This window comes from Phyllobates terribilis, unplaced genomic scaffold (assembly GCF_046119375.1).
Source record: "Phyllobates terribilis strain yellow unplaced genomic scaffold, ASM4611937v1 Scaffold_5__5_contigs__length_657084704, whole genome shotgun sequence".
NCBI classification, from domain to species: domain Eukaryota; kingdom Metazoa; phylum Chordata; class Amphibia; order Anura; family Dendrobatidae; genus Phyllobates; species Phyllobates terribilis.
The window spans coordinates 218,600,080-219,753,512 of NW_027362765.1; the positions used below are offsets into that span (position 1 = coordinate 218,600,080).

Consider the following 1,153,433-nt stretch of genomic DNA (forward strand, 5'->3'; position numbering starts at 1 on the left):
TATAAGTGGGTCTTTGGCACTCCAGTCTGACACTGTCTACAGACATATATAAACTAGCTATTGAACCCGTTCTATGCCCGGGTGATGAGTATTTTTATTGGTACATTTTTAACCCCTTACCAACGTGGTATGTATTAGTACGCACCAATTCTGTACCCCGGTTCAGCGCGGGCTCCGCCACTGAGCCCGCACTGAACTGGGCACATATCAGCTGATTTATACAGCTGACATGTGCCCGCAAGAGCCGTGGGTGGAATCACGATCCACCCGCGGCTGTTAACCAGTTAAATGCCGCTGTCAATCTCTGATAGCGGCATTTAACTCGCGCTTCCAGGAAGCGCGTCACTGACTCTGCCCATCGGTGACCAGTCACGTGATCGCGGGTCAACATTGGGTTGGCATGACAACCCGAGGTCTACAGCAGACCCCTGTGGTTGTCATGTCTAGATTGCTATGATCACCGCCCAGTGGTCGGCGCTGATAGCCAGTGAGCATTTCTGCTACACACAGGTGATCTGATCATTGCCTGTGTGGAACAGAAACGATCTGACAAGTGCTGCTTCTAGTCTCACATGGAGACTATTGAAGCAAGCAGAAAAGTATAAAAAAATGTTTTTAAAAATATTAAAAAGATATAAAAGTTTAAATCAACCCCCTTTCGCCCCATTCAAACTAAAACAATAAAGACAATATCCCACATACATATATTTGGTATCCACATTCAGAATCGCCCGATCTATCAATATAAAAATAGAATTCATCTAAATCGGTAAACTTCGTAATGAGAAAAAAAAATTCTAAACGCAAGAATTAATTTTTTTTTTCAATAGCACTAATGCAACAACAGGCGAACAAAACATGGGATCTACCCAAAAATGGTATCAATAAAAGCATCAGCTCGGCACGAAAAAATAAGCCCTCACCTGGCCCTAGATCCTGAAAATTGGAGGCACTACAGGTCTCAGAAAATGGTGACTTTTTAAAATTTTTTTAAGCAAATTTTGGATTTTTTTTTCACCGCTTAAATAAAAAAGAACCTGTACATGTTTGGTGTCTACAAACTTGTAATGACCTGGAAAATAATAATGGCAGGCAGTTTTAGCATTCAGTGAACTTGGTAAAAAAAAAAAAAACAACAACTGTGGTATTGCACTTTTTTGCAATTTCACCGCACTTGAATTTTTTTTCCCGTTTTCCAGTACATATGGTATATATATATATGGTAAAACCAGTGATGTCGTTCAAAAGTACAACTTGTCCCGCAAAAAAATAGGCTCTCACACGGCTATATTGACAGAAAAATAAAAAAGTTATGGCCCTGGGAACAAGGGGAGCAAAAAACAAAAACGCAAAAACGGAAAATGCTCTGGTCATTAAGGGGTTAAAGAGGTTGTCCACTACAATGGGTAGTGGGCAGATCAATTTAAACCTTGGAAATAAGGCTTTCTTCAAATACCTTGTGTTTCCAAATGTGCCTGTCGTTGCTATCGCTGTCTGCCCAATCCCACCACGTGACCGCCTACTGCAGCTGCCTCTGATGTCCGGTGATGTCACGTCAACTTCCGGAATTGGAAGCTGACCCGGCATTACCGAGGCGTGACCCAGTCTCCCTGAGTGACTGGGCTGCGGACAGAGTTTCACCGCACGTCACAGCCCAGCATCTCGCGGTATTACATTGCTCTGTTAATGAAAGCAGTGCAGGAGAGACCATGCTGCAGCCAAGGGTCGCGTGATGTGGATAAGCGGACAGTGATAGCGCCGCTCACAGGCACATTTTGAAACGCAAGATATTTCAAGAGAGCCTTATTGCCAAGGTTTAAATTGATCTGCTCACTACCCATTGTAGTGGACAACCTCTTCAATTTTTTTCAATAAAATGGCGCTGAAGTCAGCGCGTGCGCATACTGCGCTATCCGGCGGCATTTTTTTTTAGACCATGTCTGCGAATTTGCGCATACAGTGGCTTCAATAAAATGGTGCCGGAGATCGCCGTATGCACACATGCTGGCTCCAGCTCCATTTTATTGAAGTAATGTACTACAATGTCAACATAACAGGGCACACACACCAGCCATGGGGATAACGGTGACGTCCAGCCCTTGCGCACTGCTATGTTGTAGTAGAATTGTTCAATAAAATTGTGCTGGAGTCAACGCGTGCGCATCCCGCGATATCCGGCGCCACTTTGCTGAATCCACTGTGTCTGCAAATTCGCATACAGTGTCTTCAATAAAATGGCACCACAATGCAGTATGCGCAAGCGATGACTCCGACGCCACACTGTGCAGGCGCCACCCATCCTGGCTTTGGGCTGAATGACGCATCGAGTGTTATAGAAGATTTATATAGTAAATACTTTAAACATTGGATCCCACCTGTTCTTTAAATGTGTAAGCTAAAAGAAATGGTTAGGGTCCCATCAGATAAAGGTCACCTTGTCGTGGCTAATGGGCTCTCATAAATTGACCAATTTGTGTGCTAAATACCTTCATTCTAAAAGCAAATTCTATATAGCAGCAATGTAGGTTAAATTTCACATATTCTATCTTTGCATACTTGGCACATAAAGTGTGCTGCTGTACTTTTTCGGATTTATCTACAAAAAAAACCCAAAACTTACAATCTCTGAAGAGAATAAGTAAGTGTGAACTGCTGCAAGCTGCTGTGCCTTTATTCTACATAAACAAAAGAATACATATAGTAGTAATTATAATCAAACGTTGATCCCTAGCTTGGTGCCATAGGCTTATTTCATATCTAGAAAGTGTAGTACCCTACCTGAAGCACCTATTAGAACTTGTATAAAAAGAACAAGTTCAACGCCATTATAAAATGTGAGCATATAAAAGGAGAAACAGACGTACAAAGAACTGAATGAAAAAAAAGTTGTCTCCCCCAAAAGAAGGCACACCCACCAAAACACCCGTAGGGGAAGTAGTACCATCGCTTGGCTCAGGTACAGTGTCTCATTTAGTCTAGTCTTATTCCTATATTTGCATGGGTTCCAGCTGAATTTTGTTGTTTATTGATCATCTATACTCTGGTCCTTATATCTTTTGCTCAAAGCACTTTATTATTAAGGCCAGTATTAGCTATAAACTGAGATTTCATCATGGTTCAATGCTAATGAACCAAGGCGCATATTTACATATTGTTTGAATTACCTGTACACTGCCAACCCATGGTGCCCCACTCATTGGCTTTTAGCCACTATTAATCTAATGCCACCCCTCTGTAATGTTTTAAACTTGTATGTAAAATAAAAGATTTCTAATTTGTTCATTCAGTTCTTTATATAGCAGTACTGCAGTGCAAATTTCTTATATTCACTGGTTGCATACATCCTAGCGCTAATAGAGTGCTGCTGTATTCTTTTGTTTGCATCCATCTATCCATATGGACAACAAGAAGTGTATCAATACGGGTAAATATAGTGTTCTTGCTTCACAAGAATCTCTGGAGCACTCACTCCTTTCCCTGGATCATATAGACATAGATTTCAGCACTTGTATCCAGGGGATAGCAACCTTTATTTGGGGTTGATGCTTCACTTTCTTCTTGTTCTAGCTATCTATACACATATATAAAATTATTTTGCTCCTCAGGACATTGAGGTAGTGTGAGGATGGTTTAATTTGGATTTCTAATGCTGCTGACCCTTTAAATGGGAGATTGGAGTCAACACTATGGTAAAACAAATGGTTAACTATCCAAGAGGACCTTCCATGGCTTTCCAGCACCTTTCCAAAACTACTGCTCCTGCCACTTGTTGCCAGGATCTCTGCCACCCCCTGCTAACTTGCCCCCTGATTCCAATCATTCCTCCCCTCCAGCTCCCCTATATCCTATTATTCCATACAGCTGCTCCTGTTGCTACATTTGGCTTCCCCTCTATGTAATTGTAACATCACATTTTTCCTGTTGGATATTTTGGCTGAGGGTTTAACCCTTACAGGCAGTGTGTGGCAGCGCAGCTGACGACTGCTGGCAGGGAGGGAGGGATGAGAGGAGGCAGGCTTTAGGGCTCCGGGGAAATCTTTAAACTGTTCTCTCGTTCGCTCTCTCTCAATCCTTCCTCGATCAGTTAAAGCCACTTCTGTACCGAGCGGAGCAACAGCCGCATAAAGCCTAGTAAACTGCTGCCTATGCCAAGGGGGCTCTTCTGCCAACCTACTGCACCTCTCACCTATGCCGACATGCTTATAGGATGTTAACCTCCTTGCCAGCCTGGCACTTGGATACTCTCCGCAGGTTACCATGTTTGGGACTGCCTGTCTACTCATCATTCTACAGTTATTTTGTGCAGCAAGGGGAGAGGTATCTGCAGGTAATGTAACTTTACTCCTCCACCTCAGTCTTTTTAATAGCCTGGCACCATTTGGTGGGCACTATGGCATGTCAGTTTTGTTTTTAATACAAAGTGCCACTTTAGAAAACAATGAGATAAATGCAGAGTTGAGGATGAAGAGGTCCATTGATGAATGCAGGAGATCAGGACCATTGATTGACCACTATAGGTCCATATGGATCACACAGTTCTGGCTTTGCACCTGATGTTGAGTGATCCCATAACTGCAGATCATCAGGACTTTTCATCTGTAGTTGAATATGATGGGATGGTTGTTCTGGGTCTGTGTGATAATGTCCAGCGATCTCCTGTCTGCAGGGTATCAGGACAGGTATTGATTTCCTACAGAATACACAGGTGCCATTGAAAATGTCATTTTTCTCTTTTACCGTTCTCTAATTAAATGATCGCTGCCTGTTATGTGTTATTGCACCGTTTGTTCTAATGAATAGAATTACAGCCTAGCATGTATTTATCACATTGGCTTCTGTTGCTGGATCCTTGTCAGGAACCAAAAGAGGTTTATGTCTGTAAACAGTTCAAGGCTGTCTATTCTGGCATTTTCTAGTATTTGTAGGACAGAACCCATTCCTGGACTGCAGCAAGGTGCTTTAAGTCTTGGAAGTTAAGACACTAGCCTTTTTACTGTGTAGATGAATGTAATCTGCTGTCACCTGCTTATTATTAGTGGATATAGGGCTTTAATGGGACAAAGTCAGGAGGTTTGGGAAAATCACTACTACACCCATAAATCATTTCTCCAGTTCTCAGAACCTCTGCACATAGTTACATTCATATAGGAGGATGGTATTAGCACTAATTCACTTTTATAAGGTTAGTACTTCAGGTTTAGTGTTCCTTTAATTTACCAGGGGAGATGTGCCTTCTACTGTAGATAAGTAGAGGAGGACATGGACTGTAAAATGCAGAATACTAGAAGAATGCAGGGAAGAAGATGTGTAAGAAAAGTGGAGACAGGGGGAATATAAGAAAAGGAAAAGAGGTGAAATGATAGAAGAGTATGAGCAACCTCAGATCTAGGATGACCCACAGCTGATGAGGGATAAGGGATGAGGCTGCCCCCCTCCATGTCCCGGATTGCTGACCAATTTAGCTTCAAAGCTTGTTAACACTTCGCTGATGCTCTGAGCTGTATTGTGATCACAGCTGGCACTGTGTGTGTGTCTGGCACTGCTATTTTTGGGGGGTGGGAGTGTGAGACACACTTGTGCTAGCTGCATACTCTGCAATCCTAAGGAGTGTGCTAGGAGAGTGACACGTGTGTGAGCGTGTGGACCCAGGGGATAAGAATGCCCAGGAACTCTAGAGAAGGCACCTGCTGAGGAGCTGGGCATTTCTATGCTTATTATAGGCTGGCGGTGCCTACCAAGAGGTCCCCTATACTTGCACTGTGTTCATCAATTATGATCATGGGTATATCATCTGTCTATCAATATTATCTATCTACTGTATCTCTTTATCGATAAGCGGAATCTATCATCCAAAAATGGCAACACTCCAACAGTTCAATAAAAAAGTGAAGATGTCTTTTTTAATCCATATATTATAGCAGCAAAATTTCAGTTCCTTCTGGAAACTTTCTCAACCTTTGTACAAATCTATCAACCTCTTTTCTATCTACCTATGTATCTAGCTATCTATCCATTCATGTGTCTGTCTGTCTATTGATCTATCTGTCTGTCTGTCTATTCATCCATCCATCTGTCTGTCTGTCTATACATCCATGTGTCTGTCTCTCTATCTATTTATCTATGTGTCTGTCTGTCTATCTTTCCATCCATTAATGTGTCTGTCTGTCTGTCTATCAATCTGTCTGTCTATCTATCCATCCATGTGTCTGTCTATCTATCTATGTACCAATCTGTCTGTCTAACTATCTATCTGTGTTTTATCTATTTATCTATTCATCTTACAACTACTTAAGACTTCTGTGGTTTAGCTGCCCCCAATTTCCACAACCCTTTCCTGATTAGTTCACAATAAGTCACCCCCACCCCCCACTGAAAGACCACAAGAGCATCTATTATTGGAGAAAAACACTGTTCAATTGCTCTTTTAATAGGGCATTACATGATACCCATTAAAACCTATGGTGGTCATTCTTGTTTGCAGTTGTAGGTGGTCCTCTAGGGCCAACAGCTAATACAAAATCGACCGGAGCTAATATATAGAATCCAGACTTGAGGACCCCTTTATATTCCTCCCAATATATTATTCTAGGTTATGCACAGCAGACAACCTCTCTCTTGTAGTATGGCAGCTGCCCCATTCTGACATATAAGGTGTTACTATCCAGCTAGCTACAGTATTTACTGAAGTATTAAATATTTAGCATCAGGGGATAATATCGAATATTTATATGTGGCTGTGTTTGATGGAAGATTTATCTTGAGAAAAATTATCTACTGCATCCAAAGTAGCAAGATTTATCAAAAGCAGCAGCAGTAGCCATAAGGCTGAATACTAATTCTGAAGTGTGTAAGAAGTGCAGAATTATCTCCTGTAACAGGACAGGTCAGATATTAGTGGAATGACTACGAGGTCAGGGTCTTACACAATATTGTAGCTCAGATCCGGGGCTGTCAAGGAGTTGTTGTCAAACTGTCAATCATGCTAGCCTTCTTGTGCCATCCTTAATTTTGTGTTCACATGGTGCGTTCTTTTTGCCTTGATTTTTCCAAAAACATGGTAAAATCGCTGTTTTTTTACTGCGTTTTTTTTAAATGACGTCAAGAAACACATTGCAAATACATCGTGTGAACATGGCCTAATGCCGAAAGAAGTAACGCTCATTGTAGTTTTCGACATAAGGGTAGATTGATGGGAATGATCTGTTTGCTGGAAGGAACACTACAATTTCCCTAACTTAAAGCAGCAATGCCATTGTTTCCAGTGGTAGCTCTCCTCCCTCTGTCTGAGGAAATGTCACTTTTTAACTTGTAGCAAAGAAGGTTAATTTACAGCTTTATTACTGACAATTAGCTGAAATTGGTATATAGGAGCCTGAGTAATTGAGTAATTTAAGCAATAAATATCACCAAATAGCTGTTTACTGCATTTTCTGGAGATGCAGTGACTCCAAAATAAGAAAAGTGTGGAAAACAGTGTAATAATGTGAATGTAATTGATGTCTAATGTCATATATCACAGGCAATGCCCTATGGCACCCAACGTGGCAATGTCATGGTCAATGAAGTCTATTTATCATTATGCCTCATCTTTAATCATCTCATCTAAGGCAAACTGCGTCCAATGTATTTATAAAGAGAGCAATTTACTGACCTGGGCAACTGCCAGGCAGGCTACATGCCTTCTATTTGGTGCCAATGTTATCTGGCTGTGGGATTGAAATACTGCATGGTAGACATCATCCAAATCAGCTGGAACAATGGAAGTACTGCCCGAGTCTTGGTGCCCAAAGGGTTTTAAGCATCAAAGTCACCAACATGGGTGCAACATGAGCAATCAACTGAGCTTGATTGTATCAGATACAAGGGCACATGTACATTCAGCATACTGCATCTTCTCCTACGTTTGCACATGAATGACCAGAAACAATGGAAGCCACAACACATCTTACTGCCACATTGGTGGCCTATGAGTAATGGGTAGCACAGAGATCCAGGACATCTATGCTATTCAGTTACTGGATGGAGATTCTGCATGATACATCTGGGGCAACCGAGAAGATTTACCCCATAACTCAAGTCACCAGTGGTGTCTGTAAGGCAACATCATCCATGTACAAAGCAAATACTGATTTGGTCTCTGGATTCTACTTTGGGTAGAAACAAGGATCTCAATGTGGTTGTATAAGATTAGAAAACATGAGTGTGTTCTTACAGAAACAGCGCCACCTTTATCTCTGGGCAGTGATTGGTATTGTAGCATTCACTTAAAGGGTTATTCCCATCTTTAGAAGTTATCACCCATCCATAGAATGCTGATTCCTGGCAGTCCAACCTCTAGTACCCCTACCAATCCAGAGAACAGTGCCATACGGAGCCTACCTGAATGGAGTGATGGCCAGACATGTGCTCCTCCACTCCATTCATTCTTTACAGGACTGCTGGAGAGAGCCAAGTACTGCGCTCAGCTTTTTCTGGCAGTTCCATAGAGAATGGCAGCAGCTTTGTGGTATTGTACATGCTAACAAACAATGACCACAGGTCAAAAGGCCTGTAACATTTGTAAATCAGGAAAGCAAGACTTCTTTCTTCAAGAAATAGCGCCATCCATGTCTCCAGAGGCTTTGTCTGGGATTAAAGCTCAACTTTATTTAAAGGCCTATTTCAATCTTTGGAAGATCACACTTATTCGTAGGATCCCTACCATTCTAACGAATGGAGCACTGCAATGCCCCATCTGAATGGACCAGTCTCGCATATGTCCCACCACCGCTCCATTCATTGGAACGGTAGGGATCCAACATACAGGTGATCATTTCCAAATCTTGCAATGGACGTTTAAATAAAGTTGAGCTGTAATACCAGACAAAGCCTCTGGAGACATGGGTGACATTGTTTCTTGAAGAAAGAAGTCTTGTTTTCCTAATCTACAAACCTTCAAGCCCTTTTGACCTGTGGCCATTGCTTGTTAGTATGTACAATACCACAAAGCTACTGCCTTTCTCAGGTCTCTGTGACTTTTGCAAATGTGATAGATTTGAAGAATGCTTTAACCTCTACATAAACCCCTATTAAATAGTTAACCGAACTTCTTAAAAATCCTGTTTCAAGTCGTCTTGACTGACGTAATGTAAATATTCACTGACAGGCCCTGCAATATTTGATCAATTTCTACAAACACTTTGATATAGAGGAAAGCAAGAGATATCAGTGGGCTGGGGAAGCCAAGCACAGCCCGCAGGGTTCTCATCATTCTGGCAGACAGGGTAACCATTTCCATGCTAGGTGATGGCACAGTAAGGGTTCATTATAATGGGGGTAAGTCACATGAGGCTGGCAAAGCACCAAGCTGGTTTGTAAAGTGCATTGAATAGCAAAGCCATATTAAATATATATATATGTATTTGTTTGCTGCCTGAAGATGCATGAAATGAAGGAATGTTATTAAATTCTCAAGGAAATGGGTTGGTAGTAAAACTGCAATGATAATGTGCGGAATATTGCACCCCACGCTATGGGATATGAACTACTTCTTATGAGAAATGTAATGAGTTATTCATTCCACATGTCTAATGTATTCTATGTAGGCTTCATTCTGGATCTAGGATGACTGGCAGCTCATACTTTGGTCTCCAACACTACGACATAGGATATAACTTTGCTGTGGCCATAAATGCCAGACACGCATAAGAAATTCCAATAATCACAAATACATGGACGTAGCAGAGCTTACACAGAGTGATATTAAAATCTGTAAACCTACTCAATTACTATGCACAAACAATGTAGCCATGAAATGCTCTGCTGCATCCATACATATGTATGTACAACTATGCTCAACCAGAGATATTCTGGATACTGATAGGACTGAAGAAATCTGGTGATCCGTTTAGGCTCAGGCTGTGGGAAATATAATAATTTACATAAAATCGCAAGGTTCAAGGGGCGTAATGATAATGTTCGCAGAGGTCTCGACCAGGCCCGTGCAGGTGAGAGATCCAACAACGCCAGCGCAAATCTCAACTGGATGTGCATCCTAGAGCACACATTTAGCTGAAGTGTATTATGGTGCAGGGGTCCGTGCACTTCAATACGTGCTGCCGGCCAATCAGAGGCCAGCAACTGATGTCAACGTGCACGTCACTGGGGGCTTATGGCAGTGAAGTCATGTGGTCCCATTGCTTGTACACTTAAGTCAGCTGCCGGTTCCAGAAGAGGACGCTGTGCAGCGGAGGAGCGGAGGGAAGGTGAGTAGAATCATTTTTTTTGTTCTATGCATTAAAGAACATCAGCAGAATGGGGGATATGTACTAGGATGGGGCATTTATATACCAGGAAGGGACCCAGGATAAGTGACATATGTACCAGGATGGGGCATATATATACCAGGATGTGCCCAGGATGAGGGACATATATACCAGGATGGGGACGAGGATGAGGGACATATATACCGGGAAGGGGCACAAGATAAATACATATATACCAGGATGGGGCCCAGGATAAGGGACATATATACCTGGATGGGTGATATATATACCAGGATAGGGCCCAGGATAAGAGACATACAGTGGTGGCCAAAAGTATTGGCACCCCTGCAATTCTGTCAGATAATACTCAGTTTCTTCCTGAAAATGATTGCAATCACAAATTCTTTGGTATTATTATCTTCATTTAATTTGTCTTCAATGAAAAAACACAAAAAGAATTGTCCTAAAGCCAAATTGGATATAATTCCACACCAAACCTAAAAAAGGGGGTGGACAAAAGTATTGGCACTGTTTGAAAAATGATGTGATGCTTCTCTAATTCGTGTAATTAACAGCACCTGTAACTTACCTGTGGCACCTAACAGGTGTTGGCAATAACTAAATCACACTTGCAGCCAGTTAGTATGGATTAAAGTTGACTCAACCTCTGTCCTGTGTCCTTGTGTGTACCACATTGAGCATGGAGAAAAGAAAGAAGACCAAAGAACTGTCTGAGGACTTGAGAAACCAAATTGTGAGGAAGCATGAGCAATCTCAAGGCTACAAGTCCATCTCCAAAAACCTGAATGTTCCTGTGTCTTCCGTGCGCAGTGTCATCAAGAAGTTTAAAGCCCATGGCACTGTGGCTAACCTCCCTAGATGTGGACGGAAAAGAAAAATTGCCGAGAGATTTCAACGCAAGATTGTGCGGATGGTGGATAAAGAACCTCGACTAACATCCAAACAAGTTCAAGCTGCCCTGCAGTCCGAGGGTACAACAGTGTCAACCCGTACTATCCGCCGGCGTCTGAATGAAAAGGGACTGTATGGTAGGATACCCAGGAAGACCCCACTTCTTACCCCGAGACATAAAAAAGCCAGGCTGGAGTATGCCAAAACTTACCTGAGAAAGCCTAAAACGTTTTGGAAGAATGTTCTCTGGTCAGATGAGACAAAAGTAGAGCTTTTTGGGAAAAAGCATCAACATAGAGTGTACAGGAAAAATAAAGAGGCATTCAAAGAAAAGAACACGGTCCCTACAGTCAAACATGGCGGAGGTTCCCTGATGTTTTGGGGTTGCTTTGCTGCCTCTGGAACTGGACTGCTTGACCGTGTGCATGGCATTATGAAGTCTGAAGACTACCAACAAATTTTGCAGCATAATGTATGGCCCAGTGTGAGAAAGCTGGGTCTCCCTCAGAGGTCATGGGTCTTCCAGCAGGACAATGACCGAAAACACACTTCCAAAAGCACTATAAAATGGTTTGAGAGTAAGCACTGGAGACTTCTAAGGTGGCCAGCAATGAGTCCAGACCTGAATCCCATAGAACACCTGTGGAGAGATCTTAAAATGGCAGTTTGGAGAAGGCACCCTTCAAATATCAGGGACCTGGAGCAGTTTGCCAAAGAAGAATGGTCTACAATTCCAGCAGAGCATTGTAAGAAACTCATTGATGGTTACCGGAAGCGGTTGTTCGCTGTTATTTTGGCTAAAGGTTGTGCAACCAAGTATTAGGCTGAGGGTGCCAACACTTTTGTCTGGCCCATTTTTGGAGTTTTGTGTGAAATGATCAATGATTTGATTTTTGCTTCATTCTCTTTTGTGTTTTTTCCTTGCAAGCAAATGAAATGAAGATAATAAGACCAAAGAATTTGTGATTGCAATCATTTTCAGGAAGAAACTGAGTATTATCTGACAGAATTGCAGGGGTGCCAATACTTTTGGCCACCACTGTATATACCAGAATGAGGAACATATATACCTGGATGGGAGACATATACATACCAGAATGGGGAACATACAGTATATGCCAGGATGGAGGATATATATATACCAGGATGGGGGAGATATATACTGGGAAGGGGCACAAGATAAATACATATATACCAGGATGGGGCCCAGGATAAGGGACATATATACCTGGATGGGTGATATATATACCAGGATAGGGCCCAGGATAAGAGACATATATACCAGCATGGGGAACATATATACCTGGACGGGAGACATACAGTATATGCCAGGATGGGGAACGTATATACCAGGATGGGCAAGATATATACCAAGATGGGTGCTGGATGGAGAACATATATAACATGATGGGCCCAGGATGGGGAACACATATACTGGGATGGGGAACACATACATATACATATATATATATATATATATATATATATATATATACATACATACATACATACATATACATACCAGGATGGAGGACATATAATTATACAGTACAGACCAAAAGTTTGGACACACCTTCTCATTTAAAGATTTTTATGTATTTTCATGACTATGAAAATTGTACATTCACACTGAAGGCATCAAAACTATGAATTAACACATGTGAAATTATATACTTAACAAAAAAGTTAGAAACAACTGAAAATATGTCTTACATTCTAGGTTCTTCAAAGTAGCCACCTTTTGCTTTGATGACTGCTTTGCACACTCTTGGCATTCTCTTGATGAGCTTCAAGAGATAGTCACCGGAAATGGTCTTATAACTATCTTGAAGGAGTTCCCAGAGATGCTTCGCACTTGTTGGCCCTTTTGCCTTCACTCTGCGGTCCAGCTCACCCCAAACCATCTTGACTGGGTTCAGGTCTGGTGACTGTGGAGGCCAGGTCATCTGGCGTAGCACCCCATCACTCTCCTTCTTGGTCAAATAGCCCTTACACAGCTTGGAGGTGTGTTTGGGGTCATTGTCCTGTTGAAAAATAAATGATGGTCCAACTAAACGCAAACCGAATGGAATAGCATGCCGCTGCAAGATGCTGTGGTAGCCATGCTGGTTCAGTATGCCTTCAATTTTGAATAAATCCCCAACAGTGTCACTAGCAAAGCACCCCCACACCATCACACCTCCTCCTCCATGTTTCACGGTGGGAACCAGGCATGTAGAGTCCATCCGTTCACCTTTTCTGCGTCGCACAAAGACACGGTGGTTGCAACCAAAGATCTCAAATTTGGACTCATCAGACCAAAGCACAGATTTCCACTGGTCTAATGTCCATTCCTTGTGTTCTTTAGCCCAAACAAGTCTCTTCTACTTGTTGCCTGTCCTTAGCAGTGGTTTCCTAGCAGCTATTTTGCCATGAAGGCCTGCTGCACAAAGTCTCTTAACAGTTGTTGAAGAGATGTGTCTGCTGCTAGAACTCTATGTGGCATTGACCTGGTCTCTAATCTGAGCTGCTGTTAACCTGCGATTTCTGAGGCTGGTGACTCGGATAAACTTATCCTCAGAAGCAGAGGTGACTCTTGGTCTTCGTTTCCTGGGGCGGTCCTCATGTGAGCCAGTTTCTTTGTAGCGCTTGATGGTTTTTGCAACTGCACTTGGGGACACTTTCAAAGTTTGCCTAATTTTTCGGACTGACTGACCTTCATTTCTTAAAGTGATGATGGCCACTCGTTTTTCTTTACTTAGCTGCTTTTTTCTTGCCATAATATAGATTCTAACAGTCTATTCAGTAGGACTATCAGCTGTGTATCCACCAGACTTCTGCACAACACAACTGATGGTCCCAACCCCATTTATAAGGCAAGAAATCCCACTTATTAAACCTGACAGGGCACACCTGTGAAGTGAAAACCATTTCCAGTGACTACCTCTTGAAGCTCATCAAGAGAATGCCAAGAGTGTGCAAAGCAGTCATCAAAGCAAAAGGTGGCTACTCTGAAGAACCTAGAATATAAGACATATTTGCAGTTGTTTCACACTTTTTTGTTAAGTATATAATTCCACATGTGTTAATTCGTAGTTTTGATGCCTTCAGTGTGAATGTACAATTTTCATAGTCAGGAAAATACAGAAAAATCTTTAAATGAGAAGGTGTGTCCAAACTTTTGGTCTGTACTGTATATATATATATACACACACATACACACACCAAGATGGTGTCAGGGTGAGGGACATATATACCAGGATGGGCCCAGGATGGGGGGAACATATATAACAGTAAGGAGCACATGATGGGGGACATTGCTACATAAAGGAGGAGCGGGGGCAACTCATATGTCATAGGATTTAGAATGCTTCAAGGGCACATACTTCTAACCAACATGCGTGGGTGGATGGGGTGGGGGTGTTGTGTGTGTGGGGTGGGATTAGGTCCAAATTTTGCAACCGGGCCCATCAGACTCTAGTTACGCCACTGCAAGGTTGAATATAATATCGTTAGAAATTACAGCAGCCATGCAGCACTTCATGGATGGGTTTACCTGTGGTAACAGTGTGCCATATAGGCAAGAATTGCATGGCAAAGCCACACATGGAAGACCAGACAGCATGAAACAGCTGTTTTCTGGCAAAATCATGCATTAAGTTTCAACTTAATTTGCTTTTTGACTGCATCAGTGCCGCTCCATCTGGCTTTACCCTTATGCCTTATTCACAAATGCATGTACGTTTCATTCTGGACTACGTGAAAAATCTAACTTGTATAGCCTCATAAACTATAAAAAGTACAAGTGTTATCTGTTGAAACCAGTAACAGCGCCGACATCTGAAGAAGACCCCATGTCTGTTTTTCATGTATGTCCTCTATTCATGATTTTCATGGATGGCGTGGTTCACATTTCCATTTTTCAACCAATTTATGTATAAAACTCGCCCATTCTAGTGAATGGGGGCATGGAAAAAAAATGACAGATACAGATACTGCTTAGATGCCATCTGTGTATCAACAGAATGCTGTCCTTTTTGTCACTGTTTTATAGATAAGAGAAGATTATCCACTGATGGTAAAAACACAAACGGCCTAAAAATGGATGAAAAGTCTATCCAGCGCACTCCATTTCTTTCTGCATAATAAAAGAGAGTCTGAATGAGGCCTAAGCAATTATGCAATACCTAGGCCTTTGGGGGGCTTTTGGGGGTAAGGCCAGATTTATCGGTTGTGTAATGACTGTTGTGCTGCAGATCCATTTGTCCACCTAACAAACGTAAGAAATGATTAGGCCACGTGCGCACGTTGAGTATTTGGTCAGTATTTTACCTCAGTATTTGTAAGCCAAAACCATGAGAGGAACAGTCAGGGGAAAAGTATAACAGAAACACGTCACCACTTCTGTATTTGTCACCCACTGCTGGTTTACAAATACTGAGGTAAAATACTGAGCAAATACTGAATGTGTGCACGTGGCCTAATAGAAACACGTTGCCACTTCTGTATTTATCACCCACTCCTGGTTTACAAATACTGAGGTAAAATACTGACCAAATACTGAACATGTGAACGTGGCCTTACAGCATGTCATGGCCTCAGCATGGTGGCTTCTTCTTGGATTGCCATTTGTAGTGCTGCTCCCTGATTTTTTACCATTTTATAACAGCTACAGTCTGTAATAGTTAAAATCAATTAGTGGGGTTTCAAAAAGTGCCCGTATGAGGATTATATATGGGATCATAAGTCGTCATTATCTCCATGTAAAGAGCATTCAGGTGCTCAGTCCCATTACCATCGTGAGCATTTCCAAGCAGAGCAGGTAGACAGAAGCGCATCAAATATTACAAGCCGTGACCGCTGACTGTTATACCATCCATATCATAAGAGTGGCAGTGCCAGGCTTGCTTAACGTCTCCATCAAAGCATAGACAATGGAGTGCCTGGATAAAGACTTTCTTTTGCCAAGGTGTAATGCTGGCACCTGTTCTAGAGCTAGATTTCTTCATGTGCAGTACAAGTACTGGCCAGAAGGGGGCACTCAGCACACAGCCTTTCAGAGATGTATGCGCCGTTCTTTATAAGTTGATAAAATCTTTCAATTAAGGATCTGGTAGAACTCGCCCCGCTCTCGCTTTGTAAATCTAACAAACGTTTAGTGCGTCACACTGGGGCGCAGCCTGTGAACACTGTCTGTGGACGAAGAGGGAGAGCTGCTCCAATGAATAAGTCCCTAAAACCTGCCATAACACTACCCTTGTCCTAGCAAGTAAAGACATATCAGGACATTGCATTGGGCGGGTTTCCAGTGTGGGCACCTATGTATTTTCAGTGATGCCATGTGGCACTTATCGCCCTGCCATGTGTGTGCCATAGGTAGAGACTGGCCATTTGTCATTTATTACCAATGCAACTTAAGTTTTCACCGCCTAAATTCCATCTCAATTGTCCCATTATTGAAATTGGGGCAAGTAATTGCTAATTTTAAATAGACATTGACAAGTCGATGACATGAAGCTGAATCGGGGCACGTTTTGTATACTCACCATTTATGTGCTGGTTTGGTGATATTATTTAGCTCAAAATAGTCAGAAAGGTGCACATCAGTCTGCAAGTTTCCCAACTAGCTGCCCCCAGTATTTTCTAGAAAATACCTTTTCATAGTCATTTAAACACAGACATGAACACAGCCCATCAGCAAATAATTGTACCTGGTCCTTAGCACAGAGCACCGTCATCTTAGCCAGCTGTCTTATTGTGCCACCTCCGGCATTGCTGTTTATAAGCAGGTACAACATGGTAAAGAATGGAGAATAGGAATGAGATGGGAAAGTGGCGAATAGGCTCAGGTGAGGGCCATCAATATGTTCAGCAGCATTAATTAGCATTTGTAGACATTCATAATTAAATTTAGAAAGTGACAGATTATAGCGAGCATTAAAGAAGACAGGCATGAGCCCCATGGGCAACCAATCTGTATCACACCATATTCTATAAAAAAAAATCTATAGCATAGAGACAAGCCACAGGCCCATAGAGTTGTAGCTAGACGTTTCTTCACCTGAGTGCAGGCTTTGTTCCCTTCTCCTTGTAATGTATTTAAATACTCAGACCAAGGCCCCCTTTCCCACTAGCCCCCTAAACTCAGAGTACATGTGCCGCCATGATCGGAGGCTCGTTTATGATGATTGTGAGCAAGCCTTCTTATGAATGAGCACTTGCTAATTATCGATCTGTGTAAATGGGATTTAAGTTCCTTCAACCAATGTGAATTTATTTATTTTACTCACTTATATAGCGCCATTAATTCCACAGCACTTTACAGAAATTATCAGCACTGTCCCCATTGGGGATCACAATCTAGATTCCCTATCAGTATGTCTTTGGGGTGTGGGAGGAAACCGGAGAACCCGGAGGAAACGCAACATTGCAATCCGACAAAATATCAGATCGCACATGGGACCATGTTAGTATACGGGACTGTGCACATGTCTGATTTTTGTTCCTCATTTCCTTGGACCGAGTCTGTCTGAGAAAAAAAAAAATCACAGCATGCACAATTTGCATCCGATATTCGGATCACACTCGGCTAAGCAAGTCAATGAGTTCATGTAAAAATTGGACTGCACTCGGATGACATCTGAGTACAGTCAGATTTTCATGGGCTGACAGAATGGAGAAATTTTTTTTTCCATCTTCTCATCCAGGAAAATCTGTTCATACTCTGATCAAACTCTGCTAAGTCTGATCAAAGTGTGATTAGCATAATCTGACCGATCTTCTCAGATGAGAGAAAATACGGTTGTGTGAACCAAGCCTTATGTACAGTTTATATATACAGGAGTAAGTTTCATATACACACTCACATTTGCCCTTGGTCAGATTGGAATTATGGACCCAGTGTAGTACGACAGCAGAGCTAACCTCCGAGCCACCAAGTTTGAGAGCCTGATTCATCAAAGTATTTACTCCAAAATTTTGGCATTAAACGCCTTTAAATGTCGCAAAATTTTTGCACAACTTAAATTTGCTGAATAATTTGCAATTCTTCGCTGTTTTATGCCAGTATCAGCTAGCTTCCCCAAAGTGAACAGGGTGTGACAAGGTCCTGCTGGCAAATTCATCAAACATTAAGCCACTTTAGTGTCATAATTTATGCCAGAAATGTACTTCAGGCTCATTTCTTGCAGAGGTACACACCTGTTGTAAGATGCACCTGTTTTAATAAGTGGCCCGCGCCTCTTAATAAAATAGACTCATCTCACTCCAGCACTGCCTTCATTAAACCTGACGCGCACAACACCAGTCTATTAATGAATCAGGCCCTGAGCTTCCAGAGTCAATTGTGATAAAAGGAAATCTTCTTCTCTGGAATGAACTCACCAGAAACAGATGCAACAACACAAGTGTATTAAAAAAAACAGTACTTACAATTACTATCTCTCTTCATAATAGCTGTTGTGCTTCTGAACCCTTGGCTCATTGTATTGTAATAGCAGCTCTCCAGCTCATCTTATCGTAGTCATTAGATATTAACTAGATATAGATTTTAGTGTGAAGGTGCTCCTTATTAGTCAAGGGCATAAAAAGAACCTTGAAGCCTAATTATGAGCATTAAATGAGGTCTACCTTATGATTCTGACTCACTACACCATCCAACTCACGTCAAGAGGGCTTAAACTCGTCCAAACTTCCTCCGTCCTATGTAATTTAGAAGAATGGAACAACATAAACCTTGAGACATTTCTTTTCTTATCAATCTGGAGGCAGGAAAAGAGATCCATGAGGGTGCGCAGCACTCATGGGGAATGGATCTCTCCTCATGGGGACTCCATAAAAGCCTTAAAGGTTTTCACAGATGTTTATGTGAGAAGTGGTTTCTTTGGCTTCAGCTTTTAGTTTCCTGTCTAAAAGCCAGAAAATACCAAACCGCTCACATTTATCTCTAAGTGAGAAGCTTTATCCCCTTCACGCCGCAGCCCTTTTCTGTTTTTGCGATTTCGTTTTTTGCTTCCCTTCTTCCCAGAGCCATAACTTTTTTATATTTCCATCAATATGGCCATGTGAGGGCTTATTTTGTGTGGGACAAGTTGTACTTTTGAACGACATCATTGGTTTTACCATATCGTGTACTGGAAAGCGTGAACAAAATTCCAAGTGCGGTAAAATTGCAAAAAAAGTGCAACTCCACAATACTTTTTTTTTTACCATGTTCACTAAATGCTAAAGCTGACCTGCCATTATGATTCCCCAGGTCATTACGAGTTCGTAGATACCAAACATGTATAGGTTCTTCTTTATTTGAGTGGTGGAAAAAAAATCCATAATTTGTTAAAAAAGGCGCCATTTTCCGAGACCTGTAGTGTCTCCATTTTTCGGGATCTGGGGCTGGATGAGGGCTTATTTTTTGCGTGCCGAGCTGAAGTTTTTATTGATATCATTTTGGTGTAGAGACGATCTTTGTAGTGCCTAATATTGCAATGCTGCAGCTACCAAAATATCGTAATTTTGGCATTTAGATTTTTTTTCTCTGTTACGCCGTTTACCGATCTGATTAATTCTTTATTTATATTGATAGATCGGCGCTATTCTGAATGCGACGATACCAAATATGTGTATATTTGATTTTTTTATTGTTTTATTTTGAATGGGGAGAAAGGGGGATGTTTTCAACTTTGATATTTTTTACATTTTTTTTAAATATTTTTAAAAACATTTTTTTCTACTTTTTACTTGCTTCACTAGTCTCCACGGGAGACTAGAAGCTGCAATCATCTGATCACCTAAGTGTTACACATAGCAGGGCTTCAGCCCTGCTATGTGTAACTAAAGTACACATTTGCTATTAATGCTGACCGTGTTAATCTACAGATAAATAAGGTTAAAATGATGCCTGGCTGGCTTCCTGAACCAGCAGTTACAGGGAGAAAATGAATTTATATCTTCCCTGCAGCCATTCACTTTAAGTCATTGGGGAGGTGGAGGGAGAGATTATAGTCACAGCTCACTATACAGCAAACATGGTTTAATCACTTCCCTACACTTTGATTGACAGCCTGATCTGCACACATATGTTGCAGAGCAGGCTATCAATGAGGGAGCTGTGACTAGTAATGTTTCTTTCACTACCCCTATGAGTGGAAGCGAGCAGGCGTGTGGATGATATACCTTCATTTGCTCCAGTAAGGTAGACATGAATGTTATTTACTTGCAGTTTATCCTATATCTGAAGGTAAAAAGCATTTCTGGATGTGATAAGATCCCTTTAAACAGGACCTTTAACCAGTTTGAGCATGTTAAACTGGCCACGTCATGGAATATTGGCTGCAGAACTAAATTAAATATTTTTATTTCTTCATTTCTCATCTCTGCTGCAGCAATATTAGCTTGTAAAGTTTAGGTTATAGTTTATGATGTCAAACTGGGCGTTACCATTGATTCTTTTCTGGGGGAGGGTACTTTTTCCCCTGCATGAAGTTAAACAATCATAAGCAGAAAGTTTCATGCAAGGGAAAAAAGAACACGCCCCAAGAAGGTCAGAAGAGCATGTTTTTTCCTGTGAGATGTAATGACAAACATCCCTGTTCTCTGCACCTTTTGTGTTAGGTACAGTAGAGCTGAGTGTGATTACAAACATCTCCAGCTTTCATCTCACAGCAGGAGGGGCTGAGCTGACAGTCCTGGAGAGGAGAACTGCAAGGAGGTTTTTAATAACACTCAGCTCTGCTGTACCCTTTTCCCCTATACTAAATGTTGTGCTTAATAGCAGCACAGTGTATATCATATCCTTGGAGGTACTTTGAAAATTGGGAGACACTGTACTGCAGATCTGGCACCATATCTAAAATATGATGCTGTCATGAGACAGATTTGAAAGAGAATTTAAAGAATGGAACAATATACGGGGTGTACGCATCTCAAACATTTTGCTTTTAAATGATTTTGTTTGAAACTTAAAGAGGTATTCCAGCCTAAACAAGTTATCACCACTCCACGGGATAGGTGATCATTTTCAGTGCAGTGTAGGGGGTCTATTGCTGGGACCCTCACCGATTTCCAGAATATTGGAACAAATGACCACTGTTTTCTCCTAGTTATCGCTTGGCCTCCAGACTGCAGGCCAGAGGAGTTGAACGGTCATGCACCCTGCCACTCTATTCAAGTGGATGACACTGAAGATACACATGACGTGCGCTCCACTGAACTCCTGATGGGCACAGTCTTGCTGCCTGGGCTGCCCTCTGTTCTGGTTTCTGGCTGTAGTAAGAAGTTATTATCAATTCTAAAACTTGTTTTGGAAGAATACCCCTTCAATAGCATCTCCTGATGTTCATAAACTACAGGTGCATCTCACTAAATTAGAATATCATCAAAAAGTTAATTTATTTCAGCTCTATAATGCAAAAAGTGAAACTCATGTATTATATAGAGTCATTACAAAAGAGTGATCTATTTCAAGTGTTTATTTCTGTTAATGTTGATGATTATGGCTTACAGCCAATGAAAACACGAGTCATTATCTCAGTAAATTTGAATAATTAACAAAAAACACCTGCAAAGGCTTCCTAAGTGTTTAAAAAGGTCCCTTAGTCTGTTTCAGTAGACTCCACAATCATGGGGAAGACTGCTGACTTGACAGATGTCCAGAAGGCAGTCATTGACACACTACGTAAATGCAAAGTAAATTTTGAATTTCATTTGGAAATCTGGTCCCTGAGTCTGGAGGAAGAGTGGAGAGGCACACAATCCAAGCTGCTTGAGGTCTAGTGTGAAGTTTCCACAATCAGTGATGGTTTGGGGAGCCATGTCATCTGCTGGTGTAGGTCCACTATGTTTTATCAAGACCAAAGTCAGCGCAGCCGTCTACCAGGAAATTTTAGAGCACTTCATGCTTCCCTCTGCCGACAAGCTTTTTGGAGATGGAAATTTCATTCTCCAGCAGGACTTGGCACCTGTCCACACTGCCAAAAGTACCAATACCTTGTTTAAAGACAACAGTATCACTGTGCTTGATTGGCCAGCAAACTCTCCTGACCTTAACCACATCGTGGGGTATTGTTAAGATGATGATGATGAAGATGAGAGACACCAGACCCAACAATGCAGACGAGCTGAAGGCTGCTATCAAAGCAACCTGGGCTTCCATAACACCTCAGCAGTGCCACAGGCTGATCGCCTCCATGCCACGCCACATTGATGCAGTAAGTATTATAAGTTACTGAGATAATGACTTTTGTGTTTTCATTGGCTGTAAGCCATAATCATCAACATTAACAGAAATAAACACGTGAAATAGATCACTCTGTTTGTAATGACTATATATAATATATGAGTTTCACTTTTTGTATTGAAGAACTGAAATAAATTAACTTTTTGATGATCTAATTTAATGAGATGCCCCTGTATGTATCTCATTGATTGAAGCTGGAGATCTAAGGAAGTGTTTAGCAGAACTTGTTCAGTTTCACCATAGCACCGCCACAGGAGAAATTACAAATTACACATATCCCAATTAAATCAGTGATTAATCTGTGTAATGCACCCCGGTCCTGCAAAGTTATAGGCCATCTTTGTATTCACTTTCTGCTTTGGCTAAAAGATGAGGATTTGTTAACTCAGAATTCCCTAATTTTTGACTGGTGGAAAGCACCATGAAAGCAGTAAATACAGTGTATAAAAACCCCATTCTATTTTATTCCGCTGTAGTTAAATAGAGATTAGGCAATGTGCAAAAATACCTTTCCTTGTCATCTGCATTCTCATTAAACCTAGTTTTTATTGGGCTTCATCCTCCAAACCATTTAAAATTACCAGAGCAGTAGTGCATGGAGATATTCATTGGCTTTAAGAACTGAATGCAGACGGAGTGTGGAATAATAAAGGAATTCCGGATATGTTTTAGTTTCTTGCTGGTAATGTTTGTTTTGTCTCCTTAATGCACTGTGACATACATATCACAGCAGAGCGTGACAGCGCCAGAAAGGAAATGCAAGGAAAGGTGAACTTGATGAACAGGACTTTTAACAACCTCGGTAACTATGTAACTAGATGTGTAACTCATTGACTTTGGAAGCGAATTCATGAAAGTTATTTTCATTCAAAAGCATGAGAAGATGAAAGTAAAGGCTCAAACAGCACAAAATAAAAGCAAACCAAAAAGCAATGGAAAAAAAAAAAAATCAACAGAAGCTCTCAGAGAACACTACCTCCAAACTGTGTCTGTGGAAGATCATAGACATTTCTGCCAGCAGCAAACAAGCAGGGTGAGAGCGAAAGACTGGATCACCATGAACATATTGATATAGAGGAGGCAGAAAGGCTGTAGGAAGCTTGTACAAACATAAAAGCTGCATGTCATAACTAAAGACATTCTACTGATTGTACTTCTGCGCTAATTATAATTATCCATCCGTCTAACAGTCTGTCTGTAAGAGAGGTAAACATAGTTCATGCGAGCCCTTGGTTTATGTGGGCCCGTGGGCGACAGAGTCCCAGTGGAGTCTTCTTCACTTTCAATTTTTTTCTCCTCGCCATAAAAGAGCTATAACTTTTTTATTTTTTAGTTGATAGAGTTTTATGAGAGCTTCATTTTTGCAGTACAAGCTGTAGTTTTTATCATTACCATCTTGCGGTCCATACGACTATCTGATCTCTTAGGCTACGTTCCCACGATGAGCTTTTTGGTGCAGAAAAGGTGCAGAAAATCTGCAACATCAAAAACTCACCAAAAAGCTCATCATGAGAACTTAGACTTATTACATTTTTGGCAGGCGAAATGACCAAAAAACAGCCATTCTGCCATTATGATTTATTTTCTTCAGGATAGCCTTTTGGGAATAATTGTCAGTCTATCAGAACTAGAGATGAGCAGATCAATTCGCGGAGGATCAAGTTTGAGTCGAATTTCCTGAGATTCACAGTCTCATGCAAATTCAAACATCTTGGGATTCCATTCACAGTTCGCAAAAAAAAAAATTGCCATTTCCAACAATTCTGAAGCATCATAGAGCAGGCAAACGTCATTTTGTGTTGCCACGCTGGCTTCCCCATAATGCCCTGCTGCTATGACATCCTACTGATTATCATACCTTGTACAATGGTTGTCGGTACTTGGGCCATCAGAGATCCGCGGTTCCCAACAGAGCACAGTTTGTATGTCAAAGTCCAGGGGCACAACTATAAACGATGCAGGGTTTGCAATTCCACCCAGGCCCTGGAGGCTAGGGGACCCAAAAGATCCCTTTGCCCCATATGAACAGGCTATAACTATTAAAACCTATGATAATTGGGGCCCTGTGATTTTTCATTGGGGACCACAAGCTTCAAGTTATACCACTGGCAGAGACATTTTCCATCTCCAAAGTCACTAGGTAAGTCTCTCTCTGTTTACTGTAGCGTGTAAGCTCTTATGGTCAGCGGGGTCCTCTCTCTTTCTCACCTATAGAGTGTAAGCTCTTATGGTCAGCGGGGTCCTCTCTCTTTCTCACCTATAGAGTGTAAGCTCTTATGGTCAGCGGGGTCCTCTCTCTTTCTGGCCTATAAACTGTAAGCCCTTATAGTCAGTGGGGTGCTCTCTCTCCCCTCCTTCTTCCCCATGTGAAGTTTGTGAACAATTACAGACTTTCCAGTGTTGAGATTCGCACAAATTTATTGACTGTGAATCAAATTTTTGGGGAAAATTCAGCAAAGTTGACAAATACGAATTTGAAAACATCCATTCGCCTCTAACCAGGACCAGTACTATTGCAGTGTATTGTAAAATTTCTGATCTCCTATGAAGCCCAGTTAAAGATAGGGCTTCTTAGGTGTACAAACATGGTAGACACTGGCTTTAATAGCACCACACACCGCCATGTTTACAAGCCCTTAAATCCCACTGTCACAATTAAAACAGTGTCTATGAGGTTAGACGGCGTCTAGTACCCGCTCTCTATGGACGCCATAAATGAATGGAAATTTGGGATGAGTACCCCCTGTCTCCAGTGCAGTGAGTACAAGCAATTGCTGGGGTTCATCAATAGCTAACACTAGCCCTGATTCAGTCCTTTATGTAAAAATACCATGTTATGTTTTTTGAGAAAACAGTTGATTGACATTTTGCTATGATTGTTTATTTGTGTCACATGTACAGTATATTCTGTAAAATTCCGTGTATATGATTTATTATGTGCCCCCCCTCCACTGCATGACAACCTTGTGTTGCTGGTTAAAGAGGACGTCCGGGTCTCATTATGTAGCAGCAGCAGCGTCTTGCTGGGCAGCAGAAATGATTTCTTCATGGCTGACACAGATGCCTTGTGATGCTGAAATTCTTCCCCACTACAATGGTAGCAGGGGTCAATAGGGAGGTTATTAAAGGGTTATTGGTTTTAAATAAAGGGTAGGTGACAACCTATATAAGTCAAGGAAGTGATCAGTGAATAAATGGTCACCTATGTTGCAGTTTTCAGCTTTCACAGACATTGTGGGAGAATTGATTTATTTGCGACATATAGTAGCCAACATGTGGAATTGCACGAGAGAACAGACACCCAAAATCCAAAGAGGGTACCCTGTACAGCATTAATAACTTTGTAAATTAACTCAGAGCCACTTGCTGTCTGCTCTACTAATTCCCCCTACAGCACAAGCCTGCAGCTGTTGTATTCTCTAATAGTTTGAAGTTCTGACAGGAACCCAGAGACTCAGATGTGCCAGATTGTTATGGCATAGCAGGGCCTGAAAAACATAATGGAAAACTAGTCCGTTACTGTAGCTCGTTGACAAAAATGTCCTGGGTAGTGCTATTTTGTAAGACTTCAGCCCTGAGGGAAACTTGCTTCAAGAGACTGTGTGGCCTGTGTGATAACTACACTCCTGGGATGAGTTGAGTTAGTAGGACTCCGTGGGCTATGTGATACCATTTAAGAAAAGCCTAAAAATAACACACTGACACGTAGAAATAAAGTGAGAAATTAGAATGCAAAATATATTAGAAAGTGTTTAGAACTTCATTATTAAATTAATAAGCCTTATAAAAAAATAACAGGTCTTTTGACATCAGACTGTAGCAAATTATTTTATCAGTCTACATATACACATATTGCCTTCTCTAAATTATTATTCGAGTCCCTTCTTGTTTTTTACAAGAATTTACACATGGCAGGGGTCAACGATTAACAACCTGTATCAGTATTGCCATCTTTAATTTTTCTGTTTTTTTTCTGTACAAGTTTTTTAAAAATTACAGTCAGCCAACTTTTTCTTTGTGCACACACTTGAAAACCATATTGAATGATAACGTTTATAACGTAGCTCATAGCTATAGGTGAGAGTTGTAAAATGATGATAATCATAATCGCAACGACCTGCTCAAGTACCACCAGACTCCATAAAATCACAGTAAAATGTATGTATTTCCTACAGATAAGAACATAAATTGAATTAGACATCATGTAGAGACCGAACTGTACCGCTGTATGCTTCCAACTTCATAAGGATATCTTGTGTTGTCTGTACAGCAGTACTTCTTCTATACTACTGTATGTTGCTGTACAGGCTAAAGGAGATATTCTCTCTTGATGAAGCACTTTTGGCATACAGCATTTAAAGGAGCATACCACCATGTTTCTTCCATTGTTTTTTTTTTTGGAAGCCACAATAGAACCCTCTGTATGATGCTTTATAAATGTTCTAAAAGTTTGAAAAACTTTGAAGCAGATGGAACAGATGTTACATCCGATGAAGCAGATTTCCATCCATCCCCATTCTATTATAGACATATTATTGGCTATAGTTGTTATTAGAAGAATCATTAAGGATAATCATCTATAGATAGTCCCACTCTGGCATCATGAAGAACAAATCACAGGTGTCAATCAATTGTCTCCGGTAGAAGAACACCCCCACAGTTTACAGTGATTGCATGCACATTTACATACATTATAAGCCCCTGAATTACATAACAGGCAAACATCATGTACACTGCGATTAGAAAATGATAATCCTATTACTGCTGAGCATGAGTCACCTGAATTATGATTAGGTACTGTGCCCAGCGAGAGCATGTAATATTGCAGTCTGATTGTAGAGGACACCACAGCAAAACCCACCTGATGGACCAACTGGACATGTAGCTATGTCGATGCAGGAACCACAACCAACGTAATAAACTCAACCTCCAGCAGCCAATATCTGAGTCAGCTCTGTTGAATAGACGGTTTAATAAAGGAATCTGAAATCCCATGCTCTGAGTACAACACATTGTATTAAAGCTTTGTCATTCACATAAGACTATCTGAGTGCAAGAAAGCTTCAAAGTGGGGCCAGTAGATATGATGGGTCTCTCCTCGGCTTCAATGTCCCCTCTGTTTTACATTCCTGGGAGAGATGGCTGTTGCCAAATTCAGGTGATTGGTATCTATCTATGATATGTATGGGCAGTCATAGGATTAAGAGTAGATAAATGCCCTCAAATTTTTAATATTTTATGTTAGCGAGGCTTGAAGTTGTTAGAGGAATTCTTCCCCACTATCATTACTTCAATGCTTGGTGCACCCACAGGTAACCTAAAAGTTTTCTTTTAGCCAATATAGTCCTTCCAAACCCCATCTTCTTCTCACAGATGAGATGCTGTGTTCAATAAGTAGATCCAGTCAGGGGCGGACAAATCATTGGAGCAACCAGAGGTAAGGGGGCCCACTATCACCTTCAAATCAGCAAACAGCTTCTGTCACAGATACAAAGAGGGACCCTTATAATGTTCTTGCACAAGGGTCCTCTTCTGTGTGTGTCTCTGTGTCCACCACTGGATCCAGTACACATGACCCTGTGCTGACCCTCCCTCACACTGTATATATCTGTATTGGGAAGAAATTGGGGAATTACTGGGACAAAGTCATTCTTACAAATTATCCATTTCTAGTAGACCCCAAGAGGCAAACATTACTATATCTCAATTGCATAGAACTGAGTAGTTACACAATTGGTGTGTGATCTCTACTGAGGTTTTAGTGGAGCAGTGGACTCCATAACTGGTGGAAGTAGACAACTTTCAAAACTAGATGGAATGAAATGCTTTCCCTTTACAACACATTTATTCAAGTTTCACCACTACCTGATATATTCAGTCATTGCTACCACTCTTAAAGTCGGTTACATTATTTCAATATGGCCATGAAGTTAGTTATTCCTAGCCAATGGAATTCTCCAACCCTAGCTAATATTTCTCAGTGGGTTAATTACCTCCGCACATCATGAAGTCTGAAAATTTTATTTCCCATCAACATTATTATATGAAGGCTTGTTTTTTTGTGGGAAATAGCCAAGTAATAGATTTGAATAACTACATTGATTTAACATACAATGTACTGAAAAACTGAAAAAGAAAAATTCCAAGTGGAATGGCGGAAAACCCCCTTAAGGTTTAGATTGTTTTGGACCTCAAAGATAGATTAATTTAACTTTTTGTTTTCTGTTTATCATCATTTTCTGAAAGTTGTAACTTTTTTTTTATTTCGAGATACATACGACTTTTTGTTTAAACACTTTTTATTAATTTTTTTGGAAAGATTAGATTAACAAAAATAGCAATACTGGAATAGTTTTTATTTTATCTTTTTACAGTTTTCACCGTGCGGTATAATTTACAAAACAACTTTATTCTGCATGTTGATACAATTACAGATACAATTACACCTATCATTTTATATGTTTTTTAACATTTTACTACTTTCACACAATAAAATTACTTAATATAAATCTTTGCCGTGTATCACTACCTTTTGATAACTATAATCTTTTACTTTTCATCAACCATTGCTGTGTGAAGCTTTGCTTTTTATGGGAGAAGATGTTGTTTTTTTTAGTGCTAACTTGTTTAAAATCATTTCAACACTTTTCACTCTGGTTTTTGAGGGGCAACATGAAAAAAACAACCATTTTTGAATTGTTTTTTAGTTAACATGTTACATTTATTCTTCAGGTCAATATAAATACAGAAATATCAGACTTATATGATTTTTATACTTTATTACTTATGTACAATAAAAGCACATTTAAATATACAGTATATATGAACAATGGATTCAGATGATCCCAAAAGACCCTGCCCTATTCTTTCAATCAGACAGGGAAAAAAACATACAGACATGTGAACAGAGCCTTAGTACATGCATATTTGCTACAGATTGTGATATGACCATGCTTGTATCCATGCTTGTAGGAATGGGAAAGTTTTAGTAGTTGTCCGGAACACATATAAATAAAGAAATGTTTTTTATGCAATTCCCTATATCATTATTAATTGCTAATTCCTAAAAATAAAGTGGAAGTCTATACTTTACTATCATGGCTTCAATTCATCAAGACTGTGCAGGCAGGGAGAAACCTATCAATCCCATGCAGTGACGTTGGGAATAGCTGGTTGGGGGCAGAGCCAGACTTGTGTCATTGCTCCCTATGTTCCTGGATCTTCAAAGTATATTTTCTCTGAAGCGCTGGAATGTTCTAGAGAGTAATATACATAGCTGCAGTCGTACGTCAGGCTGTGATTTATGCTGCCAGTTTGGGCAGCAGGAATAGCCTTACAGATTCCCTTTAAGGCCACATTCACACGTTCAGTATTTGGTCAGTATTTTACATCAGTATTTGTTAGTCAAAATCAGGAGTGGAATAATCAGAGGAAAAGTATAATAAAAACACATAACCACTTCTGTATTTTTCACCCATTTTTGGATTTGGCACTAGAGATGAGCGAGTTTGTTCAAGGTGAATTGAATTCGCTTTGAATTTTACAAAAAAAATTGGATTCTCCTGAATGCAAAATTCAACTGGCTAGCTGTCCAGCATTTAGCTGAATTACAGAGTATCAGGAAAAGGGTTAAAAAATAGTATTACATTCCCTTCCTCCTGTCCAGCTACCGTAGACCAATGACCAGTCCTAAGTGCTGTCCGGCCTCTTCTTTCTAACATCCTCCGGCGAGCAACGTTCTCCTTGGTCTTCTTCATTCTGCTCTATGGCTTCCGGTGGCAGGTATGCCTCTGAGATTCACAGTGCACATTGTATCGTTGTGACATCATGATGTGGGCCGCCGCTGAATAGACATCTGACATCACGGTGCACACCATGATGTCAGAGGCCAACTAAGTGCTGGAAGCCCCAGTCCAAGGTGAAGAAGACCAAGGAGGATGTGGCACACTGGGAGACATCAAAAAGAAGAAGTCAAATGGTGGGCTGCAGAGGGTCATGTGAGTGTAAAGGGAAGGATTCATTTTTTTATACACTCAATGTTCTAGAGACACTACAGAGCATATTTAGGAGCATTCAACTTGATGCAAATCAACCTTCTCTGTCAAATTTGAGCAATCTGCCAAATTTAGATCTCAGGACATTCCTTCATTTTTACTTTAGACTAAAAATTGTTATCGAAGAGTGGACGACGTTCATTTTAAAAATAAAAATTAGCAATCACGATAATGAAAAAGTATCACATACACTACAAAACCTGCACAGCGGCAATACAATCTGCATTCAGTCAGGACAGGAATGTGTTTTGATTACCATCTTACCAGGATGTGCAGTATGCACACATTTTCACTAGAAGAGATTTGCTGAATGGATGACTTGGTTTCTAGACTCAACAGGTATAGGCTTTGCTTCATGCTCTCTGCTCCCATCATCAAAAACACATGCTCCCAAGCGATAAAAGAAGATCTGGAGAACTTGTTCTGATAATAAAATATAGTGTTGGTCAGGGCTGGAAAATTCTATATTATTGACATTATTACCAGCTCCTTCCATTTACAGCTTTTTGGTGATGTAATATATATATTTTAGACACTGGATATAAAGTGCACCTTTTGTACAGGAATGGCTAGTAAATCATGCTATATTTTTCCTTTGGTTCTTCCCACTAGAATGCTTTTTCTGTAACTTTTATATAAGAGGAATGAATTGTCTGAGATTAATAAAGGGATCTGCTTTATTTTTACAAGAACAGTGTCTGTGGTCTGTGTATAATATCGTAGCTTAGCCTGAATAACCAAGCACATAGAGACATAAGCCAATTTATCCAAACTCTCAATTCTCAGCTTAATTTTAGTTTTATAGAAACTAAAGAATACAGCAGTTCATTGTGGGCGCTAAAATATATGCAAAGATAGGCAATGTGAAATGTAAACTACATTACTGCTATATCGAATACACTTATAAAATGAAGATAATTAGTGCACAAATTGGTGAAGTTATATGTGCCCACTTGCCACGACAAGGTGACCTCGCTCGGGTAGGACCCTAAACCTAATATTTATCAAACATGCCTCTCCCGGGCTGAAAGCCTACAAATTTAAAGGGCAAGTTGCATTAGTTAAAAACAGACTTAGGCTATTGGGGGAAGTGCGCTGTCAAATATGGAGGCAGTAAAAATAGTATACTACAATAAAAACTGACCAGACCCTCCTAACAGAATAAGGCAAGTGTAAACAGGTGCAAGCTGCCATGACGGAATAATATATAAACCTTCATTTTATAAGTGTATTCTGTAGCGTCGGCGTCCCTGCCTCCTGCCAGACAGGGACGCCGTTCCCCTCACCTCTTCCCTCCGTGCCCGGCGGCTTCCTCCCGCTCTGCTGGCAGCGCGCGCTGCTTCCCGGCCTCTGTGCTTAGGGCGCGCGCGCTCCCCCTCTCTTAAAGGGGCCGCGTGCGCCGTCCTAAGGAGTCCCCGGCCAATGGCCGGAGGACCTCACCATATATTAGGCACCTCCTCCAAAATGGAGGTGCCCGAGCAATGTTGTTGCAAAGCCTTTCAACTCTGCTTCAGCCCTCAGGTCCCGTTACCAGTTACCTGCCAGTCACCTGCCAGATTCCTGCTTGATACCTGCCTGATACCTGCCTGATATCTGCTTACCTGCTTGCTATCCTGTGGTCCGACAGTCTGCCTACCAGCACCTGCCAGTCTGTCTATGGATCAGTCCGCCTGCGGACCAGGAAGTACCTGCCAGATACCTGCCTGATACCTGCCTATCTGTCCAGAGACTCTTACTCGCTCACCTGCTACCTGCCTGCTAGCCTACCTGGAGGCTTAGCCGTCACTCGCTGTGACCACCTGCCTGTCCAGAGACTCTTGCCCGCTCACCTGGGAGCGCTCACCTGCTACCTGCCAGCTAGCCTACCTGGAGGCTCTGCCGTCACTTGCCGTGACCACCAGCCTGTCCAGAGACCCTTGCCCGCTCACCTGGGAGCGCTCACCTGCTACCTGCCTGCTAGCCTACCTGGAGGCTCTGCCGTCACTTGCCGTGACCACCTGCCTGTCCAGAGACTCTTGCCCGCTCACCTGGGAGCGCTCACCTGCTACCTGCCAGCTAGCCTACCTGGAGGCTCTGCCGTCACTTGCCGTGACCACCAGCCTGTCCAGAGACCCTTGCCCGCTCACCTGGGAGCGCTCACCTGCTACCTGCCTGCTAGCCTACCTGGAGGCCCTGCCGTCACTTGCCGAGACCACCTGCCTGTCTAGAGACTCTTCCCTGCTGTCACTTGCCGTGACCACCTGCCCGTCTAGAGACTCTTTCCCTGCTGTCACTTGCCGTGACCACCTGCCCGTCTAGAGTCTCTTACCCTGCTGTCACTTGCCGTGACCATCCGCCTGCCTAGAGACTGTCCCCGTCACTTGCCGTGACTTCCTGCCCCTTCTACCCAGAGATTGTCCCTGTCACTTGCCGTGACTACCTGCCCGCCTTCCCTGGGAGCCACCCGCTTCCTTACAAGGACTGCCCCTTTGTATAGTTGCCCAGAGGTTCCACCTCCCAGACCCGTTACATATTCTATATAGCAGTAATGCAATTTAAATTTCATATATTCAATGTTTGCATAATATCTTAGATGTATAAAATGTGCTGCTGTATTTTTTGGTTTGTATATTATGCAGTCACAGCAGCTTGCACCTGTTCACACTTATGTTAGGCGGTGCTGGTCAGTCTTTGTTTTTTGCTGTTTTATGTTAAAAATACCATTCTGGTTACTATGATTATTGTCAGTCACCATTAAGGGGAAGTTAAGAGCATTCATATGCTGTCTACTTGTGAAATTCAACTGTATGCAGTAGGCTCATACTCACCCCCTAGTGGCGAATGCAGGCTGAGAGAATTTTATCTTTTAACCCCTTGGCTATGCAGGAGATTTGTATCAGAATACGTAGTTTTGTATGTTCTTTTTTAAAATATAACACCATCCAAAGGCCTGAAAAAGAAAATGTTTTTGATGTTGTTACTTTCCTTCATCCACACAGCACTGGTTTATTTCTTAAAGTTTGCAGCATTCTGGTGCTGCATTTTAGGGGAATTTAGAGTACATTAAAATAAGAAAAATAAAACAGACATAGCTGGTCTTAAAATACTTGTTGTTTCATACATGGCTTTTCAGCGTAAGCTGTTGTGTGTGGATGAGGAATAACACTATTGGTATATGACTGTCATTTCTCCTATTTTTCCCTCTGCATACTCTCTCTCTAATTTTCAGTTGTCTCTGAGCTAGTGGGTGGGGACAAGCTGCTATGATAGTTCCCATACACGTTGCATACCTCAAAACTTTTTAGGCAGGAAAGAGGGAAATGCAATTCTTTTTACCCTAACGTGTAGAAAAGATGTCCCCCACATAGTATGATGCCACCAAAGGTGCACCCCATTCAATATGATGCTCCCACATTGTATTTTGCCACACAATTTTCCCCGACAGTGTCCTGGTAAAGTCATCAAGCATGGATTTGGGACAGTTGTGAGGTATGCACAAAGACATAAGGCTCCAGGTGCCTTGTTTTTATTTGGCATGTGTTAAGAAGCAGCAACAGTATAGAAGACATTATACATCAGTACTAAGCAGTAAATCCAGTTCTGGGTGAGATAAACCCTTACTAGAAATCAGGATCTGTCTCTGTGATTCTCCCTCTCTCACTTGTCTCATCCCTCCTCCTCTCCCTCTCGTCTCCATAGACTTGAGCAGGTGGCTTTAACCTGATCCATCAGTGAGCTGGCAGTCTTTATTTGAGCAATATGGATTTTAGCCATTTATCTTAGTGTTTTATGAGTTCCTGAGGCCAGGGGAGGAGAAAAGGTGTCTTATAAGTGGTTGAAACACGCATAAGAGTCAGTGTTCTCTCTGGAAGTAATGTGCTCGGGGTAACTGCATAGATTGTTCACCCCATAGTTCAAATTTATACATAAATTCTGACTCTACCTATGTTTAAATTTTATTTAGAAATGCAGTTTTATGCAAAAGATAGTGTGACCTTTATTTTTAAATGCACAAATATTGATATTTGCTAAATATGATCTTTCTTTTCAACAAAGTAACCATTTATTTTTGTAATGAATGTAATGAATATTATTCTGTTTTACTACTGCTCTTCATCTTTACACTACTGCTGATGAAGAATGAAAAAGGGCAAATCTGGTACAGTAAAGTGAAAAGCCAGGCCATCAAATAAGTTAATCTCATTTATTTTTATTGTTCTCCTAAAATAACTTTTTAATGGAGATTAGGGGCATGGCTAAAAAGAATGCATTCATGCAAGTACACCTTTATCCTAGGAAAGCAAGCCATGTATAGACTACTCTTACCAAGTAGAACCCACATATGCTTATACATATATTAGTAATAACAGAGGGTAGAAATTGCCTTTAATCTTTCAAAAAGATCTTTAAAAAAAATTGAAAGAATCAATCTGTGGGTTCAGATCAGGAGACAAACTTGGCCACTGAATCACTTTCTCCCTGTTCTTCAAAAATACAAGTTTCTTGATCTGAACCCAATCTATACACCTATGGGGAATTCTGAACATACAAGTTGAGCATCACTCTCCATCCAGCATCCAGGCTCTAAAAGAGGTCGTTTTTGAAGAATGGAATGGAATAAGAAAGATGTTACAAAATGTCGCCAACTTGTTAATTCCATGTCTAGAAGACTTGGTGCAGTCCTTGAAAATCATGGAGGTCATTCAGAATATTTGATGTAATAGTTATTTTATGTAGAGTTTATTAATTTTCGCAACAACTAAGTTGAGCAAAATAGAAGATTTTGTAATGAAACTTTTATTATTAACCTACTTTCATGTTATGGGTTAAAAAATGTTCTAAGAAACTCAGTCATGTCATAATTTTGTTCTTGAATTCAGTGAGATACTAATTAAAATGTTACTTTTTCAAAGGGGGTGTACTCATTTATGATTAGGATTATGTAAAATGAAAATCAGGTGTTCATTAAAAAGTGTAGAATAGGTCAAAAATGATTAACTAGAATGTAGGTATGGAACTGTCATTCAAGAACCTCAAGGGACTGGAATTATGCACATAAAGGGCAATCAGACAATATGATAAAGTCATTATGTCAAAAAAAGCACATATAAGCCTTCAGATCAACTTTTGCCATTTAGAGTCAGAATAACAAGTTGTACAGCCTAAGCTAAAACCTCAAGCCTATGGCTGTATTTCAGCTCTGCACAACCTTTATGTCATATGCAGCTGTAATAGATCACCCATAGATATCTATATCTACTCTAGCTTTGTATGCCTCCAGTTTCATGCAGAAGTATCTAAGGAATATGCATGATTAGGAAAAAAAATTATGCTGGCTTCCATTAGACGTCATACTATGAGGCATGCTCCTTCAAAATGATTCAAATTTCTTGTCCCACATGATGAGTTAGCTAAGAAATGGACTATGAATGGTAGTGAGCTATCACTGATGTGACAAGGTCCAATCAATTGAAGATTTCCAAGCAGGCAAACCTTCCAAAAGCGAAACATTGTTTTCTGCTTCAGAATTGCAGAGATGTATGAACATTGACTAGTTCTTGGGCACACTCATTACCTGATCGAGTATTGCGGGTGCTCGAGCACCATGCTTGAGTCCCGCCCGGCATGTTTGATGCCAGTTAAGACAGCCAATAAACATGTGGAGATTGCCTGACATACACGATAATGCTGTAGTCATATTGGATACTGGCATTACTGTGATTGGCCAGCCACATTGCGTCATCGGGTCTTAGTGATGCTATGCTCAGAACACTCTCCTCTGAAAGCAGTTCAGTGAGAGTTGATCTAGGATGGAGAGCTTAGATTAGAGAAAACATATAGGCAGTGTTTAATTGCTATTGCAGTACTTGTATACCACTACTGCACCATTAAAACAAAAGTCCTTTTCAGGGCAACATACTGTACTTTCTCTAGTAAAACCTCTGTTACCTGCATTCAGTGTAGGGATAGCTGGTGGAGGAGGGATAGTTTTGGATTAGGGGCATATAGGCGGGGTTTATTACCTTACAGTCCTTCTATAGGTATACTGCTGCTGTAACCTAAAAATAAAAGTCCTTTTCATGGCTACATATTTTCTTTTCCCTATTAATACTGGAAAGTTTGCAGGCATATATTATATACCTAATTTAAAATGCACAAGGGATGGGGAAGTGGACATGCTGCTGATGGTGCATGCAGAGGCCAAGGCCGTGGGCTACGTAAAACTGTGCCTGCTGCGGGAGCACAACACACACACTCATCCACGAGACCTAGCTTCCTGTCCCACTTTGCAGGGGGTCCGTAGGACACCACTTTTGAAGCCAGAAGAGTGCGAACAGGTGATCAGTTGGGTGGCAGATAATGCTTACAGTATGTTTCCCAGCACTACCCTGTCTTCCACATGGTTCAATCTCACTAGCCAAGATTCTGGACACATAATCATCACCCTGATCTTCCTTTCTCCCACCATTGTGAGTCCTAGAAAACACTCCGACACTCTGAGGAGCTCTGTATATTTCCACTTATTTATTCTGGCCTCTCACCCTGCATGTTTTAACATTGACATGAGGAGATTGTGTGTAGTGTGATGCCCAAATATTTGAGCATCCACGGCCAGAAGAAGATGACGATGGGGAATGGCAATTAGTGTCTCAAGAGATAGATGATCATGAGACACAGTGTATGAAGCCCTCCTTTATGTCTAATACAGAGTGTATCAGAGTCCCTTTTCTTTCTAATTTTTGGCAATTCTTGCATTGTCCACATAGGCTTTGTGAGTTTTAGAGTCACTCCTTCATAAATTAAACAGGATATGTCTGACGACATAGGGGACATAGGCGACACAAAAATACGCTAAGAGAAGGCCCAGCTATTAAGGGGTGGAAGAGACAGTTTTTTTCCCCGCTTTTTAAATTTGCTTTATATGGAGGAACGAATGTTTCCTCACATTTTTTCCTGTAAAATCCATTTTAGCTTCGGATTTGTATGTTTTATTGTCAGTCCATAAAAATTGAGTAATACACTGACAACATTGATCCCAGCAGTAACCTGGGAGCTAGAGATGCGTCCAGGCGTCTTCTACATTTCATTAGAGCACTATTTTCCACCATTTTTCAGCAATTTTCTTGCCTCCCCAGCCCACCTATTAGGGTCTTCAGGAAAAATGCTTGATTTTCCCTTTGACTTCCATTATACTCGGTACTCGAGTCGAGACCGTCCGAGCATCTGACCTGCTCGATTTGATTACTAAGCACTCAAGCATTTTAGTGCTCAATCATCACTAATATGGACATAATTATGTACATCGCCATGGAATCAATGGCGCTATATAAATTAATAATAATAATAATAATTATAATAATAACTTGAAGTTGTCCAATGCAACATTGTGACAGATCTCTCCTCACCTACCATGTGCCATTTGTAATACTTGTCGCTTCTTTGATAGGAGAGGTAGGTGTCACGCAAGGTGTGGGAACGACTTAGTGCAACACAGAGGGAAGAGGGAAAGGGAGTCCAGACACTAGGGAAAGGGGGGAGTGGAGACCTCCTAGTCTACTCTAGTGTCACCCTGTCTCAACTACCGTCCCTATATTGGCTCTTCACCAGTTGCTGCATGTGTGCCTCACCCTGTCTTTCCCTGGCGTATAGCTAAGGCTAGGGAATTGAGGAGATGAGCACTAGTTGAGCTCCACTAAATTCTATAGACAACAAGGGTAGACAAACAGGGGGAAATTGCTTAGCTTTAGACGACTCCAAACAAATGCACACACGGCCTCAAGCTCCAGAGAGGACAAAGTAATGCTCTTGCTAAAGCCTCACAAGTAGTAATGAATATAGCTGGCACCTCCCTCTCAGACACACCAGGTATTTATACAGCCAGGCCAGGGAGCTAATTAGCCAGAGGGAGGTAGCCGCTGGGTCCTAGAGACAGCCAGCCTCTAAGAAGATGTTTGTAATGCCAAACGTAGAGATCTCCTGCAACCAACTGCAGGGCGACTGTATGTCACCTCTAATACACCCGTGACAGTAGGATAGCCCAGGAGCAACTGCAACCTCTGTCCCCAATAAACATATAATCCTGCTTATGAATTGTAACTGATGTGCCAGTTGCAGATTTTATTGAGATGTCTTACCATGTATGAACAGTGTTCCAGATCAAGAAACTAGGTCAATTCCATGGTGGACAGATTACTCAATGTTCATTTGTGACTATGATGACCACTATGAGTACCACTGCAAACAGTCACTCAGTTTCTTTCTAGTGTATCAAAAATAGCAAGCTCAATGACAGACGTAAAATGAATGATGGCAAGAGATGAGCTGATCACTTTTCATAGCCCCGGTGCACGGGCCAAGTCAGTGCTCTCTGGCTGTGAACAACGCTTCCGAATTCCCCTATTCGGCATTTGATTTGCCGGCATGGTGTGATGTCATCTGTGCAACATGTGGATCATAGGTGAAGTCAAGGCATCCTGGCTAATCATAAGTCAAGCTTAGGATCCCAGAGGATAATGACATTCGAGCAGCTCCTGCCCACAGGCATAGAGTACAGACATGGACTGTGGACTGGGGTGGCGCAAAGTGATCTGTTCATCTCTAATACTTAAAAAAGGAGTGAATAAATTGCTTAGTGAATGACCAAATTTGTCCTTTGTATGCAATGGGTGCCCTTTCAATATTGCTGACCATCAGGGAATTAGTCCAAAAAAGTAAAGTTGATCAGCACATCCAAACAATATAGATAAAATCTTCAAATTTAATTCCAAGTATCAAACAATTAAAATCCACATGCTGTTGATAGAAAAAACACCCTGACGTGTTTCTGGTGCTGTGTGTGACTAAGAGAGCACACAGCCCCAGAAATGCGTCAGAGTGGTTTTTTTCTATCACCAGCATGTGGATTTTAATTGTTTGATACTGATGGAATAAAATTTGAAGATTTTATCTATTTTTTGGATGTGCCAATCAACTTTACTTTTTTGGATGTTCATCTCTAATGCTGACATATCTGGAAATCCTTTAGTCTTCTCTTGAATCCTAGAAATGTAGCAATAGGGAGATAAACCTGTTACTAATAAGTTATGTCCAGGCAGGCCGCTCATCTCTCGTCTTGACGCGATGCCCAAATGATGGATTTTTTGTCTGTATTGACCATTAAATCAAAAGGCACAACATCCTTTCTAAACGTATAATTCCCCAAAGACAAAAAATCCTTAAATCGTTTTTTTTTTCTTCAGAAAAAATAAAAGTTCATCCAAGGTTGACATCTATCAAAACCCAGACTGTGATTTTTGTGTATTTTCAAAATTGGATTCCTTGAAGAAAAATATATTGTATAGATTTGAATGCGGCTTGATTATGAACGGTTGGCGCAATCAGAACAACATCTTTTATTGCCGAGGACCTGGCGCCTCATCAAGCGCACACATTAGTGATGGGGTTTCTTCTCTTCCTTCGCTTTCTAACTTGCTTTATTCAAAGCCCTGTGCCAGGTTCTGCATGATTGCATCCCCTGGCAAAAACTGTAATCTGTTTTCCGCAATGTATTCATTGTGCTTTTCATTTTTTACCTGAAATGTCTGTATAACACAATTATTTTTTGACTGTATCACACAGCTAAATGTGAAAAAAAAGAAATCCTCACTCCTTACAGAACAGGCGGAACAGGCATTGCCATTCTTTATCCCACCCAAGCTGTGATACCACCTGGGAGTGAAAGAGTTACATTCTGCTTAACAGTGGCATTTAAATGGCTTCTGATCCCGGGAGGAGAATAAAGACTCAGATAAATCGGCCGTGTCAGAACCTCACTGGAGACTGTAAATTATATGAGGCAAAGTAGAAATTGTAGCTCTGAATGGGAGGAAGTTAATTTGAAAAGACCCAGGGGGAGAATTTGAGGGAATGGGGGGTGTAGAATGATTGAGCCACTCTGTGCTTATCAATATCCAACACTAATCCCCCTACCTAGCACCACACCTCACATTTATTGCACAGTGCTAGGAGAGGGGGGCACTATTATATTGGCTTTGTCATGTATGTCAGTAATGGTTGGGTTTGAGTGAATACTTTAATTTATCGTACCTCATCCTCATCTATCCTGAACTAATCAAAGTGGACACCTAGCTCTGTTACTTGGCTCTGCCTGTAATAATATTTGCACATTGATAGATATATAATGTACTTTAATTTAATTATGGGGGTTTGCAGCATCTTTATAATGTTCCCTGTGGAGTAAATTTCCCACTTCCCATTTCAGGCTCCTTTGTGCATTGCTGGTAGATATTTTATATAGATATCACGAATGCAAAGTACATTACTATATCGTATTGCTGCACTGTATCTGACCAGGTAATGTCACTTTTACGTCTTTTTTCTCCCTCACATCTACAGGGGCGTGTAAAAGTTTGGGCACCTCTGGTCAAAATTACTGTTATTGTGAACAATTAAGCAAGTTGAAGATGAAATGATGAAGTCCTTTGTATTTTAGGCAAAAAATGTATATATTTTCATCTTTTACATTTTAAAAATTACAAAAATGAAAATGGGCCAATGCACAAGTTTGGGCACCCTGCATGGTTAGTACCTAGTAGCACCCCTTTTGCAAGTATCACAGCTTGTAAACGCTTTTAGTAGCCAGTCAAGCGTCTTTCAATTCTTATTTGAGGGATTTTTATCCATTTTTCCTTGGAAAATTCTTCCAATTCTGTGAGATTCCTGGATCATCTTGCATGCAGGAGTAAGAGGAGAACCCAAATTTTACATGCCACTGTATCTTGTTAGTTATATGTGCCCTGAAAGACGTTCCTTAAAATTTAAATTTCAACTCCAAGAAGGAAAAGTCGTAGAATTATGGAAATCACATGATCAGTAGACATGTTAGTGATATGCAAATTCTGAAAAAAATGTTAACGTCTTGAGTATGAGCGCCAGATGCAGAAATACATGCACTTACACGCCGTGGCTGCTATTAATGAGGTTATTAATGGTTGTCTGAAGAAAATACTGCCATGCTGAATTCACTTGGACACGCAAATCATCAAGATCTGCTGCAGGCCATGGTAAATGGTTTTGGCCACGTAGACTGCTCACAGTTGCACAAGCAACATTTTGTCTGGCATTACCATGTTAAAAAATGGCTCCTGGGACACGCTAAAGAAATGGCCACGCCACTGTTTCCATGACAGAATCAATGTAATGCCAAGTTGTTAATGTAACTGGAATGAAGACTAGAGTAGTCTGGATACTGTACATTATGCCACTCCACACTATAATCCTGGGAGTAAGACCAGTGTGACGTTCCCTTTTGAACGCCTCTTCATGGCATTCATAGGCCACATGGTCCCCATTTGCTCTGGCTATCACTCTGTTCACTGCTGAAGATACATTCCAGCCTCCGGTGGATAAGGGTGCTGAGCCTTGGAGGGGGCCATCCCCTCCCCTCCATATTCTCGTATAGTACAAAAAAGAAAAAATAGAGCCCACACACCTTTAGTATTAAATTAATGTACAGGTGCACAAATACACTATGTGGCCAATATACTAACATGTTTACATACATGATGCATTAGCACACTGTGACTAATGAATACATGAACTTCAATATTGCTATAAAGGTTAGAAACGTAAGGTACGGTACTTAGCGTTTTTTGATGAAAGAGCACAAAAGCCATCCAACCATGTCAGGGGTGTACCTTTTAATATGAAAATGAAACCAGGGATAGCTCACAATTAAAACATTTTAATCGCGAGCTACCCCTAGTTTCCTTTCCACTCCCCATTCAGATGATACATGGCCCATCGACTGGTAGGACATATAGTGGTTAGAATCTATCCATATTTGGGTTCACCTTGACAAGGTTGGATGGCTTTTGCTCTATTTGATCAAAAAACTCCAACTAAGAATCTTACGTTTTTAACATTTATAGCAATATTGGAGTTCATGTATTCATTAGTCGCAGTGTGCTGACATATCGTGTATGTGTATGTTTGTGCATTGGCCACATAGCATATTTGGGCACCTGTACATAAATGTAATACTAAAGCTATGCAGGCCATATTTTTTCTTTTTTTGTATTACTCCCAGGATTATGATGTGGGGTGGCATTATGTACGGTAGCTGGACCCCTCTAGTATTCATTCTAGGTATGTAATCAGTGGCATGCCCATTTTTTCAAAGTGTCCCAAGAGTCGTTTTTCAACACGACAGCACTAGGCATGTAATCAGTGTTACTATGAGCAGCCTGTGTGGCCTATAGGTGCTACCATGGCCGGCAATGTCTCTGGACATGTCTCCCATTGAGCACATCTAGGACATCATTGGTCAACAATTACAAAGGAAGCTGCCAGCAGTGGATCTTGATTATTTACATGCCCATGTGCATTCAGCGTGGCAGAACATTCCTTAGACAGCCATCATTACCATCATTGATAGCATGCCAGGGCGTTTATGTCTGTGTATTTCTCATACAAGATACTGAATAAATTGAAAAATTTGGAAAATTTTATTTATAGATTTATAGATTGTAAGCTTGCGAGCAGGGCCCTCACTCCTTTTGATATGAGTTATGCTTATTCTGTAATGTCTTTATTGTCTGTATAAGCCCCCCTAAAATTTTAAAGTGCTACGGAATATGTTGGTGCTATAAAAATAAAAATTATTATTATTATTTCCATTTTTTCATGATTTGCATATCATTAACTTGTTTGCCGATCCGGTGATTTGCAAAACTTTTCTTCATGTCGTAATTTCAATGTTAAGCAGGGTAGATGTACTAACTTTGAAATACTAACTTTCTGAATGGATCTCCCTGTAGTATGTACACTTGAAATGTATTCCCTTGTATTGTGTGAGCAGACTAAAATAGAAATATGTGGAGAAAAGGATTTTATATTATTAGTTTAAACTTTTAGTGGCTGTTGTTGACTTTTTGCACTATTAATGGTTATAGCTTTCGAGACAGTATATAAATTGTTTGTGCACCATTGAACATAAGATCGGCTGCTGTACGTTGTTGCGTTTTGTTTATAGTGTTTTCTTTTCCGTTGTTGCAGCCACATTTACTGAAGCTTCTTGATAGTTTTAAAATGGCCAATAAATAAAACCGCTGTTAGCGCAGTGCTTCACCACATGACATCCCTTCAGTTGATATTATGAGAAGGGATGGGAGGAGTTTTATGTTGGGTACATTGGGATAAGTTATGGCGCAGGGTGGTGTGAAGTACAGTAGTGGAGGCAGTTAGCAGAGAGGAATTATAGAGCGCAATCGGAGGAATTATAGTCAGGGGTTATGGATGTAGCTGGAGCCAAAGTTATAGACCGAGATTTAATGGAGCAATAGTAGGAGTTAGGGGAGCCGTTATGTGGGACTATATAGGAATTCTAGTGACGGTAATGAATTTCAAATCAATATCTCAGAAATTGGATTTGAGAGGATTGTTTTATGATTACAATAAATAATGGCAGGCAAAGATGATTTTAATCAGAGATAAAATATGTATTTTTATCTGCTCTGTGCTCCAGGCCACTATTAACCCCTGCGCAGTCACGGATGGGGCCAACAATAACATCTTGCCTATGGCTGGTAGCGAAAGAGTAATTTCCTTCCCGACTCGTGTGAACATACATGTTATCTGTGTCAACCTGCTATCTCTGGATACAGGATAGATAAGCTGTAAATGTTTAGTAGGTTTTTATTTCCGATCGGTATATAAATTATCCACAAACAGCAGAGAGGAGCGGAGAGGAGAAGGAGGGGGGGACAATTCCCAGGGACGCAGAGCAAGCATCAAAATTAACGATGCAAAAATCTTATCTGCTAACTGGAAATGTAATAACCTTAAAGCAATGTATTGTCTGCTAATGTATTAGGGAAGTTAACCCCCTCACCGCACATCCGAATACATACTGTGAATATAAATAATTCTGCACTAGCTTCTGCTGCTCCGTTGCGTATACGTATATATCGCTGTTTTTCACTTTGCAGTAATTGCATTTGAATCTTGTAACATTATGCCACATAGATTGCCTGGGCGAAGCTGGCAGGAAAGTGAGCTTCGAGAGCGAGATTGGGGAAGAACACTAAGCACCGCTACGGGTTTATGTATTTATCCTGCAAGGAGACAGAGGCTTAGCCACCAAATGGATTGGAGCTGAAAATGATCTGTTAGGACTCATTCACGTGGAGATTTCTGTGCAGCTGAATACCCGAATGAACAAAACTTCCTGTGGGTTCATTCACTCCGACAATTGCAGGAGCCATCAAAATAGCTTTCAATTAATTCAATTTTAGATGCTAAATCTTTTGTTGCTACTAAGCCCATTGTGTGATCCAGCCCAGGAAATATATTCTCTTGTGAAATATACAAAATGGCTACAAAGGATTATCAATTTTTTTTTTACTATATTAAAACGGTTCTGTAGGAGTAGAGAATTATGGCTTTTTTATTCTATCCGTCTACAGGTTGCGATTGGTATTGCATCTCAGATCCATTGAAATAAACAATGTGGAGCTGCAGTACCACACATGACCTCTAGGCAGATGTTGCGCTGTTTTTGGAATAAGGCATGATTTCATCCCCATCATGTCTTGGGTAGGACGCGCATTCTCTGGTTGCCCCCTGTTGACTATACCATTCTGTAGGAGTTGCCAACAATGGAGTGAGTGCGGCTCTAGTTGTCATTTTTCAAGCCCCTTAAGTCATTGAGTTAACACACAAAGTTAAATATCTTTATGCACACTACATAATTTCCACATCTGACATAAATTGCTCTTTTAGATGGAGGGAGTTTTATAAATTTAATAATCATTCGTTTCCATGGTCACTTTCCACATTTTCAATATCTGACATAGGTATTAGCCGGAGAATACATTTATTATTCGATATGCTTCAGAAAAACTAAAATGTACAGGAAGCAAATAAACGCTGCCAGCTAGGCATCAACTATTTAAAGAAAACGTGTATGAATTGGTTTCAAAGAAAACCTTTCACTAATCATTTTAATGTAAACTGAGTATCTCCTACAACTACCGCTGCTCCACTGATTCTGGAACTATTTTACTTTTTTCCCTTTGTCCCTGCATTTCAAATATATATTAAAATGATGCACATTCTCCCATCAACCAAATGGGCGTATACCACAGAACTTCCCTGTGGGCAGTTGCTTTTTCTCCTTTGACACTGGCCAATCAAAACACAGCCACTCCCACAGAGAAGTTTTGAGGTACACACCCAGTTGTTTGAATGGAGAATTTGCACCAATATTACTGGGGGGCATAACTTTGGAATGGAGGAACAAAGAAGAAAAAGAAAAACTGTTCCAGAATCAGTGAAGCAGTACCAATTGGAGGAGGCACACAGTTTAAATGAAATAATTTAATGAAAGATCCTCTATAAAAATAATTGGATTGTACATCAAATAGGTAAATGTTGTGATTCTCAAAAGACTCATCCTGTGGCGTAGACATTATCACCCAAGAGTACATTGCATACATTTGACGCGCCCCCTGGGACGTGGGGTACTCGGTGCCGGGCCTCTAGATGCTGGGGGATGTCACAGTGGCGTTGACCCGGTCCGTGACCCAGGGCGGTCAATAATATTGATAGGGGTTTTATAGTGATTGTATAAAGTTCGTGACGCCACCTGTGGTATGCGGCTAAGGGAGCCGCCGCTGTGGAACAGGTCCTCTGGAGCTGATGTTACTGCAGCAGGGATGGTGTGGCTCTCCACAGGTAGAGCTTAGCTCCAGGGCAGTGTAGATGTTATGGGTTATGCTGGGCATTGTAGTGCAGGGAGTGATGGTGCAGGCAATAATCACAGAGACAGTGGGGTGCAGTCTTCCAAGTTTACTCACAGTTCTTAAGTCCTTCAGGTTGCACTGTACAGGTACAGCCTCCCACGTCACACTGCGTTCACCAAGCAGTGGCTCAGCAATCCCCCAGATAATTCAGGAGCACTTAACGGGACCCCTTTCTGTGTGCCTTTCTCAGTCGTCTTTCTGCGCTGGCTCTCACCCTCCTGCCCTGCGCCTCGCAATCAGTGTCCCAATCCGGTAGCCTCGGGTCTTGTCGGTCGACCTGCAGTCCCCTGGACCCTCTGTGGCCACCTTCTCGGCGATATAATTGCGGATGTGGCCACTGCACCTTTCAAGTACAGCAGCCTCCGGTTTCTAGCTGAGCCTTGTAGTTCTCCACTAGTTAAGGGGCCGGTCCCCTCTGCGGCTTGATCCCTCCACCGCCTGGCAGATTCGGGCGTACGGGTGGCCTCCAGCACTTCCCGTACCCCTAGGATTCCTTCTTCTGTTCCTGGAGCCTTTCTCCTGCTCCCTCTCCTCTTCCCTCTAACTCCTTCTTCTCTCCCAGTCCTGGGGCTCTCCCCAGGCCCGCTCTGGAGCAGAGCTCATACAGAGCCTCTGCTCCCCTCACTTTCCTCCTCTGAATGAACACACTCTCTCAAGATGGTTCTTCTATTTATACAGCTACTGAAGTGCTCCCCTAATCTACGTCCTCCACCCACATCCACTACATGGTTCCCCCTCACTCCAGCCAGGGACCAGGGAATGTGCTCTCCCGTAGGAGCAATCTCGCCCTGCCCTCTGAAGTGTGGTGTAATGAATGCAGGTGTTAGGGTCCCGTGCAGTACTCCATCCTTACCTGAGAGTGAGATACCACACCTCTGGGTGAGATGCAGTACCTCTGTGGCGACTGAACCCGCACGGGCGCCACACATTGTCTACTAACAAGTATCTGGTGGCCAGTGGCATATATAGTGCCCAATTGTTTAAAACTCATGGGTACGTTAATGGGAATCTGTCACCAGGTTTTCCCAATATAAGGTACTGCCAACACCCTTACCGCCTGTTTTACAGTATTCTAGGAAGATGTATATGAGTGTCTATCCCACTCTGCATAACCCCAAAAATATCTTTTATTATGCCCCCATACAGTGTGTTCAGGTCCGATAGGTGTCTCAGGTCTTGATCTGGCGTCACCCCTATAGTGACAAACGCTATCCTCCTTCCCTGCTTCATGTGGATGATGCATCCTATGTCATCCACACAATGTCCCCCAAGTGTGCTTCTGCAGAGGTGTATTTGGCTCTGCCCTCAGCAGGGTGAAGCAAAGTACTGCAATTCGCATGTCCCGGGAGAGGCCAAAGAGCACTGATGACCCGAAAATAAAGCCAGCGCATGCAAAATTAGAGCACTTTGTTCTGCCTTCAGCAGGGCAGAGAGAAGTGCGCCTGTGCAGGAATGCAATTGAGGGGGACTGTGGATGATGTAAGACGAGTCATCCACATGAGGAAGGAGAAGAGCGTTTGCAACCGGAGAGGAGGCACCAGATCAGAGATGTGACTCGCCCCTGGGCCGTGGGGTACTCAGGGCCGGGACTCTGGATGCGGATGGGGAGTAGTAGTGGCGACCCGGTCCCGTGCTCAGGGTGTCAGGCTTAAAAGGGAACCGTCTTCTGATATAGGTATGGGAAGTTCGAACTACGCCACCCGTGGATTGTGGTCAGGGATAACCGCTGCTGCAGTGCAGACCGCTGGGGCAGATGTAAGTGTGCAGCACTGAATAGTATAACTCCCCACGGGAGGAGTGTAGTCCCAGGGCAGTGTAAGTGGATGATGGAGGGGATGATTCCGATCGCAATAGCCAGGAAACGGAGGCCTCTTGAACAGTTCAGGGTCTTTATTGGAACAGGTGAGACGACCCAAAAACAGTCCCGGCTAGGAGGGGGCCTGGATGTCTGAGAACAAGTGGGAAGCCCTCCTGGTCAGGGTGAGGGTCCAGGCCTACCGTGCGCTCTGCGCTCTTTCTGGCTATTTCCCTCCTCGTGGTGTAACAGCCCACGTTCCAGAGCTCGCCGTGTCTTCTCGCCCGTATGGCTTGCAACTTGGGTCCCTTTCTACTCTTGGCCTGGTGCAGCTTTGCTGGTCCCTTCTGCTGTGGCGGAACCTCCGGGCTTCTTAGGCCAAGGGACATACAATCCCCTGCGGGCTGGTTATTTGCTGTAGGACTTGGAATCCTAACAGCCTCGGACACCAAAGTCCGGTAGATCAGTTTCTCTCTCAGCCAGGACAGGCTCACCTCGCCTTCCGTCCCTGACTCGTGGCTCCTTTACTGCCACACGACCTCCTCGGCTACAGCTGAACTGACTCTCCCTTCTCTGGGACACCTCTCACTTCAGAGACAGGTCGTCCAGTTCTCTCTAACTCTGCCCCCAGTTCCAGCTTTTATAGGGGCAGCCTGCTCCCCCTACTGGCCTGGGACAGGAGGTGCTGCATGCTAATGGTCCCTAACCAGGGAACCTCCCCCTTGCTCTCAGACACAGCTTTATTAAACATTTGTGGCATCCAGGCCAGGGTGACACAGATGCCCATTGGACCAGAGCTGTGAAGGAGTAAGGTAAATTGGCTAAACTAAAGCTATCCATCAAAATTAAAGCAAAGTAGCTAAATCCATTGATTTCTATTTATGGTGTTACATGTGTATGAGGGTCATCATGTTGAATTTCAACTTCTGATCTTTTTGTTCTTAGGCGAGATAAGCCGATGGCTGCGGTTTCCGAGAATGGTTTATATCTGACCATTAAAAGTACTAGCACACTCGTCCGAATCTACCACGCATGTATATGAGGTTGGGTATTTGTAATAATAAAGCTATTCGGCTGATAGCTATTGAAGGTGTACGGACATCTGGAGAAGTGTAAAGTGTTCAAGGTCTTTTTGTAATAAGGGTGAGAATAAGGAATTGATGTAAGAATAAGGGTTGGAAAGTTTGCCTTGTGCTAGAGAATCGCTCTGAATGAAGTAATACATTATATTCGTAATTATATGCTGGACATAACTCAGATTATTATAATTCAAAAATGGTCTCCTATTGGGTACTTTGGATATTAAATATAAAGTCAAAGGCTGAAGGTTATACAAAGCTATGGGGCCAAGCAAAGTCTCACTTATTCTCCTTTTCTTTTAGTCTGAACCAATGAATTTATTTATGAAAATATTAATATTCTATAATGTTTTTAAGCTTTTTTTAAATTAGAGTGAAACGTACCCAATTTATTAACAGTGAGTGAGCGGCAGCAGCTGAATCGGTAATGTGATCCAGCACCATAGACGTCCTCATTCAGCCAGGGCAGGATGATCTCTCCTTCATAATCGCTGCGCTTAATTGATTGCAAGCTCTTAAGTTAATTTGGAATGGCCATTTAAGGGCCTCGTTAACAGAGGTTAATGAGTGATGTGATAATGAGACTTTAATGAACAACCCTATGGGGATGTAGCATTGCAGAGGGAAGGCATAAGTACTTTATAGCTACAAATATAGCATTGGCAGGATGAGGAAAGTAGTCAGTCATTCAGTGCTTATGTGTTAACTCCTGGTGTACAGTAGCAAGGCATTACAACTCTACATCTGTCATATGGCTTGATTAGAGAAGGGCCACAGCAGTAACAGGGTTAATCTACTCTGTGAATGTGGCTGATTGCCTTTTGTGTGATGCCCGCACCGGGGGTGAGCTGGCAGGGCAGGGGGCACAGTAATTGCTGCAGATGTCAGCAATGCAGCGATGTAGAGATAATCTCCATCCAGCTTCAAAATAGGATACAAGAGAGGACGTAACCTCTTGAGTGCTACAGACTAGCGCCTGGTGCAAAGACGACAGATGCACAGAGCTCAGATTCAATTTCTGTACCATGTAATTGTGGTTTGTAAGGTATACAGATGAAATAAAAGAAGTACAGAGAGAGAAAGTGGTGAGGAGGAGGAAAGGGGCGGGAAAGAAAGAATACAAACAGTTACAATAATTGGGAGTGAATATGACGCGCCCCCTGGGCCATGTTCAAGGGACACCCGGAGCCGGATCTGGATAGGGGTAGTAGTCCGTGTGGCGGTGACCCGGTCCGTGCCCAGGGTGGTCAAACTAAGTGTGTGGCAGTCTTTTGTAGATGTTGTTTAAGTGTCGACTACGCCACCCGTTGATTGCGGCTAGGAGGCCGCCGCTGCAGAGCAGACCGCTGAGGCCGGTGGTAGGATTGTGCAGCAAGGATGGTATAACCCCCAACGGGAGGGGTATGGCCTCAGGGCAGCAGATGTGGAAGATGGTGGTTGTGATGGTGCAGCAAGGAAGCTCAGAGACATGCGATGCAGTTTCAGGGTTTTTACTCACTGGTGTTGTTCCGGTCACTCCGGCCTTGAGTGACCACCCGAGCCGTGCTGCGTCCACCAGGTGTGGGACTCGGCCAACTCCCAGGCAGTCCAGAGCGTGGTCCTGAGCTCCCCTCTCTTCCTTCCTACTGGCCGTTCCCACCAGGGATCCACCTTTGTCCGGCTCCCTCGGGCCTCTTGGTGGTAAAACCTTCTCTGGCTTTCCTGACCCTACTCGTGGTGTGCCTTCCTGGTGGATGTGGTGAGGGTCGCGCCAAAACTTGACCACGACCTCCAGTTCCTGGCTGAGGATCATTAGCCTCCACCAGTTTGGGTTCCGGTGCCCTTTTCTGCCAACCCTTCACCCTTTTGGTTTACTTCTGGGATCTCAGGGTTCCCTCTTGTCTTGCGTCTCTGGGCCTCTCTTCCTCCTCCTCTCCACTGCAGGCCTGGCCCTGGAGCTGGGCCCAGCCGGAGCCACAGCTCCCTGTCAGCCCTCCTGGCTGAACTCTCCCTCTGACTCTCTCAGCTCTGCTCTCTCTGTCTCTAGATGGTGCCCACCATATATACTCCCTCTATGTGTGAGCCCAGGTGACTAGCACCCAATGGGCTCCTACCTCTATGCCCAGAGTCCCTCCCCTATCTGCCCCTACACTACTGGGATGTTCCTCCCCCCCTCCCACTCCAGCCAGGGACAGACGCTGTCGTACCTGCACATCTATCTGGTGGGAGTACCGTTGTTCTGTCCCCCGGAAATGGGATGAGTGTAGTGCATGCAGCTAGCTGAGCTCAGTCCCACACTCCATCCTTACCCGGGAGTGGAATACCACACCTCTGGATCGAGGTGCAATACCCCTGTAGCAGCCGAGTCCTCGGGGTGCTACATTCCCCCCTGGTAAATCACAGCACGTCCTCGGGCTGTAAAAGAATAAAACATACCAAAACATACAAACTTTTTTTAAAACATACTAACATATAAAACATTATAAAACATTATCAGAATATAATATGACAGGTAACTTATATATTATTCTAGCAATATAAACTTTTTCATATAAAACGTTCTTGTTCCTCCGGTCACGGTGCAACTTATGACCGGGTAAAGTGCAACAGTCACTAGAAGAAAATCAGTTCTTCCTATAAAACCGGTAGGGGGCGCTTTAGGAAGCGCAACTATTTACAGGATATGGCCGCTCTCAGTCCTCGGCCAGTGGGGAAAAGGGATGGCTGCTCACAGTCCTCAGCCTGTGGGAAAAGGGATACACAGCAAACAGTTCACACTAGTCCCAACGGGGACCACACTCTGATTTGCATCATATCAAGTACCCCTACGGGTAACTATCTACAGTTTCAGTCTATGCTACTTCCCTTCAGCAGCGGTGTCCTCTCCTTATCTCCTCCTGAGGGTAATCTTCAAACCCGTCCGGGTCCTTTTGTTCCTCCTCATACCGCAGTTCTTCCTCCGTCAGCCGGCGCACATGAAGGGCGTACGGTCCTTTGGCACACTGATGCCGGGTGAAGGTGACCTCGTCACACAGGTAAAGGTCACGTCCGCGGTGTCCCTCCGGCAGGTGAGATTCGACATCCCTGCGGGTGACAAAGACGTCGCCGGGGGTTTTGTGATCCCTGATAAAGCCCCAACCGTGCTCCAGTTGGAACTTGATTACAGTCCCGGTGGCGCGGGGACCGTGGGCTGCACGGGGGTTTCTCCGGGTCCGGCTTTTCTGCTCCGCGCTCTGGACCTGCAGCCGCTCCTCGCGGATCCGCCTCTCTCGTCGTTCTTTGTTGAAGACCTCCAGTTGTTGTCGGCAGCACTCCGCACGCTGGGCTGCGGCCGCCCGGGTCTCTTGGGTGAACCCCATGAGGTTTTCACCGGTGGGGTCCCATGCGAACTGCGCCTCCTCCAACGGGAGTGGGGTGATCTTGGCGGGTGCCGGAGCCGGGATCAGGGGCTCACACAGGGGCCATTCCTTCCAGAATCGGGGATTGAGGTATGCCGGTGGCCACTCAAAGGGCTGCCCATCCGGGCAAGTATGTTGCGCAAATAGGTCTTCGCCTAGGGGCAGCACTGTGGAGGTCGAGGGCGCGGTGGTGGTAGCGGCACCCGGATTCACCAGGCCTTGCAACCAGGCCGGTGGCACTTTAAAGGTGAAGGGTACTGTGGAGACGGCGGCGCCCGGGGGCACTCGGCCTTGCGACCAGGCCGGTGGCGTTTCCTGCTTGGCCGCGCTCAGAGTTAAGGCGCGTGACGTCACAGGGGGCGTGGCCGCGGCTCCTGCCGCTTGAGGCCTAGTTCGGAGCGGTGGCGGTGCAGCAACGGGCACGGTCGGTGGGATTTCGGGCTCTGCAACGGGGAGCTGGGGCAGGCTTACGGCTTCTAGGCTTGGGGTAGTAACGTCCCCTTTACCTGCTTCCATCTCTTCAGCTCCTTCCACGGCGTCGTCTCCGGCCTTCGTCCCTCCTGCACCATCCTCAGAGGCAGACAGACTCCTCGTCCCGGGTGACGTCTTTTGCTGGCGGGTTCCAGCCTGCAGGGCCATTTCTCTGCTCCACTCTGTCAGCACTTCTTGCTGCACTCGGGCCATCTTCCGAGCCAAGCCCTCCAGCGCGGTCTGTGCATGCTCCCGATCTTTGGGGAGCTGTGCCAGGATCTCCACCAGGCCTTCTGGGGTGGCGGCCTGCAACAGGCTCCTGACCAGAGGGTCGGTGCTGCCTGACTCTCCCTCCATCTCCGGGTGCGATCTTTCCAGACTCCTCCAGGCTGCACCCATCCTCTCACCTTTGTTCTTGATCCGCCCATACTGAGGGCGGTCCTGGGGCAACTTGGTGATTGTCAGTTTCAGGGGCAGACCCCTCGCTCTGATGGACATCCCTATCATTGCAGTCTCTGCTGGTGGGGGCGGTCTCCGCTTTTGGCGCTCTTCTGGGACCAGGCCCACGATGGGAGGTGGTCTCTTGCCACCCTCTGGCACGCCCATAATGGCGTCCGCTCTGCCAGGGCGGGAAATCGTCTCAGATGGCGGGAATCGTCTCCCAATGGCGGGAAACTCCGTGGATGCGGGAAAAGGCTGCAGATGGCGGGCAAACGGCGGGAAACGATCCGAGAAGGCGTCCGATGGCGGGGACCCTCCGGAATTGGCGGGAGACTCCTTTTTACGGTAAATATGAACTTTTCTTCAGGCACGCAGTACCCGGTGGTTGCGGGCACGTAATCCTGCCGACTACGCCAAAGTTGACGCGCCCCCTGGGCCATGTTCAAGGGACACCCGGAGCCGGATCTGGATAGGGGTAGTAGTCCGTGTGGCGGTGACCCGGTCCGTGCCCAGGGTGGTCAAACTAAGTGTGTGGCAGTCTTTTGTAGATGTTGTTTAAGTGTCGACTACGCCACCCGTTGATTGCGGCTAGGAGGCCGCCGCTGCAGAGCAGACCGCTGAGGCCGGTGGTAGGATTGTGCAGCAAGGATGGTATAACCCCCAACGGGAGGGGTATGGCCTCAGGGCAGCAGATGTGGAAGATGGTGGTTGTGATGGTGCAGCAAGGAAGCTCAGAGACATGCGATGCAGTTTCAGGGTTTTTACTCACTGGTGTTGTTCCGGTTACTCCGGCCTTGAGTGACCACCCGAGCCGTGCTGCGTCCACCAGGTGTGGGACTCGGCCAACTCCCAGGCAGTCCAGAGCGTGGTCCTGAGCTCCCCTCTCTTCCTTCCTACTGGCCGTTCCCACCAGGGATCCACCTTTGTCCGGCTCCCTCGGGCCTCTTGGTGGTAAAACCTTCTCTGGCTTTCCTGACCCTACTCGTGGTGTGCCTTCCTGGTGGATGTGGTGAGGGTCGCGACAAAACTTGACCACGACCTCCGGTTCCTGGCTGAGGATCATTAGCCTCCACCAGTTTGGGTTCCGGTACCCTTTTCTGCCAACCCTTCACCCTTTTGGTTTACTTCTGGGATCTCAGGGTTCCCTCTTGTCTTGCGTCTCTGGGCCTCTCTTCCTCCTCCTCTCCACTGCAGGCCTGGCCCTGGAGCTGGGCCCAGCCGGAGCCACAGCTCCCTGTCAGCCCTCCTGGCTGAACTCTCCCTCTGACTCTCTCAGCTCTGCTCTCTCTGTCTCTAGATGGTGCCCACCATATATACTCCCTCTATGTGTGAGCCCAGGTGACTAGCACCCAATGGGCTCCTACCTCTATGCCCAGAGTCCCTCCCCTATCTGCCCCTACACTACTGGGATGTTCCTCCCCCCCTCCCACTCCAGCCAGGGACAGACGCTGTCGTACCTGCACATCTATCTGGTGGGAGTACCGTTGTTCTGTCCCCCGGAAATGGGATGAGTGTAGTGCATGCAGCTAGCTGAGCTCAGTCCCACACTCCATCCTTACCCGGGAGTGGAATACCACACCTCTGGATCGAGGTGCAATACCCCTGTAGCAGCCGAGTCCTCGGGGTGCTACAAATACAACACAAAGTGAAGGCAATGAAAGTAATTTTATGGAAGATTATGGCAAAGAATGGGTAGTGATGAAGGCAAAATACAGATTTCATGTTCCCTCTAAAAACATCATACTATTCTGTAAAGGGTTATTGCCATCTTGTACATTGATGGCATTTTGATAGGCTATGCCATCACTTTATGGCTAGTGGGACAGTGGCTAATGAGTGAGTGTTTGCCAGGTGAGCTGAATCCGTAGCTGCTTTGCCATTTGGGTCACAGCCGCCAGTTCCTATGCAGAGTGCAGTAGTCAAGATGAGGTTGTCATCAGGTGCTGCTCTCCATCTAGACAGTGACCAAAATGACAAACCTCAATGTAACATAGAAACACAGACATAGAATGTTAGAGTTGGAAGGGACCTCCAGGGTCATCGTGTCCAACCCCCTGCTTCATGCAGGATTCACTAAATCATCTCAGACAGATGTCTGTCCAGCCTCTGTTTGAAGACGTCCATTGAAGGAGAACTCACCACTTCTCATTGCAGCCTGTTCCACTCATTGATCACCCACACTGTCAAAAAGTTTTTTCTAATATCTAATCTGTATCTTCTCCCACTCAGTTTCATTCCATTGCTTCTAGTCTTTCTTTTTGCAAATGAGAATAAAGCTGATGCAAGTGTAATGGAAAGCTGAGCTGATGTAATTGTGCATTCTCGATCACTGCCTATGCACAACATAACAAACTAATTTCAATTACTGCACTCTACATACTTTTTATAACTTTCCAGTTAGGCTTAGGGCTCGGATCAGGGTTAGTGTTAGGGTTAGTAGAATAATTATTTAAAAAATGGACTTGAAAAAAAAAAAAAAAGAAATGTATAACTTTTTATTTTTAAAACTTCATGTCGTATTTTGGAAAAAAACTGAAAAAGCTAAAGGGCCAATAATTTCATTGATATAATACTGTACAGGTGGAAGAATTATTATGGCCCACAAGTGAGGTGGTGCAAAATACTTGAATTCCCTTGCCTTGGGCTCTGGCAACCCATGCTTCATCCCTGTGCTGAAATTTCTTATATTGTGGGTACCTGGGATGCTGCTGTTCTGTAAAACCAGTGAAGGGGATGCAGTGTTAATTTGGCTCTATGGCCCCTTATAATATACTTTTTTTTATAGTGCTGTAATTGTCATAGGGGTCAATGTGTAGCACTGTGACTCCAGGCACCATTGAAATGGGTTCCTCTTGGAGTGTGTGTAATTAGTATATTCAGATTTTCTGTATTCAGGCCATTTACCCTCATGTAGTGCAGGAATCCCCAGCATATTACAATCATAAGGAAGAAGGCAGTTCATTTTATAAAAAAAGAGAACATTACTTTCTGATGAAACTAGTATAATGTAGGCCTCTCCCCTCTGCTTAACACCTGAATGCAGTTGTTAACATATATATATTGAAGTCTTAAGGCCCCGTCACACTTAGCGACGCTGCAACGATTCCGACAACGATATGACCTGTCAGGGATCGTTGCTGCGTCGCTATGTGGTCGCTGGTGAGCTGTCAAACAGGCAGGCTCACCAACGATCAGGGGAGCAGCGACATCGTGGAAAGAATCTTTCCACGATGTCCTGCTCCTGGTTACCAGCCTGCTGCTGAAGCAGGAGCAAGCTGGTAACCATGGTAAACATCGGGTTACTAGGGGCACACGCGCACCTAGTAACCCGTTATTTATCATGGTTACCACTCTGCTACAGTGAGTGGGAGGTTACCGCTCGAGGTTACCGCTCACTTTAGCAGGCTGGTAACCATGATAAACATCGGGTTACTAGGGGCACAAGCGCACCGAGTAACCCGATGTTTACCATGGTTACCACTCTGCTACAGTGAGCGGGAGGTTACCGCTCACTTTAGCAGGCTCGTAACCATGATAAACAACGGGTTACTAGGTGCGCGTGTGCCCCTAGTAACCCAATGTTTATCATGGTTACCAGCCTGATCGCTGCTCCTGCTGGTCACACACAACGATGTGTGCTGACCAGCGGGCGGGCAACGACCAAAAAATGGTCCAGGACACTTTGCAGCGATCAGCGACCTCACAGCAGGGGCCTGATCGCTGCAAAGTGTCACACATAGCGACATCGCTGGTGAGGTCACTGTTGCGTCACCAAAACCGTGACACAGCAGCGATCTCGCTAGCGATCTCGCTATGTGAGACGGGGGCTTAAGTCTGGTGACATAGTTTGGCAGTGTGTATCACCAAGTGTGGATCAGACAAGTGTGGCATTGAATTAATCCTGAATTGAACCTGAAGGGAACAGAAGGAAACAGGATACCCAGGCAAAGTAAACAATGTTTCTGTTTGTTTTCACTCTCTTCCCTATAGTCCTTCACTTTCTACTAACCCCCTAATCCCTACACATAGTAAGGAACTCTTCATCTCTCCCTTCATCCTCCCCATACATATCACCTCCTCCTCAGAAATATTCCTCAATATTCAATCCTGTGTCTCCAAACACAGACAGCCACCTCATGGCCTCTCCTGCTTCCACCTGCTAACACTTTCCCTGCTCCTTCTGACTGCCAGTGATATATCTCCAAATCCTGGCCCTCCTCACCACATCTCCACAGTCACTTCCGCCTCCTAACCGCGATCTGTCACAAATTCTCGCAACCTTTCTAACCTTATACCCATCCGCCCAGACCCCGCTTCCGTAGTCCCACTAACAGGAGCTCTATGGAACGCTCGCTCCGTCGGCAATAAACTTTCCTACATCCATGATCTTTTCATTACTAACAAACTCTCCTTCCTCGCCATCACCGAAACCTGGATCACCCCCTCTGATACGGCCTCCTCAGCTCCACTTTCGTACGGTGGATTCCATCTTTCTCATATCCCCCGCCCCAATGGCAAACATGGTGGAGGAGAAGGTTTTCTCCTGTCAGACAACTGCTCCTTCACCCATATCCCGCTGCCACCCTCCATTACTCTCCCCTCTTTTCAGGTGCACTGTGTGCGCATATACTCCCTCTCCAACTGGCCGTCATTTACCACCCCTCACGACCAGCCACCACCTTCTTTGACCACTTCACGACCTGGTTACTTAATTTCCTTTCCGCTGTCATCCCCACTATCATCATGGGTGAATTCAATATCCCCATCGACACTTCCCTCTCAGCTGCCTCTAAGCTTCTATCCCTCATTTCCTCCTTCAGCCTTGCTCAATGGTCTTCTGCCTCCACTCACAAAGATGGCCACACACTGGATCTCATCTTCACCCGCCTCTGTTCCCTATCTAACTTCTCTAACTCTCCTCTCCCCCTGTCTGAACACAACCTACTTATATTCTCTTCCCTCTCCTCTCCAGGTGCACAAGCCCCACTCCACAAATTTGCATACCCTTGCAGAAATCTCAAACACCTTGACCTACATTCACTCTCTGAATCCCTTCTCCCTCTCACAGGCATAAGTTCATTACACGATGCAGATGCTGCTGGCTCTTTGTATAACACCACAACAGCTGCTGCTCTTAATTTGGTCACCCCCCTCACACATACCACAGCTCGTCCACTCAACAGGCAACCCTGGCACACCAACCTAACTACTGTGAAGGGCCTCCAGGGTTGTTGAGTGGAAATGGAAAAGGTCCAACTCCAACGAGCATTTCATCACATTCAAACAGTCCCTCACTTCTTTCAAGTCCACACTTACTGCAGCAAAACAAACCTACTTCTCATCTCTCATATCCTCCCTGTCTCCCAAGCCTAAACAGCTATTTAATACTTTAAATTTTCTCCTCCATCTCCCAGCGCCTCCTCCCTCTCCTCTCATCTCAGCTGAAGACTTTGCCTCATTCTTCAAGCAGAAGATTGACACCATCAGACAAAGCTTTTGCCTAAAGTCTCCAAAACAAGCTTCTCCACCATTACGGACGATCAAGTTTCCTCATTACTCTCCAAATCACACCTCACCACCTGCAAACTTGACCTAATCCCGTCCCACCTCATCCCTAACCTCACCAGTCTTCATCCCAACTCTAACCCACCTCTTCAACCTGTCACTAACAACTGGTGTCTTCTTTCCACTGTCTCACTCAACCCCCCCATCTGACCTATCAATCATAGCTAATGGCTGCTCACTCTCCCCAGTCCTGCAAGCTCGCTGCCATGGGGTAACCCTGGATTCTAATCTCTCCTTCAAAACTCATATTCAAGCCCTTTCTACTTCCTGCTAACTCCAACTCAAAAACATCTCCCGGATCTGCACATTCTTCAACCACGAATCTACAAAAACACTAGTGGATGCCCTCATCATCTCCCTCCTCGACTACTGCAACCTCCTGCTCTGTGGCCTCCCTTCTAACACTCTTGTACCCCGCCAATCTATCCTAAACTCTGCTGCCTGACTAATCCACCTGTCCCCCCTCTATTCCCTGACCTCTCCTCTCTGTCAATCCCTTCGCTGGCTCCCTATTGCCCAGAGACTCCAGTTAAAAACCCTAACCATGGCATAGAAAACCATCCACAACCTGTCTCCTCCATATATCTGTGACCTAGTCTCCCGATACTTACCTACACGCAACCTCCGATCCTCACAAGATCTCCTTCTCTACTCCCCTCTTATCTCCTCTTTCCAAAATCGTATACAACATTTCTCACGTGCATCCCCCCCACTCTGGAACTCTCTACTCCAACACATCAGACTCTCGTCTACCATGGAAACCTTCAAAAGGAACCTGAAGACCCATCTCTTCCAACAAACCTACAACCTGCAGTAACCCTCGCTTCACCATACCACTGCACGACCAGCTCTACCCTCACCTACTGTAATCTCACCCATCCCTTGTAAACCTATGTGGGCAGGGTCCTCTCTCCTCCTGTACCAGTAGCCGACTGGTATTGTTCAAAATTTATTGTAATTGTTTGTGCTATGTATGTGACGCGTCCCCTGGGCCGTGGGGTACTCGGTGCCGGGACAGTCGTTGCTAGGGGAGATGTCACAATGGCAGTGACCCGGTCCGTGACCCAGGGCGGTCAATCAGACGGGGATATTTACAGGGGATTTTTATAGTTTTATATATATATATATATATATATATATATATATAGTTTGTGACGCCACCTGTAGAATGCGGCTATATGGATCCACCGCTGGGGTGCAGATCATCTGGAGCTGATGATGACGCAGCAGAGTTGGTTCAGCTCTCCACAGGCAGAGCTTAGCTCCAGGGCAGCGTAGAGATGTAGTAGATGTTATAGGTGATGCTGGACGTTGTAGTGCAGGGGTGATGGCGCAGATAATAATCACAGAGACAGTGGGGTGCAGTCTTCAGGGTCTTTACTCACGGTTGTTGCAGTCCAAGTTACAGGTACCGGTGTAACTTCCCTTGTCATGCTGCGCTTACTCAGGGAGGGGTTCAGCCAACCCTCAGATATCTCCGGAGTACTTAGCGGGACCCTCTTCTGTGTGTTCTCCCTCTCTGGCCGTCTCCCTGCACCTCATACCTAGTGTCCCAATCCGGTACCCGCGGGCCTAGTCGGGCGACGTCTGTTCCGTCCCCTGGGTCCTCTATGGCTACCTTCTTGGTGAGACTGATATGGACTGTTGGCTGCAGGACTTGAAATACTGCAGCCTCCGGTTTCTAGTTGAGACATAAAGTCCTCCGCTAGTTGAGGGACCAGTCCCCTTTGTGTGGCCTGACCCCTCCACCTCCTGGTAGATTCGGGCGTATGGGTGGCCTCCAGCACTGCCCGTACCCCTGGGGTCCCTTCCTCGTTCCTGGAGCCTTTCCTGCTCCTCTCCTTCTCTCTTCAGTCCTGGGCCTCTCACAAGGCCCTCCTCCTGAGCAGAGCTCCTACAGAGCTCCTGCTCCCTCCACTTCTCCTCTCAGACTGAACACCCTTCAAAGATGGTTCCCCCTTTTTATACCTTTCCTTCACAAGTGCTCCCCTAAGCTACTTCCTCCACCCACACCCACTACATAGTTCCACCCTTCAGCTAGGGACCAGGGACTGTGCTCTCCCTTAGGAGCAATCTAGCCCTGCCCCCACTGAAGTGGAGTGTGTTGGCTGCAGGTGTTAGGGTCCCGGGCTGTACTCCTTCCTTACCTGGGTGAGATGCAGCACCTCTGTGGCGACTGAACCCTCAGGGGCGCCACATATACCTCTTCACATGTAAAGCGCCATGGAATAAATGGCGCTATAATAATAAATAATAATAGTGTATATACGAGAGATAGCGAGTACAAAACTTAGTGTTCACTTCTTCATCTATTTTACACAGGGGCACAGACATTTCGGTTACACATGGTGGTACTACACTTGTAAGCAACAATATTTCAGCAATATGGCTTGCCTGACTTGAACCTTCACTGACCACAGCCCTCTCTAGTGATAACCTTGCCCCAGCCTGCTATGTCAAGTATTCATTCACTAAGACAGGTTTGGCCTACAAGTAGATTCGTCAGCCCATACCGCTCCTAGCTGCCTTGGGGCTACAACTCACATCTCTACTTACTCTAGGCCTCTGGCCTTATCTACTGCAGTTGAGCTCCCCTACCATTTCTACTCCATCTCATCACAAAGGATCTAGGATGTTCCATCAATATTACGTGGCAAATGGATCCAGTTACAGATACTTGCTATCTCTGTTCTGCTTCTTCCTTTCACACACTCATCACTATGTCTGTCACGCTCCCTGTAACAGGCTTCACTTTCTTCACTACGAGGAAATAGGGTCATACAAAAGGTCCAGCAATATTTTATAATTAGCAAGAGTATTCATGTAAAGTTGCATGAACCGGTCACAGACCACTATCTGTGTATGTACAGATACAAAGTACTACTGAGTACATGGAGTGCGCGCCTTCATTCTCAGTAACATTGAGGTTATAGAGGTTGAACCCCACTGATTATAAAGTAATGACATAGGGAAAAGAGTGGCACTGTTTTTAGAAAAACCTCTGATTCCTTAGGAACTTATAGAATCTAATTTTTAGAGGTAATAAGACCATCTCAAGAAGAGGGCCCCTGTGCAAGAACAATATATGGGCCATTTGCAGTCCAATAGTTCATTATAATGCACAATTCCACCTTCTTTGGAGGTGGTAGTGGCCCCCTTACCTCTTGAGCCCCTGTGTGGCTGCACAGGTTGCACCAGTGGTATGTCCGTTTCTGTTCTGATTGACACTTTGAATGGTATTTAAAATTGCACCCTCTAGCTTAGCTAGCATAGGACTTTGAACATGATCGACAGATATCCTTAGCATTCCTCTACCAATTGGCAATATCCTTTATATGTAAATTTATCTGAATTAGTTGCTAAGTAAAGAAGCATCATGTTTTTTTAATAAGAGCCTAAGCTCAAAATGCCTGACCCAGCGCCATGAACTGTAAAATACAGAATGTGGGTAGAATGAAGAGGTAATGTTAACAGCAAAAGGATGTGAGTGAGAATGACAAAAACAATATATCATAACTAGAGAAAGGTGCATGACATCTTCTCCCATAGGCCTGTTGCTGAAAATGCAGAAAAACAAAGTATGGAGCAGTTCTTTGTCTTATAAGATTGGCACCGATCAAAACCCGTAGGAGCAGGAGTTTGTGGAGAAGATGAGACCCACGACCGACCTGCATTTACATTTGTATTTTATGTTTGTGTGTATCTAATTTGCGATCTATATTAAGCTCAGCATGCGTTATCTGTACTTCTTCCATTGAGTGTGTAATCTGTGCATATTATGTGGGGAGGAATTGCAAATTCAGTCTCTGAAATTTTCCTTCCTCCCTTCAAAACAGATGACTTCGCCACAGAAAAATAGTAACAAGCTCTTAATTAACTCTGCCGAGCACAAAGCCCCTTCTAATTCGCAATCCAATTAAGACTAATCTGCTGACGAGTGTAATGAGGATGCTTTGTAGCTACTCCGGAAAGGTGGAATCTGTGTATTAGGAAAAGTGATAGGTTTGCATCTTGATGTATGTGCAGTATGCAGGAGGAAAATGAGTACCTACCTGTGCATGACAAGGAGAAAGTCACCAATCTAGATATAGATACATCGAAATATCTCTGTATAAGCACAAAGTGCAAGGGTGGACTTATGATCTAGGATCCCAATCAATATGATCTCCAGTCCCACCTAACTTTGGGGGAATTCAGCTGACATGTACAGTGCCTACAAGTAGTATTCAACCCCCTGCAGATTTAGCTGGTTGACACATGTGGAATTAACTTGGCATTGTGACATTTGTACTGTAGATCAGCCTGGAATTGGGAAATGCACTGCAGCAAATTTTTTTTTTTTTTTAAAACGTTAAAAGTTAATTCAGAGTGTCATTTATTATTCAACCCCTCAAACCACAAGAATTCAGTTTGGTCCCACAAAAGTATTAAGAAGTAGTTCAGGCACCAAGAATAATGAGCTTCACATGTGTGGATTAAAGATCTCTTTTGCCAGCCTTTTATGACTATTTAAGACCCTCCCCAAACTTGTGAACAGCACTCAGACATGGTCAACATGGGAAAGACAAAGGAGCATTCCAAGGCCATCAGAGACAAGATCGTGGAGGGTCACAAGGCTGGCAAGGGGTACAAAACCCTTTCCAAGGAGTTGGGCCTACCTGTCTCCACTGTTGGGAGCATCATCCGTAAGTGGAAGGCTTATGGAACTACTGTTAGCCTTCCACGGCCAGGACAGCCTTTGAAAGTGTCCTCCCGTGCCGAGGCCAGGCTTGTCCGAAGAGTCAAGGCTAACCCAAGGACAACAAGGAAGGAGCTCCGGGAAGATCTCATGGCAGTGGGGACATTGGTTTCAGTCAATACCATAAGTAACGTACTCCACCGCAATGGTCTCCGTTCCAGACGAGCCCGTAAGGTACCTTTAATTTCAAAGCGTCATGTCAAGGCTCGTCTACAGTTTGCTCATGATCACTTGGAGGACTCTGAGACAGACTGGTTCAAGGTTCTATGGTCTGATGAGACCAAGATCGAGATCTTTGGTGCCAACCACACACGTGACGTTTGGAGACTGGATGGCACTGCATACGACCCCAAGAATGCCATCCCTACAGTCAAGCATGGTGGTGGCAGCATTATGCTGTGGGGCTGTTTCTCTGCCAAGGGGCCTGGCCATCTGGTCCGCATCCATGAGAAGATGGATAGCACGACCTACCTGGGGATTTTGGCCAAGAACCTCCACTCCTCCATCAAGGATCTTAAGATGGGTCGTAATTTCATCTTCCAACAAGACAACGACCCAAAGCACACAGCCAAGAAAACCAAGGCCTGGTTCAAGAGGGAAAAAGTCAAGGTGTTGGAGTGGCCTAGTCAGTCTCCTGACCTTAACCCAATTGAAAACTTGTGGAAGGAGCTCAAGAATAAAGTCCACATGAGACACCCAAAGAACCTAGCTAACTTGGAGAAGATCTGCATGGAGGAGTGGGCCAAGATAACTCCACAGACCTGTGCCGGCCTGATCAGGTCTTATAAAAGACGATTATTAGCTGTAATTGCAAACAAGGGTTATTCCACAAAATATTAAACATAGGGGTTGTATAATAATTGACCCACACTTTTAGGTTTAAAATTTAATAAAATTCAACTGAGCAACATAACTTTTTGGTTTGTAAGATTTATGCTTCTGTTCATAAAACCTACTCTCGTTTGCAGTTTGAAGGCTCTAACTTATTTGCATCTTATCAAACCAGCTAAATCTGCAAGGGGTTGAATACTACTTGTAGGCACTGTATCTGATGACCACCACTGGGCAGTGAATTTTTGCAGAGTCCCTAGGAAAACCCCTTTAAACAGTAAATACAATTTACATTTATATACTTTACTCTTTTACTTTTTCTCACTTTTTTTGCAAGCAATAATGTTTTTAATATATCTTATTAGATGGGCAGCACAGTGGTTAGCACTGCAGCCTTGCAGCACTGAGGTATATATATCCCACTAAGGAGAACTTTTGCAAAAAGTTTGGATGTTCTCGTGTTTGCGTGAGTTTCCCCTGCGTACCCTGTTTCCCCCCCATACTCCAAAGACATACCGATAGGAAATTAAAAGCAGTGATGATGCTGTCTGTAAAGAACTGTGGAATTAATAGTGGTATAAAAAATAAATGAATTAGAGAAAAATGCCGTCTTCCCAACTTATCAGTCATTTTTTATCTCCTGCACTTATCGCTCAAATCGGTCTACAAATCTGTCTTCAATGAGAAATCAAATCACACCTGCTCACTATAAAATTCTATGGAGAAGGGGTTGAGTTCTGAGATGACGACAGACACAGAGAGAGAGACGCAGAGAGAGACAAAGAAACTGCTGAGGCTTCTAGTGAATGGAGTCTGCAGAAGAGTTGTTAATCATATAATGGCCTGGAATAGTGTTATTCCTCATGTACACACACTTATTCTGAAAGTCACCTGAAAGTGCAGTTGCACTTTAATACCTTAGTATATAATGAGTAGTAAAAACATTACCTATATTGCTTCCTGCATATAAAGTGAAAGACAGGGGTACCCATCCTGATGTGTATATGCGAAGATTCAGTATAGCAAAGTGTCTTTCTCATGTCTGTGCATACTGAAGAGACAAATACTATATGCGAGGGCGAAGTCAGATGGCTGTATAACACAGACGACGATCGCATCGCAATGCTCGGACTGGCAATCGCTCTCCTGACCCGAGTGTGACAGCCTGTATTTTATGCAACTGTTACTCTCAGGTCAGGAGCTGGCCAGTCCGACCATTGGGATGCGATCGTTATCTGTATTATACAGCCATCTGACTGCACCCTGATGAGGATAAGAGGAGAGCTATCTATCCTAATTTGTATATAAAAGAAGAAAAAGATAGGTCTAGGTTTAGCTACCCATGCCGAATGTTGGAGGAGATAATGCATGATTTAGAAAAAAAAATACACATCAGTCCTTATGAACAGTGGCTGGAGTAAAATGTGCCTCTTAATGAACTTGGCACAACTTTTAAGCGCCATACTTCAGGGATTGGAGTACATTTCTATTGTTATTTAGACCAGCTTTGTGGCATAAATCATGATAAATTCATGAGACACACTTGACCATGCCCCGTCCTTGACTACCTCTGCCCACTTTGGAAAAGGGGGCAAAGCTGGTCAAGAATGTCATAGAATTGTCTGAAGTTCCAAAATGTTTGTGCAGCTACAAATTGTGCAACATTTCAAGCAGTTTCACATAAGAAATAAAATGCTTGATGAGTCAACTCTCTGTCCTATTCTGATGTAAGCTGATCTAGTCTCCCAGCCATGATCATGACACGTTATAGTCAAAATTCAAAGTAGATTACAAATAGTATAACTATAAAGAAAATTTATGGCATCGTATAAAGAAGATTTGGAGTGTCAGTAACAGCCCAAATCCTAATCTATCTGATATCTGATTGGACCAAATTACTAAATATAAAGAGGTGTTTTAGAATCACTCCTAAGCTCCATCTGGTGGTGGTTGCAGGCAGCAAAAATTTAACTTTTTTTGTGGAGGTTTTATAAAACTAGAAAAACACGTAGGCTTTCTTCCTGATAAAGCACCATACCTGTCCACAGGTTGTGTCTGGTGTTGTACTTCAGCTTCATTGAAGTAAATGGGCATGAGCTGCAATAATATATACAGTCTGTGGACAGGTGTGGCACTTTTTGAGTTCAACCTCTATGCAAGGCGTTTGGGTCTATGCAGCATAAAAGCAAGGTGCCACTGAATCACCACCAAATTTTGGGCCTTCAAAATGATACAGTGCTATTAGATGGAGATTCCCTTTAAGGGCCACTGATTGCTCACAACTGTGTGTGATGCTCTGTTAATATGCGGCCATATGTTTCCTGCTGCCTTGCCATTATTTGGCATCTCTTTGGATAAGTAATGTCATTATTAGACAATCTCATGGGCAGACGGAGCCAATATTTGAATAGAGTGGGAGTTTAATATGAAGTCTTCATACACATTGTACCTGATTATCTGCAGAATCTGTTCTGCTGGGTTGGATACAGATCTCCCAGACATCTAAAGTCTGACATTTGGAGCTAACAATTATTATCAAACCATAACTTACTGTTTTGCCTTTATTAGGTTTAACCCTTTCATAGATTACATGGGTACAAAATTAAAATGAACATGACACTTGGGAATGGGGGGGTAATCCCATAGTTTCAAATGTTCTGCAAAGCAGGCCCTTAGATCTGTCTGGAACGTCAGGGTGACCTCGCTGTGAAATAAATTGCCAGGGGCTGACGGCTGCTGGTTTAGCTGTCAGGACAAGCGCTTTCTGAAAGGGCCTCGCAGGCAGATGAAGAACAGAGGCTGTGAACTCCATTAGCCAGCAAATTGCTGGTGTCTGTCATTTCCTGAGGGCTTTAACATATAATTTGGTTCTGCCTGGCCTGTAGAGCTTGCAATCTAATACCTATAAACCACTAGCCATTTGAAATCTGCCTTCAGCGATGCCGCATTCTGTACGTAGTTGGTCGCCTTGTGGTGCTAGTTCCCAAATCCCTGATACAACCCCAGAAAAGAACATTTCACACCAGAATATAGATACCCTCTATTCTGCAGCAATGAGGTTAAATCACTGTTGACTTGTATTAACACAAATTACCTCTTCTAATCTCTTTTTGGTAAATACCCGCTTCTCTCTCCACCCCTCCATTGCCCTCCCTCATCAGGTAGTTAAATATTCCACTTCATTATTATGGTAATTGCTTCCAATTTCATGCTAATTAATTCAGCGGCACAATTCGCCAAGTTCCCGTGTTAGCCAAGACTTCTGGGATTCTGTGCCCTTTCTAAAGGGTGTCACACAGCGTGACTTGTAGGGACAACAGTATATATTTGTATAATATGCAGAACAGTGTGTGCTCCTGTATCCTACAAAACACAGTGCATGGTATTATTGTATTATTCACCCAGAGCAGCACGCTCCTGAAAGTACATGTGACTATCATAAAAAGAGCCTCGAAGATGAGAAAACGGAGTCCATATGGTCCATATCATCTATCTATCTATCTATCTATCTATCTATCTATCTATCTATCTATATATCCATCTAGCTAAAAGTCCATTCACTTCGCTGGGTCTCTTAAATGACCATCCAATGCAGCACTAGCAGCGAGGAAGGTTGCTAGAGTCTTAAAGGGAATCTGTCAGCAGGTTTTTGCTACCTCATGTGAGAGCAGCATAATGTAGGAAAAGAGACCCTGATTCCAGCAATGTGTCACTTAGTTTACTGGGTGCAGCAGTTGTGACACAATCAGAGTTTTTAGGTGTAGCATGTAGCAGAGCTCAGAAAGCTTTCTGGGTACATTGTCTATTGAAAGTGAGCTGCTTATCAAAGGAGGGGGCGTGGTCGGACCAGCGCTCACTTGAGCTCTAGTCCAAGCAGTGATAATCTCTTTGTGATAAAACATTCATTGTATTGACAACAGAACACAGCCTAATAAGTGACATATCCCTGAAACCTGTGTTTCAGCCCCTATCTCATGCTGTTCCCTGATTACATATCAAATATCTGATAACAGATTCTCTTTAAGAGACCAGAGACAAAAATCCCAAATCCCCCACTCCACCCACAACTAAAAAAAGTTTATACATAAATCAGAGTGAACCGGCAACTGTTAGAATGTGGCAGGATGTATGCATTATGTATGATAGTATACCTTTAAATAACAATGAGACGTTCTACACAGTGACAAGGGAAAACAATTGTTAATCCTGGAACTCACAGGTGATGTCTTATCTTATAGTAGCTGCCCTTTTTCACTTTTTTTTCACTCAGACCACCATGATGACTTCTTAAAGCCATAAGTCATCGCTGCACCCAAACTGCACAGTCTGCTGCGACCCTCAGAGTTTCCTACACAATAGTGCCCCCTTTTATGCCCCGAACAACCATAGTTCCTACTTTTGTTTTTCCTCAAAGTAACAGATACCCCACACAGTGATTATTCCTGTATTGTGCCACCACAAAGTGATAGCTGCCCTCATTTTTGTCATGCATTGTTAAAATCCCCCATTTTGTGCCAACAGTAATAATGCTGTTTCTCGTGTCTCCACATAGTAAAAATACCCACTTTGTACCTCCCACAGTAATAATCCCACATTGTGCAGTCCAAGCTCTGTACCCCCACAAAGTAATAGTGTCCCCTTTGTGCCCCCATCCACGTGTCTTTACTGGTAATTACTGTGGATTATTATGAGTGTAGAAATTGTGCTGCATGTGAATTCCCGCTGCTTTAGTCAATCGGTGTGGCAGCTGATTGGCTGCAGTGGTCACTTGCTGTTTCTGACAGAAGAGTAAGTTACGAAATAGGCAGGGGACCCTGACAGAGTATGAAAGTTTGGAAGGAAATTGATAAGTGAGTACGTGATTTTTTGTTTTAAAAAGGGATTGACAATCCGTGTAACTGTACATGAACAATCTTTAAAAGTTCTTTGAGTTTATGAAGTGGCACTGCCCCATGATTTATCCTTATATTTCACGGTGGAAGTTCTGTGGTCCTTCCTTTTAGTAAGATGTCAGCATTATTTGTTTACTGCACTTCACTTCTAGAAAGGTTTTATTGAAACTTATAGCCCTGAGAGGTCCAGACACTCTGTGCTGTTTATACCTGTGTGTGTGTCTTATAGCCGGAAGACTTATCTGGCACAGGGTCAGGGTTTTGGAAAGCCTCCAGATGCTAGCTGAGTCACAGCTCAGTCACACTGTCCCTGGCTAACATCTCTGGCAGTGATCCAACCAGAGACTTAATCCAACTGATTTTGGCTTTCATATGATGTAAACTCAGCACAGCTGACTTCAGTATCAAAAATATAAATGTGTGCAGTGTTTCAAGCTACTGTGAATACTGAAAAAAGCAGAATTCTATGTATAAATACATGTTTTGATCTTCAGCGATTTTCCAAAAAATTGCATCATAACAAGTCAATGCTAGAAAAACTGATATGTGTAAATGGATCTTACTATGAAGAACTAACATCATCCATATGTCCTTTAAAGGGAACCTGTCACATCCAGAAACATTATTACCCCTATATATAGGGGTAAATATATAGGGGTAATCTGCTGGTAAATTTCATTTAAATCCTGTGTAGCTGCTTACTGGAGAAAATAAAGTTTTATTCTCCCTGCAGCCACTCACTTTCTCCCATAGGGGTGGTGCAGGGGGCTGTTACAGTCACCCCTTACTATACAATGAGCATAATTTAACCACTTCCTGGCACTTAGACACACAGTCTGCTCTGCACTCACACACTCCATAGCTGACTGTCAATCAAATTGCCTGAGAGAGACCGAAACAGCTCGCTGCACTGCCCCAATGACTGAAAGCGAGTGGCTGCAAGCTAATTTTATCCCTGTATCTTCGGCTCCATTAAGCCATTACACAGGATTTAAATGCTATTTACCTGCAGATTACCTCTATATGTGCAGGCAAATAGCGTTTCAGAACGTAACAGTTTCCCTTTAAAAAGATTGTTAACAATGTTTCAATATTCAGTTTGGAATATAAAAATTATCTTGATGCTACAAGTGGCAAACCAAAGAGACTTCCTGTGCCAAACACCCCCACTCAGGCCCTGTACAAGGCATAACAGAATGTGTCTTTTTTGTCTAGGGTATTCCTTTAAAACCCTTTCTCTCATTGACTCTACCGAAATCCAGTAAAAGGTTGATTAGTAGCAATGGAGCGAATAGCTGTTTTATTATATAGAAGGTCAAATATGACAAAATTTGAGATCCTCAATATTGGTCCTACAAATTAGTGGTTTGGAGCAGCTGACCACTGTTATGGCTCACCTGGTGAGGTGGATTCGCTAAGGCCTTGTTCACACTGTGTTTTTACAGTGCGTTCTGTGTTTGCCTGGATTCACCTAAAAGCAGGATTCAGATGAACAATGGAGCTGGATAAGCTGGATGGCAGCTGTGCTGCAGTGGAACTGGAAATGCAGAATGGCACCTTAGTACAGTTGAACTGAGTATGCACACATTAGTAACTTGGGACAGCAGACATGGATATGCAGATGCAGCAAAGCTTGATGCTGCAAAGTTGTGTTGGAAAAGCAGATTTGGGTTTGCAGACAGGCATATTGATATAACAGAGCTGATTGTGCACCCAATACCTTGGAACAGCAGAGTCTAGTTTGAAGATGGGCACCTTGATATAGCAGAGCAGAGTGTGTAGCACTTCATAATAGCAGAGTTCAGTTTTCAGACAAGCATCTTGATACAACAGAGCAGAATGCGTGGACAGCACTTTGGAACAGCAGAGTCAGGTTTATAGATACGCGCCGTGACATAGCAGAGCAGAGTGTGAGGACAGCACCTTCATATAGCAGATCAGTGTTTGGTAGAGTAGGAGGAGGGAAAGAGCTTACCACGCCAGTTACGAAACATCGGGAGGTGAAGTCCGACAGGTGCCTTGTCTCTTGCTGCTGTGGCACAGCAGGAATAATGAAGAGGACAAAGGAGCAGCAGCACTTCCGTATGGTGAGTATATAAAAAATGTAACTTTAATTTCAATCCATTAAAACAAAGAGATGGAAGTTTAAAAACAATCTGTCATGTTTCTGGAGTATCAGACGCCCATAGTCATTTTCTTTAGTCGTGCTATGACTAAGGGTGTCTGACACCAGAAATGCATCAGTTTTTTTTTTAACTTCCACCTCTTTGTTTTAATGGATTGAAATTAAAGTTACATTTTTTATATACTCACCATACGGAAGTGCTGCTCCTTCCTCTTCTTCACAGAACAATGTTTGTCAAGTGTCACAAAGAGGGTCAGCAATGTGGCAGCAGCGTGGAAAATTATAGTGGTATGGATAACCAACTACCCGAATACTCAGGTGGCATGCAGACTTGAAAGGCCTAGGAAAGTGACATCAAAGGTGTAGGCATGTTGCTATCATTACTATAGCATGCACAAGAGGAGAGCAAGCCCAGCTATAAACAAGAGAATATGTACGGACCAGTGCTGGAGCCAGGACAGGTGACTAACAGTTTGACAGAAGTCTGTTAAATGAGAAAGAAGATATTTGGAGGGAGTTTTTGGATAATTTTTTGTTCACTTCTTTGAAATGACCTAATGAACCTTGGAACCAGATTATTACAGGAAATCTTTATCTGAATATTTTTTTGTTCAAAGCTAAGCAGTATCATTTGGAAAGATGTTGGGTGTAGGTCATCAGTGTTAATCAGCACGTTCTTTGCTGTAGCAGAGGCAGCAGCCAAATTGAATTGATCCTTGGTGAAAATGTCAAGGATGTCCTGGGAAACTCTGCTCAGAGCAGGAAGTTGATTTTTCATTTTTAGAAACAATAGGCAAAAAAGCCGAGGCTCTCAACCAAAGACTGGGGTAAAGGGCTATTTTCTGGATGACACAGAAACTGAGTTGACACAAAGGAAGATATGCGGATTGGCACTGGAGCCAGGACATGCCATTCAGGAATGTCGGGCCTATCTAAAGGTGCCCTTTCACCTTCAGTACTGTCACTCAAATGTTCATTTGGTCAACACTTATTCATCCAGGTCCATTGAAATAATCGAGTTCTGTAGACTTTGGAGCTTTGACAGAATATAAAAATGTCAAAACCACTTCTGAAATCTTTTCTTTCCACCTGCCACCAATATTTCAGCCTTATTTAGTCATATCCGTGGTACCGAATGTGGATTTTTGAGAAGAATAAAAAAAAATGTGTAGAAAACTCATCTCGTGCTTTTTGGAGATCCATCTTCAGTAATACCCACAAACACAGGTTCTGCACGGAGATCACTGTTTGCTCTCTGATTATACATTACCTTGTAAAAGAGAACAGGCATACATGGTCATGTTCCTGTGTATAAGCCTTAAAAGCATATGCACAGAGTGACTGGATGGTAATGTCTCCTTATAATCCGCAACGATTACCCAACTATAGCTTAACTTTTGGCTTTGCAAACTAGAGTTGCCATGGTTCCTGGGTTGCTATGGTTTCCGAACCATATCATTAGAACTATTTCTGATTAAAGACTATTAAAGAACAGTTTTCTTTTAATTAATATTGCAATCAAGCTATGTGTTTGTCTCTCTACTGGAGTCTTTTTCAGTTCTTGAATCTTATAGTTTCTAAAATTTGCATCTGTGGAAAAAATGAGAAATAAGTCAACGGCGCCAATAGGCATAGGGTACAGAATAATAAGCACCGATTGTGAAATGGTCTGCTATGGGCTTCTTCCATTTTTACCTTGTGACCAATAACTGCCTTTCTACAATCAGCCGAGAATCTCACCTGTTGCCACCTCTCTTCTGCTACAAGGCTTCTCTCTTCATCTGCACACCAGCCGCGCTTGTCATGTATCAGGCACTAGGTCTCCAGAAAATCAAAGCCTGTGATCTTCTTCCTGTGTGTTTCTCTTTTGTTTTCAGAGAAGCTAAGATTCTTGGTTATTAATATTCCCACAGTCAGCTTGTTAAACTTCTTTTTAGTTTCCTTCTTCTGTAAACATCCCCATATTACCAAAAGCAGTTCCTTTGAAGATCATATTCCTAATAAGCTTCATTTTTTTCCTGTTCTTGTTAACACATTAAACATATTTGTCATTTTATGTAATAACTTTGTGCTTTTAACCAATGCTATATACATATTACACACCAAACCCATTACTTTTTTATGCTTCCTCTACGGTGCCCAATTCAGTTGCAAGAATAATTATATCTAGGAAAACCATTGCAACTTCAGACTATAACTCTCTTAGACAACAAGAAAAAAAAAGAGTAATGTTAGAGTGTTAGAAGCTAGTGAATCATTGTCTATATAAAGGGTATGATCTGCCACGGTGTAAACATAGTAGAATTACTGCGGACCTGGAGTCGAAGGGACAGCTTGTCCTGACAGGTATAGAGGATTACTGTATTTGTAGTACAGGTAGATAGTATTACATAACATGTAGAAATATAGGGAGTAATGCATTACTTTTAATACAATAAAAGAATAGTACAGCAATATAATACATGCAATACATGCAATACAGGTAACACTTGCTAAATTGCTAGAGTGTGGTAAAGAACATGTAGTACAGGAATCAATGCATTGTATGTAGAGCAAGTAGAGAGCAGTACAGCACATGTAGTACAAGTAGAGAACAGTGTACAGTACAAGTAGTACAGGTATAGAGCAGTATATTACACATTATAAGGTACACACCAGTAATACAAGTGGAGAATAATACTATACTATGTAGTATAAGTAGAAAACAGTACAGTGTATGTAGTACATGTATAGAGTAGTATATTACACATTGTAAGGTAGAGAGCAGTACAGCACATGTAGTACAAGTAGAGAACAGTGTACAGTAGTAGTACAAGTATTGAGCAGTATATTACGCATTGTAAGTTAGAGAGCAGTACGCACCAGTAATACAAGTGGAGAATAATACTATACTATGTGGTATAAGTAGAAAACAGTACAGTGTATGTAGTGCATGTATAGAGTGGTATATTACACATTGTACATGTATAGAGTAGTACTGTACATACTGGTAAGTCTAGTCATCCACATACGACTATTAGAGCCATCCCATTTGGTCACTTCTTCAGAATGAGGTGTATACACTCATCAGATTCAAAATTTGAGTCACAATCGGCAGATCTCAAAACGAGATTCTAAGACAATAACAGATGTATAAAATATGGATATAGTAGGACAAAAAATAACCCACAAGAGACACTGTTGTGGGCTTCAGCTAAGAGAAAGAGGACAAAGGACAAAATATGATTCATTTCAACATATATTGCAGAATTGTGCACTATGAGGGCCTGTTTTCAACGACATTGGGATGTTCTAAAAACAATCTTTGCTGAAACATCTTTCAGATTATCCCTTAATGATTTCTAGAAGGACAGAAATCGAAAGGATATGTTAGTTCAAAGCCAATATAATCCTCTAAACAAAAATCCATTAGCCTCACAGGGTCCTCCTCATGGCTGTTACCCATGTGGCAATTGTGTAGCCTGCAGTAACATCTGTCGGGCCAACTCTTTTAAATCAGTCAATGGCCAAAAAACTTGTTCTATAAATCATCATATTACGTGTAATATGACCCAAGAAATTTATTATGTTACATGCAGTGGCCCAAAAGTTGAACTGACTTCACAACAGCTGAAAGTATGCCCACGAAAGCATGTATGTGATATTCTAGCCACAAAAACAGTGACAGATATCACACAATTGAAAACAATATCGCATCATTTTGAAATGTTTCATGATTGTAACCCAAACTCCTTCGTGGTGAAGGGAATCACATTCATGGTGGCATTAGGGGAGATGACATCAAGCGTACCCTAACATAAAGGGAATGTAAATGGAAAACCACTTTAGGCACCATGGTCTGTTGGTATTGTCATTTGTTGATTCATTGTTTTGTAATGTATGTAGTTACATTTTAATTTATTATGTTCATTGCACTATTCTTAGTTAATTCATATGGTATTATACGGGAATATATAGGATCATACACAATATTATTTGTCATATACAATTCAGTATCACATTGGCATATATTTTTTACCATAGCACTGTGACTTGTAATATGAATGTTCCTCTCTCCATGTTCTTTTGCAACTGTAACAAAAGATGGTATATTACAAGTGATCAATGCGTGTGCGCACCTAGCTCCTTGTTCTCCTACCCTTCAGTCGTCAATCATCGATCGAATGTGCCCGGTATGCGGTAAGGCGCCTGAGAGCAGTACATATCAGTAATACAAGTAGAGAATAATACTATACACGTAGTATAAGTAGAGAATAGTACACTACATATAGTACAGGTATACTCTGTACAGGTTAAGAGCAGTACAGTACCTGTAGCACAAGTAGAGAACAATATAGCGTATGTAGAACAAGTAGAGAACAGTACAGTGTATACTGGTAATACAAGTAGAGAATAATGCTATGCATGTAGTATAAGTAGAGAACAGTACAGTACATATAGTACAGGTATACACTGTACAGGTTGAGAGCAGTACAGTACCTATAGCACAAGTAGAGAACAATAGAGCGTATGTAGAACAAGTAGAGAACAGTACACTATATGTAGTCAATGTTCATCAATGTCCTTGAGTGCAAGGATTCTCCTTTGGGTAGTGAAGTATGTTTGAAAAGTTGATTCAGCGCTTCATAAAATTCAAATGTTGGACAACTGGCTGGTAAATCACGTGTATGATTCTATGCAAGTCTGGAAATAAAGAATATTTGAATTTTATGGAAATGCTGGATCAATCTTTGTTTGATAATGCATAGAGTACAGATTGAACAGTAAAGTATAAGTGCAGAGAAAAAATAGTACAGTACATGTAGTATGAGTAGAGGGCATATGTAGTATTCATGGTAAGCAGTACAGTACTTTTAGTATGGATGGATCTCAGTACAGTAAATATAGCACAAGCACAGAACAGTACAGTAGATGAAGTAATAGTAGAGAATAGTACAGAAAATGTGAAAGAGATAAGATTTGAAGTGTATAAATCTAATTAACCCTATCCATTGAATAAATATTTAAAACTGGCAGGGCCAATATTTATATGTAATACAAGAATAAACTGCATACTTATGAATTAACCACTGCATAGCTTTAATAGGCACTATTCTTTCAACAAAGCTTGCCTAAATCGATAGTACAACTAATCTTATCGGAGAAATCTAATTCTTTCCCAACTTGTGTGCCACTTCTAGTCCCCTCCTTCACCAGCCCTCCTTCTTTCCACCACTGTCTCCTGAACTCACCATTCACTCTGAAAAAATAGCTTAAATCTATCTTGTTCAAAATTAACTCCCAGTTCAGTGAGGTGCCAGGTTACACAGTGTATTGTAGTCTATGGAGGGTGGTTGGGTGAGGAGAAGAGAGTGAGAGAGAAGCAGAGCAAGACAAAAGCACAGAAACACATTGTTTTGCCACTGTTTAGCAAGTATATGAGCTTATGCCAGGAGCTGGATTCACAGCTGTAATGCTTAGTATTGCTGTGTAGTTTCCTCAATGTCTCTGCTGCTTCTGTCTGGGTGTGCTATCCCTCTCTGTGTGCTGTGTATAGGAAAGGTCATCACATCAGCTAGTCTCCTACCACTAACAAGAAGTCAATTTGCCAATTAGAAAGAGAGAGAGAGAGGCTTCAGAAGGGAAAAAACTAATGAATACTGCAGGATAAAAGTCACAATATAGTAATGGCCAGAAGTAAGGTCATTCTTCATGTACACAGACATTGCAACCTATTCTGAAAAATGACTTTAACGGTTAGTTACCCTTTAAATACAGAATCTTTTAACAGTCTAACATGCATTTTTTGGACTAAAGTATTGGGATGCTTACACAGTACACTTACAGGAGCTTTTATGACATTTCATCATCAATTCATAAAAAAATAATATGGAATTTATTCCCCTCTTCCCCTTTGACAGCGAAAACAGATTCCACTCTTCTGAGAAGATTTTGGAGGGTGTCTGCAGGAAGTTTTGTCCATTCATCTAGAAGAGCATTTATGAGGTCAGACACTGCTGTTGGACGAGAGGGCCTGACTTGCAATCTTTCTTTAGGCGTTGTTTTTGGGGATGACATCGGTATTCTGTGTGGACCAGTAAAGGTTTTTAACACCTAACTCACCCATTATGGACCGTGCTTTGTGTAAAGGGTACAGTCATGCTAGAACAGAAAAAGGCCTTCCCCAAACTGTCCACACAATGTTGATAGCTATAATTGTCGAAAATGTGTTGGGAAATTGAGGCATTAAGACATCCGTCACTGGAACTAACGGACCTAGGCCATGAAAATCCCTGTAGTATTATCCTACACCAAACTTTAAAGTAGACACAATGCAGGCATGCAGAAACCATTTTTCTGGCATTTGGCAAACCCAGACTCATCCATCAGACTGCCAGATAGAGAAGTGTGATTCATCACTCCACAGAACACGTTACCACTGCTCCAATGATCAGTGGTGACAAGCTTTATATCACTCCATATGAAGCATGCCATTATGGTTGGTGATGTAGGGCTTGCATACAGATACTCGGCCACGGAGTCTGATGTCATGAAGTTCCCGGCGCATTTTTTATACTGATGTTAATGCCAGAGGTGGTTTGGACTTGGCAGTTATTGAATCAGCAGAGAGTTGGTTACTTTTATGTACTGTGCGCCTAAATATACAACAACCCAACTCTCTAATATTACATGATCTCTACTTTGTGGCTGAATTGCTTTAGTTCTTAATTCATATCCGTCCCCCTGTGAAGCTTAGCCAGAACTGAGCTTCATAAGAGAACTGCAATTTCACTATTTACTGCAATACAGTAGTATAAGTTATCAAACAATAGTAAGTTCCAGCCCCCCAGGAAAATAAAAAAAAAGTAAAAATCTAAAAAAATTGTTTTACTAATTATACAAAAGTTTAAGTCACCCACTTTTCCTAATTCAAAAACAAAGAAATTAATAGTCAGTGACATGTAAACTCAGCGGCTGCTGGAGCTTCTACATCACTGACTTGATTTATGATGAGCTCAGAGGGCTGGAGATGTGGCAGAAACACTCACTCCTGTGATAAAACAGGAAGGCAGGGAAATGTGTTACCTGAGAAAGCAGCAGATGCGAGCCCCTGCTATTTCTTCTGTATATTAACTTATCATAAGTGACGTATGCTTCCTCCCCTGGCTAGAAGCTGTGATATTTGCCGACCATGACCAGCTCTGCATGGTCAGACACATCAAAAAATAGTATATAGCATGGGCACATTTATAAGATTTCTCAGCACAGGAACATTTTATTAACACAACCAATTGTGGAACTTATTAATATTCCAAGATCTACTCATTAAAATGTACTTTGTTCTTGGGACAACACATTTAATGATACAGCCAATTTTCTTTTTTTTACTTTTCTTTTTTTCTACCCTTCTTTCAAAAATCATATATTTTTATTTTACCATCAAAATATCTAAATGAGGGCTTATTTTTTATGGGACGAGATGTAATTTTGAATGGCACCATCTATTTTCCCATACCACTTACTGAAAAATAGAAAAAAAAATCCAAATGATAAAAATGTTGAAAAAAAATGCAATTCCACCATTGCTTATGTAGTTTTGCATTTATGTAATTCACTGTATGGTAATGATAACCTAGAAATATGATTCTCCTGTTAAGGCCACATTCACACATTCAGTATTTGTCCAGTATTTTACATCAGTACTAGGAGTAGGTGATAAATACAGAAGTGGTGACATGTTTATATTATACTTTTACTCTCATTGTCCCACTCCTGGTTTTGCTTACAAATACTGCTGTAAAATACTGACCAAATACTGAACATGTGAACGTTGCCTAAGAATGATTATGGTGCTGCCAAATTTACATTTTTTTATTGATACTAGTTTGGAGTACATACAACTTTTTGATCACTTTTTATTCCATTTTTTAAGGAAGTGTGGTGACCAAAAAATTGCAATTCTGGCATTTTGAATTTTTATATTCTCTTCCCTGAATATACAGGTATATTATGGGTTAATTATTATTAATTTTATATTTTAATAGACCAGACTTTTATGGATGCAGAGATACCAAATGTATTTATATTTTTATGTCTATTTTTAGAGGGTGAAAAGAAAAGTCATTAGAATTTTCATATATATTTTTATTTGTATTGTTCAAACTTTTTTTTTTTAATTTTTCACTTAATTTTTCAGCTTTATTTGGTTACTTGAACCTTTGAATGTTTGATCTCTATGATATATTGCAATACGAATCAAATGCAGTATATAGTGAAAATTGTGGTCTCTCATGAAGCTCATGTGGCTGAGCTTAACAGCCGTACGAAGATGGCAGTAACAGGGTCTTCAGAAGGCCCCTGGCTGCCATAGTAACCCATCGCTGCCCCACAATCATGTTGAAAAGGGCTGATAGGAATTGTTGCGCGAGAGCATTGGCAACAGCACTGTTTAAGCGCCATTGTCAGTGATTGACAGCAGCATTCAGATGGTTAACAGCAGCAATCTGAGCTCAACTCTGGCCGCAGCTCTTAGAGTCAGATGCCAGCTTTGTTAAATAGCCAGCATCTGCCATGTGAGGAGATCACAGCTCCTCAGCCTCTCCACATGTGAGCACCCCCACATGTATCTAAATTGTATCAAGGAGTTAAAGGGCTAAAGCGTTTTCCACAGTCAGCAAAGTACACCCCAAAGTCTAGCAGCCATGTAAAATAACAAAGTCATCTGGTACTAATCATCTCTGTTCGCCTTTGCTCTGGTCTCTGTGTTTTGGCCTCAAGATGATAATTATTTCAAAAGCATGCATAGCTGCTGCAGCCAATCACCGAACTCAGTGACTCTGCTGATGTAGATGGCATTAGCTGCTGAACTCAGTGATTGCCTGCAGCGATTATGAGCGCTGTTGACATGACATCACCACTGCAAGCCAATGCACAAAGACCAGAGTAGTAGTGGACTAAAGTGAGGGAGGGCGAGTACCAACAGGCTTTATTATTTTACATGCCTTCCAGAGTTTGGGGTCCACTTTGCTGAAAGTGGAAAACCCCTCTAAGTTGTAATGCAAAATCTATAACAAGGCCACAACCCAAGGCGTGATATTTATGATACTGCTGTCTTTTTCTGTGGCAGAAAGACTCTTGGGCACTCGTCTCTGTAAGTAATGAACCCTGTTTGAAGATAGAAGGCTAGTGTTTAAATGTCTGTTGAAAGGGAACCTGTTACATTGTAAATACAGACCAATCTGCAGGCAGCATGATATAGAGAAGGAAGAGCTGAACAGACTTAAATGTGGTTATTCTCGGCATTTTAGTCTGTCAGAGTTTGAGCTGAGTGTCATCTTATTGTGAGCAGATGCTCATGCATGAGAGAGTCACAGCACAGGTGTAGAGAAAACAGAGAACTTAATTTTTCCATCTTCTCCATTTTCTGTGTCCGCGGAAATCGTACTGCATGCGGATGACATCCAACTGTAGTCTGATGTTTCACACACACCCATAGACTTGTATGAGTGCGCTTGATCCGATCATCGAATGCCCCCCAGCATACTGCGATTGTAGTATAACATTGGGCCGAGTTCTATCCGATAAAGCATCAGATAGCACTCGGCCGTGTTATTAGCTAGTGTGAGCGAGCCATAATACTGAATCTTTTCACAGCAAAAATTTGTATTGCATCGATAAATAAATGATTCATATTATAAACATATAACAACAATAGTGTTTATGTAATCCAAAAACACGATTAGATGCATACCTAAAATTTGATCCTTACATGATTTTTTATCCCAAATTGAATAATAACTAAAATTTTGCAAAGGGAGAGGTATATAAATAAATACATATTTACGCGCTATATATATATATATATATATATATATATATATATATATATAATGTATATATTTATTTATTTATATATATGTGTGTGTGTGTGAAGAATATTGAAGATATAATCCCATGTCAATCATTGTGCCCTGCTTGGCGGGGGATTATACAGATCTACAATGTACAGCTGTAACCGGACACTTTTGCAGCAAGCAGAAGGGAGGGGCCTGAGGGACAGTGAGTGACAAAACCCCCCACCAGCAGCTGTGGCACTTCTACAGGAAGGCCCCCTGTGGACCCCAGCCATGCGGCATATCCTTTGTGTCAGACAAGTATAAGTCAATACCAAGTTATGAGAATATGATACATCCCAGTGATACATCAAATAGATTTTTGGAACCACCCGAACATGAAGAATGTCACCCTAGCTTCCAGCACAGTCTAGCATGTAGGGATAGGGAGATAAATGGCACAGCCTTTCGGATACCCCTAGAGCCATTGTGTTTGGTCTCCATGTGTAGCAGGGGCCCGGCTGGATCCGATGACACCATAACAGTCTCCCTAGGACCGCCCATTAAGGAAGTATAGCCAATTTTAGTTTTTGGAGTTTATAGCTGTGGGAGCCCAGGGGTGGAGATTGAGGTCCAGCCAGGGGGCAGTAGGGGGAGTGACCCATAGAGGTTAAAAGCTCCTACAGCTATAGCTCAGGTCTTTATCCTGGGAGGTCACGATGATACATCATGTGGGAGAAGTCCTGCAACCAAGGGGACCACAAGCATCCCATGTGGCAGCCCCTCCCCCACAAGCCAGGCCTTCTATCTGACTGGTAACTGACTCTTAATAACTGCTTATATGCTTTGTACCACTACTATTGAGTTTGCATCTCTGACCATTATGTATGTATAACTCTTATGTATATAGTGTATTGTCTAGTGTGCCCTTACGGCGATTAAATATATAATTTATCCTTGGGCTGCTCTTTTATCTCGATCCACGAACTATCGCATCCATTGTTTGGGCCAACGAACACCCTACTGGATTGGTTTTTGGCCCGATATAATCCCCCGGTCCTAGCAGGAATTTTAGCTAATAGAAACTGGTGGCAGCTCTACTAAGCCGACAAGGTTCTGCTTCACTGGGGCTAGTGAAGGGGCATCGTAGCCTGTCAGGGGTGTGAGCGAGTGTGGTGACACGTCAGTTACTGAGTGGGCCAACTCTTCTCCTTCTCGGTGCCTTCCTGTACCCATGTGGACAGGGGTGTCTGTGTAGACGTGGACCAACCTGACCTTATGCGTCCCCAAGGGGGTGTGAAAAATCATGTTAGTGTAAAGGGCAGATCCGAATCATGTGATCCGTCTGACGTAATTGTGACGTCAGACGGGTGGCGAGGTGTGGATCCTTAACATGTGGTGGTAGCAGTGGGATTCTGCGGGATATCTCTGGTGCCATTTAGTGATGAGTGAACGTGCTCGCCACTGCTCGGTACTCGCTCGAGCATCTCACTGCTCGAGATGCTTTATGCTCTTTCCTGGTTGCTTGGGCGGTAGCTCGGGTCCCCTCCCTGCATGTTTGGCACTCTTTAGAGAGCCAATGAACATGCAGGGAATGTCTGCCACACACTGTAACGCCGTAGCCATGTTTGTTGTGGCGTTACAGTGATTGGCTGGCCGCACAGCATCATCAGGTGTATATAACACCGGGCGCCGCCATGCTCGCCACAGTCTACCCTGGAATCAGGCAGCGTAGGGAGAGGTGCTGCTGCGTCAGGGAGAGATTTGCTTGTTTAGAGTTAGTATAGGTATTCCACAACATATATCTATAATATCCATCTGAACTAATAGTCCTTCTGAGGACTAATCCAGCTGCATATAATCAGTGGTGATAGCAGGAACTAGGCAGGCAGGCAGTGTATGTGGCAGACTGCAGTGCATATAGCAAGAGGCTCCATTGAACATCCTCTTAGTCTAGGTATTACACAACATATATATATATATATATATACAGTATATATATATAGCCATCTTAACTAACAGTCCATCTGAGGACTAATCCAGCTGCATATAATCAGTGCTTGGCAGGCAGTGTATGTGGCAGACTGCAGTGCATATAGCAAGTGGGTCCATTAAACGTCCTGTTAGTCTAGGTATTACACAACATATATATGTATATATATATATATATATATATATATATATATATATATATATACATAATATATATACGTATATATCAAAGCTAGGCAGGCAAGCTGTGTATGTGGCAGACTGCAGTGTATAATACAGCACAAGAGGCTCCATTCCAGTTCTGTCTGCTGCTGCTGTTACAGATATTTCTACACATAGCCCCAGGTATCAGCTGCCAGGGATAATTATTTTTTTATCTTAATCTTGATTATTTGGTTAAAAAACAATCCAGAGAACACCGTTTTTTCTGCTCCATTTGTTTCTTGCCACAGCAGAATACAGCCAGATTCTTTCCATATTACAGCGATAAAAATCCAGAAATTTGTAGTGAAGGTGGAAAATATTGGCCTTCATTTAAATTTTGTTGCAGTGTGTCAGTGAAGTTATTGACACCAGATTGCTGTGAAAAATAGTAACCTATAAGCCAGCTATTTAAAACTGTAGTTTTCTGTCACACGTATCACATATAAGTTTGCTACAAATTCAGCCATTTCTGGCCTCCATGTAAATTTTGTTGCAGTGTGTTAGTGAAGTTATTGACACCAGGTCGCTGTGAAAAATAGTAACCTACAGGCCAGCTATTTAAAACTGTGGTTTTCCGTCACACGTATCACATATCACTGCGGTTTAAATCTAGCCATTTGTAGTGAACGTGGAAAATATTGTCCTCCATTTAAAATGGGCAAGGCGCGTGGCAAGGAACGGGGAAGTGGACGTGATGGTGATGATGGTGCATGCAGAGGACGAGGCCGAGGCCGTGGGCAAGCTGAAATTGTGCCACATGAGTCCATGAGTCTGGACTGCATATTCCTCACCCTTATGCTCCTTCCTCCCACCATGCCTAGTGCCCGGAGACAACTGATCCCACACTTTGACATTCCGAAGAGCTGTTTACTTTTCCATTTATAGATTCAGGCCTCTCCCCCGGTCCACTTGAAGCATGGCAAGAGGAGATCGCATGTAGCGATGCCCAAATATTTAAGCAGCCACGGTCACACGAAGGTGACGGTGGGAAAGTGTCACAAGAGGTGGATGATGATGAGACACAATTGCCAGAAAGCCAGGAGAAGGACCAGGGTGCGGAAGTGGAAGACGAGGTGGTGGATGATATATTAACTGACCCAACCTGGCAGGGGGACATGCAGAGCGAGGACAGCAGCACACAGGGGGAGGGAGGCATAGCACCACCACAGGCAGGAAGAAGCAGTGTGGTGGCAACAGACACAAGGCGGGAAAGCGTTCCTCGTAACGCCATGACGACGGAAGTTGCCAGTACAACTGTTAGGTCTTCCCGAGTCTGGTTGTTTTTTAAAAACTCTGCTGATAACCCCAAATAGGCCATTTGCACCACCTGTCAGGCCAGCATTAGCAGGGGTAGCAAAACTACCAGCCTGACCACCACCAGCATGATCAAGCACATGGCAGCAAGGCACCTGACTAAGTGGGCCGAATGCCAGGGTCCAGCAACAGTGTCTGCGGGTGACACCACTGCTTGTTCCGCTGTTGTGCATGCAATCTAATCCCCTGTCCATGGCGCATGCCAAGATGCCTCTCGCCCTGCACCTGTCCTTGAACACTCTCAACTAGCACCATCAGCAAGCACGTCCACGTCCTTGTCCCTGCACAGCGTTCAGTTGTCCCTACCCCAGTCCTTGCAGCGCAAGCGCAAATACGCAGCTCACAGGCCACACTACTAAATTCACACATTTCGTGAATATTTGCACTCGAAATATTGCATTTTAGGCTCGTGGAGACGGAAGCTTTCCGCAACCTGATGGCAGCGACCGTCCATTGGTAGTTGGTCCTCAGCCGCCACTATTTCTCCCGGAGTGCCGTCCCCGCATTAAACAAGCACGTATCCCACAACATTAGCTGTGCCCTTAACAATGCAGTTACTGGGAAAGTCCACCTAACCAGAGACACGTGGACAAGTGCTTGTGAACAAGGATGTTACATCTCACTAACGGCACACTGGGTTAACATAGTGAAGGCCAGGACCCAGTCGGACCTTGGGATGGAACACGTCCTCCCGACGCCGAGGATTGCGGATTCTGGGTCAGTCAGGGTTACCTCCACATTCTACAGCTCCTGCATCTCCTCCTCTTCAGCATCTCCGAAATGACCACATCAGTCACAAGCGGCAACAGGCTGTGCTGAAGCTAATATGCTTAGAGGACAAACCACACAACGCTGAAGAGTTGTGGACAGCTCTGAAAGATCAGGCAGATCTGTAGCTGACACCGCTGAACCTACAGCCAGGCATGGTTGTGTGTGACAATGGCCGGAACCTGGTGGCGGCTCTAAGTTGAGGCAAACTCACATACGTACCATGCCTGGCCCATGTGCTTAACCTCGTGGTTCAGCGGTTTCTCAGAACCTACCCGGATCTGTCGGATCTGCTTGTCAAAGTATGCCGCCTGTGTGCCCATTTTAGAAAGTCAGCTACAGCTTCCACCGCTTTTGCCGTGCTTCAGCAGCGTTTGCAGCTTCCTGCTCACCCACTGGTGTGTGATGTCCCCACACATTGGAACTCTATATTGCAGATGTTGGGAAGGCTTTGTGAGCAGAAGAGGGCAGTTGTTGACTACCTGCAGCAACAAGGTCATTGTTATTCAGGTCAGACTCCACACATAAAACCTCAGGAGTGAACATGGATGTCAGACATCTGTAACATCCTCCAAAACTTTGAGGACTCCACCAAGATGGTGAGCGGCGATGACGCTATAATTAGCATCACCATCCCATTTCTCTGTCTTCTGAAACGCTCTCTGCTCTCAGTTAAAGAGGATGCATTGCAGGCGGAGCATGATGAGATGGAGCAAAGAACCATACAGGGTAATTACACACAGCCCAGCCTCATCTCATCCCAATGTGGATTGGGTGACAATGAGGAAGAGGAGGAGGAGGAAGAACAGGAGTTAGTTTCCTGCGCTATAGACGGTACTACCTGCACAACTGCCATACCGTCTGTTCAGCGTGGATGGCCTGAGGACAGGGAGGAGGAGGAAGAGGAGGAGGAAGAGGAGGAGGAGGAGGAGAAGAGCATGGTCAGTCGTCCTCTTGGTGAGGACACGGAAGTCTTGCCTCTTTGCAATCTGGCACACATGGCTGAGTATATGCTGCGCTGCCTTTCCTGTGACCCTCGCGTTGTCCAAATTTTGGGTGACAGTCATTACTGGTTGGTGACGCTTCTAGACCCATGCTACAAGGAGAACTTTATATCTCTTATTCCTGAGGCAGACAGGCCTAATAAAATGGAGCAGTACCAGAAGGCCCTTGTTGCGGAATTAGTGAAAAAATTCCCTTCTGAAAACGCTGGCGGAAGAGGTCACAGTTCGTTGGACAATCAAGGAGTACAGGCGATAGAGCCACAAATGCAATGTAGCAGAGGCAGGGGAACACTGTCAAAGTTCTGGGACAGCTTTCTCAGACCCTCCCATTGCACTGGCCCTGAGGCGGGGGGTACTCTCACAAGGAGTGCAAAGTTTTGGAAGATGGTGAGGGAGTAGCTTGCCGACCGTACCAACATCCTCCGTGATTCCTCTGTGCCGTATAATTATTGGGTATCCAAGCTGGACACGTGGCATGAACTGGCTCTCTACGCCTTGGAGGTCCTGGCCTGCCCTGCCGCTAGCGTTTTGTCAGAGCGGGTTTTTAGTGCCGCCGATGGAATTATAACCGATAGGCGCATTAACCTGTCAACTGAAAATGCTGACAGGCTGACTCTTATAAAAATGAACAAGGGCTGGATTGGGCCAGACTTCTCAACATCACTTAATGATAGCAGCGTAACATAAACTCAAATCCAGTGTCTTTTTTGGGGAGGTGTATTCACATGCACCTCTTCACACCCACACATGGGTATACGCTTCCTGATTTTGTCTATTTGCTCTTGTCCTTCTCCTTCTCTTCATCCTCATCCTCCACCACCATATCACTACCACCATATTTACTATACCACCATATCTACGTCTCTTGCAAGGAACACTATGGGAGACCCACTTCCTAATAATGGGAACATTGTTTTTAGGAGGCTCTCTGACCTCTACGTCTCTTGCAAAGGGTATTGGAGTTCCTCCAAATTTTTGGCAGCCGTTGCTTCACTGCATAGGCAATAACAGTATAGGAGACACTCTCGTTAGTAATGGGAACAACAAAGATTAGCCGGCTGATGGGTCTCTAACAATAGCAAGGGCCGACTGCTGGCCCTTTAAGAATAGTAAGGGCCGCCTGATGGCCCTATAAAAATAGGCTTTGTGACTTTCAGAGTCCCTCCATCATAAATGAAACAGGATGTGTCTGATGATGTGTCACACACCACATGGCCAGATAAGTTGTAAAATGTTAATATGACATTTCCCGGTGAATGCATTTGTCTTAAAAAATAACGTAAAAAAAAAAAAAATAGGATCTTTCTTTAGTATAAAAACCAGAGTCGCCAATGTAACCTCAATGTAATCACATTGTTCAGCTCCTGCACCTCCTCCTCCAGTTCAGCCTCCATCTCCGAAAGACAACATCAGTCACAACTAGTGATGAGCGAGCACTAAGATGCTCGAGTGCTCGATGCCCGGGTCGAACACATTGGAACACGCGCCCAATGTAAGTCTATGGGAAACACGCGAGGATCATGGGAAAGGCAGCGTAACATAAACTCAGCCATGCATGCCAGACTGCTAACAGGCAAGACTTCCGTGTCCTCACCAAGAGGGTGACTGACCATGCTCTCCTCCTCCTCTCTGTCCTCTGGCCATCCACGCTGAACAGACGGTATGACAGCTGTGCAGGTAGTACCGTCTATAGCGCATGAAACTAGCTCCTGTTCTTCCTCCTCCTCCTCCTCCTCTTCCTTATTGTCACCCAATCCACGTTGGGATGAGATGAGGCTGGGCTGTGTGTAATCACCCTGTGTGGTTCCTTGCTCCATCTCATCGTGCTTCGCCTGCAATGCATCCTCTTTGATTGTGAGCAGAGAGCATTTCAGAAGACAGAGAAGCGGGATGGTGATGCTAATTATGGCGTCATCGCCGCTCACCATCTTGGTGGAGTCCTCAAAGTTTTGGAGGATGGTACATATGTCTGACATCCATGTCCACTCTTGAGGTCTTATGTGTGGAGTCTGAACTGAATACCGATGGCCTTGTTGATGCTGGTACTCAACAACTGCCCTCTTCTGCTCAAAAATCCTTCTCAACATCTGCAGTGTAGAGTTCCAACACGTGGGGACATCACACACCAGTCTGTGAGCCGGAAGCTGGAAACGCTGCTGAAACACGGCAAGGGCGGCGGAAGCTGTAGGTGACTTTCTAAAATGGGCACACAGGCGATGTACTTTAACGAGCAGATCCGGCAGCTCCGGGTAGGATTTGAGAAACCGCTGAACCATGAGGTTAAGCACATGGGCCAGGCATGGTACGTGTGTGAGCTCACCTCGCCTCAGAGCCGCCACCAGGTTTGGGCCATTGTCACACACGACCATGCCTGGCTGTAGGTTCAGCGGTATGAGTCGCAGATCTGCCTGCTCTTTTAGAGCTGTGCACAACTCTTCTGCATTGTGCGGTTTATCATCTAAGCATATTAGCTTCAGCACAGCCTGTTGCTGCTTGGCCGAAGCAGTGCTGCAATGCTTCCAGCTTGTGACTGATGTGGTCATTTCGGAGATGGAGGCTGAAGACGAGGAAGAGGCTGAGGAGGATGAGGTGCAGGAGCTGTAGAGTGTGGGGAAACCTTGATTGACCTAGGGCCCGCAATCCTTGGCGTCGGGAGGACGTGTTCCGTCCCAAGGTCCAACTGGGTCCCGGCTTCCACTATGTTAAGCCAGTGTGCCAACAGCGAGATGTACCGTTCCTGCCCACAAGCACTCTTCCACGTGTCCGTGGTTAGGTGGACTTTCCCAATAACTGCATTGTTAAGGGCACGGCTAATGTTTTGGGACATGTGCTTGTGTAATGCGGGGACGGCACACCAGGAGAAATAGTGGCGGCTGGGGACCGAGTACCGAGGGACAGCCGCCACCATCAGGTAGCGGAAAGCTTCCGTCTCCAAGAGCCTAAAAGGCAACATTTCGAGCGCAGGCAGTCGTGAAATGTTGGAATTTAGTAGTGTGGCCTGTGGGGCGTTGGCTACGTATTTGCGCTTGTGTTCCAAGGACTGGGGTATGGACAACCGAACGCTGCGCTGGGACAAGGATGTTCACGTGCTGCCTGATGCTGCTACTTGAAAGTGTGCAACCACAGGTGCAGGGCAGGAGGCATCTTCGCATGCACCATGGACCGGGCATTGGCTTGCATGCACAACAGCGGAAGAAGCAATGGTGCCACCCGCAGACACTGTTCCTGGACCTTGGGGTTCGGCCCACAAAGTTGGGTGCTTTGCTGCCATATTCCTAATCATGCTGGTGGTGGTCAGGCTGCTAGTTTTGACACCCCTGCTAATGCTGGCCTGACAGGTGGTGCAAATGGCCTTTTTGGGGTTATCGGCAGAGTCTTTAAAAAACAACCAGACTTGGGAAGACCTAACATTTGTACTGGTAACTTCCTTTGTGTTGGTGTTACGGGAAACGGTTGCCTGGCTTCTGTCGGCGTGTTTTTTTCCTGCCTGTTGGGGTGCTCTGCCTCCCTCCCCCTGTGTGCTGCTGTCCTCGCTCTGCATGTCCTCCTGCCAGTTTGGGTCAGTTACTAGATCATCCACTACCTCGTCTTCCACTCCCGCACCCTGGTCCTCCTCCTGACTTTCTGGTAATTGTGTCTCATTATAATCCACCTCTTGTGACAGTTTCCCACCGTCACCTTCGTGTGACCGTGGCTGCTCAAATATTTGGGCATCGCTACATGCGATCTCCTCTTGCCCCGCTTCAAGTGGACCGGGCGAGAGGCCCAAATCTATAAATGGAAAAGTGAACAGCTCTTCATAGTGTCCAAGTGTGGGATCAGTTGTCTCCGGGCACTCGGCATTGTGGGAAGAATAGGATCAGGGTGAGGAATATGCGGTCCAGACTCACGGCTACTGAGACTTGACCGTGTGGAAGACAAGGTGGTGGTGGTGGTGGCTAAGTGACTGGAAGCATTATCCGCTATCCAACCAACAACCTTTTGACACTGCTCTAGGTTCAATAGTGGTGTGCTGCGGTCCCCTAGGAGTTGGGACAGGAAGGTCGGGCGAGAAGATGTGGGTGTTTGTTGTGGCACAATTTCAGCTTGCCCACGGCCTCTGCCTCGGCCTCTGCATGCACCATCACGTCCAGTTCCCTGTCCCTTGCCACGTACCTTGCCCATTTTAAATGGAGGTCAATATCTTCCACGCTCACTACAAATTGCTGAATTTGGAGTGAAGTTATATGTAATCCGTGTGATGGAGAAGCCACAGTTTTAAATAACTGGCCTGTAGGTAACTATTTTGAACAGCAAACCGGTGCCAAAAAATTTGCTGACACACTGAAAAAAAATTTGAATGGTGGCCAAAAATGGCAGTATTTTCAGTGCAATTATATGTGAATGTGATCCGTGTGATGGAGAAATCGCAGTTTTAAATACGTGGCCTGTAGGTAACTATTTTGAACAGCAAACCGGTGTCAAAAACTTTGCTGACACACTGAAAAAAAATTTGAATGGAGGCTAAAAATTATCTGTGTGAGGGACAAACCACAGTTTTAAATAGCTGGATTTTAATGCTGTAATATGGAAAGGACCTGGCTGTATTCTGCAGTGCCAACAAGCAAATGGCACAGAAAAACTGTGTTGTCTGGATTGCTTTTTAAGCAAATAATGAGGATTAAGATCCCAAAAAAATGATTCCTGGCCCCTGTAACCTGGGCCTTTGTCTAGAAATATCTAACAGCTGCAGAAGGCAGAACTGGAATGGAGACTCTTGTGCTATATGCACTGCAGTCTGCTATATACACTGCCTGCCTGCCTATATACACTGCCTGCCTGATATCTCTGCAGATGGATTAGTCCTCAGAAGGACTGTTTGTTGAGATGGATATGTGTAATGTACTTGTTTTCTCCCTACACTACCTAATACACACCCTAATCTCTCCCTATCTCAGCAGCACCTCTCCCTACACTGCCTGATTGTGGAGTAGACTGACGAGCACAGCGGCGCCAGGTCTGATATAGACCTGATGACGCTGTGCGGCCAGCCAATCACTGTAATGCCACAACTAACATGGCTGCGGCATTACAGTGAGTGGCAGGCAATCCCTGCATGTTGATTGGCGCTCTAAATAGTGCCAAACATGCAGGGAGTGGACTCGAGCATCCGCCCGATAACATGCTTAATGCTTAGGTGACAAACCGCCCACCGCTGCAGAGTTGTTGAAAGCTGTAACACAGCAGCCTGATCTGTGGCTCTCACCGCTGAACATACAGCCAAGCATGGTCGTGTGTGACAATGGGCGGAACCTGGTGACGGAGAAATGACAGCCGGAGTAGATACGGTTTCCCTCTATGCCAGTCCTTTCACCAAGCTAAAAAATATGGCTGTGGTGAAATACAACTCTCAGAAAAAAAGCTACGGACTGGCTCCGTACCGTCCGTGGCCACATTCACTTGTCCACGTGTTTGTGGTAAGGCGGTCCTTCCAAGTAAATGCACTGGGGAAGGCATGGGTAATTTTGTGGGACCCGTGCTTGTGGAAGGCGGAGACGACACCGGGAGAAATACTGGCGACTGAGGACCGAGAATGGACACCAGGCCGCCACCGCCATGAGGTTGTGGACAGCTTCCGCCTCCACGAGCCTAAAAGGTGACATTTCAAGTGCAAGCAGCTTTAGAAGACTTCCTGGGAGAAATGACAGCTGGAGTAGATGCGGTTTCCCAAGTCCTTTCACCGAGCTAAAGAATATGGCTGTGGTGAAATACAACTCTCAGAAAAAAAGCTGTGGACTGGCTCCGTACCGTCCCTGGCCACATTCACTTGACCACGTGTTTGTGGTTAGGCAGTCCTTCCCAGTGCGTGCACTGGGGAGGGCACGGGTAATGTTGTGGGACCAATGCTTGTGAAAGGCGGAGACAACATCGGGAGAAACAGTGGCGGATGGGGACCGGGTATGGACACTCGGCCACCGCCGCCATGAGGTCGTGGACAGCTTCTGCCTCCACGAGCCTAAAAGGCCAAATTTTAAGTGCAAGCAGCTGCCATAAATTTGGCAGTATAGTATTGCAGCCTGTGGGTGGGTGGCTGGCTGCAAACTTGCGCTTGCATTCCAAAGAATGGGGTAGGGACAAGTGAACGTTGTGCTGGGGCAGGTCTGCAATGACAGGTGCATGGTGGGAGGCATCAACGCATGTGGTAAGGATCACTTATGATAGGCACACTTTTAGACAGTGACCTGGGAGTCAGACATGCTTCCAGGGGTCTTCTGCATGCTGTTCCCATGTTCCCAGCACTGTATGCATGTCTCTGATGAAGTGTCACACACCACATGGCCAGATAAGGTTGTAAAATATTAAAATGACATTTCCCAGTGAATGCATTTGTCTTGGTTGAAAGCAATGCAAAAGTGCAAAAACACATCAAAAACGCTACGTGTGAACATAGACCAAGGTGTGGAGGAGCATTTTTGTTTTTGGTTATTTATTTTACCTTATATAAAAGTCATTACCCTGGAAAGGATGTTCTTTAACACATTTCCCAGGAAAATCCATTTTGGTTTAGTTTTTGCATGTTTTAGTGTGAGTCCGTAAAAGTGGTGTAATACTCTGACAACGTTGTTGACAGCAGTGATCTGGGAATCAGAAATGCTTCCAGGGGTCTTCCCCATGCTGTTCCCATTTGAGCACTGTTCCTGTCGATTTGGGTAATTTTTTGACCCTCTGCAGACCGCCGGGGGGAGCCACCGGAAAAATGCTCTAGTTTCCCATAGACTTACATTGGGCTTGTTGCTCGGACTGAGCACTCGAGCATTCCAATTTGCTCGACCTGAGCAATGAGTACCTAAGCATTTAAGTGCTCATAACTAGTGCCATTCATCACAAGTGGTGGCTGCGGTGGGATTCTGCAGGATCTCTCTGGTGCCATTCATCATAATATATACACTGCTCAAAAAAATAAAGGGAACACTTAAACAACAGAATATAACTCCAAGTAAATCAAACTTCTGTGAAATCAAACTGTCCACTTAGGAAGCAACACTGATTGACAATCAATTTCACAGTTCCTTCCATGGTTCAAGAAGAAGAACCGTGCATTCCGCAGCACGATAATTTTCATGCATGATAATGCCCCGTCTCATGCTGCACATAACACATCTGCATCTCTGGCTGCTGTGGGCATAAAAGGGGACAAACTTATGGTGTGGCCCCCATGCTCCCCTGACCTCAACCCCATTGAGAACCTCTGGAGCATCATCAAAAGGAGTGTCTATGATGGCGGGAGGCAGTTCACATCTAAGCAACAGCTCTGGGAGGGTATTCTGTCCTCATGCAAAACAAGTGAAGCAGAAACCATCCAAAACCTGACAAATTCAATGGACGAGAGAGTTCAGAAGCTCCTTTCGGACAAGGGGTCCTATGTGCAAATGTAACATCACCTAGAATAAAGTTTTGAGTTGAAAACTGATTTCAGTTTGTAATAACCTGCTAATGCTTATAATTTCAAAAATGACCATTTTTTTGTTCCTTATTAAAATGAAAAGGTTGAAAACTCTGCTGTGCATAATAATTTGGAACATGCATTTTGAGTGCAGTTTGAGTTTTTTATTTTTTTAAAAATATACTGTTATCCTAGGCAGTTTGTACAAAAACCTTTCAATTGTACTCTAATAGTTATTTGACTGGAAAATTACAATGACTGCAATTCATATAGGTAATTTGGGAAAATCTGAGAAAATATTATTTGCATAATAATTTGGAACACAGTGTATATATATGTCTAGTATAAAGTACAATTTATCCCTTTGAGGCTATTAAGTCAGTTATAGTTATTATATGACTATATAAGTAAAGTCCAAGTGCTATGCTCTTGAATAATAGTAACATATAATGAACAGTAAATGGGAATAATATGGATGAGTATAAGGTGCAGTGCTTACCCATATTGTCAGTGAATGCTGTGACTTCCTCCTTCTCCCTAACATGCCGCCTGTAGATTGGACTGTGTTTTCAGTATGACAGGTGCAATTTAAAAGTCTTTATTTAATTTCCTTTTATACAGCATTTAACTATGAAACTATTTAGCTAAATAGATGTACAGTAAATAGTTTGATTCCCTATCTCTAAATATTGTATTTAAAGTTTCAAATTACGTCCCATGCGTGCTTGAGCTGTGACAGGAGGATCCTCACGCAGTGTGTAATTACTTATCTCCGCTCTCATTTAGTTCCCTGCATAGAGCCAGGACTGATGAGACTAGAAGTGGAAAATGTGTAATAAGCATGATATTCTGTTCATTATCATTACTCAACCTGAATGCATTGTAAATATAGCCATATTAATTAATAATGAGGCAATAAGCGTCAGTACCTTGAAAAAACATGAATTGTAATAATTATGACTTCCTCCTGTTTGCTAGTTTTGGGTTGACCAGTTGCTTAAAGAGGACCAATCACCAGTTGTAGCATGAAAAACTGGCAACATAATGTAATAGCGGCTACAGAGCTGAATAAAACATTGCATTTATCCTTACATTTCTCATCATTGTTACTGAGATATTAGCTAATAAAATTTGTATGCTAATTTTCACTAAGACCAAGAGATTTTCTGAGGTAGAAAAGAACACATCCCGAAAGAATATCACACCTGGCTTTCTGTGTTTGAGACATACAATGACATACAGCCCTGCTCTCCTCAGTGATCTACTGTGTTGAGTACTGCACAGCTATGTGTCATTACAAACCCTTCTTGAAGCTTTCATTTAATGGCAATCGGTGTGGAGAGAGGAGAGTATAACAGAGGTAACAGTGCTGTGAAAGGAGAGCTGGAGATGCAGAGGTGTATGTAATGACACATAGTACTACTCTCCTCCTGAAGTCACAATGATTTTACTACTAGCACCTACAGTGATTACAATTGGGGGAGGGTAGTAGAGCAGAGCTGTGTGTTTTGCAAACACCTCTACCTCTGAGACTGCAGCTATCATGCCATGGCAAGGTCAGCACTGCTCTGCTCTCCTCCATCAACACTGACAGTCCTGAGAGCTGCAGATATAGAGGTGTTTGTAATGACAAACAGATCTGCTCTACTGCCCTCATACACTTATAAGCAAAGTAGGTGTTGGCAGTTAGATCAGTGCGCTGAAAGCAGGGTCTAGAGGCATCTTTTTATCACTGTATGTTCCTCCTGCTTATGACTGGCCAACGCCATGCGAGTGTGATTACATACACCTTGCAGCAGTTATCTCATGACAGTCAGTGTGGAGGAAGGGGGAAGGGGGCAGTTCAGCCGGGCTGAGCTTTGTCTCATCACAAACACCTCTGCAGCTTTTCTCTCATAGTGCCGTCAGCTTTGCTGTACTTACCCTCCCTCCACACTGGCTGCTATGAGATGAAAGCTGAAGAAATGTTAGCAATCTCACTCAGCTCTGCTCTACATTTTGTGATCACACACAGTTCTGCAGAGAGACTAGTGAGGAGAGCAAGCTATCTGTAATTATGTGTTTCACACTGGGAAACCTGCTCTAAGCTATTTTGGAGATGTTTTTTTTCTCTTAGTATGTTGCTGTCTGCTTATTATTGAGCAACCTCATGCAGGGGGAAGAAGTACAAAAAGAGAAAAATCTTTGGCAACACCCTCTTGGACTTAACATAAATTCTAACCTAAACTTTATATGGTACTGTAGTATCAATGCAATGGACAGGAGAAATTAGGGGAAAAAAATGATGTTTATTGTACCTGCAATGAAGACTATAAGAGTCCAGCAACCATATATTATGCCACCCCACACCATAAACACAAGATTAGTCCCGGTGTGACAACCCCCATGAAGACTTCTTCATGGCATTGGCCACGTGGTCTCTGGAGTCTGAACCAATCCCCAGCTATCATTGGATCCAAGAAAGTGTGACTCATCACTGAAGAGGATAGACCTCCATACAGCCTAGATTACCGTCTCTGTATGTGGACACCTGTCTGATAGTCCAATGTCGTGCAATCCTCTTCAGATGATTTGTATAGACACTATTTGATGTCTTAGGCTCATTATGTAACTTGAAATTTCACTTGGAGTACAGAATGGATCAGTTGTGGAAATGTCCCAGGAGCTGACAATGTGACAACTCCAGGCCGCATGTTGTCCAAGCTACTGTAAGCAGCCTGTATGGCTTAAACATGCTACCATATCCTACAGTGACCTCTTTCCTATCAAGCACATCTGGGACGTCATTGGTTTGCAATTGCAAAGCTAGCTGCCAGCAGCGGATCTTGTTGATTTGTGTACCCAAGCACATTCAGAGTGGCAGAACATTTCTCAGACAACCATTAATAACCTTATTGATACAGCTACAGAAAAAAACAAAAAGCAGTGGCAGCCAGCAATACTTCCTAGCATATGTATCACAAAAGGTACAACGTCATTTCACTTACTTTGCAGGGGAAAAGAGAATCACCAGGAGCAGTTGTTGGAGATAGACACACTCTCCTGTTTGATGGCTCACGAGTGTTAACAGGATTAAGGGGGGCAAAGGTGGATCCTCTTCCCCCCTGCGAAGCAAGTGAAATGACATTGTACCTTTTGTGATAAATATGCTCAGGAGTAGTGTCAGCTGGCTCTCTTTTTTGTCTTTTCTGTTGCTGGGATTCTTATTATGACATTCGTACATAGGGACACCATTGTGGAAGCTGCAGGCCGACTCAACATAAGAGGGTCTATCTGTTATGTGAGTGGTGTTGTGCCACTCACAAAGTGTAAGTTCCCTTGCTCCTGTCTGGGTATTTTTTGTTTAAATGATCTTTTTCACGTCTGATTGAAAGCACTGAAATTAAGCCCTTTTTTTCTGTTGATTCTTCTTATTGATAGAATGCCAAGGCGTGCAAGTGCATGTATTTCAGTGTGTACCTCTAATAATTAATATTGAATGAATCAAGATGTTTTTAAAATTTAGTTTCCACTTTTTCATAACTTACATATCACTAACATGTCTATTGATCCTGTTATTTATATATATTGTGACCAAATCACTAGCAAAGTACTGCAGGGGAGAAATGTAGCACTGAGATTGTTAGCTCCAGTAATTAAAGATAGGGAAAAGATTCCAGCACACGAAGGAATAAGGGGTTAATCAGCCATCTTTAGTGCTAGGATGATTGAACACCTGTAGAGAGGGAGGAGGTCAGAAGACAAAATTCACAGCCTTTAGAGCATTTGGTGTGGTGTGGGCCAGGATGTAACAGCTTTGGAGCTGTTTGTTTCACACATGCTGGATGTATGGAGATTACAGGTCTACTGGATTGAATGTCTTTGCTAAAGGACATGGAAGCTGGACTCTAAGCCAGGTGGGATAACCAGCACCATTTTATTAGCTTGTTATTTTATGTTTTACCTTCTGCCGGACAAAGGCAGTATTTACGTTTTCTGGTGACGTGGTTTATGAGGATTGCAATAAACCAGTCACACTTTAAATAGAAACGGTTCTGGTGTCTGCCTCTTTAAGAAGTCAAGTGAGTCGATCTACTAAAATATATGTATATATTCATCACAATATATACACTGCTCAAAAAAATAAAGGGAACACTTAAACAATAGAATATAACTCCAAGTAAATCAAACTTCTGTGAAATCAAACTGTCCACTTAGGAAGCAACACTGATTGACAATCAATTTCACATGCTGTTGTGCAATTAGAATAGACAATAGTTGGAAATTATTGGCAATTATCAAGACACCCTCAATAAAGGAGTGGTTCTGCAGGTGGGGACCACAGACCACATCTCAGTACCAATGCTTTCTGGCTGATGTTTTGGTCACTTTAGAATGTTGGTTGTGCTGTCACACTCGTGGTAGCATGAGACGGACTCTACAACCCACAGAAGTTGCTCAGGTAGTGCAGCTCATCCAGGATGGCACACCAATGCGAGCTGTGGCAAGAAGGTTTGCTGTGTCTGTCAGCGTAGTGTCCAGGGGCTCGAGGCACTACCAGGAGACAGGCCAGTACACCAGGAGACGTGGAGGGGGCCGTAGAAGGACAACAACCCAGCAACAGGACCACGACCTCCGCCTTTATGCACGGAGGAACAGGAGGAGCACTGCCAGAGCCCTGCAAAATGACCTCCAGCTGGCCACAAATGTGCATTTGTCTGCATAAACGGTTAGAAACCGACTCTATGAGGGTGGTATTAGGGCCTGACGTCCACAGATGGGGGTTGTGCTCACAGCCCAACACCTTGCAGGACGCTTGGCATTTGCCGCAGAACACCAGGATTGGCAAAGTCTCCACTGGCGCCCTGTGCTCTTCACAGATGAAAGCAGGTTCAGACTGAGCACATGTGACAGACGTGACAGAGTCTGGAGACATCGTGGAGAGCGATCTGCTGCCTTCAACATCCTTCAGCATGAACGGTTTGGCAGTGGGTCATGGTGTGGGGTGGCATCTCTTTGGAGGGCCCTCCATTTGCTCGCCAGAGGTAGCCTGACTGCCATTAGGTACCGAGATGAGGTCCTCAGACCCCTTGTGAGACCATATGCTAATGCAGGACAATGCCAGACCTCATGTGGCTGGAGTGTGTCAGCAGTTCCTGCAAGATGAAGGCATTGAAGCTATGGACTGGCCCTCCCGTTCCCCAGACCTGAATCCGATTGAGCACATCTGGGACATCATGTCTTGCTCCATCCACCAACGTCACTTTGCACCACAGACTGTCCAGGAGTTGGCAGATGCTTTAGTCCAGGTCTGGTAGGAGATCCCACAGGAGACCATCCGTAACTTCATCAGGAGCATGCCCAGGCGTTGTAGGGAGGTCATACTGGCACGTGGAGGCCACACACAATACTGAGCCTCATTTTGACTTGTTTTAAGGACATTACATCAAAGTTAGATCAGCCTGTAGTGTGTTTTTCCACTTTAATTTTGGGGATGATTCCAAATCCAGGCCTCCATTGGTTAATAAATTTGATTTCCATTGATGATTTTTATGTGATTTTGTTGTCAGCACATTCAACTTTGTACTGAACAAATTATTTAATGAGAATATTTCATTCATTCAGTGTGCAAAGCAGTCATCAAAGCAAAAGGTGGCTACTTTGAAGAACCTAGAATATAAGACATATTTTCAGTTGTTTGACACTTTTTTGTTAAGTATATAATTCCACATGTGTTAATTCATAGTTTTGATGCCTTCAGTGTGAATGTACAATTTTCAAAGTCATGAAAATACAGAAAAATCTTTAAATGAGAAGGTGTGTTCAAACTTTTGGTCTGTACTGTATAAGTATTTGATACACTGCCAATTTTGCAAGTTTTACCACCTACAAGGAATGAAAGAGTGGAGAGGTCTGTAATTTACTTACACTTCAACTGTGAGAGACAAAATCTAAAAAAAAAAAAAAAAAGCAGAAAATCACATTGTATGAATTTTACATAATTCATTTGCATTATATCTCATGAAATAAGTATTTGATACAATAGAAAAACAGAACTTAATATTTAGTACAGAAACCTTTGTTTGCAATTACAGAGGTCAAATGTTTGCTGTAATTCTTAACCAAGTTTGCACACACTGCAGCAGGGATTTTGGCCCACTCCTCCATACAGACATTCTTCATATCTTTCAGGTTTTGTGCTGTCGCTGGGCAACATTGAATTTCAACTCCTTCCAAAGATTTTCTATTTTGTTCAGGTCTTGAGACTGGCTAGGCCACTCCAGGACCTTGAAATGCTTCTTACGGAGCCACTCCTTAGTTGCCCTGGCTGTGTGTTTCGGGTGAGTGCCATGCTGGAAGACCCAGCCACGACCCATCTTCAATGCTCTTACTGAGGGAAGGAGGTTGTTGGCCAAAATTTTGCGATACATGACCCCATCCATATTCCCTTCAATACGGTGCAGTCGTCCTTTCCCTTTTGCAGAAAAGCACCCCCAAAGTATGATGTTTCCCTCACCATGCTTCATGGTTGGGAAGGTGTTCTTGGGGTTGTACTCATCCTACTTCCTCCAAACATGGCAAGTTAAATAGATGCCAAAAGTTATATTTTGGTCTCATCTGACCACATGATCTTTTTCCCATGCCTCCTCTGGATCATCCAGATGGTCATTGGCGAACTTCAAATGGGCCTGGACATGTGCTGATGTGAGCAGGGTGACCTTGTGTGCTCTGCAGTATTTTAATCCACGACTGCGTAGTGTTTTAGTAACAGTAATGTTTGAGACTGCGGTCCCAGCTTTCTTCAGGTCATTGACCAGGTCCTCCCGTGTAGTTCTGGGCTGATTCCTGATCGTTCTCAGAATTATCCTTACACCACAAGGCGAGATCTTGCATGGGGACCCAGACCGAGGAAGATTGACAGTCATCTTGTGTTTCTTCCATTTTCTAACAATTGTGCTAACAGTTGTTGCCTTCTTACCAACCTGCTTGCCTATTGTCCTGTAGCCCATCCCAGAATTGTGCAGGTCTACAATTTTGTCCCTGGTGTCCTTAGACAGCTCTTTTTTTCTTGGCCATGGTAGAAAGGTTGGAGCGTGATTGATTGCGTGTGTGGACAGGTGTCTTTTATACAGGGAACGAGTTCAAAAAGGTACAATTAATATAGGTAAAGAGTGCAGAGTAGGAGGGCTTCTTAAAGAAAAACTAACATGTCTGTGAGAGCCAGAATTCTTGCTAGTTGGTAGGCGACCAAATACTTATTGCATGCAATAAAATTAAATTTAATTATTTAAAAATCATACAATGTGATTTTGTTTTTTTTTAGATTCTGTCTTTCACAGTTGAAGTGTACGTACAATAAAAATTACAGACCCCTCCATTCTTTGTAGGTTGGAAAACTTGCAAAATCGGCAGTGTATCAAATACTTATTTTCCCCACTATATATATATTTTTGTATATACCTTATTTTTGCAGATTATAAGACGCACCGGACTATAAGACACACGCCAAATTTTGCGATGGAAAATAGGAAACATTTTTTTTTTAAAAATGGGGGTACGTCTTATAATCTGTTTTAACAGTAGCTTACCACGGGGGCAGCGGAGGAGCAGGGTCACAGGAGGCAAGATCGCTGCTTCAGGAGACCGGTGGCGGCAGGAGCGAGGTGATGCTGCAGTGCCTGGTAGATGTTGGCGCTGGTGAGCAGAGTCCCCTTTCCCATTCAGTTCCCTGCGGTGGGTGCTTCGGGAAATGGTCACCAGTGGCGGCGCATGTGTAGATTAAGCTCTCGAGATACGAGATCTCGGGAGACAAAATCTTGCCTCCCGAGATCTCAATCTGCGCATGCACTGCCGCTGGTGGCCATTTTCCCGAAGCACCCACCGCAGGGAACTGAATGGGAAAGGGGACTCTGCTCACCAGCGCCAACATCTAATGAGCTCGCAGGCACCGCAGCATCGCCCGCTCCTGCCGCCGCCAACTTCCTGAAGCAGCCTCCTGTGACCCCACTCTGCCGCCGCTGACCGGTAACCTCACTTTGGATTATAAAATGCAGCCTAAAATGCAGGTATATATACATGTAGTAAACAGGTATATAAACATTAAAGAAACTGAAGCATCCTATTTCTAGGGTACGAAGATAGATCAGTAAGAATACCTTATGCTAAACCTTACACATCTGTAAGGCCACCCATAAAGGCTCTGGAACCATACTGCATCTTTGTATGCTTCTGACACAGATACAGTGGGTTCTCCTCTCACTTGTGGCATGTAATATTTAGGAGCTCTTCTCCCTTGAAGTTTTACTATAGGACCATAGTAAGATGCCTTGCACAGATTTGCTTGTATTACATTTGTGTGGAATATCCTATTTATTTATGGAAATCACAAATAAAATGGTGAGATCACACATGGAGGATTTTTCACATATATGAGGCAGACGGTAGTCAGGTGTAGACATCACAAGAAGAATTCCTAGTTGCACGGAAAAGTTAAAAAAAGACAGAAAGGTTCAAGTGGAACCTATTATTTTCAAACTGGATTGATCCAGAAGACAGTAAAAACTAAACCCATCAGATTTAGTTGACAACTAGCACTTGCAATCATTTTCAGAGTAATATTGCAATCAGAATAAATCCATGAATCAATTACCCATATTAAGTAATTTACATAATTATATGCTTAGTAAAAAATGAAAAAAAATGAAAAAGATGATAATTTTTCAAGAAATTATTTTAATTTTTAATTTACAGAATAAACTATTACCACTTTGTACAATTTGGTGTTTCTAATGTCTTACTACCCTACCATTAAAGACTTATCCGAGGTATGATCTGACAACAGATACATAGGTACATTGGTTAAGTATTATTAATGGGGTTGGTAAAGTTTAGGAAAATATGACTTCCTTCTTTTTAAAAACAGTGCCGAGCTTGTCTGCAGGTTGTATGTGGTATTGCAGTTTAGCCCTTTTCACTTATATAGAGCTGAGCTGCAGACACAGTCAACGGCAAGTGTAAAAGTTTTTATAATCATGTAGAACCCCTTTAAATTGCAAGTTTTATTGGATCAGGGAAGATATTGTGTTCATAAAGGCAAGACTCACAATGTACATTACCTACTTGATAATGTTAACCAGAGACCTTGGCTTCGACACAATAATAACCACATAATACAACAGGGACCTAAGGTTTCAGAAGACCGCCCTGTTTAGAGTGGACTTTTGAGCCACTCACTTGCCATTTACTATTTTCAATGGGTTGAATAGCAACTAATTATACAGTACCTTATTAATGGACCCTATTGTATGTGCACTAAAGTTATAATGCTATAAAGGTGAACTGGTTTTCATTGAAGAGACCCAACTTGTGTATAGAGCCTTACCTACAGGCAGTACTCTATAGAAAAATGTATAAGTGGCCAAACATATGAGATAGAATCATAGAATGTTAGAGTTGGAAGGGACCTCCAGGGTCATCATGTCCAACCCCCTGCTCAATGCAGGGTTCACTAAACCATCTCGGACAGATGTCTGTCCAGCCTCTGTTTGAAGACTTCTATTGATGGAAAACTCACCACTAGAGATGAGCGAACCTTTCAAGGTTCGATTCGGTTCCAATTTACAAATTTTTCAATATTCACCAAACAGTTTACCAAACATATCCGAACCCCATTGAATTCAATGGGAGGCAAAACCAAAGGCTGCCAAAACATCTCAATTTAGGGGCAGACACCAGGAAAAGTGGCATCAATTGACCCACAGTACAAATAGTATAATTATTATTTTTATTTTTTATTATAGCACCATTTATTCCATGGTGCTTTATATGTGAAAAGTAGAATACATAGCAAACAACAAGTACAATAATCTAAACAAAAAAGAGTCACGGACAGGTACAGGAGGAGAGAGGACCCTGCCCACAAGGGCTTACAAACAATCTGCAAGGGATGGGTGAGGATACAGTAGGTGAGGGTAGAGCTGGTCATGCAGCAGTATGGTGGAGAAAGGGTTACTGCAGCTTGTAAGCTTGTCAGAAGCTTTTGAAGGTTTCCACGGTAGACAAGAGTCTGATATGTTGGGGTAGAGAGTTCCAGAGTAGGGGAGATGCACGGGACAAATCTTGTATGCAATTGTGGAAAGAGGAGATAAAAAGGGAGTAGAGAAGGAGATCTTGTGAAGATCGGAGGTTGCGTGCAGGTTAGTACAGGGAGACTATGTCACAGATGTATGGAGGAGACAGGCTTTGGATGGTTTTGCATGCCGATGTTAGGGTTCAAATGTGTCATGGTTTCTGTAGCACTGTAGTAACAGAACAAATTTAGATTTTATTAAAATGTCAACCCCTGGATGGAGCAAAATATCTGCACCAAAGAATTAAAAGCTGAAATGTGGCCCAGTTTCTGTAGCACCGTTGTAACAGAAAATATTGAGATTTAGTCATGTGAACTTCTGGATGGAGCAGAATATCAGCACCAAAGAATTAAAGGATCAAATGCGGCATGGTTTCTGTAGCACGGTAGTAACAGAACAAATTTAGATTTTAAAATGTCAACACCTGGATGGAGCAAAATATCAGCACTAAAGATTTAAAAGCTCAAATGTGGCCTAGTTTCTGTAGGACAGTAGTAACAGAATTTTTTTTATTTTTTTACTGTGGAGCCCTGGATACAGCTGAATTTCAGTGCAAAAGAATTACAAGCTGAGATGTGGCCTGCTTTATGTGGCATGGTAGTAACAGTAAAAATTTGATTTTTTACTGTGGAGCCCTGGATACAGCTGAATCTGAACGTTTTCCGAACGTGTTTGCTCATCTCTACTCAACACCTCTCGTGGCAGCCTGTTTCACTCATTCATCAACCTCACTGTCAAAAAGTTTTTTTCTAATATCTAATCTGTATCCTCTCCCATTCAGTTTCATCCCATTGCTTCTAGTCTTTCTTTGTGCAAATGAGAATAAGGATGATCCCTCTACAGTGTAACATTTCTTCAGATAATTGTAGACAGCTATTAAGTCTCCTCTTAGCCTTCTTTTTTTGCAAGCTAAACATTCCCAAATCCTCTAATCGCTCCTCATAGGACATTGTTTCCAGACTGCTCACCATCCTGGTAGCTTTTCTCTGACCTTGCTCCAGTTTCTTAATGTCTTTTTTAAAATGTGGAGCCCAGAATTGGATACAGTATTCCAGATGAGGTCTGACCAAAGAGGAGTAGAGGAGGATAATTACTTCACGTAATTTAAACTCTATGCTTCTGTTAATGCAACCCAGAATTGTGTTTGCCTTTTTTTGCTGCTGCATCACACTGTTGACTCATGTTCAGTCTGTGATCTATTAGTATACCCAAGTATTTTTCACATGTGCCGTTACTTAGCCCTATTACTCCCATTCTGTATATGCTTTTTTCATTTTTTTTTCTGAGATGTAGGACTTTGCATTTCTCCCTGTTAAAAAACAAACGTTAGTAGTTGCTTACAGTTCCAGTTTATTTAGATCTTTTTGAATCCTCTCTCTCTCTTCTCTAGTATTAGCTATCCCTCCTAGTTTTGTGTCATCAGCAAGTTTAATCAGTTTACCTTCAATTCCTTCATCTAAATCATTGATAAAGATGTTGAACAACACAGGGTCCAGGACACAGCCTTGTGGTACCCCATTTGAGAGATTCTTCCAACTGGATGTGCAACCATTTATGACCACTCTTTCGGTCCGATCACTAAGCCAGTTATGAATCCACCTAACAGTTGCCTTGTCCATTCCATAGTGGGTCATTTTTTCAATAAGGATGGTATAAGATACTTTGTTAAATGCTTTGCTGAAGTCAAGATGTACTATATCTACTTTCCCTCATCCACTCAGTCATTGACTCTGTTATAGAAGGAAATGAAGTTAATCTGATATGACTTAGTTACAAACCCATGCTGGCTCTGGTTAATGTCATTCTCATAAAGGTACTTGCATACATGTTGTTTAATAATTTTTTCAAAGATCTTTCCTGATATAGAAGTAAGGCTCACAGGTCTAAAGTTCCCTGGGTCCATCTTCTTCCCCTTTTGAAGATAGCGATAACATTTTCTCTTCTCCAGTCTTCTGGGATTTCTCCTGTTCTCCAATAAACTTCAAAGATTATGGAGAGTGGTTCAATAATTTCCTCTGCTATCTCCTTCAGTACACTAGAATGTCCCCTCCCTCATTCTATTTGATCAACATTTCTTTCTTCCCTTTTAGCATGTGTTTAAGTTCTGTGTTCATCCATCCTGGTTTCCTTAAATGCTTCCTATTCTTCCGTCTTTTAGAGATTGTTAATGATTGAGGTTTAAGAATCAAATTTTTCAAAATTTCCCATCCTTCCTGGACATTTCTGTCCTTAAGGACATCCAGCCATTGGATCCCTCCTATCCTCTTTCTGAGTCCCTTAAAATCTGCTTTTCTGAAATTGAACCTTGAAGTCTGACTCTTCACAGGTCTTCCTCCTCTAGTTATCCAATATTCTATGATAGCATGATCGCTGCCTCCTAGGGTCCCAGCCACCCTTACCTCCTCAACCATTTCCTTCCCGTTGGTAAGAATTAGATCCAATGTAGCAGATCCCCTTGTTCTCTCTTCTACTTTTGGAAGATAAAGTTGTCAACAAGAGAGGATAAGAATTAGCTTGACCTGTTACTTTTGCCTGAGAGAAATTTCCAACAAATGTCTGGATGGTTGAAATGTCCCATGATCACTACATCATATTTTTTTGATAACTTGGCCATCTGATGCATAAAGAGTTCATCCATATCTTCAGCTTGCCCAGGTGGCCTGTAGTAAATGCCTACAATAGCGTCCTTTCCATTGTTCTCTCCTTGTATTCTTACCCAAACAGTTTCCACCGAACTCCCAGTCTCTGACGCTTCAATCTCTGTGGAGCTATACGCTTTTCTAACATACAATGCGACACCTCCTCGCCGTTTATTAAGTCTGTTTCTTGCAAAAAAAGTTGTATCCTTCTAACCTTGTATTCCAATCATGTGCATCGTCCCACCAAGTTTCAGTGATGCCAATGACTCCATATTTCTTTTCAAGCGTTAGTAGCTCTCCTTGTAATTCTCCAAGTAATTCTCCTGTTTGTTGCCCATGCTCTGTGCATTTGTATAGAAACATCTTAGCTTGTGATCAGTTTCTCTTTTTATATTTGTATTATTCTGATTATTTTGTTTTTGTTCTTCATTTCCACTTCTGATAGCAGAGCTCTCACTAGTATTTGTTTGCTGTATTGCTTTCCCTGGCTTTTTGCTTCTCTTCCCACAATGTTCTACTTTAAAGCTCTCCTGATGAGTGTAGCAAGGCGACTTCCAAATATGTGTTTTCCAGCCTTGGTAAGGTGCAGCCTATCTCTAGCAAGTAGTATATCGTATAGGTAATTCACTGACCCAGAAATCCAAATCCTTGATGACGTCTCCATTGACGTAGCCAGTTGTTTATCTATAGAATCTTGTTCCACCTCCTTGTTCCATGGCCATCCTCTAGGAGGATAAATGAGAAGACCACCTGCGCTCCCAGTTCTTTCACTTTTTTGCCTTCAAAGTCACTACAGATGGTTTACAGGTCCTTTCTTGTGGTGTCATTTATCCCCACATGTATTAGCAGTAATGGGTAATCATCTGTAGGTCTGAAGAGTCCTTATATCCTGTCAGACACATCTTTGATTTTTGCACCTGGAAGACTGCAAATTCCTCTTGAGGTTACTGTATATCTGGTCTGCAGATAGCGGCCTCTGTTCCTCTCGACAGGGAATCCCCCATGACCACCACTCTCTTTTTCTTCTTCACAACATTTTTCTTTCTCCATCCAAGAGGACTCTGAGTGCTTATAAGGTTGTTCTATTTAGGCAAAGTCTTTATCTTGATGTATTTGATCATGGTTTGATCATGCGTGAGAGCCTGGTCCTGAGTAGTATGGGTACTAACTGCCTCCCAATCCTCCTGCTTTTCTGGGTCACATGCTTCCATTCCTCTGTTTCTTGTCTACAAATTTCTTCTCGTTCTCTATTCTGAAGAGATACTTCTGCTCTGTCTAAGAATTCCTCACCTTCCTTAATAATTTTCAATGTAGCTATACTTTCTTCTAGACTTTGCAACTTTTCCTCCAACAGGAACACAAGCTTGCATTTCTGGCAAGTGAAGTTTGGCTTTTCCACTGGTAAGTCTGTGAACATGTAGCATGCAATGCAGCTCACCAGATGGCTACTGGCCTCTTCCATTATCTAAATGTTTATATGATGTCAAAGCTGTGAAGATTGTGCCAAAATTCATGCAGTTTACCGATTTACTCCTTTCCGCTGCAACGGCCCAAATCCGGTGTTCCTTGAGTTCACGGGGACCCTTCACTTATCCCAGAGTGCACTGGCAATATACAAATGATCTTCTCAGGACTTCTCCCCTGTTGAACAAAATAAATTTCTGTGGAATAACCATAAAGATTCGGTTTGACGATTTCCTTCAAGCAACTCGATCCAGCTACAACCAAATATCTTCAGACTCGCGGCGACTTTTCACTCTTCCCAGAATGCACCAGAAATAAGCAAATTATCTCCCTCGAGCTTCAATTCCTGGTTAACTATCTTCTGACTCTTCCTACACATTAGCTTTTGGCTTGGTAATGTTTTCATATGTTTTAAATAGGGAGAAAGGAGAGATTCGCCCTGCCCGATCTTCCTCTGCCCTGACATCATCCATTAGTGGAGCATTGGGAGGTTTTCATTCACGATAGATGGTTGGCTGGTCCCTCTAAAATCGGCGGGTTCGGCAAACCCTTACATACGGGGGGGCCTTTGCGACAGAAAGCTATCTCATATAGATCACAGACTCCTATAAAAGAAAGAAACACGTATTTGTAGACAGCTGTTTTTTCCCTTTGTCAATGCAGGACAGGGTTCTCATTGACCAGATGAAATACCATTGAGTAAGCTCTGCAAGGTTACTCTTTACTCAAAGAGACTGCTCATGTCTGGAGGCTAACTTAGCTTACTTACAGTTAATACTCAACAAAAGAAATATGCAAATGAGCTCTCCTTCAGAAGGAAACAAACTCACATGAGACTCTTAAAAAAAAGACACCCATCTGTAGATGACATAAACAGCTCTTTGGAGTTCTTGCCTCTCACCAGTATTTGCAAAATTTACTATTAAATAAATTAGAAAGTGCACATTTTCAAAATTGTAAAGGGTTATCCCTTTAAATGATTTCTTATAACAGGATCAAGGTATCTCAGTCTTATGCTTCACAGATCTCAACCCTCGCTATTGTGTTCAATGCACAACATACGCCAATGAAGACATAGAAAAGAATTGCAAAAGTTAATGTGACATGTTTATAAGTGAAAGAAATAAGCACATACTGGAAACATCAGCCAGGCTTGTCAGTATCATGATATGGCATGTTTCGTATAATTTACTGGAGTGGGTAATTTTCTGTTTGTAATGGGAAATAATGATTACTACATTGTGTGTATCTCTGAGTTATAAAAGGCGTGATTCTTCAATAAGAAGACACATAAGCACTATGTTAGCAAATAACCAGCTCCACAATATGAGTCTGAAAGAGAATAATTCTCTAAAAACACAAAGAAAACAGTAAAGAGAAGACTTTCTGTTGTATCCTCCTGTCATCTTTCTGTTTTCTTTGACATCTCCTTTTCTCTACATGTCAAAAATTTTGGACACTAAGGTATTAGGCTGTGTTCATACTTGGATGGTAGGCTTTTTCTCATGTCTATGGTACTTTTGATACAAGGATAGTGTAGTCTGCAATACTAGAAAATAATTTTGGTGAGTCCCAAAAATAATTAAAATCCTCAATTTATTACAAAATAATTTAAAAGATCATACAGGTTGGGAATACATCTCAACGCGTTTCTGGCTAAAAGCCCTTATTCACTGAGAAGGGCTTTTTGCCAGAAACGCGTTGAGGTGTATTCAGAACCTGTATGATCTTTTAAACTATTTTGAAATAAATTGAGGATTTTAATTATTTTTGGGACTCAACAAAATTATTTTCTTATGTGAAGCCGTAAGTCACGGCTACTGGTTGGAGACCCACAACATTGTAAGACGGACTGAGTCATATAAATAGGACACGGTGAGGCTGCTTTTTTTTTATTTAGTCTGCAATACTGTTTTTGCTGTCAAAAATTCTTGAAAGCAAACAGACTTCATTATAAGACAATATTGTCCCTCGGGATTTGGAAGGATTCATTTGTTTCAGTATTAATGGTAGCTAAGTTATTACATGAGTGTGAACAGAGCTTTAGGTGTATGTTTTTGAAAATAATGTGTGACACTGGATTGGGTTGACATTAAAGGGAATGGATAGCCTCAGAAAATGCTACTCACTTGCAGATATAGGGCTAATCTGCAGGCAAAAAGCATAAGGCCACTGCCCCACTATCAGTATTCGGTCAGTATTTTTTCTCAGGTGTGGAAGCCAAAACCAGGAGTGGGTGATAAATGCAGAATTGGTGCACTGTTGTTCCTCACCTGGTTTTGGCTCCCACTCCTGAGAAAAAATACTGACCGAATACTGACCGAATACTGATAGTGGGGCTGTGGCCTTATAATGAAAGAACGCCTACCAGGAAAAGATGAACTTATTTCTACTCAGGATCCGTCACCTTGCAGACATAGAGGCGTGCACAGAGCAGCTACACTCATCACTCTATAGAAAGCTGTTTGGTACTCCACGCGAAAAGCCAGTACCAACCATACCACTTTTTGGAGGCGCATCACTGACAAGGGGTAAGCAGTACCGAGGCTTACAATGTTTGTGTGTTCATGCTCTGATTGTTTTTGGGGGCACTAACCCTGACTATATCGCTACTGCCTGCGCAGCTTATCACACTGCAGTATACATATATTGGCCGTTTATCCTCTCAGCTGTTTCAGGCATTGTAGCTCTATAGAGGCTTGTGCACACGGACACCTTTTAATTCAATTTTCCCAGGTGCTGTTACTTTTTCCCTTGTCATTGTTTGCGCCTCTTGCTGCTATTTTCCATTTCCCTCCTGCTCACATCTTGTCTATTTTTACAATTTTTGTACTAAATTAATTATATGTATTAATAAAGTTGAATTTATCTTCATAGAAAAATTGAAAAAGGCTCCGTGTTGTTCGCTTTTTGTAACTCATCACTCTCAGCACTATGATCAGTGGCTGTAATGCATGACCTGCCTCTTTGACAGCCCGGCACTGCACAGATGCGCTGCAGAGCCAGCTCTACGCCTAATGTTAAATAGCAAATTTCTGTAGTTAGGCAGTGTCCTGTCTAGATAATACTAGATCTACATAATATACATTAGTGTATAACAGGTATGTGATTGACGACAGTCAGATGTGGCACACTCTGTAAGTGCTGCAATGTCAGCCCAATTGACTTTCACACAGGTTGATTGTTGCACAATAACAGAAAGTCTATGTGCTTGATGGTTATGATGCGCCCCCTGGGCCGTGGGGTACCCGGAGCCGGGCCTGTAGATGCTGGAGGTTGTAGTCACCGTGGCGGTGACCCGGTCTGTGACCCAGGTGGTCAATCTAAGGGTAGTTTATATATATATGGGTGTATAATGCCCGACTACGCCACCTGTGGAATGCGGTCAATAGGAACTGCCGCTGCGGAACAGTCCTCTGAAGCTGGTGGTATAGCAGCTAAGGTAGTGTAACTCCCCACAGGAAGAGTGGAGCTCCAGGGCAGCATGTATAGATGATGGTGGTTATGGTGCAGGTAGTCAGTAATGACACGGAGTCAGATAGTGCAGTCCCAGGGTCTTTACTCACAGTTATTGCAGTTCAAGTTACAGACATCCAAGCAACTTCCCACGTCGTGCTGCGCGTACTCAGTGAGGGGCTCAGTCCACCCTCAGGTATCTCCGGAGTACTTAGCAGGACCCCCTTCTGTGTGTCCTCTCTCTGGCCTGCTCCCTGCACCTCACACCCAGTGGCACTTCTATCCGGTACCCTCGGGCCTTGGCGGGCGACGTGTGTTCCGTCCCCTGGGTCCTATGTGGCTACCTTCTTAGTGGGAATGGTGTGGACTTCGGCTTACAGCACATGAAATACTGCAGCCTCCGGTTTCTAGTTGAGCCTTAGTAGGTTTCTCCACTAGTTGAGGGACCGGTTCCCGTTATCTGACCTGACCCCTCTACCTCCTGGTAGCAGCGGGCGTACGGATGGCTTGCTGCACGGCCCGTACCCCTAGGGTCCCTTCACTCCTCATTCCTGGAGCCGTCCTGCTCCCTTCTCCTCTCAGACTTGGGCCTCACTGTCCAGGCCCGCCTCTGGAGCAGAACTCGTGCAGAGCCTCTGCTCCTGTCACTTCTCCTCCTCTGACTGACTGGCTTAACTAAGATGGTGTCTCTATTTTATATCTCCTTGTCATGTGCTCCCAGGATCTACTCCTCCACCCCATCCACTACATGGTTCCCCCTCTCTAGGTGGTTCCCCCCACTCCAGCCAGGGACCAGGGACTGTGCTCTCCCGTAGGAGCAATCTCGCCCTGTCCCCCGGAAATGTGGTGTAGTGAATGCAGGTTTTAGGGTCCCGAGCTGTACTCCTTCCTTACCTGAGAGTGAGATACCACACCTCTGGGTGAGATGCAGTACCTCTGTGGCGACTGAAGCCTCAGGGGAGCCACAGTTACATTACTTGAAGTCCCAGATCTTAGCAGTTGGACTAAGAGGCATAGACTTTGCATTTGATGTAACTCAATGAACAGTCTCGTAACTCTCACAGGTTGTGGTGCTCAGCAATAACACACTTAATATTATTGGGTTTCAGGCCATTTCCTCATCACACCCTTCACTGTCCATCTGAAGCTGGACTCAATTTGCTCTAAAGACACACTTACTTTTCTCAGGTCTCTCAACGTGATCACAGTTCCTCCGAGATGTAGCAAGCAGGCTTGGACTGTCCCACAGGAGAATCCTCCGGTGGGCCCCTGTGAAGGAGTGGACCACCACCCTCTTATATGAGCAGTACTTGGCACAATATACTTGAATCACTATGTACAGACAAAGGCAGCATCTTATTCATTTAGCAATCTACCCAGTTTATTGTTATACATTTGTGATTGAGGATAATGTCACTGTAACATACCCGGTGGCGGGCTTGCATAGTGCACCATCTCTCACTATGCAAGATCGCAAACTTGATCATCAGTCCAGTCTGCTAGCCTGGCTTCTTTCCATGCTGTCTGTTTGTCTTTGTTCTGACTGCTTAGGGCGGCGGCCCGGTTACTTCCTGATTCTTGTAGCTGCTGTGGGCACACCCCTAATGCGTCCTCAGCCTATTGCTGTCTGTCACTGGATATTTAAACCAGCTTCACTTGGAAGCTGAGGCCTGAGCAACTTTAACATTCAGTGTGCTTTTAGACTCTGAATGTGCCAGGTCCTGTTCTGTTTTTCCCTGCTTGTCTGCCTTCCTGGATGCTGTATTTCCAGGCCTGTCTGAACACGCTCCTAGCCTGTTCGTTGCTGCCTCTGGGGGCCATATACCCACGCTCGTTCCTGTATTTCGCTGCAGTAACAGTTCCTGTCTGAACTGTCTCCTAACCTGTTACTTGTTTTGTCTCTATGTCCGTTAACTCCCTTTTTCTGCAGTGTCTGAACCAGCGCTTGGCTATACCTAGGCTCGTTCCTGTGTTCTGTTGCAGTAACAGTTCCTGTTTGAACTGTCTCCTAACCTGTTACTTGTTTTGTCTCTATGTCCGTTTCTTCCCTTTTGCTGCAGTGTCTGAACCAGCACTTGGCTTTACCTAGGCTCGTTCCTGTATTTCGTTGCAGTAAGAGTTCCTGTCTGAACTGTCTCCTAACCTGTTACTTGTTTTGTCTCTATGTCAGTTTCCTCCTTTTTGCTGCAGTGTCTGAACCAGCACTTGGCTTTACCTAGGCTCGTTCCTGTATTTCGTTGCAGTACAGTTCTTGTCTGAACTGTCTCCTGGCCTCTTACCTGTTTTGTCTCTGTGTCCGTTTCTTCTCTTTTTCTGCAGAGTCTGAACCTGCACCTAACTCCTACTCGTTGTCGCTGCACTTCTGTTTGTGAGTTTAGAGTCCACTCGCTACTTCTTTGCAAGTACCTTGTGTGTATCTGGTTCTGCTTTTCCCTTCCAGTCTGTTCCGTGTGAACAGAGCCCTGTCCCCTCTGCTCTGTCTTTGCTCACCGCTTTGGCGGTTTATCTCTGTTCTGCCTTACTTACTGCTCTTGCGGTTTCTGCCCGCTCTGCTCAGCCTTGTCCACCGCACCTGCGGTTTCACTTTCCTCTGCTTGATTACCGCATCTGCGGCTCTGAACCCGTCTCCTAGTCTGTACTGGACCCTACCCAGCCTGTGCTCTAACCTGCCTGTTCCTGTATTCCCCGGTGTGGGTCAACAGCCGTGTCCAGGGTCTGACCTGGAGTCTCACCTGGTCCCTCTGCTCGGTTCCTCCCTGGTGCACAGGCGTCGTATGCCGTCGTGCGACCTTGGTCGGATCGGGTAGATACTTAGTTACGCCCCTCCAGGCACTCTCCGGTTCATGGTCCAGTGGGATCACTAAACACGCACACGCCAGTCAGTCCGGGCGTGTGCATAACATTCACATTTGCATATAGTTGAAAAGTGGGGCCCTGGGGTTGGTTGCTGGTGGGCCCTTGGCACCCCAGTTTGATGCTGGTCACAAGCAACAGGAAGTCTTTAGACACAGGCCAAAGTTAAGATCACATGTCTTAAGCCACATTTTTCTCCTCACAGATGGTCTCTGGGCAAGCAGACTGGCATAGTGAACTGCTCCAGGTCACTTTATAGCCCCTGTATAGATATCACACACTCAAATGCTCTGCACTAGGTAGAAACATTTAATTAATGTTACTACTCCAGTTGAATGACCCCAAAATATACTGATCTGACATCAGTGGAACAGCTACAAGAGGGGCAGAAACTCAAGTTCTTCACAGGCTGGTATCTGAGGGGCCCAAGAATACAGCAGTGCTATAAACAAGAGACAGTTAATAGTATGGGGTTGATGCTTGTGCAGATTGTACAGGTTTTAGTTTGGAGCCTAGTTCACACTATGCAGGAGTGGTGCCTAAAGAAAAGTGAAAAATGAACACTTTTTACTTTTTTTGAAGACATTCCTATTTCTTTCTCTGCAAATTTATGCAAATTCTGTATTTATATCCAAGTCTAAAGTTGACCTTAAGAAGGCTGTCCAGGCTCTTCAGACTGCCGAATAGTGACAGCTTGCGGTGTGCATGCTGTTACGATTCCCCGGTATTCCCCGTACAAGTGGGCGGTCACATGACTGCATGTATTCGATTTGTATACCCGCAGTCTCGGGTTGATGAGTCTCATCCGGCATCTCTTAATTTTCTTCTATTGAGAGAAGCTGAATGTGTCTAATCAGCCCGTTACCATGAGTACCTAAATCGCATCCATGTGGTAATCTGACCACCCACTTGTTCTGGGTAAACCAGGGAAGTGTGGCAGCAAGCACATTGTACACTGTCATGATTTGGCAGTCTACAGTCACCAATAATGACTGCAGACTTTTGTCCCAAGCCTGGGCAACCCCTTTAAAGAAGTTTCCTACCAGAGACATTTATGTCAAAATAGGAGAACAGCGATTCTTATGAATATCAATATACCAGATGAGGCAGGCAATGCATCCAGGAGAAAATTGAATGAGGAGACGACTGACCAGATCCATGACTCTCTCCATTTAAAGAAGCACTCCCCACAAAACTTGTATCACCTAAACCTTTCTAAATACATGTTTACTGTAGTGTTCCTTAATTGCATTAAAATCGGCTTCCTCGCCAGTTTCTAGCAGTTTCAGATGCTTCTTCGTAAAACTGACTTCCGGTCCACACATAAACCCCAGTGTGGTCCAGTGAGCCAGAATTTAAGTCACGTGAGTCAGAAGAGGGTGGAGTGGCGCTGGAAACCGGAGAAGACAATGATCAGTAAGTATTATAATACAACTACACTACACACATATTTAGGAAAGTTTAGGGAATAGAAGTTTTGCTGGGAGTGCAATGAGAGTTCTGGAGAAATCCATGTGTGCTGGCACATGCCTAAATGCTTAAACAGAGCTCTTATAACTCAACTTTACTTCTAAAAAGGCTAAAAAACTCTTTAAATGTGTAACAGTCTGGGATCTTGGAACTGGATTCATGAAATGAGGTTGAATCTCATGCCAGTAGTTTATAGAAAAGAAATCTACATTTCCTTGCCTAAAACGCGTACAGAAGAAATGTCACGTTATTGAGGTCAGCGAGTTGGTCTCAATCATTTGTTACACCAGAATGTCATGTTAATATGTGCTATTCATTGCTAGGACCCACCACTGTTATTAAACTAAACAGTAGCTTTTGTTTTATGACTGATTTTGTGCCTGTAGAAAATTACAACCTTTAGATAACATGGACTTACAATAGCTGGATACAGCCTGGATACAGTTACCAATGCTTTAATAAAACTAGCTGAAAAGATGGAATAAAAGTGGAATATCCTTTAAAAGGAACCTGACAGCTTATGCAAGCTGCCTAATCCACGGGCAGCATGTGTCGTGCACTGATTGTATGATTTCAGGCAAGTAAATCTGAAATGCTGTGGTGTTTAAAAGCTGTGAGCACCAAGCCGCATCGGAGACTAGTTGGACAGGGGGTCCATGGCTGCTTCTCCCCAGCTGTTGCCTGTGACTGACAGGTCTTTCTAGGAGAGTGGGTCTAGGCTGCCATGTGACTCGATCTTTGGCGGCTTTTAAAGTGCATCGTTCTGTGAAACACCGCAGTGTTTCAGAGTCAAATATACATGGATGAAATCATGCAATAAAATTTAGCACTAAATAAAAAGGCCTATATCGCTGGAATCATAGGGTGGATTTAAAAAAAAAAAAAATAATACTCAGGGGGTGCTAGAAATAAAAAAAGAGCAAAAAGAGCACACTTTTCACCTGGTGTAGTGATGACCAAGCATACTCGGAAGTACTTGGTACTTGCCCAAGCATCTCAGTACTCGAGATACTTGGAGCTCGTCGAGTACTTGTGAGATGCTTGGGCAGAATGCTCGGGTCATTGCTCTTTAGAGCGCCAATCAACATGCAGGGATTTCCAGCCACTCATTGTAATGCCGCAGCCATGGTGGTTGTAGCATTACAGTGATTGGCTGGCCGCACAGAGTCATCAGGTCTATATCAGACCTGGCGCCTCTGTGCTCATCAGTCTACTCCGCAATCAAGCAGTTTAGGGAGAGGTGCTGCTGAGCTAGGGAGAGATTTGGTTGTGTATTAGGTAGTGTAGGGAGAAAACAAGTAAATTACACATATCCATCTCAACAAACAGTCCTTCTGAGTACTAATCCATCTGCAGAGATATTAGGCAGGTGTGGCGCCCCTGAGGGTTCAGTCGCCACAGAGGTACTGCACCTCACCCAGAGGTGTGGTATCCCACTCTCAGGTAAGGATGGAGTACTGCCCGGGACCCACACACTTGCATCCATAACACTCCACTTCAGAGGAAAGGGCGATATTGCTCCTAAGGGAGAGCACAGTCCCTGATCCCTGGCTGGAGGGTGGATCCATGTACTGGGTGTGGGTGGAGGAAGTAGTTTAGGGGAGCACTTCAGTAGGAGTATAAGAAAGCAAGGAACCATCTAGAAGGGGGGAGTTGAGACGAGGCAGTCAGAGAAGACAGCCTGAGGAGGAGGAGTGGGAGCAGGACCTCTGTAGGACCTCTGCTCAGAGGACCGAGCCCAGACTGAGAGGCCCAGGAGGACTGGCAGGACGAGGAAGGGAGCAGAGAAAGGCTCCAGAAGTGACGGGATCCCAGGGGCACGGGAAGTGCAGGAAGCCACCCGTGCGCCCGAATATGCAGGAACGTGGAGGGATCAGGCCGCAAAGGGGACCGGCCCCTAACTAGTGGAGAACTACAAGGCTCAGCTAGAAACCGGAGGCTTCTGTACTTTCAGGGTGCAGCTGCCCACAACCGCAACTACATCTCTAAAAAGGTAGCCACATAGGATTCAGGGGACTGCAGGTTGCCCGTCCAAATCCGAGGTTACTGGCTTGGGACACTGGTTGCGAGGCGCAGGGCAGGAGGGTGAGAGCCAGCGCAGGAAGACGACCGAGGAAGGCACACAGAATGGGGTCCCGTTATGTACTCCTGAAACACCTGGGAGTTTACTGAACCCCTGCCTTGGTAAACACAGGACGGCGTGTGAGGTTACCCTGGGCCTATTAGCCTGGAGTTCAACAACTGTGAGTAAACCTTGAAGACTGCACCCCACTGTGTCCTAGAATTATTATCTGCGCCATCCCCTGCACTACACTGCACACCAACATCTACCTTATTAATCATCACTGCACTGCCCTGGAGCTTAGCTTTACCTGTGGAAAGCTGAACCAACTCTGCTGCGTCACCATCAGCTCCAGGGGATCTGCACCGCAGCGACGGCTCCATATAGCCACATTCCACAGGTGGCGTCACGAACATTAAACTACAAAAACTATAATCCCCTTTTATTGATCGCCCTGGGTCACGGACCGTGTCACTGCCACTGTGACATCCCCTGCTCCGACCGGCCCGGCAACGAGTACTCCACGGCCCAGGCCCAGGCCCGGTCACAGGCAGGCAGTGTATATAGCAGACTGCAGTGCATATAGCACAAGAGTCTCCATTCCAGTTCTGCCTTCTGCTGCTGTTAGATATTTCTAGACAAAGGCCCAGGTCTCAGGGGCCAGGAATAATTTTTTTGGGATCTTAATCCTCATTATTTGTTTAAAAAGCAATCCAGAGAACACTGTTTTTCTGCGCCATTTGCTTGTTGACACTGCAGAATACAGCCAGGTCCTTTCCATAATACAGCACTAAAAATCCAGCTATTTAAAACTGTCGTTTGTTTGTCACACGGATCACATATAATTGCGCTGAAAATACTGCCATTTTTGGCCTCCATTCAAATTTTTTTTTTCAGTGTGTCAGCAAAGTTTTTGGCACCGGTTCGCTGTTCAAAATAGTTACATACAGGCCAGGTATTTAAAACTGTGGTTTCTCCATCACACGGATTACATATAACTTCGCTCCAAATTCAGCCATTTGCAGAGAGCGTGGAAGATATTGTCCTCCATTTAAAATGGGCAAGGCGCGTGGAAAGGGACGGGGAACTGGACGAGATGGTGATGGTGCATGCAGAGGCTGAGGCCATGGCCATGGGCAAGCTGAAATTGTGTCACAACAAACAACCACATCTTCTCGCCCGACCTTCCTGTCCCAATTCCTAGGGGACAGCAGCACACTACTATTGAACGCAGAGCAGTGTCAAAAGGTTGTTGGTTGGATAGCGGATAATGCTTCCAGTCACTTAGCCACAACCACCACCCTGTCTTTTACATGGTCAAATCTCAGTGGCCGTGAGTCTGGACCGCATATTCCTCACCCTGATCCTCCTTCCTCCCACCATACCGAGTGCTCGGAGACAACTGATCCCACACTTGGACACTCTGAAGAGCTGTTCACGTTTCCATTTATAGATTTGGGCCTCTCGCCCGGTCCACTTGAAGCGGGGCAAGAGGAGATCGCATGCCCAAATATTTGAGCAGCCACGGTCACACAAGGTGACGGTGGGAAACTGTCACAAGAGGTGGACGATGATGAGACACAATTGCCAGAAAGTCAGGAAGAGGACCAGGGTGCGGAAGTGGAAGACAAGGTGGTGGATGATATAGTAACTGACCCAACCTGGCAGGAGGACATGCAGAGCGAAGACAGCAGCACACAGAGTGAGGGAGGCAGAGCACCCCAACAGGCTGGAAGAAGCAGTGTGGTGGCCGCAGACAAAAGGCAGGCAACCATTCCCCTGTAACACCAACACGAAGGAAGTTTCCAGTACAACTGTTAGGTCTTCCCGAGTTTGGTTGTTTTTTAAAGACTCTGCTGGTAGCCTCAAAAAGGCCATTTGTACCACCTGCCAGGCCAGCATCAGCAGGGGTGGCAAAACTAGCAGCCTGACCAACCACCAGCATGATCAGGCACATGGCAGCAAAGCACCCGACTTTGTGGGCCGAACCCCAGGGTCCAGGAACAGTGTCTGCGGGTGGCACTATTGCTTCTTCTGCTATTGTGCATGCAAGCCAATCCTCTGTCCTGGTGCATGCTAAGATGCCTCCTGCCCTGCACCTGTCGTTGCACACTCTCAGGAACCAATCGGACCTTGGGAAGGAACACGTCCTCCCGACGCCTAGGATTGCGGGCCCTAGGTCAATCATTGTTTCCCCTACAGTCTACAGCTCCTGCACCTCATCCTCCTCAGCCTCCTCCTCCTCTTCAGCCTCCATCTCCGAAATGACCACATCAGTCACCAGCTGGAAGCACTGCAGCACTGCCTCGACCAAGCGGCAACAGGCTGTGCTGAAGCTAATATGCTTAGGTGACAAACCGCACAATGCTGAAGAGTTGTGGACAGCTCTGAAAGAGCAGGCAGATCTGTGGCTCACACCGCTGAACCTAGAGCCAGGCATTGTCGTGTGTGACAATGGCCGGAACCTGGTGACGGCTCTGAGGCGAGGCGAGCTCACACACGCACCATGCCTGGTCCATGTGCTTAACCTCGTGGTTCAGTGGTTTCAGAAATCCTACCCGGAGCTGCCAGATCTGCTTGTTAAAGTACGCCGCCTGTGTGCCCATTTTAGAAAGTCACCTATAGCTTCCGCTGCCCTTGCCGTGTTTCAGCAGCGTTTGCAGCTTCCGGCTCACAGACTGGTGTGTGATGTCCCCACGTGTTGGAACTCTACACTGCAGATGTTGGGAAGGATTTGTGAGCAGAAGAGGGCAGTTGTTGAGTACCAGCATCAACAAGGCTGTCAGTATTCAGTTCAGACTCCACACATAAGACCTCAGGAATGGACATGGATGTCAGACATATGTACCATCCTCCAAAACTTTGAGGACTCCACCAAGATGGTGGGCGGCGATGACTCTATAATTAGCATCACCATCCCGCTTCTCTGTCTTCTGAAATGCTCTCTGCTCACAATCAAAGAGGATACATTGCAGGTGGAGCACGATGAGATGCATCAAGGAACCATACAGGGTGATTACACACAGCCCAGCCTCATCTCATCCCAATGTGGATTGGGTGACAATGAGGAAGAGGAAGAACAGGAGCTAGTTTCATGCACTATAGACGGTACTACCTACACAGATGTCATACCGTCTGTTCAGTGTGGATGGCCAAAGGACAGAGAGGAGGAGGAGAGAATGGTCAGTTATCCTCTTGGTGAGGACACGGAAGTCTTGCCTGTTAGTAGTCTGGCACGCATGGCTGAGTTTATGTTACGCTGCCTTTCCCATGACCCTCGCTTTCTCAAAATTTTGGGTGACAGTCATTACTGGTTGGTGACACTTCTAGACCCACGCTACAAGGAGAACTTTATATCTCTTATTCCTGAGGCGGACAGGTCTACAAAAATGGGGCTGTACCAGAAGACCCTTGTTGCGGAACTCTTAAAACAATTCCCATCTGAAAACGCTGGCTACAGAGGTCACACTTCGTTGGACAACTAATGAGTACAGGTGAGAGAGACGCAACTTCAATCCAGCAGAGGCAGCGGAACACTGTCAAAGTACTAGGGAGAATTTTCTCAGCCCCTTCTATCGCACAAGCCCTGAGGCGCGGGGTACTCTCACAAGGAGTGCAAATTTTGGGAAGATGCTGAGGGAGTACCTTGCCGACCATACCAACATCCTCCGTGATTCCTCTGTGCCTTATAATTATTGGGTATCAAAGCTGGATACGTGGAATGAACTGGCTCTCTATGCCTTGGAGGTCCTAGCTTGCCCTGCCACCACCGTTTTATCAGAGCGGGTTTTTAGTGCTGCTGGTGGAATTATAACTGATAAGCTCATCCGCTTGTCAACTGAAAATGCTGACAGGCTGACTCTTATAAAAATGAACACGGGCTGGATTGGGCCAGACTTCTCAACACCACCGAATGATAGCAGCGTAACATAAGACACTGGATTTGAGTTTTTTTTGGGAGGTGTATTCCCATGCACTTCTTCACACCCACACATGGGCATATGCTTCCTGATTTTGTCTATTTGCTCTTGTCCTCCTCCTTCTCCGCCACCACCATATCACCAGCGTGACTGTGGTCCGTGATGCAACACCCACATAATTTTTTTAAAGGGTGTTTATGATGCCCGTAAAAAAATTTTTTTATACAGTATGTTCATGTATACCCCACAGGGGTAAATGTTTGTCAGCCCATACACTTAGTGAATGGGCATTACAAGTATAGGAGACCTGCTTCTTTTTAATGGGAACATTTTTTATGAGGCCCTCCTCCACATCTCTTCCAAGGGGCATTGGACTGCCTCCCAATTTTTGGCAGCCCTTGCATTCAATGCATAGGCAAACACAATGGGAGACCCACTTCCTAATAATGGGAACATTGTTTTAAGGAGACCTTCTGACCTCCATGTCTCTTCCAAGGGGCATTAGAGTGCCTCCAAATTTTTGGCAACCCTTGCATTCACTGCATAGGAAAACATAGTGGGAGACCCACTTCCTAGTAATGGGAACATTGTTTTCAGAAGGCCCTCTAACCTCCACGTCTCTTCCAAGGGGCATTGGAGTGCCTCCAAATTTTTGGCAACCCTTGCATTCACTGCATAGGCAAACACAATGGGAGACCTACTTCCTAATAATGGGAACATTGCTTTCAGGATACCCTCCTCTAAGTCTCTTCAAAGGGGTATTGGGGTGCATCCAAATTTTCAAAGTGGTATTGGGGTGCGTCCAAATTTTGGGCAGCCCTGCCACTCACTGCATGCGCAATAACAGTATAGGAGACCCACTCTTTAGTGATGGGAACAATAAAACATAGCCGGCTGATGGCTCTCTAAGAATAGTGAGGGCCGACTGCTGGCCCTTTAAGAATAGTAAAGGTCGCCTGATGGCCCTATAAAAATAGGCTTTGTGACTTTCAGAGTCCCTCCTTCATAAATGAAACACAATGTGTCTGATGATATCTCACACACCACATGGCCAGATAAGGTTGTAAAATGTTAAAATTACATTTCCTGGTGAATGCTTTTGTCACGGTTGAAAGCAATGCCAAAGTGAAAAAACGCATCAGAAACGCTACGTGTGAACATAGCCCTGGGTGTTGAGGAGCATTTTTGTTTTTGGTTATTTATTTTGCTTTATATACAAGTCATTACCCTGGAAAGGATGTTCCTTAACATATTTCCCAGGAAAATCCATTTTGGTTTCGTTTTTATATGTTTTATTGTGAGTCCGTAAAAGTGGCGTAATACATCTGACAATGTTGTTGACAGAAGTGACCTGGGAGTCAGAAATGCTTCCAAGGGTCTTCCCCATGCTGTCCCCATGTCATTTGAGCACTGTTCCCATCGATTTGGGCAATTTTTAGGCCCTCTGCAGACCGCCAGGGGGAGCTGCCTGAAAAATGCTTGAGTTTCCCATAGACTTACATTGGGTTCGTTGCTCGGGTCGAGCACCCGAGTATTCCAATTGGCTCGACCCGAGCAATGAGTACCCAAGCATTTTAGTGCTCGCTCATCACTAGTAGTGATCAAGGCAGTTTCTAGACTTCTTGTCATCAATCCCTTTGAATAACATTAGGGTCAATCAATTTCTTTATTGGAAAAGAGATCCTGTTGTTAGTCCTTGAAAAGAGGGTTACCCTCATTATTTCATCCCATCTCATCTGCTGCTGGGTGGCAACTATGTCAGATTTTTTTTCCCAGAGAAATAACATTGTTAAAGAGAGTGGAATTGAAAAATCAATTATTAATCCAATCAATTTTGGGTACAAAATGCATACAAAATAATGAATACACCTACATATGATACATATAAAAAAAGATGCAGTGATTTGTGATACTAAAAATATATAATCTCATTAATTAAACATTATATATATAAATATATATATATATAAAATTATTTTAAACATACAATGAGAGGAAAAAGAGAAGTTGGGCACTTGCTTGATGTAGCAGATTTAGTAGTAATACAGGCACCAAGGCCCATACCGGTGACCATCAAACCTATACTAAGGTATAAAGTGCTAAGCACCTAAGTCATGTACCATGTATGATAAAGTGCTTCATTTTATGAATGCAACAAGCAAAATAGCCAGCACATGGCTGGAAATTGTATTATTTCTCAAAGAAAGAAGGGAAGAATGTTGCTAGAATATTACATAACTGACTGCTACAGTAAAAAAATAACACTATTGAAATGATTTATGTGAATTCAGCCCTCATCTTACTTCAGAGCCCAACAAATGACCATATAGATATAAGGGTTAACTTCTTCAATAATCCTCTTTTGTTTATAGTGCTTCTGAAAGCAGCTACGCATTGGGCATTCCCCTGTTAGGACACCTAATTGTAACCATGGGAAACCTTTTTTAAGACCCTTAAAGCGTCACCACTTAAAAGGGTTGTTTGGGAATAACATATTGATGACCTATCCACTGGATTGGTCATCAGTATGAGATTAATGGAGGTCCGCCACCCGATGCCTCTACTGATCACCTGATATCTGATCCGGCTGTGGTGATCCACAGCTCCATACATTGCTTAGTGGCCACTGCCATGTATTGCAGTTTATATCCCAATCAAGTATGTAGGTATCAATATGTTGGTATCAGACAACCCCTTCAAAATATGAAGCAGGTGTGCACCATCCCCCAGAAAGCAGGAAGCCTGGAGAGCGGTGTTCTCCAGCAGAAGATGTTATGTCCCCTCTATGTTCAGGCTCAAATCTTGGACCATCTAATGTGCTCGTAGATTTCAATAGTCATATTGTTTTACATCAACTAAAAAGCATAGTCTACCAAATTTTTCTTCTATTGAATTCATGGACATGATGGATCCTCCAGAAAGAGAAAGTCTCTTTGTAGGTGCTCTCTTCTCTAAGTCATTCATGGAGGATCGATTTAAATGAATAAGCCCCCTATAGCAACTCAAAATGACCTACTCTGGTATTTGTAAATGGATTTTTCTAACCATCTTCTTTAACACAGAAAGTCAATGTTATTTTTTCTTCTGCTACCATAATCCATTTTACTTGGTGTTTAGTTTAGCTAATGATTTTAAAATGATACTTTTGCCAGGATTATACTTTTGGGATAATAGTGGTTTCGTCCGTACAGATAAAATTCATTAAAACCGTTAAGGCTAATTAATTGGATTAGTCAATTAATTTCAGGGGAAAAGAGTATAGAAAGCGAACAAGGCCAGTGTTGCAGTGTTTTCCACTAGTCTCATTTAGTATTCCTGATCAGAAGCCTGCTGAAGTGAGTCAGGCTCATGGATTTATTCAACTGGCACTTCCATTAATACAGTAATTTGTAGCATTCTGTTGTCACAAACGTCACAGATCTGGGCATTATATTAAGATGAATGGTTTATAACATTCCACCGAACCAATACATGTGCATATATCTGACATTGACTTCCGTTGAATGGAAAAAAAATGTGATAGACTATGCTTTGCAGTTGATGCAAATGTATATGATTGATGGCAGTCTACGGGCAGAATAGATGGTCCAGATGTTGAGCCTGAACATGGAAGGAATATAGCATCCTATGCAGGAACACACTGCTCCCAAGGCTTCTTACTTTCTGGGGGGGCAGTGCACTCCTGCTTGATTGACAGCTCAGGCCAGCAGCATCATCATTCTGCTGCCCTGAACTGTAGGCTTTCCAATGCTGCCAGAAAAGAGCTTGTAAGCACTATGGGTGTTTGGCCACCGCTAGACTGCATCAGTGGCTGGTAGCCTATGCAATAAGCCTAGGTATACATAGCAATAAAACTAAAAATCAAATAAATATTTAACAATATAAAAAAATCCCTCCATTCTTGATAACAGCAAGGATTTTTTTCAATAATGAATGCACAGCTACTTGTTTTTACAAGAATTTTTCTATTTCACCTGTTAAAGAACATAATTAAACTACTTTAATTGTATCTACATATATCAAGGTTAACAAAATAAAACATGGACGTCAATAATTTACATCTAGAAGTCTATAGTTTGGTTGTTTCCATTTTCCATATACTTGTATGGAGTGGTGCATGCTCAATCTCGCCATCACACCATGCATTGCTCCCCTCTGCCAATGTTGGATAACTTTCCCCCATTTCTCTTATCAAAGAGAATTCCATTGATCAGTCAATTTGTATTTAGTTGATAATAGTAGAAAAATATCTGTAAGGAAATATGTACATTCACTGACTGTAAGGGTGTCTTTAAATTGTGCTTTCCGCCGTGTACTAGAGGTATTCGTTAGAAGTTTTTCTGCCTTTATATGGAATAGATCAGCAGTCTACAGAAGATAAAACTGTATTATCCAAAGGAGTGTTAGAGGGTGAGCAGTGCTTAAGAAGACGTCATGGCAAGTGGGTTACATTTGATGAAAGTGTTCCTTGGTTTGCATATGTTATTTATATTAAAACAAAGTTTATTTTATCCTTTTGGCTGGTTTGTGTTCAGTTTCCAACCTCAAGGCCATTCATGGGGAGTTGGAGGGCAGTCGAATAGGGGAACCAGTAAGGCTATTGGGATATAGTTAGTACACTCTGGGTAAGAAACAGTTAAATGGTTTGGGAATAGCCCACATACCGGGAGGACTTATAACAAACTCAAAGGGGAAAAACTTCCTGATAGTCTCAGGCAGTGTTAGTGCAAGGTTCAAGCTGCAATGGGCCCTAACAGTACCAAGCTTCCAAACAGCAGGAGGGCGCACAGTGAGTCTAGCATAGATCCTTGGACGGTCTTGGGCCAATGACCCGGAAGAGGTATTGGAGTCCATGTCTCAGTCTATCCTTAGAGGAAGAGGCCAATCAGGGAAGAACAAGAGGAAACGGTGGGGGCCTCAAGAAAGCTGGGTTGCCGGATGGGGAAACCCTAGTGCCAACAGAAGCTGTTGAGGTGGGGACAGTTTGGGCAGACCAGAGGCATGACCTTGAGGTGTACTGTTTTATTTATGGGAACATCAACCAGAGGGTGCTCTGCCCCATACTGTATGCTGTTGCAGAATGTATCTGAACTGTACAATAAAACAGAACCTGTTGAACCGAACCCAAGGAGTGTGTGTGTTACTAATCCCGGTCCCGAGGACAGAGTTGTAGCAGAGGCTTCCAACCTACAAGTAAGAACAGAACAAATTCCACAACACCACAGCACACATGGGGAAAATATCCATTTACAAGAGGGGTTTCAGGGTGAAAAGAAGTCAGAACCAGCCCACAGCACCGGCCCTGAGCCTCCCTTCATGAGGCCAAAAGGACAATATTTTCCACTGTGAATGCAGTGGTGCATATAACAGGAGCCTTCCTGGCACATACAGAAAATGGACACTGTAAAACCCGTTTTGAAAAAAGTCAGAAAACAGAAATGAGCTAGACATCAGCAATACTTTTTTTTGGTGCGTTGGTTGTCTGGCTTCCTTCGTTTTTTCCTGTCTTGTCTTATTAGCTCATAAAACTAATCTATCTAATAATGTAGTTTAATTGCATCACTTTAGTAATTATGAACTTAACGAACAGTTAGGATTGGAGAATACAGAAAGCAGTTACTAAAAGTCCATAGTAAAAAAAACACACTAGCTTCCCTTACATTCTTAAAAAACTGTCACCTCTTGTCCTGTGATCATAGACTCAGACTTTTATTCGAGAGGACTTATACTAGTGTTGAGCCACCCCCGTAGTGTTCGAGTTCGGTTCGGTTCGTCGAACACCCGTGTGTTCGCCGAACTGTTCGTCGAACTGTTCGTCGAACACCTTCGAACACCGTTAAAACCAATGGCAGGCAAACAAAAACACATAGAAACACATAGAAAACACCTTCAAAGGTGTCCAAAAGCTGACAAACTGCTCAGAAGACATAACTAACACATGGAAAAGTGACAAGTACATATAGTCATGCGAAAATAAAAGAGGTGGAGGAGTAAAAGGAGGGGGAGACACAGATATAGGCATGTCATGCCCTTCTAAAATCCAAAAAGTGAGAAGCCGACACGGCCAGTCCGCTCCTGCCCGTGCCACCTCCGTGTCGCCGGGTTTGTGCCAGAGCCGCGGTGAACCCTGACGGCCAGCCCCCCTCTCCCAATACTGGTGCCTGTCCGCTGGTGGGTCGAGCGAGCCCCCCTGTGGTGGAGGCAGCTCTAAGCTTTTTAATTTAAATTGTCTCTCTAATTTGAATGAATACACTTTAAATCCATTTACAAGGATCTATTGGAGGGCAAGTCTCATGCCAGCAGCCGCGGTAATTCCAGCTCCAGTAGCGTCCACTAAAGCTGCTGCAGTTAAAAAGCTTTTATAAGGATCGAGCTCGGCTGTCCACCGCAAGGCATCCTACTGCCAGTCCCAGCCCCTATGCCTTGGGGTGCCTCCTGATGCTCTTCACTAAGTATCCCATGGTCCCGAAGCATTTCCTTTGAAAAAATTAAGTGTCTAAACTACAGGTGGTGCAGCTTGCTTAACAGCCGGGATAATCCGCTTACTAGCAGACACTGCTACTAGGCACAAAGTATTTCCTGGGCTAGATGCAGTTAAAAATTTGTAATTAGATACTCTCGTTGGATGCTGAGAAAGCATTCCATAGAGTCTCCTGGCACGCCATATATGATTCTCTTAAAAAGCTTGGGGTAGGGGTCTAGGGGACCCTTTTATAGCCAAAATCACGGCCCTGTATCGCAATACGTCACCTAGGCTGAAGATAAATGGAACTGTAGCACCCTGAGGGCTCGGTTGCTAAAGACGTATTGCACCTCACCCAGAGGTGTGATATCTCACTCTCAGGTAAGGATGGAGTGTGGATCAGGACCCGACACCTGCATGCATTACACCACATTGCCGTGGGGCAGGGCGACCAATATGCCCCTGAGATGGGCACGACAGTCCCTGTCCCTGGCTGGAGTGGGGGGAGGGAACACTGAGGAAGGGGAACCCTGTAGTGCAGGAGCAGGGAGGAAGCAGTTCCTGGGTGCATTGAGAAGGGAGTATAAAAGGTGGGCACCATCTTAGTTCAGTGCAGAGAAGTCTGAGCAGAAGTGGCAGGGAGCAGGGGCTCTGCATGAGCTCTGCTCCGGAGGCGGGCCTAGTAACAGAGGCCCAGGCCTGGAAGAGGGAGAAGGAAGGAAGAGGAGTGGAGAAGGCTCCAGGAACGAGGAATGAAGGGATCCCAGGGGTGCGGACGGGCGAGTCGCCACCGCACGCCCGAATCCACCTGCGTGGAGGGGTCAGGCCAAAGGGGGAGACCGGTCCCCGAACTAGTGGAGGCAGGAAACGACCCTCAGCTAGAAACCGGAGGCTCTGACATTTTATGTGGCGCAGCCCCTCGCTACACCCGCTAGGAAGGCACCACATAGGGTCAGGGAAACTGGCGCCAAGTTTACCAAGAGGAGGCCCGAGGCAGCCGGACAGAAGTGTTGGTAAGAAAGGCCAGACAAAGGACACACAAAGGGGGTCCTGTGAAGTGCTCCAAAGTTATCTGGGAGTTGTCTGAGCCCCTCACCTGGTGAGCACAGTACGACGTGGGCAGCCGTTACCTGCAGACGTGGTCTGGATAATAAGAACTGTGAGTAAAGGCCCTGAACTGCATCACTGACTCCGTGTCGTTACTGCTGCTGCCCTGCACCATCACCCCCATCCTCCGCATACACTGCCCTGAGGCTATACTCCTCCCGTGGGGAGTTATGCTACGCTCTGCTGCACCCACAACACCAGCCTCAGTGGTCTGCCCTGTAGCGGCGGTTCACTCTGACCGCAATCCACGGGTGGCGTAGTCGGACATTTAAACATGAAAACCACATAAATAGTTCCGCCACTGGTTTGACCGCCCTGAGCCACGGAACTGGGTCGCCGCCACGAAGACTACAACCACCAGCATCCACCAAAAAGGGTCCGGCTCCGGGTGTCCCAAGGCCCAGGGGGTGCGTCAGAACATTTTCATCACCTTTCACAATCACCAATGGGACAAGGCAGTGATGTCCTCTGTCCCCTCTCTTATATATCCTAGTGACGGAGCACCTGCTCTCATCAATTCGCCATAACCCCAATATTAGGTGGATTGAGGTGGGAGGCACCGAGTACAAGTGCTCTCTATTTGCTGATGATGTCCTAGTATATATCACTCAATCACATATATCCATCCATGCTGTTATGGCTGAAATAGATCACTTTGTTACATGGTCAAATTTTAAAATCAATGCAGCGAAGTCTGAGGCCCTCGATGTCTCCCTCCCCAAATCCATATAGGATTCCATCCAGTCCAACTTTCCCTTTGCCTGGCCCTCACAGGGTATCAAATACTTAGGAATTCCTATTCATAGAGACATCTCCCATCTATGTTATCTTAATTTTGGGCCCTTTATTGAACAACTCCATACAGACCACGGTTGGCAAGTTAGAACTGTAAGATTCACTACGTGAACCACTGGTGTTTTGTGGAAAAGCACATGTACACTGCGTTCCAAATTATTATACAAAAAGTGTTTAGGAGTGATAAGGGAAGAATTTGTTTGTTTGTCAGTTAAACTCATTGATGGTGATGTGTGTCAGGGCTCTTTATATCACTGTAAGCAATTGCAGACACCTGTGCTAATTAGTTTGGCAGGTGTGTCCAATGAAAGGCAAGACTACTTAAGAAGGCTCTCTCACATTATTAAGCAGCCTACATTTTCTGCCAAAATGGGAAAGAAAAAGGATGTGTCGGCTGCTGAGAAGCAACAAATTGTGGAGTGTTTAGGTCAAGGCATGACTACAATCAACATTGTGCGATGATCAGGATGAAGTGTCCTGGCAATCAAGAAGTATGTAGCTGATTCACAGTACACACGTGTGCGTGCTGATAAGGGCAAATTGAGGACTCTTTCCTACAGGCAATTACGTCAGGTTGAAAGAGCAGCGGCAAAAAAGCCTTGTCATAGCAGCAGACAAGTTTTTGAAGCTGCTTGTGCCTCCAACGTCCCCCGAACAACAAGATGCAGGGTCCTTCAGAGGTTTGCAGCTGTGCATGCGCCATCCTGTCGACCTCCTCTATCCACTTCACACAAGCAGAAACGGCTCCAGTGGGCCAAACATTACATGAAGACTGATTTCAAAACTGTTTTGTTCACGGATGAGTGCCGTGCAGCGCTCGATGGTCCAGATGGATGGAGTGGAGGATGGCTGGTTGATGGACACCCCACGCAAACACGGCTACAGCGCCAACAAGGAGGAGGTGGAGTAATGTTTTGGGCTGGAATCATGGGGAGAGAGATTGTCGGCCCCTTTAGGATCCCTGAAGGCGCTAAAGATGAACTCCATAATGTATGTGGATTTTCTCAAACAGCACTTCCTGCCATGGTTCAAGAAGAAGAACCGTGTATTTCACAGCAAGATCATTTTTCTGCATGATAATGCACCATCTCATGCTGCACATAAAACATCTGCATCTCTGGCTGATATGGGCATAAAAGGGGACAAACTTATGGTGTGACCCCCATGCTCCCCTGACCTCTACCCCATTCAGAACCTTTGGAGCATCATTAAAAGGAGTGTCTATGATGGCGGGAGGCAGTTCACATCTAAGCAACAGCTCTGGGAGGGTATTCTGTCCTCATGCAAAACAATTGAAGCAGAAACCATCCAAAACCTGACAAATTCAATGGACGAGAGAGTTCAGAAGCTCCTTTCGAACAAGGGGTCCTATGTGAAAATGTAACATCACCTAGAATAAAGTTTTGAGTTGAAAACTGTTTGATTTCAGTTTCTAACAACCTGCTAATGCTTATAATTTCAAAAATGACCATTTTTTTGGTCTTTATTAAAATGAAAAGGTTGATCGAAAAGTTTGGGGGATCTAAGAGTGTGGCAACCCAGTAGTCATGATTACTTCGAATTCTGACAATATGAGGGTCATGCTGCAGGTAGTGCAGCAAGAAGGCACTTATGTGCCTTGCGCATCTCGGAGCCCCAAAATTATTTTCCGGGCTAGATGCAGCTAAAAATTATTTTTAATTTTAAATCTGGTGAAGCTTTAGTATAGATGGCCTAATAGGATCAGTGCTGCACACTGCTACAAAGCCCAAATTATTTTCCAGTCAAGATACAGATAAACATGATTAGTAATTTGAAAGCTTAAAACGGTTGGTAGGGTGATTTTAACCAATCATCAAGCTTTTACTCTCCCCAGGATGACACAGGGGTAGAAAAGTCGTTTCGGATCCATGATTTGTTCATCTTTATGAACGTGAGTCTGTCTACATTATCAGTGGAGAGCCGCGTGCGCTTATCTGTCAGCACACCACCAGCAGCGCTGAACACACGTTCAGACAGAACGCTGGCTGCGGGGCATGACAAGATCTCCAAGGCGTAAGTGGCTAGCTCCGGCCATTTATCCAGATTGGAAGCCCAAAAAGAGCAAGGGTCCAGTGACACAGTCGTGGCTTCAATATTTACTTGGAGATACTCCTGTACCATCGTCTCTAGGCGTTGACTATGTGTCAGACTTCTTGTCTCCTGTGGCCTTGCAAAGGATGGGCTAAAAAAGTGGTGAAATGATTCCGCAAAATTGATGTTACCAGCAGATACTGTGGTTCTGTTACGGTTTGAGTGCTGAACACTTGACGGTCCCACGGTTGGCAAGTTGGAACTGTGAGATTCACTACGTGCCCCACTGGTATTTTGTGGAAAAGCACATGTAAGATTCTGCAACAGTCTCTGCTGATACTCCTGCATGCGTGCATCCCTTTCTATGGCAGGAATAATTTCTGCAAATTTACTTTTGTACCGGGGATCTAACAGTGTGGCAACCCAGTAGTCAGGATTATTTCTAATTCTCACAATTCGAGGGTCATGTTGCAGGTAGTGCAGCAAGAAGGCACTCATGTGTGTTGCGCATCCAGGAGCACCAAGTCCCTGTTGTGTTGGTGGCGAGGTAACAATCATGCTTCCTTCCTCTGTCCTCTCCCCCCAACCTCGCACAACAGAAATGTGATCAAGGTCTCCCTCATCTGATGAGTCTTCCATCAGTTCGTCCTCCACTTCTTCCTGGGCTCCTGCACCTTCCTCACTAGTTTGGCTGCTACCATGCGCCCTGGTAAAACCATCTCCCCCACCCTCACATGCCTGCCGCCTTGGTGCTGCCGACCGTCTGGACCTTGCAGATGTTAGCCCTTCCGCATACAACTCCTCCTCCTCTACTTCCTCCACCTCCTCTTGTGCCACCACCTGACTCCGAATTCTGTTTAACATGTGCTCCAGCATGTAAATCACCGGAATAGTCATGCTGATAATGGCATCGTCAGCACTAAACATCTTCGTCGCCATTTCAAAACTGTGCAGAAGGGTGCATAGGTCCCTGATCTGAGACCACTCCTCCAGCGTGATTTGCCCCACCTCTGAATCTCGTTGGCCCAGGCTATACGTCAGAACGTATTGCACCAGGGCTTGTCGGTGCTGCCACAGTCGCTGCAACATGTGCAGAGTTGAATTCCACCGGGTAGGCACATCGCATTTTAGCCGGTGAAGTGGCAGGCCCAACGACTTCTGTAGAGATGTAAGTCGCTGAGCTGCGGGATGCGAACGGCGGAAGTGAGCACACAGCGACCGTGCCCTCTGCAGAAGGCCATCTAGTCTGGGATAGTGGGCTAAAAATTGCTGGACAACCAGGTTCAACACGTGAGCCATACAAGGCACGTGTGTGACATTGCCCCGGCGAAGGGCCGCACCCAGGTTTGCAGCATTGTCGCACACGGCCTTCCCTGGTTTCAGGTCCAGTGGAGACAACCATTCATGAAATTGGTTCTCCAGAGCTGACCACAACTCCTCAGCTGTGTGACTCACATTTCCCAGACATTTCAATGTAAAAACCGCCTGATGACGTTGAGCCCTACTGCCAGCATAGTAAGGAGGTGTGCAGGATCCCTTCTGCGCAGTTAGAAAGCTTGTGGCATGACCAGACAGGCTTTGGGTGCAGGTGGAAGACCGAGAGGAGGTTGAGGAGGCAGAAGCAGTGGAGGAACTTTGACATAAAGAGGATTGACGCACAACTCGTGGGGACGGCAAGACTTGGACAGCAGCCCCTTGTCCTGCTGTCACCATAGTTACCCAGTGCCCAGTCAGCGACATGTAACGCCCCTGTCCATGCCTACTCGTCCAAGTGTCTGTGGTGAAATGCACCCTGTCACACACAGAGTTTCTCAAAGAAGCGGTGATGTTGTGTGCGACATGCTGGTGGAGCGCAGGCACACCTTTCTTTGAGAAGTAGTGCCGACTGGGCATCTGGTACTGGGGCACTGCGACGGACATAAGGTCTCGAAAATCCTCTGTGTCCACCAGGCGGAAAGGCAGCATTTCTGTAGCCAAGAGCTTGCAGATGGTGAAATTCAACCTCTTAGCTTTCTCATGGCTAGGAGGAAATGGTCTTTTACTTGTCCACATCTGAGGGACCGAGGGCTGGCTATTGTGCTTAGACGGGGTTGATAAGGGTGTCCCCGGCAAACTGCCGGTCTGTGAGGAAGATGCAGGCGGACATGTTAGGTTGCCTTGATCCAAAGGTGGTGCTATCGATGTCGGACAGCGCTCAACACCAGCTGGTGTTACCACCTCCAAAGAAAATGATGACCTGCCAATCACGCTGGCTGTTGCGGGTAAAGAGGTGGCAGGTCTGCGCCCCAAAACAGGTGTGACTGCTGTCCCCCCAGTCACAGAGGATGAAGAGGCCGCGGATGCACAAGATATGGCAGACGGTGATTGGCCCGGCCGGCTAGGCCGCATTGTAGCACACTGAGCTTCCCACTGCAACTTATGCTTCATGTCCATGTGCCGGTTCATGCATGAAGTACTCAAACTATGTATTTTTTGGCCTCTACTTAGCTTTTGCTGACAAATGTTACAGATAACACGAGTTGGGTCATCTTTATCGATCTGAAAAAATGCCCAGGCTATGCAAGGCTTAGCACCCATGCGACCTGAAGAGCCACCACGACTTGTGGTGAGAGGCAGAGTTGTGTTTGAGGATGCAGTTGTTGACGTGCTTCCAGTACTACGTCTGTGTCCAGGAAGGCGCAACCTGACCTCGTCGTCACTAGCATCTTCCTCCACCTCCTCTGCTGACCTCATCTCTTGGCTGACTGTGGGTTGACAGTAAGTGGGATCTCCGACCTCATCATCATCACCCTGTGCGTTATCACACCCGTCGTCCTCAGAGCCAACCTGTTCCTGCCCTGACAAAAAACTAAAGTTGTCGCTCCAATCAGGTATTTGAGTCTTATCATCGTCTTCCTCATTGTCTCCACCAACAGGAGTTACAGTTTGGGAATGAGGGTCTACATTATGGTCAGAACCTTCTGCGTCTGGTCCTGGATCCGACTCATAAAGATTCTGGGCATCAGTGCAGATCATTTCCTCGTCTGGATTCACAGAAGCGCTGGAGTCGACCTCTGATTCCCAGGCTATAGTATGAGTAAACAGCTCTGCAGACTCAACCATCTGTTCTACCTCACACTCAGACGGCAGCTGGAGATTTGGGAGCTGTGAGGAAGCAAGTGCGATTTGGGTGACACCTTTGAGGACTGGAGTATTTGTGATGTTGAAGTTGATGTGGAGGAGAGCCCACTTAAAGGAGCACTTGATATCCGTTGAAGCACCTGCTGTTTTTGTGCCTCATCTGGAATTTGTAGCGATTGGCGTGGCCGTAAGAAAGGGATCTTATCACATTGTCCGCTAAAAGAAGTAGACATTTTAGTTTGGCTGGAAGATGGTCTTTCTTCTGCACCTACCCCACGGACACAACCTTTTTTCCCCTTCCCAACACGCCTATTCCCCTTTCCACCAGCAGCAGGCCTTTTTCCACTCATTTTGGTGGTTAACTAATTCACAACTCTGGAGTTGTTTGCACAAAAAAACAATGGATGGTAACCGAGCAGAGCTGAGTGGCCAAACTGTGGTATTAGGCCAAAACTATTGGCTGGGTTAGATGCAGAAAAAAATTATTTTTAATTTGCAACCTGATGGAGGTCAGTATAGATGGACTAATAGACCAAGTCCCACACACCGCTAGAAGCCCAAATATTTTTTCAGAGCTAGATGCAGAAAATTTTTTTATTCAATTTGCAACCTGATGGAGGTCAGTATAGATGGACTAATAGACCAAGTCCCACACACTGCTAGAAGCCCAAATATTTTTTCAGAGCTAGATGCAGAAAAAAATTATTTTTAATTTGCAACCTGATGGAGGTCAGTATAGATGGACTAATAGACCAAGTCCCACACACTGCTAGAAGCCCAAATATTTTTTCAGAGCTAGATGCAGAAAAAAATTATTTTTAATTTGCAACCTGATGGAGGTCAGTATAGATGGACTAATAGACCAAGTCCCACACACCGCTAGAAGCCCAAATATTTTTTCAGAGCTAGATGCAGAAAAAAATTATTTTTAATTTGCAACCTGATGGAGGTCAGTATAGATGGACTAATAGAATGATGCTATGCCCAAAAGATTTTACTTCACTAGGTGCAGTAAAAAAATTGGTATTCTATACACAGGTGTTATATCTTGCAACACAGATAGGCTACTCCACTGACTAACACACTCTGCAATAGGCCAAAAAGGATTAGCTTTGCTAGATTCAGCCAAATGCTGTGAAAAAAACTTGCACAGCACTGGCACAGACCTGCCTGGCAAAAACTGATAGGAACTCATGTAACCTAGTCCTGAAAAGGACTCCAATTACAATTAGTCTTTACTCCCACAACCTATCTATTTAAGAGCACAGACCTCCCTGATAAAAGTCGTAGGAAATGCTGTAACCTAGTCCTTAAAAGGACTGCAATCACAACTATTCTCTACTCCCAAGCTATCTGTATATTTGTGCGAAAATTGGCTTGAAATTAACAAGGTATAGCACACACAGCAACAGCGGTGCCGTCTAACACGCAGCTGCAGCAGTGAGAAAATGGTGGCGACGGGGAAAATGGCTTGGTCTTATAGGGCAAGGACATGTGACATACACTGCCAATCACACATGCCCTTGCTTGTGTGAAAAAAAGCACTTCGCTCCGTGTGTGCGCTGCTGATAGGCTGACAGATTGCACCTCCCCACTGCAAATGCGGGAAAGAGAAAAAAAAATGGAGATCTTCATTGTTCCTGCAGAGATCCATCCCCTGCCCCTCCCCCCGCCCCGCTGTACACTCAAACTGCGTATTAACATTAATTTTCATCATTACTGAGAAAAAATCCAGTTATGATTTTGGTGCACGAACAGTTATCGAACATAACCTCGAACAGCCGAATTTTTCTCAAATTGTTCGTGTTCGCCGACCGGCTCGAACACCGCCCAAAACAGCTCGAATTTGAGATTGGCGAACAGTTCGAGTAGAACAACGCTCATCTCTAACTTATACCTGAATAAAATGGCTGAAGTATGGTTCTGACATGTAAACTGGACTTGATAGTTGTGGTTCATATTTATTGATCATCTTGAAGTTTTTTTTTACCTTTCTATATGAATAGTTGTCACCTCCAGTAGCTTGTGTCCATTGTGTCCATTATTGAGTACATTAAAGTAAAAGAATAATTTCACAGTTATGTTTTAAATAACTGTCGCCTCAGGCTAAATCCTAAACACCCTAAGTGTGATCATTAAAGTGACCCTCCACCCCAATATTAAAAGTAACTATAGATGTATAGTGACTATGGCGAATTTGCTGCCGCTGCCTCCATTTCTGTAGTCCGTGCCCCATCTTCACCTCCAAAGTGGCCACTGCAAAAGCATTGGGAGCGCTCTGTGTAGTCTAATCCATTCCTCCCCTTCCCCCTGTTCTCTGCTGCGGGATGGACAGAGCAGCATTGTCAGGAGCACTGGTCAATGTCACACCTATGAAAAGTCTATGAGGGTCTGATTCAGACTTAGCACAGTGCCCCACATGCCTCTGCAGTGACCATTTGGGAGATGAAGAGAGGGCACCAACGCAGAGATGGATGTGTAGCACCCTGAGGATTCGGCTGCTACAGGGGTATTGCACCTCAAGCCAGAGGTGTGGTATTCCACTCCCGGGTAAGGATGGAGTGTGGAACTGAGCTCAGTAGGCTGCATGCACTACACACATCCCATTTCCGAGGAACAGACCGATGGTACTCCCACTAGAGAAATGTGCAGGTACGACAGTGTCTGTTCCTGGCTGGAGTGGGAGGGGGGTGGAACATCCCAGTAGTGTAGGGGCAGATAGGGGGAGCAGTCTGGGTAAAGCTAGGAGCTCATTGGGTGCTGGTCACCTGAGCTCACACATAGAGGGAGTATATAAGGTGGGCACCATCTTAGGACAGGGTCTTTTGCAGAGTGAGGTCAGTCTGTCAGAGTTGAGTCAGAGAAGCAGAGCAGAGGAGAAGAGCAGCTCCAAGGCCCAGAGAGAGAGAGGAGAAAGAAGGACCCAGAGGGGGAGAAAGAAGGAACTCCAAGAGCCCAAATTAGACCAGAGGGTGAAGAGTTGGCAACAGGGCACCGGATCCCAAGCTGGCAGAGGCTACAGCACACCTTAGCCAGGAACCGGAGGTCGTGGGCAGGACCGATCTGCCACGATCACCCACCAAATCCACCTGGAAGGCAGACCAGGAATAGGGTCAGGGAACCCAGAGTAAAGGGTTTACCACCAAGAGGCCCGAGGGAGCCGGACATAGGTGGATCCCTGGTGGGGAAGGCCAGAGAAGAGGACAGGACAGAAAGGGAGCTCAGGACCACGCTCCAGAATCACCTGGGGGTTGGCTGAGTCCAGGACCTGGTGGACGCAGCACGGCTCGGGTGGTCACTTAAGGCCAGAGTGACCACAAGAACAACTGCAGTAAGTAAACAAACCCTGAACTGCACAGCCCGACTCTGAGTCTCATTTCAATCCTCGCTGCACCATCACAACCCCCATCCTCTGCAACTGACCCCCTGAGGCTATACCCCTCCCGTTGGGGGTTATACTACCTAAGCTGCACTCACATCATCAGCCTCAGTGGACCCTGCTGCAGCGGCGGCCTTTTGACCGCAAATCAACGGGTGGCGTAGTCGACACAAAAGAACATCTAGTAACATCATAAGGACTGCCACACACTGAGCTTGACACCCTGGGCACGGACCGGGTCACAGCCACTCGGAGACTACAACCCCCATCTGATCCGGCTCCGGGTATCCCCAACAACACTGGCCCAGGGGGCGCGTCAACTTTGGCGTAGTCGGCAGGATCACGTGCCCGCAACAACCGGGTACTGCGTGCCTGAAGAAAAGTACACCGTTACCTCAAAAAGAAGTCTCCTGCCGGTTCCGGAGGGTCCCCGCCATCGGGCCCCATCACAGGTCGTTTCCCGCCGGTTGTCCGCCATTTGCAGCTTTTTCCCGCCATCCATGGAGTTTCCCGCCACTGGGAGACGATTCCCGCCATTTCCAAAGATTTCCCGCCTTGGAAGAGCGGACGCCATTATGGGCGTGCCAGAGGGTGGCAAGAGGCCACCTCCCATCGTGGGCCAGGTCGAAGAATGGCGCCAAAAGCGGAAACCGCGCCCACCAACAGAGACTGTGATGCTGGAAGTGTCCATCAGCGTAAGAGAACTGCCCCTGGAACTGAAGTTGCCCCGGGACCACCTTCAATGTGGGCGGAGACAGAAGAAGAGAACAAAGATGGGTGTCGCCTGGAGCAGTCTGGAGAGAGCGCACCCGGAGACAAGACGTCTGGAAGAGAGTCCAGAGAGAGCCTACCCGGAGATGGAGGGAGAGCCAGGCAGCACCGACCCAGCGGTCAGGAGCCTGATGCGGGCCGCCACTCCAGGCAGCACTGACCCAGTGGTCAGGAGCCTGTTGCAGGTCGCCACTCCAGAAGGCCTGCTGGAGATCCTAGCACAGCTCCCCCGAGACCGGGAGTGTGCACAGACCGCGTTGGAGGGCCTCGCACAGAGGTTGGCCCGGGTGCAGCGAGAGACGTTGGCGGAGTGGAGCCGAGAGATGGCCCAGCAGACTGAGACTCGTCAGCGGAGCACGCCACCCGAGACGAGGAGACAGACCGCCTCTGAGGATGGCGCAGGAGGAATGAAGGCAGGAGACGGCGCCGAGAAGGGAGCTGAACGGACGGAGGCAGGTAAAGGGGACGTCTCTACCCCGAGCCGGGAAACCGCGTGCCTGCCCCAGCTCCCCGTCGCAGAGCCCGAAGTTCCCCCTGCCGTGCCCGTCGCTGCAACGTCACCGCCGCAGACTAGGCCTCAAACGGAAACCACGGCCGCGACCCCTGTGACGTCACACGCCTCGACCTCGAGCGTGGCCAAGCAGGAAATACCACCGGCCTGGTCGCAAGGTCTAGTACCCCCGGACGCCGCAATTCCAACAGCGCCCCCTACCTCCGCGGAGCCACCAGCCTGGTCGCAGGGCCGAGTAACCACGGGCGCCGCCGTTCTTACGGTGCCCTTTTCCTTTAGCGTGCCCCAAGCCTGGTCGCAAGGCCTGGTCAACCCGGGCGCCGCTACCACCACGGCGCCCATAACACCTAGAGTGCCGCACCTGGGTGAAAATCTATTCGCCCAGCATACGTGCCCGGATGGGCAGCCCTTCGTATGGCCCCAGGAATACATCCAGCTGGAGCTGCAAAAAGCAAGGGCCATGTGCGAACCCCTGATCCCGGCTCCAAAGCCCATGAAGAGGATCTCGCCCCCGCTAGAAGAGACCCAGTTTGAGTGGGATCCCACCGGAGAAGACCTCATGGGGTTCACTCAGGAGACTCGGGCGGCCGCAGCAGAGCGTGCAGAGTGCTGCCGGCAGCAGCTCGAGGTCTTCGAGAGGGAGCGGAGAGAGAGGCGGGTCCGGGAACAGCAAGCCCAAATAAGGAGCGCGGAGCAGAAGAGCCGGACCAGGAGAAACCCCCGTGCAGCGCATGGTCCCCGTACCATCGGGACTGTGATAAAGTTCAATCTGCAGCATGGGTGGGGTTTCATCAGGGATCACCGCACCCCAGGCGACGTCTTCGTGACCAGGAGAGACGTTGAGTCCCACCTACCGGAGGGACACAGAGGTCGTGACCTGTATTTAGGGGACGAGGTCACCTTCACCCGGCACAAGTGTGCCAAAGGACCCTACGCCCTCCATGTGCATCGCCTGACGGAGGAGGAGCTGCGGTGTGAGGAGGAGCAAGAGGACCCGGACGGGTCTGAAACAGAAACAGAATCTAAAGAAAGAGCAGGAGGACGCCGTCGTTGAAGTACGGTAGAGAGAGACTGTATAAAGTTACCCGTCGGGGTACCAAGAACTGTTACTTATTTAAAATATGTTCCCCGTTGGGACCAGCCAAGAGTGAACTGTTAATCCCGTGTGTCCCTATTCCCACTGACCGAGGACTGAGAGCGGTCAATCCTCCCTAATACCTGGCCGAGGACTGAGAGCGGCCATATCCCCTTGTATATAGTTGCGCTTCCTAAAGCGCCCCCTACCGGTTTTATAGGAAACCGTGTTTCTTCAAGAGACTGTCGCACTTTACCCGGTCACAAGTTGCACCGTGGCCGGAGGAACAAGAGTGTTATTTATGATAAGTTTTATATGAAAAGTTTATGCTGATAATATATGATGTTTTATATGTTTATGTTATGAAAAAAAAAAAAAAATTGTATGTTTGTGGATGTTTATATCTTACAGCCCGAGGACGTGCTGTGATTTACCAGGGGGGAATGTAGCACCCTGAGGATTCGGCTGCTACAGGGGTATTGCACCTCAAGCCAGAGGTGTGGTATTCCACTCCCGGGTAAGGATGGAGTGTGGAACTGAGCTCAGTAGGCTGCATGCACTACACACATCCCATTTCCGAGGAACAGACCGATGGTACTCCCACTAGAGAAATGTGCAGGTACGACAGTGTCTGTTCCTGGCTGGAGTGGGAGGGGGGTGGAACATCCCAGTAGTGTAGGGGCAGATAGGGGGAGCAGTCTGGGTAAAGCTAGGAGCTCATTGGGTGCTGGTCACCTGAGCTCACACATAGAGGGAGTATATAAGGTGGGCACCATCTTAGGACAGGGTCTTTTGCAGAGTGAGGTCAGTCTGTCAGAGTTGAGTCAGAGAAGCAGAGCAGAGGAGAAGAGCAGCTCCAAGGCCCAGAGAGAGAGAGGAGAAAGAAGGACCCAGAGGGGGAGAAAGAAGGAACTCCAAGAGCCCAAATTAGACCAGAGGGTGAAGAGTTGGCAACAGGGCACCGGATCCCAAGCTGGCAGAGGCTACAGCACACCTTAGCCAGGAACCGGAGGTCGTGGGCAGGACCGATCTGCCACGATCACCCACCAAATCCACCCGGAAGGCAGACCAGGAATAGGGTCAGGGAACCCAGAGTAAAGGGTTTACCACCAAGAGGCCCAAGGGAGCCGGACATAGGTGGATCCCTGGTGGGGAAGGCCAGAGAAGAGGACAGGACAGAAAGGGAGCTCAGGACCACGCTCCAGAATCACCTGGGGGTTGGCTGAGTCCAGGACCTGGTGGACGCAGCACGGCTCGGGTGGTCACTTAAGGCCAGAGTGACCACAAGAACAACTGCAGTAAGTAAACAAACCCTGAACTGCACAGCCCGACTCTGAGTCTCATTTCAATCCTCGCTGCACCATCACAACCCCCATCCTCTGCAACTGACCCCCTGTGGCTATACCCCTCCCGTTGGGGGTTATACTACCTAAGCTGCACTCACATCATCAGCCTCAGTGGACCCTGCTGCAGCGGCGGCCTTTTGACCGCAAATCAACGGGTGGCGTAGTCGACACAAAAGAACATCTAGTAACATCATAAGGACTGCCACACACTGAGCTTGACACCCTGGGCACGGACCGGGTCACAGCCACTCGGAGACTACAACCCCCATCTGATCCGGCTCCGGGTATCCCCAACAACACTGGCCCAGGGGGCGCGTCAGATGCAGCAGCCAAAGAAAGAACATTAGGAATAGTGGCTGTTAGAAATGTATATTATTATTTAATATTTAAGATGGAGGGTCGCTTTAACTTACTATTTATATTTGTAGGTTATGGGGAACGGTGTCCTGATCATTACTAAGGGCTTTTGTGGTATACAGCTGTTTATTACATCTATATTTACTTGTATTTATTCACACCCATCTGGAATGCTCATAAGATCTTACTACAGGGCATGAAAAAGTTACTGTATAAAATAATTTTTTCTGAAAATATTAAAAGAGCAATAAAGAGCACTCCGCCAATGATTCAGTTTATTATTGATAGATGGCTACCAATGGATGTCAATAAAACTCATGTAGACCTTTTGGAATTATAATAATAATAATGTTTTTATTATATAGCGCCAACATATTCCGCAGCTCTTTACAATTTAGACAATTTACACACATTATCGGCACTGTCCCCATTGGGGATCACAATCTACATTCCCTATCAGTATGTCTTTGGAGTGTGGAAGGAAACCGGAAAAGCCGGGGGAAACCCATACAAACACGGGGAAGAACATACAAACTCCTTGCAGATGTTGTCCTTGGTGGGATTGGTAATCTGCCAATGTTAGACAGCTATGCTTAATTCACTTATTTTCTCCTATATGACTAGGTAATAATTCAACATTTAGGAGTCATGGTGGTCTTATTGGTAATTATCCATGTTTATCAGAAATACATATTAGTCAATACACATTATAAAAGAAGACAAATTAGCACTAATATTTTCTGCAGTTTTTTTAATTGTTGGAAAAATAGCCTTAAAAGTTCCAAGTTTGAATAAGGGACTAAATAAAGAAGCACTTCCATCAACATTCTTATCCTCTTAATATATTGCAATCATCATATTATATAGCACTGTGTACTTACAATTGCTGATTATGCCCTTCTACCCAGTTAATTCTTCTCTTTTCCATTAGGTCTATAACATCACGTGATTAAAAACTGACTAGCTGATTATTTCTAAGCTCTATGTAGAAACAGGAGGTCAATTTTCCCTGCATGAATCATTGCCTCTTTTCAACTCCTGAGCCAGCTCCTCTTCCTGTACTGCCAGAACTAAGCCTACCCAACATACCCATAACCAAGTGAAAGTCAATAGTATGTGCTACTCAATGAATAATATAATTTTACAAATATCCACCAGATATGTCATAACACAAAAAAAGGAATGGAGATGCAGGACAACATGGTCTTTTTAAATGATTGCGAGTAAAGAAGGTGACCCATATACATGTAGAACAGGCCTTAGGGGCACCAGTTGGAATCCAAGACAGCACCAAAGACTATTGAACCAGCCTCAACCATGTAAAGGGATATGTCTGCAATACTTATGTCCTCATCCTGACAACAAAAGCGACTGCTGTAAATGTGCAGAATGCCGGGGCCATTATCCCCTAAGTTGTCAATGACAATCAACAGTAAAATGAGCACTCAGCAAGCAAAGATCAACGGGAACAACAATGACTGTATTTGCTGGAGCCTAATATTAAACCAGATCTAATATTCAGGTCAATTTATTGCAGGCATATGGAAAACAGTAACAATTGTGTCCAAATTCAATGACTATGAAGAGCTCTGTAGTGGCGGAACCTTTTTTTCGAAGAGGAACTGCAAAATGCTGCACCATGAAATGAGACAAGAGTAACAGAAAAAAAATACTGGTCGCTAAATATTGTCTCTTTTAAATAGTTAGACTTAGATGAGTCAGTACTTCCTGTGCCCGATTGTTGGCATAACCCTGAACCTTGAAACCCAAAAGGTTGACAAAAATATTATCAAGGAAAAGTCTTTATTATTGGCTCTCCCCAAACCCTCATGAGCCCTGTGTGTCAAAGAATTCTCTGAAGCTATATACCGTGATAGTCAACGAGGGCAAAATATTTAAAAATTCTGAAGCTGTTGAAATGTCACGTTGGACAGGTGGCTTATTAATAGCAACCCACAAGGGAAGGAATAATGTAAAACCTACGAAGAAGGACATAACTATCCAATATACAGGTGCATCTCACTAAATTAGAATATCATCAAAAAGTTAATTTATTTCAGTTCTTCGATACAAAAAGAGAAACTCATATATTATATAGAGTTATTACAAACAGAGTGATCTATTTCAAGTGTTTATTTCTGTTAATGTTGATGATTATGGCTTACAGCCAGTGAAAACACAAAAGTCATTATCTTAGTAAATTAAAATAATTAACAAAAAAACACCTGCAAAGGCTTCCTAAGCATTTAAAAAAGTCCCTTAGTCTGTTTCAGTAGGCTTCACAATCATGGGGAAGACTGCTGACTCGACAGATGTCCAGAAGGCAGTCATTGACACACTCCACAAGGTCCCAGAGTCTGGAAGAAGAGTGGAGAGCCACACAATCCAAGCTGCTTGGGGTCTAGTGTGGAGTTTCCACAATCAGTGATGGTTTGGGGAGCCATGTCATCTGCTCGCGTAGGTCCACTGTGTTTTATCAAGACCAAAGTCAGAGCAGCTGTCTACCAGGAAATTTTAGAGCACTTCATCCTTCCCTCTGCCGACAAGCTTTTTGGAGATGGAAATTTCATTCTATAGCAGAACTTGGCACCTGTGAACACTGCCAAAAGTACCAATACCTGGTTTAAAAACAACAGTATCACTGTGCTTGATTGGCCATCAAACTCGCCTGACCTTAACCCCATAGGGTATTGTCAAGAGGAAGATGAGAGACACCAGACCCAACAATGCAGACAAGCTGAAGGCTGATATCAAAGCAACCTGGGCTTCCATAACACCTCAGCAGTGCCACAGGCTGATCGCCTCCATGCCACGCCGCATTGATGCAGCAATTGATGCAAAAGGAGCCCCGACCAAGTATTGAGTGCATTTACTGAACATATATTTCAGTAGGCCAACATTTCGGATTTTAAAAACATTTTTCAAGCTTGTGTTATAAAGTATTCTAATTTACTGAGATAATGACTTTTCGTGTTTTCATAGGCTGTAAGCCATAATCATCAACATTAACAGAAATAAACACTTGAAATAGATCACTTTGTTTGTAATGACTCTATATAATATATGAGTTTCACTTTTTGTATTGAAGAACTGAAATAACTGAACTTTTTGATGATATTCTAATTTAGTGAGATGCACCTGTATGTCCTCCCATTATAGGACACAACCCATTACACCTTGTTCCTGCAGTCAGAAAGAGCCACAGTTATGAAGTGCGAGTCCCTAACAGAATTGTTGCTTTCTCCACGTCACCTGTGTACTGTCACTACATAGGTGGCTGCTTGAGGATTCAGCATTCTTCTTCTCCTGACTGGATAATATCCCTCTTCTCCCTATCAGACTTGTTGCGTCTTATCTTCTCCTGTGATTCTTGGGGAGTAGAGGCAGCACATGTCTCTGTAATGAGTTGCCGGAATTGCCTCACTCACATCTGAGGCCTGTGTGATCCCAGACGGAGGAGATGAGAGAGGTGGGAAGAAAAGGAGATAGATGAAACATCCCAACGGTGTGTCACTCGGGCCTCACACTGCTGAGCTGTGCTGCCATTATCTGCTCCTGTCAGGAGACAGAGAAGGATAGGAGCCACTCGGCATTTTCATTTCGTTGAGGCTTGCAGTTTATTTTACCAAATATATAATTATAGGGGCTGTACAGAAAGCAGTTGCATTTGGACTGTCAGAGGGGCCCCAAAGGAATTTCTGTCACCAGTGTTTTAATTGGCACATATTTAGCATTTGGGCATAGAAGTTGAAAGTTATATATTTACATTTCAACGCATTTTGTTTTGCTGCACTAGTTAGTTTTCTTCGTACATCATGTTCTCAACAATACGGCCCAGCAATTTGGCAGGACCTGGAGACAGCACCATAGAATAAGGCTCATGCTGTGCCCTGCCCTATATGCCATTACAAGGAATCTGTCAGCAGGTCAAAAGTGTCTGATTCTTACTCTTAATTTAGTCCCACTGCTTTTTTTTATATATTTAATCAGCCATATGGTTCCAGAGATACGGGCCTTTTTACTTAGTGCTAACCTTTATGGCCTTTACCAAGGCGCGTTGCTCACAGAATAATAATACAAAGGAGGCTAAAGATACCCCCCTCTTCCCCAGAAAAACCTATGTACCACAACACCCTTGGTAAAGACCATTAAAATTAGTATTGAATAAGAAAGTCCATATGGGTATTTTCACTCGTCTTTGTGTTTATGTGTCTATTTCTGCGAATGACTCCTTAAAATGATGGTGCTAAGAAAAAGTACTAAAAAAATAAATAAATAACGGTCCTATTCATTTGTATGAGAACACAACTTGTGGTTCATATGTTCAGGCTTTTGAATGTCTTAAAAATGCTTCAGACATTCAAAAACGTTCATAAACTCTAAGCATTTAAGAAAAGTAACGTACATTCTTCTGACATTTTCCACTAAGATTCTTTGTAATAGAAGTCAATGGAAAAAGTAAAATGATGCCAAAAAAATGCTGAAAAAATGCTGAAAAATAGATGCTTAAGGTTTACAAAACTCTACAGAAAAAGGAGAAATTCATGAAGTGTCTTATACTTGAAAAACTGATGTTTTTCACAACCCGGAAACAGACGCATTGTGAACCATACTCAGGGGAGTAGCTGGAATAAAATAAGAGTAAGATCTAGGCACTATTGATATTATGACACGTAGAAATGAGTAGATCGATCCGAGGAAATTTGTGGCTTCACGCAAACTCGAATACTTTAAGATTTGATTCGTGGTTCACAAAAATAAAGACTTGCCCAGTACCATTTACCACCATTTCCCACACTACTGAAGGCTAACGTCTTCTTGCATTGCCGCCTGAGCCTCCTCAAAATGCCCTGCAGGGATCACATTATACTTTGTACAGTGGTGGTCAGTGTGTAAAGCAGTCTTTTCCATCTCTAGAGCCACTGGGTAAGTCTCTCTCTTCTGTAGAGTGTAAGTTCTTATGGTCAGTGGGGTTCTCTCTCCTGTAGAGTGTAAGTTCTTATGGTCAGTGGGGTTCTCTCTCCTGTAGAGTGTAAGCACTTATGGTCAGCGGGGTCTTCTTTCTCTCACCTGTAGAGTATAAGCTCTTATGGTCAGTGGAGTCCTCTCTCTGTCTCCTGTAGAGTGTAAGCTATTATAGTTAGTGGGGTCCTCGCTCTCTCCCGCAGGGTTCTCCTGCTCTTCTGTAGAGTGTAAGCTTTTATGGCTGGCAGGGTTCTCTTTCTCTCTCCTGTAGAGTGTAAGGTCTTTTGGTCAGCAGGGTTCTCTTGCTCTTCTATAGAATGTAAGCTCTAATGGCTGGCAGGGTTCTCTTTCTCTGTCCTGTAAAGTGTAAGCTCTTAAGGTTAGTGGAGTCCTCTCTCTCCCCCAGGGTTCTCTTGCTCTTCTGTAGAGTGTAAGCTCTTATGGTCAACAAGGTTTTTCCTCTTTCTCCCCTCCCATACGTGTATTAATAGTGTAGTATCCGAGAAAATACACGTTTTCCAGCATTAATATTAGAACAAATTTATTCACCTCAAATCAAATTCTGTGGGAAAATTCAGTGAAGTCAGCGAATTCGAATTTCAAAAGATCCGCTTATCTCTAATGACTCCTCTTTAGCAATTTCTAGGAAATTGAAATGCATCTGGCATAGTTATAGTTTGGAATTTTATTTGACTTGTACTATATTTTGGTCATGCAAAGCAAAATGTGTGCAAAAAAATAATATCTTTCACAGTAGCTAGGATTTTGCTAGAGCAGAACTGGAAGCATATAAATGCTGCACAGATTTCTTTGGGTGCAATGTTATGTCGCTGCACAACAACAGTTTGCATAGAGCGGAAATATGGCCGTGTGTATGAGCCCTATGTAGTTCTGCATATAATAGGAAACAGAATGATCCTACATTAATCCCCCACCTCCTCGCTTACTGCATTCCTTCTCTTACGCACCCCCCCCCATAGCACAGGCCACAGGTGCAGCTTGGCAATGTATGATACAAACTGATGTCTGGAGCTAGAATAGGTCCCCATAGATTCCCAAGATCCCTAAGGGAAGGTGGGGAGCTAGACGAACGGGACAGGATGCTGCAGATGCCACTTTTCATTCTAATCAGAGGTTCAGTAATTAGAGCTTAAGGATGGGAAGCCACGGAGATCCTGGGAAGCCGTTGTAACAGATGTTCATTGTGAGGAGGGAATGTGTGGGGGACACATGGGTGCTAACCTCTATGCTGTGACAAGGTAAGGACAGAACAGCATGTACAGGCCAGGTTTTATCAATTTGCTTACTTAACCCTTAATATGCCAGCTAATTATTCTTTCCGACAGAGTTCAGAAAATGAGCATCTTGTGTATTCCTATTCTGGATTCTTTAATGTCCAGAAGAATTGAAAAGATTTGAAACATGTACTTCCACTTACATGGGCAGATTGTCCAGGGCAAAGGCCACATGGTGCATATGACCGGATAAAAAAAGACCCCCTTAATACTTAATAAGTGCTGTCTGTGAGCATTGATGCATTCACTGCCGCCCCATCGGCCCCTCTGATAAGGCTCTGAAAGGCTTATCTCTAGTGAGCAGAAAAAACTGCATACATTAGCCATAAAAGCACTTTTGTAGGTAGGAATAGGAAGTATGGTGTACAATAGGAGCTTTATAGACCAAGCATTTCTGCATAGAAAGAAGTGGGATATAAAGGACGCTTAAAGGATTTGTCCCACAAAAACAACAAAACGTATTCACAGGATAGATGATAAGTAACCAAGCGATAGGGGTTCCACCGCTGATTAGGGCTTGGCTATGTCAATCAGTCCATTAGATCTTGAATAGAGGGTGCACACTTGTAGCTACATTCATTGAAATGGGGAATTTGGGACCCCCATGTATATGACCGATAGAGGTTACACTGGTAGGACTCCCACAAATTAGCAGCTCACCCATCCTGTGGATAGGTGATAAAAATGGCATAAGAAAGGAAATGATGCAACCACAGTGGGGGTCCAGGAACTGGAAATTATTGTAGTTGAAATAAAAGTAGATAAAATAAAGAAGGTAGATCGGCAATCCTGTATGTTTGGCAGAACAATTGGCCAGCAAAGGGTTAGATGAGCTGCTTGAGAAAATCATAACCATTTCAGGCTAGAAGAGCAAACAGTAAAAATAAATTAAAAGGAAATCTCAGCATTTCCGCTCTGATTCATTTCACATACATGCATTGAGACACATTGGTGCACCAAAGCACTCAGCGGGAAAAATAGCATTTCTGCGAATACAGTTCACTTGCGGTAAAATGTCACCCTGCGTTTCTTCGTCTTGTCTTATTGTTTATGCATATTTATAAAACGGAAGAAGTTAAGCTGTGCTGAGTTCCTTTCTCCGCACACAGCGGCCCAAGGCATCATTATTATACACAGTGGAAATGCTATTTATTTCCTATATTATAAGGACACGGAAAATCAGTAAGTAGAGGGTAGTCTGCTTTATCAGAAATATTGCTGAGAAAATGAGTATTCAAATATAGCAACAGAAAAATTTATACAGAGATGTTCTTAAAAACCTCAACAAAACGTTATGTCCACTGATTACCTACCATTGTAAATTACAGGGGTTGTACAGGACTGTGATATCTATCTCTAAGATATGTCATCAATATCAGATCTGTGGGGGTTTGTCGCCCCAGACCCCCCCCCCACAATCAGCTGTTTGCAGCTTCTATAGGTGTTTTATGCACACACTGTACAGAGCTGGAACAACTCCCGGGTACCCGGGTACCTCCATTACACTGTTTACATCCGTTCGCCGCTGATAAATGGGGCTGAACCTCCACAGATCTGATTTAGATGACCTATTCAAGGATTGGTCAGCAATATCATAGTCCTAGTGCAACAAGTTACCCAGTCATATGGATTAACACGGTTCTGAAACCCAATTGATAGTTCAGAGACAAGGAAGAGAAAAGGAGTGTGCATAAAAATCAAATCTTTATTAAAGAAATTAAAAACACATAATAGACAGTAAATAAAAGGGAACCTTTTAACATGTCCACATAAAGACTCAAGGAATATAATTGAAAGAGCTTTGGCTCCAGTAATCAACAGTGGCACAAAAAATTATAATAGACCTCAGCCGTGCACCAAGCAAATATATGTCCTGTCTGAACTTAACCTTTTACAAGAGAAATATGTTTAAAGCCTAAAAAGAAGGCTATGGGGGAGAAACACATAATAATGAGCACAGCCTATCAAACAATTGCCTGGGAAAGCCAAAGTAAAGTGCACAGTTCAAAAATGAAATGGCTAAAAAAACCACAGGTGAAGGCTTACTGCCTATCAGTAAAAGTTCTCACTGATGTAAGTTGGATTAGCAGCCTCTCAGAAGAAGCAATGGCGAAACTGCGTCGTCGGGGGTCCGCACACCTATAGACTCATCAATATATAGTAAGTGTCATCAATCCTTGGCAATGTGCTTTTTCAACCTTACCTCTGGACTCTTTAGCTCCAGTATAACCATACCATGCACCTTATCTAGACCACCTTCTGCTAATCCAAATAACAACTAAGTGCGCACGACATCTTTTTCAGGTGGACGAACCTGCCAATTTTTTCAAGAAGAATTTCAGAAAACTCCAGAATTGTTTTTCCTTAAAGGTCATTTTTATGCACTACTTCCGAGTCTCAGAGTTTTCCCGAAGTAGTGTCAAACATTACCTTTGACTCTCGGATGAGACATTTAGTTCTATGGTTGCTTAAAAAATAAATTGTATCCCAAACAGAGCATCCGAATGGCATCTGATTTTTACAGATCAATTTTAAACCTAGGAAACTGTATTTGATCATGTACTTTTTTTAGTGCAGAAGTATGAAAGCGGATTGCACATGGATGGATCACACAGACATAAAAAACAGAGACACGGATGAAAGTTGAATAAAAATTAGATGAAAACCGTAAAAGTTGTCTGGATGAAACTCGGCCATTTTTCATGCGCTTGTCTGCAGCCAGCCTAAAATTCAGTTCAATGCCTCTAAATGAGGGTTATTTCAATTGGAAGAATGTGGATTTCGGTATGCTCAATTCACATGTAAAGGACAGTCTTAGAAATATCTTTGGCCTCCCCCAAACAGTTTTGTAATATATTTTGCTCTAAGTGTAGACATTTACATGTTTCACAGTGTGGTATTAAGCTGAAGTACACACAGTATGTAACATTTTATTATCAGGTATGTTACTACATTAGCATGTCGTAGTAATCCAATACCGAAACGCTAATGTAGCTGCATGGTCCATCTGACTGTTTTAGGTTCAGCATTACTGTTGAGCGAACAAGCTCAGATAACGTGACTGCATGTTTGCCAGCGGTAGACAGACGCAACACATGGATTGGCTAACAAACAGGCAATTGTCGCATGTGTTGCGTCTGTCTCCTGCCGGAAAACATGCAGCCGCAGGGAGCAAATATATCAGCTGAGCACGCCAAAAATACTCGGATAAGACCGAGCATACTCCGATAACACCTTATCCGAGCACATTCGCTCAACACTACTCAGCATTAGTGATGAGTGAGTATGTTCTGTTAACACTTTCGGCGAGCATGCTCAGGTGCTCGCCGAGTATCTCCAGCGTGCTCGGGTGTTATGTTTCAGTGACTCCGTGCTCATGATTTGCGACTGTTTGACAGCTTTAATACATGTGAAGAATGCCTAAGAAACGGGCATTCCTCACATGTATTAAAGCTGTCAAACAAGTCGCAAATCATGCACACGCTGCTGCTGAAGATACTCGGAAAACACCCGAGCATGCTCGTAAATCTCGAGTAACGAGCATGCTCGCTCATCACTATTCAGCATCCATAAATATATTTAATGCAACATTTTATTCTCCTTAATCTGCAAGCTTCAAGCTTTTAGATTTATTGAACCATTATTTCCAAGTCTCTAGAGATACGAAGCCTAAAACCAGACAAATGAGTAGTAGAAAGTCATAAAAACCTATATGTAACGTTACATAAAAGGGGTTACGGGTCTGTAAAGTAATGTTGCCACCCCCAAGTCACTGTCTGTGCATAAATTCATGGGAGGAATTTAAAGGGTTAATATATTTAGTCTCTTCTATTAGAGGCATCCCATGTGCCCGCACATCTGCTAAATTAAATTAGACAATTAGAGAGAGCTTTTAATTTATGCCAGTCTGGCTGCTACCACATCCGCTGGGCAACATCAGAAGCAGTTTATCGAGTTTATAATTTACTCTGCCACAGAAAGGGAGAGGGATGGCGGAGGGAGGGGGGTTGACGCTGCCACTTCTGCTGCCTGCGCTGTGGGTACATATAGTATTTTAGCAGTGTGTGCTGGAGATTGAAGGCCTGTAATAAACACTGCTTGTGTTTTGCATACATCCAATATTATAGGAAAGTGTATGTGTGCGAGATTGAAGCGCTGAGATAAACACTGGCTCTGCTTGGTCTATACATATAATATTATAGTAGTCCGTGTATGTGTGAGCACAATTGAAAGACTGGGATAATCAATGCCTCTGTTGTGTGCAAGTGCTATAATAGCTCTACATGCATGAGCTGCATAGGAATGATGCTGAAGTAACCGCATAGGAAGACAAGAAGAAACCTTAGCCTGTGCTTCTAGACTGGCATTAGGCTATGTGCACACAACATTTTTTCCAGACAGGCAAACCTGCTGAGTTTTTGAAGAGGAAGGAATGTGTGGCGTTTTTTTTTTTTGTTTTCCTTTTTAATATTTTTGGTTCTTACCTTTCTTAGTGTTTTTTTTATTTTTTTACATTTTTGGCTGCTGTTGTTTTTTTTTTTTTTACTTGTTTCATCGTTTTTTGAGCGTCTTTTTTACTGACATATTTCAGATGTTTTTTTTTAAAAACTACAACCAACAATGAAGAAACCTTAAGCGATATTTCAAGCTAAAAAACTCAAAAAGAAGTTTCAGGCGTCTTCTGTGCATCATCTTAGCCACCCCCCTTGACCTGTATTGAAAGTATAGAGCGTCTTCAGAGCAGAATACAGCGGAAGAATGGTCTGCTTTCTTCTTTTAACCGCTTGGTGTCTTTGGAAACATGAGGTGGTTAAAAGAAGCCTCAAAACTGGACATAGGAACAGCAAGTAATTTTTACATAAAAATGTATGTGTTCAGACTAGTGATGAGCAATCGTGCTGGGATAAAGGGTTAACCGAGCATGCTCGGGTATTATCCGAGTATTTTCGGTGTGCTCATGTATTATGTTCGAGTCTCTGCCTCTGCATGATTTGCAGCTGTTAGGCAGCCTCAACACAAGCAGGGATTGCTTGTTTATTAGGGAATCCTCACATGTGTTAAGGGTGTCTAACAACCGTAAATCAAACAGAGGCAGGGACTCGAACATAATATACGAGCACACCGAAGATACTCGGATAACACCCAAGCATGCTCGGTTAACCTCTTATCCGAGCACGTTCGCTCATCACTAGTTCAAACCTTGGTGCATTTTCTTGGCCCTCTATAAAACAGGTTTCAGAGTGGACCTGTCTGAGAAAAAAATTAGTCATGTGAACATGCCTTAAATTTCTGATCTCTTGAAATAACTGAAAACAATGGAAAGGTAAGAACATACAAAGGACTTGTCACCTGCAAACACCTGCAAACAGCCAAGTTTGACAAGTTAAAACTAATCCGGAGGGCCCATGCTGTGTGCACGGACCCATAGGCCCCTGATATGCCACTATATAGTGCCTCTGCAAAACAGGAATAATACCTCCTTTGTATGCATTGTGATAGAGCTCAAAGACACAAAGAGGTACTGCAAGCATCCAACATAGGATGAGGATTTGGTTTTTTAAGTCCAACCAAGTGCTTGAAACCATAGTCTATATGTACACCCAATGGTAAAAGTGTATATTTATGTACATATTTGCAGTGGTGTAACTTTCTGCTCCATTGTTACCCCTGCATGTCAATGAGCTCTAACAATATACAGTCACATGCTGACATTTGCCATACAGTGGGAGTTTACAAAATAGTTTACAAAGCTTACAAAGTTACAAGTTTACGAAGCTCATTATTGATTGCCTGAGATGGGCACTAGTTGATATGCCTTGGAGTAACAGCAAAAGTAACAAAGTAGCAATGATTTACCTTTAGGACTATCAATCAGTGTGGTGGGCACGGTTGTTGACTCCACTCACTGTGTCAAGGCTGCCGGGAGGAATAAAGTTAATTTCCTTCTGGCAGCGGGGCTCTCAGTGCGGGCGCCGGGCAACTTCAGAACGCTATTAACCTGCAGATTAACCCCAAATCTGCAGGTTAACAGCGTTTTTTACACGACAGGTTCCCTTTAAACAAGTCATATTGATATTATGGAAGCTCCAGCCTTCCCACTCATTCATATAGAGTCAAACACCTTAGACTTATTTACATCAAAGTAATATGTAATGTGTTCCCATAAAAGTAAGGAACTGGCTTTGGTTAAGTTCCCTCAATGAGTTTTTGGTGAGTTTTTGACCTAGCATATTTTTGCTGCACAAAAAAATGTCTTAGGCTGCGTGCCCAAGATGCGTTTTTCAAGTGTTTTTGCTGGGGAATTTCTGCTGAAAGCGCTTGGTAATCCGTGCCCCATGGTCCCCAATGGCAATCCGCATGTTTTGTGCCCATGCTGCGGAATTTTCCGCAGCGGAATTTATGTGCGGAAAAATCCGCAGCATGTCCATTATTTGTGCGTTTACACATGCGGAATTGCCTACTCAATGCATTAGAAAAACGCATGGCAAATCCGCATGTAAAAACGCTTCAAAAACGCGTGTTAAATTCCGCACGTGTTTTTTCTGGCAAGGAGATGCAGAAATGAAGCGGAAATTTTCCGCTTCATTTCTGCATTGTGGGCACATAGCCTTATAGTTCCAGTAAAGTGGACGGGATTTCTAGAAGTCTCATGCCCGCTGCACTTGGTTTTGTTTTACACTGCATAATCTGACCTTAAGGGCATTTTTGAAATCCGCAACATGTAAATTTCACTTGTAGTTACAGAGTTTTATGGGCCGATTTTCTCCATAGAATTGTATAAACTGTGGTAAATATGCAGGTAAAAAAATGCACATGTGTTTTTAGTGCCTTTCCACTGAGGAAACGCAACTGTGCCAATAAAGTTTTGTCAAAGCCAAATACCAGGAAGCCTAAAAAACAAGACATCCTAATTTAAAACAAGAAATCCCAAAAAGAACCAAAAACAGCAGCATAAAGAACGCGATAAAAACGCATGTAAAAAAAAACGCAAGGAAACTATTTTATCGAATTATCAAATACCAGGAAGTATAAAAAACAGTTTAAGAAATGACATCCCAAAACCAAAAACCACACCATCAAAAACATGATAAAAATGCATGTAAAAAACACAGGGAAAAAAACGCAAGGCAACTAATTTACCGAATAGGTGCAGAAATCCTGCCACATCAATAATTCGCCAAATACTCATTGTGTGAACGTAGGCTAAAGAAAATAACTAGCAACATTTTGTTATGCAGCTGGTTGTCCCAGTTAGATCCAGTGAGCCAAATCAAGGGACTCATTACAGCATTGTTTTATGAGCCATTTATTGGATCAATATGAAGAAGCTTTAGGGTATGTTCCAACGTTCAGGACCCGCCACGGCCCTGACGCTGCAGAACTGACGCACCACTTCCACACTAATTATACAAATTAGCGACCGGACACGCATTTTTTTTTACACATGTGGACTTTCCTCATTGATGTTAAGTCTATGGGGAAAATCTGCATGTGTAACCGCAAGAGAAATTGACATGCTGCGGATCTGAAAGGCGCACCACATGTCAGTTTCCGCGGGTGATCTGCAAGTGCCCAGATACGCTAGAAATCCATCCACTATGCTGTAACATCTGGAAGCTGCGGTTTTGATGCTGCATAAATACACAGCTTCAAAATCGCATCAAATCCTGAACGTGGAAACGCACCCTTATACTTCATTCTAATATAAAAAATCGAAAAGATATCAATATATAGAATTATCAAAATTCCAAAATAGGATTTCATATTTGGACATATTTTGAATATTTTATATTCATTTTCAAAGTATGTAAATGAATATATACCGTAACTACTACATGAACTTACTGGTTGGGATAGCAATAAATCCTTGGAATAAAAGGTCAAGGTTAATGGCTGTCAGCATACAATACTCTATAAACCCAATATTCTATATTTTTTTTATATCATCTTAATTTTTTAAACATTTTGAAGGTACAGAACTGTAGAACAATGTATTCCAAACATTGTATTTTATTATAAATGGAACTAAAAATATTCCTAATCCAGTATCGCAGTTCATGTAAGTCCTATTACGTATACTATTATGACATTAATAAATCACTAGTTTTTTGTTTCTGCAATTTTCATTTTTAAAGGACATTTTACTTCCGTGCCTGAGGCCATTAACAAGAAATTAATTATTGTGATCTACACAACCTACTCAACTAGCTTGCAGGGAAATTAATTAGTTTAGTAAATCATTAACGATCAACACTGAGGTATCATAATTGAACAACTGTTCAAGCCCTTTGCTCTAGTAAACCTAAATGAGTTCAGGTGCACCAAATTATCATGACAAGTCACACAATTAGGTAAATGTCTCCTGTTTCAAGTGAAAACCATCAGACATGGCAGGAAAAAAATCATGTTGGCATTATGACTCTGAAATAGAGAAGCCATGAATTTACCTGAAAACATTACTACATATGATGTTGAGGCTCTGTTCACATCACATTTTTGCATCAGTCTATTTACAGCTAGTCTCTGTGGATACCTAGGAGCCTAGTCCTCCACAAAGAGATAGAATCTATATTTAAAAAGTAACAGTTGTTTTATTTTTATTTTTTATAAATCAATAGTACTTATGAAAAAAAGAAACTTTGTAATATATCTTATTTGAGAATTGTGTATTTTTGTTTGCACATCCCAGCACTCTGAAATCAAGGGTAAAATCTGTACTCAGTGAATACAGATTGTCACATTACTGAGATAAGACATGACAGTGGGCAGCATGGTGGCTCAGTGGTTAGCACTGTAGCCTTGTAGCGCTGGGGTCCTGGGTTCAAATCCCATCAAGGACAACATCTGCAAGGAGTTTGTATAATCTCCCCGTGTTTGCGTGAGTTTCCTCTGGGTTCTCCGGTGTCCTCCCACACTCTAAAGACATACTGATAGGAAATGTAGATAGTGAGCCCCGATGGGGACAGTGCCAATAATATCTGTAAATTGTCTGAATTGTAAAGTGCTGCGGAATATGTTGGCGCTATATAAGTAAAAAGATTATTATTATGACAGTTGCTGCTGATAAAATTCAAGGAGGAATTTGAGGCAGAAACAGACATTCTGCTGCAAAATCTCTTGAAATCACAGTTACCCTTAATTAAATTGAAATGCCCTATAATGTTATTGTCATGGTACTGTTACAGGATTTTTCGGGGAAAGGGGCTCCTTCCCTATTCCTCACGCTAGGGGATGCCCTAGTCTATCTCTGTCCCCCGATTACTCCAGAAGGTGGAGACGCCAAGTTCATGTGCCTTGCAATGCTCCTGACTTGCACTTATCTGTTTCCTTCACCACCCAGGAAAGTGTGAAGCCGAAGTGTATAGGATTACACTAACCAGACAGACATGGATAAATGAAAACTGCAATTAAAAAAAATACACTCACCAAACAAAAAAAGTAAAAAAAAAAAGGGAGGGTTAGGTAGGGGAAACCAAATAGGAGAGGATGAGGATGAATGCGCAAACAAACTCCAAGCAAAAATCTCCAGAACAACTCTCCAAACACCAACTCCAAACACCGAACAACTCCTCCAAATCCAAACCAGGCAGAATGAACTAACACTGGCAATTTCAAAATGCCAGTGGGGAGCATATATAGCAATGATGGAGAGCTCCAGGAGATCAACTGAACTGATTTAACCCTAGCAATGCCAGAGCAAAGAAAATCTGCACTGTTTAGTATGATGATGAAGCAGTTCTAACCAGTGCAGGAGTTTGGGTAACCAGACTCCACGATCTTCTGGCCCCTCTTCTTGACAGTTATTTAAAAATTTGTTTTAAACTTTTTAAATGGTGGATTGTGACAACAATTCATGGTGAATTGATCATGTTGTCATGCTGAAATAAAACCTGGCAAATAAACCACAAGTGAAATCAATGTTGAGGGTTTGTGGAAAACCCTAAGCTGGAAAATGTAGACTTTTTGTTTGAAGAGTAACCATCATTTGAATTTGTTTTTGTCATAAATCAATTGTACAAGTGACCTTCAAAAAGTTTATTATACGTATCATCAGAAAAATCGGCTTCTTTCTGCTCCTGGACTCATCGTTCTCGTTCAGTTTAGTAAACTCTGTCTTTAGTGATCACATTACTAAAGGATGACATGAGAATTGCTTCTCATAAAATTCTATGGAGAGAAGAGAAGGAGGGAGGAGCTAGAGGCAGAGATCAACAGACATTCTGCTGTAAGTTCTCCAGAAATGACAGTTACACATTAAGCAATTTTAAGTACGGTAACTATTGTAACCAATGGAAGCATCAAACTCTTACTAAGTTACATATTCCACTTTTTATCAAATGAGATAATATTTCCTAGAAATTTCTTAAATGCTTTTCAAAATATATTCCAAAAGTTGACAAGCAGAAGATTATACCAACTGCATGTTTTCTTCACGTTTAAAGGATCTTCCAACAAGTCCAATGAGTATCAAGCATGACCTGTGCACATGAAAAAAGCAGGCTCTGCTTAAATGCCAACACGAAAATAATACAAAAAAAATAAAACACAACGCATATCTGAATCTTTTAACTTTCAATAAGCCCTGACACAATAATGGACCCCTAAAATAACAGGGATCCAAAGGTCTCTTAGAAGACAACCCCATTTGCAGCTTACTTTGGTGGAAATCACTTCCCAATAATGTCTTTCCTCGTGAGTGATTCACAAATAACTAATCTGACATTAAGTGTACAGTTTTCCTTAGGTTGGCCCAGTTAACCTCCATCCAGTACAGTTCCTATACTGATACTATTTCTAACTCTTTGACCATCAGATTTATTTGCTATTTGTATGTATGCTGAATTTGTGTCTAGACAAGACACCCACCAGGAATATTTGTTTTCCACTGGTGGGTGTCTTGTACCATCAAGAGGAGACATCCAGCTTATTAAAATTGTTTACTGGCACATAGAACAAGAAAATGCCTGATGTAAAGCAGGGAAATAGTTAACAAGTGCATGAATAAGACTTTGAAAATATGTTTTAATTACTTGTCTCACATGCTCATGATTCTGCAATTACATCAATACAAAAATCTATGCTCTTTCTTATTAACTCATTTGTGATACTTTGTACTTTAAACTGAAATTTTCCATCATGCACCATTTTCAATACATTGACAACAGATCTTGTAGCCTTGACTCGGTTTTCCAAGAACTCTTGTAATAAGAATTTTATAAATACTAATTATTACTAATAGGATATATGACGCTGTTATTTCTTTCCTTTTATATTCTGACCAAATACATCAATGTTCTTTCTTGCTGGAGCATTAATATCAAAGCTTCTCCAAGAGAAGGTGGTGTATAAATTGTAATCAGCTAGCGCAAATATCCAAACCTGAGTGAGTGGTATGTAAATAGATTGCATTCACTTCTAATGACTAATTTATAATACAAAAAATTCTCTGACACCTAAAACTTGTCTGAAACCTGTAGCAAGGGATCTATTATAGGTTGCCAAATACCAGACGCAGTGCTTAAAGGAGTTGTCCAGGCTTGGGGTTCAAGTCTGTAGTCACTCTATGCAACTGCAGAGTTCAGAATCCTCACAGCATGCACACTGAGCACTATGAGGATTCCCGGAAGTAGCCGGAAGTATACAAATTTCATACTTACGGTCACATGACCGCTCCCTCCTGCACCCCGGCACTGGAGAATCCTGACAGCATGCATTGTGCATGCTCTAAGGATTCACAAGTTTTCCGTCACATAGACTGACTGTAGACTTGAACCTACCTGAACAACCCCTTTAAAGTAATTATTTACCTTTGAAAACAAAATTTTCCACATACAGTAGACATAGATTTAAATGACAAAATTCTGTCTCCAAGAAGCCACCACTATGGGGTGCTTAGGAGCTTACTACATAAATTTATACAAAACAGTATTCAGTAACCTACAGTTGTGCTCAAAAGTTTTCATACCCCTGCAGAATTTTTCCTTTCTTGGCCTTGGTTCAGAGAATATGAATGATAACAAAAAAGCTTTTTCTCCACTCATGGTTATTGGTTGGGTGAAGCCATTTATTGTCAAACTACTGTGTTTTCTCTTTTTAAATCTTAATGACAACCAAAAACATCCAAATGATCCTGATCAAAAGTTCACATACCCCAGTTCTTAATACCGTGTATTGCCCCCTTTAACATCAATGACAGTTTGAAGTCTTTTGTGGTAGTTGTGGATGAGGTTCTTTATTTTCTCAGATGGTAAAGCTGCCCATCCTTCTTGGCAAAAAGCCCGCAGTTCCTGTAAATTCCTGGGCTGTCTAGCATGAACTGTGCACTTGAGATCTCCCCAGAATGGCTCAATGATATTGAGGTCAGGAGACTGAGATGGCCACTCCAGAACCTTAACTTTGTTCTGCTGTAGCCAATGAAAGGTCGACTTGGCCTTGTGTTTTGGATCGTGTCATGTTGGTACGTCCAATTACGTCTCATGCGCAGCTTCCGGGCTGATGAGTGCAAATTTTTATTATTATTATTTTATTATTATTATTTTTTACCAAGATGTACAACTAGATTTTATTTATCAGAGTAGGCATAACTAATACTTATATTATTCATAATGATTGCTCTCCTGTATACTTTGCAGACATTGAAAAAGAATATTAAGGGGGTCCTACACCCAGCTGTTCACAGATACTGCAGCACTGCTTCAATTGAAGTGAATTGGAATTGAGTTGCAGTAATGGGAATAGCTACTAAACAGTGAATGGAGCTACAATCAGCCATTGCTGGAGCTAGAAACAGCTGATCTAGTGGGTGCCGAGTGTCAGACCCCCACTGATCTGACGTTAATGACTTATATTTAGAGACAGTCCTTTAGTCATATATTACAAACAGTCCAGTCATAATTGGTGCAGTCTTCATTTTGATCACCGCGTGTTTCTTAATGAAAGGCAACCCATTGATGTAGAATATAGCTTTAATTTCCATGTTACTTTGTTAAAGGGTTATTACCAGAATCAAATGTTGTGCTCTATTCGTAGGTTATAGTATAAATTACTGATCATTGGGTATCCAACTGGTGGGACCCTCAGTGATCATGAAAATAAGACCTTGGATTCTGCGAGCCCCATCTGGAATGGAGCAGGGGTGCGGTTGCTCAACCTCCATTCCTTTTATTGTGTGTAGGACTGACTATAATGAAGATTAAAGCCCCTAGCTTCATCTTTCCATGACCCAATAAAAAGCCTTGTTATCCTGAGACCTTTGGTAGCTTTCCTTTGAAGAACCCCATTCACAGATATATTTCAGTCCACTTGAAGGAATCCACATGACACACCACTTATCACATACTTTCAATGCCAAAATCAACACCAAGTGTTTAGACCACGGCGAAGTGCCAGACATGAGAATATTGTGAATGGCGCCTCTGCAGCTTTATTCTATATCTATGCTTCTATTAAATTCCTTTTATTAAAGAATCTCAGTTTAAAATAAAAATAAGAGCTTAAAATATTCCCCGGGAAGTAATACCTTCTCAACAGCAACAAGCGTATAAGCCAGTATTTACGTGACAATATTTCTAGAAATGTTGGTAAATGTTCAAATAGTGTACACAGTCTCTGGTCCTGATCAAACAATGTTTGGAGCCAGCTCCCTAATTATCGCAGCACTTCTACCAACTATTCGGTTTTAGAATTAATTATACCGCCACATATGCTTCAGGAGCTCACATTACTGCAGTGGGATTGGAATGATTTATTTGGCAGATTGCACATTTATCGGAGCTAAAGTATTTATGATTAAACGTTAGAGGACAGAGGCGTACCCCGCAGAATGGATCTGCTATCCTTGGGTCATCCGCCTGCATCACTTCCCCAATGCTCTTCATTCTTTCAGTGGTTTTATAAGCTTCTTTTTGATTTAAGATCTCACGTTTTTATGGTTTTTCTAAGTTGTATGAAGTGATTTTGTCTAATTTTCTTCATTATGTAGCTTGTCAGCTGTGACCTTCATTGATTTCCTCACAACGTCCTTGCGATTTTCATCTTCTATGTGGTTTTCTTGTGGTGCAGCAGTTGGACCATTTTATAGATACTTGTGCAGATTGCATACCAGTGTTTCTTCCATCGTTCCACTCATCCAGGTTTGTCCGGCTCATTGCTCTTCTGTGTGATTTAGTTTTGCCTTAGGGCAATCATTTAAAGTGTGTCCAGCTCTGCAGTACAAGATAGAAGCAATGTACTTATCAAACTTAGAGGCACCATGACATCCACACTCAATTTTCCTCATCAGACTCCTGGTAAATAGAAGCATATTGCAGGCGCAGATAATCCCAGAAAGCACATTTAAAAGAAAGCTAATCTGAAATGATACCACATAGCAATAATTACAATATGGCAATGGTGAGGAAACAGGTTGTGTTCATCACATTCAATAGATGTTTAGACATCACAGGTTTAGTACTTGGCATAACCTTCCACTTCATGGAGTGGCAACATCAACAATGTATTTACAATAGACCCTCAAAGGCGTCTTTGTAGAAAATAGAAGACAGGTGCAGTTCTCATGCTCTATGATGTAGTGTCAACACACAGCACATAATGCAAACAGCGCCTTGTTTCTTCAGAAGATTCCTCAATGATACAGTATTTGCCATCCCTGACATACATACATTACATATTAAGCTTTGGTGACATTAGTGGGTGAGGTCTTTCTTGAGTGGAAATGCCAGATGAATTACATAGGATCAAAAGTTAAAAAAAAATCTTTAAAAGCCAATAGTAGAGGAGCAGCTTATAACAGATGCATCCTATCCGATATAGATGTACAAGGAGAAGCCTCTAGTAGGCAAATAGACTAAAACCTGCAGCATACAAAACCCAAAACGACATCACTCCATGTCCTATAGGTTTGCAGAGGGACAATGTGGACTATAAACCTGGTTGAGACATGGGGCCAGACTCATTATTGCATTTACTCTTGTTTTTTTGTGTAGGTTTTGGTGTCAAGTTTTTTTTTTGTTTGCCCCAAATCCATCTTTCCATTTGCGCCTTTTTCAAAGTCTATTTTATGTCTTCGCCTGTTCTTTTTTATTTCGCCATTGCGGTCAATGTTTGGGGTATCCAAAATTCTTTGCCTGATTCATTTGCAACTTTTCAAAAAGATGTAAAATTTGTCGCAACTATACATGTGACTTTTTAGCACTTCTCCCAGCAGCAACCGGGTTTCAGTCATGGGAGTGGTGCTGGCACGGGTTCAGTCACTGTTCTGTGAATAGAGAGTGGCGGGTGTAACGGCTCCCCTGGCACTGACTGATAGCAGCTCAGTATTAGGGCCTGTTGTCAGTCATTGTCAGGGACGCGATTGCAGCCACTGCTCTCTATACACAGAGCGGCAACTGAAATCGTGCCGGCGCCACCCCTACAGTATGACCAGAAGCAGGACGCTGCCAGGAGCAATAAAGTTAATTTTCTTCCAGCAGCGGGGCACTAAGTGTGGGCGCCAGGCAGCTTCAGAACGCTATTAAACTGCAGATTAATCTAATAGCTGAAGGTTGTAATGTCTTCTTATACTTTCTCACAGTGTTCAATCTGACATACAGCATAAACCTCTTCTTTCTTCCAAAATAAGCAGACCATTCTCTGAAGTCTAACTTGTTTATTGGTCAACAGATGGATGTATAGAATTGAAATGTATGAATGTGTGGTAAAACTACAAGAATACAAATAACAGGTATAAGTATTGAGCTTGCAATATCACATAACTATGACATTTACAATTACAGGGAAAGCACACAGCAAGATGGAGATTGTACATGTGAACACATGCCCTAGTAATAATCACCGTCTGATTTAACCACAGTCCTGAATACACAATACTGAACAGAGATAGTTCCCTTACCAGATATACTTTATCCAGAATAATGGAGTTTTAGTAACATAATGCACGAGAAAGTTTTACACAACTGTTCTGCTAGACTGCTTCTTACAAAATGACTGCTTCACCAGGACCTTGTTACTCAAAATGCATTGGTTTCTCCCACAATGCAATTGACAGCTTTACAGCAAAACAACATGCAATACAATTAAACATCACCAGATGGTGCAATTACCACATTAGACGTCGCTAATAATGATGAGCGAGCATACTCGCAAGTACTCGGTACTAGCCAGAGCATCTCAGTACTTGCGAGATGCTCGGGCGGATGCTCAGGTCCCCTCCCTGCATGTTTGGCGCTCTTTAGAGTGCCAATCAACATGCAGGTCTATATCAGACCTGGTGCCGCTGTGCTTGTCACAGTCACTCCGGAATCAGTCAGAGTAGGGAGAGGTGCTGCTGCGTCAGGGAGAGATTTGCTTGTGTATTAGGTAGTGTAGGGAGAAAAAACGTACATTACACATATCCATCTTAACAAACAGTCCTTCTGAGGACTAATCCATCTGCAGAGATATCAGGCAGGCAGGGTATATAGGCAGGCAGTGTATATAGCAGACTGCAGTGCATATAGCACAAGAGGCTCCATTCCAATTCTGCCTTCTGCTGCTGTTAGATATTTCTATACAATGGCCCAGGTCTCAGGGGCCAGGAATACTTTTATTTGGATCTTAATCCACATTTTTAAAAAGCAATCCAGAGAACACGTTTTTTCTGCGCCATTTGCTTGTTAGCACTGCAGAATACAGACAGGTCCTTTCTGTATCACAGCGCTAGAAATCCAGCTATGTAAAACTGTGTTTTCTCCGTCACACGGATCACATACACATTGTCCGAAAATACTGCCATTTCTGGCCTCCATTAAAAATTTCTTTCAGTGTGTCAGTGAAGCAATTCACACCAGTTTGCTATTCAAACAAGCTACCTACAGGCCAGGTATTTAAAACTCTGTTTTCTCCGTCACATGGATCACATATAAGTTCGCTCCAAACTCAGTCAATTGTAGTGAGCGTGGAAGATACTGTCCTCCATTTAAAATGGGCAAGGCACGTGGCAAGGGACGGGGAACTGGACGTGATGGTGATGGTGCGTGCAGAGGCCGAGGACAAGGCCGTGGGCAAGCTGAAATTGTGCCACTACAAGCACCCACATCTTCTTGCCCGTCCTTCCTGTCCCAATTCCTAGGGCACCGCAGCACACCACTATCGAACCCAGGGCAGTGTCAAAAGGTTGTTAGTTGGATAGCAGATAATGCTTCCAGTCACTTAGCCACCACCACCACCCTGTCTTCCACACGATCAAGTCTCAGTAGCCATGAGTCTGGACCACATATTCCTCACCCTCCTTCCTCCCACCATGCCGAGTGCCCGGAGACAACTGATCCCACACTTGGACACTCTGAAGAGCTGTTCACTTTTCCATTTATAGATTCGGCCTTTCGCACGGTCCACTTGAAGCGGGACAAGAGGACATCGCATGTAGCAATGCCAAAATATTTGATCAGCCTCGGTCACACGAAGGCGACGGTGGGAAAGTGTCACAAGAGGTGGACAATGATGAGACACAATTGCCAGAAAGTCAGGATGAGGACCAGGGTGCGGAAGTGGAAGACGAGGTGGTGGATGATATAGTAACTGACCCAACCTGGCAGGAGGACATGCAGAGCGAGAACAGCAGCACACAGGGGGAGTGAGGCAGAGCACCCCAACAGGCTGGAAGAAGCAGTGTGGTGGCCACAGACAGAAGGCTGGCAACCGTTTCCCGTAACACCAACACGAAAGAAGTTGCTAGTACAACTGTAAGATCTTCCCGAGTGTGGTTGTTTTTTAAAGACTCTGACGATAATCCCAAAAAGGCCATTTGCACCACCTGCCAGGCCAGCATCAGCAGGGGTGGCAAAACGACCAGTCTGACCACCACCAGCATGATCAGGCACATGGCAGCAAAGCACCCGACTTTGTGGGCTGAACCCCAGGGTCCAGGAACAGTCTCTGCGGGTGGCACCATTGCTTCTTCCGCTGTTGTGCATGCAAGCCAATCCCCTGTCCATGGTGCATGCGAAGATGCCTCCTGCCCTGCACCTGTTGTTGCACACTCTCAAGTAGCAGCATCAGGAAGCACGTCAATGTCCTTTTCCCAGCACAGCGTTCAGTTGTCCATACCCCAGTCCTTGGAACGCAAGCGCAAATATGCAGCCAAAGCCCCGCAGGCCGCACTACTAAATTCTCACATTTCACGACTGCTTGCACGCGAAATGTTGCCTTTTAGGCTAGTGGATACGGAAACATTCCGCAACCTGATGGTGGCGGCCGTCCATTAGTACTCGGTCCCCAGCCACCACTATTTCTCCGGGTGTGCCGTCCCCACATTACACAAGCAGGTGTACCAAAACATTAGCCGTGCCCTCAACAACGAAGTTACCGGGAAAGTCTACCTAACCACGGACACGTGGACAAGTGCTTCTGGGCAGGGACGGTACATCTCGCTGACGGCACACTGGGTTAACAGTGGAAGCCGGGACTCAGTCGGACCTTGGGATGGAACACATCCTCCCGACGCCAAGGATTGTGGGCCCTAGGACAAACAGGGTTGCCCCCCACAGTCTATAGCTCCTGCACCTCATCCTCCTCAACTCCTCCTCCTCTTCAGCCTCCATCTCCGAAATTACCACATCAGTCACAAGCTGGAAGCACTGCAGCACTGCCTCGGCCAAGCGGCAACAGGCTGTGCTGAAGCTAATATGCTTAGGTGACAAACCGCACAATGCTAAAGAGTTGTGGACAGCTCTGAAAGAGCAGGCAGGACTGTGGCTCACACCGCTAAACCTACAGCCAGGCATGGTCGTGTGTGACAATGGCCGGAACCTGGTGGCGGCTCTGAGGCGAGCTCACACACGTACCATGCCTGGTCCATGTGCTTAACCTCGTGGTTCAGCGGTTTCTCAAATCCTACCCGGAGCTGCCGGAGCTGCTTGTTAAAGTATGCCGCCTGTGTGGCCATTTTAGAAAGTCACCTACAGCGTCCGCCGCCCTTGCCGTGTTTCAGCAGCGTTTGCAGCTTCTGGCTCACAGACTGGTGTGTGATGTCCCCACGCATTGGAACTCTACACTGCAGATGTTGGCAAGAATTTGTGAGCAGAAGAGGGCAGTTGTTGAGTACCAGCATCAACAAGGCCGTCGGTATTTAGTTCAGACTCCACACATAAGACCTCAGGAGTGGACATGGATGTCAGACATATGTACCATCCTCCAAAACTTTGAGGACTCCACCAAGATGGTGAGCGGCGATGACGCCATAATTAGCATCACCATCCCGCTTCTCTGTCTTCTGAAATGCTCTCTGCTCACAATCAAAGAGGATACATTGCAGGCAGAGCACGATGAGATGGAGCAAGGAACCATACAGGGTGATTACACACAGCCCAGCCTCATCTCATCCCAACGTTGATTGGGTGACAATGAGGAAGAGGAGGACGAAGGACAGGAGCTAGTTTCATGCGCTATAGATGGTACTACCTGCACAGCTGTCATACCGTCTGTTCAGCGTGGATGGCCAGAGGACAGAGAGGAGGAGGAGGATAGCATGGTCAGTCATCCTCTTGGTGAGGACACGGAAGTCTTGCCTGTTAGTAGTCTGGCACGTATGGCTGAGTTTATGTTACGCTGCCTTTCCCATGACCCTCGCATTCTCAAAACTTTGGGTGACAGTCATTACTGGTTGGTGACACTTCTAGACCCACGCTGCAAGGAGAACTTTATATCTCTTATTCCTGAGGCGGACAGGTCTACAAAAATGGGGCTGTACCAGAATGCCCTTGTTGCGGTACTTTTAAGATAAATTCCCATCTGAAAACGCTGGCGACAGAGGGCACACTTCGTTGGGCAACCAAGGAGTACAGGCGAGAGAGACACAACTTCAATCCAGCAGAGGCAGGGGAACAGTGTCAAAGTTCTGGAAGAGTTTTCTCAGCCCCTCTCATCGCACAGGCCCTGAGGCGCAGGGTACTATCACAAGGAGTGCAAAGTTTGGGAAGATGCTGAGGGAGTACCTTGCCGACCGTACTAACGTCCTCCGTGATTCCTCTGTGCCTTATAATTATTGGGTATCCAAGCTGGATATGTGGAATGAACTGGCTCTCTATGCTTTGGAGGTCCTGGCCTGCCCTGCCGCCAGCGTTTTATCAGAGTGGGTTTTTAGTGCCGCTGGTGTAATTTTACCTGATAAACGCTGACGTTGGCGGTCGTGTGACCTGTCACATGACTCAATGACGTTATCGCACACCTTTCACACCACCGCAACCCATACAACAGACCGGATGGAGCGGAGAAAACACCGGGGGACATCGGAAGGTAAGCATAATCTTTTTTTTTTATTTTTTACGATTCTTATTCTTTTTTTTTTAACTATTACTTGGTCACACTATATAAATCCATGCCGGCTGCATGGATTTATATAGTGTAACCAAGTGGTCAAGTGATGCTAAAATCGCTTGGAAAAGCGCTTAATAACCCGCATGCAGAAATGCATGCAAAAACGCTTGATAAACGCTTCTACCTGGCAGGAAAAACGCATGTAAAAAACGCATGCGTTTTTCCTGCCAGGGAGAAGCTGAAAAAATATGCAGCATTTCTGCATCGTGGGCACTTAGCCTCAGAGTCCCTCCTTCATAAATGAAACACGATGTGTCTGATGATATCTCACACACCACATGGCCGGATAAGGTTGTAAAATGTTAAAATGACATTTCCTGGTGAATGCATTTGTCACAGTTGAAAGCAATGCAAAAGTGAAAAAATGCATCAAAAATGTGGATGAGCATTTTTGTTTTTGGTTATTTATTTTGCTTTATATACAAGTCATTACCCTGTAAAGGATGTTCCTTAACATATTTCCCAGGAAAATCCATTTTGGTTTCGTTTTGGTATGTTTTATTGTGAGTCTGTAAAAGTGGCATAATACCTCTGACAACGTTGTTGATAGCAGTGACCTGGGAGTCAGAAATGCTTCCATGGGTCTTCCCCATGCTGTCCCCATGCCATTTGAGCACTGTTCCCATCGATTTGGGCAATTTTTAGGCCCTCTGCAGACCGCTGGGGGGAGCCGCCTGAAAAATGCTCGAGTTTCCCATAGAGTTACATTGGGCTTGTTGCTCGGGTCGAGCACCCGAGTATTTCAATTTGCTCGACCCGAGCATCGAGCACCCGAACATTTTAGTGCTCGCTCATCACTAGTCACTAACATAGTATTAAAGCTTATTAAAGTGACAACAGTAATTTTAACCTTGTCCTTTGCCCTAATGGGCAGAGCCAAGGTTAAAAGAGTATTTTCACGTGACAGGTTCCCTTTAAATCTTTTGCAATACATACATTGATTATTAGTTTAATGAACCTTAAAGCCGATCAACCACCACATTATTTATTTCAAAAAAACATTCAACATATTACATTCTTTAAAGCTAAATAAGTAAATGCTGAGTAGATGCTGCTCTTCTGCTGTGCACCAGTTTTATTTAACACCTTGATAATCCCCATCCGCCTAGTAAGAAAACTCACCGTTTTAGCGCTAAACCACGTCATCCCACAGTTTAAAGTAGCAGTGGATTGATTTATTTTTCATTTATTCTGCAGCTAGTCCCCCAATATATATAATTCAGCTAGTATTACCTTATTTAGTTGTTCCTTTCTATCTGAAAATTCATGGATTCCTTCTCTTCAGTTCAACTTACAGATCTATGGAGCAATTACTTCTTTGTGGGGTTAGCCCTCCATACAGACAAACAGGTACTATCATAGCAATTAGCTTAGGTATGGGGTATTTGGATAGGAAAAAAATCTCTTGAATAGCATAATATATCACCAAAGAACACCTGAAATACATCTTTAAGCTGTCTATTGACACTGAGTGAAATTGCTTGGGTATCAATGTTTGAAAACCAGAGTTCATCATTATTCTTGATATTTGCAGGAAACCTCACAATGGAGGGATCTCTCCTCTGCTAGTCTCAGATTAGGAATGAAATAGAAAAGATGTTTGAGTCATTCTTCCTCTTTAATTGTATGACTGTTTACAAACCATACTCATTCTTCACTGTCAAGAATAGATGATGCACAATTAACTTCAGCTTTATGAGTAACAGACGCATATAGCATTGTAATTTTGTTATTTCTTCGCCGCACTGTCTGTTCACTATTTGTTTTTCCTTCATAATCCTGTGTTTACAATTCTGTACTCGCTCTCATTAGCATATTACTTTAATATTTACTAATTATCATCTTCTCAGAGCATGCATGTCATCATTGACTCCTCAATCAGTGCTGGGCTAAGTTTTCTTATTAAGTTACTTTTTTTTCTTAGGTACAAAGAAGCAGGTTATTTCAGTTCTTTGTACGTACAGTATGCAAGGTGACCAACTTTTGTATCAGAAGAAATACTATTCTGTTTATCCTAGTGTTTTTTTTTCTGTTATTATAGAAAAATATTTTATATTGCTGTTGAAACCTTTAGAAAAAATGATTCCGTGAAGAATGGCAGCAGAGAGATCCCACAGAATCCTACCGCTACCACCACTTGTGATGAATGGCACCAGAGAGATCCCGCAGAATACCACTGTTGCCATCCACACCTCGCCACATGCCTGATGTCACAATTATGTCAGACGGATCATGTGATATGGATCTGCCCTTTGCACCAACGTGACATTCCGCACCCCCTCGAGGATGCGTAAGGTCAGATTGGTACAGTTCTACAGAGGCACCCCCTGTCCACACGGGCACAGGAAGGCACCGGGAGTGAGAAGAGGTGGCGCACTCAGTCGCTGATGTGGCACCACACTCGCTCACACCCTTGACAAGCTGAGAGGTCCCTTCACTAGCCCCAGTGAAGCAGAAACTTGTCAGCCTGGTAGAGCTGCCACCAGTTCCTATTAAATATAATTCCTGCTAGCGGACGAGGGGATTATATCGGGCCTGGAATCAGCCCTGGAAGCGTGTTTGTTGGATCAAACAACAGACTTGAGGATTCGTGGATTGAGATAAAAGAGCAGCCCAAGGTTAAATTATATATTTAATCGCCTTAAGGTCACACTAGACAATACACTATATACGTAAGGGTTATACTGTACATGCATAATGGTCAGAGACGCAAACACAATAGTAGTGGTACAAAAGGTATAAGCAGTTATTAAGAGTCAGTTACCAGTCAGATGGAAGGCCTGGCTTACGGGGGAGGGGCTTCCACATGGGAGGCTTGTGGTCCCCTTTGTTGCAGGACTTCTCCCACACTATGCGTCGTCGCGACCTCCCAGGGAAAAATACACTGTGCTATAGCAGCTGAAGCTCTTAACCTTTCTGGGTCACTCATCCTCCTGCCCCTTGGTTGGACCTAAACCTCCACCCCTGCTCTCTCTCAGCTACAAACTCCAAAAGCTAAAATGGGCTATACTTCCTTAATGGACGGTCCTAAGGAGCTGGTTCTGGTATCATTGGATCCTGCCGGGACCCTGCTATGCGGGTAGACCAAATGCAGTGGCCCTAGGGGTTTCCAAAAGGTTGTGCCATGTATCTCCCCATTCCTACGTGCTAGACTGTCCTGGAAGCTAGGGTGACATTCCTCCTGTTCGTGTGATTCCAAAAATCTATTTGGTGTATCGCTGGGATGTATCATGTATTGAATTATACTTGTCAGACACAAAGGACATGCCGCATGGCTGGGGTTCACAGTGGGTCTTCCTGTGGCAGTTCCCCAACAGAAGGTGGGGGTTTTGTCACTCACTGTCCCTCAGCCCCCTCCCTTCTTGTTTAGCTGCAAAAGTGTCCGGTTACAGCAGTATATTGTAGACCTCTATAATCCCACACCAAACAGGGCACAATGATTGACATGTGATTGTATCTTCAATATTCTTCACAAATTCCATTAAGGGTTTCATGAATCTCCTTTGGATTTTTCTGATTGACATTGCCATCAGCAAGTTCTAGCTACTAGCCTTATTTCTGCCATAGAACATGGTGGCCACGTCACTTTGTTAGAATCTGGATCCCGCATAAAAATGGAAAACTGTGCAATAAAAAGATGAAAAATAATGTATAAAATACATGTATAGGTTGATATTTTGGCCAAAATATGCACGCTCGCAACCCACGTCAAAGGTCTTCATACTTGTCCCTACACTAAAATTAAAAAAGTCTCACAGAGAAACGATAAAAATTCAAAAAACAATACAGAAAAAGTAGCAGGCTTACCAACACCAACTCAGATTACAAATGCACTTGCAGGATGCATTTCATGAAAGAGCCTGGGGCAGCACAGATGCAAAATACTGATGAAAACAGCCACCCACTACCTGCCAATTCATGGAGGGAGTTTCTGTGTAGTATTATACATGCACACAGATGGGGCTTGCATAGGACGCCAATCACACAGATACGTGTGATGCACAATGTCTGGCTTATAGCCTATTAGTGACGCCCATACTATTAGATCAGGCGGGCTGCCCAGCACTATATAAGTACACTAAAGGGCCCGACTGCATCCCACATAAAAATGGAAAAATGTGCAATAAAGAGAGGAAAAGTAATGTATTTTTTTACCCATCTTTATCATGGAGGTCTACTGCATCCTGCTAGTGCATTTGTAATCTGAGTTGGTATTGGTAAGGCTGTTTCTTTTTCTGTGATGGTTTTTTAAGAATCTGGCCCTTATATAATCATAGCTTACTTTTGGTTTCAGACAGTTGGAAAAAGCCACATTTTTCCTTATGACATTTATAATACTCAAGCTTTCCACGGGACCACAGAAATGAACTTAGGGCACCAAAGGATACTATGTGAATCTAAGTTTGGTGGCTCTAGTTATTTTGAAGGTATTTGGATGCCATAGTACCACCATCTGAAAATGAACACGTATTATTTTTTTCCTACTATCAATAACTACTAAAAGTCCAATTTTTTTATTAATCACTTTAAGCCTCATTCAGACGTCCGTGTTTTCAGTATGTTTGATATCCATTTTATCACGGATACCACATGTACCCATTATAACTCATGGTGCTATGCACATGTCTGTGTTTTTACATGGATCGTGTGTTTGAACAGAACACAAGGAGACCTGTCTGTTTTTTTCCGGCAGCACAGATGACAAGGGCCAATACATCTCTATGGGTCTGTGGAAAACACGTACAGCACACGGATTGCATCCGTGTGCCGTCTGTGGTTAACATTGCAAAGTATAGGAGAAGCTTTGTAATTTATTTCTTTTTTATCCATCCATGAAAAATACTGATGATACACTGATGATAAAAATGGACACACATATGACACTGGTACCATTTTTTCCCGTACGTGTTTAAGTATAGACGTGTGAATGAGGCCTTACTTTATATGTAGTTAATTGTATATTAAAAGCCCTCCCTCAACCCATCCTCTCTGACTAGCTATCGCCCCATATCACTTCTCCCCTATGCCTCAAAACTACTATAACAGTACGTCCACCTTGAACTGTCCTCCCACCTCTCGTCATGCTCCCTCTTCGACCGCTTACAATCTGGCTTCCGACCGCATCACTCCACTGAAACTGCCCTGACTAAAGTCACCAACGACCTACTAACCAAATCCAAGCGACACTACTCCATCCTCCTACTCCTGGACTTGTCATCTGCCTTCGACACAGTGGACCATTCCCTCTTACTACTGACTCTCTCATCTCTTGGCATCACGGACTTGGCCCTATCTTCGATCTCTTCATACCAAACAGACCGGACATTCAGCGTCTCCCTCTCACACACCACCTACTCAGCTCGCCCCCTATCTGTCGGTGTCCCCCAAGGCTCTGTTCTAGGGCCCCTGCTCTTTTCCATATACACCTTTGGCCTGGGACAGCTCATAAGAGTCTTACGGCTTTCAGTATCACCTCTATGCTGATGACACACAGATCTACCTCTCTGGAACCGATATCAACTCTTTGCTAACCAAAATCCCACAATGTCTGTCCGCTATTTCATCCTTTTTCTCTGCTAGATTTCTAAAACTTAACATGGATAAAACTGAATTCATCATCTTTCCCCCACCTCACTCAACCCCCTCATCTGACCTATTCATCAAAGTTAATGGCTGCCCACTCTCCCCAGTCCCACAAGCTCTCTGCCTCGGGGTAACCCTTGACTCTGATCTCTCCTTCAAACCTCATATAAAAACCCTTTCCACTTCCTGCCAACTTCAACTCAAAAATATCTCCCAGATCCGCTCATTCCTCAGCAAAACTCTGCAAAAACACGAGTGCATGCCCTCATCATCTCCCACCTCGACTATTGCAACCTACTGCTTTGTGGCCTCCCTTCTAACACTCTCGCGCCCCTCCAATCTATCCTAAACTCTGCTGCCAGACTAATCCACCTGTCCCCCCACTATTTCCTGGCCTCTCCTCTCTGTCAATTCCTTCATTGGCTCTCCATTGCCCTGAGACTCCAGTTTAAAATCCTAACCATGGCATACAAAGCCATTCACAACCTGTCTCCTCCATACATCTGAATTTTTCCTCAATGATGTAAATTGGCCTATACCGCATGGTTTTTTTTGCCTTCCCCTGGATCAACGCTGCGGAGTAGCTGCAGTGCACAAGAAATAGGCTGAACTGGATGGACGCTTGTCTTTTTTCGGCCTTATAAACTATGTAACTATGTAACATATCAGACTCTCGCCTACCGTGGAAACCTTCAAAAGTAACCTGAAGACCTACCTCTTCCTACAAGCCTACAACCTGCAGTAACCAAGTAACCACTGCTCCACCATACTGCTGCATGACCAGCTCTACCTTCACCTACTGAATCCTCACCCATTCCTTGTAGATTGTGAGCCCTCGCAGGCAGGGTCCTCTATCCTCTATCCAGCAATATGAGGGTGCCCAAAAATGTTGTGACTATTGGCGTTTTTGCAATGTTTTAGCCCAGCTCTAACAAAGTGGAAAGAGCTAGGGCAGGACGTGGGCATGACGGGGTGTGGTGACCCCACTAGTCAAATTCATGATGACTTCTGGCGTACCTCGTGCTAGAACGAGTAGGATGTGTGGCGAACAAACTGAGGTGCACATCACTTGTATGATGATCCTGATTCATTAAGATGCATGTGGCTCTTGATGAATCAGGGGCATCTTACTCAAACTCAGCCCTCATAACGACTGGCATGAAAAATGGCAGTCTTGCTGAATCAGGGCCAAATTGTTCACTTAGTTCACATCGGAAGGTAAAGTATGTAACACATGGATTATCTCTATGTTGTTCTTTGAATTTCTATGCTAAGCGCAACCGCTACGGCCATGAATAAGTATAACTCAGAATTTAAGTTTTGTTTGGGTTTTTTTTCAAATAACTGACATTTAGGTCATGGATATAGCAAACTCCAAAGAAGATCTATAAGTTAGTCCATATAGCTTTACTATGCTGTACTATATTGACTCTCCCCTGAGGAAAATGTATTACAAAAACCGAGAAGGAAAATATGTGGCAGGGCAAAATGAATAATACAAATAACTAAAACATAATAGACTTTATTAGGTATAGGTCATAAAAACAGTAGGCACAAATAACAACAGCAATAAAAACAACGACTAAAGTTGGTAGGTGAGGAACTGTGGGAACCTCAATAATAAATAGTATAGATCACATGTTATATTTTATGTTTAAAAACTAAAAAGGTGTGGATGAATAAGTATGCAATGATATACAGACATATCTATATGTAATAATGTCAATACAACAATGCCCATGAATACTGTATGTAACCCACATCAGAAACCACTGCTAGTCAATGTAAATATATGTAAGATAAGCTCAACAACCAAACACCTGACCTGCGTTTCACAAATGCTTCATCAGGGGGATTTATATTGTCTTGGATTACAGTCCTTGGTTGCGGGAATATACATTAGAAGCAGAATAACATGTGGGGCTCTTCCTGGGTCTTCTAGTCTTCTTAAATCATGTATTTATTTTTATTTATTTTATCCCTTATTTTCTTTTTTTATATACAGTGGGGAAAAAAAGTATGTAGTCAGCCACCAATTGTACAACTTCTCCCACTTAAAAAAATGAGAGAGGCCTGTAACTGACATCATAGGTATACCTCAACTATGAGAGACAAAATGAGAAAACAAATCCTGAAAATCACATTGTCTGATTTGGAAAGAATTTTTTTTCATATTTTGGTGGAAAATAAGTATTTGGTCAATTACAAAAGTTCATCTCAATACTTTGTTATATATCCTTTGTTGGCAATGACAAAGGTCAAACATTTTCTGTAAGTCTTCACAAGGTTGGCACACACTGTTGCTGGTATGTTGGCCCATTCCTCCATGCAGATCTCCTCTAGAGCAGTGATATTTTGGGGCTGTCGCTGGGCAACACGGACTTTCAACTCCCTCCAAAGGTTTTCTATAGGGTTTAGATCTGGAGACTGGCTAGGCCACTCCAGGACATTGAAATGCTTCTTATGAAGCCACTCCTTCGTTGCCCTGGTGGTGTGCTTGGGATCATTGTCATGCTGAAAGACCCAGGCACGTATCATCTTCAATGCCCTTGCTGATGGAAGGAGGTTTGCACTCAAAATTTCACGATACATGGCCCCATTCATTCTTTCATATACACGGATCAGTCGTCCTGGTCTCTTGGCAGAGAAACAGACCCAAAGTATGATGTTGCCACCCCGATGCTTCACAGTAGGTATGGTGTTCTTTGGATGCAACTCAGCATTCCTTCTCCTCCAAACAGGCAGAGTTGTGTTTCTACCTAACAGTTCTACTTTGGTTTCATCTGACCATATGACATTCTCCCAATACTCTTCTGGATCATCCAAATGCTCTCTAGCAAACTTCAGACGTGCCCGGACATGTAATGGCTTAAGCAAGCGGGCTCGTCTGGCACTGCAGGATCTGAGTCCCTGGCGGCGTAGTGTGTTACTGATGGTAGCCTGTGTAACGTTGGTCCCAGCTCTCTGCAGGTCATTCACTAGGTCCCCCCGTGTGGTTCTGGGATTTTTGCTCACTGTTCTTGAGATCATTTTGACCCCACGGGGTGAGATCTTATGTGGAGCCCCAGATCGATGGAGATTATCAGCGGTCTTATATGGCTTCCATTTTCTAATTATTGCTCCCACAGTTGATTTCTTCACACCAAGCTACTTGCCTATTGCAGATTCAGTCTTCCCAGCCTGGTGCATGGCTACAATTTTGTTTCTGGTGTCCTTCGACAGCATTTTGGTCTTCACCATAGTGGAGTTTGGAGTGTGACTGTTTGAGGTTGCGGACAGGTGTCTTTTATACTGATAAGTTCAAACAGGTGCCAGTACTACGTGGATGAGTGGAGGATTTTCTTTCCAAATCAGACAATGTGATTTTCAGGATTTGTTTTCTCATTTTGTCTCTCATAGTTGAGGTCTACCTATGATGTCAATTACAGGCCTCTCTCATCTTTTTAAGTGGGAGAACTTGCACAATTGGTGGCTGACTAAATACTTTTTTTCCCCACTGTAACAAAAATATATATAAAGTCAAACCTAGTTAGTCATTTAATAGTAGAACAATTTATATCAACAGCACAATATTCAGCTCATACAAACCCAACTCTCTACTCCAATAGGACAAAATGGTAACATAGTAACATAGTTTTTAAAGCCGAATAAAGACTTGCGTCCATCAAGTTCGACCTATTAGTTCTGTAATTGCTAAAGTTGATCCAGAGGAGGGCAAAAACCTCAAATGATTTAGCCAATCTTCACCTGAGGAAAAATTCCCTCCCGACTCTGAAACCAGCAGTCAGAATAAATCCCTGTATCAACCTACTATTTTATTTTATTTTTAAGTATACGCTGAAATCTGCCTGGTATCTAGAAATGCATCCAGTCCCCGCTTGAACTGGTGTAGTGAATCCGACATTACCGTCTCCTCACTCAGTGAATTCCATATTCTCACTGCTCTTACCGTAAAGAACCCCTTCCTATGCTGGTGCTGGAACCTTTTCTCTTCCAGTCTTAGTGAATGCCCTCTTGTTACCGTAATATCCCTCCTTTTGAACAAATCCCGGGCAAGATCTCTATACTGTCCCCTAACATATTTGTACACATTTATTATGTCCTCCCTCAACCTTCTCTTTTCCAGGCTGAATAGTCCTAGTTTTGCCAACCTCTCTGGGTATTGCAGTCCCTCCATTCCCTTTATTAATTTTGTTGCCCTCCTTTGTACCTTTTCAAGCTCATTTATATCCTTTCTATATATTGGGGCCCATAACTGAGCACAGTATTCCAAGTGTGGTCTGACCAGTGCTTTGTACAGTGGAAGAACAATGTTCTCATCCTTTGCAGCTATATCTCTTCTGATACATCCCATTACCCTGTTTGCCCTTACAGCAGCGGCCTGACTTTGGGCACTCCAATTTAGTTTGCTATCAATCAAGATGCCCAAGTCCTTCTCCATCTCTGAATTCCCCAATGATTTCCCATTCAGTGAGTACTGGTGACTTCCATTTTTCCTTCCCATATGTATGACCTTACATTTCTCCTCATTAAACCTCATTTGCCATTTAATGCTCCACCTACCCAGCTTATCCAAATCCCTCTGTAGGTCTGCACTGTCCTCTTTTGTATTAATTGTTTTACATAACTTTGTGTCATCTGCAAATATTGATATTTTACTATTTATCCCGTTGACTATGTCGTTAATAAAGATATTAAATAACATTGGGCCTAGTACAGACCCCTGTGGTACCCCACTAGTGAAGCTTACCCAATCTGAGAATATTCCATTTATAACCACCCTCTGCCTTCTATCCCTTAGCCAGTTAGCTACCCACTTGCAAACATTTTCCCCCAGCCCCATCATTCTCATTTTGTATACCAACCTTTTATGTGGCACGCTATCGAACGCTTTTGAGAAGTCGAGATACACGACATCCACTGGTTCCCCCTGATCTAATCGAGAGCTAACCTCCTCGTAGAAGTCAATCAGGTTTGTTTGGCAGGAGCGATTCCTCATGAATCCATGTTGGTTCGGGGTTAAAAGATTATTAGCATCAAGATGCTCCGTAATTGCCTCTTTAATGAAGCTTTCAAAAATTTTGCCCACAACGGACGTCAGACTCACCGGCCGATAGTTTCCGGCGTCACTTTTTGCTCCCTTTTTGAATATTGGCACTACATTCACCTGTCGCCAATCAAGTGGTACAGACCCAGTCTCAACAGAGTCCTTAAATATAAGATATAACGGTCTGTCTATCACATTACTTAGTTCCCTTAGTACCCGTGGGTGTATGCCATCAGGTCCTGGTGATTTGTTTATTTTAATGTTACTGAGGCGTTTCTGTACCCCAACTTGGGTTAGATTTGTCATACTTAGTGGAGGATTTAGCTTGTCACTTCTCATTTCGCCTGTTAGTTCTATTTCCTTTGTGAAAGTTGTCGAAAAAAAATTATTTAATAGATTAGCTTTATCCTCATCTTTCTCTATGATTTTGCCTTCATCACTTTTTATCGGTCCAATATTATCCGATTTAATGCTTTTACTATTTATATACGTAAAGAACAGTTTGGGATTTGATCTACTTTCCCTAGCAATACGTCTCTCTGTTTCCTCCTTCGCTATTTTTATTTGTTTTTTGCAGGTTCTCGTTTTTTCCTTGTAACACTTTAGTGCCTCCTTACTGTTTTCCTGTTTTAACCTCTTGAATGCCTCTTTTTTGCTATTTAACGCCCCTTTTATGTTCTTGTTCAACCATATTGGTTTCCTCTTATTTCTGGCCCTTTTATTCCCATACGGTATATACCTCTCGCACTGAGTATTCAGAATTCTTTTGAAGGTTTCCCATTTACTATTCGTATTCCTTTGATTAAGAACTTTGTCCCAGTCAATAAGTTGGAGGTTTTCTATCAGCTGATCAAACTTCGCCCTCCTAAAGTTTAATGTTTTTGTTGTTCCCTTATTGATAACCCTACTGAAGGGCATTTTGAAATCGATAATATTATGATCGCTATTACCTAGGTGCCCCCCTATCTGTACCTCAGTTATTCTATCAGGCCTATTAGTCAATATTAAGTCCAACACGGCCTTCCCTCTCGTTGGTTCCTGCACTAGTTGGGAGAGATAATTATCCTTAATATTTGTCAAGAACCTTTTTCCTTTCTGAGATCTACAGGTTTCTGTTTCCCAGTCAATATCCGGGTAGTTGAAATCCCCCATTACAATCACTTCATTATGTTTTGCTACTTTGTCTATTTGTCCTAATAGCAGATTCTCATTCTCCTCTGTTATATTGGGTGGCTTATAGCAGACCCCCAGTAATATTTTATTATTATTTTTTGCCCCCTCTATCTCTACCCACATGGACTCGACCCCCTCTTCTCCCTCTCCTATATCTTCCCTTAGTCTGGGCTTTAGACATGACTTTACATATAAGCAGACTCCTCCGCCTTTCCCCTGTTTCCGGTCCCTTCTAAATAAAGTATAATCTAATAAATTTACCGCCCAGTCGTAGCTATCGTCTAACCAAGTCTCTGTTATACCTACGATGTCATACCTCTCCTCCGATATAAGCGCCCGCAGCTCATCCGCCTTATTGGTCAGGCTTCTTGCGTTGGTCAGCATGCAAGATAAAACTTTGGTGTTATTTAGCATCCTATTCTTCTCTAACGATCTAACTGTACTATCCCCACCCCTCTCCACCCTCATTATATTCACTTCTCCCCTTCCCCCTTGCTTGCCTCACATCCCACCTATTTCCTTGGTTTCCTTTCAATTCTTACATAAGTATTTTCTCATATTATTCCTTTTGAATTGTGTTTAGATGCTCATTTATAATGAGTTTTTCCTTTGTTATACTGGATTACATTACATTTTATCAGCTGATTGGCTTTTATTCTGTATGTATATTTATTTGCACTTGCACTTTGATTTGTATGTTAGCGGTGACTATTTTTTTACTAGCGCTTTATTTCAGTGTTTCAGTGTTTGCATAACTTATCTTATAACTTGCAAGATTCTGAACAAGAGAGGAGCCATACATTTTTTGACCCTCGTCTTTTATTTTTGGGGAGGGTGGATACAGGAAACCATCACTTATTTGCATTAATGGTATGGAATATTTTTTTAAGTGTTTTAAATGTTTGTATTTATCCTTGCATTTGAATTTTTTTTAAAATAAAGATGATACATTATTTTTACACATGGCTGTGTGCCTGGCTGTTTTTTGATGTATCGCTTCAGTTTTTGCTACATATACACTAAGACTGTCAACTTAAATAAAGAAAACTGGAATATGGGGTCAGACTCCATTTCCATTGTCATTACAGCTTACTTGCGATGAGATAAACAGAAGCTGCACTGGTAATAGGTACAGATCATAATATTATCCAGCCGTTAAGCCCTGAGTATTGTATTTTTTTACTTGCAATGTTCAAGGATGCATAGAAATCGCTATCACATCTCTGGGAGAGCATAAGTCATTTTTTATCTTTACCAGTATTTAATTGTCTTCTCCTGCTAACACAAGCTGTTATGCTGCAAACAAACATTGCAATTCACCTCCACATACAGTTTAAGGACTTGAGGAAACAACAAGATTTTTAGCAAAAAGAAAATATGCCAATTACGGAATAGACATAAAACATATGCTCTGTCTCTGTAAAGAAATATGGACAAAATATTATACTTATTTTCCCTTACTATTTCATTCCTCATTGAATTATTCCTACAAAATGACCCTTAAATATATTCACACAGATTATATTTTGTCCATAAACTCAAAAGACATACTTGAAGGTAGGAATTTGTCCTATAATAACAAAGTACATCCCATTACGCACAGGTTGTTCCATCAAATGCCATATAAGCTGAAATGGTCTCCATGCTCACTATCTGCCAAATTCACTACCAGCTGCTTTCAAAGACCCGTTGAAGATGACAAAAAGATGATGATAACCAAAATGTTGGAGCCAGTGACAGTAGAGGGAGTCCGAGCTCATTTATCCATCAAGCTATTTAGATGTTGGCAAAGTCAGATTGTCCTGAGGCTAATGTTTGTGTTTTTAACATTTGGCTGAAAAATAGCTGCCATATGGCCACTCTTTGTTGGTGTTGAGCTTAACTTGAACTGTTTGAATTGACCAGTTTAGCTAACATGTATATACACAAATTAGTGACTGATTCCATTCTCATTTTTGGCATTAAATATACACGTGCCCAATAAACATTATGACTAATGCATGAACCAACATTTATGGTACTGTCATTGGTTCGTAACTTGAGGCAAATTAAAAATAAGCTTTTAGCCTAGAGTTGGGTCAAATTTTAACACCTAGAAGACGTGTGTACTTAGCATTATATTATATCTAGTCCAGTGTTCTATGATGCCATAAAATCTCTGGCCCATGACTTTCTCTGTGATCTGCAATGACTTAAGAGTAATGGTTCCAGTTACTGATACCGGTCCAGGTCCTTGTGAAAGTATGTCTATAACTTTAAAGGGAGTCTGTCACCCCCTGGGATCACTTTAGCGCCCCGCAGCCTAACGAATTCTCACCTCCTCTCTTTATTATCATAGTACTCCCCTCCCCTGCACATCAGTGTCCTGTTGCGATGCTGTAATCTTGCGCCTGCGTGCTGAAATCCCTTCACGATCCTCCCTCTCTCCACGAGTCTCCATGACTCACCGGCGCCAGCACAGAAGATCACAGACTAGTGTATTCCTTGATCTTCTGCGCAGGTGGCGGCAGTGACACACCTGTGCAGAACATCATAGAATACACTGCTCTGTGATCTTCTGCGCAGGTGCTGGTGAGTCATGGAGGGTCCTTGGAGGGAGGATCATGGAGGGATTTCAATGCGAGATTACAGCGTCGCAACAGGACACTGTGACATGCAGGGGAGGGGAGCACTATGATAATAAGGAGAGGAGGTGGGGATTTGTTACGGGCCCGGGGCGCTCAAGGGATCATTACCATAAATTATGATCTAAGATTTCAAAACATCAAAACCATTAATATGAGGCATACATGTATGAATAGTTTTACAATTCTATCACCTGTATGCCCATATTAATAGGTTAGTTACATCCTAGGGGGTTACAGATAGTGCTAGATATACAGTAAGACAGCCTATATGAAGAGGTGCAAAGGGCAAAACGGCACCAAAAAATATACAATTAGTTGATGCAAAGACTTATCTAGGGAGATGGTCTCCTATGCTCTTTAAAAAGGTTGTCTGGGACTTTAACATTGACAGGCTATTCTTAGGCTGGGTGTTGCACCCCTGCCGATCAGCTGTTCCCTGTGTCAGTCGGACCGCTCAGTTGCGGAGCTGCACAACACAGCACTGTTGGCGGAACAGTTGCCATGGCCAGTTACTGCACATCCTGCCTCTATTGATTTGAATGGGAGTACCCGTCCGCAGCCACTCTACAGTCGATGGAGCTGTGCAGTTCAGCGGGGGGGGGGGGAGTGCCAGGTATTGCACCCCCGCCGATCAGACATTGAAGATATATCCTATGGATAGATCATAAATGTTAAAGTCCTGGACAACCATTTTAACGTGGTTGGGTGTCCACTACGCATACAAACCATTTTCAAATGCTATAATCCCCTATATACAATAAAAGCAGCCTATATTCCCCTACATTGCCGACTCTGTTCCTGCGATGTCGGTGCCTGGTCTCCCAGGGCTCATGTGACTTGGTAATGGCTTGTGAGTCCTGTAGACAATCAGTCGCAGATTCACTCTCACTTCCTTTGGATGTAACATATCTGGAGGAAGTCAGAGATCAGAAGCAGATCTCACTTCTTCTGGGTGTCTGTTTCATCCGAAGTGCTGATGTCACAGGAAGGGTGCCAGCTCCAGAGGTGAGTATTGGCTGTTTTGTATTTTACATGGGAGAACATAGCAATTGAGAAGGGATTTTCCGAGTAGTGGACAACACCTTTAACACTGTAGTCTTCAAAGTAAAGTGGCAAACTAGAACTTTGTCTGCTGGAAACATGGTTGACACCTCTCCAAAAATGGTGGCCACAAGAAAACATAAAGATGTTAATATCAATGTAAGTGAAACAAACATAAGGACTAAACTTTGGTTCCAGGTTTAACTTCTGATTTAAATACATGGCCAAATTTTCATGATGGATAGAAATCCCCTGAGTGTTCATCATACACAATACTACATTTTGAGGCACTAAACTCTAAGCTGGTACATGGATTTTACCTGACAGCAGCTGTAGGTTTTTCCTAGTTACACATAAATGCAAATTACTTTTTGATTAGACGTGTTGTGTTACCACACCGACAGCTCTTAATAAACGTATACCACTTAGTCATTAACTATAGTCTCATCATTGCTATCCGTGACAGATGGAGAAGCAATTTTAAAAAGCTTTAGTATTTTTGGACAGATCTTGGAGATCTACATAACTGAACTCAGAATGAAAGTCGTCCCAGCATGGTGTGAAGGATGCAATGACTGATCTATGTTGTTCCATGCTGTGCATCATGATTTCACAAATAATTTATTTAATAAGATTACCTGCTGATGCCGTGTCTTACATCTGAGGCTCTGTCTCAGAATCATTAACTTTACTTAGTGAAATGTAAGTGCTGTTCATTTGGGAATATTATGCCTCATTATTAATGTCTGTTATGCAGGTCATTCATTACAATTCTGCATTAAATGGCAGTTTTGTATGTTGTATGTCTCCAGAGGCAAGGACATTGTATAGTTGCCAAATTATCTAACAGCATTTTATAGGTGGCATTCAGCTCATGTATTTGCTTTCTGGCCTAGCAGTATGTGAGCTTTGTATAATTTTATTATATCCTCATGTTCATGTGGACTTTAAATTGGACCACTTCTCAATTCCAAGGGCATGTGTAAAATATGGGACCATTGGAGAGAAGGAGCCCTGTGCAGATTAGCTGAATCCTGTAAGTTATTAAGAGGTGGTAACATGTTCAAGGATTCTCTCTCCAATGGCCCACAACATTACCAAAAAAGGGTCTGGGGCATTAAAAACAATGGTAAGCGGTTTGGACACAATTTCCTCCAGTAAGAGCTCTGGTAGATTTAACCAATCAATAGAAAAGGGACTTTATTTTATTCTTTGATATGGGACAACCTCACCTTTGAGTACACCCCTGGCTCTGTCTTTGAAGAATGCAGCGCCTTCAATGGAAGGTCCTTGATACATACTCGCTTAACACTACTCCTCTCCACTTATTAACGATCCGCCCAAAGCTCAGACAGGAAATAGTTGTTCTCAGGGTTTGAACGGATCATGAGTAGAAGCCAATTAGTGATATGCTGCATTTCAGGAATACATTTAAATGAAATTATAAAACTCTGTACCTGGAAACCCCTTTAAGGATAAAGTTTTTATATGGATATCTAAAGCTTGGAACTTTCATTTTACCATATTGGTCTTTCAGTGAAATGTCACAATCCTTACTTATGGTCTCTCTTCTGAATACCTTTGTCATATAGAGTGTAAGAATGCTACTCGGAGCAATATGAAGTATCACATGAACCGTTTCTATTTAAAGTCCTGCTGGTTTATTTCAGTCCTCATAAACCGCATCACAAGAAAACTTAAATGCAGCCCTTGTCCAGCATAAAGTGAAACAAAGTAAACAGTCCATACAATAGTGCGGGTTCGCCCACTTGGCTTAGAGTCCAGCTTCTAGTCCTTTTGCAAAGCCACATAATCCAGGATGTCTTCACACCTCCATACACAGAACTATGTGTCAGATAAACAGATCCCATTTTACCATGTGAACGACACCCAGAAGTGGAGATATGGTGAGCAGCCTATTAACCCCCCTTAGTACTATTTGTACCTGAGCATTACTCCAGATTTATATCACAGAGGACATCCACCTTTGTGATACATATCTCCCATCCACTATGTGTCTGGTAGTCACCTTGCAAAGAGTGAGATACAGCTTAACTGAATGCTCAGATTGAGTTAAAAATTAGAGTAAAATAGCCAATTTCTGTATTTTATACTGAATTTTCCTACATGTGGAAAGTCAATATTCAATAAGGATAAAGCCTGGCTGCTAATGGGTCTGGAGCAGGCAATATCATCTTAAGAATGTGCACATCATGTTCAGTACCAAAATTCATCTAGCAACATCTCATGTTGCGTGTGTAAGACTCCATTTCATACCCTCAGGTAAATTGTCTGACAAACCTCTAGGGATGGTGAGAACCACAGAAATTTGATGAGCCTGCATTTCATTTGGATGAAAGACGGTGTACCAGAGAGAACTTCTATAAAGACGTGCTTAAAGTCTCACATAAGATATCAACTTGTGAGGTGAACGATTTCTCAATATGCCCCAGAAACTATGATAAATCTTTCATAGCACCTGAATGGCTGCAGAAACTCTAGTTCTAATTTGAGTCAAGAAGCAACAATGTTCCATTGTTACAGATACGGTAGATATTGCTTTCTGTTGTTTTCTACTGAATTGTACTAGTTGCAATGAAAGTAATAGGAAATGACATAAGAAACATTTATCTTGTTGTCTCAATGCCTTGACCTTGCTTAATACATAGCACATAATTAGATCCATCAAAGGCTTTTATTGGTGGTGCGCTACCAAGGGGCGATGAAACTGCGGCGCTGAGTATTTGGTTTAATGCTACCATAACTGATAAAACTAATGTAACTCTGGAAAGGAAGGTTCACCTCTCTATAGAAGGCCAATCAGCTCTCTCACATGACACCCCTGTACACATGCACTCTCAGCTTGGTTGGGCATGCTTGTGTTCTGAATGTGGAGAGGTGAATAAGCCAGGCATGCCTATGGATAATTTACATTGACATAAGTTATTACCATAGCGTTAGGAAAACATGGCTGCTTTTTTTTAGAAGTAGCACCACACACTAATCAATGGGTTCTTTCTATTGTTATAGCCTATGACACTAAGGATAATTATAACTAGTGACAGACTGAAAGCAGAGTCGATAACCTAGTCCATATATACCTTGGCCATGATTCATCTTTTGTGAGTTTTTTAAAGAAGCACTTCTCCCATCAAAGTTGTTAGCCTCTTAATATATTGCAGTCATCATGTTATATAGCACTGTGTACTTACAATTGCTCATTTTGCCTTTCTACCCAGTTATTTATTCTCTTTTCTCTGCTCTATGTAGAAATAGGAAGTCTATTGTCCCTGTATAAATGATTCCTCTCTTCAACTCCTGACCCAGCTGCTCTGCGCCTCCCCCTGTCAGGGACTTTTGCAGTGACCTATGACTCACACAGGGAAAATTGACCTCCTGTTTCTACATAGAGCTTAGAAGATTCAGCTAGTCAGTTTTTAATCATGTGATGTCATAGATCTAATGGAAAAGAGAAGAATTAGCTGGGGAGAAGGCAAAATGAGCAATTGTAAGTACACAGTGCTATATAATATCATGATTACAATACATTAGGAGGATAAAAACTGTGATGGGAGTGCTTCTTTAACCCCTTCACTGCCTTTGATGCATAGATATGTCATAGGTCGTGTCCAGGCATTTGATGCAGGCTCCGGCACTGAGCCCGCATCTTTTCAGGCACATAACAGCTGATTTGATCATTTGATCATAAAATCATTTTGGGGTTGGGGGATGAACTAGAACACATTTGCACAAAATTTTGCAATTTTTCAAACCGGAAAATTATGAATCAGGCAGAAACATCTAGAAACCTCAATACGAACCGGCGATGACAAACTTAAGAAAAAAATATTAACATACATAAAAAAGTTTCTAAGAAGGGCATAAATCAAAGGAAGAATTAGGTGCAAATGTTAAACAGGTAAAAAACACCAAAAACGAAACAGAAAAAGGTTCAAATGCAATTATGAATCAGGCCTTCATGTTAATTTCTGCTCCGTGCCTAAACAATCCATTACTTGGAACATGTTCTCAAATTGTTTTTTTTTTTTCTTGTATTCGAATTCCGAGATTTCTCCTTTCCTTCCCTTCCTTTTCTAGGTAATATATCCCTTCTATTTATTGCTATTCATCCCATATATTTTTCTCATAATTCTGTGCAGTTTATGGACTCTTTGCCTTTTCTCCAGGTCACATTCTTTCACTGCTGAGCTTGCAGAAATGTCCTCCTGGCCTAATTTTTCTGCTTTATCTCTATTTAACTCGACTTTTTAGCTGTAATCTTTCATACTAAATATTGTTCTCCCCATCCTCATTACATATATCTTAGAAATTGCTACTGCCAGAGCCATTACCTTGTATGTACAGGCAGGGAAAGGGCCTTTTCAATCTTAATGTAGATTACATGCCATTTGGTTGTGCTATCACAAAACATAGATGGTACATAAAGGATTAAATTGGTTATCACACGTTATGAGACCTTGACGTCATAGTGCTGGAATATGGCATCCATATACAATTAGTGAGGTTTTAAGAGCTGTAACTCCTTTCTGTTCTGCATTTTGTGGTTTTTTGGAGGTCATGTAGCCCATTGTAGTCAATGACCAACTAACAACAGAAAGCCAAAATAAAACAAACAGAGCCAACAGGACTACTGCCTGAGGGGGTAAAAAAATAAACTAATATAAATGGTACATGGTTGGTTGGGGACAGATTACTGCTTTCGCAAAGGAGCCCAACTTGAGTTACTCTGTTGGGCAGGGTTCTTTTCCAATGCTGCTGAAAGCTTGTTCTAATAAGGGAGTAGTGACATAACACCATTAATTTAGATATAACGTCTTTGGCACAGGGGAGGTAACTCTGTTATAGACAGACTCGTTCGAAAGTCTAATGTGACTGACTTTCACCTGACAGATGATGTCGGGGGAGAAGATCTAGGATATCTGACTTCGGAGGGAGTGCCAATCCTTTTGCTCTCAGCCAGATAAGCAATTGCTCTCTCATAGAGAACATGGGAGGGCCGAACTCTCCTATGTATAGAGGAGATGATAAGGATAACTGCTGCCAAACGATTGGCCGAACCATTATTTGTCCGACAGCTATATATTGTGTATGAGGAACATTAAGGCCCTCATATAATTTAGACCAACGTCGGACAAACCCGACGATATCGTTGGATTTCACAGACAGTCTAATCTGTACGGGCAGAGCGAGCGCTCCGGTGTATGGTACAGTCGGCCTACAGCTATCTGAAATGTATGGGGGGTTTAAGTGTAAGGTCTCATCTTAAGAGCTTGTTTTTGTCACTGGCAGATGGGCTCACAAAATTTGATCAAAATGTGTACAACTCTGTGCTCTATCGAGCAGTAATGCAATTAAAAAAATCGTGTATTTAATATTTTAATTTACAAAGTTAAGAGTGCGGGTGAATAATTTTGTTTATAAATGAGTGAATATTAGACTTGTTAAGATTTTGTTAACCCTATATAACATTATTGATTATATATTATAGACTAAAATGAGTATGCCCATCTCAAATATCCTATCCCAATATGTAGTAAGTGAAATAATAATAATATTAGCAAATACCTCCAATTAGAAATGTAGGATAGTTCTCCTGATAACCTATGCCGCTTACTCCATGTACATGGCATTGCAGTAGCTTAGGTATCCATGGCTACGACCCCTAGCAACTAACTTACAAACTGTCACTTTATGAGTGGTCATAACCATGGATACCTAAGCTACTCTAATGCCCTGCACATGGAAAAAGCAGCATAGCAAATCAGAAGAATTGTACTAGATTTCTAATTGGAGGTATTTGCTAATAACATTATTACTACACCTACTACATATTGGAATAGGATCTTGGAGATGGGAATACCCCTTTAACTCCTGACCTGTTTCGAAATGTGCAAAAGGTATCAACTCACAAAATATGGTCAAAATTAGTCAGATCCTTGATACTCTATCTACATTAATTAGCCATATTAGCATGTTTTTTGTCTAGGTTTTGGTGTTTTTTGACTACTTTTCATTTTCACCTAATTCTTCTTTTCATTTGTGCCTGTTTTAAAACCTATTTTATATGTGATGTTTTTTACATTCGCATTGTGAGCAGGGTTTTTATTTTCCAGATCATTTCAGCTTATTCATCAACTGCAATTTTTCAAAAAGTCACACTACTTGTTGCTAATGTGCTCTAGTGTCCCGTTGGAGTGATTGATGTGCTCTAGTGCCCCGTTGGAGTGATTGATGTACTGTAGTGCCCAGTTGGAGTAATTGATGTGCTCTAGTGCCCCATTGGAGTGATTGATGTGCTCTAGTGCCCTGTTGGAGTGATTGTTGTGCTCTAGTGCCCCGTTGGAGTGATTGATGTACTGTAGTGCCCCGTTGGAGTGATTGATGTGCTCTAGTGCCCCGTTGGAGTGATTGATGTACTCTAGTGCCCAGTTGGAGTGATTGATGTGCTCTAGTGCCCCGTTGGAGTGATTGATGTACTCTAGTGCCCCGTTGGAGTGATTGATGTGCTCTAGTGCCCCGTTGGAGCGATTTATGTACTCTAGTGCCCCGTTGGAGTGATTGATGTACTCTAGTGCCCAGCTGGAGCGATTTATGTACTCTAGTGCCCCGTTGGAGTGATTGATGTACTCTAGTGCCCCGTTGGAGTGATTGATGTGCTCTAGTGCCCCGTTGGAGCGATTTATGTACTCTAGTGCCCCGTTGGAGTGATTGATGTACTCTAGTGCCCTGTTGGAGTGATTGATGTGCTCTAGTGCCCAGTTGGATTGATTGATGTGCTCTAGTGCCCCGTTGGAGTGATTGATGTGCTCTAGTGCCCCGTTGGAGTGATTGATGTGCTCTAGTGCCCCGTTGGAGCGATTTATGTACTCTAGTGCCCCGTTGGAGTGATTGATGTACTCCAGTGCCCCGTTGAAGTGATTGATGTGCTCTAGTGCCCAGTTGGATTGATTGATGTGCTCTAGTGCCCAGTTGGAGTGATTGATGTGCTCTAGAGCCCCGTTGGAGTGATTTATGTACTCTAGTGCCCAGTTGGAGTGTTTTTTTTATAATATGCTAGATATTTGGTGCAATTTTTGCACCATTTTGCAAGACGTGATTTTTTTTACACTAAAGAGGACAAAAATAAAGCCCATTTTTTACTTTGCACAAAATTAATGAACCACATGGGCTAGTTTCAAGAATTTGGCACTAAAAACAGCAACGACTACCACAAGACAAAAAAACAAAAGTGGCTTATAAAAACAAAAATAATGATTTTTTTTTAGCCAATTCCTAGTCTTTCCCAGTGATAAGCCAATGCTTTCATGCGTCCTTCTCTACATAAGTAAATAGAAGAAAGAGAAGGTTTATTTAAGAGTAGTGTTGAGCATTCCGATACTGAAATATCGGGTATCGGCCGATATTCGCGGTATCGGAATTCCGATACTTAATTCCGATACTTTTAGAATATCGGATACCAGAATCGGAAGTTCCCATAATGCCTGCACTCTGCAGTGTCTCTGAAGGATGACAAGCTGGATGGCAGCGCTCAGCTGCGATCCAGCCTGTCATCAGAATGCCATCCCAGCGTGAGAGAATTCTCCTGATTGTTTAAAAGCCAGCGGGCGGTAAAAAGCCACCGGCTTTTAAACAATCACACAGCCCCATACTGCTTCCCTGCAGCCTCCCACCCCGATCCTCCGTTCCCCCCATCCTGATCGTAAGTTAGGACCGGTCGGGGAGCGCAGGACCAGGGAGCGGGGAGAGAAGGACCCAGGCGGGGAAGCTGGCAGTGAAAAGACTTCACCGCCGACTTTCCCGTTCTGTGCTGCGCTTTCCCGCCGGTTGTTTCAATTGAACAGCTGAGGTATCAGGTGATGCCAATCAGCTGTTCATTTGAAGTAGCCGCGGTGCCCTCAGAGGGTTCATGTGAGTTTATGCTTGACTGCATGAACTCACATGAACATTACCACGGCCGCACAGGTAAGCCTCACCTCCCAGACCATCAGCCCGTCATGATTGGTGTCTGTGCGATGTCTGCGGTGTCTGTGCGATGTCTGCGGGTATATACGTGCAGGCAGACATAGGCCGATGTGACACTACTACTCCCATCGGCCTATGTCTGTCCCCCGTCCACTCGTGCCAGCAGGATCAGCTTGATGGGAGCAGTAGTTCCCATCAGCCTGATCCTGCTATTTAAACTGCCCCATATGTTATTTTTGCCCCTATACGTGTTTTATTTTTTAGGCCCCCATATATATTTGTTTTTGGTCCCCAATAAATTTTAAATACATGTCATTGGTGGCCAGTGGTTACCTAAAATAAATTAGTTTATACATTACCTGTCCCCGCCGATCGCCACCTAAAATAAAGTAAAAAATAAAAAACTACATCTATACTCACCTAGACACCTAATTCCCCGAAGCCATCGATCTCCTGCAATAAAATATAAAATAATAAATCACAACCTTATCCTTACCCCTACGTAGTAGTCCACAAGTGTCCCACGATGATCTCCAGTTTAGAGCGGCCACATAGAATGTGACCGCTCTGAACCACTGCCGCCGCTAGAATGACAGTGCCGTAAAGCAGCCCCGTCATTGCATAAGCGGGTTCACAGGAGTTCAGGCAGCGCTGCTCCAGTTAGCTCCTTTACGGCCCCGCTGTACCGTGAGAAATTCCCACGGTACAGCAGTGCCGTAAAGGAGGTCTCCGGAGCTGCGCTGCCTGAATGCACTCCAGTGACCTCAGTCAGGGGCTCACGCTGCCGGGAGCGGACGTGTTCCCGGCAGTGTGAGCTTACAGCAGCCATGCACAGCTGTCACCATCTCCAGATGTGACAGCTGTGCATGGGAGATCAGCGCAGGAACGTGGACAGGTAACTATTTTTTTTTTGTAAACTAAGAATTAAATAAAATGGTGTGTTTTATTTCAAATAAATTATTTTTTTCTGGGTGTAGTGTGTGTTTTTTCTTTTTAACACTTTGTAGGTTAGTAATGGGGGTGTCTTATAGAAGCCCATCATTACTAACCTGGGCTTCATGGCAGCTGGCGCTGACATGAACCCCACCACTATTACCCCCTGCCACCACACCAGGGCAGCGTGGAAGAGCGAGGCTAAGTGCCAGAATTGGCGCATCCTATGGATGCGCCATTTCTGGGGCGTCTGACGGCTGGTGTTTCTAGCTTGGGAGGGGGCCAATATTCATGGCACCCTTCCTGGGCTATTAATATCAGCCCCCAGCTGTCTGCCTAGCCTTTGCTAGCTATTGAAATAGAGGGGACCCCATGTAATTTTTTTTGGGGGGTCCTGTATTTTAATAGCTAGTAAAGGCTAGGTATTCAGCTGGGGGCTGATATTAGCAGCCTGGGAAGCTCCGTGAGTATTACCCCCTTCCCAGGCTTCAAACATCTGCCCCTGCCGTCTGCTTAACCTCCGCTAGAGACTAAAATTATGGGGGATCCCACGTCAATTTTTTTTTAATAAATCCTTTATTTTAACACAAAATGACACTTGAGGGGTTAATGAAGGTGCAGTCCCTAAATTATTATTTATTTTTTAATTAATTTTTCCCAAAAATTTTGACGTGGGCTTTGCCATATTTTTGTATGCCAGCCAGGTACAGCATCCAGGAACGGGCTGCCCCCAACTCCCAGCTGCCTATTTGTACCTGGCCGGACACAACAATATAGGGAAGCCCTTTTTTTATTATTATTTCATGAATTTCATGAAATAAGTAAAAAAAAAAAAAAATACGTGGGGCTTCGCCCTATTTTTGTGTCCAGCCAGGTACAACTAAGCAGCTGGGGGCTGGAATCCACAGCGCAGGGTGGCCCAAGCTTTGTGGGCCCCCCCTGCTGTGAACTGCAGTCCGCAGCCACCCCAGAAATGGCGCGTTCATAGAAGCGCCATCTTCTGGCGCTGTATCCAGCTCATCCAGGGCCCTGGTGCGGTGGCTCACTGGGTAATAAAGCGGTTAGGGCCAGTTTTGTATTATCCGCTGGCCCTAGGCCCGAAATTCATGGGGTCACGCCAATATTAGACATGACCACCATGAATTTCTAGTAAAGTATTTAAAAAAAAGAAACACCCAGAATAAAGTCCTTTAATTGAAATAAACACACAATTCTTTAATGTTCTAAATTAAACCATACTTACCGTCACGCCCATTCCAGCTGAAGCCAACGATCTCCTGCAATAAAAGTAAAATAATAAAGCAACATCATCCTTACCTTTCCATGGTTCCCAGGACAGCATCAGCTCTGCTACATCGAGATGACAGGCTGGATCGCAGCAGAAAGCTGCCATCCAGCCTGTCATCCCGCAGACATTGAGAAGCGCAGGCATGCTTGCACTGCTCAGTGTCTGGCTGTGATGGCATCCAGATGAGCCAACAATGAACTCAGCTCACCTCATGCACGTCACTGACAGCGTGGGAGAATTCTCCTGCGCATGCGGTGAGCGTGAGAGACTCGGCTCATCTGGATGCCGTCACAGCCTGACACTGAGGAGCGTAAGCATGCCTGCGCTTCTCAGTGTCCGCGGGATGACAGGCTGGATGGCAGCTTTCTGCTGTGATCCAGCCTGTCATCTCAATGTAGCAGAGCTGGAGCTGTCCAGGGAACCATCGAAAGCTAAGGATGATGTTGGTTTTTTATTATTTTTCTTTTATTGCAGGAGATCATTGGCTTCAGCTGGAATGGGCGTGATGGTAAGTATTGTTTAATTTAGAACAATAAAGAATTGTGTGTTTATTTCAATTAAAGGACTTTATTCTGAGTGTTTGTGTTTTTTTTACATACTTTACTAGAAATTCATGGTGGTCATGTCTAATATTGGCGTGACCCCTTGAATTTCAGGCTTAGGGCCAGCTGATAATACCAAGCTCACCCTAGCCCCTTTATTACCCAGTGAGCCACCGCACCAGGGTCCTGGATGAGTTGGGTACAGCGCCAGAAGATGGCGCTTCTATGAACGCGCCATTTTCCGGGGTGGCTGCAGACTGCAATTTGCAGCGGGGGGGGGGGGGGGGGGGCAGAAAGCTTGGGCCTCCCTGCGCTGCAGATTCCAGCCCCCAGCTGCCTAGTTGTACCTGGCTGGACACAAAAATAGGGAGAAGCCCCACGTATTTTTTTTTTTAAATTATTTCATGAAATTCAAGAAATAATAAAGAAAAAAAGGGCTTCCCTATATTGTTGCGTCCAACCAGGTACAAATAGGCAGCTGGTGGTTGGGGGCAGCCCGTTCCTGCCTGCTGTACCTGGCTGGACATAAATATAGTGCGAAGCCCCACGTCAATTTTTTTTTAATTATTTCAGGAAATTCATGAAATAATTAAAAAAAAATTGACGTGGGGCTTCGCACTATATATGTGTCCAGCCAGGTACAGCAGGCAGGAACGGGCTGCCCCCAACCACCAGCTGCCTATTTGTACCTGGCCGGACACAACAATATAGGGAAGCCCTTTTTTTTTAATTATTTCAAGAAATAATTAAAAAAAAATTGACGTGGGGCTTTGCACTATATTTGTGTCCAGCCAGGTACAGCAGGCAGGAACAGGCTGCCCCCAACCACCAGCTGCCTATTTGTACCTGGTTGGACACAACAATATAGGGAAGCCCTTTTTTTCTTAATTATTTGATGAATTTCATGAAATAATTAAAAAAAAAAATATGTGGGGCTTCGCCCTATTTTTGTGTCCAGCCAGGTACAACTAGGCAGCTGGGGGCTGGAATCTGCAGCGCAGGGAGGCCCAAGCTTTCTGGGCCCCACCCGCTGCAAATTGCAGTCCGCAGCCACCCCGGAAAATGGCGCGTTCATAGAAGCGCCATCTTCTGGCGCTGTACCCAACACATCCAGGGCCCTAGCGCGGTGGTTCTCTGGGTAATAAAGGGATTAGTACCAGCTAGGCATTATTAGCTGGCCCTAAGCCCGAAATTCATGGGGTCACGCCAATATTAGACATGACCGCCATGAATTTCTAGTAAAGTATTTAAAAAAAAACACAACACCCAGAATAAAGCACGCCCATTCCAGCTGAAGCCAACGATCTCCTGCAATAAAAGAAAAATAATAAAGCAACATCATCCTTACCTTTCCATGGTTCCCAGGACAGCTTCACCTCTGCTACATCGAGATGACAGGCTGGACCGCAGCAGAACGCTGCCATCCAGCCTGTCATCCCGCAGACACTGAGAAGCGCAGGCATGCTTGCGCTCCTCAGTGTCAGGCTGTGACGGCATCCAGATGAGCCGAGTCTCTCACGCTCACCGCATGCGCAGGAGAATTCTCCCACGCTGTCAGTGACGTGCATGAGGTGAGCTGAGTTCATTGTCGGCTCATCTGGATGCCGTCACAGCCAGACACTGAGGAGCGCAAGCATGCCTGCGCTTCTTAGTGTCTGCGGGATGACAGGCTGGATGGCAGCGTTCTGCTGCGGTCCAGCCTGTCATCTCGATGTAGCAGAGCTGAAGCCGTCCTGGGAACCATGGAAAGGTAAGGATGATGTTGCTTTATTATTTTTCTTTTATTGCAGGAGATCGTTGGCTTTAGCTGGAATGGGCGTGATGGTAAGTATTGTTTAATTTAGAACAATAAAGAATTGTGTCTTTATTTCAATTAAAGGACTTTATTCTCGGTGTTGTGTTTTTTTAACTTTGACTATGGGGTTAGTAATGGGGGTGTCTTATAGACGCCTCTCCATTACTAACCTGGGCTTGATGTCAGCTGGCATTATAAGCTGACATCAACCCCAGCCCTATTACCCCACTGCCACCGCTAGAGGGCAGCGGGAAGAGCGAGGCTAAGTGCCAGAATTGGCACATCCTATGGATGCGCCATTTCTGGGGCGGCTGACGGCTGGTGTTTCTAGCCTGGGAGGGGGCCAATATTCATGGCACCCTTCCTGGGCTATTAATATCAGCCCCCAGCTGTCTGCCTAGCCTTTGCTAGCTATTAAAATAGGGGGGACCCCACATCATTTTTTTGGGGGGGTCCCCCATTTTAATAGCTAGTAAAGGCTAGGTATTCAGCTGGGGGCTGATATTAGTAGCCTCGGAAGCTCCGTGGGTATTACCTTCTTCCCAGGCTTCAAACATCTGCCTCAGCCGTCTGCTTAACCTCCGCTAGAGACTAAAATTACGGGGAACCCCGCGCCAATTTTTTTTTTAATAAATCCTTTATTTTAACACTAAATGACAAGTACAGTAATCAACACTATCACTGAACTTATTATATATGTGACTGACATGTTTCTATCTATCTAATCTATGTGTGATGCTCTATTCTTTCTGTTATAAATTGTCGGGTACAGATGCTGAATTGCCGGCCGGCTTTTTTAAAGAGACAGTGCATGAAAACGCTAATATTTTTTAAATAAATCCTTTACACTAAATGACAAGTACAGTAAGCAACACTGTCACTGTACTTCATATATATGTGACTGACATGTTTCTATCTATGTAATCTATGTGTGAAGCTCTATTCTTTCTGTTCTAAATTGTCAGGTACCGGTATATGCCGCCGCTGAATTGCCGGCTTTTCATGTTTCACTGTGAGCACTGTTCCCATCGATTTGGGCAACCACCTCCCCAAATACATTCTACATTACTGTTAGTTGTTTTCCTTCATGTAGAATTAACCTACAAGGAAAGAAAGGGTTTATTTTCATTCCGATATTTGTGTCCCATTGACTTGCATTGGTTTCCGGTATCGGAATCGGCGATATCCGATACTTTTTGGGTATCGGCCCGATCCAATCCGATCCGATATTTCCTGATATCGGAAGGTATCGCTCAACACTATTTAAGAGCAATCAAAATATTTTCTTTCCATAATTGATGAAATTGCCTTTCCAGTGCTTATACTTCTTTTATGCTCACCTTTGCCTCTGACTCTGTTCTAGGTGGGTGCACGTTTGAAGAACATTACAACAGTTGTGGTTACAGTGTGGCCCTTGGTACTAATGGATTTACATGGGAGCAGGTCAATACATGGGAGAAGCCCCCACTGGACAGTAGTGTCCCTACAGGTGACAATGCCAAGCAAATCTCATGTTTTATTCCTTCCCTCTGTTTCCTTATTTCTATAGCCTGCCCTCATTATCTAGTTTCCATCTGTCACATTCATTCTACACCAAAAGTAACATTTTGTGTTTCCGTACTACTTATTCTTTCATTCTTTCTGTCTAGGATCATTCATGCTGGTTAACAGCACAGGATTTGCCACCGGACAGAAGGCTCACCTTCTTCTACCTGTACTTAAAGAAAATGACACTCACTGCATTGACTTCCATTACCATATGTCTGGCCGCTCTAGCCCTGGTTCTTTGAATGTCTATGTAAAAGTGAATGGTGGACCACAGGGGAACCCAGTATGGAATGTATCCAGTATGGTGACAGAAGGCTGGGTACGAGCAGAACTGGCAATCAGCACGTTCTGGCCCAACTCTTACCAGGTAAGTCATATACTCAAAAACTTGTGTCTAATGCAATCTGGCAGGGTTAATCAATAAATATTAGCTATTAGGACGTTTTTTTCACACTTATTAGAATTGCTGGATTTTCTGATGAAAAATTAACAGTGAAATGCAGTATTATAGATGAGGTTTGAACAAATCTCTTCCAAATGCTGCAAATATTTTTCATGTGGAAACTGCCCGGTGGTGCTGTTTTTCAAATCCACAGCGTGACATGGATTTGTTACCAAATGAGTTCAATGAGGAAAATTAAAAATCTAATTGTTGCTAATTTTGCTGCAGATTACTCCCAAATCTGCAGCACAATACAAAAGTCCAGGTAGTTTAAAGGGGTTGTCCGGTCAAAGCCGATAAGTGTGCAGCCACTCTGTGTGACAGCAGACTTATGAATCCCCCCAGCGCTTTGTGCTGCGGGGATTTGCTGATTTCAGATCCGGGCACAGAAGGTATGTATGAGTTATACATCCCCCGGCCAGTGGGCACAGCCTCGCTCCATTAGTTCATGCCCACTAGATGGCCTCGTCACTAGATGGTGCGCGGCCTCAACTTCATGCAAGTGTACGGAGTGAGGCTGCGCCCACTGGCTGGGGGTATGTATAACTCATACCCATACCCCCTGTTCCCGGGTCTAAAACTAGCGAATCCCTGAAGCGCACAGTGCGTGCACTGGGGAGATTCATAAGTCGGCCTTCACACAGAGTGACTACAGACTTATCAATTTGGACTGGACAACCCCTTTAAAATTAAAATAAAATATTTTCAAAGGTGAGTTTAGAGGGTTTTTTTATTCCCTTTTCTATTTTATCAACTGTGCTTCACATGTAAATCTGCATCAAAATCTGCACAATATGTTATGAATTTGCCCCTGAGCATCACCTTGCAGGTTCTTGTGAAAATTTCCATTTCTCACTTGTCATCCGTGTGCAGTCCATATGCAATCCACTTTTTATACAGCAGCAGCTATTAACCATTTACTGGACCATTTGCAGTTTCCTATGTTACAGAATAGCAATGTATCTGTAAAAATCGGATGCTATACTGTGGCATCTGAATTTTTTTATGGCATCCATAGATTTGAATGGAATAGTCTTATCCGATTTCTGGAGTCAAAACCTTCTTGGTGCAATTTTTTTCACATGCCGAATCAGACAGCATTCAAACCGAAAATATGGTGACGTGCCCGAGACGTGAACTTACCTTCATATTATGCAGGCAACACACATACTAAACTTATTTATTTCATATATCTGCTTATGTAGGCCAACTTATTCCTCACCACTAGTGTTGAGCATTCCGATACTGAAATATCGGGTATCGACCGATATTCGCTGTATCGGAGTTCCGATACTGAGTTCCGATACTTTTACAATATCGAATACCGGAATCGGAAGTTCACATAATGCCGGCGCTCTGCAGTGTCTCTGAAGGATGACAAGCTGGATGGCAGCGCTCAGCTGCGATCCAGCCTGTCATCAGAATGCCATCCCAGCGTGGGAGAATTCTCCTGCTCAAGCGCTGACATTACATTATCTCCCTTGCATTACAATTAAATGGAATAGCAGGAATTAATATTTTTTTAAGACGCTAATGCCACAGCCATGGTGGTTGTGGCATTACAGTGGTTGCCCAAATCGATGGGAACAGTGCTCACAGTGAAACATGAAAAGCCGGCAATTCATCAGCGGCATATACCGGTACCCGACAATTTAGAACAGAAGGAATAGAGCTTCACACATAGATTAGATAGATAGAAACATGTCAGTCACATATATAAGAAGTACAGTGACAGTGTTGGTTACTGTACTTGTCATTTAGTGTTAAAGGATTTATTTTAAAGAATAATAGTGCTTTCATGCACCGTCTCTTTAAAAAAGCCGGCCGGCAATTCAGCATTGGTACCCGACAATTTAGAACAGAATGATAGAGCATCACACATAGATTAGATAGATAGAAACATGTCAGTCACATATATAATAAGTACAGTGATAGTGTTGATTACTGTACTTGTCATTTAGTGTAAAGGATTTATTAAAAAAAAAATTGGCGTGGGGTTCCCTGTAATTTTAGTCTCTAGCGGAGGTTAAGCAGACGGCCGGGGCAGATGTTTGAAGCCTGGGAAGGGGGTAATACCCACAGAGCTTCCCAGGCTACTAATATCAGCCCCCAGCTGAATACCTAGCCTTTACTAGCTATTAAAATGGGGGACCCCAAAAAAAATGACATGGGGTCCACCCTATTTTAATAGCTAGCAAAGACTAGTCAGAGAGCTGGGGTCTGAAATTAATAGCCCAGGAAGGGTGCCATGAATATTGGCCCCCTCCCAGGCTAGAAACACCAGCCGTCAGCCGCCCCAGATATGGCGCATCCATAGGATGCGCCAATTCTGGCACTTAGCCTCGCTCTTCCCACTGCCCTGTAGCTGTGGCAGTGGGGTAATAGGGTTGGGGTTGATGTCAGCTTATAATGTCAGCTGACATCAAGCCCAGGTTAGTAATGGAGAGGCGTCTATAAGACACCCCCATTACTAACCCCATAGTCAAAGTTAAAAAACACAAACACCCAGAATAAAGTCCTTTAATTGAAATAAACACACAATTCTTTATTGTTCTAAATTAAACCATACTTACCATCACGCCCATTCCAGCTGAAGCCAACGATCTCCTGTAATAAAAATAAAATAATAAAGCAACCTCATCCTTACCTTTCCATGGTTCCCACGACAGCTTCAGCTCTGCTACATCGAGATGACAGGCTGGACCGCAGCAGAACGCTGCCATCCAGCCTGTCATCCCGCAGACACTGAGAAGAGCAGGCATGCTTGCGCTCCACATTGTCTCTCTGTGACGGCATCCAGATGAGCCGACAATGAACTCAGCTCACCTCATGCACGTCACTGACAGCGTGGGAGAATTCTCCTGCGCATGCGGTGAGCGTGAGAGACTCGGCTCATCTGGATGCCATCACAGCCTGACACTGAGGAGCGCAAGCATGCCTGAGCTTCTCAGTGTCCGCGAGATGACAGGCTGGATGGCAGCGTTCTGCTGCGGTCCAGCCTGTCATCTCGATGTAGCAGAGCTGGAGCTGTCCTGGGAACCATCGAAAGGTAAGGATGATGTTGGTTTATTATTTTTCTTTTATTGCAGAAGATCGTTGGCTTCAGCTGGAATGGGCGTGATGGTAAGTATAGTTTAATTTAGAACAATAAAGAATTGTGTGTTTATTTCAATTAAAGGACTTTATTCTGGGTGTTGTGGTTTTTTTTAACTACTTTACTAGAAATTCATGGCGGTCATGTCTAATATTGGCGTGACCCCATGTATTTCGGGCTTAGGGCCAGCTGATAATACCAAACTGGCCCTAACCCCTTTATTACCCAATGAGCCACTGCACCAGGGCCCTGGATGAGTTGGGTACAGCGCCAGAAGATGGCGCTTCTATGAACGCACCATTTTCCGGGGTGGCTGCAGACTGCAATTTGCAGCGGGGGGGGGGGGCCAGAAAGCTTGGGTCTCCCTGCGCTGCAGATTCCAGCGCCCAGCTGCCTAGTTGTACCTGGCTGGACACAAAAATAGGGCGAAGCCCTACGTATTTTTTTTTTAAAATTATTTCATGAAATTCATGAAATAATTAGGAAAAAAGGGCTTCCCTATATTGTTGTGTCCAACCAGGTACACATAGACAGCTGGTGGTTGGGGGCAGCCCGTTCCTGTCTGCTGTACCTGGCTGGACACAAATATAGTGCGAAGCCCCACGTCAATTTTTTTTTAATTATTTCAGGAAATTCATGAAATAATTAAAAAAAAATTGATGTGGGGCTTTGCCCTATATTTGTGTCCAGCCAGGTACAGCAGGCAGGAACGAGGTGCCCCCAACCACCAGCTTCGTATTTGTACCTGGCCGGACACAACAATATAGGGAAGCCCTTTTTTTTTAATTATTTCATGAAATAATTTAAAAAAAATTGACGTGGGGCTTCGCACTATATTTATGTCCAGCCAGTTATAGCAGGCAGGAACGGGGTGCCCCCAACCACCAGCTGCCTATTTGTACCTGGCCGGACACAACAATATAGGGAAGCCCTTTTTTTAAAAATTATTTCATGAAATAGTTAAAAAAAAATTGACGTGAGCTTCGCACTATATTTCTGTCCAGGCAGGTACAGCAGGCAGGAACGGGCTGCCCCCAACCACCAGCTGCCTATTTGTGCCTGGCCGGACACAACAATATAGGGAAGCCCTTTTTTTTTTTAATTATTTCATGAAATAATTAAAAAGAAATTGACGTGGGGCTTCGCACTATATTTGTTTCCAGCCAGATACAGCAGCCAGGAAGAGGCTGCCCCCAACCACCAGCTGCCTATTTGTACCTGGCCGGACACAACAATATAGGGAAGCCCTTTTTTTTTTTACTTATTTCATGAAATAATTTAAAAAAAATTGACGTGGGGCTTCGCACTTTATTTGTGTCCAGCCAGGTACAGCAGGCAGGAACGGGCTGCCCCCAACCACCAGCTGCCTATTTGTACCTGGTTGGACACAACAATATAGGGAAGCCCGTTTTTTCTTAATTATTTCATGAATTTCATGAAATAATTTAAAAAAAAAAAATACGTGGGGCTTCGCCCTATTTTTGTGTCCAGCCAGGTACAACTAGGCAGCTGGGGGCTGGAATCTGCAGCGCAGGGAGGCCCAAGCTTTCTGGGCCCCCCCCCCCGCTGCAAATTGCAGTCTGCAGCCACCCCGGAAAATGGCGCGTTCATAGAAGCGCCATCTTCTGGCGCTGTACCCAACTCATCCAGGGCCCTGGTGCGGTGGCTCACTGGGTAATAAAGGGGTTAGGGCCCGCTTGGTATTATCAGCTGGCCCTAAGCCCGAAATTCATGGGGTCACGCCAATATTAGACATGACCGCCATGAATTTCTAGTAAAGTATTTAAAAAAAACCACAACACCCAGAATAAAGTCCTTTAATTGAAATAAACACACAATTCTTTATTGTTCTAAATTAAACCATACTTATCATCACGCCCATTCCAGCTGAAGCCAAAGATCTCCTGCAATAAAAGAAAAATAATAAACCAACATCATCCTTACTTTTCGATGGTTCCCAGGACAGCTCCAGCTCTGCTACATCGAGATGACAGGCTGGACCGCAGCAGAAAGCTGCCATCCAGCCTGTCATCCCACAGACACTGAGAAGCGCAGGCATGCTTGCGCTCCTCAGTGTCAGGCTGTGACGGCATCCAGATGAGCCGAGTCTCTCACGCTCACCGCATGCGCAGGAGAATTCTCCCACGCTGTCAGTGACGTGCATGAGGTGAGCTGAGTTCATTGTCGGCTCATCTGGATGCCGTCACAGCCAGACACTGAGGAGCGCAAGCATGCCTGCGCTTCTCAGTGTCTGCGGGATGACAGGCTGGATGGCAGCTTTCTGCTGCGATCCAGCCTGTCATCTCGATGTAGCAGAGCTGGAGCTGTCCTGGGAACCATGGAAAGGTAAGGATGATGTTGGTTTATTATTTTTCTTTTATTGCAGGAGATCGTTGACTTCAGCTGGAATGGGCGTGATGGTAGGTATGGTTTAATTTAGAACAATAAAGAATTGTGTGTTTATTTCAATTAAAGGACTTTATTCTGGGTGTTTGTGTCTTTTTTAACTTTGACTATGGGGTTAGTAATGGGGGTGTCTTATTGACGCCTCTCCATTACTAACCTGGGCTTGATGTCAGCTGGCATTATAAGCTGACATCAACCCCAGCCCTATTACCCCACTGCCACCGCTAGAGGGCAGCGGGAAGAGCGAGGCTAAGTGCCAGAATAGGCACATCCTATGGATGCGCCATTTCTGCGGCAGCTGACGGCTGGTGTTTCTAGCCTGGGAGGGGGCCAATATTCATGCCACCCTTCCTGGGCTATTAATATCAGCCCCCAGCTGTCTGCCTAGCCTTTGCTAGCTATTAAAATAGGGGGGACCCCACGTCATTTTTTTTTGGGGGTCCCCCATTTTAATAGCTAGTAAAGGCTAGGTATTCAGCTGGGGGATGATATTAGTAGCCTGGGAAGCTCCGTGGGTATTACCCCCTTCCCAGGCTTCAAACATCTGCCCCAGCCGTCGGCTTAACCTCTGCTAGAGACTAAAATTACGGGGTACCCCACGCCAATTTTTTTTTTAATAAATCCTTTATTTTAACACTAAATGACAAGTACAGTAATCAACACTGTCACTGTACTTATTATATATGTGACTGACATGTTTCTATCTATCTAATCTATGTGTGATGCTCTATCTTTCTGTTCTAAATTGTCGGGTACCGCTGCTGAATTGCCGGCCGGCTTTTTTAAAGAGACTGTGCATGAAAACACTATTATTTTTTAAAATAAATCCTTTAACACTAAATGACAAGTACAGTAACCAACACTGTCACTGTACTTATTATATATGTGACTGACATGTTTCTATCTATCTAATCTATGTGGGAAGCTCTATTCTTTCTGTTCTAAATTGTCGGGTACCGGTATATGCCACTGCTGAATTGCTGGCTTTTCATGTTTCACTGTGAGCACTGTTCCCATCAATTTGGGCAACCACCTCCCCCAATACATTCTACATTATTGTTAGTTGTTTTCCTTCATGTAGAATTAACCTACAAGGAAAGAAAGGGTTTATTTTCGTTCCGATATTTGTGTCCCATTGACTTGCATTGGTTTCCAGTATCGGAATCGGAGATATCCGATACTTTTTGGGTATCGGCCCGATCCAATCCGATCCGATGTTTCCTGATATCGGAAGGTATCGCTCAACACTACTCACCACCTTTCCAGACATTGTACATGCAGAACACAAGTCAAAGCATGTGATAATGATACAAAGATGCAATGCTGCTTGGGTGCTGCAATCAAAGAGCTAGTAATTATGTTCCAACCAAGACATACTGTTACTATCACACAAAAGAGTGGGCTGAGATACTGCATCATCTGCGGGTTGGTGATGTCAGCCTGCACCATATGCTCAGATAAATGTGATCCATCTGTACCCGTCTTTCAAGACAAATATAAAACATAAGATGGGTTAGCAGGTTCCAAAACAATAAGTAATGGCTCAAAACAGAGAAAAAGTCCAAATGAGCATTAACAGCGAATCTTAAAGAGGTTTTTCCATGAACAAAACTTTATTTTAATCAATAGATCTTGGAATAATAATAACTTCTACAATTTGATGTGTTTAACCCCTTTACAACCCAAGGTGGTTTGCACGTTAATGACCAGGCCAATTTTTACAATTCTGACCACTGTCATTTTAAGAGGTGATTACTCTGGAACGCTTCAACGGATCCCCCTGATTCTGAGATTGTTTTTTCGTGACATATAGTACTTCATGATAGTCGTAAAATTTCTTCGATATCACTTGCGTTTATTTGTGAAAAAATGGAAATTTGGCGAAAATTTTGAAAATTTTGCAATTTTCAAAATTTGAATTTTTATGCCCTTAAATCAGAGAGATATGTCACACAAAATAGTTAATAAATAACATTTCCCACATGTTTACTTTACATCAGCACAATTTTGGAACAAAATTTTTTTTTGTTATGGAGCTATAAGGGTTAAAAGTTGACCAGCGATTTCTCATTTTTCCAACAAAATTTACAAAACCATTTTTCTAGGGACCACATCAAATTTGAAGTGACTTTGAGGGGCCTTCATGGCAGAAAATACCCAAAAGTGACACCATTCTAAAAACTGCACCCCTCAAGGTGCTCAAAACCACATTCAAGAACTTTATTAACCCTTCAGGTGCTTCACAGGAATTTTTGGAATGTGGAAGAAAAAAATAAACATTTAACTTTTTTCACAAAAATGTTACTTTAGACCCAATTTTTTTTATTTTTCGCAGGGGTAACAGAAAAAATGGACCCCAAAATTTGTTGTGCAATTTCCCCTGGGCACGCAGATACCCAATATGTTGGGAAAAAACACTGTTTGGGCGCACGGCAGGGCTCGGAAGGGAAGGAGCGCCATTTGAATTTTTGATTGTAAAATTTGTTTGAATAATTAGCGGATGCCATGTTGCGTTTGGAGAGCCCCTGATGTGCCTAAACAGTGGAAACCCCCCACAAGTGACCCCATTTTGGAAACTAGACTTCCCTGGGAACTTATCTAGATGGGTGTGAGCATTTTGAACCCCCAGGTGCTTCACAAATTAATCCGTAAAATTGAAAAAGTATTTTTTTTTCCAGTTTTTCATTTTTACGAATCAATTTGTGAAGCACCTGGGGGTTCCAAGTGCTCACTATGCATCTAGATAGGTGCCTTTGGGGGTTTAGTTTCCAAAATGGGGTCACTTGTGGGGGAGCTCCAATGTTTAGGCACACAGGGGCTCTCCAAACGCGATCTGGTGTCCGCTAGCAAATTGAATGGAAAATTGGCTCAAATTGTTAGCGGACACCATGTTGCGTTTGGAGAGCCTCTGTGTGCCTAAACATTGGAGCTCCCCACAAGTGACCCCATTTTTGAAACTAGACCCCCCAAGGCACCTATCTAGATGCATAGTGAGCACTTGTAACCCCAAGTGCTTCACAAATTGATTCGTAAAAATGAAAAAGTGGAAAAAATTTTTTTTTTTTATTTTTACGGATTAATTTGTGAAGCACCTGGGGGTTCCAAGTGCTCACTATGCATCTAGATAGGTGCCTTGGGGGGTCTAGTTTCCAAAATGGGGTCACTTGTGGGGGAGCTCCAATGTTTAGGCACACAGGGGCTCTCCAAACGTGACATGGTGTCCCCTAACAAATTACTTAATGCATGCTTAATGCATACTTAATGCATACCAGAGCACCCGATGCAAACTCAAGTAGTGAGCACTTGCACTCAACACTAGTCACCATATCGTCATATTTTTTTCGGCTTTTGAAAAATATCCAAACCCCAACCCTAACCCCAACCCTAGCCCTAACCCTAGCACAACCCTAACCCTAGCACAACCCTAACCCGAGAGTTTATTTTTTACGCCGTTCCTCGTGTGGTATAAGTGATTAGATGACTTTATTCTTCGGGTCGGTGCGATTACAGCGATACCAGAATCATATGGGGTTTTTATGATTGACAGCTGTCACACACTAAAAGAAGCATTTTTTGTAAAATCTAGTTTTTGCATCGCCATATTTTGAGAGCTATAATTTTTCCATATTTTGGCAGACATGTGATGGCTTGTTTTTTGCGGGATGAGTTGACGTTTTTATTGGTGTCATTTTCAGGCACGTGACATTTTTTGATTGCTTTCTATTCCGATTTTTGGGAGGCAAAATAAACAAAAACCAACAATTCAGGAATTGTTTTTTTTTTATTCTGTTCCGCGTGTGGTAAAATTGATAAGGTAGCTTTATTCTTCGGGTCAGTATGTTTACAGCGATACCACATTTATATAGTTTTTCTATGTTTTGGCGCTTTTACACAATAAAAGCTATTTTATAGAAAAAAAATTTTTTTTGCATCGCTTTATTCTGAGAGCTATAACTTTTTGATTTTTTGGATGATGGAGCTGTATCGTGGCTTGTTTTTTGCGGGACAAGATGACGTTTTCAGCAGTACCATTTTTATTTATATTTGTCTTTTTGATCGCGTGTTATTCCATTTTTTGTTTGGCGGTATGATGATAAAGCATTGTTTTTTAGCTTTGTTTTTAATTTATTTTTGTTGCCGTGTTCACTGAAGGGGTTTACTAGTGGGACACTTTTATAGGTCAGGTCGTTCCGGACGCGGCGATACCAAATATGTGTACTTTTATTGTTTGTTTGCTTTTTTTTCATAATAATATTTATTGATGGGTACATTATATTTTTATTTTTGGTGGATTATTTTTTTTATTTTTTTAAAAATATTTTTACAATTTTGTTTTATTTTTTTTCACTTTCTGAGAGTTTTTACACTTTTTTACTTTGTCCCACTCTGGGACTTTAACTTTTTTTATTCTGATCGCCTGCACAGCATAGGGATGGAGCACCATCCCTGTGCTATGCAGGCAGTCAGCGCTGCACAGTGAGAACATAGTTTGGTCGTGCACTGCGCATGACCAAACAATGTTCCTGCTGCCTGGTGACCCGGATGTTGTCATGACGACATCGGGTCATCATGGGAACACCCGGGAAGCTGCGGCAGACAGCGCTGGAGGCCGGAAGAGGAGGCGAGTATACCGATCACCTCCCCTTGCCACCGCAATGCTGCGATCTATTTCGATCGCAGCATTGCGGGGGATAATGTGCCGGGAGCGGTGCGGGACCGTTCCCTGCACATAGTACCGGGTGTCAGCTGTGACAATCAGCTGACACCCGGCGGCGATCGCGCCCGCACAGCCTGTGTGCGCTCGCGATCGCGATGACGTACTAATACAGGTCAGGCTCTTAAAGCCCAGGGCACTGACGCGTATTAATACGTCATGGGCTGTAAAGGGGTTAAATAAAATGTTCCTGTGCTGAGATAATCTTATAAATGTGTCCCTGCTGTGTGCTGTGTAATGGCTGTGTCTGACTGTACAGGGACATGGTCTGATCATACCACATCTCCTGGTCAGGGGAAGAAGCAAAATAGTGTACAGACATTACAGCATGGGATCACAGCTGATTCTTTCTGTGAGGTAAAACATTTCACTGCCTGTTTTTAAACAATGTTTTACTTCAAAGGAAGAATCAGCTGTGATCCCATCCTGTAATGTCTGTATACTCTTCTGCTTCCTCCCTGCCCAGGAGATGTGGTATGATCAAACCATGTTCCTGCACGGTCAGACACAGCCATTACACAGAAGGGGCACATTAATAAGATTATCTCCGCACGGGAACATTTTATTTAAACACATCCAATTGTGAAAGTTATTATTATTCCAAGATCTATTGATTAAAATGAACTTTTGTTTGTGGGAAAACCCCTTTAATAGAACTGAAATGAATACTTGCAACCTTCTGCTTTATCATGGAACAGTAATCCCTTCCGCGCACCCCCGGCTTTACACAGACGCCATGTTGACATTTGCTGATAGTTTGTGTAATTTGCTCTCTGCTCTTTTACACATACTCCGAACATTGGCATTTGCACAGTGCTGTTTCTTATAGGACCTGCTTCTGACAAGTGCGCCAACGTAATTACTGTTACACATGAAGTGCTTCACTTTGTTTCAATTGACCTTTAACATCTAGATATTTTCTTTTATATGATACATACCTAGGAAAATCAACATCCATAAGTAGATAAAGCAAAAGAACTGGTGGAGCAAAAATCATCAATGTATCTAAGATATACAGTGGTGGCCAAAAGTATTGGCACCCCTGCAATTCTGTCAGATAATACTCAGTTTCTTCCTGAAAATAATTGCAATCACAAATTCTTTGGTATTATTATCTTCATTTAATTTGTCTTCAATGAAAAAACACAAAAAGAATTGTCCTAAAGCCAAATTGGATACAATTCCACACTAAACCTAAAAAAGGGGGTGGACAAAAGTATTGGCACTGTTTGAAAAATCATGTGATGCTTCTCTAATTCGTGTAATTAACAGCACCTGTAACTTACCTGTGGCACCTAACAGGTGTTGGCAATAACTAAATCACACTTGCAGCCAGTTAACATGGATTAAAGTTGACTCAACCTCTGTCCTTTGTCCTTGTGTGTACCACATTGAGCATGGAGAAAAGAAAGAAGACCAAAGAACTGTCTGAGGACTTGAGAAACCAAATTGTGAGGAAGCATGAGCAATCTCAAGGCTACAAGTCCATCTCCAAAGACCTGAATGTTCCTGTGTCTTCCGTGCGCAGTGTCATCAAGAAGTTTAAAGCCCATGGCACTGTGGCTAACCTCCCTAGATGTGGACGGAAAAGAAAAATTGACGAGAGATTTCAACGCAAGATTGTGCGGATGGTGGATAAAGAACCTCGACTAACATCCAAACAAGTTCAAGCAGCCCTGCAGTCCGAGGGTACAACAGTGTCAACCCGTACTATCCGTCGGCGTCTGAATGAAAAGGGACTGTATGGTAGGATACCCAGGAAGACCCCACTTCTTACCCCGAGACATAAAAAAGCCAGGCTGGAGTTTGCCAAAACTTACCTGAGAAAGCCTAAAACGTTTTGGAAGAATGTTCTCTGGTCAGATGAGACAAAAGTAGAGCTTTTTGGGAAAAAGCATCAACATAGAGTGTACAGGAAAAAAAAGAGGCATTCAAAGAAAAGAACATGGTCCCTACAGTCAAACATGGCGGAGGTTCCCTGATGTTTTGGGGTTGCTTTGCTGCCTCTGGCACTGGACTGCTTGACCGTGTGCATGGCGTTATGAAGTCTGAAGACTACCAACAAATTTTGCAGCATAATGTAGGGTCCAGTGTGAGAAAGCTGGGTCTCCCTCAGAGGTCATGGGTCTTCCAGCAGGACAATGACCCAAAACACACTTCCAAAAGCACTATAAAATGGTTTGAGAGAGAGCACTGGAGACTTCTATGGTGGCCAGCAATGAGTCCAGACCTGAATCCCATAGAACACCTGTGGAGAGATCTCAAAATGGCAGTTTGGAGAAGGCACCCTTCAAATATCAGGGACCTGGAGCAGTTTGCCAAATAAGAATGGTCTACAATTCCAGCAGAGCATTGTAAGAAACTCATTGATGGAAACTCATTGATGGTTACCGGAAGCGGTTGTTCGCAGTTATTTTGGCTAAAGGTTGTGCAACCAAGTATTAGCCTGAGGGTGCCAATACTTTTGTCTGGCCCATTTTTGGAGTTTTGTGTGAAATGTTCAATGATTTGATTTTAGCTTCATTCTCTTTTGTGTTTTTTTCCTTGCAAGCAAATTAAATGAAGATAATAAGACCAAAGAATTTGTGATTGCAATCATTTTCAGGAAGAAACTGAGTATTATCTGACAGAATTGCAGGGGTGCCAATACTTTTGGCCACCACTGTACATGCTTTATGTATCATTTTCTCCAGTAAATCATAGAGTTGTTAACATTCCCTAATGTTGTGTCTTGCTGTGTACATTGTGACCTTATCTATCATTGCACTCGTATGTGATGGATGATTAATGGCACATTTTAAAATGAGATTAATTTCTTAGCCCTTAATGAACCTCAGATCGTTGGGGCCATTGCCTGTAAAAAAAATGTCATTTGTTGCTAATGAGTGGGTAATTCACTTCACAATAGCCAATGAATTGTCTCCGTCGTTATTAAAAACAGGCCAAAAATTAGCTTCAATCTAATCAGTTTTGGAAATTTAATTACACTTCCATATTAAAACTTTAATTATAAGACATTTTATGGGAATGTCTCATCAGAAATTTTTTTGGGTGTTATTTTTATTTTGTTATTTTTTTAAGTGAAGAATTTATATGTAAAGAAATGCTGACATTTTCCATCTTGCACATTAGCCTCAGGAGCACACACAATAGCATGTCACTTCCTGTTTCCTGCAGCTCACTTTTCGGCTTTATTATGTAGACTAGGACAAGGCCAGCAGAGTCATCTCATTATAATCATTTAAGGGGTCATACAAAATATAAAGGACACGCTACACCTTTTTATCTCCTGCCTCTCCCCCCCTCAACCACCCCACTCTGTAGACATTCATGAGCAGCAACTATCCTACTTGCAATTTCCAGACTGGCCACTGGGGCATTTTTAGACTCATACTTCCTTTTTCAGGAAAAAATACATGTACATAGCTACAATAGTCAGATCCTGACCTTATTTTTTGTATTGAAGTATTGAAGTGTCTAATGGGCGTGTGCAAATGTGATTGAGAAGGGAGGAGGAGCAGAGTCATCTGTAACATCACATATTGTGATTAGTGGATCTTTCATTATCAGCTGTATATAGAGGGATTATCTGTTATTGTAATCCCGCCTCTACTGATAAAAAAATCTCCTGTGAATTTTATGAGTCTAAAAAAGCCCCAGTGGCCAGTGTGAAAATTGCAAGATTGCTCATTTTATTTTTCTTTATGAAGATTGTGCTATGCTAACGAAAACTACACTGTGTTCCAAATTATTATGCAAATAATATTTTCTCAGATTTTCACAAATTACCAATATGAATTGCAGTCATTGTAATTTTCCAGTCAAATAACTATTATAGTACAATTGAAAGGTTTTTTGTACAAACTGCCTATGATAACAGTATATTTTTAAAAAAATAAAAAACTCAAACTGCACTCAAAATGCATGTTCCAAATTATTATGCACAGCAGAGTTTTCAACCTTTTTATTTTAATAAAGAACAAAAAAATGGTCATTTTTGAAATTATAAGCATTAGCAGGTTATTACAAACTGAAATCAAACAGTTTTCAACTCAAAACTTTATTCTAGGTGATGTTACATTTGCACATAGGACCCCTTGTTCGAAAGGAGCTTCTGAACTCTCTCGTCCATTGAATTTGTCAGGTTTTGGATGGTTTCTGCTTCAATTGTTTTGCATGAGGACAGAATACCCTCCCAGAGCTGTTGCTTAGATGTGAACTGCCTCTCGCCATCATAGACACTCCTTTTGATGATGCTCCAGAGGTTCTCAATGGGGTTGAGGTCAGGGGAGCATGGGTGCCACACCATAAGTTTGTCCCCTTTTATGCCCATAGCAGCCAGAGATGCAGATGTGCTATGTGCAGCATGAGACGGGGCATTATCATGCATGAAAATGATCTTGCTGCGGAATGCACGGTTCTTCTTCTTGAACCATGGAAGGAAGTGCTGTTTGAGAAACTCAACATACATTATGGAGTTCATCTTTACCCCTTCAGGGATCCTAAAAGGGCCGACAATCTCTCTCCCCATGATGCCAGCACAAAACATTACTCCACCTCCTCCTTGTTAGCGCCGTAGCCGTGTTTGCATGGGGCGTCCATCAACCAGCCATCCTCCACTCCATCCATCTGGACCATCGAGATCATTTCATGATAATTATTTGACTGGAAAATTACAATGACTGCAATTCATATTGGTAATTTGGGAAAATGTGAGAAAATATTATTTGCATAATAATTTGGAACACAGTGTACATTGATAATCTTTTTTAACAATACATGTAACACAAAAAAACATTATTTAAACTATAGGTCAGTTCCTGGTGATAGCTTTCCTTTAAGCACTTGTCACTCCAATCTAAAATCAAACTTTAATATACTCAAAATAGGAGAAATTGAGAAACCATAACATAATAATAATGGGTCCACAGCATCATGAATAGACACTGTGACCCGTGAAAAAAACACTCCAATGACTATATAAACCAAGAAGGAGCAGAGGGAGTATGTGGTATCAAATATCAAGACATTTTTATTAAGTACAAAAAAGACATACAGTACAGACCAAAAGTTTGGACACACCTTCTCATTTAAAGATTTTTTCTGTATTTTCATGACTATGAAAATTGTACATTCACACTGAAGGCATCCAAACTATGAATTAACACCTGTGGTAGTCACCGAAAATGGTCTTCCAACAATCTTGAAGGAGTTCCCAGAGACGCTTAGCACTTGTTGGCCCTTTTGCCTTCACTCTGCGGTCCAGCTCACCCCAAACCATCTCGATTGGGTTCAGGTCTGGTGACTGTGGAGACCAGGTCATCTGGCGTAGCACCCCATCACTCTCCTTCTTGGTCAAATAGCCCTTACACAGCCTGGAGGTGTGTTTGGGGTCATTGTCCTGTTGAAAAATAAATGATGGTCCAACTAAACGCAAACCGGATGGAATAGCATGCCACTGCAAGATGCTGTGGTAGCCATGTTGGTTCAGTATGCCTTCAATTTTGAATAAATCCCCAACAGTGCCACCAGCAAAGCACCCCCACACCATCACACCTCCTCCTTCATGCTTCACGGTGGGAACCAGGTATGTAGAGTCCATCCGTTCACCTTTTCTGCGTCGCACAAAGACACGGTGGTTGGAACCAAAGATCTCAAATTTGGACTCATCAGACCAAAGCACAGATTTCCTCTCGTCTAATGTCTATTCCTTGTGTTCTTTAGCCCAAACAAGTCTCTTCTGCTTGTTGCCTGTCCTTAGCAGTGGTTTCCTAGCAGCTAATTTACCATGAAGGCCTGCTGCACAAAGTCTCCTCTTAACAGTTGTTGTAGAGATGTGTCTGCTGCTAGAACTCTGTGTGGTATTGACCTGGTCTCTAATCTGAGCTGCTGTTAACCTGCGATTTCTGAGGCTGGTGACTCGGATAAACTTGTCCTCAGAAGCAGAGGGGACTCTTGTTCTTCCTTTCCTGGGGCGGTCGTCATGTGAGCCAGTTTCTTTGTAGCGCTTGATGGTTTTTCCAACTGCACTTGGGGACACTTTCAAAGTTTTCCCAATTTTTCAGACTGACTGACCTTCATTTCTTAAAGTAATGATGGCCACTCGTTTTTCTTTACTTAGCTGCTTTTTTCTTGCCATAATACAAATTCTAACAGTCTATTCAGTAGGACTATCAGCTGCGTATCCACCAGACTTCTGCACAACACAACTGATGGTCCCAACCCCATTTATAAGACAAGAAATCCCACTTATTAAATCTGACAGGGTACACCTGTGAAGTGAAAACCATTTCCGGTGACTACCTCTTGAAGCTCATCAAGAGAATGCCAAGAGTGTGCAAAGCAGTCATCAAAGCAAAAGGTGGCTACTTTGAAGAACCTAGAATATAAGACATATTTTCAGTTGTTTCACACTTTTTTGTTAAGTATATAATTCCACATGTGTTAATTCATAGTTTTGATGCCTTCAGTGTGAATGTACAATTTTCAAAGTCATGAAAATACAGAAAAATCTTTAAATGAGAAGGTGTGTCCAAACTTTTGGTCTGTATATATATATATATATATATATATATATATATATATATATATCCATAAAGATTCGGTTCTGCTGGTTCCAGCGCAGTTATACTTGCAGTCAAGTGACAACTTGAGTGTCAGCTATGTCAATGAATAGAACATTGCAAGACGCGGCTGACTCTCTAGTTGACACATGACAGCAAGTGTGCAAAGCACATACTTGTGGTTATGCGATAACTGCTGTAACCAGCAGAACCCAACCATTTACTGTATATATTATATTGCATTATATGTCTGGTATCTGTATCATCTTGTATCTACTTTATTCTTTGTCTATGGAGCTGATGGAAATAGCCGAGCGAAGCGCTCAGCAGCCCTATAGATAATGAATAGAGCAGAGGCCAAGCAGGCGCAACTCCATTCAGGATGAGACTGCAGAGCCCTGTTCCTTGAATCTCTGGGGGACCCAGTGGTCGAATCCCCAGTGATCAGCAAGCTATCCACGATCCAATGGATAGGGGATAACTTGATTATTTGGTGAATAACCCTTTAAAGAGCCATGTTTATTCTCTTATTCTTTACAATTACAGTATCATACATGAAAAAAAAAAAAGTTCACACACAAACATCTATATAAACACACACACACACACACACACACATATACCGTACATACAAACACACATATAAATACATACACATATACCGTACATCCATACACATACACATATACAGTACATACATACATATACCGTGTTAGAACCTTGCTCTTAGGTTTTTTTTCCTTTGCTGGTCACATGACCTTGTTGGCCTATTTAAGCCTGCTCCGCCCTTCTGGCTTTGCTGGACTTCATTGTATATCTACTTTCTAGCTAGCCTGTGCTCTGTGTCTTGCTCTGTTAGTTTGCTTGGTCTACTGACCTCTATGTTCTATATATTTTGTTTGTTCGTCTGTCTGCTACTATTTCTGTTAGGAGGTGTCCCATATTCCTCCCAGTCCTTAGTACTTGTAGGGATTCCTTCCCCACATCTATAGGTCTCCGTACAGACTAGCTTAGGACTTTAGCAGGTCTGATCGCAGGATCAGGTCCCCTGTTACATCGTAGGGATTAAGCTGAGTTCTATCGTAGGGACAGATCTCCTCTCTTTCCTTAGCTCTCGTAGCAGAACATAACAGTAAGTCCAGCCAGCAAATTCTCTAAGGAAAGATTTTTCTGTTCCATCATGGTGTCGGTTCAGGATTTGGTTCATCGCCTGCAGGGACTCTCTCTGGAGGTGGCCGAGCTCCGTCAGCACGTGAGTAACTGTCCTGGAGCACATTTCTTGGAGCCTAAGGTATGTTTGCCGGATTTATTTTTTGGTGAACACCGAGAATTTTTTTCATTTAAAAATGCTTGCTTATTGTATTTTCGTTTGAGACCTAAGTCCTCTGGGGATGAATCCCAGCGCGTAGGGTTCATAATGTCACTTTTGCGCAAAGAGCCTCAGGAGTGGGCCTTTTCTTTGCAACCTAGTGATACATGCTTCAGATCAGTGGATAGTTTTTTTTCTGCTTTGGGACTATTATATGATGATCCTGACCGTGTCGCATCAGCTGAGACTGAGTTGAGACGTTTAAAACAGGGATCAGGTAATGTGGAAAAATATTGTACTCATTTCCGTCGTTGGTCTACTCAAACAGGGTGGAACGATTCTGCTCTGAAAAGTCTATTTCTTGCTGGGCTCAGTGAAAGGGTTAAAGACCTGCTAATTGCTTATCCTACACCTGAAGATTTGCAACAGGCTATGCAATTAGCTATACGGGTGGATAGAAGACTGCGTGCAAGGGTTAATGAGAGCAAATCCTCTGCTTTGTCAGTTTCTGGTTATGAGAATGTGTGTACTAACAGTGGTGAACCGATGGAGATTGGATCGGTGGCACCTCGCTCTCAAGAAAAAGACCGTCGATTTTCTGAAGGCTTGTGTTTCTATTGCGGAAAATCTGGTCATTTGATTAAAGGTTGTGAGCTTCGTATGAAGAAAGAAAAAAAAATGGTCAGTCACGCCCGTATTGCCTGTTTAAATTCCAAGGGTGTATTTTTAGCTGTTTCCACGATTGCTCAGAAAAAATTAATGGAATTTCGGGTGTTTGTTGATTGCGGGTCTACTCTGAATGTAATTGATGGGGGATTCGTGGAAAGACTCAATTTAAAACCTGAACCTTTATCATCCCCCATTGCTGTGGTTTCTGTGGATGGTTCCCCTTTGAAGAATATTACTCTCAAGGTCTGTGAATTTCCTCTCACTATTAATGGTGTTCACCATGAGAAATTGGATTTGGTAGTGTTGAATAACTTGCCTTCTCCAGTAATATTGGGATTGCCCTGGTTAAAATTTCACAATCCTGTACTGGATTGGTCTACCAGTGAAATTAAATCCTGGAGCCATAAATGTTATGACAAGTGTTGTAACGGGCGTATTGCAGCTTTGGATAGGGGAGAATTGCCTGTTCCTATTCAGGATTTTTGGAGAGTTTTTTCTGAGAAGGAATCGCAGATTTTGCCTCCCCATAGAGACTATGATTGTTCTATTGAATTTGTCCCTGGAGCGACTCTTCCTAAAAGTCGTTTATTTAACCTTACTATTCCTGAGAGGAAGGCTTTGGAGGAATACATACAGACAAGTTTGACCGCCGGTCACATTAGGCCCTCTAAGTCTCCTGTGGCGGTTGGATTTTTTTTTGTAAAAAAAAAGGACGGCGGTTTACGTCCTTGTCTGGATTTTCGTGAGATTAACAAAATTACTGTACGCAATCCTTACCCACTGCCATTGATTCCTGATCTGTTTAACCAGTTAATGGGGGCCAAGTGGTTCTCTAAAATTGACCTTAAGGGGGCATACAATCTGTTGCGCATGAAGGAGGGTGACGAATGGAAGACTGCTTTTAACACTCCTGTGGGTCATTTTGAGAATCTGGTTATGCCTTTTGGTCTTACTAATGCTCCTGCATTTTTTCAGAATCTTATTAATGACATCCTTAGACCTTTGATCGGCAAAAATGTGGTTGTGTATTTGGATGACATTTTGATTTATTCGCCGGATCTGGAGTCTCATTGGCGGAGCGTGCGTGAGGTATTACAGTTATTAATGGACAATTCACTTTTTGCTAAGCTGGAGAAATGTGAGTTCGCTGTACAGAGAATTAGTTTTTTGGGCTACATTATCTCCAGCAAAGGTTTTGAGATGGATCCGGTTAAGGTTCAGGCTGTGCAGGAATGGCCTAGGCCTATTGGTTTGAAATCGATACAGAGGTTTTTGGGTTTCGCCAATTACTACAGAAAATTCATAAAAAAAATTTCTAGTATTGTCAAACCTCTGACTGATCTCACCAGGAAAGGTGCTGATGCGGTTCAGTGGTCTTCTGAGGCCATTGAAGCTTTTGTGTATCTCAAGGAGAGGTTCACCTCTGCTCCCATCCTTATGCAGCCTGATGTTACTAGGCCGTTTTTGGTTGAGGTTGATGCTTCCTCTGTGGGGGTTGGCGCAGTATTGTCTCAGGATAACGGGGATGGATTACATCCCTGTGCCTTTTTTTCAAAAAATTTTTCGGAGACTGAACTGAATTACGATATTGGTAATCGGGAATTATTGGCTATTAAACTCGCATTTGAACACTGGCGCCACTTCTTGGAAGGTGCGGAATTTCCCGTTCAGGTTCTTACGGATCATAAAAATCTGATATATCTTGATGCTGCCAAGCGCCTGAATGCCCGTCAGGCTAGGTGGGCACTGTTTTTCTCGCGGTTTAATTTCTCCGTTACTTACATCCCTGGTACTAAGAATGTTAAGGCGGATGCCTTGTCTCGCAGTTTTTCTCCCATAGTCGGTGCTGAGAAAGAGGAGAACATTTTACAAGAAGGTGTTGTGATAGCTGCTTTGGACTCCGTTTTGGAAAATGAGATTCTTAAAGCACAGGAGAATGCCCCTTCTAACACTCCTCATGGGAGGTTGTTTGTGCCTGGGACCTTTAGGAGAGATTTGTTTGTTGAGTGTCACGAATCTCGGTTGGCAGGTCATCCCGGAATCTCTGAGACCAAGAGACTGGTGGGTCGCAGTTTTTGGTGGCCTGGATGGCAGAAGGAAGTCATTAAGTGGGTGCGTCAGTGTACTATATGTGCTAGATCTAAGTCCTCACATACTCCTGCTGCGGGGTTGCTTTGTCCTTTGGAGGTTCCCAGTGCTCCTTGGACACATTTGGCTATGGACTTTATAACTGACCTTCCCCCCTCTGAGGGTTTTACTGTCATCTGGGTGGTCGTGGACCGTTTTAGCAAGATGTGTCACTTGGTTCCCTTTGTCAAACTGCCCTGCGCTAAAACTCTCGCTAAGGCCTTTGTCAAGGAAATTGTCAGACTTCATGGCGTTCCTACTGACATTGTTTCTGATAGGGGTCCTCAGTTCGTGGCTCGTTTTTGGCGTGCCTTTTGTGACAGGTTGGGAGTTCATTTATCGTTCTCGTCCAGATATCATCCTGAATCTAATGGCCAGACAGAAAGGAAAAACCAGGATGTTGAGCAGTTCTTGCGTTGTTTTGTGGCAGACAATCAAGAGGGGTGGTCTGAGTTTCTGCCACTTGCTGAATTTGCTCTGAACAATCATACATCTTCTTCTGCTGGTTGTTCGCCTTTTTTTTGTTGTTCTGGGAGACATCCGTCGTTTGGGTCGTTCTCCAAGTTGGGATCTGCCGTGCCTGAGGAGGAGAATTTTTCCGGTGATTTGGAGAGAGTTTGGACGGATGTGCGTGGTAATCTTCAGGAGGCCAACAGAAAATCTAAAGACTACTTTGATAGGAAACGACAGGAGGTTTTGTTCGCTGTTGGTGACATGGTTTGGTTGTTCTCTAGGAATCTGCGGTTGAGGATTCCTTCTAAGAAATTGGGTCCCAAGTTTGTAGGGCCCTTTAAGGTGCTTCAGGTTGTCAACCAATCTGCTGTTAGGTTGGAGGTTCCTACCTCCTGGAGAATTAATCCGGTATTTCATGTCTCTCTGTTGAAAAAAGCTGTTGTATCGGATTGTGACGCCTCTGCCTCTGTTCCTCCGGTGGTGGAGGACGGGGAATATGAAATTTCTCGCATCCTTAACTCTAGACTGTATAGAGGTAGTTTGCAGTATCTTGTGGCCTGGAAAGGTTTTGGACCCGAGGATAACTCTTGGGTGAGGTCGGATGATGTTTCCGCGTCCAGACTTATCAGAGCGTTTCACAGGAGATTTCCTGATAAGCCTGGTCCTAGGGGATCCGGAGGATCCTCTTAGAAGGGGGGGGTACTGTTAGAACCTTGCTCTTAGGTTTTTTTTCCTTTGCTGGTCACATGACCTTGTTGGCCTATTTAAGCCTGCTCCGCCCTTCTGGCTTTGCTGGACTTCATTGTATATCTACTTTCTAGCTAGCCTGTGCTCTGTGTCTTGCTCTGTTAGTTTGCTTGGTCTACTGACCTCTATGTTCTATATATTTTGTTTGTTCGTCTGTCTGCTACTATTTCTGTTAGGAGGTGTCCCATATTCCTCCCAGTCCTTAGTACTTGTAGGGATTCCTTCCCCACATCTATAGGTCTCCGTACAGACTAGCTTAGGACTTTAGCAGGTCTGATCGCAGGATCAGGTCCCCTGTTACATCGTAGGGATTAAGCTGAGTTCTATCGTAGGGACAGATCTCCTCTCTTTCCTTAGCTCTGGTAGCAGAACATAACATACCGTACATACATACACACATATACCTTACATATACACACATATACTGTACATACACATATATCATACATAGACACAACATACATATACATATACTGTACATACATACACATATACCACACATTGTACATACATATTGTAATGCAGCGACTTGCTGGCATTACGGTAATGGTCCAGGATGTGTTTTACCTGACCATGTACCTTCCCCCTCAGGTGGCTGGTCACATGACTGTGACATAGCACAGGTCCTGCACGCACAGAATGTCTGTCTGATCACATGACTGTGACATCAGCAAGGTCCTGTCAGTATGTGTGTGTGTGCACGGGATGCATATATAAACTCTGCTTCATGGGAGACAGGTGTGCTCTGTGAGAGAGGCGTAAGGCCTGTTCCCGTGTGTGTGGGACACCGACCGTGTGAGGCCTAGTGAGGCTGAGTGAAGCCTGGTGCCTGAAAGGTCGAGACTGGATCCTGTGTGGATGCTAGTAGTCACCGGAGAAATATATGCTCAGAATATAATATAATGCTCAGAATCTAATAATATTCAGTATACAACGTTGTGCCTAGTGGCAGATTGAAAATGAGAATCGAGCATTCTTATCCGAGAGCAGGCAGGGCTAGAGTGAAAAGACCAAGTAGGGGAGAGCCCCCACAAGACCCCCGACGCACGCTTCGCGTGATTAGATCATTTCTTTCTCAAGGGGAGAAACCTGTTTATATACTGGCTGACTTTGTAGGGCTAGGACTCATCTCATTTGTCTGCCTCTTAATGATTTTACTATATGTATGTCTTTTTCGCACTTAATAAAATGTTCTTGTTATTTGATACGACATACTCACTCCCCTCGTTTTTGGTTAATATACCCAAAGTAGTCTACCTTGCAGAACAGTCCATCAGGAAAACAGAATGTTTGCTGCCATGTTCCTAATGGTCATTAATGACTAATCACTTAGTTTTCCGAATCCAGCTTTACCAAAATGACCTATGTAATGTACAATAGACTCCCTCTTGTTCTAGATAACAGTGGAATTGGTGGATTAATAGGGTCAAATAGGGGAGTATCTGCTTGCTCTTATGGTAATGCTTACATTGTATCATAGCTTTCAGAAACTTGCAAAAGTTCAAACTAACAAGAGGCTACATCCAATTATATAAGCAGCTGGTGCTTTGCGATGATGTTACATTTCCATTTGCAACCTTACCTACGTTAATTTGGTAAATCAACAAGGGAAATAAACATGTTAACTGGAAAAAGCAAGGAGCTATACTATATAATATACTGCGTGTAGCTCGATGTTACATTGCAAATATGCGAGGATATTGCCCCAAGAGGATGAATTGTTTAAAATTTTGTCCCGGAAAATCAATTGTTTGTTCTTTTGCCGAAATAAATATATAAATCCTTAAGTACATTGCGTTCTCTTATTATTACAAGTTAACCATCATAGCTACTGGCTTAAGGATAGAAGCATGTATGTATTTATATATCTAGAATTCTCATTATGTCTGCTTCATTGCTTGACTCGTACCAAAGTGCAAAAGTGCAGTAGCCTATAGCAATCAATCAGCAATTAGTTTTGATGTAAGTAATGCAAATAGACAGCGGAGGTGAACGTTTGATTGGATTCTATTATGTCAGTGTTACAAGATATGTCTCATTAACTGGGATTCAATCACTTACATTTTTGATTTAGGTAATGGGAATCTGTCATCAGGTATTTGTTTTCCCATCTAACTGCAGCATAATGTAGGAGCAGAGACCCTGATTCCAGTGATGTGTCACTTACTTGTCAGCTTGCTGTCATTTTGATAAAAATCACTGTTTTCTCTTCTGCAAATCTATCATTTATCTAAATAATGAGTAAATCAAAAAAAGTCCAATACTGCCATTAACACATTCAACGGTGTCACCCTTAAATAAGTATCTATCTGTGTATACCCTATACCTTGAGTTTGGATATACCAAGTGTCTACATTATAATTAAAAACATTATTTTATTAAAAATGAAATTAAAATACAATTAATCAAGGTACCACAATGTGCAAAAAAGAGGCACCGGAAATATTATGGACCCATTGCCAGGACACAATTCCTATACTTATATTGCAATACACTTTCTAATCAAATATAATTATCATGATTGCCAGGACATATTTCCTATATACATACTGCTATACACCCTCCATTCAACCCTGACGCGCGTTTCAAAGCCTCTTCCTCAGGGAGCTAATAATAATGGGCTCTGTATAACCCCACCCACACCACTGATTGAAAGCTTTCTGCCTATGCCCAGTGTACACAGAAGGCTGTCAATCAATGGTGGGGGAGGTGTTATACAGAGCTTATGAATATGGAGGACTACATGACAGCAGGTTTAATAGTCCTCTAATGATAATCTCTTGCTGATAAAACAGTGATTTTATCAAAACTACACTAAGAAACCCAGTAAGTGATACATTACTGGAATCAGGGTATCTGTCCCTACATTATGCTGCTCTCAAATTGGGTGGCAAACAGATTCTCTTTAATAGTAAAGAACAGACACAATAAAAGCTTTTCTGCCTGTCACGTCACAGTGCTTCATATGCTGAAGTTACATTTCTGTACCCTATAAAGAAGACCATGCAGAGTACAAAATAATACCCCATAATAAATAACTGCAACACTTGAGTTAGTAGAGAAGGACTGATGTTATACATCGTTATGCACCATTTGTATTTGTGGACACAAGCAGTCCACTGTGATGATAGCTGCCAGTCACCATTGCAGGAGAAGGTGATGTAGAATAGAGCTAGGGGGAGTAAAGCCCCCGTCTCACATAGCGAGATTGCTAGCGAGATCGCTGCTGTGTCACGGTTTTGGTGACGCAACAGCGACCTCACCAGCGATGTCGCTATGTGTGACACTTTGCAATTAGAATATTTACTTAAAGGGTTTTCCTTACCTTTAATATGTATGGCTTATAGCTAGGACATATTGTCAATGTCCAATCAATGGCAGTCTGCCTGCAGTAACTCCTCCTGATCACTAGTGGCACTACGAAATTACTGTGCCTCTTTGGCTCTGACATTTTTTGAGACTTCTATATCCATTTTAGGATTTTAAGGGGGTAATCTGTAGTCCTACGGCTAGGTTCACATATATGCAGTGTGTTCCCCTGGACATACGCAGCTGTATTGCAAAAAACTGTATTCATTTCTGTGTGGAAGCATAAAAAAAGGTTTACACTCCTCTAGACTTTTCCAATAAATGTAGCCCCCAAAGTGAGCAATAATTTCCAAAGGGGTGGGTATGTCTAAACCATTAAAAATTGATTGGTAAAAGAGGATAATTTTATTTAAAAAAAAGATATACAGACATAAATATATGTATTACAAATGTTGAACATATACTGTATATCAAAATATAGGCAAACGTAGGTCAACTGATGCATATTTAAAGTATACAAGTGATATATGCAGGCTTCGACTTGCCCACAGGAGAACAGGAGAATCCTCTCCGGTGGGCCCCTGTGCAGGAGTGGGCTACCACCCTCTTGTATGAGCAATATTTGGCACAATATACTTTATTCATGGTGTACAGACAAAGGCTGCATCTTATTTAACAATCTACCCAGTTTATCGCTATAGACGTTTGGGAATGAGGATAAAGTTATACTTGCATGTAGCTGAAAAGTGGGGCCCTGGAGTTGATGTTACTGGTGGGCCCTTGGCACCCCACTCCGACACTGTATATACGTCTGCAGACGTACAAAATGTGAACCTATCATTGGGATGGAAGAATGAAAAAGGGAAAGGAATTGAGGACCATACTATTTTGATAATGTCATGCTTTACAACATTGATTTATTTTTTTTATTTATTTATTTTATTCACTTATATCGCCATTAATTCCACAGCGCTTTACAGACATTATTGATCATCTTAACTATCTAGTAACACTGGAAATAGCAAGCTTTCAGTACTCTGCAGTGAAACTGTATTTATTAGAGCAAAGTTTAGAAATGTAGTTATAAGTATGATGAACGAGCGTGCTCGCGACTGCTCAGTGCTCCCCCGAGCATCCCTCTGCTCAAGATGATCGGCGCTCTGCGAGTATTTCCTGGTTGCGCGGGCCGGAGCTCGGGTCTCTTCCCTGCATGTTTGGCGCTCTTTAGAGAGCTAATGAACATTCAGGGATTGCCTGCCACATACTGTAATGCCGTAGCCATGTTGGTTGTGGCATTACAGTGATTGGCTGGCCGCACAGTGTCATCAGGTCTATATAAGACCTGGCGCCGCCATGCTCGTCACAGTCTACCCCGGAAACAGGCAGTGTAGGGAGAGATGCTGCTGAGCTAGGGAGAGATTTGGTTGTTTATTAGTTAGTGTAGGTATAATAGAACATCTATATATATCCATCTGAACTAACAGTCCTTCTGAGGACTAATCCAGCTGCATATAATCAGTGGTGATAGCAGGAATTAGGCAGTCTGGCATTGTATGTGGCAGACTGCAGTGCATATAGCAAGAGGGTCCATTGAAAGTCCTGTTAGTCTAGGTATTCCACAACATATATATATATATATATATATATACACAGTGGTGGCCAAAAGTATTGGCACCCCTGCAATTCTGTCAGATAATACTCAGTTTCTTCCTGAAAATGATTGCAATCACAAATTCTTTGGTCTTATTATCTTCATTTAATTTGCTTGCAAGGAAAAAACACAAAAGAGAATGAAGCAAAAATCAAATCATTGATCATTTCACACAAAACTCCAAAAATGGGCCAGACAAAAGTATTGGCACCCTCAGCCTAATACTTGGTTGCACAACCTTTAGCCAAAATAACTGCGAACAACCGCTTCCGGTAACCATCAATGAGTTTCTTACAATGCTCTGCTGGAATTGTAGACCATTCTTCTTTGGCAAACTGCTCCAGGTCCCTGATATTTGAAGGGTGCCTTCTCCAAACTGCCATTTTGAGATCTCTCCACAGGTGTTCTATGGGATTCAGGTCTGGACTCATTGCTGGCCACCTTAGAAGTCTCCAGTGCTTTCTCTCAAACCATTTTATAGTGCTTTTGGAAGTGTGTTTTGGGTCATTGTCCTGCTGGAAGACCCATGACCTCTGAGGGAGACCCAGCTTTCTCACACTGGGCCCTACATTATGCTGCAAAATTTGTTGTTAGTCTTCAGACTTCATAATGCCATGCACACGGTCAAACAGTCCAGTGCCAGAGGCAGCAAAGCAACCCCAAAACATCAGGGAACCTCCGCCATGTTTGACTGTAGGGACCGTGTCCTTTTCTTTGAATGCCTCTTTTTTTTTCCTGTACACTCTATGTTGATGCTTTTTCCCAAAAAGCTCTACTTTTGTCTCATCTGACCAGAGAACATTCTTCTAAAACGTTTTAGGCTTTCTCAGGTAAGTTTTGGCAAACTCCAGCCTGGCTTTTTTATGTCTCGGGGTAAGAAGTGGGGTCTTCCTGGGTATCCTACCATACAGTCCCTTTTCATTCAGACGCCAACGGATAGTACAGGTTGACACTGTTGTACCCTCGGATTGCAGGGCAGCTTGAACTTGTTTGGATGTTAGTCGAGGTTCTTTATCCACCATCCGCACAATCTTGCATTGAAATCTCTTGTCAATTTTTCTTTTCCGTCCACATCTAGGGAGGTTAGCCACAGTGCCATGGGCTTTAAACTTCTTGATGACACTGCGCACGGAAGACACAGGAACATTCAGGTTTTTGGAGATGGACTTGTAGCCTTGAGATTGCTCATGCTTCCTCACAATTTGGTTTCTCAAGTCCTCAGACAGTTCTTTGGTCTTCTTTCTTTTCTCCATGCTCAATGTGGTACACACAAGGACACAGGACAGAGGTTGAGTCAACTTTAATCCATGTTAACTGGCTGCAAGTGTGATTTAGTTATTGCCAACACCTGTTAGGTGCCACAGGTAAGTTACAGGTGCTGTTAATTACACGAATTAGAGAAGCATCACATGATTTTTCAAACAGTGCCAATACTTTTGTCCACCCCCCTTTTTAGGTTTGGTGTGGAATTATATCCAATTTGGCTTTAGGACAATTCTTTTTGTGTTTTTTCATTGAAGACAAATTAAATGAAGATAATAATACCAAAGAATTTGTGATTGCAATCATTTTCAGGAAGAAACTGAGTATTATCTGACAGAATTGCAGGGGTGCCAATACTTTTGGCCACCACTGTATATATATATATATACATATGTATAGATATATATATCAGAGCCAGGCAGGCAGGCAGTGTATTTGGCAGACTGCAGTGTATAATACATCACAAGAGGCTCCATTCCAGTTCTGTCTGCTGCTGCTCTTACAGATATTTGTAAAAATAGCCCCAGGTATCAGGGGGCAGGGATAATTATTTTTTTTTACCTTAATCCTGATTATTTGCTTAAAAAGTAATCCACAGAACACAGTTTTCTGCTCCATTTGTGTGTTGCCACAGCAGAATAGAGCCAGATTCTTTCCATATTACAGCGATAAAAATCCAGAAATTTTTAGTGAATGTGGAAAATATTGGCCTCCATTTAAATTTTGTTGCAGTGTGTTAGAGAAGTTATTGACACCAGGTTGCTGTGAAAAATAGTAACCTACAGTTACAGGCCAGCTATTTAAAACTGTGTTTTTCCGTCACACATATCACATATCACTGCGGTTCAAATCCAGCCATTTGTAGTGAATGTGGAAAATATTGTCCTCCATTTAAAATGGGCAAGGCGCGTGGCAAGGGATGGGGAAGTGGACGTGATGGTGATGGTGGATGCAGAGGACGAGGATGAGGCTGTGGGCAAGCTGAAATTGTGCCACAACAAACACCCACATCTTGTCGCTCGACCTTCCTGTCCCAATATATAGGGGACCGCAGAACACCACTATTGAGCACAGAGCAGTGTGAAAAGGTTATTGCTTGGATAGCAGATAATGCTTCCAGTCACTTAGCCACCACCACCCTGTCTTCCACACGGTCAAGTCTCAGTAGCCGTGAGTCTGGACTGCATATTCTTCACCCTCATCCTCCTTCCTCATACCATGCCGAGTGCCCGGAGACAACAGATCTCACACTTGAAGAGCTGTTCACTTTTCCATTTATAGATTCGGGCCTCTCGCCCGGTCAACTTGAAGCGGGGCAAGAGGAGATCGCATGTAGCGATGCCCAAATATTTGAGCTGCCACAGTCACACGAAGGCGACGATGGGAAACTGTCACATGAGGTGGATGGTGATGAGACACAATTGACAGAAAGTCAGGAAGAGGACTAGGGTGCGGAAGTGGAAGAAGAGGTGGTGGATAATATAGTAACTGACTCAACCTGGCAGGGGGACATACAGAGCGAGGACAGCAGCACACAGGGGGAGGGAAGCGTAGCACCACAACAGGCAGGAAGAAGCAGTGTGGTGGCCACAGACACAAGGCGGGAAAGTGTTCCTCATAACGCCAACACAACGAAAGTTGCCAGTACAACTGCTAGGTCTTCCTGAGGCTGGTTGTTTTTAAAGACTCTGTTGATAACCCCAAAAAGACCTTTTGCACCACCTGCCAGGCCAGCATCAGCAGGGGTAGCAAAACTACCAGCCTGACCACCACCAGCATGATCAGGCACATGGCAGCAAAGCACCCGACTAAGTGGGCCAAACCCCAGGGTTCAGCAACAGTGTCTGCGGGTGACATCACTGCTTGTTGCACTGTTGTGCGTGCACACCAATCCCCTTTCCATGGTGCGTGCCAAGATGCCTCCCGCTCTGCACCTGTCATTGAACACTCTCAACTAGCACCATCAGCAAGCACGTCCACATCCTTGTCCCTGCGCAGTGTTCAGTTGTCCCTACACCAGTCCTTGGAACGCAAGGTGTGCCGTCCCCGCATTACACAAGCACGTGTCCCACAACATTAGCCGTGCCCTTAACAATGCAGTTGCTGGGAAAGTTCACCTAACCACGGACACATGAACAAGTACTTGAAGGCAGGGACGGTACATCTCGCTGACGGCACACTGGGTTAACATAGTGGAAGCCGGAACCCTGTCGGACCTTGGGACGGAACACGTCCTCCCTACGCCGAGGATTGCGGGCCCTGAGTCAATCCGGGTTGCCCAAACATTCTACAGCTCCTGCACCTCATCCTTCTCCTCCTCCTCCACTTCAGCCTCCATCTCTGAAGTGACCACATCAGTCACAAGCTGGAAGCACTGCAACACTGTCTCAGCCAAGCGGCAACAGGCTGTACTGAAGCTAATATGCTTAGGTGACAAACCGCACAATGCTGAAGAGTTGTGGACAGCTTTCAAGAGCAGGCAGATCTGTGGCTGACTTCGCTGAACCTACAGCCAGGCATGGTCATGTGTGACAATGGCCAGAACCTGCTGGCGGCTCTGAGGCGAGCTCACACACGTACCATGCCTGGCCCATGTGCTTAACCTCGTGGTTCAGCGATTTCTCAAAACCTACCCGGATCTGTCGGATCTGCTTGTCAAAGTATGCCGCCTGTGTGCCATTTTAGAAAGTCAGCTACAGCTTCCACCGCTCTAGCCCTGCTTCAGCAGCGTTTGCAGCTTCTAGCTCACCGATTGATCTGCGATGTTCCCACGCATTGGAACTTCACATTTCAGACGTTGGGAAGGATTTGTGAGAAGAGGGCAGTTGTTGAGTACCAGCATCAACAAGGCCGTCGAAATTCAGGTCAGACTCCACACATAAAACCTCAGGAGTGGACATGGATGTCAGACATATATACCATCTTCCAAAACTTTGAGGACTCCACCAAGATGGTGAGCGGTGATGACACCATAATTAGCATCACCATCCCGCTTCTCTGTCTTCTGAAGCGCTCTCAATTAAAGAGGATGCATTGAAGGCGGAGCACGATGAGAAGGAGCAAGGAACCATACAGGGTGATTACACACAGCCCAACCTCTTCTCATCCCAACATGGATTGGGTGACAATGAGGAAGAGGAGGAGGAAGAACAGGAGCTAGTTTTCTGCGCTATAGACGGTACTACCTGCACAACTGTCATACTATCTGTTCAGCGTGGATGGCCTGAGGACAGGAAGGAGGAGGAAGAGGAGGAGGATGTGGAGGAGAGCATGGTCAGTCGTCCTCTTGGTGAGGACACGGAAGTCTTGCCTCTTTGCAGTCTGGTACACATGGCCGAGTTTATGTTATGCTGCCTTTACTGTGACCCTCGCGTTGTCCACATTTTGGGTGACAGTCATTACTGGTCGGTGACACTTCTAGACCCATGCTACAGGGAGAACTTTATGTCTCTTATTCCTTTGCAGGACAGGCCTAATAAAATGGGACAGTACCAGAAGGCCCTTGATGCGGAATTAGTGAAAAAATTCCCATCTGAAAACGCTGGTGGCAGAGGTCACAGTTCGTTGGACAACCACGGAATACAGGCGAGAGAGTCACAAATGCAATCTAGCTGAGGCAGAGGAACACTGTCAAAGTTCTGGGACAGTTTTCTCAGACCCTCCCATCACACAGGTCCTGAGGTGGAGGGGAACTCTCAGAAGGAGTGCAAAGTTTTGGAAGATGGTGAGGGAGTACCTTGCCGACCGTACCAACGTCCTCCATGATTCCTCTGTGCCTTATAATTATTGGGTATCTAAGCAGGACACGTGGCATGAACTGGCTCTCTATGCCTTGGAGGTCCTGGCCTGCCCTGCCTCTAGCATTTTGTCAGAGTGGGTTTTTAGTGCCGCCGGTGGAATTATAACCGATAGGTGCATCCGCCTGTCAACTGAAAATGCTGATAGGTTGACTCTTATAAAAATTAACAAGGGCTGGATTGGGCCTGACTTCTCAACACCACCGAATGATAGCAGTGTAACATAAACTCAAATACAGTGTCTTTTTTTGGGGAGATCTAACTCTATTCCCATGCACCTCTGTCTTCACACCCAGACATGGGTATGCGCTTCATGATTTTGTCTATTTGCTCTTGTCCTTCTCCTTCTCCGCATCCTCATCCTCCACCACCATATCACCATATCAATATATCTATATCTCTTGCAAGGGGCATTGGAGTTCCTCCAAATTTTTGGCAGCTGTTGCTTCACTGCATAGGCAAATACTATGGGAGACCCACTTCCTAATAATGGGAACATTGTTTTTAGGAGGCTCTCTGACCTTTATGTCTCTTGCAAGGGGCATTGGAGTTCCTCCAAATTTTTGACAGCCATTGCAGTCACTGCATAGGCTGCCATTACTGTGGCCCTGCTTTATGTGTCCTTAAATTGTTAGTGGGGTTTTTCCCAAATTTTGGCAGCCCTTGCAGTCACAGCATGGGCATTACCACTATAGGAGACCCGCTCCTTTATAATGGGAACATTTTTTTTATTTACTGAGACCCTCCTCTAGGTCTCTTGCGTCCACATTTTTGGCAACCCTTGCAGTCACTGCATACGCAATAACAGTATAGGAGACCCACTTGTTCATAATGGGAACAACGAAGCATAGCCGGCTGATGGCTCTCTAACAATAGCGAGGGCTGACTGCTGGTCCTTTAAGAATAGTAAGGGCCACCTGATGTCCCTATAAAAATAGGCTTTTCAGAATCTCTCCATCATAAATGAAACAGGATGTGTCTGATGATATCTCGCACACCACATGGCCAGATAAGGTTGTAAAATGTTAAAATTACATTTCCCAGTGAATGCATTTGTCTCGGTTGAAAGCAATGCAAAAGTGCAAAAACACATCAAAAACGCTACGTGTGAACATAGCCCAAGGTTTGGACTGTGGAAGAGTATTTTTGGTTTTGGTTATTTATTTTGCCTTATATAAAAGTCATTACCCTGGAAAGGATGTTCCTTAACATATTTCCCAGGAAAATCCATTTTGGTTTCGTTTTTGTATGTTTTATTGTGAGTCCATAAAAGAGGCGTAATACTCTGACAACGTTGTTGACAGTAGTGACCTGGGAGTCAGAAATGCTTCCAGGGGTCTTCCCCATGCTGTTCCCATGTCATTTGAGCACTATTCCCATCAATTTGGGCAATTTTAAGGCCCTCTGCAGACCGCCAATGCTCAATGCTCGAGTTTCCCATAGATTTACATTGGGTTGGTTACTCGGTCCGAGCACTCGAGCATTACAATTTGCTCAATCTGAACAATGAGTACCTGAGCATTTTAGTGCTCGCTCATCACTAGTTATAACCAATGATACTGTATTATGAGTCAATTACATTTAAAATTGCAAAATATTCGTATGAACAAGCAACTTTGCAGCTTAGCTGTTGTTATAAATCCTCTCCTTTCTCAAAAACAGTAGGATTTTTAATATTATAGGTATAAGTGGAATGCATAGGTGTGCATTCACACTGTGACCATTTAACAAGCAGAACCTAAGATAAAAACAAAATGAGCAAATACCCTGTAGTAAGTTTTTTAGGTTTTGGTTTAGTTTTTGGTACTTGTACTTGGTTCATTCTGCTTACATAGCTTTCCATGGCCAGGTGTCCTAACAGTCTGGACCCAGGTCCTGTTCTGCCCTTATCTACTTTTACGTCTGCTGACACATAGTGAGGTGAAGAGTTAGGTACTGTCCCGATTGGGTACACCTTGTTGTGGTGGGATGGCTTTTACGTTTTTCTGATCTAAACAGTGTTAACTAAATACCCTATGTTATTTACATGCAGTATTACTATTTATCTATGTATTACATGGCATTTGCTCATTTTGCTTTTATCTTAGATTCTTTTTAATATGATAGTTTACAGCCAAATGTCAAGGTTACCAGCCACCTTGCAGTCTCTGAGTGTCTGGCAAGGAGTGTGCACTGTTTGCAGGCTCTATGTTTCAAAGCCTGTTCACACACCTCTGTAGTTGGCCAAATTGCTACTAGCAGCCTGGGAAAGCGATCAGTTCAGACCAGAGCGCAGCCATGCCATTAGTCCGAAATATTACTCGTCAGTAGCGCACCCTCCCGGCAATCAAGAGACCAGGAAGCAGAAGAGCGGTTCGCTTCTGAGGACAGAAGATTAGAACACTCCTTTAACATCTTTTATTTGTTAATGTATCTGTATTTCAGTATACAGCTTTTATGTGTCTCCATGGTTACAGATGGCAAACAAACTCATGTGTAGCCTGATCCCGCAGTCATGTCTTACTCTTCTACACCTGCTCCACTTTCATTGTCTAAAGCACGAGTCAGATAAAAGGAAATGCCATAATGGAAAAAAAACACTAGAAAGTACTGAAATGGTTCATTTGGCTCAATGCCTAAAATTATACTATCACCGAGCAAGTACAGAGACAAAAGGGAAAGATTCCTACTTATTTTTAGTGGTCTGATCATTTGATGTATTAGATGATGTATTGCATGAAAATTGGCTTTGTGTGTCTGGCCTAGAAATGAGCGAAAGCAATGAATCATATGGGGAAAACTTTCTCAAAGTCAAGATGATGTCATCAGTATCAACTTAGGACTCAACTAGACTTTCATAGACATTGGTGTGGCATGTAGATTACGAATTGTGCAGGTCTGTTTAGATTATAAATTATTTCCAATTCTCCTTTGCAGATTATTTTTGAGGCTGTCTCTGTTAAAGACCATCCTGGATATATTGCTGTTGATGAAGTCCGCGTTCTGGCCCACCCATGCCGTAAGTATATTCAACAAACCTGATGACCATCTATGACTTGACAATGCACTATCCTATTGTTAGAACATGAAAATCCTAATCCTTCCTCAGGCGGCCATAGCTGTACATTAGTGTCATGCAACTATAAAAGCTTTGTCTAACCAACATATTTTTTTATCATTTCACTTCCTCTACATCCGTTTCTGTAAAGAGTTTTTCCACCATTTTAACATTGATGACCTATGCTTAGGATAGGTCATCAAAACCAGATTGATTGGGTCCAACACCCGGCACACCAAACAATTCATTGTTACCAAGGCTGGATGTAAACAGTGTGCGGAGCTAAACACTTTAGTGGCTGCTGCAGAGTACGGCACATCAGATTTAATAAATTAAAAGGGAGCTGAGCAATGGCTACTAAACAGTATGACAATGTGGTGGTGTTCAGTTCCTTACATCATTTACATTGGATCAAAAAAGCGGAAACACAAATGGTAATATGACCACAAAAAGAAACCAAAGTATAAAAATTAGAATCTTTATTACATTTTTATGGACAAGGTTAAAAAACTGTAGATCACACAGTACAAAATGGCATCACTGGTAGCAGGGGAGGACAAAACAAATCTAACAAAAGACAGTGTTAGTACATATAATCCACGGGCAGCATGTATCAGACACTGGCTGTATGATTTCAGCCATGCATGTTTGTTTCAGAAAAAAACTTACTTTAAAAGCAGCCGGGTAACAAGCCACAGTCGTGACTAGTTGGACAGGCAGGTATCCGATGGCTTTTTCCTGCCCACTTCCCTAGAGTGACAGGTCTCTCCCTATACATGCATGCAGAAGGAGACCCATCACTCCAGGGAAGTGGGCAGGAAAAAGCCACCAGAGATGCGCCTGTCCGACTAGTCACTAATGTGGCTTGATCCTCGGCTGCTTTTAAAGTATATTTTTTAGTCACTAATGCAGCTTGGTCCCCGGTGACTTTTAAAGTAGTGTTTCAGAGTCAACATATCTGGCTGAGATCATACGGTCAGTGTCTGATACATGCTGCCCTTGGACATACAGTCAGTGTCTGATACATGCTGCCCTTGGATTTGGCAGCATGTACCAGCTGTCAGGTTCCCTTTAAATCTCCTGATCCTTAGCAAGTGAGTGGGCTTTTTTTAATGTAATGTAAGGGTTGAGTGCTCGGACCAATCATATGATTTCCACTAATGTAGCCCCCTTCTGCCTCTCACAGCACACACTAATGTAGAAATACTGCAGCTGCACCCACTCCTCCTAGCCTATGGTTGTGTTAAATTAATTATCGGGGAGAAAGTTACTGAAATGTATCAATCACCTGCAGGGAGTTAATAGCCAGATAGACGCTACTTTGCCATATTAAAAGAAAAATAACAGTTTCATATATTCATATATTCCACTGATTTATGCAAATTAAAAAGTAAAAAAAAACAACAAACTTCTCAGTATTTCAACCTTTTTCAGTGTAGCATAAACTTTTGTTGCCCCATAGACACTATGTAGTAAAACATCTCCAAGACATCATTATCCTCCATCTAATTGTCCTTTATGCTTGTGCTCAACTGTCTATAAATACTACACACTTCTCTGTTTTTCGTTTCCTGCTGAATATCACGCTGTGTTCTGTCTCCTGCTAATTTAAGTCCTGCTTTATGTTTTCTAACATCTTATACCCATAATATCTGCACAAATACAGAATTGAGGTATGACTCTAAGGAATATCAAATATTGTAGGGAACAGAGACTTCCCCAGTGATTGTAAATGAGCAGTCAAGGTAAATCATTTTTCCCCCAAAAAAATTGATTCGCGCTGAAACACAGATATTCCAATTGCTCTGATAATACATGTATAATGCTCTGAGGTCTCCTAGGACTGTATCCAACCCCTTTCAAGCTCTGTAACACAAACACCGCCTTAGTAATGTCAAAATGACCTCCGCCCAAATGGCAGTGGGTGACTTATGGTAAACGATTTTCACTGCAGTTTAGTCACACACTATCTGTACATTATATTAAGAGTTTTTGGAGCCTTTTCTTGCTATTTCTATTGCTAACTGCTGTGACATTCATTCACTTAAAAGATCCATCCCAAAATGGTTGTTGCACTGCATTTCCTGCCTTGACTTTTATACAGGCTAGAATATGCTGTGTTATGCAATGTAATGGTTCAACTTTACTATGTGATGTGATAGTTGCAAGGTATTATTGGAAAGCCCGGCTAGTTATGCCAAAGATCATTTGAGCCATTTTTGGCTAATACACTCTTCTATATTGTGTGAAATTGCATTGCTCAAATTCGAGAGGTCCAGTGAATTTTCTAAAATTTGACACAAATATGGTTCACATCAAACTGATTCGCTCATGTCTACTAGTTTTTTTGCATTTCACAACAGTTTTAGGAGAACAAGTGAGGTAGGAAAATGAAATTCTTTTGAGCAAGACAGGAATTCTGGAGGAAGAGTCACTCCGAGTGGGCAGGACATGAACAAGCAAGGGTGTACTTATAGGAGATGCAGAGGTAGATGCAGAGGTAGCAGCTGCATTTGGATTCTGGGGCAGCCAGTGCATAGAGGATCAAAGACCCATTTATGATATAAGAAGACACCAAATACAATATATTGCACATGATAGACTGTGTGTATATCTAAATGAAAAGCAGCAGCACTGGAAAACTGAAATAGGGGGTGCACACCTCAATGTACTTGATCCTGTAATTACCAACAAAAAATAAGGAGAGAGCGGCAGCACACCCAGTGAAATTATTCATTTATTAACCTTGCAATGTTTCAGCTCCAATGCATTCTTCCTAAGCACTGCCCAAAATATTTTCTTATATGTAAATGAGCTGCTCAGGACTATGGGCCGGATACTGATCTGCAAGAGAATCTGTCTCCAGAGATTATTATAAATAAAAGTGGGCATTACAAGTGTGAGACATGTAACTAACACAGAACAGGAGAACTGAACTTTGTCTTCTTGCAAACACATTTGCTGCAGCTCTCACAGCTCTGCTGTATTGTAATGATATTGCTACACTGTCTGCCTGTGAGATGGAAGCTGAAGCTGAGAGGAACCTGCAGATGTGTCAGGTATAATCACACACAGCTCTGCAGAGAACAGGAGAGCAGAGAGCGGCCATCACACATCACAGTGGTAACCATTACATATTAAACTGGTAATGAGCCCTTTCATATATAATAAGCTCTGGAGACAGATTCTCATACAGATCAGTGTCCGGCCCATAGTCCTGAGCAGCTCATTTACATATAAGAAAAACATTCTATGGATTTCTCTGGAATAATATGATCCCAGATATTAAGATATTATTTTATTCATTTACCTATGACTTACATGCCTATATAGTGTAGGAGGCAGAGACGCCGATCCCTTCACCGCCGATGTCCCGGTCTGGCGTCCTCCTGCTCCTCTCCTGCGTCTGCCCGGGGTGCGCACACCGCGCACAGTTCCCCAGGCACTGTGCTTAGGGCACGCGTGCGTGCGCTCCCTCCCTCTTAAAGGGGCCGTGATCGCCGTCCTAAAGAGTCCCCGGCCAATGGCCGGAGGACTTCCCCCTATATAAGGCATCTCCTCCAAAATGGAGGTGCCTGTGCAAGATTGTTGTTTGTGTGCTAACACTCTCCTCAGTCCTCAAGTTCCAGTACTATCAGCCGTGCCCGCCTGTCTGTCTATTAGCCGTACCCACCAGCCTATCTATCAGCCGTGCCTGCCTGTCTGTCTATCAGCCGTGCCCTCCAGCCTGTCTATCAGCTGTGCCCACCAGCCTGTCTACCAGCCGGGCCCGCCAGCCTGTCTATCAGCCGTGCCTGCCAGCCTGTCTATCTGCCGTGCCCACCAGCCTGCCTATCAGCTGTGCCTGTCTACCCGCATCACCTGCCTGTCTACCAGCCGTGCTCATCCGCTGTGCCTGTCGGCCTCGGCCATCAGTCCCGTGGGAGTCACCTGCTCTCACACAAGGTCGGTCCCAGAGTGGCACCTGGTTCACCTTCCCGGTCCCTCCTTGGTTCACGGAGTCGACAAAGCCGCCGTGTGCCCAGGGTCAGTCCGGGTAGGCACTTAGTTACGCCCCTCTGGTCCCTCCTTGTATCACAGCACAGAGGTTCCACCACCCGGATCCGTAACATATAGACAGTTTAGGAGGGTTTAACCAACTGACAGATTCCATTAAGTTAGGCCTCTAGGAATTTGTGGCTGATGTACTCAATCCTGCTACACAGTCATGTGCCCGCCGCTGGTCCGGACAGTGCTCACAATTCATAGTGCATGCAATATGAGGATTCACAAGTCTGCAGTGACATAGAGTGACTGCAGATTTGTAGCGTTAGGCTGGACAACCCCTTTAACTCTAACTGCTACTATGTTAAAATGGAAAGCATCACAAAGCAGCTTAAGGGAGCTCAAATAGGTTGCTATATCAAGGTACTGAGTGAGTTAACTCCAGAAAAAATAATATCTCATGAAATCTTCTATGAAAACAGTGTCTCTCATTATTTTCATGTTTCAGTCTCATGGCATAAGATTCAGTGTCTTAATAAGACTGCAGTGATGCAGCGGCGTCTATTAGGGCCTTGGGAGAGGGGATTTCTCGGCATTTGGAATACCCTTCATTCTGAAGGATATGTGTGATACACAAGCTTATCTCAACCATAGTTGAGGCTCGGAGACTTATAATAATAGTTTGCTCCAACAGCGGAGACAGATTTACAGACCTAATCTAGGCATGTTTGTGCGTTAGCTGTTCAAAGCAAAAGTCCCTTGTGCCTGTTTATTACTAAAAGTTGAAAGATACAAATCTTGTTGTCTGTGTTCTAGCAAACAAAAGGGCCATGTAATATTTTCCAGGGCTTGAAACAAGGGAGCGTAACATTTTCTATTTATATTAGGAAATAGGCATTTTAAAAATAAATGAGAATTGTTTTAGGAAGATATGTTTACAAGCCTGTGTAGCCTCAAGCCTCAAGACACACAGTGTATCTAATGGACTAATGCCAATGTATTAGCAATAGGCCATGGTCAAGGACACGGACACAGCATGTATGTGGCCTTATTGGGAAAGTGTCATGCCCAAATGGACATATCATATAGGATTATGCAGTCGAAGGTGTGGTATAATACCAGATACCATTTAACACACCAGATTACAACCATCCAAATTATTTGTTTGAATTAATTGAAATCTGTCACCAGGTTTTTGCTACTCCATCTGAGAGCAGCATAATGTAGGGGCAGAGACCCTGATTACAGCGATGTGTCACTTACTAGGCTGCATGTTGTATTTTTTATAAAATCACTGTTTTCTCTGCTGTTGAGCTCTGTATAACTCCAACTACACCACTTATTGGCAGCTTTATGAGTGCACTGTGCATAGGCAGAAAACTGCCAATTATCGGTGTGGGCAGGACTATACTAAGTTCATGAATATGGAGGACTACATGGCAGCTGATTTAATAGTCCTCTATTGATAATCTCCTGCTGATAAAATTGTGATTTTCTCAAAACCACAACAAACATTCCAGTAAGTGACACATTGCTGGAATGAGGGTCTCTGCCAGTACATTATGCTGCTCTCAGATTAGGTGGCAAAGCCTGGTTCCGTTTAAATATTCTAGGTAATCAAATTTCACACTCCCACTTATGAGCAAGGTTATAGCTCCACTCAGAATGGTGATATAAGGACTAATAATCCACCTGATAGACACATTGATATAAAAGTAACAAATACTCTTGTAAAATCATTTTTGATTGAGGTTACAATGGAGGTTTATATTAAAGCAATCTGCTGCATGCCAAACACTATGGCCCCAATTAGTTAAGAATGGAGTTTTGTTCTCAAGTCCTAATGAAAGGAGCACTGGAGTAAGATATGCCACATTTATCAATGGTGTGTGCCCCTAATGAATTTGATGGATCATACAACTGCCATGCACCTCGGCCATAAATGTTATTCCAGGCAGGTGCTGGCATGCATTTCTAGCATAGTTTATGGCAACTTTTGTGGTGTAAATTATTATAAATTTGTTAGTCTGGTTTCGCTATACACCTTTTCAGATCAGCTCCTCCTACTTTTCTAAAAGTTGGTGGAACTAACCAAGATTGGTGTAAAAATGCCAAAAGTTTGCAAATTTTTGTGCAACTTCGAGTTGCGCAAAAATTGAGTTACATTTCAAGAAATTTTATTCCAGAATTCTAGTGAAAACTGTTTGATGGATCGGGGTCTATGTTAGGGGAGTTGATGGGATGGCCTGGCAAAATACAGTATTTACCTTAAGGGCTCGCTCACACTTGCAATTAAATCGCACGAGTGCAATCCGATAAAAAAATCCCAATGTTAAACTATGGGGCAGCTCACATCTGCGATTATTTTCTCATGCTGATACGGCATGCAGAAACAATCTCAGCATGCTGCGAATGGCAGCGAGAATCAGATCACATGCACCCATGTAAGTCTATGGGTGCGTTTGAAACATCGCACTGGACTCGGATGTCACCCGACTGCAGTGCAATCCTAGCGGACGCCGGCAGCAGAGATGGAGAAATTACTTTTTCTGTCTCCTCCGCACCTGTGCTGTGATTCTCTCATGCGAGAGGATCGGAGCACAGAGCACTGATACTTGGCTCATGGTCGCAGCTGAGCAGGAGCCGAGTGTCATTAGCATATCACATCGGATGCTATACTCTAGTGTGACTCCGGCCTCAGGCTTATTCACACTATCAGTATTTCATCAGTATTTTACCTCAGTATTCGTAAACCAGGAGTGGCTGATAAATACAGAATTGGTGACGTGTTTCTATTATACTTTTCCTCTGATTATTCCTCTCCTGATTTTGGCTTACAAATACTGAGGTAAAAAACTGATCACATATTGAACATGTGAACGAGCCCTAAGGCTTATTCACGCATTCACTATTTGGTCAGTATTTTGTATCAGTATTTAATCAGTATGTGTAAGCCAAAACCAGGAGTGGAACAATCAGTGGAAAACTATTATTGAAAAATTGGCACCTGTTCTGTGGTTTTGACACTCTCCTAGTTTTGGCTTACAAATACTGATGAAATACTTATCAAAACTTCTGATGTGTGAATAAAGCCTAAATCATTTTTGCCAGGAGGTAGTAATGCAACAAACCACTCTGCACTATCCAAGGTACTAAGATACAGGGATGGGGCATTGAAATGAATGTGCAGAAGGTCTGCCAGAGTGATCAGTTGAATTCATTGGGCTGAAAGCGTAGACTTGTGCACCCAACCTATGCCATCGCTTTTACATCAATGTCACAAGAGTTCAACTGGGAAACACAAAAACAATTTTCTTTTGAATTACCAAATAATAGTAGTAATAACTTTCTCTACCCACCACTACTTGGCTCTGGTAATGATTTTCAGGAACGTTCCAGCCTCTGTTTGTCATGTAACAGTACATTACGGAAATGACCAGGTCATAAGTTCTCACATATGGCTTTATTGCATTGTACGGTAGGAAGATGTGAAAAATAAAAGCTACGGTATATATCCAGATGTCTGTATTTACGGTGCGTGTCCTCGTATGTGTAGAAGAAACAGATAAGAGGCATGTCCCTGACATTTCTATGAAAGCCTTTGCTTTTCTCTGATCTTTTTATAGTTGCCTTGAAATTGTGCCAGGCACTCACAGAGTGAGCAGTAATTCTCTGCCTGTAGCTCATTTAGGAGGCTGTGCAGACAGCAGCTATATGTTTAGTCTGCTAATAACTAAACTCAGGAAACTGTTTGCTTGTTACTTTAAAAGTCCCCACACTAATGTTGTGATATTTTTTTCTTTGTGTTCAGGGAACGCTCCCCATTTTCTGCGATTGCAAAATGTGGAGGTGAATGTTGGACAGAATGCCACATTTCAGTGCATCGCTGGAGGGAAATGGTCTCAACATGATAAGCTGTGGCTGCAGGTATGAAAGATAATTAGTAAGATCAGGACATGAAGATCTAGTGTGGCTTCAATATATACAACTTATAGTAGATGCAAGAAAATCTATGTGACCTAGGGGTCATTTGCGTGGGCCGACCTGGGGCACCAAGTGATCACCGATTAGTTCCTTCAATACACATTGAATTATCTGTAATAGATCGTTGAGTGCTCAAAAGCTGCCATTGTTCTCGACAGCAATAAGACAAGATTCCTGTAGCATATAATCATTATTTAGGTTAGGGAGTAGGGTCTAGCATCCTCCCATAGAGAAATAATACCACAAAATTAAGCGGTATTGAAAAAGCAACAAGCAAAACGCGCGTCGGGGCAGTACTGATGGGTTCAACTATATCCTCCCTCGCCATGGGTAAGCAACACCACTTTTAAGCTAATCCTTTTGTCTTACTTTATGTCTATGACCATTTGGCCCTCTACTATATATGGTTTTCTGAGACTGGCTGTATAGGTGTAGTACATCCTGAGTGCTGCCTTGAGTTTATTTTGATGATCTCCATCTTTTTTCCTCCTTATTTGACACATTTGCTTTTAATGGTAATTATTTTTAAAGTGAATTTTTTTCAATAAATGATTCTTTTAACTTCATTGGTGGTTTATGGTTACTCCATTTTTTCCTTTGTTTTATCCATTGTTCTCAACAGCATGATTCCTGTTTACACAGGACAATGTGCTAACAAAAATGATAATCTTTAGTGCAGCACAAAAGATAACTTTACCCAAGGAACAAGCGTTTTGCTTGTTTACCAGAAAATTGGAGTTTAGACTGCAATATTATTGTGAAATGAGCGTTCCAAGGAACGTGCGTTTACGACGAACTTGCAGTGTAAATGCCTTCATTCTTTTTAACTAGATGAACCTGTGCTAGGGTCCCCTTACCCCAATACCACTGAAATATTAGCAAGTGGGTCTAATGGTTACACAAGATGAAAGGGATGTTGAAGAAAGCCTCCATACTTTTAATTGTTTGGCACACTGACGAGCAAAGATGCCCCAAATTTAGTAAGATGTACAGTCTTCTGTTTTTTAAGACTAGTGTGTAAAACATCAGTCTTATTAGATTAACCCCATAATTTTAAGATCATAAAATAATTTATCACTGGTGGAAACGCCTCTATGGATATTGCCATTGATAATGCATATCCCAAGTCACGCATTCGCAGTAGAGAAGTGGCTGAATATCTGCTGCCACCTCTCTCCTGAAGTCCAGGAACATAGAACATTGAATGTGAATAGTTGCCACATTTCAAGTCTCTGTGTAAAAGTTTGATCCTCAATAAGGTATGTGATGGTTTACACTATATATCTAAATTTAAGAGTCAGCAAGAATCTGGTCTATATCACAGAACATGGCTGAATTGGCTTTTTACCATTTCTCCTTTAGTAGGTAGCAATTTTGATTTCAAGTTTACAGAAATAAAAAGTGGATTAGACAAGCTGCCCTTACCTTCCTGCTGTCAGCTGCGGTGTGACTGATTGTGAGCCTTTATCTCTGTTCTGCAGCAATGGAACGGACGCGACACTGGTCTCATGGTAACTCGCGTGGTAAATCACAGACGCTTCTCTGCCACAGTCAACGTCGGAGACACTTCTCAGCGAAGTATAAGCAAGTATCGTTGTGTATTAAGATCAGCTGGAGGTTCTGGGGTGTCCAACTATGCAGAGCTCATTGTTAAAGGTGGGTATCGAAGAACTCAACATTATTCTCATTATAAGGATACATTTTCTTTATGTGAAGATATTAAATGCCATATTATTAGTATATTATACTTCTCAATTGTTTTGCTTTTTTACAAACTAATTACATTTAGTGTCTTAAATTTAATTCTCATTAAACTAAAATGTGTAAGGAGAGAAAACAGAAGTGACCACCTCACATCAAACAGGAAAGGAAAGCAAACATGATTATTTTATATCCCTTACAGGAAAAATATATCTTGTTCCATGTTAGCTGGTAGAGAGAGTCCTCAGTGGTTGATACCTTTTAATGGCTAATTGAAAAGATGGTAACGAATTGCAAGCTTTCGAGACTACTCAGGCCTCTTCATCAGGCATAGAGTAACACAAAATCTGAAGAGTCACATATTTATACACAACAGGACATAAAATAGTGCAGTAATAAGATGAGCGATGTGAAGCAGAACTTTAAAATTGTGAAGGGGGGGATTTTTGGCAGTAAATATTGGTAAGAGAAGAAATAGTTCAACTTCGCGAGTAGATTATTCTTTATTTAAATGAAATCCATACACAGGACATGGACAGTCAAGATGACAGGTGAATTTGCGTTAGTATAACGCTCGCATCAACGCGTTTCAGGTGAACACTCACACTAAAATCCGCTCATGTTCCCACTGAGAACCAAAATCTAACTTTTTTTTCTCCAGAAACACCAGAAATACTTCAAGGAAATTCAAATAAGCAATAAATAGACTGCCTTGGTTGGGTTTGAACCCATAGTTAGACTCACAGTTATAGGGGGTACGGAACTTGAGGGAACCCAAAGGCCTCTCTACTACTAGTATTACAAATTGTACATGATAGATAGAGGTCATATGACAGATTTTGTATTGGGGCCCAGATTCCAAGTGCTTACTATCCCACCCATCAATATAGTGTCAGACTAAAGATACAATAGGATACAGAACCTATAGGTGATGTTGTCTTTGTTGAGTTGTCTGCTGCTTTCAGAAAACCTCCTCATCCCTAATTAGTCATGGAATAGCCCTTTTATTTCTTATTTGCAGTTAACATTAAAATTCCAATTTACTTGTAGAAACGAACAATGGTAAATGTGAATTCTAGATCCAGTTCATAAAGTTGTAATCTAACTATTACTCTCCTTTACAAGTGATGTCCCACTGGTGCTCTTGACATACTTACAATATTGTTTTTTTTCTACATTTCCCCTCTACAGAATAATTCTCAATGTATCTCACTGTACATTGATTCTTCTCTTTAAGAGGAATTTGTCTTTACTTGGTGTTAAGCATTTACTTCTATCTATAGAATTCCCTTTCTTACACTGGCTCCTACTGAGCATCACCTAGATCTACATTTCTCCTGGTTGTCTCCTACTGCTCTGTCTCTCTGGGACCCTGTTGTCTTTATTTTAGACAGTGTTTGTGTCCCAGCAGGTATCTAGAAACCTTCATCCCTCCTGCTGCTTTCTCACTTCCATCTTGAATATCCAACTGTGTGTTATTATTATTGTCTTCATTTTTTCACAGCCCTCCTATGGTCTTTTAGATTTAATCTAACACTTCAGTCCTGGCAATGTTGATCACAGGTAGAGAGGATTGGTAATAGATTTACCTAGAGATTAGTAAAAATTGTATTATGTTAGTTACAGACAGCAGAGCATTAAACAGGTCTTCAAGACTAAAACATTAATCAAGCCTTAAGATAGGCTACAATTGTTTCATTAATGTCAAACCACTGGGACCTGACCTACCCTAGCCGCAAAATGACAGTAAGTAGCAAGCAGAGCCACAAGAGGTAGCCTAGAGGTGTACTCTGTTATCGCTGGCACTCTCATGGAGAATGAATGAAGTGCAAGTGCCCATGTTCGATATCCGCTCCATGTAGATGGGGCTCTGTAGAGTCCCATTCTCTGGATGAGTAGGAGTCCCAGATGTGGGACACCCATTAATCACGTAGTTGTCCCCCCACCCTATAGAGATAGTAAACTTCCAAACTTGGTGCAAACCGTTTACATTTTGTAATAGGATATTGGACCCATTTTCAACCCTCATACAGATTAGTTATTCAAATCGATTTATTTTCCGTTCATGGCTCATCCACTGGACAAGTAGGACTTGTAGCACCTATTCTCTCATTGCCCACATCCTTTTTAAACTGTAAGCTTGCCAACACAGTCCAACACATTTAGTATTATTTTACATTATTAAAGAACCTGTCAGTTTTATTTTACTACTGAAACTATTAGCATGGCTGTATAAGTCCTTGTGCAAAAAATAAAAATAATACCTGTTTCTAAAGTGCCACGGTTGAGAAATCGAGCTTTAACACGTAACTGACATTTTTTTTTTAATCTAACCATCCTCAGGGCATTGCAAAGATCTGATTTTATTGTAAGAAATTGCATTATATTATTTTGCCTTCTTGTCTCCCAAACACTGCGTTGTTTCAGTTCACGTTTCTTTAGAAGCTCCTTTCAACTGCTGCTCAGCAAAATTCATTCATATTCAAACGATCAGAGTAAGGAACTTTACATCTCTGAGCCTCTCTGCATCACTTCCCGCACCCCACTCAGGCAGGGAAATTTTTGTTCTCTGATTTTGTGAATATATTATTTGGATCTGCCGATTAGCCGTTGAAAAAAGCTTCTACAAATGCAAAAAAACTGGACATTAACACAGCACCCTGGAGCTTAGCATTTGAGAGGTAAGGTACCGGTAGTAAAATAAGATAATGAATTATTTGACAAAAATTCATAACGGTGCAATGTCTGAGGGTAATTAAACAAAAATAAAGTTTAATTACTCTTTTAAGTTATATGCAAATTAGCCTGGAAGTGCATTGGGTGTGTGTCACTACACCCAGAAGGCATTAACAAGCCCCCAATGAATTATTTCACATTTGAATTCAAAACTTGACTTCTCATCACAAGCTTGCGGAATTTCTAGAAAGCTGGTATCATTTTTATTGTTGTAATAGGACCTTTACAGCTATTCCACTAGTTTCAGTACTGATATTGTCCCTATAGGTTCTCTTTACTATTTATATTTGTTCATTATTTGCAAGCTTTGTGAAATGTGTTGGCATTATATGATACTTCCCCAAGCTCATATAAAAAAAAATATGACTAAAGATTGCCCAATAGGTTTTTCCATAGGATTTTTCTCCACATTATCTGGCATTTTCAGCATAATATTGTGTACAACCTTTGAAAAAAATAATACAGACCAATATAATTAGCTTGTATAATGCGGTCCAGAGTCTTTTCTCTGCCTGAAATGCATCTCCTTTACTGTTCTTTGCACACATTATTACACTTTCCTTCTATAACAAGTCAAATACACTCTCCCAGAGGAATACCATATTGCTCTATTATACGACGGATATAAATAAATCATTAGCTATGTCCAAATAAGACGCAGCCCTTTAAAGCATGGCAATTTGGGAGTCATATAATAGGTTCCCAGATGCCCAGTATAGGGTATAATTAGTCTCCTGGTTTCAAGATTTACAGATAAGGGGATTGTCCATTTTATCTTTATTTTAACAAATGTGTTGGGGATTTGATTTTATATGTAGGTATATATAGGTATTAAAGGTTCTTCTTCTTCTCCTTTGTAAAACATCTCCTGTTTGCTAGTGCCGCCCTCTTCACAGGTTGTATATTTCTTGTATAGAAAATATCGGTTGACGGAGTAGCATGTGATCAAACCTGCCAATCAACCTGAACACAACAGTCTTCAACACTGTGCATAGCAAAGATGTTTTTCCTTTGAAGGAGGATGGCCTGATCTGATCACATTCACCCCCAATAATTGCCATTTTGAGAACAGGAGAACTGTGCAATCTGTGAAGAGAGCTGCACTAAAAGGATAAGTTGTAAGACTTATATATTACTTATATAATAAGTCCCACAACATCATGACCACTAAACATCTGTCAAAATAAAGGGGGCAATCCCCTTTAGTTTGGTTGACTCACATGCTCGAAAATTATTTTATTGAGACCTTATGTTCTTATGTTGATTTCTTATTCGAATGAATGGCCAGCCACGTAATACATAGAACGATGAGTCCTTTTGTATAATATCAGAGGACTGCATTCATTATGACCACATACCTTCAAGTAGGTTATTCTCAATATTTGTATTAAGCACCACACAGCTCTCCGGTCTCTTCACTTCCTTGTTTCTAGGGCTGTGGGGTACTTTTTCTTGAGTGACTGTTCTGGTTCAGTAGCTGTCCTTCTATTGAGCTTAAAATGCTAATGTGACACATTCAAGTCAGTCAATGACTTATTCTGAAGTCTACACTGTTGTGACCATATTTGCTTATACAGATAGCAGGGCATTTGAACAAATGAATGGATCAAGTGAGAAGTGGTTAGGAGAACTGGTGTTGCTTGAGATTTTACAGGTCTGAGAGGGAGGTGAGCAGCTAATTACTGTATAGAAATCAGTGGGCTTCAGAGAGCTGACTAGGATCTCAAGAGTTAACTCAGCCTAGAATGTAACTACCACACACATTGAACCAGGCTCTGGTGATCAATCTCCTTTGCAATGAACCGTAAACAATGTATGACAAATGCTCTCATAGCAGGAGAACTTCAGCACATAGAAAAAACAAGTCTTTTGCAAACTTGCTTACTGTCATGCTGGCTAACTAACTAAAGCTATTTAATAACATTAGAATATCCCTTTAATAGTACATTTTGAAAAGAGATATTTTCATGATGAGCATTGGATTTTTTCTTAAAGATTTGCCTGTGTTTACTTGGTACCATAAATGAAAAGCATAATCATCCGTCAGATTTATCATGCTAGTTGTGAATTCATTCATATTCAGCTTGCAGAACTGTGTCACCGTCCACCTCTATGAGTTATGCAGCCATTTTATCTGGGTATGAATAATTATGAGTTAAACAGTTAGATGCTAAGTAGATAGAAAATAGGAGCGTGCTTTATCATACGCAGTACAGTCAACCAGGAGAAGACTTGTAGAGCAGCTTCCTGATTTATTAATAGAAAAATAGACATGTGAGGCTGAGTTATGTGATGAGATGTTTCATGGATATATTAACATATAAGCTTTAATATATACTAGAAGTTGTGAAAGAGTCAATTTGTCTCATCTGTGATACAGTGACAGTCTTTGAAGGATCGTTAGCCGCTAGGAAGGTTCTTCCACTTTACAGAGCTTGGCCATGTGGAAATCCCCTGGGATAAAGTTAGGATCTGTGAACTTGCTCTTAATTTTGAGACCCCGAGGTGGGGCCACAGCTGGGACAAAGAGACAGACGTCACTCAGCCCCAACAAGATATTATCACATGACAAACAGTTTCTTTCTCTCATTAAGTTCTAAAAAAAAAAAAACGTCAAAATTATGGGCGGTATCACAATATTGTGCCATATGGAACTCTAGCTACGAGAATACAAGAAGTGAAATAGAAGAGACGCAGGCAATACAACTCTTTTCTGCTAGGTACTAACTCTGTAATACTAGGTCAGGGTGGAAATAACCAGGAAAATCCAAGCAAGCAATAGGATTCTAGATTTCTTCCCGATATCAACTTATCGTATCTGGTACTGCAGTATGAGGGCCACATACACTTGTTTCTCTCCAAGACAGCTACCCTGTGGGAGAAAAATTGGAGGTAGTCCTTTGATAAGGAAGGACAGTAAAAATGTAAGATTTGGAGTTCATGTAGCTGATGCATAATAAAGAGTTGTTTTGTCATTTGTTTCTTTACGTCATTCATTTAAAGGTATATTTTATGAAGAGAACAAATTAAAACAATAAATTAAGGCTGGTCAGGCAGGTCAAGCGAAACTTTAGAACGCCTAAAATTAAATACTATAGCCAGGGAAGCAGCAGTTGGCCATACATTTCTCCTGCAACAGTCATAATACAAAACAAATGGACAACCATCTAATAAACTACAGATTGAGTTAAGCTGTTTTTTACTGGCTTGTGGTCTCTAATAGGACAAATAGAAAAAAGTGGTCTTCATAATTATAGAGGCTTGGCCATATAGTAGTTGTCATATAGAATAACAGTTTACTTGACACAAGTGGCAAGTGTCAAATCTTCTATGAGGAATATTACCCCTTTTCAACTATATGACATACATTTATGTCACATGGGCACAGGAGGTGTATGAAGCAAACTTGGTAACTGAGCTCCCACCATGCCCAGCAGAAGCCAGCTGTGTCAAACAGATGGCATCTGCCTTTAACAGCAGCAACTGAAGTGAGCTCCGATTACTGCTGCTTAACCACATAAATGCTGCTGTCAATCACTGACATCAGCAGTTAAATGGCAGTGTTGCAGTGTGTGCTTGCAACAGCTTATGTCAGTATCCCCACAATGTAATAATAGGGTGTCAATGAGCTACCAGGGCATTCACGGGAGGGGAGGTCCTTGACAGTCATTTTAATCCTTCCACAAAGCCTAGTCTGTGGCTGGGCATCATAGGAGAACTTCAGTTTAGTATAGGAATATAATATAAGTGTTTTCTGCAGTGTGCTTAGAGGTTCCACCTGAATCACCCTAAAAACATGATTCAGATGGATGCTTGATGGGACCATAGATTGCAATGACATGAGCGGTGTTTAATGTCTGAACTTGTCTGTTAATTCAGAAACGTAAAGTGGTTTAGACAGAACCCCCAAACGCACTATAGACAACTTAGTGTGAACAAATGATCACAGGTTCCCTAAGGCGACCAGAAAATAAGGTAAAAATTGAAATAGAAACTGTTTAAAAAATAAAAAAAATATATAGCTTAAAGCGCACCTGTCAGCAGGATTGTGCTCAGTAAACCGCATACACTGTCAGGTGGGCTACATTACACTGATTAAAATGATACCTTGGTTGATGAAATCCGTCCAGTGTAATCCTTGCTTTCAGTTTCAGTGAACGATCAGTGACCTGTCATAAGAGCATACAGATGGATATGTAAGCAGAGCACCAGATAGAGCCCACCCCACAGGTCGCCTCAAAGCATGAGCATATCATTATCTCCAAACTGAAAGTAAAGATTACACAACAACCACAATAATGGCACCCACCTGACAGTGTATGTAGTTTACTGAGCACAATCCTGCTAACAGGTGTGCTTTAAAATCACTTCCCTTTTCCCAGTCAAAAAAAAACAAAGAAATAAAAAAAGTAAAATATAAGCATATTTGGTATTGTCATGTCCATAAAAGTCAGACCTTAAGAATCATATTGACAAGTAATTTTTACTGCATGTTAAAAGCCATAAAAACAAACTTGTATTTTTTTCCTGTTTTTTGGTACATTACATTATAAAGTAAATAGTGTTATTCAAAACTAAAACTCAACCTGTAAAAAAACAAGCCTTTATGCAGTATAGGGATCGGAAAAAAAAGCTATGACTTTTGGAAGAAGGGGAGGAAGAAAGTGCAAAAATTAGAAAAATCGCTTTTCGTGAAGGGGTTAATAGATTAAATTAATCTATCACACTTGTCCTATGAAGTCATTCAACCAATAAAGATGAGATCTGCAGGCCCTTTTGTTAAAGTTTAATTTATTGCTGGCGTTATAAATGTTAGGCATGAATTCCTCTATCTGTACTCAATCACGGATGAAGACAATGCTCCAGTAAAAAGGAAGGTGTACAAGTCTGATTAAACCATTCTTCATTTGTAGAAGATGAGAATCATACATAATATAATGCCAGATTATTAAGATTTGTATTGCTATTATGTAAAAAATCACCACATCATGCCCACTACCTACAATATATTACTAAGCCCATCTAAATCTAAATTCATTACTTGGTGACACAAAACATAATTGTTCCATTTACTCTTAAAGGGGAACCTGATGTGTGCAGAAACACTATGTATCTGCAGATATAGGGGTAACCTACAGATGAACAGCATTTTAAACCTGTTTAGGCAGCTATAGGGAGAAAAGTTATATTCTGCCAGTTACCGCTCACTCCAGGCACATGGACATTGTAGGGAGAGGTTACAGTCACTGCTCACTATACAGTGACCACACTATAATCACTCTCTGGCACATTGATTGACAGCTAGTTGTGTACACACATTGCACTCACACTGAAGAGCAGGCTGTCAATCAAAGTGCCGAGGGGGGTGATTACAGTGCGCTTTCTGTGTAGTGAGCAGTGACGGAAATCACTCCCCTGCACTGCCCCGATGATTGGACAGAGCAGTTACAAGGAGAATAAAACTTCATTTTCTCCCTTTAGCCAGACAAACTGGATTTAAACACAATTTATCTTCAGATTACCTCTATATCAGCAGCTAAATTGCATCTCTGGACATGTCAGAGTCCATTTAGGAAATACAGAGGATATTCCCCTTCCCCTTACTAGTCCTTTAAGTACATAGAATGAATATTAGACTGCCTTAGGAATTGGGACCTATACCAAAAAAAGGGTTTTCTCACAGTTACTTTTTTCTAGCTGGATTCCTTTTTATCGATTGACTATATGAAGCAGTGCGCCTGTTTTTTTTTATTCACACCTGCTAAATTACTGCACCTAGTTGCCAAAAGTTTTCAGGTTCTCACCACTTTTATTATTTTTTCATATTCACAATAAATTAGGTTAAAATTTTTATCCTCTTAGGATATTAAAATCATCATATTATATAACACTGTGTACTACTTACAATTGCTAATTTTGCCTTTCGGCCCAGCTAATTCTTCTCTTTTCTCTGCTCTATGTAGAAACAGGAAGTATCTTGTCCCTGCATGACTCATTCCCTTCTTCAACTCCTGACCTAGCTGTTCCATTCCATTCCATTCATAGACTTTTACAGTGATGACTCATGAGTCATGACTTGTGCAGAGAAAATTGACTTCCTGTTTCTACATAGAGCTTAGAAGGATTCAGCTATTCAGTTTTTAATCATGTGATGTCATAGACCTAATGGAAAACAGAACAATTAACTGGGTAGAAGGGCAAAATGAGCAATTATAAGTACACATTGCTATATGATGCCTGCAACAAATTAAAATGATAAAAACTTTAATCCCTTTACCCCCCAAGGTGGTTTGCACGTTAATGACCAGGATATTTTTTACAATTCTGACCACTGTCATATTATGAGGTAAGAACTCTGGAACGCTTCAACGGATCCCCCTGATTCTGAGATTGTTTTTTCGTGACATATTGTTCTACATGATAGTGGTAAAATTTCTTCAATATTACTTGCGTTTAGCAGTGAAAAAACAGACATTTGGCAAAAATTTTGAAAATTTAGCAATTTTCAAACTTTGAATTTTCATGCCCTTTAATCAGAGAGATTTGTCACACAAAATAGTTAAGAAATAACATTTCCCACATGTCTACTTTACATTTTTTTTGTTAGGAAGTTATAAGGGTTAAAAGTTGACCAGCGATTTCTCATTTTTCCAACAAAATTTACTAAACCATTTTTTAGGGACCACATCACATTTGAAGTGACTTTGAGGGGCCTTTATGACGGAAAATACCGAAAAGTGACACCATTCTAAAAACTGCACCCTCAAGGTGCTCAAAACCACATTCAAGAAGTTTATTCACCCTTCAGGTGCTTTACAGGAATTTTTGTGGGAAAAAAAAGGAACATTTAACTTTTTTTACAAAAATTATTATTTTGTTATTTAGACCCCAATTTTTCTATTTTTGCAAGGGTAACAGGAAAAAATTGACCTCAAAATTTGTTGTGCAATTTTTCCTGAGCACGCCAATACCCCATATGTGGAGAAAAAACACTGTTGGGGCGCACGGCAGGGCTCGTGAGGGAAGGAGCACCATTTGACTTTTTGAATGTAAAATTTGCTTGAATCCTTAGTGGTCGTTATTTTGCGTTTGGAGAGCCCCTGATGTGCCTAAACAGTGGAAACCCCCCACAAATTACACCATTTTGGAAACTAGACCCCTCAGAGAACTATCTAGATGTGTGGTGAACACCTTGAACTCCCAGGTCTACGCAGAAGTTAATAACTTTGAGCCGTAAAAATAAAATTTTCACATTTTTCCCACAAAAATGTTTTTCAGCCCCCAATTTTGCATTTTCATAAGGGCAACAGGAGAAATTGCACCATACCATTTGTTGTGCAATTTCTCCTGAGTAAGCCGATACTTTGACTTTTTGAATGTAAAATTTGCTTGAATAATTAGCAGACGCCATGTTGCGTTTGGAGAGCCCTGATGTGCCTAAACAGTGAAAAAAAAACAGAAGTGACCCCATTTTGGAAACCAGACCCCTCAAGGATTTTATCAAGGGGTATAGTGAACATTTTGAACCCAAAGGTACGACACAGAATTTGATAACATTAGGTCGTCATATTGAATTAGTCTTGAGCGCAAGTGCTCGCTACTTGAGTTTGCATCGGTTACTTGGGTATGCACCATGTATCGCGGGTGCTCAAGTGACATGCTCGAGGCCCCGCATGTTTCACGGTTATTAGACACACAAAAAAAAAAACCTTGCGGGGATCGCTCGTGCATTACAGGCAATCGCCGCGAGGTTTTTTTGGCTGTATAACAGCTGCAAAACATATTGGGCGGAGACTCAAGCTTGTCAAGTCTCCATATTGTCGTCATTTTTTTTTCTTTCCTTTTGAAAAAATCCCAACCCCAACACAACCCTAACCCCAACCCTAATATAACCCCAACCCAAATACAACCCAAACCCTATCACAACCCCAACCCTAACCGTAGCCCAACCCCAACCCTAGCCCTAGAATAATCCTAGCCCTAGCACAACCCTAACCCTAGCACAACCCTAACCCTAGCACAACCCCAACCCTAGCCCAACCCTAACCCTAGCCCTAGCACAAGCCTAGCCCTAGCAAAACCCTAAACCTAGCACAACCCTAACCCTAGCACAACCCCAACCCTAACCCTAGCCCAACCCCAACCCTAGCCCAACCCTAACCCTAGCCCTAGCACAACCCTAACCCTAGCACAACCCTAACCCTAGCACAACCCCAACCCTAGACCAACCAGAACCCTATCCCTAGCACAAGCCTAGCCCTAGCACAACCCTAAACCTAGCACAACCCTAACCCTAGCACAACCCCAACCCTAACCCTAGCCCAACCCCAACCCTAGCCCAACCCTAACCCTAGCCCTAGCACAACCCTAACCCTAGCACAACCCTGACAAGGTCGGAAAGGGGTTAATGGGAGTGCTTCTTTAATGTGCCTATAGAAAATCAGTAGGGAAGCTATTCTTAAAATATTTGTTCATCTAAGATGGCAGAAGTTATTTGACAAGACCAGGGACATTGCTAAGGTCCTAAAAGATTCAGGGCCCAAGCCCCAAAGTACATGTATCCCCATACAACCTCCCCGTCACTTAAAAGAGCATCTATACATATACACACATGGTCAAAATTGTTGGTATCCCTCGTTTAATGAAATAAAAACCCACAATGGTCACAGAAATAACTTGAATCTGACAAAAGTAATAATAAATTAAAAATCTATGAAAATGAACAAATGAAAGTCAGACATTGCTTTTCAACCCTGCTTCCACAGCATTTAAAAAAAAAATTAAGCTCATGAAATAGGCCTGGACAGAAATGATGGTACTCTTAACTTAATATTTTGTTGAACAACCTTTTCAGGTAATCACTGCAATCAAACGATTCCTGTAACTGCCAATGAGACTTCTGCCCCTCTCGACAGGTATTTTGGCCCACTCCTCATGAGCAAACTGCTCCAGTTGTCTCGTGTTTGAAGGTTGCCTTTTCCAGACGGCATGTTTCAGCTCTTTCCAAAGATGCTCAATACGATTTACGTCAGGGCTCATAGAAGGCCACTTCAGAATAGTCCAATGTTTTCCTCTTAGCCATTCTTGGGTGTTTTTAGCTGTGTGTTTTGGGTCATTATCCTGTTGCAAGACCAATGACCTGCTACTGAGAACAAGCTTTCTGACACTGGGCAGCACATTTCTCTCTAGAATTCCTTGAAAGTCTTGTGATTTCATTGTACCCTGCACAGATTCAAGACACCCTGTGCCAGGTGCAGCAAAGCAGCCCCAGAACATAATAGAGCCTCCTCCATGTTTTACAGTAGGGACAGTGTTCTTTTCTTGATATGCTTCATTTTTCCGTCTGTGAACATAGAGCTGATGTGCCTTGCCAAAAACTTCCATTTTTGTCCATCTGTCCATGGGATATTCTCCCAGAAGCTTTGTGGCTTGTCAATATGTAGTTTGGCAAATTCCAGTCTGGCTTTTTTATGATTTTTTTTCAACAATGGTGTTCTCCTTGGTCGTCTCCCATGAAGTCCACTTTGGATCAAACAACGACGGATGGTGCAATCTGACACTGATGTTCCTTGAGCTTGAAGTTCACCTTTAATCTACAGTATTTAGAAGTTATCCTAGGCTCTTTTGTTACCATTCGTATTATCCGTCTCTTTGATTTGTCATCAATATTCCTTCTGCGGCCACGCCCAGGAAGGTTGGCTACAGTCCCATGGATCTTAAATTTCTGAATAATATGTGCAACTGTAGTCACAGGAACATCAAGCTGCTTGGACATGGTCTTATAACCTTTACCTTTAACATGCTTGTCTATAATTTTCTTTCTAATCTCCTGAGACAACTCTTTCCTTTGCTTCCTCTGGTCCATGTTGAGTGTGGTACACACAATGTCACCAAACAGCACAGTGAGTATCTGTAGCTCTATATACAGGCCCTCTGACTGATTACAAGATTGTAGACACCTCTAATTAGTGGACACAACTTGATTTAACATGTCCCTTTTGTCACATTATTTTCAGGGGTACCATCATTTCTGTCCAGGTCTATTTCTTGAGTTTAATTTTTTTTTTAATTCTGTGGAAGCAGGGTTGAAAAGCAATGTCTGACTTTCATTTGTTCATTTTCATAGATTTTTAATTTATTACTACTTTTGTCAGATTCAAGTTACTTCTGTGACCATTGTGGGTTTTTCTTTCATTAAACGAGGGGTACCAACAATTTTGACCAAGTGTGTATACAATAATTACAATATTCCACTGTTGCTAACCCTAAAACACACTATACAAAGACCAATATTATCAAAATTACTACTATACAAGGCCAAAATAATACGGCTACACAACATCCTTTAAAATTACCATTACACAGTGACTACATAGTATTATAATATGACCATTACCTCTGCATTACAAAACATACTATACAAACACCAATAATACTGCCATACACCTATCACTACATAATGACTAAAATGCATTAAACTGTTACTAAATTTTAAAAAAATGCTTAAAAAGACTGATATTACCACCATACGTTGACAATATAGTGGTATATAGCAGTCCTGCCAACCATATTAGAGATTACAGTACAGATACTGTATATGCAGTATAGGGACTTACAGATGACGTTCTTTCTGATGGAGTCATGTACTTTTCTTGTCTTTTGCATCTGGCCCCGACCGTTATAACGACTTCTCCTGCCAGGACTCGTCTGCAGAGATTACAACAAAGACACATTTGACTTCTCATATTTCAGCCACTGTCTCCATCTATTCCCAACCTGCACAAACCTGACTGCTCTTCAAGCCTGGAACAGTGACTCCAATACTTCAAAATTTATGTTATTACTATGATTACAACTCCATCAATTAATGCTACAAAGACACAGTGCCTCTAAAAATAATAGTATTCCATAGAAAGTAGTATAGTATGATAGCCTCCACAGCTCTCTATATGCTGTATTATGGCCCCCAGCCCCTAATCTACTGTATTTTGGTCCTCACAGCCATTTATACACTGTATTATGGCCCCCACAACCATATATACTGTATATATAATAGATGGCACAAGACATGGAAAAATGGGATGGATAATAAATTTAACCCAAATTGGCAACACCCCAAGATAGGACTTATGAATCCACATAGTAGGGACAACCAAAGCAAGATAAAAATGAAAACAAAAGAGAACAAGAATCTTCGGAGAGACGTTCCAAATCATGAAAATGCAAAATCTTTATTGAAAAACATTAATTAAATATGAACAATGAGGATCACTCAGAAACACACAATATAAAAACAATGGAAGAGCAAGACAACGAGGAGCAATATCTATTCATCATTTAGAGAAGATGTGCACTGCCCAATATGAGTGAATTACCTATGAGCACAATAATGTACCACAATGCAAATCATGAAAGGGTAACTCATAAGGAGGTTAATGGAGAAACCACATAGTTTTGAAAACTCTGTCCAGTGTGGAATCTAGTATAAAGGCATTTGCCCAAAGCAACAAGTTAATATAAACATGACACCTCGACTATGAGCAGAGACACTCACTGTAGATAATGAGGTCTCCAAATGACAGCTCATACAATAAGTAATGTATCCGGATCATGTACTTACACCCACAGTGGTCAGATAACAGCTCCTCACTCGTACTTGACCCGACGTGCGTTTCGGCACGGCTGCCTTCGCTCCGGATGCTCATGTCGTCGCTTCTTGCACCGCCGGTCACCGAGACTGCTCTGCTGGTCACTGTACAGCCGCACTCTTGCTGCACAGCTTCTCACACTTGTGTTGTATTCACAGAGCTGCAGCAGCTGGGATGGATCGATGGATGGGATCACACAGCCCTCTGCAGGGGGAGGCGACAATCCTTCCCCCTCAATATGATACAAAGGGGAAGGCTGGCACCTTTCAGCTTGAGTGACAGACAACTCTGGTACAGTCTATGCAAGTGGGAGGGGCCTATTTTGGCACCGTTTCTGAGGCTCCGCCCATGATGGGACACCCCACATATCATTAACTCCGCATGTGCTACAGTAATGGCTGAGATTTATACAGTTATATACAGTCTTTGTGGCACACAGGACCCGGTTAATGGGGTCTGTAAATCCTGTTTGTGACACCAGTTGCAGCTGCCGTAAGGGCCTAGGGTACTCGGTAGCTGGGCCGGCAGTCTTCCAGGGAGGTCACGGTGGCAGTGGCCCAGCTCCGTGGCCCTGGCCGAGCAGATGAAGGGAGTATTTACAGGGGATTCATAATCTTTATGTAACGCCACCTGTGGTGACTGGTCAGGGATAACCATCGCTGCTGTGTAGACCCTAGGGGGATAGATGGTATAACAGCTGGGATGAAACACTTCCCACAGGCGAATCAGACCCCCAGAGACTGAGAAAGCTGATATGAAGGATGACAGCAGGGGAAACAGGGTGCAGAGAGCAGGACGGCAGCAGTGATGATAGTTGCAGTGGTAGCACAGCTGCAGGGAGGCGCAGAAGAAGACAGACACGAGGAATGCAGTCCGGTTACCTTTACTGCAGAAAAAGCTGTTTAGTCCGGGACACTGGTCACTAGGTCCAGGAGGGTCCGGTCAGCCTGGAAGCAATCGGAGTCCGTCCCATCAGGTGGGTTTGGAGGCCTGTCTGCTGCGTTTCTGACGCGCCCCCTGAGCCGTGGGGTACTCGGTGCTGGGCCGGTCGTTGCTTGGGGAGATGTCACAGTGGCGGTGACCCGGTCCATGACCCAGGGCGGTCATTCAAAAGGGGAATATTTACAGGGGAATTTAATGGAGTTTTTATGTACAGTTCGTGACGCCACCTGTGGTATGCGGCTATGTGGAGCCGCCGCTGCGGAGCAGGACCTCTGGAGCTGATGTTAGTGCAGCCAAGCTGGTGTGGCTCTCCACAGGTAGAGCCTAGCTCCAGGGCAGTGCAGATGTAGTAGTGAAGTAGATGATGCTGGGCGTTGTAGTGCAGGGGTGATCTCGCAGCTAATAATCACAGAGACAGTTGGGTTCAGTCCTCAAGGTCTTTACTCACGGTTGTTGCAGTCCAAGTTACAGGTACCAGGGTAACTTCCCTCGTCGTGCTGCGCTTACTCAGAGAGGGGTTCAGTCCACCCTCAGATATCTCCAGAGTACTTAGCGGGACCCCCTTCTGTGTGTTCTCTCTCTGGCCGTTTCGCTGCACCTCATACCAAGTGTCCCAATCTGGTACCTGCGGGCCTTGTCGGACGACGTCTGTTCCGTCCCCTGGGTCCTCTATAGTTACCTTCTTGGTGAGACTGATATGGACTGTTGACTACAGGACTTGAAATACTGCAGCCTCCGGTTTCTAGTTGAGACATAAAGTGCTATGCTAGTTGAGGGACCGGTCCCCTTTGTGTGGCCTGACCCCTCCACCTCCTGGTAGATTCGGGTGTACGGGTGGCCTCCAGCACTGCCCGTACCCCTGGGGTCCCTTCCATGTTCCTGGAGCCCTTCTCCTGCTCCCTTTCCTCTTCCTTCAGTCCTGGGCCTCTCCTCAGGCCCGCTCTGGAGCGGAGCTCTTGCAGAGCCCCTGCTCCTTCCACTTCTCCTCCTCTGACTGAACTCTCTGATTGTCCTCTCTAAACAAGATGGCTTCTCTATATATATCTTCCTCTCATGTTCTCCCCTAAGCTGCTTTCTCCACCCACACCCACTACATAGCCCCTCCCAACAGCTAGGGACCCGGGACTGTGCTCTCCCTTAGGAGCAATCTCGCCCTACCCCCACTGCGGGTATGTGTTGGATGCAGGTGTTAGGGTCCTGAGCTGTACTCCTTCCTTACCTGAAAGTGAGATACCACACCTCTGGGTGAGATGCAGTACCTTTGTGGCGACCGAAACCCTCAGGGGCGCCACACTTCTCCTTTGCGGGCCTCGCTGCCTGTAAGTTATCCTGCGGTCCCTTTTGTTCACTCCTGACCTAAGCTCCATACTAGCAGGCGGTGCGAACCTATAATGAGTACTGCTCCTTATATGCTGTATTATGGCCCCCACAGCCCCTTATATAATAATAATAATAATAATCTTGTAGATTGTGAGCCCTCGCGGGCAGGGTCCTCGCTCCTCCTGTACCAGTCGTTGTCACATTGTGTTCAAGATTATTGTAATTGTTCTTGTATTATACCCCTTTTTCACATGTAAAGCGCCATGGAATAAATGGCGCTATAATAATAAATAATAATAATAATCTTTATTTATATAGCGCCAACATATTCCACAGCGCTTTACAATTCAGAGGTTCATATACAACAGTCATAAGTAACATAGTTAAAGATAATATAATAATTAAAGCAAAAATAATAAGGACCCTGCTCGTAACAGCTTACAATCTATAATGATGTGGGGATGACACAAAGTGCAGGGGCTTATTTACAATGATGGTCCAGCCATCTTGAAGGGATGAGGGATAGATAAAGACTGCATAAGGTCATCACCAGCCAGTATTTGTAGTGCTCTTGAGTTCGGTAGAGTTTGGCGGAGACTTATGTTTGGAGAAATAATGAATGGGCTATAAAAATATAAATGAACTTTTATTAGGGAACGTCATAGGATGCCCTAAACAGGTGTGCTTTTAGGGAGCGCCTAAAACTGTGGAAGTTGTGGTTCGTCCTAATTTGTTGGGGTAGAGCATTCAAAAGAATAAGTGCAGCTCGGCTCGGGAGAAGTCTTGGAGCCGGGAGTGGGAGGTACGCATTAGTGCGGATGTTAGTCAAAAGTCGCTTGCGGACTATACTCACCTAATCCTGATTCCTGGTACCCCAGCCTCTGTCTCCTTGTCTTCTGTAACGGACCTGCAGAGGTGGAGCGATGCAATTACATCATCGCACCGCCTGCGTGGGTACGCTGAAGTCTCGTAAGCTGCAGGCTTATAGCGGTCTGCGGTTTAGGAGAACTGTGTCGGCATCAGGGGCTGGCTGGCAAATTTTAGCCTGGGGGGCAATTAGAAAGCCATAGCCCACGACTTGTGGTGGCCTATCTTTAGCCTGCTTATCCCTGGCTGCTGCAATAAAGCAGTAGAGATAGCAGGTTTTAAAAATAACGGTGACTGGTACATAGATACGGGAGCAGAACCGAGCTTACTACCTAGATGCGGAAGCAGAACCGAACTTACTACCTAGATACGGGAGTAGAACCAAGCTTACTGCCTAGATATGGGAGCAGAACCGAGCTTACTACCTAGATATGGGAGCAGAACCGAGCTTACTACCTAGATACGGGAGCAGAACAGAGCTTATTCTCTAGATATGAGAGCAGAACCAAGCTTACTACCTAGATATGGGAGCAGAACCGAGCTCACTACCTAAATGCAAGAGCAGAACTGAACTTACTGCCTAGATACGGGAGCAGAACTGAGCTTAGTACCTAGATATGGGAGCAGAAACGAGCTTACTACCTAGATACGGGAGCAGAACCGAGCTTACTGCCTAGATGCGGGAGCAGAACCGAGCTTACTGGCTAGATACGGGAGCAGAATTGAGATTACTACCTAGATATGGGAGCACAACCGAGCTTACTGCCTAAATACGGGAGTAGAACCGAGCTTACTACCTAAATAGAAATGAGAAAATTTTAAAAAAATACACATTTGATATTGCTGCGTTTTACATACATATTTACAACTGATGGTTCTAGTGACATATTCATGTAGTGATAGTGATGGTTGTTCTGATGCTGTATTCATGTAGTGATGATGATTCTGGTGATATATTCATCACTAGAATCATCATCAATACATGAATACGTCGCCAGAACCATCATCAGTACATGAATATGTCACCAGAACCACAATCAGTACATTAATATGTCACCAGAACCACAATTAGTACATAAATGCATCACTAGATCCACCATCAGTACATGAATACATCAACAGACCAACCATCAGTTCTTAACTACGTCACCAGAGCCATCATCAGTAAATTAATATATCACCAGAACCACCATAAGTACATGAGTACATGACCAGAACCAAGAGTACTTGAATACAAGAACTAGGCTTAGTACAACGATCAGTTGTAATATCAAGTTAGCCCCATAAAAAATGTATGTCATGAACCTGCAACTCCCAGAATGTTCTTAACAATGGTAAGGTGATACTGGGAATTGTTATTAACCGTTATAATCAGAATGCAGACCATACAAGAACCACAGCACAGATGAGACGCAGGCAGTATCACAAATAAACATTTACATCCAGGTACCTTATCACCATAGATGAACACATATTTAAAATGACTGTGATACAGCCAAAACTCCGCCCACCCATGACAAAACTCTGCCCACTCACGATTAGACAATTAAATTGAACAGTGTGCAGAGTTTGGATTGGGTGGGCGGAGTTACAACCACCGAACACCGCGATTTTATGCCCAGTTAGAGACATTTAGAGAAGTTAGTGGCTCTCACTGGGGTGCCGGCTCCCATCAGTCACAGCAGGGAGCCGTCTCTTTGTGTCAAATCGTTCACGACCAACACATCACTAGTGAGTGCAGGGAGGGAATGACGACCGGAGAGCAGGACAGAGAGAGGGGTGAGCGGTGTCAGTTCAGAGATTTTTTTTTTCCCGCAGGAGATCCGGGGTTCCGGCCAAGAAGTTTGGGGCTGGAGCCCCGGATCTTTGATGCTAGCGACACCCCTGGCCAAGTTCAACATTCAGGGTAATTTGGCTATCTGAATACAAGTTGTACAGCACAAGTACTTTTATAATACTGACACTTAAGAATCCCATGACTGCAGCTTGCTCTTTACCTGTCTCTCAATGCTGGTTAGCATAGTATTTTTAACAGTTTGTGTATTACAAAGAGTGAGCGCTTTCAATTAATCAAGAATCCTGTAATTATCAAAGTCTTACATTTACGTTCACCATTGTAAATTAAAATGTATTGTATATATTACGCATGCTTTACTGAGCATGCGTTGGTTGTCAATTCTGACGGATGCTCAGTAGATTCTTGTCAATGTGCAATATGCACACTGACAGTGTACTCTCTTGCCGGCTCTGATCAGAAATAATAAGCCAGCAGGAGGGCGCACTGTCAGTGTGCATTGTAAGAATACCCAACGTGCAGAGACCAGTACCGCCCTACAAATAATTTGTATTCTTACAACGCACACTGACAGTCCGCTCTCCTGCCGTTACTTCTGATCAGAGTCAGCGAGAGAGCGCATTGTCACTGTGCATACTGCACAGTATCAAGAATCAATTGAGCATCTGTTGGAATTGACAACCAGTGCATGCTCAGTAGAGCAGACACTAGTCCAGTCCCTGCTCTATTGTCCATGTAGTGACACCCATTTCAGGGAGTACCCAAGTCCCTGAAACGAGTGTCACTGATGACACTTCGTTTCAGGGAGGTGGCAGAGGCTGTAGCAGTGACCACAATGTCTGTCCTCTGATGACCCTTTGTCTGAGTATCCCAGCATGTACTGGGATTCTCATGTGGCACCCCAGGGGTCTGGCTTCCACAGTAACAGCAATGTTATGTCTGAGAGCAGGTGGGAGGTCTCTTGGTCAGGAATCCTATGCATGCCACACCTCCTGCCCAGTCCTGGGAGGGGAAGGACTTCCCCTATATAAACCTAGGGCTGAGACAGGGTTAGTGAGTAGAGAAGAAGTAGAGACAGAGAAGAGAAGCAGATCTAGGAAAAGAACATCAGGAGCTCTGTGGGAGCAGTGCTATAAGGAGTCAGGGGCTGGCAGCTGCAGAGCTCGCCCTGACTGAGAAGCTATCACCGGACCCGGAGTCCGAGGCTGTGGGGACTAATCTTTACCCAGCAGCAGAAACCGCCCGGCAGGGGATTTCAGGTCCTCTGGCCAAGAAACCCGAAGGCACGGTCACACGCGTGGGACCAGCACCGCCGTCGTGGAGCGGACGCCACTAGAAGGCCCCGAGTCACCGGCCATACGGGTGAGCACCACACGGTACACTCAGGGACGTGGGCTACTTATACCCGCCTCTAGCAAGGTAGCCAGAAGAGTACAGTCAGTTTGGGAGGCCTACAACTCCGCCTGGCCAGGGGAGATCCCATCTGCTCAAGGACTGACCAGGCCCCGATCGCTAGCCAGTACTCCGGGAGGGTCTATCTTTATCACCAGTAAAGACCCTGAATTACACCGCATCGTCTCTGAGTGATTCCTGCTACCGCCATCATCCATGTCGGCTGCCCTGAGGCCATACCCCTCCCGTTGGGGGTGATACTATCACGCTGCACAATCCTACCACCGGCCTCAGCGGTCTGCCCTGCAGCGGCAGCTCCTTCGCTGCATTCAACGGGTGGCGTAGTCGTCCAACATCTACCGCTAATACATCGCCGCTCAGTTTGACTCCCTGGGCACGGACCGGGTCACCGCCACGAGACTACAACCCTCAACAGATCCGGCTCTGGGTAAGCTCCCATGCGCGCGATGCCGCGCGACGAAGGCCCAGGGGTGCGTCAACTTTTGGCGTAGTCGGCAGGATCACGTGCCCGCAACCACCGGGTACTGCGTGCCTGAAAAAGACTGTTCAAACTGACCTGTGGTGAAGATTCCCGCCATCCGGCGCCATCTTCCGCTTCCTTCCCGCCATCGGTGGAGTTTTCCCGCCATTCGGTGCCATCTTCGGCCTTCTTACCGCCAGCCGTGGAGTTTTCCCGCCATTGGACGCCATCTTGAGGACGCCGCGCGGGAAGAAGAGGGGCGTGGACTCCGAAAGCGCGCGAGAAACTGAAGCCCTGCCTCACGTCCGGACGTTGCGTAAGGTCCTGGAAGGAGCCCAGCAGACGCCGACGTCACAGGAGCGCGACGGAAGGTCCTCAACCCTGACGATCCACTGCGGAGCCGCGGCCTACGGAAGAGGATCATCGCAAGGTAGGCCACGGTCCACTAGGGGGGAGAAGGATGTCGGATACGGAGGAGAGCTTCACCGCTTCAACCCCCGCCAGCGCCACCGCTGTTGCGGTCATGCCTTTCACCATGCCCTATATCCCGGGGGCAGCCTGGCTACCCCAGTACTCAGGGGAGTCACATACCCTGCATGACTTTAGAGAAAAGCTGGATAGCCTCTTCCAGGTGTATCCCCTCACAGAGGAGCAAAAAGTGAGCATCCTGGTGGCCCAATTAACCGGGGCAGCCCAAAGGGAGGTAAAGTCCTGGCCACCTGGGAGGAGGACTGTCGCAGAGATACTAACCCGGCTGAGGGACACCTTTGATACCCGCACCTCAGCCGAGATCAAGCTTAGATTCTACGGGTGCAAACAGCGGGCACATGAGAGTATAAGGGACTATGCCCTGAACCTACAAGAGGCCCTGAGAGCCATTAAGCAGACCGACCCTGACGGCGTGGGAGACGAGGACAGGCTGTTGACTGAACAATTTATAGAGGGTTTATATTGCAATGCCCACCGAACCCAGTTGCGGGCAATGGCCTTACAGGACCCTCATCTGGGATTTGCACAGTTCAAGGACAGAGCCATCCGGGTGCTCCGAGAACCGGCACCAGGTGGCGTTGTGACCCACAGACGCCCCACTACCACTTACCACCAGGAGGCGGCACCCTTGTCGGCAGGGCCTGTGGGAGCTGATGCGCAGGCTTTGAACAATGACCCGGCTCCAGACCTGCACCATCAGGTCCAAGAGCTAGCTAAAAGCGTTGCCGCGCTAACCCTAACTGTGCAGTCTTTACAGGTTTCCACTCCAGGGAAGATCCAGCTGGCATCCGGACCGGAGGACATCCCGTGGCGTCGACCAAGGAGGACCCCACCGGCCAGAGGAAGACCCAGCGACCGATACAACGAGGACGGACAACCCATCTGCCGCTGCAATCAACCCGGACATATGGCAAGGTACTGTCCTTTAAACTGGCACAACCTGGGGTAGAGGGCCAAACCCCAGGAAAAAGATCATCAGGCCCATCGAACTGGCGCGACAAATATGTGGGAGGACGTCCAGTCTTGCCCGTGGTACTGGATGGCATCCCCATGAGTGCCCTACTGGACACCGGGTCACAGGTTACCACTATCCCGTACGTGCTCTTCAAGCAGTACTGGAATGACTTGGATATCACCCGCTACCCTGACGACGACTTGAGTATCATCGCCAGCAATGGTCAGCCCGTGCCACAGATTGGATTTAAAGAGGTGACCATTAAAATCGGTAGAGTCGAATTGGCGGCACAGGGACTGATCATTGTAGACATTGACAAGCGCGAGAGTCACCCAAAGATAACTCTAGGAACTAATGTAATTGAAAATTGTCTTGCAGAGGTGATTTTCCTTTTACAGCAGGTTGCCAAGAACGCCAGCTCCGGCCAGCAGCGAGTGCTCCAGAAAGAGATCCGGGCACTGATGCGACGGCAACAGATAGAACTCTCCGGTGGTGAGATTGGTAGCGTAAGAATGTGTGACCCTTTTCCTATTGCCATGCCCCCAAAAAGTGAAATGATGATTTGGTACCGGGCAGCTATTGGTCTGAGAGGTAGAGATTACCAGGCAATGGTAGAACCAGTTTACTCAGACAGTAGGCCCACCATTTTGACAGCACGGGGGGTGGTCAATGTACGCCATGGGAGGGTGCCCGTTCGCATAATAAATATCGGGAAGAGGGAAGTGTACCTGCCCCGGTATGCCACGCTAGCCAAATTGTATACCATCAATCAAAATTCCATACAGTCCGTAGAACCCTTGCCTCCATCTTCCCCGGAGGAAAGTAACGGCTCTAAGGAAACAATGGAGGACTGGTGTCAGCAACTACATTTGGGTACTGACTCCACTCCCTCACACCAGAGACAGGGAGTCTATCGGGTGGTTCAAGAGTACGAGAGAGTGTTTAGTAAACACCCGTTAGACTTCGGGCGAGTCAAGGGGGTAGAACACCACATCCCCACGGGAGACCATCTTCCCATAAAAGAGAGGTATCGACCCGTACCCCCTGCACACTACCAACACGCCAAGGGGATGCTTAGGGACATGAAGGAGGCTGGGGTGATCAGGGATAGCTGTAGCCCCTGGGCAGCTCCACTAGTCTTAGTCAAAAAGAAAGACAACACCATGAGGATGTGTGTAGATTACCGAAAAATCAACCGTATCACACACAAGGATGCGTACCCCTTACCAAGGATAGAGGAGTCTTTGGCTGCTTTAAGATCTGCTAACTTCTTCTCTACCTTGGATCTCACTAGCGGGTACTGGCAGGTTCCTGTAGCAGAGGCGGACCGGGAGAAGACCGCATTCACCACCCCGATGGGACTTAGCGAGTTTACCTGCATGCCGTTCGGACTCTGTAACGCACCAGGAACCTTTCAACGATTAATGGAGTGCTGTCTGGGCCACAGAAACTTCGAGACGGTCCTGTTGTACCTGGACGATGTCATCGTATATTCCAAGACTTATGAGGACCACCTGAAACACCTGGCGGAAGTGTTCGAAGCTCTGGCAAACTACGGCCTAAAGGTAAAACCCTCCAAGTGTCACCTCCTAAAACCAAAGGTGCAGTACCTGGGACACGTGGTGAGCGCTGACGGAGTGGCTCCCGACCCTGATAAGATCACCGCAATTAAGGAATGGCCAAGTCCCTCCAGTGTAAAGGAAGTGCGGCAGTTCCTCGGGTTGGTAGGCTATTACCGCAGATTCATCCCCGGTTTCACCAAAAAGGCAGCTCCTATGCAGGACCTCCTGATAGGCCAGTCCCGGAAGGCCAAGAACCAGAAGCCGCCCTTCAAATGGGAGAAGTTAGAAGAAGAGTCCTTCCGCCAGCTGAAGATGGCCCTCACGGGGGATGAAATCCTGGCGTACCCTGATTACAGCCAGCCCTTTATCCTCTACACCGACGCAAGTAACATCGGGCTAGGAGCCGTACTGTCCCAGATCCAGCAGGGGAAAGAACGAGTAATCGCTTACGCCAGTCGAAAACTGCGACCCACCGAAAGAAACCCTGAGAATTACAGCTCATTTAAGCTAGAGTTCCTGGCAGTGGTGTGGGCAGTCACTGAACGCTTTAAGCACTACCTCGCTTCTTCCCGGTTCACCGTGTACACGGATAACAACCCGTTGACACACCTGGACACGGGAAGACTCGGTGCCCTAGAGCAGAGATGGATGGCCCGTCTGTCCAACTACGAGTTCACAATCAAATACCGGGCAGGACGCTCCAATACCAACGCGGACGCCCTGTCCAGGATGCCAAACCTACCGGACGTAGGAGAAGATCCAGAGGGATTGGAAGAAGTCGAACTCCCCGCGTTCCACCGTCATGGGACTATCCAGTATTCCCATCGGGTAAGGAGTAAGCAAGCCGCTACGTTTAACCCCTTGCCTCACTACAACTGGGAGGAAACGCAAGACAGTGACCCTGCCGTCCGACTGGTGAAGGAGATGCTCACTCAGCCAGATGCCCGCCTTGACCCAGACGCTCCGGAGGAAGCCAAACAACTGTGGGCTGAGAAGAGTCGACTGTTCCTTTACAAGGGGAAGTTGTGCCGCAGAATGGTTAACTCCCGGACGCATGAACTAATCTGGCAAGTAGTGGTGCCACGAAGAGACGCAGCCATGGTGATGGAGGCATACCACGACGGGGCTGGACACTTCGGATGGAAGAAGCTGGAGTTCCTGCTGCGCGGGCGGTTCTACTGGGTAGGCATGAGGGGAACCATCGAGAGGTGGTGCAGAGACTGTGGCCCGTGCAACCTAAGAAGGAAGGACCGTGCCAGCCAGAGGACCCCCCTTCAGTCCATTGTCACCAACCAGCCGTTGGAACTGGTAGCCTTGGATCATGTAAAACTGACCCCAAGCAGAAGTGGCTACGTCTACGCGTTAACCATTGTGGATCATTACTCCCGGTTCTTGGTTGTCGTCCCCGTTAAGGACTTAACAGCTCAAACAGCAGCTAGAGCCTTCCAGCAGCACTTCTGCCGTCCACACGGGTACCCGGACCAAGTGCTGACGGACCAGGGACCTGCCTTTGAAGCGGAGGTCTTCCAGGAATTCTGCAATCTGTATGGCTGCCGGAAGATAAGGACGACACCCTATCATCCGCAAACTAATGGACTTTGTGAGAAAATGAACCAGGTGGTAATGGATCTTCTGAAAACGTTGCCCCTGGAAGAACGCAGTCTGTGGCCTGAGAAGCTGCCCGACCTGGTGGACCTATATAACTACATCCCTGTAGGTTCCACCAACTGTACCCCGGCTTACCTAATGAGGGCAAGGCCTGGTAAGCTACCTGTTGACCTGGAGATGGGAGTCCTGACACCCGAGGACACTTCACCGGAAGCAGACTGGGACACAGAGAGGCAGCAGCAGTACCGGAAAGTACAGGAGAGCGTGGAGCGAAGTCTCTGTCTCGCTAGGGAAAGACAAGAGAAAAATTACAACCAGTATGCTCCCGCTGTTCCCCTGGTACCCGGAGAGCAGGTCTTGAAGAGGAAGAGACGGCTCCACAAGTTGGACGACCAGTGGGAGAAGGACCCGTACACCGTACTGCCCTCAAGCCACGACAACCCAAAGGTTTGTACCATCAGTAAAGACGGAGGGGAAAACACAGCCATTGTATCCCGGGATCACCTGAAGAAGTGTCCCGAACAGCTACGGAACCCAGAAGGAGAGCAAGAAGACCCTCGACCCGTAGAGGAAAGGGAAGATATGGTTAGTACTGTGCTCGGGGACTTCCCTCGATCCTGGACTCAAGTCAATGGTGCAGTTGTGGTACCCGTCCTCACGTTCCTCCAACCAGCATCCCAAGTGCCTACGGAGCAACAGGTAGAGCTGGAAGAGCAGCCGGTCCAGGAGGCAGAAGACTCCACACAAGCAGAACAGGAGGATCAACCCTCTGCTTATAGTGAGCCTGCCGTACCCCTAGTGAGCCAAAGAGCCGGTAGACAGCTGCCCAGTTTACCCTTGACAGCTCCTACACCCTGTAGTTCAGGGCTAGACAGTCAGCTCCGTAGGTCCACTAGGGCCACTAGAGGCCAGTTACCCGCACGTTGGAGGATTTGAAGTGTATAAATTGTTTTATTTGTGGTTACCTGTTTTTCTTGTTGCTTGTGTATAATTATGTGTTTCTAGTTATTTATAGGAGTCCTTGGTGGATTTACCGGGAATCCTTGTACATGGTTGGAGCGTAACCTAGGAATGGACTAAAGACTGTTAAGGACTCGGGGCAGGACAGACCCCTACCTGGTTACGTCTCCCTGTTTTGGTGAAATGGACACCTTGCTTTTCTTCAAAAACTGCACCCGGTTGCGGACACGCCGTGACCATCTTTATATGTTTTTCTTATTGTACTATTATTGTTTATACCTTGTTATGTTTAAAAATATGTTTAGTCCCGGAGTACTAAATTTCACTAGGGGGGAATGTGGCACCCCAGGGGTCTGGTTTCCACAGTAACAGCAATGTTATGTCTGAGAGCAGGTGGGAGGTCTCTTGGTCAGGAATCCTATGCATGCCACACCTCCTGCCCAGTCCTGGGAGGGGAAGGACTTCCCCTATATAAACCTAGGGCTGAGGCAGGGTTAGTGAGTAGAGAAGAAGTAGAGACAGAGAAGAGAAGCAGATCTAGGAAAAGAACATCAGGAGCTCTGTGGGAGCAGTGCTATAAGGAGTCAGGGGCTGGCAGCTGCAGAGCTCGCCCTGACTGAGAAGCTATCACCGGACCCGGAGTCCGAGGCTGTGGGGACTAATCTTTACCCAGCAGCAGAAACCGCCCGGCAGGGGATTTCAGGTCCTCTGGCCAAGAAACCCGAAGGCACGGTCACACGCGTGGGACCAGTACCGCCGTCGTGGAGCGGACGCCACTAGAAGGCCCCGAGTCACCGGCCATACGGGTGAGCACCACACGGTACACTCAGGGACGTGGGCTACTTATACCCGCCTCTAGCAAGGTAGCCAGAAGAGTACAGTCAGTTTGGGAGGCCTACAACTCCGCCTGGCCAGGGGAGATCCCATCTGCTCAAGGACTGACCAGGCCCCGATCGCTAGCCAGTACTCCGGGAGGGTCTATCTTTATCACCAGTAAAGACCCTGAATTACACCGCATCGTCTCTGAGTGATTCCTGCTACCCCCATCATCCATGTCGGCTGCCCTGAGGCCATACCCCTCCCGTTGGGGGTGATACTATCACGCTGCACAATCCTACCACCGGCCTCAGCGGTCTGCCCTGCAGCGGCAGCTCCTTCGCTGCATTCAACGGGTGGCGTAGTCGTCCAACATCTACCGCTAATACATCGCCGCTCAGTTTGACTCCCTGGGCACGGACCGGGTCACCGCCACGAGACTACAACCCTCAACAGATCCGGCTCCGGGTAAGCTCCCGTGCGCGCGATGCCGCGCGACGAAGGCCCAGGGGTGCGTCACTCACACAAAGCATCATCAAAGAAGGAAGTAGTAAAAATATAGAATAAACCAGTTAGCATAGTGAGAGAACGATAGGGATTTTTTAATTAAAGTAAATACATTAGATTATAACATTAAATAGGATGAAAATTCATTTGTGTTTCAGACCACCATCCCTTTAAGTGCTTACTCTGAAAAAAAATCTCAAATATGTAATGGAAGAAAAATAACACATATTAGCACAATAAATATTACCATTCCTGTACAGGGAATCTGTCAACAGGTTTTTATTATGTAATGTGACAACAAAACGAGGTAGGGACAGAAACCCTGATTCCAGCTATGTATAATTTAGTTTACTGTGTACAGTACGATAATTGTTAACGATAACAGTTACGATATAGTTACAGTTTTCTTTGCTGCAGTTCTAGCAGAGATTAGTTGTTTGGCTGTGATAACCCTGCCCACACTACAACTTTATGTGTACATTGTATAGTGACAAAAAGCTGATGATCAGTGAAGGGGCATAGTTTAACTAGGATAGGTAAGACCAGTTGTCATGTAGTGAGAATCTCTTGCTGATAAAACACTGATTGTATTGAAACAGCAAAACACAGCTCAGCAGTTGACACATCACTGTAATCAGGGTCTCTGCTCTTACATTATAGTGCTCTCAGTTTACATAGCAAAACCCCCTGACAGATTCCCTTTAAAGTGCACCTGTCAGCAGGATTGTACTCAGTAAGCTACATACACTGTCAGGTGGGCGGCATTACACTGATTAAAATGATACCTTTGTTGATAAAATCCATCCTGTGGTTCTTGTGTAATCTTTACTTTTAAGATAATGATATGCTCGTGCTTCGGGGCGGCCTGTGGGGGGGCACTATATCTGTGCTCTGCTTACATATTCATCTGTATGCTCTTATGACAGGTCGCTGATCATTCACTGACCTGCCTCCTATTTTACCTAGCCCCGCACTACTAGATGCATTATATAATATAGGAGGCAGGTCAGTGAATGATCAGTGATCTGTCATAAGAGCATACAGATGAATATGTAAGCAGAGCAGCAGATGGAGCCCATCCCACAGCACGAGCATATCATTATCTCCAAAATGAAAGTAAAGATTACACAAGAACCACAGGACGGATTTCATAAACAAAGGTATCATTTTAATCAGTGTAATGTCGCCCACCTGACAGTGTATGTGGTTTACTGAGCACAATCCTGCTGACAGGTGTGCTTTAATTCTAGCTTATTCACTGCACATATAAAGTTTTGCAGCTTTCAAGTATACTTTTCATATTCATTTCTCATGGTTTTTAGGATCTCTGCTTGCATTCATCGAATTGAACACTTCAATCTTTTCCCCCAAACAATAAAAGTTATTCAGGTAAATGGATGTGTATACAAAAGTGCACAAGACTTGCCATGGACAGACTTTTTACCGTCTGTAGGGTTTCCATTTAATGACCTGCAGGCAAATGTGTTAAAAGCCATAAGGAACTGAGGCATAAAGTATATTAGAAATTCCTTATTTGATAAGATCTGAATATTCCTTTAATATTGAATGTTGTATTAGTTTATTCATTTCTACATTTGTACAAGCCACGAGCATACAGCTCAGTCGTGAGGTTTTAACCAGCAGTGAGAATCGTCTGAAATAAACTTTTCTTCTCCTTTTCTCCATGGTCAATAATATTTATAGAAGCATATTTTTAGAGAGCATCTGTCATATTCTACATTGAACAGTCTGTCCTGGTCCCTTCAGCAGCTATTGGGCCTCGGTATATCCGCTGTCTCTCCCCGATGTTTTATGTCCATTTACCTAAATATTCACACGATTAATTGCAGTTCCGCTGCCTCCACCTCACTTTCAGCTCAGGTGCAGCTCAATACAATCAATTATTGATCATTTTATTTCTCAGTGGAGATAATTATTCAGGTATTATTCTGGAGACGCTCAATGTGGACCTGGGAGACAACCATGAAGAAAACTCATAAAAATCACATCTTTTATTTATTAGTGGCATTGAGAGCATAATACAGAGCAGATTGTTCATTATTAGTGTATAGACATTCTGCATCATTATATATTACATGCTTACATCACTAATGTAACATAGTGTGGATGTATTATCAATGTAATATGTACTTTATGTAAAATGTCAGCCTGTAGACATGCAGGGCTAGCATTCTGTATTCAAGCACCACTGCTGTGTATCTAGTAGTGCTACAAATCATACAGCACAATATTGTTATAGACTATCACTTTTTGTTAGGAGCTTTCCCTGATAATATTTTTTAACAAAAATGGTGTTCCACTGCTTAGACACTCAAGAATCAGCAGCAATCTGTAGAAAAATCTGGCAGAAAATATTAAATTCCCAGAAGTGATATTGGAAAGGAAATAAAGAATTACCCAGTTCACATTGTCGTTGAAACACCATTTTAGGGAGAGCTTTAAGGGAAACACAAGGGGTCTTGCATGTTTGAAAGTGTCGTCCAAATCAGGAAGGCGATTGAGCGGTGACAAGTACATACACTACAGAATCAGTTGGTTATTGGATAACTAAAGGAGGAAGTATGCCATCATTTCACTCAGGGTGTCGGAAAGACAGTGCAACACAGAGGGAAGAGGGAAAGGGAGCCCAGACTCTAGGGAAAGGGGGAAGTGGAGACCTCCTAGTCTTGTCTAGTGTCACCCTGTCTCAACTACCATCCCTATATTGGTTCTTCACCAATCGCCACACGCGTACCTCGCCTTGACTTTCCCTGGCGTATGGCGAAGGCTAGGGAAGGGAGGAGATGAGTACTAGTCGATCTCCACTAAACTCTATAGACTACAAGGGTAGACAAACAGGGGGGGATTGCTTAGCTTTAGACGACTCCAGCCAAACGCACACATGGCCTCCAGCTCCAGAGAGGACGAAGTACTGCTCTTGCTAAAGCCTCACAAGTAGTAATGAATATCACCGACACCTCCGTCTCAGACAACCAGGTATTTATACACTCAGGCCAGGTAGCTAATTAGCCAGAGGGAGGTAGCCGCTGGGTCCTAGAGACAACCAGCCTCTAAGAAGATGTCTGTAATGCCAAACATAGAGATCTTCTGCAACCAACTGCAGGGCGACTGTCTGTCACCTCTGACACACCTGTGACACATCACTACCAAAAGAAGACGTCAAATAATAAAAAGAAGAAAATTACTTACTTAGAAATAATTTCTGCCTATGTGGCAGTTCTAAATCTTAAAACAGGTTATTTTCAGACAATACCCTTTCTTACCGCTTAGATTTTACAAGACTTGTGAAATCTTAGGAAAAGGTTATATCTAATATGTGACTAAATGAGATCATATAATAGTCTTGTCATATCACATGGCTTAACCAATTTCTCAGAATCAGCAAAACCTATATCTTGTCTTATTGTTAAAAGCAAACTAACGCTGAGCATACAAAAACACATCGATATTAAAGCTAGATATATAGATAGAAATTGTTTAAATAATATCAATGCAATTTAAAAAATGTCAACCATAACAACATTAATGTCATTGGACTGTCAATAAAGAGTAGATTTTATTAGGGGGGTTGTCAGATTAAGGAGGATTTTAGTCTTATGGAAAGCACGGATAGGGTGGTAAGCAGAGATGACGGAGGAGATGTGGGTGAGAGTGATAAGTTTATATTGTATTTTATAACCAATGGACAAGCAGTGCAATGACTGGCTCAGGGTGGAGGCATCGGTGTGTGAAATGGAAATATCAAGTTTAGTAGAAGGCAGAAAAAACTCAATAAGTTTGGATTTTGAGAGATTCAGTTTCAGATAGACAGAGAAAGCAGATAGTCAGTGATGTTTTGTTATAGTGCAAGGCTGATGTCTTGAAATGAGATATCTTTAGTGTAGAGATGGTAGTAAAAGCAAAACCGCTGATAGTTTATCCAATTGGGACTGTGGGTATAGAGGGAAAACAGGAGGGGACCTGGGAAGAAATATTGTTGCCATTTGATTTTGGCAAGTAAGCTTAACAGTACTGAGACACGCCGAGCAAAAATTTAAGAATCTCTATTTCTTTTATCCCAGTTATCAAAAGGGGGGAAAAGCAGCGAAAGTTGATGTAGCCGGAACTTTCGAATTTAGATGAGTTGGTTTTAAAATACAATATGCTATGAGTTTCTGAAAAAGGGAAGGGGAACCAATGAAAACCAAAGAAAAGCCCAAGAAAAATAAGCAATAAAATGGAACTTTTAAAGGTTTTCCCATAATTGACTCATGTATTTCATGCAATACAAGTTTAGTGTATGACCTGACAGCCTTTAGGATGTATCAGCCTTGCGATTTATTTTGGGGGAAATAAGAAATATTAAGAAAATTGGTTCTCTTAATTATATGGGCTACAGAGTCTATGAATTAGTAAATCAGGTGAAATAGTTTTCTGATTACTATTTAAGATACTTGCTCATACATAATCTTAAGAATAATCAGGTCCCTGTCCCCACTGAATAGATCTTCACTGATTTTTTTTTATTATTTTGTGCACTATAGCTGTAATAGTTGAAGGAGAAAATATTACTTGTATCAAAGAGTTCAAAAATAATCCGTATCATGAAAAAGGAGCAAACATTGAGAAGTAACTAACATGATTTCTGTGGATCTGGACCTCTGGAACCCCACATTCTCAAATCAAGGGTCACAAAGCCCTATGTGAATGGGGAGAGCACATGTTACCACTGACTAAATTGACTTCCATGTGTGTATAGACACAGGTCTAAAGGGTCATGCCTCTCCTTGTGGAAAGTGACATGTCTGACATGCCAGAGTAAGGATAATTATAGGCCATGCAATGCTCCTCTGGGTAAATTAAATATACAAATTGCCTCGTCAGAGAGGGAGAGGACCTGAACTCTAGTGTCACCTATTGGAAGTAGAAATCCTAAAAGGCCACTTCCTTTCTGAAAAAGCAATTTGCATATTTAATTTAATTGGGCTATAAGTCTCCTTACATTGGTATGTCAGGCATGTCACTCCGCACAAGGAGAGACATTGCCCCTTATACTACATTCAGAGGCCTATTATACAGCCAAATCAAATCTCATGCTTTGCTCTAAGAAGGGGTAACACCCTGAAACACTGTCTGCAAATTGAGATTCTGGTTTAGCTTTTATCCTAAGTCTGATGACAAGGCTCCTTAAAGGGTTGATATTTACTTTTAGGATTGCTACTTGTCTCTGAAGATGCAATTTGCCCATGTATGGACATAGGACACACTTAAGCACTGTTTTTGTGATTAAAGGTGGTCCCAGTGGCTAGGCCCCCACGAAACATACATTTATGACCAAATCTGTGAATAGTTGATAAATGTTATTTGTGGAGATTTAATCATTTAACCCTGTAACTGTTGTAGAGATTTTGGTGACTCCTGCTAAGAATATACAATTTATTATGATATTAGTTATCAGCTTTTTGTCTGAAATTGTTTGCATAAAAGTGGGTTGTGGAGATTTAAGCAGTTTAAAGGGAACGTGTCATCTTGGAAAATGTTATTAAAGGGGAAAAACTGAGATAATTTGCAGGCAAACTGTGTTACCATGGTGCCTGGCCACATTAGCGAGAGCGCAGCTACAAAAACCAAAAAGAAAATGACCTTATTTTGTCCAGGGAGCCACTGTCTTTCAGTCTTACAGGTTGCTAGGAGTGGCTACAGTCATCGCTAACAGCTCCACTCACTTTACTGTGAGCAGTGGCTGTATACACGCCCCAACAGTTTGATTGACAGCTCACTCTACAGCACATCTGTGCAGAGAAAGCTGTCAAACAAAGTGCTGAGGCATGCTTACAGCCATCGCTCACAGTGCTGTGAGAGGTGACTGTAGCTGTTCCATCCACACCCCATGACTGAATGTAGAGCTCCCAATAGCAAAAAACTTCATCTTCTTCCAATAACCGCTCTTTCAGAAAGGAGGCCAGAGAGCATTGTAACATAATTTGCCTGAAGACTAATGCTATATCTGCAGGTAAATAGCATTTTCTGAGGTGACAGGTTCCCTTTAAGTAACAAAGCTCCAAGCCATGAATACTTAAAAGGACAGATTCCCATCATCTCTTATGGGACACATTCCACCAGTGGCAATAATAATTCTATTGTGACATCACTATATTTCAGTATACAGTAAATTGCTGGAATAAATTTATGTATAACAGTGATTGTTAAAACTATTAATAGCATTATCAAAATAATTACTACTCCAGCTTTTTCATAGCTCACATTGCATTATGGCACCTTATCTCTTTGGCCTATAATATATTGTCATTAGCAATGAGTGGATCAGCTCACACAACCCAGTTCCTTGGTTCAGGCCAGTGCTCTCTGGTCGTGGACAGAAGCTGGTGAATTTTCTTACCCTCCAGAATTCCAAGCTTGGCTTATGATTAGCCAGGTTGGCAAGACATCACCTGTGCATGCCAGGCAGGTGAATCAAGTGCCGTCCCAGAGAACCTAGGAGCTCATGAAATTCATGCTGTTTCTGTCCATGGTCTGAAAGCACTGACCTGGACCATGGACCAGGATTTCACAAAGTGATCCGGACATCTCTAGTACATTCCTTCTTACATTCCAGTTCTTCTGCGGACAGGAGCTCTGCATGGGTTCTTGCCAGGGCTGATTCTACCTTGGACCGTGGACCGGGGTTCCGAGAAGCAATCCACTCATCTCTAATTGTCATGTAATCAGTATTCATTTATCAACTTACGGGTTTAATGTTAAAAGTCAATTGACAAAATACTTTCTCTCCCTGGACTATAATAGTTTACATTTGTCAATGGTCATGTGCTTCCCTTTCTGCCCTACCAGAACCACCAAAGCCTATTGCACCCCCAGAACTTTTGGCAGTTGGAGCTACATATCTGTGGATTAAACCGAATGCTAACTCAATCATTGGTGATGGACCAATTGTTCTGAAGGAAGTGGAATACCGGACCACATCAGGGAGTTGGGCTGAGACCCATGTTATGGATGGACCGACATACAAACTATGGCACTTGGATCCAGATGTGGAGTATGAAATACGTGTCTTGTTAACCCGTCCAGGTGAAGGTGGCACTGGACCTCCAGGACCCCCTCTCACAACTAGGACAAAATGTGCAGGTGGGTTGTGTTTTCAATATATGTATTGTATGTTTAAATTAGCTGTGTACATACTATCCATTATATTGGCTTGTAAAGTATAACATTAAAGTGCACCTGTCAGCATATCATTATCTCCAAACTGAAAGTAAAGATTACACAAGACCCACAGGACGGATTTCATCAACCATGGTATCATTTTAATCAGTGTAATGTCGCCTACCTGACAGTGTATGTAGTTTGCTGAGCACAATCCTGCTGACAGGTGCGCTTTAAAGAGTACATGTATGAACTAAAGATGCACCAAACCTAGAAATAAATGTCTGATTCTGAAATAAACAATCTTGTAAAAATCGAGCAAAGTACTGCAGATCAATTCCATCTTTGCTTGGTGGCCAAAGAAAACCCTTCTTTGCCAAGAAGGAAGGCTTAGCAATGGAAAGGGCAGAGGGGGAAGCTCCTGCTGCAGCTGGTTTTTAAACATCCACAAAAAACTGTGAGAAGCGTGAATGTTGACATTGCTGAGATCATGTCTTCTCAGTTTTAATTGTATTATGAGACAAAATAGCATCAATGAAAATGAGATTAAGGAAAAAAATTCATAATATTTTTAATTGTGCATTTTCCATCTTTAGTGTTATTTTAAGGCTCAGCTCCTAATTATATATTTGCATTAAAAAGGGCCTTTTCTTTCTTGTAGTGGGTGGAGGTCAGTTGGTGATTGAAAGTGGGTGGCTTTAGCTTTCTTTCCAGAAAGTAAATTATTTATTTTAGCTAGATTAAAAATTAACATCAAATCAACATAATAGACCAAAAAAAGAAGACTCTTTTTATCAGTAGCCTCAAAACAATAGTTGTTGTAATACATGTAGTGATAAGCCATAGCTAGACATCTGTACTGTACTTTACATGTCATTCATCCTAGGAAAAAGACAGCTGAGGTTATCCATTCACCTCTTAAAGGAATACACTTTTAGTTCAAATTCTAGAGCACCTTGTTAAGGGGCCCAGTAAGAAATTGGTAAAAAAACAAACAAACAAAAAAAAACATTCAATATTTTATAAAATTTTTGCATCTTATCAGAACATGAGTCTGTTCTATTTTTGCTGTAACCCACTTTTAATAAACATTCCTGGATATGTTCTCAATACTAATGTATAAATATAAAATTCAGCTGTTCAGCATATTCACATTCAGCATTATTAAATCCTGCACTAGATTCACAATATACACATTCTGAATCAAACACAGACTGATGCACCATAATAAATGGCAGCTGATTTCATACGTGATGCAACCAGAATAAACACATAAAAGCATGCCAATCCAAACTCTAAGACTGGCATAGCATGTTAGTAGTGCCATGCATTGTCATGAGCAGTGGGAATCAGACATGGGCTCCATTATTGCATGAATGCTTTACTCTGAAACACCTCCACATTTCATATAAAACATACTTAAAAAGTTGGCCGAGAACCATATGTCTTTGATGGTTAGACCAAGAGGCCGGACCTCAGTGGTTTCTTCCTACCCAACAGTCTCTCGCTATATGTGTGTATTGTGAGAGACCTGTCAGTCTCAGGAAACGGAGCCGAGAGAAGCCACCGGGAACCTCCCTCTTGGACCAGTCACTCGAGATGCAATGTCTCTGGCCAGCCTTTTAAAGTATTTTTCATCTAAAACCCCACAGTGTACAAGAGCAAAGACACACGGGTGCAATAATGGAGTCGATGTCTGATTCCTGCTACTCGCGATTCAGGCAACTTAAATCGTCAGGTTCCCTAAGTATGGGCACCTAACATTTCCTGCACAAGTAATTTGCTTTCTCTTTGTACAGTAGGGCGCTTGTATTATATACAGATGGTTGTTATTAGAAGTAGTGGTCACTTTGCAGTTGAAGAGCTATGATTTATTAGCCTGACCTTATGCCAAAGACCCTACCTTTAGTGTTATAAAGTAAAGTTTACCTGCTCAGATCTAATGCACATTAAAAGCCACTTCATAGTAATAAATATACATTTAGAAGTGGATTCAAGAGGCCTCTTTAGAAGGTTATAGAGGGAGGGGGCAGACAGTGCCAATATTTGGTAGCTGGAGGTATGTGACAGCTATAATCGGTGCAAGGCTTCTGACTGCCACTTACTGTTAAGTGCTGTATCCAACCATCTATTCTGAGTACCAAGTATCACTTCATGTCTCCATCCCACTCACAGTGAGGGGTGCTAAGTATCCTGCGCTCTCCATTTCTATTCTTTCAGGAAAATAAGGGAGGGCATGCTGCTTTTCAATTACTTTCATGTGTTACATTGTAACCTTTGCCTCAGAAGCTTTCCACTGCTTCACTAATGCCACAAACGGCTTTAATGTTAATTTAAGGTGTCCTTAGTCCTCATACCTTTCACTGTACTAAAAGGTATTAGTACCATAATGCAATTTGCAAATGGCCACTGATATAGCTCTAAATATCTGAACATAGGAACTGTACTCAAGCAGTGACACCTTACCTGGTACAGAATTAGTCATGGGTCAGGTGTGAGGCCTATAATTCATTTAGTATAGATGTAGTCATGGGTCATGGTAACATCAGTGAGAAGATTGTCTTGTGTAAAAATACTTTAAAGAAGTTGTCCACTACTTGGGCAACCCCTGTTCATACCCCTTGCTTGGCTCCCATAAAATAATAAAGCCTATACTCACCTCCCATTCTGGCGCCGTTCCCGCAGTGTCGGCACTCGCTTTTCCCGCGGCTTCCATGCGGTTGTTGTGACACGTGACGCTGACGCCCAATCAGCGCTGGCGTCACTGTCCCCGCCTCCTATCGAATTGAGCACGAAGAGGAAGACAGAGATCAGCTGCAGCCCAGACTTCCTCTTAATGTTTGATTTGTCTAAATGCGGGGACAGTGACGACAGCGCTGATTGGGCGCCGGGATCACATGTCACAACAACCGCACGAGAGCCCCCGGACCGCGAGTGCCAACTCCGCTGGAACGACAGCAGCACAAAAGGTGGGTATACATTTTTTTATTTTATCAGGGGAAAACATTTTGATCAAGAAGGTGTTGTCCAAGTAGTGGACAACTCCCTAAGCGAGTGCTGAAATCTACCCATATAAACCTATTGTAACATACCTGGCGGCGTCCTTGCAAGGTGGTCCATCTCCCACTGTGCAAGAGCGCGCACTTGATCTCCAGTCCAGAATGTCTCTCTGGCTTCCCTCCTTGCTGTCTGTTTGTCTGTTTTGGCTGCATAGGGCGACGCCCGCTGAACTTCCTGTTTCTTGTACCTGCTGCGGACACGCCCCTGTTGCACCTTCAGCCTATTGCTGTCCATCTTTGGGTATTTATACCACCTTCTTCCTCAAGATGGCGCCTGAGCATTGTGTCCTGTCAGTCGGCTTTTTGTCTCTGACGTGCCAGGTCCTATCCTGTTTTCCTGCCTGTTCTCCAGTTCTGTGTCTGAACTGTGGTCTGTTCTTGTGAACACGCTTCTAGCCTGTTCTTTCGCCTTCTAGGGGCTGTATTCCTAGATCTGCCTGTCTGTGCCTTGCGGTATCTGTTCCCGTCTGAACAGAGTCCTGTTTGTGTCCCAGCCTTGCTGTATTTGTTCCCGTTTCTCTGTTTCCAGTTGTCTGTGCCTTGCGGTATCTGTTCCCGTCTGAACAGAGTCCTGTTTGTGACCCAGCCTTGCTGTATTTGTTCCCGTTCCTCGGTTCCTAGTTGTCTGTGCCTCGTTTCTACTTTTGCCTTTTCTCCCTTTTCCCTCTTTGTCTGTTTTCTGCGTCTTTCTGCAGAGTCTGAACTTGCTCCTAAATTCCTTCTCGTCGTCTCTGTACCTTTGTTGTGAATTTAGTGTATGCTCGCTACTTCTTTGTAAGTACTGTGTGTGCTTCTGGTTCTGCCTTTCCTTCTCCGTCTGTTCTTTGTGAACAGAGTCCTATCCCCCTGCCTTGTCTGCCGCTCTGCGGTTTCCGCTCTGCTCCTGCCTTGTCTGCTGCTCTGCGGTTTCCGCTCTGCTCCTGCCTTGTTTGCCGCTCTGCGGTTTCCGCTCTGCTCCTGCCTTGTTTGCCGCTCTGCGGTTTCCGCTCTGCTCCTGCCTTCTTAGCCGCTCTGCGGTTTCCGCTCTGCTCCTGCTTAGCTTGCCGCTCTTGCGGTTTCTGCTCTGCTCTTGCCTTGCTTGCCGCTCCTGCGGTTTCTGCTCTGCTCCTGCCTTGTTTACCGCTCCGCGGTTTCCGCTCTGCTCCTGCCTTGTTTACCGCTCTGCGGTTTCCGCTCTGCTCCTGCCTTGTTTACCGCTCTGCGGTTTCCGCTCTGCTCCTGCCTTGTTTACCGCTCTGCGGTTTCCGCTCTGCTCCTGCCTTGTTTGCCGCTCTGCGGTTTCCGCTCTGCTGCGGCCTTCTTAGCCGCTCTGCGGTTTCCGCTCTGCTCCTGCCTTGTTTACCGCTCTGCGGTTTCCGCTCTGCTCCTGCCTTGTTTGCCGCTCTGCGGTTTCCGCTCTGCTGCGGCCTTCTTAGCCGCTCTGCGGTTTCCGCTCTGCTCCTGCCTTGTTTACCGCTCTTGCGGTTTCCACTCTGCTCTTGCCTTGCTTGCCGCTCCTGCGGTTTCTGCTCTGCATCTGCTCGCTGCTCCGGCAGTCCTGTCCTGCTCTGCTTCTGCTCGCTGCTCCGGCAGCCCCGTCCTGCTCTGCATCTGCTCGCTGCTCCGGCAGTCCTGTCCTGCTCTGCTTGTGCTCGCTGCTCCGGCAGTCCCGTCCTGCTCTGCTCTTGCCCACCGCTTCGGGCGTTCCCTCTCTGCTGTGTTTGGCTACCGCATCTGCGGTTCTGTTTCTGTGACCCAGTCTGTACTGGGTCTTGTCCTCTCTGTGCTCCAGCCCGTCCTTTCGGCCAGTACCTCCCTGCCTGCATATTCGCCTGTATCCACCCGTCTGCATACCTGCCGTGTTCGCTTATATCCACCAGTCTGTGCCAGCCTAACCTGCCTGTTCCAGTAATCCCTGTGTGGGTCAACCCCCGTGTCCGGAGTTTGACCTGGAGTAGCACCTGGTCCCTCTGCCCGGTTTCTCCCTGGTGCACTGGCGTCGTATGCCGTCGTGCCATCTTGGTCGGATCGGCCAGATACTTAGTCACGCCCCTCCAGGCACTCTCCGGTTCATAGTCCAGTGGAACCACTTCTCCCGCACACGCCAGTCAGTCCGGGCGTGTGCATAACACCTATCTTCAATATCAATACAAGTCTCTGTCAGTAACCTCTGTATATTTTACAATCCTTGGGTTAGTTTCCTTATCTGCATGTTAATATCTTTTCTGTTCTTTTGCTTTATTCCCCACGATATCCTTCTGCTTTTCTTCCTCTTCTGTTCTCTGTCTGTTTTACTCCCTCATCCCTAATATACCATTCACTTTAACGCCTTGAATCTCCTTTATTATCATACAATTTTTTCAGTGCTGAACAGGAGAGAAACCAGGAGATTGGCTTAAATAATCTTTTTTAATGTGTTTTTAAAGTGTGAAAAATTAAGTAACTTATCAGACTTGCGTTATCAAGGAATGAAATTATGAAGTTAAAGTTTCTGGGCAAGTGTCCATCTGGTGTCCATAACTCTTCTGGTGTTCTGATCCGAGAACTCCGTGTTACCACTGGTATAATTGAAAATAATCAGATTGTACTATTTTAGATTTTAACCTGTGTTTCAAAAATCAAAGCTGGTTTGTGATAGGTTGATATGAGAATTAGTGGCCTTATGATAACAGGTTTCTACCTTCCTCTGGATCAACATGGTAGGTGTATATGGTGGACTTGATGGACCTGGGTCATCCTTATGAAATGTAACAGGCATTGTTTTCCTTTTTAATATGTATACCTTTTTTTAACGGCATTCTGGAATTTAGTCTGTTCTTCAGTTCAACCATTTTATAACTGGCTAAAGAGGAAAAAGCTGTAAAAGTTCAAGTACTTTATTTGGTCTCTACAGAATGCGCAAACTAAGTATTGTACAACATGTGTCCAATCTTCTTCCTTTATATATCTTGCCCTCATCAGTTGTTTTCTAATCCCATATTTAGAAATGAGAGAATTGACTTAAGACAAATAGAATTTGCCTTGAATTTCACAAAAAGTTCAGACTAACCAGAACTTGAATTTCTGGTGATTTGACTTGCTCGAATCAAGCAGAATGGCAGCGTACTGGCTGCTGAACACCACACTTCTTGATTCTTTTTAAAGGGAGATAAAAAAACCCCATCTATATTTTCTTCACCCATCTTGTCTTGGTGCCACAGCTCTCTGTTTGGTCCTGCACAGACTCGTTTCCTCCCTCCAGCTCTGGTTGGTTCTCTTCTCTCGTCACTCTTTGGTGCCTCCAGCGCTGACTAGGCCTCAAGTGTTGCCATGATGTTCCAGGGCGACACACGTCATAATGACACATGATTCCTAGTGAGCCCCGGACGTGCCAAAGAATGAAGAAGGCTGAAGATGGAAGAGAAGATTTAAGCCAGAGGGAGAACATGAGCCAGTGAGCTAGGACAGGTGAGGTGAGTATACTATTTCTTGATTAACCTATTCATTTATTAGGCTCTGGTGCCTGGAGAGACCTTACAGCATAATACTGACTTTTAACAGCAATATGATTCTATCCATATTCTAATATATTTTGCTTCAGTCTCTCTTAAGACTATCATACTCTTTAGAACACTGTTAGATGTCAATTGTTGAATATAGATCCAGTCTGCCACTAAGGAATTTTTCATCTTATTGTAGTCGATGAAACTTATTATCTCCCAAATACTGTAATACACAGGAAAGCATGGTTGCCCCTTCATTTTCAGGTTTGTGGGTGTTCCAGATTTGGGACCCACATCAATCATTAAGTCATGGCACATCCCAGCAGTTAAGATGAGAAGAATACCCCTTTTAGGTTTTTGTAGCTAGGATTGCCATTTTGCCTTATGGAATATGATGGGAGTATGACTTTTTTTCAACTATACCAGGCAGATATGCTTTTGTGCATAACAATATATTTTTCTGTGTCTCATCTTCACTTGTGTTCTTATATATTGGTTTACGTCTCATTACTGCTCCAGTTGGTGTATATATGCTTTTGACCTCTACATTAGTGATAGGAACTTTATCATTGGAAGAAATTTAACATTGTGTTCATGTAATTTTTCCCCATTTTTTGAACTTATTTGTCATTTTTTTATCCTGTTTTACTTACCGTATCTATTTTTTGCAAATTTCTTAGGTTGGCTTTTGTTGGTTAGCACCATGCTTTTCATTTTTTGTTTTATTGGTTTGAAGTGCTGATTTAGCTGGTGGGATGTTTCACAATAAATGGATTTTTGGGGCATTTTTACCAAACTTTGGACATTTTTGTGTTAAAACTTTCCATCTCAGCAGAGTACAAGTAACAACAACAAAGGTAATTTACCATGAAGGTTTTTTTTGCACTGGTGTTTGGTTTTTAATCCATGTATTTTATCAACTAGTTTTGCAACAAAATTATTATACATTGTCTGCAAAAAGGATTTATTTGTTGCAAACGGAGCTAAAGAAACACACAAGTAAAAATCAATTTATATCTGGAAAAATAATCCTCGTGGTAAATTCCTTTGTTTTCTTGCACCTCTGTTCTTTTTCTCTGTCTCATTCCCTTTCTCGCTGCATTCTAACAGTCTTGTGCCTCATTTTCTCTCTCCCGGTGCTCATTCTCTTCTATTGCTGAGTTCTCGGCCTATTCTCACAGTTTCTCATTTCCTGCCATTGTGTTCTGTGGCTCTTTATGTATCCCATCCAGTCTAATGTTGTTTGCATCTCCCTCTTTGTCCCATCCCATCTCTGACTATTTTCTATGCTTCCCCTCTCTTGCTGTGTGCTATTGCTGCCATTGTTTCTTTTTAGAGCTCTGAATATTTAAAGATGCGCCTTGCAATCTCCGTGTGTATTTATACTCACTGTCAATATATGCAAACCCTGTGTACCAATTTATACTTCCTCCTTATGAAATTGGAGCTTGCTATGTAATAAAGACTTTTTTTCTCGTAACGATGAAGTGCAGAACACCGCAGCCTTGGTACTTGTGCCCACGGGGCTTCAAAAGCTGGGGAAAACAGCATAATATATTATATTTACCCATCATTTATGGATATGCATATCTTTATTGATATATATGCATGTATTAATATGTATGTCTTCTACACATCTGTATGCACATATTTTACATTTCCATCTATTGGTGACTATATTATATATGTGATGTTCATGAACACTTTGTCAAAAGACCAAGAATAGTTAAACACCTGCGTTGACTGCTTTCCGCTCCCGATCTTTCCCCAACCTCCTGGATGCATGCAGTAGGAGAGGGAGGTCTGGGCCCAGGATCCCTGCAGGTAAAATGAGTTGTATTTATTGTAATGAAGGGAGTCTAGTACTGTATTTCTGCAGAGAACCGATGCACCATGCGGAGTCCAACACAATGACTGCTCCCCGGGAAGCCACTCTCTCTCTTGCAGCCCCACCCCCAACCCACTCAGTGATTGGGAACAAGATTTCCTCCTAATAATATAGTAGATTAAAAATGTTACATTAACCCATTCAAAATACCTTAAAACAGGCTTGCTTTGCAATTGTATGTATATTGTTGCTTGTATATAAATTACATAGGTCTCTGGATACAATAACTGTGAACGACTGTTCCATCATTGTGTGCATTTCCTTTAGATAGGGATTAATAAGTGCTTTCTTAGAAATGAAATCATGCTTTATAGTAATAATCACACAATACACTCAATGCCACCTGAAATTGCATATTTGTATATGGAATCTACATACTGTGCACTTAACGGCAACACAAGAATGAAAGTTTCTTGAAAAGGCTTAATATTGTCTTAGTTAGTGGAATGCAATTACAATTTAAATAGTAAATGCCTTTCTAATATGTGAGGATATATGTAAATCATAATCTCAGCATTCATCCTGCTTTAGTGCTCCTTTGGAAATTTCCTGCCAGATGTCTTCCTTTTTTTTCCTTTCGTTAGTCATAGAGACGAGCAGCAAATTACAATTTGTGAGCTTCACCGAATTTTCTCCTAAAATTTCACATTGATATCGATTCAGCAAAACCTTTAATTGCCCAGACAATATGTGTGTAACACTCTGAGGTCTCCTAGGACTGTGCTGAACCATATTTGAGTTCTTTAATGTAAACACAGACTTACTAATGTCTAAGTGACCTCAGCATATCTGACTAGGGGAAACTGATGGTGACTGATGGTAACCAACAGCTTATTTAACACACACTGTGCTGCAGAATTTTATGACTATTGAAATTTTTAAAAGCGTCCATAAGCTATCCCTTTTTGGAGGCAGATGCGTGCCTTGCTGATGTTTATACACAGGTGGTGCAAACATAAAAAGCCATGTTTTTTTCACATGAGAAGTATCATAGAATCATAGAATCATAGAATCATAGAATGGTAGAGTTGGAAGGGACCTCCTGGGTCATCTGGTCCAACCCCCTGCTCAAAGCAGGATTCACTAGATCATCTCAGACAGATGTCTGTCCAGCCTCTGTTTGAAGACGTCCATTGAAGGGGAACTCACCACCTTTCGTGGCAGCCTGTTCCACTCATTAATCACCCTAACTGTCAAAAAAATTTTTCTAATATCTAATCTGTGTCTCCTCCCATTTAGTTTCATCCCATTGCTTCTAGTCTTTCCTTGTGCAAATGAGAATAAAGATGATCCTTCTACAATGTGACAGCCCTTGACATATTTGTAGACAGCTATTAAGTCTCCTCTCAGTCTTCTTTTTTGCAAGCTAAACATTCCCAAATCCTGCAACCGTTACTCATAGGATATGGTTTGCAGACCAGTCACCATTCTGGTCGCTCTTCTCTGAACTTGCTCCAGTTTGTCTATGTCTTTTTTAAAATGTGGTGCCCAAAACTGTACACAGTATTCCAGATGAGGTCTGACCAAAGAGGAGTAAAGACCGATAATGACTTCACGTGATCTAGACTGTATGCTTCTGTTAATACATCCCAGAATTGTATTTGCCTTTTTTGCTGCTGCATCACACTGTTGACTCATGTTCAGTCTATGATCTATTAGTATACCTAAGTCTTTTTCACATGTACTGTTGCTTAGCTCTTTTCCTCCCATTCTGTATATGCTTTTTTCATTTTTATTGCCCAGATGTAGTACTTTGCATTTTTCCCTGTTAAAAACCATTCTGTTGGTTGCTGCCCACTGCTCCAGTTTATTTAGGTCTTTTTGAATCCTCTCTCTCTCTTCTCTAGTATTAGCTATCCCTCCTAGCTTTGTGTCATCAGCAAATTTAATCAGTTTACCCTCAATTCCTTCATCTAAATCATTGATAAAGATGTTGAACAATACAGGTCCCAGGACGGAGCCCTGTGGTACCCCAATTGAGACATTCATCCAGCTGGATGTGAAGCCATTTACAACCACCCTTTGAGTCCGATCACTAAGCCAGTTATGAATCCACCTAACAGTTGCCTGGTCCATTGCATACTTGGTCATTTTTTCAATAAGGATGGTGTGAGATACTTTGTCAAATGCTTTGCTGCAGTCAAGATATACTATATCTACAGCATTTCCCTGATCCACCCAGTCAGTGATTCTGTCATAGAAGGAAATTAAGTTAGTCTGACATGACTTGTTAGTTACAAACCCATGCTGACTCTGGTTAATCACTTCATTCTTATCCATGTACTTACATACATGTTGTTTAATAATTTGTTCAAAGATCTTTCCTGGTATAGAAGTCAGACTCACCGGCCTATAGTTCCCTGGGTCCACCTTCTTCCCCTTTTTGAAGATAGGAACAACATTTGCTCTTCTCCAGTCTTCTGGGACTTCTCCTGTTCTCCAAGAATTTTCAAAGATTATGGAGAGTGGTTCTAAAATTTCTTCTACGATCTCCTTCAGTACTCTGGGGTGTAATTCATCTGGACCTGGAGACTTGAACTCATTTATGTTAGCTAAATATTCCCTCACAATCTTTCTGTTTACAGATAACTTGGATTCCTCTATTCCTTTAAAAGGACAGTGAAGATCAGTTGATGTTACATTTTCTTTCTGAGAGAAAACAGATGCAAAATAGGAATTAAAAAGTTCGGCCTTCTCAACATCCTCTCTTACCATTTCTCCATTTTCATCCTGTAAAAATCCTATAGCATCTTTGACTATTCTTTTACTTTTGACATACCCCCAAAATCCTTTTTTATTGCTTTTGACATCTCTTGCAAGCCTTAATTCATTGTCAGCTTTAGCTACCCTGATACGTGCCCTACAGGATCTGCAGACTGCATTATAATCTTCTTTAGATATGCCTCCCTCTTTCCATTTAATAAACATTTCTTTCTTTCTTTTTAGCATGTGTTTAAGTTCTGTGTTCATCCATCCTGGTTTCCTTAAATGCTTCCCATTCTTCCTACTTTTCGGGATTGTTAACGATTGTGCTTTGAGAATCTCATTTTTAAAAATTTCCCATCCTTCCTGGACATTTTTGTCCTTAAGGACATCCAGCCATTGGATCCCTCCTATTCTCTTTCTGAGTCTCTTAAAATCTGCCTTTCTAAAATCTAACCTTGAAGTTTGAGTCTTCACATGTCTTCCTCCTCTAGTTATCCAAAATTCTATAATAGCATGATCGCTGCCTCCTAGGGTCCCAGCCACCTTTACCTCCTCAACCATTTCCTCCTTGTTTATAAGGATTAGATCCAAAGAAGCAGATCCCCTTGTTTTCTCCCCTACCTTTTGGAAGATAAAGTTGTCAGCAAGAGAGGATAAGAATTTTCTTGACCTGTTAGTTTTACTTGAGAGAGATTCCCAACAAATGTCTGGATAGTTGAAATCTCCCATGACCACTACGTCATATTTTTTGGAGAACTTGGTCATTTGATACATAAAGAGTTCATCCATATCTTCAGCTTGCCCAGGTGGCCTGTAGTAAATGCCTACAATGGTGTCCTTTCCGTTGTTCTCTCCTTGTATTCTTACCCAAACAGTTTCCACAGAACTCCCAGTCTCTGAAGCTTCAATCTCTGTGCAGATATACGCTTTTCTAACATACAATGCAACACCTCCTCCTCGTTTATCAAGTCTGTTTCTTGCAAATAAGTTGTATCCTTTTAGCCTTTTATTCCAATCATGTGTATCGTCCCACCAAGTTTCAGTGATTCCAATGACATCATATTCCTTTTCCTGCATTAGTAGTTCCAATTCTCCTTGTTTGTTGCCCATGCTTTGTGCATTTGTATAAAAACATTTTAGTTTGTGATTGGTTTCTCTTTCTCCCATATTTTTATTATTTAAATTGTTTTGTCTTTGTTCTTCCTTTCCACTTCCAGTAGCAGAGATCTCAATAGTATTTGTCAGCTGTATGGCTTTTTCTGGCCTTTTGCTTCCCTTCCCACATTGTTCTAGTTTAAAGCTCTTCTGATGAGTGTAGCAAGGCGACTTCCAAATACATGTTTTCCAGTCTTCGTAAGGTGCACCCCATCTCTAGCAAGTAGTCCATCGTATAGGTAATTCATTCCGTGATCCAGAAATCCAAATCCTTGTTGACGGCACCATCGACGTAGCCAGTTGTTCACCTGTAGAATCTTATTCCACCTCATTGTTCCATGGCCATCCACTGGGAGGATGGATGAGAAGACCACCTGCGCTCCCAATTCTTTCACTTTCTTGCCTAAGTCTTCAAAGTCACTGCAGATGGTTTCCAGGTCCTTTCTTGCGGTGTCATTTGTCCCCACATGTATTAGCAGGAATGGGTAGTGATCTGTAGGTCTGAAGAGTCTTGATATCCTGTCAGACACATCTTTAATTTTTGCTCCTGGAAGACAGCACATTTCTCTTGAGGTTATGTCTGGTCTGCAGATAGCTGCCTCTGTTCCTCTTAACAGGGAATCCCCCATGACCACCACTCTCCGTTTTTTCTTCACTACATTCTTCTTTCTCCATCCAGGAGGATTCTGAGGACTTACAAGGTTATTCATTGCTGGCAAAGTCTTATTTTGCTGTATTTCTTCATGGTTCTCCTGCGTGAGAGCCTGGTACTGGTTCCTGAGCAGTATGGGTGCTGACTGCCTCTCGATCCTCCTGCTTCTATGGGTCACATGCTTCCATTCCTCTGTTTCGTCAGGTGCAGTTTGAATTTCTTCTCTTTCTGAATCATGAAGAGATAATTCTGCTCTGTCTAAGAACTCTTCACCTTCCTTAATGATTTTCAAGGTAGTTAACCTCTCTTCTAGATTTCGCAACTTTTCCTCCAACAGGGACACAAGCTTGCATTTCTGGCATGTGAAGTTTGGCTTTTCCACTGGCAAGTCTGTGAACATGTAGCAGGATATGCAGCTCACCAAATGGCTCCTGGACTCTTCCATGTTCTTATTGTTAATGTTCTGAAAACAGTGAAAAAGGCTTAAAAAAAAAGCTTCAAAATGCGCGCGCCTACCGGCGCGCGGTTTACCGATGTCCTCTTTTCAGCTCCAACAGCCAAAATCCAGTGTTCTTTGAGCTCGCGGAGACTCTTCACTTACCCCAAAATGCAGTGGGAATATGCTAATTATCTCCTCAGGACTCCTCCCCTGGTTATCAAGAGCTTTGTTCTTTGCTAAAAGAGGAAGCTATAGCTTTTTCACAAGCCATCCAAATATTATCCCTTTGTTTAGGGAGCAAAATCAGGTGTACTGTTTTGAAAGTCAAGAAGTAATGGCTTATCAACTAGGAGTGAAAAAATATCCCTTTTTTAGGATCTGCAACAGGTTTGCTAGTTTTACAATGAATAAACGATTACAAAGGTTTGTCCATTGTTTTAGGAAGAAGGAACAGGATGGCTTTTTCAAAGTGAATAAGCAATGCCTTGTCAACAAGTGGGACAAAAAATTAGTCCTATTTTGGGAGCTGTTTCATGTTTGTGTAGGCTGCAAAGAATATGCTTCCCATCAGCAGTACAGTATAGCTATACAACACACCGGATAAATGCAGGAGATGTGTGTGTGCGTCCAGCGGCAGTGGCACCGCCTGAAGCTTCACAGTATAAAAATTTAATAGGTCAGGCAAGATGTTTGGCAGTGTAGGTTCAGCAACGCCAGTACTACTTTACAGATTGCATGATGGACAGGGAGAAGGCACCTGGCTGAGTTTGGGTCATCAGCACTGGTGGCAGCAGAACTGTATAGGAGGCACATAACAAACAGTCAGATGTTATAGCCAATCTAATCACTGACATCAACCATAGGTGATTGAAAGTTTGCACTAATCCAGTAATGATCATTTTTACAAATGTAAGGTTTTCCATGGATAACTTGATCCACTTAGGTGAGACAAATCCATCGACCACTCTGAAAGTACACTGGAGGCTGGACATGATGGTACGCCCATAAAAATCTGGGCAAATACTTGCCAATGGTCCAGTTTGCTGACCCAGAAGTTCATGGGAAGAAACGAAAGCACTTAGAGGAAACTCACACAAACACTGAAACATTGAAACCTTGCAGATGTTGTTCTTGATGGGATTTAAACCCAGTAATGCAGCACTACAAGACTACAGTGCTAACCACTGAGCTCTCATGCTGACTCAGGTTGTTACATTGGCATATAGTTTTCCCACCATACGGCATATAGCTTGCCCACCAGTACGATTGAGGGCCCTGTTGGTTCACTTTAATCATCCCACTGTTAGGATGGGTTGTCATGGCCAGGTTCCCCTTCACATCCACCTGCTGCTGCTCCTCGTCTTCCTTCACATCCTGCAGCAAGTAACACGGAGCTTGAGGGTTCCCAATAGACACAGAATAACAATGAACATGTGCAATTTGTTGTTTTCTCCCATACCCTGTTACATGATGGTGAGTGTTTTTTCAAGGATAAATATGAGGGGGACAACAAAATTGATTACATAGCTGCTGCTTCTGACAAATTTGGTTGCCTCTTTAAAGGGCATAGTAGTTATAAATCCCTGATCAACTGCCAGTGTTGGATTTCAAAGTAACTCACGCTCCAGTTTGGCTGCTGCATGATTTAGTCCATAACCGCTTTATACTACTAATGTAGATGCTCCAATTTTATGCAACGTCAAATTCCAGTGGGTTGCAATCTCTCAAATCATGTAACGCTCTGGAAAACCAGGAGGGCCTGCTGAGTCACATATGAAACTAGGGAGCAGAGAGAGTGAGTATACCGTATGGAGGGTTTTATACTGTGAAACACTACTATCTTGGAGACCAAAATAATTTGTTCTTCCAATTATATACCCTGCTTCCATGTCACACTCTTCTATGGCAAAGCTTTGGGAAGGTACTAATTCTCCTTTTTTTATGCCATGACTTAGAACCTGTTCAATTTTGGGTTCAAACCCTGTCTGATGGCTATGATGTTGGTACTTGGAAAAATATATTCTTTTATATCCTATTCCCCAGCATTTGAAGATTTTAATGGACCAATAAAGAATTGTGAATTTTTCTACCGACACAAGAGACAAACACCGGATTTACTCTTTTCCCTTGACTGATTCTCCTTGCAGGGATCCAATGTCTGTATGAAGTCTTACAGGATGTGCAACCTGAGAAAATTATGCAAAATTCCTCTCTAGAGGGAAATAAACACTACCACTCCAGTACCACCTGTAGAGATATCAGCTAAAACAGAGAAATACATCTATAAACAGTTGTTTTTCTGAGTTCTTGCTCCTTATCAGTACAGGGTAGAGTTTTGGTTGGCCAAATAATATCACATTGAATCAGCTCCTTAGATAGATCCAGCTGGTGTAGAATGACAAGCAAGCAATGTTTTTTTTTCATACGCTTAAAAGCTTAGCAAAAAAATACATCATTCTTTTAATTTTCTCTAAATTAAGACTATATGGTCTGTGATCCATTTTAAGGGGACACTTTCACAGTCTAGTAGCCACATTTGAATCTAATAGCTTGTGAGATTCACTTTAAAGCTATTTTTTTTCTGGTACTAAAAAAATAAATAATTTTCCATATAGTCTTCATTTAAACAATCTTACGTTTTGTGGATAAAGCTCCTGTGCAAACTTGTGCCTGCATTGTTGCAAGAGTACAAACTTTGCACATGGTTTCATTCTGCATTAAGCTATTCTTCCTCTAATATATTGAAAATCTCATTAACCTTTTTTAAAAGGATGCATGTGAAATGACTGATATCTTGTTAAATAACCTACAGGAGGTCCGAGAAATATCTGCTCCCATTATCACCATATCTTGATTTCCAAGAACTTCTACTATCATTAGCATATTTACTTGTGAATTATATTATCTGCTCTTCTTATAACCTGCATTTGTATGATCTCCCTACTCCATGATTGTGGATCATTTAAGAGGGTACTCATTTAGCTAGTGGGGGGTCTTCAAAGCAATTCTTACTGGGAAAACTAATGCAAATTATCTCTTCTCAAGAAGAAAGGAACTATCTCTCTAGTACTACCTATGTGGCTACCCTATTAGTCAATGTCAAAGATTGACTTACAGGTTAGCTGCCTATAGATAGCACCAGGGGTCGACACTGACACTGAAGGGCCCCTGTGCAAGAAATGTGTTTGGGCCCCTCTCCAATTAATACAATAGGGACAATAGAATAGATTAATCTTCCATTCTCCAGACAACAATCCAGTTGATTGACAGGTGTCTACTGATATACACACATGAAAGAGACCTGTCAATCAACAAGATGAGTGTGGGGAGAAGCCAGGCTCTAAACCAGGGGGGCAAAACATTTTTTGGTCCAAGTGCCGCAATGCCAAATTGAACCAATCCCAATGGTGGCAAAAAATTTTAAAGGGCTACTTACATGAATATATCATCAGAACCACCATCAGTACGTTAAAACATCACCAAGTTTTGAGTATTTGACAAGGATTTGGAGACTTTCTGTTAAACAAAAAAACGAGTTTTGGGAGCAGAAACTCACCAAATCCTCCTCATAATCTCAAATCTCTAAGTTTTCAGGATTTTTAAGTTTTTACGTAGCCATGAAGCATGTTTTTCATTGCTACATATGTACAAAATCAAAACCACTGTCAGCACATGAGTGTGGTGCCAGAATCACCATCAGTACATGAATGCAGCACCAGAACCACGGTGAGTACATGAATGCAGTGCCATAACCACCGTGAATACATGAATGCAGTGTCATAACCACCGACAGTACATGAATGCAGAGCCAGAACCACCATCTGTACATGAATTCTGCACCAGAAATTACCATCAGTGTATGAATGCAGTGCCAGAAAGTACCATCAGGACACGAATGTAGCACTAGAACCACCATCAGTACATGAATGCAGCGTCAGAATCACCATCAGTACATATATATAGCCAGGAAAAGATAAGAGTCCAGCTAACCTTCATGCACTATTTGAAGATTCGGAGCAGAGGAAGCATCTGGGCCTTGGATGCAAACGATAAAATGTTTTATCTACTACCATGGTATTTTAAATTCACCAACTGGAGTGTTTCCATTCACATCAATAAAGAAGAGGTTTTTTTTATTTTCGTGAAGCTGAATTTTTCTTTCTTTATATATATATAGCACCAAGCTTAGTACAGTGATTAATTCCAATGTCAGGTCAGCCCCATATACAATTGTATTGCATAAACCTATAATTCACAGTGTGTCCTTAACAATGGCAAAGGTATACTGGGAGTTGTTATCAGCCATCATCAGACTGTCGACCACATCGGATTCACAGTACTGATGAAACATAGTCCATATCACAAATAAACATTTACATCCAGTATCTTATAGATGACATCTTTTGTGATTGGAGTTGTTCACCTTCTTTTCTTCTCTATTTTGTCTTGATGTCATGATGAAATTCCATGCCCAAAGCTCGTCTCTGCAGATTTCCCTCTTCTCTATCTTCAGTAACACTTCTGACATGATGCCATTAAAAATAAAAGTACCATTGTACTGCCCCATAAGTCAAAATATCTCCAATGCTGTGACCCTGAATAAATAATTGCCCATCACCGTGCTTCCTGCATAAAATATCCCCCCACACTGCCTCTCTCCATAATATCCCACACACTGCACCTCTTCAAAATATCACCTCAAACTGTCCCCACTGCCTCTCGCTATACTATGCCCCCTTTCACAATCCTCCGATTGCCCCATAATGTGCTCCATTGCCCCATAACGTACCCTCCCAGTAACCCCAACCCTTACCTTCCGTCCCCTGGCACCCTCATTTATAATGAAAGTGCATTTTCTCTTTGGCTTCTCCTGGAGCGCTTACAGTGCCCACCATGTCCTCACCAGTTCTGCAGCCCCGGCGCCAGCAGCAGTGTGATGAGGTCAGTAGCGAACAGACGTCATCACAGCGCTGCACATCTGGGCTGGGGCTGACAGTCGCTCTGCTCATCCTCAGTCCCGGCCAACACAGTATTTAAATGTATATTTGACTGTATGAAGGGACAGTTCCACAAGCTAAACATCTTTCCGTGGGCCACATGCAGCCCGCCAGCCTTATGTTGCGCAGACCTGCTCTAAACTATATGCCAGTCTGGAATCATGCTACCCATTGTTTGGTCAGACAAAACCCAAGAAAAAAATTAGCATATACCCTGTAGTAAGTAAATAAGTAAATAGTAATAGTACATTTAAATAACATTGGGTACTTAGTTAACACTTTTTTGATAAAAAAACAAAAAAACAAAAGCCAACTCACGACGACAAGGTGCACCCAATTGGAACAGTCCTATACTATCTCTAGTATGGGCAGGTGTCTGAATAGTGGAGCACCTATCCTGATCTGCCCTTATCTACTCTGTGGTCCACAGACACAAGGTAAGGTTTTAATACTATTTATTTACTTCAGGGTATATGCTTTGGTTTGTTTTTTTTTCTCAAATTTTATCAGTGAAATTGCCACAGTGGGAATGTGCTCTTACACATTACGCGCATACCAACTTATGTTCCGGCTCATTTCTTTGGTTTTGCCATAGTTTGGTCAGCATGAATTGCATGACAAGTGCCCTTTAACAACCACATTAAGTATTTTGATTTTTTTTAAAAAAATCCCTGTAAATATTGTTTAATAGTAAAAAACAACAAAAAGTATTGGTATCTTTTTGGGTACCATGGGGAACTACAATGATGTCACTGGACAATGACATCACTGGAACTTCCAGACACATATCATATGTTTAATGACAGTGACATCTGTTATCCATAGGATATTATGGATAAACAATTAGGCACTCTTACAGAACACTGTGGTGTGATTTAAAGTCATCTACTGCACTATTCTAACCTTTAGTGGCTTCCGAAAGTATTTACCCCATTGGCTTTTTACCTATTTTGTTACACTACTGTGTTGATGTACATTATAGATTGCAAACTTGCGAGCAGGGCCCTCACTCCTTATGTAACTGTAAAATGTGATCCATTTGATTGTTTTCATTGTCTGTACATGTCCCTACATAATTGTAAAGTGCTGCAGAATATGCTGGCGCTATATAAATAAAAAGTATTATTATTATATTACAACTTGTGTTTATTGATTTACGTGTGATGCACCAGCACTAAATAGTCTAAGTTGGTGAAATGAAGTGAGAAAAATCTAGGCATAAATTAAATTTATGGGATAAAATAACTAAAAATTGTCATGTGCAAATTTCCAGTGCAAGCAATTACCTTCATAAGTCACATGTTTAGTGAAAGAAAGTCCACCTGTGTGCAATCTAATTGTCACATGGTCTGTCAGTATATACACACCTTTTCAGAAAGGAGACAGAGGCTGCAACACCATTAAGCAAGAGGCACCACGAACCAAACAACACCATGAAGACCAAGGAGATCTCCAAACAAGTCAGGGACATAGTGGTTGAGAAGTGCAAGTCAGGGTTGGGTTATAAAAAAATATCCCAATCTCTGATGATCCCCCAGAGCACCATCAAATCCATTATCATCAAATGGAAAGAACATGGTACCACAACAAACCTGCCAAGAGAGGGCCACCCATCAAAACTCTCAGCCGGGGCAAGGAGGGCATTAACCAGAGAGGCAACACAAAGACCAAAGGTAACCCTGAAGGAGCTGCAGAGTTCTCAAGCAGAAATTAGAGTATCTGTCCATATGACCACAATCAGCCGTACACTTCATAGAGGTGGCCTTTATGGAAGAGTGGGCAGAAAAAAGCCTTTACTTACACACAAAAATTGTAAGGTTCATTTTGAGTCTGCTAAAAGACATGTGGGAGACTCCCCAAATGTATGTAGGAAGGTGCTGTGGTCAGATGAGACCAAAATGGAACTTTTTGGCCATCAAGGTAAACGCTATGTCTGGCGCCAAATCAACACACCTCAGCACCCCAAGCACACCATGTTTTTTGGCAGCCAGGACTAGGAAAATGGTACATGTCGAGGGGAAGATGAATGGTGCAAATTACAGGGATATTCTTGATCAAAACCTGTTTCAGTCTGTCAGTGATTTGAGAGTGGGACGGAGGTTGACCTTCTAACAAGACAATGACCCAAAGCATACTGCTAAAGCAACACTCCAGTGGTTTAAGGAGAAATGTGTAAATGTTTTGGAGTGGCCTAGTCAAAGCCAAGACCTTAATCCAATTGAGAATCTGTAGTCAGACTTGAAGATTGCTGTTTACCAGAGGAAACCATCTAGCTTGAAGGAGCTGGAGCAGTTTTGCCTTGAGGAAGGGCAAAAATCTCAGTGGCAAGATATGGAAAGCTCATAGAGACTCATCCAAAGTGACTTACAGCTGTAATTGATGCAAAAGGAGGCTCTATAAAGTACTCACTTTATAGGGGTGAATAGTTACGCACATTGAAGTTTTCAGAAATTTGTCCTATTTGTTTTTTGCTTCACAATAAAAAGAAAACCTAATGTTCACAATTGTAGGCGTGATCTTTACATGAACTGATGCAAACCCTCAAAAAAACAAATCAAACTCAAGGTTGTGAGGTAGCAAAACATGGAAAATGTCAAGGAGGGGGAGTGGAATACTTTTGCAAGCCACTGTATTGGCCAGACAGAGAACAAAAGGACACTATTTTGGCCTCTGTCTGGCAATATAAGGTTACTAATACATTTAGTGTGTACATTGGGTACTTTCCAAACGTACATGCTAAACATGGATGAAAAGCATCATGTGAACAGGGCCTAATATTCCTCCAAATTTGTCAGATAAAAAAAAATAAGTGAAAGCTTCCTGTGAATCTGCAATCATACAAACACTGGATTCATACCTTCCATGTACACTCATTCACTCAGAAAACCACACATGAGGAATGTATACGGCATACAGTACAGACCAAAAGTTTGGACACACCTCATTTAAAGATTTTCTATATTTTCATGACTTTGAAAATTGTACATTCACACAGAAGGCATCAAAACTATGAATTAACACATGTGGAATTATATATTTAACAAAAAAGTGTGAAACAACTGAAAATATGTCTTATATTCTAGGTTCTTCAAAGTAGCCACCTTTTTCTCTGATGACTGCTTTGCACACTCTTGGCATTCTCTTGATTCATAGTTTTGATGCCTTCAGTGTGAATGTACAATTTTCAAAGTCATGAAAATACAGAAAAATCTTTAAATGAGAAGGTGTGTCCAAACTTTTGGTCTGTACTGTATATATATATATATATAAGCTATTGAGCCCGTACTACGCCCGGGTGGCGAGCATTTTATTTTTATTGGTATATGGTCTCCCATGCTGGTATGTGCTGCCGCCATTCTGGTATTTGTGCTGCCCCCATCCTGGTATTTGTGCTCCCCAACCCTGTTCCTCCATCCTGTTATGTGCTGCCCTCATCCCTATCCTGGTATGCATGGCACGCCTCATCCCTATCCTGGTATGCATGGAACCCCTCACCCCCAATCCTTGTATGTGTGGCCCCCTCATCCACCAATCATGGTATGTGTGGCCCCCTCATCCCCCAATCCTGGTATGTGTGGCCCCATCATCCCCCAATCATGTATTGTGTGGCCCCCTCATCCCCCAATCCTGATATGTGTGGCCCCCTCATCCCCAATCCTGGTATGTGTGGCCCCCTCATCCCCCAATCCTGGTATGTATGGCACCCCTCATCACCAATCCTGGTATGCATGGCCCCCCTCACCCCACAATCCTGGTATGCATGGTCCCCTCACCCCCAATCTTTGTATGCATGATACCCCTCATCCCCCAATCCTGGTATGCATCGTACCACTCACCCCCAATCCTGGTATGCATGGTCCCCCTTACCCCCCAATCCTGGGATGCATGGTCCCCTCACCCCCCAAACCTGGTATGCATGGTATCCCTCGCCCCTCAATTCTGCTTTGCATGGTCCCCTCACCCCCCAATCCTGGTATGCATGGTACCCCTCGCCCCCCAATCCTGGTATGTGTGGCCCCCTCATCCCCCAATCCTGGTATGTGTGGCCCCCTCATCCCCCAATCCTGGTATGTGTTGCCCCCTCATCCCCCAATCCTGGTATGCATGGTATCCCTCATCCCCCCAATCCTGGAGACCAGGGGCCATCGGAAGGTGAGTATAATGTTTTTTTTTACATTTTTATCATTTTTAATTCTTTTTTTTTAACTAACTTGGTCACACTATATAAAATCCATGCCGGTTGCATGGATTTATATAGTGTGACCAAGTTGTCAAGCACTTTCCAAGTGATGCTAAAATTGCTTGGAAAGCGCTTGACAACCCGCATGCGAAATCGCGAGATCAAAACGCTTCACTTATGCTTGTCGCTGGCAGGAAAAACGCATGTAAAATCCGCATGCGTTTTTTCTGCCAGAGAGATGCAGAAATGCTCAGGAAAAATCCGGAGCATTTCTGCATCGTGGGCACTTAGCCTAAAAAACAACAGTATCACTGTTTTTGATTGGCCAGCAAACTCGACTGACCTTAACCCCATAGAGAATCTATGGGGTATTGTCAAGAGTTAGATGAGAGACACCAGACCCAACAATCCAACAATGCAGACAAGCTGAAGGCTGCTATCAAAGCAACCTGGGCTTCCATAACACCTCAGCAGTGCCACAGGCTGACCGCCTCCATGCCACGCTGCATTGATGCAGTAATTGATGCAAAAGGAGCATTTACTGAACATACATTTCAGTAGGCCAACATTTCGGATTTTAAAAACATTTTTCAAGCTGTTGTTATAAAGTATTCTAATTTACTGAGATAATAACTTTTGTGCTTTCATTGGCTGTAATCCATAATCATCAGCATTAACAGAAATAAACACTTGAAATAGATCACTGTTTGTAATGACTCTATATAATATATGAGTTTCACTTTTTGTATTGAAGAACTGAAATAAATGAACTTTTTGATGATATTCTTATTTATTGAGATGCACCTGTATATATATATATATATATATATATATATATATATATATATATATATATATAGTACAGACCAAAAGTTTGGACACACCTTCTCATTTAAAGATTTTTGTGTATTTTCATGACTATGAAAATTGTACAGTCACACTGAAGCCATCAAAACTATGAATTAACGCATGTGGAATTATATACTTAACAAAAAAGTGTGAAACAACTGAAAATATGTCTTATATTCCAGATTCTTCAAAGTAGCCACCTTTTGCTTTGATGACTGCTTTGCACACTCTTGGCAATCTCTTGATGAGCTTCAAGTGGTAGTCACCGGAAATGGTCTTCCAACAATCTTGAAGGAGTTCCCAGAGATGATTAGCACTTGTTGGCCCTTTTGCCTTCACTCTGCGGTCCAGCTCTCCCCAAACCATCTCGAGTGGGTTCAGGTCTGGTGACTGTGGAGGCCAGGTCATCTGGCGTAGCACCCCATCACTCTCCCTCTTGGTCAAATAGCCCTTACACAGCCTGGAGGTGTGTTTGAGGTCATTGTCCTGTTGAAAAATAAATGATGGTCCAACTAAATGCAAACTGGATGGAATAGCATGCCGTTGCAAGATGCTGTGGTAGCCATGCTGGTTCAGTATGCCTTCAATTTTGAATAAATCCCCAACAGTGTCACCAGCAAAGCACCCCCACACCATCACACCTCCTCCTCCATGCTTCACGGTGGGAACCAGGCATGTAGAGTCCATCCGTTCACCTTTTCTGCGTCGCACAAAGACACGGTGGTTGGAACCAAAGGTCTCAAATTTGGACTCATCAGACCAAAGCACAGATTTTCACTGGTCTAATGTCCATTCCTTGTGTTCTTTAACCCAAACAAGTCTCTTCGGCTTGTTGCCTGTCCTTAGCAGTGGTTTCCTAGCAGCTATTTTACCATGAAGGCCTGTTGCATAAAGTCTCCTCTTAACAGTTGTTGTAGAGATGTGTCTGCTGCTAGAACCCTGTGTGGCATTGACCTGGTCTCTAATCTGAGCTGCTGTTAACCTGCGATTTCTGAGGCTGGTGACTCGGATAAGCTTATCCTCAGAAGCAGAGGTGACTCTTGGTCTTCCTTTCCTGAGGCGGTCCTCATGTGAGCCAGTTTCTTTGTAGCGCTTGATGGTTTTTACAGCTGCACTTGGGGACACTTTCAAAGTTTGCCCAATTTTTCGTACTGACTGACCTTCATTTCTTAAAGTAATGATGGCCACTCGTTTTTCTTTACTTAGCTGCTTTTTTCTTGCCATAATACAAATTCTAACAGTCTATTCAGTAGGACTATCAGCTGTGTAACCACCAGACTTCTGCACAACACAACTGATGGTCCCAACCCTATTTATAAGGCAAGAAATCCCACTTATTAAACCTGACATGGCACACCTGTGAAGTGAAAACCATTTCCGATGACTACCACTTGAAGCTCATCAATAGAATGCCAAGAGTGTGCAAAGCAGTCATCAAAGCAAAAGGTGGCTACTTTGAAGAACCTAGAATATAAGACATATTTTCAGTTGTTTCACACTTTTTTGTTATGTATGTAATTCCACATGTGTTAATTCATAGTTTTGATGGCTTCAGTGTGAATGTACAATTTTCATAGTCATGAAAATACACAAAAATCTTTAAATGAGAAGGTGTGTCCAAACTTTTGGTCTGTACTTTATATACAGGGATTTCTTGCCTTATAAATGGGGTTGGGACCATCAGCTGTGTTGTGCAGAAGTCTGGTGGATACACAGCTGATAGTCCTACAGAATAGACTGTTAGAATTTGTATTATGGCAAGAAAAAAGCAGCTAAGTAAAGAAAAACTAGTGGCCATCATTATTTTAAGAAATGAAGGTCTGTCAGTCTGAAAAATTGGGAAAACTTTGAAAGTGTCCCCAAGTGCAGTTGCAAAAACCATAAAGCGTTACAAAGAAACTGGCTCACATGAGGACTTCCCCAGGAAAGGAAGACCAAGAGTCACCTCTGCTTCTGAGGATAAGTTTATCCGAGTCACCAGCCTCAGAAATCGCAGGTTAACAGCAGCTCAGATTAGAGACCAGGTCAATGCCACACAGAGTTCTAGCAGCAGGCACATCTCTTCAACAACTGTTAAGAGGAGACTTTGTGCAACAGGCTTTCATGGTAAAATAGCTGCTAGGAAATCACTGCTAAGGACAGGCAACAAGCCGAAGAGACTTGTTTGGGCTAAAGAACACAAGGAATGGACATTAGACCTGTGGAAATCTGTGCTTTGGTCTGATGAGTCCAAATTTGAGACCTTTGGTTCCAACCACCGTGTCTTTGTGCGACGCAGAAAAGGTGAACGGATGGACTCTACATGTCTGGTTCCCACAGTGAAGCATGGAGGAGAAGGTGTGATGGTGTGGGGGTGCTTTGCTGGTGACACTGTTGGGGATTTATTCAAAATTGAAGGCATACTGAACCAGCATGGCTACCACAGCATCTTGCAGCGGCATGCTATTCCATCCAGTTTGCGCTTAATTGGACCATCATTTATTTTTCAACAGGACAATGACCCCAAACACACCTCCAGGCTGTGTAAGGGCTATTTGACCAAGAATGAGAGTGATGGGGTGCTACGCCAGATGACCTGGCCTCCACAGTCACCAGACCTGAACCCAATCGAGATGGTTTGGGGTGAGCTGGATCGCAGAGTGAAGGTGAAAGGGCCAACAAGTGCTAATCATCTCTGGGAACTCCTTCCAGATTATTGGAAGACCATTTCCGGTGACTACCTCTTGAAGCTCATCAAGAGAATGCCAAGAGTGTGCAAAGCAGTCATCAAAGCAAAAGGTGGCTACTTTGAAGAACCTAGAATATAAGACATATTTTCAGTTGTTTCACACTTTTTTGTTAAGTATATAATTCCACATGTGTTAATTCATAGTTTTGATGCCTTCAGTGTGACTGTACAATTTTCATAGTCGAGAAAATACAGAAAAATCTTTAAATGAGGTTTGTCCAAACTTTTGGTCTGTACTGTTATATATATATATATATATACATATACTGTATATATATATATATACATATACTGTATATATATATATATATATATATACACTGTATATATATATATATATATATATATATATATATATATATATATATACACAGTACAGACCAAAAGTTTGGACACACCTTCTCATTTAAAGATTTTTCTGTATTTTCATGACTATGAAAATTGTACATTCACACTGAAGGCATCAAAACTATGAATTAACACATGTGGAATTATATACTTAACAAAAAAGTGTGAAACAACTGAAAATATGTCTTATATTCTAGGTTCTTCAAAGTAGCCACCTTTTGCTTTGATGACTGCTTTGCACACTCTTGGCATTCTCTTGATGAGCTTCAAGAGGTAGTCACCGGAAATGGTCTTCCAACAATCTTGAAGGAGTTCCCAGAGATGCTTAGCACTTGTTGGCCCTTTTGCCTTCACTCTGCGGTCCAGCTCACCCCAAACCATCTCGATTGGGTTCAGGTCTGGTGACTGTGGAGGCTAGGTCATCTGGCGTAGCACCCCATCACTCTCCTACTTGGTCAAATAGCCCTTACACAGCCTGGAGGTGTGTTTGGGGTCATTGTCCTGTTGAAAAATAAGTGATGGTCCAACTAAACGCAAACCGGATGGAATAGCATGCCACTGCAAGATGCTGTGGTAGCCATGCTGGTTCAGTATGCCTTCAATTTTGAATAAATCCCCAACAGTGTCACCTGCAAAGCACCCCCACACCATCACACCTCCTCCTCCATGCTTCACGGTGTGAACCAGACATGTAGAGTCCATCGGTTCACCTTTTCTGCGTCGCACAAAGACACGGTGGTTGGAACCAAAGATCTCAAATTTGGACTCATCAGACCAAAGCACAGATTTCCACTGGTCTAATGTCCATTCCTTGTGTTCTGTAGCCCAAACAAGTCTCTTCTGCTTGTTGTCTTTCCTTAGCAGTGGTTTCCTAGCAGCTACAGTATTTTACCATGAAGGCCTGCTGCACAAAGTCTCCTCTTAGCAGTTGTTGAAGCGATGTGTCTGCTGCTAGAACTCTGTGTGGCATTGACATGGTCTTTAATCTGAGCTGCTGTTAACCTGCGATTTCTCAGGCTGGTGACTCGGATAAACTTATCCTCAGAAGCAGAGGTGACTCTTGGTCTTTCTTTCCTGGGGCGGTCCTCATGTGAGCCAGTTTCTTCGTAGCGCTTGATGGTTTTTGCAACTGCACTTGGGGACACTTTCAAAGTTTGCCCAATTTTTCGGACTGACTGACCTTAATTTCTTAAAGTAATGATGGTCACTCGTTTTTCTTTACTTAGCTGCTTTTTTCTTGCCATAATACAAATTCTAACAGTCTATTCAGTAGGACTATCAGCGGTGTATCCACCAGACTTCTGCACAACACAACTGATGGTCCCAACCCCATTTATAAGGCAAGAAATCCCACTTATTAAACCTGACAGGGCACACCTGTGAAGTAAAAACCATTTCCGGTGACTTCCTCTTAAAGCTCATCAAGAGAATGCCAAGAGTGTGCAAAGCAGTCATCAAAGCAAAAGGTGGCTACTTTGAAGAACCTAGAATATAAGACATATTTTCATTCGTTTCACACTTTTTTGTTAAGTATATAATTCAACATGTGTTAATTCATAGTTTTGATGCCTTCAGTGTGAATGTACAATTTTCATAGTCATGAAAATACAGAAAAATCTTTAAATGGGAAGGTGTGTCCAAACTTTTGGTCTGTACTGTACATACGCTAATACATATACTTATACTTACCTAAGCTGACTTTTATACAGTTTCTGAAAGCAGCATGGACCTTCACAACACTTCCAGCACGGAAGCCATAACCAGTTATATATGAAAAGAAAGGGCGCATGTGTAGACTCACAGGGCTATTTAATTAATTTAAAAAGTGCCAGTACACTCACCTGTGATGGTTGTGTACGTCTACACAACCAAGATTAAGCGTGTGATTAATGAGGCTCCGGGTCGCCTCTATTTGTAGTACCGTCCTGTCGGTGTTTGCCTCGCAACTCCGTGCTCCTCAAGTGGTCACACGATCCTGCTGGACCAGATACTACGTCACCGCAGGTCCTCAGTAGTTTAACCCGGTGGCTGGATAACCGCAGGTCCTCAAACATCCAAATAGACCAGGCTGCTCCTGCCGCTTTGGCTCCGTATGGAGATATTTCACAAGTAAACAATGGTGCAGCGGTCTCAGGGAGCGCCAAAGGAATACTGGACAATTTAATAGATGGCAACCGACTTTTATTCTTCCTCCAATACCACTGCCACAACGCGTTTCAACGGTCTAAGCCGTCTTCATCAGGTGGGGTAAAGGGGAATGTTACAATGACAGCTTTATAAAGGGGTGGTATTTTACATAATTTAGACCACATGTTGTAATCAATTAACCCTTTCATTGAAAAACTCCATATAATGCATTCTTAACCAATTAACCTCTTATTTCCCCTGGAAACAGCATTGTGCACTAAAAAATCCCAACATGGATTGTTAAAATCACAATTCTTAGTAAAAACTTCCTATTTGTGTTTAAAAAAATAAATAACTTTTTTTTTCTTTTTTTTTTTTTTTAAATATATTTATTACCAACTATTAAAAATTATTAAAATCATCCTGGGGACCTTCTTGGGGTGTCTTGACAGTGCTATACTGCAGTTTCCAGCCCCCAATTCAAAAGTTGAATTTCTTAAAGAGACAGTACACTTTCATATAAAATGGCCGAAAATAACCTTGTACCATTACCCACTGCGATTATAAACCCCATAAATGTTTAAAAACACCCTGGGAACCTTACCAGAGTGTCCTGACAATGCTATACTACGATTACCAACCCCCAATTCAAAAGTTAAGTTTCTTAAAGAGACAGTACACTTTCATATAAAATAGCCGAAAATAACCTTGTACAATTGCCCACTACTATTATAAAACTCATAAAACCCAATGCTATCCATTATCATGATCGGAACCTATGCTTCCAGTAAACTAAGTAACTGACGACAATAGGAAAAATGAACTAAATACCAGCCCTAAAGGGCAAGCAAATCTCCTGCTATGCTACGTCATACCATACCTTTAATCCTGTGCAGGTAGCCCCGCAAGCCATCATTAAACGGCTGATGACAACCCGGGAAAGATATGAGAGGGACAACATTAAACCTTCTCAGATTTAATGGTTTGATGTGTTTTCAATCGTAAGGTTCAAACCCTCAGGGTACAAAGTACCCATTTTGTATATCCAAAAACTTTCTTTCTTTATAAGTGTACTCAATCGTTCTGGTCCATTATCCACAATGTGGTCAATAATGGTTATTTTCATCTTACTCGGGTCTTTGTGGTGATGGTTTGCATAGTGTCTAGAGACACTATGTAATTGATATCCTGCCCTTATATTAGATCTATGTTTATTTAATCGGGCATGGGCGGTCTGAATTGTCCGGCCGATGTATTGCAAGCCACAAGGGCACTCCAGCAGGTACACTACATAGGTGGATTGGCATGTTAATCTCTGTTTGATCTGGAAAACCTCATTAGTGGTATTAGATTTAAAGGTTTTTGCATTATTGGTTATAACGCCGCAACACATACATTTAGGTGTATTGCATGTGAAACAGCCTCCTGTGTTAGTATTAGTCGTCACATCCCTTATTTTTTTCTTTCTATTCGTGTTGCTGGGGGCAAGCAAGGTTTTTACACTTCTATTCTTCCTGAAGATAATATTTGGTTTCTCTGGAATGCTTTTGGAGAGAATGGGGTCACCTTTTAAAATAAACCAATGTTTCTGTAATAACTCCCGCACTACTGACCTGGATTGGCAAAATGTAGTAATTAAACTCCACTTTGTCTTTTCCTCTGTCCTTACAGAAGCCCTATCCGGATTCTCCCTTCTGTCCAAGCACGAGTCCTGTGATAGAGTGCATGTTCTTTTATATGCATCTTTTAAAAGTTTTTTTGGATAGCCTTTTTCCAAAAATCTCTTTTTGAGAATCTTGGATTCCACCTTAAAGTCAGAATCCAGAGTACAATTTTTCCTGACTCTCCAATACTGCCCATAAGGCACATTTTTGATCCATCCAGGAAGGTGTCCACTGTTGAATTTGAGGTAGCTATTCACATCCACTGGTTTAAAAAACGTGGATGTGAATATTCTCCCCAGGTGGTCGAACTGCACCCATAGATCTAAGAATTGGAGCGAAGTGGATGATGCTGTGGCCGTAAATTTTAACCCCCAATCATTGTGATTTAGTTTATCCGCAAAGCTCAATGCCTCCTCCATTGATCCATGCCATATAATGAATAAATCATCTATAAAGCGCCTATAGAAAAGTACTCCACTCGTGGATGATCCTGGCTGCGCGATGAGGACGGATTCCACCGCACCCATAAAAAGGTTAGCATAGCTTGGTGCGAATCTCGTCCCCATCGCGCAGCCCTTGATCTGTTTATATAACCCATCCTCAAAGGAAAACACATTGTTCTCCAATATGAACGCTATTGCGTTCAGAATGAATTCTCTTTGGTCTATAGGCATATTAGTGTCTCCAGTAGAGATGAGCGTTGTTCTACTCGAACTGTTCGCCAATCTCAAATTCGAGCTGTTTTGGGCGGTGTTCGAGCCGTTACGAACACGAACAATTTGAGAAAAATTTGGCTGTTCGAGGTTATGTTCGATAACTGTTCGTGCACCAAAATCATAACTGGATTTTTTCTCAGTAATGATGAAAATTAATGTTAATACGCAGTTTGAGTGTACAGCGGGGTGGGGGGAGGGGCAGGGGATGGATCTCTGCAGGAACAATGAAGATCTCCATTTTTTTTTCTCTTTCCCGCATTTACAGTGGGGAGGTGCAATCTGTCAGCCTATCAGCAGCGCACACACGGAGCGAAGTGCTTTTTTTCACACAAGCAAGGGCATGTGTCATTGGCAGTGTATGTCACATGTCCTTGCCCTATAAGACCAAGCCATTTTCCCCGTCGCCACCATTTTCTCACTGCTGCAGCTGCGTGTTAAACGGCACCGCTGTTGCTGTGTGCGCTATACCTTGTTAATTTCAAGCCAATTTTCGCACAAATATGCAGATAACTTGGGAGTAGGGAATAGTTGTGATTGCAGTCCTTTTAAGGACTAGGTTACAGCATTTCCTACGACTTTTATCAGGCAGGTCTGTGCTTTTAAATAGATAGGTTGTGGGAGTAAAGACTAATTGTAATTGGAGTCCTTTTCAGGACTAGGTTACATCAGTTCCTATCAGTTTTTGCCAGGCAGGTCTGTGCCAGTGCTGTGCAAGTTTTTTTCACAGCATTTGGCTGAATCTAGCAAAGCTAATCCTTTTTGGCCTATTGCAGAGTGTGTTAGTCAGTGGAGTAGCCTATCTGTGTTGCAAGATATACCACCTGTGTATAGAATACCAATTTTTTTACTGCACCTAGTGAAGTAAAATCTTTTGGGCATAGCATCATTCTATTAGTCCATCTATACTGACCTCCATCAGGTTGCAAACTGAATCTAATTTTTTTCTGCATCTAGCTCTGAAAAAATATTGGGCTTCTAGCTGTGTGTGGGTCTTGTTCTATTAATCCATCTATACTGACCTCCATCAGGTTGCAAACTGAATATAATTTTTTTCTGCATCTAGCTCTGAAAAAATATTGGGCTTCTAGCTGTGTGTGGGTCTTGTTCTATTAATCCATCTATACTGACCTCCATCAGGTTGCAAACTGAATATATTTTTTTCTGCATCTACCTCTGAAAAAATATTGGGCTTCTAGCTGTGTGTGGGACTTGTTGTATTAGTCCATCTATACTGACCTCCATCAGGTTGCAAACTGAATATATTTTTTTCTGCATCTACCTCTGAAAAAATATTGGGCTTCTAGCTGTGTGTGGGTCTTGTTCTATTAATCCATCTATACTGACCTCCATCAGGTTGCAAACTGAATATAATTTTTTTCTGCATCTAGCTCTGAAAAAATATTTGGCCTTCTAGTAGTGTGTCGGACTTTCTCTATTAGTCCATCTATACTGACCTCCATCAGGTTGCAAATTAAAAATAATTTTTATCTGCATCTACAGTACCTCTGAAAAAATATTTGGGCTTCTAGCTGTGTGTGGGACTTGTTGTATTAGTCCATCTATACTGACCTCCATCAGGTTGCAAACTGAATATATTTTTTTCTGCATCTACCTCTGAAAAAATATTGGGCTTCTAGCTGTGTGTGGGACTTGTTGTATTAGTCCATCTATACTGACCTCCATCAGGTTGCAAACTGAATATATTTTTTTCTGCATCTACCTCTGAAAAAATATTGGGCTTCTAGCTGTGTGTGGGTCTTGTTCTATTAATCCATCTATACTGACCTCCATCAGGTTGCAAACTGAATATAATTTTTTTCTGCATCTAGCTCTGAAAAAATATTTGGCCTTCTAGTAGTGTGTCGGACTTTCTCTATTAGTCCATCTATACTGACCTCCATCAGGTTGCAAATTAAAAATAATTTTTATATGCATCTACAGTACCTCTGAAAAAATATTGGGCTTCTAGCTGTGTGTGGGACTTGTTGTATTAGTCCATCTATACTGACCTCCATCAGGTTGCAAACTGAATATATTTTTTTCTGCATCTACCTCTGAAAAAATATTGGGCTTCTAGCTGTGTGTGGGTCTTGTTCTATTAATCCATCTATACTGACCTCCATCAGGTTGCAAACTGAATATAATTTTTTTCTGCATCTAGCTCTGAAAAAATATTGGGCTTCTAGCTGTGTGTGGGTCTTTTTCTATTAATCCATCTACACTGACCTCCATCAGGTTGCAAACTGAATATAATTTTTTTCTGCATCTACCTCTGAAAAAATATTGGGCATCTAGCTGTGTGTGGGTCTTGTTCTATTAATCCATCTATACTGACCTCCATCAGGTTGCAAACTGAATATAATTTTTTTCTGCATCTAGCTCTGAAAAAATATTTGGCCTTCTAGCAGTGTGTGGGACTTGTTCTATTAGTCCACCTATACTGACCTCCATCAGGTTGCAAACTGAATATATTTTTTTCTGCATCTACCTCTGAAAAAATATTGGGCTTCTAGCTGTGTGTGTGACTTGTTGTATTAGTCCATCTATACTGACCTCCATCAGGTTGCAAACTGAATATATATTTTTCTGCATCTACCTCTGAAAAAATATTGGGCTTCTAGCTGTGTGTGGGTCTTGTTCTATTAATTCATCTATACAGACCTCCATCAGGTTGCAAACTGAATATAATTTTTTTCTGCATCTAGCTCTGAAAAAATATTTGGCCTTCTAGTAGTGTGTCAGACTTTCTCTATTAGTCCATCTATACTGACCTCCATCAGGTTGCAAATTAAAAATAATTTTTATCTGCATCTACAGTACCTCTGAAAAAATATTTGGGCTTCTAGCTGTGTGTGGGACTTGTTGTATTAGTCCATCTATACTGACCTCCATCAGGTTGCAAACTGAATATATTTTTTTCTGCATCTACCTCTGAAAAAATATTGGGCTTCTAGCTGTGTGTGGGACTTGTTGTATTAGTCCATCTATACTGACCTCCATCAGGTTGCAAACTGAATATATTTTTTTCTGCATCTACCTCTGAAAAAATATTGGGCTTCTAGCTGTGTGTGGGTCTTGTTCTATTAATCCATCTATACAGACCTCCATCAGGTTGCAAACTGAATATAATTTTTTTCTGCATCTAGCTCTGAAAAAATATTTGGCCTTCTAGTAGTGTGTGGGACTTTCTCTGTTAGTCCATCTATACTGACCTCCATCAGGTTGCAAACTGAATATATTTTTTTCTGCATCTACCTCTGAAAAAATATTGGGCTTCTAGCTGTGTGTGGGACTTGTTGTATTAGTCCATCTATACTGACCTCCATCAGGTTGCAAATTGAATATAATTTTTTTCTGCATCTAACCCAGCCAATAGTTTTGGCCTAATACCACAGTTTGGCCACTCAGCTCTGCTCGGTTACCGTCCATTGTTTTTTTGTGCAATCAACTCCAGAGTTGTGAATTAGTTAACCACCAAAATGAGTGGAAAAAGGCCTGCTGCTGGTGGAAAGGGGAATAGGCGTGTTGGGAAGGGGAAAAAAGGTTGTGTCCGTGGGGTAGGTGTTAAAGCAACAGTAACATCTGCAGAAGAAAGACCATCTTCCAGCCAAACTAAAATGTCTACTTCTTTTAGCGGACAATGTGATAAGATCCCTTTCTTACGGCCACGCCAATCGCTACAAATTCCAGATGAGGCACAAAAACAGCAGGTGCTTCAACGGATATCAAGTGCTCCTTTAAGTGGGCTCTCCTCCACATCAACTTCAACATCACAAATACTCCAGTCCTCAAAGGTGTCACCCAAATCGCACTTGCTTCCTCACAGCTCCCAAAACTCCAGCTGCCCGTCTGGGTATGAGGTAGAACAGATGGTTGAGTCTGCAGAGCTGTTTACTCATACTATAGCCTGGGAATCAGAGGTCGACTCCAGCGCTTCTGTGAATCCAGACGAGGAAATGATCTGCACTGATGCCCAGAATCTTTATGAGTCGGATCCAGGACCAGACGCAGAAGGTTCTGACCATAATGTAGACCCTCATTCCCAAACTGTAACTCCTGTTGGTGGAGACAATGAGGAAGACGATGATAAGACTCAAATACCTGATTGGAGCGACAACTTTAGTTTTTTGTCAGGGCAGGAACAGGTTGGCTCTGAGGACGACGGGTGTGATAACACACAGGGTGATGATGATGAGGTTGGAGATCCCACTTACTGTCAACCCACAGTCAGCCAAGAGATGAGGTCAGCAGAGGAGGTGGAGGAAGATGCTAGTGACGACGAGGTCAGGTTGCGCCTTCCTGGACAGAGACGTAGTACTGGAAGCACGTCAACAACTGCATCCTCAAACACAACTCTGCCTCTCACCACAAGTCGTGGTGGCTCTTCAGGTCGCATGGGTGCTAAGCCTTGCATAGCCTGGGCATTTTTTCAGATCGATAAAGATGACCCAACTCATGTTATCTGTAACATTTGTCAGCAAAAGCTAAGTAGAGGCCAAAAAATACATAGTTTGAGTACTTCATGCATGAACCGGCACATGGACATGAAGCATAAGTTGCAGTGGGAAGCTCAGTGTGCTACAATGCGGCCTAGCCGGCCGGGCCAACCACCGTCTGCCATATCTTGTGCATCCGCGGCCTCTTCATCCTCTGTGACTGGGGGGACAGCAGTCACACCTGTTTTGGGGCGCAGACCTGCCACCTCTTTACCCGCAACAGCCAGCGTGATTGGCAGGTCATCATTTTCTTTGGAGGTGGGAACACCAGCTGGTGTTGAGCACTGTCCGACATCGATAGCACCACCTTTGGATCAAGGCAACCTAACATGTCCGCCTGCATCTTCCTCACAGACCGGCAGTTTGCCGGGGACACCCTTATCAACCCCGTCTAAGCACAATAGCCAGCCCTCGGTCCCTCAGATGTGGACAAGTAAAAGACCATTTCCTCCTAGCCATGAGAAAGCTAAGAGGTTGAATTTCACCATCTGCAAGCTCTTGGCTACAGAAATGCTGCCTTTCCGCCTGGTGGACACAGAGGATTTTCGAGACCTTATGTCCGTCGCAGTGCCCCAGTACCAGATGCCCAGTCGGCACTACTTCTCAAAGAAAGGTGTGCCTGCGCTCCACCAGCATGTCGCACACAACATCACCGCTTCTTTGAGAAACTCTGTGTGTGACAGGGTGCATTTCACCACAGACACTTGGACGAGTAGGCATGGACAGGGGCGTTACATGTCGCTGACTGGGCACTGGGTAACTATGGTGACAGCAGGACAAGGGGCTGCTGTCCAAGTCTTGCCGTCCCCACGAGTTGTGCGTCAATCCTCTTTATGTCAAAGTTCCTCCACTGCTTCTGCCTCCTCAACCTCCTCTCGGTCTTCCACCTGCACCCAAAGCCTGTCTGGTCATGCCACAAGCTTTCTAACTGCGCAGAAGGGATCCTGCACACCTCCTTACTATGCTGGCAGTAGGGCTCAACGTCATCAGGCGGTTTTTACATTGAAATGTCTGGGAAATGTGAGTCACACAGCTGAGGAGTTGTGGTCAGCTCTGGAGAACCAATTTCATGAAAGGTTGTCTCCACTGGACCTGAAACCAGGGAAGGCCGTGTGCGACAATGCTGCAAACCTGGGTGCGGCCCTTCGCCGGGGCAATGTCACACACGTGCCTTGTATGGCTCACGTGTTGAACCTGGTTGTCCAGCAATTTTTAGCCCACTATCCCAGACTAGATGGCCTTCTGCAGAGGGCACGGTCGCTGTGTGCTCGCATCCCGCAGCTCAGCGACTTACATCTCTACAGAAGTCGTTGGGCCTGCCACTTCACCGGCTAAAATGCGATGTGCCTACCCGGTGGAATTCAACTCTGCACATGTTGCAGCGACTGTGGCAGCACCGACAAGCCCTGGTGCAATACGTTCTGACGTATAGCCTGGGCCAACGAGATTCAGAGGTGGGGCAAATCACGCTGGAGGAGTGGTCTCAGATCAGGGACCTATGCACCCTTCTGCACAGTTTTGAAATGGCGACGAAGATGTTTAGTGCTGACGATGCCATTATCAGCATGACTATTCCGGTGATTTACATGCTGGAGCACATGTTAAACAGAATTCGGAGTCAGGTGGTGGCACAAGAGGAGGTGGAGGAAGTAGAGGAGGAGGAGTTGTATGCGGAAGGGCTAACATCTGCAAGGTCCAGACGGTCGGCAGCACCAAGGCGGCAGGCATGTGAGGGTGGGGGAGATGGTTTTACCAGGGCGCATGGTAGCAGCCAAACTAGTGAGGAAGGTGCAGGAGCCCAGGAAGAAGTGGAGGACGAACTGATGGAAGACTCATCAGATGAGGGAGACCTTGATCACATTTCTGTTGTGCGAGGTTGGGGGGAGAGGACAGAGGAAGGAAGCATGATTGTTACCTCGCCACCAACACAACAGGGACTTGGTGCTCCTGGATGCGCAACACACATGAGTGCCTTCTTGCTGCACTACCTGCAACATGACCCTCGAATTGTGAGAATTAGAAATAATCCTGACTACTGGGTTGCCACACTGTTAGATCCCCGGTACAAAAGTAAATTTGCAGAAATTATTCCTGCCATAGAAAGGGATGCACGCATGCAGGAGTATCAGCAGAGACTGTTGCAGAATCTTACATGTGCTTTTCCACAAAATACCAGTGGTGCACGTAGTGAATCTCACAGTTCCAACTTGCCAACCGTGGGACCGTCAAGTGTTCAGCACTCAAACCGTAACAGAACCACAGTATCTGCTGGTAACATCAATTTTGCGGAATCATTTCACCACTTTTTTAGCCCATCCTTTGCAAGGCCACAGGAGACAAGAAGTCTGACACATAGTCAACGCCTAGAGACGATGGTACAGGAGTATCTCCAAGTAAACATTGAAGCCACGACTGTGTCACTGGACCCTTGCTCTTTTTGGGCTTCCAATCTGGATAAATGGCCGGAGCTAGCCACTTACGCCTTGGAGATCTTGTCATGCCCCGCAGCCAGCGTTCTGTCTGAACGTGTGTTCAGCGCTGCTGGTGGTGTGCTGACAGATAAGCGCACGCGGCTCTCCACTGATAATGTAGACAGACTCACGTTCATAAAGATGAACAAATCATGGATCCGAAACGACTTTTCTACCCCTGTGTCATCCTGGGGAGAGTAAAAGCTTGATGATTGGTTAAAATCACCCTACCAACCGTTTTAAGCTTTCAAATTACTAATCATGTTTATCTGTATCTTAACTGGAAAATAATTTGGGCTTTGTAGCAGTGTGCAGCACTGATCCTATTAGGCCATCTATACTAAAGCTTCACCAGATTTAAAATTAAAAATAATTTTTAGCTGCATCTAGCCCGGAAAATAATTTTGGGGCTCCGAGATGCGCAAGACACATAAGTGCCTTCTTGCTGCACTACCTGCAGCATGACCCTCATATTGTCAGAATTCGAAGTAATCATGACTACTGGGTTGCCACACTCTTAGATCCCCCAAACTTTTCGATCTACCTTTTCATTTTAATAAAGACCAAAAAGACCAATTATAAAATTATGAAATTATAAGCATTAGCAGGTTGTTAGAAACTGAAATCAAACAGTTTTCAACTCAAAACTTTATTCTAGGTGATGTTACATTTTCACATAGGACCCCTTGTTCGAAAGGAGCTTCTGATCTCTCTCGTCCATTGAATTTGTCAGGTTTTGGATGGTTTCTGCTTCAATTGTTTTTCATGAGGACAGAATACCCTCCCAGAGCTGTTGCTTAGATGTGAACTGCCTCCCGCCATCATAGACACTCCTTTTAATGATGCTCCAAAGGTTCTGAATGGGGTAGAGGTCAGGGGAGCATGGGGGTCACACCATAAGTTTGTCCCCTTTTATGCCCATATCAGCCAGAGATGCAGATGTTTTATGTGCAGCATGAGATGGTGCATTATCATGCAGAAAAATGATCTTGCTGTGAAATACACGGTTCTTCTTCTTGAACCATGGCAGGAAGTGCTGTTTGAGAAAATCCACATACATTATGGAGTTCATCTTTAGCGCCTTCAGGGATCCTAAAGGGGCCGACAATCTCTCTCCCCATGATTCCAGCCCAAAACATTACTCCACCTCCTCCTTGTTGGCGCTGTAGCCGTGTTTGCGTGGGGTGTCCATCAACCAGCCATCCTCCACTCCATCCATCTGGACCATCGAGCGCTGCACGGCACTCATCCGTGAACAAAACTGTTTTGAAATCAGTCTTCATGTAATGTTTGGCCCACTGGAGCCGTTTCTGCTTGTGTGAAGTGGATAGAGGAGGTCGACAGGATGGCGTATGCACAGCTGCAAACCTCTGAAGGACCCTGCATCTTGTTGTTCGGGGGACGTTGGAGGCACAAGCAGCTTCAAAAACTTGTCTGCTGCTATGACAAGGCTTTTTTGCCGCTGCTCTTTCAACCTGACGTAATTGCCTGTAGGAAAGAGTCCTCAATTTGCCCTTATCAGCACGCACACGTGTGTACTGTGAATCAGCTACATACTTCTTGATTGCCAAGACACTTCATCCTGATCATCGCACAATGTTGATTGTAGTCATGCCTTGACCTAAACACTCCACAATTTGTTGCTTCTCAGCAGCCGACACATCCTTTTTCTTTCCCATTTTGGCAGAAAATGTAGGCTGCTTAATAATGTGAGAGAGCCTTCTTAAGTAGTCTTGCCTTTCATTGGACCCACCTGCCAAACTAATTAGCACAGGTGTCTGCAATTGCTTACAGTGATATAAAGAGCCCTGACACACATCACCATCAATGAGTTTAACTGACAAACAAACAAATTCTTCCCTTATCACTCCTAAACACTTTTTGCATAATAATTTGGAACGCAGTGTACATGTGCTTTTCCACAAAACACCAGCGGTTCACGTAGTGAATCTTACAGTTCTAACTTGCCAACCGTGGTCTGTATGGAGTTGTTCAATAAAGGGCCCAAAATTAAGATAACATAGATGGGAGAGGTCTCTATGAATAGGAATTCCTAAGTATTTGATACCCTGTGAGGGACAGGCAAAGGGAAAGTTGGACTGGATGGAATCCTATATGGATTTGGGGAGGGAGACATCGAGGGCCTCAGACTTCGCTGCATTGATTTTAAAATTTGACCATGTAACAAAGTGATCTATTTCAGCCATAACAGCAGGGATGGATATATGTGATTGAGTGATATATACTAGGACATCATCAGCAAATAGAGAGCACTTGTACTCGGTGCCTCCCACCTCAATCCACCTAATATTGGGGTTATGGCGAATTGATGAGAGCAGGTGCTCCGTCACTAGGATGTATAAGAGAGGGGACAGAGGACATCCCTGCCTTGTCCCATTGGTGATTGTGAAAGGTGATGAAAATGTTCTGACGCACCCCCTGGGCCTTGGGACACCCGGAGCCGGACCCTTTTTGGTGGATGCTGGTGGTTGTAGTCTTCGTGGCGGCGACCCGGTTCCGTGGCTCAGGGCGGTCAAACCAGTGGCGGAACTATTTATGTGGTTTTGATGTTTACATGTCCGACTACGCCACCCGTGGATTGCGGTCAGAGTGAACCGCTGCTACAGGGCAGACCGCTGAGGCTGGTGTTGTGGGTGCAGCAGAGCGTAGCATAACTCCCCACGGGAGGAGTATAGCCTCAGGGCAGTGTATGCGGAGGATGGGGGTGATGGTGCAGGGCAGCAGCAGTAACGACACGGAGTCAGTGATGCAGTCCAGGGCCTTTACTCACAGTTCTTATTATCCAGACCACGTCTGCAGGTAACGGCTGCCCACGTCGTACTGTGCTCACCAGGTGAGGGGCTCAGACAACTCCCAGATAACTTTGGAGCACTTCACAGGACCCCCTTTGTGTGTCCTTTGTCTGGCCTTTCTTACCAACACTTCTGTCCGGCTGCCTCGGGCCTCCTCTTGGTAAACTTGGTGCCAGTTTCCCTGACCCTATGTGGTGCCTTCCTAGCGGGTGTAGCGAGGGGCTGCGCCACATAAAATGTCAGAGCCTCCGGTTTCTAGCTGAGGGTCGTTTCCTGCCTCCACTAGTTCGGGGACCGGTCTCCCCCTTTGGCCTGACCCCTCCACGCAGGTGGATTCGGGCGTGCGGTGGCGACTCGCCCGTCCGCACCCCTGGTATCCCTTCATTCCTCGTTCCTGGAGCCTTCTCCGCTCCTCTTCCTTCCTTCTCCCTCTTCCAGGCCTGGGCCTCTGTTACTAGGCCCGCCTCCGGAGCAGAGCTCATGCAGAGCCCCTGCTCCCTGCCACTTCTGCTCAGACTTCTCTGCACTGAACTAAGATGGTGCCCACCTTTTATACTCCCTTCTCAATGCACCCAGGAACTGCTTCCTCCCTGCTCCTGCACTACAGGGTTCCCCTTCCTCAGTGTTCCCTCCCCCCACTCCAGCCAGGGACAGGGACTGTCGTGCCCATCTCAGGGGCATATTGGTCGCCCTGCCCCACGGCAATGTGGTGTAATGCATGCAGGTGTCGGGTCCTGATCCACACTCCATCCTTACCTGAGAGTGAGATATCACACCTCTGGGTGAGGTGCAATACGTCTGTAGCAACCGAGCCCTCAGGGTGCTACAGTTCCATTTATCTTCAGCCTAGGTGACGTATTGCGATACAGGGCCGTGATTTGGGCTATAAAAGGGTCCCCTAGACCCCTACCCCAAGCTTTTTAAGAGAATCATATATGGCGTGCCAGGAGACTCTATGGAATGCTTTCTCAGCATCCAACGAGAGTATCTAATTACAAATTTTTAACTGCATCTAGCCCAGGAAATACTTTGTGCCTAGTAGCAGTGTCTGCTAGTCAGCGGATTATCCCGGCTGTTAAGCAAGCTACACCACCTGTAGTTTAGACACTTAATTTTTTCAAAGGAAATGATTCGGGACCATGGGATACTTAGTGAAGAGCATCAGGAGGCACCCCAAGGCATAGGGGCTGGGACTGGCAGTAGGATGCCTTGCGGTGGACAGCCGAGCTCGATCCTTATAAAAGCTTTTTAACTGCAGCAGCTTTAGTGGACGCTACTGGAGCTGGAATTACGCGGCTGCTGGCATGAGACTTGCCCTCCAATAGATCCTTGTAAATGGATTTAAAGTGTATTCATTCAAATTAGAGAGACAATTTAAATTAAAAAGCTTAGAGCTGCCTCCACCACAGGGGGGCTCGCTCGACCCACCAGCGGACAGGCACCAGTATTGGGAGAGGGGGGCTGGCCGTCAGGGTTCACCGCGGCTCTGGCACAAACCCGGCGACACGGAGGTGGCACGGGCAGGAGCGGACTGGTCATGTCGGCTTCTCACTTTTTGGATTTTAGAAGGGCATGACATGCCTATATCTGTGTCTCCCCCTCCTTTTACTCCTCCACCTCTTTTATTTTCGCATGACTATATGTACTTGTCACTTTTCCATGTGTTAGTTATGTCTTCTGAGCAGTTTGTCAGCTTTTGGACACCTTTGAAGGTGTTTTCTATGTGTTTCTATGTGTTTTTGTTTGCCTGCCATTGGTTTTAACGGTGTTCGAAGGTGTTCGACGAACAGTTCGACGAACAGTTCGGCGAACACACGGGTGTTCGACGAACCGAACCGAACTCGAACACTACGGGGGTGGCTCAACACTAGTCTCCAGTTAAAACCTCTTTGATGACCTTTATTCCCAATGTATGTGAAATATTATTGTAGAGGGCCACTACATCCAGAGAGAGAAAAACGCTTCCCTCCATGGGTGGTAGAGCCCTTAATTCTTTAATTAATTGTGACGAGTCCTTTAGATATGATGTTAATCTCAGAACATATGTCTGCAAAAATAAATCTACATAATGCGATAGATTACTTGTAATGGATTGGATCCCTGATATTATTGGGCGTCCAGGAGGGTTTTTTGGATCTTTATGCAGTTTGGGCAGAAAATAGAAAAAAGGTATTCTATATTGTGCAATATCTAAAAAGTTCTTTTCTTTTTTATTGAGTATCCCCTTTTCATAAGCCTTCTTCATTAGAAGATTATACTTTATAAAGATACTGATATTAGGATCATCCTCCAACTTCTCATAAAATTCCGTATCACTCAATATTCTCATGCCCTCTTCCACATACCAAGATCTATCCATAAGGACAATTCCTCCTCCCTTATCTTCATTACGAATGATAATATCATTATTTTCTCTTATAGATTCAATGGCTGCTCTCTCTTCTTTTTTCAAATTATCCCTCATTTTCATGCGGGGAATTGATCTTACTTCCTTTAATATTAATTGTTGGAATGCCTCAATATGTGACCCCTTATGGTGTAGAGGATAAAATTTTTTATTTGGGTGTTTGATGTCTACATGTATCATTTCATCTATTGTGGTTCTATCCTTTTCTGTCTCTTGTTCATCATGGGGGGGTTTTCTCTTAACATTTTTACCATTTTTTTCTTCAAGTAAAAAATGTCTTTGTACAGTGAGTTTCCTAAAAAACTCATTAAAGTCAAGGTAAAGCGAGAATGTATCTATTTCTGCTGTGGGACAAAATGAGAGCCCCTTACTAAGAAGGGAGCGTTCATCATTAGTAAGTGTATAGCTCGATAAGTTATATATACCACTATCCTGATCATCAGGTTTCCCTATTTGTATCATGCTTATTGGGTTTAACCTGATTTCGTCTTTTTCAGACTGGTGCTCTGTGCCGTGGGGTTCTCTTCTTCTAGTTCTTCCACTGCCTCTACACCCTCTTGTTCTCTTTTTCTTTTGGGGTGTCGCCCTGGGGCCACCCGAAAAAATTGAGTGATTTTTGAGTCTTTTAGGTTTGTTTGGATAATAGATTTTGGTAAGTTACCTTCATTGGAATTTCTTTCCTTTTGAGGTGCATACATATTTAAATTTGATGTCTCTGTGATTACAGGTAAAATTTCCAATTGACCCCCGACCGTAATACCAGCGAAACTATCTATATACTCATTTTCACCCGTGTTTTTCATATTACTATTTTCCTTTTCGTTTATTATTATTTCCTGTGTCCATATTTCAGTGTTCTGATCTATATTTTTTTCAATTTTATCTGTATTGGTGTCCAATTCTAAAATGTATGTTTCACTGGGAGAATCTCCAATTGGAATTTCCATATCTTCCAATTGAGCCATTGACCGAGAGCCACCCGTTGTTTTAGTTGAAGTCACCTCGTGTATAGTAATTTCAGAGAAACTGATATTCTCAGTTTCTCTGTTAATTACTTGCATGTCCAGTGTTGCTATTTCTCCATGTGTGCATGCTTTTCTCTCTTTATTTGACGTGCATTCTTTATTTGGTGAAGATTTATTAGTGCTAGTTCTATTATCTACTCTTATATTGGAATCATTTGCCCTGGAAGTTATAATACTAGTTGCTTGTTGTTGGTTTGATTTCATTTCTTTTTTCTTTTTCTGATTATTAGTGATTTTATTCATATGTTGTTCATAATACGCTCTCTGTTTCTCTGTCTTAAGGAGAGTAAATTACCTTTCTTTATTGGAATTGGTGAATGTATCCATTTTTTCTCCTTTTCCTTTTTTATCCCTCCCTTCCACATCTAATTGTGCTCTTAATCCCTCCTCAGGTGCATTTATTGGGATGGTGGTAGGCATTTTTTCATACTCACTTATCCTTTCCTTTCTATCCCTCCATAATTTCATAGCTTTCTTTCTAATTAGATCCTCTTCAAATTTATTTAATTTGACTTTTAATGCCAAATCAAATTCTTTGAAGTCAGGAGACATGGAATACATTTCCAGGTTATCCCTGAGACATTTAACCCTCTCCAATGCTATCATGGCTAGTGAGTCCCTCTTACAAATTAACATTTTCATAAATCCCATTGAGCAAGATGTGGAATATTCATCCCATTTCTTTGTAAATTCCAGATCTTGCGGGAACCAGTTATATGGATAGAGGAGGAGAACACAGAGCGCAGAATGGAGAGGACTATAACCTGAGCTCTCTCTTTTTCTCCTGCCTGGCTCTGAAGACCATCAGTCTACCATCAGTCTACCAGTCCTCTCTCTCCCTCTCTTTCCATTCCAATAGCCTCTAGTGATATGGAGTGGCCCTAACTCATGGTAGCATTCCAGAACCATAGCACAACATTCTGCTGCCTGAAGGTCAAAGTAATTATGTCTCTTTTTAAATTTTGTAGACATACTAATGAACCTTCTGACGCTGGCCCACCCCTTCCCCTCTGGTCCCCTGTGTAGCTGAAGCGGCTGCACAAGGCAGTATGTCCACTCCTCGACAGCACTTACAAGTCAGTCTCCTTCCTTTTGGAAGAGATCTATTTCCATAGAACCTTTAGGAAATAACTATTTCGCATTCTTCCCATTCCCATTCCATTTCATATCTCCATTACATCTTCGTGGAGAGATATGTATGCTTGTTATATAGTACCTAAGTTATTCATGCAATCAAATATCTAAGTGGAATGAGAGATAAAATGAAATATTGCTTTTATTTTCAGCCCCATTAAGATATTCTAAAAATAAATAAGTCAGATGTAAATTACGTGCATTTTCTACTCCATAGTTACAATTTGAGGTTTATTAGAGTAGTCCATGATATAAAACTAGAAAGTACATCCATTTCTTGCCAATGACCTCAGCTATACATCACTTTTCTTCTAAGCTGACATTTAGCAGGAAAACTTTAGCAATATTGATGTTCCTTTTTAGAATTTGCATAAGTGTGTTAAGAATATCTACTGCTTCCATGGTACTATTCGAAAGATATCTTACCCTTTATGCTGATGTGGTCAGTTGATCATCATGCTTTAGTTTTTTGCTTAAAATGGTAAAATATGAAATGTCCTTGTGTATTTTTGCATTTCAATTGTATTTTAGGTATAGAACAATTTATTTTTAGAGATAAACAGATCGATCCACAGAGGATCAAGTACGAAACGAATTTCCTGAAATTTGCTTTTTCATGCAAATTTGAACCCTTTGAGATTCGATTTGCGGAGCACAAAAAATACTTCCAAACACCATTTCCCATGCTATTAAAGCATCAAAGAGCAGACTAACGTTATTTTCATAGCAAATTTAGATTGTGAGCCCCTATGGGGAGAGTGATGATGATGATGATGATGATGTCTGTAAAGTGTGTCACCCAGGGGACTATATAGGGGACTCGGTACCCGGGCCTTTTACCTTGTTTAGGAGGTCACGGCAGTCGGCTCCCGGGCCCGTACTCTGGGTCTCTCTTTTAAAAGGGGTTTTAGTGTACAGTTTGTCTCGTGACGCCACCTGTGGTTTCCGGTAATGGTTACCGGCGCTGCTGCAGACCTCCGGAGGTGATGGGATGGCAGCTGGGATGTTTCTGCTCCCCACAGGCGGAGCGGGCCCCCGAGGCAATGTAGGTGCAGATGGTGGTGATGCTGGGGCTTGTAGTGCAGGAGAGATGGCGCAGCAGGAGTAACTGACAGAGACAGGGGATTCACTTCAGTACCTTTACTGGTGCGGATGTCAGGTACGGTCCAGGGTACTCGGTAGGAAGGGTGCACTTCCGGTCCTGGTCCGTGTCTCCCTCTCTCTAAGCTCTTGGCCAGCCTGCAACTGGGCCTAGCTTCTGTGTTGTGCTGTTCCTTCACCTGTCGCTTGGTAGTAGGACCTTTCTCTGGCAACCACTATCCCTGGACGCCGGGGCCTGCGTGGTTCCTAGTCCTGTCAAGGGTTTAGCTTCAGGTCGACCAGGGACTTGTAGTCCTCCTGGTATGCCGGTAGTCCCTACTGGGTATAGAAGACCCTGTAAGCGCGGACCCGGTGTCCGGTTTGTGTCTTGGGGTGAGCCTATGATGCTCCTCTGCCCCCTCAACTCCTCTCTCATCTCCTCTTTGCCTCCGGCCACACTCGGGGCCCTCAGAACACAGCAGCAGACGTGCTGCGTCTTCACTGCTCTCAGCGTCAGCACTCTCTCTCTCAGACTGAGAGACTCAACTGCCTAACTCCACCCTCCATATATATATCTCTAACAGGGCTCCCTCTGGTGGTATGAGGTGGGAGGGTGGAGGTGTTTGTTTGTCATGAGGGCCTCTTGTGGAGAAGTCCGTCCATGCACCCTTTTGGGTCCTGTGGTACCTGTGGTAGCAGGGTGCCACATTCCCCCCTAGTACAATTCAGTACTCCTGGACTGAAGCATTTTAAAACAGGTAACAACAATAACAATAATAATTACAATAACAACAATAATAATGTTACAATAAGTCCCGTCACCAGGTGTCCATTCCACGGGTGAATGTGTAACAAGTGCAACATGAGGGACCCGCCTGAAAACCCTCAACGTAGGCCCTGGGCGTGGCTACAGGGCATAAGTGATCCAGGTGTTGGACCACGTCTTCGGCCACGCCAAACGGGTTTTTGTTCAGTGGTCAAATAAGGGGGCACTTTTGATGAGTGCAACTATTTTCAAGGAAAGTTTTTGGCTGCTCACAGTCCTCAGCCTACAAGTCTTTATACCCTTTCGGTAACTAAATGAACACATATTATTGACAGTTGACATAATAAATAACATAGGCATTACCCAACTGGGTAACTATTTACAATGTAGGCACTTTTGTACTTATTCCCTATACCTGGCAGGGATTTTGCCTAGTGTGCTGCGTGTGGACCTTCGTAGCACTGGGGTGTTACTGGTGTATGTGCATGCACTCTCTGTCAACCTATCAGGTGTACGTGCTGGTAGATTATAAAACTGCCTCAATCTCTCTATGGGACTGGCAAGTACACTGTCCACTGGGCCCTCAGGCTCTGCCTCAGCAGGTGATCCTCCTCTTACTGGAGACTCTTCCTGTTCCTGAGCAGGTTCTTCTAGGGCACTCACAGGTTCTTCTTGTGGTTGATAGAAGTGTATTACTGGTATAATAACTGCTCCATCAAGTTGAGGCCTGTCCGCAGGGAAATCTCCTGGAACTGTATGAAGTACATCCTCCTCGGGTTTCTCCGGTATTACAAGAGGTGCTTCTTCTTCCGGTGTCTTCAGTAGACCTGGGCACAATTTCAAGTGGTTTCTTGAGACTGTTGCGGTCGTCTTACCTCCATCCTTACTGATCAGGCAGGTTTTACTGTTGTCAAATCTGGAGTTTAGCATGGTGTAGGGCTCTCTTTCCCACTGGTCATCGAGCTTGTGACCTCTTCTTTTCCGCTTTAGCACTATTTCTCCAGGTGCTAAGGGTTCTGCTGGTGCATGTTTGTTATACTGCTCTTCTTGCCTTTCCCTCACCTTGTTTAGACTGTCTTCGACATAGGCCTGTACTTTCCTGTACTGCTCTTGCCGACTTGTGTCCCAATCTTCAGTGGACATATCTGCAGCAGGTTCTACCCCTCCGAGCTCCAGGTCCATGGGCAATTTTCCAGGTCTTGCTTCCATAAGGTACGCTGGGGTACAATTTGTAGAACTCACGGGTATGTGGTTATACAGGTCCACTAGGTCAGGTAGCTTTTCTGGCCACTGGTTCCTCTCTTCCAAAGGTAGGGTTTTCAACAGGTCTGTAATGATGTTGCTCATTTTCTCGCACATACCGTTGGTTTGCGGATGATATGGCGTAGTCTGGATCTTCTTGCATCCATACAGGTGGCAGAATTCCTTGAATAGCTCAGCTTCGAAGGCAGGGCCTTGATCTGTGAGCACCTTTTCCAGATATCCATGGGGTCTGCAGAAGTAGGCTTGGAACGTTCTTGCTGCAGTTTCGGCTGTCAGATCCTTGACAGGGGCTACCACCAGGAACAGGGAATAGTGATCCACCATGGTCAGGGCATAGTAATAGCCTGATCTGCTGGGCGACAGTTTGACGTGATCCAGAGCGACAATCTCTAGGGGTTGGGTTGTCTTGATGGACTGCAAGGGTGCTTTCTGGCTGCCGTAGTCTTTTCTTCTGAGGCTACAGGGCCCACAATTCCGGCACCACCTTTCTATGGAACTCCGCATTCCAACCCAATAGAATCGGTCCTTCAGCAGGGTTTCCAGCTTCTTCCAGCCAAAGTGACCTGCTTGGTCGTGGTAGGCCTCTAACACTATCTGGATATCCGTCCTAGGTACAACAATCGGCCACACCATTTTATGGGTCTTGGGGTTGACATATCTTCTGCACAGCTTCTCTCTGTAGATGAACAGCCGGCTTCTCTCATTCCACAGGTGTTTGGCTGGTGGGGGAGCATTCTTCTCCAGGTGAGAACCTTCTTGGGTTATCAGTCTTTTGATGAGGCTGACAACCGGGTCACTGTCCTGGGTCTCCTTCCAGCTGTGATGAGGTAGAGGGTTCGGCGTCCTATCATGACATCTTCTGGAGGCGTGCTGCTCGTGGACCATTCCATTTCTGTAGAAAGCAGGTAGTTCAATTTCTTTGAGATCATCCACTTCATCCTCGGTGTCCGACTGGTGGGGCATCCTTGACAAGGCATCAGCATTGGTATTCTTGTGACCTGCCCGGTACTTGATTGTGAACTGATAATTCGACAGTCTGGCCACCCAATGCTGTTCCATGGCTCCCAACCTGGCTGTCTCCAGGTGTGTCAAGGGATTATTGTCAGTAAAGGCTGTGAATTTAGTTGAGGCTAGGTAATGCTTGAATCTTTCAGTGATAGCCCAGACCAAGGCCAGGAACTCCAGCTTGAAGGAACTGTAATTCTCCGGGTTCCTCTCAGTAGGGCGAAGCTTCCTGCTGGCATACGCAATTACCTTTTCTCTGCAGTTTTGCTTCTGGGACAACACAGCTCCCAGTCCCTCGTTGCTGGCATCGGTGTACAACAGGAAAGGCTGGCTGTAATCAGGGTAAGCCAGGATTTATTCACCGGTCAGGATTTCCTTCATTACTGCAAAGGATTCAGCCTGTTCTTTACCCCACTGGAATGGGGGATTTTTACCTCTCTTGAACTGTCCTACCAGGAGATCTTGTAAAGGTGCTGCCTTTTTGTTATAATTCTTTATGAACCTCCTGTAGTACCCGACCAGTCCCAGAAACTGATGTACTTCCTTGATGTTTCTCGGTTCAGGCCACTTCTGGATGGCAGTGACTTTCTCCGGGTCTGGTGCTACTCCCTCTGAGCTGACTACGTGTCCCAGGTACTGAACCTTCTGCTTGAGCAGGTGGCATTTAGAAGGTTTTAGTTTCATCCCATACCGGAACAATGCTTCAAATACCTCCGCCAGGTGCTTCAGATGGTCTTCATACGTCCTCGAGTACACGATAACGTCATCCAGGTACAGCAGCACTGTCTCAAAGTTCCGGTGTCCTAAGCAACACTCCATCAGCCTCTGGAACATCCCGGGGGCGTTGTAGAGCCCAAACAGCATACTGTTGAGCTCGCATAATCCCATCGGGGTGGTGAAGGCTGTCTTCTCCCGGTCTTCCTCAGCAACAGAGACTTGCCAGTACCCGCTAGTGAGATCCAATGTAGAGAAATAATTGGCAGATTTTAGTGCAGCCAGGGATTCCTCTATATGGGGCAAAGGGCATGCATCTTTATGTGTTATTCAATTAATTTGTCTATCATCTACACACATCCTCATGCTACCGTCCTTCTTTCTGACCAGGACCAGGGGAGCTGCCAAGGGGCTACAGCTATCCCTTACTACCCCTGCCTTTTTCTTGTCATGCAACATTTCTTTGGCTGTTTGGTAATGTGCTGGTGGTATGGGTCTGTAACGCTCCTTAATGGGTGGACGGTTACCGGTGGGTATGTGGTATTGTTCCCCTTTAACCCTTCCAAAATCTAGTGGGTGTTTACTCAACACTTGTTCATATTCCTGAACCACTCTGTAGACACCGTGTTTTTGATGGACAGGAGTGGCGTCAGTTCCAACATGGAGCTGTTGACACCAATCCTCCAGCTGAGCTTCGGAGTCATTGTCCTGCAATGTATCTGGTGGGGTCAAGGATTCCACTGTGTGTATGGCATCATCATTCACAGTATACAGTCGGGCAACAGTGGCATATCGTGGCAATTTAACTTCCTCCTCCCTACAATTTAGGAGGCGTACGGGTACCCTTCCATTGCGTACATCAACTACCCCTCTAGCAGTTAGGAGTGTAGGTCTGTGTTCTGAACTGATGGGCTCCACTACCGCCTGGTAGTTCTGTCCCTTGAGACCGATTGCTGCCCTACACCAAATCAGCATTTCACTCATTGGGGGAATCACAATGGGTATCGGGTCTGTCACCCGTACATTACCAATCTCACTACCTGTTAGTTTTACCTGTTGCTGGTACAGGAGGGCGCAAATTTCCTTCTGGAGCACCTTCCTCTGCCCCGGTTTGGCAGTGACAGCCATCTGTTGGAGTAAGAACAACACTTGTCCCAAACAGTTACCAACTACATTTGTACCAAGTATCATATACAAGTCTGTATCACCAGGGTTAGACTCCACTACAATCAGCCCTTGGTCCTTTAGTTCCGCTCTCCCCACCTTCACTGTCACGTCCTTAGCCCCTACTAGGTTAAGAGGAAGGCCATTGGATGCATGCACAGAGAGATTTGGGGCTGGCGGATGGAGTTCATCTAGGGACCAGTACCTTTTGTAGAGGATGTCAGGTATGATGGTTACCTGCGACCCAGTGTCCAGTAATGCAGGTGTTGCTATACCGTCCAGCACGATGGACAGGAATGGCCTTCCTCCTACAAACCGGTGGTACCAGCTTGATGGGCCTGGTTGGTCTACTCCTGGGTGTCAGCCCTCGGCCCGAGGGTTTGCCCGTTCAAAGGACAGGTCCGGGTGGTATGGCCTGCCTTGTGGCAATGGTAGCAGATGAATTCTCTTTGAGGGCGACGTTGGTCGTTGGTCCTCCCACGGGGTGACGTTGTCCTCCTACGGGGTGGCGTTGTCCTCCTTCTTCTCCTCATTCAGGGGACATCCTCTGGACAGTCGGCGAGTAGGATCCTTCCTTCCGGCTCGGGCTCCGTCTGTAGCTGCAGGGTGCTCAGGACAGTGGCCAGGGTTTTACTCAGCTGACGCACTTCAGAGCGCAGGCTGTCCAGCTCGCTAGTGGGCACTGTTTGCATTTTTGTTTCAGCCGTTAATGAAAGAGCAGTGGGTGCTGCGGGCACTGGGGTGGCCCCACCCTGGTAACGCTGGATAGCAGTATCTGATGGTTTCAGGGGCTGCAGTCCCTTAATAGCCATGTCCTTCTGGGTGTCAAAGGTGGCATTTGGATGATCTAAGGCTATGTGCCCACGTAGCGTTTTTGTAGCGTTTTTGCGGCTTTTTTACGGCCGCGAAAACGCTTGTAAAACAGTCTGCCATGCAAAGCAATGTGAATTCGGATGTGCTGTGTACATGATGCGCTAATTTGCGCGCTGAATTCGCATTGCGCTGCAAAACGCAGCATGACCATTTCTACCGCGATTACGCTGCAAATTCGCGGCCATTGAGGAACACTGAAACGCAGCAAACCCGCAGGTATATGTGGATTTTCTGCGTTTCAATTAAACTCAATGGCTGCAAATTTGCAGCGTAATCGCGGTGCGTGTGGTACCTGGGATGAAGAGGAGAATACAACTCCTCTTCACCCCGGCTACCACGCGGTTAAAAAAAGAAATAAAAAAGTTAAAAATAAACAAAACCTGTATATTCACCTCTCCGGCGGCCCCCGGTCTGCTCTCCGGTCTCCTCCCGGCCGCGTCTTCTCTCTTCAGCATCCCGCAGTGTACTGTCAGGACTTGCGGTGACGTCATTTAGTCACCTGACGTCGGCGGTCAGGTGATGGTCGCGTGACCATCAGCTGACTAAATGACGTCACCGCAGGTCCTGACAGTACACTGCGGGACGCTGAAGAGAGAAGACGCGGCCGGGAGCAGACTGGAGGAGACCCGAGAGCAGACCGGGGGCCACCGGAGAGGTGAATATACAGGGTTTTTTTTTTTTTAACGTTTCAATTCTTTTTTTTTTTACTATAGATGCTGCATTTAAAGCATCTAAGTTGTTCACACATTATAAATCCATGCCTGTTGCATGGATTTATATTGTGTGATCAACTTGTCAAGCACTTTTCCAAGTGATTCTCAAAATCGCTTGGAAAAGTGCTTGAAAAAACACATGCGAAAACTCATGTAAAAACGCTGAAAAAACGCTTCTCTATGGCAGAAAAAACGCATGTAAATCTGCATGCGTTTTTTTTTGCCAGAGAGAGGCAAAAACGCTCTGCATCAAATCTGCTACGTGGTCACATAGCCTAAGGCCCACCACCATACGGTTCTGCTCTCCTCCTGGGACCTCAACCCCCGGATGAACTGTTCTGTCAGCATTTTGTCCTCACCATGTATGCTGGCTGGACTAACCTGTTTCAGGGCCCGCAGGGCTTCCTGTAAGCGCCAGGCATAGTCCCGGATACTGTCCTCAGGTTTCTGGGTACAGTGGTAGAACCTCATCCGGAGATCTGTCTCAGTGCGGTTTTCAAAGACAGTTTGCAGTCTCTTAAAGATAATGGATACTGATTCCTTGTCTGCGGCTGGCCAGGTCTCAACTTCCCGCTCTGCGGCACCTGTCAATTGTCCCAGCACAACAGCGGCTCTCTGTTTACCAGTCATTGAATACATGTCCAATACACCGCATATCTTTCTCTCGAATCCAGACAGGGTGTCTGGTTTGCCATCATACTGGGGAAGCCATTTTGCTCTGGGGATGTACGGCAGGGCCATGGGTATCAATGGAGTCACGACCCCTGTTGGTGGGGCGGCCACTCTGGCTTAAGCAGCGCCGGGCGTGAGTTGAACATCAGGAGCGTTAATTGGTGCTCCGGCGTCTTGCTGGTCGTCGGCCATGGTTGCGCCCCCCTAGTGAACCGTAGCCTACCTCCTTTACTTTTTCGGGTAGGCCGCAGCTCCGCAGACGACGGTCTCCTTCCAGGACCTGATGCTTCCTGGTGCTGCGTCAGAGCGCAAGGCGGGGCTTGAGCTTCACGCACTTCTAACAATCCCGCCCCTCTTCTTCCCGCGCGGCGATGCGGTAATGGCGGCGATGTTCACCACAGTTGAAACACAGTTCAATACGGCACACAGTACATGGTGGCAACGGGCACAAAATCCTGTTCGTGACGCCAGAAAAGAGAGCTGTGTCACCCAGGGGACTATATAGGGGACTTGGTACCCGGGCCTTTTACCTTGTTTAGGAGGTCACGGCAGCCCGTACTCTGGGTCTCTCTTTTAAAAGGGGTTTTAATGTACAGTTTGTCTCGTGATGCCACCTGTGGTTTCCGGTAATGGTTACCGGCGCTGCTGCAGACCTCCGGGGGTGATGGGATGGCAGCTGGGATGTTTCTGCTCCCCACAGGTGGAGCGGGCCCCCGGGGCAGTGTAGGTGCTGATGTTGGTGATGCTGGGGCTTGTAGTGCAGGAGAGATGGTGCAGCAGGAGTAACTGACAGAGACAGGGGATTCACTTCAGTACCTTTACAGGTGCAGATGTCAGGTATGGTCCAGGGTACTCGGTAGGAAAGGTGCACTTCAGGACTTCTCCCCAGTGAGTGGGTATAAGGCCTCCTGGTCCGTGTCTCCCTCTCTCTAAGCTCCTGGCCAGCCTGCAACTGGGCCTAGCTTCTGTGTCGTGCTGTTCCTTCACCTGTCGCTTGGTGGTAGGACCTTTCTCTGGCAACCACTATCCCTTGACGCCGGGGCCTTCGTGGTTCCTAGTCCTGTCAAGGGTTTAGCTTCAGGTCGACCAGGGTCTTATAGTCCTCCTGGTATGCCGGTATTCCCTACTGGGTATAGAGGACCCTGTAGGCGCGGACCTGGTGTCCAGTTTGTGTCTTGGGGTGAGCCTATGATGCTCCTCTGCCCCCTCAACTCCTCTCTCATCTCCTCTTTGCCTTCGGCCACACTCGGGGCCCTCAGGACTCTTCACTGCTCTCAGCGTCAGCACGCTCTCTCTCAGACTGAGAGACTCAACTGCCTAACTCCACCCTCCATATATATATATCCCTAACAGGGCTCCCTCTGGTGGTATGAGGTGGGAGGGTGGAGGTGTTTGTTTGTCATGAGGGCCTCTTGTGGAGAAGTCCGTCCATGCACCCTTTTGGGTCCTGTGGTACCTGTGGTAGCAGGGTGCCACAAAAGCGCTGTGGAATTAATGGTGCTATACAAATGAGTCAAATAAATAAATATTTTTGTGTTGTTGTGTAGACCTACTCTTAATACCCTGCAACTATGACATTTTACGGATTATCATAACTTGTACAATGATGGTCAGTGCCTGGATTACTGGATAAGTCACTCTCCTATGTAGAGAGAGCCCTTATGGTCAGTGGGGTCCTCTCTCTCTTTCTCTCTCACTTTCTCTCTTATTCTTTCCTATAGACTGTATGGTCAGTAAGATCCTCTCTCTCCTGTAGAATGTAATCTCTTATGGTTAGCCGGGTCCTCCCTCTCTCTACTTCTCCTGTAGAGTATAAGCTGTTATGTTCCCTGAGGTCTTTTCTCTCCTGTAGAGCATAAGCTCTTATGGTAAGCGGGGTCTTCTCTCTCTTCTGTAGTCTGTAAGATGCTCTAGTCACCGGTCCTTTCTCTCTCATTCTCTTTCTCATAGAGTGTAATCTCTTATGGTCAGCAGGGTTCTCTATCTCTCTCTCCTGTAGTGTGTAATCTCTTATGGTCACCAGGCTCCTATCTCTCTCCTATAGAGTGTAAGCACTAATGGCCAGCAGAGTTTTCTGTCCTGTCCCCCATGTGAATTCTCCAAGCAATTACCAGCTTTCCAGTATTGAGATTCGTGAGAATGTAATGGCCGCAAATCAAATTTTTGGGGAAAATTCATAAAACTGGTTGAATTTCAAAAGATCTGCTCATCTCAATTTATTTTAGAAAATGTGAACAAATTTGTGGACTTGCCCTTTTTTGTAAAATTCTCCACCACAAAAATGTAAGTCTATTTGGATCATTATTCTTATTCATATTCAGTCTCCTCTCAGTACTCTCTAGTGTGGAATTAATACTAAAAGTAAGAATCTCTCAGCTGTCATACAGGTGGTGTTTTGGGAATTCCAACTTAAAGGAGTAATTTTACGACAACTCCTATTTACTTTTATAATCATCAGTCAATCTATGGTGAGGCACAGTCCCTCTGACATTGCAGTTCTTCTGCAGGTGGAGTTCTATATGGGTTCTTCTTACCACACAGCAAGATATTAAAAGGACCAGATAGTAGTTGCAATCTTCTCCCTAAGGACCTTATTGCAGCTACATGTTCTGCCTCTACTGTATGTCAGTCCCAGTACTTTAGATTGCACTTTGGTCCAATTAAACTTCATGAACTCTCTGAGAAAAATATTAAACATTTTTTTAAAATTAAAATGCAATTCTCAATCACAGGACTACAGACTATAGGTGGTGAAGAGGTGACAGTTGCCCTGGTGCCTAAGGAGGTCCAAAGACACTTTTGCAACATAAAAAGTCACCCCACTTCAAATTTTCCACTGGGGGCCTAGAATCATCATATTAAGCTTCTGCCTTTTTAATGTATATTATAGAATAGAGAAATTAATGAAATAATAAACCCAATGAAATCATGAGTAAATATAGTCCATGAAATGCAAAGTAATTTTGTATGCCCCAAATAATTCAACTCAGATCTGCACACAAGCAAGGGCAGTGAATCAATGAGTACTCTGTGTTTGATCATGTATGGAAAATTTCTATGTATCCAAAGTGTGTATACATACCCTGTCACATGTCTTATGCCAGAATTCCGAAGTGTTTCATCCAGTGGAAGGTACTCATCAAACTTCCCTCTAAGATATGTGCTCTGAAAATGGTCTCAATGAGGACTTTTTTCTCACACACTGTTCATGACTGTTACCACTGTTCTTCATGCACTGGCCCAGCACCCTTCAGGTTCCTCCAGGACAGCTCTGAAAGGAGTCCGCCCTCCTCACTCAATCTCAGGTTGACCATATCCTGGTTACTGTCTCCAACAAGGCTCTGCCTTGCTTTAGTGACTTCTCTTAGTCCAGCCAGTCACCCTTCCCTACTTACGACTTCCCTGAGCAGTAGCCCCAGCTCTGTGACTACTGCAGTGGGCCCAACGACCTGATACACATCGGTGTCAGTTCACAAAATGTTCTTTTTCTGCTTCCCCTTCTTGGAAGATGGCAGGAATTTTAGCACTCGACTCTAGCTGCGATGACTGGGTGTACCTCTGTGGTACACGCTAGTCTGACCTGTAATTCTCAATCACTGATTCTAGGCTCTAAATTCTGACTGACTGCCTCCTCCCTCTTGTCTCTGTCAATCACATATCCCCTAGTGTCACACAGGACATCATGCTCACCACACGTAGCAACATTCAACTTATCCCTTGACAAACCCATAGTGAAGCATCAACACCAAATTACATGACAAAAACATATTTATATCAAAATAAATGCGAACATTATTCTCTGGGCAATGTGCCAAATTGTGTGACAGTGTTTTATAAAGAAAATACAAGACCGATTATTTCCCAACCTGAATGTGACTATCCACCCCCTTACATTAGCACGTCAGGGAGATGTGAAGCTTGCTTGCATCCCCACTATTCTCTAAAATTGTAAGGAAAGGATAAAGGAAATGTGTTAATAAAAGGTTACTCCACATATATCTATTTTTGACACTTTAACAATGACTAGTAATTACTTAACCACTCAATAAACCCATCTGTGCCCAAAAGTGACTTGAAATGTTAATATCTCTTCCATGCCTGTTTGACATGGTTATTGAGTTACATCTAAGACCTATTGGCCATAAAAGCCTAGTCACTTTTCAGAGTCTTTTCCTGAATGTCTAGTTGCACATTCTGGTCCAGCATAGCTAATGTATCCCATTGATTACATATGCCATTGATGAGAGCTATTTTCACTAGTAATCAAAACTATATTATTTGCTAGGTCAAGCCTCTCTTCGCTTTTTTTCTTTCGACTCCTTAGTTGAAGAAAATCGACAGCTTCTTCAGTAGCGAGTAAAAATCATTAGTCTCATTATTTAAGCCTCGTAAATCTTAGGTGTCCTTCATTTCTTGTCTTCATTCTGGCAGAACAAGTACAGCTAGATATTTAGATTTCAGCTACGAATAGAGTTGTGTTACATGATGGCCACCGAAAGAGTATACCCAACTGAGCATGCATGTCGTGAGGTAAATACCAAGTCACACATTTTTCTGCTTCTCCAAGCCCTCCATTAGGTGCCCTTCTCTGCGTTTTCACACATACCACAGTATAATCTCAGTCCGTGCTGCAATTATTGTAAAGTCAGAGCTGCTTGGGACAGATAAAGGATCCAGACACCGGTAGCACAGTCTGTGAATAAACACGCATCAAGGGTAATGCCAGGTTGGCTGTTGTATAATGTATGAGGAGGCTAGCTATTGAAGTGTGGGCAGCTTCAATCTCCGGCTACTAACATACACTGGTCTCTCTCGCAGGTGATTTCAGTTTCTATTAATCCTTTATTTGCTTTTTCACTTTTCATCCTCATCCCTCATCTCTCTCTATACATGGAGCCATTTCCCAGAACCATCCATCTGTCCCTTGCTGAAAACTCCATTGTTGATGACTGTTCTCCACTTCGCCCTTTGCTTTTCTTTCTTTCCTCGCAGTCTCCCATGTTTATCTCTCTCTTCCCATTCAGCAATTCCTTTGTGCCAAATCATTACCGACCTGCATTTTTCTTCCCTCTATTTCCCTATCTTGACTTCTGCGTTGACTCATCCTTCACTTTGATCTATTGCAACTCTTACTGCCAGTGCCTTCTCCTCATTGTCTTCTATGGGGAATGTGCTTCTGTATATACTCTAGCTCCAGCCTTTTACGAATTCTCCAGAGTCCTCATTCACCTCTTCTAATTTCATGCCGCCCTGCTCCATTTGTTTTTCAGCCCCTTGTTTCTATTTCGCTGTTTTCTTATTCCTTTTGCTATTTTATTCTCTTTTTTTCTGCCTGTTTTCTTCCGGTCTCTTTCTCCTCATTCTCGCTACATTGCTGCCTCTCTTTTTTCCCTTCTCTCTAGTAAGTTTAGGATTCGTTGCACGCTCAGAGCTGGACAGGTTTTTTTTTGCTTTGCGTACTCGATAGCTCCCACTTCTATGAGTCAGCTCAGAGCTGCGGCCCCATTGTCTGAGGCTGCGAATATGTCATGATGAAAATGTAATCACACTGAAAATAAGACACACAATTTTTCCAGGGACAGAGCAAAATAAATGAAGCAGAAAGTGTATGATAATGTGCGGAAATGACTTGGATCCGACTGCATTCAGCGTAGATTTAAATAGCGCTATGGCAGGGTTTAGTTGTTAACCCCTTTGTCACCATCGGAGATGTCCTAAACATGTTGTGGGATTATGGAGCTAGGTTAGTGAGGTTATGGCAAGTGCACACAGCTACATTAATGGTGCAATGTAGATTTATATGGTGGCTGCCTTGAAGGATGCTTTCCTTTTGGACAATGAGCAACCCTATTCCCACAGTGCAACTGTTTGTGATATTCGCATGCATAGATTGCAGTTTATTCATGAGGAAATTGATTCATTAGTTTGAGATTTTTTTTGCTGCTCTTTAACCATGTAGACAGAGAAGATATTAAAACATTTAATAGTATGTCTATCACTGGTAATGGCTTACACTCCATTCACACATCAGTGTCGGACTGGGGTGTCAAGAGCCCACCAGTATCCAACTCCAGGGCCCCACTTTTCAGCTTCATGCAAATATGACATTATCCTCAAATCACAAGTTTATATAACAATGAACTGGGTAAATTGCTAAATGAATAAGATGCTGCCTTTGTCCGTACATAGTGATTCAAGTATATTGTGCCAAGTATTGCTCATATAAGAGGGTGGTGGCCCACCAGAGGATTGTCCTGTTCTCCTGAGGGCCAGTCCAAGCCTGATTCACACTAATACAATTCTGCTTATTATGTCATAAGCCACAGGATTTTCCAAATAGTGTATAACACATAGGTCTCGCACATGGCGTCTCTTAGACGCTGGCGACAAATTTTCCCAGGTGAAGCTGCTCAGGAAAACAACAGAGGTCATTTTCTTCAAGCAACTTCACCAGAGATTTTGAAGTTTTTTTTCAAGCTGCAGCTCCACCACCAGCGTCTTTTACTCCATAATGTCAAGTATAAAGGTGGTTTCCTAGTGGAAGCAGTGGAGGCATGAGTATGTCACTTCTTTAACCTCTTCAGGGTTCCCAGATCATGAAGCAGTTAAAAAAAAAGTAAGTTAACAAGGAACATGTTCACAGCAATGCCGTTTTGACGTTGCTGTACATTATATTCATTTTATGGAGCACTTTTGCAGTGATTTTCTTAGGAAGATTATTGGTGGAACCTACTTGAAAAAGATGCCATATATACATTCCCTTATAATGAGGTCTGTTGATGTTGTAATTTTGAAAAGAAGAATATTAGTGAGGGTATGTACACATGTTGCGCCGGTCTATCTACATCGTTTTTCTTATAGTAAGACACTTTAGGAAAACGTAGGCGGTGTTTTCCCTGAAGTGTATTTTTAGACATCTTTTGAGTAATTTTTACAGCAGTGTTTTTTTTTCTAACTTAATATATAAGATAGTGGTGGCTTCTAAGCAGAAGCTGCCTTAAGAATGGTCAAGTCCCTTCTTTTAGCTGCTTCATGGCTTTCAAAGCTTGTAGTGGTTAAAGAAAGTGAAAAAAAACAAAACATGCTCAGAAAGTTGTTTTTTTTAGGACATTACTGTACAAACTGTACAGTGCTCTTTCAGGCGGGTTTCAGGCACAATCATCCTGAAAAAAATGCTATGTGCACATACCCTAAAACATTGAAGTCGTTTATGTGTCCAGCCTCAAAACTTCAATTGAAAATCTGTGAAAAGACTATGATAATCTGGAACTGACAGCTCTGCTGCATATTGCATACATGTCAACATGGCCCTAGTCATTTGCTTACTTGAATGGTCACTGAGCTTTCAGTCAACTTAATCACCCATGATAATGAGCAAAATAGGCAATCTACAAATCGCTAATTAACAATTATGTTCTTTTACCCTGGAAAAATCACTTCAAAGTGCTATCCACTAAGTGTCTCCCATCTATCCTACTTGCTGTCCACTGGCTGTTGTAAAGTGCTTTTCATTTCTAGCAACAAAGATGGCGAGGCAAATTACAGGACAGGTCTTTGGCTCCCTGAACCTGCTCTCCTTTCTGCATACAAACATTGAGGCACGCTTTCTTTCCAGGAAAACCAGTAATTTGAAAATGGCAGGCACATTACATGCTGGAAAGTGAAGGTAGAGAGTTCCATCAGCTATAGTGCTGGCAGAATGCTAGTGAAGAGTATCTCCCCACTCAAAAAGAGTGAATGGCAAGTTGCAAAACATGAGACTCAGGATAGTTTGTGGACCTATTAGACTGTTTGTGCATCAATTGCTGCTCTAACATTTTTTTGTGGTTTTGAACGCAGATTAAATCTTGCTGTTCTACAAGGTTTTGGTTAAAGCACAGGTGTGCTTTAAAGTAGCTGTCTGACTCAGGCAATGCCTTCTTTTTGGAAGGTTTCTTGAAAGCAATCTAATGAATCACAGAATCATAGAATGTTAGAGTTGGAAAGGACCCTCAGGGTCTTCGTGTTCAACCCCCTGCTCAATACAGGATTCCTAAACCATCTTAGACAGATGTCTGTCCAGCCTCTGTTTGAAGACTTCTATTGAAGGAGAACTCACCACCTCTCGTGGCCGCCTGTTCCACTCATTAATCACCCTCACTGTCAAAAAGTTTTTTCTAATATCTAATCTGTATCTTCTCCTTTTCAGTTTCACCCCATTGCTTCTCGTGTTTCCATGTGCAAATGAGAATTAAGCTGATCCCTCTACAGTGTGATAGCCCTTCAGATATTTGTAGACAGCTATTAAGTCTCCTCTCAGTCTTCTCTTTTGCAAGCTAAATATTCCCAAATCCTCTAACTGTTCCGCATAGGACATTGTTTGCAGACCGGTCACCATCATGGTAGCTCTTCTCTGAACTTGCTCCAGTTTTTCAATGTCTTTTTTAAGATGTGGTGCCCAGAACTGGACACAGTATTCCAGATGAGGCCTGACCAAAGAGGAGTAGAGGGGGATAATTACTTCACGTGATCTAGACTGTATGCTTCTGTTAATGCATCCCAGAATTGCGTTTGCCTTTTTTTGCTGCTGCATCACACTGTTGACTCATGTTCAGTCTGTGATCTATTAGTATACCCAAGTCTTTTTCACATGTGCTGTTGCTTAGCCCTATTCCTTCCATTCTTTATATTTTTCTTGCCCAGATGTAGGACTTTTCATTTTTCCCTGTTAAAAAACATTTTGTTAGTTGCTGCCCACAGTTCCAGTTTGTTTAGATCTTTTTGAATCCTCTCTCTTTCTCTTCTCTAGTATTATCTGCAGTCTTCGGGGTTAAAAAATGGACAGTAAATTGTTCATTCTTCCCGCGCACCAAAACATGGGAAGTAAATTATTACATAGTGGGAAATAGTCTGTAAGAAGGTGATAAATTTGATTCTTCTCTCAGAATTACCTAATAGGGAAAATAAAATGTAATTTTCTAAACTAGAATAAAGTGTATCTATTAAGTGCTGTATATCCTGTATGTTCTTTCTAACCATTTCTGTTCTTCTGACAAAGCCCAATTTTATCACATATTTTCAACCCACTCATTCAACAAACAAAGAATGCCCTAATTACTGCCCACCATTTGTCACCTCTTGTCACCTCATTAAATAATTCCACACCCCTTAGGGTTATAGGATCTTGTATGCTTCATTAGGAAGGATCATGGACAAGTTTATAAAATATCAATGGGAAAAAATAAAGCAGATCACGAATATATTTTTAAGTACAATCATACGGTACAATATCCACATAGCCGTTACCATGGCAGACACATCTTCTTTCGCAAAAACAGGAAAAATAATGGACATTTTCTATTACTATCCTGGTACGACTATGTTACTGGCTCATAGCTATATATCATATCCTGCATTCCAAGGAGAGGATTACAAGTTATTTGGACAGAGGCGGCATTATTACATTCTGATCACTGTAGTAGACATGTTCACCATAAATGCATCAAGCCTAAATTACGGGAATTTGCAGTGTTATTATTAAGCAGTACTAGATACGCACATTCATGTATATGCTATAAAAGAAAATGAAAGATGGGTGTACAATCAATGCTGATAAAATTGTAAATGAACAGTAATATTGCCTTCCTATAATCAATACATGTAAATGAAGAAATATATGAATACACTATTTTTATAAATTTTTTCATTTCTTGTTTAACAGTTGTGTTATATTAATTGCATATTTGCAACTGTAATGAATTATTACCTAGTGGAAATTAATGAAGTATCAATAACCTCAAATATTACCTCCAGCAAGTGCACTAATAGTACCATAGATTCCCAATAGTTGTGCCAGGAAGCCCCTATAACAATATCATCCCCTGGCCTATTCATAATATCAGCCCAGTCTACTATTTTTCCCAGAAACTCCAAGCAATTCAGTAGATTTGTCAAGTACTGTATGTAGTAAAACAACAAAACAACCTTTCAGAATCTCTGAACTCTCCGAGTACCATGAAAAAAATGAATAAGCAGCTTCATATAGGTTCACATCGAGCAGGTAGTACAGAGACCAGTCTGTACGTTCTGGTCATTCCGGACAGATGTGTGACCATTGAAGCCAAGTCACTGGCTGCAAGTGAAATGTTAGTCACCACCAACCAGTGAATGGATGCAGCCATATTTTAAATATAGTACATTTTCATCTACACAGGTGCCCGGTTATATGGTGAAACGGAGTCCACCCACATGGGTGAAGAGAGCCCAGTTACAATGCCAGTATATCCTTTTGTTTTCTACTCTGTGCATTCTCCTGTTCCGACTCAGGACATTGGGGAAATGGCCCCCGACATCTGTCTGTGCTCAGTAGATCTATTCATACACAATTCGTTTTTCGTAGAATTCATAATTGTAACACTTGTCCAGAAATGTTTTTCTGCCATAAATGTGCCATATTTTTAACATGTTAGAGCATCAGTTTGTGCCCATAGCTGTTCTTCTGAGCGTTGAGGCTGAAAATTTAAAAAATAGTCAGGGCTATGCAAAACAATATTTGGTTACTTACTCAGTTACCCATGCTACATACAAACACCAGTCATTTTCTTGTACTGTACTTTACTTAGGTAACGTGTCGCGGTAGCCGTGGGTGACGTAATCGTCTCTAATGACCCGGCACATTACATGAAGATAGGGATCCTGGCTGGGTGTGTGGGCTTTGTCTATGGGAGCGCTACGCCCCTGCAGGCTGCATGATGACTGTTACTTCTGCTGGCCAGAACCAGATGTTAAACAGTTTAATGAGGGAGACCACCACTCAAAAATAAACAGTCTTACTCAACATTAACTTGGTGGGAACTATATACAATAGATAGCAGTTGCATATTTTCACATTCTTTCACAATGCAGAGCATCTTCACACACAGTCCCTCTACCTCTTCAAGTTTACTTGCTCCTGCCTCATGTTTCTCTGTCTTCACCACCACCCAGCTCACTACTACAATCCAGTTAGTGAGAGTCCTATTCTCAACTCACAATTCTGCATCCTCTTCTCTCTTAATGGAACCTAGCTTGTTAATATGGCTGGTACTTAGCTTCTCAACTTGCTGACGCCGTGGAATTCCCACCCGGGGTACTCTCTTTGTCTCATGTCCTCTGTTCTGTCCTGGACTGTTACCGCTCAGAGTTATAAACTTGGGGCCGTACTGCTAGGTGTTCTGTCTCAGGATCCATCTCCAGTTGATCACTGTGTCCTTCGGTCACTTATCCTTTCTTTACTTCAGTTCTCGCTATCCACTGTCTCGGTGACCACTCACATCAGGGACACCCACGTTATGCAGCTCTGCTGACTAGTCAGACCTCAGGTCTGTGTCTGTCACACGCTGGATTCTATCTAACTTCCTGACTCTTGGTATATGCAACAGTTGTGGACTTCCTTGTTTGTGTGAAGGAGGACTTTATGCTGATCTGACAGTAGATGGCGATGTTGTGTAAAGTTTCCTTGTTTACTGTATTGTAAAAGAGAAAAGGTCTGTCTTGTATTTTCTGTTTTGTTCTTACTTCCTCGAGCAGTACTGTGTGACTGTGCATTTTTTCCTTTACCTCATGTTCTGAGAAGTAAAAGCTTGTTATCCCATGTAATCTGCCCTGTGAAGTTTCTACCGCAACTGTGGGTATCCAGAAGCTGTGCAACAGGTTATGGGCCCAGGTACCGAGGACCCCAGGCACCGAGGACCCCAGACACCCAGGACACCGTAACTCTCGGCAAGACCCTCGTGAATGCAGAATAATTCTTCAGTACAATTCTCTTTAAACAAGTAAGACAAGTTAATGATGACAAGTAGCACAGAGCTAAAACTCACAGTACCTAAGCTGAATAATGAGAATTATCAGTTATGGAAGTTCAAAGTAGAAATGTTATTGTCTAAAGATGATTTATGGGAAGTAATCACTACAGATAGACCTGATGAGGATAATCAGACATGGGATAAGAAAAATAGACAAGCAAGAGTTACCATCAGCCTATTAGTGGATGATGCTCAATTAATCCACATAAAGAATGAGGATACAGCAAAGAGAATGTGGGAAGCACCAGCTTAAATCACAAGTTATTTCTGCTAAGAAAGCTTTACAGTATGAGACTAAGTGCAGACAATGACATGCAGAAGCATATATTCTCTATTATGGAAGTGATATCACAGCTGAGATCCATTGGTGAAGATATTAAGGAAAGCCATGTAGCAGCAATATAATTGTGCAGTTTACCGGATTCATATACTGCTTTGATAAATGCACTAGAGGCAAGACCTGAAACATATATTACATTAGAGTTTGTGAAGACCAGACTCATAGATGGATATCAAAGAAGGAAAGAACAAATGATTCTTCTACTGAAAAAGATAATGGAAATGCTCTTAAAGCGACAGAATCAAAAAGACCCTATAATAAAGAGACAAGAGAATGTTTCAGATGTAAGAAAAAAGGACATTTAAAGAAAGACTGTACTATATGGAAAGCAGAACAACAGAAATTCCATCATAAAGAGAATACACAGAAGGTGAAAAACACAATTTCTGATTCATGTGAAAAAAATTGGAATGGCACATTTAAAGTGACTGATAAGAAATCATCGTTGGATTGGTTTATTGACTCAGGAGAAACAAGTCACATGACAAGTAATAAAAATTTCTTTACTGTACTTAATTTAAATAAGAAGGAAGCCATTTATCTTGCTGATAGAAGCGAAATAACTGCAGAAAGTGTTGGACAAGGAATGCTAAACTGTTCTAACAAGTTTGGGCATGATGTATTATATGTTCCAGGATTAGAAGGAGGATTGTTATCTGTAAAGCGTCTAACAGCTAAAGGAGTTACTGTAAAATTCAAAAATGATGAGTGTACAATACTAGCAGAAAACAAGGTAATAACCAATGTCAAGGCAGATGAACAATTATATCATCTAGACACAATAAAGGATCAGATGAAGTTGTGTACACATGATCACAAGAATTGTATTCACATGTGGCATAGACATCTAGGACACAGACATCCTGAAAGTATAATGGAGCTACAAAGGAAAGAATTGACAAAGGATCTATTGATATCTGACTGCTCAATTACCGTAAGATGCGAATGTTGTATAAAATCAAAAGCCACAAGGATATCTATTCCTAAAGAAAGTGAAACGAAAAGCACAAGACCACTTGATTTGGTGCATACTGACGTATGTGGACCCATGAAAGTGACTACATCAGGAGGCAATAGATATATGGTGATTTTTATAGATGACTACTCAAGATACACAGTCACATACTTGATCAAGAGCAAAAGCAAAGTTTTCAATAAATTAGTAGACTACGTGACAAAGTCGAATAACAAATTTCAGACGAAGCCAATTGTCATTAGAAGTGATAATGGAGGTGAATTCACAGGACACCAAATAGAAAACTACTTAAGAAAAAATGGTATAGAGCATCAAAAGACTGTTCCTTACACACCTGAACAAAATGGAGTAGCAGAAAGGAAAAACAGAGCTCTGACTGAAATGATAAGGTGTATGCTGACAGATTCCAAACTATCAGAGAAATATTGGGGTGAAGCAGCAATGACAGCTACATATCTACAGAACCGACTTTTTTCTAGAAAACTGAAAAAAAACCATATGAACTGTGGCAAGGTATGAAACCAAGTGTAAATCATTTAAGAGTTTTTGGTTGTAAAGTTTTTGTATTCATTCCAACAGAAAAACGTTCCAAATTTCAAAATAGGTCCATGGAAGGAATATTTGTTGGATATAGTGAAAACTGCAAAGGATATAGAAACTTAGATCCCAAAACAGACAGAGTAATGGTGAGTAACAGTGTGACATTCATTGAGGATCTAAATGAAGACACTATGATTTCACTGGAAACAAAAAATTAGAAAAACAGCAATGATATAGCTGAAGGAATATCTGATGAAAAAGAAGTTGAAATTAATAAAAAACAGAATACTGAAAGTGAAGAGAAACAACTACAAACAGACACAGAACCAAGACGTTCAATAAGAGAAAACAAAGGAAAACCACCAATACGCCTTTCATAAAAGGCAAGTACAAGTAAAATTTATGAGCCTACCTCTTGGGAAGACATATCTCGACTTCCTGAAGAAGAAGCCAATAAATGGATAGAGGCAACAGAAATTGAAATAAAATCTATTATTATTAGTAGCTTAGGCTATGTGCCCACAATGCAGAAATGAAGCAGACAATTTCTGCTTCATTTCTGCATCTCCTTGCCCGGAAAAACGCGTGCGGATTTTGACACGCGTTTTGCGCGTGTTTTTCGCGCGTTTTGCACATGCGGAATTGCCATGCGTTTTCTAATGCATTGTAGATGGCAATTCCGCATGCGTAAACGCACAAATAATGGACATGCTGAGGATTTTTGAGCGCATCAAAAACGCTGCGGAAAAATCCGCAGCATGCAGCATGGGCATTGAAAGAGCAGGAATTTCATTGGGGACCATGGGGGAAGGATTACCAAGCGTTTCCCAAACGTTTACACTGCAAAAATTCCGCAGCATAAACGCTTGAAAAACGCACCATGGGCAAGGACCCTAAAGGTTATTCTCAAAAATATGGAGAAGACTATAATGAAACATTTGCTCTAGTTGTCAAACATACTACAATAAGAACTTTGTTTGCAGTTGCAGCAATGAAACAAATGGAACTGAAACATCTGGATGTAAAGTCAGCATTTTCAAATGGAAGTTTAACAGAAGATATTTACATGGATCAACCTCCAGGATTCAAAGATGAAAGTAACCCAAACATGGTTTGCAAATTAGAGAAAAGTATATACAGTTTAAAACAAGCTGCTGAAGCGTGGAATGATAAAATCACGGAGGTGCTCACAAATAAAAAATTTTAAAGATGCAAAGCTGATCCTTGCCTGTACACTAAAGACTAATGGACAGATGGATCTATGTACTCATACAGTACAGACCAAAAGTTTGGACACACCTTCTCATTTAAAGATTTTTCTGTATTTTCATGACTATGAAAATTGTACATTCACACTGAAGGCATCAAAACTATGAATTAACACATGTGGAATGTAGAGACTACCTCTTGAAGCTCATCAAGAGACTGCCAAGAGTGTGCAAAGCAGTCATCAAAGCAAAAGGTGGCTACTTTGAAGAACCTAGAATATAAGACATATTTTCAGTTGTTTCACACTTTTTTGTTAAGTATATAATTCCACATGTGTTAATTCATCGTTTTGATGCCTTCAGTGTGAATGTACAATTTTCAAAGTCATGAAAATACAGAAAAATCTTTAAATGAGAAGGTGTGTCCAAACTTTTGGTCTGTACTGTATATGTTGATGACATTTTAGTTTGTTTCGAAAAAGAAAGGGATAAAGAGCACATACTAAAAATCCTGAATCAACATTTCGAGATCAAAGACTTGGGAAATGTGAAACAGTACTTAGGAATACAGATAGAAAGAGAAGAAGATGGAAGTTTCCTACTTAATCAAAATCACATGATTCAAGATATAACCGAAACATTTGGATTGAAGGATGCAAAACCAGCAACGTCTCCAATGGAAACAAAATATCTTAAAGAGATGAGTAGTGAGAAAAATGTGTTACCAAATAATGAAGAGTACAGAATGGCGATAGGAAAATTACTGTATCTAGCGACTGTTACAAGGCCAGACATTGCAGCAGCAGTAGGAATTCTGAGTAGAAAAATGTACAAGCCAAATAAAGCGGATTGGAATGCTGTGAAGAGAGTAATACGTTATTTGAAAGGAACCAGCAATGTTAAAGTGAAACTGCCTACAAGTGATAAATGCATTTTAACTGGATACGTTGATGCAGATTGGGCTGGAGATCCTACTGACAGAAAATCTACCAGTGGCTATCTTTTCTTTCTCTCAGGTGGACCAATTAGTTGGACTAGTAAAAAACAATCAATAGTAACGCTGTCAACAGAAGCAGAATATGTTGCAGCAGCACATGCGAGTCAAGAAGTTCTATGGTTAAGACAATTGCTAGTAGACCTAGGACAAGCACAGTTGGAACCAACAAAAATAAATGAGGACAGTCAGGGATGTCTTGTTCTTGCTCAGATGGAAAGAGTTAACCCAAGAACCAAGCACATTTATGTGAAGTATCATTTCTTGAGGGACCATCAGGAACAAGGAATCCTGAAATTAGAATAGGCATTGAATGCTGAAAAACATCAGAGACTAATGAAGTGGGTTTGACTAAGTAAGTCCTTGTTGAGAAAGGGTGTTGGTATATGCAACAGTTGTGGACTTCTTTGCATGAAGGTGGACTTTATGCTGATCTGACAGTAGATGGCGATGTTGTGTAAAGTTTCCTTGTTTACTGTATTGTAAAAGAAAAAAGGTCTCTCTTGTATTTTCTGTTTTGTTCTTACTTCCTGGTGCAGTACTGTGTGACTGTGCTTTTTTTCCTTTACCTCATGTTCTGAGAAGTAAAAGCTTGTTATCCCATGTAATCTGATCTGTGAAGTTTCTACCACAACTATGGGTATTCAGAAGCTGTGCAACACTGACAGGAAACTATCTTTGTTCCTTCTCCTTTCCACTTCCACTCTGGGCTATTCCTAAACATTAACCCTCATTACTATCAGTCAAACTACTACCCCATCAGTAATAACGAATATCATAATATGCATTACACATTAAAATACACTGCAACAATACATGTGTCTTCAGTGGGGAACGTGGGCAGTATGTCCATCTCCTTACACTTACATAGTTACACAGTTGTGCCCTCTTGGAGGATAAAGCGCTGTTATGCTTTGGTTGATACTATTATATAGTTCACAAGCACATTCGTAGCTTTTATGGTTTCCATTGTTTTTATATATAAATGTGTGGAAAGCCATGAAACATTCTGTATCCTTCATGTACCCTGAAAAATAGTTCTAAAGTAATAACCAATTATAGAGGACTCCTTGTATAACTAACGTAAAATAAACTCTTTGTGACCTTGCAGATTACAGTAGTGTTAAATGACATCCAGCAATAAATTAACATGTTTAATTACGGTCAAGGCATTTTTGCCAATCAGCCCTTGGGATAAGTAGATATCCCTGATTTCTAATTATTTGTACCATAACAGTAAATGATTATTGGTCTGGAACTTCTGCAAAATCCCTTTCTCAAACTTACTATACTTATCTCCTCTATTCAGTCTTAAGCCCAAGATGAACAGGACGCAGTCTGTTTAGACTATTCCTAAAACATCCTAAAGGGAAGTGGTTCTTGGAAATGCATTGGGGTGTGATGGATCATGGTACACTTTTAGCTTCTCAGCCTCATGCTGTATTTCCCACCTTGCAGCACTCTCCCCTGGCTGACTGACAAGTCATTGGCCGAGAATAAGAGCAAACAACTTGTCAATCAGCCAGAGGAGGGTTCTGCTAGAATAGGAAATACAGCGTAGGGCTATGAAGCTAGAAGTGCATCATCATGCCTCAATGCACTTCCAGATAGAAATTCAAAATGTAGTTTTCCACGGCTGGAGCAGTGATTTTGAGGATTAAAGGGATTAACTACTTTATTTTTTAAAGCGCTAAGGGTCATATAAATGATTTGGGGGGGGGGGGGTTAAAATTTCTGTTAGGTTCCCTTTAAACAATACATGACAAGCCATGATTAGACTTTGCATCACAGTCTGCAGCAATGGTGCAGTTAGACCTAAGCACCACGGGCACATGCCTAGTACCCTAACTCACTCAGTTCTTGTCAGATTTATCTGAATCCTAAGACATTACATGACTTTCATCAAGAACCTTCTGTACTTATTACCAACATTTAGAACTCCAAATTCAACCATTAAGCCTCACCTCTAGCATTGCCCCCCCCCAAAAAATCAACCTTTTTGCTATCTTGTTTAGAAAGGAACCATAGAAACCATGGTTCCTTCTCCATACATCTTCTGCATTACAGCTACCACACAAGTGATTTCTTTATTTTCTATTCCAAATTTACTCCAACTACTTGTGAAAGTTTTTATACATCTTCTACATTTTCAAGTACTTTGCTTATTGAAAGTACATAGAAATATTCAGAAGTAGAAAATCTGTCCTGATCTTGTCCAAGTGTGTTGCTAATGGACCTAGAACAGAATAGTGCCATGTGGAACCTTAAATAATAACAACGCCAATTGAGAAAAAGTATTAATGCTCTTTAAAAAGTAGTATTAATGCTCCTTGGAAAATTATAATGGCCCCTGAGTGACCCCTTTATTAAATAATCATAGCACTGAGTCCCCCTTAAAGTAGTAATCCTGCCCCCTGAGTGTCCCCATGAACAAATAATCTCCATCCCTGAGTGTCCCCATGAACAAATAGTCTTGACCCCTGAAGAAGTAATAATTCCGCCCTTGTACTCAAAACACCATAAAAATTGTCACTTTTGTGCCACAGAAAAAAATAAAACTTACTCACTTTACTGGATTCCATATTGAGTGTGAAAGCAAGCCTTCTTCTGCAATTACCGGCCAAGCGCAAGTGACACAATGCAGCGGCATCATCGGCCCATCTGAGCAAGGAAGATGATGTCCTGAGCGTGACCCATCACCCAGTAGGCCATAGGTCCAATTCAGGAGTGTTTAACTGTGGATGTTGATATATTTAAATAGGCTTGCCTGAGCACATAAAGGGGTTGTCCCATTTCAAAAAAGTTTTTCCTATTAGCTGATGTGGACTTACCCTGCCCTATTACAGCACTGAGTCTCCGCCACTATTACCAGTGTCTGTTATTGTCTGCAAAGCTGTTATCATGTCGACAAAGTAGCAGTGAGCTCAGCAGCGCCGTCTACATTGGCAAAGCTGCTTAGCTCAGTTATTTTCTGCAGTGCGGTTGACGTGACGTCAACACTGCAGACTATAAGAATCACCAAGTACAGCCATGGAGACTCAACGCTAGACCCGGTAAGTAAGTTTGTTCTTTTTACAACTTATAGGAAAAAAATTCTGAAAGGGAACAACCCATTTAAGTGTGCTGGAAATTATATTTAAATGTATCAGTATCCACAATTAAAGGCTACTTACCTTACCATTCTTCATCTTAAAGGCTGTAGAATTTCTTAGTTCTGTGGCCTACCAGGTGCTTGTTAATGCTCAGGCCATCATCCAGCTTGCTAAGATTGTGTGATGATACCATTGCAAAAACATAACTGAACACACAAACGCTACAAAAACACCCCAAAAAACAAAATGCTGTATATGTAGAATTTACTAAAAATGGCACCAAAATCCAAGATTTCCAAGGTCACTATCTTTCCTGACCTCCAACTATCAACACTACTGGACACAGGGGTTCAGTCAGTGAATATACATCATTACTCTTTCTTTTCACTGACATGTAAAGATTTTGAAAACTGAAATCTTTGGTAAAGGAGTTAATGGTTTCGCAACTATTTTTGGCTCCAAATAAATAGCTTGTGCTTGGAGCTGTAATACATACGATAAGCCCTTATTTACATCAAACTAGAAAATCACATCCTTAATAAGGCTACCTTCACATGCAGAATTTTACAATTTTATTGGCACTTTTATGATTTTTGGGGGTAAAAAATATAGCGGACAGATTGCTTTGAAGTCTGCTGCAAAATATTATACATTCCACATACACAGCACTTTGGGTTTTCTTTTTTGTCTCTTTCTAGTCTTTATAGGATTAGTCTTGCTTCTTCCTTATGGGTTTCCCACTGGCTTCAAACACCTGAGATAAAGTACATGTACAAATTGTTGCAAAATGAAAAACAAATAAAATAAAAAACGCCACCAAAAATGTTATTTAAAATATTTAGTTCTTTATAAGTCTGTAAGAAACCTAAAAAATGTAAAAATAAGATCACTTAGGTTAGGTGTTTTAAGAGAGCTTTTTTTTTTGCAGCATTTTGAGTTAAAGCCAGGAGTGGATCCAGAAGGGAAATTATAAAAGAAAGTCTGATACCGCTCCTCTACTTTGTATCCACGCTTGTGTTTGACTTAAGAAACAACATCAAAAACTGCCACAAAAACTGAAAATGTGATTCCAGTGTAACTCAGCTTGAACCTGGAAGTCCAGTAGGAATTCTTGATCCTGTGTAGATGTTTTGAGACCCCACAAAGTGTATTGGCTTTGCTGACTTGTAAGCCTGAGCGTATAGATCAGACAGACAAGCAATGATATATGTGAATCTCTAAGGATGTTTGACAGTCCGTGTACCTGCTCTGGCTCCTGCTGTCACCAAAAGCAGTAAATAAAATATTATTCTGTTGGTGAATAATAATCAGTGAATGTTTTTTTTCTGTAGCCTTTCGTAAAAGAAAAACACTCCGACAATTTATTATTTGTAAAAATGAAGAGATATCCTACAAGTGCACAACTTTCTGTCTGTCATAGGCAATAAATGGCGAATTTTATTTTAATCTGCGGTTGATTCGTAAAATAATAGTAAAATGATTATATCTGCAGGCCATGAATTTGCCGGATATAATAACACTGTTCATATAATCACTTTGCTGGAAAATCAAATATCACTCAATGCCAAAATACATGTGATTTGCAACCATTTGGTTTGCAGTATCACTATAACAGCAGTGAAAAGGTTAAAATGGGAATTACATGGTCTTCAGTGGGTTGAATGATCCCTTGCTCATAGTTTAGTGATAAGGACAAGCAGTGTGTCCTGGGGCGTAAGTGACAGCACAAGTGTCAGGTCCTGGCAGAAGAGCAAGACACCAGACTGCATGAGTGACATGGGCAGTCTGACACATCTCATGGGGGAGCTGGCACCAGCCGTAAGCTCCCTCCTGCATGATAACAACCGTGTAGCCTGTCATTTAGTTCTAACATGGGCACAGGAAAGGATGACATAGAATAGGGGCAACAGAGATGATTGAGTGTGAGTTATTTTTGGCAAAAATTAATAAAAAGATCATGATCAGGGGGTGGTGAACAGCTTCGGTGAAGACAAAACAGAACACAGCCAGAGATTAATGATTTCACTGTGTAAAGAGAAGAGAGAAAATGTTACAGAAGAAAAACTGCATTCTACCAGTGGTGGTCAACATTATTGGTGCCCTTGATTATTACGTACCACGTGCAAAATAGCTCCTACAATAAAAGAGCCAATTCATCAAAGCTTTATGCCCAAAAACGGGGTCCAAATGTGCAACACAAAATTGTGACTTTTGTCATTTTTAGGCCAGTTTAAAGAAGCTCTTCCGATGTGGGAAGGGACATGGCTATGCCCACCTGTCAAATTCAACAAAAGTGCCAGTATTTCTTATGCCAGAAACGCCACTGCAATATACGCCAATTTCATTAATGGCATGTGCCTCTTAATGAATTTAGTGCATCCTACTCCAGTGAGTCCTTCATTAAGACTGCCATGCGCAATGCAAGTGTGTCATAAACAAAGTGCATTTTAATCAATATGGGAAAAATAAGAAGTTCCACAATTGGATGTGTTAAAAAAAAAGTTCCTATGCTGAGATAATCTTATACATGTGCCCCTATGTACTATTATTTGCTGTGTCCGACCTTACAGAGCTACTCCAGTTCATGATGGGTACATAACCATAGCAGACACCAGGGGCAGAAGCATAAGTGAGTTTACAGATGAAACAGCAGGGACTTGTAGCTGCTGTTTTCTGAGGTAACACATTTCACTGCCTGTTTTATCACAGGAGCAAGTGTTTCTGCCGTGTCTTCAGCTTTTGGAGCTCATCATAAATCAAGTCATGACGTACTGTATAAGTCGCTGGAGCTCCTACATCACTGATTTGATTTATGATAAGCTCAGAGGGCTGAAGACGCAGCTGAAATACACACTCCAGTTATAAAACAGGCAGGGAAATGTGTTACCTCAGAAGGCAGCAGCTTCAAGTCCCTGTCGTGTCATCAGTATACTCAGTTATCATAAGTGACTTATGGTATCTTCCCTGGCCAGGAGCTGTGGTATGTGCCAACTATCAACTGGAGCAGCTCTGCATGGCTAGATAAAGCAAATAGTATAATTAGGGGCACTCTGTATACAGAGGGGCACTCTGTACTGGAATATTTCATTAAAACATCCAATAGTGGAAATTATTATTATTCCTAGATATGTTGATTAAACTGTACTTTGTTCGTGGAACAACCCCTTTAATGAATCAGTCTCAATGTGTTCAGTGAGACAGTTTGATATATAAACACTTACATATTTGATAAAGAAAAGCAGAAGACCCAGAAATACTGGAATACAAATTTAGCAGGAAAAAATGATGCAAAATTGAAAATAATGCCAAGACGCGGATTAATGGCACTGTTTGTTCAGTCTGAAACAAAGAACAAAATAAAACTAACCTGTGATTAATTAGAAATTAGACGCACCAGTCCCCAAAGCTCACATGGTTTTAATTAGCCTATGATTTGTGGCTATAATGCTTAAATGGGCTAGTTTAATTTCCTGTTTTTTGATCACAATGGCAAAGACAAGAGAGCTGCCTAGGCAGACTATAATGCTATCACCAAGCACAAACAGTCTGAAGGGTGCAGAATGTCTCCAAACACCTTGGCTTCCTGACTTAAACAGTTTGTAATGTTATTATGAACCTTCCAGGACATGGTGGAAAGAGGATAATTAATCAGAGAACCTTCCTTATGACATTTGGGTTTAATTGTGGTAAATAAAACACGTTAAAGAAATTCAAGCTGGGCTGTAGATATCTTGAGTGATGGTTTCTACCTGCACCAAATGCAGCCCAATATATAAAACAGAGTTCTATAGGCGAAGGGCAATAAAAAAATAATCTATAAAAAATGGGATTGAACTTTGCCAAATATTACATCTACAAACTACAAAACTTTCAGGATATTGTTCAGTAGACAGATGAAACCAAATTAAAGATTTTTGGCTGTGCATATCTATGCTATATTTAAAAAATAAATATGCACCTTACATACAGTGAAACATGATGGAGGATCCATAATCTTGTGGTGCTGCTTTGCTGGACTGGAGGCTGTGAATGTGTTATCTAAACAATGAAAACAGATAATTATCAGAGCATTTTACAGCAAAATGTGCTCCTGAGTATAAGAAAAATAGATTTAAGTAGAACAAAATGGATCATACAACAGGATGATGACCCAGAGCACGCATCTAAAAGTACACAAGAATGGATAAGAAGGAACTGATCAGCCATGAGTAGTGTTGAGCGATACCTTCCGATATCAGGAAATATCGTATCGGATTGGATCGGGCCGATACCCAAAAAGTATCGGATATCGCCGATTCCGATACCGGAAACCAATGCAAGTCAATGGGACACAAATATCGGAATGAAAATAAACCCTTTCTTTCCTTGTAGGTTAATTCTACATGAAGTAAAACAACTAAGAATAATGTAGAATGACATGAAAAGCCGGCAATTCATCAGCGGCATTCACCGGTACCCGACAATTTACAACAGAAAGAATAGAGCTTCACACATAGATTAGATAGATAGAAACATGTCAGTCACATATATATGAAGTACAGTGACAGTGTTGCTTACTGTACTTGTCATTTAGTGTAAAGGATTTATTAAAAAAAATATTAGTGTTTTCGTGCACCGTCTCTTTAAAAAAGCCGGCCGGCAATTCAGCATCTGTACCCGACAATTTATAACAGACAGAATAGAGCTTCACACATAGATTAGATAGATAGAAACATGTCAGTCACATATATAAGAAGTACAGTGACAGTGTTGCTTACAGAACTTGTCATTTAGTGTAAAGGATTTATTTAAAAAAATAATAGTGTTTTCATGCACCGTCTCTTTAAGAAAGCCGGCCGGCAATTCAGCATCTGTACCCGACAATTTAGAATAGAAAGAATAGAGAATCACACATAGATTAGATAGATAGAAACATGTCAGTCACATATATATGAAGTACAGTGACAGTGTTGATTACTGTACTTGTCATTTAGTGTTAAAATAAAGGATTTATTTTAAAAAAAATTGGCGTGGGGTTCCCCTTAATTTTAGGCTCTAGCGGAGGTTAAGCAGACAGCTGGGGCAAATGTTTGAAGCCTGGGAAGGGGGTAATACCCACGGAGCTTCCCAGGCTACTAATATCAGCCCCCAGCTGAATACCTAGCCTTTACTAGCTATTAAAATGGGGGACCCCCCCAAAAAAATGACGTGGGGTCCCCCCTAATTTAATAGCTAGCACAGGCTAGGCAGACAGCTGGGGGCTGATATTAATAGCCCAGGAAGGGTGCCATGAATATTGGCCCCCTCCCAGGCTAGAAACACCAGCCGTCAGCCGCCCCAGAAATGGCGCATCCATAGGATGCGCCAATTCTGGCACTTAGCCTCGCTCTTCCACGCTGCCCTGGTGCGGTGGCAGGGGGTAATAGGGTTGGGGTTGATGTCAGCTTATAATGCCAGCTGACATCAAGCCCAGGTTAGTAATGGAGAGGCGTCTATAAGACACCCCCATTACTAACCCCATAGTCAAAGTTAAAAGAAAACACAAACACCCAGAGTAAAGTCCTTTAATTGAAATAAAGACACAATTCTTTATTGTTCTAAATTAAACCATACTTACCATCACGCCCATTCCAGCTGAAGCCAACGATCTCCTGCAATAAAAGAAAAATAATAAAGCAACCTCATCCTTACCTTTCGATGGTTCCCAGGACAGCTCCAGCTCTGCTACATCGAGATGACAGGCTGGACCGCAGCAGAAAGCTGCCATCCAGCCTGTCATCCCGCAGACACTGAGAAGCGCAGGCATGCTTGCGCTCCTCAGTGTCTCTCTGTGACGTCATCCAGATGAGCCGAGTTCATGTCCAATGAACTCAGCTCACCTCATGCACGTCACTGACAGCGTGGGAAAATTCTCCTGCACTCAGCGCTTCAGCGTGAGAATTCTCCCACGCTGTCAGTGACATACATGAGGTGAGGTCATGTCCAATGAACTCAGCTCACCTCATGCACGTCACTGACAGCGTGGGAAAATTCTCACGCTGAAGTGCTGAGTGCAGGAGAATTTTCCCACGCTGTCAGTGACGTACATGAAGTGAGCGGAGTTCATTGGACATGACCTCGGCTCATCTTTATGCCGTCACAGCCAGACACTGAGGAGTGGAAGTATGCCTGCGCTTCTCAGTGTCTGCGGGATGACAGGATGGATGGCAGCGTTCTGCTGCGGTCCAGCCTGTCATCTCGATGTAGCAGAGCTGAAGCTGTCGTGGGAGCCATGGAAAGGTAAGGATGAGGTTGCTTTATTATTTTACTTTTATTGCAGGAGATCGTTGGCTTCAGCTGGAATGGGCGTGGTGGTAAGTATGGTTTAATTTAGAACAATAAAGAATTGTGTGTTTATTTCAATTAAAGGACTTTTTTCTGGGTGTTGTGTTTTTTTAAATACTTTACTAGAAATTCATGGTGGTCATGTCTAATATTGGCGTGACCCCATGAATTTTGGGCTTAGGGCCAGCTGATAATGCCAAGCTGGCCTTAACCCCTTTATTACCCAGTGAGCCACCGCACCAGGGCCCTGGATGAGTTGGGTACAGCGCCAGAAGATGGCGCTTCTATGAACGCGCCATTTTCTGGGGCGGCTGCGGACTGCAATTTGCAGCGGGGGTGGCCCAGAAAGCTTGGGTCTCCCTGCGCTGCGGATTCCAGCCCCCAGCTGCCTAGTTGTATCTGGCTGGGCACAAAAATAGGGCGAAGCCCCACGCATTTTTTTTTAAAATTATTTCATGAAATTCATGGAATAATTAAGAAAAAAAGGGCTTCCCTATATTGTTGTGTCCAACCAGGTACAAATAGGCAGCTGGTGGTTGGGGGCAGCCCATTCCTGCCTGCTGTACCTGGCTGGACACAAATATAGTGCGAAGCCCCACGTCAATTTTTTTTAAAATAAGTCCTTTATTTTAACACTAAATGACATTTGAGGAGTTAATAAAGATGCAGTCCCTAAATTATTATTTATTTTTTAATTAATTTTTCCCAAAACTTTTGACGTGGGCTTCGCCATATTTTTGTATGCCAGCCAGGTACAGCATCCAGCTTCTATGAACGCGCCATTTTCCGGGGTGGCTGCGCACTGCAATTTTCAGCGGGGGGGGGGAGGGGGGGGGGCAGAAAGCTTGGGCCTCCCTGCGCTGCAGATTCCATCCCCCAGCTGCCTAGTTGTACCTGGCTGGACACAAAAATAGGGAGAAGCTTCACGTATTTTTTTTTTTTAATTATTTCATGAAATTCATGAAATAATTAAGAAAAAAAGGGCTTCCCTATATTGTTGTGTCCAACCAGGTACAAATAGGCAGCTGGTGGTTGGGGGCAGCCCGTTCCTGCCTGCTGTACCTGGCTGGACACAAATATAGTGCGAAGCCCCACGTCAATTTTTTTTAAATCATTTCAGGAAATTCATGAAATAATTTAAAAAAATTGATGTGGGGCTTCGCCCTATATTTGTGTCCAGTCAGGTACAGCAGGCAGGAACGGGCTGCCCCCAACCACCAGCAGCCTATTTGTACCTAGCCGGACACAACAATATAGGGAAGCCCTTTTTTTCTGAATTATTCCATGAATTTCATGAATTTAAAAAAAAAAAAACGTGGAGCTTCGCCCTATTTTTGTGTCCAGCCAGGTACAACTAGGCAGCTGGGGGCTGGAATCTGCAGCGCAGGGAGGCCCAAGCTTTCTGGGCCCCACCCGCTGCAAATTGCAGTCCGCAGCCGCCCCGGAAAATGGCGCGTTCATAGAAGCGCCATCTTCTGGCGCTGTACCCAACTCATCCAGGGCCCTGATGCGGTGGCTCACTGGGTAATAAAGGGGTTAAGGCCAGCTTGGCATTATCAGCTGGCCCTAAGCCCGAAATTCATGGGGTCACGCCAATATTAGACATGACCACCATGAATTTCTAGTAAAGTATTTAAAAAAAACACAAACACCCAGAAAAAAGTCCTTTAATTGAAATAAACACACAATTCTTTATTGTTCTAAATTAAACCATACTTACCATCACGCCCATTCCAGCTGAAGCCAACGATCTCCTGCAATAAAAGAAAAATAATAAAGCAACCTCATCCTTACCTTTCCATGGCTCCCACGACGGCTCCAGCTCTGCTACATCGAGATGACAGGCTGGACTGCAGCAGAACGCTGCCATCCAGCCTGTCATCCCGCAGACACTGAGAAGCGCAGGCATACTTCCACTCCTCAGTGTCTGGCTGTGACGGCATCCAGATGAGCCGACAATGAACTCGGCTCACCTCATGTACGTCACTGACAGCGTGGGAGAATTCTCCTGCACTCAGCGCTTCAGTGTGAGAATTTTCCCACGCTGTCAGTGACGTGCATGAGGTGAGGTCATGTCCCATGAACTCGGCGCACCTCATGCACGTCACTGACAGCGTGGGAGAATTCTCACGCTGAAGCGCTGAGTGCAGGAGAATTTTCCCACGCTGTCAGTGACGTGCATGAGGTGAGCTGAGTTCATTGGACATGACCTCGGCTCATCTGGATGACGTCACAGAAAGACACTGAGGAGCGCAAGCATGCCTGCGCTTCTCAGTGTCCGCGGGATGACAGGCTGGATGGCAGCGTTCTGCTGCGGTCCAGCCTGTCATCTCGATGTAGCAGAGCTGAAGCTGTCCTGGGAACCATGGAAAGGTAAGGATGAGGTTGCTTTATTATTTTACTTTTATTGCAGGAGATCGTTGGCTTCAGCTGGAATGGGTGTGGCGGTAAGTATGGTTTAATTTAGAACAATAAAGAATTGTGTCTTTATTTCAATTAAAGGACTTTTTTCTGGGTGTTTGTGTTTTTTTTAAATACTTTACTAGAAATTCATGGCGGTCATGTCTAATATTGGCGTGACCCCATGAATTTCGGGCTTAGGGCCAGCTGATAATGCCAAGCTGGCCTTAACCCCTTTATTACCCAGTGAGCCACCGCACCAGGGCCCTGGATGAGTTGGGTACAGCGCCAGAAGATGGCGCTTCTATGAACGCGCCATTTTCCGGGGCGGCTGCGGACTGCAATTTGCAGCGGGTGGGACCCAGAAAGCTTGGGTCTCCCTGCGCTGCAGATTCCAGCCCCCAGCTGCCTAGTTGTACCTGGCTGGACACAAAAATAGGGCGAAGCGCCACACATTTTTTTTTTTAATTATTTCATGAAATTCATGGAATAATTAAGAAAAAAAGGGCTTCCCTATATTGTTGTGTCCGGCTAGGTACAAATAGGCAGCTGGTGGTTGGGGGCAGCCCGTTCCTGCCTGCTGTACCTGGCTGGACACAATTATAGGGCGAAGCCCCACATAATTTTTTTTTAATTATTTCATGAATTTCCTGAAATAATTAAAAAAAAATTGACGTGGGGCTTCACACTATATTTGTGTCCAGCCAGGTACAGCAGGCAGGAACGGGCTGCCCCCAACCACCAGCTGCCTATTTGTACCTAGCCGGACACAACAATATAGGGAAGCCCTTTTTTTCTTAATTATTCCATGAATTTCATGAAATAATTTAAAAAAAAAAAACGTGGAGCTTCTCCCTATTTTTGTGTCCAGCCAGGTACAACTAGGCAGCTGGGGGATGGAATCTGCAGCGCAGGGAGGCACCAAGCTTTTTGCCCTCCCCCCCCCCGCTGAAAATTGCAGTCCGCGGCCGCCCCGGAAAATGGCGCGTTCATAGAAGCTGGATGCTGTACCTGGCTGGCATACAAAAATATGGCGAAGCCCACGTCAAAAGTTTTGGGAAAAATTTATTAAAAAATAAATAATAATTTAGGGACTGCATCTTTATTAAGTCCTCAAATGTCATTTAGTGTTAAAATAAAGGATTTATTTAAAAAAAAAATGGCGTGGGATCCCCCATAATTTTAGTCTCTAGCGGAGGTTAAGCAGACGGCTGGGGCAGATGTTTGAAGCCTGGGAAGGGGGTAAAACCCACGGAGCTTCCCAGGCTACTAATATCAGCCCCCAGCTGAATACCTAGCCTTTACTAGCTATTAAAATGGGGGACCCCCCAAAAAAAAATGACGTGGGGTCCCCTCTATTTTAATAGCTAGCAAAGGCTAGGCAGACAGCTGGGGGCTGATATTAATAGCTCAGGAAGGGTGCCATGAATATTGGCCCCCTCCCAGGCTAGAAACACCAGCCGTCAGCCGCCCCAGAAATGGCGCATCCATAGGATGCGCCAATTCTGGCACTTAGCCTCGCTCTTCCACGCTGCCCTGGTGCGGTGGCAGGGGGTAATAGTGGTGGGGTTCATGTCAGCGCCAGCTGCCATGAAGCCCAGGTTAGTAATGATGGCCGTCTATATGACACCCCCATTACTAACCTACAAAGTGTTAAAAAGAAAAAACACACTACACCCAGAAAAAAATAATTTATTTGAAATAAAACACCATTTTATTTAATTCTTAGTTTACTAAAAAAAAAATAGTTACCTGTCCACGTTCCTGCGCTGATCTCCCATGCACAGCTGTCACATCTGGAGATGGTGACAGCTGTGCATGGCTGCTGTAAGCTCACGCTGCCGGGAACACGTCCGCTCCCGGCAGCGGGAGCCACTGACTGAGGTCACCGGAGTGCATTCAGGCAGCGCAGCTCCGGAGACCTCCTTTACGGCAGTGCTGTACCGTGGGAATTTCTCACGATACAGCAGTGCCGTAAAGGAGCTAACCGGAGCAGCGCTGCTTGAACTCCGGTGAACCCTTACGGCCCCGTCATTCTAGCGGCGGCAGCGGTTCAGAGCGGTCACATTCTATGTGGCTGCTCTGAACTGGAGATCTTCGTGGGACACTCGTGGACTACTACGGAGGGGTAAGGATAAGGTTGTGGTTTATTATTTTATATTTTATTACAGGAGATCGATGGCTTCGGGGAATTAGGTGTCTAGGTGAGTATAGGTGTAGTTTTTTATTTTTTACTTTATTTTAGGTGGCGATCGGCGGGGACAGGTAATGTATGAACTAATTTCTTTTAGGTAACCACTGGCCACCAATGACATGTATTTAACATTTATTGGGGACACAGTAGGGCAATTTAAATAGCAGGATCAGGCTGATGGGAACTACTGCTCCCATCGAGCTGATCCTGCTGGCAGGAGTGGACGGGGGACAGACATAGGCCGATGGGAGTAGTAGTGTCACATCGGCCTATGTCTGCCCGCACACACACCCGCACACACACCCGCACACACACCCCGCACACACACCCGCACACACACACACACCCGCACACACACCCGCACACACACACCCCGCACACACACCCGCACACACACCCCGCACACACACACACCCCGCACACACTAATCATGACGGGTCCGGGAGGTGAGGCTGACCTGTGCGGCCGTGGGAAAGTTGATGTGAGTTCATGCAGTCAAGCATGAACTCACATGAACCCTCTGAGGGCACCGCGGCTACTTCAAATGAACAGCTGATCGGCATCACCTGATACCTCAGCTGTTCATTTGAAATAACCGGCGGGAAAGCGCAGCACAGAACGGGAAAGCCGGCGGTGAAGTCTTTTCACTGCCGGCTTCCCCGCCCGGGTCCTTCGCTCCTTGGTGCTGCGCTCCCCGCCCGGTCCTAATTTACGATCGGGATGGGAGGTGGCGAGGGGAGCGGAGGATCGGGGTGGGAGGCTGCGGGGAAGCAGTATGGGGCTGCGTGATTGTTTAAAAGCCGGCGGCTTTTTACCGCGCGCCGGCTTTTAAACAATCAGGAGAATTCTCCCACGCTGGGATGGCATTCTGATGACAAGCTGGATCGCAGCTGAGCGCTGCCATCCAGCTTGTCATCCTTCAGAGACACTGCAGAGCGCAGGCATTATGGGAACTTCCGATTCCGGTATTCGATATTATAAAAGTATCGGAATTAAGTATCGGAATTCCGATACAGTGAATATCGGCCGATACCCGATATTTCAGTATCGGAATGCTCAACACTAGCCATGAGTCCAGATCTCAATCCAATTAAAAATCTTTGGAGAAAGCAGAGATCTGCTACTGGGAAAAAGAATTGTCAGAGAATTTCAGTGGAAGAAATTATGAGCAGACTGGTACAAGAAGCTCACCGGTGGCCACAGAAAGTTTAAAGGTTGTCATTGTTAACAATGTTTGTACAACCAACCAATTATTATGGAAAGATGGCTTTAATCATTAGCCTATGTCATGTTCTAGGTTTCATCTCTCTCTTTACAAATGACTGTATGTAGGGTGACGGTACAACATATTTGTTGAATATATTTGAACATGTTATTAAAATATCCTAATGAAACACAGATGTTACATATCCACTTATTTCTGAAGATATTGCCAATAATGTTGACCACTAATGCATGTATGAAGCTACAGGTGTCTATAGACATAAGAGTTATTTTGTTAGTCTGGCCAGGGTTTTGTAGTCATTGGCAATCTGATATTGATAATAAAAATGAATATTAGTTACAATAATCTTATTCCTAACTGCCAGTTGTAATCACTAGGATTGTTCTGTTCAACAGCAATATATTTAGAAAGTTTCATATAGTGCAATTCTTTACATATTTTATGCTTTGCTTATTTCTTCAAGATCTCTTCTTAATATTGGTGAACAGACACATTCTTATTTATACCCACAGAACGAAAAACTTTGCCTGATCTTGTGCAACTGGAAAAGGTGTAGTACATATGAGACCAGCAGCTGGGTCCATTTTTTTTGCAGTGGTCCACTCTATAGGAAAGAGTGGTCCACTGTACTGCACTTTACTAAACAGTAAAAAAAAAAGTGTGATTATGCATCTTATCCAGACTAAGGGCAAAAATACATTTTTTTTGGCATTTTGTGTGTGGAGGCCTAATGCTATGTTTGACGCATCAATCAAGGAGTTTTTGCAGCATATAAGCAAAGTAATTGTGAAATAATCCAAATAATAATCAAACCCATTAAACGCCCAGTCCCAATTTTGACTCTGTGCTGAGTTCAGATCCCTTTTCCACATAGCTCTTAAGGGCATAACACTGATATGTGAAAATATTTTCCACTTGTTGGATGCTTATATACTGTATGTGAAATGTATTCTCTTCACAGAGCCTGTACATGGACCCCAAAATGTGGAACTGGTGGATATCAGGGCTCGCCAGCTGACTCTGCAATGGGAACCTTTTGGCTACACTGTAACCCGATGTCATAGTTATAATTTAACATTACACTATAGCTACCAACTAGGAGAGGAACGAGTGGAAACGGAGGAGCTGATTCTGACATCAAGTCATTACACCTTGAGGAGTCTACGTCCTCACACCGCCGTGTACCTGAGACTTGCACTAAGCAACCCTGAAGGGAGAATGGAGAGCGGAGAGGTTGTAGTACACACTGAGGAGGATGGTAAGTAGTAGCCATAATAAAAGTACCGGTATATTGTTGACCCATTGATTAATGTTTATCATGTTTGGAACCTGTAGTCATTTGTAGATATATAAAAAGTCAGGGGCGGACATACCATTGGTGCACAAAAGAAAATATGGCACTCCCGGTCAGAAGTAGGTACCCGGATAGGATCCCTATCCATATTACTAAAGAAGTATGAGCGCTCAATGCTCCAGCAATGGACGTCGCTTATACACACAGTGCGCCTCCTCTTCATCTTCTTCCACACCCTGAAGCCTGATACACATGTGTATGTTTCATAAAGGTCTCCATTGACTGAAATGTCACGTATGATATACAATATCTATGAGGACCACTGTAATAAAAGTCTCATGTTTTTTCACCATACTCGCCTCAGAGTGCTGGATTTTTCTTACTACTATACTATTGGTGTAACTTGTCCAGTCACACAGGAGTCCTTCAAATAATGGGGCCCTTAAAAAAAAGTAATGAAAAAGTAAAGGACACATAAAGGGGTGCATTATGTTGAAATATTGCAAAGGGGCCCATATATTGTTCTCAAGCAGGGGCCCTCTACTGTCTGTGTCTACTCTTGTAAAATATATATTGCAAAGAGCCATTGGAAATGTATAAATCATAGATTTTTAACTAGTTAGTAACAGATTCTATCTGCAATTTCAGTGCCTGGACCCATCCCTTTGGAGTCCATACAGGGGGGACCTTTTGAGGAAAAGATTTACCTACAATGGAAAGCTCCTAATGAGACCAATGGGATCATCTCCATGTATGAGGTACAAAGAGAGTAGCCATTGCCAACAATTCTGCAGTTCTCAGTTTTCACTGTATTCGCAGGACACCTATGTGCTGTAACCATATCTAATTTAATGAATCTTCTTCCCTCAGATCTCATACAAGGCTGTAGGTTCTCTAGATCCAAGTGCCGAGCTAGCAAATCAAAAAGGTCGGATCTTCAAACTACGGAATGAGACTCATCATCTGTTTGTTGGGTTGTATCCTGGCTCCACCTATTCATTCACTATAAGAGCGAGTACTAGCAAGGGCTTTGGACCACCCGTCACCACCCGCATAGCTACAAAAATTGCAGGTTTCAAACTATTTTCTCTGATCTATTTTCCCTGTATTCTTAGGTAACTTTTACTGTCTTTGTTCTTTGCAAAATCTCTACTTTTCTAACAAATGCTCTCTGTAAACTGCCCTCACAGCTCCTTCTCTCACTGATTCAGAAGCTGAGGCCCCTTTGAATGAAACGGAAACCACAATTACAGTATGGTTGAAACCAGCACAATCCCGGGGGGCTCCTGTAAGGTAAACACTTATGACTGGTGCAAAAAAACTAAAACCCAAAAATCCAAAAGCCCTAGTTTAAACTGAACTAATAATAAAGAGGCTGAAACCATAAAAAGTAGGAATCGTGGCTTTATTGAACACAAAGACAATTTGTCTAAATTACTTTTATAGTTGCAATCAAAATGATTGAACCCCTATTGTAAATTACATGTATTAACAAAATCTACAAATTTTCTGCTGTTTTCAATAAACCAATCAACTGATATAACTAGTGGTTTCTACACATTCAACACAAAATGCCAGTCTTACTGACTCAGCTGTCTCAGAATTATTCAACCCCTTCATGAGAAGTGTCTATAGTACTCACTAGAGGACTCTTTAGCTGTTATGACCTGCTGCAAATGTGATACATAGACAAACACCAGCTTCTAGCAGCATTCCTGAGAAATTCCATCTCACTCTTCATTGGTAATAGCATCCAGGTCACTAATACTCTTGGTATTGCCTTCTCAAATCCCACCAAGGATTTTATATAAAGTTCTTTCAGGCAACTTTGACGGCCCTCCAGAATCTTCAAAGACATCTTCTGAAATCAAGTCTTGGTGGACTTAGGGATTATTGTTCTTTTGGAATTTGGATGCTTTATGAATGCCAAGTGTCAGCTTCTACGCAGGAAGTATGAAATTTCCTTCTACAGTTTCTTGACACCTGTTTGAATTCACCCTTCCCGCCACATGTTGAAGGTTTCCAGTGCCCTAGGAATCATCGAACCCCCACCTTGCTTCACTGTAGGCAGGGTGCTCTTTTCAGAACATGATTAATTCTTCCTCCTCTAGAAATAACACTGATCCATAAGCCCCAAAAGTTCCAGTGTTGTTACGTTTCTCAAGAGAACAAAATTCAAAAACTTCAGTGACTTATTTATATGGTTTTGAACATGTTTGGACCCACTTTTTTATGTCTTTGTATTAGTAGATGTTTATATCTTGATGTCCGTGCATGGAGACCTTCAGTGTTTTGCATACAACCTTCTGTCCAAACTGAAATTTCAGTGCCTGCTATCACCAAATCTTGTTGCAGGTATTTGGACCACCTGTCTTCTCACTAATCTGGTAGCAGCTGGTGAGATCTTCCTCTTTCTGCCATGTACAGGAAGTGCAGCTAGTGTTCATTAAACTTTTTATCTTGTGAACTAAGCTTCCATTTGTATCTGCAAGAACATTCAATGCCCTTGGTATCTTTTTGTATCCTCTTCCTTGTTTATGTACAAAAATGATCTCTTCTCTTAGCTTTTTTGGACCACTCTCTTGATAGAGCTGTATTTCTAACATGCAATCAAACACCACAGACAGCAAACCCTTAACCAAGACAGGTATTTGATGTGTTTTTTTTTGTCTCATAAATGGTTAGTCTCTTGGTTATTTGCAATAAATATGATCTGATTTGCAGTTGTGTGCCCTTATGAGGAATTCTATTCAGGGGCTGAATGATTCTGAGGCTACAATATTCAGTAAAAGTGCCATTTTGTGTTGAATTAGGATAAACCACTTATTTGTTGAGCTAAGCTATATAAATTGTTTTTGCTTGATATGTTTATTGTACACAGCAGAAAGTTTTAATATAAACCCAAATTGCAATGCCGGTTGAATAATTTTGATTGCAAACGTACATAGGATGTCACAATGAATGCTTATACATCATTCACTGTGGTTGACATTTCCTTGTTAGTCGGAGAGGTAACAGTATAAACTTTAAGTAACTGACCAACCTGGAAAGTATCTCTACAAGCTAGAATAAATACATTGGCATAAAGGGCTTGCCACATGTGCTATGGTCGGAAAAACATGGACTATGTAGCTTCTGGTAAAGGGAAGGCTAGTGGCATGAAATAAACTGCGCTATTGCAGCCAGGTATGGTTTACTATGAAGCACCATTATGTTTCAGAAAACTTGGCCGTGGACTATGCATCTCAGATGACTAATCTGAGGTCCTCATGCGCTTTTTCCCACCCTGTTCCACATGGCTGCTAAGTCCCTATCTGTGTGTCTACGGAAAGACCTACCAGTCAAGGGGAGGGGGCTAGTCTCAGACTAGTCATCCAAAATGCATAGTCCTCAGCTAGCCCTTCAAAGTATGTTCTTTCTGAAATGCCGCCACATTTCAGAGTAATCATACATGGCTGAAAAAACGTACTTGTTTCCCAATTTATGCTGTCCACAGGTCGGGCAGCATAAATCATTTGACAGGTTCCCTTTATGTCTCATCATGTCTCTGGATCAACAGCCCTAAAGGGTCCTATTATGTACAGCTCAGCTATGAAAGTCTCATGAAACAGGACGATAAGGCGTCTTCATTCTGTGAATGGCCCCCTTTCTCTGTATACTTCTGTAAATCAAGTACTAATGCTTGTTTTTGGAATTTACTATCTCAATAATATTGCACGGTATCCGCTCCTGTCCTCAGAATGGCTTCAGTTTTCCAGCGTGTGGACATCCATAAACCATTTCTAGCTAAGTAAGCACACAATAAGACAGCCTCATCAATCTCTGATGAGCAGCTGGCCTTTCATACTTTTCCAGAAACTAGTCCAAGCAATACATATCCTAAATATCTAATGATAGTTAATGATCCCTGTCCTTTTATCTTTTCCTGTTTTTATCTACACTCTGCTACCCCTTTAATCCCTGTATGAATGTTTTCTCTTTTTTTTCATTTTTCCTTTTTTTACAGTGTTTACCAACTTGTGGTAAAGGAGGAAAGAACCCAGAGGTCAGGGAGGGCTGCAGATGGTAATGGATGCTTTCCAGTACCTGTCAGTTACAGAAATGCCTCAGTTATGGAGTCTCCTCATTACTTTGCGGCAGAACTAAAACCAACACAATTGGCATCTTCACAGCTCTTTACAGTTGGAGACAACAGAACCTACAATGGATATTGGAATCCACCACTTTCACCTGTGAAGAGTTACAGCATTTATTTCCAGGCTTTGAGCACTGCCAATGGGGTACATATACACCTTATATAATAATCCAAATTTTGTTTTGAAGGGTACTAAATACACATTAGGGCAGCCACTACTTCAGCTGAGGGACCTAAGATTGGGTTGTCCTCATGCCACCTTCTCATGGAGAGTGTAAACCTATTACAAAGGTAGATGAAAGAATGTTGTAAAACAATTCATTAAAACCAATGCTTAGGAACGATTAAGAATATATCCCAGAACATAAATAAGTGAACTCAAAAGATCTTTCAAAACATATATAAGTTTATGAAGTAAATAAACTAATACAGTACAGACCAAAATTTTGGAAACTCCTCATTTAAAGATTTTTCTGTATTTTCATGACTATGAAAATTGTATATTCACACTGAAGGCATCAAAACTATGAATTAACACATGTGGAATTATATACTTAACAAAAAAGTGTGAAACAACTGAAAATATGTCTTATATTCTAGGTTCTTCAAAGTAGCCACCTTTTGCGTTGATGACTGCTTTTAACACTCTTGCCATTCTCTTGATGAGCTTCAAGAGGTAGTCATCAGAAATGGTTTTCACTTCACAGGTGTGCCCTGTCAGGTTTAATAAGTAGGATTTCTTGCCTTATAAATGGGGTTGGGACCATCAGTTGTGTTGTTCAGAAGTCTGGTGGATACACAGCTGATAGTCCTACTGAATAGACTGTTAGAATTTGTATTATGGCAAGAAAAAAGCAGCTAAGTAAAGAAAAACGAGTGGCCATCATTACTTTAAGAAATGAAGGTCAGTCATTGCAAAAAATTGGGAAAACTTTGAAAGTGTCCCCGAGTGCAGTTGTAAAAACCATCAAGCGCTACAAAGAAACTGGCTCACATGAGGACTGCCCTAGGAAAGGAAAACCAAGAGTCACCTCTGCTTCTGAGGATAAGTTTATCCGAGTCACCGGCCTCAGAAATCGCAGGTTAACAGCAGCTCAGATTAGAGACCAGGTCAATGCCACACAGAGTTCTAGCAGTAGACACAACTCTTCAACAACTGTTAAGAGGAGACTTTGTGCAGCAGGCCTTCATGGTAAAATAGCTGCTAGGAAACCAATGCTAAGGACAGGCAACAAGCAGAAGAGACTTGTTTGGGCTAAAGAACACAAGGAATGGACATTAGACCAGTGGAAATCTGTGCTTTGGTCTGATGAGTCCAAATTTGAGATCTTTGGTTCCAACCACCATGTCTTTGTGCGATGCAGAAAAGGTGAACGGATGGACTCTACATGCCTGGTTCCCACCGTGAAGCATGGAGGAGGAGGTGTGATGGTGTGGGGGTACTTTACTGGTGACACTGTTGGGCATTTATTCAAAATTGAAGGCATACTGAACCAGCATGGCTACCACAGCATCTTGCAGCGGCATGCTATTCCATCCGGTTTGCGTTTAGTTGGACCATCACTTATTTTTCAACAGGACAATGACCCCAAACACACCTCCAGGCTGTGTAAGGGCTATTTGACCAAGGAGGAGAGTGATGGGGTGCTACGCCGGATGACCTGGCCTCCACAGTCACCAGACCTGAACCCAATCGAGATGGTTTGGGGTGAGCTGGACTGCAGAATGAAGGCAAAAGGGCCAACAAGTGCTAAGCATCTCTGGGAACTCCTTCAAGATTGTTGGAAGACCATTTCCGGTGACTACCTCTTGAAGCTCATCAAGAGAATGCCAAGAGTGTGCAAAGCAGTCATCAAAGCAAAAGGTGGGTACTTTGAAGAACCTAGAATATAAGACATATTTTCAGTTGTTTCACACTTTTTTGTTAAGTATATAATTCCACATGTGTTAATTCATAGTTTTGATGCCTTCAGTGTGAATGTACAATTTTCATAGTCATGAAAATACAGAAAAATCTTTAAATGAGAAGGTGTGTCCAAACTTTTGGTCTGTACTGTATATATAGTAAAACATTAAACACAAAGGCGACTTCCTGACAGGCACAAAACAAGCATAGCGTAGAAAGATAGTGTTAGGCGTCGGGCTGTTGCTGGATTCAAAATGAGTCCAGAACCATCTGTGGTCTCCCATTTCAGTCCACCCGGGGCTGATGCTGCTCAGCATTGTTGTCAGCCCCAATGCCTAGCTGGTCCATGAGATGTACAGACTGTCGCTTGGGTATTTGTGCCTAGCTATGTTAAGCATAGGTTGCGGAGGGAGACAGGGCTGTTGAATGGTGCGATGGTGGGCAGGGCTTAGTCTTTAAAAGGCCCGCCCACAAACATGGCGGCGCGCTCTGATCTTTGAGCAAGTGATGCTGTTGTGTGGACGACTGTGTTCCACGAGTTTCCATAGGCAGCTGTAGTTGAAATAGGCAGGCTAGTGGAAATAGGCAGGTAGCTTCGTCTTGCAGTCTGACTCTGCCAAAGGGGTCGCCTAACACCCCGAGCAGCCTGCAGACGTCCTATCCACGACTATCGCCTGTCAGCCACGTGGAGTAGTATTCTTCAGTCCAGTAGCACGCCGGCTGGAGACACGTGTACCCGTCGGCGTAGTCACACATGCATCCTAGCACCGCCAGTGTAGTCCCTGTGCAGTAGGAGGACTACAGATAGTTTTTCACCGCACATCTCTCGTGCTGCTAACGGAGATAGTGCGAATTGCTATACCCGTTCCAGTGTGCAGTAACACAGAAGGGTTTATCATTTAAGTTGGTCCTCCAGGCTGCATCGCAGACCCTGGGGTCGGTTGATTTCCATTATAATAAAGTTGTCTGCAACCGTCCTCCTAACAGATAGTCTATACATTAAAATGCAATAATGTAAGATGGGGGCAAATCCAAGAAAGAAATGTTCAACAGATTTCTATAATTATATCTACTGTATGTTCAGTGGGGAAAAAAAGTATTTGATACACTGACGACTTTGCAAGTTTTCCCAATCATGAAACATGGTGGGGGAAACATCATACATTGGGGGTGTTTTTCTGCAAATGGGATAGTACGACTGCATCGTATTGAAGGGATGATGGATGTGTGTAGCGTTGGCGTCCCTGCCTCCTGCTAGGCAGGGACGCTGTTCCCCTCACCTCTCCGTGCCCGGCGTCTTCCTCCCGCTCTGCTGGCAGCGCGCGCTCTTTCCCGGCCAATGTGCTTAGGGCGCGCGCGCGCTCGCCCTCTCTTAAAGGGGCCGTGCGCGCCGTCCTACGGAGTCCCCGGCCAATGGCCGGAGGACCTCTCCATATATAAGGCACCTCCTCCAAAATGGAGGTGCCCGAGCAATGTTGTAGCATAGCCTTTCACTCTGCTTCAGCCCTCAGGTCCCGTTACCAGATACCTGCCAGTTACCTGCCAGTTTCCTGTTTGATACCTGCCTGATACGTGTCTATCTGCTGACATTCCTGCGGTCCGACAGTCTGCCTACCAGCCCTGCCAGTCTGTCTATGGATCCGTCTGCCCACCCACCTGGGAGCGCTCACCTGCTACCTGCCCGCTAGCCTACCTGGAGGCTCTGCCGTCACGTGCTGTGACCACCTGCCCGTCCAGAGACTCTTACCCGCTCACCTGGGAGCGCTCACCTGCTACCTGCTTGCTAGCCTACCTGGAGGCTCTGCCGTCACGTGCTGTGACCATCTGCCCGTCCAGAGACTCTTGACCGCTCACCTAGGAGCGTCCATCTGCTACCTGCTTGTTAGCCTACCTGGAGGCTCTGCCGAAACTTGCTGTGACCACCTGCCTGTCCAGAGACTCTTGCCCGCTCACCTGGGAGCGGCCATCTGCTATCCGCCTGTTAGCCTACCTGGAGGCTCAGCCATCACTTGCTGTGACCACCTGTCTGTCCAGAGACTCTTGCCCGCTCACCTGGGAGTGTCCACCTGCTACCTGCCTGCTAGCCTACCTGGAGGTTTAGCCGTCACTTGCCGTGACCACCCGTCTGTCAAGAGACTGTCCCCGTATCTTGCCGTGACCACCCGCCTGTCGAGAGACTGTCCCCGTCACTTGCTGTGACCTCCTGCCCTCTTACCCAGAGACTGTCCCCGTCACTAGCCGTGACTGCCTGCCCGCCTTCCCTGGGAGTCACCTGCTTCCTTACAAGGACTGCCCCTTTGTATAGTTGCTCAGAGGTTCCACCTCCCAGACCCGTTACAATGTGGTCATGTTTCACAAGATTTTGGCCAACAACCTCCTTCCCTCAGTAAGAGCGTTGAAGATGGGTGGTGGCTGGGTCTTCCAGCATCACAATGAACAGAAACGCACAACCAGGGCAACTAAGGAGTGGCTCCTTAAGAAGCATTTCAAGGTCCTGGAGTACCCTAGCCAGTCTCTAGTCCTGAACCCAATAGAAAATTTTTGGAGGGAGCTGAAACTCAATGATGCCCAGCTACAGCCTCGAAACCTAAAAGATCTGGAGAAGATCTGTATGGAGGAGTGGGCCTTGCTGCAGTGTGTGCAAACTTAATCAATAACTACAGGAAAGGTCTGACCTCTGTAATTGCAAACAAAGGTTTCTTTACCAAATATTAAGTTCTGTTTTTCTATTGTATCAAATACTTATTTCATGCAATAAAATGCAAATTAATTATGTAAATATCATACAATGTGACTTTCTGGATATTTTTTAAGATTCTGTCTCTCACAGTTGAAGTGTACCTACGATAAAAATTACAGACCTCTCCATTCTTTTTAGGTGGGAAAACATGCAAAATCGTCAGTGTATCAAATACTTATTTTCCCCACTGTGCATAATATTAGATCTTTAGCAGAAGTGCAGCATATAATACAATCATATCTGTATAGAGGTTATAGTACCTTATTTAAGTGGAGCAAGCTGTTTTTACAATGGTACATCAGGTCCTGTGTCTGTCCATGCTGACGTACGTTTCGCTTAGCTTCTTCGAGGGGACAAAGGAATATCAGAACAATGCCCTATTTAGTGTTTTTGTATTTTTGACTTACACCCTTTTACTATTACAATACATAAATACATTTTTGTTTCTTCATCTTACCAACTATATATAGTAATGTGACCAAACACAGCACAGTATAGAGTAAAACCTCTACAGAAGACCACCTGCTTCGACAGACCACCATTTTGACCAGACCAGATTTCCTTAGACAGATTAGCAGTTTTATCACATAATATGCATACTGGATATCATCTTTAATAGGAAACTTTTATAGAAGATAATTTTTAATGCAATGTTGGATTGTTGCCTCTAAAGGGCTTTCTTGTGTATCCTAAAAAGCCTGCAGTCTAAAGTAAAGCATGTTCTTTTAAAGGTTGACATCACCGTGGTCAAGGATGATATATGTTATTATAATATATTGACTATGGAGACACGCTAGTGAGGGGTAAAGCTAAATAACATAATTCCTTTTATCTTTTCTTCTTTCTGTTGGCTAATGTTTTCCTTAAGCAATAATTATTATTACATGTTAATATTATTTAAAGTGCCTCGTACTGCAGTGGTACATACACTTATATAATGAAATGCACAAATTACAGTTTGATGGCGTAGATGCATGTAGTTGTATACAAAGAGAAGATACTAAGCTACGCTCTCGTTCAAGAGCACAGTGTTTTTCTAGTGTAAGGCATGCACTAGACTAGCTGAAAGCATGTAAATTGATGAGAACTCTGGTTTACAGTGAGGGACTTGGGCAAGAAATTAAAAATTGATCTCCTACCTAAGAGAAGCATTTGAAGCTTCAGCATGACTTATGCTATTTTATTTTAGCTTAAAACTATTTTTATTGAGAAAATCATTTAGAAATCAGTATATCAGAATGAGTTTGGTAATGCAGAAATGAGGGGTCAATGCACAGACAGCTGCGAGTGGTGGGCTGATTTTAAATGTAACTTGGTGGAAATTATAACTTTTTTTTATGAGGTTAGTAACCTGACGTAGAACATTAGTACTCATCCTAGCACATTAAAGGGGCTTCAAACTCAATCTGTCCTGTTATCCTCCCCTTCCAGGAGAAATATGGCTGCACATTTACAGTCACTCATCATTACATCCATATGGGAACTGCTAATTAAGCAATTTAGCGGTTTTGTTGTCCCCCTTTGGTATATTAAAGATGGTGACTGTGCTTGTGTAGTCATCTTTCCTGGAACCAGGGTTGAAAACTTGACTTTTTAATTTTTCTGGACAGCTTATCAAAAAATCACTAACAGACAATATTTTTATGGACACATTGGAAAACCATAAGAAATCATTATGATTATAAGTGATACAAATCTACAGCCCATAATTCTGATATGAAGACATCAGCTGCATTCACTGTAAACTGTAAAATGATGATAATTACAGTCAAATACAAGTTTCTTCAGCTTCAAAAAAATTTACGGACAGGTCAAAAAAGTGGTTTCTTTTCACGGACTGTCCTGGTATTTCTGGACTGTTGGGAACCCTTCCCTGCACTGCCAGCTGTTCACCACTGACTTAGGGTGAGATATCAGGAACCTGTCATGTTGAACATACAGTTCAATCTGTGGCCAGCAGAAGCTGAGCAGATTAATATAGGGGTTTGTTAAACTAATAATTAGTGATGAGCGAGTATGTTTTCTTAACCCTTTTGCCGAGTATGCTCGGCCGAGCACCGAGTATTTATAGCGTGCTCGGGCTTTACGTTTTCGTTGCTCCGTGAATATGATTTGCGACTGTTTGACAGATTTAATACTTGTGAGGAATGCCTGTTTTTCCAGCATTCCTCACCTGTATTAAATCTGTCAAACAGTTGCAAATCATGCTCACGGAGCAACGAAAACGTAAAGCCCGAGCACGCTATAAATACTCGGTGCTCGGCCGAGCATACTCGGCAAAAGGGTTAAGAAAACATACTCGCTCATCACTACTAATAATCTATTCATTTAGACTTCAACTCATTCTGGGTTTAGGAGTCCAGTGGGCAGCTCTAGGCAGTAAGTGACGGCCTTTATAAATGTGGAGATGTATATAACTGTCAATCAGTAGATCCGCCCACTGGACTCCTAAACTCAGAAATCATGCTGAAATAATAAAAAAGTCACACTGATTTTTTTTTTCTGGACTATACATCAATCTGCTCTGCTCTATATACCTTTCTGCCTACAGACTGGACTGCATGTTCATATCGTAACATGTTGACCAGAACCAGGACATTAGTTGGCTTCATAGCTGCAGAACTATACAGGTCTGATTTTAAGAGTCAACGGCAGGAGGCTGTATTATCAACAGTTATAGCAAACCAAGGGATGAGCAGAAAGTGAAGTAAAGTATTTACTAACTAGTTAAAAAAGAACATTGAAATGTATGTCATGATATGAGAAAGTCTATACTGGGCAGGTAGTAACTAAATAAGACCCCGAATGCCCATAGAACATGAACATTGACAAATACATTTTAGTATTTTGGTGGTGATTAGTGTTGGGCATTTCAAATTCAGATGTTATCTGCATGACAAGGGGGCAAATCAGGGATGTTCGTGGGCGGAGCCGATTTTTTGGCGCGAACAAGCCGGAACTCCGAACACAAATTTGAAATGGCGAACAAATTCGCTCAACACTAGTGGTGATGTCTTAACTTATTTTTTGTGTTTTTTTTTTTTTTTTTTTTTACAGGAGACTAAAATCAGCTGTGTCCGGCTGGCCTCAAAAGGTGAATATTTTTTATTAAATAGAAATTATTGGTTAATAAAATACGCAATATTATTAAAACTGGGGTAAAAATGTATAAAAACAAGGGCAATGTGATTGGTTGTTTCTTTAGTCTTCCCCTGCACTAGTTCTTATAAATAACTCCCTATAGACCTTTATCATAATATATTACAGAAACCTGCCAAGAAATGGCCCCTAACAGGAGGCTCGGCATTTGGTATTCGGATTTAGCATGGGTTTACATAGCACAGAGGCAGTTTATGTTCCCCCATATGTTGAGACTCATCCAGCGTATGTTTTATCATAAGTTTAAAATGTTTTAGAGAATTTTCACACTAATTTTACAGATAAAATACATCAATGTCACGGTATGCATTTGGGGGTGAAGATTTATTCTCACTTTACAGCCATTATCTGTACATTTGCTTAGGAGATCCACTTGTAGCAATCAATAAGGTACAAAACAACACAAACAAATTCAAAAATATAAGAAAAAAAACAGCAGCAAAAACATTTTTTACTCTTTTACCGGACAAGGGATTGTTAGATGGCCTCTAACCCTGTATTTTATGTTTTCTTGTATTTGTATTTAAGCTGAAGGTTCACAGCAGTTTACAACAATTTCCTAAAATTACCGTTATCCAATCACTCTCTTTACAATCAAGAGTAATTGGTGAACGTAGGTGTGGAAAATACAGGGGCTTTTTATGCTTCCTGAATTGTTCATCTGTACAGAGGTTGTAGTATGTTATGTTGCAATCACATAGAATAATGTTAGTTCTGTAGACATCAATGATCTTTTTCCCTGCACTATTTTTATGCACACCTAACAGTAGCGTGGGCAGGTACATTAACAGCAAGGCATCCTATTCATTTCATTTACATTCTTTTCATTGGAGATATGGTTACACATGTGTTGTCATATCTTCTTTAAAAAAAATATGGAGATTGCCCTTTCAGCTTCGATATGCTAATACAATTTCATTTCAGCTGAAATACCACTTTCAAATCTAAAAATGTCAACATTTTTGCACTGGTAAATTACATTAATACATTTTCATAATGTTTGGAGCTTTTTTTATACAGAGCTCTAAATACTAAATAAACGGAATAGATATCGAGATAAACGTTAACAGCTCATCATTCTGCAGCCACCACTAGGGGGAGCTTAGTACTATGATACTGATGACCTACAGATAGTATAGGTCATATGTGTCACACTCTAGCCCGTGGGACAAATCTGGCCCGCAGGGTGGTTATATTTGGCCCACGACACCAAATCCGCCATGTGGGGCCATTATTGTGTATGGAGGACTATGTGGGGCCATTATTCTGTATGGAAGACTAAGTGGGGCCCATTATTCTGCATGGAGGACTATGTGGGGCCAGGAGATGATCTGTAGTATTCATAACTGGCCACTAAATAGTAAGATAAAGTCGTGGTGTTCCGCTCTGTACATAGTTTATTGGGCTGCTGCTGGAGCTATTAAGAGCTGAAAAGTGATGATGTCGGGTGTCAGAAACTTTTTCTGCGGCTAGGTCATCAATTTCAAAGTAGTGGGAAACACCATTAAAAATTTACATCAAATTGTGCACTGAACTCAAAAATAAGGAGAGCTCCTAAGCTCCCTCTAGTGGTGGCTTCAGTTAGCCAGAATTTTATTTTATCAGTTCTCTATGTAGAAGATTTAGAGCTTAATATTAGAAACATAAAGCCCCAACTACTATATTAATATATTAAAAAATTAATCAACACATATTAAAATGTAAAATTACATTGTGTTAAAGGCTGGACAGTAACATTATAAGGAACCTGTCAAGTCGGATAACACTATGAACTTGCAGATATAGGATTGATCTACAGGTTAATAGTGTTACTAAGATGCTTGGCTGCTGTACTGAAAGTGCGACACCTTGGAGAAAATGAACTTTATTCCTCCCGGGAACTGCCGACTTTCAGTCATACTGGCCTGCTGTTGGGTTCCTTTTAAAGGGGAATCTGTCAGCAGGACTTCACCCCCAAAACTGTTTATATGCTAATGTAGCTCTTACAAAGACAAGTCCATCCATACATTTAGCTAACTAGTCTATTTCTCTATTACTGAGAAATCACAATTTGAATCCATATGCATATGATAGGGAAGTGCTTTTGATGCGTGAAAGCACTTTGTAAGCCTCCCCAGCTCTATTCCCTGCCCAGGACCTCCTTTTGCTGCTTGACTGACAGTTCTTTTGCTTGAAGTCAAACAGCATAGAAGCTGTCAGTCAAGCAGAAGGCTAGTTAAAATTATGGATAGATTTGTCTTTGCGAGAGCTAGATACGCAGATAAACAGTTTGGGCAGTGTCGTCCAGCTGACAGATTCCTATTAAGCATTGTTTTTTAGCAGTAGATATAGCTGTATGGTTTAGTAAAGACTTGGTTGTTTAACTTGTTTATACATGGTGCTGAATACATAGAAAACGAAATGTATAGATGGATTACACAAATAATCTCAAATATTCTGTCCAAGTAAGCATTTTATAAAAGGAAATAATTGGAGTCCATGCACAAAGGTTTTTGTTATATAGTTAAATGGGATATCCGGGACTTTAAAAAAAGTGCTTAAGAACTAACAGGCCAGTAGTTGCTAACAGAGGCAACTACCTGTCTGTTGTACCCGGCGCCGGTCACTGATCGCTCCTGCCAGAGTTTCAGCTGCTCCCTGGCAACAGAGCAGCGGTTTCTTTTCCTGTTGACAGGGCAGGGCTACTGGTATCACACTGATTGACAGCTGGCTTCCTTTAATTAGGCAGTGGGGAGCGGCTGTCAATCATCATGACAGCAGTAGTCCCGCCCTGTCAACAAGAAGGCAAACAGCCGCTCTGTTGACGTGACATCAGCGGACGTCTGTGACCACTCTGTGCCGGTGGAAAACGGCTCCGGGCACAACAGGCAGGTAGGCAGTAACTAACTGCCTGTTAGTCCTTAGGCATTTTTTTTTTTAAGTCTTCTATACCCCCTTTAATATCAATTCTTTCATAGCAGGACTCCTCTCAAATTAATACAACATATAGATTGTCATGTCCAAGAGCTTGTTTGAATATATGTATATTTCCCATACAGACTTTCTCACATTGTAATGAAATACTACAGCCATAGGGAACATCCCTCCCCTGACAGGTCCCCCTTCCCATCCGCATATTAGCCACCATTAAATCTCAACACTAAAATTCAGAACAGGCACTTAAGCCTTGACGATGTCACCAGTTCTTAGTGAATTAAAAGGCTGCACTCTCATGAATAAAGCATTCCGATAATAATACTAAGAAAAAATATAGTTATAATAATTTGGAATCAGTCTACAAAATGACTGCCTTGTGTGAAGGTCAAGTATACTTTAACTATGCTTTTCACAAGTTTTTCTTAAATACAGCATAAAATATGAACCGTCAGGAAGAGAAATGTATTCAATTAATACACAGTAATTGCAATTTATTTATATGAAATTAGTTTCAGACTAAAGCCATTGAAGAAGCATTTTATACAGTAGCGGCTTTATATTGTTTTCTTATTATGAATTCTAGATCTGCCATAAATTAATAAATGCAGCTCGGTACTTTCTTCCATATTAAATTTACTAAAGTATATTTCCAATTCTAACACATTTTGGAAAAACATTAATAGAATTGCTCTCAAAAAGCTGCTTCTCCGGTCTATGATAAAGTATTTTTTTTTAATTAAAGCACTACTCCTGCATTGTTGTTATTTTTCAGCACTGGAATGGTGCTTCTAATCTAAGGTCCCTGCCCACAGTATTATACTTACTCACAGCCATCTTCACCTTTTATCAGCCCTGCTCCGGTCCCGCGCCGCCATATTGTGGCCACAGCTTCAGACTGGCCAGAAATCAGAGGTAACGGTCAAAGGTCTCGATGTAAGTCTATGGGCCCCAGAACAAGGCAGTCATAGACTTGCATTAAAAAGTGATCTCCGCCTCGCTCCAGCAAACACTAGAGTGATCCGGCAGCTCACAAACTGAAGAAGAAAATGGAGGCTGCTAAGTATAAGACTGGGTGCAGGGACCTTAGATTAAAGCTTAGTTAAAATTAGACTGTATTGGGCTCTTGCACTGGTGTACATAAAATAGATATAAACCATGTGGTACCTATGAAGACCTTGGAGTGAGGCATTCCAACTCTGGTTAGTCCCAGCCATCTCTCCCAGAAAGGTGTCGGCCAAGAAATATTTGGTTAACAGCTATCTAATGTGTATGGCGGCTTATATAATAATTGTTCCAATGATAATGAAAATGACAGGGAGGGAAACGCCTGAGTTTTCTGTCCTTTCTAGGATAACCTACCATCATTATAGTCCCCCACTCTTTTATGTCTGCCACAAAGGAATATAAATGATCAAAGTCTCTGTTATTAAGATTTACCTGTTCGGTCACCAAAGGCAGCACTCACAGTCTGGAGCTGAGGAAGTGCAGATTACAGCAGACTGCATGGTTGACTAGAGTGGGATCACCACCCAGCCACCATGTGAGGACAAGCCAATGGTTGGGCCAATGACATGCATATTTGGGCATCCACTTCAAAATATAAGGAAATGCTATATATGTATTACTTGTGGGGAAGAGCTTTTAAAATGAATGTTTGACTCTGATGGAAAAAAGCTTCATCCCTGAGCATATTCATTGGTGGGCCCAATTTCAAAAATGTATGAGTGACTCAATCTTTCCTGAACATTTTCATAGTTCTCCATATTTAAAAATGGCCTTTAAAATGCCCCCACCCCCTGCCACTAAGCTAGCTAAACTGGAATGGATTCCTTCACTGCAGCTGACAACATGAGGGGTCTGGTTTTGCACTGTTTTCCCTATTACTAAATCCACCCCTGTTCTTGATGCAATGAATCTCCACCATGGATATTATGGAGGCAAGAGCGAAATTGATTCTGACTGAACTTAGAACCTGAAATGCTACAGTATGAGTTAACAATGGACATTGAAGAAGTATTACATGAGCGTAGATGAAAACTAATGGTTTTATTGATTACCTTTGAATATTTAACATTAGCTCTTGATGATCTGGAAACAGATTTGGTTTCATAAGAGACATTAACATATTATAAATTGCGATCTTTGCAGGATCCACCTAATGTCAAACATTTCAACCTTGCCATTACTATAGTTTATAAAACAGAAAAGTTTGGAATTCTGCATTTAAGACCAGTCATGAAGTCTAATATGAGATACACCATCATTTCAGGTCAAGAAATTTGCTGATAACTAACTAGGACCGGACTCGGTTTTTCGCACTTTTCTTTGTTTTCATACACCTAACGGCAGCTCTGTATAATCACATCAATATGCAGTTGAGGCACTTACATCATGATCATGATCACATTTTTAGTAAAGCAATTGTTTTTAATCACCCAATTCAAAAATGATTGATTGCTCCAGTACTTAGCCAATTCCACGATGTAGCAGACATATCTAAGAATAGCATTGTAGAAACTTTTGGAATTGATTTTATGTAAAAAAAAAAATAGAACACTTTTTAAGTTTACAGACCTGATTTGTGTGCATTCCAAATCTCAAAAATGTTATTAAATCTTGAAAAGCAAATCTTGTATAAACTAAGGTTGTAACTATTAATAGTAACTAGTTGCAGTGGAATGTTTGAGAAGTGGTCCTCAAGTTGGGTGAAACTAAAAAACCACTTGTACCTAAGTTGAGCTTCCCTGAAGGTGTGGGCTTATCAGCCCTCTTGGGCATTTCAATTCTGTGAAATATCAGAAAAATCAACTTGGCCATTGACGTTTATTATTTGGGCAACTGCTCTTGGATTAAGCTAATCGTGGTAGACATCAATCTGCTCTAAGCTAAAAATTCTGTATCAGACCAGTTAACTTTTTTTTTTTTAATTCCCCCAAATTAACCGAGATTCTGTCCAAATCCCATCAGATGATATCAAAATTCCTTTCACTTTAGGAGGGATTTTATAAAGTGGCCAATGTCTCCCTCCTGCGTTCTCACTATCTTTTCCTCTCCTGCATGCCTACTGACGGGATCCCTCCCTCTTCTTAGCGATTACCTCCAGCCTTCCTCCCATCACTCGCCTCCCCCCAAGCCAGCCAATTACAGGTGACTATATGCCCTTTCCAGGCAACATCTGACTCATCTTATCAGCAAATATCCAGTCATTGCCACCACTACAAAATTCCTAAAGGCAAAAAAAACTTTAACCTCTTCGCTGCCAGAGCCAATTTTGCATGCCATAATGACAATACAACGTAAGCCTTATATACAATCTAAGGCATTGCTTCCCCTTTTCTTTTTAAAGGGGCTTCCACGCAGAATACCAACACCGTGGAGCCGGAGAAGCCAGCTGACAGTACGGTGCAGACCGCCGGTGTGATTGCAGGGATGCTGATGTTCATTATTATACTCCTTGGGGCCATGATGACCATCAAGAGAAGGTTAGATAGAGAATGATAGGTGAACTTTGTGTTAATTGTACGTAAATCTCTGGCAGAGAACAGGTTAAAATTGTTATTTGATAACATTATTTAAAAGTAATTAAGTAATTAAGCCTTCTAAAGAAAAGTGTGGATGTGAACTTCTGCCATATAACAATGCTTTCTCCATACTTTTTATCTATACATCTCTGATTCTTCTGAACTTTGTCTACTTCTCATCTTGTCTTCTCACTTCTTGGTCAATCTTTTTACACGTGTGAGTTTCTCTACCCTGAGAATGTACATATAATGTTGAACTTTCATCAATGTGCTCATGGTCTTTGTACTGTCAATGTAAAATATCTGTTGTCTTATTGTGTATCAGTGGAGTGCTGCCACAAGTACAAATACATTAATCAGACAGTGCATCCCAGCAATGAACTCAAACCTTCGAGGCTTCACACAAAGTAATGACTATGGATTTGAATGTGAATCCAAGTACAGTGGGGAAAATAAGTATTTGATACACTGCCAATTTTGAAAGTTTTCTCACCTACAAAGAATGGAGAGGTCTGTAATTTTTATCGTAGGTACACTTCAACTGTGAGAAACAGAATCTAAAAATAAAATCCAGAAAATCACATTGTATGATTTTTAAATAATTAAATTGCATTTTATTGCATGAAATAAGTATTTGATCACCTACCAATCAGCAAGAATTCTGGCTCTCACAGACTTGTTAGTTTTTCTTTAAGAAGCCCTCCTATTCTGCACTCATTACCTGCATTAATTGCACCTGTTTGAACTTGTTACCTGTATAAAAGACCCCTGTCCACACACTCAATCAATCACACTACAACCCCTCCACCATGGCCAAGACCAAAGAGTGTCTAAGGACACCAGAGACAAAACTGCAGACCTGTACAAGGCTGCAATGGGCTACAGGACAATAGGCAAGTAGCTTGGTGAGAAGGCAAAAACAATTATTAGAAAATGGAAAAAACACAAGCTGAGTGTCAATCTTCCTCTGGTGCTCCATGCAGGATCTCGCCTCGTGGGGTAAGGATGATTCTGAGAAAGGTCAGAATCAGCCCAGAACTACATGGGAGGACCTGGTCAATGACCTGAAGAGAGCTGGGACCACAGTCTCAAACATTACCATTAGTAACACATTACGCAATCGTGGATTAAAATAAAAATTGTAGGTGGGAAAACTTGCAAAATCGGCAGTGTATCAAATACTTATTTTCCCCACTATATATTATATCATAATCCAAAATCTAACTAACCTGAAAGAATTCAGAGTACAGGAAATGATCAAATTAGAAGAAAAAGACCCATTTACAGGGGCTGATAATTGGCCAAATGAGTGTACGTAAGAATAGTCATTTCTGACCGAGATTTGTAAGCTGCATTTGTAAATGCAGCTTAAGTGTCTGAGTACTTCAAGCCAGGCTGTCCAGATTGTCATGATAAATAATGTATGTTTCTGAATGTGTAGGTAAGCACATGTAAAAAAATGCATACACGTCAGATGGGCTTCGGATTGGAGAAACATAACACTAAACCAATGCCTTACGCACAATATGCTGCAATAAGCATTGGTGTATATGGATCCATAACTTGATACTCATAGCTTATTGGGCTCATACTGCACTTCTAAATGTATGCACAGGCTAATGGAGACATCCCCTCTATAATGCATATGTGCAGTGTGAAAAGTCTTTATTTAAGGTTTTGTAGTATGCATAAACCATAAAGCTCACTCACACACGATTAATGAGTTAACTGGTTTGGATAACAATATTTCAGATTGGGGGTTGCCTTGCCAGGGGGTCATTTATGTTAGGGTCTCATCATTGCACAATTCTCTATTCGTTTGGTTACAACAGAAGAGCATTAATATCAGTGATATCTATGGTTGTCAATTTCATTGCCTTTATTCTTTATTAATAAGCCATGTCTGGGGCCCTTACAAGCCAAGACTCATTCTAGACATGGTTATATGAGGTATTGTGGATTTTATAAATCTGGAAAACTTCCAAAGAAAGCAAATAAAACAGGTTACTATATCAGTATCCGATTAAAGACTTTGCCTATACACATCAGTGCTCCATACTGTACAAAATCTGGGTACAAGATTAGCCAATGAATCCATATTTTTCATCAAATGGTTAAAATCAGACGTTATTTGGAAGTGATGTAGAAATGTATAGCTTTTGGATGGTAGGTGTAGGTTAGCCACAATTGTACGTCACAGCATTATCTCGCAGTCCTTGGCTTCTTCCCGGCGCCTACATTTCCATCCTGTAATCTGTGCATTTATCATCCTATGCATGAGTTCAATTTAAAGCATTTCCGCACCCATTTATTAGCCCTGAGCATTAGCATACATATCTGTGTCTGTCAGCATATCCCTATGTATATCATCCCATATTTATTTATCACTGTCACTTTGTGTTGTAGATATTAAAATGCGTCTATGGATCAGCTAGCGTAATACAGTTAGAGATGTACGGTGAGGGACAGCTCTACATCTTCTTCAGGGCTGCGCAGAATTACGGGGGATGCAGTTCAGTGCAGACGCGGCAGAGCTCAGTTTCTTCTTTAGCATTACTTACCATGAAATAGTGAAATATTCTATAGTTCTAGTTCACTATAAACAGGTGTCTCTACAGACAGAGAATTTGAGTTAGCAGATGGGCTTCCATATTGTCAAATAGGATTATAAAGGTAAAGATCTATAACACAGGGATTGGGAGTTGTATCTTGAGAGTCCCAAGTCCTACAAGGGCCCACTAGTAATTCTAATAAATGTTATCATACTATATATGATACTGAATAGCATCAACAAACATAAAATTATATAAAATATTCTTTATATATTAAAAAAGCAAGGTGGAATTACTATATCATAATGACATAAGAAATATACATTTACTTGTAGATCTCTACACCAGTTGACTTTTAGTGGTGACACATGGTCTGATAGGCACTCATCTATAGCATAGTCTATCACGTGCTTTAGAACTGTAAGTCACAGTCTTATATACAGTGGTGTGAAAAAGTGTTTTCCCCATTCCTGATTTCTTATTATTTTCTTATTTTCCATGTTTGTCACACTTAAATGTTTCAGATCACAAAACAAATTTAAATATTAGACAAAGATAACACAAGTAAACACAAAATTTAGTTTTCAAATGAAGGTCTTTATTATTAAGGAAAAAAAGAAATCCAAACCTACAGGGCCCAGTGTGAAAAAGTAATTGCTCCCTAAACCTAATAACTGGTTGGGCCACCCTTAGCAACAACTGCAATCAAGCATTTGTGATAACTGGCAATGAGTCTTTTACAATGCTTTGGAGGAATTTGGGCCCACTCATCTTTGCAAAATTGTTGTAATTCAGCCACATTGGAGGTTTTCCGAGCATGAACCGCCTTTTTAAAACAGCATCTCAATCGGATTAAGTTCAGTACTTTGACTTGGCCACTCCAAAGTCTTAATTTTGTTTTTCTTAAGCCATTCAGAAGTGGATTTACTGGTGTGTTTTGGATCATTGTCCTGCTGCATAACCCAAGTGCGCTTCAGCTTGAGGTCGCGGACAGATGGCCAGACATTCTCCTTCAGGATGTTTTGGTAGACAGCAGAATTCATGGCTCAATTTACCACAGCAAGTCTTTGAGGTCCTGAAGCAGCAAAAAAGCCCCAGACCATCAAACTACCACCATCATATTTTACTGTTGGTATGATGTTCCTTTTTTGAAATGCTGTATTACTTCTATGCCAGATGTAATGGGATATACACTTTCTAAAAAGTTCAACTTTTGTCTCGTCAGTCTACAGAGTATTCTCCCAAAAGTCTTGGCGATCAACAAGATGTTTTCTGGCAAAACTGAGACGAGCCTTTATGTTCTTTTTGCTCAGCAGTGGTCTTGGAACTCTGCCATGCATGCCATTTTTGCCCAGTCCCTTTCTTATGGTGGAGTCATGAACGCTGACCTTTGCTGAGGCAAGTGAGGCCTGCAGTTCTTTGGATGTTGTTGTGGGGTCCTTTTTGACCTCTTGGAATAGTCGTCGCTGCGATCTTGGGGTAATTTTGGCCGGCCAACTATTCCTGGGAAGGTGTACCACTGTTCCATGTTTTCGCCAATTTCACCATGATTCGTTAGATTCCCAAAGCTTTAGAAATAGCTTTATAACCTTTTCCAGACTGATAGATCTCAATTACTTTGTTTTTAATTTGCTCCTGAATTTCTTTGGATTGCAGCATGATGGCTAGCTTTTGAGAACCTTTCTGTCTACTTCTCTTTGTCAGGCAGGTCCTATTTAACTGATTCCTTGATTGAGAACAGGTGTGCAAGTAATCGGGCCTATGTGTGGCTAGGGGAATTGGGAAAAGAAAAAAGAAAAAGAAAAGGAGGTTTGGAAGGAGTGCCAAATAGCTAGGATGAGGCAAATAAGTGGAATTAAATTTTTTTTATTTATTAATCACAACGCATTTCGGTGGAAAAAAAGTGCCTCATCTTAGCTATTTGGCGCTCCTTCCAAACCACCTTTTCTTTTTCTTTTTTCTTTTTCCTTGTTGCCTACTTCCCTCATTGAGGATTGCGGTGGAGCTGCCTATTGCTTGGAGATTTTCTAGGACCTTGCCTTTACCCCTTGTTTCTCCAGGACCTTGCTGATGCTTGGTCACATGACCGCTGGAATCCAACCCTCCAGTGGTGCGTGAGCTGGCAGCGGCATGCGATCGTTTCAGGACCTGTGTTGACGCAGGGACACGTGACTGCCGGTCTACAGCCCTCCTGCGGCATGCGAGCTGTGTCAGCATCTCCCTCTTGTCTTGTCCGAGGTTGTGCAGGGGTGCACAACCTAGTAAGGTGAGCCCCACCAGTTTCTTTTAACCCCTTCACATCCAGGTTTCACCCATTTGTGCCCCTTTGTCCTTTCTTCTTTTCTGGCTAGGGGAATTGAACTCAGCTTCCCAAAGATGTGATAAACCACAGTTAATTTATGTTTTGGGGGGCAATCACTTTTTCACACAGGACCCTGTGGGTCTGGATTTCTATTTCCACTAATAATAAAGACCTTCATTTAAAAACTACATTTTGTGTTTTCTTGTGTTATCTTTGTCAAATATTTAAATTTGTTTTGTGATCTGAAACATTTAAGTGTGACAAACATGCAAAAGAATAAGAAATCAGGAAGGGCGAAAACACTTTTTCACATCGCTGTATATCGCTAAGTATGTGATAACAAAAAAGTTAATTCACTCATACACCTTTGAGAGATATCAATCAAAATTCAACACACTCAACCCTCTTTACCAGGGCTGTGGAGTTGGCAAGCCAAAGTCCCTCTATTTTTCCAGACTCTGATTCTAGCTAATTAGAACTGGCCAATAATTATCAATAACTAATCTGCTGTAATAAAATGGTAAGTTCAGGCTTTTTCCTCCCCATCATGTAAATAATCAGGCTACTAAGATAGAACATAAAACATATTTATTTCAATTATTTCAATACAGTTTCTGAACAAATAACTTTTCTAAATTCTTATGAGAATTAATAAATTAATTCTACAATATTATTAACAGGTAATACATTTTAAAGTTGGAGTCGGAACATTTTTACTAACTCAAACCAAAGCTAGGTCCAACTCCACAACTCTGATTCCAAAGCGCCAGTTCCGCCAAAATTGTCAAGCTTACAAATTATTCAAATTCAACCTGCGTAATGTGCATCATCACCTTGCAAGTGATAAAGAGGTCAGAACTTGGATGCAAGTATCCTCTAAGATGCAATTTTGTCTTTAGCAGTTTAAATACCTATGTATAACTTGCAGCATGATATTAGTAAATGCATGTTATGAAAGCACTTTCATTTATAATATTTTGTATTAAATTTGTGTATATGTGCATGTAATGTAGTGTCGGTGTATTAATATACTCATCTACCGCTGCTCTCTCCAGGATCCAGCATCTTTCGGCTTCTCTTCTCAGTGATGTCACTGCTCTTCAGACTCTCCGGCTCACTCTGTGCTCTATGCCCAAGCCGGAAGTCTCTTTTACAATGTACCATAAGTCTATAGAGCCTCGTTCTGACCCTTGTTCTGATGCTCCATAGACTTACAATGTAAAAGTCACTTCTCAGTCACACAGAGTGCAGCGTGACCAAGAAAGTCTGCAGAGCGGTGACGTCACTGAGAAGAGGCGAAGAACAGCACTGGACACTGGAGGAACAGAGGCAGATGAGTATATTAATACACTCACACTACATTACTTGCACATATACACACATTTAATACAAAAAATACAGAGATGGGAGTGCTTCTTTAATAGTAAAAGGCATCAAGAAATATAATTCCTATTTAGGACCATCTGTAATAGGGCACACAACTATCTTGCATTATTTGTTGGATTGGTGTCCTCATAAATTGCCCCTCAGGCTTCCGGGACTATGTGTAACAGTAACCTAAGCACCCCTATTACAATGCCCCTGGTTGGCACTTGACATCACAACTTGCAATTATTCAATGTATCCTTAAAGAGGTTGTCTAATTATCATTCATGGGAAAATTGCAAATTTCTTAAAAAAAGATTAACTTTGCTCTTTTCATTTTTAATAATGGAGGGATTTTTAATTTTGTTGTTCACTACTAATTGCCTAGGTCACCGATCTGCAGGGTATCAGAGGAGGCTTAGGCAAGGAGCGCAGCACTTACAAGTTCTTTCCAATAGAGATTGTAAGTGCTAGTCTGAAGATTTCTGGATCAGGCAAGCTTCCAAGTATCTGGGTGTATTGTTTTCAAGACTGTTAGAAAATGTGCAGTGTTAGGATGGTTCATTGGCTTTATGTGTTTCAGAATTGTGCTATCTTAACATTTATTTTATTTAGGTAATTTCAGTAGCATTTAACCAGATGGTGCAAAGTCTTTTTTATTATATAGTTGATCCATCTCCTGTTACAAAGCAGTGCTGCTTACAACAAGCTATACAAAGGTTGGGAACCTCTATTATAGAGAAGAAAAGTAGTCAATGAAAGACAGGAAAGTTTTACACAATACAAATGAAAAGGAATCTATCACCAGGTTTGGCTAATATGAGATACGGCAAGCACCTTTCAGCCCTCATATACAGCATTCTATAATGCTGTATAGAAGCCCCCGATCCGACCAGCAAGACAAGAAAAAGAACTTTTATTATACTCACCTCAGGGGGCAGTCCGGTCTGAGGGGCGTTGCTGGTCCTGGTCTGGCGCCTCTCTTCTTGCGATGCCATCCTCCTTGCTTCTTGTGGATGATGCATCCCATACATCATCCACACTAAGGCAGAGTACAGTACTGCAGTGAGCATGTGCCAGGGCTCTTTGACCTTTCAGAGAAGTGCACCTGCGCAGGAGCGCGATGCCGGGGAGACTGTGTGGATGACGTAGGGATACGTCATCCACATGAAGCAAGAAGGAGGATGGCATTGCAAGAAGAAAGGAGGTGCTGGATCAAGATGAGCCACACCCCTCGGACTGGACCACCCCCCAGGTGAGTATAATAAAAGCTCTTTTTCTTGTCTTGGAGGTCAGATTGGGGGCATATATACAGCATTATAGAATGCTGTATATCAGGCCTGAAAGGTGGTAGCCGTGTCTCATATTGGTCAAACCTGGTGACAGGTTCCTTTTAAAGATGTTATCGAGAATGAGAAAGCAACTTAAGGTCTGTTATTTTTCACAGAAACAGTGCCACACTGATCCATGGGTTGTGTCTGGTATTGCAGCTTAGCAGTTTGGCTCCATTCATTTGAATGAGGATGAGCTGGAATAACAGACAAAGCACATGGAAAAAGGGTCCACAAACCAGGACTTACTTATTCCAAATATACTCCTGGGTAAAATGGGAAAAGGAAACATTTATCTGACTCAGATTTTCAGAAAAACAGCTATGTCTATACACCCTTAAGTTATACATTTTTGTGCTTTGCTTCTTCACTTCCATACACCTCTCTAATGTCACTCTGTCATCCTGGTGAGGTCATGCTGTCGCATCTAATTATTCCTCTTTTTCTTTTTATTTCTCGCTTTTCGGTCCCCCCCATGTGACCGCTCTCCATCCTCTAGAAGAAATGTGTACTCCTATTCATACTATCTGTAAGTACCTGCAGAAATCACCCTCCCCCCATTAACACATACCCTCACCCATACCCATTTACTTATTCCATGGCTTACTCATATGTTACATACTGAGCTGCATGAAGGAAATCAATAGTTTAGTAATGGACCACATTGGGGCAGGTTGAGGATCATGGACAAAATGTTTAGTAAGGTTCCCTCCCCTGTTTATTGGCGCAGTATAAGGTGTAGGTGTAGGTAAAACACCCCATGAGTACCAGTCACTCCAAACTCATCTCCATTTCCTTGTGAAGAGTTGTCCTCTCCTGGTGAACACCTGAACTTGGATGCTCATCTTTAGGCAGTAGAGGAGCACCTGCCTTTGCAGAACCCCGCACAGGCAGGTGTTGCTGTTCATTATTCTTGAAATATTTAGAACTTTTATGTCTGGAAAGTGTGGTGTTGACCCCTAAGTGGAAGCAATTGACCCCCTCCCATCTCATCCCCACCCCTTTTACAATCTGTTCCTCTTCATATGTATGATAAAAGAAGTAGGTAGATGTTGGTTCCTAATTCTGCTCATCATTTTGGATATTAGAACATGCCAAACTCTAGCTCTGAAATTTCTATGGGAGCATTGAAGTAGATCCAGGTGCCATATTCTCCTAGTTTGCTCTAATTTTCTTACCAGCTGTTTGCAGAGTACAGGGTATCATAGCCTTAAATACAAGTTAGCTTTTACAAAATATCTATATCTAACACTTCATATATTGCTTTATAAATGCAAATAAATCCCTTTATATCCTCCAGCATCCTGTCTACATATTAAAGACTGCCGTATGACAGCCTGTATCCTGCATCCTGTAGGAAGGTTGCAGACTGCTATGGCACACTATGGACCCCTTTTTAATGGCATGTGAAGTAAACCATAAAAAAGTTAAATTTGCTGATGGATCCTGTTGTCCTGATTTAGGTTCACAGTGCTCCTAAATACCATATTGATTTGTAATATGTAGCATTTGCCCCCCTATATTTAAATACTAGAACGTGGTCTCTATAAAAAATATTCCCGGCCCTAATATTGAATGGACATAGATGGTTTTAAGCTTGTATATCATTAAACTATAGAAAAATAAATAATGATTTTTTTTTGTCTGTATGAACATGCTGCAACATTGCACATATGGAGATGCTACAGTTTTCCCTAGTTCTTCTTCCCAAGTTCTGCCAAGTGGGATGGAGGGCCAAAAGCCAACAGCTGTTTTGACATCAAACCACTAAATTGGTGGCTTAAAGGGAATCTGTCATCAGGTTTTTGCTAACTCATATGACAGCAGCATAATGTAGGAAAAGAGACCCTGATTCCAGTGATGTGTCACATAGTTTACTGGGTGCAGCAGTTGTGATACAATTAGAGTTTTAAGATATATAATGCAACAGAGCTGAGAAAGCTAACCCCGCCCACAACAGGCTCTCTGTGTACATTGTCTGTCTACATTGACAGTAATCTGCTTATTAAAGCAGGAGGCATGATTGGATGACTTGGCAAGAGGCAGCTAGTCTCAACAATGATAATGTCCTAGTGATAAAACCTTCATTGTAAACAAACAACAGCGCACAGCTTTGTAAGTGACACATCATTGGATTCAGTGTTTTAACCCCAACCTCATGCTGTCCTCAGATTACATAGTGAAATCTGCTGACACATTCCCTTTAATTCGCCCATTCCTATGTATATTTCTCTCATTAGACCATAAAACTACTTTTTATATGTAAGGGTTTTTATAATTGCCTGTGTCATGTCCCCTGACTGTTACTCCTCATTGATCTTGACGTAGAGTTCTTTAGCTGTGCTCACCTCCTCAGCATCATTCCTACCAGATTCATGTGTACTTGTAGTAAAGTAACTTGACTCGTCCTGAGTGATCTCCATTTAACTATTTATTGCACTACTAAAACCAATTACTGTTTTCATTGATGTTTTACACATGCCATACATGTAATTAATGTTGAACATGTTGTAAAGATTTGTTCCCACTGTGACTTTAATTCTGCTGATCAGTGTCTAGAAAGTTAGTAAAGTCCACTGTGAAACAATGTTTTTACACAATAAAACACAAAAAATGGTCAAATCACTAGATTTGGGATGGATCTCGACACCGGACACCCGCATGCTGCAAAGACTATGGGGCGTTTCATCAAAGCTTTTTCACCAGATTTCTGGAGGAAAAAAATCGCAACATTTTTGAGCGAAGTGAGGTTGCACAAAAAAATTGGACTTTGTGCATTTTCACTCCATTCTTGCTCCAGCTTCGACAAAGTTGGTGGAGTTGGGTCGGTAGGGGGGTATGACAGGGGCGTGGCGACCCTCACTTGTCAAATTCATGACGAGCGGCGGCATTCGCTCCACCACAAATCTCACACAAGTAGATGCTGGAGTAAGATTTGTGGTGAGGTGCACAAAGTGGCGCAAGTCACTACGTGACTAAACTAATTCATTAAGAGAAGTGTGCCTCTTAAAGAATCAGGAGTGTCTGCTCCAAAACCCCCCCTCTCGCCAGTCCTGATGAAACACTCCCTAGGTCTAAATGTGGTGGCCAGTGTCCACACAATTTTAAAGGTAGCATCAAAATTTGATGCCACCGTGTGTGGGCATGGTTTTAGGAATATATGGATGCTGCAGAGGAGTCAAAACCCGACCTCACAGTCTCATAAACATGTTTCTTATAAATCATAGACTTTCCAAAACACCAGGTGTGATGAAATATAATTAGGTTGTGCTTCCTTTTTCAGTGGCTTCTTTTGCTCTTCTTTGTACCAAAAAGAAATGTATTTATTTTATTTATTTAAAAAAAAAATTCTGGCCAAACCATTTAAAACACAATGCAGTTGTAAGTAAAGTAGCTATCAGCTCACCTTCTTCGTGCAGGTCAGTTTCACTCTGTGGGTAGTACAATGATTTAAAATTCAAGCCAACACTCATTTTCTTCCATAAAAGTCAATATACTTTATTTAACCCTTATAAAACCATCCAAACTTCAGTGGCTGTGTACAAGAACAGCTTATAAAAAATACACTGCTCAAAAAAATAAAGGGAACACTTAAACAACAGAATATAACTCCAAGTAAATCAAACTTCTGTGAAATCAAACTGTCTTGGCAATTATCAAGACACCCTCAATAAAGGAATGGTTCGGCAGGTGGGGACCACAGACCACATCTCAGTACCAATGCTTTCTGGCTGATGTTTTGGTCACTTTTGAATGTTGGTTGTGCTTTCACACTCGTGGTAGCATGAGATGGGCTCTACAACCCACAGAAGTTGCTCAGGTAGTGCTGCTCATCCAGGATGGCACATCAATGCGAGCTGTGGCAAGAAGGTTTGCTGTGTCTGTCAGCGTAGTGTCCAGAGGCTGGAGGCGCTACCAGGAGACAGGCCAGTACACCAGGAGACATGGAGGGGGCCATAGGAGGGCAACAACCCAGCAGCAGGACCGCTACCTCCGCCTTTGTGCTAGAAGGAACAGGAAGAGCACTGCGAGAGCCCTGCAAAATGACCTCCAGCTGGCCACAAATGTGCATGTGTCTGCACAAACGGTTAGAAACCGACTCCATGAGGGTGGTATGAGGGCCCGACGTCCACAGATGGGGGTTGTGCTCATAGCCCAACACCGTGCAGGACGCTTGGCATTTGTCACAGAACACCAGGATTGGCAGAGTCACCACTGGCGCCCTGTGCTCTTGATGGATGAAAGCAGGTTCACACTGAGCACATGTGACAGACATGACAGAGTTTGATGACGCCGTGCAGAGCGATCTGCTGCCTGCAACATCCTTCAGCATGACCGGTTTGGCAGTGGGTCAGTAATGGTGTGGGGTGGCATTTCTTTGGAGGGCCACACAGCCCTCCATGTGCTCCCCAGAGGTAGCCTGACTGCCATTAGGTACCCAGATGAGATCCTCAGACCCCTTGTGAGACCAAATGCTAGTGCGGTTGGCCCTGGGTTCCTTCTAATGCAGGACAATGCCAGACCTCATGTGGCTCGAGTGTGTCAGCAGTTCCTGCAAGATGAAGGCATTGAAGCTATGGAATGGCCCGTCCGTTCCCCAGACCTGAATCCGATTGAGCACATCTGGGACATCATGTCTCGCTCCATCCACCAACGTCACGTTGCACCACAGACTGTCCAGGAGTTGGCGGATGCTTTAGTCCAGGTCTGGGAGGAGATCCCACAGGAGACCATCCGCAACCTCATCAGGAGCATGCCCAGGCGTTGTAGGGAGGTCATACAGGCACGTGGAGGCCACACACAATACTGAGCCTCATTTTGACTTCTTTTAAGGACATTACATCAAAGTTGGATCAGCCTGTAGTGCGTTTTTCCACTTTAATTTTGGGGGTGACTCCAAATCCAGGCCTCCATTGGTTAATAAATTTGATTTCCATTGATGATTTTTGTGTGATTTTGTTGTCAGCACATTCAACTTTGTATAGAACAAAGTATTCAATGAGAATATTTCATTCATTCAGATCTAGGATGTGTTATTTGAGTGTTCCCTTTATTTTTTTGAGCAGTGTATATAGATATCAGCAGCAAAACACAATGTGTTTCTGTTCTCTTGGGTCTGCATATTTTGCTACCGACATCTATATAATTTTTTAGATGCTTTGGTTTTTGCCACTGAAGATTGGTTGGTTTTACAAGGATTAAATAAAATACTTACTTTTATGGAAGAAAACGAGTGCTGGCTAGCATTTTGGATCATGAAAAATACAATGCATGTGAAACCTTAGTGCTGATGCTGGAAATTAGCACAATCATATAAGTGGAAATTATAAAGTATTAAAGGGGTTTTAATTAGAAATGAGTGGATTGATCCATGGAGGATCGAGTTTACAGTTATATGAAAAAGTTTGGGCACCCCTATTAATCTTAAGCTTAATGTTTTATAAAAATTGGTGTTTTTGCAACAGCTATTTCAGTTTGATATATGTAATAACTGTTGGACACAGTAATGTTTCTGCCTTGAAATGAGGTTTATTGTACTAACAGAAAATGTGCAATCTGCATTCAAACAAAATTTGACAGGTGCATAAGTATGGGCACCTCACCAGAAAAGTGACATTAATATTTAGTAGATCCTCCTTTTGCAAAAATAACAGCCTCTAGTCGCTTCCTGTAGCTTTTAATGAGTTCCTGGATCCTGGATGAAGGTATTTTAGACCATTCCTCTTTACAAAACAATTCCAGATCAGTAAAGTTTGATGGTCGCCGAGCATAGACAGCCCTCTTCAAATGATCCCACAGATGTTTAATGATATTCAGGTCTGGGGACTGGGATGGCCATTCCAGAACATTGTAATTGTTCCTCTGCATGAATGCCTGAGTAGATTTGGAGCGGTGTTTTGGATCATTGTCTTGCTGAAAGATCCATCCCCTGCGTAACTTCAACTTTATCACTGATTCTTGAACATTATTGTCAAGAATCTGCTGATACTGAGTGGAATCCATGCGTCCCTCAACTTTAACAAGATTCCCGGTGCCGGCATTGGCCACACAGCCCCAAAGCATGATGGAACCTCCACCAAATTTTACTGTGGGTAGCAAGTGTTTTTCTTGGAATGCTGTGTTTTTTTGCCACCATGCATAAAGCCTTTTTGTATGACCAAACAACTCAATCTTGGTTTCATCAGTCCACAGGACCTTCTTCCAAAAAGAAATTGGCTTCTCCAAATGTGCTTTTGCATACCTCAGCCGACTCTGTTTGTGGCGTGCTTGCAGAAACGGCTTCTTTCGCATCACTCTCCCATACAGCTTCTCCTTGTGCAAAGTGCGTTGTATAGTTGACCGATGCACAGTGACACCATCTGCAGCAAGTTGATGCTGCAGCTCTCTGGAGGTGGTCTGAGGATTGTCCTTGACTGATCTCATCATTCTTCTTCTCTGCCTTTCTGATGTTTTTCTTGGCCTGCCACTTCTGGCCTTAACAAGAACTGTCCTGTGTTCTTCCATTTCCTTACTATGTTCCTCACAGTGGAAACTGACAGGTTAAATCTCTGAGACAGCTTTTTGTATCCTTCCCCTGAACAACTATGTTGAATAATCTTTGTTTTTGGATCATTTGACAGTTGTTTTGAGGAGCCCATGATGCCACTCTTCAGAGGAGATTCAAACAGGAGAACAACTTGCAAGTGGCCACTTTAAGTAGCTTTTCTCATGATTGCATACACCTGGCTATGAAGTTCAAAGCTCAATGAGGTTACAAAACCAAAAAAAGTGCTTTAGTAAGTCAGTAAAAAGTAGGTAGGAGTATTTAAAACAAGAAAATGATAAGGGTGCCCATACTTATGCACCTGACAAATTTTGTTTGAATGCAGATTGCACATTTTCTGTTAGTACAATAAACCTCATTTCAAGGCAGAAACATTACTGTGTCCAACAGTTATTACATATATCAAACTGAAATAACTGTTGCAAAAACACCAATTTTTATAAAACATTAAGTTTAAGATTAATAGGGGTGCCCAAACTTTTTCATATAACTGTAAGTTGAATTTGCTGAAATTCCCAGTTTCACGTGAATTCGAACATTTTGAGATTCGATTTATGGTTCTCAAAAAAAAAACCTTCCCCATCACCATTTCCCACACTGCTGAAGCATCATAGAGTGGGCATTTTGCATTGCTTAGCGGGTTTCCCCATTATGCCCTGCAGCTATGACATTTCACGGATTATCATACCTTATACAGTGGTCAGTACCTGGCCTAGCAGAGATCAGCGGTTCCCAATGGATCACAGTTTGTACAGCAGAGTCGTTTTCCATCTTCAGAGACTCTCTCCTGTGGAGTGTAAGCTCTTATGGTCAGCGGGGTCATCTCTCTTTCTCCTGTAGAGTGTAAGCTCTTATGGTGAGCAGTGTTTTCTCTCTCCTGTTTCCCACATGTATTTTCTAGGCAAGTACAAGCTTTCCAGCATTGTGATTCACTCAAATTTATTTGCCACAAATCGAATTTTGGGGGAAAATTTGGCAAAGTCAGCAAATTCGAATTTCAAAAGATCCGCTTATCTGTACTTTTAATAATATAAGCCATCGTGTATACAGCCATATTATGTACAACGTTATAGTAAGATACCTAAAAAGACGCATGGGGTCTTGCTGTATCAACATGTACTTTTAATTTCATAAGGAGAGGGATTTTCTTCTGTCAGGATTCCATAAGATTCTGACAAAAGAATCTTCGTTGCCCTTTCTATACCAATTGGAAGGGAATCTGTCAGCAGGTTTTTGCTATGTAATCTGAGAGTACCTCTTCATCAGGACAAACCACAATGAACTGGTTTGTGGTTGTGGTTTGTCCTGATGAAGAGGTATGAATACCTCGAAACGCGTTGAGAAATAAAAACCGCATCCAAACAATTTTTGGTCTCTCACAATACATTGGATCTCTGGCAGCGCAGATTTATATCCACTTTTCCTCCAAGTTTGCATCTACCTCATGCTGCTGTCAGATTACATAGCAGAAACCTGCTGACAGATTCCCTTTAAGGCTGTGTGCACATGCTGAATTTTTGCAATAGATTTTTCTGCAGCTAAAACCTGAGTGTTGGTAGAAAAAACACTGCATAAATACGTGCATTTTTTACGTGTACTGATACATTTTTATGTGCGTTTTTACTTCCTTTTTTTGCATTAATTTCAATAGGTGAAAAACACTGCAAAAAAAAAAAACACTCAAAGAACTGACATGTTGTAGATTTGAAAAAAAAACGATTTTGCTTTTCAAATCCGCAAGGAAAAAATAAGCAGCATGTGCATGAGATTTCAGCAACCTCAGAGACATATGGAAAAAAAAACACGGCAAAAAATGCAGCGTGTGAACAAGCCTTTAACAGAGATATTCTTCCTTGAAAACATTGCTGTTAGAGGCATACACCACCTGACAGAGCATCATGGAGGCACATGGAGTTTCCTGCATGTAGTTCAAAACTGTAAGGGAATGGTTGTGACGCCATTCATCGTCCTGCACATGGCATTGCCTTGTGCATTAGACCTTTGAGATAAATACTGAAGAAATAATGAAATGACTGATTCCGATCTGTTTAAATGTGTCATTCACCTGTATAGATGTGTATTTAAAATCCTCTGCATAATCTAAAGCCGGAGCGCTGCTTCCCTTCTAATGAGAATGACTGTGATTGTTCTGCAAGCATCCGATCCCCTACCTAGCTCCTTAAATAGAAAAATATCATCACAAGTAATTCACTTCCCATTATTAACAACAGATGACTCCAACTCATTAGTGATCTGTGGATAAATCTCTTCTTGTAGAGGAAATGGAAGGTGTTAATTACCAAGGGCTATAAGGAAGCAGTGCCCAAGTGTCATAACATTACATAACATTACGACTGTGGGTAACCTAATGCCTGCCAAGCATCCCTGAGCACCCAATTACACCATGAAAAGTAGTAATATTACTTGGCTTGCTCAAAAGAGATATGTGAGGCTGATCTAGATGTGTTAGCCAGTTGTGTCACATCTATAGCTGATTATTCAATCATCCGCCAATTATGATGCCTTAGCTTAAATAGACAAAGCCATGCTGCGTAGCCCTGGATGTGTCACTCAATGGGTGCAGAGAAATTTGCTTTAATAAATATCTCACCGAGCAGTAGCCTGTGTCAGGAAGAGACACAATCTGAAAAAAAAGTCATTTTTGACTATATCACCTCCCATGGGAACCTTGAGCTTGTCAGACACTGTTCTTTTTTCCTCCAGGAAACTGGCCAAGAAACAGAAAGAAACCCAAAGTGGCTCTCAGAGGGAAATGGGTTTGGTGGCTTCGGATAAAAGCTCCAGCAAACTGAGTTCCACCCGCAATGAAGACACTTTCTCCAGCTGTCAGGACGTCAATGGATTTAGTAAGAACATCACGGTTATTGGGAGGGAGATACTGTATCATTAGAGCAATTATCATGTATGAAATATAAGATCTATTGTACAGCTGAAAGCATTTACACAATCGGGAAGACTTATTAATTCCCACTGGGAAAAGTATAACTGTCTTTCCCGTAGTCAGTCCCAGTTTCCTCAGATGCTCCTTCCTCTATAAACTGATAGACGACAGGCTATTAAAGCTTTAATGGAATAAATCTCGATCTGAATACTCGCTCCGAGATCCTGCTATGAACTTAAGCTGGTAAAATAGACATTTCCTCAAAAGTTCTGTATCATATAAGAGCATACATTGATCCCCATGCCCGCATTTGTTTATCCCCAAAGCTGATTATTATAAAGCTTCTCATTTGGCAAATTGCTGCTACTCACAAATAAAGGTCAATTGTATAGTCACATTTTCTGATATTTATCCTTGATAATTTAGTAATAGAAAGAGTGGTACTCAGCATATGCCAAATTGTATCATGGCACGTTTATTTGTGAGTCAGATCATGCCATATTAATGAATGGCACTGCTGTCTAATGATGGTGAACCATCACCCCCCCTGTAGTTACAGTTAAACGGTTTCCAATACATTGCACTGAGTACAGTTAAAGGGTGGTCCGATATACACATTAATTTTCATCCTAAATCCTTATCTATTTAATGCCATAATCTAATGTATATTTTAATATACTTGAATTAAAAATGTCCTATCCTTCCCTAGCTACACTATTTCATGTATTTTCTTTCTTTTTTTTTCAACTTTCTTTTTCTTTTTCTTCCCAGAACATATTGGGATACTCAAAGGAACCGTTATCAAGGGGCAGAGGCGGCGGTCACTTCTGCTGCCTCTGTCCCCTCCCTGAAATGAAGAGTCGTCAGTGACCTTTGTTTCAGGAGCTGGGCTAGTTCCTGCTTGATGTGCATTGTGCGTTATGCACAATGACAGTGCGCTCTCTCGCTGTCTCAGATCAGCAGTAATGAGCCAGCAACAGAGCGCACTGTCCGTGTGCATTGTCCGAATACTCAGCTTGCAAAGGCCATTTGCGAGGGCAGCGCTGGTCTTTGTGCGCCAGATATTCTGACAACACACACTGACATTGTGCACCATTGCCAACTCATTACTACTGATCTGAGCGTGCTGTCATTATGCACATCATATAGTGCACAGCACGTAGGGACTGGCCCAGCCCCTGAAACCAAAGTAACTGATGACATTTTGTTTCAGGCAGGGGGCAGGGTCTGCTGCAGTGACCGCAGCCTCAGCCCCCTGATGATGCTTCGTTTGAGTATCTCAGCATTCACTGGGATTCTCAAATGAAGAGTCATCTAAAAGAAGTAGGAAAAAAGAAATGCAGTTAGATAGTGTAGTTGAGGAAGGATAGGAAATTTTTTATTCAAGTACATTAGAAAATAGTTTTAGATTTTGGCATTAAATAGATCGGGAATTATGATGAAAATTAATTTGCATTTCAGACCACCCCTTTAGTGTACTTCAGCCCATAATCACATCAACCATGAAAAGGAACCCTAATTGTGACTGCTATGGGATGGTTAAGAAGGTTAAAAGTTAAAGAAGGCCTCCTACCTTCCCAATGAAGGTTTATACTCTGAAACAACCTTTTTTATAAAAGGTATAAAGAACGGAGGAGCAGTCTAATTATAAATGTTATAAACTTATAGTGTGCAATCCGGGCAGGCCCTGTCCCAGTTTCCAGAAACCTCAGGTATACTTAGTTGAGATGATTGAATTTATGTTAATTAAATTGAATTGTACTTGAAATTTTTCAAAAATCCATATTCTCCGGAATACAGTTTTTCCCATCAGGTCCTCCGTGTCTCTTCTTTTGTCCTTCCCTCATCACACACATTCTCTTTGGCCTCTTCTATTTTTTTTACATCCTATGTTTATTATACTCTTTAGTCATTCAATTTGTAGGGAATAACTTCACTAAAAATTGAATTTCCTTATAAAATCCACATGATTTGTTGAATTCAAATCTTGCCAGATCCACTCATTTCAACTTAACAGACTATCATGTCTGATGAAAAAGTTGGGTTTTTGCTGCACTGTGAAATGTGATAAATTATAACGTTGCATTACTTTTTAGCATAGGCAAGTGCCAATTTATTGCCTCATGACCATGTATAAATTGGCTAAAGTCAATGGACTCATTATACAACGGACAAACTTCCACAATATGAGTATGAAACCCGTAGCCTATTATACCAATACAAAGACAAGTTACTTTTTAATGCCCTCTCTTTGCCCCAGCATATGTAGCATCTTAGTGCTACTATTGCAAACAGTAGATCCCACATGTGCTAATTCTTACAGGTGAGTCCATTGTGTACAAGGTCCAAGTCTCAGTCCATTCTGCTGATAGACACAGGATTTTTTACATCCTATGAAACATAAGGGCCCATTAAAAAGAGCAATGCCCTGTCAAAATAAATAACATTGCATGCAACATGAGTTAAGGGAATATACCATCAGTAAAGGATGTATCATTTTTATATTTCTAAAAAATAATACACAATTTTTATTTTATTTTCCATATTGCTATGTACAGTATTTAAAAAAAAATTGTGTTTCTTCGCACCGACCACTACTGCACATCATAGGCTGACAATTTCCAGTAGTTATCTTCTTTTGATCACAAACAAGGTTAAAATGAAGGCTAACAGATATATACGTAGATAATAGAGGACCCCAGCACTCACAACACGTGTTGGTCACAGCTCACCTCCTCCTTCTCCCTGCACACTGACCTCTGCACAGGTCACACAACTTGCAATTGCTGGTAATAAACATATCCACTCCTATGGTCTATGTGACTTATATAAAACATATATATTTGGGTGCTGTTAATGGCAGCTCAGGGAAGATGGCTGACCCACAATCAAGTACATTAAAAGGAATAAAGATATCCACTATCAGACAAGCAAATTGGAAAAAAGAATCTGGTTTTAGTTATTAAAATACTACAGGTAATACATTCTCTTTAAGTAAATATGGAACCTACTGAATGGGTTCAAACTTCAGTAGAGCCCTTGCAAACCATTGAAAAGACAGTGGGCTTCCATGGTCCCTTTTCCCCGCGACAGTACAGATGTACAGTAGATATAAAAAGTCTACACACCCCTGTTAAAATACCAAGTTTTTGTTATGTAAAAAATGATACCAATAAAGATCATTTCACAACTTTTTGACCTCTAATGTGACCCATAATCTGGACAATTCCATTTAAAAATAATCTAAAATCTTTTCGGTTGGAAATTAAAAAAAAAACCTAATATATTGTGGCTGCATAAATATGCACACCCTTAAACTAATATTTTATGGTTGCACATTCTGAATTTATTGACAGCATTCAGTCTTTATGGATAGGAGTCTATCAGCATGGCACATCTAGAATTGGCAATCTTTGCCCACTCTTCCTTCCAGAAGCACTCCAAATATGTCAGATTGCAAGGGCATCTCTTGTGTAGAGTGCCCTCTTCAGGTCAACCGACAGATTTTTTTCAATTGGAGTCAGGTCTGGACTCTGGCTGGGCGATTCCAAAGCTGTGATTTGCTTCTGGGGAAGCCATTCTTTTGTTGATTTGGAGGTATGCATAGGTTATTGTACTGAAAGGTGAAATTCCTCTACATCTTCAGATTTTTAGCAGAGGCATGAAGGTTTTGATGCAAAATTGACTGATCTTTGGAACCGTTTATAATTCCCTCTATCTTGACTGAAGCCCTACTCCCAGCTGCCGAAAAACAGCACCAAAGCATAATGCTGTCTCCAGTATACTTCACTGTGGGCATGGTGTTCTTTTGGTGATACACAGTGTTGGCTTTGCACCAAACATACCTTTCGATATTATGGCCAAAAAGTTCAACCCTTGGTCTCATAAGACCATACCATGTTTTCTCACATGATTTTGACAGACTTGATGTAGGTTTTGGCAAAACATAGTCGGGCTTGGATGTTTTCCTTTGTAAGAAAAGGCTTCCGTTTTGCCGTCCTACCCCACAGACCAGACATATGAAGAACATGGGATATTGTTGTCACATTCAGTACACAACCAGTACTTGCCAGAATTCCTGCAACTCCTTTAATGTTGCTTTAAGCTTCTTGGTAGCCTCTTTGACGAATTTCCTTCTTGTCATTTCATCAATTTTTGAGGGACATCCAGTTTTGGGTAATGTCATTGTGTCAAATTTAAGCCACTTCTTGATGACTGTTTTCTCAGTGTTCCATGGTATATCTAATGCCTTGGAAATTTTTGTACCCTTTTCCTGACTGATAACTTTCAACAATGAGATTCCCTTGCTGCGTTGAAAGCAGTTTACGGACCATGGCTTTTTCTGTAAAATGGAACTAAGAAAATGTCAGGAAAATCCTACTAGAATAGCTAAACTTTATATGAGGCTAATCAGAATCGCTGTAAATGATGGCAGCTGTGTACTGACTACTTCAATATGAATTTAATTGTGATTGTCTATTTCTGAACACAACCACAACCCCAATTATAAGAGAATGTTCACATTTATGCAACAACATTACTTTTGTTTTGTTATTTTGATTTTCACTTTAAACTGATTTCACTTTGTATCTCAAAGGATTTGTATAGATTATGGGTGACATTAAAGGTGGAAAATGTTCTGACATCATTCTGCTTGGTATGATGTTTTTACATAACAAAAACCTGGCATTTTAGCAGGGATGTGTAGACTTTTTGTATCCACTGTATTTGTACTTCTTGTAGACATAGAGTTGCTTTACATTGTCCACCCTGTAGTGGTTAGTGTAGAAGACCTCTTTTGTAAAGATTATGATGGGTGTTCCATAGCTAGACTGATATGTAACCTGTCTTCCTGCAGGCACTTCCTCTCCCTGCTCCTTCTCTATACAAAGCAAAAACCTGCAGGGAAAATCCTTACTCAATTCCTGCTACTCAGGTAGGGCTTTACAATGAACAAGCCTATCCTGTGAGAATGCTATCGCAAGCCAGTGAGTTTGTCATTACGAGGAGTGCGACTGCCAAGCTAAGGTGTATGAGCAAAATTATAAATATGTGAGATTGTCCTTAAAAAAGTTTTTTGTAGGAATGTGGTGAGAATGGCATTAACAATGAGGGGCTTATAGTTTAGGTGCAATAGTTGTATTATTTAATGCTCCCTTTAGAAAAACCTGTCTGGACAATCTGGTCCTGATTCTATGTTTTCTCTCCTTTCCTTCCACATCCACCCTGCTTCCTCGGTCTTCATTCACCTACCAGTTTCCTCAGACACCGTCCCATCTTCAACACTTCTAGGTAACAAAGCTTGTCGCAAGACTTAGTCTTTATTAGTAGTCTACGTACTTTAATATCAATGGTTCTCAAAAGTATGCATGAACAACAAGTAATCTTCACCAAAATTTTAAGGTCAAGCTTTTCTGTTATGAACCCCCAATTTTACTGTCTCCTACTCATTAAGCTGAGATCGGTGGTGCTGTTTGATAGGACCATTTACAACAAATAGCAAGGTGATTGTGTAGAATTAAGAGTCATACAATTGAATGTCTTGAGAAAGAAATTCATTGGTCAATTGTATGTCCAATGCCATGACTAAGTAAGTAAAATCAGTTCAATACATCTAGACAGGCCTAAAAACTGTTCAATACATGCTTTCCAATACCCAGTCTGATTTCCAGCCCAAATCTGGCTATCTTACAGACAGCAGCCACGTAGAGTTGAATCAACCCACATTGACCATACAGACCCACCCATACCGGACATGTGAACCACTGGAGATGGCATATCCCCGTGGACAACTCCAGCCAGCCATCCGTGTTGCAGATCTCCTACAGCACATTACCCAGATGAAGAGAGGGCAAGGGTATGGATTTAAAGAAGAATATGAGGTGAGTTCTTCTATGTCTTTGACTGAATTATATACGTTTTGATGGATATTCTCCAAAATTATTATCAAGTTTTCCATTTTGAATTACAAGCAATTATTCACAGGCATGAAGCTTAATCTTTTTCTATGTTTCCAAACTATTATAAAGGTTTTTATGTTCTCTAAATACTGGCATTGCATAACCTTGGTGACTTCTCTCAGTTATGTTCTGGTTAATAAAAATAAAAAGATAGCATTTTTAGAAATATTCGAATCCCAACACAAAATATCCCTGTTGCTCTTCAAGGATTTTACAAAGAGGAGTCCTTGTAAAAATCTTTGCAAAAAAAGACCTTCTTAATTGATAGGCTACTTTTTTAAAGGTTTACCTTTGTGTATCGCATAACTCAATTTCAGCTATACCTTTTAGTATTTCATATAGTCTACAGTATGTTGTATTTCTTCACCCACCATAAAATATTTCCATTCAGCCTCTGTTTCCTCATAGGAAACAAGGCAAAAAAATGACATTATTATTTGCAATTTTTATGTGTCTAACTTTGATTCAAAAAATAACTTTAGGTAGTTGCTAAGATTAGACATATATAACTTCAAATCACCTTTTGTTCCTCAAATCTTTTTTGTGTAATTAGTTTCTGATTGAATATTTTCAACAAAATATTTTAATCTTGTTTGTGGTTGAGCATAATTATGTTGAGAGAGACAATGAGAAAATGGTGGCCCCATGACCCCTATTTCACATAGCAAGGCAGCTTGAAAATAGAAGTTGCTTTGTTCTTTCAGTCTACATCTGGATTTGATAGCTTCACCTGCTATGTCTTCTGTGGTCGAGATGGGGTTAGAGAATCCCTGTTCTTTCGATAGATGGTTGTCCCAAGTGGGTATATCCTATGTCTATTCCACAAATGTCCAAAATGTGAAAACAGATTTAAGTTCTATGATTGGTCTGCACTTAGTTCCATCACTTCTATGTCATCTATAGTTTGCTCATATAGAAGCTTCATTTCCGAAGGTTCCAATACTGCACCATTTTACCTTTCCCTAATTTCACTATTCAAAAGTTATTCTCTGATATCCAAAAGCATTTTTCTCTATGGACTCGGTAATTATTATGCCAGTAACACAGCTGGGAGCAGAGACTGTCCCTTTCCAGCTTAATAAGAGGCCATCTCTTCTCCATTAGGACTATCGAGGGCGATTAGCATCTGCCCCAGGGAGGAAACCATTAAAACAGTCGCAGACAGGCTTAGTCTACAGATTAACCTACGAAAGGCTGCACAGGCTAAAGCTATGTTATATCCGTTAGCCTTCCCCTATTTAGTCCTGGCTGTCCTTTTAATAGATCAATGCTCTTTTCAAATTCCACCGTTAAGCACTATAAATATATTTGCTAAATCCCTCAGTGCCATGTTAAATCTATCCTATTTTGTGTCTCTGTGTTTTTTCTTCTTTCGATTTTTTTTTTATTTTGTCCTAAATACGATATGAGTCATGTTTGTTTCTGCCATATCCAGTATTTAAATCCAATGAGGATATTCCTATTTTTACAGGATTTTTTGCATCTACTCACAAGAAAAAAAATATGGAAATACTATACTAATATTTATAGGTCATTCTCAATTAATGTTAACGGTTTTGTTGAAAATTCTACATAGGTTTCAAAGAGATGTTGTATATGTCACTGAACTTAGAAAACTAGTAGTCACTATAAAATTGCTTTGTTTACTAAAATAGTGATTGTGATAAATTAAAAAAATGTATTATTTTTTTACTCCTGGGCCATAAAGACATAACTATTTAGTAAAATAAAATTCACTGGTGGAAATAGTATTTGCTTTATGTTAGCTTCATAGACACAGGTAGATGAAAGCAGCTCTCCAGTATGACTACTCCCAATGAAACTGCTCCAAAATCAGCTACAAGAAGTAGCAAATAAAAAGACAATATGATATGGAGGAGAGCGTGCCACTCCTACAAGTGCTCCAAAAGTGGCCCCTAAGACTGAAGTGCTCTCTGAATTAAGGACTCTAGCACCCAACCCTCTGTTCTTAAGTAAAAGCTGTAGTTGGCTCCTGGTTGGATGCTATTGCCTTCACTCAAGAGCAGAATGTGGGTTGCGCAGCCCTTAATGTTGAGAGCTCTTCAGCCTCAAGGCCAATCTAGAAGAGCCCATAATCAGTAGACCTCTCATTCTCTGATTATCGGCTTGTGTAAACATGACAGCATTCCCCTGATAAATGAGCAAAACGCTTGTTTGTCAAGTGATTGGATCATTCATACCTGCCTTAAAGAACCTTTTAAATGAGCCGATTACAACCATTAAATGACCACCAATTGGCTATATATAAGCATAGGCGGATTATAATGAGGGCAATCTGGGCTACCGCCCGGGGCCTCGGGCCTCCAGGTGTCTATGGCCAGATTGCCCTCATTTTATGCGCGGCGCCGCAGCACATACTGGCAGACAGTGGTGGGGGGGCCCCCGGACCGCTCCCCCAGCAGCGGCGCACGGACGCTGCTTTTTCTCCGGCCGGGCCAGCACTGCAGCTGTTAACTTCCCTGTGCTGGCCCGGCCGCGTCATTGCTAGGAGACATGACCCTGTGCACGGCTGTGTCTCCTAACTGTGACGGCACGCAGTGCGCGCCCGGCCTGCAGTGCTGCACCGGAAAGGAGCAGGAGGACTGGAGCCGAGCCGGGGGATGGTGAGTCTGTGTGTGTCTGTGTGTGTCTGTGTGTGTCTGTGTCTGTGTGAGAGAGTGTGTGTGTGTGAGAGAGTGTGTATATGTGAGAGTGTGAGAGTGAGTGTGTGTATGTGTGATTGAGTGTGTGTGTGTGTGTGTGTGCAGGCAGATATCATTGTGTGATGTCTGTTTATATGTATTTTTATGTTTCAAATGTGTTTATGCATGTATGTATATGTCTGTATATGTTTGTGTGTGCGTGACTGCGTGCGGCCTCCCGCTGTGTATAGATGGCGCTGTGCGGCCTCCCGCTGTGTATAGATGGCTACGTGCGGCCTCCCTCTATGTATAGATGGCTACATGTGGCCTCCTGCTGTGTGTAGATGGCGCCGTGCGACCTCCCGCTGTATATAGATGGCTACATGCAGCCTCCCGCTGCGTATAGATGGCACCGTGCGACCTCCTGCTGTGTATAGATGGCTACGTGCGGCCTCCTGCTGTGTATAGATGGCTATGTACGGCCTCCTGCTGTGTATAGATGGCTACGTGCGGCCTCCCCCTGTGTATAGATGGCTACGTGCGGCCTCCCACTGTGTATAGATGGCGCTGTGCGGCCTCACGCTGTGTATAGATGGCTACGTGCGGCCTCCTGCTGTGTATAGATGGCTACGTGTGCTCCATATTGAGTCATACAATTAATGTAAGCCTATGTGCCCACGAAATGCTCCGGATTTTTTTGGAGCGTTTCTGCATCTCCCTGGCAGAAAAAACGCATGCGGATTGTACATGCAGATTGTACATGCGTTTTTCCTGCCAGGGACATGCGGATGTGAAGCATTCTTCACATGCATTTCTGCATGCGGGTTGACAAGCGCTTTCCAAGCGATTTTAGCATCACTTGGAAAGTGCTTGACAACTTGGTCACACTATATAAATCCATGCAACCAGCATGGATTTATATAGTGTGACCGTAAAAGAATGGTAAAAAATAAAAAATATACAGTACAGACCAAAAGTTTGGACACATCTTCTCATTTAAAGATTTTTCTGTATTTTCATGACTATGAAAATTGTACATTCACACCAAAAGCATCAAAACTATGAATTAACACATGTGGAATTATATACATAACAAAAAAGTGTGAAACAACTGAAAATATGTCTTATGTTCTAGGTACTTCAAAGTAGCCACCTTCTGCTTTGATGACTGCTTTGCACACTCTTGGCATTCTCTTGATGAGCTTCAAGAGGTAGTCACCAGAAATGGTCTTCCAACAATCTTGAAGGAGTCCCAGAGATGCTTAGCACTTGTTGGCCCTTTTGCTTTCACTCTGCTGTCCAGCTCACCACAAACTATCTCGATTGGGTTCAGGTCTGGTGACTGTGGAGGCCAGGTCATCTGGCGTAGCAACCCATCACTCTCCTTCTTGGTCAAATAGCCCTTACATAGCCTGGAGGTGTGTTTGGGGTCATTGTCCTGTTGAAAAATAAATGATGGTCCAACTAAACACAAACCGGATGGAAGAGCATGCCGTTTCAAGATGCTGTGGTAGCCATGCTGGTTCAGTATGCCTTCAATTTTGAACAAATCCCCAACAGTGTCACCAGCAAAGCACCCCCACACCATCACACCTCCTCCTCCATGCTTCACGGTGGGAACCAGGCATGTAGAGTCCATCCATTCACCTTTTCTGCATCGCACAAAGACACGGTGGTTGGAACCAAAGATCTCAAATTTGGACTCATCAGACCAAAGCACAGATTTCCACTGGTCTAATGTCCATTCCTTGTGTTCTTTAGCCCAAATAAGTCTCTTCTGCTTGTTGCCTGTCCTTAGCAGTGGTTTCCTAGCAGCTATTTTACCATGAAGGCCTGCTGCACAAAGTCTCCTCTTAACAATTGTTGAAGAGATGTGTCTGCTGCTAGAACTCTGTGTGGCCTTGACCAGGTCTCTAATCTGAGCTGCTGTTAACCTGCGATTTCTGAGGCTGGTGACTCTGATAAACTTATCCTCAGAAGCAGAGGTGACTCTTGGTCTTCCTTTCCTGGGGCGGTCCTCATGTGAGCCAGTTTCTTTGTAGCGCTTGATGGTTTTAGCAACTGCACATGGGGACACTTTCAAAGTTTTCCCAATTTTTCGCACTGACTGACCTTCATTTCTTAAAATAATGATGGCCACTCGTTTTTCTTTACTTAGCTGCTTTTTTCTTGCCATAATACAAATTTTAACAGTCTATTCAGTAGGACTATCAGCTGTGTATCCACCTGACTTCTGCACAACACAACTGATGGTCCCAACCCCATTTATAAGGCTAGAAATCCCACTTATTAAACCTGACAGGGCACACCTGTGAAGTGAAAACCATTTCCGGTGACTACCTCTTGAAGCTCATCAAGAGAATGCCAAGAGTGTGCAAAGCAGTCATCAAAGCAAAAGGTGGCTACTTTGAAGAATCTAGAATATAAGACATATTTTCAGTTGTTTCACACTTTTTTGTTAAGTATATAATTCCACATGTGTTAATTCAAAATTTTGATGTCTTCAGAGTGAATGTACAATTTTCATAGTCATGAAAATACAGAAAAATCTTTAAATGAGAAGGTGTGTCCAAACTTTTGGTCTGTACTGTATACTTACTTTTTGATGGCCTGCCGACGTCAGCTGTCGCGTGACCCGTCACATGACTAAATGACGTCACGGCAGGTCCTTTTCAGACCATCGCAAGCTGCCGGCAAGCCAGGACGCATCGGATAAGTATAATATTTATTTTTTATTTTATTCTTTTTTTACAGGTTCTATGGTACCCGGGTCCAGAGGAAAGTCTCCTGTCCTCCACACTCGGGTACCATCCGCACATTGAAACGCATGGATTCTGCATGTACAGATGCAGTGATGCGTAATCCATGCGTTCCAATGCAAGTCAATGGCGGCCAAAACTCTGCGTTTCCGCAAAATAATTGGTAATGCTGCGGATTTTTCCGCAATGATAATCAGCAGCGGAAATTTCTGCAGCATGTGCACAGCACATGCGGATTATCATTGGGGAACATGGCAGACCTTCTACCAAGCTTTTTTTAAGTGTTTCTGCAGCGGAATTGCCGCTGCTGAAACGCTTAAAAAACGCATAGTGGGCATACAGCGTAAAAAAATATATTATAATTAATATTGTGCCAAATTAATTTCACGTGAACTATCACATGATCTATCACAGGGGATCATGTGATATGTGATACATCAGGTGTGTGTGTGTGTGTTGGGGGGGGGCCCATGCCTTCTAAACTGCCCAGGGCCCTTGGTACTCTTAATCCACCCCTGTATATAAGCCAATCGGAGGCCTTGTAGAGGGCTGTTTAGGCTAGCTGACTCATTTTGTTTGCACAGAACGATTGTTAATACTGTAAATAATAATGTAAATTTAAAATGTAATAAGTGGTGATCAAAACATAGTATGAACCCCAAAATGGTATCAGTAGAAACGTCTGCTCAGTGTGCAAAAAATAAGCCCTCAAACAGCCCCATATCTCAAAAAATGAAAACGTTCCACGACTCAGAAAATGGCAACACAAGCAAAGAAAAACATTTTTCTTACAAATGTTGGTCAGAAGTATGGGCCCTTGTAGTGTTCTAAATCCCATAAGGACATATGTGTTGACCCCCTCCTCATTTATGTATTAATGTCAACCATCTTGTACTAATGTTCTTCATCCTGGGCCTCTTCCTGGTAATGTATGTCCACCATCCTGTTATATATGTAGTTCATCCTGGTATATATATCCCCTTCCTGTTTTTTTTCCTCCTTCCTGGTTTATATTTCCCCCATCCAGGTATATATATCCCCCATCTTGGGCCTCTTCTTGGTATATATGTCCCCCATCCTGGTATATATGTCCTCCATCATGGGCCCATCCTGGTATATATGTCTCCTGCCTTGGGCCTATCCTAGTATATATGTCCCCCATCCTGGGTCCATCCTGATATATATGTCCACAATCCTGGTATATATGTCTCCCATCCTGATCCAATCCTGGTATATATGTCTCCCATCCTGGGCCCATCCTGATATATATGTCCCCCATCTTGGTATATATGTCCCCCATTCTTGGTCCATCCTGGTATATATGTTTGCCATCCTGGGGCCATACTGGTATATATGTACCTCGATCTGGCGCTGTTTTTTACCGCATAAAAAAATTAACAATTTTACTCACCATCCTCCGTTCCCACGCTGCACAGTGTCCTCTTCTGTAGCAGGCATCGAAGTCAGCATGCAAGTAAATTGCAGCACATGATATCACTGCCATGCACTGCTAGTGACTTGCATGCCGACGTCAGCAACCGGCCTCTGACTGGCCAACAGCTTGTATTGCGGTGCAGGGACCTGGGGGGTCTCTGCGCCACAATGCATTTCAGCTGAATGTGTATCCTCAAATGCACATCTAGCTGGAATATGTGCTAGCGTCGGAGGGCACCCCTCCTGCACTGGCTCGGTCTTGGTCGCACTCTCTGCGACCACGATCACTACGTCCCTGGCTGCAGATAACATGATATTCTATGGTGCACGTACAATTTTGGTCAGTCTGTAAGAGGGATGAATATGGGTGAATGGAGTATGTTGTGGATGCAATTGTTATTTCATATTAATTTTTTTCTAATATTTCCTGTCAGTTGTTTGTATACCTTGTGTCGGTGTCCACATTTGCTGTGTATGAGGCTTCCATCCAATTTGATTGGATGAAGTGTTCCAACTGTCAGAGGTCAGTTGGTGCCACGGAAAAACAGAGGAGAGAACATGCTGGCAAAGTATTGGCCAAAAGTAAGCCCCCAGATTTACCTGTAGCAATGAATTATAGTGATATCAAATAGGATAAGTGAAAATTGTAAGTGCTGTTGAAAGAAATGTCAGCCTATAGAAGAAGCCACATGGGAGAAACTGATGGTGACAATGTGACAAGCGTTACATCACTTGCTGGATGTTGTAGGAATCTCAGTGTCTGAGTCGGACTGGGGTGTCAAGGGACCACCTGTAACCAACTCTAGGGCCCTATTTTTCAACTACATGCAAATGTGACATTATCCTCAATCACAAATTTATATAACAATGGACTGGGTAGATTGTTAAATGAATATGAAGCTGCCTTAGTCTGTACATAGTGATTCAGGTATATTGCAGCAGGTACTGCTCATTTAAGAGGGTGGTGGCCCACTCCTGCACAGGGGCCCACCGCAGGATTCTCCTGTTCTCCCATGGGCAAGTCCAAGCCTGAGTAGGATTGTATAAAACCTATTGTAATGGAGCGGCTTGCGGCATTACTGTACTGGTACTGGTCCAGGGTGTGTTTGGCTGACCATCTACCTCCCCCTCAGATGACTGATCGCATGACTGTGACATCAGCACAGGTCCTGTGCACACAGAAGGTCTGATCACATGACTGTGACATCAGAACAGGTCCTGTGTGCACTGGAAGATATATAAACCCTGGTAGTTTTGAAACAGGGGGGGTGAAAGGTGTGAGGCCTGTTCCCTGTGTGGGACACCATTAGAGTGTGAGGCCTAGTGAGGCCTGGTGAAGCCTGGTGAAGCCTGAAAGGCAGAGGCTGGATCATTATGTAAGCGATGGCAGTAGCCTTTGAAGGTACGAGGGCTGGAGACCCCCATTTGGGAAGCCGTAAAGCCACAGCTGTGGCAGAACAAATCTGAAGCAGCTAAAACCCGGCAAAGGTAAAACACTACTTGATGTGGACATTTATATAAGTGACTTTGCTGAAGGCTGTAACTGGAGCCAAGTGGGCCTGTCTGTCACTTGAAAGGCTCCTGGACATTATATGTGTAATATGTCGACGAGCCACTGAGTTGGACTCGGTTATAAGCAGTTATGAAGTGTAATAAACTGCCGGATTGTGAAATACTGGACAACGTGGCTGGTGTGCTTTAATTGACCCGGTGCAGCGAGTGTCCCCCAGCATGATGTTGAGCGCTGCCTTACACTACAAAGAACTGAATGTGGCTGTAAAGGATCATAACCAACGTGACTGAATCGTCTGTGGATTACAAGCTCATATGCAATAAAGTGTTTTACTGTGAGGCGTTTGACCAGAAGATATATTTTGTACGTCACCTCTACAGGCCTCTCTAAACAGACCATTACACGACCCCCCGATCGACTTGTACGTAGCCGATCACTGGTCATTGAACGGCTGCAGTCGGCCTTCAAAGAGTCTATTATATTAATGAAAATAAAGAAATCTGTGTACAGAGCAGTTTTGGTACATTTACAGAATAACTGCCAGGGGTTTCTTCAAAACTTGCAAGGAAAATGGTTATTGCCTTGATATGTTGATATGAAATGAAACACGATGCAGACAGTATTTGTATAGGGTCAGAGTGTTAAATGCTGAACCACAGAGAGAAATCTTGGTTTTAGTATCTATCCTGAAGACATATGGTATGAATTAGCCCTATAGCATATGTTGTGACCAACTGAGGCTAAAAACTGTATATATTGGAGATCAATGGAAATGGGCCTACCGTAATAATAGCAAAGCCAGGAAGCTTAGAGATTCACTGTGTAATCTCAGCTCCAGTCTCATCACCCCCATTGTTTGTGATTTTTCTCTTATTACATCTCTATTTCTGCATTCATTCCTCCGTCTCCAATTTCAATTCCCCATTCCACTTCTGTTGTGCTGCCTCTCACCACTGTTCTTCAGTCGAGTAATATCAAAGGCAAAGAGTTCTAGTTGTGCCGCATTTGCCTGTGTGTTTGCATTAACACTATTTCTCAAAGGACATTCTCTTGTAAGTGCACAAGAAATAATACCAGGGAAAAAAACAGGGCCTTAGGAGATGCAAACAAAGCCTGTGTTTTATTGTAGAACATGAAATGCTTGACTGAGCAATGTCTCTTTAAAAAAAAAAAATGACAAAAAAAATGGAAATTTTGAGCAGTGAGAAGAATGGAAAATCTGAAAATCATCTGCTAACCATTATTGAAAAATGGTTTATTTGTTTTATTATGTATCACAAGGCTACGCGAGGAGGGGAGTAACCCACCCACTGCACTTATGCTTCATGGGGTATACACCAAACAATGCATATCATCCACAAAACTCCCTTCCTAATTATTTTCTGCCAGAATGTCTCCAAGAAGCCTGTCATAATTTTTTCTTTTGCTCTTTTGTTTTATTCCTTCATTGCAATTTGGCTTTGTGTTTTTCCTACTATTTGTGATGCCGTTCCTCCATTGAAACTAACTAAATTTCACATAGAGACTTTATTCCCATGTCCCCCTCTTCCCGCAGTTTATGATTGGCGTCTTGTGCGAATGCTCGGCTCCCCTCTTCCTGCATCAATGATTCCCTGCGCCTCTCACTCATCAGCCCCTCTCTCCTCTTACCTGTCTTCCTCTTCTCCACCGTCCCTTTCATTCGTCCTGCTCATCCCCCCTTCATTCCTGCTTTCTGCATTGTTCTTCCCTCGGTAACTCAGTATTACAGAATAACTTTATAAATATGTATCAGTTGGTCCTCTCAGCAGAGCTTCTATTTGGAGATATTGAGGGAATTAATGGGGGGGAAATTTCAGCACAAACCGCGCGTTTCTTTGCTTACAATCAGAGACGATTCACAGGCTTCAGCTGCATTTATTCGCTGCCCGAATTCTATTTGTTGTCAAGGAAACCGGGCTTAGAAAACCATGATTGCTTATGCTGTGTTTGTGGCGTTCACACAGCGTGCAGACATCTTTATTACCAGGCCTTAAATATGTGTCATGGATTCTGTGCGGCCAGTGCAGCATGAGGAACGGTGACATTGTATTCCTGTGTCAGAAATCATGAAAGCAATAAATAGTTATGTGCGGCAAGTGCGGGTCCCTATTAGGGACATTTGGGCTCCTATCATGTGACATGTTGGAAACGACGCTTGCTGCATTATTAAAGGGCCCTGTGTATTACTAGACTCTTTCCGTGGCCCTCTTCAGTGCACATTTTTCTCTCTAAAATCCAAGAGCCATAAAATAAATAAAATAAACGCATTGTATCTGAGAGACCCAGATAAGACTCGGTTTCATTAATGTAGGTCAGATTAATGTGATTTTCAATAAAACAAGTGCAGATTAGTTCAAGTGTCAATGAACCGGTACTAAACGGAGTGTTTACCCTAATAAAAGAGCGGAGATAAGTAGAAATCAATAATGTAAATAAATGGCAATTTCTAAGATGGTGAGCACTAATTTCAATGGAGCGGTACAGATAAACAGGCCATTGGTTAAACAAATGAGAAGAGTTTGAGGCCACATAGAGAATTAACAAGCAGATGCATGAAGAAAAGCAGCCTGTACCGTGAATGGTGATTGTGCTCACAATTATACTGCTTTCTGCACCTTGGATGATTTCTATTTGTTACAGTAGGTTCACACAGGAGTATTTTTGGTACGTGAAATAAGGGCCGCACACGGACAGCAGTAGGACCGCACACGGACAGCAATAGGACCGGACACAGACAGCAATAGGACCGCACACGGACAGCAGTAGGACCGCACACGGACAGCAATAGGACCGCACACGGACAGCAGTAGGACCGCACACGGACAGCAATAGGACCGCACACGGACAGCAATAGGACCGCACACGGACAGCAGTAGGACCGCACACGCAGAGCAATAGGACCGGACACAGACAGCAATAGGACCGCACACGGACAGCAGTAGGACCGCACACGGACAGCAATAGGACCGCACACGGACAGCAATAGGACCGGACACAGACAGCAATAGGACCGCACACGGACAGCAGTAGGACCGCACACGGACAGCAATAGGACCGGACACAGACAGCAATAGGACCGCACACGGACAGCAGTAGGACCGCACACGGACAGCAATAGGACCGCACACGGACAGCAGTAGGACCGGACACAGCAATAGGACGGCACACGGACAGCAATAGGACCGCACACAGACAGCAATAGGACGGCACACAGACAGCAATAGGACCGCACACAGACAGCAATAGGACCGCACACGGACAGCAATAGGACCGCACATGGACAGCAATAGGACCGCACACGGACAGCAATAGGACCGGACACAGACAGCAATAGGACGGCACACAGACAGCAATAGGACGGCACACAGACAGCAATAGGACCGCACACGGACAGCAATAGGACCGCACACGGACAGCAATAGGACCGGACACAGACAGCAATAGGACCGCACACGGACAGCAATAGGACCGCACATGGACAGCAGTAGGACCGGACACAGCAATAGGACCGCACACGGACAGCAATAGGACCGCACACGGACAGCAATAGGACCGGACACAGACAGCAATAGGACCGCACACGGACAGCAATAGGACCGCACACGGACAGCAGTAGGACCGGACACAGCAATAGGACCGCACACGGACAGCAATAGGATGGCACACAGACAGCAATAGGACCGGACACAGCAATAGGACCGCACACGGACAGCAATAGGACCGCACACAGACAGCAATAGGACGGCACACAGACAGCAATAGGACGGCACACAGACAGCAATAGGACCGCACACGGACAGCAATAGGACCGGACACAGACAGCAATAGGACCGCACACGGACAGCAATAGGACCGCACACGGACAGCAGTAGGACCGCACACGGACAGCAATAGGATCGGACACAGACAGCAATAGGACCGCACACGGACAGCAGTAGGACCGCACACGGACAGCAATAGGAACGGACACAGCAATAGGACCGCACACGGACAGCAATAGGACTAACGTTATTCAGTTGGGCTATTTAGATGAATGTTTTCTTTCCACTGACCGAATTTGCACTTGCAAGAAAATCGCTGGATACACTGGTTTCTTCTGTACGTCGGGTCAGACTTATCCATTCAAGTCTATGGGTGTACAGAAATAAAAAGGATCCCAATCAGAACAATTGTCTTTTTATGCATACATTGCAGTTGTTTAACATTAGAAACCATACATGGTCTCGTAAATTATTAATAGCTGCTGTAAAAAAAAAAAAGAAGGATCAAAATTGAAAAAAAAAATTGTCCGAGTTTTCTGGATGAAATTGGTGATTTTCGTATACGCTCGTGTGAACCTGGCCTTAGAAGAAGGAGTTCCAACCATCATCGGATAATGAGGTGCCGCTGTACTGGATCAACTGTGAACGGGGATTTTATGGCAAGTTTTTAATTTTCAAGCTGCGCCACCACAAGGAAGGTGTAGTATTAGGCCTCCTTCACAGGTCCGTATAAAAGATGTACATGAGAAAACGGTACCAGTGTCATCAGTGTTTTCCATCAGTGTGTCCGTTTTTACCATTCGTGTGTCATCAGTGTTTTTCCATCATGGATGAAGAAAGAAATGACAACGTTTCTCCTATACTTTACAGTGTTATAAACACGGATGCCATCCATGTGTTGTACGTGTTTTTCACGGACCCATAGACTTGTATTGGTCATTGTCATCCATGCTGCCGGAAAAAACAAACATGTTTCCATGTGTTTCCCAGAACACACAGTCCATGTAAAAACAAAGGAATGGGTATTGCAGCATAGGATATAATTAGGGATGAGCGGACCCGCGGAAGTTCGGGTTCGTCAGGTTCGGGTACCTGAATCCCATAGAAGTCAATGGTGACCCGAAGTTTGGAGCTGAAAAATCTCTCTGTCTTCCAGAAAAGAGTGGGACAATTTTTTTTTTACTTGTCCATATGAAATATGTGTGCAGTCCGTTTACAGCCTGTTTTCTAAAGCACCATTTATTAATCATTTATAAAACCATTTACAGTTTCCTATGTTACAGAATTGCAATGCAGTGTGTCTGTAAAAATCAGATACTATACTGTTTCTCCGTTTGGCATCCATTTTTTTTTCTCTCACCAATAGACTTGAATTGGGTGAGTGTCATCCAATTTCCGGAGGAAAATCATGCACGCTGCGATTTTCTTCACACCCCGATTTGGTCAGTGAAAAAAATTGCACTGTCCCTTTGAATAACATTGGTCTGAGTGTGATCCGTTTTTTAACAGATAGCACTTAGATCCAAAATACGGTCGTGTGCACAAGCCCTAAAACATGAGAATCCTACTCTCCAATATTCAACCAGAATTCTCTAATAGTGCAGTAGAAAATTTATTTTTCTTCTATGAACCGTGGATGAGATTTTAACAAATCTCATCGACACGCTTGGGAAAAAGATCAGCGTGAAAATGCTGCACAGAGTTTACATCAGCAGCATGTCATTTATTTTCTGCAGATTTTCACAGCAGATTTCGCCCTTTGTAATGCATCTGATGAAATCCACAACAAAGTGCGCAGGTAAAACATACAGATTTTGCAGCAGATTTGCAGCTAAATCTGCCCCTTGTGCACATTCCCTAATCAAAACTGTTGCACAGCATTGAAGGAAACCAAATTGAGTCCTGTAGAAAATTATTTGATAAGCACCTTTTCAGTCTTTCAAGTAATGGTCATTGCAAGAATAATTTGCAATAATCTGAAAAGATTCAACCGTTAGCTCTTTCACATACCACGTGCCTAAGCGCTATGTCAAGGCAATGTGGGAGCAGAATAAATTTATAGAGGTTATTTCCAGTTACAAGAAGAAAGCGCACACCTTAAGATGAGTTTGTGGAACAACCCAGCACTGTGACAAAATAATAAAGTAGTGAATGGCTTTATTATGGGTGAATTAGGAAGGAACTACTAAGCAGCCCACTCAAGAGTATCATGTTTTTATGGATATTTTTCCATACATTTTGTATCTAATTCATAATGGCAGTGTTAGAACATCAGTTATGCATCGTCAGTGCCATAGCTATTTGTAACCCATGTCCTTAGATGCCCTAAGACTGAGCTCTATGGATGATTTTCACAACGACTTCAAGAAAACAAATAAACCAAGGAAAACTTTCAATCAACTTAATCCGAATGTTGCATGATGATAAAATTGTAAAGTACCACTTCAGCCTTACTGGCACCTCTGTTCACCATTAGTACTGTCTGTGCTGTGTGTGCATTAAAATACTTACCCATTGTTATCTTCTGCCGTTTCCAGCGATGCTCCGGTCCTCTCCTGTGACCACAATCGTAACTAGCTACCTCACGCAGCGTCTTCTATGTAGACCAGAATTCACTTTCTCAATGTAAGGCTTCATTTTTCTTTTATGAGTATTGTCCGTGTCTTTCACAGATAGCACTCATAGCTATGATAGTCAATGAGGTATTTCACATGTCTGATTTTTTTTCCTTGGACCGAGTAGTCTATGCAAAATTGCGGTGACATGTCAAATATGGATCTGAGTGTCGAATGAAAATCGGCAATGCTAGTCTATCGGTCAGTGAAAAAAATCAGATGCCATCTTTGTCCTGCACATTTTTCAGGACTGATAGATTTGCAAAGTTGAAGATACTTTTTTTTTCCCATCAGAGAAAAACTGATGAAACTCTGAACAAAATCTGATGAAACTTTGACCAAACTCTGATGACAATCACTGATGAAAATCACTGATGAAACTTTGTCCGTTTTTCTAATGTGTGACAAAATTTGACATCTGAATGAGGCCTAAGTCAATGAGATGCAGAGTGAGGCTCTCAAGAAGACAGTAACTAATAGTCTGCGGTGTGAGCCGGTAAGTCATAGCCGTGGTGGCATGATGCAGGAGAAGGACCTGAGCGCTGGAAATGGCAAAAGACAGTTTTGGGTAAGTATGGTGGTGCAATTAAAAAAACACTGCAGTGATACTTTAAAAACATCTAAAAGAACCTAACAGAATTCTACCATTGGCTATCAACACTTTTTAGACAGTTATTACTTATGAGTTCTGTTCAAAGCAATAAAATAATAGAATATAAGGAATAACTGGGGCATGTGTACACAACTATCAGTAGTATGCATTGGTATTGCTTGGTAATAAGGTATTATTTTGCATTATTATGAAGTCATAATTTTGTGGCAGTCAGGGCCTGACAGACCCTTGAAGAATTAGGAAAATGCCTTAAAAAGCATTGTGTTCACAGTCCAATCGTGGTAAGATTTCATTATCTTTCTGCTGGAATAATGCATACTGTACCATATTGAACCCATGCGCTCCTCTTATCTTCTGAAAAGCTGTTATACCAATCTATAGCTACAGCTGTTATGCAAGGCAAGGTTCAGCCGGCTAAGTATCACGTCCATTTTTTTTCTAGTGGGCTTCCTTAGATTAAGACGCCATTTTTAGTTGTTGACATCTTCTTTGGAAGCTTAGATGCATGCTGTATTCCACTGAGGATTTATGCGTTCACATCTCTTTGAAATAGCTGCAGCCTCCAGCTAATCGCAGATAAAGTGATTTGCATAATTTTAGAACTATTTGAAGCCATCATACATGCTAAATAACTCAGAATATCCCCCTTATCTGATTGGACACACTTTACAAGTATTAGATTTCAAACCACAGCTTCTTTACATTATTCATAAGCTGTAGGGAAAATTTTCAGTGCTATCCTGTTATATGGTGCATAGAATATCTTCTTCACAGCGGACCAGAGGCGGACATATTTAACGTGCAGCCTATACAGCTACATTGGGACCCTTTAAGCAAGGCAGTACCATCACCATGAAAAAATGTCTCCAGTTTGCCAGAAAAAGAACTGTGTTTATTACTCGCTTGGTTTACAATTACTGATATATATGAATATAATATGGTAGTATCAGAAAAGGATTTGCTAGAGAGTCATCAGAAAAGAAGTATAAAGGAGACAAAGGCCAAAATTTCACATGATCTTCTTCTATCTATGTCCACCTCTGAACAGGACCACAGTTGAAAGGTATCCTAGATAGCTAGTAGCCAAATAATTCCCCCTATATACGGTTGGCTCAACTCGACTCCCATACAGCTTAGATTATAATCTGCCAAACCCACCAGTTTTGGCTGGACTGACCTGTCATCTATTGTGTATGTGGCCTCCCAACTCTTTCCAATCAGATGATGTCAGAGGAGATAAAGATGGGGCTATCAGGTGAACCTTTATTCTCAGGAGAGATAAATTACTGGGACTATCAGGTGAACCTTTATTCTCAGGAGAGATAAATTACTGCCATACTAGATAGCTAGTTGTCGGCCGAACAATGGTTCTGCCAATCATTCAGCCAATAGCTATCTTTTCTGACTCCCCAATATACTGGTGCTCATCTCTCAACCAAACATTCCGGTGTTCTCTATGAGAGAGCCACTGACAGACACTTATGGGGATGGTTTTTCTTTTGGAGAAGAATAGGCAGTCCAAATTTGGACATGCTGAATACTTCTCTCCCCCGACATCATCGGTTGGGGGAAAGTCAGGAGGCCTCCATACACATTTGACCTCAGGAGAGATAAACTACTGCCATACACAATAGCTAGTTGTCGGCCGAACAATGGTTATGCCAATCCTTCAGTCAACAGCTAACTTCACTGACTCCCCAATACACAGGAGCTCATGTCTCAACCAAACATTCCTGTGTTCTCTATGAGAGAGCCACTACCAGACACCTATGGTGATGGCTTATCTTTTGGAGAAGAACAGCCTGTCCGAATTTGGACATGCTGGATCCCTCTCTCCCCTGACAATTGACCTCAGCCGATCCCACTGATATTAGTTGGTTCCTTCATCATTAGTCAAATGTGCATTGGGGTTTTACTCTGCTCTCACCATAGCACATGAATACTTGGTCAAGCTGAGTAGTCGTGTGTGGGGAGGTCAGAAGCGATAGTTATTAGCCAAATAAGAGCAATCTAAGGTGTTTTGGCACATTAAATGTGTCAATTTGTGGAACATTAGGTTTGCTAACACTGGAATCTGATTTCCTCTTCAGAAGGTACTAAGTGATATTTTGCTAAAAATGAACCCAAAGTAAAGTGTGGAATAAAACAAAATAAAAAAACAGACCTCAGACATGAAAAAACTCCAATGACATATTTATAAAGTACGAGATGACAAAAGCCCCCCTCTAAGACCCTGCTGTTTGATAATACTGTCTGTTTTCCCCTTGGCTGCTTTGAAGTGGGATGGAAATGAGCTGTAACTGCTCACGGCGTCTCTGCTGGGAGATTAACTGCTATTAGGATGCTGGATCCTTTAAAGGCAAATAGACCTCTGATCAAAGCGGTGTTCAAAGCGGTGTTCCCAATTAACCGCTCATTACCTGTCTATCCCTATATAAAAGATTCAGCTTCAATAAACACCAAACGTTCAGCAAGGCCTCGTTGTCTCTGCTAGTCTATGGTACCTGTTAACTACTTTGCAGCCAGCCAGGCTGGAAATGAAAAGGCGACATGAAAAATTATATCAAAGAGGAGAAGAGAGAGAAAGAAGAAAAGAAGGCGGTAATGGTAGGTTAAAAAAATAATGGCATAATTGCCAGTGGATAGAGGACGATTGCAAAAAAGAATATCCAACAGATCTGTATGCAGACAACTAGTTATAGGATCATGGTGCTCAGTGAGCATCATTACCTTTCCGAATGGTGGTGGCTAAGTGCACAATACATCCTGGTTTATAAAAAAAATATAGAGACCAACTTTAACGATCCTTCCTCTGATAGTTTTTATATAGTTTTATGGAAAAGATAAAAGAGAGGTGGTAAAAATAACAAAGATGCTTCATAAAGGCCAAGGGTGCATGTGCAATGGAAATTTGACTGCAAACTAGATTGATAAAATTTAAGAATATCACTTCAATATACTGAAAAGTAGGTTGATAGTATAGTTATTGGACAAAAGAAATTACATTTTAGTTGAAAATTAAGGCCATTTTTCTAAAAGAAACAGAATTCCAAAAATGAGGGCATACCAAGTCAATCTCAAAGTAGGGCTTTAAACAGAACACCGAATTATGGCTCTTTACAACCTCTGACTTATATTCAGCTGGAATGCATCATCCGTATTGGTGCTCAATTTAATGTTATGTTATTATATTACAGTTATTCCTCTACTAAACATGGTGCTGTACAGGGGCACATATGGAATTAACTCAGCTCTGTATTACAGAGCCACAGAAACTGCATAGGAAGATTTTATAAAAAGGAGTGTGGATTAGCAACAGGGATGCCCGAAACACTGAATATTTATTAGTAGAGATGAGAGGAACAGTATGCGGAAGATACAGTTCAAGTCGAATTTCCTGAAATTTTTGAAGATTTTAAGATTCGATTCGCGATTTGCAAAAAAAACTGGCTTGCATATTTCGCCACACTACTGGAGCATCAAAGAGCAGGCTAATTTCATTTTGTGTTGCCACGCAGGCTTTCTCATAATGCCCAGCAGTTATGACATCTAGCAGATTATCATGCCTTGTACAATGGTGGTCAGTACCTCCACCATCACAAATCAGCGGTTCCCAGTGACGCATATGTGTCACCCTGGCCTGGATGCCACAAAATATAATAAAGCTGTGTCTGAGAGCAAGGGGGAGGTTCTCTAGTCAGGGGAACATTAGCATGCAATACCTCCTGTCTCAGGCCAGTAGGGGGAGCAGGCTGCCCCTATAAAAGCTGGAACTGGGGGCAGGGTTAGGGAGAACTGGATAACCTGTCTCAGTACTGAGACTTGTTCCGGAGCAGAGCAGGGACAGAAAGTTGTATTGCACCTAAGAGGAAGTGTGGCAGGAGGAGAGCCACAAGCCAGAGACAAGAGGCGAAGTGAGCCTGTCTTAGCAGATAAAGGACTTAATTTACCAGACTTTGGTGTCTGAGGCTGGGTGGATTCCACATCCCACAGCAGATAACCAGTCCGCAGGGGACTGTATGTTCCTTGGCCTAAGAAACCTGGAGGCTCTGCCACAACAGAAGGGACCAGCAAAGCCGTACCAGGCCGGGAGCAGAAAGGAACCACGTCGCAGGCCATACAGGCGAGAGTACACGGAAAGCTCGGAAACGTGGGCTGTTACCCTAAAAGGAGGAGATAGCCAGAAGGAGCATAGAAAGCACGGTAGGCCTACACCCTCACCCTGACCAGGGCCAATTTCCCCATTGCTCTCAGACATCCAGGTCCCCTCCTAGCCGGGACTGTTTATGGGTCAGTTTACCTGTTTTAGTAAAGGCCCTGGACTGCAACCTGTTGTCTGTGTGCTCCTTCGCGCCTCCAGCACTACCGGTACTGGGACTCTCACCACCATCACTCCCACCATCCATTATACTGCCCTGGGGCCGCACTCTTCCCGTGGGGAGTCACACTACCCTAGCTGCACACCTCATCAGCCCCAGCGGTCTGCATGCAGCGACGGTTCCTAATAACCACAATCCATGGGTGGCGTAGTCGGACATAATCATCAGCGCATAACGGACTACCACTGGCCTGACCACCCTGAGCCACGGAACCGGGTTGCCACTACTACTCCCATCGTTCCCCTACTGCCCGGATCCGAGTGCCCCACGGCCCAGGGGGCGAGTCACATAGTTTATACAACATAGTCGTTTCCATTTCCAGAGTCACTGGGTAAGTCTCTTTCTCCAGTAGTGTGTAAGCTCTTATAGTCAGCAGCATCCTCTCTTTCTTACTCTACTGTAGAGTATAAAGTGCCCAAAAGGAATAAGTGGATTCTCTGCATTGCTGATAAAAATCCAATGGAAGATTCCAGGAGACAGGATTGGTAATAATACAGTTTATTATCGACAACTTTCAAAGTCATCTGACTCCTTCATCAGATTAAAACGTGTGGGTTTTTCTGGATGAAGAAGTTGGATGACTTCAAAATGAGTCGATTTCTTCTTGATAAAGAAGTCAGATGACTTTGAAACACCTTGGTTTCTACCTGATGAAGAAGTCGGATGACTTCGAAATGCGTTGATAAGAAACCGCATCACTACCAATCCTGTCTCCTGGAATCTTCCTATAGATTTTTATCAACATTCAGAGGATCCAGTTATTCCTTTTGGGCACTTTACACTCTACAGGAGAGAGAGAGATAGAGAGGAATCTGCTGACCATGAGAGCTTACACACTACAGAAGAGAGAAGGAGAAGACTTTACTGCAGCAGCTGACAATTTTGAATCCCATCTATTGTGTATTACACAACTATACCAGGTGAGCACCATCTTTACCATACTGTCTTTAATCATTGAATAAGATCCTAAGGCGCTTTTTTGTTCCCCAGTCTTCACTACATATCCTGTAGAGTGTAAGCTCTTATGATCAGTAGGGTCCTCTCTATTTCTCTATCTCCTGTAGAGTGTAAGCTCTTATGGTCAGCAGGGTCATCTCTCTCTCTTATAGATGCAATAGTGAGGAAGGGTGTAACCTTCCCCTGGGACTGAAGTAGTTAGAATTACATATCCCCATAGTTAGGCACTCTCTGAACTGCTATTAGGTCAAGTTATGGGGTTAATTTCAGTGGCGCAGTCAGTGTAGTAAGGGGGAAGCAAATTGACAGGGATAGACATTGGGCATGTCTAGAGGTTAGATATAATTCCTTGTGGGGCTGTTGTACTTTTTATCAGCCACAAGATGCCACTGCTGGGCACAGTTGTCAGTGAGAGGCAAGGCAGTTGCTAAGCAGACGGCTTAGTGGGTGGAGCCTCTGGTGTGCTAAAAGTAGCTGCAGCCGTTATTTTTGAGTCAGTTGAAGCCCTGTCAGGGACGTGACAGGAACTCTTACTTACGGACAGTCAGGGAAATTGGCTGCTAGCCTAGACGGGTAGACGGGGGCTCTCTACCCTCAGACAGTGAATCCGTAGTGTGAATATCTCCTCACACAGGAGTCCCATTAGCCAGCCGGAGAAACTCAATGGAGGTATTGGGCACTTCTAGTCTGCAGGTAGCAGAGGAAAATAGGACTCCAGGATAAGCCATGAGGGAGATAAAGGATCTGGGCACACTGTTGCTGGTGAGGAATCAGCTAAGGAATAGAAACAGAGAGATGCTTCACCTAAAGAGGGCACCAGGGCTGAAGATGATTTTAGCACCTGTATGGGAGACAGGAACCTGTTGGGCCTTATCCAATCTACCAGACTGTAAATATTGTAATTACTCCTTTCCCCCAAGTAAAACCCCAGCTATGGTTAATAACTTTGTGTCCTCTGAAATTATTACTGCCCTGGTCCCAAAAGAGAAATATCTGGAGACAGCTGCGACTGGAAGGTGTGAAGTAAGTGAAGAATGTCACATGCACAGCCACACATCAGAGGGAGAACACAAATTGTCTGTAGGGTGCCAAAGCGAGCAGAGGCCACAACTCGCCCACGACTACCTCGCTGGGGCACCTTACATAGAGTGTAAGCTCTTATGGTCATCAGGGTTCTTTCTCTATCCTCTGCCCCGTGTGTATTTTCCAAGCAATTACAAGCTTTTCAGTATTGATATTTTTGGGGAAAATTCATGTAAGTCAACAATTTGAATTTCAAAAGATCCGCTCATGTCTATTAGCATTTATGGCTTGAGGAAGACATCATTTCAATGTAGAAATGTGTTACCTTATTTTCCATACCATTTATTGTTTCAATGCTAAGAAATATTAATTGTTTCTGACACTTCAGCTGTGCCTGTTGTTATTCAGCAGGCAGCACTATTCCCTTCTTTTTTTTTTTTTTTTCACTTTGTCTTCTGGAAATGATGGTGTAAGAGTCCTCTGCACCAAGGCCTCTTACACCTGTTTCTTTTTTTCTGTTTTACTTTGCCACAAGGACTATGGAGGCCAGGGTACATATGGTTATGCCATATGCATGACATCATACCATTATCCCCCAAAAAAATTTCTTTCAGATGTGAAGGCAAAACTGGGGCAAGCTAATTATGGACAACTACCGGTACATGTCTGAGACAAGTACAGCAGATCCAATTGCCCCCTTACTTTTAGGATGACATTGACGTGGTAATAAATTTAGTTTTGCCAAATGCTATAATCAGAAAGGCTGGTTAAAAAATTGAAGAAAAAAGTAAAATATCTTGAAAGAAACAATAGGCCATAAATTAGGTAACAAAAAGAATTGACATAAATTATAGTGAATCTACAGATACCTTTGAGTTATAGGGCTACTGTATAAAGTATCCCAGCATTGTACCTGATAACAATAGTTAAAGGACACATTTAGCTTTACTCAGTTTAGTTTCTAACGTAAAAGAGAAGGTAACCACTTCAAATAATATTCCATGCAGGAAGATGGTGTAAGATAAGAAGAAACTTCCAAAAGCTTGATATAGATATTGAGGTCCTCCTGGATAAATTAAAAGAATGAGATCCATCTATTAATACATTGTATGTATCTGGGATAATTGTCCTAATTTTCCAGGCCTTACCTTATAAATTATGTTTTCCAGGCCTTACCTGAGGGTCAAACAGCATCCTGGGATACGGCAAAAGAGGATGAAAACCGTAACAAGAACAGATATGGGAACATTATCTCATGTAAGTTTGACTTTAGCTAGGGAACATGGATTAGGTTGGAGACGAGTCCCGGAGAGTCCAAAATATCATCCACTTTTTAACCTATATTTAAATGTTTAGGTGAACACTGTAGGTAAAATTGGCAAACTTTTAAACTAAAAATGTGGACCATCATTTTAAAGAACTACATTATGGCATTTCTCTGTTACTTCTGGAAATTAAGGAATAAATTCACAATTTGGCACTGAGTGCGCTAAAGTATGTGTGAGCATTGAATATAGGAATTTTGAACTGTACTAATCAAACTCAGACTTACCTCTCCATGGCCCAGACCTATAAAGTTAAAGCACAGGTAAGGCCTTTCTCAGAAACTATTGATTTGTTTGGTACGCAAAGAGCGGTCTGAGTTTCATCAGTATTTTAGATGTAAATTGCATCAGTGTTTGGTCAATTTTTACCATCAGTGTTTAATCGGTGATTTACACATATGAAAAAAAATAAAATGACAAAGCTTTTCCTATACATCACAATGTTAATCACAGACAGTACACACATTATATACTGATGCCATCCGTGTGTTGTTCTGTGATTTTCAAGGACCCATAGACTTGTATGGGTAATTTTGTTTTGTGACTCTGAATGATCCAGCTCTAATTAATAACAACCTTAGATTGGGTTCACAAAGCATTTGCCAGTACGTCCAAGTAGCTCCATCGGGACTTATGTCCAAACCTGCAAAAACTGGATTCGGGTATATGATCCGATCGGGCCATTAACTATGATAATGAAGACGGAGTCACAGTGTGCATCATTTTCAGCCATATACGCCTATTGGAGGAGAATAGAAAGACGTAGTCAACTAGGCGTATGCCAACTGTGAATCCATCTGCGTCATTATAGTCAATGGTCCCATCGGCACATACACCCAAATCCTGTTTTGTGGGGGTTCGGACATAAGTTCTAACAGAATCGCTAAACGTATTGGCAAACGCTGTGTGAACACAGCCTTAGGCCACGGCCCCACTATCAGTATTTGGTCAGTATTCGTTCAGTATTTTTTCTCAGGAGTGGGAGACAAAACCAGGAGTGGGTGATAAATGCAGAATTGGTGATTTGTTTCTATTATACCTTTTCTCTGATTGTCCCTCACCTGATTTTGGCTCCCACTCCTGAGAAAAAATACTGACCGAATACTGACCAAATACTGATAGTGGGGCCGTGGCCTTACTCAGATGATTGCTCAGCCAAATATAGAGGCAGTCATCACCCTCAAATATGTGCTACAAAAAAACTGACCAGCACCTAAACGCAAAATGAGTCAAATGTGAACAGGTGCAAGCCGCTGTGACCGTAATAATACAAACAAGTACAGCAGCATGCTGAGTTCACCAAGGTATATATTATAGATAAATATATGATTTATAAAATACAAGTCTATGGACTATACTTATAGAATTGAGGTACTTAGTGCACAAATTGGCCAATTTGCGTGAGCCTATCTGTGACGACAAGGCGTTCCCCGTAGATGGAAACCTACACTATCAAACTTAGACTTACCTCTCCTGGCCTGCCAATTGGTAATTCTTCCACAATATGTATTCCCAGTAATCTCTTCTACGTGGGTCTTTTGACTTAATATGAACCTCTGGTATTTAAAAACTTGTCCTTGTCAATAGCGGTGATTGTGACTTTGTCACTGACTTCATGAGTAACTTTGCCAGCGGAGACATGTGTCATTGTCAGTGAACCGTACATTATGGAGTCAGTGATTCCTGCCTGTCACTTTGCAGCTGACCTTCATGTGACATCTCAGTGTCTCTTTCTCTCAGATGACCACTCACGGGTGCGGCTACAGCTGATAGATGGAGACCCTCATTCAGATTACATTAATGCCAACTATGTGGATGTAAGTTACACATTCCCACTCCTTATGCTTTGCAAAATGATATAATATCACTGTCAATCGGGCTAAATCAATCTGTGGGCTTTTCTCTTACAGGGTTATCATCGACCTCGCCATTACATTGCCACCCAAGGTAATGACTTAAAAAATAAATGTACATTTCAAGCTTTAGGAAGAATAATGGGACCAGGACCCTACTTTATACTGTCAGGACAGAATGTTATTTTCCTGTTGGGTATCCTGGATTTGGCCTTCTAGGCAATGCATACTTGCTACCTATCCGGCACATTGTAGACACTGCCAAGGCCTTCATCATCCTTAATTAAAATTAGACTCCCTGGTATGGAATAATTCCAGATTGGTTTATTACAGCATCTTGTAAACCCGTGCATCAAATAAAAGTCATCATAATGATTTTTATGGTCACTCCCCAACAGGGTTGCCAACCTACTCTTCCATATTTTCTGGACAACTGAACCAAACATCACAGACGGAGCCCAATACATTAGATAGCAAGTCTATAGTGTCAGGACGATACATTCACTGTGAGGTATACTGAGAAGTTGTATATACACATTGTCACTGCAGGTCTGGATGTGACTGGAGTATAAAACATGGTGTAACAGCAGAATACTGGCTGCGGCTCTGGATGTGACTGGAGTATAAGACATGGTGTAACAGCAAAATACTGACTGCAGCTCTGGATGTGACTGGAGAATAAGACATGGTGTAACAGCAGTATACTGTCTGGCTCTCTGGACCTGACTGGAGTATAAGACATGGTGTAACAGCAGAATACTGGCTGCAGCTCTGGACATGACTGGAGTATAAGACATGGTGTAACAGCAAAATACTGACTGCAGCTCTGGATGTGACTGGAGTATAAGACATGGTGTAACAGCAAAATACTGGCTGCTGCTCTGGATGTGACTGGAGTATAAGACATGGTATAACAGCAGAATACTGACTGCAGCTCTGGATGTGACTGGAGTATAAGACCTGATGTAACAGCAGAATACTGACTGCAGCTCCCAAGTCCCAGCCTCTCAGTCTGAATCCGTATGATAGGTTATGTGCCCACGATGCAGAAATGCTCCGGATTTTTCTGAGCGTTTCTGCATCTCCCTGGCAGAAAAAATGCATGCGGATTGTACATGCGGATTGTACATGCGGATTGTACATGCGTTTTCCTGCCAGGGACAAGCGGATGTGAAGCGTTCTTCACTTGCATTTCCGCATGCGGGTTGACAAGCTCTTTCCAAGCGATTTTAGCATCACTTGGAAAGTGCTTGTCAACTTGGTCACACTATATAAATCCATGCAACCGGCATGAATTTATATACTGTGACCGAAAAAATGGTAAAAAATAAATATTATACTTACTTTATGATGGCCCCCGGTGTCCTTGTCTTGGCTTGCCGGTAGCTCGCGGTACACTGAAGGACCTGCCGACGTCAGCGGTCGCGTAACCCGTCACATGACTAAATGACGTCAGCGCAGGTCCTTCAGTCCACCGCGAGCTGCCGGCAAGCCGATACAAGGAGACCGGGGGCCATCAGAAGGTAAGTATAATATTTATTTTTTATTTTATTCTTTTTTTTACAGGTTCTATGGTACCCGAGTCCAGAGGAGAGTCTCCTGTCCTCCACACTCAGGTACCATCCGCACATTGAAACGCATTGAATCCGCATGTACAGATGCAGTGATGCTTATTCCATGCGTTCCAATGCAAGTCAATGGCAGCGAAAATACTGCGCTTCCGCAAAATAATTGGTAATGCTGCGTTTTTTTCCGCAATGATAATCCGCAGCGGAAATTTCCACAGCATGTGCACAGCACATGCGGATTATCATTGAGGAACATGGCAAACCTTCTACCATGCGTTTTTTAAGCATTTCTGCAGCGGAGTTGCCACTGCGGAAACGCTTCAAAACCGCATAGTGGGCACACAGCCTTAGTGTGTTTGTTATCCACATGTTATAGGGCATGCATCTCTGGTGATCTTTGGTGATGAAAAAAAATCACGGATGGTTCTCTCTCTGCCACACACTACAGACAGCAGAAAAAAGCACCTGTTTTTTGTGGACTGTCCATGAATTTATGGATGGTTGGTAAATATATAGCAACTATGAGGGATTTATACCGATTTATAAATGAGGGATTTATACCGATTTATAAATGAGGGATATATACTGATTTATAAATGAGGAATTTATACCGATTTAACTCATAGATGTATTTCTAGTTGATTTACGCATTATATAAATGTGCCATTTACTTGGTAGTTGAAAGGAAACCATGTGACATATTGCATTATATCATATGTTCACCCCCTAGGCCCTATGCAAGAGACAGTAAAGGATTTTTGGCGGATGATCTGGCAGGAAAATTCAGTCAGCGTGGTGATGGTGACAAATCTGGTGGAAGTCGGAAGGGTACGAGACCTAAACTTGATAAAAGAATACTGCTAATCATTGTAACGCGTTAGGGGTGAGGAATGGGTTAGGGCTAAAAAGCTTGTGTAGTACAAAAAGTCTGGAGAAATCGTAAATCTGATAAAAGACAGGAAAACACTACCAGAAATCACAAAAAGCAATTGGGATAAAAAGTTGAAAGCAAAAATCTCTCTCTGTTAGGTAAAAGCCTGCACTCCGTGCCTAGTGTTCAATCTTGCTAGATGAATCATCTAGTTATATCTAGCCTTAGATGTCTTCTATTTCCAGTCTTCCATATGAAATGTAAAAATAAGTCATTATTATGTTTATCAGAAGGTGACTCAAGCACATGAATATGAAATGTTAACAATCTAGTTCTTCATTCATTTCACTATAAACAACCAGGAGCTGTAAGCCTCGAAATACAATGACCTCATCTTCTAGATGTACAGTATAAGGAAGGTAGAGGGGGATATATCAATAAGCGTTGTGTGATCTATTAATATGCCAAGTGGTTTTCCATTTTCCCCTATTATGACCCACGGAACAAAACTCTGCTTGCTAACAATGAAGTTCCTTGTGAGATTAAGCACTGAAGAACTTGGCACTCGTGGAAAGTTGGAAATTACTGTTTCATTTACATGTGCAATCCACAGTGTAATGCATAACGTTTTGGTCAGACCCCTGACCTTCATCAGATTCACGGATTGCTTTTAGACAGGGGTTTAGAAAATGTAAACCATGTGCTCAGAGAATAGCGTGTCACTGCTGGAGAAATAGTGCTATTATATGGGATAGGACCCTACTTGAGCACTAGCCAATAATACAAGTGCCATGTTTCTGTGAGATTGAGTCCTTCACTAATTTTTTGCTACCTAATAGGAAGAAGATTAGGACCGACAAAGACAGAGTCGCCACTCCACAAGAGCCCTCTATTGCATGTATACAGTACAGATGAAAAGTTTGGACACACCTTCTCATTTAAAGATTTTTCTGTATTTTCATGACTATGAAAATTGTACATTCACACTGAAGGCATCAAAACTATGAATTAACACATGTGAAATTATATACTTAACAAAAAAGTGTGAAACAACTGAAAATATGTCTTATATTCTAGGTTCTTCAAAGTAGCCACCTTTTTGCTTTGATGACTGCTTTGCACACTCTTGGCATTCTCTTGATGAGCTTCAAGAGGTAGTCACCGGAAATGGTTTTCACTTCACAGGTGTGCCCTGTCAGGTTTAATAAATGGGATTTCTTGCCTTATAAATGGGGTTGGGACCATCAGTTGTGTTGAAGTCTGGTGGATACACAGCTGATAGTCCTACTGAATAGACTGTTAGAATTTGTATTATGGCAAGAAAAAAGCAGCTAAGTAAAGAAAAACGAGTGGCCATCATTACTTTAAGAAATGAAGGTCAGTTAGTGCGAAAAATTGGGAAAACTTTGAAAGTGTCCCCAAGTGCAGTTGCAAAAACCAAGTGCTACAAAGAAACTGGCTTATATGAGGACCGCCCCAGGAAAGGAAGACCAAGAGTCACCTCTGCCTCTGAGGATAAGTTTATCCGAGTCACCAGCCTCAGAAATCGCAGGTTAACAGCAGCTCAGATTAGAGACCAGGTCAATGCCACACAGAGTTCTAGCAGCAGACACATCTCTTCAACAACTGTTAAGAGGAGACTTTGTGCAGCAGGCCTTCATGGTAAAATAGCTGCTAGGAAACCACTGCTAAGGACAGGCAACAAGCAAAAGAGACTTGTTTGGGCTAAACAACACAAGGAATGGACATTAGACCAGTGAAAATCTGTGCTTTGGTCTGATAAGTCCAAATTTGAGATCTTTGGTTCCAACCACCTTGTCTTTGTGCAACGCAGAAAAGGTGAACGGATGGACTCTACATGCCTGGTTCCCACCGTGAAGCATGGAGGAGGAGGTGTGATGGTGTGGGGGTGCTTTGCTGGTGACACTGTTGGGGATTTATTCAAAATTGAAGGCATACTGAACCAGCATGGCTACCACAGCATCTTGCAGCGGCATGCTATTCCATCCGGTTTGCGTTTAGTTGGACCATCATTTATTTTTCAACAGGACAATGACCCCAAACACACCTCCAGGCTGTGTAAGGGCTATTTGACCAAGATGGAGAGTGATGGGGTGCTACGCCAGATGATCTGGCCTCCACAGTCACCAGACCTGAACCCAATCGAGATGGTTTGGGGTGAGCTGGACCGCAGAGTGAAGGCAAAAGGGCCAACAAGTGCTAAGCATCTCTGGGAACTCCTTCAAGATTGTTGGAAGACCATTTCCGGTGACTACCTTTTGAAGCTCATCAAGAGAATGCCAAGAGTGTGCAAAGCAGTCATCAAAGCAAAAGGTGGCTACTTTGAAGAACCTAGAATATAAGACATATTTTCAGTTGTTTCACACTTTTTTGTTAAGTATTGTAATGCAGTGACTTGCTGGCATTACGGTAATGGTCCAGCATGTGTTTTACCTGACCATGTACCTTCCCCCTCAGGTGATTGGTCACATGACTGTGACATAGCACAGGTCCTGCGCGCACAGAATGTCTGTCTGATCACATGACTGTGACATCAGCAAGGTCCTTCCTGTCTGTGTGTGTGTGTGTGTGTGTGTGTGCACGGGATGGATATATAAACCTTGTTTGATGGGAGACAGGTGTGTTCTGTGAGAGAGGCGTAAGGCCTGTTCCCGTGTGTGTGGGACACCGACCGTGTGAGGCCTAGCGAGGCCGAGTGAAACCTGGCAGCCCGAAAGGCCGAGACTGGATCCTGTGAGTGGATGCTAGTGGCCTTGGAAGGCAGAGGCTTGATGAAGAGTCCTGAAAGGCAAAGCCTGGATCCTGTGTGGATGTCAGTGGCCTTTGAGGGAACGACGGCTAGAGACCCCCACCTGGGAAGCCGCAAAGCCTCAGTGGTGGCGGATTAAAAGGACTGCAGCAGCTAAACCCGGCAAAGGTAATACCCTGTGTTATATGGACATTAATATGGACATTGCTATGTTATTACCTTGCTGAAGGCTGTACCTGGAGCAAGTGGGCCGGTCTGCCACTTGGCTCGTGAACATTATATATATATGTGTGTCGGCGTGCCACTGAGTTGGACCCGGTGAACTGTGGTTTATGAAGTGCAATAAACTGCCTCATTGTGAAATACCGGAAGGACATTGCTGGTGTTCTTTGATTTACCCGATGCAGCGAGTATCCCCCATTATGATGACTAGTGCTGCCTTACAGTATATAATTCCACATGTGTTAATTCATAGTTTTGATGCCTTCAGTGTGAATGTACAATTTTCATAGTCATGAAAATACAGAAAAATCTTTAAATGAGATGGTGTGTCCAAACTTTTGGTCTGTACTGTATATATGTTCTCCATTCACATTTTAATAAAAAATAAACCTTCTGTTTTTAATTAAATTCTAGGTCAAGTGTGTCAGGTACTGGCCTGACGATACTGAAGTCTACAGTGACATTAAGGTATCCCTTATAGAAACAGAACCATTGGCAGAGTATGTCATCAGGACGTTTACAGTGCAAAAGGTAAATCATATAATTAGGCCAACCATATCAGAGATTTATTAAGTGATTCGTTTCTGATATTAGGATGTTCATGCATCTTGTTTGTTCTTCTAGAAAGGATCTCATGACATTCGGGAGATTCGGCAATTTCACTTCACCAGCTGGCCAGATCACGGTGTACCATGTTATGCCACTGGTCTTTTGGGCTTTGTCAGACAGGTGAAGTTCCTTAACCCACCAGATGCGGGACCTATCACTGTGCATTGCAGGTAACAATATGTTTCACAATAGCAAGAAAGAAAAAATCTTCTTCACTATTACTGATTCATACTGTATGGTTTTGTTTGGCCAAGTGTGATTTGGAAACCCTGAACAGCATTGAAATACATGATATAGTGACAATATCTTCCCTCACACTAACGGTACTGTTCCCTTGGCGGCCTGCAATGTAGTGTAGTGGAGAGGCCATTATAGTTAACAACAGAAAGTATTTTACTGAAGTAGAAGTTGAAAAGATATAACATATAACGCATCAGACTGGATGGTGTTCACACTTGGATTTGACAGATTTGATAGTAGAGATGGTTGGTTATACATGGCAGTACTTTCTATTTCATCTTCAACATGATCACACAATCATACAGTTCCATATTAGCAGAATCCTTCTGTGCTGCTTCCTACCCAACAGCTACTGCAGCTACATTTCCAGATGCTCCCATCACGCAAGAAATGGAATTCCTTCTCGAAATCTTACACACTATGTTGGCAACTTGTAATCCACCACTTTATTAGGGCGACCTTGTCGAGCCCAGAACAGTCTTAGGACTACTAATAGTTCTGCTCCACCGTTGTTCCCAACTATACTCCCATTTGGTCCTCTCCCAGCTTTCCACTAAGCTGTACCCACTTCAAGGATAATGCTTCTGCCACTTTTACTGGATTCCTCTTCTGATAGAATCTGCTTTCTGTCTGGCTGATGCTCTTTGTGCTGTAACTACAGGCACTCTGATGTACAAGGTCTCAAGAGCCCCTTATATAGCTGAAGCCTCTCCCTGAGATTCCCACTAATTGCTAACCCATTCTTTACCAAAACTCCCGCAGCTAGCAATAGTTTTCACAGTACACTTATAAACCAATGCAGCAGCTGAGAAATGCATTAATATAACACAATGCAATTATTATATGATCTTCAGGGGATGCTGATCATTTCTCCACTCTCTTACAATACTACACACAAACCATTAATGTCCACCATGGGCATTAAGTTCCCTTTGCTTTGTCTGCCCTTCTCTTTGCCCTAGTATTGGATAAAAAATTATATGACCCTTAGTTATTTCTTCTGTCTTGTTGCCGATAGAGAGGACATATATATTTTGCATTTTGTATGTTCCATTGGAATGTAGAAAGCCACCAATATGAGTATGTCATCCTTTGCAATGGGTCAAATTGTAGCTGCTTGGGCTGACTCCTAAGTAATTACACACTTTTGTGTTGCACATGAAAACCTTCTGCACACATGTACTCTTTAGTATTAAGATACAATTTTATTATAGTACTTTTTTTCTTTTATCGTAATAACAATTCCAAATTAATTTGCCCACTTGAGTCAAACTCTTCATCCGCCACAAGTCATGATAGTGCCCTGGGAGTTGTACCAGATGGGTGTACGTAGTAATGAGAACAGAACTACCATCAATATATTTAGGTCTCTTCCTTAGAATTCATTCTAGTTTTATTCCAAATTGAAAGCTGCAAATCTTTTACCAGTTTTAGGGTATTTGGAAGAAATAATAATAATGGTTTTAAATTATTTTTTTTCTAATGACCTGTAATCAACTGAAATGAGCTTGTAATAGTATACTCCTAATTTGGATTTTCATGCTATTATCTACAGTAATGTTAGGAAATAATACTTATAGAACCTTTCACTATTAATAATGACTTTACTCCATAGCGCTGGAGCTGGGAGAACTGGCTGTTTTATAGCCATCGATATTATGCTGGACATGGCGGAGAATGAAGGAGTGGTGGACATATTCAACTGCGTGCGGGAGCTGAGAGCTCAGAGAGTCAACATGGTGCAGACCGAGGTAAGATGAATTTATCCAAAGAGCATTGGATGAGGTTATAGCTGTAATGTTCAAAAGGTAATTACTGGCCTACGCTACAACATCGAAAATGAAACACCTAAAGGAATATTACACCTGGTCAGCAGCAAAACGAATTGGTGGCCTGTGGGCTGTGTAACCTTCCATGTGATTCTAATACACTCCTCGTACATAATTCAAGAGATTTCTTATCTATCTATCTATATAGACACACACATACAGTGGGTACGGAAAGTATTCAGACCCCTTTAATTTTTTCACTCTTTGTTTCACTGCAGCCATTTGGTAAATTCTAAAAACTTCATTTTTCTTCTCATTAAAGTACACTCTGCACCCCATTTTGACTGAAAAAAACAGAAATGTAGAAATTTTTGCAAATTTATTAAAAATGAAAAACTGAAATATCACATAGTCATATGTATTCAGACCCTTTGCTGAGACACTCAAATTTAAGTCACATGCTGTCCATTTCCTTGTGATCCTCCTTGAGATGGTTCTACTCCTTCATTGGAGTCCAGCTGTGTTTAATTAAACTGATACGACTTGATTTGGCACACACCTGTCTGTATAAGACCTCACAACTCACAGTGCATGTCAGACCAAATGAGAATCATGAGCTCAAAGGAACTGCCCAAGGAGCTCAGAGACAGAATTGTTACAAGGCACAGATCTGGCCATGGTTACAAAAGAACTTCTGCATTACTCAAGGTTCCTAAGAGCACAGTGGCCTCCATAATCCTTAAATGGAAGAAGTTTAGGACCACCAGAAGTCTTCCTAGACCTGGCCGTCCAACCAAACTGAGCAATCGTGGGAGAAGAGCCTTGGTGAGAGAGGTAAAGAAGAACCCCAAGATCACTGTGGCCGAGCTCCAGAGATGCAGTAGGGAGATGGGAGAAAGTTCCACAAAGTCAACTATCACTGCAGCCCTCCACTAGAGATGAGCGTTGTTCTACTCGAACTGTTCGCCAATCTCAAATTCGAGCTGTTTTGGGCGGTGTTCGAGCCGTTCGGCGAACACGAACAATTTGAGAAAAATTCGGCTGTTCGAGATTATGTTCGATAACTGTTCGTGCACCAAAATCATAACTGGATTTTTTCTCAGTAATGATGAAAATTAATGTTAATACGCAGTTTGAGTGTACAGCGGGGTTGGGGGGAGGGGCAGGGGATGGATCTCTGCAGGAACAATGAAGATCTCCATTTTTTTTTCTCTTTCCCGCATTTGCAGTGGGGAGGTGCAATCTGTCAGCCTATCAGCAGCGCACACACGGAGCGAAGTGCTTTTTTTCACACAAGCAAGGGCATGTGTCATTGGCAGTGTATGTCACATGTCCTTGCCCTATAAGACCAAGCCATTTTCCCCGTCGCCACCATTTTCTCACTGCTGCAGCTGCGTGTTAGACGGCACCGCTGTTGCTGTGTGAGCTATACCTTGTTAATTTCAAGCCAATTTTCGCACAAATATACAGATAGCTTGGGAGTAGGGAATAGTTGTGATTGCAGTCCTTTTAAGGACTAGGTTACAGCATTTCCTACGACTTTTATCAGGGAGGTCTGTGCTCTTAAATAGATAGAATGTGGGAGTAAAGACTAATTGTAATTGGAGTCCTTTTCAGGACTAGGTTACATCAGTTCCTATCAGTTTTTGCCAGGCAGGTCTGTGCCAGTGCTGTGCAAGTTTTTTTCACAGCATTTGGCTGAATCTACCAAAGCTAATCCTTTTTGGCCTATTGCAGAGTGTGTTAGTCAGTGGAGTAGCCTATCTGTGTTGCAAGATATACCACCTGTGTATAGAATACCAATTTTTTTACTGCACCTAGTGAAGTAAAATCTTTTGGGCATAGCATCATTCTATTAGTCCATCTATACTGACCTCCATCAGGTTGCAAACTGAATATAATTTTTTTCTGCATCTAGCTCTAAAAAAATATTTGGCCTTCTAGCAGTGTGTCGGACTTTCTCTATTAGTCCATCTATACTGACCTCCATCAGGTTGCAAATTAAAAATAATTTTTATCTGCATCTACAGTACCTCTGAAAAAATATTTGGGCTTCTAGCTGTGTGTGGGACTTGTTGTATTAGTCCATCTATACTGACCTCCATCAGGTTGCAAACTGAATATATTTTTTTCTGCATCTACCTCTGAAAAAATATTGGGCTTCTAGCTGTGTGTGGGACTTGTTGTATTAGTCCATCTATACTGACCTCCATCAGGTTGCAAACTGAATATATTTTTTTCTGCATCTACCTCTGAAAAAATATTTGGGCTTCTAGCTGTGTGTGGGACTTGTTGTATTAGTCCATCTATACTGACCTCCATCAGGTTGCAAACTGAATATATTTTTTTCTGCATCTACCTCTGAAAAAATATTGGGCTTCTAGCTGTGTGTGGGACTTGTTGTATTAGTCCATCTATACTGACCTCCATCAGGTTGCAAACTGAATATATTTTTTTCTGCATCTACCTCTGAAAAAATATTGGGCTTCTAGCTGTGTGTGGGACTTGTTGTATTAGTCCATCTATACTGACCTCCATCAGGTTGCAAACTGAATATATTTTTTTCTGCATCTACCTCTGAAAAAATATTGGGCTTCTAGCTGTGTGTGGGACTTGTTGTATTAGTCCATCTATACTGACCTCCATCAGGTTGCAAACTGAATATATTTTTTTCTGCATCTACCTCTGAAAAAATATTGGGCTTCTAGCTGTGTGTGGGTCTTGTTCTATTAATCCATCTATACAGACCTCCATCAGGTTGCAAACTGAATATAATTTTTTTCTGCATCTAGCTCTGAAAAAATATTTGGCCTTCTAGCAGTATGTGGGACTTTCTCTGTTAGTCCATCTCTACTGACCTCCATCAGGTTGCAAACTGAATATAATTTTTTTCTGCATCTAGCTCTGAAAAAATATTTGGCCTTCTAGCAGTGTGTCGGACTTTCTCTATTAGTCCATCTATACTGACCTCCATCAGGTTGCAAATTAAAAATAATATTTATCTGCATCTACAGTACCTCTGAAAAAATATTTGGGCTTCTAGCTGTGTGTGGGACTTGTTGTATTAGTCCATCTATACTGACCTCCATCAGGTTGCAAACTGAATATATTTTTTTCTGCATCTACCTCTGAAAAAATATTGGGCTTCTAGCTGTGTGTGGGACTTGTTGTATTAGTCCATCTATACTGACCTCCATCAGGTTGCAAACTGAATATATTTTTTTCTGCATCTACCGCTGAAAAAATATTGGGCTTCTAGCTGTGTGTGGGACTTGTTGTATTAGTCCATCTATACTGACCTCCATCAGGTTGCAAACTGAATATATTTTTTTCTGCATCTACCTCTGAAAAAATATTGGGCTTCTAGCTGTGTGTGGGTCTTGTTCGATTAATCCATCTATACAGACCTCCATCAGGTTGCAAACTGAATATAATTTTTTTCTGCATCTAGCTCTGAAAAAATATTTGGCCTTCTAGCAGTGTGTGGGACTTTCTCTGTTAGTCCATCTATACTGACCTCCATCAGGTTGCAAACTGAATATAATTTTTTTCTGCATCTAGCTCTGAAAAAATATTTGGCCTTCTAGCAGTGTGTCGGACTTTCTCTATTAGTCCATCTATACTGACCTCCATCAGGTTGCAAATTAAAAATAATATTTATCTGCATCTACAGTACCTCTGAAAAAATATTTGGGCTTCTAGCTGTGTGTGGGACTTGTTGTATTAGTCCATCTATACTGACCTCCATCAGGTTGCAAACTGAATATATTTTTTTCTGCATCTACCTCTGAAAAAATATTGGGCTTCTAGCTGTGTGTGGGACTTGTTGTATTAGTCCATCTATACTGACCTCCATCAGGTTGCAAACTGAATATATTTTTTTCTGCATCTACCTCTGAAAAAATATTGGGCTTCTAGCTGTGTGTGGGACTTGTTGTATTAGTCCATCTATACTGACCTCCATCAGGTTGCAAACTGAATATATTTTTTTCTGCATCTACCTCTGAAAAAATATTGGTCTTCTAGCTGTGTGTGGGTCTTGTTCGATTAATCCATCTATACAGACCTCCATCAGGTTGCAAACTGAATATAATTTTTTTCTGCATCTAGCTCTGAAAAAATATTTGGCCTTCTAGCAGTGTGTGGGACTTTCTCTGTTAGTCCATCTATACTGACCTCCATCAGGTTGCAAACTGAATATAATTTTTTTCTGCATCTAGCTCTGAAAAAATATTTGGCCTTCTAGCAGTGTGTCGGACTTTCTCTATTAGTCCATCTATACTGACCTCCATCAGGTTGCAAATTAAAAATAATTTTTATCTGCATCTACAGTACCTCTGAAAAAATATTTGGGCTTCTAGCTGTGTGTGGGACTTGTTGTATTAGTCCATCTATACTGACCTCCATCAGGTTGCAAACTGAATATATTTTTTTCTGCATCTACCTCTGAAAAAATATTGGGCTTCTAGCTGTGTGTGGGACTTGTTGTATTAGTCCATCTATACTGACCTCCATCAGGTTGCAAACTGAATATATTTTTTTCTGCATCTACCTCTGAAAAAATATTGGGCTTCTAGCTGTGTGTGGGACTTGTTGTATTAGTCCATCTATACTGACCTCCATCAGGTTGCAAACTGAATATATTTTTTTCTGCATCTACCTCTGAAAAAATATTGGGCTTCTAGCTGTGTGTGGGTCTTGTTCTATTAATCCATCTATACAGACCTCCATCAGGTTGCAAACTGAATATAATTTTTTTCTGCATCTAGCTCTGAAAAAATATTTGGCCTTCTAGCAGTGTGTGGGACTTTCTCTGTTAGTCCATCTATACTGACCTCCATCAGGTTGCAAACTGAATATAATTTTTTTCTGCATCTACCTCTGAAAAAATATTTGGCCTTCTAGCAGTGTGTCGGACTTTCTCTATTAGTCCATCTATACTGACCTCCATCAGGTTGCAAATTAAAAATAATTTTTATCTGCATCTACAGTACCTCTGAAAAAATATTTGGGCTTCTAGCTGTGTGTGGGACTTGTTGTATTAGTCCATCTATACTGACCTCCATCAGGTTGCAAACTGAATATATTTTTTTCTGCATCTACCTCTGAAAAAATATTGGGCTTCTAGCTGTGTGTGGGACTTGTTGTATTAGTCCATCTATACTGACCTCCATCAGGTTGCAAACTGAATATATTTTTTTCTGCATCTACCTCTGAAAAAATATTGGGCTTCTAGCTGTGTGTGGGACTTGTTGTATTAGTCCATCTATACTGACCTCCATCAGGTTGCAAACTGAATATATTTTTTCTGCATCTACCTCTGAAAAAATATTGGGCTTCTAGCTGTGTGTGGGACTTGTTGTATTAGTCCATCTATACTGACCTCCATCAGGTTGCAAACTGAATATATTTTTTTCTGCATCTACCTCTGAAAAAATATTGTGCTTCTAGCTGTGTGTGGGTCTTGTTCTATTAATCCATCTATACAGACCTCCATCAGGTTGCAAACTGAATATAATTTTTTTCTGCATCTAGCTCTGAAAAAATATTTGGCCTTCTAGCAGTGTGTGGGACTTTCTCTGTTAGTCCATCTATACTGACCTCCATCAGGTTGCAAACTGAATATAATTTTTTTCTGCATCTAGCTCTGAAAAAATATTTGGCCTTCTAGCAGTGTGTCGGACTTTCTCTATTAGTCCATCTATACTGACCTCCATCAGGTTGCAAATTAAAAATAATTTTTATCTGCATCTACAGTACCTCTGAAAAAATATTTGGGCTTCTAGCTGTGTGTGGGACTTGTTGAATTAGTCCATCTATACTGACCTCCATCAGGTTGCAAACTGAATATATTTTTTTCTGCATCTACCTCTGAAAAAATATTGGGCTTCTAGCTGTGTGTGGGACTTGTTGTATTAGTCCATCTATACTGACCTCCATCAGGTTGCAAACTGAATATATTTTTTTCTGCATCTACCTCTGAAAAAATATTGGGCTTCTAGCTGTGTGTGGGACTTGTTGTATTAGTCCATCTATACTGACCTCCATCAGGTTGCAAATTGAATATAATTTTTTTCTGCATCTAACCCAGCCAATAGTTTTGGTCTAATACCACAGTTTGGCCACTCAGCTCTGCTCGGTTACCATCCATTGTTTTTTTGTGCAAACAACTCCAAAGTTGTGAATTAGTTAACCACCAAAATGAGTGGAAAAAGGCCTGCTGCTGGTGGAAAGGGGAATAGGCATGTTGGGAAGGGGAAAAAAGGTTGTGTCCGTGGGGTAGGTGTTAAAGCAACAGTAACATCTGCAGAAGAAAGACCATCTTCCAGCCAAACTAAAATGTCTACTTCTTTTAGCGGACAATGTGATAAGATCCCTTTCTTACGGCCACGCCAATCGCTACAAATTCCAGATGAGGCACAAAAACAGCAGGTGCTTCAACGGATATCAAGTGCTCCTTTAAGTGGGCTCTCCTCCACATCAACTTCAACATCACAAATACTCCAGTCCTCAAAGGTGTCACCCCAATCGCACTTGCTTCCTCACAGCTCCCAAATCTCCAGCTGCCCGTCTGAGTATGAGGTAGAACAGATGATTGAGTCTGCAGAGCTGTTTACTCATACTATAGCCTGGGAATCAGAGGTCGACTCCTGCGCTTCTGTGAATCCAGACGAGGAAATGATCTGCACTGATGCCCAGAATCTTTATGAGTCGGATCCAGGACCAGACGCAGAAGGTTCTGACCATAATGTAGACCCTCATTCCCAAACTGTAACTCCTGTTGGTGGAGACAATGAGGAAGACGATGATAAGACTCAAATACCTGATTGGAGCGACAACTTTAGTTTTTTGTCAGGGCAGGAACAGGTTGGCTCTGAGGACGACGGGTGTGATAACGCACAGGGTGATGATGATGAGGTTGGAGATCCCACTTACTGTCAACCCACAGTCAGCCAAGAGATGAGGTCAGCAGAGGAGGTGGAGGAAGATGCTAGTGACGACGAGGTCAGGTTGCGCCTTCCTGGACAGAGACGTAGTACTGGAAGCACGTCAACAACTGCATCCTCAAACACAACTCTGCCTCTCACCACAAGTCATGGTGGCTCTTCAGGTCGCATGGGTGCTAAGCCTTGCATAGCCTGGGCATTTTTTCAGATCGATAAAGATGACCCAACTCGTGTTATCTGTAACATTTGTCAGCAAAAGCTAAGTAGAGGCCAAAAAATACATAGTTTGAGTACTTCATGCATGAACCGGCACATGGACATGAAGCATAAGTTGCAGTGGGAAGCTCGCTCAGTGTGCTACAATGCGGCCTAGCCGGCCGGGCCAACCACCGTCTGCCATATCTTGTGCATCCGCGGCCTCTTCATCCTCTGTGACTGGGGGGACAGCAGTCACACCTGTTTTGGGGCGCAGACCTGCCACCTCTTTACCCGCAACAGCCAGCGTGATTGGCAGGTCATCATTTTCTTTGGAGGTGGAAACACCAGCTGGTGTTGAGCGCTGTCCGACATCGATAGCACCACCTTTGGATCAAGGCAACCTAACATGTCCGCCTGCATCTTCCTCACAGACCGGCAGTTTGCCGGGGACACCCTTATCAACCCCGTCTAAGCACAATAGCCAGCCCTCGGTCCCTCAGATGTGGACAAGTAAAAGACCATTTCCTCCTAGCCATGAGAAAGCTAAGAGGTTGAATTTCACCATCTGCAAGCTCTTGGCTACAGAAATGCTGCCTTTCCGCCTGGTGGACACAGAGGATTTTCGAGACCTTATGTCCGTCGCAGTGCCCCAGTACCAGATGCCCAGTCGGCACTACTTCTCAAAGAAAGGTGTGCCTGCGCTCCACCAGCATGTCGCACACAACATCACCGCTTCTTTGAGAAACTCTGTGTATGACAGGGTGCATTTCACCACAGACACTTGGACGAGTAGGCATGGACAGGGGCGTTACATGTCGCTGACTGGGCACTGGGTAACTATGGTGACAGCAGGACAAGGGGCTGCTGTCCAAGTCTTGCCGTCCCCACGAGTTGTGCGTCAATCCTCTTTATGTCAAAGTTCCTCCACTGCTTCTGCCTCCTCAACCTCCTCTCGGTCTTCCACCTGCACCCAAAGCCTGTCTGGTCATGCCACAAGCTTTCTAACTGCGCAGAAGGGATCCTGCACACCTCCTTACTATGCTGGCAGTAGGGCTCAACGTCATCAGGCGGTTTTTACATTGAAATGTCTGGGAAATGTGAGTCACACAGCTGAGGAGTTGTGGTCAGCTCTGGAGAACCAATTTCATGAATGGTTGTCTCCACTGGACCTGAAACCAGGGAAGGCCGTGTGCGACAATGCTGCAAACCTGGGTGCGGCCCCTCGCCGGGGCAATGTCACACACGTGCCTTGTATGGCTCACGTGTTGAACCTGGTTGTCCTGCAATTTTTAGCCCACTATCCCAGACTAGATGGCCTTCTGCAGAGGGCACGGTCGCTGTGTGCTCACTTCCGCCGTTCGCATCCCGCAGCTCAGCGACTTACATCTCTACAGAAGTCGTTGGGCCTGCCACTTCACCGGCTAAAATGCGATGTGCCTACCCGGTGGAATTCAACTCTGCACATGTTACAGCGACTGTGGCAGCACCGATAAGCCCTGGTGCAATACATTCTGACGTATAGCCTGGGCCAACGAGATTCAGAGGTGGGGCAAATCACGCTGGAGGAGTGGTCTCAGATCAGGGACCTATGCACCCTTCTGCACAGTTTTGAAATGGCGACGAAGATGTTTAGTGCTGACGATGCCATTATCAGCATGACTATTCCGGTGATTTACATGCTGGAGCACATGTTAAACAGAATTCGGAGTCAGGTGGTGGCACAAGAGGAGGTGGAGGAAGTAGAGGAGGAGGAGTTGTATGCGGAAGGGCTAACATCTGCAAGGTCCAGACGGTCGGCAGCACCAAGGCGGCAGGCATGTGAGGGTGGGGGAGATGGTTTTACCAGGGCGCATGGTAGCAGCCAAACTAGTGAGGAAGGTGCAGGAGCCCAGGAAGAAGTGGAGGACGAACTGATGGAAGACTCATCAGATGAGGGAGACCTTGATCACATTTCTGTTGTGCGAGGTTGGGGGGAGAGGACAGAGGAAGGAAGCATGATTGTTACCTCGCCACCAACACAACAGGGACTTGGTGCTCCTGGATGCGCAACACACATGAGTGCCTTCTTGCTGCACTACCTGCAACATGACCCTCGAATTGTGAGAATTAGAAATAATCCTGACTACTGGGTTGCCACACTGTTAGATCCCCGGTACAAAAGTAAATTTGCAGAAATTATTCCTGCCATAGAAAGGGATGCACGCATCCAGGAGTATCAGCAGAGACTGTTGCAGAATCTTACATGTGCTTTTCCACAAAATACCAGTGGTGCACGTAGTGAATCTCACAGTTCCAACTTGCCAACCGTGGGACCGTCAAGTGTTCAGCACTCAAACCGTAACAGAACCACAGTATCTGCTGGTAACATCAATTTTGCGGAATCATTTCACCACTTTTTTAGCCCATCCTTTGCAAGGCCACAGGAGACAAGAAGTCTGACACATAGTCAATGCCTAGAGACGATGGTACAGGAGTATCTCCAAGTAAACATTGAAGCCACGACTGTGTCACTGGACCCTTGCTCTTTTTGGGCTTCCAATCTGGATAAATGGCCGGAGCTAGCCACTTACTCCTTGGAGATCTTGTCATGCCCCGCAGCCAGCGTTCTGTCTGAACGTGTGTTCAGCGCTGCTGGTGGTTTGCTGACAGATAAGCGCACGCGGCTCTCCACTGATAATGTAGACAGACTCACGTTCATAAAGATGAACAAATCATGGATCCAAAACGACTTTTCTACCCCTGTGTCATCCTGGGGAGAGTAAAAGCTTGATGATTGGTTAAAATCACCCTACCAACCGTTTTAAGCTTTCAAATTACTGATCATGTTTATCTGTATCTTGACTGGAAAATAATTTGGGCTTTGTAGCAGTGTGCAGCACTGATCCTATTAGGCCATCTATACTAAAGCTTCACCAGATTTAAAATTAAAAATAATTTTTAGCTGCATCTAGCCCGGAAAATAATTTTGGGGCTCCGAGATGCGCAAGACACATAAGTGCCTTCTTGCTGCACTACCTGCAGCATGACCCTCATATTGTCAGAATTCGAAGTAATCATGACTTCTGGGTTGCCACACTCTTAGATCCCCCAAACTTTTCGATCAACCTTTTCATTTTAATAAAGACCAAAAAAATGGTCATTTTTGAAATTATAAGCATTAGCAGGTTGTTAGAAACTGAAATCAAACAGTTTTCAACTCAAAACTTTATTCTAGGTGATGTTACATTTTCACATAGGACCCCTTGTTCGAAAGGAGCTTCTGAACTCTCTCATCCATTGAATTTGTCAGGTTTTGGATGGTTTCTGCTTCAATTGTTTTGCATGAGGACAGAATACCCTCCCAGAGCTGTTGCTTAGATGTGAACTGCCTCCCGCCATCATAGACACTCCTTTTAATGATGCTCCAAAGGTTCTGAATGGGGTAGAGGTCAGGGGAGCATGGGGGTCACACCATAAGTTTGTCCCCTTTTATGCCCATATCAGCCAGAGATGCAGATGTTTTATGTGCAGCATGAGATGGTGCATTATCATGCAGAAAAATGATCTTGCTGTGAAATACACAGTTCTTCTTCTTGAACCATGGCAGGAAGTACTGTTTGAGAAAATCCACATACATTATGGAGTTCATCTTTAGCGCCTTCAGGGATCCTAAAGGGGCCGACAATCTCTCTCCCCATGATTCCAGCCCAAAACATTACTCCACCTCCTCCTTGTTGGCGCTGTAGCCGTGTTTGCGTGGGGTGTCCATCAACCAGCCATCCTCCACTCCATCCATCTGGACCATCGAGCGCTGCACGGCACTCATCCGTGAACAAAACTGTTTTGAAATCAGTCTTCATGTAATGTTTGGCCCACTGGAGCCGTTTCTGCTTGTGTGAAGTGGATAGAGGAGGTCGACAGGATGGCGTATGCACAGCTGCAAACCTCTGAAGGACCCTGCATCTTGTTGTTTGGGGGACGTTGGAGGCACAAGCAGCTTCAAAAACTTGTCTGCTGCTATGACAAGGCTTTTTTGCCGCTGCTCTTTCAACCTGACGTAATTGCCTGTAGGAAAGAGTCCTCAATTTGCCCTTATCAGCACGCACACGTGTGTACTGTGAATCAGCTACATACTTCTTGATTGCCAAGACACTTCATCCTGATCATCGCACAATGTTGATTGTAGTCATGCCTTGACCTAAACACTCCACAATTTGTTGCTTCTCAGCAGCCGACACATCCTTTTTCTTTCCCATTTTGGCAGAAAATGTAGGCTGCTTAATAATGTGAGCGAGCCTTCTTAAGTAGTCTTGCCTTTCATTGGACACACCTGCCAAACTAATTAGCACAGGTGTCTGCAATTGCTTACAGTGATATAAAGAGCCCTGACACACATCACCATCAATGAGTTTAACTGACAAACAAACAAATTCTTCCCTTATCACTCCTAAACACTTTTTGCATAATAATTTGGAACGCAGTGTACATGTGCTTTTCCACAAAACACCAGCGGTTCACGTAGTGAATCTTACAGTTCTAACTTGCCAACCGTGGTCTGTATGGAGTTGTTCAATAAAGGGCCCAAAATTAAGATAACATAGATGGGAGAGGTCTCTATGAATAGGAATTCCTAAGTATTTGATACCCTGTGAGGGCCAGGCAAAGGGAAAGTTGGACTGGATGGAATCCTATATGGATTTGGGGAGGGAGACATCGAGGGCCTCAGACTTCGCTGCATTGATTTTAAAATTTGACCATGTAACAAAGTGATCTATTTCAGCCATAACAGCATGGATGGATATATGTGATTGAGTGATATATACTAGGACATCATCAGCAAATAGAGAGCACTTGTACTCGGTGCCTCCCACCTCAATCCACCTAATATTGGGGTTATGGCGAATTGATGAGAGCAGGTGCTCCGTCACTAGGATGTATAAGAGAGAGGACAGAGGACATCCCTGCCTTGTCCCATTGGTGATTGTGAAAGGTGATGAAAATGTTCTGACGCACCCCCTGGGCCTTGGGACACCCGGAGCCGGACCCTTTTTGGTGGATGCTGGTGGTTGTAGTCTTCGTGGCGGCGACCCGGTTTCGTGGCTCAGGGCGGTCAAACCAGTGGCGGAACTATTTATGTGGTTTTGATGTTTAAATGTCCGACTACGCCACCCGTGGATTGCGGTTAGAGTGAACCGCTGCTACAGGGCAGACCGCTGAGGCTGGTGTTGTGGGTGCAGCAGAGCGTAGCATAACTCCCCACGGGAGGAGTATAGCCTCAGGGCAGTGTATGCGGAGGATGGGGGTGATGGTGCAGGGCAGCAGCAGTAACGACACGGAGTCAGTGATGCAGTTCAGGGCCTTTACTCACAGTTCTTATTATCCAGACCACGTCTGCAGGTAACGGCTGCCCACGTCGTACTGTGCTCACCAGGTGAGGGGCTCAGACAACTCCCAGATAACTTTGGAGCACTTCACAGGACCCCCTTTGTGTGTCCTTTGTCTGGCCTTTCTTACCAACACTTCTGTCCGGCTGCCTCGGGCCTCCTCTTGGTAAACTTGGCGCCAGTTTCCCTGACCCTATGTGGTGCCTTCCGAGCGGGTGTAGCGAGGGGCTGCGCCACATAAAATGTCAGAGCCTCCGGTTTCTAGCTGAGGGTCGTTTCCTGCCTCCACTAGTTCGGGGACCGGTCTCCCCCTTTGGCCTGACCCCTCTACGCAGGTGGATTCGGGCGTGCGGTGGCGACTCGCCCGTCCGCACCCCTGGGATCCCTTCATTCCTCGTTCCTGGAGCCTTCTCCGCTCCTCTTCCTTCCTTCTCCCTCTTCCAGGCCTGGGCCTCTGTTACTAGGCCCGCCTCCGGAGCAGAGCTCATGCAGAGCCCCTGCTCCCTGCCACTTCTGCTCAGACTTCTCTGCACTGAACTAAGATGGTGCCCACCTTTTATACTCCCTTCTCAATGCACCCAGGAACTGCTTCCTCCCTGCTCCTGCACTACAGGGTTCCCCTTCCTCAGTGTTCCCTCCCCCCACTCCAGCCAGGGACAGGGACTGTCGTGCCCATCTCAGGGGCATATTGGTCGCCCTGCCCCACGGCAATGTGGTGTAATGCATGCAGGTGTCGGGTCCTGATCCACACTAGATCCTTACCTGAGAGTGAGATATCACACCTCTGGGTGAGGTGCAATACGTCTGTAGCAACCGAGCCCTCAGGGTGCTACAGTTCCATTTATCTTCAGCCTAGGTGACGTATTGTGATACAGGGCCGTGATTTTGGCTATAAAAGGGTCCCCTAGACCCCTACCCCAAGCTTTTTAAGAGAATCATATATGGCGTGCCAGGAGACTCTATGGAATGCTTTCTCAGCATCCAACGAGAGTATCTAATTACAAATTTTTAACTGCATCTAGCCCAGGAAATACTTTGTGCCTAGTAGCAGTGTCTGCTAGTCAGCGGATTATCCCAGCTGTTAAGCAAGCTACACCACCTGTAGTTTAGACACTTAATTTTTTCAAAGGAAATGCTTCGGGACCATGGGATACTTAGTGAAGAGCATCAGGAGGCACCCCAAGGCATAGGGGCTGGGACTGGCAGTAGGATGCCTTGCGGTGGACAGCCGAGCTCGATCCTTATAAAAGCTTTTTAACTGCAGCAGCTTTAGTGGACGCTACTGGAGCTGGAATTACGCGGCTGCTGGCATGAGACTTGCCCTCCAATAGATCCTTGTAAATGGATTTAAAGTGTATTCATTCAAATTAGAGAGACAATTTAAATTAAAAAGCTTAGAGCTGCCTCCACCACAGGGGGGCTCGCTCGACCCACCAGCGGACAGGCACCAGTATTGGGAGAGGGGGGCTGGCCATCAGGGTTCACTGCGGCTCTGGCACAAACCCGGCGACAGTGTGTGGCACGGGCAGGAGCGGACTGGCCGTGTCGGCTTCTCACTTTTTGGATTTTAGAAGGGCATGACATGCCTATATCTGTGTCTCCCCCTCCTTTTACTCCTCCACCTCTTTTTTTTTCACATGACTATATGTACTTGTCACTTTTCCATGTGTTAGTTATGTCTTCTGAGCAGTTTGTCAGCTTTTGGACACCTTTGAAGGTGTTTTCTATGTGTTTCTATGTGTTTTTGTTTGCCTGCCATTGGTTTTAACGGTGTTCGAAGGTGTTCGACGAACCGAACCGAACTCGAACACTACGGGGGTGTCTCAACACTACCCTCCACCAGTCAGGCCTTTATGGCAGAGTGGACCGACAGAAGGCTCTCCTCAGTGCAAGACATATGAAAGCCGACATAGAGTTTGCCGAAAAACACATGAAGGTCTCCCAGACTATCAGAAATAAGATTCTCTAGTCTGATGAGACGACGATAGAACTTTTTGCTGATAATTCTAAGCGGTATGTGTGGAGAAAACCAGGCACTGCTCATCACCTGCCCAATACAATCTCAACAGTGAAACATGGTAGTGGCAGCATCATGCTATGGGGGTGTTTTTCACCTGCAGGGACAGGACAATTGGTTGCAATTGAAGGAAACATGAATGCGGCCAAGTACAGAGATATCCTGGATGAAAACCTCTTCAAGAGTGCTCTGGACCTCAGACTTGGCTGAAGGTTTACCTTCCAACAAGAGAATGATCCTAAGCACACAGCTAAAATAACAAAGGAGTGGCTTCAGAACAATTCTGTGACCATTCTTGACTGGCCCAGCCAGAGCCCTGACCTAAACCCAATTGAGCATCTCTGGAGAGACCTGAAAATGGCTGTCCACCAACGCTCACCATCCAACCTGAGGGAACTGGAGAGGATCTGCAAGGAAGAATGGCAGAGGATCCCCAAATCCAGGTGTGAAAAACTTGTTTTATCATTCCCAAGAAGACTCATGGCTGTACTAGCTCAAAAGAGTGCTTCTACTCAATACTGAGCAAAGGGTCTGAATACTTATGACCATGTGATATTTAAGTTTTTCTTTTTTTAATAAATTTGCAAAAATTTCTACATTTCTGTTTTTTTTCAGTCAAGATGGGGTGCAGAGTGTGCTTTAATGAGAAAAAAAGAACTTTTTAGAGTTTACCAAATGGCTGTAATGAAACAAACAGTGAAAAATTTAAAGGGGTCTGAATACTTTTTGTACCCACTGTATATAAATATATATACATACTGTTCAAAAGTTGTAGGCAGGTGTGGAAAAATGTTGCAAAGTAGGAATACTCTCAAAAGCATATGGACTGTGTATATGTACGCGTATATATATCTATATGGTCTCTCTCTCTCTATATATATAGTCCATACGCATATATATATGCATATGGACTATATATATATATATTCAGTATATATATGAATTGTATATATAAATATATATACTGTATATACATATATAGCGCAGTGGGTGAAATAAGTATTGAACACGTCACCAATTTTGTAAGTAAAATTGACCCCAACTGTGCTCACTGGAACCTTCAGTAGTTTAGAAATTCTTCTGTAACCAATGCCATCAGTATGTTTTATAACAATGAGGTTGCGAAGGTCTTAAGACAGCTCACTGGTGGCAGGGTTGTTTTCTAATTACTGATAGATTTTAGCTGGTGCCCTCACTCTCCATGGCTTTTTGCTCTTTCTTCATGTGTTCAATGCTTTTTCCCTGTGTAGTTTCTCATTATTAAACATAACTTAATGTACCGACAACTAGTGAGAATTTCATGTCAATAGCACTTTTAGAAATATATTTAATATATTTAAATTGGTGAGGTGTTCAATACCTATTTCACCCGCTGTGTGTGTATATACAGTACAGACCAAAAGTTTGGACACACCTTCTCATTTAAAGATTTTTCTGTATTTCTATGACTTTGAAAATTGTACATTCACACTGAAGGTATCAAAACTATGAATGAACACATGTGGAATTATATACTTAACAAAAAAGTGTGAAACAACTGGAAATATGTCTTATATTCTAGGTTCTTCAAAGTAGCCACCTTTTGCTTTGATGACTGCTTTGCACACTCTTGGCATTCTCTAGATGAGTTTCAAGAGGTAGTCACCGGAAATGGTTTTCACTTCACAGGTGTGCCCTGTCAGGTTTAATAAGTGGGATTTCTTGCATTATAAATGGGGTTGGGACCATCAGTTGTGTTGTGCAGAATTATGGTGGATACACAGCTGATAGTCCTACTGAATAGACTGTTAGCTGCTTTTTTCTTGCCATAATACAAATTCTAAGTAAAGAAAAACGAGTTGCTATCATTACATTAAGAAATGAAGGTCAGTCAGTCCGAAAGATTGGGCAAACTTTGAATGTGTCCCCAAGTGCAGTTGCAAAAACCATCAAGCTAGCGCTCACTCAAAGAAACTGGCTCACATGAGGACCGCCCCAGGAAAGGAAGACCAAGAGTCACCTCGGCTTCTGAGGATAAGTTTATCTGAGTCACCAGCCTCAGAAATCGCAGGTTAACAGCAGCTCAGATTAGAGACCAGGTCAATGCCACACAGAGTTCTAGCAGCAGACACAGCTCTACAGCACCTGTTAAGAAGAGACTTCGTGCAGCAGGCCTTCATGGTAAAATAGCTGCTAGGAAACCACTGCTAAGGACAGGCAACAAGCAGAAGAGACTTGTTTGGGCTAAAGAACACAAGGAATGGACATTAGACCAGTGGAAATCTGTGCTTTGGTCTGATGAGTCCAAATTTGAGATCTTTGGTTCCAACCACCGTGTCTTTGTGCGACGCAGAAAAGGTGAACGGATGGATTCTACATGCCTGGTTCCCACCGTGAAGCATGGAGGAGGAGGTATGATGGTGTGGGGGGTGCTTTGCTGGTGACACTGTTGGGGATTTATTCAAAATTGAAGGCATACTGAACCAGCATGGCTACCACAGCATCTTGCAGCGGCATGCTATTCCATCCGGTTTGCGTTTAGTTGGACCATCATTTATTTTACAACAGGACAATGACCCCAAACACACCTCGAGGCTGTGTAAGGGCTATTTGACCAAGAAGCAGAGTGATGGGGTGTTACGCCAGATGACTTGGCCTACACAATCACCAGACCTGAACCCAATCGAGATGGTTTGGGGTGAGCTGGACCGCAGAGTGAAGGCAAAAGGGCCAATAAGTGCTAAGCATCTCTGGGAACTCCTTCAAGATTGTTAGAAGACCATTTCCGGTGACTACCTCTTGAAGCTCATCAAGAGAATGCCAAGAGTGTGCAAAGCAGTCATCAAAGCAAAAGGTGGCTACTTTGAAGAACCTAGAATATAAGACATATTTTCAGTTGTTTCACACTTTTTTGTTAAGTATATAATTCCACATGTGTTCATTCATAGTTTTGATGCCTTCAGTGTGAATGTACAATATTCATAGTCATGAAAATACAGAAAAATCTTTAAATGAGAAGGTGTGTCCAAACTTTTGGTCTGTACTGTATATATATATATATATGTGTGTGTATTGACTGTATAGCAGATATACATGTGTATATAAATTATATACAGTTGAAAGCAGAAGTTTATGTACACTTTATAAAAAGACAGATATGCATGTTTTTCTCAATATCTGACATGAAATCAGAATAAACCTTTCCCGTTTTAGGTCAATTAGGATTGCCATCATTTTTGATATTTGCCAAATGCCAGAATAATGAGCGAAAGAGAGAGACTGTTTTAAGGCATTTTATTACTTACTGCTAAATCAAAAGTTTACATACATTTCATTAGTATTTGGTACCATTGCCCTTAAACTGAATGACTTAGGTCAAACATTTGGGATATCCTGCCACAAGTTTCTCACAATAAATGGTCGGAATTTGGGCCCATTCCCCCTGACAAAACTGGTGTAACTGATCCAGGTTTGCAGATCGCCTTGCTCGCACCTGCCTTTTTAGCTTTTCCCATAAATGTTTAATAGGATTGAGATCAGGACTTTGTGATGGTCACTCCAAAACATTGACTTTGTTATCCTTAAGCCACTTTGTTACCATTTTTGCAGTATGCTGTGGGTCATTGTCCATTTGGAAAACCATTTCCGCCTCAAGCTTTAACTTCCTGGCTGATGTCTTGAGAAGTTGCTTCAGTATTGTCACATAATCTTCTTTTCTCATGATGCCATCTATTTTGCAAAGTGCACCAGTCCCTCCTGCAGCAAAACAACCCCACAACATGATGCTGCCACCCCTGTGTTTCACAGTTGGGATGGTGTTCTAAGGCTTCCAAGCTTCTCCCTTTTTCCTCCAAATGTAACATTGGTCATTATGCTCAAAAAGTTCAATTTTAGTTTCATCAGGCCACAGGACATGTCTCCAAAAATTAAGGTCTCTGCTCCTGTGTGCATTTGCAAACATTAATCTGGCTTTTTTATGTTTCTTTTGGAGTAATGGCTTCTTCCTGGCAGAGTCGCCTTTCAGTCCATGTTGATACAGTACTCGTTTCACTGTGGATATTGACACAATCTTACCAGCTTCCGCCATCATCTTCACAAGGTCTTTTGCTTTTGTCCTTGGGTTGATATGCATATGTCGGACCAAAGCGCGTTCATCTCTAGGACACAGAACCCGTCTCCTTCCTGAGTGGTATGATGGCTGTTTGTACTTGCGTTTATTTGTTTGTACAGATGAATGAGGCACCTTCAGGTATCTTGAAATTGTACCCAAGGATGAGCCGTACTTGTGCAAGTCCACAATTCTCTTCCTGATATCTTGGCTGATTTCTTTAGACTTTCCAATGATGCGCCACAAAGAAGCAGTGTTTTTAGGTGTGCATTAAAATACATCCACAGGTGTGTCTCTAATTAACTCAAATGTTGCCAAAAAACTATCAGAAGCTTCCAAGCACATGACATCATCATATGGGCAGTCCAGAATTGTTTAAAGGCATAGTAATCTTAGTGTATGTAAACTTTGCAGTAAGTAATAAAAATGCCTTAAAACATTCTCTCTCTCTCATTATTCAGGCATCTGGCAAATATTAAAAATTATGGTAATCCTAATTGACCTAAAACTGGAAAGACTTATTCTGATTTCATGTCAGATATTGAGAAAAACATGCATATGTGTCTTTTTATATAGTGTATGTAAACTTCTGGCTTAAACTATATATATACAGTCATATGAAAAAGTTTGGGCACCCCTATTAATCTTAAGCTTAATGTTTTATAAAAATTGGTGTTTTTGCAACAGCTATTTCAGTTTGATATATGTAATAACTGTTGGACACAGTAATGTTTCTGCCTTGAAATGAGGTTTATTGTACTAACAGAAAATGTGCAATCTGAATTCAAACAAAATTTGACAGGTGCATAAGTATGGGCACCTCACCAGAAAAGTGACATTAATATTTAGTAGATCCTCCTATTGCAAAAATAACAGCCTCTAGTCGATTCCTGTAGCTTTTAATGAGTTCCTGGATCCTGGATGAAGGTATTTTTGTCCATTCCTCTTTACAAAACAATTCCAGTTCAGTTAAGTTTGATGGTCGCCGAGCATGGACAGCCCTCTTCAAATGATCCCACAGATATTCAATGGTATTCAGGTCTGGGGACTGGGATGGCCATTCCAGAACATTGTAATTGTTCCTCTGCATGAATGCCTGAGTAGATTTGGAGCGGTGTTTTGGATCATTGTCTTGCTGAAAGATCCATCCCCTGCGTAACTTCAACTTTATCACTGATTCTTGAACATTATTGTCAAGAATCTGCTGATACTGAGTGGAATCCATGCGTCCCTCAACTTTAACAAGATTCCCAGTGCCGGCATTAGCCACACAGCCCCAAAGCATGATGGAACCTCCACCAAATTTTACTGTGGGTAGCAAGTGTTTTTCTTGGAATGCTGTGTTTTTTTGCCGCCATGCATAACGCCTTTTTGTATGACCAAACAACTCAATCTTGGTTTCATCAGTCCACAGGACCTTCTTCCAAAAAGAAATTGGCTTCTCCAAATGTGCTTTTGCATACCTCAGCCGACTCTGTTTGTGGCGTGCTTGCAGAAACGGCTTCTTTCGCATCACTCTCCCATACAGCTTCCCCTTGTGCAAAGTGCGTTGTATAGTTGACCGATGCACAGTGACATCATCTGCAGCAAGTTGATGCTGCAGCTCTCTGGAGGTGGTCTGAGGATTGTCCTTGACTGATCTCACCATTCTTCTTCTCTGCCTTTCTGATGTTTTTCTTGGCCTGCCACTTCTGGCCTTAACAAGAACTGTCCCTGTGTTCTTCCATTTCCTTACTATGTTCCTCACAGTGGATACTGACAGGTTAAATCTCTGAGACAGCTTTTTGTATCCTTCCCCTGAACAACTATGTTGAATAATCTTTGTTTTCAGATCATTTGACAGTTGTTTTGAGGAGCCCATGATGCCACTCTTCAGAGGAGATTCAAACAGGAGAACAACTTGCAAGTAGCCACTTTAAGTAGCTTTTCTCATGATTGCATACACCTGGCTATGAAGTTCAAAGCTCAATGAGGTTACAAAACCAACAAAAGTGCTTTAGTAAGTCAGTAAAAAGTAGGTAGGAGTATTTAAAACAAGAAAATGATAAGGGTGCCCATACTTATGCACCTGTCAAATTTTGTTTGAATGCAGATTGCACATTTTCTGTTAGTACAATAAACCTCATTTCAAGGCAGAAACATTACGGTGTCCAACAGTTATTACATATATCAAACTGAAATAGCTGTTGCAAAAACACCAATTTTTATAAAACAATAAGCTTAAGATTAATAGGGGTGCCCAAACTTTTTCATATGACTGTATATATATATATATATATATATATATATATTCATATATATATATATATATATATATATATATATTCATATATATATATATATATATATATATATATATATATATATACAGTACAGACCAAACGTTTGGACACACCTTCTCATTTAAAGATTTTTCTGTATTTTCATGACTATGAAAATTGTACATTCACACTGAAGGCATCAAAACTATGAATTAACACATGTGGAATTATATACTTAACAAAAAAGTGTGAAACAACTGAAAATATGTCTTATATTCTAGGTTCTTCAAACTTTGCACACTCTTGGCATTCTCTTGATGAGCTTCTAGAGGTAGTCACCGGAAATTGTCTTCAAACAATCTTGAAGGAGTTCCCAGAGATGCTTATCACTTGTTGGCCCTTTTGCCTTCCAGCTCACCCCAAACCATCTCGATTGGGTTCAGGTCTGGTGACTGTGGAGGCCAGGTCATCTGGCGTAGCACCCCATCACTCTCCTTCTTGGTCTGGAGGTGTGTTTTGGGTCATTGTCCTGTTGAAAACTAAATGATGGTCCAACTAAACGCAAACCGGATGGAATAGCATGCCGCTGCAAGATGCTGTAGTAGCCATGCTGGTTCAGTATGCCTTCAATTTTGAATAAATCCCTAACAGTGTCACCAGCAAAGCACCCCCACACCATCACACCTCCTCCTCCATGCTTCACGGTGGGAACCAGGCATGTAGAGTCCATCCGTTCACCTTTTCTGCGTCGCACAAAGACACGGTGGTTGGAACCAAAGATCTCAAATTTGGACTCATCAGACCAAAGCACAGATTTCCACTGGTCTAATGTCCATTCCTTGTGTTCTTTAGCCCAAAGAAGTCTCTTCTGCTTGTTGCCTGTCCTTAGCAGTGGTTTCCTAGCAGCTATTTTACCATGAAGGCCTGCTGCACAAAGTCTCCTCTTAACAGTTGTTGTAGAGATGTGTCTACTGCAAGAACTCTGTGTGGCATTGACCTGGTCTCTAATCTGAGCTGCTGTTAACCTGCGATTTCTGAGGCTGGTGACTCGGATAAACTTATCCTCAGAAGCAGAGGTGACTCTTGGTCTTCCTTTCCTGGGGCGGTCCTCATGTGAGCCAGTTTCTTTGTAGCGCTTGATGGTTTTTGCAACTACACTTGGGGACACTTTCAAAGTATGCCCAATTTTTCGCACTGACTGACCTTCATTTCTTAAAGTAATGATGGCCGCTCGTTTTTCTTTACTTAGCTGCTTTTTTCTTGCCATAATACAAATTCTAACAGTCTATTCAGTAGGACTATCAGCTGTGTATCCACCAGACTTCTGCACAACACAACTGATGGTCCCAACCCCATTTATAAGGCAAGAAATCCCACTTATTAAACCTGACAGGGCACACTGTGAAGTGAAAACCATTTCCGGTGACTACCTCTTGAAGCTCATCAAGAGAATGCCAAGAGTGTGCAAAGCAGTCATCAAAGCAAAAGGTGGCTACTTTGAAGAACCTAGAATATAAGACATATTTTCAGTTGCTTCACACTTTTTTGTTAAGTATATAATTCCACATGTGTTAATTATATATATATATATATAAAAGTACTGTGTATATATAGTGTGTGTATATATGTATATATATATATATTATATATATATATATATATATATTTACAATTCACATGCTTTTGGAAGAATTCCTATTTTTGCAGCATTTTTCCACGCCTGACTAACACAATACAGTATATATAAAATATATATATTTATATATACTATATGTGATACCTTGTCATACAGTGAATAGCAAGGCCAGTAGCTAAAATGAAATTTTAGTCCCCATAGAGTTGCTTATTTTTTCAAAATAGGACCCTAGCGCCTGATGGTTGTTGACTACCTATAGATTTTTTGTGGCCACTGGGCCAATTTGCCATTACTTTTCTCACTAGCAGGGCAATTCCTCTCTAAAGAAGACTCCTACACAGTTTCTCCTGCACAGAAATAGACCAACCAAGTCTGGTGCATGTTTCTCCATAGCTGCCTTTTTTACATAAGCCACTGATACTACATTCACAAATTTATTTAGTGAATATAGTTAAATAATATGGACAGAAAAGAGTCAACTTTTTTTCATGCATATAATTTGAAAACTAAAAAAAGCATACAGCATAAAGTAATAACCCCGGGCTGCAGGTATAAAATAGAGAAAACGTAGAAAAGACAAAAAAGCCAAATGGTCAAAATAACAGGAGAGCGTTAATAGAGAATTTAATTAAAGTTGACTTTAAGAAGCAAGAAAACCTATTAATTAATTTATTGAGACAACATTATAACTTACTGTTCCAATTAATTAATTTGCTCTTTTTCTCTAGGAGCAGTATGTTTTTGTTCATGATGCCATCCTTGAAGCTTGTTTGTGTGGCAACACTGCCATCCCAGTATGTGAATTCCGTTCTGTCTATTACAACATCAGTCGCATAGATCCACAGACGAACTGCAGCCAAATCAAAGATGAGTTTCAGGTTAGTAATCTCACAAATACTAAGGCTCTGGTCACATTAACAGTTTTTCGGTTTCTTTCCATGCTTTATGTATTTTAAAGGGAAGAGTAGCATATTCTGCAATACAATTTTGTCCATCACAAATACAGGGATCCTTCCAGAAATCTTACACACCGCTTAATAAGTTATCCTGAATGTGACTTAGCTGTCATGGCTCCCATGTGAACAGATGTCACTGCACTAATGTGAACATTTAATAAATGTTGTCTAAACCTTTATCTGATTATTTTTGGCACATTGGTATGACTTGCCAATGTGTATCTCCCAGCTAAGATCTGAAGGCAGATAATGGGAGACAAAGGGATAGGGCATGTTGCAGCTCAACATGCTTGGTTCTTTGTTCCCACTGGAAACTACCAAAGGTGCATGATTGTATTGGAATTTAGAAGGGTAGCTGTGAGCCGAAAAAGCTGGGATCCACATCCTCTAGACAACAGGACCTGCATCCATTTTAAGAATGGGGCCCCATTGTATATTATTGTTAGTGGAGCAACAGGTGTGCAAGTGTAGGTCACTTCACTTATTTTTTGGAGAGTTATGAAAATTACAGAGTAGATGGAGTGCAGCTGAACCTGTTTATCAAAATATATGCAGGTCCAAGCAGTAGAACCACCAACTTTTGGAAATGTATAGCATTTCCTGTGGATATGCCATAGATTATGCATGGGTCGGGTCCATTTACACTGCATGATATGCAGTGTTAAACAAGTAGCAACATGTTTGCTGGAAGGCTGTCATTTCATATACTGTTCATACAGGCCGACCCAACGTCAGATATAATCTGAACAATCTCTAATAAATCTAGGGTCAGAGGTTAATTGGTTGGCTATGAGAATGACTCTGGTATTTGAGGCAAAATTAGGGAAATTCAATTGTGAACCCCAAATAAAATCAGCTGTGATCCCTGCTGTAATGTCTGTATACTCTTTTGCTTCCTCCCCTGCCCAGGAGCTGTGATATGATCAGACCATGTTCCTGCATGGTCAGACACGGCCATTACACAGTACACAGCAGGGGCACATTTATAAGATTATCTCAGCACAGGAACATTTTATTTACACACATCCAATTGTGGAATTTATTATTATTCCAAGATTTATTGATTATAATGTACTTTATATGTGGGAAAAACCTCTTTAAATAAAAACCACCAGTATTTAGCGTCTGGAATCAGAGTGCTGGATCTTGTCTTCTACTATATGACTATTCTGTACATTTAGCGGCAGCTGATAATAAAATGTTTTGTCTGAAATTTCCCCATCTTTAGACCTTGAACATTGTGACTCCTCGAGCGAGGCCAGAAGACTGCAGCATAGGACTTTTACCCCGAAACCATGACAAAAATCGGGCTTTAGATGTCCTACCCCTGGACCGGTGCCTTCCCTTCCTCATCTCACTGGATGGAGAGACTAGCAACTACATCAACGCCACACTCATGGATGTGCGTATATGCAAGCAATTAGCTTATAGCCAGACCTATATCCGTACAGATGCAGGTATCCATTATAAGCAGCGTCGCTATCTGTCACGCGGAGCTGTGAGTCTGATCTGTCACAGGAAGCGTACTGATTGTCACACACCAGGGGGTGGCCTGATCTCGCAGCTTGTGTCGGAGATCTGACAGCTCCTTGCTGCAAAGGGAATATTTCCAGGATAATCCTGTCTCGCACCCAAGACTGACAGATTATGTGATCAGATACTGCTGAATAAACTGTGTATTAGCCAGTCTGCCGTGCACACTCCCTTCTGTCACTGCCTGTCAGCATCTTTATGGTGATACATAAACAATCCGATTTCTGCCATCTAGTACTGATGGCTAAGCTGAAAAAGGGGAGGAAAACCTTCATTTTACCACATTTTATCTTCAATCACATCATTTATTGTTTTGTCTTCTAGAGCCATAAAAAGCCAGCAGCGTTTTTGGTTACTCAGCACCCTTTACCCAATACTGTACCCGATTTCTGGAGGTTGGTGTTTGACTACAACTGCTCCTCCATTGTTATGCTCAATGAAATGGATGCAGCTCAGGTACAGTCACTATAACAATACAGCCTTTAACTCAGTTTAAATCTTTTCATCAGTTACTACCTGTTCTTCATTTCAAAGGGAATGTATCATCAGAAATATTAAATATTAATATAACAGGTTTTTATTACTTTATTTTTTTTATTCTTCCTACTGTTTTATTTCTTTTTGTTGCCACACAATTTTTTTTTTAAATTTTAGCTTTCACACTGGTCCCTAGTACAGATATATTAGACTGAAGCTTCACGTTTTCTGGAGCTTTGTTGTGTAAATTCTATATTAGTCAAGGAGGTTTCCCTTAAAGTTATAACAAAGTAACTAAATAATTTTACTTAACACAAAAGTGAAGGGAAAGGGCAGAGGAGGAGGGAAGGGAAAGAAATAAAGCGGAAAAAAAGATGTGGAGGTAAAGGAGTCAATTAAAATGAAAGAACAAAAGCATCGGATTGCCACTAAAAGCCCATAGTTCCCGGCTTGAATAACCAGACAGGTTGGTCTTACCTGAAAAGACAATCATCAGTGGACCAGCTTATCCATCTATAAGCTGGACATGGGTGACCTGGAAGTATAAACTGCATGGTACCACCATTGATTGGTTGGTTCACCAAATGGAAGGGTCTAATGAAAAGGTCATGCTCTCCAGTGGTCAAGATTCTTGCCCTCAGGCCACATACAGTGCCAGAAAAGTCCAAATTCCATAGCCTAGGTTTCCCTCAATGGTTGACCTCTGTGAAGTTCAAACTTGTTTTACCCAGCATGAAACAGTGGGAGAAGTCTAGGCAGAATATCATCTGGATAACTACTCTTCACAGTTAAGTACTAAGTAAAATGTTTAGGATGCTCTCACCTCAAAGGAGGTTCCTGGTCCAGATGACAACAGGAGTCTAGAGCTTTCCGCTCAGAAAAATTGGAAAAGAGATTGTATCAAGAGACCCAAGTTGCCAAAAATTTTATTAGGTACCTTTGTAAGAAGCCTAGAAAGAGCGGAGTATCAATATCATAAAAATACACATAATTATTACCCAATTATGAAAATATAATAAAACATCTCCTTATTTGGTATCTCTGTAACCATAATGATCATAAAATTACACAAAAAACATGACAAAGATATTATCTGAACTGTCCAGGATTAGAAAAGAATGGCAGCTGTCTGTCAGACACAGCACCATACTCATCCACAGGTTGTGTCTAGTATTGCCGTTTAGCAAATTAGACTGAACCTAAATACACACACTTTAGGAATAAGTGCAGTACTATTTTTTAAATAAAGGTTTTAATCCTTTACCACCCCTTTAATAAATAACTTTTTCTTTTTAAATCTATTGAGATTACCAGAGATGCTTGTAGAGAAGAATAAAACTGTGATCCTTAAGTAGTCCACGAAGTGAAAAACGTTATCAATATAGTATATACTGGATTGTATTTTATAAGCCCTAATGTATCACACAAGAAAACTGGACATTTTTATAACATTTGATATTAAATGTTTACTGTCACCTACACATTCTTCTTGTACTTAATCCGTAAAACTAAAGTTATTTAGTGGCTACACACCAGTCAACCAAGCAATCACAGTTAGAGTCTACAACATCTAGTACTAATCCAAGCCTTTTTTATTTGACCTAACAGCATTTCTATATTTGAATTATTCAAAAGCAGAAATATTGTTCTATACCAGAAGGCTGGACATATAAATACATTTCTTGGTTAATACAAAAAACCAACAGATATTTGATAGTGGCAATTTAAAGGGAGATGTGAACACAAATATTTGCAGAGTTACTTGTAGAAAAGGTCATGTCTGTTTGTCCATTCCTAACAAAACTGAACTCCAGGCTGAAGGCTCTTTAATAAATCCACCGCAGCTGTAGCACTAGGTCAGGATGGACTTTCAGTCACTTAATGAAGGCTATGATTGCACTCATTCAATGACATCAAGCAACAAGATTTTATAGAGACTACACTACCCAATTTTTGGCGCAATCCTCAGTTGCATTAGATAACTCTGTGTAAATCTAGCTTAAAAGGATATTTCCATTGTGTGATGTTGCGGCTTAGAGCTAGCATATGTCGTATGGTTAATGGAGGTCCAACCTTTGGTAGGACTCTCATCAATCCTGAAGACAATAGGTCAGAAAGCCCTTTGGTTTTTTTCCTGCAGAGTGATACAGCCCACCATCTTCTATAAGCTGAACTGTATGCCACCTCCATATACAGTATATGTAAATGGAGCTGTACTGCAGTTTCCTGCCCAGTGAGTGGCAAGTAGCTTCATCGTGTAGGAGAAAGACTTTCTTGGAGCTCCTTCATTCTGAAGATCATTGGGGTGCCAGCAGGAAGATGCCTATCAATCAATGGAATATCCTAAAATTTGACAGCAGGATAGGTTGTTATCATTGGGGAAAGCATCCCTTTAATATTATACTGCATCCATAGAAATGGATGCCCATGTAATACATGGTCGCGGTGAGTCTATCAGAGTGGGACATGCTCTTTACAAAAGCTCTCTGTCCTAGCTTATAGAAAGGTAAGAACCCCACTTAATGATGTTCATATGCCACACTAGATGAGACCAATAATGGCTGGCACACAGTAAAACTGCTGCCACAGAGTGGGCCCCATATCTATTTCTTTTTTATAAGACACATAGCGGTAAAACATTTGTAATCCAATCATACTCTGATTTTCTATTGAGACTTCATCATGACAAGGAACACAAAGCTGAATGAAAATTTCAATGACATTTGAAGATTGACAGGTTTTTGTTTCACGTACATATTCTGTTTTAGTTAAAACTTGTTTTCTTTTCTTTTTTTAAGTCTAGCTTTTCTACTTCAGTACCTGCGGGGGACATATTTCCCCTCTCATTGAACAGCTGCCCATCCCACATCTATGCATGTCATTTCATCTCACTGTTATTTCTCTCCCTGTGTGATTATACTGCTCTGCATGTTGGTCTGATTCTATGATTGCTGATTATAGCCCTGAATCGTATTATTTTTCAATTCTTTTGTTATTGTATCAGTGTTTTTGTTTCACCCAGCGTGTTTCTATATAACGCTGCATGCTCACGCTTTGCTATGTATTCATATGAACAATGTCTAAGTGTCAGTTCCCTCTACTAGCTGTGTCTCCAGTACTGGCCAGAGAAGACGTCCTGTTGCTATGGTCCTGTGCAGGTGGAGTTTGTATCAGCAGATATTGATGAGGACACCATTAGTCGGATATTCCGGATCTGTAATATGGCACGGGTAAGACAATTAGATACAATTAGACTATTCCAGTAAGTAACAGAAAACTGACCTTATTTGCTTGTATTGCAGCCTCAAGACGGGTATCGCATTGTACAGCATCTCCAGTACATTGGGTGGCCAGCATACCGGGATACCCCTCCATCCAAGCGCTCTATACTGAAGGTTGTACAAAGATTGGAAAAGTGGCAAGAACAGTATGATGGCAGGGAAGGCAGGACAGTTGTGCACTGCCTGTAAGTACAGGACCGACTCTAATTTTTGTAGTTTTATGGAGCTAAACTAAATCTGATGACAAAATAGACAATTTTCCAATATACTTTTTGTATCAATTTTTCCATTTTCAAGAACCCTATTTGAAGCCATTGAGTAGAAACCTTCATTTCCAATTTTTATATGTTGGAAGTAAATAATAAAAGGTTTCATTGAATATCTGCCAGCAGAGATCTTGAAGATCATGAGCAATGATTTGGAAAGAATTGGATTTTTTATTTTATAAATAATAACCTTTATTAGATGAAAATCTGCTACCTCTTTGGTTTCACCCTTGTAAGCAGTGGTCACATCTTCAAAATTACCCTTGACTAAATACACTATCTACAAACCAGGATTGTCTTAAGGCTTGCAATGCTTACTCTCAGGGTATTCAAATCAAAATTAATAATCAGTGAGTGAAATTAGGAGCCCGAATAAAATTGTAAATGTCCAGAAAACACTTCTAGTGTTGATAGTTATAGTATTCCATAAATATAGAGACCACAAAAGAGATAGATTGCTAGATAGATAGATAGAAAGACAGATAGATACATACATACATAGATTGTCTATCTATTATTGTTAATTGGGTTGGTACAAATCTGGTATCCCATTAATTTGTAGAATAAAAAAGCCTTCCCGTAAGCGCGATGCAACTCAGCACCATTTACTGGATCATGTCATGAGTGGTGGTACCTAGTGGTCCCTATTGATGTAGAATTAATTCCTTAGTGTAGAAAATGATTTAATAAACTCCATAATGGAGGGTACCAATACAAATTGCTAAAATAAATACATTGGAGAGACTTATTAAAGTGGTTGCCAACTTTAGGTGATATTTTACTTAATTTTTAGCGCAAAGTACATATATTTATTTTTGCTATTGGATTTCATTCAAAATTTTGCACCATTTGCTTTCTATAGACCCTGTGTTACACCTATTTCAAAAAAGATTTTTCTTTAACACCAAAATTAGCATTTCATTTAAAAAAATGTTCCCAACAGTGGAAAATCCCTTTAATACTAGTACGAGTCAAATAATATTACACTAATTATTCCATTTTGTATTTCCAAATTTCTTAGGGTTACATAATATTTCTATAAAAATAGTTTAAAGAGATTTTCCCTCAATTGAATCTGAATTTACACGTTTACTGAAGCTCTGGATGTGAGCAATTGAGAAGTCCTTCAACACTTTATTTCACAAACTCTTCCATTCATTTCTAGAAACACCCAAAACTGTATGTGTTACACTATGTTCTTACTGAAAGACATAAATTTGTCATGAATTGCTCAAGAGAAGTGCCCACCACAGAAAATGAAATATTGTACTGTCCTTTCATCATTCTTCATCATTACACATTTCTGTCCCTTAACAGTAGTGTTGAGCCACCCCCGTAGTGTTCGGGTTCGGTTCGGTTCGTCGAACACCGGGATGTTCGAGGAACTGTTCGTCGAACTGTTCGTCGAACACCTTAGAACACCGTCGAACACCGTTAAAACCAATGGCAGGCAAACAAAAACACATAGAAACACATAGAAAACACCTGCAAAGGTGTCCAAAAGCTGACAAACTGCTCAGAAGACACTCTCTTTAAAAAAGCCGTCCGGCAAATTCAGCAGCGGCATACACCGGTACCCGACAATTTAGACAAGAAGGAATAGAGCATCACACATAGATTAGATAGATAGAAACATGTCAGTCACACATATAAGAAGCACAGTGACAGTGTTGGTTACTGCACTTGTCATTTAGTGTAAAGGATTTATTAAAAAAAATATTAGTGTTTTCATGCACCGTCTCTTTAAAAAAGCTGGCCGGCAATTCAGCATCTGTACCCGACAATTTAGAACAGAAAGAATAGAGCTTCACACATAGATTAGATAGATAGAAACATGTCAGTCACATATATAATAAGTACAGTGATAGTGTTGCTTACTGTACTTGTCATTTAGTGTAAAGGATTTATTTAAAAAAATAATAGTGTTTTCATGCACTGTCTCTTTAAAAAAGCCGGCCGGCAATTCAGCAGCGGTACCCGACAATTTAGAACAGAAAGATAGAGCATCACACATAGATTAGATAGATAGAAACATGTCAGTCACATATATATGAAGTACAGTGATAGTGTTGGTTACTGTACTTGTCATTTAGTATTAAAATAAAGGATTTATTATTAAAAAAATTGGTGTGGGGTTCCCCTTAATTTTAGGCTCTAGCGGAGGTTAAGCAGACGGCTGGGGCAGATGTTTGAAGCCTGGGAAGGGGGTAATACCCACGGAGCTTCCCAGGCTACTAATATCAGCCCCCAGCTGAATACATAGCCTTTACTAGCTATTAAAATGGGGGACCCCCCCAAAAAAATGACGTGGGGTCCCCCCTAATTTAATAGCTAGCAAAGGCTAGGCAGACAGCTGGGGGCTGATATTAATAGCCCAGGAAGGGAGCCATGAATATTGGCCCCCTCCCAGGCTAGAAACACCAGCCGTCAGCCGCCCCAGAAATGGCGCATTCATAGGATGCGCCAATTCTGGCACTTAGCCTCGCTCTTCCACGCTGCCCTGGTGCGGTGGCAGGGGGTAATAGGGTTGGGGTTGATGTCAGCTTATAATGCCAGCTGACATCAAGCCCAGGTTAGTAATGGAGAGGCGTCTATAAGACACCCCCATTACTAACCCCATAGTCAAAGTTAAAAAAAACACAAACACCCAGAATAAAGTCCTTTAATTGAAATAAAGACACAATCCTTTATTGTTCTAAATTAAACCATACTTACCATCATGCCCATTCCAGCTGAAGCCAACGATCTCCTGCAATAAAAGAAAAATAATAAAGCAACCTCATCCTTACCTTTCCATGGTTCCCACGACAGCTTCAGCTCTGCTACATCGAGATGACAGGCTGGACCGCAGCAGAACGCTGCCATCCAGCCTGTCATCCCGCAGACACTGAGAAGCGCAGGCTTGCTTGCGCTGCTCAGCGTCTCTCTGTGACGACATCCAGATGAGCCGAGTTCATGTCCAATGAACTCGGCTCACCTCATGCACGTCACTGACAGCGTGGGAAAATTCTCACGCTGAAGCGCTGATTGCAGGAGAATTTTCCCACGCTGTCAGTGACGTGCAGGAGGTGAGCTGAGTTCATTGGACATGAGCTCACCTCATGCACATCACTGACAGCGTGGGAGAATTCTCCTGCACTCAGCACTTCAGCGTGAGAATTTTCCCACGCTGTCAGTGACGTGCATGAGGTGAGCCGAGTTCATTGGACATGACCTCGGCTCATCTGGATGCCGTCACAGCGAGACAGTGAGGAGCGCAAGCATGCCTGCGCTTCTCAGTGTCTGCGGGATGACAGACTGGATGGCAGCGTTCTGCTGCGGTCCAGCCAGTCATCTCGATGTAGCAGAGCTGAAGCTGTCGTGGGAACCATGGAAAGGTAAGGATGAGGTTGGTTTATTATTTTTCTTTTATTGCAGGAGATCGTTGGCTTCAGCTGGAATGGGTGTGATGGTAAGTATGGTTTAATTTAGAACAATAAAGAATTGTGTCTTTATTTCAATTAAAGGACTTTATTCTGGGTGTTGTGTTTTTTTTAAATACTTTACTAGAAATTCATGGCGGTCATGTCTAATACTGGCGTGACCCCATGAATTTTGGGCTTGGGGCCAGCTGATAATACCAAGCTGGTCCTAACCCCTTTATTACCCAGTGAGCCACCGCACCAGGGCCCTGGATGAGTTGGGTACAGCGCCAGAAGATGGCGCTTCTATGAACGCGCCATTTTCCGGGGTGGCTGCGGACTGCAATTTGTAGCGGGGGGGGGCCCAGAAAGCTTGGGCCTCCCTGCGCTGCAGATTCCAGCCCCCAGCTGCCTAGTTGTACCTGGCTGGACACAAAAATAGGGCGAAGCCCCACGTACTTTTTTTTAAATTATTTCATGAAATTCATGAAATAATTAGAAAAAAAGGCCTTCCCTATATTGTTGTGTCCGGCCAGGTACAAATAGGCAGCTGGTGGTTGGGGGCAGCCCGTTCCTGCCTGCTGTACCTGGCTGGACACAAATATAGTGCGAAGCCCCACTTCAATTTTTTTTAATTATTTCATGAAATTCATGAAATAATTAAGAAAAAAAGGGCTTCCCTATATTGTTGTGTCCGGCCAGGTACAAATAGGCAGCTGGTGGATGGGGGCAGCCCGTTCCTGCCTGCTGTACCTGGCTGGACACAAATATAGTGCGAAGCCCCACTTCAATTTTTTTAAATTATTTCAGGAAATTCATGAAATAATTTAAAAAAAATTGACATGGGGCTTCGCACTATATTTGTGTCCAGCCAGGTACAGCAGGCAGGAACGGGCTGCCCCCAACCACCAGCTGCCTATTTGTACCTGGCCGGACACAACAATATAGGGAAGCCCTTTTTTTCTTAATTATTTCATGAAATAATTTAAAGAAAATTGACGTGGGGCTTCGCCCTGTTTTTATGTCCAGCCAGGTACAACTAGGCAGCTGGGGGCTGGAATCCGCAGCGCAGGGAGGCCCAAGCTTTCTGGGCCACCCCCGCTGCAAATTGCAGTCCGCAGCCACCCCGGAAAATGGCGCGTTCATAGAAGCGCCATCTTCTGGCGCTGTACCCAACTCATCCAGGGCCCTGATGCGGTGGCTCACTGGGTAATAAAGGGGTTAGGGCCAGCTTGGCATTATCAGCTGGCCCTAAGCCCGAAATTCATGGGGTCACGCCAATATTAGACATGACCACCATGAATTTCTAGTAAAGTATTTAAAAAAAACACAACACCCAGAAAAAAGTCCTTTAATTGAAATAAACACCCAATTCTTTATTGTTCTAAATTAAACCATACTTACCGTCACGCCCATTCCAGCTGAAGCCAACGATCTCCTGAAATAAAAGAAAAATAATAAAGCAACATCATCCTTACCTTTCCATGGTTCCCATGACAGCTTCAGCTCTGCTACATCGAGATGACAGGCTGGACCGCAGCAGAACGCTGCCATCCAGCCTGTCATCCCGCAGACACTGAGAAGCGCAGGCTTGCTTGCGCTCCACAGTGTCTCTCTGTGAGGGCATCCAGATGAGCCGAGTTAATGTCCAATGAACTCGGCTCACCTCATGCACGTCACTGACAGCGTGGGAAAATTCTCCTGCACTCAGCGCTTCAGCGTGGGAGAATTCTCACACTTAAGCGCTGAGTGCAGGAGAATTCTCCCACGCTGTCAGTGACGTGCAGGAGGTGAGCTGAGTTCATTGGACATGAGCTCACCTTATGCACGTCACTGACAGCGTGGGAAAATTCTCCTGCACTCAGCGCTTCAGCGGGAGAATTCTCACGCTGAAGCGCTGAGTGCAGGAGAATTCTCCCACGATGTCAGTGACGTGCATAAGGTGAGCTCATGTCCAATGAACTCAGCTCACCTCCTGCACGTCACTGACAGCGTGGGAGAATTCTCCTGCACTCACCGCTTCAGCTTGAGAATTTTCCCACGCTGTCAGTGACGTGCATGAGGTGAGCCGAGTTCATTGGACATGAACTCGGCTCATCTGGATGTCGTCACAGAGAGACGCTGAGCAGCGCAAGCAAGCCTGCGCTTCTCAGTGTCTGCGGGATGAGAGGCTGGATGGCAGCGTTCTGCTGCGGTCCAGCCTGTCATCTCGATGTAGCAGAGCTGAAGCTGTCGTGGGAACCATGGAAAGGTAAGGATGAGGTTGCTTTATTATTTTTCTTTTATTGCAGGAGATCGTTGGCTTCAGCTGGAATGAGCGTGACGGTAAGTATGGTTTAATTTAGAACAATAAAGGATTGTGTCTTTATTTCAATTAAAGCACTTTATTCTGGGTGTTTGTGTTTTTTTTAACTTTGACTATGGGGTTAGTAATGGGGGTGTCTTATAGACGCCTCTCCATTACTTAGCTGGGCTTGATGTCAGCTGGCATTATAAGCTGACATCAACCCCAACCCTATTACCCCCTGCCACCGCACCAGGGCAGCGTGGAAGAGCGAGGCTAAGTGCCAGAATTGGCGCATCCTATGAATGCGCCATTTCTGGGGCGGCTGATGGCTGGTGTTTCTAGCCTGGGAGGGGGCCAATATTCATGGCTCCCTTCCTGGGCTATTAATATCAGCCCCCAGCTGTCTGCCTAGCCTTTGCTAGCTATTAAATTAGGGGGGACCCCACGTCATTTCTTTTGGGGGGTCCCCCATTTTAATAGCTAGTAAAGGCTATGTATTCAGCTGGGGGCTGATATTAGTAGCCTGGGAAGCTCCGTGGGTATTACCCCCTTCCCAGGCTTCAAACATCTGCCCCAGCCGTCTGCTTAACCTCCGCTAGAGCCTAAAATTAAGGGGAACCCCACGCCAATTTTTTTAATAATAAATCCTTTATTTTAATACTAAATGACAAGTACAGTAACCAACACTATCACTGTACTTCATATATATGTGACTGACATGTTTCTATCTATCTAATCTATGTGTGAAGCTCTATTCTGTCTGTTATAAATTGTCGGGTACAGATGCTGAATTGCCGGCCGGCTTTTTTAAAGAGACGGTGCATGAAAACACTATTATTTTTTTTGATAAATCCTTTACGCTAAATGACAAGTACAGTAAGCAACACTGTCACTGTACTTCGTATATATGTGGCTGACATGTTTCTATCTATCTAATCTATGTATGATGCTCTATTCTGTCTGTTATAAATTGTCGGGTACCGCTGCTGAATTGCCGGCCGGCTTTTTTAAAGAGACAGTGCATGAAAACACTATTATTTTTTTAAATAAATCCTTTACACTAAATGACAAGTACAGTAATCAACACTGTCACTGCACTTCTTATATATGTGACTGACATGTTTCTATCTATCTAATCTATGTGTGATTCTCTATTCCTTCTATTCTAAATTGTCGGGTACCGCTGCTGAATTGCCGGCCGGCTTTTTTAAAGAGACGGTGCATGAAAACACTATTATTTTTTTTGATAAATCCTTTACGCTAAATGACAAGTACAGTAAGCAGCACTTTCACTGTACTTCGTATATATGTGGCTGACATGTTTATATCTATCTAATCTATGTGTGAAGCTCTATTCTTTCGGTTCTAAATTGTCGGGTACAGGTGTATGCCGCTGCTGAATTGCCGGCTTTTCATGTTTCACTGTTGGCACTGTTCCCATCGATTTGGGCAATCACTGTAATGCCACAACCACCATGGCTGTGGCATTACAGTGAGTGGCAGACAATCCCTGCATGATTGGTGCTCTAAATAGCGCCAGACATGCAGGACACGCTTTTGGTGCACGAACAGTTATGGAACATAACCTCGAACAGCCGAATTTTTTGCAAATCGTTCGGGTTCGTCGAACAACTCGAACACCGCCCAAAACAGCTCGAATTTGAGATTGGCGAACAGTTCAAGTCGAACACCGCTCATCTCTACTTAACAGCACTCATCGACATTTGATGAGTGCTGTCCTTGGTGCTGAAACAGTTCTGCATTTACATAGTGGAATTTGGTTTTGGTTTTCTAATCCTTTTTTTTAATAAAGTGTCTCAATGGATTCTGCCATGTCAAGATTTGCACCTATAAATATTGTGTTCACTAAAAACATACTTTTACTGCTTAGATTTTAATTCAACATAAATATATTCTCCACTTTTAACTTATTCCATAATATATCTTATACTGGTCCTGAGACTGTATTAGGTTTTGATGATCTCTATTAGAAGCAGTGGACAAGTAAAATGAGATAGCAATGAATATTGAGAAAATTGTGAACACACATCTAGACTATAATACAGGCTTGCAATTCTGTCAAAGATAAGTAATGCAATTTGTTTATAATATTTCTCAACTTTGTAACTGGATTTATTCTATGTATAAATTGTAAAATGGTCTTCAAGGATGAACATTAGATATAATCAAAATAATTTGATGCAAATCGTATCTGAGTACATTTTATGAAATTTTCATTCGAACAACTTGGATTTCAGTTGGCACAAATCACAAAAAAAATACCTGTCACCATTTTACACATTGCAGAAGATTGCATAAATCCCAGGAGGAAGACATGACCTCAGGTGTGAAGGTGCAGACCTCCCCATAATGCCTTCCCGCTATCACATCATATGGTATAGAAAATCTGATCAGGTGGGACTATTTTAGACTGTATGACAGCCTGAACAAGTAATGTAGCAGCCATTTTAAAGTGGATTTAAGACAGTTAGAGGACATTAGAGCTCATAGCCCAGGACAGGAAGAGAAAGAGCTAAAACATTAGACAAATACTGTCTTTTTCAGACTATAAGACGCACCGGACCATAAGACGCACCTAGGTTTTAGAGGAGGAAAATAGAAAAACAATTTAAGCAAAAAATGTCATCACGATGCACTGTTAAGGGGGAGCGGGTCTGCTGCTGACACTGGTATAGGGATAATGTCCCCCAATTCTGATAATATCCCCCATCCTGGTCGATATACCCCCCCCTCCCTATTATACGTGGCCCCCATCCCCATCCTGGTATGCATGGCACCCCTCCATCCTGATATGCATGGCACCCCTCCATCCTTATCCTGGTATGCATAGCACCCCTCATCCCTATCCTGGTATGCATGGCACCCCTCATCCCTATCTTGGTATGCATGGCACCCCTCATCCCTATCCTGGTATGCATGGCCCCCTCATCCCTATACTGGTATGCATGGCCCCCTCATCCTTATACTGATTGTATGATCCTCCTCATCCTTACCTGATATGTATGTTCCCCCCATCCTTATCCTGGTATGTATGGCCCCCTCATCCTTACCCTGGTATGTATGGCCCCCTCATCCTTACCCTGGTATGTATGGCCCCTTCATCCTTACCTTGTTATGTATGGCCCCCTCATCCTTACCCTGGTATGTATGGCCCCCTCATCCTTATCCTAGTATGCATGGTCCCCCTTATCCCCATCACGCTGCACATAAAAAAATAAACACTCTTACTCAACTCTCTTCTCTCTCCTTCAGCGTTGCGTCCTGTCTGTCCACACTGATCTCGCCATGTGAGCCGTGCATGGCGTTACTGCCATGCGAGGCTTACTTGGAGAGATCAGCTGCTGGAAATCACTGCTCCCCATGCTAGAACTGTGTGCATGGGGAGCAGTGACTTCATGCTCCTTAATGGCCGGCACACAGCGTAGCCGCAGCTTGGCTCCTGCCGCTGCCGGGCGATAGCTTGTGCCAGCTATTAAAGGGCATGAATATTCACACCCTCCCCCACGTGAATATTCATGCCCTTTAATAGTGGGCACACGCAATCGCCCGGCAGTAGCAGGAGCCGCACTATGGATACACTGTGTGCCGCTATTAAGGAGCATGAATATACAGTGCTCCCAACGCCTATGGGCATTGGGAGCAGTGAATATTCATTTTCTTTAGCAGCGGGGACAGTGTAGGCTCCGCCGCAACCGCTCCCACCACACCCCACACAGATATATATATATGTATATATATAAATATATACAGTATATATATATATATATATATATATATACACACACCCCTAACGTTCGGACTATAAGGCACATCCCACATTTTCCTCCAAAAAGATTTTGGAGGAAAAAGGTGCGTCTTATAGTCCGAAAAATACGGTTCATAGGGAGAGAGATAGCAGACTTGGCAGCAGCTGTGCCAAGCTCAATGTGATTGATCAGTGATATAGTGTAGCTGGCTTCTATCGTGCTAAATTTGAAATACAACTACACATTTTTTCTTCATTATTGATGTACTAAAGAGCAAACGCAAGGCAGCACAATAGCTTTTACAGGAACAAAAATCTGAAGTCAGTGTTACAATTCCTCCATTCAGTGTGGTGAGCTGTCCAATCTGGGTCAGGGGTGTGCAGAGCTATTAGTATTGTGATAGTGTTGAATGACAGTACAGACGCCAATCAGCGCCGGTGTCTGCTAGGTTTCCTATGAGTGTCCCTGTTCTGAGTGATTACTGGGCTATTTAGCTGGCTGCCTGCCCCTGTTTACTGCCAGTTGTAGCCTTTGCTCATTGGTACATTTTTGCCCTGTTCTTCAGCATTTTGTCTCTGATCTATTTCTACCTGACCTTGGATCTTGTCTCTGACTATCCGTTTGCCTAGCCCCTTTGTCTTGATCTGCTACCTTTCTGGAATTCTGACCTGAGTATGCCTTTTTCTTACCCCTTTTGTTTGTGATGAGCCCTCTTCGTATCTAACCCCAGACATCTTAACTACCCGGCTTGTCCATGAGTAGTAACTAGCGTCACAGTCAGACTGTGCACTTGCATGTCATAAGAGACTATACTAAGTTTTTGGATTTCTTGTACAAAGGGGGAATAGTAGTTTTTGAAAAAGGCAAAAGAAAATTCCGCAAAACCCAGACATTTAACTGAAGTGGTTTACCTCACAAACTATCTGTGTTGCAAACTTTTTTTTTTTATGCACATCTGTTGTACTAGTCAAATTTTACATCCATACATGCCACAGTTAACACAGTGCCCTATTGCAGGTGCAGGTGTTGTCCGTGACCTAGCATTTCTTATTTTGTCATTTTTGGGAAAGTTTTAATTTTGTTAAAAAATATATATTTTTTTAAATGGAGAAATTTAGCTCTGCATGTCTGATTTTGCACACCTGTTTTACCAATTTGACAACTGTTCATGCCACACTTATTCTGTGACCTGCTGCCACATTTTGCTCTTGGGCATCTTTTATTACATCCTTCTTGGTAAGGGATGAACAATTTAGGTTGAAAAGAATGTCAAAACTTAATTATAGTTTTGTACAAAATGTAAAAGAAAGTGTTGCTGATGATGGACAAGGTAGTGTAAAAGAAAAAGAAACACATACGATGGCTAAGAATGGGGGAGCCACTAACAGCAGCAGAAGCACCACCTCCGCTGGCACCAACTATCTTGGCAGTAGTACTACCAAATACAGGACACAATTTGCCTACTTTGCCTCCAGCAAGGGTATCAGTGGGGAAGAAACAGAGAGCATTATAAAATATATGGCACATCATGTGTCTTAGTCAGAGCAGGATGATGTTACCTCTGACAGCGACATCTTATGTATGAGTCAGTGTTCTGCACAGAATGGTCTGACAGATCCCAAATAAATAAGAGGGACAATTTTTGAACAGCTTTTTTTTAATATTAACAAATATGAAAAATGTGTCAGTGCACTATGTTATTAAATGAGTTGTTGATCACTACCAGTTTACAATGTGTTTTTATGGTAAAGTCACCTTGCAATTACTAAGGATGTGCATGCGTAAGGACATTGACTGGGGTTGGATACAGTACTAGGAGTCATCAGAGTTATACACATATTTTCAGGGTTCTTGGAGTTCCTGCAGTTCGTGGAAATTTTTGGAAAAAATTCACTGAACCTGGCAAATTAAAACTTCAAAAGATTCAATCATCTTAAAAAACAAGTAATCAATAAAAGTAAAAAATATTTTATAGAGAAAATTATTTACCTAGATTTTTTAATAACATTTACTAGGGAACATCCTTTCTATTGTTTATACAGACACCATAAATATAAATGTGGATGAGCCTAATACAGTAATTAAAGAGGTTGTCCACTACTTTTCCGCTGATGCCCTATCCAGAGGAAAGGGCAGTGGATGTGCAGTACCCCGCAGCGACCACTACAGCTAGACTGCTAAGCAACGCAGGTGAGTACCTACAGCCGGCAGCACCGGTAACAGCTGATCGGCAGGGGTGCATAGGGCATCAATGGAAAAGTAGTGGACAGCTTCTTAAAGTATGCGTTAAATAAGATAAATAATCATCTTTATTTTACAACTATTTTTTATCAGTCTTTGTTTTCATCTAAACACTATCATTAAATAAAGCAATTAGTGATGAGCAAGTATGTTCTGTTAACCCTTTTGGTGAGTATGCTGGGGCCGAGCACCGAGTAGTTACTAGAGATGAGCGTTGTTCTACTCGAACTGTTCGCCAATCTCAAATTCGAGCTGTTTTGGACGGTGTTCGAGCCGTTCGGCGAACACGAACGATTTGAGAAAAATTCGGCTGTTCGAGGTTATGTTCGATAGTTGTTCGTGCACCAAAATCATAACTGGATTTTTTCTCAGTAATGATGAAAATTAATGTTAATACGCAGTTTGAGTGTACAGCGGGGTGGGGGGAGGGGCAGGGGATGGATCTCTGCAGGAACAATGAAGATCTCCATTTTTTTTTCTCTTTCCCGCATTTGCAGTGGGGAGGTGCAATCTGTCAGCCTATCAGCAGCGCACACACGGAGAGAAGTGATTTTTTTCACACAAGCAAGGGCATGTGTCATTGGCAGTGTATGTCACATGTCCTTGCCCTATAAGACCAAGCCATTTTCCCCGTCGCCACCATTTTCTCACTGCTGCAGCTGCGTGTTAGACGGCACCGCTGTTGCTGTGTGCGCTATACCTTGTTAATTTCAAGCCAATTTTCGCACAAATCTACAGATAGCTTGGGAGTAGGGAATAGTTGTGATTGCAGTCCTTTTAAGGACTAGGTTACAGCATTTCCTACGACTTTTATCAGGCAGGTCTGTGCTCTTAAATAGATAGATTGTGGGAGTAAAGACTAATTGTAATTGCAGTCCTTTTCAGGACTAGGTTACATCAGTTCCTATCAGTTTTTGCCAGGCAGGTCTGTGCCAGTGCTGTGCAAGTTTTTTTCACAACATTTGGCTGAATCTAGCAAAGCTAATCCTTTTTGGCCTATTGCAGAGTGTGTTAGTCAGTGGAGTAGCCTATCTGTGTTGCAAGATATACCACCTGTGTATAGAATACCAATTTTTTTACTGCACCTAGTGAAGTAAAATCTTTTGGGCATAGCATCATTCTATTAGTCCATCTATACTGACCTCCATCAGGTTGCAAATTGAATATAATTTTTTTCTGCAACTAGCTCTGAAAAAATATTTGGGCTTCTAGCAGTGTGTGGGACTTGTTCTATTAGTCCATCTATACTGACCTCCATCAGATTGCAAACTGAATATAATTTTTTTCTGCATCTAGCTCTGAAAAAATATTTGGCCTTCTAGCAGTGTGTGGGACTTTCTCTATTAGTCCATCTATACTGACCTCCATCAGGTTGCAAATTCAAAATAATTTTTTGTCTTCATCTAGCTCTGAAAAAATATTTGGCCTTCTAGCAGTGTGTGGGACTTTCTCTATTAGTCCATCTATACTGACCTCCATCAGGCTGCAAATTAAAAATAATTTTTATCTGCATCTACCTCTGAAAAAATATTTGGCCTTCTAGCAGTGTGTGGGACTTTCTCTATTAGTCCATCTATACTGACATCCATCAGGTTGCAAACTGAATATATTTTTTTTCTGCATCTACCTCTGAAAAAATATTGGGCTTCTAGCTGTGTGTGGGACTTGTTCTATTAATCCATCTATACAGACCTCCATCAGGTTGCAAACTGAATATAATTTTTTTCTGCATCTACCTCTGAAAAAATATTTGGGCTTCTAGCTGTGTGTGGTACTTGTTCTATTAGTCCATCTATACAGACCTCCATCAGGTTGCAAACTGAATATAATTTTTTTCTGCATCTAGCTCTGAAAAAATATTTGGCCTTCTAGCAGTGTGTGGGACTTTCTCTATTAGTCCATCTATACTGACCTCCATCAGGTTGCAAATTCAAAATAATTTTTATCTGCATCTACCTCTGAAAAAATATTTGGCCTTCTAGCAGTGTGTGGGACTTTCTCTATTAGTACATCTATACTGACCTCCATCAGGTTGCAAACTGAATATATTTTTTTTCTGCATCTACCTCTGAAAAAATATTGGGCTTCTAGCTGTGTGTGGGACTTGATCTATTAATCCATCTATACAGACCTCCATCAGGTTGCAAACTGAATATAATTTTTTTCTGCATCTACCTCTGAAAAAATATTTGGGCTTCTAGCTGTGTGTGGGACTTGTTCTATTAGTCCATCTATACTGACCTCCATCAGGTTGCAAACTGAATATAATTTTTTTCTGCATCTAGCTCTGAAAAAATATTTGGCCTTCTAGCAGTGTGTGGGACTTTCTCTATTAGTCCATCTATACTGACCTCCATCAGGTTGCAAATTCAAAATAATTTTTATCTGCATCTACCTCTGAAAAAATATTTGGCCTTCTAGCAGTGTGTGGGACTTTCTCTATTAGTCCATCTATACTGACCTCCATCAGGTTGCAAACTGAATATATTTTTTTTCTGAATCTACCTCGGAAAAAATATTTGGCCTTCTAGCAGTGTGTGGGACTTTCTCTATTAGTCCATCTATACTGACCTCCATCAGGTTGCAAACTGAATATAATTTTTTTCTGCATCTAGCTCTGAAAAAATATTTGGGCTTCTAGCAGTGTGTGGGACTTGTTCTATTAGTCCATCTATACTGACCTCCATCAGGTTGCAAACTGAATATAATTTTTTTCTGCATCTAGCTCTGAAAAAATATTTGGCCTTCTAGCAGTGTGTGGGACTTTCTCTATTAGTCCATCTATACTGACCTCCATCAGGTTGCAAATTCAAAATAATTTTTTGTCTGCATCTCGCTCTGAAAAAATATTTGGCCTTCTAGCAGTGTGTGGGACTTTCTCTATTAGTCCATCTATACTGACCTCCATCAGGTTGCAAATTCAAAATAATTTTTTGTCTGCATCTAGCTCTGAAAAAATATTTGGCCTTCTAGCAGTGTGTGGGACTTTCTCTATTAGTCCATCTATACTGACCTCCATCAGGCTGCAAATTAAAAATAATTTTTATCTGCATCTACCTCTGAAAAAATATTTGGCCTTCTAGCAGTGTGTGGGACTTTCTCTATTAGTCCATCTATACTGACCTCCATCAGGTTGCAAACTGAATATATTTTTTTTCTGCATCTACCTCTGAAAAAATATTGGGCTTCTAGCTGTGTGTGGGACTTGTTCTATTAATCCATCTATACAGACCTCCATCAGGTTGCAAACTGAATATAATTTTTTTCTGCATCTACCTCTGAAAAAATATTTGGGCTTCTAGCTCTGTGTGGGACTTGTTCTATTAGTCCATCTATACTGACCTCCATCAGGTTGCAAACTGAATATAATTTTTTTCTGCATCTAGCTCTGAAAAAATATTTGGCCTTCTAGCAGTGTGTGGGACTTTCTCTATTAGTCCATCTATACTGACCTCCATCAGGTTGCAAATTCAAAATAATTTTTATCTGCATCTACCTCTGAAAAAATATTTGGCCTTCTAGCAGTGTGTGGGACTTTCTCTATTAGTCCATCTATACTGACCTCCATCAGGTTGCAAACTGAATATATTTTTTTTCTGCATCTACCTCTGAAAAAATATTGGGCTTCTAGCTGTGTGTGGGACTTGTTCTATTAATCCATCTATACAGACCTCCATCAGGTTGCAAACTGAATATAATTTTTTTCTGCATCTACCTCTGAAAAAATATGTGGGCTTCTAGCTGTGTGTGGGACTTGTTCTATTAGTCCATCTATACTGACCTCCATCAGGTTGCAAACTGAATATAATTTTTTTCTGCATCTAGCTCTGAAAAAATATTTGGCCTTCTAGCAGTGTGTGGGACTTTCTCTATTAGTCCATCTATACTGACCTCCATCAGGTGGCAAATTCAAAATAATTTTTATCTGCATCTACCTCTGAAAAAATATTTGGCCTTCTAGCAGTGTGTGGGAGTTTCTCTATTAGTCCATCTATACTGACCTCCATCAGGTTGCAAACTGAATATATTTTTTTTCTGCATCTACCTCTGAAAAAATATTTGGCCTTCTAGCAGTGTGTGGGACTTTCTCTATTAGTCCATCTATACTGACCTCCATCAGGTTGCAAACTGAATATTTTTTTTTTCTGCATCTACCTCTGAAAAAATATTGGGCTTCAAGCTGTGTGTGGGACTTGTTCTATTAATCCATCTATACAGACCTCCATCAGGTTGCAAACTGAATATAATTTTTTTCTGCATCTACCTCTGAAAAAATATTTGGGCATCTAGCTGTGTGTGGGATTTTCTCTATTAGTCCATCTATACTGACCTCCATCAGGTTGCAAATTCAAAATAATTTTTTGTCTGCATCTAGCTCTGAAAAAATATTTGGCCTTCTAGCAGTGTGTGGGACTTTCTCTATTAGTCCATCTATACTGACCTGCATCAGGTTGCAAATTAAAAATAATTTTTATCTGCATCTAGCTCTGAAAAAATATTTGGCCTTCTAGCAGTGTGTGGGACTTTCTCTATTAGTCCATCTATACTGACCTCCATCAGGCTGCAAATTAAAAATAATTTTTATCTGCATCTACCTCTGAAAAAATATTTGGCCTTCTAGCAGTGTGTGTGACTTTCTCTATTAGTCCATCTATACTGACCTCCATCAGGTTGCAAATTCAAAATAATTTTTTGTCTGCATCTAGCTCTGAAAAAATATTTGGCCTTCTAGCAGTGTGTGGGACTTTCTCTATTAGTCCATCTATACTGACCTCCATCAGGTTGCAAACTAAATATATTTTTTTTTTGCATCTACCTCTGAAAAAATATTGGGCTTCTAGCTGTGTGTGGGACTTGTTCTATTAGTCCATCTATACAGACCTCCATCAGGTTGCAAACTGAATATAATTTTTTTCTGCATCTAGCTCTGAAAAAATATTTGGCCTTCTAGCAGTGTGTGGGACTTTCTCTATTAGTCCATCTATACTGACCTCCATCAGGTTGCAAATTCAAAATAATTTTTATCTGCATCTACCTCTGAAAAAATATTTGGCCTTCTAGCAGTGTGTGGGACTTTCTCTATTAGTCCATCTATACTGACCTCCATCAGGTTGCAAACTGAATATATTTTTTTTCTGCATCTACCTCTGAAAAAATATTGGGCTTCTAGCTGTGTGTGGGACTTGTTCTATTAATCCATCTATACAGACCTCCATCAGGTTGCAAACTGAATATAATTTTTTTCTCCATCTAGCTCTGAAAAAATATTTGGCCTTCTAGCAGTGTGTGGGACTTTCTCTATTAGTCCATCTATACTGACCTCCATCAGGTTGCAAATTAAAAATAATTTTTATCTGCATCTAGCTCTGAAAAAATATTTGGCCTTCTAGCAGTGTGTGGGACTTTCTCTATTAGTCCATCTATACTGACCTCCATCAGGCTGCAAATTAAAAATAATTTTTATCTGCATCTACCTCTGAAAAAATATTTGGCCTTCTAGCAGTGTGTGGGACTTTCTCTATTAGTCCATCTATACTGACCTCCATCAGGTTGCAAACTGAATATATTTTTTTCTGCATCTACCTCTGAAAAAATATTGGGCTTCTAGCTGTGTGTGGGACTTGTTCTATTAATCCATCTATACAGACCTCCATCAGGTTGCAAACTGAATATAATTTTTTTCTGCAACTAGCTCTGAAAAAATATTTGGCCTTCTAGCTGTGTGTGGGACTTGTTCTATTAGTCCATCTATACTGACCTCCATCAGTTTGCAAATTGAATAGAATTTTTTTCTGCATCTAACCCAGCCAATAGTTTTGGCCTAATACCACAGTTTGGTTACTCAGCTCTGCTCGGTTCCCATCCATTGTTTTTTTGTGCAAACAACTCCAGAGTTGTGAATTAGTTAGCCACCAAAATGAGTGGAAAAAGGCCTGCTGCTGGTGGAAAGGGGAATAGGCGTGTTGGGAAGGGGAAAAAAGGTTGTGTCCGTGGGGTAGGTGTTAAAGCAACAGTAACATCTGCAGAAGAAAGACCATCTTCCAGCCAATCTAAAATGTCTACTTCTTTTAGCGGACAATGTGATAAGATCCCTTTCTTACGGCCACGCCAATCGCTACAAATTCCAGATGAGGCACAAAAACAGCAGGTGCTTTAACGGATATCAAGTGCTCCTTTAAGTGGGCTCTCCTCCACATCAACTTCAACATCACAAATACTCCAGTCCTCAAAGGTGTCACCCCAATCGCACTTGCTTCCTCACAGCTCCCAAATCTCCAACTGCCCGTCTGAGTATGAGGTAGAACAGATGGTTGAGTCTGCAGAGCTGTTTACTCATACTATAGCCTGGGAATCAGAGGTCGACTCCAGCGCTTCTGTGAATCCAGACGAGGAAATGATCTGCACTGATGCCCAGAATCTTTATGAGTCGGATCCAGGACCAGACGCAGAAGGTTCTGACCATAATGTAGACCCTCATTCCCAAACTGTAACTCCTGTTGGTGGAGACAATGAGGAAGACGATGATGAGACTCAAATACCTGATTGGAGCGACAACTTTAGTTTTTTGTCAGGGCAGGAACAGGTTGGCTCTGAGGACGACGGGTGTGATAACGCACAGGGTGATGATGATGAGGTTGGAGATCCCACTTACTGTCAACCCACAGTCAGCCAAGAGATGAGGTCAGCAGAGGAGGTGGAGGAAGATGCTAGTGACGACGAGGTCAGGTTGCGCCTTCCTGGACAGAGACGTAGTACTGGAAGCACGTCAACAACTGCATCCTCAAACACAACTCTGCCTCTCACCACAAGTCGTGGTGGCTCTTCAGGTCGCATGGGTGCTAAGCCTTGCATAGCCTGGGCATTTTTTCAGATCGATAAAGATGACCCAACTCGTGTTATCTGTAACATTTGTCAGCAAAAGCTAAGTAGAGGCCAAAAAATACATAGTTTGAGTACTTCATGCATGAACCGGCACATGGACATCAAGCATAAGTTGCAGTGGGAAGCTCACTGTGTTACAATGCGGCCTAGCCGGCTGGGCCAACCACCGTCTGTCATATCTTGTGCATGCGCGGCCTCTTCATCCTCTGTGACTGGGGGGACAGCAGTCACACCTGTTTTGGGGCGCAGACCTGCCACCTCTTTACCCGCAACAGCCAGCGTGATTGGCAGGTCATCATTTTCTTTGGAGGTGGTAAAACCAGCTGGTGTTGAGCGCTGTCCGACATCGATAGCACCACCTTTGGATCAAGGCAACCTAACATGTCCGCCTGCATCTTCCTCACAGACCGGCAGTTTGCCGGGGACACCCTTATCAACCCCGTCTAAGCACAATAGCCAGCCCTCGGTCCCTCAGATGTGGACAAGTAAAAGACCATTTCCTCCTAGCCATGAGAAAGCTAAGAGGTTGAATTTCACCATCTGCAAGCTCTTGGCTACAGAAATGCTGCCTTTCCGCCTGGTGGACACAGAGGATTTTCGAGACCTTATGTCCGTCGCAGTGCCCCAGTACCAGATGCCCAGTCGGCACTACTTCTCAAAGAAAGGTGTGCCTGCGCTCCACCAGCATGTCGCACACAACATCACCGCTTCTTTGAGAAACTCTGTGTGTGACAGGGTGCATTTCACCACAGACACTTGGACGAGTAGGCATGGACAGGGGCGTTACATGTCGCTGACTGGGCACTGGGTAACTATGGTGACAGCAGGACAAGGGGCTGCTGTCCAAGTCTTGCCGTCCCCACGAGTTGTGCGTCAATCCTCTTTATGTCAAAGTTCCTCCACTGCTTCTGCCTCCTCAACCTCCTCTCGGTCTTCCACCTGCACCCAAAGCCTGTCTGGTCATGCCACAAGCTTTCTAACTGCGCAGAAGGGATCCTGCACACCTCCTTACTATGCTGGCAGTAGGGCTCAACGTCATCAGGCGGTTTTTACTTTGAAATGTCTGGGAAATGTGAGTCACACAGCTGAGGAGTTGTGGTCAGCTCTGGAGAACCAATTTCATGAATGGTTGTCTCCACTGGACCTGAAACCAGGGAAGTCCGTGTGTGACAATGCTGCAAACCTGGGTGCGGCCCTTCGCCGGGGCAATGTCACACACGTGCCTTGTATGGCTCACGTGTTGAACCTGGTTGTCCAGCAATTTTTAGCCCACTATCCCAGACTAGATGGCCTTCTGCAGAGGGCATGGTCGCTGTGTGCTCACTTCCGCCGTTCGCATCCCGCAGCTCAGCGACTTACATCTCTACAGAAGTCGTTGGGCCTGCCACTTCACCGGCTAAAATGCGATGTGCCTACCCGGTGGAATTCAACTCTGCACATGTTGCAGCGACTGTGGCAGCACCGACAAGCCCTGGTGCAATACGTTCTGACGTATAGCCTGGGCCAACGAGATCCAGAGGTGGGGCAAATCACGCTGGAGGAGTGCTCTCAGATCAGGGACCTATGCACCCTTCTGCACAGTTTTGAAATGGCGACGAAGATGTTTAGTGCTGACGATGCCATTATCAGCATGACTATTCCGGTGATTTACATGCTGGAGCACATGTTAAACAGAATTCGGAGTCAGGTGGTGGCACAAGAGGATGTGGAAGAAGTAGAGGAGGAGGAGTTGTATGCGGAAGGGCTAACATCTGCAAGGTCCAGACGGTCGGCAGCACCAAGGCGGCAGGCATGTGAGGGTGGGGGAGATGGTTTTACCAGGGCGCATGGTAGCAGCCAAACTAGTGAGGAAGGTGCAGGAGCCCAGGAAGAAGTGGAGGACGAACTGATGGAAGACTCATCAGATGAGGGAGACCTTGATCACATTTCTGTTGTGCGAGGTTGGGGGGAGAGGACAGAGGAAGGAAGCATGATTGTTACCTCGCCACCAACACAACAGGGACTTGGTGCTCCTGGATGCGCAACACACATGAGTGCCTTCTTGCTGCACTACTTGCAACATGACCCTCGAATTGTGAGAATTAGAAATAATCCTGACTACTGGGTTGCCACACTGTTAGATCCCCGGTACAAAAGTAAATTTGCAGAAATTATTCCTGCCATAGAAAGGGATGCACGCATGCAGGAGTATCAGCAGAGACTGTTGCAGAATCTTACATGTGCTTTTCCACAAAACACCAGTGGTGCACGTAGTGAATCTCACAGTTCCACCTTGCCAACCGTGGGACCGTCAAGTGTTCAGCACTCAAACCGTAACAGAAACACAGTATCTGCTGGTAACATCAATTTTGCGGAATCATTTCACCACTTTTTTAGCCCATCCTTTGCAAGGCCACAGGAGACAAGAAGTCTGACACATAGTCAACGCCTAGAGACGATGGTACAGGAGTATCTCCAAGTAAACATTGAAGCCATGACTGTGTCACTGGACCCTTGCTCTTTTTGGGCTTCCAATCTGGATAAATGGCCGGAGCTAGCCACTTACGCCTTGGAGATCTTGTCATGCCCCGCAGCCAGCGTTCTGTCTGAACGTGTCTTCAGCGCTGCTGGTGGTGTGCTGACAGATAAGCGCACGCGGCTCTCCACTGATAATGTAGACAGACTCACGTTCATAAAGATGAACAAATCATGGATCCGAAATGACTTTTCTACCCCTGTGTCATCCTGGGGAGAGTAAAAGCTTGATGATTGGTTAAAATCACCCTACCAACCGTTTTAAGCTTTCAAATTACTAATCATGTTTATCTGTATCTTGGCTGGAAAATAATTTGGGCTTTGTAGCAGTGTGCAGCACTGATTCTATTAGGCCATCTATAATAAGCTCCACCAGATTTAAAATTACTAATCATGTTTATCTGTATCTTGACTGGAAAATAATTTGGGCTTTGTAGCAGTGTGCAGCACTGATCCTATTAGGCCATCTATACTAAGCTCCACCAGATTTAAAATTAATGATAATTTTTAGCTGCATCTAGCCCGGAAAATAATTTTGGGGCTCCGAGATGCGCAAGACACATAAGTGCCTTCTTGCTGCACTACCTGCAACATGACCCTCATATTGTCAGAATTCAAAGTAATCATGACTACTGGGTTGCCACACTCTTAGATTCCCCAAACTTTTCGATCAACCTTTTCATTTTAATAAAGACCAAAAAAATGGTCATTTTTGAAATTATAAGCATTAGCAGTTTATTAGAAACTGAAATCAAACAGTTTTCAACTCAAAACTTTATTCTAGGTGATGTTACATTTTCACATAGGACCCCTTGTTCGAAAGGAGCTTCTGAACTCTCTCGTCCATTGAATTTGTCAGGTTTTGGATGGTTTCTGCTTTAATTGTTTTGCATGAGGACAGAATACCCTCCCAGAGCTGTTGCTTAGATGTGAACTGCCTCCCGCCATCATAGACACTCCTTTTGATGATGCTCCAGAGGTTCTGAATGGGGTAGAGGTCAGGGAAGCATGGGGGTCACACCATAAGTTTGTCCCCTTTTATGCCCATATCAGCCAGAGATGCAGATGTTTTATGTGCAGCATGAGATGGTGCATTATCATGCAAAAAAATGATCTTGCTGTGAAATACACGGTTCTTCTTCTTGAACCATGGCAGGAAGTGCTGTTTGAGAAAATCCACATACATTATGGAGTTCATCTTTAGCGCCTTCAGGGATCCTAAAGGGGCCGACAATCTCTCTCCCCATGATTCCAGCCCAAAACATTACTCCACCTCCTCCTTGTTGGCGCTCTAGCCGTGTTTGCGTGGGGTGTCCATCAACCAGCCATCCTCCACTCCATCCATCTGGACCATCGAGCGCTGCACGGCACTCATCCGTGAACAAAACAGTTTTGAAATCAGTCTTCATGTAATGTTTGGCCCACTGGAGCCGTTTCTGCTTGTGTGAAGTGGATAGAGGAGGTCGACAGGATGGCGTATGCACAGCTGCAAACCTCTGAAGGACCCTGCATCTTGTTGTTCGGGGGACGTTGGAGGCACCAGCAGCTTCAAAAACTTGTCTGCTGCTATGACAAGGCTTTTTTGCCGCTGCTCTTTTAACCTGACGTAATTGCCTGTAGGAAAGAGTCCTCAATTTGCCCTTATCAGCACGCACACATGTGTACTGTGAATCAGCTACATACTTCTTGATTGCCAAGACACTTCATCCTGATCATCGCACAATGTTGATTGTAGTCATGCCTTGACCTAAACACTCCACAATTTGTTGCTTCTCAGCAGCCGACACATCCTTTTTCTTTCCCATTTTGGCAGAAAATGTAGGCTGCTTAATAATGTGAGACAGCCTTCTTAAGTAGTCTTGCCTTTCATTGGACACACCTGCCAAACTAATTAGCACAGGTGTCTGCAATTGCTTACAGTGATATAAAGAGCCCTGACACACATCACCATCAATGAGTTTAACTGACAAACAAACAAATTCTTCCCTTATCACTCCTAAACACTTTTTGCATAATAATTTGGAACACAGTGTACATGTGCTTTTCCACAAAACACCAGTGGTTCACGTAGTGAATCTTACAGTTCTAACTTGCCAACCGTGGTCTGTATGGAGTTGTTCAATAAAGGGCCCAAAATTAAGATAACATAGATGGGAGAGGTCTCTATGAATAGGAATTCCTAAGTATTTGATACCCTGTGAGGGCCAGGCAAAGGGAAAGTTGGACTGGATGGAATCCTATATGGATTTGGGGAGGGAGACATCGAGGGCCTCAGACTTCGCTGCATTGATTTTAAAATTTGACCATGTAACAAAGTGATCTATTTCAGCCATAACAGCATGGATGGATATATGTGATTGAGTGATATATACTAGGACATCATCAGCAAATAGAGAGCACTTATACTCGGTGCCTCCCACCTCAATCCACCTAATATTGGGGTTATGGCGAATTGATGAGAGCAGGTGCTCCGTCACTAGGATGTATAAGAGAGGGGACAGAGGACATCCCTGCCTTGTCCCATTGGTGATTGTGAAAGGTGATGAAAATGTTCTGATGCACCCCCTGGGCCTTGGGACACCCGGAGCCGGACCCTTTTTGGTGGATGCTGGTGGTTGTAGTCTTCGTGGCGGCGACCCGGTTCCGTGGCTCAGGGTGGTCAAACCAGTGGCGGAACTATTTATGTGGTTTTGATGTTTAAATGTCCGACTACGCCACCCGTGGATTGCGGTCAGAGTGAACCGCCGCTGCAGGGCAGACCGCTGAGGCTGGTGTTGTGGGTGCAGCAGAGCGTAGCATAACTCCCCACGGGAGGAGTATAGCCTCAGGGCAGTGTATGCGGAGGATGGGGGTGATGGTGCAGGGCAGCAGCAGTAATGACACGGAGTCAGTGATGCAGTCCAGGGCCTTTACTCACAGTTCTTATTATCCAGACCACGTCTGCAGGTAACGGCTGCCCACGTCGTACTGTGCTCACCAGGTGAGGGGCTCAGACAACTCCCAGATAACTTTGGAGCGCTTCACAGGACCCCCTTTGTGTGTCCTTTGTCTGGCCTTTCTTAGCAACCCTTCTGTCCGGCTGCCTCGGGCCTCCTCTTGGTAAACTTGGCGCCAGTTTCCCTGACCCTATGTGCTGCCCTCCTAGAGGGTGTAGCGAGGGGCTGCGCCACATAAAATGTCACAGCCTCCGGTTTCTAGCTGAGGGTCGTTTCCTGCCTCCACTAGTTTCGGGGACCGGTCTCCCCCTTTGGCCTGACCCCTCCACGCAGGTGGATTCGGGCGTGCGGTGGCGACTCGCCCGTCCGCACCCCTGGGATCCCTTCGTTCCTCGTTCCTGGAGCCTTCTCCGCTCCTCTTCCTTCCTTCTCCCTCTTCCAGGCCTGGGCCTCTGTTACTAGGCCCACCTCCGGAGCAGAGCCCCTGCTCCCTGCCACTTCTGCTCAGACTTCTCTGCACTGAACTAAGATGGTGCCCACCTTTTATACTCCCTTCTCAATGCACCCAGGAACTGCTTCCTCCCTGCTCCTGCACTACAGGGTTCCCCTTCCTCAGTGCTCCCTCCCCCCACTCCAGCCAGGGACAGGGACTCTCGTGCCCATCTCAGGGGCATATTGGTCGCCCTGCCCCACGGCAATGTGGTGTAATGCATGCAGGTGTCGGGTCCTGATCCACACTCCATCCTTACCTGAGAGTGAGATATCACACCTCTGGGTGAGGTGCAATACCTCTGTAGCAACCGAGCCCTCAGGGTGCTACAGTTCCATGTATCTTCAGCCTAGGTGACGTATTGTGATACAGGGCCGTGATTTTGGCTATAAAAGGGTCCCCTAGACCCCTACCCCAAGCTTTTTAAGAGAATCATATATGGCGTGCCAGGAGACTCTATGGAATGCTTTCTCAGCATCCAACGAGAGTATCTAATTACAAAGTTTTAACTGCATCTAGCCCAGGAAATACTTTGTGCCTAGTAGCAGTGTCTGCTAGTCAGCGGATTATCCCGGCTGTTAAGCAAGCTACACCACCTGTAGTTTGGACACTTAATTTTTTCAAAGGAAATGCTTCGGGACCACGGGATACTCAGTGAAGAGCATCAGGAGGCACCCCAAGGCATAGGGGCTGGGACTGGCAGTAGGATGCCTTGCGGTGGACAGCCGAGCTCGATCCTTATAAAAGCTTTTTAACTGCAGCAGCTTTAGTGGACGCTACTGGAGCTGGAATTACGCGGCTGCTGGCATGAGACTTGCCCTCCAATAGATCCTTGTAAATGGATTTAAAGTGTATTCATTCAAATTAGAGAGACAATTTAAATTAAAAAGCTTAGAGCTGCCTCCACCACAGGGGGGCTCGCTCGACCCACCAGCGGACAGGCACCAGTATTGGGAGAGGGGGGCCGGCCGTCAGGGTTCACCGCGGCTCTGGCACAAACCCGGCGACACGGGCAGGAGCGGACGGAACGTGTCGGCTTCTCACTTTTTGGATTTTAGAAGGGCATGACATGCCTATATCTGTGTCTCCCCCTCCTTTTACTCCTCCACCTCTTTTCTTTTCGCATGACTATATGTACTTGTCACTTTTCCATGTGTTAGTTGTGTCTTCTGAGCAGTTTGTCAGCTTTTGGACACCTTTAAAGGTGTTTTCTATGTGTTTCTATGTGTTTTTGTTTGCCTGCCATTGGTTTTAACGGTGTTCGAAGGTGTTCGACGAACAGTTCGACGAACAGTTCGGCAAACACACGGGTGTTCGACGAACAGTTCGGCGAACACACGGGTGTTCGACGAACCGAACCGAACTCGAACACTACGGGGGTGGCTCAACACTAGTAGTTACAGCTGCTCGGTGTTATGTTTGAATCACTCCCATGTGCATGATTTGCGACTGTTTGACAACTTTAATACATGTGAGGAATGTGTAAGAAATAGACATTCCTCACATGTAATAAAGCTGTCAAATAGTTGCAAATCATGCACACGGGAGCGATTCAAACATAACACCGAGCAGCTATAACTACTCGGTGCTCGGCCCGAGCATACTCGCTGAAAGGGTTAACAGAACTAGAGATGAGCGGTGTTCGACTAGAACTGTTCGCCAATCTCAAAATCGAGCTGTTTTGGGCGGTGTTCGAGTCGTTCGACGAACGCGAACGATTTGCAAAAAATTCGGCTGTTCGAGGTTATGTTCGATAACTGTTCGTGCACCAAAAGCGTGTCCTGCATGTCTGGCACTATTTAGAGCACCAATCATGCAGGGATTGTCTGCCACTCACTGTAATGCCACAGCCATGGTGATTGTGGCATTACAGTGGTTGCCCAAATCGATGGGAACAGTGCTCACAGTGAAACATGAAAAGCCGGCAATTCAGCAGCGGTAAACACCGGTACCCGACAGTTTAGAACCGAAAGAATAGAGTATCACACATAGATTAGATAGATAGAAACATGTCAGTCACATATATAAGAAGTACAGGGACAGTGTTGGTTACTGTACTTGTCATTTAGTGTTAAAGGATTTATTTAAAAAAATATTAGTATTTTCATGCACCGTCTCTTTAAAAAAGCCGGCCGGCAATTCAGCATCGGTACCCGACAATTTATAACAGAAAGAATAGAGCATCACACATAGATTAGATAGATAGAAACATGTCAGTCACATATATAAGAAGTACAGTGATAGTGTTGATTACTGTACTTGTCATTTAGTGTTAAAATAAAGGATTTATTAAAAAAAAATTGGCGTGGGGTTCCCCGTAATTTTAGTCTCTAGCGGAGGTTAAGCAGACGGCTGGGGCAGATGTTTGAAGCCTGGGAAGGGGGTAATACCCACGGAGCTTCCCAGGCTACTAATATCAGCCCCCAGCTGAATACCAAGCCTTTACTAGCTATTAAAATGGGGGCCCCAAAAAATATGACATGGGGTCCCCCCTATTTTAATAGCTAGCAAAGGCTAGGCAGACAGCTGGGGGCTGATATTAATAGCCCAGGAAAGGTGCCAGGAATATTGGCCCCCTCCCAGGCTAGAAACACCAGCCGTCAGCCGCCCCAGAAATGGCGCATCCATAGGATGAGCCAATTCTGGCACTTAGCCTCGCTATTCCCACTGCCCTGTAGTGGTGGCAGTGGGGTAATAGGGCTGGGGTTGATGTCAGCTTATAATGCCAGCTGACATCAAGCCCAGGTTAGTAATGGAGAGGCGTCTATAAGACACCCCCATTACTAACCCCATAGTCAAAGTTAAAAAAAAAACACAAAAATAGGGGGGACCCCACGTCATTTTTTGGGGGGTCCCCCATTTTAATAGCTAGTAAAGGCTAGGTATTCAGCTGGGGGCTGATATTAGTAGCCTTGGAAGCTCCCAGGCTTCAAACATCTGCCCCAGCCGTCTGCTTAACCTCTGCTAGAGACTAAAATTACGGGGAACCCCACGCCAATTTTTTTTTAATAAATCCTTTATTTTAACACTAAATGACAAGTACAGTAATCAACACTATCACTGTACTTCTTATATATGTGACTGACATGTTTCTATCTATCTAATCTATGTGTGATACTCTATTCTTTCTGTTAGAAATTGTCGGGTACAGATGCTAAATTGCCGGCCGGCTTTTTTAAAGAGACGGTGCATGAAAACGCTAATATTTTTTTTAATAAATCCTTTAACACTAAATGACAAGTACAGTAACCAACACTGTCACTGTACTTCTTATATATGTGACTGACGTTTCTATCTATCTAATCTATGTGTGATGCTCTATTCCTTCTTGTCTAAATTGTCGGGTACCGGTGTATGCCGCTGCTGAATTGCCGGCCGGCTTTTTTAAAGAGAGTGTCTTCTGAGCAGTTTGTCAGCTTTTGGACACCTTTGAAGGTGTTTTCTATGTGTTTCTATGTGTTTTTGTTTGCCTGCCATTGGTTTTAACAGTGTTCGACGGTGTTCGACGGTGTTCTAAGGTGTTCGACGAACAGTTCCACGAACATTCCGGTGTTCAACGACCCGAACCGAACCCGAACACTACGGGGGTGGCTCAACACTAAACAGAACATACTCGCTCATGACAAAAAACAATAAAATAGGATACAAATATGCAAGTGTTATGCTGGGTTTACACATGTTGACCACAGCCGTTAAGTGACTGCCATTCATCTACATGCACAATAATCAGTGGTTATTTACTCGCCTGTTTAAACTGGACAACCACAATTCAATGCAGAATTACCATAAATATGATCATTTTGTGAGCATAGAATATCTTGTTACCACCAGAACATGTTCTTGTTCTGCTTACACAGAACGATAAGAATAATTTTTGAGCTGGCATAAAAATCATCGCACCTGACGAATGAGAATTTTGACAGTTTGTTGGGTGTTTGACAGCCTGCTTAGATTGCTCATTCCAGATTATCGGACTTTGAATTATCTGGCTGCCTACACTGGGTCCGGAAAAGTATTCAGACCCCTTTAAAATGTTCACTCTTTGTTTCATTGCAGCCATTTGGTAAATTCTAAAAAGTTAATTTTTTCTTCTCATTAAAGTATACTCTGAACCCCATCTTGAATGACAAAAACAGAAATGTAGACATTTTTGCAAATTTACTAAAAAATAAAAATTTAAATATCACATGGTCGTAAGTATTCGGACCCTTAGCTCAGACACTCATATTTAAGTCACATCCTGTCCATTTCCTTGTGATCCACCTTGAGATGGTTCTACTCCTTCATTAGAGTCCAGCTGTGTTTAATTAAACTGATAGGACTTGATTTGGAAACGCACACACCTGTCTATATAAGACCTCACAGCTCACAGTACATGTCAGACCAAATGAGAATCATGAGCTCAAAGGAACTGCCCAAGGATCTCAGAGACAGAATTGTGGCATGGCACAGATTTGGCCAAGGTTACAAAAGAATTTCTGCATTACTCAAGGTTCCCAAGAGCACAGTGGCCTCCATAATCCTGAAATGGAAGAAGTTTGGGACCACCAGAAGTCTTCCTAGACCTGGCCGTCCAGCCAAACTGGGTTTTCTGGGTTTTTTCAGTCAAGATGGGGTTCAGAGTGTACTTTAATGAGAAAAAAATGAACTTTTTAGAATTTTCCAAATGGCTGCAATGAAACAAAGAGTGAAAAATTTAAAGGGGTCTGAATACTTTCCGTACCCACTGTAAATGCACCATTGAACTCAGGGTTGGAAAAACAAAATCAAAATAACATCAAAGTAAGCCATTCACTATTTCTAAGAACAGAAAAATTAAAGGTCTTTCAGGACTGCATACTTCCTTAGATACAAATCTTTTTTGTCAACAGAGTTACATAATAACCCTGAAAGCTTTTATAACAGTACAAAGAAAGCACTTTTCTTAACTTGGATGGGACTGAGATGTGAGTAGCTTGAGCTTTACAACCCTTCATTCTCATTATCAATGGCGGTCCAGGGTTATACACACAATGATTAAACAGTGATTAGGTCCTCTTCAGGATGCTTTGCCCCTAGTAACCCACAAGACTTCAGTCCCATTAAGCTGACTAGGACTGAACTGTGGTACCAGGTTCAACCTCCAATATTGCAAAGTGGCTTGAGTTTCACAGCCCTTCATCCTGATTATCAAAAGAGGTCCAGGTTCATAAACACAATGATCAAACATTGATTACATCCTCTTCTGGGCTGCTTTGTCTCTGGCAATCTACAGCAGTTTAGTTTCAATAATCTGACTCAGACTGAGCTGCAGTATCAGATACAGCCTTCAATATGGGTAAATGGCATGAGCATTGTGGCTCTTTGTGGTCAGACTCCAACTGATAAAACATTGATGGTTTGAGTGTATATGTAAACAGCCTGCTCTTACAGATATTGACATTTGTCTCATTGGTCAGAATTCAGCTTCCCTAAAGAAAAATTATATTGTTAGATTTCGTAATAAGGTAACCAGTAAGTGGATGACATCACCAAATCTCTATAATCTTAAGATTTGTTGTAGTTACGTCTGCTAGAGCGGTTGGTACTTAGCTACCATTTAGAGTAAGTTGGTGATGGGGACCAATCTTAAGGTCATGAATTTCTAGGTAAGTGCCTCTATTTAGGTTTTTTTTTCAATACAGTGTATTGCAAGCGGGGCTATGTCTTGCTGGCAAACTTTTCTATAAACATCTAAAAATATCTAACTGAATAGGACAACTCAATCACGTATATTTAGATGGGTTCTCCAAGAATCTAATAAAATCCCCCCCATCACATCATTCAGCTACTTGTCAGGATGGTCTGCAGTCTGAAGAAACACAGCTGCTGAGACCTGTGTCTCAACTGACAGAGGAATTGTATCATAAGCACACATTCCTCCGTGACCTGTGTTTCAACTGAAAGAAGAAACCTCCTCTGTGAGTCGAGGGAAAGGGTTGTAACATCAGAGGAAATATAAAAGAAAAATAGGGCCACACAATTTTAAAGGTGTGCGGGCTCTATTTTTCTTTTTTGTAGTACATATCGGGGAGTGTGGCCCCCTTCAGCCCTCAGCACCCTTATCCACCCATCTTTCCCACACAAGGTTTTAATTGCGAGCTACACCTGGTTTCCTTTTCACTTCCCATTCACATGAGGCTGGTTTGGCACTTAGAGTGGTAAGACATTTAGTGGCTACGGACCATCCATATGAAAAGGTATACCTTCATGTGGTTGGACGGCTTTTGCGCTCTTTAATCAAAAAATGCAAACTAAGTACCATACGTTCTTAACGTCTGCAGCAATATTGGAGTTCATGTATTCATTAGTCGCAGTGTGCTGATGCATTGTGTATGTATCAGAAGAAATAAATATTCTCCTCAGCTGAATGAGCACAAAATATTTTTTCTTTCCAGCCTCAGTCCTCAATGTGCAGAAGATTTATTTCCTCTCCTCTCACAGCCCTTCTGCAGCCACTCACGGGTAGATATTGAGGTCTTCAGATTTCAGCTCGTCATAACATGTGACTAGGACAGTCTACAGTTTGAATTACCTGATGGGGGTCATTTTATTGTATTCTTTGAGAACCCATTTAGTGTTGATCTTTTACATTCCAATTGGAACTCCTGAAGTGATGAATAACATTCAAATGAGATTTTTATAGGACTATTGATGGTTAACCGAAACCCTTTTTGTCCTTATGTAACAATTCTGTTTATTCAACCAAAAGTACAATATGTTCAATGCAAAAACAAAAAATAATAGCCACATTTCAAGAATGCAATTTCTCTTTTTTTGCCATCATCTATACTTAACTGGGTTAAATGGACTGGAAAAAAGACATAAGCACTTGTATACTGTTTATTTTACAAACTGCAATGTGCAATGTTAGAACGATTTTGATGCTGAAATAAGACAGCTGTACAGTAGATTTATCTTCATTCCTGAAAGGAGAGTAAAATATATCTACGACATTACATTAACTCCCTCCACAGCTTGGTTCTAATTCAGGAATAGAAGAGTTTCCTTTGTGTCACCTTAATCACCTGGCATGTTAAACTTGAGAGAAGCCTCAGTTAGAGTGAATGACAAGCATAAATGTGAGTGGGCAGTGAATGTACAAAGCAATGTTTGTTATATGCAATCTTACAAGAACTGTTATTAGATTTCCAAAATCCCCAAAATTATATTCTTCCACTGAATAAAATAAAAAAACACATTTTTGTTAGCAGATATTAACCCAGTCTTTAAAGAGGTTGTCCACCACTTTTTCATTGATGACTTATCCTTAGGTCATCAATATCTGATTCGTCAAGGTCTGACACCCCGCATCCCCATCTGTTACCGGTGTTGGCGGCTGCAGGTCGGAAATGCTCACTTGCGGAGTTGGCCATTTTCTGATAGTGGCTGTCACATGGTACTACATATCCACCTCCTATTGATTTGAATAGCAGGCTGATGCGCAGTACCAAATCTCGCCCAGTGACCAGAAGACGGCCAGTTCCACAAGTGAGTACTCTCGGCTGGCAGAAGCTGCTACCGCCAGCACTGATAACAGCTGATCGGCGGGGGTGCCATGTGTAGGACCTCGCCCTATCAGATATTGATGACCTATTCTAAAGACAGGTTATCAATAGTGTTGAGCGAATTTGTTCAGCATTTCAAATTTGTGTTCGTGTTCGGGGTCCCGGCTTGTTCACGCCAAAAAATCGGCTCTGCCCATGAACATCCCTGATGTGCCACGCTGTCACGCAGATGTTATCTGCGTGACAGCGTGGCAAATCAGGGATGTTCGTGTGCGGAGCCGATTTTTTGGCGCGAACAAGCCGGGACCCCGAACACGAACACAAATTTGAAATGCCAAATAAATTCGCTCAACACTAGTCATCAATGATAGTAGACAAGTAGTGGACAAGCTATTAGTACGCATATTTGCGTACCCCCCGTTCAGTGAGGGCTGCTGCGCTGAGCCCTCACTGAACGGAGCACATGTCAGCTGATTCTTACAGCTGACATGTGCCCGCAACAGCCGCGGGTGGAATCGCGATCCACCCGCGGTTGTTAACCAGTTAAATGCTGCTGTCAATCTCCGACAGCAGCATTTAACGCGCGCTTCCGGGTAGCGCGTCATAAGCCCCGCCCACCGGCGACCCCGTCACGTGATCGCGGGTCGCCGATGGGCGTGCATGACAACCCAGGGTCTGCAGCAGACGCCTGTGGTTGTCATGATCTTGTCGCTATGAGCGCCACCTAGTGGTTGGCGCTCATAGCACAGGACCATTTTTGCTGCATGCAGGGGACCTGCTCGTCCCCTGTATGTAGCAGAGGCGATCGGATAGTTGCTGCTTCTAGTCTCCTATGGAGACTATAGAAGCATGCAAAAAGTAAAAAAAAAAAGTTTTTAAAAATATAAAAAAAAAATATATATATAAAAATTTAAATCACCCCCCTTTCGCCCCATTAAAAATAAAATATATAAAAAAAAAACCCACATACACATATTTGGTATCGCCGCGTTCAGAATCGCCCGATCTATCAATATAAAAAAAGAATTATTCCGATCGGTAAACGGCGTAGCAAGAAAAAAATTCTAAACGCCAGAATTACGTTTTTTGGTCGCCGCAAAATTGCAATAAAATGCAATAACGGGCGATCAAAACATCGGATCTACCCCAAATGTTATAAATAAAAACGTCAGCCTGGCACGCAAAAAATAAGCCATCAACAAGCCCCAGATCACGAAAAATGGAGACGCTACGGGTCTTAGAAAATGGCGCTATTTTTTTATTTTTTTTTTTAAAAAATTTTGGAATTTTTTTTCACCACTTAAATACTAAAGAACCTATACATGTTTGGTGTCTATGAACTCGTAATGACCCGTAGAATAAGAAGGGCAGGTCAGTTTTAGCATTCAGTGAACATGGTAAAAAAAATAAATAAAAAACAACTGTAGTATTGCACTTTTTTTGCAATTTTACCGCACTTGGAATTTTTTTCCCGTTTTCCCGTACAGGATATGATAAAACTAGTAATGGCATTGAAAAGTACAACTCGTCCCGCAAAAAATAAGCCCTCACATGGCCATATTGACCAAAAAATAAAAACGCTATGGCTCTGGGAACAAGGGGAGCAAAAACGAAAATGCTAAAACGAAAAATGCTCCTGGGCTTAAGGGGTTAAGGGAAGGTCCATCATTGCAGCCTAATTTTTATTATTGGCCTAATGTATCTAAAATAGAAAATTAAGCAATTAAGCAAATAAACTGAATTAAAGAAAAACTCTATAATTGTGTCAGAAACTGACCTGTGCAGACTAGAGATGAGCGTTGTTCTACTCGAACTGTTCGCCAATCTCAAATTCGAGCTGTTTTGGGCGGTGTTCGAGCCGGTCGGCGAACACGAACAATTTGAGAAAAATTCGGCTGTTCGAGGTTATGTTCGATAACTGTTCGTGCACCAAAATCATAACTGGATTTTTTCTCAGTAATGATGAAAATTAATGTTAATACGCAGTTTGAGTGTACAGCGGGGCGGGGGGAGGGGCAGGGGATGGATCTCTGCAGGAACAATGAAGATCTCCATTTTTTTTTCTCTTTCCCGCATTTGCAGTGGGGAGGTGCAATCTGTCAGCCTATCAGCAGCGCACACACGGAGCGAAGTGCTTTTTTTCACACAAGCAAGGGCATGTGTGATTGGCAGTGTATGTCACATGTCCTTGCCCTATAAGACCAAGCCATTTTCCCCGTCGCCACCATTTTCTCACTGCTGCAGCTGCGTGTTAGACGGCACCGCTGTTGCTGTGTGCGCTATACCTTGTTAATTTCAAGCCAATTTTCGCACAAATCTACAGATAGCTTGGGAGTAGGGAATAGTTGTGATTGCAGTCCTTTTAAGGACTAGGTTACAGCATTTCCTACGACTTTTATCAGGCAGGTCTGTGCTCTTAAATAGATAGATTGTGGGAGTAAAGACTAATTGTAATTGGAGTCCTTTTCAGGACTAGGTTACATCAGTTCCTATCAGTTTTTGCCAGGCAGGTCTGTGCCAGTGCTGTGCAAGTTTTTTTCACAGCATTTGGCTGAATCTAGCAAAGCTAATCCTTTTTGGCCTATTGCAGAGTGTGTTAGTCAGTGGAGTAGCCTATCTGTGTTGCAAGATATACCACCTGTGTATAGAATACCAATTTTTTTACTGCACCTAGTGAAGTAAAATCTTTTGGGCATAGCATCATTCTATTAGTCCATCTATACTGACCTCCATCAGGTTGCAAACTGAATATAATTTTTTTCTGCATCTAGCTCTGAAAAAATATTTGGGCTTCTAGCAGTGTGTGGGACTTGGTCTATTAGTCCATCTATACTGACCTCCATCAGGTTGCAAATTAAAAATAATTTTTTTCTTCATTTAGCTCTGAAAAAATATTTGGGCTTCTAGCAGTGTGTGGGACTTGTTCTATTAGTCCTTCTATACTGACCTCCAGCAGGTTGCAAATTGAATATAATTTTTTTCTGCATCTAGCTCTGAAAAAATATTTGGGCTTCTAGCGGTGTGTGGGACTTGGTCTATTAGTCCATCTATACTGACCTCCATCAGGTTGCAAATTAAAAATAATTTTTTTCTGCATCTAGCTCTGAAAAAATATTTGGGCTTCTAGCAGTGTGTGGGACTTGGTCTATTAGTCCATCTATACTGACCTCCATCAGGTTGCAAATTAAAAATAATTTTTTTCTGCATCTAGCTCTGAAAAAATATTTGGGCTTCTAGCAGTGTGTGGGACTTGGTCTATTAGTCCATCTATACTGACCTCCATCAGGTTGCAAATTAAAAATAATTTTTTTCTGCATCTAGCTCTGAAAAAATATTTGGGCTTCTAGCGGTGTGTGGGACTTGGTCTATTAGTCCATCTATACTGACCTCCATCAGGTTGCAAATTAAAAATAATTTTTTTCTGCATCTAGCTCTGAAAAAATATTTGGGCTTCTAGCAGTGTGTGGGACTTGGTCTATTAGTCCATCTATACTGACCTCCATCAGGTTGCAAATTGAATAAAAAAAATTTCTGCATCTAGCTCTGAAAAAATATTTGGGCTTCTAGCGGTGTGTGGGACTTGGTCTATTAGTCCATCTATACTGACCTCCATCAGGTTGCAAATTAAAAATAATTTTTTTCTGCATCTAGCTCTGAAAAAATATTTGGGCTTCTAGCAGTGTGTGGGACTTGGTCTATTAGTCCATCTATACTGACCTCCATCAGGTTGCAAATTGAATAAAAAAATTTTCTGCATCTAGCTCTGAAAAAATATTTGGGCTTCTAGCGGTGTGTGGGACTTGGTCTATTAGTCCATCTATACTGACCTCCATCAGGTTGCAAATTAAAAATATTTTTTTTCTGCATCTAACCCAGCCAATAGTTTTGGCCTAATACCACAGTTTGGCCACTCAGCTCTGCTCGGTTACCATCCATTGTTTTTTTGTGCAAACAACTCCAGAGTTGTGAATTAGTTAACCACCAAAATGAGTGGAAAAAGGCCTGCTGCTGGTGGAAAGGGGAATAGGCGTGTTGGGAAGGGGAAAAAAGGTTGTGTCCGTGGGGTAGGTGCAGAAGAAAGACCATCTTCCAGCCAAACTAAAATGTCTACTTCTTTTAGCGGACAATGTGATAAGATCCCTTTCTTACGGCCACGCCAATCGCTACAAATTCCAGATGAGGCACAAAAACAGCAGGTGCTTCAACGGATATCAAGTGCTCCTTTAAGTGGGCTCTCCTCCACATCAACTTCAACATCACAAATACTCCAGTCCTCAAAGGTGTCACCCAAATCGCACTTGCTTCCTCACAGCTCCCAAATCTCCAGCTGCCCGTCTGAGTATGAGGTAGAACAGATGGTTGAGTCTGCAGAGCTGTTTACTCATACTATAGCCTGGGAATCAGAGGTCGACTCCAGCGCTTCTGTGAATCCAGACGAGGAAATGATCTGCACTGATGCCCAGAATCTTTATGAGTCGGATCCAGGACCAGACGCAGAAGGTTCTGACCATAATGTAGACCCTCATTCCCAAACTGTAACTCCTGTTGGTGGAGACAATGAGGAAGACGATGATAAGACTCAAATACCTGATTGGAGCGACAACTTTAGTTTTTTGTCAGGGCAGGAACAGGTTGGCTCTGAGGACGACGGGTGTGATAACGCACAGGGTGATGATGATGAGGTCGGAGATCCCACTTACTGTCAACCCACAGTCAGCCAAGAGATGAGGTCAGCAGAGGAGGTGGAGGAAGATGCTAGTGACGACGAGGTCAGGTTGCGCCTTCCTGGACAGAGACGTAGTACTGGAAGCACGTCAACAACTGCATCCTCAAACACAACTCTGCCTCTCACCACAAGTCGTGGTGGCTCTTCAGGTCGCATGGGTGCTAAGCCTTGCATAGCCTGGGCATTTTTTCAGATCGATAAAGATGACCCAACTCGTGTTATCTGTAACATTTGTCAGCAAAAGCTAAGTAGAGGCCAAAAAATACATAGTTTGAGTACTTCATGCATGAACCGGCACATGGACATGAAGCATAAGTTGCAGTGGGAAGCTCAGTGTGCTACAATGCGGTCTAGCCGGCCGGGCCAACCACCGTCTGCCATATCTTGTGCATCCGCGGCCTCTTCATCCTCTGTGACTGGGGGACAGCAGTCACACCTGTTTTGGGGCGCAGACCTGCCACCTCTTTACCCGCAACAGCCAGCGTGATTGGCAGGTCATCATTTTCTTTGGAGGTGGTAACACCAGCTGGTCTTGAGCGCTGTCCGACATCGATAGCACCACCTTTGGATCAAGGCAACCTAACATGTCCGCCTGCATCTTCCTCACAGACCGGCAGTTTGCCGGGGACACCCTTATCAACCCCGTCTAAGCACAATAGCCAGCCCTCGGTCCCTCAGATGTGGACAAGTAAAAGACCATTTCCTCCTAGCCATGAGAAAGCTAAGAGGTTGAATTTCACCATCTGCAAGCTCTTGGCTACAGAAATGCTGCCTTTCCGCCTGGTGGACACAGAGGATTTTCGAGACCTTATGTCCGTCGCAGTGCCCCAGTACCAGATACCCAGTCGGCACTACTTCTCAAAGAAAGGTGTGCCTGCGCTCCACCAGCATGTCGCACACAACATCACCGCTTCTTTGAGAAACTCTGTGTGTGACAGGGTGCATTTCACCACAGACACTTGGACGAGTAGGCATGGACAGGGGCGTTACATGTCGCTGACTGGGCACTGGGTAACTATGGTGACAGCAGGACAAGGGGCTGCTGTCCAAGTCTTGCCGTCCCCACGAGTTGTGCGTCAATCCTCTTTATGTCATTTTTCCTCCACTGCTTCTGCCTCCTCAACCTCCTCTCGGTCTTCCACCTGCACCCAAAGCCTGTCTGGTCATGCCACAAGCTTTCTAACTGCGCAGAAGGGATCCTGCACACCTCCTTACTATGCTGGCAGTAGGGCTCAACGTCATCAGGCGGTTTTTACATTGAAATGTCTGGGAAATGTGAGTCACACAGCTGAGGAGTTGTGGTCAGCTCTGGAGAACCAATTTCATGAATGGTTGTCTCCACTGGACCTGAAACCAGGGAAGGCCGTGTGCGACAATGCTGCAAACCTGGGTGCGGCCCTTCGCCGGGGCAATGTCACACACGTGCCTTGTATGGCTCACGTGTTGAACCTGGTTGTCCAGCAATTTTTAGCCCACTATCCCAGACTAGATGGCCTTCTGCAGAGGGCACGGTCGCTGTGTGCTCACTTCCGCCGTTCGCATCCCGCAGCTCAGCGACTTACATCTCTACAGAAGTCGTTGGGCCTGCCACTTCACCGGCTAAAATGCGATGTGCCTACCCGGTGGAATTCAACTCTGCACATGTTGCAGCGACTGTGGCAGCACCGACAAGCCCTGGTGCAATACGTTCTGACGTATAGCCTGGGCCAACGAGATTCAGAGGTGGGGCAAATCACGCTGGAGGAGTGGTCTCAGATCAGGGACCTATGCACCCTTCTGCACAGTTTTGAAATGGCGACGAAGATGTTTAGTGCTGACGATGCCATTATCAGCATGACTATTCCGGTGATTTACATGCTGGAGCACATGTTAAACAGAATTCGGAGTCAGGTGGTGGCACAAGAGGAGGTGGAGGAAGTAGAGGAGGAGGAGTTGTATGCGGAAGGGCTAACATCTGCAAGGTCCAGACGGTCGGCAGCACCAGGGCGGCAGGCATGTGAGGGTGGGGGAGATGATTTTACCAGGGCGCATGGTAGCAGCCAAACTAGTGAGGAAGGTGCAGGAGCCCAGGAAGAAGTGGAGGACGAACTGATGGAAGACTCATCAGATGAGGGAGACCTTGATCACATTTCTGTTGTGCGAGGTTGGGGGGAGAGGACAGAGGAAGGAAGCATGATTGTTACCTCGCCACCAACACAACAGGGACTTGGTGCTCCTGGATGCGCAACACACATGAGTGCCTTCTTGCTGCACTACCTGCAACATGACCCTCGAATTGTGAGAATTAGAAATAATCCTGACTACTGGGTTGCCACACTGTTAGATCCCCGGTACAAAAGTAAATTTGCAGAAATTATTCCTGCCATAGAAAGGGATGCACGCATGCAGGAGTATCAGCAGAGACTGTTGCAGAATCTTACATGTGCTTTTCCACAAAATACCAGTGGTGCACGTAGTGAATCTCACAGTTCCAACTTGCCAACCGTGGTCTGTATGGAATTGTTCAATAAAGGGCCCAAAATTAAGATAACATAGATGGGAGAGGTCTCTATGAATAGGAATTCCTAAGTATTTGATACCCTGTGAGGGCCAGGCAAAGGGAAAGTTGGACTGGATGGAATCCTATATGGATTTAGGGAGGGAGACATTGAGGGCCTCAGACTTCGCTGCATTGATTTTAAAATTTTACCATGTAACAAAGTGATCTATTTCAGCCATAACAGCAGGGATGGATATATGTGATTGAGTGATATATACTAGGACATCATCAGCAAATAGAGAGCACTTGTACTCGGTGCCTCCCACCTCAATCCACCTAATATTGGGGTTATGGCGAATTGATGAGAGCAGGTGCTCCGTCACTAGGATGTATAAGAGAGGGGACAGAGGACATCCCTGCCTTGTCCCATTGGTGATTGTGAAAGGTGATGAAAATGTTCTGACGCACCCCCTGGGCCTTGGGACACCCGGAGCCGGACCCTTTTTGGTGGATGCTGGTGGTTGTAGTCTTCGTGGCGGCGATCCGGTTCCGTGGCTCAGGGCGGCCAAACCAGTGGCGGAACTATTATTGTGGTTTTGATGTTTAAATGTCCGACTACGCCACCCGTGGATTGCGGTCAGAGTGAACCGCCGCTACAGGGCAGACCGCTAAGGCTGGTGTTGTGGGTGCAGCAGAGCGTAGCATAACTCCCCACGGGAGGAGTATAGCCTCAGGGCAGTGTATGCGGAGGATGGGGGTGATGGTGCAGGGCAGCAGCAGTAACGACACGGAGTCAGTGATGCAGTTCAGGGCCTTTACTCACAGTTCTTATTATCCAGACCACGTCTGCAGGTAACGGCTGCCCACGTCGTACTGTGCTCACCAGGTGAGGGGCTCAGACAACTCCCAGATAACTTTGGAGCGCTTCACAGGACCCCCTTTGTGTGTCCTTTGTCTGGCCTTTCTTACCAACACTTCTGTCCGGCTGCCTCGGGCCTCCTCTTGGTAAACTTGGCGCCAGTTTCCCTGACCCTATGTGGTGCCTTCCTAGCGGGTGGAGCAAGGGGCTGCGCCACATAAAATGTCAGAGCCTCCGGTTTCTAGCTGAGGGTCGTTTCCTGCCTCCACTAGTTCGGGGACCGGTCTCCCCCTTTGGCCTGACCCCTCCACGCAGGTGGATTCGGGCGTGCGGTGGCGACTCGCCCGTCCGCACCCCTGGGATCCCTTCATTCCTCGTTCCTGGAGCCTTCTCCGCTCCTCTTCCTTCCTTCTCCCTCTTGCAGGCCTGGGCCTCTGTTACTAGGCCCGCCTCCGGAGCAGAGCTCATGCAGAGCCCCTGCTCCCTGCCACTTCTGCTCAGACTTCTCTGCACTGAACTAAGATGGTGCCCACCTTTTATACTCCCTTCTCAATGCACCCAGGAACTGCTTCCTCCCTGCTCCTGCACTGCAGGGTTCCCCTTCCTCAGTGTTCCCTCCCCCCACTCCAGCCAGGGACAGGGACTGTTGTGCCCATCTCAGGGGCATATTGGTCGCCCTGCCCCACGGCAATGTGGTGTAATGCATGCAGGTGTCGGGTCCTGATCCACACTCCATCCTTATCTGAGAGTGAGATATCACACCTCTGGGTGAGGTGCAATACGTCTGTAGCAACCGAGCCCTCGGTGCTACAGTTCCATTTATCTTCAGCCTAGGTGACGTATTGTGGTACAGGGCCGTGATTTTGGCTATAAAAGGGTCCCCTAGACCCCTACCCCAAGCTTTTTAAGAGAATCATATATGGCGTGCCAGGAGACTCTATGGAATGCTTTCTCAGCATCCAACGAGAGTATCTACTTACAAATTTTTAACTGCATCTAGCCCAGGAAATACTTTGTGCCTAGTAGCAGTGTCTGCTAGTCAGCGGATTATCCCGGCTGTTAAGCAAGCTACACCACCTGTAGTTTGGACACTTAATTTTTTCAAAGGAAATGCTTCGGGACCACGGGATACTTAGTGAAGAGCATCAGGAGGCACCCCAAGGCATAGGGGCTGGGACTGGCACTAGGATGCCTTGCGGTGGACAGCCGAGCTCGATCCTTATAAAAGCTTTTTAACTGCAGCAGCTTTAGTGGACGCTACTGGAGCTGGAATTACGCGGCTGCTGGCATGAGACTTGCCCTCCAATAGATCCTTGTAAATGGATTTAAAGTGTATTCATTCAAATTAGAGGGACAATTTAAATTAAAAAGCTTAGAGCTGCCTCCACCACAGGGGGGCTCTCTCGACCCACCAGCGGACAGGCACCAGTATTGGGAGAGGGGGGCTGGCCGTCAGGGTTCACCGCGGCTCTGGCACAAACCCGGCGACACGGAGGTGGCACGGGCAGGAGCTGACTGGCCGTGTCGGCTTCTCACTTTTTGGATTTTAGAAGGGCATGACATGCCTATATCTGTGTCTCCCCCTCCTTTTACTCCTCCACCTCTTTTCTTTTCGCATGACTATATGTACTTGTCACTTTTCCATGTGTTAGTTGTGTCTTCTGAGCAGTTTGTCAGCTTTTGGACACCTTTGAAGGTGTTTTCTATGTGTTTCTATGTGTTTTTGTTTGCCTGCCATTGGTTTTAACGGTGTTCGAAGGTGTTCGACGAACAGTTCGACGAACAGTTCGGCGAACACACGGGTGTTCGACGAACCGAACCGAACTCGAACACTACGGGGGTGGCTCAACACTAGTGCAGACCTATGTGTTTCCATGGTGACAGATCCCAAAACAATCCCAAGACTGTGTAGTCTAATTCTACAGTCACGCTCCCTTTTATCTGACCTCTATGTACTAAGACAGATTTGGTAGAATAGCAAGAAGAATGAAATATATGGATTGCAATATGGCACAGGGTCTGTTTGCAGTTTGTTATAGAGACACATAGATCTGCAAACACAAAACAATTTTTGGATGGTTGTGAATATCTACATTACCTTTAATCTCAAAAATATTGTCCCTTCAACCCATAAATATATAGTAAATAGCTGGGCACCAATTTATGGATGGTGGAAGTCAAGCAATAGTTTTTACTAATTTAACTAACAGTTGGAAATTTTGGCCAGATTAATATTATTTTAGCTATATTTCTTTAACTTTAAAAATAACATATTGCTGGGGATCAGTTGGCTTTGAGAAATATTTCTTATTCAACCATTTACAACTTTGATAAGTAAAAGCATATAAATAGGTTAAGGGGACCTTGAAGTAAAAAAGGACCCTTTTCTATTAGTGGTTAAAACCACTATACTTCTAAATCATGTGGGGCAGGAAGATGTACTGTTTGGGTTGTTTTTTTGCACTATCTCCAAGTTTTTGCCACCTAATCTGGGAGCAATATAATGAAGAAACAGAGACCCTTTTTTCAGCAATGTGTCACTTACAGTAGTTTTGATAAAAATTACTGTTGTATCATCAGGAGATTATCACAAGAGAGCTAATTGGCCTGCTGCCATGTAGTCAAACTCCTCCCCCATCACTGATTGACAACTTTCTGCCTATGCACAGTGTACACAGAAAGCTGCCAATCAGTGGGTGGGGTTATACAGAGTTCAGCAGTCAAAGTACTGCTAGATCTGCAGTAGTAGTAGTCTGATTTTATAAAAAAAAATACAACACCCAGCCCAGTAAGTGACACATCACTGGAATCAGCTTTTTTATGTTTCTCTTTATAGGCTCTTTAACAATAGTATGCCTGCCCAGGGTTTAAATCTTCCAAAATAATGGGTGTAGCCAACCTGTGATAACAACAACATCTTCTCTATACTGGTCCAGCAAAGCTGCATGGACTGTGTCATACAAATCAAGATTTTTTTATGATTGTTCTGGGAGACTACCCCTACTAATGGTAATAGTACAAAATATCCACAGAGCTCACACACAAACAGCCATCTGTACATACGGCCTGTAAAATCCACAGCCGTAGACTAGTGCAGTAAACATCATTGGACTTACAAGATCTATGCATGCACAACAGTAAACCGGAATATGCTTTTTTAACTGCACCAGTATGCATAGGGATTGTAATATTGGCTGGAGCATTGCAAACATCTTGTGAAAGACTTTTGAGTCAGATGTATTATTTTCTCTCCCTCAGGAACGGAGGAGGTCGCAGTGGAACATTCTGTGCTATCTGTAGTGTGTGCGAGATGATCCAGCAGCAAAATATTATTGATGTGTTTCACACCGTGAAAACCCTGCGGAATAACAAGGCAAACATGGTCGAAGCACTGGTGAGTGACCGGCCATTGCTGCAGCCAGTGAAAAATATAAAATTGCAATGTCCTATTTTGCAACGAAAAATAAAAGTAAGACTTAATATCCATCCAAATTGAAAACCATCTGAACCTGTAGTCACGCTGTCTTCTGTGTGTGGGAAGGGGGTTAGCAGCTGCTTTCTGCAACCAGATATAAGTTTCCTAAAATGTACAGATTTTCCATAAAATTACATTGTCTGACTGGTCTAGCGATCGCATATCTCCCACACACCTAATTACGTTTGGTCTTTTATATTTAGCCATAGTTTGTCAACTATTGTATATTCTCCCCTCTTTTATGCCCACACATCATGATTAGTGATCAGCGAGCGCGCTCGCTACTACTCGATGCTCGCCCGAGCATCTCACTGCTCGAGATGCACGGCGCTCGCCGAGTATTTCCGTGGTTGCTCAGCGGAAGCTCCGGTCTCCTCCCTGCATGTTTGGAGCTCTTTAGAATGGCAATGAACATGCAGGGATTGTCTGCCACACACTGTAATGCCGCAGCCATGTTGGTTGTGGCTAGTGATAAGTGAACACTAAAATGCTCAGGAACTCGATGCTCGGGTCGAGCACATTGGAATACTTGGGTGCTCGACCCGAGCAACGAGCCCAATGTAAGTCTATGGGAAACTCGAGCATTTTTCAGGCTGCTCCCCCCGGCGGTCGGCAGAGGGCCTAAAAAATGCTCAAATCGGTGGGAACAGTGCTCAAATGACATGGGAACAGCATGGGGAAGACCCCTGGAAGCAACTCTGACTCCCAGATCACTGCTGTCAACAACGTTGTCAGAGTATTACGCCACTTTTACGGACCCACAATTAAACATACAAAAACTAGACCAAAATGGATTTTCCTGGGAAATATGTTAAGGAACATCCTTTCCAGGGTAATGACTTGTATATAAGGCAAAATAAATAACCAAAAACAAAAATACTCCTCCACACCTTGGGCTATGTTCACACGTAGTGTTTTTGATCCGTTTTTGCACTTCTGCATTGTTTTCAACCAAGCATTTCACCAGGAAATGTCATTTTAACATTTTACAACCTTATCTGGCCATGTGGTGTGTGACACATCATCAGATACATGCATACAGTGCTGAAAAGACATGGTAACTGCATGGGGAAGACCTCTGGAAGCATCTCTGACTCCCGGGTCACTGCCTAAAAGTGTGCCCATCATAAGTGATGCGAAGATGCCTCCCGCCATGCACCTGTTGTTGCAAACTTGCAGCAATCACCGTTCACGTCCTTGTCCCAGTGCAGTATTCAGTTGTCCCTACCCCATTCCTTGGAATTCAAGCGCAAGTATGCAGCCAGCCACTCACCAACCCACAGGCTGCAATACTATACTGCCAAATTTTTGACAGCTGCTTGCACTTGAAATGTAGCCTTTTAGGCTCGTGGAGGTGGAAGCTTTTCATAACCTCATGCTAGCGGCGGCCGGGTGTCCATTCTCGGTCCTCAGCCGCCATTGTTTCTCCCGGTGTCGTCTCCGCCTTCCACAAGCACTGGTCCCACAACATTACCTGTGCCCTCCCCAGTGAACTTACTGGGAAGGACCACCTAACCACAAACACGTGGACAGGTGAATGTGGCCAGGGACGGTACGGAGCCAGTCCACAGCTTTTTTTGCTGAGTTGTATTTCACCGCAGCCATATTCTTTAGCTTGGTGAAAGGACTTGGGAAACCATATCTACCCAGCTGTCATTTCTCCCAGGAAGTCCTCTAAAGTTACTTTCACTTGAAATGTGGCCTTTTAGGCTCGTGGAGGTGGAAGCTTTCATAACCTCATGCCGGCGGCGGCCGGGTGTCCATACTCGGTCCCCAGCGGCCACTGTTTCTCCCGGTGTCATCTCTGCCTTCCACAAGCACGGGTCCCACAACATTACCCGTGCCCTCCCCAGTGCACTTACTGGGAAGGACCGCCTAACCACAAACACGTGGATAGGTGAATGTGGCCAGGGACGGTACGGAGCCAGTCCACAGCTTTTTTTGCTGAGTTGTATTTCACCACAGCCATATTCTTTAGCTTGGTGAAAGGACTTGGGAAACAAATCTACCCAGCTGTCATTTCTCCCAGGAAGTCCTCTAAAGCTGCTTTCACTTGAAATGTGGACTTTTAGGCTCGTGGAGGCAGAAACTTTTCATAACCTCATGCCGGCGGCGGCCGGGTATCCATACTCGGTCCCCAGCCGCCACTGTTTCTCTTGGTGTCGTCTCCACCTTCCACAAGCATGGGTCCCACAACATTACCCGTGCCCTCCCCAGTGCACTTACTGGGAAGGACCGCCTAACCACAAACACATGGACAGGTGAATGTGGCCAGGGATGGTATGGAGCCAGTCCACAGCTTTTTTTGCTGAGAGTTGTATTTCACCACAGCCATATTCTTTAGCTCGGTGAAAGGACTGGCATAGAGGAAAACTGTATCTACCCTGGGTGCCATTTCTCCCAGGAAGTCCTCTAAAGTAGCTTTTGCAGAAGCAATGACAGCCCGTCCAACATCAACTCACACTTCTCAGTGGTGCTTTGACACACAAACATCTTTCTTTGCGCATTTAATTTCATGACTACAGAGTTGGGCAATGGCCTGATCTGCAATCTGGTTTGAGGAATAACATGCATAACCTCGTCCGATCCACATTAAAAAACAGCCATAGAGTGTCCGGGAACCTTCCCCCACACTTTTCTTAGCCAGGGCTGCTTCTGCTTGACGGACCCACCAGAAAACCGGAGACCCCTCTGGTGGGCCCTGGCTTCTCTTTCAGGAGAGTTCATAGTGCCGAGGTGAGGCCATACTCACCTTGGAATGCAAGCGCAAGTATGCAGCCAGCCACCCACCCACAGGCTGCAATACTAAACTGCCAGATTTCTGGGCAGCTGCTTGCACATGAAATGTGGCCTTTTAGGCTCATGGAGGCGGAAGCATTTCACAACCTCATGCCTCATGCCTCATGTCCATACTCGGTCCCCAGCCGTCACTATTTCTCCCGGTGTTGTCTCCGCCTTCTACTAGCGTGGGTCCCTGAACATTACTGCTGGTACTTTTCTGTGGGAATTTGCTTGCCTCCTACCAGCCTGGAATATTTAAAGTAAACTATGGTACGACGCCATGGTTTTAGCACTGCCCCCAGTACCAGTAGCGAAGCCATCCCCAATTTCCTTCTCTGGAATTTTATTTGGTAGACTGAGTGGCTGCCCAAATACATTATTTTCTCACAAAGGAGCTGAAGATAGAGTGGCAGTAGGTGCAAGTTTCTCCAGCCTGTTAGATATTAGAGAGTGAACGGCAGCACATTGGATCAGTGATTAGCACTGAAGCCTTGCAGCGCTGGGATCCTGTGTTCAAATCCCAGCAAGGACAACATCTGCAAGGACTTTATACGTTCTCCCCATGTTTGCATGGGTTTCCACCTCAGTAAAAAAGCAGCCATAGAGTGTCCGGGAACCTTCCCACACACTTTTCTTAGCCAGGACTGCTTCTCGGCAGGGTTGGACGGTCCCACCAGAGAATCCTCTGGTATGCCCTGGCTTCTATATCAGGAGAGCTCATGATAGTGCTAACTTTGCAGCTGCTATGGGGCTCTTGAGCGGGGCAGAAAGGTGAGCCCTCAGAATCAAATCCTCTGGTGGGCACAATGTTTTTCAATCTGAAACAGCTTCTCAGTGGGAGTTGCATTTCACCACAGCCATATTCTTTAGCACGGTGAAAGGACTGGCATAGAGGGAAACCGAATGTACTCCGGCTGTCATTTCTCCGTCACCAGGTTCCGCCCATTGTCACACACGACCCTGCCTGGCGGTATGTTCAGCGGTGAGAGCCACAGATCAAGCTGCTGTGTTACAGCTTTCAACAACTCGGCAGCGCTGGGCGGTTTGTCACCTAAGCATTAAGCATGTTAGCTTCAGCACAGCCTGTTGCCTCTTAGCCGAGGCAGTGCAGCAGTGCTTTCAGCTTGTGACTGATGTGGTCATTTCGGAGATGGAGGAGGAGGTGCAGGAGCTGAACAATGTGATTACATTGAGGTTACATTGGCAACTCTGTTTTTATACTAAAGAAAGATCCTACTGGTTTTTTTTTTACGTTATTTTTTAAGGCAAATGCATTCACCAGGAAATGTCATTTTAACATTTTACAACCTTATCTGGCAATGTGGTGTGTGACACATCATCAGACACATCCTGTTTCATTGATGATGGCGGGACTCTGAAAGACACATACAGCAGGGCCACAGTAATGAGTACGACATGTTCCCATTAGAAAGGAGAGAGTCTGCTAAACAGTTATAGGGTATGCAGTGAGTCCAACGGCTGACCAAATTTAGGAAAAACCCCACTAAGAAATTAAAGACACATAGAGCAGGGCCACAGTAATGACAAATTCCCATTAGAAAGGAGAGAGTCTGCTATAGTGTTATAGTGTATGCAGTGAGTCCAACGGCTGACCAAATTTAGGAAAAACCCCACTAAGAAATTAAAGACACATAGAGCTGGGCCACAGAAACGACAAATTCCCATTAGAAAGGAGAGAGTCTGCTATACAGTTATAGGGTTTGCAGTGAGTCTAACGGCTGACCAAATTTAGGAAAAACCCCACTAAGAAATTAAAGACACGTAGAGCAGGGCCCAGTAATGACAAATTCCCATTAGAAAGGAGAGAGTCTGCTATACAGTTATAGGGTATGCAGTGAGTCCAACGGCTGACCAAATTTAGGAAAAACCCCACTAAGAAATTAAAGACACATAGAGCAGGTCCACAGTAACGACAAATTCCCATTAGAAAGGAAAGAGTCTGCTATACAGTTATAGGGTATGCAGTGAGTCCAACGGCTGACCAAATTTAGGAAAAACCCCACTAAGAAATTAAAGACACATAGAGCATGGCCACAGTAACGACAAATTCCCATTAGAAAGGAGAGAGTCTGCTATACAGCTATAGGGTATGCAGTGAGTCTAACGGCTGACCAAATTTAGGAAAACCCCGATAAGAAATTAAAGACACGTAGAGCAGGGCCACAGTAACGACAAATTCCCATTAGAAAGGAGAGAGTCTGCTATACAGTTATAGGGTTTGCAGTGAGTCTAACGGCTGACCAAATTTAGGAAAAACCCCACTAAGAAATTAAAGACACGTAGAGCAGGGCCACAGTAATGACAAATTCCCATTAGAAAGGAGAGAGTCTGCTATACAGTTATAGGGTATGCATTGAGTCCAACGGCTGACCAAATTTAGGAAAAACCCCACTAAGAAATTAAAGACACATAGAGCAGGGCCACAATAATGACAAATTCCCATTAGAAAGGAGAGAATCTGCTATACAGTTATAGGGTATGCAGTGAGTCTAACGGCTGACCAAATTTAGGAAAAACCCCACTAACAATTTAAAGAGACATATAGCAGGGCCACAGTAACGACAAATTCCCATTAGAAAGGAGAAAGTCTCCCATAGTGTTGGCCTATGCAGTGAATGCAAGGGCTGCCAAAAATTTGGAGGCACTTCAATGCCCCTTGGAAGAGACGTGGAGGAGGGCCTCATAAAAAAATGTTCCCATTAGAAAAGAGCGGGCCTCCTATACTTGTAATGCCCATGCACTAAGTGTATGGGCTGACAAACATTTACTCCTGGGGGGTATACATGAACATACTGTATACATTTTTTTTTTACTGGCATCATAAACACCCTTTAAAAAAATGATGTGGGTGTTCACGGACCACAGTCACCCTGGTGATATGCTGGTGAAGAATAAGGAGAAGGAGGAGGACAAGAGCAAATAGCCAAAATCATGAAGCGTATACCCATGTCTGGGTGTGAAAAGGTGCATGGGAATACACCTCCCAAAAAAAGACACTGGATTTGAGTTTATGTTACGCTGCTATCATTCGGTGATGTTGAGAAGTCTGGCCCAATCCAGCCTTTGTTCATTTTCATAAGAGTCATCCTGTCAGCATTTTCAGTTGACAGGCGGATGCGCTTATCAGTTATAATTCCACCAGCAGCACTAAAAACCCGCTCTGATAAAACGCTGGCGGCAGGGCAGGCCAGGACCTCCAAGGCATAGAGAGCCAGTTCATTCCATGTATCCAGCTTTGATATCCAATAATTATAAGGCACAGAGGAATCATGGAGGATGTTGGTACGGTCGGCAAGGTACTCCCTCAGCATCTTCCCAAACTTTGCGCTCCTTGTGAGAGTACCCCGCGCCTCAGGGCCTGTGTGATGGGAGGGGCTGAGAAAACTCTCCCAGAACTTTGACAGTGTTCCCCTGCCTCTTCTGGATTGAAGTTGTGTCTTTCTCGCCTGTACTCCTTGGTTGTCCAATGAAGTGTGCCCTCTGCCGCCAACGTTTTCAGATGGGAATTTTTTTAATAGTTCCACAACAAGGGCCTTCTGGTACAGCCCCATTTTTGTAGACCTGTCCGCCTCAGGAATAAGAGATATAAAGTTCTCCTTGCAGCGTGGGTCTAGAAGTGTCACCAACCAGTAATGACTGTCACTCAAAATTTTGAGAACGCGAGGGTCATGGGAAAGGCAGCGTAACATATACTCAGCCATGCGTGCTAGACTACTAACAGTTAAGACTTCCCTGTCCTCACCAAGAGGATGACTGACCATGCTCTCCTCCTCCTCCTTCTCCTCCTCTCTGTCCTCTGGCCATCCACGCTGAACAGACGGTATGACAGCTGTGCAGGTAGTACCGTCTATAGTGCATGAAACTAGCTCCTGTCATTCCTCCTCCTCCTTTTCCTCATTGTCACCCAATCCACGTTGGGATGAGATGAGGCTGGGCTGTGTGTAATCACCCTGTATGGTTCCTTGCTCCATCACATCGTGCTCCGCCTGCAATGCATCCTCTTTGATTGTGAGCAGAGAGCGTTTCAGAAGACAGAGAAGCGGGATGGTAATGCTAATTATGGCGTCATCGCCGCTCATCTTCTTGGTGGAGTCCTCAAAGTTTTGGAGGATGGTACATATTTTTGACATCCATGTCCACTCCTGAGGTCTTATGTGTGGACTCTGAACTGAATACCGTTGGCCTTGTTGATGCTGGTACTTAACAACTGCCCTCTTCTGCTCACAAATCCTTCCCAACATCTGCAGTGTAGAGTTCCAACGTGTGGGGACATCACACACCAGTCTGTGAGCCGGAATCTGCAAACGCTGCTGAAACACGGCAAGAGCGGCGGAAGCTGTAGCTGACTTTCTAAAATGGGCACACAGGCGGCGTACTGTAACAAGCAGATCTGGCATCTCCGGGTAGGATTTGAGAAACCGCTGAACCACGAGGTTAAGCACATGGGCCAGGCATGGTACGTATGTGAACTCGCCTCGCCTTAGAGCCGCCACCAGGTTCCGACCATTGTCACACACAATCATGCCTGGCTGTAGGTTCAGCGGTGGGAGCCACAGATCTGCCTGCTCTTTCAGAGCTGTCCACAACTCTTCAGCATTGTGCGGTTTGTCACCTAAACATATTAGCTTCAGCACAGCCTGTTGCTGCTTGGCCGAAGCAGTGCTGCAGTGCTTCCAGCTTGTGACTGATGTGGTCATTTTGGAGATGGAGGCTGAAGAGGAGAAGGAGGCTGAGGAGGATGAGGTGCAGGAGCTGTAGACCGTGGGGGCAACCCTGATTGACCTAGGGCCCGCAATCTTTGGCGTCGGGAGGACGTGTTCGGTCCCAAGGTCCGAGTGGGTCCCGGCTTCCACTATGTTAACCCAGTGTGCCGTCAGTGAGATGTACCGTCCTTGCCCACAAGCACTTGCTCACATGTCCGTGGTTAGGTGGACTTTCTCGGTAACTGCGTTGTTGAGGGCGCGGCTAATGTTTTGGGACACGTGCTTGTGTAATGCGGGGACGGCACACTGGGAGAGATAGAGGCGGCTGGGGACCTAGTAACGAGGGACGGCCGCCGCCATCAGGTTGCGGAATGCTTCTGTCTCCACGAGCCTAAAACGCAACATTTTGAGCGCAAGCAGTCGCGAAATGTGTGAATTTAGTAATGAGACCTGTGGGGCGTTGGCTGCATATTTGCACTTGCATTCCAAGGACTGAGGTAGGGACAACTGAACGCTGCGGTGGGGCAAGGACATGGACGTGCTTCCTGATGCTGCTACTTTAGAGTGCGCAACGACAGGTGCAGGGCAGGAGGCATCTTCGCATGCATCATGGACAGGGGATTGGCTTGAATGCACAACAGCGGAAGAAGCAATGGTGCCACCTGCAGACACTGTTCCTGGACCCTGGGGTTCGGCCCACAAAGTCAGGTGCTTTGCTGCCATGTGCCTGATCATGCTGGTGGTGGTCAGGCTGGTCGTTTTGCCACCCCTGCTGATGCTGGCCTGGCAGGTGGTGCAAATGGCCTTTTTGGGGTTATCGGCAGAGTCTTTAAAAAATAACCAGACTCGGGAAAACCTAACAGTTGTACTGGCAACTTCCTTCGTGTTGGTGTTACGGGGAACAGTTGCCTGCCTTCTGTCTGCGGCCATCACACTGCTTCTTCCTGCCTGTTGGGGTGCTCTGCCTCCCTCCCTCTGTGTGCTTCTGTCCTCACTCTGCATGTCCTCCTGCCAGGTTTGGTCAGTTACTATATCATCCACCACCTCATCTTCCACTTCCGCACTCTGGTCTTCCTCCTGATTTTCTGGCAATTGTGTCTCATCATCGTTCACCTCTTGTGACACTTTCCCACCGTCACCTTCGTGTGACCGTGGCTGCTCAAATATTTGGGCATCGCTACACGCGATCGCCTCTTGCCCCACTTCAAGTGGACCGGGCGAGAGGCCCGATTCTATAAATGGAAAAGTGAACAGCTCTTCAGAGTGTCCAAGTGTGGGATCAGTTGTCTCTGGGCACTCGGCATGGTGGGAGGAAGGAGGATCAGGGTGAGGAATATGCGGTCCAGACTCACGGCTACTGAGACTTGACTGTGTGGAAGACAGAGTGGTGGTGGTGGTGGCGGCTAAGTAACTGGAAGCATTAGCCGCTATCCCACCAACAACCATTTGACACTGCTCTGGGTTCGATAGTGGTGTGCTGCGGTCCTCTAGGAATTGTGACAGGAAGGTCGTGCAAGAAGATGTGGGTGTTTGTTGTGGCACAATTTCAGCTTGCCCATGGCCTTGTCCTCGGCCTTTGCATGCACCATCACCATCGCGTCCAGTTCCCCGTCCCTTGCCACGTGCCTTGCCCATTTTAAATGGAGGACAGTATCTTCCATGCTCACTACAAATGACTGAGTTTGGAGTATACTTATATGTGATCCGTGTGACGGAGAAAACAGAGTTTTAAATACCTGGCCTGTAGGTAACTAGTTTGAACAGCAAACTGGTGTGAATTGCTTCACTGACACACTGAAAGAAATTTTTAATGGAGGCTAGAAATGGCAGTATTTCTGACAACGTATATGTGATCCCTGTGACGGAGAAAACAGAGTTTTAAATACCTGGCCTGCAGGTAAGTAGTTTGAACAGCAAACAGCTGTGAATTGCTTCACTGACACACTGAAAGAAATTTTTAATGCAGGCCAGAAATGGCAGTATTTTCTGACAACGTATATGTGATCCGTGTGACGGAGAAAACACAGCTTTAAATAGCTGGATTTCTAGCGCTCTAATATGGAAAGGACCTGGCTGTATTCTGCAGTGCCAACAAGCAAATGGCACAGAAAAACGTTGTTCTCTGGATTGCTTTTTAAGCAAATAATGAGGATTAAGATCCAAAAAAAAGTATTCCTGGCCCCTGAGACCTGGGCCTTTGTATAGAAATATCTAACAGCAGCAGAAGGCAGAATTGGAATGGAGCCTCTTGTGCTATATGCACTGCAGTCTGCTGTATACCCTGCCTGCCTATGTACACTGCCTGCCTGATATCTCTGCAGATGGATTAGTTAGTCCTCAAAAGGACTGTTAGTTAAGATAGATATGTGAAATGTACGGTTTTTCTCCCTACACTACCTAATACACAAGCAAATCTCTCCCTGACGCAGCAGCACCTCTCCCTACTCTGCCTGATTGCGGAGTGACTGTGAGGAGCACAGCGGCGCCAGGTCTGATATAGACCTGATGACACTCTGTGGCCATCCAATCACTGCAATGCCACAACCACCATGGCTGCAGCCAGGGCCGGCTCCAGGTTTTTCTGGGCCCCGGGCGAAAGAGTCTCAGTGGGCCCCTTTAATACATACCACGATTCATGATGCACAGATACCGCAGAGAAATATATATATATATATATATATAGTACAATGCAAAGATTTTGCTTCTTACATTACATGAGTGATATCTATTGTAAATTCCACAATAGCTCAGAAACCAGCGAATCGTTCCACACAGAATACTGGCCCCCATATAAGGCCCCATACGGAATACTGGCCCCCATATAAGGCCCCATACGGAATACTGGCCCCCATATAAGGCCCCATAAGGAATACTGGCCCCCATTTAAGGCCCCATATGGAATACTGGCCCCCATTTAAGGCCCCATACGGAATACTGGCCCCCATATAAGGCCCCATACGGAATACTGGCCCCCATATAAGGCCCCATACGGAATACTGGCCCCCATTTAAGGCCCCATATGGAATACTGGCCCCCACTTAAGGCCCCATACGGAATACTGGCCCCCATATAAGGCCCCATACGGAATACTGGCCCCCATATAAGGCCCCATACTTAATACTGGCCCCCATATAAGGCTCCATACGGAATACTGGCCCTCATATAAGGCTCCATATGGAATACTTGGCCCCCATATAAGGCCCCATACGGAATACTGGCCCCCATATAAGGCCCCATACGGAATACTGGCCCCCATATAAGGCTCCATACGGAATACAGGCAGCCATATAAGGCTCCATACGGAATACTGGCCCCCATATAAGGCTCCATACGGAATACTGGCCCCCATATAAGGCTCCATACGGAATACTGGCCCCCCATATAAGGCTCCATACCGAATACTGGCCCCCATATAAGGCTCCATACAGAATACTGGCCCCCATATAAGGCTCCATATGGAATACTGGCCCCCATATAAGGCTCCATACAGAATACTGGCCCCCATATAAGGCTCCATACGGAATACTGGCCCCCATATAAGGCTCCATACGGAATACTGGCCCCCATATAAGGCTCCATACGGAATACTGGCCCCCCATATAAGGCTCCATACCGAATACTGGCCCCCATATAAGGCTCCATACAGAATACTGGCCCCCATATAAGGCTCCATACAGAATACTGGCCCCCCATATAAGGCTCCATACGGAATACTGGCCCCCCATATAAGGCCCCATACGGAATACTGGCCCCCCATATAGGGCCTCATACGGAATACTGGCCCCCATATAAGGCCCCATACGGAATACTGGCCCCCATATAAGGCCCCATACGGAATACTGGCCCCCATATAAGGCTCCATACGGAATACTGGCCCCCATATAAGGCTCCATACGGAATACTGGCCCCCATATAAGGCTCCATACGGAATACTGGCCCCCCATATAAGGCTCCATACGGAATACTGGCCCCCATATAAGGCTCCATACGGAATACTGGCCTCCATATAAGGCTCCATACGGAATACAGGCAGCCATATAAGGCTCCATACGGAATACTGGCCTCCATATAAGGCTCCATACGGAATACTGGCCCCCATATAAGGCTCCATACGGAATACTGGCCCCCATATAAGGCTCCATACGGAATACTGGCCCCCCATATAAGGCTCCATACCGAATACTGGCCCCCATATAAGGCTCCATACAGAATACTGGCCCCCATATAAGGCTCCATACAGAATACTGGCCCCCATATAAGGCTCCATACAGAATACTGGCCCCCCATATAAGGCTCCATACGGAATACTGGCCCCCCATATAAGGCTCCATACGGAATACTGGCCCCCCATATAGGGCCTCATACGGAATACTGGCCCCCATATAAGGCCCCATACGGAATACTGGCCCCCATATAAGGCCCCATACGGAATACTGGCCCCCATATAAGGCCCCATACGGAATACTGGCCCCCATATAAGGCTCCATACGGAATACTGGCCCCCATATAAGGCTCCATACGGAATACTGGCCCCCATATAAGGCTCCATACGGAATACTGGCCCCCCATATAAGGCTCCATACGGAATACTGGCCCCCATATAAGGCTCCATACGGAATACTGGCCTCCATATAAGGCTCCATACGGAATACAGGCAGCCATATAAGGCTCCATACGGAATACTGGCCCCCATATAAGGCTCCATACAGAATACTGTCCCCCATATAACGCTCCATACAGGATACTGGTCCCCTTATAAAGCTACATACAGGATACTGGCCCCCATATAACGCTCCATGCAGGATACTGGTCCCCTTATAAAGCTCCATACAGGAAACTGGCCCCCATATACTGCTCCATACAGGATACTGGTCCCCTTATAACGCTCCATACAGGATACTGGCCCTCATATAATGCTCCATGCAGGCTGTCACCCCCTCTATTTATAATGCCCCATGCAGGATGTCACCCCCTCTCTCTATAATGCCCCATGCAGGCTGTCACCCCCTCTCTCTATAATGCCCCATGCAGGCTGTCACCCCCTCTCTCTATAATGCCCCAAGCAGGCTGTCACCCCCTCTCTCTATAATGCCCCATGCAGGATGTCACCCCCTCTCTCTATAATGCCCCAGCCATTTGCACAGAACGTGTAAAATATTGTCCTCCATTTAAAATGGACAAGGAGCATGGCAAGGGACGGGGAAGTGGACAAGATGGTGATGATGATGCATGCAGAGGCCGACGCCGTGCGCTAGCTGAAATTGTGCCACAGCAAACACCCACATCTTCTCGCTCGACCTTCCTGTCCCAATTAATAGGGGACTGCAGATCACCACTATTGAACACAGAGCAGTGTGAAAAGTTTATTGGTTGGATAGCAGATAATGCTTCCAGTCACTTAGCCACCACCACCCTGTCTTCCACATGGTCAAGTCTCAGTAGCCGTGAGTCTGGACCACATATTCCTCACCCTGATCCTCCCTCCCACCATGTCGAGTGCCCAGAGACAACTGATCCCACACTTATACACTTCGAAGAGTTGTTCACTTTTCCATTTAGCGATTCGGGCCTCTCGCCCGGTCCACTTCAAGAGGAGCAAGAGGAGATCGCATGTAGCGATGCCCAAATATTTGAGCAGCCACGGTCACATGAAAGCGATGGTGGGAAACTGTCACAAGAGGTGGACGATGATGAGACGCAATTGCCAGAAAATCAGGAGGAGGACCAGGGTGCGGAAGTGGAAGACGAGGTGGTGGATGATATATTAACTGACCCAACCTGACAGAGGGACATACAGAGCGAGGACAGCAGCACACAGGGGGAGGGTGGCATAGCACCACAACAGGCAGGAAAAAGCAGTGTGGTGGCCGGAGGCAACCGTTACCCGTTAAGTCAACATGACGGAAGTTGCCAGTACAACTGTTAGGTCTTCCCGAGTCTGTTTGTTCCTTAAAGCACCCGACTAAGTAGGCTGAACCCCAGAGTCCAGGAACAGTGTTTGAGGGTGGCACCACTGCTTCTTCCGCTGTTGTGCATGCAAGCCAATACTCTGTCCATGGCGCATGGGAAGATGCCTCCCGCCCTGCACCTGTCGTTGCACACTCTCATGTAGCACCATCAGCAAGCGTGGCCACATCTTGTCCCAGCGCAGCGTTCAATTGTACCTACCCCAGTCCTTGGAATGCAAGCGCAAATACGTAGCCAAGGCCCCACATGCCTCACTACTAAATTCACACATTTCGTGACTGATTGTGGGCAGGGACGGTACATCTCGTTGACGGCACACTGGGTTAACATAGTGGAAGCCGGGACCCAGTCGCACTTTGGGATGGAACATGTCCTCCCGACGCTGAGGATTGTGGGCCCTGGGTCAATCAGGGTTGCCCCCACATTCTACAGCTCCTGCATCTCCTCCTCTTCAGCCTCCATCTCTGAAATGACCACATCAGTCGCAAGCTGGAAGCACTGCAGCACTGCCTCGGCAAAGTGGCAACAGGCTGTGCTGAAGCTAATATGCTTAGGTGACAAACCGTACAATGAAAGAGCAGGCAGATCTGTGGCTCACACCGCTGAACCTACAGCCAGGCATGGTCGTGTGTGACAATGGCCGTAACCTGGTGGCATCTCTGAGGCTAGGCAACCTCACACACGTACCATGCCTGGCCCATGTGCTTAACCTTGTGGTTCAGTGGTTTCTCACAACCTACTCAGAGCTGCCCGATCTGCTTGTCAAAGTACGCCGCCTGTGTGCCCATTTTAGAAAGTCACCTACAGCTTCCACCGCCCTTGCTGTGTTTCAGCAGCTTTTGCAGATTCTGTCTACATTGCAGATGTTGGGAAGGATTTGTGAGCAGAAGAGGGCAGTTGTTGAGTACCAGCATCAACAAGGCCATTGGTATTCAGTTCAGAGTCCACACATAAGACCTCAGGAGTGGACATGGATGTCAGACATCTGTACCATCTTCCAAAACTTTGAGGACTCCACCAAGATGGTGAGCGGCGATGATGCCATAATTAGCTTCACCATCCTGCTTTTCTGTTTCCTGAAACGCTCTCTGCTCACAATCAAAGATGATGCATTGCAGGTGGAGCACGATGAGATGGAGTAAGGAACCATACAGGGTGATTACACACAGCCCAGCCTCATCTCATCCCAACGTGGATTGGGTGACAATGAGGAAGAGGAGGAGGAGGAGGAAGAACAGGAGCTAGTTTTATGCACTATAGATGGTACTACCTGCACAACTGTCATACCGTCTGTTCAGTGTGGATGGCCTGAGGACAGGGAGGAGGAGGAGGAGAGCATGGTCACTCGTCCTCTTGGTGAGGACACGGAAGTTTTGTCTGTTAGCAGTCTGGCACGCATGGCTGAGTTTGTTATGCTGCCTTTCCCGTGACTCTCGCTTTCTCCAAATTTTGGGTGACAGTCATTATTGGTTGGTGACACTTCTAGACCCACGCTACAAGGAGAACTTTCTATCTTTTATTCCCGAGGCGGACAGGTCTACTAAAATGGGGCAGTACCAGAAGGCCCTTGTTTCGGAATTATTAAAAAAATTCCGATCTGAAATTTCGATCAGTTCGTTGGACAACCAAGGAGTATAGGTGAGAGAGACACAACTCCAATCCAGCAGAGGCAGGGGAACACTGTCCAAGTTCTGGACAGTTTTCTCAGACCCTCCCATCTTACAGGCCCTGAGGCGCGGGGTACTCTCACAAGGAGTGCAAAGTTTGGGAAGATGCTGAGGGAGTACTTTGCTGACTGCACCAACATCCTCCGTGATTCCTCTGTGCCTTATAATTACTGGGTATCCAAGCTGGACACGTGGAATGAACTGTCTCTTTTACGCCAGATTTTGCATTCACTGCATAGGCAAACACTATTGTAGACCCACTTCCTACTGATGGGAACATTGTTTTTAGGAGGCTCTCCGACCTCTACATCTCTTGCAAGGGGCATTGGAGTTCCTCCAAATTTTTGGCAGCCATTGCTTCACTGCATAGGCAAACACTATGTTAGACCCACTTCCTAATAATGGGAACATAGTTTTTAGTAGGCTCTCTGACCTCTACATCTCTTGCAAGGGGCATTGGAGTGCCTCCAAATTGTTGGCAGCCCTTGCAGTCATTGCGTACGCAATAACAGTATAGGAGACCCACTCGTTAATAATGGGAACAACAAAGCATAGCCGGCTGATGGCTCTCTAGCAATAGCGAGGGCCGACTGCTGGCCCTTTAAGAATAGTAAGGGCCGTCCTATAAAAATAGGCTTTGTAACTTTCAGAGTCCCTCCATCATAAATGAAACAGGATGTGTTTGATGATGTGTCACACACTACATGGCCAGATAAGGTTGTAAAATGTTAAAATGACATTTACCAGTGAATGCATTTGTCTTGGTTGAAAGCAATGCAAAAGTGCAAAAACGCATCAAAAATGCTACGTGTGAACATAGCCCAAGGTGTGGAGGAGCATTTTTGTTTTTGTATATTTATTTTGCCTTATATACAAGTAATTACCCTGGAAAGGATGTTCCTTAACATATTTCCCAGGAAAATCCATTTTGGTTTTGTTTTTGCATGTTTTATTGTGAGTCCGTAAAAGTAGCGTAATACTTCTGACAACATTGTTCACAGCAGTGACCTGGGAGTCAGAGATTTTTCCAGGGGTCTTCCCCATGCTGTTCCCATGTCATTTGTCACTGTTCCCATCGATTTGGGCAATTTTTAGGCCCTCTGCAGACCACCGAGGGGAGAAGCCTGAAAAATGCTCAAGTTTCCCATAGACTTACATTGGGCTCGTTGCTCGGGTCAAGCACCCGAGCATTCTAATTTGCTCAACCCGAGCATCGGGCATCTGAGCATTTTAGTGCTCGCCCATCACGAATCATGATATCTCTTGGATGCAGTTATGATTGAAAACGAATTCCAAAAGAGTTTCACTCAACTTCTTGACACATTATCTCTCTTTACATGTTCATATTGGGATCTTATTATTTGAAGGGTTGGTTACATTACTGGTTCATGGTCAAAGGTAGTGTCGGACTTGAATGCCAAGGGCCCACCAGTAACCAACTTCAGGGCCCCAATTTTCAGCTACCTGAAAATCTGACATTATCCCCAATCACAAATTTATATAACAATGAGCTGGGTAGATTGTTAAATGAATAAGATGCTCCCTTTGTCTGTACATAGTTATTCAAGTATATTGTTGGAAGTACTGCTGATATAAGAGGGTAGTGGCTCTCTCTTGCACAAGGGTCCACCGGAGAATTCTCTGGTTCTCCTGCGGGCCAATCCAAGTCTGGTCACAGGTGACTAGCTACAGTGGTTTTGGAGGTTAAGAGTTGGGACATCCCAATGCATGAAAAGCTGATCCCACTAATATTATTATACTCAGACAACTTCTATATAAAGTGTATGGCCAACGTTAAAGTTTGAAGGAAACCTGTCAATTGATTTTCTTACCCCCACAAAGAACTGGCTTGGAATTTTATTTCCTGGCTTGTGGGACATCGATCAAGCCAGGAAAGCCATGAGATGGACATGATTCCTCACCTGAACAACACTGTTCATATGACTCTTAAAAGGCATTTAACATAGAGCACAAGTATAACTTCATTTTTACATTGCTAAATGCAGTTTATATGTTTATACAGTTTATATCAAGAAAGAGATTGGAAAACCGTAAATGCTATAGTGATTGATGGTAAGAAAATTAAGTGTCTAGTTCCCTTCAAACTTTATAGTTGGCCATACACATTAGATAAAAGTTGTCTGAACACAATATTATCAGCAGAGGATCAGCTTATCATGTGTTGGTATGCCCCAAATATCAACTTCTGAACTCCACTGTAGCTTTCTCATGACTATACTTGCCTATTCGTTGCTCTAAATGTGGCGATGTTGAGTTTTATATTTGTTTTTTTTCCCATTTCAGGAACAATATAAATATGTATATGAAGTTGCCTTGGAATATCTCAGTTCCTTCTGATCCTGCCAGCATGGAGAAAAGGGAGGTGTGAGAAAATGACCTGGTCCTATGCAGCCCCTGTGTGGCTTACAAGACTTGTTAATGGGGTGGGTGGGTGGACAGTGGTTGTTGCTGATCAGGAACAGAAACTTTGCACAGTATGGGATTCCACATTGAGGTGCATATTTGGATAAAGGAAAGTTGAGCAGCAGTATCTTTAAGAGCACATCAAAGAACAATGCCTTTTTTCTGACTATATTTACCACTAATCTACTCTACTCTTTTTCCGGGGCCTCTTTTCATTTCCTCTCTGCTTTCCTGTTCTGTCCCACCACATACACACTATATGCATCCATTTGTGACCAGACAAACTCAGAAAAATCAAAGACAGTAACGTTTTTTCAATTCCTCAAACAGATCTAGAGGATTTCTATATACGCGGATGCAGAACTCCAGCCATTTTCTAGGGACATTTGTGTCTTATCATGCCAGTCACTCATAAACAGCCTCTTAGATGGATGCACTGTCGGAGATGATAAATCTCCGCATTCACATATTACTATAGAATAATGCTCCCTTCTTTAAGCAGTGTTCTGTTGCTCTTTGCAGCAAACTCCAAGGTACAGGTGATGTGGTCTTGTCCTCTTTCTAATGAACCTGTCTTTATTTATTGCTGTAAATGTTCTTGGGGAGGGAGCAAAGCAGTTTGTATTCTGGAGAATTGTCTTGCAATGGAGCGTCCAATAAAATTGTGATGTTTTTTTCTTAGTAATGCTTGTACTGTCATCAATTTTGTGTGTATTCCTCTCCTTATGATGGACTCCTGTTTAGTAAAAGGCTTAGAGATGGGAAAAGGGGGGACTGTTGGATAAAATATATTCAAAAAAATTCTACATGACCAAAAGTAAAAAGATAGTTTGAAAGTTATTGTCCACTTTTCAGGACCTTTTTTAATTTCCTTGTGCACTTTGACAAATGTTTTTTGCGGGTGTATTTGTTACTAGGACCCCACTGGAAGTATGATAAAGTTCTTATAGCAATAAATGACCATAAATATCAGCTGTGGTCCTAAGGTAGCCATAAACATTACATAGATGTTGGTTGATGATTAAAAAAACTGTTAAATGAACGTTCATTGGTCACTGGATTACCATTTCTATACATGTTCTTGTCACGATGACTGTAGGGTAGCAAGGACAGTGTGCTCTAGTTTAGTCCCTCAAGCTAAAGGAACCCTATGCTATCCCTGTCCCCAAGATTACCACTAAAGATGGGGATTAGTGATGAGCGAGTATGTTTTGTTAACTCTTTTGCCGAGTATGCTCGGCCGAGCACCGAGTATTTATAGGGTGCTCGGTGATATGTTTGAATCACTCCCATGTGCATGATTTGCGACGGTTTGACAGCTTTAATACATGTGAGGAATGTGTAAGAAGCAGACATTCCTCACATGTATCAAAGCTGTCAAAAAGTTGCAAATCATGCACACAGGAGTGATTCAAACATATCACCGAGCACGCTATAAGTACTCGGTGATCGCCCGAGTATACTTGGCGAAAGGGTTAACAAAACATATTCACTCATTACTAGTGGGGATGCCTGGGCCTCATACCTCGCTATTCTCCTGAACTAATCGGATCCTCTCCCTCACCCAGGGAAGAAAGGTCAGACCTGAAAGGGTTAACAACAAAAAGACAGACAAGGAAAAACAGAAGCTCAGTTACACAGAACTCACACAGGAATAAACACTAGGGAGCAAGAGTTATAAGTAGTGTTGAGCATTCCGATACTGAAATATCAGGTATCGACCGATATTTACGGTATCGGAATTCCGATACTGAGTTCCGATACTTTTAAAATATCGAATACCAGAATCGGAAGTTCCCATAATGCCTGAGCTCTGCAGTGTCTCTGAAGGATGACAAGCTGGATGGCAGCGCTCAGCTTACTGTACTTGTTATTTAGTGTTAAAGGATTTATTAAAAAAATAATAGTGTTTTCATGCACCGTCTCTTTAAAAAAGCTGGCCAGCAATTCAGCATCGGTAACCGACAATTTAGAATAGAAAGAATAGAGCATCACACATAGATTAGATAGATAGAAACATGTCAGTCACATATATAAGAAGTACAGTGATAGTGTTGATTACTGTACTTGTCATTTAATGTTAAAATAAAGGATTTAATAAAAAAAAAATTGGCGTGGGGTTCCCCGTAATTTTAGTCTCTAGCGGAGGTTAAGCAGACGGCTGGGGCAGATGTTTGAAGCCTGGGAAGGGGGTAATACCCATGGAGCTTCCCAGGCTACTAATATCAGCCCCCAGCTGAATACCTAGCCTTTACTAGCTATTTAAATGGGGGACCCCCAAAAAAATGACGTTGGGTCCCCTCTATTTTAATAGCTAGCAAAGGCTAGGCAGACAACTGGGGGCTGATATTAATAGCCCAGGAAGGGTGCCATGAATATTGGCCCCCTCCCAGGCTAGAAACACCAGCCATCAGCCGCCCCAGAAATGGCGCATCCATAGGATGCGCCAATTCTGGCACTTAGCCTCGCTCTTCCCACTGCCCTGTAGTGGTGGCAGTGGGGTAATAGGGCTGGGGTTGATGTCAGCTTATAATGCCAGCTGACATCAAGCCCAGGTTAGTAATGGAGAGGCGTCTATAAGACACCCCCATTACTAACCCCATAGTCAAAGTTAAAAAAAACACAAACACCCAGAATAAAGTCCTTTAATTGAAATAAACACACAATTCTTTATTGTTCTAAATTAAACCATACTTACCATCACGCCCATTCCAGCTGAAGCCAATGTCTTCTGCAATAAAAGTAAAATAATAAACCAACATCATCCTTACCTTTCCATGGTACCCACGATGGCTCCAGCTCTGCTACATTCACATGACAGGCTGGATCGCAGCCGAAAGCGGCCATCCAGCTTGCCATGCCGCAGACACTGAGAAGCGCAGGCATGCTTGCGCTCCTCAGTGTCTGGCTGTGACGGCATAAAGATGAGCCGAGGTCATGTCCAATGAACTCAGCTCACCTCATGCATGTCACTGACAGCGTGGGAGAATTCTCTTGCGCTTGCAGTGAGCGTGAGAGAATTCTCCTGCTGAAGCGCTGAGCGCAGGAGAATTTTCCCACGCTGTCAGTGACGTGCATGAGGTGAGCTCATGTCCAATGAACTCAGCCCACTTCATGCACGTCACTGACAGCGTGGGAGAATTCTCCTGCGCTCAGCGCTTGAGCAGGAGAATTCTCCCACGCTGGGATGGCATTGAGATGACAGGCTGGATCGCAGCTGGATGCTGCCATCCATCTTGTCATCCTTCAGAGACACTGCAGAGCTCAAGCATGCCTGCGCTCTGCAGTGTCTATGAAGGATGGCATGCTGGATGGCAGCGCTCAGCTGAGATCCAGCCTGTCATCTCAATGCCATCCCAGCGTGGGAGAATTCTCCTGGTCAAGCGCTGAGCGCAGGAGAATTCTCCCACGCTGTCAGTGACGTGCATGAGGTGAGCTGAGTTCATTGGACATGAACTCGGCTCATCTGGATGCCGTCACAGCCAGACACTGAGGAGCGCAAGCATGCCTGCGCTTCTCAGTGTCTGCGGCATGGCAAGCTGGATGGCAGCTTTCGGCTGCGATCCAGCCTGTCATGTGAATGTAGCAGAGCTGGAGCCGTCGTGGGAACCATGGAAAGGTGAGGATGAGGTTGCTTTATTATTTTACTTTTATTGAAGAAGACATTGGCTTCAACTGGAATGGGCGTGATGGTAAGTATGGTTTAATTTAGAACATTAAAGAATTGTGTGTTTATTTCAATTAAAGGACTTTATTCTGGGTGTTGTGTTTTTTTAAATACTTTACTAGAAATTCAAGGCGGTCATGTCTAATATTGGCGTGACCCCATGAATTTCGGGCTTAGTGCCAGCTGATAATGCCAAGCTGGCCCTAACCCCTTTATTACCCAGTGAGCCACCGCACCAGGGTCCTGGATGGGTTGGGTACAGCACCAGAAGATGGCGCTTCTATGAACGTGCCATTTTCTGGGGTGGCTGTGGACTGCAATTTGCAGCGGGTGGGGCCCAGAAAGCTTGGGCCTCCCTGCGCTGCGGATTCCAGCCCCCAGCTGCCTAGATGTACCTGGCTGGACACAAAAATAGGGCGAAGCCCCACGTATTTTTTTTTTTAATTATTTCATGAAATTCATGAAATAATTAAAAAAAATGGGCTTCCCTATATTGTTGTGTCCGGACAGGTACAAATAGGCAGCTGGTGGTTGGGGGCAGCCCGTTCCTGCCTGCTGTACCTGGCTGGACACAAAAATAGGGCGAAGCCTCACGGCAATTTTTTTATTATTATTTCAAGGAGTATATAAGAATGTCATCCAAGTAAATGATTACAAACTTCCCTAAAATATGAGAAAAAACATCATTAATGAAGTGTTGACATACTACAGATGCATTGGAAAGGCATCACAAGGTTTTTGAAAGTGACTCTCCAGCATGTTAAACGTTGTTTTCCACTCATCCCCTTGTTTGACCTAGATCAGATTATAGGCCCCCTATAAGTTTAGAGAACCATTTAGCACTGGCAATCTTATTAAAAAGGTCAGGGATGAGTGGAAGAGGATAAGAAACCCATACCGTTATTTGGTTAAGCTCCCAGAAGTACAGGCACGGCCTTAATCGAACATCCTTCTTTTTGACAAAGAAGAATCCAGCTACTACTGGTGACGAAGATGGCCTAATGTGTCCTTTAACTATACTCTTAGTTATACATTCCTTGAGAGCTAATCTCTCTGGACCAGACAAATTATAGAGTTTGCATTTGGACAATTTTGCCCCCAGAATCAACCTTACATTGCAGTCATAGGGCATATTGGGTGGAAACTCCTGACAACCTTTCTCTGAAAACACATCACTAAAATCAGATAGAGGGCCAGGAAGGCTTGTGGTAACCGCTGAAATATAGGTTCCTAAACAGTGGTCTTTACAATACGTGCTCCATTTAATTATCTCCTTAGTTTGTCAGTGGGGTTATGTAAGGCTAACCAGGGAAGTCCCAATATTTTATGTGCAGGAAGGCACATGACACGGTATCCGCTCAGAAGGAAGTACCCCTAAATGGAGATCTAGCTCCTGTACACACTGAACAAAGCCCCCTTGAGTAAGAGGTGACCAATTCATGGCAAATAATTGAACAGGATTGGATAACCCCTTCAAATACAACCCTGAGGAATGTGAAAACTGGTAATCAATCATGTTTGCCTCTGAACCACTGTCTAGAAAAACAGAAATTGAAATTTCTTGGTCCCCAATCTTGACCCTGGTGAGTATCAAACATTTACACAGCATACAGGAGAATATAGGTAGACCCAGGTTGGGATTTCCCAATGACATAGAAAATATTAAAATCTGTACGCCACAAGGAATTGCAGAGGCAATAATAGCTGACACTGAGACTCAGACCAATACAACCAACACTCACCCCACCCTCCCTCCTCTTTCTGGTGCAGTAGCAAAAAGGGCTTGCAATCCACATATCTCTTTTAGTAATTGAATTACACAGTCTAACATGTAGGAAATTAGAGCTGGAGAGTGAACTATCTTAATTAACATGCAAGAGCTCCTTCTAAGACAAAAAAGACCCATGCAATACTAACGACGATGTCCATTGTGCATAGACAAAGAGTTATTGTTTGGACAGGTAACTGAGCCAGAGGAAGTCTTTTTAAAGGGTTGGACAACAATAGGGACATAGACACAGAAGTGCAAGAAGCCCATTGTCAGGGATTCACAGGGACGACACCGGGGAGATCACACAATATCACAACGCTGCCGTCACTTTGTCAGGATTGAGCAGGGATTCGCGAGCACACATGACCCCGATTACTCACTACATAGGTATCGGCAAGTGCCCAGTGAGCGTATAGCGTACACAACTCCGGATCCCAACACATGGAATATGTTTATATGCCCAGTACGGTCACTACAAGCTTCACGATAACCCACTTATTATTAGTCGCTGCCACCACCGGCCGAGTTTGAAATATAATACAGGCCTGGTCGGACGCCCGCATTCTGGTAGTGTACATGGCTTCAGGGGAGGGAACGATTGCAGGACAAAAGAAACAGGACTATTAAATTCTATATTTAATCCAAAAGGGAGGCAGTGTTAGGAAAAATATACAAGGATTTTACAAAGGGGACATTTACAGTACAGAATATATAGTTATAAAAAATAAACAGGATTAGAGAAGACTTACTATAAAAATCGCTGAGAAGATTCAGTATAGGTGGAGGGGACGCACTCCAATTGGACCGTTATTGAATGTGACCCCTTGCTATATGAAATATATACTCCCGGGAATGAGTACTGATCCATACTCAGTGGGGTCTTTTATGCCAAAGGGGCAGGCCAGCCCACACACCCCCTGTGCTGACTTCATGTGGGCTGGGCTCCAGCCTTCACATTTTTATTAAAATTGCTAACTTCTGGGATAAATTATCGCTCGTTGATCGCAGAAGCTTGCAAACAACGCCATAATTTCCATTATGAATTTGCCTTTCTTTAGAGACCACACATAACATAGCTTCAGTCTGCTATTTTGTTACTTTTGCTTGACCGCTCCCCGGAGGGGCTCACAGCTACGGAAAAATAAGCATATTGTTCCTTGGCTGACCCTGCCAATAAAAATATAGGTCCCGTTATTATCAGACGTATGGAACTTGAGATATTCCATATTCCATATCGGCGTCGGCCCAGCTGCATATTGCATCTGGGAATTGTTCTGGTTATTGCGAGTGTGTTTGAAGCCTAAACAAGCTTTCCTGCTCACCCAGGTGAAAATGATCGCAATCCTGCGTCAGTGGAAACTACCCTCGCATTTTAATTGGGTTGGTAGCACCCTTTGTGCTAGCATTTGCTTACAAGGCACTTCTCATGTGTGTGCTAATTTGCATACAGACAGATGGTGGATTGTCAGCTCTTCTCCTCTTCTCCTCTGACCAATACTATAGGGGAGGGGGGGCGAAGAGTGGTTTCAGGGGGAAAAATAATATTTTTAATATTTCTATGACACCCATAAACATATGAATAATTAACCATTTAAGTCCTTTTGAGATAGCCATTGTCCATGCAGGATGCACATTTTCTTCATAAACACATCTATGTCAGGCTTAATGTCTCCGAAAAAAAAAATTGTATTTCAAAGTTTGTATAAATCCGATATTGATGAGAAATACATTTTCAGCGTCAGAGCTAATCAGGGAAGAAGATGCATATATTCTCATAACTGCAGCCCCCGCCTATAAGCTACAAATCAATAGTGGGCAGACCGCTGACAACAGCCAGATCATGCTTGGTCTCTGGGTAATGGTAAAGTCCCAATAAAAAATATGGCTGCAATCTTGAACTTCTGCCATCATCCGCAGTGATGTTATCGCATAAGTTTGGATTTTCATAAAATCGTGAAAGGCTGAGGACAGCCCACAACCCGGCCCATGTAAGGTCATCATGGGGGTATGTGCGAGTGTAACTCAGGTGCTCATAAAAGTTCAAGACAAATTATGATCTGTGTTCAAAGCTAAGGAAGATACATTTTGGTGTAGGCTTGATCCCGTTAACCAGAAGTTTTCAATGGATTGCTTCCATCCACTAAGTTGACTCATCTCTGTGAGCAGTGTAGTAAGTTATTTTGTTAATTATCCCATTTATTTTCTGTAACTGTATATGCTGTATTGTTTTGTCCCCTTTGTAAAATCTATTGTATATTTTTCATAAACACTGCCTCTTTTTGGATAAAATATAAAATTGAATAGTTCTGTTTTGTAAACCGCACCTCGAAGACATACGCTACCTACCAGGCCTCCAGTCAGCCTGATTAAAACACGACTGGTGGTAGCAGCTAATAATCTTTCTTGGGTTATCATGGAATTCGCAGTAACCGTATAGGAGGTATATACATATATTACATGCGTTGGAATCAAAGGTGTATGTACAGTAGTGTTCAAAATAATAGCAGCGTGTTCAAAAACATGAGTTAAGCACACAATAGTTTTAATTTCCATCATGCATTGGGAACATTGCACACTGTTTTCTAATTCAAAACATGAAGAGAAATGTATATAATTTTGCCATACTTTACAGAAAATGACAAAAAATGACATTGGGCTGTTCAAAAAAATAGCAGTGTCTGCATTTGTCTTTACAAACTCACAATATTTACTCTTTTCTTGATGATTTAGCATTCCTGTGAATCGGTAACTTAATATTTAGCTGTATCCTCACAGTTTTTTAGAACTGCTTCATATCTATTAATTAGTGATGGACGAGCACTAAAATGCTCGGGTGCTCGATGCTCGAGTCGAGCAAATTGGAATGCTCGGGTGCTCGACCCGAGCAACGAGCCCAATGTAAGTCTATGGGAAATGTCCAGCACATAAAAAGAAATAGTGAGGCACCAGCCACAATATGCAGCCTTCAATTGTCAAGCACTAGTCGCTGCACTCTGCATATGAAAGAGTGTTAGCCTGAAAACCATGTAGACAGGGCACTAGCCATGTGCATGCGAGCCAAGTGGTGCAAATTCCATATATAGTGAAACCTGAGTGGTCAAAGCTATAGAAATGGAACAGATAATGCACTCACCAACAGTGTTGCTTGATAACATGCAGTAGTACCAGTAGTGGACCCGTTGAAGTGCAAGACTAGCGCAAAATGGCCGTTGTCCTCTCACCCCCGCACCCCAGAACCTGCACCACCAATCTGCATGTGTAATCCCGAATAAACAGGACTATTATCAAGCAACAATGTTGGTGAGTGCATTATCTATTACATTTCTATAGCTTTGACGGCTCAAGTCTATGGGAAACTCGAGCATTTTTCAGGCGGCTCCCCCCGGCGGTCTGCAGAGGGCCTAAAAATTGCCCAAATCGATGGGAATAGTGCTCAAATGACATGGGAACAGCATGGGGAAGACCCCAGGAAGCATTTCTGACTCCCAGGTCACTGCTGACAACAACGTTGTCAGAGGTATTACGCCACTTTTACGGACTCACAATAAAACATGCAAAAACTAATCCAAAATGGATTTTCCTGGGAAATATGTTAAGCAACATCCTTTTCAGGGTAATTACTTGTATATAAGGCAAAATAATTAACCAAAACCAAAAATACTCCTCCACACCTTGGGCTATGTTCACACGTAACATTTTTGATGTATTTTTGCACTTTTGCATTGCTTTCAACGAAGACAAATGCTTACACTGGGAAATGTCATTTTAACATTTTACAACCTTATTTGGCCATGTGGTGTGTGACACATCATCAGACACATGCATACAGTGCTGAAAAGACATGGGAACAGCTTGGGGAAGACCCCTGGAAGCATCTCTGACTCCCAGGTCACTGCCTAAAAGTGTGCCCATCATAAGTGATCCTTGGCGCATGCGAAGATGTCTCCCGCCATGCACCTGTCATTGCAGACTTGCAACAATCACCGTCCACGTTCTTGTCCCAGTTCAGTTCACTTGTCCCTACCCCATTCTTTGGAATGCAAGCGCAAGTATGCAGCCAGCCACCCACCCACAGGCTGCAATACTATACTGCCAAATTTTTGACAGCTGCTTGCACTTGAAATGTGGCTTTTAAGCTCAAGGAGGTGGAAGCTGTCCACAATCTTAGGGCGGCGGCAACCAGGTATCCATACTCAGTCCCCAGCCGCCACTATTTGTCCCGGTGTCGTCTCCGCCTTCATCAAGCACGGGTCTCACAACATTACCCGTGCCCTCCCCAGTGAACTTACTGGGAAGGAGCGTCTAACCACAAACACGTGGACAGGTGAATGTGGCCAGGGATGGTACGGAGCCAGTCCACAGCTTTTTTTGCTGACAGTTGTATTTCACCACAGCCATATTCTTTAGCTTGGTAAAAGGACTTGGGAAACCATATCTACTTCAGCTGTCATTTCTCCCAGGAAGTCCTCTAAAGCTGCTTGCAATTGAAATGTGGCCTTTTAGGCTCGTGGAGGCGGAAGTGACGCGCCCCCTGGGCCTGTGCTGCAGCTACTGTGCAGGGGGAATACCCGGAGCCGGATCGCTGGGGGTTGTAGTTCTCCATGGCGGTGACCCGGTCCGTGCCCAGGGTGGTCAAACCAGTGGCAGTCTTAATGTTGTAACAAATGTCCGACTACGCCACCCGTGGATTGCGGTCAGTGGGGACCGCCGCTGCGCTGCAGACCGCTGAGGCTGATGTTGTATGCGTAGCCAAGAATGGGATAACTCCCCACGGGAGAAGTATTGCCTCAGGGCAGCTAGTGTGGATGATGGTGGTGATGGTGTGAGCGTCCCAGTACTTATGGTGCTGGTGCGGCGAGGAATCACAGAGACGTGCAGTTGCAGTTTTCAAAGCTTTACTCACGGTTGTTATTCTAGTCACTTGTGCACATGAGGGACCGCCTGAGCCGTGCTGCGTTCACCAGGCAAGGGACTCGGTCAACTCCCAGGAAACTCCAGAGTGTGGTTCAGAACTCCCCTCTCTTCCTTTCTACTGGCCGTCCCCACCAGTGACGCACCTTTGTCCAGCTTCCTCGGGCCTTCTGTTGGCGAAACCTCTCCCGGTTTCCCTGACCCTATGCGGTATGCCTTTCTGGTGGATGTAGTGAGGGGTCGCACCAAGATGTGGTCACAACCTCCGGTTTTGGCTGAGGATTAGTCACCTCCACCAATTTGGGTTCCGGTACCCTGCTCTGCCAACCCTTCACCCAGTATCTCCTCTGGGCATATGGGGTTCCTTCTGCCTTCGTGTCTCTGGGCCTTTCTCTGTGTTCCTTGCTTCCTTTCTCCTCTGTTCCAGTTCCTTTCTTACTTTCCTTTCCGTTCCTTCTCCTCTCTCTCTCTGCTGCTTCTGGCCTCCACTCCAGGCCTGCCTCTGGAGCTGGGCCCAGACTGAGCCACAGCTCCCTGTCAGCCCTCTCTGGCTGAGCTCCTCTCCTCTTCTCCTCCTGCCTGAACTGAACTGGCTGGACTCCCCTGTGTCCTAAGATGGTGCACACCTTATATACCTCCTTCTGACACCCGAGCCCAGGTGACTAGCAACCAATGGGCTCCTACCTATGCCCAGAGACCCACCCCTATCTGCTCCTACACCACTGGGTGTACTTTCCCCTCCCCACTCCAGCCAGGAACAGAAGCTGTCGTGCCTGCACTCTGTCTAGTGGGAGCACCGTTGGTCTGTTCCTCGGAAATGGGGTGTGTGTGGTGCATGCAGCCTACCGAGCCCTAGTCCACACTCCATCCTTACCCGGGAGTGGAATATCACACCTCTGGTTCGAGGTGCAATACCCCTGTAGCAGCCGAGTCCTCGGGGTGCTACAGAAGCATTTCACAACCTCATGCCGGCGGCGGCCGAGTGTCCATACTCGGTCCCTAGCCACCACTATTTCTCCCGGTATCGTCTTCACCTTCTACAAGTGCAGGTTCCTGAACATTACTGCTGGTACTTTTCTGTGGGAAACTGCTTGCCTACCAGCCTGGAATATTTCCAGTAAACTATGGTACGACGCCATGGTATTAGCACTGCCCCCAGTACCAGTAGCGAAACCATCCCCAATTTCCTTCTCAGGAATTTTATTTTGTAGACTGAGTGGCTGCCCAAATACATTAGTTTCTCACAAAGGAGCTGAAGATAGAGTGGCAGTAGGTGCAAGTTTCTCCAACCTGTTAGATATTAGAGGGTGAACGGCAGCACATTGGATCAGTGGTTAGCAGTGAAGCTTTGCAGCGCTGGGATCCTGGGTTCAAATCCCGGCAAGGACAACATCTGCAAGGATTTTGTATGTTCTCCCCATGTTTGCATGGGTTTCCACCTCAGCAAAAAAAGCAGCCATAGAGTGCCCGGGAACCTTCATGATAGCGCTAACTTTGCAGCTGCTATGGGGCTCTTGAGCAGAGAAGAAAGGTGAGCCCTCAGAATCAAATCCTCTGGTGGGCCCAATGTTTTTCAATCTGAAACAGCTTCTCAGTCAGCTTCTCAGTGGAAGTATTTCACCACAGTCATATTCTTTAGCTCGGTGAAAGGACTGGCATAGAGGGAAACTGAATGTACTCCGGCTGTCATTTCTCCATCACCAGGTTCCGCCCCTTGTCACACATGACCATGCCTGGCTGTATGTTCAGCAGTGAGAGCCAGAGATCAGGCTGTTGTGTTACAGCTTTCAGCAACTCTGCAGTGCTGGGCGGTTTGTCACCTAAGCATTGAGCATGTTATATTCAGCACAGCCTGTTGCCGCTTGGCCAAGGCAGTGCTGCAGTGCTTTCAGCTTGTGACTGATGTGGTCATTCCGGAGATGGAGGAGGAGGTGCAGGAGCTGAACAATGTGATTACATTGAGGTTACATTGGCGACTCTGTTTTATATACTAAAGAAAGATCCTACTGTTTTTTTTTTACGTTATTTTTTAAGACAAATGCATTTGTGGCACCCCAGGGGTCTGGTTTTCCACAGTAATGTAATGTTATGTCTGAGAGCAGGTGGGAGGTCCTTTGGTCAGGGACCCTGTGCATGCCACACCTCCTGCCCAGTCTTGGGAGGGGAAGAACTTCCCCTGTATAAAGCCGGGGCTGAAGCAGGGTTAGTCAGTCAAGGAGAGTAGAGACAAGAAACAGTCACAGGAAGAAACAGCAGAAGCTCAGTGGGAGCAATACTACTACAAGTCAGGGGCTGGCAGCTGCAGAGCTCGCCCTGACTGAGAAGATTTCTTACCGGACCCGGCGTCCGAGGCTGTGGGGACTAACTCTTACCCAGCAGCAGAAGCCGATCGGCAGGGGATTTCAGGTCCTCAGGCCCAGAAACCCGAAGGCACGGTCACACGCGTGGGACCAGCACCGCCATCGTGGAGCGGAAGCCATTAGAAGGCCCCGAGTCACCGGCCATACGGGTGAGCACCACACGGTACACTCAGGGACGTGGGCTACTTATATCCGCTTCTAGCAAGGTAGCCAGAAGAGTACAGTCAGTTTGGGAGGCCTACAACTCCGCCTGGCCAGGGGAGATCCCATCTGCTCAAGGACTGACCAGGCCCCGTTCACTAGCAAGTACTCCGGGAGGGTCTATCGTTGTTACCAGTAAAGACCCTGAATTACACCGCACCGTCTCTGAGTGGTTCCTGCTACCCCCATCATCCACATCTGCTGCCCTGAGGCCATACCCCTCCCGTTGGGGGTTATACCATCTACGCTGCACCATCCATCCACCGGCCTCAGCGGACTGTCTTGCAGCGGCAGCTCCATAGCTGCATTCAACGGGTGGCGTAGTCGTCCTACATCTACCGCTGTTACATCGCCGCTCAGTTTGACTCCCTGGGCACGGACCGGGTCACCGCCACGAGACTACAACCCTCAAGAGATCCGGCTCCGGGTAAGCTCCCGCGTGCGCAACGCAGCGCGACACAGGCCCAGGGGCGCGTCACATTCACCAGGAAATGTCATTTTAATATTTTACAACCTTATCTGGCAATGTGGTGTGTGACACATCATCAGACACATCCTGTTTCAATCATGATGGAGGGATTCTGAAAGTCACAAAGCCTATTTTTATAGAGCCATCAGGCGGCCCTTACTATTCTTAAAAGGCCAGCATTCGGCCCTTGCTATTGTTAAAGAGCCATCAGCCGGCTATGCTTTGTTGTTCCCATTATTAACGAGTGGGTCTCCTATACTGTTATTGCGTATGCAGTGACTGCAAGGGCTGCCAAAAATTCGGACACAACCCAATACCCCTTTGAAGAGACATAGAGGAGGGTCTCAGTAAAAAAAGGAGAGGGTCTCCTATAGTTGTAATGCCCATGCTGTGACTGCAAGGGCTGACAAAATTTGGGAAAAACCCACTAACAATTTAAAGACACATAGAGCAGGGCCACAGCAACGAGTACGACATGTTCCCATTAAAATGGAGAGGGTCTGCTATACAGTTATAGAGTATAACCTATAAGAAGCAAAATTAAAATAAACCCTGCTGTAAATAAATAAAAAGCAGGAGCCTTTAAAGAAAATAGGGTTCTTAGTAACACTGTTTTTGATCTGACTGGCGTGTGAGTGATTAGTGATTCCACTGTGCCATGAACCGGAGAGTGCCTGGAGGGGCGTAACTAAGTATCTGCCCGATCTGACCAAGGTCGCACGACGGCATACGACGCAAGTGCACCAGGGAGGAACGAGGTGCCACTCCAGGTCAGACCCCGGACACGGCTGTTGACCCACACCGGGGAATACAGGAACAGGCAGGCTAGAGTGCAGGCTGGGTAAGGTCCAGTACAGACTGGGAGACGAGTTCAGAGCCGCAGATGCGTTAATCAAGCAGAGCAAAGCGAAACAGCAGGTGCAGTAGACAAGGCCGAGCAGAGCAAAATCGCAGATGCGGTAGACAAGGCTGAGCAGAGCGAAACCGCAGACGCGGTAGACAAGGCTGAGCAGAGCGAAACCGCAGACGCAGTAGACAAGGCTGAGCAGAGCGAAACCGCCGCCGCAGTAGACAAGGCTGAGCAGAGCAAAACCGCAGACGTGGTGGACAAGGCTGAGCAGAGCAAAACCGCAGACGCGGTGGACAAGGCTGAGCAGAGCAAAACCGCAGACGCGGTGGACAAGGCTGAGCAGAGCGAAACCGCAGACGCGGTGGACAAGGCTAAGCAGAGCGAAACCGCAGACGCGGTGGACAGGGCTGAGCAGAGCAAAACCGCAGACGCGGTGGACAGGACTGAGCAGAGCGAGACCGCAGACGCGGTAGACAAGGCTGAGCAGAGCGAAACCACAGATACGGTAGACAAGGCTGAGCAGAGCGAAATCGCAGACGCGGTAGACAAGGCTGAGCAGAGCGAAACCGCAGACGCGGTAGACAAAGCTGAGCAGAGCGAAACCGCAGACGCGGTAGACAAGGCTGAGCAGAGCGAAACCACAGACGCGGTAGACAAGGCCGAGCAGAGCAAAACCGCAGACGCGGTGGACAAGGCTGAGCAGAGCAAAACCGCAGACGCGGTGGACAAGGCTGGGCAGAGCAAAACCGCAGACGCGGTGGACAAGGCTGAGCAGAGCAAAACCACAGACGCGGTGGACAAGGCTGAGCAGAGCAAAACCGCAGACACGGTGGACAAGGCTGAGCAGAGCAAAACCGCAGACGCGGTGGACAAGGCTGAGCAGAGCAAAACCGCAGACGCGGTGGACAAGGCTGAGCAGAGCAAAACCGCAGACGCGGTGGACAAGGCTGAGCAGGCAGGAACCGCCGAAGCGGTAAGTAAGACAGGACAGAGATAAATCGCTGAAGTGGTAAATAAAGACAAAGCAAAGGGGACAGGGCTCTGTTCACACAGAACAGACTGGAAAAGAAAGGGAAACCAGATACACACAAGGTACTTGCAAAGAAGTAGCGAAAGGACTCCAACTCACAAACGGAAGTACAATGACAACGAGTAGAAGTTAGGTGCAGGTTCAGATTCTACAGAAAAAGGGAGCAACCGGACATAAAGACAAAACAGGTAAGAAGCTAGGAGACAGTTCAGACAAGAACAGTTACTGCAACAAAATGCAGGAACGAGCCTAGGTAAAGCCAAGTGCTGGTTCAGACACTGCAGAAAAAGGGAGCAAACGGACATAAAGACAAAACAGATAGGAAGCTAGGAGACAGTTAAGACAGGAACTGTACTGCAACAAATACAGGAGCGAGTCTGGGTATGCGGCCCCCAGAGGGCGAGACCAACAGGCAAAGAGCGTGTTCACACGGGCCTGGAAATACAGCCTCCAGGAAAGGCAGAAAGACAGCTGGCTAGAATACACAGACAGGACACAGTTCAGACACGGGAACTGATACCGCAAGGCAGGAAACATAGACAGGACCTGGCACTTCAGTGACAAGAAGCCAACTGACAGAACAAGATGCTCAGGCATGGATTCCAAGGAGGAGCTGGTTAAAATACCAGGTGACAGACAGCAATAGGCTGAGGATGCATTAGGGGTGTGTCTACAGCAGCTACAAGAAACAGGAAGTTCAGCGGGCATCGCCCTAAGCAGCCAGAGCAGAGCAAAGCAGACAGTATGGAAAGAAGCCAAAGTGGCAGTCTGGACTGGAAATCAAGTGCGCGCTCTTGCACAGTGGGAGATGGACCACTATGCAAGGACGCCGCCAGGTATGTTACAAACCCATTCGGGATAGAACCTTATAGAGTATGCAGTGAGTCCAACAGTTGACCAAATTTAGGAAAAACCCCACTAAGAATTTAAAGACACATAGAGCAGGGCCACAGTATCGACAAATTCCCATTAGAAATGAGATGGTCTCACATAGTGTTGGCCTATGCAGTGAATGCAAGGGCTGCCAAAAATTGGGAGGCACTCCAATGCCCCTTTGAAGAGACGTAGAGGGCCTCATGAAAAAATGTTCCCATTATTAGGAAGTGGGTCTCCCATAGTGTTGGCCTTTGCAATGAATGCAAGGGCTGAAAAAAAAATTGTGAGGCACTCCAATGCCCCTTGGAAGAGACTTAGAAGTAGTGTTGAGCCACCCCCGTAGTGTTCGAGTTCGGTTCGGTTCGTCGAACACCCGTGTGTTCGCCGAACTGTTCGTCGAACTGTTCGTCGAACACCTTCGAACACCGTTAAAACCAATGGCAGGCAAACAAAAACACATAGAAACACATAGAAAACACCTTCAAAGGTGTCCAAAAGCTGACAAACTGCTCAGAAGACACAACTAACACATGGAAAAGTGACAAGTACATATAGTCATGCGAAAATAAAAGAGGTGGAGGAGTAAAAGGAGGGGGAGACACAGATATAGGCATGTCATGCCCTTCTAAAATCCCAAAAGTGAGAAGCCGAGACGGCCAGTCCGCTCCTGCCCGTGCCACCTCCGTGTCGCCGAGTTTGTGCCAGAGCCGCGGTGAACCCTGACGACCAGCCCCCCTCTCCCAATACTGGTGCCTGTCCGCTGGTGGGTCGAGAGAGCCCCCCTGTGGTGGAGGCAGCTCTAAGCTTTTTAATTTAAATTGTCCCTCTAATTTGAATGAATACACTTTAAATCCATTTACAAGGATCTATTGGAGGGCAAGTCTCATGCCAGCAGCCGCGTAATTCCAGCTCCAGTAGCGTCCACTAAAGCTGCTGCAGTTAAAAAGCTTTTATAAGGATCGAGCTCGGCTGTCCACCGCAAGGCATCCTAGTGCCAGTCCCAGCCCCTATGCCTTGGGGTGCCTCCTGATGCTCTTCACTAAGTATCCCGTGGTCCCGAAGCATTTCCTTTGAAAAAATTAAGTGTCCAAACTACAGGTGGTGTAGCTTGCTTAACAGCCGGGATAATCCGCTGACTAGCAGACACTGCTACTAGGCACAAAGTATTTCCTGGGCTAGATGCAGTTAAAAATTTGTAAGTAGATACTCTCGTTGGATGCTGAGAAAGCATTCCATAGAGTCTCCTGGCACGCCATATATGATTCTCTTAAAAAGCTTGGGGTAGGGGTCTAGGGGACCCTTTTATAGCCAAAATCACGGCCCTGTATCACAATACGTCACCTAGGCTGAAGATAAATGGAACTGTAGCACCGAGGGCTCGGTTGCTACAGACGTATTGCACCTCACCCAGAGGTGTGATATCTCACTCTCAGATAAGGATGGAGTGTGGATCAGGACCCGACACCTGCATGCATTACACCACATTGCCGTGGGGCAGGGCGACCAATATGCCCCTGAGATGGGCACGACAGTCCCTGTCCCTGGCTGGAGTGGGGGGAGGGAACACTGAGGAAGGGGAACCCTGCAGTGCAGGAGCAGGGAGGAAGCAGTTCCTGGGTGCATTGAGAAGGGAGTATAAAAGGTGGGCACCATCTTAGTTCAGTGCAGAGAAGTCTGAGCAGAAGTGGCAGGGAGCAGGGGCTCTGCATGAGCTCTGCTCCGGAGGCGGGCCTAGTAACAGAGGCCCAGGCCTGCAAGAGGGAGAAGGAAGAAGAGGAGCGGAGAAGGCTCCAGGAACGAGGAATGAAGGGATCCCAGGGGTGCGGACGGGCGAGTCGCCACCGCACGCCCGAATCCACCTGCGTGGAGGGGTCAGGCCAAAGGGGGAGACCGGTCCCCGAACTAGTGGAGGCAGGAAACGACCCTCAGCTAGAAACCGGAGGCTCTGACATTTTATGTGGCGCAGCCCCTTGCTCCACCCGCTAGGAAGGCACCACATAGGGTCAGGGAAACTGGCGCCAAGTTTACCAAGAGGAGGCCCGAGGCAGCCGGACAGAAGTGTTGGTAAGAAAGGCCAGACAAAGGACACACAAAGGGGGTCCTGTGAAGCGCTCCAAAGTTATCTGGGAGTTGTCTGAGCCCCTCACCTGGTGAGCACAGTACGACGTGGGCAGCCGTTACCTGCAGACGTGGTCTGGATAATAAGAACTGTGAGTAAAGGCCCTGAACTGCATCACTGACTCCGTGTCGTTACTGCTGCTGCCCTGCACCATCACCCCCATCCTCCGCATACACTGCCCTGAGGCTATACTCCTCCCGTGGGGAGTTATGCTACGCTCTGCTGCACCCACAACACCAGCCTTAGCGGTCTGCCCTGTAGCGGCGGTTCACTCTGACCGCAATCCACGGGTGGCGTAGTCGGACATTTAAACATCAAAACCACATAAATAGTTCCGCCACTGGTTTGACCGCCCTGAGCCACGGAACCGGATCGCCGCCACGAAGACTACAACCACCAGCATCCACCAAAAAGGGTCCGGCTCCGGGTGTCCCAAGGCCCAGGGGGTGCGTCAGAACATTTTCATCACCTTTCACAATCACCAATGGGACAAGGCAGGGATGTCCTCTGTCCCCTCTCTTATACATCCTAGTGACGGAGCACCTGCTCTCATCAATTCGCCATAACCCCAATATTAGGTGGATTGAGGTGGGAGGCACCGAGTACAAGTGCTCTCTATTTGCTGATGATGTCCTAGTATATATCACTCAATCACATATATCCATCCCTGCTGTTATGGCTGAAATAGATCACTTTGTTACATGGTAAAATTTTAAAATCAATGCAGCGAAGTCTGAGGCCCTCGATGTCTCCCTCCCCAAATCCATATAGGATTCCATCCAGTCCAACTTTCCCTTTGCCTGGCCCTCACAGGGTATCAAATACTTAGGAATTCCTATTCATAGAGACCTCTCCCATCTATGTTATCTTAATTTTGGGCCCTTTATTGAACAATTCCATACAGACCACGGTTGGCAAGTTAGAACTGTAAGATTCACTACGTGAACCACTGGTGTTTTGTGGAAAAGCACATGTACACCGCGTTCCAAATTATTATGCAAAAAGTGTTTAGGAGTGATAAGGGAAGAATTTGTTTGTTTGTCAGTTAAACTCATTGATGGTGATGTGTGTCAGGGCTCTTTATATCACTGTAAGCAATTGCAGACACCTGTGCTAATTAGTTTGGCAGGTGTGTCCAATGAAAGGCAAGACTACTTAAGAAGGCTCTCTCACATTATTAAGCAGCCTACATTTTCTGCCAAAATGGGAAAGAAAAAGGATGTGTCGGCTGCTGAGAAGCAACAAATTGTGGAGTGTTTAGGTCAAGGCATGACTACAATCAACATTGTGCGATGATCAGGATGAAGTGTCTTGGCAATCAAGAAGTATGTAGCTGATTCACAGTACACACGTGTGCGTGCTGATAAGGGCAAATTGAGGACTCTTTCCTACAGGCAATTACGTCAGGTTGAAAGAGCAGCGGCAAAAAAGCCTTGTCATAGCAGCAGACAAGTTTTTGAAGCTGCTTGTGCCTCCAACGTCCCCCGAACAACAAGATGCAGGGTCCTTCAGAGGTTTGCAGCTGTGCATACGCCATCCTGTCGACCTCCTCTATCCACTTCACACAAGCAGAAACGGCTCCAGTGGGCCAAACATTACATGAAGACTGATTTCAAAACTGTTTTGTTCACGGATGAGTGCCGTGCAGCGCTCGATGGTCCAGATGAATGGAGTGGAGGATGGCTGGTTGATGGACACCCCACGCAAACACGGCTACAGCGCCAACAAGGAGGAGGTGGAGTAATGTTTTGGGCTGGAATCATGGGGAGAGAGATTGTCGGCCCCTTTAGGATCCCTGAAGGCGCTAAAGATGAACTCCATAATGTATGTGGATTTTCTCAAACAGCACTTCCTGCCATGGTTCAAGAAGAAGAACCGTGTATTTCACAGCAAGATCATTTTTCTGCATGATAATGCACCATCTCATGCTGCACATAAAACATCTGCATCTCTGGCTGATATGGGCATAAAAGGGGACAAACTTATGGTGTGACCCCCATGCTCCCCTGACCTCTACCCCATTCAGAACCTTTGGAGCATCATTAAAAGGAGTGTCTATGATGGCGGGAGGCAGTTCACATCTAAGCAACAGCTCTGGGAGGGTATTCTGTCCTCATGCAAAACAATTGAAGCAGAAACCATCCAAAACCTGACAAATTCAATGGACGAGAGAGTTCAGAAGCTCCTTTCGAACAAGGGGTCCTATGTGAAAATGTAACATCACCTAGAATAAAGTTTTGAGTTGAAAACTGTTTGATTTCAGTTTCTAACAACCTGCTAATGCTTATAATTTCAAAAATGACCATTTTTTTGGTCTTTATTAAAATGAAAAGGTTGATCGAAAAGTTTTGGGGATCTAAGAGTGTGGCAACCCAGTAGTCATGATTACTTCGAATTCTGACAATATGAGGGTCATGCTGCAGGTAGTGCAGCAAGAAGGCACTTATGTGTCTTGCGCATCTCGGAGCCCCAAAATTATTTTCCGGGCTAGATGCAGCTAAATATTATTTTTAATTTTAAATCTGGTGAAGCTTATTATAGATGGCCTAATAGGATCAGTGCTGCACACTGCTACAAAGCCCAAATTATTTTCCAGTCAAGATACAGATAAACATGATTAGTAATTTGAAAGCTTAAAACGGTTGGTAGGGTGATTTTAACCAATCATCAAGCTTTTACTCTCCCCAGGATGACACAGGGGTAGAAAAGTCGTTTCGGATCCATGATTTGTTCATCTTTATGAACGTGAGTCTGTCTACATTATCAGTGGAGAGCCGCGTGCGCTTATCTGTCAGCACACCACCAGCAGCGCTGAACACACGTTCAGACAGAACGCTGGCTGCGGGGCATGACAAGATCTCCAAGGCGTAAGTGGCTAGCTCCGGCCATTTATCCAGATTGGAAGCCCAAAAAGAGCAAGGGTCCAGTGACACAGTCGTGGCTTCAATGTTTACTTGGAGATACTCCTGTACCATCGTCTCTAGGCGTTGACTATGTGTCAGACTTCTTGTCTCCTGTGGCCTTGCAAAGGATGGGCTAAAAAAGTGGTGAAATGATTCCGCAAAATTGATGTTACCAGCAGATACTGTGGTTCTGTTACGGTTTGAGTGCTGAACACTTGATGGTCCCACGGTTGGCAAGTTGGAACTGTGAGATTCACTACGTGCACCACTGGTATTTTGTGGAAAAGCACATGTAAGATTCTGCAACAGTCTCTGCTGATACTCCTGCATGCGTGCATCCCTTTCTATGGCAGGAATAATTTCTGCAAATTTACTTTTGTACCGGGGATCTAACAGTGTGGCAACCCAGTAGTCAGGATTATTTCTAATTCTCACAATTCGAGGGTCATGTTGCAGGTAGTGCAGCAAGAAGGCACTCATGTGTGTTGCGCATCCAGGAGCACCAAGTCCCTGTTGTGTTGGTGGCGAGGTAACAATCATGCCTCCTTCCTCTGTCCTCTCCCCCCAACCTCGCACAACAGAAATGTGATCAAGGTCTCCCTCATCTGATGAGTCTTCCATCAGTTCGTCCTCCACTTCTTCCTGGGCTCCTGCACCTTCCTCACTAGTTTGGCTGCTACCATGCGCCCTGGTAAAACCATCTCCCCCACCCTCACATGCCTGCCGCCTTGGTGCTGCCGACCGTCTGGACCTTGCAGATGTTAGCCCTTCCGCATACAACTCCTCCTCCTCTACTTCCTCCACCTCCTCTTGTGCCACCACCTGACTCCGAATTCTGTTTAACATGTGCTCCAGCATGTAAATCACCGGAATAGTCATGCTGATAATGGCATCGTCAGCACTAAACATCTTCGTCGCCATTTCAAAACTGTGCAGAAGGGTGCATAGGTCCCTGATCTGAGACCACTCCTCCAGCGTGATTTGCCCCACCTCTGAATCTCGTTGGCCCAGGCTATACGTCAGAACGTATTGCACCAGGGCTTGTCGGTGATGCCACAGTCGCTGCAACATGTGCAGAGTTGAATTCCACCGGGTAGGCACATCGCATTTTAGCCGGTGAAGTGGCAGGCCCAACGACTTCTGTAGAGATGTAAGTCGCTGAGCTGCAGGATGCGAACGGCGGAAGTGAGCACACAGCGACCGTGCCCTCTGCAGAAGGCCATCTAGTCTGGGATAGTGGGCTAAAAATTGCTGGACAACCAGGTTCAACACGTGAGCCATACAAGGCACGTGTGTGACATTGCCCCGGCGAAGGGCCGCACCCAGGTTTGCAGCATTGTCGCACACGGCCTTCCCTGGTTTCAGGTCCAGTGGAGACAACCATTCATGAAATTGGTTCTCCAGAGCTGACCACAACTCCTCAGCTGTGTGACTCACATTTCCCAGACATTTCAATGTAAAAACCGCCTGATGACGTTGAGCCCTACTGCCAGCATAGTAAGGAGGTGTGCAGGATCCCTTCTGCGCAGTTAGAAAGCTTGTGGCATGACCAGACAGGCTTTGGGTGCAGGTGGAAGACCGAAAGGAGGTTGAGGAGGCAGAAGCAGTGGAGGAAAAATGACATAAAGAGGATTGACGCACAACTCGTGGGGACGGCAAGACTTGGACAGCAGCCCCTTGTCCTGCTGTCACCATAGTTACCCAGTGCCCAGTCAGCGACATGTAACGCCGCTGTCCATGCCTACTCGTCCAAGTGTCTGTGGTGAAATGCACCCTCTCACACACAGAGTTTCTCAAAGAAGCGGTGATGTTGTGTGCGACATGCTGGTGGAGCGCAGGCACACCTTTCTTTGAGAAGTAGTGCCGACTGGGCATCTGGTACTGGGGCACTGCGACGGACATAAGGTCTCGAAAATCCTCTGTGTCCACCAGGCGGAAAGGCAGCATTTCTGTAGCCAAGAGCTTGCAGATGGTGAAATTCAACCTCTTAGCTTTCTCATGGCTAGGAGGAAATGGTCTTTTACTTGTCCACATCTGAGGGACCGAGGGCTGGCTATTGTGCTTAGACGGGGTTGATAAGGGTGTCCCCGGCAAACTGCCGGTCTGTGAGGAAGATGCAGGCGGACATGTTAGGTTGCCTTGATCCAAAGGTGGTGCTATCGATGTCGGACAGCGCTCAAGACCAGCTGGTGTTACCACCTCCAAAGAAAATGATGACCTGCCAATCACGCTGGCTGTTGCGGGTAAAGAGGTGGCAGGTCTGCGCCCCAAAACAGGTGTGACTGCTGTCCCCCCAGTCACAGAGGATGAAGAGGCCGCGGATGCACAAGATATGGCAGACGGTGGTTGGCCCGGCCGGCTAGGCCGCATTGTAGCACACTGAGCTTCCCACTGCAACTTATGCTTCATGTCCATGTGCCGGTTCATGCATGAAGTACTCAAACTATGTATTTTTTGGCCTCTACTTAGCTTTTGCTGACAAATGTTACAGATAACATGAGTTGGGTCATCTTTATCGATCTGAAAAAATGCCCAGGCTATGCAAGGCTTAGCACCCATGCGACCTGAAGAGCCACCACGACTTGTGGTGAGAGGCAGAGTTGTGTTTGAGGATGCAGTTGTTGACGTGCTTCCAGTACTACGTCTCTGTCCAGGAAGGCGCAACCTGACCTCGTCGTCACTAGCATCTTCCTCCACCTCCTCTGCTGACCTCATCTCTTGGCTGACTGTGGGTTGACAGTAAGTGGGATCTCCGACCTCATCATCATCACCCTGTGCGTTATCACACCCGTCGTCCTCAGAGCCAACCTGTTCCTGCCCTGACAAAAAACTAAAGTTGTCGCTCCAATCAGGTATTTGAGTCTTATCATCGTCTTCCTCATTGTCTCCACCAACAGGAGTTACAGTTTGGGAATGAGGGTCTACATTATGGTCAGAACCTTCTGCGTCTGGTCCTGGATCCGACTCATAAAGATTCTGGGCATCAGTGCAGATCATTTCCTCGTCTGGATTCACAGAAGCGCTGGAGTCGACCTCTGATTCCCAGGCTATAGTATGAGTAAACAGCTCTGCAGACTCAACCATCTGTTCTACCTCATACTCAGACGGGCAGCTGGAGATTTGGGAGCTGTGAGGAAGCAAGTGCGATTTGGGTGACACCTTTGAGGACTGGAGTATTTGTGATGTTGAAGTTGATGTGGAGGAGAGCCCACTTAAAGGAGCACTTGATATCCGTTGAAGCACCTGCTGTTTTTGTGCCTCATCTGGAATTTGTAGCGATTGGCGTGGCCGTAAGAAAGGGATCTTATCACATTGTCCGCTAAAAGAAGTAGACATTTTAGTTTGGCTGGAAGATGGTCTTTCTTCTGCACCTACCCCACGGACACAACCTTTTTTCCCCTTCCCAACACGCCTATTCCCCTTTCCACCAGCAGCAGGCCTTTTTCCACTCATTTTGGTGGTTAACTAATTCAGAACTCTGGAGTTGTTTGCACAAAAAAACAATGGATGGTAACCGAGCAGAGCTGAGTGGCCAAACTGTGGTATTAGGCCAAAACTATTGGCTGGGTTAGATGCAGAAAAAAATTATTTTTAATTTGCAACCTGATGGAGGTCAGTATAGATGGACTAATAGACCAAGTCCCACACACCGCTAGAAGCCCAAATATTTTTTCAGAGCTAGATGCAGAAAAAATTTTTATTAAATTTGCAACCTGATGGAGGTCAGTATAGATGGACTAATAGACCAAGTCCCACACACTGCTAGAAGCCCAAATATTTTTTCAGAGCTAGATGCAGAAAAAAATTATTTTTAATTTGCAACCTGATGGAGGTCAGTATAGATGGACTAATAGACCAAGTCCCACACACTGCTAGAAGCCCAAATATTTTTTCAGAGCTAGATGCAGAAAAAAATTATTTTTAATTTGCAACCTGATGGAGGTCAGTATAGATGGACTAATAGACCAAGTCCCACACACTGCTAGAAGCCCAAATATTTTTTCAGAGCTAGATGCAGAAAAAAATTATTTTTAATTTGCAACCTGATGGAGGTCAGTATAGATGGACTAATAGAACAAGTCCCACACGCTGCTAGAAGCCCAAATATTTTTTCAGAGATAAATGAAGAAAAAAATTATTTTTAATTTGCAACCTGATGGAGGTCAGTATAGATGGACTAATAGACCAAGTCCCACACACTGCTAGAAGCCCAAATATTTTTTCAGAGCTAGATGCAGAAAAAAATTATTTTTAATTTGCAACCTGATGGAGGTCAGTATAGATGGACTAATAGACCAAGTCCCACACACCGCTAGAAGCCCAAATATTTTTTCAGAGCTAGATGCAGAAAATTTTTTTATTCAATTTGCAACCTGATGGAGGTCAGTATAGATGGACTAATAGACCAAGTCCCACACACTGCTAGAAGCCCAAATATTTTTTCAGAGCTAGATGCAGAAAAAAATTATTTTTAATTTGCAACCTGATGGAGGTCAGTATAGATGGACTAATAGACCAAGTCCCACACACCGCTAGAAGCCCAAATATTTTTTCAGAGCTAGATGCAGAAAATTTTTTTATTCAATTTGCAACCTGATGGAGGTCAGTATAGATGGACTAATAGACCAAGTCCCACACACCGCTAGAAGCCCAAATATTTTTTCAGAGCTAGATGCAGAAAAAAATTATTTTTAATTTGCAACCTGATGGAGGTCAGTATAGATGGACTAATAGACCAAGTCCCACACACTGCTAGAAGCCCAAATATTTTTTCAGAGCTAGATGCAGAAAAAAATTATTTTTAATTTGCAACCTGATGGAGGTCAGTATAGATGGACTAATAGACCAAGTCCCACACACTGCTAGAAGCCCAAATATTTTTTCAGAGCTAAATGAAGAAAAAAATTATTTTTAATTTGCAACCTGATGGAGGTCAGTATAGATGAACTAATAGACCAAGTCCCACACACTGCTAGAAGCCCAAATATTTTTTCAGAGCTAGATGCAGAAAAAAATTATATTCAGTTTGCAACCTGATGGAGGTCAGTATAGATGGACTAATAGAATGATGCTATGCCCAAAAGATTTTACTTCACTAGGTGCAGTAAAAAAATTGGTATTCTATACACAGGTGGTATATCTTGCAACACAGATAGGCTACTCCACTGACTAACACACTCTGCAATAGGCCAAAAAGGATTAGCTTTGCTAGATTCAGCCAAATGCTGTGAAAAAAACTTGCACAGCACTGGCACAGACCTGCCTGGCAAAAACTGATAGGAACTGATGTAACCTAGTCCTGAAAAGGACTCCAATTACAATTAGTCTTTACTCCCACAATCTATCTATTTAAGAGCACAGACCTGCCTGATAAAAGTCGTAGGAAATGCTGTAACCTAGTCCTTAAAAGGACTGCAATCACAACTATTCCCTACTCCCAAGCTATCTGTATATTTGTGCGAAAATTGGCTTGAAATTAACAAGGTATAGCGCACACAGCAACAGCGGTGCCGTCTAACACGCAGCTGCAGCAGTGAGAAAATGGTGGCGACGGGGAAAATGGCTTGGTCTTATAGGGCAAGGACATGTGACATACACTGCCAATCACACATGCCCTTGCTTGTGTGAAAAAAAGCACTTCGCTCCGTGTGTGCGCTGCTGATAGGCTGACAGATTGCACCTCCCCACTGCAAATGCGGGAAAGAGAATAAAAAATGGAGATCTTCATTGTTCCTGCAGAGATCCATCCCCTGCCCCTCCCCCCACCCCGCTGTACACTCAAACTGCGTATTAACATTAATTTTCATCATTACTGAGAAAAAATCCAGTTATGATTTTGGTGCACGAACAGTTATCGAACATAACCTCGAACAGCCGAATTTTTCTCAAATTGTTCGTGTTCGCCGACCGGCTCGAACACCGCCCAAAACAGCTCGAATTTGAGATTGGCGAACAGTTCGAGTAGAACAACGCTCATCTCTACTTAGAAGGCCTCATAAAAAAATTTTCCCACTAGAAAGGAGCGGGTCTCCTATACTTGTAATGCCCGGGCTGACAAACATTTACCCCTGGGGGGTATACATGAATATACTGTATAAAAATTTTTTTATGGGCATCATAAACACCCTTTAGAAAAAATATGTGGGTGTTGTATCACGGACCACGGCCACCCTGGTGATATGGTGGTGGAGGATGAGGATGAGGAGAAGGAGGAGGACAGGAGCAAATAGCTAAAATCAGGAAGCGTATACCCATATGTGGGAGTGAAAAGGTGCATGGCAATACATCTCCCAAAAAAAGGCACTGGATTTGAGTTTATGTTACGCTGCTATCATTCGGTGGTGTTGAGAAGTGTGGCCCAATCCAGCCCTTGTTCATTTTTATAAGAGTCAGCCTGTCAGCAATTTCAGTTGACAGGTGGATGCGCTTATCTGTTATAATTCCACCAGCGGCACTAAAAACCCACTCTGATAAAACGCTAGCGGCAGGGCAGGCCAGGACCTCCAAGGCGTAGAGAGCCAGTTCATTCCACGTATCCAGCTTGGATATCCAATAGTTATAAGGCACAGAGGAATCACGGAGGATGTTGGTACGGTCGGCAAGGTACTCCCTCAGCATCTTTCCAAACTTTGCACTCCTTGTGAGAGTACCCCGCGGCTCAGGGTTTGTGTGATGGGAGGGGCTGAGAAAATTCTCCCAGAACTCTAACAGTATTCCCCTGCCTCTGCTGGATTGGAGTTGTGTCTCTCTCGCCTGTAGTACTTGGTTGTCCAATGAACTATGACCTCTGCCGCCAGCGTTTTCAGATGGGAATTTTTTAATAGTTCCACAACAAGGGCCTTCTGGTACAGCCCCATTTTTGTAGACCTGTCTGCCTCAGGAATAACAGATTTAAAGTTCTCCTTGTAGTGTGGGTCTAGATATGTCACCAACCAGTAATGACTGTCACCCAAACGCGAGGGTCATGGGAAAGGCAGTGTAACATAAACTCAGGCATGCGCTTCCAGACTGCTAACAGACAAGACTTCCATGTCCTCACCAAGAGGACGAGTGACCATGCTCTCCTCCTCCTCCTCTCTGTCCTCAGGCCATCCACGCTGAACAGACGGTATGACAGTTGTGCAGGTAGTACCATCTATAGTGCATGAAACTAGCTCCTGTTCTTCCTCCTCCTCCTCCTCTTCCTCATTGTCACCCAATCCACGTTGGGATGAGATGAGGCTGGGCTGCGTGTAATCACCCTGTATGGTTCTTTGCTCCATCTCATCGTGCTCTGCCTGCAATGCATCCTCTTTGATTATGAGCAGAGAGCATTTCAGAAGACAGAGAAGCGGGATAGTATGCTAATTATGCCGTCATTGCCGCTCACCAACTTGGTGGAGTTCTTAAAGTTTTGGAGCATGGTACATATGTCTGACATCCATGTCGACTCCTGAGGTCTTATGTGTGGAGTCTGAACTGAATATCGACGGCCTTGTTGATGCTGGTACTCAACAACTGCCCTCCTCTGCTCACAAATCCTTCCCAACAGCTGGGGACATCACACACCAGTCTGTGAGCCGGAAGCTGCAAGCGCTGCTGAAACACGGCAAGGGTGGCGGAAGCTTTAGATGACTTTCTAAAATGGGCACACAGGCGTCGTATATTAACAAGCAGATCCGGCAGCTCCAGGTAGGATTTCAGAAATTGCTGAACCACGAGGTTAAGCACATGGGCCAGGCATGGTACGTGTGTGAGCTCGCCTCGCCTCAGAGCCGCCACTAGTTTCCGGCCATAGTCACACGCGACCATGCCTGGCTGTAGGTTCAGCGGTGTGAGCCACAGATCTGCCTGCTCTTTCAGAGCTGTCCACAACTCTTCAGCATTGTGCGGTTTGTCACCTAAACATATTAGCTTTAGCACAGCCTGTTGCCGCTTGACCGAGGCAGTGCTGCAGTGCTTCCAGCTTGTGACTGATGTGGTAATTTCGGAGATGGAGGCTGAAGAGGAGGAGGAGGCTGAGGAGGATGAGGTGCAGGAGCTGTAGTCCGTGGGGGCAACCCTGATTGACCTAGGGCCTGCAATCCTTGGCGACGGGAGGACGAGTTCCGTCCCAAGGTCCGACTGGGTCCCGGCTTCCACTATGTTGACCCAGTGTGCCGTCAGCGAGATGTACTGTCCCTGCCCACAAGCACTTGTCCACATGTTAGTGGTTAGGTGGACTTTCCCGGTAACTGCGTTGTTGAGGGCATGGCTAATGTTTTGGGACACTTGCTTGTCTAATGCGGGGACGGCACACTGGGAGAAATAGTGGCAGCTGGGAACTGAGTACCGAGGAATGGCCGCCGCCATCAGGTTGTGGAATGCTTCCGTCTCCACGAGCTTAAAAGGCAACATTTCAAGCAAGCAGTTGCAAAATGTGGGAATTTAGTAGTGTGGCCTGTGGGGCGTTGGCTGTGTATTTGCGCATTTGTTCCAAGGACTGGGGTATGGACAACTGAACGGTGCGCTGGGACAAGGACGTGGACGTGCTTCCTGATACTGCAACTACAGAGTGTGAAATGACAGGTGCAGGGCAAGAGGCATATTTTCATGCAGCATGGACAGGGGATTGGCTTGCATGCACAACAGCGGAAGAAGTAGTGGTGCCACCCGCAGACACTGTTCCTAGACCCTGGGATTCGGCCCACAAAGTCGGATGCTTTGCTGCCATGTGTCTGATCATGCTGGTGGTGGTCAGGCTGGTCGTTTTGCCACCCCTGCTGATGCTGGCCTGGCAGGTGGTGCAAATGGCCTTTTTGGGTTATCGGCAGAATCTTTAAAAAACAACCAGACTCGGGAAGACCTAGCAGTTGTACTGGCAACTTCCTTCGTGTCGGTGTTACGAGGAACGGTTGCCTGCCTTCTTTCTGCAGCCACCACACTGCTTCTTCCTGCCTGTTGGGGTGCTCTGTCTCCCTCCCCCTGTGTGCTGCTCTCTTCACTCTGCATGTCCTCCTGCCAGGTTGGGTCATTTACTATATCATCCACCACCTCGTCTTCCACTTCCGCACTCTGGTCCTCCTCCTGACTTTCTGGCAATTGTGTCTCATCATCGTCCACCTCTTGTGACACTTTCCCACCATAGTCTGCGTGTGACCGTGGCTGCTCAAATATTTGGGCATCGCTACATGCAATCTCCTCTTGCCCTGCTTCAAGTGGACCGGGTGAGAGGCCCGAATCTATAAATGGAAAAGTGAACAGCTCTTCGGAATGTCCAAGTGTGGGATCAGTTGTCTCCGGGCACTCGGCCTGGTGGGAGGAAGGAGGATCAGGGTGAGGAATATGCGGTTCAGACTCACAGCTACTGAGACTTGACCGTGTGGAAGACAAGGTGGTGGTGGTGGCGGCTAAGTGACTGGTAGCATTATCTGCTATCCAACCAATAACCTTTTCACACTGCTCTGTGTTCAATAGTGGTTTCTGCGGTCCCCTATTAATTGGGACAGGAAGGTCGAGCGAGAAAATTTGGGTGCTTGTTGTGGCACAATTTCAGCTTGGCCACGGCTTCGTCCTCTGCATGCACAATCACCATCACGTCCAATTCCCCGTCCCTTGCCACGTGCCTTACCCATTTTAAATGTAGGTCAATATCTTCCACGCTCACTACTGTAACGGGTCCGGGAGGCGGAACCTCTGAGCTACTATACAAGGGGGCGGCCCTTGTAAGGGAGCGGGTGGCAGTCTCTGGATGAATGGACAGGGAGATACGGCAAGTGATCAGGGCAGTCTCTGGGTGAACGGACAGGGAGATACGGCAAGTGATCAGGGCAGTCTCTGGGTAAGGGGTAGGTACGACCTGTGATGGCAGAGCCTCCGGGTAGGCTAGCAGGCAGATGGTAGATGGGTGCTCCCAGGTGAGCAAGCGAGAGTCTCTGGAATAGCAGGTGGTCACGGCACGTGACGGCGGAGCCTCCGGGCTGGCAGGCAGGCAGGTAACGGAGAAGCGCTCCCAGGTGAGCGGGCAAGAGTCTCTGGAATAGCTGGTGGTCACCGCACGTGACAACGGGACCTCCGGGCTGGCAAGCAGGCAGGTAACGGAGATGCGCTCCCAGGTGAGCGGGCAAGAGTCTCTGAGATAGCTGGTGGTCACAGCACGTGACAACGGAGCCTCCGGGCTGGCAAGCAGGCAGGTAACGGAGAAGCGCTCCCAGGTGAGCGGGCAAGCTGGTCCATAGACAGACTGACCGGAGTAGTAAAGCAGACCGTCGGACCTCAGGCAAGCAGGCAGGTAGCTGATATGCGCTCCCAGGTGAGCGGGCAGGCTGGTCCTTAGACAGACTGACAGGAGTAGTAAGGCAGACCGTCGGACCTCAGACTGGCAGACAGGTAACAAGTATTCAGGCAGGAATCAGGCAGGTAACTGGCAGGAATCAGGCAGGTAACTGGCAGGTAACTGGCAGGTAACTGGCAGGTAACTGGCAACGGGACCTGAGGGCTGAAGCACAGGTGAGACACAGGTGCAAACAACATTGCTCGGGCACCTCCATTTTGGAGGAGGTGCCTTTTATATGATGAAGTCCTCCGGCCATTGGCCGGGGACTCTTTAGGGCGGCGCGCGCGGCCCCTTTAAGAGGAGGGGAGCGCGCGCGCGCGCGCCCTAAGCACAGGGGCCGGGAAGGAGCGCGCGCCGAGAGCAGAGCAGGAGGAGGACGCCGGGCAGGAGCGCGCGCTGACAGCAGAGCGGGGAGAGGACGCCGGGCACGGAGCAGAGCGGTGAGGAGAGCAGCGTCCCTGCCTAGCAGAGGGCAGGGACGCCAGCGCTACAGTACCCCCCCCTTTAGGCCCCCCCTTTTTTAGGCCAGACAGAAATTTAGCTAGGATGAGAGGGGCATGGATGTTCTCCCGGGGCTCCCACGTTCTCTCCTCAGGACCAAACCCCCTCCAATCTACCAGAAAAAAGGTCTTTACTCTTACCCTTTTGCTGGCAAGAATGTTCTCTACCTCAAACTTGTCCTCAGCAGAAACCAGAGCAGGAGGCGTACCTGTAGACTTAGAAAAAGAGTTAAGTACCACAGGTTTGAGGAGAGATACATGGAAGGAGTTAGGGATCCGTAAGTTGGCCGGGAGTTTCAATTTATAGGTTACCGGGTTGATCTGACCGATGACCACCAGTGGGCCGATGAACCGAGACCCTAACTTATAGGAAGGGATCTTGAGTCGGACATATTTGGACGAGAGCCAGACTTTATCCCCAGGACGAAATTGAGGAGGGTCCATCGCTAAATGCTGCCAGGGGGCAGCAGGTACTGGCAGAGGAAGAAGGCGGCCGGCCGACAGGTGTCTCGGAACTTTGTTGCGGGCGCAGGACACACAGGCAGAAACAAAGTCCATAACATCCTTGTGCAGGTTAGGCCACCAGTAGTGTCGGGTAATAAGCTGGAGGGTCTTTTTCCGACCGGCGTGGTCAGCTAGTTTAGACGAATGACCCCAGTGTAGGATTCTCTCCCGATCAGGTACCGATACGAACGTCTTACCAGGAGGGAGACAATTTAGACTCACGGGAGCCACCTGCATTACTCTGGCGGGATCGATGGGGCAGTCACATGGTCTATGAGGTGGTGATGTCTCTGCCTCCTCCTTAACAAAGACATCAGCACTAGACCAATAAGGAATCGGAAGTCCAGGTAGATTAGCTGGGATAGGAGAGGGACGGACGGAATGGACGGGAACCAGGCAGGTTTTATGACAGGCCTGTCCCCAGTGAAGGACTTCTCCGGTTTGCCAGTCAAGCACGGGTGCATGTCTCTGGAGCCAAGGCAGACCTAGCAAGAGGGCGTGAGGGAGACCAGGCAGAACGTGAAAGGAGATACTCTCTGAATGCAGCATTCCCACCTGCAGAGTAATGGATTCGGTGATGAATTGGATGGGGCGAGGTAAGAGGCCCCCATCCACGGCAACAACAGACAAGGGTACAGCCAGAGGTTTGGTGGGGATGCGGAATTTCTCCACCAGGGACTGTGAAATAAGATTTCCGGCTGCTCCAGAGTCAAGTTGGGCTAGTTCGGAATAACGATTCTCCCCGCAGATGATTGAGACTGACAACAGCAGGGATGGAGAGGATTTATTTTTGTCTAGATCGACCCCTCTGAGTGAACCTAGATACAGGCGTTCTCCCGACCTCTCCGGGCAGGCACGGATCAGATGCTCCTTACTGCCACAGTAGAAGCAGCTCCCCTCGGCACGGCGGAAATCCTGACGGGATTTGACCATCTTGGCCTGGTCGACCTGCATAGGCTCAGGAGAGTGTACCTGTGGAGAAACGGAAGGAATGACGGGTTCCTGGAAAGTAGGAGCTAGACGTGGAATCCTTCTCTCACGGGTGACCTCTTTGGCACGCTCCTGGAACCGTAGGTCAATCCGGGTGGCAAGGGTTATTAGATCATCGAGAGTGGTAGGAATGTCCCGACCAGCAAGTTCATCTTTAATACGGCCGGACAGACCCTCCCAGAAGACGGATACCAGGGCTTCGTTATCCCAGGCCAGCTCCGAGGCAAGGGTACGGAACCGTATGGCATATTGGCCCACGGTGAGGCTTCCCTGACGGAGGCGAAGCAGAGAAGATGCGGATGAGGTCCTCCGTCCGGGTTCGTCGAAGGCTTTCCGGAAAGCCATGAGAAAGGCAGGCAAGTCGGACACCAGGGGATCTCCTCTCTCCCATAGAGGATTTAGCCAGGCCAGGGCCTCCCCGGTGAGATGGGACATGATAAAGGCAATTTTGGCTCGGTCGGAGTTAAACTGGTGGGATAATAGTTCAAAATGCAGGGTGCACTGATTTATGAAGCCCCGAGCCAGGACGGAGTCGCCTCCGAAGCGAGGAGGTGCAGAGAGCCGGGGTCCGGAAAAGGATACCATGGTACTGGCGGAGGTTGTTGGTGGATCAGACAGAGTGTTCAGGCGAGTATTAACATTCCGCAGGTGACCCAGGATGGTCTCCTGTTGGGACCTCTGACGGGACAGTTCAAGACAGAGGTCCGAGAGCGAGGGAGCTTGGGTGCCACCGGGTTCCATGGCCCGAGCAAACTGTAACGGGTCCGGGAGGCGGAACCTCTGAGCTACTATACAAGGGGGCGGCCCTTGTAAGGGAGCGGGTGGCAGTCTCTGGATGAATGGACAGGGAGATACGGCAAGTGATCAGGGCAGTCTCTGGGTGAACGGACAGGGAGATACGGCAAGTGATCAGGGCAGTCTCTGGGTAAGGGGTAGGTACGACCTGTGATGGCAGAGCCTCCGGGTAGGCTAGCAGGCAGATGGTAGATGGGTGCTCCCAGGTGAGCAAGCGAGAGTCTCTGGAATAGCAGGTGGTCACGGCACGTGACGGCGGAGCCTCCGGGCTGGCAGGCAGGCAGGTAACGGAGAAGCGCTCCCAGGTGAGCGGGCAAGAGTCTCTGGAATAGCTGGTGGTCACCGCACGTGACAACGGGACCTCCGGGCTGGCAAGCAGGCAGGTAACGGAGATGCGCTCCCAGGTGAGCGGGCAAGAGTCTCTGAGATAGCTGGTGGTCACAGCACGTGACAACGGAGCCTCCGGGCTGGCAAGCAGGCAGGTAACGGAGAAGCGCTCCCAGGTGAGCGGGCAAGCTGGTCCATAGACAGACTGACCGGAGTAGTAAAGCAGACCGTCGGACCTCAGGCAAGCAGGCAGGTAGCTGATATGCGCTCCCAGGTGAGCGGGCAGGCTGGTCCTTAGACAGACTGACAGGAGTAGTAAGGCAGACCGTCGGACCTCAGACTGGCAGACAGGTAACAAGTATTCAGGCAGGAATCAGGCAGGTAACTGGCAGGAATCAGGCAGGTAACTGGCAGGTAACTGGCAGGTAACTGGCAGGTAACTGGCAACGGGACCTGAGGGCTGAAGCACAGGTGAGACACAGGTGCAAACAACATTGCTCGGGCACCTCCATTTTGGAGGAGGTGCCTTTTATATGATGAAGTCCTCCGGCCATTGGCCGGGGACTCTTTAGGGCGGCGCGCGCGGCCCCTTTAAGAGGAGGGGAGCGCGCGCGCGCGCGCCCTAAGCACAGGGGCCGGGAAGGAGCGCGCGCCGAGAGCAGAGCAGGAGGAGGACGCCGGGCAGGAGCGCGCGCTGACAGCAGAGCGGGGAGAGGACGCCGGGCACGGAGCAGAGCGGTGAGGGGAGCAGCGTCCCTGCCTAGCAGAGGGCAGGGACGCCAGCGCTACAACTACAAATGACTGAATTTTGAGCGAACTTATATGTGATCCATGTGATGGACATGCCACAGTTTTAAATACCTGGCCTATAGGTAACTATTTTGAACAGCAGACTGGTGTCAATTGCTTCACTGACACACTGAAATTTGTTTTAACGGAGGCCAGAAATGGCAGTATTTTCTGAAAACGTATATGTGATCCATGTGACGGAGAAAACACAGTTTTAAATACCTGGCCTGTAGGTAATTATTTTGAACAGCAAACTGGTCTCAATTGCTTCACTGACACACTGAAACAAATTTTTAATGGAGGCCAGAATTGGCAGTATTTTCAGCACAATTATCGTGTGACGGACAAACCACAGTTTTAAATAGCTGAATTTTTAGCACTGTAATATAAAAAGGACCTGGCTGTATTCTGCAGTGCCAACAAGCAAATAGCGCAGAAACAGGTTCTCTGGATTGCTGTTTAGGCAAATAATGAGGATTAAGATCCAAAAAAAATTATTCCTGGCCCCTGAGACCTGGGCCTATTTCTAAAAATATCTAACAGCAGCAGCAGCAGGAGACAAAACTGGAAATGGAACCTCTTGTGTTATGTGCACTACAGTCTGCTATATACCCTGCCTGCCTGATATCTCTGCAGATGGATTAGTCCTCAGAAGGACTGTTTGTTGAGATGGATATGTGTCTCTAATATAGTTTGGTACGGGAATTGGATGTTTCGCCTCCAACGGTTTGCCCCCCCCCCCAGTTCGCCCCCAGCAATTCGCTCCTGGGTACATTTCGCCCCCGCACATTTCGTCCCCAGCATTTGGCCCCAAGGATGTTTTGCCCCCGCACATTTCACCCCCGCATATATCGCCCCCAGTTCGCCCTGGTCCGGGGGCGAAACGTGCGGGGGCGAAATGTGCGGGGGCGAATCTTCCTGGGGGCAAAATGATAGGGGCGAAATGTGTGGGGGCGAAATGTACCTGGGGGCAAACTGATGGGGGCGAACTGCTGGGGGCAAATTGCTGGGGGCGAACTGCTGGGGGCGAACTGCTGGGGGCAAAACTTCCTATAACCATTTGGTACACCTACACCAACTAGAAACAACCAAATCTCTCCCTAGCTCAGCAGCACCTCTCCCTACACTGTCTGATTCCGGAGTGACTATGACAAGCATGGCGGCGCCAGGTCTGATATAGATCTGATGACGCTGTGCGGCCAGCCAATCACTGTAATGCCACAACCAACATGGCTGCGGCATTACAGTGAGCGGCAGCCAATCCCTGCATGCTCATTGGCTCTGTAAAGAGCGCCAAGCATGTAGGGAGGGGATCCGAGCTCCCGCCGAGCAACCCCGGAAATACTCAGCGAGCACCAAGCATCTCGAGCAGTGAGATGCTCGGGCGAGCATCGAGCAGTAGCGAGCATGCTCGCTCATCACTACTATTAATACAAATCAAATCAATTAAATAACCGTTGTGTGTCCATTAATAGATACACCAAAAGCATGACACTTAAAAATATAGAGAAGGAATATATATCATATTTTATTGAATTAAAATAATACAACAATAAAGGAAAAGGAAAACAGTGCCCAACAAAAATGGCACCATACAAAAAGTTATCAACAAATCAAATACATACAGTTATGTAGAGGAAACTAAATAATAGATCAGTGGTCTACCATACTACAAAAATAGGAGCTGGTAATGAAGGATCACATTAGTAAAGTGCATTGTGCTCAGGTAATCAACCCATCAGAATCAGTCATTGATAATATAAGTAAATGTGCACTAGGCAGACCTTGTTCACTACAACAGGTGTCCAATACATCTCTATATTGATGATAAGTGTCATGCTTTTGGTGTATGCTTCATATATAAGTTTTACCCTCTCCAATCAACTTTTTAATCAAAGTACGCTGTTCTACTGAACAATGTCTCAAGCGACCCATATTTCTCAGGCTTTCAAGGAGAAATGCATATACAACATGTACTTGCTTGACCATTAAATAAGGGCCAACTGATTCACACCTGTTTCTTCACAGAATGATTGACCTCACTAATTGAATTCCATACTGCTATTATTTTGAACACACCCAAATTCAATTAATTATTCAAATGCACAGACTCAAAACATGCAGATCATGAATGCTGAGTCTGTTGGTTTTCTTAGAATCTACTGCACCAACTGCAGTATATATAATTTATACCAAAAACAGTGATTAATCTGCGTAGTCATATTGGACTACTATTACTTTTAACACTACTGTACCATACGCTCACTGTTAGTTTCCCAATAACCAGTCTAGTAGTGGTGAAAACCTGCGGCCTCCTCCGTTATTCGTCGGCCAATCATGTAATTGTCTGGTTGATTGGGGACAGCAGAGATCTGTCCGCTCCAAAGATAACAACATGGTGGCTTAAGTGACGACTAGAGATGAGCGTTGTTCTACTCGAACTGTTCGCCAATCTCAAATTCGAGCTGTTTTGGGCGGTGTTCGAGCCGGTCGGCGAACACGAACAATTTGAGAAAAATTCGGCTGTTCGAGGTTATGTTCGATAACTGTTCGTGCACCAAAATCATAACTGGATTTTTTCTCAGTAATGATGAAAATTAATGTTAATACGCAGTTTGAGTGTACAGCGGGGCGGGGGGAGGGGCAGGGGATGGATCTCTGCAGGAACAATGAAGATCTCCATTTTTTTTTCTCTTTCCCGCATTTGCAGTGGGGAGGTGCAATCTGTCAGCCTATCAGCAGCGCACACACGGAGCGAAGTGCTTTTTTTCACACAAGCAAGGGCATGTGTGATTGGCAGTGTATGTCACATGTCCTTGCCCTAAAAGACCAAGCCATTTTCCCCGTCGCCACCATTTTCTCACTGCTGCAGCTGCGTGTTAGACGGCACCGCTGTTGCTGTGTGCGCTATACCTTGTTAATTTCAAGCCAATTTTCGCACAAATATACAGATAGCTTGGGAGTAGGGAATAGTTGTGATTGCAGTCCTTTTAAGGACTAGGTTACAGCATTTCCTACGACTTTTATCAGGCAGGTCTGTGCTCTTAAATAGATAGATTGTGGGAGTAAAGACTAATTGTAATTGGAGTCCTTTTCAGGACTAGGTTACATCAGTTCCTATCAGTTTTTGCCAGGCAGGTCTGTGCCAGTGCTGTGCAAGTTTTTTTCACAGCATTTGGCTGAATCTAGCAAAGCTAATCCTTTTTGGCCTATTGCAGAGTGTGTTAGTCAGTGGAGTAGCCTATCTGTGTTGCAAGATATACCACCTGTGTATAGAATACCAATTTTTTTACTGCACCTAGTGAAGTAAAATCTTTTGGGCATAGCATCATTCTATTAGTCCATCTATACTGACCTCCATCAGGTTGCAAACTGAATATAATTTTTTTCTGCATCTAGCTCTGAAAAAATATTTGGGCTTCTAGCAGTGTGTGGGACTTGGTCTATTAGTCCATCTATACTGACCTCCATCAGGTTGCAAATTAAAAATAATTTTTTTCTTCATTTAGCTCTGAAAAAATATTTGGGCTTCTAGCAGTGTGTGGGACTTGTTCTATTAGTCCTTCTATACTGACCTCCAGCAGGTTGCAAATTGAATATAATTTTTTTCTGCATCTAGCTCTGAAAAAATATTTGGGCTTCTAGCGGTGTGTGGGACTTGGTCTATTAGTCCATCTATACTGACCTCCATCAGGTTGCAAATTAAAAATAATTTTTTTCTGCATCTAGCTCTGAAAAAATATTTGGGCTTCTAGCAGTGTGTGGGACTTGGTCTATTAGTCCATCTATACTGACCTCCATCAGGTTGCAAATTGAATAAAAAAATTTTCTGCATCTAGCTCTGAAAAAATATTTGGGCTTCTAGCGGTGTGTGGGACTTGGTCTATTAGTCCATCTATACTGACCTCCATCAGGTTGCAAATTAAAAATAATTTTTTTCTTCATTTAGCTCTGAAAAAATATTTGGGCTTCTAGCAGTGTGTGGGACTTGTTCTATTAGTCCTTCTATACTGACCTCCAGCAGGTTGCAAATTGAATATAATTTTTTTCTGCATCTAGCTCTGAAAAAATATTTGGGCTTCTAGCGGTGTGTGGGACTTGGTCTATTAGTCCATCTATACTGACCTCCATCAGGTTGCAAATTAAAAATAATTTTTTTCTGCATCTAGCTCTGAAAAAATATTTGGGCTTCTAGCAGTGTGTGGGACTTGGTCTATTAGTCCATCTATACTGACCTCCATCAGGTTGCAAATTAAAAATAATTTTTTTCTTCATTTATCTCTGAAAAAATATTTGGGCTTCTAGCAGCGTGTGGGACTTGTTCTATTAGTCCATCTATACTGACCTCCATCAGGTTGCAAATTAAAAATAATTTTTTTCTGCATCTAGCTCTGAGAAAATATTTGGGCTTCTAGCAGTGTGTGGGACTTGGTCTATTAGTCCATCTATACTGACCTCCATCAGGTTGCAAATTAAAAATAATTTTTTTCTGCATCTAGCTCTGAAAAAATATTTGGGCTTCTAGCAGTGTGTGGGACTTGGTCTATTAGTCCATCTATACTGACCTCCATCAGGTTGCAAATTAAAAATAATTTTTTTCTGCATCTAGCTCTGAAAAAATATTTGGGCTTCTAGCAGTGTGTGGGACTTGGTCTATTAGTCCATCTATACTGACCTCCATCAGGTTGCAAATTGAATAAAAAAATTTTCTGCATCTAGCTCTGAAAAAATATTTGGGCTTCTAGCGGTGTGTGGGACTTGGTCTATTAGTCCATCTATACTGACCTCCATCAGGTTGCAAATTAAAAATATTTTTTTTCTGCATCTAACCCAGCCAATAGTTTTGGCCTAATACCACAGTTTGGCCACTCAGCTCTGCTCGGTTACCATCCATTGTTTTTTTGTGCAAACAACTCCAGAGTTGTGAATTAGTTAACCACCAAAATGAGTGGAAAAAGGCCTGCTGCTGGTGGAAAGGGGAATAGGCGTGTTGGGAAGGGGAAAAAAGGTTGTGTCCGTGGGGTAGGTGCAGAAGAAAGACCATCTTCCAGCCAAACTAAAATGTCTACTTCTTTTAGCGGACAATGTGATAAGATCCCTTTCTTACGGCCACGCCAATCGCTACAAATTCCAGATGAGGCACAAAAACAGCAGGTGCTTCAACGGATATCAAGTGCTCCTTTAAGTGGGCTCTCCTCCACATCAACTTCAACATCACAAATACTCCAGTCCTCAAAGGTGTCACCCAAATCGCACTTGCTTCCTCACAGCTCCCAAATCTCCAGCTGCCCGTCTGAGTATGAGGTAGAACAGATGGTTGAGTCTGCAGAGCTGTTTACTCATACTATAGCCTGGGAATCAGAGGTCGACTCCAGTGCTTCTGTGAATCCAGACGAGGAAATGATCTGCACTGATGCCCAGAATCTTTATGAGTCGGATCCAGGACCAGACGCAGAAGGTTCTGACCATAATGTAGACCCTCATTCCCAAACTGTAACTCCTGTTGGTGGAGACAATGAGGAAGACGATGATAAGACTCAAATACCTGATTGGAGCGACAACTTTAGTTTTTTGTCAGGGCAGGAACAGGTTGGCTCTGAGGACGACGGGTGTGATAACGCACAGGGTGATGATGATGAGGTCGGAGATCCCACTTACTGTCAACCCACAGTCAGCCAAGAGATGAGGTCAGCAGAGGAGGTGGAGGAAGATGCTAGTGACGACGAGGTCAGGTTGCGCCTTCCTGGACAGAGACGTAGTACTGGAAGCACGTCAACAACTGCATCCTCAAACACAACTCTGCCTCTCACCACAAGTCGTGGTGGCTCTTCAGGTCGCATGGGTGCTAAGCCTTGCATAGCCTGGGCATTTTTTCAGATCGATAAAGATGACCCAACTCATGTTATCTGTAACATTTGTCAGCAAAAGCTAAGTAGAGGCCAAAAAATACATAGTTTGAGTACTTCATGCATGAACCGGCACATGGACATGAAGCATAAGTTGCAGTGGGAAGCTCAGTGTGCTACAATGCGGTCTAGCCGGCCGGGCCAACCACCGTCTGCCATATCTTGTGCATCCGCGGCCTCTTCATCCTCTGTGACTGGGGGGACAGCAGTCACACCTGTTTTGGGGCGCAGACCTGCCACCTCTTTACCCGCAACAGCCAGCGTGATTGGCAGGTCATCATTTTCTTTGGAGGTGGTAACACCAGCTGGTCTTGAGCGCTGTCCGACATCGATAGCACCACCTTTGGATCAAGGCAACCTAACATGTCCGCCTGCATCTTCCTCACAGACCGGCAGTTTGCCGGGGACACCCTTATCAACCCCGTCTAAGCACAATAGCCAGCCCTCGGTCCCTCAGATGTGGACAAGTAAAAGACCATTTCCTCCTAGCCATGAGAAAGCTAAGAGGTTGAATTTCACCATCTGCAAGCTCTTGGCTACAGAAATGCTGCCTTTCCGCCTGGTGGACACAGAGGATTTTCGAGACCTTATGTCCGTCGCAGTGCCCCAGTACCAGATGCCCAGTCGGCACTACTTCTCAAAGAAAGGTGTGCCTGCGCTCCACCAGCATGTCGCACACAACATCACCGCTTCTTTGAGAAACTCTGTGTGTGACAGGGTGCATTTCACCACAGACACTTGGACGAGTAGGCATGGACAGGGGCGTTACATGTCGCTGACTGGGCACTGGGTAACTATGGTGACAGCAGGACAAGGGGCTGCTGTCCAAGTCTTGCCGTCCCCACGAGTTGTGCGTCAATCCTCTTTATGTCATTTTTCCTCCACTGCTTCTGCCTCCTCAACCTCCTCTCGGTCTTCCACCTGCACCCAAAGCCTGTCTGGTCATGCCACAAGCTTTCTAACTGCGCAGAAGGGATCCTGCACACCTCCTTACTATGCTGGCAGTAGGGCTCAACGTCATCAGGTGGTTTTTACATTGAAATGTCTGGGAAATGTGAGTCACACAGCTGAGGAGTTGTGGTCAGCTCTGGAGAACCAATTTCATGAATGGTTGTCTCCACTGGACCTGAAACCAGGGAAGGCCGTGTGCGACAATGCTGCAAACCTGGGTGCGGCCCTTCGCCGGGGCAATGTCACACACGTGCCTTGTATGGCTCACGTGTTGAACCTGGTTGTCCAGCAATTTTTAGCCCACTATCCCAGACTAGATGGCCTTCTGCAGAGGGCACGGTCGCTGTGTGCTCACTTCCGCCGTTCGCATCCCGCAGCTCAGCGACTTACATCTCTACAGAAGTCGTTGGGCCTGCCACTTCACCGGCTAAAATGCGATGTGCCTACCCGGTGGAATTCAACTCTGCACATGTTGCAGCGACTGTGGCAGCACCGACAAGCCCTGGTGCAATACGTTCTGACGTATAGCCTGGGCCAACGAGATTCAGAGGTGGGGCAAATCACGCTGGAGGAGTGGTCTCAGATCAGGGACCTATGCACCCTTCTGCACAGTTTTGAAATGGCGACGAAGATGTTTAGTGCTGACGATGCCATTATCAGCATGACTATTCCGGTGATTTACATGCTGGAGCACATGTTAAACAGAATTCGGAGTCAGGTGGTGGCACAAGAGGAGGTGGAGGAAGTAGAGGAGGAGGAGTTGTATGCGGAAGGGCTAACATCTGCAAGGTCCAGACGGTCGGCAGCACCAGGGCGGCAGGCATGTGAGGGTGGGGGAGATGATTTTACCAGGGCGCATGGTAGCAGCCAAACTAGTGAGGAAGGTGCAGGAGCCCAGGAAGAAGTGGAGGACGAACTGATGGAAGACTCATCAGATGAGGGAGACCTTGATCACATTTCTGTTGTGCGAGGTTGGGGGGAGAGGACAGAGGAAGGAAGCATGATTGTTACCTCGCCACCAACACAACAGGGACTTGGTGCTCCTGGATGCGCAACACACATGAGTGCCTTCTTGCTGCACTACCTGCAACATGACCCTCGAATTGTGAGAATTAGAAATAATCCTGACTACTGGGTTGCCACACTGTTAGATCCCCGGTACAAAAGTAAATTTGCAGAAATTATTCCTGCCATAGAAAGGGATGCACGCATGCAGGAGTATCAGCAGAGACTGTTGCAGAATCTTACATGTGCTTTTCCACAAAATACCAGTGGTGCACGTAGTGAATCTCACAGTTCCAACTTGCCAACCGTGGTCTGTATGGAATTGTTCAATAAAGGGCCCAAAATTAAGATAACATAGATGGGAGAGGTCTCTATGAATAGGAATTCCTAAGTATTTGATACCCTGTGAGGGCCAGGCAAAGGGAAAGTTGGACTGGATGGAATCCTATATGGATTTAGGGAGGGAGACATCGAGGGCCTCAGACTTCGCTGCATTGATTTTAAAATTTTACCATGTAACAAAGTGATCTATTTCAGCCATAACAGCAGGGATGGATATATGTGATTGAGTGATATATACTAGGACATCATCAGCAAATAGAGAGCACTTGTACTCGGTGCCTCCCACCTCAATCCACCTAATATTGGGGTTATGGCGAATTGATGAGAGCAGGTGCTCCGTCACTAGGATGTATAAGAGAGGGGACAGAGGACATCCCTGCCTTGTCCCATTGGTGATTGTGAAAGGTGATGAAAATGTTCTGACGCACCCCCTGGGCCTTGGGACACCCGGAGCCGGACCCTTTTTGGTGGATGCTGGTGGTTGTAGTCTTCGTGGCGGCGATCCGGTTCCGTGGCTCAGGGCGGTCAAACCAGTGGCGGAACTATTTATGTGGTTTTGATGTTTAAATGTCCGACTACGCCACCCGTGGATTGCGGTCAGAGTGAACCGCCGCTACAGGGCAGACCGCTAAGGCTGGTGTTGTGGGTGCAGCAGAGCGTAGCATAACTCCCCACGGGAGGAGTATAGCCTCAGGGCAGTGTATGCGGAGGATGGGGGTGATGGTGCAGGGCAGCAGCAGTAACAACACGGAGTCAGTGATGCAGTTCAGGGCCTTTACTCACAGTTCTTATTATCCAGACCACGTCTGCAGGTAACGGCTGCCCACGTCGTACTGTGCTCACCAGGTGAGGGGCTCAGACAACTCCCAGATAACTTTGGAGCGCTTCACAGGACCCCCTTTGTGTGTCCTTTGTCTGGCCTTTCTTACCAACACTTCTGTCCGGCTGCCTCGGGCCTCCTCTTGGTAAACTTGGCGCCAGTTTCCCTGACCCTATGTGGTGCCTTCCTAGCGGGTGGAGCAAGGGGCTGCGCCACATAAAATGTCAGAGCCTCCGGTTTCTAGCTGAGGGTCGTTTCCTGCCTCCACTAGTTCGGGGACCGGTCTCCCCCTTTGGCCTGACCCCTCCACGCAGGTGGATTCGGGCGTGCGGTGGCGACTCGCCCGTCCGCACCCCTGGGATCCCTTCATTCCTCGTTCCTGGAGCCTTCTCCGCTCCTCTTCCTTCCTTCTCCCTCTTGCAGGCCTGGGCCTCTGTTACTAGGCCCGCCTCCGGAGCAGAGCTCATGCAGAGCCCCTGCTCCCTGCCACTTCTGCTCAGACTTCTCTGCACTGAACTAAGATGGTGCCCACCTTTTATACTCCCTTCTCAATGCACCCAGGAACTGCTTCCTCCCTGCTCCTGCACTGCAGGGTTCCCCTTCCTCAGTGTTCCCTCCCCCCACTCCAGCCAGGGACAGGGACTGTCGTGCCCATCTCAGGGGCATATTGGTCGCCCTGCCCCACGGCAATGTGGTGTAATGCATGCAGGTGTCGGGTCCTGATCCACACTCCATCCTTATCTGAGAGTGAGATATCACACCTCTGGGTGAGGTGCAATACGTCTGTAGCAACCGAGCCCTCGGTGCTACAGTTCCATTTATCTTCAGCCTAGGTGACGTATTGTGATACAGGGCCGTGATTTTGGCTATAAAAGGGTCCCCTAGACCCCTACCCCAAGCTTTTTAAGAGAATCATATATGGCGTGCCAGGAGACTCTATGGAATGCTTTCTCAGCATCCAACGAGAGTATCTACTTACAAATTTTTAACTGCATCTAGCCCAGGAAATACTTTGTGCCTAGTAGCAGTGTCTGCTAGTCAGCGGATTATCCCGGCTGTTAAGCAAGCTACACCACCTGTAGTTTGGACACTTAATTTTTTCAAAGGAAATGCTTCGGGACCACGGGATACTTAGTGAAGAGCATCAGGAGGCACCCCAAGGCATAGGGGCTGGGACTGGCACTAGGATGCCTTGCGGTGGACAGCCGAGCTCGATCCTTATAAAAGCTTTTTAACTGCAGCAGCTTTAGTGGACGCTACTGGAGCTGGAATTACGCGGCTGCTGGCATGAGACTTGCCCTCCAATAGATCCTTGTAAATGGATTTAAAGTGTATTCATTCAAATTAGAGGGACAATTTAAATTAAAAAGCTTAGAGCTGCCTCCACCACAGGGGGGCTCTCTCGACCCACCAGCGGACAGGCACCAGTATTGGGAGAGGGGGGCTGGCCGTCAGGGTTCACCGCGGCTCTGGCACAAACCCGGCGACACGGAGGTGGCACGGGCAGGAGCGGACTGGCCGTCTCGGCTTCTCACTTTTTGGATTTTAGAAGGGCATGACATGCCTATATCTGTGTCTCCCCCTCCTTTTACTCCTCCACCTCTTTTCTTTTCGCATGACTATATGTACTTGTCACTTTTCCATGTGTTAGTTGTGTCTTCTGAGCAGTTTGTCAGCTTTTGGACACCTTTGAAGGTGTTTTCTATGTGTTTCTATGTGTTTTTGTTTGCCTGCCATTGGTTTTAACGGTGTTCGAAGGTGTTCGACGAACAGTTCGACGAACAGTTCGGCGAACACACGGGTGTTCGACGAACCGAACCGAACTCGAACACTACGGGGGTGGCTCAACACTAGTGACGACCTTCCTGGCTGATATCTTGACACCCAAACAACCTGGGTCTAGGAGTTTTCATGCTGTGTTTCTCCCTGGTCACAGAGGGACAGGTACTGATAAAATGTCTTTTTTTACCACAGAAAAAAACAGACACTACCCCTCTTGAATGGATGTCCCCCCCAAGCTGCATTGCCTCCGGAGACGTCTCAGAAGGCAATGCAGGTACAGAAGCACCTCCCCAAGATGTTTTGGAGTTATGAAGCCTCTGCCGAAACCACCTGTCAATACGTATTACCAAAGACATAGCGCACTTTAAAGAATGAGGGGTCTCATACATAACCAAAGCCTCCTTTACCCTCTCAGACAAACCCTGGAAAAACTGGCTTTTCAGCGCAGTATCATTCCTCTGTGTATCTATGGACCAGCACCAGAATTCAACCCAATAATCCTCTGCTGATTGATCCCCCTGTTGTAGTGAGTAGTGAATGGATCTTTGACTTGGCCAATGATGTTCTATCTTGATCATCATAGATGAGACCAAGAGATGAGAAAAAATATCTACCGTCAAAAGCAAGTTGACTCAGAGGGCAAGGAAAAAAGCTAACACTTGAGAGTCCCCACTCAAAAAAGAGAGATAACTATATCAAGCCACTGTTCTTCTCCACCAGAGGAGCAGGGACGTAGCCAAAAATATAATTTACACGTCTCTCTGATGGTCACGAATCGACTTCGCTCTCCTGAAAACCCTGTTCAACAAGGATTTTGTTTCCTGCATGAAATTGGGTGAATCTTATCGGAATTGTCTTGCTGAGCTCAGAAATGACATCAGAATTGCTCTATCATGTAAGATTTTTGAGAAAAATGCAATTATATGTATGCATTGAATACTGTTAAATTCGTAGTGGCATGTAATATTCCGAATGCAAAAGTCAGCAACAGCGATCAAGTTTAGAAATGTTTTGCCATGGATTTTTGTTTATTATTACTGTCCGATAATTCACAGACAAGATTCCAACAATAGTCACCCAGCATCGCTTGACTGTAATATTTGGTCAAATCTTCATGATGACTGCGAAATACTGAAATTTTTGTACCTGCTGCAACTCCACCCTTGCAACCTTGATCCAAGAAGTTCTGCCTGAGTCTTTGATAAACCCAAATCTCTGACCAAATCGTTGAGATATTAAACGTGGAGCAGTTGATATTGATGGTTCAAAATCTGAAACAGCAGCAGCTTCCATCTCTAATGGATCAACCGTCATTTCATCGTCATCTTCTATTCTCCACACCGGCGATGGTTTTCAAACTGTCAGACTGTCATTGTGCACCACTGGTCTAATTGCAGAAGCAAGGTTGGGATATTCAATAGACCTCCTGTTAGAAGAAAAAACAGATACATTCATTCATCATGCGGAAGTAACAATAGGTTATATGGTCCTTCTGCTCCTCTCCAGATCATTGGAATGGCAAACGGCATCAATGGGCACACACCCTTCAGCCAAGACCTCAAACTTGTAGCGCAAGATGAGCAGCATATATGAGAAGCCCATGCTCTGTCTTGGTGACCAATTTTGCATCCAAAGTATAACTCATATGCCTTCTTAACAACTGCAGTTATACTCCTTTTCTGGGCTTTAAGGGTATAATCTGCACATATATAGCAAAAGAGGTCACTGCTATTGCAACGCTGACATGACATTCTGCAACTCGTTACTTATTAAACAGTTTAGCTCCTTATGAAATTTTCTGCAAAACAGAAAAAACACATGAAGACTACATCGTTGTTAGTGCTACTATTATATAATGCTACTTGGAAATAGACCAAAGTCTGACAGTTGTGTCTGAGCATGCCTGAGAGTGCACAACTAATGCAATGCATGATTGGACAGGGCTTAAGTGTTGTATATTATAATAAATAGAATCCATATTATGAATTTCATTGGTTATTTCTACCAAAAATACACTTCTGAAATAAAAAGTTTAATATAAGTGCCAATTTATTATGCACTATGTACAGTCCTTATCTTTATAATCGTAAAATGAAAATATCTCGGAAATGGTATGTGCGACAGAAATTCTGATTACATTTCTGAAATCAGTGCCTCAAAATTCATTGAGATAACATATTTTAAAACAGGAAACAGAAAAAAAGTTACAATTTGTTAACCAGTGACCAGTGAAGAGGCAGTTTGGGTTCTGATGATCCAGATACCAGGACAGATTGATCCGGTGTGAATGACTGAGCTTGCTATTGAACTGCCCCCTTTAATTCAGCCACCTGAAGAAACAAAGCCTGCATTTGATTTGCAAGTGTAGCAACCAGGTCCATGCTGGTGTGTAAAGAAGTAGGGCCAGCTATAATGTCACAATGTGATTGTAGAGTAGCAAGGACTGTGGGCTCTAGTTTAGTCCCTCAAGCTAAAGGGACCCTACACTATCCCTGTCCCCAAGATTACCCCTGTTGGTGGGAATGCCTGGGTCTCGTACAACGCTATTCTCCTGCTGCAAACTAATCTAATTCCCTCTCCCACCTGGGTAAGTAGGGCAGAGGTGAAAGGGTTAACACAGAAAATACAGACATGGAAAAACAGAAGATCAGTCACACAAAATACACACAGAAATAAACACTAGGGAACAAGAGTAACAAGTCAATGAGGCAAAGAATCTACATGATACATCAAAGGGAAAGGAAAAAAGTTTTCACCAAAAACACAACACAACTATCACACAGCAACTTCCAGAAATGCCTGGATATCTCCATATCTCCAGACCTGGCTTAGACAAGCTATAGCTGGCACTACTTGAATAGTATACTGGCAGGAAAGAAAAAGAAAGAAAAGAGTGTGAATAAAACAAGATTTTATTATCTTTGTTATTAAAAATAATATTATATATATACAGTGCAGACCAAAAGTTTGGAAACACCTTCTCATTTAAAGATTTTTCTGTATTTTCATGACTATGAAAATTGTACATTCACACTGAAGGCATCAAAACTATGAATTAACACATGTGGAATTATATACTTAACAAAAAAGTGTGAAACAACTGAAAATATGTCTTATATTCTAGGTTCTTCAAAGTAGCCTCCTTTTGCTTTGATGACTGCTTTGCACACTCTTGGCATTCTCTTGATGAGCTTCAAGAGGTAGTCACTGGAAATGGTTTTTACTTCACAGGTGTGCCCTGTCAGGTTTAATAAGTGGGATTTCTTGCCTTATAAATGGGGTTGGGACCATCAGTTGTGTTGAGCAGAAGTCAGGTGGATACACAGCTGATAGTCTGTTACGGATCCGGGTGGTGGAACCTCTGTGCTGCGGTGCAAGGAGGGACCCAGAGGGGCGTAACTAAGTATCAACTCGTACCGACCTAAGTCGTACGGTGGCTATCGACTCCGTGACCAGGGAGGGACCGAGCAGAGGGACTAGGAGCTACTCTGTGGATGACCTTGTAAGAGAGCAGGTGACTCCCATGGGTCAGATGGCTGGAACTGACCGATACAGTAGATGGGCAAAGCAGGCAACAGGCGGGAGCCTCTAGGTAGGCTGTCAGGTGGTCACGGCAAGTGACGGGAAGGAGCCTCCAGGTAGGCTGACGGGTGGTCACGGCAAGTGACAGGCAGGAGCCTCTAGGTAGGCTGTCAGGTGGTCACGGCAAGTGACGGGAAGGAGCCTTTAGGTAGGCTGTCAGGTGGTCACGGCAGGTGACGGGCAGGAGCCTCCAGGTAGGCTGACAGGTGGTCACGGCAAGTGACAGGCAGGAGCCTCCAGGTAGGCTGACAGGTGATCACGGCAAGTGACAGGCAGGAGCCTCTAGGTAGGCTGCCAGGTGTTCACGGCAAGTGACGGGCAGGAGCCTCCAGGGAAGCAGGCGGGCAAAGCCCATAGACAGACTGGCGGACTGAACGGAAGACAGACTGTCGGGCTGGAGAGTAGTCAGGCTGGCGGACTGGACTGATAGTCAGGCTGGCGGGCAGGACTAGTAGTCAGGTTAGCAGCGGGACCTGAGGGCTGAAGCAGAGGTAAGTACACAGTGCATCAACTATTGCTCGGGCACCTCCACATTGGAGGAGGTGCTTTATATATGGTAGGACCTCCGGCAATTGGCCAGGGACTCCTCAGGGTGGCACGCACGGCCCCTTTAAGAGGGAGGGAGCGCGCATGCGCCCTAAGCACAGTGCCCAGGAAGCTGTGTGTGGCGGCAGTAGCGGGAAGAGGAGCGCTGGAGGATGCCGGGCGGGGAGCGCGGCAGTGAGAGGGACCGCGTCTCTGCCTGGCAGGGGGCAGAGACGCCGATGCTACATAGTCCTACTGAATAGACTGTTAGAATTTGTATTATGGCAAGAAAAAAGCAGCTAAGTAAAGAAAAACGAGTGGCCATCATTACTTTAAGAAATGAAGGTCATTCAGTCCGAAAAATTGGGCAAACTTTGAAAGTGTCCCCAAATGCAGTTGCAAAAACGCTACAAAGAAACTGGCTCACATGAGGACCGCCCCAGGAAAGGAAGACCAAGAGTCACCTCTGCTTCTGAGGATAAGTTTATCTGAGTCACCAGCCTCAGAAATCGCAGGTTATCAGCAGCTCAGATTAGAGACCTGGTCAATGCCACACAGAGTTCTAGCAGCAGACACATCTCTACAACAACTGCTAAGAGGAGACTTTGTGCAGCAGGCCTTTATGGTAAAATAGCTGCTAGGAAACCACTGCTAAGGACAGGCAACATGCAGAAGAGACTTGTTTGGGCTAAAGAACACAAGGAATGGACATCAGACCAGTGGAAATCGGTGCTTTGGTCTGATGAGTCCAAATTTGAGATCTTTAGTTCCAAGCACCGTGTCTTTGTGCGATGCAGAAAAGGTGAACGGATGGACTCTACATGCCTGGTTCCCACCGTGAAGCATGGAGGAGGAGGTGTGATAGTCTGGGGGTGCTTTGCTGGTGACACTGTTAGGGATTTATTCAAAATTGAAGGCATACTGAACCAGCATGGCTACCACAGCATCTTGCAGCGGCATGCTATTCCATCCGGTTTACGTTTAGTTGGACCATCATTTATTTTTCAACAGGAAAATAACCCCAAACACACCTCCAGGCTGTGTAAGGGCTATTTGACCAAGAAGGAGAGTGATGGAGTGCTACTAGTGTTGAGCGAGCATGCTCGACACTGCTAAGTACTCGCCCGAGCATCTCACTACTCGGGATGTTCGGCGAGCACCAAGCATTTTCTGGTTACTCGGGCGGGAGCTCGGGTCACCGCCCTGCATGTTTGGTGCTCTTTACAGAGCCAATGAACATGCAGGGATTGCCAGCCAGTCACTGTAATGCTGCAGCCATGTTGGTTGTGGGCATTACAGTGATTGGCTGGCTGCACAGCGTCACCTCAAGTATTTAAAACCGGGCGCCGCCTTATTGGACACAGTCGCTTCGGATCAGGCAGTGTAGGGAGAGTGCTGCTGAGCTAGGGAGACATTTATACTGCGAAATAGGTAGTGTATGGTCTCTAAAGCCTGCAAAATCAAACAAACAGTCCTTCTGAGGACTAATATCCATCCCAGATAATAGGCAGGCAGGCAGGATGTATTGGAAACGCAGTGGTTATACCAACAAACACTGCATTACAGTCCTGTGTGCTGCTGCTGCTCAAATTGCTAGACTTAGCCCCAGGTCTCAGGGGCCAGGAAAAATCCTTTTTTTTTCATCTAAATCATCTTTTTTTTTTTTCCTTAGTCAGACTGTACAAATACCCGTCTTATTAATCTTTTGGTATTTTTTTCCCCAAAAGAAAAAAAAAATTAAGTGTGTCTGTGAGTGTTCAGACACAAATATATCTGTTTAAAAGAGTCTAGTTTCGGCCAGATAACTAGAACTGTGGTTTTGCAGTTCCACGGTTCAAATCTCTGTATTATCCACTTTTTTCCATAAAAAAAAACAGTTTGACTGTTCAGACACAAATATATTTGTTTAAAAGATTCTGGTGTAGGCCAGAGAACTAGAACTGTGGTTTTCCTCGTCCACGGTTCAAATCTGGGTGTAATCCACCTTTTTGCCTTTTTTCCATAAAAAAAAACAGTTTGTGTGTCTCGCTGACTGTTCAGACACAAATATATTTGTTTAAAAGATTCTGATGTAGGCCAGAGAACTAGAACTGTGGTTTTCCTCTTCCACCGTTCAAATCTCCTATTTATTACCCTTTTGCCATTAATAGTGCGAGTGTAAGCTATTTTACTTTATTTACAATAGGCAAGGCGCGTGGCAAGGGACGTGGAACTGGACGTTCTGGTGATGGTGCATGCAGAGGACGGATCCGTGGACAAAATGAAAATGTGCCACAACCAACAGCCACATCTTCTTGCTCCCAGTTCTTGACCGAATTACTATGGAAGCACACAACAACACCACGATTGAGAACTGATCAGTGTGAACAGGCTATTAATTGGATAGCAGATAATACTTCCAGTTACCTGGGCACCACCACCTCCGGTCTGTCTTCCACATGGTCAAGTTTTAGTAGCCGTGAGTCTCGACCGCATACTCCTCCTCACCCTGATGCTCCTTCCTCCCACCATGCCGAGTGTCGTCAGACAGCAACTGATCCCACAGTTGGACACTCTGAAGAGCTGTTCACTGGTCCATTTCTATATTTGGGCCCCTAGCCTGCTCCGCTTGAAGTGGTGGAAGAGGAGATCCCATGTAGCGATGGCCAAATATTTGAACAGCCACGGCCACAGGAAGGCGATGCTGGCAATTTGTCACAAGAAGTGGACGATGACGAGACACAATTGCCACGAAGTGAGGAGGAGGACCGTGGTGCGGAAGTGGAAGAGGAGGAGGTGGTGGATGATCTAGTAACTGACCCAACGTGGCAGGAGGACACGCAGTGTAAGGCCAGCAGCACACAGGGGGAGGGAGGCAGAGTACCCCAACAGGCAGGAAGAAGCAGTGTGGTGGCCGCAGACAGAAGGCGGGCAACCATTCCCCGTAACACCAACACGAGGAACGTTGCCAGTACAACTCTGCTGATAACCCCAAAAAGGCCATTTGTACCACCTGCCATGCCAGCATCAGTAGGGGTGACAAAACTACCAGCCTGACCACCACCAGCATGATGAGGCACATGGTACCAAAGCACCCGACTTTGTGGGGCAAACCCCAGGGCCCACAACCAGTGTCAGCAGGTGTCACCACTGCTTCTTCCGCTGTTGTGCGTGTAAGAGAACCCCGTGTTGGGCGTGCAAGGCAATCCCCTGTCCATACTGCATGCAAAGATGCCCCTCCTCTCAGTCTTCACTTTTTATGGCAGTTTCTCAAGAAACAGCATCAAAGTCCACGTCCACGTCTCACCGCAGCGTTCAATTGTCCATATCCCAGACCTTTGAACGAAAGCACAAATTCGCAGCCAACGCCCCACAGGCCACAGTCCTAAATTCGCACATTTCACGACTGCTTGCGTTGGAAATGCTGCCTTTTAGGCTGGTGGAGACGGAATCCTTCCGCAACCTTATGGCGGTGGCCGTCCCTCAGTACTTGGTCCCCAGCCGACACAATTTTGCCCGGTGTGCCATCCCCGCACTACACAAGCACGTGTCCCAAAACATCTGCCGTGCCCTCAACAACGCAGTTACTGGGAGAGTCCACCTGACAACGGACACGTGGACAAGTGCTTGTGGCCAGGGACAGTACATCTCCCTGACGGCACACTGGGTAAACATAGTGGAAGCCGAGACCCAGTCGCACCTTGGGACAGAACACATCCTCCCCACACCGAGGATTGCGGGCCCTATGTCAGTCAGAGTTGCCCCTACAGTGTACAGCTCCTGCGCATCATCCTCCTCCTCATGTTCAGCCTCCATCTCAGATATCACCACATCAGTTACAAGCTGGAAGCACTGCAGTACTGCCTCAACCAAGCGGCAACAGGCTGTGCTGAAGCTCATAAGCTTAGGTGATAAACCTCACACTGCTTGTGATTTGTGGACAGCTGTGAAAGAGCAGGCGGATCTGTGGCTGAGACCGCTGAACCTACATCCAGGCATGGTCGTGTGTGACAATGGCCGTAACCTGGTGGCAGCTCTGAGGCGAGGCAAGATCAAACACGTACCATGCCTGGCTCATATTCTTAACCTCGTGGTTCTTAAATCCTACCCGGAGCTGCCAGATCTGCTTGTTAAAGTACTCCGCCTGTCAGCTCATTTTCGGAAGTCGGATACAGCTTCCGCCGCCCTTGCTGTGTTGCAGCAGCATTTGCAGCTTCCGGCACAACGTCTGGTGTGTGATGTCCCCACACGTTGGAACTCTATCCTCCACATGTTGCAAAGGATCTGTGAGCAGAAGAGAGCAGTTGTGGAGTAGAAGCTGCAACAAGTCCGTCGATATTCAGGTCAGACTCCACACATAAGACCTCAGGAGTAGACCTGGATGTCTGACATATGTACCATCCTGACTAACTTTGAGGAGTCCACCAAGATGGTGAGTGGCGATGACGCCATCATTAGCGTCAGAATCCCACTTGTCTGTCTTTTGCAACACTCTCTGCAGAGAATTAAGGAGGAGACATTGCAGCCAGTGTATGATGAGAAGGATCAAAAAGCCATAGCGGGCGATTACACACAGCCCAGCCTCATCTCATCCCAATGTGCATTGGGGGACAATGAGGGAGAGGAGGAGGAGGAAGAACAGGAGCTGGTATCATGCGCTGTAGACGGTAGTACCTGTACAACTGTCATACCGTCGGTTCAGCGTTGATGGCCTGAGGACAGGGGTGGACGAGGAGGAGGAAAGCATGGTCAGTCGTCATCTTGGTGAGGACATGGAAGTCTTGCCCGTTACCAGTCTGGCACGCATGGCTGACTTTATGTTACGCTGCCTTAACCGTGACCCTCGCGTTGTCAAAATGTTGGGTGACAGTCATTACTGGTTGGTGACACTTTTAGACCCCCACTATAAGGAGAACTTTCACTCTCTTATTCCTGAGGTGGAGAGGTCTACAAAAATGGGGCAGTACCAGAAAACCCTTGCTGCAGAACTGTTAAAAAAATTCCCATCTGAACACGCTAGCGGCAGAGGTCACAGTTCGCTGCCCAACCAAGGCGTACAGGCAAGAGAGACGCAACTCCAATCCAGCAGAGGCAGGGGATCACTGTCAACGTTCTGGGACAGTTTTCTGAGACCCGCCCAGCTTACAGTCCCTGAGGCACGGGGTACTCTCACAAGGAGTGTAAGGTTTCAAAAGATGGTACCAGCATCCTCCGTGATTCCTCTGTGCCTTTTAATTATTGGGTATCCAAGCTGGACACTTGGAATTAAGTCGCTCTGTATGTCTTAGAGGTCCTGGCCTGCCCTGCCGCTATCGTGTTATCGGAGCGTGTTTTTAGTGCCGCTGGGGGAATTATAACTGATAAGCGCACTTGCCTGTCAACTGACAATGCTGACAAGCTGACCCTTATCAAAATGAACAAGGGCTGGATTGGGCCAGACTTATCACCACCAAATGACAGCAGAGTAACATAAAGTCAAATCTACTGTGTTATTTCGGGAGGTGTATTCCCATGCACCGCTTCACACCCACACATGGGTATACGTTTCCTCATTTTGGCTGTTTTTTGCTCTTCTCTTTATCCTCAGCCTCCACCACCACTATACCACCAGGGTGACCGTGGTCCGTGTTGCCAGCATTGCAAGTTCCTCTGTCCTAATTTTGGCAGCTTTAAGGCATAGGCAAAGACTATGGGAGACCCACTCCCCAATAATGGGAATAATGTTTTTAATATGCTGTACTGCATGGCTCTTGTAAGGGGTATTAAATTCATCTTGTTAAGCTACTGTGACCCCCACGTCTCTTCCAAGGGTCATTGATATTGTCTTTTTATACCACTGCGACCTCCACCACTCTTCCAAGGGGCATTAAAACCGTCTTGTTAAGCTACTGTGACCTCCATGTCTCTTCCAAGGGGCATTAAAACCGTCTTGTTAAACCACTCTGAACTCCACAGCTCTTCCAAGGGGCACTGAAATGTTGTTTTTAATTACCTCTAACCTCCACGACTCTTCCAACGGGCATTGCATTTCCTCCTAATTTTAGTCAGCTTTTGCTTTTCAATGCATAGGCGAACACTAAGGGAGAGCCACTACCCAATAATGGGTAGAAGGTTTTTGGTACGCTGTAATCCACGTCTGTTTCAAGGGGCATTGCAATTCCTCATAATTTTTGGAAAGCCTTCCATTCACTGCTTAGGCCAACAGTGTACCGGAGACCTAGTTGCCATAAATGGAAAAAATGGTTTAGTTAAGGCCCTCTGACCTCCATGTCACTTCCAAGGGGCATTGGAGTGCCTCGAAATTTTTGGTAGGCATTGCACTCACTGTAAGCCCTATAACAGTGTAGCCGATCCACTCCTATTGGTACAGAAACATATCCTACAAGACATGTGTGGTTGACTGGCCTGATATTGATGTGAATGGTCCCTGTTCCTCCTGCTCTTTCTCCTTTGCCACCACCTCATCCATCATTCATCACCTGAAGCTTTGTTTTAATGGGAGTCATAGAACTGGGATAGTAGCAGGAAAACATCCAGCAATCCTCGGAGGAGGTAGGATATGCGCCAAAACGCTGACCACCTCAGGCCTAGCCGCTACTACATACATGCGCTTGCATTTCAAGGAACAGAAAGCTAAGGAGATGGAAGGCCTCATGATCACGAATAATTTACTCGTTGTGTAGGAGGCCGACCACTGCTGCTGTCTACCTTCTGAACTTTGTGTTGAAGCCTGATTGACCCAGGACCCGCAATCCTCTGTCTGGAGGACGTGTTGCATCCCAGTGTCCAACTGTGTCTGGGCTTCCACAATATTAGCCCAGTGTGAAGGCGTCAGTGAGATGGACCATCCCTGGCCACATTCACTTGTCCACGTGTTTGTGGTTAGGCTGTCCTTCCCACCAAATGCACTGGGGAGGGCACAGGTAATGTTTTGGTATGCGCGCTTGTGTATAAGGCGCACCGGGACAAATAGGGGTGGCTGGGGACTGTTTATGGACACCCGGCCGCCCCCAGGCGGCTGGGGACCGTGTGTGGGCACCCGGCCGCGGGACAGCTGAGGACCGAGTATGGACACCCGGCCGCCCACTGGCGGTTGGGGACCAAGCGTGGACACCCGGCCGCCGGGCGGCTGGGGACTGAGTATGGATACCAGGCCGCCAACACAGCTATGATGTGGTGGCCAGATTCCGCCTCCATATGCCTAAAAGGCCCAATTTCAAGTGCAAGCAAGCAGTATGGTATTGCAGCCTGGGGGTGGGTGGGTGGCAGGCTGCATACTTGCGCTTGCATTGCATGGAATGCGGAAGGTACAATTGAACACTGCCCTGGGAGAAGGACTTGAACGGGGATAGTTGCAAGTCTGCAACGACAGGTGCAGGGCAGGAGGCATCTTCGCATGTGCCATGATCAGGGGGTTGGCGTGCACACACTACAGCAGAATAGGCTGTCCTTCCCACTAAATACACTGGGGAGGGCACAGGTAATGTTTTGGTATGCGCGCTTGTGTATAAGGCACACCGGGACAAATAGGGGTGGCTGGGGACCGAGTATGGACACCCGGCAGCCCCGTGGTGGCTGGGGACCGAGTGTGGACACCCAGCCGCCGGGCGGCTGGGGACTGAGTATGGATACCAGACTGCCGATGCAGCCATGACATAGTGGCCGGCGTCTGCCTCCACAAGCCTAAAAGGCCTCATTTCAAGTGCAAGCAAGCTAGCAGTATGGTATTGCAGCCTGGGGGTGGGTGGGTGACAGGCTGCACACTTACGCTTGCATTCCAAGAAAACAAAGCAGATGCTAACTTCTATCATCATCATCATGCTCCTCACCTTGGCACTCTCAACTCCCCTGATGGAGAAGCCAGGGCCCACCGGAGGAGTCTGGTTGTCTGGTGGGCTCGTCCAATGCTGCCCTAAAGCAAGCCAGGCTAAGAAAAGTGTGGGGAAGGTTCCCGGGACAAATAGTGGCGGCTGGGGACTGAGTATGGAGACCTCGCTGCCGAAGCAGCCATGAGGTAGTGGCCAGCTTCGGCCTCCTCAAAACTAAAAGGCCCCATTTCAAGTGCAAGCTAGCAGTATAGTATTGCAGCCTGCGGGTGGGTGGATGATTGGCTGCATATTTGCGCTTGCATTGCAAGGAATGGGGGAGGTACAATTGAACACTGCCCTGGGACAAGGACTTGCATGGGGATAGTTGCAAGTCTGCATCTTCTGATGCGGCAAGGATCACTTCTGATGGGCACACTTTTAGGCAGCGACCTGGGTGTCAGAGATGCTTCCAGGGGTCTTCAACATGCTGTTCCCATGTTTTTTCAGCACTGTATGCATGTGTCACACAGCACATGGCCAAATAAGGTTGTAAAATGTTAAAATATCATTTCCCTGTGAATGCATTTGTCATGGTTGAAAGCAATACAAAAGTGCAAAAATGCATAAAAAATGCTACTTGTGAACATAGCCCAAGGTGTGGAGGAGTATTTTTGTTTTTGGTTATTTATTTTACCTTATACACAAGTCTTTACCCTGGAAAGGATGTTCCTTAACATATTTCACAGGAAAACAGTTTCAGTTTTGTTTTTGAATGTTTTATTGTGAGCCCGTAAAAGTGGCTTAATATCTCTGACCACGTTGTTGACAGCAGTGACCTGGGGGTCAGAAATGCTTCCTGGGGCGATCCCCATGCTGTCCCCATGTCATTTGAGCACTGTCACTATCGTTTTGGGCACTTTTTAGGCTTTCTACAGACTGCCGGGGGTGCCACCGCAAAAATGCTCGGGTCTCCCATAGACTAACATTGGGCTCGTTGCTCGGGTCGAGCACCCGAGTATCACGGTGAGCTCGGCCCGAGCTTCGAGCACCCGAGCATTTTAGTGCTCGCTCAACACTAGGTGCTACGCCAGATAACCTGGCCTCCACAGTCACCAGACCTGAACCCAATCGAGATGGTTTGGGGTGAGGTCGACCGCAGAGTGAAGGCAAAAGGGCCAACAAGTGCTAAGCATCTCTGGGAACTCCTTCAAGATTGTTGGAAGATCATTTCCGGTGACTACCTCTTGAAACTCATCAAGAGAATGCCAAGAGTGTGCAAAGCAGTCACCAAAGCAAAAGGTGGTAACTTTGAAGAACCTAGAATATAAGACATATTTTCAGTTGTTTCACACTTTTTTGTTAAGTATATAATTCCACGTGTTAATTCATAGTTTTGACGCCTTCAGTGTGAATGTACAATTTTCATAGTCATGAAAATACAGAAAAATCTTTAAATGAGAAGGTGTGTCCAAACTTTTGGTCTGTACTTATATATATATATATATATATATATATATATATATATATATATATACACACATTGCATCTATAGATGTGACTCGCCCCCTGGACCGTGGGGCACTCGGCACCGAACTTCAGGGCAATGCTGGGAGTAGTAGTGGTGACTCTGTCCCGTGGCTCAGGGTGGTCAGACCAGTGGTAGTCTATGATGTGCTGTAGGTAATGTCCGACTACGCCACCCGTGGATTGCGGCTATTATGAACCGCCGCTGCAAGGCAGACCGCTGAGGCTGATGGTGTTTGCAGCTGAGGTAGTGTTACTCCCCACGGGAAAAGTGCAGCCCCAGGGCAGTGTAGAGGATGGTGGGGGTGATGGTGCAGAGAGTCCCAGTGCCGTTAGTGCTGGAGGAGCAAGGAGTACACAGACAACGTACTGCAGTCCAATGGCTTTTACTCACAGTTCATATGCTCCGGGTCACTTCAGCGCAAGCAGTGACCACCCAAGCTGTGCGGTGTCTACCAGGTGAGGGACTCGGTCAACCCCCAGGCACTTCAGGAGTATGGTTCAGAGCTCCTTCCTATCCTTCCTTCGGGTCATGCCCCGCCAGTGACCAAGCTTTTGTCCAGCTCCCGCGGGTCTATGCGGGCAAACGTGGGCCCCGTTTCCCACTACCCTATATGGTATGCCTTCCTAGCAAGGTTTAGCAAGGGGTCGCACCAAGTGATGGTCGCGACCTCCGGTTCTTGGCTGAAGATTATTAGCTTCCACCAAATTGGGATCCGGTACCCTCTTCTTGGTTGACCCGTCACCTGATTCACGTTGGTCCTTAGGGTCCCTTCCACCTTCTTGTTCCTGAGCCCTTCTGTTTCTTGGCCACTTCTTTCCCTTTCCTGTTCCTTATCTTCTCAGGCCCCGGCCTTTTCTCTAGGCCTGCCTCTGAGCAGAGCTCCTACAGAGCCTCTGCTCCCTGTCTTCTCTTCTGCGTTCTCCACCGAACAGACTGAACCCGAACTGAACTGAACACTGATCTAAGATGGTGCCCACCTTTTATACTTCCCTCTAGAACTTGAGCCCAGGTGACCAGCAACCAATGGGCTCCTACCTACGCTCAGGAACTGTCCCCTCCTGCTCCTACATCACTGGGTTTTCCTCCTCCCTCCCACTCCAGCCAGGGACATGGTCTGTCGTGCCTGCTTTAATATTTAAATGGGAGCACCGTTGAGCTGTCCCCCGGAAATGGGGTGTGTGTGCTGCATGCAGCTACCTGAGCCCTGGTCCATACTTCATCCTTACCCGGGAGTGGAATATCAAACCTCTGGCAGAGGTGCAATACCTCTGTAGCGACCGAGCCCTCGGGGCGCTACAGATGCATATAAGGTCACGGTCTATGATAGTGTATGACGGTGACCCAAAAATTCCCGGTTGCCCTGTGGTGCAAGGTTATATTTTAAAAAAATGCCCACCCAGTTCCTTATAATAAGTGGGTACAGGCTATATAATCATCACATAACTGGTTACCAAATGAGACAAGTATTACAGGTCACTTAATGGTGTTATAAATCAGAGGTGTTGTCATAAGCATACACCTCAAATATTAAAATGCCAGCCGATACTTATTAGCCAAAGGCTGGATGACCTCATATCATTAGTAATCTGTGTTCTTTGATACAAATCCCTACTAATCAAGGGGATTAGTGTATAAGCTGAAAGGAGCGCTCTATATTCTGACCGCACATAAGCTGAAACGCACAGTTCATATCCCAACATATATCAGCAATGCGGTATATACCCGCTGGTGCATTGGATCTACTGTAGAGATATAAATGATCACTTGCGGTGCGGTAGTAGAAGGGAGACATGATCCGTGTATGAGCGGGTAATATCATTCCCACATCTCCGCCGCCACTACTAACACATGCGGTCAGCGTGTCCAGCCGCACACTGATATCATCACGGCAGACCACTGCAGGCACGATCTCTTGCACTCACCGGCTGTTCTAATACACTATGCGTGCAGCATGTCAGCTACACTTCAGTTGTATTATATGTGTTTCCACATTTTTGGTCTCATTCAGTTGTAGGAGAGATTCCTAACTTTGCTACCACTGGTTTAATACGGGACTCAGTCCCTGACACGCGTTTCGCCGGTATACCTGCTTTTTCTAAGGGTTTATGACAACACCTCTGATTTATAATACCATTAAGTGACCTGTAATACTTGTCTCATTTGGTAACCAGTTATGTGATGATTATATAGCCTGTACCCACTTATTATAAGGGACTGGGTGGGCATTTTTTTAAAATATAACCTTGTACCACAGGGCAAACGGTAATTTTTGGGTCACTGTTATACACTATCATAGACTGTGACCTTATATGCATCTATAGACCCTTATTGGTGTACAAGCCATGTGACTTAAATTCAATCAACTATTAGTGACTATGTGACAAACATTTCAAACCCACATATACATATCAGTGTGACAAATCCTACTGCTATCCGCTTTTTTCTCGGACAGCACACTGACTAGAGTTTTATTCATGCATAAACACATCAGCTTTAATAAAGGATCTGTGTCTCTGGTCCATGAGACATAATGTCTAATTCTTAGGCCTCATTCAGAAGTCTGTGATTTTTCAGATACGCCCAAAAATGGAACGAATGTCATTAGTGTCTTGGATCTGAGTTTCATCAGTGTGTCAGTTTTTACCATCAGTGTTTTTCACATATGGTTAATTACCTTTTTTTTCCGGAGTATAAGACGACTGGGTGTATAAGACGACCCCCAACTTTTCCAGCTAAAATATAGAGTTTGGAATATACTTGCCGTATAAGACTACCCCTCTTCTAACGCACATATGGTAAAAATTGTAAAAAAAATCAGATTTGATTTCAATATAGTAATTTTAAAGTGATGAACCTTACCGGCAATTGGCTGGTTGTTGTATACAAATCCTGCTTGGATTGGTCAGCTCTCCCTGCCAGCCCAGCCCTCCCTGTCTCCAAGACTATCAGAGCGGTAGCACATCCCTCTGGCCCGCCCTTGTATCCTATTACTGGTACCTCCTTCTCTGCCTCTCTGATCTCGCTCCTGAGGACTGCAGTGATGAAGTGAGGGGGCGCTTCACCGGAAAGGTGTAATTGAAGCAAGCCCGGGGTATGGAAAAAAGAGAAAGACCGGCGCTCTGCCCAGAAAAACACGCCTCTTTCACTGGTCTGGCCCGCCCTTGTATTACCTCCTTCTCTGCCTCTCAGATCTCACACATGCGCATCTGCGCCGCTTCACTGCAGTCCTCAGGAGCGAGATCTGAGAGGCAGAGAAGGAGGTAATATAAGGGCAGGCCAGACGAGTGAAAGAGGCGTATTTTTCTGGGCACAGCACCGGTCTTTCTCTTTTTTCCATATCCCGGGCTTCCCGGATGCTTGCAGCTTCCTTCACTTACACTTTCCCAGGGAGGTGCCCCCTCACCTCATCACTGCAGTCCTCGGGAGCGAGATCAGAGAGGCAGAGAAGGAGTTAATACAAGGGCGGGTCAGACGAGTGAAAGAGGCGTATTTTTCTGGGCACAGCACCGGTCTTTCTCTTTTTTCTATACCCCGGGCTTCCTGGATATTTGCAGCTTGCTTCACTTACACTTTCCCAGTGAGGCGCCCCCTCACCTCATCACTGCAGTCCTCGGGAGCGAGATCAGAGAGGCAGAGAAGGAGGTACCAGTAATAGGATACAAGGGCGGGCCAGAGGGATGTGCTACCACTCTGATAGTCTTGAAGACAGGGAGGGCTTCTAAATTACCATAATTATACGCACTATAAGATAACAGGCGGCGTATAAGACAACTCCTGACTTTGGAGAAGATTTTCAGGGGTTAAAAAGTAGTCTTATACGCCAGAAAATACAGTAATTAAATTACAAAATTTCTCCTATTCTTTGCTAAATTAATCACGGACTGCACACTGTTGCCATCCGTGTACTATCTGTGACTTTTATGAACCCAAAGACTTGTATTGGTAAATTTCATCAGTGACTCTGATAAGAAACAGATATATTTCCGTGATTGTTGCACAGAAACAAGGTCCGCAAAATAACATGGGCATGTGAATAGCCCGATAGAATATAATAGGTTCCACCTGTGAAAATCATGGACGTCTGAATGAGACCTTATCGGTTTTGCAGATCAGTCTCAGCCATTAAAGTTTATGGGTATCTGTGTAAAACAGATCACACACAGAAGACATACAGTACGTTGCACTTCAGATTTCCAAGTTTCATCCGTTTAAAATTGATACATTGTTAAAAGTCAATGGATAAAAAAAAGTACAGACAGTCTTCCTACCTCAACAAAAAAAAAAACAGAAGCAACTAGGATGCAACTAGTGTAACAACTGAAACAGATATTTGAAAGCAGCCTTATGCTAGGTTCACCCAACCATATTTTCAGTCAGAGTGCTCTGGATGAGACTCACCTATTCAAGTTAATGGGTGCGCAAAAAATTCGGATCCTATACACATCAACCATATAGCATCTGATTTTTACATATACATTGATTGCACTTCTTTAACATAGAAATCGTGTTTGTTCTTGTAAATTTTAATATTTAAAAACAAATGCCACATGGATGGCATATAGAAGACAGTACAGATGAAAAATTGTCCTTTTTTTTGGTTGGAAATTGGATGATTTTTTATATATGCTTATGTGAACTTAGCAGGAATCAACATAAAAAAAAACTTTATACAGTATGTTACTATGAAATTACAGACATATTAAAGTATAATATTGTCCTATAAACTTCTTTGGCTATTTGCACTTTAGAGGTTGTGCAAAGCTATAATACATTAGAATGCATGAACCCTCTTAGTAAATAAAAGTAGAGTTGTTGGAGACATAACAGAAAAAGGCTATTCTTTACCATACAAAGCAAAGAAAAAAAAGTAAAAAAAAAAGAAAATAGGTGATATAGTCAATTATAATATAACTATAAGGGAATGTGCTATTGTGGCTTAAAGGGTTATGCTCAAAACGTGTCTCCAGCAGCACACATCTTACCAGTCTCTTTCATTTTCTGGTTTCTGAGGAGTTGGGGGGGGCACTACTCCTTGAGTGACATTTCTGGCTCAGTAGCTTTTGTCCTACTACTGAGCCTTCTGATTGCTACTGTGACACACTAATAGTCTGTTAGTGCTTGTTCTGAAGTTCTACAATGTTATCACTATATTTGCATATAGAAATAACAATGCCCTTGAAAAAGCACACCACTCAAGTGAACAATGAATAGGAGAACTCATCTGAAAACTACTGATGCTAGGGGGCCGGGGGTCTTGTGATTTTGCAGGACTGATAACAGCAGCTAAGGAACTAAAGGCCCGGTCACACATAACGAGATCGCTAGCGATCTCGTTATGTCTGACAGGTAGCAATGATCAGGTCCCTGCTGTGAGATCGCTGATCGTTACAAAGCTTCCTGGACCATTCATGGGTCGTTGCGCTCCCGCTGGGCAGTGTGCATCGCTGTATTTGACACCTTATCAACGACCTCATTAACGATTCAGAACTAAGACACATAGGCGTGCATAAATTAGACTTTTCCGCGCCCCTCGTCCCCGATTGGTGGTCGCTACTGCGTCCTTGTTTTTCGGATCCCACCAGCGTTCTCCGGCTGTGACCCCAGTTTGAAGAAATCAGACATCTTTAGCAAGGTAGGTTTTGTTTGGGGTCTCAAATGAGTTTCCATTTTTAATTCATTTATAGGACATCTACCAATTATCTGCTATCATTGCTCTTCAGGGAGGGATGGCTTGGCTTCTATCTGTATATATATGCTTTTGCATGGGCAGATATTTTAGGGGTCTCGTGCACACACACCCACACAGCACATTTTCTGACACGCTGTCCTTGCCAACCGCTTCAGAGTTTTTCACACGCCAATTAACATGAAGCTTAAATCAAAAGACTCTGTTGTTTTGGCCTGTTGCACGCTTCACAACTTTGTTCGTCGACGTGATGCAATTATGTACTGTCCGCCTGGCTTCGTGGACTCTGTGGACCTAGCCAATGGGGAAGTGGAGCTCAGTGAATGGCGTGCAAACGAACCTGCAATTGCAGGCCTTCAACCAGTGGGACATGGCAGAAACACCCATGATGCGAAGACCTGCCGCGACAACTACTGCCAGTATTTTAACGGTCCTGGTGCTGTTCCTTGGCAGCATCAGAACCTATAGTGGGCAACTACTCATGTTTCTACACTACTGACATTTCTGTACTGAAGTGTCTAATAAACTGTGTGTTCTACTATGCAAAAGCTTTGTTTCTCATTCTTTCAGTAGTAGCAGTAGTCACCGCAGTAAGCAGTCCATATATATATATATACATATGTATACACATGCGTATACAGATACATACATACATACACACATACATACACTCTTATACATTCGTGTACTCGTATGTAAACAGATTCATCCATGTACTCATACATATTTTTAAGTACATAAATATATACACACACACTCATATACACATACGTATACAAATAACTATATATACACATACATACTCTCAAACATACAGATATGCATACACATAAATGGGCACTTACATCTCTATATATATATATTCAAATAAATATATGGACATCCATACATCTGTACAGGAACAATGCACACACCAGTGTTCCCGTCTGACCGGAGACGCAGTAGTGATCCCATCTGACCGGAGTCGCAGTAGTGATGTTAAACCAAGGCCGCCCAATCAGAACGCAGTAGCGTCCACCAATCGGAGATGAGGGGACGCGGAAAAGTGATTTTCTGCACGCCTTTGTGACACAGTACAGTCCCTATCAAGGTGTGGATCGTTGAAATAGCTGCTGTGTGAAAGTGTCCCAACGACTGCCGAGATCGTTAGTTAGATCACTGGGGCGGCCGAAATCGTTGGGAAGTTCTGCATGTTTGTCAGCTCCTCAGCGATCACGAAACGACTCTCCAGCGATCCCAAAACCGTGACGCACTAACGATCTCGCTAGCGATCTCGTTATGTGTGACAGGGCCGAAGAAGGGCAATTAAGGTAAGCAATTAACTTCTGTATGGAAATCAAGGTAACTGATATTTCAAAAGTTAACTTCTCAGCCTGTATCTAGTGCTCATACTTGACCAGGCTCTGGTAGTCGAGCTCCTTGGCAACAAGCTGTACACTATGTAAGATAAAACCTCTTATAGCTGGAGAATAACAATAGATAGAAAAAGCAACTCAATTGCAAATGTATGTTTCATAACACGAGAATACCCCTTTAAGGAAATAAAAGACATAGCATAAATATCTAATGAAAAACATAGAAACTAATTCACGAGTTACAAGTTATATGATGGGAAGTGACGAGCCAGCAAGAGAGAGCACTGTCAGTCCACATTGTGAGGAGAGAACGTTGAGAACAGAAAAAGCAGTGGCCAGTCCCGCCCCTGACAGTGATGTCTGTTTCGGGGTTGGGACTTCTCTGCTTGCCAAGTTATCTCCTTACAATGCAAACTAGAAGTGTGTTGTCTTGCTGGGTCATCACTTGTCATCAGAGCTGGTGAGGAAGTGCACTGTCACTGTGCATTAAAAAAAAATATTGCATAGTGACAAGATCTTACTGAGCATAAGTTGGAATTGAAAACCGACGCATGCTCAGTAGAGCAGGGACTAGCCCAGCTCCTGCAACAGATATCACTGATTATGCTTCTTTCCAGGGTGGGGACAGAGATGGCGTCAGTGACAGCAGCCTCTGCCCCCTGAGAACGTCTTGTTTGAGTATCCCATTATTCACTGGGATTCTCAAACAGGTCATCATCAAGAAGGAAGTAGGTAAAAAAAAAATATAAAGCTGTTAGAGTAGAGGGGGAATGGTAGGGAATTTTTAATTAGAGTATATTAGAGAAGCAATTCAATTATTTCATTAAATAGCTAAAAATTTAAGATTAACTCAGTATTAGTTTCAAACTACTATCTTTAAAGGTAATAGTTTATAGAGCCATTACTTTTACACAAACTCATAATTATTTAAAATTGGCATAAATCTTGCATACAATTTAATCATTGTCAGCACTTTCCCAACTGTTACATACTAAAAAGTAATTTTAGTCCTACTATTGACAATGGATCAAGCTCAATGGAGTCTGTTGTGTCCGTGCGATGCCAGTAACCTTTGTCAGTATTATGAGCATTCACAGGAAATCAGGCTACATTGTACTGCCGTATTCCCATTCATAAGGTAGCAACGGAGTATTAAATCAAAATAACTAACCCATTGATTTCTTCATCGTAGTTCAAACAAAGATTCCAAAAAAGAAAAAAAATTGGCTTCTCATATCCAGCAGGGAATGAATTCCCTACCTTATTTGGAGTCATTCAGAACAGTGGAGCAAGGATCAATGGAAGGATTATGCTTCATCCCATTAAGAGACTGAAATAATAGCTCATTTATGAGCTCTCTGTTGTTGATCGTGGTGTGAAATGAAATCAATGATGTAAAAATGTTCTTTAAATGTCAAGCCCTATTCTAGAAATAGAAAGGTCTCTCTGTCCAGCAGCTGTGGAACAAGAAGTCCCAGCATTTGGCCTTGTAATTCAATAATTACTTGGCAGCCACAAGGTTCCTGTCACTAATTGAGACTTAAACAATTAAATGCAAGAAAACAATTCTGCTAAAGGCCATACAGAATTAGAAAAATATGACTTATCTTCTAAACATAGTGGCACATCAGTCAACAGGTTGTGCGTAGTATTGCGTCTCAGCCAAATTAACTTCACCGAATCTTATCTGCAATGCCCAAAATCAATAAATCATGTAAAACCCATAATAAAATGACACATTTTATACAAACCATACTAAAATATAAGCTTCTATGCAATCAGCAAATTAGTGTGTAAATAAAATATAACTTTTATATTCTCTTTCAATGCCTATTTTAAGAAAAAACACATACTGTAGATATTTGTGGGACTACCATAGGAACGTGTAACATACCTGGCAGCGTCCTTGCATAGTGGTCCATCTCCCACTGTGCAAGAGCGCGCACTTGATCTCCAGTCCAGACTGCCATTCTGACTTCTTTCCATGTTGTCTGCTTTGCTTTGCTCTTGCTGTTTAGGGCAACGCCCACCGAACTTCCTGATTCTTGTAGCTGCTGCAGACACACCCCTAATGCGTCCTCAGCCTATTGCTGTCTGTCACCTCTCTGAACTGTCTCCTAGCTTCCTACCTGTTTTGTCTTTATGTCCGTTTGTTCCCTTTTTCTGCAGTGTCTGAACCAGCGCTTGGCTTTACCTAGGCTCGTTCCTGCATTTTGTTGCAGTAACTGTTCTTGTCTGAACTGTCTCCTAGTTTCTTACCTGTTTTGTCTTTACGTCCGTTTTCTCCCTTTTTCTGCAGTGTCTGAACCAGCACTTTGCTTTACCTAGGCTCGTTCCTGCATTTTGTTGCAGTAACTGTTCTTGTCTGAACTGTCTCCTAGCTTCTTACCTGTTTTGTCTTTATGTCCGTTTGCTCCCTTTTTCTGTAGAGTTTGAACCTGCATCTAACTTCTATTGGTTGTCATTGTACTTCCGTTTGAGTTGGAGTCCTTTCGCTACTTCTTTGCAAGTACCTTGTGTGTATCTGGTTCTGCTTTTCTTTTCCAGTCTATTCCGTGTGAACAGAGCCCTATCCCTTTTGCTTTGTCTTTGTTTACCTCTTCGGTGATTTATCTCAGCCTTGTCCACCACGTCTGCAGTTTCGCTTTGCTCAGCCTTGTCCACCGCGTCTGCGGTTTCGCTCTGCTCAGCCTTGTCCACCGCCTCTGCGGTTTCGCTCTGCTCAGCCTTGTCCACCGCATCTGCGCTTTCGCTCTGCTCAGCCTTGTCCACCGCATCTGCGCTTTCGCTCTGCTCAGCCTTGTCCACCGCGTCTGCGGTTTCGCTCTGCTCAGCTTTGTCCACCGCGTCTGCGGTTTCGCTCTGCTCAGCCTTGTCCACCGTGTCTGCGATTTCGCTTTACTCTGTTTGTTTACCGCATCTGCGGCTCTGAACTCGTCTCCCAGTCTGTACTGGACCCTACCCAGCCTGCGCTCTAGTCTGCTTGTTCCTGTATTCCCTGGTGTGGGTCAACAGCCGTGTCCGGAGTCTGACCTGGAGTAGACCCTGGTCCCTCTGCTCGGTTCCTCCCTGGTGCACTGGCGTCGTATGCCATCGTGCGACCTTGGTCGGATCGGGCAGATACTTAGTTACGCCCCTCCAGGCACTCTCCGGTTCATGGCACAGTGGAACCACTAAACACGCACACGCCAGTCAGTCCGGGCGTGTGCATTACAGCATGCTCAGGCCATGGTTCCCGTTGAGCCCCACGGCCTTTGCTCTCTGAGACGTTTTTCAGCGAATACGTGCATCTAGAAGAAATTTATTTATTTTTTTTTTTTTTTCGCTACCAGCTAAGTTCCAGGCGAATTACGCACCCGTCCCGATGGATCTATCTGCACTCGTTCCTGCGGATCCGCCACGGTACTATGGGGATCCAAGACTGAGTCGTGCATTTGTGGAGCAATGCTTGCTACACTTCAAGTTCTACCCTCTTTATTTTCCCACCGATCGGGTTAAGGTGGGATTCATGATGTCTAACCTAGCGGGTGATGCCTTGGAATGGATCAACCCCCTATGGGAAACACAGGATCCTATCCTCCTGGACCTTCAGGCCTTCCTGGTGGCCTTTCTAATGGTCTTCGATAACCCTAACCCGGAGGCTCCTGCTGAAGCTTCACTTCCCAATATCCCGGAGCAGCTCCGATGGGTAATGTGCGTGGGTAGCGCACCAGTTCTCCTGCCTGAAGTGACTGCTGCCCACCCAGAATCCACACAGGAGGACTTCCTGCACCCGGTATCTGATACTTCACTCACTTTAACCGGTGAGCCTGTCCAAGGGTACACCGAAGCAGTGATTACCTCCAAGTCCGTGCACCTCTACAACCTGGCGGAGGACCCCCTGTTGCCTCCTGAATCCTCCGGGATACTACTTGATGACAAATGGAGAGAGACTTCCCTACACCCGGTACCTGATACCTCGCCCGCTTCGTCCAGTGAGTCCGACCTAGTGTACTCCGAAGCAGAGGTTACCCCCGAGTCTCTACACCCCTCCGACCAGGCGGAGGACCTCTTGTTGTCTCCTGAACCCTTCAGGGTGCTACCTGGTAGCGAATGGGCAGAGACTTTCCTATACTCTGCACCTGATACCTCGCCCGCTTCATCCAGTGAGTCCGGCCTAGTGTACTCCGAAGCAGAGGTTACCCCCGAGTCTCTACACCCCTCCGACCTGGCGGAGGACCTCCAGTTGTCTCCTGAACCCTTCGTGGTGCTACCTGGTAGCGAATGAACAGAGACTTTCCTATACTCTGTACCTGATACCTCGCCCACTTCGTCCAGTGAGTCCGACCTAGTGTACTCTGAAGCAGAGGTTACCCCCGAGTCTCTGCACTCCTCCAACCCGGCGGAGGACTTCCTGTTGTTTCCTGAATCCTCCGGGGTACCCCCAGATAACAAAGGGACAGTGACTTTTCTACACCTTGTACCTGATACCTCGCCTATTTCATCCTGTGAGCTTGACAAGATGTACCCCGAAGCAGAGGTTACCCCCGAGTCCCTGCACCCCTCCAGCCCGGCGGAGGACTTCCAGTTGTCTCCTGAGCCCTCTGGGGTGCTACCTGATAATGAGTGGAGAGAGACTTCCTTGTGTGCTGTTCCTGGTGTTCCATCCGTTTCGTCTGGTGCTGAGGATGGCTGGATAGGAGGTAGCATCCTAGCTACCCAGATGAGACCAGTTTTGTTTCTTCCTGTGGACAGTAGAAGTAATCTCCTTGAAGAGAAGGATTGGCCCTCAAATTCCCTGCGGAAGATTCTGGCAGGCCTGAAGAAGAGGGGGCGTAAGGGGGGGTACTGTATCAAACCTGGGGGCGTCCTTGCATAGTTGTCCATCTCCCACTGTGCAAGAGCGCGCACTTGATCTTCAGTCCAGACTGCCATTCTGGCTTCTTTCCATGTTGTCTGCTTTGCTTTTCTCTTGCTGTTTAGGGCAACGCCTGCCGAACTTCCTGATTCTTGTAGCTGCTGCAGACACACCCCTAATGCGTCCTCAGCCTATTGCTGTCTGTCACCAGGTATTTAAACCAGCTGCTTCTTGGAATCCATGCCTGAGCATCTTGTTCTGTCAGTTGGCTTCTGGTCGCTGACATGCCATGTCCTGTCTATGTTTCCTGCCTTACGGTATCAGTTCCCGTGTCTGAACTGTGTCCTGTCTGTGCACTCTAGCCAGCTGTCTCTCTGCCTTCCTCGAGGCTGTATTTCCAGGCCTGTCTGAACACGCTCTTGGCCTGTTTGTCTCGCCCTCTGGGGGCCGCGTTCCCAGACTCGCTCCTGTATTTGTTGCAGTACAGTTCCTGTCTGAACTGTCTCCAAGCTTCCTACCTGTTTTGTCTTTATGTCCGTTTGTTCCCTTTTTCTGCAGTGTCTGAACCAGCACTTGGCTTTACCTAGGCTCGTTCCTGCATTTTGTTGCAGTAACTGTTCTTGTCTGAACTGTCTCCTAGCTTCTTACCTGTTTTGTCTTTATGTCCTTTTGCTCCCTTTTTCTGTAGAGTTTGAACCTGCACCTAACTTCTACTCGTTGTCATTGTACTTCCGTTTGAGTTGGAGTCCTTTCGCTACTTTTTTGCAAGTACCTTGTGTGTATCTGGTTCTGCTTTTCTTTTCCAGTCTGTTCCGTGTGAACAGAGCCCTATCCCTTTTGCTTTGTCTTTGTTTACCTCTTCGGCGATTTATCTCAGCCTTGTCCACCGCGTCTGCGGTTTCGCTCTGCTCAGCCTTGTCCACCGCGTCTGTGGTTTCGTTCTGCTCAGCCTTGTCCACCGCGTCTGTGGTTTCGCTCTGCTCAGCCTTGTCCACCGCGTCTGTGGTTTCGCTCTGCTCAGCCTTGTCCACCGCGTCTGCGGTTTCGGCTCTGCTCAGCCTTGTCCACCGCGTCTGCGGTTTCGCTCTGCTCAGCCTTGTCCACCGCGTCTGCGGTTTCGCTCTGCTCAGCCTTGTCCACCGCGTCTGCGGTTTCGCTTTACTCTGTTTGTTTACCGCATCTGCGGCTCTGAACTCGTCTCCCAGTCTGTACTGGACCATACCCAGCCTGCGCTCTAGTCTGCCTGTTCCTGTATTCCCTGGTGTGGGTCAACAGCCGTGTCCGGAGTCTGACCTGGAGTAGACCCTGGTCCCTCGGCTCGGTTCCTCCCTGGTGCACTGGCGTCGTATGCCGTCGTGCGACCTTGGTCGGATCGGGCAGATACTTAGTTACGCCCCTCCAGGAACTCTACGGTTCATGGCACAGTGGAACCACTAAACACGCACACGCCAGTCAGTCCGGGCGTGTGCATTACAGTACGTCTGTGATCTCATCATCACCATGGATTTCCAGAATGACTGTGTTTTGGAAAGTATAATATTTATGGCACAGCTAAGTTGTTATTGAAATTTTAATACATTTTTTTTTTAAAAAAAGTGGCATTTAGTTAAATGATTGTTTGTGTGAAATGTGTCAATAACATCATTCTGGAACTTCTCTTTGGCTTTTTTCACACGTAACATTTTTGCTTCATTTTTGCTATGTTTTTCAGATGGATTAAATGTGTGATTTGTCTACAGTGCATGTTTACATTTTTGCAGCGTTTTTGCACTTTTTCATTAACTTTCTAGGGTTGAAAAATGTTGCAAAAATATTGATTGACATGCTGTAAATTTTCAAAAATGCTGCAGTGCTCAAATTCAGTCAGGAAAAAAAGCTGTGTGCATGTGATTTCTGAAATCTCTTAGCTTTTGCTGGTACTGTAAAACATAGTTTCTTTTCTGCAGCCAAAAAACACAACAAAAAAATGCTGTAAGAATACCACATGTGAACATAGCCATTCTGGAAGTTGGAGGTGGGAGGAGATAATAGACTTTACCAACACTTCTCACATGCATACATGACATCATTCTGATTATATGAGGGCAGACAGATGGCCGTATTTCTCGTGCGAGGATCGCATCGCAATCCTTGGACTGACCGTCGGCTCTCCTGACCTGAGCCTGACAGCTGCATAGAAATGCATCATGATGTCACGATCAGGTTAGGAGAGGAGCCGGGCCAGTCCGTGCACTGCGATGCAAATCTCATACGAGAAATATGGCCTTCTGTCTGTGCTCTAAGAGAAAGAATGGCACAATAGGAGAGGACCATTGTCAGCAATTTTGGTGGAGAAGAATTTGCACATGTGCAGTCATTCTTAATTGAAATGGATAAGAGATATGTAAACTATGTAAACAAAATACATGTGGACACTCATTATATTCTAATTAATAGGTTTAGGTGTTTTAGTCAAAGCTTGTTGCAAATATTTTATATTAAATTGGGCACAGAGAAGTGCAATCACAATGGACAAATATTGGTAATATGGGCCATTCTTCAGGGCTTAGTGACTTAGGCACTGTCATAGGTTGCTATTTTTTCCACTAGTCTGTTGTGAAATTTTAGATGTGCCAGATCTGCCCCGGTGGCTGACTGTGAAAGCATCTAGGACTAACAGCAGATCAGGCTGGAATCCATTGATCAAACCACAGTTTATACAATTGAGAATTGAAGTGTGCACCATGTTAAAATTGCTTATGCTTCACTACCATGGTCCAACACTACAGTGCCACCATTGTACTCTGGAGCACTGAAAACATATTCTCTTTATTAATGAACCCCATTTCAGCATCTGGAAATATTGCAGAGAGCCTTCCAAGAAGATCATATAGATGTGATCCTCCGTGGATCAATCTGCTCATCTCTAAAATATAGTCTTATAATATCCAAGAGAAATCAATCTGGCTAGGTGTAAACGGAATCGTAACTTGTATTAAATACCAGCCTATTTGATAACACACTGCAGTACCTGACTTATTAATCTACTTAAATTGTAGAAATGGTCCAAAAATTATCACTTTTTGGCAGGGCAGTGGTCTGACTTGCTGGTGCTTTTACATAGGTGGTGCAAATTGAAGTAGCCATGACTTTTTCACAGAGGGGGGTGCAAAAATTATTCCTGTTTGGGAAGTTTCAAGAGATTTTTTCTTTGATAAATGAAAAAGTGAAAGCATTTTTACAAGACTTTCAAAAATTAATCCTTTAGGGAGCAAAAACAAGTGTACTCAATTCTTTTGAAAGTGAAAGACGAATAGCTTCTCGAATAGCTGTGAAAAAATTATTCATTTTTTTGAGGATCCGGAACAGGTTTTCTATTCTCAAAATGAGTTACAAAGGCTTTTTAAGCGTTCTAAAAATTAGCCCTTTTGAAGGGAGCAGAAACTGTCTGTTTTCAAAATGAAGAAACAATGGCTTGTTGTTAACACCTTTCAAATTTTATTTTTATATTTTGTGAGCTATATGATGTCTGTATACCCTCAAGAGAGTACATTAGACATCACAATACAATCTATCACTATAAAACATAGTGTGCCATCAGGAGAAGTATAGCTGTGCAGTGGCAGTAGCAGAAGCCACACAGAAGAGGATTAGGACGGGGCAATCAACCAGATATCTGGCAGTGTAGTATCTTCATTAGGCCCTGTAGTGCTCTGGATTAGAGGACTCCCAGGCAGAATAGAAACAGGTGTAATTGACAGAATGGAAATTCTCATTTATACATTGATGGTTATAGAGCCAGAGAAGGGGGACTGTACAGAACACTGACTCAAGCTGATGATGTCGCAGTCAGAGGCTATATCATCCTTCTGTGACTGAGATAAGCAATGTGAAATATATTCCATTATGTGGCGCCCCTGAGGGTTCGGTCACCACAGGGGTACTGCATCTCTTTAATGAGGTGTGGTATCTCTCCTTCGAGGTAAGGATGGTGCAACTGTCAGGACCTCACCTCTGCATCCACCTCTCCCACCTGAGGGGGGCTTATAGGCACCATAGTGCTGCCCCAGCCAGGATAAGTGGAGATGGGGGAACCAAAAGTAAGGGGGAACCTAGTAATAGGTGAGGGTGGAGGACACACTTAGAGGTTACACCACAAAATTCATATTTAATAAACAGCCATCTTGGCTTATGGTCTTCGATTGTGATCTTCATCACTAAACGTGGCTTTCTGTGTGAACCTGCAGTTGATGGGGACACGGTCCTCGTACTCTGCCCTTGAGGTGAGGAGCGGGCAAGAGTTAACGGCTGTCTCTACCCGGTCAAGGTCCCTACCCAAGAAGGCCTGGAGGGGAGCTTAGGAGTAAAGCTCCGCAGGCAAAAGGATCCCAGGGGGATACAGACGGAGCGGTATACGCCACCTGTCCTCGCTATTCTGGCCTAGTCAGAGGGATTCCTGTCGCAAGAGGGGTACCGGCCCCCGATATTTGACTTTGTTACTCTATGTATATCAGTCGGAGAAGCCCAGAGGCTCAGTGGATCCCACCGGGTAGCGGAGTGGAGTCACCACCCGTACCCTTGTTCTGTGCATAGTCCAGAGGGAGACCCGGCCTTAGTACACGCACCACAAACAGACAGGAGAGGACCTAGTGGGAAAGTCTAGGAACACTCTGGTGCAGGGTCCTGACCAAAGCACCTGAACTACCCGGAGGTTGTCGGACCCCCGCCCTGGTGGCCGCAGCGCGCCGTGAGGAGCAGGGAGAAGCCTTGCAGCTGTGCATTCTACCATGAGTAAAGCTTGGAAGACTACCCCTATGGCCTCCGGTTCCTTATTGCAATGCGGAACCGTACGACATCTTCCACTACAACTCCCATCCTTCTGTTCTCTCTGCCCTAAGGCCCTGCTCCGCCTGTGGGGAGTAGTACCATCTGCTGCTGCCACTACATCCCGCCTCAAAGGACTGAACGCAGCGCTGGTGGAGAATCACCAGAAACCACAGGTGGCGTAGTCAATATAACCACTCGATTAACACCAACTCTGAAAGCCCATTACACCCTTTTAGTGTGACAGCCCTGGGCACGGAACGGGTCCAGGCCACGGCTACAACCCACCAAACATCTGACCCGGCTCCGAGTACCCCCATCTCTCAGGGCAGGGCTGTGAGCATCACACACATTACACTCTCCACTATCTCGCCACTGAAGTAGGCCAATTATGATCTGCATTTCGTACCACTAGTGCCAGAATGGTTGTTGCCCGAAGCTACTGCTACCGCTTCTTATATTTGTTTGCTTTGGTATAGTTAGTTTTTTATCTCATGGTAGCATGTCAGTTACTAGTGCCATGTTTTGATTTAACATACATTTTAGACACAATTATAACGATTAAGTCCTTTACCAAAATGTGTTACCAGCCACACCTAAGCCACCCTGGAAATCTATTGAATCAACCAAAAATGCAAAACAGGATTCACGTGATGGCCAAGAAGGTTAACGCAGGACCAGCATGCCCTTTAATATTAGTGAGGCATGTACTGTATGAGTCTCCAATTTGCCCATTTAAACAGGTATAACAAAACAAACCTGCACTGTTAAATGTCCCAATTTACTCTAGTAATTTGTATTCAAATGTTTTGTTAAAGTAAATTAATTCCCCCTGGCCAAAAACAGATGGCAAAAGGTAACTACCTCAAAATCCCACAAAAACCCACAATATTGTTGTGGAGTATATAGTTGTCAAATTGGAATAGTCAAACAGCTGTGCAAAAAGTAAATTATTTGCATATAATAATAGTAAGTAATTTGTGGAAACAGACAGCAATATTGTTATGGCACATATGGTTTAAAAATCGACAACCAAAACAGTTTGAAAACCTTAACCTTTGTTTTTAAATATTTTTTTTTAATTTTTAATTTTATTTTTTATTAGTACCCCCTTCAACAAAAATGCAACATAGCCCAACATGCTATATTGCAAAGTAGGTACATGTAGGTTCACGCCAGGAAAAGAAAATATGGCAACAGCGTGCAGTATGGTTTGGGGAGTGTACGGTTGATATATTGGACTATTAAAACAGGTATTCAAAATGTTTTAATGTGTCTGCCATTGTATAAAACACTTTTAAAAATGCACCTCAAGTACTTTCCAAAAAAAGAACACGACAAGAAAAGCTTGTAGTTTCACATCCAACAAGCGAGCCAGTGTGCAGTATGGTCGAGGAGTGTACGGTCAATATATTGAACTATTAAAACAGGTATTCAAAGAATTTATATGTGTCCTCCATTGTATAAAAGATTTTTTAAAAATGCACTCCCAATACTTTCTAAAAAAAGAACAGGACAAGAAAAACTTGTAGTTTCACATCCAACAAGCGAGCACTGTATCCAGGTGGCATATATGGGTCTAATTTTGGACTGCTACAACAAAGAAGTGTGCAACAAAAATGAACATTTTTAACAACATGTACACTTTTGAATTCCTTTACCTCTTGAAGCTCATCCAAAGACTGCCAAGAGTGTGCAAAGCAGTCATCAAAGCAAAAGGTGGCTACTTTGAAGAACCTAGAATATAAGACATATTTTCAGTTGTTTCGCACTTTTTTGTTAAGTGTATAATTCCACATGTGTTAATTCATAGTTTTGATGCCTTCAGTGTGAATGTACAATTTTCAAAGTCATGAAAATACAGAAAAAACTTTAAATGAGAAGGTGTGTCCAAACTTTTGGTCTGTACTGTGTATATATATATATGTATATATATATATATATACAGTACAGACCAAAAGTTTGGACACACCTTCTCATTTAAAGATTTTTCTGTATTTTCATCACTATGAAAATTGTACATTCACACTGACGGCATCAAAACTATGAACTAACACATGTGGAATTATATAGTTAACAAAAAAGTGTGAATCAACTGAAAATATGTCTTATATTCTAGGTTCTTCAAAGTAGCCACCTTTTGCTTTGATGACTGCTTTGCACACTCTTGGCATTCTCTTGATGAGCTTCAAGAGGTAGTCACCGGAAATGGTCTTCCAACAATCTGGAAGGAGTTCCCAGAGATGCTTAGCACTATTTGGCCCTTTTGCTTTCACTCTGCGGTCCAGCTCACCCCAAACCATCTCGATTGGGTTCAGGTCTGGTGACTTTGGAGGCCAGGTCATCTGGCGCAGCACCCCATCACTCTCCCTCTTGGTCAAATAGCCCTTACACAGCCTGGAGGTGTGTTTGGGGTCATTGTCCTGTTGAAAAATAAATGATGGTCCAACTAAACGCAAACCAGATGGAATAGCATGCCGCTGCAAGATGCTGTGGTAGCCATGCTGGTTCAGTATGCCTTCAGTTTTGAATAAATCCCAAACAGTGTCACCAGCAAAGCACCCCCACACCATCACACCTCCTCCTCCATGCTTCACGGTGGGAACCAGGCATGTAGAGTCCATCCGTTCACCTTTTCTGCGTCGCACAAAGACACGGTGGTTGGAACCAAAGATCTCAAATTTGGACTCATCAGACCAAAGCACAGATTTCCACTGGTCTAATGTCCATTCCTTGTGTTCTTTAGCTCAAACAAGTCTCTTCTGCTTGTTGCCTGTCCTTAGCAGTGGTTTCCTAGCAGCTATTTTACTATGAAGGCCTGCTGCACAAAGTCTCCTCTTAACAGTTGTTGAAGAGATGTGTCTGCTGCTAGAACTCTGTGTGGCATTGACCTGGTTTCTAATCTGAGCTGCTGTTAACCTGCGATTTCTGAGGCTGGTGACTCGGATAAACTTATCCTCAGAAGCAGAGGTGACTCTTGGTCTTCCTTTCCTGGGGCGGTCCTCATGTGAGCCAGTTTCTTTGTAGCACTTGATGGTTTTTGCAACTGCACTTGGGGACACTTGCAAAGTTTTCCCAATTTTTCGCACAGACTGACCATCCTTTCTTAAAGTAATGATGGCCACTTGTTTTTCTTTACTTAGCTGCTTTTTTCTTGCCATAATGCAAATTCTGAGAGTCTATTCAGTAGGACTATCAGCTGTGTATCCACCTGACTTCTGCACAACACAACTGATGGTCCCAACCCCATTTATAAGGCAAGAAATCCCACTTATTAAACCTGACAGGGCACACCTGTGAAGTGAAAACTATTTCCAGTGACTATCTCTTGAAGCTCATCAAGAGAATGCCAAGAGTGTGCAAAGCAGTCATCAAAGCAAAAGGTGGCTACTTTGAAGAACCTAGAATATAAGACATATTTTCAGTTGTTTCACACTTTTTTGTTAAGTATATAATTCCACATGTGTTAATTCAGAGTTTTGATGCCTTCAGTGTGAATGTACAATTTTCAAAGTCATGAAAATACAGAAAAATCTTTAAATGAGAAGGTGTGTCCAAACTTTTGGTCTGTACTGTATATGTATAGTCAAGAGGCAGAATCTAAAAATAAAACCAGAAAATCACATTATATGATTTTTAAATAATTACATTGCATTTTATTGCAATTGATTTGATCACCTACCAACCAGCAAGAATTCTGGCTCTCACAGATCTGCTAGTTTTTCTTTAAGAAGCCCTCCTACTCTGCACTCATTACCTGTATTAATTGCACCTGTTTGAACTTTTTACCTGAATAAAAGACACCAGTCCACACAATCAATCACACTCCAACCTCTCCACCATGGCCAAGACCATCAAGCTGTCTAAGGACACCAGGGACAAAATTGTAGACCTGTAAAAGGCTGGGATGGGCTACAGGACAATAGGCATGCAGCTTGTTGAGAAGGCAACAACTGTTGGCACAACTATTTGAAAAGGGAAGAAACACAAGATGACTGTCAATCTTCCTCGGTCTGGGGCACAATGCAATATCTCGCCTCATGGGGTAAGGAGGATTCTGAGAAATGTCAGCAATCGGTCCAGAACTACATGGGAGGAACTGGTCAATGACCTAAAGAAAGCTGGAAGTCTCAAACATTACCATTAGTAACACACTACACCGTCATGGATTAAAATCCTTCAGGGCACGCAAGGCCCCCCTGCTCATGCCAGCACATGTCCAGGCCCATTTGAAGTTTGCCAGTGACCCTCTGGATGATTCAGAGGAGACATGGGAGAAATTCATGTGGTCAGATGAGACTAAAATAGAAATTTTTGGCATCAACTCCAGTCGCCGTGTTTGGATGAAGAAGAATGAGTACAACCCCAGATCACCGTCCCAACTGTGAAGCATGGTGGGGGAAACATCATACTTTGGGGGTGCTTTTCTGCAAAGGGGACAGGATGACTGCACTGTATTGGGAGGATGGACGGGGTCATGTATCGTGAGATTTTGGCCAGCAATCTCCTTCCCTCAGTAAGAGCATTGAAGATGGGTCGCAGCTGGGTTTTTCAGCATGAGAATGATCTGAAACACACAGCCAGGGCAACTAGTGAGTGGCTCCGTAAGAAACATTTCAAGGTCCTGGTGTGGCCCAGCCAGTCTCCAGACCTGAACCCAATAGAAAATCTTTTGAGGGAGCTGAAACTCAATGTTGCCCAGCTACAGTCCCGAAGCCTGAAAGATCTGGAGAAGATCTATATGGATCACTGCTGCAGTGTGTGCAAACTTAGTGAAGAACTACAGGAAATGTCTGACCTCTGTAGGATTTTCGGGATTTTTTTTTAGATTCTGTCTCACAGTTGAAGTGTACCTACGAAAAAAAATACAGACCTCTTCACTCTTTGTAGGTTGGAAAACTTGCAAAATCGGCAGTGTATCAAATAATTATTTTCCCCAATGCATATATATATATATATATATATATATATATATATATAGACATACAGTTGTGCTCAAAAGTTTACATACCCCGGCAGAATTTTTCCTTTCTTGGCCTTGTTTCAGAGAATATGAATGATAACAAAAAAAACTTTTTCTCCACTCATGGTTATTGGTTGGGTGAAGCCATTTATCATCAAACTACTGTGTTTTCTCTTTTTAAATCTTAATGACAACCAAAAACATTCAAATGACCCTGGTAAAAGTTCACATACCCCAGTTCTTAATACCGTGTATTGCCCCTTCTAACATCAATGACAGCTTGAAGTCTTTTGTGGTAGTTGTGGATGAGGTTCTTTATTTTCTCAGATGGTAAAGCTGCCCATTCTTCTTGGCAAAAAAACTCCAGTTCCTGTAAATTCCTGGGTTGTCTAGCATGAATTGCACGCTTGAGATCTCCCCAGAGTGGCTCAATGATATTGATGTCATGAGACTCAGATGGCCACTCCAGAACCTTCACTTTGTTCTGCTGTAGCCAATGACAGGTTGACTTGGCCTTGTGTTTCAGATCGCTGTCATGTTGGAACATCCAAATACGTCCCATGCGCTGCTTCCGGGCTGATGAGTACAAATTTGCCTCCAGTATTTGCTGATAACATGCTGCATTCATTGCATTCATCTTTCCTTCAACTTTTACCAAGTTTCCTGTGCCTTTGCAGCTCACACATCCCCAAAACATCAGCGATCCACCTCCGTGCTTTACTGTAGGAATGGTGTTCCTTTCATCATAGGCCTTGTTGACCTCTCTCCAAATGTAACGTTTATGGTTATGGCCAAAAAGTTCAATTTTGGTCTCACCACTCCAAATTACCCTGTTCCAGAAATGTTGAGGATTTTCTCTGTGCTGTTTGGCGTATTGTAGGCGAGATACTTTGTCGCATTTCCGCAGTAATGGCTTTCTTCTGGCGACTCGACCATGCAGCCCATTTTTCTTAAAGTGCCTCCTTATTGTGCATCTTGAAACAGCCACATCGCTAGTTTTCAGAGAGTCCTGAATTTCAGCTGATGTTATTTGTGGGTTTTCCTTTGCATCCCCAACAATTTTCCTGGCAGTTGTGGCCAAAATTTGTGTTGGTCTACCTGTCCGCGGTTTGGTTTTCACAGAGCCCATGATTTTCCATTTGTTAATCATAGTTTGATGACTGGCATTATCAATTTCATGGATTTTTTTTGTATCCCTATCCTGTGTTATACAGTTCAACTATCTTTTCCCATAGATCCGTTGACAATTCTTTTTCTTTCCCCATGACTCACAATCCAGAAACATCAGTGGCTGGATGAAAGATGCAAGAGTCTATCTGGATCCCAGGAACTCACTCAGCTTTTATGCACACACACTGATTACACACTGATTACAAGCAAACAGGTCACAGGTTACCTTTGGCAGCCATTCAAACCCATTTGTGTCAAATTCTGTGCATGTTATCAGGCCAAAATCACCAGGGTATGTGAACTTTTGATCAGGGTCATTTGGATGTTTGACAGTAGTTTGACAATGTATGGCTTCATCCAACCAATAACCATGAGTGGAGAAAAAGTTTTTTTGCTATCATTTATTTATTTATCATTTATTAACTTTTGAGCACAACTGTATATATATATATATATATATATATATATATATATGTATATATATATACACATTGGGGAAAATAATTATTTCATACACCCTACAAAGAATGAAGAGGTCTGTAATTTTTATATAAATATATATATATATATATACAAGGTCATGGCCGAAAGTGTTGGCACGCTTGAAATTGTTCCAGAAAATGAAATATTTCTCCCAGAAAATTATTGCAATTACACATTTTGTTATATACATATTTATTTGCTTTGTAGGTATTGGAACAACACAAAAATACAGAGAAAAAAAAAGAAAATTAGACATCATTTCAAGCAAAACCCCAAAAATGGGTCGGACAAAATTGTTGGCACCCTCAACTTAATATTTGGTTGCACACCCTTTGTAATAAAAAACTCAATCAATCACATCCTATAACCATCAACAAGCTTCTTACAACTCTCAACTGGAATTTTTCACCACTCTTCTTTTGCAAACTGGTCCAGGTCTCTCATATTTGAAAGGTGCCTTCTCCCAACAGCAATTTTAAGATCTCTCCACAGGTGTTCAATGGGATTTAGATCCAGACTCATTGCTGGCCACTTCAGAAATCTCCAGCTCTTTGATTCTTGAAATATGTTTGGGGTCATTGTCCTGCTGGGAGACGCATGACCTAGGACGCAAACCCAGCTTTATGACACCGGGTGACACCGGACTCTACATTGCGTCCCAAAATCCATTGGTAATCTTCATATTTCATAATGCCTAGCACACAGTCAAGGCACCCAATGCCGGAGGCAGCAAAACAACCCCAAAATCTCTTTAACCTCCACCATATTTGACTCTAGGTACTGTGTTCTTTTTTTTGTAGGCCTCATTCCATTTTTGGTAAACAGTAGAATGATGTGCTTTACCAAAAAGCCATATCTTGGTCTCATCTGTCCACAAGATGCTTTCCCAGAAGGATTTTGGCTTACTCACGTACATTTTGGCAAACTGCAGTCTAGCTTTTTTATGTCTCTGTGTTACCAGTAGAGTGTCCTGCCATAGCAATTAATTTAATTCAAATGCTGATGGATAGTTCATGCTGACGCTGATGCTCCCTGAGCCAGCAGGACAGCTTGAATTTCTTTGGAACTTGATTGGGGCTGCTTATCCACCATCAGGACTATCCTGTGTTGCAACCTTTCATCAATTTTTCTCTGCCATCCATGTCCAGGGAGATTAGCTACAGTGCCATGGGCTGTAAACATCTTAATTATGTTGTGCACCATGTACAAAGGAACATTAAGATCTCTGGAGATGGATTTCTGACCTTGAGATTGTTGATAATGTTCCACAATTTTGGTTCTCAGACAGTTCTCTTCTCCTCTTTCTGTTCTCCAGATGAAGGCATGACCCTCCGAAACATGTTGTGAGTGCCACATTTGTTAAATAATGAAGTAATACCTAAAGGATTATCTGTACCCAGATGCTGGATTCATACGCCACACTAAAATCGCAAATTTACCAAGTTCATCAATCATATCCCTTTGGGAGCGGTAAGAGCTGCAGCTTACAGGATCGAAGTACAGTGAGTGAAGGACCTGAGGTGACGTCACCCCCACGTGACCGGTTAAGCCTGAACGCCGGAGTATCGTGTGTTGTGTGACTATACACCGGATGCCCACACTGTGGTTGTGCAGAGGTGCACAACCATGAATGGTGAGTGATCTCATGACCCCCTTCCACCCAAAATAGTCCCCATCAGACCATCAGCTACACACAAGGGCACCTCTCTGTATGTTTTTATTCTCCATGTTTAGTGTAACACACAATGCAAAGATTGAGTCAACTTCTCCCCTTTTTATCTGGTTTCAGGTGTGATTTTCATTTTGCCCACACCTGTTACTTGCCACAGCTGATTTTGAACAATCATTACAAAATTGAAACAAAGTTCTTTACCCACATTTTTTGGAAAAGTGCCAACAATTTTGTCTGGCCCCTTTTGGGGGCTTTGTGTGAAATAATGTCCAATTTGTCTTTTTTCTCTGTTTTTTGTGTTATTCCAATACACAAAAAAGTAAATACATATTTGTATAACAAAACATGTGTAATTGCAATAATTTTCTGGAACAATTTCAAAGGGGCCAATACTCCCCCCACCCCCTTCCTGATAAGTTGTGCTAAACCATGTGATCTGCTAGCTGTAGGCAATTATGGGATGTTCGACTGGCTGCTGGGTATGGTTTTTTTTTGTCCTATCCACGCAAATCAAATCATAAATTGTTCGAATTTGCCAGGAACTGCAAATTTCAGAAAATTCGACTTGAAGACAAAGCTCCAAGGATCGATTTGACCATCCCTAGTTCCCATCCAGCTATATTTTAGTGGAGTGGCTTGGGTAATATGCAGTTTTGACATCACCAGAACTGAAAGTATAAATGATCATGTGTGTATGTATTCATAATATACAACAATATGTAAAATATATATATCTCTTCATCGTCTTTATTTTTTTTTTTTATATAGCGCTAACATATTCCGCAGCGCTTTACATACATTATCATCGCTGTCCCCATCGGGGCTCACAATCTAAATTCCCTATCAGTATGTCTTTAAAGTGTGGGAGGAAACCGGAGTATCCGGAGGAAACCCACGCAAACACGGGGAGAACATACAAAACTCCTTGCAGATGTTGTCCTTGGTGGGATTTGAACCCAGGACCCCAGCGCTGCAAGGCTGCAGTGCTAGCCATATATATATGCTTCTATGCAAGTTAAGTTTATGTAATAGTATTAAGAATTTAGCATTTAGCAATTTAGCAAGAAAAGTAATGCTGTGGCTCTTATTCTTCTTTAATTTTCCAAAATTCTCCCCGTTACATTTTTGTGCTCTTCCCACTCTCTTTTTTCCTTGCCTTGTATTCCTCTCACTGCACTTACATTTTGTCCAATTTTGTGATTAGTAATTTGCAGTTGCCCTGAAGTAATGTGTAGGGTACAATGTCTGTGTCCCTTTTTCTCTTAAATCCTCCTTTTTCACTGATTGCCCTCCTTTCTCGTATCAACTCATTAACTCTGATAAATCAAAGCAGGAACAAAGGGGACAGGAGACTGCTAAGGGTAAAAAGTGTGCAAAATGGAAAGAAATGCAAAGCTAGTTAACCATTAGTCTCTGCCAGGACACAAAGAGACTAAAATAGTTTAGAATAAGCTTAATAAATTCATATTATCTTTCTACTAACTCCATGTTCACAAGTCATTTAACACTGCCACTACTAGATTGTATTTATAGCTAATTCTGCCCGAAATTAGTAATTGTGCCCCCTAAGTGCTTATGTCTAATTATCCGGCACCTATAATTCTCTTGAAAAATTCAGTTGCCGTAGGCACATGCTTGTTTGTATGGTAAATGTGCCATGTACAAATTGAAAAAGGAGATCTTAAAAGTGAAGGTATTTATTTTCTTCTGATTATTATATTAACAGGGTTGTCTGGTTTAAAAATGCCATCTACTCTAGCAGATTAACCCTTTAAGGACCGGGACATTTTATGTTTTTGCACTTTTGTTTTTTCCCACCCTTGTGATAGCTTGTTTTTTTGATCACTTTTTATGGTATTTTTTTAGAGACCAAAAAAAAGCAAGTGTAGCTTTTTGATTTTTTCCTTTTGACATAATGTTTAAAAATTGTTAGAATTTTTAGACTTTTACGAATGCAACAATATCAAATATATTTGTTTGCTTTATTTTTTAATTTCTTTACTTTTTAAATGGTAAAAGGTGTTTGTTGGAAAGTTTGGTTTACAAAAAAAAATGTTTAAAAAAAGTTTGTTTTTTCTACTCTAATTTTTAGTCTTCCTCGGAGCTTTAACCCGTAATCTTTGAATGTTGACACAATATAATGAAATACTACAGTATCGACCACGTCAGACAAAACTTTAAACACCACAATTTCAACCACCACAACCAACTTCAACCTCCACAATCCTTCTGCATAGCAAATGAAAAGGACTCTGTCAGCACAGAAAATAGTGTTCAGCACTGCTAATTTAGGCATACAGTTCTAGCACGATAAACCAGGGCTAGGGATAAACAGTAGCGGTGGTTCTCAGTAATTTGACTGGACAAGAGCAGCAATCCAAGATAGAAAAAGAACTCTACGGTACTCACCAATCGGTAAGAAATGTCTTCCTTTATTCAAAAAAGTGGGAGCAGGTATGGAGCAGTAGGTTAAAACAGGGTGCCCTATTAATCTCCTGCTCCACACCGTCTCCCATGGAGTTGCACTTTTTTGTATAAAGGAAGATATTTATTAAAGTGTATCTGTTGTTTTAATTTTTGTTTCATAAATCAATAATACACATGAAAAAAAATCAACAATGTAATAAATATTATCTGAGAAATCTGCTTCTTTCTCTAAAAAATTGATCATTTATTATCAAAATTCTCAATTCTGAGGTAAAATTAGTATTCAGTCAAGACAGATTTTCCCATTACTGAGATAGGAGACGGCAGCTGAGATTCTATGTAGGTAGGAGGGGAAAGAGGAGGGAGGAGCTCTGCCTCTAGTTCCTCCCTCCTCCAGTCTACATAGAATTGTATCCGTAGCAACTGCCATTTCCTATTAAGGCCAATCTAGACAAAACAGTATAGACACAATGGATATACAGTACAGACCAAAAGTTTGGACACACCGATCGGGGTACTTCTGCTGCGAGCAGCCGGGAGATGACCAGCTAGCACAGTGTGAGCGTGGGAGCGTGTGAGGGTGAGCGTGGGAGCGTGAGAATGTGAGCGTGAGAATCAGAGTGTGTGAGGGTGAGCGTGTGAGGGTGAGCGTCTGAGGGTGAGCATCTGAGGGTGAACGTCGGAGGGTGAGCGTCCGAGGGTGAGAGTCCGAGGGTGAGCGTCTGAGGGAGAACGTCCAAGGGAGAGCGTCCGAAGGTGAGCGTCCGAGGGTGAGTGTCCGAGGGTGAGCATCCGAGGGTGAGCATCCGAGGGTGAGCGTCAAAGCGTGAGTGTCAGAGCCTGAGCGTGAGCGTCAGAGCGTGAGCGTCCGAGCGTGAGTGTCAGAGCGTGAGCATCAGAGCGCGAGCGTCCGAGCGTGAGCATGAGCGTCAGAGCGTGAGCGTCCAAGCGTGAGCGCGAGCGTCCGAGCGTGAGCGTGAGAGTCAAACATGAGCGTCAGAGCGTGAGCGTCAGAGCGTGTGTCCGAGCGTGAGCGTCCGAGCGTGAGCATCAGAGCGTGAGTGTCTGAGCGTGAGCGTTCGAGCGTGAGCGTCAGAGCGTGACCGTCCGAGCGTGAGTGTCCGAGCGTGAGCGTCCAAGCGTGAGCATCAGAGCATGAGCGTGAGCGTCAGAGCGTGAGCGTCCGAGCGTGAGCATGTGAGCGTTTGAGCGTCCGAGCGTGAGCGCCAGCACATGAGTGTGAGCGTCAGAGCATGAGCGTGAGCGTCAGAGCGTGAGCGTCAGAGCATGAGCGTGAGCGTCAGTGCGTGAGCGAGAGCGTGAGCGTCAGAGCGTGAGCGTCAGTGCGTGAGCGTGAGCGTCCGAGCATGAGCGTCCGAGCGTGAGCGTCAGAGCGTGAGTGTGAGCGTCAGAGCGTGAGCGTCCGAGCGTGAGCGTCAGAGCGTGAGCATCCGAGCGTGAGCATCAGTGCGTGAGCGTGAGCGTCAGAGCATGAGCGTCACTGCGTGAGCATGAGCGTCCGAGCGTGAGCGTCAGAGCGTGAGTGTGAGCGTCAGAGCGTGAGCGTCCGAGCATGAGCGTCAGAGCGTAAGCGTCAGAGTGTGAGCTTCTCAGCGTGAGCATCCGAGCGTGAGCAATGAGCATGTGAGCGTCAGAGCGTGAGAGTCAGAGCGTGAGCGTCAGCGTGAGCGTCCGAGCGTGAGCGTGAGCATCCGAGCGTGAGCGTCAGAGCATGAGCGTCAGTGCGTGAGCGTGAGTGTGAGCGTCTGAGCGTGAGCGTGAGCATCCGAGCGTGAGCGTCAGAGCATGAGCATCTGAGGGTGAGTGTCAGAGCGTGAGCGTCAGAGCGTGAGCGTCCAAACGTCCGAGCGTGAGCGTCAGAGTGTGAGCGTCAGAGCGTGAGCGTCCAAGCGTGAGCGTCAGAGCGTGAGCGTCAGAGCGTGAGTGTGAGCGTCAGAGGGTGAACGTCCGAGCGTGAGCGTCAGAGTGTGAGCGTGAGCGTCCGAGCGTGAGCATGTGAACATCCGAGCGTGGGCGTCAGAGCGTGAGTGTGAGCGTCTGAGCGTGAGCGTCAGAGCGTGAGTGTCAGAGCGTGAGCGTCAGAGTGTGAGCGTCCGAGCGTGAGCGTTAGTGCGTTTGTGTGAGCGTCAGTGCGTGAGCGTGAGCGTCAGAGCGTGAGCCTGAGCGTCAGAGCGTGAACGTCCGAGCAAGAGCGTGAGCGTCAGAGCGTGAGCGTCTGAGGGTGAGTGTCAGTGCGTGAGGGTCTGAGTGTGAGCGTCCGAGCGTGAGCGTCAGAGCATGAGCCTGAGCGTCAGAGCGTGAGCTTCCGCGCGTGAGCGTCAGAGCGTGAGCGTCTGAGGGTGAGTGTCAGAGCGTGAGCCTGAGCGTCAGAGCGTGAGAGCGTGAGCGTCAGAGCGTGAGCGTCCGAGCATGAGCGTCAGTGTGTGAGTGTGAGCGTCAGTGCGTGAGCGTGAGCGTCAGTGCGTGAGCGTGAGCGTCAGAGCGTGAGTGTCAGCGTGAGCGTCCGAGCGTGAGCGTGAGCATCCGAGCGTGAGCGTCAGAGCGTGAGCGTCAGAGCATGAGCGTGAGCGTCAGTGCGTGAGTGTGAGCGTCCGAGCGTGAGCGTGAGCATCCGAGCGTGAGCGTCAGAGCATGAGCAACTGAGGGTGAGTGTCAGAGCGTGAGCGTCCAAGCGTCCGAGCGTGAGCGTCAGAGTGTGAGCGTCAGAGCGTGAGCGTGAGCGTCCAAGCGTGAGCGTCAGAGCGTGAGCGTCAGAGCGTGAGCGTCAGAGCGTGAGTGTGAGCGTCAGAGGGTGAACGTCCGAGCGTGAGTGTCAGAGCGTGAGCGTGAGCGTCCGAGCGTGAGCATGTGAACATCCGAGCGTGGGCGTCAGAGCGTGAGTGTGAGCGTCCGAGTGTGAGCGTCAGAGCGTGAGTGTCAGAGCGTGAGCGTCAGAGTGTGAGCGTCCGAGCGTGAGCGTTAGTGCGTTTGTGTGAGCGTCAGTGCGTGAGCGTGAGCGTCAGAGCGTGAGCCTGAGCGTCAGAGCGTGAACGTCCGAGCAAGAGCGTGAGCGTCAGAGCGTGAGCGTCTGAGGGTGAGTGTCAGTGCGTTAGGGTCTGAGTGTGAGCGTCCGAGCGTGAGCGTCAGAGCGTGAGCCTGAGCGTCAGAGCGTGAGCGTCCGAGCGTGAGCGTCAGAGCGTGAGCGTCTGAGGGTGAGTGTCAGAGCGTGAGCCTGAGCGTCAGAGCGTGAGAGCGTGAGCGTCAGAGCGTGAGCGTCCGAGCGTGAGCGTCAGTGTGTGAGTGTGAGCGTCAGTGCGTGAGCGTGAGCGTCAGTGCGTGAGCGTGAGCGTCAGAGCGTGAGCGTCACAGCGTGAGCTTGAGCGTCAGAGCATGAACGTCCGAGCGAGAGCGTGAGCGTCAGAGCGTGAGCGTCTGAGGGTGAGTGTCAGAGCGTGAGCGTCTGAGTGTGAGCGTCCGAGCGTGAGCGTCAGAGCGTGAGCGTCCGAACGTGAGCGTCAGTGCGTGAGCGTGAGCATCAGTGCGTGAGCGTGAGCGTCAGAGCGTGAGCGTCAGTGCGTGAGCGTGAGCATCAGTGCGTGAGCGTCAGAGCATGAGCATCAGTTCGTGAGCGTGAGCGTCCAAACGAGAGCGTCAGTGCGTGAGCGTGAGCGTCAGAGCATGAGCGTCAGTTCGTGAGCGTGAGCGTCCAAACGAGAGCGTCAGTGCGTGAGCGTGAGCATCAGTGCGTGAGCGTGAGCGTCAGAGCGTGAGCGTCAGTGCGTGAACGTGAGCGTCAGTGCGTGAGCGTCAGAGCGTGAGCGTCAGTTCGTGAGCGTGAGCGTCAGAGTGTGAGCGCGAGCATCAGAGCGTGAGTGTGAGCTTCCGAGTGTGAGCGTCCGAGCGTGAGCGTCAGAGCGTGAGCGTCCGAGCGTGAGCGTCAGTGCATGAGCGTGAGTGTCAGAGCGTGAGCGTGAGCGTCAGTGCGTGAGCGTGAGCGTCCGAGCGTGAGCATCCGAGCGCGAGCGTCAGAGCGTGAGCGTGAGCATCAGAGCGTAAGCGTCCGAGCGTGAGCGTCCAATCGTGAGCGTCAGAGTGTGAGCGTCAGAGCATGAGCGTTAGAGCGTGAGCGTCCAAGCGTGAGCGTCAGAGCGTGAGCCTGAGAGCGTGAGCATCCGAGCGTGAGCGTCAGAGCGTGAGCGTCCGAGCATGAGCGTCAGAGCGTGAGCGTCAGTGCGTGAGCGTCAGTGCGTGAGCGTCCGAATGTGAGCGTCTGAGGGTGAGCATCTGAGGGTGAGCATCAAAGCGTGAGCGTCTGAGCGTGAGCGTCCAAGCGTTAGCGTCAGAGCGTGAGCGTCAGAGCGTGAGCGTCTGAGGGTGAGTGTCTGAGCGTGAGCGTCAGAGCGTGAGCGTCTGAGGGTGAGCGTCCGAGCGTGAGCGTCCAAGCGTGAGCATCAGAGCATGAGCGTGAGCGTCAGAGCGTGAGTGTGAGCGTCAGAGCATGAGCGTCCGAGCGTGAGCGTCTGAGGGTGAGCGTCTGAGGGTGAGCGTCAGAGCGTGAGCATCAAAGCGTGAGCATCCGAGCGTGAGCGTCAGAGCGTGAGCATGAGCGTCAGAGCGTGAGCGTGAGCGTCAGAGCGTGAGCGTCAGTGCGTGAGCGTGAGCGTCAGAGCGTGAGTGTCAGTGCGTGAGTGTCAGAACGTGAGCGTCAGAGCGTGAGCGTCTGAGGGTGAGCGTCCGAGGGTGAGTGTCTGAGCGTGAGCGTCTGAGCGTGAGCGTCCGAGCGCGAGCGTCTGAGCGTGAGCGTCAGAGCGTGAGCGTCTGAGGGTGAGCGTCTGAGGGTGAGCGTCTGAGGGTGTGAGGGTGAGCGTGTGCGGGTGAGCGTGTGCGGGTGAGCCGCTAACGGCCGCCATCTTGTTCTGAAATCCTGCATCGCTGATTGGCCGCGGCCTGACCAATCAGCGACGTGGGATTTCCTGGACAGACAGACAGAAAGATAGACAGACAGACGGGATAAGACAATTATATATATTAGATTGAAGGCATACTGAACCAGCATGACTACCACAGCATCTTGCAGCGGCATGCTATTCCATCCGGTTTGTGTTTAGTTGGACCATCATTTATTTTTCAACAGGACAATGACCCCAAACACACCTCCAGGCTGTGTAAGGGCTATATGACCAAGTAGGAGAGTGATGGGGTGCTACGCCAGATGACCTGGCCTCCACAGTCACCCGACCTGAACCCAATTGAGATGGTTTGGGGTGAGCTGGACCGCAGAGTGAAGGCAACAAGTGCTAAGCATCTCTAGGAACTCCTTCAAGATTGTTGGAAGACCATTTCCAGTGACTACCTCTTGAAGCTCATCAAGAGAATGCCAAGAGTGTGCAAAGCAGTCATCAAAGCAAAAAGGTGGCTACTTTGAAGAACCTAGAATATAAGACGTATTTTCAGTTGTTTCACACTTTTTTGTTAAGTATATAATTCCACATGTGTTAATTCATAGTTTTGATGCCTTCAGTGTGAATGTACAATTTTCATAGTCATGAAAATACAGAAAAATCTTTAAATGAGAAGGTGTGTCCAAACTTTTGGTCTGTACTGTACATATACGGTGGTCAGATATGTAAATACAGTGGGAGTACAATAAGTATAAGCAGATGATACTATAGTCAGTTATCCTTTGGATGTTAGGCCTTGATGCTGCACAGCCACATGGGATGTGTGTGGTTCCAGTGGTTTCCGGTTTCTTCCAATGCGATACGACGGCGTGGCCTCCCTTAGAAAGGAACAGTGGGCCACAGCCTTGCTCAAACAGTTAACCCCTTGGTTGGTCACTCTCTTTTCCACTACCGGGATGGTCTTAGTTTCCCTCCCTTGGGTCTGGTAGCTGAAAACTCCAAAATCTATGATGGATCATAACTTGTCAACAGAAGGTCATAGGAAGGCAGTTTCGGCGCCATCAGATCCAGCCTGGCAACTGTTGCGCTTGGAGACCAAACACAGATTTGCTACCTGGCTTCTCCTGGCCGTTCTATGTATTTCTCCACCCCGGGGTGCTAGAACAGGTCGAGACCCCGGTGGGTGTTTGTCCCTTTCCCGAGATCTCCAAAATGTAAGTGGTATACGGCTATGATGTATGATAACTCTATAACTCCTTATGAAATTACGGCTCCCGTCCATCTGGGGGGGGGGTTTCTTTGAAGCAGTTAAGCAGCTTGGGCTCTCAGCAGGGATTTATCCTGCCAAAAAGTCCTTGTTCCCAGCTAGGCTCTAGGGACGTTAGTTTTTCTACTTTGAGCATTTGAAGCTGGACCACCTGCTAAGCCATGTGTCCTGTCTCAGCTTCACATTTTGAAGGAGGTCTATAATCTCAGACTGGATATGATACAGTCGATTGGCATGTAATTATATTCCCTATATTCTTAAAACAAAATCTCAAATAATGTTGGAGGTTAGGTTTCCACACAAGAAATAATTTTTCTAAACTGTTTGTGGACATTTCTCCCTCTCTTGACGGAAACTGGGCATGATAGAATCATTAGGCAGATTTATCAGAGCTCTGAAAAAGCATTCAAAGTCAGTTGTAGATATAGAATATCATTCAATAGGGCAGCACAGTGGCTCAGTGGTTAGCACTGCAGCCTTGCAGCACTGGGGTCCTAGGTTCAAATCCCACCAAGGACAACATCTGCAAGGTGTTTGCATTGGTGTTCTCCAGTTTCCTCCCACACTCCACAGACATACTGATAAGGAATCTAGATTGTGAGCCCCAATGGGGACGGTGCCAATATTGTCTGAATTGTAAAGCAGTGCAGAATATGTTGGCACCATATAAATAAAAACATTATTATTATTCCGCATCACAATTTCATATTCTGTAATCAGATTCTGGACAACATTTTTCTTAGTCATTTTTGGTCCATTATTTCATAGACCTCTCTTTCATACAGATAAAAGCAAAATAAAAACTGCCAAGTGATTGCAGATAATTTTTTCTCATACAAACAAATTCCTTCTTGACCAAAGTTAAATAATTTTCTGCACCTTGTGTATAAGTACAGAAGTTTAGTATGCATCTATGCATGCTAGGCATCTCTTTAAATTTAAATAATTTAAATTTAAAAGTTTCAAAAACCTTGCGAAAATACACAAATGAATTTAAAAAACTGATTAGTCAATTTATTGGTCCTGATTCATCGTTGTCCTTGTGCCTTTTTTCTAGAATAAAATGGCTCTAATGGTTACTTTTATGTTTGCACCATTTTCATTATTTAATTTGTGCAACTGTTTTTGCTTGCTGGTCAATAAGGTCCTGGTGTTCTTTATGAAATTAAAATACTAATAAAAACCATCTTGATAGCAAAAATAGACTTGCAGCTCACTGAGAGATCAAGTTATATGCTGCCTATAGAAGTCTATGGAGAAAGGAGCGCAAAATAGGAGCAAACAATACAGCAACTTAAAAGAGTAAGAGGCAGAAGGACACTCAGACTCTGCTGCTGTTTATATTATTTAGCTACATTGCTCAACACTGCCGCATTAAGTCCTGCTGTCACTACTTTGAGGCTGTATTATCACGAGACAAAGGCCTTGATTTATTAAGACTGGCAATGTTCATGCTGGTCTTGATGAGAAGGCAGATTGGAGTCAGATGCTCCTGATTCGTTAAGAGGCACAAACTGCTAAAAACTGTTATCTCCTACCTTTCTTTTGATGATTTCAGACTGTTACTTATATCGATTTCTATAGAATACCAAGTAGGAAGTCAGGCAACTAACTTCCTTTTTCTCTAAAACTTTAACCCCTTTCCGGCCCAAGGCGTACTAATACGTATCTGTGCCCTGGGCCTTATGGGCTAGATACGTATTTGTACGCTTTGGCGATTTCACCCGCACACAAGCAGTGCGGGCGAAATCGCCACCGGTTGTCAGCTGATTGTCACAGCTGACACCCGGTGCTATGTGCAAGGAGCAGTCCCGCACCGCTCCCTGCACATTAACCCCTTAAATGCTGCGATTGAAATCGATCGCAGAATTCCGGTGGCAAGAGGAGGTAAGCGCGATACTTACCTTCTCTGCCGCTGAAAGGCTGCATAGCACAGGGATGGTGCTGCATTCCTGTGCTATGCAGCCGATTAGGCTGCAAAAAGTGAAAGTTCCATAGTGGGACAATGTGCAAAAGTAATAAAAATGTCAGAAAGTGAAAAAAAGAGAAATTGTAAAAATATTTTTAAAAAATGCAAAAAATAATTAAAAACAAGATATATATTGTACCCATAAATAAATAATCTTATAAAAAAATTAATAAAAAACAATAAAAGTATACATATTTGGTATCGCCGCGGCCGGAACGGCCTGACCTATAAAACTGTCCCATTAGTTAACCCCTTTAGTGAACATGGTAAAAAAAAAAAATGAAACTTAAAACGATGCTTTATCATCATACTGCCAAACAAAAAATTGAATAAAACATGATCAAAAAGACGAATGTAAATAAAAATGCTACCGCTGAAAACATCATCTTGTCCTGCAAAAATCAAGCCTCCATATAGCTCCAACAGCCAAAAAATAAAAAAGTTATATATCAGAATAAAGCGATGCAAAAACAATTATTTTTTTATACAGTGGTGGCCAAAAGTATTGGCACCCCTGCAATTCTGTCAGATAATACTCAGTTTCTTCCTGAAAATGATTGCAATCACAAATTCTTTGGTATTATTATCTTCATTTAATTTGCTTGCAAGGAAAAAACACAAAAGAGAATGAAGCAAAAATCAAATCATTGATCATTTCACACAAAACTCCAAAAATGGGCCAGACAAAAGTATTGGCACCCTCAGCCTAATACTTGGTTACACAACCTTTAGCCAAAATAACTGCAAACAACCGCTTCCGGTAACCATCAATGAGTTTCTTACAATGCTCTGCTGAAATTGTAGACCATTCTTCTTTGGCAAACTGCTCCAGGTCCCTGATATTTGAAGGGTGCCTTCTCCAAACTGCCATTTTGAGATCTCTCCACAGGTGTTCTATGGGATTCAGATCTGGACTCATTGCTGGCCACCTTAGGAGTCTCCAGTGCTTACTCTCAAACCATTTTATAGTGCTTTTGGAAGTGTGTTTTGGGTCATTGTCCTGTTGGAAGACCCATGACCTCTGAGGGAGACCCAGCTTTCTCACACTGGGCCCTACATTATGCTGCAAAATTTGTTAGTAGTCTTCAGACTTCATAATGCCATGCACACGGTCAAGCAGTCCAGTGCCAGAGGCAGCAAAGCAACCCCAAAACATCAGGGAACCTCCGCCATGTTTGACTGTAGGGACCGTGTTCCTTTCTTTTAATGCATCTTTTTTTTTCCTGTACACTCTATGTTGATGCTTTTTGCCAAAAAGCTCTACTTTTGTCTCATCTGACCAGAGAACATTCTTCCAAAATGTTTTAGGCTTTCTCAGGTAAGTTTTGCCAAACTCCAGTCTGGCTTTTTTATGTCTTGGGGTAAGAAGTGGGGTCTTCCTGGGTATCCTACCATACAGTCCCTTTTCATTCAGACGCCGACAGATAGTACGGTTGACACTGTTGTACCCTCGGACTGCAGGGCAGCTTGAACTTGTTTGGATGTTAGTCGAGGTTCTTTATCCACCATCCGCACAATCTTACGTTGAAATCTCTCGTCAATTTTTCTTTTCCGTCCACATCTAGGGAGGTTAGCCACAGTGCCATGGGCTTTAAACTTCTTGATGACACTGCGCACAGAAGACACAGGAACATTCAGGTCTTTGGAGATGGACTTGTATCCTTGAGATTGCTCATGCTTCCTCACAATTTGGTTTCTCAAGTCCTCAGACAGTTCTTTGGTCTTCTTTCTTTTCTCCATGCTCAATGTGGTACACACAAGGACACAGGACAGAGGTTGAGTCAACTTTAATCCATGTTAACTGGCTGCAAGTGTGATTTAGTTATTGCCAACACCTGTTAGGTGCCACAGGTAAGTTACAGGTGCTGTTAATTACACGAATTAGAGAAGCATCACATGATTTTTCAAACAGTGCCAATACTTTTGTCCACCCCCTTTTTTAGGTTTGGTGTGGAATTGTATCCAATTTGGCTTTATAACAATTCTTTTTGTGTTTTTTCATTGAAGACAAATTAAATGAAGATAATAATACCAAAGAATTTGTGATTGCAATCATTTTCAGGAAGAAACTGAGTATTATCTGACAGAATTGCAGGGGTGCCAATACTCTTGGCCACCACTGTAAAATAGTTTTTATTGTGCAAAACATAAAAAAAAATATAAATGTGGTACCGCTGTAAACGTACTGACCCGAAGAATAAAACTGCCTTATCAATATTACCACACGCAGAACGGCATAAAAAAAAAAAAAACAATTCCTAAATTGCTGGTTTTTGCTTATTCTGCCTCCCAAAAAATTGGAATAGAAAGCGATCAAAAAGTGTGCCATGACCGAAAATGGTACCAATAAAAACGTCAACTTGTCCCGCAAAAAACAAGCCATCACATGACTCGGTCAGCCGAAATATGGAAAAATTATAGTTCTCAAAATATGACGATGCAAAAAGTAGTCTTTGCAAAAAAAAAAAGTTTTTTTTAGCGCGTGACAGCTGTCAATCATAAAAACGAGATATGAATCTAGCATCGCTGTAATTGCACCGACCTGAAGAATAAAGTCATCTAATCACTTATACCGCACGAGGAATGGCATAAAAAATAAACTTAGGGTTAGGGATAGGGTTGTGCTAGGGTTAAGGTTGTGCTAGGGTTAGGGTTAAGGTTGGGCTAGGGTTGTGCTAGGGTTAAGGTTGGGCTAGGGCTAGGGTTAGGGTTAGGGTTGGGCTAGGGTTGGGCTAGGGTTGGGCTAGGGTTAAGGTTGGGCTAGGGCTAGGGATAGGGTTAGGCTTGGGCTAGGGTTAGGATTAGGGTTGGGCTAGGGTTAGGGTTCTGCTAGGGTTAGGGTTGTGCTAGGGTTGGGCTAGGGTTATGCTAAGGTTAAGGTTGGGCTAGGGCTAGGGTTAGGGTTGGGCTAGGGTTAGGGTTTGGCTAGGGTTAGGGTTGCGCTAGGGTTAGGGTTGTGCTAGGGTTAGGGTTGTGCTAGGAATAGGGTTGTGCTAGGGTTAGGGTTAGGGTTGGGCTAGGGTTAGGGTTGGGCTAGGGTTAGGGTTGGGATAGGGTTAGGGCTGGGCTAGGGTTGTGCTAGGGTTAGGGCTGGGCTAGGGTTGTGCTAGGGTTAAGGTTGGGCTAGGGTTAGGGTTGGGCTAAGGTTAGGGTTGGGCTAGGGTTAGGGTTGGGCTAGGGTTGAGCTAGGGTTAGGGTTGGGTTAGGGTTAGAGTTGGGGTTGTATTAGGGTTGGGTTTAGGCTTGTGTTGGGGTTGAGATTTTTTCAGAAGTAAAGGAAAAAAAATGACGATATGTTGAGCGCAAGTGCTCGCTACTTGAGTTTGCATCGGGTACTCGGGTATGCACTGAGTATACCGGGTGCTCGAGTGACATGCTCGAGTCTCCACCTCAAATATTTTGCAGCTGTTATACAGCCAAAAAAACCTTGCGGAGATTGCCTGCCTTGCACGAGCGATCCCCGCATGTTTTTTTTTGGGTGTCTAATAACCGTGAAACATGCGGGCGGGGGCTCGAGCATGTCACTTGAACATATGGGGTATTGGCTTACTCAGAAGAAATTGCACAACAAATAGCATGATACAATTTCTCCTGTTACCCTTATGAAAATGCAAAATTGGGGCTGAAAAACATTTTTGTTGGAAAAATGTGAAAATTTTATTTTTACGGCTCAATGTTCTAAACTTCTGTGAAGCACCTGGGGGTTCAGGGTGCTCACCACACATCTAGATAGGTTCCCTGGGGGGTCTATTTTCCAAAATGGGGTCACTTGTGGGGGGTTTCCACCGTTTAGGCACATGAGGGTCTCTCCAAACGCAACATGGCATCCGCTAATTATTCAAGCAAATTTTACATTCAAAAAGTCAAATGACACTACTTCTGTTACGAACCCTGCCGTGCGCCCAAACAGTGGTTTTCTCCCACATATGGGGTATCAACTTACTCAGGAGAAATTGCACAACAAATTTCATGGTGCAATTGCTCCTGTTACCATTATGAAAATGCAAAATTGGGGGCTGAAAAACATTTTTGTTGGAAAAATGTGAAAATTTTATTTTTACGGCTCAATGTTATAAACTTCTGTGAAGCACCTGGGGATTCAGGGTGCTCACCACACATCTAGATAAGTTCCGTGGGGGGGGGGGTCTAGTTTCCAAAATGTGGTCACTTGTGGGGGGTTTCCACTGTTTAGGCACATCAGGGGCTCTCCAAAAGCAACATGGCGTCCGCTAATTATTCAAGCAAATTTTAGGTTCAAAAAGTCAAATGACACTCCTTCCCTTCCGAACCCTGCCGTGCGCCCACACAGTGATTTTTCCCCACACATGGGGTATCGGCGTGCTCAGGAGGAATTGCACAACAAATTTAGGGGTTCATTTTTTAATGATACCCTTTCAAAAATAAAAAAATTGGGGTCTAAAGTAACATTTTTGTGAAAAAAAAATAAATGTTCATTTTTTTCTTCCACATTCCAAAAATTCCTGTGAAGCACCTAAAGGGTTAATAAACTTCTTGAATGTGGTTTTGAGCACCTTGAGCGGTGCAGTTTTTAGAATGGTGTCATTTTTGGGTATTTTCTGTCATAAAGGCCCCTCAAAGTCACTTTAAATGTGATGTGGTCCCTAAAAAATGGTTTTGTAAATTTTTGTTGTAAAAATGAGAAATCGCTGGTCAGTTTTTAACCCTTATAGCTCCCTAACAAAAAAAAAATTTGGTTCCAAAATTATGCTGATGTAAAGTAGACATGTGGGAAATGTTATTTATTAACTATTTTGTGTGACATAACTATCTGATTTAGGGGCATGGAAATTCAAATTTTAAAAATTGCAAAATTTTTAACATTTTTGCCAAATTTTCATTTTTTTCACAAATAAACGCAAGTGATGTCGAAGAAATTTTACCACTATCATGAAGTACAATATGTCACGAAAAAACATTCTCAGAATCAGTGGGATCCGTTGAAGTGTTCCAGAGTAATAATTACCCCATAAAGTGACAGTGGTCAGAATTGTAAAAATTGGCCTCATCATTAACGTGCAAACCACCCTCGGGGGTAAAGGGGTTAAATTGCACTACAGCATTTCTTGTTAAAATGAAAACAAATCTTGTACATTTATGGACCAGAAATTATAAATATATCATAATCATGAAGGCTTTAGACCATCCACTTACATTTGGATGCTGATAGCAGAATGCTTTACACTTTAAAGGGAACCTGTCATGTCCTTTGTACTATCTAATCTGCCCCATTGCGTTGTTAGTGATGCAATGCGCTTTTTTCATTAAAATCGGCAATCTAATCATGTGTAAAAACCACTTTATATACAGTAGAGACCAAAAGTTTGGGCGCACCTTCTCATTTAAAGATTTTTCTGTATTTTCATGGCTATGAAAATTGTACATTCACACTGGAGGCATCAAAACTATGAATTAACACATGTGGAATTATATACTTAACAAAAAAGTGTGAAACAACTGAAAATATGTCTTATATTTTAGGTTCTTCAAAGAAGCCACCTTTTGCTTTGATGACTGCTTTGCACACTCTTGGCATTCTCTTGATGATCTTCAAGAGGTAGTCACCGGAAATGGTTTTCACTTCACAGGTGTGCTCTGTCAGGTTTAATAAGTGGGATTTCTTGCCTTATAAATGGGGTTGGGACCATCAGTTGTGTTGTGCAGAAGTCTGGTGGATACACAGCTGATAGTCCAACTGAATAGACTGTTAGAATTTGTATTATGGCAAGAAAAAAGCAGCTAAGTAAAGATAAACGAGTGGCCATCATTACTTTAAGAAATGAAGGTCAGTCAGTCCGAGAAATTGGGCAAACTTTGAAAGTGTCCCCAAGTGCAGTTGCAAAAATCATCAAATGCTACAAAGAAACTGGCTCACATGAGGACCGCCCCAGGAAAGGAAGACCAAGAGTCACCTCTGCTTCTGAGGATAAGTTTATCCGAGTCACCAGCCTCAGAAATCGCAAGTTAACAGAAGCTCAGATTAGAGACCAGGTCAATGCCACACAGAGTTCTAGCTTGTTGCGCAAACCCAGGGACAGAATTCAAAAGGTGTGGGTGGCGACAAGCCAGACTGAATGCGATTTATCACACCCCTATGACTAAACGAGCAGGTATGATATAAGTATATAAAGCGGTTTTTACACATGATTATAGCGCCGATTTTAATGAAAAAAGCATGTTAGTGATGTACATTGCGTTTCAACACGTTTCAAAGTACATAACTTCTCGATCAGGACAACCACGGATCCTGATCAAGAAGTTGTATACTTTGAAATGCATTGACGAATAAACCACTTACTATTGGATTGGCATCCTTCATTCTTTAACGGCAGCACAGAACAACCCATTTGCTTTTTCCTTTATGCTTTCATCTCCTCGTGGGACTGCAGCAGCCTAAAGCGCTATCAGTGGCTGTGCACACAACCCAACCAGGTAAGCACAATTTGTGCATTCCTTTTTATATTGTTACTCAGATAAGACCCTATTTTGCATTTTATCTCCTTCCAGTTTCTCCTTTCAGTTTCTCCTTTTCGTATTTATATATTTCTCAGCTTAAATTTTCATATGAGACAAAATAGGATTAAAGAAAAGAAGAACATTAAAGAAGGAAGTGTGGAGATATTCTTCCTAATGTTTGCCTGTTTAATTTTTAATTTAATATGAGAACATTTAATCAAGCCTTTGAGCAGTGGGAAAGTTGTCTATTATTGGCTAATAAGGAGAAAACAAAATTAGGAAAGAGAGGATCATCTGGATAATCAATGACAGGGAAAGCAGCCCCATAAAAGCAAATCTGGATAAACAGAAGTCTGAAACACAGGTCAAAACTCGCTCTTTAGGGGATTATGTAGAGCACAAAGTTCCAAACTTTTGTCTGCAATTTTCTGTTTTTTTTTCTTGCTTCTAGAAGACAAGAATATATTATATAAATTAGCTGTAAGGTATAAATAATGGGATATTTAGTCTAACAAGAGCATCATCATCTGATTCAGAGGTCTCTACCATGCTTCAGTGGGACACAGGGAGCATTGCCTGTGTTGAAAGTAGAGCTAAACACTTCTCTGCTACAGAAAGGCCTGTGCCTGTCAACTCCACACAGATAAAAAATTTTGATGATGATAATTTGTTTTAATAATTCAAACCAAAGCCTCTGTCCCAAGGGAATATATGGCTTTAGGGGATGAGGAAGGCTGGATTCATTTATCTGATATAATTTGGCAGCTGGCAGGGGGTCCTAGAACTACTGGATCTAAAGGGAGTCTAGAAGCCACTGAACAGCAAAATAGAAATATAAGAAAATGATGTAATGTCTGCTATATTTTCTGCTTTCTTTTAATAATTCTTAAAGTTCTCCACTTCTTATCAATTAGTTGCATGTGAAATGAGGACGATATTCAGCATTAGATTGTAATGTATTTATTTTCAATTTAATTTTCTATGTGGGGGAGCTGGAAGTGGCAAAAATGAGCCATGGGTGCCTGTGTAAATTGTCCATGCTGACTGCTTATCAACCTACAGGTGATGACTTAAAGGGGTTGTCCACTACTTGGACAGCTCCTTCTCATTCTTCATGTTTGGCCCCGATAAAAATAAAAACACTTATACTTACTTCTGGTTCCAGCACCGTTCCAATGGTGTCGACACTTGCGTTCTCAGGGCTCACATGAAGTTGTTACATCATATGAGCCATGTGCCCAATCAGCGCCGGTGTTACTGTCCCCACCTTCGGATGTATTCAACAACAATGTTTTTTCTACCAAGAGATGCAAAAACCTTGCAAAATTTCTGCAAATACTCAATGTGCAAACATAGCGATGCCCCACATTTCTTTTTTCAAATATCTTTATTTAGTTCCAAAAAACATTCCTTTCTGTACAAAAACACTTAAAAAAGCATGAAAAAAAGCATGCAAAAAAGTGGCTAAAAACGCGTTCTTTCAACAGCATTTTTAAGGCCAAGATATGAGGAAACCTTGCAGAGCGATGTTCCACGGACAATAATATCAGCCCTCAGTGGCCCCAGAAATGGCGCATCCTTAAGATGCACCAAATCTGGCACTTAGCCTCGGCTCTTCCCAATTGCCCTGGTGCGGTGGCAAGTGAGGTAATAGGGTTGGGGCTCATGTCATCCTTGTATTGGCAGCTGACATGAAGCCCAGGTTAGTAATGGTGAGGCGTCTTATAAGACGCCCCCATTACTAACCCCATAGTAAAGGTTTGGAAATAAAGACACGGCAAATATAAAGTCTTTTATTTTAAATAAAAGTCCACACCATTTTTTACATATTTATTTAAAAATAAAAAACACAGTTATACTCACCTAACACCTAATCCGCTGAAGCCATTGTCACCTGTAAATAAACAACCATATCCCTTACCTGTCCACCGTGATGACATAATCCCGAGTGTCCCACGGATCAGTTGTAGGACAGTCACATCAGCAGTCACTGATGTGACTGCTCTACAAGACAGTAGGCTATTCAATTCACTGACACAGGAGTGTAATCACTCCTGTGTCAGTGTATAGCGCTGAGCTGATGGGAGTGAGTTCACCGGAGTTCAATCAGCTGAAGAGCCCCAGTGACCACACTTACAGCACCACTGCTGCGTGGGAATTTTATCACACAGCTGTTGTGCTGTAAGTGAGGTCACCGGAGCTTCATGAGCTGATGAACTCCAGTAACCTCACTCCCAGCAGCTCAGCGTTATACACTGCAGGAGCGATGATACTCCTGTCAGTGTATGCCATCTGCTGAATAGAGCGGTCGCATCACAATGTGACTGTTCTATTCATGAGATCATCGTGGGACACTCGGGACTACAGCAGATAGGTGAGGATTATGGTGGTATATTATTTTTTCTTTATTACAGGTGACATGGGCATCGGGGATTATGCGTTAAAGTGAGTATATGGTATTTTGTTTTTTTTTACAGGGGACAAGAGCATCGGGGACAAGGTGTAGGTGAGTATAATGTATTTATTTTTATTTCAATATATATTTATTAATTTTAACTTTTTCTTTTTTTTACTTTCAGCACAGGTGCCTCTGATGAGATAGAATACTGCTTCCATCCAGCGGCGCCTACGTTTGCTATTTGCAATGACAGCAGACGCCAGCTGGTGGGGGTAGTAGTCTCATCAGCCAGCGCCTGTCACCCGGGGTAAGATTTTTATGGCGAGTGACAATCACAGCTGCAGGATCAAGCCAAGCTGACATCTGACAGCGTGATCCTGCAGTGCTCTGACCGAGCCTGTGTTTCCAGTGCTGTCGTGCAGATGACAGCACAGGAAACCGGGGGTGTTCGGGGCCCCCATTCATATGAATGTGGTCCGTGTTCAGGTTCGGGTTCGGTTACTGTTGTGGTAGCAAAATTTTTAATAAATTGTTCGGCGTTCGGCTGAAACGGCCAGACCCAAACAGTCAGGGAATCGCCTATCACTAGGCACAACACTTTTTGTTCCTTGTTTCCTTGACACAGTACATTTCCTTAACATAGTCCATTTCTAGCATTACTATCCATTCCTCCTCGACTATCCCTACATTTGCTATTCCTTTCGGGCCCAGGGATTTCCTGACCAGTCCCGTAGTGCAGCCGGGATCCAATACCTTCCTTTCTCACTGTTCCGCACTCATCTTCCCGTGTATGTCAGAGGATAAGGCACTGCTCCTAGTATCTATACCGAGACCTGAGCTCCGGATGTTTCGGGAAAGGAAGGTAAGGGATTCTAGTAAGGCATCCCACTGCCATGAATGATAGATCCTTGCTGCTGTCAGCAACCCATTACACTTGAACTTGACCTTGGTTATTGCACTTCCTTATCTGACTAACCACAAGGAATTAGTCTGCTTTATACTAGCATTAATCCCATCAGATTGTGGGCTAGTTCCAAACATTAACTGTACCGTATCGTATGTCCTAGATCCTAACCTATATCTATCTTACCTTATGCTGTACACTACCATATCACAGTCTATTCACAATATGCATGTTACACTTATGTATTACCTCTACATTACTCATGCTCTATACATTATCACATGACAATACATTACACAAGATACACTCCCTGACAGAAGTTATGTCGCTTATCCATGTTATGTAAATAAAAGCTTATAACCTGACATTAAATTCATCCATTGGTTTTATAAATTACTCTTTTGAAAGCTGAAACCTTCCCAAATTTGGTTTCGGTTAAAAAAATAAATTAGCATTAATGCTGAAATATTGATCATTTAATGAACACAGAATGGTCAGATTTTGGCAAGACAAAAGTTTTGTCGCCCACAGAAAGTAATGTGATATTCAAACAAATAATTATCTTAAAATGCAAATATATGTTGCATAACATTGGTGAATGAAGTTGTGGTGCTATTAGAGTCATATTTAATATTTTGTGTGACTTCCTTGAGCTTGAAGGACTGCATCCATGCGGTTCAACAATGATTCATACAATTAATTAATGAAGTCATCAGGAATAGCAAAGAATGCAGTCTTACATGCCTCCCAGAGTTCATCTAGATTCTTTGGTTTTGTCTTCCAAACTTCCTCTTTCATCCTACCCCAAACATGCTCAATGATATTCATGTCTGGTGGCTGGGCTGGCCAGTCCTTGAGCACCTTGATCTTTTTTGCCTGGAGAAACTTTGTTGTAGAGATGGATGTATGAGATGGAGCACCATCCTGCTGCAGAATTTGACCCTTTTATGATTTGGAATGTAAGAGGTAGGTAATACTTCTTGATATTTTAGGTTATTGATATTGCCTTCCACCTTGCAAATGTTTCGCACACCCCCATACTGAATGTAACCCCAGACCATGATCTTTCCACCACCAAATATAACTGTTTTCTGGGTATATTTTGGATCCATACGGGCTCCAGTAGGTCTCCTGCAGTATTTGGGGTGGCTGTGGTGTAATTCTACTGAAGATTCATCAGAGAAATCCACCTTCTGCCACTTTTCCAGCTTCCATCTGTTTAGAAGGCTGTGGGACTAAACAAATGCCACACGGTTTTTTTATTTGCCTTTTGTTTAGTGCTGGCTTCTGGGCACTGATTCGACCATGGAGGCCATTTCGAGAACAAACTGTTCTAGTTGACACAGGGACTTGAGGTGACCAGGCCTGTTGGAGCTCTGCTGCAGTGGAAGAGGGGCTTGCTTTGTATTTTCTAACCAACAAACGTTCCTCCTGAGCAGTTGTCTTGCGGGGTCTGCCGGACCTGGGCTTGTCAAACACATCTCCAGTCTCTTCAAATCTTTTTTTTATTCTTTGTACTTGACGCTGAGACACATTAAAGGTGCCAGCCACCTCTGCAGTGGATCTGGTCTTCAGCCTCTTGATAATCAAGGCTTTGGTCGCAGGGTGGATTTTTGGCATGTTGTCAGAGCTCAAGTTGCAGTTCAAGTGAAGGTCTGGGGTGCTGGGTTTCTTTTTATACACACCCACTAATTAACTGATCATTTACTGAGCACTGGTGAGGATGTAAACTAGGATTGGGTGATTTATATGACCAGGCGACAAAACTTTTGTCTTGCCAAAATCTGACCATTCTGTGTTCATTAAATGATCAATATTTCAGCATTGATGCCAATTTATTTTCTTAACTGAAACCAAATTTGGGAGGGTTTCAGCTTTCAAAAGAGTAATTTATAAAACCAATGGATGAATTTAACATCAGGTTATAAGCTTTTATTTACATACCATGGATAAGCGACATAACTTCTGTCAGGGAGTGTATATATAAAAGACGCATATCACTACACTATTTACATGACACAATTGGTGACTTCAGGGGTAGGAACGTTAGTACAGTCCACCACGCTTACAGTACCAGGTTAGCCAGGAAAATTAATGTAAATACTTTTATGCCCAAAAATGACAAAAGTATTCTAGGAGAGATACCTTTATTGGCTAATCAGAAAAATTATATTTGCAAGCTTTCAGAGAACAGAGGCTCCTTCTTAAAGCTGGCTTATTCATTTGGAAAGCTTGCAAATATAATTTTTCTGGTTAGCCAATAACGGTGTCAGTCCTAGAATATTTTTGTAATTTTTGAACATAAAAGTATTTACAACAGTTTAATGAGAAAAATTTTAATCTTTGCGCTTCCATTTTTCCCCCTTCTTCCAAGAGCCATAACTTTTTTTTACTTTTCCATCAACATAGCCATATAAAGGCTTTGTTTTTTATAGGATGAGTTGTAGCTTTGTATGACATCATTCATTTCATCATACAATGCACTGGAAAACAGGAGAAAACTCCAAGTGTAGTGAAATTGCAAAGAAAATAGAATAACACCATTGTTTTTTGGGGTTTTGTTTTAAGGGAGTTCATTGAATGGTAAAACTAACTTGGCAAAATGATTCTCCAGGTCAGAACAATTATGCTGATACCAAATCAGTTCTTTATTATTTTACGGGACTAGCACAAATTGGTACCTAAAACGTAACCTTTAATAAATATTATTAATAAGTCTTAACAAAGACCAAAATCTATAAGACGCATTTGAAAAAGACAACAAAAACACTGGTTTTATTTCTATTATTTTACTTCTGAAAAAAATTTGAAAAATGTTAAAAAAAATGTTGTTTTGTTGCCATTTTCTGTGATTCATCACTTTATTTTTCTGTCAATGGAATTCAAGTTTTTATTGACACCATTTTGGTGTACATATGACATTTTGATTGTGTTGTTTTTTATTGTATTTTTTGCAGAACTGCAGCAGCCAAAAAATAGCAATTCTGGCATTTTGATTTTTTTCTTTTGCCATTCAATGTATGGTTTAAATAAAATCTATCCATCTATTAAAATGGAGATGATTAAAACTTTTATATATTTTTTGAAACTTTTTTTTCAATTTAACTTTATTTTGTAGTCTTCATATGGCACTTGAACCTGCATTTGTTTGATTGCTTATATTATATACTGGAATATATCATATTGCAATGTATAGCAGAATTGCGGTTTTCTTATGAAGCCCAGCCTGTGGGTGAGCTTCACAGAAGGACTAACATGGCAGCTATGGGAGTCTTTAGGAGGTACCTGGCTGCCATTGCTATGCTGAGGGACAATTATATCATTTAAATGCCACTGTTAGAAATTGACAGCAGCATTTATATAGTTAAACTGCAGACAGTGATTGAAGCAAGCTACAGACAAATGCCCACTATGTAACACTGTCGGTATCTGCTTGGTATGGAGCAGGCTCAGCTCTTGAGCCAACTCCATACTTCACCCAGCGACCTATGACAAAAATCTATATCTTAGTTTGTTAACCAGTTAAGAGGAAGATGTCAGCTGCCATAGGCTCGCCAAATTTCTCCATGTTTCTGCTTTCTTACAACCTCTTTCTTGTGTCTTTGTGATTCCTATATACTATTAAAAGCTTTACTCTGCAGTTGCACTATGCAAATAACTCAAGACTAGTCAAGCAGATCATTGATTTCCTCGGATTTCCTGATTAGTCCCCGAATTAATCCTTATAAAAACACCATGTACAGTATGCCAAAGAAACCCCTGAGCATACACCCGACTTCTTTGCTCTTGACCAGAGATGCAGAAATCCACATGCATGTGTGAGATTTGCTAAGAGCTGACCTTGATGTCACTATTGCAAATGTCAGCCAAGTCCAGGCTAGAGTTCTTACAAGAGGAGTAGAACTAGACCACAGGCATCAATGCCCCAACTTACTAGTCCTGAGTCATTTACGTATTGCGAGTGCAAAATTAAACTTAAATTGAAAGTAGATGTCACAAAGCCAAAATAAGGTTATTGTTAGAATGCAGAAATAGGGTGCAGTAGAGGCATAGTAGAGGTTTAGAGGGGCTAGGATAGCAGGCAGGTTCCCTTTAACTGTCAATGATTTGATCAAATCAAATTCACATTCCATATATTGATCCTGTGTGATTTTTAATGGGTTTTACCTCTATGTATGGCTTCATGTTAATTAATAGTGTTGAGCGAGTAAGTTCTATTAACCCTTTCGCCGAGTATGCTCAGGCCGAGCTCCGAGTATTTACAGCTGCTCGGTGATATGTTTAAATCACTCCCGTGTGCATGATTTGCGACTGTTTGACAGCTTTATTACATGTGAGGAATGTGTAAGAAATAGACATTCCTCACATGTAATAAAGCTGTCAAATAGTTGCAAATCATGCACACGGGAGCGATTCAAACATATTACTGAGCAGCTGTAAATACTCGGAGCTCGGCCCAAGCATACTCGGCGAAAAGGTTAATAGAACATACTCACTCAACACTATTAATTAACTAACAAATAAAGCAGCACTCTGCAACGCTAAGTATGCAAACATTAAATATATGAAATCTGAATAGCATTACTGCTCTAGAAAATAGAAATAAACAAGAAATCTTAGCGCATAAATTGGCTAATTCATGTGTACCGGGTAGCCACGATAAAGCGTTTCTCGTTATACCAGGACCCTGTGAATGTAAACTCCTCTCTAAGAGACAAAAGTCTGCATGTGTATGGGAAAGCAAGAGCCTGCTACAAATAAAACTGCATGTGGCATAGAGGCGGAGGGCTCAGTCAAAGCTTATACATAGAAACAGAAATGGCTTCATGTTAAATTAGAGGCATATAAGTATACAATAATGAATATATAGATGGCTATGAGTGCCTCATTCTGTTTTATTCTCATCATATTTTTGTGTGCTCTTTTAATATACAGTGGAGAAAATAAGTATTTGATACACTGCTGATTTTGCAAGTTTTCCCACCTACAAAGAATGGAGAGGTCTGTAATTTTTATCGTAGGTACACTTGAACTGTGAGAGACAGAATCTAAAAAAATCCAGAAAATCACATTGTATGATTTTTACATAATTAAATTGCATTTTATTGCATGAAATAAGTATTTGATCACCTACCAACTAGCAAGAATTCTGGCTCTCACAGACCTGTTAGTTTTTCTTTACGAAGCCCTCCTACTCTGCTGTCATTAATTAATTGCACCTGTTTGAACTCATTACCTTTAAAAAAGACACCTGTCCACACACTTAATCAACCACATTGAAACTCTTCACCATGGCCAAACCCAAAGAGCTGCCTAAGGACACCAAGGACAAAATTGTAGACCTGCACAAGGCTGGGATGGGCTACAAGACAATAGGCAAGCAGCTTGGTGAGAAGGCAACAACTGTCGGCAGAAACACAAGATGACTGTAAATGTTCCTCTGTCTGGGGCTCAATGCAAGATCTTACCTCGTGGGGTAAGGATGATTCTGAGAAAGGTCAGGAATCAGCCCAGAACTACATGGGAGGAATTGGTCAGTGACCTGAAGACAGCTGGGACCACAATCTCAAATGTTACCTTTAGTAACACACTACACTGCCATGGATTAAAATCCTGCAGGGCACGCAAAGTCCCCCTGCTCATGCCAGCACATGTCCAGGCCCACTTGAACTTTGTCAATGACCATCTGGATGACCCAGAACTGGCATGGGAGAAGGTCATGTGGTCAGATGAGACTATAATAGAACTTTTTGGCATCAACTCCACTCGCTGTTTTTGGAGGAAGAAGAAGGATGAGTACAACCCCAAGAACACTTTCCCAACCATAAAGAATGGCGGGGGAAACATTATACTTATGGGTGCTTTTCTGCATAGGGGACAGGACGACTACACCGTATTCAAGGGAGGGTGGATGGGGTCATGTATCACGAGATTGTGGCCAAAAACATCCTTCCCTCAGTAAGAGCATTGAAGATGGGTTGTGGCTGGGTCTTCCAGCATGACAATGACCCAAGACACACAACCAGGGCAACTAAGGAATGGCTCCATAATAAGGATTTCAAGATTCTGGACTGGCCTAGCCAGTCTCCAGACCAGAACCCAATAAAAAATCTTTGGAGGGAGCTAAAACTTAATGTTGCCCAGAGACAGACCTGAAACCTGAAAGATCTGGAGAAGATGTGTATGGAGGAGCGGGCCAAAATCCCTGCTGCAGTGTGTGCAAACTGGGTCAAGATCAAGAACTACATGAAATGTCTGTCCTCTGCAATTGCAAAGAAAGGTTTCAATACCAAATATTAAGCTCTGTTTTTCTATTGTATCAAATACTTATTTCATGCAATAAAATGAAAATTAATTATGTAAAAATCATACAATGTGATATTCTGGATTTTTTTTTAGATTGTGTCTCTAACAGTTGAAGTGTATCTAAGATAAAAATTACAGACCTCTCCATTGTTTGTAGGTGGGAAAACTTGCAAAATTGGCAGTGTATCAAATACTTTTTTTCCCTACAGTATCTTAAATTTACCAAACATGAGAAAGGATTCCTTCAGAAAAATAAGGAACGTCTTTCTCGATTTTACAAATTTCTACTACCAAGATATGTGAAGGAAACAGACCTCAGATGCATGCTTGCTTATCCCTTGCCGTAGCATGCTATCCCTTGTAAGTCCCATAACATGAAAGTCACCAGGAGAAATTTCTAAAATGCTACCGCAAGTGACAGCCACAGTGCCCCTACAAAAGTATTGAAAAGGAGCATTATGTGATAAATATGTCCTAACTACACTCCTTTCTACAGAGTACCGTAAATCCACTTGTCTAACAGTGTGAAGAAAAATAGAATTCTTCCTTATAGATATGGCACACATAATGGGTACCCACCAAGTTTTACAGCGTGCTTTTACCACTTTGTGCAGTGCAGCATAGAGATTTATGCTTACCAATGAGTTAATGTTTAAGGAGTTAACCCCTAGTGAACAGAAGATTTTTTTTTAAGATTTGGGTACAGGACCTACTATTTATGCACTATACGAGACAGAGTATTAGTAACCGATTTAAAGCATGTCTAGGGAGAAATAGTGCAAATTATACAAAGTGTTGATGGCACATGGAACCAGTTACCTAGAAACATGAGTAGAGATGAGTGTTGTTCTACTCGAACTGTTCGCCAATCTCAAATTCGAGCTGTTTTGGGCGGTGTTTGAGCCGTTCGGCGAACACGAACAATTTGAGAAAAATTCGGCTGTTCGAGGTTATGTTCGATAACTGTTCGTGCACCAAAATCATAACTGGATTTTTTCTCAGTAATGATGAAAATTAATGTTAATACGCAGTTTGAGTGTACAGCGGGGTGGGGGGAGGGGCAGGGGATGGATCTCTGCAGGAACAATGAAGATCTCCATTTTTTTTTTCTCTTTCCCGCATTTGCAGTGGGGAGGTGCAATCTGTCAGCCTATAAGCAGCGCACACACGGAGCGAAGTGCTTTTTTTCACACAAGCAAGGGCATGTGTCATTGGCAGTGTATGTCACATGTCCTTGCCCTATAAGACCAAGCCATTTTCCCCGTCGCCACCATTTTCTCACTGCTGCAGCTGCGTGTTAGACGGCACCGCTGTTGCTGTGTGCGCTATACCTTGTTAATTTCAAGCCAATTTTCGCACAAATATACAGATAGCTTGGGAGTAGGGAATAGTTGTGATTGCAGTCCTTTTAAGGACTAGGTTACAGCATTTCCTACGACTTTTATCAGGGAGGTCTGTGCTCTTAAATAGATAGATTGTGGGAGTAAAGACTAATTGTAATTGGAGTCCTTTTCAGGACTAGGTTACATCAGTTCCTATCAGTTTTTGCCAGGCAGGTCTGTGCCAGTGCTGTGCAAGTTTTTTTCACAGCATTTGGCTGAATCTAGCAGCAAAGCTAATCCTTTTTGGCCTATTGCAGAGTGTGTTAGTCAGTGGAGTAGCCTATCTGTGTTGCAAGATATACCACCTGTGTATAGAATACCAATTTTTTTACTGCACCTAGTGAAGTAAAATCTTTTGGGCATAGCATCATTCTATTAGTCCATCTATACTGACCTCCATCAGGTTGCAAACTGAATATAATTTTTTTCTGCATCTAGCTCTGAAAAAATATTTGGCCTTCTAGCAGTGTGTCGGACTTTCTCTATTAGTCCATCTATACTGACCTCCATCAGGTTGCAAATTAAAAATAATTTTTATCTGCATCTACAGTACCTCTGAAAAAATATTTGGGCTTCTAGCTGTGTGTGGGACTTGTTGTATTAGTCCATCTATACTGACCTCCATCAGGTTGCAAACTGAATATATTTTTTTCTGCATCTACCTCTGAAAAAATATTGGGCTTCTAGCTGTGTGTGGGACTTGTTGTATTAGTCCATCTATACTGACCTCAATCAGGTTGCAAACTGAATATATTTTTTTCTGCATCTACCTCTGAAAAAATATTGGGCTTCTAGCTGTGTGTGCGACTTGTTGTATTAGTCCATCTATACTGACCTCCATCAGGTTGCAAACAGAATATATTTTTTCTGCATCTACCTCTGAAAAAATATTGGGCTTCTAGCTGTGTGTGGGTCTTGTTCTATTAATCCATCTAAACAGACCTCCATCAGGTTGCAAACTGAATATAATTTTTTTCTGCATCTACCTCTGAAAAAATATTGGGCTTCTAGCTGTGTGTGGGACTTGTTGTATTAGTCGATCTATACTGACCTCCATCAGGTTGCAAACTGAATATATTTTTTTCTGCATCTACCTCTGAAAAAATATTGGGCTTCTAGCTGTGTGTGGGACTTGTATTAGTCCATCTATACTGACCTCCATCAGGTTGCAAACTGAATATATTTTTTTCTGCATCTACCTCTGAAAAAATCTTGGGCTTCCAGCTGTGTGTGAGTCTTGTTCTATTAATCCATCTATACAGACCTCCATCAGGTTGCAAACTGAATATATTTTTTTCTGCATCTACCTCTGAAAAAATATTGGGCTTCTAGCTGTGTGTGGGTCTTGTTCTATTAATCCATCTATACAGACCTCCATCAGGTTGCAAACTGAATATAATTTTTTTCTGCATCTACCTCTGAAAAAATATTGGGCTTCTAGCTGTGTGTGGGACTTGTTGTATTAGTCCATCTATACTGACCTCCATCAGGTTGCAAACTGAATATATTTTTTTCTGCATCTACCTCTGAAAAAATATTGGGCTTCTAGCTGTGTGTGGGACTTGTTATATTAGTCCATCTATACTGACCTCCATCAGGTTGCAAACTGAATATATTTTTTTCTGCATCTACCTCTGAAAAAATATTGGGCTTCTAGCTGTGTGTGGGACTTGTTGTATTAGTCCATCTATACTGACCTCCATCAGGTTGCAAACTGAATATATTTTTTTCTGCATCTACCTCTGAAAAAATATTGGGCTTCTAGCTGTGTGTGGGTCTTGTTCTATTAATCCATCTATACAGACCTCCATCAGGTTGCAAACTGAATATAATTTTTTTCTGCATCTAGCTCTGAAAAAATATTTGGCCTTCTAGCAGTGTGTGGGACTTGTTGTATTAGTCCACCTATACTGACCTCCATCGGGTCGCAAATTCAAAATAATTTTTTGTATGCATCTAGCTCTGAAAAAATATTTGGCCTTCTAGCAGTGTGTGGGACTTTCTCTGTTAGTCCATCTATACTGACCTCCATCAGGTTGCAAACTGAATATAATTTTTTTCTGCATCTAGCTCTGAAAAAATATTTGGCCTTCTAGCAGTGTGTCGGACTTTCTCTATTAGTCCATCTATACTGACCTCCATCAGGTTGCAAATTAAAAATAATTTTTATCTGCATCTACAGTACCTCTGAAAAAATATTTGGGCTTCTAGCTGTGTGTGGGACTTGTTGTATTAGTCCATCTATACTGACCTCCATCAGGTTGCAAACTGAATATATTTTTTTCTGCATCTACCTCTGAAAAAATATTGGGCTTCTAGCTGTGTGTGGGTCTTGTTTTATTAATCCATCTATACAGACCTCCATCAGGTTGCAAACTGAATATAATTTTTTTCTGCATCTACCTCTGAAAAAATATTGGGCTTCTAGCTGTGTGTGGGACTTGTTGTATTAGTCCATCTATACTGACCTCCATCAGGTTGCAAACTGAATATATTTTTTTCTGCATCTACCTCTGAAAAAATATTGGGCTTCTAGCTGTGTGTGGGACTTGTTGTATTAGTCCATCTATACTGACCTCCATCAGGTTGCAAACTGAATATATTTTTTTCTGCATCTACCTCTGAAAAAATATTGGGCTTCTAGCTGTGTGTGGGTCTTGTTCTATTAATCCATCTATACAGACCTCCATCAGGTTGCAAACTGAATATATTTTTTTCTGCATCTACCTCTGAAAAAATATTGGGCTTCTAGCTGTGTGTGGGTCTTGTTCTATTAATCCATCTATACAGACCTCCATCAGATTGCAAACTGAATATAATTTTTTTCTGCATCTACCTCTGAAAAAATATTGGGCTTCTAGCTGTGTGTGGGACTTATTGTATTAGTCCATCTATACTGACCTCCATCAGGTTGCAAACTGAATATATTTTTTTCTGCATCTACCTCTGAAAAAATATTGGGCTTCTAGCTGTGTGTGGGACTTGTTGTATTAGTCCATCTATACTGACCTCCATCAGGTTGCAAACTGAATATATTTTTTTCTGCATCTACCTCTGAAAAAATATTGGGCTTCTAGCTGTGTGTGGGTCTTGTTCTATTAATCCATCTATACAGACCTCCATCAGGTTGCAAACTGAATATAATTTTTTTCTGCATCTAGCTCTGAAAAAATATTTGGCCTTCTAGCAGTGTGTGGGACTTTCTCTGTTAGTCCATCTATACTGACCTCCATCAGGTTGCAAACTGAATATAATTTTTTTCTGCATCTAGCTCTGAAAAAAATATTTGGCTTTCTAGCAGTGTGTCGGACTTTCTCTATTAGTCCATCTATACTGACCTCCATCAGGTTGCAAATTAAAAATAATTTTTATCTGCATCTACAGTACCTCTGAAAAAATATTTGGGCTTCTAGCTGTGTGTGGGACTTGTTGTATTAGTCCATCTATACTGACCTCCATCAGGTTGCAAATTGAATATAATTTTTTTCTGCATCTAACCCAGCCAATAGTTTTGGCCTAATACCACAGTTTGGCCACTCAGCTCTGCTCGGTTCCCATCCATTGTTTTTATGTGCAAACAACTCCAGAGTTGTGAATTAGTTAACCACCAAAATGAGTGGAAAAAGGCCTGCTGCTGGTGGAAAGGGGAATAGGCGTGTTGGGAAGGGGAAAAAAGGTTGTGTCCGTGGGGTAGGTGTTAAAGCAACAGTAACATCTGCAGAAGAAAGACCATCTTCCAGCCAAACTAAAATGTCTACTTCTTTTAGCGGACAATGTGATAAGATCCCTTTCCTACGGCCACGCCAATCGCTACAAATTCCAGATGAGGCACAAAAACAGCAGGTGCTTCAACGGATATCAAGTGCTCCTTTAAGTGGGCTCTCCTCCACATCAACTTCAACATCACAAATACTCCAGTCCTCAAAGGTGTCACCCCAATCGCACTTGCTTCCTCACAGCTCCCAAATCTCCAGCTGCCCGTCTGAGTATGAGGTAGAACAGATGGTTGAGTCTGCAGAGCTGTTTACTCATACTATAGCCTGGGAATCAGAGGTCGACTCCAGCGCTTCTGTGAATCCAGACGAGGACATGATCTGCACTGATGCCCAGAATCTTTATGAGTCGGATCCAGGACCAGACGCAGAAGGTTCTGACCATAATGTAGACCCTCATTCCCAAACTGTAACTCCTGTTGGTGGAGACAATGAGGAAGACGATGATAAGACTCAAATACCTGATTGGAGCGACAACTTTAGTTTTTTGTCAGGGCAGGAACAGGTTGGCTCTGAGGACGACGGGTGTGATAACGCACAGGGTGATGATGATGAGGTTGGAGATCCCACTTACTGTCAACCCACAGTCAGCCAAGAGATGAGGTCAGCAGAGGAGGTGGAGGAAGATGCTAGTGACGACGAGGTCAGGTTGCGCCTTCCTGGACAGAGACGTAGTACTGGAAGCACGTCAACAACTGCATCCTCAAACACAACTCTGCCTCTCACCACAAGTCGTGGTGGCTCTTCAGGTCGCATGGGTGCTAAGCCTTGCATAGCCTGGGCATTTTTTCAGATCGATAAAGATGACCCAACTCGTGTTATCTGTAACATTTGTCAGCAAAAGCTAAGTAGAGGCCAAAAAATACATAGTTTGAGTACTTCATGCATGAACCGGCACATGGACATGAAGCATAAGTTGCAGTGGGAAGCTCAGTGTGCTACAATGCGGCCTAGCCGGCCGGGCCAACCACCGTCTGCCATATCTTGTGCATCCGCGGCCTCTTCATCCTCTGTGACTGGGGGGACAGCAGTCACACCTGTTTTGGGGCGCAGACCTGCCACCTCTTTACCCGCAACAGCCAGCGTGATTGGCAGGTCATCATTTTCTTTGGAGGTGGGAACACCAGCTGGTGTTGAGCGCTGTCCGACATCGATAGCACCACCTTTGGATCAAGGCAACCTAACATGTCCGCCTGCATCTTCCTCACAGACCGGCAGTTTGCCGGGGACACCCTTATCAACCCCGTCTAAGCACAATAGCCAGCCCTCGGTCCCTCAGATGTGGACAAGTAAAAGACCATTTCCTCCTAGCCATGAGAAAGCTAAGAGGTTGAATTTCACCATCTGCAAGTTCTTGGCTACAGAAATGCTGCCTTTCCGCCTGGTGGACACAGAGGATTTTCGAGACCTTATGTCCGTCGCAGTGCCCCAGTACCAGATGCCCAGTCGGCACTACTTCTCAAAGAAAGGTGTGCCTGCGCTCCACCAGCATGTCGCACACAACATCACCGCTTCTTTGAGAAACTCTGTGTGTGACAGGGTGCATTTCACCACAGACACTTGGACGAGTAGGCATGGACAGGGGCGTTACATGTCGCTGACTGGGCACTGGGTAACTATGGTGACAGCAGGACAAGGGGCTTCTGTCCAAGTCTTGCCGTCCCCACGAGTTGTGCGTCAATCCTCTTTATGTCAAAGTTCCTCCACTGCTTCTGCCTCCTCAACCTCCTCTCGGTCTTCCACCTGCACCCAAAGCCTGTCTGGTCATGCCACAAGCTTTCTAACTGCGCAGAAGGGATCCTGCACACCTGCTTACTATGCTGGCAGTAGGGCTCAACGTCATCAGGCGGTTTTTACATTGAAATGTCTGGGAAATGTGAGTCACACAGCTGAGGAGTTGTGGTCAGCTCTGGAGAACCAATTTCATGAATGGTTGTCTCCACTGGACCTGAAACCAGGGAAGGCCGTGTGCGACAATGCTGCAAACCTGGGTGCGGCCCTTCGCCGGGGCAATGTCACACACGTGCCTTGTATGGCTCACGTGTTGAACCTGGTTGTCCAGCAATTTTTAGCCCACTATCCCAGACTAGATGGCCTTCTGCAGAGGGCACGGTCGCTGTGTGCTCACTTTCGCCGTTCGCATCCCGCAGCTCAGCGACTTACATCTCTACAGAAGTCGTTGGGCCTGCCACTTCACCGGCTAAAATGCGATGTGCCTACCCGGTGGAATTCAACTCTGCACATGTTGCAGCGACTGTGGCAGCACCGACAAGCCCTGGTGCAATACGTTCTGACGTATAGCCTGGGCCAACGAGATCCAGAGGTGGGGCAAATCACGCTGGAGGAGTGGTCTCAGATCAGGGACCTATGCACCCTTCTGCACAGTTTTGAAATGGCGACGAAGATGTTTAGTGCTGACGATGCCATTATCAGCATGACTATTCCGGTGATTTACATGCTGGAGCACATGTTAAACAGAATTCGGAGTCAGGTGGTGGCACAAGAGGAGGTGGAGGAAGTAGAGGAGGAGGAGTTGTATGCGGAAGGGCTAACATCTGCAAGGTCCAGACGGTCGGCAGCACCAAGGCGGCAGGCATGTGAGGGTGGGGGAGATGGTTTTACCAGGGCGCATGGTAGCAGCCAAACTAGTGAGGAAGGTGCAGGAGCCCAGGAAGAAGTAGAGGACGAACTGATGGAAGACTCATCAGATGAGGGAGACCTTGATCACATTTCTGTTGTGCGAGGTTGGGGGGAGAGGACAGAGGAAGGAAGCATGATTGTTACCTCGCCACCAACACAACAGGGACTTGGTGCTCCTGGATGCGCAACACACATGAGTGCCTTCTTGCTGCACTACCTGCAACATGACCCTCGAATTGTGAGAATTAGAAATAATCCTGACTACTGGGTTGCCACACTGTTAGATCCCCGGTACAAAAGTAAATTTGCAGAAATTATTCCTGCCATAGAAAGGGATGCACGCATGCAGGAGTATCAGCAGAGACAGTTGCAGAATCTTACATGTGCTTTTCCACAAAATACCAGTGGTGCACGTAGTGAATCTCACAGTTCCAACTTGCCAACCGTGGGACCGTCAAGTGTTCAGCACTCAAACCGTAACAGAACCACAGTATCTGCTGGTAACATCAATTTTGCGGAATCATTTCACCACTTTTTTAGCCCATCCTTTGCAAGGCCACAGGAGACAAGAAGTCTGACACATAGTCAACGCCTAGAGACGATGGTACAGGAGTATCTCCAAGTAAACATTGAAACCACGACTGTGTCACTGGACCCTTGATCTTTTTGGGCTTCCAATCTGGATAAATGGCCGGAGCTAGCCACTTACGCCTTGGAGATCTTGTCATGCCCCGCAGCCTGCGTTCTGTCTGAACGTGTGTTCAGCGCTGCTGGTGGTGTGCTGACAGATAAGCGCACGCGGCTCTCCACTGATAATGTAGACAGACTCACGTTCATAAAGATGAACAAATCATGGATCCGAAACGACTTTTCTACCCCTGTGTCATCCTGGGGAGAGTAAAAGCTTGATGATTGGTTAAAATCACCCTACCAACCGTTTTAAGCTTTCAAATTACTAATCATGTTTATCTGTATCTTGACTGGAAAATAATTTGGGCTTTGTAGCAGTGTGCAGCACTGATCCTATTAGGCCATCTATACTAAAGCTCCACCAGATTTAAAATTAAAAATAATTTTTAGCTGCATCTAGCCCGGAAAATAATTTTGGGGCTCCGAGATGCGCAAGACACATAAGTGCCTTCTTGCTGCACTACCTGCAGCATGACCCTCATATTGTCAGAATTCGAAGTAATCATGACTACTGGGTTGCCACACTCTTAGATCCCCCAAACTTTTCGATCAACCTTTTCATTTTAATAAAGACCAAAAAAATGGTCATTTTTGAAATTATAAGCATTAGCAGGTTGTTAGAAACTGAAATCAAACAGTTTTCAACTCAAAACTTTATTCTAGGTGATGTTACATTTTCACATAGGACCCCTTGTTCGAAAGGAGCTTCTGAACTCTCTCGTCCATTGAATTTGTCAGGTTTTGGATGGTTTCTGCTTCAATTGTTTTGCATGAGGACAGAATACCCTCCCAGAGCTGTTGCTTAGATGTGAACTGCCTCCCGCCATCATAGACACTCCTTTTAATGATGCTCCAAAGGTTCTGAATGGGGTAGAGGTCAGGGGAGCATGGGGGTCACACCATAAGTTTGTCCCCTTTTATGCCCATATCAGCCAGAGATGCAGATGTTTTATGTGCAGCATGAGATGGTGCATTATCATGCAGAAAAATGATCTTGCTGTGAAATACACGGTTCTTCTTCTTGAACCATGGCAGGAAGTGCTGTTTGAGAAAATCCACATACATTATGGAGTTCATCTTTAGCGCCTTCAGGGATCCTAAAGGGGCCGACAATCTCTCTCCCCATGATTCCAGCCCAAAACATTACTCCACCTCCTCCTTGTTGGCGCTGTAGCCGTGTTTGCGTGGGGTGTCCATCAACCAGCCATCCTCCACTCCATCCATCTGGACCATCGAGCGCTGCACGGCACTCATCCGTGAACAAAACTGTTTTGAAATCAGTCTTCATGTAATGTTTGGCCCACTGGAGCCGTTTCTGCTTGTGTGAAGTGGATAGAGGAGGTCGACAGGATGGCGTATGCACAGCTGCAAACCTCTGAAGGACCCTGCATCTTGTTGTTCGGGGGACGTTGGAGGCACAAGCAGCTTCAAAAACTTGTCTGCTGCTATGACAAGGCTTTTTTGCCGCTGCTCTTTCAACCTGACGTAATTGCCTGTAGGAAAGAGTCCTCAATTTGCCCTTATCAGCACGCACACGTGTGTACTGTGAATCAGCTACATACTTCTTGATTGCCAAGACACTTCATCCTGATCATCGCACAATGTTGATTGTAGTCATGCCTTGACCTAAACACTCCACAATTTGTTGCTTCTCAGCAGCCGACACATCCTTTTTCTTTCCCATTTTGGCAGAAAATGTAGGCTGCTTAATAATGTGAGAGAGCCTTCTTAAGTAGTCTTGCCTTTCATTGGACACACCTGCCAAACTAATTAGCACAGGTGTCTGCAATTGCTTACAGTGATATAAAGAGCCCTGACACACATCACCATCAATGAGTTTAACTGACAAACAAACAAATTCTTCCCTTATCACTCCTAAACACTTTTTGCATAATAATTTGGAACGCAGTGTACATGTGCTTTTCCACAAAACACCAGCGGTTCACGTAGTGAATCTTACAGTTCTAACTTGCCAACCGTGGTCTGTATGGAGTTGTTCAATAAAGGGCCCAAAATTAAGATAACATAGATGGGAGAGGTCTCTATGAATAGGAATTCCTAAGTATTTGATACCCTGTGAGGGCCAGGCAAAGGGAAAGTTGGACTGGATGGAATCCTATATGGATTTGGGGAGGGAGACATCGAGGGCCTCAGACTTCGCTGCATTGATTTTAAAATTTGACCATGTAACAAAGTGATCTATTTCAGCCATAACAGCATGGATGGATATATGTGATTGAGTGATATATACTAGGACATCATCAGCAAATAGAGAGCACTTGTACTCGGTGCCTCCCACCTCAATCCACCTAATATTGGGGTTATGGCGAATTGATGAGAGCAGGTGCTCCGTCACTAGGATGTATAAGAAAGGGGACAGAGGACATCCCTGCCTTGTCCCATTGGTGATTGTGAAAGGTGATGAAAATGTTCTGACGCACCCCCTGGGCCTTGGGACACCCGGAGCCGGACCCTTTTTGGTGGATGCTGGTGGTTGTAGTCTTCGTGGCGGCGACCCGTTCCGTGGCTCAGGGCGGTCAAACCAGTGGCGGAACTATTTATGTGGTTTTGATGTTTAAATGTACGACTACGCCACCCGTGGATTGCGGTCAGAGTGAACCGCCGCTAAAGGGCAGACCGCTGAGGCTGGTGTTGTGGGTGCAGCAGAGCGTAGCATAACTCCCCACGGGAGGAGTATAGCCTCAGGGCAGTGTATGCGGAGGATGGGGGTGATGGTGCAGGGCAGCAGCAGTAACGACACGGAGTCAGTGATGCAGTTCAGGGCCTTTACTCACAGTTCTTATTATCCAGACCACGTCTGCAGGTAACGGCTGCCCACGTCGTACTGTGCTCACCAGGTGAGGGGCTCAGACAACTCCCAGATAACTTTGGAGCACTTCACAGGACCCTCTTTGTGTGTCCTTTGTCTGGCCTTTCTTACCAACACTTCTGTCCGGCTGCCTCGGGCCTCCTCTTGGTAAACTTGGCGCCAGTTTCCCTGACCCTATGTGGTGCCTTCCTAGCGGGTGTAGCGAGGGGCTGCGCCACATAAAATGTCAGAGCCTCCGGTTTCTAGCTGAGGGTCGTTTCCTGCCTCCACTAGTTCGGGGACCGGTCTCCCCCTTTGGCCTGACCCCTCCACGCAGGTGGATTCGGGCGTGCGGTGGCGACTCGCCCGTCCGCACCCCTGGAATCCCTTCATTCCTCGTTCCTGGAGTCTTCTCCGCTCCTCTTCCTTCCTTCTCCCTCTTCCAGGCCTGGGCCTCTGTTACTAGGCCCGCCTCCGGAGCAGAGCTCATGCAGAGCCCCTGCTCCCTGCCACTTCTGCTCAGACTTCTCTGCACTGAACTAAGATAGTGCCCACATTTATACTCCCTTCTCAATGCACCCAGGAACTGCTTCCTCCCTGCTCCTGCACTACAGGGTTCTCCTTCCTCAGTGTTCCCTCCCCCCACTCCAGCCAGGGACAGGGACTGTCGTGCCCATCTCAGGGGCATATTGGTCGCCCTGCCCCACGGCAATGTGGTGTAATGCATGCAGGTGTCGGGTCCTGATCCACACTCCATCCTTACCTGAGAGTGAGATATCACACCTCTGGGTGAGGTGCAATACGTCTGTAGCAACCGAGCCCTCAGGGTGCTACAGTTCCATTTATCTTCAGCCTAGGTGACGTATTGTGATACAGGGCCGTGATTTTGGCTATAAAAGGGTCCCCTAGACCCCTACCCCAAGCTTTTTAAGAGAATCATATATGGCGTGCCAGGAGACTCTATGGAATGCTTTCTCAGCATCCAACGAGAGTATCTAATTACAAATTTTTAACTGCATCTAGCCCAGGAAATACTTTGTGCCTAGTAGCAGTGTCTGCTAGTCAGCGGATTATCCCGGCTGTTAAGCAAGCTACACCACCTGTAGTTTAGACACTTAATTTTTTCAAAGGAAATGCTTCGGGGCCATGGGATACTTAGTGAAGAGCATCAGGAGGCACCCCAAGGCATAGGGGCTGGGACTGGCAGTAGGATGCCTTGCGGTGGACAGCCGAGCTCGATCCTTATAAAAGCTTTTTAACTGCAGCAGCTTTAGTGGACGCTACTGGAGCTGGAATTACGCGGCTGCTGGCATGAGACTTGCCCTCCAATAGATCCTTGTAAATGGATTTAAAGTGTATTCATTCAAATTAGAGAGACAATTTAAATTAAAAAGCTTAGAGCTGCCTCCACCACAGGGGGGCTCGCTCGACCCACCAGCGGACAGGCACCAGTATTGGGAGAGGGGGGCTGGCCATCAGGGTTCACCGCGGCTCTGGCACAAACCCGGCGACACGGAGGTGGCACGGGCAGGAGCGGACTGGCCGTGTCGGCTTCTCACTTTTTGGATTTTAGAAGGGCATGACATGCCTATATCTGTGTCTCCCCCTCCTTTTACTCCTCCACCTCTTTTATTTTCGCATGACTATATGTACTTGTCACTTTTCCATGTGTTAGTTATGTCTTCTGAGCAGTTTGTCAGCTTTTGGACACCTTTGAAGGTGTTTTCTATGTGTTTCTATGTGTTTTTGTTTGCCTGCCATTGGTTTTAACGGTGTTCGAAGGTGTTCGACGAACAGTTCGACGAACAGTTCGGCGAACACACGGGTGTTCGACGAACCGAACCGAACTCGAACACTACGGGGGTGGCTCAACACTAAACATGAGGCTATTCCAAGAATTAATTAGAGCAAGTAATATCAGTGTGTTGTTACACTGTGTGTGAAATACATTGATAAGAAGAAAAAATTCTGTAATAATTGCTAATATGCTTTTCTATACTTATTGCTACAAGTCACACTGAAGGAAGAAGGGAAAATAAACACCAAATCACAAAGAAAGCTCAATAATTTACACATGCATCAGTCTGAAGCCGGAGCAATATTCATATAGGAGGGTGGCGGGCTGAGAAGATGCCGAGTCAAGAAGGGGTAACTGAGTTGTGGTTTTATGTTGAATTTGTGTTATGTGATTTATGTGCTAAAGATGTTTTGCTGTGTTTTATACTTATGGCCGTTATTGTATGCCGGTTCTCCTTTAGGCTCTGCCTAAGGCCACGGCCCCATTATCAGTATTTGGTCAATATTCGGTCAGTATTTTTTCTCAGGAGTGGGAGCCAAAACCAGGAGTGGGTGATAAATGCAGAATTGGTGCACTTGTTTCTATTGTACCTTTCCTATGATTGTTCCTCCCCTGGTTTTGGCTCCCAATCCTGAGAAAAAATACTGACCGAATACTGACCAAATACTGATCGTTGGGCCGTGGCCTAAGGGCGTCCCTGGGATGCAGGAGGTCTGCCAGAGGGGAACCATACGATACGTAGGGATTCAGTTTACACTACATTGCTTAGACATTAGATAGTTAAATTCAGGGGTTTCATGAAGTTGCATCATTAGCTGGGAGTGATTAGAACAGTTTTTATCTAAAACAATTTCCGGGTTGCAGTCAGTTAGAGGGAGAGTCAGACAGAGTTAGGCAGTGAGACTGCCAGGGGGTAGTCTGTGGCAAGACCACCCAAGTTCTGGGTCCACAACCCCAACAGCACAGGACAGGTCCTGTTCCAAACCAGAGAGAGTGGAGTGTTGGGAGAAGACTGAACAGGCAGGGAGACAGATTCCAACCGCAGATACAGCAGTAGAGAAAGTGTTTTAATAGTGCAAGTTGTCAGAACAGAATGAGGACACGTTTGATGCTCGATCAGGACGACGGCACAGTCCTTGGCTTACAGCCCACCAGAGGTGCTCAGAAGCAGGCCTCTATATCCCTCATGGGGAGATTCTTAGCTGGGTCGCAGAGTAAGTGGAAGATGTTGGGTCTCGGGACAGGATGAGGACGAACACTAGAAAGGCACATAACCAAGGGTACTTCACTAACCAAAGACTATGTCTTAGTCTGTATGCTGCAGCCATGTGTAGAAGAATTGCACAGTAAAAGTGAGTCCGTTAATCCGTATCTAAGATCTCCTGTCTTGTTTGAATTCGGTTCCGGTCCCATGGACAATGTAACAGTGAGTACAGAGAATCCTTCATCACACTACACACTCCACTCTCAGTCCTTTATAGAAGAGGGGACACAGGGCAAAGAGAACTCAGTTCCAGCCCATAGCGTATCAGTAGTGGCCCTGTGCCTCCCCCCTTCATTCACACAGTGCAGAGACAACATTGTAAGACAGCCATTTCTTACACCAGCCTTAGGATGGTTTCACAAAAAGTATTTTTGTGTAAAAATACTATGTTTTTGTGTTGTTTTTCCTGCAACCTTTTTATTCATTTCTTGAGGCAAAAATACTGTAGCCAGATGTTGGATGTACGTTATTTAGAAAGTATTAAAACACACTAAGACAAACAGTCGATTCAACAAATCTGATATTTTATACAATAGTCTTTCTTGATCCAGGATGGACTGGAGTAAGAAGTGCCAAATTCATTAAGAGATGCTTTTCTCAGCTGCCTTGCACCAGGATCACAAAGTTGGTATAAAACACCAAAATTCACAAAAAAAAAATTTTATGCCATTTTTTTGGGGTGCACTTTTGGATTCTTCACTTTTCTGAATAAAGCATGCTCTATGCATGATAATTTTGGAACCATTTTTGAGTACACTTATCTGTAGGAATACAAAACACAAAATAAAGTTCCAAAAAAAGCTTGTAAAACATGTAGCATCCTTTATTAGTGATGGGCGAGCACTAAAATGCTCGGGTGCTCGATGCTCGGGTCGAGCACATTGGAATACTTGGGTGCTCGACCCGAGCAACGAGCCCAATGTAAGTCTATGGGAAACTCGAGCATTTTTCAGATGGCTTCCCCCGGCGGTCTGCAGAGGGCCTAAAAATTGCCCAAATCAATGGGAACAGTGCTCAAATGACATGGGAACAGCATGGGGAAGACCCCTGGAAGCATTTCTGACTCCCAGGTCACTGCTGTCAACAACGTTGTCAGAGGTGTTGCGCCACTTTTACAGACTCACAATAAAACATACTAAAACTAAACCAAAATGGATTTTCCTGGGAAATATGTTAAGGAACATCCTTTCCAGGGTAATTACTTGTATATAAAGCAAAATAAATAACCAGAAACAAAAATGCTCCTCCACACCTTGGGCTATGTTCACACGTAGCGTTTTTGATGCATTTTTGCACTTTTGCATTGCTTTCAACCATGACAAATGCATTCACCAGGAAATGTAATTTTAACATTTTACAAATTTATCTGGCCATGTGGTGTGTGAGATATCATCAGACACATCGTGTGTCATTTATGCAGGAGGGACTCTGAAAGTCACAAAACCTATTTTTATAGGGCCATCAGGAGGCCTTTACTATACTTAAAGGGCCAGCAGTCGGCCCTCACTATTCTTAGAGAGTCATCAGCCGCTATGTTTTATTGTTCCCATTACTAAAGAGTGGGTCTCTTATACTGTTATTGCATATGCAGTGAGTGGCAGGGCTGCCCAAAATGTGGACACACCCCAATACCACTTTGAAAATTTGGACGCACCCCAATACCCCTTTGAAGAGACTTAGAGGAGGGCCTCCTGAAAACAATGTTCCCATTATTGGGAAGTAGGTCTCCCATTGTGTTTGCCTATGCAGCGAATGCAAGGGTTGCCAAAAATTTGAAGGCACTCTAATGCCCCTTGGAAGAAACGTCGAGGTCAGAGGGCTTCTTGAAAACAATGTTCCCATTATTAGGAAGTGGGTCTCCCATTATGTTTGCCTATGCAGTGAATGCAAGGGTTGCCAAAAATTTGAAGGCACTCCAATGCCACTTGGAAGAGACATGGAGGTCAGAGGGCCTCCTGAAAACAATGTTCCCATTATTAGGAAGTGGGTTTCCCATTGTATTTGCCTATGCAGTGAATGCAAGGGTTGCCAAAATTTGGAGGCACTCCAATGCCCCTTGGAAGAGACGTAGAGGAGGGCCTCATAAAAAAATTAGAAAGGAGCGGGTCTCCTATACTTGTAATGCCCATGCACTAAGTGTATGGGCTGACAAAAATTTACCCCTGGGGGGTATACATGATCATACTGTAAATTTTTTTTTTTTACGGGCATCATAAGCACCCTTTAAAAAAATTGTGTGGGTGTTGCATCACGGACCACGGTCACCCTGGTGATATGGTGGTGGAGGATGAGAATGAGGAGGAGGAGGACAAGAGCAAATAGCCAAAATCAGGAAGCGTATACCCATGTGTGGGTGTGAAGAGGTGCATGGGAATACACCTCCCAAAAAAAGACACTGGATTTGAGTTAATGTTACACTGCTATCATTCGGTGGTGTTGAGAAGTCTGGCCCAATCCAGCCCTTGTTCATTTTTATAAGAGTCAGCCTGTCAGCATTTTCAGTTGACAGGCGGATGCGCTTATCAGTTATAATTCCACCAGCGGCACTAAAAACCCGCTCTGATAAAATGCTGGCGGTAGGGCAGGCCAGGACCTCCAAGGCGTAGAGAGCCAGTTCATTCCACGTATCCAGCTTGGACACCCAATAATTATAAGGCACAGAGGAATCACGGAGGACGTTGGTACGGTCAGCAAGGTACTCCCTCAGCATCTTCCCAAACTTTGCACTCCTTGTGAGAGTACCCCGCGCCTCAGGACTTGTGCGATGGGAGGGGCTGAGAAAATTCTCCAGAACTTTGACAGTGTTCCCCTACCTCTGCTGCTGGATTGGAGTTGTGACTCTCTTGCCTGTAGTCCTTGGTTGTCCAACGAACTATGACCTCTGCCACCAGTGTTTTCAGATGGGAATTTTTTTAATAGTTCCGCAACAAGGGCCTTCTGGTACTGCCCCATTTTTGTAGACCTGTCTGCCTCAGGAATAAGAGATATAAAGTTCTCCTTGTAGCGTGGGTCTAGATGTGTCACCAACCAGGAATGACTGTCACCCAAAATTTTGAGAATGCGAGGGTCATGGGAAAGGCAGCGCAACATAAACTCAGCCATGCGTGCCAGACTGCTTATAGGCAAGACTTCCATGTCCTCACCAAGAGGATGACTGACCATGCTCTCCTCCTCCTCCTCCTCTCTGTCCTCTGGCCATCCAGACTGAACAGATGGTATGACAGTTGTGCAGGTAGTACCGTCTATAGCGCATGAAACTAGATCATGTTCTTCCTCCTCCTCTTCCTCTTCCTCATTGTCACCCAATCCACGTTGGGATGAGATGAGGCTGGGCTGTGTGTAATCACCCTGTATGGTTCCTTGCTCCATCTCATCATGCTCCGCCTGCAATGCATCCTCTTTGATTGTGAGCAGAGAGCATTTCAGAAGACAGAGGAGTGGGATGTTGATGCTAATTATGGCGTCATCGCCGCTCACCATCTTGGTGGAGTCCTCAAAGTTTTGGAGGATGGTATATATGTCTGACATCCATGTCCACTCCTGAGGTTTTATGTGTGGAGTCTGAACTGAATACCGATGGCCTTGTTGATGTTGATACTCAACAACTGCCTTCTTCTGCTCACAAATCCTAAGGAGATCCTGAAAACATGACCTGTGGGGAACCGTGAGGATGGGGTTTGGTAAACACTGCTCTAGATCTTCTGATTGTTGTACTACTGGATTTCTTCTATGGGCAATAGTTACAGTATTTCCAAACTCTTTCTGGATCCCTTGCCCAGTGATACTGGATAGTGGATTTTTGCATTTTTTCGTCCAAGAAAAATTTTCCACACATACCCTACTCATAGTCTGACAAAGGTTACATTACACAGAACATTGCTATACTTCACTCTGCGGTATAACAGCTTTTTTTTGGATATGAGGATATAAAATAAAAAGCATTCAAAAATAGATTCCCTTTTGTACCTGTTCTTGGTGTGCTATTCATTTATACAATACTAATTTCCTGGTGATCCTGATTACAATCATATTTCCCAAAAATATGACTATTATTACCTACTCTAGTTTTGGTTGACAAGACAATAGATTAGAGGATTTCTAAGCTGCAAAGAGAGAAATTTGGTACATTTTCAACTTTTCAGACCCAGGTATACTGATAGGTGCATGAGTTCATGGAGTAGGAAATCTTACTGCTTGAGCTTCAGATTAGAAGGTCATACTGTAATAAGTTGAGCCTTGGATTGTATCTTGCCAAATTTACCCGTAGCACATGTATAATGTAAACCAACCTTGACATCATGATTGGATCTCACAAATGCCTGCCAAAGAAAATATTAGGGAGTGATTCAACTTCTTGCAGCAATGTGCAATCCTCTTTTTGATCAGAAGAAAGAATCTCTTAAACATTTAACATTTTAGATGTTAATCTCAATTTATGGTGTATTCCGCAACTAAACAAACCACTATCGGAACCTAAGTGTGAAGAATGGCTTGGGTCTCATGCATTTGACCATATGTAAAGCTCTGTGTAGACGCCTTTGGGATTACTGTATTACTTCCACCAAGCCTCGTGTTTGCACATCACTGGCAATCCTAGAAAAAATTCAATATTTTGGAATATGGCAGTATGTGGTCACATGGATGGTAAAATGGACAGGTTTAGAAAGCTTAGCTTCTTGCGAAGACAGGAATGGCATCCATTTCTAGCTGTTTTCTCCACTTTTACGCCAACCCACTATTACATTCACTTCTAGATCATTTACATTCATTGCTACGATCCTACTTTAACAATGAATTTTAGTCATTTGAACATCGGACCGCTGAGAATTGCATGGGATCAAGTTCTATCCCCCTGTGCCTCTGGAAAAATGTCATTGTGTAAAGATAACTCCCTATCGAGTGGTTTAAATGCATACATGCTTAACCTAATGTAGATTTAATATTCACAACCCGTGGTTTAACCCTCGCAAGTCCTTGCTAAAGAGTAACTGGTGGATTTATAGAGAAAATATTAGAAGGAAGATGCAAAAGCTGCTCTATTCTAAAGAAGAATCCTACTCATAAGAGGTTAATGAATCCCTTCTCTCCATTATTGTGAGCTTAGGTATCACCTGGGGAGTTGGGAGCAGATGTGCCGCTCAGTAATTAATTACTTCTGCCTAAAGAGCCTGGAAAATTATCATCTTCAGGATAATGATCTCAATATTTGTGGCAAGATTGCCAGGCATTTAAAGGACCCTGAGTGTACTGTGAAACAAGTCACATACATAGTATCCACATTTTAACTATTAGCATTTACTATAAATATATATTCCCCATATCTATGTATACTGTATGTATACAGCTGCCATGGTGGTGGTATAGTTACAGGTAAAAAAAGCTTGCTGTATTCTTCAATGTGGCTAAACAAGCCAAGTATTCAACAAATGTGCTCACATTTACTAGAAACATCAAGAATTACACAGTCTTATTGCCACATAAGTAATGTCTAATGCAATCCTTTCTCATTTCTGTTACTTTATGATATTGGCTCACATAAATGGTGAATAATAAGTAATGGGAAGGAATTCTGATTTGTAGAGCAGATCAATGTAATGTATAGCTGCATAATCAAGGGTGATTTTTATTAGATGCATTTTGATCCAAATGGTTAATCTTAGGGCAAGCAAATATTCTCTCATCAAAGAGAATCAGGTTGATTATGCAAATGACATTTTGATCAAATTCTGATCAGAGTGTGAGCATAGTTTGAACCAATTCTCTGAGAAAAAGGCAGAAAAAAAAAATTCTCCAATTTGGCAGTCCGCGGTCATCCAAGTGCAGTCTGATGGTTTCCACATACTCCTTGACTTGCATGGCCGAATGCAATCCAAAAATTGGATTAAAATCCTGCCCAGGAGCTGAGGTATGATCAGACAATGTTCTTGCATGGTGAGACACAACCATTACACAGTACGTAGCAGGGGCACATTCATAAGATTATCTCAGCACAGGAACATTTTTTTTAAGCAAGAGCAGAGCAGTGGACCAAATGTACTAGACATTTGTATGCAGCAGAGCTGAGTACTGGTACTGGAGCAGTGGAGACTTGAATGTAGCAGAGCTGGGTACTGGTATTTGAGTAGTTGAGACTTGTTTAAAGCAAAGTTGTACAGTGGAACTAGAGTATTGTGACGCCTTAGATGTAGCAAAACTGAGCAGCAGTACCCGAGTAGTGGAGGATAAAAAAAGGCCAACCTCCTGAATATATCCTGTCGCCTAAGTCGAGTTTATAGTGGACCTATATCCTGTTTGAAACAACGCAAAACTTAAAACCTTTCTCAGAAATATATACTAAAGAAAATTAACACATTTCCTCACTAATTTAGTGATAAAATCTCTGGCCCTTTAAGAAATGGAGACTGAAGTTGGCCTAAGATGGGGCTCTTTATTGTCTCACTATTTGACAGCTGTGTGAGATTTCCTGTTTCTAAGCTTGGAGACACCATTGTGTGGGGGGAGACTGGGAGAATAAAATGTAACCACAAGACAGTCTCTTACTTTATTCTGTTATAGATGTGGCAATGCAAGACATATCTCTCCATACTATATTATGGAGTAGCAGGAGGGGGGGATAGAAGAAGCAATATAAGTAAACCCTAGAACCTTCTCTGTGAAGATTGGCTGCTGCTGACTCTCTACAGAATGAAGTAGGAGACTCAGGCAAACCCTTTACAAGCAGCTGTATTCTTCTTTTGGCAGATTAACCCTTTAGATGCAGCTATGTCCTTTTCCTTCAGGTACTCTGCAGAACACACAGGACATCTTATTACATGCAAAAAAAGTAATATTCAGTATTTAGTAAATTTTAGGGTCCTCATTAAAGAGGTAGAAAATGTTCACCAGATTTGCGTTTTACTGATTCAGAGAAATTCATTAGTGAAATTATTCACCATGTTTGTGAATCTGTTTGGGAGAATTTACAAGATTAACCAATTCTTCCAGTGCATTCAATGGACCAACAACCTGATCAAACAGGTGAATTGATGAGCCAACCCTAAATCCAGTTCAGGACAGTCAGATGCTGTGTAGAATAAGCTGTTCCTCTCAAAGGTGTTACATCCCAACCTCACCAGATTTTGAGCTCATTTTGGTAAAGTGAATCTAACACTTGTGTCCTCTAACCATGAGAGGAATAAACTGATTTGTCAATGACTTGTGCTTGAGAAAATTCTTATATTTCATCTAATGGCACTTAACACGTTTTTCTCAAAACTTATAAGTCTTCTTTAAATGACCTGGTGAAATGATGTCATCAACCTGGCAATATGATGTCATCAGGGGTGGATTAAGAGTAGCAAGGACCCCGGGCAGTTTAGAAGGCGCGGCCCCCCCCCTACACACACACACACCTGATGTATCACATGTCACATGATCCCCTGTGATAGATCATGTGATAGTTCACGTGAAATTAATTTGGCACAATATTAATTATAATAATTTTTTTTAAGGCTGTGTGCCCACTATGCGTTTTTTAAGCAATTCCGCTGCAGAAACGCTTAAAAAAACGCTTGGTAGAAGGTCAGCCATGTTCCCCAATGATAATCCGCATGTGCTGTGCACATGCTGCGGAAATTTCCGCTGCGGATTATCATTGTGGAAAAATCCGCAGCACTACCAATTATTTTGCGGAAGCGCTGCATTTTCGCCACCATTGACTTGCATTGGAACGCATGTAATCCGCATCATTGCATCTGTACATGCGGATTCCATGTGTTTCAATGTGCGGATGGTACCCGGGTCTGGAGAAGAGGAGACTCTCCGCCAGACCCGGGTACCATACTACCTGTAAAAAAAAAGAATAAAATAAAAAATAAATATCATACTTACCTTCTGATGGCCCCCGGTGTCTTTATCAGATGCGTCCTGGCTTGCCTGCAGCTCACGATGGTCTGAAAAGGACCTGCCGTGATGTAATTTAGTCATGTGACAGGTCACGTGACCGCTGACGTCGGCAGGCCATCAGAAGGTAATTATATATTTATTTTTTATTTTTTACCATTCTTTTATGGTCACACTATATAAATCCATGCCGGTTGCATGGATTTATATAGTGTGACCAAGTTGTCAAGCACTTTCCAAGTGATGCTAAAATCACTTGGAAAGCGCTTGTCAACCCGCATACGGAATTGCAAGTGAAGAACGCTTCACATCCGCATGTCCCTGGCAGGAAAAACGCATGTACAATCCGCATGCGTTTTTTCTGCCAGGGAGATGCAGAAATGCTAAAAAAAAATCCGGAGCATTTCTGTATCGTGGACACATAGCCTTACATTAATTGTGTGACTCAAAATTGAGCACATGTAGCCATCTATACACGGCGGGAGGCCGTACGGCGCCATCTATACACAGCGGGAGGCCGCACGGTGCCATCTATACACAGCAGGAGGCCGCATGTAGCCATCTATACACAGCAGGAGGCCGCATGGTGCCATCTATACACAGCGGGAGGCCGCACGGCGCCATCTAAACACAGCGGGAGGCCGCACGGTGCCATCTATACACAGCAGGAGGCCGCATGTAGCCATCTATACACAGCAGGAGGCCGCACGGCGCCATCTACACACAGCGGGAGGCCACATGTAGCCATCTATACACAGCAGGAGGCCGCACGTAGCCATCTATACACAGCAGGAGGCCGCACGGTGCCATCTATACACAGCGGGAGGCCGCATGGCGCCATCTACACACAGCAGGAGGCCACATGTAGCCATCTATACACAGAGGGAGGCAGCACGGCACCATCTATACACAGCGGGAGGCCGCACATAGCCATCTATACACAGCAGGAGGCCGCACGTAGCCATCTATGCACAGCAGGAGGCCGCACAGTGCCATCTATACACAGCAGGAGGCCGCACAGCGCCATCTATACACAGCAGGAGGCCGCACAGCGACATCTATACACAGCAGGAGGCCACACAGCGCCATCTACACAGCGGGAGGCTGCACGTAGCCATGTATACACAGCAGGAGGCCACAAGTAGCCATCTATACACAGCGGGAGGCCGCACGTAGCTATCTATACACAGCGGGAGGCCGCACGTAGCCATCTATACCCAGCGGGAGGCCACACAGCTCCATCTATACACAGCAGGAGGCCGCACAGCGCCATCTATACACAGCAGGAGGCTGCACAGCGCCATCTATACACAGCAGGAGGCCGCACAGAGCCATCTATACACAGCAGGAGGCCGCACAGCGCCATCTATACACAGCAGGAGGCTGCACAGCGCCATCTATACACAGCAGGAGGCCGCACAGCGCCATCTATGCACAGCAGGAGGCTGCACAGCGCCATCTATACACAGCAGGAGGCCGCACAGCGCCATCTATACTCAGTGGGAGGCCCCACAGCGCCATCTATACACAGCGGGGGGCCGCACGGCGCCCCCCAAGAGACAGCGGGAGGCCTCACACAGTCACGCACACACAAACATGTACAGACATATACATACACGCATAAACACATTTGAAACACAAAAATACATGTAAACAGACATCACACAATGATATCTGCCTGCACACACAGTCACTCAATCACACATAAACACACTCACTCTCACACATACACACTTTCTCACACACACACTCTCACACACAGACACACACACAGACTCACCATCCCCCGGCTTGGCTCCAGTCCTCTCCGGTGCAGCACTGCAGGCCGGGCGCGCCCTGCGTGACGTCACAGCTAGGAGACACGGCAGCGCACAGGGCCGTGTCTCCTAGCAGTGACACGGCCGGGCCAGCACACAGGGAAGTTAAGTGCTGCAGTGCTGGCCCGGCCGGAGAAGAAGCATCGTCCATGCGCCGCTGCTGGGGGAGCAGTCCGGGGGCCCTCCCACCACTGTCTGCCAGTATGTGCCGCAGCGCCGCACATATAATGAGGGCAATCTGGCCATAGATGCCCCGAAGCCTTGGGCCCCCTGGAGGGCCGAGGCCCCTGGCGGTAGCCCGGATTGCCCTCATTATAATCCGCCTATGGATGTCATACTGCCATGTCATATCGCTCGTGAAAAAGTGGAACCAGAAGAGACAGCGGTGCAAAATAGTGATGCAGGAACATGACCTGTTACATATTTTGCTCTGGGGTAATTAGCTTCAGGGTAAACCTTAAACTAACACCATCTTCTTGGATGACATTTCTGTTCTATACTCATCCCACCAGAAATATTGTTCCACCTGAATGGCAAATATAACCTAGAAGTCAATATAAGGCCATGCATTGTTTCATTTAAACCAGTAGACACAGACTGAGGATTGCCTTTAGGATATATTACCTGATATAGCCTAATATTCATAAAATCTATATTTCCCATTCTGCATTTTATTTACCATAATACACTGATGAGCACTGCTTCCCAACTAAAATGAACCACTGTTTTCCAGCACCATCTGTGCATATAGTTAGAAAGTGCAGGGTAAGGCATGTGAATGTCTGTTCCCAAGGAGTAGATAAGGCCCATGTCTGTCACACACAGAGGGATTAGACACCATTCCCTAGAAGCGCCTTATCTCAGGTGGAGAATGGGGTCTTGCCCTCGGATGAGCTGCACCTGGCTGATAACAAATCCAATTCCCCTCTAAGCTCAGACAGTGTCAGGACTGGAAATTAACCATATGGATTCCATGAACCTGTGATGGCCATAAAATGCAAGATAATGAAGGACAATTTGCACAATTTAAAACAAATTATGTTACAAGCAAGAAACAACCTTCACTAAATACATAGGTTTATTGTGCTGTTCATAAAAACTCTGGTTCACGAGTTATAAGTTTAAAAGAAGGTGTCACGGGGTTGTGGTGGTATAGTTTTCTCTTCAAGGAATTATTGCAGACTGTAATGGTTGAACAGAAGATTTTTTTTTATCACATAATAACAGCAAAACAACTCACAATGGTTGCAGTTACTTTGACAGAGCACAGCATACATGATGGTTGCAGTTCATTTACATGGTGCTGTACACTTGACCGTTCCAGAACATAAGTTGAACAGTTTTTACTTTACAATGGCAATAATTTTCACTTTCTGTATGTCACTGTTAGCTTCACATGGGCCTCAAATCATGGTTACCATTACACAGACCCCAGGGACATTGTTAACTGTGCACCACACTCTCATAGCCACTCTGCCCAGTATTTCACACCAAAACACCTTAAAGCTACATTCACTCGCTGTGGCCACATTCTGGTTATTTTTTTATCCCAACATCTGCAAAAAATCAATTTTTTCTTCTGATTTTCCAAATTAGTTACAAAATGTTGGGGATCTACCACAATTGCATAAAAAACACAACATGGCCATTATGTGTGTATGCAGATTAAGACTGACCAGGATTGTGATACCGTCACAGGGCCTCAAGCCATTAGTACTCTCACAAAAGACATTGAAAGTTAACAAAATTTAACATTAGTTTGAAACATAGTATGCAACATGACTCAAGTTTTCACTCCAAAGAAGGGCCACTGCATACCCAACTTTCTGTATTACTAAGGGACCTACTTCATTCTACTTCAATCACCCTCTTACCCCACACTTTAGTCAATGGCTTTTCTGGAGCAGAACAACCCTGGCCCATTACAGGCCTCAAGGCAGCCAAGATTCTTTTACACATTGTCACCAATCACTTTATGTCACTGTCTACACCTCGTCTGTAGAGTCCAGCACCACCTAAGCTACTTGTTACCATTCAGTGACTGACCTGGAACTTTCTACAACCACTTTATCACTAGCATATTTCTTTGCAGTTTCAGCATTATTTGCATGCCCCACTAGGGCTTCTTCTTTGTTATGTCTTTCTTTAAGAATTGCTCACATCAGCTGTAAGTCACTATCAATAACTGTACTGTAATCTCTCTTATATGTACAGCAGAACAGATATCTTTGTCTTTGTATAGTGTTTTTTTTCCTGTAACAGTATGGACATAGTTACACCTATGTCAGGAGGAATGGTATATCACACCAAGGAGAACTGGGTGAGATGAAGATGGGATTCTCAGCAAAACTAGTTTGTGGTAAAACAATTATTTCTGGAACTGTATTTTTATGAAATGGTAGATAGATTGGTAGTGACACCGGCCATTCGCTATCCTTAAAGTACGAGATTTATGTAAAGTCCTCAAGTAAGCTCAGTTGTTAGGCTTTAGGGCCATAGGTGGATTATAATGAGGGCAATCTGGGCTACCGCCCAGGGCCCAGGCCTCTGGGGGGGCCCAGATTGCCCTCATTATAATATGTGCGGCGCCGGCGCCAATGCAGTAGACACCGGCAGGCAGAGGTGGGGGGCCCCGGACCTCTCCCCCAGTAGCGGCGCAGGGCCGCTGCTTCTTCTTCGGCCGGGCCAGCACTGCACCTGTTAACTTCCCTGTGTGCTTGTGCTGGCCTGGCCTCGTCACAGCTAGGAGACACGGCCCTGTGCGCGGCCGTGTCTGCTAGTGTGACATCACACAGTGTGAGCCCTGCAGTGCTACACCGGAGAGGAGCTGGACGACGTCTGGAGCCGAGCCGGGGGTTGGTGAATGACGTGTGTGTGTGTGAGTGTGTGTGTGTGTCACAGTGTGTGCATGTGCGCAGGCAGGTATCATTGTGTGATGTCTGTTTATATGTATTTTTGCGTTTCAAATGTGTTTATGCATGTATGTATATGTCCGTATATGTTTGTGTGTGTGTGCGTGACCGGGTGCAGCCTCCTCCTGCTGTATCTGCGGGGCACTTTGCGGCCTCCTCCCTCTGTATTTGGGAGGCGCCGTGCAGCCTCCTCCCGCTGTATCTGGGGGGCGCCTTGCGGCCTCCCCCGGTTAATCTGGGGGGAGCTGTGCGGCCTCCTCACGCTGTGTATAGATGGCTACGTGTGGCCTCATGCTGTGCATAGATGGCTACATGCGGCCTCCCGCTGTATCTGGGAGGTGCCGTGCGGCTCCCAGCTGTGTATAGATGGCTACATAAGGCCCCCAACTGTGTATAGGAGGCTATGTGCAGCCTCCCGCTGAGTATAGTTGGCTACGTGCGGCCTCCCGCTGTGTATAGATGCCTATGTGCGGCCTCCCGCTATGTATAGATGGCTACGTGCGGCATCCCGCGCTGTATAGATGGCTACCTGCGGCCTACCACTGTGTATAGGTGGCTACATGCGGCCTCCTGCTGTGTATAGATGGTGCCGTGGGACCCCCTGCTGTGTATAGATGGCTACGTGCGGCCTCCCGCTGTGTATAGATGGCTGCGTGCAGCCTCCCGCTGTGTATAGATGGCTACTTGCGGCCTCCTGCTGTGTATAGATGGTTACGTGCGGCCTCCCGCTGTATATAGATGGCTTTGTGCGGCCTCCCGCTGTGTATAAAAGGCTACGTTTGGCCTCCCGCTGTGTATAGATGTCTACGTGTGGCCTACCGCTGTGTATAGATGGCTACGTGCGACCTCCCGCTGTGCATAGATGGCTATATGCGGCCTCCCGCTGTGTATAGATGGCTACGTGCGGCCCCCTGCTGTGTATAAATAGTGCTGTGCGGCCTACCACTGTGTATGGATGGTGTCGTGCGGCTTCCCGCTGTGTATAGATGGCTACGTGCGGCCTCCCGCTGTGTATACATGGCTATGTGCAGCCTCCCGCTGTGTATAGATGACTAGGTGTAGCCTCCCGCTGTGTATAGATGGCTACGTGAGGCCTCCCGCTGTGTATAGATGACTACGTGCGGCCTCCCGCTGAGTATAGATGGCTACATACGGCCTCCCGCTGTGTATAGATGGCTATGTGCGGCCTCCCGCTGTGTATAGATGACTACGTGCGGCCTCCTGCTGTGTATAAATGGCTACGTGCGGCCTCCTGCTGTGTATAGATGGCTATGTGCGGCCTCCCGCTGTGTATAGATGGCTACGTGCGGCCATCTGCTGTGTTTATAAGGTGCCATGCGGCCTCCCGCTGTGTATTGATGGCTACGTTCGGCCCCATGCTGTGTATAGATGGTGCCGTGCTGCCACTTGCTGTGTATAGATGGCTACGTGTGGCCTCCCGCTGTGTATAAATGGCTACATGCGGCCTCCCGCTGTGTATAAATGGCTACATGCGGCCTCCCGCTGTGTATAGATGGCTATGTGTGGCCTGCCGCTGTGTATAGATGGCTACGTGCGGTCTCCCGCTGTGTATAGATGGCTATGTACAGCCTCATGCTGTGTATAGATGGCTACGTGCGGCCTCCCCCTGTGTATAGATGGCTACGTGCGGCCTCCCGCTGTATCTGGGGGGTGCCGTGCGGCCGCCAGCTGTGTATAGATGGCTACGTAAGGCCCCTAGCTGTGTATAGATGGCTATGTGCGGCCTCCCGCTGTATATAGATGGCTACGTGCAGCCTCCCGCTGTGTATAGATGCCTACGTGCGGCCTCCCGCTGTGTATAGATGGCTACGTGCGTTCTCCCGCTGTGTATAGATGGCTACGTGCGGCCTCCCACTGTGTATAGATGGCTACGTGTGGCCTCCCGCTGTGTATAGATGGCTAAGTGCGGAATCCCGCTGTGTATAGATGGCTACGTGTGGCCTTACGCTATGCATAGATGGCAACCTGCGGCCTCCCACTGTGTATGGATGGTGTCCTGCGGCTTCCGGCTGTGTATAGATGGTTACGTGCGGTCTCCCACTGTGTATAGATGGCTACATGCAGCCTTCCGCTCTGTACAGATGGCTACGTGCGGCCATCTGCTGTGTTTATAAGGTGCCATGCGGCCTCCCACTGTGTATTGATGGCTACGTTCGGCCCCATGCTGTGTATAGATGGTGCCGTGCTGCCACTTGCTGTGTATAGATGGCTACGTGTGGCCTCCCGCGGTGTATAAATGGCTACATGCGGCCTCCCTCTGTGTATACACTGTGTGCAGAATTATTAGGCAAATGAGTATTTTGATCACATGATACTTTATATACATGTTGTCCTACTCCAAGCTGCATAGGCTTGAGAGCCAACTACCAATTAAGCAAATCTGGTGATGTGCATCTCTGTAATGAGGAGGGTTGTTGACTAATAACATCAGCACCCTATATAAGGTGTGCTTAATTATTAGGCAACTTCCTTTCCTTTGGCAAAATGGGTCAGAAGAGAGATTTGACGGGCTCTGAAAAGTCCAAAATTGTGAGATGTCTTGCAGAGGGATGCAGCAGTCTTGAAATTTCCAAACTTTTGAAGTGTGATCTCCGAACAATCAAGCTTTTCATGGCAAATAGCCAACGCAAGAAGTGTGTTGGCCAAAAAAGGCGCAAAATAGCTGCCCATTAATTGAGGAAAATCAAGCGTGAAGCTGCCAAGATGCCATTCGCCACCAGTTTTGCCATATTTCAGTTACTGGAGTATTAAAAAGCACAAGGTGTGCGATACTCAGGGACATGGCCAAGGTAAGGAAGGCTGAAAAACGACCACCTTTGAACAAGAAACATAAAATAAAATGTCAAGAATGGGCCAAGAAATATCTTAAGACTGATTTTTCAAAGGTTTTATGGACTGATGAAATGAGAGTGACTCTTGATGGGCCAGATGGATGGACCAGAGGCTGGATCAGTAAAAGGCAGAGCTCCACTCCAACTCAGACGCCAGCAAGGTGGAGGTGCGGTACTGGTATGGGCTGGTATCATCAAAGATGAACTTGTGGGACCTTTTCGGGTTGAGGATGGAGTGAAGCTCAACTCCCAGACCTACTGCCTGTTTCTGGAAGACAACTTCTTCAAGCAGTGGTACAGAAAGAAGTCTGTATCGTTCAAGAAAAACATGATTTTCATGCAGGACAATGCTCCATCACATGCATCAAACTACTCCACAGCGTGGCTGGCTAGTAAAGGTCTAGAAGAAGAAAAAATAATGACATGGCCCCCATGTTCACCTGATCTGAACCCCATAGAGAACCTGTGGTCCATCATAAAATGTGAGATCTACAGGTAGGGAAAACAGTACACCTCTCGGAACAGTGTCTGGGAGGCTGTGGTGGCTGCTGCACGCAATGTTGATCGAAAACAGATCAAGCAACTGACAGAATCTATGGATGGAAGGCTGTTAAGTGTCATCATGAAGAATGGTGGCTATATTGATCACTAATTTTTTGGGCTTTTGTTTTTGAATGGCAGAATGTTTATTTCTAAATTTTGTGCACTGATATTGGTTTACCAGGTGAAAATAAACAAGTGAGATGGGATTATGTCCGGTTTTTATTAAGTTGCCTAATAATTCGGCACAGTAATAGTGACCTTCACAAACAGATATCCTCCTAAAATAGCCAAATCTAAAAAAAAAACACTCCAACTTCCAAAAATATTAAGCTTGGATATGTATGAGTCTTTTGGGTTGATTGAGAACATAGTTGTTGATCAATAATAAAAATAATCCTCTAAAATACAACTTGCCTAATAATTCTGCATATAGTATAGATGGCTACGTGCGTCCTCCCGCGGTGTATAGATGGCTACGTGCGGCCTCCCGCTGTGTATAGATGGCAAAGTGCGGCCTCCCACTGTGTATAGAAGGCTACGTTCGGCCTCCCGCTGTGTATAGAGGGCTACGTGAGGCCTCCCGCTGTGTAGAGATGGCTATGTGCGGCCCCCTGCTGTGTATAGATTGTGCCATGCGGCCTCCCACTGTGTATGCATGGTGTCGTGCGGCCTCCCGCTGTGTATAGATGGCTATGTGTGGCCTCCTGCTGTGTATAGATGGCTACGTGTGGCCTCCCGCTGTGTATAGATGGCTACGTGCGGCCTCTCACTGTGTATACATGGCTACGTGCGGCCTACCGCTGTGTATAGATGGCTATGTGCGGCCTCCTGCTGTGTATAGATGACTACGTGCGGCCTCCTGCTGAGTATAGATGGCTACATAAGGCCTCCCGCTGTGTATAGATGGCTACATGCAGCCCCCTGCTGTGTATAGATGGTTACGTGCGGACTCCCGCTGTGTATAAATGGCTACGTGCGCCTCCTGCTGTGTGTAGATGGCTACATGTAGCCTCCCACTGTGTATAGATGGCAACGTACAGCCTCCCGGTGTGTATAGATGGCTACGTGCGGCCTCCCGCTGTGTAGAGATGGCTACGTGCGGCCCCCTGCTGTGTATAGATGGTGCCATGCGGCCTCCCACTGTGTATGGATGGTGTCGTGCGGCCACCCGCTGTGTATAGATGGCTATGTGTGGCCTCCTGCTGTGTATAGATGGCTACTTGCGGCCTCCCGCTGTGTATAAATGGCTACATGCGGCCTCCTGCTGTGTATAGATGGCTATGTGCGGGCTCCCGCTGTGTATAGATGACTACGTGAGGCCTCCTGCTGTGTATAGATGACTACTTGTGGCCTCCTGCTGAGTATAGATGTCTACATATGGCCTCCCGCTGTGTATAGATGGCTACATGCAGCCCCCTGCTGTGTACAGATGGCTACGCGCTGCCTCCTGCTGTGTATATATGGCTATGTGCGGCCTCCCGCTGGGCATAGATGGCTACGTGTGGCCCCCTGCTGTGTATATAAGGTGCCGTGCGGCCTCCCGCTGTGCATAGATGGCTACTTTCGGCCCCCTGCTGTGTATAGATGGTGCCGTGCTGCCACTCCCTGTGTATAGATGGCTATGTGTGGCCTCCCGCGGAGTATAAATGGCTGCATGAGGACTCCTGCTGTGTATAGATGGCTATGTGCGGGCTCCCGCTATGTATAGATGGCTACGTGCGGCCTCCCACTGTGTATACATGGCTACGTGCGGCCTCCCGCTGTGTATAGATGGCTACGTGCGGCCTCCTGCTGTGTATAGATGACTACGTGCGGCCTCCTGCTGAGCATAGATGGCTACATATGGCCTACCGCTGTGTATAGATGGCTACATGCAGCCCCCTGCTGTGTATAGATGGTTATGTGCGGCCTCCCTCTGTGTATAAATGGCTACGTGCGCCTCCTGCTGTGTATAGATGGCTACATGCAGCATCCCGCTGTGTATAGATGGCTACTTACGGCCTCCCGCTGTGTATAGATGGCTACGCGCTGCCTCCTGCTGTGTATAGATGGCTATGTGCGGCCTCCTGCTGTGTATAGATGGCTACGTGCGGCCACCTGCTGTGTATATAAGGTGCCGTGCAGCCTCCCGCTGTGCATAGATGGCTACGTTCGGCCCCCTGCTGTGTATAGATGGTGCCGTGCTGCCACTCGCTGTGTATAGATGGCTATGTGTGGCCTCCCGCTGTGTATAAATGGCTACATGCGGCCTCCCGCTGTGTATATATGGCTATGTGCAGGCTCCTGCTGTGTATAGATGGCTACGCGCGGCCTCCCGCTGTGTATAGATGGCCACGTGCGGCCTCCCACTGTGTGTAGATGGCTATGTACGGCCTCATGCTGTGTATAGATGGCTACGTGCGACCTCCCCCTGTGTATAGATGGCTATGTGCGGCCTCCCACTATATCTGGGGCGTGCCGTGCGGCCCCTAGCTGTGTATAGATGGCTTTGTGCGGCCTGGCGCTGTATCTGGGGCGTGCCGTGGGCCCCTAGCTGTGTATAGATGGCTTTGTGTGGCCTCCCGCTGTATTTAGATGGCTACGTGCGGCCTCCCGCTGTGTATAGATGGCTACGTGCGGCCTCCTGCTTTGTATGGATGGCTAAGTGCGGCCTCCCGCTGTGTATAGATGGTTAAGTGCGGCCTCCCGCTGTGTATAGATGGCTTCGTCTGGCCTCCCGCTGTATCTGTGGGGTGCCGTGCAGCTCCCTGCTGTGTATAGATGGCTATGTGCGGCCTCCCGCTGTGTATAGATGGCTACATGCGGCCCCCTGCAGTGTATAGATGGCTACGTTCGGCCTCCCACTGTGTATGGATGGTGTCGTGCGGCTTCCCGCTGTGTATGGATGGCTATGTGAGGCCTCCCGCTGTGTATAGATGGCTACGTGCGGCCTCCCGCTGTGTATAGATGGCTACGTGTGGCCTCCCACTGTGTATAGATGGCTACATGCAGCCTCCCGCTGTGTACAGATGGATACGTGTGGCCTCCCGCTGTGTATAAATGGCTACATGCGGCCTCCCGCTGTGTATATATGGCTATGTGCGGACTCCCGCTGTGTATAGATGGCTACGCGCGGCCTCCCACTGTGTATAGATGGCCACGTGCGGCCTCCCACTGTGTGTAGATGGCTATGTACGGCCTCATGCTGTGTATAGATGGCTACGTGCGACCACCCCCTGTGTATAGATGGCTACGTGCAGCCTCCGCTGTGTATAGATGGCTACGTCCGGCCTCCTGCTGTGTATAGATGGGTAGGTGCGGCCTCCTGCTGTGTATAGATGGCTACGTGCGGCCCCATGCTGTGTATATAAGGTGCCGTGCTGCCACTCGCTGTGTATAGATGGATACGTGTGGCCTCCCGCTGTGTATATATGGCTACATGCGGCCTCCCCCTGTGTATAGATGGCTATGTGCGGCCTCCCACTATATCTGGGGCGTGCCGTGCGGCCCCTAGCTGTGTATAGATGGCTTTGTGCGGCCTGGCGCTGTATCTGGGGCGTGTCATGGGCCCCTAGCTGTGTATAGATGGCTTTGTGTGGCCTCCCGCTGTATTTAGATGGCTACGTGCGGCCTCCCGCTGTTTATAGATGGCTACGTGCGGCCTCCTGCTTTGTATGGATGGCTAAGTGCGGCCTCCCGCTGTGTATAGATGGTTAACTGCGGCCTCCCGCTGTGTATAGATGGCTTCGTCTGGCCTCCCGCTGTATCTGTGGGGTGCCGTGCAGCTCCCTGCTGTGTATAGATGGCTACGTGCGGCCTCCCGCTGTGTATAGATGGCTACGTGCGGCCCCCTGCAGTGTATAGATGGCTACGTTCGGCCTCCCACTGTGTATGGATGGTGTCGTGCGGCTTCCCGCTGTGTATGGATGGCTATGTGAGGCCTCCCGCTGTGTATAGATGGCTACGTGCGGCCTCCCGCTGTGTATAGATGGCTACGTGTGGCCTCCCACTGTGTATAGATGGCTACATGCAGCCTCCCGCTGTGTACAGATGGATACGTGTGGCCTCCCGCTGTGTATAAATGGCTACATGCGGCCTCCCGCTGTGTATATATGGCTATGTGCGGACTCCCGCTGTGTATAGATGGCTACGCGCGGCCTCCCACTGTGTATAGATGGCCACGTGCGGCCTCCCACTGTGTGTAGATGGCTATGTACGGCCTCATGCTGTGTATAGATGGCTACGTGCGACCTCCCCCTGTGTATAGATGGCTACGTGCAGCCTCCGCTGTGTATAGATGGCTACGTCCGGCCTCCTGCTGTGTATAGATGGGTAGGTGCGGCCTCCTGCTGTGTATAGATGGCTACGTGCGGCCCCATGCTGTGTATATAAGGTGCCGTGCTGCCACTCGCTGTGTATAGATGGATACGTGTGGCCTCCCGCTGTGTATAAATGGCTACATGCGGCCTCCCGCTGTGTATATATGGCTATGTGCCGACTCCCGCTGTGTATAGATGGCCACGTGTGGCCTCCCACTGTGTATAGATGGCCACGTGCGGCCTCCCACTGTGTGTAGATGGCTATGTACGGCCTCATGCTGTGTATAGATGGCTACGTGCGACCTCCCCCTGTGTATAGATGGCTACGTGCAGCCTCCGCTGTGTATAGATGGCTACGTCCGGCCTCCTGCTGTGTATAGATGGGTAGGTGCGGCCTCCTGCTGTGTATAGATGGCTACGTGCGGCCCCATGCTGTGTATGTAAGGTGCCGTGCTGCCACTCGCTGTGTATAGATGGATACGTGTGGCCTCCCGCTGTGTATAAATGGCTACATGCGGCCTCCCGCTGTGTATATATGGCTATGTGCCGACTCCCGCTGTGTATAGATGGCCACGTGTGGCCTCCCACTTTGTGTAGATGGCTATGTACGGCCTCATGCTGTGTATAGATGGCTACGTGCGACCTCCCCCTGTGTATAGATGGCTATGTGCGGCCTCCCACTATATCTGGGGTGTGCCGTGCGGCCCCTAGCTGTGTATAGATGGCTTTGTGCGGCCTACCGCTGTATCTATGGCGTGCCGTGGGCCCCTAGCTGTGTATAGATGGCTTTGTGTGGCCTCCCGCTGTATTTAGATGGCTACGTGCGGCCTCCCGCTGTGTATAGTTGGGTACGTGCGGCCTCCCGCTGTGTATAGATGGCTGCGTGCGGCCTCCTGCTTTGTATAGATGGCTAAGTGCGGCCTCCCGCTGTGTAAAGATGGTTACGTGCGGCCTCCCGCTGTGTATATATGGCTACGTCTGGCCCCTCGCTGTATCTGTGGGGTGCCGTGCAGTTCCCTGCCGTGTATAGATGGCTACGTGCGGACTCCCGCTGTGTATAGATGGCTACGTGCGGCCCCCTGCTGTGTATAGATGGCTACGTTCGGCCTCCCACTGTGTATGGATGGTGTCGTGCGGCTTCCCGCTGTGTATGGATGGCTTTGTGAGGCCTCCCGCTGTGTATAGATGGCTACGTGCGGCCTCCCGCTGTGTATAGATGGCTACGTGGGGCCTCCCGCTGTGTATAGATGGCTACATGCAGCCTCCTGCTGTGTATAGATGGCTACGTGCAGCCTCCGCTGTGTATAGATGGCCACGTCCGGCCTCCTGCTGTGTATAGATGGCTAGGTGCGGCCTCCTGCTATGTATAGATGGCTACGTGCGGCCCCATGCTGTGCATATAAGGTGCCGTGCTGCCACTCGCTGTGTATAGATGGATACGTGTGGCCTCCCGCTATGTATTAATGGCTACATGTGGCCTCCCGCTGTGTATAGATGGCTACGCGCGGCCTCCCGCTGTGTATAGATGGCCACGTGCGGCCTCCCGCTGTGTATAGATGGCCACGTGCGGCCTCCCACTGTGTATAGATGGCTATGTACGGCCTCATGCTGTGTATAGATGGCTACGTGCGACCTCCCCCTGTGTCTAGATGGCTACGTGCGGCCTCCCACTGTATCTGGGGCGTGCCGTGCGGCCCCTAGCTGTGTATAGATGGCTTTGTGTGGCCTCCCGCTGTGTTTAGATGGCTACGTGCGACCTCCCGCTGTGTATAGTTGGGTACGTGCGGCCTCCCGCTGTGTATAGATGGCTACATGCGGCCTCCCGCTGTGTATAGATGGCTACGTGCGGCCTCCTGCTTTGTATAGATGGCTAAGTGCGGCCTCCCGCTGTGTATAGATGGTTACGTGCGGCCTCCCGCTGTGTATAGGTGGCTACGTCTGGCCTCCCGCTGTATCTGTGGGGTGCCGTGTAGCCCCCTGCTGTGTATAGATGGCTACGTGCGGCCTCCCGCTGTGTATAGATGGCTAAGTGCGGCCTCCCACTGTGTATACATGGCTACGTGCGGCCTCCTGCTGTGTACAGATGACTAAGTGCGGCCTCTTGCTGAGTATAGATGGCTACATATGGCCTCCCGCTGTGTATAGATGGCTACATGCAGCCCCCTGCTGTGTACAGATGGCTACGCGCTGCCTCCTGCTGTGTATATATGGCTATGTGCGGCCTCCCGCTGTGTATAGATGGCTACGTGCGGCCCCCTGCTGTGTATATAAGGTGCCATGCGGCTTCCCGCTGTGCATACATGGCTACGTTCGGCCCCCTGCTGTGTATAGATGGTGCCGTGCTGCCACTCCCTGTGTATAGTTGGCTATGTGTGGCCTCCCGCGTAGTATAAATGGCTACATGAGGCCTCCCGCTGTGTATAGATGGCTATGTGCGGGCTCCCGCTGTGTATAGATGGCTACGTGCGGCCTCCCACTGTGTATACATGGCTACGTGCGGCCTCCCGCTGTGTATAGATGGCTACGTGCGGCCTCCTGCTGTGTATAAATGACTACGTGCGGCCTCCTGCTGAGCATAGATGGCTACATATGGCCTCCCGCTGTGTATAGATGGCTACATGCAGCCCCCTGCTGTGTATAGATGGTTACGTGCGGCCTCCCTCTGTGTATAAATGGCTACGTGCGCCTCCTGCTGTGTATAGATGGCTACATGCAGCCTCCCGCTGTGTATAGATGGCTACTTACGGCCTCCCGCTGTGTATAGATGGCTACGCGCTGCCTCCTACTGTGTATAGATGGCTAAGTGCGGCCACCTGCTGTGTATATAAGGTGCCGTGCGGCCTCCCGCTGTGCATAGATGGCTATGTTGGGCCCCCTGCTGTGTATAGATGGTGCCGTGCTGCCACTCGCTGTGTATAGATGGCTAGGTGCGGCCTCCCGCTGTGTATAGATGGCTACGTGCGGCCTCCTGCTGTGTATAAATGACTACGTGCGGCCTCCTGCTGAGCATAGATGGCTACATATGGCCTCCCGCTGTGTATAGATGGCTACATGCAGCCCCCTGCTGTGTATAGATGGTTACGTGCGGCCTCCCTCTGTGTATAAATGGCTACGTGCGCCTCCTGCTGTGTATAGATGGCTACATGCAGCCTCCCGCTGTGTATAGATGGCTACTTACGGTCTCCCGCTGTGTATAGATGGCTACGCGCTGCCTCCTGCTGTGTATAGATGGCTAAGTGCGGCCACCTGCTGTGTATATAAGGTGCCGTGCGGCCTCCCGCTGTGCATAGATGGCTATGTTCGGCCACCTGCTGTGTATAGATGGTGCCGTGCTGCCACTCGCTGTGTATAGATGGCTACGTGTGGCCTCCCGCTGTGTATAAATGGCTACATGCGGCCTCCCGCTGTGTATAGATGGCTATGTGCGGGCTCCCGCTGTGTATAGATGGCTACGTGCGGCCTCCCACTGTGTATAGATGGCTACATATGGCCTCCCGCTGTGTATAGATGGCTATGTATGGCCTCATGCTGTGTATAGATAGCTACGTGCGGCCTCCACCTGTGTATAGATGGCTACGTGCAGACTCGTGCTGTATCTGGGGTGAGCCGTGTGGCCCCCAGCTGTGTATAGATGGCTACGTAAGGCCCCTAGCTGTGTATAGATGGCTATGTGCGGTCTCTCGCTGTGTATAGATTGCTACGTGCTGCCTCCTGCTGTGTATAGATGCCTACGTGCAGCCTCCCGCTGTGTATAGATGGCTACATGCGGCATCCCCCTGTTTATAGATGGCTACGTGCAGCCTCCCACTGTGTATATATGGTTATGTGCGGCCTCCCGCTGTGAATAGATGGCTATGTGCGGCCTCCCACGCTGTATAGAAGGCTACGTGCGGCCTCCCGCTGTGTATAGATGGCTACGTGCGGCCTCCCGCTGTATATGTGGGGTGCCGTGCGGCCCCCAGCTGTGTATAGATGGCTATGTGCGGCCTGCCGCTGTGTATAGATGGCTACGTGTGGCCTCCTGCTGTGTATATGTGGCACCCCAGGGTTCTGGTTACCACAGTAATAGCAATATTACGTCTGTGAGCAGGTGGGAGGTCTCCTGGTCAGGAACCCTAAGCATGCCACACCTCCTGCCCAGTCCTGGGAGGGGAAGAACTTCCCCTATATAAACTGGGGCTGAGGTGGGGTTAGAAGGAAGAAGAGAAGAAGAGGAGTCCCAGACAGAGACATAGTCTGGTCTGGAGTGGAGCAGATGCAGGGAGAGCAAGATCAGGAGCTCTGTGGGAGCAGTGATAAAAGGGGTCCAGGACTGGAAGCTGTAGAGCTCGTCCTGACTGAAGAGATCTCACCGGACACGGAGTCCGAGGCTGTGGGGACTGTTCCATACCCAGCAGCAGAAACCGTCCGGCAGGGGATTTCAGGTCCTCTGGCCAAGAAACCCGAAGGCACGGTCACTCGCAAGGGACCAGCACCGCCGTCGTGGAGCGGAGGCTACCAGAAGGCCCCGAGTCACCGGCCATACGGGTGAGCACCACACGGTACACTCAGGGACGTGGGCTACTTTTACCCGCTTCTAGCAAGGTAGCCAGGAAGAGTACAATTAGTTGGGGAGGCCTACAACTCCGCCTGGCCTATCTGCTCACGGACTGACCAGGCCCCGATCGCTAGCCAGTACTCCCGGGAGGGTCTACCTTTGCCACCAGTAAAGACCCTGAACTACACCGCACCGTCTCTGAGTGGTTCCTGGTGCCTGCGTGCAATTCTGCTATCCTCATCATCCACGTCTGCTGCCCTGAGGCCATACCCCTCCCGTTGGGGGTTATACTACCCACGCTGCACAACTGTACCACCGGCCTCAGCGGTCTGCCCTGCAGCGGCGGCTTCATAACCGCATTCAACGGGTGGCGTAGTCGAACACTATAACATCTTCTGCTAAATTCCGCCACTTAGTTTGACACCCTGGGCACGGACCGGGTCACCGCCACGAGGACTACTAACCCCGACAGATCCGGCTCCGGGTATTCCCCGCGTGCGCAACGCTACACAACACAGGCCCAGGGGGCGCGTCAACTTTGGCGTAGTCGGCAGGATCTCGTGCCCGCAACCACCGGGTACTGCGTGCCTGAAAAAGACTGTTAAACTTACCTGTGGTGAAGATTCCCGCCATCCGACGCCATCTTTTGCCTTCTTCCCGCCATCCGTGGAGTTTTCCCGCCATCCGACGCCATCTTTTGCCTTCTTCCCGCCATCCGTGGAGTTTTCCCGCCATTGGACGCCATCTCGGGGACGCCGCGCGGGAAGAAGAGGGGCGTGGACTCCGAAAGCGCGCGAGAACTGAAGCCCCGCCTCACGTCCGGACGTTGCGTAAGGTCCTGGAAGGAGCCCAGCAGACGCCGACGTCACAGGAGCGCGACGGAAGGTCCTCAACCCTGACGATCCACTGCGGAGCCGCGGCCTACGGAAGAGGATCATCGCAAGGTAGGCCACGGTCCACTAGGGGGGAGGAGGATGTCGGATACGGAGGAGAGCTTCACTGCTACAGCCACCGCCAGCACCACCGCTGCTGCGGTCATGCCTTTCACCATGCCCTACATCCCGGGGGCAGCCTGGCTACCCCAGTACTCAGGGGAGTCCCATACCCTAAATGACTTCAGAGAAAGGCTGGATAGCCTCTTCCAGGTGTACCCCCTCACAGAAGAGCAAAAAGTGAGCATCCTGGTGGCTCAATTAACAGGGGCAGCCCAAAGGGAGGTAAAGTCCTGGCCACTTGGGAGGAGGAGGACTGTCGCAGAGATACTAGCCCGGCTGAAGGACACCTTTGATACCCGTACCTGAGCCGAGATCAAGCTTCGATTCTACGGGTGCAAGCAGCGAGCACATGAGAATATAAGGGACTATGCACTAAACCTACAAGAGGCCCTGAGAGCCATTAAGCAGGCCGACCCTGACGGCGTAGGGAACGAAGACAAGCTGTTGACTGAACAATTTATAGAGGGTCTACATTGCAATGCCCACCGAACCCAGTTGCGGGCAATGGCCTTACAGGACCCTCATCTGGACTTTGCACAGTTCAAGGACAGAGCCATCCGGGTGCTCCGAGAACCGGCACCAGGTGGCGCTGTGACCCACAAACGCCCTGCTACCATTTACCACCAGGAGACGGCGCCCTTGTCGGCAGGGCCTGTGGGAGCTGATGCGCAGGCTTTAAACAATGACCCGGCTACAGACCTGCACCGTCAGGTCCAAGAGCTAACTAAAAGCGTTGCCGCGCTAAACCGAACTGTGCAGTCTTTACAGGTTTCTACTCCAGGGAAGATCCAGCTGGCATCCGGACCGGAGGATATCCCGTGGCGTCGACCAAGGAGGACCCCACCGGCCAGAGGAAGACCCAGCGACCGATACAACGAGGACGGACAACCCATCTGCCGCCGCTGCAATCAACCCGGACATATGGCAAGGTACTGTCTTTTAAACTGGCACAACCTGGGGTAGAGGGCCAACCCCTAGGAATAAGATCACCAGGCCCATCGAACTGGCGTGAAAAATACGTGGGAGGACGTCCAGTCTTGCCTGTAGTACTGGATGGCATTCCTATGAGTGCCCTACTTGACACCGGGTCACAGGTCACCACCATCCCGTACGTGCTCTTCAAGCAGTACTGGAATGACTCGGATATAACCCGCTACCCAGACGACGACTTGAGTATCATCGCCAGCAATGGTCAGCCCGTGCCACAGATCGGATTTAAAGAGATGACCATTAAAATCGGTAAAGTCGAACTGGCAGCACAGGGACTGATCATTGTAGACATTGACAAGCGCGAGAGTCACCCAAAGATAACTCTAGGAACTAATGTGATTGAAAATTGTCTTGCAGAGGTGATTCTCATTTTACAGCAGGTTGCCAAGAACGCCAGCTCCAGCCAGCAGCGAGTGCTCCAAAAAGAGATCCGGGCACTGATGCGACGGCAACAGGTGGAACTCTCCGGTGGTGAGATTGGTAGCGTGAGAATGTGTGACCCTTTCCCTATTGCCATGCCCCCGAAAAGTGAAATGATGATTTGGTGCCGGGCAGCTATTGGTCTGAGAGGTAGAGATTACCAGGCAATGGTAGAACCAGTCTACTCAGATAGTAGGCCCACCATTTTGACGGCACGGGGGGTGGTTGATGTACGCCATGGGAGGGTGCCCGTTCGCATAATAAATATCGGGAAGAGGGAAGTGTACCTGCCCCGGTATGCTACGCTAGCCAAATTGTATACCATCAACCAAAATTCTGTACAGTCCGTGGAACCCTTGCCTCCATCTCATCCAGAGGAAGGTAACGGCTCTAAGCAACAAATGGAGGACTGGTGTCAGCAACTGCATTTGGGTACTGACTCCACACCTGCTCACCAAAAGCAGGGAGTCTACCGGGTGATCCAGGAATACGAGAGAGTGTTCAGTAAACACCCACTGGACTTCGGGCGAGTAAAGGGAGTGGAACATCACATCCCCACGGGAGATCATCCTCCCATAAAGGAAAGGTATCGTCCCGTACCCCCTGCACAATACCAACACGCCAAGGGGATGCTTAGAGACATGAAGGAGGCTGGGGTAATCAGGGATAGCTGTAGCCCCTGGGCAGCTCCACTAGTCTTGGTTAAAAAAAAAGACAACACCATGAGAATGTGTGTAGATTACCGGAAAATCAACCGTATCACACACAAAGATGCGTACCCCTTACCAAGGATAGAGGAGTCTTTGGCTGCTTTAAAATCTGCTAACTTCTTCTCCACTTTGGATCTCCCTAGCGGGTACTGGCAGGTTCCTGTCGCAGAGGCGGACCGGGAGAAGACCGCATTCACTACCCCGATGGGACTTAGCGAGTTTACCTGCATGCCGTTCGGACTCTGCAACGCACCAGGAACCTTCCAACGATTGATGGAATGCTGTCTGGGACACCGGAACTTTGAGACGGTCCTGCTGTACCTGGACGATGTTATAGTTTATTCCAAAACCTACGAGGACCACCTGAAACACCTGGCGGAAGTGTTCGAAGCCCTGGCAAACTACGGTCTGAAGGTGAAACCGTCGAAGTGTCACCTGCTAAAACCAAAAGTGCAGTACCTGGGACACGTGGTGAGTGCTGACGGAGTGGCTCCCGACCCTGATAAGATCACCGCGATTAAGGAATGGCCAAGACCCTCCAGCGTAAAGGAAGTGCGGCAGTTCCTCGGGTTGGTAGGCTACTACCGAAGATTCATTCCCGGTTTCACCAAAAAGGCAGCTCCTATGCAGGACCTCCTGATAGGCCAGTCCAGGAAGGCCAAGAACCAGAAGCCGCCCTTCAGATGGGAGAAGCTGGAAGAAGAGTCCTTCCGCCAGCTGAAGATGGCCCTCACGGGGGATGAAATCCTGGCGTACCCTGATTACAACCAGCCCTTTATCCTCTACACCGACGCAAGTAACATCGGGCTAGGAGCCGTACTGTCCCAGATCCAGCAGGGGAGAGAACGGGTAATTGCTTACGCCAGCCGAAAACTGCGACCCACCGAAAGAAACCCTGAGAATTACAGCTCATTCAAGCTAGAGTTCCTGGCAGTGGTGTGGGCAGTCACCGAACGCTTTAAGCACTACCTCGCCTCTTCGCGGTTCACCGTGTACACGGATAACAACCCGTTGACACACCTGGACACTGCAAGACTCGGTGCCCTGGAGCAGAGATGGATGGCCCGCCTGTCCAACTATGAGTTCACGATCAAATACCGGGCAGGACGCTCCAATACCAACGCGGATGCCTTGTCCAGAATGCCAAACCTACCGGACGTAGGGGAAGATCCAGAGGAACTGGAAGAAATTGAACTCCCCGCGTTTGACCGTCATGGGACTACCCAGTATTCCCACCGTGTAAGGGGTAAGCAATCCGCTACGTTCAACCCCTTACCTCATTACAACTGGGCGGAAACACAAGACAGTGACCCCGCCGTCCGACTAGTGAAGGAGATGCTGACTCGGCCAGATGCCCGCCTTGACCCAGACGCTCCGGAGGAGACCAAGCAACTGTGGGCTGAGAAGAGTCGACTGTTTCTTTACAAGGGGAAGTTGTGCCGCAGAATGGTTAACTCCCGGACGCATGAACTGATCTGGCAAGTAGTGGTGCCAAGAAGAGACGCGGCTATGGTACTGGAGGCATACCACGACGGAGCTGGGCACTTCGGATGGAAGAAGCTGGAGTTCCTGCTGCGCGGGCGGTTCCACTGGGTAGGCATGAGAGGGACCATCGAGAGGTGGTGCAGAGACTGTGGCCCATGCAACCTAAGAAGGAAGGACCGTGCCAGCCAGAAGACTCCCCTGCAGTCCATCGTCACCAGGCAGCCGTTGGAACTGGTAGCCTTGGACCATGTAAAACTGACCCCCAGCAGAAGTGGCTACGTCTATGCGTTAACCATCGTGGATCACTACTCCCGGTTCTTGGTTGTAGTCCCCGTTAAGGACTTAACGGCTCAAACAGCAGCTAGAGCCTTCCAGCAGCACTTCTGTCGTCCACACGGATACCCAGAGCAGGTGCTGACGGACCAAGGACCTGCCTTTGAAGCGGAAGTCTTCCAGGAGTTCTGTACTCTGTATGGCTGCCGGAAGATAAGAACAACACCCTATCATCCGCAAACCAATGGACTTTGCGAGAAGATGAACCAGGTGGTGATAGACCTTCTGAAAACATTGCCCCTGGAAGAACGCAGTCTGTGGCCTGAGAAACTGCCTGATCTGGTGGACCTATACAACCACATCCCTGTAGGTTCTACCAACTGTACCCCGGCTTACCTAATGAGAGCAAGACCTGGTAAGCTGCCTGTTGATCTGGATATGGGAGTCCTGACACCCGAGGACACTTCACCAGAAGCAGACTGGGACACAGAGAGGCAGCAGCAGTACCGGAAAGTACAGGAGAGCGTTGAGCGAAGTCTCCGTCAAGCAAGAGAAAGACAGGAGAAGACTTACAACCAGTGTGCTCCCGCTGTTCCCCTGGTACCTGGAGAGCAGGTCTTGAAGAGGAAAAGACGGCTCCACAAGTTGGACGACCAGTGGGAGAAGGACCCGTACACCGTACTGCCATCAAGCCATGAAAACCCAAAAATCTGCACAATCAGTAAGGATGGAGGAGAGACCACAGCCATTGTCTCCCGAGATCACCTGAAGAAGTGTCCCGAGCAGCTACGAAACCCTGAAGAAGATCAAGAAAACCCTCGACCCGCAGAGGAAAGGGAAGAGATGGTCAGTACTGTACTCGGAGACTTCCCTCGGTCTTGGACACAAGTAAATGGCGCTGTTGTGGTACCCGTCCTCACCTTCCTCCAGCCAGCATCCCAAGTGCCTACGGAAAAACAGGTAGAGCTGGAAGAGCAGCCGGTCCAGGAGGCAGAAGACCCCACACAAGCAGACCAGGAGAATCGACCCTCTGCTTATAGTGAGCTTGCCATGCCCCTAGTGAGCCAAAGAGTCCGTAGACAGCTGCCCAGCTTACCTTTGACAGCTCCTACACCCTGTAGCTCAGGACCGGTCAGTAAGCTCCGTAGGTCTACTAGGGCCAATAGAGGCCAGTTGCCCGTACGTTGGAGGATCTAAAGTGTTCAGACTGTCTTATTGGTATTTACCTGTTTACTGTTGCTTGTAAATAATTATGTTTTTCCAGTTATTTTATAGGTGTCTTTTGTGGATTAACCGGAACTCTGTTGTATATATGTTTGGAGCGTAACCCAGGAACGGACTATAGACTGTTAAAGACTCCGGGCAGGACAGACCCCTACCTGGTTACGGCTCCCCGTTCTTTGGTGAAATGGACACCCTTTTTGCTTCAAAAATTGCACCCGGTTGCGGACACTCCGTGACCACCCTAACGTGTTTTTCCTTATTGTATTGTTCCTGTTTATACCCTGTTATGTTTTCAAAAATATGTTTAGTCCCGGAGTACTAAATTTTACTAGGGGGGAATGTGGCACCCCAGGGTTCTGGTTACCACAGTAATAGCAATATTACGTCTGTGAGCAGGTGGGAGGTCTCCTGGTTAGGAACCCTAAGCATGCCACACCTCCTGCCCAGTCCTGGGAGGGGAAGAACTTCCCCTATATAAACTGGGGCTGAGGTGGGGTTAGAAGGAAGAAGAGAAGAAGAGGAGTCCCAGACAGAGACATAGTCTGGTCTGGAGTGGAGCAGATGCAGGGAGAGCAAGATCAGGAGCTCTGTGGGAGGAGTGATAAAAGGGGTCCAGGACTGGAAGCTGTAGAGCTCGTCCTGACTGAAGAGATCTCACCGGACACAGAGTCCGAGGCTGTGGGGACTGTTCCATACCCAGCAGCAGAAACCGTCCGGCAGGGGATTTCAGGTCCTCTGGCCAAGAAACCCGAAGGCACGGTCACACGCAAGGGACCAGCACCGCCGTCGTGGAGCGGAGGCTACCAGAAGGCCCCGAGTCACCGGCCATACGGGTGAGCACCACACGGTACACTCAGGGACGTGGGCTACTTTTACCCGCTTCTAGCAAGGTAGCCAGGAAGAGTACAATTAGTTGGGGAGGCCTACAACTCCGCCTGGCCGGGGGAGATCCTATCTGCTCACGGACTGACCTGGCCCCGATCGCTAGCCAGTACTCCCGGGAGGGTCTACCTTTGCCACCAGTAAAGACCCTGAACTACACCGCACCGTCTCTGAGTGGTTCCTGGTGCCTGCGTGCAATTCTGCTATCCTCATCATCCACGTCTGCTGCCCTGAGGCCATACCCCTCCCGTTGGGGGTTATACTACCCACGCTGCACAACTGTACCACCGGCCTCAGCGGTCTGCCCTGCAGCGGCGGCTTCATAACCGCATTCAACGGGTGGCGTAGTCGAACACTATAACATCTTCTGCTAAATTCCGCCACTTAGTTTGACACCCTGGGCACGGACCGGGTCACCGCCACGAGGACTACTAACCCCGACAGATCCGGCTCCGGGTATTCCCCGCGTGCGCAACGCTACACAACACAGGCCCAGGGGGCGCGTCAACTTTGGCGTAGTCGGCAGGATCTCGTGCCCGCAACCACCGGGTACTGCGTGCCTGAAAAAGACTGTTAAACTTACCTGTGGTGAAGATTCCCGCCATCCGACGCCATCTTTTGCCTTCTTCCCGCCATCCGTGGAGTTTTCCCGCCATTGGACGCCATCTCGGGGACGCCGCGCGGGAAGAAGAGGGGCGTGGACTCCGAAAGCGCGCGAGAACTGAAGCCCCGCCTCACGTCCGGACGTTGCGTAAGGTCCTGGAAGGAGCCCAGCAGACGCCGACGTCACAGGAGCGCGACGGAAGGTCCTCAACCCTGACGATCCACTGCGGAGCCGCGGCCTACGGAAGAGGATCATCACAAGGTAGGCCACGGTCCACTAGGGGGGAGGAGGATGTCGGATACGGAGGAGAGCTTCACTGCTACAGCCACCGCCAGCACCACCGCTGCTGCAGTCATGCCTTTCACCATGCCCTACATCCCGGGGGCAGCCTGGCTACCCAAGTACTCAGGGGAGTCCCATACCCTAAATGACTTCAGAGAAAGGCTGGATAGCCTCTTCCAGGTGTACCCCCTCACAGAAGAGCAAAAAGTGAGCATCCTGGTGGCTCAATTAACAGGGGCAGCCCAAAGGGAGGTAAAGTCCTGGCCACTTGGGAGGAGGAGGACTGTCGCAGAGATACTAGCCCGGCTGAAGGACACCTTTGATACCCGTACCTCAGTCGAGATCAAGCTTCGATTCTACGGGTGGAAGCAGCGAGCACATGAGAATATAAGGGACTATGCACTAAACCTACAAGAGGCCCTGAGAGCCATTAAGCAGGCCGACCCTGACGGCGTAGGGAACGAAGACAAGCTGTTGACTGAACAATTTATAGAGGGTCTACATTGCAATGCCCACCGAACCCAGTTGCGGGCAATGGCCTTACAGGACCCTCATCTGGACTTTGCACAGTTCAAGGACAGAGCCATCCGGGTGCTCCGAGAACCGGCACCAGGTGGCGCTGTGACCCACAAACGCCCTGCTACCATTTACCACCAGGAGACGGCGCCCTTGTCGGCAGGGCCTGTGGGAGCTGATGCGCAGGCTTTAAACAATGTCCCGGCTACAGACCTGCACCGTCAGGTCCAAGAGCTAACTAAAAGCGTTGCCGCGCTAAACCGAACTGTGCAGTCTTTACAGGTTTCTACTCCAGGGAAGATCCAGCTGGCATCCGGACCGGAGGATATCCCGTGGCGCCGACCAAGGAGGACCCCACTGGCCAGAGGAAGACCCAGCGACCGATACAACGAGGACGGACAACCCATCTGCCGCCGCTGCAATCAACCCGGACATATGGCAAGGTACTGTCCTTTAAACTGGCACAACCTGGGGTAGAGGGCCAACCCCTAGGAATAAGATCACCAGGCCCATCGAACTGGCGTGACAAATACGTGGGAGGACGTCCAGTCTTGCCTGTAGTACTGGATGGCATTCCTATGAGTGCCCTACTTGACACCGGGTCACAGGTCACCACCATCCCGTACGTGCTCTTCAAGCAGTACTGGAATGACTCGGATATAACCCGCTACCCAGACGACGACTTGAGTATCATCGCCAGCAATGGTCAGCCCGTGCCACAGATCGGATTTAAAGAGATGACCATTAAAATCGGTAAAGTCGAACTGGCAGCACAGGGACTGATCATTGTAGACATTGACAAGCGCGAGAGTCACCCAAAGATAACTCTAGGAACTAATGTGATTGAAAATTGTCTTGCAGAGGTGATTCTCATTTTACAGCAGGTTGCCAAGAACGCCAGCTCCGGCCAGCAGCGAGTGCTCCAAAAAGAGATCCGGGCACTGATGCGACGGCAACAGGTGGAACTCTCCGGTGGTGAGATTGGTAGCGTGAGAATGTGTGACCCTTTCCCTATTGCCATGCCCCCGAAAAGTGAAATGATGATTTGGTGCCGGGCAGCTATTGGTCTGAGAGGTAGAGATTACCAGGCAATGGTAGAACCAGTCTACTCAGATAGTAGGCCCACCATTTTGACGGCACGGGGGGTGGTTGATGTACGCCATGGGAGGGTGCCCGTTCGCATAATAAATATCGGGAAGAGGGAAGTGTACCTGCCCCGGTATGCTACGCTAGCCAAATTGTATACCATCAACCAAAATTCTGTACAGTCCGTGGAACCCTTGCCTCCATCTCATCCAGAGGAAGGTAACGGCTCTAAGCAACAAATGGAGGACTGGTGTCAGCAACTGCATTTGGGTACTGACTCCACACCTGCTCACCAAAAGCAGGGAGTCTACCGGGTGATCCAGGAATACGAGAGAGTGTTCAGTAAACACCCGCTGGACTTCGGGCGAGTAAAGGGAGTGGAACATCACATCCCCACGGGAGATCATCCTCCCATAAAGGAAAGGTATCGTCCCGTACCCCCTGCACACTACCAACACGCCAAGGGGATGCTTAGAGACATGAAGGAGGCTGGGGTAATCAGGGATAGCTGTAGCCCCTGGGCAGCTCCACTAGTCTTGGTTAAAAAAAAAGACAACACCATGAGAATGTGTGTAGATTACCGGAAAATCAACCGTATCACACATAAAGATGCGTACCCCTTACCAAGGATAGAGGAGTCTTTGGCTGCTTTAAAATCTGCTAACTTCTTCTCCACTTTGGATCTCACTAGCGGGTACTGGCAGGTTCCTGTCGCAGAGGCGGACCGGAAGAAGACCGCATTCACTACCCCGATGGGACTTAGCGAGTTTACCTGCATGCCGTTCGGACTCTGCAACGCACCAGGAACCTTCCAACGATTGATGGAATGCTGTCTGGGACACCGGAACTTTGAGACGGTCCTGCTGTACCTGGACGATGTTATAGTTTATTCCAAAACCTACGAGGACCACCTGAAACACCTGGCGGAAGTGTTCGAAGCCCTGGCAAACTACGGTCTGAAGGTGAAACCGTCGAAGTGTCACCTGCTAAAACCAAAAGTGCAGTACCTGGGACACGTGGTGAGTGCTGACGGAGTGGCTCCCGACCCTGATAAGATCACCGCGATTAAGGAATGGCCAAGACCCTCCAGCGTAAAGGAAGTGCGGCAGTTCCTCGGGTTGGTAGGCTACTACCGAAGATTCATTCCCGGTTTCACCAAAAAGGCAGCTCCTATGCAGGACCTCCTGATAGGCCAGTCCAGGAAGGCCAAGAACCAGAAGCCGCCCTTCAGATGGGAGAAGCTGGAAGAAGAGTCCTTCTGCCAGCTGAGGATGGCCCTCACGGGGGATGAAATCCTGGCGTACCCTGATTACAGCCAGCCCTTTATCCTCTACACCGACGCAAGTAACATCGGGCTAGGAGCCGTACTGTCCCAGATCCAGCAGGGGAGAGAACGGGTAATTGCTTACGCCAGCCGAAAACTGCGACCCACCGAAAGAAACCCTGAGAATTACAGCTCATTCAAGCTAGAGTTCCTGGCAGTGGTGTGGGCAGTCACCGAACGCTTTAAGCACTACCTCGCCTCTTCGCGGTTCACCGTGTACACGGATAACAACCCGTTGACACACCTGGACACTGCAAGACTCGGTGCCCTGGAGCAGAGATGGATGGCCCGCCTGTCCAACTATGAGTTCACGATCAAATACCGGGCAGGACGCTCCAATACCAACGCGGATGCCTTGTCCAGAATGCCAAACCTACCGGACGTAGGGGAAGATCCAGAGGAACTGGAAGAAATTGAACTCCCCGCGTTTGACCGTCATGGGACTACCCAGTATTCCCACCGTGTAAGGGGTAAGCAATCCGCTACGTTCAACCCCTTACCTCATTACAACTGGGCGGAAACACAAGACAGTGACCCCGCCGTCCGACTAGTGAAGGAGATGCTGACTCGGCCAGATGCCCGCCTTGACCCAGACGCTCCGGAGGAGACCAAGCAACTGTGGGCTGAGAAGAGTCGACTGTTTCTTTACAAGGGGAAGTTGTGCCGCAGAATGGTTAACTCCCGGACGCATGAACTGATCTGGCAAGTAGTGGTGCCAAGAAGAGACGCGGCTATGGTACTGGAGGCATACCACGACGGAGCTGGGCACTTCGGATGGAAGAAGCTGGAGTTCCTGCTGCGCGGGCGGTTCCACTGGGTAGGCATGAGAGGGACCATCGAGAGGTGGTGCAGAGACTGTGACCCATGCAACCTAAGAAGGAAGGACCGTGCCAGCCAGAAGACTCCCCTGCAGTCCATCGTCACCAGGCAGCCGTTGGAACTGGTAGCCTTGGACCATGTAAAACTGACCCCCAGCAGAAGTGGCTACGTCTATGCGTTAACCATCGTGGATCACTACTCCCGGTTCTTGGTTGTAGTCCCCGTCAAGGACTTAACGGCTCAAACAGCAGCTAGAGCCTTCCAGCAGCACTTCTGTCGTCCACACGGATACCCAGAGCAGGTGCTGACGGACCAAGGACCTGCCTTTGAAGCGGAAGTCTTCCAGGAGTTCTGCACTCTGTATGGCTGCCGGAAGATAAGAACAACACCCTATCATCTGCAAACCAATGGACTTTGCGAGAAGATGAACCAGGTGGTGATAGACCTTCTGAAAACATTGCCCCTGGAAGAACGCAGTCTGTGGCCTGAGAAACTGCCTGATCTGGTGGACCTATACAACCACATCCCTGTAGGTTCTACCAACTGTACCCCGGCTTACCTAATGAGAGCAAGACCTGGTAAGCTGCCTGTTGATCTGGATATGGGAGTCCTGACACCCGAGGACACTTCACCAGAAGCAGACTGGGACACAGAGAGGCAGCAGCAGTACCGGAAAGTACAGGAGAGCGTTGAGCGAAGTCTCCGTCAAGCAAGAGAAAGACAGGAGAAGACTTACAACCAGTGTGCTCCCGCTGTTCCCCTGGTACCTGGAGAGCAGGTCTTGAAGAGGAAAAGACGGCTCCACAAGTTGGACGACCAGTGGGAGAAGGACCCGTACACCGTACTGCCATCAAGCCATGAAAACCCAAAAATCTGCACAATCAGTAAGGATGGAGGAGAGACCACAGCCATTGTCTCCCGAGATCACCTGAAGAAGTGTCCCGAGCAGCTACGAAACCCTGAAGAAGATCAAGAAAACCCTCGACCCGCAGAGGAAAGGGAAGAGATGGTCAGTACTGTACTCGGAGACTTCCCTCGGTCTTGGACACAAGTAAATGGCGCTGTTGTGGTACCCGTTCTCACCTTCCTCCAGCCAGCATCCCAAGTGCCTACGGAAAAACAGGTAGAGCTGGAAGAGCAGCCGGTCCAGGAGGCAGAAGACCCCACACAAGCAGACCAGGAGAATCGACCCTCTGCTTATAGTGAGCCTGCCATGCCCCTAGTGAGCCAAAGAGTCCGTAGACAGCTGCCCAGCTTACCTTTGACAGCTCCTACACCCTGTAGCTCAGGACCGGTCAGTAAGCTCCGTAGGTCTACTAGGGCCAATAGAGGCCAGTTGCCCGTACGTTGGAGGATCTAAAGTGTTCAGACTGTCTTATTGGTATTTACCTGTTTACTGTTGCTTGTAAATAATTATGTTTTTCCAGTTATTTTATAGGTGTCTTTTGTGGATTAACTGGAACTCTGTTGTATATATGTTTGGAGCGTAACCCAGGAACGGACTATAGACTGTTAAAGACTCGGGGCAGGACAGACCCCTACCTGGTTACGGCTCCCCGTTCTTTGGTGAAATGGACACCCTTTTTGCTTCAAAAATTGCACCCGGTTGCGGACACTCCGTGACCACCCTAACGTGTTTTTCCTTATTGTATTGTTCCTGTTTATACCCTGTTATGTTTTCAAAAATATGTTTAGTCCCGGAGTACTAAATTTTACTAGGGGGGAATGTGGCACCCCAGGGTTCTGGTTACCACAGTAATAGCAATATTACGTCTGTGAGCAGGTGGGAGGTCTCCTGGTCAGGAACCCTAAGCATGCCACACCTCCTGCCCAGTCCTGGGAGGGGAAGAACTTCCCCTATATAAACTGGGGCTGAGGTGGGGTTAGAAGGAAGAAGAGAAGAAGAGGAGTCCCAGACAGAGACATAGTCTGGTCTGGAGTGGAGCAGACGCAGGGAGAGCAAGATCAGGAGCTCTGTGGGAGCAGTGATAAAAGGGGTCCAGGACTGGAAGCTGTAGAGCTCGTCCTGACTGAAGAGATCTCACCGGACACAGAGTCCGAGGCTGTGGGGACTGTTCCATACCCAGCAGCAGAAACCGTCCGGCAGGGGATTTCAGGTCCTCTGGCCAAGAAACCCGAAGGCACGGTCACACGCAAGGGACCAGCACCGCCGTCGTGGAGCGGAGGCTACCAGAAGGCCCCGAGTCACCGGCCATACGGGTGAGCACCACACGGTACACTCAGGGACGTGGGCTACTTTTACCCGCTTCTAGCAAGGTAGCCAGGAAGAGTACAATTAGTTGGGGAGGCCTACAACTCCGCCTGGCCGGGGGAGATCCTATCTGCTCACGGACTGACCAGGCCCCGATCGCTAGCCAGTACTCCCGGGAGGGTCTACCTTTGCCACCAGTAAAGACCCTGAACTACACCGCACCGTCTCTGAGTGGTTCCTGGTGCCTGCGTGCAATTCTGCTATCCTCATCATCCACGTCTGCTGCCCTGAGGCCATACCCCTCCCGTTGGGGGTTATACTACCCACGCTGCACAACTGTACCACCGGCCTCAGCGGTCTGCCCTGCAGCGGCGGCTTCATAACCGCATTCAACGGGTGGCGTAGTCGAACACTATAACATCTTCTGCTAAATTCCGCCACTTAGTTTGACACCCTGGGCACGGACCGGGTCACCGCCACGAGGACTACTAACCCCGACAGATCCGGCTCCGGGTATTCCCCGCGTGCGCAACGCTACACAACACAGGCCCAGGGGGCGCGTCAACTTTGGCGTAGTCGGCAGGATCTCGTGCCCGCAACCACCGGGTACTGCGTGCCTGAAAAAGACTGTTAAACTTACCTGTGGTGAAGATTCCCGCCATCCGACGCCATCTTTTGCCTTCTTCCCGCCATCCGTGGAGTTTTCCTGCCATCCGACGCCATCTTTTGCCTTCTTCCCGCCATCCGTGGAGTTTTCCCGCCATTGGACGCCATCTCGGGGACGCCGCGCGGGAAGAAGAGGGGCGTGGACTCCGAAAGCGCGCGAGAACTGAAGCCCCGCCTCACGTCCGGACGTTGCGTAAGGTCCTGGAAGGAGCCCAGCAGACGCCGACGTCACAGGAGCGCGACGGAAGGTCCTCAACCCTGACGATCCACTGCGGAGCCGCGGCCTACGGAAGAGGATCATCGCAAGGTAGGCCACGGTCCACTAGGGGGGAGGAGGATGTCGGATACGGAGGAGAGCTTCACTGCTACAGCCACCGCCAGCACCACCGCTGCTGCGGTCATGCCTTTCACCATGCCCTACATCCCGGGGGCAGCCTGGCTACCCCAGTACTCAGGGGAGTCCCATACCCTAAATGACTTCAGAGAAAGGCTGGATAGCCTCTTCCAGGTGTACCCCCTCACAGAAGAGCAAAAAGTGAGCATCCTGGTGGCTCAATTAACAGGGGCAGCCCAAAGGGAGGTAAAGTCCTGGCCACTTGGGAGGAGGAGGACTGTCGCAGAGATACTAGCCCGGCTGAAGGACACCTTTGATACCCGTACCTCAGCCGAGATCAAGCTTCGATTCTACGGGTGCAAGCAGCGAGCACATGAGAATATAAGGGACTATGCACTAAACCTACAAGAGGCCCTGAGAGTCATTAAGCAGGCCGACCCTGACGGCGTAAGGAACGAAGACAAGCTGTTGACTGAACAATTTATAGAGGGTCTACATTGCAATGCCCACCAAACCCAGTTGCGGGCAATGGCCTTACAGGACCCTCATCTGGACTTTGCACAGTTCAAGGACAGAGCCATCAGGGTGCTCCGAGAACCGGCACCAGGTGGCGCTGTGACCCACAAACGCCCTGCTACCATTTACCACCAGCAGACGGCGCCCATGTCGGCAGGGCCTGTGGGAGCTGATGCGCAGGCTTTAAACAATGACCCGGCTACAGACCTGCACCGTCAGGTCCAAGAGCTAACTAAAAGCGTTGCCGCGCTAAACCGAACTGTGCAGTCTTTACAGGTTTCTACTCCAGGGAAGATCCAGCTGGCATCCGGACCGGAGGATATCCCGTGGCGCCGACCAAGGAGGACCCCACCGGCCAGAGGAAGACCCAGCGACCGATACAACGAGGACGGACAACCCATCTGCCGCCGCTGCAATCAACCCGGACATATGGCAAGGTACTGTCCTTTAAACTGGCACAACCTGGGGTAGAGGGCCAACCCCTAGGAATAAGATCACCAGGCCCATCGAACTGGCATGACAAATACGTGGGAGGACGTCCAGTCTTGCCTGTAGTACTGGATGGCATTCCTATGAGTGCCCTACTTGACACCGGGTCACAGGTCACCACCATCCCGTACGTGCTCTTCAAGCAGTACTGGAATGACTCGGATATAACCCGCTACCCAGACGACGACTTGAGTATCATCGCCAGCAATGGTCAGCCCGTGCCACAGATCGGATTTAAAGAGATGACCATTAAAATCGGTAAAGTCGAACTGGCAGCACAGGGACTGATCATTGTAGACATTGACAAGCGCGAGAGTCACCCAAAGATAACTCTAGGAACTAATGTGATTGAAAATTGTCTTGCAGAGGTGATTCTCATTTTACAGCAGGTTGCCAAGAACGCCAGCTCCGGCCAGCAGCGAGTGCTTCAAAAAGAGATCCGGGCACTGATGCGACGGCAACAGGTGGAACTCTCCGGTGGTGAGATTGGTAGCGTGAGAATGTGTGACCCTTTCCCTATTGCCATGCCCCCGAAAAGTGAAATGATGATTTGGTGCCGGGCAGCTATTGGTCTGAGAGGTAGAGATTACCAGGCAATGGTAGAACCAGTCTACTCAGATAGTAGGCCCACCATTTTGATGGCACGGGGGGTGGTTGATGTACGCCATGGGAGGGTGCCCGTTCGCATAATAAATATCGGGAAGAGGGAAGTGTACCTGCCCCGGTATGCTACGCTAGCCAAATTGTATACCATCAACCAAAATTCTGTACAGTCCGTGGAACCCTTGCCTCCATCTCATCCAGAGGAAGGTAACGGCTCTAAGCAACAAATGGAGGACTGGTGTCAGCAACTGCATTTGGGTACTGACTCCACACCTGCTCACCAAAAGCAGGGAGTCTACCGGGTGATCCAGGAATACGAGAGAGTGTTCAGTAAACACCCGCTGGACTTCGGGCGAGTAAAGGGAGTGGAACATCACATCCCCACGGGAGATCATCCTCCCATAAAGGAAAGGTATCGTCCCGTACCCCCTGCACACTACCAACACGCCAAGGGGATGCTTAGAGACATGAAGGAGGCTGGGGTAATCAGGGATAGCTGTAGCCCCTGGGCAGCTCCACTAGTCTTGGTTAAAAAAAAAGACAACACCATGAGAATGTGTGTAGATTACCGGAAAATCAACCGTATCACACACAAAGATGCGTACCCCTTACCAAGGATAGAGGAGTCTTTGGCTGCTTTAAAATCTGCTAACTTCTTCTCCACTTTGGATCTCACTAGCGGGTACTGGCAGGTTCCTGTCGCAGAGGCGGACCGGGAGAAGACCACATTCACTACCCCGATGGGACTTAGCGAGTTTACCTGCATGCCGTTCGGACTCTGCAACGCACCAGGAACCTTCCAACGATTGATGGAATGCTGTCTGGGACACCGGAACTTTGAGACGGTCCTGCTGTACCTGGACGATGTTATAGTTTATTCCAAAACCTACGAGGACCACCTGAAACACCTGGCGGAAGTGTTCGAAGCCCTGGCAAACTACGGTCTGAAGGTGAAACCGTCGAAGTGTCACCTGCTAAAACCAAAAGTGCAGTACCTGGGACACGTGGTGAGTGCTGACGGAGTGGCTCCCGACCCTGATAAGATCACCGCGATTAAGGAATGGCCAAGACCCTCCAGCGTAAAGGAAGTGCGGCAGTTCCTCGGGTTGGTAGGCTACTACCGAAGATTCATTCCCGGTTTCACCAAAAAGGCAGCTCCTATGCAGGACCTCCTGATAGGCCAGTCCAGGAAGGCCAAGAACCAGAAGCCGCCCTTCAGATGGGAGAAGCTGGAAGAAGAGTCCTTCCGCCAGCTGAAGATGGCCCTCACGGGGGATGAAATCCTGGCGTACCCTGATTACAGCCAGCCCTTTATCCTCTACACCGACGCAAGTAACATCGGGCTAGGAGCCGTACTGTCCCAGATCCAGCAGGGGAGAGAACGGGTAATTGCTTACGCCAGCCGAAAACTGCGACCCACCGAAAGAAACCCTGAGAATTACAGCTCATTCAATCTAGAGTTCCTGGCAGTGGTGTGGGCAGTCACCGAACGCTTTAAGCACTACCTCGCCTCTTCGCGGTTCACCGTGTACACGGATAACAACCCGTTGACACACCTGGACACTGCAAGACTCGGTGCCCTGGAGCAGAGATGGATGGCCCGCCTGTCCAACTATGAGTTCACGATCAAATACCGGGCAGGACGCTCCAATACCAACGCGGATGCCTTGTCCAGAATGCCAAACCTACCGGACGTAGGGGAAGATCCAGAGGAACTGGAAGAAATTGAACTCCCCGCGTTTGACCGTCATGGGACTACCCAGTATTCCCACCGTGTAAGGGGTAAGCAATCCGCTACGTTCAACCCCTTACCTCATTACAACTGGGCGGAAACACAAGACAGTGACCCCGCCGTCCGACTAGTGAAGGAGATGCTGACTCGGCCAGATGCCCGCCTTGACCCAGACGCTCCGGAGGAGACCAAGCAACTGTGGGCTGAGAAGAGTCGACTGTTTCTTTACAAGGGGAAGTTGTGCCGCAGAATGGTTAACTCCCGGACGCATGAACTGATCTGGCAAGTAGTGGTGCCAAGAAGAGACGCGGCTATGGTACTGGAGGCATACCACGACGGAGCTGGGCACTTCGGATGGAAGAAGCTGGAGTTCCTGCTGCGCGGGCGGTTCCACTGGGTAGGCATGAGAGGGACCATCGAGAGGTGGTGCAGAGACTGTGGCCCATGCAACCTAAGAAGGAAGGACCGTGCCAGCCAGAAGACTCCCCTGCAGTCCATCGTCACCAGGCAGCCGTTGGAACTGGTAGCCTTGGACCATGTAAAACTGACCCCCAGCAGAAGTGGCTACGTCTATGCGTTAACCATCGTGGATCACTACTCCCGGTTCTTGGTTGTAGTCCCCGTCAAGGACTTAACGGCTCAAACAGCAGCTAGAGCCTTCCAGCAGCACTTCTGTCGTCCACACGGATACCCAGAGCAGGTGCTGACGGACCAAGGACCTGCCTTTGAAGCGGAAGTCTTCCAGGAGTTCTGCACTCTGTATGGCTGCCGGAAGATAAGAACAACACCCTATCATCCGCAAACCAATGGACTTTGCGAGAAGATGAACCAGGTGGTGATAGACCTTCTGAAAACATTGCCCCTGGAAGAACGCAGTCTGTGGCCTGAGAAACTGCCTGATCTGGTGGACCTATACAACCACATCCCTGTAGGTTCTACCAACTGTACCCCGGCTTACCTAATGAGAGCAAGACCTGGTAAGCTGCCTGTTGATCTGGATATGGGAGTCCTGACACCCGAGGACACTTCACCAGAAGCAGACTGGGACACAGAGAGGCAGCAGCAGTACCGGAAAGTACAGGAGAGCGTTGAGCGAAGTCTCCGTCAAGCAAGAGAAAGACAGGAGAAGACTTACAACCAGTGTGCTCCCGCTGTTCCCCTGGTACCTGGAGAGCAGGTCTTGAAGAGGAAAAGACGGCTCCACAAGTTGGACGACCAGTGGGAGAAGGACCCGTACACCGTACTGCCATCAAGCCATGAAAACCCAAAAATCTGCACAATCAGTAAGGATGGAGGAGAGACCACAGCCATTGTCTCCCGAGATCACCTGAAGAAGTGTCCCGAGCAGCTACGAAACCCTGAAGAAGATCAAGAAAACCCTCGACCCGCAGAGGAAAGGGAAGAGATGGTCAGTACTGTACTCGGAGACTTCCCTCGGTCTTGGACACAAGTAAATGGCGCTGTTGTGGTACCCGTCCTCACCTTCCTCCAGCCAGCATCCCAAGTGCCTACGGAAAAACAGGTAGAGCTGGAAGAGCAGCCGGTCCAGGAGGCAGAAGACCCCACACAAGCAGACCAGGAGAATCGACCCTCTGCTTATAGTGAGCCTGCCATGCCCCTAGTGAGCCAAAGAGTCCGTAGACAGCTGCCCAGCTTACCTTTGACAGCTCCTACACCCTGTAGCTCAGGACCGGTCAGTAAGCTCCGTAGGTCTACTAGGGCCAATAGAGGCCAGTTGCCCGTACGTTGGAGGATCTAAAGTGTTCAGACTGTCTTATTGGTATTTACCTGTTTACTGTTGCTTGTAAATAATTATGTTTTTCCAGTTATTTTATAGGTGTCTTTTGTGGATTAACCGGAACTCTGTTGTATATATGTTTGGAGCGTAACCCAGGAACGGACTATAGACTGTTAAAGACTCGGGGCAGGACAGACCCCTACCTGGTTACGGCTACCCGTTCTTTGGTGAAATGGACACCCTTTTTGCTTCAAAAATTGCACCCGGTTGCGGACACTCCGTGACCACCCTAACGTGTTTTTCCTTATTGTATTGTTCCTGTTTATACCCTGTTATGTTTTCAAAAATATGTTTAGTCCCGGAGTACTAAATTTTACTAGGGGGGAATGTGGCACCCCAGGGTTCTGGTTACCACAGTAATAGCAATATTACGTCTGTGAGCAGGTGGGAGGTCTCCTGGTCAGGAACCCTAAGCATGCCACACCTCCTGCCCTGTCCTGGGAGGGGAAGAACTTCCCCTATATAAACTGGGGCTGAGGTGGGGTTAGAAGGAAGAAGAGAAGAAGAGGAGTCCCAGACAGAGACACAGTCTGGTCTGGAGTGGAGCAGATGCAGGGAGAGCAAGATCAGGAGCTCTGTGGGAGCAGTGATAAAAGGGGTCCAGGACTGGAAGCTGTAGAGCTCGTCCTGACTGAAGAGATCTCACCGGACACGGAGTCCGAGGCTATGGGGACTGTTCCATACCCAGCAGCAGAAACCGTCCGGCAGGGGATTTCAGGTCCTCTGGCCAAGAAACCCGAAGGCACGGTCACACGCAAGGGACCAGCACCGCCGTCGTGGAGCGGAGGCTACCAGAAGGCCCCGAGTCACCGGCCATACGGGTGAGCACCACACGGTACACTCAGGGACGTGGGCAACTTTTACCCGCTTCTAGCAAGGTAGCCAGGAAGAGTACAATTAGTTGGGGAGGCCTACAACTCCGCCTGGCCGGGGGAGATCCTATCTGCTCACGGACTGACCAGGCCCCGATCGCTAGCCAGTACTCCCGGGAGGGTCTACCTTTGCCACCAGTAAAGACCCTGAACTACACCGCACCGTCTCTGAGTGGTTACTGGTGCCTGCGTGCAATTCTGCTATCCCCATCATCCACGTCTGCTGCCCTGAGGCCATACCCCTCCCGTTGGGGGTTATGCTACCCACGCTGCACAACTGTACCACCGGCCTCAGCGGTCTGCCCTGCAGCGGCGGCTTCATAACCGCATTCAACGGGTGGCGTAGTCGAACACTATAACATCTTCTGCTAAATTCCGCCACTTAGTTTGACACCCTGGGCACGGACCGGGTCACCGCCACGAGGACTACTAACCCCAACAGATCCGGCTCCGGGTATTCCCCGCGTGAGCAACGCTACACAATACAGGCCCAGGGGGCGCGTCATATAGATGGCTACATGCGGCCTCCCGCTGTGTATAGATGGCTCTATGCGGCCTCCCGTGTGTGTATAGATGGCTACGTGCGGCCTCCCGCTGTGTATAGATGGCTATGTACGGCCTCATGCTGTGTATAGATGGCTACTTGCGGCTTCCCGCTATGTATAGATGGATACGTCTGGCCTCCCGCTGTGTATAGATGGCTACATGCATCCTCCTGCTGTGTATAGATGGCTACGTGCCGCCTCCCTCTATGTATAGATAGCTACGTGCGGCCCCCTGCTGTGTATAGATGGTGCCGTGCAGCCTCCCACTGTGTATAGATGACTACGTTCGGCCCCCTATTGTGTATATATGGTGCCGTGCTGCCACTCGCTGTGTATAGATGGCTACGCGTGGCATCCCGCTGTGTATAGATGGCTACATGCTTCCCACCGCTGTGCATAGATGGTTACGTGCAGCCCCCAGCTGTGTATACATGGTGCCGTGCGGCCTCCTACTGTGTATGGATGGTGTCGTGCAGCTTCCCGCTGTGTATAGATGGCTACGTGTGGCCTCCCGCTGTGTATAGATGGCTACGTGAGGCCTCCCGCTGTGTATAGATGGCTACGTGCGGCCTCCCGCTGTGTATAGATGGCTACGTGAGGCCTCAGGCTTTGTATCGATGGCTACGTGCGGCCTCCCGCTGTGTATAGATGGCTACGTGCGGCCTCCCGCTGTGTATAGATGCCTACATGCGGCCTCCCGTTGTGTATAGATGGCTACGTGCAGCCCCCTGCTGTGTATAGATGGCTACGTGTGGCCTCCCACTGTGCATGGATGGTGTCGTGCGGCTTCCTGCTGTGTGTAGATGGCTACGTGAGGCCTCCCGCTGTGTATAGATGGCTACGTGCGGCCTTCCGCTGTGTGTAGATGGCTACGTGCTGCCTCCCGCTGTGTATAGATTGCTATGTGCGGCCTCCCGCTGTGTATAGATTGCTACGTGCGGCCCCCTGCTGTGTATAGATGGCTATGTTCGGCCTCCCACTGTGTATGGATGGTGTCCTGCGGCTTCCCGCTGTGTATAGATGGCTACGTGCGGCCTCCCGCTGTGTATAGATGGCTACATGCAGCCTCCCGCTGTGTATAGATGGCTATGTGCAGCCTCCGCTGTGTATAGATGGCCACGTCCGGCCTCCTGCTGTGTATAGATGGCTATGTGCATCCTCCTGCTGTGCATACATGGCTACGGGCGGCCCCATGCTGTGTATATAAGGTGACGTGCTGCCACTCGCTGTGTATAGATGGATATGTGTGGCCTCCCGCTGTGTATAAATGGCTACATGCGGCCTCCCGCTGTGTATAGATGGCTATGTGCGGCCTCCCGCTGTGTATAGATGGCTACGTGCGGCCTCCCGCTGTGTATAGATGGCCATGTGCGGCCTCCCACTGTGTATAGATGGCTATGTACGGCCTCATGCTGTGTATAGATGGCTAGGTGCCACCTCCCCCTGTGTATGGATGGCTTCGTGCGGCCTCCCACTATATCTGGGGCGTGCCGTGCGGACCCTAGCTGTGTATAGGTGGCTTTGTGCGGCCTACCGCTGTATCTGCGGCGTGCCGTGCGGCACCTAGCTGTGTATAGATGGCTTTGTGTGGCCTCACGCTGTGTTCAGATGGCTACGTGCGGCCTACCGCTGTGTATAGTTAGGTAAGTGCGGCCTCCCGCTGTGTATAGATGGCTACGTGCGGACTCCTGCTTTGTATAGATGGCTAAGTGCGGCCTCCCGCTGTGTATAGATGGTTACGTGCGGCCTCCCGCTGTGTATAGATGGCTACGTCTGGCCTCCCGCTGTACCTGTGGGGTGCCGTGCAGCCCCCTGCTGTGTATAGATGGCTACATGCGGCCTCCCGCTGTGTATAGATGGCTACGTGCAGCCCCCTGCTGTGTATAGATGGCTAAGTTCGGCCTCCCACTGTGTATGGATGGTGTCGTGCGGCTTCCCGCTGTGTATGGATGGCTATGTGAGGCCTCCCGCTGTGTATAGATGGCTACGCGCCCTCCCGCTGTGTATAGATGGCCACGTGCGGCCTCCCGCTGTGTATAGATGGCCACGTGCGGCCTCCCACTGTGTATAGATGGCTATGTACGGCCTCATGCTGTGTATAGAAGGCTACGTGCGACCTCCCCCTGTGTCTAGATGGCTACGTGCGGCCTCCCACTATATGTGGGGCGTGCCGTGCGGCCCCTAGCTGTGTATAGATGGCTTTGTGCGGCCTACCACTGTATCTGGGGCGTGCCGTGCGGCCCCTAGCTGTGTATAGATGGCTTTGTGTGGCCTCCTGCTGTGTTTAGATGGCTACGTGCGGCCTCCCGCTGTGTATATTTGGGTACGTGCGGCCTCCCGCTGTGTATAGATGGCTACGTGCGGCCTCCCGCTGTGTATAGATGGCTACGTGCGGCCTCCTGCTTTGTATAGATGGCTAAGTGCGGCCTCCCGCTGTGTATAGATGGTTACGTGCGGCCTCCCGCTGTGTATAGGTGGCTACGTCTGGCCTCCCGCTGTATCTGTGGGGTGCCGTGTAGCCCCCTGCTGTGTATAGATGGCTACGTGCGGCCTCCCGCTGTGCATAGATGGCTAAGTGCGGCCTCCCACTGTGTATGCATGGCTACGTGCGGCCTCCCGCTGTGTATAGATGGCTACGTGCGGCCTCCTGCTGTGTACAGATGACTAAGTGCGGCCTCCTGCTGAGTATAGATGGCTACATATGGCCTCCCGCTGTGTATAGATGGCTACATGCAGCCCCCTGCTGTGTACAGATTGCTACGCGCTGCCTCCTGCTGTGTATATTTGGCTATGTGCGGCCTCCCGCAGTGTATAGATGGCTACGTGCGGCCCCCTGCTGTGTATATAAGGTGCCATGCGGCCTCCCGCTGTGCATACATGGCTACGTTCGGCCCCCTGCTGTGTATAGATGGTGCCGTGCTGCCACTCCCTGTGTATAGATGGCCTATGTGTGGCCTCCCGCGTAGTATAAATGGCTACATGAGGCCTCCCGCTGTGTATAGATGGCTATGTGCGGGCTCCCGCTGTGTATAGATGGCTACGTGCGGCCTCCCACTGTGTATACATGGCTACGTGCGGCCTCCCGCTGTGTATAGATGGCTACGTGCGGCCTCCTACTGTGTATCAATGACTACGTGCGGCCTCCTGCTGAGCATAGATGGCTACATATGGCCTCCCGCTGTGTATAGATGGCTACATGCAGCCCCCTGCTGTGTATAGATGGTTACGTGCGGCCTCCCTTTGTGTATAAATGGCTACGTGCGCCTCCTGCTGTGTATAGATGGCTACATGCAGCCTCCCGCTGTGTATAGATGGCTACTTACGGCCTCCCGCTGTGTATAGATGGCTTCGCGCTGCCTCCTGCTGTGTATAGATGGCTAAGTGCGGCCACCTGCTGTGTATATAAGGTGCCGTGCGGCCTCCTGCTGTGCATAGATGGCTATGTTCGGCCCCCTGCTGTGTATAGATGGTGCCGTGCTGCCACTCGCTGTGTATAGATGGCTACGTGTGGCCTACCGCTGTGTGTAAATGGCTACATGCGGCCTCCCGCTGTGTATAGATGGCCATGTGCGGTCTCCCGCTGTGCATAGATGGCTACGTGCGGCCTCCCACTGTGTATAGATGGCTACGTATGGCCTCCCGCTGTGTATAGATGGCTATGTATGGCCTCATGCTGTGTATAGATAGCTACGTGCGGCCTCCACCTGTGTATAGATGGCTACGTGCAGACTCGTGCTGTATCTGGGGTGAGCCGTGTGGCCCCCAGCTGTGTATAGATGGCTACGTAAGGCCCCTAGCTGTGTATAGATGGCTATGTGCGGTCTCTCGCTGTGTATAGATTGCTACGTGCTGCCTCCTGCTGTGTATAGATGCCTACGTGCAGCCTCCCGCTGTGTATAGATGGCTACATGCGGCATCCACCTGTTTATAGATGGCTACGTGCAGCCTCCCACTGTGTATATATGGTTATGTGCGGCCTCCCGCTGTGAATAGATGGCTATGTGCGGCCTCCCACGCTGTATAGAAGGCTACGTGCGGCCTACCGCTGTGCATAGATGGCTACGTGCGGCCTCCCACTGTATATGTGGGGTGCCGTGCGGCCCCCAGCTGTGTATAGATGGCTATGTGCGGTCTCCCGCTGTGTATAGATGGCTACGTGCGGCCTCCTGCTTTGTATAGATGGCTAAGTGCGGCCTCCCGCTGTGTATAGATGGTTACGTGCGGCCTCCCGCTGTGTATAGGTGGCTACGTCTGGCCTCCCGCTGTATCTGTGGGGTGCCGTGTAGCCCCCTGCTGTGTATAGATGGCTACGTGCGGCCTCCCGCTGTGTATAGATGGCTAAGTGCGGCCTCCCACTGTGTATACATGGCTACGTGCGGCCTCCCGCTGTGTATAGATGGCTACGTGCGGCCTCCTGCTGTGTACAGATGACTAAGTGCGGCCTCCTGCTGAGTATAGATGGCTACATATGGCCTCCCGCTGTGTATAGATGGCTACATGCAGCCCCCTGCTGTGTACAGATTGCTACGCGCTGCCTCCTGCTGTGTATATTTGGCTATGTGCGGCCTCCCGCAGTGTATAGATGGCTACGTGCGGCCCCCTGCTGTGTATATAAGGTGCCATGCGGCCTCCCGCTGTGCATACATGGCTACGTTCGGCCCCCTGCTGTGTATAGATGGTGCCGTGCTGCCACTCCCTGTGTATAGATGGCCTATGTGTGGCCTCCCGCGTAGTATAAATGGCTACATGAGGGCTCCCGCTGTGTATAGATGGCTATGTGCGGGCTCCCGCTGTGTATAGATGGCTACGTGCGGCCTCCCACTGTGTATACATGGCTACGTGCGGCCTCCCGCTGTGTATAGATGGCTACGTGCGGCCTCCTGCTGTGTATAAATGACTACGTGTGGCCTCCTGCTGAGCATAGATGGCTACATATGGCCTCCCGCTGTGTATAGATGGCTACATGCAGCCCCCTGCTGTGTATAGATGGTTACGTGCGGCCTCCCTCTGTGTATAAATGGCTACGTGCGCCTCCTGCTGTGTATAGATGGCTACATGCAGCCTCCCGCTGTGTATAGATGGCTACTTACGGCCTCCCGCTGTGTATAGATGGCTACGCGCTGCCTCCTGCTGTGTATAGATGGCTAAGTGCGGCCACCTGCTGTGTATATAAGGTGCCGTGCGGCCTCCTGCTGTGCATAGATGGCTATGTTCGGCCCCCTGCTGTGTATAGATGGTGCCGTGCTGCCACTCGCTGTGTATAGATGGCTACGTGTGCCCTACCGCTGTGTATAAATGGCTACATGCGGCCTCCCGCTGTGTATAGATGGCTATGTGCGGGCTCCCGCTGTGCATAGATGGCTACGTGCGGCCTCCCACTGTGTATAGATGGCTACGTATGGCCTCCCGCTGTGTATAGATGGCTATGTATGGCCTCATGCTGTGTATAGATAGCTACGTGCGGCCTCCACCTGTGTATAGATGGCTACGTGCAGACTCGTGCTGTATCTGGGGTGAGCCGTGTGGCCCCCAGCTGTGTATAGATGGCTACGTAAGGCCCCTAGCTATGTATAGATGGCTATGTGCGGTCTCTCGCTGTGTATAGGTTGCTACGTGCTGCCTCCTGCTGTGTATAGATGCCTACGTGCGGTCTCCCGCTGTGTATAGATGGCTACATGCGGCATCCCCCTGTTTATAGATGGCTACGTGCAGCCTCCCACTGTGTATATATGGTTATGTGCGGCCTCCCGCTGTGAAAAGATGGCTATGTGCGGCCTCCCACGCTGTATAGAAGGCTACGTGCGGCCTACCGCTGTGTATAGATGGCTACGTGCGGCCTCCCACTGTATATGTGGGGTGCCGTGCGGCCCCCAGCTGTGTATAGATGTCTATGTGCGGTCTGCCGCTGTGTATAGATGGCTACGTGTGGCCTCCTGCTGTGTATAGATGGCTACATGCGGCCTCCCGCTGTGTATAGATGGCTCTATGCGGCCTCCCATGTGTGTATAGATGGCTACGTGCGGCCTCCCGCTGTGTATAGATGGCTATGTACGGCCTCATGCTGTGTATAGATGGCTACTTGCGGCTTCCCGCTATGTATAGATGGATACGTCTGGCCTCCCGCTGTGTATAGATGGCTACGTGCAGCCCCCTGCTGTGTATAGATGGTTACGTGCGGACTCCCGCTGTGTATAGATGGCTATATGCGGTCCCCTGCTGGTTAAAGATGGCTACGTGTGGCCTCCCGCTGTGTAGAGATGGCTACATGCAGCCTCCCGCTCTGTATAGATGGCTACATGCTGCCTTCTGCTGTGTAGAGATGGCTACATGCAGCCTCCCGCTCTATATAGATGGCTACGTGCGGCCTCCCGCTGTGTATAGATGGCTACGTGCATCCTCCTGCTGTGTATAGATGGCTACGTGCCGCCTCCCTCTATGTATAGATAGCTACGTGCGGCCCCCTGCTGTGTATAGATGGTGCCGTGCAGCCTCCCACTTTGTATAGCTGACTAAGTTCGGCCCCCTATTGTGTATATATGGTGCCGTGCTGCCACTCGCTGTGTATAGATGGCTACGTGTGGCATCCCGCTGTGTATAGATGGCTACGTGAGGCCTCACACTGTGTATAGATGGCTATGTGCGGCCTACCGCTGTGTATAGATGGCTACGTGAGGCCTCACACTGTGTATAGATGGCTATGTGCGGCCTCCCGCTGTGTATAGATGGCTACGTGCGGCCTCCCGCTGTGTATAGATGCCTACATGCGGCCTCCCGCTGTGTATAGATGGTTACGTGCAGCCCCCAGCTGTGTATACATGGTGCCGTGCGGCCTCCTACTGTGTATGGATGGTGTCGTGCAGCTTCCCGCTGTGTATAGATGGCTACGTGTGGCCTCCCGCTGTGTATAGATGGCTACGTGAGGCCTCCCGCTGTGTATAGATGGCTACGTGCGGCCTCCCGCTGTGTATAGATGGCTACGTGAGGCCTCACACTGTGTATAGATGGCTATGTGCAGCCTCCCGCTGTGTATAGATGGCTACGTGCGGCCTCCCGCTGTGTATAGATGGCTACGTGAGGCCTCAGGCTGTGTATCGATGGCTACGTGCGGCCTCCCGCTGTGTATAGATGGCTACGTGCGGCCTCCCGCTGTGTATAGATGCCTACATGCGGCCTCCCGTTGTGTATAGATGGCTACGTGCAGCCCCCTGCTGTGTATAGATGGCTACGTGTGGCCTCCCACTGTGCATGGATGGTGTCGTGCGGCTTCCCGCTGTGTGTAGATGGCTACGTGAGGCCTCCCGCTGTGTATAGATGGCTACGTGCGGCCTTCCGCTGTGTGTAGATGGCTACGTGCTGCCTCCCGCTGTGTATAGATTGCTATGTGCGGCCTCCCGCTGTGTATAGATTGCTACGTGCGGCCCCCTGCTGTGTATAGATGGCTATGTTCGGCCTCCCACTGTGTATGGATGGTGTCCTGCGGCTTCCCGCTGTGTATAGATGGCTACGTGCGGCCTCCCGCTGTGTATAGATGGCTACATGCAGCCTCCCGCTGTGTATAGATGGCTACGTGCAGCCTCCGCTGTGTATAGATGGCCACGTCCGGCCTCCTGCTGTGTATAGATGGCTATGTGCATCCTCCTGCTGTGCATACATGGCTACGGGCGGCCCCATGCTGTGTATATAAGGTGACGTGCTGCCACTCGCTGTGTATAGATGGATATGTGTGGCCTCCCGCTGTGTATAAATGGCTACATGCGGCCTCCCGCTGTGTATAGATGGCTATGTGCGGCCTCCCGCTGTGTATAGATGGCTACGTGCGGCCTCCCGCTGTGTATAGATGGCCATGTGCGGCCTCCCACTGTGTATAGATGGCTATGTACGGCCTCATGCTGTGTATAGATGGCTAGGTGCCACCTCCCCCTGTGTATGGATGGCTTCGTGCGGCCTCCCACTATATCTGGGGCGTGCCGTGCGGACCCTAGCTGTGTATAGGTGGCTTTGTGCGGCCTACCGCTGTATCTGGGGCGTGCCGTGCGGCACCTAGCTGTGTATAGATGGCTTTGTGTGAGCTCACGCTGTGTTCAGATGGCTACGTGCGGCCTACCGCTGTGTATAGTTAGGTAAGTGCGGCCTCCCGCTGTGTATAGATGGCTACGTGCGGACTCCTGCTTTGTATAGATGGCTAAGTGCGGCCTCCCGCTGTGTATAGATGGTTACGTGCGGCCTCCCGCTGTGTATAGATGGCTACGTCTGGCCTCCCGCTGTACCTGTGGGGTGCCGTGCAGCCCCCTGCTGTGTATAGATGGCTACATGCGGCCTCCCGCTGTGTATAGATGGCTACGTGCGGCCCCCTGCTGTGTATAGATGGCTAAGTTCGGCCTCCCACTGTGTATGGATGGTGTCGTGCGGCTTCCCGCTGTGTATGGATGGCTATGTGAGGCCTCCCGCTGTGTATAGATGGCTACGCGCCCTCCCGCTGTGTATAGATGGCCACGTGCGGCCTCCCGCTGTGTATAGATGGCCACGTGCGGCCTCCCACTGTGTATAGATGGCTATGTACGGCCTCATGCTGTGTATAGAAGGCAACGTGCGACCTCCCCCTGTGTCTAGATGGCTACGTGCGGCCTCCCACTATATGTGGGGCGTGCCGTGCGGCCCCTAGCTGTGTATAGATGGCTTTGTGCGGCCTACCACTGTATCTGGGGTGTGCCGTGCGGCCCCTAGCTGTGTATAGATGGCTTTGTGTGGCCTCCTGCTGTGTTTAGATGGCTACGTGCGGCCTCCCGCTGTGTATAGTTGGGTACGTGCGGCCTCCCGCTGTGTATAGATGGCTACGTGCGGCCTCCCGCTGTGTATAGATGGCTACGTGCGGCCTCCTGCTTTGTATAGATGGCTAAGTGCGGCCTCCCGCTGTGTATAGATGGTTACGTGCGGCCTCCCGCTGTGTATAGGTGGCTACGTCTGGCCTCCCGCTGTATCTGTGGGGTGCCGTGTAGCCCCCTGCTGTGTATAGATGGCTACGTGCGGCCTCCCGCTGTGCATAGATGGCTAAGTGCGGCCTCCCACTGTGTATACATGGCTACGTGCGGCCTCCCGCTGTGTATAGATGGCTACGTGCGGCCTCCTGCTGTGTACAGATGACTAAGTGCGGCCTCCTGCTGAGTATAGATGGCTACATATGGCCTCCCGCTGTGTATAGATGGCTACATGCAGCCCCCTGCTGTGTACAGATTGCTACGCGCTGCCTCCTGCTGTGTATATTTGGCTATGTGCGGCCTCCCGCAGTGTATAGATGGCTACGTGCGGCCCCCTGCTGTGTATATAAGGTGCCATGCGGCCTCCCGCTGTGCATACATGGCTACGTTCGGCCCCCTGCTGTGTATAGATGGTGCCGTGCTGCCACTCCCTGTGTATAGATGGCCTATGTGTGGCCTCCCGCGTAGTATAAATGGCTACATGAGGCCTCCCGCTGTGTATAGATGGCTATGTGCGGGCTCCCGCTGTGTATAGATGGCTACGTGCGGCCTCCCACTGTGTATACATGGCTACGTGCGGCCTCCCGCTGTGTATAGATGGCTACGTGCGGCCTCCTACTGTGTATCAATGACTACGTGCGGCCTCCTGCTGAGCATAGATGGCTACATATGGCCTCCCGCTGTGTATAGATGGCTACATGCAGCCCCCTGCTGTGTATAGATGGTTACGTGCGGCCTCCCTTTGTGTATAAATGGCTACGTGCGCCTCCTGCTGTGTATAGATGGCTACATGCAGCCTCCCGCTGTGTATAGATGGCTACTTACGGCCTCCCGCTGTGTATAGATGGCTTCGCGCTGCCTCCTGCTGTGTATAGATGGCTAAGTGCGGCCACCTGCTGTGTATATAAGGTGCCGTGCGGCCTCCTGCTGTGCATAGATGGCTATGTTCGGCCCCCTGCTGTGTATAGATGGTGCCGTGCTGCCACTCGCTGTGTATAGATGGCTACGTGTGGCCTACCGCTGTGTGTAAATGGCTACATGCGGCCTCCCGCTGTGTATAGATGGCCATGTGCGGTCTCCCGCTGTGCATAGATGGCTACGTGCGGCCTCCCACTGTGTATAGATGGCTACGTATGGCCTCCCGCTGTGTATAGATGGCTATGTATGGCCTCATGCTGTGTATAGATAGCTACGTGCGGCCTCCACCTGTGTATAGATGGCTACGTGCAGACTCGTGCTGTATCTGGGGTGAGCCGTGTGGCCCCCAGCTGTGTATAGATGGCTACGTAAGGCCCCTAGCTGTGTATAGATGGCTATGTGCGGTCTCTCGCTGTGTATAGATTGCTACGTGCTGCCTCCTGCTGTGTATAGATGCCTACGTGCAGCCTCCCGCTGTGTATAGATGGCTACATGCGGCATCCACCTGTTTATAGATGGCTACGTGCAGCCTCCCACTGTGTATATATGGTTATGTGCGGCCTCCCGCTGTGAATAGATGGCTATGTGCGGCCTCCCACGCTGTATAGAAGGCTACGTGCGGCCTACCGCTGTGTATAGATGGCTACGTGCGGCCTCCCACTGTATATGTGGGGTGCCGTGCGGCCCCCAGCTGTGTATAGATGGCTATGTGCGGTCTCCCGCTGTGTATAGATGGCTACGTGCGGCCTCCTGCTTTGTATAGATGGCTAAGTGCGGCCTCCCGCTGTGTATAGATGGTAACGTGCGGCCTCCCGCTGTGTATAGGTGGCTACGTCTGGCCTCCCGCTGTATCTGTGGGGTGCCGTGTAGCCCCCTGCTGTGTATAGATGGCTACGTGCGGCCTCCCGCTGTGTATAGATGACTAAGTGCGGCCTCCCACTGTGTATACATGGCTACGTGCGGCCTCCCGCTGTGTATAGATGGCTACGTGCGGCCTCCTGCTGTGTACAGATGACTAAGTGCGGCCTCCTGCTGAGTATAGATGGCTACATATGGCCTCCCGCTGTGTATAGATGGCTACATGCAGCCCCCTGCTGTGTACAGATTGCTACGCGCTGCCTCCTGCTGTGTATATTTGGCTATGTGCGGCCTCCCGCAGTGTATAGATGGCTACGTGCGGCCCCCTGCTGTGTATATAAGGTGCCATGCGGCCTCCCGCTGTGCATACATGGCTACGTTCGGCCCCCTGCTGTGTATAGATGGTGCCGTGCTGCCACTCCCTGTGTATAGATGGCCTATGTGTGGCCTCCCGCGTAGTATAAATGGCTACATGAGGCCTCCCGCTGTGTATAGATGGCTATGTGCGGGCTCCCGCTGTGTATAGATGGCTACGTGCGGCCTCCCACTGTGTATACATGGCTACGTGCGGCCTCCCGCTGTGTATAGATGGCTACGTGCGGCCTCCTGCTGTGTATAAATGACTACGTGCGGCCTCCTGCTGAGCATAGATGGCTACATATGGCCTCCCGCTGTGTATAGATGGCTACATGCAGCCCCCTGCTGTGTATAGATGGTTACGTGCGGCCTCCCTCTGTGTATAAATGGCTACGTGCGCCTCCTGCTGTGTATAGATGGCTACATGCAGCCTCCCGCTGTGTATAGATGGCTACTTACGGCCTCCCGCTGTGTATAGATGGCTACGCGCTGCCTCCTGCTGTGTATAGATGGCTAAGTGCGGCCACCTGCTGTGTATATAAGGTGCCGTGCGGCCTCCTGCTGTGCATAGATGGCTATGTTCGGCCCCCTGCTGTGTATAGATGGTGCCGTGCTGCCACTCGCTGTGTATAGATGGCTACGTGTGCCCTACCGCTGTGTATAAATGGCTACATGCGGCCTCCCGCTGTGTATAGATGGCTATGTGCGGGCTCCCGCTGTGCATAGATGGCTACGTGCGGCCTCCCACTGTGTATAGATGGCTACGTATGGCCTCCCGCTGTGTATAGATGGCTATGTATGGCCTCATGCTGTGTATAGATAGCTACGTGCGGCCTCCACCTGTGTATAGATGGCTACGTGCAGACTCGTGCTGTATCTGGGGTGAGCCGTGTGGCCCCCAGCTGTGTATAGATGGCTACGTAAGGCCCCTAGCTATGTATAGATGGCTATGTGCGGTCTCTCGCTGTGTATAGATTGCTACGTGCTGCCTCCTGCTGTGTATAGATGCCTACGTGCGGTCTCCCGCTGTGTATAGATGGCTACATGCGGCATCCCCCTGTTTATAGATGGCTACGTGCAGCCTTCCACTGTGTATATATGGTTATGTGCGGCCTCCCGCTGTGAAAAGATGGCTATGTGCGGCCTCCCACGCTGTATAGAAGGCTACGTGCGGCCTACCGCTGTGTATAGATGGCTACGTGCGGCCTCCCACTGTATATGTGGGGTGCCGTGCGGCCCCCAGCTGTGTATAGATGTCTATGTGCGGTCTGCCGCTGTGTATAGATGGCTACGTGTGGCCTCCTGCTGTGTATAGATGGCTACATGCGGCCTCCCGCTGTGTATAGATGGCTCTATGCGGCCTCCCGTGTGTGTATAGATGGCTACGTGCGGCCTCCCGCTGTGTATAGATGGCTATGTACGGCCTCATGCTGTGTATAGATGGCTACTTGCGGCTTCCCGCTATGTATAGATGGATACGTCTGGCCTCCCGCTGTGTATAGATGGCTACGTGCAGCCCCCTGCTGTGTATAGATGGTTACGTGCGGACTCCCGCTGTGTATAGATGGCTATATGCGGTCCCCTGCTGGTTAAAGATGGCTACGTGTGGCCTCCCGCTGTGTAGAGATGGCTACATGCAGCCTCCCGCTCTGTATAGATGGCTACATGCTGCCTTCTGCTGTGTAGAGATGGCTACATGCAGCCTCCCGCTCTATATAGATGGCTACGTGCGGCCTCCCGCTGTGTATAGATGGCTACGTGCATCCTCCTGCTGTGTATAGATGGCTACGTGCCGCCTCCCTCTATGTATAGATAGCTACGTGCGGCCCCCTGCTGTGTATAGATGGTGCCGTGCAGCCTCCCACTTTGTATAGCTGACTAAGTTCGGCCCCCTATTGTGTATATATGGTGCCGTGCTGCCACTCGCTGTGTATAGATGGCTACGTGTGGCATCCCGCTGTGTATAGATGGCTACGTGAGGCCTCACACTGTGTATAGATGGCTATGTGCGGCCTACCGCTGTGTATAGATGGCTACGTGAGGCCTCACACTGTGTATAGATGGCTATGTGCGGCCTCCCGCTGTGTATGGATGGCTACGTGCGGCCTCCCGCTGTGTATAGATGCCTACATGCGGCCTCCCGCTGTGTATAGATGGTTACGTGCAGCCCCCAGCTGTGTATACATGGTGCCGTGCGGCCTCCTACTGTGTATGGATGGTGTCGTGCAGCTTCCCGCTGTGTATAGATGGCTACGTGTGGCCTCCCGCTGTGTATAGATGGCTACGTGAGGCCTCCCGCTGTGTATAGATGGCTACGTGCGGCCTCCCGCTGTGTATAGATGGCTACGTGAGGCCTCACACTGTGTATAGATGGCTATGTGCAGCCTCCCGCTGTGTATAGATGGCTACGTGTGGCCTCCCGCTGTGTATAGATGCCTACATGCGGCCTCCCGCTGTGTATAGATGGCTACGTGCAGCCCCCTGCTGTGTATAGATGGCTACGTGTGGCCTCCCACTGTGTATGGATGGTGTCGTGCGGCTTCCCGCTGTGTATAGATGGCTACGTGAGGCCTCCCGCTGTGTATAGATGGCTACGTGCGGCCTCCCGCTGTGTGTAGATGGCTACGTGATGCCTCCCGCTGTGTATAGATGGCTATGTGCGGCCTCCCGCTGTGTATAGATTGCTACGTGCGGCCCCGTGCTGTGTATAGATGGCTATGTTCGGCCTTCCACTGTGTATGGATGGTGTCGTGCGGCTTCACGCTGTGTATAGATGGCTACGTGCGGCCTCCCGCTGTGTATAGATGGCTACATGCAGCCTCCCGCTGTGTATAGATGGCTACGTGCAGCCTCCGCTGTGTATAGATGGCCACGTCCGGCCTCCTGCTGTGTATAGATGGCTATGTGCGTCCTCCTGCTGTGCATAGATGGCTACGGGCGGCCCCATGCTGTGTATATAAGATGACGTGCTGCCACTCGCTGTGTATAGATGGATATGTGTGGCCTCCCGCTGTGTATAAATGGCTACATGCGGCCTCCCGCTGTGTATAGATGGCTATGTGCGGCCTCCCGCTGTGTATAGATGGCTACGCGCGGCCTCCCGCTGTGTATAGATGGCCACGTGCGGCTTCCCACTGTGTATAGATGGCTATGTACGGCCTCATGCTGTGTATAGATGGCTAGGTGCGACCTCCCCCTGTTTATAGATGGCTTCGTGCGGCCTCCCACTATATCTGGGGCGTGCCGTGCGGCCCCTAGCTGTGTATAGATGGCTTTGTGCGGCCTACCGCTGTATCTGGGGCGTGCCGTGCGGCCCCTAGCTGTATATAGATGGCTTTGTGTGGCCTCCCGCTGTGTTCAGATGGCTACGTGAGGCCTCCCACTGTGTATAGTTAGGTAAGTGCGGCCTCCCGCTGTGTATAGATGGCTACGTGCGGCCTCCTGCTTTGTATAGATGGCTAAGTGCGGCCTCCCGCTGTGTATAGATGGTTACGTGCGGCCTCCCGCTGTGTATAGATGGCTACGTCTGGCCTCCCGCTGTATCTGTGGGGTGCCGTGCAGCCCCCTGCTGTGTATAGATGGCTACGTGCGGCCTCCCGCTGTGTATAGATGGCTACGTGAGGCCCCCTGCTGTGTATAGATGGCTAAGTTCGGCCTCCCACTGTGTATGAATGGTGTCGTGCGGCTTCCCGCTGTGTATGGATGGCTATGTGAGGCCTCCCGCTGTGTATATATGGCTACGTGCGGCCTCCCGCTGTGTATAGATGGCTACGTGGGGCCTCCCGCTGTGTATAGATGGCTACATGCAGCCTCCTGCTGTGTATAGATGGCTACGTGCAGCCTCCACTGTGTATAGATGGCTGCGTCCGGCTTCCTGCTGTGTATAGATGGCTATGTGCGGCCTCCTGCTGTGTATAGATGGCTACGTGTGGCCCCATGCTGTGTATATAAGGTGCCGTGCTGCCACTCGCTGTGTATAGATGGATACGTGTGGCCTGCCGCTGTGTATAAATGCCTACATGTGGCCTCCCGCTGTGTATAGATGGCTATGTGCGGCCTCCCGCTGTGTATAGATGGCTACGCGCGGCCTCCCGCTGTGTATAGATGACCACGTGCGGCCTCCCACTGTGTATAGATGGCTATGTATGGCCTCATGCTGTGTATAGATGGCTATGTTCGACCTCCCCCTGTGTCTAGATGGCTACGTGCGGCCTCCCACTATATCTGGGGCGTGCCGTGCGGCCCCTAGCTGTGTATAGATGGCTTTGTGCGGCCTACCACTGTATCTGGGGCGTGCCGTGCGGCCCCTAGCTGTGTATAGATGGCTTTGTGTAGCCTCCCGCTGTGTTTAGGTGGCTACGAGCGGCCTCCTGGTTTGAATAGTTGGCTAAGTGCGGCCTCCCGCTGTGTATAGATGGTTACGTGCGGCCTCCCGCTGTGTATAGGTGGCTACGTGCAGCCTCCTGCAGTATCTGTGGGGTGCCGTGCAGCCCCCTGCTGTGTATAGATGGCTACGTGCGGCCTCCCGCAGTATCTGTGGGGTGCCTTGCGGCCCCCATCTGTGTATAGATGGCTACGTGCAGCCTCCCGCTCTGTATAGATGGCTGCGTGCGGCCTCCCGCTGTGTATAGATGGCTACGTGCAGCCTCCCGCTGTGTATAGATGGCTACGTGCGGCCTCCCGCTGTGTATATATGGCTATGTTCGGCCCCCATCTGTGTATAGATGGCTACGTGCGGCCTCCCACTGTGTATGGATGGTGTCGTGCGGCTTGCCGCTGTGTATAGATGGCTATGTGAGGCCTCCCGCTGTGTGTAGATGGCTATGTGAGGCCTCTCACTTTGTATAGATGGCTACGTGCGGCCTCCCGCTGTGTATAGATGGCTACGTGCGGCCTCCCGCAGTGTATAGATGGCTAAATACGGCCCCCTGCTGTGTAGAGATGGCTACGTTCGGCCTCCCACTGTGTAAGGATGGTGTCGTGCGGCTTCCCGCTGTGTATAGATGGCTACGTGAGGCCTCCCACTATGTATAGATGGCTACGTGCGGCCTCCCGCTGTGTATAGAAGGCTTTGTGCGGCCTCCTGCTGTGTAAAGATGGCTACGTACAGCCTTCCGCTGAGTATAGATGGCTACGTGCAGCCTCCCTCTGTGTATAGATGGCTATGTCTGGCCTCCTGCTGTGTATAGATGGCTATGTGCGGCCTCCCGCTGTTTATAGATGGCTACGTGCGGCCCCATCCTGTGTATATAAGGTGCCGTGCTGCCACTCGCTGTGTATAGATGGATACGTGTGGCCTCCAGCTGTGTTTAAATGGCTACATGCGGCCTCCCGCTGGGTATAGATTGCTATGTGCGGCCTCCCGCTGTGTATAGATGGCTACGTGCGGCCTCCCACTGTGTATAGATGGCTACGGGCGGCCTCCCGCTGTGTATATATGGCTACGTGCAGCCTCCCACTGTACCTGGAGGGTGCCGTGCGGCCCCTAGCTGTGTATAGATGGCTTTGCGCGGCCTCCCGCTGTGTTTAGATTGCTAACTGCGGCCTCCCGCTGTGTATAGATGGCTACGTGCAGCCTCCCACTGTGTATAGATGGCTACGTGCGGCCTCCTGCTGTGTATAGATGGCTACGTGCGGCCCCATGCTGTGTATATAAGGTGCCGTGCTGCCACTCGCTGTGTATAGATGGATACGTGTGGCCTGCCGCTGTGTATAAATGGCTACATGTGGCCTCCCGCTGTGTATAGATGGCTATGTGCGGCCTCCCGCTGTGTATAGATGGCTACGCGCGGCCTCCCGCTGTGTATAGATGGCCAAGTGCGGCCTCCCACTGTGTATAGATGGCTATGTACGGCCTCATGCTGTGTATAGATGGCTATGTTCGACCTCCCCCTGTGTCTAGATGGCTACGTGCGGCCTCCCACTATATCTGGGGCGTGCCGTGCGGCCCCTAGCTGTGTATAGATGGCTTTGTGCGGCCTACCACTGTATCTGGGGCGTGCCGTGCGGCCCCTAGCTGCGTATAGATGGCTTTGTGTAACCTCCCGCTGTGTTTAGGTGGCTACGTGCGGCCTCCTGCTTTGAATAGTTGGCTAAGTGCGGCCTCCCGCTGTGTATAGATGGTTACGTGCGGCCTCCCGCTGTGTATAGGTGGCTACGTCTGGCCTCCCGCTGTATCTGTGGGGTGCCGTGCAGCCCCCTGCTGTGTACAGATGGCTACGTGCGGCCTCCCGCAGTATCTGTGGGGTGCCTTGCGGCCCCATCTGTGTATAGATGGCTACGTGCGGCCTCCCGCTCTGTATAGATGGCTGTGTGCAGCCTCACGCTGTGTATAGATGGCTACGTGCAGCCTCCCGCTGTGTATAGATGGCTACGTGCGGCCTCCCGCTGTGTATATATGGCTACGTTCGGCCCCCATCTGTGTATAGATGGCTACGTGCGGCCTCCCGCTCTATATAGATGGCTGCGTGCGGCCTCCCGCTGTGCATAGATGGCTACGTGCAGCCTCCCGCTGTGTATAGATGGCTACGTGCGGCCTCCCGCTGTGTATATATGGCTACGTTCGGCCCCCTGCTGTGTATAGATGGCTACGTGCGGCCTCCCACTGTGTATGGATGGTGTCGTGCGGCTTGCCGCTGTGTATAGATGGCTATGTGAGGCCTCCCGCTGTGTGTAGATGGCTATGTGAGGCCTCCCGCAGTGTATAGATGGCTAAATACGCCCCCCTGCTGTGTATAGATGGCTACGTTCGGCCTCCCACTGTGTAAGGATGGTGTCGTGCGGCTTCCCGCTGTGTATAGATGGCTACGTGAGGCCTCCCACTATGTATAGATGGCTACGTGCGGCCTCCCGCTGTGTATAGAAGGCTATGTGCGGCCTCCTGCTGTGTAAAGATGGCTACGTGCAGTCTCCCGCTGTGTATAGATGGCTACGTGCAGCCTCCCTCTGTGTATAGATGGCTACGTCTGGCCTCCTGCTGTGTATAGATGGCTACGTGCTGCCCCCTGCTGTGTATATAAGGTGCCGTGCTGCCACTCGCTCTGTATAGATGGATACGTGTGGCCTCCAGTTGTGTATAAATTGCTACATGCGGCCTCCCGCTGGGTATAGATTGCTATGTGCGGCCTCTCGCTGTGTATAAATGGCTACGTGCGGCCTCCCACTGTGTATAGATGGCTACGTGCGGCCTCCCGCTGTGTATAGATGGCTACGTGCGGCCTCCCACTGTACCTCGAGGGTGCCGTGCGGCCCCTAGCTGTGTATAGATGGCTTTGCGCGGCCTCCCGCTGTGTTTAGATGGCTAAGTGCGGCCTCCCGCTGTGTATAGATGGCTACGTGCAGCCTCCCACTGTATATAGATGGCTACATGCGGCCTCCTGCTGTGTATAGATGGCTTAGTGCGGCCTCCCGCTGTGTATAGATGGTTACATGCGGCCTCCCGCTGTGTATAGATGGCTATGTGCGTCCTCCCGCTTTGTATAGATGGCTACGTGCGGCCCCTAGCTGTGTATAGATGGCTATGTGCGGCCTCCTGCTGTGTATCGATGGTTCCGTGGGGTCTCCCGCTGTGTATAGATGGTTACATGCTACCTCCCGCTGTGTATAGATGGCTACGTGCGGCCTCCCGCTGTGTATAGATGACTACGTGCGGCCCCCTGCTGTGTATAGATGGCTACGTGAGGCCTCCCGCTCTATCTGTGGGGTGCCGTGTGGCCCCCATCTGTGTATAGATGGCTACGTAATGCCACTAGCTGTGTATAGATGGCTATGTGCGGCCTCCCGCTGTGTATAGATGGCTACGTGTAGCCTCCCGTTGTGTATAGATGGTTACGTGCGCCTCCCGCTGTGTATAGATGGCTACGTGCGGCCTCCCGCTGTGTATAGATGGCTACGTGCGGCCTCCCGCTGTGTATAGATGGCTTGGTGCGGCCTCCCGCTGTGCATAGGTAGCTACGTGTGGCCTCCCGTTCTGTATAGATGGCTACGTTCTGCCCACTGCTGTGTATAGATGGCTACGTACGGCCGCATTCTGTGTATATAAGGTGCCGTGCGGCCTCCCGCTGTGTATAGATGGCTGCGTTCGGCCCCCTGCTGTGTATAGATGGTGCCATGCTGCCACTGACTGTGTATAGATGGCTACGTGCGGCCTCCCGCTGTGTATAGATGGATACGTGCGGCCTCCCGCTGTGTATAAATGGATACGTGCGGCCTCATGCTTTGTATAGATGGCTACGTGCGGCTTCCCCCTTTGTATAGATGGCTACGTGCGGCCTCCCGCTGTGTCTGGGGGGTGCCATGCAGCCCCCAGCTGTGTATAGATGGCTATGTAATGCCCCCAGCTGTGAATAGATAGCTATGTGTGGCCTCCCGCTGTGTATAGATGGCCACGTGCGGCCTCCCACTGTGTATAGATGCCTACGTGCGGCTCCCGCTGTGTATAGATGGCTACGTGTGGCCCCCCACTGTGTATAGATGGCTACGTGCGGCCTCCCGCTGTGTATATATGGCTACGTGCGGCCTCCCGCTGTGTATAGATGGCAACGTGCGGCCTCCCGCTGTGTACAGATGGCTACGTGGGGCCTGCCGCTGTGTATAGAAGGCTACGTGTGGCCTTCTTCTGTTTAGATATGGCTACGTGCGGCCCCCTGCTGTTTATAGATGGTGACGTGCTGCCTCCCACTGTGTATGGATGGTGTCGTGCGGCTTCCCGCTGTGTATAGATGGCTACGTGTGGCCTCCCACTGTGTATAAATGGCTACGTGTGGCCTCCCGCTGTGTATAGATGGCTACGTGCGGCCTCCCGCTGTGCATAAATGGCTACGTGCGGCCTCCCGCTGTGTATAGAGGGCTAGGTGCAGCCCTTGCTGTGTATAGATGGTTACGTGCCGCCTCCCGCTGTGTATAGATCGCTATATGCGGCCCCCTGCTGTGTATAGATGGCTACGTGCGGCCTCCTGCTGTGTATATATGCTAGGTGCGGCAACCCGATGTTTATAGATGGCTACGTGCGTCCTCCCGCTGTGTATAGATGGCTACATGCGGCCTCCCGCTGTATATAGATGGCTATGTGCGGCCTCCCGCTGTGTATAGATGGCTACGTAAGGCCCCCAGCTGTGTATAGATGGCTACGTAAGGCCCCCAGCTGTGTATAGATGGCTATGTGCGGCCTCCCGCTGTGTATAGATGGCTACATACAGCCTCCCTCTGTGTATAGATGCCTACGTGTGGCCTCCCGCTGTGTATAGATGGCTACGTGCGGCCCCCAGCTATGTATAGACGGCTACGTGCGGCCTCCTGCTTGTATAGATGGCTACTTGCGGCCTACCACTGTGTATAGATGGCTACGTGCGCCCTCCCGCTGTGTATAGATTCCTACGTGTGGTCTGCTGCTGTGTATAGATGGCTACGTGCGGCCTCCCGCTGTGTATAGATGGCTACATGCGGCCTCCCGCTGTGTATAGATAACTAGGTGCAGCCCCCTTCTGTGTATAGATGGTTAAGTACGGCCTCCCTCTGCGTATAGATGGCTTCATGCAGCTCTCTGCTGTGTATAGATTGCTTGGTTCGGCCTCCTGCTGTGTATAGATGGCTACGTGCAGCCTCCCGCTGTGTATAGATGGCTACGTGCAGCTTTCCGCTGTGTATAGATGTCTACGTGCGGCCTCCCGCTGTGTATAGATGGTTATGTGCGGCATTCTGCTGTGTATAGATGGCTATGTGCGGCCTCCCGCTGTGTATAGATGGCTACGTGCGGTCCCCTTCTGTGTATATAAAGTGCCGTGCTGCCTCCCGCTTTGTATAGATGGCTAAGTTCGGCCCCCTGCTGTGTATAGATGGTGCCATGCTGCCACTCGCTGTGTATAGATGGCAGCGTGTGGCCTCCCACTGTGTATAGATGGCTACATGCGGCCTTCCGCTGTGTATAGATGGCTACATGCGGCCTCCCGCTGTGTATAGATGTCTTAGTGCGGGCTCCCGCTGTGTATAGATGGCTTCGTGCGGCCTCATGCTTTGTATAGATGGCTACGTGCGGCTTCCCCCTTTGTATAGAAGGTTACGTGCGGCCTCCCGCTGTGTCTGGGGGATGCCGTGCAGCCCCCAGCTGTGTATAGATGGCTATGTAATGCCCCCAGCTGTGTATAGATAGCTATGTGCGGCCTCCCGCTGTGTATAGATGGCCACGTGCGGCCTCCCACTGTGTATAGATGCCTACGTGCGGCTCCCGCTGTGTATAGATGGCTACGTGCGCCCCCCCGCTGTGTATAGATGGCTACGTGCGGCCTCCCGCTGTGTATAGATGGCTACGTGCGGCCTCCCGCTGTGTATAGATGGCAATGTGCGGCCTACCGCTGTGTACAGATGGCTACGTGGGGCCTCCCGCTGTGTATAGATGGCTACGTGCGGCCTTTTTCTGTGTAGAGATGGCTGCGTGCGGCCTCCTGCTGTTTATAGATGGTGACATGCGGCCTCCCACTGTGTATGGATGGTGTCGTGCGGCTTCCCGCTGTGTATAGATGGCTACGTGTGGCCTCCCGCTGTGTATAGATGACTACGTGTGGCCTCCCGCTGTGTATAGATGGCTAAGTGTGGCCTCCCGCTGTGCATAGATGGCTATGTGCGGCCTTCTGCTGTGTATAGATGGCTACGTGCGGCCTCCCTCTATGTATAGATAGCTACGTGCGGCCCCCTGCTGTGTAAAGAAGGTGCCGTGCAGCTTCCCGCTGTGTATATATGACTACGTTCGGCCCCCTATTGTGTATATATGGTGCCGTGCTGCCACTTGCTGTGTATAGATGGCTACGTGTGGCATCCCGCTGTGTATAGATGGCTACATGCTTCCTCCCGCTGTGCATAGATGGTTACGTGCAGCCCCCTGCTGTGTATACATGGTGCCGTGCGGCCTCCTACTGTGTATGGATGGTGTCGTGCAGCTTCCCGCTGTGTATAGATGGCTACGTGCGGCCTCCCGCTGTGTATAGATGGCTACGTGAGGCCTCCCGCTGTATATAGATGGCTACGTGCGGCCTCCCACTGTGTATAGATGGCTACGTGAGGCCTCCCGCTGTGTACAGATGGCTACGTGCGGCCTCCTGCTGTGTATAGATGGCTACGTGCGGCCTCCCGCTGAGTATAGATGCCTACATGCGGCCTCCTGCTGTGTATAGATGGCGCCGTGTGGCCTCCCGCTGTGTATAGATGGCTACATTCGGCCTCCCGCTGTGTATAGATGGCTACGTGCAGCCCCCTGCTGTGCATAGATGGCTACGTGTGGCCTCCCACTGTTTATGGATGGTGTTGTGCGGCTTCCCGCTGTGTATAGATGTCTACGTGAGGCCTCCCGCTGTGTATAGATGGCTACCTGCGGCCTCCCGCTGTGTGTAGATGGCTATGTGCTGCCTCCCGCTGTGTATAGATGACTACGTGCGGCCTCCCGCTGTGTATAGATGGCTACGTGCGGCCCCCTGCTGTGTATAGATGGCTATGTTCAGCCTCCCACTGTGTATGAATGGTGTCATGCGGTTTCCCGCTGTGTATATATGGCTACGTGCGGCCTCCCGCTGTGTATAGATGGCTACGTGGGGCCTCCCGCTGTGTATAGATGGCTACATGCAGCCTCCTGCTGTGTATAGATGGCTACGTGCAGCCTCCACTGTGTATAGATGGCTGCGTCCGGCTTCCTGCTGTGTATAGATGGCTATGTGCGGCCTCCTGCTGTGTATAGATGGCTACGTGTGGCCCCATGCTGTGTATATAAGGTGCCGTGCTGCCACTCGCTGTGTATAGATGGATACGTGTGGCCTGCCGCTGTGTATAAATGCCTACATGTGGCCTCCCGCTGTGTATAGATGGCTATGTGCGGCCTCCCGCTGTGTATAGATGGCTACGCGCGGCCTCCCGCTGTGTATAGATGACCACGTGCGGCCTCCCACTGTGTATAGATGGCTATGTATGGCCTCATGCTGTGTATAGATGGCTATGTTCGACCTCCCCCTGTGTCTAGATGGCTACGTGCGGCCTCCCACTATATCTGGGGCGTGCCGTGCGGCCCCTAGCTGTGTATAGATGGCTTTGTGCGGCCTACCACTGTATCTGGGGCGTGCCGTGCGGCCCCTAGCTGTGTATAGATGGCTTTGTGTAGCCTCCCGCTGTGTTTAGGTGGCTACGAGCGGCCTCCTGGTTTGAATAGTTGGCTAAGTGCGGCCTCCCGCTGTGTATAGATGGTTACGTGCGGCCTCCCGCTGTGTATAGGTGGCTACGTGCAGCCTCCTGCAGTATCTGTGGGGTGCCGTGCAGCCCCCTGCTGTGTATAGATGGCTACGTGCGGCCTCCCGCAGTATCTGTGGGGTGCCTTGCGGCCCCCATCTGTGTATAGATGGCTACGTGCAGCCTCCCGCTCTGTATAGATGGCTGCGTGCGGCCTCCCGCTGTGTATAGATGGCTACGTGCAGCCTCCCGCTGTGTATAGATGGCTACGTGCGGCCTCCCGCTGTGTATATATGGCTATGTTCGGCCCCCATCTGTGTATAGATGGCTACGTGCGGCCTCCCACTGTGTATGGATGGTGTCGTGCGGCTTGCCGCTGTGTATAGATGGCTATGTGAGGCCTCCCGCTGTGTGTAGATGGCTATGTGAGGCCTCTCACTTTGTATAGATGGCTACGTGCGGCCTCCCGCTGTGTATAGATGGCTACGTGCGGCCTCCCGCAGTGTATAGATGGCTAAATACGGCCCCCTGCTGTGTAGAGATGGCTACGTTCGGCCTCCCACTGTGTAAGGATGGTGTCGTGCGGCTTCCCGCTGTGTATAGATGGCTACGTGAGGCCTCCCACTATGTATAGATGGCTACGTGCGGCCTCCCGCTGTGTATAGAAGGCTATGTGCGGCCTCCTGCTGTGTAAAGATGGCTACGTACAGCCTTCCGCTGAGTATAGATGGCTACGTGCAGCCTCCCTCTGTGTATAGATGGCTATGTCTGGCCTCCTGCTGTGTATAGATGGCTATGTGCGGCCTCCCGCTGTTTATAGATGGCTACGTGCGGCCCCATCCTGTGTATATAAGGTGCCGTGCTGCCACTCGCTGTGTATAGATGGATACGTGTGGCCTCCAGCTGTGTTTAAATGGCTACATGCGGCCTCCCGCTGGGTATAGATTGCTATGTGCGGCCTCCCGCTGTGTATAGATGGCTACGTGCGGCCTCCCACTGTGTATAGATGGCTACGGGCGGCCTCCCGCTGTGTATATATGGCTACGTGCAGCCTCCCACTGTACCTGGAGGGTGCCGTGCGGCCCCTAGCTGTGTATAGATGGCTTTGCGCGGCCTCCCGCTGTGTTTAGATTGCTAACTGCGGCCTCCCGCTGTGTATAGATGGCTACGTGCAGCCTCCCACTGTGTATAGATGGCTACGTGCGGCCTCCTGCTGTGTATAGATGGCTACGTGCGGCCCCATGCTGTGTATATAAGGTGCCGTGCTGCCACTCGCTGTGTATAGATGGATACGTGTGGCCTGCCGCTGTGTATAAATGGCTACATGTGGCCTCCCGCTGTGTATAGATGGCTATGTGCGGCCTCCCGCTGTGTATAGATGGCTACGCGCGGCCTCCCGCTGTGTATAGATGGCCAAGTGCGGCCTCCCACTGTGTATAGATGGCTATGTACGGCCTCATGCTGTGTATAGATGGCTATGTTCGACCTCCCCCTGTGTCTAGATGGCTACGTGCGGCCTCCCACTATATCTGGGGCGTGCCGTGCGGCCCCTAGCTGTGTATAGATGGCTTTGTGCGGCCTACCACTGTATCTGGGGCGTGCCGTGCGGCCCCTAGCTGCGTATAGATGGCTTTGTGTAACCTCCCGCTGTGTTTAGGTGGCTACGTGCGGCCTCCTGCTTTGAATAGTTGGCTAAGTGCGGCCTCCCGCTGTGTATAGATGGTTACGTGCGGCCTCCCGCTGTGTATAGGTGGCTACGTCTGGCCTCCCGCTGTATCTGTGGGGTGCCGTGCAGCCCCCTGCTGTGTATAGATGGCTACGTGCGGCCTCCCGCAGTATCTGTGGGGTGCCTTGCGGCCCCATCTGTGTATAGATGGCTACGTGCGGCCTCCCGCTCTGTATAGATGGCTGTGTGCAGCCTCACGCTGTGTATAGATGGCTACGTGCAGCCTCCCGCTGTGTATAGATGGCTACGTGCGGCCTCCCGCTGTGTATATATGGCTACGTTCGGCCCCCATCTGTGTATAGATGGCTACGTGCGGCCTCCCGCTCTATATAGATGGCTGCGTGCGGCCTCCCGCTGTGCATAGATGGCTACGTGCAGCCTCCCGCTGTGTATAGATGGCTACGTGCGGCCTCCCGCTGTGTATATATGGCTACGTTCGGCCCCCTGCTGTGTATAGATGGCTACGTGCGGCCTCCCACTGTGTATGGATGGTGTCGTGCGGCTTGCCGCTGTGTATAGATGGCTATGTGAGGCCTCCCGCTGTGTGTAGATGGCTATGTGAGGCCTCCCGCAGTGTATAGATGGCTAAATACGCCCCCCTGCTGTGTATAGATGGCTACGTTCGGCCTCCCACTGTGTAAGGATGGTGTCGTGCGGCTTCCCGCTGTGTATAGATGGCTACGTGAGGCCTCCCACTATGTATAGATGGCTACGTGCGGCCTCCCGCTGTGTATAGAAGGCTATGTGCGGCCTCCTGCTGTGTAAAGATGGCTACGTGCAGTCTCCCGCTGTGTATAGATGGCTACGTGCAGCCTCCCTCTGTGTATAGATGGCTACGTCTGGCCTCCTGCTGTGTATAGATGGCTACGTGCTGCCCCCTGCTGTGTATATAAGGTGCCGTGCTGCCACTCGCTCTGTATAGATGGATACGTGTGGCCTCCAGTTATGTATAAATTGCTACATGCGGCCTCCCGCTGGGTATAGATTGCTATGTGCGGCCTCTCGCTGTGTATAAATGGCTACGTGCGGCCTCCCACTGTGTATAGATGGCTACGTGCGGCCTCCCGCTGTGTATAGATGGCTACGTGCGGCCTCCCACTGTACCTCGAGGGTGCCGTGCGGCCCCTAGCTGTGTATAGATGGCTTTGCGCGGCCTCCCGCTGTGTTTAGATGGCTAAGTGCGGCCTCCCGCTGTGTATAGATGGCTACGTGCAGCCTCCCACTGTATATAGATGGCTACATGCGGCCTCCTGCTGTGTATAGATGGCTTAGTGCGGCCTCCCGCTGTGTATAGATGGTTACATGCGGCCTCCCGCTGTGTATAGATGGCTATGTGCGTCCTCCCGCTTTGTATAGATGGCTACGTGCGGCCCCTAGCTGTGTATAGATGGCTATGTGCGGCCTCCTGCTGTGTATCGATGGTTCCGTGGGGTCTCCCGCTGTGTATAGATGGTTACATGCTACCTCCCGCTGTGTATAGATGGCTACGTGCGGCCTCCCGCTGTGTATAGATGACTACGTGCGGCCCCCTGCTGTGTATAGATGGCTACGTGAGGCCTCCCGCTCTATCTGTGGGGTGCCGTGTGGCCCCCATCTGTGTATAGATGGCTACGTAATGCCACTAGCTGTGTATAGATGGCTATGTGCGGCCTCCCGCTGTGTATAGATGGCTACGTGTAGCCTCCCGTTGTGTATAGATGGTTACGTGCGCCTCCCGCTGTGTATAGATGGCTACGTGCGGCCTCCCGCTGTGTATAGATGGCTACGTGCGGCCTCCCGCTGTGTATAGATGGCTTGGTGCGGCCTCCCGCTGTGCATAGGTAGCTACGTGTGGCCTCCCGTTCTGTATAGATGGCTACGTTCTGCCCACTGCTGTGTATAGATGGCTACGTACGGCCGCATTCTGTGTATATAAGGTGCCGTGCGGCCTCCCGCTGTGTATAGATGGCTGCGTTCGGCCCCCTGCTGTGTATAGATGGTGCCATGCTGCCACTGACTGTGTATAGATGGCTACGTGCGGCCTCCCGCTGTGTATAGATGGATACGTGCGGCCTCCCGCTGTGTATAAATGGATACGTGCGGCCTCATGCTTTGTATAGATGGCTACGTGCGGCTTCCCCCTTTGTATAGATGGCTACGTGCGGCCTCCCGCTGTGTCTGGGGGGTGCCATGCAGCCCCCAGCTGTGTATAGATGGCTATGTAATGCCCCCAGCTGTGAATAGATAGCTATGTGTGGCCTCCCGCTGTGTATAGATGGCCACGTGCGGCCTCCCACTGTGTATAGATGCCTACGTGCGGCTCCCGCTGTGTATAGATGGCTACGTGTGGCCCCCCACTGTGTATAGATGGCTACGTGCGGCCTCCCGCTGTGTATATATGGCTACGTGCGGCCTCCCGCTGTGTATAGATGGCAACGTGCGGCCTCCCGCTGTGTACAGATGGCTACGTGGGGCCTGCCGCTGTGTATAGAAGGCTACGTGTGGCCTTCTTCTGTTTAGATATGGCTACGTGCGGCCCCCTGCTGTTTATAGATGGTGACGTGCTGCCTCCCACTGTGTATGGATGGTGTCGTGCGGCTTCCCGCTGTGTATAGATGGCTACGTGTGGCCTCCCACTGTGTATAAATGGCTACGTGTGGCCTCCCGCTGTGTATAGATGGCTACGTGCGGCCTCCCGCTGTGCATAAATGGCTACGTGCGGCCTCCCGCTGTGTATAGAGGGCTAGGTGCAGCCCTTGCTGTGTATAGATGGTTACGTGCCGCCTCCCGCTGTGTATAGATCGCTATATGCGGCCCCCTGCTGTGTATAGATGGCTACGTGCGGCCTCCTGCTGTGTATATATGCTAGGTGCGGCAACCCGATGTTTATAGATGGCTACGTGCGTCCTCCCGCTGTGTATAGATGGCTACATGCGGCCTCCCGCTGTATATAGATGGCTATGTGCGGCCTCCCGCTGTGTATAGATGGCTACGTAAGGCCCCCAGCTGTGTATAGATGGCTACGTAAGGCCCCCAGCTGTGTATAGATGGCTATGTGCGGCCTCCCGCTGTGTATAGATGGCTACATACAGCCTCCCTCTGTGTATAGATGCCTACGTGTGGCCTCCCGCTGTGTATAGATGGCTACGTGCGGCCCCCAGCTATGTATAGACGGCTACGTGCGGCCTCCTGCTTGTATAGATGGCTACTTGCGGCCTACCACTGTGTATAGATGGCTACGTGCGCCCTCCCGCTGTGTATAGATTCCTACGTGTGGCCTCCTGCTGTGTATAGATGGCTACGTGTGGCCTCCCGCTGTGTATAGATGGCTACATGCGGCCTCCCGCTGTGTATAGATAACTAGGTGCAGCCCCCTTCTGTGTATAGATGGTTAAGTACGGCCTCCCTCTGCGTATAGATGGCTTCATGCAGCTCTCTGCTGTGTATAGATTGCTTGGTGCGGCCTCCTGCTGTGTATAGATGGCTACGTGCAGCCTCCCGCTGTGTATAGATGGCTACGTGCAGCTTTCCGCTGTGTATAGATGTCTACGTGCGGCCTCCCGCTGTGTATAGATGGCTATGTGCGGCATTCTGCTGTGTATAGATGGCTATGTGCGGCCTCCCGCTGTGTATAGATGGCTACGTGCGGTCCCCTTCTGTGTATATAAAGTGCCGTGCTGCCTCCCGCTTTGTATAGATGGCTAAGTTCGGCCCCCTGCTGTGTATAGATGGTGCCATGCTGCCACTCGCTGTGTATAGATGGCAGCGTGTGGCCTCCCACTGTGTATAGATGGCTACATGCGGCCTTCCGCTGTGTATAGATGGCTACATGCGGCCTCCCGCTGTGTATAGATGTCTTAGTGCGGGCTCCCGCTGTGTATAGATGGCTTCGTGCGGCCTCATGCTTTGTATAGATGGCTACGTGCGGCTTCCCCCTTTGTATAGAAGGTTACGTGCGGCCTCCCGCTGTGTCTGGGGGATGCCGTGCAGCCCCCAGCTGTGTATAGATGGCTATGTAATGCCCCCAGCTGTGTATAGATAGCTATGTGCGGCCTCCCGCTGTGTATAGATGGCCACGTGCGGCCTCCCACTGTGTATAGATGCCTACGTGCGGCTCCCGCTGTGTATAGATGGCTACGTGCGCCCCCCCGCTGTGTATAGATGGCTACGTGCGGCCTCCCGCTGTGTATAGATGGCTACGTGCGGCCTCCCGCTGTGTATAGATGGCAATGTGCGGCCTACCGCTGTGTACAGATGGCTACGTGGGGCCTCCCGCTGTGTATAGATGGCTACGTGCGGCCTTTTTCTGTGTAGAGATGGCTGCGTGCGGCCTCCTGCTGTTTATAGATGGTGACATGCGGCCTCCCACTGTGTATGGATGGTGTCGTGCGGCTTCCCGCTGTGTATAGATGGCTACGTGTGGCCTCCCGCTGTGTATAGATGACTACGTGTGGCCTCCCGCTGTGTATAGATGGCTAAGTGTGGCCTCCCGCTGTGCATAGATGGCTATGTGCGGCCTTCTGCTGTGTATAGATGGCTACGTGCGGCCTCCCTCTATGTATAGATAGCTACGTGCGGCCCCCTGCTGTGTAAAGAAGGTGCCGTGCAGCTTCCCGCTGTGTATATATGACTACGTTCGGCCCCCTATTGTGTATATATGGTGCCGTGCTGCCACTTGCTGTGTATAGATGGCTACGTGTGGCCTCCCGCTGTGTATAGATGGCTACATGCTTCCTCCCGCTGTGCATAGATGGTTACGTGCAGCCCCCTGCTGTGTATACATGGTGCCGTGCGGCCTCCTACTGTGTATGGATGGTGTCGTGCAGCTTCCCGCTGTGTATAGATGGCTACGTGCGGCCTCCCGCTGTGTATAGATGGCTACGTGAGGCCTCCCGCTGTATATAGATGGCTACGTGCGGCCTCCCACTGTGTATAGATGGCTACGTGAGGCCTCCCGCTGTGTACAGATGGCTACGTGCGGCCTCCTGCTGTGTATAGATGGCTACGTGCGGCCTCCCGCTGAGTATAGATGCCTACATGCGGCCTCCTGCTGTGTATAGATGGCGCCGTGTGGCCTCCCGCTGTGTATAGATGGCTACATTCGGCCTCCCGCTGTGTATAGATGGCTACGTGCAGCCCCCTGCTGTGCATAGATGGCTACGTGTGGCCTCCCACTGTTTATGGATGGTGTTGTGCGGCTTCCCGCTGTGTATAGATGTCTACGTGAGGCCTCCCGCTGTGTATAGATGGCTACCTGCGGCCTCCCGCTGTGTGTAGATGGCTATGTGCTGCCTCCCGCTGTGTATAGATGACTACGTGCGGCCTCCCGCTGTGTATAGATGGCTACGTGCGGCCCCCTGCTGTGTATAGATGGCTATGTTCAGCCTCCCACTGTGTATGGATGGTGTCATGCGGTTTCCCGCTGTGTATAGATGGCTACGTCCGGCCTCCCGCTGTGTATAGATGGCTACGTGAGGCCTCCCACTGTGTATAGATGGCTACATGCAGCCTCCCGCTGTGTATAGATGGCTACGTGCAGCCTCCGCTGTGTATAGATGGCCACGTCCGGTCTCCTGCTGTGTATAGATGGCAATGTTCGGCCTCCTGCTGTGTATAGGTGGCTACGTACGGCCCCATCCTGTGTATATAAGGTGCCGTGCTGCCACTCGCTGTGTATAGATGGGTACGTCTGGCCTCCCGCTGTATCTGTGAGGTGCCGTGCAGCCCCCTGCTGTATATAGATGGCTAAGTGCGGCCTCCCACTGTGTAGAGATGGCTACGTGCAGCCCCCTGCTGTGTATAAATGGCTACGTTCGGCCTCCCACTGTGTATGGATGGTGTCGTGTGGCTTCCCGCTGTGTATGGATGGCTATGAGAGGCCTCCCGCTGTGTATAGATGGCTACATGCAGCCTCCTGCTGTGTATAGATGGCTACGTCTGGCCTCCCGCTGTATCTGTGAGGTGCCGTGCAGCCCCCTGCTGTATATAGATGGCTAAGTGCGGCCTCCCACTGTGTATAGATGGCTACGTGCAGCCCCCTGCTGTGTATAGATGGCTACGTTCGGCCTCCCACTGTGTATGGATGGTGTCGTGTGGCTTCGCGCTGTGTATGGATGGCTATGTGAGGCCTCCCGCTGTGTATAGATGGCTACATGCAGCCTCCCGTTGTGTATAGATGGCTATGTGCAGCCTCCGCTGTGTATAGATGGCTACGTCCGGCCTCCTGCTGTGTATAGATGGCTATGTGCGGCCTCCTACTGTGTATAGATGGCTACGTGCGGCCCTATGCTGTGTAGATAAGGTGCCGTGCTGCCACTCACTGTGTATAGATGGATACGTGTGGCCTCCCGCTGTGTATAAATGGCTACATGTGGCCTCCCGCTGTGTATAGATGGCTACGCGCGGCCTCCCGCTGTGTATATATGGCCACGTGCGGCCTCCCACTGTGTATAGATGGCTATGTACGGCCTCATGCTGTGTATAGATGGCTACGTGCAACCTCCCCTTGTGTCTAGATGGCTACGTGCGGCCTCCCACTATATCTGGGGCGTGCTGTGCGGCCCCTAGCTGTGTATAGATGGCTTTGTGCGGCCTACCACTGTATCTGGGGCGTGCCGTGCGGCCCCTAGCTGTGTATAGATGGCTTTGTGTAGCCTCCCGCTGTGTTTAGATGGCAACGTGCGGCCTCCCGCTGTGTATAGTTAGGTACGTGCGGCCTCCCGCTGTGTATAGATGGCTACGTGCGGCCTCCTGCTTTGTATAGATGGCTAAGTGCGGCCTCCCGCTGTGTATAGATGGTTACGTGCGGCCTCCCGCTGTATCTGTGGGGTGCCGTGCAGCCCCCTGCTGTGTGTAGATGGCTACGTGCGGCCTCCCGCAGCATCTGTGGGGTGCCGTGCGGCTCCCATCTGTGTATAGATGGCTACGTAAGGCCCCTAGCTTTGTTTAGATGGCTATGTGCGGCCTCCCGCTGTGTATAGATGGCTACGTGCGGCCTCCCACTCTGTATAGATGGCTGTGTGCGGCCTCCCACTGTGTATAGATGGCTACGTGCAGCCTCCCGCTGTGTATAGATGGCTACGTGCGGCCATCCGCTGTGTATATATGGCTACGTTCGGCCCCCTGCTGTGTATAGATGGCTACGTGCGGCCTCCCACTGTGTATGGAAGGTGTCGTGCGGCTTGCCGCTGTGTATAGATGGCTACGTGAGGCCTCCCGCTGTGTGTAGTTGGCTATGTGAGGCCACCCACTTTGTATAGATGGATACGTGCGGCCTCCCGCTGTGTATAGATGGCTACGTGCGGCCTCCCGCAGTGTATAGATGGCTAAATGCGGCCCCCTGCTGTGTATAGATGGCTACGTTCGGCCTCCCACTGTGTAAGGATGGCGTCGTGCGGCTTCCCGCTGTGTATAGATGGCTACGTGAGGCCTCCCACTGTGTATAGATGGCTACGTGCGGCCTCCCGCTGTGTATAGAAGGCTTTGTGCGGACTCCCGCTGTGTATAGATGGCTACGTGCAGCCGCCCGCTGTGTATAGATGGCTACGTGCAGCCTCCCTCTGTGTATAGATGGCTACGTCTGGCCTCCTGCTGTGTATAGATGGCTATGTGCGGCCTCCCGCTGTTTATAGATGGCTACGTGCGGCCCCCTGCTGTGTATATAAGGTGCCGTGCTGCCACTCGCTGTGTATAGATGGATACGTGTGGCCTACAGCTGTCTATAAATGGCTACATGTGGCCTCCCGCTGGGTATAGATTGCTATGTGCGGCCTCCCGCTGTGTATAGATGGCTACGTGCGGCCTCCCACTGTGTATAGATGGCTACGTGCGGCCTCCCGCTGTGTATAGATGGCTACGTGCGGCCTCCCACTGTACCTGGGGGGTGCCGTGCGGCCCCTAGCTGTGCATAGATGGCTTTGTGCGGCCTCCCGCTGTGTTTAGATGGCTACGTTCGGCCTCCCGCTGTGTATAGATGGCTACGTGCAGCCTCCCACTGTGTATAGATGGTTACGTGCGGCCTCCTGCTGTGTATAGATGGCTAAGTGCGGCCTCCCGCTGTGTATAGATGGTTACGTGCGGCCTCCCGCTGTGTATAGATGACTACGTGCGGCATCCCGCTGTGTATAGATGGCTGCGTATGGCCTCCTGCTGTATCTGTGGGGTGCCGTGCGGCCCCCATCTGTGTATAGATGGCTACGTAAGGCCCCTAGCTGTGTATAGATGGCTATGTGCGGCCTCCTGCTGTATATAGATGGCTACGTGCGGCCTCCCGCTGTGTATAGATGGTTACGTGCGGCCTCCCGCTTTGTATAGATGGCTACGTGCGGCCTCCGGCTGTGTATAGATGGCTACGTGCGGCCTCCCACTGTGTATAGATGGCTACGTGTGGCCTCCCGTTGTGTTTAGATAGCTAAGTGCGGCCTCCCACTGTATCTGGGGGGTGCCGTGCGGCCCCTAGCTGTGTATAGATGGCTTTGTGCAGCCTCCCGCTATGTTTAAATGGCTACGTGCGGCCTCCCGCTCTGTATAGATGGCTACGTGCGGCCTCCCGCTGTGTATAGATGGCTACGTGTTGCCTCCTGCTGTGTATCGATGGCTAAGTGCGGCCTCCCGCTGTGTATAGATGGTTACATGCTACCTCCCGCTGTGTATAGATGGCTACGTGCGGCCTCCCGCTGTGTATAGATGACTACGTGCGGCCCCCTGCTGTGTATAGATGGCTACGAGCGGCCTCCCGCTTTATCTGTGGGGTGCCGTGCGGCCCCCATCTGTGTATAGATGGCTACGTAAGGCCCCTAGCTGTGTATAGATGGCTCTGTGCGGCCTCCCGCTGTGTATAGATGGCTACGTGCAGCCTCACGCTGTGTATAGATGGTTACGTGCGGCCCCCTGCTGTGCATAGATGGCTACGTGCGGCCTCCCGCTGTATCTGTGGGGTGCCGTGCGGCCCCCATCTGTGTATAGATGGCTACGTAATGCCCCTAGCTGTGTATAGATGGCTATGTGCGGCCTTCCGCTGTGTATAGATGGCTATGTGCGGCCTACCGCTGTGTATAGTTGGCTACGTGCGGCCTCCCTCTGTGCATAGATGGCTACGTGCGGCCTCCCGCTGTGTATAGATAGCTAAGTGCGGCCTCCCACTGTATCTGGGGGGTGCCGTCCGGCCCCTAGCTGTGTATAGATGGCTTTGTGCAGCCTCCCGCTATGTTTAAATGGCTAAGTGCGGCCTCCCGCTCTGTATAGATGGCTACGTGCGGCCTTGCGCTGTGTATAGATGGCTACGTGCTGCCTCCTGCTGTGTATCGATGGCTAAGTGCGGCCTCCCGCTGTGTATAGATGGTTACATGCTACCTCCCGATGTGTATAGATGGCTACGTGCGGCCTCCCGCTGTGTATAGATGACTACGTGCGGCCCCCTGCTGTGTATAGATGGCTACGAGCGGCCTCCCGCTTTATCTGTGGGGTGCCGTGCGGCCCCATCTGTGTATAGATGGCTACGTAAGGCCCCTAGCTGTGTATAGATGGCTCTGTGCGGCCTCCCGCTGTGTATAGATGGCTACGTGCAGCCTCACGCTGTGTATAGATGGTTACGTGCGGCCCCCTGCTGTGCATAGATGGCTACGTGCAGCCTCCCGCTGTATCTGTGGGGTGCCGTGCGGCCCCCATCTGTGTATAGATGGCTACGTAAGGCCCCTAGCTGTGTATAGATGGCTATGTGTGGCCTTCCGCTGTGTATAGATGGCTACGTGCGGCCTACCGCTGTGTATAGTTGGCTACGTGCGGCCTCCCTCTGTGCATAGATGGCTACGTGCGGCCTCCCGCTGTGCATAGATAGCTACGTGCGGCCTCCCGCTGTGTATAGATGGCTACGTTCGGCCCCCTGCTGTGTATAGATGGCTACGTGCGGCCTCCCACTGTGTATGGATGGTGTCGTGCGGGTTCACGCTGTGTATAGATGGCTACGTGCGGCCTCCTGCTGTGAATAGATGGCTACGTGCGGCCTCCCACTGTGCATAGATGGCTGCGTGCGGCTTCCGGCTGTGTATAGATGGCTACGTGCGGCCTCCCGTTGTGTATATATGGTTATGTGTGGCCTCCCGCTGTGTATAGATGGCTACATGCGGCCCCCTGCTGTGTATAGATGGCTACGTGCGGCCCCCATGCTATGTAGAGATGGCTACATGCAGCCCCCCGCTCTGTATAGATGGCTATGTGCGGCCTTCCGCTGTGTAAAGATGGCTACATGCAGCCTCCCGCTCTCTATAGATGGCTACGTGTGGCCTCCCACTGTGTATAGATGGCTACGTACAGCCTCCTGCTGTGTATAGATGGCTACGTGCGGCCTCCCGCTTTGTATAAATGGCTACGTGTGGCCCCCTGCTGTTTATAGATGGTGCCGTGCGGCCTCCTGCTGTGTATAGTTGGCTACGTTCTGCCCCTACTATGTATAGATGGTGCCGTGCTGCCACTCGCTGTGTATAGATGGCTACGTGTGGCCTCCCACTGTGTATAGATGGCTACATGCTTCCTCCCGCTTTGTATAGATGGCTACTTGCAGCCCCCTACTGTGTATTGATGGTGCAGTGCGGCCTCCCACTGTGTATGGATGGTGCCGTGTGGCTTCCCGCTGTGTATAGATGGCAACGTGCGGCCTCCAGCTGTGTATAGATGACTACGTGCGGCCTCCCGCTGTGTATACATGGCTACGTGCGGCCTCCCGCTGTGTATAGATGGCTACGTGAGGCCTCCCGCTGTGTATAGATGGCTACGTGCGCCCTCCCGTTGTGTATAGATGGCTACGTGCGGCCTCCCGCTGTGTATAGATTCCTACGTTCGGCCTCCTGCTGTGTATAGATGGCTACGTGCGGCCTCCCGCTGTGTATAGATGGCTACATGCGGCCTCCCGCTGTGTATAGATGGCTAGGTGCAGCCCCCTGCTGTGTATAGATGGCTTCATGCGGCTCTCTGCTGTGTATAGAATGCTAGGTGCGGCCTCCTTCTGTGTATAGATGGCTACGTGCGGCCTCCAGCTGTGTATAGATCGCTACGTGCAGCCTTCCGCTGTGTATAGATGTCTACGTGCGGCCTCCCGCTGTGTATAGATGGCTATGTGCGGCCTTCTGCTATGTTTAGATGGCTATGTGCGGCCTCCCGCTGTGTATAGATGGCTATGTGCGGTCCCCTTCTGTCTATATAAGGTGCCGTGCTGCCTTTCGCTTTATATAGATGGCTAAGTTCAGCCCCCTGCTGTGTATAGATGGTGCCATGCTGCCATTTGCTGCGGCGTGTGGCCTCCCACTGTGTATACATGGCTACATGCGGCCTCCCGCTGTGTATAGATGCCTACGTGCGGCCTCCCGCTGTGTATAGATGGCTACGTGCGGCCTCCCGCTGTATATAGATGACTGTGTGCGGCCTCCCGCTGTGTATAGATGGCTTCTTGTGGCCCCCTGCTGCGTATATAAGGTGCCGTGCGGCCTCCCGCTGTGTATAGATGGCTACGTTCGGCCGCCTGCTGTGTATAGATGGTGCCATGCTGCCACCCGCTGTGTAAAGATGGCGACGTGTGGCCTCCCGCTGTGTATAGATGGCTACGTGCGGCCTCCCGCTGTGTATAGATGGCTACGTGCGGCCTCCCCCTGTTTATAGATGGCTACATGCAGCCTCCTGCAGTATCTGGGAGGTGCCGTGCGGCCCCCAGCTGAGTATAGATGGCTACGTAAGGCCCCCAGCTGTGTATAGATGGCTATGTGCGGCCTCCCGCTGTGTATAGATGGTTACATGCGGCCTCCCTCTGTGTATAGATGCCTACGTTTGGCCTCCCGCTGTGTATAGACGGCTACGTGCGGCCCCCAACTGTGTATAGACGGCTACGTGCGGCCTCCCGCTGTGTATAGATGGCTACTTGCGGCCTACCACTGTGTATAGATGGCTACGTGCGGCCTCCCGCTGTGTATAGATTCCTACGTGCGGCCTCCTGCTGTGTATAGATGGCTACTTGCGGCCTCCCGCTGTGTATAGATGGATACATGCGGCCTCCCGCTGTGTATAGATGGCTAGATGCAGCCCCCTGCTGTGTATAGATGGTTACGTACGGCCTCCCTCTGTGTATAGATGGCTTCATGCGGCTCTCTGCTGTGTATAGATTGCTAGGTGTGGCCTCCCGCTGTGTATAGATGGCTGCGTGCAGCCTTCCGCTGTGTATAGATGTCTACGTGCGGCCTCCCGCTGTGTATAGATGGCTATGTGCGGCCTTCTGCTGTGTATAGATGGCTATGTGCGGCCTCCCGCTGTGTATAGATGGCTACGTGCGGTCCCCTTCTGTGTATATTAGGGGCCGTGCTGCCTCCCGCTTTGTATAGATGGCTAAGTTCGGCCCCCTGCTGTGTATAGCTGGTGCCATGCTGCCACTCGCTGTGTATAAATGGCGGCGTGTGGCCTCCCACTGTGTATAGATGGCTACATGCGGCCTCCCGCTGTGTATAGATGGCTACATGCGGCCTCCCGCTGTGTATAGATGGCTACGTGCGGCCTCTTGCTGTGTATAGATGGCTTCGTGAGGCCTCATGCTTTGTATAGATGGCTACGTGCGGCTTCCCCCTTTGTAAAGATGGCTACGTGCAGCCTCCCGCTGTGTCTGGGGGTTGCCGTGTAGCCCCCAGCTGTGTATAGATGGCTATGTAATGCCCCCAGCTGTGTATAGATAGCTATGTGCGGCCTCCCGCTGTGTATAGATGGCCACGTGTGGCCTCCCACTGTGTATAGATGCCTACGTGCGGCTCCCGCTGTGTATAGATGGCTACGTGTGGCCCCCCGCTGTGTATAGATGGCTACGTGCGGCCTCCCGCTGTGTATAGATGGCTACGTGCGGCCTCCCGCTGTGTATAGATGGCAACGTGCGGCCTCCCGCTGTGTACAGATGGCTACGTGGGGCCTGCCGCTGTGTATAGAAGGCTACGTGTGGCCTTCTTCTGTGTAGAGATGGCTACGTGCGGCCCCCTGCTGTTTATAGATGGTGACGTGCTGCCTCCCACTGTGTATGGATGGTGTCGTGCGGCTTCCCGCTGTGTATAGATGGCTACGTGTGGCCTCCCACTGTGTATAGATGGCTACGTGTGGCCTCCCGCTGTGTATAGATGGCTACATGCGGCCTCCCGCTGTGCATAAATGGCTACGTGCGGCCTCCCGCTGTGTATAGAGGGCTAGGTGCAGCCCCTGCTGTGTATAGATGGTTACGTGCCGCCTCCCGCTGTGTATAGATCGCTACATGCGGCCCCCTGCTGTGTATAGATGGCTACGTGCGGCCTACTGCTGTGTATATATGCTAGGTGCGGCAACCCGATGTTTATAGATGGCTACGTGCATCCTCCCGCTGTGTATAGATGGCTACATGCGGCCTCCCGCTGTATATAGATGGCTATGTGCGGCCTCCCGCTGTGTATAGATGGCTACGTAAGGCCCCCAGCTGTGTATAGATGGCTACGTAAGGCCCCCAGCTGTGTATAGATGGCTATGTGCGGCCTCCCGCTGTGTATAGATGGCTACATACAGCCTCCCTCTGTGTATAGATGCCTACGTGTGGCCTCCCGCTGTGTATAAATGGCTACGTGCGGCCCCCAGCTATGTATAGACGGCTACGTGCGGCCTCCTGCTGTGTATAGATGGCTACTTGCGGCCTACCACTGTGTATAGATGGCTACGTGCGCCCTCCCACTGTGTATAGATTCCTACATGTGGCCTCCTGCTGTGTATAGATGGCTACGTGCGGCCTCCCGCTGTGTATAGATGGCTACATGCGGCCTCCCGCTGTGTATAGATGGCTAGGTGCAGCCCCCTTCTGTGTATAGATGGTTAAGTACGGCCTCCCTCTGCGTATAGATGGCTTCATGCAGCTCTCTGCTGTGTATAGATTGCTTGGTGCGGCCTCCTGCTGTGTATAGATGGCTACGTGCAGCCTCCCGCTGTGTATAGATGGCTACGTGCAGCCTTCCGCTGTGTATAGATGTCTACGTGCGGCCTCCCGCTGTGTATAAATGGCTATGTGCGGCCTTCTGCTGTGTATAGATGGCTATGTGCGGCCTCCCGCTGTGTATAGATGGCTACGTGCGGTCCCCTTCTGTGTTTATAAAGTGCCGTGCTGCCTCCCGCTTTGTATAGATGGCTAAGTTCGGCCCCCTGCTGTGTATAGATGGTGCCATGCTGCCACTCGCTGTGTATAGATGGCAGCGTGTGGCCTCCCACTGTGTATAGATGGCTACATGCGGCCTTCCGCTGTGTATAGATGGCTACATGCGGCCTCCCGCTGTGTATAGATGACTACGTGTGGCCTCCCGCTGTGTATAGATGGCTAAGTGCGGCCTCCCGCTGTGCATAGATGGCTATGTGCGGCCTTCTGCTGTGTATAGATGGCTACGTGCGGCCTTCCTCTATGTATAGATAGCTACGTGCGGCCCCCTGCTGTGTAAAGAAGGTGCCGTGCAGCTTCCCGCTGTGTATAGATGACTACGTTCGGCCCCCTATTGTGTATATATGGTGCCGTGCTGCCACTCGCTGTGTATAGATGGCTACGTGTGGCCTCCCGCTGTGTATAGATGGCTACATGCTTCCTCCCGCTGTGCATAGATGGTTACGTGCAGCCCCCTGCTGTGTATACATGGTGCCGTGCGGCCTCCTACTGTGTATGGATGGTGTCGTGCAGCTTCCCGCTGTGTATAGATGGCTACGTGCGGCCTCCCGCTGTGTATAGATGGCTACGTGAGGCCTCCCGCTGTGTATAGATGGCTACTTGCGGCCTCCCGCTGTGTATAGATGGCTACGTGAGGCCTCCCGCTGTGTACAGATGGCTACGTGCGGCCTCCCGCTGTGTATACATGGCTACGTGCGGCCTCCCGCTGAGTATAGATGCCTACATGCGGCCTCCTGCTGTGTATAGATGGCGCCGTATGGCCTCCCGCTGTGTATAGATGGCTACATGCGGCCTCCCGCTGTGTATAGATGGCTACGTGCAGCCCCCTGCTGTGCATAGATGGCTACGTGTGGCCTCCCACTGTTTATGGATGGTGTTGTGCGGCTTCCCGCTGTGTATAGATGGCTACGTGAGGCCTCCCGCTGTGTATAGATGGCTACCTGCGGCCTCCCGCTGTGTGTAGATGGCTACGTGCTGCCTCCCGCTGTGTATAGATGACTACGTGCGGCCTCCCGCTGTGTATAGATGGCTACGTGCGGCCCCCTGCTGTGTATAGATGGCTATGTTCAGCCTCCCACTGTGTATGGATCGTGTCGTGCGGTTTCCCGCTGTGTATAGATGGCTACGTGCGGCCTCCCGCTGTGTATAGATGGCTACGTGGGGCCTCCCGCTGTGTATAGATGGCTACATGCAGCCTCCCGCTGTGTATAGATGGCTACGTGCAGCCTCCGCTGTGTATAGATGGCCACGTCCGGTCTCCTGCTGTGTATAGATGGCTATGTGCGGCCTCCTGCTGTGTATAGATGGCTACGTACGGCCCCATCCTGTGTATATAAGGTGCCGTGCTGCCACTCGCTGTGTATAGATGGATATGTGTGGCCTCCCGCTGTGTATAAATGGCTACATGCCGTCTCCCGCTGTGTATAGATGGCTATGTGCGGCCTCCCGCTGTGTATAAATGGCTACTTGCGGCCTCCCGCTGTGTATAGAGGGCTAGGTGCGGCCTCCCACTGTGTATAGATGGCTATGTAAGGCCTCATGCTGTGTATAGATGGCTATGTGCGACCTCCCCCTGTGTATAGATGGCTTCTTGCGTCCTCCCACTATATCTGGGGCGTGCCGTGCGGCCCCCAGCTGTGTATAGATGGCTTTGTGCGGCCTACCGCTGTATCTGGGGCGTGCCGTGCGGCTCCTAGCTGTGTATAGATGGCTTTGTGTGGCCTCCTGCTGTGTTTAGATGGCTACGTGCGGCCTCCTGCTGTGTATAGTTGGGTACGTGCGGCATCCCGCTGTGTATAGATGGCTACGTGCGGCCTCCTGCTTTGTATAGATGGCTAAGTGCGGCCTCCCGCTGTGTATAGATGGTTACGTGCGGCCTCCCGCTGTGTATAGATGGCTACGTCTGGCCTCCCGCTGTATCTGTGAGGTGCCGTGCAGCCCCCTGCTGTATATAGATGGCTAAGTGCGGCCTCCCACTGTGTAGAGATGGCTACGTGCAGCCCCCTGCTGTGTATAGATGGCTACGTTCGGCCTCCCACTGTGTATGGATGGTGTCGTGTGGCTTCCCGCTGTGTATGGATGGCTATGTGAGGCCTCCCGCTGTGTATAGATGGCTACATGCAGCCTCCCGTTGTGTATAGATGGCTATGTGCAGCCTCCGCTGTGTATAGATGGCTACGTCCGGCCTCCTGCTGTGTATAGATGGCTATGTGCGGCCTCCTAATGTGTATAGATGGCTACGTGCGGCCCTATGCTGTGTATATCAGGTGCCGTGCTGCCACTCACTGTGTATAGATGGATACGTGTGGCCTCCCGCTGTGTATAAATGGCTACATGTGGCCTCCCGCTGTGTATAGATGGCTACGCGCGGCCTCCCGCTGTGTATATATGGCCACGTGCGGCCTCCCACTATATCTGGGGCGTGCCGTGCGGCCCCTAGCTGTGTATAGATGGCTTTGTGCGGCCTACCACTGTATTTGGGGCGTGCCGTGCGGCCCCTAGCTGTGTATAGATGGCTTTGTGTAGCCTCCCGCTGTGTTTAGATGGCAACGTGCGGCCTCCCGCTGTGTATAGTTAGGTACGTGCGGCCTCCCGCTGTGTATAGATGGCTACGTGCGGCCTCCTGCTTTGTATAGATGGCTAAGTGCGGCCTCCCGCTGTGTATAGATGGTTACGTGCGGCCTCCCGCTGTATCTGTGGGGTGCCGTGCAGCCCCCTGCTGTGTGTAGATGGCTACGTGCGGCCTCCCGCAGCATCTGTGGGGTGCCGTGCGGCTCCCATCTGTGTATAGATGGCTACGTAAGGCCCCTAGCTTTGTTTAGATGGCTATGTGCGGCCTCCCGCTGTGTATAGATGGCTACGTGCGGCCTCCCACTCTGTATAGATCGCTGTGTGCGGCCTCCCACTGTGTATAGATGGCTACGTAAGGCCCCTAGCTTTGTTTAGATGGCTACGTGCAGCCTCCCGCTGTGTATAGATGGCTACGTGCGGCCATCCACTGTGTATATATGGCTACGTTCGGCCCCCTGCTGTGTATAGATGGCTACGTGCGGCCTCCCACTGTGTATGGAAGGAGTCGTGCGGCTTGCCGCTGTGTATAGATGGCTACGTGAGGCCTCCCGCTGTGTGTAGTTGGCTATGTGAGGCCACCCACTTTGTATAGATGGATACGTGCGGCCTCCCGCTGTGTATAGATGGCTACGTGCGGCCTCCCGCAGTGTATAGATGGCTAAATGCGGCCCTCTGCTGTGTATAGATGGCTACGTTCGGCCTCCCACTGTGTAAGGATGGCGTCGTGCGGCTTCCCGCTGTGTATAGATGGCTACGTGAGGCCTCCCACTGTGTATAGATGGCTACGTGCGGCCTCCCGCTGTGTATAGAAGGCTATGTGCGGACTCCCGCTGTGTATAGATGGCTACGTGCAGCCGCCCGCTGTGTATAGATGGCTACGTGCAGCCTCCCTCTGTGTATAGATGGCTACGTCTGGCCTCCTGCTGTGTATAGATGGCTATGTGCGGCCTCCCGCTGTTTATAGATGGCTACGTGCGGCCCCTTGCTGTGTATATAAGGTGCAGTGCTGCCACTCGCTGTGTATAGATGGATACGTGTGGCCTCCAGCTGTCTATAAATGGCTACATGCGGCCTCCCGCTGGGTATAGATTGCTATGTGCGGCCTCCCGCTGTGTATAGATGGCTACGTGCGGCTCCCACTGTGTATAGATGGCTACGTGCGGCCTCCCGCTGTGCATAGATGGCTACGTGCGGCCTCCCACTGTACCTGGGGGGTGCCGTGCGGCCCCTAGCTGTGTATAGATGGCTTTGTGTGGCCTCCCGCTGTGTTTAGATGGCTACGTTCGGCCTCCCGCTGTGTATAGATGGCTACGTGCAGCCTCCCACTGTGTATAGATGGTTACGTGCGGCCTCCCGCTGTGTATAGATGGCTAAGTGCGGCCTCCCGCTGTGTATAGATGGTTACGTGCGGCCTCCCGCTGTGTATAGATGACTACGTGCGGCCTCCCGCTGTGTATAGATGGCTGCGTATGGCCTCCTGCTGTATCTGTGGGGTGCCGTGCGGCCCCCATCTGTGTACAGATGGCTACGTAAGGCCCATAGCTGTGTATAGATGGCTATGTGCGGCCTCCTGCTGTATATACATGGCTATGTGCGGCCTCCCGCTGTGTATAGATGGCTACGTGCGGCCTCCCACTGTGTATAGATAGCTAAGTGCGGCCTCCCACTGTATCTGGGGGGTGCCGTGCGGCCCCTAGCTGTGTATAGATTGCTTTGTGCAGCCTCCCGCTATGTTTAAATGGCTACGTGCGTCCTCCCGCTCTGTATAGCTGGCTACGTGTGGCCTCCCGCTGTGTATAGATGGCTACGTGCTGCCTCCTGCTGTGTATCGATGGCTAAGTGCGGCCTCCCGCTGTGTATAGATGGTTACATGCTACCTCCCGCTGTGTATAGATGGCTACGTGCGGCCTCCCGCTGTGTATAGATGACTACGTGCGGCCCCCTGCTGTGTATAGATGGCTACGAGCGGCCTCCCGCTTTATCTGTGGGGTGCCGTGCGGCCCCCATCTGTGTATAGATGGCTACGTAAGGCCCCTAGCTGTGTATAGATGGCTCTCTGCGGCCTCCCGCTGTGTATAGATGGCTACGTGCAGCCTCACGCTGTGTATGGATGGTTACGTGCGGCCCCCTGCTGTGCATAGATGGCTACGTGCAGCCTCCCGCTGTATCTGTGGGGTGCCGTGCGGCCCCCATCTGTGTATAGATGGCTACGTAAGGCCCCTAGCTGTGTATAGATGGCTATGTGCGGCCTTCCGCTGTGTATAGATGGCTACGTGCGGCCTACCGCTGTGTATAGTTGGCTACGTGCGGCCTCCCTCTGTGCATAGATGGCTAAGTGCGGCCTCCCGCTGTGCATAGATAGCTACGTGCGGCCTCCCGCTGTGTATAGATGGCTATGTTCGGCCCCCTGCTGTGTATAGATGGCTACGTGCGGCCTCCCACTGTGTATGGAAGGTGTCGTGCGGCTTGCCGCTGTGTATAGATGGCTACGTGAGGCCTCCCGCTGTGTGTAGTTGGCTACGTGAGGCCACCCACTTTGTATAGATGGATACGTGCGGCCTCCCGCTGTGTATAGATGGCTACGTGCGGCCTCCCGCAGTGTATAGATGGCTAAATGCGGCCCCCTGCTGTGTATAGATGGCTACGTTCGGCCTCCCACTGTGTAAGGATGGCGTCGTGCGGCTTCCCGCTGTGTATAGATGGCTACGTGAGGCCTCCCACTGTGTATAGATGGCTACGTGCGGCCTCCCGCTGTGTATAGAAGGCTATGTGCGGCCTCCCGCTGTGTAAAGATGGCTACGTGCAGCCGCCTGCTGTGTATAGATGGCTATGTGCAGCCTCCCTCTGTGTATAGATGGCTACGTCTGGCCTCCTGCTGTGTATAAATGGCTATGTGCGGCCTCCCGCTGTTTATAGATGGCTACGTGCGGCCCCCTGCTGTGTATATAAGGTGCCGTGCTGCCACTCGCTGTGTATAGATGGATACGTGTGGCCTCCAGCTGTGTATAAATGGCTACATGCGGCCTCCCGCTGGGTATAGATTGCTATGTGCGGCCTCCCGCTGTGTATAGATGGCTATGTGCGGCCTCCCACTGTGTATAGATGGCTACGTGCGGCCTCCCGCTGTGGATAGATGGCTACGTGCGGCCTCCCACTGTACCTGGGGGGTGCCGTGCAGCCCCTAGCTGTTTATAGATGGCTTTGTGCGGCCTCCCGCTGTGTTTAGATGGCTACGTTCGGCCTCCCGCTGTGTATAGATGGCTACGTGCAGCCTCCCACTGTGTATAGATGGTTACGTGCGGCCTCCTGCTGTGTATAGATGGCTAAGTGCGGCCTCCCGCTGTGTATAGATGGTTACGTGCGGCCTCCCGCTGTGTATAGATGACTACGTGCGGCCTCCCGCTGTGTATAGATGGCTGCGTGTGGCCTCCTGCTGTATCTGTGGGGTGCCGTGCGGCCCCCATCTGTGTATAGATGGCTACGTAAGGCCCCTAGCTGTGTATAGATGGCTATGTGCGGCCTCCTGCTGTATATAGATGGCTACGTGTGGCCTCCCGCTGTGTATAGATGGTTACGTGCGGCCTCCCGCTTTGTATAGATGGCTACGTGCGGCCTCCGGCTGTGTATAGATGGCTACGTGCGGCCTCCCACTGTGTATAGATGGATACGTGTGGCCTCCCGCTGTGTATAGATAGCTAAGTGCGGCCTCCCACTGTATGTGGGGGGTGCCGTGCGGCCCCTAGCTGGGTATAGATGGCTTTGTGTAGCCTCCCGCTATGTTTAAATGGCTACGTGCGGCCTCCCGCTCTGTATAGATGGCTACGTGCAGCCTCCCGCTGTGTATAGATGGCTACGTGCTGCCTCCTGCTGTGTATCGATGGCTAAGTGCGGCCTCCCGCTGTGTATAGATGGTTACATGCTACCTCCCGCTGTGTATAGATGGCTAGGTGCGGCCTCCCGCTGTGTATAGATGACTACGTGTGGCCCCCTGCTGTGTATAGATGGCTACGAGCGGCCTCTCGCTTCATCTGTGGGGTGCCATGCGGCCCCCATCTGTGTATAGATGGCTACGTATGGCCCCTAGCTGTGTATAGATGGCTCTGTGCGGCCTCCCGCTGTGTATAGATGGCTACGTGCAGCCTAACGCTGTGTATAGATGGTTACGTGCGGCCCCCTGCTGTGCATAGATGGCTACGTGCGGCCTCCCGCTGTATCTGTGGGGTGCCGTGCGGCCCCCATCTGTGTATAGATGGCTACGTAAGGCCCCTAGCTGTGTATAGATGGCTATGTGCGGCCTTCCGCTGTGTATAGATGGCTACGTGCGGCCTACCGCTGTGTATAGTTGGCTACGTGCGGCCTCCCTCTGTGCATAGATGGCTACGTGCGGCCTCCCGCTGTGCATAGATAGCTACGTGCGGCCTCCCGCTGTGTATAGATGGCTACGTTCGGCCCCCTGCTGTGTATAGATGGCTACGTGCGGCCTCCCACTGTGTATGGATGGTGTCGTGCGGGTTCACGCTGTGTATAGATGGCTACGTGCGGCCTCCTGCTGTGAATAGATGGCTACGTGCGGCCTCCCACTGTGCATAGATGGCTGCGTGCGGCTTCCGGCTGTGTATAGATGGCTACGTGCGGCCTCCCGTTGTGTATATATGGTTATGTGTGGCCTCCCGCTGTGTATAGATGGCTACATGCGGCCCCCTGCTGTGTATAGATGGCTACGTGCGGCCCCCATGCTGTGTAGAGATGGCTACATGCAGCCCCCCGCTCTGTATAGATGGCTATGTGCGGCCTTACGCTGTGTAGAGATGGCTACATGCAGCCTCCCGCTCTCTATAGATGGCTACGTGCGGCCTCCCACTGTGTATAGATGGCTACGTACAGCCTCCTGCTGTGTATAGATGGCTACGTGCGGCCTCCCGCTTTGTATAAATGGCTACGTGTGGCCCCCTGCTGTTTATAGATGGTGCCGTGCGGCCTCCCGCTGTGTATAGTTGGCTACGTTCTGCCCCCTACTATGTATAGATGGTGCCGTGCTGCCACTCGCTGTGTATAGATGGCTACGTGTGGCCTCCCACTGTGTATAGATGGTTACATGCTTCCTCCCGCTTTGTATAGATGGCTACTTGCAGCCCCCTACTGTGTATTGATGGTGCAGTGCGGCCTCCCACTGTGTATGGATGGTGCCGTGTGGCTTCCCGCTGTGTATAGATGGCAACGTGCGGCCTCCAGCTGTGTATAGATGACTACGTGCGGCCTCCCGCTGTGTATACATGGCTACGTGCGGCCTCCCGCTGTGTATAGATGGCTACGTGAGGCCTCCCGCTGTGTATAGATGGCTACGTGCGCCCTCCCGTTGTGTATAGATGGCTACGTGCGGACTCCCGCTGTGTATAGATTCCTACGTTCAGCCTCCTGCTGTGTATAGATGGCTACGTGTGGCCTCCCGCTGTGTATAGATGGCTACATGCGGCCTCCCGCTGTGTATAGATGGCTAGGTGCAGCCCCCTGCTGTGTATAGATGGCTTCATGCGGCTCTCTGCTGTGTATAGATTGCTAGGTGCGGCCTCCTTCTGTGTATAGATGGCTACGTGCGGCCTCCCGCTTTGTATAAATGGCTACGTGTGGCCCCCTGCTGTTTATAGATGGTGCCGTGCGGCCTCCCGCTGTGTATAGATGGCTACGTGCGGCCTCCAGCTGTGTATAGATGGCTACGTGCAGCCTTCCGCTGTGTATAGATGTCTACGTGCGGCCTCCCGCTGTGTATAGATGGCTATGTGCGGCCTTCTGCTATGTTTAGATGGCTATGTGCGGCCTCCCGCTGTGTATAGATGGCTATGTGCGGTCCCCTTCTGTGTATATAAGGTGCCGTGCTGCCTTTCGCTTTGTATAGATGGCTAAGTTCAGCCCCCTGCTGTGTATAGATGGTGCCATGCTGCCACTTGCTGCGGCGTGTGGCCTCCCACTGTGTATACATGACTACATTCGGCCTCCCGCTGTGTATAGATGGCTACATGCGGCCTCCCGCTGTGTATAGATGGCTACGTGCGGCCTCCCGCTGTGTATAGATGGCTACGTGCGGTCTCCCGCTGTATATAGATGGCTGTGTGCGGCCTCCCGCTGTGTATAGATGGCTTCTTGTGGCCCCCTGCTGCGTATATAGGGTGCCGTGCGACCTCCCGCTGTGCATAGATGGCTACGTTTGGCCCCCTGCTGTGTATAGATGGTGCCATGCTGCCACCCGCTGTGTAAAGATGGCGACGTGTGGCCTCCCGCTGTGTATAGATGGCTACGTGCGGCCTCCCGCTGTGTATAGATGGCTACGTGCGGCCTCCCCCTGTTTATAGATGGCTACATGCAGCCTCCTGCAGTATCTGGGAGGTGCCGTGCGGCCCCCAGCTGAGTATAGATGGCTACGTAAGGCCCCCAGCTGTGTATAGATGGCTATGTGCGGCCTCCCGCTGTGTATAGATGGTTACATGCAGCCTCCCTCTGTGTATAGATGCCTACGTTTGGCCGCCCGCTGTGTATAGACGGCTACGTGCGGCCCCCAGCTGTGTATAGACGGCTACGTGCAGCCTCCCGCTGTGTATAGATGGCTACTTGCGGCCTACCACTGTGTATAGATGGCTACGTGCGGCCTCCCGCTGTGTATAGATTCCTACGTGCGGCCTCCTGCTGTGTATAGATGGCTACTTGCGGCCTCCCGCTGTGTATAGATGGATACATGCGGCCTCCCGCTGTGTATAGATGGCTAGATGCAGCCCCCTGCTGTGTATAGATGGTTACGTACGGCCTCCCTCTGTGTATAGATGGCTTCATGCGGCTCTCTGCTGTGTATAGATTGCTAGGTGTGGCCTCCCGCTGTGTATAGATGGCTGTGTGCAGCCTTCCGCTGTGTATAGATGTCTACGTGCGGCCTCCCGCTGTGTATAGATGGCTATGTGCAGCCTCCCGCTGTGTATAGATGGCTACGTGCGGTCCCCTTCTGTGTATATTAGGTGCCGTGCTGCCTCCCGCTTTGTATAGATAGCTAAGTTCGGCCCCTGCTGTGTATAGCTGGTGCCATGCTGCCACTCGCTGTGTATAGATGGCGGCGTGTGGCCTCCCACTGTGTATAGATGGCTACATGCGGCCTCCCGCTGTGTATAGATGGCTACATGCGGCCTCCCGCTGTGTATAGATGGCTACGTGCGGCCTCTTGCTGTGTATAGATGGCTTCGTGCGGCCTCATGCTTTGTATAGATGGCTACGTGCGGCTTCCCCCTTTGTAAAGATGGCTACGTGCAGCCTCCCGCTGTGTCTGGGGGGTGCTGTGTAGCCCCCAGCTGTGTATAGATGGCTATGTAATGCCCCCAGCTGTGTATAGATAGCTATGTGCGGCCTCCCGCTGTGTATAGATGGCCACGTGTGGCCTCCCACTGTGTATAGATGGCTACGTGCGGCCTCCCGCTGTGTATAGATGGCTACGTGCGGCCTCCCGCTGTGTATAGATGGCAACGTGCGGCCTCCCGCTGTGTACAGATGGCTACGTAAGGGCCTCCCGCTGTGTATAGATGGCAACGTGCGGCCTTCTTCTGTGTAGAGATGGCTACGTGCAGCCTCCTGCTGTTTAAAGATGGTGACATGCGGCCTCCCACTGTGTATGGATGGTGTCGTGCGGCTTCCCTCTGTGTATAGATGGCTACATGTAGCCTCCCACTGTGTATAGATGGCTACGTGTGGCCTCCCGCTGTGCATAGATGGCTACTTGCGGCCTCCTGCTGTGTATAAATGGCTACGTGCGGCCTCTTGCTGTGTATAGAGGGCTATGTGCAGCCCCTGCTGTGTATAGATGGTTACGTGCCGCCTCCCGCTGTGTATAGATGGCTACATGCGGCCTCCCGCTGTGTAGAGATGGCTGCATGCGGCCTCCCGCTGTGTATAGATGGCTACGTGCGGCCTCATGCTGTGTATAGATGGCTACTTGCGGCCTCCCCCTGTTTATAGATGGCCACATGCAGCCTCCTGCTGTATCTGGGAGGTGCCGTGCGGCCCCGAGCTGTGTATAGATGGCTACGTGAGGCCCCCAGCTGTGTATAGATGGCTTTGTGCGGCCTCCTGCTGTGAATAGATGGCTACATGCGGCCTCCCTCTGTGTATAGATGCCTACGTATGGCCTCCCGCTGTGTATAGACGGCTACGTGCGGCCCCCAGCTGTCTATAGATGGCTACGTGCGCCCCCCCGCTGTGTATAGATGGCTACTTGCAGCCTACCACTGTGTATAGATGGCTACGTGCGGCCTCCCGCTGTGTATAGATTCCTACGTGCGGCCTCCTGCTGTGTATAAATGGCTACGTGCGGCCTCCCGCTGTGCATAGATGGCTAAATGCGGCCTCCCGCTGTGTATAGATGGCTAGGTGCAGCCCCCTTCTGTGCATAGATGGTTACGTATGGCCTCCCTCTGTGTTTAGATGGCTTCATGCGGCTCTCTGCTGTGTATAGATTGCTAGGTGTGGCATCCCGCTGTGTATAGATGCCTACGTGCAGCCTTCCGCTGTGTAGAGATGTCTACGTGCGGCCTCCCGCTGTGTATAGATGGCTATGTTCGGCTTTCTGCTGTGTATAGATGGCTATGTGTGGCCTCCCGCTGTGTATAGATGGCTACGTGCGGTCCCCTTCTGTGTATATTAGGTGCCGTGCTGCCTCCCGCTTTGTATAGATGGCTACGTTCGGCGCCCTGCTGTGTATAGATGGTGCCATGCTGCCCCCAGCTGTGTATAGATGGCTACGTGCGGCCTCCCGCTGTGTATAGATGGCTACTTGCGGCCTACCACTGTGTATAGATGGCTACGTGCGGCCTCCCGCTGTGTATAGATTCCTACGTGTGGCCACCCGCTGTGTATAGATAGCTAAGTGCGGCCTCCCACTGTATGTGGGGGGTGCCGTGCGGCCCCTAGCTGTGTATAGATGGCTTTGTGCAGCCTCCCGCTATGTTTAAATGGCTACGTGCGGCCTCCCGCTCTGTATAGATGGCTACGTGCAGCCTCCCGCTGTGTATAGATGGCTACGTGCTGCCTCCTGCTGTGTATCGATGGCTAAGTGCGGCCTCCCGCTGTGTATAGATGGTTACATGCTACCTCCCGCTGTGTATAGATGGCTAGGTGCGGCCTCCCGCTGTGTATAGATGACTACGTGTGGCCCCCTGCTGTGTATAGATGGCTACGAGCGGCCTCTCGCTTCATCTGTGGGGTGCCATGCGGCCCCCATCTGTGTATAGATGGCTACGTATGGCCCCTAGCTGTGTATAGATGGCTCTGTGCGGCCTCCCGCTGTGTATAGATGGCTACGTGCAGCCTAACGCTGTGTATAGATGGTTACGTGCGGCCCCCTGCTGTGCATAGATGGCTACGTGCGGCCTCCCGCTGTATCTGTGGAGTGCCGTGCGGCCCCCATCTGTGTATAGATGGCTACGTAAGGCCCCTAGCTGTGTATAGATGGCTACGTGCGGCCTACCGCTGTGTATAGTTGGCTACGTGCGGCCTCCCTCTGTGCATAGATGGCTACGTGCGGCCTCCCGCTGTGCATAGATAGCTACGTGCGGCCTCCCGCTGTGTATAGATGGCTACGTTCGGCCCCCTGCTGTGTATAGATGGCTACGTGCGGCCTCCCACTGTGTATGGATGGTGTCGTGCGGGTTCACGCTGTGTATAGATGGCTACGTGCGGCCTCCTGCTGTGAATAGATGGCTACGTGCGGCCTCCCACTGTGCATAGATGGCTGCGTGCGGCTTCCGGCTGTGTATAGATGGCTACGTGCGGCCTCCCGTTGTGTATATATGGTTATGTGTGGCCTCCCGCTGTGTATAGATGGCTACATGCGGCCCCCTGCTGTGTATAGATGGCTACGTGCGGCCCCCATGCTGTGTAGAGATGGCTACATGCAGCCCCCCGCTCTGTATAGATGGCTATGTGCGGCCTTACGCTGTGTAGAGATGGCTACATGCAGCCTCCCGCTCTCTATAGATGGCTACGTGCGGCCTCCCACTGTGTATAGATGGCTACGTACAGCCTCCTGCTGTGTATAGATGGCTACGTGCGGCCTCCCGCTTTGTATAAATGGCTACGTGTGGCCCCCTGCTGTTTATAGATGGTGCCGTGCGGCCTCCCGCTGTGTATAGTTGGCTACGTTCTGCCCCCTACTATGTATAGATGGTGCCGTGCTGCCACTCGCTGTGTATAGATGGCTACGTGTGGCCTCCCACTGTGTATAGATGGCTACATGCTTCCTCCCGCTTTGTATAGATGGCTACTTGCAGCCCCCTACTGTGTATTGATGGTGCAGTGCGGCCTCCCACTGTGTATGGATGGTGCCGTGTGGCTTCCCGCTGTGTATAGATGGCAAGGTGCGGCCTCCAGCTGTGTATAGATGACTACGTGCGGCCTCCCGCTGTGTATACATGGCTACGTGCGGCCTCCCGCTGTGTATAGATGGCTACGTGAGGCCTCCCGCTGTGTATAGATGGCTACGTGCGCCCTCCCGTTGTGTATAGATGGCTACGTGCGGACTCCCGCTGTGTATAGATTCCTACGTTCAGCCTCCTGCTGTGTATAGATGGCTACGTGCGGCCTCCCGCTGTGTATAGATGGCTACATGCGGCCTCCCGCTGTGTATAGATGGCTAGGTGCAGCCCCCTGCTGTGTATAGATGGCTTCATGCGGCTCTCTGCTGTGTATAGATTGCTAGGTGCGGCCTCCTTCTGTGTATAGATGGCTACGTGCGGCCTCCCGCTTTGTATAAATGGCTACGTGTGGCCCCCTGCTGTTTATAGATGGTGCCGTGCGGCCTCCCGCTGTGTATAGTTGGCTACGTTCTGCCCCCTACTATGTATAGATGGTGCCGTGCTGCCACTCGCTGTGTATAGATGGCTACGTGTGGCCTCCCACTGTGTATAGATGGCTACATGCTTCCTCCCGCTTTGTATAGATGGCTACTTGCAGCCCCCTACTGTGTATTGATGGTGCAGTGCGGCCTCCCACTGTGTATGGATGGTGCCGTGTGGCTTCCCGCTGTGTATAGATGGCAACGTGCGGCCTCCAGCTGTGTATAGATGACTATGTGCGGCCTCCCGCTGTGTATACATGGCTACGTGCGGCCTCCCGCTGTGTATAGATGGCTACGTGAGGCCTCCCGCTGTGTATAGATGGCTACGTGCGCCCTCCCGTTGTGTATAGATGGCTACGTGCGGCCTCCCGCTGTGTATAGATTCCTACGTTCGGCCTCCTGCTGTGTATAGATGGCTACGTGCGGCCTCCCGCTGTGTATAGATGGCTACATGCGGCCTCCCGCTGTGTATAGATGGCTAGGTGCAGCCCCCTGGTGTGTATAGATGGCTTCATGCGGCTCTCTGCTGTGTATAGATTGCTAGGTGCGGCCTCCTTCTGTGTATAGATGGCTACGTGCGGCCTCCAGCTGTGTATAGATGGCTACGTGCAGCCTTCCGCTGTGTATAGATGTCTACGTGCGGCCTCCCGCTGTGTATAGATGGCTATGTGCGGCCTTCTGCTATGTTTAGATGGCTATGTGCGGCCTCCCGCTGTGTATAGATGGCTATGTGCGGTCCCCTTCTGTGTATATAAGGTGCCGTGCTGCCTTTCGCTTTCTATAGATGGCTAAGTTCAGCCCCCTGCTGTGTATAGATGGTGCCATGCTGCCACTTGCTGCGGCGTGTGGCCTCCCACTGTGTATACATGACTACATTCGGCCTCCCGCTGTGTATAGATGGCTACATGCGGCCTCCCGCTGTGTATAGATGGCTACGTGCGGCCTCCCGCTGTGTATAGATGGCTACGTGCGGCCTCCCGCTGTATATAGATGGCTGTGTGCGGCCTCCCGCTGTGTATAGATGGCTTCTTGTGGCCCCCTGCTGCGTATATAGGGTGCCGTGCGACCTCCCGCTGTGTATAGATGGCTACGTTTGGCCCCCTGCTGTGTATAGATGGTGCCATGCTGCCACCCGCTGTGTAAAGATGGCGACGTGTGGCCTCCCGCTGTGTATAGATGGCTACGTGCGGCCTCCCGCTGTGTATAGATGGCTACGTGCGGCCTCCCCCTGTTTATAGATGGCTACATGCAGCCTCCTGCAGTATCTGGGAGGTGCCGTGCGGCCCCCAGCTGAGTATAGATGGCTACGTAAGGCCCCCAGCTGTGTATAGATGGCTATGTGCGGCCTCCCGCTGTGTATAGATGGTTACATGCAGCCTCCCTCTGTGTATAGATGCCTACGTTTGGCCGCCCGCTGTGTATAGATGGCTACGTGCAGCCTCCCGCTGTGTATAGATGGCTACTTGCGGCCTACCACTGTGTATAGATGGCTACGTGCGGCCTCCCGCTGTGTATAGATTCCTACGTGCGGCCTCCTGCTGTGTATAGATGGCTACTTGCGGCCTCCCGCTGTGTATAGATGGATACATGCGGCCTCCCGCTGTGTATAGATGGCTAGATGCAGCCCCCTGCTGTGTATAGATGGTTACGTACGGCCTCCCTCTGTGTATAGATGGCTTCATGCGGCTCTCTGCTGTGTATAGATTGCTAGGTGTGGCCTCCCGCTGTGTATAGATGGCTGCGTGCAGCCTTCCGCTGTGTATAGATGTCTACGTGCGGCCTCCCGCTGTGTATAGATGGCTATGTGCAGCCTCCCGCTGTGTATAGATGGCTACGTGCGGTCCCCTTCTGTGTATATTAGGTGCCGTGCTGCCTCCCGCTTTGTATAGATAGCTAAGTTCGGCCCCCTGCTGTGTATAGCTGGTGCCATGCTGCCACTCGCTGTGTATAGATGGCGGCGTGTGGCCTCCCACTGTGTATAGATGGCTACATGCGGCCTCCCGCTGTGTATAGATGGCTACATGCGGCCTCCCGCTGTGTATAGATGGCTACGTGCGGCCTCTTGCTGTGTATAGATGGCTTCGTGCGGCCTCATGCTTTGTATAGATGGCTACGTGCGGCTTCCCCCTTTGTAAAGATGGCTACGTGCAGCCTCCCGCTGTGTCTGGGGGGGCCGTGTAGCCCCCAGCTGTGTATAGATGGCTATGTAATGCCCCCAGCTGTGTATAGATAGCTATGTGCGGCCTCCCGCTGTGTATAGATGGCCACGTGTGGCCTCCCACTGTGTATAGATGGCTACGTGCGGCCTCCCGCTGTGTATAGATGGCTACGTGCGGCCTCCCGCTGTGTATAGATGGCAACGTGCGGCCTCCCGCTGTGTACAGATGGCTACGTAAGGGCCTCCCGCTGTGTATAGATGGCAACGTGCGGCCTTCTTCTGTGTAGAGATGGCTACGTGCAGCCTCCTGCTGTTTAAAGATGGTGACATGCGGCCTCCCACTGTGTATAGATGCTTACGTGCGGCCTCCTGCTGTGCATAGATGGCCACGTGTGGCCTCCCACTGTGTATAGATGCCTACGTGCGGCTCCCGCTGTGTATAGATGGCTACGTGTGGCCCTCCGCTGTGTATAGATGGCTACGTGCGGCCTCCCGCTGTGTATAGATGGCTACGTGCGGCCTCCCGCTGTGTATAGATGGCAACGTGCGGCCTCCCGCTGTGTACAGATGGCTACGTGGGGCCTGCCGCTGTGTATAGAAGGCTACGTGTGGCCTTCTTCTGTGTAGAGATGGCTACGTGCGGCCCCCTGCTGTTTATAGATGGTGACGTGCTGCCTCCCACTGTGTATGGATGGTGTCGTGCGGCTTCCCGCTGTGTATAGATGGCTACGTGTGGCCTCCCACTGTGTATAGATGGCTACGTGTGGCCTCCCGCTGTGTATTGATGGCTACGTGCGGCCTCCCGCTGTGCATAAATGGCTACGTGCGGCCTCCCGCTGTGTATAGAGGGCTAGGTGCAGCCCCTGCTGTGTATAGATGGTTACGTGCCGCCTCCCGCTGTGTATAGATCGCTACATGCGGCCCCCTGCTGTGTATAGATGGCTACGTGCGGCCTCCTGCTGTGTATATATGCTAGGTGCGGCAACCCGATGTTTATAGATGGCTACGTGCGTCCTCCCGCTGTGTATAGATGGCTACATGCGGCCTCCCGCTGTATATAGATGGCTATGTGCGGCCTCCCGCTGTATATAGATGGCTACGTAAGGCCCCCAGCTGTGTATAGATGGCTACGTAAGGCCCCCAGCTGTGTATAGATGGCTATGTGCGGCCTCCCGCTGTGTATAGATGGCTACATACAGCCTCCCTCTGTGTATAGATGCCTACGTGTGGCCTCCCGCTGTGTATAGATGGCTACGTGCGGCTACCAGCTATGTATAGACGGCTACGTGCGGCCTCCTACTGTGTATAGATGGCTACTTGCGGCCTACCACTGTGTATAGATGGCTACGTGCGCCCTCCTGCTGTGTATAGATTCCTACGTGTGGCCTCCTGCTGTGTATAGATGGCTACGTGCGGCCTCCCGCTGTGTATAGATGGCTACATGCGGCCTCCCGCTGTGTATAGATGGCTAGGTGCAGCCCCCTTCTGTGTATAGATGGTTAAGTACGGCCTCCCTCTGCGTATAGATGGCTTCATGCAGCTCTCTGATGTGTATAGATTGCTTGGTGCGGCCTCCTGCTGTGTATAGATGGCTACGTGCAGCCTCCCGCTCTGTATAGATGGCTATGTGCAGCCTCCCGCTGTGTATAGATGGCTACGTGCAGCCTTCCGCTGTGTATAGATGTCTACGTGCGGCCTCCCGCTGTGTATAGATGGCTATGTGCGGCATTCTGCTGTGTATAGATGGCTATGTGCGGCCTCCCGCTTTGTATAGATGGCTACGTGTGGTCCTTTTCTGTGTATATAAAGTGCCGTGCTGCCTCCCGCTTTGTATAGATGGCTAAGTTCGGCCCCCTGCTGTGTATAGATGGTGCCATGCTGCCACTCGCTGTGTATAGATGGCAGCGTGTGGCCTCCCACTGTGTATAGATGGCTACATGCGGCCTTCCGCTGTGTATAGATGGCTACATGCGGCCTCCCGCTGTGTATAGATGTCTTAGTGCGGCCTCCCGCTGTGTATAGATGGCTTCGTGCGGCCTCATGCTTTGTATAGATGGCTACGTGCGGCTTCCCCCTTTGTATAGAAGGTTACGTGCGGCCTCCCGCTGTGTCTGGGGGATGCCGTGCAGCCCCCAGCTGTGTATAGATGGCTATGTAATGCCCCCAGCTGTGTATAGATAGCTATGTGCGGCTTCCCGCTGTGTATAGATGGCCACGTGCGGCCTCCCACTGTGTATAGATGCCTATGTGTGGCTCCCGCTGTGTATAGATGGCTACGTGCGGCCCCCCGCTGTGTATAGATGGCTACGTGCGGCCTCCCGCTGTGTATAGATGGCTACGTGCGGCCTCCCGCTGTGTATAGATGGCAATGTGCGGCCTCCCGCTGTGTACAGATGGCTACGTGGGGCCTCCCGCTGTGTATAGATGGCTACGTGCGGCCTTTTTCTGTGTAGAGATGGCTGCGTGCGGCCTCCTGCTGTTTATAGATGGTGACATGCGGCCTCCCACTGTGTATGGATGGTGTCGTGCGGCTTCCCGCTGTGTATTGATGGCTACGTGTGGCCTCCCGCTGTGTATAGATGACTACGTGTGGCCTCCCGCTGTGTATATATGGCTACGTGAGGCCTCCCGCTGTGTATAGATGACTACGTGAGGCCTCCCGCTGTGTATAGATGGCTGCGTGTGGCCTCCTGCTGTATCTGTGGGGTGCCGTGCGGCCCCCATCTGTGTATAGATGGCTACGTAAGGCCCCTAGCTGTGTATAGATGGCTATGTGCGGCCTCCTGCTGTATATAGATGGCTACGTGTGGCCTCCCGCTGTGTATAGATGGTTACGTGCGGCCTCCCGCTTTGTATAGATGGCTACGTGCGGCCTCCGGCTGTGTATAGATGGCTACGTGCGGCCTCCCACTGGGTATAGATGGCTACGTGTGGCCTCCCGCTGTGTATAGATAGCTAAGTGCGGCCTCCCACTGTATCTGGGGGTGCCGTGCGGCCCCTAGCTGTGTATAGATGGCTTTGTGCAGCCTCCCGCTATGTTTAAATGGCTACGTGCGGCCTCCCGCTCTGTATAGATGGCTATGTGCGGCCTCCCGCTGTGTATAGAGGGCTAGGTGCAGCCCCTGCTGTGTATAGATGGTTACGTGCCCCCTCCCGCTGTGTATAGATGGCTACATGCGGCCCCCTGCTGTGTATCAATGGCTACGTGCGGCCTCCTGCTGTGTATATATGGCTAGGTGCGGCAACCCGCTGTGTATATAAGGTGCCGTGCGGCCTCCCGCTGTGTATAGATGGGTATGTTCGGCCTCCCGCTGTGTATAGAAGGCTATGTGCGGCCTCCCGTTGTGTATAGATGGCTACGTGCAGCCGCCCGCTGTGTATAGATGGCTACGTGCAGCCTCCCTCTGTGTATAGATGGCTACGTCTGGCCTCCTGCTGTGTATAGATGGCTATGTGCGGCCTCCCGCTGTTTATAGATGGCTACGTGCGGCCCCCTGCTGTGTATATAAGGTGCCGTGCTGCCACTCGCTGTGTATAGATGGATACGTGTGGCCTCCAGCTGTGTATAAATGGCTACATGCGGCCTCCCGCTGGGTATAGATTGCTATGTGCGGCCTCCCGCTGTGTATAGATGGCTACGTGTGGCCTCCCACTGTGTATAGATGGCTACGTGCGGCCTCCCGCTGTGTATAGATGGCTACGTGCGGCCTCCCACTGTACCTGGGGGGTGCCGTGCGGCCCCTAGCTGTGTATAGATGGCTTTGTGCGGCCTCCCGCTGTGTTTAGATGGCTACGTTCGGCCTCCCGCTGTGTATAGATGGCTACGTGCAGCGTCCCACTGTGTATAGATGGTTACGTGCGGCCTCCTGCTGTGTATAGATGGCTAAGTGCGGCCTCCCGCTGTGTATAGATGGTTACGTGCGGCCTCCCGCTGTGTATAGATGACTACGTGCGGCCTCCCGCTGTGTATAGATGGCTGCGTGTGGCCTCCTGCTGTATCTGTGGGGTGCCGTGCGGCCCCCATCTGTGTATAGATGGCTACGTAAGGCCCCTAGCTGTGTATAGATGGCTATGTGCGGCCTCCTGCTGTATATAGATGGCTACGTGTGGCCTCCCGCTGTGTATAGATGGTTACGTGCGGCCTCCCGCTTTGTATAGATGGCTACGTGCGGCCTCCGGCTGTGTATAGATGGCTACGTGCGGCCTCCCACTGGGTATAGATGGCTACGTGTGGCCTCCCGCTGTGTATAGATAGCTAAGTGCGGCCTCCCACTGTATCTGGGGGTGCCGTGCGGCCCCTAGCTGTGAATAGATGGCTTTGTGCAGCCTCCCGCTATGTTTAAATGGCTACGTGCGGCCTCCCGCTCTGTATAGATGGCTACGTGCGGCCTCCCGCTGTGTATAGATGGCTACGTGCTGCCTCCTGCTGTGTATCGATGGCTAAGTGCGTCCTCCCGCTGTGTATAGATGGTTACATGCTACCTCCCGCTGTGTATAGATCGCTACGTGCGGCCTCCCGCTGTGTATAGATGACTACGTGCGCCCCCTGCTGTGTATAGATGGCTACGAGCGGCCTCCCGCTTTATCTGTGGGGTGCCGTGCGGCCCCCATCTGTGTATAGATGGCTACGTAAGGCCCCTAGCTGTGTATAGATGGCTCTGTGCGGCCTCCCGCTGTGTATAGATGGCTACGTGCAGTCTCACGCTGTGTATAGATGGTTACGTGCGGCCCCCTGCTGTGCATAGATGGCTACGTGCGGCCTCCCGCTGTATCTGTGGGGTGCCGTGCGGCCCCCATCTGTGTATAGATGGCTACATAAGGCCCCTAGCTGTGTATAGATGGCTATGTGCGGCCTTCCGCTGTGTATAGATGGCTACGTGCGGCCTACCGCTGTGTATAGTTGGCTACGTGCGGCCTCCCTCTGTGCATAGATGGCTACGTGCGGCCTCCCGCTGTGCATAGATAGCTACGTGCGGCCTCCCGCTGTGTATAGATGGCTACGTTCGGCCCCCTGCTGTGTATAGATGGCTACGTGCGGCCTCCCACTGTGTATGGATGGTGTCGTGCGGGTTCACGCTGTGTATAGATGGCTACATGCGACCTCCTGCTGTGAATAGATGGCTACGTGCGGCCTCCCACTGTGCATAGATGGCTGCGTGCGGCTTCCGGCTGTGTATAGATGGCTACGTGCGGCCTCCCGTTGTGTATATATGGTTATGTGTGGCCTCCCGCTGTGTATAGATGGCTACATGCGGCCCCCTGCTGTGTATAGATGGCTACGTGCGGCCCCCATGCTGTGTAGAGATGGCTACATGCAGCCCCCCGCTCTGTATAGATGGCTATGTGCGGCCTTCCGCTGTGTAGAGATGGCTACATGCAGCCTCCCGCTCTCTATAGATGGCTACGTGCGACCTCCCACTGTGTATAGATGGCTAAGTACAGCCTCCTGCTGTGTATAGATGGCTACGTGCGGCCTCCCGCTTTGTATAAATGGCTACGTGTGGCCCCCTGCTGTTTATAGATGGTGCCGTGCGGCCTCCCGCTGTGTATAGTTGGCTACGTTCTGTCCCCTACTATGTATAGATGGTGCCGTGCTGCCACTCGCTGTGTATAGATGGCTACGTGTGGCCTCCCACTGTGTATAGATGGCTACATGCTTCCTCCCGCTTTGTATAGATGGCTACTTGCAGCCCCCTACTGTGTATTGATGGTGCAGTGCGGCCTCCCACTGTGTATGGATGGTGCCGTGTGGCTTCCCGCTGTGTATAGATGGCAACGTGCGGCCTCCAGCTGTGTATAGATGACTACGTGCGGCCTCCCGCTGTGTATACATGGCTACGTGCGGCCTCCCGCTGTGTATAGATGGCTACATGAGGCCTCCCGCTGTGTATAGATGGCTACGTGCGCCCTCCCGTTGTGTATAGATGGCTACGTGCGGCCTCCCGCTGTGTATAGATTCCTACGTTCGGCCTCCTGCTGTGTATAGATGGCTACGTGCGGCCTCCCGCTGTGTATAGATGGCTACATGCGGCCTCCCGCTGTGTATAGATGGCTAGTTGCAGCCCCCTGCTGTGTATAGATGGCTTCATGCGGCTCTCTGCTGTGTATAGATTGCTAGGTGCGGCCTCCTTCTGTGTATAGATGGCTACGTGCGGCCTCCAGCTGTGTATAGATGGCTACGTGCAGCCTTCCGCTGTGTATAGATGTCTACGTGCGGCCTCCCGCTGTGTATAGATGGCTATGTGCGGCCTTCTGCTATGTTTAGATGGCTATGTGCGGCCTCCCGCTGTGTATAGATGGCTATGTGCGGTCCCCTTCTGTGTATATAAGGTGCCGTGCTGCCTTTCGCTTTGTATAGATGGCTAAGTTCAGCCCCCTGCTGTGTATAGATGGTGCCATGCTGCCACTTGCTGCGGCGTGTGGCCTCCCACTGTGTATACATGGCTACATGCGGCCTCCCGCTGTGTATAGATGGCTACATGCGGCCTCCCGCTGTGTATAGATGGCTACGTGCGGCCTCCCGCTGTGTATAGATGGCTACGTGCGGCCTCCCGCTGTATATAGATGGCTGTGTGCGGCCTCCCGCTGTGTATAGATGGCTTCTTGTGGCCCCCTGCTGCGTATATAAGGTGCCGTGCGGCATCCCGCTGTGTATAGATGGCTACGTTCGGCCCCCTGCTGTGTATAGATGGTGCCATGCTGCCACCCGCTGTGTAAAGATGGCGACGTGTGGCCTCCTGCTGTGTATAGATGGCTATGTGCGGCCTCCCGCTGTGTATAGATGGCTACGTGCGGCCTCCCCCTGTTTATAGATGGCTACATGCAGCCTCCTGCAGTATCTGGGAGGTGCCGTGCGGCCCCCAGCTGAGTATAGATGGCTACGTAAGGCCCCCAGCTGTGTATAGATGGCTATGTGCGGCCTCCCGCTGTGTATAGATGGTTACATGCGGCCTCCCTCTGTGTATAGATGCCTACGTTTGGCCTCCCGCTGTGTATAGACGGCTACGTGCGGCCCCCAGCTGTGTATAGACGGCTACGTGCAGCCTCCCGCTGTGTATAGATGGCTACTTGCGGCCTACCACTGTGTATAGATGGCTACGTGCGGCCTCCCGCTGTGTATAGATTCCTACGTGCGGCCTCCTGCTGTGTATAGATGGCTACTTGCGGCCTCCCGCTGTGTATAGACGGATACATGCGGCCTCCCGCTGTGTATAGATGGCTAGATGCAGCCCCCTGCTGTGTATAGATGGTTACGTACGGCCTCCCTCTGTGTATAGATGGCTTCATGCGGCTCTCTGCTGTGTATAGATTGCTAGGTGTGGCCTCCCGCTGTGTATAGATGGCTACGTGCAGCCTTCCGCTGTGTATAGATGTCTACGTGCGGCCTCCCGCTGCGTATAGATGGCTATGTGCGGCCTTCTGCTGTGTATAGATGGCTATGTGCGGCCTCCCGCTGTGTATAGATGGCTACGTGCGGTCCCCTTCTGTGTATATTAGGTGCCGTGCTGCCTCCCGCTTTGTATAGATGGCTAAGTTCGGCCCCCTGCTGTGTATAGCTGGTGCCATGCTGCCACTCGCTGTGTATAGATGGCGGAGTGTGGCCTCCCACTGTGTATAGATGGCTACATGCGGCCTCCCGCTGTGTATAGATGGCTACATGCGGCCTCCCGCTGTGTATAGATGGCTACGTGCGGCCTCTTGCTGTGTATAGATGGCTTCGTGCGGCCTCATGCTTTGTATAGATGGCTACGTGCGGCTTCCCCCTTTGTAAAGATGGCTACGTGCAGCCTCCCGCTGTGTCTGGGGGGTGCCGTGTAGCCCCCAGCTGTGTATAGATGGCTATGTAATGCCCCCAGCTGTGTATAGATAGCTATGTTCGGCCTCCCGCTGTGTATAGATGGCCACGTGTGGCCTCCCACTGTGTATAGATGCCTACGTGCGGCTCCCGCTGTGTATAGATGGCTACGTGTGGCCCCCCGCTGTGTATAGATGGCTACGTGCGGCCTCCCGCTGTGTATAGATGGCTACGTGCGGCCTCCCGCTGTGTATAGATGGCAACGTGCGGCCTCCCGCTGTGTACAGATGGCTACGTGGGGCCTGCCGCTGTGTATAGAAGGCTACGTGTGGCGTTCTTCTGTGTAGAGATGGCTACATGCGGCCCCCTGCTGTTTATAGATGGTGACATGCTGCCTCCCACTGTGTATGGATGGTGTCGTGCGGCTTCCCGCTTTGTATAGATGGCTACGTGTGGCCTCCCACTGTGTATAGATGGCTACGTGTGGCCTCCCGCTGTGTATAGATGGCTACATGCGGCCTCCCGCTGTGCATAAATGGCTACGTGCGGCCTCCCGCTGTGTATAGAGGGCTAGGTGCAGCCCCTGCTGTGTATAGATGGTTACGTGCCGCCTCCCGCTGTGTATAGATCGCTACATGCGGCCCCCTGCTGTGTATAGATGGCTACGTGCGGCCTCCTGCTGTGTATATATGCTAGGTGCGGCAACCCGATGTTTATAGATGGCTACGTGCGTCCTCCCGCTGTGTATAGATGGCTACATGCGGCCTCCCGCTGTATATAGATGGCTATGTGCGGCCTTCCACTGTGTATAGATGGCTACATAAGGCCCCCAGCTGTGTATAGATGGCTACGTAAGGCCCCCAGCTGTGTATAGATGGCTATGTGCGGCCTCCCGCTGTGTATAGATGGCTACATACAGCCTCCCTCTGTGTATAGATGCCTACGTGTGGCCTCCCGCTGTGTATAGATGGCTACGTGCGGCCCCCAGCTATGTATAGACGGCTACGTGCGGCCTCCTGCTGTGTATAGATGGCTACTTGCGGCCTACCACTGTGTATAGATGGCTAAGTGCGCCCTCCCGCTGTGTATAGATTCCTACGTGTGGCCTCCTGCTGTGTATAGATGGCTACGTGCGGCCTCCCGCTGTGTATAGATGGCTACATGCGGCCTCCCGCTGTGTATAGATGGCTAGGTGCAGCCCCCTTCTGTGTATAGATCGTTAAGTACGGCCTCCCTCTGCGTATAGATGGCTTCATGCAGCTCTCTGCTGTGTATAGATTGCTTGGTGCGGCCTCCTGCTGTGTATAGATGGCTACGTGCAGCCTCCCGCTGTGTATAGATGGCTACGTGCAGCCTTCCGCTGTGTATAGATGTCTACGTGCGGCCTCCCGCTGTGTATAGATGGCTATGTGCGGCCTTCTGCTGTGTATAGATGGCTATGTGCGGCCTCCCGCTGTGTATAGATGGCTACGTGCGGTCCCCTTCTGTGTATATAAAGTGCCGTGCTGCCTCCCGCTTTGTATAGATGGCTAAGTTCGGCCCCCTGCTGTGTATAGATGGTGCCATGCTGCCACTCGCTGTGTATAGATGGCAGCGTGTGGCCTCCCACTGTGTATAGATGGCTACATGCGGCCTTCCGCTGTGTATAGATGGCTACATGCGGCCTCCCGCTGTGTATAGATGTCTTAGTGCGGCCTCCCGCTGTGTATAGATGGCTTCGTGCGGCCTCATGCTTTGTATAGATGGCTACGTGCGGCTTCCCCCTTTGTATAGAAGGTTACGTGCGGCCTCCCGCTGTGTCTGGGGGATGACGTGCAGCCCCCAGCTGTGTATAGATGGCTATGTAATGCCCCCAGCTGTGTATAGATAGCTATGTGCGGCCTCCCGCTGTGTATAGATGGCCACGTGCGGCCTCCCACTGTGTATAGATGCCTACGTGCGGCTCCCGCTGTGTATAGATGGCTACGTGCGGCCCCCCGCTGTGTATAGATGGCTACGTGCGGCCTCCCGCTGTGTATAGATGGCTACGTGCGGCCTCCCGCTGTGTATAGATGGCAATGTGCGGCCTCCCGCTGTGTACAGATGGCTACGTGGGGCCTCCCGCTGTGTATAGATGGCTACGTGCGGCCTTTTTCTGTGTAGAGATGGCTGCGTGCGGCCTCCTGCTGTTTATAGATGGTGACATGCGGCCTCCCACTGTGTATGGATGGTGTCGTGCGGCTTCCCGCTGTGTATAGATGGCTACGTGTGGCCTCCCGCTGTGTATAGATGACTACGTGTGGCCTCCCGCTGTGTATAGATGGCTAAGTGCGGCCTCCCGCTGTGCATAGATGGCTATGTGCGGCCTTCTGCTGTGTATAGATGGCTACGTGCGGCCTCCCTCTATGTATAGATAGCTACGTGCGGCCCCCTGCTGTGTAAAGAAGGTGCCGTGCAGCTTCCCGCTGTGTATAGATGACTACGTTCGGCCCCCTATTGTGTATATATGGTGCCGTGCTGCCACTCGCTGTGTATAGATGGCTACGTGTGGCCTCCCGCTGTGTATAGATGGCTACATGCTTCCTCCCGCTGTGCATAGATGGTTACGTGCAGCCCCCTGCTGTGTATACATGGTGCCGTGCGGCCTCCTACTGTGTATGGATGGTGTCGTGCAGCTTCCCGCTGTGGATAGATGGCTACGTGCGGCCTCCCGCTGTGTATAGATGGCTACGTGAGGCCTCCCGCTGTGTATAGATGGCTACGTGCGGCCTCCCGCTGTGTATAGATGGCTACGTGAAGCCTCCCGCTGTGTACAGATGGCTACGTGCGGCCTCCCGCTATGTATAGATGGCTACGTGCGGCCTCCCGCTGAGTATAGATGCCTACATGCGGCCTCCTGCTGTGTATAGATGGCGCCGTGTGGCCTCCCGCTGTGTATAGATGGCTACATGCGGCCTCCCGCTGTGTATAGATGGCTACGTGCAGCCCCCTGCTGTGCATAGATGGCTACGTGTGGCCTCCCACTGTTTATGGATGGTGTTGTGCGGCTTCCCGCTGTGTATAGATGGCTACGTGAGGCCTCCCGCTGTGTATAGATGGCTACCTGCGGCCTCCCGCTGTGTGTAGATGGCTACGTGCTGCCTCCCGCTGTGTATAGATGACTACGTGCGGCCTCCCGCTGTGTATAGATGGCTATGTGCGGCCCCCTGCTGTGTATAGATGGCTATGTGCAGCCTCCCACTGTGTATGGATGGTGTCGTGCGGTTTCCCGCTGTGTATAGATGGCTACGTGCAGCCTCCCGCTGTGTATAGATGGCTACGTGGGGCCTCCCGCTGTGTATAGATGGCTACATGCAGCCTCCCGCTGTGTATAGATGGCTACGTGCAGCCTCCGCTGTGTATAGATGGCCACGTCCGGTCTCCTGCTGTGTATAGATGGCTATGTGCGGCCTCCTGCTGTGTATAGATGGCTACGTACGGCCCCATCCTGTGTATATAAGGTGCCGTGCTGCCACTCGCTGTGTATAGATGGATATGTGTGGCCTCCCGCTGTGTATAAATGGCTACATGCCGTCTCCCGCTGTGTATAGATGGCTATGTGCGGCCTCCCGCTGTGTATAAATGGCTACATGCGGCCTCCCGCTGTGTATAGAGGGCTAGGTGCGGCCTCCCACTGTGTATAGATGGCTATGTAAGGCCTCATGCTGTGTATAGATGGCTACGTGCGACCTCCCCCTGTGTATAGATGGCTTCTTGCGTCCTCCCACTATATCTGGGGCGTGCCGTGCGGCCCCCAGCTGAGTATAGATGGCTTTGTGCGGCCTACCGCTGTATCTGGGGCGTGCCGTGCGGCTCCTAGCTGTGTATAGATGGCTTTGTGTGGCCTCCCGCTGTGTTTAGATGGCTACGTGCGGCCTCCTGCTGTGTATAGTTGGGTACGTGCGGCCTCCCGCTGTGTATAGATGGCTACGTGCGGCCTCCTGCTTTGTATAGATGGCTAAGTGCGGCCTCCCGCTGTGTATAGATGGTTACGTGCGTCCTCCCGCTGTGTATAGATGGCTACGTCTGGCCTCCCGCTGTATCTGTGAGGTGCCGTGCAGCCCCCTGCTGTATATAGATGGCTAAGTGCGGCCTCCCACTGTGTAGAGATGGCTACGTGCAGCCCCCTGCTGTGTATAGATGGCTACGGTCGGCCTCCCACTGTGTATGGATGGTGTCGTGTGGCTTCCCGCTGTGTATGGATGGCTATATGAGGCCTCCTGCTGTGTATAGATGGCTACATGCAGCCTCCCGTTGTGTATAGATGGCTATGTGCAGCCTCTGCTGTGTATAGATGGCTACGTCCGGCCTCCTGCTGTGTATAGATGGCTATGTGCGGCCTCCTACTGTGTATAGATGGCTACGTGCGGCCCTATGCTGTGTATATAAGGTGCCGTGCTGCCACTCACTGCGTATAGATGGATACGTGTGGCCTCCCGCTGTGTATAGATGGCTACGCGCGGCCTCCCGCTGTGTATATATGGCCACGTGCGGCCTCCCACTGTGTATAGATGGCTATGTACGGCCTCATGCTGTGTATAGATGGCTACGTGCGACCTCCCCTTGTGTCTAGATGGCTACGTGCGGCCTCCCACTATATCTGGGGCGTGCCGTGCGGCCCCTAGCTGTGTATAGATGGCTTTGTGCGGCCTACCACTGTATCTGGGGCGTGCCGTGCGGCCCCTAGCTGTGTATAGATGGCTTTGTGTAGCCTCCCGCTGTGTTTAGATGGCAACGTGCGGCCTCCCGCTGTGTATAGTTAGGTACGTGCGGCCTCCCGCTGTGTATAGATGGCTACGTGCGGCCTCCTGCTTTGTATAGATGGCTAAGTGCGGCCTCCCGCTGTGTATAGATGGTTACGTGCGGCCTCCCGCTGTATCTGTGGGGTGCCGTGCAGCCCCCTACTGTGTGTAGATGGCTACGTGCGGCCTCCCGCAGCATCTGTGGGGTGCCGTGCGGCTCCCATCTGTGTATAGATGGCTACGTAAGGCCCCTAGCTTTGTTTAGATGGCTATGTGCGGCCTCCCGCTGTGTATAGATGGCTACGTGCGGCCTCCCACTCTGTATAGATCGCTGTGTGCGGCCTCCCACTGTGTATAGATGGCTACGTGCAGCCTCCCGCTGTGTATAGATGGCTACGTGCGGCCATCCGCTGTGTATATATGGCTACGTTCGGCCCCCTGCTGTGTATAGATGGCTACGTGCGGCCTCCCACTGTGTATGGAAGGTGTCGTGCGGCTTGCCGCTGTGTATAGATGGCTACGTGAGGCCTCCCGCTGTGTGTAGTTGTCTATGTGAGGCCACCCACTTTGTATAGATGGATACGTGCGGCCTCCCGCTGTGTATAGATGGCTACGTGCGGCCTCCCGCAGTGTATAGATGGCTAAATGCGGCCCCCTGCTGTGTATAGATGGCTACGTTCGGCCTCCCACTGTGTAAGGATGGCGTCGTGTGGCTTCCCGCTGTGTATAGATGGCTACGTGAGGCCTCCCACTGTGTATAGATGGCTACGTGCGGCCTCCCGCTGTGTATAGAAGGCTATGTGCGGACTCCCGCTGTGTATAGATGGCTACGTGCAGCCGCCCGCTGTGTATAGATGGCTACGTGCAGCCTCCCTCTGTGTATAGATGGCTACGTCTGGCCTCCTGCTGTGTATACATGGCTATGTGCGGCCTCCCGCTGTTTATAGATGGCTACGTGCGGCCCCTGGCTGTGTATATAAGGTGCCGTGCTGCCACTCGCTGTGTATAGATGGATACTTGTGGCCTCCAGCTGTCTATAAATGGCTACATGCGGCCTCCCGCTGGGTATAGATTGCTATGTGCGGCCTCCCGCTGTGTATAGATGGCTACGTGCGGCCTCCCACTGTGTATAGATGGCTACGTGCGGCCTCCCGCTGTGCATAGATGGCTACGTGCGGCCTCCCACTGTACCTGGGGGGTGCCGTGCGGCCCCTAGCTGTGTATAGATGGCTTTGTGTGGCCTCCCGCTGTGTTTAGATGGCTATGTTCGGCCTCCCGCTGTGTATAGATGGCTACGTGCAGCCTCCCACTGTGTATAGATGGTTACGTGCGGCCTCCTGCTGTGTATAGATGGCTAAGTGCGGCCTCCCGCTGTGTATAGATGGTTACGTGCGCCCTCCCGCTGTGTGTAGATGACTACGTGCGGCCTCCCGCTGTGTATAGATGGCTGCGTATGGCCTCCTGCTGTATCTGTGGGGTGCCGTGCGGCCCCCATCTGTGTATAGATGGCTACGTAAGGCCCCTAGCTGTGTATAGATGGCTATGTGCGGCCTCCTGCTGTATATAGATGGCTACGTGCGGCCTCCCGCTGTGTATAGATGGCTACGTGCGGCCTCCCACTGTGTATAGATGGCTACGTGTGGCCTCCCGCTGTGTATAGATAGCTAAGTGCGGCCTCCCACTGTATCTGGGGGGTGCCGTGCGGCCCCTAGCTGTGTATAGATGGCTTTGTGCAGCCTCCCGCTATGTTTAAATGGCTACGTGCGGCCTCCCGCTCTGTATAGATGGCTACGTGTGGCCTCCCGCTGTGTATAGATGGCTACGTGCTGCCTCCTGCTGTGTATCGATGGCTAAGTGCGGCCTCCCGCTGTGTATAGATGGTTACATGCTACCTCCCGCTGTGTATAGATGGCTACGTGCGGCCTCCCGCTGTGTATAGATGACTACGTGCGGCCCCCTGCTGTGTATAGATGGCTACGAGCGGCCTCCCGCTTTATCTGTGGGGTGCCGTGCGGCCCCCATCTGTGTATAGATGGCTACGTAAGGCCCCTAGCTGTGTATAGATGGCTCTCTGCGGCCTCCCGCTGTGTATAGATGGCTACGTGCAGCCTCACGCTGTGTATAGATGGTTACGTGCGGCCCCCTGCTGTGCATAGATGGCTACGTGCGGCCTCCCGCTGTATCTGTGGGGTGCCGTGCGGCCCCCATCTGTGTATAGATGGCTACGTAAGGCCCCTAGTTGTGTATAGATGGCTATGTGCGGCCTTCCGCTGTGTATAGATGGCTACGTGCGGCCTACCGCTGTGTATAGTTGGCTACGTGCGGCCTCCCTCTGTGCATAGATGGCTACGTGCGGCCTCCCGCTGTGCATAGATAGCTACGTGCGGCCTCCCGCTGTGTATAGATGGCTATGTTCGGCCCCCTGCTGTGTATAGATGGCTACGTGCAGCCTCCCACTGTGTATGGAAGGTGTCGTGCGGCTTGCCGCTGTGTATAGATGGCTACGTGAGGCCTCCCGCTGTGTGTAGTTGGCTACGTGAGGCCTCCCACTGTGTATAGATAGCTACGTGCGGCCTCCCGCTGTGTATAGAAGGCTATGTGCGGCCTCCCGCTGTGTATAGATGGCTACGTGCAGCCGCCTGCTGTGTATTGATGGCTATGTGCAGCCTCCCTCTGTGTATAGATGGCTACGTCTGGCCTCCTGCTGTGTATAGATGGCTATGTGCGGCCTCCCGCTGTTTATAGATGGCTACGTGCGGCCCCCTGCTGTGTATATAAGGTGCCGTGCTGCCACTCGCTGTGTATAGATGGATACGTGCGGCCTCCCACTGTGTATAGATGGCTACGTGCGGCCTCCCGCTGTGTATAGATGGCTACGTGCGGCCTCCCACTGTACCTGGGGGGTGCCGTGCGGCCCCTAGCTGTGTATAGATGGCTTTGTGCGGTCTCCCGCTGTGTTTAGATGGCTACGTTCTGCCTCCCGCTGTGTATAGATGGCTACGTGCAGCCTCCCACTGTGTATAGATGGTTACGTGCGGCCTCCTGCTGTGTATAGATGGCTAAGTGCGGCCTCCCGCTGTGTATAGATGGTTACGTGCGGCCTCCCGCTGTGTATAGATGACTACGTGTGGCCTCCCACTGTGTATAGATGGCTGCGTGTGGCCTCCTGCTGTATCTTTGGGGTGCCGTGCGGCCCCCATCTGTGTATAGATGGCTATGTAAGGCCCCTAGCTGTGTATAGATGGCTATGTGCGGCCTCCTGCTGTATATAGATGGCTACGTGCGGCCTCCCGCTGTGTATAGATGGTTACGTGCGGCCTCCCACTTTGTATAGATGGCTACGTGCGGCCTCCGGCTGTGTATAGATGGCTACGTGCGGCCTCCCACTGTGTATAGATGGCTACGTGTGGCCTCCCCCTGTGTATAGATAGCTAAGTGCGGCCTCCCACTGTATATGGGGGGTGCCCTGCGGCCCCTAGCTGTGTATAGATGGCTTTTTGCAGCCTCCCGCTATGTTTAAATGGCTACGTGCGGCCTCCCGCTCTGTATAGATGGCTACGTGCGGCCTCCCGCTGTGTATAGATGGCTACGTGCTGCCTCCTGCTGTGTATCGATGGCTAAGTGCGGCCTCCCGCTGTGTATAGATGGTTACATGCTACCTCCCGCCGTGTATAGATGGCTACATGCGGCCTCCCGCTGTGTATAGATGACTACGTGCGGCCCGCTGCTGTGTATAGATGGCTACGAGCGGCCTCCCGCTTTATCTGTGGGGTGCCGTGCGGCCCCATCTGTGTATAGATGGCTACGTAAGGCCCCTAGCTGTGTATAGATGGCTCTGTGCGGCCTCCCGCTGTGTATAGATGGCTACGTGCAGCCTCACGCTGTGTATAGATGGTTACGTGCGGCCCCCTGCTGTGCATAGATGGCTACGTGCGGCCTCCCGCTGTATCTGTGGGGTGCCGTGCGGCCCCCATCTGTGTATAGATGGCTACGTAAGGCCCCTAGCTGTGTATAGATGGCTATGTGCGGCCTTCCGCTGTGTATAGATGGCTACGTGCGGCCTACCGCTGTGTATAGTTGGCTACGTGCGGCCTCCCTCTGTGCATAGATGGCTACGTGCGGCCTCCCGCTGTGCATAGATAGCTACGTGCGGCCTCCCGCTGTGTATAGATGGCTACGTTCGGCCCCCTGCTGTGTATAGATGGCTACGTGCGGCCTCCCACTGTGTATGGATGGTGTCGTGCGGGTTCACGCTGTGTATAGATGGCTACGTGCGGCCTCCTGCTTTGAATATATGGCTACGTGCGGCCTCCCACTGTGCATAGATGGCTGCGTGCGGCTTCCGGCTGTGTATAGATGGCTACGTGCGGCCTCCCGTTGTGTATATATGGTTATGTGTGGCCTCCCGCTGTGTATAGATGGCTACATGCGGCCCCCTGCTGTGTATAGATGGCTACGTGCGGCCCCCATGCTGTGTAGAGATGGCTACATGCAGCCCCCCGCTCTGTATAGATGGCTATGTGCGGCCTTCCGCTGTGTAGAGATGGCTACATGCAGCCTCCCGCTCTCTATAGATGGCTACGTGCGGCCTCCCACTGTGTATAGATGGCTACGTACAGCCTCCTGCTGTGTATAGATGGCTACGTGCGGCCTCCCGCTTTGTATAAATGGCTACGTGTGGCTCCCTGCTGTTTATAGATGGTGCCGTGCGGCCTCCCGCTGTGTATAGTTGGCTACGTTCTGCCCCCTACTATGTATAGATGGAGCCGTGCTGCCACTCGCTGTGTATAGATGGCTACGTGTGGCCTCCCACTGTGTATAGATGGCTACATGCTTCCTCCCGCTTTGTATAGATGGCTACTTGCAGCCCCCTACTGTGTATTGATAGTGCAGTGCGGCCTCCCACTGTGTATGGATGGTGCCGTGTGGCTTCCCGCTGTGTATAGATGGCAACGTGCGGCCTCCAGCTGTGTATAGATGACTACGTGCGGCCTCCCGCTGTGTATACATGGCTACGTGCGGCCTCCCGCTGTGTATAGATGGCTACGTGAGGCCTCCCGCTGTGTATAGATGGCTACGTGCGGCCTCCCGCTGTGTATAGATTCCTACGTTCGGCCTCCTGCTGTGTATAGATGGCTACGTGCGGCCTCCCGCTGTGTATAGATGGCTACGTGCGGCCTCCCGCTGTGTATAGATGGCTAGGTGCAGCCCCCTGCTGTGTATAGATGGCTTCATGCGGCTCTCTGCTGTGTATAGATTGCTAGGTGCGGCCTCCTTCTGTGTATAGATGGCTACGTGCGGCCTCCAGCTGTGTATAGATGGCTACGTGCAGCCTTCCGCTGTGTATAGATGTGTACGTGCGGCCTCCCGCTGTGTATAGATGGCTATGTGCGGCCTTCTGCTATGTTTAGATGGCTATGTGCGGCCTCCCGCTGTGTATAGATGGCTATGTGTGGTCCCCTTCTGTGTATATAAGGTGCCGTGCTGCCTTTCGCTTTGTATAGATGGCTAAGTTCAGCCCCCTGCTGTGTATAGATGGTGCCATGCTGCCACTTGCTGCGGCGTGTGGCCTCCCACTGTGTATACATGGCTACATTCGGCCTCCCGCTGTGTATAGATGGCTACATGCGGCCTCCCGCTGTGTATAGATGGCTACGTGCGGCCTCCCGCTGTGTATAGATGGCTACGTGCGGCCTCCCGCTGTATATAGATGGCTGTGTGCGGCCTCCCGCTGTGTATAGATGGCTTCTTGTGGCCCCCTGCTGCGTATGTAAGGTGCCGTGCGGCCTCCCGCTGTGTATAGATGGCTACGTTCGGCCCCCTGCTGTGTATAGATGGTGCCATGCTGCCACCCGCTGTGTAAAGATGGCGACGTGTGGCCTCCCGCTGTGTATAGATGGCTACGTGCGGCCTCCCGCTGTGTATAGATGGCTACGTGCGGCCTCCCCCTGTTTATAGATGGCTACATGCAGCCTCCTGCAGTATCTGGGAGGTGCCGTGCGGCCCCCAGCTGAGTATAGATGGCTACGTAAGGCCCCCAGCTGTGTATAGATGGCTATGTGTGGCCTCCCGCTGTGTATAGATGGTTACATGCGGCCTCCCTCTGTGTATAGATGCCTACGTTTGGCCTCCCGCTGTGTATAGACGGCTACGTGCGGCCCCCAGCTGTGTATAGACGGCTACGTGCGGCCTCCCGCTGTGTATAGATGGCTACTTGCGGCCTACCACTGTGCATAGATGGCTACGTACGGCCTCCCGCTGTGTATAGATTCCTACGTGCGGCCTCCTGCTGTGTATAGATGGCTACTTGCGGCCTCCCGCTATGTATAGATGGATACATGCGGCCTCCCGCTGTGTATAGATGGCTAGATGCAGCCCCCTGCTGTGTATAGATGGTTACGTACGGCCTCCCTCTGTGTATAGATGGCTTCATGCGGCTCTCTGCTGTGTATAGATTGCTAGGTGTGGCCTCCCGCTGTGTATAGATGGCTACGTGCAGCCTTCCGCTGTGTATAGATGTCTACGTGCGGCCTCCCGCTGTGTATAGATGGCTATGTGCGGCCTTCTGCTGTGTATAGATGGCTATGTGCGGCCTCCCGCTGTGTATAGATGGCTACGTGCGGTCCCCTTCTGTGTATATTAGGTGCCGTGCTGCCTCCCGCTTTGTATAGATGGCTAAGTTCGGCCCCCTGCTGTGTATAGCTGGTGCCATGCTGCCACTCGCTGTGTATAGATGGCGGCGTGTGGCCTCCCACTGTGTATAGATGGCTACATGCGGCCTCCCGCTGTGTATAGATGGCTAAATGCGGCCTCCCGCTGTGTATAGATGGCTACGTGCGGCCTCTTGCTGTGTATAGATGGCTTCGTGCGGCCTCATGCTTTGTATAGATGGCTACGTGCGGCTTCCCCCTTTGTAAAGATGGCTACGTGCAGCCTCCCGCTGTGTCTGGGGGGTGCCGTGTAGCCCCCAGCTGTGTACAGATGGCTATGTAATGCCCCCAGCTGTGTATAGATAGCTATGTGCGGCCTCCCGCTGTGTATAGATGGCCACGTGTGGCCTCCCACTGTGTATAGATGCCTACGTGCGGCTCCCGCTGTGTATAGATGGCTACGTGTGGCCCCCCGCTGTGTATAGATGGCTACGTGCGGCCTCCCGTTGTGTATAGATGGCTACGTGCGGCCTCCCGCTGTGTATAGATGGCAACGTGGGGCCTCCCGCTGTGTACAGATGGCTACGTAAGGGCCTCCCGCTGTGTATAGATGGCAACGTGCGGCCTCTTGCTGTGTATAGAGGGCTATTTGCAGCCCCTGCTGTGTATAGATGGTTACGTGCCGCCTCCCGCTGTGTATAGATGGCTACATGCGGACTCCCGCTGTGTAGAGATGGCTACATGCGGCCTCCCGCTGTGTATAGATGGCTACGTGCGGCCTCATGCTGTGTATAGATGGCTACTTGCGGCCTCCCCCTGTTTATAGATGGCCACATGCAGCCTCCTGCTGTATCTGGGAGGTGCTGTGCGGCCCCGAGCTGTGTATAGATGGCTACGTAAGGCCCCCAGCTGTGTATAGATGGCTTTGTGCGGCCTCCTGCTGTGAATAGATGGCTACATGCGGCCTCCCTCTGTGTATAGATGCCTACGTATGGCCTCCCGCTGTGTATAGACGGCTACGTGCGGCCCCCAGCTGTGCATAGATGGCTACGTGCGCCCCCCCGCTGTGTATAGATGGCTACTTGCGGCCTACCACTGTGTATAGATGGCTACGTGCGGCCTCCCGCTGTGTATAGATTCCTACGTGCGGCCTCCTGCTGTGTATAAATGGCTACGTGCGGCCTCCCGCTGTGTATAGATGGCTAAATGCGGCCTCCCGCTGTGTATAGATGGCTAGGTGCAGCCCCCTTCTGTGCATAGATGGTTACGTACGGCCTCCCTTTGTGTATAGATGGCTTCATGCGGCTCTCTGCTGTGTATAGATTGCTAGGTGTGGCATCCCGCTGTGTATAGATGCCTACGTGCAGCCTTCCGCTGTGTATAGATGTCTACGTGCGGCCTCCCGCTGTGTATAGATGGCTATGTTCGGTCTTCTGCTGTGTATAGATGGCTATGTGCGGCCTCCCGCTGTGTATAGATGGCTACGTGCGGTCCCCTTCTGTGTATATTAGGTGCCGTGCTGCCTCCCGCTTTGTATAGATGGCTAAGTTCGGCCCCCTGCTGTGTATAGATGGTGCCATGCTGCCCCCAGCTGTGTATAGACGGCTACGTGCGGCCTCCCGCTGTGTATAGATGGCTACTTGCGGCCTACCACTGTGTATAGATGGCTACGTGCGGCCTCCCGCTGTGTATAGATTCCTACGTGCGGCCTCCTGCTGTGTATAGATGGCTACGTGCTGCCTCCCGCTGTGTATAGATGGCTAAATGCGGCCTCCCGCTGTGTATAGATGGCTGGGTGCAGCCCCATGCTGTGTATAGATGGTTACGTACAGCCTCCCTCTGTGTATAGATGGCTTCATGCGGCTCTCTGCTGTGTATAGATTGCTAGGTGCGGCCTCCCGCTGTGTATAGATGGCTACATGCAGCCTTCCGCTGTGTATAGAAGTCTACGTGCGGCCTCCCGCTGTGTATAAATGGCTATGTGCGGCCTTCTGCTGTGTATAGATGGCTACGTGCGGTCCCCTTCTGTGTATATTAGGTGCCGTGCTGCCTCCCGCTTTCTATAGATGGCTAAGTTCGGCCCCCTGCTGTGTATAGATGGTGCCATGCTGCCACTCGCTATGTATAGATGGCGGCGTGTGGCCTCCCACTGTGTATAGATGGCTACATGCGGCCTCCCGCTGTGTATAGATGGCTACATGCGGCCTCCCGCTGTGTATAGATGGCTACGTGCGGCCTCCCGCTGTGTATAGATGGCTTCGTGCGGCCTCATGCTTTGTATAGATGGCTACATGCGGCTTCCCCCTTTGTAAAGATGGCTACGTGCAGACTCCCGCTGTGTCTGGGGGGTGCCGTGCAGCCCCAGCTGTGTATAGATGGCTATTTAATGCCCCCAGCTGTGTATAGATAGCTATGTGCGGCCTCCCGCTGTGTATAGATGGCCACGTGCGGCCTCCCACTGTGTATAGATGCCTACATGCGGCTCCCGCTGTGTATAGATGGCTACGTGTGGCCCCCCGCTGTGCATAGATGGCTACGTGCGGCCTCCCGCTGTGTATAGATGGCTACGTGCGGCCTCCCGCTGTGTATAGATGGCAACGTGCGGCCTTCTTCTGTGTAGAGATGGCTACATGCGGCCTCCTGCTGTTTATAGATGGTGACGTGCGGCCTCCCACTGTGTATGGATGGTGTCGTGCGGCCTCCCTCTGTGTATAGATGGCTACGTGTGGCCTCCCACTGTGTATAGATGGCTACGTGTGGCCTCCCGCTGTGCATAGATGGCTACGTGTGGCCTCCCGCTGTGTATAAATGGCTACGTGCGGCCTCCCGCTGTGTATAGAGGGCTTGGTGCAGCCACTGCTGTGTATAGATGGTTACTTGCCGCCTCCCGCTGTGTATAGATGGCTACATGCGGCCCCCTGCTGTGTATAGATGGCTACGTGCGGCCTCCTGCTGTGTATATATGGCTAGGTGCGGCAACCCGCTGTGTATAGATGGCTACGTGCGGCCTCCCGCTGTGTATAGATGGCTACGTTCGGCCTCCCGCTGTATATAGATGGCTATGTGCGGCCTCCCGCTGTGTATAGATGGCTTCTTGTGGCCCCCTGCTGTGTATATAAGGTGCCGTGCGGCCTCCCGCTGTGTATAGATGGGTATGTTCGGCCCCCTGCTGTGTATAGATGGTGCCATGCTGCCACCCGCTGTGTAAAGATGGCGACGTGTGGCCTCCCGCTGTGTATAGATGGCTACGTGCGGCCTCATGCTGTGTATAGATGGCTACGTGCGGCCTCCCCCTGTTTATAGATGGCTACATGCAGCCTCCTGCTGTATCTGGGGGGTGCCGTGCGGCCCCCAGCTGTGTATAGATGGCTACGTAAGGTCCAGCTGTGTATAGATAGCTATGTGCGGCCTCCCGCTGTGTATAGATGGCCACGTGCGGCCTCCCACTGTGTATAGATGCCTACGTGCGGCTCCCGCTGTGTATAAATGGCTACGTGCGTCCCCCCGCTGTGTATAGATTGCTACATGCGGCCTCCCGCTGTGTATAGATGGCTACGTGCGGCCTCCCGCTGTGTATAGATGGCAACGTGCGGCCTCCCGCTGTCTACAGATGGCTAAGTGGGGCCTCCCACTGTGTATAGATGGCAACGTGCGGCCTTCTTCTGTGTAGAGATGGCTACGTGCGGCCTCCTGCTGTTTATAGATGGTGACATGCGGCCTCCCACTGTGTATGGATGGTGTCGTGTGGCTTCCCGCTGTGTATAGATGGCTACGTGTGGCCTCCCACTGTGTATAGATGGCTACGTGTGGCCTCCCGCTGTGTATAGATGGCTACGTGCGGCCTCCCGCTGTATATAAATGGCTACGTGCGGCCTCCCGCTGTGTATAGAGGGCTAGGTGCAGCCCCTGCTGTGTATAGATGGTTACGTGCCCCCTCCCGCTGTGTATAGATGGCTACATGCGGCCCCCTGCTGTGTATAGATGGCTACGTGCGGCCTCCTGCTGTGTATATATGGCTAGGTGCGGCAACCCGCTGTGTATAGATGGCTACGTGCAGCCTCCCGCTGTGTATAGATGGCTACATGCGGCCTCCCTCTGTATATAGATGGCTATGTGCGGCCTCCCGCTGTGTATAGATGGCTTCTTGTGGCCCCCTGCTGTGTATATAAGGTGCCGTGCGGCCTCCCGCTGTGTATAGATGGGTACGTTCGGCCCCCTGCTGTGTATAGATGGTGCCATGCTGCCACCCGCTGTGTAAAGATGGCGACGTGTGGCCTCCCGCTTTGTATAGATGGCTACGTGCGGCCTCCCGCTGTGTATAGATGGCTACATGTGGCCTCCCGCTGTGTATAGATGGCTACGTGCGCCCTCATGCTGTGTATAGATGGCTACATGCGGCCTCCCCCTGTTTATAGATGGCTACATGCAGCCTCCTGCTGTATCTGGGGGGTGCCGTGCGGCCCCCAGCTGTGTATAGATGGCTATGTAAGGCCCCCTGCTGTGTATAGATGGCTATGTGCGGCCTCCCTCTGTGTATAGATGCCTACGTGTGGCCTCCCGCTGTGTATAGACGGCTACGTGTGGCCCCCAGCTGTGTACAGATGGCTACGTGCGGCCTCCCGCTGTGTATAGATGGCTACTTGCGGCCTACCACTGTGTTTAGATGGCTACGTGCGGCCTCCCGCTGTGTTTAGATGGCTACGTGCGGCCTCCTGCTGTGTATAGATGGCTACGTGCGGCCTCCCACTGTGTATAGATGGCTACGTGCGGCCTCCCTCTGTGTATAGATGGCTACGTGCGGCCTCCATCTGTGTATAGATGGCTACGTGCGGCCTCCTGCTGTGTATATAAGGTGCCGTGCGGCCTCTCGCTGTGTATAAATGGCTACGTGCGTCCCCCTTTTGTGTATAGATGGTGCCGTGCAGCCTCCCGCTGTGTATAGTTGGGTACGTGTGGCCTCCCGTGTGTATTGATGGCTACGTGCGGCCTCCCGCTTTGTATAGATGGCTACGTGCGGCCTCCCGCTGTGTATAGATGGCTACGTGCGCCCTCATGCTGTGTATAGATGGCTACATGCGGCCTCCCCCTGTTTATAGATGGCTACATGCAGCCTCCTGCTGTATCTGGGGGGTGCCGTGCGGCCCCCATCTGTGTATAGTTGGCTATGTAAGGCCCCCTGCTGTGTATAGATGGCTATGTGCGGCCTCCCGCTGTTTATAGATGGCTACATGCGGCCTCCCTCTGTGTATAGATGCCTACGTGTGGCCTCCCGCTGTGTATAGACGGCTACGTGCGGCCCCCAGCTGTGTATAGATGGCTACGTGCGGCCTCCCGCTGTGTATAGATGGCTACTTGCGGCCTACCACTGTGTTTAGATGGCTACGTGCGGCCTCCCGCTGTGTTTAGATGGCTACGTGCGGCCTCCTGCTGTGTATAGATGGCTACGTGCGGCCTCCCACTGTGTATAGATGGCTACGTGCGGCCTCCCTCTGTGTATAGATGGCTACGTGCGGCCTCCATCTGTGTATAGATGGCTACGTGCAGCCTCCTGCTGTGTATAGATGGCTACGTGCGGCCTCTCGCTGTGTATAAATGGCTACGTGCGTCCCCCTTCTGTGTATAGATGGCTACGTGCAGCCTCCCGCTGTGTATAGTTGGGTACGTGTGGCCTCCCGTGTGTATTGATGGCTACGTGCGGCCTTACGCTGTGTATAGATGGCTACGTGCGGCCTCCTGCTGTGTATAGGAAGATTATGTGGCAGCTCAAATTGTGTGTAGGGTCTCATACTGTATATAGGGGGATGTCAGCATACTTAATTGTGCTTAATATTAAGTAATACAATTAATGTAAAAAATGATTATAATATATTAATATTGTACAAAATTAATTTCACTTGAACTATGACATGATCTGTCATATGTCACATGATGCATCAGGTGTGTGTGTGTGTGGGGGGGGGGGGGGCCATGCCTTCTAAACTGCCCGGGGCCCTTGCTACTCTTAATCCACCCGTTTAGGGCTCATATCCATCTGCATTAACCCCTTTACAGCCGTATTAGTACGCACAGGCTGTAATCCCCCGATTCAGTGAGGGCTCCGGTGCTGAGCCCGCACTGATCCGGGCACATGTCAGCTGATTATTGCCGCTGACATGTGCCCGAAACAGCCACGGGTGGAATCGCGATCCACCCGCGGCTGTTAACATGTTAAATGCCGCTGTCAATCTCTGATCGCGGGTCACCGATGGGTGGTCATGACAACCCAGGGTCTGCAGCAGACACCAGTGGTTGTCATGTAAAGATTGCTATGAGTGCCACCTAGTGGTCGGCGCTCATAGCACAGGACCATTTCTGCTACATACAGGTGATATGCTGATCATCTGTATGTAGCAGAGGCGATCAGACAAGTGCTGCTTCTAGTCTCCTATGGAGACTATAGAAGCAAGCTAGAAGTGAAAAAAAAATGTTTTTAAAAATATAAAAAAAATAAAAAAAGGTAAAAGTTTAAATCACCCCCCTTTCGCCCCATTCAAAATAAAATAATTAAAAAAAAATACACATACACATATTTGGTATCGCCGCGTTCTGAATCGCCAGATCTATCAATATAAAAAAAGAATTAATCCGATCGGTAAACGGCGTAACGAGAAAAAAATTCTAAGTGCCAGAATTATGTTTTTTGGTCACCGCAACATTGCAATAAAATACAATAACGGGCGATCAAAACATCGGATCTACCCGAACATGGTATCAATAAAAACTTTGGCTCAGTGTGCAAAAAATAAGCTTTCACCCGGCTCCAAATCCCGAAAAATGGAGACGCTACTGGTCTTAGAAAATGGCAATTTTTTTTTTTTTTGCCAAACTTTGGAATTTTTTTTCACCACTTAAATAAAAAATAACCTATACATGTTTGGTGTCTACGAACTCGTAATGACCTGGAAAATAATAATGGCAGGTCAGTTTTAGCATTCAGTTAAAGTGGTTAAAAAAATGTAAAAAAACATCAGTGATATTGCACTTTTTTTGCAATTTCACCGCACTTGGAATTTTTTCCCCATTTTCCCCTCACACGATATGATAAAACTAGTAATGGCGTTGAAAAGTACAACTTGTCCCGCAAAAAATAAGCCCTCACACGACCATATTGACCAAAAAATAAAAATGCTATGGCGCGTAGGGGTGACGATATCTGGACTGATCAGCAATATATATGTGAGTTGCTTCTTATTGTTATTTACTTTCAAATGCTTAATGAACTTGTTTGTATATGCACTGTGCACCTTGGCATCTGAATGTACTTTTTGATACTTTACATGTGAACGGCTGGGATGGGACATGTGGCCCATACGCTCATATTTGTACCCCAGTTGCTAAATGGACTTATTTATATATGCACTGTGCACCTTAGCATCTGAATGAAATATGTTGATGGCTGGGATAGAGCATGTGGTCTACATGCCCATACTTACATCTGCTTCAAGTATCTAATTTCAATTTTGTCATTATATGATTGCTCTTGTCCTTATATCTTCAGTTTTGCTCACCATCTATGTACTTATGCAAACTTTTTAATATAGATGTTTTCTTATATGTAATAAATAAAAGTATGGCGTTTTTGTTTAATTATGTTCTTTTACGTGATTTTTTTGTATGAACTGCTATCATAGACGTTGAACAAATATCTCATTGTCCCATTATAGTGAATGTATGTGACCTTGGTGGTCAAGTAATCCGTTTCACATAGATAGATAGATAGATAGATAGATAGATAGATAGATAGATAGATAGATAGATAGAAAGAAACATGTGAGTGGGATATATAATCATTGCTTTACATGTGTAGCTTACTGTACATGTATTCTAGTAATAAATAAATTATAGTAAAAATGGCAGAGGATCCCCTGAAATTTTATTGCAAGCTGAGGGAAAGCCAAATCCATAGGATGTGCCAATTCTGACGCTTAGCTTCCACTCTTCCCACTTGCCCTGGTGCATTGGCAAATGGGGTAATAGTATTGGGGTTGATGTCAGCTTTGTATTGGCAGCTGACATCAAACCCAAGGCTTAGTAATGGAGAGGCGTCAATCAGACACCCCCAGAATATTGGGTATCACACCGCCGAACCAGTATCTATTACCACAGGTTGTCTGCATAAGGAAGAGGCATGCTTTTTTATTTTGCAGGATCTTCCTACCACTGTGGTGTTAGGTCTCCCTTGGCTTCGCACTCCTAACCCTTTTATTGACTGGCAAAGGGGGGATATTGTTAAGTGGTCCTCCAACTGCCAATACCTTTGTATTATCAAGCATCCTAAGGTAGTAGATTCCACCTCCCCGCTTCCGTGGTATGTGGCAAAGTTTACACAGAGGTTCTCCTAAGCGGCCTCCCAGAAATTACCTCCACGTAGAACTGTTCCATCCAGCTCCTTGAGGGGGCAAATATACCTAAGGGCAGAATTTTTAACCTGTCAGAACCCGAGAGGCAAGCCATGAGAGAATATATTCGAGAAAATTTGAAAAATGGGATTATCCGCCCTTCTAAATCCCCGCTTGGGGCAGGTTTCTTTTTTTTGGCCAAAAAGGATGGTGGTTTGAGACCGTGTACTGACTATTGTGAGCTCAATCGCATTAAGGCCCCGTCACACTTAGCGACGCTGCAACGATCCCGACAACGATACGACCTGTCAGGGATCGTTGCTGCGTCGCTATATGGTCGCTGGTGAGCTGTCAAACAGGCAGGCTCACCAACGATCAGGGGAGCAGCGACATCGTGGAAAGAATCTTTCCACGATGTCCTGCTCCTGGTTACGAGCCTGCTGAAGCAGGAGCAGGCTGGTAACTATGGTAAACATCGGGTTACTAGGGGCACACGCGCTCCTAGTAACCCGTTGTTTATCATGGTTACCACTCTGCTACAGTGAGCGGGAGGTTACCGCTCACTTTAGCAGGCTCGTAACCATGATAAACAACGGGTTACTAGGTGCGCGTGTGCCCCTAGTAACCCGATGTTTATCATGGTTACCAGCCTGATCGCTGCTCCCGCTGGTCACACACAGCGATGTGTGCTGACCAGCGGGACAGCAACGACCAAAAAATGATCCAGGACACTTTGCAGCGATCAGCGACCTCACAGCAGGGGCCTGATCGTTGCAAAGTGTCACACATAGCGACATCGCTGGTGAGGTTGCTGTTGCGTCACCAATACCGTGACACAGCAGCGATCTCGCTAGATATCTCGCTATGTGAGACGGGGGCTTTACTGTACACCATCAGTGCCCTCTCACACTCATCCCTGACCTCTTTAACCAACTGGTAGGGAAGGGCAAGTTAGTTTGCTAAGCTGGATCTTCAGGGAGCTTGTATTCTGATTCATATCAAGGAGAGGGACGAGTGGAAAACAGCCTTGAATACCCCCGAGGGTCATTATGAGCATTGTGTCATGCCATTTGGGCTCTGTAATGCTCCAGCTGTGATTTAGACGCTTTTAAATGATATTTTGATCTTCTAGGTATTTGTGTTATTGTTTACATCGGTGATATCGCCATCTTCTCCAGGGACCTGGCTGTGCATAGGGACCATGTGCTCACCATCATGAAAAGATTGGGGGATCATTATCTTCATGTCAAAAAAGAAAAATGTGTTTTCATAGAGCAGGAGTTGGGGTTCCTGGGACTCATTCTATCCCCCACAGGGTTTCGGATGGACCCCGAGAAGGTAAGGGATGTGTTGGAGTGGGCGCAAACAGTTAACCTAAAGGGATTGCAGCATTTTTGGGGGTTTGCCAATTATTAATGGTATTTCCAAGGTGGTGAAACCTCTCATCGATCTTACCCATAAGAGGGCAGACGTGTCTAATTGGGTACTGTAGGCCATTAAAGCCTTTAATACATTTAAGTGCAGTTTTGGTCCAGCCTGATGTCAATAAGCCTTTTGTGGTGGAAGTGGATGACTCTGAGGTAGGGGTGGGAGCGGTGCTCTCCCAGGGTTTCACCACTCTAACGCATTTGAGGCCTTGTGTGTTTTTTTCTCGGAAATTCTCTCCTACAGACAATTGTGAACTTCTTGCCATAAAGTTAGCTCTGGAGAAGCGGAGACATCTCCTTGAGGAAGCTAAGCACCCTTTCACGGTGCTTACTGACCATAGGAATCTGTTTTATTAGAGAATGCTAAGAGACTGAACTCGAAACAAGCCCAATGGGCCAGATTCAATTTTTTGATCTCTTACCTCCCTGGGACCAAGAATGTTCAGGCAGATGCTCTCTCTCAATGTCTTTATCCTAGTGAGTCTGAAATTATGGAACCTGATTTCATTCTTCCAAGGGGCATTGTAATTTCTTCTGTCAATTTAGCTTGGGAGGTGGTTAAGGCACAGGGGATAGCTCCATCCAGCACACCTCATGATAAATTATTCATTCTGGTGCAGTTACGGTTGGGCTTATTCAAAGAGTGTCATGACTCAGTCACATCAGGCCACCCGAGCATTAAGGGGACTTGTCACCTGCTGAGCAGAAAGTATTGGTGGCCATACTTGGGTAAGGATGTTAAAGCTTATGTTAAGGCATGCGAGATCTGTGGCTGGAATAAGGTGCATCCCGTCGCCCCGGCAGGGAAAATTCTCCCTTTTCCCATTTCTGTACGTCATTGGTCCCACATATCCATGGACTTCATTACGGATCTCCCTGAATCTAAGGGAGTATGACTACGGTGTGGGTTTTTGTGGACCAATTTTCTAAACAATGCCCTTTGGTTCCTTTGTCCCAGTGTGCAGGATTTGGTAGATTTGTTCCTTATTTAGGTGGTAATATTACATGGGTTTCCTATATATTGTCTCCGATCGTGGGTCCCAGTTTATCTCCAGATTCTGGAGGGCTTTTTGTAAACCCCTCAGGTCGAAACTCTCGTTTTCATCTGCATACCATCCTCAAACTAATGGGCAACACACAGTGGCCGCAATATGTGAAAACAACCTTACATTGTGTGTGAATCCAAAAAAAAACATCTTAGCTGCCCTAGTAACTGAAAAAGGCAATCAAAGCCAACATTAAAATCTTTACCACCAGCATGAGAAGGCTTTGTAAGCTTGATTTTCCAGTAAAATACCCACAGCAAAATATGAAGGGAAAATAAGTCATTTACTGCCATGAAAAACTGCTAGCCTGCTGTGCAAATGTCATTTTTCCTTTTCTAACATCATTATCATACTCCTGGATGATTGCATCAGATACTAGAAGTAAGCACTTTATTTAGCATGTTAAGAAGGCTTTTATATTATAGTTTGGGTAAAGCCAGCTAGCTAGATTAAGATATGAATTGATGACGATTTTGGATCTTTGGATATTGGGGGGAAAAAAATAAGGACGAGGCATATTAAATTGAGGGGAGAACCTGCACACTTCGTTAAGGCAATTCAGGTTTAAGTATGGTCTACAGTTAGTTTTTAGTTTTGTATTTAGACTAGAACAGTGGTGTACACAGATGGTAATGGGCACTATTTAAAAATGGGCTCCCATTATGGTGTTAAGTTTTTCCAACCAAGACTAAAAGGCTTTGTTTTGGTTACCCCTTCATCCTCTTTTCAAGACTGTTCTTTCTATTCCTCACCCTTTTTTTACTAAAGATTGGAGATTTGAGATGTTAGGGAATTTTACATGGGACATATTGGCAATTGGCACAGTGGAAAATCTACATGCTTTGATTCCTGCCGCCCTTTAAGTGTGAAAGCATAATCAACAGATTTGCCGCAGAAATTTCTGTGACTGTTCTATTCATCTGAATGGTACTTGCAGAAATCCATATACAGTGCCATGAAAAAGTATTCATACCTCATGAACTTTTCCACATTTTTTCACGTTACACAAGTGTATTTTTTGTGATAAACCAACACAAAGTAGCAAGTATTTGTGAAGTGTAAGTGAAATAATACATGGTTTTCTAATTATTTTAAAAATATAAATCTGAAAATTGTGACATGCATTTATATTCAGCCCCTTGTAGTATGATACCCCTAAATAAAAACTTGAGTGACCAATTGCATCCAATTAGTAAATTGAGTCAAACTGAATGTAGTTTGTTCTCAGTATAACTACATCTGTTCTGTGAAAGCCTCAGAGGTTTGTTTCAGAACATTAGGGAACAAACAGCATCATGAAAGCCAAAGACCACATCAGATAGGCCAGGGATAAAGTTGTGGAGAAGAGTAAAACTGGGTTAAGTTATAAAAAAAATAACCCAAGCTCTGAACATCTTACAGAGAACTGTTCAATCCATCAACCAAAAATGGAAGGAGAATGGCACAATTCCAAACCTACCAAGACATGGTCGTCCACCTAAACTGACTTCCCAAGTAAGGAGAACACTAATTAGAGAAGCAATGAAAAAAACCCATCATCAATCTGTAGCAACTGCAGAGATCCACAGCTCAGGTGAGAGAATCTGTCAACAGAACAACTATGTCATATACTCCACAAATCTGGCCTTTTATGGAAAAGTGGCAAGAATAAAGCAATTTTTGAAAGCAACCTGTGAAGACACGGAGTCTTCCGTGGACATAACACTACTCAGACAACACAGGGTGTGGGTAAATCAGTGTGGCAATACTTTACTGAACCACAAAGCGAACAATAAACACGTAAAACAGTCCCAATAAATACCCAAGATGGTACAACATTGCTCAGTCTCACCCTTCCGCTCCGCCCACCTGGGATAGAACCGCTGCAACTTTGGGACTTCCAGGGCCAACTACCTCAACCAGTGACCCCCCACTTCTGGCGGGTCCCCACAGAGAGAAGGTAGCAGCAAGCTTAGAAAACTGACAGTCCATTGAGGTACAAGGCCAGGAAACCAGAGGGTCCCACCCTGGTCTCTCCGAGAGTTTCCATGGGGCCAGATGACCGGTGGGTCCCAATCTGGCTTGTCTGAATGTCTCCATGGATTCCAGGCAACCGGAGGGTTCCACCTGGCAACCTCAAACAACATATCCATGGGGCCAGGTGATTTAACCTTCCCAACCTGGTCTCCCCAAATGTATCCATGGGCTCTCTGATGGTCAATGGTACAGATCTGTTCCTTTCCAGTCAGGGCCATATACACTTAGGCCGGAATCATGTAGAATCCAAATATGCAATTAGCATAGTAACAAACATCGTTGTTCACAGACCAATAGAAGACAATATTTGGGGTTATATAAATACTGGTCTGTCCTTCTTTACTAGCCGCAGAAATACATATACATTCATAAGTAGTGTTGAGCGAGCATGCTCGACACTGCTCGGTACTCGCCCGAGCATCTCACTACTCGGGATGTTCGGCAAGCACCGAGGATTTTCGGGTTACTCGGGCGGGAGCTCGGGTCTCTGCCCTGCATGTTTGGCACTCTTTACAGAGCCAATGAACATGCAGGGATTGCCAGCCAGTCACTGTAATGCCACAGCCATGTTAATTGTGGGCATAACAGTGATTGGCTGGCCGCACAGCATCACCTCGAGTATTTAAAACCGGGCTCCGCCATCTTGGACACAGTCGCTCCGGATCAGACAGTATAGGGAGAGTGCTGCTGAGCTAGGGAGAGATTTATACTGCGGAATAGGTTGTGTAGGGTCTCTAAAGCCTGCAAAATCAAACAAACAGTCCTTCTGAGGACTAATATCCATCCCAGATATCAGGCAGGCAGGCAGGCTGTATAGGAGACGCAGTGGTTATACCAACAAACACTGCATTACAGTCCTGTGTGCTGCTGCTGCTCAAATTGCTAGACTTAGCCCCAGGTCTCAGGGGCCAGGAAAAATCCTTTTTTTTTCATCTAAATCCTCTTTTTTTTTTTTTTTCCCTCAGTCAGACTGTACAAATACCCGTCTTATTAACCTTTTGGTATTCCCCCCCCCCCCCCAAAATTGAGTGTGTCTGTGTGTGTTCAGACACAAATATATCTGTTTAAAAGAGTCTGGTTTCGGACAGATAACTAGAACTACGGTTTTGCAGTTCCACAGTTCAAATCTCTGTAGTATCCACTTTTTTGCCTTTTTTCCATAAAAAAAAACAGTTTGAGTGTCTCGCTGACTGTTCAGACACAAATATATCTGTTTAAAAGATTCTGGTGTAGGCAAGAGAAATAGAACTGTGGTTTTCCTCTTCCACGGTTCTAATCTCCTTTTTATTACCCTTTCGCCATTGATAGTGCGAGTGTAAAGCTATTTTACTTCATTTAAAATGGGCAAGGCTCGTGGAAATGGACGTGGAACTGGACGCTCTGGTGATGGTGCGTGCAGAGGATGGGGTCGTGGCCAAGGTGAAAATGTGCCACAACCAACAGCCACATCTTCTCGCTTACAGTTCTTGACCGAATTACTAGGGAAGCACACAACAACACCACTATTGCCAACTGATCAGTGTGAACAGGTTATTAATTGGATAGCAGATAATACTTCCAGTCACCTGGGCACCACCACCTCCGGTCTGTCTTCCACACGGTCAAGTCTTAGTAGCCGTGAGCCTCGACCGCATACTCCTCCTCATCCTGATGCTCCTTCCTCCCACCATGCCGAGTGTCGTCAGACAGCAACTGATCCCACAGTTGGACACTCTGAAGAGCTGTTCACTGGTCCATTTCCATATTTGGGAGCCTCACCTGCTTTGCTTGAAGTGGTGGAAGAGGAGATCCCATGTAGCGATGGCCAAATATTTGAACAGCCACGGCCACAGGAAGGCGACGCTGGCAATTTGTCACAAGAGGTGGACGATGACGAGACACAATTGCCAGGAAGTGAGGAGGAGGACCGTGGTGCGGAAGTGGAGGAGGAGGAGGTGGTGGATGATATAGTAACTGACCCAACGTGGCAGGAGGACACGCAGAGTGAGGCCAGCAGCACACAGGGGGAGGGAGGCAGAGTACCCCAACAGGCAGGAAGGAGCAGTGTGGTGGCCTCAGACAGAAGGCGGGCATCGTTCTCCGTAACACCAACACGAGGGATGTTGCCAGTACAACCGGTAGGTCTTCCAGAGTCTGGAATTTTTTTAAAGACGCTGCTGATAACCCCAAAAGGCCATTTGTACCACCTGCCAGGCCACAGTCAGCAGGGGTGACAAAACTACCAGCCTGACCACCAGCAGCATGATCAGGCACATGTCAGCAAAGCACCCGACTTTGTGGGGCGAATCCCAGGGTCCATGACCAGTGTCAGCGGGTGTCACCATTGCTTCTTCCGCTGTTGTGCGTGTAAGAGAACCCCCTGTTGTGCGTGCAAGGCAATCCCCTGTCCATACTGCATGCAAAGATGCTTCCTCCTCTCAGTCTTCACTTGTTATGGCAGTTTCTCAAGAAACAGCATCAACGTCCATGTCCACTTCCCACCGCAGCGTTCAATTGTCCATATCCCAAATTCGCAGCCAACACCCCACAGGCCACAGTCCTAAATTCGCATATTTCACGACTGCTTGCGTTGGAAATGCTCACTTTTAGGCTGGTGGAGACGGAATCCTTCCGCAACCTTATGGTGGTGGCCGTCCCTCGGTACTCGGTCCCCAGCCGACACTATTTTGCCTGGTGTGCCATCCCCGCACTACACAAGCACGTGTCCCAAAACATCTGCCACAAGCACAAGTGGACAAGTGCTTGTGGACAAGGACGGTACATCTCCCTGACGGCACACTGGGTAAACATAGTGGAAGCCGGGACCCAGTCGGACCTTGGGACGGAACACATCCTCCCCACACCGAGGATTGCGGGCCCTATGTCAGTGTACAGCTCCTGCGCATCATCATCCTCCTCCTCCTCATGTTCAGCCTCCATCTCAGATATCACCACATCAGTTACAAGCTGGAATCACTGCAGTACTGCCTCAGCCAAGCGGCAACAGGCTGTGCTGAAACTCATAAGCTTAGGTGATAAACCTCACACTGCTTGTGAGTTGTGGACAGCTGGGAAAGAGCAGGCAGATCTGTGGCTGAGACCGCTGAGCCTACATCCAGGCATGGTCGTGTGTGACAATGGCCGTAACCTGGTGGCGGCTCTGAGGCGAGATCACACAAGTACCATGCCTGGTTCATGTGCTTAACCTCGTGGTTCAGCGGTTTCTTAAATCGTACCCCGAGTTGCCAGATCTGCTCGTCAAAGTACGCTGCCTGTCAGCTCATTTTCCCAAGTCGGCTACAGCTTCCGTCACCCTTGCTGTGTTGCAGCAGCGTTTGCAGCTTCCGGCACACCGACTGGTGTGTGATGTCCCCACACGTTGGATCTCTACCCTCCACATGTTGCAATGGATTTGTGAGCAGAAGAGAGCAGTTGTGGAGTACCAGCTGCAACAAGGCCATCGATATTCAGGTCAGACTCCACACATAAGACCTCAGGAGTGGACCTGGATGTCTGACACATGTACCATCCTGACAAACTTTGAGGAGTCCACCAAGATGGTTAGTGGTGATGACGCCATCATTAGCGTCAGCATCCCACTTGTCTGTCTTTTGCAACGCTCTCTGCAGAGAATTAAAGAGGAGGCATTGCAGCCAGAGTATGATGAGATGGATCAAGAAGCCGTAGCGGGCGATTACACACAGCCCAGCCTCATCTCATCCCAACATGCATTTGGGGACAATGAGGGAGGGGAGGAGGAGGAGGAAGAACAGGAGCTTGTATCATGCGCTGTAGACGGTAGTACCTGTACAACTGTCATACCGTCGGTTCAGCGTGGGTGGCCTGAGGACAGGGGGGAGGAGGAGGAGGAGAGCATGGTCAGTCGTCATCTTGGTGAGGACACGGAAGTCTTGCCCGTTACCAGTCTGGCACGCATGGCTGACTTTATGTTACGCAGCCTTAACCGTTACCCTCGCGTTGTCAAAATGTTGGGTGACAGTCATTACTGGTTGGTGACACTTTTAGACCCCTTGCCGACCGTACCAGCGTCCTCCGTGATTCCTCTGTGCCTTTTAATTATTGGGTATCCAAGCTGGACACTTGGAATGAACTCGCTCTGCACGCCTTGGAGGTCCTGGCCTGCCCTGCCGCTTGCGTGTTATCGGAGCGTGTTTTTAGTGCTGCTGGGGGAATTATAACTAATAAGCACACTCACCTGTCAGCTGACAATGCTGCCAAGCTGACCCTTATCAAAATGAACAAGGGCTGGATTGGGCCAGGCTTCTCATCACCACCAAATGACAGCAGAATAACATAAAATCAAATACACTGTTATTTTGTGAGGTGTATTCCCATGCACTGCTTCACACGCACACATGGGTATACGCTTCCTCATTTCGGCTGTTTTTTGCTCTTCTCCTTATCCTCAGCCTCCACCATCAATATACCACCAGGGTGACCGTGGTCCGTGTTGTCAGCATTGCAAGTTCCTCCGTCCTAATTTTTGGCAGCTTTTGCTTGGAAGGCATAGGCAAAGACTATGGGAGACCCACTCCCCAATAATGGGAATAATGTTTTTAATATGCTGTACTGCATGGTTCTTGTAAGGGCCAGTAAAATCGTCTAGTTAAGCTACAGTGACCTCCACGTCTCTTCCAAGGGTCATTGATATTGTCTTTTTATTCCACTGGGACCTCCACGTCTCTCAAAGGGGCATTGATATTGTCTTTTTATTCCACTGGGACCTCCACGTCTCTTCCAAGGGGCATTAAAACCGTCTTGTTAAGCTACTGTGACCTCCACGTCTCTTCCAAGGGGCATTAGAATCATCTTGTGAAGCTACTGTGACCTCCACGTCTCTTCCAAGGGTCATTGATATTATCTTTTTATTGCACTGGGACCTATACCACTCTTCTAAGGGGCATTGATATTGTCTTTTTATTCCACTGTAACCTCCACCACTCTTCAAGGGGCATTGATATTGTCTTTTTATTCCACTGGGACCTCCACCATTCTTCCAAGGGGCATTGATTTTGTCTTTTTATTCCACTGCGACCTCCACCACTCTTCCAAGGGGGCATTGATATTGTCCTTTTATTTCACTGCGACCTCCACCACTCTTCCAAGGGGCATTGATATTGTCTTTTTATTCCACTGGGACTTCCACGTCTCTTCCAAGGGGCATTAAAACCATCTTGTTAAGCTACTGTGACCTCCACGTCTCTTCCAAGGGGCATTAAAACCGTCTTGTTAAGCTACTGTGACCTCCACGTCTCTTCCAAGGGGCATTAAAATCATCTTGTGAAGCTACTGTGACCTCCACGTCTCTTCCAAGGGTCATTGATATTGTCTTTTTATTGCACTGGGACCTCTACCACTCTTCCAAGGGGCATTGATATTGTCTTTTTATTCCACTGTAACCTCCATCACTCTTCAAGGGGCATTGATATTGTCTTTTTATTCCACTGGGACCTCCACCATTCTTCCAAGGGGCATTGATTTTGTCTTTATATTCCACTGCGACCTCTACCACTCTTCCAAGGGGGCATTGATATTGTCCTTTTATTTCACTGCGACCTCCACCACTCTTCCAAGGGGCATTGATATTGTCTTTTTATTCCACTGGGACTTCCACGTCTCTTCCAAGGGGCATTAAAACCATCTTGTTAAGCTACTGTGACCTCCACGTCTCTTCCAAGGGGCATTAAAACCATCTTGTTAAACTTCTCTGAATGCCACGTCTTTTCCAAGGGACATTAAAATCGTCTTGTTAAGCTACTGTGACCTCCACGTCTCTTCCAAGGGTCATTGATATTGTCTTTTTATTCCACTGGGACCTCCACCACTCTTCCAAGAGGCATTGATATTGTCTTTTTATTCCACTGCGACCTCCACCACTCTTCCAAGCGGGTATTGATATTGTCTTTTTATTCCACTGCGACCTCCACCACTCTTCCAAGGGGCATTGATATTGTCTTTTTATTCCACTGTAACCTCCACCACTCTTCCAAGGGGCATTGATATTGTCTTTTTATTCCACTGTAACCTCCACCACTCTTCCAAGGGGCATTGATATTGTCTTTTTATTCCACTGGGACTTCCACGTATCTTCCAAGGGGCATTAAAACCGTCTTGTTAAGCTACTGTGACCTCCACGTCTCTTCCAAGGGTCATTGATATTGTCTTTTTATTCCACTGCAACCTCTACCACTCTTCCAAAGGGCATTGATATTGTCATCTTTTTATTCCACTGTAACCTCCACCACTCTTCCAAGAGGCATTGATATTGTCTTTTTATTCCACTGGGACCTCCACCACTCTTCCAAGGGGCATTGATATTGTCTTTTTATTCCACTGAGACCTGCACATCTCTTCCAAGGGGCATTAAAACCATCTTGTTAAACCACTCTGAACTCCACATCTCTTCCAAGGGGCATTAAAACTATCTAGTTAAGCTACTGTGACCTCCACGTCTCTTCCAAGGGGCATTAAAACCATCTTGTTAAACCACTCTGAACTCCACAGCTCTTCCAAGGGGCATTGAAATGTTGTTTTTAATTACCTCTAACCTCCACGACTCTTCCAACGGGCATTGCATTTCCTCCTAATTTTAGTCAGCTTTTGCTTTTCAATGCAAAGGCGAAAACTAAGGGAGACCTACTCCCCAATAATGGGTAGAAGGTTTTTAGTACGCTGTAATCCACGTCTGTTTCAAGGGGCATTATAGTTCCTCATAATTTTTGGAAAGCCTTCCATTCACTGCTTAGGCCAACAGTGTACAGAAGACCCAGTTGCTATAAATGGAAAAAATTGTTTAGTTAAGGCCCTCTGACCTCCATGTCACTTCCAAGGGGCATTGGAATGGCTCGAAATTTTTGGTAGGCATTGCACTCACTGTATGTCCAATAACTGTGTAGCCGAACCGCTCCTTTTGGTACAGAAACATATCCTACAAGACATGTGTGGTTGACTGGCCTGATATTGATGTGAATGGTCCCTGTACCTCCTGATCTTTCTCCTTTGCCACCACCTAATCCATCATTCATCACCTGAAGCTTTGTTTTAATGGGAGTCATAGAACTGGGATAGTAGCAGGAAAACATCCAGCAATCCTCGGAGGAGGTAGGATATGCGCCAAAACGCTGACCACCTCAGGCCTAGCCGCTACTACATACATGCGCTTGCATTCCAAGGAACAGAAAGCTAAGGAGATGGATGGCCTCATGATCATGAATAATTTACTCGTTGTGTAGGAGGCCGACCACTGCTGCTGTCTACTTTCTGAACTTTGTGTTGAAGCCTGATTGACCCAGGACCCGCAATCCTCTATGTCTGGAGGACCTGTTGCATCCCAGTGTCCAACTGTGTCCCGGCTTCCTCAATATTAACCCAGTGTGAAGGCGTCAGTGAGATGGACCATCCCTGGCCACATTCACTTGTCCACGTGTTTGTGGTTAGGCTGTCCTTCCCACTAAATGCACTGGGGAGGGCACAGGTAATGTTTTGGTATGTGCGCTTGTGTATAAGGTGCACCGGGACAAATAGGGGCGGGTGGGGACCGAGTATAGACACCCGCCCACCCTGGCGGCTGGGGACCGTGTGTGGACACCCGGACACTGGGCGGCTGTGGACTGAGTATGGATACCAGGTCGCCGACGCAGCCATGACATGGTGGCCGGCGTCTGCCTCCACAAGCCTAGAAGGCCTCATTTCAAGTGCAAGCAAGCTAGCAGTAGGGTATTGCAGCCTGGGGGTGGGTGGGTGGCAGGCTGCACACTTATGCTTGCATTCCAAGAAAACAAAGCAGATGCTAACTTCTATCATCATCATCACGCTCCTCACCTTGGCACTCTCAACTTCCCTGATGGAGAAGACAGGGCCCACCAGAGGAGTCTCTGGTTGTCTGGTGGGCTCGTTCAATGCTGCCCTAAAGCAGGCCAGGCTAAGAAAAGTGTGGGGAAGGTTCCCGGGACAAATAGCGGCGGCTGGGGACTGAGTATGAGACCTCGCCGCCGACAAAGCCATGAGGTAGTGGCCAGCTTTGGCCTCCTCCAAACTAAAAGGCCAGATTTCAAGTGCAAGCTAGCAGTATAGTATTGCAGCCTGTGGGTGGGTGGGTGGTTGGCTGCATATTTGCACTTGCATTGCAAGGAATGGGGGATGTACTGCCCTGGGACAAGGACTTGCACGTGGATAGTTGCAAGTCTGCATCTTCTGATGCGGCAAGGATCACTTCTGATGGGCACACTTTTAGGCAGTGACCTGGGTGTCAGAGATGCTTCCAGGGGTCTTCCCCATGCTGTTCCCATGTCTTTTCAGCACTGTATGCATGTGTCACACAGCACATGGCCAGATAAGGTTGTAAAATGTTAAAATTACATTTCCCGGTGAATGCATTTGTCACGGTTGAAAGCAATACAAAAGTGCAAAAACGTATAAAAAATGCTACTTGTGAACATAGCCCAAGGTGTGGAGGAGTTATTTATTTTACCTTATACACAAGTCTTTACCCTGGAAAGGATGTTCCTTAACATATTTCACAGGAAAACAGTTTCAGTTTCGTTTTTGAACGTTTTATTGTGAGTCCGTAAAAGTGGCTTAATATCTCTGATCACGTTGTTGACAGCAGTGACCCGGGGGTCAGAAATGCTTCCTGGGGCGATCCCCATGTCATTTGAGCTCTGTCACTATTGTTTTGGGCTCTTTTTATGCTTTCTACAGACTGCCGGGGGTGCCGCCGCAAAAATGCTCGGGTCTCCCATAGACTAACATTGGGCTCGTTGCTCAGGTCGAGCACCCGAGTATCACAGTGAGCTCGGCCCGAGCGTCGAGCACCCGAGCATTTTAATGCTCGCTCAACACTATTCATAAGTCAACATAAACACAATAGTGTATTTCTCTTGACCTAACAAATCTAATCGTCTGGCTCATTAAGATTAGAAAGCTATGTCGTCACATCGCTTCCCCGATCTTAATCAGCCAGACATAATAGGATCCCAATCATCCATTTCTCCATTTATTGGAGACAGTCCATCGGCATGTCTTTAAGCACAGACAGGAATGTAAGAGGTCTCACCTTCATGAGAACAAAAGTTTGCATCATCCAGTTTCCTCAGAGCATATTCCATGTCTTCCTTGCTAATAAACTCCACACGTAATTCACGACAACCGTCTTTTATTCATTGCATCCACACATGCCGTCCTCAGCATCCTGTGGTTCCTGAATTAAATCCGATGAGTATCAGTGGCCTGGTATTCAATCTGTTGAAGCTGGCACAGATCTTGTAGTTGCTGTTTCTAGTTGCTGCTGTATATCCTCTCCGGTCCTCCTCTCAAGACCGGGTTGGTGGGGTTGGACATGGTAGCATCCGAAACCCACTGTGTATGCCTCACCTATAGTCTGCTGGGTCTATCTACATGCCTCCCTGGTTTTGGAACCCTTTGGATGGTGTGTGCTAACAACAGTCCCCTTGAAGCTCCCTCAGATCTGCTGGGCTGAGTAGGATCCCACTGTTGCCACCAAAAATGTGGGCATAACACTACTCAGACAACACAGGGTGAGGCTGAATCAGTGTGGCAATACTTTATTGAACCACAAAGTGGACAATAAACCCATAGAACAGTCCCAGCAAATACCCAAGATGGTACAACATTACACAGTCTCACTCTTCTGCTCTGCCTGCCTGGGATAGAACAGCTGCGACTTTGCGACTTCCAGGGCTGACTACCTCAACAAGTGGCCACCCGCTTCTGGCGGGCCCCCACAGAGAGCAGGTAGCTTAGGAAGCCGACAGTCCATCGAAGTACAAGGCCAGGATACCCAAGGGTCCCACCCTGGCCTCTCCGAGAGTTTCCATGGGGCCAGATGACCAGCGGGTCCCAATATGGCTTCTCCGAATGTCTCCATGAGTTCCAGGTGACCGCAGGGTCCCACCTGGCAACCCCAAACAACATATCCATGGGGTCAGGTGACTTCATCATCCCAACCTGGTCTCCCCAAATGTATTCATGGGCTCTGTGATGGTCAATGGAGCAGATCCGTACCTGTCCAGTCAGGGCCATATACCCTTACACCAGTATCATGTAGAATACAAACCTGTGTCTCTTTCGTTAAAGCCATGCTTCCAAACTGATGGTCTGAGAGAGTCTCTGATCATTGATTCTCCTTGTAAATTCTCTTTCCAATCTCTGTTTCAATTCTCTTTTCCACAGGATAGAAAAACCCTTTTTTTATATTTACATATGTGGCATAAGGTGCAGGACTCTCTCAGGTCTCTTTGTTTGAGCTAATCAATTTACATAACTGATATAGCAGGGGCTGTTGTAAATAAACATCTAGCTAGCTTAGTATAAAATACAATTATCATAGTAACAAACAAAATTGTTCGCAAACCAATAGAAGACAACATTCAGGGTTATACAAATCCTGGTCTTTCCTTCTTGACCAGCCACAGAAATACACATACATTCATAAGTCAACATAAACACAATATTGTATTTCTCTTGACCTAATAAATCTAATCATCTAGCTGATTAAGATTAGAAAGCTATGTCATCACACAAGAAATAAGAAGTCCCATTTGCATTTTGGAGAAAGCCATGTAGGGGACATAGATAACATGTGGAAGAAGATGCTCTGGTCAGATGAGACCAAAGTAGAACTTTTCAAGCTAAATACAAAATGCTATATGTGAAAACACCATCCCCACCATCAAACATGGTGGTGGTAGCATAATGCTGTGGGGATGATTTTCTTCAGCAGAGACAGGGAAGCTAGTCTGAGTTAATGGAAAGATAGATTGAGCAATCCTGGACGAAAACCTGTTAGAGGCTGCAAAAGACTTGAGACTGGGACGTACGGTCACCTTCCAGCAGTAGAACGACTCTAAACATACTGCCAGAGCTACAATGGATGGTTTTGATCAAAATATATTTTATTCATGTGTTTGAATGGCTCCGTCAATGTCCAGACCTAACTCCCAGTGAGAATCTGTGACAAGACTTGAAAATTGCTGTTCAGATTCTCTCCATCCAATCCAACTAAAACTAGTTTGCAAAGAATGGGCAAAAAATTCAGCCTCTGGATGGAGAAAGCAAGTAGAGACATACCCCAAAAGGCTTAGAGCAATAATTACTTCGAAAGGTGTCTCTACAAAGTATTGACTCAGAGAGATTGAATACAAATCCACATCACAATTTTCAGATTTATATTTTTATATAATTAGTGTTGGTATATCACATAAAATCCAAATAAATACATTTAAGTTTGTGGGTGTAAGGTGAAAAGATAATGGGGTATGAATACTTTTTTCAATGCACTCTATATGCTGCAGAAACAACCCTAGTCAGATAAATGAAACTAATTTTCAGTAACAGATTTTTCTACAACATACTGTATCTGTCATCTGTGTAAATTTACCATAAGGCTGTGTGTCCACATTTTTGGTGAGTTTTTGACTCTGCCCATTTCCACTTCATCAAAAATGCAGCACCTTAAAGTTCCAGGAAAGTGGATAGGATTTATAAAAATCTCTGAGCTTTGACAAAGAACACAGGATTGTGTTTGAAATGCGTTGCCTATTTTTTCCTATGTGAGATTACCCGATATGACATGAACTCTTTTAACTGCGTGGATTTAATTCAATAAATTTTGCTATTTTTGGAAGCTGGTTTTCCTTCTCTTTTTTCCATTTAAACACGTGAGGGCACACGTACCCTTGCTTCCTTGCACCAAGAGCCTAATGCAATCAGGTGAGCTGATTACTCCTTTTTGTTTTTGTGTCGTTATAAAAATCTCATTCCCACTGTACTTTTTTTTCCACAGCGTAAACTGACTTGCGTGTTTCAATTCCGCAACATGTCAATTTCTCTTGTGGGTATGTTGAGTTTTATGTGCAGATTTTTCCCACAGACTTACAATAGATGTAGAAAATCCGCTAGTAAAATGCAGTATTTTGTGAGTTTCCATTGCAGAAACGCATCAAAAACACTTGTAATCCACATTTGACTATGTCAATAAAGGTTTGTCAATACAGGTTAATTTAACAAAAAGTGGACTAAAACCCCTAAAAAAATGCCAAAAAAAGTTTAAAAAAACTGGAGGCTTTTACATGATTTTTAAAGGCTAAAATTGAAAAAAAGTCTGTGTGAATAGGTGTTGCTGGCAGGAAGCCGAGAGCACAGGATATGCCTGTTTTTTATTGCATGTCAGTAATCACAAAGCTGAGAAGAATTCAGACTGATTTCTTACTAAGAAGACAGAATGTCTGCACTGGTGCTCTTTGTGAGTTGCTAAAATGAAATGAAGAATAACTATCAGAACTTTAAGAGTTAAATCATGTAAAAAATGGGGTGAACATAAAAAAACACACTTTCTTATGTGACTATTTCAGACATTGTCATTTTGTGGTATTTAGAGAAAAGAAATGTATTTTATGTAACATACTTAAACAGCGTGAAATTTTCATCCAAAACACACCTACTGAATAAAAGTAAAGGGGACCTGTCTGTAATCGCATTCAACTATAATGAACACAGCAGGGTAATTGTCCCCAGGGGTAAAAGAAGGAGCAAGGATGGTGGAGGGTTGACAGGTGCGATATTTGGATGCATTAAACACTTCGAATATCATTCAAGTAATTACTTGAGATGCATTAGCGTGTCTGTTCCATCCAGCTCCTATCATTTAATGGTAATTAGTCTGTGAAAAGATCAGCGGTGAGGGAAGAATAATTCACCAGTAACGCATAACATCCTGTATAGTCCTAGTAGGGTTAGATTCATTGTCCTTCTGCTTTACTCTATAGAATTCAAACATGACATGTCTAGTGTATTCATTGTATTAATACCCAGTAACCATATCCACATAATAAAATTTGTATAGCATAAGTAAGGATCTGAAGGTCCTACAAAAGATATGATGCAAGACATATGGGGGGTGAGTGCATATACTTAGACTTCTTAAACCAGTCTTAAACTAATTTTCAGGAGAATAAGATGAACAGCACTGTGGCTCAGTGGTTAGCACTGTAGCCTTGCAGTCCTGAGTTCAAATCCCACCAAAGACACCATCTGCAAGTATATTATCCCCATGTTTGCGTGGGTTTCCTCCAGTCTGTTCCTCCAGTTTTGTCCCACATTTCAAAGACATACTGATAGGGAATTTAGAATGTGAGCCCCAATGGGGACAGTGATGATGATTCGTGATGAGCGAGCGTGCTCGTCACTGCTTGGTACTCGCCCGAGAATCTCAATGCTCGATATGCTTGGCGCTTGGCGAGTATTTCCGGGATGCTCGGACGGGAGCCCGCCCTGCATGTCTGGCACTTTTTAGAGAGCCAATTAACATGCAGAGATTGTCTGCCACTCACTATAATGCCGTAGCCATCTTGGTTGTGGCATTACAGTGATTGGCTTGCCGCATAGCGTTATCGGGTCTATATGTCCATCTGTCGAGTCAGCAGTCTTCCTCATGATTGTGGAGCCTACTGAAACAGAATAAGGGACCTTTTTAAATGCTTAGGAAGCCTTTGCAGGTGTTTTTTGTTAATTATTTTAATTTACTGAGATACTGACTTTTGTGTTTTCATTGGCTGTAAGCCATAATCATCAACATTAAAGGGGTTGTCCACTACTTTTATATTAATGCCCTATCCTTAGGATAGGGCATCAATGTATGTTTGGCCGGGGTCCCGCACGCAGCACACCCGCTGATCAGCTGTTATTGGTGCCGGCGGCTGAGGCCGCTGGCCATAGGTGCTCACCTGCCGGGCTCTGTCGTCAAGTGGTAGTGGCCGCTGCGGTGTACTGCACATCCGCCTCCTATTCAATTGTATTGGATTTGGATGTGCAGTACACCGCGGTGGTCACAACCACTTGACGGCGGAGCCCCGCAGGTGAGCACTGCTGGCCGGTGGCCATCGCCGGCACCAATAACAGCTGATCGGCAGGGGTACCGCATGCAGGACCCCAGCCGATTATACAATGATGCCCTATCCTGTAGATAGGGCATCAATGTAAAAGTAGTGGACAACTTCTTTAACAAAAATAAACACATGAAATAGATCACTCTGTTTGTAATGGCTCTATATAATATATGAGTTTCACTTTTTGTATTGAAGAACTAAAATAAATTAACTATTTGATGATATTCTAATTTAGTGAGATGCACCTGTAGGTATTCCACAGCAAGATGCATATCTATCTGAACTAACGGTCCTTCTGAGGATTAATCCATCCAGCTGCATATATTCAGCGGTGATAACAGGAGTTAGGCAGGCAGAGATTGTGAACACCATACAGCACAATAGGGTCTATTGCACGTTCTGTCTGGTGCTGCTGCCTGTTACAGATAGTCATTGGACTATATATCATGGCTTTTTTTTGCTTTTAATCCTGATTATTTTCTTAAAAAGCAATAGAGTCCAACATTTTACTGCTCTATTTGCTTGTTAGCAAATTAGTTATAGAACACAGTCAGATCGTTTCCATCTTCAGATGTGATTCCATATTACTGCTGTACAAATCCAGCAATTTGTAGGGAACGTGCAAAATATTATCCTCCATTTACAGTTTGACAGCAGTGTGGCAGTGAAGCTATTCATACGTGGTCGCTGCCAATAATAGTAAACTACAAGGCCGCTATTTAAAACCGTGGGCGTCCTTCAGACGTATCAGATATTACTGCTGTATAAATCCAGCAATTTGTAGGGACCGTGCAAAATATTATAATTAGGGTTGAGCGAGTATGTTCTGTCCGAGTATGCTCGGGCCGAGCTCCGAGTATTTACTGCTGCTTGGTGATAAGGTTAAATCGCTCCCGTGTGCATGATTTGCAACTGTTTGACAGCTTTATTACATGTGAGGAATGTCTATTTCTTACACATTCCTCACATGTAATAAAGCTGCAAATCATGCACACGGGAGCGATTTAACTTTATCACCGAGCAGCTGTAAATACTCGGAGCTCGGCCCGAGCATACTCGGACAGAACATACTCGCTCAACCCTACATGTGAGGAATGTGTAAGAAATAGACCTTCTTCACATGTAATAAAGCTGTCAAACAGTTGCAAATCATGCACACGGGAGCGATTTAACCTTATCATCGAGCAGCTGTAAATACTCGGAGCTCGGCCCGAGCATACTCGGCGAAAGGGTTAATAGAACATACTCGCTCAACACTAATTATAATCCATTTACAGTTTGGCAGCAGTGTGGCAGTGAAGCTATTCACATGCGATTGCTGCCAATAATAGTAAACTACAAGGCCGCTATTTAAAACCATGGGCATCCGTCAGACATATCAAATATTATTGCTGTACAAATCTAGTAATTTGTAGGGACCATGCAAAATATTATCCTCCATTTAAAATGGGCAAGGCACGTGGCAAGGGACAGGAAAATGGACATGATGGTGAATGCAAAGTCCGAGGCCATGGGCAAGCTGAAATTGTGGCCCAATAAGCACCCACATCTTTTCGTCCTACCTTCCAGTCCCAATTACTAGGGGATCGCAGCACACCACTATTGAACCCAGAGCAGTGTCAAAAGGTTCTTGGTTGGATAGCAGATAATGCTTCCAGTCACTTTGGCACTACCACCCTTTCTTCCAAAAGGTCAAGTCTCAGTAGCTGTGAGTCTGGACTGCATATTCCTCACCCTGATCCGCCTTCCTCCCATCATGCTGAGTGCACGGAGACAACTGATCCCACTTACACGCCCCCTGGGGCCGTGGGGTACTCGGTAGCCGGGCCGGTCCTTTCTATTGGGGTAGTCACTGCGGCAGTGACCCGGTTCGTGGCCCAGGGCGGTCAATCAATGAAGAGTCAATTGGGGGGAATAAAGAAAAGAGGAATAAAGTTTGTGACGCCACCTGTGGTATGTGGCTATATGTGGCCGCCGCTGCTATTCAGATCCACTGGGGCTGTTGGTGATGCAGCAAAGATGGTTCAGCTCTCCACGGGCCGAGCTAAGCTCCAGGGCAGTATATAGGACTTGAGCAGGTAGATGTTGTTGGTGTAGTGCAAGGCAGGTGACGCAGCAATTAAGTGAAGGACACAGCGGGGTGCAGTATTCAAGTATTTACTCACAGTTATCAAGGCGCTCCAGGTTACAATTGCCGGTTTATAACCGCCCATGTCGTCCTGTGTCCTCCTGGGGAGTGATCCAGCCAACTCTCAGATAACTTAGGAGCACTTGAACGGGACCCCTTCCTTATGTACCTTCCCAGGTCGTCTCTCTGCGCTGGCTCTCTCTCTCTCATACCCTGCACCTCACACACAGTGTCCCGAGCCAGTGACCCCGGGCCTTGTAGGGTGACGTCCGGTCTGTCCCCTTTGTCCTATATGGTCACCTTTTCAGCGAATATGTGTGGTTGTTGGCTACGGCACTTGAAGATACCGTAACCTCCGGTTTGCTAGCTGAGTCTTGTAGTCCTCCTCTAGTCTGGGGCCGGTCCCCTACTGCGACCTGATCCCTCCACGATCAGCGTGAACTCGGGCGCACGGGTGGCATCCCGCACTCGCCGTGCCCCTAGGATCCCTTCTATCTCTGGAGCCCCTCTCACAGCTCCGGTGTTCTCTGCTCACTCTCCTCCTGGGCCTCTCCTCCTGGGCCCTACTCCTCTCTCAACTCCACTGGAACTGCTAACTCCTTCTAGATGTTTCTGTCAGTGCTCCCCTAAACTACTTCCTCCACCCACCTCCTCTACTTAGCTCCACCTTCCTGACAGGGACCAGGCCTGTGCTCTCCCTTAGGAGCTATCTGGACCTTCCCTTATGAAGTGGTGTAGTGTTGGATATGAGTGGTTGGGTCCCGGGTAGTGCTCACTCCTTACCTGAGAGTGGGGTTCCACACCTCTGGCTGAGATGCAGTACCTCTGTGGCAACTTGACCCGCAGGGGCGCCACACCACACTTGGACACTCCGAAGAGCTGTTCACTTTTCCATTTATAGATTCGGTCGTCTCGCCTGGCCAGCTTCAAGCGGGGCAAGAGGAGAACGCGTGTAGACATGCCCAAATATTTGAGCAGCCACGGTCACACGAAGGTGATGGTGGTGGTGATGGAATTGTAAGACGAGGTGGTGGACGATGAAGTCACTGACCCAAACTGGCAAGGTAACATGCATAGCGAGGACAGCAACACACAGGGGAGGGCGTGTAGCACCACAACAGGCAGGAACAAGCATTGTGGTGGCCACAGACACAGGGTGGGCAACTGTTTCCCGGAACTCTAACACAACGGAAGATGCCAGTACAACTGTTAGGTCTTCCCGAGTCTAGTTGTTTTTGAAAGACTGTCCAGATAACCCCAAAAAGGCCATTTGCACCATCTGCCAGGCCAACATCAGCAGGGGTAGAAAAACTATCAGCCTATCCACCACCAGCATGCTCAGGTACATTATAGCAAAGCACCTGACTTGGTGGGCCGAACGCCAGGGTCCAGAAACAGTGTCTACAGGTGACACTACTGCTTGTTCTGCTGTTGTGCGTGCACGCCAATCCCTTGTTCATGGCACATGCGAAGATGACTCCCGCCCTGCATCCGTCATTGCACACTCGCAACTACCACCATTAGCAACCACGTCCACATGCTTGTCCCAGCACAGCGTTCAGTTGTCTCTACCCCAGTCCTTGTAACGCAAGCGCATATATGCAGCCATCGCCACACAGGCCAAACTACTAAACTCACACATTTCTCGAATACTTGCGCTCAAAATGCTGCATTTTAGACTCGTGGAGATGGAAGCTTTCCACAACCTGATGGTACTGGGTCCCCAGCTGCCAATATTTCTTCAGGTTTGCCGTCCTCGCATTACTCAAGTACGTGTCCCAAAACATTAGCTGTGCCCTCAACAATGCAGTTACTGGGAAGTTCCACCTAAGCACAGACACATGGACAAGAGCTTGTGGACAAGGACAGTACATCTCGCTGACGGCACACTCAGTTAATATAGTGGAAGCCGGGACCCAGTCGGACCTTGGGACAGAACACGTCCTCCCGACAGAGGATTGCGGGCCCTGGGTCAATCAGAGTTGCCTCCATATTCTACAGCTCCTGCACCTCCTCCTCCTCTTCAGCCTCCATTTCCGAAATGACCACATCAGTTGGAAGCTAGAAGCACTGTAGCACAGCCTTGGCCAAGCAGCAACAGGCTGTGCTGAAGCTAATATGCTTAGGTGAAAAACCGCATACCGCTGAAGAGTTGTTGACAGCTCTAAAAGAGGAGGCAGATCTGTGGCTGTCACCGCTGACCCTACAACCAGGCATAGTCATGTGTGACAATGGTCGGAGCCTGGTGGCGGCTCTGAAGCTAGGCACGCTCACACACGTACCATGCCTGGCCCATGTGCTCAACCTAGTGGTTCAGCGGCTTCTCAAAACCTACCCGGATCTGCCAGAACTGCTTGTCAAAGTATGCTGCGTGTGTGCCCATTCAGGAAGTCACCTACAGCTTCCGCCGCCTTTAATTAAATAGGAGGTATTGCAGGTGGAGCACGATGAGATGTAGCAAGTAACCATACAGGGTGATTCCTCACAGCCCAGCCTTATCTCATTCCAATGTAGATTGGGTGACAATGAGGAAGAGGAGGAAGAAGAACAGGAGCTAGTTTCATGCGCTATAGACGGTACTACCTGCACAACTGCCATACCGTCTGTTCAGCGTGGATAGCCTGAGGAGAGGGAGGAGGAAGATGAGGAGGAGAGCATGGTCAGTTGTCCTTTTGGTGAGGACATGGAAGTCTTGCCTGTTAGCAGTGTGGCACACATGGCTGAGTTTATGTTACGCTGCCTTTCTTGTGACCCTCGCATTCTCCAAATTTTGGGTGACAGTCATTACTGGTTAGTGACACTTTTAGACTCACGCTACAAGGAGGACTTTCTATCTCTTATTCCCGCGGCGGACAGGTCTACTAAAATGGTGTAGTACCAGAAGGCCCTTGTTGTGGAATTATTAAAAAAATTCCCATTTGAAAACGCCGGTGTCAGAGGTCACAGTTCCTTGGACAACCAAGGAGTACAGGCAAGAGAGACACAAATATGATCCAGCAACGTCAGGGGAACACTGTCAAACGTCTGGGAGAGTTTTCTCAGACCCTCCCATTGCACAGGCCCTGATGCGTGGGGTACACTCACAAGGAAAGACAATTATTGGAAGATGCTGAAGGAGTACCTTGCTGACCGTACCAACGTCCTCCCTGATTCCTCTGTGCCTTATAATTATTGGGTATCCAAGCCGGACACATGGCATGAACTGGCTCTCTACCCCTTGGAGGTCCTGGCCTGCCCTGCCACTAGCGTTTTGTCAGAGCGGGTTTTTAGTGCTGCCAGGGGCATTATAACTGATAAGCGCATTGGCCTGTCAACTGAAAATGCTGACAGGCTGACTCTTATCAAAATGAACTAGGATTGGATTGGGCCAGACTTCTCAACACCACCGAATGATAGCAGCGTAACATAAACTCAAATCCAGTGGTTTTTTTTGGAGCTCTATTCCCATGCACCTCTTCACACCCAGCCATGGGTATACACTTCCTGATTTTGTCTATTTTCTGCTGTCCTCCTCCTTCTCCTTATCTTCATCCTCTACCACCATATCACCAGGGTGACCGTAATGCAACACTCACAGAATTATTTTAAGGGTTTGTATGATGCCCGTAGGGAATTTTTTTAGAGGCCTACCTCCAACATTCTGTATGATATACAGTGCGTTCATGTATACCCCCCAGGGGTAAATGTTTATCAGTGCCACGCACTTAGTGCAGTGTCCAGTATAAGAGAGACACTCCTTAACAATGGTAACAATTTTTTGAATGAGGACCTCCTCTACATCTCTTCAAAAGGGTTTTTGAGCGCGTCTAATTTTTTGGCAGCCCTTTCATTCACTGCATGGGCATTACCACTATAGGAGACCCTCACCTTTTAATGGGAATTTTTTTTTTACTGAGGCCCTCTTCTATGTCTCTTCAAAGGGGTATTGGGATGCGTCCAAATTTTTGGCTGCCCTTGCATTCACTGTATAGGCAATACTAGTATAGGAGACCCACTTCCTAATAATGGGAATTTTTTTTTACTGAGGCCCTCCTCTATGACTCTTCAAAGGGGTATTGGGGTTTTTCCAAAATTTAGGCAGCCGTTGCAATCACTGCATACGCAATAACTGTATAGCAGAACCGCTCTTTTATAATGGGAACATTTTGTTACTGAGGCCTTCCTCTATGTCTCTTCAAAGGGGTATTGGAGTGTGTCCAAATTTTTGGCAGCCCTGCCACTCACTGCATATGACGCGCCCCCTGGGCCGTGGGGTACTCGGTGCCGGGCCGGTCGTTGCTAGGGGAAATGTCACAGTGGCGGTGACCTGGTCCGTGACCCAGGGCAGTCAATCAAAAGGGGATATTTACAGGGTAATTATAGTTTTTATATAAAGTTTGTGACGCCACCTGTGGTATGCAGCTAAATGGAGCCGCCGCTGCGGAGCAGGTCCTCTGGAGCTGGTGAAAATGCAGCAGAGTTGGTTTAGCTCTCCACAGGTAGAGCTTAGCTCCAGGGCTGTGCTGAGATGTTATGGATGTTGCGGTGTAGTGCAGGGGTGATGGCGCAGAAGTAATTCACGGAGACAGTGGGGTGCAGTCTTCAAGGTTTACTCACAGTTGTTGCAATCCAAGTTACAGGTACCGGTGTAACTTCCCACGTTGTCCTGTGCTTACTCAGGGAGGGGTTCAGAAATCCCTCAGGTAATTCAAGAGCACTTAATGGGACCCCTTCTGTGTGCCTTTCTCAGTCATCTTCCTGCGCTGGCTCTCACCCTCCTGCCCTGCGCCTCACAATCAGTGTCCCAAGCTGATAGCCTCGTGTCTTGTCAGGCGACCTGCAGTCCCCTGGACCCTCCATGACCACCTTTTCGGCGATGTAATTGTGGCTGTGGCAACTGCACCCTAAAAGTACAGAAGCCTCCGGTTTCTAGCTGAACGTTGCAATTCTCACTAGTTGGGGCCGGTCCGCTCTGTGGCTTGATCCTTCCACGTCCTGGTAGATTCGGGCGTACGGTGGCCTCCAGCACTGCCCGCACCCCTAGGATCCCCTCGTTCCTCCTGGAGCCTTCTCTCCTGCTCCTCTCTCCTTCCTCCTCTCCTTATCAGTCTTGGGCCTCTCTGCTAGGCCCTCCTCCTGAGCAGAGCTCCTGCAGAGCTCCTGCTCCCACTACCTCTCTCCTCTCACACTGATCTGTCCTCTCAAGATGGCTTCTCTATTTATATCACTTCCTTTCCTGTGCTACCCTGAACTACATCCTCCACCCACACCCACTACATAGTTCCACCCTTCAGCTAGGGACCAGGGATTGTGCTCTCCCTTAGGAGCAATCTCGACCTGCCCTCACTGAAGAGGAATGTGTTGAATGCAGGTGTTAGCGTCCAGCACTCTATCCTTACCTGAGTGGGATACCACACCTCTGGGTGAGATGCAGTATCTCTGTGGCGACTGAACCCGTAGGGGCGCCACACATGCACGATAACAGTATAGGAGACTCACTCCTTTATAATGGAAACAATTTATTTTCGGAGGCCCTCCTCTACATCTTTTCAAAGGGGTATTGGAGTGCGTTTTAATTTTTGGCAGCCCTTCAAAGTCACTGCATATGATATAACAGTATAGGAGACCCGCTCCTTAATAATGGGAACAGCAAAGTATAGCCAGCTGATGGCTCTCTAACAATAGTGATGGACGACTGCTGGCCCTTTAACAATAGTAATGGCCGCCTGATGGCCCTATAAAAATAGGCTTTGTGACTTTCAGAGTCCCTCCTACATAAATGAAACGGAATGTGTCTGATCATGTCTCATACACCACATGGCCAGATAAGGTAGTAAAATGTGGTGTTGAGCCACCCCCGTAGTGTTCGAGTTCTGTTCGGTTCGTCGAACACCGTCGAACACCATTAAAACCAATGGCAGGCAAACAAACACATAGAAACACATAGAAAACACCTTCAAAGGTGCCCAAAAGCTGACAAACTGCTCAGAAGACATAACTAACACATGGAAAAGTGACAAGTACATATAGTCATGCGAAAAGAAAAGAGGTGGAGGAGTAAAAGGAGGGGGAGACACAAATATAGGCATGTCATGCCCTTCTAAAACCCAAAAAGTGAGAAGCCGACACGGCCAGTCCGTTCCTGCCTGTGCGACCTCCGAGTCGCCGGGTTTGTGCCAGAGCCGCGGTGGACCCTGACGGCCAGCCCCCCTCTCCCAATACTGGTGCCTGTCCGCTGGTGGGTCGAGCGTGCCCCCCTGTGGTGGAGGCAGGTCTAATCTTTTTAATCTAAATTGTCTCTCTAATTTGAATGAATACACTTTAAATCCTTTTACAAGGATCTATTGGAGGGCAAGTCTCATGCCAGCAGCCGCGTAATTCCAGCTCCAGTAGCGTCCACTAAAGCTGCTGCAGTTAAAAAGCTTTTATAAGGATCGAGCTCGGCGGTCCACCGCAAGGCGTCCTACCGCCAGTGCCAGCCCCTATGCCTTAGGGTGCCTCCTGATGCTCTACACTGAGTATCCCGGGGTCCCGAAGCATTTCCTTTGAAAAAATTGTGTCCAAACTACAGGTGGTGTAGCTTGCTTAACAGCTGGAATAATCCGCTGACTAGCAGACACTGCTACTAGGCACAAAGTATTTCCTGGGCTAGATGCAGTTAAAAAATTGTAATTAGATACTCTCGTTGGATGCTGAGAAAGCATTCCATAGAGTCTCCTGGCGCGCCATATATTATTCTCTTAAAAAGCTTGGGGTAGGGGTCTAGGGGACCCTTTTATAGCCAAAATCATGGCCCTGTATCGCAATACGTCACCTAGGCTGAAGATAAATGGAACTGTAGCACCCCGAGGGCTCGGTTGCTACAGAGGTATTGCACCTCACCCAGAGGTGTGATATCTCACTCTCAGGTAAGGATGGAGTGTGGATCAGGACCCCGACACCTGCATGCATTACACCACATTGCCGTGGGGCAGGGCGACCAATATGCCCCTGAGATGGGCACGACAGTCCCTGTCCCTGGCTGGAGTGGGGGGAGGGAACACTGAGGAAGGGGAACCCTGTAGTGCCTGGGAGCAGGGAGGAAGCAGTTCCTGGGTGCATTGAGAAGGGAGTATAAAAGGTGGGCACCATCTTAGTTAAGTGCAGAGAAGTCTGAGCAGAAGTGACAGGGAGCAGGGGCTCTGCATGAGCTCTGCTCCGGAGGCGGGCCTAGTAACAGAGGCCCAGGCCTGGAAGAGGGAGAAGGAAGGAAGAGGAGCGGAGAAGGCTCCAGGAACGAGGAACGAAGGGATCCCAGGGGTGCGGACGGACGAGTCGCCACCGCACGCCCGAATCCACCTGCGTGGAGGGGTCAGGCCAAAGGGGGAGACCGGTCCCCGAAACTAGTGGAGGCGGGAAACGACCCTCAGCTACAAACCGGAGGCTGTGACATTTTATGTGGCACAGCCCCTCGCTACACCCGCTAGGAAGGCACCACATAGGGTCAGGGAAACTGGTGCCAAGTTTACCAAGAGGAGGCCTGAGGCAGCCGGACAGAACCGTTGGTAAGAAAGGCCACACAAAGGACACACAAAGGGGGTCCTGTGAAGCACTCCAAAGTTATCTGGTAGTTGTCTGAGCCCCTCACCTGGTGAGCACAGTATGATGTGGGCAGCCGTTACCTGCAGAAGTGGTCTGGATAATAAGAACTGTGAGTAAAGGCCCTGGACTGCATCACTGACTCCGTGTCGTTACTGCTGCTGCCCTGCACCATCACCCCCATCCTCCACATACACTGCCCTGAGGCTATACTCCTCCCGTGGGGAGTTATACTAAGCTCTGCTGCACCCACAACACCAGCCTCAGCGGTCTGCCCTGCAGCGGCGGTTCACTCTGACTTCAATCCACGGGTGGCGTAGTCGGACTTTTAAACATCAAAACCACATAAATAGTTCCGCCACTGGTTTGACCGCCCTGAGCCACGGAACCGGGTCGCCGCCACGGAGACTACAACCACCAGCATCCACCAAAAAGGGTCCGGCTCCGGGTGTCCCAAGGCCCAAGGGGCACGTCAGAACATTTTCATCACCTTTCATAATCACCAATGGGACAAGGCAGGGATGTCCTCTGTCCCCTCTCTTATACATCCTAGTCATGGAGCACCTGCTCTCATCAATTCGCCATAACCCCAATATTAGGTGGATTGAGGTGGGAGGCACCGAGTACAAGTGCTCTCTATTTGCTGATGATGTCCTAGTATATATCACTCAATCACATATATCCATCCCTGCTGTTATGGCTGAAATAGATCACTTTGTTACATGGTCATATTTTAAAATCAATGCAGCGAAGTCTGAGGCCCTCGATGTCTCCCTCCCCAAATCCATATAGGATTCCATCCAGTCCAACTTTCCCTTTGCCTGGTCCTCACAGGGTATCAAATACTTAGGAATTCCTATTCATAGAGACCTCTCCCGTCTATGTTATCTTAATTTTGGGCCCTTTATTGAACAACTCCATACAGACCACGGTTGGCAAGTTAGAACTGTAAGATTCACTACGTGAACCACTGGTGTTTTGTGGAAAAGCACATGTACACTGTGTTCCAAATTATTACGCAAAAAGTGTTTAGGAGTGATAAGGGAAGAATTTGTTTGTTTGTCAGTTAAACTCATTGATGGTGATGTGTGTCAGGGCTCTTTATATCACTGTAAGCAATTGCAGACACCTGTGCTAATTAGTTTGGCAAGTGTGTCCAATGAAAGGCAAGACTACTTAAGAAGGCTGTCCCACATTATTAAGCAGCCTACATTTTCTGCCAAAATGGGAAAGAAAAAGGATGTGTCTGCTGCTGAGAAGCAACAAATTGTGGAGTGTTTAGGTCAAGGCATGACTACAATCAACATTGTGCGATGATCAGGATGAAGTGTCTTGGCAATCAAGAATTATGTAGCTGATTCACAGTACACACGTGTGCGTGCTGAAAAGGGAAAATTGAGGACTCTTTCCTACAGGCAATTACGTCAGGTTAAAAGAGCAGTGGCAAAAAAGCCTTGTCATAGCAGCAGACAAGTTTTTGAAGCTGCTGGTGCCTCCAACGTCCCCCGAACAACAAGATGCAGGGTCCTTCAGAGGTTTGCAGCTGTGCGTAAGCCATCCTGTCGACCTCCTCTATCCACTGCACACAAGCAGAAACGGCTCCAGTGGGCCAAACAATACATGAAGACTGACTTCAAAACTGTTTTTTTCACAGATGAGTGCCGTGCAACGCTCGATGGTCCAGATGGATGGAGTGGAGGATGGCTGGTTGATGGACACCCCACGCAAACACGGCTACAGCGCCAACAAGGAGGAGGTGGAGTAATGTTTTGGGCTGGAATCATGGGGAGAGAGATTGTCGGCCCCTTTAGGATCCCTGAAGGGGTAAAGATGAACTCCATAATGTATGTTGAGTTTCTCAAACAGCACTTCCTTCCATGGTTCAAGAAGAAGAACCGTGCATTCCGCAGCAAGATCATTTTCATGCATGATAATGCACCGTCTCATGCTGCACATAACACATCTGCATCTCTGGCTGCTATGGGCATAAAAGGGGACAAACTTATGGTGTGACCGTAATTGCTCCCCTGACCTCTACCCCATTCAGAACCTCTGGAGCATCATCAAAAGGAGTGTCTTTGATGGCGGGAGGCAGTTCACATCTAAGCAACAGCTCTGGGAGGGTATTCTGTCCTCATGCAAAACAATTGAATCAGAAACCATCCAAAACCTGACAAATTCAATGGACGAGAGAGTTCAGAAGCTCCTTTCGAACAAGGGGTCCTATGTGCAAATGTAACATCACCTAGAATAAAGTTTTGAGTTGAAAACTGTTTGATTTCAGTTTCTAATAATCTGCTAATGCTTATAATTTCAAAAATGACCATTTTTTTGTTCTTTATTAAAATGAAAAGAGTGATCGAAGAGTGTGGGGGATCTAAGAGTGTGGCAACCCAGTAGTCAGGATTACTTCGAATTCTGACGATCTGAGGGTCATGTTGCAGGTAGTGCAGCAAGAAGGCACTCATGTGTCTTGCGTATCTAGGAGCCCCCAAATTTTTTTCCGGGCTAGACGCAGCTAAAAATTATTATGAATTTTAAATCTGGTGGAACTTAGTATCGATGGCCTAATAGAATCAGTACTGCACACTGCTACAAAGCCCAAATTATTTTCCAGCCAAGATACAGATAAACATGATTAGTAATTTTAAATCTGGTGGAGCTTAGTATAGATGGCCTAATAGAATCAGTACTGCACACTGCTACAAAGCCCAAATTATTTTCCAGCCAAGATACAGATAAACATGATTAGTAATTTGAAAGCTTAAAACGGTTGGTGAGGTGATTTTAACAAATCATCAAGCTTTTACTCTCCCCAGGATGACACAGGGGTAGAAAAGTCGTTTCGGATCCATGATTTGTTCATCTTTATGAACGTGAGTCTGTCTACATTATCAGTGGAGAGCCGCGTGCGCTTATCTGTCAGCACACCACCAGCAGCGCTGAACACATGTTCAGACAGAATGCTGGCTGCAGGGCATGACAAGATCTCCAAGGTGTAAGTGGCGAGCTCCGGCCATTTATCCAGATTGCAAGCCCAAAAAGAACAAGGGTCCAGTGACAGTCATGGCTTCAATGTTTACTTGGAGATACTCCTGTACCATCGTCTCTAGGCGTTGACCATGTGTCAGACTTCTTGTCTCCTGTGGCCTTGCAAAGGATGGGCTAAAAAAGTGGTGAAATGATTCCGCAAAATTGATGTTACCAGCAGATACTGTGTTTCTGTTACGGTTTGAGTGCTGAACACTCGACGGTCCCACGGTTGGCAAGTTGGAACTGTGAGATTCACTACGTGCACCACTGGTGTTTTGTGGAAAAGCACAAGTAAGATTCTGCAACAGTCTCTGCTGATACTCCTGCATGCGTGCATCCCTTTCTATGGCAGGAATAATTTCTGCAAATTTACTTTTGTACCGGGGATCTAACAGTGTGGCAACCCAGTAATCAGGATTATTTCTAATTCTCACAATTCGAGGGTCATGTTGCAGGTAGTGCAGCAAGAAGGCACTCATGTGTCTTGCGCATCCAGGAGCACCAAGTCCCTGTTGTGTTGGTGGCGAGGTAACAATCATGCTTCCTTCCTCTGTCCTCTCCCCCCAACCTCGCACAACAGAAATGTGATCAAGGTCTCCCTCATCTGATGAGTCTTCCATCAGTTCGTCCTCCACTTCTTCCTGGGCTCCTGCACCTTCCTCACTAGTTTGGCTGCTGCCATGAGCCCTGGTAAAACCATCTCCCCCACCCTCACATGCCTGCCGCCTTGGTGCTGCCGACCGTCTGGACCTTGCAGATGTTAGCCCTTCCGCATACAACTCTTCCTCCTCTACTTCCTCCACCCCCTCTTGTGCCACCACCTGACTCCGAATTCTGTTTAACATGTGCTCCAGCATGTAAATCACCGGAATAGTCATGCTGATAATGGCATCGTCAACACTAAACATCTTCGTCGCCATTTCAAAACTGTGCAGAAGGGTGCATAGGTCCCTGATCTGAGACCACTCCTCCAGCGTGATTTGCCCCACCTCTGGATCTCGTTGGCCCAGGCTATACGTCACAACGTATTGCACCAGGGCTTGTCGGTGCTGCAACATGTGCAGAGTTGAATTCCACCGGGTAGGCACATCGCATTTTAGCCGGTGAAGTGGCTGGCCCAACGACTTCTGTAGAGATATAAGTCGCTGAGCTGCGGGATGCGAACGGCGGAAGTGAGCACACAGCAACCGTGCCCTCTGCAGAAGGCCATCTAGTCCGGGATAGTGGGCTAAAAATTTCTGGACAACCAGGTTCAACACGTGAGCCATACAAGGCACTTGTGTGACATTGCCCCGGCGAAGGGCCGCACCCAGGTTTGCAGCATTGTCGCACACGGCCTTCACTGGTTTCAGGTCCAGTGGAGACAACCATTCATGAAATTGGTTCTCCAGAGCTGACCACAACTCCTCAGCTGAGTGATTCACATTTCCCAGACATTTCAAAGTAAAAACCGCCTGATGACGTTGAGCCCTGCTGCCAGCATAGTAAGGAGGTGTGCAGGATCCCTTCTGCACAGTTAGAAACCTTGTGGCATGACCAGACAGGCTTTGGGTGCAGGTGGAGGACCAAGAGGAGGTTGAGGAGGCAGAAGCAGTGGAGGAACTTTGAGATAAAGAGGATTGACGCACAAATCGTGGGGACGGCAAGACTTGGATAGCAGCCCCTTGTCCTGCTTTCACCATAGTTACCCAGTGCCCAGTCAGCGACATGTAACGCCCCTGTCCATGCCTACTCGTCCAAGTGTCTGTGGTGAAATGCACCCTGTCACACACAGAGTTTCTCAAAGAAGTGGTGATGTTGTGTGCGACATGCTGGTGGAGCGCAGGCACACCTTTCTTTGAGAAGTAGTGCCGACTGGGCATCTGGTACTGGGGCACTGCGACGGACATAAGGTCTCGAAAATCCTCTGTGTCCACCAGGCGGAAAGGAAGCATTTCTGTAGCCAAGAGCTTGCAGATGGTGAAAATCAACCTCTTAGCTTTCTCATGGCTAGGAGGAAATGGTCTTTTACTTGTCCACATCTGAGGGACCAAGGGCTGGCTGTTGTGCTTAGACGGGGTTGAGAAGGGTGTCCCCGGCAAACTGCCGGTCTGTGAGGAAGATGCAGGCGGACATGTTAGGTTGCCTTGATCCAAAGGTGGTGCTATCGATGTCGAACAGCGCTCAAAACCAGCTGGTGTTTCCACCTCCAAAGAAAATGATGACCTGCCAATCACGCTGGCTGTTGCGGGTAAAGAAGTGGCAGGTCTGCGTCCAAAAACAGGTGTGACTGCTGTCCCCCCAGTCACAGAGGATGAAGAGGCCGTGGATGCACAAGATGTGGCAGACGGTGGTTGGCCCGGCCGGCTAGGCCGCATTGTAGCACAGTGAACTTCCCACTGCAACTTATGCTTCATGTCCATGTGCCGGTTCATGCATGAAGTACTCAACTATGTATTTTTTGGCCTCTACTTAGCTTTTGCTGACAAATGTTACAGATAACACGAGTTGGGTCATCTTTATCGATCTGAAAAAATGCCCAGGCTATGCAAGGCTTAGCACCCATGCGACCTGAAGAGCCACCACGACTTGTGGTCAGAGGCAGAGTTGTGTTTGAGGATGCAGTTGTTGACGTGCTTCCAGTACTACGTCTCTGTCCAGGAAGGCACAACCTGACCTCGTCGTCACTAGCATCCTCCTCTGCTGACCTCATCTCTTGGCTGACTGTGGGTTGACAGTAAGTGGGATCTCCAACCTCATCATCATCACCCTGTGTGTTATCACACCCGTGGTCCTCAGAGCCAACCTGTTCCTGCCCTGACAAAAAACTAAAGTTGTCGCTCCAATCAGGTATTTGAGTCTCATCATCGTCTTCCTCATTGTCTCCACCAACAGGAGTTACAGTTTGGGAATGAGGGTCTACATTATGGTCAGAACCTTCTGCGTCTGGTCCTGGATCCGACTCATAAAGATTCTGGGCATCAGTGCAGATCATTTCCTTGTCTGGATTCACAGAAGCTCTGGAGCCGACCTCTGATTCCCAGGCTATAGTATGAGTAAACCGCTCTGCAGACTCAACCATCTGTTCTACCACATACTCAGACGGGCAGCTGGAGATTTGGGAGCTGTGAGGAAGCAAGTGCGATTGGGGTGACACCTCTGAGGACTGGAGTATTTGTGATGTTGAAGTTGAGGTCGAGGAGAGCCCACTTAAAGGAGCACTTGATATCCGTTGAAGCACCTGCTGTTTTTGTGCCTCATCTGGAATTTGTAGCGATTGGCGTGGCCGTAAGAAATGGATCTTATCACATTGTCCGCTAAAAGAAGTAGACATTTTAGTTTGGCTGGAAGATGGTCTTTCTTCTGCACCTACCCCACGGACACAACCTTTTTTCCCCTTCCCAACACGCCTATTCCCCTTTCCACCAGCAGCAGGCCTTTTTCCACTCATTTTGGTGGTTAACTAATTCACAACTCTGGAGTTGTTTGCACAAAAAAACAATGGATGGGAACCGAGCAGAGCTGAGTGGCCAAACTGTGGTATTAGGCCAAAAGTATTGGCTGGGTTAGATGCAGATAAAAATGATATTGAATTTGCAACCTGGTGGAGGTTAGTGTAGATGGACTAATAGAACAAGTCCCACACACTGCTAGAAGCCGAAATATTTTTTCAGAGCTAGATGCAGAAAAAAATTATATTGAATTTGCAACCTGATGGAGGTCAGTATAGGTGGACTAATAGACCAAGTCCCACACACTGCTAGAAGCCCAAATATTTTTTCAGAGCTAGATGCAGATATAAAATATTTTTAATTTGCAACCTGGTGGAGGTTAGTATAGATGGACTAATAGACCAAGTCCCACACACTGCTAGAAGCCCAAATATTTTTTCAGAGCTAGATGCAGAAAAAAATTATATTGAATTTGAAACCTGATGGAGGTCAGTATAGATGGACTAATAGACCAAGTCCCACACACTGCTAGAAGCCCAAATATTTTTTCAGAGCTAGATTCAGAAAAAAATTATATTGAATTTGCAACCTGATGGAGGTCAGTATAGATGGACTAATAGACCAAGTCCCACACACTGCTAGAAGCCCAAATATTTTTTCAGAGCTAGATGCAGAAAAAAATATATTGAATTTGAACCTGATGGAGGTCAGTATAGATGGACTAATAGAATGATGCTATGCCCAAAAGATTTTACTTCACTAGGTGCAGTAAAAAATTGGTATTCTATACACAGGTGGTGTAGCTTGCAACACAGATAGGCTACTCCACTGACTAACACACTCTGCAATAGGCCAAAAAGGATTAGCTTTGCTAGATTCAGCCAAATGCTGTGAAAAAAACTTGCACAGCACTGGCACAGACCTGCCTGGCAAAAACTGATAGGAACTGATGTAAGTTAGTCCTGAAAAGGATTGCAATTACAATTAGTCTTTACTCCCAACCTATCTATTTAAGAGCACAGACTTGCCTGATAAAAGTCGTAGGAAATGATGTAACCTAGTCCTTAAAAGGACTGCAATCACAACTCTTCCCTACTCCCAAGCTATCTGTAGATTTGTGCGAAAATTGGCTTGAAATTAACAAGGTATAGCGCACACAGCAACAGCGGTGCCGTCTAACACGCAGCTGCAGCACTGAGAAAATGGTGGCGACGGGGAAAATGGCTGGGTCTTATAGGGCAAGGACATGTGACATACACTGCCAATGACACATGACCTTGCTTGTGTGAAAAAAAGCAGTTCGCTCCGTGTGTGCGCTGCTGATAGGCTGACAGATTGCACCTCTCCACTGTAAATGCGGGAAAGAGAAAAAAAAATGGAGATCTTCATTATTCCTGCAGAGATCCATCCCCTGCCCCTCCCCCCGCCCCGCTGTACACTCAAACTGCGTATTAACATTAATTTTCAGCATTACTGAGAAAAAATTCAGTTATGATTTTGGTGCACGAACAGTTGTCGAACATAACCTCGAACAACCGAATTTTTTTCAAATCGTTCGTGTTCGCCGAACGGCTCGAACACCGCCCAAAACAGCTCGAATTTGAGATTGGCGAACAATTCGAGTCGAACACCGCTCATCTCTAGTAAAATGTTAAAATGACATTTACTGGTAAATGTATTTTTCACAGTTGAAAGCAATGCAAAAGTGCAAAAACACATCAAAAACATAGCCCAAGGTGTGGAGGAGCATTTTTGTTTTTAGTTATTTATTAAAACTTATAAACAAGTCATTACCCTGGAAAGGATGTTCCTTAACATATTTCCCAGGAAAATCTATTTTGGTTTTGTTTTTGTATGTTTTATTGTGAGTCCGTAAAAATGACGTAATACTCTGACAACATTGTTCACAGCAGTGACTTGGGAGTCAGAAATGCTTCCAGGGGTCTTCCCCATGCTGTTCCAATGTCATTTGAGCACTATTCCCATTGATTTGGGCAATTTTTAGGCCCTCTGCAGACCTCTGGGGAAGGGGGGGGGGGCGCCTTAAAAATGCTCGAGTTTCCCATAGGCTTACATTGGGCTCATTGCTCGGGTCGTTCACTCGAGCATTCCAATACGCTCGACCCGAGCAACGAGCACCTGAGCATTTTAGTGCTCGCTCATCACTAATGACGATGTCTGTACAGCGCTGTGGAATTAATGGTGCTATATTAGTGAATAAAATAATAAAATTTGCCAAATTTATTAAATGGCATATTAAAAATGGATCTGCTGTATTGTCAGGCTGAGAATTCTGTAGTCTAACTGCTCTTACAGTAAAGAATCCCTTTCTCTGTTGATGTGGAGAATTTTGTTTCTCTGCATGCATTGGATGCTCTCTTCTTGTAGCAAGGTGTAGTCCTTGATGTAAGATGATCATGAGACAGAGCTCTATATTGCCCTTTTGGATTATTTACATTTAAATATTAGGTTAACCCTCAGTCATCTTTTTTCAAATGAATTATTCCCAATTTTGATAATTTGGTAGACTAGTGAGGAGATTTTTATTCACGTTTGTACAGTGGGGAACCATTGGTTTTCCTAGAGGATGGGGTCTACTGAAGTCACTGAACACAAAGTCACACCTTCTGTTTGTTCTTTACCAGTAGATATAATTATCCAAGATCAGTTTAGCAATGGCAACAGTTCAAAGTTCAAAGAGTTTCTCAATTCCTCATTTATATCCTATACAGTTCTGCTCATCGTTATTGGCACCCATGAAGTTTAACTCCTTTACCCCCCAAGGTGGTTTGCACGTTAATGACCAGGCCAATTTTTACAATTCTGACCACTGTCATTTTATGAGGTAAGAACTCTGGAACGCTTCAACAGATCCCCCTGATTCTGAGATTGTTTTTTCGAGACATATTGTACTTCATGATTGTGGTAAAATTTATTCGATATCACTTGCGTTTATTTGTAAAAAAAGCAGAAATTTGGCGAAAATGTTAAAAATTTTCCAATTTTCAAACTTTGAATTTTTATGCCCTTAAATCAGAGAGATATGTCACATAAAATAGTTAATAAATAACATTTTTTCCCACATGTCTACTTTACATCAGCACAATTTTGAAACTAACATTTTTTTTGAAAGGGAGTTATAATTGTTAATAAGTTGACCAGCGATTTCTCATTTTTACAACAAAATTTACAAAACCATTTTTTTAGGGTCAATATTACATTTGAAGTCACTTTTTTTATGACAGAAAATACCCAAAAGTGACACCATTCTAAAAACTGCATCCCTCAAGGTGCTTAAAACCACATTCAAGAAGTTTATTAACCCTTCACATGCTTCACAACAATTAATTGAGCGTGAAAGGAAAAAATGAACATTTAACTTTTTTTCACTAAAATTTTACTTTAGATCCCAATTATTTTATTTTCACGAAGGTATTAGGAGAAATTGGACCACAAAAGTTATTGTGCAATTTTTCCTGAGTACGCTGATACCCCATATGTGGGGGAAAGCCATTGTTTGGGCACACGGCAGGGCTCTGAAGGGAAGGAGCGCCATTTGATGTTTTCAATGCAAAACTCGCTGGAATTGACAGCGGACCCCATGTCGCATTTGGAGAGCCCCTGATGTGCCTAAACAGTGGAAACACCCCACGAGTGACCGCATTTTGGAAACTAGACCCCTTAAGGAACTTAGATGTGTGGTGAGCACTTTGAACCCCCAAGTGTTTCTCAAAAGTTTATGATGTAGAGCCGTGAAAAAAAAATAATTTTTTTCTCAAAAACGATCTTTTAGCTGCAATTTTTTTATTTTCACGAGGGTAGCTGGAGAAATTGGACACCAAAAGTTGTTGTGCAATTTCTCCTGAGTACGTGGATACCCCATATGTGGGGGAAAGCCATTGTTTGGGTGCACAGCAGGGCTCGGAAGGGAAGGAGTGACTCTTTGGAATGCAGACTTTGATGGAATGGGCTGCGGGAGTCATGTCACGTTTTCAGAGCCCCTGATGTGCCTAAACAATGGAAATGCCCAAAAAGTTCCTGCTTTTTGGAAACTACACCCCCAATGAATTTATCTATATGTGTGGTGAGCACCTTGAACCCCCAGGTGCTTCACAGAAAATTATAATGTTGACTTGAGAAAATTAAAAAAAAAACTTTTTTCCCACAAAAATGTAAAAAAAAAATTTTTGACAAGGGTAACAGGAGAAAGTGGACCTCAAAATCTATTGTGCAATTTCTCCTGAGTGCGCTGATACCCCATGTGTTGGAGAAAACTACTGTTTGGCCGCATGTCAAGGCTCGGAAGGGAAGGAGTAATGCTTTGGAATGCTGACTTGATGGAATGGTCTGTGGGTGTTATGTCCATTTTCAGAGCTCCTGATGTGCCTAAACAGTGGAAATGCCCAAAAAGTGCCCCCTTTTTGGAACTGATACCTGATTTTTGAATTGTATAATGTAGTGTCATACGTCAGTTGTGTAGGACAACCTGACGAACACTACACAACTGACGTAGGACAACCTGACGAACACTACGTCAGCTGTGTAGTGTTCATCAGGTTGTCATACATCAGAAATTAATTTAGTAGTCCATGGAAGTATGGTACCTTTTGAAGCATTCTTTCATTCACAGGCCAGGTTTGACTGGGCAGGTGTCACATTGATAAATGGTGTCCTTGCATATTCCCCTTGTATAACACACTCGGCACTTCTTTTGTGACTTACCTTTTTTTCCGCTGTGAGGGATCTGCCCCTGGAAATACTGGCCTGGTACAATTCGAGGTACTTCAGTTCTGGAAGTACTGGGGCCAGCTCCGTCACCACTGTCAAATATCAGGGCCTTCATCACTACCTCCTGGAACTGAAGGTACGAAGTAGAAGTTTTGCCTGCACATTGTGATAGAAGGAAAGCGTTGTGCATTGCCATCTGTACGAGGTGCACGGCCAGCTTCTTGGACCACACCTTGGCCTTTCTCAAAGCACTGTACAGCTGGAGGACTTGTTCAGAGAGATCAACTCCCCCCATGTACTTGTTGTACTCCACTACACAGTCTGGTTTGACGACCTGTGTAGTGGAACCTCGTACAGTGCTGAGGGTGCTGCCATCGCCATGTATGGTGGTCAAGAAAAGGACATCCCTCTTGTCCTTGTACTTCACCACCGGAAGGTGGTCGCTACATTGGGCTCTGCTCTCACCCCTTCTCAGCAGCTGCCCAATTAGCTTCTTTGGGAGGCCTCTCTGATTTTTGCGGACAGTACCGCAGGCTGTGGTACCTCACGTAGAGAGGAACTTGAAGAGAGGGACACTGGTATAAAAGTTATCCATGTACAGATGATAACCTTTATCCAGCAGTGGGTGTGACGCGCTCCCCAGGGCCGTGGGGTTTTCAGCAGCCGGGCCTCTGGTTGCCAGGGGATATCACGGTGGCTGGCCCGGTCCGTGACCCAGGGCGGTCAGTGAAATGGGGGAATACTTTTATATGGGGTTTTTCGTGACGCCACCTGTGGTGTCTGGTGAGGATCACCAGCGCTGCAACAGTCCTCTGAGGCAGATATTAGGGCAGCAAATGATGGGACAGCTTCCCACAGGTGGAGCAGGCCTCAGGGCAGTGTAGGGGATGTACTGGATGGTGGTGCAGGGGAGAGACGGCAGGACTGTCCCGGAGGAAGGATGGACACTCACACAGGGGTAAGCTTCAGTACCTTTACTGGTGATGCTGCAGGCACGGTCCAGGGTACTCCAGGTGAAGGGCGCACTTCTGGACTCTCCCCAGTGAGTGGGTATAGGGACTCCTGATCCGTTGCTTTACTCTCTAAGCTCCTGGCCTGCCTGGAGCTGGGCCTAGCTTGGTCACTGTCTCTCTCTGCACCTGGTGGTAGGGCCTTCTCTTTGGAGATCACTCTCCCTGGACGCTGGGACCTCTGTGACTCCTGGCTCTGGTACTACAATCAGCATTAGGTGAACCTGGGACCTGTAGTTCTCCTGGGGTTCCGGTGGTTCCTGCTGGGTATAAGGAGTCCCTGTAGGCACGGACCCGGTGTCCGGTACATAAATTGGGGTGAACTTACTATGCTCCTCTGCCCCCTTAGCTCCACTCTCCTTTTCCTCTCGCCGTCAACCACACTCGGGGCCCTCAATACTTGGCAGCTGGCGTGCTGCGTCTTCACCACTCTCTGAGCGTCGGCACGCTCTCTGCTCACTCAGAGCGGTGTTCCTGACTGAACACTGACAGTAGACTAACTGAGCTGCCTGGCTCCACCTTCCCTTTATATATCCCTAACGGGCTCCCTCTGCTGGTCTGAGGTGGAAGGTGGAGGTGTATGAATGTAGTGAGGGCCTCTTGTGGAGAAGTCCGTCCATGCACCCTTCTGGGTTCTGTGGCACCAATGCGCAGCAGGGGCGCCACAGGTGCACCAAATCCCATACAATTTTCCCACTCACTTCCAGAACAGGGGGACATTCAGGGGGTTCAATCCAGGAATCCTTTCCTTCATAAACTCTAAACTTGTGAGTGTACCCTGAGGTACTCTCACACAGTTTATACATCTTGATTCCATACCTGGCCCTCTTACTAGGCAGGCACTGCCAGAATCCAAGCCACGCCTTAAAAGCGATTAAAGACTCATCCACGCAGATGTCCCTTTGGGGCACGTACACTTCAGTAAACTTGTTGTTGAAGTGCTCGATGACCGGCCGAACTTTGAAAAGACGATCAAAGTTTGGGTTATCGCGTGCAAGACACCTTGCATTATCGTTGTAATGCAAGAACTTGTGGATGGCCTCAAAACCTTTCCGGGTCATGAACATTCGGAATACTGGAGTGTTATACAAAATGTCAACACCCCAGTATTGCCAAATTTCTGGCTTCTTCAGGATCCCCATATGAAGGAACAGGCCCCAAAACTTCATCATTTCTACTTCGTCTACAGGAGACCAGTTAGAAAATGATAAAGAGTGGTTTTGTTCCAAAAATTGATGAGCATACATATTAGTTTGGCCCACCATGAAGAATCCTCAGAGAAAAAGACTTTGAAAAAGTCAATTTTTGTGAGGCCGGTGGTGTCAAACTTGATTCCTGATTCCGCCACGAAATCAGGAATCAATGGCTCATAATTTTCGGGGGGCAAGGTCCATACGGGGTCAGTAGTGGGGGGCGCTGGTTAAACTTCTCTCCTGTGGTGACTGCATGGCGGTTCAGAAGCACCTGAGGAGGAAGAGGAAGAGGAGGAGGGAGATGATGAGGAGTCGGAAAAATAAAGAAATGTGGGATCCTCCTCCTCGTTGTCAGTATCGGAGGCAAGAAAAGCATATGCCTCCTCTGTTGAATTGCGAGTTTGAGATGAGCAGAACATTTTTTTTCTTATGTATGTGGTGCTTGTGTGGCGCCCCTGAGGGTTCAGTCGCCACAGAGATACTGCACCTCACCCAGAGGTGTGGTGTCTCCCTTCTCTCAGGTAAGATGGGAGTGCTGCACGGAACCCCAACCACCTATATCCAACACAACACTGCTCCAGGCCAGCAGGAGGGGCAAGACGCAAAGTAGTTTACTGCTGAGCCCTGACCCTGGCTGGAGTAGGGGGGAACACAAAGGTAGGGGGAACCAATAGTGGGTGTGGGTGGAGGAAGTAGATACAGGAAGCACTTACAGTGGATATATAATAGAAAGCCATATTAGGTCTAGGAGGTCTTTAATGAGGGCTGTTCAGAGGAACAGTCCAGTAGCAGAGGCTCAGTCAGAGCTCTGCTCCATAAGTTAGGGCCCAGGAGAGAGGCCCCAGAGGGGAGCAGGGAGTAGGCTCCTTTCTACAAGAGGATCCCAGGGGGTACGGCGCGTGCAGGACAGCACCCATACGCCCGGCTCCTGCCAGGTGTCAGGAGGGATCGGTTGCTTCATTCTATCTCCAGGGGGTCAGGTTGGTCCCGGATCCGACGTACAGGAAGGACTTCAGCATACCCAAGCGGGATTGAGAGTGGGCAGCGTAGGGCAGCGGTGAGAAAGACCAGAGTAAAGACGGTCAAAGTAGGAACACGAGAAAGGGGGGGTTCCGCCAGGCATTCCTAAGTTGCTTGAAGAAGGATTGAACCCCTGCCCGGTGAACGCAGCGCGACGAGGGAGGCCTTCACTTGTAAAGTTCACTTGTGAATTGCCTAAGAACTGTAAGTAAAACCTTGGACGACTGCATCGAACAGCCTCTGTCTGTCTCTTCACCGACACCACTAATCCTCACCGCACTACAACGCCCAGCACACCAATCATTCATCTATCTACACTGCCCTGAGGCCCGCTCCACCTGTGGGAAGCTGTACCATCTTTAGCTGCCTTGACACCTGCCTCAGAGGACTGTTGCAGCGCTGGTGACCTTCACCAGACACCACAGGTGGCGTCACGAATTCTCAGAACTTTTACTAATAATTGACACCCCTTTGTGCACTGTCCGCCCTGGGCCAGCCACCGTGATATACCCCAAGGCCCCGGGGGCGAGACACTAGTGTATCAGTACTTTATTTAGAGTGTGTGTGTCAGTACTTTATTTAGAGTTTGTGTGTGTCAGTGTGTTCGGTGTAAACTTTTTTTTTTCTGAAAAAAAAAGATTTAAAAAAAAGGAACAACCATAGGTGGTGCAAACAGCGAGCATGAGTGTGAATCGGTGAACTACAGTGGGTACGGAAGGTATTCAGACCCCTTTAAATTTCTCACTCTTTGTTTCATTGCATTTAGTAAATTCTAAAAAGTTCATTTTTTTCTCATTAAAGTACACTCTGTACCCCATCTTGACTGAAAAAAAACAGAAATGTAGAAATTTTTGCAAATTTATTAAAAAAGAAAAACTTAAATATCACATGGGCATAAGTATTCAGACCCTTTGCTCAGTATTGAGTAGAAGCACCCTTTTGAGCTAGTACAGCCATGAGTCTTCTTGGGAATGATGCAACAAGTTTTTCACACCTGGATTTGGGGATCTTCTGCCATTCTTCCTTGTAGATCCTCTCCAGTTCTGTCAGGTTGGATGGGGAACATTGGTGGACAGCCATTTTCAGATCTCTCAAGAGATGCTCAATTAGGTTTAGGTCAGGGTTCTGGCTGGGCCAGTCAAGAATGGCCACAGAGTTGTTCTGAAGCCAATCCTTTGTTATTTTAGCTGTGTGCTTAGGGTCAGTGTCTTGTTGGAAGGTGAACCTTCGGCCAAGTCTGAGGTCCAGAGCACTCTGGAAGAGGTTTTCATCCAGGATATCTCTGTACTTGGCCGTATTCATGCTTCCCTCAATTGCAACCCCCATAGCATGATGCTGCCACCACCATGTTTCACTGCTGGGATTGCATAGGCAGGTGATGAGCAGTGCCTGGTTTTCTCCACACATACCACTTAGAATTATCACCAAAAAGTTCTATCTTCATCTCATCAGACCAGAGAATCTTATTTCTCATAGTCAGGGAGTCCGTCATGTGTTTTTGAGCAAACGCTATGCGGACTTTCATATGTGTTGCTCTGAGGAGAGGCTTCCATCGGGCCACTCTGCCATAAAGACCCGACTGGTGGAGGGCAGCAGTGATAGTTGACTTTGTGGAACTTTCTCCCATCTCCCAACTGCATCTCTAGAGCTCAGTCACAGTGATCTTGGGGTTCTTCTTTACCTTTCTCACCAAGGCTCTTCTCCCACGATTGCTCAGTTTGGCTGAACGGCCAAGTCTAGGAAGACTTCTGGTGGTCCCAAACTTTTTCCATTTAAGGATTATGGAGGCCACTGTGCTCTTAGGAACCTTCAGTAATGCAGAAATTATTTTGTAACCTTGACCAGATCTGTGTCTTGCCTCAATTCTGTATCTGAGCTCCTTATGCAGTTCCTTTGAGCTCAGGATTCTCATTTGGTCTGACATGCACTGTGAGCTGTGAGGTCTTATATAGACAGGTGTGTGCCTTTCCAAATCAAGTCCTATCAGTTTAATTAAACACAGCTGGACTCCAATGAAGAAGTAGAACCATCTCAAGGAGGATCACAAGGAAATGGACAGCATGTGACTTAAATAGGAGTGTCTGAGCAAAGGGTCTGAATACTTATGACCATGTGATATTTCAGTTTTTCTTTTTTAATAAATTTGCAAAAATGTCTACATTTCTGTTTTTTTTTCAGTCAAGATGGTGTGCAGAGTGTACTTTAATGAGAAAAAAAAATTAACTTTTTAGAATTTATCAAATGGCTGCAATGAAACAAAGAGTGAAAAATTGAAAGGGATCTGAATACTTTCCGTACCCACTGTATGTCACCGAACAATGCTTCGCGGCTGCTGGATGTGCGCATGGATGTGGTGCAAAGGTGGGGAGAGTGTAAAACAGCGAGCACGAGTGCGGATCAGTGATCTGTGGTCACTGATCAGCGCTCGGCCGCTGCAGGAAGCACGAAAAAAAAAACGGACAAAAGTCGAGCAATCAAGTGCTGATCAAGTAATGATCAGCACTTGGTGGCAGAAAGGGGGATGGGAAGGGGGGGAAAGAGGGAGAGGGGGATTGGGGTGGATGAGGAGGGATCAGAAAATCCTACTTACAGTTGTCGTCTGTAAGATATATTCTGTAAGATGTATTCAGGAGCAGGAGAGGCGATTGTGGTGTCACAGGCTTCTATGGCACTGCAAGACCCAGCATGAGACACGATCGGACAGTGTGAACACCCTCTACAAAAGAAAAAAGGTTAGTGGCAAAAAATTTGTAAAGTAGCGAGCGCGAGTGCTGATCGGTGATTTGTCTCACCGATCAAAACTCGACTGCTGCTGGATGCACGCACGGAGGTGGTGCAAAGTGGGAGGGTGGGGGGAAAAATGGACAGGGACAAAAAAGTCCTGGAAAGCAGTGAGCACGGACGTTGATCAGTCACGTAGTCACTGGTCAGCGTTCGGCTACTGCAGGAACCACAGAAAAAAACTGGGGTAAGGGGGATTGGGGTGGGAAGGAGGGGGAGGGAGGAGAGGGGGGTTGTGGAGGATGAGGGGAGATCAGAGATGGACTTACCAAAGTCTTCTCTGTTCTTCTTTCAGCAACAGCAGCAGGCTCTGGAGGAGGCTCTGGAGCAGGATCCACAGCTTACCGCAGCAGCAGGGGACCGGAGCAGGAGACCCAGGAGACCGGAGCAGGTCCCAGGACACCGGAACAGGAGTAGCAACTGGAGTAGGTGAGAAGAAGGTCTTGTGGTGTCACAGGTACTTCTGTGGCACATCTGTGGCACCACAAGACCCAGCGCAGTGCAGATCAGTGTGTGACAGCTCTGTAGAAATCCTCACCAAGTGTGAGGAGCTGCAGGGCGGACACAGGGGGGTGATAGGGTAGTGACAGGCAGGTCAGAGGCCGGTCACCACCTGGTCACCTCCTGGTCAAGCACTCTGATTGGTACAATCGATGTCATCATCGATCGCTCCAATCAGAGCTGGCTGGGGCCTTTGCAGCAGCACAGGGGGTCATGGGGCGGTGACAGGCAGGTCACAGGCCTGTCACCGTCTCGTAATCCCACAGTCACTGCGCGTCACGCTCTGATCGGTGCGATCGATGTGATCGGCGATCGCACCGATCAGAACGTGTTGGGGCCAGGGCTGGGGTTACCAGGCAACAGCCTAGGATCGGTGCTCTTAGGAGCATCGATCCAAGGCTGCACATCACTGTTTCCGGCAATCTGATTGCCAGAAACAGTGAGAAATGCTGTGATTGGCTGTTCAGAATTGAACAGCTAATCACAGCAATCATGGTTGCGGGGGGGAGGCAGCGACACCCCACGGGATGCCGACGCCATCTACCCTAAGATAAGATGGTGCTGGAAATTTAATGCGATCACCGCGACCGAAGTCACGGTGCTGCATTAAAGCTTGGGCATATTAAAACATATTTGGTCCATAAGACACAGAGCGCAGATACGTATTAGTATGCCTTGTGCCAGAAAGGGGTTAACTATGTAATATGGAATATCTTCTGAAAAAAATGAATCAAGTGAAACCCTTTTATTGTATAGAGCATTGTGTTAAATACAAAAGAGCAAATGATAAACAATAATTTAAAACAATGGGAGGGAAAAATAGAAAAACCTAAAGATTGCCGTGTCACTGGTATTGGCATCCTTTACATTAATTTAAGATGGAAACACTTTTTGACTCACCTGTGGTAAATCACAAAATAGATTCTCCTCTGATTAAGTTCCAGTGCCCATGTGACATGAATTAGCCAATGAACGATGATGCCACTGTTTTAAAAAACCACATGGTAGGCCCTGTTCCTTTGTCACAATGGTGAAGACAAAGGAGCTGTCTAAGGACATCAAAACTGCTATTATTAGCAAACGCAAGACTTCCAAAGGGTATAATGCCATCTCCAAAGACCTTGGTATCCCAGTTCAACAGTGCACAATGTTATTAATAAGTTAGCCAAGCATGGAACCGTCAAGAACCTCCCTGGGCATGGGGGGAAGAGGAAAATTGACAACAGATGTCTTCGAAGCTTTGTGCGAATGGTGGAAAAAACACCACGTCAAACATCCAAAGGCCTGAAGGTCAACCTGGAACAGTATGGGGTCATGGTTTCAATAAGTACCATATGCCACACACTAAATTAAGCAGAGCTTTATGGGCGAAGGCCAATGAAGAAACCATTGTTGAAGAAACGACATATAAAGGAAGGACTAATCTTTGCCAAAGAGTACCTAGAAAAAACAGAATCCATCTGGGAAAATGTGCTGTGGACAGATGAAACAAAAATAGATCTTTTTGGCAATGTAAAGTAACAGTTTGTTTACAGACAGCACAATGAAGCTTATTAGGAAAAGAACACCTCACCAACTGTTAAGCACGGTGAAGGATCCATAATGTTGTGGGTTTGCTTTGCTGCAGCTGGTATTGGAGGCCTTGACCATATCATTGGAATCATGAAATCAGAGAATTATCAAGAGATTTTAGAGAAAAATGTCCTACCCAGTGTAAGTTGAACATCATGGGTCCTCCAGCGAGACAATGACCAAAAGTACACATCCAAAAGTACATAGGAATGGTGGAAAAAGAAAAGATGGACTGTTTTAAAATGGCCAGCAATGAATCCTGACCTCAATCCCATTGAAAATCTTTGGGGTGAGCTGACATCTGCCATTGGGAAAAAGAACCCTGCAAACATTCAAGTACTTGAACACGCTGCAAAGGGAGAGTGGGAGAAAATTCCAGGCGAGAAGTGCAAGAATCTTATAGATGGCTACAAGAATGGTTTGGAGGCTGTCAGCAATGCCAAAGGGTGTGCAACCAAATATTAATTAGGGGTGCCTTTATTGCTGCACATAATGTTTATTCTGTTTCTTTTTTGAAATGGCAACATGAACAATGTTTTACTGTTGTATTACTTTGGACCACTAATTAAAAAATCCTGAAGATATAACTTTGGTACATTTCCAGTTATTTCTGAAGATATTGTACAGTCTATGAAAAAAATGAAGGGGTGCCAATAATGGTGACCAGCACAGTACATGTGACTCACCCCCTGGGCCAGTGCTGTAGTGCGGCGCGCGTGCGCGCGGGGAATACCCGGAGCCGGATCCGATGGGGGTAGTAGTCTTCGTGTGGCGGTGACCCGGTCCGTGCCCAGGGTGGTCAAACTAAGTGGCAGTTATTGGTATGATGGTATTAGTGTCCGACTACGCCACCCATTGAATGCGGCTATGAAGCCGCCGCTACAGGGCAGTCCGCTGAGGCCGGTGGTACGGATGTGCAGCGTGGATGGTATAACCCCCAACGGGAGGGGTATGGCCTCAGGGCAGAGGATGAGGTTGATGTTGGGAGTGATGGTGTGGATGTCCCAGCACTAATGGTGCGACAAGGAAGCACGGAGACGCGAGGGTACAGTTCAGGGTCTTTACTGATGGTACAAGGCAAATTCCCCCGGGAGTACTGGCTAGTAGTTGGGGCCTGGTTAGTCTGTGAGTAAGCCAGAGTTCCCCTGGCCAGGTGGAGTTGTAGGCCTTCCCGTTAGTCTGTACCCTTCCTGGCTACCCTGCTTTCGGCGGTTACAAGTAGCCCACGTCCCTGAGTATACCGTGTGGTGCTCACCCGTATGGCTGGTGACCTGGGGCCTCCTGTTAGCCTCCACTCTGGGATGGTGGTGCTGGTCCCTTCGTTGTGACTGAGCCTCCGGGCTTTTATGGCCAGAGGACCTGGAATCCCCTGCCGGATGGATTCTGCTGCTGGGTATATCTTAGTCCCCACAGCCTCGGACTCCTGTGTCCGGTTTTAGTACCTTCTCCCAGGGCGAGCTCTGCACAGCTCCAGCCCCTGGCGCTTCTCCTTGGCTCCTACAGAGCTCCTGATGTCTATCTGTCCCTGTTTCTGCGTGTCCAGACCAGACTCCGTCTCTGTCTGGAACTCCTCTCTCTAACCCTGCCTCAGCCCCAGTTTATATAGGGGAAGTTTTTCCCCTCCCAGGACTGGGCAGGAGGTGTGGCATGCTTAGGATTCCTGCCCAGGAGACCTCCCACCTGCTCACAGACGTAATACTGCTATTACTGTGGAAACCAGACCCCTGGGGTGCCACATTCCCCCCTAGTGAAATTTAGTACTCCCGGACTAAACATAACAGGGTATAAACAATAACAATTAAATACATGAGATGGTCACGGCGTGTCCATAACCGGGAAGCAATAAGGGTGTCCATTTCACCAAAGAACAGGGAGCCGTAACCAGGTAGGGGTCTGTCCTGCCCCGAGTCTTTAACAGTCTGTAGTCCATTCCTGGGTTACGCTCCAAACATATTTACAACAGAGTTCCGGTTACTCACTGTCCATAACCTGTCAGTCCATATAAAGAAACCTGTAACTGAAAAACATAAATAGCAACGGCTACAACAAAACAGGTAAACATAAAATAGTTAAAGCAACTAGCCAACTTAGATTCTCCAACGTACGGGCATCTGGCCTCTGGTAACCCTAGTGGACCTACGGAGCTCACTAACTGGTCCTGCACTACAGGGTGTAGGAGGTGTTATGGGCAGGCTGGGCAGCTTTCTGCGCACTCTTTGGCTCACTAGGGGCACGGCAGGCTCACTACTAGCAGAGGGTTGATCCTCCTGTACTGCTGGTGTGGACTCTTCTGCCTCTTGGGCCGGCTGCTCTTCCAGCCCTACTGGTTCTTCTGTAGGCACTTGCGGGGCTGGCTGGAGAAAGGTGAGGACGGGTACCACGACAGCACCGTTTACTTGTGTCCAAGACCGGAGGAAGTCTCCGAGTACAGTCCTGATCATTTCTTCCCTTTCCTCTGCGGGTTGAGGGTTTTCTTGATCTTCTTCCGGGCTTTGCAGCTGCTCGGGACACTTCTTCAGGTGGTCTCTGGAGACAACGGCTGTGGTTTCTCCTCCATCCTTACTGATCACGCAAATCTTTGGGCTCTCATGGCTTGATGGCAGTACGGTGTACGGGTCCTTCTCCCACTGGTCGTCCAACTTGTGGAGCCGTCTTTTCCTCTTCAAGACCTGCTCTCCAGGTACCAGGGGAACAGCGGGAGCATACTGATTATAAGCCCTCTCTTGCCTTTCTCTAGCTTGAGACAGACTTCGCTCCACGCTCTCCTGCACTTTCCGATACTGCTGCTGCCGTCCTGTATCCCAGTCTGCCTCTGGCGAGGTGTCCTCGGGCATCAGGACTCCCATATCCAGGTCGATAGGCAGCTTACCAGGTCTCGCTCTCATTAGGTAAGCCGGGGTACAGTTGGTAGAACCTACAGGGATGTGGTTGTATAGGTCCACCAGATCAGGCAGCTTCTCAGGCCACATACTGCGTTCTTCCAGGGGCAATGTTTTCAGGAGGTCTATCACCACCTGGTTCATCTTCTAGCAGAGTCCATTAGTTTGTGGGTGATAGGGCATTGTTCTTATCTTCGTGCAGCCATACAGGTTGCAGAACTCCTGGAAGACTTCCGCTTCGAAGGCTGGCCCTTGGTCTGTCAGCACTTGGTCCGGGTACCCGTGTGGACGGCAGAAGTGCTGCTGGAAGGCTCTAGCTGCTGTTTGAGCCGTTAAGTCCTTGACCGGGACCACCACCAGGAACCGGGAGTAATGATCTACGATTGTGAGGGCGTAGACATACCCAGATCTGCTTGGAGCCAGTTTCACAAGGTCCAGGGCTACCATTTCCAGTGGCTGTCGGGTGATGATGGGCTGCAAGGGAGTCTTCTGGCTGGCACGGTCCTTCCTTCTTAGGTGGCACGGTCCACAGTCTCTGCACCACCTCTCGATGGCTCCTCTCATGCCTACCCAGTAGAACCGTTCACGCAACAAGAACTCCAGCTTCTTCCACCCGAAATGTCCTGCTACGTTGTGGTATGCCTCCAGAATCATAGCCGCGTCTCGTCTGGGGACCACTACCTGCCAGGTCAACTCATGTGTTCGAGAGTTAACCATTCTCCGGCACAACTTCTCCCTGTAGAGGAACAGCCTACTTTTCTCATTCCACAGTTGCTTAGTCTCCTCTGGGGCGTCTGGGTCCAGACTGGCATCGGCTTGGGTCAGCATTTCCTTCACCAGACGGACTGCGGGATCACTGTCTTGCGTCTCCGCCCAGTTGTAGTGGGGCAAGGGATTGAACGTCGCGGAGCGCCTGTCCTTCACACGGTGGGAATACAGGGTAATCCCATGACGGTGGAACGCAGGGAGCTCAACTTCTTCCAGATCTTCTGGATCTTCCCCTACGTCCGGTAAGTTCGGCATTCTAGACAGGGCATCCGCGTTGGCATTGGAGCGTCCTGCCCGGTATTTGATGGTGAATTCAAAGTTGGACAGGCGGGCCATCCATCTCTGTTCCAGGGCACCGAGCCTTGCAGTGTCCAGGTGTGTCAACGGGTTGTTATCCGTGTACACGGTGAATTTGGAGGAGGCAAGGTAATGCTTGAAACGTTCGGTCACTGCCCACACTACTGCCAGGAACTCCAGCTTAAATGAGCTATAATTCTCAGGGTTCCTCTCCGTGGGCCGTAGCTTTCGGCTGGCGTAAGCGATTACCCGTTCTTTCCCCTGCTGGATCTGGGACAGTACGGCTCCTATCCCGATGTTGCTTGCGTCCGTGTGGAGGATAAAGGGCTGGCTGTAGTCTGGATATGCCAGGATTTCATCCCCCGTGAGGGCCATCTTCAGCTGGCAGAAGGACTCCTCTTCCAGCTTTTCCCACCTGAAGGGCGGCTTCTGGTTTTTGGCTTTCCGAGATTGACCTATCAGGAGGTCCTGCATAGGGGCTGCCATTTTGGTGAAACCGGGAATGAATCTTCGGTAGTAGCCTACCAACCCGAGGAACTGCCGCACTTCCTTTATGCTGGAGGGTCTTGGCCAGTCCTTAATCACGGTGATCTTATCAGGGTCAGGAGCCACTCCGTCAGCACTCACCACGTGTCCCAGGTATTGCACCTTTGGTTTCAGGAGGTGACACTTGGAGGGTTTCACCTTTAGGCCGTAGTTTGCCAGAGCTTCGAACACTTCTGCCAGGTGTTTCAGGTGGTCCTCGTAGGTCTTGGAATAGACGATGACATCGTCCAGGTATAACAGGACCGTCTCGAAGTTCCGGTGTCCCAGACAGCATTCCATCAACCGTTGGAAGGTTCCTGGTGCGTTGCAGAGCCCGAACGGCATACAGTTAAATTCGCTGAGACCCATCGGGGTGGTGAATGCGGTCTTCTCCCGGTCTGCCTCTGCTACAGGAACCTGCCAGTACCCGCTAGTGAGATCCAAAGTAGAGAAGAAGTTAGCAGATTTTAATGCAGCTAAGGACTCTTCTATCCTTGGTAACGGGTACGCATCTTTGTGTGTGATACGGTTGACCTTCCTGTAGTCTACACACATTCTCATAGTGTTGTCCTTCTTTTTCACTAAGACTAGTGGAGCTGCCCAGGGGCTACAGCTGTCTCTGATTACCCCAGCCTCCTTCATGTCTCTAAGCATCCCCTTGGCGTGTTGGTAGTGTGCAGGGGGTACGGGTCGGTATCTCTCCTTTATGGGAGGATGGTCTCCCGTGGGGATGTGGTGTTCTACCCCCTTTACTCGCCCGAAGTCTAACGGGTGTTTACTAAACACTCTCTCGTACTCTTGAACCACCCGATAGACTCCTTGTTTCTGGTGTGAGGGAGTGGAGTCGGTACCCAGATGTAGTTGCTGACACCAGTCCCCCACTGGTTTCTTAGAGCCGTTACCTTCCTCTGGTTGAGATGGAGGCAACGGTTCCACGGCCTGTACAGAATTCTGGTTTATGGTGAACAATTTAGCTAGCGTGGCATACCGGGGCAGGTGTACTTCTCTCTCACCGATATTTATGATGCGAACGGGCACCCTCCCATGGCGTACATCGACCACCCCCCGTGCTGTCAAAATGGTGGGCCTACTGTCTGAGTAGACGGGTTCTACCATTGCTTGGTAGTCTCTACCTCTTAGACCAATAGCTGCCCGGCACCAAATCATCATCTCACTTTTTGGGGGCATGGCAATAGGGAACGGGTCACACATTCTCACGCTACCTATCTCACCACCAGATAGTTCCACCTGTTGCCGCTTCATCAGTGCCCGGATCTTTTTTGGAGCACACGCTGCTGGCCGGAACTGGCGTTCTTGGCAACCTGCTGTAAAATGAGAATCACCTCTGCAAGACAATTTTCAATTACATTGGTTCCCAGGGTGATTCTAGGGTGACTCTCATGACGGTCGATGTCCACTATAATCAGTCCTTGTGCCACTAGTTCGACTTTACCGATTTTAATGGTCACCTCCTTGAATCCCACCTGCGGCACGGGCTGACCATTGCTGGCGATGATACTCAGGTCGTCATCTGGGTAGCGGGTTATGTCCGAGTCATTCCAGTACTGCTTGAAGAGCACGTACGGGATGGTGGTCACCTGTGACCCGGTGTCTAGTAGGGCACTCATAGGAATGCCATCCAGTACCACAGGCAAGATTGGACGTCCCCCTATGTATTTATCACGCCAGTTTGATGGGCCTGATGATCTTATGCCTGGGGGTTGGCCCTCTACCCCAGGTTGTGCCCATTTAAATGACAGTACCTTGCTACATGTCCAGGTTGATTGCAGCGGCGGCAGATGGGTCGTCCGTCCTCGTTGTATCTGTCGCTGGGTCTTCCTCTGGCCGGTGGGGTCCTCCTCAGTCGGCGCCACGGGACGTCCTCCGGTCCGGATGCCAGCTGGATCTTTCCTGGAGAAGAGACCTGTAAAGACTGCACAGTTCTGGTTAGCGCAGCAACGCTCTTAGTCAGCTCTTGGACCTGATGGTGCAGGTCTGTAGCCGGGTCACTGTTTAAAGCCTGCGCATCAGCTCCCACAGGCTCTGCAGACAAGGGCGCCGTCTCCTGGTGATAAGTGATAGCAGGGCGCCTGTGGGTCACAGCGCCACCTGGTGCTGGTTCTCGGAGCACCCGGATGGCTCTGTCCTTGAACTGTGCAAAGTCCAGGTCAGGGTCCTGTAAGGCCATTGCCCGCAACTGGGTTCGGTGGGCATTGCACAGTAGACCCTCAATGAATTGTTCAGTCAACAGCTTATCTTCATTTCCCACGCTGTCAGGGTCTGCCTGCTTAATGGCTCTCAGGGCCTCTTGTAGGTTTAGAGCATAGTCTCTTATACTCTCATGTGCCCATTGTTTGCACGCATAAAATCTTAGTTTTATTTCGGCTGAGGTGCGGGTGTCAAATGTGTCTTTCAGCTGGGTTAGTATGTCTCTGACAGTCCTCTTCCTCCCAGGTGGCCAGGACTTTACCTCCCTTTGGGCTGCCCCGATTAATTGGGCCACCAGGATGCTCACTTTTTGCGCCTCCGTGAGGGGATACACTTGGAAGAGGCTATCCAGCCTTTCTCTGAAGTCATTTAGGGTATGTGACTCCCCTGAGTACTGGGGTAGCCAGGCTGCCCCCGGGATATAGGGCATGGTGAAAGGCATGACCGCAGCAGCGGTGGCGCTGGCGGCGGCTGTGGCGGTGAAGCTCTCCTCCGTATCCGACATTCTCCTCCCCCCTAGTGGACCGTGGCCTACCTTGCGATGATCCTCTTCCGTAGGCCGCGGCTCCGCAGTGGACCGTCAGGGTTGAGGACCTTCCGTCGCGCTCCTGTGACGTCGGCGTCTGCTGGGCTCCTTCCAGGACCTTACGCAACGTCCGGACGTGAGGCGGGGCTTCAGTTCTCGCGGGCTTTCGGAGTCCACGCCCCTCTTCTTCCCGCGCGGCGCCCTCAAGATGGCGTCCAATGGCGGGAAAACTCCACGGATGGCGGGAAGAAGGCAGAAGATGGCGTCGGATGGCGGGAATCGGCTCCAGATGGCGGGAAACGACTCCGGACGGCGGGAAACTTCACCACAGGTAAGTATAAAAAGTCTCTTTTTTCAGGCACGCAGTACCCGGTGGTTGCGGGCACGTAATCCTGCCGACTACGCCAAAGTTGACTCACCCCCTGGGCCAGTGCTGTAGTGCGGCGCGCGTGCGCGCGGGGAATACCCGGAGCCGGATCCGATGGGGGTAGTAGTCTTCGTGTGGCGGTGACCCGGTCCGTGCCCAGGGTGGTCAAACTAAGTGGCAGTTATTGGTATGATGGTATTAGTGTCCGACTACGCCACCCGTTGAATGCGGCTATGAAGCCGCCGCTGCAGGGCAGTCCGCTGAGGCCGGTGGTACGGATGTGCAGCGTGGATGGTATAACCCCCAACGGGAGGGGTATGGCCTCAGGGCAGAGGATGAGGTTGATGTTGGGAGTGATGGTGTGGATGTCCCAGCACTAATGGTGCGACAAGGAAGCACGGAGACGTGAGGGTACAGTTCAGGGTCTTTACTGATGGTACAAGGCAAATTCCCCCGGGAGTACTGGCTAGTAGTTGGGGCCTGGTTAGTCTGCGAGTAAGCCGGAGTTCCCCTGGCCAGGTGGAGTTGTAGGCCTTCCCGTTAGTCTGTACCCTTCCTGGCTACCCTGCTTTCGGCGGTTACAAGTAGCCCACGTCCCTGGGTATACCGTGTGGTGCTCACCCGTATGGCTGGTGACTTGGGGCCTTCTGTTAGCCTCCGCTCTGGGATGGCGGTGCTGGTCCCTTCGTTGTGACTGAGCCTCCGGGCTTTTATGGCCAGAGGACCTGGAATCCCCTGCCGGATGGATTCTGCTGCTGGGTATATCTTAGTCCCCACAGCCTCGGACTCCTGTGTCCGGTTTTAGTACCTTCTCCCAGGGCGAGCTCTGCACAGCTCCAGCCCCTGGTGCTTCTCCTTGGCTCCTACAGAGCTCCTGATGTCTATCTGTCCCTGTTTCTGCGTGTCCAGACCAGACTCCGTCTCTGTCTGGAACTCCTCTCTCTAACCCTGCCTCAGCCCCAGTTTATATAGGGGAAGTTCTTCCCCTCCCAGGACTGGGCAGGAGGTGTGGCATGCTTAGGATTCCTGCCCAGGAGACCTCCCACCTGCTCACAGAGGTAATACTGCTATTACTGTGGAAACCAGACCCCTGGGGTGCCACACATGGAAGTACGGTCCCCAGCATATTTATCGACTGGCAGGAGGAAAGATGATGCAGCAGATGCAAAGTCAGAAACATGGCCAAGAATCATCACCAGGAAAGCAGTCAGGATGAAACAACCTGGAGAATGAGGCCAAACCAGGGTTCAGAATCAAGCATCGAGACAGAAGCCTAATCTGGCAGTAAATCCAAGATCGGTATCATTGTCATAATCAAATAACAAATAGAAATGGGAGCTTAACAATGGATATTCCTTAAAGAAGCCCTCTCATGAAGTTTTTAATTTATTAAATCTGTGTATACATGCATGTAGTGTATTGCGTGCGTTAATATATTCACCTACTGCCGCCTTCTCCAGGATCCAGCTCCGTTCCGCTCCTCTTCTCACTGATTTCACTACACTTCAGATTAGCGGGCTCACTTTTTGCTCTATATGTGAGCCAGAAGACTCTTTACAATGTAAGTCTATGAAGACTTACATTGTAAAAGCCACTTGAAAGTCACATAGAAGTAGTGTGACCAGGAGAGTCTAAAGAGTGGTGACAACACTGAGAAGAGGAGTGGAATGGAACTGGATCTCAGAGAAGGCGGCAGTAGGTGAGAATATTTATACATTTACACTACACTAAAGAAACATATACACAGATTTAGGCTAAGTTTACACATAGCGTTTTTGATGCATTTTTGCGGCTTTTTTCCGGCCACGAAAACGCTTGTTAATCGGTCTGCCATGCATAGCAATGTGAATTTGGATGTGCTGTGCACATGATGTGTTAATTAACGCGACGAATTCGCATTGTATTGCAAAACTCAGCATAGCCATTTCTAGCTCGATCATACCGCAAATTCGTGGCCATTGAGTTACATTGAAACTAAGCATGGATGGGAGAAGAAGTAGCCTTCCTAGCCAAGCCGGCTACCACTCTCAGTAAAAAAAGATGTAAAAAAGTTAAAAATAAAAAATAAACCTCTATACTCACCTGTTCGGTGGCCCCCAGCGGCAATCTTCTCCTCCCGGCGGCCGGCGGTACTTACAGGACCTGCGCTGATGTCACAGATCAGCTGATGGTCACGTGACCATCAGCTGATCGTAAGATCACCGGGGTTGATCTTCAGCTGATCAACCCCAGTGACCTCCTGCAGCATGTATACTGACAGGGGTGATTTTACACCCCTGTCAGTATACATTGCTGTATTCTACAGCAGTGACATCAGTGATGGCTGATGTCACTGCTGTAGAAGTGACACGAATCGTCTTGGGACACTCGGTGGTACATGGATTGCGTCGTTGATGGCGGACAGGTGTTTTAGTGTTTTACGTTTTTTACGTATTTTACGTTTTTTTCAGGAGATCGAGGGCTTCACGGACCCGTGTAATAAAAAAAATTGTAGAACCGTGTGTTTTTTATTTCATTAAAATACTTTATTCTGGCCGTGTCTTTTATTGAAAAAGCGGCGACCATTTTACTACGCAGTTAGTCTTAAAGTTGCCCTCCAATACAAGGCTGACTTGAACCCCAACCCCATTACCCCACTCGCCACCACTACAGGGCAGTGGGAAGAGCAAGGCTTAGTGCCAGATTTGGCGCATCTTAAGGATGCGCCATTTCTGGGACTGCTGAGGGGTGATATTAATAGCCGCGGAGGGGGCTAGTATCCATGGCCCCTTCCCTGGCTATTAATATCAGCCCGCAGCTGTCTAGTTTAGCCTTTGCTGGTTCAATTTTATGGGGGGACCATACATCAATTTTTTTCTGGGGCCCCCTGTAATCTAGCCAGTAAAGGCTAAACAAACAGCTGTGGGCTGATAATAATAGCCAGGGAACATTGTTGGCTAATGGCCCCTTCCTCGGCTACTAATATCAGCCCACAGCAGTTGGATTTCCCTCTGCTGGTTATAAAAATGACGTGGGAGCCCACGCCATTTTTTTTTTAAGTTTTCGGCTCTGTGCCCACGATCCGGACATAGCAGCGCTTTGGATGCATATTTTTTGCTGCATCCAAAACGTTGCATTCTATTGAACGCAGGTGAATCCACATGTGTTCACTGAACCATGCGGATTTACTACATTCAATACTTTCTAGTGGTCAAATTTCTGTTGCGGAGACTAGCTACTCCGCAAGAGAATTTGACATGCTGCAGTCCTGAAAGACGCGCTGCATGTCAGTGTCCACGGGTGATTCGCAGCCTCTGATGCACGCCTAGTGGACATGGGATTTCTAGAGATCTCATCCTCTATGCTGTAACATCTGGACACTGCGGGTTTGACGCTGTTTAAACATGCAGCGTCAGACCTGCAGCAGCTTCTGATCGTGGCCACGTACCCAAACTCACCCGCAGCATGTCAATTTCTGTAGCGGACACACCAGTCTCCACTGCAGATTTTGACGGATTGAAGTGTCATTATATGTGGTGGATTCACACGTACCGACAACAAAAGTGCGGCATTAGAACACCGCATTTTGGACGCAACAAAAATACGTTGTGTCCAAAGCGCTGCTGAGTGTTGATCGGGGGGACGTAGTGGCTAACGAACCAGCTGTGAGATGTTAATTATGGCCAGGGACCATGTTTGCCTAATGGCACCTTCCCAGGCTAAAATTAGCAGCTCACAGTAGCAGCAGAAATTACATGAATAGAAATGCTAATGAAGATTGGGTGAATGGGACTAGCTGACACCCAGCTGTTTTGTTTGGTGATGACAAGGTGTCAATCAGACCTTTTCATGGCCAAACTTAATTAAAGTAAAGAGTTAAATAAACACACAGACACAGAGTAAACACTTTATTTGAAATACAACAGACACATTCTTTAATCATTTAAATGAACCAATATACTCACCCCAGTTCTTATGGTAATCCAAGGGTTCAAGCAATATCCCACCAAATATCTTTATTTAGCTCCAAAAAGCATACATTGATGTACAAAAACGCTTAAAAAGAGGCATGTAAAAAACACATCAAAAACGCATGTAAAATCCTCGTGCATTTTTTCTGCCATGGAGAGGCAAAAACGCTCAAAAATTTCTGCTTCAAATCTGCATCGTGCGCACATAGCCTTAGCAAAAAAATTGTAATGGGAGTACTTCTTTAATCTGCAGGTGAGGTGGTAATTATGCAACCAAACTGATGTCATCAATTAGCACCAATTGACTGAGCAACCTGATGCAGATGACAACAGATATAAGGAGAGTAGCGGTTGGGAGTAGGACCAGTACTACCACAACTGTGGTAGTTTCTTGTAGTAGTCTTTTTTCTTCCGTTTTAGGAGTGGATAGAGATACAAAATCCATTCATAGGCTTCTTACGATGGTTGAATCTGAAATCAGACATATGACAGAATAACAACTGGGATGAAAATGGAATTGGAGGGTGCTGTGCCCGATACTGCGTGTTAAAGACTGGTGTACTTGAACTGTCCCGTAAAGTTGAACTTGTTATAATTAACCGGGTGTCCTCTGATGCGTGCTGCTGATCATGGACCTAGGGACCTGGATGCAGCGGAGTGAGTACAATGTACTACCCTAGGCACCTTATAAAACACTCTTTTGCAGGGGCGAACACTGACATTGAAGGGTCCCTGTGCAAGCCTTGTGTCTGGGGCCCCCATCCCATCCATTAAGCCACACCTGCATAAACACACACATTTGCATTCACATTTACATTAGGAACAATATAACAAAACGTGCACGTGCAAATACATAATATACTTGCATTTAGACATTAAACACTCATATATAGTACAAACATGCACACAAGCATAGTTAAGAGATTTATATATACACATACACAGCATATATTCAGTGACTTTTCTTGATGCACTTGTTTAGTGAAATTTTTTGTTCATTCATTCATTGTTGTAACAGCCATGCATCTTTATTTTTATGCAAGTTTTGTTTTTGTTGTGAGACCAACTGTAAATGTTTTGGCCATTTTGCCAAACATGTATATAAGCGTTTCATTTGTGTAAACATTTTCATGGATTTAATGGCGACAAAGACACAATCAGGCCATTTTTTACATAATTTACAATGACTATAAACAATCTGTTCACAATATTGTATAATGTTTTGATTACAGGGACACCAAATCTCCCCATATTATTTATTGGTTTGTGATGTTTATTTATAAAGCGTGTATTGAAACATATGATTATTATAATTGTTTTTAATTATTTTTTAATAATTTTGCAGAAAAAAAATCTCTAATATACAGGTATATAGAAATTCACTGGTTTATAGAGATGCATCTCTAAGAACCAGTACAATATGCCTATAAAGAAGAAGAATGTAAGTTTATAAGAGACAGAATGAGGGTCTCATAGACTTTCATTGAAAGCTAGTGATTGTTAGCTTAGACTTCCGGTCAGCCAGGAGCTGCAATCAAAAGATGGTGGCATGGGACCGGAGCGTTGCCAGGAAGACCAGAAGACTGCAGCTGGTAAGTATTTTACTACAGGCAAGTGACATACATTAATCATACCACTCCAGGGTTGAGATAATAAAAAATCACCAGAGTCATGCATTTGTAAGAGTGGTGGACTGTGCTGCTGTCTTCCTACTCCTGAAAATACCACTCGTGTTAATATTGTGTAATTTGAATAGTGTTATGCGCTTCTGTGCATCTAGTGTGTAATGTAATATAGTGTAGTATAAATACTGTTAATATAGCAATGTAAAGTATAATATGCATATTGTGTGTACTGGATAAGGACAATAGGCTTAGCAGAGTACTGTTATAGGATAGTAACTGTAGTTAGCTGAAGGTATAGAATAAGATACATTTAATGTTTAGGACGAGACCACAGTGGGAGGGTGAGGGGCTATTGAAAATCAGGCACTTTCTGGTAGTGACTCAGATAGGGAAGTACAGTAACAAGGTCAAGCTCAAGTGCAGTGGGCTGCTAGTGCCATCATGTATTTATCATTCAAGGCAGTGGGAGGCTACACTAGAAACCCGTGCAGACATTCTGGCAATGTCAGGAGCTCAAGGCCCAGCATAGGGGCTAAAGGGTGCCTCGTGTCTTCTGATGCAGAGGGGAAGAGGTATGCGGAACAACATGAAGGGAAGGTGACGGGTCCTGGGTGCACTGCAGAAATGGACAGGAAATCCCTGGGGCTGACGGAGCCAGCGTTCATAGGGATAGTCCAGGAGGAATGGATGGTAGGGCTGAAGGTGTGTTGTGCTAAGGAATTAAAGAACAAGAAGTATTGTGCCCTTTCTCACTTGTTACCATCTGATGAACATTAACTGTCCAGTAAACGTTTGCTTGTTAAAATGAACTTGGTGTCCCCTGAGTTGAGTGCGGCAGCTCGTGAAGATAGAGACCTGGAGACAGCAAAGGCCTGCGGCCTACAAGTGAGTGTGATTCTCCCCACATCTGACCACACACTGGGACTGGAAAGTCCCCGGGCGCTGTGGAGCAGCAGCTTGGCCATGGCTACCACTCGTGGTCACTTTACACTTTAACACAATTTGTGAAAAAGTTAGAGTAGATGGATTTGTACCACAATCATTTAAAATTCCACATAATACCTTCCAACTAGATTATTTGGTTCACTAAAATATGCAATCTTTCTAAATACTGTATGTATCAAGCACACTTGATTAGCAGCACCTGCCTCCAATTACATTCTTATTAGATATGGAAGACGTAAAGATGTACTTATTTCATTTTCTTAGCTACATCTTTACTTTGGCTTATTTTTGGTGAATAATTAATAGGGTAAAATCTGTAATGTGTCATTTGTCACATGAGATTAAATCTAATTCCAGGATTTAGCTAGAACTAGATAATTGCCAATCATATCCTCATATGTAAAAACACACGTATGACTGGGAGATCTTCTATCTCACATTATACAAAACCGCTCAAAAACTTTACTTATTATTCAAAACAAAATCTGTCTGACACACATAGAATGACACAGAAGAAATCAATTATAGAGCGAGAGTTGAGATCATTTGACATTTATAAAAGTAAATGCAACCACTATACATAAATCTACATTAAAGTATAGCAGTATAAAAAAAATCTAGCTTTAAGTAAGTGTTCCCACTATTACTGATATTACTCACCTGGTGAAGTGGACGCATGAAGCTGTAGGTCAAGGTGGACACAAGGACCCATGATATTGGCACAGCAGGCAGAAAGTCACATATAACAATTAAGATCCATACACCAGGGTATGTTGGATGGCAAACAATGAAACGAGGCAGGAAACGCCGGAAGCCACAGGAAGAGGAGGGCAAATGAAGAAGAAATTACAGGTCTGAAGCAGCACTCAGATGGAGGTAGCAAAATCCAAAGGAGACTGTAGTGTTATGTGAACAGTCTCTAATATTAGTTTTCTGATGCTTACAGCATACAATGGGTTAACCAGCATGTCACAGAATCAGCAGATGCAAGCTTTAGAATCCAAAGTAAATTGTAACATAATGTGAACAGACTCTAACAACAGTTCATGATGCTTACAGCAAATGATTGGTTACCTAGGAGGTCATAGAAGCAGCAGATGCAAATAATAGAAATCAATGGAAACTGAGGAGATGATGGCTACAGAAGAAACTGAATGGTGGCAATCTTCAAACAAACAGCAACTGCATTCATTATAGTCTCAATACTAAGACACAGAGGTGTGTCCAAGTGAGCCTTAAAAGGCCTTGGGAGATGGTGTAACTGAGGAACGCTGGGTCACTTGTAAAACTTGATGTGGAGCACAACAAAGGGCAGTACCTATATGGGGAGAAAGCAGAGTTCGGCCATGAAAGGTGTATAACAATTATTTAATCCTTCTGCAACTTGGTATACTTTGATTTTTTTCACTGTACTATTCACTTTATGTTGAGAATTGCATGTTTTATACTTATGGGAGAATTATGTAATCCTCATTGTTTAATTAGTGATTTTTTTCTCACATGTGCATGAATATCTTTTTATCATTTGTGACTTATTTTTAGCCATGTATTATTTAATAAAGTTAAATATTTTAATAAGGATGAAATTATTTTTATTTCCATCCTGGCTTAATTATTCCTATTGGACAATTCTCTAAGATATGCTTATAATTGTTAAACAGCAGAAATTTGAATGAAGGGCCTGGAGTGAAAGTTAAATGTTGCAGCTTCAAAGTTTGTGATGTAGTTAAAAATTTTACGAACCTACTTTGTAATATAGAATAACAATAAATGGTGGGGATGCTTAATTTAAAAATGTTGTCCTTTTTAGACAATTCCTGCTTGTTAAAGGAGCCCTCTGACAGTAAGCTGATCACACATTGTACCCGGCTGAAAACTATGAGGATCAGTTGAAATCTGTTGAAAAACCTGCCAGTAATTTGTAATTTCTGTAGCAACACCATATTGTAGGTTAAATAAAAAAATACACCTTGCCCATTATAATCATTGGAAAGTTTTTGTAATGCAGGACAGGACAGGTCCTCAGGAGCGAGAGGCAATTCTTTCTAAAGGAGCTTTCACACTACGTTTTGGCACCCGTTTCATTGGTCCCGTCGGGGTTTACATCCAAACCTCCCGCAAAATGTTATTCGGGTTTATGCACCGACGGGGCCAGAGACTATAATAGTGCCGACAGAGTGATCGTGTGCTCTGTATTGCATAATTTTCAGGCATGTACGCCTACTAGAGAAAGACACCCAGATGCAGCCTACTACATCTGAGTGTCCAGTACGCCCAAAAATGATACATATCAGAGCGCACGTTCACTCTGTCTACACCATTATATTGTATGGCCCCATTGGCACATACGGCTGATACCTGTTTTGCGGGGCTTTTAGAAGCAAGCCCTGATGGGACCAACGAATGGGTGCCAAAATGCAGTGTGAAAGCAACCTAACTGCTCTTCGTTCTGACCAAGAACACAATATTACAATATGCAATATTTTGTGGTGGTGCCCAAACGTCTGGAGACCTCTGTTAAATTCCCTTTAACGTCCTGGGAATAGAACTTCCTCAGCTACATGTAAATTGTCGCAAGCCTGTGTTTAATTATCCCCTGCCTCTGCCAGGGCAAAATACCCTTGCATTTTAATTGGGTTGTAGCACCTCTTGGCTGCCATTTGTTTACAAGTCACTAGTGCTGTGTGTGTCAATTTGCATAGGAGCAGATGGTCCAAGTGTTAGCTCTTGGTCCTTTGACAATTACTATAGGGGAGGGGGGAATGAGGTGTGTGGTAGAAATTGTTAATACTTTTCTTAATATCTCCATGACATCTCCCCCTCTTTGAGGTGGCATAGGGGCTGATTTACAGGTCACCCCTTTAGCCTAGCTCCTCGATATCTCCTTGATGGGACAGCCCATCGGCGGCGTTGCCATGTTATCATAGAATCATAGAATCATAGAATGGTAGAGTTGGAAGGGACCTCCTGGGTCATCTGGTCCAACCCCCTGCTCAAAGCAGGATTCACTAGATCATCTCAGACAGATGTCTGTCCAGCCTCTGTTTGAAGACGTCCATTGAAGGGGAACTCACCACCTCTCGTGGCAGCCTGTTCCACTCATTAATCACCCTAACTGTCAAAAAGTTTTTTCTAATATCTAATCTGTATCTCCTCCCATTTAGTTTCATCCCATTGCTTCTAGTCTTTCCTTGTGCAAATGAGAATAAAGATGATCCTTCTACAATGTGACAGCCCTTGACATATTTGTAGACAGCTATTAAGTCTCCTCTCAGTCTTCTTTTTTGCAAGCTAAACATTCCCAAATCCTGCAACCGTTCCTCATAGGACATGGTTTGCAGACCAGTCACCATTCTGGTCGCTCTTCTCTGAACTTGCTCCAGTTTGTCTATGTCTTTTTTAAAATGTGGTGCCCAAAACTGTACACAGTATTCCAGATGAGGTCTGACCAAAGAGGAGTAAAGACCGATAATGACTTCACGTGATCTAGACTGTATGCTTCTGTTAATACATCCCAGAATTGTATTTGCCTTTTTTGCTGCTGCATCACACTGTTGACTCATGTTCAGTCTATGATCTATTAGTATACCTAAGTCTTTTTCACATGTACTGTTGCTTAGCTCTATTCCTCCCATTCTGTATATGCTTTTTTCATTTTTATTGCCCAGATGTAGTACTTTGCATTTTTCCCTGTTAAAAACCATTCTGTTGGTTGCTGCCCACTGCTCCAGTTTATTTAGGTCTTTTTGAATCCTCTCTCTCTCTTCTCTAGTATTAGCTATCCCTCCTAGCTTTGTGTCATCAGCAAATTTAATCAGTTTACCCTCAATTCCTTCATCTAAATCATTGATAAAGATGTTGAACAATACAGGTCCCAGGACGGAGCCCTGTGGTACCCCACTTGAGACATTCATCCAGCTGGATGTGAAGCCATTTACAACCACCCTTTGAGTCCGATCACTAAGCCAGTTATGAATCCACCTAACAGTTGCCTGGTCCATTGCATACTTGGTCATTTTTTCAATAAGGATGGTGTGAGATACTTTGTCAAATGCTTTGCTGAAGTCAAGATATACTATATCTACAGCATTTCCCTGATCCACCCAGTCAGTGATTCTGTCATAGAAGGAAATTAAGTTAGTCTGACATGACTTGTTAGTTACAAACCCATGCTGACTCTGGTTAATCACTTCATTCTTATCCATGTACTTACATACATGTTGTTTAATAATTTGTTCAAAGATCTTTCCTGGTATAGAAGTCAGACTCACCGGCCTATAGTTCCCTGGGTCCACCTTCTTCCCCTTTTTGAAGATAGGAACAACATTTGCTCTTCTCCAGTCTTCTGGGACTTCTCCTGTTCTCCAAGAATTTTCAAAGATTATGGAGAGTGGTTCTAAAATTTCTTCTACGATCTCCTTCAGTACTCTGGGGTGTAATTCATCTGGACCTGGAGACTTGAACTCATTTATGTTAGCTAAATATTCCCTCACAATCTTTCTGTTTACAGATAACTTGGATTCCTCTATTCCTTTAAAAGGACAGTGAAGATCAGTTGATGTTACATTTTCTTTCTGAGAGAAAACAGATGCAAAATAGGAATTAAAAAGTTCAGCCTTCTCAACATCCTCTCTTACCATTTCTCCATTTTCATCCTGTAAAAATCCTATAGCATCTTTGACTTTTCTTTTACTTTTGACATACCCCCAAAATCCTTTTTTATTGCTTTTGACATCTCTTGCAAGCCTTAATTCATTGTCAGCTTTAGCTAACCTGATACGTGCCCTGCAGGATCTGCAGACTGCATTATAATCTTCCTTAGATATGCCTCCCTCTTTCCATTTAATAAACATTTCTTTCTTTCTTTTTAGCATGTGTTTAAGTTCTGTGTTCATCCATCCTGGTTTCCTTAAATGCTTCCCATTCTTCCTACTTTTCGGGATTGTTAATGATTGTGCTTTGAGAATCTCATTTTTAAAAATTTCCCATCCTTCCTGGACATTTTTGTCCTTAAGGACATCCAGCCATTGGATCCCTCCTATTCTCTTTCTGAGTCTCTTAAAATCTGCCTTTCTAAAATCTAACCTTAAAGTCTGAGTCTTCACATGTCTTCCTCCTCTGGTTATCCAAAATTCTATAATAGCATGATCGCTGCCTCCTAGGGTCCCAGCCACCTTTACCTCCTCAACCATTTCCTCCCTGTTTATAAGGATTAGATCCAAAGTAGCAGATCCCCTTGTTTTCTCCCCTACCTTTTGGAAGATAAAGTTGTCAGCAAGAGAGGATAAGAATTTGCTTGACCTGTTAGTTTTACTTGAGAGAGATTCCCAACAAATGTCTGGATAGTTGAAATCTCCCATGACCACTACGTCATATTTTTTGGAGAACTTGGTCATTTGATACATAAAGAGTTCATCCATATCTTCAGCTTGCCCAGGTGGCCTGTAGTAAATGCCTACAATGGTGTCCTTTCCGTTGTTCTCTCCTTGTATTCTTACCCTTCACTACCCTTCTTGTGCTGAATGGTAAAATTGTCCTGCTGTAGAGTCAGGCTCCACCACAGTAGTTTACCATTGTCACCGGACACCCGGTGCAGCCAGGTGAGGTGGTTGTGGTCAGTCAATATGGTGAACTTGCGCCATATAGATAGGGCTGCAGCTTCCGCTGGGCCCACACTATCGCGAGGCATTCCTTCTCCACAGAGGCGTATGATACTTCCTAGGGTAAGAGCTTGCGGCTGAGGAACATTGCCGGATGCTCTTCCCCCTGCCCATTTACCTGGCTGAGCACAGCACCCAGGCCAAATGCACTGGCGTCCGTTTGGACTACAAACCGCCGGGCGAAGTCCGGGGCCTGCAGAACTGGGGAACTGCCCAGGGCAGCTTTCAGCGCTGTGAAGGACCACTCACAGTTAGCTGTCCAGTTGACTGTCAGTGGTAGCTTCTTTTTCTTGAAGTCCGTTAGAGGCTTAGCAAGGGCACTATAGTTGGGGACAAACTTCCTATAGTACCCTTCCATAGGACATCACCTGCTTCTTGGTTTTATGGGAAGGCTAGGAGATGATAGCATCAACCTTCCTGGGCTCTGGCTTCAGAGTTCCACCACCCACTCGGTGTCCGAGGTACTGCACCTCCGTCATGCCTACCTGACACTTTCATTGGCTTGATAGTGAACCTAGTGCCTTGGACCCACCTGAGCATCTGTTCCAGGTGGGACTGAAGACGGCAATGTCATCCAGATACGCAACCATGAACCCCTCCTGGCCCTCAAGCAGCTGGTTGACTAATCGCTGGAAAGTGGCAGGTGCATTCCTCATGCCAAAGGGCATAACAAGGGATTCATACAGCCCGAACGGTGTAATGAAGACGGACCTCTCCTGGGCCTCCCGAGACAGAGGAATCTGCCAGTATCCTCGACTCAGGTCCATAATGGTCAAGTACCGGGCCCCGGCTAAGCGATCCAGCAGCTCATTGATGTGTGTGATTTGGTGCACATCAGGAGCTGTGATGGCATTTAGCCTCCTGTAGTCCACGCAGAACCGGATCGTCTGCACACTTTGACCTTTGGATCACCCCCAGGCACAACTTCTCATCTATCTCCTCCTTCATGTCTTTCTGCACCTCTAGAGAGACACGGTAAGAGGACTGACGGACTGGGGATGACTCCCTGTGTCCACCTGGTGGACAGCTAGCTGCGTCCTACCTGGTACACCTGTGAAGAGGGTCAGGTAAGGTTGGAACACCTCCCGCAGCTGGGATTTCTGGTCTGTGGATAGCTGGGGGTTGAATTCCATGTCCTCAATAGACCCTCCGTTCCAGGTGGCGGCCAGTAAGTCCACCAGGACTTCTGTCTCGCCTTCTTTGGGGACGCTACATACAGGAATGGCACAGGCCTCCCAGTCATGATGGGCTTTCATCATGTTGATGTGGAAGACCTTCTGCCTCTTCCTGGCATGGTCAATGGGGTATAGGCCTTCCCAGGCCGCCTGAAACTTGTTCTGGGTCGTGGGGACTAGGACCCACACCTTCTGACCCACTTCGTACACCCGCTCCCGGGCGTTACGGTCGTACCACAGCTTCTGGCTGGCCTGGGCCTGCACCATATTCTCATGCACCAGTGGCGTCATTGCCAGCATTTTGGAACAGAGCCGCATGACATACTTGGTGATGGACACTTCGGGTGAGATCCGTTCCCCTTCCCAGGATTCTCTTACCAGACCAAGGGGTCCCTGGACTCATCTACCATACAGGAGCTCGAAGGGGGAGAACCCCATTGAGACCTGTGATACCTCTCTGTATGCAAAGAGCAGATGTGGGAGGTACCACTCCCAGTCGCACCCATAGGACTCAGCCAGCATCTTAAGCATCTGCTTATGGGTACCGTTGTATCGGTCACACAAACCATTGGTGTGTGGGTGATACGAACTTGATACCAAGTGCTGCACCTGCATTTTCTTACAGAGAGCTTCCATTAACCGAGACATGAACTGAGTCCCCTGGTCTGTAAGCTTCTCCCTGGGAAATCCTACTCTTGAAAAAATGGCCAGAAGGGCATCTGCCACCTTATCAGCCTTAATGGAGGACAGAGCTACTGCCTCCAGGGAACCGGGTAGCATAGTCTACCACAGTAAGGATGAACTGTTTTCCAGAGCTGCTGGGGATGGTCAGTGGGCAAATGATGTCCACAGCAATCCTCTGTAATGGCTCCTCTATCACTGGCAAAGGGATCAGGAGAGCCTTGGGGGCACGCCCCGTCTTCCCCACTCTTTGGCACGTGATACAGCAGTGGCAGTAGTTGGCAACATCTGTCCCCATTTGGAGCCAATAGAAGTGGTGCGACAGCCAGGCCTTGGTTTTGCGGACCCCCAAATGTCCAGCTAGTGGAATCTCATTGGCAACCCGCAACAACTCCTACCTAAACTGATAGGGCACGACCTGCTGTCTTTCCCTCATCCACTCCTGTTGGGGCTTACAGGGGACCGTTTCCCGGTACAACATCCCCTGATCCCAGAATACCCTCTCCTTATCGGATTCGGAGATGGGCTTCTTTACGAGGTCCCTTAATGTCTCTAGACTGGCATCTGTGCGCAGAGCTGCCTGGAACTCCTGGCTGGAGGTAGCCAGAAATGACGTTAGGGCCCCAACCCCACTGGAACTGTCTGGGACCAGCTCTGGGTCCACAGCCAGTTCTGTTGTCACACCAGGGTATGAGGGCCCAGAAGGCAGTGCATCGTGTGCGTTCTGGGTACTCATACTCTGGGTGACAGTGGCTATGTAGGCCATCTCCCCGGAGGACAACAACCCTTTACCATCAGCCGGACAGGCTGGAGGCACCACCTCCCCGTCATCTCCCAATACCTCAGGAGCTGCGCCAATCATGGGACAGCTACGACCAGCCAAGTCACAGCCCATCGGGACACTGGTTGGCGGCACGGGACCACTGGCTTCAAAGTCCTCGTGCCTGCTCCCATCACCCTCAGCACTCATGCTGTCTCCCTTTTGGGGGTCCTCAGCAACATCACCACTCCTTTGCCACAATGCATATTATCATTATGCATCATATTAGTGTTCATATAATCAGCATTTTCATCACAGACATTATCAGATCTGGGAGGGTTGTCAGGAACATATTGAGCAATCAACCGTCCCAGATCAGTCCCCAATAGAACATTGGTCGGGTGGTTCTCGGACACCCCCACTTCCCACAACCCCCTCCCTAAACACCAGTATAGGAAAACCTGGACCATGGGCAAAGGATGGTGAACACCCCCAATCCCGGTGACAGTCAGGGTTTTCCCAGGATAAGATCTTCTCGGGACACCAACTCAGGGCGGATGAGGGTCCATTCGGCTCCGGTGTCCTTGAGCCCCATAGTGACTTTATCACCCACGGTGACTGATTGGAAGTTATCACAGACTCCCCAACCGCCCCACCGACAAAAATAACTTCTGCAGTAGGCTCCTGGGCCTTAGGTGTGGGGTATTTCTTCTGCCTCTGCAGGCAGGTGAGGCTGATGTGACAAGTCTTGTCACAGGAATCGCACTTATGGGAGTCAGATGCAGGCCGGGTGCTGGAAGATGAGGCAGGACCCACTGAGGGCCCGCAGGCTGGAACACAGGGGTTGATTGTAGGCTTACCCCCTTCCAGCTATATGCTGACTTCTGGACCTCTGGTGTGCGGTTGGCCTCATAGTCATCTACGATCTGGGCTGCCTTGGCGGCCTCCTTTGGCTCTCGATCCAGCACAAACTGGCTCACCTCCACAGGGCAAAGATGAAGAAACTGGTCCTTCACCATGAGATCCTTCAGGTCCTTGAAGGTAGTGACTGACAGTTCTTGGACCCACTGCTCAAAGTTGGTCCTGAGCCCATCCACCATGTCTCTGTAGATGTCATGTGGTCCACGTTGGAGGGCTCTGAACTTTTTCCGGTAAATCTCCGGAGTCAGCTGGTACTTTTTTATCAGGGCCTGCTTGACAGCCTCATAGTCTCCATCTTGTTCTCAAGGGAGAGAAACAAACACCTCCAGAGCTTTTCCTCTGAGCCCTAGGGTTAATCACCTGGCCCACTGGACTTCAGGCAGCTGATACTGTCTGCATGCTTTTTCAAACCCTCACAGAAATATGTCCAAGTCCCCGTCTTTCATCATTACAGGAAAATGCTCAGGACGGGGTTTAAAGCCGTTTGTGCTGCCGGACTCACTGCTGGATGGGGTGGATCTCAGCTGCTGGATTCGGGCCAACTCCAGCTGGTACCACTGCTCATCTTGCCACTTTCGCTCAGCAGCCTCTCGGTCAGCTTGGGCCTGACGCTTCTCTCGGTAAGCTTGTGTCTGGCGATCAGCAGTCTCTCGGTCAGCCTCTCGGAATTTTAGGATGATCTGAAGCCGTCCTTCACGATCGTCTGTGGCGAGCTGCTCCAGGGCCATCTGCAGGTGGGGGTCCACCCTACCCTGGCTGCAGGTATGGCTGGCAATCACAGGTGGGAACCCTGCAGCAGTGCCATCTGGGCCTCGGCTGACCACCCCATCATTAGGGCTATGCTGTCGGACGGGCTCTGCAGGACCTTGCAACAGTTCAGCAATCATTTGGGCCTTGTTTTTGCCCGTGGGGTCAATCTGTATCAGCTCACAGAGGGCAGTGAGAGTGACCTTTGACTGCAGGGTATACCAGGGCTCTTCACGTGTAGTCATTATTGCCAAATAAAAGATATTACAGAAAAACAAGAATAGGGAGGGGATGCAACTGCTACACATACAGTAATGTCCCAGATATAAAATATTAAAACGCTTAGTTTGATTTCTTAAGACTCTGCACAGAATTCTCGCAAGAACCATGCAAGGTTTCAGTGACAGGAACTAAGGAAAGATAGGGTAAGGCTGTCCCTACAGTAAGACAAAGCTGAATCCCTACGATGTAGCGTGCTGTCTGTTTCTAGCGTACAGACCCACCTTAGTCCTCGGCTAGTCTGAACGAAGACCTATAGCATAAGGGAGGGGTCCTTAAAAGAACTAAGGACTTGGACAAAAATGGGACACCTCCTAAACAGAGAAGTAGTTGAAGAACACAAAAAGACAAACTGACAAAAAGGTACTACAGGTCCAAGAAGGACCAAGCGAACTGACAGAGAAAGGCACAGAAGCACCTGGCTAGAGAAACAGTCAAACACTGAAGTCCAGCACAGCCAAAAGGGAGGAGCTGGAATATAAAGGCAGATGGTCACGTGACCGCAAAAAACAAGATGGAAAAAACAAACAGGAGGGTTCTAACACTGATGTTCTGTAATATCCCACTGCTGCCACCAATTTGTCAGGGTTTCAGAGCAGCAGGGGCGACACCAGGGAGATCACGCAATATCTCACCATTGCCGTCACTCTGTCAGGATTTAGTCAGGGATTCGCGAGCCCACGATCCCGACTACTCACCATGTAGGTATCGGCCAGCGACCAGTCAGCGTATGGCGTCACACCTCCAAATTCCAGTGCATGAAATATGGGTATACGCCCCGTGCGGTCACTGTCAGCTTCATGATAGCCCAATTATTTTATTCGCTGCCACCACAAGACGAGTTTGAAATATAATACAGGTCTGGCGGATGCCTGCATTCTGGTAGCTTATGGCTTTGGGGGAGGGAATGATTACAGCACAAAAGAAACAGAACTATTAAATGTTATATTTAATCCAAAAAGGAGGCAGTGTTTATGAAAAATATACAAGATTTTACAAAAGGGAACAATTACAGTACAGAATATACAGTTATACAAAATAAAACAGGATGAAAGAAGACTTACTATAGAGATCGCTGAGACGATTCAGTATAGGTGGAGGGAAGCACTCTACTTCTGGCCGTTATCGAACGGGACCCGTGCTAAATATAAATATGTACTTCCAACATGAGTCCTGATCCATCCTCCGTGGATTATTTCATGCCTAAGGGGAGACCTGCCTACACACCCCCCTGTAATGACATCACGGGCGCTGATCTCCAGCCTTCATATTTTTATTAGATATTTGTTTTTTGCGATAACTTATCGTGGGTTAATCGTAAAGGCCTGAAAGTGATACCATATTTTCCATTATGATTTTACCTTTCTCCAGAGACCACACACGGTATAGCTGCCACATCTCCCTGGAGGGGCTTATAGCTATGGAAAAATATCCATATTGTTCCCTAGCTGACCCTGTCACTAAAAATATAGGTTCCATTATTATTGAAATTATGGAACTTGCAATATTCAATATTTTGTGTCGGTGCTCAAACGTCTGGAGACCTCTGTTAAATTCCCTTTGACGTCCTGGTAATAGAACTTCCTCAGCTACATGTAAATTGTCACAAGCCTGTGTCTAATTATCCCCTGACTCTGCCAAGGGAAATACCCTCGCATTTTAATTGGGTTGTATGACCTCTTGGCTGGCATTTGTTTACAAGTCACTACTGCTGTGTGTGTCATTTTGCATAGGAGCAGTTGGTCCAAGTGTTAGCTCTTGGTCCTTTGACTATTACTATGGGGGAGGGGAATGAGGGGTTTGGGAGAAATTGTTAATACTTTTCTTAATATCTCCATGACTCTATTCTAGGGTAACGTAGGAAAAGGGGTTTTATAAACTAGAAATCTCATCTAAGTCAACCCTATACAGAAAAACATTTGTACCTCTTTCATGTGTTGGACCCAAAAAAGCCAGGATGGCAAAAATGGAAGCTGGCATGTTTAGGTGGGCTGCGCTGTAGGAATGAAGAGCCTTGGGATTTCAAAAGATAACAGCCTAAGTGAACAATCTAACCTTACTAATGTCTTTAACCTATCAGACTGCCAGCTTAACCTATCAAACTACCCTTTCGTTTTATAAGGGTACACAACCCATCACAGAAATATGGAGTGGCCTTATTTTTATATAGCTTACATCGTTATTTTATATGCTACTTCTGTATGCCTTTTTGATATTGAGCATTCTCTCAATTTTTACTATATACAGGTGCATCTAACTAAATTAGAATATCATCAAAAAGTTAATTTATTTCAGTTCTTCAATACAAAAAGTGAAACTCATATATTATATAGAGTCATTACAAAGAAAGTGATCTATTTCAAGTGTTTATTTTTGTTAATGTTGATGATTATGGCTTAAAGCCAATGAAATCTCAAAAGTCATTATCTCAGTAAATTGGAATAATTAACAAAAATCACCTGCAAAGGCTTCCTAAGCATTTAAAAAGGTCCCTTAGTCTGTTTCAGTAGGCTCCACAATCATGGGGAAGACTGTTGACTTGACAGATGTCCAGAAGGCAGTCATTGGCACTAAGTAAATGCAAAGTCAATTTTGCATTTCATTTGGAAATCATGGTCCCAGAGTCTGGAGGAAGAGTGGAGAGGCACACAATCCAAGCTGCTTGAAGTCTAGTGTGAAGTTTCCACAATCAGTGAGGGCTGGGGAGCAATGTCATCTCCTGGTGTAGGTCCACTGTGTTTTATCAAGACAAAAGTCAGCGCAGCCGTCTACCAGGAAATTTTAGAGCACTTCATGCTTCCCTCTGCCGACAAGCTTTTTGGAGATGGATATTTCATTCTCCAGCAGGACTTGGCACCTGTCCACACTGCCAAAAGTACCAATACCTGGTTTAAAAACAACAGTATCACTGTGCTTGATTGGCCAGCAAACTCGCCTGACCTTAACCCCATAGAGAATCTATTGGGTATTGTCAAGAGGAAGATGAGAGACACCAGACCCAACAATGCAAACAAGCTGAAGGCTGCTATCAAACCTGGGCTTCCATAACACCTCAGCAGTGCCACAGGCTGATCGCCTCCATGCCACGCCAATTTGATGCAGTTGTTGATGCAAAAGGATCCCCGACCAACTACTGATTGCATTTATTGAACATATATTTCAGTAGGCCAACATTTCGGATTTTAAAAACATTTTTCAAGCTGTTGTTATAAAGTATTCTAATTCACTGAGATAATTACTTTGTGTTTTCATTGGCTGTAAGCCACAATCATGAACATTAACAGAAATAAACACTTGAAATAGATCACTCTGTAATTTTTAATTACTTTCACCACAATTTATGACCCTATTCTTAAACTCTGGAGCACTTCCTCTGAACACAAGCCAAGTTGTTATTTGTTTTTCCTTTTCTCTTCTCCACTTCACACCAGATTCTCATATACCCACATACCTAAATCTCCTGACCTTTGGTAAATCCATCCCACCTTGAGACAAGATCTAATCTTGCTTGTCTCAGTTTCTTATATTTTTTTATCCTTTTTTAACCCCTTCATCACCAGAGCATTTTCCATTTTTGTTTTCGTTCTTTGTTCCCCTTCTTCCCAGAGCCATAACTTTTTTATTTTTCGATCAATACGCCATGTGAGGGCTTATTTTTTGCGGGACAAGTTGTACTTTTTGAACGACATCATTGTTATACCATATCGTGTACTGGAAAACAGTAAAACAATTTCAAGTGGGGTGAAATTGCAAAAAAAGTGCAATTCCAAAGTTGTTTTTTTAACCACGTTCACTGAATGCTAAAACTGACCTCCCCTTAGTATTCTGCAGGTAATTATGAGTTCGTAGACACCAAACATGTATAGGTTCTTTTTTATTTAAGTGGTGAAAAAAAATCCAAAGTTTGCTAAAAAAAATAAAAATGGCGCCATTTTCCGAGACCCATAGTGCCTCCATTTTTCGTGATCTGGAGCCAGGTGAGGGCTTATTTTTTGCAAGCTGAGTTGAGATTTTTATTGATACCATTTCTGGGTAGATCTGATGTTTTGATCGACTGTTATTGCATATTATTGCAATGTTGCAGTGACCAAAAAACGTAATTCAGCCGTTTAGAATGTTTTTCTCTTTACGCTGTTTACCGATCGGATTAGTTCTTTTTTTATATTGATAGATTAGGCTATTCTGAACTCGGCAATACCAAATATGTGATGTGTGTTTTTTTTTTACTGTTTTATTTTGAATGGGGCGAAAGGGGGTGATTTAAACATTTTTTTACACTTTTTGCATGCTTCAATAGTCTCCATGGGAGACTTGAAGCCGCACTTGTCTGATGTCCTGTGTTACCTAAGCGATGTAGATTTGCTCACTTGCTATGAGCACCAACCACTGGGTGGCGATCATAGCAATCTGGCAGTGACAACCACAGGGGTCTCCTGCAGACCTCAGGTTGTCATGCCGACCCATCAGCAACCCGCGATCATGTGACGGGGGCGCCGATGGATGTGACCAACGACATGCGTCCCAGAAGTGCGAATTAAATGCTGCTGTCAGAGATTGACAGCGGCATTTAATGGGTTAACAGCCGCGAGTGGATCGCGATTTCACCCGTGGCTATTGTGGGCACATGTCAGCTATATATATTAGCTGACATGTGCCCGAAAGGTGCAGGCTCGGTACCAGAGCCCGCACCAAACAGGGGGATCTGACGTGGGGCGTACTAATACGCTTCACGTCAGAAAGTGGTTAATTACTCTTTAAATTTATGTTCCTTCACAATTCATATCTGTACCCTGCTTACTTGATTTTTATACCCAAAAGGCGCCGGTCTGGGGCAGAAACGCGTTGGTATTATTAAAAACCGTTTTGGAACCCCACGGCTCTTCATTCCCGCAGTGCATTCCGCCTAAACGTGCCAGCTTCCATTTTTGCTATATACATCTGGAAGAACCTTTTTCTCCAGCCATAGGGCAGTAGCAGAGGCTTTTCATGCATTTGTAGGTGTTGTGCCTGCTACCATCGATTATGCCTATCCCTTATCACCCCCGTATTACCCTATTTTGTGTGCGCTTCTGTCCCTCTCCAGGGCTTCTCAAAAAAGCCAGGATGGCACTTCCTGCTTTGTGACATGCAAGTTAAGGTTGTTATTACAATCACACAACCCAGAAAGGTGAGCGGCTTAGCCTCATCCTCCATTTCATATATTGTCCCCTATGTTCCATTTAAAGAAAAAAAAAACATTTCCGTTGAAAGAAAAGATTGCATATATTTTCCATTTCAATAATCAGCCTAATGCATTTATTTTGCATTCTTTGCGATAATAATATGTAGCTGTAGCAAACTATACACTATTAAATGACACTTTCAGTGTAAAATAAGAAGGCGCAGCAAATATACAAACTAAACTTCCATTTTCTGAATAAGTTTTATTTTGCTGTTCCCAGCAGGTTTTCCAGGCAACCACATTGTAAGTAGTGTATTCAAGAAGAATAATGACTTGATCAATGGTCTCATAAGAAAGCAAACATCTCCTGTAAGGTCAGGAAATTTTACATGTAAATATATGAATACAGCCGACTATATTTTCATACATGAGTGATTTGGAACCAAGGGAGGATTTTTGCATTTTATTCCTTTCTGCTCTAACAGTATTTTCCTAATGCTCTGCTAGATTGGCTGCAAACAGGTTCTAATGATTCAGAAAGCCAAGATTCCAAGGTAATTTGGTTCACACTAACTTCCCGAAAGTAGCACAAGAATGAATTTTCATGATTGCAAAATACATGTTCGGTGTTTACTATTTATATTATCCAACATATTCATTCATCTGAAAAGGGTTCACATATACTTTTTAAAAATATATTTAATCCACCCCAGATGAATAAAAATGCACAGGCACATAGGCAAAGCAGGAACGCTGGGTTTACATAGTACAATCACAGGTGTTAACCAACCACCATACACCTACATACAAGCCATTCAGCCATAGTTTAACTTGTTAACAACCCAGGAATTTTCAGTTTTTTGCACTCTTGTTTTTTCCTTCCCTTGTTCCAAGATCCATCATTTTTTACTTTTTCCGTCGACATAGCCATATGAGGGTTTGGTTTTTTGCTAGACTAGTTGTTATGTTGAATGACGCCATTCACTTGACCATATAATACATGAGAAACAAAATTCCAAGCATTGCAAAAAAATATAAAAACACAATTACGCTACAGTTTTTTGCATTTTGTTTTCAAAGAGTTCATTGTGCGGTAAAAATTAACTAACGTGATTTTCCAGGTCAGTATAATTATGGCAATACCAAACTTGACAATTCTTATGTTTTATTTTATTGCTGAAAATAAAATTCAGTAGTTTGTAAAAAATGAAAAAAAATTGTGATGTCAATTTCTGAGACCTGTAACTTTTTCTAGTTTTCCGTCTATGAAGCTGGGGTGAGGGTTTGTTTTTTGTGCACTGAGCTGACTTTTTATTAATACCAGTTTGGAGAATATATCACATTTAATCACTTTTTATTGTATTTTTTTGGCAAGTACAGGGACCAAAAAGTGGCAATTGTTGCATTTCTTTTTATTTTATTTTCGGCGATTAGCATACTGTTTCAATAATTTAATATATTGATAGATTGGATTTCTTTGGACACAATGATACCAAATATGTTTATTTTAATGGAGAAAATGTGGGATGATTTAATTTATGATATACATTTTTTTTCTTTTTTAATTTTGTTTTTACTTTTTATTTAGTCCCCTTAGAGGATGTGAACCTAGGATCACTTGATAGCTTATTTATATACTGCTATACAACAATATTGCAATTTATAGAGGCATTTCAGAGTACCAAGATGGCACAGAAGCACCAGGATGGCAGTTACGAGACCCCCTGGGATCATGTTGCTCATCTGCAATAATAACATGCAACAATTAGCGCAAACTGCGGCTGCTGCAGTTACAAGCAGATGCCGATTATGTTTCAGATCTGGCATCTACCTTGCATCAAGCAGTTATCTATTGAGACGTCTTCATACATTCCTTATCAACCAATGATGAAAATATACATTTTTGGTTGTCAAGGGCTTACTGGACTGTATGGACTGGCTTACCACACTTCCATGCGCACAGAATGGTCATTAATTCAATTGTTCTTTGTGCACAGAATATCAGGACATAAGCAGCACATTACCTGTTTGCACAGGATGTGCTGCAGATGACGATAATTTACGAACTGCTTCAACTTCATCGTACCTGATGAATGAGTTTTTTGTTAATTAATTGGGTGTTTGCCGGTCTGTTCAGATGGCCAATAATCAGGAACAAAAAATCCTATGAACGCTTGTTTCCCAATTATCTGCCCATTAGTGATGTGCTTATATAGCACCATTAATTCCACATCGCTTTACAGACATCATCATTAGTGATGAGTGAACACTAAAATGCTTGAGTGCTCATTGCTCGTGTTGAGCAAATTGGAATGCTCGAGTGCATAAGATGAGCATCTCCCTGACCACATCTAGGACACGATGCATCCTACCTAACCCCTATTTTATACAACAGACTGGGGGTTCTATAGACCCTATGTAGCAGAAAAAGCTGGGACAACCTCTGTCCCTCAGAGACAGCCAGCCTAGGGGATTATTCCAGAACATCTACACACTGGACATCTGTCAGGGGGCCTAGGTTCCCTTCCCACTTAGACCTAACCTGCATATGAAATTTATCCAGGTATGTTAGCAATAGTTTCTTATATAATATGGATATAATACCCCTGGAAGATTCAGACATAAGCAGATTAGTGAGGCAATGGCTCTGCACAATATTAATGCTAACCAAATTTGCCTGTTTTCCAAAAGCATGCCTCAGTTGTAAGTATTGGTAGAAGGCTCTATGTAGGATTCCAAATTCAGTTAGTATTTGATCAAAACTTTTAAATATATTAGAGACCGTTGTTTCTTGCTCAAAAGTGTACCGATTAATTTTAGATCCCTCCTTAATAGGATTCTCCTTGTGCCTTGTTTTCTACTTATTTCTATAATTGATAAAAAAGTCCATAGAAAAAATACTATAGAGGTTAAAACATTGGACGACATCTGCTCCTCTGCACTGTCCTTAGTATCAAAAGGAAAAATGGGAGAAAATGGGGGAGGGGAAGTTCAGCTCACCAAGTGTGAAAGAAATGCCTCCATCAAAAACTGTGGTGGTGCACGGACTCCAGACTGGCTTCTGGGCAGAGAGCAACGTAGAGAAAAAAAAACAGCGTCTTACTTATGGCTTTGTGCAGGTCTATGATCTTGTCACTGACATCCTTAGAAAGCTCTTTGGTCTTGCCCATGTTGTAGAGGTTAGAGTCTGACTGATTAATTGAGTCTGTGGACAGGAGTCTTTTATACAGGTGACTACGTAAGACTTATTTCTCACTGCAAAATGCAAATAAATTTATCTAATTTATACAATGTGATTTTCTTGATTTTTTTTGGATATTCTATCTCTCAATGTTAAAATTAACCTACCCTTAAAATTATAGACTGTTCATGTCTTTGTCAGTGGGCAAACTTACAAAAACAGCCAGGGATCAAATAATTATTTCCACCACTATATGTGTAGGCAGTCATATGCTTTGTATTTTATTCATCTTTCTTGTTATATCCATGATTGTTTGTATTGTAAATGACAAAAATCTTGTTTAATAAAAATGAACCTGATTCAAAAAAAAGAATCAACAGTCTCTGTCACTTTCGGTGCTGAGGTTGTTCTGCTTTGAAAACAAGCAATACTTTTCTAATCGTGTATAGCAGTGGTCCCCAACCTTTTTTGCACCAGGGACCGGCTTGAAGCAAGATCATTTTTCCATGGCCCAGCAAGGAGGGGGTGGGGTGGGCGGGGCTTTGGTCATATGGGGGCGGGGTAATGGAGGGATTTGGAGTTTAGTGCATACTTATCATATAGTGTAGACCAGGTCCCCGCCAGGAGCTATGCCAGGAGCCCCACATAATGTGCTGTGCCAGGAGCCGCATCACTGAGGCCCCATCACGCCCTGCAGCAGGACAGGGCAGCTGTCCTGACAGCTGCTGTTCAGCTGCATTTACTTCATCCCAGGGGCGGACACAGACTGTAGTGGGCCCCTGTGCAAGAAATTTTTGGGGGCCCCCCCCGCCCTTCATAAGGCAACAAAGTTATGTAAACATAACCCCCCCATGTGCATCTCTCACCCCCCCATGTGCAGCTCACCCCCGTGCATCTCTCATCCCCCTCCGTGCATCTCTCATCCCCCTCCGTGCATCTCTCATCCCCCCCCGTGCATCTCTCATCCCCCCCGTGCATCTCTCACCCCCCGTGCATCTCTCATCCACCCCCCGTGCATCTCTCATCCCCCCCGTGCATCTCTCATCCACCCCCCGTGCATCTCTCATCCCCCCCGTGCATCTCTCACCCCCCCGTGCATCTCTCATCTCTCCCCTCCCTCCCATGTGCATCTCTCATCTCTCCCCTCCCCCATGTGGATCTCTCATCTCTCCCCTCCCCCATGTGCATCTCTCATCTCTCCCCTCCCCCCCATGTGGATCTCTCATCTCTCCCCTCCCCCATGTGCATCTCTCATCTCTCCCCTCCCCCCATGTGCATCTCCCATTCCCCCCACTCCTAGTTAATTGTATTTAAAAAAAAATAAAACTTGTTATACTTACCCCCATGCGATCCCTGCAGAATCCTGGCGCTCATCCAAATCGCTGACACCAGGTTCTCCTGACTTCCGGCCATGTGATGGCGCCGTCACATGACCGGAAGTCAGGGGAATCATGAAGGTGCTGCCGCAGCAGCGCAGCGCTAAGATGTCCCGGACCCGGCGCTTAGCATGCGGCCGGGGGCCCCATGAGGAGAGAGACGCACAAGAGGGGGGCTCCAAGGGGGCTCCTACCGGCCGGGCCCCATACTGGAGTCAGGGCAGTCATGCCCTGATGGCGGCCCTGCTGGAGGCTGGAGGGGCCCCCTCTCCCCGCGGACCGGCTGAAAAACCCCAACGGCCCGGTCCTGGTCCGCGGACCGGCGGTTGGGGACCTCTGGTGTATAGTGATGAGCGAGCATGTTCGCTACTGCTTGGTGCTCGCCCGAGCATCTCACTGCTCGACATGCTCGGCTCTCGACATGCTTAACACTCGCCGAGTATTTCTGGGGTTGCTCCACGGGAGCTTGGGTCTCCTCCCTACATGTTTGGCTCTCTTTAGAGCGTCAATGAACATGCAGGGATTGCCTGCCACTCACTGTAATGCCGTAGTCATGTTGGTTGTGGCATTACAGTGATTGGCTGGCCGCACAGCGTCATCAGGTCTATATCAGACCTGGCACCGCCATGCTCGACACAGTCACTCCGGAATCACACAGTGTAGGGAGAGATGCTGCTGAGATAGGGAGAAATTTGCTTGTTTCTAGTTAGTGCAGGTGTACCAAACTTTATTAGAAACACATATCCATCTCAACAAGCAGTCCTTCTGAGGACTAATCCATCTGCCGAGATATTGGGCAGGCAGTGTATATAGGAAGGCAGGCAGGGTATATTGTAGACTGCAGTGCACATAGGACAAGAGGCTCCATTCCAGTTTTGTCTGCTGCCACAGCTGCTGCTGTTAGATATTTCTAGAAATAGGCCGAGGTCTCAGGGGCCAGAAATAATTTTTTTTTGGATCTTAATCCTCATTATTTGCTTAAAAAGCAATCCAGAGAACACAGTTTTTCTGCCCCATTTGCTTGTTGGTGACGCGCCCCCTGGGACATATTCCTTTTTGAGGGGAATACCCGGCACCGGATCAGATGGGGGGGTTGTAGTCTCCGAGCGGCTGTGACCCGGTCCCGTGCCCAGGGCGTCAAGCTCAGTGTGATGTGGCAGTTCTACAGATGTTACTAAAGTTCTTTTGTGTCGACTACGCCACCCGTTGTGATGCGGTCACTGTGGCCGCCGCTGCAGCAGGGTCCGCTGAGGCTGATGGTGGGTGCGCAGCTTGGTGGGATAACCCCCAACGGGAGGGGTATAGCCTCAGAGGGGACAGGCGCAGAGGATGGGGGTTGTGGTGGTGTAGTGCAGACGGCAGTGAAGACAGAGTCGGGTTGTGCAGTTAAGGGTGTTTACTTACTGCAGATGTTGTACTGGTCACTCCAGCTGCTAGTGACCACCCGAGCCGTGCTGCGTCCACCAGGTCCTGGATCCAGCCAACCCCCAAACAAGTCCGGAGCGTGGCCCTGAGCTCTCCCTCTGTCCTTTCTTCAGCCGTCCCCACCAGTGATCCACCTAGGTCCAGCTCCCTCGGGCCTTCTGTTGGGACACCCTTGGCCCTGGGTTCCCTGACCCTTCATGTGGTGTGCCTTCGGGGTGAATGTGGTGGGTGACCGTGACAGACACTGCCCACGGTCTCCGGTCTCTGGCTGGGGATTGTTTTTACCCCCACCAGTTTGGGTTCCGGTACCCTGATGCTGACTCCTCACCCGGTGCTCTGATTTGGGTTCTTGGGTCCCTTCTCTTCTGTGCTCTGGGTCTTTCTCTTTTCTCCTCTCTCACTCTGGGTCTTGGTCTTTCTTCTCTCCTCTCCTAACTTGTTCTCTGCAGCTGATCCTCTCTGCATCTCACTCTCTGCGTCTGACCCTGATTCTAGTTGGTGCCCACCTTATATATCCCTCTATGTGTGAGCTCAGGTGACCAGCACCCAATGAGCTCCTAACTTTACCCAGGCTGCTCCCCCTATCTGCCCCTACACTACATGGGATGTTCCACCCCCCTCCCACTCCAGCCAGGAACAGACTCGGTCGTACCTGCACATTTCTAAGTGGGAGTACCGTCGGCCTGTTCCTCGGAAATGGGATGTATGTAGTGCATGCAGCCTACCGAGCTCAGTCCCACACTCCATCCTTACCCGGGAGTGGAATATCACACCTCTGGGTTGAGGTGCAATACCCCTGTAGCAGCCGAATCTTCAGGGTGCTACATTCCCCCCTGGTAAATCACAGCACGTCCTCGGGCTGTAAGACATAAATAACACCAAAAACATACAAAATTTTCATATAAACATAATAAACATATAAAACACTATATAAATAACATATCTTAGCAGATAAAACTTTCTCGTCGTCTCTTGTTTCTGGTTCCTCCTCCGGCCACTGTGCAACGTGTGTCCGGGAAAAGTGCGACAGTCTCTTAGAAAATCTGGTTTTCTATAAAACCGGTAGGGGGCGCTTTAGGACGCGCAACTATATACAGGGGAAGTTGGCCGCTCTCAGTCCTCGGCCAGGTAGAGGGAAGGGAATGGCTGCTCACAGTCCTCAGCCTGTAGGATGAAGGGGTTAACGGGTAAACAGTTCACTGGTCCCAACGGGGACTATTTTAGCAGCAACGGTTCACTGTGCCCCGACGAGCAACTATATACAGTCTCTATTCCCGTCCTCAACGACGGCTCCCTCCTGCTTTTTCTTGGTGATAAGGTGTTGCTTCAGACCCATCCGGGTCCTCTGGCTCCTCCTCCCCGTACCGCAACTCCTCCTCCGTCAAGCGGTGTACGTGGAGGGCGTAAGGTCCTTTGGCACACTTGTGCCGGGTGAAAGTGACCTCGTCTCCGACGTAGAGGTCACGGCCTTTGTGACCTTCCGGCAGGTGGGACTCGACGTCTCTGCGGGTCACAAAAACGTCACCGCGGTTGTTACGGTCCCGAATAAAGCCCCACCCATGCTGCGAGTTGAACTTTATCACCGTCCCGATGGTGCGGGGACAGTGCGCTGCACGGGGGTTCCTCCTAGTCCGGCTCTTCTGCTCCGCGCTCCGGATTTGGGCCTGTTGCTCTCTGACCCGCCTCTCCTCCCGTTCTCTCGTAAACTCTGCTAGCTGCTGACGACAACACTCAGTACGCTCAGCGGCGACTGCCCGAGTTTCCTGAGTGAACCCCATTAGATCTTCTCCGGTGGGGTCCCACTCAAACTGCGCTTCCGCTAGCGGGGGCGAGATCCGTGCCACGGGCTTCGGAGCCGGAATCAGGGGTTCATCCAGGGGTCTTAGTCTCTGCTGCCGTTCCAGCTCATGGTATCCTTCGGGCCAGATGAAGGGCCGCCCGTCCGGCCATGAGAGCTGGCTGAACAAGTCCTCCCCCAGGTGTGGCACCCTTGGTTTTACGGGCGCGGGCGCGGTGGTGGTAGCGCCCGGGTTGCCCAGGCCTTGCGGCCAGGCCTGGGGCACCTGGAAGGTGAAGGGCACCGTTAGGACGGCGGCGCCCTGGGCTACCTGGCCTTGCGGCCAGGCCGGAGGCTCCGCGGAGGTAGGGGGCGCTGTTGGTGATGCGGCGCCCGGGGGTACTAGGCCTTGCGACCAGGCTGGTGGTAATTCCTGCTTTGTCACGCTCCGGATCGAGGCGCGTGACGTCACAGGGGTCGCTGCGGCGGCTTCCGGTCGGGGCCTAGTCCATAGCGGTGACATGGCGGCTACGGGCACAGCAGGGGGACTTTCGGGCTCTGCGACGGGGAGCTGGGGCAGGTAAGCGGTGTCACGGCTTGGGGTATAGGCGTCCCCTTTACCTGCCTCCATGCGTTCGGCTCCCTCCTCGGCGCCGTCTCCGGCCTTGGGTCCTCCCGCGCCATCCTCAGAGGCGGTCTGCTTCCTCTTCCAGGGTAGCGTGCTCCGTTGACTGGTCTCAGCTTGCTGGGTCATCTCCCGGCTCCACTCCGCCAGTATCTCACGCTGTACCCGGGCCATCCTCCTTGCGAGGCCCTCCAGGGCAGTTTGTGCACACTCCCGGTCTCGGGGGAGCTGCGCTAAGATCTCCGCTAGACCTAGCGGGGTTGTGGACTCTAGCAGGCTCCTGACCATCGGGTCGGTGCTGCTCTGCTCTGCTTCCGGCAGGCTCCTGGCCAGCGGGCCGGTGCTGCTCTGCCCTCCTTCCTCGGTCTCTAGCAGACTCCTGGCCAGCGGGCCGGTGCTGTTCTGCTTTCCCTCCATCTCCGGGTGAGCTCCTCCGCTACTCCTCGTTAGACCTCTTGCCTCCGGGTGCGCTCGCTCCAGACTGCTCCAAGCGACACCCATCTTTTCTCTTCTCTTTCGTCTCCTCCCACTTCGAGGGCGGTCCCGGGGCAACTCGGTGACTGTCAGCTCCAGGGGTAGTTCTTTCACGCTGACAGACACCTCCAGCATCACAGTCTCTGTTGGTGGGGGCGGTTTCCACTTTTGGCGCCATTTTCTGTCCCGTCCCACGATGGGAGGTGGCCTCTTGCCCTCCTTTGGCACGCCCATAATGGCGTCCGCTGCTCTTCCAAGGCGGGAAATCTGCGGTTTTGGCGGGAAGCTTCGCCCAGTGGCGGGAAACTCTGCAGATGGCGGGAACAAGTTGGAAATGGCGGACAATCGGCGGGAAACGACTGGTGATGGAGTCCGATGGCGTGGACCCTCCGGAACCGGCGGGAGACTTCTTTCTGAGGTAAACTTGCACTTTTCTTCAGGCACGCAGTACCCGGGTGTTGCGGGCACGTAATCCTGCCGACTACGCCAAAGTTGACGCGCCCCCTGGGACATATTCCTTTTTGAGGGGAATACCCGGCACCGGATCAGATGGGGGGGTTGTAGTCTCCGAGCGGCTGTGACCCGGTCCCGTGCCCAGGGCGTCAAGCTCAGTGTGATGTGGCAGTTCTACAGATGTTACTAAAGTTCTTTTGTGTCGACTACGCCACCCGTTGTGATGCGGTCACTGTGGCCGCCGCTGCAGCAGGGTCCGCTGAGGCTGATGGTGGGTGCGCAGCTTGGTGGGATAACCCCCAACGGGAGGGGTATAGCCTCAGAGGGGACAGGCGCAGAGGATGGGGGTTGTGGTGGTGTAGTGCAGACGGCAGTGAAGACAGAGTCGGGTTGTGCAGTTAAGGGTGTTTACTTACTGCAGATGTTGTACTGGTCACTCCAGCTGCTAGTGACCACCCGAGCCGTGCTGCGTCCACCAGGTCCTGGATCCAGCCAACCCCCAAACAAGTCCGGAGCGTGGCCCTGAGCTCTCCCTCTGTCCTTTCTTCAGCCGTCCCCACCAGTGATCCACCTAGGTCCAGCTCCCTCGGGCCTTCTGTTGGGACACCCTTGGCCCTGGGTTCCCTGACCCTTCATGTGGTGTGCCTTCGGGGTGAATGTGGTGGGTGACCGTGACAGACACTGCCCACGGTCTCCGGTCTCTGGCTGGGGATTGTTTTTACCCCCACCAGTTTGGGTTCCGGTACCCTGATGCTGACTCCTCACCCGGTGCTCTGATTTGGGTTCTTGGGTCCCTTCTCTTCTGTGCTCTGGGTCTTTCTCTTTTCTCCTCTCTCACTCTGGGTCTTGGTCTTTCTTCTCTCCTCTCCTAACTTGTTCTCTGCAGCTGATCCTCTCTGCATCTCACTCTCTGCGTCTGACCCTGATTCTAGTTGGTGCCCACCTTATATATCCCTCTATGTGTGAGCTCAGGTGACCAGCACCCAATGAGCTCCTAACTTTACCCAGGCTGCTCCCCCTATCTGCCCCTACACTACATGGGATGTTCCACCCCCCTCCCACTCCAGCCAGGAACAGACTCGGTCGTACCTGCACATTTCTAAGTGGGAGTACCGTCGGCCTGTTCCTCGGAAATGGGATGTATGTAGTGCATGCAGCCTACCGAGCTCAGTCCCACACTCCATCCTTACCCGGGAGTGGAATATCACACCTCTGGGTTGAGGTGCAATACCCCTGTAGCAGCCGAATCTTCAGGGTGCTACATTGGCACTTCAGAATACAGCCAGGTCCTTTCCATATTACAGCTCTAAAAATCCAGCTACAGTATTTAAAACTGTGTTTTCTCCGTCACGCGGATCACATACACATTTTCAGAAAATACTGCCATTTCTGACCTCCATTAAAAATTAGTTGCAGTGTGTCAGTGAAGCAATTGACACCAGATTGCTGTTCAAAATAGTTACCTACAGGCCAGACATGTAAAACTGTGCTTTCTCCGTCACACGGGTCACATATACGTTTTCAGAAAATACTACCATTTCTGTCCTCCATTAAAAATTTGTTTCAGTGTGTCAGTGAAGCAATTGGCACCAGTTTGCTGTTCAAAATAGTTACCTACAGGCTAGGTATTTCAAACTGTGGTTTGTCCGTCAAATGGATTACATATAAGTTCTCTCCAAATTCAGTCATTTGTTGTGAGCGTGGAAGATATTGTCCTCCATTTAACATGGACAAAGCATGTGGCAAGGGAAGGGGAACTGGATATGATGGTGATGATGGTGCATGCAGAGGCCGAGTCCGTGGGCAACCTGAAATTGTGCCACAACAAACACCCACATCTTCTCGCTCGACCTTCCTGTCCCAATTAATAGGGGACCACAGAACACCACTATTGAACACAGAGCAGTGTAAAAAGGTTATTGGTTGGATAGCAAATAATGCTTCCAGTCACTTAGCCACCACCACCACCACCTTGTCTTCCACACGGTCAAGTCTCAGTAGCTGTGAGTCTGGACCGCATATTCCTCACCCTGAACCTCCTTCCTCCCACCATGCCAAGTGCCCAGAGACAACTGATCCCACACTTGGACACTCTGAAGAGCTGTTCACTTTCACATTTATAGATTCGGGCCTCTCGCCCGATCCACTTGAAGCGGGGCAAGAGGAGATTGCATGTAGCAATGCCCAAATATTTGAGCAGCCACGGTCACACGAAGGCAACAGTGGGAAAGTGTAACAAGAGGTGGACAATGATGAGACACAATTGACAGAAAGTCAGGAGGAGGACCAGAGTGCGGAAGTGGAAGATGAGGTGGTGGATGATATAGTAACTGACCCAACCTGGCAGGAGGACATGCAGAGCGAGGAGAGCAGCACACAGGGGAAGGGAGGCAGAGCACCCCAACAGGCAGAAAGAAGCAGTATGGTGGCCGCAGGCTACCGTTCTCCGTCATACCAACACGAAGGAAGTTGCCAGTACTTACTGAGCCTGGTTGTTTTTTAAAGACTCTGCCGATAACCCCAAAAAGGCCATTTGCACTACCTGACAGGCCAGCATCAGCAGGGGTGGCAAAACTACAAGACTGACCACCACCAGCATGATAAGGTACATGGTAGCAAAGCACCCGACTTTGTAAGCCGAACCCCAGTGTCCAGGAAGAGTGTCTGCGGGTGGCACCATTGCTACTTCAGCGGTTGTGCATGCAAGCCAATCCCCTGTCCATGGTGCATGCGAAGATGCCTCCTGCCCTGCACCTGTCGTTGCACGCTCTCAAGTAGCAGCATCAAGAAGCATGTCCACGTCCCTGTCCCAGCGCAGCGTTCAGTTGTCCATACCCCAGTCCTTGAAACGCAAGGGCAAATATGCAGCCAACGCCCCACAGGCCACGGTACTAAATTCCCACATTTCACGACTGCTTGCACTCGAAATGTTGCCTTTTAGGCTCGTGGAGACGGAAGCATTCCGCAATCTGATGGCGGCGGTCGTTCCTCAGTACTCGGTCCCCAGTCACCACTATTTCTCCCGGTGTGCCATTCCCGCATTACACAAGCACGTGTCCCAAAACATTAGCCGTTCCCTCAACAACGCAGTTACCAGAAAAGTCCACAGAACCACGGACACGTGGACAAGTGCTTGTGGGAAGGGATGGTACATCTCGCTGATGGCACACTGGGTTAACATAGTGGAAGCCGGGACCCAGTTGGACCTTGGGATGGAACACGTCCTCCCTACGCTAAGGATTGGGGGCCCTAGGGCAATCAGGGTTGCCTCCACGGTCTACAGCTCCTGCACCTCATCCTCCTCAGCCTCCTCCTCCTCTTCAGCCTCCATCTCCAAAATGACCACATCAGTCACAAGCTGGAAGCACTGCAGCACTGCCTCGGCCAAGCGGCAACAGGCTGTGCTGAAGCTAATATGCTTAGGTGACAAACCGCATAATGCTGAAGAGTTGTGGACAGCTCAGGCAGATCTGTGGCTCACACTGCTGAACAATAGCCAAGCATGGTCGTGTGTGACAATGGCCGGAACCTGGTGGCGGCTCTGAGGCGAGCTCACACACATACCGTGCCTGGCCCATGTTCTTAACCTCGCGGTTCAGCAGTTTCTAAATCCTACCCGGAGCTGCCGGATCTGCTTGATAAAGTACGCCGCCTGTGTGCCCATTTTAGAAAGTCACCTACCCGCTTTTCTGTCTTCTGAAACGCTCTCTGCTCACAAAGAGGATGCATTGCAGGTGGAGCACGATGAGATGGAGCAAGGAACCATACAGGGTGATTACACACAGCCCAGCCTCATCTCATCCCAACGTGGATTGGTTGACAATGAGGAAGAGGAGGAGGAGGAGGAAGAACAGGATCTAGTTTCATGTGCTATAGACGGTACTACCTGCACAACTGTCATACCGTCTGTTCAGCGTGGATGGCCAGAGGACAGAGAGGAGGAGGAGGAGAGAATGGTCAGTCATCCTCTTGGTGAGGACACGGAAGTCTTGCCTGTTAGCATTCTGGCATGTATGGCTGAGTTTATGTTACGCTGCCTTTCCCATGACTCTTGCATTCTCAAAATTTTGGGTGACAGTCATTACTGGTTGGTGTCACTTCTAGACCCACGCTACAAGGAGAACTTTATATCTTATTCCTGAGGCGGACAGGTCTACAAAAATGGGGCAGTACCAGAAGGCCCTTGTTGCGGAACTATTAAAAAAATTTCCATCTGAAAACGCTGGAGGCAGAGGTCACAGTTCATTGGACAACAAAGCAGTACAGGCGAGAGAGACACAAATGCAATCGAGCAGAGGCAGGGGAACATTGTCAAAGTTCTGGGACAGTTTTCTCAGACCCTCCCATCGAACAGGCCCTGATGTGCGGGGTACTCTCACAAGCAGTGCAAAGTTTGGGAAGATGCTGAGAGAGTACCTTGCCGACCATGCCAACGTCCTCCGTGATTCCTCTGTGCTTTTTAATTATTGGGTAACCAAGCTGGATACATGGAATGAACTGGATCTCTATGCCATGGAGGTCCTGGGCTGCCCTGCCGCTAGCGTTTTATCAGAGCGGGTTTTTAGTGCCGCTGGTGGAATTATAACGGATAAGCACATCCGCCTGTCAACTGAAAATGCTGACAGTCTGACTCTTATAAAATTGAATAAGGGCTGGATTGGGCCAGACTTCTCAACACCACCGAATGATAGCAGCGTAAGATAAACTCAAATCCAGTGTCTTTTTTGGGAGGTGTATTCCCATGCACCTCTTCACACCCACACATGGATATACGCTTCCTGATTTTGGCTATTTGCTCTTGTCCTCCTCCTTCTCCTCATCCTCCACCACCATATCACCAGGGTGACTGTGGTCCGTGATGCAACACCCACATCATTTTTTAAAGGGTGTTTATGATGCTGGTAAAATTAAAAAATGATACAGTATGTTCATGTATACCCCCCACGGGTAAATGTTGGTCAGCCCATACACTTAGTGCATGGGCATTACAATTATTGGAGACCCGCTCCTTTCTAATGGGAACATTTTTTTATGAGGCCCTCTAAGCCTATTTCAAGGGGCATTGGAGTGCCTCCCAAATTTTTGGCAGCCCTTGCATTCACTGCATAGGCCAACACTATGGGAGACGCTCTCCTTTCTAATGGGAATTTGTCGTTACTGTGGCCCTGCTATATGTGTCTTTAAATTCTTAGTGGGTTTTTCCTAAAATTGGTCAGCCGTTGGACTCACTGCATACCCTATAACTGTATAGCAGACCCTCTCCTTTCTAATGGGAACATGCCGTACTTGTTACTGCGGCCCTGCTCTATGTGTCTTTAAATTCTTAATATGGTTTTTCCTAAATTTGGTCAGCCGTTGGACTCACCGCATATCCTATAACTGTATAGCAGACCCTCTCCTTTCTAATGAGAATTTGTCATTACTGAGGCCCTGCTCTATGTGTCTTTAAATTCTTAGTGGTGTTTTTCCCAAATTTTGGCAGCCCTTGCAGTCACAGCATGGGCATTACCACTATAGGAGATCCTCTCCTTTATAATGGGAACATTTTTTTTACTGAGACCCTCCTCTGTGTCTCTTCAAAGGGGTATTGGGTTGCGTCCAAATTTTTGGCAGCCCTTGCAGTCACTGCATACGCAATAACAGTATAGGAGACCCACCTGTTAATAATGGGAACAACAAAGCATAGCCGGCTGATGGCTCTCTAACAATAGCGAGTGCCGACTGCTGGCCTTTTAAAAATAGTAAGGGCAGTCTGATGGCCCTATAAAAATAGGCTTTATGAGTTTCAGAGTCCCTCCATCATAAATGAAACAGGATGTGTCTGATGATGTGTCACACACCACATTGCCAGATAAGGTTGTAAAATGTTAAAATGACATTTCCCAGTGAATGCATTTGTCTTAAAAAATTATGTAAAAAAACTCCAAAACAGTAGGATCTTTCTTTAGTATAAAAAACAGCGTCGCCAAATTAACCTCATTGTAATCACATTGTTCAGCTCTTGCACCTCCTCCTCCATCTCCGAAATGACCACATCAGTCACAATCTGACAGCCCTGCAGCACTGCCTTGGCCAAGCGGCAACAGGCTGTGCTGAAGATAACATGCTTAATGCTTAGGTGACAAACCGCCCAGTGCTGCAGAGTTGTTGAAAGCTGTAACACAGCAGCCTGATCTGTGGCTCTTACCGCTGAACATACAGCCAGGCATGGTCGTGTGTGACAATGGGCGGAACCTAGTGACGGAGAAATGACAGCCGGAGTAGATACGGTTTCCCTTTATGCCAGTCTTTTCACTGAGCTAAAGAATATGACTGTGGTGAAATACAACTCCCATTGAGAAGCTGTTTCAGATTGAAAAATATTGATTTGATTCTGAGGGCTCGCCTTTCTCCCCCGCTCCAGAGCCCCATAGCAGCTGCAAAGTTAGCGCTATCATGAACTCTCCTGAGGTAGAAGCCAGGGCACACCAGAGGATTCTCTGATGGGACCGTCCATCCTTGCCGAGAAGCAGTCCTGGCTAAGAAAAGTGTGTGGGAAAGTTCCTGGACACTCTATGGCTGCTTTTTTAATGAGGAGGAAACACACGCAAACACGGGAAGAACATACAAAGTCCTTGCAGATGTTGTCCTTGCTGGGATTTGAACCCAGGATACAAGCACTGCAAGGCTTCAGTGTTAACCACTGATCCAATGTGCTGCCGTTCACCCTCTAATATCTAACAGGTTGGAGAAATTTGCACCTACTGCCACTCTATCTTCAGCTCCTTTGTGAGAAACTAATGTGTTTGAGTGGCAGCCCAGTCTACCAAATAAAATTCCTGAGAAGGAAATTGGGGATGGCTTCACTACTGGTACTGGGGGTAGTGGTAATACCATGGCGTCGTACCATAGTTTACTGGAAATATTGCAGGCTGGTAGGAGGCAAGCAAATTCCCACAGAAAAGTACCAGCAGTAATGTTCAGGGGCCCGTGTTTGTAGAAGGCGGAGACAACACCAGGAGAAATAGTGATGGCTAGGGACCGAGTATGGACACGAGGCATGAGGTTGTGAAAAGCTTCCGCCTCCACGAGCCTAAAAGGCCACATTTCAAGTGCAAGCAACTGCCCAGTAATCTGGCAGTTTAGTATTGCGGCCTGTGAGTGGCTGCATACTTGCGCTTGCATTCCAAGTAACAGAAAACTAAGCAGATGTTGGTCTCTATCATTATCATGGCCTCACCTCAGCACTATGAACTCTCCTGAAGGAGAAGCCAGGGCCCACCGGAGGAGTCTCCGGTTTTCTGGTGGGTCCGTCCAACCCTACCGAGAAGCAACCCTGGCTAAGAAAAGTGTGGGGGAAGGTTCCCGGACACTATGGCTGCTTTTTTAATGTGGATCAGACGTGCTTATGCATGTTATTTCTCAAACCGCATTGCAGATCAGGTCATTGCCCAACTCTGTAGTCATGAACTTAAGTGTGCAAAGAAAGATGTTTGTTTGTCAAAGCAGCACCGACAAGTGTGAGTTGATGTTGGATGGGCTGCCATTGCTTCTGCAACAAGCTGCATTAGAGGACTTCCTGGGAGAAATGACACCCAGACTAGATACGGTTTCCCTCTGTGCCAGTGTGGCACCCTGCTACAACAGGTACCACTGGACCCAAAAGGGTGCATGGACGGACTTCTCCACAAGAGGCCCTCATTACATACAAACACCTCCACCCTTCCACCTGATACCACTAGAGGGAGCCCTGTTAGAGATATATATATGGAGGGTGGAGCCAGGCAAGTCAGTCTCAGTCAGAAGAGAGTCTCTCAGTCTGAGAGAGAGCATGCTAATGCTGAGAGCAGCGAAGACGTAGCACGTCTGCTGCAGTATTGAGGGCCCCGAGTGTGGCTGAAGGCCAGGCTGGGCCCCAGGCTGCGGGCTTGTCTGGCCAGTGAGGGCTTAGAGTGGGCCAGAAGGCAGAGTAGAGGAGAAGAGCAATCTGGGACAGAGGGACCATAGAAGGTTCGTCCGAGACGCAAGCTGGGCACCGGGCCCGTGCCTATTGGGATCTCTATGCCCAGTAGGGAATCCGGCATACCGAGGAGGATTTTATAGCCCTCGGTCCACCCGTGAATACCGCACATTCAGAGGACTAGGTACCACGAAGGCCCCAGCGTCCAGGGATAGTGGTAACCAGGGGAAAGCCCTCGCCGCCAAGCAGACGGGTGACAGAATCATCAAGGAAGCTAAACCCTGTTCCAGGCAGGTCAGAAGCTCCAGGGAGAGAGACAGGAAGATACAGGCAAGGAGGCCTTACACCCGCTCACTGGGGAACAAGTCCAGAAGTGCACACCACCTACAAGTACCCCGGACCGTACCTGACTACCATCATCAGTAAAGGTACTGAAGCGAACCCCTGTGTGCGTGTCTGTTCTTCCTCTGACCCGGCTGGGTCCCCTCTCTCCTGCATCCCTTCACACCATCCCTGCCCCAGGGGCCCGCTCCACCTGTGGAGAGCAGAAACACCTCAGCTGCCTTCCCAACACCCCCGGAGGTCTGAAGCAGCGCTGGTAATCATTACCAGGTACCACAGGTGGCGTCACAAACTGTTTATTTATTTTATCCAAGTTCCAATCCCCTTTTTCAAGAGTGACCCCAGGGTACGGGCCCGGGAGCCGACCACCGCGACATCCCCAAACCAGGTAAAGGCCCGGGTACCGAGTCATCCCCATCCCCTGGGCGTGTCACCAGTGCTTTCACCGAGCTAAATACAACTCTCAGCAAAAAAAGCTGTGGACTGGCTCTGTACCGTCCCTGGCCACATTCACCTGTCCACTTGTTTAAGGTTAGACGGTCCTTCCCAGTAAGTGCACAGGGGAGGGCACGGGTAATGTTGTGGGACCCATGATTGTGGAAGGCGGAGACGATACCGGGAAAAATAGTGGCGGCTGGGCACCGAGTATGGACACACGACCGTCGCCGGCATGAGGTTATGAAAAGCTTCCGCCTCCACGAGCCTAAAACGCCACATTTCAAGTGAAAGCAGCTTTAGAGGACTTCCTTGGAGAAATGACAGCTGGGTAGATATGGTTTCCCAAGTCCTTTCACCAAGCTAAAGAATATGGCTGTGGTGAAATACAACTCAGCAAAAAAAGCTGTGGACTGGCTCCGTACCGTCTCTGGCCACATTCACCTGTCCACGTGTTTGTGGTTAGGCGGTCCTTCCCAGTAAGTGCACTGGGGAGGGCATGGGTAATGTTGTGGGACCCGTGCTTGTGGAAGGCGGAGACGACACCGGGACAAATAGTGGCGACTGGGGACCGAGTATGGATACCTGGTCGCCACCGCCATAAGATTGTGGACAGCTTCTGCCTCCATGAGCCTAAAAGGCCACATTTCAAGTGCAAGCAGCTGTCAAAAATTTGGCAGCATAGTATTGCAGCCTGTGGGTGGGTGGGTCACTGGCTGCATACTTGCGCTTGCATTCCAAGGAATGGGGTAGGGACAACTGAATGCTGCACTTGGACAAGGACGTGGACAGTGATTGTTGCAAGTCTGCAATGACAGGTGCATGGCGGAAGGCATCTTCACATGCGCCAAGGATCACTTATGATGGGCACACTTTTAAGCTGTGTCCTGGGAGTCAGAAATGCTCCCAGAGGTCTTCCCCATGCTTGTTCCCATGTCTTTTCAGCACTGTATGCATGTGTCTGATGATGTGTCACACATCACATGGCCAGATAAGGTTGTAAAATGTTAAAATGACATTTCCCAGTGAATGCATTTGTCTTGGTTGAAATCAATGCAAAAGTGAAAAAAACGCATCAAAAACGCTACGTGTGAACATAGCCCAAGGTGTGGAGGAGTATTTTTGGTTTTGGCTATTTATTTTGCCTTCTATACAAGGCATTACCCTGGAAAGGATGTTCCTTAACATATTTCCCAGGAAATTCCATTTTAGTTTTGTTTTTGTATGTTTTATTGTGAGTCCGTAAAAGTGGCGAAATACCTCTGACAACATTGTTGACAGCAGTGACCTGGGAGTCAGAAATGCTTCCACGGGTCTTCCCCATGCTGTTCCCATATCATTTGAGCACTGTTCCCGTCGATTTGGGCAATTTTTAGGCCCTCTGCAGACCGCTGGGGGGAGCCACCTGAAAAGTACTCTAGTTTCCCATAGACTTACATTGGGCTCGTTGCTCGGGTCGAGCACCCGAGTATTCCAATTTGCTCAATCCGAGCAACGAGTACCCGAGCATTTTAGTGCTCGCTCATCACTAATCGTGTATAATCAATCTTTTTTAAAAGTTTTTAGAATTTAAAGTAGGCCCTATGCACTTGATTACAATAATATACAATACCAGACAGAGCTGCACAAGTATGGACTTCACTGAGTCAATTACTTCAGCGAGCATTAGTAGCCGAGATTACCTTACACTTTACCCCCAATTACACATTGATGGCCTTTAAAAGCCATTTAACAGTCCAGACTCCTTCCGCCAGCAATTAAGAAAATCATGGGCTTAAAAACATGAATTTAAAGCTTCTAGCCCCTTTGCAAAATCTTGGCTCACCAATTGCTGTGGTATCATCTTATGTGACAGAGGGGATTTAGGTCTCCTTCAGGCTATATGCCCACGTTGCAGAAATTTCTGCTTCATTTCTGCATGTCCTCTCCTGGAAAAACGCATGCGAAATTCCGCACGCGTTTATCGTGCGTTTATCGCGCGTTTTTCATATGCAGAATTGCCTTGCGTTTTTTATTGCATTGCAAAGGCAATTCCGCTTGCGGAAACGCAAAATTAATGGACATGCTGCGGATTTTTCCGCGCATCAAAAACGCTGCGGAAAAATCCGCAGCATGGGCATAGAACTTGCGGAATCCCCTTGGGGACCATGGAGGGCGGATTACCTAGCGCTTCACAAGCATTTACGCTGCGGAAATTCCGCAGCATATACGCTTGAAAAACGCTACGTGGGCACATACTCTTAGACCTTAATGATCTGGATGTGACAGATTCCTCTTTTGCAGATTTCAGCTATCAGCAGAATCATATGCACTCACACATTGTGGGAAAATTACATTTTTGGTGTGTATTTTTTATATTGTCCATCTTGTTGATGAAGATAATAGTGGCTGTTTGTCCAAAGTAAGGCTATGTGCCCACGATGCAGAAATGCTCCGGATTTTTCCTGAGCGCTTCTGCATCTCCCTGGCAGAAAAAACGCATGCGGATTGTACATGCGGATTGTACATGCGGATTGTACATGCGTTTTTCCTGCCAGGGACATGCGGATGTGAAGCGTTCTTCACATGCATTTCCGCATGCGGGTTGTCAAGCGCTTTCCAAGCGATTTTAGCATCACTTGGAAAGTGCTTGACAACTTGGTCACAATATATAAATCCATGTAAACGGCATGGATTTATATAGTGTGACCCCAAAGAATTGTTAAAAATAAAAAAATAAATTTATACTTACCTTCCGTTGGCCCCCGGAGTCTTGCCGCTGCGGAAACGCTTAAAAAACGCATCGTGGGCACACAGCCTAAAGCAATTGTGTGAAATGATTCTTCTAAAAGTTAAAATGGGCAACATCGTCTCGCTGCACCCTTGTAGGTATCAGCTTTTGGTGTTAACAATACCAATCTTACAAACTAATGCAATCGCATCACTGCCATGTATTTTGTTTAGTTTGGAAATTACAGCTTCATGGAGATTTCAGGGCCACATACATAAAAGATTTTGGACTTTTAGTTCTTTTTTATCTGAAGGTTAGATGACACACATTAGAGAAGTAAGCATGTAATCTGGGAACAGGCTGAGTAAATGACACACAAAGGACGTGCATTTTATCCCTCTCACTTCAGTAAGACGCATAGAAATGATACTTGCCATGGATGGTATATCTAAAAAACAAAACACCAGGTTAGATCACCAGTTAATAATCATTATTTATGACCTGTCGTGTACAAAATGCCTCAGTCTCACAAATCCTCTGTCTGCTGAGGGATAAAGTGGTGTAAGATTAACGAGCCTCACGAAGGGCACTGTGTGTTACATCCTTCTAGAGACACACAGCTCCAAGCAAGGCGCTCTAAAATACATTTTCCTGTGTGGTTACAGGAGGTCTGGAAAAATACAAAAAATGACAAAAGCAACATTTTGACAGCACTAATATGATGAAAGAAGCTCACCTAGTGAGGGCTGAGAGCGCTCTGGACTCATGGACCTCAACTTCCTGACTTAGATAAGAGATAGTTTTTTTATTCCATTTTTTATTATTTTTGCTGTGTAGTAGTGCATCTCAGCAACTGGAATCTGCCACATTGCATAGGCACACAGCTCTCAGGTTCTTCGGGTGCTCATCAATTGGCATCTGTTCCCTTTAATCATAAGCAGGTCACGACTAGAGATGAGCGAATGTTTCAATATTCGATTCGAATTACGATCGCTGAATTTGCAATATTCGCTGATTTATTCGTCGAATGTTCGCCGAACGTTACCGAACGCCATAGGATCCAATGGGGGTACAAAAAAATGCATACACAACACCTTCAAACGGGCCCAAAAGATGGCAAAACACATCAAATTAGGGGTAGAAACCTGGAAAGTGCCATCAATTCACCCAGAGTCCAAGCACTATAATTATTATTACTATTACAGCGACATTTATTCCGTGGCGCTTTACATGTCAAAAGGGGTCACCGGCTGGTGCAAGAGGAGAAGAGACCCTGCCCGCGAGGGCACACTAACAATCTACAAGGGATGGGTGAGGATACAGTAGGTTAGGTACAGCTAGTCATGCAGCGGTATGCTGGAGCGAGGCTTACGGCAGATTGTACGCTTGTCACAAGAAGTTTGTCTTCAGCTTCCTTTTCAAGGTTTCCATGGTAAGCGACAGTCTGATATGTTTGGGTACAGCATTATCACAGTAGGGGAGATGCATGGGACAAATCTGTAGAGAACCTAAATCACGTTAAGCTTCCAGGAGCTCACAACTGAGCAGATTAACCCCTGCACTGATTAATATGAAGGCGAAAGGATTCTTTTTAAAGACTGCAGGAGTGGGAGTAATCAGACGCTGCGGTCTTCTGGCTCCTCTCTGTCACGGTAAACTCGTGACATCTTGCAAGCTTTAACACAATGTTCACAAGGTAGACAGCAGCGGTGGTCGGTCTCCTAGACAACGAGCTAACTCCTTTATAATGATAGAGGACAACATCTGCAAGTCATTTGTATGTTCTCCGCGTGTTTGCGGGGGTTTCCTCCAGGTTCTCTGGGGACCTCCTCAGTAAAAAAGCAGCCATACAGGATTGTTCACAGTTCAAAAAATTAGGGTCTGACACCACCATTTCCGTGGCCAACAGGTTGGAGATGGTGGATTTCCACCTCTTAGCTTTGTCATGTGTGGGAGGAAAAAATCTTTTACATGACCACAACTGCGGGACCGAGGGCTGGCTGCGGTGCTGAGAAAGGGCAGAGTACGGTGAAACGGACAAACTGCTGGACTGTGAGTGAGGTGCAGGCGCAGATGTTATGGTGGATTGAGAAATGTATGGTTGTTATGATCTGCAACATGTACTAAGGAAAGATAGGGGAAAGCTGTCCCTACAGTAAGACTAAGCTGAATCCCTACGAAGTAGCGGGCTGCCTGTTCCTAGTGAACAGACCCGCCTTAGTCCTCGGCTAGTCTGAACGAAGACCTATAGAATTAAGGGAGGGATCCCTAAAAGAACTAAGGACTGGGACAAAAATGGGACACCTCCTAAACAGAGAAGTTGTTGCAGAACAAAAAAAGACAAACTGACAAAAATGTACTAGAGGTCCCAGAGGACCAAGCGAACTTGACAGAGAAAGGCACCGAAGCACCTGGCTAGAGAAACAGTCAAACACTGAAGTCCAGCACAGCCACAAGGGCGGAGCTGGAATATAAAGGCAGATGGTCATGTGACCACAAAACACAAGATAGAAAAAACAAACAGGAGGGTTCTAACAGTGGTGTGCTCGATGAAGCAAACACAGCAGGCATGTCCGCTTCCGTTAGACCTGTGTGCCAATACTTGGCATGGTAACAGAGGAGGAGGAAGAAGCAGTGGATGTGGTTGATGGGGCAGCAGATGGTTGTTGAGGTCTGCTGGTCCGCATTATATCGCAGTGAGATTGCCAGAGTACCGCATGTTAATTGCGCATGAAAGGTTCATGCATGTAGTAATCAAATGATTGCACTTTTTCCCTCTACTGAGTTATTTATCGCAAAGTTTGCAGATAACGTGAGTTAGCTCATCCTTTGTGGTCTCAAAAAAGGCCCAGGCTAGGATGCTCCTGCGAGCTGCACACCCGTGACCGCTGCGGGTCACTGCCACGGTTGTGGCTAAGGATGCAGTGCTCCTCGTGCTTGCATCACTCCATGTCTGCGCCATAGGACGCAATGTAACCTCCTCGTCTTTCTCCTCTACATCCTCAGATGAGCTACTCAGCTGTGTGCCTCTGAGTTCACACCAAGTTGGATGCGCAACCTCATCATCATCCAATGTGTTATCCCATTCCTCGCCCTCAGAGTCATCCTCCTCTTCTTCTTGCCATGATAGCACAGTATAGTCGAAGGTCAGGAAGCTGCTCGGACCCAACCTTTTTTCCCCCTGTGTGGAGAAGAATATCTGCCCCAAACAATTTTAAGCTGATACGTAGTATGCTTTATATACCCATTTTAACTTTATCAGATCTGTGTACCCCTGTGTGGAGAAGAATATCTGCCCCAAACAATTTTAAGGGGCGATGTAGCCTGCTTTATATATAACAGTAGAAAGAAAACCAATTTCTATTTTATCATGTGTTGTACTGTGAGAACAATATCTGCACCAAAAAATTATTTTTACTAGAGTATAACTATTGTAAAGGAGACCAAAACCTCTTCCACTGCAGCCAACTCAGCACATAGAGACCCAGTCAGGAGTTTTCACATTTCTCTAAATTAGGGCCTAATACCACCAAAGTGGCATCAATTTCACTACAATAGAAATAGTATATTTAGGACGGACACTTCTTCCCCTACAGCCAAACCTGTAGCTGGAGACCCAATCAGGACTGTTCCCATTTGAAAACATTTGGGCCTAAAACCACCAAAATGGCATCAATTTGACTAGAGTGTTAGTAGTATAATGGGGACCGACACCTCTTCCCCTACAGCCAACCCAGTAGATGGAGACCCAATCAAGATTCCCCACATTTCTAAAAATTAGTGGCAGACACCAGCAAAGCGGCATCAACTTCTCTACAGTAGAAATTGTAGAATTAGGAATGACACGTCTTCCCCTAAAGCCAACTCAGTAGATGGAGACTCAATCAGAAGTGTTTACTAGTGATGAGCGAACATGCTCGCAACAGCTCGGTACTCACCCAAGCATCACGGTGCTCGGCAAGATCGGCGCTTGGCGACTATTTCCGGGTTGCTAGGGTGCAAACTCGGGTCTCCTCCCTGCATGTTTGGCGCTCTTTAGAGAGCCAATGAACATGCAGGGATTGCCTGCCACACACTGTACTGCCGTAGCCAGGTTGGTTGCGGCATTACAGTGATTGGCTGGCCACACAGCGTCATCAGGTCTCTATAAGACATGGCGCCGCTATGCTCCTTACAGTCTACCCCGGAAACAGGGAGAGTAGGGAGAGGTGCTGCTGAGTCAGGGAGAGATTTGCTTGTTTATAGTTAGTATAGGTATTGCACAACATATATACAGTACAGACCAAAAGTTTGGACACACCTTCTCATTTATAGATTTTTCTGTATTTTCATGACTATGAAAATTGTACATTCACACTGAAGACATCAAAACTATGAATTAACACATGTGGAATTATATACTTAACAAAAAAGTGTGAAACAACTGAAAATATGACTTATATTATAGGTTCTTCAAAGTAGCCACCTTTTGCTTTGATGACTGCTTTGCACACTCTTGGCATTCTCTTGAGCTTCAAGAGGTAGTCACCGGAAATGGTTTTCACTTCACAGGTGTGCCCTGTCAGGTTTAATAAGTGGGATTTCTTGCCTTATAAATGGGGTTGGGACCATCAGTTGTGTTGTGCAGAAGTCTGGTGGATAGAGAGCTGATAGTCCTACTGAATAGACTGTTAGAATTTGTATTATGGCAAGAAAAAAGCAGCTAAGTAAAGAAAAAAGAGTGGTCATCATTACTTTAAGAAATGAAGGTCAGTCAGTGCGAAAAATTGGGAAAACTTTGAAAGTGTCCCCAAGTGCAGTTGCAAAAACCATCAAACACTACAAAGAAACTGGCTCACATGAGGACCGCCCCAGGAAAGGAAGACTAAGAGTCACCTCTGTTTCTGAGGATAAGTTTATCCGAGTCACCAGCCTCAGAAATCGCAGGTTAACAGGAGCTCAGATTAGAGACCAGGTCAATGCCACACAGAGTTCTAGCAGCAGACACATCTCTTCAACAACTGTTAAGAGGAGACTTTGTGCAGCAGGCCTTCATGGTAAAATAGCTGCGAGGAAACCACTGATAAGGACAGGCAACAAGCAGAAGAGACTTGTTTGGGCTAAAGAACACAAGGAATGGACATTAGACCAGTGGAAATCTGTGCTTTGGTCTGATGAGTCCAAATTTGAGATCTTTGTTTCCAACCACCGTGTCTTTGTGCGACGCAGAAAAGGTGAACGGATGGACTCTACATGCCTGGTTCCCACCGTGAAGCATGGAGGAGGAGGTGTGATGGTGTGGGGGTGCTTGGCTGGTGACACTGTTGGGGATTTATTCAAAATTGAGGGCATACTGAACCAGCATGGCTACCACAGCTTCTTGCAGCGGCATGCTATTCCATCCGGTTTGCGTTTAGTTGGACCATCATTTATTTTTCAACAGGACAATGACCCCAAACACACCTCCAGGCTGTGTAAGGGCTATTTGACCAAGAAGGGGAGTGATGGGGTGCTACGCCAGATGACCTGGCCTCCACAGTCACCAAAAATGAACCCAATCGAGATGGTTTGGGGTGAGCTGGACCGCAGAGTGAAGGCAAAAGGGCCAACAAGTGCTAAGCATCTCTGGGAACTCCTTCAAGATTGTTGGAAGACCATTTCCCGTGACTACCTCTTGAAGCTCATCAAGAGAATGCCAAGAGTGTGCAAAGCAGTCATCAAAGCAAAAGGTGGCTACTTTGAAGAACCTAGAATATAAGACAAATTTTCAGTTGTTTCACACTTTTTTGTTAAGTATATAATTCCACATGTGTTAATTCATAGTTTTGATGCCTTCAGTGTGAATGTACAATTTTCATAGTCATGAAAATACAGAAAAATCTTTAAATGAGAAGGAGTGTCCAAACTTTTGGTCTGTACTGTATTTATTTATATATATATATATATATATATACACACTGTGTTCCAAATTATTATGCAAATAATATTTTCTCAGATTTTCTCAAATTACCTATATGAATTGCAGTCATTGTAATTTTCCAGTCAAATAACTATTAGAGTACAATTGAAAGGTTTTTGTACAAACTGCCTATGATAACAGTATATTTTTAAAAAAAGAAAAAACTCAAACTGCAGTCAAAATGCATGTTCCAAATTATTATGCACAGCAGAGTTTTCAACCTTTTCATTTTAATAAAGAACAAAAAAATGGTCATTTTTGAAATTATAAGCATTAGCAGGTTATTAGAAACTGAAATCAAACAGTTTTCAACTCAAAACTTTATTCTAGGTGATGTTACATTTGCACATAGGACCGCTTGCTCGAAAGGAGCTTCTGAACTCTCTCGTCCATTGAATTTGTCAGGTTTTGGATGGTTTCTGCTTCAATTGTTTTGCATGAGGACAGAATACCCTCCCAGAGCTGTTGCTTAGATGTGAACTGCCTCCCGCCATCATAGACACTCCTTTTGATGATGCTCCAGAGGTTCTCAATGGGGTTGAGGTCAGAGGAGCAGGGGTGCCACACCATAAGTTTGTCCCCTTTTATGCCCATAGCAGCCAGAGATGCAGATGTGTTATGTGCAGCATGAGGTGGGGCATTATCATGCATGAAATGATCTCGATGGTCCAGATGGATGGAGTGGAGGATGTCTGTTTGATGGACACCCCATGCAAACAAGGCTACGGCGCTAACAAGGAGGAGGTGGAGTAATGTTTTGGGCTGGAATCATGGGGAGAGAGATTGTCGGCCCTTTTAGGATCCCTGAAGGGGTAAAGATGAACTCCATAAAGTATGTTGAGTTTCTCAAACAGCACTTCCTTCCATGGTTCAAGAAGAAGAACCGTGCATTCCGCAGCAAGATCATTTTCATGCATGATAATGCCCCGTCTCATGCTGCACATAACACATCTGCATCTCTGGCTGCTATAGGCATAAAAGGAGACAAACTTATGGTGTGGCACCCAGGCTCCCCTGACCTCAACCCCATTGAGAACCTCTGGAGCATCATCAAAAGGAGTGTCTATGATGTCGGAAGGCAGTTCCCATCTAAGCAACAGCTCTGGGAGGGTATTCTGTCCTCATGCAAAACAATTGAAGCAGAAACCATCCAAAACCTGACAAATTCAATGAACGAGAGAGTTCAGAAGCTCCTTTCGAACAAGCGGTCCTATGTGCAAATGTAACATCACCTAGAATAAAGTTTTGAGTTGAAAACTGTTTGATTTCAGTTTGTAATAACCTGCTAATGCTTATAATTTCAAAAATGACCATTTTTTTGTTCTTTATTAAAATGAAAAGGTTGAAAACTCTGCTGTGCATAATAATTTGGAACATGCATTTTGAGTGCAGTTTGAGTTTTTTCTTTTTATAAAAATATACTGTTATCATAGGCAGTTTGAACAAAAACCTTTCAATTGTACTCTAATAGTTATTTGACTGGAAAATTATAATGACTGCAATTCATATAGGTAATTTGGGAAAATCTGAAAAAATATTATTTGCGTAATAATTTGGAACACAGTGTATATATATATATATATATATATATATATATATGTATATATATATATATATATATATCCATCTGAACTAACAGTCCTTCTGAGGACTAATCCAGATGCATATTTTCAATGATGAAGGTGATAGCAGGAGTTAGGCAAGCAGGCAGTGTATGTGGTAGACTGCAGTGCATATAGTGCAAGAGGGTCCATTGAACGTCCTGTTAGTATAGATATTCCGCAACATATAAATATATATATCCATCTGAACTAAGAGTCCTTCTGAGGACTAATCCAGCTGCATATAATCAGTGCTAGGTAGGAGTTAGTCAGGCAGCCAGTTTATGTGGCAGACTGCAATGCATATAGCGCAAGAGAGTCCATTGAACGTCTTGTCTGCTGCTGCTATAATAATTATAGATATTTGTACACATAGCCCCAGCTATCAGGCCAGCTTCAAGCGAGTCAAGAGGAGAACGCGTGTAGCAAATATTCAAGCAGCCACGGTCACACGAAGACAACGGTGGTAAAGTGCAATTACTGTCACAAGAAGTGGATGATGATGATGAGACACAATTACCAGAAAGTCAGGAGGAGGACCATGGTGCGGAACTGGAAGACGAGGGGGTGGATGATATAGTAACTGACCCAACAGGCAGGGGGATATACAAAGTGAGGACAGCAGCACACAGCGGGAAGGAGGCGCAGCACCACAAAAGGCAGAAACAAACAGTGTGGTGGCCGCAGACACAAGGCGGGAAAGTGTTCCTCATAGCGCCAACTGTTAGGTCTTCCCGAGTCTGGATGTTTTTTAAAGACTCTGCAGATAACCCTAAAAAGGCCATTTTCACCAACTGCCAGGCCAGCATCAGCAGGGGTAGCAAAACTAGCAGCCTGACCACCACCAGCATGATCAGGCACATGGCAGGAAAGCACCCGACTAAGTGGGCCAAACTGCAGGGTCCAAAAACACTGTCTGGGGGTGACACCACTGCTTCTTCCGCTGTTGTACGTGCAAACCAATCCCCTGTCCATGGAGCATGCTAAGATGCCTCCCGCCCTGCACGTGTCGTTGCACACTCTCAACTAGCACCATCAGCAACCACGTCCACGTCCTTGTCCAAGCACAGCGTTTAGTTATCCCTACCCCAGTCCTAGGAACGCAAGCGCAAATACGCAACCACCGCCCCACAGGCCACACTACTAAATTCACACATTTCGCGACTGCTTGTGCTCGAAATGTTGCCTTTAAGGCTTGTGGAGACAGAAGCTTTCCGCAACCTGATGGCGGCGGCAGTCCCTCGGTACTCGGTCCCCAGCCGCCACTCGGTCCCCAACCGCCCAGTGTGCCGTTCCCGCATTACACGAGCACATGTCCCACAACATTAGCCATGTCCTCAACAACGCAGTTACCGGGAAAGTCCACTTAACCACGGACACATGGACAAGTGCTTGTGGGCAGGGACGGTACATCTCGCTGACGGCACACTGGGTTAATATAGTGGAAGCCGGGACCCAGTCAGAACTTGGGAAGGAACACGTCCTCCCGATGCCGAGGATTGCGGGCCATGGGTCAATCAGGGTTGCCCCCACAGTCTACAGCTCCTGAACCTCCTCTTCCTCCTCCTCTTCAGCCTCCATCTCCGAAATGACCACATCAGCCGCAAGCTGGAAGGACTGCAGCACTGCCTCGGCCAAGTGGCAGCAGGCTGTGCTGAAGCTAATATGCTTAGGTGACAAACCGCACAACGCTAAAGAGTTGTGGACAGCTCTGAAAGAGCAGGCAGATGTGTGGCTGACACCGCTGACCTTACAGCGAGGCATGGTCGTGTGTTACAATGGCAGGAACCTGGTGGCGGCTCTGAGGCGAGGCGAGCTCACACACGTACTATGCCTGGCCCATGTGCTTAACCTCGTGGTTCAGCGATTTCTCAAATCCTACCCGGAGCTAACGGATGTGCTTGTTAAAGTACGCCGCCTGTGTGCCCATTTTAGAAAGTCAGCTTCAGCTTCCGTCGCCCTTGCCGTGCTTTAGCAGCACTTGCAGCTCACCAATTGATCTGTGATATCCCCACGCGTTGGAACTCTATATTGCAGATGTGCGCAGAAGAGGGAAGTTGTTGACTACCAGCAGCAACCAGCTACCAGCAGCAACAAGGCCATCGGTATTCAGGTTAGACTCCACACATAAGACCTCAGGAGTGGACATGGATGTCAGACATATGTACCATCCTCCAAAACTTTGAGGACTCCACCAAGATGGTGAGCTGCAATGATGCCATAATTAGCATCACCATCCCTCTTCTATGTCTTCTGAAATGCTTTCTGCTCAAAATTAAAGAGGATGCATTGCAGGCGGAGCACGATGAGATAGAGCAAGGAACCATACACGGTGATACCACACAGCCCAGCCTCATCTCATCCCAACGTGGATTGGGTGACAATGAGGAAGAGGAGGAGGAGGAAGAACAGGAGCTAGTTTCCTGCGCTATAGACAGTACTACTTGCACAACTGTCATACCGTCTGTTCAGCATGAATCGTCTGAGGACATGGAGGAGGAGGATGAGGAGGAGAACATGGTCAGTCATCCTCTTGGTGAGGACACGGAAGTCTTGCCTGTTGGCAATCTGGCACACATGGCTGAGTTTATGTTATTATGATCTGCAACATAAACTAAGGAAAGATGGGAAGAACTGTCCCTACAGTAAGACTAAGCTGCGCCCCTACGTTGTAGCGGGCTACCTGTTCCTTGTGAACAGACCTGCTTTCGTCCTCGGCTAGTCTGAATGGAGACCTATAGAGAAAGGGAGGGGTCCCTAAAGGAACTAAGGACTGGGACAAAAATGGGACACCTCCTAACAGAAGTAGTTGCAGAGCAAAAGATAAACTGACAAAAAGTACTAGAGGTCCCAGAGGACCAAGCGAACTAGAGAGAGATAGGCACAAAAGCACCTGGCTAGAGAGACAGTCAAAACAACACTGAAGTCCAGCAAAGCCAGAAGGGCGGAGCTGGAATATATAGGCAGATGGTCACGTGACCGCAAAACACAAGATAGAAAAAACTAACAGGAGGGTTCTAACATTTATGCTGCCTTTCCCGTGACCCTCGCGTTGTCCAAATTTTGGGTGACAGTCATTACTGGTTTGTGACATTTCTAGACCCATGCTAAAAGGAGAATTTTCTGTCTCTTATTCCCTTGCAGGACAAGCCTAATAAAATGGTGCAGTATGAGAAGACTCTTGTTGCAGAATTATTTAAAAAATTCCCATCTGAAAACGCTGGAGTTCTTCCAAATTTTTGGCAGCCGTTGCATTCACTGCATAGGCAAACAGTATGGAAGACCCATTTCCTAATAATGGGAACATGACCTCTACATATCTTGCAAGGGGCATTGGAGTTCCTCCAAATTTTTGGCAGCCGTTGCATTCACTGCATAGGCAAACAGTATGGGAGACCCATTTCATAATAATGGAAACATTGTTTTCAGAAGGCCCTCCGACCTCTACGTCTCTTGCAAGGGGCATTGGAGTTCCTCCAAATTTTTGGGAGTTATTGCATTCACTACATAGGCAAACAGTATGGGAGACAAAACTTCCTAATAATGGGAACATTGTTTTCAGGAGGCCCTCCGACCTCTACGTCTCTTGCAAGGGACATTGGAGTTCCTCCACATTTTTAGGAGCCGTTGCATTCACTCCGAAGGCAAACAATATGGGAGACCCACTCCTTTGTAATGGTAACATGTCGTACTCGTTACTGTAGCCCAGCTCCATGTGTCTTTAAATTGTTATTAGGGTTTTTCCTAAATTTTGGCAGCCGTTGGACTCACTGCATACCCTATAACTGTATAGCAGACCCTCTCCTTTCTAATGGGAACATATCATTACTGTGCCCCAGCTCTATGTGTCTTTAAATTGTTAGTAGGGTTTTTTCTAAATTTTGGCAGCCATTGGACTCACTGCATACCCTATAACTGTATAGCAGACCCTCTCCTTTCTAATGGGAACATGTCGTTACTGTAGCCCAGCTCTATATGTCATTAAATTGTTAATGGAGTTTTTCCCAAATTTGGCAGCCCTTGCAGTCACAGCATGGGCATTACCACTATAGGAGACCCACTCCTTTATAATGGGAACATTTTTTTACTGAGACCCTCCTCTATGTCTCTTCAAAGGGGTATTGGGTTACGTCCAAATTTTTGGCAGCCCTTGCAGTCACTGCATACGCAATAACAGTATAGGAGACCCACTATTTAAAAATGGGAACAACAAAGCATAGCCGACTGCTGGCCCTTTAAGAATAGTAACACTGTAAAAATAGTGTTTGTGACTTTCACAATCCCTCCTTCATAAATGAAACAGGATGTGTCTGATGATGTTTCACACACCACATGGCCAGATAAGGTTATAAAATGTTAAAATGACATTTACTGGTGAATATATTTTTCACTGTTGAAAGCAATGCAAAAGTGCAAAAACGCATCAAAAACGCTACATGTGAACATAGCCCAAGGTGTGGAGGAGAATTTTTGCTTTTGGTTATTTATTTTGCCTTATATACAAGGCATTCCCCTGGAAAGGATGTTCCTTAACATATTTCCCAGGAAATTCCATTTTAGTTTTGTTTTTGTATGTTTTATTGTGAGTCCGTAAAAGTAGCGAAATACCTCTGACAACATTGTTGACAGAGGTGACCTGGAAGTCAGAAATGCTTCCAGGGGTCTTCCCCATGCTGTTCCCATGTCATTTGAGCACTGTTCCCATAGATTTGGGCAATTTTTAGGCCCTCTGCAGACCGCCGGGGGGAGCAACCGGAAAAATGCTCAAGTTTCTCTTAGACTTACATTGGGCTCGTAACTCGGACCAAGCACTCAAGCATTCCAATTTGCTTGACCCGAGCAACGAGTACCCCAGCATTTTAATGCTCACTCATCACTAGTGTTTACATTTCCCTAAATTAGGGCATAACACCACCAAAGTGGCATGAATTTCACCAGAGTAGAAGTAGCTTAATGGAGACAGAAACCTCTTCCATTTCAGCCAAACCAAATAGATGGAGACCTAATCAGGATTCTCCACATTTCCAAAAATTAGTGGCAGGCACCAGCAAAGTGGCATCAATTTCACTAGAGTTTAAGTACTATAATGGGGACCGACACCACTTCTACTGCAGCCAACCCAGCAGATGGAGACACAAGCAGAACTGTTCAGATTTCAAAAAATTAGGGCCTAAGACCACCATTTCCGTGGCATACAGATTGGAGATGGTAGAGTTCAACCTTTTAGCTTTGTCATGTGTAGGAGTAAACAATCTTTTACGTGACCACAACTGCAGGACCGAGGTCTGGCTGCAGTGGTGAGAGAGGGCAGAGTATGGTGAAACGGACAAAGTGTTAGACCGTGAGTGAGACGCAGGCAGAGATGTTACGGTGGATTGAGAAACATGTGGTGTGCTCAGTGAAACAAACACAGCAGGCATGTCAGTTTCTGTTACAGCTGACGGGCTCTCACTCAGCCTGACTTGAGCGAATATATAACCGTAGGTTCTGCGGTCGGAGACCTGCGTGACAATACTTGGCACGGTAACAGAGGAGGAGGAAGAAGCAGCAGATGCGTTTGATGGTTGTTTATTGAAAACCAATTTTGAGATTATCATTTTTGTATACCCGTTTCTGGAGAACAATATCTGCACCAAATAATTAATTTTATTACAGTATAACTAAAAAAATAGATGGGGACCAAAACCTCTTCCACTATGACCAACCCAGGAGATGGAGACCTAACCAGGAGTGTTCAAATTTCCCTAAATTAGAGCCTAACACCCACAAAGTGGCATAAATTTAACTAGAGTAGAAGTAGTTTAATGGAGACAGAAACCTCTTCCACTACAGCCAAACCCAATAGATAGAGACTCAATCAGGATTCCCCACATTTCCAAAAATTTGTGGCAGACACCAGTAAAAATGGCATCAACTTCACTACACTAGAAATTGTAGAATTAGGAACGACACCTCTTCCCCTAAAGCCAAACCAGTAGATGGAGACTCAATCAGAAGTGTTTACATTTCCCTAAATTAGGGCCTAACACTACCAAAGTGGCATGAATTTTACTAGAGTAGTTTAATGGAGACAGAAACCTCTTCCACTACAGCCAAACCCAATAGATGGAGACCCAATCAGGATTCTCCATATTTCCAAAAATTAGTGGCATACGCCAGCAGAGTGGCATCAACTTCACTACAGTAAAAATTGTACAATTAGGAACGACACCTCTTCCCCTACAGCCAACCCAGTAGATGGAGACCCAATCAGGACTGTTCCCATTTGAAAACATTTGGGCCTAAAACCACCAAAGTGGCAGCAATTTCACTAGAGTGTTAGTAGAATAATGGGGACCGACATCTCTTCCACTACAGCTAATCCAATAGTTGGAGAGACCCAATCAGGATTCTCTACACTTCAAAAATTAGGGCCTAAAGCCACCAAAGTGGCATCAAATTCAGTACAGTACAAATTGTAGAATTAGGAACGACAGCTCTTCCCCTACAGCCAACCCAGTAGATGGAGACCCAATCAGGATTCGCCACATTTCCCAAAATTAGTGGCAGACACCAGCAAAGTGGCATCAATTTCACTACAGTAGAAATTGTACAATTAGGAACGACAACCCCTCCTTCCCTACAACCAACCCAGTAGATGGAGACCCAATCAGAACTGTTCCCATTTGAAAACATTTGGGCCTAAAACCACCAAAGTGGCATCAATTTCACTACAGTATAAGTAGTATAATGGGGACTGACACCTCTTCCATTACAGCCAACCCAATGGATTGAGAAACCAAAACTGTATTCTCCACATTTCCAAAAATTAGGGCCTAAAACCTGCGGCCGCAGCAAGAGTAGGCACACAAGCCATATGTAACATCCCTGGCGGCGTGCTTGCATAGTGCACCACCTCCCACTATGCAAGACCGCAATCTTACCTGTCTGTCCAGTCGGCTATTCCTGCTCCAGTTCATGCTGTGTGCATGTCCCTTGACTGACTGCTTAGGGCGGCGGCCCCGTTACTTCCTGATTCTTATAGCTGCTTTGGGCGCACCCCTATTGAGTCTCCAGCCTATTGCTGTGAGTCACTGGATATTTAAACCCCCTCCACCCAGTAGGAGGTGCCTGAGCAACACCTTCACTCAGTTTGTCTTTGCAACTGTATTGACAGGTCTTGTCCTGTTACCTCTGACTTCTAGTCTGTTTCCGCCTCTCTGGGGGCTGCATTCCCAGACCTGTTACCTGTGACTTCTAGTCTGTTTCCGCCACTCTGGGGGCTGTATTCCCAGACCTGTTATCTGTGCCTTCCAGCCTGTTTCCGCCATTCTGGGGGCCGTATACCCAGACTCGCTCCTGTATCTTGTTGCAGTGTCAGTTCCTGTCTGAACACTCTCCTAGCCTGTTTGTCTCTGTGTCCGTACCTTCCCTTTTCCTGCAGTCTCTGAACCTGCACCTAACTCCCACTCGTTGTCTCTTTACTTCTGTTGTGAGTTTAGAGTCCACTCGCTACTGCATTGCAAGTACCTTGTGTGTATCTGGTTCTGCTTGTCCCTTCCAGTCTGTTCAGTGTGAGCAGAGCCCTGTCCTCTCTGCTCTGCCTTGTTCACCGCTCCAGCGGTTTCGCTCTGCTCTGCCTTGCTCACCGCTCCGGCGGTTCCTTCCTGCTCTGCCTTGCTCACCGCTCCGGCGGTTCCACTCTGCTCTGCCTTGCTCACCGCTCCGGCGGTTCCACTCTGCTCTGCCTTGTTCACCGCTCCGGCGGTTCCGCTCTGCTCTGCCTTGCTCACTGCTCCGGCGGTTCCTCTCTGCTCTGCCTTGCTCACCGCTCCGGCGGTTCCTCTCTGCTCTGCCTTGTTCACCGCTCCGGCGGTTCCGCTCTGCTCTGCCTTGCTCACCGCTCCGGCGGTTCCGCTCTGCTCTGCCTTGCTCACTGCTCCGGCGGTTCCTCTCTGCTCTGCCTTGCTCACCGCTCCGGCGGTTCCTCTCTGCTCTGCCTTGCTCACCACTCCGGTGGTTCTGCTCTGCTCTGCCTTGCTCACCGCTCCGGCAGTTCCTCTCTGCTCTGCCTTGCTCACCACTCCGGTGGTTCTGCTCTGCTCTGCCTTGCTCACCGCTCCGGCAGTTCCGCTCTGCTCTGCCTTGCTCACCGCTCCGGCGGTTCCTCTCTGCTCTGCTTGTCTACCGCATCTGCGGTTCTGTTCCTGAATCCCAGTCTGTACTGGACCCTATCCAGCCTGCGCTCCAACCTGCTAGTGCCTCCCTGTCTGCACTCCAGCCGTGCTTGCCAGTACCCCCCTCTCTGCATACCAGCCGTGCTTGCCAGTATCCTCCCATCTGCACTCCAGCCGTGCCTGCCAATACCCACCTGTCTGTGTGCCAGTCTAACCTGCCTGTTCCTGTATTCCCCGGTGTAGGTCAACAGCTGTGACCATGGTCTGACCTGGAGTAGCACCTGGTCCCTCTGCTCGGTTCCTCCTTGGTTCACTGAGTCGTTAGCCGCCGTGTGACCTTGGTCGGATCAGGTAGATACTTAGTTACGCCCCTCTAGGCACTCCTCGGTTCATGGTACAGTGGGATCACTAATCACGCTCACGCCAGTTAGTCCGGGCGCGAGCGTAACACCATATCACAGACTGCTATTCCGCAAGCTGAATGCAGCACACTAAAAACTACAACATCGCATACTCTGTACAGTCTGCAATTGGGGTGCAAAAGTCCTTTGAGATCCATGATTTGTTCATCTTGATGAAAATTAGGCGGTCAACACTTTCATGGGACAGCCAGGTGTACTTATCTGTCAGGACACCACCAGCAGCGCTGAACACTAGTGTTGAGCCACCCCGGTAGTGTTCGAGTTCAGTTTGGTTCGTCAAACACCCATATGTTCGCCGAACTGTTCATCGAACACCTTCGAACACCGTTGAAACCAATGGCAGGCAAACAAAAACACATAGAAACACATAGAAAACACCTTCAAAGGTGTCCAAAAGCTGACAAACTGCTCAGAAGACACAACTAACACATGAAAAAGTGACAAGTACATATGGTCATGCGAAAAGAAAAGAGGTGGAGGAGTAAAAGGAGGGGGAGACACAGATATAGGCATGTCATGCCCTTCTAAAACCAAAAAAGTGCGAAGCCGACACGGCCAGTCCGTTCCTGCCCATGCGACCTCCGTGTCGCCGGGTTTGTGCCAGAGCCGTGGTGGACCCTGACGGCCAGCCCCCCTCTCCCAATAATGGTGCCTGTCCGCTGGTGGGTCGAGCGAGCCCCCCTGTGGTGGAGGCAGGTCTAATCTTTTTAATTTAAATTGTTTCTCTAATTTGAATGAGTACACTTTAAATCCTTTTACAAGGATCTATTGGAGGGCAAGTCTCATGCCAGCAGCCGCGTAATTCCAGCTCCAGTAGCGTCCACTAAAGCTGCTGCAGTTAAAAAGCTTTTATAAGGATCGAGCTTGGCGGTCCACCGCAACGCGTCCTACCACCAGTCCCAGCCCCTATGCCTTAGGGTGCCTCCCCGATGCTCTTCACTGAGTGTCCCGGGGGCCCAAACCATTTCCTTTGAAAAAATTAAGTGTCCAAACTACAGGTGGTGTAGCTTGCTTAACAGCTGGGATAATCCGCTGACTAGCAGACACTGCTACTAGGCACAAAGTATTTCCTGGGCTAGATGCAGTTAAAAATTTGTAATTAGATACTCTCGTTGGATGCTGAGAAAGCATTCCATAGAGTCTCCTGGCACGCCATATATTATTCTCTTAAAAAGCTTGGGGTAGGGGTCTAGGGGACCCTTTTATAGGCAAAATCACGGCCCTGTATCGCAATACGTCACCTAGGCTGAAGACAGATGGAACATTTTCATCACCTTTCATAATCACCAATGGGACAAGGCAGGGATGTCCTCTTTCCCCTCTCTTATACATCCTAGTGACGGAGCACCTGCTCTCATCAATTCGCCATAACCCCAATATTAGGTGGATTGAGGTGGGAGGCACCGAGTACAAGTGCTCTGCATTTGCTGATGATGTCCTAGTATATATCACTCAATCACATATATCCATCCCTGCTGTTATGGCTGAAATAGATCACTTTGTTACATGGTCAAATTTTAAAATCAATGCAGCGAAGTCTGAGGCCCTCGATGTCTCCCTCCCCAAATCCATACAGGATTCCATCCAATCCAACTTTCCCTTTGCCTGGCCCTCACAGGGTATCAAATACTTAGGAATTCGTATTCATAGAGACCTCTCCCGTCTATGTTATCTTAATTTTGGGCCCTTTATTGAACAACTCCATACAGACCACGGTTGGCAAGTTAGAACTGTAAGATTCACTACGTGAACCACTGGTGTTTTGTGGAAAAGCACATGTACACTGTGTTCCAAATTATTATGCAAAAAGTGTTTAGGAGTGATAAGGGAAGAATTTGTTTGTTTGTCAGTTAAACTCATTGATGGTGATGTGTGTCAGGGCTCTTTATATCACTGTAAGCAATTGCAGACACCTGTGCTAATTAGTTTGGCAGGTGTGTCCAATGAGAGGCAAGACTACTTAAGAAGGCTGTCCCACATTATTAAGCAGCCTACATTTTCAGCCAAAATTGGAAAGAAAAAGGATGTGTCGGCTGCTGAGAAGCAACAAATTGTGGAGTGTTTAGTTCAAGGCATGACTACAATCAACATTGACAAGACACTTCATCCTGATCATCGCAAAATCAAGAAGTATGTAGCTGATTCACAGTACACACGTGTGCGTGCTGATAAGGGAAAATTGAGGACTCTTTCCTACAGGCAATTACGTCAGGTTAAAAGAGCAGCGGCAAGAAAGCCTTGTCATAGCAGCAGACAAGATTTTGAAGCTGCTGGTGCTTCCAACATCCCCCGGACAACAAGATGCAGGGTCCTTCAGAGGTTTGCAGCTGTGCGTAAGCCATCCTGTCGACCTCCTCTATCCACTGTACACAAGCAGAAACGGCTCCAGTGGGCCAAACAATACATGAAGACTGACTTCAAAACTGTTTTGATCACCGATGAGTGCCGTGCAACGCTCGATGGTCAAGATGGATGGAGTGGAGGATGGCTGGTTGATGGACACCCCATGCAAACACGGCTACGGCGCCCACAAGGAGGAGGTGGAGTAATGTTTTGGGCTGATTGTCGGCCCCTTTAGGATCCCTGAAGGGATAAAGATGAACTCCATAATGTATGTGGAGTTTCTCAAACAGCACTTCCTGCCATGGTTCAAGAAGAAGAACCGTGTATTCCGCAGCAAGATCATTTTCATGCATGATAATGCCCCGTCTCATGCTGCACATAACACATCTGCATCTCTGGCTGATATGGGCATAAAAGGGGACAAACTTATGGTGTGACCCCCATGCTCCCCTGACCTCAACCCCATTGAGAACCTCTGGAGCATCATCAAAAGGAGTGTCTATGATGGCGGGAGGCAGTTCACATCTAAGCAACAGCTCTGGGAGGGTATTCTGTCCTCATGCAAAACAATTGAAGCAGAAACCATCCAAAACCTGACAAATTCAATGGATGAGAGAGTTCAGAAGCTCCTTTCGAACAAGGGGTCCTATGTGCAAATGTAACATCACCTAGAATAAAGTTTTGATTTGAAAACTGTTTGATTTCAGTTTCTAATAACCTGCTAATGCTTATAATTTCAAAAATGACCATTTTTTTGTTCTTTATTAAAATGAAAAGGTTTATCGAAGAGTGTGGGGGATCTAAGAGTGTGGCAACCCAGTAGTCAGGATTATTTCGAATTCTGACAATCTGAGGGTCATGTTGCAGGTAGTGTAGCAAGAAGGCACTCATGTGTCTTGCGCATCTAGGAGCCCCAAAATTATTTTCCGGGCTAGATGCAGCTAAAAATTATTATTAATTTTAAATCTGGTGGAGGTTAGTATAGATGGCCTAATAGAATCAGTACTGCAAACTGCTATAAGGCCCAAATTATTTTCCAGCCAAGATACAGATAAACATGATTAGTAATTTTTAATCTGGTGCAGTTTAGTATAGATGGGCTAATAGAATCAGTACTGCACACTGCTGCAAGGCCCAAATTATTTTCCAGCCAAGATACAAATAAACATTATTAGTAATTTGAAAGCTTAAAACGGTTGGTGAGGTGATTTTAACAAATCATCAAGCTTTTACTCTCCCCAGGATGACACAGGGGTAGAAAAGTCATTTCGGATCCATGATTTGTTCATCTTTATGAACGTGAGTCTGTCTACATTATCAGTGGAGAGCCGCGTGCGCTTATCTGTCAGCACACCACCAGCAGCGCTGAACACACGTTCAGACAGAACGCTGGCTGCGGGGCATGACACGATCTCCAAGGCGTAAGTGGCGAGCTCCGGCTATTTATCCAGATTGGAAGCCCAAAAAGAGCAAGGGTCCAGTGACACAGTCATGGCTTCAATGTTTACTTGGAGATACTCCTGTACCATCGTCTCTAGGCGTTGACTATGTGTCAGACTTCTTGTCTCCAGTGGCCTTGCAAAGGATGAGCTAAAAAAGTGGTGAAATGATTCCGCAAAATTGATGTTACCAGCAGATACTGTGTTTCTGTTACGCTTTGAGTGCTGAACACTCGACGGTCCCACGGTTGGCAAGTTGGAACTGTGAGATTCACTACGTGCACCACTAGTGTTTTGGGGAAAAGCACATGTAAGATTCTGCAACAGTCTCTGCTGATACTCCTGCATGCGTGCATCTCTTTCTATGGCAGGAATAATTTCTGAAAATTTACTTTTGTACCGGGGATCTAACAGTGTGGCAACCCAGTAGTCAGGATTATTTCTAATTCTCACAATTCGAGGGTCATGTTGCAGGTAGTGCAGCAAGAAGGCACTCATGTGTCTTGCGCATCCAGGAGCACCAAGTCCCTGTTGTGTTGGTGGCGAGGTAACAATCATGCTTCCTTCCTCTGCCCTCTCCCCCCAACCTCGCACAACAGAAATGTGATCAAGGTCTCCCTCATCTGATGAGTCTTCCATCAGATCGTCCTCCACTTCTTCCTGGGCTCCTGCACCTTCCTCACTAGTTTGGCTGCTACCATGCGCCCTGGTAAAACCATCTCCCCCACCCTCACATGCCTGCCGCCTTGGTGCTGCCGACCGTCTGGACCTTGCAGATGTTAGCCCTTCCGCATACAACTCCTCCTCCTCTACTTCCTCCACCTCCTCTTGTGCTACCACCTGACTCCGAATTCTGTTTAACATGTGCTCCAGCATGTAAATCACCGGAATAGTCATGCTGATAATGGCATCGTCAGCACTAAACATCTTCGTCGCCATTTCAAAACTGTGCAGAAGGGTGCATAGGTCCCTGATCTGAGACCACTCCTCCAGCGTGATTTGCCCCACCTCTGGATCTCGTTGGCCCAGGCTATACGTCACAACGTATTGCACCAGAGCTTGTCGGTGCTGCCACAGTCGCTGCAACATGTGCAGAGTTGAATTCCACCGGGTAGGCACATCGCATTTTAGCCGGTGAAGTGGCAGGCCCAACGACTTCTGTAGAGATGTAAGTCGTTGAGCTGCGGGATGCGAGCGGCGGAAGTGAGCACACAGCGACCGTGCCCTCTGCAGAAGGCCATCTAGTCCGGGATAGTGGGCTAAAAATTGCTGGACAACCAGGTTCAACACGTGAGTCATACAAGGCATGTGTGTGACATTGCCCCGGCGAAGGGCCGCACCCAGGTTTGCAGCATTGTCGCACACGGCCTTCCCTGGTTTCAGGTCCAGTGGAGACAACCATTCATGAAACTGGTTCTCCAGAGCTGACCACAACTCCTCAGCTGTGTGACTCACATTTCCCAGACATTTCAAAGTAAAATCCGCCTGATGACGTTGAGCCCTGCTGCCAGCATAGTAAGGAGGTGTGCAGGATCCCTTCTGCGCAGTTAGAAAGCTTGTGGCATGACCAGACAGGCTTTGGGTGCAGGTGGAGGACCGAGAGGAGGTTGAGGAGGCAGAAGCAGTGGAGGAACTTTGAGATAAAGAGGATTGACGCACAACTCGTGGGGACAGCAAGACTTGGACAGCATCCCCTTGTCCTGCTGTCACCATAGTTACCCAGTGCCCAGTCAGCGACATGTAACGCCCCTGTCCATGCCTACTCGTCCAAGTGTCTGTGGTGAAATGCACCCTGTCACACACAGAGTTTCTCAAAGAAGCGGTGATGTTGTGTGCGACATGCTGGTGGAGCGCAGGCACACCTTTCTTTGAGAAGTAGTGCTGACTGGGCATCTGGTACAGGGGCACTGCGACGGACATAAGGTCTCGAAAATCCTCTGTGTCCACCAGGCGGAAAGGCAGCATTTCTGTAGCCAAGAGCTTGCAGATGGTGAAATTCAACCTCTTAGCTTTCTCATGGCTAGGAGGAAATGGTCTTTTACTTGTCAACATCTGAGGGACCGAGGGCTGGCTGTTGTGCTTAGATGGGGTTTAGAAGGGTGTCCCCGGCAAACTGCCGGTCTGTGAGGAAGATGCAGGCGGACATGTTAGGTTGCCTTGATCCAAAGGTGGTGCTATCGATGTCGGACAGCGCTGAACACCAGCTGGTGTTTCCACCTCCAAAGAAAATGATGACATGCCAATCACGCTGGCTGTTGCGGGTAAAGAGGTGGCAGGTCTGCATCCCAAAACAGGTGTGACTGCTGTCCCCCCAGTCACAGAGGATGAAGAGGCCGCAGATGCACAAGATGTGGCAGACGGTGGTTGGCCCGGCCGGCTAGGCCGCATTGTAGCACAGTGAGCTTCCCACTGCAACTTATGCTTCATATCTATGTGCCGGTTCATGCATGAAGTACTCAAACTATGTATTTTTTGGCCTCTACTTAGCTTTTGCTGACAAATGTTACAGATAACACGAGTTGGGTCATCTTTATCGATCTGAAAAAATGCCCAGGCTATGCAAGGCTTAGCACCCATGCGACCTGAAGAGCCACCACGACTTGTGGTCAGAGGCAGAGTTGTGTTGAGGATGCAGTTGTTGACGTGCTTCCAGTACTACGTCTCTGTCCAGGAAGGCGCAACCTGACCTCGTCGTCACTAGCATCTTCCTCCACCTCGTCTGCTGACCTCATCGACTGGCTGACTGTGGGATCTCCAACCTCATCATCATCACCCTGTGTGTTATCACACTCATCATCCTCAAAGCCAACCTCTTCCTGCCCTGACAAAAAACTAAAATTGTCGCTCCAATCAGGTATTTGAGTCTCATCATCGTCTTCCTCATTGTCTCCACCAACAGGAGTTACAGTTTGGGAACGAGGGTCTACATTATGGTCAGAACCTTCTGCGTCTGGTCCTGGATTCGACTCATAAAGATTCTGGGCATCAGTTCAGATCATTTCCTCATCTGGATTCACAGAAGCTCTGGAGCCGACCTCTGATTCCCAGGCTATAGTATGAGTAAACAGCTCTGCAGACTCAACCATCTGTTCTACCCCATACTCAGACGGGCAGCTGGAGACTTTGGAGCTGTGAGGAAGCAAGTGCGATTGGGGTGACACCTCTGAGGACTGGAGTATTTGTTATGTTGAAGTTGGGGTGGAGGAGAGCCCACTTAAAGGAGCACTTGATATCCGTTGAAGCACCTGCTGTTTTTGTGCCTCATCTGGAATTTGTAGCGATTGGCGAGGTCGTAAGAAAGGGATCTTATCACATTGTCCGCTAAAAGAAGTAGACATCTTAATTTGGCTGGAAGATGGTCTTTCTTCTGCAGATGTTACTGTTGCTTTAACACCTACCCCACGGACACAACCTTTTTTTCCCTTCCCAACACGCCTATTCCCCTTTCCACCAGCAGCAGGCCTTTTTCCACTCATTTTGGTGGTTAACTAATTCACAACTATGGAGGTGTTTGCACAAAAAACAATGGATGGGAAACGAGCAGAGCTGAGTGGCCAAACTGTGGTATTAGCCCAAAAGTATTGGCTGGGTTAGATGCAGATAAAAATTATATTGAATTTGCAACCTGGTGGAGGTTAGTATAGATGGACTAATAGAACAAGTCCCACACACTGCTACAAGCCGAAATATTTTTTCAGAGCTAGATGCAGAAAAAAATTGTATTGAATTTGCAACCTGGTGGAGGTTAGTATAGATGGACTAATAGAACAAGTCCCACACACTGCTACAAGCCGAAATATTTTTTCAGAGCTAGATGAAGAAAAAAATTATATTGAATTTGCAACCTGGTGGGGGTTAGTATAGATGGACTAATAGAACAAGTCCCACACACTGCTACAAGCCGAAATATTTTTTCAGAGCTAGATGCAGAAAAAAATTGTATTGAATTTGCAACCTGGTGGAGGTTAGTATAGATGGACTAATAGAACAAGTCCACACACTGCTACAAGCCGAAATATTTTTTCAGAGCTAGATGCAGATAAAAATTATATTGAATTTGCAGCCTGGTGGAGGTTAGTATAGATGGACTAATAGAACAAATCCCACACACTGCTATAAGCGGAAATATTTTTTCAGAGCTAGATGCAGAAAAAAATTGTATTGAATTTGCAACCTGGTGGAGGTTACTATAGATGGACTAACAGAACAAGTCCCACACACTGCTGCAAGTCGAAATATTTTTTTCAGAGCTAGATGCAGAAAAAAATTATATTGAATTTGCAACCTGGTGGAGGTTAGTATAGATGGACTAATAGAAGAAGTCCCACACACTGCTACAAGCCGAAATATTTTTTCAGAGCTAGATGCAGAAAAAAATTGTATTGAATTTGCAACCTGGTGGAGGTTAGTATAGATGGACTAATAGAACAAGTCCCACACACTGCTACAAGCCGAAATATTTTTTCAGAGCTAGATGCAGATAAAAATTATATTGAATTTGCAACCTGGTGGAGGTTAGTATAGATGGACTAATAGAACAAGTCCCACACACTGCTACAAGCCGAAATATTTTTTCAGAGCTAGATGCTGAAAAAAATTATATTGAATTTGCAACCTGGTGGAGGTTAGTATAGATGGACTAAAAGAACAAGTCCCACACACTGCTACAAGCCAAAATATTTTTTCAGAGCTAGATGCAGATAAAAATTATATTGAATTTGCAACCTGGTGGAGGTTAATATAGATGGACTAAAAGAATGATGCTATGCCCAAAAGGTTTTACTTCACTAGGTGCAGCAAAAAAAATTGTATTCTATACACAGGTGGTGTAGCTTGCAACACAGATAGGCTACTCCACTGACTAACACACACTGCAAGAGGCCAAAAAGGATTTGCTTTGCTAGATTTAGCCAAATGCTATGAAAAAAACTTGCACAGCTCTGGCACAGACCTGCCTGGCAAAAAGTGATAGGAACTGATGTAACCTAGCCCTCAAAAGAACTGCAATTACAATTAGTCTTTTCTCCCAACCTATCTATTTAAGAGCACAGACCTGCCTGATAAAAGTGATAGGAACTGATGTAACCTAGCCCTGAAAAGGACTGCAATTACAATTAGTCTTTACTCCCAACCTATCTATTTAAGAGCACAGACCTGCCTGATAAAAGTCGTAGAAATGATGTAGCCTAGTCCTTAAAAGGACTGCAATCACAACTATTCCCTACTCCCAAGCTATCTGTAGATTTGTGCGAAAATTGGCTTGAAATTAACAAAGTATAGCGCACACAGCAACAGCGGTGCCGTCTAACACGCAGCTGCAGCAGTGAGAAAATGGTGGCGACGGGGAAAATGGCTGGGTTTTATAGGGCAAGGACATGTGACATACACTGCCAATGACACATGCCCTGGCTTGTATGAAAAAAAGCACTTCGCTCCGTGTGTGCACTGCTGATAGGCTGACAGATTGCACCTCCCCACTGTAAATACGGGAAAGAGAAAAAAAAATGGAGATCTTCATTATTTCTGCAGAGATCCATCCCTTGCCCCTCCCCCCGCCCTGCTGTACACTCAAACTGCGTATTAACATTAATTTTCAGCATTACTGAGAAAAAATCCAGTTATGATTTTGGTGCACGAACAGTTATCGAACATATCCTCGAACAGCCAAATTTTTTTCAAATTGTTCATGTTCGCCGAACGGCTCGAACACCGGCCAGAACAGCTCGAATTTGAGATTGGCAAACAGTTCGAGTCGAACACCGCTCATCTCTACTGAACACACTTTCTGAGAGAACGCTGGCTGCCGGGCATGATAAAACCTCAAAGGCGTGACAGGCGAGCTTAGGCCATTCATCCATTTTTGAAGACCAAAATGTAAAAGGGTCAAAATCCTCACTGATAGTATTCATATTGAGCTCTAGATAGTCCTCTACCATCCTCTCCAGTCGTTCTCCACGTGTCAGACTTGTACTCTGTTGTGCTGGTGCACAAGCTGGTCTAAAAAATGTGTGAAATGACTCACAGAAATTGCTTCTGCCACTTATTCTGCTGCTGCTAATGTTTTGGCGTTGACAAGCTGACGTGCCGGAGGTTGAAAGACTACAGCTGTGATGCACACTATGTGCCTCACTCCTATCTTGGGGAAAAGCTCTATTAAGGTTGCTTAAAAGCTTGTTTTGATACTCCAGGATGGTAAGCATATGGTAAAATTTACTCTTATAACATGGATCTAACAGAGTGGCAACCCAGTAGTCAGCATTATTTCAAATCCTATCTATACGGGGATCATGTTGCAGAAAGTGCAGCAAGAATGTGTGGCACCCCAGGGGTCTGGTTGCCACAGTGATAGAAATATCACGTCTGAGAGCAAGTGGGAGGTTCCCTGGTCAGGAGCCCTTGAACATGCAACATCTCCTGTCCCAGACCAGATAGGGGAGGAATCTGCCCTATATAAACTGGGTCTGGGGCGGGGTTAGTCAGACTAGAGAGAGGGAGAGTGAAGTTCAAGACACAGGGAAAGCAACAGCTAGGAGCTCTGTAGGAGCAGGAGCTGAGTGCCAGGGACTGGAAGCGGATATTGCTCGTCCTGGCTGAAGACACTACGACCGGACAACGGAGTCCGAGGCTGCGAGGACTTATATATCCAGCAGCAGAAACCGGCCGGCAGGGGATTCCAGGTCCTCGGGCCATAGGAAGCCCGGAGGCTCAGTCACACACAAGGGACCGATACCGCCATCGAGGAGCGGAAGCTACCAGAGGGTCCAAGTCACCAGCCATACGGGTGAGCACCACACGGTATACTCAGGGACGTGGGCTACTTCCACTCGCTTACAGCAAGGTAGCCAGGAAGAGTGCAGATAGACGGGGAGTCCTACAACTCCACCTGGCCAGGGGAACTCCTGTTTGTTCACAGACTGACCAGGCCTCTTATGCTAGCCAGTACTCCCGGGAGGGTCTGCCTTATCATCATCAGTAAAGACCCTGAACTGCACTGCAAAGACTCTGAGTCGTTCCTGCTTCACCCGTGCACCATCACTCCCATCATCCACACTCACTGCCCTGAGGCTATACTCCTCCCGTGGGGAGTTGTCCCATCCTCTGCTGCGCACACAACACCAGCCTCAGCGGTCTGCCTCGCAGCGGCAGGACACCCTGACCGCAATCCACGGGTGGCGTAGTCGGACATTAACCTAAAACACATAAACAGACTGCCACTGGTCTGACCACCCTGAGCCACGGACCGGGTCACCGCCACGTGGAGACTACAACCCCCAACATCCCACAAGAGACCCGGCTTCGGGTAACCCACACGCGTGCACACACGGCCCAGGGGGCGCATCAACTTTGGCGTAGTCGGCAGGATTGTGACCAACCCGGCACAAACGGGTATTGCGCACCTGAAAAAGACTGTACACGTACCATAAAAAGAAGTTTCCCGCCATCCAGAGCCGTTTCCTGCCATCTTCAGTCGTCTCCCGCCATCTTCAGTCGTTTCCCGCCGTTTTCCCGCCATCGGACGCCATCTTCAGGACGCCGCGCAGGAAGAAGAGGGGCGTGGACGTCCAAACCGCGCGAGACCTGAAGCCCCGCCCTATGCACCGACGCCGCGCAAGGTCCTGGAAGGAGAGAGAGCGACGCTGAAGTCACCAGGAAGCGACGCAAGGTCCTCGCCCGGAGCAGCACCAGCGGAGCCGCGGCCTATGGAGGAAGAGCAACAAAAGATAGACCACGGTTAACTAGGGGGGCGGAAGATACCTGGAATGGAGGGAGCTCCCACTGCCAGCGCGGCTGCTGCCGCAGTAATGCCATTTACAATGCCTTACATCCCCGGAGCGGCCTGGCTGCCCCAATACTCAGGGGAGTCGCATACCCTAAGCGACTTTAAAGAGAAACTGTACAGCCTATTTAAAGTGTACCCCCTGACGGAGGGACAAAAAGTGAGCATATTGATAGGCCAGCTAACCGGCGCAGCCCAACGTGAAGTAAAGTCCTGGTCAGTCAGGGACAAAGAGACAGTGAAGGAGATCGTAGCCTGTCTGAAGGACACTTTTGATACCAGTACCTCAGCAGAGATCAAGATGAGATTTTATGGGTGCAAGCAGCGGGCCCAAGACAGTATAAGAGACTATGCTTTGAGTTTGCAGGAGGCCCTGGGAGCCATTAAACAGGCGGACCCTGACAGTGTGTGGAATGCAGATGAACTGTTGACTGAGTAATTCATTGAGGGTCTGCTGTCCAACGCCCACCGAACCCAGTTACGTGCAATGGCCTTGCAGAACCCTGGATTAGACTTTGCAAAGTTCAAAGACAGGGCCATCCGGGTGCTCCGAGAACCAGCACCGGGTAGCGCTGTAACCCACCGGTGCCCTGCTATTACCTATCACCAGGAGGCGGCGCCCTTGTCTACAGAGCCTGTGGGAGCTGGTGCGCAGGCTTTGGATAAAGACCTGGCTGCAGACCTGCACCATCAGGTCCAAGAACTGACCAAAAGCGTTGCCGCATTAACCAGGACTGTGCAGTCGTTACAGGTATCCTCTCCAAGAAGGATCAAGCTGGCCACCAGTCCGGAGGACGTCCCGTGGCGCCGACAGAGGAGGATCCCATCGTCCAGAGGAAGACCCAGCGACCACTACAATGAGGACGGACAGCCCATCTGCCGCCGCTGCAACAAACCAGGACATATGGCAAGGTACTGTAATTTAAACAAGTCCAACCTGGGGCAAAGGGCCAACCCCCTGGCGTAAGATCATCAGGCCCATCAAACTGGCGTGACAAGTATGTGGGGGGACAACCAGTCTTGCCTGTGGCACTGGATGGCACTCCCATGAGAGCACTGTTGGACACCGGGTCGCAGGTAACCACCATCCCCTATGTACTTTTCAAGCAATACTGGGATGACACGGACATTACCCGTTACCCAGATAATGACTTGAGCATCATCGCCAGTCATGGTCAGCCCGTGCCGCAGATCGGGTTCAAGGAGGTGACCATCAAAATTGGTAAAGTTGAACTGCCGGCGCAGGGACTGATTATTGTGGACATTGACTGTCGTGAAAGTAACCCTAAAATAACCTTGGGTACTAACGTTATTGAGAATTGCCTTTCAGAAGTAATTGCCATTTTACAGCAGGTTGCGTTGAACGCCAGCTCCGGCCAGCAGCGTGTCCTACAAAAGGAGATCCGGGCACTGATGAAATGGCAACAGGTAGAATTGTCAGGTGGTGAGATTGGTAGCGTTAGGATGAGTGACCCGTTCCCTATCGCCATGCCCCCAAAGAGTGAGATGATGATCTGGTGTCGAGCAGCTATTGGTCTGAGGGGTAGAGACTACCAAGCTATGGTAGAACCCGTTTACTCAGACAGTAGGCCCAACATTTTGACGGCACGGGGGGTGGTTGATGTCCGCCATGGGGGGGTACCTGTCCGCATCCTAAACATTGGGGAAAGAGAAGTATACTTGCCCCGGTATGCCACGCTAGCCAAATTGTTCACCATTAACCAGAACTCTGTAAAGGCCATGGAAATCTTGCCTCCATCTCAACCAGAGGAAGGTAACGGCTCTAAGAAACAAATGGAGGACTGGTGCCAGAAGCTGCACGTGGGTACTGGCTCAACTCCCCACACCAGAAACAGGGATTCTACCAGGTGGTTCAGTAGTATGAAAGGGTCTTTAGCAAACACCCGCTAGACTTTGGGCAAGTAAAGGGGGTAGAACATCAAATCCCCACAGGAGACCATCCACCCATAAAAGAGAGATACCGGCCTGTACCCCCTGCACACTATCAGAACGCCAAGGGAATGTTGCGAGAAATGAAGGAGGCTGGGGTAATCAGGGATAGCTGTAGCCCCTGGGCAGCTCCACTAGTTCTTGTGAAAAAGAAAGATGGCACTATGAGGATGTGTGTAGATTACAGAAAGATCAACCGTATCACACACAAAGATGCGTACCTGTTACCTAGGATAGAAGAATCTTTAGCTGCATTAAAATCTGCTAACTTGTTCTCCACTTTGGATCTTACTAGCGGGTACAGGCAGGTTCCTGTAGCAGAGGCAGACAAGGAGAAGACCGCGTTTACCACCCCGGTGGGTCTCAGTGAATTCAACTGTATGCCGTTCGGACTCTGCAACGCACCAGGGACCTTCCAGAGGCTGATGGAGTGCTGTCTGGGGCACAGAAATTTCGAGACGGTCCTGCTATACCTGGACGATGTCATCGTGTATTCCAAGACCTATGAGGACCACCTAAAGCACCTGGCAGAAGTGTTCGATGCCCTGACGGGCTTCGGCCTAAAGGTGAAACCCTCCAAGTGTCATCTACTGAAACCAAGGGTGCAGTACCTGGGACACGTGGTGAGTGCTGATGGAGTAGCTCCTGACCCTGATAAGATCACAGTGATTAAGGACTGGCCAAGACCCTCCAACATAAAGGAAGTGAGGCAGTTCCTCGGGTTGGTAGGCTACTACCGAAGATTCATTCCTGGTTTCACCAAAATGGCCGCTCCTATGCAGGACCTCCTAATAGGCCAGTCCAGAAAGGCCAAACACCAGAAGCCACCCTTCAGGTGGGACAAGCTGGAAGAGGAGTCCTTCCGCCAGCTGAAGATGGCCCTCACGGGGGATGAAATCCTGGCGTACCCTGATTACGGCCAGCTCTTTATTCTCCACACGGACGCGAGCAACATCGGACTAGGAGCGGTGCTGTCCCAGATCCAGCAGGGGAGAGAACGGTGTGATGATCCCGTAGCCGCCATCTTGGTAATGATAAATCATATCCAGGGATGGCCACACTTCAGCAGCCCCCACCCTTGGGACCTTCTGTTAAAACGTCAACTAGATAGTTTCCCCCCATCCAGGCTCCTGTAAGATAAGAAGCCCCAGGGCCTACTTAACACTTGAATGCTAGGAGCTTCAAAGACTTCGAGAGGAAACACAGCCAGCAGGGGGGGGTGCTTCGTCCATCTGTAACTGACCATTTGTCCCATAGGACTAGTTTTTTTGTCTGTCACAAGCATGGAGGCATAAGATATAGAAACATGAATAGTACACGCATGTTGCGTGGGATGGGCCAATAAAAAAATATCACGGCGTCCCGGAGCCATTGCGCACACAAGCCTCCGCGGTAGACGTTGGTACGTGCTCTGGAAGCCAAGATATAGCGCTGAGCCATTCCTGAGGACCGTATGGTATCATAATTGATATCAAAAGGTCGGTTACGGCGGCCCGAATCCATGGGAACCCCTGGGGGTATCCTGAGACCATCCCAGAAGAAGTTATTGGGTTCCTTAGAATTTGGGCTTCTGATCGAAGTTAGACCTGAGGGTGGAGACTGAGCCAGCTGACCTCACCAGCAGTGGGCGGGACGGGGCAGGTAAGATAGCAGGACAGACAAGAGATAAGTCAGTCTTGACCCAAGAGTGGTGTGCTGAACATCTGAGCACCAGCTGAGGCCACCAAGGGGAGGAGCAGTTTGACCATGCGGTGGTAGGCCTCAGCCTGTAACAAAGAACCGTGCCTGCGACCGCAGAATCCTCTCCCTGCGTCACAAGAAAATCAAGAAACCGGTAACTGATATGCTGTGGTGATTCTGTGTGTTGTATTCCATTGTTGTATAGTTTAGCCTGACCTTATACCTGTGTATATTTAGTTGTATATCGTGTATCTAGTGTATTATTATAATCAATTACCTCAAGTAATTGTGGGCCTGCCTTTTATTCTGCATAACGAACGCACGTCCGTGTGAGCTCGGCTCAAGCCAAAAACGCTACCCAGGGTTGGTTCCTGACCCGATATAGGCCCATTCACGGACTGGGCGTATATCTAAAATAGGGACTGGTGGCAGCATACCAACTGGGGATCGGGGAAGGCTGGTAGTGACGGTCGGAGGTTCAGATATATATATTCCTGGCGCGGCCAAGGAAGATATATATACCGCCCTCACTACAGAGGGCCCCGATACCCAGTAGGTTACAGGACAGTCTCTCTGGCGACCGCTTATCCTAGGTGCAGTTCCTTGACTGACCTGAGGCTAAGAGGGCGCTAGCGAGTTGTGCTGTGTAGTGACGTTACGGTTTAGTGACGTTGAAGGGATAACACTCTACCGTGTTCCCTGCGCTGGTTGCAGCTACCTGGCACTACTTTCTCTAGGTGCAGTACCTTGACTGACCTGAGAGGTAAAGGGGCGCCAGAGAGCTGCACCCACCGGCCGGCTTTCATCACATTGGTGGCAGAGCGGTGGGATTGCAGAATAATAGTGTTGTGGGACCCCTACTCCCAGGCACTAAAGACTGCCAGTGGTAACTTCCACTGCTGGAGTCTTAAGGTCAGCCCAACGTTAGACGGTCAGGCTAAAAGTATAACAAGGTGTGTGCAAACTCAGGGTTGCAGCGGTGTCGGTTACCAAGATGGCAGACGGCACCAGGAGCAAGACCCTGCAGGAGGCTAATGCTACGGTCCGTGTGGCAGGAGAGGAGGACAATGTTACGCATGGCGAGGAGGAGTCCAGCTCGGGCACCTCAGGGAGCCAGTCCCCAGTATACGGTCCCGCAGTGGGCTGCCCACCACCTACCCAGCCCAGCCTGTCCAGATCACAAGCCCTTTTACAAGCGGCTATGGCAAGTCTCCAGTCTCATGGCGATGCCGTCTACAAAACCCTCCTGGCGGCATCAGAGAAGACAGCGGAGGAGGAGCGTGCAGAGCGGGCTGCGGAGCGGGCTGCGGAGCGGGCTGCGGAGCGTGAAGCTGCAGAGCGCCGGGAGGCTGCGGAGCGTGCAGAGCGAGCTGCGGAGCGCCAGCACCGACTGGACCTGGCCCAGCGGGGGCTTCCGCTAGAGCAACCAACCAACCATGGCGATGCCGTCTACAAAACCCTCCTGGCGGCATCAGAGAAGACAGCGGAGGAGGAGCGTGCAGAGCGGGCTGCGGAGCGGGCTGCGGAGCGGGCTGCGGAGCGTGAAGCTGCAGAGCGCCGGGAGGCTGCGGAGCGTGCAGAGCGAGCTGCGGAGCGCCAGCACCGACTGGACCTGGCCCAGCGGGGGCTTCCGCTGGAGCAACCAACCCATCAGGAGACCAAGTCGTCCAAAGTCCGAGCTGAGGACTTCCCTCTACTGGAGAAGGATGGGGACCTGGACTCCTTTCTGGTGGCATTTGAACGGACCTGTCTTCAGCACCATCTGGCCCGGGATCAGTGGGCCAGATACCTGACCCCCCGTTTGAGGGGTAAGTCCCTGGATGCCTTGGGGGACTTACCTGCCGGGGAGGTACAGAACTACGACTGCATCAAGCGGGCCCTGATCCGGCAGTACAACTTCACTCCTGAGTCGTACCGCCAGAAGTTCCGGAGCCTGCTGCGTGGCCCCAAGGACACCTGGACCGATCATATGCGGGCGCTGTTGAGAGCCGCAGAGCACTAGACCTCGGGTCTAGCGCTTACTACCCGCCAGGAGGTCCAGGAACTGTTCGTCACGGAGCAGTTCTTGTGGAACTGCCCAGAGGACCTCCGACAGTTCCTCCGTGACCGAAAACCAACAGGGGCTTCTGTTACAGCCGCCCTGGCAGACGAGTATGCCAATAACAGGGCGCCTGAGCTGAAGAAGTCTGCCAGCAGCACCTGGAGAGGGGGTAAGCCCAATCATGCCCCTGTTTTCCCAGCCCCTAGAACACAAGGGGTGTATCCCCCTGTTGCCCTCTCCAGGCAAGGACCAGACGTAAGACGTTGTCATCTATGCAACAAACCAGGACACTTTAGGGCTGAGTGTCCCCAGCGCCAAAAGACCCCATCCCAGTCCCAGAGAGCGCCTAATGTTTTGTGTGTGGGAGGGGGTGGTGGTAGGTCCCTGGACAACATCCAACCCGTCACCATAGGCCGTTCTGCGGTCATGGGACTGCGAGACACTGGCGCTGAACGAACACTGGTACGGCCTGAGGTGGTGTCCCCCCAGGACTTGGTACCAGGAAAGACTCTTTCCGTCTCCGGGGTTAGAGGCGTGGAGCCGGCACTTCCCGTTGCCATGGTGTATTTGGACTGGGGTGCCGGGAGGGGGATGCGGGAGGTGGGAGTAACGCCAAATATTCCCGCAAATGTTTTATTAGGGACCGACTTGGGGCGTCTAGTATCGCAGTATGTACCCTCTGAACCCCCCAAGTTCGGCCCCCCAAGAGTGTATTGATTTGTCTGCTGCTAATGCCAACCATGTTGTATGTAGTGTGCGTCCTGCTGAGGAGGAGGGAGTGAAACCTGAGGGTAACACCTGCACAGACACAACACAAACAGGGTTAGTGAGAGCAGGTGGGGAGTGTGGGGATGCCCGCAGAGGTGCTCAGCCGGCGTGCCGTGACCTCTTGTCCTCCGGTGAGGGAGGGGGCGGGCAGGATTCTGTAGAGGGAAGCTCAGGGATGGAGAGGGGGGCAGCTACCGGCAGTGTAGGGCTCCCAGGGGTATCCAGGCTGCTGAGTATAGGCCCACTGCAGGGGGAGGAACAGGCCATGGGGGGTGGGGGTGTCCCAAGAGAGGAGCCGCCAGGTAAGACCCCAGGGCAGGAATTCCCCACATCCGAGATGTCCAAAGGCCTAGGAAGCCTGCCTGATAGGGCGGCTTGGTCAGAAACAGAGGGGAAGCGGGCACTACCCACGGTCACAGCGGTCATAGCCGCTGTCACCAGGAGTGGGAGCGCCGGAGCCCAAGGAGCCTTGCAGAGGTCCGACGGCTTCCCTACTTCTGACCAAGTGGCTGCCGGGTCAGACAGCGGCCAGGTGACATGCCCGGAGGGGCTGACGGAGGATGTGGCAGTTTCGTCGATTCTGGCCACATCGAGTCAGGAATTTCAGGCTGCGCTGGAAGCAGACGACAGCCTGAAAGCTCTCAAGGAACAGGCGGCACAGCCTACCATGGAGTCAGACTGCGAGCGTGTGGTCTGGGACCAGGGACGGCTGTACCGGGTAACGGTCCAGCAGGGTTCACCGGAGGCGTGGCCCAGGGACCGACAGTTAGTGGTACCCTATCCGTTCAGGGCGGAATTGTTGCGGATCGCACACGAGATTCCGATGGCCGGACACCTAGGGATCGCTAAAACCAAGGCCAGGATAGCTCAGCATTTCTACTGGCCTGGGATGGGAGCCGCGGTGGGTGCCTACTGCCGTTCGTGTGACACCTGTCAGAGGATGGGGAAGGCGGGGCTGCGCCCCAAAGCCCCACTGGTAACTCTGCCAATCATCGAAGAGCCTTTCTCGAGGGTCGCTGTGGATCTTATTGGACCTCTGTCCACTCCCAGCCACTCCGGGAAATGCTTCATACTCACGGTAGTGGACTATGCCACCCGGTACCCGGAAGCGGTAGCTTTGTCGTCCATTTGGGCCGACAAGGTGGCTACCGCCTTACTGGAGATCTTCTCCAGAGTGGGTTTCCCCCAGGAAATGCTCACCGACCGAGGGAGCCAGTTCATGTCGCGGCTGATGGAGTCCCTCTGTAAGCAAATGCAGGTGCAACATCTGGTGGCCAGCCCGTATCGCCCACAGACTAATGGCCTGTGTGAGCGGTTCAATGGCACCTTAAAGCAGATGCTTAAGATGTTGGTCGACTCCCACGGGAGAGACTGGGAGCGTTACCTCCCACACCTCCTATTTGCTTACCGGGAGGTTCCGCAGGCCTCAACGGGGTTCTCCCCCTTTGAGCTCCTGTACGGGCGACGGGTACGGGGCCCCTGGCTCTGGTGAAGGAAGCATGGGAAGGGGATTTGGCTACCCCCGAGGTGTCAGTCATCGAGTATGTCGTGCGCCACCGGGACAGGATGATGGCCTTGGCAAAGCTGGTGCAGGACAATATGGCCCAGGCCCAGGCCGACCAGAAGCGGTGGTACGACCAGAATGCTTGTGAGAGGTCCTACCAGGTGGGTCAAAAGGTGTGGGTACTGGTCCCCGTACCACAGAACAAGCTTCAGGCAGCCTGGGAAGGTCCCTACTTCGTGCACCAGAAACTCGACGCCGTCACCTATCTGGTCACCCTGGATCACGCCCGTGGAAGGAGGAAGGCCTTCCACGTGAACATGATGAAGGCTCATCATGAGCGGGAAGCGACTGCCCACCCAGTGTGCAACCTTCCCGAGGAAGGAGAGGTAGAAACCCTCCTGGATCTGCTCACCCAAGCCAAGGCGGGTGGGTCCATTGAGGATGTGGGGGTTGGCCACCAGCTCACGGAGGACCAACGGTCCCAGCTGGGGACCACCCTGCACCCCTTCCGGGGGCTGTTCAGCAGCCTGCCCGGAAGGACTGAGATGGCTGTCCACGACGTGGACACTGGCGATCACCCGCCGATCCGGCGTTCAGCATATCGGGTCTCTTTCGAGGTGCAGGGAAACATGCGCCAAGAGATAGACGAGACGCTGAAGCTGGGGGTGATCCAGGCATCCAGCAGCGCGTGGGCCTCGCCTGTAGTCCTCGTTCCAAAAAAGGACCGAACTACACGGTTCTGCGTGGACTACCGGGGGCTCAACGCTGTAACGGCCACCGATGCGTTCCCCATACCACGCATCGATGACCTGCTCGATCGGATGGCCGGGGCTAAGTACCTGACCATCATGGATCTGAGCCGGGGGTACTGGCAGATTCCTCTGACCCCCGCGGCAAGGGAACGCTCTGCCTTTATCACCCCTTTTGGACTGTACGAGTCCACAGTGATGCCATTCGGCATGAAGAATGCCCCTGCCACTTTTCAGCGGATGGTCAATACGCTGCTTGAGGGACTTGAAGGGTACGCGGCTGCGTACTTGGACGATATTGCAGTCTTCAGTCCCACTTGGGAGGATCACCTAGAGCACCTGCGGCAGGTGCTCGGTCGGATCCACCGGGCAGGCTTGACCATCAAGCCGGAAAAGTGCCAGCTGGGCATGAGTGAGGTCCTCTACCTGGGTCACCGGGTAGGCGGGGGGGTTCTGAAGCCAGAACCTGGGAAAGTGGATGCCATCGCATCCTGGCCCACTCCTAGGACCAAAAAGCAGGTGATGTCCTTCTTGGGGGCCGCCGGGTACTATAGGAGGTTCGTCCCACACTATAGCACCCTGGCCAAGCCCCTGACGGACCTCACCAAGAAGAAGCTGCCCGTCGCAGTCGACTGGACAGTCGCCTGCGAGACAGCTTTCGGGGCACTCAAGGCCGCCCTAAGTAGCTCCCCTGTACTGCAAGCTGCCGACTTCGACCGGCCGTTTGTGGTACAGACCGACGCCAGTGACTTTGGCCTCGGTGCTGTGCTAAGTCAGGTCAACACGACAGGCCAGGAACATCCTGTCTTGTACCTGAGCAGGAAGCTACTGCCCCGGGAGGTGGCTTACTCCACGGTGGAAAAAGAATGCCTGGCAATTGTATGGGCCCTGCAGCGTCTGCAGCCCTACTTGTACGGGAGCCATTTCACCGTGGAGACAGACCACAACCCCCTCAGCTGGTTACACACGGTCTCTGGGTCGAATGGCAGGTTGCTACGCTGGAGCCTCGCTCTCCAGCAGTACCACTTCTCCATTCGCCACAGAAGAGGCCGTGACCACGGTAACGCTGACGGGTTATCCCGGCAAGGGGAGGGTGCAGAAGGACGCACGGGGGAACACAGGAATGTGCTACCTCCTCGCGCCCTTGTATAGGGGGAGGTGTGATGAACCCGTAGCCGCCATCTTGGTAATGATAAATCATATCCAGGGATGGCCACACTTCAGCAGCCCCCACCCTTGGGACCTTCTGTTAAAACGTCAACTAGATAGTTTCCCCCCATCCAGGCTCCTGTAAGATAAGAAGCCCCAGGGCCTACTTAACACTTGAATGCTAGGAGCTTCAAAGACTTCGAGAGGAAACACAGCCAGCAGGGGGGGGTGCTTCGTCCATCTGTAACTGACCATTTGTCCCATAGGACTAGTTTCTTTGTCTGTCACAAGCATGGAGGCATAAGATATAGAAACATGAATAGTACACGCATGTTGCGTGGGATGGACCAATAAAAAAATATCACGGCGTCCCGGAGCCATTGCGCACACAAGCCTCCGCGGTAGACGTTGGTACGTGCTCTGGAAGCCAAGATATAGCGCTGAGCCATTCCTGAGGACCGTATGGTATCATAATTGATATCAAAAGGTCGGTTACGGCGGCCCGAATCCATGGGAACCCCTGGGGGTACCCTGAGACCATCCCATAAGAAGTTATTGGGTTCCTTAGAATTTGGGCTTCTGATCGAAGTTAGACCTGAGGGTGGAGACTGAGTCAGCTGACCTCACCAGCAGTGGGCGGGACGGAGCAGGTAAGATAGCAGGACAGACAAGAGATAAGTCAGTCTTGACCCAAGAGTGGTGTGCTGAACATCTGAGCACCAGCTGAGGCCACCAAGGGGAGGAGCAGTTTGACCATGCGGTGGTAGGCCTCAGCCTGTAACAAAGAACCGTGCCTGCGACCGCAGAATCCTCTCCCTGCGTCACAAGAAAATCAAGAAACCGGTAACTGATATGCTGTGGTGATTCTGTGTGTTGTATTCCATTGTTGTATAGTTTAGCCTGACCTTATACCTGTGTATATTTAGCTGTATATCGTGTATCTAGTGTATTATTATAATCAATTACCTCAAGTAATTGTGGGCCTGCCTTTTATTCTGCATAATGAACGCACGTCCGTGTGAGCTCGGCTCAAGCCAAAAACGCTACCCAGGGTTGGTTCCTGACCCGATATAGGCCCATTCACGGACTGGGCGTATATCTAAAATAGGGACTGGTGGCAGCATACCAACTGGGGATTGGGGAAGGCTGGTAGTGACGGTCGGAGGTTCAGATATATATATTCCTGGCGCGGCCAAGGAAGATATATATACCGCCCTCACTACAGAGGGCCCCGATACCCAGTAGGTTACAGGACAGTCTCTCTGGCGACCGCTTATCCTAGGTGCAGTTCCTTGACTGACCTGAGGCTAAGAGGGCGCTAGCGAGTTGTGCTGTGTAGTGACGTTACGGTTTAGTGACGTTGAAGGGATAACACTCTACCGTGTTCCCTGCGCTGGTTGCAGCTACCTGGCACTACTTTCTCTAGGTGCAGTACCTTGACTGACCTGAGAAGTAAAGGGGCGCCAGAGAGCTGCACCCACCGGCCGGCTTTCATCACAAACGGGTAATCGCTTATGCCTGCCGAAAACTACGGCCCACAGAGAGAAACCCTGAGAATTATAGCTCCTTCAAGCTAGAGTTCCTGGCAGTGGTGTGGGCAGTGACGGAATGATTCAAGCATTACCTTGCCTCTTCCAAGTTCACCGTGTACACGGACAACAACCCGTTGACACATCTGGACACTGCGAAACTTGGTGCCCTGGAGCAGAGATGGATGGCCCGCCTGTTCAACTATGACTTCACCATCAGATACTGGGCAGGAAGCTCAAATGCCAATGCAGACGCCCTGTCCAGGATGCCGAACTTACCGGACGGAGGGGAAGATCCAGAGGAACTGGAAGAGATTGAACTCCCCGCGTTTCACCATCATGGGATTACCCAGTATTCCCACCGGGTAAGGGACAGGCACTCCGCCACGTTCAATCCCTTACCCCACTACAGTTGGGCGGAGAAGCAAGACAGTGACCCAGCTGTCCGCCTGGTAAAAGAGATGCTGACGCAGGCTGATGCCCGCCTTGACCCAGACGCCCCGGAGGAGACCAAACAGCTGTGGAAGGAGAAGAGTAAACTATTTCTCTACAAGGGGAAGCTGTGCCGGAGAACTGTCAAGTCCCGGACACATGAGCTGACCTGGTAGGTAGTGGTCCCGAGACGGGACGCGGCTATGGTCCTGGAGACATACCACGACGGAGCAGGGCACTTCGGATGGAAGAAGCTGGAGTTCCTGTTGCGTGACCGGTTCTTCTGGGTAGACATGAGAGTGGCCATTGAGAGATGGTGCAGAGACTGCGGCCCGTGCAACCTAAGGAGGAAGGACCGTGCCAGCCAGAAGACCCCCTTGCAGCCCATCATCACGAAGCAACCACTAGAACTGGTAGCCCTAGACCATGTGAAGCTGGCTCCAAGTAGGTCCGGGTACGTCTGCGCCCTCACCATCGTAGACCACTACTCCCGGTTCCTGGTGGTGGTCCCTGTCAAGGACTTAACGGCTAAAACAGCAGCTAGAGCCTTCCAGCAGCACTTCTGCCGTCCACACGGGTATCCGGAGCAAGTGTTGACTGACCAAGGTCCAGCCTTCGAAGCGGAGGTCTTCCAGGAGTTCTGCAACTTGTATGGCTGCAAGAAGATAAGGACAACGCCTTACCACCCCCAAACCAATGGGATGTGTGAGAAAATGAACCAGGTAGTGATAGACCTGCTCAAGACATTGCCTCTGGAGGAACGCAACCTGTGACCTGAGAAACTGCCTGATCTGGTGAACCATATCCCAGTAAATTCCACCAACTGCACCCCGGCTTACCTAATGAGAGCAAGGCCTGGTAAGCTGCCAATTGACCTGGAGATGGGAGTCCTGACACCCAGGGACACCTCACTAGAAGCAGACTGGGACACGGAACGGCTGCAGCAGTACCGGAAAGTACAGGAGACCGTGGAGCGAAGTCTGTCTCCAGCAAGAGGAAGGCAAGAGAGGACTTATAACCAACATGCTCCCGCTGTTCCCCTGGCACCTGGAGAGCAGGTCTTGAAGAGGAAGAGACGGCTCCACAAGTTGGATGACCAGTGGGAGAAGGACCCGTACACCGTACTGCCCTCAAGCCATGAGAACCCAAAAGTATGTGTCATCAGTAAGGATAGAGGAGAGACCACAGCCACTGTCTCCAGAGACCACCTGAAGAAGTGTCCCGAGCAGCTACATGGTGCTGAAGAAGACCAGGATATCCTTCAAGCAGCAGAGGAAAAGGAAGAAATGATCAGTACAGTACTCGGAGACTTTCCCCGGTCCTGGACTCAAATCAACAACGCAGTCGTGGTACCCGTCATCGCCTTTCTCCAGCCAGCCCCTCAAGGGCCTACAGAAGAACAGGGAGTGTCGGGAGAGCAGCCAGCCCAGGAGGCAGAAGGATCCATACAAGCAGCCCAGGAGAATCAACCCTCTGCTAGTAGTGAGCCTGTCGTGCCCCTAGTAAGCCAAAGAGTACGCAGGAAGCTGCCAGGCCTACCCGCAACACCTCCTACACACTGTAGTGCAGAGCCAGATAGTGGGTTACGTAGGTCCACCAGGAGCACTAGAGGACAGATGCCCGCTCGCTGGAGAATCTAGAATGTATTGTGGATTAACCTGTAAATTGCAAATGCTGAAAATGGTTTATGTTTTTGTGGCCTGTTTAGTAATTATGTTCCTCTAGTTACCCTGCAGGTTTATTTGGACTGTCAGGTTATGGACGCTGAGAAACCGGAACTACATTGTAAATAGTTGCACTTGGTGCCTCTTGCGAAGACGGCCACGGAAGGAAAACCTGTCTGGCGTGGCCCCGTGTGGTCCAAAGTAGTTCGCATCGTCTTGCAGCCATGCCCAGGGCCAACGTTTGGGGTTTGCTTTGGACAGGTCCCCGCACAGTTCAAGACTTCACCTCGTTGGGTGACATGGACACCCGGTCAAGGAAATGCCGTGACCTCTAAAAACTAAACTTCTTGTACATATGTTGTTGTATTATTGTTTATACCCTGTTATGTTATGTGGCAAAAATGTGTTTAGTCCCGGAGTACTAAATTTCACTAGGGGGGAATGTGGCACCCCAGGGGTCTGGTTGCCACAGTGATAGCAATATCACGTCTGAGAGCAAGTGGGAGGTTCCCTGGTCAGGAGCCCTTGAACATGCAACACCTCCTGTCCCAGACCAGATAGGGGAGGAATCTGCCCTATCTAAACTGGGTCTGGGGTGGGGTTAGTCAGACTAGAGAGAGGGAGAGTGAAGTTCCAGACACAGGGAAAGCAACAGCTAGGAGCTCTATAGGAGCAGGAGCTGAGTGCCAGGGACTGGAAGCGGATATTGCTCGTCCTGGCTGAAGACACTACGACCGGACTTATATATCCGGCAGCAGAAACCGGCCGGCAGGGGCTTCCAGGTCCTCTGGCCATAGGAAGCCCGGAGGCTCAGTCACACACAAGGGACCGGTACCGCCGTCGAGGAGCGGAAGCTACCAGAGGGTCCAAGTCACCAGCCATACGGGTGAGCACCACACGGTATACTCAGGGACGTGGACTACTTCCACTCGCTTACAGCAAGGTAGCCAGGAAGAGTGCAGATAGACGGGGAGGCCTACAACTCCACCTGGCCAGGGGAACTCCTGTTTATTCACAGACTGACCAGGCCTCTTATGCTAGCCAGTACTCCCGGGAGGGTCTGCCTTATCATCATCAGTAAAGACCCTGAACTGCACTGCAAAGACTCTGAGTCGTTCCTGCTTCACCCATGCACCATCACTCCCATCATCCACACTCACTGCCCTGAGGCTATACTCCTCCCGTGGGGAGTTGTCCCATCCTCTGCTGCGCACACAACACCAGCCTCAGCGGTCTGCCTCGCAGCGGCGGTACACCCTGACCGCAATCCACGGGTGGCGTAGTCGGACATTAACCTAAAACATATAAACAGACTGCCACTGGTCTGACCACCCTGAGCCACGGACCGGGTCACCGCCACGCGAAGACTACAACCCCCAGCATCCCACAAGAGACCCGGCTCCGGGTAACCCACACGCGAGCACACACGGCCCAGTGGGCGCGTCAAATGCACTCATATGTCGGGCTCTTACAGGTGGTTCAAAGCCAGACTCTATTGTGGGCTGCATAACACTGATGTATGTTTCCTCCATCCCCTCCTGCCAACCATATTGAACAGAGAGGGTGGATGATTATCCTCTTCATCTTCTGACTGTTGCTCGCCCATCACCTCTTCCTCTTCCATTTGTTCCTCGGGTCTTGCACCTTCACTAACAGTATGTCTGGTATCACCAAACCCCCTTGGTCGCAGGAAGCCACCGTCACTTGGCATCCGCCTGTGTGACGACAGTCTGGAACTTTGAGACATTCTTATCCCTTCCGAATCTTCCTCTTCTTCTGGGACAACCACCTCTTGCCGCACGCTATTCAAAGTGTTCTCCAGCACGTAGATGACCGGAATAGTGATGCTGATGACGGCATTGTCAGCGCTAACTAGTTTAGTAGCTATTTCAAAACTGTGCAGAATGGTGCAGAGGTCCTTAATCTGTTCCCACTCCGTAAACGTGATATGCCCCACGTCCGGACTGCATTGGCTTAGGCAATAGGACATGATATACTGCGTCAGGGCTCGTTGTTGCTGCCAAAGTCACTGCAACATGTCCAGAGTGGAATTCCACCACGTCGGCACATCGCATTTCAACCTGTTAACTGGCATGGAGAAAGACCTCAGTATCGATGCAAGTCGATGACATGAGGGATGTGAACGGCGGAAGTGAGCACACAGCTTCCGTACTTTCTGAAGCTGCTCACCCAGGCCGGGATAGTGGTGGAGGACTTGAGCCATGCAAGGCACGTGTGTGACTTGGCCTCGGTATAGGGCCACCAACAGGCTTGCACCGTTATCGCACACAGGCTTCCCTGGCTCCAGGTTCAGCAGAGACAGCCCTTGCTGAAACAGAGCCTGGAGAGCTGTCCACAACTCTTCAGCTGTATGACTGCGATCTCCAAGTCATATTAAATTGAAGACTGCCTGATTGCGGTGAGCCCTGGCTGTGCAGTACGGAGGTGGTGAGGATTCGCTCTGCACTGTTGGAGCGCGTGTCTCGTTAAGGCAGAGGTTGATTGCGCAGGTGAAGGCCCTAGAGGAGGTGGAGGACGCAGAAGCAGTGGAGGAAGTGTGAAATACAGAGGTTTCTTCTGCAAGCCTTGGGGATTCCAAGATTTATGGAGAAGCCCCTTCCCCACCTGTCCCCACAGCCACCAGAGTCACCCAGTGCCCAGTCAGTGAGATGTAACACCCTTGGCCATGCTTACTCGTCCAGGTGTCTGTGGTGAAATGCAACCTGGCAGATATAGATTTAGTCAAGGAACGGGTGATGTTGTCTGCCTCAAGCTGGTGTAGCGCAGGCATAGCTTTCTTAGAGAAGTAATGGCGACTAGGCAACTGGTACTGGGGGACTGTGACGGCCATCAGCTTTCAGAAACCATCTGTATCTACTAGGCAGAAAGGCAGCAGTTCTATGGCCAACAGATTTGAGATGGTGGAGTTCAACCTCTTAGCTTTGTCATGTGTAGGATGCTTTCAGTGCAGATGCTTTTCTCCTCTTGTTGACTCTGTGAATGTTTGGAGTACACTTCTGATGCCCATGGTATAGAATGGGTGAACAGTTCTGTAGACTCGCCCATCTGTGGTTCGCTACAGTCAGTTGGGCGCTTGGAGAGTTGTGACACGAGGGGAAGCAAGGGTAATTGGGGTGCCACCTCTGTGGACTGTACTGTGTGTGATGTTGAGTTGGAGGAAGAAGAGGAGAGACCACTTAATGCAGTGTTTGCCTCCCACTGGAGCACCTGCTCTTTCTGGGCCTTATCAACAAGGCGTATCGCTGTGCGGCTGCCAAAGGAAGGGAGTGGGGTAGCCCGTCCAGTAACAGAAGTTGTCAGTTATATTTGGATAGGACATAACAGTGTTGGTTCACTAGTGCTTTCACTAAAATTACCACCTACCCCACGTATACCTTGAACACCAAGTCTATTCCCCCTTCCACCACGACCTCTCTTTTTCCCACTCATGTTGTTCAGATACTGTAGTAGGAGCACGCTATTAGCAAAACAAAATTAGATTTTTTCCCCTGCCACAGATCTACACACACCTGAATTTCAGCGGCACTAAATGACAAGTTAAGGTATGTCTTTCTGTATAATGTTACTAACCGAACAATGTATTTTTTTACTCTGGATGACGCCTATATAACATAGAAGATTTTCTGCAAACTATTTCAAACTGGGATGTTCCTGCTGTATAGTGTTAGGAGCTGAACCAAGTATTTTTTTTACTGTGGATGACGCCTATATAACATAGGAGATTTTCTCCAAACTATTTCAAACTGAGATGGTCCTGCTTTATAGTGTTAAGAACCGAAAAAAGTATTTTTTTTTAACTGTGGATGAGGCCTGTAAAACATAGGAGATATTCTCCTAACTATTTCAAACTGAGATGTCCCTGCTGTATAATGTTAGGAACCAAACAAAGTATTTTTTTACTGTGGATGACGACTATATAACATAGGAGATATTCTCCAAACTATTTCAAACTCAGATCTAGCATGCTGTATAACCTTAGCAACAGCAAAAGATAGATTTTTTGATTGCACAAGCTCTGAATACAGCTGAATTTCACCGCCACTAAAAGGACTAGGTAGCTTATATCAGAGTGTAACACGTTTGCGACAGAAAAAAATATTTTTTTGACTCTGTATAGCAACAGAAAAAATATATTTCTTTACTCTGAAAACAGCTGAAGTTCACCGCCACTAACGTAGTAGCTGACGTATAGCAGAGTGTATGATGTTTGCCATACAAAAAAATCGTTTGTGGACTGTGCCTAGCAAGACAAAAAGAATAAATTTTTTTATTCTGAAAACAGATGAATTTCACAGCCACTAAGATAGTAGGTGGCTTTTAGCAGACTGTATCACGTTTTCCACACAAAAAAATCTTTGGTTGACTGTGGTTAGCAACAGAAAAAAAATATTTGTTTTACTGTGCATGAAGCTGAAGTTCATCCACCAAAAAAATTACAAACTGGGCTAACTCAGCTTGCACTATCACATTAGCAAATGAAAAAAAAGTATTTTGTGCTCTGCACTGACAAGCTCTGCAGATAGCTGAATTTCAACCCCACAAAATCAAAAAGTGGCCTACGAGGGCTTGCTTGCTTTATCACATTAGCAAGTGCAAAAATAGATTGAAGGTGTGCATGGAGCACAGTACAACCAATGCACAGCACTGTTCTGAGCCATAGACCTTGCTCTTTCTGTGAGATTCTCAGTAATTGCACAAAAACAAAAAAAAGGGCTGCAAGGTCAATTGAACAGGTACACAGCATAGGACTTATCTACACTATCTGACTTCCACAGAAGCACCCATCTATCTAGCTAATATCTCTCATTACACAGGACACAGCACACTCAGTAGCGTCTATCTCCTTCAGTGACATGCATAAAATGGCGCTGAGGTAACATGGCCAGTTTTTATATGAAGAGGACATGTGACTTCAGCAGCCAATTGCAGAAGCCCTTGTGTCTGGGACACTCTGGATGCTTCCTGCGCTCTGATTTGTTAGCAGCACTTTCTTGACTTAACCCCTTTAAAGTCCAGGGCATACTAATACATATCTGCACCCTGGGACTTAAGAGCCTGATACGTATTAGTATGCCCTGTTGATTTTGCCCGCACACAGGCTGTGAGGACGCGATCGCCGCCGGGTGTCAGCTGATTGTCACAGCTGACACTTGATGCCGATACTCACCTCTTCCCCGCCGTCCCGCGCTGTCTGAGACCGGGCTCCGTGGTTGTCATGGTGACCCGGATGTCATCATGATAACATCCAGGTCACCAGACAGCAGGAAGATACTTTGATCATGCGCAGTGCATGACCAAAGTATCTTCTGCATCTGCAGCGCTGACAGCCTGTATAGCACAGGGATGGTGCTACATCCCTATGCTATACAGGCGATCAGAGTAAAAAAAGTGAAGGTCCCATAGTGGGATAAAGTATAAAAGTAAAAAAAGTGTTAAAAATGAAAAAAAAAAAATTTGTAAAAATATTTTAAAAAAATCAAAAAAATAATCCACCAAAAATAAAAATATAAAGTACCCATCAATAAATATTATTATGAAAAAAATAAATAAATAAAAGTACACATATTTTGTATCGCTGCGTCTGGAACGACCTGAACTATAAAACTGTCCCACTAGTTAACCCCTTTAGTGAACATGGTAAAAAATAAAAAACAAAGCAAAAAAACATGCTTTATCATCATACCACCAAACAAAAAATGGAATAAAACGCAATCAAAAGACGAATATAAATAAAAATGGTACAGCTGAAAACGTCATCTTGTCCCACGAAAAACAAGCCACCATACAGCTCCATCAGCCGAAAAATAAAAAAGTTATAGCCCTCAGAATAACTATATTTTTTCTATAAAATAGCTTTTATTGTGTAAAAGCGCCAAAACATAGAAAAACAATATAAATGTGGTACCGCTGTAAACGTACTGACCCAAAGAATAAAGCTACCTTATCAATTTTACCACACGCTTGATCAGCATAAAAAAAAAAAAAAAAACAATTCCTGAATTGTTGGTTTTTGTTTATTCTGCCTCCAAAAATCGGAATAGAAAGCGATCAAAAAATGTCACGTGCCTGAAAATTGTACCAATAAAAATATCAACTCACCCCGCAAAAAAACAAGCCGTCACATGACTCTGTCGGCCAAAATATGGAAAAATTATAGCCGTCAAACTATGGCGATGCAAAAACTAGATTTTGCAAAAAAATGCGTCTTTTAGTGTGTGACAGCTGTCAATCATAAAAACCCGATATGATTCTGGTATCGCTGTAATCACACTGACTCGAAGAATAAAGTTGTCTAATCACTTATACCGCACGAGGAACGGTGTAAAAAATAAACTCTAGGGTTAGGGTTAGGGTTGTGCTGGGGTTAGGGCTAGGGTTGTGCTAGGGTTGGGGTTAGGGTTGTGCTAGGGTTGGGGTTAGGGTTGTGCTAGGGTTAGGGTGGGGCTAGGGTTAGGGTTGGGGTTGTATTAGGCTTGGGGTTGTATTATGGTTGTGCTAGGGTTAGGGTTGGGCTAGGGTTGGCTAGGGTTAGGGTTGGGGTTGGGGATAGGGTTAGGGTTGGGCTAGGGTTAGGGTTGGGGTTGGGGTTAGGATTAGGGTTGGGCTAGGGTTAGGGTTGGGCTAGGGTTGGGGTTGTATTAGGGTTGGAGTTAGGGTTGGGATTTCTTTCAAAAGTAAAAAAAAAAAGATGACGATATGGTAACTAGTGTTAGGGTGGGGCTAGGGTTAGGGTTGGGGTTGTATTAGGCTTGGGGTTGTATTATGGTTGTGCTAGGGTTAGGGTTGGGCTAGGGTTAGGGTTGGGCTAGGGTTGGCTAGGGTTAGGGTTGGGGTTGGGGATAGGGTTAGGGTTGGGCCAGGGTTGGGGTTGGGGTTGGGGTTAGAATTAGGGTTGGGCTAGGGTTAGGGTTGGGCTAGGGTTGGGGTTGTATTAGGGTTGGGGTTAGGGTTGGGATTTCTTTCAAAAGTAAAAAAAAAAGATGACAATATGGTAACTAGTGTTGAGCGCAAGTGCTCGCTACTTGAGTTTGCATCGGGTGCTCGGGTATGCACTGAGTATCGCGGGTACTCGAGTGACATGCTTGAGTCTCTGCCCCTTATGCTTCGTGGCCAAAAAAACCTCGAAGGGATTGCCTGCCATGCACGAGCGATCCCCGCATGTTTTTTTTGGGTGTCTAACTAATAACCGTGAAACATGTGGGCGGGGACTCGAGCATGTCACTCGAGCACGCGCAATACATGGTGCATACCTGAGTACCCGATGCAGACTCAAGTAGTTTGCACTTGCGCTCAAGACTAATGACAACTTCTTCAATATAATGACCTAATGTTATCAAATTCTGTGTCGTACCTTAGGGTTCAAAATGTTCACTATACCCCTTGATAAAATCCTTGAGGGGTGTAGTTTCCAAAATGGGGTCACTTGTGGGGGGTTTCTACTATTTAGGTAAATCAGGGGCTCTCCAGACGCGACATGACGTCCACTCTCAATTCCAGACAATTTTGAGTTCAAAAAGTCATACAGTGCTCCTTCCCTTCTGAACTCTGCCGCGCCCATACACTGTATTTTCCCCACATATGGTGTATTGGTGTACTCAGGAGAAATTGCACAAAAGTTTTTGGGGTCCATTTTCTCCTCTTACCCTTGTGAAAATAAAAAAATTGGGGCTAAAACATAATTTTTGTGGAAAGAGTTAAATTTTTTTATTTTCACAGCTCCATGTTATAAACTTCTGTAAAGCACTTGGGGGTTCAAGGTGCTCACCACACATCTAGATAAGTTCCCTGAGGGTGCCGTGCACCCAAACAGTGGTTTTCCCCCACATATGGGGTATCTGCTTACTCAGGAGAAATTGCACAACAAACTGCATGGTGCAATTTCTCCTGTTACCCTCATGAAAATGAAAAATTGGGGGCTGAAAAACATTTTTGTGGGAAAAATGTGAAAATTGCATTTTTACGGCTCAATGTTATAAACTTCTGTGAAGCACCTGGGGGTTCAAGGTGCTCAACACACATCTAGATAAGTTCCCTGAGGGGTCTAGTTTCCAAAATGGTGTCTGTCACTTGTGGGGTGTTTCCACTGTTTAGGCACATCAGGGGCTCCCCAAACGCAACATGGCGTCCGCTAATAATTCAAGCTAATTTTACATTCAAAAAGTCAAATGGTGCTCCTTCCCTTCTGTACCCTGCTGCGTGCCCAAACAGTGGTTTTCCTCCACATATGGGGTATCTGCTTACTCTGGAGAAATTTCACAACAAACTTCATGGTGCAATTTCTCCTGTTACCCTTATGAAAATGCAAAATTGGGAGCTGAAAAACATTTTTGCTGCAAAAATGTGAACATTCTATTTTTACGGCTCAATGTTATAAGCTTCTGTGAAGCATCTGGGGGTTCAAGGTGCTCACTACACATCTAGATAAGTTCCCTGAGGGGTCTAGTTTCCAAAATGGTGTCACTTGTGGGGAGTTTCCACTGTTTAGGCACATCAGGGGCTCCCCAAAGCAACATGGCATCCGCTAATTATTCAAGCAAATTTTACATTCAAAAAGTTAAATGGCGCTCCATCCCTTCCGAACCCTGCCGTGCGCCCAAACAATGGTTTTTCCCCACATATGGGGTATCTGCGTGCTCAGGAGAAATTGCACAACAAATTTTTGGGTCCATTTTTACTCCTGCAAAAATAAAAAAAATTAGGTCTAAAGTAACGTTTTTATGAAAAAAGTTAAATGTTAATTTTTTTCTTCCACATTCCAAAAATTCCTGTGAAGCACCTGAAGGGTTAATAAACTCCTTGAATGTGGGTTTTGAGCACACTGAGCGGTGCAGTTTTTAGAATGGTGTCACTTTTGGGTATTTTCTGTCATAAAGACCCCTCAAAGTGACTTCAAATGTGATGTGGTCCCTAAAAAAATGGTTTTGTAAATTTAGTTGGAAAAATGAGAAATCGCTGGTCAACTTTTAACCCTTATAGTTCCCTAATAAAAAAAATTTTGGTTCCAAAATTGTGTTGATGTAAAGTAAACATGTGGGAAATGTTATTTATTAACTATTTTGCGTGACATATCTCTCTGATTTAAGGGCATAAAAATTCAAATTTTGGAAATTGCTAAATTTTCGCCAAATTTCCATTTTTTTTTACAAATAAACACAAGTGATATTGAAGAAATTTTACCACAATCATGAAGTACAATATGTCACGAAAAAACAATCTCAGAATCAGGGGGATCTGTTGAAGCGTTCCAGAGTAATTACCTCATAAAGTGACAGTGGTCAGAATTGTAAAAATAGGTCTGGTCTTTGGCCTCGAACATATTCGCTCATTACTAGTCACGACTAACAAGTCTCCAGTTGTATAGAAGTAGTAACTGAGATTTGTTTTTAGATAAGCATATAAAAAAAAATAAAGTTAGAGTCAGAGCCAATTGCAAAGCAATTTTGGCTGTCACACTATATAAGGCCTATATACACAATATGTTTGCATTAATCACAAGCATTTTGAGTTAGCCGTGCCTGCATAATAACAATTACTCATATTAGTCCCATCATAGGACATAACCTGAGAATCATCCAGGTTATTTAGGTATATTTATTACACAGTTCCTCATGGTTAACATACACTCAATGTTGGTAGATTCCCAGGTGGTATCCATGATTGATCAGGAGTGGGATTAGGTTTTCTGATATTCCTTGGAGAGCATTGTCGGTGGGTGCCGACGTACTAGTGAGGAAAGTCTTGTGAATTAAAATGTAGTCAATACATAGCAGGACAAGTACTGGCAGTTTACTAGCTGTACATAAGGAAATAAATTACATAAAGACGGTTTAAAGGGTTATGAAAACAAGGCTGCTTTCTTTCAGAAAGCTCATCTTAATTGAATTATTATGGCATGGACATTAGTAGAAAGCTTCCAATTTTTTAAATCCTTCACCATTCCTATCTGATACCAATTTGGATTAAATGTTGTTTTGCTTTTGTGGGAGGCTTTTTAAAGTGAGATTGAGTAAGTAAGCTAAAAAGGGTGATGTTGGGTTTGATTTGGTATTGATGTGTTAGGGAACCACTTAATGAAAAAGATGCAGGATGGTATGCCCCTATAAATAGAATGGGATGCTGTGGTCTTTGGTGGTAGAGTGATTCCCTACCCAGCATGGTGGAAGGATGCAGACATACACAGATGATCTGAAGAGTTTTACTCACAAGGAGGCAAGATGCTTGCTGGTTTCAACAGTCTTATATAGGGCAACAATTAAACTTGAACAGAGTTTGGCAAGACGACTCACTCGGCTGCAGTCGGAAGTAGACACAGGAACGGTTTTGTCTGCAGGTTTATTATGTCAGCATAAAGCACTGCAGACTTCAGCAAAAATAAAGTCAGCCTTGCTTGCATAAAGGTAAAACAAAAGACAAATGGTAACACAGTCCATATGTGTGGGGGTTCGCCCTGCACCAATTTGCAGCACCTTCAACTCCTCTCTGAGCTGAAGGTACACAGCCTGGAGACTTGTCTCTCCAGACTCACCAACACAGAAAATAAAATAGGACTGAGTATTTAAATTCGGTCAGCCTCACCCTGAGGGGAGGTAGTGTGAATGGCTTTCCACCCTCTTTGCCATTCACAAAAAAACACACTCTTTAAGTGAGTTAACCCCCAGCATATAACATGCCGGCAGAAAGTTTGTAGGTTTCAATTCACACAGGCTAGCAGCCGGAGTGACACATACCTCCTGTATCGGGTCTGGGAGGCGGAACCTCTGAGCAACTTATACAAGGGGGCAGTCCTTGTAAGGAAGCGGGTGGCGACCAGGGAAGACAGGCAGGCGGTCACAGCAGGTGACCGGGACAGTCTCTGGGTAAACGGGCAGGAGGTCACAGCAAGTGACCGGGACAATCTCTGGGTAAACGGGCAGGAGGTCACGGCAAGTGACCGGGGCAGTCTCTGGGTAAACGGGCAGGAGGTCACGGCAAGTGACCGGGGCAGTCTCTGGGTAAACGGGCAGGAGGTCACGGCAAGTGACCGGGGCAGTCTCTGGGTAAACGGGCAGGTACGACCTGTGACGGCTGAGCCTCCAGGTAGGCTAGCAGGCAGATGGCAGATAAGTGCTCCCAGGTGAGCAGGCGAGAGTCTCAGGATAAGCAGGTGGTCACAGCATGTGACGGCGGAGCCTCCAGGTAGGCTAACAGGCAGGTAGCAGATGAGCGCTCCCAGGTGAGCGGGCAAGAGTCTCTGGACTGGCAGGTGGTCACAGCATGTGACGGCGGAGCCTCTAGGTAGGCTAACAGGCAGGTAGCAGATGAGCGCTCCCAGGTGAGCGGGCAAGAGTCTCTGGACTGACAGGTGGTCACAGCACGTGACGGCGGAGCCTCTAGGTAGGCTAACAGGCAGGTAGCAGATGAGCGCTCCCAGGTGAGCGGGCAAGAGTCTCTGGACTGGCAGGTGGTCACAGCACGTGACGGCGGAGCCTCCAGGTAGGCTATCAGGCAGGTAGCATGTGAGCGCTCCCAGGTGAGCGGGCAAGCTGGTCCATAGACAGACTGACAGGTGTCGGAAGGCAGACCGTCGGACCTCAGGCTAGCAAGCAGGAAAGCGGATGACAGGCAGGAATCAGGCAGCAAACTGGCAGGAGACTGGCAGGTAACTGGCAGGTAACTGGCAGGTAACTGGCAACGGGACCTGAGGGCTGAAGCAGAGTAGTGAACAGTGCAACAACATTGCTCGGGCACCTCCATTTTGGAGGAGGTGCCTTAAATATGGAGGGATCCTCCGGCCATTGGCGGGGGACTCCTTAGGGCGCCCTAAGCACAGTGACCGGGGGAGAGCGGGCGCTGCAAGCAGAGCGGGAGGAAGCCGCCGGGCACGGAGCAGAGAGGTGAGGGGAACAGCGTCCCTGCCTAGCAGGAGGCAGGGACGCCGACGCTACAGTACCCCCCCTTTAGGCCCCCCCTTTTTTAGGCCAGACAAAAATTTAGCAAGGATGAGAGGGGCATCGATGTTCTCCCGGGGCTCCCATGTTCTCTCCTCAGGACCAAACCCCTTCCAATCCACTAGAAAAAAGGTCTTTCCTCTTACCCTTTTGGTGGCCAGAATGTTCTCTACCTCAAACTCGTCTTCAGCAGAAACCGGAGCAGGAGGCGTACCTGTAGACTTGGAAAAGGAGTTAAGTACCACGGGTTTGAGAAGAGATACATGGAAGGAGTTAGGGATCCGTAAGTTGGCCGGGAGTTTCAATTTATAGGCCACCGGGTTGATCTGTTTGATAACCTCCAGTGGGCCGATGAACCGAGGCCCTAACTTATAGGAAGGAATCTTGAGCCGGACATATTTGGATGAGAGCCAGACTTTATCTCCGGGACGAAATTGTGGGGAATCCAGGCGTTTTTTGTCGGCGTGTCTCTTCATCCGCTCGAACGACTGAAGGAGTGCGGATCGGGTACTCTCCCAAATGGAGGAAAATTTGCTAACGAGAGATTCCGCAGCCGGGTTGTCCACAGAGGTGGAGACAGGAAAAGGGATCCGAGGATGCTGACCGAAGACTACAAAAAACGCGGATTTAGAAGAAGATTCGCTCTCGTGATTGTTGTAAGAGAACTCGGCCAATGGTAGGAGATCCACCCAGTCTGAATGGTGGGCATTAACGAAGTGCCGGAGGAAACTGGTCAAATTCTGATTGATCCGCTCCACTTGACCATTGGACTGTGGGTGGTAAGCGGAGGAGAAGTCCAGGGTGACGTCGAGCAGTTTACATGTGGCTCTCCAGAAGCGTAAGGTGAACTGAACCCCACGATCCGACACGATGTGGAGAGGCAGACCATGGAGACGGAAGATGTGGCGGATAAAGTCTTTAGCTAGCTCGGGAGCTGACGGGAGGCCTGGCAGGGGAATAAAATGAGCCATTTTGGAAAAGCGGTGAGCGACCACCCAAATGACCGTACAACCGGCAGAGACGGGGAGATCTGTTATGAAGTCCATAGCTATATGTTGCCACGGGGCAGCAGGCACAGGCAGAGGAAGAAGGCGGCCGGTAGGCAGGTGTCTCGGAACTTTGTTGCGGGCGCAGGACACACAGGCAGAAACAAAGTCAATTACATCCTTGTGCAGGGTAGGCCACCAGTAGTGCCGGGTAATAAGCTGGAGGGTCTTTTTCTGACCGGCGTGCCCAGCTAGCTTAGACGAGTGACCCCAGTGTAGAATCTTCTCCCGATCGGACTCCGTTACGAACGTCTTACCGGGAGGGAGACGATTTAGACCCACGGGGGCTACCTGCATTACTCTGGCGGGATCGATGATGTGTTTAGGCTCCTCCTCAAGATCAGACACCAGAAAGGATCGGGACAATGCGTCAGCTTTGATGTTCTTGTCAGCCGGACGAAAATGAAGAATGAAATCAAAGCGGGCAAAAAACAAAGACCACCGGGCTTGGCGCGGGTTAAGTCTCTGGGCGCTCTGGAGATATGCCAAGTTCTTGTGGTCAGTGTAAATTATTACCAAGTGGAGAGCCCCCTCGAGCAGGTAACGCCACTCCTCCAGTGCCATCTTAATGGCCAACAATTCTCGGTCTCCTATAGAATAATTGCGCTCAGAAGAGGAGAAAAGTTTGGAGAAAAAGCTGCAGGTTACCTTTCTTCCGGAAGAAGATTTTTGGGTAAGTACCGCCCCAGCTCCAGAGGAGGAAGCGTCAACTTCTAGGAAGAATTGTTTGTTGCCGTCCGGACAATGCAGCACCGAGGTGGAGAGGAAGGCCTGTTTTAAGGAAAGAAATGCCTCCTCTGCTTCGGGCGGCCATTCTCTGGAGTTCGTACCTTTACGGGTGAGAGCAGAGATAGGGGCGGTCCGGGAAGAGAAGTGCGGTATGAACAGGCGGTAATAGTTGGCGAAGCCCAGGAACCGCTGAATAGCCTTCAACCCCTCTGGTCGGGGCCACTTCTGGATGGCAGACAGTCTCTCAGGATCCATTTGTAGACCTGTCTGAGAGATTATGTAGCCCAGAAATGGAAGAGAGGTCTGCTCAAAGATGCACTTCTCATATTTAGCGTAGAGGTGGTTCTGCCTGAGCCTGAGCAGGACCTGACGAACGTCCCTCCGGTGAGTAGGAAGATCGGGAGAGAAGACCAAGATATCGTCCAGGTACACCACCACGCAGGAGTAGAGAAGATCACGGAAGATGTCATTGACCAACTCTTGAAAGACGGCAGGAGCGTTACAGAGACCGAAGGGCATCACAAGGTACTCATAGTGGCCGTCCCGGGTATTGAATGCCGTCTTCCACTCATCCCCCTGACGGATACGGACCAGGTTATACGCCCCACGGGGATCCAGTTTGGTGAAGATTCTAGCACCCCTCAGACGGTCAAATAATTCAGGAATAAGCAGAAGGGGGTATTTATTCTTCACAGTAATCTGGTTTAGGCCTCTATAGTCTATACATGGACGGAGTGAGCCGTCCTTCTTTTTGACAAAGAAGAAGCCTGCTCCCGCCGGGGAGGTAGATTTCCGGATAAATCCCCGGGCCAGGTTCTCCTCAATATATTCAGACATGGACCGGGTTTCAGCAGCGGACAAAGTGTAGATTCGCCCACGGGGGGGAGTAGAGCCGGGCATCAGGTCGATTGGGCAGTCGTATGGTCTATGAGGAGGTAAAGTCTCTGCCTCTTTTTTATTGAAGACATCCGCATAAGACCAATAGGGAACCGGAAGACCGGGCAGATTGGCTGGGGTAGGAGAAGGACGGGCAGGACGAACGGGAACTAGACAAGTCTTATGGCAGTCCTGTCCCCAGCGAAGGACCTCTCCGGCCTGCCAATCAAGCACGGGTGCATGTTTCTGGAGCCAAGGCAGGCCAAGCAATAGTGCGTGAGAGAGTCCAGGCAGAACATGAAAGGAGATGCTCTCAGAATGCAGCATTCCCACCTGTAGAGTCAGAGATTCGGTGATGAGTTGGATGGGATGTGGTAAGAGGCCCCCATCCACGGCGGCGACAGATAAAGGTACGGCCAGAGGTTTGGTGGGAATGTGGTATTTTTCTACCAGGGATTGAGAGATGAGATTTCCAGCAGCTCCAGAGTCAAGTTGAGCCAGTTCAAAATAGCGGTTCTCTCCGCAGAAGATAGAAACAGACAGCATCAGGGATGGAGAGGGTTTACTTTTGTCTAGGGCGACCTCTCCGAGCGATCCTAGACACAGGCGTTTCCCGACCTCTCAGGGCAGGAACGGATCCGGTGCTCCTTACTGCCACAGTAGAAACAGCTCCCCTCGGCACGACGTAAGTCTTGACGGGTCTTGACCATCTTGGTCTGGTCGACCTGTATAGGCTCAGGTGAGTGTGCCTGGAGAGTGACGGGTCTCTGAGAGGTAGGGACTAGACGTGGAATCCTCCTCTCACGGGTGACCTCCCTCGCGCGCTCCTGGAACCGGATGTCAATCCGGGTGGCAAGTGTAATCAAGTCGTCGAGAGTGGTAGGAATGTCCCGACCGGCGAGTTCATCTTTAATACGGCCGGACAGACCCTCCCAGAAGACGGACACCAGGGCGTCGTTATCCCAGGCCAGCTCCGAAGCAAGGGTACGGAACCGTATGGCATATTGGCCCACAGTGAGACTCCCTTGACGGAGGCGTAGCAGAGATGAGGCGGATGAGGTCCTCCGTCCGGGTTCGTCGAAGACCTTCCGGAAAGCCGTGAGAAAGGCTGGCAGGTCGGACACCAGAGGGTCTCCTCTCTCCCATAGAGGATTTAGCCAAGCCAGTGCCTCTCCCGTGAGATGGGACATGATGAAGGCTACTTTGGCCCGGTCGGAATTAAACTGGTGGGACTGGTGTTCAAAGTGCAGGGTGCACTGTTTAATGAAGCCCCGAGCTTGAGCGGAGTCGCCTCCGAAGCAAGGAGGTGCAGAAAGCTGGATTCTAGAGCAGGATACTATGGTATTGGTGGTTGCTGGTGGGGCAGTCAAAGTGTCCAGGCGAGTATTGACATTCCGCAGGTGACCCAGGATGGACTCCTGTTGGGACCTCTGTCGGGACAGTTCATGACAAAGGTCCGAGAGCGAGGGAGCTTGGGTGCCACCGGGTTCCATGGCCCGAGCAAACTGTAACGGGTCTGGGAGGTGGAACCTCTGAGCAACTTATACAAGGGGGCAGTCCTTGTAAGGAAGCGGGTGGCGACCAGGGAAGACAGGCAGGCGGTCACAGCAGGTGACCGGGACAGTCTCTGGGTAAACGGGCAGGAGGTCACAGCAAGTGACCGGGACAGTCTCTGGGTAAACGGGCAGGAGGTCACGGCAAGTGACCAGGGCAGTCTCTGGGTAAACGGGCAGGAGGTCACGGCAAGTGACCGGGGCAGTCTCTGGGTAAACGGGCAGGTACGACCTGTGACGGCTGAGCCTCCAGGCTATCAGGCAGGTAGCAGGTGAGCGCTCCCAGGTGAGCGGGCAAGAGTCTCTGAACTGGCAGGTGGTCACAGCACGTGACGGCGGAGCCTCCAGGTAGGCTATCAGGCAGGTAGCAGGTGAGCGCTCCCAGGTGAGCGGGCAAGCTGGTCCATAGACAGACTGACAGGTGTCGGAAGGCAGACCGTCGGACCTCAGGCTAGCAAGCAGGAAAGCGGATGACAGGCAGGAATCAGGCAGCAAACTGGCAGGAGACTGGCAGGTAACTGGCAGGTAACTGGCAGGTAACTGGCAACGGGACCTGAGGGCTGAAGCAGAGTAGTGAACAGTGCAACAACATTGCTCGGGCACCTCCATTTTGGAGGAGGTGCCTTAAATATGGAGGGATCCTCCGGCCATTGGCCGGGGACTCCTTAGGGCGCCCTAAGCACAGTGACCGGGGGAGAGCGGGCGCTGCAAGCAGAGCGGGAGGAAGCCGCCGGGCACGGAGCAGAGAGGTGAGGGGAACAGCGTCCCTGCCTAGCAGGAGGCAGGGACGCCGACGCTACACCTCCCCTCATGTATAACACCAGTGACTCTGTCACAAGAGGTAGAAATTTGACAGTTGCAAGAATTGTTTTAAAGTTGCAACAAGAGATAATCAAATCTTTTTAACTTCAAATTTGCCAGGTTCTGCAAATTTTTAAAAAAAAATTAATTTGTGGTGAATAAAATCGCCACAAATCGCAGGTTCTCTAATTGCCTTGAAAAGATGTGTATAACACTCTGGGGTCTCATAGAACTGTGTCATACCCCTTTCAATCTCTATATTGCAATCACAGCCTTAGTAATGTCCAAATAGCCTCACCATAGTGGTAACCAGGTAGTAACCAACAGCTCATTTAACAACACAGTGTACAAACAGATTTTTCATGTTTTATTTTTTAATTAAAAAACTATCCAAAAAATATCCCTAAAGTGTTTGCGGTCAAGTAGACCATTATATGTAGAACACTGACTTAAACTGATGGTATGACTGTTAAAGGTATCATAATCCTGCGGTGACTAAGATGAGTGATGTGCTATATATTTCATAATGCCCTCCACTTCGTCCCCAATAATATGCTTGCAGGAGGCAAAGGAACTCAATTGTGGCCTGGGTTTGGTAGTACTATTGCCAGGGTGTCTGGTGCCAGTAATGGTGATGGTAGTGCTGCTAGCAACTCTCACATTCTTCACAGTGTTATGGGTTTAGTTTCTTTTGCACTATACTGGCCGTTGCTCTTGACAATTTTCTGTTACTATAGAAAAATGTCTGTTACTATACATTTTGTACAACACTTTAATTCATTTTTGAAAATCTTTTCAATCCAAATTAATCATCCCTGGCAAAAATAGACATAATAAGAAATGCAAGGTAAGTAAGTATTCTCATAGAAAGCAAAATGTGGCAGCAGACCGCAATATACATGTTGCGCGTACAGGTATTAACTTGGACTAGGAAAACAGGTGTGCAAAAAACTTTTTTTTTATTATTTATTTCTATTTTTTAACAAAATTAAACCCCCTTGTCAAAAATGACAAAATAAGAAATGCTAGGAAGGTAAATGACAAAAAAGAAAGCACCTACAAGAGGGTGTGGCATGTAGGGATGTAAAATTTGACTAGTAAAATTGATATTTAGAAAAAAAATTATTTGCGCTTAAATGTCTGAATTTTAAGGAATTGTCTTCTGCATTTAAAAAATATATATATTGCCCCCCTTAACAAAAATGATTGCACAAGAAATGAGGCAAACAAACACACCATCTGACACTGGGTTCAGATTCATTTTCTGTAAAAACTATTGTGCTGCCTTGCTTTTGCTTTCTATTGCATTAAGCATATGCCAGCTACATCATATGACTATTAAATCAAACTGAGTCTGATACCGGAGCCACTAGCACATACAGGTGCATCTCACTAAATTAGAATATCACCAAAAAGTTAATTTATTTCAGTTCTTCAATACAAAAAGTGAAACTCAGATATTATATAGAGTCATTACAAAGAGAGTGATCTATTTCAAGTGTTTATTTCTGTTAATGTTGATAATTATGGCTTACAGCCAATGAAAACACAAATGTCATTATCTCAGTAAATTAAAATAATTAACAAAAAACACCTGCAAATTCTTCCTAAGCGTTTAAAAAGGTCCCTTAGTCTGTTTCAGTAGGCTCCACAATCATGAGGAAGACTGTTGACAGCAGTCCAGAAGGCAGTCATTGACACACTCCACAAGGTCCCAGAGTTCCAATTTTCATTTGGAAATCAAGGTCCCAGAGTCTGGAGGAAGAGTGGAGAGGCACACAATCCAAGCTGCTTGAGGCCTAGTGTGAAGTTTCCACAATCAGTGATGGTTTGGGGAGCCATGTCATTTGCTGGTGTAGGTCCACTGTGTTTTATCAAGACCAAAGTCAACAGAGCCATCTATCAGGACATTTTAGAGCACTTCATGCTTCCCTCTGCCGGCAAGCATTTTGGAGATGGAAATTTCATTCACCAGCAGGACTTGGCACCTGTCCACACTGCCAAAAGTACCAATACCTGGTTTAAAAGCAACAGTATCACTGTGATTGATTGGCCAGCAAACTCGCCTGACCTTAACCCCATAGAGAATCTATGGGGTATTGTCAAGAAGAAGATGAGAGACACCAGACCCAACAATGCAGACGAGCTGGAGGCTGCTATCAAAGCAACCTGGGCTTCCATAACACCTCAGCAGTGCCACAGGCTGATTACCTCCATGCCATGCCGCATTGAGGCAGAAATTGATGCAAAAGGAGCCCCGGCCAAGTATTGAGTGCATTTACTGAACATACATTTCAACAGGTCAACATTTCAGATTTTAAAAACATTTTTCAAGCTGTTGTTATAAAGCATTCTAATTTACTGACAACATGATTTTTGTGTTTTCATTGGCTATAAGCCATAATTATCAACATTAACAGAAATAAACACTTGAAATAGATCACCCTGTTTGTAATGACTCTATATAATATGAGTTTCCCTTTTTGTATTGAAGAGCTAAAATAAATTAACTTTTTGAAGATATTCTAATTTACTAAGATGCACCTGTATTAGTGATGAGCGAGCATGCTCGCTACTGCTCGGTGCTCGCCCGAGCATCTCACCGCTCGAGATGCTTGGCGCTTGCCGAGTATTTCCGGGGTTCCTCGGTGGGAGCCCGGGTCTCCTCCCAGCATGTTTGGCGCTCTTTACAGATCCAATGAACATGCAGGGATTGCCTGCCACTCACTGTAATGCCGTAGCCATGTTGGTTGTGGCATTACAGTGATTGGCTGGAAGCACAGCGTCATCAGGTCTATATCAGACCTGGCATCGCCATGCCTGTCACAGTCACTCCGGAATCAGACAGTGTAGGGAGAGTTGCTGCTGAGCTAGGAAGAGATTTGCTTGTTTCTAGTTTCTAGTGTAGGTGCACCAAACTATATTAGAGACACATATCCATCTCAAAAAACAGTCCTTCTGAGGACTAATCCATCTGCAGAGATATCAGGCAGGCAGCATATATAGGCAGGCAGTGTATATAGCAGACTGCAGTGCACATAGCACAAGAGGCTCCATTCCAGTTTTGTCTGCTGCTGCTGTTAGATATTTCTAGAAATAGGCCCAGGTCTCAGGGGCCAGGAATAATTTTTTTTGAATCTTAATCCTCATTATTTGCTTAAAAAGCAATCCAGAGAACACCGTTTTTCTGCGCCATTTGCTTGTTGGCACTGCGGAATACAGCCAAGTCCTTTCCATGTTACAGCGCTAAAAATCCAGCTATTTAATTAAAACTGTGGTTTGTCCGTCACACTGATCACATATAATTGTGCTGAAAATACTATTTCTGGCCTCCATTAAAAAAAATTTCAGTGTGTCAGTGAAGCAATTGACACCAGTTTGCTGTTCAAAATAGTTACCTACAGGCCAGGTATTTAAAACTGTGATTTGTCCGTCACACAGATCACATATACGTTTTCAGAAAATACTGCCATTTCTGACCTCCATTAAAAATTTGTTTCAGTGTGTCAGTGAAGCAATTGACAGCTTGCTGTTCAAAATAGTTACCTACAGGCCAGGTATTTAAAACTTAGTTTTCTCCGTCACACGGATCACATATACGTTTTCAGAAAATACTGCCATTTCTAGCCTTCATTAAAAAATTTTTTCAGTGTGTCAATGAAGCAATTGACACCAGTTTGCTGTTCAAAATAGTTACCTACAGGCCAGTTATTTAAAACTGTGGTTTGTCCGTCACACGGATCACATATAAGTTCGCTACAAATTCAGTCATTTGTAGTGAGCGTAGAAGATATTGTCCTCCATTTAAAATGGGCAAGGCACGTGGCAAGGGACGGAGAACTGGAAGTGATGGTGATGGTGCATGCAGAAAGCTGAAATTGTGCCACAACAAACACCCACATCTTCTCGCTCGACCTTCCTGTCCCAATTAATAGGGGACCGCAGAACACCACTATTGAACACAGAGCAGTGTGAAAAGGTTATTGGTTGCATAGCAGATAATGCTTCCAGTCACTTAGCCACCACCACCACCACCTTGTCTTCCACACGGTCAAGTCTCAGCAGCTGTGAGTCTGGACCGCATATTCCTCACCCTGAACCTCCTTCCTCCGACCATGCTGAGTGCCTGGAGACAACTGATCCCACACTTGGACACTCCGAAGAGCTGTTCACTTTTCCATTTATAGATTCGGGACTCTTGCCCGGTCCACTTGAAGCGGGGCAAGAGGAGATTACATATAGCGATGCCCAAAAATTTGAGCAGCCATGGTCACACGAAGGCGACGGTGGGAAAATGTCACTAGAGGTGGACGATGATGAGACACAATTGCCAGAAAGTCAGGAGGAGGACCAGAGTGCGGAAGTGGAAGACGAGGTGGTGGATGATATAGTAAATGACTCAACTTGGCAGGAGGACATGCAGAGCGAGGAGAGCAGCACACAAGGGGAGGGAGGCAGAGTACCCCAAAAGGCAGGAAGATGCAGTGTGGTGGCCGCAGAAAGAAGGCAGGCAACAGTTCCCCGTAACACAAACACAAAGGAAGTTGCCAGTGCAACTGTTGGTCTTCCCGAGTCTGGTTGTTTTTTAAAGACTCTGCTGATAACCCCAAAAAGGCCATTTGCACCACCTGCCAGGCCAGCATCAGCAGGGGTGGCAAAACAACTAGCCTGACCACCACCAACATGATCAGGCACATGGCAGCAAAGCACCCGACTTTGTGGGCCGAACCCCAGGGTCCAGGAACAGTGTCTGCGGGTGGCACCATTGCTTCTTCTGCTGTTATGCTTGCAAGCCAATCCCCTGTCCATGGTGCATGCGAAGATGCCTCCTGCCCTGCATCTGTCATTGCACACTCTCAAGTAGCAGCATCAGGAAGCACGTCCACGTCCTTGTCCCAGCGCAGCATTCAGTTTGCCATACCCCAGTCCTTGGAAGGCAAGCGCAAATATGCAACCAAAGCCCCACAGGCCACACTACTAAATTCACACATTTCCCGACTGCTTGCGCTAGAAATGTTGCCTTTTAGGCTCGTGGAGATGGAAGCATTCCACAACCTGATGGCAGTGGCCATTCCTCGGTACTCAGTCCCCAGCCGCCACTATTTCTCCCAGTGTGCCGTCGCCGCATTACACAAGCACGTGTCCCAAAACATTGGCTGTGTCCTCAACAACGCCGTTAACGGTAAAGTCCACCTAACCACGGATAAGTGGACAAGTGCTTGTGGGCAAGGACGGTACATCTCGCTGACGGCACACTGGGTTAACATAGTGGAAGCCAGGACCCAGTCGGACCTTGGGACGGAACATGTCCTCCCGACGCCAAGGATCTCAGGTCCTAGGTCAATCAGGGTTGCCCCACAGTCTACAGCTCCTGCACCTCATCCTCCTCATCCTCCTCCTCCTCTTCAGCCTCCATCTCCGAAATTACCACATCAGTCACAAGCTGAAAGCACTGCAGCACTGCCTTGGCCAAGCGGCAACAGGCTGTGCTGAAGATAACATGCTTAATGCTTAGGTGACAAACTGCCCAGCGCTGCAGAGTTGTTGAAAGCTGTAACACAGCAGCCTGATCTGTGGCTCTCACCACTGAACATACAGCCAGGCATGGTCGTGTGTGACAATGGGAAGAACCTGGTGACGGAGAAATGACAGCCGCAGTAGATATGGTTTCCCTCTATGCCAATCCTTTCACCAAGCTAAAGAATATGGCTGTGGTGAAATACAACTCCCACTGAGAAGCTGTTTCAGATTGAAAAACATTGGGCCCACCAGAGGATTTGATTCTGAGGGCTCACCTTTCTCCCCCGCTCAAGAGCCCCATAGCAGCTGCAAAGTTAGCGCTGTCATGAACTCTCCTGAAGTAGAAGCCAGGGCACACCAGAGGATTCTCTGGTGGGACCGTCCAACCCTGCCGAGAAGTAGTTCAAGCTAAGAAAAGTGTGAAGGAAGGTTCCTGGACATTCTATGGCTGCTTTTTTACTGAGGTGGAAACCCACGAAAACACGGGTAAAACATACAAAATCCTTGTTGATGTTGTCCTTGCTGGGATTTGAACCCAGAATCCCAGCGCTGCAAGGCTTCAGTGCTAACCACTGATCCAATGTGCTGCCATTCACCCTCTGATATCTAACAGGCTGGAGAAACTTGCACCTACTGCCACTTTATCTTCAGCTCCTTTGTGAGAAACCAATGTATTTGGGCAGCCACTCAGTCTACCAAATAAAATTCCTGAGAAGGAAATTGGGAATGGCTTCGCTACTGGTACTGGGGGCAGTGCTAAGACCATGGCATTGTACCATAGTTTACTGGAAATATTGCAGGTTTGTAGGAGGCAAGCAGATTCCCACAGAAAAGTACCAGCAGTAATGTTTAGGGACCCGTGCTTGTAGAGACAACACCAGTAGAAATAGTGGCATCTGGAGACCGAGTATGGACACGAGGCATGAGGTTGTGAAAAGCTTCTGTGTCACCCTGGCCTGGATGCCACAAGTGTAAATAAATCTGTGTCTGAGAGCAAGGGGGAGGTTCTCTAGTCAGGGGAACATTAGCATGCAATGCCTCCTGTCTCAGGCCAGTAGGGGGAGCTGGCTGCCCCTATAAAAGCTGGTACTGGGGGCAGGGTTAGAGAGAATTTGATGGCCTGTCTCAGCACTGAGACTTGTCCCAGAGCAGAGCAGGGACAGACAGTTGCACTGCACCTAAGAGGAAGTGTGGCAGGAGGAGAGCCACAAGCCAGAGACAAGAGGCGAAGCAAGCCTGTCTTGGCGGTTAAGAGACTGACTTTACCAGACTTTGGTGTCTGAGGCTGGAAGGATTCCACATCCCCCAGCAGAGAACCAGTCCGCAAGGGACTGTATATTCCTTGGCCTAAGAAGCCTGGAGGCCCTGCCACAACCGAAGGGACCAGTAAAGCCGTACAAGGCTGGGAGCAGAAAGGAACCCACGTCGCAGGCCATACAGGCGAGAATACACGGAAAGCTCGGAAACGTGGGCTGTTACCCTATAACGAGGAGATAGCCAGAAGGAGCGCAGGAAGCACGGTAGGCCTACACCCTCACCCTGACCAGGGCCAATTTCCCCGTTGCTCTCAGACATCCAGGTCCCCTCCTAGCTGGGACTGTTTATGGGTCAGTTTACCTGTTTCAGTAAAGACCCTGGACCGCAACCTATTGTCTGTGTGCTCCTTCGCGCCTCCAGCACTACCGGTACTGGGACTCTCACCACCATCACTCCCACCATCCACTACACTGCCCTGGGGCCGCACTCTTCCCGTGGGGAGTCACACCATCCCAGCTGCACACCTCATCAGCCCCAGCGGCCTGCCTTGCAGCGGCAGTACCTAATGACCGCAAATCCACGGGTGGCGTAGTCGGACATAATCAATAGCACATAACGGACTACCACTGGTCTGACCACCCTGAGCCACGGAACCGGGTTGCCACTACTACTCCCATCGTTCCCTATTGCCCGGATCTGAGTGCCCCACGGCCCAGGGGGCGAGTCACTTCCGCCTTAACGAGCCTAAAAGGCCACATTTCAAGTAAAAGCAGCTTTAGAGGATTTCCTGGGAGAAATGCCAGCTGGAGTAGATATGGTTTCCCAAGTCCTTTCACCAAGCTAAAAAATATTGCTGTGGTGAAATGCAACTCAGCAAAAAAAGCTGTGGACTGGCTCCGTACTGTCCCTGGCCACATTCTCTTGACCACGTGTTTGTGGGTAGGCGTCCTTCCCAGTAAGTTCACTGGGGAGGGTACGGGTAATGTTGTGTGACCCGTGCTTGTGGAAGGCGGAGACAACACCAGGAGAAATAGTGGCGGCTGGGGACCGAGTATGGCCCCCCGGCCGCCGCCGGCGTGAGGTTATGAAAAGCTTCAGCCTCCATGAGCCTAAAAGGCCACATTTCAAGTGAAAGCAGCTTTAGAGGACTTCACAGAAATGACATCTGGAGTAGATATGGTTTCCCAAGTCCTTTCACCAAGATAAAGAATATGGCTGTGGTGAAATACAACTCAGCAAAAAAAGTTGTGGACTGGCTCCGTACCGTCCCTGGCCACATTCACTTGACCACGTGTTTGTGGGTAGGTGGTCCTTCCCAGTAAGTTCACTGGGGAGGACACTGGTAATGTTGTGGGACCTGTGCTTGTGGAAGGCGGAGACGACACCGGAACAAATAGTGGCGGAGGGGGACCGAGTATGGATACGCGGTCGCCGCCGCCATAAGATTGTGGACAGCTTCCGCCTCCACGAGCCTAAAAGGCCACATTTCAAGTGCAAGCAGCTGTCAAAAAATTGGCAGTATAGTATTGCAGCATGTGGGTGCGTGGGTAGCTGGCTGCATACTTACGCTTGCATTCCAAGGAATGGGGTAGGGACAACTGAACGCTGCACTGGGACAAGGACGTGGACGGTGATTGTTGCAAGTCTGCAATGACATGTGCATGGCGGGAGGCAACTTCGCATGCGCCAAGGATCACTTATGATGGGCACACTTTTAGGCAGTGACCTGGGAGTCAGAGATGCTTCCAGGGGTCTTCCCCATGCTGTTCCCATGTCTTTTCAGCACTGTATGCATGTGTCTGATGATGTGTCACACACCACATGGCCAGATAAGGTTGTAAAATGTTAAAATTACATTTCCCAGTGAATGCATTTGTATTGGTTGAAAGCAATGCAAAAGTGCAAAAACGCATCAAAAACGCTACGTGTGAACATAGCCCAAGGTGTGGAGGAGTATTTTTGATTTTGGTTATTTATTTTGCCTTTTATAAAACTCATTACCCTGGAAAGGATGTTCCTTAACATATTTCCCAGGAAAATACATTTTGGATTAGTTTTTGCATGTTTTATTGTGAGTCCTTAAAAGTGGTGTAATACTTCTGAGAACATTGTTGACAGCAGTGACCTGGGAGTCAGAAATGCTTCCAGAGGTCTTCCCCATGCTGTTCCCATGTCATTTGCGCACTGTTCCCATCGATTTGGGCAATTTTTAGGCCATCTGCAGACCGCGGGGGGGGGGGGGGGCACCTGAAAAATGCTCAAGTTTCCCATAGACTTACATTGGGCTCGTTGCTCGGGTCGAGCACCCGAGTATTCCAATTTGCTCGACCCCAGCAAAGAGTACCCGAGCATTTTAGTGCTCGCTCATCACTAACCTGTATCTCCTCTCTCTCTCTCTCTCATTGTCTGGAGTAGTCGTCCAATGTTTTGGATCTTTCTCAATTGCTGAGCTGTGAGCATGTACTTTCACTATCCTAAAATTACTCTAAAATGTCTGCTGTATTCCCTGCCTAGATTATTATACAGGCAATGCTCAAAGCATACTCAAAAGAGGAGTAAGGCCTGCACTATGACCCAAGGGAGCTACAAGGGAGGGCCCATGACTAGGATGTGTGACAGGGATAGAGGACTTGACTATAGGTATTAATGGGGATTAGGTCAAGGCATCCTAAGATGTAGTTTGAATGGGTTAAAGGCACTCCGAATGAGGATGCCACTACTGCGAAGCTATCGTCTGGAGATGAGCCCAAACCGGATTGTTGATGGATTCATGCAACAAATGTCCCTTGCAGTCAGCCTGGTATGCAACATGGCCACTGTATGTTCTCTTTGTGTGGTGTAAATGTTTGAGATCCAAATGGGGGTGGCGTGTGACATGTTATGGATGCAAGGGTAGGTGTGGATCGAGTGGTTGAGATCCAGTTGTTGTGAGTGGTGAGACAGTTGATTGTATCTGCCAGGTTGGGCCTGGCCACTGTATGGCAAGGCGGCATTTCTTCAGAGATGGTTTCAGGGGCTGCTTAGGCAATACTGAGTGTGGTGCAGAGCTCAGCAACATCGGTGGCCAGAAGCTCCATGGTACCAGTAGTGTCGGAGTCTGAGTCTAAGGAGATCTGGTCTGGAAAGACAATAGTGTCCAGGGTGAGGTGTACATATATTTTAATGGACTCTTGAGAGCGCATTTAAAATAGAAAGTAAAGGAAAAAATATGGAAGGATGGGTATGTAGAGATTTATTCATTGTTACCATTGGACAAGTTTAATATGGACCATGTCATACCAGACAAAAGTAAAAAAGAGGAGGAAGAAAGGTAGAGGCAACATTTGATTCCTTGGACATTTGTTAATTAGCTCCAGGTTTTTGCGATTTTGGCCAGTTTGGCAGGAGAAAAAGTATCAGAAAACTGGTTGGTGTATGGATTGGCTTTGGTATAATAAACAGCTCTTCAGTCCTTGCGCAGGTCCAACCGATGTTCAGCCAACGCAGGGGGAACTTTTGCTGTAAAAAGGGACATTGATGGAGTTTTAATTAAAGGGAGTGCAATTCCAGGTCATTGTGCCGATTTAAGTGCAAATGTTCTGATTGGGGAGAAGCACATAGCTACACTAAGTGTAGCTGTGGGAAGGTGAGTGGGTACATTATTTGAGGATATTTCCTTTCGTTATAGTGCTCAAGATGGAGCCTTACAAATTCATGATGATTCATCATACCCGGAAGGGTTGTCAAGCGGGTTGTCAAGGAAGAATCAGGTTTAGACTCAATCCTTCATTATTTAGATGACTTTTTAAGTCTTGGCCTCACTGGGTTGCCAATGTTTTCAGTGCTTTTGTGTCAATGTGGCAGGTAGCTCTAAGATTCGGTATCTCTTTAGATCTAGACAAGACTAGATAAGCTGATAAACTGGGGAATTCTAAGGCTTGTATTCATAAGGTGGTGAGAGGGTGGAAGATTTGCTTGCATCAGCTACAATTGTTTCTGGGAAAGCTCAATTTTGCGTGCTGAATTTTATCAATGGGGTGCAATTTTTGACAAATGTTGGCATGGTCTACGTCTTTGACAACACACCAGACACATTTTGTGTGGCTTAATGTAGGTCAGAAAGCAGATTTTCATGTGCGGGTACAATTTTTGAGTTTTTTTATTGTACCCTTTTATTGTGTATAGAGCAGGTGGTTTCAATTGTGAACTTGGAGTCGATGACAGAAGCAGCGAGGTCTCATGGTTTTGGTGCGTATTTCAAAGAAAAATGATGGAGATTACTGGGGAGTGGAGGGAACAAAGTCTTACAAGGAATCCAGTATTTCTGGAGCATTTCCACTTAGTTGTAAGAGAATTTTTTGCAGAAAAGGAGGAAGTTGAAGAATAGGACTGGCTCACTGTCGGTTCATGAGAATAGATTGGTGCTTTCATGTTTCCAGTTTGTGTCCATTTTCAAGAGATATTTGGCTGCTTGTGGTTAGATGATTCGAGTATTGGTTCCCAGGGGTAGCAAATGAGCTCGCTAGATGGGGTCTGAAACCTGATGTGATGCAAAAGATCGGACGTTGGAAGTCTGAACATTTCCATTCATATGTCGAACCTCAAATGCTATAATACTGTATATAGAAGGGAGGAGTCATGTCAGCTTACACTAAAACTTTTTTGTTGTTCTTTTTTCTTTTTCTATTGTTTCAGATGGGCCATAACTGATATGGGTGCTAGGCGAGTCTTATGTTTGTTTGAGGAGGTTTAATTGCTGATGTTAGGCTATCCGTTCATCAGCTAGTTTTTACAAGAGAAGAGTCGAGGGGTTAGTGGTATGCTTTGGAACAGGCTTATGCCTGAGTTTTACTTCCATGTGAGCCTAGATAAACTGGCAGATATTTTAGTGACACAGGCAAGTGGGAATGACCTTAGGGTAAGGAGAATGTCCAGGGAATTTATCCACAACATCAAGTTTGATTGTCTGTGGCTTATCTTTTCACACACACGTCTGGTGCTTGTCTAGTCAGATATTGTTGTTTTGGTTATGACGCGCCCCCTGGGCCGTGTGCGTGTGGGGATACCCGGGACCGGACCCGTTGTGGATGCTGGGGGTTGTAGTCCTCGCGTGGCGGGGACCCGGTCCTGTGGCTCAGGGTGGTCAACCCAAATGGCAGTCTATTTGTAGGGTTTTGTGATTATTAAATGTCCGACTACGCCACCCGTGGATTGCGGTCACAGTGAACCGCCGCTGCAGACCGCTGAGGCTGGTGTGGGTGCAGCAGAGGGAAATATAACTCCCCACGGGAGGAGTACAGCCTAAGGGCAGCAAGTGTGGAAGTTGGGGGTGATGGTGCGTGGGAGCAGCAGTAACGACACAGAGTCCTGTAATGCAGTCCAGAGTATTTATTCACAGTTCTTTATCCACGTTACTACAGCTGGTCATAACGTCCCACCAGGTGAGGGGCTCGGCCTACTCCCAGATAACTTTGGAGCGTTTCACAGGACCCCCTTTGTGTGTCCTTTCTCTGGCCTGTCATACCCCGCCAGTGACCTCGCTTCTGTCCGGCTGCCTCGGGCCTTCTCTGGTAAACCTTGGCGCCAGTTTTCCTGACCCCATGTGGTGCCTTCCTAGCGGGTGTAGCGAGGGGCTGCGCCACATAAAATGTCACAGCCTCCGGTTTCTAGCTGAGGGTAGTTCCCCGCCTCCACTAGTTTCGGGGACCGGTCTCCCCCTTTGGCCTGACCCCCCTACGCAGGTAGATTCGGGCGTGTGGTGGGGACTCGCCGGTCCACACCCCTTGGGTCCCTTCATTCCTTGTTCCTGGAGCCTCCTCTGCTCCTCTTCCTTACTTCTCCTTCCTCCAGGCTCCGGCCTTACTCTCAGGCCTGCCTGCGGAGCAGAGCCCATGCAGAGCCTCTGCTCCCACCTCCAGCTCCCTCTTCTTCTCTGTCTGAACTTCCTCACTCTCCTTGCTCTTTCAGTGCTGGCTGGGCCTCACAGGCTAGACCCGCCTCCGGAGCAGAGCCCCATGCAGAGGCCCTTACTCTGTCACTTCTTCTCTCTGACTGAACACAGAACTAAGATGGTGCCCACCTTTTATACCTCCCTCTCAATGGACCCAGAAACTGCCCTCTCCCTCCTATGTGTGTCACCCCAGGCCTGGATGCCACAAATATTAAAGGCTGTGTCTGAGAGCAGGAGGGAGGTTCCCTGGTCAGGGACAATTAGCATACAGCACCTCCTGTCCCAGGCCAGTAGGGGGAGCTGGCTGCCCCTATAAAAGCTGGAACTGAGGGCAGGGTTAGGGAGAACTGGACGACCTAGCTCAGGACTGAGACTAGTCCCAGAGAAGGAGGGACAGTTCAGCTGTAGTTGAGGAGTCCGGGAGGCAGAGGAGAAGCTGCGAGCCAGGGACAGAGGCGACGAGAGCCGGTCCTGGCTGAGAGAACTACACTACCGGACATTGGGGTCCGAGGATGTCAGGGTTGCAAGCCCAGCAGCAGAGAACCAACCCGCGAGGGATTTCAGGTCCCTCAGCCTAAGAAGCCTTGAGGATCCGCCACACAGAGGGACCAGTACAGCATGGAGAAGCAAAAGGTACCTAAGGCCCGAGTCGCAAGCCATACAGGCGAAGTACACGGCCAGCTCAGGGACGTGGGCTATTACACCACGAAAAGGGGGATAGTCAGTAAGGGCAGAGAGAGAACGGTAGGCTTTCACACTCACCCTGACCAGTGGGGCTCGCCCGAATGCTCTCAGACACCCAGGCCCATTCCTACCCGGTACTCCTGTCGGGTCATTAGTAATACCTACAATAAAGACCCTGGACTGTCTGGAAGCGGATTCTGAACTCTTATTATTGCGGCCTGCACTATCACCCCCAGCATTCACATACGCTGCCCTGAGGCTACACTCTTCCCGTGGGGAGTTATCCTATCCCGCACTAAAGCCCGGTTCCGGGTGCCCCACGGCCCAGGGGGTGAGTCAGCTTTGGCGTAGTCAGCAGGATTGTGACCAACCCACCACAAACAGGTATTGCGCGCCTGAAAAGGACTATATACGTACCTTAAAAGGAAGTTTCCCGCCATTCGGAGCCGTTTCCCACCATCTTCAGTCGTTTCCCGCCATCTTCAGCCGTTTTCCCGCCATCGGACGCCATCTTCGGGACGCCGCGCGGGAAGAAGAGGGGCGTGGATGTCAAAAACGCGCGAGACCTAACGCTCCGCCCTACGCTGCGACGCTGCGCAAGGTCCTGGAAGGAGAGAGAGCGATGCTGACGTCATTACCCCGCGACGCAAGGTCCTCACCCAGAGCATCGCGAGCGGAGCCGCGGCCAATGGAAGAGGATTGTCGGAAGGAAGGCCACGGTTAACTAGGGGGGAGGAAGCCGCTACAGCTGTGATGCCGTTTTCCATGCCCTATATCCCCGGAGCGGCCTGGCAGCCACAGTATGCTGGCGAGTCGCATACCTTGGGCGACTTTAAAGAAAGACTGTATAGCTTATTCAAGGTTTATCCCCTGACAGAAGAACAGAAAGTAAGCATACTAATAGGGCAGTTAACTGGTGCGGCCCAGCGGGAGGTAAAGTCTTGGACAGCTGAGGAGAAAAGGACTGTAAAGGGGGTTCTGACCCGTCTACGGGACACCTTTGACACCCGTACCTCAGCAGAGATCAAAATGCGGTTCTATGGCTGTAAGCAGCGAGCCCAAGATAGTATCAGAGACTATGCCTTGAACCTGCAAGAAGCTCTGGGAGCAATCAAACAAGCTGACCCCGGCAGTGTGCAGGACACCGATAAACTGTTGACTGACCAGTTCATAGAAGGTCTGCTGTCCAGCGCCCACAGAACCCAGCTGCGCCTCATGGCCCTACAGAACCCCGATTTGACTTTTGTGCAGTTCAAAGATAGGGCCATCCGGGTGCTCCGAGAACCCGCACCAGGCGGCGCTGTAGCTTCCCGGCGCCCTGCCATCACTTACCACCAGGGGGCGGTGCCCTACCCCGCAGACCTTGTGGGGGCAGTTGCACAGGCCCTAAATCCATCCCAGCCTGCAAACCTGCACCATCAGGTCCAAGAAATAACAAAGAGCGTGGCTGCATTGACCAGGATCGTACAGTCGTTGCAGATGGAACCATCAAGACCAATCAAGCTGGCTTCCAGTCCGGAGGATGTCCCGTGGCGTCGACAGAGGAGGATCCCGTCGTTCAGAGGGAGGCCCGCCGACCGTTACACCGAGGATGGACAGCCGATTTGCCGCCGTTGTAGCCAGCCAGGACACCTAGCCAGGTACTGTACTTTAAATGGGTCCGACCTGGGGCAGAGGGCCAACACCCAGGCATAAGGTCATCAGGCTCGTCTAATTGGCGCGATAAGTAGGTGGGGGGACGCCCGGTCTTACCCGTAGTGCTGGACGGTATCCCCATGAGTGCACTGCTGGACACTGGGTCTCAAGTGACTACCATCCCCTACGTACTTTTCAAGCGGTACTGGAGTGACGCTGACATAACCCGCTATCCAGACGATGACTTAAGCATCATCGCCTGCAATGGCCAACCCGTGCCGCAGGTGGGGTTCAGAGAGATGACCATCAAGATTGGTAAGGTTGAGCTGCAGGCACAGGGAGTGATCATTGTGGACATTGACCGTCGTGAAAGTCACCCTAAAATAACCTTGGGTACTAACGTGATTGAAAATTGTCTTTCAGAAGTGATTGTAATTTTGCAACAGGTGGCGATGAATGCGAGCTCCAGCCAACAGAGGGTCCTCCAGAAGGAGATAAGAGCCCTGATGAGACGGCAACAGGTAGAACTGTCTGGTGGTGAGATTGGTAGCGTGAGGATGAGCGACCCGTTCCCCATTGCCATGCCTCCCAAAAGCGAAATGATGATCTGGTGTCGGACTGCAATCGGGTTAAGGGGGAGAGACTACCAAGCCATGGTAGAACCCGTGTACTCAGACAGCAGGCCCACCATTTTGACAGCCCGTGGGGTGGTTGATGTCCGCCATGGAAGGGTGCCCGTCTGGATCTTAAACATCGGGGAAAGGGAAGTACACTTGCCCCGGTACGCTACACTAGCCAAATTGTTTGCCGTTGAACACAATGCTCTCAGGGTCGTGGAACCCTTGCCTCCATCTCCCCCGGTGGAGGATAATGGCTCCCAGAAACATAAGGAGGACTGGTGCCAGAAACTCCATGTGGGTGCTGACTCTACTCTCCTGCACCAAAAACAAGGAGTCTACTGGGTGGTTCAGGAGTACGAGAGAATCTTTAGTAAGCACCCGCTATACTTCGGCCGAGTAAAGGGAGTGGAACACCACATCCCCACGGGGAGCCACCCACCAATTAAACAGAGATACAGACCTGTACCCCCCGCACATTATCAGAACGCAAAGGGCATGCTGAGAGAAATGAAAGAAGCCGGCGTCATTAGAGACAGCTGTAGCCCCTGGGCAGCCCCCTTGGTTCTGGTAAAAAAGAAAGACGGTACCATGAGAATGTGCGTGGACTATAGACAAATCAATCATATCACCCATAAAGACGCGTACCCGTTACCTAGAATAGAGGAGTCTTTGGCTGCACTAAAATCAGCTAATTTCTTCTCTACTTTGGACCTTACTAGCGGGTACTGGCAGGTTCCTGTGGCAGAGGCTGACAAGGAGAAGACCACCTTCACCACCCCGATGGGATTGAGCGAATTCAACTGTATGCCATTCGGGCTCTGTAACGCACCCGGGACCTTCCAGAGGCTGATGGAATGCAGTCTAGTGCACCGAAACTTCGAGACGGTCCTACTCTACCTGGACGACGTGATTGTCTATTCGAAGACGTACGAGGACCATCTCAAGCACCTGGCCGAGGTGTTCGAGGCCCTGGCAGGCTTTGGCATGAAGGTGAAACCCTCAAAGTGTCACCTGTTGAAACCGAAGGTGCAGTACCTGGGACACATGGTGAGTGCAGAAGGAGTAGCCCCCGACCCCAACAAGGTCACAGTAATCAAGAGCTGGCCAAGCCCCTCAAACATCAAAGAAGTGAGGCAGTTCCTCGGGTTGGTAAGCTACTACCGAAGGTTCATCCCCGGGTTCACTAAGATGGCAGCCCCTATGCAGGACCTCCTGATAGGGCAATCCAAGACCAGAAGCCAAAAGCCACCCTTCAAGTGGGACAAGCCGAAAGAGGAGTCCTTCCGCCAGTTGAAGATGGCCCTCACGGGGGATGAGATCCTGGCCTACCCCGATTATGGCCAGCCTTTTATCCTCCACACAGACGCCAGTAATGTGGGGCTGGGAGCCGTACTGTCACAGAACCAACATGGTCGAGAAAGGGTGATCGCGTACGCCAGCCGGAAGCTGAGGCCGACTGAAAGAAACCCGGAGAATTACAGCTCCTTCAAGCTAGAATTCTTGGCAGTGGTGTGGGCCGTCACAGAACGGTTTAAGCTTTACCTGGCCTCCGCAAAGTTCACTGTGTACACGGACAACAACCCGTTGACACACCTGAACAATGCAACATTTGGTGCCCTAGAACAGCGGTGGATGGCCCGGCTATCAAATTATGACTTCACAATCAAATACCGGGCAGGCAGAACCAACGCCAACGCAGATGCCCTATCAAGAATGCCTCACCTACCCAAAGGAGAAGAAGACTTGGAAGAGCTGGAGGAAGTAGAGCTCCCTGCGTTCCACCGGTATGGGGCCACTCAGTATTCTCACTGGGTAAAAGACAAAGACCTAACCACCGTCATGTTCAACCCCTTACCCCACCACAGCTGGGCTGAAATGCAAGATAGTGACCCTGCAGTTCGCTGGTGAAAGACCTGTTAACCCAGGCAGACGCTAGCCCTGGCCCGGATGCTCCAGAGGAAGCCAAGCAATTATGGAAGGAGAAAAGCAGGCTATTCCTCTACGAAGGTAAGCTGTGCAGAAGGCTTGTCAACCACCGGACGCACGAGCTGACCTGGCAGGTAGTGGTCCCGAGATGGGATGCAGCAATGGTCTACCATGACAGAGCGGGACACTTCGGGTGGAAGAAACTGGAGTTCCTACTCAGAGAGCGGTTCTACTGGATCGGTATGAGAGGGGCCATAGAGAAGTGGAGCAGGGACTGCGGCCCATGTCACCTCAGAAGGAAGGACCGTACCAGCCAGAAGACACCCTTGAGGCCCATCGTCACCAGGCAGGCTTTTGAGCTGGTAGCTCTGGACCATGTGAAGTTGGCTCCAAGTCGGTCCGGCTACATCTATGCCCTCACGATTGTGGACCATTACTCCTGGTTCTTGGTGGTGGTCCCGGTTAAAGACTTGACAGCCCAAACGGCGGCCAGAGCCTTCCAAAAACACTTCTGCCGTCCACACGGGTATCCGGAACAGGTCTTGACAGATCAAGGTCCAGCATTTCAGGCTGAAGTATTCCAGGAGTTCTGCAACCTCTACGGCTGTAGGAAGATTCGGACAATGCCTTACCACCCGCAAACCAACGGGCTGTGTGAGAAAATGAATAATATCGTCATTGATCTCCTCAAGACGTTGCCCCTGGAAGAACGCAGCCTGTGGCCAGAGAAGCTGCCAGACCTGATTGACTTGTACAACCATATCCCCTGCTGGTCCCCTGGAACCTGGTGAGCAGGTCCTGAAGCGGAAGAGAAGGCTTCACAAGCTGGACGACCAGTGGGAGAGAGACCCGTACACAGTACTGCAGTCCGACCACAACAACCCGAAAGTATGTGTGATTACCAAGGATGGAGGAGAAACCACTAGCACCGTCTCCAGAGACCACCTAAAACGGTGCCCCGAGCAACTACAGAGTGCAGGAGAAGATCAAGATGACCTTGAACCCACAGAGAACAAGGAAGAAATGGTCAGCACCATTCTCGGAGAGGTCCCCCGGACCTGGACGCGAATAAACGATGCGATAGTGGTACCCGTCCTACACTTCCTTCAACCTACCCAGCAGGAGCCTACAGGAGAGCAGGAAGAACAAGCAGCCCCGGAGGCAGAAGAACCCATGCCAACAGCCCAGGAGAAAGCCAAAGAACCCGCAGACAGCTGCCTGCCCTGCCTATGAACCCAGCTAGTAGCTGTATCCTAAATGATAGTGGGGAAAGCCAGGGTAGACCACCACCAGACAGTGGGTTACGGAGGTCAACCCGGAGCACTAGGGGTCAAACACAAGCTCGCTGGAAGATCTAAATGCACAGTGTATATATTTAATGTTTTATGTTTGTACCCTGGTTATTAATAATGTTTTTCCAGTTTCCCTAGATACAATGGACTGACAGGTTATGGACAGTGAATAACCGGAACTACCATGTAGATAGTTGCACCTGGTGCCCTCTTTCGAAGATGACCACGGAAGAAAAACCTGTCTGGCGTGGCCCCCTTGTGGTCCAAAGTAGTTAGCTTTTACCTTGCTGCCACGCCCAAGGCCAGGAACTTGGGGTTTATAGGGACAGGTCCCCACATTGTGGAAAACTACACCTAGTTGGGTGATATGGACACCCGGTCACGGAAGCGCTGAAACCTTAAGGACAAAATGCACTTGTATATATGTTATGTTATTGTTTTTACCCTGTATTTGTGTTTCCTCTTAGTCCCGAAGTACTAAATTTTACTAGGGGGGAATGTGTCACCCCAGGCCTGGATGTCACAAATATTAAAGGCTGTGTCTGAGAGCAGGAGGGAGGTTCCCTGGTCAGGGACAATTAGCATACAGCACCTCCTGTCCCAGGCCAGTAGGGGGAGCTGGCTGCCCCTATAAAAGCTGGAACTGAGGGCAGGGTTAGGGAGAACTGGACGACCTAGCTCAGGACTGAGACTAGTCCCAGAGAAGGAGGGACAGTTCAGCTGTAGCTGAGGAGTCCGGGAGGCAGAGGAGAAGCTGCGAGCCAGGGACAGAGACGACGAGAGCCGATCCTGGCTGAGAGAACTACACTACCAGACATTGGGGTCCGAGGCTGTCAGGGTTGCAAGCCCAGCAGCAGAGAACCAACCCGCGAGGGATTTCAGGTCCCTCGGCCTATGAAGCCTGGAGGCTCCGCCACACAGAGGGACCAGTACAGCACGGAGAAGCAAAAGGTACCTAAGGCCCGAGTCGCAAGCCATACAGGCGAAGTACACGGCCAGCTCAGGGATGTGGGCTATTACACCACGAAAAGGGGGATAGTCAGCAAGGGCAGAGAGAGAACGGTAGGCCTTCACACTCACCCTGACCAGTGGGGCTCGCCCGAATGCTTTCAGACACCCAGGCCCATTCCTACCCGGTACTCCTGTCGGGTCATTAGTAATACCTACAATAAAGACCCTGGACTGCTTGAAGCGGATTCTGAACTCTTATTATTGCGGCGTGAAATATCACCCCCAGCATTCACATACGCTGCCCTGAGGCTACTGTGGCACCCCAGGGGTCTGGTTTCCACAGTAATGTAATGTTATGTCTGAGAGCAGGTGGGAGGTCCTTTGGTCAGGGATCCTGTGCATGCCACACCTCCTGCCCAGTCTTGGGAGGGGAAGGACTTCCCCTATATAGACCTGGGGCTGAGGCAGGGTTAGTGAGTTCTGAGAGGAGAAGACAGGGAGCAGAGCTGCTCTATGGGCTCTGCTCCACAGGCAGGCCCTGTCCAGGGGCCTGAGCCTGGAGTTAAGAAGAGTAGCGAAGAGAAGCAGCTTAGGAAGAAACAGCAGAAGCAGTACTACAAGGAGTCAGGGGCTGGCAGCTGCAGAGCTCGCCCTGACTGAGAAGATTTCTTACCGGACCCGGAGTCCGAGGCTGTGGGGACTAACTCCTACCCAGCAGCAGAATCCGTCAGGCAGGGGATTTCAGGTCCTCTGGCCAAGAAGCCCGAAGGCACGGTCACACGCGTTGGACCAGCACCGCCACCGTGGAGCGGAAGCCACTAAAAGGCCCCGAGTCACCGGCCATACGGGTGAGCACCACACGGTACACTCAGGGACGTGGGCTACTTATACCCGCTTCTAGCAAGGTAGCCAGAAGAGTACAGTTAGTTTGGGAGGCCTACAACTCCGCCTGGCCAGGGGAGATCCCATCTGCTCAAGGACTGACCAGGCCCCAATCGCTAGCCAGTACTCCGGGAGGGTCTATCGTTGTCACCAGTAAAGACCCTGAACTACACCGCATCGTCTCTGAGTGGTTCCTGCTACCCCCATGATCCACATCTGCTGCCCTGAGGCCATACCCCTCCCGTTGGGGGTTATACCATCTACGCTGCACCATCCATCCACCGGCCTCAGCGGACTGTCCTGCAGCGGCAGCTCCATAGCTGCATTCAACGGGTGGCGTAGTCGTACAACATCTACCGCTGATACGTCGCCGCTCAGTTTGACTCCCTGGGCACGGACCGGGTCACCGCCACGAGACTACAACCCTCAAGAGATCCGGCTCCGGGTAAGCTCCCGCGTGCGCAACGCAGCGCGACACAGGCCCAGGGGCGCGTCACTACACTCTTCCCGTGGGGAGTTATCCTATCCCTGTGCTGCACACCAACATCAGCCTCAGCGGTCTGCCTAGCAGAGGCGGTCATCCCTGACCGCAACCCACGGGTGGCGTAGTCGGACATTCATAACTCTACAAATAGACTGCCACAGCATTTGGTCTGACCACCCTGAGCCACGGGATCGGGTTGCCACTACTACCCCCATCATCGCACTAAAGCCCGGTTCCGGGTGCCCCACGGCCCAGGGGGCGAGTCATATGCACTACAGGGTTTCCCCTTCCTTGGTGTTCCCTCCCCCCACTCCAACCAGGGACAGGGACTGTCGTGCTCTACTTGGAGCATATCGGTCACCCTGCCCCCCGGAAATGTGGTGTAATGCATGCAGGTGTCGGGGTCCTGATCCACACTCCATCCTTACCTGGAAGTGAGATATCGCACATCTGGATGAGATGCAATACCTCTGTAGCGACCGAACCCTCGGGGCGCTACACTTAATTGGAAACATGGCAGTTCTGTTGAGCATTTGAACAAGGCCCGTATAAAAGTTAACAGAGATGTAGCTCATTTTTTGGCAAGGAATGGGGTGATAGTGATCTGGCACGAAGAGATAAAGGTTTCTTCAAGGGAGCATTTGCGATGGGATGGGGTGCATTTGCCACCAATAGAATTTGGCATTTTGTCACCGCGACTAAGGGACTACAGGATGGTGTCAAGAAGATGTCAGGTGAGGCAGGATGCACAAGCATTTGTTTTCATGCATGCTTAACATGCTGGAAATGGTTCTTTGGAAAGTCACTTAGTTGTGTGATAAAAGGGAGAAGAAACCTATTTTGCTGAGGTTCACTCCTCTGTATGTGGTGGACAAAATACTTGGGGACCCTACTAGGCCAAGTTCTCAGACGGACAGTATCTGGGGGTACCATTCAGCAGGGTGGCCCTCGAACTTGTGAGGTGCAGTTGGTACGAAGACAAGCAGCTGATGGTGCAGGATTGTATCTGATAGGCCTCCAAGGACCCTTTCCTTGTATTCATGATAGTACATAATATGGCTCGTTAATATTGTTATAATGTTATTTAAACCTTTCTGACATTGTACGTAATAAAACGTCCCTGTGCCCTGGGCCTTATGGACCAGGTACGTATTATTAAAACATGGCGATCGCACTTTTTTCTATAAAATAGTTTTATTGTGTAAGAGCGCCAAAACATTAAAATTATATAAATGGAATATCTCTGTAATCATACTGACCCGAAGAATAAAGCTGCCTTATCAATTGTACCACACACAGAACGGCATAAAAATAAAAAAAAATAAAAAAATGTCCTGAATTGTTGGTTTTTGTTTATTCTGCCTCCCAAAAATCAGAAGAGAAAGCAATCAAAAAATGTCACGTGCCCGAAAATGGTACTAATAAAAACGTTAACTTGTCCTGCAAAAAACAAGCCCTTACATGACTCTGTTGGCCGAAATATGGAAAAATTATAGCTCTCAAAATATGGTGATGCAAATACTAGTCTTTGCAAAAAAAAGCGTTTTTTAGTGTGTGACAGAAATCAATCATAAAAACTCCGATATAAATCTGGTATCGCTGTAATCGCACCGACCCGAAGAATAAAGTCGTCTAATCAATTACACAGCAAGAGAAACAGTGTAAAAAATAAATAAATCCAATTCTTCACCTGCTGCTGATTTGTTCATTCTGCCTCCCAAAGATCGCAGTATAGCTCGGCGCACATTTATCCTGTGCTCTGCACTGGGTGCTTATGTGGTGCCCCTGAGGGTTCGACCGCCACAGGAATACTGCACTTCTCTAATGGAGTGTAGTGTTCCTCCTCTGAGGTAAGAACAGTGCGATGGTCAGGACCCTTCCTTCACATCCAACACCACACTTCTCCCACCAGAGGGGGCTAGAATGCACTAGGCGCTGCCCTCCTGGTTACCGGGAGACTGGGGAACCAAGAGTTAGGGGAACCATTTAGTGGGTGAGGGTGGAGGACTCACATTTTAGTGACACTTTAAATTTCATATTTAATAAAAAGCCATTTTGGTTCTTGGTTCTTTTGACTGTCTTGTATTGTGATCACCCATGCTGAACGTGGATCCTGTGTGGGCCTGCAGCGAAGGGCGACACGGCCCTCATACCCTGGCCTTGGGTCGAGGGCAGGCTGGAGATGATGAACGTCTCAGCCCGGTCAAGGACCATGACCAAGAAGGCCCGGAGCTTAAGAGTGTAGCTCCATAGCAAATGGATCCCAGGGAGGATGCAGACGGAGCGGTATACGCCACCTGTCCTCGCCGACCTCATATATTCAGAGGGAGTCCGGCTGCAAGAGGGGTACCGGCCCCTGACACCGGACCTTGCTACTCCATGTCCTGGTCGGGGAAGCCCGGTAGGCCCTGAGGATCCCACCGGGTATCGGAAGGAGCGGAGCTGCCACCCGTGCCCTTTTTCTGAGAGGAGCTCAGAGGGAGACCCGGCCTATCCACACACACACAGACAGGAAAGGACCCAGTCTTAAGTCTAGGAACACTCTGGTGCAGGGTCCTGATTTAACACTGGACATTCTTTAATCGGCGCTACACCGCACGACACTGACTTTCTAGACCACTACCCCCTTCGTCCTGTCTCTCTGCCCTGAGGCCTTGCTCCGCCTATGGGGAGTAGTAACAATGCCAGCTGCCCTAACACCAGGCCTCAGCGGACTGCGGCAGCGCTGGTGGCCTTCACCAGGTGCCACAGGTGGCATAGTCGTAATCAGCCACTCAACCCGGATAAGCCCATACCATCCTTTTTAAATTGTGACGGCCCTGAGCACGGAGCGGGTCCGGGCCACGGCTGCACCCCATCTCTCCATCTTAGGACCCAACTCCGAGTACCCCATCTCCCAGGGTAAAAAAAGGGCTTCCGAGAAGAGGCGTCACACTTACACTGGGGTTTCCTTGTAAATCTCTAAAATACGTGATTCAGACGGAACCCCCGGCCGAAGATTCCGTGTAATGAGGCAGATGGAGGCACTGTGGACGCCATCTGGCCTGTGATCCCATGGTGTACGTCTTTTTATTAGGTGAACATAAAAGTGCTGTCGGCCACAGTTTTGTGAACCTCTGAAATAAAGGACACCTCCAAACAGAGGCGAGACGGAGACCAGAGTAACTCTGCTGCTTCATTATATTAGTGAATGGATCCCTCGGGATAGGGTTAGGGTTGTGTTAGGGTTAGGATTAGGGTTAGGGTTGTGTTAGGGTTAGGGTTGTGTTAGGATTAGGGTTAGGATTAGGGTTAGGACTAGGGTTATGGTTAGGATTAGGGTTGTGTTAGGGCTAGGGTTGTGTTAGGGCTAGTAGGGCTAGGGTTGTGTTAGGGTTAGAGTTCTGTTAGGGTTAACTCTAAACCAACTCTGTGTTAGGGTTGTGTTGGGGTTAGGGTTGTGTTAGAGTTGTGTTAGGGTTGCGTTCGGGTTAGGATTAGGGTTACGGTTAGGATTAGGGTTGTGCTAGGGTTAAGGTTAGGGATGTATTAGGGTTAGCGTTGTGTTAGGGTTGTGCTGTGGTTGGGGTTTTTTCAAAAGTAAAGAAAAAAAAATGATGACGATATGGCGACTAGTGTTGAGTCGCTACTTGAGTTTGCATCGGGTGCTCGGGTATGCACTGAGTATCACGGGTGCTTGAGTGATATGTTCGAGTCCCTGTCCCGCATGTTTCGTGGCTGTTATGCAGCCAAAAAAAACACGCAGGGATTGCCTGCCATACATGAGCAATCCCCGCATGTATTTTTTTTTGGGTGTCTAACAACCGTGAAACATGCAGGGCGGGGACTCGAGCATGTCACTCGAGCACCCGAGATAGTTGGTGAATACCCGAGTACCCGATTCAAACTCAAGTAGCGAGCTCTCAACACTAATGACAACATATTCAATATGATGACCTAGTGTTATCAAATTCTGTGTCGCACCTACGGGTTTGAAATTTTCACTATACCCATTGATAAAATCCCTGAGGGGTGTAGTTTCCAAAATGGGGTCACATGGGGGGGTTTCCACTGTTTAGGCATATCAAGGGCTCTCCAAACGCGACATGGCGTCCGCTCTCGATTCCAGCCAATTTTGCATTCAAAAAGTCACACTGTGTTCCTTCCCTTCTGAACCCTGCCGGGCGCCCATACAGTGGTTTTTACCCACATATGGGGTCTTGGCGTACTTAGGAGAAATTGCACAACAATTCTTGGTGTCTATTTTCTCCTCTTACCCTTGTGAAAAGATCATTTTTGTGTAAAAAGTTTGATTTCTTTATTTTCACAGCTCTACATTATAAACTTCTGTGAAGCACCTGGGGGTTGAAGGTGCTCACCACACATCTAGATAAGTTCCATGAGGGGTCTAGTTTCCAAAATGGGGTCATTTGTGGTGGGTTTACGCTGTTTAAGCACATCAGGGGCTCCCCAAACGCGAAATGGCGTCTGCTAATTATTCAAGCAAATTTTACATTCAAAAAGTCAAATGGCGCTCCTTCCTCCTGTTATCCTTGCAAAAATAAAAAAATTGGGTCTAAAGTAAAATTTTTGTGAAAAAAAGTTAAATGTTCATGGTTTTCTTCCACATTCCAAAAATTCCTGTGAAGCACCTGAAGGGTTAATAAAGTTCTTGAATGTGGTTTTGAGCACCTTGAAGGGTGCAATTTTTAGAATGGTGTCACTTTTGGATATTTTCTGTCATAAAGGCCACTCAAAGTCACTTCAAATGTGATGTGGTTAGTGTTGAGCGATACCTTCCGATATCGGGAAATATCGGATCGGATTGGATCGGACCGATACCGAAAAAGTATCGGATATCGCCGATTCCGATACCGGAAACCAATGCAAGTCAATGGGACATAAATATCGGAATTAAAATAAACCCTTTCTTTCCTTGTAGGTTATTTCTACATGAAGGAAAACAACTAAGAATAATGTAGAATGTATTGGGGGAGGTGGGGGAGACAATAAAGGCATAGAGGTTTAGCCCAGTCAAATGGAATAGCAGGAATTAATATTTTTTTATTATGTTCTGAGTTACGGAAATATTAACTATGTTAAGTATTTTTATATTTTGTCAGATATTTATGTTTCACTACTTCCATGCTCTTCACCTTCTTTTTTACTTCTCCCACACTTTCTCCTTCATCATCCTCAGCATCTTTTTCATCCACTTCTTCTTCACCTTCTTCTTCTTCACCTTCTTCGTATTATTCTTTTTTTTACATTCTTCATATTCTACTTCTTCATCTTCTTCATATTCTTCTTCTTCATCATATTCTTATTTGTGACAGGCATTCCTGTAGTTGTTATCTATAAAAGGTTGGACATTACACCTTTCGTTCTGCCCGTCACAAAAGATTTACAACAGGATTTGTCCGCGTTCAGTTTGGCCTGCAGCAGCAGGTCTTTTCCAGGGGCACCACGAGGAGGAACGGACTCACCCCCATACACTGCTTAGTCATCTTCTGCTTATAATTTAGATATTATCTTTTGCTCTGATTTTTAGTCTTATGCTTAATGTTCTTCCGCTTTTTGTTCTGCAGCTTCTTGTATTTCTGCTTCTTGGTTTTCTGTCTCTTGTTTTTCTGTATCTTGGTGCTTGTCTTCTCTTCTTTGTCTTCTTGGTCAACTTCTTCAGGGTCATCTTCTTGGTCTTCTTCGGGGTGGTCTTCAGGGTCGTCGTCTTCGGGGGTCCTCGTCTTCGGGGTCCTCGTCTTCTTCGGGTTGGTCTTCTGGGTCCTCGTCTTCGGGGTCCTCGTCTTCTTCGGGGTGGTCTTCAGGGTCCTCGTCTTCTTCGGGGTGGTCTTCAGGGTCCTCGTCTTCTTCGGGGTGGTCTTCAGGGTCCTCGTCTTCAGGGTCATTGTCTTCGGGGTCCTCGTCTTCTTAGGGTTGGTCTTCAGGGTCCTCGTCTTCAGGGTCCTCGTCAGGGAGATCCAGAGTGATTACCAAGAACCATTTCAAAAAGCTTGAACTTGGAAATGTAGCAGAAGGTACAAGAAAGCTGAGGAACTACCGAGGACCAGCTGACGGTACTGGAACCCGGATGGATAGCAGAAGGTACAAGAGCCAATGGAACTACCGAGGACCAGCTGATGTTACTGGAACTCGGTTACTAAGCAGGAGGTACCTGTGCCAGAAAGCACTACCAAGGACCAGCAGACGTTGGTGGAACTTGGATACCGAGAAGGAGGCACCTAATCCAAAGGCACTGCCGAGAACCAGCTGACGGTACTGGAACCCGGATGGGTAGCAGAAGGTACAAGAGCCAATGGAACTACCGAGGACCAGCTGATGTTACTGGAACCCGGATGGGTAGCAGAAGGTACAAGAGCCAATGGAACTACCGAGGACCAGCTGATGTTACTGGAACTCGGTTACTAAGCAGGAGGTACCTGTGCCAGAAAGCACTACCAAGGACCAGCAGACGTTGGTGGAACTTGGATACCGAGAAGGAGGCACCTAATCCAAAGGCACTGCCGAGAACCAGCTGACGGTACTGGAACCCGGATGGGTAGCAGAAGGTACCCATGTAAAAAAAAAGTTCAAGGCCGCGAGCCGGCCGCAGTTACCAAAACCCACAGTCCTACAGAGGGTGCTTGTCCTATTGGCACTATGGAACCAGCCTTCATTGCCAGATCCCGCAGCCCACATAGGAGTCACCTAAACTGCAGGCACCATAGAGTCGGCTAACCCGACCGCAACACGACAGGACAACGCATTGGAGGCAAAGTGACGTTGACACTACCCGGAAACAGCTGGCGTGCTGGAACCAGGCTGGGCAGGAGGGAGTACCCGTGCCAAAGACACTGCCGAGAACCAGCTGACGGTACTGGAACCCGGATGGGTAGCAGAAGATACAAGAGCAAATGGAACTACCGAGGACCAGCTGACGGTACTGGAACCCGGATGGGTAGCAGAAGGTACAAGAGCCAATGGAACTACCGAGGACCAGCTGATGTTACTGGAACTCGGTTACTAAGCAGGAGGTACCTGTGCCAGAAAGCACTACCAAGGACCAGCAGACGTTGGTGGAACTTGGATACCGAGAAGGAGGCACCTAATCCAAAGGCACTGCCGAGAACCAGCTGACGGTACTGGAACCCGGATGGGTAGCAGAAGGTACCCATGTAAAAAAAAAGTTCAAGGCCGCGAGCCGGCCGCAGTTACCAAAACCCACAGTCCTACAGAGGGTGCTTGTCCTATTGGCACTATGGAACCAGCCTTCATTGCCAGATCCCGCAGCCCACATAGGAGTCACCTAAACTGCAGGCACCATAGAGTCGGCTAACCCGACCGCAACACGACAGGACAACGCATTGGAGGCAAAGTGACGTTGACACTACCCGGAAACAGCTGGCGTGCTGGAACCAGGCTGGGCAGGAGGGAGTACCCGTGCCAAAGACACTGCCGAGAACCAGCTGACGGTACTGGAACCCGGATGGGTAGCAGAAGATACAAGAGCAAATGGAACTACCGAGGACCAGCTGACGGTACTGGAACCCGGATGGGTAGCAGAAGGTACAAGAGCCAATGGAACTACCGAGGACCAGCTGATGTTACTGGAACTCGGTTACTAAGCAGGAGGTACCTGTGCCAGAAAGCACTACCAAGGACCAGCAGACGTTGGTGGAACTTGGATACCGAGAAGGAGGCACCTAATCCAAAGGCACTGCCGAGAACCAGCTGACGGTACTGGAACCCGGATGGGTAGCAGAAGATACAAGAGCAAATGGAACTACCGAGGACCAGCTGACGGTACTGGAACCCGGATGGGTAGCAGAAGGTACAAGAGCCAATGGAACTACCGAGGACCAGCTGATGTTACTGGAACTCGGTTACTAAGCAGGAGGTACCTGTGCCAGAAAGCACTACCAAGGACCAGCAGACGTTGGTGGAACTTGGATACCGAGAAGGAGGCACCTAATCCAAAGGCACTGCCGAGAACCAGCTGACGGTACTGGAACCCGGATGGGTAGCAGAAGGTAACCATGTAAAAAAAAAGTTCAAGGCCGCGAGCCGGCCGCAGTTACCAAAACCCACAGTCCTACAGAGGGTGCTTGTCCTATTGGCACTATGGAACCAGCCTTCATTGCCAGATCCCGCAGCCCACATAGGAGTCACCTAAACTGCAGGCACCATAGAGTCGGCTAACCCGACCGCAACACGACAGGACAACGCATTGGAGGCAAAGTGACGTTGACACTACCCGGAAACAGCTGGCGTGCTGGAACCAGGCTGGGCAGGAGGGAGTACCCGTGCCAAAGACACTGCCGAGAACCAGCTGACGGTACTGGAACCCGGATGGGTAGCAGAAGATACAAGAGCAAATGGAACTACCGAGGACCAGCTGACGGTACTGGAACCCGGATGGGTAGCAGAAGGTACAAGAGCCAATGGAACTACCGAGGACCAGCTGATGTTACTGGAACTCGGTTACTAAGCAGGAGGTACCTGTGCCAGAAAGCACTACCAAGGACCAGCAGACGTTGGTGGAACTTGGATACCGAGAAGGAGGCACCTAATCCAAAGGCACTGCCGAGAACCAGCTGACGGTACTGGAACCCGGATGGGTAGCAGAAGATACAAGAGCAAATGGAACTACCGAGGACCAGCTGACGGTACTGGAACCCGGATGGGTAGCAGAAGGTACAAGAGCCAATGGAACTACCGAGGACCAGCTGATGTTACTGGAACTCGGTTACTAAGCAGGAGGTACCTGTGCCAGAAAGCACTACCAAGGACCAGCAGACGTTGGTGGAACTTGGATACCGAGAAGGAGGCACCTAATCCAAAGGCACTGCCGAGAACCAGCTGACGGTACTGGAACCCGGATGGGTAGCAGAAGATACAAGAGCAAATGGAACTACCGAGGACCAGCTGACGGTACTGGAACCCGGATGGGTAGCAGAAGATACAAGAGCAAATGGAACTACCGAGGACCAGCTGACGGTACTGGAACCCGGATGGGTAGCAGAAGGTACAAGAGCCAATGGAACTACCGAGGACCAGCTGATGTTACTGGAACTCGGTTACTAAGCAGGAGGTACCTGTGCCAGAAAGCACTACCAAGGACCAGCAGACGTTGGTGGAACTTGGATACCGAGAAGGAGGCACCTAATCCAAAGGCACTGCCGAGAACCAGCTGACGGTACTGGAACCCGGATGGGTAGCAGAAGGTACCCATGTAAAAAAAAAGTTCAAGGCCGCGAGCCGGCCGCAGTTACCAAAACCCACAGTCCTACAGAGGGTGCTTGTCCTATTGGCACTATGGAACCAGCCTTCATTGCCAGATCCCGCAGCCCACATAGGAGTCACCTAAACTGCAGGCACCATAGAGTCGGCTAACCCGACCGCAACACGACAGGACAACGCATTGGAGGCAAAGTGACGTTGACACTACCCGGAAACAGCTGGCGTGCTGGAACCAGGCTGGGCAGGAGGGAGTACCCGTGCCAAAGACACTGCCGAGAACCAGCTGACGGTACTGGAACCCGGATGGGTAGCAGAAGATACAAGAGCAAATGGAACTACCGAGGACCAGCTGACGGTACTGGAACCCGGATGGGTAGCAGAAGGTACAAGAGCCAATGGAACTACCGAGGACCAGCTGATGTTACTGGAACTCGGTTACTAAGCAGGAGGTACCTGTGCCAGAAAGCACTACCAAGGACCAGCAGACGTTGGTGGAACTTGGATACCGAGAAGGAGGCACCTAATCCAAAGGCACTGCCGAGAACCAGCTGACGGTACTGGAACCCGGATGGGTAGCAGAAGGTACCCATGTAAAAAAAAAGTTCAAGGCCGCGAGCCGGCCGCAGTTACCAAAACCCACAGTCCTACAGAGGGTGCTTGTCCTATTGGCACTATGGAACCAGCCTTCATTGCCAGATCCCGCAGCCCACATAGGAGTCACCTAAACTGCAGGCACCATAGAGTCGGCTAACCCGACCGCAACACGACAGGACAACGCATTGGAGGCAAAGTGACGTTGACACTACCCGGAAACAGCTGGCGTGCTGGAACCAGGCTGGGCAGGAGGGAGTACCCGTGCCAAAGACACTGCCGAGAACCAGCTGACGGTACTGGAACCCGGATGGGTAGCAGAAGGTACAAGAGCCAATGGAACTGCCGAGAACCAGCTGGCGGTGCTGGAGCCCAGGGTAAATACTAAAAACAGAAGAGCCAGAGGTGTATTTGGAGGAGGTTTTAAATCCGTACTACAGTGGATGTGGACAAAGCAGGAGAATTTGCCGGACACACAGCTGGGGATCAGCTGACGTTACTGAATCCCAATAACACTGGAGCAAGCGTTGACTGTGCAGACGGCACTTCTGAGCAGCAACTAGCGGTATTGGAGCCCAGGGTAAATACTAAAAACGGAGGAGCCAGAGGTGTAATTGGAGCAAGTTTTAAATAAGTAGCACAGTGAATATGGACAGAGCAGGAGAAATTGCCGTGAACACAGCAGGGGAACAGCTGACGTTACCGAACCCCAATAACACCGCAGCAAGTGTTGACTGTGCAGACGGCACTTCCGAGCGCCAACTGGCGGTGCTGGAGCCCAGGGATAAGAATGAAAACAGAGGAGCCAGAGGTGTAATTGGAGCAACTTTAAAATCTGTAGTAGTGAGAATGTGGACAGAGCAGGAGAAATTGCCGTCCGCACAGCAGGGGAACAGCTGACGTTACTGAACCCCAATAACACGGCAGCAAGTGTTGACTGTGCAGACAGCACTTCCGAGCGCCAACTGGCGGTGTTGGAGCCCAGGGTAAATACTAAAAACGGAGGAGCCAGAGGTGTAATTGGAGCAAGTTTTAAATAAGTAGCACAGTGAATATGGACAGAGCAGGAGAAATTGCCGTGAACACAGCAGGGGAACAGCTGACGTTACTGAACCCCAATAACATGGTAGCAAGTGTTGACTGTGCAGACGGCACTTCCGAGCGCCAACTGGCGGTGCTGGAGCCCAGGGATAAGAATGAAAACAGAGGAGCCAGAGGTGTAATTCGAGCAACTTTAAAATGTGTAGTACAGTGGATGTGGACAAAGCAGGAGAAATTGCCGTCCGCACAGCAGGAGAACAGCTGACGTTACTGAACCCCAATAACACGGCAGCAAGTGTTGACTGTGCAGACGGCACTTCCGAGCGCCAACTGGCGGTGCTGGAGCCCAGGGATAAGAATGAAAACAGAGGAGCCAGAGGTGTAATTCGAGCAACTTTAAAATGTGTAGTACAGTGGATTTGGACAAAGCAGGAGAAATTGCCGTCCGCACAGCAGGAGAACAGCTGACGTTACTGAACCCCAATAACACGGCAGCAAGTGTTGACTGTGCAGACGGCACTTCCGTGCGCCAACTGGCGGTGTTGGAGCTCAGGGATAATACTGAAAACAGAGGAGCCAGAGGTGTAATTGGAGCAACTTTAAAATCTGTAGTAGTGAGAATGTGGACAGAGCAGGAGAAATTGCCGTCCGCACAGCAGGGGAACAGCTGACGTTACTGAACCCCAATAACATGGTAGCAAGTGTTGACTGTGCAGACAGCACTTCCGAGCGCCAACTGGCGGTGCTGGAGCCCAGGGATAAGAATGAAAACAGAGGAGCCAGAGGAGTAATTGGAGCAACTTTAAAATGTGTAGTACAGTGGATGTGGACAAATCAGGAGAAATTGCCGTCCGCACAGCAGGAGAACAGCTGACGTTACTGAACCCCAATAACACGGCAGCAAGTGTTGACTGTGCAGACGGCACTTCCGAGCGCCAACTGGCGGTGTTGGAGCTCAGGGATTACAGTTCAGGTGGTAGAAACATGAACAGAACAGGAGACCTGGATACTGTTGCCAACCAATTATTTATTCTGGAAGAGGACTGGCAAATTCATGAGAGATCCAGGCCTTGTTCATTTTGAGAAAAGTAAGCCGGTCAACGTTATCGGAGGATAGTCGCATGCGACGGTCTGTTAGTACACCACCTGCGGCACTAAAGACGCGTTCCGATAATACACTAGCAGCAGGGCAAGCTAGCACCTCCAGTGCATACTGACTAAGCTCTGGCCATGTATCCAGCTTACAGACCCAAAACTTGAAGGGAGAAGAGCCGTCTGGGAGTACACTAAGAGGGCAAGACATGTAGTCTGTCACCATCTGACGGAAACGTTGCCTCCTGCTGACTGGAGCTGTCTGTGATGGTGTAGACATTTGTGGCGGCGGGGACACAAAACTTTGCCACATTTCGGCCATACTGGTCTTGCCTTGTGCTGAGGCGCTGCTTCTGCTCCCTCTTTGTGCAGAGCTTCCTCCACTGCCTCGACGCACTGAGCTGCTTTGTAAAGCACTAGCAGCACTGCTCTCGGTTGGAATGGAGAACATGATGGAATGCACCAGTGCGTCTTGGTACTCCCGCATTTTACGCTCCCGGTTCAATGGTGTTATGAGGCTTTGTAAGTTGTCCCGGTAGCGAGGATCTAGGAGAGTGGACACCCAATAATCAGCCGTGTTGAGAATGTGGGCGATGCGGCGGTCGTTTCTGAGGCACTGCAGCATGAAATCAACCATGTGCTGCAGACTGCCAACTGGCCAAGAAACGCTGTCCCCTGCTTGAGGCGTGATCTCTGCCTGCTCTGCATCACCCCACCCTCGCTCTAGATACTGACTACTAGAGCATTGTGTACCTCCCTCCTCTGGACAGATGTCTTCCTCATCCATTGACTCCTCCTCATCCTCCTCACAAAGTGTCCCCTGCCTAGGCCTTTGTGAGGAACCACGTTGCGCAGACTGTAGAGAAGCAGATGGCATTTGTGACTCCTCATCCTCCACCTCTTCCAAAACCTCGTCCCTTAGTGCTTGCAGTGTTTTTTCAAGCAGGCAGATAAGGGGGATAGTCATGCTGACTAGTGCATCATCTGCACTCGCCATCCGCGTGGAATAATCGAAGGCACGCAAAACGTGGCAAATGTCCTTCATAGAGGCCCACTCAGTGGTGGTGAAGTGTGAACGGCGCGCACTGCGACTTGTTTGCGCCTGCTGCAGCTGGTACTCCATTACTGCTGCCTGCTGCTCACACAACCTCTCCAACATATGTAACGTTGAATTCCACCTGGTGGGTAGGTCACATATGATGCGATGTTCCGGAAGACATAATCGGCGCTGCAGAGCTGCAATGCGTGATCTTGCATTGCTGGAACGCCGCAAGTGAGCGCACTCTATGCGGACCTTGTGAAGCAGTGCATCAAGATCCGGATAGTCCCTCAAAAAACTCTGCACGACCAAGTTGAGCACATGTGCCAGACATGGGATGTGAGTGAGGTTGCCTAGGCCCAGAGCTGCCACCAGATTTCGGCCATTGTCACACACTACCATGCCTGGCTGGAGATTCGCTGGCACAAACCACACGTCACTCTGCTGCTTGATGGCATTCCAGAGCTCCTGCGCTGTGTGGCTTCGATTCCCCAAAGAAATTAATTTTAATACGGCCTGTTGACGTTTGGCCACGGCTGTGCTCATATCGGTCATCATAACAGGTAACCGTTCACGGGTCGATGTGGAGGTAGACCGTGACGGCTCCTGCAGCGCTGATTCAGAGGAACTGGAGTATGAGGAGGAGTCAATGTGTACAGACTGGATTCCTGCAATCCTTGGAGTTGGCAGAACACGTACAGCGCCACTCTCAAGATCTGTACCCGGCTCCACAACATTTACCCAATGGGCAGTGAGGGAAAGGTATCGTCCCTGTCCATGCTTACTGGTCCACGCATCAGTGGTCAGGTGGACCTTGCTACTGACGGCGTTTTGTAGCGCATGTTTAATTTTTCCCTCCACATGATGTTGCAGGGCAGGGACGGCTTGCCTGCTGAAATAAAAGCGGCTGGGCACGTTGTATTGTGGGACTGCCAATGCCATAAAGTTACGGAATGTGTCAGTCTCCACCAGCCTGAATGATAGCATTTCAAGGGCCAGTAGTTTAGCAATGCCAGCATTCAGAGCCTGTGCTCGGGGGTGGTTTGCCGAGTATGGGCGCCTTTTCTCCCATGCCTGTGCTAACGATGGCTGTAGACTGGCCTGGGAGTGTGAGGATGACTGGGAAAGTGGTGCTGTGGGTGGAATTACACTGTGTCTCTGTACAACAGTGCCAGAGATTCTTCCATGGCGATCCTGTGAGGAAGCCGAACCAGCTGTGTGTGAGCTGGAGGAAGAGGCTACAACACGAGCTGAAGAGGTGGTAGGTGGCGCTGTAGGTTGGCCTAGGTCTTCAGTGTGTTTGTGTAACTCCACCACGTGCTTGGTCCGCACATGTTTCCACATATTTGTGGTATTGAGGTTGCTGACACTTTTCCCTCTTTTCACCTTCTGATTACACAGCTTGCATTTGACAAAGCAAATGTCATCTGCAACTGTGTCAAAAAAGGACCAGGCACTGCAAGTCTTGGGAGCGCCCGCTTTGGATTTTGGAAGAGCCATGCTCCTAATGGGTGCCGAAGTGGAGGCTACAGGCAACCAAGTCTGCCCCCTCCCTCTCCCTCCTTTTTGGGCCGTTCGGGGAATCTCTTCCTCAGAGCTGCTCCCACCACCTTCCTGTCCCTCACGCCATGATGGGTCAAGGACCTCATCATCTACACCACCCTCTTCAAACAACTGCTTCTCCTGGGTAGTCTCGACAGCACAGTACGCACCAGAAAGTGGCACCTGAGTCTCATCATCAGATGCGTACTGAGGTGTGCTGCTGACCATAGGCACTGGCCCACCCGCCTCTTCAGATTCAGAGAGACAAAACGGTTGCGCATCACTGCATACTACCTCTTCTTCAAATTCTCGAATTCTGCTTGGCTGGCCCCCTCTTTCCAAGCCAAGAGATTCAGAGAACAGAAGTAGAGATGGCTCCTGTCCAGGGCTCTCTGACTGCCTGGGCAATTTGGCAGGTGGTGAAGAGACAGATGGGTGCTCTTCAGTGCTCAGGACCTGAGAGGATCTGGAACTAATTGAAGTCGATGCGTTAGCTGCCATCCATCCGACAACGGCTTCAATTTGGTCCTCGCGCAGCAGTGGGGTACGGCTAGCTCCTACAAAGCTGCGCATAAAGGACTGTTCCCTGGTAAAACTGGGGGATGCTGAGTCACTGGTGCCCGCAGCAGGCACAGAATCCCCACGTCCTCTCCCTGCAGGCACAGAATCCTCACGTCCTCTCCCTGCAGAAACTCCACGCCCACGCCCACGACCACGACCACATGCCTTACTCCCTGCCTTCTTCATCTTGGTAGACTGATAAAGATAGGCAGAAAAGTACTAAGGGCTTAGTGTGCTTATTCCTGAACAGCTGCTAACAGGTATAAGAAACACTAATTTTATAAAGTGTGGACTAGACTTTAATATGAGCTAATGTGGCCTACACAACTGTAAAGTGGAGTGTTTGGTGAACTTTATTTAGGTTTTTTTTGTCACAAAAAGACACTGGATGTGCCTAAAGATGTAATAACGATAGTATCACAAACTTTTTGTAGCTATTACAATGTAGGAAGGTAACCTACAATGCAATAGATGAGGCTGCAAAAAATAGGCTAATACTAATCTGGCTGGGGCTGCAGGGCCCAATGCTGCAGAAAGGCTCCTCTATCTACTCCTATATAGTGTGTTTGGAATCAATTTAGCTGAATATGGATGGAACCACCACACTAATAGGAGATATCAGGAAAAATTATGAATTGGCAATAAAGGACAATGTATGAGGCAGTGACACACACTGAGTGCACTACAACCAGACGGGGTTGAAGCACACACTACAGGGTGAGCTGCACTCACACACCAGACCTTGCAGACAGCGGTGAACAGTACAGATGCAGAGCACTGTGCACTAGTGCTGCAAGACGGAAAAAAAATTCTCTATCTACTCCTATATAGTGTGTTTGGAACCAATTTAGCTGAATACAGATGGAACCACCACACTAATAGGAGATATCAGGAAAAATTATGAATTGGCAATAAAGGACAATGTATGAGGCAGTGACACACACTGAGTGCACTACAACCAGACGGGGTTGAAGCACACACTACAGGGTGAGCTGCACTCACACACCAGACCTTGCAGACAGCGGTGAACAGTACAGATGCAGAGCACTGTGCACTAGTGCTGCAAGACGGAAAAAAATTTCTCTATCTACTCCTATATAGTGTGTTTGGAACCAATTTAGCTGAATACAGATGGAACCACCACACTAATAGGAGATATCAGGAAAAATTATGAATTGGCAATAAAGGACAATGTATGAGGCAGTGACACACACTGAGTGCACTACAACCAGACGGGGTTGAAGCACACACTACAGGGTGAGCTGCACTCACACACCAGACCTTGCAGACAGCGGTGAACAGTACAGATGCAGAGCACTGTGCACTAGTGCTGCAAGACGGAAAAAAATTTCTCTATCTACTCCTATATAGTGTGTTTGGAACCAATTTAGCTGAATACAGATGGAACCACCACACTAATAGGAGATATCAGGAAAAATTATGAATTGGCAAAAAAGGACAATGTATGAGGCAGTGACACACACTGAGTGCACTACAACCAGACTTGGCTGAAGCACACACTACAGGGTGAGCTGCACTCACACACACAGACCTTGCAGATAGCGGTGAACAGCACAGGGAACTGTGCACTAGCACTGCAAGGCACAGTGATTTAGAAAGTAGCTTGGGTAAAGCAGTATAGAGCAAATAGGTAGCTAAAACTGTCCCTCAGAACAACAGCGTCCTATCCCTAACTGAATTCACAGCAGAGTGAGCTCAAAATGGCGGCGGTGGCTTTTATAGTGCATCATGACATCATTTCAGCAGCCAATCACAGCCATGCCATTAGTTAAGATGCCTACATGCCTAACAGGATGTGCCCACACTTCTTAGGATCCTCATTGGCTGAATAAAATGAAAATGTCTCATTGCATTATGGGAACTTCCGATTCCGGTATACGATATTGCAATAGTATCGGAATTAAGTATCGGAATTCCGATACCGCGAATATCGGCCGATACCCGATATTTCAGTATCGGAATGCTCAACACTAGATGTGGTCCCTAAATAAAATGGTTTTGTAAATTTTGTTGGCAAAATGAGAAATCGCTGGTCAACTTTTAACCCTTAGAACTTCCTAACAACAAAAAAAATTGGTTCTAAAATTGTGCTGATGTAAAGTAGACATGTTGGAAATGTTATTTATTATCTCTCTGATTGATTTAAGGGCATGAAAATTTGAAGTTTGAAAATTGGGAAATTTTAAAATTTTTGCGAAATTTCAGATTTTTTCACAAATAAACGCAATTCATATCAAATATATTTCACCACTGTCATGAAGTACAATTTGTCATGAAAAAATATTCTCAGAATCAGTGGAATCCGTTGAAGCGTTCCAGATTAATTACCTCATAAAGTGACAGTGGTCAGAATTGTAAAAATTGGCCTGGTCATTAACGTGCAAACCACCCTCGGGGGTAAAGGGGTTAATGAAGGCTGCTGTGGCCATTTCATTCAAGTCATAGTGTAGTCGCATGTACCTGTATTCTAAATGGACTGAAAAAGTCACAATTGTTTTCTTCCTATAAAGTTACTAAAAAATAATGAAGGACAATGACATAAATGTCATTTTTAATATGCTTTTTTTTAATAATAAACATTACAAATTATCAACAACATGGACATATCTGGTGTCCCTGTAATCATAATAACCCGCACAACACGTGATCAGATTATTAATGGTAATACACAAATGGCGTAAAACTGGCGTAATTGATTTTTTCTCCTTTAAACCCATTAAAAACGTAGTAAAAATGTAACACTCAGGCCGTACATAGCATAAATGATGCTTTTTTTTCTGCACGTTTTCTACAGGTGTTTGCAGCACACAATGCAATCTTCTCTAATTATTGCGTGTTTGCTGCATTTCTTTTATGTGTTTTCCCCCTTAGATATCAGATTAGTTCTGAAAAGATTTAATTCTACACTTAAAAATGCGATGGCATGTTTTTTGTTGCATGCTTTTTTTTTATCAGGTTCCGCATAGAAGCCTATAGAGAAAAAATGTACCAAAACCGCACAGTACAACAGCATCTTTAGATTCACCGAGGGCTTAGTATTCATGAAACCACATCTACTTGGACATTTAGGCCGTGTTCACATGTTGCGTAAATGCTGCTGTGTTTTTTCTGCAGCTTTTTTTTTTTCGCACAGAAATTCTGCTATGTTTAACTGTCCAAGCAAAGTGGATGTGATTTCATGAAAACTGCACCCCCCTGTGTGTCTAAAGATGCTGCTTAACTGTGCGGTTTTGGATCTTTTTTTTTCTGGAGGTTTCTATGTGGAGCCTAAAACAAACACATGTTAAAAAAACTGCAATTACTTTTTTTAAGTGCAGAATCAAAACTTTTGTGTACTATAATAATCACATTAAAACACTGCTTCACATCTGCACAAAAAAAAATTTCAAATAAGGGGCAAATGCATAAAAAATGCTGCAAGAATCACCTCCCCTTCCGACATATCCTACTGCCAGGGTAGAAAGAAATGGTAAATGGGTGTGGCTTGGGGTGTCGCTAGGGGGCGGAGTCAAAATTTGCTACGAGCACCGCAAGGTTTGTCCCTACTTCTGTTCTGTAAAAGTTGGGAAGTATGGTTTTGTAAGAGGATGGTGGTTTATTTCTCAACACTCTTACAAAGTTATGCAGTGTGTCAATTAATACTGCAAAGATAACCTTTAGCATTAATTCTTTGCAACGCAAAACATGAACTCTCTGGCATTGAACAAGAATAATGTACCGTAATAAGGGACAGAAAGAGACAGCTATGGGGCCATTAAAGGGTTTGTCCATTACTACTTCTTGAACTATTTGGCCACGATAAAATAAAAAAAAAACTATACTCACCTTCTGTGCTGGTGCCTGACCTGTAGTGTCGACACTTGTTCTCTCCGGGGCTACCGTGCTGTTGTTGTGACACGTAACGCCAGAGTCCCTTTAAACCATGCACTGGCGCAGTGCTTAGCGGGGTGCTCGGGGGACTGCTGGACATATCTGCTACAGATACTGGGTGTGAGGTTGTACCAACAAGTAACTGTTCCTTCACAAGGGTAACTAGCTGCTTGGAGCTTAGTGGATCATTGCCCTGTTGAGGGGAAACCTTTGTTTCAGGTTGAACTACAGTATATGAGGTCATGTCAGCAATGTATACTAGAATGGCATAGTATCATATTATTCAAGGCTCTGATACTCGTCTTCTGTGGCCATTCTAGTTTGTACTACTTTGTACACTGTGGTATGTAAGCACGTAGAAATCGATCTCTCAAAGGAGGCTCAGAATAAAGTGTTCTGGGGAAGTGAACTTATATGACTCCTGAAAAGTTAGTTTTTACATCACACTGTTAGCCTTTGACTATTTGGCAGTTTGGAATAGATACAGATTTAAGATTAAATTGCAGGGCGTATGTTCAAAGCCGGTTACAGCTCTGTAACCTTTCAGAGACAAATGTCAGGTACAAATAAATTGTTGCTACGTGGGAGCACAGCACTTAGTCCGCAAGATATGCTTGAGAGGAAGGGTGAGATGGCAGACAGCCCCTAGCAAAAAGATACCATTGAAGAGATAGCATTTAAAGAGTACCTGTCACGCAGATCTAAAAAACGCTACATTTAAAGGACAACTTCTGATGTCTTCCGTTTTTTTTCTGTAGTTTTTAAACTCTTTACTTTCAATATTTGTATCCCAGTGTGACACTTATCAGGGACTTTGGTTATTGTGCTGAGTTATTCCACGCACGCCGATGGATGACTTTCTCCTCGAATTAACAAACCGCATTGTACTTCTTGTATTATTGTATACCCAACAGAAAAGGGAAGCAAGAAGGAAAGTGTGCTTCTTGTTAGCAAGATGTTGCACATACATGCCAATAGACTTGATTTTACTGGGATAGTCAATTAAACTGGGCAAAAAATTGGGTGCAGGTTGGCAAACACCCTCCAAAGTGAGCATTTTGGATGCATTCATGATTATTTTCAGGGTGTTCCTTTGAAGTCTTGGGGAAGGGCTTAAATGTCCCTACTTTTACATTGGAGATAAGTATGTCATACCTAGAGTATGTTGGATCATTACAGCTAGGAAAAAAGGCCAGATCATAATCGATGTATGGCAGATGCATAGAACGCTGTTCTGGTGAGACATGGTTAAGCAATTAGGAAAAAGCAAGGTTAGTTCCAGATCCATAAATTAAAATTCAAAATGTATTCAGTCCATATAAAAATAGTAGTAACTCCTTAAAAAAACACTCTTATGAGGAGAAAGACAACACATTTTGATCACAATCCTGTGATCATTATCAAAGCCTGCAATCCCTCAAAACCCACAATGTTTATGCATAGCATAGAACCAATGGATCACTTCCAAACAAATCACATGACATCCATATGAAAGTTCCTAATATTTAAAGGGGTTGTCCAGTACTTTAGATTACCCCCCCCCCCCCCCAATGTATCCCTGCGGGGCCCCTAAGGATTTTTGTAATTAGCTTACGTTGCAGATACTGCCTGTGAGCGGCGCTATCACTGGCTGCTCACAGGCATCACGTGACCCCCGGCTGCAGCCGGCTCTGACATGGGTAGACGTCACGACAAGTGCTGGCAGCAGCCTGGGGTCTCTGTCTTCTGCGTTCCACGGTGGATGACAGGCTGTGGGCGGGGTTACCTCCCCGTGTCACAACTGGCATCCACCGCGCGCTCTGCCTCTCCCCATTCATTGGGAAAGCGCGCGGTGGAGGCTGTGTGTGACTCGGGGGGGTAACCCCGCCCACAACCCAGCAGCCACCGCGGGGACCCCAAGGCTGAGTCACGCCTCACTTGTCGTGACGTCAGCGCGGGGTCACGTGATGCCTGTGAGCGGCCAAGGGTAGCGCAGCTCACAGGCAGAAACAGCAACGTAAGGTATTTACAAAAATTCTTAGGGGCCCCAGGGGGATACATTGGGGGGGGGGTAATCTAAAGTACTGGGCAACTTCTTTAACATAAACAGAATTATACATATATAAAATGAATAATAAACAAAATATTGAAAAGTTATGAAAAAAAGAACAAACAAAAGGGGAGAAACAAAAATCAATAATGGAACATTATTTTGTTGCGTTTGTTCAGACTATCAGAGGCTCTAGTACCCAAGTTATATATCCAGAAAGGTTCACTGGTAAGGAGATATCTCCTCATGCCCCCCCATGTGGAGGTTTGTTCACCTGTTCTTTCCCACACATTTGAAAGGATGTAATACTCCATTGGTGATTGTGATAAAGTGTTTAGCAGCAGATAAAATATTACGATTGGAGTTGGTAATGTTGGAAATATAATATAGATGTTCAGAAACCCGCGTTTTAAGTTTCCAGGAGATACAGCCTACATATGGTTATTATGACAAAAAGTGCAATTGATGTTATAAATAACATTGTATTGCAATTAATAAACTGATTGACATTATAACTTTGGGTATTGTCATGATTGAAAAAGACTTTACACTGTGTGCAGAATTATTAGGCAAGTTGTATTTTAGAGGATTATTTTTATTATTGATCCACAACTATGTTCTCAATCAACCCAAAAGACTCATAAATATCCAAGCTTAATATTTTTTGAAGTTGGAGTGGGCTTTTTTCAATTTGGCTATCTTAGGAGGATATCTGTTTGTGCAGGTAACTATTACTGTGCAGAATTATTAGGCAACTTAATAAAAACCAAATATAATCCCATCTCACTTGTTTATTTTCACCAGGTAAACCAATATCAGTGCACAAAATTTAGAAATAAACATTTCTGACATGCAAAAGCAAAAACAAAAAAAAATAGTGATGAATATAGCCACCTTTCTTTACGATGACACTCAACAGCCTTCCATCAATAGATTCTGTCAGTTGCTTGATCTGTTTTCAATCAACATTGCGTGCAGCAGCCGCCACAGCCTCCCAGACACTGTTCCGAGAGGAGTACTGTTTTCCCTCCCTGTAGATCTCACATTTTATGATGGACCACAGGTTCTCTATGGGGTTCAGATCAGGTGAACAAGGGGGCCATGTCATTATTTTTTCTTCTTTTAGACCTTTACTGGCCAGCCACACTGTGGAGTAGTTGGATGCATGTGATGGAGCATTGTCCTGCATGAAAATCATGTTTTTCTTGAACGATACCGACTTCTTCCTGTACGACTGCTTGAAGAAGTTGTCTTCCAGAAACTGGCAGTAGGTCTGGGAGTTGAGCTTCACTCCATCCTCAACCCGAAAAGGTCCCACAAGTTCATCTTTGATGATACCAGCCCATACCAGTACCCCACCTCCACCTTGCTGGCATCTGAGTCGGAGTGGAGCTCTCTGCCCTTTACTGATCCAGCCTCTGGCCGATCCATCTGGCCCATCAAGAGTCACTCTCATTTCATCAGTCCATAAAACCTTTGAAAAATCAGTCTTAAGATATTTCTTGTTCCATTCTTGACGTTTTATCTTATGTTTCTTATTCAAAGGTGGTCGTTTTTCAGCCTTCCTTACCTTGGCCATGTCCCTGAGTATCGCACACCTTGTGCTTTTTGATACTCCAGTAACGTTGCAGCTCTGAAATATGGGAAAACTAGTGGCGAATGGCATCTTGGCAGCTTCACGCTTGATTTTCCTCAATTCATGGGCAGTTATTTTGCGCCTTTTTTGGCCAACACGCTTCTTGCGACCCTGTTGTCTATTTGCCATGAAACGCTTGATTGTTCGGTGATCACGCTTCAAAAGTTTGGAAATTTCAAGACTGCTGCATCTCTCTGAAAGACATCTCACAATTTTGGACTTTTCAGAGCCCGTCAAATCTCTCTTCTGACCCATTTTGCCAAAGGAAAGGAAGTTGCCTAATAATTAAGCACACCTTATATAGGGTGTTGATGTCATTAGTCAACACCCCTCCTCATTACAGAGATGCACATCACCAGATTCACTTAATTGGTAGTTGGCTCTCAAGCCTATGCAGTTTGGAGTAGGACAACATGTATAAAAAGTATCATGTGATCAAAATACTCATTTGCCTAATAATTCTGCACGCGGTGTAGTGTTGCTAGCTTGTTTACACGTTCTACAATTAGTACTGCCGCACTTGAAAAAACCCTTACATTGTAGCCATGTTTTCCTAGGTTTCCTTGATAGAAACATACTGAGAGAAAGTATGTTGCCTAGTGTGGGCGCCCTTCTCGCAACTATATTACAACCAGATTGCAATCCTGTTGGTAAAGTATTATCTTCAAATAATATGGGTAAAATTTTGTTGATGAAATGCTTAATTTTATTGAATTTAGGGATATATTGAAAGCAGACAAAGGGTTTTTCTTCCCGTTTGATGCGGGATCCGGCGCTGAGCCCCCATCTTTCCTGGCACAAGACAGTTGATCTGATCAGCTGTTATGTACCCCTAACAGCCGCGGATGAAATCATCATTCACCCACGGCTGTTAACATGTTAAATGCCGCTGTCAATCTCTGACAGCGGCATTTATTATGGCCGCATCGGAAGCGCGTCACAAACCACGCCCATCGATGTGCCCGTCACATGATCGCGGGTCGCTAATGGGTTGGCATGACAACCCGGGGTCTGCAGGAGACCCCTGTGGTTGTCATAGCTGATCTGCTATGAGTGCCGCGTTCATAGCAGATGAGCACTTTTGTTAGCCCTGCTATGTGTAAGACAGGTGATCGCAGCTTCAAGTCTCCCATGGAGACTATTGTAGCAAGTGAAAAGTAGAATAAAAGTTTTTAAAAATATAAAAAAAATAAAAGTTCAAATCACCCCCTTTTTTCCCCATTCAAAATAAAACAATAAAAAAAATCATAGAATCGCCTGATCTATCAATATATAAAAATAATTAATCCAATAGGTAAACAGCGTAAAGAGAAAAAAATCAAAACGCAAGAATTATGTTTTTTTGGTCATCGCAACAATGCAATAAAATGTAATAATGGGTTATCAAAACATCACATCTATCCCAAAAAGGTATGAATAAAAACGTCAGCTTAGCGCGCAAAAAATAAGCTCTCACTCGGCCCCAGATCACAAAAAATGGAGACATAACGAGTCTCAGAAAATGGCACCATTTTTTTTTCACAAACTTTGTATTTTTTTTTTACTACTTAAATAAAAAAGAACCTATACATGTTTGCTATCTACGAACTCGTAATGACCTGGAGAATCATAATGTCAGGTCAGTTGTAGCATTTAGTGAACATGGTAAAAAAAAACAACAACTGTGGAATTGCACTTTTTTTGCAATTTTACCTCACTTGGATTTTTTTTTCTACGTTTTCCAGTACACGATTTGGTAAAATCATAAGCCAAAATGAGTAGTGGGACAATCAGAGGAAAAGTATAATAGAAACACGTCACCACTTCTGTATTTATCACCCACTCCTGGTTTTGGCTTACAAATACTGATGTAAAAAACTAACCAAATACTGAACATGTGAACGTGATCATATATCTATACACACAGAAGCAAAGTCGCCCAAACCGATTTAGGCATGTCCTGCCCACCTATTATGAATCTGACTTTCCCCCAACAAATAAGATAAAGAAAAAGAAGGATCTGGCATTTTTATTCTCTGGTGCAATAAGAAGCCATGGATTTACTCTGCTGTCCCTAAGCAGTAAGAAAATGAACACTCAGGCAAAATGAGTGTGCATGTGTATGGGGGGATTTTTAAAATGAGTTATGGACTCTGGACCCCAAAACTAATTAATTGATGACTTTCTGGGTAGATGTCTTAGGGCTCTTTCACAGGTGCGTGTTTCCAGTACGTGTAGTGACAGTTTCCACACGTACTGGAGACACTGACACACGCCGCAGACCCATTCAAATCTATGGGTCTGTGCACATGTCAGTGTGTTTCCACAGGCCGTGTGTCCGTGTGCTCCACACGCTGACATGTCCATTTTTTTGCAGATGCACGGTCCACAAAGTGTCTCACACTGAACACACATGGATGATATCTGTGTGACATCAGTGTGACACGTACCAGCGCCTGGGAATCAATGTACAGTTAGTGCTGTTCCCATGTGCCGGGTGCTGAACGCTGCCCTCATCATGGTTCCCTGCCAGTGCTGCGATCAGCCCAAGCAGGGACAATGATGAGGGTAGTAGTGTCTGCTCCCGCAGTATCTCTGTGTAAAATTAAGATTAAAATAATAAAATCTTTATACTCACCTGTCGGGTGATGTCCCCTGCTGTAATCCTCATTCCTGTAAGAATGAGCCACTCTGGAGCTGCGCTCAGTGAGTGACAGGACACTGCTCCTTGGCCGCTCGCTGGAGCGTCTCATTCTCCCCAGCTCCTTGGCGTCAGCAGTCAGAGGATTACAGCGGGGAACATCCCCAGACAGGTGAGAATAAAAATTTTATTATTTTATTCTTATTTTACCCATGGACACTGCGGGAGCAGAATACTACTGCCAGCGCCGGCAGGAACCATGATGAGGGCAGCGTTCAGCACCCAACGATTGTGAACAGCGCTAACTGTAGCACTAATTCCCAGGCGCAGGTCTGTGTGATCCTGATGTGGCACACGGGCGGACCACGGTTACCAAACATTTGACACACACGGATATCTCCGGTACCGGGTTTTCCGGTACCAGAAATATATGGAAGTGTGAAACCAGCCTTTAGTGGTTTTCCCAGGTATAGCCTTGCTCTAGGTAAGGCCACAGCCCCACTATCAGTATTTGGTCAAAATTCGGTCAGTATCTTTTCTCAGGAGTGGAAGCTAATACCAGGCAAGGATCAATTATTTATTTATTTTACTTACTTATATAGCGCCGTAACAATCAGGGAGAAGGTATAATAGAAACAAGTGCACCAATTCTGCATTTATCACCCACTCCTGGATAATACTCACTGCTGTTACTCACCCCTCTTGCTCTAGTAACACCTTTCTGCCACTGCTGCCTCTTTTTTTGACAGGATGGAGGTGTGAGAGTAAGGCTGCATGCCCACGATGCACTTTTCAAGCGTTTTTGATGTGGAATTTCCACAGCGGAAACGCTTTTAAAACGCTTGGTAATCCGTGCCTCATGGTCCCCAATGGCAATCCGCATGTCTTGTGCCCATGCTACGGAATTTTCAGCAGCGGATTTTATGTGCGGAAAAATCTGCAGCATGTTCATTATTTGTGCGTTTACGCATGCGGGTCTGCCTACTCAATGCATTAGAAAAACGCATGATAAATTCGCATGTAAAAACGCTTCAAAAACGCATGTTAAAATCCGCATGCGTTTTTCCTGGCAAGGACATGTGTGGAACCCCAGGGGTCTGGTTACCACAGTAATAGCAATATTACGTCTGTGAGCAGGTGGGAGGTCTCCTGGTCAGGAATCCTAAGCATGCAACATCTCCTGCCCAGTCCTGGGAGGGGAAGAACTTCCCCTATATAAACTGGGGCTGAGGCGGGGTTAGGGAGAAGAAAAGGAGTCCCAGACAGAGACACAGTCTGGTCTGGAGTGGAGCTGATACAGGGAGAGCAAGATCAGGAGCTCTGTGGGAGCAGTGATAAAAGGGGTCAGAGACTGGAAGCTGTAGAGCTCGTCCTGACTGAAGAGATCTCACCGGACACGGAGTCCGAGGCTGTGGGGACTGAGCCATACCCAGCAGCAGAAACCGACCGGCAGGGGATTTCAGGTCCTCTGGCCAAGAAACCCGAAGGCACGGTCACACGCAAGGGACCAGCACCGCTGTCGTGGAGCGGAGGCTACCAGAAGGCCCCGAGTCACCGGCCATACGGGTGAGCACCACACGGTACACTCAGGGACGTGGGCTACTTTTACCCGCTTCTAGCAAGGTAGCCAGGAAGAGTACAATTAGTGGGGAGGCCTACAACTCCGCCTGGCCAGGGGAGATCCTATCTGCTCACGGACTGACCAGGCCCCGATCGCTAGCCAGTACTCCCGGGAGGGTCTACCTTTGCCACCAGTAAAGACCCTGAACTACACCGCACCGTCTCTGAGTGGTTCCTGGTGCCTGCGAGCAATTCTACTATCCCCATCATCCACGTCCGCTGCCCTGAGGCCATACCCCTCCCGTTGGGGGTTATACTATCCACGCTGCACAACCGTACCACCGGCCTCAGCGGTCTGCCCTGCAGCGGCGGTTTCATAACCGCATTCAACGGGTGGCGTAGTCGAACACTATAACATCTTATACTAATCTCTGCCGCTTAGTTTGACACCCTGGGCACGGACCGGGTCACCGCCACGAGGACTACTATCCCCAGCAGATCCGGCTCCGGGTATCCCCCTGCGCAGCAGAAGCAGCACAGGCCCAGGGAGCGCGTCAACTTTTGGCGTAGTGGGCAGGATTTCGTGCCCGCAACCACCGGGTACTGCGTGCCTGAAAAAGACTGTTAAACTTACCTGTGGTGAAGATTCCCGCCATCCGACGCCATCTTTTGCCTTCTTCCCGCCATCCGTGGAGTTTTCCCGCCATCCGACGCCATCTTTTGCCTTCTTCCCGCCATCCGTGGAGTTTTCCCGCCATCCGACGCCATCTTTTGCCTTCTTCCCGTCATCCGTGGAGTTTTCCCGCCGTTGGATGCCATCTCGAGGACGCCGCGCGGGAAGAAGAGGGGCGTGGACTCCGAAAGCGCGCGAGAACTGAAGCCCCGCCTCACGTCCGGACGTTGCGTAAGGTCTTGGAAGGAACCCAGCAGACGCCGACGTCACAGGAGCGCGACGGAAGGTCCTCAACCCTGACGATCCACTGCGGAGCGCGGCCTACGGAAGAGGATCATCGCAAGGTAGGCCACGGTCCATTAGGGGGGAGGAGGATGTCGGATACGGAGGAGAGCTTCACTGCCACAGCCACCGCCACCACCACCGCTGCCGCGGTCATGCCTTTCACCATGCCCTATATCCCGGGGGCAGCCTGGCTACCCCAGTACTCAGGGGAGTCACATACCCTAAATGACTTCAGAGAAAGGCTGGATAGCCTCTTCCAGGTGTACCCCCTCACAGAAGAGCAAAAAGTGAGCATCCTGGTGGCTCAATTAACAGGGGCAGCCCAAAGGGAGGTAAAGTCCTGGCCACTTGGGAGGAGGACTGTCGCAGAGATACTAGCCCGGCTGAAGGACACCTTTGATACCCGTACCTCAGCCGAGATCAAGCTTAGATTCTACGGGTGCAAGCAGCGAGCACATGAGAATATAAGGGACTATGCGCTAAACCTACAAGAGGCCCTGAGAGCCATTAAGCAGGCCGACCCTGACGGCGTGGGAAACGAAGACAAACTGTTGACTGAACAATTTATAGAGGGTCTACATTGTAATGCCCACCGAACCCAGTTGCGGGCCATGGCCTTACAGGACCCTCATCTGGACTTTGCACAGTTCAAGGACAGAGCCATCCGGATGCTCCGAGAACCGGCACCAGGTGGCGCTGTGACCCACAAACGCCCTGCTACCACTTACCACCAGGAGACGGCGCCCTTGTCGGCAGGGCCTGTGGGAGCTGATGCGCAGGCTTTAAACAATGACCCGGCTACAGACCTGCACCATCAGGTCCAAGAGCTAACTAAAAGCGTTGCCGCGCTAACCCGAACTGTGCAGTCCTTACAGGCTTCTACTCCAGGGAAGATCCAGCTGGCATCCGGACCGGAGGATATCCCGTGGCGCCGACCAAGGAGGACCCCACCGGCCAGAGGAAGACCCAGCGACCGATACAACGAGGACGGACAACCCATCTGCCTCCGCTGCAATCAACCCGGACATATGGCAAGGTACTGTCCTTTAAACTGGCACAACCTGGGGTAGAGGGCCAACCCCTAGGAATAAGATCACCAGGCCCATCGAACTGGCGTGACAAATACGTGGGAGGACGTCCAGTCTTGCCTGTGGTACTGGATGGCATTCCTATGAGTGCCCTACTTGACACCGGGTCACAGGTCACCACCATCCCGTACGTGCTCTTCAAGCAGTACTGGAATGACTCGGATATAACCCGCTACCCAGACGACGACTTGAGTATCATCGCCAGCAATGGTCAGCCCGTGCCACAGATCGGATTTAAAGAGATGACCATTAAAATCGGTAAAGTCGAACTGGCAGCACAGGGACTGATCATTGTAGACATTGACAAGCGCGAGAGTCACCCAAAGATAACTCTAGGAACGAATGTGATTGAAAATTGTCTTGCGGAAGTGATTCTCATTTTACAGCAGGTTGCCAAGAACGCCAGCTCCGGCCAGCAGCGAGTGCTCCAAAAAGAGATCCGGGCACTGATGCGACGGCAACAAGTGGAACTCTCCGGTGGTGAGATAGGTAGCGTGAGAATGTGTGACCCGTTCCCTATTGCCATGCCCCCAAAAAGTGAGATGATGATTTGGTGCCGGGCAGCTATTGGTCTCAGAGGTAGAGACTACCAAGCAATGGTAGAACCCGTCTACTCAGACAGTAGGCCCACCATTTTGACAGCACGGGGGGTGGTTGATGTACGCCATGGGAGGGTGCCCGTTCGCATAATAAATATCGGGAAGAGGGAAGTGTACCTGCCCCGGTATGCTACGCTAGCCAAATTGTATACCATCAACCAAAATTCTGTACAGTCCGTGGAACCCTTGCCTCCATCTCATCCAGAGGAAGGTAACGGCTCTAAGCAACAAATGGAGGACTGGTGTCAGCAACTGCATTTGGGTACTGACTCCACTCCCTCACACCAGAAACAGGGAGTCTATCGGGTGGTTCGAGAGTACGAGAGAGTGTTTAGTAAACACCCGCTAGACTTCGGGCGAGTAAAGGGGGTAGAACACCACATCCCCACGGGAAACCATCCTCCCATAAAGGAGAGATACCGACCCGTACCCCCTGCACACTACCAACACGCCAAGGGGATGCTTAGAGACATGAAGGAGGCTGGGGTAATCAGGGATAGCTGTAGCCTCTGGGCAGCTCCACTAGTCTTGGTTAAAAAAAAAGACAACACCATGAGGATGTGTGTAGATTACCGGAAAATCAACCGTATCACACACAAAGATGCGTACCCCTTACCAAGGATAGAGGGGTCTTTGGCTGCTTTAAAATCTGCTAACTTCTTCTCCACTTTGGATCTCACTAGCGGGTACTGGCAGGTTCCTGTAGCAGAGGCGGACCGGGAGAAGACCGCATTCACCACCCCGATGGGACTTAGCGAGTTTACCTGCATGCCGTTCGGACTCTGCAACGCACCAGGAACCTTCCAACGATTGATGGAATGCTGTCTGGGACACCGGAACTTTGAGACGGTCCTGCTGTACCTGGACGATGTTATAGTTTATTCCAAAACCTACGAGGACCACCTGAAACACCTGGCGGAGGTGTTTGAAGCCCTGGCAAACTACGGTCTGAAGGTGAAACCGTCGAAGTGTCACCTGCTAAAACCAAAAGTGCAGTACCTGGGACACGTGGTGAGTGCTGACGGAGTGGCCCCCGACCCTGATAAGATCACTGCGATTAAGGAATGGCCAAGACCCTCCAGCGTAAAGGAAGTGCGGCAGTTCCTCGGGTTGGTAGGCTACTACCGAAGATTCATTCCCGGTTTCACCAAAAAGGCAGCTCCTATGCAGGACCTCATGATAGGCCAGTCCAGGAAGGCCAAGAACCAGAAGCCGCCCTTCAGATGGGAGAAGCTGGAAGAAGAGTCCTTCCGCCAGCTGAAGATGGCCCTCACGGGGGATGAAATCCTGGCGTACCCTGATTACAGCCAGCCCTTTATCCTCTACACCGACGCAAGTGACATCGGGCTGGGAGCCGTACTGTCCCAGATCCAGCAGGGGAGAGAACGGGTAATTGCTTACGCCAGCCGAAAACTGCGACCCACCGAAAGAAACCCTGAGAATTACAGCTCATTCAAGCTAGAGTTCCTGGCAGTGGTGTGGGCAGTCACCGAACGCTTTAAGCACTACCTCGCCTCTTCCCGGTTCACCGTGTACACGGATAACAACCCGTTGACACACCTGGACACTGCAAGACTCGGTGCCCTGGAGCAGAGATGGATGGCCCGCCTGTCCAACTATGAGTTCACGATCAAATACCGGGCAGGACGCTCCAATACCAACGCGGATGCCTTGTCCAGAATGCCAAACCTACCGGACGTAGGGGAAGATCCAGGGGAACTGGAAGAAGTTGAACTCCCCGCGTTTCACCGTCATGGGACTACCCAGTATTCCCACCGTGTAAGGGGTAAGCAATCCGCTACGTTCAACCCCTTATCTCATTACAACTGGGCAGAAACGCAAGACAGTGACCCCGCCGTCCGACTGGTGAAGGAGATGCTGACTCAGCCAGATGCCCGCCTTGACCCAGACGCTCCGGAGGAGACCAAGCAACTGTGGGCTGAGAAGAGTCGACTGTTACTTTACAAGGGGAAGTTGTGCCGCAGAATGGTTAACTCCCGGACGCATGAACTGGTCTGGCAAGTAGTGGTGCCAAGAAGAGACGCGGCAATGGTACTGCAGGCATACCACGACGGAGCTGGGCACTTCGGATGGAAGAAGCTGGAGTTCCTGCTGCGCGGGCGGTTCCACTGGGTAGGCATGAGAGGAACCATCGAGAGGTGGTGCAGATACTGTGGCCCATGCAACCTAAGAAGGAAGGACCGTGCCAGCCAGAAGACTCCCCTGCAGTCCATCGTCACCAGGCAGCCATTGGAACTGGTAGCCTTGGACCATGTAAAACTGACCCCCAGCAGAAGTGGCTACGTCTATGCGTTAACCATCGTGGATCACTACTCCCGGTTCTTGGTTGTAGTCCCCGTCAAGGACTTAACGGCTCAAACAGCAGCTAGAGCCTTCCAGCAGCACTTCTGCCGTCCACACGGATACCCAGAGCAGGTGCTGACGGACCAAGGACCTGCCTTTGAAGCGGAAGTCTTCCAGGAGTTCTGCACTCTGTATGGCTGCCGGAAGATAAGAACAACACCCTATCATCCGCAAACCAATGGACTCTGCGAGAAGATGAACAAGGTAGTGATAGACCTTCTGAAAACATTGCCCCTGGAAGAACGCAGTCTGTGGCCTGAGAAACTGCCTGATCTGGTGGACCTATACAACCACATCCCTGTAGGTTCTACCAACTGTACCCCGGCTTACCTAATGAGAGCAAGACCTGGTAAGCAGCCTGTTGATCTGGATATGGGAGTCCTGACACCCGAGGACACTTCACCAGAAGCAGACTGGGACACAGAGAGGCAGCAGCAGTACCGGAAAGTACAGGAGAGCGTTGAGCGAAGTCTCTGTCAAGCAAGAGAAAGACAGGAGAAGACTTACAACCAGCATGCTCCCGCTGTTCCCCTGGTACCTGGAGAGCAGGTCTTGAAGAGGAAAAGACGGCTCCACAAGTTGGACGACCAGTGGGAGAAGGACCCGTACACCGTACTGCCATCAAGCCATGAAAACCCAAAAATCTGCACAATCAGTAAGGATGGAGGAGAAACCACAGCCATTGTCTCCCGAGATCACCTGAAGAAGTGTCCCGAGCAACTACGAAACCCTGAAGAAGATCAAGAAAACCCTCGACCCGCAGAGGAAAGGGAAGAGATGGTCAGTACTGTACTCGGAGACTTCCCTCGGTCTTGGACACAAGTAAATGGCGCTGTTGTGGTACCCGTCCTCACCTTCCTCCAGCCAGCATCCCAAGTGCCTACGGAAAAACAGGTAGAGCTGGAAGAGCAGCCGGTCCAGGAGGCAGAAGACCCCACACAAGCAGACCAGGAGAATCGACCCTCTGCTTATAGTGAGCCTGCCGTGCCCCTAGTGAGCCAAAGAGTCCGTAGACAGCTGCCCAGCTTACCTTTGACAGCTCCTACACCCTGTAGCTCAGGACCGGTCAGTAAGCTCCGTAGGTCTACTAGGGCCACTAGAGGCCAGTTGCCCGTACGTTGGAGGATCTAAAGTGTTCAGACTGTTTTATTGGTATTTACCTGTTTACTGTTGCTTGTAAATAATTATGTTTTTTCTAGTTATTTTATAGGTATCTTTTGTGGATTAACCGGAACTCTGTTGTATATATGTTTGGAGCGTAACCCAGGAACGGACTAAAGACTGTTAAAGACTCGGGGCAGAACAGACCCCTACCTGGTTACGGCTCCCTGTTCTTTGGTGAAATGGACACCCTTTTTGCTTCAAAAATTGCACCCGGTTGCGGACACGCCGTGACCACCCTAATGTGTTTTTCCTTATTGTATTGCTCCTGTTTATACCCTGTTATGTTTTCAAAAATATGTTTAGTCCCGGAGTACTAAATTTTACTAGGGGGGAATGTGGAACCCCAGGGGTCTGGTTACCACAGTAATAGCAATATTACGTCTGTGAGCAGGTGGGAGGTCTCCTGGTCAGTAATCCTAAGCATGCAACATCTCCTGCCCAGTCCTGGGAGGGGAAGAACTTCCCCTATATAAACTGGGGCTGAGGCGGGGTTAGGGAGAAGAAAAGGAGTCCCAGACAGAGACACAGTCTGGTCTGGAGTGGAGCTGATACAGGGAGAGCAAGATCAGGAGCTCTGTGGGAGCAGTGATAAAAGGGGTCAGAGACTGGAAGCTGTAGAGCTCGTCCTGACTGAAGAGATCTCACCGGACACGGAGTCCGAGGCTGTGGGGACTGAGCCATACCCAGCAGCAGAAACCGACCGGCAGGGGATTTCAGGTCCTCTGGCCAAGAAACCCGAAGGCACGGTCACACGCAAGGGACCAGCACCGCTGTCGTGGAGCGGAGGCTACCAGAAGGCCCCGAGTCACCGGCCATACGGGTGAGCACCACACGGTACACTCAGGGACGTGGGCTACTTTTACCCGCTTCTAGCAAGGTAGCCAGGAAGAGTACAATTAGTGGGAGGCCTACAACTCCGCCTGGCCAGAGGAGATCCTATCTGCTCACGGACTGACCAGGCCCCGATCGCTAGCCAGTACTCCCGGGAGGGTCTACCTTTGCCACCAGTAAAGACCCTGAACTACACCGCACCGTCTCTGAGTGGTTCCTGGTGCCTGCGAGCAATTCTACTATCCCCATCATCCACGTCCGCTGCCCTGAGGCCATACCCCTCCCGTTGGGGGTTATACTATCCACGCTGCACAACCGTACCACCGGCCTCAGCGGTCTGCCCTGCAGCGGCGGTTTCATAACCGCATTCAACGGGTGGCGTAGTCGAACACTATAACATCTTATACTAAACTCCGCCGCTTAGTTTGACACCCTGGGCACGGACCGGGTCACCGCCACGAGGACTACTATCCCCAGCAGATCCGGCTCCGGGTATCCCCCTGCGCAGCAGAAGCAGCACAGGCCCAGGGGGCGCGTCACATGCAGAAATGAAGTGGAGATTTTCCGTTTCAATTCTGCATCGTGGGCACATAGCCTAACAGCAGAGTGTATTATCTTCACCTAGAGGAAGCCCACAGGCATAAAATCCTTATAAATGAAAAACCCCTTTAAATGTATTTTTTTATATGCTTCTCTATGTCCACGTGAAAATCCCAAACAATTGATAATCTGACACCTGAGGTGTTCTGCAGATGCCAGATTAAAGGGCTTTTAGTAAATTATTATTTTGCTCTATATTTCAGCAGTAGAAGCTTTGATGTCAATTGAATGCTAATATATGCTGTTGTAAAAAAATGAGCAAATTAAAATAGTTTCTCTTCTATTGGCGATAAAACAATAAAGATCAAAACAGCTCTTGCATATAAACTTTACTATAGGCCATATACATAGACTAAACCTGTAATAAAGTACACACATTTATATCTCAATAAATGTTGGGAGTCACAAAATAAACTTAGAGATATATTTATAGCACTGCAGAAACTGCATGGAAATAGCAAAGCATAGGATTCGAGTGCAATGCATTTTTATCGCATACTTATGCTAAGCTAATACTAGGCGGACGCCATTTACATTTTCCAATGTCATGACTGTGCATGGAGAGCTCATAACCTGGCCATGCCCACACCATTAATATCGTATTACATTTGAGCAATAGGTCCCATCATCCACCGGCTGATTTATAATTACTTGACCACAATATCACACCCATAGCAATCCATATCCACTAGTGGGCTACAATGCAGCTCTGACTGCTGTCACATTATGTCCCCACATAGCACTAACCTGACACTGTACCTTTCCGTTGCCAAATGTATTTGGTTTTGTTATGATCACAAAGCATCTAATACTAAAACAGCACATATTAATGCTCATACTATATGAGTGGTAGTGTACCCACTCCATGACATTACTGGCACCCCATCATACAGTACCAGTAAATGACATGGTTGAGGCATAATTGTTTAACATAGTTTGGTTTTGCTTTAAATTATGCTACCCAAACGTCCAGGTATTACAGGTATTGTCCTTTATATTATTGTTCCTGGGGGACTTATAGGGAATGTGTCCTGTTCGGTAGCTGCGGGGATGTACCAGCAAATCACTGCCTTCACTGGGGTATTTAGATACAGCACTTGGGGAGCAATTTGACTCTTTAGATGCCCATATACATGAAAATCTGTTGGCTGAAAGTTATCTTTCCTGAATCCCCCATACAAATATGTGCTAATTGTTTATGTCTTCAATACTGAGAGGGAAGTGAAGCCCCTCATACACTTTAGATAGCTGTCAGCCAAACGATACTTTTGCCGACATTCTTGCCCAACTCACTCATACACAGTAGCACTCCTGTGCTGTCTATGAGAGAGCCGCTGAAAGACCCCTCTCATAGAATCATAGAATGTTAGAGTTGGACCTCCAGGGTCATCTGGTTACACCCCCTGCTCAATGCAGGATTTACTAAACCATCTCAGGCAGATGTCTGTCCAGCCTCTATGAAGACTTCCATTAAAGGAGAACTTACCACCTCTCGCGGCAGCCTGTTCCACTCATTAATCACCCTCACTGTCAAAAAAATGTTCTAATATCTAATCTAGTGGTGTCTTATCTCTTAGAGAAGGAAAGGATCAGCTGTAAAAAATTGGACATGCCCGATACTTACCTTTCCTAACAATCATCTGTCAGGAGCCCCCGTACAATTTAGACTGTCAGCCGTATCGGTCAATATTATCAAGTTCAGCCAGCGTTACTGTAATGTGTTCAGGGGGCTTTAGTGGCTGCCAAACACCGATGATAGTGGTTTACATTCTGGTAGAATAAAATAAGTAGAAGTTAAAATTTGTCAGGAGAAAGTTGGAACACTTCTATACACATTAGATGGTTGGACACTCCCAATGAAATTTGTTGGGTTCGTCTGTCTTTAATCTAAAGTGTAGGGGCATTTTTTTCCTCAGGTGAAGATAATCCTAGCTACTAGTTTAGACAGATGTGGTTATATTTTAGTTTTGGGGTTGCACTTTTCAAAATGGTTACCCTATTATGTTTTACTAGATAGTGGCCCGATTCTAACGCATCGGGTATTCTAGAATATGTATGCGGCCGACCGGGCTCAATCAGCAGAACGTTGTTTAAATTTGGCGCCAAAATCGCTGATTGGTTGCTGCCGGAAACCGCAACTAATCAGCAAAACGGTGTTTAAATTTGGCGGCAATATCGGTGATTGGTCACGGGTGGCGGCCGCGACCAATCAGCGAACTGTGTTAGTGAGGACCGGAGAGCTTGATTAAATTTGGCGATAAAATCGACCAATCAGCAGAGCGTTGTTTAAATTTGGCGGCAATCTCGCTGACTGGACTCGGCCGGCCGGCGGCCGGGACCAATGAGCAGAGCGGTGTTTAAATTTGGCGCCAAAATCGCTGATTGGTAGCAGTCGCCGGCGGCCGCGATCAATCAGCAGAGCGTTGTTTAAGTTTGGAGCTAATCTCACTGATTGGTCGCGGCTGGTGGAGCGACCAATCAGCAGAGCGGTGTTTAAATTTAGCGCCAATCTCGCTGATTGGTCGCGGTCGGCCACCGCGACCAATCAGCAGAGCGGCGTTTAAATTTGCCGCCCATTTCGCTGATTGGTCGCGGTCGGCCACCGCGACCAATCAGCAGAGCAGCGTTTAAATTTGCAGCCTATATCGCTGATTGGTCGCGGCCGGCGACCGCGACCAATCAGCAGAGCGGTGTTTAAATTTGCCGCCGATATCACTGATTGGTCGCAGTGGCCGGCAGCGACCAATCAGCAGAGCGGCGTTTAAATTTGCCGCCCATCTCGCTGATTGGTCGCGGCCGGCTACCGCGACCAATCAGCAGAGCGGCGTTTAAATTTGCCGCCCATCTCGCTGATTGGTCACGGCCGGCCACCGCGACCAATCAGCACAGCGGCGTTTAAATTTGCCGCCCATCTCGCTGATTGGTCGCGGTGGCCGCTGATTAATCGCGGCCGGCTGCGACCAATCAGCAGAGCGGCGTTTAAATTTGCCCCCCATCTCGTTCATTGGTCGCGGTGGCCGGCCGCGATTAATCAGCAGAGCGGCGTTTAAATTTGCCGCCCATCTCGCTGATTGGTCAAGGTTGGCCACCGCGACCAATCAGCAGAGCGGCGTTTAAATTTGCAGCCTATATCGCTGATTGGTCGCGGCCGGCGCCCGCGACCAATCAGCAGAGCGGCGTTTAAATTTGCAGCCCATCTCGCTGATTGGTCGCGGTGGCCGGCCGCGATTAATCAGCAGAGCGGCGTTTAAATTTGCCAGACATCTCGCTGATTGGTCGCGGTGGCCGGCCGCGACCAATCAGCAGAGCGGCGTTTAAATTTGCTGCCCATCTCGCTGATTGGTTGCGGCCGGCCACCCCGACCAATCAGCAGAGCGGCGTTTAAATTTGCCGCCCATCTCGCTGATTGGTCACGGCTGGCCACCGCAACCAATCAGCAGAGCGGCGTTTAAATTTGCCACCCATCTCGCTGATTGGTCGCGGTGGCCGGCCGCGATTAATCAGCGGCCACCGCGACCAATCAGCAGAGCGGCGTTTAAATTTGCTGCCCATCTCGCTCATTGGTCGCGGCCGGCCATCACAACCAATCAGCGTCGTATTAGTGTGGGCCCGGGAGCGGCGCTGCTTGTGCGGCTCCGTATTAGCGAGGACCAGGGAGCGGCGCTGCCTGTGCGGCTCCTTCTGCTGCGAGAAGCCGGGAGATGAGCGGCTGCTCGCAGCAGAAGCATCCCGACCGGCGGCACCGCTCCCCGGTCCTCCGTTCACACTTGCTGTCGGGAGATCAGCGGGCCAAGCCGCTGATCTTCCGACGTTAGCCGCATGGAGGTCAGCGGCGCCAGTCGGGGTAGTTGTGCTGCTAGCGCCGCTCATCTCCCCGCTGCATTGCCGCTGACCTCCGTCCGCCAGATGAGCCGCTAACGGCTGCCATAATTTTTCAGAAATCCCGCGGCGCTGATTGGCCGCTGCCGGACCACTGAGCGACGCGGGATTTCCAGGACAGACAGACAGACAGACGGGATAAGACAATTATTTAGTAGATAGGATAAAAACCAAAGTGTAATATAGAACTATTAGTATATATAAAGCATTAAATAGTATATACAATATTTCCAGGACCTATTCTTTTAACCTTTGCTGTGTGTCAATAACGCTTCTGATGGGTTTTATCTATGTTGGGAGAAAATGTTTAAAGGGGGCTCTCCATACTTTAAAAGTTATTGTAAATGAGCCCAGGATGAAATTTTAAATAAAAAAAATACTCTCAATTCGTGGACCGCGGCTGCTTCTCTGCAATCGGTACTGTATCTCCCACTGATCACTTGGCATCAACATACGGCGGGGTCATCACGTGACCATTGCATCCAATCAGTAGCTGCTGATCCGTGATGGTCTTCACATTCAATCCGAGCAGATGAAGCTGGATTGGACACAGTATGAATGCGGACACTCAGTTGGGGCAGCTGTCACATGACAACCCCTTCTTGCAAGAATGTTGGTGCAGGGGACACAGAAGAAAGTGCAGAGAAGTGGTTCTGATCCTGGAGGTGAGTATAATTTTTTCATTTAATTCCCTACCATCGACCCATTGATATTAACTTTCCATGTAAGGAAAAACAGTTTTAAAAGCTTTATTTTAATTCCTGTAATATAAATTCCCTGTACTTAAGTAAAATGTGCATGCCTCTAATGAGTTTGGTGCATCTTTTAAGCTGTTCATGTTCCAAAGTTAGATGTTCTCCATCCATGGACCAGAATACATTTCTGCTATAATTTACACCACTTTCAATTATAGTGAGGCTATTAGTCTACGCTAGCCTATACATCTCCTTCTGATCTCCACCAACTTGCCAAAAATGGGTGATCTGGCATAATAGTTTATGACTCATATGCCAGTTTTCTAGTGGAAATTGTTTGATGGCTTCCACCCCATATGCTAGGATGCGCCGAGACATTAAAAGCCTAGGCTTCCATAGTATCATACAATTCCAAGGTGCAAAACTGTCATATTCTACTGGTACCAGAAAGGTTAATCTAGTGTAAACATTCAATATACCTGATCCATAATTGTATCATATTTTCCATCTTCCTCTGCACAAGTGGAATACTCCTGCCTTGTCTCAGCAGTCTAGGTTGTTACATCTGTCACTGTAAAATGTCATAGTAGCAAGAAATGTCAACTCTGTATACAATCAAGTAACAAAACCACCCAGCAAATCTTCAATTGGCACATACTGGTGCATTACAAAGTTGTAGCACGTAAAAACAAAATGTAGCAAAGAAATACATGTTGTGGTCCAGTGTACATAGGAAATTGGCTTCTATTGAAAAACATGCAAAAAATAGAAACTGCCGTTTCGAGGCCTGCTGGCTGTAAATGCCCAGAAAGTACCCACCGTTTATGTATAGAACAACACAAAATTCATTAAATAAAACCCATAGGAGAGCACGAAGCAGCAATCAGCAATGTAAGTGGAAATGGCAATTGGCTGCAGAAGCGAAGTCAGGACATCAATATGTTGCAGGACAGCAAAATGGGATAACAAGGCAAATCAGCGGCTGCTGTAAATAATCATGGACAAGACGTGCTCCGTGACGACCTCTTATAATGCTCAACCTCAATTATAGCACCTTAAGGAAGGACAGAAAAAATGAAAAGTGCTCCATTACAATGGACCTTTAGAAACAATTATTCATTCCTGTAATACAGCTTATTAACTAATGATTTGTGGCCATCAAGTGCGAAGCTGCTAGCGGGAACAGTGCCTGATTTTACGATTCTTGGCAAATCTTCCAGCAAGGAGAAATCTGTATTTTAAAAGCAAAAAGAATTTAAAAGCAAAATATTTAAGGGTCTTATTTTAAATTGTAGATTTTGAGGACTCTCAAGGAGAAAAGTTGCAACCCATATTCATTTGTGGATAAAATGGGAAAAGGGAAGATGAGAAACGCTCCAAAAAATAAAATTGCAAAAAGAACGAGTTGTCACGCTGAAAATGTGCAGAAAAACATGAATCTGGTAGCTATAGCTGGCAATGCAAACTGTGAAGAATTGTTACAGAAAGCATTGGAAAATTGTCAAACTTTTCTTTATAAAAAAACATTTATTTGCAGAAACGTAAGCATTCATTTATAGAGGATCTGTAGCCAGATATTGTTCACAATACAAACTGTATACATTATTAGGAACTCGTGCAGACGAGCATATTTTTAGTCTGAGTGTGATCCAAGAAAGCATCGGATCGCACTCGGACCATGCACAGATTCTTTTCTCGGACAAAAATGTTTCAGTGAAAAAATTGCAGCGTGCCCGAGTTTGATGTGATATTCAGATCACACTCGACCATGCCAGTCAATGAGTTTTGTGGAAAAAATTGAACTGCACTCGGATGACAGCTGAGTGCAGTCCGATTTTAACGAGCTAACAGAATGGAGAAAATGAAGAAATTATAATCGGATCACACCATGCTGACACTCAGAGCAATCTGTGATCAGAGTTTAATCAGAGTGTGATTTGCATAATTCGTCCAATTTTCTTGGATGAGAGAACATGTGACATGCAGAAGTAGTGCTTTTGCAGAGTGTGACATGCAGAAGTAGTGCTTGTGCTTTAAAAGCATCCAGCAACTAGAGGGGTTAACACAGTCACAGGAGAAGGGCAGTGTTTTAGCAGAGCCCCAGGGGGATTGTGAGGAAGTTGTTTACTGTCTGGCTGGAGCCGAAGAGAAAGGTGGTGTGTGTGTTCTGTATCTCACAGAAGCGCCCCTGCAAATGAAAAGGATTCAAGTCAGGATTGAAGCTAAGCACAGGTCAGGTAGAGTTCCTGAACTAGCAGTGCAACGTATTGACAGGCAGAAGGATAAGGACTAGAAGAAATAGTCAGCAAACCCTCCCCCCTCCTCCATCTCACTGTGCTGTAAAGAATTCTGTGTTCATTAATGTGCCTTTGCATTAGAACTGTGCTGTCCTGTACTACTGGGAAGACTGTGAACTGTTGTGCTACTAAGGAAACTGTACTGTTTGTCACTGGAGCCTGTTGCTCATAAAATTTAACTTGCACTGGCTGTGCGGCTTCTTATTAAATGCTAGTGTTCTACCGTTTATTAGTACTCTTGTCAAGTGTGTCTGGTCAGCAAGTGAAACAACCTACATGTCTGTGCCTGAGGGTCAATACCCCTGTGTCCCTGAGAGAAGCTGCAGCACATGGTCTATGGTCGCCCTGAGTAACGGTTCCCCCAGGATTCCAAAGAATTCATGTAACCCGTCTCACTCCTATCTGAACCTAGCAGTGTGCGTGTAACAAACATATTCTTGTGTTATCCTAGCCCTAGATAAATCTTTTGGACCCAATGAGTCTGGTATACTTATTATAAAAATATATCTCATGTGTAACCCTTTTTTAATTAAATTCTGCCCACCTAGCCCAACTGACAGCTCCTCAATGCTCCTCCTCTCTGCTGCAGCTGAAATCTCCAACTGCTCCTTACAAGCTGCAGCACAAGACTGGGTGGGCTAAGATTGAATGTACTTGAACTCATGAGCGCTCTCACTCTTTAGCTGGACTCATATAATGTGCTATCGTCATTGTGATGTTTATTTTTGAAGTTAATATACCAGCCTCATTAGGTTTAAGAGATCTGCTTAATGTTGTATGCAGTTTTTATTTTTATTTTTAAACACATAACTAATATATAAATAACACACACACAATTGGAAATGCTGAGTCCATCTCGCTGCTTGAGGGAGATATGGAAAAAGCTGAACTCTTGAAAACATCGTTCACAATTATATTGACAAAGTTAATACATTTCTAGCGACATCGCTGCATAGTTCAAGAAGGGTTGTATCAAGACAAGAAAGTAATTGTTACACATTTAGACTGGGGATGATTAGTTTATTATTCACTCCTTATATAGCTTCAAAATACAACACATCACCCCATCAAAAAGTATGCCAGACACATACATAATGAATGATAAGGCATAAAGAACTAAGACCAAATAGTTAGAAAGCCAAGAAGAAACTGGAGCAAACTGAGAAACCCCAGGCAAGCAAAGGGAAAGGCTGTGTGCCCACGTAGCATTTTTCAAGCGTATATGCTGCGGAATTTCCGCAGCGTAAACGCTTGAAAAACGCATGTATATCCGCACCCCATGGTCCCCAATGGGATTCCGCAAGTTCTATGCACATGCTGCGGATTTTTCCGCAGCGTTTATGCCGCGTTCAAAAATCCGCAGCATGTCATTTAATTTTGCGTTTCCGCAAGCGGAATTGCCTTTGTCCAATGCATAAAAAACGCAAGGCAATTCCGCATGTGGAAAACGCGTGATAAACGCGCGAAAAATGCTCGATAAACGCGTGCGGAATTCCGCATGCGTTTTTCCGGGAGAGGACTTGCATTTATGCAGCAGAAAATTTCTGCTTCATAAATGCAACGTGGGCACATAGCCAAAAACTATTAATTGGATTCACACCTACGGCCCTGGAGTGACTTCCATGTAAGCAGCACAAATCCACAACAGAGCCAATGTTAGGCACGGTCAGTTTCAACACTTTTGATGAAAATGCCCTCTGTTAGGGCTTGCCAATAGCATTGCAATACTTAAGGTTAAAAACAACAAAATAACAAAATAATATCAGTCTACAAATGGATAAAGAAATCTTTGGAAATTTGGCATTGACATGGCAAATAAAGTTTCTTGTAGAAATATTAGATAATCCACTTAGTTTGCAAAGTACATAGATTAGTAACAGCCGGAGCCAAGAAGCTGTTCCTAAGGCAAATAAAATCAGTAATGCATAAGAAGGATGAGTCTTATTAGTATACTGTATCAGATTTTTTACTTTTAGAAAAATACAGCTGCATCGTGGGATCCCAAAGTTACAAATTGAATTCAATTATTAAAATAGCAATCATTCAATGTTTTAAGAGAATTTTAGGGTATGCAGGGGATGTTTCTGCACTAAAAATTCATACATAATGCGCTTTTTGTATGTGTTTTTACTTGCGTTTTTTATGCATTCATTTGAATGTGTGATAAACGGTGCAAAAGCGCTGAAAAAATGTTCAGATTTTAAAGCACACATTGATGGTTAAAATATACAAGAAAGAAATAAGCAGCATGTGGGTGAGAGCTCAGAAATCAAATTTATTTTTCAGGTGCTGTTAAAACGCAAAGTTTTTTAAGCACGAAAATGCACTGAAAAAATGTGAAAATACTCGACGTGTGCACAAGACCTTAAAATGTTCCATCATGATATTATTTTTGCACATGTCCATCGAAATATTGATAGGGGAGAGAGAAATGTTGCTGCAGTATCTTTCCCTCTGTGTCTGTGGGTGCTTCATGCTGTGAAAGGGGCCTAAGGGCAAAGATCTGAAATGTTGAAAGTGAACCTGACAGTTGATACATGTTGCCCAATCCACGGGCAGCATGTACCAGGCACTGGCTGTAGGATCGCAGCCAGATATGTTGCATGATAAATGTATTTTAATAGCTGCCAGGGACCGAGCCGCGTTGTAGACTAGCCAGAAAGGCGGGTACTCGGCGACTTATCCCAGCCCACTGAGCTGGATTGACAGGTCTCTGCCTATGTGCACTTATAGGCAGAGATCTGTCAGTCACTGGCAGCGGGCGAGGAGAAGCCACCGGGGAACCGCCTGTCCCACTATTCCACAGCGCAGCTATGGAAGTATGTTTTTCTCTGAAACGCTGCAGCGTTTTAGAGTCAAACATACCTGGCTGAGTTCATACAGTGTCTGGTACATGTTGCCCATGGATTGGATATCAACTGTCAGGTTCCCTTTAAGACCCCAAATATACAGGTTTCAGCCAACATTTCTGGCTGCACTATTTCTAATATACTGTATGTCAACAGCTGCCTAAGGATGGATTGAAATTGAAATTGTATTTCGGAATGATAGGTATGATTTAATGTGTTGTACACATTTTTCCTAAATAGTATTACTGTGTTTTTAGTTCTTAGCGTAAAAACTTCTTATCATTTAAAAATATTGTTTTCATTTTCACTTATCTACCTTTCCATTTAGAATAAAGTGTTCTAGGAATAGGCTTTGTTGTAGTTCTTAAACAAGTATTGATTATCGCCATGTAATTTAACTCTAGGGAACACTTGCTATATTTCATGTTGACCTTGGTCATATGAATTTTTGATTTGTCTGTCTATAAGAATGACAGTACACCATTAACGTCCCCCAGTACTGTAGTAATGTCAAAAGTATATTTTTGCTCTTCAGAAGTAAATCACTGTATGGCAGTATATGTGAGTTATCATACATTGATGGATTGTCAAAAAGTAATTCCTCTGAGTAACGCTGTGTCCTGTCTTTCGGGGTTATTTATAAAGTAGGTAACCAAGGGGCAATTTTTGCAATTACCCCTGTTTGTATAAATTTTGGCACTATTTTCCAAAGCTGAAAGGTATCTGATCTGACGAGAATAATGGTAAAGGCATAAGTTGATCAATAAATTAATTTGTATACTGTAAGTGAGAACATTTGGAAAATAATATTTCCAGCCTTCTGCAGTATAAAATGTAAAAAGGAGGCTGAGTTAGAAAAAAAAAAATATTTCAAACTACCCAATTAGGGAACCTATTAAGTTTATATGGAGGGGTCTTCTGTTCTGAATCTTTATCTCTTGGTGAGAATGGAGACTGATTAGAAAGATTTCTCACTCTTGAGGTCCCATACTTTCCTGTATTACTTGTAATACTTAATTTCCGCTGTGGTGGTGCTACTGGGAAATTAAACATTTACTGCCAGGTCTTCCTACAAATTACAGCTGAAGGTCTTGGCAAGGGGACACTTTGTGATCAGCGTATTGTTAAATCTAAGTATTTAATGTCCTTTTACTGATCCATCAAATATTCATCGAGCAATATGTAGGAGGGAAAAAAAGAATTATCCGTGTGGTGTAAATATGGAATTTAGGAATTTAATCATTTCATGTCAGAATTACATTTTTAATGTCACACCTGGACCCTTCTATAGGTATAAATACATTTACAATAATTTGTAATGCTTTTGCAACAATTTGAAAAGTCTACCCAAAGGTTGCAGAAGTGATAGTTTGAAGACCAAGGCGGAATGGTTGTCTCTCTCACTCATCAGCACGGTAATACATACCATATGTGCAACCTGTGCAGTTACACATGTACCAAGTGGGTGAAGAAGGCCCACTATAGCCAGGAAAGTTGCCTCCTACCAGCTGTTACATTTCATGTAAGATCCCGAGCAGATAATTGTTATGGGTCACAATCAGGGTCAGATGAATCAAGACTGGCGTAGAGCAAGCTGACGCTACACCAGTATTGCTGGAGTAGAAGAAGTTGAACTCATTAAGAGGGGCACCCCACTTAATAAATTAGGCGCCTCTTCTAAGTGACGTGCGCCTACATGCACTGAGCCAAAATGTTGCAGAGACTGGAGTAGCATTTCTGGCATATAAAACATCCTGGCTTGTGATGAATATGAAAGGCGGTTTGGTCACATGTCTGGCCTGCCGAGGTTCCACCCCAGCTCCACCCATTTAGGAGAAGCTGGTTCAAGCTGATGTGAAAACGCCAAAAGTAACAAAATTTTTGTACAACTCCTCGTTATCCAAAAGTTTTGTGACTTTTCAAAACTTTTATGCCAGTTTTCTGGAGTAAAAGCTTTGAATCGGCCCCTTAGTCCACAAAAAATGAACATGTAAATATGTCTATAGACTATCATGGGTACATGAAAAAAATATGAAACACAAATGTGTAAATAAGGCCTTAGAAGTGACAGTTATTTTGTGTCATCCATACGTCAACTCATCCTGAAAGATGCTGAGTGTCATATGAAACAGTCATCACCTATCCTTCTGTATCCCTTGACTCTCTCATGGTGTCATTTGATTTTGAGTTTCATATGATTTTGGATTTTTGACTCTAAAAGTCAAATTACTCATAGTGTCATGTGACTTATGTACCACAATGCACAGACTAACTACAAATCTCCTGACCCAAACTCAATATCTTCATAGGTATATTTTAGACTCTTGAATTTGGTTCATTAGACCCGTAATTGGCCTAAGGTTTTGTTCATAGGGCAGTTTTTTGATCAGTATTTCATATCAATATTTGTAAGACAAAACTAGGAGTGGGTCAAAAATGCAGAAGTGGTGCACATGTTTCTATAATTTTTCTCTGTTCTACTCTGATACAGGGTTCTTGTACTGATCGCCTTTCTCGGGGTCAAGAAGGAATTTTTCCCCGTGATGCAAATTGGCTGGGGTTTTTGCCTTCTTCTGGATCAACAGATTTAGGTACAGGGATTTTAGTAATACCATAACAGTAATACAAAAAAATAAAACTAATTAAAAAATTATAAACTGGTTTATTTGTAATTTAAATAGTGCAGTAATAATAAAAATGGTAATACATTTGTGAGGCCTAGTTCCAGTAAGTTGGTGTAGTGTTGGTATGGGGAGCACAATTGGGGGAGAAAGGTTGAACTTGATGGACCTAGGTCTTTTTTCAACCTACGTTACTATGTTACTATGTTAGTATGTTACTGCTAAGGTGCAGTCTGTAGCCCTGATTCATTACAGTGATTATGCGTAAATTGTTTTGAAGCAATGCAAAATTTGCAGGTATCAGAGGCACACGCCACTTTTCAGATGACCCTGGTTCATTAAAAGTCATGCGCCTATTAATGGATCAGGAGCATCTGACTCCAATATGACAGGCAGAAGTTGTGCTGATGTTTTCAAAAGCATCCAGCACCTAGAGAGGTTAATGACGCTCCCCCTGGGCCGTGGGGTACTGGGTGCCGGGCCGGTCGTTGCTAGGGGTGATGTCACAGTGGCGGTGACCCGGTCCGTGACCCAGGGCGGTCAGTAAAAAGGGGGATTTTATAGTTTTTATGTATGCAATTCGTGACGCCACCTGTGGTATGCGGCTATAGGTGGCTGCCGCTGCAGCGCAGGTCCTCTGAAGCTGGTGTTTAATGCAGCAGAGTTGGTTTGGTTCTCCACAGGCAGAGATTAACTCCAGGGCAGTGTAGATGTTGTAGTGAAGTAGATGATGCTGGACGGTATAGTGCAGGGGTGATGGCGCAGTTAATCAGTCCACAATGGTGGTTTCCTCTTATGTTTACTTGTGGTGATTAGGCAGACCGGGACACGGGTGCTGGCTAGAAGTGGGAGTCCGGGCAGCCTGGAAGCAAGTAAGGAATCCACCTCGCCAGGTGGAGTTGTAGGCCTTCCCTTTTGCACTAATCTCTCTGGCCCTGCTGCTTGTAGCTGTGCTGTGGCCCTCGTCCCTGAGTACAACGTCCTTGTGCTCAGGGACCTGCAGTCTTCTGCCCTCTGGTTTCTGCGGCTGGGCCTTCGGTGCCCCACAACCTCGGACTCCGGTGTCCGGTTCTTCCGTGCTCCTATCCTCAGGGGTGAACTGCCGTGCAGCTCCACTCCCCAGGTCCTTCCTCTTCAACGTCCTGACTTCAACTCCAGTCTGTTCTCCTCACACTCACCAACCCCGCCTCCAGATCCCAGTTGCTAAGGGGAGGAGCTCCCCTTGCTGGTCTGGAGCCAGGAGCAGGTTGCATGTTAGTATACCTGACTAGGGGACCCCTGCTTGCTTCCAGGCATGGCATCACCTCTTGTGAGGGAGGAAATGCCACTGTGGCAACCGGACTCCTGGGGTGCCTCAGTTAACACAGCCACAGGAGACAGGGAGTGGTTAGCACAGCTCCAGGGGGATTCTGGGGAAGTTGTTATTGTCTGGGAGCAGCCAGAAGAAGCTGCTGTGTGCTGCAGAGTCTCAGGGAATCTAAGGCAAGTGAAGCTATCAAGAGCAGATTGTAGAGAGAAGTTGTGGTTGGAATCAGAGATCTAATACCGACAGCTAGGAGTCAAATCTATGCATGAAGATAAGAGAGTGAGGGGATCGCTGCACAGGACTCATTCCCCTCTCCCCCTTCCTCCACCTCACTGCAGGATAAAGGAATAGAAATATTCTGTGCAAACACTGTGCCTCTGTGAAGAGAACTGATTGTTAAAGAGACTATCATAATTGTTGTGCTGGAAGCATTGTACTGAAGGGAATGATTCAACTTTCTGGACTGAAACTTGAGTAAACCCCTGTGATTAACAAGAAGCCTGGAACTCTGTCATAGCTGTGTGTGCCAGGAGGCTGTTATACCTCATGACTGTGGAAGCACTGATAAATGGTTGCCCTGAGTAACATTCCCCCAGGATTTCAAAGAATTCATGTTAATTTGTATTGCCTCTATATACCATATTGGTGTGCATGCAACACCAACACCACCCCTCATCAAGACTGGCGTTGTTCACCTCTGTCTTGATGAATGGGGGGGCCTGTAAACAGGCTGTAATTTACTGAATTCTGAACCAACCTTATGCTTATGGAAAGTCGCTTGTAGTTTGCAGTCTTTGCTCCAAATCCAGCCAATATAAATTTTTGGGGGGTGACTGTAGACATCATGTTAATGCACCCACAAAAATTACAATGTCACAATGCAACCTTCATGTGCTCTTCATTATCGCATGACTAAATCCGCATGACGCCGAAATTATTAGTTATTGAATGCCCATTAGCTATGTCATGCAACAATTTACATCTAAACGTAGACATACATTATTATTATTATTATTATTATTATTATTATTATTTTGATAATGTTGGTTGGTATGTATGTTTTTATAGTCTGTGCATTTGCCAGTCTTGGGAAAATACCATCCTATTAACTGTCTCCTCATGTCATTTCTGTGTTCTGACCACTTTTGATATTGTTTTTCCTTGTAAGATTGCTTTTTGTGAGTTGTAGACAATCTTGCAGTGCAAGCATTTTGTGCCCTGGCCTCTCTGGCTATGTAGACAGCATGCTGACCTCTCTGGCAGTGTCTGTGTGTGGGTATCACACTGTAAGAACTCAGTAGTGCACTGGATTAGCTATTGATTCTACTGCTCCCTACAGAGCCTGTAAAACTGCTGGCTATTAAGCTGCTAATCCCTGTGTAATAGTGAACACAGCTCAGAGTCACCTCTCCTGCCCTGTGCACACATTGCTAAATTATGTAGAAAAAGCTTACTGAAGCAAATGCAGATCCTCTTGGTGATTTCTAATATTCTCTCTCCCTTTTAGACATAGCAAAAAACATGGATAATTCTGACTTTTCTGCTGCCTGAGACAAAAATTAAAAAGGTTTACCCCATGTCCAAAAAAAATCTTTACTTCTTTACTTAAAAATCAACACAAATATAAAAATGCCCTTCACCAACTTAAAGGGGTTTTCAGGGCTTCGGCCAAATTTTTGTGGTTACTCTATGTGACTGAAGATTTACAGAGTGCAATGTGCACGCTATAAGGATTCACCTGTTTCATGACCACTCATGCATTTTGCATACTTGTTGTTATGGCAGTGGGTGTGGACCCTCTGCGCCATGGCTTACCCTGGAGGGGCATGACTAAGCAACTCCCTGGTTTTTGCTAGAGCCTCTGGTGAAGAAGATAGGCTTGGCCACAGGTAGTCACCAGGTGTCACTACAGGGCAGTCCCCAGACCTGCAGCAGCTGACCCATAGCTCAAAGAAGTAAAGAGGAGAACAGAGAGGCAAAGACAGAAGCGTGGTCAGACGGTCCAAGGTCAGGGCAGGCAGCATGGCTTCACAAAACAAAGCCAATGTCAGGAGTGGAGAGGTCAGACAGAACGGGTAAACAAGTCGGGTCAGTAGCAGGAGACTGAATGCTGGAGACAAACAGGAACAGAAACTTGAGTTCAGGCAGGGAATAGGAGGAGGAGCAGCCTAATAAAGCCCCTACAGGCAGGGGATAAGCTGGGGAAGACAAACCCTGCTGGACACAGCAGGGTTATATTCCTGCAGGATCTGGCCATGCCACACTATGGCCAGATGGAGACAGCAGGAATATGAAGCAGAGTTGGAAGTGCTCCCTGAGGTAACTCAGCATGGTGGCCTGACATGGAAAGAAGCAGAACGCCAAATGCAGGGAGTAGCACAGCACTGAGGATGGGTGCAAATCACTGCCTTGACACTTGCGGTCATCTGCCAACCAAATTCTTGTCTACTTCTTTCAACAGAGCAATAGACCCATGTTGGCAGGAATGACAAAGCACACTGTCTTTCTGTGCATGCCATTTCCTACAATAGGCACAATAGAAGGAGTATTTTTTAAACTGAAATGGAAGCAGAAAAAAATACCTGTTTTATTGTACACTATTGTATACAAACTTATCAATGTGTTATCCAAATTTCTTGATGGTTGGCAGTCCAATTAAGCTGTGTAAGCATAAGATTAGATTTAGAATTACACCATAGGTCCCCTTAACACATTGTGGTGTTTGCAGTACTGGAAAAACCATTACTGGTGAGATCCGTGGTCCATGTCCATGTGCCATCCGTTTGTACGTATGTGACATCCATGTAACATCTGTGTGCTGTCCGTATCCATGTGTCATTGTGCTGTAAGTGTGCTGTCAATGTGAAATGCAGCCAAGAAATTAAAGAGTGTTATGTATTAAAGCTGTTCAAAGATAGAGATAGATAGCGATGAGATAGATAGATAGAAATATGTCAATGTGATATATAATCAGTGCTTTCAGGCTGTAGTTTTCTGTACTTGTATTTACTGAATGAAAAAATAAATAAAAATGGCATGGGGTCTTCATTATTTTTAATAACCAGCTGAGGGAAAGCAGACAGCTGGGGGCTGGTGTTATTATTCTGGGAAGGGGCCAATATCCATAAAGGTTCCCAGCCTATTAATAACAGCTGGGGACCCCCAAAAAATGACTTGGCGCCCCCCCTATTTTTAATAACCAGCAAAGGCTAAACAGACAGCTGCGGGCCAATCTTAATAGGCTGAGAAGGGGCCATGGACATTGGACCCCTTCCAGACTAATAACACCAGCCCTCAGCCACGCCAGAAATGATGCATCCATTGGATGCACCAATTCTGGCAGTTAGCTTCGGCTCTTCCCGCTTGCCCTGGTATGTTGGCAAGCGGTGTAATGGTTTTGGGTTTTGATGTCAGCTATGTAATGTCCACTGACATCAAGCCCAGGGGTTAGTAATGGAGATCCGCCATGATTCCATCCCACATCCCACGACGATCCCCGACTCTGCTACATCCGGATGCAGTGGTGAGCTGTGACATGAGAAACGTGACAACTCACAATGGCAGACTGAACACAATAAGAGTGGCGTGAGATGAGCGGTGATGTAATTAAAGTTACCGCAGGTCACAGGCGGCGGTTCTCACAGTAACCTCTGCGTGAGCCGGCCTGTGAACTGTGGTAACCTTACTGACTTTACTGCTCTCAGGGACCCCAAGTAATTTTTTTGGGGTCCCCCCTTTTTAATAACCAGTAAAGCTATGCAGACAGCTGTGAGCTGTTATAAATAGGCTGGAAACCTTTATGGATATTGGCCTGTTCCCAGAATAATAACACCAGGCCCCAGCTTTCTGCTTTCCCTCAGCTGGATAGTAAAAATAAGGGGGACCCCACGCTATTTTTTACATTTATTTATTTATTTAATGAGCGCACTTCCCAGACAGTGGTGCTGACTACAACTGTCATCAACGTCGCCTGGTGTCGCTGATTGCAAGCAGACCAGGCGAGGATGATGACAGTTGTAGTTAGCGCTATTTCAAAATGGCGGGTGCTGACTACAACTATCATCAGTGTCGCCTGGTCTTGCTGATCTCAGGGAGACCAGGTGAAGATGATGATAGATGTAGTCAGCAACTGGTAAAATTCCATTGAGAAAGAGACTGAAATAATTTTGAGGGGGAAATAAAAGTAACAAAAGTAAAATAATGTGGTTGCATAAGTGTGAACACCCTTTTAAAATCGGGGATGCTGTTGTGTTCAGAATTAGCCAACGACATTTAACCCCTTAATGACAGGAGCATTTTCCGTTTTTGCATTTTTGTTTTTTGCTCCCCTTCTTCCCAGAGCCATAACTTTTTTATTTTTTGGTCATATGGCCATGTAGGAGCTTACTGTAATTTTGAATGACATCAGTGGTTTTACCATATCGTGTACTGGAAAACAGGAAAAAAATTCCAAGTGCGCTGAAATTGCAGAAAAAAGTGCAATTCCACAATTGTTTTTTTGATTTTTTTTTACCACGTTCACTGAATGCTAAAACTGACCTGCCATTATTATTCTCCAGGTCATTACGAGTTTGTACATATCAAACATGTATAGGTTCTTTTTTATTTAAGTGGGGAAAAAAATTCCAAACTTTGCTTAAAAAAAGCGTAGCGTCTCCATTTTTTGTGATCTGGGGCCGGGTGAGGGCTTATTTTTTGCGCACCGAGCTGACGTTTTTATTGATACCATTTTCGGGTAGATATGATGTTTTGATCGCCAGTTATTGCATTTTATTGCAATGTTGTGGCGACCAAAAAAACATAATTCTGGCGTTTAAAATTTTTTTCTCGTTACTCCGTTTACCGATCGGATTAATTCTTTTTGTATATTGATAGATCGGGCGATTCTGAACTCGGTGATACCAAATATGTGTATGTGAGGGTTTCTTTTGACTGTTTTATTTTGAATGGGGCAAAAGAGGGGTGATTTAAACTTTTATATTTTTTTATTTTTTAAAAACTTTTTTTTACACTTTTTATATGCTTCAATAGTCTCCATGGGAGACTTGAAGCTGCAATTATCTGATTGCCTCTGTTACACACAGGAGATGATCAGTTCGCCTGTGTGTAGCAAATTTGCTCACTTGCTATGAGCACCGACAGCTGGGCGGCGCTCATAGCAATCTTGCAGTGACAACCACAGGGGTCTCCTGCAGACTCCGGGTTGTCATGCCGACCCATCGGCGACCTGCGATCATATGACGGAGTCGCCGATAGGCAGGGCCTGTGACGCGCTTCCCAGAAGCGCAAGTTAAGTGCTGCTGTCAGAGATTGACAGCGGCATTTAATCAGTTAACAGCTGCGGGTGGATCGCGATTCCACCTGCGGCTGTTGCGGGCACATGTCAGCTGTATAGATCAGCTGACATGTGCCCGGAAAGGTGTTGGCTCAGCGCCGGAGCCCGCACCAAACACGGAGTTTATGACATGGGGCAAGATATTACGCTCCATGTCAGAAATGGGTTAAACTCATGTTAAAAATAGTAGTCAGTGCAAAGCTGCCATAATTTATAGTGATTTTGATTAACTCACATGTAAAGCATGTTTAGCTGTTCTAGTTGGATTTTTCCAGACATTATTTTAGCTTCATTTTAGAGCAAAAGCCACTGTCCATAAACAGGTACAACACAGCAAAGGGATCGTGTTGTTGAATTAATTAGCCAGGAGAAAGGTAAAAAAAAATCCATGGCATTGGATATAACAAGGAAAACCGTGAAGACAGTCATCAAGAAGTGACTTAAATTTGGCATAACAGTGACTTTACCTAAAACTGTAAATCCCTCAGAAATCGATAAAAAGACAAAAAGAGAATTGTTCTGGGAGGCTGACAAGAGGGTTACAGCAACATTAAAGTAGCTGCAGGAATTTCTGGCTGTGTACTGCATGTGACAACATTTTCCTGTGTCATTCATATGTCTGTGGCCTTACAAAGAAAAACATCCAAACCTGGCTATGTTTTGCCAAAACCTACATCAAGTATGGCAAAAGCATATGGGAAAACGAGTTGCACTCTGATGAGACCAAGGTTGACCTTTTTGGCCATAATTCCAAAAGTTATGTTTCGTGCAAAGACAACAATATGTATAACCGAAAGAAGACCATACCAACAATGAAGCATGGCGGAAGCAGCATTATGCTTTGGGTCTGTTTTTTCAGCAGCTGGAACTGAGGCTTTAATCAAGGTGGAGAGAATTATGAACAGTTCAAAATATCAATCAATTTTGTATCAAAGCCTTCAGGCCTCTGCTAAAAAGCTGATGATGAAGTGGAATTTCACCTTTCAGCATGACAATGACCCTAACCCTAACCATACCTCCAAATCAACAAAATGATGGCTTTGCCAGAAGAAGATCAAAGTTTTGGAATGACACAGCCAGAGCTTAGAGGTGTCTCCAATTGAAATTCAGTGAGTTGACATCAAGAGAGCGCTGTACACAGGAGATGACCTTGCAATCTGACAGATTTGGAGCACTACTGCATGGAAAAGAGGAAAAGATTGCCAATTCTATATGTGCAGTGCTGATAGATTGCTACCCCAAAAGACTGAATGCTGTCATAATTTCAAGCGGTACTTCATCAAAGTATTAGTTTAAGATCAGATTCTGAGTCTTAAACCCAGTATACAGGTCAGGAGAAATTGTACTGTGCAGTGTCCATATATAAACGGTAATACAGATACTGACTAGTGATGGGCGAGCACTAAAATGCTCGGGTTCTCGATGCTCGGTTCGAGCACATTGGAATACTCCGGTGCTCGACCCGAGCAACGAGCCCAATGTAAGCCTATGGGAAACTCGAGCATTTTTCAGGCGGCTACCCCCGGCGGTCTGCAGAAGGCCTAAAAATTACCCAAATTGATGGGAACAGTGCTCAAATGACATGGGAACAACATGGGGAAGACCCCTGGAAGCATTTCTGATTCCCAGGTCACTTCTGTCAACAACGTTGTCAGAAGTATTATGCCACTTTTACGGACTCACAATAAAACCTTGGGCTATGTTTGCACGTAGCGTTTTTGATGCGTTTTTGCTAGTGTTGAGCGAACATGCTCGACACTGCTCAGTACTCGCCCGAGCATCACGCTACTCGGGATGTTCGGCGAGCACCGAGCATTTCCGGGTTACTCGGGCGGGAGCTCGGGTCTCCGCCCTGCATGTTTGGCGCTCTTTACAGAGCCAATGAACATGCAGGGATTGCCAGCCAGTCACTGTAATGCCGCAGCCATGATGTTTGTGGGCATTACAGTGATTGGCTGGCCGCAGAGCGTCACCTCGAGTATTTAAAACCGGGCGCCGCCATCTTGGACACAGTCGCTCCGAATCAGACAGTGTAGGGACAGCGCTGCTGATTTAGGGAGAGATATATCCTGCAAAATAGTTAGTGTAGGGTCTGTAAAGTCTGCCAGATTAAACAAACAGTCCTTCTCAGGACTAATATCCATCCCAGGTATATCAGGCAGGCAGGCAGGCAGGCTGTGTAGGAGACGCAGTGGTTATACCAGCAAATGCTGCATTACAGTCCTGTGTGCTGCTCCTGTTGCTGAAATTGCTGGACTTAGCTCCAGGTCCCGGGGGCCAGGAAAAATCCTTTTTTTTTTATCTAAATCCTCTTTTTTTTTTCCTCCTTCACAATGTACAAATACCCATCTTATTAACCTTTTGGTGCCCCCCCCCCAAAAAAAAAAAAAGTGTGCCTCTGATTTTTCAGTTCTATGGGCCATTTGTATCTAAAAAAAACAGTTTGAGTGTGTCGCTCACTGTTCAGCCGCAAATATATATATATTTTAAAAAGCCTGGTATACACCAGTAAATTATTACTGTGGTTTTGATGTTCCACGGTAAAACATCTCTATTATCCTGTTTTTGGCATTTTTTGCTGTATAAAAATAATAATAGTGTCTCCCTGATTTTTCAGACACAAATATATCTGTTGAAAATAGTCTGGTGTAGGCCAGAGAGACAGAAGTGTGCTTTTGCTGTTCCACGGTAAAAAATCTCTATTATCCTGCTTTTTGCATTTTTTGCTGTAAAAAAAAAAAAAAAATAGTGTCTCCCTGATTTTTCAGACACAAATATATCTGTTGAAAATAGTCTGGTGTAGGCCCGAGAAATACAAGTGTGGTTTTGCAGTTCCACGGTACAAACCTCTGTATTATCCACTTTTGGGCCATTTGTATCTAAAAAAAACAGTTTGAGTGTGTCGCTCACTGTTCAGCCGCAAATATATATATTTTAAAAAGCCTGTTATACACCAGTAAATTATTACTGTGGTTTTGATGTTCCACGGTAAAACATCTCTATTATCCTGTTTTTGGCATTTTTTGCTGTATAAAAATAATAATAGTGTCTCCCTGATTTTTCAGACACAAATATATCTGTTGAAAATAGTCTGGGGTAGGCCAGAGAGACAGAAGTGTGCTTTTGCTGTTCCACGGTAAAAAATCTCTATTATCCTGCTTTTTGCATTTTTTGCTGTAAAAAAAAAAAAAAATAGTGTCTCCCTGATTTTTCAGACACAAATATATCTGTTGAAAATAGTCTGGTGTAGGCCAGAGAGACAGAAGTGTGCTTTTGCTGTTCCACGGTAAAAAATCTCTATTATCCTGCTTTTTGCATTTTTTGCTGTAAAAAAAAAAAAAATAGTGTCTCCTTGATTTTTCAGACACAAATATATCTGTTGAAAATAGTCTGGTGTAGGCCCGAGAAATACAAGTGTGGTTTTGCAGTTCCACGGTACAAACCTCTGTATTATCCACTTTTGGGCCATTTGTATCTAAAAAAAACAGTTTGAGTGTGTCGCTCACTGTTCAGCCGCAAATATATATATATTTTAAAAAGCCTGGTATACACCAGTAAATTATTACTGTGGTTTTGATGTTCCACGGTAAAAAATCTCTATTATTCAGGTTTTGGTAGTTTTTTCCGTAAAGAAAAACAGTAGTGTCTCCTGACTGTTGTGACACAAAAATATATCTGTTGAAAATAGTCTTGTGTAGGCCCGACATCCCAGTGTGATTTCGCAGTTCCACAGGTCAAATCGCTGTACTATACAGTTTTGGGCCTTTGGTATCTAAAAAAAAAGGAGTTTGAGTGTGTCGCTCACTGTTCAGCCGCAAATATCTCTATTTAAAAAAGTGTGGTATACCCCAGTAAACAATAACTGTGGTTTTCCTCTTCCATGGTTCTAATCTACTCTTTATTACCCTTTTTCCATTGATAGTGCAAGTGTAATCTATTTTACTTCATTTACAATGGGCAAGGCGCGTGGCAAGGGACGTGGAAGTGGACGTTCTGGTGATGGTTCGTGCACAGGACGGGGCCGTGGCCAAGGTGAAAATGTGCCACAACCAACAGCCACATCTTCTCGCTCCCACTTCTTGACCGAATTACTAGGGAAGCACAGAGCAACACCAGTATTGAGAACTGATCAGTGTGAACAGGTTATTAATTGGATAGCAGACAATATTTCCAGTTACCTGGGCACCACCACCTCCGGTCTGTCTTCCACACGGTCAACTCTTAGTAGCCGTGAGTCTTGACTGCATACTCCTCCTCACCCTGATGCTCCTTCCTCCCACCATGCCGAGTGTCGTCAGACAGCAAGTGATCCCACACTTGGACACTCTGAAAAGCTGTTCACTGGTCCATTTCTATATTTGGGCCCCTCACCTGATACGCTTGAAGTGGTGGAAGAGGAGATCCCATGTTGCGATGCCCAAATATTTGAACAGCCACGGCCACAGGAAGTCGACGTTGGCAATCTGTCACAAGAGGTGGACGATGACGAGACACAATTGCCAGGAAGTGAGGAGGAGGATCGTGGTGCGCAAGTGGAAGAGGAGGAGGTGGTGGATGATCTAGTAACTGACCCAACGTGGAAGGAGGACATGCAGAGTGAGGCCAGCAGCACACAGGGGGAGGGAGGCAGAGTACCCCAACAGGCAGGAAGAAGCAGTGTGGTGGCCGCAGACAGAAGGCAGGCAACCGTTCCCCGTAACACCAACACGAGGGACGTTGCCAGTACAAGCTGTAGGTCTTCCAGAGTCAGGAATTTTTTTAAAGACTCTGCTGATAACCCCAAAAAGGCCATATGTTCCACCTGCCATGCCAGCATCAGCAGGGGTGACAAAACTACCAGCCTGACCACCACCAGCATGATCAGGCACATGGCAGCAAAGCACCCGACTTTGTGGGGCGAAACCCAGGGTCCACGACCAGTGTCAGCGGGTGTCACCACTGCTTCTTCCACTGTTGTGCGTGCAATAGAACCCCCTGTTGTGTGTGCAAGGCAATCCCCTTTCCATACTGCATGTAAAGATGCCCCCTCCTCTCAGTTTTCACTTGTTATGGCAGTTTCTCAAGAAACAGCATCAACGTCCACGTCCACGTCCCACCGCAGCGTTCAATTGTCCATATCCCAGACCTTTGAACGAAAGTGGAAATTCGCAGCTAACGCCCCACAGGCCACAGTCCTAAATTCGCACATTTCACGACTGCTTGCATTGGAAATGCTGCCTTTTAGGCTGGTGGAGACGGAATCCTTCCGCAATCTTATGGCGGTGGCCGTCCCTCGGTACTCGGTCCCCAGCCGACACTATTTTGCCCGGTGTGCCATCCCCGCACTACACAAGCACGTGTCCCAAAGCATCTGCCGTGCCCTCAACAACGCAGTTACTGGGAGAGTCCACCTGACAACGGACACGTGGACAAGTGCTTGTGGCCAGGGACGGTACATCTCTATGACGGCACGCTGGGTAAACATAGTGGAAGCCGGGACCCAGTCGGACCTTGGGACGGAACACATCCTCCTCCTCCTCCTCCTCCTCATGTTCAGCCTCCATCTCAGATATCACCACATCAGTTACAAGCTGGAAGCATTGCAGTACTGCCTCAGCCAAGCGGCAACAGGCTGTGCTGAAACTCATAAGCTTAGGTGATAAACCTCACACTGCTTGTGAGTTGTGGACAGCTGTGAAAGAGCAGGCAGATCTGTGGCTGAGACGGCTGAACCTACATCCCGGCATGGTCGTGTGTGACAATGGCCGTAACCTGGTGGCGGCTCTGAGGCGAGGTGAGATCACACACGTACCATGCCTGGCTCATGTGCTTAACCTCGTGGTTCAGCGGTTTCTTAAATTGTACCCCGAGTTGCCAGATCTGCTCGTGAAAGTACGCCGCCTGTCAGCTCATTTTCGCAAGTCGGCTACAGCTTCCGCCGCCCCTGCTGTGTTGCAGCAGCGTTTGCAGCTTTCGGCACACCGACTGGTGTGTGATGTCCCCACACGTTGGAACTCTACCCTCCACATGTTGCAAAGGATTTGTGAGCAGAAGAGAGCAGTTGTGGAGTACCAGCTGCAACAAGGCCGTCGATATTCAGGTCAGACTCCACACATAAGACCTCAGGAGTGGACCTGGATGTCTGACATATGTACCATCCTGACAAACTTTGAGGAGGCCACCAAGATGGTGAGTGGCGATGACGCCATCATTAGTGTCAGCATCCCACTTGTCTGTCTTTTGCAACGCTCTCTGCAGAGAATTAAAGAGGAGGCATTGCAGCCAGAGTATGATGAGATGGATCAAGAAGCCGTAGCGGGCGATTACACACAGCCCAGCCTCATCTCATCCCAACGTGCATTGGGGGACAATGAGGGAGAGGAGGAGGAGGAGGAGGAGGAGGAAGAACAGGAGCTGCTATCATGCGTTGTAGACGGTAGTACCTGTACAAGTGTCATACCGTCGGTTCAGCGTGGGTGGCCTGAGGACAGGGGGGAGGAGGAAGAGGAGGAGCAGGAGGAGGAGGAGAGCATGGTCAGTCGTCATCTTGATGAGGACACGATAATCTTGCCCGTTACCAGTCTGGCACGCATGGCTCACTTTATGTTACGCTGCCTTAACCGTGACCCTCGCGTTGTCAAAATGTTGGGTGACAGTCATTACTGGTTGGTGACACTTGTAGACCCCCGCTACAAGGAGAACTTTCACTCTCTTATTCCTGAGGTGGAGAGGTCTACAAAAATGGGGCAATACCAGAAGGCCTTTGCTGCAGAACTCTTAAAAAAATTCCCATCTGAACACGCTAGCGGCAGAGGTCACAGTTCGTTGCCCAACCAAGGCGTACAGGCGAGAGAGATGCAACTCCAATCCAGCAGAGGCAGGGGAACACTGTCAACATTCTGGGACAGTTTTCTGACACCCGCCCAGCTTACAGGCCCTGAGGCGCGGGGTACTCTCACAAGGAGTGGAAAGTTTCAAAAGATGGTGAGGGAGTACCTTGCCGATCGTACCAGCGTCCTCCGTGATTCCTCTGTGCCTTTTAATTATTGGGTATTCAAGCTGGACACTTGGAATGAACTCGCTCTGTACGCCTTGGAGGTCCTGGCCTGCCCTGCCGCTAGCGTGTTATCGGAGCGTGTTTTTAGTGCCGCTGGGGGAATTATAACTGATAAGCGCACTCGCCTGTCAACTGACAATGCTGACAAGCTGACCCTTATCAAAATGAACAATGGCTGGATTGGGCCAGACTTCTCATCACCACCAAATGACAGCAGAGTAACATAAAGTCAAATCCACTGTGTTATTTCGGGAGGTGTATTCACATGCACCGCTTCACACCCACACATGGGTATACGCTTCCTCTTTTTGGCTGTTTAATCTTCTTCTCCTTATCCTCAGCCTCCACCACCACTATACCACCAGGGTGCCAGCATTGCAAGTTCCTCCGTCCTAATTTTTGGTCGCTTTTGCTGGGAAAGCATAAGCAAATACCATGGGACACCCACTCCCCAATAATGGGACTTATGTTTGTAATATGCTGTACTGCATGGCTCTTGTAAGGGGCATTGCAAGTTGCTCCGTCCTAATTTTTGGCAGCTTTTGCTGGGAAAGCATAAGCAAATACTATGGGAGACCCACTCCCCAATAATGGGACTTATGTTTGTAATATGCTGTACTGCATGGCTCTTGTAAGGGGCATTGCAAGTTGCTCCGTCCTAATTTTTGGCAGCTTTTGCTGGGAAAGCATAAGCAAATGCTATGGGAGACCCACTCCCCAATAATGGGACTTATGTTTGTAATATGCTGTACTGCATGGCTCTTGTAAGGGGCATTGCAAGTTGCTCCGTCCTAATTTTTGGCAGCTTTTGCTGGGAAAGTGACTCACCCCCTGGGCCGTGGGGCACTCGGATCCGGGCAGTGGGGGAACGATGTAGTGTAGTAGTGGCAACCCGGTTCCGTGGCTCAGGGTGGTCAGGCCAGTGGTAGTCCGTTATGTGCTATTGATTATGTCTGACTACGCCACCCGTGGATTTGCGGTCATTAGGAACCGCCGCTGCAGGGCAGACCGCTGGGGCTGATGATGTATGCAGCTGGGATGGTGTGACTCCCCACGGGAAGAGTGCGGCCCCAGGGCAGTGTAGTGGATGTTGGGAGTGATGGTAGTGAGAGTCCCAGTGCTGATAGTGCTGGAGGAGCAAGGAGCACGCAGACAACAGGTTGCAGTTCAGGGTCTTTACTGGAACAGGTAAATTGACCCACAAACAGTCCCAGCTAGGAGGGGACCTGGATGTCTGAGAGCAACGGGGAAATTGGCCCTGGTCAGGGTGAGGGTGTAGGCCTACCGTGCTTTCTGCGCTCCTTCTGGCTATCTCCTCGTTATAGGGTAACAGCCCACGTTTCCGAGCTTTCCGTGTATTCTCGCCTGTATGGCCTGCGACGTGGGTTCCTTTCTGCTCCCAGCCTTGTACGGCTTTACTGGTCCCTTCGGTTGTGGCAGGGCCTCCAGGCTTCTTAGGCCAAGGAATATACAGTCCCTTGCGGACTGGTTCTCTGCTGGGGGATGTGGAATCCTCCCAGCCTCAGACACCAAAGTCTGGTAGATTAAGTCCGTTATCTGCCAAGACAGGCTCTCTTCGCCTCTAGTCTCTGGCTTGTGGCTCTCCTCCTGCCACACTTCCTCTTAGGTGCAACACAACTGTCTGTCCCTGCTCTGCTCTGGGACAAGTCTCAGTGCTGAGACAGGCCGTCAAGTTCTCTCTAACCCTGCCCCCAGCACCAGCTTTTATAGGGGCAGCCTGCTCCCCCTACTGTCCTGAGACAGGAGGCATTGCATGCTAATGTTCCCCTGACCAGAGAACATCCCCCTTGCTCTCAGACACAGCTTTATTACATTTTGTGGCATCCAGGCCAGGGTGACACATTCCACCCTAGTGAAATTTAGTACTCCGGGACTAAACAATACACAAAGACAATATGCATAACAATAAAACATTAATAGACAGACGACGCACAAATTGAGTTCTTAAGGTCACAGTGTGGTCTGTGACCGGGTGTCCATATCACCAGCACAACGGGGAGCCTTAACCAGGTGGGGGTCTGTCCTACCCCAAGTCCTTCACAGTCTTAGTTCATTCCTGGGTTAGGCTCCGAACGCAGTCCATACAAGGTCCCGGTTAAAAAAAAGTCCATAACCTTTGAGTCCTTACGGTAGCTGCAAGAAACTGAAGCACAGAATTACCAAACATGCATATAACTTGGCAAACAATTCAACATTTGGCAACAGGGTTATTTACAATTTTAGTACACTCTATATTTTCCAGCGAGCGGGTATCTGCCCCTTTGTGCTCCTGGTTGACCTTCGTAGCCCACTGTCTGGTGGTGGACCAACCTGGCTTTCCCCACTAGCGTTAGGGGTACAGCTACCAGCTGGGTGTACAGGTAGGGCAGGCAGCTGTCTGCGGGTCCTTTGGCTTACCGCAGGCATGGCAGGCTCACTGTCAGCAGAGGGTTGACTCTCCTGGGCTGCTGGTTCAGGCTCTTCTGCCTCTGGAACCGCTTGCTCCTCTTCACCTTCCGGCTCTGGTGTTGGTTGTTGCTGTGCCGGTTGCAGGAAATGCAGGACGGGTACCACTATGGCATCATTTATGCGAGTCCAGGACTGAGGGAACTCTCCGAGAACGGTGCTGATCATTTCTTCCTTGTCCTCTGCGGGTTCAAGGTCACTCTGATCTTCTTCTGCACTACGGAGTTGCTCGGGGCATCTTTTGAGGTGGTCTCTGGAGACGACCCTAGTGGTTTCTCCTCCGTCCTTGGTGATTACGCACACCTTTGGGTTGTCATGGTCAGACTGCAGTACGGTGTAGGGTTCCCTTTCCCACTGGTCGTCCAACTTATGTAACCTTCTCTTCCGCTTCAGGACTTGCTCACCAGGTTCTAGGGGACCAGCAGGGGCGTGTTGATTGAAGAGTTTTTCTTGCCTCTCTCTCACCTGGGCCAGGCTCTTCTCCACACTCTCCTGTACCTTCTTGTACTGCAGTTGCCTTTCCGTATCCCAGTCCGCATCCGGGGAGGTGTCCTCAGGTATTAGGACTCCCATCTCCAGGTCTACAGGCAGCTTACCTGGTCTAGCTCGCATCAGGTAAGCTGGGGTGCAGTTTGTAGCATTCACCAGGATATTGTTGTATAGGTCTATCAGGTCCGGCAGTTTTTCTGGCCACAGGCTGCGTTCCTCCAGGGGCAACGTCTTCAGGAGATCAATGACTATATTGTTCATCTTCTCACACATCCCGTTAGTTTGGGGGTGGTAAGAAGTTGTACGAATCTTCTTACAGCCATAGAGGTTGCAGAACTCCTGGAAGATTTCAGCCTCGAACGCTGGACCCTGGTCTGTCAGGACCTGTTCCGGATACCCGTGTGGACGGCAGAAGTATTGCTGGAAGGCTCTGGCCGCTGTTTGGGCTGTCAAGTCCTTTACCGGGACCACCACGAGAAAACGGGAATAGTGGTCCACGATTGTCAGGGCGTAGATGTACCCTGACCGGCTTGGAGCCAACTTGACGTGGTCTAGAGCTACCAGCTCAAGAGGCTGCGTGGTGACGATGGGCCTCAAGGGTGTCTTCTGGCTGGTGCGGTCCTTCCTCCTTAGGTGACAAGGGCCACAGTCTCTGCACCACTTTTCTACAGCTCCTCTCATGCCGACCCAAAAGAACCTTCCTCTTAGCAGGAACTCCAGTTTCTTCCAACCAAAGTGTCCCGCTCTGTCATGGTAAGTCCCCAGGACCATAGCTGCATCCCGCCTTGGGACCACGACTTGCCAGGTCAGCTCGTGCGTCCGGTGGTTGACAATCCTTCTGCACAGCTTGCCTTCGTAGAGGAACAGCTTGCTCTTCTCCTTCCACAGCTGCTTGGCTTCCTCTGGAGCGTCCGGATCCATGCGGGCGTCTTCCTGGGTCAGCAGATCTTTCACCAGGAGGATGGCAGGGACACTATCTTGGGTCTCGGCCCAGCTGTGGTGAGGTAGGGGGTTGATCATCACGGTTGTTAGATCCTCCTCCTTCACGCGGTGGGAGTATTGAGCGGCTCCATACCGGTGAAACGCGGGGAGTTCTACCTCCTCCAGCTCTTCTGGGTCTTCGTCACCTTCAGGTAAGTGAGGCATCCTCGAGAGGGCGTCTGCATTGGCATTGGTTTTGCCGGCCCGGTACTTGATCACGAAGTCATAGTTGGAGAGACGGGCCATCCACCGCTGTTCTAGGGCACCCAGTCTTGCATTGTTCAGGTGTGTCAACGGGTTGTTGTCCGTGTACACGGTGAACTTTGCGGAGGCCAGGTAATGCTTGAAGCGTTCCGTCACGGCCCACACCACTGCCAAGAATTCTAGCTTGAAGGAGCTGTAATTCTCCGGGTTCCTCTTGGTGGGCCTCAGCTTCCGGCTGGCGTACGCGATCACCCTTTCTCTGCCCTGTTGGTTTTGGGACAGTACGGCTCCCAGTCCCACATTACTGGCGACTGTGTGAAGGATAAAAGGCTGGCCATAATCAGGGTAGGCCAGGATCTCATCCCCCGTGAGGGCCATCTTCAACTGGCAGAAGGACTCCTCTTCCAGTTTATCCCACTTGAAGGGTGGCTTTTGACTCCTGGACTTAGACTGTCAGATCAGGAGGTCCTGCATAGGAGCTGCCATCTTGGTGAACCCGGGGATGAATCTTCGGTAGTAGCCTACCAACCCGAGAAACTGTCTCACCTCTTTGATGTTCGAGGGGCTTGGCCAGCTCTTGATTGCCGTAACCTTGTCAGGGTCGGGGGCCACTCCTTCCGCGCTTACCACGTGCCCTAGATACTGGACCATTGGTTTCAGCAGGTGACACTTCGATGGTTTCACCTTCAGGCCATAGCCTGCCAGGGCTTTGAACACCTCGGCCAGGTGCTTGAGATGCTCCTCGTAGGTCTTCGAATAGACGATCACGTCGTCCAGGTAAAGGAGGACCGTCTCGAAGTTTCGGTGCCCTAGACAGCATTCCATCAGCCGCTGGAAGGTCCCTGGTGCGTTGCAGAGCCCGAAAGGCATGCAGTTGAATTCGCTCAGTCCCATCGGGGTGGTGAAGGCGGTCTTCTCCTTGTCAGCCTCTGCCACAGGAACCTGCCAGTACCCGCTAGTAAGGTCCAAAGTAGAAAAGAAGTTAGCTGATTTTAGTGCGGCTAAAGACTCTTCTATTCTAGGCAGCGGATATGCGTCTTTGTGGGTGATACGGTTGATTTGTCTATAGTCGACGCACATTCTCATGGTGCCGTCTTTCTTTTTCACCAGAACCAAGGGGGCTGCCCAGGGGCTACAGCTGTCTCTAATGACCCCAGCTTCTTTCATCTCTCTTAGAATGCCCTTTGCATTCTGATAATGTGCAGGGGGTACAGGTCTGTGTCTTTCTTTTATCGGTGGGTGGCTCCCTGTGGGGATGTGGTGTTCTATCCCCTTTACTCGGCCGAAGTCTAGCGGGTGCTTACTAAAGACTCTCTCGTACTCCTGTACCACCCGGTAGACTCCTTGTTTTTGGTGCAGGGGAGTGGAGTCAGCACCCACATGGAGTTTCTGGCACCAGTCCTCCTTTTGTTTCTGGGGGCCATTACCCTCCGCCTGTGGAGATGGAGGCAAGGGTTCCACGGCCCTGATAGCTTTGTGTTCGACGACAAACAGTTTGGCGAGTGTAGCGTACCTGGGTAAGTGTACTTCCCTCTCCCCAATGTTGAGGATGCGAACGGGCACCCTGCCATGACGGACATCAACCACCCCCCGGGCTGTCAAAATAGTGGGCCTGCTGTCTGAGTACACGGGTTCTACCATGGCTTGGTAGTCTCTACCTCTCAACCCGATTGCAGTCCGACACCAGATCATCATTTCACTTTTGGGAGGCATGGAAATGGGGAATGGGTCACTCAGTCTTACGCTACCGATCTCACCACCAGACAGTTCTACCTGCTGCCGTCTCATCAGGGCTTTTATCTCCTTGTTGAGGACTCTCTGTTGGCTGGAACTAGCATTCACTGCCACCTGTTGTAGAATTACAATTACCTCTGAAAGACAATTTTCAATTACGTTAGTACCCACATTTATTTTAGGGTGACTTTCATGACGGTCAATGTCCACAATAATCACTCCCTGTGCCGGTAGTTCAACTTTACCAATTTTATTGGTCATCTCCTTGAACCCCATCTGCGGCACGGGTAAGCCATTACTGGCGATGATGCTCAAGTTACTGTCTGGATACCGTGTGATATCAGCATCAGTCCAATACTGCTTAAAAAGTACATAAGGGATAGTGGTTACTTGTGACCCAGTATCCAGCAAGGCGCTCATGGGGATACCGTCCAGCACCACGGGTAAAACCGGGCGCCCCCCAACGTACTTATTACGCCAATTGTAAGGGCCTGGTGATCTTATGCCTGGGGGTTTGCCCTCTGCCCCAGCTTGGACCCGTTGAAATTACAGTACCTGGAAATGTGTCCGGGCTGGTTGCATCGACGGCAAATGGGCTGTCCATCCTCTGCGTAGCGGTCTGTGGGCCTCCCTCGGAACGACGGGATCCTCCTCTGTCAACGCCACGGGGTATCCTCCGGACTTGAAGCCAGCTCGATGGGTCTTGACGGGTCCACTTGCAATGCCTGGACGGTCCTGGTCAACGCCGCGATGCTCCTGGTCAGCTCCTGGACTTGGTGGTGCCGGTCTTTCGACGGGGCTTGGTTCAGGGCCTGTGCATCAGCCCCCACGGGATCCATAGAGGAGGGCGCCGCCTCCTGGTGGTTGGTGAGAGCAGGGCGCCGGGGGTTTATAGCGCCACTGGTTGCAGATTCACGGAGCACCCTTATGGCCCTGTCCTTAAATTGGGCAAAGGTCAGGTCGGGGTTCTGAAAGAACATGAGGCGCAGTTGGGCCCTGTGGGCGCTAGACAGCAGACCTTCTATGAATTGTTCTGTTAGCAGCGTATCCGTTTCCTGCACACTGCCAGGGTCAGTTTGTTGAATAACCCTCAGGGCTTCCTGCAGATTTAGGGCATAGTCTCTGATGCTGTCCTGTGCCCGCTGCTTACATCCATAGAACCTCATTTTAATTTCAGCGGATGTACTTGTGTCAAAGGTACCCCGCAGCCGGGCCAGAATACCCTTCACAGTCCTTTTCTCCTCAGTGGGCCATGATTTTACCTCCCTTTGGGCTGCGCCAGTTAACTGCCCTGCTAGTATGCTGACCTTCTGTTCCTCTGTCAGGGGGTAAACCTGGAACAAACTGTACAGCCTTTCCTTAAAGTCAGTTAGGGCATGGGGCTCCCCTGAGTACTTGGGCAGCCAGGCCGCTCCAGGCATGTAGGGCAGGGAAAAGGGCATCACCGCTGCTGCAGCTGCATTGGTGGTAGTGGGCGCCTCTGTGTCCGACATCTTTCTCCCCCCTAGTTAAGCGTGGCCTACCTTCCGACGATCCTCTTCTGTAGGCCGCGGCTCCGCTGCTGCTGCTATGGACGAGGACCTGGCGTCGCGTCCTGATGACGTCAGCGTCGCTCTCCCTTCCAGGACCTTGCGCAGCGTCGGTGCGTGGGGCGGAGCTTCGGATCTCGCGCGGTTTTGACGTCCACGCCCCTCTTCTTCCCGCGCGGCGTCCTGAAGATGGCGTCCGATGGCGGGAAGCAGCTGCGGATGGCGGGAAGATGGCAGAAAACGGCGGGAAACGGTCCAAGATGGCGTCTGATGGCGGGAATCGGCTCCGGATGGCGGGAAACTTCGCCACAGGCAAGTTACAAAAGTCTTTTTCAGGCACGCAGTACCCGGTGGTTGCGGGCACGAAATCCTGCCGACTACGCCAAAGCTGACTCGCCCCCTGGGCCGTGGGGCACTCGGATCCGGGCAGTGGGGGAACGATGGGAGTAGTAGTGGCAACCCGGTTCCGTGGCTCAGGGTGGTCAGGCCAGTGGTAGTTCGTTATGTGCTATTGATTATGTCTGACTACGCCACCCGTGGATTTGCGGTCATTAGGAATCGCCGCTGCAGGGCAGACCGCTGGGGCTGATGATGTATGCAGCTGGGATGGTGTGACTCCCCACGGGAAGAGTGCGGCCCCAGGGCAGTGTAGTGGATGTTGGGAGTGATGGCAGTGAGAGTCCCAGTGCTGATAGTGCTGGAGGAGCAAGGAGCACGCAGACAACAGGTTGCAGTTCAGGGTCTTTACTAGAACAGGTAAATTGACCCACAAACAGTCCCAGCTAGGAGGGGACCTGGATGTCTGAGAGCAACGGGGAAATTGGCCCTGGTCAGGGTGAGGGTGTAGGCCTACCGTGCTTTCTGCGCTCCTTCTGGCTATCTCCTCGTTATAGGGTAACAGCCCACGTTTCCAAGCTTTCCGTGTATTCTCACCTGTATGGCCTGCGACGTGGGTTCCTTTCTGCTCCCAGCCTTGTACGGCTTTACTGGTCCCTTCGGTTGTGGCAGGGCCTCCAGGCTTCTTAGGCCAAGGAATATACAGTCCCTTGCGGACTGGTTCTCTGCTGGGGGATGTGGAATCCTCCCAGCCTCAGACACCAAAGTCTGGTAGATTAAGTCCGTTATCTGCCAAGACAGGCTCTCTTCGCCTCTTGTCTCTGGCTTGTGGCTCTCCTCCTGCCACACTTCCTCTTAGGTGCAACACAACTGTCTGTCCCTGCTCTGCTCTGGGACAAGTCTCAGTGCTGAGACAGGCCATCAAGTTCTCTCTAACCCTGCCCCCAGCACCAGCTTTTATAGGGGCAGCCTGCTCCCCTACTGGCCTGAGACAGGAGGCATTGCATGCTAATGTACCCCTGACCAGAGAACCTCCCCCTTGCTCTCAGACACAGCTTTATTACATTTTGTGGCATCCAGGCCAGGGTGACACAAAAGCATAAGCAAATACTATGGGAGACCCACTCCCCAATAATGGGACTTATGTTTGTAATATGCTGTACTGCATGGCTCTTGTAAGGGGCATTGCAAGTTGCTCCGTCCTAATTTTTGGCAGCTTTTGCTTGCAAGGCATAAGCAAATACTATGGGACAACCACTCCCCAATAATGCGACTTATATTTGTAATATGCTGTACTGCATGTGACGCGCCCCCTGGGCCGTGTGTACACGTGTGTGGGATTCCCGGTGCCGGGTGTCTGTGGTCTGTAGTCTCCGTGGCGGTGACCCGGTCCCGTGGCTCAGGCTGGTCAAACCAGTGGCAATCTTTCTTAGGTTTTGAGGTTAATTGTCCGACTGCGCCACCCGTGGATTGCGGTCAGGGAGTACCACCGCTGCGTGGCAGACCGCTGAGGCTGGTGTTGTGTGCGCAGCATAAAATGGGATAACTCCCCTCGGGAGGAGTATAGCCTCAGGGCAGTGAGTGTGGATGATGGGGGTGATGGTGCACGAGTGCAGCAGGAATGACTCAAAGTCTTTGCAGTGCAGTTCAGGGTCTTTACTGATGATTATAAGGTAGACCCTCCCGGGAGTACTGGCTAGCATAAGAGGCCTGGTCAGTCTGTGAGCAAGCAGGAGTTCACCTGGCCAGGTCGAGTTGTAGGCCTCCCCGTCTGTCTGCACTCTTCCTGGCTACCTTGCTGTAAGCGGGAAGAAGTAGCCCACATCCCTGAGTGTACCGTGTAGTGCTCACTTGTATGGCTGGTGACTTGGGGCCTTCTGTTAGCCTCCGCTCCACGACGGCGGTGCTGGTCCCTTGCTTGTGACTGAGCCTCCGGGCTTCTATGGCCAGAGGACCTGAAATCCCCTGCCGGCTGGTTTCTGCTGCTGGATATATAAGTCCTCACAGCTTCGGACTCCTGTGTCCGGTTCCTATTGTCTTCTGCCAGGGCGAGCTCTGCTCAGCTTCCAGCCCCTCGTCTTTAGCTCCTAGCTCCTACAGAGCTCCTTGCTGTTACTTTCCCTTGCTCTCACTCTGACTCTGACTGTTCTCTGTTCTCTGACTCACTCAACCCCACCCCAGATCCAGTTTATAAGGGCAGAATTCTCCCCTCCCAGGACTGGGGCAGGAGGATGTTGCATGTTTAAGGGATCCTGACCAGGAAACCTCCCACTTGCTCTCCGACGTAATCTCTATTACTGTGGTGACCAGACCCCTGGGGTGCCACACATGGCTCTTGTAAGGGGCATTGCAGTACCTCATAATTTTTGGAAAGCATTCCATTCACTGCTTAGGCCAACAGTGCACAGGAGACCCAGTTGCTATAAATAGAAAAAAAGGTTTAATTAACGCCCTCTGACCTCCATGTCATTTCCAAGGGGCATTGGAGTGCCTCGAAATTTTTGGTAGGCATTGCACTCACTGTATGCCCTATAACTGTGTAGCCGAACCGCTCCTTTTGTTACAGAAACATATCCTACAAGACATATCTGGTTGACTGGCCTGATATTGATGTGAATGGTCCCTGTTCCTCCTGCTCTTTCTCCTTTGCCACTACCTCATCCATCATTTATCACCTGAAGCTTTGTTTTAACGGGAGTCATAGAACTTGGATAGTAGCAGGAAAACATCCAGCAATCCTCGGAGGAGGTAGGATATGCGCCAAAACGCTGACCTCCTCAGGCCTAGCCGCTACTACATACATGCGCTTGCATTACAACAAAACAAAGCAGATGCTAACTTCTATCATCCTCATCATGCTCCTCACCTTGGCACTCTCAACTCCCCTGATGGAGAAGCCAGGGCCCACTGGAGGAGTCTGATAGTCCGGTGGGCTCGGCCAATGCTGCCCTAAAGCAGGCCAGGCTAAGAAAAGTGTGGGAAAGGTTACCGGTACAAATAGGGGTGGATGGGGACCGAGTATGGACACCCGGCCACCCCCTGGAGGCTGGGGCCCAAGCGGGGACACTCGGCCACCAGGCAGCTGGGGACTGAGTATGGATACCAGGCCGCCGACACAGCCATGGCGTGGTGGCCAGATTCCGCCTCCACATGCCTAAAAGGCCCAATTTAAAGTGCAAGCAAGCAAGCAGTATGGTATTGCAGCTTGGGGGTGGGTGGGTGGCAGGCTGCATACTTGCGCTTGCATTGCAAGGAATGGGAGAGGTACAATTGAACACTGCCCTGGGACAAGGACTTGAATGGAGATAGTTGCAAGTCTGCAACGACAGGTGCAAGGTGGGAGGCATCTTCGCATGTACCATGAACAGGGGTTTGGCATGCACACACTACAGCGGAATAGGCTCTCCTTCCCACTAAATGCACTGGGGAGGGCACAGGTAATGTTTTGGTATACGCGCTTAATCTTATGTATAAGGCACACCAGGACAAATAGGGGCGGCTGGGGACTGAGTATGGATACCTCGCTGCCGAAGCAGCCATGAGGTAGTGGCCAGCTTCGGCCTCCTCTAAACTAAAAGGCCCCATTTCAAGTGCAAGCTAGTAGTATCAATTGCAGTCTGGGGGTGGGTGGGTGGCAGGCTGCACACTTACACTTGCATTAAAAGAAAACATAGCAGATGCTAACTTCTGTCATCATCATCATGCTCCTCACCTTGGCACTCTCAACTCCACCGATGGAGAAGTCAGGGCCCACCGGAGGAGTCTGGTTCTCTGGTGGGCTCGTCCAATGCTGCCTAAAGCAGGCCGGGCTAAGAAAAGTGTGTGGGGGGATGTTCCAAGGAGAAATGGGGGCAGCTGGGGACCGTTTATGGACACCCGACTGCCCCCAGGCGGCTGGGGACCGTGTGGACACTCGGCCGCGAGGCGGCTGGGGACTGAGTATGGACACCCAGCCGCCGGGCGGCTGGGGACTGAGTATGGATTCCAGGCCACCAACACAGCCATGACGTGGTGGCCAGATTCTGCCTCCACATGCCTAAAAGGCCCAATTTCAAGTTCAAGCAAGCAAGCAGTATGGTATTGCAGCCTGGAGGTGGGTGGGTGGCAGGCTGCATACTTGCGCTTGTATTGCAAGGAATGGGGGAGGTACAATTGAACACTGCCCTGGGACTAGAACTTGCATGGGGATAGTTGCAAGTCTGCATCTTCTGATGCGGCAAGGATCACTTATGATGGGCACACTTTTAGACAGTGACCTGGGAGTCAGAGATGCTTCCAGGGGTCTTCCCCATGCTGTTCCCATGTCTTTTCAGCACTTTATGCATGTGTCACACAGCACATGGCCAGATAAGGTTGTAAAATGTTAAAATGACATTTCCCGGTGAATGCATTTGTCATAGTTGAAAGCAATACAAAAGTGCAAAAACGCATAAAAAATGCTACTTGTGAACATAGCCGAAGGTGTGGAGGAGTATTTTTGTTTTTGGTCATTTATTTTAACTTATACACAAGTATTTTCCCTGGAAAGGATGTTCCTTAACATATTTCACAGGAAAAAAGTTTCACTTTCGTTTTATTGTGAGCCTGTAAAAGTGGCTTAATACCTCTGACCACGTTGTTGACAACAGTGACCTGGGGGTCAGAAATGTTTCCTGGGGCGATACTCATGCTGTCCCCATGTCATTTGAGCACTGTCACTATCGTTTTGGGCACTTGTTAGGCTTTTAAAAGACTGCCGGGGGTGCCACCGCAAAAATGCTCGAGTCTCCCATAGACTAACATTGGGCTCGTTGCTCGGGTCGAGCACCCGAGTATCACGGCGAGCTCGGCCCGAGCTTCGAGCACCCGAGCATTTTAGTGCTCGCTCAACACTAGTTTTTGCACTTTTGCATTGCTTTCAACCGTGACAAATGCATTCACCAGGAAATGTCATTTTAACATTTCACAACCTTATCTGGCCATGTGGTGTGTGAGATATCATCAGACACATCGTGTTTCATTTATGAAGGAGGGACTCTGAAAGTCACAAAGCCTATTTTTATAGGGCCATCAGGCGGCCTTTACTATTCTTCAAGGGTCAGCAGTCGGCCCTCACTATTCTTAGAAAGCCATCATCCGGCTATGTTTTATTGTTCCCATTACTAAAGAGTGGGTCTCCTATATTGTTATTGCGTATGCAGTGAGTGGCAGGGCTACTCAAAATTTGGATGCACCCCAATACTTTGAAAATTTGGACGCACCCTTATACCCCTTGGAAGAGACGTGGAGGAGGGCCTCATAAAAAAAATGTTCCCATTAGAAAGGAGCGGGTCTCCTATACTTCTAAGTGTATGGGCTGACAAACATTTACCCCTGGGGGGTATACATGAACATACTGTAGAAAAATTTTTTTTTACAGGCATCATAAACACCCTTTAAAAAAATTATGTGGTTGTTGCATCACGGACCACGGTCACCCTGTTGATATGGTGGTGGAGGATGAGGATGAGGAGAAGGAGGAGGACAAGAGCAAATAGCCAAAATCAGGAAGCATATACCCATGTGTGGGTGTGAAGAGGTGCATGGGAATACACCTCTCAAAAAAAGACACTGGATTTGAGTTTATGTTACGCTGCTGTCATTTGCAGGTGTTGAGAAGTCTGGCCCAATCCAGCCCTTGTTCATTTTTATAAGATTCAGCCTGTCAGCATTTTCAGTTGACAGGCGGATGTGCTTATCAGTTATTATTCCACCAACGGCACTAAAAACCCGCTCTGATAAAACGCTGGAGGCAGGGCAGGCCAGGACCTCCAAGGCATAGAGAGCCAGTTCATTCCATGTATCCAGCTTGGATACCCAATAATTATAAGGAATAGATGTGTCACCAACCAGTAATGACTGTCACCCAAAATTTTGAGAACGCGAGGGTCATGGAAAAGGCAGCGTAACATAATCTCAGCCATGATTGCCAGACTGCTAACAGGCATGACTTCCGTGTCCTCACCAAGAGGATGACTGACCATGCTCTCCTCCTCCTCCTCTCTGTCCTCTGGCCATCCACGATGAACAGACGGTATGACAATTGTGCAGGTAGTACCATCTATAGCGCATGAAACTAGCTACTGTTCTTCCTCTTCCTCATTGTCACCCAATCCACGTTGGGATGAGATGAGGCTGGGCTGTGTGTAATCACCCTGTATGGTTCCTTGCTCTATCTCATCATGCTCCGCCTGCAATGCATCCTCTTTGATTGTGAGCAGAGAGCATTTCAGAAGACAGAGAAGTGGGATGGTGATGCTCATTATGGTGTCATCGCTGCTCACCATCTTGGTGGAGTCCTCAAAGTTTTGTACGATGGTACATATGTCTGACATCCATGTCCACTCCTGAGGTCTTATGTGTGGAGTCTGAACTAAATACCGACGGCCTTGTTGATGCTGGTACTCAACAACTGACCTCTTCTGCTCACAAATCCTTCCCAACATCTGCAGTGTAGAGTTCCAACGCTATATACACTGCCTGCCTGCCTAAATACACTGCCTGCCTGATATCTCTGCAGATGGATTAGTCCTCAGAAGGACTGTTTGTTGAGATGGATATGTGAAATGTACTTGTTGAGTGGCGCTGTAAAGAGCGCCAAACGTGCAGGGAGGGGGCCCAAGCATCCGCCGAAGCATCTCGCAAGTACTCGGCGAGCTCCGAAAATGTTGAGTACTGAGATGCTCGGTCGAGAACCGAGTACTCGCGAGTTTGCGCGTTCATCACTAATACTAACAAATTATACCATGTATATGTAGCACCCTGAGGATTCGGCTGCTACAGGGGTATTGCACCTCAACCCAGAGGTGTGATATTCCACTCCCGGGTAAGGATGGAGTGTGGAACTGAGCTCGGTAGGCTGCATGCACTACATACATCCCATTTCCGAGGAACAGGCCAACGGTACTCCCACTTAGAAATGTGCAGGTACGACCGAGTCTGTTCCTGGCTGGAGTGGGAGGGGGGTGGAACATCCCAAGTAGTGTAGGGGCAGATAGGGGGAGCAGCCTGGGTAAAGATAGGAGCTCATTGGGTGCTGGTCACCTGAGCTCACACATAGAGGGTGTATATAAGGTGGGCACCATCTAAGAACAGGGTCAGTCAGTCAGTCTTTGCAGAGAAGTAAGAAGCAGAGGAGCAGAGCAGCCCCAGAGAGAGAGAGAGGAGAAAGCAAGAGAGACCCAGAGGGGGAAACAGAAGAGAGGACTCTGAGACCCCAAATCCAATCCACGGGTGAAGAGTCGGCATCAGGGTACCGGAACCCAAGCTGGTGGGGGCAAAAACACACCCCAGCCAGAGACCGGAGGCCGTGGGCAGCGTCTGCCACGGCCACCCACCACATCCACCCCGAAGGCATACCACGTGGAGGGTCAGGGAACCCAAGGCCAAGGGTCTCCCAACAGAAGGCCCGAGGGAGCTGGACCTGGGTGGATCACTAGTGGGGACGGCCAGAGAAAGGACAGAAGGAGAGCTCAGGGTCACGCTCCGGACTCGCTTGGGGGTTGGCTGGATCCAGGACCTGGTGGATGCAGCACGGCTCGGGAGGTCACTTGAAGCTGGAGTGACCGGAACATCAGCAGTGAGTAAATACCCTTAACTGCATAACCCGACTCTGTCTTCCTTTAACATCTATGCTGCACCACCACAACCCCCATCCTCTGCACCTGACCCCCTGAGGCTATACCCCACCCGTTGGGGGTTATACCACCAAAAGCTGCACCAACACCATCAGCCTCAGCGGACCCTGCTGCAGCGGCGGCCATAGTGACCGCAATACAACGGGTGGCGTAGTCGACATTAAGAACTTAATAACATCTGTAGGACTGCCACAAACTACTGAGTTTGACACCCTGGGCACGGACCGGGTCACAGCCACTCGGAAGACTACAACCCCCATCTGATCCGGCTCCGGATATTCCCCCTAAAAGAATATGGCCCAGGGGGCGCGTCAACTTTGGCGTAGTCGGCAGGATTACGTGCCCGCAACACCCGGGTACTGCGTGCCTGAAGAAAAGAACGAGTTTACCTCAAAAAGAAGTCTCCTGCCGGTTCCGGAGGGTCCCCGCCATCGGACCCCATCACAGGTCGATTCCAGCCGGTTGTCCGCCATTAACAGCGTTTTCCCGCCATCTGCAGAGTTTCCCGCCACTGGGAAGCGATTCCCGCCATTTCCAAAGGTTTCCCGCCTTGGAAGAGCGGACGCCATTATGGGCGTGCCAGAGGGTGGCGAGAGGCCACCTCCCATCGTGGGCCAGGACCGAAAATGGCGCCAAAAGTGGAAACCGCCCCCACCAACAGAGACTGTGATGCTAGAGGTGTCTGTCAGCGTGAAAGAACTGCCCCTGGAGCTGACAATCACCAAGTGGCCCCGGGACCGCCCTCGAAGTGGGAGGACTGAAAAGGAGAGAACAAAGATGGGTGCCGCTTGGAGCAGTCGAGAGCGAGCGCACCCGGAGGCAAGAAGCCTGGAGAAGAATATCGGAGGAGCTTACCCGGAGATGGCGAGAAAGCAGAGCAGCACCGGCCCGTTGGCCAGGAGCCTGCTAGAAACAGAGGAGGGAGAGCAGAGCAGCACCGGCCCGCTGGCCAGGAGCCTGCTGGAGACAACTGTAGGAGAGCAGAGCAGCACCGACCCGTTGGTCAGGAGCCTGCTGGAAACAACGACCCCACTAGGCCTAGTGGAGGTCCTAGCACAGCTCCCCCGAGACCGGGAGTGTGCGCAGACCGCTCTGGAGGGCCTCGCAAGGAGGATGGCCCGGGTGCAGCGAGAGACGTTGGCGGAGTGGAGCCGAGAGATGGCCCAGCAGACCGAGACCTGTCAGCGGAGCACGCCACCCGAGACGAGGAGACAGACCGCCTCTGAGGATGGCGCGGGAGGACTGAAGGCCGGAGACGGCGCCGAGAAGGGAGCCGAACGAGTGGAGGCAGGTAAAGGGGACGTCTATACCCCAAACCGGGAAACCGCACACCTGCCCCAGCTCCCCGTCGCAGAGCCCGAAGTCTATCCTGCCGTGCCCGTCGCTGCAACGTCACCGCCGCAGACTAGGCCTCAAATGGGAGCCGCAACCCCTGTGACGTCACACGCCTCGACCCCGAGCGTGACCAAGCAGGAAGTACCACCAGCCTGGTCGCAAGGCCTAGTACCCCCGGGCGCCGCAATACCAACAGCGCCCCCTACCTCCGCGGAGCCCCCGGCCTGGTCGCAGGGCCAAGTAGCCCAGGGCGCCGCCGTCCTTACGGTGCCCTTTACCTTCCAGATACCCCAGGCCTGGCCGCAAGGCCCGGGCAACCCGGGCGCCACCACCACCGCGCCCATAAGACCAAGAGTGCCGCATCTGGGAGAGGACCTGTACGCCCAGCATACGTGCCCGGATGGGCAGCCATTTATATGGCCACCGGAGTTCCACCATCCCCGACTCCGGAGAGAGAGACCCCTGGATGAACCCCTGATCCCGGCTCCAAAGCCCGTAAAGAGGATCTCGCCCCCGCTAGCGGAAGCACAGTTTGAGTGGGACCCCACCGGAGAAGATCTTATGGGATTCACTCGAGAGACTCGGGCAGCTGCAGCGGAGCGTGCTGAGTGCTGCCGCCAACAGCTCGAGGACTTCGAGAGGGAGCGGAGAGAGAGGCGGGTCCGGGAACAGCAAGCTCAAGTAAAGAGCGCGGAGCAGAAGAGCCGGGCCAGGAGAGACCCCCGTGCAGCGCATAGTCCCCGCACCACCGGGACTGTGATAAAGTTTAACCTGCAGCATGGGTGGGGCTTCATCCGAGACCACCACACCCTAGGCGACGTCTTCGTAACCAGGAGAGACGTTGAGTCCCACCTACCGGAGGGACACAGAGGTCGTGACCTTTACATCGGGGACGAGGTCACCTTCACCCGGCACAAGTGTGCCAAAGGTCCCTACGCCCTCCATGTGCATCGCCTGACGGAGGAAGAGCTGCGGTGTGAGGAGGAAGAGCAAGAGGACCCGGACGGGTCTGAAGCCAAAGGTAACCATAAAGCAAGAGCAGGAGGACGCCGTCGCTAAGGACAGCGAAGCAGAAGCTGTATATAGTTGCCCGTCGGGGCACCGTAAACTGAAACCGTAAACTGAAACCGTGAAACTGAAACTGAAACTGAAACTGTTGCTGTTGCTAATATAGTCCCCGTTGGGACCAGCATGTGTGAACTGTTACCCGTATTTCCCTAAATCCCACTGACCGAGGACTGAGAGCGGTCATTCCTCCCTAATACCTGGCCGAGGACTGAGAGCGGCCATATCCTTGTATATAGTTGCGCGTCCTAAAGCGCCCCCTACCGGTTTTATAGGAAAACCAGTTTTCCAGAGAGACTGTCGCACTTCACCCGGTCACACGTTGCACAGTGACCGGAGGAGGAGCCAGAGGCGACGAGAATGTTTTATATTGATATATATATATAATGTTTTATATGTTTTATATGTTTATGCAAAAATTTGTATGTTTTTGGTGTTATGTCTTACAGCCCGAGGACGTGCTGTGATTTACCAGGGGGGAATGTAGCACCCTGAGGATTCGGCTGCTACAGGGGTATTGCACCTCAACCCAGAGGTGTGATATTCCACTCCCGGGTAAGGATGGAGTGTGGAACTGAGCTCGGTAGGCTGCATGCACTACATACATCCCATTTCCGAGGAACAGGCCGACGGTACTCCCACTTAGAAATGTGCAGGTACGACCGAGTCTGTTCCTGGCTGGAGTGGGAGGGGGGTGGAACATCCCAAGTAGTGTAGGGGCAGATAGGGGGAGCAGCCTGGGTAAAGATAGGAGCTCATTGGGTGCTGGTCACCTGAGCTCACACATAGAGGGTGTATATAAGGTGGGCACCATCTAAGAACAGGGTCAGTCAGTCAGTCTTTGCAGAGAAGTAAGAAGCAGAGGAGCAGAGCAGCCCCAGAGAGAGAGAGAGGAGAAAGCAAGAGAGACCCAGAGGGGGAAACAGAAGAGAGGACTCTGAGACCCCAAATCCAATCCACGGGTGAAGAGTCAGCATCAGGGTACCGGAACCCAAGCTGGTGGGGGCAAAAACACACCCCAGCCAGAGACCGGAGGCCGTGGGCAGCGTCTGCCACGGCCACCCACCACATCCACCCTGAAGGCATACCACGTGGAGGGTCAGGGAACCCAAGGCCAAGGGTCTCCCAACAGAAGGCCCGAGGGAGCTGGACCTGGGTGGATCACTAGTGGGGACGGCCAGAGAAAGGACAGAAGGAGAGCTCAGGGTCACGCTCCGGACTCGCTTGGGGGTTGGCTGGATCCAGGACCTGGTGGATGCAGCACGGCTCGGGAGGTCACTTGAAGCTGGAGTGACCGGAACATCAGCAGTGAGTAAATACCCTTAACTGCATAACCCGACTCTGTCTTCCTTTAACATCTATGCTGCACCACCACAACCCCCATCCTCTGCACCTGACCCCCTGAGGCTATACCCCACCCGTTGGGGGTTATACCACCAAAAGCTGCACCAACACCATCAGCCTCAGCGGACCCTGCTGCAGCGGCGGCCATAGTGACCGCAATACAACGGGTGGCGTAGTCGACATTAAGAACTTAATAACATCTGTAGGACTGCCACAAACTACTGAGTTTGACACCCTGGGCACGGACCGGGTCACAGCCACTCGGAAGACTACAACCCCCATCTGATCCGGCTCCGGATATTCCCCCTAAAAGAATATGGCCCAGGGGGCGCGTCATATACAGGACAGGAGAAGTTGTACTGTGAAAAGTACTGTATATATACAGATTTATACAGATACAGAGAATTGCCATCAGTATACAGAACAGTAGCAGTGGTACTCTACAGTGTCCATATATGTAGGAAAAGCACAGATTCAGAAAATTATACCCAGTACATGGGACAGAAGCAGTTACGATAGTATGTATATATATACATTTTAAGAGCATATACTGAGAATCACCCAGCCCAGGAGAAATAGTACTGTGCACTATAATTAATTATATATATATAATTTTTCAAATTTATTGGGGTAACGTGAAAAATGTGGAAAAGTTTTTGGTTTTGGCTTACAAATGCTGATGTAAAATACTGACAAAATACTGACCGTGTGATCATGGCTTTATCAGAAATCTTATTTGCAATCTGTTAACAAAATGAGATGCATTCTGCAAGGGTAAGTGTAGAGTAATTAAAAGTAGAAATCTAAACATACAGTTAGGTCCATATATATTTGGACAGAGACAACATTTTTCTAATTTTGGTTCTAGACATTACCACAATGAATTTTAAACAAAACAATTCAGATGCAGTTGAAGTTCAGACTTTCAGCTTTCATTTGAGGGTATCCACATTAAAATTGGATGAAGGGTTTAGGAGTTTCAGCTCCTTAACATGTGCCACCCTGTTTTTAAAGGGACCAAAAGTAATTGGACAGATTAAATAATTGTAAAGAAAATGTTCATTTCTAGTACTTGGTTGAAAACCCTTTGTTGGCAATGACTAAATGAAGTCTTGAACTCATAGACATCACCAGAATCTGTGTTTCCTCCTTTTTGATGCTCTGCCAGGCCTTCACTTCGGTGGTTTTCAGTTGCTGTTTGTTTGTGGGCCTTTCTGTCTGAAGTTTAGTCTTTAACAAGTGAAATGCATGCTCAATTGGGTTGAGATCAGGTGACTGACTTGGCCATTCAAGAATATTCCACTTCTTTGCTTTAATAAACTCCTCGGTTGCTTTGGCTTTATGTTTTGGGTCATTGTTCATCTGTAGTATGAAACGACGACCAATCAGTTTGGCTGCATTGGGCTGGATCTGAGCACACGGTATGGCTCTGAATACATCAGAATTCATTCGGCTGCTTCTGTCCTGTATCACATCATCAATAAACACTAGTGACCCAGTGCCACTGGCAGCCATGCATGCCCAAGCCATCACACTGCCTCCGTTGTGTTTCACAGATGATGTGGTATGCTTTTGATCATGAGCTGTACCACGCCTTCGCCATACTTTTCTCTTTCCATCATTCTGGTAGAGGTTGATCTTGGTTTCATCTGTCCAAATAATGTTCTTCCAGAACTGTGCTGGCTTTTTTAGATGTTTTTTAGCAAAGTCCAGTCTAGCCTTTTTATTCTTGATGCTTATGAGTGGCTTGCACCGTGCAGTGAGCCCTCTGTATTTACTTTCATGCAGTCTTCTCTTCATGGTAGATTTGGATATTGATACGCCTACTTCCTGGAGAGTGTTGTTCACTTGGTTGGCTGTTGTGAAAGGGTTTCTCTTCACCATGGAGATTATCCTGCGATCATCCACCACTGTTGTCTTCCGTGGGCGCCCAGGTCTTTTTGCATTGATGAGTTCACCAGTGCTTTCTTTCTTTCTCAGGATGTACCAAACTGTAGATTTTGCCACTCCTAATATTGTAGCAATTTCTCGGGTGGGTTTTTTCTGTTTTTGCAGCTTAAGGATGGTTGTTTCACCTGCATGGAGAGCTCCTTTGACCGCATGTTTACTTCACAGCAAAACCTTACAAATGCAAGCACCACACCTCAAATCAACTCCAGGCCTTTTATCTGCTTAATTGAGAAAGACATAACGAAGGGATTGCCCACACCTGTCCATGAAATAGCCTTGGAGTCAATTGTCCAATTACTTTTGGTCCCTTTAAAAACAGGGTGGCACATGTAAAGGAGCTGAAACTCCTAAACCCTTCATCCAATTTTAATGAGGATACCCTCAAATGAAAGCTTCAAGTCTGAACTTCAACTGCATCTGAATTGTATTTTTTAAAATTCATTGTGGTAATGTCTAGAACCAAAATTAGAAAAATGTTGTCTCTGTCCAAATATATATGGACCTAACTGTATAGCTGGATACAATAAATGTTTAGAGTTGATGAATTCTTCCAAAAAATGAACGTATTGACTACCAGGACTCTCAAACGTTTGTGTATTTCAACTTTTCTATTTAGTTTTTTCTACTAAGATATATTTAGCAGAAAAATAGTAATAGTGAAAACAAGTACATTTACTTATACCTTTACTTACACCATTTTTTTGGGGTGCACCCATGATGTTTTCCCCACAATTCTTCTTTCTGTCTCATCCAACTGTCTGATTTTTGACAATTCTTTACCTTAGGGGGGTAGCTGACACTTTTTCTAAATTACTATGCTCATTAAGAGTGAAAAATAAGGTCAGCCATTAGAAACTCTGTTACTAATTGCAGATGTTTCACTAACGAGGTAGATAAAAACCAAACACATTCAGTCTAATTAGACAGATGAAGAAACAAATGTATTCTACAGGTTAATACACACAGTCTGTAACAAAATGTTACAAGCAGCTGCGTTGACTGTCATTCTGCCTTTGCGTAGGCCTTAGATGTAAATCTGAATATTAGAAGCTGACATGTAAAATCCTTTTAAATAAATGACATTAATTATGTTGATTTCTTTTAAGTGACTACTGAGCCACTATTGGATTAATTAGAAAGAGAAAATCACAAGTGAGAACCTTGCTAATTTTATGACAGTTTTACATACATAGGAAACCGCTAGGTATGATGACCCTACATACAGCACGTTGTTGCTCAGTCTCCAGCTACTCTGTGAGTATAACATAGACCGCAAGTTGGAGGTTGTGGCACGAAAAAATGCATTTTGAGTGGAATTGTACAGTAGTGTCAGCAGGGCTGCCACCAGGATTGTTGGGGCCCCATACAGGCAAAATTTTCAGACCCGCTTGAGACTTCACCCAGGTTCCACCCCAGCTCCTCCTCCACCCCTTGAACCTTCCACAGTCCCACCGCCCACTCTTGGAAAAACTCCACTTTCTGCACCACATCCTCACCAATCACACACTAACAGTACCCATCGAACACCAGATCACATACATAGCCAGCAGCTTTTGTTTTGGTCAAAAGATTTTTTAAGCCACCACGATGACAAGGTAGACTCTTTTGGCCGGGCCCTACTCTACTCTAACCTATTAAAAATTTCTTATATTACAAAATACTCCTTTTAGGTATATTTTTCTTTATTTTTCTTTAAAGGAATGTGTCACATACATTTTTTTGAAATGATCAATAATAACACATACAAGGGACAAATACTGTCATACCATGACCAGATCACATATTACCACCACATAGTGACTGAATAATACCACATACAGGGAACAAATACCATCACATCGTGACCAGATCTCATATTATCACCACATAGTGACCGAATACTACAATACTGATCATTAATAAAAAAAAACACAATACTAATATTACTATAAGTGCCATTATACACAGGATCTCTGCACATAGTGTACAGTGTAGTGTCAGTATACAGGTAATACAGGGATCACGAGTGACATTATAGACAGGAGCTCTGTATATAGTGTACAGGTAATACAGGGATCACCGGTGACATTATACACAGGAGCTCTGTATATAGAATACAGGTAATACAGGGATCACTGGTGACATTATATACAGGAGCACTATACATAGTATATTGTGTATAGTGTCAGTGTACAGGTAATACACTGACTCATCGGTGACGTCTCTAATTGAAGTCCTTCATCTTCCCTTTTCTTCTTTATTCAACACAGACCGCCATCACTTCATGCAACCAGTACTCATCTCTGCACAAAATAACACATTTATCCAGGGCACCGCTTCCAGAGCACATTCCCCAATTTCCCCCAACTTCTACACTACACAAGATGAAAAAAAAAAGTGACTCCCCTCACTGAAAACAGTATCCTCAAAAATAAAATACATCACAGCAGTAATAATATCCACAATTAGCCCCTACAGTAATAATGTCCCACAGTCGGCCCCCATGTCTCTATCCTGCCCCCATGTATCTATCTTGCCCCTGTCTCTATCTTGCCCCTGTCTCCATCCTGTCCCCATGTCTCCATACTGCCCCCATTTGTCTCCATCCTGCCCCAATGTGTCACCATCCTGTACCCATTTGTCTCCATCCTGACCCCATTTGTCTCCATTCTGCTCCCCATGTCTCCATTCTGCCCCAATGTCTCCATTCTGCCCCCATGTCCCTCCATTCTGCCCCCAATGTCTCCATTCTGCCTCGTGTCTCTCCATTCTGCCTCCATGTCTCTCCATTCTGCCCCATGTCTCCATTCTGCCCCAATGTCTCTATTCTGCCCCAATGTCTTCATTCTGCCCCCATGTCTCCATCCTGCCCCCATGTCTCTCCATCCTGCCCCCATATCTCTCCATCCTGCCCCCATGTCTCTCCATCCTGCCCCCATGTCTCTCCATCCTGCCCCCAATGCCTCCATTCTGCCCACAATGTCTCTCTATTCTGCCCCCATGTCCCTCCATTCTGCCCCATGTCCCTCCATTCTGCCCCCATGTCTCTCCATTCTGCCCTCAATGTTTCTCTATTCTGCCTCCATGTCTCTCTATTCTGCCCCATGTCTCTCCATTCTGCCCCAATGTCTCCATCCTACCCCATGTCTCTCTATTCTGCCCCCATGTCTCTCTATTCTGCCCCCATGTCTTTCCATTCTGCCCCCATGTCTCTCCATTCTGCCCCCACATTGCAGCTTTACAAAAAAAAGTAAAAAAAAAGTTTCTCCTTTCTTTGCTGCGGTCCAGTGGTACCCAGCTCTCCCATCATCTGAGGTATGGTCGCTGGTGCATTACAGTGACATCATACACTGGCGACGTGCTAAAGTCAGCTGCCGGCCTGTGATTTGTTGGCGGCTGTTAAGTATTGCCGTGCTGGAAGCTTCCCGCACTGCAATAGATTTCAACTGAGCTGGCAGAATCCTGCCGCTTGGGCCCGGTGAGCAGAAAAGGGGGGGTTCGATCCGGGCTCCTCTGCTCACTGGGCCCCATACGCCAGTAAGGGCAGTAATGTCCTGATGGCGGTCCTGAGTGTCAGGAGTTTAGGTACAGGGGTTTCAGTGTTAGCAGCTGCTCTCAGGACCCTCAGTTACGTAAGAAGACAACAGTATTATTGATTCTACATGGCAAGTGGGATTTGCAGACTTGTATTTCGCCATGGTCCTCCATATATTATAAATAGAATATAATGCACTCGCCATGGTCCTCCATCCAGTATAATGCACCCCCCATGATCCTCCATCCAATATAATGCACCCCCCATGGTCCTCCATACAATATAATGCACTCCCCATAGTCCCCCATACAATATAATGCACCGACCATGGTCCTCCATACAATATAATGCACCCCCGATGGTTGTTCATTTATTATAATGCACTCTCCATGGTCCTCCATATAATATAATGCTCTCCCTCTGGTCCTCCATATAATGTAATGCACCCCCCATGGTCCTCCATACAATATAATGCACTCACAATGGTCATCCATAGAATATAATGCACTCCCTATGATCATCCTTAGAATATAATGCACCCCCATGGTCCTCCATACAATGAAATTCATCCCCATTGTCCTCAATACAATATAATGCATCCCCCATGGTCCTTTATACAATATATTCACCCCCCATGGTTATCCATACAATATAATGCACCCCCATGGTCCTTCATACAATATAATGCACCCCCATGGTCTTTGATACACTATAATGGCCACAGTCACTGATTAAAAAAAATAAATACAATACTCACCTCTCCGGGTTCCACCCGATGCTCCGGCCTGCTGAGCCCGTGATGTACATGGCCACACATGTCAGAACAGCAGGTGCGCTGTAATGACATCATCGCGCCCGCTGCTCTGACACGTCAGACGCTGAGGAAAAATGTTGGTGGGGGGAGCGTCAGCTGACGCTCCCTCCTCCGTCATCATTGCTCGCGCAGATGGCCGAAGTCCATCTCCGGTCATAAGCGTGAGCAATGATGATGGTGAAAGGAGCATCAGCAGACGCTTCCATCTCCATCATTCTGTGTGGGCGGGCGCTGACAGGCGAAGGGGGGCCCGCTGACACTGGCCAGTTTCACACTTTTTTGCTAAGTATATAATTCCACATGTGTTAATTCATAATTTGGAAGCCTTCAGTGTGAATGTACAATTTTCATAGTCATGAAAATACAGAAAAATCTTTAAATGAGAAGGTCTGTCCAAACTTTTGGTCTGTACTGTATATGTCCATTAGCCTGGGCCCCATCCTGGTATATACTGTGTGTATATATATATATATATATATATATATATATATATATATATATATACTGTGTATGTGTATATGTATATATGTATATATATCCCCTGTCCTGGTATATATGTCTCTTATCCTGGTATAAATATCCCCTGATCTGGTATATGTCACATATGTCACCCGTTCTGACACTGTTTTTTAATACATATAAAAAAATAAACAAGTATGCTCATCTTCCCTCCACTCCCCCTCTGCGCGGCATCCTCTTCTGCAGCAAGCAGCTGACTTCAATGCGACAGGAGCGCATGACATCACTGCCATGCACCCCCAGTGATGTGCACACCAATGTAGGGTACTGGCCTCTGATTGGCCAGTAGCATGTATTGCCGTGCAGAGACCCAATGGGTTTGTACACCGCAATACACTTCAGCTGAATGTGCATCCGAGGACACATGTCCAGTTGAAGTTTGTACGGGCGTTGGCGGGCCCCTTACTCTCATGGGTCCAGTCGCGATCGAGACCTCTGCAGTCATTCATTACATCCCTGGTCAGGAAACATAAGGATTGGCGGTTCAAATTCAATCACCCAATTTGATTTTCTGGCAGAGACTCTCTCATAGAGAACGTAGTAAAGCTCACCCAACAGCTATCTAATGTGTTTGGTTAGACTTACTTCTTCGCTTTCCTGGGCCTAGACCTACACAATAAACTCAAGTCATGTAGGATCCTGCTCTTCTCTGTTCTAAGTAAAAACAGCCTTGAATAGATGAGAATGAGTGCCCCGTCACACGGGAGACAGCTACTCACCCAAATATATAATGCAAGAACCTAAATTAATCAGCACTCCCAAACAAAATGAAATGGCTGAAATGCAGTGACAAACAATTACAAAAGATGCACTCTGTAGGCACTGAGAAATACCTGAAAATTGCCGTATATATGCTGAATGGCCTCTTTATTGTAAACACCTATCTAGTAGCTAATTTGACCTCCTTTGGCCTTTAGTGACACAGTAATTCAACACTAGGTGTGGAAATTCTGCTGGAATTTTGACCAGACAGGATAACTACTCACAGTTTCAAATTAGATGGAAGAACTGACATTCCATAGAAAGCCCATTTACTTTGTCTTAGAAATGCTTTAAAGGCAGTGGAGGATTTCTCATCTGGCAATTATCCCATATGGGCCGGTTTACAGCTTATTGCATTGGATACCAATTACTGCTGCTAGACATCAAAACATGTGCAGTGCTTACAATCTCTTTTCTATTGAACTTGTAAGCACTGTTTTCTATCTGACAAGGATCACTTGATAGCACTGTTACCTGCTAATCCAGACCACTTTCAGTGCAGTACTTATAAGTTAGACAGCAGAAGTGGTCATTCTACCAAGCAACGAACTGTAAACAAACGAAAAAAAATTTAATATCTCAAGAACAGCTGCAAATTTTAATTAGCAATACATTGAAAAGGTGCTTGTTTTTATTGGATGATATCAGTCTGTGATAATAAGAATAGCCCTTTAATTGCACCTGTGTTGGGCTGCAGACAACAGTAACGAGGAGGAGGGGCACATTAATACTTATTGTGGGGGTATGATAAGTTGAATTCTAGTTTATTTTGAATTCTTGGAAGGCAGAGGAGGACTCAAATGGAGATTGGCTAATGATTCTAGGGAACATTACTATTATGTGGAGGCACAGAAGAGGTGAATCTACCATGTGGAGGCTCAGAAAGTGTATTATTACTATATGGAACCACAGACAGGGATATTATTACTATGTAAACTCACAAAAAGGGGTATTATTAATATTGGGAGGAACAGAGGGGACATTATTACAAGAAGACACAAAAGAGACACCAATATTACAAGGATATGTGGAGGAACAAAGGGGACACTATTATTATGTGGAAGCACTGTGGGGGCATTATTACTATAAAGACTTAGTCTCATAATTCAAAAACAATCTTATCCCAGCTCTAACCCATTTTTTCAACCTAACATTAACCTCTGGTGGCTTCCCTTCTGCTTTCAAACATGCAGTAATTACGCAAACACTGACGAACCCAGCCCTTGACCTCTTTGTCCGGCTATTGCCCCATATCACTACAACCTTTCGCCTCCAATCTTCTTGAATAGCACTTCCACATTGAGCTTTCCTCCACCATCACATGCAACACACTCTTCAACAACCTACAATCTGATTTCAGTCCCCACTACTCCACTGGAATTGCCATAACCCATGTATGTTTCTAATGACATAGTTACCACCAAAGCTAACAGACAATAATCTATATTCTTGTTTCTAGACCTGTCCTCTGTCTTCAAAACAGTTGATCACTCCCTCCTACTACAGATTTTCCCTTTGGCATCAAAGACCTTGCCCTCCCGTGGATCTCCTTATACCCAAGTAAATGCACATTTAGTGTCTCCCATTCCCATACTACTTCATCATCCTGCCCTGTCTCTATTGGCATCCTTCAAGGCTCTGCCCTTGGACCGCAACTATACTACATCCTCCATATATACCTTTGGCTTGGGACAACTCATAAAGTCACATAGCTTCCAGTACCAGCTATATGCCAATGACACTCAAACTTATGTCCTCGGCCCAGATATCACCTTTCTGCTGTATTGAATACCAGAGTGTTTATCAGCCATATCCTCCTTCTTCTTCTCATGTTTTAAAGGTCTTTGTGGACAAAACTGAACTCATTACCTTTCCTCCAATTCCCTTAACCTTCTATCATACTTATCTATCGCAATAAATTACATTACATTTTTTCAGCAGTATCATACGTGTGTAATCCTTTACTTTGCCCTGTCCTTCAATCACACATCCAAGCCCTCACCACCTCCTGCCGCCTACAACTCAAAAATATTTCCAAAATTTTTCCTCTCCTCAACCTCAGATCTACTAAAATATTAGTGTATGTTCTAATCATCTCCTGCTTCAACTACTGCAATATCCTCCTCTGCGGCCTTCTAACTAATACTTTTTACTTCTCACAATAGTAGGATCAGTAAAACCTACCTTTTATTGATCAAATTATATACAAGAGAGGGGCTAAGTATATATCAATACAAAAAATGTGCAAGGAAAAAATTAAACACACATATAATATATAGTGGGGAAAATAAGTATTTCATACACTGCCAATTTTGCAAGTTTTCCCATCTTCAAAGAATGGAGAGGCCTGTAATTTTTATTGTAGCCACACTTCAACCGTGAGAGACAGATTTCTAAAAAACAGTCCAGAAAATTACATTGTATGATTTTTACATAATTAATTTTATTGCATGAAATAAGTATTTGATACGATAGAAAAACAACTTAATATTGGGTACAGAAACCTTTGTTTATAATTACAGAGGTCAGGCATTTCCTGTAGTTCTTGACCAAGTTTGCAGTCATTGTCATGTTGGAAAACCCAGCTATAACCCATCTTCAGTGCTCTTTCTGAGGGAAGGAGGTTGTTGGCCAAAATATCACAATACATGACCCCATCCATCCTCCATTCAATACGGAGCAGTTGTCCTGTCCCCTTTACAGAAAAACACCCCCAAAGTATGATGTTTCCCCCACCATTCTTTACCATTGGGACGGTGTTCTTGTGGCTGTACTCATCCTTTTTCTTCTTCTTCTTCCAAACAGTGAAGTTGATACCAAAAAGTAATATTTTGGTCTCATCTGACCACATGATCTTCTCCCATGCCTCCTCTGTATCATCCAGATGGTCATTAGCGAACTTCAAACGGGCCTGGACATGTTCTGGCATGAGCAGGGGGACCTTGCGTTCCCTTCAGTATTTTAAGCCAAGACGGCGTAGTGTGTTACTAACGGTAATGTTTGAGACTGTGGTTCCAGCTCTCCTCAGGTCATTGACCTGCAGTGTAGTTTTGGGCTGATTCCTGACCTTTCTCAGAATCATCCTTACCACACAAGGCAAGATCTTGCATGGAGGCTCACATCGAGGAAGATTGACAGTTATCTTGTGTTTCTTCCATTTTCTAATAATTGCGCCAACAGTTGTTGCCTTCTCAAGAAGCTGCTTGCCTATTGTCCTGTAGCCCATCACAGCCTTGTGCAGGTCTACAATTTTGTCCCTGGTGTCCTTAGACAGCTCTTTGGTCTTGGTCATGGTGGAGAGGTTGGAGTGTGATTGATTGAGTGTGTGGACAGGGGTCTTTTATATAGGTAAGGAGTTCAAACAGGGGCAATTAATACACGTAATGAGTGCCGAGTAGGAGAGCTTTTTAAAGAAAAACTAACAGGTCTGTGAGAGACAGAATTCTTGCTGGTTTTGTAGGTGATCAAATACTTATTTCATGCAATAAAATGCAATTTAATTATTGAAAAAATCATACAATGTGATTTTCTGGTTTTTATTTTTAGATTCTGTCTTTCACAGTTGAAGTGTACCCAGTGTCGGACTGGGGTGTCTGGGGCCCACAGGAGGAATTGATCCTCGGGGCCCACCCTACAGCTATATGCAAATACCTGATAGCCGATATCCCCGTTATAGTGGAGCGTCTGCTGTAAATCACAGGCGGCTCCGGCACATCTACTGTGCACATGCTATAACTGGGGTGTACAATTACGGTAGTTTGCAGTAAAGGGGTTCTTTGGTTAAAACAAGTTATCACCAATCCAAGGGCTCCACAGGATAGGTGATAACTTACTGATTGTTTGGGTCCGAACATTGGAAACCACACCTATCGGAAGAATGGAAAAGTTTTATCCCTGTCAGGACACTTATCCCCATTTTAAAATGCAGCGGCAGGTGAGACGTCTGACCGCAGCTCCATTCATTCTCTTTGGGGTTTCCAGAAAAAAAACAAGAACAGCCACTGAGGGAATGAATGGATCAGTAGTCAAGTCGCACATGAGCTCCAGTCTAATGGGGATAAAAGCTCCACATTCTACCAATCGGTACGGGTCCCAGCAGTCAGACACCCACTAATCAATAATGTATCATTTATCCTGTGGAGAGGTGATTACTTGTTTTTCCCGGAGAACCCATGTAAGTGGATCTTGTTCCAAGTATTTAATCACTAATGGAAATAAATAATCTTTTCCTACTTAATATCAGAGAGAACAAATGACCGCCATACACAACACAATCCATTGTACCAACACAAATAGTACCACATACAAGGGAGAAATACTGCCACACCATGACTGGACTACATATTACCACCACATAGTGACTGAATAATACTACATACAAGGGAGAAATACCACCACACCATGACCAGACCACATATTGCCACCACATAGTGACTGAATAATACCACATACAAGGGAGAAATACCACCACACCATGACCAGACCAGATATTAACAGCATATAGCATTGAAATAATTCCCCATAATTTCTCTCCCCCACCTTCATAATTGCTCTCCCCCATCCCCATCATTGCTCTCCCCCCACTTTCTCCATCATTACTCTCTCCCATCCCCATCATTGCTCTCCCACACCTTCTTCAACATTGTCATATCTCCCCCACCTCCTCCATCATTGTCATATCTCCTCCATCATTGCCATATCTCCCCCACCACCTCCATCATCATTGCCATATCTCCCCCCACCACCTCCATCATCATTCCTATATCTCCACCCACCACCTCCATCATTGTCATATCTCCCCCCACCTGCTCCGTCATCATTGCCATATCTCACCCCACCTGCTCCGTCATCATTGCCATATCTCCCCCACCTGCTCCGTCATCATTGCCATATCTCCCCCCACCTGCTCTGTCATCATTGCCATATCTCCCCCCACCTGCTCTGTCATCATTGCCATATCTCCCTCCACCTGCTCCGTCATCATTACCATATCTCCTCCATCTGCTCCGTCATCTTTGCCATATCTCCCCCCATCTACTTCATCATCATTGCCATATCTCCCCCCACCTGCTCCATCATCATTGCCATATCTCCCCCATCACCTCCATCATCATTCCTATATCTCCCTCACCACCTCCATCATTGTCATATCTCCCCCCACCTGCTCCGTCATCATTGCCATATCTCACCCCACCTGCTCCGTCATCATTGCCATATCTCCCCCCACCAGCTCCGTCATCATTGCCATATCTCCCCCCACCTGCTCTGTCATCATTGCCATATCTCCCCCACCTGCTCTGTCATCATTGCCATATCTCCCTCCACCTGCTCCGTCATCATTACCATATCTCCCCCATCTGCTCCGTCATCATTGCCATATCTCCCCCCATCTACTTCATCATCATTGCCATATCTCCCCCCACCTGCTCCATTATCATTGCCATAACTCCCCCACCTCCTCCATCACCATGCCATGCATAACTCCCCCCACCTCCTGCCATATCTTCCCCCACCATGTTATATCTCCCCCCCACCTCCTCCATTGCCATGCCATATCTTCCCCCACCATGTCATATCTTCCCCCATCTCCCTCATTACCATACCATATCTCCCCCCACCTCCTCCATCACCATGCCATGCATATCTCCCCTACCTCCTCCATCACCATGCCATGCATATCTTCCCCCCACCTCCCCCATTGCCATGCCATATATCCCCCACCATGTCATATCTCACCCCACCTCCCCCATTGCCATGCCATATCTTCCCCCACCATGTCATATCTCCCCCCTCCTCCTAAATTGCCATGCCATATCTTCCCCCACCATGTCATATCTCCCCCCATCTCCCCCATTGCCACGCCTACCTCCTTGTCAGGATGGGAGACCTTACATGAGGCACGGCAGTGAGATTATTAACGCCTCACTGGTCAGTACTCTTTCACTTCTCCAATCTATGCCTCTGTGGCATGATTTATTTGACATTTGACTTCTAACCTCACTACGCCTTCACCTCTGCCTTCTGCCAATCCCTTCCCTAGTTTCCAATTTCCCAGTTTAAACTGCTAACAATGATGTGCAAGGCTGTCCATATTTGGTCTCTTCCATACATTTTCAAACTAATTTCCCGATACGTCCCCACTCGTAATCTCCAGTCCTCATAAGACCTCTTTCTCTCCTCCACTCCTGTATGGTTTTCTTATCTTATGCTCTCCAAGATTTCTCACAAGGATACATCATTTTTTGGAATTCGGTGCCTCAACACATTGGATTTCTGCCACATTTGGAATCTTCAGACGCAACCTGAAAACACATCTCAATTGCACATTACAATGAGGAGCACACAAAAAAGGCATTATTACTTTGAAGAGGCACACTGTACTCTAATGGGAGATGACCAGTTCGAATCCCATTTCTAAGAAACAGAAAGGGTCTCGAACTAGTCATCTCCTGTTAGAGCACATTGATGCTAAGCAATTGGTACATGATAGTTGGACACAAGCATTGTTACACTTGCAATTTGCTATACCTTACACAGCCTATTAGTCAGAAGATCTGAACAGTTCTTGACATCCTCCTGTGATCCCTTTCCCTCTTTCATCAATGAGTTGTTTAGGTCCACAGGATTCCATTTTGCTGTTTTTTTCATGCCCATCTTGATATACCCGCAATGCTGTTGCACAAAAAAACTAACAAAGTTGGCAGCTTTGAAATACTGGCCATGGCTAGACAATGCATTATTTGTATAAAGCCTGTCAGAGGCTGTCAGCTCAAAAAGACTACCTTAGGCATATTGGCAGAAGCCACTCCATCCAGCGGCTAACAGAGGAACCCCAGCCTTCATCTTTAAAACCTAAATGTTGATCTGAACGTACAATGGGGCCCCCTGGGATGCATCCAAAGAGTAGTTGCCAACCAGAGCCCAAGGCAAGGATGGTCAATGGAAGCTAGGTCAGTATCAGAAGGGACAGAGCCGGGATCTGAATGATAAAGCATAGGAATAACAGCTGTCAGATACCAGATGATCATTCAATAAGAGTTTGTTTTGCTTGAGTTAAAATCAGAAAAGATTACAGAGACAGATGTAGCCAAGAAACAAACCAGTTAAAATCAGGATTACCACAATTGGAAACAGTTCAAACAAAAATATATATAGATGAAGCTACTTCGGCACCAGTCCACATATTCACCAAGCGATAATTGTGGTCCTTTTGCAGAGTAATAGCACCTGTGTTTGGTGGTGCTTCCACAGTAGCACTAATATAGATATTTGTCAAACAATCAGGAAAAGATAGCACTCCCCACAGGGCATCGGTGTAAAGCTCATTTTTTTTGTGATTGGAAGCAGTTTAATAGCCTGTTTAGACAGGAAGAACACTATAACAATGCACATTGAAAGATCTTTATTGATTGGTCAGTGCGCACAGGTTGTCATTGTTCTCGGCAGCATGAGTTCTATTTCCACAAGACAACTCGCTGCCAAGAACAATGATCTTTTGTGCAGCATATAGAGGAGGGTACATGGTGCAATCTACTGATGATCTTAGGATTTTGCTTGCATATATATAGACATGGTTTCTATATGGTGTTGGTCATGCAGTTATGTGTAGTTCTTTATGTTAGCTTTGAGCCAATTAGCATCCTCAAGTCAAAGTGCATACTGAAAACAATTAGGTGTTAGATTACATTTTGATCAAATATGCAAATTTGCAACTCACATCAAAGATCCACATTGCTTAGTGAGTTCCTACACCAACTTTACAAATAAATCAAAGGGATCAAACATACATAAAATCACAGAAAAAGACCATATTTATTATTATTATTTATTTATTATTATAGCGCCATTTATTCCATGGCGCTTTACATGTGAAAAGGGGTATACATAATAAAAACAATTACAATAATCTTAGACAATAGAAGACACTGACTGGTACAGGAGGAGAGAGGACCCTGCCTGCGAGGGCTCAGAGTCTACAAATATTTACTGATACTGTCCCTCTGAATTACACAGACCTTAGACAACCAATGTGATGCCTCCTTCTGCTCTCACAATAGAGACATTTTTATCTTCTTGAGGTTAATTTCAAGATTTAGAAATTTTGAGCTTTGAATCTGATACCATTTTCCATTCTGGATAATGTGTACTAAGACTGAAAGTGTCTTGTCTTTTCCAATCACTATGATAAAGTACTGGTATGTCTTGAAATGTGGTCAGCTAAGTTCATGTATTTTCCAGACTTGTGAACAATTTTGTAATTAAAGTCTTGGAGTCACAGACCTTATCTTTCTATCCTTGCTGGCATGTGCTCTTGGATTTTCAAAGATGGTGAGAAGAGCTTGGTGATCTAAAACAATGGTGAAATGAGAGCAATAAAGAACAGATGAAAATGCTTACATCCCCAGAAAACTGCTAAGCTTTCCTTTTCAGGTTGAGAGTATTTTTTCTGTACTTGTTAAGCCTTTACTGGCATATGAAATTGTGCTCAGCTTGGGTTGTACTAGGATAGATCCCAGTCCCATTGGTCTCACATCTACAATCAAATGAGTGCGTAACATTGGATCAAAGTAGGCCATCATTGTTGTTGAACAGAAGTATTTACAATAGTAACAAAAGGAACTTAGCGTTCAGGAGACCACTTGAATTCACAGCCTTGTCTGGTAAGTTCTCTCAATGGTACGTGGTGATTCCAAGAAGGAAACACATTTTAATGACATTATGGAGAGTTGATGACATTTTTGTTGCCTGTCCTTTTTTTCTGATCAGACTTTATTCCAGTGGAAGGAAAATATGACCAAAAAAACTTACATTCACATTTCACCTTTTGTCTAGAGTAAGCCTCTGAAATGATCAAAAACAGCATTTAATGCAGATTGTATTGAGCTTGAACTTTGCCAAAAAATAGAATGTTATCAGTGTAATGGCAAGCATTAGTAATATGTTGGATTAAACTTTTTGTGGCATCTTAAAAAAATTAAGTTGATAAACAGACCTCAAAAGTTACCTATTATAACCGCAAACGAAGCATAAGGTAAATGCGTGCCGGGTGCGTTTGTCTTTCCCATAGGATGGGTAATTGTATTTTGCAAATTGCTTTAATTTCATTTTATTATGTTTTGACAGTGCCTAATTGTTTTCTCTTAGCAACTTCTGCTTTACCAAAATGGTCAACCTTTATATCTATGTTAGTTGTTAAACATGCATGCATTTCTGGGTGAAGTTATATTCAGCACTGGTGCACATATTTGGCTAATTCCATCACCCTTATTTTTGCTGTATCCAACTTTACTAATACCTCTTAGGTGTACCTCTATATACTTTTATATGTACAGTATATGAGAACTCAGTATCTGGGATATATTATATACACTCAGTATAATTACTCAGTATAATTTTCACAGCACATCATTTCTATAATATTTTCTTAGCCATATCCCACATGTTTTACCATGTCAGCTCTGTTTCTGCTCTTCCCCTTCCCCCTTTCTAAGTGTTTTAACACATATATATGAGATGACTGTGAGTGGAGGCCACACCTGTAACGATGACATCTGACCACAGGATGTCAGTGACACTCACTGTTGATCTAAATTTTATTAAGTGTTAACAAAACAATACTTGAATAATTTTATGAATGCTGCGATGCAATAGACGAACTGTTCAGTGAAAATGTAATTTTGCTGCTTGAGTTATAAAATACTTTTCTTGCATCATTGCTTTGCCACTCAAGCTGAGGATGAATAAAGTTTGTTTGGTGGAGAGGGGTTGGGTTGCCAGGGAGATGGAGCTGGGACGTGACGCGTGTGGTCTGGGAGCTCCTGGTGGATGAGAAAAAAAGGAAGGTCCAGAGTAGGCGAACCTGGTTCCCCCTTGGAGTGCAGCGGTTTCAAGCTCCTGTGATTGGTGACGTCTGGGACAATAATCCTCTATTTCTGTTCGGTGAAGAGCGCGGGGAAGTGCAACAGTGGGATAACATTGAAAAGAGCCGGCCATCTTGTGAAGTGTGACACGGCACCCGCGGAGGGTAAAGCACCCTATGTTTTAAACAAGGATGAGGAACCTCATGTTCTTCTTATTTTAAATTCTCCCTGACCGGTCCAACGAGTTAGTTAGGGTCAGTTAGGTGTTGAGACCAAACTAAATGACTAGTCTCTATGGGACGGTGTCAGTGAGGCACGAACTGTGTTAATCTTGTCAACGACTGTTGATAGCGCGGTGCGAAGTTCAGAAAGGCCACAGTCCGTGGTGAAGCTCCCAAGGCACCCACCTGTCTGGATTGAATTTCCAGCAGAGCATGCTAATCAAATAAATTTGCTATCATCTGTGTTCTTGTAAATGGGAATTGAATATGGTTGTTTATTTTATATGTTATTCTTGTTAGGTGAACTTGGGTTGTAATACGCCTAGCTGTACAGCTGAGTTTGGTCATATTGGGATCCCAGAAAGTTTATTGATTGGGAATAGTATTAAGATTGTGAACCAGGTGAAAAGATACATATTACGGCTTCCCCTTAGGAACTAGCCCTGTTTAAGTCTGGACACATTTAGGGGAGAGGGGTGGCATTATTGACCCAAGGGAAGACATCCCCTTACTGGGACCAGGGTTATGTGGCTGTTCTCCTGGTAAGAAATGTAAAACACAATTCTTTTGTACGAGTTGTTGGATTAAAAATTTTACTGTTTATTTTATTCACTTTTCTTCCCCATACAAACAGGGGCGAGTTTTGTTACAATAAATCTTGTTATTGTTTTACCACCGTTTTTCTTTTGAAGCTCATCTGTCCTGTCAGAGGCATCACTGTATCAAAACGTAATCTTACCCCTGCCGTTAGTATTCGGGGTCTTTTACATTTACATAGAAAAATAATGTAATATCCAGGCTGCAAAAAATCACCAAACCTAACAAAGAGGAAGTCCTAGTAGTGTGCGTCAGTGTATACCAAGCAGCGAACCTCACACATATCACCGCAAAAATGCAGCTTTGTGATGACATTCCAGTCTGTTCCTTGCTCTATTTCCACTTGTCGACTCTGCATCAAACGCTCAATGGCTAGGACTTTGCACCACACTCCGCTGACTCCTCTGCTATAGCTTCTCTGTATATCACTATTTTGTGTCTCTTTTAGACATCTCTTTTTTACATTTCTCTCCATGTCGTGGCCAGATCTTCCTTCTCTTGTGTCTCCTGATCAATAGTTATGGTGCCCTCTGACCCAAGTCTAAAGGTACAGACTAATAAGCTTAAACAGGGTTTCTCTGCACTGCAAAGGCAGCAATGCTTCTTTCTATTATGTCCAGTACAGGTAGACAAAATATGTAGGTGATCTTCATGCATCACAGGTGGAGCAGTGTCTCTCTGTGCCATAACTAGTCAAATGTGGTAAGGTAGCTAAGTAGGAATCACAGCAGTATGCTCTGATCTAGCTTGATAACGCTTCTATAAAGGTATTGTAAAATACAGTTTTTAACAAATAATTAAAAAAATACACACTAACCTCCAATGGGGCATAAACAGATTCAGATGCAAAATACAAGGTGGTTGGATGTAGTGTGATCCTACAAAACTCTGTTAATGCCCTATACTAGTGTATCAATAGGGCTATCAAAACATACAAAGGATTTAGAAAGGAGCCTATGGAGCGTCAAAATGAGACTCCATGAACTCATATTACAAAAGTGACCTGGGGCTGACGCTTACAGCCCAGTCTGAGCCAGTAATTTGGAATAACTGTCACACAAGTGAGAAGAGGACAGGTATGGAGCTTGAATCCAGAGAAGATGTTGTTTGTAAGTATTTTAACATACTTACACTATTTTACTCACATATTTGCACAGGTTTAGCTAGTAAAAAAATATTGGGAGTGTTTCTCTAACCCCCTCCCACTTTTTGCAAGTGACAAGATAGGCTGAAGACTAAAAAAAGGCAAAAAAATTTTGTGGAAGTTAGATATAGGCAGATATTAGCAAAAAATAAATTCCACCCCTATTTCGGCACAAAGCCATTATAAATTCTCTCCATTGAGTCCAGTGTTATTCATGAGCTGAGTGATTACTCCACCTCCCTCTGAACCTCTTTGCAGTGAGCAACAGGGTGCGATGTATAGATGCATACATTGCAGTCAATCAACCAGGGGAGGCAGAGAGAGGAGGGTGCACTGTTCTTCTCATGAATGCCACCAGACTCAAAATGATGTATGTGGTGTATTCTTTACTCTTTAGTGCAAGCAAGCTAGGAATAGCCCACAGGGGGACAGCTGAATCCACTGGTGAGCCCACTTAGCCCCCAACATGGACAATAGTTGGCCCAATATATTTTATTCACTATGTACAGCCTTTCATCATTCATTCATCAAACAAACTACCTAGCTGATTATTATATGGAAGCAGATAACAATTTCTGAAAGAGGGTAATGTAATATTTTCATGCAGCCCCCAGAGTCAGAGTTACTGGTGGGCCCTTGGCACCTAAGTCTGACACTGAGTGCAAGTATTTACATGAAATCCAAGGGCATCATCGTCATCTTCAAAGATCATGGGGAGTCTTCGGAAGCCTCTCATCTGCTGAGATGTAAAATAGTCATTACTGCTAATACTACTTACGTAGATAATAATGTGTTTCTATACATACTTCTAACTACAAGAAGTTAAGCAAATCTATACATATATAAACCCATAATAGTAAATTATATTGTTGCAAAAATATAATCAATATTTCCTACTAACTTTAGACTATCAGCTTCTGTAGAAGCTATAAGACACCATTTCTTTTATTGGCTAGGCTAGTAAGTGCTGCTCAGTATTCATAGCAGGGAGAGTTTTATGAGAAAAGCGTCTTTGGAGGGACAAACAGTTTGATCATATGGAAATGGCTGATGAAATAATTAAAAATGAGTCTATAAAGGACATTTCTGGATGTTCAGCAGAGGAACAAGGTGACCTGAAGAGAAAGCCACAAACTTAACGAGCTACTGGAAAATATAAGGAAAATGAGAGTGATGAGAACCTGGCAGAGATGCAAGGTCTATGGCTGCCTTGTGAAGCTGTTCGTTATGTGTGACCAGGGACAAGACAAGGACTGGAGAAGAGCAACAAAGTTTTTCATAGAAGCTTTTTGGGGATGGTGAAGTTATACTGAAGAATATTTCTTAATATAAAGTAAAGAGTGTGTCTCCTGCTTATCCTTTAAGCTATGACCCCTACTTCTTCTAGTTATTTTAATACTGCTCTTATGTATCTCCAGATGGCTCTTCACAGTCACATAAACAGCTAAATATCGAAATGCCACTTTCATTTAACCATACGATTATTTTTCACCACCCAATCATGTAGCCACCAGACTTCACTGAACAGTATGATCTAGTATTGCTGAAACTTCTAAGACTAATTTGTTTAGCATACTTATTATGGAGACTACTGAACTCAATCTGTCATTTGTAGTTTCATAAATCTCAAAGTTTATCAGAAATACTCAACCACTAAGCTGAGATAAGTGATAAGAAGAAAGGGAAGATAAAGCTGCTGTTACTGTACAGCTACCCTAAAAAAAGATAAGTTAAAATACTTCAGATGGTTTTAAGCACAACAATCTGTATTAACAGTACAACAAAGAAAAAATGTTCCCATTACTACTATGCACCCATCCTTTGCTTGTGCACCCCTAAATGACAATATTAATTAGAAGAAGAATATGGACACGTTCAGGGACAATTTTTAATTTTACTTGCATGTAAGATGTATGCATTTTAGGCTAAAAAAAATTGTTCAAGTGGGTGTTTTTAAAAATTTTGTATTATATGACTCCAGATTTTTTAACTCTTTTATCTGTATTTCTGAACTCCTCTGTGTTGATGAAAGAACACAGACCACAACATTATTTTTCATCATGCAAACGTTGTAGCAATCAGACCTCACAGAACAATATGATCTAATATTGATGAAACATCTAAGGATTAATTCATATAGCAGAAGCAAATCTAGGTTTTCCTGTACTTGGGACAAAAATTAAATCTGGCACTCCTTCCTATACAAAGCTTAAATGGTTTCAGTACATGTCATGTGACTGCTCATATGCAATTTTGAATACTTACAGTCACATGCCGACTATTCTTCCTAATTCTCTCAATGTTCAATAAAAAATGTCAGCCCCTACTTCATTTAGAGAAGGAAGAGAAGCTAGTTGGCATGTGACCATAAGTATGAAAATCGCATATGAGTGGTCACGTGATGACCGCTAGAACCAATAAGCAGAGCTGCGTTCTGATAATGAGTATATTACACGTGGTTAGGATTTGGCATGCTATAGTGCTTATTTTTTTAGAATTAGTGCTTTTAACATAAATACAGACAGAGGGATCCTTAACTTATTGACATCAGGATAATTTATTAATATAGCGATGCATTACATTATCTGACAAGTTACGGATTGCTACATGTGTACAGGATCAAAATCAATAACAGTACATAAATACATAGTCACAACCACCTACAGTACAAAAATACAACATCACAAATGAATATGTCACCAGAAGAATAATCAATACATCAATACAACACTAAAACAACAAACATTATAAAAATACAGCATTGCAACCATGATCAGTAAATTAATACATCACCAGAACCACCATCAGTAAATGAATGCATCACAAGAACCATCATTACTACAGGAATACATAATCAGAGCTATCATCAGCACAGGAATACACCACCAGAACCATCATCAGTACAGGAATACATCATCAGAACCACCAACAGTAAATTAATGCATTAATACATCACCAAAACCACCATCAGTAAATTAATACATCACCAGAACCACCATCAGTACTTGAATAAATTGCCAATCTTAGTACACCAATCAATTGTAATATCAGGTCAGCCCCATAAACAATTGTACATACAGGAACTACAGTAACCACTAGACATAGTGTTACAAATAAATATTTACATCCATGTAACCCATAAGAGACGTTTTCTCTGATTAGAAAAGTTCTTTTTATTATCTTCTCTGTTTTGTCCAGACACCATGATGAAGTTTTACATCCACAGTTCTTCTCTGCAGACTTCAATCTTCTCCAGTCTTCTGTGGTACATCCTGACAAGGTGCCCTTAAAAATAACAGAGTCATTATAATGCTCCGAAATAAAAATATCTTCCCTATGCTGTGACCCATAATAGATGATTGCCCTTAACTGTGCTCCATGCGCAAAATATGAGTCCCACACTGTTATTTTTATGGTACATGGCCTCTACACTGTCCTCTCCTATAAAATATTGCCTTATGTGGGGCTGCATTAGTGCTCCTGATGTGGGGGACCAAAATATGGCAGCAGGCCACAGGTGTGATGTGTACAATTGTCAAATAGGACAAGTAAAAAACGTGTGCAAAAACAGACATCCACAGTTAACTGTTTAAATAAAAAAATGCTTTGTGTGGAATTTTTTTTTGTATTTTTAAAAAACTATTATTCCCTCCTTCACAAAAAGGATTGAACAAGAAATGCAAATACTCAGTGTAGTCACTTGTGACTAGTAAGAACATCCTCTCTGACTTACACTCCGACTTACACTGATTTCTGATTTTCTTTCTGTAGAAGTATTACTGCTGCTTAATAGTGTGTCATTAAAGAAAATAAAAAATGTGTAAGGCAGTAGGATAGATGCCAGCTATATTATTTCACTAGTCAATCACACTGAGCCTGGCACTGCTCCTGATTCCTCTCCTATCTCTCTCTTCCTCTACCAATTGAATCTTTATATTGTTAGCAAACTACTACATTTATCTTCTTCAGTGCAGGAGTTATATACCACATTACTATATGGAGTATTTATTCAATGTTTTAGGGCTTTCTCATCCTATCTATATTGGTGAGTTCTGAGCTCAGACGTCCTCTCGCTATTCTAAATCACCCACTAATGGCTGCTGCATTCACTACTTAGGCTTTTATACAGGCTATGATAGTCCCTCTTGTATGGCTGTGCTATACCATGTGATGTGATAGCTGCAAGACATTATGGGAAGTCTGGCGGTAGCACCTGAAGTCATTCCAACGTTCTGTGACAAGCATTTTTTGGACAATTCATGCAAATCGAATTGTAAATTGTTTGAATTTTCTAGGACCTTAGAATTTCATAAAATTTGAAGCAATCGATTCTCATCAAGTTTGTTTGCTCATCTCTATGCAGTACACTTATAAGCACTATGGGGGATATTTATTATTACCCACTGTCCATATAGATGCTGAACTATTTGTTTTTATATATTATAATTAGAACAATAAGAAGACATCACACACAAGCAATTGTAATTTGTCATGGATTGAATTAATAAATAGTAGAATATGTACACTCTGGGTCAACTAACGTATTTACTAATAGAAAGAAATCAAGGTCTCTCAATGCTTTCAGCAAATTTCTTCAAGGTCTTTCCCTAAATGTAAATTTGAGAGCAATTTCCTAGCAGGCTAATACAAATACAAGAGTGACAGTAAGACTCTGGTATTTCTTTTCAGAATATTAAGCCACAAATGACCTTATAATAAAGAGGAAATCTTCAGCCCTGTGGCTATTTACTTTTGACAATTCTTTTTCACAATGTTCTTCCATGGATTAGCTTTCCCTTGATTCAGGTGTGATCGAAGCTTATAGTGTAAGAAAACAAGTGCTAATTTTGCATTATTTTCAAATATACATCATTCTTTGCGATATACATAAGTTTCTTCACATGTCATGTAGCACAAGTGGGTAAAATATCAATATAAAACATATCTAAGCCATTTAGTCTATCAAGACAGAATCTGTAGCTATACGTTTATTTCTCACATTATTTAACTTACAAAAATCATCCATGACTAATGTTTGGTAACGTGTCAAAATGGCTTTCAGTTTACAGGAAGGTATCTTTGAGTCAATACCCTGAAGCAGAGAAATTGCATATGAGCCTGTTTATCCATAAGCCTACACCAAGTATATGTTATGTATTGCATTTTCTAATGCCAAATATCCACTGCTCACATGTCAAATTAAATGAAAAAAATTACCATTAAATGTATAAGTATGAGAGATTAATTATGCAGAAACCTACTCAATTACAATACTGCTTGTCTAAATATAAAAAACTGGTGCAATGAGTCAGACCATTTGTATTAGTACATGGAGACACAAATCTCCACACCATTTTTACATGGTCATACAAATGTATTATTACATGATGACCATCGAAATATATAGTCAACCATTTACAGTAGTATATGAATGCACTTGGTCCACCACAGCAATAGACATTCTTGTTGAATAGCTGCCTTTAAAGCTGTTTGCTCTGGAAATGAAAAAGTTAAAAGATACCAGACCCTGCAGAGCTCTATATCTGTAATTGGGGTCATTAACTTGATTATTAGGCCATTTTATAGGCCTTTATATACATAAGACAAAGATGGTAGTTTGTTGGCGGGAAACAAATTATTTAAGACCACACTGGCCATGTTGGATTTGTTATGCAATGATGCAGTCAGTGCTTATCATCAGCCAAAAAAATCCAACATGCCATATCGGTGTTTTGAATGATAATAATCGTTTGTCGGTTGGGCATCAGTCGAAAAAAGCAATGGTTAGTTTCACCAAAACAGCTCACAGTTGTTCGGTATGATCAAAATTGACCATTTCAGCTATCTTTTTTCTTATGTATATGGTGCCTTATCTCATTACCTTCCAGATGGCTCAGCTTAGAGGGAACACTGGTCATAAATTGGTCGGGCTAAGTGGGGATATCCCACTTATAATGTCCATATTTTCTAATATGACATATGGAAAGAGGGTTAAACTCCGATATGCAAAATTGAGTGAAGAGCACAAAGGTATAACTACCACGGAAGAAGTTGCAGCCAATAGTTAAAGAAGCCACTGAAGTAGGGGACACTTTGAAATAAAAGGTAGTAAGGCTGCTGCTATTCAAGGACTGTGGAACACCAAGAAACCAAGGAGTTATAAAAGAAAAAAAGTTGAAAAACAGACAGAAGAAAATAATAATAATAATAATAAGCAGAAGAAAACAGAATAAAAAGCAGTAAAAGTCAAACATTTCCACAGATGTTTATTGCGGTCGTGGTGCTAAATATTACTTTCTGAGCCCCATGTACATCAAATATTTAAAGTTTGGTTAAAATAACTGAAAACAGAAAGCATAAAAAATGCTAAAGAAAGCTAATATGACCCACACACCAGGGCAAGTATAATGTGTTTTCCGTACCTTTATAAGGAATCTGTCAGCAGGTTTTTGCTACCTCATCTGAGATCAGCCTGATGTAGGGAAAGAGAGGCTGAATCCAACGATGTATCACTTAGATTACTGGGTGCAGTCGTTCTGACACAATCAGAGCTTTTAGATTTAGAATGAAGCAGAGCTGAGAAAGATAACCCCGCCCACACCAGACTCTTTATATACAATGTCCATAGACATCGAGCTGCTTATCACAGGAGGGGGTATGTTGGACCAAGGGACCAAGACTCACACAACCAGCTAGTCACAGTAATGATAATTTACTGGTGCCAAAACAATCATTATTAAACAAACAAAACCTAGGTGCTTGATAAGAGAGGCATTGCTGAAATCTGTGTTTTAACCCCTACCTCATGCTGTCTTCAGCTTACATAGCAAAAACCTGCTGACAGATTCCCTTTAAGAGCATTTCCACTTAAAATATTGCTGTCCATTGCATTCAGGTAAGGCTAGGGCTGCAAGGCGACTTTGTCATGCAACCAAGGTTCATCACAGCACAATACAAGTGAATGGGGTGACATTGCGACTCCGAGGGTACTGCAACTGTGATAAGCAAGTTGCAAGAAGTCCAACCTCATCTGATTTTTTGTGACTTGCTTATCAGTCGCATTATCTTCAATGTCGCAATGTGACCCCAATTACTTGTATTCTGCTGCAATTTATGGAACCTAAGTGCCAAAGACACCGTTTACCTCTAGCTTAAATGGGGCTGAGGTTCGATATTAGACAGAGCCCATTGTCATGAGAATCCCCTTTTTTGGAATCTTGAAAAACATTTTAAAAGTAATATGGAAGCGGACAGCCCCAAAATGGGAAAATTTAAGCAAAGAAATCATGAATATGCCACTGAGAAGACTGCAGGAAAACCATTCCCCATAAACTCTTTAGGGGTTGATACAGTTAACAGCACTATTACTCGTTAATTACACCGTCATGGCAGCATAAATGGAAAACCTTGTTATATGGATCATGTGCATTAGCTGCAGGATGCTTTTATAAACCATTTACCTGATTTTTTAGCTTGATGAACCTTTTTTTCTTAAATTGTTAACACTGTCGGAATTCTTATATGAGCGCACGAGATGATAAAGACATCACAGTGTGGCCTCCATGTGTCACATTTATGTGTCTGCAGTTCCTATACATATCCTACGTGATGGTGTCCTGTGTTTATACAACCAGCAAAAGGAGACCTTCAGGTTTCCTCACGTCTATGGTGTTCTTTATAATGTGTTAACCCCATAAGGTTCAATGACGGACACTGCACATCATGAGCGGGTGTAAGTAAACTGTAAACAAGCAGTGACAGTTTCGTGCCGACAGCTGATCGGTACGGGGTGCGGTGCAGGGACCCATGCCGGCGGTCTCCGCATCCATAGCGCTGCGATCGGTCACTCAATCTGACTGAACGATCACAGCACGATCGCACAGGAGGTGCTGAAATATCAGCATCTCCTGCGCGATCAGAGCAGCAGCTCAGCGCTGTCAATGGCCGAGCTGCTACTGTGAGAGCCGGGGGTGGTGCTGGAACAGCCAGAGCCGTGCTGAGCACCGCCCCTGGCTGATTAACCCTACAGATACCGCGATCCTGAGCAGTGAAGGCAGTGAAGAGATGCAGGGACCAATGACAGGGTCCCTGCATCTCAGATAGCTGTGATTGGATAGTTACTGTAACTATCCAATCACAGCAATGTAACAAATGCGGGAAACAGCAGCACAGCCCCATCTTGTCACTTTGTCTGTGACATTGTTGGAGATCGGAGCTGTGCTGCTGTCAGAAAGTGAGAAAAGAATCAATTGTTTTATCCCACACCCAGTGTGACCCCAGTCTTCCTGTCCATCCTCCCATCACCCATATATATATATATATATATATATATATATATATATATACACATATATTTTCATATTCATTTTTTTTGTCAGTCTGTCCATCATCTCGTGTTAGCTTTAGTTAGGTTTAGGGCGTTAGTTAGGAGGGTAATTAGTTTAGAAATAGTTAGCTAGGGCTAGTGTTAGGGTTTGGGAATTAGCGTTAGGTATAGTTAGGTATAGGTTTAGGGACTACGTGTTTTTATAAAAAATATAAAAAGTAAAAAAAAAAAAAAATTTCATATATATATATATATATATATAAAATATATATATATATACTGCTCAAAAAAATAAAGGGACAACAACAGAATATAACTCCAAGTAAATCAAACTTCTGTGAAATCAAACTGTCCACTTAGGAAGCAACACTGATTGACAATCAATTTCACATGCTGTTGTGCAAATGGAATAGACAATAGATGGAAATTCTTGCCAATTATCAAGACACCCTCAATAAATGAGTGGTTCTGCAGGTGGGGACCACAGACCACATCTCAGTACTAATGCTTTCTGGCTGATGTTTTGTTCACTTTTGAATGTTGGTTGTGCTTTCACACTCGTGGTAGCATGAGACGGACTCTACAACCCACAGAAGTTGCTCAGGTAGTGCAGCTCATCCAGGATAGCACATCAATGGGAGCTGTGGTAAGAAGGTTTGCTGTGTCTGCCAGCGTAGTGTCCAGAGGCTGGAGGCGCTACCAGGAGACAGGCCAGTACACCAGGAGACGTGGAGGGGGCCGTAGGAGGGCAACAACCCAGCAGCAGGACTGCTACCTCCGCCTTAGTGCAAGGAAGAACAGGAGGAGCACTGCCAGAGTCTTGCAAAATGACATCCAGCAGGCCACAAATGTGCATGTGTCTGCACAAACGGTTAGAAACCGACTCCATGAGGGTGGTATGAGGGCCCGACGTCCACAAACGGGGGTTGTGCTCACAGACCAACACCGTGCAGGACGCTTGGCATTTGCCACAGAACACAAGGATTGGCAAAGTCGCCACTGGCGCACTGTGCTCTTCACAGATGAAAACAGGTTCACACTGAGCACATGTTACAGACGTGACAGAGTCTGGAGACGCCATGGAGAGCGATCTGCTGCCTGCAACGTCCTTCAGCATGACCGGTTTGGCAGTGGGTCAGTAATTGTGTGGGGTGGCATTTCTTTGGAGGGCTGCACAGCCCTCCATGTGCTCGCCAGAGGTAGCATGTCTGCCATTAGGTACCGAGATCCTCAGACTCCTTGTGAAACCATATGCTGGTGAGGTTGGCCCTGGGTTCCTCCTAATGCAGGACAATGCCAGACCTCATGTGGCTGGAGTGTGTCAGCAGTTCCTGCAAGATGAAGGCATTGAAGCTATGGACTGGCCCGCCCGTTCCCCAGACCTGAATCCGATTGAGCACATCTGGGACATCATGTCTCGCTCCATCCACCAACACCACAGACTGTCTAGGAGTTGGCGGATGCTTTAGTCCAGGTCTGGGAGAAGATCCCACAGGAGACCATCCGCAACCTTATCAGGAGCATGCCCAGGCGTTGTAGGGAGGTCATACAGGCACGTGGAGGCCACACACAATACTGAGCCTCATTTTGACTTGTTTTAAGGACTTTACATCAAAGTTGGATCAGCCTGTAGTGTGTGTTTCCACTTTAATTTTGGGGGTGACTCCAAATCCTGGCCTCCATTGGTTAATAAATTTGATTTCCATTGATGATTTTTGTGTGATTTTGTTGTCAGCACATTCAACTTTGTACAGAACAAAGTATTCAATGAGAATATTTCATTCATTCAGATCTAGGATGTGTTATTTGAGTGTTCCCTTTATTTCTTTTGAGCAGTGTATACATATATATATATATATATATATATATACACACACACATATACAGTACAGACCAAAAGTTTGAACACACCTTCTCATTTAAAGATTTTTATGTATTTTCATGGCTATGAAAATTGTACATTCACACTCAAGGCATCAAAACTATGAATTAACACATGTGGAATTATATACTTAACAAAAAAGTGTGAAACAACTGAAAATATGTCTTATATTCTAGGTTCTTCAAAGTAGCCACCTTTTGCTTTGATGACTGCTTTGCACACTCTTGGCATTCTCTTGATGAGCTTCAAGAGGTAGTCACCGGAAATGGTTTTCACTTCACAGGTGTGTCCTGTCAGGTTTAATAAGTGGGATTTCTTGCCTTATAAATGGGGTTGGGACCATCAGTTGTGTTGTGCAGAAGTCTGGTGGATGCACAGCTGATAGTCCTACTGAATAGACTGTTAGAATTTGTATTATGGCAAGAAAAAAGCAGCTAAGTAAAGAAAAACGAGTGGCCATCATTACTTTAAGAAATGAAGGTCAGTCAGTCCGAAAAATTGGGAAAACTTTGAAAGTGTCCCCAAGTGCAGTTGCAAAAACCATCAAGCGCTACAAAGAAACTGGCTCACATGAGGACCGCCCCAGGAAAGGAAGACCAAGAGTCACCTCTGCTTCTGAGGATAAGTTTATCCGAGTCACCAGCCTCAGAAATCGCAGGTTAACAGCAGCTCAGATTAGAGACCAGGTCAATGCCACACAGAGTTCTTGCAGTAGATACATCTCTACAACAACTGTTAAGAGGAGACTTTGTGCAGCAGGCCTTCATGGTAAAATAGCTGCTAGGAAACCACTGCTAAGGACAGGCAACAAACAGAAGAGACAAGTTTGGGCTAAAGAACACAAGGAATGGACATTAGACCAGTGGAAATCTGTGCTTTGGTCTGATGAGTCCAAATTTGAGATCTTTGGTTCCAACCACCGTGTCTTTGTGCGACGCAGAAAAGGTGAACGGATGGACTCTACATGCCTGGTTCCCACTGTGAAGCATGGAGGTGGAGGTGTGATGGTGTGGGGGTGCTTTGCTGGTGACACTGTTGGGGATTTATTCAAAATTGAAGGCATACTGAACCAGCATGGCTACCACAGCATCTTGCAGCTGCATGCTATTCCATCTGGTTTGCGTTTAGTTGGACCATCATTTATTTTTCAACAGGACAATGACCCCAAACACACATCAAGGCTGTGTAAGGGCTATTTGACCAAGAGGGAGAGTGATGGGGTGCTATGCCATATGACCTGGCCTCCACAGTCACCAGACCTGAACCCAATCGAGATGGTTTGGGGTGAGCTGGACCGCAGAGTGAAGGCAAAAGGGCCAACAAGTGCTAAGCATCTCTGGGAACTCCTTCAACATTGTTGGAAGACCATTTCCGGTGACTACCTCTTGAAGCTCATCAAGAGAATGCCAAGAGTGTGCAAAGCAGTCATGAAAGCAAAATATAAGACATATTTTCAGTTGTTTCACACTTTTTTGTTAAGTATATAATTCCACATGTGTTAAATCATAGTTTTGATGCCTTCAGTGTGAATGTACAATTTTCATAGTTATGAAAATACAGAAAAATCTTTAAATGAGAAGGTGTGTCCAAACTTTTGGTCTGTACTGTATATATATATATATATATATATATATATATATATATATATATATATATATATATATACTGAAATGGCTGCACGCATGTATACAGCAGATGAGGCTCACGCCATGATCTGTTCAGATACAAACACTGCCAGTGAGACGGACGAGCAGTTTTTGCTGAGGTCCTCGTCCGCTAGTTCTAGCGATGACAAGACTCAGCAACAGAGCAGCCGGCGAGAACATGCAGCACTACTGCCGCTATAAGTGACTGGGTGCCCACGGAATCCTACACTCCGTGCGTGCCAGAATTCATTTCTGCCAAGTGCGTCCATGTGGACACTGCTGGATTTAGGGAGGTCGATTTTTTAAAAATTTTCTTCTCTGAAGAATTAATAAACTTAATGATTGAGCAGACCAATTCTTATGCTGCTCAGTTCATTGCCGGCCACCCCACATCCTATTACTCCAAAAGTAATAACTGGAGCCCTATTGATGTGGCGGATGTTTTAAAATTTTTTGGCCTTTTTCTCAATATGGGTCTGATGAAAAAAAACACGATCAGATCATATTGGTCAACTGACATCCTGTACGACACCCCTATGTACAGAGAGGTAATGCCCCGGCGACGATTCCTAAGTATTCTGCGATTTCTACATTTCGCAGAAAACGCAAATTGCCCCCCTCCCAGTGACCCCAGCTATGACCGACTTTGCAAAGTCAGGCCCCTAATAAATTATTTTAATAATACATTTTCCCAGACGTATACCCCCAAAAAAACATCTGTGTGGACAAGTCTCTGGTCCTTTTCAAGCTGTACTTGCCGAATAAAGGGTCCCGATTCGGACTAAAAATATACCAGCTGTGTGAAAGTGACACTGGCTATACACACAAATTCCGGGTGCATGAGAGGAAAGATAGCCAGATTGCTCCTCCCGAATGCTCACCCTCCCTAAACATAGCTGGGAAAATTGTTTGGGACCTGGTCCATTCCCTTTTAGATAAGGGGTAAAACTTGTACGTAGATAACTGCTATACGAGTGTACCCCTGTTCAGGTGCCTGTCTGGCAAAAAAACCGTGGCCTGTGGAACCATACGCCGGAACCAAAGAGCGCTGCCCAAGACTCTTGTCATCCAAAAATTAAAGGCAGGTGAAATTAAGGCGCTCTGTAATGAGGATATGCTTCTTGTCAAATTTCGTGACAAAAAAGATGTCCTCATGCTGTCATCTATACATGCTGACAGAAGCAGCCAAGTCTCTGTACGTGGGGCAAGTTCTACAGTCTGGAAGCCCGTCTGCATACAGGACTACAACAAGTTCATGGGTGGCATGGACCTTGCGGACCAGATGCTGCAGCCCTACAGCGCCGTTCGCAAGTCTCGCGTATGGTATAAAAAACTTGCCGTACACCTTATCCAAGTGGCCCCATACAATTCCTTTGTTCTATACCGGAAAACTGGGAACCAAGGAACATATCTTGAGTTCCAGGAAAAAAATCATAAAACACTTAATATTTGTAGACCAAGGGAGGGTGGTTGGAGAATCAACTAGCGCGGCCAGCAGAATTGTCCCCGGGCAGCATTTTCCATCACACAGCCAAAAAAGGCCAACCCCAAAAGAGATGCAGGGTGTGTTATAAAGATGGAGTTAGAAGGGAAACCATTTACCAGTGTGACACATGTCCTGATAAGCCTAGCCTCTGCGTTAGGGATTGTTTTCGTCGCTGCCATACATCCCTAGAATAAGTGGATTTATTTTTTTTCATTTTTACCCTTGCCACCTTCTGCCATTTTCTGTTTATTCCTTTTATTTCTTCATCGCCCATTAATAAATTGGAGTACAAAAAAAAAAAAAAAAATTAAAAAGTTAATGCTCACTATACCCCTAGATGAATACTGTAAGGGAAATTTACTGAAATAGCATACATTTTATTTTTTTTCGCCAGTTTGACTATGCCGTGCCATCTAAAGCAGTCATTCTGAACCTTTCTACTGTTTGGCTTTATAGACATGGCGGTTTTTCGTGGAGGATACCTAGTACACGAGCTGTTCCTAGTCAATAAAGAATGGGCTTTCTTATTGTTTTATTTAGGTATTATAAAGCCCGTTATACCTGCAAAAACTTCCCTCATGTACTGTGGCATACTGCCTCTTTATGTATTCTGTAAAAGGATGGGTTGTTCTGCGCACATGGCGGTTCCTACCTTGCTGGGCAGGGACCTGCTATAGTGTGCCAGCGTCACATGGCACATCCGTTCCTCATATAGGGATTGATTGTGCTATAGAGACGTTGTACAACTAGTCCCTTTTTTGAAAGAGTGGCATCAGCCCTTGATGTTCTTTTATCCTGTGAACGTGCTCAGCTTTGCAACATTGTTACACTCCTCCATTTTGAAACATGTCGCCTTTCATTTCAGTGCAATGTTTTCCAGCTCTAATGAAATAACGGTATAGTCGTATTTACTGGCAAATGTGACGCTGGGGACATTATGAGCACAAGATGAATAGCACTATAAGTTTGGGGGTCCTAAAAATATATGAATTATTTAGGGGGTGAGTTTAGAAAATGGGGTCAATTGTGGAGTTTCTGCTGTTTTGGCATATCAAGAACTCTATTTCAGCCAAAATTCAAAGAGTGCTTCTTTCATTCCGAGTCCTGTCGTTTCTCCAAACAGTGTTTTTTGACCACACGTGAACTATTGCCACACTCAGAAGAAAGTGGCTAACAAACTGAGTGGTCCATTTTTTCATGTTACCTCTTACTAAAGTGAAAAAAATGTTGTTTTAGCCCTATTTTTGTGAAAAAATGTAAATATTTCTATATGACGACCTATTGTTATCACATTGTGTGTAGTACCTGTGGGTTCAAAATCCTCTTTTTTACCCCTGGATAAAGTCTTTGAGGGGTGTAGTTTCCAAAATTGGGTCACTTGTGGGGGTTTCCACTGTTTAGGCACATCAGGGGCTCTCCAAACATGACATGGCATCCGCTACCATTTTCAGACAATTTTGCGTTGCAAAAGTCGAATGGTGCTCCTTCCCTTCCAAGCCCTGCCGTGCACCCAAACAGTAGTCTTCTACCACATATGGGGTATCGGCGTATTCAGGAGAAATTGCACAACAAATTGTATGGTCTATTTTCTCCTGTTACGTTTCTAAAAATTCAAACTTTGAGGCTAAAGTAACATTTTTGTGGAAAAAAAGTAAAATGTTCTTTTTCCCATTCACATTCCATTAGTTACTGTGAAGCACCTGAAGGGTTAATAAACTTCTTGAATGTGGTTTTGAGCACCTTGAGGGGTGCAGTTTTTAGAATGGTGTCACTTTTGGGTATTTTCTGACATATAAGCCCCTCAAAGTGACAAATGTGATGTGGTCCCTAAAAATATGGTTTTGTAAATTATGTTGGAAAAATGAGAAATCGCTGGTCAACTTTTAACCCTTATAACTTCCTAACAAAAAAAAACGTGGTCCCAAAATTGTGATGATGTAAAGTAGACATGTGGGAAATGTTATTTTTTAACTATTTTGTGTGACATATCTCTCTGATTTAAGAGCATAAGAATTAAAATTTTGAAAATTGCAACATTTTCAAAGTTTTTGCCAAATTTCCGATGTTTTCACAAATAAACGCAAGAGATATCGAAGAGATTTTGCTACTACCATGAAGTACAATATGTCACAAAAAAACAATCTCAGAATCATTGGGATCTGTTGAAGCGTTCCAGAGTAATTACCTCATAAAATGACAGTGGTCAGAATTCAAAAATTAGGCCTGGTCATTAACCTACAAAGTGGCTCGGTCCTTAAGGGGTTAAACTGATTAGATAAAAAACGTTAATTATCAACTTGGGACTTAACTACATAGGTGTTATTTAGTGTCGGAGTGGGGTGCTAAGGGCCCACCAGTAACCAACTCCAGGGCCCCACTTTTCAACTACATGCAAATGTGACATTATCCTCAATCACAAATTTATATAACAATGAATTGGGTAGATTGTTAAATGAATATGAAGCTGCCTTTTTGTCGGTACACAGTAATTCAGGTATATTGTGCCAAGTACTGCTCATATAAGAGGGTGGTGGCCCCCTCTTAGACAAGGGCCCACCGGAGGATTCTCATGTTCTCCTGTGGGCCAGTCCAAGCTTGGTGTTATTGAATGCAACACAAGAGCTCTGAAAATTAGATACAGATTAGATTTTGTGCATTTATGGGGATACGGAAAGGTCGATCTTCCTACAGATAGTTCATATATCAAGTCGTCATAGCTCGAAATCAAGTCGAAGGCCATTAAAAAAAATGGGGATACCATAACTAATATACATGCATTGGTAGGAAGCAACTGCAGCACTGCAACCACTAAGTAATCTATGTGTGTATTTATTCATCAAAAATACATGCAGAAAAATGCGTGAGTTAATGCTGTACACTAGAGTTTTGTAATGCGGCAGCTGTTCGTGTGTTTTTTACAGGTGAAACTAGTATAATTAATGAATTTCACCTTTAAAAAGGTGGAGAATTCTCATTGCGTTCAGTAAAACTGGGTCTGGTGGTTATTTATAAGGATGTAATCAATTGCAACATTTTGCTAATATTACTATCATAATTCCATTTTTCATTAAGGATGCCGGTGATTGAGGGGTACTAATTTTTTTTTTCTTATGAAAATAAACTTCAGTAATAAATCCGCTCTCTAGTCATTGCAGTATTTTGTGGCTGGGATCCGTGTTTCTGTTGTATGGGTTTTGCAAATGATTGTATGCGGGAGAACTGAGCCAATTAGATGTGTTACACATTCCTTCACTTCAATAAATCAACTGTACATCTGTTTGGTGTACGTACAATTATTCTCATTCATCATAGTCCTGTCTCACGCGTTCTCCCATGAACAGACAGCGTCACTCTTCAGGCCCTGTGACTGAGTAGATTATGTATGTAAATCTGTTCATTGCTACTGTAAATATAATTAATCTACTCCTCGCTCTGGAGGCAGGGCTGTCAATCCTTAAAATATGTTTACTCACAAAAATTATAAAAGGATGTTTATTCTATATATATATGTTGTGTATACGTATACAGTATATAGCTGGGAAACTCCTATTTTGTGAAATAAAGTCATATAATTTCTTGATTTAAGTCTATATAAAATGTTGGTGACTTCAAAACTTTACTTGATTCCACTGACGAAAAAACTATGTGACACAGTTAAGTAAGATCACCCCACAGTTATTCCACGTCAGGCTCGGCTAAGCATGCGTGTTAATTTAAATTGAATAAGGCAAACAAGCCGATGCTAGACAACTCTGGCAGCAACTTATCTTCACTGAAAACGAGGGATTTAGCATGTATAATTCCCTATGTGAAATCATCAATCTATCCCACCAAAATTGGGGGTTTCGCTGACTAGCAAACTCAATTAGGTTGTTCCCTTTGTCTGACTTATTTAGTTGCATGATAGTTAGATGAGATAAAGTCGTGATGAGTGCTCTCATGGATAATTTTTATTCTGTAAATTTCCCTAATATCGGGGCACAGATGCAGCGGATAATAAAAATCTACACAAACCCTGTTAAAATGCCAGATTTCGTCATGTTAAAAAAAAATCATACCAAGAAGAATCATTTCAGAACTTTTTCCACCCTTAATGTCACCCATAATTTGTACAAATTCATCGAGAAACTTAAATCATTTGAGGGAGAAAATAAAAATAACAAAACTAAAATAATTAGTGTTGTGGTTAGCCCATCTCATTTAAACCCATGTTAAAGGGAATCTGTCTAACTAGACGCCCTATGTAATAAGGAAATGCAAGCTGGCAATTTTCTTCTAAAGCGGAAACAGTTTATTGTAAATTATTGCTCAGTAAATGAAAAAAATAAAATGGTGGAACCCTTCACTTCTACAGCGTGGTATATATTGGAGGATCTTAAAAATAGCCAGGGACTACTACGCTTAAATTAAAAAAAGGGGAGAAAGATTAGGGTGGAGAAATCATTGGGCTAGGGTCTCTAGTCTAATCATAGACTGACTACCTTTCCATGATGGCTTTAATTAAGTTATAATATCAGCTAGATCTTAGGTTAGCTTAGTTGATGAAGGTTATATGGTTTTAATATTAATTTTGTGTTGTATATCTTGCCAGTTAATCCTATGAATAATGCTATTATCTGCCCAGTCTGCATACGGTATCTGACTATCTTCTTTAATCTGGTTTGTTTATGTGTTTTATGAAAACCCCAATAAAAATGATGTATTAAAAAAAGGGAATCTGTCAGCTGGTTTTTGCCACCTAATATGAGAGCAACATAATATAGAGACAGAGGCCCTGATTCCAGCGATGTATCACTTACTGGGCTTCTTAGTGAATATTTGATACAATCAGTGTTTTATCAGTGTTTTATCAGCAGGAGATTATCACTGGAGGACTAGTAAAACTGCTGCCAAGTAATCAACCATATTCATATTCCCTATATAACAATGCCACCACCCCTGATTCACAGCTTTTTATATAGACTGTACATGAATATAAAGCCGCCAATCAGTAGCTGAACAGGACTCAACATTCAGAGAACTGGTAGATCTGCAGCAGATAAACAGTAATTATATAAAAATAATATTTAGCAGCCCAGCAAGTGACACATTGCTGATTGCAGGGTATCTGCCCCTACAATATACTTCTCTCAGATGGGGTAGCAAAAACCTGGTGACAGATTCCCTTTAAATAGTAGTCAGTACACAGCAGCCATCATTTAAAGTGATTCTGATTAACTCAATATAAAAGTTAGCTGCTCTGGTAAGATTTTCTTAGTTGCATTTTACAGCAAAATCCATAGTCATAAACAGCTTACAACACAGCAAAGGGATCTCATTGTTGTTAATTATCAGTGAGGAGAAGGGTAGGAAAAAATATCTAAGGTATTAGACCTTGAAACACTGTGAAGATAGTCATCATGAAGTGGCTTAAATTTTGAGAGACGTTGAGTTCTAGGTATGTCACTGTTGTGCCAAATTTGATGAAAAAAGGAAGAAAATTGGTTTGAAAGGCTGACATTATGGGAGCTGCAGGAATTTCTTTACATGTCTGGATTGTGGGGTAAGATGGCGACAGACACCTTTTTTTTACAAAGAAAAATATCCACGCTACATCAGGTCTGCCAAAAGCATGTCGTAAAATGTGTTATAGTCTTATGAGACCAAGGTTGAATTTTTTCCATAAATCCAAAAGGTATGTTTAGTCAACACTGTGCATCACCAAAAAAACAACATACCCACGATGAAGCATCTATCCTACCTAAAAAGACTAAATGCTGCTATAAATTCAAAAGGTACTTCAGGAAAATTTTAGTTTATGAAACATTAATTTATTTTTATTTTTGCACCTGAAAAGATTTCCGTTTGCTTTTAATTGAATTGTGCAGATTATGGGTGACATTAAAAAAGGAAAAAATTCTGAAATGATTCTTCTTGGTATGTTTTGCTTACATAACAAAAACCTGGCGATTTAACAGGGGTGTGTAGACTATGTATATCCACTGTATATCTACTTCAAGATATTACTTATGTCATATACACAACAAACAAATGAGCAAATTGATTCAAGGAGAATTGCCTCAAATTTTACTAAAGAATTCAGATTCGACCTAATCCAATTTTTTTGTGGTTCACTTTAAGCAAATACATCAAAATGGCAGCTGTCCACCATTTAGGTGGATTTTATAAAACAAAATAGGGGCTAAAAAAAAAAAGTATACTCATCCACCCCCTGTATGATAAATTATGTATATTATAGACATTTGCATACCCTCAGAGCCCACACATCAAGTAAAATCCTAGTGGTTGTGGTAGGACCCAAGTCCAAAATTTGTCCCAGGGCCAAATATGACTCTAGTTACACACTTACTCCCAGTTGATTAAAAACAAAGCATTACATATACAATGGATGCTCAATAATTTATTTACCTGAATATAAAAACAACATTTTCTAAGAAAAATGAACTTATCACTTTTCAGTGTAATTCCCCTTGACTTCAACACACGTATTCCAGTTTGCCTCGAGTGATTGGATGTCTTTAGAATAGAAGGAGACTTCTTGATGCTGCAAGAATCCTCTTACTGCCACTTTGACTGCTTTATCAGTAGGAAATCTTTGCCCAAGCAGAAATTTCTTCAGGTTCCAAAATAGAAAGTAATCACTGGGAGCCAAGTCTGGACTGTAGGGTAATGATTAAGCTCCATAAAGCCACATTCCTTAATAGCAGCTTTCGAATTGCAAGACTTGTGAGCTGGTTCATTGTCGTGAGTCAGCAACACACCTGACGATAACTACCCACAGCATTTCTCATTCAATGCATCACACAATGCATTAATTGTTGAAGCATAGGTGTCTCCAGTAATTGTCGTCTTGTGTAGCTTCAATTCCAGTAATAAAATGCCTTCTGTATCCCAAAAAACTGTTGCCATGATCTTTCCAGCTGACTGACACAAAATGTCTTTGCAGTTAGTGACCCCCTGTGCTTCCATTGCATGGACACTTGTTTGGTCTCAAGGTCATTATGGTGGACTCATGATTCATCAACCGTAACAATTTGAGAATAGAAGTGTAGCACCCCGAGGACTCGGCTGCTACAGGGGTATTGCACCTCGAACCAGAGGTGTGGTATTCCACTCCCGGGTAAGGATGGAGTGTGGGACTGAGCTCAGCTAGCTGCATGCACTACACTCATCCCATTTCCGGGGGACAGAACAACGGTACTCCCACCAGATAGATGTGCAGGTACGACAGCGTCTGTCCCTGGCTGGAGTGGGAGGGGGGGAGGAACATCCCAGTAGTGTAGGGGCAGATAGGGGAGGGACTCTGGGCATAGAGGTAGGAGCCCATTGGGTGCTAGTCACCCGGGCTCACACATAGAGGGAGTATATATGGTGGGCACCATCTAGAGACAGGGTTGAGTCCAGGAGTGAGTTCTGAGAGAGAGTTCAGCCAGGAGGGCTGACAGGGAGCTGTGGCTCCGGCTGGGCCCAGCTCCAGGGCCAGGCCTGTAGTGGAGAGGAGGAGGAAGAAAGGCCCAGAGACGCAGGACAAGAGGGAACCCTGAGATCCCACAAGTTAACGGGTGAAGGGTTGGCAGATCAGGGTACCGGATCCCAAACTGGTGGAGGCTAATGATCCTCAGCCAGGAACCGGAGGTTGTGGTCAAGTTTTGGCACGACCCTCACCACATCCACCAGGAAGGCACACCACGAATAGGGTTCAATAAAGCCAGAGAAGGTTTTACCACCAAGAGGCCCGAGGGAGCCGGACAAAGGTGGATCCCTGGTGGGAACGGCCAGTAGGAAGGAAGAGAGGGGAGCTCAGGACCACGCTCTGGACTGCCTGGGAGTTGGCCGAGTCCCACACCTGGTGGACGCAGCACGGCTCGGGTGGTGGTCACTCAAGGCCGGAGTGACCAGAGCAACACCTGTGAGTAAAAACCCTGAAACTGCATCGCATGTCTCTGAGCTTCCTTGCTGCACCATCACAACCACCATCTTCCATATCTGCTGCCCTGAGGCCATACCCCTCCCGTTGGGGGTTATACCATCCTTGCTGCACAATCCTACCACCAGCCTCAGCGGTCTGCTCTGCAGCGGCGGCCTCCTAGCCACAATCAACGGGTGGCGTAGTCGACACTTAAACAACATCTACAAAGACTGCCACACACGTAGTTTGACCACCCTGGGCACGGACCGGGTCACCGCCACAAGGACTACTACCCCTATCCAGATCCGGCTCCGGGTATCCCTTGAACATGGCCCAGGGAGCGCGTCAACTTTGGCGTAGTCGGCAGGATACCGTGCCCGCAACCACCCGGTACTGCGTGCCTGAAGAAAAGTTCATATTTACCGTAAGAAGAAGTCTCCCGCCGGTTCCGGAGGGTCCCCGCCATCGGACGCCATCTCGGGTCGTTTCCCGCCGTTTGCCCGCCATCTGCAGCCTTTTCCCGCCATCCACGGAGTTTCCCGCCATTAGGAGACGATTCCCGCCATCTGAGACGATTTCCCGCCCTGGCAGAGCGGACGCCATTATGGGCGTGCCAGAGGGTGGCAAGAGACCACCTCCCATCGTGGGCCTGGTCCCAGAAGAGCGCCAAAAGCGGAGACCGCCCCCACCAGCAGAGACTGCAATGATAGAGATGTCCATCAGAGCGAGGGGTCTGCCCCTGGAACTGACAATCACCAAGTGGCCCCGGGACCACCCTCAGGATGGGCGGATCAAGAACAAAAGAGAGAGGATGGGTGCAGCCTGGAGGAGTCTGGAGAGATCGCACCCGGAGATGGAGGGAGAGTCAGGCAGCACCGACCCTCTGGTCAGGAGCCTGTTGCAGGCCGCCACCCCAGAAGGCCAGGTGGAGATCCTGGCACAGCTCCCCAAAGATCGGGAGCATGCACAGACCGCGCTGGAGGGCTTGGCTCGGAAGATGGCCCGAGTGCAGCAAGAAGTGCTGACAGAGTGGAGCAGAGAAATGGCCCTGCAGGCTGGAACCCGCCAGCAAAGGACGCCACCCGGGACGAGGAGTCTGTCTGCCTCTGAGGATGGTGCAGGAGGGACGAAGGCCGGAGACGACGCCGTGGAAGGAGCTGAAGAGATGGAAGCAGGTAAAGGGGACGTCACCACCCCAAGCCTAGTAGCCGTAAGCCTGCCCCAGCTCCCCGTCGCAGAGTCCGAAATCCCACCGACCGTGCCCGTTGCTGCACCGCCACCGCTCCGAACTAGGCCTCAAGCGGCAGGAGCCGCGGCCATGCCCCCTGTGACGTCACGCGCCTTAACCCTGAGCGCGGCCAAGCAGGAAACGCCACCGGCCTGGTCGCAAGGCCGAGTGCCCCCGGGCGCCGCCGTCTCCACAGTGCCCTTCACCTTTAAAGTGCCACCGGCCTGGTCGCAAGGCCTGGTGAATCCGGGCGCCGCTACCACCACCGCGCCCTCGACCTCCACAGTGCTGCCCCTAGGCGAAGACCTATTTGCGCAGCATACTTGCCCGGATGGGCAGCCCTTTGAGTGGCCACCGGAATACCTCAACCCCCGACTCCGGAAGGAATGGCCCCTGTGTGAGCCTCTGATCCCCGCTCCGGCACCCGCCAAGATCACCCCACTCCCGTTGGAGGAGGCACAGTTCGCATGGGACCCCACCGGTGAAAACCTCATGGGGTTCACCCAAGAGACCCGGGCGGCTGCAGCCCAGCGTGCGGAGTGCTGCCGACAACAACTGGAGGTCTTCAACAAAGAACGGCGAGAGAGGCGGATCCGCGAGGAGCGGCTGCAGGTCCAGAGCGCGGAGCAGAAAAGCCGGACCCGGAGAAACCCCCGTGCAGCCCACGGTCCCCGCGCCACCGGGACTGTAATCAAGTTCCAACTGGAGCACGGTTGGGGCTTTATCAGGGATCACAAAACCCCCGGCGACGTCTTTGTTACCCGCAGGGATGTCGAGTCCCATCTGCCAGAGGGACACCGGGGACGTGACCTTTACCTGGGTAACGAGGTCACCTTCACCCGGCATCAGCGTGCAAAAGGACCATACGCCCTTCATGTGCACCGGCTGACGGAGGAAGAGCTGCGGTATGAGGGAGATCAAGAGGACCCGGACGGGTTTGAAGATTATCCTCAGGAGGAGACAAGGAGAAGACACCGCTACTGAAGGGAAGTAGCATAAACAAAAGAGCTGTATATAGTTACCCGTTGGGGTATGAGAACTGTTACAAGAACTGTTATGTGAATTGCTGCTAAGTGAAGTGTGGTCCCCGTTGGGACTAGCGTGGAACTATTACCTGTGTGTCCCTATCCCTAACCAGGCTGAGGACTGTGAGCAGCCATTCCCTATCCCCACAGGCTGAGGACTGTGAGCAGCCATTCCCTATCCCCACAGACTGAGGACTGTGAGCAGCCATCCCTTTTCCCCACTGGCCGAGGACTGAGAGCGGCCATACCCTGTAAATAGTTGCGCTTCCTAAGGCGCCCCCTACCGGTTTTATAGGAGAACTGCTGTTTTCTTCCAGTGACTGTGGCACTTTACCCGGTCACAAGTTGCACCGTGGCCAGAAGAACAAGAACATTTTATATGAAAAAAAAAAAAAAAAAGTTTTATATCAAAAGTTTATGCTGCTAAGATAGTAATCTAAAAAGTTACCTGTAATGTTATATTTTCTGATAATGTTTTTTTTATAATGTTTTACATGTTAGTGTGTACTTTAAAAATTTTGTATGTTTCATTAAGTTATGCTCTTTTCCAGCCCGAGGACGTGCTGTGGTTTACCAGGGGGGAATGTAGCACCCCAAGGACTCGGCTGCTACAGGGGTATTGCACCTCGAACCAGAGGTGTGGTATTCCACTCCCGGGTAAGGATGGAGTGTGGGACTGAGCTCAGCTAGCTGCATGCACTACACTCATCCCATTTCCGGGGGACAGAACAACGGTACTCCCACCAGATAGATGTGCAGGTACGACAGCGTCTGTCCCTGGCTGGAGTGGGAGGGGGGGAGGAACATCCCAGTAGTGTAGGGGCAGATAGGGGAGGGACTCTGGGCATAGAGGTAGGAGCCCATTGGGTGCTAGTCACCCGGGCTCACACATAGAGGGAGTATATATGGTGGGCACCATCTAGAGACAGGGTTGAGTCCAGGAGTGAGTTCTGAGAGAGAGTTCAGCCAGGAGGGCTGACAGGGAGCTGTGGCTCCGGCTGGGCCCAGCTCCAGGGCCAGGCCTGTAGTGGAGAGGAGGAGGAAGAAAGGCCCAGAGACGCAGGACAAGAGGGAACCCTGAGATCCCACAAGTTAACGGGTGAAGGGTTGGCAGATCAGGGTACCGGATCCCAAACTGGTGGAGGCTAATGATCCTCAGCCAGGAACCGGAGGTCGTGGTCAAGTTTTGGCACGACCCTCACCACATCCACCAGGAAGGCACACCACGAATAGGGTCAGGAAAGCCAGAGAAGGTTTTACCACCAAGAGGCCCGAGGGAGCTGGACAAAGGTGGATCCCTGGTGGGAACGGCCAGTAGGAAGGAAGAGAGGGGAGCTCAGGACCACGCTCTGGACTGCCTGGGAGTTGGCCGAGTCCCACACCTGGTGGACGCAGCACGGCTCGGGTGGTCACTCAAGGCCGGAGTGACCAGAGCAACACCTGTGAGTAAAAACCCTGAAACTGCATCGCATGTCTCTGAGCTTCCTTGCTGCACCATCACAACCACCATCTTCCACATCTGCTGCCCTGAGGCCATACCCCTCCCGTTGGGGGTTATACCATCCTTGCTGCACAATCCTACCACCGGCCTCAGCGGTCTGCTCTGCAGCGGCGGCCTCCTAGCCGCAATCAACGGGTGGCGTAGTCGACACTTAAACAACATCTACAAAGACTGCCACACACGTAGTTTGACCACCCTGGGCACGGACCGGGTCACCGCCACAAGGACTACTACCCCTATCCAGATCCGGCTCCGGGTATCCCTTGAACATGGCCCAGGGGGCGCGTCAGAAGCCTCCAAGATTTTCTTTAAGTATGTCCAAATTCTCATGACTAAATTACTGTCAACTAGAGATGAGTGAATCCGAACTTAAAATGTGGGGTTCATATCAGTTAGTGTCTGGTGCTAAACGCCAAACATGGACTTCACCCGGAAGTTTTTTGCAATGTTTGGAGTTCCGGGGGAGGTCTGGCAGGAGAGAGAGAATTTTCAAGCTGAAAAGTTTGGGTCACCATTGCTTTCAATGGCGTTTGGGTTCTTGTTCAAGTTTGGGTACAGTTCTGGTACCAGAATCGAACTTTGGAATAAAGTTCTGGTCAGGTACCAGATCCCGAACCTCCACTTATCCACTCATCCCTACTGGCAACTAGGATGCTCAAGCATCAATATTCGTGGCATCCACAGGGAACTGACTTTTGACATCATCATCAAAACATCATGAATGATACTGGAAATTGTGCCTAATTCATGAGCTATAACACTGACTTTGACCCGACAATTTTCCAAAATCATGGTCTCCACTTTATGGCACATTTCCTCTGAAGATACTTCGAAAGGTCACTCTGAATAGGGGTCATCTTCAATTGATTCCCTACCCCATTTAAACTGATTGGCCAGAACCTTTACTTGGTATTGGGAAGATGCATCACCACCATGTACAGCAATCATCCTTCCATGAATTTCTTTAGGCTTCTTTTCTTACTTAATAAGTAATTGAAATCACAGAAAGAAGCTCGAAATCCCTCACTTTCTTTGCAGAACCGCACTGTACTGCACTTGCCATCCTGTCATTTCCAGTGCTTTTATCAGACTGAACTTCTACTGTGTCTTTTGCATATCCAGACATGTCTCAACAGGCACAGAAAAGCTATAACTTATTGAACACTACTCGTAGACTGTAGCACTGCTGCCGATGCCCCTTGTATAAATGACTCCCTCTCCCATAGGGAGTCACCAAGTTGTAGACTCATTAGGCAGTAAGATGTACTATTAGTGGGTTGTGAGGTCCAATGGCCCTGGTGTGGCCAGTGTCCTGGACCTGTATCCCTGGTCCCGATGTGGCCAGTCCTGTACCCAAAGTCCCCTGGTACCAGAACGGCCAGTGCCTGAACCCTCGTCCCCTTGTCCTGAAGTGGCCAGTTCCTGTATCCTTGTACCCTGGTCCCAGTGTGACCTGTTCTTGAATCGTCGTCCCCTGGTCCCGGTGTGACCAGCGCCTGAATCCTTGTCGCCTGGTCCTAGAGCAGCCAGTACCTGAACCTCGTCCCCTGGTCCCAGAATGGACAGGGCCTGAACATTGTCCTCTGGTCCTGATGTGGCCATTCCTGTCCCCGAAGTTCCTGTCTCCTGGTCCTAGTGCTGTCAGTCCTGCTCCCGAAGTCCCCTGGCCCCTGCGTGGCCAGTATCCGAATGTTTCTCTATTTGAACATCTATGTCAGTGATCCTGAACTGTACCTACTAAGCCTGAACGAAGCCCTAATCAGTGTCGGCTAACCTGACCCCTGGGGTCAGCTGTTACTGCCGGACACCACCCTGGAGTGGTACCTGGAAGCTAACTACCGCAAAAACCTGATCTCACCACTAGAGGCTCTAGTGAACACCAAGGGCTGCTTCATCACGCCCCTCCAGGGTAAGCCTGGTCTGTGGCACAGTGAGTCCACAAATCCACTTGCACCACTGTTGGGCGTAACATAGACTAGGCTTCTCACATAGAACTGCTGACCAGGGAACCCACCTATCTTCTCTGTGCAGATACCTACAATAATCATCATTATTTGTAAAGACATTACCTTCAAATCAAACATGTTAATGGCATGACCTCCTTTGCACAAGAAAAACAGCAGTGGCATAAAGCACCAGAACAATAGTCAGTTATACCTTACTGATGTTAGATAGGTCATACAGGTGCACCTCACTAAATTAGAATATCATCAAAAAGTTAATTTATTTCAGTTCTTCAATAAAAAAAAAGTGAAACTCATATATTATATAGAGTCATTACAAACAGAGTGATCTATTTCAAGTGTTTATTTCTGTTAATGTTGATGATTATGGCTTACAGACAATGAAAACACAAAAGTAATTAACTCAGTAAATTAGAATTATTAACAAAAATCACCTGTAAAGGCTTCCTAAGCATTTAAAAACATCTGTTAGTCTGTTTCAGTAGACTCCACAATCATGGGGAAGACTGCTGACTTGACAGATGTCCAGAAGGCAGTCATTGACACTAAGTAAATGCAAAGTACATTTTGCATTTAATTTGGAAATCAAGGTCCCAGAGTCTGGAGGAAGAGTGGAGAGGCCACAATCCAACCTGCTTGAGATCCAGTGTGAAGTTTCCACAATCAGTGATGGTTTGGGAAGCCATGTCATCTGCTGGTGTAGGTCCACTGTGTTTTATCAAGACCAAAGTCAGCGCAGCCGTCTACCAGGAAATTTTAGAGCACTTCATGCTTCCCTCTGCTGACAAGCTTTTTTGGAGATGGAAATTTCATTCTCCAGCAGGACTTGGCACCTGTCCACACTGCCAAAAGTACCAATACCTGGTTTAAAGACATCAGTATCACTGTGCTTGATTGGCCAGCAAACTCGCCTGACCTTAACCCCATAGAGAATCTATGGGGTATTGTCAAGAGGAAGATGAGAGACACCAGACCCAACAATGCAGACGAGCTGAAGGCTGCTATCAAAGCAACCTGGGCTTCCATAACATCTCAGCAGTGCCACAGGCTGATCACCTCCATGCCACGCTGCAATGATGCAGTAATTGATGCAAAAGGATCCCCGAGTATTGAGTGCATTTACTGAACATACATTTCAGTAGGCCAACATGTTGGATTCTAAGAACATTTTTCAAGCTGTTGTTATAAAGTATTCTAATTTACTGAGATAATGACTTTTGTGTTTTCCTTGGCTGTAAGCCATAATCATCAACATTAACAGAAATAAACACTTGAAATAGATCACTCTGATTGTAATGACTCTATATAATTTATCAGTTTCACTTTTTGTACTGAAATAAATTAACTTTTTGATGATATTCTAATTTAGTGAGATGCACCTGTAGGTACTTCTTACATATTAAGAAGTATTACAGAGAAAATCTGCAAGTGCCCAGCAATAACTATCGAAATAAATGTATAAATATAAGGGATATGTTGAAAATATAAGTGAAAAGCTTATTAATTTTATTAATTAGAATGTGGACATACTTGGTCTTATTTCTGAAAAACTAATTTACAGGGAATTTATAACATGATTAAGGCTGCCCAAACGACTGGTATCATGAATTCTACATTACAAACATGTATGTTTTACTTCATCCCTGGGAGCATTTTCAACTAGGGTTTTCTTTGACACACTGCAGTTTCAGAGTAAAACATGGACTTGTCTAATGCAGAAGCCGTGGTTTGGGCAGCATGAATCATGTGACAGATTTCCTCTAATCCAATATGGTCAGGACTCAGGAGATCACTGGAAATCATAGAGAAATCTGTCCTGATAATCTTGTGTCCGGAGATCACTGAATATTTAATAGAATCCAGTACTATCAGACCCTGTCCTGATATTCTGCAGCCAGGGGATCGCTGGACATTATATAGATCCCAGCAGTGTCTGATCTTGTCCTGATAATCTACAGTCAGGAGATCACTGGACATTATATAGATCCCAGCAGTGTCTGCTCCTGTCCTGGTAATCTACAGTCAGATCACTGGACATCATATAGATCCCAGCAGTGTCTGTTCCTGTCCTGATAATCTACAGTCAGGAGATCACTGGACATTATATAGATCCCAGCAGTGTCTGATCCTGTCCTGATAATCTGCAGTTAGGAGATCACTGGACGTTATATAGATCCAAGCAGCGTCTGATCCTGTCCTGATAATCTACAGTCAGGGGATCACTGGATATTATATAGATCCCAACACTGTCTGATCTTGTCCTGATAATCTACAGTCAGGAGATCACTGGACATTATATAGATCCCAACACTGTCTGATCCTGTCCTGATAATCTACAGTCAGGAGATCACTGGATATTATATAGATCCTAGCAGTGTCTGATCCTGTTCTGATAATCTGCAGTCAGGAGACCACTGGACATTATATAGATCCCAGCAGTGTCTGATCCTGTCCTGATAACCTGCAGTCAGGAGATCACTGGAGATTATATAGATCCCAGCACTGTCTGATTCTGTCCTGATAATCTGCAGTTAGGAGATCACTGGATATTATATAGATGCCAGCAGTGTCTGATCCTGTCCTGATAGTCTACAGTCAGGAGATCACTGGATATTATATAGATGCCAGCAGTGTCTGATCCTGTCTTGATAATCTACAGTCAAGGGATCACTGGAGATTGTATAGAAACCAGCACTCTCTGCTCCTGTCCTGATAATCAGCAGTCAGACGATCAACTGGTGATTATGTAGATCACAACACAGTCTGATCTTGTCCTGATAATTATACTCTACATTTAGGGGATCACTAGACATTATATAGATCCCAGCAGTGTCTGATCCTGCCCAGATAATCGTAAATCAGGAGATCACTGGATATTATATAGATCCCAGCAGTGTCTGCTTCTGGCCTGATAATCTACAGTCAGAAGATCACTGGAAATTGCATAGAAATGAGCACTGTTTGCTCCGTCCTGATAATCTACAAACAGGATATCACTGGTCATTATATAGATCTCATAAATATCTGTTCCTGTCCTGATAATCTACAGTCAGGAGATCACTTGACATTATGTAGATCCCTGCAGTGTCTGTTCCTGTCCTGATAATCTACAGTCAGGAGATCACTGGACATTATATAGATCCCAGCAGCATCTGATCCTGTCTTGATAATCTACAGTCAGGGGATCACTGGACATTATACAGATCCTAGTGTAGCACCCTGAGGATTCGGCTGCTACAGGGGTATTACACCTCAAGCCAGAGGTGTGGTATTCCACTCCCGGGTAAGGATGGAGTGTGGAACTGAGCTCAGTAGGCTGCATGCACTACATACATCCCATTTCCGGGGGACAGATCGACGGTACTCCCACCAAAATATGTGCAGGTACGACAGTGTCTGTCCCTGGCTGGAGTGGGAGGGGGGTGGAACATCCCAGTAGTGTAGGGGCAGATAGGGGGAGCAGTCTGGGTAATGCTAGGAGCTCATTGGGTGCTGGTCACCTGAGCTCACACATAGAGGGAGTATATAAGGTGGGAACCATCTTAGATCAGGGTCAGTCAGACAGGCAGACAGCTACTAGTCAGTCTGTTGTAGAGGGTCAAGCAGTCCTGGAAGAAGAGAGAGAGGAGTCAGAAGGACCCAGAGGGGAAGAAGAGGGAACCCCAAGAGCCCAAATACAAGCAACAGGGTGAAGGGTTGGCACAAGGGTACCGGATCCCAAGCTGGTGGAGGGCACTAATCCTCAGCCAGAGACCGGAGGTTGTGGGCAGGATCTGCCACGACCCCCCACTAAATCCACCAGGAAGGCAGACCAAGTATAGGGTCAGGGAACCCAGAAGAGGTGTACCCACCAAGAGACCCGAGGGAGCCGGACATAGGTGGATCCCTGGTGGGGAAGGCCAGAGAAAAGGAACGTCGGAAAGGGAGCTCAGGATCACGCTCCAGAATTACCTGGGGGTTGGCCGAGTCCAGGACCTGGTGGACGCAGCACGGCTCGGGCGGTCACTCAAGGCCGGAGTGACCAGAACAACAGCAGTAAGTAAAAACCCTGAACTGCACAGCCCGACTCTGAGTCTTATTGCTATCCTCACTGCACCACCACAACCACCACCCTCTACAACTGACCCCCTGAGGCTATACCCCTCCCGTTGGGGGTTATACTACCAGAAGCTGCACACACACCACCAGCCTCAGCGGACCCTGCTGCAGCGGCGGCCGTATTGACCGCAAATCAACGGGTGGCGTAGTCGACACTAAAGAACATCCAGCAACATCTGTAGGACTGCCACACACTGAGCTTGACACCCTGGGCACGGACCGGGTCACCGCCACTCGGAGACTACAACCCCCATCTGATCCGGCTCCGGGTATCCCCCAAACAACACTGGCCCAGGGGGCGCGTCAACTTTGGCGTAGTCGGCAGGATTACGTGCCCGCAACAACCGGGTACTGCGTGCCTAAAGAAAAGTTCACCGTTACCTCAAAAAGAAGTCTCCCGCCGGTTCCGGAGGGTCCCCGCCAACGGACCCCATCACAGGTCGTTTCCCGCCGGTTGTCCGCCATTTGCAGCTTTTTCCCGCCATCCATGGAGTTTCCCGCCACTGGGAGACGATTCCCGCCATTTCCAAAGATTTCCCGCCTTGGAAGAGCGGACGCCATTATGGGCGTGCCAGAGGGTGGCAAGAGGCCACCTCCCATCGTGGGCCAGGTCGAAGAATGGCGCCAAAAGCGGAAACCGCGCCCACCAACAGAGACTGTGATGCTGGAAGTGTCCATCAGCGTAAGAGAACTGCCCCTGGAACTGACAATCACAAAGTTGCCCCGGGACCACCCTCGATGTGGGCGGAGACTGAACAAAAGAACGAAGATGGGTGCAGCCTGGAGGAGTCTGGAGAGAGCGCACCCGGAGACAAGAAGTCTGGAGAGGACTCCGGAGAAAGCGTACCCGGAGATGGAGGGAGAGACAGGCAGCACCGACCCAGTGGTCAGGAGCCTGCTGCAAGCAACAACCCCACTAGGCTTAGTGGAGATCCTAGCACGGCTCCCCCGAGACCGGGAGTGTGCACAGACCGCGCTGGAGGGCCTCGCACGGAGGATGGCCCAGGTGCAGCAAGACACGCTGACGGAGTGGAGCCGTGAGATGGCCCAGCGGACCGGAACCCGTCAGCGGAGCACGCCACCCGAGACGAGGAGACAGACCGCCTCTGAGGATGGTGCAGGAGGAGTGAAGGCCGGAGACGGCGCCGAGAAGGGAGCTGGACAACTGGAGGCAGGTAAATGGGACGTCTCTACCCCGAGCCGAGAAACCGTGTACCTGTCCCAGCTCCCCGTCGCAGAGCCCGAAATTCCCCCTGCCGTGCCCGTCGCTGCATCGTCACCGTGCCGGACTAGGCCTCAAGTAGAAGCCGCGGCCGCGACCCCTGTGACGTCACACGCCTCGATTCTGAGCGCGGCGAAGCAGGAAATACCATCGGCCTGGTCGCAAGGTCTAGTACCTCCGGGCGCCGCAATTCCAACAGCGCCCCCTACCTCCGCGGAGCCACCGGCCTGGTCGCAGGGCCGAGTACCCCCGGGCGCCGCCGTCCTTACGGTGCCCTTTACCTTTAGGGTGCCCCAAGCCTGGTCGCAAGGCCTGGTCAACCCGGGCGCCGCTACCATCAACGCGCCCTCAACATCTCGAGTGCCGCACCTGGGCGAAGATCTATTTGCCCAGCACACGTGCCCGGATGGGCAGCCCTTTGTATGGCCCCAGGAGTACTACCAACTGGAACTCCAAAGAGCAAGGCCCCTGTGCGAGCCCCTGATTCCGGCTCCGAAGCCCGTCAGGAGAACCCCGCTCCCGCTAGAAGAAGCACAATTCGAGTGGGACCCCACCGGAGGAGACCTCATGGGGTTCACTCAAGAAACGCGGGCAGCTGCAGCAGAGCGAGTGGAGTGCTGCCGCCAGCAGTTGGCGGCCTTTGAGCAAGAGCGGAAAGAGAGGCGGATCCGTGAGCAGCGGCTGCAGGAACAGAGCGCAGGGCAGAAGAGCCGGACCAGGAGGAACCCCCATGCAGCTCATGGTCCCCGTACCACCGGGACTGTGATTAAATTCAATCTGCAGCATGGGTGGGGCTTCATAAAAGACCATCATACCCCCGGCGACGTCTTTGTAACCCGCAGAGACGTAGAAAGCCATCTGCCGGAGGGACACAGAGGTCGTGATCTGTACGTAGGGGACGAGGTCACGTTCACCCGGCACAAGTGTGCCCAGGGACCCTACGCCCTCCATGTGCATCGCCTGACGGAGGAGGAGCTGCGGTGTGAGGAGGAGCAAGAGGACCCGGACGGGTCTGAAGATAAAGAAGGAGCAGGAGGACGCCGTCGTTAAAGTACGGTAAAGAGACTGTAAATAGTTACCTGTCGGGGTACAGTGAACTGTTGCTGCTTTAAATATGTCCCCGTTGGGACAAGTGTAAACTGTTACCCGTATTTCCCTTAATCCAACTGACCGAGGACTGAGAGCGGTCATTCCTTCCTTATACCTGGCCGAGGACTGAGAGCGGCCACTTTCCCCTTGTATATAGTTGCGCTTCTTAAGGCGCCCCCTACCGGTTTTATAGGAAACTGTTGTTTTTCTTGAAGAGACTGTCGCACTTTACCCGGTCACAAGTTACACCGTGGCCGGAGGAACAAGAATGTTATTTATGAAAAGTTTATGCTGATATATATATTGTTTTATATGTTTATGTTTTATGAAAAAAATTTGTATGTTTGATGTTTTTGTTCTCTTACAGCCCGAGGACGTGCTGTGATTTACCAGGGGGGAATGTAGCACCCTGAGGATTCGGCTGCTACAGGGGTATTACACCTCAAGCCAGAGGTGTGGTATTCCACTCCCGGGTAAGGATGGAGTGTGGAACTGAGCTCAGTAGGCTGCATGCACTACATACATCCCATTTCCGGGGGACAGATCGACGGTACTCCCACCAAAATATGTGCAGGTACGACAGTGTCTGTCCCTGGCTGGAGTGGGAGGGGGGTGGAACATCCCAGTAGTGTAGGGGCAGATAGGGGGAGCAGTCTGGGTAATGCTAGGAGCTCATTGGGTGCTGGTCACCTGAGCTCACACATAGAGGGAGTATATAAGGTGGGAACCATCTTAGATCAGGGTCAGTCAGACAGGCAGACAGCTACTAGTCAGTCTGTTGTAGAGGGTCAAGCAGTCCTGGAAGAAGAGAGAGAGGAGTCAGAAGGACCCAGAGGGGAAGAAGAGGGAACCCCAAGAGCCCAAATACAAGCAACAGGGTGAAGGGTTGGCACAAGGGTACCGGATCCCAAGCTGGTGGAGGGCACTAATCCTCAGCCAGAGACCGGAGGTTGTGGGCAGGATCTGCCACGACCCCCCACTAAATCCACCAGGAAGGCAGACCAAGTATAGGGTCAGGGAACCCAGAAGAGGTGTACCCACCAAGAGACCCGAGGGAGCCGGACATAGGTGGATCCCTGGTGGGGAAGGCCAGAGAAAAGGAACGTCAGAAAGGGAGCTCAGGATCACGCTCCAGAATTACCTGGGGGTTGGCCGAGTCCAGGACCTGGTGGACGCAGCACGGCTCGGGCGGTCACTCAAGGCCGGAGTGACCAGAACAACAGCAGTAAGTAAAAACCCTGAACTGCACAGCCCGACTCTGAGTCTTATTGCTATCCTCACTGCACCACCACAACCACCACCCTCTACAACTGACCCCATGAGGCTATACCCCTCCCGTTGGGGGTTATACTACCAGAAGCTGCACACACACCACCAGCCTCAGCGGACCCTGCTGCAGCGGCGGCCGTATTGACCGCAAATCAACGGGTGGCGTAGTCGACACTAAAGAACATCCAGCAACATCTGTAGGACTGCCACACACTGAGCTTGACACCCTGGGCACGGACCGGGTCACCGCCACTCGGAGACTACAACCCCCATCTGATCCGGCTCCGGGTATCCCCCAAACAACACTGGCCCAGGGGGCGCGTCACTAGCAGTGTCTGATCTTGTCCTGATAATCTACAGTCAGGAGATCACTGGATATTATATAGATCCCAGCAGTGTCTGATCCTGTTCTGATAATCTGCAGTCAGGAGACCACTGGACATTATATAGATCCCAGCAGTGTCTGATCCTATCCTGATAACCTGCAGTCAGGAGATCACTGGAGATTATATAGATCCCAGCACTGTCTGATTCTGTCCTGATAATCTGCAGTTAGGAGATCACTGGATATTATATAGATGCCAGCAGTGTCTGATCCTGTCCTGATAGTCTACAGTCAGGAGATCACTGGATATTATATAGATGCCAGCAGTGTCTGATCCTGTCTTGATAATCTACAGTCAAGGGATCACTGGAGATTGTATAGAAACCAGCACTCTCTGCTCCTGTCCTGATAATCTGCAGTCAGGCGATCAACTGGTGATTATGTAGATCACAACACAGTCTGATCTTGTCCTGATAATTATACTCTACATTTAGGGGATCACTAGACATTATATAGATCCCAGCAGTGTCTGATCCTGCCCAGATAATCTTAAATCAGGAGATCACTGGATATTATATAGATCCCAGCAGTGTCTGCTTCTGGCCTGATAATCTACAGTCAGAAGATCACTGGAAATTGCATAGAAATGAGGACTGTTTGCTCCGTCCTGATAATCTACAAACAGGATATCACTGGTCATTATATAGATCCCAGCAATGTCTGATCCTGTCCTGATAATCTACAGGGTGGGCCATTTATATGGATACACCTAAATAAAATGAGAATGGTTGGTGATATCAACTTCCTGTTTGTGGCACATTAGTATATGGGAGGGGCAAAACTTTTCCAACTGGGTGGTGACCATGGTGGCCATTTTGAAGTCAGACATTTTGGATCCAACTTTATTTTTTTCAATGGGAAGAGGGTCATGTGACACATCAAACTCATTGAGAATTTCATAAGAAAAACAATGGTGTGCTTGGTTTTAACGTAACTTCATTCCTTCATGAGTTATTTACAAGTTTCTCTTTGTTTACAACCATTGACATATCGCAGAGGTTAACACTTGAGGAGCGGATAGAAATTGTGTTGATGTCTGGTGAACGCAGTACCCGTGTCATTGCAGCAGATTTCAATTCAAGACACCCTATGAGACCACCCATCTCCCATGCTACTGTTAGCAAACTGCTTGCCAAATTTTGTGAAACAGGTTCAGTGTTGAATTTGCCAAAATGTTGACTCAAGAAAACTGTCACTAATAAAGAAACATCAGTGGCTGTCCGAGCTTCATTCAGCAAGAGCACACAGCAAGAGCACTCGCCGCATGTCACTGGAGAGTGGCATCAGTCGAACATGCCTTCGGCGGATATTAGCTACTCACAAATGGCACCCTTACAAAATCCAGCTGCTGCAGCATCTCAACGAGGATGACCCAGACCGGCGCACTGAATTTGCAGAGTGGGCAAAACAAAAATTGGAACAGGACCCTCAGTTTACACAGAACATTATGTTCAGTGATGAGGAAAATTTTTTTGTGAATGGTGAAGTTAACAAACAAAACTACCGCTATTGGTCTGACACTAACCCACAGTGGATAGATCCCTCTAAGACTGTTGGAACACAAAAATTGATGGTATGGTGTGGTATATGGGGTACAAAGATAGTGGGCCCATTCTTCATCAACCTCAATGCCACTGGATATCTGAAATTGCTACATGATGCTGTGTTGCCCTCTTTATGCACTGAAAATGGCACGTTCCCTGAGTTTTTCCAACAAGATGGTGCACCACCACATTATAGGTGTCAGGTCCGTGCATTCCTACATGAACAGTTTCCTGGAAAGTGGATTGGTCATTGTGGGCCAGCTGAATGGCCACCAAGGTCTCCCGATCTGCCCCCCTTAGACTTTTATCTTTGGGGTCATCTGAAGGCAATTGTCTATGCTGTGAAGATACAAGATGTGCAGCATCTGAAACAACGGATACTGGAAGCCTGTGCTAGCATTTCTTCTGCGGTGTTGCTATCAGTGTGTCAAGAGTGGGAGAAGAGGGTTGCATTGACAATCTAACACAATGGGCAGCACTTTGAACACGTTTTAGAAGTGGTCATAAACTTGTAAATAACTGATGAAAGAATAAAGTTACGTTAAAACCAAGCATACCATTGTTTTTCTTATGAAATTCTCAATAAGTTTCATGTGTCACATGACCCTCTTCCCATTGAGAAACACTAGCTCAACACTAGTGATTATATAGATCCCAACACTGTATAATGATAATCCTGTCCTGATGTCCTGATAATTTGTAGTCAAGAGATCACTGGATATGCTATAAAACGTGTGATATTCTTCTCTATTCAGTTTTACAGTCAAGGATTTTATTCCTCAACTGGGCTAGCTCTGCAATCATTTGGATTAGACTCATATTCGGCATCCTGATCCAGTTACTAATTTCTTTAGCAGATATTTCAGACAGATCAACTACTCAGAATCATAAGACAATGTTACAACACAGCACTACATTGTGGATCTCTGTACAGCAAGAAGTGGGTTAACTGATTTTTGTCAATGTTAAGTGCTGCCTGACCCAGTGAAAAGAATCTTGGGAAAACTAATTTGCGTTTTGAGGACCTCTCAGGGATCCTTGTTAATGATTATGCTAATTAACTCGGGATCGAGGATGACAGTTATATGAAGGGATGATTTGCAAAAATCATATTTTTCCGGCGAGGTTATTATGAGACTCATTAAGCAGAGAACAGAACATTAGACAGAGAAACTCTGTCCCGAGCACAGACTCTCTAATTATTTGCTAAATGGACTAATGAAATTGTGAGGAAATTAAAGCAAATCGGGTGCAGAGTGCGAGGGATGGAGACATGAGAGGGAGTGCTCTGGGCAGGGTTCCCCCCTTGACATCACTTCTTAATTTGATTCCAAACAAATTCAGCTCTAAAAGTCAATGGGTTTCTTATATCTTTAGCTGCGATAATAGCTCAGGGGCTGAGACACAATTTTCTGAACAAACTCATTTTCAGTGGGTTTTATATTCTTTCTCAGTGTATTGTTTCACAGCCACCTAAAATCTTCTAGTAATGGAAGGGTGTCACTTCTGATTTACTACTGTAGTAAAAAAAAATAAAAAAAAAATAAAAAATGAATGCAATATGTTGTTGGAGTTTTCTTAATTTTTTTTTATTGTGAAAGATTGAAAAGTGCGGACAACTGCAACATATAATTCATTTAAATTACACTAGTCATATGAATGCCAAAAAGAGTGTTTTTCTGTATATGAAGTAAGTCTATGAACAAGCCAGCATATATGTATTGTATATATATTACTACTATTTAAAGAGGCTATCCACTACTTTTTGATTGATGATCTATTCTTAGGATCAGGTCAGCCTCCGATCAGCTGTTATCATTGTGGGCTGCAGCCGGCCAGAAGTACTCACCTGCGGAGTTGGCAGTCTTCTGATAGTGGCCAAGGCTTGGTACTGCACATCTGCCTTCTATTCAAATCAACTGCTCTCACTGCCAGGGACTTTTGCAGTGATGACTCATGCAAGAGACTTCCTGTTTCTACATAGAGCTTAGAAGGACTCAACTGGACAATTTTTAATAACTTGATATCATAGACCTAATGGAATAGAGAAGAATTAACTGGGTAGAAAGGTAAATGAGCAAGTGTTAGATGTGTTATATAATATGATGACTGCAATATATTAGGAGGATAAAACTTTTTGCTGGGAGTGCTTCTTTAACCCCTTAAAAGCCCAAGGCATACTAATACATACCTGCGCCCTGGGCTTTAAGAGCCAGGTATGTATTAGTACGCCCTGTTGGTTTCGCCCCCACACAGGCTGTGTGGGCGCGATCGCCGCCGGGTGTCAGCTGATTGTCACAGCTGACACCCAGTGCTATGTGCTGGGAGTGGTCCCGCACCGCTCCCGGTACATTAACCTCCGCAATGCTGCGGTTGAAGTCGATCGCAGCATTGCGGGGGCAAGGGGAGGTGATCGCCAATACTGACCTCTCCTGCCGGCGTCCAAAGCTGTCTGACGCAGCTTCCCGGATGTTGCCCAGATGACCCGATGTTGTCATGACAACATCTGGGTCACCAGATCTGCAGCGCTGACAGCCTGTATAGCACAGGGATGGTGGTGCTCCATCCCTATGCTATACAGGCGATCAGAGTAAAAAAAAGTGAAAGTCCCATAATGGGACATACATAAAAGTAAAAAAAAAGCGTTAAAAATAAAAAAAAATTTGCAAAAAATATTTTTTAAAAAATTAAAAAAATAATCCACCAAAAATAAAAATATAATGTACCCATCAATAAATATTATGAAAAAAAAAAACAATAAAAGTACACATATTTGGTATCGCCGCGTCCAGAACGACCTGACCTATAAAACTGTCCCACTAGTTAACCCCTTTATTGAACACGGTAAAAAAATAAATAAAAAACAAAGCAAAAAACAATGCTTTATCATCATACCACCAAGCAAAAAAATGGAATAACACGCGATAAAAAAGATGAATATAAATAAAAATGGTACCACTGAAAACATCATTTTGTCCCGCAAAAATCAAGCCGTGACACAGCTCCATCAGCCGAAAAATAAAAGAAGTTAAAGCTCTCAGAATAAAGCGATGCAAAAAAAATTTTTTTTCTATAAAATAGCTTTTATTGTGTAAAAGCAACAAAACATAGAAAAACTATATAAATGTGGTGCCGCTGTAAACGTACTGACCAAAAGAATAAAGCTACCTTATCAATTTTACCACACGCGGAACAGCATAAAAAAAATGTAAAAAAAAAACAATTCCTGAATTGTTGGTTTTCATTAATTCTGCCTCCCAAAAATCGGAATAGAAAGCGATCAAAAAATGTCATGTGCCTGAAAATGGTACCAATAAAAACGTCAACTCATCCCGCAAAAAACAAGCCGTCACATGACTCTGTCGGCCAAAATCTGGAAAAATTATAGCTCTCAAAATATGGCGATGCAAAAACTAGACTTTGCAAAAAATGCGTCTTTTAGTGTGTGACAGCTGTCAATCATAAAAACCTGATATGATTCTGGTATCGCTGTAATCGCACCGACCCGAAGAATAAAGTCATCTAATCACTTATACTGCACGAGGAACGGCATAAAAAATAAACTCTAGGGTGAGGGTTGTGCTAGGGTTAGGGTTGGGGATAGGTTTAGGGTTGGGGTTATATTAGGGTTGGGGTTAGGGATGGGATTTTTTTCCAAAGTAAAAAAAAAAAAAGATGATGATATGGCAACTAGTGTTGAGCGCAACTGCTTGCTACTTGAGTTTGCATTGGGTGCTCAGGTATGCACTGAGTATCGGGGGTGCTCGAGTGACATGCTCGAGTCTCCGCCCCATATGCTTTGCGGCCAAAAAAACCTTGCGGGGATTGCCTGCCATGCATGAGCTATCCCCGCGGATTTTTTTGGGTGTCTAATAACCGTGAAACATGTGGGCAGGGACTCGAGCATGTCACTCGAGCCCGCGCGATACATGGTGCATACCTGAGTACCCGATGCAAACTCAAGTAGCGAGCACTTGCGCTCAAGACTAATGACAACTTATTCAATATGATGACCTAATGTTATCAAATCCTGTGTTGTACCTCTGGGTTCAAAATGTTCATTATACCCCTTGATAAAATCCTTGAGGGGTGTAGTTTAAAAAATGGGGTCACTTGTGGGGGGTTTCCACTATTTAGGCACATCAGGGGCTCTCCAAACGCGACATGGCGTCCGCTCTCAATTCCAGCCAATTTTGTGCTCAAAAAGTCACACAGTTCTCCTTCCCTTCTAAACCCTGTCGTGCGCCCAAACACTGTATTTTCCCCACATATGGGGTATTGGCGTACTCAGGAGAAATTGCACAAAAGTTTTTGGGGTCAATTTTCTCCCCTTTCCCTTGTGAAAATAAAAAAATTGGGGCTAAAACATCATTTTCGTGGAAAAAGTTTGATTTTTTTATTTTCACGGCTCCATGTTATAAACTACTGTAAAGCACTTGGGGGTTCAGGGTGCTCACCACACATCTAGATAAGTTCCCTGAGGGGTCTAGTTTCCAAAATGGTGTCACTTGAGGGGGGTGGTTAGGCACATTAGGGGCTCCCCAAATGCAACATGGCGTCCGCTAATTATTCAAGCAAATTTTACATTAAGAAAGTCAAATGGCACTCCTTCCCTTCCGAACCCTGCAGTGTGCCCAAATAGTGGTTTTCCCCCACATATGGGGAATCTGCGTGCTCAGGGGAGATTGCACAACAAATTTTGGGGTCCATTTTTTCATGTTACCCTTTCAAAAATAAAAAAATTGGGTCCAAAGTAACATTTTTTGTGAAAAAAGTTAAATGTTAATTTTTTTCTTCCACATTCCAAAAATGCCTGTGAAGCACCTGAAGGGTTAATAAACTTCTTGAATGTGGTTTTGAGCATCTTGAGGGGTGCAGTTTTTGGAATGGTGTCACTTTTGGGTATTTTCTGTCATAAACACCCCTCAAAGTGACTTCAAATGTGATGTGGTCCCTTAAAAAATGGTTTTGTAAATTTTGTTGTAAAAATGAGAAATCACTGGTCAACTTTTAACCCTTATAGCTCCCTAATAAAAAAAAATTTGGTTATAAAATTGTGCTAATGTAAAGTAGACATGTGGGAAATGTTATTTATTAACTCTTTTGTGTGACATATCTCTCTGATTTAAGGGCATAAAAATTCAAATTTTGAAAATTGCTACATTTTCACCAAATTTCCATTTTTTTCACAAATAAACGCAAGTGATATCAAAGAAATTTTACCACGATCATGAAGTACAATATATCACAAAAAAACAGTCTCAGAATCAGGGGGATCCGTTGAAGCGTTCCAGAGTAATTACCTCATAAAGTGACAGTGGTCAGAATTGTAAAAATTGGCCTGGTCATTAACGTGCAAACCACCTTGGGTTGTAAAGGGGTTAAGGATGGGTTTATGGGTGCACCCAGGCCTGTGAAGTGCAAGTGAGAAATGTATTAAAGAGGTTTATAACATTAGATTAGGTTTAGGAAATGTCTGCTTTCCTTCCAAAACAGCGCCATTCTTCATCATGGGCTGTGGCTGGTGTTGCAGCTCATTTCCAAAAAATAATGTATAATAAATAAAGACCATAGTGGCACAGTTTTTTAAATTATAGACGTGGGCAAAATCATTACTATCCTTCTGTAACTTAGAAAAACTCACAATGGTCACTGAAATAACTTGAAACTGACAAAAGTAAATTTCGATATAAATTTAGTGAATATCAACTAATGAGAATCAGACATTGTTTCTGAAATGTGGTTCAACAAAAAAATATAAAAAAATAAACTAATGAAAATGGCCTGGACAAAAGTCATGATAACTTAATATTTTGTTGCATAACCTTTTGAAGTAATCACTGCAAACAAACGATTTCTGTAAATCTCAATGAGACTTCTGTACATATCCATAGTTTTTGGTCCAGATGGGCCACTCTAATACATCTCTTGTTGTCAGGAATGATGCCTGGAGACAGACATCCTGATACAATAGAGATATCATCAAGACCAACTACTTTCTCTTAATGATAGCTCCTTTTGGTTATGCAGTAAATATATCTTGTACTAGTGGTTGATCCACGATTGTATCATACTAGCATGGACTTTATTTTAGTGCAAATATCGCCCCATTGAATAGATGGGCAGGTTTTATGACAAACAGCACATACACAAAGGGGCCATGGTAATTGCTTTATATCACCTGATCTGCTCCGGAGAGGTGCAGGCATCCGCCGCGGACACATCATAGTGACCGGATGTGATATCACATTATAGGCGTTTCAGGATCTGGAGCGCAAACATGTGCATTTTGGAAAATTCCAGTCTCACTTTAAAATGATTTGCTATAACAATGGTTTCCTCCTCCATGGTCTTCCATGAAGTCTAACCAAGCCAAAAGAGCAATGGATGGCGATATCTGATACTGATCTACCTTGACCTTGGAGTTCACCTCTAATCTCTTTGGAAGATGTTCTAGGCTCTTTGGTTACCATTCGTACTATCTTTCACTTCAATTTGTCATCAATTTTCCACTTGTGGTCATGTCCAGAGAGGTTGACTTCAGTCTCATTAACATTAAACTTCCAAGTAATATGTGCAACCATAGAAACAGGAACATCAAGCTGTTTGGAGATGGTCTTGTAGCCTTTATCTTTAATATGTTTGTCTATAATTTTGTTTCTAATCTCTTATGATTCCACCATGATTCCAAACCGCACAGTGACTACTTTTCACCCTTTTTGCAGACTGATTGATTCCAAGTTTTTAGATACCTGTTATGCTAATTACAGAACACACTTTAGTATAACATATCCCTATGGTCACATTATTTTCAATTTTTTCTAGTAGTACAATCATTTTTGTGCAGGTTATTTTAATTAGTTTGCTTTTTTTAAAGAGAACCTTTCAGCGCGATTTTGTAATCTAAATTACAGACAGACGTGGCTGTAATGGCTCTGTAATACTGATTAAAGTGATACATTTGGTGTTCTTTAATCACCATTTGACGTTTTTGGAGCACAGGGGCTAGACTGTACAATGGATCTTCTCCTCCATGTTTGTGATTCCCCAGCCTCTCCGCCTGCTTTCTATCTTTGACTGACAGGTCACTGCTTTTTCAGGGAATCACAGACAGTGAGGAGAAGACCCAGTGTATAGTCTAGTCCCTGTGCACTGAAATGTAATTATAAGAAATCTTGAAATAACGATTAACAAACAGCAAAACCGATTTCTTCACCAAAGGTATCAATGTAAACAGCATTACAGCCCCATTACAGCCATGTATTTACTTTAAATTACAAAATCCTGCTGAGAGGTTCTTTTTGATTTTTTCTGCTGAACCAAAATTCAAAAGCAATGTGTGATTCTGATTTCAATTAGTTGATATTCAGTAAACTTAAATTTAAAATTACTTTTGTGACTTTCAAGCTATTTTAGTGACCATTATGGGTTTTTCTTACTTTAACAGAAGTGTACCAACAAATTTGTCCTCATCTGTAATCATCCATGTTTTTCTAATCACATAAAATACCTTTAAAGGAACCTGTCAGAAGGTTTTACTACCCCAACTGATCAAATCTGTTAAATCACTGTAATGTAGATTAATTACATACCTTTTTTTCAGTCCATTATTCCATTACAGATTAATTTGCTTTTCCAATTTTTATGTAAAAGAGCACAGGTGCAGAGTGCTTTGCCCTGCACTTACAGATCTTCGGCCTCTCTCATTCTTTCCCTGCCCACTGCGCTCCTCCAGTCACTGAATGAAAAGTCACTCTTGTCTGAATGACCTGCTTCCCTCCACCAGAGACCTCGCACAGTCACCATCATTCCATGGGGTGGCGCATGTGGATATCCATAGTCTAGATCTCAAAACACCATTAGGACTTGGCAGGAAATGACAGCACCTGTGCGAGATCTCTAGCATGGGACGCTGTTGCTTGCATTCTTTACAGCCTCTCCATTCTAGGGATTGTGAACACTCTGTGAGAAGCTTTCCAGCACTAATGTTCTGGCACTTTCTCTTACTGGCTCAAATTGAAAGCCTGCCTGTCTGTTATGCCTGTTTGCAGCTTGACAGACAGGGGAGGAGGAGATGGAAGACTAAGAGCCACTCCCAGTTCCTGTAATCCAGCTCAGCATCTCTGCTGCTAAAGATGGATTGCACTTGACAACAGGCAAAATTAAATTTATGATTATTTCTTATGGATTTGGAGATCTGTAATGAAGACCAAGGCTACAACCCTCATATGAAATATTGTGGAATTAATCAATTCACACTTTAAAACCCATTTATAAACAAATTGGTGATCCATATTGGACATTCAAGTATTGATTTCATATGTCTCAAATGACCACCTAGTTACATAGTTACATAGTTACATAGTTAGTAAAGCCGAATAGACTTGCGTCCATCAAGTTCGACCTGTTAGTTCTGTAATTGCTAAAGTTGATCCAGAGGAGGGCAAAAACCCCAAATGATTTGGCCAGTCTTCACCTGAGGAAAAATTCCCTCCCGACTCTGAAACCAGCAGTCAGAATAAATCCCTGTATCAACCTACTATTTTATTCTATTTTTAAGTATATGCAGAAATCTGCCTGGTATCTAGAAAAGCATCCAGTCCCCGCTTGAACTGGTTTAGTGAATCCGACATTACCGTCTCCTCACTCAGTGAATTCCATATTCTCACTGCTCTTACCGTAAAGAACCCCTTCCTATGCTGGTGCTGAAACCTTTTCTCTTCCAGTCTTAGTGAGTGCCCTCTTGTTACCGTAATATCCCTCCTTTTGAACAAATCCCGGGCAAGGTCTCTATACTGTCCCCTAACATATTTGTACACATTTATTATGTCCCCCCTCAACCTTCTCTTTTCCAGGCTGAATAGTCCTAGTTTTGCCAACCTCTCTGGGTATTGCAGTCCCTCCATTCCCCTTATTAATTTTGTTGCCCTCCTTTGCACCTTTTCAAGCTCATTTATATCCTTTCTATATATTGGGGCCCATAACTGAGCACAGTATTCCAAGTGTGGTCTGACCAGTGCTTTGTACAGTGGAAGAACAATGTTCTCCTCCTTTGCAGCTATACCTCTTCTGATACATCCCATTACCCTGTTTGCCCTTACAGCAGCGGCCTGACTTTGGGCACTCCAATTTAGTTTGCTATCAATCAAGATGCCCAAGTCCTTCTCCATCTCTGAATTCCCCAATGATTTCCCATTCAGTGAGTACTGGTGACTTCCATTTTTCCTTCCCATATGTATGACCTTACATTTCTCCTCGTTAAACCTCATTTGCCATTTAATGCTCCACCTACCCAGCTTATCCAAATCCCTCTGTAGGTCTTCACTATCCTCTTTTGTATTAATTGTTTTACATAACTTTGTGTCATCTGCAAATATTGATATTTTACTATTTATCCCGTTGACTATGTCGTTAATAAAGATATTAAATAACATTGGGCCTAGTACAGACCCCTGTGGTACCCCACTAGTGACGCTTACCCAATCTGAGTATATTCCATTTATAACCACCCTCTGCCTTCTATCCTTTAGCCAGTTAGCTACCCACTTGCAGACATTTTCCCCCAGCCCCATCATTCTCATTTTGTATACCAACCTATTATGTGGCACGCTATCGAACGCTTTTGAGAAGTCGAGATACACGACATCCACTGGTTGCCCCTGATCTACTCGAGAGCTCACCTCCTCGTAGAAGTCAATCAGGTTTGTTTGGCAGGAGCGATTCCTCATGAATCCATGTTGGTTCGGGGTTAATAGATTATTAGCATCAAGATGCTCCATGATTGCCTCATTAATAAAGCCTTCAAAAATTTTGCCCACAACGGACGTCAGACTCACCGGCCGATAGTTTCCGGCGTCACTTTTCGCTCCCTTTTTGAATATTGGCACTACATTCGCCCGTCGCCAATCAAGTGGCACAGACCCAGTCTCAACAGAGTCCTTAAATATAAGATATAACGGTCTGTCTATCACATTACTTAGTTCCCTTAGTACCCGTGGGTGTATGCCATCAGGTCCTGGTGATTTGTTTATTTTAATGTTACTGAGACGTTTCTGTACCCCAGCTTGGGTTAGATTTGTCATACTTAGTGGAGGATTAAGCTTGTCACTTCTCATTTCTCCTGTTAGTTCTTTTTCCTTTGTGAAAGTTGACGAAAAAAATTTATTTAATAGATTAGCTTTATCCTCATCTTTCTCTATGATTTTGCCTTCATCACTTTTTATCGGTCCAATATTATTCGATTTAATCCTTTTACTATTTATATAAGTAAAGAACAGTTTGGGATTTGATCTACTTTCCCTAGCAATACGTCTCTCTGTTTCCTCCTTTGCTATTTTTATTTGTTTTTTACAGGTTCTCGTTTTTTCCTTGTAACACATTAGTGCCTCCTTACTGTTTTCCTGTTTTAATCTCTTGAATGCCTCTTTTTTGCTATTTAACGCCCCTTTTACGTTCTTGTTCAACCATATTGGTTTCCTCTTGTTTCTTGCCCTTTTATTCCCATACGGTATATATCTCTCGCACTGAGTATTCAGAATTCTTTTGAAGGTTTCCCATTTACTATTCGTATTCCTTTGATTAAGTACTTTGTCCCAGTCAATAAGTTGAAGGTTTTCTTTCAGCTGATCAAACTTCGCCCTCCTAAAGTTTAATGTTTTTGTTGTTCCCTTATTGATAACCCTACTGAAGGGCATTTTGAAATTGATAATATTATGATCGCTATTACCTAGGTACCCACCTATCTGTACCTCAGTTATTCTATCAGGCCTATTAGTCAATATTAAGTCCAACACGGCCTTCCCTCTCGTTGGTTCCTGCACTAGTTGGGAGAGATAATTATCCTTGATATTTGTCAAGAACCTTTTTCCTTTCTGCGATCTACAGTTTTCTGTTTCCCAGTCAATATCCGGGTAGTTGAAATCCCCCATTACAATCACTTCATTATGTTTTGCTACTTTGTCTATTTGTCCTAATAGCAGATTCTCATTCTCCTCTGTTATATTGGGTGGCTTATAGCAGACCCCCAGTAATATTTTATTATTATTTTTTGCCCCATCTATCTCTACCCACATGGACTCGACCCCCTCTTCTCCCTCTCCTATATCTTCCCTTAGTCTGGGTTTTAGACATGACTTTACATATAAGCAGACTCCTCCGCCCTTCCCCTGTTTCCGGTCCCTTCTAAATAAACTATAATCTGTTAAATTTACCGCCCAGTCGTAGCTATCGTCTAGCCAAGTCTCTGTTATACCCACGATGTCATACCTCTCCTCCGATATAAGCGCCCGCAGCTCATCCGCCTTATTGGTCAGGCTTCTTGCGTTGGTCAGCATGCAAGATAAAACTTTGGGGTTATTTAGCATCCTATTCTTCTCTAACGATCTAACTGTACTATCCCCACCCCCCTCTCCACCCTCATTATATTCACTTCTCCCCTTCCCCCTTGCTTGCCTCACATCCCACCTATTTCCTTGGTTTCCCCCCCCGTCTCTAGTTTAAAAACTCCTCCAACCTATTAGCCATCTTCTTCCCCAGCACCGCTGCACCCTCCCCATTGAGGTGCAGCCTGTCCCTACGGTAGAGCCTGTAGCCGACAGCGAAGTCGGCCCAGTTCTCCATGAACCCAAACCCTTCTGCCTTGCACCAACTCTTTAGCCACTTATTCACCTCCCTAACCTCCCGTTGGCGCTCCTGTGTGGCTCGCGGGATTGGTAGTATTTCTGAGAAAACTACCTTGGAGGTCCTTGCCCTAAGCTTCCTACCTAGATCCCTGAAATCATTTTTAAGGACCCTCCATCTACCACTCACTTTGTCATTGGTGCCAATGTGGACCATGACCGCTGGGTCTTCGCCAGCCCCACCCAGTAACCTGTCAACCCGATCCGCGAAAAGGTAGAAAAGACTGTAAGATGTTGGATCAAGCGGCCACCTGACGCAGTTACATTGACATTGTACGAGCTCTGCTCCATACATTGCACAGGAAAAGCAAGCCATGAACAATCTCAATCAACCAAATGTTTATCAGCAACCATAACCAGGCAGGGGGATGTAAAAAGTAATAAACAGGACATGTTTTTTCATTAAGGTCATTGTCATCTTATTTTCATTATAATAACCATTTGTGGCCAAGGGAAAAAATTGGAGTCCTTGACAAACCCGTTAAATATTTTAGACTATGAATGACAGGTACAGTTTATCAGAAATAAAATACTTGTGTGAAAGACCTTCAATCAGTTTCGTAGTGATGAGCGAGTATGTTCTGTTAACCCTTTCGCCGAGTATGCTCGGGCCGAGCTCCGAGTATTTACAGCTGCTCGGTGATATGTTTGAATCGCTTCCATGTGCATGATTTGCAACTGTTTGATAGCTTTATTATATGTGAGGAATGTGTAAGAAATAAATAGCATACTCAGCGAAAGGGTTAACAGAACATACTCGCTTATCACTATTTCTTAGCACTCGAATATGTTTGGGCCATAGCCAAGCAACAGATGCTAAAGTCAGCAAGTGACCACTCTGAATATCTGTGTTACTATCAACACCACTCAGTCTGTACAAGCTTTATCTGCTGGTGGCATACATGCTGCCAATTCCTCTGCATTCTGTCTTTAGGCAGTAAAAATAGTCATTGGAACATAAGAGACATATACAGTATTGTAAACAAGTTTTAGGAAGGTGAAGAAACAATGCTGCAAGGTAAGAATGCATTGATGAAAAGTAAATGTGTTAAAAGTGTTATTAGTTTATTTTTATCAGATAACAAAATCCAAAGTAAATAGTTACATATAGTTACATAGGTTGAATAAAGACATAGGTCCATCAAGTTCAAAATTTCTCCACCAATTGTACATTTTGTCACTAATTTAACTGTAACCCACAATGTTATGCGTACTGAGGAAATCATTCAGTCCTTTTTTGAAAGCTGTTATAGTGTCGGCCATTACTACCTCTTGTGGTCTGGCATTCCACAGTCCGACTGCTCTGACTGTATACAACCCTTTCCTATTTAGCTGCCGGAATTGCCTTTCTTTCACTCGTAATGAGTGCCCCCTGGTCCTTAGTATAGTCTTTGGAAGGAATAAGTCATGTGCCAGTACTTTGTACAGATCACACATATATTTATACATGTAAATGACATCCCCTCTGAGGCGTCTTTTTTCTAAGCAAAACAAGCCCAACTTTTCCAACCTCTCATCATATGAGAGGCCTTCCATCCTTTGAAATAATCTAGTTGCCCATCTTTGAATTGTGTCTGACTTCTGAATATCTTTTTTAAAATGTGGAGCCCAAAACTGGATCCCATATTCCAGATGTGTCCTCACCAGTGATTTATAAAGGGGTAACAGTACCTTGGGATCGCAGGATTTTCGCTCTCTTTTTATACATCCTAAAATCTTGTTTGATTTTGCAGCTGCTGCTTGACATTGAGTACTGCTGCTCAGCTTACTTATAACCAGAATACCCAAATCCTTCTCCTGCTCTGTAGTCCCGAGTATACTCCCATTTAATGTATACGCAGCAATAGGATTACTTCATCCTAGGTGCATTACTCTACATTTATCGACATTAATCCTCATTTGCCAAGGGTTTGCCTATTCAGTCATCTTTTCCAGATTGCTTTGCAATATCGTATTGTCAAGGTCAGATTTTAATATCGTAAATAGTTTGGTGTTGTCAGCAAAGACTGACACTTTATTCTCAATCCCATCTACTAGGTCATTAATAAAGAGGTTAAAAAGAATGGGTCCTAGCACAGATCCCTGCAGTACCCCACTGCTGACTATGTCCCATTTAGAGAATGTACCATTTATGACAACTCTTTGTTTCCTGTCATTTAGCCAATTCCTTACCCATCTGCATGTAGTTTACCCCAGTCCTTGCTTCTGTAGCTTCAGTATAAGGCTGTTATGTGGTACAGCATGCCTTTGCAAAGTCCAGATAAATCACATCAGCCACATTAGTAACATTTGCACTTACCTCCATAGAAACCCAACATGTTTGTTAGACACGAATTATCTTTCATGAATCCATACAGGTTATCATTTATTATATTATTCTCTGCGATATAGCTCTGCAGGTCATCACTAATGATGCCCTCAAAAAATTTGCACAATACTGATGTCAGAGTTACATGAACCCACCTTCTTACCTTTCTTAAATATTGGTACCACATCAGTCATCCTCCAATCCTGCGGCACCACCCCTGTTACAAGAGTGTCTAAAAGTATGAGATATAGCAGTCTGTCAATTACTGAGTTCAATTTCCTTAGTATCCATGGATGAATGCCATCCGGGCCAGGGAATTTGTCATTGTTTTAATATCAGGTGTCGAACTTCGATTTTTGCTTTGTTGAAAAATCCCTGTAACAGACAGTTCATTAGTGAATATGGATGAAAAGTGCTTATTTAATATCTCAGCCTTTTCTTTATCCTCTATAGTTATCTTGTTATTATCATCTTTTGAGGGGCCGATACTATCTGTTTTTTTCTTTTTGGCATTGATGTATTTATAAAAAATTTAGGGATTTATTTTAATGTGGCTGGTGATTTGTTTCTCTGTAGATCAGAGGTCCCCAACCTTTTTTGCACCAGGGACCGGCTTTAAGCAAGACCAGTTTTCCACGGCCCGGTGGGGGTGGGGGCGGGGCTTTGGTCATATGGGGGTGGGGTTATGGAGGGGTGGAGCTGTATGGGGAGGATGCTGGCGGGACCTCGGTGTACAGCGCTGCTAAGTAGCAGCATTGTACATTGAGCGTCAGTGTATACAGCGCTGCTGCTTAGCAGCGCTACACACTGAACACCGGTACCGGGAGCCGCGTCACTGAAGCCAGTCTGCTGCCCCAGCACGCCCCACATAACATGTTCTGCCGGGGGCGTGTCAGTGAGGAGAGCCTGCCGCCCCACCCCGTCAGGAACACACCATGCTGTGCAGGAGGGCCAAGTCACTAAGACCCGCCCGACGCCCCACCCCGTCAGGAACACACCATGCTGTGCAGGAGGGCCGCGTCACTAAGACCCGCCCGACGCCCCACCCCGTCAGGAACACACCATGCTGTGCAGGAGGGCCGCGTCACTAAGACCCGCCCGACGCCCCACCCCGTCCTGCATAATGTTCTCTGCTGTCAGCGGCGCCGCGGACCGGCTGAAAAACCCCAACGGCCCGGTCCTGGTCCGCGGACCGGCGGTTGGGGACCTCTGCTGTAGATAACTTTGCTAGCTCAATTTCTTTTTTACATTTCTTGTTTAGATCTTAATACTTCTGAAATGCTATTTCTATATTCTCAGCCTTCAGGATTTTGAATGCCTTTGTTTTTGTCTTATTAAACTTTGTACTGTCTTATTTATCCATAATGGTTTCTTTTTATTCCTTGACATTTTATTACCAGAGGGTATACAGTGCCTACAAGTAGTATTCAACCCCCTGCAGATTTAGCTGGTTTGATAAGATGCAAATAAGTTAGAGCCTTCAAACTGCAAACGAGAGTAGGTTTTATGAACAGAAGCATAAATCTTACAAACCAAAAAGTTATGTTGCTCAGTTGAATTTTATTAAATTTTAAACATAAAAGTGTGGGTCAATTATTATACAACCCCTATGTTTAATATTTTGTGGAATAACCCTTGTTTGCAATTACAGCTAATAATCGTTTTTTATAAGACCTGATCAGGCCGGCACAGGTCTGTGGAGTTATCTTGGCCCACTCCTCCATGCAGATCTTCTCCAAGTTATCTAGGTTCTTTGGGTGTCTCATGTGGACTTTATTCTTGAGCTCCTTCCACAAGTTTTCAATTGGGTTAAGGTCAGGAGACTGACTAGGCCTCTCCAACACCTTGACTTTTTCCCTCTTGAACTAGGCCTTGGTTTTCTTGGCTGTGTGCTTTGGGTCGTTGTCTTGTTGGAAGATGAAATTACGACACATCTTAAGATCCTTGATGGAGGAGCGGAGGTTCTTGGCCAAAATCTCCAGGTAGGCCGTGCTATCCATCTTCCCATGGATGCGGACCAGATGGCCAGGCCGCTTGGCAGAGAAACAGCCCCACAGCATGATGCTGCCACCACCATGCTTGACTGTAGGGATGGTATTCTTGGGGTCGTATGCAGTGCCATCCAGTCTCCAAACGTCACGTGTGTGGTTGGCAACAAAGATCTCGATCTTGGTCTCATCAGACCATAGAACCTTGAACCAGTCTGTCTCAGAGTCCTCCAAGTGATCATGAGCAAACTGTAGACGAGCCTTGACATGACGCTTTGAAAGTAAAGGTACCTTACGGGCTCGTCTGGAACGGAGACCATTGCGGTGGAGTACGTTACTTATGGTATTGACTGAAACCAATGTCCCCACTGCCATGAGATCTTCCCGGAGCTCCTTCCTTGTTGTCCTTGGGTTAGCCTTGACTCTTCGGACAAGCCTGGCCTCGGCACGGGAGGACACTTTCAAAGGCTGTCCTGGCCGTGGAAGGCTAACAGTAGTTCCATAAGCCTTCCACTTACGGATGATGCTCCCAACAGTGGAGACAGGTAGGCCCAACTCCTTGGAAAGGGTTTTGTACCCCTTGCCAGCCTTGTGACCCTCCACGATCTTGTCTCTGATGGCCTTGGAATGCTCCTTTGTCTTTCCCATGTTGACCATGTCTGAGTGCTGTTCACAAGTTTGGGGAGGGTCTTAAATAGTCAGAAAAGGCTGGCAAAAGAGATCTTTAATCCACACATGTGAAGCTCATTATTCTTGGTGCCTGAACTACTTCTTAATACTTTTGGGGGACCAAACAGAATTCTTGTGGTTTGAGGGGTTGAATAATAAATGACACTCTGAATTAACTTTTAACGTTTTTAAAAAAAAAATAAAAAAAAAATTGCTGCAGTGCATTTCCCACTTCCAGGCTAATCTACAGTACAAATGTCACAATGCCAAGTTAATTCCGCATGTGTCAACCAGCTAAATCTGCAGGGGGTTGAATACTACTTGTAGGCACTGTAAGTTTTCTACATGATTCTAGTAGTATTTCCTTAAACATGCCCCATTTATGTTCGATACCCCCAGTTACCATGACATGGTCCTTGTCTACATGATTAAGGTCTTCCCTTAATTTGTGGAAATTAGCTTTCCTAAAGTGCCAGGTTGTTACATTTTCCCCTTTTGAATGCCTGATTGAAAATTACATTGAAACTTACCATATTATGGTCACTGCTTCCTAAATGCTCCCTGACCTGTAGATCTGAAATTATATCTGGTCTATTTGACAGAACCAGATCCAGCAGATTGCCTTCCCTGGTTGGTTCATCTACCAATTGAGAGAGTTAATTGTCCTGAACTGCAGATAAGAATTTGCAGCTTTTAGCACAACCAGAAAATTCTATGTCCCATTGAATGTCTGGATAGTTAAAATCCCCCATAATAAGGACCCTATTATTATTTGCTGCCTTTTTAATTTGTTGCAGCATTTCATCCTCTACCTGTTCAGCTATATTAGGAGGCTTGTAGCAAACTCCAATTAGCAGCTTTCCATTATTGCCATCCCCATGTACATTTACGCATACTGACTCTACATTGTTGCAGCTTCCCCAATGTCATAATTGAGCACAGGTTTAAAGTTGGATTTTACAAAAATACACACCCCTCCACCTTTTTTGTCTTTCTTGTTCTTTCTAAATGTAGTGTAACCCTCTACGTTTGTCACCCAGTCATGGCTTTCATCCAGCCACGTTTCTGTAATACCCACCACATTGTATTCTGTGACCGACATAAGAGTCTCCAGTTTATTCATTTTGTTTGTGAGATTTCTTGCAGTTGCCAGCAGACATTTAATACTATTAGTACATTTGTTACTCCTACTCAGCTCCCTACTTTCCTTGCATATCCCAATTCCCCTAAATCCTCATTAACCTCTACTGTCTCACTTTCTGTCTACTCTATCTATCCCCTTATTAGCACAACTACCCTCCCTCCCCCTAGATCCTAGTTTAAAAGCTACTCCATCCATCTGACCATTTTTTCCCCCAGCATACCTGCACCCTCCCAATTAAGGCGCAGCCGGTTCCTAGCGCAGAGCCTGTAGCCGACAGAGAAGTTGGCCCAGTTCTCCATGAACCCAAACCCTTCCTTTCTGCACCAATTTCTAAGCCACTTATTTATCTCCCTAAGCTCCTGCTGTCTTTCTACTGACGCTCGTGGCTTCGGCAGTATCTCTGAAAACACCACCTTGGAGGTCCTGGTCTTCAGCTTCTTTCCTAGTTCCCTGTAATCATTATTAAGGACTTTCTACCTCCCTCTAACTTTGTCATTGGTACCGGTGTGCACCATGACCGCTGGGTTTTCCCCAGCCCCACCCATCAATCTGTCTATCCGATCCGCAATATTTCGAACCCGAGCACCCAGCAGACAACACAATGTTCGGCATTCACGGTCTGGGCAGCAGATGACCCTGTCTACCACCAACATCTGTCTGGCCTTTGCTGCACTCCTATTTCCCTCCTTCCTACAGCAGTCATTTTCCTGGTTGCTTGGAGCAACGTCCTGCTGTAGTGATCCTAGTTCTGGGCTTGTATTCCTAATATCAGCCAACAGGCATATTTACTAGTTTGTGTCAGATCAGTACTGGGTTCCATGGCACTTTTCCCCCTACCCCTTCTTTTAACTGTTACCCAGCTACATACTTCTGTGTCCTGATCTTCCCCACCTTCACATCACTGGCCCCAGCCAGCGTGAGTTCAGTGAGCTCTAAACTCCTCTCCAGGTTTGCAATGCTCCTGAGTGTTGCTAGCTGCACATTTATAGCCAATACATGGGCTTCCAAACATGTAACTCGCTGACATCAAGCGTGGATATATTCACCCTCAAATGGCTGTTCAAGGCAGTGGCGTACCGCCAATGGCGGCAGACCACGTGACTGCTATGGGGCCCGTGAGCGAGGAGGGCCCCATAGCAGTCCAGGGGTGGACATACCGCCGGTGCAGCTGCGCCGTGTCCCCACCATGGAGCTGCACCAAGGGGCCCGCAAGGTGCAGCTGCTCCCTGTAAGCGGCGCTCGGGGAGCGATCCCTGCAGCTCCGCTGCTGTCAGGAGGAGAATAGCAGCGGAGTTGGAGGGATCATCCTCTGCTTCCTCCCTGACCCAGGCGCGCGCAGCTTGATGACGTCATCATGCAGCGCGCGCCTGGGTCAGGAAGAAAGCTTCCGGCAACCAGGAGAATGCTGCAGGGGAGCGAGCTGAGGTAAGTTTTTTTTTTTCTTTTTTTTCTTTTTTACTGAAACGCTGGGGAGGGGAGATTGGGGGAGAGCAATGGTGGGATGGTGGGGCTGGGGGGAGCAATAATGGGGCTGGGGAGAGGAATAATGGGGCTAGGGAGAGCAGTGATGGGGCTGGGAAGAGCAATAATGGGGCTGGGGAGAGGTGTGATGGGGCTGGGAAGAGCAATAATGGGGCTGATGGGACTGGGGAGAGCAATGATGGGGCTGGGGAGAGGAATAATGGAATTGATGGGGCTGGGGAGAGGAATGATGGGGCTGGGGAGAGCAATAATGGGGCTGATGGGGCTGGGGAGAGCAATGATGGGGCTGATGGGGCTTGGGAGAGCAATGATGGGGCCGGGGAAGAGGAATGATGGGGCTGATGGGGCTGGGGAGAGGAATGATGGGGCTGGGAAGAGCAATAATGAGGCTGATGGGGCTGGGAAGAGCAATAATGGGGCTGATGGGACTGGGGAGAGCAATGATGGGGCTGGGGAGAGGAATAATGGAGTTGATGGGGCTGGGGAGAGGAATGATGGGGCTGGGGAGAGCAATAACGGGACTGATGGGGCTGGGGAGAGCAATGATGGGGCTGATGGGGCTTGGGAGAGCAATGATGGGGCCGGGGAGAGGAATGATGGGGCTGATGGGGCTGGGGAGAGGAATGATGGGGCTGGGAAGAGCAATAATAAGGCTGATGGGGCTGGGATGAGCAATAATGGGGCTGATGGGGCTGGGGAGAGGAATGATGGGGCTGGAAAGAGCAATAATGGGGCTGGGAAGAGCAATAATGGGGCTGATAGGGCTGGGGAGAGCAATGATGGGGATGGTGGGGAAGGTGAGGGCAATGACGTGTTCCTGGGAGAGAGCAATGACGGGGGTGCTGGGAGAGAGCAATGATGGAGGTGCTGAAACAGAGCAATGATGGGGTTGCTGGGAGAGAGCAATGATGGGGTGCTAGGAGAGAGCAATAATGGGGGTGCTGGGAGAGAGCAATAATGGGGGTGCTGGGATAGAGCAATGATGAGGGTGCTGGGAGAGAGCAATGATGGAGATGTTGGGACAGAGCAATGATGCGGGGGCTGGGAGAGAGCAATGATGGAGGTGCTGGGACAGAGCAATGATGGGGGGCTGGGAGAGAGCAATGATGGGGGTGCTGGGACAGAGCAATGATGGGGGTGCTGAAAGGAAATGATGGGGGTGCTGAGAGAGAGCAATGATGGGGGTGCTGGGAGAGAGCAATGATGGGGGTGCTGGCAGAGAGCAATGATGGAGGTGCTGGGAGAGAGCAATGATGAGGGGCTGGGAGAGGGCAATGATGGGGGTGCTGGGACACAGCAATGATGGGGGTGCTGAGAGAGCAATGATGGGGGTGCTGGGAGAGAGCAATAATGGGGTGCTGAGAGAGAGCAATGATGGAGGTGGTGGGAGAGAGCAATGATGGGGGTGCTGGGACAGAGCAATGATGGGGGTGCTGGGAGAAAGCAATGATGGGGTGCTGAGAGAAAGCAATGATGGAGGTGGTGGGAGAGAGCAATTATGGGGTTTCACTTTGCTTGTACTGTGAAGCCTTGTATGTTTTCCGTGTGCACATAGCCTTACAGTTAATTGGGGAGAGTGACAGAGACTGAATAATTTATATTATTGGCTTGTGGAGATTATAGTTAATGGGGGGCACAGTGCTGCTTATCACTTTATATTTTGATTACTAAGTGGCTAATAGTATAATAATGGGGGGGGTACATATCTGTATTCAGGGGCCCAGAGTGGGGGAGACACATGTACGTATACAATATGTGACCTTGTTATTTTCTAGGCTGGAGATCATCGTGACAAGACGAGACGTGGCTGGGAGATGTCGACATGAAGGTCTGACCAGACGGAGAAGAAGCAGCAGAAACCGACTCTGATCAGTGAGACGTCAGCGGTAAGTGCCTGGATGTAAATATTATTCTGTATCTGCACTGTGTGACTTGGAGTGATAATGTTATCTGTAAAATCCCTTAAGCCACATTCTCACATTTGTGTGAAATGTCCGTGTGCTGCCAGATCTTTTTATCGGATGGTCCACGGACTCGTAGAGTTTTATAGATCCATTCACACATCCATGAAAATCACGGATCTGAGAATGAGATCTGTGAGGGTCAGAGAATGTCCTGTTCTGATCCGATTTTGAGGATTAGAATAGGACATGCTCAATGCGTCGGTAAAACAGGGCAGCACACTGACACTGCACACAGATGCAGGAATGTAGCCTTATTATGTATAGCACAGTCCCTTAGTATATAGTGTATTCACTTATTATGTATAGCGCCGTCCTTAGCTATATAGTTTCCTCTTTTATTATGCATAACACCCTCCCTTATTATGTACCATCCTCTCTAGCTCTAGAGGCTCACAGTTGGGGGATCATACTGTGTTGGGGTCAGCATACTTTGCCCTGGGAGTTGAGGTGGCGTACATTAGGGTCATTATACTGCGCATGTGGAGGAATTCACCATGGGGGTATCATACTGTGTTTGGGGGGCCCTTTTATTGGCATCATACTTTATGGGGCAATGAAAGAGAGATCTAGGACGTCAGCAGGAGGAAAATTACTGTGTAAAGGATGGAAAGTTGTGAGATCTGATCTTTGGTGACCCCGACAATTATTTAAATTTTTTTTTTGGGGGGGCCCAATCAGAGATTCTGCTATGGGGCCCCATGATTCCTATGTACGCCCCTGGTTCAAGGCATGCATATATCTCACAAGATGCACCCCTGGTAGCATTGGCAATGGAGCACATATTAAATGGGAATAAACAATTAAACAATACAGACTGAAGCAGAAAAAACAATGGAAAGCTAGTTAGGAAAACACAAAACGTTGCTCTTGTGTTAAACTCCGATATTGCGTTTAACTATGGAATTATCTGCCACCTCTGCACTTTCATGCAGCCTTTGCTCCGCTCTGCAGCCTTGCTTAGACCTACTGGAACTTGTAGTCCTTCAGACAGCACAGCACAGGTGAAGCTGCTAGAAACTTCTAGAACAAACACTTAACTCAGCAAAAGACTTAATGAACAAAAGAGAAATCTAAATCAGATCAAAACAATATTTAGCACAACTACCCATTTCAAAACAGCATCAACTCTTCTAGGTATACTTACACACATTTTTGAAAGAACTCGGTATGGAAGACGTTCCAAACATCTTGGAGAATTAACAACAGATTTTTTGTGGATGTAGGTTTGCACAAATCATTCTGCCTCTTCATGTAATTCCAGGCAGACACAATGATGTTGAGATCAGGGCTCTGAGGGGGCCATATCATCACCTCCAGGACTGCTTGTTCTTCTTCATGCGATAGATAGATATAAATGACATTGGCTGTATAGTTGGGGTTGTTGTCCTGCTACAGAATAAACTTTAAACTAATCAGACTCCTCCCTGATGGTACTGCATGATGGATAAGTATGTGACTGTATTTCTCAGCAGTGATGACACCATTAATCCTGACCAAATCACCAACTCAATTTTCTGAAATGAAGCTCCAAACTTGCAAGGAGCCTCCACCTTGCTTCACTATTGCCTGCAGATATTTATTTTTGTACCGCTCTTCAACCTTTTGTGGACAAACTTCCTTCTGTGACAGCTAAATATTTCAGATTTGACTAATCAGTTCAGAGTACTTACTGTCACTTTTCTGCACCCCAGTTCCTATATTTTCATACATTTATTAGTTGCTTGACCTTGTTTACATGTCAAAAGTACGGTTAAAGGCCGAAATTCTTCCATGAAAATCACTTCTTTGAACAGTAGGTGGGTGTATCTGGGTCCTACTTGTTGCTGCAGTACTGAGCTGATTGCACTGCTGGACATCTTCCAATTTCAAAGAGAAGTAAGCATGATGTGTCTTTCATCCGATGCATTAAGTTTCCTTGGTCTACTCCTGCATCTGTGGTCATCAATGTTGCTCATTTTGGGTGCTTCTTCAAAAGAGCTTGAACAGAACATTTTGATACCCATGTCTGCTTAGAAATCTTTGCATGGGAGAAACCTTGCTGATGCAGTATAGCTACCCTGTGTCTTGTTGCTGTGCTCAGTCATTCAATGGTGTATGACCTATGACATGAAACTTTCCTCCACAACCTCACCTTTGTATCATAGCTTGTCAGTTCCTCAACTAGTTTTAAGATTCTCACATCTGTTTTTGTTTCAGTTAATGACTGTACTTCACCCTAGATATGAAAATTTTGATCATTATCACTTGCTTAGTATAATTGGTTAATCGGACATTGGACTAAATCCCTGACGTTGTGCAATTGTACCTGGAAGAATTGATGCTGTTTTGAAGGCAAAGTGTGGTCACACCAAATATTGATTTTATTTAGATTTGATTTAGATTTCCGTTTTGTTAATTCACTTAGCTTATTTTTTTATCAATTGATATAATGCAAACAAACACTTCTATTTTTCAAAGAATTCTTATTTTGCAACATTTTTTCTACACCTGCCTAAAACATTTGCACAGTATTTGGAAGGGAAGGAACAAGGTTGACACTCATGATCCATCATAAACCATTTTATGGAGGCATTGACTTACCTCTAAAGGAGAAAATTGTGCCACATCACACAATGTGCCTGACTTTGTAATACAGGACCATGACACTCTGTGTGACATCATATAGGCTCCATGCACACAACTTTGCCTGCAATCTCAATAAAAATTGGAACTGCATAAAAATAACAACCTCCATTCACTTCACGTAATGTGTTTAAAAATAAATCTAATGCTATTGCTGTGGTTAGTTATGGCTTTGAGGTGGCGCTACTGAATGTTTTAATGGGCAACTGTAGCGAAAACTGAAATGCCGCAAAATAACATACTTACCAATCTGGTCATTGCTTTATATCACTCGTGAAAAGCAGGCATTATTCAGACTTTGCTATAAAGACCAATAATCACAGGAAAACAGACTTGAAAGTTATCAATGAGACATTTACTGCCAGTGCTCAGATTGTTACACATCAGACACAACTATACTGCCTGGTCACAATGCTGAATAGTTTCTCCGGGACAATGGAATTCAAATGTCCATTACTATCTTCTTTACATTTCAGACAGAAAATAATGAATTGAATAAATTGCAAATTGAACATTTGATTCTGTGGTTATAATAAAGCTTTTGTTTTTGTGTGCGTTCCTTATTTCTCTTTTAATCTGCATTCTAATTTTCCCATAATTCAGTAAGACTAAATAGAGTTGAGGGACATTAAGACAAATTGACTTCACTGAATGAAATAAAATGACTAAAGGACACATTTAGGTTAATTAAAATGTATATTTACTGCATGCAATAAAAAAATCTGATTTCTTATTCCTTAGATACCATTTTGTCAAGTCAAGTAAAAACTGTATACTGCTAATTTTTCCAATATGTATACAATATGTGTAAGGGTGAACTGTACATTGAAATTTGGAAGCTCTTAATAAGGCTTCTACTTAGACACTTTGAGTAAGTCGCTCCATTTATAAAATAAACCAGAAAAAATTCCTATATATAATAATATATAGGACATTTAGAGCCAGCTATATCTCCATTTATCATGTACCCTGGCCTTCACAATTTAACTCCTATATTGGTACTTACAACAGGCACTCTTGGGTTGCATCCACGGAGTAGCTGCTGGTCTCAATGGAGCAAGCTGGCAGAGGAGGGAGGGTAAAGGACACAATCAGGTGACAGAGATGAGGTCAGTGAGGTAGCCAAGGTTAGAAAAGGAAGATAAAGTCAGAGGCAGAATCTTCAAACAGGCAGAAGGTTAAGGCAATTCAAGGTTAAGTCAGTCCTCCGAGCAGTCTCCAGCTTTCACTCATAGTAGTGTGTTGGCACAGCATTAGTTACTGCTCATTGCACAGTGAGCAGTGGCTGTAAACATGCCCTGGCACATTGACTGACAAACGTCTCTGCACTCATACACAACAAAGACGACTGACAGTAAATGTGCTGCTCACTATATTCTGAGTGGTGACTGAAGCGGGCACTAGTGATGGGCGACCGTGCTCGGTACTCGATCAAGCATCCTGGTGCTCAAGGTGCTCGGTACTCAATCGAGTATCCGGGTACTCGGGCACCATGCTCGATTCCCTACCCCGCATGTTTCGTGACTGATTTTCATCCACTAAACATGCGGGGATTGCCTGCCAATCATGGTAATGCCAGAGCCATGTTGGCTACTGGCATTACTATGATTGGCAGGCCGCATAGCATCATTGGGTCTATATAAGAACAAAGAAATAATGTAGGGAGAGTTTATGCTGCAGAAGGGACAGTGTGTTATATAGCGTTACAGTACCTGCTCGTGCAACATTAAACCAACAGTCCTTTTCAGGGCTAATTCAAATAGATTCTATGCTATAATAATACCGCTCTTTCCTGCATTTAGTGTAGGATTAGCTGCTGGAGTAGGGACTGTGTATTAGAGGCATTTAGGCAGGGTTCATTGCATTACAGTCCTTGAAGCTGCTACATTAAACCAACAGTCTTTATCAGTGCTAATTCAAATAAATTATATTCTCTAATAATACCGCTCTTAGCTGCAATTCATGTAGGGTTAGCTGCCAGAGTAGGGATAGTATATTAGAGACAATTAGGCAGGGTTCATTGCGTTACAGCCCTTGGTGCTGTCACGTACAACCAAAAGCCTTTTTAGGGCCTATTTAAATACATTCTATTCTCTAATAATACTGCTCTTATCTGCAATTCATGTGGGGTTAGCTGGCAGAGTAGGGATAGTGTATTAGAGGCATTTAGTCATGGTTCATTGCCTTAAAGTCCTTGCAACTGGGACATCCCCTGGTACTATCAGGAGGTGTTCAAGTTTTCAAGGAGCACCAACTGGAGGGACTGAAGCTGGACTTGTGGAAAGAAACCAAAAACCATCCATATGCTAATCCGAGCCAAGGACTCCACTCCAGGGAGTCTATTCCGGGGCTCCTTGCAGCCACAGCCAAGACTGTGTTGAAAAAAGTGTCATCTAGCAGGTTATCCAATGGTCACAAGGACCTTGCATGGATGGCTATTCAGCGAGGTCTGCCCCTGAGAACTTTCATGCATGCCCGTGGACTGTGTGATGCCCATTCGCTAATGAAACCTCCTTTCATCTCTTCTGGCAGTGCCCACTCACAAAAGCTCTGTTGCATGCCCTGGAAATTGACCTTAGAGTCTCTGTTCCCAGGATCAACCTAAAGCATACTTCTGTGCTTTATAGACAATTTCCCGGGGAACATACCATACGGGCTATTCAAAAGGCCTATCACCTTATGAACTGTATTAAGGATGCTTTGTTGTGAGCCAGAACATGGCTGGTCATGAACTGGGAGAAGATGTCCATCTAGGACTGCAGCAGGCTGGTCCACAGCCTGCTCAGGGACCATGACATCATGAACGGACCAGATGTCAATAAAGAAGAGGAATGTCACCTAAACAAATTAGTTTCTATAACATCCCTGGTGGCGTGCTTGCATAGTGCACCACCTCCTACTATGCAAGACCGCAATCTTACCTGTCAGTCCAGCCTGCAAATCTTGCTCCAGTTCATGCTGTGTGCATGCCTCTTGACTGACTGCTTAGGGCGGCGGCCCGGTTACTTCCTTCCTGATTCTTATAGCTGCTGTGGGCGCAACCCTAATGGGTCTACAGCCTATTGCTGTGAGTCACTGGATATTTAAACCCCCTCCACCCAGTAGGAGGGGCTTGAGCAACACTAATATTCAGTGTGCTCCTTGACTCTGAAGTTGCCAGGTCCAGTTCTGCTTCTTGTCTGTGACTTCTGTCCGTTTCCGCCATCTCTGAGGGCTCCATACCCAGACCTGTTATCTGTGACTTCTGTCCATTTCCGCCATCTCTGGGGGCTGCATACCCAGACCTGTTATCTGTGACTTCTGTCCGTTTCCGCCATCTCTGAGGGCTGTATACCCAGGCTCGTTCTTGTATCTCCTTGCAGTAGCAGTTCCTGTCTGAACTGTATCCTAGCCTGTTACCTGTTTGTCTCTATGTCCATACCATCCCTTTTCCTGCAGTATCTGAACCTGCAACTAACTCCAACTCGTTGTCTCTGTACTTGTGTTTGTAAGTTTTGTGTTTACTCGCTACTTCATAGGAAGTACCTTGTGTGTATCTGGTTCTGCTTGTCCCTTTCCCTTCCTCTGTATCTTCCTGTATTTTCCAGTCTGTTCCATGTGAACAGAGCCCAGTCCTCTCTGCCTTGCCCACCGTTCTGGCGGTTTCTCTCTGCTCTGACTTGCCCACCGCTCCGGCGGTTTCCCTCTGCTCTGCATTACCCACTGCTCCGGTGGTTTCTCTCTGCTCTGACTTGCCCACCACTCCGGCGGCTTCCCTGTGCTCTGCCTTACCCACCGATCTGGCGGCTTCTCTCTGCTCTGACTTACCCACCGCTCCGGCGGCTTCTCTCTGCTCTGACTTGCCCACCACTCCGGCGGCTTCTCTCTGCTCTGCCTTGCTCACCGCACCAGCGGTTTCTCTCTGCTCTGACTTGCCCACCGCTCCAGCGGCTTCTCTCTGCTCTGCCTTGCCCACCGCTCTAGCGGTTCCGTTCTGCTCTGCCTTGTCCACCGCACCTGCGGTTTCTCTCTGCTCTGCCTTGTCTACCGCTCCGGCGGTTCCGCTCTGCTCTGCCTTGCCCACCGCACCTGCAGTTTTCGCTCCGCTCTGCTTGCTCACCACACCAGCAGTTCCTCTCTGCTCTGCCTTGTCCTCCGCTCCGGCGGTTTCGCTTTACTCTGCTTGTCTACCGCATCTGCGGCTCTGTACCTGTCTCCCAGTCTGTACTGGACCCTATCCAGTCTGCGCTCCAATCTGCTTGTACCTCCCGGTCTGCACTCCAGCTGTGCTTGCCACTATCTCCCTGTCTGCATACCAGCCGTGCTTGCCAGTGCCCACCTGTCTGCATACCAGCCGTGCTTGCCAGTGCCCACCTGTCGGCATACCAGCCGTGCTTGCCAGTGCCCACCTGTCGGCATACCAGCCATACTTGCCAGTGCCTACTTGTCTGCATATCAGCCGTACTTGCCAATACCCACCTGCCTGTATGCCAGTCTAACCTGCCTGTTCCTGCATTCCCCGGTGTGGGTCACCAACTGTGACCGGGGTCTGACCTGGAGTCGCACCTGGTCCCTCTGCTCGGTTCCTCCTTGGTCCACGGAGTCGACTAAGCCGCCATGCGACCTTGGTCGGATTGGGTTGATACTTAGTTACGCCCTTCCAGGCACTCCTCGGTTCATGGTACAGTGGGATCACTAATCACGCTCACGTCAGTCAGTCCGGGCGCGAGCATAACAGTTTGCTCAGGCCACGGTTCCCGTTGAGCCCCACGGCCTTTCCCTCTCAGAGACATTTTGAATCCTTGTCTGGCGAATGCGTGCACCAAGAAAAATTTTTTTTCTCAAGCTATGGCCCAGGCGATTTATGCACCAGCCCAAATGGATCTATCAGTACTCGTTCCTGCGGATCCACCACGGTACTATGGGGATCCAAACGAAGCTGTGCATTTGTGGAGCAATGCATGCTGCATTTCAAGTTCTATGCTCACTATTTTCCTACTGATCGGGTTAAAGTAGCATTCATGATGTCATACCTAGAGGGTGATGCCTTGAAATGGATCACCCCCCTATGGGAAGCATGGGATCCTATCATCTTTGACCTGCAGGCCTTCCTGATGGCCTTTCTAATGGTCTTCGATGACCCTAATCCTGAAGCCTCTGCTAAAGCTTCCCTTCCAAATATCCCAGAGCAGCCCCGATGGGCAATGTGTGTAGGTAGCCTACCAGTCCTCCAGCCCGAAGAGACTGCTGCCCACCCAGAATCCACACAGGATGACTATGCTCCACAGAATACTTCTCTTCCCAACCTCAAGAGGCAGTCCAGACGTGCAAGGCGTAGAGGTAAACCATCACGCCAGGTTCTATCCTCCCAAAGACCTCCTGTTCCCCAGCCTGTAGAGGCCGCTTTCCGCACAGAATCCATGAAGGATGACTATGTTCTTCAGGCAAAGCAGAAGCCAGAACTCAGTCACAAAATCGGATTGCGGTCCCGCTGCGGTGGTTTGGGACCCCCTGACGGTCTTTGTCCAGCGAAGGTTGGAGAATCCCAAGACATTAGGCCTGTAGGAGAAGCTGCCCTTGGCGTTAGTGTTTCCTCTCCATAGATGACCATGACTGTCTCCGTGGCAAGTGAAGGCCTCGGATTAACCGGAAGTTTCGGGCTTAAAGCCTTGAAGAGTCGGTGTCTGATTCCCGTCCAACAACTCCAAAAGCCGGTTTGGGCATTGTCAGCAGAAGGACGAGCCCTACTCAGACGCAGTCAAAATATGTCTGTACAAATTAAGCTCCAGATTGGAGCATTACATATGAAGAAGTTCACGTTCCAGGTGCTGACTGGCTAACCCACAGGTCGTCCAGAGCCAAGAGATCTAGTGCCCGCTCAGGTCTGGAGAGCCTGCATGGTGTATCCTGGGGGACTGCTAAGGTACAAGGGGTGTCCAGTCCCCACATCTTCAGGACAGTCAGCAGTTTCTTCTTCTTCACCAGATCTGCTAGTCGCTGACTCGCTGTGTGCTGAAGTCTCCGAAGGAAGAGAAGCGGAGGCGTTGTCCCCATACAGTCTCAACAATTGTACCAATGATCTGGCTTCAGGTACCGTCCCGCCTTACAGACAAGTAATCTCTGAAACAAGTCTGAAGATGGTCCTAAAGCAAGGACCCTCCGTCTCTAATAAATCTGGTCCTACGTCCATCAAGGCGGTGGTTACCCCCGAGTCTCTGCACCCCTCCAACCAGGCGGAGGACTTCCAGTTGTCTCCTGAATCCTCAGGGGTGCTACCTGATAACAAAGGGAGAGAGACTTTCCTACACCCTGTACCTGGTACTTCGCCCACTTCATCCAGTAAGCTTGGCAAAGTGTACATCGAAGCAGTGATTACCCCCGAGTCTCTGCACCCCTCCAACCAGGCGGAGGACCTCCAGTTGTCTCCTAAATTCCCGAGGTGCTACCTGTTAAACGGAGAGAGACTTTCCTACACCCGGTACCTGGTACACCACCCACTTCATCCAGTAAGCTTGGCAAAATGTTCTTCGAAGCAGTGATTACCCCCGAGTCTCTGCATCCCTCCAACCAAGCGGAGGACCTCCAGTTGTCTCCTGAATTTCCCGGGGTGCTACCTGTTAAACGGAGAGAGACTTTCCTACACCCGGTACCTCGTACGCTGCCCACTTCATCCAGTAAGCTTGGCAAAGTGAACGTCAAGGCGGTGGTTACCCCCGAGTCTCTGCACCACTCCAACCAGGCGGAGGACCCCCAGTTGTCTCCTGAATCCACCAGGGTGCTACCTGATAACAAACGGAGAGAGACTTTCCTGTGTGCTGTTCCTGGTACTTCGCCCATTTCATCTGTTGCTGAGGATGACTTGATAGGAGGAAGCATAGTCACCAAGATGATGAGATCACTTTTGTTTCCTCTAATGGACAGAAGAGGTAATCCTCTTGAAGAGAAGGATTGGCCTCCAAATTCTCTGCAGAAGACCCTAACAGGCTTGAAGAAGAGAGGGCGTAAAGGGGGGGGTACTGTAACATCCCTGGCGGCATGCTTGCATAGTGCACCACCTCCCACTATGCAAGACTGCAATCTTACCTGTCAGTCCAGCCTGCAAATCTTGCTCCAGTTCATGCTGTGTGCATGCCTCTTGACTGACTGCTTAGGGCGGCGGCCCGGTTACTTCCTGATTCTTATAGCTGCTGTGGGTGCACCCCTAATGCGTCTCCAGCCTATTGCTGTGAGTCACTGGATATTTAAACCCCCTCCAACCAGTAGGAGGGGCCTGAGCAACACTAACATTCAGTGTGCTCCTTGACTCTGAAGTTACCAGGTCCAGTTCTGCTTCTTGTCTGTGACTTCTGTCCGTTTCCGCCATCTCTGGGGGCTGCATACCCAGACCTGTTATCTGTGACTTCTGTCCGTTTCCGCCATTTCTGGGGGCTGCATACCCAGACCTGTTATCTGTGACTTCTTGTCCATTTCCGCCATCTCTGGGGGCTGTATACCCAGGCTCGTTCTTGTATCTCCTTGCAGTAGTAGTTCCTGTCTGAACTGTATCCTAGCCTGTTACCTGTTTGTCTCTATGTCCGTACCTTCCCTTTTCCTGCAGTATCTGAACCTGTGTCTAACTCCAACTCGTTGTCTCTGTACTTGTGTTTGTGAGTTTTGTGTCCACTCGCTACTTCATAGGAAGTACCTTGTGTGTATCTGGTTCTGCTTGTCCCTTTTCCCTTCCTCCGTATCTTCCTGTATTTTCCAGTCTGTTCCATGTGAACAGAGCCCTGAACTCTCTGCCTTGCCCACCGTTCCGGCGGTTTCTCTCTGCTCTGACTTGCCCACTGCTCCGGCGGTTTCCCTCTGCTCTGCCTTACCCACCGCTCCGGTGGTTTCTCTCTGCTCTGTCTTGCCCACCGCTCCGGCGGCTTCCCTCTGCTCTGGCTTACCCACTGCTCCGGCGCCTTCTCTCTTCTCTGACTTACCCATCGTTCCGGCGGCTTCTCTCTGCTCTGACTTGCCCACCGCTCCGGCGGCTTCTCTCTCCTCTGCGTTGCTCACCACACCAGAGGTTTCTCTCTGCTCTGACTTGCCCACCGCACCTGCGATTTCTCACTGCTCTGCCTTGTCTACCGCTCCGGCGGTTCCGTTCTGCTCTACCTTGCCCACCGCACCCGCGGTTTTCGCTCCGCTCTGCTTGCTTACCGCACCAGCAGTTCCTCTCTGCTCTGCCTTGTCCTCTGCTCCGGCAGTTTCGCTTTACTCTGTTTGTCTACCGCATCTGCGGCTCTGTACCTGTCTCCCAGTCTGTACTGGACCCTATCTAGCCTGCACTCCAACCTGCTAGTACCTCCTGGTCTGCACTCTAGCCGTGCTTGCCAGTATCTCCCTGTCTGCATACCATCCATGTTTGCCAGTGCCCACCTGTCTGCATACCAGCCGTGCTTGCCCGTGCCCACCTGTCTGCATACCAGCCTTGCTTGCCAGTGCCCACCTGTCTGCATAGCAGCCGTACTTGCCAGTGCCCACCTGTCTGCATACCAGCCGTACTTGCCAATACCCACCTGCCTGTATGCCAATCTAACCTGCCTGTTCCTGCATTCCCCGGTGTGGGTCAACAAACTGTGACCGGGGTCTGACCTGGAGTCGCACCTGGTCCCTCTGCTCGGTCCTCCTTGGTCCACGGAGTCGACTAAGCCACTGTGCGACCTTGGTTGGATTGGGTTGATACTTAGTTACGCCCCTCCAGGCACTCCTCGGTTCATGGTACACTGGGATCACTAATCACGCTCATGCCAGTCAGTCCAGGTGCGAGCGTAACAGTTTCACCAGAGCTTGTTGCCGCTTCACCGAGGCAGTCCTCCAGTACTTCCAGCTTGCGACTGATATTGACGACGTGCTCCGAGATGACAATTAAGAGATGGAGGAGGGGGTGCAGGAACTGGTGTAGGAGGAAACCCTGATGGTACTTGCACCCGCAATCCTCAGTGTCGGTAGCATGTGTGCTGTCCCAGGGTCCGACTCGGTCCCGGCCTCCACAAGGTTCACCCAGTGTACCATCAAGGAACTATAGCGTCATTGGCGACAAGCAATTGTCCACGTATTGATCGTTAAGTGGACCTTCTCAGTAACTGCGTTGGTCAGGGCTCAGGTGATGTTATGGGACACGTGCTGGTGTAGTGTAGGGACAGCACACCAGGAAAAAAAGTGGTGGCTTGGGACAGAGTACCAGAGGACGGCTTCTGCCATGAGGTTGCGGAAAGCCTCAGTGTCCACATGCCTAAATGGCAACATTTCAACAGCAAGAAGTCTGGAAATTAATTTAGCATAAGGGCAACCTGCTGGCCCTCCAAAATCTTTGCGTGAGGTCGGTCTAATGGCCCTTCAAAATTTATGAGTGAGGGCCGCCTGATGGCCCTCTAACATTTATGAGTGAGGGCTGCCTGACAGCTCTACAAAATTTATGAGTGAGGGACGCTTGATGGCACTCCAAAACGTATGACTTGGCTGATGGCCCTCCAAAATTTATGACTAAGGGCCGCCTGATGGCCCTCAAAAAATTTGGAACAAGGGCAGCATGATAACCCTGTTGATATGGTGTAGGAGGAGGAGGACGACAAGAAAGATAATAAGCCATGAACTGTTTACCCCTTTTGGGGTCGGAAGGGGTGCATGGGAATTCACAAAAGAAAATTTGAATTGCCTTTATGTTCCACTGCTGTCATCTGGTGAGGTTGAGAATTCTTGGCCAATCCAGGCGTTGTTCATTTTGAGAACAGTCATAGTGTCAGCATTTTCAGTTGACAGACGGATGCGCCTATTAGTTATTATTCCCCTGGTGGCACTAAAACCCACGGAATCAACTTAAGCAGGGAGGGAGCAGTGACTGCAGACTGTGAGCCTCAGATTTGCCTTAACTCCATCTATATAAATAAAAATGTAAATGTTCCGTTTGTTCAAAATCTTAAATCTCCGAAAGTTCTTCACCGATTGCTTTGAAATTTTGACACAACGTTTCATTCAAATACATGCATGTTTTTATATACCTACTATGTTTTCATATATCAGCTGTTGTAAAAGCAACAGCGAGATGGGGGTGTTACGAGCTCAGTCCCAGGCTGACTCTTCCCGGCCGCCCAGCATTCTCCCCCCCTTTGTGACATCTCATTCATAAACCCTTCTCCCTCTCCTTCATTTGCCCCAGCCACTGCCTGTGCTCTGCTCCTTTCGTGTCCCCTGTGTGGGTTGGAGGGAAAGGGAATGACAAGACTGTCTGTTTGAGGCCGAAAAACGCTGCTGCTCATCACCACCACCACTGCCTGAGAGGTGGCCGCCTCTGCTCTCCGGCACCGCTGCTGCAACTTCTTCTCCGGCAGGTAAGTCTTATTTCCGACTGCGCAACAACAAGCGGAGGAGGGAGGGAAGGAGAGAGGGAGGCAGCACAGAGAGGCGCGGGCCGCGGCCTCCGCTCTGGGCGCTGGGCTGGGCCCGAGCCTCGAAGCAGTAGGCGAATAGCGAGCGAGTGCAAATCCCACTGTGCCACCAGCGGGAGCGGCGCTGTGATCTGGCCGATACCGGCCCAGGACACGTTAAGCAAATCATCCCCTCCTCCTCTGCCACCGTCTGCCTTCATCTCTGCGCCCCCTCCTGTCACGTTCCCTCTGTACTAGGGAATTGCATAACTAGCAATCCCTGACATGACCGGTTCCATTGTGACACCTGATAGCAAGTACCAACCTCTTTAGTGACCTGTGCAGATTACAGGCCTGCAGGGGTCACAGGGTACAGGCTGCCACCATGCCTGCCTGATGGGCACAACTATTAAGCATTGTGAAATTAAATATTTTAGAAACGTGCGCTTTCTCTTTTCTTTCTTTTCCATTTAACCAGACTGAGCCACAGCAACACGTGGCCGGGTACAGCTAGTGTAAAATAAAAATAAAGATGAATTCATATAATGGGAGAAAAGCCCAAATGTATGTAAAATAAAAATAAAGATGTATTCATCTAATGGTAGAAAAGCCCAAATGTACCTCTTGTGTGAATAAATGGACAAAGGACTCGTGGTGTTCTTTCCCTAGGATGGGTTGGAGAAGTTTACCCACATGGTTCATGAATTTTCATTGGAAAAGGTCTCCAGGGAGATAAAAAAATGTTTTGAAACCCTTGTTTCAATCTATTTGAAGCCTCTGGGCTGCCTGATGCCCTGAGCCGGTACAGGAAGAACTTTCACCCACCATACCTGGAGCAAAATCAGAGTCGGATGCCTGAAGGTCCTTGTTGTTCCAGTTGTACCATGAGTAATGGCCTTGAAACTGGGACTCCTTGTTGTTGGTCACAGAAGTCCCACTGCTTCTAAATGTAAATGTTTTCTGATGCCCTATTCTACGTGTATTCCTACTAATTTTTTAAAGCCCTTGCACATAGTGCATACCTTTTACCAGTCTAGGATTCCCACTTTTTCCAAATGGGGAAAAAATGCTTTCTGAGGCCATCCTATACATGTATTCCAGGATGTATTGCAATCCCACCTCTGATGGCGAGGTGAGACTTGGCTCAGGGTAGACACCAAGCACCACTATAGGGCAATCCTTGGATGCCATGCTCCATCAAGGAGCCAGACGGTGCACAGCAAGACGGATGGGGAGGGTTGCATTGCCAGTAAGGAAAGATAAGAGGGGCAGCCCCTGAAACTTGCCCTGCACTACCCTGAGTTCCCTGAAGTCCCCAGACAGATTCTTTCACCAGGCAATTCTTTCATGTGGCGATTGCATTCCTAATCCCTGTCTTACCCTAAGCACGGCCCTGGTTAGTGCACAGGGCAACAGGAACACTAGTTCTGCTCTATGATCTAAACACAAAAGGGAAACAGACAAGGGTAATAGAAACACCAATCACTAAATTCACACACAGACTACAGAAAGGTATAAACGGAAAGGAAGGACTGGGCAAACAAAAAGGGAGAAAAAGAAAAGGAAGACACCAAGCAAATTTCCAAACAGCTATCTCCGGAGATGACTCCTACACGACTTCTCTTTCCACTGCTGACACCTCTTTACCAAGATATAGAAAGCTATCACTGGCAACTACCCAAGCTAAGAGTTGAGTACTTATACCAGAGGGTTGTGGAGAAATCATAACAGCTGAGATAACCCCAGACATAAAGCTTTAGGAGACAAACAGAACTGCTTAACCCTTGCAACAAAAGAACACGGGAAATCCGCATAGCTATCTGGAAAGCAAAGTAGCTCCAACCAGTGCAGGCTTGTGTGTAGTCAAACACTGCAATCTTCTGCTCTTGAAATAGAGGAAACCACTCTCTGTCACGGTATCCCTGTGACAGCTGTACTGTGTTCTGATCTCACATCAGAGCTGTGTGTGATTATGGTAGCCATTACTTGGTTCTAACTGGTGTAACGAGGTGGCACGGGGTGGTAGTCGTGGGGGAGACTACTGAGCAACCTTCAGCGAGCACCCCGGCACCTTGCACATGAATAAACGGATAGAGTCAGTGCTTTTAAATAAAACCAACTTTACTGACAGATTGCAGTGTACAGCAGGTGCAGCAGATATTCTCAGGCCCAGGTCTTATGCAGGGACAATAAGCTGATTCTCAACCTTCTGACTCAGTTTATCACAGCAGGCAGACTTTTACCTTTAGCACACCCTCTGTCCTGGTTGCCGCTTGTCCTAGGGAAGCTGTGCTACTCGGATAAGGCTCCTATCCCTTTTCCACAGTCCGTGTTCTCTCTCGCTGTGCTACTCGGATATAGATATATATATATGTACATCCCTTTTCCACAGCCTCTGTTCGGTCGTCAGCTCCTGCTGAGGGCTGTCGGCACTCTCTCTCTCTCTCCCGCGCACCTTTTAACCCTGGCCTGGTTCTATGGCTGCCGGACTCTGCTTAGTGCGTAGTCTCTGTCTTCGGTTGCGCGCACCTTCTAACCCTGGCTCAGGTCTCTGGCTGCTGGACTCTCTGGTACTCACATGGACCCTTGATGTGTCATGTACTGGCCTCTTCTCTGAGTGCATTTACACCATCACTGGTCCTTACTCATGGGCTTATGGCCCCACTGCCTCGATCTGTCCTCGGTCCCGACCTGTCATGAGCAGGTCCTCACTCGTGGGCTTATGGCCCCCACTCCCTCGACCCCTTCTTTGCGGGGACACCCCCGTCTTCACACAAGCTCCCTTTCTCTGGAGCTCTTCTCTGACACCTTGTCCTGGGCATGACACACTGCTCCTTGACTTCCTGTCTCTTGTCTCTAAGCTCACTGCCTCTGCTCCTTCCTGCTACGCTCCTCCCCCTGACCAGCTCTGCCATGCTGCTGTAACTAGACAACTACTGCACTGTACAATACAGGGAGAACACATAAAAGCATCTGTGGCGCCCCTGAGGGTTCAGTCGCCACAGAGGTACTGCATCTCACCCAGAGGTGTGGTATCTCACCTTCAGGTAAGAAAGGAGCACAGCTCAGGACCCTAACACCTGCATTCACTACACCACATTTCCGGGGGACAGGGCGAGATTGCTCCTACGGGAGGAGTCCCTGGTCCTTGGCTGGAGTGGGGGGGAACCACCTAGAGAGGGGAAACCATGTAGTGGATGGGGTGGAGGAAGTAGATCCTGGGAGCACTTGAAAGGAAGCTGTATAAAATAGGGAACCATCTTAGATCAGTGTTCAGTCAGAGGAGGAGAAGTGACAGGAGCAGGGGCTCTGTACGAGCTCTGCTCCAGAGGCGGGCCTGGACAGTGAGGCCCAAGTCTGGGAAGAGAAGGAGAGAGAGCAGGAAAGTCTCCAGGAGTAGAACAGAAGGGATACTAGGGGTACGGGCAGTGCTGGAGGCCACCCGTACGCCCGAATCTACAAGACAGTGAAAGGATCAAGCCGCAGAGGGGACCGGCCCCTTAACTAGCAGTTAAGTCCATCTAGCAACCGGAGGTGGCTGTACTTTCAGAGTGCAGTTGCCCACTACCACAGTTAACAATCGCCAAAAAGGTGGCCACATAGGGCCCAGGGGACTGCAGGTCGCCCGCCAAGATCCGAGGCCACCGGATTGGAACACTGACTGTGAGGCGCAGGGCAGGAGGGAGAGAGCCAGTGCAGGAAGACGACTGAGGAAGGTACATAGAAAGGGGTCCTGTTAAGTGCTCTGGAAATACCTGAGGGTGGACTGAACCCCACTCTGAGTAAGCGCAGAACGAAGTGGGAAGTTATGATCTGCAGTTATACAGTAACTTGGAAAGCAACAACTGTGAGTAAAGACCCTGGGACTGCACTATACTGACTCTGTGGTTATTACTGACACCTTGCACAACCACCATGATCCACACACACTGCCCTGAAGCTAACTCTTCCTGTGGGGAGTTATACCATCATTGCTGCAACCACCACCAGCTTCAGAGGACTGTTCCGCAGCGGCGGCCCCCTTTAGCCGCACTCCACAGGTGGCGTAGTCAGACTCTTTAATAAAGCCCCTATAAATACCCTTGGATTTACCGCTCTGGGTCACGGACCGGGTCACCGCCACAGTGACTACAACCCCCAGCATCTACCGGCCCGGCACCGGGTACCCCACGGCCCAGGGGGCGCGTCACATCAACATTACATTAGATATTACACTCACACGGGGACAACTACTGCTGCACGTGGGAATAATAACAGGGAAAAGTCCTTCTTAAAGGGGTGGTGGCGTCCATCCCCTTTACATTGGTATTGCCAGTGGTGTCACCTACACACTTCTCAGCACGTGATGTAGGGTGTGTCTGAAAGGGTTAAGTTATCTCATCTCACTCAATCCAGCACTCTACCTCTGTTATAGGCTATAAAAGAAGCATAAATCACACCCTGACACAGTCCACACACCCCAGATACACAACATGCTGACACCATATGCTACAGTCTGACAATCCAAAAGGTCACACACTCTCTGAAAAGCTATGGATTCTTTAGAGTATACAAGGACCAAACTTATTAAAGTTTTAACCCCTTTAAGGCTGTTTGCGCGTTAATGACCAGGCCTATTTTTAAAATTCTGACCAGTGTCATTTTCTGAACTAATAACTCTGGATGCCAGAGATTCTGAGACTGTTGTTTCATGACATGTTGTACTTCATGATAGTGGTAAAATGTATTTGTTATGACTGGGGTTTATTTGGGAAAAAAATGGAAATTTGGCAAAAATTTTGAAAATGTTGCAATTTTCAAACCTTGAATTTTCATCATCTTAAATCAGAGAGATATGTCACAAAAATAGTTAATAAATAATAAAAACATTTCCCACATGTCGTCTACTTTACATCAGCACAATTTTGGAACCAAATTTTTTTTTGTTAGGAAGCAATAAGGGTTAAAAGTTGACCAGCAATTTCTAGTTTTTCCAACAAAATTTACAAAACCATTTTTTTAGGGACCACATCACATTTTTGCAAGGGTAACAGGAAAAAATGGCCCCCAGAATTTGTTGTGCAATTTCTCCTCAGTAAGCCGATACCCCATATGAGCGGGAAAACCACTGTTTGGGCTCACGGCAGGGCTCGGAAGGGAAGAAGCACCATTTGACTTTTTGAATGTAAAATTTGCTTGAATAATTAGTGGACACCATATCGCGTTTAGAGACACTGATGTGCCTAAACAGTGGAAACCTCCCACAAGTGACACCATTTTGGAAACTAGACCCCTCAGGGAACTTATCTAGATGTATGGTGAGCATATTGAACCCCCAGGTGCTTCACAGAAGTTTTTAACATTGAGCCATAAAAATAAAATGTTCACATTTTTCCCACAAAAATGTTTTTCAGCCCCAAATTTTGCATTTTCATAAGGGTAACAGAAGAAATTGCACTATACCATTTGTTGTGCAATTTCTCCTCAGTAAGCCGATACTCCATATATGGGGGAAAACCACTGTTTGGGTGCATGGCAGGGCTCAGAAGGGAAGGAGCACCATTTGACTTTTTGAATGTAAAATTTGCTGCAACAATTAGCGAACACCTTGTCGCATTTGGAGAGCCCCTGATGTGCCTAAACAGTGGAAACCCCCACAAGTGACACAATTTTGGAAACTAGATCCCTCAGGGAACTTATCTAGATGTGTGATGAGCACCTTGAACCCCCAAGTGCTTAACAGAAGTTTATAACATGGAGCCATGAAAATAAAAAAATCCCTTTTTTCCCACAAAAATGTTTTTTAGCTACAAATTTTTTATTTTCAAAGGGGTAACAGGAGAAAATGTATCCCAAAAATGTCTTGTGCAAATTCTCCTGAGCATGCAGAAAGCCCTGTGGGGTGAAACTATTGTTTGGGCACATTGCAGGGCTCAGGAAGGTATGACATTTTGGAGCGCAGACTGTGATGGAATGGTCTGCAGATGTCATATTGCATTTGGAGAGCCCCTGATGTGCCTAAACAGTGGAAAATCCCCACAAGTGACCTCATTTTGAAAACTAGACCCTCAATTAATTCATCTAGGGGTGCAGTGAGCAAATTGACACCACAGGTGGGTCACAGAATTTTATACCATTGGCCAGTTAAGAAAAAATAATTACATTTTTACCACCAAAATTTAGTTTTAGCCCCAGGTTTTACATGTTCACACTGGGAAATGGGTAAAAATAGCACCAAAATTTGTCCCACAATTTCTGCTGAATGTAGGAATACCCCATATGTGGCTGTGCAGTACTGCTTAGCCATACGGCGAAACTCGGGAGGGACAGAGTGCTATTTGCCTTCTGGAGTGCAGATTTCTCTAGAATAGTATGCGGACTCCATATACAGAGCCACTAAGTGCCAGAATAGCAAAATCCCCCCTCAAGTGACCCCATTTTGGAAATTATACCCTCTTGGGAATTTATCTACAGGTGTAGTAATGATTTTGACTCCATGGGTCTTTTCCAGAAACAAGCAGCAGCAGATGTTGCTGAGTGAAAATTGCAGACTACCGTTGTAGTGAGCAGTACATTGTGCCCAGCTCATGCTTCTAGAGACACGCACCTGTAAATTAGTCGCTACAGAAATGCCAAATACACACGTGGTCAAAATTGTTGGTACCCCTCGTTTAATGAAAGAAAAATCCACAATGGTCACAGAAATAACTTGAATCTGACAAAAGTAATAATAAATTAAAAATCTATGAAAATGAACAAAGTGAAAGTCAGACATTGCTTTTCAACCCTGCTTCCACAGAATTTTAAAAAAAATTAAACTCATGAAATAGGCCTGGACAGAAGTGATGGTACTCTTAACTTAATATTTTGTTGAACAACCTTTTGAGGCAATCACTGCAATCAAACGATTCCTGTAACTGTCAATGAGACTGCACCTCTCAACAGGTATTTTGACCCACTCCTCATGCTCCAGTTGTCTCGTGTCTGAAGGTTGCCTTTTCCAGACAGCATGTTTTAGCTCTTTCCAAAGATGCTCAATAGGATTTAGGTCAGGGCTCATAGAAGGCCACTTCAGAATAGTCCAATGTTTTCCTCTTAGCCATTCTTGGGTGTATTTGGCTGTGTGTTTTGGGTCATTATCCTGCTGCAAGACCCATGACCTGTGACTGAGACCAAGCTTTCTGACAGTGGGCAGCACATTTCTCTCTAGAATCCCTTGGTAGTCTTGAGATTTCATTGTACCCTGCACAGATGCAAGACACCCTGTGCCAAATGCAGCAAAGCAGCCCCAGAACATAACAGAGCCTCCTCCATGTTTCACAGTAGGGACAGTGTTCTTTTCTTGATATGCTTCATTTTTCCGTCTGTGAACATAGAGTTGATGTGCCTTGCCAAAAACTTCGATTTTTGTCTTATCTGTCCATAGGACATTCTCCCAGAAGCTTTGTGGCTTGTCAACATGTAGTTTGGCAAATTCCAGTCTGGCTTTTTTATGATTTTTTTTCAACAATGGTGTTCTCCTTGGTCATCTCCCATGAAATCCACTTTGGATCAAACAACGACAGATGGTGCGATCTGACACTGATGTTCCTTCAGCTTGAAGTTCACCATTAATCTATTTAGACATTATCCTAAGCTCTTTTGTTACCATTCGTATTATCCTTTTTTTTGATTTGTCATCAATTTTCCTCCTGCGGCCACGTCCAGGTAGGTGATCTACAGTCCCATGGATCATAAATTTCTGAATAATATGTGCAACTGTAGTCACAGGAACTTCAAGTTGCTTGGAGATGGTCTTATAATCTTTACCTTTAACATGCTTGTCTATAATTTTCTTTCTAATCTCCTGAGACAACTCTTTCCTTTGCCTCCTCTGGTCCATGTTGAGTGTGGTACACACCATGTCACCAAACAGCACAGTGAGTATCTGTAGCCCTATATACAGGCCCACTGACTGATTATAAGATTGTAGACACCTGTGATGCTAATTAGTGGACACAACTTGATTTAACATGTCCCTTTTGTCACATTATTTTCAGGAGTACCATCATTTCTGTCCAGGCCTATTTCATGAGTTTAATTTTTTTTTTTAATTCTGTGGAAGCAGGGTTGAAAAGCAATGTCTGACTTTCATTTGTTTATTTTCAGAGATTTTTAATTTATTATTACTTTTGTCAGATTCAAGTTATTTCTTTGACCATTGTGGGTTTTTCTTTCATTAAACGAGAGGTACCAACAATTTTGACCACGTGTGTATGTGGGTGCAAACTATGGTTTAAGCACACTGGAGTTCAGAAGGGAGGGGGCATTTGGATTTGGGAGTGCAGAATTTGCTGAATTTCTTTTAGGGGGCGATGAGCCATGGCGCTTTTAAAGAACCTTTGTGCTACCAGTAATGTGGGGGCCCCATATCTCTGATAACAGATAACGGACCTGAGTGGGGACTTACTTTTTTTGTGTTGTTGGGAACATTTTACATAACATTTTGGATCACATTTATACTGCACTTTACGCTGGGCACTTATATTGGGTTTTCCATCTAAATCTCCGAGTGATGTGATTCAGATGAACCCCCGAGGGATCCATTCATTATAATGAGGCAGCAGAGTTACTCTGGACTCCTTCTGACCTCTGTTCAACGTTGTCCTTTTCAGAAGTGCACAAAACTGTGGACAACGGCACTTTTATGCACGCCTAATAAAAAGATGGACGCCGACAGATCATAGGCCAGATGGCATCCACAGTGTCTCCATTTGCCTCATTATAGGGAATCTTCCACTGGGGTTCTGTTTGAATTTTGTATTTCAGAGATTTACACGAAAACCCCGGTGTAAGCGCAGAATAAATGTGAGCCAAGCCTTACTGCGATCTTTGTGAGGCAGAATGAACAAATCACCAGCAGGTGAAGAATTGGTTTTATTTCTTTTTACACCAGTCCTGGTGCAGTATAAGTGATTACACGACTTTATTCTTTGGGTCGATGCGATTACAGCAATACTAGATTTATATCGGGTTTTTATGTTTAGCTGCTGTCACGCACAAAAAAGACGCTTTTTATTGCAAAAAAGTATCGCCATATTTTAAGAGCTCTAATTTTACAATATTTTGGCCGACAGAGTCATGTGACGGCTTGTTTTTTGCAGCATGTGATGACGTCTTTATTGGTACTATTTTCGGGTAAGTGACATTTTTTGATCGCTTTCTATTCTAATTTTTGGGAGGCAGAATAAACAAAAACCAGCAATCCAGGAATTGTTTTTTTGGGGTATTTTTTATGTCGTTCCGTGTGTGGTAAAATTGATAAGGCAGCTTTATTCTTCGGGTCAGTACGGTTACAGCGGTACCACATTTATAGCTTTTTTTATGTTTTGGCGCTTTTACACAATAAAAACTATTTTATAGAAAAAATAATTATTTTTTCATCGCTTTATTCAGAGAGCTATAACTTTTGTGTTTTTCAGTTGATGGAGCTGTATAGTAGCTTGTTTTTTGCCAGACAAGGTGACGTTTTCAGAGGTACCATATTTATTTATATTCATCTTTTTTATCGTATTTTATTCCACTTTTTGTTCAGCGGTATGATGATAAAGAATCGTTTTTTGCCTTTTTTTTTTTTTTTATGGTGTTCACTGAAGAGGGTAATTAGTGGGACAGTTTTATAGGTCAAGTTGTTCCGGATGTGGCAATACCAAATACATGTACTTTTTTTTTTCATAAAAATATTTGTTTATGGGTACAATATACAGGTGCATCTCACTAAATTAGAATATCATCAAAAAGTTAATTTGTTTCAGTTCTTCAATACAAAAAGTGAAACTCATATATTATACAGAGTCATTACAAACAGAGTGATCTATTTCAAGTATTTATTTCTGTTAATGTTGATGATTATGGCTTACAGCCAATGAAAACACAAAAGTCGTTATCTCAGTAAATTAGAATACTTTATAACAACAACTTGAAAAATGTTTTTAAAATCCGAAATGTTGGCATACTGAAATGTATGTTCAGTAAATGCAGTTAATACTTGGTTGGGGCTCCTTTTGCATCAATTACTGCATCAATGCGGCGTGGCATGGAGGCGATCAGCCTGTGGCACTGCTGAGGTGTTATGGAAGCCCAGGTTGCTTTGATAGCAGCCTTCAGCTTGTCTGCATTGTTGGGTCTGGTGTCTCTCATCATTTTTAAAACAATATTTTTACAAATTTTTTGTTTACTTTCTTTTACTTTTACACTTTGTCCCACTATGGGACTTTCACTAATTGCAGGCTGATCGCTTGTATAGTATAGGGATGCAGCAGTATTCCTAGGCTATTCAAATTGTCAGTTCTGCACTGCACATGATCTGGCAACTTTCCTAGCTCTGGTGACCTAGATGTCGTCATAATGACATCGGGTCACCATGGCAATGATCAGGACCCCGCAATGAGTTTGCGGGGTCTCTGATCCAAAGGCAGAGGGGCTTTCTTCCCTCTGCCTGCACGCCAAATGCTGCGATCACAGCAATCGCAGCATTTAGCCTCTGTGTTCGCAAAATCACCGAGACATATCCATATGCCCCTGGTCAATAATTACCAGGCCACAGGAACGTATGGATACGTCTAACGTTAGAAAGGGGTTATGTTTTAACATAAAAAATACAGTGCTTACAAGAAAAGGTCTAAAAGATAAAAATAACAAACAAATATACAAAACAGCTATAAAATAAGAAGGGAGAAATAAAGGAGACATCTAAATGTTTCAGTCTACAGTTATTCTTCTGTTTTCTTGGGGGAAGGAGTAATTAATTATGGATCAGAACCAACAACAGATGACCCCCACACGTGAGTACTATTGTGTAACCCATTAGTGTAAACTCTTTTTATATGCCTGGTCTTGGGCTAACATGTCCAGACCTAGATTATAATATAGTAAATAGGAAATATCCAGCCTAGCGACTATGACCATCTTCCCACACCTTGAATCTCAGACTCACCAAGCTGAGGTGTCACGATTGACAACTCTGTATTCTCAGTAAAACCCCCCCTTGGTGCTGGGTTCCTATGATCAAAATACGTAGAGGTTATGTCCTTTGTGTATAATACTTTACTGATTTTATACATCTCCCTTACACATACCCTTTCATTTATAATAAGCTGTGGAGGTAAATTCTCAGGGAGATCTGTGTCCAGCCCATAGATCTGAACAACTCATTTACATATAAGAAAAATATGTATTTCTCTGGAACAATGTATAATTTTATTCAACTTTCTATGACCTACATGCCCATATAGACAGCTTGCCCATATAGACGAAAGTTGATCCTAGTGATAGATTCTCTTTAAGGACCTCTTGGCTGTGTGTGTGGATATTTCTGCCACTTCTTCTTCAGTAAAATTACTTTCAGAGCTTGCTATCTCAGAAATCTTCCTATTACACACACACCCCAGTAATGTGACCCACGCCCTTCTCTCAGAACTACTCACTAACTGCTTACTCAATATATCAAGAAAGTAGCTGTCTTCTTACTCCCAAAAAACTCCTATCTGCAGGGCTGACTGTGAACTATTAAAGCGAAATATGTCAGCTGGTGTTTAATTTGTAATCTGAGAGCAGCATAAAGTAAGGGCTGAGACCTTGATTATAGCGATGTGTCACTTGTTGGTCTGCATGGTATCATTTTGATACAATCAATGTTTTCTCTGCCGCAGATCTAGCAGTGCTCAGAATTAAATCAGCCATCACGAGAGGGGAAAGATGCAGGCTCAGAGTGTGAGCCCGCATCAAAAGCAAGAACATGACCGATGACGTAAATATACATCATCGGTTGTGAAAGGGTTAGTAACAGTCAACTTTTTTATTGTTATTATTGCACGGAATTGGAATGTTCTGTTTTCATATCAATGTTGTTAAAACCCAATAAAAATATTTAAAAGTAAAAAAAAAAGTCCAGAAAAAGTCAGCAAAAAGATACCCAACATTGCTTGAAAAACACCAAAAACATGATGGCAGCCAAAAACTACAGCATTTCCTGAAGCCGCTTCCTCCTTAATAGCTCGTCAGGTTTCCCACCTAAAATAAACATTGTGTGTACATATATTTAGTAAGAATGACTACTGGCTAGTAACTCTGTAGCAAACATATGCATATATAAAGGGTCTTGGGAATAGGGTAGGTGAGACAGAAAGAGAGATTGTTGCCAGAGTAGAGTCTGAGATCGAGGCGACACAGTGTGAATTATACCCTGCATCAACTATTCACAAATAAGCTGTACTTTACCTTTAAATGCCGGATAATCATCATTCAATATGACTTTTAGCATATGCTTATAACACAAAAGGTGTCAGATGTGATTCCTAGACCACATTTAATACACATGTTGTCCTAAAGCTCTTGTCTGTGCCATTTTTGTTAAAGGTTCACACTCTGTCTATGTCAATTTGACTCATGTAGCCCACCTTCAGTATGGACGTGAAGACCTTGTATGATAAGGGGCTTATTTGTTCCTCATTTCAATCCCTGTCAGTCCGTCACCTTGCAGAGCTGGACTCAGCCTTGCTAGTGACTGCTCGCAGACACTTATGTGGTCACGAATGAGCAGTGTTCTTAGTAAATGTAATAGAAATTGAGCAATAGTCCCTTTGGCCCCCTCTGGGCTGCCTCCCTGTCTTGGTTATATGCTCTGCACATTTGATGGTGCTGCAAGAAAGGTTATGCAGAGCTTTGGGGTGCAGGCAGCTCTGCAGAGCCAACATGACATACACAGCATGCCATAGGCATGAGAGCTATACTAGGTAGAGGTGAAAGAGTGCTGCATGTTACAGAAAAGAAAGGGCATGCACTAATATATTGCTGATTTAGATGTATTCTTTTATTTGTTCTTTCTATTTCAACTTGCTCACATTTAGGGACTGATGGTTTATTACCTTCCTGTAACATTGTGTATTTATCTTATATGCATTTTGATCCTTTTTGTGTTGTGTATCATGCATAACAGTTGTACAGGTGGTGCACAAACATAATTGTACCCATGATGGTTTTAGTACACTAGCAATGTCTAATAAAAAATGTTAAAATCCTATGAATACATTACTGCTCCTCATATCCCTAAAGGATTGCCAGAATAGCAGGTGGGCAGTGAATGATAATATCTGGTAACCCTTGTCTTACTTGTCCCCCTGATAGTATCAAGTTTTATCATTAAAGGGAATCTATGAGTATGGTCTATCCCCTTAGCCCTCTACATGAGCATGTAGGTCATAGGAATCTGAATAAAGTGATACCTTCATATCTATGATCCAATGTCTTATTCCAGAGAAATCAATGTTTTTCTTATATGTAAATGAGCTTTCCAGGCTATGGGCCGGACACTGATCTGCAGGAGAATCTGCATCCAGATGTTATTTATAATAGAAAGGGGGGTCACCAATGTTATATGTAATGGCCGCTCTTTGCTCTCCTGATCTCTGCAGAGCTGTGTGTGATTATACCTGACACATCTGCAGGTTCCTCTCAGCTTCAGCTTCCATCTCACAGGTAAACAGGGTTACAATAGTGTTACCATACAGCAGAGCTGTGAGAGCTGCAGCTACTAACGTGTTTGTAAGTAGACAAAGTTCAGTTCTCCTTTCCTGTGTTAGTTACATCTCACACTGGTAAAGAGCCATTTTATTAAAAATAATCTCAGGGGCAGATTCTCATGCAAATCAGTGTCCGGCCCATAGTTATGATCAGCTCATTTACATATAAGAGCAACATGGATTTTTGTGGAATAAAACATCAGATCGCAGATATCAAGGTATAATTTTATTCAGCTTCCTATGACCTACATGCCCATATAGACGGCTTAGGAGGGTTGATCCTACCGACAGATTCCTTTTAAGGGTTTATTGTCATCTTCTTAGATGGATATATGTAAAAATGCTTGAGGGTATATGGGGTATCAACTTACTCAGGAGACACTGCACAGCAAACTGCATGGTGCAATTTCTTCTGTTACCCTTATGAAAATGCAAAATTGGAGGCTGAAAAACATTTTTGTGGGAAAAATGTGAAAATTTTATTTTTACAGTACAATGTTATAAACTTCTGTGAAGCACCTCGGGGTTCAAGGTGCTCACCACACATCTAGATAAGTTCCCTGAGGGGTCTAGTTTCCAAAATTGTGGCACTTGTGTAGGGTTTCCACTGTTTAGGCACATCAGGGGCTCTCCAAACGCAACATGGCGTCCGCTAATTATTCAAGCAAATTTTACATTCAAAAAGTCAAATGGTGCTCTTTCCCTTCCCAACCCTGCAGTGCGCCCAAACAGTGGTTTTCCCCTACATATGGGGTATCGGCCTGCTCAGGAGGAATTGCACAACAAATTTTGGGGTCCATTTTTTCCTGATACCCTTGAAAAAATAAAAAAATTGGGGTCTAAATTAACATTTTTGTGAAAAAAAGTTAAATGTTTATTTTTATCTTCCACATTCCAAAAATACATGTGAAGCACCTGAAGGGTTAATAAACTTCTTGAATGTGGTTTTGAGCACCTTGAGGGGTGGAGTTTTTAGAATGGTCTCATGTTTGGGTATTTTCTGTCATAAAGGCCCCTCAAAGTCACTTCAAATGTGATGTGGTCACTAAAAAAATGGTTTTGCAAATTTTGTTGGAAAAATGAGAAATCGCTGGTCAACTTTTAACCCTTATAACTTCCTAACAAAAAAAAATGTTGGTTCCAAAATTGTGCTGATGTAAAGTAGACATGTGGGAAATGTTATTTATTAACTTTTTTGTGTGACATATCTCTCTGATTTAAGGGCATAAAAATTCAAAGTTTGAAAATTTTCATAAAATTTCTGATTTTTTCACAAATAAATGCGTCATATCAAAGAAATGTTACCACAATCATGAAGTACAATATGTCACGAAAACAGTCTCAGAATCAGTGTGATCCATTGAAGCGTTCCAGAGTTATTACCTCCTAAAGTGACAGTGGTCAGAATTGTTAAAATTGGCCTGATCATTAACGTGCAAACCACCTTGGGTTGTAAAGGGGTTAAGGATGGGTACCCTGAGGGGTAAAAGGGTTAACCCCTTAAGGACCTTGGGTTTTTCCGTTTTTGCGTTTTTGTTTTTTGCTCCCCTTCTTCCTAGAGCCATAGGCTTTTTATTTTTCAGTCAATATGGCCATGTGAGGGCTTATTTTTCATGGGACAAGTTGTACTTTTGAACGACATCACTGGTTTCACCATATCGTGTACTAGAAAACGGGAAAAAAATTCCAAGTGCGGTGAAATTGCAAAAGAAATTGTAATTCCACAGTTGTTTTTTGTTTGTTTGTTTTTTACCATATTCACTGAATGCTAAAACTGACCTGACATTATTATTCTCCAGGTCATTAGAGTTCGTAGACACCAAACATGTATAGGTTATTTTTTATTTAAGTGGTGAAAAAAAATCCAAAGTTTGCTAAAAAAAGAATGGCAGCATTTTCCGAGACCCATAGCATCTCCATTTTTCGTGATCTGAGTTGAAGTTTTTATTGATACCATTTTGTAATAACTCCGATGTTTTGATCGCCCGTTATTGCATTTTATTGCAATGTTGCGACGACCCAAAAAAATTCTGGCGTTTAGAATTTTTTTTTCGTTACGCCGTTTACCGATTGGATTAATTCTTTTTTTATATTGATAGATCGGGCGATTCTGAACGCGGCAATACAAAATATGTGTATGTGGGAATTTTTTATTATTATTTTATTTTGAATGGGGTGAAAGGGGGGTGATTTAAACTTTTAATTTTTTTAATTTTTTTTTATATTTTTAAAAACATTTTTTTTTACACTTTCTTCATGCTTCAATAGTCTCCATAGGAGACTAGAAGCTCCAGTTTCCTGATCATTTCTACTGCATACAGGCGCCTGTATGCAGGAGAAATGCTCCTGTGCTATGAGCGCCGACCACTAGGTGGCGGTCATAGCTAGCGAGACATGACAACCACAGGGGGTCTGCAGCTGCAGACCCCTGGTTGCCATGCCCACCCATCAGTGACCCACGATCACGTGACGGGGCGGGACTAAGGCCGTGCATCCGGCACGGCGCTGTTAAATGCCGCTGTCCAAATTTGACAGCGGCATTTAACTGGTTAACAGCCACGGGTGGATCGCGATTCCACCTGCGGCTGTTGCGGGCACATGTCAGCTGTAAAAATTAGCTGACATGCGCCCGGTTCAGTGCGGGCTCAGCGCCGGAACCCTCACTGAACCGGGGGTGATGGCCTGGGACATACTAATACACCCCAGGCTTTAAAGGGGTTAAAAGGGTTTTCCCACGAACAAAATTTGATTTTAATCAATAGATCTTGGAATAATAATAACTTCCACAATTGGATGTGTTTAAATAAAATTTTCCTGTAGATATTCTTAGAAATGTGCGGCTGCTGTGTACTGTGTAATGGTCATGTCTGACTGTACAGGAACATAGTCTGATCATACCACATCTCCTGGATGGGGGGAGACAAAAAGTATACAGACATTACAGCATGGGATCACAGCTGATTCTTTCTGTGAGGTAAAACATTTCCCTGCCTGTTTTTAAACAATGTTTTCCTTCAAAGAAAGAATCAGCTGTGATCCCATGCTGTAATGACTGTATACTTTTTTCACTCTCCTGCACAGGAGATGTAGTATGATCAGACCATGTCCCTAAGCAGAAGAACATTTTATTTAAACACATCTAACTGTGGAAGCTATTATTATTTCAAGATCTATTGATTAAAATGAACTTTTGTTCATGGGAAAATCCCTTTAACTGTGGTTTATGACATCTTTGGGAAGCTGAGTTCAATTTCCCTATCCACACACAGGCCTGATTACTGCCACACCTGTTTTCAATCAAGAAATCACTTAAATAGGACCTGCCAGACAAAGTTAAGTAGACGAAAAGATCCTCAAAAGCTAGACATCATGCTGCAATCTAATGAAATTCAGGAACAAATGGAAAGCAAAGTAAATGAGATCTTTCAGTCTGGAAAAGGTTATAAAGCCATTCCTAAAGCTTTGAGGCTTTGAGACTCTAATGAACCACAGTGAGAGCCATTATCCACAAATGGCAAAAACATGGAACAGTGGTGAACCTTCCCAGGAGTGGCCGGCCGACCAAGATTACCCCAAGAGCACAGCGACAACTTATCCAAAAGGTCACCAAAGACCCCATAACTACATCCAAAGAACTGCAAGCCTCACTTGCCTCAGTTAAGGTCAGTGTTCATGACTCCACCATAAGAAAGAGACTGGGAAAAAATGGCATGCATGGCAGAGTTCCAAGACAAAAACCACTGCTGAGCAAAAAGAACATAAAGGCTCATCTCAGTTTTGCTGGAAAACATCTTGATGATCGCCAAGACTTTTGGGAGAATACTCTGTGGACTGAAAGGCAAAAGTTGAACTTTTTGGAAAGTGTATGTCCCATTACATCTGGCATAGAAGTAACACAGCATTTCAGAAAAGGAACATCATACCAATAGTAAAATATGGTGGTGGCAGTATGATGGTTTGGGGCTGTTTTGCTGCTTCAGGACCTGGAAGACCTGCTGTAGTAAATGGAACCATGAATTCTACTGTCTACCAAAAATAATGAAGAAGAATGTCCAGCCATCTATTCGTGACCTCAAGCTGAGGCTCACTTGGGTTATGCAGCAGGACAATGATCCAAAACACACCAGCAAGTCCACCTCTGAATGGTTTAAGAAAAACTAAAATAAGACTTTGAAGTGGCCAAGTCAAAGTCCTGACCTTAATCAGATTGAGATGCTATGGCATGACCTTAAAAAAGTGGGTCATGCTCAGAAATTCCAAAATGTGGTTGATTTACAACAATTTTGCAAAGATGAATGGGTCAAAATTCCTACAGAGTATTGTAAAAGACTCATTGCCAGTTATCGCAAACGCTTGATTGCAGTTGTTGCTAAGGGGGGTCCAACCAGTTATTAGGTTTAGGAGGCAATCACTTTTCCACACAGGACATTGCAGGTGTGCATTCTTTTCCCCTTAATAATAAAGATCTTCATTTAAAAACTGCATGTTGTGTTTACTTGTGTTATCTTTCTCTAATATTTATATTTGTTTTGTGATCTGAAACATTTAAGTGTGACAAACATGCAAAAGAATAAGAAATCAGGAGGGGCAAACACTTTTTCACACCACTGTATTTTGTTTTTACTTTTTCATTACTTGCATATCATTAACATCCATTCTGTGATTTGCATAATTCAACAACTTCATCTTCTTCCTTTTGTAATTTCAATGTTGAGGAGTTAAATATGAAAATTGCCTTTTCAGAGAGGAAGAGGACTAGCACTCTACTGCCACCTATTGGAAGAAGTAACCCTAAAAGTCAATATCGACCCTTTAACGAGCCTTGCCATATGACGTAGGATAAAAGCTAGTGTTGAGCAAATGTGCTCGGATAATGTGTTATCTGAGCATGTTCGGTCTTATCTGAGTATCTTCGACGTGCTCTGCTAATATGTTTGACTCCCTCTACTGCATGTATTGAGGAGGTAGACAGGTGCAACACATGCGGGGATTGCCTATTTGTTAGCCAATCCCCGCATGTGTTGCGTCTTTCTACCGCCGCAAAACATGCATCTGCAGGGAGGCAAACATAGCAGAGCACGCTGAAGATACTCGGATAACACCCGAGCATGCTCAGTTAACACGTAATTAGAGCACGTTCACTCAACACTAATAAAAGCCAAACCAGATTCCCAACAGGTGGCCCTAGTGTTCTAGTCCTCTTCCTCTTTGAAGAAGCAATTTGCATATTTAATTTCCCAGAGGAGCGTGCATGGCGTATTAGTCTCCTTACTCTGATATGCCAGGGCTGGCTTGTCACTCACCACAAGAAGAGACGTTACCCCTTAGATCCCAATGTTGAGGACTGTAATATAAAAATCTATTGGATACTTTTGTTTCTACCAGAGGACTAGCTATAGGCGGTGCACATCGGTAACTGGGACCTGGTGACATATAGGCCCACTCTGTCACATAAGGAGACCTCATTTTTATAAATGGCAAACAGTAGGTGAGGGGTCCTGTTACAGATTTTACATTGGGCCCCCGGAGCTTCAGGTTACCCTTCTGTAGTGCACGCTGAAATCACTTGCTCTTCAATATCCTATGGTTTCCACTGTAACGTCCCATTTTGCTCTTATCACAGAAGTATAAAGAAGTATCTCCAACTCGGCTCTTTTCGCTATAATATTCAAAGCCATCTTTTCTTCCCCATCTCGTTCTATTAAATGCATGGCTGTCTCCCAGTGTAATACTGTATATGTAGTTATCTAGCATTGCTTTGCTATTATTACTGTTCAAAGCAATCTTCTGTTGTATTCCTCCTTGTATAGCCTACATAGCTATCTCTCACTCGGGTTTTATATTCTTGTTTATCCCTCTCTGCTCCGCTTTTAGAAATGTACACTGCTATTACTTTGTTCTTTTCGCTGCCTTAGTTTTCCCGATTTTCGCTTTTTGTTTTCTTTCTTTCTCTCCCTAGTATACATAAATACCTCACAATATTGATATTGATATTTTATTTTGTTACATTGTATTATTGCTCAACCTCTCTGGCCTTCGGTTAGTGTCTCTGAGCCACTCTACCTGCTGCACAAGATTGTAAGGGGATATTTGTAGCTGTTCGTCTGAAGCTGTTACCTCTCACTGCGCACTTAGAGGGTTTTATCGACTCTTATCGACACAGCCATAAATAAAACAAAATAAGGACGAGTACTTTTCACACAGACATATCTCCCTCTGCTGGACGAACTGCAAAGTGCACTTTGGTTTGGTCAAGTTTTGGAAATGCCTTATTGATTTTTATGTGCAGATGATGCCAAGAGCGGAGCCACTTAGATAGGCTGCAATTGCATGTGGAAATACTGTCACGTTCATACATCTTACCCTGTTTAAAACCACTTTTATTAATAGAGCAACTATTGTTCTAAAAAGAAATTTAGTTATTTTAACCCCTTCACTCCCCGGCAATTTTTCATGTTTATTCTTCCATTTTTTTCCTCCCTTTTCCCAAAAGCCATCAATATCTTTCATTTTATTGCCAATGTAGCCAAATGAGGGCTTGTTTTTTGCTAAAGCAGTTGTAGTTTTTAATGGCACCATTCATTTTACCAGACAATGTACTGCAAAAAGGGACAAAAAAACAAAGTGTGATGAAACTTAAAAAAAAACATGATTTTGGGGGTTTCGTTTTTTTCCACTGTTCATTGTGTGGTAAAATGACCTTGTGACAGGATTGTAGATGTCAGTATGATTATGGTGATACCAAATATATCACATCACATAGCATAATACAGCATATCGTAGCCTGTATAAAAGCAGAGGCAGGGAATGCAGTGCAGCAACCATTTTGGAGTTAATCTGTTTACTCGGAGAATGTCACAGCTCCCAGTTTAGCAACAGAATTAGGGAGAAAAAGCCAAAAACCTCTCAATTTACCATACAGATAGTGTGTATAACAAAACAGCAGTGAACAACTGTTACCATCCGTTTACCAATAGCCGTATACAGTGGGGAAAATAAGTATTTGATACACTGCTGATTTTACAAGTTTTCCAACCCACAAAGAATGGAGAGGTCTGTAATTTTTATCGTAGGTACACTTCAACTGTGAGAAACAGAATCTTGAAAAAAAATCCAGATTGTATTATTTTTAAATAATTGCATTTTATTGCATGAAATAAGTATTTGATCACCTACCAACTAGCAAGAATTCTGCCTCTCACAGACCTGTTAGTTTTTCTTTTAAGAAGCCCTCCTACTCTGTACTCATTACCTGTATTAATTGCACCTGTTTGTACTTGTTACCTGTATAAAAGACTCCTGTCTACACAATCAATCACACTACAACCTTTCCACCATGGCCAAGACCAAAGAGCTGTCTAAGGACATCAGGGACAAAATTGTAGACCTGCACAAGGCTGGGATGGGCTACAAGACAATAGGCAAGCAGCTTGGTGAGAAGGCAACTGTTGGCACAATTATTAGAAAATGGAAGAAACACAAGATGACTGTCAATCTTCCTTGGTCTGCGACTCCATGCAAGATCTCTCCTCGTGGGGTAAGGATGATTGTGAGAAAGGTCAGGAATCAGCCCAGAACTACACGGGATGACCTGGTCAATGACCTGAAGAGAGCTACGACCACGGTCTCAAACATTACAGTTAGTAACACACTACTCCGTCATGGATTAAAATACTGCAGGGCACGCAAGGTCCCTCTGCTCACGCCATCACTTATTTCATGCAATAAAATGCAAATTAATTATGAAAAAATCATACAATGTGATTTTCTGAATTTTTTTTTAAGCTTCTGTCTCTCACATTTGAAGTGTACCAACGATAAAAAATTACAGACCTCTCCATTCTTTGTAGGTGGGAAAAGTTGCAAAATCAGCAGTTTATCAAATACTTATTTTCCCCACTGTAAATGAAGGTCACTCTGACTATACTAAGGCTGTGTCTGAGTTAAAGTAGTTTGACACAGTCCCGGGAGACCTCAGAGTATTATACACCTCTGTTTAGGGAATTAGAATACCTATGATTTTTGGCAATTTTTTTCACAAAAAAAAATAGTTTATTTAAATTTCACCACAGCTGGCAAATTTCTATTTCAGAAGATTTAATAATTTCTAGTTAATAGACACCAATACAAAGGGAAAAGACTGTAATAGCAATTGGGTATATTTCCAAACACCACTAAATTCTAAATGGAGCAGCACTACGTGGTATGTAGTTAAAAAATAACTTTTAATATTATCACTTTAAAAATAAGTAGACATGACATATAAATAGTGTTGAGCGAGCATGCTCGACAATGCTCGGTACTCACCCGAGCATCTCACTACTCGGGATCATCGGCGAGCACTGAGCATTTCCGGGCTGGAGCTCGGGTCTCCGCCCTGCACGTTTGGCGCTCTTTACAGAGCCAATGAACATGCAGGGATTGCCAGCCGGTCACTGTAATGCCGCAGCCATGTTGTTTGTGGGCATTACAGTGATTGGCTGGCCGCACAGCGTCACCTCGAGTATTTAAAAATGGGCGCCGCCATCTTGGACACAGTCGCTCCGGATCAGACAGTGTAGGGAGAGTGCTGCTGAGCTAGGGAGAGATTTATACTGCGAAATAGTTAGTGTAGAGTCTCTAAAGCCTGCAAAATCAAACTAACAGTCCTTCTGAGGACTAATATCCATCACAGATATCAGGCAGGCTGTATAGGAGATGCAGTGGTTATACCAACAAACACTGCATTACAGTCCTGTGTGCTCCTGCTGGTCAAATTGCTAGACTTAACCCCAGGTCTCAGGGGCCAGGAAAAATCCTTTTTTTTCATCTAAATCCTCTTTTTTTTTTTTTTTTTCCTCAGTCAGACTGTACAAATACGCGTCTTATTAACCTTTTGGTATTCCCCCCCCCCCCCAAAAAAAAAAATTTGAGTGTGTTTGTGAGTGTTCAGACACAAATATATCTGTTTAAAAGATTCTGGTGTAGGCCAGATAACTAGAACTGTGGTTTTCCTCTCCCACGGTTCAAATCCGGGTGTAATCCACCTTTTTGCATAAAAAAAAACATTTTGAGTGTCTCGCTGACTGTTCAGACAAAAATATATCTGTTTAAAAGAGTCTGGTGTAGGCC

At 46.0% G+C, this 1,153,433-nt stretch overlaps 1 protein-coding gene across 4 annotated transcripts; it reads left to right on the forward strand.

Moving 5' to 3' along the window:
* The first annotated feature begins 3,994 nt into the window (after positions 1 to 3,994).
* Positions 3,995 to 530,721, forward strand: PTPRT (protein tyrosine phosphatase receptor type T). 4 transcript variants are annotated; one of them, XM_073683800.1, is made up of 34 exons: positions 3,995 to 4,327; positions 198,969 to 199,094; positions 199,255 to 199,520; positions 234,614 to 234,695; positions 242,530 to 242,645; positions 244,184 to 244,358; positions 279,331 to 279,624; positions 365,263 to 365,559; positions 366,244 to 366,353; positions 366,466 to 366,667; positions 366,786 to 366,888; positions 369,602 to 369,875; positions 377,434 to 377,470; positions 383,542 to 383,598; positions 383,798 to 383,933; positions 392,022 to 392,051; positions 400,791 to 400,933; positions 405,827 to 405,904; positions 406,225 to 406,260; positions 406,663 to 406,850; positions 429,815 to 429,902; positions 431,711 to 431,787; positions 431,881 to 431,917; positions 434,122 to 434,219; positions 437,669 to 437,785; positions 437,879 to 438,033; positions 439,719 to 439,854; positions 463,110 to 463,259; positions 464,566 to 464,739; positions 465,195 to 465,326; positions 468,452 to 468,577; positions 468,650 to 468,813; positions 512,261 to 512,396; positions 529,921 to 530,721. In XM_073683800.1, exons 1-34 carry the CDS (start codon positions 4,258 to 4,260, stop codon positions 529,972 to 529,974), a joined length of 4,464 nt encoding a protein of 1,487 aa, XP_073539901.1. In that variant the 5' UTR covers positions 3,995 to 4,257; the 3' UTR covers positions 529,975 to 530,721. The 4 variants fall into 4 exon arrangements, with proteins under 4 accessions (XP_073539901.1, XP_073539903.1, XP_073539904.1 ...); XM_073683802.1 differs by lacking the exon at positions 383,542 to 383,598 and having other exon boundaries at positions 3,997 to 4,327; XM_073683803.1 differs by lacking the exon at positions 383,542 to 383,598 and having other exon boundaries at positions 3,997 to 4,327; positions 392,025 to 392,051.
* The last annotated feature ends 622,712 nt before the right edge of the window (positions 530,722 to 1,153,433 follow it).

What these genes read in the sequence shown, in the direction of transcription:
- PTPRT (XM_073683800.1), top strand. Translation starts at nt 4,258, where the DNA reads ATGTTTGGGACTGCCTGTCTACTCATCATTCTACAGTTATTTTGTGCA. An exon ending in TCAGGACGTCAATGGATTTA is followed by an intron (nt 400,934 to 405,826) that starts GTAAGAACATCA and finishes GTCTTCCTGCAG; the next exon opens with GCACTTCCTCTCCCTGCTCC. An exon ending in GATTTAAAGAAGAATATGAG is followed by an intron (nt 406,851 to 429,814) that starts GTGAGTTCTTCT and finishes TATGTTTTCCAG; the next exon opens with GCCTTACCTGAGGGTCAAAC.